The 1,091,411-nt window shown below is 50.8% G+C and overlaps 52 protein-coding genes, 5 long non-coding RNA genes, 3 other non-coding genes and 1 pseudogene across 200 annotated transcripts; 34 read left to right on the top strand and 27 right to left on the bottom strand.

Annotated features, from left to right (window-relative positions):
* Positions 1-5,444: 5,444 nt before the first annotated feature.
* On the top strand, positions 5,445-18,653 carry ST6GALNAC1 (ST6 N-acetylgalactosaminide alpha-2,6-sialyltransferase 1). 2 transcript variants are annotated; one of them, XM_019745471.2, is made up of 9 exons: positions 5,445-5,815; positions 13,753-14,404; positions 15,172-15,340; positions 15,512-15,683; positions 15,924-16,062; positions 16,323-16,426; positions 16,595-16,684; positions 16,764-16,863; positions 17,123-18,653. In XM_019745471.2, exons 1-9 carry the CDS (start codon positions 5,646-5,648, stop codon positions 17,312-17,314), a joined length of 1,788 nt encoding a protein of 595 aa, XP_019601030.2. In that variant the 5' UTR covers positions 5,445-5,645; the 3' UTR covers positions 17,315-18,653. The 2 variants fall into 2 exon arrangements, with proteins under 2 accessions (XP_019601030.2, XP_074176537.1); XM_074320436.1 differs by having other exon boundaries at positions 16,764-17,236.
* A 22,302-nt stretch (positions 18,654-40,955) lies between these two features.
* ST6GALNAC2 (ST6 N-acetylgalactosaminide alpha-2,6-sialyltransferase 2) lies at positions 40,956-56,951 on the top strand. 12 transcript variants are annotated; one of them, XM_074320441.1, is made up of 9 exons: positions 40,956-41,371; positions 47,620-47,794; positions 48,433-48,598; positions 49,007-49,145; positions 52,036-52,139; positions 53,865-53,948; positions 55,103-55,202; positions 55,478-55,539; positions 56,161-56,951. In XM_074320441.1, the coding sequence occupies exons 1-9, from the start codon at positions 41,024-41,026 to the stop codon at positions 56,237-56,239; spliced, it is 1,257 nt and encodes a 418-aa protein (XP_074176542.1). In that variant the 5' UTR covers positions 40,956-41,023; the 3' UTR covers positions 56,240-56,951. The 12 variants fall into 12 exon arrangements, with proteins under 12 accessions (XP_074176542.1, XP_074176548.1, XP_019601023.2 ...); XM_074320446.1 differs by lacking the exon at positions 55,478-55,539 and adding an exon at positions 44,706-44,766 and having other exon boundaries at positions 41,158-41,371; positions 55,766-56,951; XM_019745463.2 differs by lacking the exon at positions 55,478-55,539 and adding an exon at positions 44,706-44,766 and having other exon boundaries at positions 41,160-41,371.
* On the top strand, positions 52,202-53,855 carry LOC141568953 (testis-specific serine/proline-rich protein; the record flags this gene model as incomplete). Its single annotated transcript, XM_074320356.1, has 1 exon — positions 52,202-53,855. A coding segment is annotated over exon 1 (831 nt), but the record flags the coding sequence as incomplete, so codon positions are not given.
* A 982-nt stretch (positions 56,952-57,933) lies between the features above and the next one.
* LOC141566962 (uncharacterized) lies at positions 57,934-62,656 on the bottom strand. Its single transcript, XR_002138490.2, has 6 exons — positions 62,521-62,656; positions 61,891-61,973; positions 61,355-61,453; positions 59,730-59,834; positions 59,541-59,609; positions 57,934-58,334 (listed from the first exon to the last, which is right to left on the bottom strand). It is a non-coding gene; the product is annotated as an uncharacterized LOC141566962 (long non-coding RNA).
* Positions 59,949-60,032, bottom strand: LOC141569040 (small nucleolar RNA R38). Its single transcript, XR_012492434.1, has one exon. It is a non-coding gene; the product is annotated as a small nucleolar RNA R38 (small nucleolar RNA).
* LOC141569039 (small nucleolar RNA R38) lies at positions 61,537-61,614 on the bottom strand. The gene has a single exon (XR_012492433.1). It is a non-coding gene; the product is annotated as a small nucleolar RNA R38 (small nucleolar RNA).
* Positions 62,657-64,934: 2,278 nt separating the features above from the next.
* PRCD (photoreceptor disc component) lies at positions 64,935-77,407 on the bottom strand. 20 transcript variants are annotated; one of them, XR_012491995.1, is made up of 7 exons: positions 76,645-77,407; positions 74,973-75,041; positions 74,423-74,601; positions 73,870-74,144; positions 72,953-73,012; positions 66,222-66,552; positions 64,935-65,406 (listed from the first exon to the last, which is right to left on the bottom strand). XR_012491995.1 is itself a non-coding variant. In XM_074319440.1 (5 exons), the coding sequence occupies exons 2-4, from the start codon at positions 75,360-75,362 to the stop codon at positions 72,995-72,997; spliced, it is 165 nt and encodes a 54-aa protein (XP_074175541.1). In that variant the 5' UTR covers positions 75,363-76,519; positions 76,645-77,407; the 3' UTR covers positions 64,935-65,406; positions 72,953-72,994. The 20 variants fall into 20 exon arrangements, 1 of the variants encoding a protein (XP_074175541.1); XR_012491997.1 differs by having other exon boundaries at positions 73,870-74,044; XR_012492003.1 differs by lacking the exon at positions 73,870-74,144 and having other exon boundaries at positions 66,222-66,366; positions 66,510-66,552; positions 72,953-73,016.
* Positions 77,408-77,789: 382 nt separating this feature from the next.
* Positions 77,790-87,189, top strand: CYGB (cytoglobin). Of its 2 annotated transcripts, none has more exons than XM_019745635.2 (4): positions 77,790-78,123; positions 82,781-83,012; positions 83,329-83,492; positions 85,870-87,189. In XM_019745635.2, the coding sequence occupies exons 1-4, from the start codon at positions 77,981-77,983 to the stop codon at positions 85,901-85,903; spliced, it is 573 nt and encodes a 190-aa protein (XP_019601194.1). In that variant the 5' UTR covers positions 77,790-77,980; the 3' UTR covers positions 85,904-87,189. The 2 variants fall into 2 exon arrangements, with proteins under 2 accessions (XP_019601194.1, XP_019601195.1); XM_019745636.2 differs by having other exon boundaries at positions 77,811-78,123; positions 83,329-83,502.
* A 12,151-nt stretch (positions 87,190-99,340) lies between these two features.
* RHBDF2 (rhomboid 5 homolog 2) lies at positions 99,341-123,684 on the top strand. 6 transcript variants are annotated; one of them, XM_019745638.2, is made up of 19 exons: positions 99,341-99,361; positions 111,061-111,265; positions 114,290-114,453; positions 115,281-115,408; positions 115,978-116,173; positions 116,259-116,462; positions 117,378-117,506; positions 117,884-118,002; positions 118,169-118,363; positions 119,186-119,297; positions 119,510-119,584; positions 119,752-119,913; positions 120,281-120,390; positions 120,537-120,600; positions 120,689-120,783; positions 121,025-121,100; positions 121,240-121,340; positions 121,524-121,677; positions 122,378-123,684. In XM_019745638.2, the coding sequence occupies exons 3-19, from the start codon at positions 114,310-114,312 to the stop codon at positions 122,795-122,797; spliced, it is 2,484 nt and encodes an 827-aa protein (XP_019601197.2). In that variant the 5' UTR covers positions 99,341-99,361; positions 111,061-111,265; positions 114,290-114,309; the 3' UTR covers positions 122,798-123,684. The 6 variants fall into 6 exon arrangements, with proteins under 6 accessions (XP_019601197.2, XP_019601199.2, XP_074175836.1 ...); XM_019745640.2 differs by lacking the exon at positions 99,341-99,361 and adding an exon at positions 99,429-99,704; XM_074319735.1 differs by lacking the exon at positions 99,341-99,361 and adding an exon at positions 99,699-99,808 and having other exon boundaries at positions 121,550-121,677.
* A 745-nt stretch (positions 123,685-124,429) lies between these two features.
* Positions 124,430-127,413, bottom strand: AANAT (aralkylamine N-acetyltransferase). 2 transcript variants are annotated; one of them, XM_074319662.1, is made up of 5 exons: positions 126,832-127,413; positions 126,329-126,408; positions 125,648-125,934; positions 125,216-125,370; positions 124,430-124,874 (listed from the first exon to the last, which is right to left on the bottom strand). In XM_074319662.1, the coding sequence occupies exons 3-5, from the start codon at positions 125,808-125,810 to the stop codon at positions 124,572-124,574; spliced, it is 621 nt and encodes a 206-aa protein (XP_074175763.1). In that variant the 5' UTR covers positions 125,811-125,934; positions 126,329-126,408; positions 126,832-127,413; the 3' UTR covers positions 124,430-124,571. The 2 variants fall into 2 exon arrangements, with proteins under 2 accessions (XP_074175763.1, XP_019601033.1); XM_019745474.2 differs by lacking the exons at positions 126,329-126,408; positions 126,832-127,413 and having other exon boundaries at positions 125,648-126,317.
* Positions 127,414-135,040: 7,627 nt separating this feature from the next.
* Positions 135,041-182,874, top strand: UBE2O (ubiquitin conjugating enzyme E2 O). 3 transcript variants are annotated; one of them, XM_074319571.1, is made up of 18 exons: positions 135,041-135,531; positions 169,366-169,425; positions 169,535-169,645; positions 171,544-171,641; positions 172,166-172,229; positions 172,887-173,030; positions 173,472-173,581; positions 173,711-173,786; positions 174,123-174,595; positions 174,972-175,126; positions 175,390-175,502; positions 175,582-175,710; positions 176,466-176,555; positions 177,447-178,143; positions 178,419-178,555; positions 180,146-180,349; positions 180,441-180,498; positions 180,623-182,874. In XM_074319571.1, exons 1-18 carry the CDS (start codon positions 135,115-135,117, stop codon positions 181,291-181,293), a joined length of 3,807 nt encoding a protein of 1,268 aa, XP_074175672.1. In that variant the 5' UTR covers positions 135,041-135,114; the 3' UTR covers positions 181,294-182,874. The 3 variants fall into 3 exon arrangements, with proteins under 3 accessions (XP_074175672.1, XP_019601048.2, XP_019601045.1); XM_019745489.2 differs by having other exon boundaries at positions 135,042-135,531; positions 173,711-173,861; XM_019745486.2 differs by lacking the exon at positions 135,041-135,531 and adding an exon at positions 157,818-157,963 and having other exon boundaries at positions 173,711-173,861.
* Positions 182,875-183,697: 823 nt separating this feature from the next.
* SPHK1 (sphingosine kinase 1) lies at positions 183,698-189,818 on the bottom strand. Of its 4 annotated transcripts, none has more exons than XM_019745493.2 (6): positions 189,404-189,818; positions 185,935-186,123; positions 185,450-185,602; positions 185,279-185,373; positions 185,086-185,201; positions 183,698-184,798 (listed from the first exon to the last, which is right to left on the bottom strand). In XM_019745493.2, exons 1-6 carry the CDS (start codon positions 189,411-189,413, stop codon positions 183,985-183,987), a joined length of 1,377 nt encoding a protein of 458 aa, XP_019601052.2. In that variant the 5' UTR covers positions 189,414-189,818; the 3' UTR covers positions 183,698-183,984. The 4 variants fall into 4 exon arrangements, with proteins under 4 accessions (XP_019601052.2, XP_019601051.2, XP_074175673.1 ...); XM_019745492.2 differs by lacking the exon at positions 189,404-189,818 and adding an exon at positions 188,250-188,382; XM_074319572.1 differs by lacking the exon at positions 189,404-189,818 and adding an exon at positions 187,382-187,521.
* On the top strand, positions 188,480-200,207 carry LOC109454676 (uncharacterized). The gene is made up of 3 exons (XR_002138499.2): positions 188,480-188,617; positions 188,802-189,034; positions 199,719-200,207. It is a non-coding gene; the product is annotated as an uncharacterized LOC109454676 (long non-coding RNA).
* Positions 200,208-206,146: 5,939 nt separating this feature from the next.
* PRPSAP1 (phosphoribosyl pyrophosphate synthetase associated protein 1) lies at positions 206,147-231,625 on the top strand. Its single transcript, XM_019745634.2, has 10 exons — positions 206,147-206,819; positions 209,652-209,704; positions 211,245-211,311; positions 221,125-221,297; positions 222,681-222,796; positions 223,249-223,304; positions 224,448-224,593; positions 229,399-229,469; positions 230,205-230,351; positions 230,888-231,625. The coding sequence occupies exons 1-10, from the start codon at positions 206,650-206,652 to the stop codon at positions 231,044-231,046; spliced, it is 1,158 nt and encodes a 385-aa protein (XP_019601193.1). The 5' UTR covers positions 206,147-206,649; the 3' UTR covers positions 231,047-231,625.
* A 1,472-nt stretch (positions 231,626-233,097) lies between these two features.
* On the top strand, positions 233,098-261,394 carry QRICH2 (glutamine rich 2). 2 transcript variants are annotated; one of them, XM_074319448.1, is made up of 20 exons: positions 233,098-235,187; positions 235,365-235,469; positions 236,625-236,684; positions 237,115-237,225; positions 245,953-248,392; positions 249,481-249,566; positions 250,085-250,182; positions 250,507-250,621; positions 253,622-253,876; positions 254,662-254,784; positions 254,876-254,950; positions 255,113-255,277; positions 255,377-255,498; positions 256,143-256,208; positions 256,491-256,592; positions 257,289-257,492; positions 257,826-257,973; positions 258,317-258,404; positions 259,134-259,262; positions 260,812-261,394. In XM_074319448.1, exons 1-20 carry the CDS (start codon positions 234,276-234,278, stop codon positions 260,991-260,993), a joined length of 5,586 nt encoding a protein of 1,861 aa, XP_074175549.1. In that variant the 5' UTR covers positions 233,098-234,275; the 3' UTR covers positions 260,994-261,394. The 2 variants fall into 2 exon arrangements, with proteins under 2 accessions (XP_074175549.1, XP_074175548.1); XM_074319447.1 differs by lacking the exons at positions 233,098-235,187; positions 235,365-235,469; positions 236,625-236,684; positions 237,115-237,225; positions 258,317-258,404 and having other exon boundaries at positions 245,696-248,392; positions 254,876-255,277.
* LOC109454708 (cytosolic 5'-nucleotidase 3A) lies at positions 242,353-245,667 on the bottom strand (annotated as a pseudogene).
* Positions 261,395-263,622: 2,228 nt separating the features above from the next.
* Positions 263,623-269,072, bottom strand: UBALD2 (UBA like domain containing 2). 2 transcript variants are annotated; one of them, XM_019745574.2, is made up of 3 exons: positions 268,619-269,072; positions 268,216-268,278; positions 263,623-264,677 (listed from the first exon to the last, which is right to left on the bottom strand). In XM_019745574.2, the coding sequence occupies exons 1-3, from the start codon at positions 269,054-269,056 to the stop codon at positions 264,357-264,359; spliced, it is 822 nt and encodes a 273-aa protein (XP_019601133.2). In that variant the 5' UTR covers positions 269,057-269,072; the 3' UTR covers positions 263,623-264,356. The 2 variants fall into 2 exon arrangements, with proteins under 2 accessions (XP_019601133.2, XP_019601134.2); XM_019745575.2 differs by having other exon boundaries at positions 263,623-264,674; positions 268,619-269,063.
* Positions 269,073-283,287: 14,215 nt separating this feature from the next.
* On the top strand, positions 283,288-349,369 carry RNF157 (ring finger protein 157). 5 transcript variants are annotated; one of them, XM_019745567.2, is made up of 20 exons: positions 283,288-283,504; positions 299,550-299,668; positions 322,660-322,748; positions 327,673-327,819; positions 328,282-328,399; positions 328,859-328,925; positions 329,224-329,267; positions 329,668-329,715; positions 331,432-331,503; positions 332,050-332,209; positions 332,345-332,457; positions 334,329-334,567; positions 335,230-335,338; positions 336,956-337,067; positions 337,533-337,720; positions 337,997-338,059; positions 339,092-339,140; positions 340,810-340,920; positions 344,739-344,779; positions 346,605-347,420. In XM_019745567.2, the coding sequence occupies exons 1-19, from the start codon at positions 283,417-283,419 to the stop codon at positions 344,777-344,779; spliced, it is 1,977 nt and encodes a 658-aa protein (XP_019601126.2). In that variant the 5' UTR covers positions 283,288-283,416; the 3' UTR covers positions 346,605-347,420. The 5 variants fall into 5 exon arrangements, with proteins under 5 accessions (XP_019601126.2, XP_074176878.1, XP_019601125.2 ...); XM_019745566.2 differs by lacking the exon at positions 344,739-344,779 and having other exon boundaries at positions 283,289-283,504; positions 346,605-349,369; XM_019745569.2 differs by lacking the exon at positions 340,810-340,920 and having other exon boundaries at positions 283,289-283,504; positions 346,605-346,740.
* Positions 349,370-350,554: 1,185 nt separating this feature from the next.
* On the top strand, positions 350,555-355,444 carry FOXJ1 (forkhead box J1). The gene is made up of 3 exons (XM_019745570.2): positions 350,555-350,685; positions 351,247-351,912; positions 353,662-355,444. The coding sequence occupies exons 2-3, from the start codon at positions 351,415-351,417 to the stop codon at positions 354,427-354,429; spliced, it is 1,266 nt and encodes a 421-aa protein (XP_019601129.1). The 5' UTR covers positions 350,555-350,685; positions 351,247-351,414; the 3' UTR covers positions 354,430-355,444.
* A 12,538-nt stretch (positions 355,445-367,982) lies between these two features.
* Positions 367,983-386,016, top strand: EXOC7 (exocyst complex component 7). 11 transcript variants are annotated; one of them, XM_074320679.1, is made up of 21 exons: positions 367,983-368,135; positions 368,327-368,392; positions 369,487-369,671; positions 369,869-369,974; positions 372,762-372,984; positions 374,900-375,067; positions 377,782-377,874; positions 378,783-378,851; positions 379,788-379,933; positions 380,237-380,389; positions 380,637-380,735; positions 381,061-381,123; positions 381,401-381,467; positions 382,154-382,192; positions 382,836-382,901; positions 383,195-383,315; positions 383,535-383,630; positions 384,373-384,436; positions 384,648-384,689; positions 384,784-384,917; positions 385,115-386,016. In XM_074320679.1, the coding sequence occupies exons 1-21, from the start codon at positions 368,076-368,078 to the stop codon at positions 385,215-385,217; spliced, it is 2,163 nt and encodes a 720-aa protein (XP_074176780.1). In that variant the 5' UTR covers positions 367,983-368,075; the 3' UTR covers positions 385,218-386,016. The 11 variants fall into 11 exon arrangements, with proteins under 11 accessions (XP_074176780.1, XP_074176784.1, XP_074176783.1 ...); XM_074320684.1 differs by lacking the exon at positions 378,783-378,851 and adding an exon at positions 368,528-368,686 and having other exon boundaries at positions 368,036-368,135; XM_074320680.1 differs by lacking the exon at positions 367,983-368,135 and adding an exon at positions 368,528-368,686 and having other exon boundaries at positions 368,332-368,392.
* A 159-nt stretch (positions 386,017-386,175) lies between these two features.
* On the bottom strand, positions 386,176-389,516 carry ZACN (zinc activated ion channel). The gene is made up of 9 exons (XM_074319367.1): positions 389,423-389,516; positions 389,219-389,343; positions 389,036-389,101; positions 388,781-388,887; positions 388,361-388,530; positions 387,467-387,591; positions 387,137-387,347; positions 386,827-386,991; positions 386,176-386,366 (listed from the first exon to the last, which is right to left on the bottom strand). The coding sequence occupies exons 1-9, from the start codon at positions 389,514-389,516 to the stop codon at positions 386,176-386,178; spliced, it is 1,254 nt and encodes a 417-aa protein (XP_074175468.1).
* A 945-nt stretch (positions 389,517-390,461) lies between these two features.
* GALR2 (galanin receptor 2) lies at positions 390,462-393,195 on the bottom strand. The gene is made up of 2 exons (XM_019745446.2): positions 392,828-393,195; positions 390,462-391,582 (listed from the first exon to the last, which is right to left on the bottom strand). The coding sequence occupies exons 1-2, from the start codon at positions 393,193-393,195 to the stop codon at positions 390,787-390,789; spliced, it is 1,164 nt and encodes a 387-aa protein (XP_019601005.2). The 3' UTR covers positions 390,462-390,786.
* A 3,435-nt stretch (positions 393,196-396,630) lies between these two features.
* SRP68 (signal recognition particle 68) lies at positions 396,631-425,131 on the top strand. 2 transcript variants are annotated; one of them, XM_019745479.2, is made up of 16 exons: positions 396,631-397,140; positions 398,810-398,876; positions 401,232-401,345; positions 403,579-403,774; positions 404,372-404,454; positions 404,739-404,848; positions 405,209-405,291; positions 406,269-406,409; positions 415,311-415,409; positions 417,708-417,772; positions 420,284-420,440; positions 421,073-421,167; positions 422,160-422,289; positions 423,797-423,872; positions 424,291-424,343; positions 424,768-425,131. In XM_019745479.2, exons 1-16 carry the CDS (start codon positions 396,981-396,983, stop codon positions 424,993-424,995), a joined length of 1,857 nt encoding a protein of 618 aa, XP_019601038.2. In that variant the 5' UTR covers positions 396,631-396,980; the 3' UTR covers positions 424,996-425,131. The 2 variants fall into 2 exon arrangements, with proteins under 2 accessions (XP_019601038.2, XP_019601037.1); XM_019745478.2 differs by lacking the exon at positions 398,810-398,876 and having other exon boundaries at positions 396,971-397,103.
* A 611-nt stretch (positions 425,132-425,742) lies between these two features.
* On the top strand, positions 425,743-449,716 carry EVPL (envoplakin). The gene is made up of 22 exons (XM_074320693.1): positions 425,743-432,604; positions 432,711-432,784; positions 433,224-433,469; positions 435,892-435,991; positions 436,362-436,516; positions 436,619-436,676; positions 436,817-436,978; positions 437,063-437,170; positions 437,334-437,429; positions 438,553-438,678; positions 439,123-439,269; positions 439,521-439,675; positions 439,839-439,936; positions 440,238-440,410; positions 441,936-442,114; positions 442,221-442,359; positions 442,489-442,682; positions 443,037-443,187; positions 443,860-443,943; positions 444,068-444,178; positions 444,283-444,375; positions 446,079-449,716. Exons 2-22 carry the CDS (start codon positions 432,744-432,746, stop codon positions 449,514-449,516), a joined length of 6,054 nt encoding a protein of 2,017 aa, XP_074176794.1. The 5' UTR covers positions 425,743-432,604; positions 432,711-432,743; the 3' UTR covers positions 449,517-449,716.
* A 129-nt stretch (positions 449,717-449,845) lies between these two features.
* On the bottom strand, positions 449,846-454,095 carry CDK3 (cyclin dependent kinase 3). Of its 3 annotated transcripts, XM_074320691.1 has the most exons (8): positions 453,972-454,095; positions 453,326-453,455; positions 452,909-452,986; positions 452,709-452,829; positions 452,448-452,618; positions 452,253-452,354; positions 451,770-451,973; positions 449,846-450,648 (listed from the first exon to the last, which is right to left on the bottom strand). In XM_074320691.1, exons 2-8 carry the CDS (start codon positions 453,439-453,441, stop codon positions 450,523-450,525), a joined length of 918 nt encoding a protein of 305 aa, XP_074176792.1. In that variant the 5' UTR covers positions 453,442-453,455; positions 453,972-454,095; the 3' UTR covers positions 449,846-450,522. The 3 variants fall into 3 exon arrangements, with proteins under 3 accessions (XP_074176792.1, XP_019601040.2, XP_074176791.1); XM_019745481.2 differs by having other exon boundaries at positions 453,326-453,987; XM_074320690.1 differs by having other exon boundaries at positions 452,448-452,603; positions 453,326-453,987.
* Positions 454,096-454,126: 31 nt separating this feature from the next.
* TEN1 (TEN1 subunit of CST complex) lies at positions 454,127-467,422 on the bottom strand. 2 transcript variants are annotated; one of them, XM_019745485.2, is made up of 4 exons: positions 467,283-467,422; positions 460,412-460,546; positions 458,556-458,713; positions 454,127-454,566 (listed from the first exon to the last, which is right to left on the bottom strand). In XM_019745485.2, the coding sequence occupies exons 2-4, from the start codon at positions 460,501-460,503 to the stop codon at positions 454,445-454,447; spliced, it is 372 nt and encodes a 123-aa protein (XP_019601044.2). In that variant the 5' UTR covers positions 460,504-460,546; positions 467,283-467,422; the 3' UTR covers positions 454,127-454,444. The 2 variants fall into 2 exon arrangements, with proteins under 2 accessions (XP_019601044.2, XP_074176793.1); XM_074320692.1 differs by lacking the exon at positions 467,283-467,422 and adding an exon at positions 466,094-466,228.
* Positions 467,423-467,476: 54 nt separating this feature from the next.
* On the top strand, positions 467,477-489,562 carry ACOX1 (acyl-CoA oxidase 1). Of its 3 annotated transcripts, XM_019745477.2 has the most exons (15): positions 467,586-467,762; positions 468,029-468,188; positions 471,894-472,054; positions 477,559-477,716; positions 479,643-479,750; positions 480,941-481,060; positions 481,196-481,311; positions 481,720-481,889; positions 482,928-483,090; positions 483,516-483,706; positions 483,976-484,155; positions 484,288-484,393; positions 484,540-484,683; positions 484,817-485,023; positions 485,681-489,562. In XM_019745477.2, exons 3-15 carry the CDS (start codon positions 471,990-471,992, stop codon positions 485,729-485,731), a joined length of 1,779 nt encoding a protein of 592 aa, XP_019601036.1. In that variant the 5' UTR covers positions 467,586-467,762; positions 468,029-468,188; positions 471,894-471,989; the 3' UTR covers positions 485,732-489,562. The 3 variants fall into 3 exon arrangements, with proteins under 3 accessions (XP_019601035.1, XP_019601034.1, XP_019601036.1); XM_019745476.2 differs by lacking the exon at positions 471,894-472,054 and having other exon boundaries at positions 467,477-467,762; XM_019745475.2 differs by lacking the exon at positions 477,559-477,716 and having other exon boundaries at positions 467,477-467,762.
* A 477-nt stretch (positions 489,563-490,039) lies between these two features.
* Positions 490,040-511,139, top strand: FBF1 (Fas binding factor 1). 10 transcript variants are annotated; one of them, XR_012492297.1, is made up of 31 exons: positions 490,040-490,159; positions 490,548-490,705; positions 491,200-491,285; positions 491,867-491,894; positions 493,112-493,153; positions 493,761-493,854; positions 493,983-494,033; positions 494,506-494,566; positions 495,115-495,165; positions 496,702-496,843; positions 497,370-497,447; positions 497,953-498,052; positions 499,116-499,580; positions 500,258-500,329; positions 500,654-500,752; positions 501,032-501,120; positions 501,281-501,339; positions 502,131-502,286; positions 502,423-502,523; positions 502,656-502,862; positions 503,585-503,692; positions 503,775-503,914; positions 503,998-504,116; positions 505,029-505,151; positions 505,237-505,422; positions 505,814-505,990; positions 506,083-506,220; positions 506,320-506,437; positions 507,523-507,641; positions 508,330-508,623; positions 508,712-511,139. XR_012492297.1 is itself a non-coding variant. In XM_074320363.1 (30 exons), the coding sequence occupies exons 3-30, from the start codon at positions 491,283-491,285 to the stop codon at positions 508,399-508,401; spliced, it is 3,195 nt and encodes a 1,064-aa protein (XP_074176464.1). In that variant the 5' UTR covers positions 490,040-490,159; positions 490,548-490,705; positions 491,200-491,282; the 3' UTR covers positions 508,402-511,139. The 10 variants fall into 10 exon arrangements, 9 of the variants coding, with proteins under 9 accessions (XP_074176464.1, XP_074176463.1, XP_019601111.2 ...); XM_074320363.1 differs by having other exon boundaries at positions 499,119-499,580; positions 508,330-511,139; XM_074320362.1 differs by having other exon boundaries at positions 508,330-511,139.
* Positions 511,140-513,391: 2,252 nt separating this feature from the next.
* MRPL38 (mitochondrial ribosomal protein L38) lies at positions 513,392-518,675 on the top strand. The gene is made up of 9 exons (XM_019745558.2): positions 513,392-513,683; positions 513,816-513,995; positions 515,267-515,395; positions 515,472-515,680; positions 516,392-516,464; positions 516,602-516,647; positions 517,579-517,737; positions 517,966-518,102; positions 518,314-518,675. Exons 1-9 carry the CDS (start codon positions 513,617-513,619, stop codon positions 518,448-518,450), a joined length of 1,137 nt encoding a protein of 378 aa, XP_019601117.2. The 5' UTR covers positions 513,392-513,616; the 3' UTR covers positions 518,451-518,675.
* Positions 518,676-519,005: 330 nt separating this feature from the next.
* TRIM65 (tripartite motif containing 65) lies at positions 519,006-525,369 on the top strand. Of its 2 annotated transcripts, XM_019745550.2 has the most exons (6): positions 519,010-520,416; positions 521,674-521,769; positions 522,038-522,271; positions 522,357-522,531; positions 522,667-522,735; positions 524,208-525,369. In XM_019745550.2, exons 1-6 carry the CDS (start codon positions 519,979-519,981, stop codon positions 524,780-524,782), a joined length of 1,587 nt encoding a protein of 528 aa, XP_019601109.2. In that variant the 5' UTR covers positions 519,010-519,978; the 3' UTR covers positions 524,783-525,369. The 2 variants fall into 2 exon arrangements, with proteins under 2 accessions (XP_019601110.2, XP_019601109.2); XM_019745551.2 differs by lacking the exon at positions 522,667-522,735 and having other exon boundaries at positions 519,006-520,416.
* Positions 520,475-521,680, bottom strand: LOC141568960 (uncharacterized). The gene is made up of 2 exons (XR_012492298.1): positions 520,993-521,680; positions 520,475-520,708 (listed from the first exon to the last, which is right to left on the bottom strand). It is a non-coding gene; the product is annotated as an uncharacterized LOC141568960 (long non-coding RNA).
* Positions 525,370-531,066: 5,697 nt separating the features above from the next.
* TRIM47 (tripartite motif containing 47) lies at positions 531,067-535,586 on the top strand. The gene is given in 6 exon segments (XM_074320368.1): positions 531,067-531,829; positions 532,834-533,115; positions 533,117-533,485; positions 533,661-533,859; positions 534,314-534,388; positions 534,634-535,586. Coding segments are annotated over 6 exon segments (2,247 nt in total). The 5' UTR covers positions 531,067-531,148; the 3' UTR covers positions 535,275-535,586.
* Positions 535,587-547,215: 11,629 nt separating this feature from the next.
* WBP2 (WW domain binding protein 2) lies at positions 547,216-554,812 on the top strand. 3 transcript variants are annotated; one of them, XM_019745632.2, is made up of 8 exons: positions 547,216-547,369; positions 549,497-549,605; positions 550,774-550,909; positions 551,832-551,924; positions 552,564-552,698; positions 552,898-553,020; positions 553,481-553,557; positions 553,681-554,812. In XM_019745632.2, exons 1-8 carry the CDS (start codon positions 547,311-547,313, stop codon positions 553,732-553,734), a joined length of 786 nt encoding a protein of 261 aa, XP_019601191.2. In that variant the 5' UTR covers positions 547,216-547,310; the 3' UTR covers positions 553,735-554,812. The 3 variants fall into 3 exon arrangements, with proteins under 3 accessions (XP_019601191.2, XP_019601192.2, XP_074175686.1); XM_074319585.1 differs by having other exon boundaries at positions 547,290-547,401; XM_019745633.2 differs by lacking the exon at positions 552,564-552,698.
* Positions 554,813-555,826: 1,014 nt separating this feature from the next.
* On the top strand, positions 555,827-569,837 carry UNC13D (unc-13 homolog D). 4 transcript variants are annotated; one of them, XM_019745559.2, is made up of 33 exons: positions 555,827-555,940; positions 556,056-556,214; positions 556,913-556,948; positions 557,171-557,278; positions 557,385-557,444; positions 557,536-557,602; positions 557,851-558,031; positions 558,472-558,516; positions 558,634-558,702; positions 558,882-558,951; positions 559,117-559,221; positions 559,316-559,408; positions 559,488-559,591; positions 560,730-560,847; positions 560,971-561,095; positions 561,201-561,291; positions 561,373-561,429; positions 561,514-561,611; positions 561,717-561,768; positions 561,851-561,984; positions 562,087-562,207; positions 562,619-562,762; positions 562,965-563,063; positions 563,174-563,380; positions 563,550-563,618; positions 564,633-564,712; positions 565,953-566,058; positions 566,136-566,207; positions 567,014-567,097; positions 567,195-567,315; positions 567,529-567,652; positions 568,059-568,255; positions 568,947-569,837. In XM_019745559.2, the coding sequence occupies exons 2-33, from the start codon at positions 556,098-556,100 to the stop codon at positions 569,066-569,068; spliced, it is 3,276 nt and encodes a 1,091-aa protein (XP_019601118.2). In that variant the 5' UTR covers positions 555,827-555,940; positions 556,056-556,097; the 3' UTR covers positions 569,069-569,837. The 4 variants fall into 4 exon arrangements, with proteins under 4 accessions (XP_019601118.2, XP_019601119.2, XP_074176359.1 ...); XM_019745560.2 differs by having other exon boundaries at positions 555,844-555,940; positions 556,059-556,214; XM_074320258.1 differs by lacking the exon at positions 555,827-555,940 and having other exon boundaries at positions 555,999-556,214.
* A 1,101-nt stretch (positions 569,838-570,938) lies between these two features.
* UNK (unk zinc finger) lies at positions 570,939-605,266 on the bottom strand. Of its 4 annotated transcripts, none has more exons than XM_019745565.2 (16): positions 602,030-605,266; positions 584,742-584,951; positions 583,595-583,771; positions 583,307-583,437; positions 582,636-582,771; positions 581,994-582,111; positions 580,940-581,024; positions 579,564-579,706; positions 578,927-579,127; positions 578,364-578,429; positions 577,717-577,891; positions 576,702-576,803; positions 576,398-576,586; positions 573,822-574,003; positions 573,050-573,307; positions 570,939-572,380 (listed from the first exon to the last, which is right to left on the bottom strand). In XM_019745565.2, exons 1-16 carry the CDS (start codon positions 602,131-602,133, stop codon positions 572,225-572,227), a joined length of 2,433 nt encoding a protein of 810 aa, XP_019601124.1. In that variant the 5' UTR covers positions 602,134-605,266; the 3' UTR covers positions 570,939-572,224. The 4 variants fall into 4 exon arrangements, with proteins under 4 accessions (XP_019601124.1, XP_074176360.1, XP_019601121.1 ...); XM_074320259.1 differs by having other exon boundaries at positions 579,603-579,706; XM_019745562.2 differs by having other exon boundaries at positions 582,642-582,771.
* A 659-nt stretch (positions 605,267-605,925) lies between these two features.
* H3-3B (H3.3 histone B) lies at positions 605,926-609,468 on the top strand. The gene is made up of 4 exons (XM_019745622.2): positions 605,926-606,064; positions 606,525-606,662; positions 606,788-606,941; positions 607,034-609,468. The coding sequence occupies exons 2-4, from the start codon at positions 606,535-606,537 to the stop codon at positions 607,160-607,162; spliced, it is 411 nt and encodes a 136-aa protein (XP_019601181.1). The 5' UTR covers positions 605,926-606,064; positions 606,525-606,534; the 3' UTR covers positions 607,163-609,468.
* A 3,166-nt stretch (positions 609,469-612,634) lies between these two features.
* Positions 612,635-616,185, bottom strand: LOC141568945 (uncharacterized). Its single transcript, XR_012492287.1, has 3 exons — positions 615,726-616,185; positions 614,998-615,105; positions 612,635-613,502 (listed from the first exon to the last, which is right to left on the bottom strand). It is a non-coding gene; the product is annotated as an uncharacterized LOC141568945 (long non-coding RNA).
* A 62-nt stretch (positions 616,186-616,247) lies between these two features.
* Positions 616,248-621,893, top strand: GALK1 (galactokinase 1). Of its 2 annotated transcripts, none has more exons than XM_019745599.2 (8): positions 616,248-616,526; positions 617,490-617,679; positions 618,131-618,250; positions 618,449-618,584; positions 618,706-618,887; positions 621,206-621,356; positions 621,451-621,613; positions 621,736-621,893. In XM_019745599.2, exons 1-8 carry the CDS (start codon positions 616,362-616,364, stop codon positions 621,766-621,768), a joined length of 1,140 nt encoding a protein of 379 aa, XP_019601158.1. In that variant the 5' UTR covers positions 616,248-616,361; the 3' UTR covers positions 621,769-621,893. The 2 variants fall into 2 exon arrangements, with proteins under 2 accessions (XP_019601158.1, XP_019601157.2); XM_019745598.2 differs by having other exon boundaries at positions 616,249-616,526; positions 621,697-621,893.
* Positions 621,894-621,973: 80 nt separating this feature from the next.
* Positions 621,974-650,541, bottom strand: ITGB4 (integrin subunit beta 4). Of its 5 annotated transcripts, none has more exons than XM_019745594.2 (41): positions 650,325-650,464; positions 647,268-647,356; positions 646,168-646,250; positions 645,871-645,972; positions 645,515-645,719; positions 644,994-645,090; positions 644,640-644,811; positions 643,379-643,642; positions 642,933-643,022; positions 642,518-642,640; positions 641,915-642,079; positions 641,679-641,755; positions 640,916-641,118; positions 639,182-639,285; positions 638,963-639,061; positions 638,657-638,786; positions 637,921-638,043; positions 637,726-637,832; positions 636,988-637,021; positions 636,619-636,810; positions 636,242-636,345; positions 635,879-635,937; positions 635,771-635,794; positions 634,664-634,812; positions 634,406-634,585; positions 633,561-633,709; positions 631,181-631,385; positions 630,252-630,409; positions 629,663-629,843; positions 629,393-629,530; positions 627,420-627,602; positions 627,199-627,330; positions 625,744-625,974; positions 624,862-625,092; positions 624,552-624,710; positions 623,970-624,119; positions 623,202-623,390; positions 622,965-623,120; positions 622,717-622,881; positions 622,519-622,623; positions 622,140-622,425 (listed from the first exon to the last, which is right to left on the bottom strand). In XM_019745594.2, exons 2-41 carry the CDS (start codon positions 647,344-647,346, stop codon positions 622,286-622,288), a joined length of 5,637 nt encoding a protein of 1,878 aa, XP_019601153.2. In that variant the 5' UTR covers positions 647,347-647,356; positions 650,325-650,464; the 3' UTR covers positions 622,140-622,285. The 5 variants fall into 5 exon arrangements, with proteins under 5 accessions (XP_019601155.2, XP_019601156.2, XP_019601153.2 ...); XM_074319411.1 differs by having other exon boundaries at positions 650,229-650,365; XM_019745596.2 differs by lacking the exon at positions 625,744-625,974 and having other exon boundaries at positions 621,974-622,425.
* A 5,390-nt stretch (positions 650,542-655,931) lies between these two features.
* Positions 655,932-688,182, bottom strand: SAP30BP (SAP30 binding protein). The gene is made up of 11 exons (XM_019745529.2): positions 687,993-688,182; positions 686,788-686,897; positions 684,368-684,415; positions 667,483-667,525; positions 662,479-662,567; positions 660,087-660,178; positions 659,249-659,309; positions 658,728-658,779; positions 657,835-657,893; positions 656,689-656,773; positions 655,932-656,368 (listed from the first exon to the last, which is right to left on the bottom strand). Exons 1-11 carry the CDS (start codon positions 688,096-688,098, stop codon positions 656,187-656,189), a joined length of 927 nt encoding a protein of 308 aa, XP_019601088.1. The 5' UTR covers positions 688,099-688,182; the 3' UTR covers positions 655,932-656,186.
* Positions 660,745-660,863, top strand: LOC141569021 (5S ribosomal RNA). The gene has a single exon (XR_012492420.1). It is a non-coding gene; the product is annotated as a 5S ribosomal RNA (ribosomal RNA).
* Positions 688,183-688,293: 111 nt separating the features above from the next.
* RECQL5 (RecQ like helicase 5) lies at positions 688,294-718,614 on the top strand. The gene is made up of 19 exons (XM_074320292.1): positions 688,294-689,109; positions 689,909-690,030; positions 691,005-691,523; positions 691,997-692,102; positions 692,623-692,734; positions 693,957-694,119; positions 696,856-696,935; positions 714,095-714,313; positions 714,536-714,635; positions 714,770-714,806; positions 714,930-714,988; positions 715,064-715,137; positions 715,478-715,571; positions 715,902-716,036; positions 716,332-716,867; positions 717,024-717,114; positions 717,349-717,573; positions 717,790-717,859; positions 717,950-718,614. The coding sequence occupies exons 1-19, from the start codon at positions 688,983-688,985 to the stop codon at positions 718,048-718,050; spliced, it is 2,970 nt and encodes a 989-aa protein (XP_074176393.1). The 5' UTR covers positions 688,294-688,982; the 3' UTR covers positions 718,051-718,614.
* ERLN (endoregulin) lies at positions 697,903-706,100 on the bottom strand. Of its 3 annotated transcripts, XM_074320293.1 has the most exons (4): positions 705,968-706,100; positions 701,543-701,640; positions 699,761-699,840; positions 697,903-699,637 (listed from the first exon to the last, which is right to left on the bottom strand). In XM_074320293.1, the coding sequence occupies exon 4, from the start codon at positions 699,629-699,631 to the stop codon at positions 699,440-699,442; it is 192 nt and encodes a 63-aa protein (XP_074176394.1). In that variant the 5' UTR covers positions 699,632-699,637; positions 699,761-699,840; positions 701,543-701,640; positions 705,968-706,100; the 3' UTR covers positions 697,903-699,439. The 3 variants fall into 3 exon arrangements, with proteins under 3 accessions (XP_074176394.1, XP_074176395.1, XP_019601091.1); XM_074320294.1 differs by lacking the exon at positions 699,761-699,840; XM_019745532.2 differs by lacking the exons at positions 701,543-701,640; positions 705,968-706,100 and having other exon boundaries at positions 699,761-699,931.
* SMIM5 (small integral membrane protein 5) lies at positions 704,904-712,982 on the bottom strand. The gene is made up of 3 exons (XM_019745531.2): positions 711,750-712,982; positions 705,968-706,145; positions 704,904-705,513 (listed from the first exon to the last, which is right to left on the bottom strand). Exons 2-3 carry the CDS (start codon positions 706,110-706,112, stop codon positions 705,419-705,421), a joined length of 240 nt encoding a protein of 79 aa, XP_019601090.2. The 5' UTR covers positions 706,113-706,145; positions 711,750-712,982; the 3' UTR covers positions 704,904-705,418.
* A 20-nt stretch (positions 718,615-718,634) lies between the features above and the next one.
* MYO15B (myosin XVB) lies at positions 718,635-751,415 on the bottom strand. The gene is made up of 64 exons (XM_074319366.1): positions 748,916-751,415; positions 748,485-748,548; positions 748,135-748,244; positions 747,893-747,967; positions 747,436-747,532; positions 747,073-747,176; positions 746,841-746,904; positions 746,540-746,653; positions 746,239-746,400; positions 745,572-745,685; positions 745,399-745,457; positions 745,190-745,322; positions 743,992-744,087; positions 743,605-743,736; positions 741,158-741,283; positions 738,173-738,250; positions 737,871-737,986; positions 737,737-737,782; positions 737,463-737,587; positions 736,940-737,057; positions 736,536-736,699; positions 734,325-734,418; positions 733,632-733,688; positions 733,262-733,319; positions 732,908-733,038; positions 731,781-731,876; positions 731,427-731,662; positions 731,162-731,340; positions 730,871-730,943; positions 730,254-730,415; positions 729,942-730,042; positions 729,757-729,833; positions 729,548-729,632; positions 729,251-729,349; positions 729,005-729,108; positions 728,735-728,902; positions 728,424-728,526; positions 728,148-728,255; positions 727,837-728,071; positions 727,670-727,760; positions 727,342-727,552; positions 726,762-726,874; positions 726,461-726,520; positions 725,847-725,922; positions 725,629-725,747; positions 725,313-725,431; positions 725,097-725,238; positions 724,724-724,835; positions 724,444-724,613; positions 723,888-724,039; positions 723,668-723,731; positions 723,504-723,576; positions 723,026-723,102; positions 721,639-721,715; positions 721,437-721,552; positions 721,250-721,344; positions 721,066-721,143; positions 720,864-720,960; positions 720,571-720,716; positions 720,275-720,390; positions 719,815-719,948; positions 719,504-719,637; positions 719,250-719,390; positions 718,635-719,078 (listed from the first exon to the last, which is right to left on the bottom strand). The coding sequence occupies exons 1-64, from the start codon at positions 750,976-750,978 to the stop codon at positions 719,019-719,021; spliced, it is 9,099 nt and encodes a 3,032-aa protein (XP_074175467.1). The 5' UTR covers positions 750,979-751,415; the 3' UTR covers positions 718,635-719,018.
* A 3,138-nt stretch (positions 751,416-754,553) lies between these two features.
* On the bottom strand, positions 754,554-787,680 carry LLGL2 (LLGL scribble cell polarity complex component 2). Of its 10 annotated transcripts, XM_074320910.1 has the most exons (27): positions 787,155-787,287; positions 779,427-779,545; positions 776,392-776,486; positions 767,926-768,023; positions 766,624-766,705; positions 766,260-766,375; positions 765,647-765,805; positions 763,832-763,994; positions 763,541-763,673; positions 763,157-763,211; positions 762,397-762,551; positions 760,434-760,651; positions 760,293-760,360; positions 760,008-760,161; positions 759,814-759,918; positions 759,110-759,402; positions 758,860-759,010; positions 758,356-758,506; positions 757,553-757,669; positions 757,271-757,437; positions 756,573-756,837; positions 756,176-756,329; positions 755,835-755,863; positions 755,545-755,592; positions 755,313-755,355; positions 755,150-755,188; positions 754,554-754,896 (listed from the first exon to the last, which is right to left on the bottom strand). In XM_074320910.1, the coding sequence occupies exons 3-27, from the start codon at positions 776,464-776,466 to the stop codon at positions 754,860-754,862; spliced, it is 3,075 nt and encodes a 1,024-aa protein (XP_074177011.1). In that variant the 5' UTR covers positions 776,467-776,486; positions 779,427-779,545; positions 787,155-787,287; the 3' UTR covers positions 754,554-754,859. The 10 variants fall into 10 exon arrangements, 9 of the variants coding, with proteins under 9 accessions (XP_074177011.1, XP_074177012.1, XP_019601145.2 ...); XM_074320911.1 differs by lacking the exons at positions 779,427-779,545; positions 787,155-787,287 and adding an exon at positions 787,545-787,680; XM_019745586.2 differs by lacking the exon at positions 779,427-779,545 and having other exon boundaries at positions 787,155-787,361.
* Positions 787,681-788,380: 700 nt separating this feature from the next.
* Positions 788,381-795,988, bottom strand: TSEN54 (tRNA splicing endonuclease subunit 54). Of its 4 annotated transcripts, none has more exons than XM_019745589.2 (11): positions 794,980-795,988; positions 794,702-794,866; positions 794,528-794,591; positions 794,359-794,442; positions 793,968-794,066; positions 792,967-793,019; positions 791,378-791,479; positions 790,537-791,174; positions 789,810-789,870; positions 789,359-789,475; positions 788,381-788,903 (listed from the first exon to the last, which is right to left on the bottom strand). In XM_019745589.2, exons 1-11 carry the CDS (start codon positions 795,321-795,323, stop codon positions 788,753-788,755), a joined length of 1,878 nt encoding a protein of 625 aa, XP_019601148.2. In that variant the 5' UTR covers positions 795,324-795,988; the 3' UTR covers positions 788,381-788,752. The 4 variants fall into 4 exon arrangements, with proteins under 4 accessions (XP_019601148.2, XP_019601151.2, XP_074177017.1 ...); XM_019745592.2 differs by having other exon boundaries at positions 790,676-791,174; positions 794,980-795,967; XM_074320916.1 differs by having other exon boundaries at positions 788,775-788,903; positions 789,155-789,475; positions 790,676-791,174; positions 794,980-795,972.
* Positions 795,989-796,159: 171 nt separating this feature from the next.
* On the top strand, positions 796,160-809,933 carry CASKIN2 (CASK interacting protein 2). Of its 2 annotated transcripts, none has more exons than XM_019745542.2 (20): positions 796,160-796,298; positions 797,645-797,929; positions 801,939-801,990; positions 802,536-802,633; positions 803,047-803,192; positions 803,294-803,389; positions 803,476-803,606; positions 803,787-803,895; positions 804,220-804,328; positions 804,573-804,667; positions 805,138-805,399; positions 805,520-805,641; positions 805,729-805,789; positions 805,881-805,972; positions 806,143-806,253; positions 806,331-806,432; positions 806,546-806,684; positions 806,821-808,284; positions 808,375-808,597; positions 809,039-809,933. In XM_019745542.2, exons 2-20 carry the CDS (start codon positions 797,836-797,838, stop codon positions 809,127-809,129), a joined length of 3,597 nt encoding a protein of 1,198 aa, XP_019601101.2. In that variant the 5' UTR covers positions 796,160-796,298; positions 797,645-797,835; the 3' UTR covers positions 809,130-809,933. The 2 variants fall into 2 exon arrangements, with proteins under 2 accessions (XP_019601101.2, XP_019601099.2); XM_019745540.2 differs by having other exon boundaries at positions 796,166-796,298; positions 797,617-797,929.
* Positions 809,741-842,458, bottom strand: TMEM94 (transmembrane protein 94). 13 transcript variants are annotated; one of them, XR_012492113.1, is made up of 33 exons: positions 842,307-842,458; positions 833,166-833,293; positions 823,565-823,684; positions 823,133-823,260; positions 822,710-822,846; positions 821,014-821,216; positions 820,509-820,660; positions 820,060-820,162; positions 819,775-819,861; positions 819,418-819,534; positions 818,991-819,047; positions 818,622-818,726; positions 818,316-818,480; positions 817,876-818,019; positions 817,008-817,317; positions 816,530-816,703; positions 816,012-816,114; positions 815,675-815,892; positions 814,816-814,997; positions 814,585-814,723; positions 814,278-814,393; positions 814,056-814,155; positions 813,630-813,738; positions 813,233-813,422; positions 812,956-813,033; positions 812,571-812,656; positions 812,230-812,311; positions 811,809-811,957; positions 811,632-811,726; positions 811,429-811,522; positions 811,080-811,250; positions 810,402-810,900; positions 809,741-810,351 (listed from the first exon to the last, which is right to left on the bottom strand). XR_012492113.1 is itself a non-coding variant. In XM_019745535.2 (32 exons), exons 2-32 carry the CDS (start codon positions 833,187-833,189, stop codon positions 810,828-810,830), a joined length of 4,077 nt encoding a protein of 1,358 aa, XP_019601094.2. In that variant the 5' UTR covers positions 833,190-833,293; positions 842,307-842,440; the 3' UTR covers positions 810,062-810,827. The 13 variants fall into 13 exon arrangements, 6 of the variants coding, with proteins under 6 accessions (XP_019601094.2, XP_019601095.2, XP_019601092.2 ...); XR_012492111.1 differs by having other exon boundaries at positions 817,876-818,085; positions 842,307-842,440; XR_012492112.1 differs by having other exon boundaries at positions 817,876-818,085; positions 818,328-818,480; positions 842,307-842,440.
* An 86-nt stretch (positions 842,459-842,544) lies between these two features.
* Positions 842,545-933,224, top strand: GRB2 (growth factor receptor bound protein 2). Of its 4 annotated transcripts, XM_074319840.1 has the most exons (8): positions 842,545-842,668; positions 849,330-849,546; positions 850,406-850,504; positions 880,337-880,551; positions 921,345-921,442; positions 927,074-927,196; positions 930,164-930,332; positions 931,109-933,224. In XM_074319840.1, exons 4-8 carry the CDS (start codon positions 880,474-880,476, stop codon positions 931,292-931,294), a joined length of 654 nt encoding a protein of 217 aa, XP_074175941.1. In that variant the 5' UTR covers positions 842,545-842,668; positions 849,330-849,546; positions 850,406-850,504; positions 880,337-880,473; the 3' UTR covers positions 931,295-933,224. The 4 variants fall into 4 exon arrangements, with proteins under 4 accessions (XP_074175941.1, XP_019601130.1, XP_074175942.1 ...); XM_074319841.1 differs by lacking the exons at positions 842,545-842,668; positions 849,330-849,546; positions 850,406-850,504 and adding exons at positions 872,223-872,369; positions 877,479-877,577; XM_019745571.2 differs by lacking the exons at positions 842,545-842,668; positions 849,330-849,546; positions 850,406-850,504 and adding an exon at positions 872,078-872,369.
* Positions 933,225-951,042: 17,818 nt separating this feature from the next.
* On the top strand, positions 951,043-963,304 carry SLC25A19 (solute carrier family 25 member 19). The gene is made up of 7 exons (XM_019745499.2): positions 951,043-951,184; positions 954,434-954,603; positions 954,789-954,944; positions 956,186-956,356; positions 958,472-958,655; positions 959,319-959,449; positions 961,567-963,304. Exons 2-7 carry the CDS (start codon positions 954,472-954,474, stop codon positions 961,747-961,749), a joined length of 957 nt encoding a protein of 318 aa, XP_019601058.1. The 5' UTR covers positions 951,043-951,184; positions 954,434-954,471; the 3' UTR covers positions 961,750-963,304.
* A 595-nt stretch (positions 963,305-963,899) lies between these two features.
* MIF4GD (MIF4G domain containing) lies at positions 963,900-968,415 on the top strand. 2 transcript variants are annotated; one of them, XM_019745504.2, is made up of 6 exons: positions 963,900-964,050; positions 965,340-965,471; positions 966,307-966,416; positions 966,797-966,952; positions 967,041-967,133; positions 967,653-968,415. In XM_019745504.2, the coding sequence occupies exons 2-6, from the start codon at positions 965,384-965,386 to the stop codon at positions 967,878-967,880; spliced, it is 675 nt and encodes a 224-aa protein (XP_019601063.1). In that variant the 5' UTR covers positions 963,900-964,050; positions 965,340-965,383; the 3' UTR covers positions 967,881-968,415. The 2 variants fall into 2 exon arrangements, with proteins under 2 accessions (XP_019601063.1, XP_019601064.1); XM_019745505.2 differs by lacking the exon at positions 963,900-964,050 and adding an exon at positions 964,251-964,388.
* On the bottom strand, positions 968,273-971,503 carry MRPS7 (mitochondrial ribosomal protein S7). Of its 3 annotated transcripts, none has more exons than XM_074320082.1 (5): positions 971,174-971,503; positions 970,453-970,644; positions 970,275-970,338; positions 969,730-969,936; positions 968,273-968,934 (listed from the first exon to the last, which is right to left on the bottom strand). In XM_074320082.1, the coding sequence occupies exons 1-5, from the start codon at positions 971,254-971,256 to the stop codon at positions 968,713-968,715; spliced, it is 768 nt and encodes a 255-aa protein (XP_074176183.1). In that variant the 5' UTR covers positions 971,257-971,503; the 3' UTR covers positions 968,273-968,712. The 3 variants fall into 3 exon arrangements, with proteins under 3 accessions (XP_074176183.1, XP_074176185.1, XP_074176184.1); XM_074320084.1 differs by having other exon boundaries at positions 969,730-969,897; positions 971,174-971,486; XM_074320083.1 differs by having other exon boundaries at positions 971,301-971,434.
* Positions 971,458-985,217, top strand: GGA3 (golgi associated, gamma adaptin ear containing, ARF binding protein 3). 3 transcript variants are annotated; one of them, XM_019745494.2, is made up of 17 exons: positions 971,458-971,613; positions 976,283-976,367; positions 976,496-976,571; positions 977,898-977,996; positions 978,862-978,985; positions 979,243-979,346; positions 979,479-979,559; positions 979,890-980,027; positions 980,544-980,625; positions 980,728-980,844; positions 981,095-981,337; positions 981,687-981,757; positions 981,972-982,288; positions 982,473-982,696; positions 982,970-983,139; positions 983,301-983,411; positions 983,646-985,217. In XM_019745494.2, the coding sequence occupies exons 1-17, from the start codon at positions 971,574-971,576 to the stop codon at positions 983,754-983,756; spliced, it is 2,193 nt and encodes a 730-aa protein (XP_019601053.2). In that variant the 5' UTR covers positions 971,458-971,573; the 3' UTR covers positions 983,757-985,217. The 3 variants fall into 3 exon arrangements, with proteins under 3 accessions (XP_019601053.2, XP_074176179.1, XP_074176180.1); XM_074320078.1 differs by lacking the exon at positions 977,898-977,996; XM_074320079.1 differs by lacking the exons at positions 971,458-971,613; positions 976,283-976,367; positions 976,496-976,571 and adding an exon at positions 978,666-978,750 and having other exon boundaries at positions 977,892-977,996.
* Positions 985,218-985,777: 560 nt separating this feature from the next.
* NUP85 (nucleoporin 85) lies at positions 985,778-1,013,000 on the bottom strand. 4 transcript variants are annotated; one of them, XM_019745495.2, is made up of 19 exons: positions 1,012,796-1,013,000; positions 1,009,151-1,009,244; positions 1,006,731-1,006,893; positions 1,003,224-1,003,294; positions 1,002,641-1,002,684; positions 1,001,542-1,001,611; positions 1,000,224-1,000,345; positions 997,136-997,270; positions 996,916-997,038; positions 996,579-996,710; positions 996,237-996,343; positions 989,797-989,880; positions 989,580-989,645; positions 989,246-989,397; positions 988,385-988,502; positions 988,190-988,290; positions 986,874-987,025; positions 986,379-986,486; positions 985,778-985,963 (listed from the first exon to the last, which is right to left on the bottom strand). In XM_019745495.2, the coding sequence occupies exons 1-19, from the start codon at positions 1,012,826-1,012,828 to the stop codon at positions 985,862-985,864; spliced, it is 1,977 nt and encodes a 658-aa protein (XP_019601054.1). In that variant the 5' UTR covers positions 1,012,829-1,013,000; the 3' UTR covers positions 985,778-985,861. The 4 variants fall into 4 exon arrangements, with proteins under 4 accessions (XP_019601054.1, XP_074176182.1, XP_019601057.1 ...); XM_074320081.1 differs by lacking the exon at positions 1,003,224-1,003,294 and having other exon boundaries at positions 1,012,796-1,012,917; XM_019745498.2 differs by lacking the exon at positions 1,009,151-1,009,244 and having other exon boundaries at positions 1,012,796-1,012,913.
* An 8,255-nt stretch (positions 1,013,001-1,021,255) lies between these two features.
* Positions 1,021,256-1,031,190, top strand: SUMO2 (small ubiquitin like modifier 2). Its single transcript, XM_074319610.1, has 4 exons — positions 1,021,256-1,021,431; positions 1,023,000-1,023,131; positions 1,028,471-1,028,542; positions 1,030,912-1,031,190. Exons 1-4 carry the CDS (start codon positions 1,021,411-1,021,413, stop codon positions 1,030,972-1,030,974), a joined length of 288 nt encoding a protein of 95 aa, XP_074175711.1. The 5' UTR covers positions 1,021,256-1,021,410; the 3' UTR covers positions 1,030,975-1,031,190.
* On the top strand, positions 1,028,549-1,030,672 carry LOC141568831 (uncharacterized). Its single transcript, XR_012492047.1, has 2 exons — positions 1,028,549-1,029,045; positions 1,030,042-1,030,672. It is a non-coding gene; the product is annotated as an uncharacterized LOC141568831 (long non-coding RNA).
* An 8,108-nt stretch (positions 1,031,191-1,039,298) lies between the features above and the next one.
* JPT1 (Jupiter microtubule associated homolog 1) lies at positions 1,039,299-1,053,007 on the top strand. The gene is made up of 5 exons (XM_019745549.2): positions 1,039,299-1,039,488; positions 1,046,555-1,046,700; positions 1,047,065-1,047,162; positions 1,048,049-1,048,067; positions 1,052,742-1,053,007. Exons 1-5 carry the CDS (start codon positions 1,039,433-1,039,435, stop codon positions 1,052,888-1,052,890), a joined length of 468 nt encoding a protein of 155 aa, XP_019601108.1. The 5' UTR covers positions 1,039,299-1,039,432; the 3' UTR covers positions 1,052,891-1,053,007.
* Positions 1,053,008-1,055,552: 2,545 nt separating this feature from the next.
* On the bottom strand, positions 1,055,553-1,073,041 carry ARMC7 (armadillo repeat containing 7). 7 transcript variants are annotated; one of them, XR_002138501.2, is made up of 5 exons: positions 1,072,602-1,073,041; positions 1,072,368-1,072,511; positions 1,059,194-1,059,688; positions 1,057,407-1,057,580; positions 1,055,553-1,056,681 (listed from the first exon to the last, which is right to left on the bottom strand). XR_002138501.2 is itself a non-coding variant. In XM_019745545.2 (4 exons), exons 1-3 carry the CDS (start codon positions 1,072,690-1,072,692, stop codon positions 1,070,789-1,070,791), a joined length of 324 nt encoding a protein of 107 aa, XP_019601104.1. In that variant the 5' UTR covers positions 1,072,693-1,073,041; the 3' UTR covers positions 1,059,559-1,059,688; positions 1,070,771-1,070,788. The 7 variants fall into 7 exon arrangements, 4 of the variants coding, with proteins under 4 accessions (XP_019601103.2, XP_019601107.1, XP_019601104.1 ...); XR_002138502.2 differs by having other exon boundaries at positions 1,057,407-1,057,577; XR_002138503.2 differs by lacking the exons at positions 1,055,553-1,056,681; positions 1,057,407-1,057,580 and adding an exon at positions 1,058,071-1,058,678.
* Positions 1,056,502-1,058,073, top strand: NT5C (5', 3'-nucleotidase, cytosolic). Its single transcript, XM_019745543.2, has 5 exons — positions 1,056,502-1,056,687; positions 1,056,970-1,057,070; positions 1,057,160-1,057,220; positions 1,057,424-1,057,538; positions 1,057,661-1,058,073. The coding sequence occupies exons 1-5, from the start codon at positions 1,056,502-1,056,504 to the stop codon at positions 1,057,840-1,057,842; spliced, it is 645 nt and encodes a 214-aa protein (XP_019601102.2). The 3' UTR covers positions 1,057,843-1,058,073.
* Positions 1,073,042-1,075,600: 2,559 nt separating the features above from the next.
* Positions 1,075,601-1,088,481, bottom strand: SLC16A5 (solute carrier family 16 member 5). Of its 9 annotated transcripts, none has more exons than XM_074319563.1 (7): positions 1,088,218-1,088,477; positions 1,087,962-1,088,074; positions 1,087,052-1,087,239; positions 1,084,104-1,084,369; positions 1,080,818-1,080,961; positions 1,077,640-1,078,494; positions 1,075,601-1,076,471 (listed from the first exon to the last, which is right to left on the bottom strand). In XM_074319563.1, the coding sequence occupies exons 4-7, from the start codon at positions 1,084,300-1,084,302 to the stop codon at positions 1,076,221-1,076,223; spliced, it is 1,449 nt and encodes a 482-aa protein (XP_074175664.1). In that variant the 5' UTR covers positions 1,084,303-1,084,369; positions 1,087,052-1,087,239; positions 1,087,962-1,088,074; positions 1,088,218-1,088,477; the 3' UTR covers positions 1,075,601-1,076,220. The 9 variants fall into 9 exon arrangements, with proteins under 9 accessions (XP_074175664.1, XP_074175669.1, XP_074175665.1 ...); XM_074319568.1 differs by having other exon boundaries at positions 1,077,685-1,078,494; positions 1,088,218-1,088,474; XM_074319564.1 differs by lacking the exon at positions 1,087,962-1,088,074.
* Between the last annotated feature and the right edge of the window lie 2,930 nt (positions 1,088,482-1,091,411).

Raw genomic sequence — 1,091,411 nt, 5'->3', positions numbered from 1 at the left:
AAAACACCTGATTTTCAACAAAAAATTTACAAGACATGCAAAGAAGCAGGAAAGTATGATTCATACACAGGGCAAAAAAATCAGGCACTAGAACCTGCTTTCGAAGGGGCCCAAAAGTTGAAGATATTTGAGAAAGACTTACAACAGCTATTACTGTGTTTTGCCGAAAATAAGACCCAGCCAGACAATCAGCTCTAAAGCGTCTTTTGAAGCAAAAATTAATATAAGACCCGGTCTTATTTTACTATAATAAAGACCTGGTATAATATAATATAATATAATATAATATAATATAATATAATATAATACCAGGTCTTATATTAATTTTTGCTCCAAAAGACTCAGTAGAGCTGATTGTTCAGCTAGGTCTTATTTTTGGGGAAACACGGTATAAGTTTGTTTTTAAAATCAGAGGAAATATTAAATGAAGATATGATAATAATGGCTCATGAAGTACAGAATGTTACTGTAATGGATAGAACTACTAAGCAGAAAATCAACAAGAATGGAGAAGATTATAAACCAACTCAAACTCAACCTAACACACATCTATAGAACACTCCACCCAACAACAGTAGAATACACATTCTTCTTATGTGCACGTGAATATTTTTTAGAAGAGACCATATGCTAAACCATAAACCTTGATACATTTAAAAGGACTGAAATCATACAAACTATGCTCTCCAACCACAAGGAATTAAATTCAAAATTAATGACAGAAAGAAATTTGGGAAATACACAAATATGTGAAAATCAACACTCCTAAATAACCAATGAGTCAAAGAAGCCACAAGGAAAAATTAGAACATATTTTGAGATAAGTGAAGATGAAACTCAACAACTATGGAATGCAGCAAAAGGAGTGCTTAAAGGAAAATATGAAACCAATGTTTTAAAAAGAACTATCTCTAAAATAAATAAATAAATAAATAAATAAATAAATAAATAAATAAATAACCTAGTCTTCTACTTTAGGAAACCGGGGGGGGGGAGAGAGAGAGAGAGAGAGAGAAATTTAAACCCAAGGCAAGTAGAAGGAAGGAAATAATAAAAGTTAGAGTAGAAATAAATGAAATGCAGAATAGAAAAGCAAGAGAGAATGACCTTGGGGTAGGCAATGATATGACACCAAAAGTACAAGTGAGAAATGAGATTGATAAATTGTACTCCATCAAAATTTTAAATGTTTGTGCTAGAAAGAACACCACTCAAAAAATGAAAAGACAACTCACAAACTGGGATTTGCAAAAATATTTGCAAATCATATATCTGATAAGGGACTTGTGTCCAGAATATATAAAGAACTCTTACAACTCAATAATAAGAAGACAAACCAATTAAAATATGGTCCAAGGATTTGACTAGACGTTTCTCCAAAGATGATATATGAATGGCAAATAAGTATAGTAAGAGCTGTTCAACAACCTTAGCCATCAGGGAAACAAATTGAAACCACAGCATACCAGTTCACATGCACTAGAATGGCCATAAAAAAAAAATTCTGGAGAGAATGCAGAAATATAATCCCTCAGGTATCGCTGGTGGGAAAGTAAAATGGGCAGCCACTCTGGAAAATGCTTTGGCAGTTCCTCAAAATTTTAAGCATAGAGTTGACATTTAATTCAGTAATTATACTCCTAGGTATCATCTACCCAACAGAAATGAAAACATATATCCACACAAAAACTTGTTCATGAATGCTCATAGCAGCAACATTTGTAACAACCAAATGTGGAAACAACCCAAGTATCCACAAACTGATGAATGGAAAAATAAAATGCAGTACCTCCATACAGTGGAAGATGATTATTTGGCAATAAAAAGGAATGAAGCACTGACACCTGCTACAACGTAGATGAACCTTGAAAACATCACACTAAGTGATGTGAGTAGCCAGTCACAAAAGACCACATATTATATCAACCCATTTACACAAAATGTCCAGAATCGGCAAATCTATAGACAGAACACAGATTAGTGGTTGCCTTCAGTTGGCAGGGGAAGGAAGAGAGTTGGGGGATGGGGTGACCGCTCATGGGCATAAGGCTTCTTTGGGGGATGAAGAAAATGTTTTAAAATTAGGTTATGGTGATGGTTGCACTACTCTATAAATTCATTGAATAATGAAAATCCATTGACTGGGGCCGGCCTGGTGGCTCAGGTGGTTGGAGCTCCGTGCTACTAACTCCGAAGGCTGCCGGTTCAATTCCCACATGGGCCAGTGGGCTCTCAACCACAAGGTTGCCAGTTCAATTCCTGGAGTCCCGCAAGGGATGGTGGGCTCTGCCCCCTGCAACTAAGATTGAACCCGGCACCTTGAGCTGAGCTGCCTCCCGGATGGCTCAGTTTGTTGGAGCGCGTCCTCTCAACCACAAGGTTGCCGGTTCGATTCCTCGACTCCCACAAGGGATAGTGGGCTGTGCCCTCTGCAACTAGTAACAGCAACTGGACCTGGAGCTAAGCTGCGCCCTCCACAACTAAGACTGAAAGGACAACAACTTGAAGCTGAACGGCACCCTCCACGACTAAGACTGAAAGGACAACAACTTGACTTGGGGGGAAAAAAATCCATTGACTTGTACACTTAAGTGGGTGAATTATATAGTATATCAATTGTATCTCAATAGGGCTGTTGAAAAAAAAAAGAAGTCAGGGGTGGGCCTGGTATTGAAAATAGAATTAGAGAAGACAGGACATATCATAGGGGCATTGAATGCAGTTTCCTACCATGTCCAACAAGCTGACTTCTAGAAAGCTGGGCCTCTTTCCATTTAACCCAGCATTCCTCTAAGTCATCAAGAGGATCTTATAGCAGAGAGGAGCCGATGGCTGACACTTGTCAAGAATCCCAATGCTGAGTCATTCCAAAACATACTCATTCTAGAAAAACGTTTGTGCTTCAGTGGAAAAAGTGGGTGTCATCTAGAAGACAGCCGTCCAGGTGAGCTGATTTTTGTCTTCCATCCCCTTCGAGCTATTTTAGAGCTCTGTAAATCGTAGGCAGGTGATGGACATGCCAAGTGTGTCCTTCCTGTCTGCCCTCACCCTCCTCCCTGTGGAAAAACCAGTTTTGCCCCCCATTTGCAATTCAATTTAATCGTCTTTCCTCTATATTAATTTTTGTGCTGCTGCACTTCTCTTTTGAATCAGTTGCTACATCTGCCTGGTTCTCTCAGGAGTAAAAGGAAACCTTGAACACACCCTCGTGTTTCATATCTGTATGAGTCCTAATCTTATCTTTTATTGAAAATTATCCAACAGCTCTTATCTTCATGTAAAGTCTCACACATTCTGTTGGCTGGTGTATAAAGAAGACTAAAGTCAGGAGCTTTAGCTTAAAAGGAGCAGACAGTAGATCTTACCAAACACAAAAATTGTGATGCTTGAAAAACTACTGGAAAGTCTTTTTTTACTAAAATCTGTATTTCTCTGGACCTCACGTTCTGCCCAGGCACGCATGACGGCACCCAACACCAGGAAACTAGAACTCTGGATTATCCAGCCTCACCCAGATGGCTTCAAGAAGTGCAAGTTCGACCCACCCTTAAAGTGGTGAGAGGCACAGGCTGTGCCTGGCCTGGAGCTCAGCTTGTGCCCAGCAGCTCAACTAGACCTCCGAGCTCTGTGGAGGTCAGAGACCACACTGATAGCCCGTGTCTTCCTCAAACACGGGGTGAGATGAAAAAGACACCTCGTTTAGTCAAACCACTGCTGTGGGTCAGAAAAATGCCTTCCCACTGTGCACTGCAGCTGCCTGGCATTGCAAACAGGCACCAGGGTGGAGGGTAACTGCTCATGTGACAAGGATGTAGACGAACTTGGGACAAAGGATCATTAAGACAGAGTATGACTTGGCTCATGTCTATTCAGAAAATATTGAGTCAGTGTCTGAGCACTGACAGGTAAGGTGTGCTCAGAGAGCGGCAGACTGACTCAGTCCTAGGAGAGACTTTTCTCCTTGCTGGCAGCCCGTGCCCTGCAGCAGTGCCCTGGGTCCCAGCGTGTGGCATGGGGGAAAGGCACGCCACACACTGGATTACTTTAAGCAGCTCAGATTCGTGTTCCTACCTTTTTCATCCTCCCTGGGAAAGGGTGTTTAAGCACTTTATTGGTGCATATTGGGTGAAGGCCAAGGACCCTGGGTCCAGATTTAGAAGCTGTGCATTGGGAAGCGTGGACACTGCCGTGTGTGAGCAATGGCCCCCACTCCCCAAACCTTCAAAGCCCTGCTCTTGCAAACTGCACCTTCCCCCCTTCACTGCCGGAAAACCCGTTTTTCCAAACTGTAAGCAATGTTTTTACTATTAGTAACCTTGCTGCTTCTCTGATGTCTCTGTTTTCTACAGCTGACACCTCGACATCATTTCTCTAAGTTGTCCGTTTGCTGCAAGTGTTATGCGTTTTGTTTTGTTTTTCATGTCAAGGCAGAGTTAATAATTTCTCAGAGGCATCGCTGTGCTTTGGGTAAGAATGTAATCTCCAGGTCAGTTGGATCTGGTCCCCAAGCCAGTGGCTTTCTCAGTGATCTTGGGCAAGCCGCTCACTCACAGAGGTGATCTCCTTGACTGGAGAAGGGGGTTGATAATCGTGCCCCCTCCTGGAGGGGCTATGAGGTCTGCATTAGTGCAGGCGAAACATTCCACAGTGCCTGGCTCAGAGCATGGCCGCGGATGTGCAGGGGTCATTGTTATCACGGTCAAGGTCATGACTAGACGATAAGTCTGCACAGAATGGCAGGTCCCTGCTCTTCGACGGTGTCTTCATAATAATCTCACGAGGTAGATGCCACCTCGCTTTTCCCATTTGCAGGTGAGGCAGGACGTTTGAGTAACTTGTCCAAGGTCACAGGAGGAAGGTAGCAGATACCAGCACTCTGTGGAAAGTTCACAAAGTATACCTTCTTTGCACCAGGTCTGATAAACACACTGTATGCAGAGCTTTGTTCATGTGAAAACACCACTGTGGCAAGCCCCCGATGCCTATAAATCAGCGGTTCTGAACTTGGCCATGCATCGGAGTTAGCCGGGAGCCGAGAAAATACCTATGCCTGGAAAAACACCTATCCCCGAGATTCCAGTTTAAGTGTGGGGTGCAGCCTGGGCGTTACAATGTTTTAAAGCTTCCTAGGTGGCTCTAATGTGACCGAAGGTTGAGAACTGCTACTCAAAATACTTAGGAAATGCGAGGTGCTCATGGTTGCACAAAGGTCTTGTCGGGGAAGACTGCTAGGGGGGTCTCGAACCTCATGGGTTCCCGGTCGTTTTCTTACCAAACTCGTGCCACTGCGTGGAGGCTGTGCAAGTCTCCACCAGCCCACGCATTTGTCCAGGGTACCCAGGGGTTTGGAACCTGATGAAAGCGAGGTTCCCTATAACGGGTGTCTGCGTCTCATAAAGTTTTCCATTCAGAAATTGGCTTCGGAGACAAAGAAAAGGAAGGAGAACTTGTTTGAACAAACGGACTTTTCCTTCAAGCCACGCCAGCCTTTAAGCCTTCATAAAGCAGTAAAGGTGGCCACTCCTTTCTCTGGCAGATATGGAGAGACTCAGCGAGCCACCGTGAGGACCAAGGGTGTACACTCTCAGGCCAGGATACCCGGGAGCATGGTCACCTCCCTGCTGCCTACACCAAAGCCCTAGGATATGCAGAAGTTTCCCCAAGGTCCTGACCTACCCATCACCATGAAGTCCTACCTGCAGAGAGGCAGTCGTCTGAGACAGGCTTTCTGCTGGCTCTTGCTTTTGGCAGCATTGCTCTCCTTCTTCTTTGCCCTGTCTTCCTTCATTAAGGAACCTAATACAAAGCCTTCCAGGTAAGAGCCTGAGCCTTTCCCAGCTCGTCATCTTTTATTAGAGGAACTTGAAATCTACGACCTAGGAAGGAGCGGGGAACTCTGAGACACTGCTATGTCCACACTGGGGGGTCAGGGACCCAGAGTGTTGTCCAGAACCACTGGCAAGGCAGATCTAAGGGGAGGCTTGGGGGACGTGGAGGTGGTGGGAGTGAGGAAACGAGGTACTCCAGATGCCGTGGGGCTTGTATACAGAGGAAAGGCAGGCAGGAGTCTGAGACCTGCTGGGCAGGGTCTCCAGGAGGCGGAGATGGAAAGCAAGACTATTTTCCCCTCTGGGACTGTAATAAGAGCAGCTTTGGGGTTAGTTCTCACATGCCATTCTCTGTGTCCTAAAGTGACAGATTTATCCTGTGCATTCCATCTATTTCAAAATCACATTCTCCCTAAGAAGTTGGTTAGTAAAGTGGGAGACCTCTCACTAAGGGAGGCAGCTTCAATTCTGGGCCCCCGGTTAATCCTTCCAAAGGACCTTCTAGACCAGTTTTCTTCTCAGATAAACACCTCTCCAGCAGTGTGACCCCTTTCTTTCCAGATTCAATTTTTTGGGGAATGATTTTGTTTCACTGTTCTTAAAATTTGAAAGGAATGTATACTCTCATAGCTTAAAAAAAGTACAGAAGGATGAAGCAAGAAGTGAGGGTCTCTCTCTCTCCATTAAGCCCCAGGTCTACCCACTCTTCGGGGGTGACCACTCTTAACACTTTGGTGTACGTATAGCTAATTATTTTATTACTGTAGCTAACACTGCTAATACTCACGATACGCCAGGCACTATTCTAAATGCTTTATGTGTATGAACGCACTCATTCGTGTGCGTGTGCGAATCCTGAGCCACAGACAGCTTAAGTGCATTACCCAGTTCACCCTGCTCGTGACAGAACCAGGATTCAAACCCAGAGCCCCAGAACTGCTTCATTACCTGCTGGGGCCAAGTCATGGGATACCCACTCCAGAAAAGGGGACATTGAATGCTGCTGCAGCAGCAAGAGACATGGTCCCGGGGAGGAACTTCACGGGGGCAGCCTTCTTGCAAAGGAGAGCCCTGCCCCAGGAACACCACCTTCACTGACCCTGCAGAGACCAGGGTCAGCAGGGCCCTGGCGTCAGACAGAGGCCCACACAACTTCAATGTGCGCAGGGATGCTGCAGCCGCCCACCCCAAACAGGCGGTCACCTAAGTAATAACACCGGAACAGCTGGGCCTTCAGAAGGAACATATTCACACTTTCTGACCAGGGTCCTCGCCTCCCTCTCCTTCCAGCTTCCCACCTTCCTACCCACCCACCAGGGTCTTAGTTCTGGCCTGGCTGGGGTGGGGGGAGCGGGGAATGGATGGAAAAGAGCTTGGAACCAGATAGGACATCTGGAGCTTTAAATGGGATTAGACTGAATTTCGAGGCTCTTTTTTTTTTTAACTTTCCTGTGATTTTTTTTTTTTTTAGACTGAGTTTTAATCATTGAAAGTGACTGTAAAGTTATTGAATCTGCCCAAGACATTCGGGGAGAGGAACAGGGCCGCACACTGAGCTCTCTCAATAAACTGTTCACATAATTCCACTCCAAGACAAATAACAAAGAGAGTGAGTGCCACAAGAGTAGAGGTCCCTGGAGGAAAGGATTTTGTGCCCGTGGAAAACTTCAAAGGGAAGATGGAATCTCGGAGACAGGCAGGGCTCCCTGAGTGTGAGCGAAAGGCGTGTGGTCAGAATCAACTTGGAGGCGACCTCAATAATTGTCCTTGGCTGAGCCGTGAGAGGACCCACCTCACAGAAAAGAAGGGCTCACTCCGGGGAGCAGAGGAGGGCATTTATGAAGGTGGGGCCGAGGGTGGCTGCAAAAGCCTCTTAGGAAGGGAGGCGGCTTCATGAAAGCTGTATTTTAAAATGATTAATCTGTGAAAAGTAAACAGGCTAGATGGGAAGGAGGGGTGAATCACCACTTTGGCCAAGGGGGTTGTCTTGTCTTGTATCTGTGATTCGTGACCTAATGCTCGCCATGGGTTTTAACACATTTTCTTCCTGCTTACCTGATCCCACCCTCCAGCTCTCCTCCTCAGGGTCCTCCCATCTCCTTACCTCTATGACAAGACTCACGTCTGTGGGTCTGGGGAGCGCTGTGTTTGTGTGTACGTGTGTACCCTGGGGAGGGAGAGCATCCAACTGTGGAACCAGCTTCCCACCACTGTTGCCCCCAATGCGTTCAGTTAGGTGAACGGCATGTCAGAGAGAGCTCAGCGTGCCTCTGCTGGCGGACAGCTTTGGACAGTGGATCCAGACACTGAAGCAGTGACTTAGCTGTTTGTCCTCTTTTGTTCCCATTCCATGCTGTCCCCATTAGGACTGAACTGGCTGACAACAAAATAAGCAAAAGAATTGGCCTTGATTTGAATAAAGGACGCTCAAATAACGACAGAATAAGGATTTCTGCACATTTTTCCAGCATCCAAAGAGAACTAGGACAAAGTACAGCTTTTAGTCATTGAAGCAACTTGTAGACACATCTCACATTTCAAAATTCTGAAATGGAAATCACTTATTCTCATGTGAAAACTTTCAGAATTTCCCAGGAAAAATAAACTTCCAACTTTGAAAAGAAAAGCAGAACGGCCAGTTTCCACTTCAGATAAGACCAGACCACAGGGCTCTGTGGACACCAAGGGAATTCTGGAAACTCCAGGCCAGGCTAACGAAGTGGGTGCTGGAGACCAGAAAACCCCAACAGGGAGGGTCCTTAGGCAGGAAGTGAGGAAAGACATGTGGGGGGCCCAGAGTTGGCTCCCCTCTCAAGGAGAAGCAGAATGACAGCTGGGGGGGGGGGACCAGATGTGAAACCCTAAGAAGAAGGCATGCTCCAATGAGCTGACAGTGGCGGGGTCGCTGAGTCCAGGACAGGAGGATGAGAGGAGAGGCACATAGAGTGACCGGCCAGTCACTGGCCTGCCCCTTCCGGTGTCTGTACCATAGCGTGGAGGAACCCAGTGCAGAATGAATTAGGGAACCAAGGAGGTCTTTACTGCTCCTTTCTTATTCTTAATCCTCTACTCCCACTGACTTTATTCGTAACTTTTGATTTGGGATATTTTGCCAAGTTTCAGTCTGGCATGTGAATCAACGTTAACACACCTTATATTGTCTCGAGGACTGTATTCCAGGGAACCGACTGCTCTCTTGCCAACAGTTTCTCCATGGCTTGAGGCACTTTGGCACTTTGAACCTTTGCCATGTCTTTGCTTTCAGGTTCCCCCTAGTGATGTGTACTTCAGAATTTAGAGAGAGGAGGATGCCACGTTATTATTCTTTTATTTGTTTCATTGATTCAATAGAGCTGTGTGATGGCTGCTAATGATGCATTTATTTTGAAAAGGGCAACATTTTATATTTTTACCTCCCAGATAGACCAGAATTATGCAATAAAATTGCCTTTGTTTGGATGTGACTGATTTGCCTGTCCCTCTGAACTTGACGCTCTTAATAGAAAAAATCCTGCGGCCCAGCCCAGCCCATGGCCTACGTGTAAGTTCAGGTTCCCACAGGGTCCTCCAAGACCACTCAGCATGTGAATGGAAGCAATTTGAGTGTTTAGCAAATACCGTACCTGAGAATAAGTAATGCCTATACAAACACCCACATCCCTAGCAATCGCAGGTGTATTTAATTATAGGGAATTGAAATGAAACATAATGACCCAATTTTGTCACTACCTGGGTCACTGCTGCGACTTCCTGTAACACACAAACAAGTCATCACTAACTTGTAGCATTTGCAGGCTGAGCAGTCCTGCAGGGAGTGGCTGGCCTCTTGCCCCTACACCGGACTGTAGAGAGGAGTGCCTTATCCTGTACCTCTTTGGGACGGGAGTGACCTCCAGGCAGATGGCCAGCTACCCATGCTGTGTGTTTGATGAGTGGGAGATGAAAGACCACCCCACTCACAGCCATGCCAGGTGCTTGGAGTTGGGAAGCAAAACTTCTATGGGTCTCTTGAGGATTGGAGTGGGAAGTGGAGGTGGGGATGAATCCAGCCAGAGTCATAGCTGAGTAACAAGAGCTGTTGGCTAAATGGAGTTAACACCTGGGCTTTTGTTTTGCCCTGGGAGCTTCAGCTCAATAATCAACTTACAGAGAAGCCGAGTGAGTCTCATCCCCACGCTCATGGCCCTCAACTCTTTCTACTAAATAGAGGTGGCACAAACCAATCAAGAAGGTGTTTCAGGCTAACTCTGGCTTTTCAGTCTGCATGCAGTGGGATTCTTTCAGAATGAATTCTCCGGGGGTGTCTGCCAGCTCATGAGACTGTCCCCTCTTCTTCCTGAGACTGTCCTCCCATGCACAGGTGGGCCCCAGGATGTCATAGTGTGACCCAGACCCCCGGCCAGGGATGGATGGAGAAGGGACCCAAGTGGGTCAGAATCTCTCCCCTAAAAATTGGGAGCAAAGGGAGTCAATAGTCCCCAGAACAGGTTTTATGGGGTGGCCATCCTCCACCACCACTCGGGCTGAAGAGTAGAGAGAAAGAGAGAAGGACTCAGAGGGAGCAGAGGCCGAAACACAGACACATCTCAGAGAGAGACTGCTGGTTCCAGGCCTCTTGAGACACTCAACCACGTCTTGCTCTTGGGTTCCTCAGGACACTTTCTATTCTTGTAATAAATTTCCTTTTTTTTTTTTTTTTCCGGTCTTAGTTAACAATGAAAACCAAAACAAACAAACAAAAGAATAAAAGCATGAAGGCAATTAGCCTTTCCAGGCTGCCCCACGTCCCAGTCTGTCGCTGCCCCGTGGCCTCTCTCTCTTTTCTGATCTGAAACATCTCTCGTTCAAGTTCTTTGCGCCACATGACAAAGGCAAGAGCGTGTTCTACGTAAGCCCAGTTAAAAACGTGCGTGTTCCAAGGAGGAGGTAAAGAGAGAGAATATCACTGCCAGGCTTTTCCTGACAACCTGAAGAGAATTCGGGTCCACGCTCAGTTTCAAGGTCAAAACAGAGTACCCTTCCTGGAGGAGCTGAACAAACGTGCTTCTGTGTGGCCCAGGAAGGCAGGAACTATAACATCAGTCAAGAGAGGGCCACAGAAGAGGGAGGCCGTAAAGGAGGAAGGATCAACATGGCAATCTGCCTGCCTATTGCATGTAGCGCCTTGGGCCAGCCCTGTATTTCTCTAACAATGAAAGATCTCCTTTGTCTTCTGCCTACATAACAGGAGCTGTGTATTCTGTGGGGTGCAAGGTCCGTGCCTTATTCAAAGTAGGATTCCTGGGACATACACAGCATGTGCCACCGAGTAGATATTTAGCAAACATTTGTTGAATGAGATGTTCTTCCCTACGTGCATATGTCAAATTCTATTCCGCTTTTGTTTAAATCCATTTCTTTGGGGGCTCAGAGAGTCTTTCAAAAGCACTGATAGGACAGGACCCTGGGGTCGGGATGCCTCCTCGCAGTTTGTAATTTCAGAAAGAGATGATATTGTCATTGAGCAAATCGAGCCCCCCCAAACATGACTATGTGGACTTCTAGCACCAACACCGGCACAGGACATAGAGCTGGCATCAGGGTACTGCCCACGCTCACCCACCTCCCAGCACAACCCCTAATCACAACTCGACGTTCACTTATGTGATGCTCCGTCATCTCCTTTAGAGCTTGGGCTCCCTGTGGCGAGGGAGGTGTGTGGCTAAGCTCAGCGCCGAGGCCCTGGTAACTAGCCCAGTGCCCGTCGGAGGTGCTCAGTAAATATCTGCTGCATAGTAATGAATTAGTACCAGTGAAGCTGGGTGGTGGGCAGAGGAGTTGGAGACCGACCAAGCAGATCTCCAGCTTGTCCATGATCAACCAAGAATGACTGGGAACGAAGCACCTCGGTGGGGGAGGGGAGGGAGGGAACTTACATGGTTGAGTTTGTATTTCGTGCCAAATGCTGAACACGTTATCACTTAATGCTCACAGCACACTTCTCTCCGAAGCAAAAGGCAGCAGCCCATTTTCCAGACCCAAAAACCGAGGGTTAGCCAGGTTAAGAAGGTTTCTCCCAGTCACCCCGGCTAATAAATGGAAGTGCTACCGTGTTTCCCCAAAAATAAGACCTACCCCAAAAATAAACCCAGTTAAGATCGTCAGCCAGACGGACGCATTTAGTACGTTATGACGATATTCCAGAAGAAGATGACATGACTGTATTTGAATAAATGTAGATTGTTGTACATGAAAAACTAAGATATCCCCTGAAAATAAGCCCTCCTGGGGCAAACATTAACATAACACCGGTCTTATTTTCAGAGAAACACGGTAGGATGCTCACGCAGGTGTAAGTGGCTACACATTTCATGCTCTTTCTCTTCACATAACCTCAGCAGGTCTGTTACATGTATGCGGCTCTTAGTGGAAGTGTGGAGGAAACAGACAGAGTGACCAAGCTGAGTGAGGGGGGCATAGGACGCCAAGTAAGTGTTAAGGACACCGGAAATCCATTTGGGTCATGGCTAGGTTGCTAGAGAGGAAGATATTTTTTCCAGAGCTCCCAGGTATCCCCCCAAAACCTGTGTTCACAGAGACCCGGCCACAAAGTCCAGTAAAAGAGCCATGCAGAGCAGAAGATTCAGGCTTTTCTCTGCAGAACCTCATACTAATTTGCATAAATTATGTGATGCTTTTGACAGCCTCACATAAAAGCAGAAAATAAAAATTAAAGTCAATCCAGTCCCTGGAACCAAAAAGCTTGAGTGCCAGAAGTGACACCAGCCACCCCGAATCTATCTTCTACCACTGCTAGAAAAAGCATTCTGGGGTAGAAATCAGCTTGTGTGCCCCCGCTCCTTCCCTCAGCACACACCCCCTCCAGCCAATCTACCATGTGAAATTCTTCCATAGCGCCTCCTGGATGAGTAGACAGATGACAAAGTCTAAACTCCTCCCTCCAACACACAACACACAGCACGACCTGGCCCTGCCTACCTGTTTGGGACCAGCTCCTGGCCTCCAGCCCCCAGCCCCTCTGTTTCATCAATACCTGATGGCTCCAACACACCTTGAGTTTTCGTGCTTCTGGAACTGAAACGTCCTCCTCCCCACTCCTAACCTTTACTCTACGGAGGGGAGCTCCCCTAGGAAGCTGTCCTGGATGCCATGGTGTCCGGACAGAGCCCCTTGCTTCTCACCCACCGAGCCCGCAGGTCCCCCAGTGTGTGCAGCATAACTACGTGACTGCCCCTTCATTGGCGTTCTTCTTGCTTGTAACCAGGAAACACACCTTTCACTCATGATCTCCACCACCTGCCATGAGGTATGGCAGATGCGGTGGGCTCTGGGCAAGTACTTACTGAATTTGCATTTGTTTCCTAACAAAGCCCAACAAGCTGCCATTTCTTTCTCAGCAGTGTTTGAAGTAAATCTGTAAGGCAGATCTTTTACCAAGATCTTGATTTCACAGTCAAGGTTGGCAGCTCTAGTCTTAACATGAATGCGTCTTTTCCATCTTCTTGTGAACAAGATTAACTTTGTTCCCTACACTTCAAAAAAATAAATACAGAGGTCAACTGAATCACAGCTATGCAGTGACAGGACTAGGGACATACGAACTCAGTGTTAGAACTCACATCCGGACTGCAGTGCCCACTGGGAGCCACGGAGGCAGCACACAGATCTGGGGCTGCATCTCAGCTCCACCCCCCGCATCCGGTTCCAGCACCCCAAACTCCATGCTACCAGGGAGCTTTCTGTATGGGTCACAGGTCAGTGTCTAAACCCATCCCTTTCTATAGCGGGTGGACATACTTCCTTCTCTTCAGCTCTCGTGGAGACTGGCTTGAAGTCTACATGAGGCATGGGAACAAATGCTAGTCATGCTTCTGACCCGTCTCTACAGTCTTCAGCCTTCACCAAAAGTTATCTTTGTCCCCAGGCATCACAATATAGAGGATATTAAAGAAAGGTCTCCCGAGTTGCTACAAAGGGCCACGTCCCCGGCACCCACAATGGAAAGGACCACCACACACATAGGCTCAGCGCAGGAGAACAGCAGGCTGGACAAGAGTCCCAAGGCCACAGCCCACAACGCGGCCACAGTGCCCAGCACAGAAAGGACACCGTTACTCAAGAGTCAGGACAGAAAGGACATCATGACGGACACACTGCCCCAGAGAAGTCAGGACAGGGGCGTGGCCTCCAACAGGACACAGTCACTATTGCTGAAGAGTCAGGACACGAGGACAACTGAAGGAAGGAGGGACCAGAACGAGAGGCCGACAGCCACAAGGACAGTGCCAGCAAAGCCTTGGGGCAGAGCGGTGGCACCCACAGCGAGGACATCCATTCCAGGAAGTCGGGCTGAGGTGCCAACCACCCCAGGAGCAGGAGCAACCGGAAGGAGGACAAAAGGAGCGACCAAAGCGGTGGTGCCACCCATGGAGAAAGTCCCCGTCACCCCACGCTCTGCCCCATCCCAGAGCCCCACCACGCACAGACGCCCAAGGCTACAGGCCGCCAACTTCAAGTACGAGCCCAAGTGGGATTTTGAGGATAGATACAGCTTGGAGGTGGGGGGCCTACAGACGGTGAGTTTTTGTCACTACGCCTGCTCTATGCCTTCCTGCTCTGAAGCCCCTCCTAGCAGGCCACCCACCCCTCCCCTCTCCCTCACCTCCCAGGTGCCTCTCCCAGGCTTTGCCTCGTCCCACCCCTGTTGTCACCCCACACTGCTGTCACCCCACTCTTCCTTTCTTACTGAAATGAGGGGGGAGAAGGCGGGCCCCAGAATCCCAGCCCGATCATCATGGGAAGGTGTGAGCCCTGTCCTGGAGCCCACAGAAGGCCTGGAAGGTCATCAACCAGCGCGAGAGTGTGACATGTTCTGGGGTTCGGCCCCTGAACCCCCATCCTCTGGCAGGACAGGGAGGGTGGAGGGGGCAGGGACTAACAGACGAAATACCCAACCTCGTGCCTAGCCCTAGTGCTTGGGAATGTCTTGGCCTAGAGAGATTATTCCACCACCTTCCCTCTCTTCCATCCCTAAGAAAAACAGCCTGGGCCCCACACCACAGGTAGGCAGCATTCAAAATACGTATGTTTACATGCATAGCTGCAACCACGCACACAACAGCATACCACAACATCACGGGCTGTCCCATTTCTCTCACGATTACAAAGCGTGTTTGCCTTCAGGGCCAAGAACTGCCCGTTTCCTGGGAACCCTCTGGACACCAGTGGACCTGGGAACATGATGGAAGAGGCCTCGGAGGCCCCTTTCTGCCCCTCCCACACCCCAGCCTCGGGCCACAGCCCTCCTGGCCTCCCCCTGCCTGACCCCCTCTCCTGCATGCAGGCCTGCCCCGACTCCCTGAAAGTGAGAGCCTCCAAGTCACGCTGGCTCCAGAATCTCTTTCTGCCCAACCTTACCCTCTTCCTGGACTCCAGCAACTTCAACCTGAGTGAGTGGAACCGCCTGGAGCACTTCAAGCCGCCATTTGGCTTCATGGACCTCAACTACTCCTGTGAGTGCTGGCCTTGGGGAGGGGAGCCTGGCTGTCCACTCTGCCCTGGCTAAGGCAGCTGGCTTTTTGTCTCAGCTCTGCCTCTTCTTGGGGCCACCAGCCTTGGGAGAAATGATGGGCCAGATCCCTGACCCTCCCTGGGCTTTGAATGAAGGGCCCCCTTTGTTTCAGTGGTGCAGAAGGTGGTGACACGCTTCCCCCCAGTGCCCCAGCAGCAGCTGCTCCTGGCCAGCCTCCCTGCTGGGAGCTCCCAGTGCATCAGCTGCGCCGTGGTGGGCAATGGGGGCATCCTGAACAACTCCCACATGGGCCAAGAGATAGACAGCCATGACTACGTGTTCCGGTGAGCTGCCCCCCACCTCATCCCCCAAGCTACCCCCTCTAGCCTCTTTCCTGCAGAGACAGCCTCTTTTGAGAGAGCTGATAGGGCATTCTGTGCCTGTTTCTGAAGGTGGAATTCCGGGGCTCTCCAGAGAATTTGCGTACGTGACCGCTGCCTCCCCGTTTCTCCTTCCTCTCTCCAGCCACCTCCATGCATCTCCCTCTTGCACTCACGTCTTCTGATTTTTGTCTCTCCACACAGCTTGAGCGGAGCTGTCACTAAGGGCTACGAAAAGGACGTGGGCACTCGGACATCCTTCTACGGCTTCACTGCCTTCTCTGTGACCCAGTCACTTCTCATATTGCACAATCGGGGTTTCCGGCACGTGCCTGTGGGGAAGGTGAGCAAAGCAGACAGGGCCTGGCCACACACTGACTCTGGATAAGGGAGTGCACAGGTGACAAAGAGAGCCGAGCATCCTGGGCCTGGAGTCTGTGGTTGGTGCAGGCTCTGCCCACACTTGGGGAGACAGCAGGGACGACAGCCAGGCCAGGCCTGAAAAGAGCAGGTGGGCAGTCTGGCTTCAGAGCCAGGCCACCGCAGCCTGTGGTCCTGAGGGCAGGAAGTCCTCCTGGACCACTCGCTGTCCTTGATCCTCAGGATATCCGCTACCTGCACTTCCTGGAAGGCCTCCGGGACTTTGAGTGGCTGGAAGCAATGCTTTTGAATCAGACCCTGGCAAAACAGAGCCTTTTCTGGTTCAGGTACGTATTGCCCATTCCTCTTGCCCCACGCTGAGCTGTGTAGTGAGCGGCTGTGAAGGAAGGGCTGGACAGGTGGGGACAGTCTCAGCTACCCCATGCCCATGACCCTGACTTGGCTCACACCAGATGAGGGGACAGAACTGAGCCTAAATGACCTTCCCGCCCCAGGCACAGGCCCCAGGAGGCTTTTCAGGAATCCTTGCAATTGGACAAATACCTGCTCCTGCACCCAGACTTGATGAGATACATAAAGAACAGGTGAGCAGAAAGCATGCAGGGGGCTAGGGCCCTGTCGTCCTTGCAGCCTCCTGACAGGTGGGCGCTGGGTATCTCACAGGTTTTTGAGGTCTAAGACCCTGAACACCGTCCACTGGAGAATATACCGCCCCACCACTGGGGCGCTCCTGCTGCTCACTGCCCTTCAGCTCTGTGACCAGGTAAAGCTCTGCGACCTGGACACACAGCCCTGGGCTATCGCTGGCCCGCTCAGCATGGGGCAATGGCTGGGCTGGGGTGGGGACGTGAGGGTGGGAGTGGGGGTGCGTGTGTGCAAGTGCATCCGGGGACCTGCACCAGACCCCCGAGGGATGGAACCCCATAAAGGGACCCGCCCCCAGCACGCACAGAGTTAACCCGGGAGAGGAAGTCTGGGAGAGAGGGACCACAGGCCCTCTTTCTCCTCCAACCGTTATGCAGGTCAGTGCCTATGGCTTCATCACCGAGGGCCACGAGCGCTTCTCTGATCACTACTATGACAAATCATGGAAAAAAACAATCTTTTACACCAACCATGACTTCAATTTGGAGAGAGAGGTCTGGAAGCGGCTGCACGATGAAGGTATAATCAGGCTGTACCAGCGTCCCATAACTCCCAAACCAAAGATCTGACTGGACCCAGGGCTATAGCAGTCTCTTCAGCTGTCCCAAGGCACGGACGGGGTTCCAAGCCACCCCCACCCCCTCGCGACGTCTGAGAGGAAATGGCTGTACAGAGGAGGAGATGCCCTCAAGACAGCAAATGACTGAGGCTTTGGAGGCCTTGGGAAGTTGCCACAGGTACTATTCCACCGGGGGCGGAAGGGAGGAAGCTCCTTTCTTAAGACCAATGAATTTAAGTGGGGTGACGAGTGGCCAAACCACAAATCTCTGTTGAAAATCACCCTTTACTGTCCAAAAACTACTTGGCACAGAAGAAAGAGCCTGAGTTTACAGAAACATAGATTTGGGTTTGAATTCCAGATCTACTTAGCAACTGTGATATCTTGAAGCTGTCACTTAATTCCACTCTACATTATCTAGAGGACCCTTCCAGGGGGTTATCTGATTCTAGAAGAGTCTACACCTTTCCTTGGTTTTGAGTTTTTTGACAATTCTCTGGGTAGAAGAAAACGGATAGTAATAAAAATGACTCTTGTCCATGGTAATGCAAATAAATTTTGTACAATAAAAATGCAAGTAATTATCCCCCTGTAGATAGTGACCCATTTGTACCTATTACAAACTCACTTTAGTATTCCTGATTGTCTCTACCGTGTGTCTGTACTGTGGGTTCTCCTTGGAACCAGTTTTCACATCTTACTAGTTCCTTCATTAATTAATGAGTTAAATAAAATCTTTGACATATGTTAATTTTATATTTCTGTGAGAGTCACTATTTTACCCTTTAAATAAATAGATAAATAAATAAATAAATAAATTTCCTGGGCCGGCCAGTGGCTCAGGTGGTTGGAGCGCCGTGCTCCTAACGCCTAGATCGCCGGTTTGATTCCCACATGGGCCAGTGAGCTGTGCCCTTACAGCTAAGATGGTGAACAATGGCTCTTCCTGGAGCTGGGCTGCCGTGAGCAGTCAGAGGTTGGCATGAGCTGCCACAGGCTACCGTGGGCTGCCATGAGCAGCCAGTGGCCAGCTGAGTGGTCGGCAGCGCAGCCTGGGAGAACTGCCGTGAGCTGCTATGAGTAGCCGACCAACAACCGGCAACAAACTGCCTCCCCAAAGGGGGCGGGGGAGCGCAAGGCTCATAACACCAGCCTGGGCCAGGGAGCTGTGTCCTGCACAACTAGACTGAGAAACAACGGCTTGAACCGGAGTGGAGGCGGGGAAGGTAGAAGAAGGAGGGAAAAATCCCTTAACATTTCCTTAGGCTACTGTTTTCTAGTCTGTAACATGACTTTTAGGGGCTCCATTTCGCAAGGATTCTAGAAAATTACTACATGTAAAATGCCTGACTAGAAAGTAGTTTGAGTTCTATCACCAGAATTTGGACTCTGAAGCCCAGAAGAACTCTACTGATGCTAAAGAGATTACAGGCACTTGGTGAGGACATGGAGGCAAACAAAAAAGGAGGAGGAGGAGGGGGAGTGAAAGGTGAGGAGGAGAAGAAGGAAGCTTCCTTTTAGACTTAATGCTCAGGGTTCAAAAGCTGATACCAATTGGACCGGACTTGCTTTGCTCAAAAAGGGTGCAGTACCCAGCTCGGGGCGGCAGGTGGCGGCATCTCTGCGCCCGATTCTCCGCAGTGTCCAGTTTTTCTTTTTCAGGTTTGCCTAGCTCCTTTTACATGTTTATTCTATCATATGAATTTTAGTATCTTGGAAAGGATGACTCAGTGTAATAAATTTGTCAGTTATCCCCAAGTAAATGTATAAATGTAATGCAATTCTAATAGAAATACCAAAATATTTTTCTAGATCCTGACGGATCCTAAAATTCATGTGGAAGAATAAACGTGTAAGAATAACTAGGAAAAACTGGGGAAAAGGGCTCTGAGGGAGGTCTAGCTCTACCAAATATTGACACATACTATAAAGTCTCCATTATTAAAAACGGTAAATCTGCTGCATGAATAGAGAGGACCAGAGGAATGACCAGGTACATACGGAAATCACTGGGTCAAAATAAATTTTGTGACTAATGGTGCTCAGAAAACCAGATGGCCATTTGGAACAAGGTCAGACTAGGGCTGTAACTTGCAGCACACACAAGAATGAACTCCCGATGGTTCAGAGATCTAAGTGTAAAAAATGAAATGATAAGAGTACTAAGATTTTATGGGTGAATACCTCTTAGACTAGAGTATAGGAAAAAGTTTTCTAAATATGAGTCAAAATCTGGAGACAATAAAAGATTGATGAATTTGACTACATAAAAAAATGGTAAAATTCTGTCTGGCAAAACAAACAAACAAACAAAATTACCACAAGGCCAAAAACAAATTTAAAAACTGGAAAAAATATTTGCCACGTATATCATGGATTAAGGGTGAATATCTCTAACACATCAAAGACTCACTAATGAAAGGAAAAATGACCGAAAACTCGATAGAAAAATGGGCACCAAATATGAGCAGCAACAACTCCCTTAAAAAAGATATAAAAGTGGCCCTTAACCATAAGAAAAAGATGTTTAACTTGACTCAGACTAAGAGAAATACAAATTGAAATTACTCTGAGATAGTATATTCACCCAGCAGATTGGCAAAAATTAAGAAGCCTGACAACCACTGCGCTGTTGCAAGGCTGTAGGGAGATGGGAACTTCTATGACAGCCAGCGCAAATGCCAATTGGAGCAGCCCTTGTGCCAGGGAATTTGACGAGATTAAACAGAACTACATCCGTGTTTACCTCCTACCCCAAAGAAACATTCTCTGGGAATTTCCTGTAAAGAGCGAGCTCTGACAATACAAAAATAAATGTGCACGTTTATATTCGCTGCAGCATGGATTGAAACTAAGGGAAACTGTTAAAATACTTAAACACCTGAGATGTAAACGTGAAAAATGGTTCAACCACACAGTGGAATACTGTGCCGTTGAAATAGAGAGGAAGACCTAACGAAATGACATGGAGTGGCTTCTTGGATAGATTAACTTTTTTTAAAAGTAAGGACTCAAAAAAAAAGTAAAGACAAAAGAGTGTTTATAGTATTTATACCTTTTCATAGGAAAGCAAAAAAATAAAGTATGCATGTATCTGCTTATTTTTGCAAAAAGAAATATGAGGAAAAGATACCCAAAACTAGTGAGATTGGTTACCTACAAGGAGTGAAGAGAACAGGGCAGAAGAGTGGGAGGGAGGGCATGACACTTCTGAGGATACTTTTTTGCATAGTTTTGCCTTTGTTCCTCATAGAGTAAAATAAAATATAAAAAAATAAAATCAATATGGAAGAGGGGAAAACATCCTAAAATGGGATACAAAGAGAAACAAATGAACCTATCTGTTATTAAAATGTTATTCATAACCACACAGAAAGGGGAAAACTATATTTCAACTGTATAATCTCAGAATAAAGACAAAAAGAATTTGAAACACATAATGAATTCTAATTGGTAGGTTTGTTTTGTTTTACCCAGTGCTGTGACTTAATAATTCTGAAACCATTTTCAATGTATTATAGGATTAAACAAATAAGTAAATAAATACATTAGGGATAATGGGAACTGATTTTCTCTTTATCAAAAAAGAAAGTTATGGGGGCGGACGGGTGGCTCAGTTGGTGAGAGTGCGGGCTCTGGGCAATGGGGCTGCCAGTTTGATTCCCACATGGGCCAGCGAGCTGCGCCCTCCACAACTAGAATGAAGTCAATGAGCTGCCGCTCAGCTCCCAGATGGCTCAGTTGGTTGGAGCGCATCCTCTCAACCACAAGGTTGCTGGTTCGACTCCCACAAGGGATGGTGGGCTGCGCCCCCTGCAACTAACAACTGGCAACTGGACCTGGAGCTGAGCTGCGCCCTCCACAACTAAGATTGAAAGGACAACAACTTGATTGGAAAAAAGTCCTGGAAGTACACACTGTTCCCCAATAAAGTCCTGTTCCCCTTCCCCAATAAAATCTTTAAAAAAAAAAGAAAGTTATGAATATGGAAAGGGCCAAGACTATAATGAATTATGAACCATATGGTAATATGAACTTGTGGTTTTAGGTAGGTAGCTAGATAGATAACAGAATTATATGTAAGGGGATATGTGCGCGAGCATATGTGTGTATATGCACACATACACATATATGTCCTATCTCTGACGATTGAAAGGACCCAGAAGCAATGACATACCAGTAACACTGACCACATGAAGTGCCCAAATCTTGGGTTCAAAGTACCATTTTCCACTATAAGGAATCAAGGCTTTTTGGGAAAATGGCTGATTCCAGGGCTGGAGTAAGGAAGGTACAAGATGAACCTGCCCCCATCACACATCACTACACACACCTAAAAGGTTAGCCTACATTTCAGGTAGGAAGGGCGGGAGGAATAGGCAAAACACATTATCCTTTAGGATTCATCAGCTACAGTCATTTTCACCAACTTGTGCTTCAGAGGTTTACCAAAAACCACTGCCAGAGAAGAGCGAGGGGCGTCACTGGGAGAGAATGTGGGGCCATGAGACCCACCTCCCAGGACACTGTCCCAGGAACACATAAGAACAGGGAAGGAGGAGTAAGGCACATGCTTCCGAGAAAGGTAACCGTCTGGAGCCTGAATACTGAGGAAGGCCATCCAGAAGATGTGACTGCTGGTTTGACCTGCGACTGGATCCAGGCAATGGGAGGCCCCCCCTGCCTCCCCCCACTTGGAATGTGTGCTCTGCTTGCCTTTCCCTCGCTAGAAGCTGCCCAAGGACACAGCCTTAAGATGGCAATGTTCTGATGAGACTATCTGGACCTGGTACATGACTGAGCCCCGTTAAGGTCCTGTGTAGGCGACTGACCTGTTAAGGTCTCTCTGTAAACTTTTAAAATTTGGTGGGTGACTGTGAAGATCTATCATCTTGTGTCTTCCCATAAGACAAGCCTCCTAGGTAAATTCCCTTGCTTCTTACACCTGCCACCGACCAATCTGGGGTGGTCTGTCTCTTTATTCGGTCTCTCCCTGCCCAAAGGGTAGGGCGGTAGGGTTCAGATTACACCTGAGAAGTTTCCAAAGAGGTTGCAAGCCAACACGGAAATAAAAGGTGAAGTCTGTTTATCCAGAGTTGCTGATGTCATAGTTCTGAAATCTCCTGATAGCCCAGATGCAGAAAGAACTCTGGCTTGGCAGGTGTTGAGGATGAAAAAAGTTCTTTCTACCTCTCTCAGTTCTTTAGCTGGTCGAATAATTTGTCATAAGATAGATTAACAAGAGAAAATCAAATTTTTTACTTCGTATGTATGGAAGCCCCATAAAAATGTGAGCCCCAAAGGCAAGTCAGGCAGCTGAGGCTTATCAGCCATCCTGAGCTAAGGGATGGGATGGGAAGCCCCAGGGAGGAGGGTAATTCACCAAATGATAAGAGCAGGTGCTTGGTAGACAGGTGTTTGCCCTGCCATCCAGGTAAGTCATTCAGATAAAAGTCATCCCTGGTAATAGCTCTCTTTCTAAGCCAGGCCCCCTGACGGAATTCTTTTAGGTAGTTAAGGGAGAGGTAAAAGATTTTTCTTGCGTCTGCTGTGTCTTGCTTGCCTTCAGCTCAAACAAAACCCACATGCCAAAGTGGCACATTTTGAGCTGGCATATCCTGATCCTCTTACATAAATAACAGACTATTTATTGTAGGGGACCCACCCAAATCCTGGCATGGGCCAGTGCAAATGTGCCCAGGCTATCGGCTGACACCTGTGCCCTTCTGGAGGACTGACTGTTCTTGGCTGATGGGAGCTCATTGTCCTTACAAGCTTAGGACATGCCGCCCCACGCCCCCGCCCCCCACTCCTGAAGGCGTGCAAAGACCTTCCCCCTTGCACAGGGCAATTCTCTGGTGTGATCTAGCTTGGATCCCTAAGGCTAGACTTTACCTGAGACCTGTCTTGATCGTCCCGGTCTTCTCTCCCTCACAGGTATTTCCTTAAGGGCCTCCCTCAATAAACCGCAGGCCCTTAAGTGCCTCAGGCTCTGCTTCTGGGGAGCTAACCTAAGACAGAGCCCTTTCTGGGAGGTTTTTAACCCATACAGCTGACTCTGATTCCGGGGATAAGCCTGACACCTTTAACTGGACATTTCTTTCATATACCTGGTCTTACAATATCATCAATTCATTCTTTCCTACTATAAAGACTCTCAATCAGAAATACATTTTGAACTGGCTTTCTTGGAAGTCTAGTTCTCTCACAAATTGGAAATAAAACCTTGACAGGAACATACAGGTCAGTGAGAGATATTTTCATATTAAATAGCTCCCATCCTTTTCCTTGACCCAATCCAGCTGGGACCAACATCCCCAAGTGCAAGTTCATGCTTCCAAACCCAAAGGCCTCTTCCCACCAGGAGTGACCCTGTAAGGATTCAAAGCCTGGCCAGGAATAGAGTATTTTACAAATGGGGGGTGGGGAGCCCCAATTTGTCCATTCGAGGATGCAGCATCATTCATTTTTCACTAACCCCAGTCTCTCTCTTCCTCTCTCTCCTTTCAGGGGTCATTGATCAGGTACCCACACTGTTCCTAACCTATCTGCCACGAATTACCACTGTTCCTGCCTTCTCACATTCCTGGGGCCCTGTTTCTAAGTCAGCAGATGTAGAGGATTCTCTAGGTTGAAGTGCAATTCCAACACTGCTCACAATTTTCTGCTCTGTCCATCTTGGTTCCACCTAGTAGCTTCTGGGGCAGCAGGTTTTGTCCATGCTCTTCTTTAGTAGTGAGGAATCATTGGGGGTTTTTGGAAGTTTATGAAAACGAGAGTAGGTAACAGGATACAAAAATTGTGCCTGGGTCAAGAGTACCTTATAGAAATTTGGAATGATTAAGAAGTAGGACGGATGTCGGGTCAGTAACAGAAGGCCTGGAGTTGACTTAGGAGAGGCTGGTGGCGTGTCTGGGCTGCTCTCCTAACAGTCTTCACGTGCCCCATGGATCGGTTTGTAAAGGAAAGGTTAAAGTCAGCCACTTGTGGTCACAGGAGAGAAGTACACCTTACCAAGCCTGAGGATGGATACTCGTCCACAAAATTGTTTGCAAATAGGTTTGTAGCAAATGTGGAATTCTCTGGGTTATCACATTCTGGGCAGGCACACACAGCAGCAGAGAACCAGGCCACACAGGCCTTGTCCTGACCCCCTCCACACACACACACACACACACACACATGCACACACATGTGCGCCAGTTCCCTCAAGATCTGGAAGCAAACAGTAACCCCAGCGTGATGCATGACGCAGAGTTTCCGCCCTTAGCTGAGCTTGATTACAGGAAAAACGTAACCCTACATGCCCTTTCATTTCCTGTAGGCTCCACACTCCTGAATGAAAGACAAACCCTCAGCACAGCCAAACCCATGCCAGGAATGGGGAATTCCTCCCGCACACACTATCATCCTATTGATCGAACACTGTCACCAAACTGCAATGGTTATCAGTAGGTCAGAGTTAGGGGCTGAAGAAATTTAAAACAAAACAAAACAAAAAAACACACAGAAAAGCATGTCCAGATGATATGATGTGACTCTGAAAGAGCGGCTTGGCACGAAAGGCTTTTGGGGGCAGGGAATAGGTAGGTTTCTGACTGAGATGGACACCATTTAGATAACCAGGGACAGGTGTCACCTCTCACTGGGGGAATTTATGAATTTATAAATACACCCACATAGCTTACAGTGCTGGATACTAGAAAGAGTCAGATGTTAGGCTAATTCTCACTCCTTTTTAAGTCACCTATTCTTGCCACTGGAAGCTTCTTTCTCCTTGGAATTACAGAGTTCCGCCAGGAAGGGCTTAAGTGACTACCTTTTCAGAGATACTCCTACCTGGCTGGCTGTGAATCCTTCTCATCTGCAAACCCAACTCTCTTCTTGTCAGATCAGGAAAAATCTTTATCATTTACCTATTATTAATGTATCTCTTCTCCACCTTCTCCTTGAGATCTGTCCTCCAAGTCTCATTCATTGTATAATTCACATCTTTTTAAGCTTTTTTAAATTTTGCCCTGTGCACCAATTATTTGGATTTCAATAAAGACTACCCTCTTTTTTCAGGTTATATCGTAAATTTTTTAATTTTAAAAATCGTGAGTTTTTTTGTTCATTTGTTTTAATGTTCTAATAGAAGCTCCTTGAAAGGACTCTTATTACTGTTTGTTTAAGCTTCCCATCTGGCCCTGGCCTCTTTCTACGTCAGCAGGTGACAGTTTGGGTGTTCAACTTGCTCTTCCTCCCTCTGGTTGTGCAATCTTCCTAAATCAGCCACTCTTTTTGGCTTGCTTAAAGCTTTGTACTTCCTCAGCTACCAGACCAGGCATGTAGGATCTGAGAAGCGATGTAAGAAATAACAGTTTCCACATGTGTGAGCCCACCGTGAGCCCTCTGTTGAAGCCCAGGCAGGAAGTGCCATCGCCACCTGTGAGGCTGCCTTCCAGGTCTTCCAAAATCTGGAGGATTAAAAAATGGCCATGTATTTGCTCATGATTTTATGGATAGGCAACTGGGGCTGGAATCAACTGCCTTCTGCTCTCGGTTGGGGTTACCCTTGCAGCTGCAGACACCCAAGGGCTGGACTGGAGTTGAATGGTCGAGGTGGCCTCACTCTTGCATCTGGGAGTTCAGGCCTGCTCCCAGCTGGGTGTCTCGGTTCTCCTCCATGCGGCCGCACATCCTCCAGGAGGCTGGACAGAGCTCCTGGTGGCACAGGGTTCCAAGAGCATATGAGCAGAAGCTGCAGAGCCACTTGAGGCGAATTGTCAAAAGTACCCAGCGTCATTTAGCCACAGTCTATTGGCCAAAGCAAGTCATGAGGCCAGTCCAAGTCTATGAGGAAATAGACTGGATCTCTTAAAAGGAGTGTGTGTTTCAAGGCATTTAAGGATGGGAGGACTTGTTACAGCCATGTCCACCAGCAACACGTATGGGGACACTGGGTTTACCTGTGTGGCATTGCTCTCACATTGTCTGATGCCTGGCAGGGTGAGCAGATACAGTGTTTCACCAAAAAGCACCCAAGGTTTTTCATGGTCCAGCACCTGTCCCTAAAAAGTCACTCTTTAGTCTGCACAGGGTCACAACAGCCAATGTTTGTATAGTGTTTCCTACGTTTCCAGAACAGTCACAGGCACAGTTAATGAACATAGCAAGCTTTATGAAGTTGGTACTATTATCATTCCCACAGCGCAAATGAGGAAACTGAGACATAGAGAGTTTAAGGAAATTAAACTCAGCCCACATAGCCAATAAACAGTGGAGCTAAGGTGTGGGCTTTACAATCCACCCTCTCCTGCCTTTGTGGGTCTGCCTCAGAGGCATCTGGAAGGGTTCTCTTCCTTGGCATTCCACCCTCCTTCTTTGTCTAATCCCAGGGGGCCACACTCCCGGATTGGGGGGAGGGGAGGGGAGTAGCTGGAGCACACACACATCTCTCTCTCTCTCTCTCTCTCTCTCTGTCTCTCTCTCCCTCTCTCTCTCTGTCTCGCTCTCTGTCTCTCTGTCTCTCTGTCTCTCTCTCTCTCTCTCTCTCTCTCTCTCTCTCTCTCTGTCTCTCTGTCTCTCTCCCTCTCTCTCTCTGTCCCCCCTCCCCGTCACCTCTCTGAAGTAATGCAGGAGCCAGGGAGGCCAGCAGGCCGGCCTTGGCAAGGGCTCCTGAGCTCCAGGGTTCACTGGGGGAAGGAAGCAGGTAAGGACTTGATTCGTTTTGGTGCGAAGGGGGAGAGGGAAGCTGCTCTTGCCAGGGGCCAGCAGCGTGCCTGATCCTGTAGTCTGGGAGGAAATGCAGCCCACGGGGTCCCCCAGAGGCCTCTGCCAGAGTAGACGGAGGGTGGGCAGGTATGCAGTTCCAGGGCACGGAGTGAGGGTCACTGGTTAGCACCTCCCCCACCACACCCCTACACAAAATTCCAATTATGTCTGTGTTTTGAGCCCACCGCTGCAATGGTGGGTGCTCTTACAAGGCAGAGCACTAAATAGGTTGTCATTTGGATTAGGTAACTAAGACTCTGCCCAAGGTCTCGCCACTGGAACTCTTCTTGGGGACAACACCACGGTGTTGCTGCGATCAGGTATTTGCAAAAAGGTCTGTACAAAATGTTTATAACAGATTCATTCCTAATAGGTAGAAACTGGGAAGTCCACCCAAATCTCTACCCCAAATGTCCACCAATAAGAGAATGAATAAAAACTGTGTGCTGTGTTTATACGATGGAATGATACACACAGTAAAAGGGAACACACTGCTGATACAGAGAATCACAGCATACGTACTGTATGGTTACATTTTTGTGAAGTTTGAGAACAATCAAAACTAACTTACGTATTAGAAATCAGAATAGTGGTTGTTGCTAGAGGGAATGGCGCACTGGCTAGAAGGGTAATGAGGGAACATTTTGGGGTAATGGAAATCTCTATATTTTGCTGGGGTGTGGGTTACATGAGATATGCAATTATCAGACTCCATTAAATTATAGATATATTTCACTGTACATAAATTACTCCTCAATTTAAAAATATAAGATGGTAAAAAGCAATCACTGTAATTCACATTATCAGAGAGGAAAAAAACAATTAGTATGATTATCTCGACTGAAGCAGGAAATGCATTTGACAAAATTCAACACCCATTCATGATTTTTAGATTTTTTTTTTTTTTAGCAGACTAGGAAGGGAGGGACTTTCTTTAATCTGATAAAGAACAACTACCAAAACAATTAAATCAGCAACAAATATCATTCTGAATGGCAAAATATTAAAAACTTCCCCCCGAGATTGAAAAAAAGGTAAAGATGTCAGCTATCACTACTGCTATTCAACACTGAACTGATGTTCTAGCCACTGCAATAAGGCAAATAAAAGACATAACATGCATGATTGCAAAGCCATTGTTATCTGGTGACATGATTGTACACATAAAAAAATCCAAAATAATCTATAAACCATTATAACTAAGAAGTGAATTTAGCAAGATCTCTAGATACAAAGTCAATTAAACAGACCATTGTGTTTCTATGTCAGCAACAAACAAATAAGAAATGAAAAATTTCAAACAACATTCTTTACAATGACATCAAAAAGCACCAAACAGGGATAAATCTAAGGGCAAAAGTGCACATCTCTATACTGAAAACTAGAAAACATTATTGAGAAATTAAAGAACCCAAATAAATGGAACTTACACAAAGTTAATGGATTGGAAGAGTCAATATGGTTAAGCTATCACATCTATCCAAATTAATCTACGGATTTAATGTGATCCCAATTAAATCCCAGGAGGTTTTTGGAAATCAATTAGCTGGTTCTCAAATGCATGTGGAAATGCAAAAGACCAAGAGTAACCAAGGCAATACTGAAGAAACATCACAACGCTGGAGGCCTTACCCTTCCAGATAGCCAGATGTTTATACAGTGACACTAATTAAGTCAATGTGGCATTGGCACAAGGACAGAATGACCAAAGCCACAGAGTCCAGACAAGATGAAAGTAGGATTTGTCGCTAGCAGAACAACCCTGAAAGAATGGCTAAAGGAAATTCTTCAAACAGAGAGGAAATGATACAAGAAGGAACCGTGAAATGCTGGGAGTGAAGAAAGAACCATGGGAAGAATCAAGCTATGGGTAAATAGAACAGACTGTCCTCCTCTGGAGTTGTCTAAATTATGTTTGATGGCTAAAACAAAAATTATAATATTGTCTCATGTGGTTCTAAATGTATGCAGAGGAAATATTTAAGACAATGGAGAACATTAGAGATCTTGTTCCCTGGCGTATGTCATCAGTTTGGTTCAAATAAACTCTTGCAAAAATTCAAAAAAAAAAAGAAAGAAATATTTAAGACAATTGTATTATAAATGGGGGAGGATAAAGGGACCTAAATAGAGGTAAGGTTTGTACATTTGTACAAACTGGTAAAGTGTGGGAAGCAATAGACTATGATGAGTTACATGTGTGTTATAGAATGCCTAGAGCAAGCACTTAAAAATCCCCAGATTTGGGCCGGCCCGGTGGCTCAGGCGGTTGGAGCTCCACGCTCCTAACTCCGAAGGCTGCCGGTTTGATTCCCACATGGGCCAGTGGGCTCTCAACCACAAGGTTGCCGGTTCAATTCCTCAACTTCCGCAAGGGATGGTGGGCTGCGCCCCCTGCAACTAAGATTGAACACGGCACCTTGAGCTGAGCTGCCGCTGAGCTCCCAGATGGCTCAGTTGGTTGGAGCGCATCCTCTCAACCACAAGGTTGCCGGTTTCAACTCCTGCAAGAGATGGTGGGCTGTGCCCTCTGCAACTAGCAACGGTACCTGGACCTGGAGCTGAGCTGAGCCCTCCACAGCTAAGACTGAAAGGACAACAACTTGACTTGGAAAAAAGTCCTGGAAGTACACACTGTTCCCAAATAAAGTCCTGCTCCCTTTCCCCAATAAAAAAAAATCTTAAAAAAAACACACAAAAACCAACAGATTTTTTCCGATCAAGATGGCGCAGTAAGTAAACACTGTGCTTACCTTCCCTCACAATCACATCAAAATTACAACTAACCTACAAAACAACTATCATTGAGAACCAACTAAAATCTTGCTGAACTGAAGCCCTACAACTAAGAACACACAGAAAAAAGCCACCTCCAGACTGATAGGACGGTCAGACACATGGAATGGGCTGGTCCCACACCCGCGTGTAACCATTAAAGCTCAGGAAGGATATTTCAGCTGCGGGGGGTCTCCCCTGTGCCCCAGAGGACTGAGAGGTCCCAGCTCCACTCCATCCCAGGGTTCCAGTGCCAGGGAGAGAAGTCCCCATAATTTCTGGTTGTGAAAACCAGAGTAGATTGCGACTGAGTGAGATGGTGGGTGGCTGGAGTCCCAGGCGCTCCTCTTAAAGGGACTTTACGTGGACTTACCCACCAACGAATCACTGGCTCTGAGCTCCAGTGCTGGGGCAGCAGCTGGAGAAGTGGCAGGGACAAATGGTGGGGAACTGAGTTGTCTGGCTTGGGACAGGGGCTGGAGAGGCAGCTTTCTCCTGGACGGGAGAGCTGGTGGAGACCATTGTTTCTTTGTTGAGCCCCTCTCCCCGCCCCCCCCGCCCCCCCGCCGCCGCTTCTCTGTGTGCAGACGCAGGCAGCCACCATATCTGAGTCTCCATCCAGCTGGCTAACGCCAAACATTCACCACACCCTGGGATTCTGAGACCCCGCCTCTGCCCAACTATCAGGCACACCCAGGCCACTTCCAGAGGCTTTTTCGTACAAACCACTTGCCTTAGCTCATACTGCAGACTTTCCTAGGGTCTCTCAAAGGTTCACGGAATCCAGACAAGCAGCATCTGTCTTGAGCATGTCCCATACCTCTAGCTGAGCAGCCCTAAGCCCTGCACTAGCAGCAGCTGGACTTGGTTCACGGCTTGACCTCTCAAGGTGCTTCCAAGTATGGCACAGGTGGTGGTCATCTGTGGATTTCTTTGTGTTAGGCACAGCCGGAAGAATGAGTTGCGTAGACCAAAACTGGTCTATTAGAATTTATTTGGCATGTTTGAGCAACGGGAAGCCAGGTTAGAAAAGACCATAACCTGGGGTCAGCATGGTGGCTCATGTAGTTGGAGTGCCGGGTTCCTAACACCCAGGTCGCCGGTTCTATTCCCACATGGGCCAGTGAGCTGCGCCCTCTACAGCTAAGATTGTGAACAACGGCTCTACCTGGAGTTGGGCTGTAATGAACAGCTAGAGGTTGGCATGAGCTGCCATGGGTGCTGTGTGCTGCCGTGGCTACCGTGTGCTGCCATGAGTGGCCCGCAGCCAGTGAGAGCTGCTGTGAGCTGCTGTGAGCGGCTGACTAATGACTGATGACCGGCAACTGACTGACTGGGGGGGGAGGGAGCGCAAGGCTCATAACACCAGCATGGGCCAGGGAGCTGTGTCCTACACAACTAGACTGAGAAACAAGGGCTTGAACCAGAGTGGGGGGGAGGGGGAAGCGACGGGGGAGGGAAGAGAGGAGAGGGGGAGGGGGGAGGAGTGGGGGGAGAAAAAAGACTATAACCTCCCCAGTAAGAGGGGTATGGAGTTTTATAGGTAAACAAGGCTGGTCCTCTTCAGTGCATCACAAGTAAGCAGGGAGCAGGACAGGATGGCTTCTAAGATAAGATGGTTTCTATTCAGCACATTCCAGGCGGTTTCTCTGGCCTAAGGTGGTTTCTGCTCCTGGCGTAACACTCTCAAGTTTTATACCTTCTAACCAGATGTAAACCTCTTCAGCCTGTAGTGGAATTTTCTATTGAGTTTGGCTTTGTCTGTTGTGGTGGGGGGGAAGGTGCAGTTAAGCTGGTTATCGCAACCTTTGCATATGCTATGTAGATTTAAGTTGGAGCCAGGAGTGGAACCCATACAGATGCATAACCTCATCCAAGTCACAGGGCCAGCACTGGGCTAAAGTAAATAGAAATGTTGAAACTGGTCTTCATAGTAAATGTACAGGAAGCAGAATCATTAAGAGGCAAAAAAAGAAAAGAAAGCTTTCAAAAAGTCCCAAGCTAAATTACACTTGTTAAATCAAATTATACCAGAGATCCAAATCTTAAAGTAGAAGATTTAGTGCCACCATTATAATCCCCTGACTTAACACTATGTGGTTCCTGCAGGTGGCCCCTGGTGGAGAATTGGCTGAAGCTGAACTTGACCTGCAGCAGGTCCCCTCCCAGGTGGCCCTGGGGCTGGTGCCCCCAAGTGGCCAGCTTCAAAATGAGTTGGAGCATCACCCAGCCAAAGATGAAACACCCCAGGGGTAGATTGGGCAGGCACCAGGGCCCTGCTGAGGCAGATCCTGCTCTGTAGGGTCAACCCCTGACCCACAACTCTTCCACTGTAGTCACAGCCAGTCCTCATAATCAATGAGCCTGAGGGTCAGTCCCTTCTACTGAAGTGCAAATAGCAACCAAGGCTCAACTATAAGAGGAGGGCACACACAACCCACACAAGGGAAACACCTGAAGTGCAAGAGACAAAGAAGGACCTAGTAATCCCACTTCTGAGTATCTACCCAAAAAACCCCAAAATGCTACTTCAAGGGGACGTGCTCATCCATATGTTCATTGCAGCATTATTTATATAAGCCCAGATATGAAGGCAACCTGGGTGTCCCTGAATGGATGAATGGATAAAGAAGAGGTAGTGCATATATACAGGAGTATTACTCAGCTGTGAAAAAGAACGAAATCTTGCCATCTGTGACAATAATGATGAATCTAAAGGGTGCTGTGCTGAGCATAGTAAGTCAGACAGGGAAACACAAATATCATGTGATTTCACTTATAAGTGGAATCTAAAGAACAAAATAAACAAACAAAGGAAATAGAAACAAACTCATAGATACAGAGAACATTTTGATGGTTGACAGATGGGAGGGGGGTTGGTGGGAGGTAAAAAGGGGAAGGGATCAAGAAGTACAAATTAGTTGTTACACAGTAGTCATGGGGACATAGGGCATAGCATAAGGAATAGAGTCAATAATATTGTAATAACTGTGGTGCCAGATGGGTACTAGATCTATTGGGGTGATAGATGGGAGGGGGGTTGGTGGCAAGGTGAAAAAGGTGAAGGGATTAAGAAATACAAATCGGTAGTTACAAAGTAGTCATGGGGATGTAAAGTATAGGGAATATAATCAATAATATGGGAATAACTATGTATAGTGCCAGGTGGGTACAAGTCAGGGGGATCATTTCCTAAATTATATATATGTCTAACCACTATGCTGCACACCTGAAAATAATGTAAAATAATATTGAATGTTAACTCTAATTGAAAAAAATGAAAATCAGGGGGAGGGATAAAAAAGTATAAGAGGTTTAAAGTTCCAGATATAAAACAAATAACTCTTAGGGATGTAATATATATACAGCATGAGAAATATAGTCAATAATATTGTGATAGCATGGTACAGTGTCAGATGGTTGCTGGACTTATCATGGTGATCACTTCTTTAGCATAGGGAACATAATCACTAATGTGGTAATAACCCTATATAGCGCCAGGTGGGTACTTTTGAATAACTACAATGTATACCTGAAATAAATATAATATTGTATGTTAGCTATATTTTAATAAAAATCTTTTAAAAAAATAAAGCAAAATAAAAAGCTATACAAAGACATACACTCAAACACACTAGATAAATCAAAAGGGAATGCTAAAAATAAAATAACCCACAGGAAGGCCGAAACAGGTGACAGTGTGGCAGGGGGGAGGTTAGGGGGAGTGGAGAAGAAACAAGAAATCAAAGAGGAGTACAGAAGTAAGGGCACCCTACCCTGGCAGAGACACTTGTTATATTTGGAGGTTTGCTTTATTTTCTATACAGTTATCAGTAATTTTATCTCAAATTTTCTGCCAGTTGCCTAACTAGCCACTCAAGTTGTTGATTCACATCATGGATTCTATCCATGCCATTAGTTTGAGGAAGAAATCTTTCCCTGAGCTTCTGACCTCCTGCAGTTTGGCCTGGTTGTCCTCCTTACCTGAACCAGGTTTTCTATCATCCTGGCAACTGTTTCCTGTGTTGAGTCTCCTTTCTTTGCCCCATATCTTCTTCTTCCTAGTTCACACTCTCATTTTGGTGGAACAAGTCTTCTGGCAGCTTCCTTCTGAAAAGGAGTAGGAGAGAGGAAAAGTTTTAAAGACATTAATGTTGAAAAATACTTATTCTTCCATTGCATCCATAGTTTGGCTAGATATGGAATTCTAGATTGGAAATAGTTTTCCTTCATAGTTTTCAAGACATTGCTCCATTGCTTTCTAGCCTCTACTTTTGCCTTTGAGAAACCCAAAGCCATGCTTGATCTTTGTCATGCGACCTGTTTTTCCCTCTCTGGAATCTTATAGAATCTTCTCTGGGTACTGTGGGCTCTTTCAGTCTGGAAACTCATGTCCTTCAATGCTGGGAAATTTTATGGAATTATTTTCATTGGTGATTTGTACCCTTTTTTCTCTCTCTCTCTTTCCAGAACTTCTATTATTTGGGCATTGGGTTTCCTACATTTACCCTATAATTTTTCTTAATTTTTTTTTCTCCTATTTCCTATCCATTTATCTCATTTGCCCCTCCTTTCTGGAAGCATTCAGTATTCATACATTCCCTTAATATGCCTGACTTCATTAACATACCATATCTTCAATGCTGCCTGGTGTCCTCCAGACCAAGACACTATTTAACTTTCAACAGGGGAAAAAACTCGGGTTTTTTGCCAGAGTTGGAAGGGGCAGTCAAGTGGCTGAAGAGTGTGCGGAAATAAATCACCTTAAACAGATTTCTACCAGTCCTTATTATAGTTCACCACCTCATCCTATTTCCAAAATGCCAAACATTCCTAACCCTTTGGAATTTTTTATACTATAAAGTGGTTTGGTTCTTGGTTCCCCAGTTAAAGTTTAGTATTCAGCTATCTCAAGATGCTAAATCAGTTACTCTTATCCTTTTGCTTTCAATTTTTGGCATAGTGTTGCTGTCGTCTCCAATCCTCTCTTCCTGGACCTTGTGGATTTATGGTTTTAAAAAATCCCTTTATTAACATCTTAGTGGGGTTTCAGGACGAAACATAATTAGATGCATGTGTTCAGTCTGTCATCTTCACCCAGAAGCCTATGAGGAATGTTTAGTCATCTGTACCCTTATAACCACGTATCACCATGTGGTTTCAGTGCCCACATTTGCATTTATCATTACTTAGCAATCTCCCAAACTGTCATACTTTAACTTCTAATACAGTGTTTCTCAAACTGGAGGGCAGGGCTTTCCTGTATATATGTTCTCACACTTGAGAAATTACTGGCAGTGATGGGGACCCACAGAAAATTTTCAAGCAGAAGAGAGAGGTGGTCAGGTCTCCACTTTATATAAATCACACTGACAGCTAGTTGAGTGAAAGGTGACAAGAGGGAAGGCACAGAGGTGGCATTAGAAGACACTTGTAAGGCACATGCATATGGGCCACCTGTATGTAGCGGGGGAGGAGAGATGAACACAGACTTGAAAAATATTTAGGATCAAGATGGCAAATGGGTTCAATTTGAATTCCACACTAATAAAATAAATTTTAAAAAATCGCTGTGAACAGTTTTAAGCATCATAGATAGAAAAATTAAAAATCACTGTGATTTATTTTAGAATAGTTAATGGTTTATAATAAATACAAGAGCATAATTGAGATTAATGATAAAATCATTTCAAATGTCTTATTACGAAGACCAATTATAATTGTGCAAAATTTTATCAATTGCACTGTGTGATACAAGCAGGCAAATAACTTACCTACTGTCAAAACTACTTTCTCATTTCTGACACTAACTTTTTTTTAAGAAATTGACATTTTCAAGAGGTTGGGAAAAAAAAACTTCCCAAGAATAGGTCTATTGAAAAAAATATATAAAAGGAAACCTTTTAAATCTTGAAAAGCATTAGGCTCTAATTGTCTGAATCATAAGCGCTAATCCATATTCTGACTGATCCAGAATGTCCCAGCTGATACTCAAAATTTAGTCACCAACTGTATTTCCTTTTTGCAAGCTCAGTTTCTACTCAGCTTCAATTCAGTGCATAAATTTGTCATTTTATAAATTCTTGAAATACAACTGGAACAACTTTAATCATGGCTTTTTTTTTTACAAAATAATTAATAATCTAAAAATGGTTTTGATTGAAATGACAAAACCAGCCTGTGATACATAATTACAACAGCTAATACATTTTGATTAGGAACTTGCTTGAAATTCATGCTATTTCAGATACTGAGAAATAAACTGATTTAAGTAAAAACATATTTTTACAAAGACGCTTATACACGAAATTGTTTCAGAACATAGAATACTCGAAGTTTTCATCTGTCGGTTTTATAAAACCATAATCCACATCTTAAGTAAAATGTGTGTATATCCTTTTCAAGATTTTAATTCAATTTAAGGATGACCTTAGAGTTCTAAAAAATCTAATGAGGTGTATTTCACATGTATACAAAGACATAAATTTAACTTTATATTATGGAAAATTTCAAATATACAAAAGTTCAAAGAAGTGTAATGAACTGCCATTTGCAGCTCATATAAATAATAATTGATATCATTATGAATGCAATAATGATCCACTCATAGCCAATCTTATTTCATCAATAGCCCCCACGCCTCCCTACTTATTGCCCAGACCTGATTATTTTAATGAATCACATGCAACATATTTTTCCATCTGTCAATATTTCAGTATGTATTACTACCAAGTAGTAAAATAACCACAATACTATTATCACACCTAAAAATGTTAACAATTCCTTAGATTCACCAAATATCCAGTTTGTATTCGAATTATTGTTTGAATCAGCTTCAAACAATAGCATTTTAAAATAATCAACAGTGAAGCCAACATTAGGTTAAAACCATTGCAGAAGATGGACTTCCACCATGAAATCTCGAGGAACTCTGCAGAGAAACTGGGAGAGTGTGAAAGGACAATCCTTTAAAGAATCTGGAAATGGCCCCAAGGGTATACAGCAAATAAAGAAACATCTATTCAAGAAAATCTACTAAAATTTGGTAAGAGTCTGTGGTATTTGAGCCAAAACTGCTCCCTCTCTCTCTATTCCCAGCTCAGTGAGAGAAAAAACTCCCCTGGAGATGGGTGCAGCCTAGAGTACAGGGCGCCCTCCCTGCAGCTCCCTGTCAGAGGCTTTCATCCTAAGAGGAGCAGGACCTCAGCTTTTCTCATCCTGTGATACATAATTACAACATCTAATACATTTTGGCAAACAGCTACCTGGGCAAACATGGCCACGAGTCCTCACTCAAGGAACAGAGGCTTTATCTTGGCATGATGATACCGAAGATACTGTCCCTATCCTGGTTTATACAGATGGTGGTTCCAGGCCAGGAGAGGTAAGCCAAGAAAATCTGAGGCTTCTGTCTACCACATGCCTGACTCCTAAACAGGGGTGCCATTCAGACAGAAGCACACCATCGTCCCGACCCCAGCTTCAGAGACCTGGCTCAGAGATTTTGCCTAGGGTCAAAAGCAGCTAGGTCTGTAAAAACTGATGGGTCCTAATCTCTTCCCAAAGGACCTGACGGTATTTGCAACCAATGGTGGAGAAATTCAAGCTGAAAGGTGTTCTCAAAAACAGTGGAGGCTATGGTGAAAGCCCATTGGGACACGATCGGTAGATTCCATGAAGATACAGGCCAAAGTGTGAGCCAGCTAGTTTGCGAGAGAGAACCAGGGAAAGAGACAGCTAGGAGGAACCCTCCTGAGGTCAGAACAGTAACGTCTGGACTACTCCTTCAAAGGAACCAGAGTCTGTAGAGCAATGTACGCTCCAGGGCATTTTTGTAAAAAAGGGCAATCAGCTGGCACTTAAGAGAGCTTAACAGCTGGGTGTGGTCAAGAACAGAGAAGAGAGCTTAGCCCAAATCACTGTCATCCCGGGTAACTGTGGGCATACCCTGAGCTGCCCTTCCCTGTAGAGCATCAGAGGTCTAACACTTCACAAAAATAAGCCTGCCAGTCACTAAACAAACAAGCAAATAACAATAAGCCTGGAGGGAGGGGTGACCAATACCCAGAGTTGCCACATCTTCAAAATACCCAGTCTCTAAGAAAAATTTATGAGGCAACCCAAAAAGCAGGAAAGTATGACTCTTACACTGGAAGAAGGCAGGCAGCACGAACTGCCCTGTGGGAATGGCCAGATGTCGGATTTAACAAAGACTTAAAAGTAGCCCTGAGGAGAACAGTGTCAAAATCAAATTCAGAGGCAGATGTAGCAGGATTAGAACTGAAAACTGTCTGCTCCACTGGGAATGATGAAGGCCCCTGGTGGCTCAGTGGGGACAATTTCAGTGGTGCGGTCGGTAAAGGAACCAGATACAGAGAGAACTGGAAATAGCATGGACTTCCCCTACCAAGAAGTAGGAGGAAAAGACGAGAGAAGAGGGGTGGCCGGTTAGCTCAGTTGGTTAGAGCATGGTGCTAATAACACCTAGGTTGCCGGTTCAATCCCCGAATGGGCCACTGTGAGCTGTGCCCTCCTTGAAAGAGAGAGAGAGAGAGAGAGAGAGGAGACAAGAAGAGTACCAGCTCAACAGAGGTTTTTGTAGGACTTTGTTTTGCTATGCTTGCCTTGTTAAGATGAAATATCTGGGGGCATGTTCATAGGCTGGGATTAGGATATTGTAGGGGGGGAGGAGATGGCCGCCAAAGCAAGCCTGCAATGGTGGGAGGACAGGGCCGAGAGGCTGGCTTTCCTTGGAGGAGAGCCTGAGCAATGCAGGTGAAGATGCGTGGGCATGAATATGTTGGGAGACCACCCTCGTGGGTCTGTGGCACTTCTGCACAGGTCATGAGCAGAGGTATTAACTGCCCTTTTGTTCCAGACTATGTTTCCAAGCATATTGTGTTGTTATAGCAAACAGCTTTGGAAGATAAAGACAGTGCCTCGTCTGAAGCAGAGGGAGGGTTTTCTTACTGTCTGGTATGATAGGGCAAGGGTAGGGTAGCTTGCAGCCCATTGTAAAAGATTCTGGTTCCCTTTGTTCAGGGCTCCTCAGCTATGCAGGAAACCCACTGTGTGGCCCCTCCTGGGCCCTTCTCCCTCACCCTCATGGGGCTTGAGAGGCATGGAGGAGTGACACAATCATGAAGCCCAGGCCGCCTGCTGTGCTGTGAGTAATAAAGTCCTTTGTCTCTGACCCAGGAGTTGTGTGTCTTCTGCCAGCATCCGTATACCTGTCGCCGACTGACTTGTTAGTGTGCACATAGGGTAAATCTGAGATTTGCCCAGTTCCTGACAGAAGATGACTTTGTAGTTAGGGGCCTGGGAGGTTGGAGCTCCCCCCTTAGAGATACGGCAGGGTGGAGAGGAGGCTGGAGGAAAGAGGTGATGTTCTGGAATCCCCGTTGGGCAGGGTGGTCCCTGGAGCTAAGGACAAGAAAAAGGCTGGTGTGCAGAGTCCAGCTGAAGGTGAATGTGTCATGGTGCCATTCTGCTCTGGAATGAGATACTTGCCAGCTGCACTCAGGCCACATGGAGGAGGGGACACTGCACAGGCAGGTCAGAGTGGGAATCCAGGTTGGAGTTCTGCTGGGCAGAAAGCCAGGAACACAAGACAGTCGGGTTACAATAAGAGAGTAGCTCAGATTATGACCCAAGGGGTCCTGCCTGGATAGGAAAGAAAGCTTCAGGGACAGGGCTAATTTGCTGGGAGACACTGGAGGGGTGGAGAGGCCGGAGAGCCTGTGCGGCTGCAGAGTAGGAATGAGAACTCCAGGTGGGTGGATAGGAAGCTTCCGTCTGAGCTGGGATATTGCCACTTAGGCACTGGAGGTGGACCAATGGTGGGGGAATCAGCCCACACACAGGAGGAGAGCACCCTTTCCGCTTGGGGCTGGAGTCCAGGCAGGGGGAGGCTGGACTGTGGTGGGGACCAAGTTTGTAGGTTTGAAGATAAAAAGTTGAAGAAATTAATAGTTAGTGATTCCCTTTTTCTTCATGAAGCAAGTGAGGCATTTACTGAGAGTGAAGGGCAGGCATAGGCTTTGGGGGCTCACAGAGAGAGTGATGTTTTATTAACCACTGAGGAAATGGGAGAAGGTGCTGATCGAGGGATAAATAACATCTACGAGGATGTTGATAACTGATAACCAAAGATTGAAATAAAAAAAACAAAACTTGAAGCCATCAATCCTAAGCAGGTTGGCCAGGTGAGGGAGTTTTAAAAATTGTGAGAACTGAACCTGAAGAACCCATTCCTACTCACAGGCACAGACTCGGGGACGGTTTTTCGGAAGGCTTGCAATTGGACAGATCCCTGTTGCTGCATCCAGACTTGCTCCCATACCAGTGAGAGCAGAGAGCTGGTGGAAAGGGACGAGGTCATTGTGGTCCTTGCAGTTCCTGACAATCGGGAGGTGGATGTGGGGGCATGCTGGGGTATTTCACAGGTTTTTGAGACGTAAGACCAGGGACACTGCCCACAGGAGAATACACCGTGTCACCCACTGCTCCCAACCTGGGAGGTCTCTGCTTCCAGAGCTTGGCCTGAGCTTCCCCACCCTTCCTGGTGATACCAGGGCCCCTGCTAGACCTCTCAGGTCGTCTGTCTGCTGCTGAGACTCCAGACTGACCTCGTTTGCAAAAGGAATGCAATGCATCGAGGGCCATGAACGCCCTGGACTGTCGCCAAGTGAGGGGACGAACAGCCGCCCCACCACCAATCGCATCTAGCAGGCTCCGTACCTCTGCACCTCAAGGTCATCCCGGTCTGAGCTCCCGGCTTTTGCCCCTACATCCACCCCGCCTGCTCACTGGCCCTGGGGAACCGACCCCTCATTACGCCAGCATTCTGGAAGGACCCAAGGTGCCAGGGCAACACCGACAAGTCTTGAGGGTCCCTCCGAGGGGTGCCGTCCCACCTGCCTCAAGCCTCCGGAAGTCGCTGGCCGAGGCGGTGGCGGCGTCTCCCCGAGCCCTGCAGCCCATGGACGGCGCGCGTTTGCCCTGGACCATACGGGGAAACCGCCCGGTACAGCCCTGGGCTCGTGGCGTCCTGGGGTTGGGCGCAGGCGGGAGCGCAGCGGCGGGGTGCCCGCTGTCCCCGGGCAGAGGGTAATGCCGGAAGGACACGGGCAGCTCTGGGCGCTGGGAGCCACACTCCCGCCTCCCCGGCCCCGCCGCGCAGCCCTCGATGGTGCGGCAGCTTCTTGCGGCCCAGGCGGGGCGGAGGGGAAACTGCAGGGCGGGGAGGCGCCGCGGGGCCAGAGAAGGGCAGGGAGGCGTCTCCGGGGCAGAGAAGGGCAGGGCCGGGCGGGGCGGGGCGGGGCGGCCGCCTGGGGGAAGACAGCCCGGCCCACCAGGCCCTCGCCCCTCCGCCCTGGACGGCGGCGGACAGGGCGGCCGCCGGCCGGGGCTGCATGGGGCTCCCGCGCGGCCCGCTCTTCTGGCGGCTGCTCCTACTCGCGGCTGCCTGCTCGGGGATCCTCTTCGCCTTGTTCTCCGCCGGGAGGCCGTACCCGGGGCCCCGATCCCGAGCCAGGTAAGGGCTGCCGCGCGGGACCTGACCGGGAGCGCGCAGGAGACGGGCAGGGCGCCCAGGGCCCTCAGATCGCCTTCCACACCGGCCTCGTTGGGGTGGCTCCCAGCGGGGACTCCGGTTGCGGCCCTTTGTCCCTAGAACTTCCACCCCAGCGTTACAGTCGCGCTGCCCGGGGCCCCACAGCCTCTGCCCGAGAGGAGCCTCGCCTCTTGCGCACTAGCGATCCGCTAGCGACAGCCTTATGGGTTAATTCCCAGCAGCCCCAGTTAGAAACACTTTCTATACTCCAAATTTGGCTGGGTCACCTGAGTCCGATTTAAAAAAAAAACAAAAAAAAAAACCGTCCCGTTTTTGTCAGGAACTCTCCCTCGTAACGTCACCTCTTCCAGACTCTAGTTTTGGGGCTGAGACCTAAGTCTCTCGGTTCCAACTTTGCCGGGATCCCCAGCTCGGCTCTGGCCTTTACCCGCTCGCTCCTATCTCTAATCTCTGCGCCTGGCACACTCGCCTGCGCTCTGTTTGCTCAGTTTATTTGATAAGCGCCTTCTGCACCGGATCCCGCAAAGCGGGTCCTGGGCTCCATCCAAGTTTCCTTCACTGAGCCTGCTCCAGGGCTCTGCTCCCTCCGCTGGCCCTGGGCACCTTCCTTTCATGTGTGCCCCACAAGGAGACACCTGAGAGCCTGCCTTTGGTAGGTGATGGTTCCAGTTACTGAAGAAACTTCACAAGGATTTAGCTTTACCTCTGGAAAGGGGACGGAGCCGTGCCCAGAGTCTGGATTTGGGAGGGCGCAAGGACACCGGCAGCCCTGCCAAGGGGCCTCTGGGCCCAGGCTTTCCCTTCCTGGCGCTTTCCCATCTGCCCATTCCTCACTACACCTTGCTCCAGGTACAATGGGATGAAAGCAGAATCGGTATGGGCTCTCAAGGAACAAGGTCAAGGGGCACCCAAAATTACAAAACAGTATGAAATAAGCTTGCGACTGATTAGGAGTCCAGATGCTCTAGCAGGTGATAACCTGAAGTTACTGAATCTCCTTGTAATCAGATATTGCATACGGAGAAAGACGGAGAGGGTTGAGGGTATTAAGAAAGGGGATATTTGTCAATTTTATGTAAAGATGTTTCAAAATGCAGTTATATGTCCTCTGATGAATACAGCTTTAAGGATGGGGTGTGGAACACCCATTATACCTCAACAAAGCTTTTTAAAAACATCTTTACCTTTTACAAATCTAGTACAACCGAAGAAGCTGTCTATTTCCTTCGTGTTTCCCTGACATCTGTGCTATAGCTCAATCCCAGGGGGCAGGTTGGGACTTGGCCTGTTGAGTGCCAGGTAAAGCAGGGTGGGAGGTTGGGTGGCATTCTGGGCAGGGAGAACAGGCAGTGGGACTTCAGAACTAGGGACGGGAAATGGGCTTGCCTGGCTACAATGGAGAGGCCAGGGGACAAGGACGCTGGGACCAGGCCCCCCACCCAAGGTGGGGACTCTCACAGATTAGAGTGGAACCCAGCCTGTGAGTTTACTCACAGAAGAATCTGGATCAGTAGTTCCCAGGCATGGAGATGTCTCGACTTGTTTTAAAAAAAGAAGTATTTTTATGGGGTAGGGGTGAGGACAGATATAGGCAGGGCACCAGTTACCTAACCTGCCAGTGACCCATCTACTGTCAACATTATTTTGTAAAAGAAAGGACATTTTAGGGCCAAGAATTCCTAAGAATATGATCTAAGCTGAGTAAATTTCATTTATGAAAAATGCACTGCATTTCTCCTGGGCTGGGGAAACTTCCCAGAGGAGCAAACCGTAGGTGGGCTGGCCCCTTCCCCCACTCCTTCCAGGCCCCCCAGGCATGTGTCTAGAAGGCCTGGGGGTTCTCTAAGAGAAGCGAGAGACTGGGAGGCATCGCTGAGCCCTGAGGGGTGCCCTGGAGATGAGTAGACGTCCCTGATGCTGGGCAGCAAAACTGAATTGGGGGAGTCCCCGTCACCTCCCGTGTACCTCTATCCCTCCTGTCTCCCTCCTGCCCTGTTCAGCCTCTCCTCTGTCAGGCTCTCAAGGCTGGCTGCACAGTAGAATCACCTGGGAAGGCCCAGATCAATCAGATCAGACTTTCAGGGGTGGGACCTTAGCATCTGTGGTTTTCCAATTTCCAAAGCTCCTTGAGGGTTCTCGCTGCTGCCTTGGCTGAATCCCATGGCTCAGTTCCTCCTCAAAGGGGTCCTACTGTGCTCAAGAGGAGGAACTACAGGATTACGTGGGTGGACCGGTGGCCAGTCCGAGGGGGAAAGGGAAGAAACGGGGTAGGATCATCCCTGCTCTTTCTGTCCTGCCCCGCCAGGGTCTTAGGGAAACCTGAAGGGAGGCAGGTCACAGGCTTCCTTGTGACTCAGCTGTCACAGTCCCAAGAAGCAAGTAACAAGAGACTTTTGTTTCCCTCCCAAGCTTCACGTCCCAAACCTCCCCACCTGCTCCCTGTGGCTTCTGGGGAGAGGGCAGAAGTCTGGGAGAAGCCTGACACCCTTTTGAATGGGCAAGGGCCCCTCTTCCTACTTATTTCTCCTCTGTCCTGATGCAGGGGCATTCTGGGAGGTGGGGGTGGGGCAGTAACATTAGCCCCCCCCCCTTACTTCCCTACAAAATGGACTTTGTCATAGAGGCTGTCACAACAAAGTCCTCTTCCTTCTTCCTTTAGGTAACCATAGTTAACACTTAGAGGACACTTTTTATGTGAGATAACACAGATTCTCTGAGCCCTCACAACCATTGGATGGTATGTGATATGACTATCGATCATAACAATCTGATTACCCCTCCTGTGCGGACGCAGAGACCGGGGTGCTGAGAAGTTCAGTCATCTCCCACGATCACAGGCTACAAAGCCAGGGAGTCAGGCCTCAGACCCAGGCCCATCAGGCAGGGCAATCCAAGGTGAAGGGGCCCCAGTCATCGGGACATAATGTCTGCTCTGGGGTCCTGGCAGGGAGACCCCTCACATGGGCACAATTCCAGGGGGCTGGAAAGCTTTCCTACTTCAGATTTTTATCTTTTAAGCACCATCTCACTGTTCCTATAAACTCCACATTTCTGCCACTTGCCAAGGGGTTTCCTGATTTCTGTGTTTATACAGCTTGGGAGAACATGATAACATGACAGGATTCTGTGTCTCTAAAGAGAGAGACAAGGGCCAGAATCAGAGCATAGAAACAGAAGGATCCACAGAACGGATGCCTTTGACCCTGGTGGACTTTGTCAGCCCCTGGCGCTAAGGGAGTCAGACAAAAGGTTCTGAGGGGTAGGTCAGACCCCTACTTGACTTGTTCTCCCACAGGAACAGCACAGCGCCTCAAGCATTCTCTGGACCCAAGGCAGCGAATCCTGGGACAAGAAAGGTACAGTGGTCAGCTACTCTGTACTTCTGAGTATCCTCAAGTTATGGGGAGGAGGGGAAAGAGCAAACAAAGGAGACCGGTCGCAGAGACAGCTGGGGGGGAGCCCTTTGGAACCTCCCCTCCTCACACCTCACCCCCAAGCATGCAGCTTACTTCTGAGGAGCCAGCCATCAGGGCTTCTGGGACCTGGATGCTAGGACTCCCTGTACCCCAACAGAGGAGGATGAATCCATATGTACCCCTGGATAGAGCCAGCTGAACATTTCTTAGAAGTCTTGCGATTTATCTTTGAAAGGCCTGTGAATTTGACATTCTACTCCTCAAAATGTCTTACTATACACGTCACCTTTAAACTCACCGTGGAGTAAACAGCAAACCCTGGGAAGATGTTCCATGTTTGCCCTGAGGGTTTGAGAACGTCCCAGACCCTGCTCCATAACAGTCGTGACCGGGCTGAAGTGCCACCTGGAGCACGTTCCCTGCGTTCTCTCACTCAAGCCTCTGGGCGAACCTGTTAGGTGGTATTTACAGATGAGCAAAACGAGGCACGGAGAGGACAGGTACCTTGCTCAGGGACACTCAAGGAGAAGAGGTGGGACTGGGATCTGAGCCTCTGGTCTCACCGCAGGGCCTGGCTGGGAACGGCTGAGCCATTCCGCCTCATCCCACGTGAGCTGTGCTGAGCAGAGTGAGAGCTGTGTTCTGGGTTAATGGGCGTCTAAGAGTTCTTTTCAGGGCCCAAGAGACCAAACTAGAACTTGAAATATTTCTCCCTGGCCTCAGAAATATTTCACTGATGCCAGACTTAGTGACAGATGAGCTGTTCAGAGACCAAACAAAATAGCCTTGGGCAGGTGATGGGCGCCTGTCTGAGAACAGAGGCCGGTGGACACTTGGCCAGGAGGCTGAAGAGAGGCCTCAAGTGTCTCACGAGTGCTGGGCCAGGTCCTCTTTACATTCCTCAAGTCTTTCCCACCTGGAGCTGCTTGGTACTAAATGACATATATCCCCACCTGCTTTTACAAAAAGATGATTTGAGGTAGCTTTTAGAAACATGTAACAAGGCAAAGACATAAAATAGAATAAAATGAAGAAACGGGTGAAGGAAAATAAGATGACATGAGATAAGTGCATGAAAAATGTACCACAAGGTATAGGAGACGAGCCATCTTTGGCTCTGAGCTTCCTGGTGGCCACAGTGAAGGAGGAAACTGCCACCATGGCCATGAGATAAAAGAAAGGCAGCTGCCCAAGTGAAGCGCAGCCTTTCCTGATACAGAGACCTGGAGATTTTTCTCCTGGTCTCGTAAAGAAGATCCTGGAAAACATTATGATAAATTGAATATTAGTGAAGCTATACACTCAGTTCTGCTACTTTGAAAACATTAATTTATTCCAACAAGACTGATATCTTAGAAAGCAATTTGAGCAAAACACAAATTTTGTGTTTGCTTCTGCTGATTCTGTCAGTGATGACACTGGGTTGAATGCAGAAAACCACACCCAACCAAAGGGAGCCACATAGGAATACACAAAACACACACATGCACAGTCCATCTGCTTCCTCACATGTACAGTAAAGCCCTCTGTCTACCACTTCACAATAACTCACAAGCTGCCACCCTGTGACTCCGCCTTCTGCAAGTGAATGTCAAGTTTTTTCAAAGGTCAAATGCCATGTTTTAGCAGTTCTTACGTATTTAACCACTGAATGTGCATAAAACTGTTTCCTTCTCCCTTAGATTCCTGTTTTATGCATCACCGCCTAGTTTTTGAGTGTGGTACCACTAATCCCGTTTTCCCCAAAGCCCTGCGGTCTTCACTGAAGTTTTGCATAGTGTGGTGATTTTTAGGAATTTCTCTGTCACATTATCACAGAAATGACTATACAGCTCTTTCCTGCATTATCCTTTGATCAAACCAAGTGCCTTAACAAAGGGTCCCCTTCAGTGGTTAGAGTCCCAGCCTGGCCAAAGCTGTGTGGGATTCTGCCGTGGGGGTTGCAGGCAGATGGGCTGGTCAGTATTCACCCTCCTTCAAGCTCCCTGCGTGCACAGGCGCTGTATAGTGTCCTAGGGCTGCTGGAACAAATGACCACAATTAGGCTGCTTAAAACAAGAGAAATTGATTCTTTCCCAGTCTGGAGGCCGGAAGTCTGAAATCAAGGCGTGGGCAGAACTCTCTAGGGGGCCTCGTCCAGCTTCTGGTGGCTCCAGGTGTTCCCTGGCTTACAGCTGCATCACTCAACCTCTGCCTCCGTCATCACATGGCCACCTTATAAGGACACTCACTAGTCATTGAATTTAGGGTCCACCTTAATACAGTATGACCTCATCTTAACTAAGTACATCTGCCAAGATGTATTTCCAAATAAGGTCACATTTCGAGGTTCTGGGCAGACACGAATTTTGGGGGGACATTATTCAACCCAGTATAGGCACCAGCTACAAGAAGGACGACCATAATCTTCCCAGTAGCCTTTTCCACAAAAACCCCACAGGGCTCGGATTAGGACACAGGCTGACGGACCCCAAAGCCCAGGCTGGAGCTCCTCCGCCCAAGGGGAGGCAGGTCTTACCCATTCATGGGAAACACCCCAAAGTCTCCCCAAGTGTGAGGTGAAAGAGTAGGAGGTTAGAGCCATCAGGCCACTGAGATGTGGCGTCCAGGAGAAGGGCTGGGCAGGGTAAACCCAGAAAGCTCTCTGATCCCCGCCAGGCTGCTGCACCACAGGCCACGCAGCTCACAGATCTGGGGGTGGCCCAAGTCTGTAGAGGGAAGAGCAACTTTTCCCTCCCTCCCACCCCAGGCCCCAGCTAGTAGAGCTCAGCCCTCCTATCTTCTCACCCACAGAGCCGGCCCTGCCGACACCCACTTTATCTCGCCATTCAGCGGCACCCCCACTTCCGGAGTCTGTTTGAGTTCTCCACTCCAGTGCTGCTGTCAGCGGACCTCTTCACCCAGGAGCTCTGGGACAGCCTCAGCCAGCACAAAGCCCCCTACGGCTGGCAGGGGCTCTCCCGCCAAGGTAACCCGCAGCCGCTGCCTCTCGCCCAGCCCTCTGGCCTCAGCTGGCCCTCCTGCCTTTTGCTCTGATGAAGAACAGGCCTCCCTGGCCTCATAGCACCGTGATGTGGGACCCGTGTTCCTTTCCAGGGAGGGCCTCAGCGCTCAATCCCCAAGCTGTGCGACTCCTGCTTTACTTTGGGGCTTCCCCTCCACGCAGCAGCTCTCAACATCCTGAGGCTTCCCTGGCATGAAAAGCTAAGGAACCAGTGTCCAAAGGTGGCCAAACACAGGGGCTACGAGGCCCCAAACAGCCTGCTGACCTTTGCTGCTGGGGGAAACCGCCCAGAGCCCCCTCCCCGTTAAATCTGCCAGCACCTCCACATGGCCCAGATTATTTCCTTTTGGAATACAGCCTCAAAGGGCTAGTTATTCGAGTGCTTGAGGCACTGAGGGCACAGCCCAACCCCCTCCCCCACCTTCCCCTTTTCTGGTTCTCATGGCCCCACTGACGTATCATTCTGTCCCACCCTCTGTGCCTCTTGGGAGGGGCTGGGATCAAGCCGCAGGCGAGTTGGGTGCCAGAAACAGTCTTAGGAAGATCCCTGATGAGCCACGACAGCTCTCTACATAGCATCCCACCTTGTCCTGCCTCCACAGCCATCACCTCCACCCTGAGCCTTCTGAATGGATCTGAGAGCACCCAGCTGTTTGTCTCCAGGGAGCAGCTTCCAGACTGTGTCCGGTGTGCCGTGGTGGGTAATGGCGGCATCCTGAATGGTTCCCGCCAGGGTCTGAACATCGATGCCCACGACTATGTGTTCAGGTGTGCGGAGCATGGATCAGGGAGGAGGGGGCAGAGCAGCCGGGTGGAGAGCTGGTCCTGGCCAGCCGCGGGGTGGGCATCCTCCATGAGGCCTGTGGGCAAGGCAGCTGCGGCCCCAGGCGGCTCAGCAGTTGTAACGGGCAGATAGGCATGCACGAAGGCATATGCAAAAGACACGCCAAGGGGACCCAGGAGGAAGGCGCTGCCAGGGCCAGATGTGCCTATTTGACAGGGTATCCCTTGAGGTCTGGAGGAGGGGGGTTGGGGCTGGGGAGCTTGTGGAGGTGGATAGAGGCAGTGGTCTGTACAGAGGCATGGGGACAGGTGTGACGGAACCCTGGGGATGGAAGTGCAGACACCCAGTATGGCCTAACCACAAGGAGGCTGATGGGCCTCTATTGGGACCAGACTCAATGGCGCTGTGACCAAAGGCTTTGAGGACGATGTGGGTACCAAGACCTCCTTCTACGGCTTCACTGTGAATACCATGAAGAACTCCCTCATCTCCTACTGGAAACTGGGCTTCACCTCTGTGCCACAAGGACAGGTGAGACCTCTGATGGGCGCCACTGTTCCCAGAGCCCCTCCCCCACAGGGTGAGCCACAGGGGTCCCAGAGGGTGGAGAGCTTGTGCCAGAATCTTGGGCACGGGATGGGGCTACGGAGGAGAAGGGTCGCGTTGTTTCAGGCAGCACCGCACAACTCTGGACTGGAGTGTGAATGGCTGATATTTAGTGAAAGCTTGTAGGGTGCCAGGCAATTTACATATGCCACGTCAGCACCCATTCTACTGGTGAGGAGGCTAAGACGCGGAGAGGTAGGGCCGGGGTTCCAATCCAGACTCCCGCCCCAGAGCAACACCCCAGGGAAGGTCGTTTACTGAGGGCCTCTTGTTCCCAGCGTTGTCATGGTCATCAGGGCAGACATTCCCAGGCGGCAACCAGCGAGCTGAAATCATTGCAAGTCAGTCCCCTCTGACTGCAGCGCTGGGTCACCAGAACAGTGACGCGTCTCCTGAATTCTCACAGCAGGAAGCTGAGGTTCAGAGACTGAGGGACACAGCCTGGCTCTAAGGAGAGAAAAGCCAGAATTTGAGCATCTGCTGCCTCAGCTTCCTGCAACCACACAGTGATGCTCTAACAGCACACCTCCCCTCAAGGAGGTCTGGGTACCATGTGCAGGGTTAGGGAGATCCCAGGATAAGGGGTTCTGTGATGCTCAGTGGGGCTGCATCGGGTTTCGAGAAGCTTCCTCTTCTGACCAGGGAATTCAGGAGTGTGCTAGCCACAGTGTCTACGCACCGAGGCTTCACAGTAGAACCTCTTAGCTCATGAAAGAACAAGATGGGGCAGCTTTGTTTGTGGTGTGGCCACAGTACCTGTATGAGTTACCTGTTGCTGTATAACAAAATACCCCACAACTGAATAGCTTTCAACCACACACACTTACTACCTTACAGTTTCAAGGGGTCAGGAATTTGGAAGCAGCTCAGGGTCTCTCAGGTGGCTGCCATCAGGACTGACGGGGGGCTGCAGTCATCGGAAGGCCTGACTGAGGCCCGAGTCAAGGTGATGCCTTCACGGGCCCTTGTCACACGGCCACTCTAGAGGCTACTAGTGTCCTTACAATATGGCAGTTAACTTTACCCAGAGTGAGTAATCTCAGAGAGCAAGGAGGCGAAGTGCCTTTTATGACCTGGTCTCCAAAGTCACACACCATCACTTCCATTTTTTTTCCTATTTGTTAGAAAATTTCTATTTGTTAGTCACTAACCCCGACCCACACTCAAGGGGATGGCAAATAAGCTTCACTCCTGGACGGGAAGAGTACCAAAGGATTTGGGTGTACTGAAGCCTCCACCACACTAACTGAGAGTGGCAATCACAGGCATATGAGGTGTAATAAAAAAATACAGTGAATGTTTACACTTAAAAAGATTTATTACAGTAAAAGACACATTGCCATTAATCACCATCCAAATACTCCTCCTCACTTCAAATATACTTATCCCATCGTTCTTGCCACTTTCTGAAGCAGTTCTGGAAGTCTTCTTTTGTGAGTGGCTTTAGTTGTGCTGTCGTGGCTGCCTCAATGTCCCGAATCAATTAAAAATGGTTTGTTTGGGGTTTTTTTAAAGATTTTATTGGGGAAGGGGAACAGGACTTTATTGGGGAACAGTGTGTACTTCCAGGCCTTTTTTCCAAGCCAAGTTGGCCTTTCAATCTTAGTTGTGGAGGGTGCTGTTCAGCTTCAAATTGTTGTCCTTTCAGTCTTAGTTGTGGAGGGCGCAGCTCAGCTCCAGGTCCAGTTGCCGTTTTCTAGTTGCAGGGGACACAGCCCACCATCCCTTACGGGAGTTGAACTGGCAACCTTGTGGTTGAGAGGATGCGCTCCAACCAACTGAGCCATCCGGGAGCTCAGCGGCAGCTCAGCTCAAGGTGCTGTGTTCAATCTTAGTTACAGGGGCGGGGAGCTCACCATCCCTTGCGGGAGTTGAGGAGTTGAACTGGCAACCTTGTGGTTGAGAGCCCACTGGCCCATGTGGGAATCGAATTGGCAGCCTTCAGAGTTAGGAGCATGGAGCTCTAACTGCCTGAGCCACCAGGCCGGCCCCTAAAAATGTTTACCTTTCATGGTCATTTTGACTTTGGGGAAGAGCCAGAAGTCACATGGTATCAGATCTGGTGAATAAGGTGGATGAGGACACACCACAATGTTTTTATTTGACAGAAATTGCCATATACCAGAAGCAGTGTGTGGCTTGGAGCCTTTCCGTTGTGATCACAAAATATGGTGAATGCTGCTGCCGAGTGCCATCCAACGGAAAGGCAGGGATCTCCACTACGGGAAGTGGCATGTCAAACCTTAGTAACAGTGAGTGACAAGTTTCCACTTGTGTGGTGCAATGTCAGGTGTGAGCTACGATTGAGAGAAGGTGTGTTTGAAAGTGTGCCGTAAATCATCCGCCATCATGAAAGGCTCTGTGTCACACATCTCTTCTGGTATATGGCAATTTCTGTCAAATAAAAACATTACGGTGTGTTCTCATCCACCTTATTCACCAGATCTTGCACCGTGTGATTTCTGGCTCCTCCCCGAAGACAAAATGATTCAGACATCAAGGCAGCCATGACAGTACAACTAACGACACTCATGAAAGAGGACTTCCAGAACTGCTTCAGAAAGTGGCAAGAACGATGGGATAAGTGTGTTTGAAGTGAGGGGGAGGATTTTTGAGGGGGATTAATGGCAATGTGTCTTTTATTATAATTGTTTTTTTATTTAAACATTCATCGTATTGTTTGATCACACTTCGTATAAGGGAAATTCTCCCGAAAAGACAGGTGGCAGGACTGGGTGGAGGGCTGTTCCTTCTGAGCAGGAGCTAGAAGTGGTCTTGTGCCCATCAGGGCTCAGTGTCTCTGTTGCCCCAACAGGACCTGCGTTATATCTTCATCCCCTCAGACATCCGCGACTATGTGATGCTGCGATCAGCCATTCTGGGTGTACCTGTCCCCGAAGGGCCTGATAAAGGGGACTGGTGAGCAGCCAACTGGGGGCAGGGCATGGTAATACTGAGGCAGGTGGGGAAGGTGAGTGAGGGCAGCAGTAAAATCCCTGGGGCATTCAAGAGCATTAGGGAATTATGGGTTTTTGCTACCCACCTCCAGGAAAGCCCAGGTAACCCTACTGATCCCCGGGGACCCTCTTGATGAGGTGGGCTGTGGCTCAAGGGGCCGCTTTTCTGAATGGAGCAGGCAGGCCTGGCTCTTCAGCTTCAGGCTGCTGTCCCCAAAACCAACCCAGCCACTCAGCAGACAGCATCTGCAGGGTCTGTCCACAGCTGGGTCTGTTGTCCTATTGAGCGCATTGTGTCTGCAAACTAAGAATAGGGCCAGTATTAGTGCCACTCATCCTGCCGGGCACCCTCCCAAGACTGTGCCCATGAAATGGGAGAGCAGGCCATGTGGGCCCCACATCCTGTGAAGTGGGAACAAAGGGCACTCTGTCTTGTCTCCCACCTTCCTGGGTAGCAGGCCTGTGTCCAGCTCTTTTGAACCATATCCTGGCCCTCAGCCGAACCTTCTCCCTGTGGTGCTGAGACAATTTCTGGTCCCTGAGTCCAGTCCTTAGAAATCTGTGCCACCCCTGTGACTACAACGACCAGCCTCTTAGCTCAGTGCTCCCAGCCAACCCCCAGGAAGAGCAGCTTCTGAGGTCCGTTAGGGGTTAACCCTTCAAAGGCCAGGCCAGCATCCACCGCCCCACCCTGTGCCCCGCCCCCAACCCCACCTGTGATTACCCAACAATTGTTCACAATGCTGCAGCTGGTCATAAGCGTGGTCTTTGTGACAAGAGCAGGGACTGGGCTCTTGGGGCGGGGGCTGGCTCCGAGACCCCGGGCAGACACGCCACCCCAACACCAATGAGCTCCCCTTCCCAAACCCCTAATCCATCCCCTACCCAATCCCCTTCCCAGTCCCGGTCCAACCACACCAACCCTCCCAACCAGCAGCCCAACTCCGGAGGCTCCGCCCCTTCCCCATCCCCGACCCGGGGGCCTTCCTCCCGCCCTACCTCCCACCCTCCTACGCCGAATGCCTCACAGCCCTCCTCCCGGGCTTCCTCCCAGAGCCCCAGCCCTCACGTCCAACATGCATCTCGAGGATCTCCCCCAAACCCCACTCCACCCACCTCCAAATCTCCTTCCCAATCTGGCTTGAAATCTGTCTCTCGAAACTCTTCCCAAAACCCCAGTGCGCCCCTCACCAGGTCCCCTTTCCACAGCCCTGCCCCCTCGGCCTCCTACATCGGGCCCATTCGGCCCATCCCATCCTACATCGCCCCCTATGTGCCCCGCTTCCTGAAGGAGCCCCCCTTCTTCCAGCCCCCTACGGCCCCACTGCCCCTGAGCCCCTGTTTCCCCCGCCACGCCCAGGAGCAAACCTCTCCCCCCGACTCCTACTACTTCCCTCTCCTCCCACCCCCGCCCCACTACCCCCGGGACGCGTGCGCTTCCTACCCGACCCCTCCCGCTCTGTTCGCGCCCCCGTCCTCGCTCACTTACACCCCGCCCACCGAGGTGCTGGTGAGGACCAAGGCGCACGTGGCGCCCTCCGCGCTGCCGCCCACCTTCTACACCCCCTTCTCTCGCTACTACTCCCACCCCCGCCCCCACCGCCCCCTGCCCCGCCGCCGCCCTAGCACCTTCACCTTATCGCAATACGACAGCGGGGGCCGCTCTGTCCACTTCTTCTCAAAATAGGCCTCAGACCTATTTTGGACCAGAAGCCTCTGCCAGTAAATTCAAGCTTCTCCATCCAGACTTCATCAGCTACCTGACAGAGAGGTAGGTGGCGGCGGGGGCAGGGTCCCCACAGCACTGCAGGCCCTTCCGGTCATGCCCCATACACCGCACCCACGTGCCTAGATGGTAGGTGCCAAGCACTTGTTATTCTCGCTTACTGGTTAATGCCTTGATGCAGCTAGTGGTGTCAGTCAGGGTCAACAGGAAATGGCCAGGAAACTTGGAAGAACTCAGGGTTTATTTACCAGCGTGTTCACAAAGGCTGGGGCTGGGGGTGGGGGAACCACACGGTGGGGGCAGTCCTGGGGCTCGCGGAGGCAGAGTTGTCTGTCATCAGCTTGGAGCCCAAACACAGCCAGGCGGAGGGGAGCAGAGAGGCCCCTGGGGACTAGTCTCACTTCTGTCCCTCCTACCAGCGGTTCTCGGTGGGGAGGCAGGGGTCATCTGGTTGTCACCAGGCAAGTGCGAGTGCCACTAATGGGTAGCGGCCAGGGACGCAGCTGAACATTCTACAATGCACAGGACAGTCCTGCAGCAATTATCGGGCCCTTTGAACATGTTAGTATGCCTTGGCTGAAAAACACTGCTGTCACCCGGAGGCTGGCAGCCCCAGAGCAGGTGAAGGGTACACGGGGAGCTGGGCACACCAGCCCAGCAGTCACAGCCCCACACCACAAGGAGACACAGGTGGAGTCAGGTTTGCCAGGCAGAGCTTGGCTGTGAACCCCGGGCTGAGGTCAGGGCCCGTGGTCACCACTGACCCACTTCTGGACCCCACAAGTATGTACGCACACACGTCCACCATCTCACCAGTGCCAAGTCATGGGACCTGTGCTCCATTTGGCCTAATGCAGGCCCCAACTTAGCCCAGAGGTGAGGGCAGGAAGTTGCAGAAAGAAAGTTCTTAGGCTGGATTCAGGCTTCTAGAGAAGGTGGGATCTTATCTGGGGGTCTTTTGGATAGGCCTGTTCCTTTCTCACCCCCACTTTGTTACTAAAGAGTTATTTCAACTGAAAATTGTTGCATTTAGGAGCTCATCTGGTTTTTTCCCAACTAGGGATTTCTCTGGGGCAGAAGGGCCAGAAGTTTTTGTTTCCCAACCTTTCTGAATTGGTCATCGTAAAGTGGAATGGCATAACCATCAAGCCAGTGTGCCAAGACCTAATGTCTGAGTTTTAATGGCTTTTTGCTTCCAGGTTTTTGAAATCAAAGTTGATTAACACAAAGTTTGGAGACCTATATATGCCTAGTACTGGGGCCCTCATGCTGCTGACAGCTTTGCATACCTGTGACCAGGTAAGAGGTCTTCTTTCAGGAATTCACAGCAGCAGAGTACAGGTGTGAATGGAACCTAATTTGATCCATGATATCCCTGAGCTGAGGCCTGTCACCCCCACTGCAGGAGGGACCCGATCTAGGGAAGGGGTGGGAAGAATGCCACATCCACTATCCAACGGCCCTTAAAGAACAGCCAGCCCCAGGCCCTTAAAGAACAGCCCCAGGCCGGCCTCGCCTCTCCTGCCAGCCACCTGCCTGCCCCACACTCCCTTTTTTCACTCCCTCTTCCCCAGGACAGCCACCCTATGGTATTTGAGGCGCACATCACCAAGTGGCAAAATCTCAACAGAACTGGGTAGGAAAATCTTTTTCTGAGGACATTCTAGAAGTGGGGTGGGGCGGCAGGTTTAGCTTTCCACCCACAAATCCCTGAAGTCACTGTGAGACATTTTGAATGGGAGGGTGCCCACATGAGCAAGCCACAGGGGGAGGCTGAGGAGCAGTTTTCAAGGCAAGGCAGGGACCCTCGCTAAAGCCAGCCACTCCACACTGGTCCCACACACCTTTTCCCGATTTCAAAGCAGGAGCCTCCAGTCTGCAGTCGCCATTAGAAGGGAAATGGAAACATAGTCGTGTTGTCTCTATCTTCAGCTTGATCATGGCTTTAATCAGACTTGAGTTCAAAACCCAGCCTCACTTGTGACGAGGGACGCGTTTGGTGACCTCTGAGCCTGTTCCCCCGTTTGTAAAATGGGGAGAACACCCACCTAAGACTTGTGAGGCTGGGGTGAGAGTGTACAGAGCACAGTGCTGGAGGTTTGTGAGCTAGAACTGTCGCTGATCTGCGTCTTCACAGGAGCCAGAAGGAAGGTGTGGGTGGGGAGGGGCCGTGCCTTTCTGATTCCCTGTCACTGTACATGAGCCTGCGCCTAGCAGCAGCTCAGTCGATGCTGACTCAGTGACCATGCTTGTCCAGGTTAGTGCCTATGGATTCATCACTAGCAACTACTGGAAATTCTCAGACCACTATTTCGAACGAATCAAGAAGCCACTGATATTCTACGCAAACCACGATCTGTCCCTGGAAGCTGCTCTGTGGAGGGACCTGCATGGAGCTGGCATCCTCTGGCTATACCAGCGCTGACCCCAAAGCACCTGAGCCTTTGTTCTTGCAGAGCTGTGGCCCACGTCCCCTCAAGTGAGAAAAACCACCTTCTTGTTTTCTCAACCTGTGAGAGGGGCTCCAACTCCCCTAGACCCACCCCCTCCCTACAGATGACATTAAGAGGTATATGTGACTGACATTGAAACCTGTTGTGAGACACCCCGTGTTGTCCGTGGCTCATCCAGGAAAACTCCAGAGGGGTCTGGCTCTGAGACAGACACCCCGACATTGGTCAAGGAAAAATGGGCTGCTCTGCTGGATTTGTTTTAGAACCAAAGATAACACTCCCACGAGGTGACTGTGACCCTCACCAGCAAGGAGCAGCCTACTTCAGATCTAAGCATCGCAAAGGCAGCAGGCGGTCCTGAGTGACTTCAGCCAGTCAGCGGAGCAGCTCAGTTAACCAAGATCAGACGTTACAGTCGCACACTCCCCAGCCAAAACCTTCCCACCAGCACGCACTGCCCAATGCGAACTCCAAGGCAATTCCACTTAAAGACACATCTTAACCTGAGAACACGACCAACTTACTTGATAAAATGAGAGTACAATAGGCAGAACGTAATTTGAAACTAGGTAAATTGAATAAATGATGGAGACCATTTTTGTCTTTTTCTGTGTGTTGGGGGAAGTAGCATACCATGCAGGTGTAGCATGGAGATCAGAGAATTCAGAACCTGGGAAGGTTCTAGTACTTGATGGGGGCCAACTGCACAGAAGGCTGCCTACCTCTCAGGAAAGTCCCATTAGAGATATATGACCCCACCTTGTCCCAAAAGGATGACATTATCAGGTAATGAACCTTCATTGTTGGGTATTGAACATCATGGCTTCAGTAATTTGAACTTAGTTGACAGGCGATTTCATTTAAGACAGTTATATGGGCTTCTACCGGAAGTACAAGGAGGGCTTGACCAACCGAGTTATCACCATACAGCCCTTAAGAGGCCCTGGCATTTATTGGCCTTATGACGATAGCTGTCAGGACAGTTTGATGTCTACACTGTAGGGCAGACGGGGGTCGTGTCTCCACAGGGCTGGCTGGCAAGAGCCTTCCCAAGATGGCATCAGTCACCACTGCTCAATTCACCAAGGCCCAGGACCTGGCCTCTGGTTCTGGAAGGCTGATCCTCTCAGCATGTTTAACAAGAGGGATGAACTCTATCACTAGATCCAAAATACTGCTACTTTAGAAATTCAGAGACGTGATAAACAGACTAGACCTTTGGGCTTTACTCACTAAAGCAGCTACTTGAGGAAACCATAGCTTCCTGCTGCCTGGACCCCCTCTTTATCCATAATACATTATTTACTTTTCCCGATTCCCATCAAGTCTGTAGTTATCAGAGCCTCTGTCAATCCACTGAATTTGAGAAGTCCTAGTTATATTTGTTGGTGGCAACCCATTAGAAGGGGTATAAACTCAATTTAGTGGTAAAGTTGAACATCTGATTGCATCCTATATAAGTTAGCACCAATTAATATCCTTTGAAACTTTCATTTATAGAAGAATGTGTTTACTGAGTCACAGAATGAAATATTGTTCTTACGTGGGCCTCAATCTGATGCCACAATGTCAGTGAGTCATTTTTAAAAAATTTTATTTGTGCTTCAAAATTTAAGCCCAGGACACACATTGACTTCACAGGAAATCCACTCCCAAGAAATGTTTTTCTAGGCCCAGCACCTTTTCCCCTTGTTTCCCACAAAAGAGCATATACACGTTAATTACCTTCAATTTACAATCGCTCGCAGTCCCCCCGATACATGATTACGAAAGTGGTGTTATCAACATTCTTATCTCACTAACTGCCCAAGATTTTCTGGGATAAACTCACTCACTGTCACTCGAATTCTTTGGCTCCTTTTGAAGATAAAGGTCCAAAGAACTCTGAAATGATTCTCCTTTTGGGGAATTACTTTACAGACATGAGCAACGAGCGGCAGAGGCTTGCTGATCCTGTCTGGCACCACTGGGAGGCCACCTGGAAAACCAAAGGAGAATCATTTGATGTAACAGCCAACTAAGTGACTCACACTGAAGGCTAAATGTAAAGCAGCAGCTAATCCAGGCAAAAGGCAACCACAGAGGCACTCATTCTAACCCATTATGAGGTTTATGTGTGTGCTGAGGGCACGACAGCGCAATTAGATAGTTCCAATGTGGGCCGGTGAGGCTCAGATGACTCCACAGCTCGTTTTCAGGAGACGGTCCTTGGAGGGAGCAGTGTTAGGAAAGGGCCAGCAAAGAACAACCATGAGCACTGAGGACATTTACATTCATCCCCCTCTGGATGTAAAACTTGCCCATGTCCCTCCTTGATAACACGCACACCCTTTCGGTTTGTTTCACTCTGTAGCATCCTTGGTGACCGAACAAACACTTCACCTTAAATATAAAGAGCCCACACACACCTCCAGATTTCAATAGAAATGGTGATCTGTGCCCACTTCAAGCCTGGCATTTAAATGGAAACAAAGCCAGATACCCTCCCTACCCAGAGCCACTTCCCTACTTTCTTCCTCATGTGCCAAGCAGCCTAGCCCCGTGCTGCCCAAAGAAAAGCCCCATGCCAGTCATGCCACTCAGACAGGATCTGAGCTAACCCAGGAGAGCTCCCTGGTGTTAAAAAAGCACCTAGAAACTAAAGAGCTCTGTCAGTGCCACAGTAACCCTTCTTTCCTGAGGGTCAGGCTATGGTACAGAGGCAAGAGGTCAGACAGCCCTTAAATCTTCTCACTGCCACAGCTGGCATATATTTTACATTTCCGCCTACTTCAAAGAGCACATTCATTTTCTTGAAATGTGACAAGCACTCTTTCTTTCCACAATAAGAACCCAAACCAAATCTGGGCCACTTGCCCATTTCTGCCACCTCTTATTGCCTGTACCCTCAGAGACATTAATCAAGGGGCCTAATGCGTCACAGGACAGCCATACCATTGGTTTTCAAGTTGTAGAGGGATGATGCACTAGCCTGAGGTCTCAGCAGAGCCCACAAAATTCCCTTTAGAGTCCATTCCACTTGATCCCTTATAAAGCCCGAACTTCTTTTAAGAGCACAGAACCAAACCCTGAAGCCTCAGAACAGATTGTTCTCCCTCAGTCGAGATTTTCAGACAGGGATAACCAACCATCACAGGCTTGTGGGGCTTCTTAGGGACGCGTAAGATGGAAACAGAAAGCTCACCAGCAACAGGAGAGGCATCGTCACTTGCTTCGGGCAAAGAAGTTCAGTTCTGTCTCACACTGCAGACATCTAGAAAAGAAGACAAACCTATGCTAAAGTCTCCCTGCCACTTAGCAGAAGCCGAAATCCAGGGTAGCGGAAGCAAAAAGAACACCCCACCCAAGCCGTTCGGCAAGTCCTGTTACATACACGAGAACAAGCCCACCGCGTCCAGGGCAGCGGACACGTGCTGCTGCTGGTTAAGTGTCTTCTGGAGAATCCGTTTCCGCCTCACAAACCGAGGCTGCGGCTGTCCTTGATAAGGAGAAATTGCAAAAGAAAAACCTATTCAAGAAGCTATGCACAGGTACCTCTCAAGCAGCTCGCTTTTAAATCAGGCCCAAACTTTTCATAAACAAACTTGGGAAACCAAGTCTCAGACGTCCAAATTCCACACAGAAAGGCCTTTCTCGGCCTTCAGACAGGGATAACTTTACATCATCATGGACTCGGCTTCCACCAACCTGCCAGCCCACAGCACAGGCCAACTTATTTTTTTCTTGCCAAATTCTGCTTTACTTTCCTCGTGAGGACTCTCAGTGTTGTCTACTTTATTAGAATGTGCTTTCCTTCAAGGGCAAAAACTGCCTCTATCCAGTGCTAGATGGACCCAGCACCCCACCTGACACACTGACAATTCCTTTCCTTGTAAAGATGGGAATCCCTCAGCACAAGGTGTCTGATAGCTGAGTAGGGGATATATGTTTTAGTGTCTTTCTTCTTTCTAGTATCAGTAAAGTGCCTGAGACAGCGAGGATTACTCGTTTCAGAAGCCTACTGAAGGCCATCCGCACAAAGCCTACCTGATACCAAGAGGCAATGACATCACACAAGGTCATTTCTCTTTCACTCACCTTTGTATACAAAGCGATCCTGCACAGCAAGCATGTTGTTTTGTTTTTTTAAGATAGAGGATTATAGATCTGCCCTGAGAGCTACTTAAAAATAGCCAGTACTATAATCTTGCTGTAATAAAAATCCCTGAGCTATAAGTAGATCTGATCTATTATATTGCCACACGTGACTCTTGGGCCCCACTCCAGAGCCATTCTTAATCATGGCTGGAGGTGGGATCCGGGAATGTATACATTTTCACTTTGCAGGTGGTTCTGATGTGTAGCCAGGTTTGAAAAGGACTAACTCTGTTTTACAAATGAAGAAGTAAGGCTCTGGTGCGGTTATCTTGTAACAGGCTGAGACTAGAGTCCACATCTCTCAAGTTAAGTCTAATACAGGGTGTCCAAACTTTTTTCAACGTTTTTACCAAGGACCATATGTGGTAAAATACACAAACAGCCGGGACACTCACTCAAGGTGAAGTACGTATTGCCTCACCTGGTTTATTTAAGTAAACTAAATATATTTTTGGAATTTGCTGCGGGCCAATTAAAAATGGATTGCGGGCCGCAGTTTGGATACCCCTGGTCTAATACAATACAGAGTTTCCACCTCCACTCTACTGACATATTGAGTGGATAGTTCTTTGTTGTGGGAGCTGTCTTGGGCATTGTAGGACACTTCGTGGCATCCACTACATCCCAGTAACACCCTCTGCCCCCAGCTGAGAACCACCGGTCTAATCTAATTCGACAATTACTGTAACAAACACTGCTTGTGAGACTGCTCGGCAAGGAGCCTAGCAAACACAGTTCTTTACCACTTCCCTATCTAGACAGTAATAATCCTGAAAGACCCACACATGTCCAAAATCTAGCCGACCAATACTTAAAGGGATCAGAGCCTATGCAACTCTGTGAAAGAGCTAAAAATCTTACCATTTATAGAAATTTCATCACAAAGATCCTTACGCTGTACATCTTAAGATGATGGTTTTCCTGTGACTTTTGTCCAAGTCCACAGTCAACACATTTAATCTGAAAGAAAAATGTAGATGACATACTTTTCATTCTGACAGAAACAATCAAGGTATTTATTTTCAAGAACAGCATTTAAAAAGCTGAGCCTCAGCAAGTCAGGACTCTTCACAAAAGACGTCCTTTCAGACAGGGATAACTTTAAATCATCCTCAGCTCAACCTGTAACAAACATTTCTAGACCCCAGGCAACCAGAACTCATTTTCCAAGGCTCTTTTCACCCCTGTATGCAGTGGTATCCATTTTGGTTTTAAACAGGGACACCGAGTGGCACAGACCCTCCTCATTTAGGGATTCTGGACTTGTCAACATTTGTTCACAGAATTGAACTTAACTGCAGAATAAAGTATTAGGCCGCTGCATGTGATAGGCTTTCACACCCTCTTGGGTTCTCATTTTTGGTGCCCACCCAGGTCCTGCTTGCACCCATTCTTACTCATTTTAGGGCTCCATTCATTACTTTTACGCTGCAACCTGCAGGTCTGCTTCTTGCTGTCTCTGCAGACGGCAAAGAAAGGCCTGTGGAGAAAGGAGAAAAAAAAGGAACATGAAGGGTTCGTTGTAAAATTACAGCTTTCCAAAGTCTACAATCCCATTGTTCATTATCTGTAGAATTAAGTAAGAACTACTGATTGGGGCCGTTCTCAGGGCCTCTAGGAGGAAACCAAGCCTTCAGACGTTGACACTCCTGAAGTGAATTAAGAACTGCCTGCCACTGTCAGCCCGCTCGGAGGCGGCCCTGGGAGACCCTCAGGGACACTGTGTAGGACACTTCGTGGCAGGGGGGTTGGGGCTGCAGGTTGGAAGGGCCTGGGCCGCTGGGGCTGCAGGTTGGAAGGGCCGCTCTCCCCCAGGAGGACTTGGGCTTGGGCTCCCTCCCTTCAATCATAAAAACTCGCGCCGTCTGGAAAGCGTGTTCTCATCCAGTACCTCAGCTACTCCAACAACCCTCTAAGGAGGGTAACCAGTTTACCGTCACCATTTTGCCTCTGATAAAAGGGAGGCCAAGTGTACTAGCGCCGCGTCAAGGAAGACCCCGTTTTCCCACCTCCGCAGCCTCACTTACTTCCAAAGGCCCGAGGCTGCTCGCCGCCCTCGAATCGGATAGAAGCCGCCATGACTTCCAGCCATGAGGCCGGCCGCGGAAAGGGAGGGGCGCCGCGCCTGCGCGCACGTCTTCTCGGCAGTCTCGCTGGAGCTCTCGCGATGTTGAAACAAGCTTGATGGGAAATGTAGTCCAAACAGCCGCGGCTGGTGGTAGCTGCAGTCTCAGCCGGGCATATGGTGGTGGCCACCACCAGGGGCGGTAGAGGGCCTGGGGTGGGAGGCCTGATCTGTGAAGAGGGGACCTTAGACAATGAAGGTAGACGGTCGCTTTAGGTACTGAGTGCACAGGTTGTCCCAGGCCGAGACTGAGGCGGGGGCGCAGAAAGTTCGAGGAGGCCTCCCTGGGGAGAACCATGAGGAAACTGAGGCACGACTCGGTTTCTTCTTACCTGCTCTGTGGCTTTTATTTGGGACGGGGAGGGGTCATCTGGGGTGGTTGGTGGCTTTAGTGAAGGGGAGGAAGATTCCCAGGGAATGGTTCGACTTCCCGCTCAGCTGCTTTTCAAGGTGGGGCGAGGTCGGTGAGGCCCGGGCGGCAGAGGGCGCCCGAGAGCGGCGGGCTGGAGCAGTTCTAAGTTACCCCGAACCCGTGGTGCAGCCTGTGTGCTGGCAGGTCCCGCTGCCTGTGTGTGGCTTTAATGCCGGGAAGGAAAACTAATTGCATTATGAAACGAACAAAGAGAAATGTACCACCCACTGCTAATTCTTGTTTTGTTTTTTCCTGCTACTTCTGAATGTTATTTTTCAGGCAACCATCCTGGCTTCATATTTGAAATAACAATAGGGCAAAACAACTAGAGGGGGGCAGAGTTTACACCTACTTACTTGCAGGTTAGTTTAAATTTGCAAGACCACGAAGCCTTTTCTGTATTACTCTCTCCCCATTTTTGTCAACCCTTTACAGTGCACTCAGTGGTGTTTAGGCTAGATTATGGTCTGTGTGTGGTGATAGGTTGCAGGTGCTTATTTTCAACTTACCACATTTGTTTCAGTTTGACTCTCTTAATTTGATTGTAAGCTCTTCGAGGCTGGAGGAGTCTTTTAATTATTACTTTTTTCTTTTTAATTTCCTCACAGTGCCTAGTTGGTATTCCACTGCCTCTGCTCACAGTAAGGACTCAACAAATAATCATTAACCCACTTAGCAGTAAGTTCTGTCTTGTGAAATTGGTCATTAAGTTTCTCCTACCCTTGAAGACATGAGTTTGTATCATACTGAAAGAAAGGGTTCTCTCCCTGCAAAGCTCCTTTCATTTCAGACTTGCAGAATTCCGAGTGTGGAATTTGCCAAAAGCACTTGTGAAAATACAGTAGTAGCCAAGTAACCTGCTGCAGGCAAAACAATGATAGCTGATACTTCATAGCACTTCTAAGCGCCATTCACTACTGAACACTTGGAATATATCGCTTCATCCTCACCGCTGCACTGTGAAGTGCGCTGTCAGGATCCCCACATACAGATCAGGTAACGGAAGCATTAAGAGATCAGTAACTTGCCCAGATTCACACAGCTGCTAACTGGGGGTGTCAGGGTTTGATCTCAGCCTGCAGAGTCTGTGCTTTTACCTCTAAGTTGTACTGCACTGTGTGTGCATATAAATCGATCTTTTATGTAAGGGTTTTGGTTTGGGGGAGCTGGAAATGGGAGGGAAGGTTTTTGTGTGTTTGCGAGAGTGGTTAGGGATGAAACCGGAGATGAGGTTGAAGGTGGGGGGATGATGGGCACCTGTTTCTGTGTTTTGAGCCACTTTGTGGTAGGAAGAATGAGGAGGAGAGGCTGCAGGAGCTGCTTTGTGAAAGATGGTAAGGCTCTGGGCGTGCTTAGTGGAACAGCAGCAGGCTCACGGCAGATGGGAGTGTCACAGGCTGCTGGGCAGTGGCCAAGAGGTGGAAGCAAAATGCAGTGAGAGGACTTGTGCCTAAGGACATGTCAGATACACTGCATAGGTCATCCCCAAATAACTGGGGGAGACTTCAAAGAATGCATCAGAATTCCCGAACGAGCAAGCAAGGGCTCAGAGCTGTTGAGGCTGAGTGTTAATGTTGTGATTTCATTTGCACTCAGTTGCTGGTGAGGTCTAAAACATTGGCGTTTTGCATACGGTGGAATTATTATCTAGCTATTATTCAGCCTAGTATAGACCTGTATTTATTGGCATGGAAAGAGCCGCACAGTCTAGTGGTAAGTGACAGAAGTAGATCACAAGCCGAACAGAGCAGGAGTCCCCAGTGCTGCTCAGGGGTCCCAGCTCTGTGTGCAAAGGGGAAATCTAGTCAGCTGGCCTGCTGTGTTCAAGTGGTGGGCTCACTGAGTTCCATTCACTGACAGGTGTCTGAAACCCACAGTAACAGAAAACAAGAGTCTCCGGAATATTGAGGTTAATTTCTTAACCTGGAAAGGAATCTTTAATTGTATTAATAAAAACACAAAGGAGGGTAGGTGTATCCCAAGCAGTTGCCTGTTTACATTGGGAGCAGTGGCATCAGTGACATCTGTGTGGCAGGCACTGTTAGTTGCCAGTCCTGCAGCTGTTCTTCCTCCAGATTACAGACAGAACAGAACGTAACTGGGCAGCCATGTGCTTCAGGGGAGGCAAGTCCCTCCCCGGCCCTAAGGGGCGAATCTTGATTAGTCTGCACCAGACTCAGGATAAATCGATTCCCTTTGCCTGTAATTGTTTCAGGAAAAGGTCTGCAGGCAGGTCTGCCAAGTTCGGGGAAGTTTTCCTGTTCTTAAAAACAACATCCTCTCTTCTGGCTTTGGGACCGCGTGAAGATGTGATGCTTGAGACTGCAGCAGCCATCTTGCATCCATGAGGCTTGCTTCAAAGCAAGAGCTGAAGGTCTGTGACGGCAGAGTGGAAAGAAAGAACATGAGTCCTTCATGATGCTTTTGAACTGCTCAAATAATCAGTGCTGAAGCCCCCTGCCTCAAACCTTTTGTTTCGATTCAGAGACACATATTTTCACATTTTAGCAGCTAATGCATATTAAGTGTTTGCTCCTGGCCAGGCATTCTCTAAGTACCTTTTTTTTTTTTTTTTTGAAACCACTTTATTGAGATCTGATTAACATACAAAAAGCTGTGCATATTTCATGTATACACTTGATGGCTTTAAACCTATCTGTACTATCTCATTTGACTCTCACAACAACCCTGTTGTTCTCCCCCACGGGAGCCAAAGTGCAGAACAGGGAAGTATTAGGTGCAAACATATTGGTGCAAAAGTAACTGCACCAACTACAAAAATGGCGGTTTTTGCCATTATTTTTAACCTTTTAAACCGCATTTACTTTTGCACCAACCTGATAATTACTAAGTGGAAGAATTGAGATCTCAACTCAGGCAATCCAGCCTCAAAACCTGTGGTCTTAACCACTGTGCTGGGTTCCCTGACAAAAATACGCTGTGACGGTAGAACATGTTTTGCTAATGGAGTTTTTACAAATAAGTGAATTTGAAGACTATGTAATATTCTGTCGACCTCTTCTGCTACTTTCTAGACCCGTCTCGGTTCCCAGAAAGCCCTGCCTTCTCACAGCTGTTGATAGCCTTGGCTCATGCTGTCTCTTCCCTTTGCCTTGAAATTTCCTTCCGCTTGTCCTCTTGTTGCTCAGCAGACCCCCACTCACACTTCGGTTCCTCCTCTGAAGTCTTACCTGGGACGCTGAGGCAGTCTCTGAGTTCATCCTCAAGGAACCGGGCACAACCAGGCGTGTTCTGCAGGCAGGCCCAGCTCTGCTGGTTTTAGCCGAGTAAAGTTGGGCAAATGACTACCCCTCTGTCTAAGCCTCACTTTCTTGTCTGTAACATAAGGAGGATGGCATCCGAACCTCTCAGGACTCTGTCAGGCTTATGTCTGCAAAAGGCCTAGCATGGGCCGCCGGAAGGCGAGCACGCGATAAACAGAGCGCGTGTTATTTGACTGTACTTCTTTGAATAGTCACTGTTTTATAATGACTTGTTTTCATATCTGGCTTTTCCACTAGCCTGTGAGCAAGACAAGGATCAGGTCTTCATTAGTGTTTGTTTGTTTTTAACTCTTTATGTCACTTTTATTGAGGTATAATATATACTAAAGCGCATCCATTGAAAATGTACTGTTCAATAGTCTGATACCTGGATCCACCCCTGTGACCACAACCTGTCATGATTTAGAATTTGTCACCACTCCCAAGAGCACCTTCATACCGTTTTACAGTCAGTCTCCGTATCCAACCCTGGCCCCAGGCAACCACCCATCTGCTTTCTGTCACGATAGATTACTTTGGCCTGTTCTAGAATTTCATATAAATGGATTCATATAGTAGGTACTCTTCTGTGTCTGGCTTCTCTCAATTACCCGTGTTGTGGCTTACATCAGTAGTTCATTTCCTTTTTATTGCTGACTATTATTCCATTGTATGAATATGTCACAATTTGTTTAGCCATTCACATGTTGATGGATACTTGGGTTGTTTCCAGTTTGGAGCTATTACTAATAAAGCTGCTGTGAACATTTTGGTACAAATCTTTTTGTGGACATATGTTTCCATTCCTCATGGATAAATTCATAAGAAACTGCCAAACTGGTTTGCCAAGCAGACATCACTCTGTAAGCAACCCCAGCAACCTATTACACGTTACAGTTGCTCCACACACTCGCCAACACCTATGGTGGTCAGTTTAATTGAACCGTTCCGGGGGTGTGTGTAGTAGTATCTTGTGGTTTTGATTTGCATTTCCCTGATGATTTACCATGTTCAGCATCTTTCTATGTTTTTATTGAGCACACGTATACTTTTTTGGTGAAGTGTGTCTATTAAAACTCTCCCCTTTTTTATGGGTTGTCTTCTTGATATCAAGTTGTTAAAATTCTTTAGATATTTTGGATACAGATCCTTTCTCAGGTCTTTGCTTGGCAGATATTTGCTCCCAGTCCCTTTCCAAGAATTTTGATCAAGTCCAATTAAGCCGTTTTTCTTTTATGGGTAGTGCTTTTTGTATTCTATTGAGAGGCCCCCCCTTTTTCCATGGAATCACCTTCATTGCACCCGTTTCTGGATCCCATTGACCTGTGTGTAAATCCTAGGCGCACCACACTGTCTGAGCTCTGGTCTCGTCTCCTCACCTGGGCGACATCACTGTGGTCTGCTCGGGTTCCCCTCCCCACGCCCCACGCAGGAACTGTCTGAGGTAGATGCTGAGGCAGTCAGGGGTCACTGTCTGTGTGCTGCCTATTGTCAAGGGTCTGTTTCTTGTATGTTGTTTTCTGGTCGTTTGTGGCAGGAAGTCTTCGTTCATTTTGTCTCCACAGTGGCTGGCACACAGGCACCCCCAAATGTTTGTTGAGTGGCGAGTCTTTGCTAGCACCTCCAGACACAGTCCATTTTAGCCTCTTTGCAGTGGGAGAATCTGGGAGGCCCCCAGAGGCCTGTCCCCTTCATTCTACTAGACAGTTCTTTTCCTGAAGATGGTCATTATGTCCTCGGCACTGGCCCACCTGGGTTCAACACATGCTTATTACATGGGCAAATTAAGGTCCAGAGAAGGAAAGGTCACATGCCCAGGCAGCCGCTCACCTGGCAGAACTGCTTCCTAGGCAGGGATCTTTCCATTGTACTAACTGGCACTCTTTCATTGCTGCATCACTCCTAACACACTCCTTACAATGCAAACACACGCTGCTAATACAAGCTTGTTGAATAAATTACATACTTTCTTTTAATGCTTAGATCAGCTGGCTTCTGCATATGGTATACTGTGTTTGTTTGGGGGGGTTCCGTCCACACAGAGACAGGACTGACCGTTCTTCCCCAGACTCACAGGTACTAGTCCCTCAGTGAATCGGTTTTCTTTTTCTCAGCCACCTTCTAGTCTTAATGCCCACTAGGGGGCATATGTATCCCACAGAGGCAGCCTGTAGTCACTAGGTCCAAGGACTGCTTCCAGCTTGTCACTGGGTCCCTCTTGAAGCCACCTCCTTGGTCCCCATGCCCTGGGCCCTCCCCATGCAAAACCAAACAAAAACAAAACCTTCCTCTTTAATCTGCCCCCTCAACCGTCGCTGGGGTTGAAGGAGGCAACAGTGTGGCCGGCTGTGAGTGGTGACCTCACTGTCTGTCACCCTGGCCAACAGCCGTTCCTTCCTCCCTGAGGGGACAGCAGATCTTGGAGAGGCAGCTCTCCTCACTCCCCTCGGCTGGCAGGCAAGGACTCGCCCACCTTTCAGGGCCCAGAGGCTGGTCTGCCCTCCAAAGATAAGTTCCTGAAGAAAGAGCCATGAGAATAACCCTGGGAAACCCCACCCAGCCCACCTGCAAAAGCGTCTGGGGGTGTGGCCACCGCTCTCATTCCTGGGCCCTGGGAGAGGGGTCACATGGGCTCCAGACTCAGGTTGTCGGTGTCCCACTAGCGTCACGTTGCCCAGGTGCAGATCCTGGCTGCACTACTAGCTATGAGTGACCTTGAGCAAGTTCTGTGAACTTCACTTTCCTTATTGGGTAAATGAGGATAAGAACGGTTCCTGCCTTATAAAGAAGACGATGCTTATAAATAAAGCACTTGGCACAGTGCCTAGCACATAATAAGTGTTTGAGACACGTTACCCATTATTAATAATATTAGTAATATCGTTATTATTGTATGAATATAAACCTCAGTAAGCCCTTTGGCCGTTCTCCTTTTGAGGCTCCCACAGAAGCCTTACTTTCCTCTAGCTCCAGATGTTGGGCTTCTTCCTAAGAGTGAGGCTCCTGAAGAGGGGTCCTAGGAGCCTGTGGGACCAGTGGGGTGCCCTGCTCTCACACCATGGTGCCTGCCTCAGCTCAGGCACATGGCCACCTGGTCTTGGACAGAGCCTCTGCCACCTATCCTCACCCAGACCAGCCTGCCCACTTACACACAGCAGACGTTTGGGATGGCAGGTACTCCCCGAGGTCACATCTGCACCCTAGGGTGACAGGACAGCAGCTGCTGCAGCTGCTATGGCTGCTTCCTTTGCTCTCTCACCCACCCAGCCACCTCATCAGCCATCTGGTCATGTCCCCGTCTCCAGGAGAGACTGGCAGCCACCCTGAATCTCAGCCGCAGAAGAAGCAGGCAACAGCACCTCCCTGGTCCCGGCTGCTGCCCTCGGCCACCCTGCAGCTCAGAGCAGCCTTGTCCCTGTCACTCGGTCTCCCACCAGCGGAGAGATTAGCATTCAGACAGAGGATGGAAAAGCATCAGGGCAATCACCTCCTGTCTTCTCTGGGAGCTGAGATTCACTCCGGGAAGGAGAGCCAGGTGCGGGGAGGTGTCCAGGCCAAGACCCCCACTGGAGGTTGGGATAGGGTTCTGGGCACGCAGAGGCCACGGCCGTGCTCTCGTGCAGCCGGACAGGGTGCTGGGTCTTCCTGGATGGCCCCTACCCTGCAATTGCCCCCTCTGCTGTCCTCTAATTTGTTTCAGAATGTCCCATCGCCCCGCTATTGTGTATGTGGAAAGACAGGGTGGGTAGGCCCTGGGAGAGCTGGTGAGTGACTCTAGCTGTTCTGAGCCTACTACCTGTTCGGAAATGACTAATTGTTCCGTAACTGACAGCTCACAAACAACCCTCCTGGTGCCCAGGTTGAACACGGAGCATGCTAAGCACTTTACACACATTATCTAAGTTAACCCTTAGAGCAACTCTGTGAGATGGACCAGGAGTGACCGAGCTCCCACCACAGGTCTGTCTTAATCCCCTCCCTCCCATCATGGCCTGTGTACCAAGGCCCTGAACCTTCCTGTTCCCATTTCCAAGCAGTAGCTCTTTCCCAGGAAATGGAGGGAAGAAGGACTCCTGGGGACATTGGGTTCCCCCCCCACCATGGGCTTCACACCAACCTCTGTGACAGGAGACAGTGGACCGGGGAAGGGGCGCCTCGGTCCCTGGCAGCCTTCTGCAGAGGAGTGCCAGGCTCTGCGCAGATCGTGCAAAGCCCAGGGGTGGGAGAGCCCGGGAATAAGAGGCGAGCACAGGCTGGGTGTGTGGGGAAGGTGTAAACACAATCTGCTCCCTCCACAGCAGTCTGCGCCCCGGCAGGACTGAGCCCCTCCCTCCCAGCCCACACGGACCCCAGCTGCTAGGGCCCCAGCAGCCTCCAAGCCCCTGCAGACACATCCCCCCATTGCCAGCAGCCCGTGCCTCTCTTTCCCTCCCTTCATCCGGAATGGATCCCTGGAGGAGCCACTATCTCCTGAGCAGGTCCTTAGAACAGTGCTGCAAAGGGTGTCACTTTGTGGATGTGTGTCTGGGCTGTGAGCCAGCCCCGGTACAGCTAGGTGACCTTGGCCTGACAATTCCTCGGACCAGTGGAAAGAGACAGACAACTTGGAAATGGCAGAGAGCAGAGGCAAGGATGAGTGACAGGAACATGGCAAGCAGAGAATGAGCAAAGATAGGATCAGGCAACAAAGACCTGTTGGGAACAGTGCCCTCTGGCCCTCAGCCTGACAGTCCTTTCACCAGGAAGGCCAGTGCCTCCCAGGAGAAAGACAGGCTGACAGGAGCTGAGACAGGTGGCACGAACTCACGGCCCCTGTTAAGTGGGCAGTGGAGCTCTGACGTGGTCCCAACACAGAGCTTCCCCTTACACGACCCTCCCCCCGCCTCTACCTGCCCTACTTTCGAGGCTCCCACAGAACTGCCAGTCTCCCTGCAGGACCAGCAGCCCCTCCCCCATGGCTTCAGAGTGGGTCCCCTCAGGCTAGGCATCACACCCTTTCCTTCCTTCAAGTGTGAGGTGCTGCTGTCTAGAAACTCCCCCATCTCCTGCTTCCTGAAAGTAAGGGGCAGGGGCCAGCCAGGCAGAGCCCTTGCCGTTGGGTGGGCAGCGGGGGCTGCGTGGGGAGGAGAGATGCATGCGTGTGGGGGCCACTTGGGAAGATGAATGGCTTCAAGTGCATCGTGAGCAGCTGCCTGCAGGGTCTGCGCCTGGACCTCAGGGAGCAGAAGCGGAAATCTGCTTTTATCTCTGCTCAGGTTTGGGCAGATTGTAAAGAGAGAAATGGCAGAGCAGCTGGGGGCAAAGGAGGCCTTTGCAGTTACTGAGCAGTCAGCAGACTGACAAAAACAAGTGTCATGCTTTTTCCCTTCCCACATGCCACTGCCCATTTGGAGCACAGGCACGCATGCACACACACACGCTGAAAACACATTTAGAGGACGAGCTGTGGATTGCTGCCACCCAGCTCTAGGCAGACCTGTCACAGATCCAACTGGCATGTCTTATTGATCATTTCAGCAGAGCAGCCAGTGACATGGTGAGCTCTGGGGATGAGGGAGAGGCACATGCCACAGGCAGAGAGTGCCAGTGAGTGCCACCATGGCAAACTGACACCACACAGCCCTGGACCACAGCTGAGGTTTAACAGTGTGGCTCCTGGGCTGCCAGAGAGGCGGCCAGGCCGGGAAACCCATCCCTCAGGGAGCAGCCACAAACTTCCAGGTGCGGCCTCTGTATGAGCCTGCGGTCCCCCGTTTGCTAGCTAGGCCATGCTGGGTAGCCTTTCTCTGTGTGTCCTCATTTCTAAAATGTGGATAATACTCTGACCAGTCTCCATGGGTTATTGTGGGGATTCAGTTAGAGAATGAAGGGGAAGCCCCTCCTGAGTAAACGCAAGCTGTCAGCTGCCCGTCCTTCTGGAGTCCCCCACGCCCTGCTTGTTCCTGCCCCTGGCCTGGGCTGTGGGGCTGAGATAACCCAGGGGACCCCACTGAGCCCCTGCCTCTGAGCCAGCTTCAGAGGCGGCTCAGGGACTCAGAGGAAGGGAGCCCGTCCAGACCCCTGAGCATCTCTGCCCCTCCTGCCATCCCCTGGCAGGCCTGGCCTCAGGAGCCCCCCAGCCAGGGCTTGGTCCAGGGGCTGAAAGGGAGGAGTCTCCCTTCTCAGCCGCTGCTTTTCCTCATCCTCCCTGTCGCTGCTGCTGCTGCTGCTTCTACCACAGGATCCCCCTGGGGAAGGGGGCAAACCAGGACTTGAGCTGACGCAGAAAACTAAACCACATGGGCACTTTCTGTCATGCCCAGGCAGGGGCTTGCACTGCAGAGTGGATGGTCCAGAGACTGCCTGTCCCTTAAAATGCCCTAGCACTGTACTCAGGCCCCCAGCATGACCACCACTCATCCCCAAGCCTAGAAAACGCTGTCAAGATCTCACGTGGTGCTCTAACAATGAACTGTTGCCCCCCGCCCCACCTGCCGCGAACCTAACAGGCTCAAGGTAGGAGCTGATGGACGGAGTCCACCCTCCTGGTATCAGCCTCCACTGATGACCGCAGAGCTGAAGGTGGCCTGCTCTATGCCCACGTGGACAGGCCTTGCGTGTTCTTCTTCCCTGGCCCCAGCCCTGCCCTCTGCCCTCCAGGGCTTGCGGCCCTGGCCTACCTGCCTCGGCCAGCTGGTCCCAGTTCCTGAGGAGGTGAGGCCTTACTTCAGGGCCTCTTTCTCCCTAAACAGAGAAAAGTATGGGAGTCAGAGGATTGGAGGGAATGACCTTCCCACTTTTCCGGCCTTTCTTTTCCTCACACCCCATGCCCCACTTCCTCACACCTCACACCCCACTATTGAGCAGCAGAATCACCCGAGAAACCAGTTGGAATTTACAACTGTGGAACTGGAGAGTAGAAAGGTCACCCTTTTCGCCACCCTGGGCCAGCCCTCTGCGGCTGCCACCATCAGCGGGAGGTGTTAGATGTTAGGCCAAGTTTTCCAGTTCACTAGGTCCCAAGGAGTTAATAGGCAACTGCTCCCTTCTGGCTAGGCCACACACCAGGCCAGGCCTGGCCAGATGGTCCCAGAGTTGGCCTTTCCTCTCCTGACAGGAGGTCCAGGCCCATTTCATGTAGAGGAGACGGACTGCCCAAAGTCCGGGACCTGTCAGTGCCACGTCACCCACAAACTGGGGGGATGACCTTGAGCAAGTAATTTAGGTCTCCCTGTCCCTCAGTTTCTTCTACTATCAACGCAGTAGAAACACTTGTCCTGCCAACCCTCTGAGGCTACTGAGATTTCCAAGTGAGTTAATAGATGAGAAAGCTCTAGGGAAGCATAAAGCACTGATCAGTATAAGATAACGACAAGAGAATAGCGAGCATTTATTGAGCAGTTACTCTGTGCCAAGCGCTTCCTAACAGTTAATTAAACCTCACAGAAACCTCACCACTCTGTTATTAATCCCAGCTTACACAAAAATAAAAAGATTACATAATTTGCCCAATGTCTCTCAGTTGGCAAGAGAAGAGCCAGGATTTAAACTGTGCCCAACTCCAGACCCAAACTCAACAGTAAAGACCAGTCAGCACTTGCCAGTCTCCTGTGTGTGAAGCCCAGCGATGGTCACTTTGTATATGTCAGCCCATTTCATCAGTAATAGTGATCAGATCAGCTACCCTAGATGTCAAGGGAGGGTTTCACAGAAATGTCTTTGTTTCCCACCCATGCCTAGGAATTCCGGGTGTGCCTTCTGACATTTGGGACCTAGGAGAATCAGGGACCAAGACATAGAGAAACGCTCAAGTTTTCTCGGCTTGCTGGTCTCCACACATCTCAGGGGCACTTTGCAGGCAGGTTCCACAGCCTGAAAGAGACATGGGGGTGCACAGACATGCATGCTTTTTGTTTCACTAGGAAGGAGAGAAGCCAGGGGCTAGTAGCCACTTCTGCAGGCGAGAATGTCACTCTTCAGAGAGGTCTCCCACACTAGGTGGGTCCATAGGCACAAAGGACATTTCCAACAGTATGTTCTTAATAAATGTTGGTTGATTTTTTAATGTTTTCTTGGGCATAGGAGGCCCTATCATCAAAGGACATTGATCACCCAGGGAAGGAAAAGTCCGGAAGTTCCCCAAACTTTACCCCTTGTACAGGCCACATGACCAGCCTAGGGAAGAGTTAACTTTCTGTCCACCGGAGACAGCGTCCTGCCCGTAGGGGCTGCCCAGCCAATGATACTCAGTGCTGATGATGTCATGCTGCTCCTGCGCCTTCTATTGGGGACTGGACAGCCAATCATTCAGGCAGTGGAGTCTCTGAGGCTGGGAGGAGGCAGTGGGAGAGGGAGGGGGAAGGGAAGGCAAGCAAAGCCATGCAGAGCTGCTTCTGCCTCATCCCTCTCTCCACTCCCCCAGAGCCTTCTGCAGAGAGGACCCTGGGGACCACCCTGCACTCTCGGACAAGCAAAGCAAAGCAAAGCAGCTTTGGTCCACAGGAGAGGCTGGGAGCTCCCATCCCCAACTGGCGAAAACAGACATTGAGCCTGCCCACCAGGCAAAGAGGAAACAGGGGGGCCAGGTGCCAGAATAGAGTGCGTGCGCACACACGTACACCCCCAGGCGTGGACAGGGACCGGACGGGCAGCCTCCATGGCAGAACTCTCCCTCCTCCACCCCAGACTCTTCTGCCTTACCTGCCTGGGGGCTGGGAGTCTGTCTCCAAGGTGCTGCCCAAAACTGCCCCGTCTACTCCACTGGGCTCTCTGTGGGAGGGAAGAACAGGCAGGAAGAGCTGTGGGCCAGACCCCAGACTCCCTCTCCTGCTTCTGGGCAGGACCTAGTCACATTGGCCAGTGTCTTTGAAGAGCTCCAAGGCCCCTACTCTGAGGGGGCACCTCTGGGGATTCCTTGCAAATCCCTTCAGCCTCCTTGGAGGGCCAGGCAGCTCTGTGTAGCCCAGCCAAGCAGTTTCTCCCCCCTCCCCAGCCCATGGCCCCGTCAGTTCCTCACGGTTGGACCCGGTTGGTGAATCGTTGGCGACAGAGCATAGCCAAGGTGCTGAGCAGGAAGAGGGTGGTACACATGGCTCAGCTGCCCCATCCCCTCCCAGGCGGAGTCTGCGGAGGACGGCCAAGATGGCCCTGCCAGCTCCCCAAGCCACTGCTGTGTCCGAAGTTTCCTGCTGGTGCTGGATTAGGAGGCTCAAGCCGATTAGTGGGGTCGGCACACCTGACCTTGCGAAGATGACCGATTAACCTCACTGGGCCCAGCTTGTCCCTCAGTGCCAGGTAAATCGACCTGTATATTGTGGATGTAGATATGACTAAGACGTGGGCCTGGCCTCATGGGGTGTATAGTCCAGACAAACACACTGGCAAGTTCAACAATGACCACAGTAGAGTGACTTAGGCCGTTAAAGGTACCTACAGGACACTTTGGGACTTGCAAGCATCAGGGGAAGCTTCAAAGGGGAGCTGGGGGCATCTGCATTGCCAGGTGCTCAAGGAAGGATGGGCCCTCAGACAGACTCTGCCAGGGCTGCAGACCACAAAAGCCAAAGCGCAGGGCATGTTCCAGCAGCTGGAAGTTGAGTGGCAGCAGGGCAACGATGTCACAGGTGAGGCATCAGGAGGGGAGGAATAGTGAAGCCCGGAAGACAAGGGCGCCAGGGAGTGAGGGGCGGGTTAAGTGGTTCAGTTCTCCCCTCCGGTCAGCCCTCTGCAAACGTTTCTGATCAACTCCCCTCTTCAGTAAGAGGCAGAACTTCAGTGTGCACTCACAAAGTAGATCGATGCATCGGCTTATACACATATACTCTGCTACTGTGCAAATACAATCCTGTACCATAGACGTATGTAGAACTTGTAAAGGATGAGATAGAAATAAAGAGAGAAAAGATTTCTTCTACTTGCACGTCCTGGTGGAACTTCTTGGGCAGCCATGTGGAAGGCCACCTTCCAGGTTTTGGGAAACTATCAGAAGAGTTTAGTGAGGTGGCCCGGTGCAATGCTCAGACTCAGCCCAGGCAGAGCACCGAGGCAATGGCAAGGGGCACCAAAGTGAGGACGTGGGTCTGAGAGCGATGCCAGGAATTGAATCCACCCTCTCTCCTTCATCCCCCTCCAATGCCCCAAAAGAAGGCTAGATTTTCCTTCTCTCGGCCAAGATGGAGGCCAGTAAGGCACCTGAATCCTGAGCCTCAAGGAGGGCCAGAGCTTGGGCTGCGCCTGGCTTCTCGATTCTGAAATACGGATTTTTAAGTAAACACATAAACCAAAGCTAAAGAGAAGAGCCAACCTCTTGCGCTACTTGAGCAGTGGGACACAAAGGCTTGAGCAAGGAAGCCCTAGGGAGAGGTGGACATACCTGCAATGTGCCACTGTTTCAGACGCTGCAGCGGGACCTGGCATCAGGCTTGCCCTGGGAGTCAGACTGAGCACTTGCTTGCAGGGTGGGAACCGGTGGCTCTCAGAGGTGCGGTCCCCACCTCTGATCCAATAGTATACTCACATCTCCCAGAGCAGAGCCACCAAGACAAGACCCCTCCCTAACAGGGGCCTTGGTGGCTGAGGGCCACCAGCCTGGGCCTCCCCAACACTTCCTGGCCCTCCCAGGTCTGTTTTGCCCAGCCCTGCTGCCTCTCCTTCGGACTGCGCTCCCCCCAGGCCAGAATTCGGGGCAGCGCCTGGTTGTTGCCGGTCTGTGTCATTACTTAGACACCCAGGGACTTCTTTCCCACGCCGAGGGTGTGCACCAAAGGGCTAGGGGTGCTGGTCGGCCGGAAAGGGAGCGCAGGCCTCTGGCGCCCAAGTTTGACAGCGGTGCCCCAGCCTCGCAGCGGTGGATTCCACTAAGGTACTGGAGCGGGGAGACTCCAGCTGGGAGACGACCTAGTCCTAACCTTCCAAAGCCGGGGGTCCGGAACTCCGGGAGAGGCGCCGCAGCACCCAGCGGCTGGTTCAGAAGAGGCCAGGAGCCAGCGGGAGCTCAGCTCGGACCGCCGCGCCGCCAGAGGGGCTCGCGTATACCCGCTCCGGCCGGCGGCCACACCGCTAATGCCTGGGAGTGTATGACTTTGAGTCAGTTCCCCGCCGCGTGAAGGGTGCACACACGCACGCGTCCCAATATCGCTCGCAGCGTGAACCGAGACGCGGTGCCCCCAGACTTGCACCCGCCTGGGTGCACTCCTGTGTGACCCGCACCGCCCCGCGTCGCGTGACCGCCCCTCCTCCCGGGACCCCCCAGCACAGCCGCCACACCCACGCCCCAGCCCCGCCCCGCGGTCAAACTCCGTGGGGTCCTTGAGGTCGCGCGGGCTAGTGCCAGCCGCGTTGTCCCCACCCTGCCCTGCCTTCACCTTGCAGGAATTGGCTCACGGACACCGGGTTGGGGGTTTGGAGCGGATTTGTTTTTTTTAACATTTTTCCATCAGACCACATCCCCGCCCCCCGCTCGCGGTCCCCCGCCCCCTGCACATATATTCTGCGCGCAGACAGGCGCGCACACACACACACACACACACACACACACACAAACACACACCCGGCGCACACAGACAGACACGCTCCCTCCCTCCGGCGCGCTCTACCCCTCGCCCTCCCGCCCGCCCGCCCGCCGCACACGCAGCCGCCCCGGCTCCCGGCGCCCAGCGCTCCGCTCTCCGCCGCTGCCGAGCGAAGCCGGGCTGGGCTTGGTGCTGCTCATGGAGAAAGTGCCGGGCGAGATGGAGATTGAGCGCAGGGAGCGGAGCGAGGAGCTGTCCGAGGCGGAGAGGAAGGCGGTGCAGGCGACGTGGGCCCGGCTCTATGCCAACTGCGAGGACGTGGGGGTGGCCATCCTGGTGAGGTAGGTGTCGCCCCAGCCCCACCGGGCCCGGGGGAGGGAGGATGGCAGCGGCTCCGGGCAGGGGCGGGCTCGGCCAGGGTCCGAGCTCCGGCGCCACCTCCCCAGCTGCGAATGGGGCCGCGGCCGGCGGGATGCGTTCAGCCAGGGGCGCCTTGGGTGGGCGAAGCCCTGGCTGAGCCCTGGCTGAGCCCTGCCTGGCTCTGGGTTCCGGACTCACCAGGAACTAGGAACCACATGCAGAAGGAGGGTACCTCTGTCCCCCTCCTCTCCTGGCCTCAGAACTCCAAGCTCCGCCAGTCATGCCTTCCTCATCAATGACCCCAGCCACCCGCCGCCGCCGTTATGGATACACATTTTAACAGCTTTTCAAAGCGGAGCTTCCGGGGTGGCTCCCCAATTTAGAGAAGGGAAAACTGAGGCTCAGCCCAGAAGGGGACAAAGAGGAGCAGAGCCCTCTTTGCAGCTCAATCCCTTGAAAGAATTCAAGCCTCTTGGAAGAACAGTGTGAAGGACAAGAAAATAGAGGACCAGTGTTCCCAGCAGGCCCTTCCTGCCCCTAGGGAGTGGGCCAGCAGGGAGCTTCCAGGTGAGGCACAGGTGAGTGGAGGAGCAAGCAGTCCCCTAGGATACATCCCTACCACCCACAGGAGGGAAGGGGAGAAGCTACAGGAGACAAGGCCCCACCCTGAACCCACAACCTGGGGAGGAAAGGCCACATGTCTTTGGCTCAGGGGTCATGCAGGCACCGCATGGCCTGGAGGAACCCACGTACACAGTGACAGTGTTATTCACACACCCACAGACAGGTGCACACACCATTCCTGCACAGTAGTGTCCCCAAGCCCATAAGCCGGTAACTGATTGTAGCTACAGATCTGTACTTACTTCCCACACGTGCTGGGCCCTGGGGGTGGTGGCAGAGGGGACCCAGACTACACTCACCTCCAACCCCTGTCCGTGGCTGAGAGAAGCGGTCAAATCTAGGACAGGGCAGGACAGTCTTATTTGAAGATGGTGTGAGACCTCATGGAAAGGACAGATGAAGTGCACGCCTGTCTCCCCATCTCTGGCTCCTCTTTCTCCCCCACACTCTCCCTTCTGCTTCCCCCAAGCCTGGGATCTACCCAGCTCCATATTGATATGCCCTGATTCCAACTTAGAAACAGATTTTGGGGGGAAAAGAGCAAGAGTCACTCTTGAGGAGCTGGAGGAAGGTTCCTGAGGAAGGGGCAGCTATTCCGGCCCCTCCTGGGGGTGGTGGAAAAGCTAAGAGGGGATTTCAAGAGCTCGAAGACATCAGCCCTCTGGACACGCAGATCCCATGTGCGAGCACCCACACGAGCACACGGTGGGTGGGTCGTGGAGTCCGCAGTGGGCCAGACAGCCTCCCTGGAGGGCAGCTCTCAGCTGTGTGCAAGCTCGGCTGCCCACCAGCCTCAGGATGCATAGGACACACCCAGGGGTCACCAAAAGGAAATGAGACAGAGTCCCCAGGATGGACCTTGGAGGTCCTCTGTGCCCCCCCCCCTTATCATTTGCCAGTGAGAGCCTGTAGCGGATGTGTCTAAGATCCAGCTCCTGGGGTACCACCCAAACTCCCCAGGAATGGGGGCCTATAGAGAAAGGAACTGAACACTGAGGGCTGCTCTGGCAAGGTTTTCTTTCTCTCACTGTACCCGTCTAGTGTCCCATTCCTGACTCTTAGAGGGGCCGGGACTGGGCTGAGGGAGGTGTTTGCCAAAGTGCTCAGTGCTCAGAGAGAGACCCGCAGTTACTGTGAGGAGGCCTGGCCTGCTGATCACCCCATGCCACATTTCACCTGACCCCACTCTGTGAGGACTGGCACCCAGCCCAGCCCAGCCCAGCCCAGCCCAGCCCCAGCCCGGTGCTGGCTCAGATCCTTCCTACCAGCCCCAGGTCCCACCAGCCTTCCTTCCCTTTTGTTCTTCCTCCTTCCTCTGTCCCAGGACCTGGCCATTTGGGGTGGGGGGTGGGGGTGGGAAGTGGGTGTTAACACGGGGTAAGGGCAAGACTGATGAGCTTCTCAGGTATCCTGGAGCCTCCCCCCCCCAGATCCTATGACCCTCCGTTTTGTCACAACCCCTCCTATCTTTCCGCACCCCTCCACAAGGACAGACCCCAGTGAGAGCCTGAGACACTAGCCCTCTGACCATCACTGTCGCCTCCTCCGTCCCCGCTGGGCTGAGGCCAGGTGTACCCTACACTCTTCACCCCACCCCAGGAGTTATCAGCCACAATGCTGGTGGTGGTGGAGGTGCTCCTGCGCATCTGACCCCACACCTCCATTCCCTGCCCGGGAGGACAGGAAGGGCACTCCCATGCTCTAAGGCTCAACTATTTCAGGCTCTCCTGGAAGCCTAGAGGCCTCTGGGAGCTGAGAAACCCCGCAAGGCTGGCTGCTGAGGCTTCTCCCTGGCAGCACGGGACTGGATGGGGAGGCTCAGGAGTAAACACGCAGGGGCTGGGGTGAGGGAGCAGAGCACATGGGCCCTAGATGCCCCTGGCCCAGAAGAGGGGCTCCCTGGGACTGTCATTCCTCAGGGCGCTGGGTGTTGAGGCAGGAGACTTAGCTCGGTCCCCGGCCACAACACTCCTCCGCACCCCTCGCTGCAGTCTCTCAGAGACAGTATGGGAAAACTGTCAGGGGAAACTGTCAAAGCAGGGATTGCCAGGCTCTTTCCTAGCCCTGCCACCAACTCCACCAACTTCACTGGGCAACCTAGGGCATCACTTCCTAATCCAGAAGGTGGGGATAAAACAGTGCCAACGTCAGGAGGGTATTGCAAGGATTAATGAGATCCCATAGTAAATGCTCAATAAGTATTCCCTGGTATTTCCTCATCAGTAAGAGATGTGATACCTGCTTAGCCGTGGCAATGAAACGAAGGACAGGAGGTGCTCGGCACATTGTAACACACCCGGCAAATAGAAACCATCATTTTTATTACAGTGTAAACCCCCCAGAGTCTGAGGTCCTTACTTAAGTCCAAATTGGGTTTTTCACATTTGTCCTTCATTTTAAGGCTTCTCCAGAAAAATCCAACGTATTTTCAGACTCCTTGCCTCTGACCAGCGCATCTATGAAGCGGCGAGAGGGAGGGACGCCTCTCACACTTTTGCAGACAGGAGGTTGTGAAGTTGTTTGCCCAAGGTCACACTTGGCCTCCAAAAGGTGCCCTCCCGGGCCTCCACATGGACTGTGTCCTGGTCACTCCCCTGCCATCAGCAGCTGCGCTGGCCGGGATGGCCTGGGCCAGGCGTTCTCTCTGCATCTGTTCCAGCTCTCAAGTCTGAGCCTTGACCTCTGGCCAAAGGGCGGTTTTGGCAAATTATCAGCTCTCTAAGCACAAAGGGGGACACTCCAAAATATGGAACAATCTAACAAACAGGTCTAAGACATTCCATAGATTTTCTGAGGCTTCAGTGAAGTTACGTAAGTTCTGGTTGAGTCTGTGGATGTACCTCCCATGGTGACCAGCCCCGGTTGTCAGCGTCATCCTGCAGACGCAGGGACCCAGGCCAGGGTGGCAGGTCACAGGGTGCATGAGACTCTGGTTCTGCCATTGGGCTGTGGGACCCAGTAAATGGTGGCAGGGAACCCACTGATGGCCTTGAGGGGAAAGCAGTAGCCCTGGGCGAATGTGGACATGATGTTGGAGAAATGGGTGTGGACACGTCTGTGGGTGGACAGTTTGTAAGAAGCCTGGAATGCCAGGTCGAGGACTTTTGACTTTGTCCGGTAAACAGCAGAGAGACACTGAATGTTTAAGCATGAGAGTGATGTAATGAAAATGATATTGGGGAGGGCGGGGTAGACAACTTCTGATAAACGGAGAGGTGAGGGGCTAGAGCTAGAAAGACCTGGGGTCTGCTCCAAGAAGTACACAGGCTTGTCGGAGAGGTGAGATGTTCGGACGTGAAGTAATTTCAGAACCACGCCAGGCAGGCAAAATCAATCACTATCTTTAATTAAATCAATCACTAAATCAATATTTGCTGCAGGCTGAGGAGGGAGGGAGGAGAGTGAAAAGGGGAGAGATGGAGCTGGGAGAAGGACTGAGTGTCATTCCCCCACTTGTAGGCGGGGGGACTGGGGCTAAGTCACTCCCGATTTACTTTGTTTACAAAATACTCGAACTTGATCATAATAAAGGCTGGCATTTCCTGAGCCCGATGCTGTTTCTCATTTCCTCACAACCCACAAGATAGGAACGAGGATGCCCATTTCATGGATGAGGAAACTGAGGCTCGGGGAAGTTAAATAACTTTCCCAAGGTCACATTGGCTCTTGATTCCATAACTAAAGCTCTTACCCTCTCAGCTGTGATGGGAGCTGGCCTGTAGGATGCATAGGGCATGGAAAGTAGGGAAGAAGCAAGGAAGGCCAGAGGCCTGGGAGATGAAGCTGCCAGCCTGAGCAAGTCAGGCAGATAGAAATGGCTGGGACCTGGGTAGGGGGCTGCGTGTAAGCCAGTTGGGCCAGAAGAGGGGCTGTGTTTGAGGGGACAGCTCCAGTGGCGGTGAAAATAGTTACTGGGTGAGTCCTGCTTCTCCCAGCCCTGGACCCTGCACCCTCTGTGTCCTGGCCACCTTCAGGCAGCCCCGGCTCCAGCACTCACCCTCTCCCGTCTGCCAGGTTCTTTGTGAACTTCCCATCAGCCAAGCAGTACTTCAGTCAGTTCAAGCACATGGAGGAGCCCCTGGAAATGGAGCGGAGCCCCCAGCTGCGGAAGCATGCCTGCCGGGTCATGGGGGCCCTCAATACTGTTGTGGAGAACTTGCATGACCCCGAGAAGGTGTCCTCCGTGCTCGCCCTGGTGGGCAAAGCCCACGCCCTCAAGCACAAGGTGGAACCCATGTACTTCAAGGTATGTCACCCTACCACCCACCCTGCTTGCTTCAGAGCACCCCAGGGCCCACTCGCCACCTGCAGCCTCTGGGAGGGCTCCCCGGAGCAGCAGAGGTGACCACCCAGCTTCTTCCCTAGACTGGGCTGTGACAGAGGGGCAGCAGGATGGGGGCTGGGTCGTGAGGGTATCTGGTTCCCAAAGCTGCCAGGCTGTTGTGTCATGAATAAGCTCCTCAGCCAAACACCAGGTAGAAAAGGTGCTAGGGGCTGCGGGGGGTGTGTGTGGGGACCAGCGTGTCCAGACATTTACTCCCCCTTCTTCCCTTTGCCCCCAGATCCTCTCTGGGGTCATTCTGGAGGTGATTGCCGAGGAATTTGCCAATGACTTCCCGCCCGAGACACAGAGAGCCTGGACCAAGCTGCGTGGCCTCATCTACAGCCATGTGACTGCTGCCTACAAGGAAGTGGGCTGGGTACAGCAGGTCCCCAACGCCACCACGTGAGGAGGGGTGAGGGTGGGCCGTGTTCTCCCCTGGCCCCTGCTCCCCCGTCTATCCCGGGGCCCAGGGGCTGACCGCTGGTCAGAAACACTTCTGGGAGCCTGGGACTGGGAACAGGCATGACAGGAAAAGGTCCCCTCAAGCCCAGGCCCCTACTCCTGTGAGCCCCAAACAGATTCTCCTCCTGGGGCAGAACAGATTCCCTTCCCCTAGAACAGGGGTGTTCAGAGCACCCCAAGACAGCAGCTACCCCAGGCAGAGAGACACAGAAGTTTCCTGGCAGGAAGGCTGGCTCCTGGGGCCCAGAGGCAGCCAGTGATTCCGGCCATTTCCTCCCTGGGCACCAGTCACATGGGGCTGTTTTCACCTAAGGCTGACAGGCGTTCTCTCCCACCTCTGCCTCAGCAAGGCTGGAGCCAGGAGAGTCACAAGGACATGTACACGCGCCTGCACCGCCCAGGCCCACACAGGCCTGTGTGGGTGTCACTCTCACGCACACCAGCAGGGGTGTTTACTTCTGGGCTGACCCCAGAGGCTGGCTTCCCAGTTCTGGGGTGAGGGCTCAGGAGATGGCTCGAGGAGGGTGGCCGACCTCAGTCACTCCAGCTGACTCGGAACACACGAGAGGAGGGCTGGCCCCCAGACATGGCGGCTGGGAACACTCCGGCCTCCCCGGGCCCTCAGGGGGTGGCTGGCTCTGGGAGCTCAATGAAGGGGCGGAGGCAGGGCTGGAGTAGGAAGGAGGGCAAGGAGCGGAGGCGGGAATGAGAGGCAGGGGTCAGCCAGCAGCTCAGGACACGCGTTGTGGAGAGACATTCCCAGCAGTTTCCCATGGAAAAGGCGGCGTCTCCTCCCTGGGATCAGAGCTGGCCCCAATCGCCAGACCTCCTGCTCACAATCCTCCCTTACGGGGCCAGCTCCGAAGAGAAGGTCCCCTGAGGGCAGCCTTGGGAGGCCAGGCTTCCTGACCTTCCTGCCGCTGACCACACTGGCCCCAGCCTTCGCCTGCACTCTTCCCCATAAGGCACCACCCCAGGAAAGCCGGAGTCCTCAGGAACGGCTGGCTATAGCCAGGCAGCGACTCCAGATGTGCACAGCTGGGCCCTGGCTTGCCTCAGACCTGGGCGGATGGGAAGAAGGCAGGAGATTTTTACCTGCCTGAGGAGGCGCTGGCAGAGCCAGGAGAGCTGCTGGAAGCAGCCAGAGGGGCCAGGGAGGGGTCATTGGGGGAAAGGGGGCTTGCCCTCCCACGCCTCTCCCCAGGCAGGCTCTGCCGCCAAAGATGAGTTTGTTTACAGCCAGGAGACAAGACTTCCTGCTTCTAGAGAAAAGGACTTTTTTACAGGGGCCTAGAGGGACTGGAGAGAGAGAGCTGGCCAGCGTAAGCCCCAGTGAATCAGAAACAGATGGACACGTTTCCCGACACAAAGCCCTGTCCCCTCCCCTTTCTTGCCCCAGCTGGACCCCTGGGACTTAACTCTCACCAATCTCCAAGCATTAGGAAACTGCCCCACTCTCCCCATCTGCCCAGTTCTGCTCCTTGCAGACTGAATAAAGATGGCTTCAGTGGGGAGTGGCCGGGCCCTGCTCCCACCTGGGCCTGGCCACCTGGGGTTTGGGTTACCCTGGAGCTGGGAAGTCGTGGGGATTTTCCCCTCATCCCTTTGCACAGTCTCCCTCTGGTCTTCTGAGCACATGGTTGTGGTCCCCAAGAATGCGTATCTCCCTGGGCTGGGGCCTGCAGATTCAACCTACTGCCAAGGTCCCAGGGGATTCAGAGGGTGGGAGGGAGTGACTGAGCAAGTTCTAGAAGGCCTCCATCCAACTCCTCTTATCAGGGAGTCAGTGGTGGGCCAGACGCCTCTGTTTATTGAGCTGTCTCTGCTTAAGGGTGTGTGTGTGTTTTTTTTGTGGGTGGGGGAGTGGGGAGGTGGGGCGTGGTGATGAGTGCAAAGGGCTGTCTGTGGAGAGAAGGCCTATGGACGGCCCACGGGGAACCAGGACAGGCCAAGCAGAGAGCGCTCACGTGTCAGAATCAATAGCAAAGAACTCACGTTTGTACTGTTCTCTGCATTTTGTGAAACACTTGGCCTCACTCCATTCTCACAGAACTGGGCAAGGCAGGCAGTCACATTTTAGAAAGATCCGGGGTTCAGATGGGCCAACTGACTTGCCTGAGGTCACACGGCAGGCTCCTAGCAGAAGGGAGACTCGAACTTGGGCCTAGTAGGCTGCTGTCAAGTGCACGGCGCCGGGTCTCAGCAGATGTGTCCTGCCTTGCCACCCCCTGGTCCCTCGCCCCTGCCCCCCCAGCTTCCCTGGTCCCACTCTGTGCCCCTTGTAACCTGTTGCCTCCATTTCCTATCTTGTCCACAGCCCGCCGGCCACGCTGCCCTCTTCGGGGCCTTAGAGCCCCCTCTCTCCTCCCCCTTCCCTGGCAGCACCTTGAGCAGAAGGCCCAGTTCTGAAGACCTCCTTGAGCCTCCATTTCTGGGCGCCAAGGAAGCCGGAGGAATCCCTGACTCGTCTTCCTGGAAAGAGGCCTCTGCCCCAGCCACAGTCCCCCTGGAGCCGCCAGGAGGTGGCACTGGCTGCCTGGATGCTGGCTCAGTAGGCGCTGGTGGCCTGTGGGGATGGGGGGCCCTTCCTCCTTGAAGAGCTGGGCCCACTCTTCTTAGCTTTTCTACTCACTGTTAGAGACCTAGCTGAGCAGCTGGCAGGAGTCGGGGACAGGTCTGTGAGTCTCTGCGGGGGGGACACCAGCCCCGTTTCTATCTGCCCAACCAGCATGCAGGTCTCCGCATCACCTACGTAGAGTATTACGCACACATATCTACCATATATACAGATATATTCTCTATATGATCTCTATATAAATATATATACTACATCCATATCTATAACATATATGTGCGGGGCCCAGAGGTCACGTGAAGCCTCCATTCAGCTCACCTGCGCGTGGGGCAGGAAGGGGTCCTGGTCATGCTTCAGGGGAGAGAACAGTGTTCTGGCAGAAATGGGGGTCCCACAGCAGCACAGAGAGGATCTGGCTCCGCAGGCAGAGTTAGGGGGACCCAAGAGCCTGCGTGCACGGGGTTGGGATGACGCAGCTTGCCAGCAAAGCCCAGCCTATTCTCTGACCAGTGCCCCACATTCCTCCTTTCCACTTCTAGACAAGAAGGATTTGGCTCTCCCCACCTTTACCCCCCACAAAAGGATGTGGCTCCCTGTCTTGCTCCAAAATGGGCGAGGGCAGACAGAGCGGCCAGAAGTTATGGATGGGATGGCTGTGCTGGGGAGGGGCCGCGGTAAAGAAACCTGGACTACCACCCCATCTGCCTTTGCCACTAAGACAACCCCGGGAGGGGGGGACCATGATGACAGGATCAGCTGCCTCCAGCTCATCCTGGAGCTCTGAGGGCCAATCGCCTTTCCTCCCCCAGCCCCTCCTGGCCGCTGGCTGGCAGTCGGTCCTCTCGATCATCTGGGTCAGAGTTGCTGGGGACTGCCCCTTATGTGTGCCCCTTGGTCACATGTATCGTCCTTAAGGATGTTTTGCTGCTGTGACTAGTGTGCCTGTGTCCCCTCCTGTCCCATCCGCGTGCAGCCATCCATATAACTGCCTGCCCTCCTTTTGTAGTTTCTGATGTTTGTAACCAGACCCAGCCTTGTCATTAAACAGACTCGTTCTTCCTGTGTCTGTTCACGCTCATTTGGTCTTTTCCTGCCATCTGCCCCTCGCCTCTGTCTCCCCTCCTTAGTTCAGGGCTCGGGCCTTTTCTTGAAAGCTCCCTGCCCTCTTGCTAACCTGTGTCTCAGCCTTGGCTGGTCATGGACTCCTCTGAGTGGGGACTTATGACTGCAGTGGGGCTCTGCCCTGTTTAACCAGGAATACAGGTCTGGAGACTAGAAGCTGGGCCTTGTGTGTGTGTATGGAGGTGGGGAGAGGCGGGGGCAGGAAGGGTGTCTGTGCTTGTTTGAAAAAGTCAGAGGGATTTGCTGCTCAAGTTACATGCAGTGGGTCAGCCCTTGGGTGTTTAAGAAAGGAAGTGTGCTCTTAACCTTAAATCCCAATACCTTCCCTGAGCTCTCAGCTCCTAAACCCCCTTCCCAAGCCATCTATCCTGCACCCCACAGCCCAGCCCCCATGCACGATGGAGGCAACAGTCAGCAGCATCAACTCCCTGAGGGGGGACCCGGAGGTCACCACTGCCGGGTGGGCTGCAGGAGAGGCAGGAAGCAGCCTCTGCCCCTTGGGAGGGCTCCCCGCTGCCTGGGAAGATTCAGCTGACACACAGGGAAAGTCTTGTCTCCCAGACTGTGAACTCCTTGAATGCTGTGCCTTCATCGCCTGGGCCTGGTACAGCAGAGTTACGCGATAGACACCCAGAGAATAAATAAATACCACTCTTAGAGAGCAAGACCAGTATGTGGGCCAAGAGTGAGCTGGCCAGAATGGAGAGGACAGCGTGGGCACGGCCTGTGAGGGAGGCCACGCGGCAAGGCAGAGCGCCAGGCGTGGAGTCAGACCAACTCCCAAGGCTGTGTGACCTTGGGCAAATCACTCAGGCTTTCTGAGCCACGGCCACCTCCAGCTGAAAGTAGGAGTGAACACGCCTGCTTTGCAAAACAGGTACCAGGAGGAGGAACAGGATGCATTCCCCAGAGCTGGGGACGTGGGACTGCTCAGAGAGTGACTGTGGGCCATCTGAAGCAGCCAGTGGAGAGAGGAGAGTGTGAACTGGGCCCAGAGCGATGAGTTTTGACAGAGAAGGGGCAGAGATGGAAAGAGGAAGGGAGATAAATGAACAGGGGCAAAGGAGGCAGAAGGCAAAGGAAATGGAGTGGAAGCAACCCAGGAGATCTGCCAGGTCCTGGGCCGCACAGCCCCTGGGGAGCTGAAGCTGAGTCAGAGGCGGTGGGGACCCTGGGGCCATGGGGCCTGTGAGAGGAGAAGGGCTGGTGGTGGTGTGGTGGTGGTGGTGATGGTGGTGGTGGTGGCGGTACACAGGAATAGTTTCTGGGAAGTAAGATTCCCCTCCCTAGTTTTACTTTAGTGGGCATAAGAGTGGTAAATGGGCCTCTGAGCCAGCTCAAACTGGAATCATTCAGGAATTTGGCCCTTGAGAAAGGTTCTCCCCACTCCCCACCCCTTAGAAAGAGGACGTTGCTAATTAGCGATTCCCCCAGACCTGGGCTGGCATGCTGCTTGCCAGGCACGGGGAGGACTCTAGGTCCAGTGGTGATGCTGGCTGGGGTTTTGTTTTGTGCTCCACACTCAGGGATAGCCTTTTCATCGAAGAGCTGAGCAACTGGGTCAGCTCCCCCTGGCGTGTTCAGGCTGTGAGCGATGGGGTGTCAGGAATGGGGGTGCGCAGGCTGCCGCTCCTTGCAGATCAGGCGGTCCTGGCCGCGCGGCCCCACAGCGACCCCTGCTGGCCGTGGCGGGATCACCCGGGAAGCCTCAGCCTGTAGGGCAGGCGACGTGACCTTTCTACTTTCCTTCCTCTGGGAGCCCTACTTCACCCTCCTTGAAAGGAGATAGCACCACACCGGAGCCTGAGGCAAAAAGAAAAAAATGTGCGCCCCATGCATACTTATGAAAATATCCTCCCGTATTTTGAGCCAAATGGAAAAATTTAATAAATGCTCTATTAAAAAAAAAAAAAAAGCGAATGTATAAAGCCCCAGGTTGCTCAGGCTGCTGGGTGCATTAATAACACTTATAAACTCACTCAGTTGGCGACACAACAGCCACGCAGGGTCATTAAAACAAACAACAGCCTGTCTTTGTTGAAAGTTTTGACTTTTTTGTTCATCGTGGATATTTTTGTTTTAATGCAGACTTTAAAAAATATTCTATTTGAATACTTAATATTGTTGAAATATTTCTCTTGATTACTGTACCCTTTCAATTTTGTGCCCCAGGCCAGGGCCTCACTCACCTCACCCTATTCTTGGCCTTTTCCTGTCCTATGTTAGTGACCTCTGCTGGAAAACACTCGTTTTTGATCTCAGGAAAGTCCCCTTCCACACTTACCAGGGCAATGGTTTTCATAATGGCTCATTTGATACCTTTAGCAAAAGAATCTGTCACACCTGGGTATGAGTTTGAACTTTGGCGGTCCTTTAGGGTTGGTGACACTGGATCAGAAGCTTTGGTGTCAGGGAACAGAGGCCCATTCAGGCTCCCAAACTGAGGGGGCTATAACCAGTAAAAGGACATGCTTGTGGATAAGGGAGTCAGGCCTCTGGGAATCAGGAAACATCACATGGCCCAGCCTCACAGGAACGAGTCCGGGTGCAGAGCTCGGAAACCTGGGAACTGGTGGATTAGGTGAGTGCTACTCCAGGCCCCAACCTCTCCTGACTGTCAGGGGTGGGGGCCGCTGGGCACCCCCACTGCAGCACGCATAGCCAGCCCAGCTTCTCAGCCTTCCACATCTCCCCACCACTGAGTAACCAGCTGTCAAACTCCACAGCAGAGAGGTGCTATTTGATCCTGCTTTTCTCGGTGTCTGTGGGTAGACAAAGCCACTGTATAAGCCACTGGCTGCTCTGGGTGAGGTGCCCACCTGGGGGCCAATCAGCTATGGCCATGCTGCTACGGTACCAGCACCGAGGGCCAATCTCAGTATTTTCTGGCAAAAACAGACACCCAGACAACTTCCTGTCAGCTTCAACTTCTTGGTCTTGGGGCTCTTTTTCTAGCACACATGAACTCCCCCGCCTCCACAGCAAACAGCTGGCAACTCCTATCGACCCCACCCTCACATCTGACCTTTTCTACTATTGCCCTCCTTGCTTCAGGCCTAAGCCCTTAGTCGTCTCCCTGCCTTCTCCAATCCACCCTTCACATGGCCGCCAGCTCAGTCTACTGGGGACAAAGGCGACCCTGTTCCTGTTCAAGAATCACAAAGACAGTCTGAGCAATTCAGCCACTGGGGACCCACAACTTGGCACCAACCCTCTTCCCTCGTCCTATCTGGCAAGTCGGAACTATTTCATTCTCCATCACTTTTTGACTTTCTCCAGCTTTGGGCCTTTGCTCACTCGCCCCCACCCAGAAACAGCCCTCTTCCCCCCAACCCCAGCTTCTCCACCTATTGAAATGGTTCCCCTTCCTCAAGTCTACCCCATGCCTCTCCTTGCCAGAACCTTCCTGGGTGAGCCCCCTCTCACATGAGCACTGTCCACACCTGGCTTTCCTCCCTGGGAGACGTTTGAGAAGTGGCCTAACATCTTTACAAGCATGGTTTGGTGACTGCAGGGGGCAGTGTGGCAGTGGGGAGAGGGTACAGGCTAAGACTGGGGGTAGCAGTGGAGGTGGTGGGAGGCGATAGAGTCAGGACCTATTTTTGAAGTTGGTCCAACACGATATATTGATAGATTGGATGTTGGGGGTGAAAAAGAGGACAGTTGAGAATGACTGAAAGGTTTTTGGTCTGTTCAACTTGGCAAGTGGAGTGGCCAAGAGAAGAACAGGTTTTGGCAGGAAGAATAGCAAGAGATCTGCTTTGTCCACGTGAAATGCATGATGATACTGTCAGAGCTGGGACTTAAATTTTGGATTGGATGAGATCACTGGGTAGAGAGTGTGGGAAGAGAAGAGAGGTGAGGCCGGAGCCCTGGAGTACTTGACCCCGAAGTCAGGGGTTAAGGGAGGGGCCAGGAGAGGGTCAAGAGGTCGGGGGATGGGACAAAAACCTAGAAGCTGCCAGGAGAGCTTTTCCTGGAGGCCTCAGAGGACTTGCCTGGGAAGCTGGGCCCTGGGAGACAGGGAGGGGAAATGTGAGAGCAGCCAGTCTGACTGCTTCTCAGTGAAGTAAGTATGAGTCAAGGTTATTACCTGAGAAGCGTGGGGTATGGGGTACTGAGGGGGTTTGAGGTGAGCGGGGAAGGCTGGGAAAAGTCTCAGAGCCCGGAAAAGTGAGTTTTCTAAGGAAACGGTTAGAAGGGAGAGGGAATAGCATGTGATTACTGAGCTGTGCGCCATGAACTTGAAGTGAGAGCAGTGTCTGCCCAGGGTGACTTTTCTCAAAGAAAAACTAGAGCTGGACAGCAGTTAAAATCCCAAAACCGATTTTAGTCAGGACTATTGCAATAGGGGAAAGACACCTCAGAGTAGAACAGGACTTGCTCTGACCCCAGCATGTGCAGCACTTACAGCCAAGGTAGGTGGGGCAGCGGATAAAAGCTTACTCAGAGGAAACAGCAGGGGTAAGGGGGCTTGTGCCTAAACCAACCTAACAGGATTCATGCTGAAAGCAGGCCCGGATGGGTCAGACATCACCCGGGGTGAGGGTGGGGGATGAGGAACCCAATCAGAGATTCTAGCTAAACCGGATGAGCTGGATTCTTGTTAAATTGGACAATGCAGATGAACACATTAGTCCCAAAGTCAGTCCTAGTGGAAGAGATCAGGGGGCGTGAGGAGAATTAGAGAATTTTGTCTCTTTCTCCCTCAGAGCGCAGGGGAGCAGCGATTTCTAGGGGGTGGGGTGGGGGGATGTCCTGAATAACAGCAGGCCGAGCCCTGGGTCCTACACATGGACAGGTCAGGTGGACGGATGGAAGGGGAGACACGTCCACTGCCCGGAGCCCATCCAGTCACACGGGGGCCTGAGGAACCCATCCATTTGTCCTGCCTCTCCTGACCCTTTTCTGCAGCTGGGGTGGGACATGGGGACAGGGCAAATGGTGGGTAGAAGGGAGGGACCTCCCAGGGCTGGTGGGGAAGTCAGCCCTTGAACTTGTCTTAGTCCAAAGACAGAACATACAATATTGTCAGTTGTTAAAAACAACAATTTTATGATGCAAAACCAAAAATCTTTAACTGCATTTCAGAAAATTCAGTAGTTACCCACAATCATCACCTTCATCCAATCTTCCAGATGTTTTCTGTACACATTAAAAAATGTTATGATGCTTTAAATTTCTCTACATAGCTTTAAAAGTAGTATAGGGGTGTTATATGATTACAAAAGCAATATATGGTCACTGCAGGGAGTTTGGGGTGAAAAAGGAAAATGCAAAGGAGGGATAAGAATCCCCTGTGACCCTTCCAAGCTGAGTTAACCACCAGTCAGCTTTTGGTGTAAATACTAGCGGTCTTTCCCCGTGCATGCACGCATTACACCTGGCATTACGTATTACGGTTTACAGTACGTTGGGATCACATGGTGCAAACTGGTTTCAGCGAGATTCCTTTGCTTGCAGGAAGAAGTCTGGAGCTTGCCCGAGTCCTTGGTTTATGTTGGGGTCACACAGGGACAGCAATAGCAGGTGATTCCATGGAGGCACATGTGTGCCTGACACGTTCCCAGGGATTCCTGGCTGGCCCCCAGTTTGAAACCACCCAGGGACGGAGGCCACCGTCTCTCTCAGGGCAACTGCAAAGCCTCCTCCCCAGTCTGCAGCTGCCACTCTCTCCCCTGCATTCTACTCTCCACTCAGCACCCAGAGGGGGCTTTTACAAATGAATCAAATCATACCAGCATCCTCCCTGCCCCATCAAAACCCTCCCACAGTTTCCCATGGGCACACTCAGACAGCATGCAGAGTCCTGGCCTGGCCCACCAACCGACCAGTAGGGTTTGGCCCAGGGCCTAGCTCTCCAGGCTCATTTCTCTCTGTTCCCCTCTTGCCTCCTCGCTGTTCCTCAAGGCAGCTTCATGTTCCTGCCCCAGGGCCTTGGCATTTGCTGCTCCCTGTGGGGTGGGGGAGGAATGCACTTCTGCGTTGTCTCATGGCCCCCTCCCTTCACTCAGTTCTTGCTCAAACATCACCTCGGCAGAAACGCCTTCCCTGAACCCCCATCCAACACAGCTGCCGCACCCTTCTCTCTTTACCCTGGTTTGTTTCCTATGGCTCTGATCAGGACCTGACATTGCACTTTTGGATTGTCTGCCACCCTCATTAGCACATCCCCTCACCTGTCAGAGCAGTGAATAGGGGGAGGTGAGTGAGGCACTCACCCCAGGGGCAAAAGTTAAGGGAGCACCAAAAACCACAGGAAGAGGAATAAGATTTTAATGCAACATTTTAAAAAATCAAAATTAATGCCCACAAAATCCATGATTAAAAAAAATCAAAATTTTCAATGAAGACAGGCCCCGTTTTCCTTGCCCCTCTGTCCTGAGTGTCTGTAGCCGCCTGGCCACAGCTGACAGGAAGCATTTGCTGAATGAGTTAAGGAAAGTGGGAAGGAGGCTGACAGTTGTGTAGAGACAAAAGAGCAGAGCAAGTGGACAGAGGGAGGAGAGGTCCCCCCAGAGGGGCTGAGCTGGGAGTCCTGAGGAGACTCTGCCCTGGAGGAAGAGGCCAGCTGTGCGCCCCTCCTCCCAGAACAGGGCAGGGACCCAAGGCAGTGCTGGTGGGTGGCGGGGTGGGGCGGGTTCTACTTTCAGGAGAGTGGGGAGCGCTGGTGAGGAAAGCCAAAGTTGGACAAGGTGGTGGTGGCTGTGGGGGAGAAACTTGAATAACTCATTGTTTGAACGTCCCATGGCTGTCATAACAAATTCCCACAAACTGGGGGCGCTTAAGACAATAGACATGTATTCTCTCACAGTTCTAGAGGTTGGAAGTCAGAAATCTAGGTGCGCTGCTTCTGATGGCTCTAGGGGAGAAACCTGCCATTATGAACTGAATGTTTGCATCCCCTCAAAATTCATGTTGACACCTAACTCCCAGTGGGATGGTTTGGAAGTGGGGCCTTTGAAAGGTGCTTCGGTTGTGAGGATGAGGTCCTTATGAATGAGTCCCTTCCAGTGGGTTCCTGTGTCTTTTTGCCATGACCCATTCATCTTTAAAAGCTTCCTTGCTTTCTGCCACAATCGAGATGTTCCAGTGTCCCATGCCCGGTCACTGCCCCAGACCCGAAGCTGTTTTCCCAGGGAGCCTGGCTCCTGAGTGGTGCTTTCCACATAGACGCTGAGCTCAGGACGCCAGGGTTGTCATCGTCTTCATTTGCATTTCCCTAACTGCTAGTGACCTTGGGCATCTTCTCCTATATTCAGTGACCATTTTCACTTATTTTTCTGTGAATTATCTGTTCTTAGCTTTTATCCAAATTTTCTCTTAGATCATTTTGTAATTTTAACATTGATTTGTTTTTTCGTTTCTAGATTTTAATCCTTTATCCGTTGCATTCACTGGAAATTTGCTTGGCTTTGAACTCCCATATCTAGGCTGCAGAGATGTTTGCAGTTTCCATGTTGTCAGATCTGTTTATCCTTCTGTTTATGGCTTCTGGGTGGGGCTTCTAGGGCGGACCGTCTTCTTAGAGAGGCCTTGGCACCTCAAGGTGAGGTAAATTGCCTAATGTCACACATCACACAGCTAATTAGTGGAGAGTTGGGTATACTTGAGTATTTGCTACCAAAGTCAGTCCCCTTCCCCCAGGACACACAGCCCTCCCATGGCGGGGGGAGGCAAGATGCAGCAGTGAACTGGGGTCTGCAGGTTGAGCCCAGCTGGGAAGTGGGGGGTGATATGGGCTCTGGAATAACATTTAAAGCCTATTCCCAACAGCCAGTCGGAATGACCAAGCCTTGGCTGAGACTAGGATGACCCAGAGGAAGGCTGATAAAAGGCTGAGAAAGGCTGAGAAAGGTCTGATGAAGGTGTGTGAGGAGCAGGCTGCTGGGAGGGAGGCAGAGATTTCAAGGCCACCATGGAGGAGGGGATGGCATTGAAGGAAACAGCTGAAAAGTATCCCTGGACCCCAAGGGTCTGACCACATAAGCCCTTGGACACTGGATGCCCCAGCGTTTTCCTTGGGTGGCAAGCAGTTCTCAACCCTGGGAACCCTGGGGTCTTGTAGCACATGAGCACCCAGCTAGAGGGTCACTGGTGCCCCTTCCCGGGCATGAAAGGCAGGCAAGACGGCACGAAGAAGACTTCCATAGGCGTTCGCATCTGGCTAACACTCAGAAGCCCTCCTAAGAATGAGCCCAAGGCATTGTGCCAGTAATTTTTAGGCAGGACTGCCAGGTGAGAAAGGTAGTGGGAGCAAGAGGCACCGTGGCTTGTCCAGGATCCCCTGATCCCAGTTAGGGTACCTGGGTGCAGTTACCCATTAGAGCCTCTAGGTGGTGACTCTGCATTACCAATACCAGCTGCCGGAACCCACGCAATATTGGTTCCCTTCTCTGGAAAACCCCTCAACTTTACCCCACCCAAACAGACTCTTTCCTGACTTTGTCCCCTGGAGCCCGTGGGTGAGGGGAGGTAAACCTGGAGCGTAAATGGAAAGGACATCTGGGAGCCAAATTCTGGAAAGAGAGGCGGCCTTTGTCATCTGTCCTTTCACTCTGCTCCCCTGCCCTCTCTCCCTCCACCTCCTCCTCTCACCGGGACCCTTACAAATAGCATCTTCACTGGCCTCCCCACCCTTCCCCAAACAAGTCTGTCCTAAACACAGCTACAATGACCCTTCTGAAACTGGGTGTGGTCCATGATGGTTGGAAAGAGTGTGGACCTTGGGTCGAGCACCAGCTCTGGGCTCCAGCCGCTGTATGGCCTAGGACACAGCCCTAAAACTCTCTGAACCCTGACAAGATCGTCAGCATCTCTTTATTCAATGGAATTTCATTACATATTCTAAAATTTTTAAAGCAGCTAACACAAACATAGAGATATCCTTCCAAGGCATATTCTCAGAGCTTTCTTGAGTTTGCTAACTTGTGACTTCCAGGTCTTTGCCCTTTGCTTCTGAGGTGATGACGTCTCATCTTCTTAATCCGAGTGTTGTGAGTGTCACGAGGGGGCCTCAGGATTGACGCGTTGGGGAACTGGCTGGGGTTGTTTCCCTCTCCTGCCTTCCTGCAAAGCAGTGCTACAAAGGACAAAGGCTTCCCATTCGAAACCTCTGAGTGTGTGGTCTTCAGTCCAGGATAGCCTGTTTCCTCCTCTGCAAAGCTCACCCTGCCTACCTTGCAGATTGCTATCGAGATTAAAACTTGTAATCGTGTCGGAGGAAGCACTATGCAAAGAGGGCTACACACGTGCAAAATATTCGGTGCAATTCCCCAGCTTGAAAACTCTCTGTTGCTTCCAGGGTAAAATACAAACATCTCCTGATACCTTGAGCCCCCAGCACACCTGCCTTCCCAGGCTTGTCTCCATCATCCTCCCAACACATCTTGTGATACAGCTAAACCAGGGGCCCAGAAGTTTCCCTACCTTAACCAGGGTTTCCTTGCTCCTGTCTTTGCTCTTTTCTTTCCACCTGAAATCCCTTTCCTCAGCCCCCCACCCCGCCATCCTGCCCTATACCTTTAGACCCATTAAAAAAACGTTTAGATTGTGTTTTTCGGTAAGTAATAAACGTAGTACATGCACAGGGTATGAGATGAAAAGCAAGTCTCTGTCTCCCTCCTCTCCACCGCCCAATTCTCCCCACCATGCAGGGTTACTCCACAAATACACTTTCAGATCTATACATGCACATCCTCTTTAAATGCAGGTATATGGAATGATACTAAACACGTACCTTGCTCTTTTTCACTTAATGTCTCTTGGATGTATTCCATAGCAGCACACACAGAGTGGCCTCCCTGCTTTTAACAGCTGTGTGACGTTACCACAAATTATACCCCTGGTGTATTTAACACCCTTCCCCTCCGGCAGGACAGGTGCTTGTTGTTGTAGCCAAGGCTGTGATAAGCACCCCTGCCCCTCCATCGCTGGGCAGTGCGCCATTTCTATGGGACAAATCCCTGACATCGACTGCCAGCGTGAACCCCCCCACCCCCAAGGGCTCCTGCCGTGCTCCGTGCTCCAGGGGTGACCATACAGCTCAAGTGTCCGGAGCGTCTGCTGGAGTCTAAAGTCAGACTGTGACTGGGTTCAAACTCTAGCGGCTCCACTTACGTTTCCCTCTGCCTCAGTTCTCTCATCCCTAGAATGGAGATGATGAGAAGGTACCACTTCTGGAGCAAGGAGTAAATGAGATAGCATGTTACAGCACTTAGATCCGGGAAGCGCCGGGAATGGCTGGCTGCCCTTCTTCCTGTTACAGGGCCTGCTGTACTTCCATTTCCCCTACAGGTGCCTGTACTTTGCATGCAGGCCCTGACCTTGGTCCTGTCTGCACCCACCACAAGTCCAGGAGGTGGTGGGTGCATGATAAATAGTCCCTGCCTTTGGTACTGAGGAGCCAGCCTCCAGCTCTGGCCCACCCCTCGCGTGTGCCGTCCCCAAGGCCTGGGAGATGGGGGTGCAGGAGAGGTACCTTTCTCCAAATAGTCGTCACAGTCAGGAGCCCCTCCCCTCTTTCCATTTCTCAACCTCCCACTGCCATTCAGTCTGATACACAGGTGGAGGTGGGTGTCCTCGTTCAGAAACTCTGTGAAGGGCCGATCTTGACTGGCCCCTGAGACCAACACCATGGCCTGATTCTGGTCCCCACAGGCCCAGACCCTTTCCCCCTCCCCCCAGGCCCCAGTCTCCCTTCAAACTCTGTTGCTCCAGGAGGAACCAGCCCTCCCCGAACTGGGAAGGGCAAGATAATAGGAGCCCCACTGGAGCTGGGAAAGGGGCTTCCTTTTGGACCTTGGAATTCCTCCCAGCTTTCCCTACCCCCATAGTTGTGTTTGTCTAGCTCAAATGGGGAGGCTAGACCAGGTTCCTCAGCCAACTGAGGAGGGAGAAGGTTCCACCTGAGCAGCCAGACCCTGGCCAAGGGGCTTCCAGGGCAGTAGTACAGAGTGGCCCAGGCATCAGCAGGGGTCAGCTCACACTCTGCACCCCCTGCCTCAACCCAACCCGAACCCACCCAGCAGGAGGGAATTGGGTGCGTCTAGTGGCTGCCTCTGGCCGCAGGGCAGATGCAGGAAGTACCGGGCAGGAGTGGGTGCCAGAGGCTGAGGAGAGAGTGAAGCCCACAGTGACAGCAGAGGGGCAGCATGGCTGGGGGAGAAGCTGCGGAAGTGGAGGGAGGTGAGGAATCAAAGCACAGCTTCTCTGGGCAGAGAGCGAGTAGAGATTGGCTCAACAGTGAGGAGACATTGGGGTCCTCACGTGATAACAGTAACAGTAATAGTAATAGTAACAAGAGCAGCTAATAGGAGCACCAGCCACTTGCCCTTCAAGGGGCTCCTTACAAGAGGCAGGGCCTGTTATTACCCCTGTTACAGAGGCGGAAGCCTAGGCCAGAGAGGGTGAAGGATTTGTACGAAGCCACACGGGTGGTAAGTGGCAGGGGTCAGGACCTGAACTCGAGGCTTCTGGCTCCAGAGTTCCCACTGCCTCTGATAAGAACCCCATTAGCTAACACTCGCCCACGTTTCGCAGGTGTCGTTTACTGCACCCCCCACCATCAATTGTGGAAGAAGGCAGGGCAGGCGTTGCTACTTTGCAAATTAAGAACTGGCTCAGAGGGGTCTGGGCCTCAGCCTCCCTGTCCTGGAGGCTGACCCCGCCGGCAGCGAATCGCCGGGTCTGAGTGATTTCCTCTGCGTCCGTCGGCTGCAGGCCCTTGTGAAGACACGTCTGTGTCATCGGCCCAGAGGCAACGTGGGATTTCACTGGGTCCGCTCTGAAGGCGATTCCTATGACTCCTCCAGAGACCCCAGCAGTCCACGCAGGCACCCAGCAGTTCTCCCTGTGGCAAACACTCTGCACACTGTTGTCATCAGTGCCTGCTCTGGGCTTGGAGACGGGGGCGGGTGGAGGCGGGGGAAGTTGAGCAAGACCCAGCCTTAGCCTGGGAAGGGGCCTCCGCCCCAGGAGGATGCGGAGGAGGGCGCATTCGCTGTAATGGAGCAGAGGGGCAGTGGCCGAGGTCAGAGAAGGCTTCCCGGAGGCGGGAGCTGCAGCAGGACTTGGACTAGTTGAGACACTCCAAATGTGTTTCAAGGAAAGGGTGAGGGCTAAAAGCTTCGAGGGAACAGGCCTATTTGGCCGGATAACGAGGGCGCTGTACTGACGGGGAGAGGAGGTGGCTGTTATTGGAGTGGTTTTTCCTGGGGGTGACGTGATGATGGCAGTTCAGACAAGGATTATGTGCTTTGTGAGTTTATGAAGAGAGGACTGCGCCCGGAACGACCTGCTCCGGAGGAAAGCAGGACTCTGCCTAGGCGGGGACCCCACTGCGTGGAGCGCGGTGGGGCAGGCACAAGCCCATTGAGCGGCAGAGGACGCTGTGGCCCGGGCCGACGGGAGCTCCGCCCCCTGGAGCCTGGCCCCTCCCCTTCCACCCCGCGCAGGTAGGGAAGAGGCGGGGCGCCGGAGCCCCGCCCCCAGGAGTCACGGCCCAGCTGCTAGCGGGGCCGCCGGGAGCTGCGTCCTGGGGACTTGGGGCCGCAGGGAGGTGAGCGCGGTCGACTGGTGGGGCGGGGCCGGGCTCTCAGCTGCAGGCCACAGGCGCCCGAAGGGTCTGCGGGGTCGCGCCCGAACCCGCCTTGGGGCGCGGCGCGCCGCTGGTGAGGGCGCCCGCCCTGCGGAGCGCTCGGGCCCCACGTGGACCAAGCCGGAGGCCAAAGGCCAGGGCTGGACTCGGACGGGGCTGCGGGACCAGGTCTGCCGGCCGCTGGGGCTCACCTTGGACAGACGTCTAAGGGATCCCTGGGCAACGAATCACCAGATGAGGGGACAGGACGATTGGGCAGCACTTTAAAGCCCCGGGTTCAAGTGAGAGGACTGCCCCAGGGCAGTATCGTGCAGCCCCTCCTTCTTCCCAGAAGGGCCTTGAATTCAGATCTTCCCCTCCCCTCTAGGGGTGAGCAGCATGGGGGTGGGGGTGGGGGGTCGGGGTCCCGGCCGAGGTGGAAACTAGTGGGGAGGATGGGCTCGCACAACAAGGCTGGACGGGAGCTCAGAAATTGGACCCAGGGGTCTTGACTTCTGGACTGAGGGCCTTGGAAAGGATGACACCCTCTTTTTCTCCACGGCATTGGGTTAGGTTACAGAGAGATATGTCCCCTATGGTACAGACGCCCCTACCTCAGGGCTGAGGGGGAGCCCAGGTCTCAGCACCAGCCTAACTGGGTGAAAAACTAAGGGAGCAGGCTGTAGGGCGGGAGTATCTGAGGAGGGGAAGGCTTGAGGGATTGACCCTACACACAGACTGAATGCAGTTTCCCAAATGGCTAAATTTAAGACCCCTCCCCTCCCCGCGCCTTGTGCCTTACCTTTGCTGGTAAAATGAGCCCAGGATCTGTGTTGTTTATGTGACTGTGTAGGTAGGGCAGAGGGTGGAGTGGAAAGCAAAGTTTATTTTAGAGCGGTGGCTCTCAACTAAGGGCTCGGTTTTACCAGGGGGTATTTGGTAATATCTAAAGACATTTTGGTTGTCACAGCTCGGGGGAGGGGGTTGAGTATTGTTGCTATTTGACTTTTACCGTGTTTCCCCGAAAATAAGACCTAACCGGAAAATAAGCCCTGGCATGATTTTTCAGGATAACATCCCCTGAACATAAGCCCTAAGACCCGGTCTAATTTTTGGGGAAACACGGTAGTGGGCAGAGGCTAGGGATGCTGCTAAACATCACAGGACAGTCCCCCCAACAAAGAATAAGCTTGCTCACAAAGTGTCAGTAGTGCTGTGTTAAGGTTGAGAAATCCTGCAGCTGCACCTGGCTGGTCATGCTACAAGCATACCTCGTTTTATTGTGTCACTTTGCGCCTCACAGATGTTGCGTTTTTTACAAATTGAAGGCAAGACCCACCACCAGCAGAAAGATTACAACTCATTTTATTGCAGTGGTCTGGGTCAAAACCCGCAATATCTCTAAGGTATCCTTGCACTTCTCTCATTCACTTTCCCTCCCGCCCTCAGTTTTCCCAGGGGTTAGGAGAGGAACTTGGAATAAACCCAAATGAGATAAGAGGTAAGAAGGTGTGAGGATAGTTTTTCCCCTAGCAAGAGGCTGCCTTTGGTGCCCTAAGCCTGCCTCTTCCTGCTCAAACCTTGGGCCCTGCAGGAAGCAGGTCTGGATGCCTCAGGGAGGAGCTGAGAAGGGGGGCGGGGGCTGGGAACAGTCCTGGAGTACTTCACCCCTAGAGCAGCCTCCCACACAGGAGCTCAGATGTCCCCCTGGGTATGAGCTCTGTTCTCATAGATTTTCCCAAAGCTGGATTGCTGACGTAGGCATAGATGCCCGATGCCATGTGACCTGCTGGAATTTTCCCTTGTGAACTCACACCTAACTCTTCCAGTATGCACAGCAGGAAAATAACACTCAAGGGATATAACAAGGCTCCTAATTCCTCATGGCTCTCCAGTCTGCTTCCCTCCTGCAATAAAAAGTTCCTCTGTGGTTAGACAAGAGGCCAGGTGGGAGAGCGAGGCACCCCGCACCTGGGATTAGCAATGGTGAGAGATGGAGGACATCAGAGCCGCAGGGCAGGGGTCCCCTGGTGGTGATGCCTCTGAATCCTTTGAGTTGGGCTCAAAGAATGTGCTCCATGTTTACTGGTTTTCGGGGAATGGGGCTGGTGGCCGTCGTAGGAACAGGATGGGGTGAAGCAGCCGCCTACGCCCAGGCATCCAGGCCATTCCACTGCCCTCCTTCCCATTTCCTGGCAGTATCCATTGCCCCCTGTCATGTGCACTTCTGGACCCTGGCCTCCTGGCCTGGGAATCCTGGTAGGCCAAGAGTGCAGGTGACAATTCTGGTTTGATTTCTGCTTTTTGGGGTGTTGGGGTTTGTTGGGTTTTTTTTTAATTTTTTTTTTTAACTTTCAAAGGCTGGAGTGAGACTCCCATCTTTTCAGTAAAACAAACCACAGTGGTAGCCCCCATCTGTGTGTGCCTCTCGAGGTATAAGACAGCTTTCAGTCTTGTAGAAAGCTGTTCAGGAAGTAAGTGGTGAAGCCCAGCACTGAACCTGTGCTGCCCTTTCCCAGGCCCAACCTCAAATCCTGCTGTGTGCCACCAGCCCGTAAACAGACCACCAAGTGACTCCTACCTGGTTCGCTCATTTCTGAGCTGCAGCTCTACCTGGTGTCACACATACTCAATGTCCAGGAGGGGACTTCTGTTTCTGTAAGACGAGGAATAAATCACACCATAAATACATTGCAGAGGCCACGGGGATCTGAGTCTGGCTCTGGTTCCGAAGTGTTTTTACTGTCGCCAGAGCTCTGGACACTGCTGTCGCCTCTTCTCTGGGTTCCTTTCCACCTGCTGTGTAAACTCTGCCCCAGATGGGACACCAACTGAGCAGGAAGAGGTCAGGGGTGTGTGTGTCTGTGCATGCATGGACCTGTTCATAACCAAGTCACTTGGATGTGCCACCTGGTGCTTCCCTGTGGGTTGGGATGAGTAGTGGTGGAGTCAGGGTGGCCCCTGGCCGCCCCATGGTGCATCATGGATGTGCTCCCCCCGGCTCCTCCCACCCCCGCACATCCCTGTGGGTCCCTGTGCCACCCACTTTGGAGCAGGTCTCAGTATTGCCCTGGCCACCCACTGGGGATTTCCAGAATGAGCTCACACTCTGTTCCCAGTTTCCTATCCAGCTGAACCAGGCCGGGGGAGGGGTGCTAGGGAAGCCAGCGCCCTCCCGGTGCTGGCTGACCTGGCTTGGTGGCCAGGGCAGGGAGGCTGCCAGGCGAGGCAGCTCGCCGGACACAGGCCAGGAGGAGGTGCCCTGCCTGTCTTGTCTTTAGGGAAAACAAGGGCTTCTCTCAGACTGCCTGTAAAGGTACTATCGCCTCTCTATAGGAGGCAGACATAAAGGAAAATTCATCTTGTCTTCAGTGAAGTACAGAGAGCTACCATGTCCACATTCCTGCATTTAGTAAACTTATCCAGGGACCCAGATGCAAGTTGTTGCAATTCCAAAGCTGCCTGAAGGATATTCTGGGCTGCACCCCGCCCTCACCCCACCCCTATAAGAAAGTGGTTGGGTCTAAGTGGGCAGTGCCCACAAGGTGGGCTGATCAGGGACTCTGGCCTGGAGGGTGGGGGGAGCGGTGGGAAGGGGTGACTCCCAGCTTGGGAAGCCAAGATACAAGGCCCAGAGGCTGGTAGACACAGTGTGGTCAGTAGGCTGGGGGTCACTTAAATAGTCGGTGCCTCAGTTTCCCCAGCTGTACAGAGAGTAACAGTACTGTACGTGGGGAGTTGGCTGTGAGATTCCAGAGGTGGTTCATGTAAAGCCTTGGGCCAGGCGCCCAGCCAGACTTGGAGCGTGGCGAGGGTGCCGTGATGATAACTATTGTGATTGCTGTTAGGAGCGTGTCTCTGTGCCCTTGGCACAGACGTGTGATGATGGAGCACTTATCTCATGGGCTATTAGGGGGACTGGATGATTGAAAAGATGCTAAGGCATGGCAGTGCTGGTGGTGGTATTCTGTAGACGTGGCCGGGTCTGGATGGGGGGACCTCGGTGCCATAGAGGGCAAAGGAACTGAGGGTGGGTGTCGATCTACGAGTGAAGGATCAGGCTGTGAACTGCCACCCCCACCCAGGGGTTTTCCCACCTGCCAGCATGTGTGTCATGATGGTGTGTGAGTGTGTGGGGGGTGTCATGGAGGTGGTGACCCTCGGCTGTGCTCCCCTGCTCTTGGGCCAGGCGCAGGGCAGTCTGCCCAGAACCTTGGTTTTCTCTGCTTCCCACGGGTGGCACCGGAGCCTATGCCAAGAGCATCGTCAGGTAGTCCTGACCCTGGCACCCAGCAAGAAGTACCTTCTCCCTCTCCAGGTGGCTCTCCCCAGGTCATACCCCAGGGTGGCCCCAGAAGGCCTAGGAGAGAAAGTGTGGCATCTGCTGTGAGGTTGGGCTGGAGCCGCACTTGGAAGGACGTCTGACCTTAGCAGCCAATGAAAACAATGAGATAAGGACAGAGATGAGAGAATGTGAAAACTGAGAAGTGCTGCCCAAGTGTTAGGTGATGTCATTTCTGCATGGGGGGTGGGAGGGACTCAAAGGCCTGCCTCCCAGAACTGGGCTACTCAGAGTCACCACCCCAGGCCTGTTCTTTTGCCACTTTGTCTCACCAGTTCCAGGTGACAGGAAGCTGCAGAATATGGGGGGAAGGGAGAGTCACAGCCCCACCAACTCCTAACTGTGGGACTTTGGACAGGTGACTTAACATCTCTGAGCCTCAGTTTCCCCACCTGTCAAATAGAGATCTGTCACCTCAGATATAGAGACCAAGCGAGCGATGAAGGCAGAGGACAGCCAGGAATAAGAAACGATGCCAGTTACTGGCCATTGATTGTGTACCAGGCTCTGCGCATTCATGATCTCATGTCATCTCTACTGGATCCCTGTGGGGGGCCCTCACCCCATTTCACAGTAGAGGAAACAGACTCAGAAGTGGTGATTTGCCCAAAGCCTCCCAGTGGGTAGGTGTCCATACCAGGGTTTGAGCCCTGTTGCTGGCCCCCCAGCCCTCATTCCTCAACAAGAGAAGCCATGCTGCCCTAAAGCGAGGTGATGGGGCAGTGATGATTCTGATTCGGTCACTTTGCAAGTCCCCCTGGTATGAGTGGCCTGGATGGCCGTGTCCAAGTGCCCTGAAGCCCTAGCAGTTGGGGTTGGGGCCAGCCTCTTCCAGGAACCAGCCAGCCCCAGGGCAGAGTTCTGGGACATCGGTTTATTAGCTCCTTAATGACTGTTTGCAAGCTGAAAAGTGTTTGCCTTGCATGTTCCTTCCCTGCTGAGGGGCTGGCCTGGGCTTCTAGAAGTGAGGGGCACCCAGCCCCATCCTGCGTTTTTTGAGATAAAGGACCCAGGGCAGCTCAGGGCCTGACTTCTGGCTGAACAACACTGGACAAGGTGCTTACCTCTCTGTCAAATATGGCAAGACTTTATCCCTCATCTGTGTGTGCTCCCAGGGTGAGCCCTAGCTAATGGTGACCAGGGCACCTAGCGTTTTAAACATAAACAAACTAAGGCTCAGCGATGTTAAATGGTTTGCCCAAGATGACACAGTAGTTAGGGCTGGGCCGAAGACTATCTCCCCAGTTGGGCAGTGTTTTCATCGTCTGGAGTCAGGCCACAAGGAAGAACTTGGGTGGATTCCACCATCACAAACAAGACAGCCCCACTCTGGGTACCGAGGGTGATTGAGGAAAGAGCCTGGTCACACCTGGGTGTCAGGGAGCCCCCAGCAGAAGTGAAATGGGGCTCTTCTGTTCCCCTCCTCCCCATCCTTCCCCCAACCACTGAACATGTTCTCGGTCTCTGCCAGTTCCAAGGATCAGTGAAAACCTGACTCCTGGAACCCCAAGATCCCGAGAGAGGCAAATCCTCTTGAGTGTTTGGAGCAGTCTGTTTCGGGTGCCCAGTGGTGTGGACTCTCTCTCCAGGACTCCGCTTGTACCCTGGTGTCTGGCCCCCAAAGGACCAGGGCCTTCTGTGCCCCCAGGTGCCACTTCAGACTCACAGCAGTGATCGGGGGAGCAGCAGAACTGGGGTGGAACATGCCACCTTCCCAAAGAAGTCTGGGCCACTGGGCACAGCATCCCGGGCCGGTCTGCATGCTCCCTTCCCTCTGATGCTCCATGCTGCAGTTGCCCCCAGGCTCTGGGAACTGCTGCTGTTTGTTTGTGGTGTGGAAGGGCACTGTCCCAGGCCTCCATCCGGGCACCTGTATCCCTGCTGTCCCCTGTTCTGCTTCCATCAGCAGCTTCTAGAGGCCAGACAGTCCCAGAGAGGCCTCTGGGAGGGCACCATAGTGGGCAGGGCCTAGCACTGTGTCCAGTTAGGGATGCCTGACGGCACTCCCAGTGGTAGCTGCCCCATATGTTGCCAGCAGCTTCAGCATCTTAGGATGTAGGGACTTAGGTCTCAGATACTTCTAGCTCAGCTGGCTTCCTGGACCCCAGGAGCCCACAGAGGATGGGGCATTGACACATCTGCCAACCCCACAGCCGTGTTGTCCTGTGAGACCCTGATGGGTGGTGTAGAGGGGCGTTGGAGTCTGTGATGCTGTAAGAACATGGCAACCCCCCTCCCCACCCCCACATGCTCACACCCTGCTCTTGGCAGCGCCCTGGAACCCAGCTCCCGCTTCCCGTGTCTGTGGTCGGCCATGCTGCCCAAACCACACTTAACTGGGTCACGAGGAGCCCAGAACCTGGGGCCTGATGGAGAAAAGCTAGTGGGTCACCAAGCCCCTGAACCTACCTTTCCAGTTCGTTATCTGAATTTAAGCAAAGCCTTTAAAATGGGTGGGGGAATTTGAACTAGGGGTTTCTGGGCAGGGGCTCTCCATGAGTGGGACCTCTCCCCCTTGGACGGGTGCAAACCCGCAGGTGGTTCCATTTTCCCTCTCTACAGAGAGCAGCTGGGCTGAAGCATCTGTGCCAGTGCAGTGTGTGTGTGTGTACACCGATGTGTGTGATGACTTGCCCCTCTAGGGAAATGGGCGCTTAGCCAAGAGGGAGGCAGACGAGAGCTTCTGTGTGGCTTCTGGAGAGTCTCTTTCCTCCCTTGCCTCTCTCTAACTCTGATGACTGAGTTTCATCCTCCAACTGGGACAGTTTGCTTCCTTCCCTTTTGTGTCTCCGTTTTCTTTCCCAAATCCTGTCCCCAGACCCTCTGCCAGCCTTCTTTGCACTTTCCTGCCTTTTGCTTCTGTCCCCACTCCATCTGATCAGTGTCCCGAAGAGGTGTGCTGGGGTGAGTCACTGGCTGTGCAGGCAGCTTGGGGACCCAGGGAGACCAAGCTAGATGACAGCCTTTACATAAGCTGCTCCTTCCGGGTCTTGGGGGTGGGGGGTAGGCTGGAGCCACTCTCTGAGGTCAGCAGAACCAGGGGTTTTGCTGGGGATTGCACAGTGGGTGAGGACCAGCTTCCTCTTCACAGCTTTCTAAAAAATGACAGGTTCCCACAAGGGCTCTGGGTAGGGAAATCAAGTTTCGGTTTCTGTGTCAGGGAAGCAGGGAGAGAGGCCACTTCCTTGCCCCTTGCTGCAGTCCTCCCCGTCATCCTGTGAGTCAGCGGGGGACAGACAGGTTCCCAGCAGCCCCAGGCCACCTCCCTGTCTTCTGGACTGCCTACTCCGTACAGCTGGGAGCTGGGAGCCCGGGCCAGCTGGAAGTAACTTCTTTACTTCCTCACCTAGGGGACTTGAGCCCTCCCTCTGGGAGGTCCCTTAAACCTCCTGACCCTATCTAGTGGTTAATAATGGCCTGCCTCTTTCCTCGCTGGAGGGACTGCTTGCCCCTGTCCACGGCCCCTCCCTCCCCTCTCTCCCCATTTCTGGCCTCAGGCCGTCTGAGCCTTCCGGTCAGTCTGCTTCCGTCTAGAGCGGCAGCTGCTGCCCTCTCCCTGCTCCCAAAGTCCTCAGAGCCTGGGGTTATGTGTGGAGAACCCATCCACCTTTAGGGAGACCAGGGAGCCTTCAGAAACCTGCTAGTATGTGTTGGTGGCAGGCAGATGGAGACAGAGGGAGGGGACTGGAGCCAGACTCCTTGATACAGGTGGAACTGCGCCTGGGGTCAGACTGGGCAGACGGTGAGCCCCTCCAGCATCCTGCTTGGACAGCACAGTAGTGCTGTTGGGGACCTCCCTGGGGGACACCTTGCGTATCCTGGCTGTGCTTTGGGCCTGGGCTTAGCTGCCAGTGCCCAGCCCCACCCTTTGTGGGGAAACCGGATTCTCCTGTGGCATCAGCAAGTGGATTCTGTCACATGTGCCTGGTCCTGGCTGCTGCTCACGGCTGGCTTAGGCTACGGGGTGTAGGATGGTGGGGGTGTTGACCGGATAGGTGGGGTACCTCTATTTGGATGATGTGAATGCTGCACTTCACTTTTTCTGTGGATCGGCCCCACCCTAGCCTCCATGGGCTGGGCGCTGTGGCAGGCCAGGGGTCTCAGAGCAGCGGATGTGCCTGTGGGTTAGGAGGAAGTCTGGTCCCAGGATGTCACAATTTCCTGCAGTGAGCAAGCACTTTTGGGGCGCAGGAGATAAGTGTTGGGCGGGGCACTCCCCAAGCTCCAGCACTTTTCCTGCCTGGTCTCTGCCGCATGAGTTCCTCCTCGTCTTGAACTTGGGTTACTGCAGGCACCCAGGGTGGGTATGACCATGCCTGCACTGCCAACCGCCCACCCCCCACACAAACCCTCACTCCTGGAGCCCTGAGGAAAGGGCTGGGCTTCTGGTGCCATCATGTCTGCACAGGTTGGGGGTTCGTCTCAGAAGCAGATGGATCTCCCATCTATGGTGGAGAAGGTCTGGGGGAAAGGGCTGTTCTTAGACCAAATGTGTGGGCTTCCTGGGTGTCAAAGCTGGGCCATCACCTTGTCCAACTCCCTCACTTAACAGAAAGGGAAATTGAGGTTGGGGAGGGGGCTGCTTACAGGCCAGGCCTCGGCCACTGCTCTAGGAAGATGGTACAAGTGGCTCTCCCGGGCACCACGCCCCTCCCATCCCCACCCTCTGCTCTCTAGGGCCAGGCCAGTTCTCCTTGGGACCTCCAGGATTGCCCTGGGGCCAGTCCCATCTCCCCAGTCCTTCAGCCTGCAGTTGTGTCTGCCTTCCCTGTCAGATGAGCACAGATGTCAGCAGCACAGTGGGTCCCGGCCAGGGGTCCCAGCCAGGGATGGTATGGCCTTGAGGTAGGAGGGCTGGCTGGGAAGTCTGGGCTGTGCTGGGGAGGGGGGAACAGGAGGTCCACTGAGGACTCATCCTGGGACAGCATCCTTTATCCTCATCAGCCCTGCAGTGGTCACAGAGCCGCAGCGGGGCAGGCAGCACTTAGTGGAACCTTCCAGAATGTGCTGCTTCCTGAGCTGGCAGCAGGACTGGGGCGACAGTTTCTATCGGGGTGGATGTGGACTGGCCATCCGCAGCCATGCATGTGCCCTCCTTCTCACCTGCCTTCCATTCAGTTATGGGTAGATAACCGTTATGGGCAGATGTACCATTGATGAATGGTGTCAACTGTGTGTCACACCCTGTGCTGCCCAGGGTCATGGGGACACTTACACATAGGCAGATCTTTGCAGGATGCTATGAGAGAACAGGTGAGAAAGTGGTCAATTCTGTCTGGTGGTGACAGGGCAGGCTTCCTGGAGGAGGAGACATTTTACCTTCCTTAAAGCACCTAGTAGGCCAGGTAGATGAGGTGGAGCCTGGTGTGCCAGGTGCAGGGAGGTGGGAACTGGGGGATGTGGTGTGTCTGGGGGCATGTGAGGGCAGGTTCTGAAGGACATGGGGTGCTGATTCCAGGGAGGTATGATCAGCTCTGAGTCCAGAAGAATCCTACCTGCTTGGTGACCTTACAAGAGCTCAGGCCTGGCAGCCCCAGCCTTCCTCTGCTGCCTGCCTGCTTCCCTCCTTGGTGCCAGTTTCCCAGGGCAGTGCCCACCCGATGCCCTTTCATTGCACCCTGGTCCCAATGGAGGACAAGCCAGGGAACTTTCCATGCACAGGCCCCAGGTGAGGCTGTTGTCTTGGAGCTGTCCCTAGAGCGGGCTCAGAGTGGCATCACCTGGCCCCTAGGACTCTTGCGAAACCAGCCTGCCCAACACCGAAAGCCGTCGGCCCATGATCATTCACGGCAGGTCTGCCCAGGGGCATGGAGTTGGGACTTCCAGTGCTTGGGGATAGAAGGAAGGATGCCCACGTCTGTTGGTCAAGCCTTAAAGAAGTGGGGAGCGTCCTGAGCCCCCAGCTCTGCCTCGGATCCCTCTCTGGGGCCCCCTCCACACCCAGAGTGCCTCTCACCTGTAGTTGGAGGATTCCAGCAACCAATGGCGCTGGCCCAATACGGAAAAGGGACACTGCACTATGGAACCAGAGCAAGTAGACGTCAGGCTCTGGAGCCAGAGCAACTCGACTCCCCGCTGCTCCCCTTCCTGGCTGTGTGAGCGTGGGCAAGTTACTTAGCTCCTCTGGGCCCCCATTCCTCAGCCACAAAATGGAAGCAATGATAATGTGTGCCTTGAGGTGGGTGTTGAGGACGAAGTGGGATAATGCACGTGAAGGACCAGCAAGGCCTGCCCTTCCCCCGACAGCCCTTGGGGTTCTGCTCAGGGAGGGCCTGCTCTGTGCCCTGCTGTGCCCACAGAGTATAGCCCGGCTTCTCAGAAACAAAGAGGAATGCCACCAAGTTGTTCACTTCCAAATGCTTACTTTTGTGTTGGGTGGATTTCACCTCAATAAATGAACGAACCAAGACAACAACAATAAAACACTTCCAAATCATGGGAACGTTGCCTTAAATAATCTGGCTGATTCTAATCGAAAAGAAATCAATCAGAAGACGGCCAAAAATTCCTGGTGTTTTCTTTTTTAAGTTAAGTGTTTCTAGTAAAGTTATGTTCAAACAAATAAACAAAAGGACCATCTTGATTTGGGGTTCCCAGCCCAGAGCAGGAATTTATAGTTTTTTGTTTGTTTGTGTTTGGTAAACACCCGGAGAGTAGAGCCCGCTGGCTACCTGGGAATGAAGTGGCCAGCTCACCACCACAAGGGAACCTTGCACCAGTGGGGAAGAAGGAGAACATACGCCCTTTAATCCCGTATCCGTAAGGCGGGTGGAGTTATCCGCACTTTGTACGTGAGGAGACTGAGGTCAGGAAGGTGTTCAGACAGTGGTCCTGACGTGTCCCTACAATAGTCCTGACGTGCCCCGTTGACCCTGCTCTTTCTTTCTCATAGGCTGACAGGCTGTGATCACCAACGGAGCCGACCTGCTCGACCTGGAGCTGCCTGTCCAACTTTCCATCTGTCTCTGCATGCATCGACCTCTCCAGAGCTGAAGTGGGACCCCAGAGCATCTGTACAGTGAGGAAAGGACTAGAACATGCTCTAAAGACCTCTGCAACACACCCAGGAAGCTGTGAACTGAGCCCAAACTCTGAAGGTAGGAAGCTGGGTAGCCAGAAGGGCTGGACCCAAGGCACTGGCTTACTTTGCAGTTTAATTGTTTTTCAACAACTGCGTCGTGTTGCCACCTGTAGGCCAGCACTCTTCCGGCTGGCCGTGGAGATGCAGCAGTGGGTACATGGTGGCTGCTTCAGACAGTCAAGGAGGGCCCCTCAGAGGTGGTGCTCAAGCTGGGACCAGAATGATGAGAAGGGGCTGCCCCCTCTGCTGTGTGATAATCTCATCTGGGGATGATGGAACCAGCATGGGCAGAGGCCCAACATTTATGCAGTACCTACTTGAGCTGTTTTTACTTATTTATTTATTTTTTATTGAGGAATATTGGGGAACAGTGTTTTTTTCCAGGATCCATCCACTGCAACTCAAGTGTTGTTTTCAATCCAGCTGTAGAGGGTGTAGCTCAGTTCCAAGTCAAGTCGTCTTTGATCTAGTTGTGGAGGGCGCAGCTCACTGGCCCCTGTGGGAATCGAACCGGCAACCTTGGTGTTAGGAGCACGGCGCTCAAACCAACAGAGCTAACCGGCTGCCCCTTGAAATGTGTTTTAAACAGCTTTATTGAGATATAATTCACATTTAATTCATGTAATTCACATAAAATTCATCCCTTTAAAGTGTACAATTCAATGGTTTTTTAGTCTATTCCCAGGTACATGTAACCATGACCACAGTCAACTTTAGAACATTTTCGTCACCTCAGAATGAAACCCACGCCCTTCAGCTGTTGCCTCCCCCACTCTCCTTCCTCCAGCCCTAAGCAAAGACTCATCTTTCTGTCTTTATAGATTTGCCTATTGCTGACTTTGATATGAATGGACTCCTGTAGCGGGCAGCCTTTGGGTCTGGCTTCTTTCACTGGGCACAGTGTCTTCGAGGTTTATACATGTTTGTAGCACGTGTCACTCCTGTTTGTGACTGAGCGCTATTTCAGCGTGTGGATGTAGCGCGTTTTGTCTGTCCACTTGTCTGTTGATGGGCATTTGGGTTGTTTCCACCTTTTGGCTCTGCTGAACACATTGCTGTGAACATTCCAGAGCAAGTTTCTCTGTGGACATACTGCCTGCGTGTGTGTCACGCATTTACTCCTTCTCTGCTCAGGAAGGAGGAAGTTTCTCCCCCTGTCGTAGTTGAGTGTCTGGGTGATTTGTGGTCAAGGCCTGGGTGCTGCTCAGGCTTAACCCACTTGCCTCTAGTCTGTACTTTTGACCACAACCCCCCCCCTGCAGTACCTCCCAGCAGAGCTTGGCAGGTGCGAGACACTGAGAAGCCCACGGTGGCCGGGGGGTCGGGCGTGGACAAGAAGGAGACAAAGCCACACAGGGCCCAGGGGTCTCAGTGAGAAGTCTGGCCTTTATTTTAAGTGACAACAGAAAATTCTGGGACAGTGTTAAGCAGGGAGTGACATGGTATAATTCATGCTTTTAAAAACTGACTCCTGCTATTGCGTGGAGAAAAGTCATGGGAGTGGGGCCTTGAGGGGCAGCAGGGAGAGGCGCCGGGAGGCTGCTGTGGTCCTACAGGGTCACAGTGAGAGAAGATGCTTGGTGGCTCTGGTGGGGCCAGGTAGAGACAGAGGAGACGGACAGATTTGGAACACATGTGGCTGCTGCATTGCCCTGCTGTCCCACACCCGGGCCCCACGTGCTCTTGGCTGGAAGGCTCCTGTGTGACTGTCCCCCTGATCTGTGCACCCCCAGGGTCGTCACTCTGTCGGAAGATGGGTGTGGAGTCCCTGGCCTTGTATGAGGCGAGGAAAAACCAAACCGGCCCTAGGAACTTTGGGAAGTGGGATGAAGAAGGAGCTCAGGATTGTAGCAAGAAAAAGGTCACAGGGCGGTGTGAGTGAGGAAATGAAGAGAATAAAACAGGCAAAGGGTGTTAACTCTGGTGTGATCAAAGGGGTGTGGAGATTGGAGCACACGGTGTAAATTTACCCAGATGGAAGTAAATTGCCACCTCTTGGCAGGGCCATTTGGCAAGGTCCATTGAAATTCAAGACACCCTTACTCGTCAGCCCTGCAATTCCACTTCTAGAACTTCGTATTGTGATAGTACTTGGACAGACGCACACAGTATAGGCAAGAGTGTTTGTTAACACTGGACACGAGTCTCAAATGCTGGAAACATCCTAAATAGCCACTGATCTGGAATTCAATAAATCTTGGTACGTTCCACTCAATGAAATCTTTGCGGTCGTCAGAAAAGAGAAGGTAGACCTGTCTGTCTGTGTTGATGGGAAAATGTTCATGCTACAGAAGAAAAGGTACGAGTGTGTCCTGTTCCAGGCGCAGAGGGGCATCTGGAAGGATATGCACGCAGCTCCGTTCCGGAGGGTGGGTGACGAGGCAGGCCCTGAGTCCACTGTCTGCTTCATAGTCTTCTGCGTCTTTCGTTATTTTTTTATTTTCCTTCATGAAAAGAAAAACATACCAGACAGGTGGCAGTTTCAGTTACCTTTGAAAAAGGGAACTGGGCAGCCATAGGGGGATAGGGACAGATGGCTTTCTAACCTATCTGAGAATTAGGCTGAGCTGCCACTTCCTCCCTCCCAGCCTAGGGACTGCTCTGAGCACAGCAGTGGGGGACCCTTGTCTGCGACCGGGTGGACCGGATTACTCCCCAGCCTCCTTCTTGTGCTGCCCCAAGCCCTGCCCCAGGGATGGAGGCAGGGCTCCGGCCCCCGACAGCCAGGATTTCTACAGCCCCACACCCTGTGCCCTCCTGCTCCTTCCCGCCTATGGTCCTTGCCTGAACAGAGACCAGAAATGGGACAAGATGGAGAGCTAGGGACCTTTCAGATCCTCCTGGTCTGGAATGCAATTGAAGGGGGACAGAAACAGACATTCTTACAATGCTCCACTCAGACAGAGTCAGTTTAGTGTCTGGTCAGGACCAAGTTTTGGCAGATTGTTCTCATTCTGGGCTGCCTGGCCCTGGTACCTGGGTCCCCATGTCCCCTCCTGTTCTGCCGAATCTCAACACGCCTGTGCCTTCTCCATTCCAGCTACCCTGCCCCCTGCCGCCATGGCCTCCGCTGACAAGAATGGCGGGAGCGTCTCCTCTGTGTCTGGCAGCCGCCTGCAGAGCCGGAAGCCCCCTAACCTGTCCATCACCATCCCGCCACCCGAGACCCCAGCCCCTGATGAGCAGACCAGCATGCTGCCCCAGGTAAGTGGGTGGCCTGGGGGCTCGCTGTCCTGCCACAGGTGACAGATGTGCCCACATAATACCTTTCATGCAGTCCACTTCCTGGAGGAGGCTGCTGCTGCCCGTGTAGCCCCTAAAACTCCTGACTTAGGCCTGTACCCACTCCTTCCTGGCCCCAAACATCACAGAAAGTAGGCCCTGAGCTGAGGAGCTCCATCTCATGGTGGTCCAGGAGAAATAGGAAACTGTCCTGGGGAATGGGCTCATCCGCCCCCCTCCCCCCACCACCCTAGGAACCGGCTGTTTCCATCTCCTCACCCAGGCCCTTCTGAGGGGTGTGGGCTGTGTGGGACTTGGGTGAAGGGGCACATGCGTCTTCACCATCAGCAGCCTGAGCCAACAGCATCTTGGCTCCTCTGAGAGAATGGAAATGAATCAGCAGCTGGACCATTGGTCCATAAAGAGCTCATTGAAAACGGCCTCGAAAGAGCGTGGGCTCCCGCGCAGCCTGGGGCATAAAGGGGAGCTGTGTCCATGCCACCCACTCGCCCTAAGGGCTCTTTGGAACATACAGAAACAGGCTAAGAACACCATGGCGTGATGCAGGAGCACTGAATAGGGAGTTAGGAGAATGCAGCCAGGGTTTGCTGAGAACATTACAAAATGGCAGTTTTACATTCAGAATGCAAGCCGTTCCAGGGGGGTGTAAACTGCGGTTGACATTCATTCTCTCAGGGTTTTCACACTGGGAGCCAAAGAAGACCTATCCCAGGATCTGGGTGCTGTGCCATCGCTGTGCACAAGGGCACGCACACCCACGCTCTGTCCTCTCTCCTGCCTCCCCACAGAGGCCCAGGAATCCAGCCTACTTGAAGAGCGTCAGCCTCCAGGAGCCACGGGGACGATGGCCAGAGGGCAGCTCAGAGAAGCGCCCCGGCTTCCGCCGCCAGGCCTCCCTGTCGCAGAGCATCCGCAAGTGAGCACCCCTCCCGCTCTGCCTGGCCACCACCCAGCAGCCCTGGGGATCCTTGGCACCTGGGCGTTCGCTGGGCCTGATCCCTGTGTCCCCATCCTAGAAGGTGTAGGCAGGCATTAGTGAGCAGCACCTCCCTGCAGGAGTGAACATGAGAATCTAACACCATGTTGCAGGTGGGGAAGCTGAGGCCAGGGGGTCCTGTGCCTTGTAGGAAGTCACAGTGGATTCTGCGGGGGTTCAGGGAGCTGGGAGTGGCTTACTGCCCCTCACAGTGGCTCCCAGAGGCTTTCCCAGCCCAGCTCCTCATGCTCTGCAGTTTATTCCACCTGTGCTCACCTGGCCGTTGGGTACCAAACCAGGGGCAAGCTGATCTACCCTGCCACACATGGCCTGTCACCTCTTGTTACCCCCACATGCAAACATGCACCATCAATTTGCACATCAGGTCCCCTGCGCACACGTTTGCCCTGTCACCTCACATCGCCCCCTGCACGTGCATGTGCCCCGTCATTCTCATCGTAGCTGCCCCACCTGGCATGCGCACACACCCCGCTTCTCTGCTCCCACAGGGGCACCGCCCAGTGGTTCGGGGTCAGCGGCGACTGGGAGATGAAGCGACAGCACTGGCAGCGCAGGAGCCTGCACCACTGCAGCGTACGCTACGGCCGACTCAAGGCCTCATGCCAGAGGGACCTGGAGCTCCCCAGCCAGGAGGTGCCCTCCTTCCAGGGCACCGAGTCTCCGAAACCCTGCAAGATGCCCAAGGTGGGCTCCACTGGGGGTCGAGGGGTGACGGGCAACTTCACCCAGGGGCCCGGTCCGCTGTGCTCACCACTTCCCTCCTTCCCAGATTGTGGATCCGCTGGCCCGAGGCCGGGCATTCCGCCACCCGGACGAGGTGGACCGGCCCCACGCCCCTCACCCACCACTGACTCCGGGGGTCCTGTCCCTCACCTCCTTCACTAGCGTCCGTTCTGGCCACTCCCACCTGCCTCGCCGCAAGAGGATGTCTGTGGCCCATATGAGCTTTCAAGCTGCCGCTGCCCTCCTCAAGGTGAGGTGCCTGCCCGCCTCTGCCCAGCCTCCCTCCCCAAAGAGCTCACCCAGGCGCCTGCTTGTGTGCCCAGGGCAGTGGATGCCTGGGATCCCTGGGCAGAGAGGGGGCCCTGCAGCCAGGCCCACATCCTACCCCCAATTCCCTCCTGAGCCCCTGCCACCTCTCTAGTCTGCAATGACACATAAGCTGGGGAAGCAGGCAATGAAACACGCAGTCAGCACTCATTGCCCATGTTTACTGAGCCCATCGTGTGTGCTGGGCATGGGGCCTGCAGAGTGAAATGAGCCAGTGTCCCTGCCCTGGAAGAGCTCCCAGCGCAGGTAAGGGCGGATGGCACCATTCAGTGTGATGAGTATAGGACCCACCCAGAGGAGGTGCTGCCCCATCTCACCCAGGAGAGGGGCTGAAGTCAGGGAACACACTTGAGTTGAGCTCAGAAACATAAGGAAAAGTTTGCCAGGAAAGGAAGGAAGGGAACAGCATTCTCAGCAGAGGGAACGGCCTATGCAAAGGCCTGGAGGTGGGAAGGGAGCAGCAGGTGGTTCCATGTGGTATTAGTGAGGGATGGTTTGGTTGGAAGAGGAATGGAAGGAGACGGGGTCAAAAAGGTGGGCAGCGGACTGGTGTGCCATGCCAAGAAGCCAGGACTGGGGTGTAGGAGTTGGGGTGTAGGATGAGTGGTGGGGTGTCAGCTGCCCAAGCCAGAGGGCAGGAGGTCGCCAGGGAGACGATAACAGCAAACATGGAGAGAGATGGTGCGTTCAGGGATGTGGAGAAGCTGGTGCCTAGTTCCTAGCCCTCCATGCTCGGGGCAGGGTCCCGCCTCCCAAGGCGCTGTTCCCAGGAGGGTGGGCTTGACGATTTCTTTGGTTTTGGGGACGCCTAATGCCTGTGCCTCTGCCCTGTGCACAGGGGCGCTCGGTGCTGGATGCCACTGGACAGCGGTGCCCGGCGGTCAAACGCAGCTTTGCCTACCCCAGCTTCCTGGAAGAAGACGCGGTCGATGGAGGAGACACGTTTGACTCCTCATTTTTTAGTAAGGCAAGCATGGGGTGTGGGCCTTCAGGGCAGGGGACAGGGCAGCCCGTAGCCTGGGAGCTAGGAGGGGTGACCTGTCCTTGACCATGCTCTGCCAGGAGCCCCTGAGAGATCCAAAGGCCCATCAGTGGGATGGGCTGTGCCACCTTGTGGAGCTCCTGGGGCCCCATCTTTCTATCAGGTAGAGTGAGCACAGGGGGTGGGACAGGGTGCCAGCCAGGAAAATCGCCGTGAGGGCCGACACACATGAGCCTTTCACTTCCCTCCCAAGGAGCCTGCCTGTCCTGCCTTGTCCTGTCCTTGAGTTGCTGGGGGCAGTATTGGGGACAGTGACTCCTCACACTACTCTTTCTGTGTCCCCCACTCCACCCCCACCCCAGGAAGAAATGAGCTCCATGGCCGACGATGTGTTTGAGTCTCCCCCACTCTCCGCCAGCTACTTCCGGGGAATCCCACGCTCGGCCTCGCCGGTCTCCCCTGACGGGGTACAGATCCCTCTGTGAGTTCTGGGTAGCCCCTTCTGCAGGTGGAGGTGGCATAGTGGGTAAAGGGCTCCCCAGAGCCCAGTGACCCTGCCGGGGGCCCCCCAGACCACAAATCCCTCCTGAGCCCCTTACTGGGCTGTGTGGACGGGCATCAGGCTGAGATGCCACCATCCCCGGCAGGAAGGAGCACGGCCGCGCCCCGGCCCCCGTGGCCAAGCGTGGCAAGCGCATTGCCTCCAAGGTGAAGCACTTTGCCTTCGACCGGCAGAAGCGGCACTACGGCCTGGGCGTGGTGGGCAACTGGCTGAACCGCAGCTACCGTCGCAGCATCAGTAGCACCGTGCAGCGGCAGTTGGAGAGCTTTGACAGCCACCGGTGAGCAGGCGGGGTTGGCCACACGCCACTCCGTGGGTAGGAGCATCGCCTGAGAAGGGTCCTCAGGCTCTTGCTGCCTCTTCTCCACCCTCCCTGTTTTCCAAGCTCCCAGGCAGCAGTCCGTCAACAACCATTCATTGAGTGCCAGCACACAAGCCCTGCAACAGAGCCCCAGCAGAATGGAGCAGAGAGGGCGGGGTGGGTCAGTTAGAGCTGGACAGTTAGAAGCTGCAACCATGAGTGAGGGGAGTGTGGGGGGCACACACCCAAGACCTTAGGGGAAGCCAGAGGGTTGGGAAGGGGCAGTTCTTGCAGAGTGGACAGTTGGCAAGGATCTTGTAGATACTGGACCCAAAATGACAAAATCATCAAGTAATAACAGGTATGGCGAGTGTCCTGGAAGAAGACAGAGTGGGAGGGAACAGCGTGCGTGGTAGGAGGGATGCAGTGAGGATGAGCAGCAGTTAGCTGGCTGAAGAGAGATGGGAAGAGCATCCCTGGCAAAGGGAGCATCGTGTGCAAAGGCCCTGGGGTTGCAGGGAGCAGGATGTGTTCCACAGACTGCAAAAGGAGAGGAAGGAGTCTGGGGAGGTGGGCAGGCACAGCAAGGCCTTGCAGCCAGTGGGAGGGGGTCGATATTAGACTTTATCCCAAGGGGAGGGGGAAGCCATCCAAGGGTTTTAAGCTGGGAGAGAGACGCATAGAGGTGCATTTTAAAAGTCACTGTGGTGAAGGATGAGTTGGAGGGAGAAATGGCATGGGGGCGGCAGGGAGCAGGTAAAAGCTAAGTGACTGCGCTGCTGACCGAGGCCTCTGCTGCAGGCCCTACTTCACCTACTGGCTGACCTTTGTCCACATCATCATCACACTGCTGGTGATCTGCACGTATGGCATCGCCCCCGTGGGCTTCGCCCAGCACGTCACCACCCAGCTGGTGAGTTGGGCTGCAGAAGCGGGGCTCCACCTTGGGTGGCTCAGCCCCCCTGAGGGGCTTCAGTGTCATAGGCCACCGAATCCCAGCCATGGAAACAACCTGGCCCAGGCAGGAGGGTGCACGGGGCTCCCCCTGCTTTGCCCTCGGCCCCTTCCTGGGGGCTAAGCCTGGAACACGAAGTGCCTGAGCCGCTCCTTCCACCTCTTCACTAGGTGCTCAGGAACAAAGGTGTATATGAGAGTGTCAAGTACATCCAGCAAGAGAACTTCTGGATCGGCCCCAGCTCGGTGAGGGGCCCGGGGGGGGGGACGGGGCACCCGCATCTCAGCAGGGAATCCCTGAGCCCTGTCACCCCCAGCTGGGCAGGGAGGGGGTCAGCTGCCTAGTAGCGCACCTCGTCAGGGAAGACGCTCAGGTCTGGGCCTGAGCTCACCCCCCTCCCCACCCCTGCCAGATTGACCTGATCCACCTGGGAGCCAAGTTCTCGCCCTGCATCCGGAAGGACAGGCAGATCAAGGAGCTGGTGCTGCGGGAGCGAGACCTGGAACGGGACTCAGGCTGCTGTGTCCAGAATGACCACTCAGGCTGCATCCAGACCCAGCGGAAGGACTGCTCGGTGGGGGCAGGGGCCGCCATCCACCCCGGGCCCACCAACCCTGCCACACTCTGGTCCCCTGCACCTTGTACACTTGCCCTGGCCTAGAGGAGGGGCCCTTCGAGGGCAGTGGCCACATGCCCTCTTCCTTCTTCTGCCCTCCCCAGCCTCACGCACCCCTGTACACCCCCCAGCACAGGGAGGGTGATGACCTCCCCAACCTCAGAGAAGTGAAAGCCAGGTCTTGGGAATGTCACTGGGGGGTGGGGGTCTGGGAGATGAACCTGAGACCTGGGAAACAGGAAGAGCCCCTATCCTAGAGGGTCCCTTGACCTCTTTGATGGGGGTGGCCCTGACCTGGCATGATCAGCTCATCTCCATCCTCCAGGAGACTTTGGCTACTTTTGTCAAGTGGCAGGATGACACTGGGCCCCCCATGGACAAGTCAGACCTGGGCCAGAAGCGGACGTCAGGGGCCGTGTGCCATCAGGATCCCAGGTGCGGTCCCAGGGTAGCCCTTGATGGGGCTGAGACAACGGCATTGAGTAGTATGTTGTCTGTGCTGCCCACAGGGACATGGGCTGGTAGGTGTGGCTGCGGGTGCCACACACTCTCATTTTGCCCTCTGTGACCTCTGCCTCCAGAACCTGCGAGGAGCCGGCCTCCAGCGGCGCCCACATCTGGCCCGATGACATCACCAAGTGGCCAGTGAGTGACGGGGCATGGAGTGGTCTGGGAAGGGTGGAGAGGGGACGCCTTCGGCTGCACGGGCCCAGCCCTGTTGGTGCCCCCACAGATCTGCACGGAGCAGGCCAGGAGTAACCGCTCGGGCTTCCTGCACATGGACTGTCAGATCAAGGGCCGCCCCTGCTGCATCGGCACCAAGGGCAGGTGAGCCGGGCAGGACCCCTGCCACCCACACCTGGGCTGATGTCCTCCCTCGTGCACTCTGGGGCCACCCATGGTGCGAGCAGGATGAAGGAAGCGCTCCCCTTAGCCCGGTCTCTGCAGAGGAGCACGGCCTTCCTGCCAGTGATTCTGGCTATGGCCAGGCGCTGGCTCCAGATGAGGTGGGCAGGGGTTCTCAGTGCCCTGACATACTGACATACCCCGTGCCTCCCTGTCCCTCCAGCTGTGAGATCACCACTCGGGAATACTGCGAGTTCATGCACGGCTATTTCCACGAAGAGGCGACGCTCTGCTCCCAGGTAAGGAGGCCAGGCGGGGCCCTGGGCATAAGGAGCTGGGCAGGGCAGCTGCTGGAGTGGGTGTCGGGCTCTGCCCCCCACATCAGGGCCTCTGACCCAGGTGGGTCCTAGGTACCGACTCCCGTGCACTCACCCCCAGGTGCACTGCTTGGATGAGGTGTGTGGGCTGCTACCCTTCCTCAACCCCGAGGTCCCAGATCAGTTCTACAGGCTCTGGCTGTCGCTGTTCCTCCACGCTGGGTAAGGCTCCTTGCTGCCCACCCCCCAGACTCCTGTGGTGTCGCCCCCCTGGACCCCAGGTGGAGGGGCTCCTGCCCAGGGAACAGCCAGCACAGTCCTCCACACCCCACTGCTGCTGAGGTTGCCTGGCTGGCGGCCGTGAGTAGACGTGGGAAGGCTGATGCCAGTGTGTCCCCCGCCCAGCATGGTACACTGCTTCGTGTCTGTAGTCTTCCAAATGACCATCTTGCGGGACCTGGAGAAGCTGGCTGGCTGGCACCGTATCGCCATCATCTTTATCCTCAGCGGCATCACCGGCAATCTCGCCAGTGCCCTCTTCCTCCCGTACCGGGCAGAGGTAGGGCCTTGGGACTGGGCAGGAGGGCAGGGAGGGCTGGCTCTGCTGCTCCCCACCCCTCCCGCCCGGGGTCTGCCAGAGGGACACATGGCTTCTTCCATGCTGGGCTCAAAAGCGCATGGACAGCTAAGCTGGGGGCTTACTGGCTGAGCCCTTAATCCCAGGCTCCAGGGAGCCATGATATCCCTGAGTCATGTCAGATGGTACCTCCAGAAAGGCCTTCCTGGACCCTGTCCCTCACTCTGTTCCTTTTCCCTGCTTCATTTCTTCATGGCCATGATCACTGCCTGCCACCATGTCCCATGTGTACAGTGTGAGCTCTAGGAAATTGCCAGTGTGTGACCATGCTTGACCTACAGAAATGGCACTTTTCTGATCAGTCCAACCTAATGCTATTGGCTTCTTCAGTGCCTGACCCCGCCCCACTGCACCCTGCCTAGAGCAGGCTCATCTGTCCACTTTATTGCACTTGGCACATAGGAGGTCTGCACCTTTGCTGAAAAAATGGGTGGAACCAGCCCAGCCTTGATCCAGTAGCTCCAGCGGACCCCCATCCCCTCAGCTTCGGGCCCCCACCCCTGGGAGGGGCTTTGAAATAGGATCACCCAGGTCCCGTGCTCCAGCCCAGCCGTGCTCAGGGCCCCCTGCACACCTGGGACCCGGAAGTGACATGTGTCCCCTCCCCCACCCCACCCTCCAGGTGGGCCCGGCCGGCTCCCAGTTCGGCCTCCTCGCCTGCCTCTTCGTGGAGCTCTTCCAGAGCTGGCAGCTGCTGGAGCGGCCCTGGAAGGCCTTCCTGAAACTGTCGGCCGTCGTGCTCTTTCTGTTCGTGTGCGGCCTGCTGCCCTGGATCGACAACATCGCCCACATCTTCGGCTTCCTCAGCGGCCTGCTGCTGGCCTTTGCGTTCCTGCCCTACATCACCTTCGGCACCAGCGACAAGTACCGCAAGCGCGCCCTCATCCTGGTGTCACTGCTGGTCTTCGCCGGCCTCTTCACCTCTCTGGTCATCTGGCTCTACGTCTACCCCATCCACTGGACCTGGATCGAGTACCTCACCTGCTTCCCATTCACCAACCGCTTCTGCGAGAAGTATGAGCTGGACCAGGTGCTGCACTGACCCCCTGCCCAGCGGGGCCTGGTGAGGCTGCTGCACACCACACGGGCTGTGCCTGGGCCCAGCTGCCTGCCGCAGGGCACGCCACCCCACCCGCACTCCAGAGACTCACCGGGTGCCCAGGCACCCAGCCCAGGTGGTGCCCTGCCAGGCGAGGCTGCCTCGGAGACGGTCATACAGACGGCTTCCTTGGGGGACTAAGGTCCCCCTCCTCAGGCCTGCGTGTTCCTGGCCCTGACTGGGGGCCACTCAGAGCACCTGCCTCTCTGTAGCTCAGGGCTCGGGCCGACGTCTGCCCTGCTGTCCTGCCCACCTCCTGGAGGGTGGGTTTCTTTCCTCCCGGAGTCCTCAGGCTGCTGCCATCTCCCACGCCAGCCTCTACGGGTGCGTCCTCGCCCACCATTACTGTGAGTGTGCCCTTTCCGGGCACATGGCCGGGCGTCACACCAGGTTCCCACCCCTGCCTCACCACGGCCCCCTCCATGTTTCCTCCCCTCTCTGCCCTTTCACCAGTAGCCTCCTGAGCCTGCCCATGTGGTGGAAGAGGGTTGGCTGTGGTCTGGGACAAAGAAAGAGCATGAAACTCGTCTGGGAAGCCAGGAGCCTTTGCGTGTTCTTAGCCAGTAGAGGCTGTACTCCCTGTCCCTTTGCCCTCCCTTCAAGTGTTCTGCCTCGCAGGACTGGCTCTGACGACGGCCAGCCCCGCCACCCTGTGCCTCACTCCCATCCTAGTGGGGGCCAGGGGCTGGGCCACCCCAAGGACCCACTCCCAGGGTGGCTCAGTCAAGCCCGTTTTTTTACTGGTTTATATTATGGTCCTACTTTTTAAATGTAACGCTAACTTTGTATGGATGATGTCTCAAACGTATTAAATGATATTCTCTAGGGAAGTAGCTTTTGATCTGAGGCCTCAGGAAGAATGAAAGCTGGAACCTTATTTTGGAGAGGGGGAGAAGGGTCAGCCATGAGGAGCTTGGGGGCAGGGGTTTGGCCCAAAGGGACAGTGGAAACCTTACGGGACTTCTAGGGGATTTGGTTGTCCAGAAACCAGATTGGGTCACATGGAGGGCCTCGGGGGTCCCTTGAGGGGGTGGAGTTAAATCCTTAGACCCTCCGAGCCCCCCAGCCCCACCAACTCATGGTGGCAATGAGGGGGCTCGCTGGGCCAAGGGGCAGGCAGCCCTGGACAACTCCGTTTACTGCACCTATACCTCACCTCAACCCCTTTCCTCACACCGGGAGCCATCCAGGAGGTGATGGGCACAACCATTTCATTCCGATGGGCAGAGGACCCACGGTACCTGGGGCTGGGGCGGCACCTGCACTTTCTTGCCCCCAGCTACCCCCTATTCCAGGGCTGAGGGCAGGAAGGGCCGTCCCTGGAGCTGGGGAGAATAAGGGCCCTGAGCCCGGGGCTGCTTCTGTGAGAACAAGGACACTGCCCTGGTACTGAGCCCTTCGTGCCGACCTGCCCAGAGGGCCCCGCCCCCTCGCTGGTTCCTGAGATGAGGGAGCTGAGGCAGAACTACAGGGCACCTCCCTAGTTGCCAACCTCATGTCAGGCACAGTTTGGAGTACGGGAGGTCCAGAGGGCCCCTTGGGGACAGACTGGAGGACATACTGCTTGTGTTCCAGTTGGGAGAAGAATCCTTCTCTTTATTTCACGCCTGCCCTCATCATCACTGCTTGGAAATCCTCCATTCACATTCAGCGTAGACCAACCGGGGGACCCCAGGGCTGGGTGGGAGCCACACCTGCACCGCTGTGGCCGGCCAGCTCAGCAGCTGTTCCTGCTCATGGAAGCGTGGCCCCGCAGGGAGCACTGCAGCTCCGTGAAGGTCAGTGGGCCCACAGTAACAGAGCATGGGCCCACCCGGTGGAAGCCGAACCTCTCGTAGAAGGGCACCAGGGCGTCCTCACACATGAGCACAGCCCGGTGCACGGCCGGCTGGCCACCCAGGTGGTACAGGTAACGCCACAGCAGGCTGGAACCCCTGCCCTGCTGCCGGAAGGTGCGGTGCACAGCGAGCACGTGCAGGTGGGCCATGTGGCCCCCGGGCCTGTGCAGTGTCAGTGACTCCTGGAGGCAAGTGGGAGACAGGTGTCACCTCTGCTGACACCTGTGCGCCACACCACCCCCACCCTGGGCCAAGTGTCCCCTGAGTGCCTCCAATCAGGGTTCCCCTCCCACCTAAGGAAGGCCCCAGATTGGGAGTTAGACCCCAGCCTCCTGGCATACCCTTCATGAGGGCTTTTGAGATCCCCAAAGGGCTGGGCTCTCTTGCCCTGGAAGAGAACCCACAGACTATGCGCATCTCTCCGGGTCTGCCTGGCTGTGTGAGAGTGGCCAGGGGCCAGTGGGCAGCGGGCTCTGCCAGAGGCCTTCTGGGGGCCGGCCATTGCAGCCTGCCCTGCCCTCACCTGAGTGAGCCTCTCCTCGTCCCAAAGTGAGCCGATGATGAAGGCTACAAGGCGGCCCTCCTGGAACCAGCCCAGGGACAGCTCTGGACACAGGGTCAGGAAGTTCTGGATCTCGTCCAGATGCAGGGGGCACATGCCCGAGACAGAGATGAAGGCTGCGGCAGGAGGCACAGGTGGGTGATTCTGGTAACCATGCCAGACGCCCACTGCCCACCAAGTCTCCCACCCCCAACCCTCCCCTACCAGAAAGCAGGGGGTTCAGGGCCATTGTTCCCCCCACATTCCTAAACACCCACGCGTACACAGAAACACACACGGCCTGATACTCCAGGTTCCCAGCCCACAAGGACCCGAGACGCAAGGGGCTTGTTCTCACAGGGTAAGTGGCAGAGTACTGTGGCGTGCTGACCCAGCTCTGGTGGGGCTGCTCACCTTCACGCTCGATCTCAAACACGCTGGAAGCATCCTCTTGGGTAAGGCAGCGAAACTCGCTGGCGGGGAGTGTGTGGCGCCGCTGGCAGCTTGGGGTCGCTAGGATCCCGGGCGGCAGGCGCAGGGCCACAGGCTTCAGGTAGTGAACGCTTTTTGTGGACATCCCAGCTGCTGGCGCCACGTCCGGGTGCCCCGGCTTGGGAAGGCCCCACTGAGAGAAGGCCCGGGGGAAGGCCTCCGGAAGAGAGCCCACGGCCCGCTGGCCCCGGCTTTGGGTGCCCTGGACTCTGCGACAGTGGAACGCCCCCCAGCACATGTTGGAGAGGTGTGAGGGTCAGGGGTCTGGTCTTCCCAAGAAGGGCAGGCCAGAGTTATGGTGTGTCTTGCCTCTTTTGTAGCTGGACCTGGGATGGGGCCAGCCCCAAAGCGGATGGGCAGGTTTGAGAACTGTCAACATTGGTGCTCCTTCCCCACCTTTCCTGCTCAGCCAGAAGTACCCTCAGAGCCGCCCTCCAAATCTCCTAATTCTACCTCACTGCCCTCCCATGCATCGGAGCCCCAGGAGAGAGTGGGAGGGGTGGATCTGAGGCACCCCAACAGTGCTGCCCAAGGGAGGAGGGAGCATGAGCCTTCACTGATCACTTCTTATGTAACTGCGGGGTGGGGAAGGGGTGGTCTCACCTGCCCAGAGGGGGACTTTCCGGTCCTTTGGGTGCAAGATGGTGTCACTGGGAGCTTTTCAGGCAGCCTCAGCCCTCGCCCTTGAGAAAAAGCCCCTTAATCAAAGTGGGTCCTTAGGGAGCTCCACATTTACCCAGACCAGGCCATGCACACACAGGGTGGGGTGAGGAAGTTGGGGGCATATCGGGGCCTGGGGAAGAGTCTGGGGAGCATGGGGAGGAGCTGGCATGGAGGACATACGAGACACCCTGCTCCACCCCGGCTCGTCGGCCGTGTTCTTTGGCACTTTTCATTTCTCCCATGACATCCTACAGATTTGCAGTTCTCAAAGGAGGCCATCCCCCCTTAAAAAGCCCCATGGCTTCCAGAGGTACCCTTCTTCCTCCACCTTTTCTCCCCCAAGCAGGTACTCCTGTTCCTGAAGGCTGGGAGGGTGGGGAGGGAACCCCACTTACCAGGATTATGGGCAAGGGCCCCCACATTCCCACCACAGAGCCAATTACCCTGGGAGCCGTCCACAGGCGCAGGAACCAGGAAAGTCTGAGGTGCTGGGGTGCACTGCTGTTCTCAGAAATGTCTAATCCACCCCTCCCTGCCCCTCGCTCTGCCTCCACATCACACCAGACAGGATGAAACCAGCAGGGCTTTGCCTGTCACTGTGTGGCACACTGGATGTGAAGGGGATTACAGGAGCTGACGAGGCCCCAGGGCTTGGGGGGAAGCATGGGGCTAATCCCCGCTCTGACCCAACTGGGACAGGCATTCACCCTCTGTCCCCTGGAGCTGGGCAAGCTCCCCTGGGGGTGCTTCCAGCTCCGGCAGCCCAAGAGTGCTACTGTTTATAGCTCTTGCTTGGTGTTGAGCTGCAGGTAAGTCTCCTAATCCACAGGGCAGCCTGGCCCAGTGAGTATTCACCCCATTTTATACAGAAGAAAACTAGGGCTCAGAGAGGTTAAACAACTTGCTCAGAGCCTCACATCGTCAGTGAAGCAGGAGAGGCAAGCCCAGGTCCACCTCCCCATTACACACTGTGCCCGCCCAGTGATTTCCCAAATGGCCAGTTCACATCTTCACAGTTCTCCTGCTGGTCATCACACAGTGTCCCCAAGTCATAGTCTACCAAAGCCAAGGATGGAAATGCCTAAATCTGGCTCCTGGACCTGCAGGTGGAATTGATAAGCTTGGAGGGGCAGGAGAGGCTTGCTGTGTAAACAGTGGCAAGCCACTGAACAAACCTTCCGTGTCCCACCTACCCTTGTAAATTACCTCCTCCATCACATATGTAACCAAAGTCTGGCTCCCCAAACGTACCTCTTTCTGGAGCATTCCCAAATCCAGAGTAGGAGTCAAATCCTCCTGCTCCCCGCTCTCCATGACTTCTATCATCGCTTGTCCATCTGTCACAAAGCCCAACTCAAACCAGCAAGAGGTCCTCAGAGATTCACGCCCTCCGGCCACCCTGGTAGCCCACCTTGGTTCCCGCGCCTTTCATCTCCCTGAGTTACTTAACCCCAAGGTGATGCTGCCACCACTTTGGAAGACTTGAGCCACCACTTTGGAAGACCACAAATGCTGGACACATACACACCGTGGGACCCACAATCCCACTAAAGAAGCAAGAATGTTCCCAAACTGGAAACACCCCAAATGACCATCCACCATAGAGGGGACTATGGAATATACCCAAAATGGGAGATCACCCAACGATGAGAGTGAACAAACTGCTCCAACACACAGCACCAGGGACGTCTCCCACCAACGCCGCAGTGAAAGGAGGCAGGACACGAGCAGTCCTGTGTGGCTCCAAGGCTTCCATTCTAATCTGCGTGTTAGAATCAGGACAGTGGCTGCCCAAGGGGGCTTCGGGTGCCGGAAATGTAACATAAATTGAACGCTGGTTACATGGAGGAGACGAAAATTCATCAGGCTGCCTACTCCGTGCTCTTTTGTGTCTGTATGTTCTACTGGAAGTTTACTTAAATAGTCACTCTCATCTAAAATGCCCCCTCGCCTCCAAAGTCCCTTGACTACGAATAACCCTGGCTCCACTCTATTCCTAGGCTGCCCCCAGGGCCTTGTGGGCACCTTTGTGAGTTTTTCCTCCAGAATCCTGAGCCCCAGCAAACTGCCTCATGCTCTTCCATCTCGCCCCACACCAGGCCCCTCTCTCAGTCCCGAAGACTGCCCTGGCCTCCATTTCTCCCCTTCAGCTCACACCCCTTCTGCAACCCTTAGCTCTTCCCTCACCAGCACCCACCCCTGCCTTCCGCCACATGCACCCCCTGCCCCATCAGGGCCTGGCTTCTACACTTGGACAGCAATGCTGGTCCCTCAATTCACACATCTCAGAAGGAGTGCCTGTTCTTACACGTGATCCAGGAGGGATTGCCAGCCCTGCCCGGGGCTGCTGGGCCCACATGGCCCTGACACTGAGATGCCCCCACACACCCACACTTTTATCCCCTTTTTCCAGGGTCCCTTTATTGTCTAAAGACTAGCAATCCCCAGAGCTCACCATGTCTCTGACCTCAAATACCACTAGGCAGCTCCCATCTTTCCCCTTCTGGGGACGCACAAAAGACCTCTCAGAACAGACCAGAAGACCTCGTCAGGCTTGGCCTTTGGGCCTGGAGGGGGGAACTTGTTCAGGGCCTGGGCAGGGCACCTCCAACCTCAAGGTCCCAGAGAAGGCCTCCTCTGTCCTGTGACCCTGTGGCTCACTGCGCCCCCTGGTGGCTCATCACAACAGCCTGAGAAGGGCAGGCTGTTGAACCTCTCTTTTGATTGACCATTACATGGTTCTATTCTTTCTGGAAAACACCTCTAGACTCATGGAACCCCAGAGAACAAGATGAGACTGTGTATTAAACATGGCTAAACTGCAGAGACAGCAGAGGGGAGCGGAGGGTGATTGTGGGCCTCTCTCTTGGTCAACTGGAAGAAAATAACAATACACCACAACTGAGAGAGGGTGACGGGACAAAGATAAAGGATACCCTCTGCAGTGAAATGAAGAGAAACATCCAAATGTCGACATCAGGAGCAGCAGCATTCGTCCCTGGTCCCAGCTTTGTCTAGTGATAATCCGCTGAGGCATTTCAGACCAGCCAGCCACCTCCTGACACTGGGGCGTCCTCCCACCAGGGCTGTAATCAAATTCATCTGAACAACAGGCCTTGTTGCCCTGCCTTGACTTTGGTTGAGCCAGCTTCCTTCAGCTGAGGGTAATTCCTGCAGAAGAACGCAGCTACGGGCCATCAGCCGTCCTGCCAGCTCGGGGATGAGTGCTCTGGGTCACTTTTTCCAGGCTGCCTGCGGAGAGCCACCCTAGCAGTGTGTTAGCACCAACTTCCGGGGGCCTTGCCAGGGTGATAAATCCTGTACCAAGGAAAAGTGCTCCCATCGCAACACACTCTGCCCATCCCGCTTTGTGTTCTGCCCCTTGCTCCAGCGTCCTCCAATCCCAGTCCCGTACCCACCCAGCTCCTGGAGGCACCATTGGCGAAAACCTGCAGCTCCTTCTTCGAGCAAAGGGAGAGCACTAACCTCTAAGAAGCCAGAGGGGCCAGACCTGTGAGGGTCCAGAAGGCTCAGGGAGAACCTGGCCCTTCGAGACTTTTGAGGGCAGCGACCCAGATAGTCTCAGATGTCTCAGAATCCCACTCTCCCCAGTCAGGATCCTCCTTGGCACAGCTGACTCACTAAGGTCAAGAGGTCAGCCTCTGGGGCCCTGCTACTTTTATTAATTCTGGAACCTGATCGTCTCCTTTTCTCTGTGTTCAGTTTCTTTACATGGCTGCCAAGGAGATCCTTTGGCTTTTATACTAAGCCTTGGATTAGTGACTCATCACCCACAGCCCTTCACTGTCTTTCTCCAATGTGACTGTCCCCAAGAATGGCCATGGGCTTCCACAGTCCTTACGACTGCTCCCCCAGCCTCTCGAGTACCTGAGACTTTTCACCACCACTCCCTGTCCCAGTGGCATCCCGTGCCAGTTCACTGCCTATGCACGTTTTAACAATTGCACCAGTACAGCCTGTCAGGGGCCAGAAGATTCCACCTGCCCACAGTGATCGGGGTCCTCGTTAGCAGGCAGGTGATCCAGCCCCAGAATCGCGTTTGGGGTCTGTTCCCTAAGACCACACCTGGCACCAACTGTTACAGGTCAGATTCCCCAAGAAATAAACGTTAAGACTCTGAGATCTCCTTGGAGACGTTGATTGGGAGTGTTCTCAGGACAACACCTGGGAGGCAGCACGGTCAGCAGTTTAACTGTGAGGAGGAGGTGGTAGCAGAGGCTTCAGCTGATCCCAGGAGGAGCTATAAAGCTGGGGTGACCCTTCCCAGATGTCCTGAATGGAGGCAAGAGGGCCAGGCTTTGTTTCCCCTTGCAAACAGTCAGTGGAGGGGTGAGGCATCTTCTTTCAGCCAAGGGCAATCCTTGCAGAGGGACGCAGCTGTGAGCTTTGGCAGCCAACGCCCATCAGCTGGGAGAAGGAGACCCTCAGACCTGAAGGTGGCCTTGGGCCAGGCACCTCAGCATCCACTGCATGTCCATCTCCCCAAAAGACTTGTAAACCCCTGGAAAACAGAGCCCACTTTGAAAGTGTGGCATTGTGCCACCCACAGAGTAGGAGTCTAGCAACCAAATGACTCTTCTGTTGAGGAGGATGGCTCTTAGCTTCTTGACTTCCTGTGGGGTTTTTTTTGGAGCCTCCTTTGTACAGATAGGCCGGTTTGCTGCAGGGCTGAGTGGGGCCCTTCCTTATTTGGGGTTCAGTATCTGCCATAGTACACAGGCATTTCCTCAGGAACCTTCCAGACCTTTCTGGAACGGAGGTGTCAAAGGCAAGGAGGGATCGCCACCTCCTGGAGAAAGAAGGGACTATGGCTCCCTGAGCAACTGGAGCCCTCTGTCCAGCAGAAAGAAAAATCATGAGAGCCCAAGAGGGATTTTTCAATTTTCTAGTAGCCACATGAAAAAAAGCTGAAAGAAACAGGTGAACTTGACTTTAGTAATATGTTTTATTTAACCTAATAGATACATATATAATATTGCCATTTCAACAAGTAGTCAATATAAAATTGTTAATGAGATATTTCTCTTTTTTTCTTGTTTTTGCACAGTCTTCAAAATTCAGGGTGTATTTTACACGTATAGCACGTGTCAATTCAGACCAGCCACATTTCAGTGCTCAAGAGGCACATATAGTTAGGGGCTGAAGACTAAGGAGAGAGCAACAGTGTGTGTGTGTGTGTGTGTGTGTGTGTGTGTGTGTGTGTGATGAGTGTGAGTGGATGTGTGAGGTGAGTGTGCACGTATAGGGTGTGTTTCCATATCTAAAAAATTGGAGAGCTGGGGACTTGAGGAAAGATGGAGGTGTCCCAGACACTTGATGCTTTGAGGGCCACTGGGAGAGTTGGGCTCGTTTTGCTCAATCATTCAACAAGAATCTCTTGAGCACCTACTGTGAGTCAGACCTGTGCTGGATGCTGAGACACAAAGATGAAGAAGACACAGTCCCTGTCCTCAAAGTTCACAGTCCCATGGGAGAGACAGGAGTACAAAAATGGTTGTATAGAGAGTCAGAGACACGACCATACAGGTATTACCAGGTAAAAGGGGAAGTGGGGCACTTGGAAGACTTCATAGCGAAGAAGGCCCACGCCAGCTCTTGGAAGGTGAACAGGAGATCTTTAGGGGAAAGCAGGTGTAGAAGCAGCAGAGGAATAAAAAGTTCCAGGCAGATGGCAAATAAGTGAAAAGGCACAAAGGCACCAAAGAGTTGGGATCCTTAAGTCAGCAGCTGAGGCCAGAGTATGGGGCATGTGTGTTGCGGTGGAAGGTGGGTAGAGGGAATCAATTCATGAAGGGCCACGTGTGTCACTCTCTGGGGGACCGTGAGAGCCACTGAAGCATATTGAGATACTAAGCCGACCTTAGTGCTTATCACTTATTGCTCAACCTTTTCCTGTTGCCCCCAGCACAAAGTGTTTTCCCTAGTGCATTGCAACCATTCCTCAGAGTCAGGAGTGAGAATGGCCACAGGCCGGCCCGTCTAGGCCCTGATCCTGGCTGTAATGCAAGGTCACCTTGGGCACGTCCTAGGGCATCGAGGCAAGGAAGGGTGAGGCACCAAGAGCAAGAATTGCCCCTTTATCTCCAAAAGCCCACAGCTTGAGCAACCCACAGCTGGAGCTTCAGGCAGAAGCATTTCCCCAGCCAGACACTGAGGGTGTGGGAGGGCTCCCCAGGGTAGCTCCCCTCCCACCCCTCCTTTGCAGTCAAAGCCCCCAAGAGCTGAAGGCACCCTAGAACCCCCAAACACCAGCTCCAGGGTGGGAAGAGTTCTCTGGGCCCATCCGGATTTGTTCACACAGGGAGGCCTGGAGAGGCAAAGGAGGCTGGGGCTCCCCTAGGGGGCAGTGTGCACACTTCGTGCGTCTGGAGAGGTGGCCCAGTGGCTGGTTAAGATAGGGACGAGACAGGGCCTGCTTCTCTGAGATCAGTTCACTTTGCTGCCAGCTCTGCTGCCTCCCGCACCCCACCACTTCCTTAACAAGGGGAGTGGCCAGGCTGACTCAGTTTCTGGCAGGCATGTTTGTAAATAAGCAAATTCTCCCGAGGAGTATCTCTGGTCCCCAAGAATGGCTGGGTTTTGGGGCCATGATAGGAAGGGTTTTCTCCATTGGGGAATGAAGTAATGTGGTGTTTTTTTTCTTTTCATCCAACAATTACGAAAACAAAAACTAAGCAGATGCTGCCATCCGGGCCTTACTCTCCAGCCTGGGTGTGCAGAGACTGTGGCTGGGCGCTTGGGGTCTGGAAGTCAAGCCTCAAACCATGCCCGGAGTATCTCAGGTCTGAAGGAGGCCCCTGAAAGACACCATGAGGTGGGGAGTGAGGTACTGAGCCTCTCTCTCCGAAAGGGCTCAGATGAAGCTCAAACTCGGGGCAACAGAAAGGGCTTAGAGATAAGCATGGGCAGCTCCGTGGGTGTATGGGGGAGGGGGATGAGAAACTGACCAAATGGGGGAACAGAAATCTCAGACCTTTGACACCCACCAATATGAGCACCAACACTGTGGCAGGCACTGAACTAGGTACCAGGGTTACACACATAAATATGACATAACCCACGTACGTGCTCAAAAGGTGTTTAGTAGGGGAGAGATTGGCATTTGAAATCAAGGACTCTTACCTACAGCCTAGCAGGTTCCTGTTGGGGTGGGGGACAGCACAGCGTGGCATGATGCTTCACAGAAGGGACGGCTCATACTTCCTCCCTCACAGGCAGGTAATCTATGTAAAGCACTTAGTGTGGTAGCTGGCATTAAGTTGCAGCTCAATAAACGGAGACTATTATTAGCCATTATTACAAGAAGCTGCAGAATAAACATGGCACATCTTCCTGGAGCGTCAATTTTACCCAACTATTAGGGAGGAAAGGCCATTCTTTTTATAACAAGCACAGGCATAAGCTGAAATAGAATGCAAAACTCACTTGGATTTTTGACATCAAAGATTTAGGACCTGCATTGCCCTGCCCCGTTAGCCTATTTGCACACCTCCATCCCCCGGCGGACACAGCAACTAGAAAAGCCCCTGCATTTGGGGTCAGGAAATCTGGGTTCCAATTTGGATCTGCCAGTTACTACCTTGTGACCTTAGGCACTGAATTAGTACAATTACTTTTTGTATTTTAAAATGGTAATATAAAGCAGACCATAATAGTTCTGCCAATCTAGAATTTTAGTCTAGGCAGGAGTGGGGGGTGGGGTGAAATATTATAATAATGGTTAAGCTTTATTGAGAGAACTGTCTGCCAGGCACTGTTGTATTTCATTTAATTCTCCCAAACACCTGATGAGACCAGTAGTGCTATTATCACCCCTATTTTACAGATGAGAACATTAAGGTGAAAAGAAGTTTATCACTTGTGTACCTTTATAAGATTAGTAAGTGGCAGTGCCAAAAATTGGAATCCGTGGCTCCCACTCTTAACTGTCTGGCTATCTTACCTCTTGCCATGTATATCCAGCCTCATGGAGCTCTGAACTCAGCTAGATGGGTTTAAAGGCAAACTGGAGGGGCCGCTAATACCTGCTGAGCTTTCTGATCATTCTCTGAGCCTCCTTTATCAACCCCTTGACGGATCTCTAAGCGGTCATGATCTTCCAAGCTTTGCATGGAATTTCCTAATACAATATACTTAGATACACTGGACATACCTATTACATCCTTGCTTACAAGCTGAACTGGAGTCGCTTTTTAGCAATTTAATGTGTATATGTTTTGTCTCTCCAACTAGGTTATATACACCTAGAGGGCAAGGACTGTGTGTCTTACTCTTTCTGTATCCCTCCCAGTGCCTAGGACTTAGGCAAGAGACGCCAGGGGAGCTCGTTAAATGTTGTTGACAGTCTCGGGACCATCCTCCGCCCCACGTCGGCCACTCCCATTTTCCTCGGTGACCACTCCACTTCCTCTACCTCCGTCCCCACCCCTTCCTGCCCCCTTTACTTTTATGCCCCCCCAGGCCCCACCCCTCCCTCGTGGAGTCCATCCTTTAACTTCCCCCCCACCGCGGCAGCATCTCCAGCGTCCCCTAGCGACGAGGCGGTAGCTCCTAGCAACCGCATCTCAGTTCCCTGACGACGGCGGCACGTAGGGGCACGTCAGCACGCCGTGGCCCCGCCCCCAGCGCCGGCTGGCCCCGCCTCCCCGAGCCTTGGCCGCCGCTGCCAGTGCCGCCGCCGCCCGAGAGACTCGCGCAGAGCAGTTATGGCGGATCCCGCAGCGCCCTCAACCGCAGCTCCGGCTCCCGCCCAGGCCCCGGCCGCGGTTCCGGAGGCGGCCCCGGTCCCGGACGCAGCCCCCGCCCCGGCCCCGGCGCCCGCCCCAGACTCGGCCTCCGGGCCGTCCTCGGACTCCGGCCCCGAAGCCGGCTCACAGCGCCTGCTGTTCTCTCACGACCTGGTATCGGGCCGTTACCGCGGCTCCGTGCACTTCGGGCTGGTGCGCCTCATCCACGGCGAGGACTCGGACTCGGAGGGCGAGGAGGAGGGCCGCGGGAGCTCGGGCTGCTCTGAGGCGGGGGGCGCGGGCCACGAGGAGGGCCGGGCCAGCCCGCTGCGCCGCGGCTACGTGCGCGTCCAGTGGTACCCGGAGGGCGTCAAGCAGCACGTGAAGGAGACCAAGGTGCGGCGGGCCGGCCGGGCCGGGGGCTGACGGAGGGTCCGGTACCTGCTAGACCCCTAGGCGGGGCGGGGAGGGGAGGCGTGCGGGGCGCTGCCGGGAATGGTGCAACTGCAGTGGGCCGAGGTGGGAGGACAAGCCTCAGCCGAGGGGACGCTCCGGTGCAAAGTCATTGCACCAGCCCTGGGCCACCGGGCCCCAGGCTTCCCCACACGAAGGGACTTCCAAGCTCTGCTGTGGTGTGGAGTGGGCCTCAAGGTTATGTGCGTGGCCCCACTACCGTGGGGAACTCCTCGGGCTCTGAGGCACGCTGGGCATTATTACACCAGTGCGGCGTTTTGCTGACCCCCGAGGAGCTACATACTGCATTGTGCACCCAGAGAGGAGGGCCTTGCCGGGTCGGTGCAGGGAGGGGGTGTGGGCATCCCAAAACGTAGAGGTGAACATCTCCGCCGACACAAAAACCCGAGAAGTTCACTAGATTGCAGAATGCGTTATTATGGGTGAAGAAACCCAGCCCCTTTTTGTTTTATCTTGTTGTCTCCTGTTCATTGCTGCGGGAAACTTTGTGAGTGAAATCACTAACCATCAAAGCCTTGATATTAATAGTACTGGGGCAGGGGGATGTGACAGCTGCGACTGGGATTGGTGACTTCTAAGTGCAGTCGGACTTCTTGAAAAAGATTACAACCACGGATGGAGGAGAGCCACCCATTGGAAACCTGAAGGGTTTTTCTTGACCTGAGGCTGTGAAGCAAACATCAGACTCTCAGATGGTATTGGGGTGAGGCTGGTGAATATTGAAATCAAGGGGTTTATCGTCAGAAACCTGAAACCTTGAACCAAGGTTGGTTTGGTGGCTCTTCATGTCTTGTTTTCCTGAGTGTGAATTCCTATCAGTGATTCACACGCACACACAAGCCTGTATCTTTCACCCTTTCTGCACCTCCTCCCCTTTCTCCACTTCAAGAAAACATTTCTAAACAGGAATCAGGCCTGAGCTGTGTTGCTGCCTGGGATTGAGAGGTCTGATCTCGCGGAGGGCACTTCAGAAATTAATCTGGGTTTCTCACATTCCGAGACAAAAGCAGCACAGGAAAAAGGCTTCATGCCACACTGCAGAGGGGGTCCGTGATGAGGCCTTGGGCATGGAAAAGAGCCCCACTTCCAGGAAGAGCCTGTGACCCGTTTCCTCGTGGTAGAAGTGACGGCTGGTACCAGCAGGGTCTTTTTCCTCGCCAGTGCGCATGCATCCAGACCCAAATCTGCACACAGGACACCTGGTTTCCCCTCAGAGAAATGCAAATCAGGCGATAGGTTCTCTGACTGGAAGAGCAAATGATCAGTTCATGTGCAGAAGTACGTGGAAAATACTACTTTTTGAAGAAAGTACTAGTTAAAAATTACCACCAGTATTATTAAGTCGGGAAGAGAAGATTGTTGCTCTATATACACTGTGTCTGTACAGTTGTCTCACTAGCAAACAGTTGCTAGTGTCTTTCCATGGGTTTTTAAAAATGTTTTTCCCTGACCATCTTCTCTAGAGGTTTGTGACTTCTGGAATGCAACTCATTTGCCTCCGTCATGATGGCCTCCTGCCCTGGCACTCAGGGAAGCAGGCCCAGCTCACCACCGGGAGCTGCCATGTTTATCAGTTGTTCCCGCACATCTTGACTTTGGTGGTTAACTTTGTTTATAGTTATGTTCCCTCTGCCTCCCCCGACCATGTGTAATTATATGCTTAAAATACCTATTTTGGAATTAAATAGAAAATAGCTTTGAGGCACCAGCTTGGATGTATTTTGAAGTTGCCTTCTTGCGACTTGCTTTGAATTTGCTGAAATCCATTGTGACTCCGGTGGTGGTGTTTTCTTTTGCCACTGCAGTTTCTGGAGCTTCTGGGCTTAGCAAAAGCTCGGGAGCTAGGAATTCCAGGAAGTGGTGGCGTGTAGTGCTCATTTATGGATGGCAAGACCCAGTTTTCCTTTTAGGACTTGAGAATAGGTTTGTTTGGGGGTAGGGGAGAGTTTCTACTTGACAGGTAGCTCTCATCACCCTGTGCCATAGGCGCAGATGATCCTGGTCGGCTGAACATCTGCTTCGCTCCTGGCTGCCAACTGGGTCCTGGGACCTTGCAGCACTGGTTTAGGAAGATTTTCCTTCTCCTCCCATTCCTTATAAATCCATCGCGGTAGCAGCACGTTATGGAGGAAAGACTGTAGGACCAAGACAGAGCACTTAGGCTCTGACTTCTCCTCCATCACTAACCTGGTTATGAGACTTGAGAACCCAGTTGTCGGTAGAATAATGTGGTGACAGTCTTGGCCAACTTTTTTTTAAGCTGCTGCCAATTGGAATTTTTTTAATAGTGTCTTTTTAATGTGGAGTGAGCTGTGGAGTATTTTTGTAGTTTTCATGTTAATTTAGTGGACAGTCAGTAAAGGCTTGATATTAGTCTCTTAATTTCTTTTACATTCTTAACGCACAACTTCAAAAAGAGATGAAGAGGCTGGCCAGCAAGTCCCACCCCTTCTGCCCATTTCTGTGAACTTTATCAGCAGAGATAAAATAAGATTTTCCTTGAAACGGTGGAATTTATGGTCCAGTTCCTGAGGCTTCCAGCAGCCAAAGTTAAGCTTCTTTAAGACTTAAAAGAAGCCGCAGCTTATGCTTCTTCCTACCTCGTTCTCCTGACCCCTTCAGCGAAGGAGCTGATTTATCCACTTGGAACTTTTCCCATTGGCCACAGATCTCCTTTGCGGACTTGCCCCTTCCCCGTCAGTGGTCATCCTTGGAGTGAAATTTTGGAATAAAGCCAAATGTCCCCAGCTTCTTCACCTGAGCCCTGGTTAGACATGGTGGGCCTTTCTGGTCTTCATCTGTCACGACTGGGCAGAATGGCTCCCATGGGGAAGAGAGCAGACTACTCTCTGTCAGTCCAAGTTTGGGGCTTCCTGCTCCTGCTTTAGTTTTCCCATCTCTTGTGTGTTGATTTTTGCTTTAAGTTGCCACAACACTCAGAGTCTTGGCTAGTTTGAGATTTAATGTCTCTAAATTAAAGCTGTCTGTGATTACCCTCCTTTTGTGAGGCTGTGTGTGTGTGTATAGCATCCCTGATGATAAGTCCCTCAAGAATTGGCTTTTTGATTTATTTTTGGCTCCTACTTAGGCCGACATTTCCATGGGGAAAGCTATTTAGGTGCAGCATCAAAGCATGTGAAGTTTGCTTCCCTCACCTGTTCAGGTGCTGGGCCCATTAAAAGCAATTGTTCCTAGTGATGTAATAGGAAGACATTAGGGAAGGTCAACCAAGATGCAGGACTAAGTGCATTTAATTGTATTTCATTCAGATAACATCACAGCACTGTAGGCTCACAGCTGTTCTGTGATTTTATTCTTTGTCCTTTGGTTTCCCCTCTTCTAGATGCCCGGATGGTGCCTCTGTCTGGCTTGCCGCCTGACTCAAGGGCACTTTCATCAGAGGAGGGGTGTGTTTGTCCTGTGATTGGAAGTCAAAACCCTTGGGTGAAAAAAAAAGAAAGAACAACAAAAAAAAAAAACCCTTGGGTGCTCTTCCTTGGCCGTCACCTACGCTGGATGACCTTGGCCTAGTCACTGCCTCATTTTCTCTGTGCGATAAAATATGAGATCCTGTCTGTCTAGCCTCTGAGCCTGCACAAGTGGAAAGACCAGAAGTGTAGTTGGGTGGTGCCTGGCGTGGCCGCTTGGCTCATAGCAGACACCGTCCTGACATCCACCAGACAGAACCAGCCCCGTCCCTTCAGGAGATCACTTCCGTGTGTCACAGCATGTGCTGTACCAGAGTGGCACCTCGGGAAGCAAAAGGTGCACGGAGGGCTTTGTTTCCGCGGTTTGCAATTCTTAACTGCTGTTGCTTGTAACCCGGTGGACTACAGATAGGACTTTTTTATTACACCTCATCTATAAATACTCGTGAACTTCACTCCTCTGTTACGTTTTAAGACATTCAGCAATGCACATTTAAAGTAACACCTGCCAAAGCACACCAGCCTCCAGGAGGGGATGGAATGAGTATATGTATGTATGTATATGTTCCAGAATCTGGAAGACAGCTTTTGAAATTCCCAAGACAGATAATGAGATTATGAATTACAAGGATGGTAAAGTATTGCTTTTGTATTTTAAGATAAGAAGAAGAACAAGCATTCTATAGTGTTGCTATATGCCAGGCACTCTGAGTGCTTTATGTGTGTGAAATACAACAATCCTGTGAATGAGGTACTATTATTATGCCCGTGCTTCAGAGGAGGAAACTGAGGAACAGAGAGGTTAAGTAGCTTGTCCGATGTCACACTGAATACAAACTGAAGTAAATATAGTTTGCCCTCACCTGAGAATGTTTAAGTTCAGGATTTATAGGTCATTACTCTACCTGAATACCCTGATCAAACATGAGTCTTGAGTACCCTGTGGCTGGAGTGAATCGTCCAGTCTTTCACCACTTGAAAGGCTTAGTGCAGTAGTTGTAACCACAGGTGAGGAGAGGAAGGAGCAGGGTTTAGGGGTGTGCGGAGGGCATACCAGTGGCCAGGAGGGAGGCAGGGCGGCCGTGAGCAGTGTGGGAGAACATTGTGTTTGCACTTGCTGTGTGCTTCCGTTCTACAGTTCTCGTTCCCTGGCCCCTCAGTCGCTCTCAAAACACCTGTCAAAAATACAGCTTATTGCTGGGAACCTGTGAATGCCCCTAAATGTTGAATGAAAGTAACCTCTGTAAGTCTGATTCGTTCCCGCCCTGGTTTATTCCCACCTCAACCCCCCTCCCCCCAGGAAAACAAGTCCAAGTAACTGGCATTTCTGTGTTAGGAAATCCACCTTGACCTTCTGTCTCCAAAGACCTGCCCCCTCTCTTGTTCCTGATGTCCCCTCCTGTCCCCCCTCTTGCTCCCGATGTCCCCTCCTGCTGGGAATGCTGAGTCATGAGACAGGCTCCCAAGGGCTCCTTGGAGGGAGGCTTCCAGTCCCTCTCCCTTCAGTTGCCCTGAACTTGACTGCGTGTGTGCTCTTCACCCCACCCGCTTGGGCTTGAGGACATCAGAGGTCTCACACCCTCCCCAGCCCCGCTTCACCGTTACCCTGCTGTTCTCCTTTTCGTTTTCCTCTTCTAGCAAGAGGCACGTTTTCTCTCATTTGCTGTTTTACCACAGGCCTCATGGAATCCAGTGGAACCTCTCCGGGCCAGTTCTACAACAGTGCTGGGCCCGTGATGAGGCCGCTGTCCCTGGTGGTCCTGCCAGAGTTGGCTTTAGGGCGATTTCTGTGACAGGTAAAGAGCCATCCCGTGATTGACCCCAGGAGGACATGATCTGTGCTCCTGTTCTGATGGCTAGGAGCTTTCGGACTTTCCCTGCCCGGAGCTTAGCTGGCCTGGGAGGGTGCTCATTTAAGTGGATGTTCCAAAGCGGGGAAACGGCAGTCAGGGCCGTGTGTAAGTGCCTTTTCGTTTATAAGATGCTGCCACCTCTATTTACCAGGATTTGGGTGTTTCAACTGCAGCTCCTCCCTGAGGCTCCCCTTGCCCAGCGACTGGATGCCAAGCCCGAGAAGGTCAAGGTTTCAGTGCTGCTGCAGCCACTCTGGCAGCTGTGACTGAGCGGGAATACATCTGAATTGCTTGTTTCTGACATTTCCGCCAGCCTCAGGGGGCTCTGTTAGGAGCCACCTGACACGTGTGCTTAAGGACGTGGAGGAGCAAAACGCTTACTGGAATGTTTTGTAGTTCAGAATCAAATTGAATCATGTTAATGGGTAACCCTCTGGATTTAGCTACTCCAAGGTTATTTGCCCTGTTTCTCTCTTCAGCTCTGCTGTGCGGTTGAGGATTTCATGTCGTTCGACCCAGGCTGACTGTGGGATGGATCTTTTGGTCAGTTTTGCCCACGGTTATACTGTGTTCTTCTAAAGCGGGATTGTGGAATGCAAGTTCTTAGGATTTAAACGTTGAGGCACATGACATACCGTTCAGATGTATTCACCTAGGTGATAAGTACTGGAATGAATGTCCTTTTGGGGTTAAATCTGGTTGACTATTTGGTTGGGGGGATTTTGGTTTGTTTGTGTATTTTGAGAGACCGAAACATTTAATTTTCTGCAGCTCAGTCAAAGAAATAAGACATTTACCAGGTCACTTTTGGTTTAAATTGACAGCATAGCTATATCTGGTGAAGATTCGTTCTAACTGTGACAATTTAAAATTTTTTAATCTAAGATACTGAGTAGTGCTAAAAGTGGGGGGGGGCAGTCAATCCTACCCAACAATAAATCAAAATTCCCAGCTAGCAGGAGAGATTTCTGCAGTCTTAGGAACAGCCTTCTTCATTCGCATTTTGCAAGTGAGAGCTGGTCTTTCACACTTAGCAGCTCTGATGAGCTTTCTTCCTGCTTGTTTTAATTTTGATCCTTTTTGTGGGAGGTGCTGCTCCCTCGGATGCGGGTTGGTGAAGCCACAGGACTGTGTGTCTGCTGGGCCCCTAAGTGCAGGTGGGTCCGTGTCTCTTGTGTGGCTCCCAGCAGCATCAGGAGCTGACATACTCCATGCTGAAAGCGGCCCCATATTGGTCTGCTCTGACTGTTTAATTACTTAAGGGAGGCTGAGGGCCCTGAGGCTGATGACATCATCTTCCCACCCCGCAGCGTGCTGGGGTGGGGGTGTCCCAGCACCCTGCTGGTGGGAAGGGGTGTCAGCCTCCATTTCCCTGTGACCTCAGCTGCGGGTCTGGCCTCTCACATCACTGGGTGTGAAAGGCTCTCCTGAAGCTCACAAAGGACTAGCGAATTCCTGGGCGCCCGCTGCATTTCCAGACCTTTCTCCGTTCTTGTCCCTTTGGTTAATATGGTTGAGCATCGCCTCGTAAGGGAAACTTCTTCTGTTTCCCAGGCTGTTCTGAATTTTTCTCTCTTTTGCCTTTTGTCTTTTTCCTCTTACCTCTGTCTGTGAGACTTTTCCAAAGACCAGAGCTCTGCTCTCCTCTCCCTTCCTAGCTTTTCTTCAGTGTTCTTGTCCACTCCTGTCGCTGCAGCCGGCGTGGTACCTGCATTGAGATGCCGTCCACACCCAGTCACCTTCCCAGCGCTACATCAGGTCCTCTAGAACCTCGTACTTTGTGCTGGAAGCTGTTAGGAGTGTGCTGACTCTCCCCATCCCCGGGCCGGTGGAATTTTTTTTAAATTTCTTTTTCTAACTTTTTTGTGAAAATTCTTCAAACATTTGGAAAAGTTGAAAGACTAGGCCAGGGGTTACTACTTACTGACCATCATGAGTCAGCAGTTAACATTCTGCCACAGGTGCTTTCTGTAGGTAAGTGTACTTTGTCCTGAGCTGCCGTTGGTCAGTTACTAGAAAACATGGTGGCGCCTCTGCATACTCAAGCTTGCATCTTCTAAAAGTTAACATACGGGATCATTTTAAATTTACCTCCTTGGGCCCCCATCCTAATGTTTTTTTCTTCAAAAAAGTTATTTTTATTGTTGTAAAGTACACATAACATCACCACCGTAACCATTTGCAAGTGTGCAGTTCAGTGGTGGCAAGTACATGCGTAGTGCTGTGTAACCTTCACCACCGTCCCGCTCCAGAACGCCTTCATCTTGTAGAGCTGAAACTCTATACCCATTAGACAATAACCCCCTCCCCGTTTCCCCGCACCCCAGCTTCTGGCAACCACCATTCTACTTTCTGTCTCTGTGATTTTAATTAGGTACCTCGTATGAGTGGAATCATACAGCATTTGCCTTTTGTGACTTATTTTAGGTGGAATAGTGTCCTCAAGCTTCATCCATGTTGTAGCGTGTGTCAGAATTTCCTTCCTTTTTAAGGCTGAGTAATATTCCATTGCGTGTATATATTATTTTTGCTTCTCCTTCATCTGTTGATGGACACTTGAGTTGTTTCCGTGTTTTAGCAATTGTGCGAGTGCTATTGTGAACATGGGTGTGCAAATCTCTTCATGATCCTGCTTTCAGTTCTTTTGGGTAGATACTCAGAAGTGGAATTGCTGGATCATATGATAATCCTATTTTTATTGTTTTGAAGAACTGCCATCCTGTTTTTCACAGCGGCTGTACCATTTTACATTGTCACCAAGTGTACAGGGTTCCATATTTTTCCTTCATCCCGGCCAACATTTATTATTTTCTGGGGTTTTTTTTGTTTTGTTTTGTTTTTATAGTAGCCATTCTACTGGGTGTGGGGTAGTATCTCATTGTAGGTTTGGTTTGCATTTCCTCAATAATTAGTGATACTGGACATCTTTTCATGTGTTTGGTGGTCATTTGTATATGTTTGGAGAAATGTCTATTTAAGTGTTTTACTCATTTTTGAATTAGGTTGGTTTTTTTGTTGTTGCATTTTACGAGTTCTCTATATATTCTGGATATTAATCCCATTTCAGATAGATGATTTGCAGATATTTTCTCCCATTTTGTGGGTTGCCTTTATGTTCTGTTGATAGTGTCTTTTGATGCATATTTTAAAATTTTCATAAAGTTCAGATTTTTTTTTTTTGTTTGTTTTTTAAGATTTTATTGGGGAAGGGGAACAGGACTTTATTGGGGAACAGTGTGTACTCCCAGGACTTTTTTCCAATCAAGTTGTTGTCCTTTCAATCTTAGTTATGGAGGGAGCAGCTCAGCTCCAGGTCCAGTTGCCGTTGCTAGTTGCAGGGGGCACAGCCCACCATCCTTGTGGGAGTCAAACTGGCAGCCTTGTGGTTGAGAGGATATGCTTCAACCAACTGAGCCATCCGGGAGGCAGCTCAGCTCAAAGTGCTCTGTTCAATCTTAGTTGCAGGGGGCGCTGCCCACCATCCCTTGCGGGACTCGAGGAATTGAACTGGCAACCTTGTGGTTAAGAGCCCACTGGCCCATGTGGGAATTGAACCGGCAACCTTCAGAGTTAGGAGCCCGGAGCTCCAACCGCCTGAGCCACTGGGCCGGCCCTTGTTTTTTTTCTTTTAATGCCTGTGCCTTCAATGTCAGACACTCCATTCTAATTTGTCATCAAATCTTTGTTCAAAATGCCTCTTGGGAAAAAAAAGTGCCTCTTGCATCCTCTACATTTCCTTTCACCACACTGGTTTGCTCTCTCACTGCCCCGTTCCCGGGCTGACCTCCCAAATTCCCACTTGGATTGTGTCAGCACCCAGCCTCTTGTCATGCCTTAGCTTGTCATTTAAGGCTCCTTGCCTGTGTTTCACACTTAATCTCCTGCCTCTGCAGTTGACTCCAGCTAATGTGGCTGTTTTCCAAATTCGCTTGTGCCATCCCCTGCCTTTGGCATCCCGTGGCACCTAGACCACACTCTCGGGCTCTCTCTCTGGATTGGAAGCTTCTTGAGAAACAAAGTACTCTGAAAACTTGTGTTTGAATGGCTCACGTGGAGACTCGTGGGAAGCATTTGAGTGAATGACCAGAGCCTTCCCACTTCCTTACAAAGTATTCTTATTCTTAGCCTTCTCCCAGATGTTTGGTGGTGTGTGCTGGAGCTCTGTGGGTCCCTTACCAGCTGACATCTCCCCCCGTGGGTCCCAGGTGGGTTGACCATGTAATTTACTGCTGGAGCTGGGCTCTTTTGAGCACACTGTGAAGAATCCCTCCAGGACTGGGCCATGGGACGTCCCACCGAGGGAGAGCAGATGAAGGACGGTACACCCGATGGTAGTGGACTATTTTAGCATCGTCCCTCATGAAGCCCCCCAGGCAGAGTGGGGGCACGGTGGGCTAGGATAGAGCTTAGCTAGAGCTGGCGTCACCAGGGTCAAGGTGCAGTTGTCTATGGGGTTAAAACCCAGCAGAAATTGGCACGCGCTCCCGGCCACAGGCTCCCAGGACGGGAGCTGAGAGGCCACGTCTGTGAAGCCAGTGACGGCTCCCTGGTTGTTGCCTCCCAGCTTTCTCCAAGTCCTTGGCATTGGCTCTGAGCAAATCTGGGCAAAGCACCAGTTTAACATCCAGAAGCCGCCCGAGTTCTAGCACCTGTAGTAATTTCAAGACCTTGGTGGGAGCACCCCATCTCTGAGCCTCAGTTTATTGAATGGGAATAATGCGCTGTCGTGAGGAGCAGCTGTCGTGAGGAGCAGCTTTTGTAACCTAGCTGGCAGGACGTGGCAAACCCACGTTCCCACGTGTGAGTTTCCTGAAGGGTGAGCAGCATGCAGCCCTCACCTTAGATGTTTTAGTTGAGGTTTTCAGTGTGAGGCCCCGGTGTTGGAAGAAGAATGCCAACCCAACTGCAGATGAACCAGGGACATGGCTCGGGCTTTGTGCTCTGCCTGCATCAGGGCTCTGGAGGAGTCTCAGAGAGTGCAGCCTGCGGTGGTAGTGCTTATGCCAGCCAGGCCTGTTACTATGAAGAAGTCAGGCCCCAGCTATTAAAAATGGACAGAGCCACCCCTGTGTGTCCATGGTGGGGGGATGCGGCGAGCACAGGTGAAGGAAATCCGGGTCAGCGCTCCTTAAAGGCTGACGTGCATGGAATCGCCTGGGGCGCTTGTTCGTAAGGATTCTTCCGAAGCGGACTGGGGTGGGCCCAGTCTGCGTGTCTGCCATGCTGCTTCTCCTGGTTGGGACTACACTTTGAACTGGACTGATACATAGGTCCTTCTAAAGTTCAGCTTTTACCCCCCCTCCCCCAAGTTTTAAGTATACAACTGCCAGAAATTTTCATAAGATGGGCCACAGGAGGGAGGGGGAATTGGTTAAGTGCCCCCAATAAGCAGGCAGTGCTTTCAGATCAGTGTCAGTGTTGGAAAGGCCTGCTCCCTGACCATCGCCCACGGACCAGTGTCAACGCGGTCATTGCTAAGATGTTTCATTGGATTTCATGTCATTTTAGGATGAAACTATGGTAGTTAGGAGTATAATACAACCAGTCCAAGAGGAAGAGGATTGAAATTGCTTCTTTTATCCAGCCAGGATCAGTGGGTTCTTGCTGTGTGCCAGGCAGAGACGCATGCTTTACATGGCATCTTACACTTTCCCGACAGTGGCCAGTGTCCCTGTTTTAGAGAGGAAGAGCCTAAAACCTAGAGAAGGCCTGTAACTCGCCCAAGGCCACACGGCTAGTGAGGGGCAGAGCCCGGATGTTTTTGCTGCCAGAGACGTGGCTCTCTTCACTGGGTACACAGCTGCCCCTTGCAACTGGCTAGTGCTGTGTAGATAAACAGTTTAACCAGTCTCCTCTTTTAACCAGTTGAATTGTTTCCAAGTTTCCGGTTTGAAATACTGTGTCTCCTCTTTTGACTAGTCAAATTGTTTCCAGGTTTTCAGTTTTAAATAATGTGACTAACATCTTAAACTTCATACTTTGTTATGTCATTGTCTAGATTTTTAAGTTTCTTAGCATGAATTCCTGAATGGAGTGACTTAGGTCAAGGGGTAAGAATACAGTTTTAAGACTTTCAATTCATTTTACCAACTGTCATCCCAAAAAAGGGTACCCATTTACACTTCCATCTCAGAATGCCTCTTCGCTCAGCATGATGGTGAGATTTTTGCAGGAAGGTGTGACTTATGCAGGAGTCTCCTGGCAGCTTCTAGAGGACTAGAACTCAGGTCAGCTGAGTGTCAGGGTGTTTTTCTGACTGCTGTTGCCAAGACATAAGCCCTTCTTGTGCCAGGGGGTGCCCCTGAGCTCTGCGGCCCAGGCAGACTGGCCGGTTGTGCCTTCAGCTCAGGGCACATGCCCGAGCAGAGGGCTGAACTCAGGGGTGTTGCGTAAGGCAGGGGAGGCAGATGGTGTCTCAGACGCAGAGCTGGAAGTGGGCATGTAGACCTGTGATGGCTCAGTGTCCGCAATTAGATTCTGGTTGGGACCGAACGGATAACCTTCAGGCAGCACTCGCATAGCGCGCTGGTCAGTAGCTGCCGTTAGCTCTGCTTCAACTTCCCAGCATGTTTGGAAGCTCGCACAGTAAATGTCATTCAGGTTTAGGGGGAAAGACTAACTCGTCTGCCCCAAACCTAAATCTTAATCTCTTTGTGTGTGTCTATATATTAAAACAGGTGATATATGCAGATAACACAACATTCAAACAGTTTATAAGAGTATATAGTGAAATGTTTGTCTCCTTCCCACTATTTCCGTTCCCCAGAGACAGCCGCTATGACCAGATCTATTCTGTTCTACGCATATTCTAGCATGTATGTATGTATCCTTACCCCCCCCCCCCCGCCCTTAACATAAGTTGTAGCTTTCTGTTCTGGATTCAGGCAAATCTGGGTCAGATTCTGCCTTCTTCTTTATTGGCTTTGTGGCATGGAGCGACTGGTTTACTGCGTCTTGTCCCTCACGGTCGTCCCTGGCATGTCACTGAAGGGTTGCCCTTCAGGCCAGACTGTTGAATTGGATTCCGTTTGCTGCCCCTTCAGGAAGAGAGCGGCTCTGCTGTTGGGGATAGCGTGTCAGCATGTATTGCTCCTCGGGGCCTGCTCCAACCCCTCTGTTAGGGCAGGTTTCTCCGTAGCCAGAGGGTGCCACTGATGGGTGTGGGGGCTCATGGAGATATTTGAGTCAGAAGACGCCGGTGGGGGAGACAGTTCTTGTGAAAAGCGTAAGTGAAAAAGCACTCCCAGAAACACCCTCAGTGCCTTTCACCTCCTGTCTTGGCGTTTTGCCCGAGTCAGAATTGCTCGTGAGGTGTTAGGGTTCAGGCCAGGCTCCCCCTGAGACTCCCTGCAGAAGCAAAGGCTAAACGCGAGCAGGACCCTCCACCGCCCAGATGCGGACTGTGGCCGAAGGGCCTGTTTCCTTCCCCAGCGTGAGGCGTGATCCTAATCAATACACGGGGCTCCCCTGCGACATTGCTCAGGTGACGCAGCCTGTGGTGTCCTTATGGTGATTCCCAAAGAGCGTGTTCCCACAGGTTGGAGTTTCCATCCTCCCCTCTCCGTCTCCCCCACAGACCCTCGCACCTCGAGCTTGTCCTGGTGATATCAGCGTGGGGGGACTTTGCAGCTATTGAGGGGTCTTTGGCTGAGCCCCCGAGATGATTGCTGTTGGCCGTCCACTGGGTTTTAGAGCGTGTGGAGGCCCATGCTGGTGGCACTGAAAGGGATGATTGGGTTTGACCCCTTATTTAGAGTCGAGGAGCTAAGGCCCGAGAGGCTCGGTGGTTGAGATGAAGGTTGCTGGAGTCCACGAGTAGACAGAGACTTAAAGAAAAGTCCGCAGAAGGACCCCACCTATTTTCTAAGGGGAGAAGTGGAGGGTGGTAGTGCTGGTTCTAGTTTCCTGGTGAGTTAGTTACAGCTGAGACGGGTGCTGGTATTTGACTTGTAAAGTAAAACCCTACCCATCAGCAGCCACCCCGCATTTCCCCGCTCCCCTCAGCGCCTGGTGACCACTTTCTGTCTCTGCGGGTTTACGTATTCTGAACTTTTCATATAAACAGAAACATAATCTGCGGCCTTTTGTGACGGGCTTCTTTTACTTAGCATGCTTTCCAGTTTCCTTCATGTTGTATCGCGTATCAGTACTTCCTTTTTATGGCCAGGATATGCCATGTTTTATTTATCTATTCATCAGTTGATGGACACGAGGGTTGTGTCCACATTTTGGCTATTTTGAATAATGCTGCTATGAGCAGTCATGTACACGTTTTTGTGTGAACATGTTTTCAGTTCCCTGGGTATCATATTCACGAGTGGAATTGCTGGGTAATGTGGTAACTCTATGTTTAACCTTTTGAGCAACTGCCAAACTGTTTTGCGGAGCGGCTGCACCATCGTACATTCCCACCAGCAATGAACAAGGGTTCCAGTTTCTCCACACCCTCACCGACATTTGTTATTGTCAGTCGTTAGATTCTAGCCATCCTAGTGGGTGTGACGTGGAATCACGTGATGTGATGGGCCTGTCCTAATGATTAATGACGTTGAGCATCTTTTCGTGTGCTCATTAGCTGTTTGTGTATCTTCTTTGGAGAAATGTCCATTCAGATAAATCCTCTGCCTGTTTTGTAATTGGTGATTTGTTGGCTTGCGCGTTAGACCCTGCATTTGGATCTTCTCTCTGTCCTTCGGAGTCTGGCAGGTGGACCACTTCCTGTGGTCGGTGCCCTGTCCACGTCATTGGGTCCGTGCCAGGCGCCTTGTGTTGTGTTTAACCTCCTCTCCTATTTAAATATGCTCTAGGGGATTGGAGACCCTTATAAACTGAAAGGGCTTTAAGTTCTTAATCTTTCCAGGAACAAAGTTCTAATTTTTCTGTATCTGGGGCTCCACAATTACCCTAGAATAAGAAAGGGGATGCTAAATAGGTCTCGGACAGGGGGGCAAGCTTTCTAATATTTGCCGGTTACATGCACCATAGTATGCCAGTTACAATTTACGTTTTTCAAGGCAGAGTCTCTGCTTTTTTCTTGTGCTGTCTCTCATAGTATGGATTGTAATACTTCTTACGCAGCAGGATGATGACAGGCTTGTTAATTGACATGAATGTTTTTGGGTAACTGAGTTGTTTCTGTAGCTGTTTGGCAGGTTTAGGACATAGTGATGCCGACAGGTGTGTGAGGAAGGTGCGTGGTCAGAGGTCCTGAGCTTGAGTGTCCCCGGCCTCTGCTGCGTCCCAGACCTGCCAGCCTCCAGCAGGGTGGCCGTCAGCTGAGAGACACGTGTGCTGCTATTTATGTTTTGTGACTTTCTCAGTGATTGTTTTTAGTTTAACATTTAAGAGTCTAATTTAATTTTGTAAGTGTGTAAAGCATTGACCACCCACGCCTGCCCAATGACACTGACCGTCTCTTCCACCAGAGCCCAGCTTTGTCCTGGATCAGGTCTGACTGTCACGGTTGAGTCGCAGCAATCTATAGCATTTCAAGTTCCTCTGACATTTGAAACCAAAAGCCATTTGCAGGAGCAGCTAGGTGGCCCTTTCAGATGATAGAGGGAGTCGCTAATGGAGCTGTGCTTTCTTTCCCTCCCAGCATTTCAAATCTTAGAACAGCAGTGCTGGAAGAGCCCTTCCAAGATGAACTGGTCTCTAAATTAAGAGGTGAATGTTGAAACTAAGGATTGCTAATTTTTGAATGTGTGATTTCTTGTTGCCTTATTCTCATCTCTCCATCTTCAGCTATGTCCCAGGGTTGTATGTACGTACTTTGCAAAATTAAGGTCAGAGAGATCTGGTTGGCATATATTTTAGGTAAACATGGTAGATTGAACACATTCACTTACCTCCACTTCCTCCAGAAACCCTGCTAAAATGACAGTAAAAATATTTTTTAAATGTATGGAGCCACAAGGACAAAGAATGCGAGAGAAGACAATAATAGACTGAAGAGGGAAGACGAGCGAAGACAGCAGAGCCCAGGAGGCTGCAGGTTGCTGCCTGCAGAGAGAGACGAAGGAGCAGTGCTGTAGAAAGAAAGCCTCAGGAAAGGAGGCCCCTGCTGTCACTCAAAGCGGGAGTGAGGTTCGGGCCTAAAGACTGATTAGTTCAGAGTCTGTAGGGAGAAATCAAACTCGCCAAGTCACAGCTTCACGTCTGCAAACCCGCAAATACTCCTCATCCCCTCTGAGCAGAGGTTTATGCTCTGGAGCAGCCGAACCAGAAAGACTCTGGATCGAGGTACCTCAGGAGTAGCACAGGGCAGCGTACACTGAACCGAGAGAGGGATTTGCGAAAGTCTGTACACTGAAAGGGGGTGTCCCCGCCGGTCCCTGCCAGCTCCCAGAGTGCTGCGACGGGCATGAGGCGTGGATCGCAGGAGTCCTCTGGGACAAAGGGACAGTGTCAGAGACACACCTGCCGCTGCCAGCCTGTGGCAGTCCCTCCAAGCAGAAGCTAGACCTCCCCCAGCCTCTGTGGGCCTTCCCTGTCCATAGCCTTGCTGGTGTCCACAAAGCGCCCATCACCTGTTTACTTTTTAGTTGGAAATGATTATAGATTCACAGGAGGCTGCAGAAATGGTACAGAGAGGTCCCCTGGGCCCTTCATCAGGTCGCCCAATGGTTACATCTTCCATAGCCACAGACAGTGTCACAACCAGGGCACTGACATCGGTATACAACCTGTGCATACAAGTCGCTGCCATTTTATCCCAGATGCTTTCACGTAAGCCCCGCAGCAGTCAAGGTACAGCAGGGTTCTGTCGCCACAAAGATACCTTATTGATTCACTTTTAAATCGGAATGGACAGTCAAGGATCGTTAAACATATTCAGGAAACTCGCGACATAAACGAAGGGTAGAGGCTAGAACAAGCAAAAAGAAAGGCCTGTCAGAGGAAACAAAGTTGATACTGTGAACAGAAGAAACCCTCAACACACAGAGTGAATGTTCTCAGAGAAATGAGCCAATATTTTGTCAATGAAATAAAACAGGATGCTCTAAAATTCTGAACAAGAAAGAGTTAAGAACTCTTAAGAAATTAACCTGAGATTAGGGGGGAAAAGAGTTGACAAATACCCCCAGAAAATAGCATAAAAATACCTGACATCTAGAAGATCTGTAAAGAGAGAAAGGGAACATGAGGGACAAATATATGAAAGAAATCAGAAATGTTTCTGAAATCAGAATAGATGATCACAGGATGGTGAATTGAAAGAGTCCTGACACATCGTATAATTCCAGAACACTGGGGCATAAAGCTTCTAAAGAGAGAACAGGTCACATGCAGAAGATGGGGAATGAAGTACGCATGGGATTTGTCAGCTCGATCAGAAGACCGAAGGCAATGGAGTAGATTTCCAATTGAACGTGGTAGATTGAGCTAAAGTAGAACCACTTCTACAACGATCACATGGCGTTCTATGTAGAATATAACAAAGATTTTAAATATATAGCTGATCTTATAGGAAAGAAAAGAGATAGCGAGAGACCAGAATCACAGAGGGAATTTAAAGCAGAGTAGGCTTACTGATGTCCTAGCAGTTCTAGGGGGTGTTTATTAGACCCCAAAACAGGCCCTAACAGTAGTAGAAGTTTGGATTTTAATGAACACATAAAGTATAGAATTAAAGTACAGATCCCCTCAAAGGGCTCTTCCCTGGTAAAAGGGATGTGAGAAAATCTCCCCTATGGGGCCAGAGAAAGGGTAAGGGAGGTTTTCATTGCCCCAGGCTCTGAGGTGTTGGGGGAGATCTCCTGTGAGCAGTGGAAACATCCAAGTCTGAAGTCTGTGTTTGTAATCCCCACAAGGTTCAGGCCTCCTCAAGCGAGCACCAGCCTGGTGACGCCCCTAGATCTCTTTGCAGAAGAACAAGCAAAGCATTTGTAAAATGACTCTTTCACAGTGCAGGCTACGTGGAATCTTCCCATCTCCACAGGTGATTGGCTCTTGCTAGGAAATTACTGAACATGCAGAAATTATAAGCAAGAGTCAGATGTCACAACAGAAAGGAGGATTTCTAGCATTTAAAAACTTCAGATAACAGAAGAGATTATAATATAAATTAAATGTAATATAAATGTATAACATATAAAAAATTGAAAGACTAAAAGAATAGAAATCAAAGGAAAATAAGACAATACATTTAAAAAAGGCTATTTTTAAAAAGAACCCAACAAAATCTGTAGAATGAAAGCTCTAATCATTGCATTTAAAACCCAGTGGAAATGTTAAATTGCAAAACAGACACACCTCAAGAGAGAATTATGGACCGGAAAATAGATCTGAAGAAGTTAAGTGGAATTCTGCACAGATGAAGGGATGGAAGAGAAGCAAGGAGCACGGGCATAGGATGAGAAGGCCCAACCTGTGTCTGCTGGGAGCTCCCGAAGGGAACAACAGCATCTTAAAAGCAGCTGGACAGAAAGACCAATGACTCCCAAGGTACAGCAGTGAAACCCAGCAGATGTCGGGGTAGGAGCAGTGGAGGCCAGAACACAGTGGAATGACTCCTCCGTGTGCTAAGGAAAGTCAGTTGTGGGCTTAGTGTTCAGTAACCAGCTTAAGTTTTTCAATAGTGAGAACAAAATAAAGACATTTTCACATAAGAGAAAGTGGAGTTTATTCACTAATGGACCTTCACTGTACGTCAGGGAGAAGGGAACTAAACCCAGGACAAAGGAGAGAGACAAGAAAGAATGGTGTACAAAGACATCAGAAATGTGTGGGGATATCTAACTAAGCATTAATTTAGGAAACAGTGGCCATTACTAATTGGAAGAGAAAAACGAAAATACCCAAAGTGGGAGTGAGAGGAGATGGTTTGAATGAACACATTCTAAGATCAGTGAAGGGGTGGGAAAGAGGGGGAGGGGTATTGATTTGCTTTGGACTTTCTGAGTCAAGCAGACGTATTAAAATTTTAAGGGTAACCACTAAAAGAATAGAACTAGGATTGAAAGCTTTCAAACCAATAGAGGGAAAAGAAAAGCTGTGATTTATGAAAACTAGGTCATTACTCTAGAAAAAAGAGAACAAAGACAAAGTATGGGAAGGTAGAAAGCCCTTAAGGCAAGAGAGGTAGATGCACATGGGCCGCACGGAATGTGAGCGGGATAACCGTGCCCGTCACGGCAGGTCCCCAGGATGGGACCACCAGAGCAAAGCCGCCGTCGTTCCAGGGAATTCCATATCCAGCCAAATTATCCAGTAAGTGATTCTTTTCAGGCATGCAGGGACTGTAAAAAATGTGCCTCCCGTGGACCCTTTTTCCAGAAGCTCGTGGGAGGTGTGCTTTAAAACAAGGGAGTTTTCTGGAACTTAGGAAGCCAGAGATTCCACACAGGAAGGCTGCAAAGGCCAGTCCATGTTGGGGAGGCCAGGTGGGATTGTGCAGGAGGAGGGAGGTGTGGGGACAGAGTCCCAGAGAGCAGTTTCCAGGCTCTTGGCCTCATGTGGAAAGGTGCTGGCTCGGGTAGTAGATGGCCATCAGCTGTGGCTAGTTGGCCGTCAGCTGTAACCAGTTAGCCAATTAGCCACTGATACAACTGCTGTGGCTGTGTTGGTTGGGGTGTTGGTCGGTTGGCAGAGAAGCGGACAGCAGGTTGCAGGTCATGTGGCTCCAGCCTCCAGTGAGACTATAGTGGTATGACTCCCCTACCTATGGCTCTGTGGCTGTTCCTTTTTGGCCTCACCATGTCCTGCATTCTTATGTGGGGAGCGGGACAGGAGGCCCCTGCAAGCTGCCTCGCACGACAGGAGGGCTCCAAGAAAGACAAAACCCAGAGATACCTGATGGATTATTTGAGCATGCCTGGAAAAGTTATGGATAGGCATCTGCCAGGATTCTCAGTGTGTGCACAGGTTGTGTGTATTCACAGCGGGCCACTTGGTCAGCTGTGAGCTATATTTACTCCATTACAACACATTTATATTGTTTCGGTTACTGCAATAGAACTGGTGGAAGGATGGGCTCAAGGTAAGAGGTTGTCAGGACACGGGTGAGAAACAGGAAGTCAATAGGTAACGTCTACATGTAATGAACTAGGAGTTAGAGGTGTAAGCATATTGTTTATACATATGGCTAATAATTCAAACTACTAAGAAATTAGAAAGTGGTTGCTTCAAGGGAGCACTATTGAGACAGTAAGACGGGAGCTGCTATTTTGATGCTCTTTGATTTTTGTTTTTAATTTACAAGTTTAAACCAACACTGTTTAATAGAAACGCAATATGAGCCACATAGGTAATTGAGGATTTTTTTTTTAGTGGCCACATTAAAAACATAAAAAGGAACAGGTGAAAATAATTTTAATAAATTTTATTTAAGCCAATATAGATCCAAGATATCATTTCAACATGTGATGAATATAAAAAACAATAACGGGGTAGTTCACATCTTCAGACTAAGTCTGTGAAATCCGGTCTGTGCTATAGCACATCTGTGGTCAGACTCGGTCGCATTTCAGGTGCTCAGTAGCCACGCACGGCTGGTGTCCTCCCTGTTGGACAGTGCAGGTGTGACCCTGAAGGACAGAGGAGTATGTCTCCTTGAGGCTTTTCGGTGGTACGCAGACCTGCCGTCGAGAAGCCCGTTCTGGACGGTAGCTCCTGACCCTGGTTGCTTCCTTTGGCCCAGTCACCCGTACTTTAAGTTCTCACAGAAATTTAGAATCACTCAGCAGTCTCATGAAAGTCACCTGCCTTCCTGGGGTTCCCATTCTGATAGGGTGACAGACGTAACAGATACTGGGAATGGAGAGCACCATGGAGAAAAATAAAATGGGGGAGGGGGCTAGAGAATGAGGGCAAGTAATTCTGGATCCGGGGCAGAGATGGCTTTTCTGAGGCGGTGACATCTGCTCAGACTTGAGTGCGGCCGTGGGGCGGGGGTGGGGGTGGGGGCAGACAGGAAGCTGCGACTGTTCCCTGGGGCAGGGCCTCCTTCCCCAGCCAGCCTGGCGTGTGTCAGTGTGTAGCTGCTTCCTGGACCACCTGTCCTCCCCACCCTTCTCTGGGCTCTGCACGGGCTCCGTCGCTTGTTTGCCGATGTTCCGTCAGCATCAGCACGGCGCCTGGCATCTTAGCTGGCATTTAGTTTGTTGCTTGGTGCATGGGTGAATGGATGGATGGTCTACAGTCAGTCAAGCGTGCAGCTATCGTAAATGTCAAAGGAAGCAAACTGTGGGGAGCCCAGCCTTCTGTACAGGACAGGCTCTGTCCAGACTCTTCCCGATGCAGCAGAGCCAGGGCTGGAGCTCGGCTCTGTCCCACCTTGTCCCTGTGTAATTCATTTAACAGCTTCTGTGCTCATCTGTTTCAGGACAGTCCAAACTACTGACATGACGTAGCTGGGAAAGCATGGAGGAGGCGGTGGGAGCAAGGGAGGGCAAGAGAGCTAACGGGTTTGATTTCTTACCACAAGATCTCAAACTCATTGCCTCAGGCCCGCCTTCACCCTCCTGTGGCTTGGCTGGCCCCTGAAGGCAGGACGGGAGCAGAGCCCTTGCGATGTCTTCGTCTGTCCCCACCTTCCTCTCCTTCGGCCTGGGGGTCCCTGAGCGCGCCTGGACCCCGCCTCCTGGAGACAACAGTCTGGAGCTGCCTTCTGGTCCTTCAGCCTCGGTCCAGCGCCCTGTTGGCCAGCTCCCAGGACCCGGGGATAAGAGCCATAGCCCAGTTAGGCGAGAGGGGAAGCTGAGATGTTTATCCCGTACAAGGGGAAGCGTACCCCAGAAAGTGTCCAGCCCTTCTCAACCAGGGGTCCTGAAACCCCACTGCGTCTCTTGTAACGTATGACTGCAGCTCATTGGTGCTCATTACTGCCATCTTGGGAGAAAACAGTCGCTCCAATCACATTCTATGCCCTCGTGGCTGAGGTGAGGAGGACGCTGGTGTCTCAGTCTCTGGTAAGGGTGGTGACTTGTGTCCTCCATAAACGACGGCAGATTGTGACTTCATTTTGCAGTGTTTTGTTACAGTTCGGTTCAGCTGTGGGGAACTTCTGGGGGCTGTGACAGCTCCCACTTTCCGTTAGAGGACCAGGGGCCCACGGGAGATAAGCCTCCAGTACCAGCAGGTATTTCCTCCTCACCTCTTTCCACGGGTGGTGGTGAGTCCTTTCCATCTTCCCAGCCGTGCCAGTTACCACGAACTCCGCCCAGAAATGGGCTGCTGAATGCAGTATTTCATTTTATCAGAAATCTTTGCTTCGAGGGCCGGCTACCTGATCCTGTCCTGACCTAATTTTAGTGACGTGGGGGTGCTGAGGAGAAGAAGGTGTCACTTTTGAACGCTGGCACTTTGGAGCGTTGAGGCCACGTCTGCTGATGCCCAGCGGGGTCAGCCTGCCCGTGGGCTCCGTGTGTCGGTGACGTTGAGGTTGCAGATCAGGCCGGTGTGGGAAGCTGTCAGGACCACCACCAGATGATGCAAGACCCCCGCTTGCTGTCAGTCCCAGGGGGCTTGTTCCTCCTCCTCCTCCTCCTCCTCCTCCTCCTCCTCCTCCTCGGCTTCTCCTGCCTTCACCAAGCTCCTGCTTCCCTGGGGAAAAGAAATGTTTGCAGCATCCACCCCAGTTTGTCTTGGAAAACGGTAGTTTGGGAATTGAAGGAAGTGGAGAACCAACATTGTTCTGGTGTAGCCATTCCGGGGAGGATGGTGACACCCCCAGGTGGATTCCCCTCGCCTGCCTGTGGGAGGGTGGAGGGGGTCTTCTCCGCTCTGAGCTCACAAGAAAAAACTGCACAGGAAGACCAGCCACCCTGTGCCCCCACTGCACCCCTAATTCAGTGAGAACCTGGCCCCCGAGGAGCGTCAGAGGCAGCCTTGGATCAGGGCTCTGGTGTGTCGTTTTTACTGCCTTTTCCTACCATATTTGCATTTTTAAAAATAGCAGTGCTGAGTGAGTCCCTTTCTGTCTGCGTCTGCTTCGGAAGGTAGGATGCGTTTTGCAGAGAGTGGCTATTGATTAGCAGCTAGCTGGTCCTCAGCGTTTGGGAGCTGGACAGAGGCACCATGGGTGCGCTGGGTGGAGGTGAGGCTGGATATCACACGCCGCTGCCGGAAAGGGTGAGGCCTCAGTTCTTTGCTGACCGAAGATGACGTCATTTTGAAGGTTGTGTCATTTTTCTGGGGTTCTCAGTGGGGAAAGTCAAGAAAGGGAGCGGGAGCATCTATAAGCTGAGATCCTGATGGCCATCTCGGAGGATCTGGACCAGGCAGTGACACGTCCTCCTGCCAGTGGGAGGGTCTGTCTCATTCGCGGGGTTCTTAGATCCCGGGAGAGCCAGATTTTATGCACTTGCTCCTTCCCATCCTGTAGCCCAGCTCTAAAAATCAGGTTCTCGTGGCCACAGTGTGGACCCAGGAGCTGCCTCCCTGCCTGGAAGTCTTTCAGGTGGCAGCACTGTCCCCCAGGTGTCCGAGGATGCATGCTGGCAGAATCTGCTTGGCCGCTTTGGCAGCAGCCGGCCTGGGTCAGGTCCCGTGTCTCTTGGTCATTGGGCTGTTAAAAGCTGCCTCAGAGCCTAGGGCTTTGTTCTTGGTGCCTCTCTGGGAGCTGCCCTAGCCCAGGGCCTTCACCACCCAAGCAGGGGCGGGTCAGAGTCGGGGCCACATGATTTTGGGGACCCGGTGCCTGTGCATGGATTTAGGGGCGGAACCTCAGGAGGGGTGTGCCCGGGAATACTGGCGTGGGATCAGTCAGGTCTCGCTTTGTTAATTATTTCAATCCACCTTGCTTTTTGCATCTTGATCCCAGGTTTATATCTTTAAAATTTTTTTTAATTGAAAACAAATGTCCCTAAGTAGTTGGGGTTCAATTTTGTTCTAGAAGAAAGGGAAACTTACTGGTTGAATTAGAACAGTTTTAACAAGGCTGATTATTGGACTTGCCCAGGGAACGTTAAGAAATAGACATCTGGCTTTGTCTAAAGATTTATTCAGTAAGTTTGGGGTTAAAAAAAAATCAGGAATCTGTATTTTAAAAGAGATCCAAGGCTTCCGATAAATAGCTCTCTTAAGACCTAGTCCTCCCCACAAGGGGCTGTCGAGGCTGCCTCCGTTTATCTTCATAATCTTTGGTTATTTCAGTGCTCCAAGTTAAATATCCAGTCTTCCTCCCCTTTCTATGGGGCCAGTCCCACCAGTTGCCCTTCAAAGACCAGTAGTGTGTGGTCGGCCGAAACCCCACCTTGCAGTTGCTGACACCAAGGCACGGCGTCTAGAAGTGGTGTCCTGTGGTGCGAAGAAATGTTGCTCTCTCTCAGGACATGTGTCCTCCTTCGGGTCTGATCGCCTGAGTTCTGGCTGAGAAGTCCTTCCGTGTGGGCCCAGAGGCGCCCTGAGGAGGGCAGGACATTTCCTGCTTGATTGTACAGAAGACATCATCTGAAGGGCACAGTCCTGGGGCTCGTGGGCTGGTGTCTGTGCTCTGATTCCCGCTTTCCCTGACACCGCATGGGACAGTGTGGTGCGGGGAGCGGGCTGGGGAGCAGCTCACTCCGGTACTTCCCAGCTCTGTGGACGTGGTTGCCCATCTGAATAGGGAGAAGAGCGTCCTCGAGGAGGCTGTGGGTGAGGCCTGTGAGTTACTCACACGCTCCTTTCTCTGCCTCTGCTCTCCCTCCCTCCCTCCTCTCAGCCCTGAGATCACCTGCCTGCTGGACCTGCTGGGGCCCAAGCAGTGCTGTTTCCTCCTCACTCAAGATACCGTGTTTCCCCGAACATAAGACCTGACTGGAAAATAAGCCCAAGCGTGATTTTTCAGGATGACATCCCCTGAACATGAGCCCTAATGCGTCTTTCAGAGCAAAAGTTAATATAAGACCTGGTCTTATTTTCGGGGAAACACGATAGGTTAGTGACAGCCCCTATGGCCCGGCTCAGAGCACCCCCCTCCAGCACACACTTTCTCATTCTCTCCTGGGGTATCCTCACCCTCGTGTGTGGGTGTGTCCGTACTCATTAAAGGACGGGGGATTTTGACCATATAAACAAGAGGGTGGTTATTTGCACACTGTAAGATTTCCTGTGGGTTTTCGTGACATAGCTCCCTTGGTCTAGCTAAAATCTGTTCAATTTATGAAACTTTTAGGAACGGCGTCTAAATCAAGGTGCACCCTGGGAGAAATTGTGGCACCTTGTTTCTGTCTTTGTAAATGTTATTCCATATATTTGTTTTTTCCGGCTGAGCTGTAAGCTCCTCAGGAGAGAAGCTGTTGGGCCCAATGCTCCTGTCACAGGTTTTCTCAGGCTGTGCAGACCAGGGACACCTTTTCCTTTCGGCCGCTGGCTTGGGGGGAACCTGGGGGCACACACTCAAGACTGTCTACATGGCCCTCGGGAGGGCCAGGTGCTGGGCAGGTGTGCTGGGAGGGCGCAGGCTCTGGAGCGCGGGCTGCCCATCCCAGGTGGTGATTGCCGCCCAGGGGGCGATGGCTCTTCCCCAGCGCACGCAGCTGCTAGGCGTGGCCACTGCACCTGTCGGTGTGGAGGGATCCTTCCTCCCCGTCTCAGTGATTCCGCTTTTTTGTTTGTACAGTATTTTAGTCCCGGCTCAGAGCTGTCTCCTCCTGAGCTGAGCTACTGTGCGTGCGCCTAGGGAGAAATAGCGGTGGAGGAGCGGGCAGTTGAGGTTTTCAGGCTTAGTAATCAAACAAAGAGGTGACATCAGCCCCAGGAGTCGCCAGGCCAGTGGGTACCCTAGTGACGCCCAGTAGCCCAGGATGGGTATCCATCTCCTCTGCCTGGAAATAGTAACCGTGGGTGTTTGAGAAACGAGTGGAGGCTGGTAGGAGTTCCGGGAGGTTGTGTTTCTGCCACGTGCTGTCACAATAGGGAGTGGGCCGGGCCTGCCCCGCTGGACTCAGATAAGGCCCTTTTGGCGATTTCTCCTCCTCCCTTGCTGTCTTTAAAGTGCCAGTCAGACTAGGGGGATATGAATCACAGTTGCTTTGGGGACGTTTTCAGAATGCCTGTTTGCAGAGTACCATCGTGGGGACTGCGATGGCCGGTGCGTCTGGGGCCGGGCCTTCGCTCCCTTTTGATGCCGCCACCGTTACATGAGGACAAGGTGATGTGCATTGCACACAGGTCACCTGCGATCTTGTTAGCGTGTGGCGTCCCGGGCAGCAGGATTGGGGCAGGGGCTGAGAGGCTGCATCGCCAGTGCACTCCGGCAAAAGGCCGGGCTGCCAGTTGGAGCCCACACTTTGAGGGTCAGCACGGCTCTAATTGTTCCAGGGGTAGCCAGAGCCATGCCAAAGGGCCACACCCCCAAAGGAGGAAGGACAGGCTAGCTAAACCAGGGCTTGGGGTCCTGGAGCCTGGTGGCCGTGGGCCTCTTCTCCAGGCCTCTTAGAGTGACAGCAACCTCAGTAGGACCTCCCACGTGGGGTCAGGAGGGTTGGGAGAGGCAGAGCAGGCGGAGCTCTTCCCGCACAGGGCGAGCTCAGTAAAGGTCTGCCCATGTGACCACCACCTGGGCCTCATGCTGTGCTCTAAGCTGACATCAGACATGGGGCGGGGTCTGGAAGGCAGTTGTGAGGCCAGGAGCTCTCCCCGCCTGGACGCCTGGACGCCTGGGCGGTGAGCTGCTCCCTGCGTGCTCTCCTGGCTGCCTGGCAGCCCCAGGACTGCTTCCCAGTCCCTAGAACAACCGTGAAGTCCTGTTTACGTTCTACCTTTCAGGAAGGAGGCCTTCTCCTCCTAAAGCTTCCTGTTTGTCCCCTGCCTTCAAACCCAGGAGTCCTGGGCTCTTCTGTCCTTTTTAAGCCATGTTGACAAGCTCGGGATCAAGACTAGGGAGCAGTGCTGGGCTCCTGGCTCCAGGCCGGCTGGCTCTTGCCCTGGGCCGCACCAGGACGCTGCGTCCCCAACACCGCAGAGCTGCAGAGACCCGGGTGCAGCTCCCCAGTCCTTCCCCTCACTTAGCAGGCGGTTGGATTCATCCCCTTTCTCTGTCCCCTTGGGCAGGCTGTGCCTCCAGGCCATTTCAGCAAGCTGGCAAGCTGCCGCTGCAGCTTCCAAGCAGTGGTGCAGTCATGCTGCATCTCCTGGCCCCGATTGCAGGCCTTTTGTTTGTTTTTTGTCCGCATTGTGTGATCAGACAGGGGTTCCCCGGGGTGGGACCTGGGTTGGCCCCTGGGCAGCCTCTGGGGGTTGAGCGCACAGAGGCCTGGCCAATTCGCATCTGAAACAGAGGAGTTGGGGGTGGCCCGAGGCCGCCCCTTGCCTGCACTGCTGGTGGACAGTTCCTCTGCAGCCCAGCCCTTCCTGCCTTCCCCCACCTGCCGTCCAGGAGCAGGAATGTTTGTCCCTCTACCCAGCTCAGCAGTGTGTATACTTGTGTATAAATGTTTTCAGGTATTTTATTATGTGTGCCTCATCTAAATGTGAGTTCTTTAAAGCCTAGGCACATTCCTGCATATTTATATTTTTGTCTCATTCTGAATTTATAGAAAACACTCAAAAACAACTGAATTGATTGGCCTCAGTACTTGGTTTTAGCGGAGCTTCAGTTAAAGGGTTTCTGCAGCACTTGATGGACAGAATTTGTTAGTTAGGGGCACCAGCATTTGTGTTTTGCTGGTAAAAAAGGTGGTCAGCTTGCTGATTGCCGGGTTACTGGGGGCACAGCCACGTGATGGTCAACTGCTTTGAGAAAGTCCTTACACTGGCGTGCTCAAGACCCACTGACCAGTCATCTCCCCAGATCCAGTCAGAACTGGCAACTCGGGCTTAGAAAGACTCTAGAAGAGGAGCCCAGCTCCAACCCACAGTCAGTGCCATTTCCTGCCACTCCCAGTTGTACTGTTTTGAAAGCTGATTTATGGACATTTTAAGTAATATCAGAAAGAGTTAAAACTTCTCCACCCCACATAGATCCTGGTTGGAGTTTGTTTGGTTGTTTGCTTGCATGCGTTTTGGCTCTAGATCAACCTCTGATGAGAAGAGACGTCTCTTCCCTTGAGGTAACTGGCTAAACCCTAGCAGAGAGAACCAGCCCAACAGGCACCTGGTAGATACCGGCGGGGTGGGGCTCAGCGACTTCTCGAAAGTGACCCACTGTAGAATATACATTTTACATTGTGACCCAGGACGCATATACATTATGTATGTCAGTGGAAAAGTTTTCTCAAAACAGTGCCTAGCCTTACTGCCTGCGATGCCCTCCGATGACCCCCCTCCCTCCCCAAATATGTGAAAAACATAGTGTGAAAAACACTGCCCTCGGGAGCATTCCATTCTAGGGTTTCCAGAGCTTTTCCAGAATTCCACACCGCAGGATAACTTCTCTGATCTGGCCTAAGTTGCTTCCTTGGCCCCCAGGTTGCATTTGCCTTGGAGCGAAGAAGGGGTTAATGTCCTGGGCCTGCCCGTTCTCCTCCCCGGCCATTTCTATGCCAGATCCTTGGAAATTCTTTGAAGACAATGTACATTCCTTATTTTACATTTGTATTCTTTTCTAACCTTGAATCTGAAACCCTAAAAAAATTTCATTGACCTCATTTGTAGGTTTGAGCAAAGTTGCTATTGAGTGGTTTCCTCTATTCTAACCCTCCAAAACCTGAGCTGGGCTTCTCAGGCAGTGAAGCGCGCGCGCGCGCGCGCGCGCGCGCGTGTGTGTGTGTGTGTGTGTGTGTGTGTGTCTGTCGCGCGCGCGCTCTCTCTCTCTCTCACTCTCACTCTCACTCTCGCTCTCCAGCTTGTATGGTAGTACCCAGTTTGTATGGTAGTACAGCTGTGTGGCCCCACTGCAGGGACATAGGCTGCTCGCAGCCCAGGGGGCCCACAGGTGGCATTGCTGGGCCCTTCCGGCTCAGGGACAACAGCAGAACTACAAGGGTCTTCTGCAGTGTCTGTAACCTCAGCAGAGGGGGTGAGGGACTGGTTAGGAGACCCTGGGGCACCCAACACGATTGGCAGCCCCACTGACCACTGTCCTGTTTCACCCCTTTTCTGTTCGCCAGGACTCAGGCTCAGCTCAGGCTGTGTGGGGGCAGAAGGGATGGTGTTTCTCAGATTGTTTTTATCCCTTGGGAAGTAGCGAGCCTTTAGAAGTTTCCAGTGCTGGTCCGACCTCATATGCCTTTCAGGAATCTGTTCTTTGAGTCCTGGCCTAGGTGAACAGCCTAACTCCTTCATGTGCCCGTTGGGCCCTGCCACCTTCCCCTCTCCTCTCACCAGGCAAAGCAGCAAGGGTGACTTGTTTTTCTTTTCCAAAGAAAGAGGGTTTCCTCGCTGAGTGCCCCGAGGCTCCTGCAGACCCAAACTGGGGGCCCTGCAAGCTGTCCCGTTTTCTACTCCCTCGCGAGGGGCACGGTGTGGGGCTTGCGGTCTCAGACTGTTTATTAAGACCCAGTGGGTGCGCTGTGCTGGGCCTTTTGTTGGAAGCTACGCCCAGCTGTCGGTGAAGGTCTGATGACCTCAGCACCCCCGGAAAAGTCTGGGTTGGTTTCCTCCTGTGGGCCTGAAGGAGGAGAGCACCCCCGTCTTCTCTCTGTTTTGGCCTCCCCGGAGTTTGACAGGAGCTGACCGTGGTGGGTTCGGGGCTGGCAGCCTTGACACAATGCTGAGACATCCGTAAGGCCCCTCCTTTGGCTTCTGCTGGACTGTCTGCAGCTTCCCCTCTCCCCGGATGCTGGTGACCAGGCATGAAGTTGCCTTTTTCCCCCAGGGCACGTGCTGGCCTCCAGCCTTAGGGCCACCCAGTCCTAATGGATGTGACGTTCAAATCCACTGGGAAGTTAGCTTCTTATAGCAGCTCCCTTCTATTTTCAAGCCATTGATCGGCCTCAGTTGGCCTTTTTGTATCCTTGGAACATTTTTATACAGTGAATTTGAGTTCTCTCAGGTCATTCAAGAGCAATGTTGTAAATGGGGGTGTAGACCCGACAGTTGGCGGCCCAGCTCCGTTCCTGTTAGGGTGTCAGCGTGGGCCTCGGGACTGCTCATGGGAGCAGCGTGGGCCTCTGGGGGTCAGGGCGAGGGGAGGAGACTGGTCCCCCCAGCCAGGGCTCAGCTCCTTGGACCTCCAGTGGGGATGGGAGGGAGGTGCCCGCCTCCCTGCCATGGTGACTGTCCTCCCTTTGTCACTGTATTGCTTTGTGCCTGGAAGCACCTCATGAGCTCTGTCTTCAGAATCTGTGGTGGGGGGGGTGATCCTTTCACCCTTAGCACCACCCTCCTGGAAACAGCCTCGGGGCTTCTCAGCCTGACCCTGTGGGGGGGGGGGGCGGGGGCGTGGGGGGGGATGGAGCTGTGTGTGTCTGTGATGTCAGATGTTTAGCAGTAACCCTGGGCTCTACCTACTACATACCAGAAGCCCCTTGCCCCAGTGGTCACAACCCAAAATGTCTCCGGATGTTCCAGATGTCCTCTGGGGGCAAAGTTGTCCCCTTTTGAGAACCACTGGGCTAACTGTGGTCTCCTTCCCCCCTCATAGCATGTGCTCTGCCCCACAGCCAGATGGTCCTTTTCACGTGACCGCCATGCAGGCCCTCTGCTCAGATCCCTGCAGGGGTGGGGGCATCCGCCTTGCCCAGGACAGACCCTCCAGGGCTCCCTGATTGTCTTGGGGCCTGAAGCCCCGGCCTCACCTCCTCCTGCTCTCCTTGGGAGCTTGCTCAGCGTGGTCCTCCGGGCCTCTGCTGGTCGTGGAACACTCCTCCCAGGGGCTTCATGGCAGCTCTTCTCTGCTTGGAAAGCTCCCTCCCTTGTTGCACTCTGGTCTCAGAGCAGATGTCACTTTGGAGTGGACTTTCCTGACCACCCACTTAAAATAAGTCACATGCGCCCCCCCCCCCCCCCCCCCGTGCTAGAAGGCGTGCTTTGAGAGAGAAGGATCTTGTCTCCTCAGTGGCTGGCCCATGGACGGTACTGTCATCACTGCCCAGATGAGTGAACCCCTCCGGGAGGCAGGTGCCGGAAGCCCTCTCCATGGAGGGCAGGTGTGTTGTCTGACCCTCCTGTTCTGGAGGAGGACGTGGGAGCCAAGGGTTCGGTCTCGGGTCCTACCAGGCACATGCGTCCTGCAGACATGTCACAGCGGCGTCCAAAGGAACGCACGTTCATTTCTAACACCTCCTCATCCAAGACACTTCAACATTTTGGTGCGGTAGCCTTCTTGTCTTTTTCTCCTTTTTTTTTTTAATTGCTGTTCAGAAACTTTTGATAAGCTGTAGTTTTCCCTCAAGAAATGTTAGATGTTAATAGTTCACCACCTGAGAGGTTCTTCAGAATTTTAAGACTTATAATGACAGTTGAATTCTGTCCATCCCCACCTCAGATTGCACCCTGGTAACAGTTTTTTTAAATGACATTCAGGGTTCGCCTAACAACACATGGTAGTTTCATGGCTTAGTTTCCTCTAGAAGCTGGCGTTTCCATAGTGCAGTCACAGCGCCCTCTAGTGTTAGCCTCTGGGGTGTCTGGTGCTTGTGGTCTGTGCCCGGGCGTGATCTTGGATGGGTGAGATGAGGAGAGGAGGGCAAACTGCCTGGCTTCTCCCACCTGAATCCTCGGCAGCAGGCGCCCAGCGCCGTGGTGACATCGCAGCAGCGGCCACAGCCTTCCACAGGCCCTAGAAGTGAACAGGGCATTTGTTGCTTTAAGAACCCGGAGAATAATCAGTCTTTTAGAATGTGTGGACCTGCCAGAAATATTTTTTACTCCATTCTTATCTCCACAGCTCTAGGGCAGGATGGTCTCGAGCTAGACTGCCTGAGCTCAAGTCCCGGCTCCACCACTCAGGAGCTGTCGGACCACGAACAAGTTACTTATTTTCTCTCGGTCTCAGTTTACTTGTCTGTAAACTGGAAATGACCATAATAGTACACTTGCTTCGTGGAGTTGTGAAGGATTTCACAGATCAAAACAGAAGGTGCCTAGAAAACTGCCTTGAATGTAGTAAACCCCAGTTGTGTGTTACGAGGAGGCCCCAGGAGCACAGAGCTCCCTTCCAGAATGGGGACACTGAAAGCCTGCATGATGCAGGTAGCACATGGTGAGAGTGTGAGAGGAAAGGAGGACGATTGGAAGGACTGTGCAGTGAGAGGCGCACAGGTGGGCGAGCACTCGTATTTGGAGAGCGGCACTGCCCGGGACGGGTGGGACAGCGGGCATGGGAGGGAAAGTTGTGAAAGAATGGAGAGCCTGGTGAGTCATGCTGAGCCCGTCCAGACACCCTTTTCTCATCGTCTGGAATTCCCAGGGGAAGGGAATATAGCCAGAAGAGTGGCCACCACACCACTTCGTTCTCCCTGCCACTCCCTCTCTGCTGCCAGCAGTGCCAGGGCTTTACAAATGTCACTCCTTGTCCTGGGAGACTAGAAGAGCCTGGAGACTGAGCATCATCCTGGAGCCACACTCTGGCAGAAGGCCAAGCACAGGTCAGGAGCCCCACATCCAGAGGACAGCGTTTGCTCACCACACTCCCTCTCTCCTGGAAACACTGCAGCCAAGGCGGAGGTTCCACAAAGGAAGGCGGAGGAAACCGCCGGCCTTGCGGTGGCGCCAGCCTTCACTGGCTGTTGTTCCTGCTTCAGCCTCAGAGCAGAGCCTCTGTTTCCCCTCCACCCTCAGGAGTAGTGTCCCATGGCCAGCGTGAGTGAGACTGGACAGTGTCCCACCGAAGACTACTCTGATTTAGGGTCTGTGCCTGTGCCACTCTGTGTCCCTTTCATGGAAGCTCTCAGGGACCAACACACGCCAAGATGGGGACACGATATGCAGACTCAACTTGGGTCTCTTCTCAGGGATCCCTGAGCTGGCAAGACAGCCTGTGCCGGCTGTCACAGCTCACCGATGACATCCCCTCCCACCCCACACAGTGCAGTGTCTCTCCCATTGCGTTTCCTGGGCCTGCTGCTTCTGGTTTCTATGGCAACTTGGAAAGACCTGCAATTGTGGTTTTTTGAAGTCTAAAATGAGAGCAGAGATTTGAAATAGGGTGGGACAGCACTGAACATGCCATGTCCCAGACCAGAGATTTGGGCACAGAAGGTTACAGGATAGGGCGTTCTTTGAGTTGGGAAAGTGGTGCTGCCATCCCAGCACACCCTTAGCAGAACGACACGTGGTCCCTCACAGCCTCCTGGGACCTTTGAGCAGAGAGGTAAGACGAACCTGGACTCAGCGTCTTCAGCCTACGCCCTGAGGGGGGGCCAGTGGACTCGGGTGGCGTGATCACAGCCAGGGTCTGCTGAGCACATGTGCCAGGCGCCCTGCAACCATCTGTGTTTTCATTGCCTAATTAATCCCCTCAACCACTCTGAGATGGCTGCTGTCACCCGTTTTATACATGTGGATGTGAGCAATTTGCCTGTTTTGGAGCTGGCACGTACGGTCTGGCTCAAGGACGCCCAGATTGAACACCTGGGCTTGTTCGCATCTGGGTCGTGGGCTTTTATGTTCCCTGTAGGAAAATCTCCACTGTTTGTTGATGGCAGGGTCCATTGCTTCCCCGTTACTTTTTTGTAAGTCACGTTCTGCTGATAGCAGAGTTGGTTTTAGTCATCCTTGCCAAATTTCAGTGGCCTTGAGCCAGTGTCTTTTTCAGTGTCTCAGTTCTCCTTCCCAGGAGGTCACCTTTCCATGCCCCAGGGCTTGAGAGTGGAGGGAGTGTTGGGTGAGGGAACAGATATTCCACCCCCGCAGTTCGAGGTCCTAGAGATGCCCATCCAAAGGAGGTGGGCAGTGGGGCAGTCACAGAGACCCGCCGTTACCACGAACAGCAGGGAGACGCTCTGGCCTGATGGAGAACCGTCTCCCGCCTGGGCTGTTGGAGGGGGATCCAGTGCCGGGCAGAGGGAGGGGACAGCTCTCCTGAGGCCCTGGCTGTCGTCTGGGGGGGCGGCTGCTCATGGGGGGCTGCAGCAGGTGCTCGCTCTGTAGTTGGCCAGGCCCCCAAAGCCCGAGTTACTCAGCAGCCCGCAGGACACCGCAGCACGGTAGATAAAGAGCAGGCTGCAGCTGGTCAGGAAGGATAGCCCGGATTAGCAGGTGCTATTGGATGATAATGGGCTTCAGGGTGACCCACACACCCCCCGTCACGCTCTTCTTCACCCCACTCCCTCCTCGGCACTCATCAGCGGGCTTGGAGGGCGGCACTTGCAGAAGGTATTAATAGAAAGGATTTCACTCACATCAAAACGTGTCGCCGTAGAGTGGGCTCTTAAGTCTTTCTTTTAAATGAGGCCTTATGCGATCCGTCATTTCGTCACACTCCAGTACGATCAAATGACCTCCAGTAGTGTTGGCCTTTGGTGGGGGGTAGTTTAGTGCCTGGAGTTCTGTCTCTTGATCTGGGTGCAATTGGAGGCGTGTGTGCAGTTTGTGAAAGCCGAGCTCAGCACTCGGGATGTGTGCACTGAGCGGTAGCGTCAGCCTTCCCCAGGAAGCTGGGAGACGCGTGCATCCCCCGCAGTGATGCCGAGGCCGTTCTCTCACACTCGTGTTTTCTGGTGCAGCTGAAACTAGAGGACCGCTCCGTGGTGCCCCGGGATGTGGTCCGGCACATGCGATCCACCGTGAGTCCTGTGTCCCATCCCTGCGGGGGGCTGCTTGGGGGGGTCTGGCCCCGCCCACAGCGGCCGGCGGCGTGTGCCTGGCTGGGCCTGGATGCCTTCTCCTCCCCAGGACAGTCAGTGTGGCACCGTGACCGACGTCAGCATTGACTGCGCCGTCAAACTCATCGGCACCAACTGCATCATCTACCCGGTCAACAGCAAGGACCTGCAGCACATCTGGGTGAGCCCCCCCGCACACACCCCCCGTTTCCCTGGGGCTCTGTGCTTTGCCCCACGGCACACGGCAGCACAGGGCTGCTCACTCCCTCGGAGCCTGCCTGCCTGCCCGCTCCCTGCCGCTGCTTGTCAGGAGGCGACCTTGCGTCTCCAGCTCCGGCATAGGTTGCAGGTGTGCTTCTCTTTACCTAGTTGCCTTTCTCCTCTAACACTTCTCTAAACAAGTTTCTTTTCAATAGTTCGTGTTTTAAATGACTTCAAACTTACCAAAACCCTGTAAGTTCTTGTATCCCTTGCCTGGCCCAGGTTCCTCAGCTGTTCACGTTTCACCATTTGCTCCATCACCTTCTGCCGTCCTCCCCACGTCACCTCCTTCTCCTTAGTCTCTTTTGCTCACACATTTGAAGCTACAGATACGATGCCCGTGAGCCCTAAATTGTGTAGGAACACTCTCCTGATAACCACCACTCAGCCCCCAAATTGGGCAATTGCTACATTACGGTCGGATCCACAGACCCCATTCAGTTGTCCCAGCAATGTCCTGGTTCCCTTCCTGATCCAGAATTCCATTCAGGGACACACTTTGCATTTAGTGGTCAACTCGATCTCCTCCAGTCTGGGCCAGTTCCCCAGCCTTGCTTTGCCTGCTGTGTCCCAACACGTCTGTCACTGACCCGAGCGTGGAGCTCCCTGCTGTTGGCTCAGGACCAGCGTCGGATCCTGCGCCCTTGGCAGGGCTGCCGCAGAAATGCTCCGAGCTTTTCTGTGGCCCATGAGGTCCAGCGGCGGCACCACGGCGGTCTTCATGGCCACCCCTGCTCGTGTTGGTGTCCGCCACGCCTCCCCACCACCGTCACCGCTTACCCCATTGCGAGTAATTCTGTTTTGTGGGCAGACATTCGGGATTCCGTCAGTAACCTGTAACTTGTCAAACCCCAGGCCGCCAGCCTCAGCCTCCACTGACAGTTCCCGCCTGGACCAGCCAGCACGTGATGGTGGCTAAATGGCAATTTTATGCCTCCATCATTCCCTCCTCGCTTTCATTGGTGGCGTTCTACTATATGGAAGCACTTCACCTCCTGCCTCACTTACTTATTTATTCATTTTTTACATCAGTATGGACTCAGAGATTCCTGTTTTATTCATTGGTTGTAATCCATTACTGCCATTATTTGTTTGGTTGCTTAAATGACCCAGGTTTGGCCCCTTTAAGGAGCCCCTTGAAGCTGGCATCTGTGCCCTTTTGACACGTCCCCAGCACTTTCTTGCTTTCCATCTTGCATTTTTTCTGATCCAGCCTGAGAATCAACCATTTCTCCAAGGAGCCCCGGTGTGCTAATTGCTACCAGGCCCTTCCAGGACAGAACTAGTACATACATGTATGAGTATCCATTTAGACACACACATCTAAATTTGTCAATGCCTGTTCTATGTGTACATCAAAATACGAGTCCGTCATGACACCTCCAGTTCCAATGCCTGTCTTTCTCCTCGCTTCTCGTGTATAGTAGTGGGTACCTTCCCCAACTGTCAGAAACTTGGTTCTCCGTATCCTCAGTGTATTTGTGTATTTACTAAAATCACTTTCTTTCCTTGTCCGTGTGACTGACCTTCACAGCCCACTCCCACCCAAGAGTCCTGTATCCGTGGATGCTGTCAGGTCTCTGCACAACTCTCCCATCACCACCAGGCAGCACCCTGCCACCTCCTCCACACTGGGACGGGAAGTGGGGTGCAGCTTAGAACTTGGGGAGGCCAAGTGTAGCAGTTCCGTGGTCCAGTACTGACGAGCCCAGGCAGTAGGCGACAGAGATGCTCCTCCTGTCTCAGTGGGCGAAGCAGGGTGAGTGCCCTGGGCACTAGTGTCACTGGCCAGCTCACACCTGACCCCTTGGTCTGCAGCCCTTCATGTATGGAGACTACATTGCCTATGACTGCTGGCTGGGGAAGGTCTACGACTTGAAGAACCAGATCATTCTGAAGCTGTCCAATGGTGCCAGGTACATAGCTCACCACAAAGGAGCCGTCCGCTCGCTGGGGCAGCTGCTGGAAGGAGGGGAGGGGGGGTTTTCTCATGGGCCGGTGATGATAGATTTCATCAGGGGCCATGACAGGTGCTGTGGGCACACAGGACCTTGCGTCTCAGGGCCCGACCCTGGGCGGGTCTCCTCGCCGCAGCCTGATTCTGTCGCTCAGTGTCTGCTCTGTGCCCTACGTTGGCTCAGGGAGAGAAGCATTATCACTGAGGAGATCTGCTGGGGGCTGATGCTTTATTTTAGACACTTCAGTGGTGCTGAGCACTCAGATAGGGGGTCAGGGTCTTGTCCATTTTAGGAGTTACTTGTTCCCGTTCAGAGGCTACGCTGTGGACGCAGGACGACTGCCATCTTAGGGCATGCGCCATCGCGATGCCTCTGGACACTCCCTTTGATACCGGTCAGCGCCACACCGGGCGCTGGCTGCCACGTCCCCTGCCACGCGGTCCTGTGCCGTGTGCACACCAAGCCCATGTTCACTGTTTCAGGTGCTCCATGAACACAGAAGATGGTGCCAAGCTCTATGACGTCTGCCCGCACGTCAGTGACTCAGTACGTTTGGCGGGGGGCGGGGGGTCTCATGTTCCTTGGCCCTGTGGGCTTGAAAGGACTTGTTAGCCAAGACCCTGTAGCCGGCCCAGGCTAAACGCTGCCTCTAGACAAAGCAGCTTCTACACAAGGGGTGTGTGTGTGCCAGAAGATCTGAAAGTCTGCATGTGGGCAGAAAATACCAGAACTTTCCTTTGCAGTTTGTTAACTTTTATCTCATCCTTTAAAATCTCCATTTTTCTGGTAAGTGGATGCAGTGTTTTAGTACAGTGTGACACTTTAGAACAGTAGCATACGACACAGTTTGTAAATGAGTATACTGGGGGTGTATGTGCAGGGTCAAACGGCTTTGGGGACCACTGCCCTCTAGAGCTTTAATCCTCAAAGTGTCACAGGCAGCATGGGCGTGGCCTGAGAGCTTCTGGGAAACAGATGAGGCAAATCTGCGTTTTAATAAGCTCTCCAGGTGATTGATATCCACCTGAGGTTTGACAGGTACCGCTCTGGAGCTTTAGGGTTTGTTTTAGGGAGTGTAGAGGCCTTTGGAGGAGGGGGGCTGTGGTGTTGGGAGAGGAGGGGGCCTGGCGGGGGGAGCACGGAGAGCACCGTCCACTGAGGAGGCCTGATCACAAGGACTTTCCCTCGTCCCACATCCCGCAGGGTCTCTTCTTTGATGATTCCTACGGCTTCTACCCGGGCCAGGTGCTCATCGGCCCCGCCAAGATCTTCTCCAGTGTCCAGTGGCTGTCAGGGGTCAAGCCGGTGCTCAGCACCAAGAGCAAGTTCCGGGTGGTGGTGGAAGAGGTAGGGCCTGGGGGTTGGGGCGCCCACCTCCGCGCCTGGATCAGCGCTGCCTGCCCTTCTTTGCCTGCTCTCAGGGCTCAGCCCCGCTCCTTGGTCTCTGGACCCTGTTGGTCTGACAGGGCTTTGACAATAAAGGGAACCCAGGCTGTGGTCATGGGGTGACCAGGAGACAGCTGTTCCCTAGCTTGACTGCCCAGGCCGAGCGTGGTGGGAGAGTGGCGAGTGGCAGGTCCACTGGGCCCTGACTGGTGGGGAGGAGGTGACTGGGACCCGTAGGGTGGGGCTCCAGTTACAGGTGGGGCCTCCTCTGGGGGTGTTTGTACTTGGTACAACACTATGAAGACCCACTTCCTGTCCTAGAGGCCAGCTGGGCTCTGGGCAGTCGCTTAAAGAGAGAGCTGTCCAAACCTGCTGACTGCGGCCTGTCCCACTCATCCCCAGGTGCAGGTTGTGGAACTGAAAGTCACATGGATTACCAAGAGCTTCTGTCCAGGGGGCACGGACAGCGTCAGTCCCCCACCTTCTGTCATCACCCAGGAAAACCTAGGCAGGTGAGCGGCTCCAGCATGCCACCCACGCCAGCAACCCCAGGGGCACGCCTGAACAAGTCTCTGGGCCACAGTCACAGATGGGGGGCCGGGAACTGCTGGTCCAGCCCCTGCTTCTCCTCCACCTCCCAGGGTGAAGCGTCTCGGATGCTTTGACCATGCTCAGCGGCAGCTGGGGGAGCGCTGTCTGTTTGTCTTCCCAGCCAAGGTAGAGCTGGCCAAGATTGCCTGTGAATGTCCAGAAAAACACTGCGCCCAGGGGGAGGGCTCTATGGCCAAGAAGGTATGTCCTCGGGCTTGGGGCTGGTGGGCGTTTGAGGAACTGGCCTTGAGCCATTTCCGCAGCCAGGAAGGACGGTCTGTGCTTCAGGCCTGGGGGGCAGTCCTGATGACCCTTGCAGGCCACTTAGGTGTGTATAGCTGTCACCCCCAGCCCCCAGATCCAGCTGCCTGGGCTCAGGCCTGCCTGGGTTTCCCACATGCCCAGGGTGGGCCGTGTCGGCCTGCTCGCCACAGCTCCCTCCTCCCTGCCCTGCCGCCGCAGGTGAAGCGCCTGTTGAAGAAGCAGGTTGTGCGGATCATGTCCTGCTCCCCGGATACTCAGTGCTCCAGGCACCACTCCATGGAGGACCCAGGCAGGAAAGGGGGGGCCAAAGCCAAGAGCGAAACGGGGTCCGCCAGCCCTGAGGAGACGCCCGACGGGTCCGCCAGCCCGGTGGAGATGCAGGACGAGGGCCCAGAGGAGGCGCAGGAGGCCAGCGAGCAGCTGCCCCCCTTCCTGCTGAAGGAGGGTGGAGATGACAGGCTGCACTCGGCTGAGCAGGACGCAGACGACGAGGCTGCGGACGACACAGATGACACCAGCTCAGTCACGTCCTCTGCCAGCTCCACCACTTCCTCCCAGAGCGGCAGCGGCACGAGTCGCAAAAAGAGCATCCCTTTGTCTATCAAGAACTTAAAGCGGAAACACAAGAGGAAGAAGAATAAAATCACTCGGGACTTCAAGCCGGGGGACAGGTACACCCAGGGCGCCCACCCCCCCAGCTGAGGGTGCAGCCGGAGACCATCCCCGTGGCACCCGCACCCACCGTCTGCAAGCCCCGTCACGCTCAGGGTACCCAGCTGAGGCGACATGAGTGCCTGGGGTGGGCCCGGGAGTAAGACGGACGGGGGTGGTGGCGTTGGCCCGAGTGTGGCCTCCGGGAGCACGTTCCCTTGTGCTCTCCCAAACCGGGCGGTGCTCAGAGGTGATCGCAGGGCGTGCGTGGGACCTGTTTTGCTCCCTTCTTGCCTGGGACTAAGAGTTTCAGGTCACCGAGCCCGGAGGGGAGGGGTAGAAGGAGTGCCGGCCCTTTCCTGTTGCGTGGCCTGGCTCACTGGTCCTGCCCTGCAGGGTGGCGGTGGAGGTGGTGACCACGATGACCTCGGCAGACGTGATGTGGCAGGACGGCTCCGTGGAGTGCAACATCCGCTCCAATGACCTCTTCCCCGTCCACCACCTGGACAACAACGAGTTCTGCCCCGGAGACTTCGTGGTGGATAAGCGAGGTAGTGCCTCTCTGGGGCCGTCCCTGCCGAGGGCTGGGTGGGCTCGGGCCAGGGGCGGAGGCCGCAGGGGCAGCGGGAGACTCCCGTTGGGGGGGCAGGGGCTTGCTCTTTTGAGGACCAGGGGGGTATTTTCTGTCCTCCGCGGACCTAGCCAGGGAACAAGTGGGTTCTGTGCCCTGCTGTGGTTGACATGTAGTGGGTGGGTGGCAGGTGGCAGCAGCAGGGCTCCTGAGCTAGTGGTGTGCCCTCCTCTGGTTCCCTAGCCCAGAGCTGTCCAGACCCTGCCGTCTACGGCGTGGTGCAGTCTGGGGACCACGTGGGTCGCACCTGCGTAGTGAAGTGGTTCAAGCTGCGGCCAAGTGGGGATGATGTGGAGGTGAGTGTGTGCAGCCCTGCCTCTTCCTTCAGGGTGGGTTCTGGTGGGCTAGTTCCTAACAACCCGTCTTGTGCCCCAGCTGATTGGAGAAGAGGAAGACGTAAGTGTTTACGACATTGCCGACCACCCCGACTTCCGGTTCCGCACAACCGATATCGTCATCCGCATCGGCAATACCGAGGATGGGGCTCCTCCCAAGGAGGACGAGGTAGGTGCCCCACCAAGTTCAGGTTTTTCTAGCTGCCCCCTGCCTGCAGTGGCTGCAGTGCCTGGTGGTGCCACCAGGTGGCTCCAGGAGACAAGACCTGCAAGTCCTCTAGGCTCCAGGCTGCCCCAGGCACCTTCCCCAGCAGAGCAGCTGCCCACAGCAGAGGTGCCGCTCAGCCTGACCACCTAGAAGAGCTCGCCTGCCTGCCTGCCGGGACCAGACTGCACTCACGCAGCTGCTCCCTGAGCCGCACTGGTTCTGGGGATTAGGGAAGCTGTGCTCCTTGTCCTAAGTGCCGTGAGCGTGAAGTTGAGTGCTGCGGGCGCACAGGAGAGGCTGGGGGAGGTGGCATCTGAGCAGCGCCTTGGAGAAAAGGCAGGCACCTTGGTTGGGGTCAGGCAGATTCGAGCAGAGGACGAGTAGGAACAGAAGTCCAGAGGCTAGAACCCCGTCCTGGGAATGCCTGGAAGCCCAGAGCGACCAGAATGCTTCAAGAGGAAGGGAGTTAGTGGGGGTTGTGTACTCGGCTGCCAGGTGAAGGGGGGGAGCTTAGTGGACTGGGCACGTTGGACGTGTTTGAACAAGAGGGTCCCACACTTCAGTCCGTCACTGTGGCCTCTGGCTGGTGCCCACATCTCTCCTATTTTCATGGCCTCACCCTTGCCACCCACGGCTAGAGCTCCCTTTCAGATGTGCCCTGGCCCCCACCCCTCCTGGAGGACTGCACCCTTGATCCTGTCCTGTTTTCCCTGCAGCCGTCGGTGGGCCAGGTGGCCCGCGTGGACGTCAGCAGCAAGGTGGAGGTGGTGTGGGCTGATAACTCAAAGACCATCATCCTGCCCCAGGTAAGGCCCTGCCAAGCCCCAAACTATTTGGCTCACAACTGTGGTGGCTGGGCCGGTAGCCATGGTCTGTCTCCTGTCCCCGCTCAAGGAACAGGAAGACAGGTTCTCAGATCGTCCTGGCAAAGGGAGTCTCCTTTTGGGTAATAAGGTTTCAGGGAAAGCTTGAGAGGAAGGGCAGTATTACACGCAAAGCCCCACAATCTCCCCAGATTGCCAGGTGTGTGTGCAACTTTTCACACACCTCCCGGATTTGCCTGGATCTCCGCCTCACTATGCTCATAAAGCACAGGTTACTTCACATAGATGACAGAGCCACTGACATTTCTGGGGAAACTTCCACAGATCAGGAAGCGAAAGGAGAAGATCTTGCCCCAGCACCTGCTGGTGGGTTCTGAGCTGCAGGGCTGTTCTCAGTACCATTTCTTTGCCCCCTTGTTTGCGCCATCCTCACATCCCAGCTCCCCTTCCTGGCGCCACCATGGCGTTGGGGAAGGAAGTGGCTCACCTCTCCTCCAGGGATGGGAGCAGCCTGTGACACAGGCCAGCTCTCCCACACCTCCCCATCCTCTGACAAGTTCCCAGCTCCCAGTACAGCCCCACAGAGGCCTCTGGGAGTGGGTCTGGATTTGCCCCCAAGGTCAAGTGCAGACTGAGTGCACACGGGCAAGAGAGGCCTGTTGGCTGGGGCTCCTGGTCTTGTTGTAAGGGTGGAGCAGGTGAAGGCACGTCCCGGAGACAGGTACCGCTGAGAGCAGAGAAACCGCAGAGTCCAGAGCAGGAGGGGAAAGGCTGGGGCCGGGCTGTCAGGCCTCAGCGTGCCCGTCACCGTGAGCTCTGGGGTCGGGTCCCAGGCCGCGCAGAGCCCTTGAGCGGCCGTCTGTCTGCCTGCAGCACTTGTACAACATCGAGTCTGAGATCGAGGAGTCGGATTACGATTCGGTGGACGGCAGCACCAGTGGGGCGTCCTCAGATGAGTGGGAGGATGACAGTGACAGCTGGGAGACGGACACTGGGCTGGTGGAGGATGAGCACCCCAAGGGAGAGGAGCCCCCCATTCCGCCCGCTGAGCAGCCATCGGCCCCCGAGGAGGACAAGGGGCTGGTGATCAGCGAAGAAGCAGCCACAGCCGCTATTCAGGGGGCTGTGGCCATGGCCGCCCCTGTGGCGGGGCTCATGGAGAAGGCCGGCAAGGATGGGCCCCCGAAGAGCTTCCGGGAGTTGAAAGAGGCCATCAAGATCCTGGAGAGCCTCAAGAACATGACCGTGGAGCAGCTGCTGACGGGCTCCCCCACGTCCCCCACGGTGGAGCCTGAGAAACCAACTCGGGAGAAGAAGTTTCTGGATGACATCAAGAAGCTGCAGGAAAACCTCAAGAAGACCCTGGACAACGTGGCCATCGCAGAGGAGGAGAAGATGGAGGCCATGCCAGACACAGAGCGCAAGGAGGAGAAGGCCGAGGCACAGTCACCTGTGAAGGCCGAGTGGCCCAGCGAGACCCCGGTGCTCTGCCAGCAGTGTGGCGGCAAGCCCGGAGTCACCTTCACCAGCGCCAAGGGCGAGGTCTTCTCGGTGCTGGAGTTTGCGCCCTGTGAGTTACCCCTTCCATGTTTACAGCGCTGGGGGGCAGGTGGCTAGCCCCTCCCAGCCCCGCTGCCGCTCCAGGGTTGGCGTGGGGGATAGCACCTTGCCCTGATGTGGTCACCAGTCCTGGCGCCAGGAGAGGTGGGGGGATGTATGCAGGTTTATTCGCCCGTCTGGGGAGCATACCCAGCAGCTGCCCCTCCAGGCCAAGCTGCCCATGGGCAGCAGCTGCCTTTCCAGGGCCTCGCCCCTGGGGAGTAACCATTCTCTCTGCCCCTCTAGCGAATCACTCTTTTAAGAAAATTGAGTTCCAGCCTGCAGAAGCCAAGAAGTTCTTCAGCACGGTACGGAAGGAGATGGCGCTGCTGGCTACCTCGCTGCCCGATGGCATCATGGTCAAGACTTTTGAGGATAGAATGGCAAGTAGCCTGGCATGGGCTTGGTGTGGGCAGGTGCGGGTGTGGGCCCTGACCTTCAGGCCTGAGTAGCACCTAGAGCCACCTAACCCCGTACAGGGCAAGAAACAGGCTCAGTCAGGTGAGGGCAAAGGTCGCACATGTGTCTTTCCTTTCCTCCCTGTTTTAAAGTTAGTTTTAAATGTTTAACTATTACCTGAGTCTAGTCTTCTTTTTGAAAAAGTAGAACATTATAGAAACAGCTGAAGTTGCCTTTGATCAATCCCCACTCCACCTCCAGCAGTCATGACGTCAGGAGTTTGGTGGGTCTCCTCGCAGACGGCCTTTCTTTATATTCTCACATTCTCATGCATCACTATAATGCTCTTTTAAATGATTTGTTTTACATAAATTGCGTCATTGTAAACGTCACCTGTAATTTGCTTTTTTTCACTCAGCAAGGTAAATTTTGAGACCGACCCATGTGGATTCATATTGATCTAGTTCCTTCCTCTTTAGCTGCAGAATAGCACCCTCACATGGCCACGTCACACTCCATTTCCACTCCTGTCTTCGTGGCCTGGGCCTAGGGTTTGAGTCATGCTGAGTTGGCGCTTCCTTGCTTGTACCAGCAATGGGCAAACCCATTCCATCTGCCACCTTATTTATTCAGTGAACCTTTACTGAGCCCCTGCTGTGTGCCAGGTGCCATGCAAGACCCTGGATTTACGTCTGGCCCAGCCCTGGAGGAAGGGGCCACAGGAGGAACTACAGATGGGGGGGGGGGCAGATGGGCCCACAGCGGCCAGGAGCCACAGGGCGGGGCCAGCCACGTGTACAGAGCTGCTGCTGCTTGCGGTCCTTCTTGACACTTTTGGTTTTTCTTGGGTTTTGGTAAAATTCCTTTTGAAAATTCCAACCTGTCTCAGCTCTGCTGTGGGACGAAGGGAATAGTATATTTTGTTCTGTTTTTTTCAAGTGGTGTGGGAACCTGACCCCACATGGTGGCCCCAGGGAAGACGTACATGAGAGAGTTCCATCATTCCATTCGGTGCTTTGCCCTCGCCATCTTCCCAGCTTGTCACTCACCCCCAGGCACACGGCCCTGGAAGTTGATACCACCTCCCCACCCGACACACACCGATTTCGGGTGTCTGTGGAGAGTCTCCCTAATGACTTAACGACCTAGGTTTCTTTGGCGGTGCCCCAACATTTCCCCCTAGAGTTCAAATCTTCTTGTTCCTCTAGTTCCCTAAAAGCCAGTGCAGCTTTGTCACCCTGGAATGTTCTTTAGTTTTCTGATCGGTTGTAATTGTTGCTTGCCTTGCTGGGTGGCATCAGGGCAGGAATACAATTTAAAAGGTGATGATTTATGAGGAAGAAGCCTGGTAGGATAAAAACCAGTTTGGAAAACCCCTTTTATGCCAGGAGTCAAAAGATGCCGCGTGGGTCTTTACAGAGAGATTTGCGTTTAGCTTCTCTGGCACTGGCGTGTCTGTAGCCCCGGCGTGCCGCTCCTCCTCCCACCCAGTCCGCACGGCGCCCTGGAGAAGCACAAACTTGGCCACCGTGAGCGGGAGCCCTGCCAACCCCCGCCTTCCCTCCCACCCCCAGGACCTCTTCTCGGCGCTGATCAAGGGCCCCACTCGCACCCCGTATGAGGACGGCCTCTACCTGTTTGACATCCAGCTCCCTAACATCTACCCGGCCGTGCCCCCCCACTTCTGCTACCTCTCCCAGTGCAGTGGCCGCCTGAACCCCAACCTGTATGACAATGGGAAGGTGTGCGTCAGCCTCCTGGGCACCTGGATTGGCAAGGTGAGTACTGTGACAGCTCCCAGTCAGGATGGGGAGAGCCTGTCTGGGGCGGGTGTTGGGACTGAGTCGAGGTGCCACGTGTTTGTTTCAGGGGACGGAGAGGTGGACAAGCAAATCCAGCCTTCTTCAGGTGCTCATCTCCATCCAAGGTACAGTGGGTGGGGCTGCTAGGGGACACAGGGACTCTGGCCGTTGTGTCCCCTCCCCTGCCCGTCGGTCTGGTGCCGCCCTTGCGGGTCGCGGTTAGGCCAGCCCTGATGGCTGCCCCCACAGGTCTGATCCTGGTGAACGAGCCGTACTACAACGAGGCCGGCTTCGACAGTGACCGGGGCCTGCAGGAGGGTTACGAGAACAGCCGCTGCTACAACGAGATGGCCCTCATCCGCGTGGTGCAGTCCATGGCCCAGCTGGTGCGGCGGCCCCCCGAGGTCTTCGAGCAGGAGATCCGGCAGCACTTCAGCACCGGCGGCTGGCGCCTGGTGAGGCGCATCGAGTCCTGGCTGGAGACCCACGCCCTGCTGCAACGGGCCCCGGCGCTGCCCAACGGGGTCTTCAAGGACAGCAGCCCCACAGGGCTGCCTGCTGCGGCCGAGCTCTCGGACTGCGGCCGAGAAGATGCTGAGGACGGCGGGCCGGGCCCTGGAGAGTTCTCCCAGGGCTCGGACTCAGAGGGCGGCACGCAGTGCCTGGCCTCCGCCAGCAGACACCACACAGACCAGACTTCGGAGGCAGCGCCCGACGCCTCGGTGCCGCCCAGTGTCAAACCAAAGAAGCGGAGGAAGAGCTACCGGAGCTTCCTGCCTGAGAAGAGCGGCTACCCCGACATCGGCTTTCCCCTCTTCCCGCTTTCTAAGGGTTTCATCAAGAGCATCCGGGGCGTCCTGATGCAGTTGCAGGCCGCTCTGACAGAGGCAGGCATGCCAGAGCCCGCAGATGACAAGTAGCCGCCAGCCCTCGAGGAAGGAGGAGCTGGTGGGAGAGGCCAGCTGCTGCCTGCTCACCCCCGCCCCTGGAACCTCTCTCCTCCCGTGTCTCCTCTGTCCCCCATGCAAGCCCCCCTCTGCCCTCTTCTTCCCAAGGTGACTGACACTGATGTGCAGGAAGTTTCTTGAGACGCTGCCGTTTCTGTTCCGAAGCAACCTTTCGACAGGCGGGGCCCTGTGGCAAAGCGAATCTGGGCCCTATTGCTGATTCTCCCCGTGTCGCCCCAGGCTGAATGTCCCGGGACTTCCCCCCTTGCCATCTCTATCTCGTGTCGGAGGTGACAGGGCTCCTGGGGCCCAGGCGCTGTGCAGAACCGCAGCGGGACGAGTGGACGTGCCTTGCATGAAGTGTGGGTTGCTCCAGCCGTTCTCCTGGCCCCTTTCGTCCTCTTCAGTTCCATGGTAGCTCCCCCGTGTCCCAGGCCACCACCACTAGATCCCCTCCTCCCCAGCATCAACACTGTCCCTTGGGAGTTACAGCCGCTGTCACTGGCTCCGGGCTCTATTCTGGCCCATTACAGGATAGCCCTCAGGCCTGTTGAACTGGCTGTCTCTCTAAGAGAGGCTGGGACCAGGCTGGGTTCAGGGTGACACCCAGGAGGGGTGGTGGCCCTCACTCGCTAACATGAAGTGAGGACCAGGGAGGGAGCAGCTGGGAAAGCAGCAGCTGTAGGTGCCTTGCTCTTCCTGTCCCCCGTGACTGCGGGTCCGAAGCTCAGGCTGCACGGGCTTGCCTGCTTGAACTGAAGCCAGTGTCCGCTCCCTGTTCCGTCTCCCACCCCAGGACCCCAGGACCCCGGGAGGTGGGAGCAGCAGCGCAGCCAAGGCCTGGGCAGGTGCTGAGGCCTCTCCCGTCGACTTGCCCCTCCCACTACGAAATGCTAATGCTGGGAGGTGGTCTGTGGCTCACTGAACACGCGGAGCTGGCCCCCTCTCCGTGAGAACGAGGCCTGCTGTCAACCCTTAGCTTACAGACTGCAGGCGCCAGCGGGAGAGGCAGCTGCACGCACGGGTTCTCCTCCCTCGCAGAGACAGGCCCAGAGGTTTACAAGTTTTCTAAGATTTTGATAATGTGAAGCTCGAGGTTCAGAGGATGCTGTTGAGCACATTGCAGCTATGTAATTTTGGGTGTATGTATTGTAATATTTAAGGTTGAAAGCAAAGATAATAGCTCTTATTAGAAAAAACAAACAAATAAAGAAGCCAAAGCATGACGCGTCTTGTCCGCCTTAAGCTGGCTCCACACCTGTGCTGTGCCATATCCACCCAGCGGGCAGCAGCCGCGGGGAAGGACGGAGCCGGACCACAGGCCGCGCGCGGCCCCTGGAGCCCAGAGTCGGTACCTTGTTTGATTAACATCCAGTGACGTGGGGCTGTGCTTCCCAGTGCGTTGTTCATGTGGAGATGTGAATGCCCACTGCTTAAGATACCTGTATAAAGTGCTGTGTGATTAAACTTTTTTTTACTTGCATTTTTTTGTTTGGCTCATTACAATGTACAACAAAGACAAGGTGGCACCATTAAACCTGCCTCTGCCATTCATCTGGGCTCTGTCGCCTTTCTTCCCCACTGGGGCACCTCACACACCCCTCCCCAGGGGAGGAAACACCCGTTGCCAGGGAAGGCTGTGTATGCAGCACCTCGCCCTGCGCCCTGTCCCTCCATACCTTCTGTGTTTCCAGTCACGAGACTCCCAAGGGCCCAGAAGTTTGCTGGCTCAGGGCTCCTCCCTCTGGGCAGAGCTGTGTTTGTACTTCAAGAGCCGGTTTTTAGCAACGTCGGCCACCTTCCAGATGCTGGGGGAGCTGACATCGAAGCACCTGGCCTGGGCTTCGAGCCAAAATGGTTGCCCAGTCTAGGAGATTGGCATCTGCCCTCCCTGCTGCTTCCTTTTAACTCCTGCACAACACTCCCTCACCAGGACGGGGTGGGGGTAGGGCAGAGGCGGCCAGGGAAGGCTGGTGTAGCCCTGGAGTCCTCAGTGGAGAGATGACTCTAAAAATGAAACAGCTGCTTGCCATGTTTGCTCCTTCCCTATTTCCTCAGTGCCCCTTTGCCCTGAGACAAGCTGACTGTGTGACCCTAGGTAAGACACACTCGCTCTGAGCCTGGCTTCCCATGTGTGAGGTGAGGCAGTTGGTTGAGATCCCTGGCTTCTTCCAGGCCAAAGGGGGTATTATCTTTGGGGCAGGGCCCTACCCCTTGCAAAAGAAGCCTAGATCAAAGTGACTGTGCCCAGCACCAAAATGACTGTGCCCAGCACCAAAGTGCTCAATCCAAAAGGCACTCAGGTACCTTTAACAATTGTAGAGTGCTGGCAGGAGTGAGACCACACTACCCAACCACTAGAAGAAGACCAGTAGGCTGGGAATGTCAGTTTATTTGGACTTGATTCATGTATTGCGGCTTCTAGAACAAAGGAGTGGCTTCTACAGACAGTGGGGCCCCACCAGCTGGGGCCCTGGCCCAGGGCTCCATTCTCTGCTTTTGGTGGGCGGAGCCTGTCCTTCCAAAGCACAGCCTCTACCCACCCTTCTCTAGGAGACCTCCCCACATGAGCTGGGAGGGGCCCTCCAGTCCTGGGGGAAGGAGTGAGGGTCCTGGGCTCAGACTGAGTAGATAGACTAAGGCACAGCAAGGCCCACAGCGTGGTCACAAGGGCTCTTCTGGAGGTGGCGTCTGCTGAGGCTTCTGGCTCAGCGGGGGCTGTGGCTCCGGAGATGGTGGTGACTCCACGTGGCCACCGACCATCCAGAAGTAGTTTGGGTGTACCTGACCCTGCACAGTTTCGCTGGCCATCAGCTCCCCGTCCACAGCAAACATACCCTTCCCATCCCTGGGCTCCAGGCGGAAGGCCACCACGGGCACATACACCAAGTAGGGACAGTTGCACTCCATGTGCCTGCCCTTCTCCATAGCCAGGAAGAGGCGCAGCAGCATGGCCCGAGACACGCCTGCGCGCACGTAGAACAGGTGCATAGTGCCGGCCTCTCTGTGGCCCATGGGCGCCGCAAACATCTCGCTGCCCAGGTGTGAGTGTAGCAGTGCCAGCACCAGCACGAAGTCCTGCTCTGGCACCACAGTCCAGTGAGAAGGCACCGGCTCCTCCAGGGGCACGAGGTGGGTGTCCACAGGGCCTTGCAGGTCCTGCCCGTCCAGAGCCCCAGAAGTGGGCATCTTGGAGGCCACCTGTCCAACGGGGAGGTAGGCCAGCCGGCCCTGGTAGGTGCGCAGGGCCGCCAGGCGCAGGATGGTGCCCAGAGTGAAGCGCATCTCCCCCAGGCGCCGGAACTTCTCACTCTCGATATCCACGTCCGCAATGAAGCCCCAGGCCAGGCTGAGCACAGAGAAGACCCGCAGCCCCGAGGCCATCTGCAGTGACAGCAGGTTCATGGGAGCCAGCCGCCGGCAGCACAGCAGCCGCGTGCAGTTGGTCAGGAGGTCTTCATTCGTCACCTGCTCGTAGCTGCAGGGGAAACAGCCCTCATGCATCCTCCCCTTCCCCCTCCTGGGGAGTGGGGCAGCCAAGGCGACACTGAGCTCCTAGGGAGTTGGCAGGAACCCACGATGGAGCAGGTAGAGGCAGCCAACTGGCATCACCAGGAGAGGGCCCCAGAACTAAGGGTGGAAGCTCCAGAAAAGGAATGGAAGTTCCTTCTTTTGGAGGGAACTTCCAAATGGGAATTTATAAAAGAACTTGACAGTGGGGCGTCACTAAGGGAAAACAGGCCTACTCTGGCCCTGAGCTCTCACCCAGCATAATGGTTCAAAGAAGCTGCCAGTGCATTGCCAGAGCCAGCTGGAAGGCTACACAGAGGCTTTCGGATGGCGGTCTCCCAATCAGGCCGCTCCATGAGCCCGTTTACCACCTGTTGGAGCAAGGAGGCTCAGCCTGGGAACAGCCCACTCCGACCACCCACACTCAGCTTCCTGGTGCAGGCCTCACCTCATGCATCACCCCATCTCCAGACATGACCACCAGTGCATCCCAGCGGCCCAGCTCCTCCGCCTGCACCAGCTCCCTGGCGTGGTTCCGCCGCTCTGTGGGGGATACAGAGGATTATAGGGTGGGGGCGGGTTATGGATGCTCACTGCACCCCATTGGGGAGGCACTCACCAGTGAGCATGAGTGTGAAGGAGACATCGGCCTGGGCCAGGAGGGGCTGTACATAGCTTCGGAAGAGTTTCAGGGCCTTGCCTTTGCCCCCGCGCGGGTTGAGCAGCACCAGTACTCGGCAGGGCCGTGGGAGCAGGCTCTGGAAGCCACCGGCTGCAAAAACAAACCCGAAAAGGCCATGTCCCCAACAGGCCACTAGGAGGCTGAGAGTTACAACAGGGGTACTGGGTGGAAACGTGGTTCCTGAAATAACCGGGTAATTGATGCAACAGAGACAGGCCAGAAGCCCCCGCCTCCAGCAGGGAGCTCCAGGGGGAGCAGGGCGTCCCTGACAACCCTGTCCTTGGCTTTGGCCTGGCCAGCTTCTGGCCTGGTCCAAGGCAGTGTTTCTCTGAAGCGTCCCCAGCTTCTCTCTTTTGTCCAGTTGACTGTGGCAAGGGAGAGAAGGGATTCCCCATAGCCCTTCCCGGCAGGGACCCACAAACCTGGATCCATAAGTTCGACCCCAAGGGTCCCCAGCTCTGTCGGGGCGCTGCCCTCGGCGGTGGCTCCTGCCTTCAGCTCCTTATCGGTGCTACCCAGGCAGGCGAAGCGTTGCCGACTGTGGGGCTCGCCCTCCCTGCCCGGATCTTGGGCTTTGGGGGCATCCGCGTCATTCCCTTCAGCTGCCGGATCTAAGGGAGTGGAGACAGCGCTGGCGGAATCCCGGGCAGCCCCCTGAGGTGAGGGACGCCCAGCCATATCCACGGACCACGCGCCAGGAGCAGCGCGCTCCGGCATCGCCGGAAGCCCCGCGGGCTGGGAACCTAGTTTTTCCAGAGGTCCAGAGAGACCGGGTCCGGTGCCGCCAAGGGCGCTCCTGTCCTGGAATTGAATCCCCACCCTCAGAAGCGAAGGGTCTCTTCCTCCGGGCTTTCCTCGCTGGGGCCTCGGGTTCCGGCCCGACGGATGAGTCAGAACCCTGTGGCACCCTCCGTCGGACCAGACCGTCACCCCCCGGGGGCTGCCACGGGGAAGGCAGTCTAGTTGCGTAAAAATCCCAAAACTTGAGCAGACATCGCGGGGCACGAAGTTTGGGACAAGCGATCCCTACACCGAGCCAGCCCGGTCGCCGGTTCCCCTACTACCAACTCCAGAGCAGCCGGGATAGCCACGCGCGCCTCCAATGGCCCGGCTCTGCCGGGACGAGCGCCGCGCTCGTAGGAGCAGCGCCAGGGTCGCGCGGGGGTTGAGCCCGAGTCCGGCCTCCAGCCGCCGCCTCCTTTAGCCGAGTGCCAAGTGGGCGCGGAGGCTACGAGATGCGTGGCCCAGTTCTCCGGACTGCCCAGGAGCCACGAGCCGCAAGGGGGCAGGGCGGGCGGCCAGCCCCACCCAGTCGGTCCGGTTTGCTGTGGAGGCGCCACCTCCGTTTCCTACAGTGGCCTATGGCGGAACGCAGCTCGTCCTGGGCTCAGCACGGTGTCTAAGCGATAACTGGGGCGCAGGACAAACGCCGACTCCACCGCTTCGCTACCTCGGTCCTAAAACTTTTCGCTCAACTTGGCCGCCCTTCGCCGCCGTGAGCTGAGGGCGCTGAGCCTCCGCTCCGGGTCTAGCCACGCCCCGCACTCCGCGCGCCCGCGAGGGTGGAATGGGCGCCAGGCGTGGCCTGGACCCGCCAGGCCCCAGTCTCACCGCGCAACCTCTGGCACGGTCTGCGCCCGCGACTCGGCCACGCGCAGGTCTTTGACTGGGTCCCGGGGCGCGACCACGCGCTCCCGACGCTCGGAGTAGGCGACCGGCGAGAAGGTGGCGCCGTAGCCCAGGCTGGGGAGAAGCGGAGGCAGCTAGCAAGGCGCGGAGCCCCGGGTCCCGCCACGAGCTATGCACCGTGAACGCAGCGTCCCGGGCGCGTGAAGATGAACGCGCAGCGCAGGGCCCGTGCGAACTCACCCCGGCGCCCAAAGTCTGAGCGGTCCGGGACGAGTGTCGGGCGCGCGCGGCTCGGTGTTCACTGCACGTTCTTAGCTGCCCCTGGACGCCGTGACCGCCCGCACCGGGGTCTTCCCGAAGAACTGCTCGCGCTGCCGCTGCGGGCATGCAGCACCCCCTTCACGCGCCGTCCTCCAGCCCATCCGGAATTCGAGGCCCAGACCCCCGCCTCTGCCGGGGCGTCTCTCCTGCCACCCCCGTTCTTCACCAGAAGGTTATTTTTAGCTTCCTGACTCCGCAGCAGTCACCGAGCCCGACGCAGCAGAGCGTGTCTTCCCCAGGAGGGCAGGAGACAGGCCAGGGGCTGCGGTCCAGAAGAGGGGGTATTTTCAAGAACCTCAGAAGTTGGGTCCGTTCCCCAGAGGACACCATCGAGGCTCGTGTGGGGCCCCGAAGCCGCCCCTTCAGCGGGCGATGAGGCCCACGCCCCTTACCCACCCGACAGGAGCCTGGCAGTGTAAACAAGCCTAGGGGTACCCATCGGGATTGGAGAGCCAAGGATGGGGGCGTGTCCCCCGCCGAGCCCACTGGCTCTACCAAAGGATGCAGAAGTGCCCTGAGTTTTCAATTCAACGGGGACGCATGTGTCAGTGTGTGATATATATATATATCACGGGCGAATGTGTCCGCAGCCAACGAGAGCTAAATCCCTGGGGGGTTGTGTGCGGAGACCCGAAGGAGGAAGTTGCCCAGGCCGGCTTGGTGACGTGACACCAGGTAGGGCCAAAGTTAGAAAAAAACAAACCCCTGTAGGGGATTGGGATGGTCCAGGCCCAAAACTGCAGAGAGCTCACGCGCCCACATCTGCCCGCACCCGACCCACACACACCTCTCCTCATCGCCCCTTGAAGTCGAGAAGAGGCCGGTCCGTGCGGCGCCCGTGACTCGGGCACGTCTCTGCGGCCTGGTTTCCCAACACCTGCGGGGCGGGGCCCGAGGGTTCCAGGGCAGGGGGAGGCGCAGGCTGGGATGCGCGGGTCCCAGGGCTGGCAGCTTCGCGCGCGTCGCAGCGGTGCGCGCCTCCGCCCAGCGCGGCCCCGGGACAGCCAGGACTGGGTCCTGAGCGTCCCGTGCGCATTCCGGGAAGGTGACTCAGCGACGCGCTCACGGATGGAGAAACTCCGCGAAACTAAGAACCAGGGGAGGGAGCTGGGGCGTCATCACCCTCCAGGAGCCCCGCGGCGCGCGTCCGCCCAGGTTTGGTTTAGAATTTCCGGGCCCCCCACCCCTAAGAATTAGCTCCGGGAGGGTAGGGCATCGCTGCAGCCTCAATGCCGCGATCAAGGGACGCGGAGTCGGGAGCAGCGGCGGGAGGAGGGGGCTCCGCGCCCCAGCCAGGGGCCAGATCCCTCCATCTTCTCAGAGACCTCCGCTCCAGCAGGGGTCAGAATCTGAGCTTTGGCGCCTAGAGGACGCGGCGGGACGCGGGGTGGTGCTCCCTGAGCTCTCAACCTTGGAGGGAGGAGGCTGCGAAGACCGCTGGGGCATCCTCCCCCTTCTCCCCAGCTCGGGAGGGCACTTCCATCAGCCTGAAAAGACGCCGCCTTAAACCTTGGAGTCTGATGGGAAACTGAGGCACAGGGAAAGGAAGATCTGGCTGTGCCTGAGTCCGCGGTGAGAAAGCCCGCCTGCCACAGGGTCCCTCTTTTCCTCCCTGCACCCCAGGCTGGAGCCCCTGCAGTCGTGGGGTCGGGCGGGGGCGGGGTTGACTAGAAACCCAGTGGGCCGGGGGAGGCATGTCAGCCTTCTGGATTCTTTATCCGGCCTGGAGGGCCCAGTGGGAGGGAGATGAAGGGCAAAGCTCTCTGGCCCTGGTCTAATCCGCACAATGGCACCTCTGTCCTCCCTGCCTCCTCTCCCACTGCCCCCCTCACCTTTGTTCTCAGCTCTGCCCCCCTCATTCTTGTCATTTACCTTCCCCCACCCAGGCTGCCGCTCTCCAGCCCCTCTCTAAAGAGCTCTGTCTCATCTCTGGAAACTTACCCATCAGCATCCCTGGCCCAAGAGGGAGGATTGGGCAAGAGCAAGATGCTTTTCTTCCTTTTTTGTCAGTCAGGGGGAACAGAAACTGAGAGGTGAAGGGTCTTGTCCAAGCTGCCAAACCAGTTCCCAGCAGAGCTGAGAAGCAAACTCAGGAGGCCTGACCCCCTGCCTGGGAGGCTGAGCCTACCCCAGGCTTCTCACTGATGTTTGAGTATCTGTTGGCCCTTGCTTGTCACAGAGCTGCCTCCAGGAACCCAGCTGCTTAGTCTCCCCCAGAAAGAGGAAGCATCTTCAAAGCCCTCTCCAGGCTTCACCCCCTGGTCCTGAGTAAGCAACTAGCCACTGTGCCCAGCAAGGCCCACCATGGGCCTGGCACCAGGTTTGATCTGACCTGATTGCCAACCCAGAGCTTGGCGTGCAGGTAATACCGGTCTCACAGGTGAAAGAGACTGCCTTTCCACCCCTCCAACCACCTCCCATTCCTCCTTGTGGGCAGCCTCCCCAGGGAGGCACACCTGAGAACCCCCTTTTTTTTCTTCTTCAGATAAAGAAAGCAGGCATTCACCAGGCCTGGCCCCAGCTCTCTGGAAACTTGGAGCCAAGGCTGCCAGATGGCAAATGACTGGCTTGTAGTAGGAGAGGATTCCTATCATCTCTCCCTTCCCTGAAGCTACCTTCCCTGGGAATTTTCTGTTCCCCAGTGAAATTGCAGGGCCTCAAGGCCTCCCCTGACCTCAAGTCCTTTGCCTGAGAGGCTGCAAGGGCAGGGGAAGGGAGGTGTCCAGCAGCTCTGTCAACTCTCTTTGAGATGCGTGCTAGCCCAGATGTGGCTTTCCATTCAGAGAGTTCCCTAGAGGCTGGTGACTTTGCCAGGCTGGGGGGGGGGGGGGTATGCCACATGTGGGGATCCAGGAGAGCAGGCTGGTCACACAGGATTCTTGGCTGCTTACAGAGTGTCAGCTCCCCTGGGTGTGTGGTGGGGTGAGTTTAGCTCTACCCTTCGGGTAGGCTCCTTGTCTTTGTGGGTGTCCTTGCTGAGGCTGGGGACCCAAGTCTCTTGTGGGCCCATGGGCTCTACCGCCCACACTCCCTCACCTGTGGACTGGCGGCTCCTGGCTACTGGTCACGATAATTAGCTTCCAGAGCCCCCTCAATGTGAAAGGGCCACCACACTCCACGCATTTCAGCTGCCTGCCCAGCATCTGAAGGCAACTGTTTCCTGGGTGGTTTAACAGGTATTTATGGTCTCACAGGTCAAGGTGTTGGCAGGGTGGGTTCCTTCTCAGGTTGTGAGGAGAATCTGCTCCGTGCCTCTCCCCCAGCTCCTGGCGTTGGCTGGCAAACCTTGGCGTTCCTTGACTTGTAAAAGCAAAGCATCGCCCGATCTCTGCCTTCATCTTCACAGGGCCTTCTCCCAGGGAAAGATTTAGCTAAGATGTGTTCTTTCAGGGTCTGCATTATCTGCATTATTGCCTGTGGGCACGATCTTTTTCAAATGCAAAGTGCTGTGGGAGGGAAAACCAGTAAGTTCTCAGGGCTCTAGTGTGAATTAATGTCACATTTTAGTCAAAAAATAGTACTAGGTGTTTTGAAAGAGGGAAATAGTGCATGTGGGGGGTGTTGGAGGAAAGGGGAGTCTGGAAGCTGGACCCCCCACCCCACCCCCGCCCCTAGTGTGGTCCTGGTGCCATCTTTGGGAGCAGCAGTGTATTCTGTGCTGGCCCAGGTTTGCACATTGCTCTGGCCCCCTCCACTTTGAGATCTTACCACACACCTTGGCTTAGGATGTCTTTGGCTTCCCGAGCAGATAGGTTTGTTCCACGGTCCCTGGAAGAACAAAACTGAGTTTTGTGTTGGTGTACCAGATTCCTACTGTTGCCGAAATTTATGATCTTACAGTTCTGAAAGTCAAGTTTAAAATGGATTGGCAGAGCTGGATTCCCTCGCCTGTTCTAGCCTGTGGAGGCCACCTGCATTCCTTGGCTCAGGACCCTTTCCTTCACCTCCAAAGCTGGTAGCTTAGCATCTTCAAATCTCTGTCTGATTTTTGCTTCTGTTGTCACATGTTGTCTAACGCTGACCTGCTGGCCTCCGTCTACAGGGACCCTGTGATTCCACTGGGGCCCAAACAGATAACCCGGGGTAATCTCCCCATCTCAAGAGCCTCACGTTAATCGCAGCTGCAAAGTCCCTTTTGCCATATAAGGTTCCAGGATTGTGACATGGACATCTTGGGGGGAGGGGGGTTGTTCTCCCAACCACAGATGGGTAGGGAGATAGTATGGGAACTATGTCCTTTCTTGGTTACAGAACCTTCTTTCTAAATTCCCCACCTCCCTAGCACTACCAAGTGAACACAAACCAGGAACTTGCTGTCCCCTGAATAAACATTTGTCGCGTGGGACCTGAAAACACTCTTGCTCAGATCGACATGTGATTCTATAAATTTCGTGGTCTTTGGCTCATCTGGCAGAGGCCCCTACAAAGAAAACTGGTTTTCATTTTTTAAAATTATCCAAGAGGGAGACATTGGCATCTTTGCTAAAGTAATTACAGGATTGCAAAGCCCCACTTGTCACCTGAGGAAAGGGTGGGGAGCAGGCCAGCCCATCCATTTTTGGCCTGGCAGGATTTCCCACTCGCCTTTGCAGGAAGGGCTTACCACAGGGCACCATCCCCTGGGGAGCAAACTGAAGTATGTGGCCCGCTCAGATCCTGTCACGTGACCTGACAGTTAGCTGCTTCTATTCCTCTGTGGTGAGGCTGGACATGGAGCACCGCGGCTAGGAACATTCCACAGGCTCCCGCTGACATCAGCTCCAATTTCGGTGCAAAGCAGGCTCTGGCCTGGTCTCCAAACCCAACCCCACATCCTGGATCCTTGTGAGGGAAGAAAGAGTCTCTTTCTGAGGCTGCAGCCAGCCTCCTCCCCCACTCAACTGTGCTTTGTTCTCACCTGCACATTTATGCTGGTTCAGAACCCGGGCAACTGGTAAAAGTCCTCATTCAAGGGAAGACATGCCCTACCCACAAATGCCCTTGGGCAATTCCTAAAAGGAAAAATGGATTCAGAAAGAGGGACCTGGTAGCTCTGCCGCAGGGGAGTGGGAAAGCAGAGCTGCTTTTGTCCTTTCACACCGAAGGGATGGGTGTGTGCACCGTTTTCCGGGGGCTTTTGTTGTGCAGTGTTTTCCACTTTCACATCTCTGTAAAGCTAAGATGTGTCCTTGGGTTGTTCCCAAAGCAAACAGTGGGTTGGACACAGCCGCCAGCCAGGCAGTGCATTTGCACTAATGGTCTGGGGCTGTTCCCTCCCACCAGGGTGGACGCCCCTCTGGGCCTAGGGGAGGTGAAGTCCTTCCTCACCCCGACCCCCCCAGGTACACACTGTCTCTGGGAACGCCACTCCAGGAGCCCTACTGGCCCCTGGTGGCCGCCCGGGGATGCATCCCTCTTGTCTTTTACCCAAATCGTGCAGCCACGCGGGCTTCTAACATAGAAGCCAATTTGAGATGGAGGCGGATGGGAGGATGGAAGAGGGGCAGGGCACCTTACTTCGCCAAGCACCAAAAAGACCCAGAGCCTGGAGAGGGGCTTGCCTACCCCTCACGCTCATTATCCACATCCCGAAAATAGAGACCGCCTTCCCTGGAGGCTCGCCTCCTCCTGAAGGTCAAACCCTTCCATTCTTTCCACACACAACCCTGGTAATTTAAGTCATGATTGTACAGGATGGGCTGGAGAGCTGGGGCCGAGGGAGTGGGTTGGGTCAAGTGATCCTGCAACCTAATTCCACACGCGTGCCCTGGAGCCTTTGTTGGAGCAAAGGGAGTGACCCTGCTAATCCTACTAGAGAGCCCTTTGCAAAAGCAGAGCTCCTCATTCTCTTAGCTCACTGCCCCAGGGCCCTGATCATGGTGACACGGCTAGCTTCTTGAGAATGAGTGAAGATGTCATTCCAGGCACCAGCATTTGATCCTAGCAGCCTTCTCTGAAACTTGCATTTCAAAATGGAATGGGGAGCCAAGAGATTACCTGTCAAAGCTTCTGGACTGATTTGTTAGTGCAATTATTTTTAAAAAACAAACAAACAAAATGGAATGGGACTGGAGAGTGCCCCTGAGCAGTGAGGAGCTTTTAGGTGTTGGCTGGAGAACATTTTTTATCTCCTTCCTGCAGCTGCAGTCAGCATGCTTCTGCACACAGAAATCCTCGAGAAACGCTTGTGGGCTGGCCTCCGGCATCCCTGGCAGATGCAGCCCAGTGACCAGGGGAGGGAGCCAAATCTGGGTGCCAGGTGGCCACTGCAGCCACACACCGAACTCAGGAAGGACACAGTCCCGCACTCTACCTCCTCCTGGCTCTGCACAGCAGGCTGATGGGTCCCTGGAGGGAAGGACAGATGGCTCCCGGTGCAGTGTTAAAACAGCACATCAGTCTTCTGACACGACATGGCCTGGAAAAATCCATAGCATCAGAACTTGGCATTTGCAAACAAGCGCAAAGATCCTACCATTTCAGGCTGACTTCCACTTGCCAGATGATAAGTATCTGTGACTACTTGTTTCTCAGATTGAGACCTTTGAGCATGTGAGGAAGGGAGACAATAGCTGCAAGATAGAACATGAATAGGATGGAGTCAGATCTGCTGCCTTCATCTCTTGGCAGCCATGTGCATTTCCTAAGGGGAAGAGGCATGTCAACTCCTATTTGCAGCCTTTAGCCAAGCGGGAGCCTCCCTGGCTGGGGAGGGGCTGAGTGGTAGCAGGAGCCATAACAAAGCCCAGGACACCGAGGTGAGGCCCGTGTGAGGTCTCAGGCACTGAAATGCTGAGGTCCCTGGAGCCTGATTCTAATTTTAAACCAAGACCTGCATGTTGTGAGTACTCAACAAAAACTAGCAGGTCAACCATGAAAAATTGGTCCTTCTAGATGTGGAAAACAAAGCTAGGATCACCCACCAGCCCTTGAGAAAAACGTCTCTTAAAAAAAACGAGAGACTCACGGTTCCTCAAAAAGTTAAACACAGAGTTACCATATGGCCCAGCAATTCCACTCCTCGGAATAGACCTGAGAGAACTGAAAACGTACATCCATGCAAAAACTCGTACGTGAATGTTCATAGCTGCTCTATTCACAGTAACCAAACGGTGGAAACAACCCAGATGTCCATCAGATGAATGGATAAACAAAATGTGGTCTATCCATGTCATGGAGTAGTACTTGGCCGTGAAAAGGGATGAAATGCTGATACACGTTATAGAGAGGGTGAACCTTGAGAATCTAATGTGAAAAGAAGCCAGATGCAAGGGCCACATATCACATAATAGCACTGATAGGAACTGCCCGGAATAGGCAAGTCCATAGAAACAGAAAGCAGCTTGGTGGTTGCCAGGGCCTGGGAGTGGGGGACATGTGGAGTGACTTCCTAATGGATAGGGGTTTTATTTTAGGGTGATGACAATGTTTTGCAACTAGACCACACTGAAGGTCCTAAGTGCCACTGAATTGTTCACTTTATATTATGTGCATTGCACCTCGATTTTTTGTTTTGTAAATAAGGGACTTAAAGGAACCAGCATTGTCCATTTCTAAGGTTGCCGTTGAAATTCTTATTTGGATGGTGTTCAAGAAAAAATAAATTATTCAAGACACTTCTTAAAGAAGGGTAAAGCAGACTATTCAGAACCATCGTGATAGGTGCAGTGTTGGGGGCCGGGGCAGGGCAGAGATTAGGCTCAACTCTGAATATATGGAAAAGAGGGAATGTATAGCTAAGGGGTAGGGTGGAGGTTAGTGCATGGAAAGTTACTACAGGGAAACAGGGGTCGGGGGATTCTGGCTAAACTGACCTAGCTGGTCTTGCCGAAGGCAGGCCAGAGTGAGCCTTCATCACTGGGGATGGGGAGGGATGAGGAACCTGAGCAGGTGTTGAAGGAGATCAGACATGGAGGATGGGGGATTCTGGCTGAACTGACTTAGCAGGACTCTAGCTAGAACTGGGCTCCACAAGGAAGGACAGAGAAGCCGGGGTTTGAAACCTAGTGGAAAAGAGAGCTCAGACAAGCCTGATTAGATCAAGGAGATAATCTCTGTCAGTGGGAAAGGGTGGTGGTCCCACCGTCAGTTTCCCCTTGGCACTCAAGGGTTTGCAGTCCTGTATTTTAGCCTCAGGCAACTTCACAGGGGTATCTTGTCTCTCCTTACAAGGCTGAGGGGTTTCAGGCAGTACTTTGGTGGTATTATTTGGAGAGACTCACCTTGTCTGAAAAGTAGTGTCACTTATGTAAGTCCTAGGTACCAATGCTTGGTTGTCAGTGATATTTTCTGTATTTTCCCCCATAGTCATGCAATATGTGTGGGGTTTTAATTGAAGTACAAATACATACAGAAAAGCACACAGATCATAAACTGTGAATTTATGAACCAATACACCTGTACCCAAAAAAAAATAATGACACATCGTAGAAACTCCTGGTACCCCCTTCCAGCCACTGCCCCCTGTACCCCCTTGGGGAAAAATACTTGACATTTATTCAAAGTAAAAATACATTAGAGATGGAATTTTCATTTTTTAATCTGGCCTTTTTTTATTTGCAAAGGCCTGCCGCAATGGCTCAGACATAGTAAGTGCTAAGAGGACTCTAAGTGGGTTTGGCCTCGGGACATCCTAAAGGAAAGCAGTTCCCTCAGAGGAGGCAACAAGAAAATAGCCACAGGCAGCCTGATCACTTACGGGGTCATTTAGCACTGTGACTCCCAAACCAGGAAGCATATTGGAACCCCCTGGGACCTTCAACACTACAATCGCCTGAGCCTCACGCCCAGAGATTGTGATTTAACTGGTCTGGAGTGTGGCCTGGGCTTCAGAATTTTTTAACAATCCCTAGTGATTCTCATGAGCGGACAAATTTGGGAACCGCTGACAGCATAAAAGGAGGATCTGAAGCCTGTTTTCCAAGTGGGTGGGCAAACTCAAAGGACTCGAAGCGATTTTGGTAAATGCCACAGAAAACTTCTTAAAGGGCATCATGAATTGTCATCGTCCCATGACTCTTTCATGTCTGGAAATGAATCAGGCATAGAAAAGAAATGACGCGTCCTATTAACAGTCTCTTCCCACATCCTCCCAGACACCAGTGTGGGAATGTGGGAATGGGGACAAAGCTGGCTGCCACCCAGGCTCCAGGAAAGTGAGGGTCTTTCTCCAGTTATTAGGGTCATCCCCACTAGGTGGTGTCGAAGCAGACACTCTCAGGACATCGCTCAATTAACTCTTATTTCCCTGTTGACTGGTAATACAATTTTGGAAATGTTCTTTCTTAATATCTAATTGGTATTTAATGACCAGGGGATTCTAATTTCCCTTGTGAAAAAGGAAGACAGTTACCTTCCCACTGTGAGGGCTTAGAGACCTGGTGGCTAGCCTCCAATGGTTAGCCTTGAATTTTCCTGCTCCCTCCACACTGTATTTTCCAATATCAGTCAGATTTCTAAGAACCTGACCATGTTTCTATGGTGGTTGTTTCAGACTAGCGGTTTGAAATTTGTGGAGGAATGGAAGAGGCGTGACAGGAAGAGGAGAATAGAAAGGAGGAAGAAATGGGCAGGGAGGGAAGGGAAAGAATAGTCTTCTATCGAGGTGACCTGGCTTATGAGTTGGTGTTGTGTGTAAGCTGGAACTTGGACTTGTAATACCCCACATGTTGGAGCCCTTCCTGGACAATCACTAGAAAGACAATTTTTCATCCAAGAAAGGAGCATATGTTTCTGAAAGCACTTGGCTCCCTAGGGAAGCATTCCAATTATCTGTTCCTGCATAATAAATTACCTTAACACTTAGTGGCTTGAAGCGGTAATTTATTAGGTCCTTTGTGGGTTGGCTGGACACAGCTGGGTGGTTCTTACTGGGGGGCGGTCCTGTGGTTGCAGTGTCAATGGGCTGAACACCTGAGATGGGTCCCTCACGTGGTGACAGTTGAGGCAAGCTGTCAGCTAGTTCAGCTGGGACTGTCAGAGCACCTGTGTATGCCGTCTCCATGTGACATGGCACTATGGGTTCCAAGAGGGAATGTCCTGTGAGCAGTCATTCCAAGACATCCGGGCAGAGCTGCTGGGCCTCGCATGCCCTAGCCTCAGAAGTCCAACAGCATCACTTCTGCCACATTCGACCACTTAAGCAAGTCACTAAGGCCAGCCCAGATTCCAGGGAGCCTCGTAAGCAAACGGGGTAGGGGTGGGGGCGCAGGGGGAGGAAGAGTTGCAGGTGGCCACCTTTGGATGCTCTCAGTGACTTAGGAAGTAAGAACTGGGGCAACTTTAGGGAACTGCTTCACCCTTAAGGAAGCTGCTTTGTAGCTTAAAAATAGACTCCTGCGAATATGTTTTCAGGAACCCCGCTGCCTGGTTGATCAACGCCCCAGCTTCCTCGGTTTTGTGCTTTGACTGAAACCAGCTACCCCTGCATGACAACGTTTATCCTTAAGCCCTCTCTCCCCACTGGAGGCTGCTGATTTTCCACTTCCCTCTTAATACAAGTGGCCAGCACTTATCAAGCTCTTGTTTTGTGCCAGGCAAGATTGTGTTGTGCACCAAGCATGGCACATACCCAGCGGCTTTCATTAAGGAGACTTGTCTGGCTGAAGTGCATTAAGGAAAGGTTTTATTTTTCCAGTAACTATCACCAGCTGTGCTCGGTCAAAATCCCCTTTCCCATTGAGCATAAGTCTCCCCATTAAGGCACTTCAATCAGATTCCACTTTCTCCGTCAGTTTTGGGTATTAAGACAGCCTTTGGTATTTAAAACTTGACTTGTCTCCAGTTACTCCATCCCTGGCCAGCGCAGGCCAGGATATGTCTCACGCGCCTGTGTGCTTGCTTCTGTGAGGTTGAGGCAGAGGGGAGAAATGGAAAACAGATGTGCTTCCTGCGGTGACTGGTTGGGGGTGGTGACGTGGCTGTCCCGTGCTCTCTGGGTTTTCACTGCTGATCTAGCTTCTTCTGTAGACCAGGGTTTCTCATTCTCAGCACTACTGACACTTGGAGTTGGACCATTCTTTGTTGTGGGGGGGCTGTCCTGTGCATTGTTTAGCAGCATCCATGGCCTCTGCCCATTAGATGCCAGTAGCACCCCCCCCCCCAAGTTGTGCTACTAAAACCATCTCCAGACATTGCCAATGTCCCCTGGGGGCAAACTTACCCTGGTTGAGGATGGGTGCTCTAGATACTTGGTGTGGACAAGTGGGGCTCCACAGGCCTGTTGCCGAGAGACTCTCCCAAGGGACTCCCCTGGGTCACATATTCTTGCTGTCCCTTGGAGGTGGCCTCATGCCATATTGCTCTGAAGAGTTCCCCCAGTCCCAAATCCTAGAAGCTGTAATTCCATCCACTCTGTGGATCCAACTCGGGGGCTGTGGGGCTGGTACCCACCTTCTGAGGGAATAGACGGATGGTCGATCACACACAGGCTTAGAGCATCAGTGCTGAGTGGCACCTCCCAGGCAGCCCCCCAGCTGGTAGCTGTCTGAATTTAGAATGAGGGGTGCATTCTCTTCTTGGCAGTGGGTAAAATCCCACAGGGCCCTCCCTCCGCCTTATCATCTACACATCATCTCATTACTTCTCACAACCTCCAAGGCAGGAATTATTGTGATCACCTTTTCACAGATGAAAAAACACAGGTGCAGGCTGAGGGACCCCCCACCACCACCAGGTGAACCACAGAACGAGAACTGAGTCTGAGCTGCCCACTCATGGGCCAGCAGGCCCTGCCTCCTGCCGCCCCCATGTAGTCCCAGCGGCTCCCACGCAGCTTCCACACCACTTCTCTTCCTCCTACGCCCTCCCTGCTCTGACCCTCTGCTACTGGCCTCACCACTCTCAGCCCTCGTCCTGCTTCGTCCACTCCTCGTCTCTGGCCCCCACTTGCAATCTTGTTGGCTCCAAGTACTCCTGAGAACGTGCAGAAACTTGGGATCTGGGAGTTGCACCCCTGCCACGTTCTCTCTCTGACCCAGAATGAGGTTCATCCTCTTCTGACGTTCACTCTCGGGGCCCCAGCGTGACCGCAACACTTCTTCAACGCTGACGTCTATTATGCCAGCTTGTTCTGTTTTCTCCCTCCTGTGGCCGCACTCTCATTTAGGCCTACCTTGAAACCTCCAGCCTCATGCACCCCACCTTCCTCCTCCTCCTCCAGTCTACTGTCCGGAGGCTGTCGGGAGGGAGGGACAGTGTCTAGAGTGGGGACCATATGCCGCTGGTGATGCTGCTGAAACCTGTGCCATATTTCTCCTTCGCTTCTGCTCTCTTCCAGCCTCTACCGACAGGGGGCGCTAGAATCCTGCACCGCTGGAGGAAGAGAAAGGACCAGCTCATTCCAGTCACTCCTTGGTCTTCTGAGCATCGCCCTGGTAATGGTGACATTTAGCTCTGGGTTCCAGTGTCCCTGCACTCCTAGAATCAGCCTCTTTGTGCCTCTCAGAGGCACCGCCCCCTCAGAGATCTGAGTCCCAGCTCCACGGGACCCCTCACGAGGCTGCTAGGATCCCATAACCCACCTCTCATTCCTCTAGCCCTGGGATGGGGTAGTTGCTTCTGGCGGTTACTTTCTCTCTCTGCCCCCCAGTGGCTTCTTTCTGTCATTTCTGTCCTGTAAAACTCACTTGACCAAATCTATGTTAAGTTCTTTGTTAAAATAATGAATATGGTTTGTTTTCCTGAGTGCCCCCGACTAATAAATATGTGTGAACATTTTCCATCTCCCCTCACCTAACAGCTTATTACATACCAGGCCTTGTTCTAACTGCTTGACATGTGTGTATTAACTCACTCGACCCTCACAAAACCCTTCTAGGTAGCAATTATTATTTTACTCTCTGTCCAGGGGGGAAAACTGAGGCAAAGGAAGACACATTGTTTGCTTAAGGTCACACAGCTGATAAGAGCTGACTTCTGAGACAACACCCATGTCATGTACCCAATAGCCTCTGGGAATGTCCCTGAGACGTTAAATGACCACATAATGGTTTAGTTTATGGATGGACCATAACTATTGTTGGACACCTGAATTGTTTGAGGGTTTTAGCTATGGTAGAGCCTGGATCCCTTTGAATCTGACAAATTTGGCACACTTGAGGCAGGAACCTTGTGACTTTCTGAATTATTTGGTCCATGATTTGTTATAAACTTGCCTCCTTAATGTTCCTTCCTTCAGCCCCTATGGCCCCTGGTCTTTTTACTTCCTCTGTGTCTTTTTCTTTGATCACATCTTGCAAATGCTGCTACACTTTTGGTGACAGGGGCAAGGAAACATCTCTTATTTGGCAGAAGCCGTAAAGGGCACTAGAGGGTTTCTACTTGAGCCCAAAGCTTCAGCGATGTATGAGTATTGTGATACCCTTAAATGCCTCTGCTAAGAGTTAATGAACACCCCAAGATAAGTGAGGTTCTGTCCTACTGAGGCCTTTACAATGTGATTCCATTTCGGATTTTCCAGCGGCCACCACAGCAGCTGCTCTCTACCACTGTCCTTGCTGAAGTTGGGAAGGGTCACTCCCAGCATGCTTGGCTCTGTCTGCCCAGTATTTTGCTCTCGCCCCAGCATGGTTTCTGGTGTCCTATAGAGAGAACTGTCTTAGAGATCCAAGTTGGTATTATTTTTAGAAATAAAGACGTTTAGTCTCAGCTTGCCAAGGCCTGTTCAGAGAAGGAAAATGGGGAAAGGCATCATATTTTTCCAAAGTTCAAGTTGGAGTAGTGTAATGTGGAGACAAAACTCCTGACGCGTTGCCTGCAATGTTCTTCTTTGTTGTAAGAACTGACCTTGTCTTCCAAATAACTCAGTCCTTGAAAACAGGTCTGAGCAATCCCGTACACAGCCCTCTTTTCTTGTCCTGTCCTCTCTTGGACAGTTCTTCAAACCAGACCTGATTCTGTACTATCCCTTGTCTTCTAGTTTTCAAAACAGTGAAGATCAGATTTTTTTCCATAATTCATGCTGAACCTGCAGCCTAGTTACCAAAAAGATCTTTTTTTTTTTTTTTGGACATTTGGAAACTAAAATTAGGTTGAATATGGAAAAATGTCACCTTGTGCTAGGCAGAGCTTTTTTGTCCTCATAGGAAATATCTAGCAGGTCTGGAGTCTCAAGGATCAGCCTGATCTTACAGAGAAACAGTAAAAACAACAACAACAACAAACCCCAAACTGGAACTGGTCAAGTGAATTCTCTCTTCAAACTTCAGAAAGGATACAAAACGAGCCAAGGCCTCTTTCTCCTTGCTTCAGACCCTGTATCAGTCAGGGTCCCTCAGAGAACAGAAGCACTGTGATATAGATATATGGCAAATGTTGAAGAACTAAAAGGAAAAATAATTTAAAAAACTCCACAATCCTAGACAAGCAGATTAAAAATAATTACATTACTAGACAATTTGAATGCAACTAACAAATGTGATCAAGCCAACATATACAGAACACGCACCCCAAAACTGCAGAACACATTCTTTTCAGGTGCATGAAGGACACTTACCAGCATAGAACACATGCTGGGCCACCAGGTGTGTCTCAGCACATGTCAGAGGACTGCATTCACCCAGAACATGCTCTCTCACCCAGTGGATTAAATTAGAAACCAATAATAGACCACTAGACATTTCCCGAAGTTTAGAAATCAAGCAACATATTTCTGAAAATTGACACAAGAAAGAAGAAATCACGGTGGAGATTACAAGGATTCTCACTACAAAAAAAAAAAAACCCCAAAACAAAAACCCCCATAATTTTCAGCAAATGATAAAAAGCCACACACCCAGAGTGTGGCATAAGGTGGGAAAGCAAGAGATGGGGATGGAGGCTGAGGCAGGATCAGGCTGAGAATTGGGCTTGGAGGCTGTGGAAAGCTCCAGAGGCTTTTAACCAGGGCACCTGGTGTGTGGATGTGCAGGATCAGCTAGAGATGTAGGAGGGGAGGGAGGAAGGAACAAGGAAGCATTGAGAGCAGTTGGGAGACTACTGCCCCCAATAAGAGATCAATAGCTGTTAGCCGTTATTACTCATGGAGCCCCAAACACATACTGAACACCTATTCTGTGCCAGTCTCCAGGACGGGCACTAGGATACTTTCTCTCACATATATTTTGGGAGCCATGCTGGTTTCACACTGATTATTATATACCACTGGTAAACAGGGGAAAACTTTCAACAGTGAAGTCCAAAAGTTCATTTTTTAGGGAAGCACTCCATTAAAACACAATCTGGTTCTGTTGTTCTTGATCTCAGGCTGAGATTAAACACCTAGCCAGAGGGCCTTCCTGTGACATATGTGCCCAAATGTCTGTTCCATCCCTCCACACCTGAGCCGGTCTGGGACAGTGGCTGTTTCTTGGCACCTTAAGATGGACTCCAAACCATTATCCCAAATTCATCTTTCACGGTCCTTCCTCCCTTACCTTGTCAGTGGAGAAATAGGGGAAGTTTGTAGGAACTTAGGCACTGGGGCTTTTGAAGGTGAGTACTTCCAATCCTAAATATGATGTCTTGTCAGAGACTCCTCAAAATGTGATAGGCTGGCCACACATGACCTGTGTCCTAGTCCAGAGATGCAAGGACAAACAATCACAGTCAGTCGCTGCCTTTTGGAACTAACAGTCTAGTGAGGAGGTAAACAAACATCACCCAACAAATGGGGACCAGTGACAGGCTAAGCTGCTCTAAGAAAGCCCTCAGCATACACTGCTTTAAGCTGATCTCCTACCACGTGTAACAGAGCAGAGGTGGGTGGTCTATGGCTGCCAGGGCAGTTCTGCTTCCTGAGGTCAGCCAGCGATCCAGGTGGTGAATTGACTGTGCCGTACTCAACACATGGCCTCCATCTCTGGGTCCATAGGGTTGTCATTTCCCAATAGTGCTGAAGACCAGGAGAGGAGATGCCTGAGTGTTGCACACATCATTTCCATTCTCATTCTATTGGCCAAATGTGGTCACATGGCTATACTAGCTGCAAGGGAGGCTAGGATATGACTCTAGCTGGGCTGGTTCTAACACTGAAAAAAAGGTAGAATGGGCATAGGGTCATGATTGGCAAGCTTTACAAAATATAAATTTGCAAGTGTGACCAGTGTATAAGAGAGAAGAACATATGGCTGGGAGAGCTAATAACAGGGGCCTTTGATCTAGTCATAGAGGTCAGAGAAGGCTCTCTAGGACTGAGGCTAAATAAGAGCTGACTGGGTGGTGAGAAGGGGAAGAGCTTCCTGGCAGAAGGAGTAGCACATGCAAAAGCCCTGTGGCAGCAGGGGCAAGGCAATAGCAGGACTGGAAGAAAGCCAACCAGGTTGGTGCCAAAGGGAGGAATACAAGGGATGAAACTGGAGACATAGGTAGGAACCAGACAACAAGGCAAGACCTTACAATGGTGTTAAGGAAGTTTGTGTTTATTCTAAAAGTGATCGGGAGCCACCGATAGGTTTTGAGGGGAGTCACGATCAGACCTATTTATGTAAAGCTCACTCCGGCCTATGTGGAGAATGGATTACTAAGTATTTCCTGAAGTTGTTGCACCATAATGAGCAGAAGCATAGACTCAGATCCTCCTGGTGGTTCTCACAGCAGGTAAGTGAAGGAGATCCTAGAGGAGGAGGAGGTCACTGCGGATGGAACCCATTAGGGAGGCCCTGGTGACTAGTAAGAGGCTTGCAGGGGGGTGTAGGAGGTGGGAGGGGTTCCAGAGGTATCTGTAAGGTAGAATAGACAAAACTTGTTTGTTACCCAATCTGGAACCCCCTTCCTCTGCTCTCCTTTCTCTTTTTTCACCTTCCGTGATAGACAGACTAATAGCTCCCCAAAGATGTTGACATCCTAATCCCCAGAACCTGTGACTAGGTCACCGTACATGGTAAAAGGGACTTCACCGATGTGATGATGTGAAGGTCCCTGAGATGGGGAGATTATGCTGGATTATCCAGTTGGGTCCAATGTAATCATGAGGGTCTTTATAAGAGGGAGCCAGGAATGTCAGAATGAAGATGTGACAGTGGAAGCTAAGATCAGAGAAAAGGATTTGAAGATGCTATGCTACTGGTACTGAAGATGGAAGATGGGGACCATGAGCCAAGGAATGCAAGTAGCCTCTAGAAAGTGGAAAAGACAAGGAAATGGATCCTCCCCCAGAGCCCCCTGGAGGAATGCATCCCTGCTGACACTTTGGTTTTAGGATTTCTGAGCTCCAGAACTGTGAGGTCATCAATTTGTGTTGTTTTAAGTTAATAAGTTTGTGGCAATATGTTACAGCTGCAAAAGGAAATGAATACACTTTCTAATATACTGTGTAATTTACTCATTTTGTCTATTTATTATCTCTGCCCCTGCTAGATTGTACCCTCTGGCGTAGGAATTTTTATCTATTATTATTATTGTTAAAGTATACCAAACACCTAGCAAACAGTAGGTGCTCAGTAAATGTTAATGTATGGCTAGAACGATAGATGTGGAAAGCAAGGGGAAGAAGAGTAAATGACCCCTAGGATTGATTGGGAATCTCACGGTTATATTCACTGACGGAATAGAGGAGGAGGTTCAGTTTGGGGAAAATTGAGAAAATGAAGATGGGTTCAGTTTAGGGTCTATTAAATCTTGAGGGGTTCTCTGTGTTAAGAGAAGTGGTTTCCTTTTGCTTCAGAAGGTAGCATGGCTTATGGCTGGGGCCATCAGCTGGACATGTGAGCAGTCATTAAATAATTGGGCCTAGGCCACCTACCCCAGGTGGGGGTTTGTTTGTTTGTTTACCTGCTCTGGGAGAAGTTGGGGGTGGGTGGGGCAGTGATTCTGGAGAACCAGAGAAATGTGGAGCAGGCCCCGGGGCAGTTCAATTTCCAATGTTCCTCAGGTCCAATGTCACAACAGGCAAAGTTCCTACAGGACTTTCTCAGAAGATGGTAAAATGTGAGGAGCAAGGACACCACTTCCCTCCCCAATCCTGGGGCAGCTGGTAACTAACTGGTGACTCAAATGCCTCCCTGTCCTTTACTTTCTTCTTGTACCTTATTCAACAAGTATTGATTGTGTGCCTCTGGAACCCATAACACTGCTCCAGACGCTGGGAAATACGAAGCACGAAGTAATATGCCATCTTGACCTAAGAGGGTTACATCCTAGTTGGGAAGACAGATGTCCACAAAGGTAAATAAAAATACAAGCAACTATACATGGTACAGTCCAGCGGGTGGGGGGTGCGGTGGGTGGCGGCTTACGGTGAGTGAGGTGCTTTAGAAAAACTTCGCGACAAATATATGGTGATGGAAGGAGAACTGACTCTGGGTGGTGAACACACAATGGGATTTATAGATGATGTAAGACAGAATTGTACACCTGAAATCTATGTAACTACTAACAATTGTCACCCCAATAAACTTTAATTTAAAAAAAAACACAACTTTGCGGAGCAGATGCTTTGCGACTGACAGAGCATGTGGAAAGGGAGAAAGTAAGGCTTTTACGATTAAAAGTAAAGCAAAGACTGTCAGGAGTGCTTTTGACCCGTTCAGGAAATGGTGCTTTACATGAAGATGTTGGCGTCTGGAGAATCAACATCAGGCTCCGGTACACCATCTCTGGGGTATTTCAGTACTGCAGGCAGCGAGAGGGGAATAACCCCGCCCTCCACTTTTCAAATCAATCCCAGCTGCACGCATGCGCCTCGCGGGCTCCCGCTGTATTATCATAGAGAAGCGGAGCTAGCTCGTCCACCTCCTCCGAGGCAGACATTTTGGATCCTGGCAGGAAGTTGGGGGCTGGGGTCACCATCAAGTCAGGCTGCGCGGCCCAAGAACGTGATAGCAGAGCAGCTCCTGCGGGAGTGACGCAATCAAGAGGCGGGGAGAATCCCTGATGTTTCCTTTGAGAACAGGCTTTTAGAGTGTTGCCCGCCGCCCTGCCCTCATCGGAGATGGCGGCTCTGCGGGCGCTCTAGCCGGTGCCTCTCGAAGTCCCAGATCCCCGGAGGGGGCGGCGGCCTCGCCACTGGCTCTGAGGCGGCAGCGGTGCCGGTCGCAGGGGACGCGGATTCCGCTAGAGCTCGTTGTGGCCTTTGGTACGAGGAGGGTGAGGGTCTCGGACCTCTCCCCTCCTGTGCCGGGTTTCTCGGCGCCCTCCCCAGCCGGACCCCCGGGCCTCGCAGCCGCCTCAGTCGGAGCCGTTCCCGCTGCAGCCCCTCGCGGGGCGGCTGTAACTGCGCCTCGGGCCGGACGATGCCCAAAAAGCTACTGCTGCTGCCCCCGCTCTCCGTGTCCTCGGCTTTCCGCGCCCCGCGAGCCAGCCCCGCCGCACGCCCGGCCATGAACGCCGCCCGCACCGGCTACCGAGTCTTCTCGGCCAACTCCACGGCCGCCTGCACCGAGCTGGCCAAGCGCATCACCGAGTAAGGGTGGGGGCGGGGGCCCGGGACGCCCCGAGGGATCCCTCCCCGGAGGTCGTCTTGCTCCTCTTCCCCTCCACGGCCTCCACCGGCTGAGGGATAATTTGGTCCTGTCGCCCTGCCCCGGGGGAGGAGGTCTCAGAATCCTGCTGTTTCGGGGCTGGACTAACCCTTGGAGGTGACAGAAGGCGTCCCACTCCCATCCCCACCCCCCGCCCTATTCGGCGGGCTCTTAATGACCTAATACCCCCGACCCCCACCCCTGTTACTTGGACCGCACGCCCTTGTTTCGTCACCACATCCCGCAGCCCAGAGCAGTGGTGAGGAGTCTGTAACCCCCGGAGCGAGCGCCTTGGAGACGGGCTGGCTCTGGGTCTGCTCCCCTTCCCGGAGGTGGAATTGATCTCAGAGTCTGGTCATGGCCATTCCCAAGCCTCCTCAATGAGACAGAGGCCAGGATGTAGTTACAACACGGAGGACCCGACGGGGTGGGTGCCGTGGGAAGGCGGCAGGTGGACAGCCCTGGGGGCGCACGGTGCAGCCACAGAAGCCAGGTGTGGCGAGGTTCGCGAGAACAAGGCAACTCCAGGGGAGCAGACTTGTTGGAGCTGGTGATAGAAATGATAGGTCTGACCGTATTTTGCAAGTCAATTTAAGGTGGATCAGTCATTTGAAGTCAAGGCATTGCCTTTCCTTGTCTTTTTAACCCAAGGATGCCTGTGGTCTCTAGTGGCCTTGAGACAGCTCTGAGATGCCTTCCCAGTCTTGCCACTTACTGGTACTGGGCAAGAGACTTGATTTTCCTGAACTTCACTTGTAAAATAAGAATGATTCTGTCTATCGGGCAGGAATGTTTTGAGCATGAACAAAATCGTGTATAGCAAGCATAGGCTATCTACATGGTCTCTTTTCTAGTTGACTCTTGTGGAGAGTCCCCAGCCCTAACATAGAGGAAGAGCTTTATGAGCCCTCCAAGTAAACTTGTTACAAATGTAAAACATAAAATTAATAGCCTGTCTTTTAACAGTATAGTCACTTTCACATTTTAAACAATTTATGTTAGAGTTCCTCTGTGAGTTTTTCAGAGTTGATGAATAAAGGCATGAATATATTTTTAAGTTCTAGGTGGAAATGTAGAAGAAAGTGGAAACTTTAGTCATATTTACTCAGTAATACCTGTGTTCAGTTGGAGTTGAGATTAGAAGTGTAAAAAAATCCCTTGGCAATTTACTACTTAATTTCTGTTTCTAACCCCTGATTATTTGTCTTTCTTTTTGAGGCCAACTGAAATAACTAATTTTAAATATAAAGCTTGTGTTTGTTTATTTTGGGTCAGAGTTACCATACGTTGACCTTGCTGAGAGAAAACAGAAAGAAGGAGGGCACATTTAAAATGTTTTTGCTGTTTTGTTTTTATGTTAGGTTCTTCCCTGCTTTGTTCCAGAAAGATTTTAAGTTACTGTGAATAATATTTGTAATTACTTCTCTTATCTCTTTCATATGTTGAATTTCTCAGTACGATTTTATTTGAAAAAAAGGTTTTTCCACAAAGCAGAGTTTGAACATCTTTAGATTAGATTGACCCCTGAGGTTATGATATTTTATTTCCATGATTCCTTTCAGATATAAACTTCAAGCAGGGATTCGCAAACTTTTTTGATGATGTACATTAATCAATAAAAAAGTTAGATGTCTTACATTCCCAGGATATGTGTAAATTACTTGTGTGTTACCATGATCCCCCTGTATCCTTCATCCAGCTTCCGCACTTTGCAGCTCTTTGTTAATCTTGTTTCATCTATTCCACCTATCCCTCGCTTTCGTTTTTCTTTTTTTTTTGGCTGGAGTATTTTTTTAATGGTAAAGTCACACATAACAAAATTTACCATTTTAGCCATTTCAAAGTGCACAATTCAGTGGCATTAAGTACGTGTACATTCAGTGTTGTGTAACTATCACCACTGTCCGTTTCCAGAACTTTTTCATGATCTCAAACAGAAACTCTTTCCCCATTAAACACTAATTTCCCATTCCCCCTACCCAGCCCCTGGTAACCTCTGTTCTACCTTTTGTGTCTGTGAATTTGACTACTCTAGATACTGCCTATCAGTGGAATCATGTTGTATTTGTATTTTTGTGTCCAAGACGTCCTTTATTTAGAATACTTTCTTCAAGGTCCATCCATGTTGTAGCACGTACCAGAATTTCATTCCTTTTTAAGGCTGAATGATAATCCATTGCTGGCTGGAGTATTTTTAAACAGATTCCAACTTTACATCATATCACTTCACTCATAAAATGGTAATGCTAACTGATAACAACTGAAAAACAACAAAAATACAACACACTTAATTGCTTAATATCTAGTATCCAGTCCTTCTTCGTATTTCCCCGATTGTCTCAAAAAGGGCTTTTTACACTTGCTTTGTTCTAATTGGGATCCAAACAAGATTCACACTGCATTTGGTTAATGGCACTAAAGTCTATATGCTTTTGACAATTGAGGCTTGTGTTTTTGGAATTATTGCTCATAACCAAGTATTTGTTTAGGGATGCTTTTCCAAGACAATTATGACTCATAAAACAATAAACTAGACATTAAACTTTGGTTGTGGGCTCGTTCCAGTAAAGCATTTCATTACAGAATGGTGAACACTTGAAGCTGCTTACGCAGGGACCGTGGATTTTTAGTTCCTTATGAATTAAACTTTCTAAATAGTTATTTGGGAAAGAATGTCAGTCTAGTTATTTTTAGTCTTTTTGTTAGACATGTACATGAACTGCAGTTTTTTTTAGAAAGAGCACTCTTAATTGTCTTTTTTTTCCTCCCTGCAGGCGTCTTGGTGCTGAATTGGGGAAATCTGTGGTATATCAAGAGACCAATGGAGGTAAATTAAAATTATTGCTTAAACATTTTTTGTTCTCTAAACTGTGTTTAATTAAAAGGCAAATATGACTCGTGTGTAACACAGATTTTTTCTCTTTCACATCAGAGGTGTAAGTCATCATGCTATGCTTCCCTTGAAATCTTGACTTCTTTGTTCTCCTTTAAGTCTCCTTTCCTCTTTTTCTGAGGTGATGTAAACATCCTGTCATTTCGGAATGAGAAAAGGAGAGATGTAGAGAATAAGTTTTTTCTTCTCTATTGGGCTCTATTGTAAATACTTTTCGCTTTTATCTGTCTCTTTAAGTCATCAAATGGCACCAAGTGCAATCTGATACTAGATAGTGATGACTTATTAAAAAACCCTCCTTCCGTTCATTTCATCTCTAAATTTTTCTCCCAGGTCTCTTGTGTACTATCACCTGGGTTGGTGACCTGTTCTTGCTACCCTCTGGATTTCCGTGGGGACTCTGACATTAAATGATGATACTTGAAGGCACTTTGCAGATGGCCAGTGTCCTAGGAACGCTGCGTTATAAATCTTGTAGTGGGGCCAAACAGTTCAGGTGGTAGTGCCCTTGTTCATTGCAAAGACAAGTTAGTACCAAGTAATATGGAATTATTTTTTCAAAGTCGGAAGCGTGGATTCATGATTCTGTGCTGCTTTTTCTCTTCCTGAGGTAGAATTATCTATGGTATAAGAAGCTTGAGGAGATAAATTACTAAGACAATTGATGTTTGGGGAATCTAAAATAAAGCAAAGTATTCAAAAAGGAATGAGAGTTTAATGAAAGCACACATTCCCAGGATGTATGTAAGTTACGTGTGTGTTAGAATTAACCCCCAGATAGTCTTCACCCAACTTTCACACTTAGTAACTTCTTCCTTGGTGACTTTAGAAGCTTGACTGACCACCCCTGTGCTTGGCACACTCTGTCTCCACATCTTTGCTTGTTCCCATACTCCCTTCCTCACTGCACAGTCCAGCTTGCAATGCGGCCATTGTTCCCAGCCCCCTGTTCTTTCTCCTTTATCATGGCTGGTCTTGCTCTGGCACGTTGTGCTGAACAGTTTGCCAGCCGTCGGCACTGCTGCGCTGTCTCCCTGGGTTGGTCCTCATGCCCTCGGTCCAGGTCCTCCACTGCGTGACTCCAGCACAGGGCCTGGCACACAGGGAGCCTGAGCATTTGTTGAAAGAATAATAAGGATGGTAACCTTTGGCCTTTTTATTTGCTGTAGACCCCCCTTCTCCCCCCCCCCCCCCCAAGTATCTTGCCATTATTTTGGTGACAGATTTTCTTTTTTGGACCCTGAGATTTTATGTAGATCTGTTTGTTACTTTTGCCTTCTTGTCTCTTTTTGGCTAATTTCCCCCTTCACTTGACTTTTTAAAATCTGTGTGCATGTCATTCTGAGATCTATTCAGAATTGTCGTGACGCATTAAGTGAAGAGCTGCTTTAGATTCCTCTTTACTCCAAATGCTGCCTGATGATTGCATCATGAAGTGCTTTCCTGGAAACTACAGAGCATGTTTATTTTTCAGAAACAAGAGTTGAAATAAAAGAATCTGTTCGTGGCCAAGATATCTTCATTATACAGACCATACCCAGGTAAGAGCGCTACTTTATGACACAATTCATTAGCTTTTCATATGAACAACAATTTGTTCTTCTTTAAATTATAAATGTTAAACTGTTTTCCTGAGTTCTTGGAGCTGCTCTAGCAAATTAGTAGAACCGGAGGAGGGGGTCACGGGAACGTCTGATTTATGCGGGTCAGTCACAGTCACAGGTGGTTGCCTGGACTTGGCAGTTGTCGAAGTGGGGGAAGGGGTGTTGTCTAGCCTGTAGGATCTGACGCTGCTCTCCAAGGAGACAGTGTCAGAATTGAGTTGAATTGCAGGACATCCAGCTGGTGTCGGAGACTCCTAAGTATTACTTGATGTGAGAAAACTCCTCCACACATTTGGTCAGCAGAAGTATCCGGTGTTCTGAATGTACAGAGAGGAGAAAACTGCCCTTCACAGCCGCCTTTGAGGGGATCGAGAAAACTGTGTCTGAGGGAGGCACAAGGTCACAGATTTGAACCCAAATATAACAATTCCCCTGCAGTGATAACTGGTAGATACTAAGTATTTTCTTTTTAATACTTTTTTTCTGATTATAAAGACAATGTTCATGCCTAAAAATACAGGCATTATGGAAATGTGTATCAAAGAACAAAACTTCCCAGCCCTCATTCTACTCCCCAGTCCTTTCTGAGATAACTACTTTAAATAGCTATTTTTTTCCTCTATCTTTTTTATATGTGTATACAAATTTAGGCTCCACAATTCAAGTGTTCCTCGAAACCAAAATACAAGTAATTTTAATTTTATCTGCCTGGTTTATTTTTAAAGAATATATAAAGACGTGTCCTTCTGCCCCCAACCACCCCGTCCCCCACTTTCCTGCAGCAATTGTTATCCATTTCCTATGTATTTTTTTCAGAGACTATGCATATTCAAGCAATTGCTTATATATTTTTCTTAATTTTTACACAAAAGGAGTCTAATGTACTCTGTGCTGAACTTTTAAAAAATAAAACAACGTACTATATTAGCACATAAAGCAGATAAAGAGCTGCCTTTTAAAAAATCTCACTTTGAAACCATCACAAACTTACTGAAAACTTGCAGGTCTGGTGCTACCATCTGAGAGTAAGTTGTCAACCTGAGGCCTCACTGCCCCGAATACTTCAGTGTGTGATTCCAACAAATAAGGGCTTGGCTTGGACATAACCCCAATGCAGCCCTCAGAGTGGAAATGCTAATGCTTGCTTCTACCTGCCATCTAATCCTCGGACTGTGTCCAAGCTTTGCCTGTTGTCCCAGTAATGCTCTTCATAGCACAAGGAGCCAGTTCCGAATCTCAAGTGGCACGTAGCTGCCATGCCTCTGCAGTCTTCTCCGGTCTAGGACACTTCCTGAGTCTTTCCTGACTTTCACAACTTTGGCACATTAGCCAGTTTATTTCATCGAATATTCCTCAATTTAGGTTTGTTAGATATTTCATTACATTAACCTAAAAATAAAAAGGCCAAAGTGAGAGGCAACAAGCCTTTATCGAGATCCAAAGAGTAGCTATTGGGAAGCACTGATTCAGGCAGAAATCCACATAGTGTTCTGATTAGGGGATGAAGGCCGGGGTATTTATGAGAAAGAGAAGGGGAATAGTTACATGAATAGAAGGAGGGAATTCTTTATTGGTGTTAATAAGTCAAGGAAGAAATTTCTTTCTGCCTCCCCTTTCTTCCACCTCCCCCCCCCCCCCCCCGGGCCACTCCGGTTCAAGCCGTTGTTTCTCAGTCTAGTTGTGTAGGACACAGCTCCCTGGCCCATGCTGGTGTTACGAGCCTTGCGCTCCCCACAGCTGAGGCAGTCGGTCACTGGTCATCTGCTCGCCGCTCACAGAGGCCCACAGCCGCTCACGCTGGCTGCCGCCGCTCACGCTGGCCACCAGCCGCTCCTGGCAGCACACGGTAGCCCACGGCAGCCCACGGCAGCACAGCAGCCCGCACAGCAAACAGCAGCCCAGCTCCAGGGAGAGCCATTGTTCACAATCTTAGCTGTAGAGGGCGCAGCTCACTGGTCCATGTGAGAATCGAACTGGCGACCTCAGTGTTAGGAGCACCGCACTCCAACCACCTGAGCCACCGTGATGGCCCAAGGAAGGATTTCTTATTGTGCAAATAAGCTAAGTTATTCTTTAGCTACACATGATGGTGCAAATTCTAATGAATGACTTTAATTTTCAGTCTGGCAGTCAGAATGTGTGCTTTCCTGTTAGCTTTGCAAACAGTTGTTTGGAATACAGTGTTGCTTTGGCCCAGTCCAAGGTTATTTTACCCAGTTCCAACATTCCACAGGTTTGAGGAATAAGACCTGCAAGGCACTTCCTCTGGGATGGTGGCTCCAACTCCATTTTGAAGTGGCTCTGTTTATATCATTTTTCACAGTGGTGATGGGATTCAGGTTGTGTATTTGGGGAAGGAATACCACAGGAGTGGAGTTGTGTTCTCTTCACCGTGTTTTTTTGCTGCTTCGTAATGTATTATATGTGTGTACCAATATTGCGTCAGCCAGGCACGTATCTGATTGTTTCTCTAGTCTTGTGCTAACGCAGTAGTGCTGCCGTGGAATATCCTGTGTGTACATCATGTTGCCCATGTTTCGGGTGTATCTTAGGCAGACTCCCAGAAATGAAATTGCTGGCTGTACAGATCCATGCATTTGTAGCACTGATAGATGTGGCCGCGTTGGCAGACATTTGTAATACTTGTAATACTTGTAGATACGTCTATACTGCCCTCCATGGAGGACATACCAATTGATGTCTCCTCCAGCACTGTTGGTTTTGTATTGTTTGCCTCTTAATGACGGGTCTTTTGCTGAGGGTTTTGTTTGATATTGCATCTTGAAATGAGGGGAAGACCTGAGGGGCTTGCCGAGGAGTAAATTCATGGGGTAAGGGGGCCCTGACACTGCCTATGGCTGCTCCCTGGCCTTCTGGCCTTGACCTGGTTTTTATTGGTAACAAATAGTAAGGTTGCAGTGTCATCACTTTTTTTTCTCCCAAATTCTTGAGTTCCTTAGGGCATAGGAAAGAGCCTCATGGGACCTCAGATCCATGGCTTAGCCACTAGACTGCCAAGAGCCCTTTACTAGTTTACTGAGGGGTGGAGAAGAGCAGAACCTCGGGCACCATAGCCGTAGATGGACCAGCTTTATCACTGAACCTCCAGGAAATCGGGGGGTGTAAGTCCAAAGGCAGGGTTCATTAGTAAAGTCTCTTTCCTCTCCCCTGATGAATTTATGATAGCAAAAGAATTGTTTATCTAAAGAAATGTTAACATTACTTCACAGGTCTCCAGCTTAACTTAGAATTTGAGCTCTGACTTTGAATTCTCTAGGAAAGGTGCCTTGTTTGTGGTCAGTTGTGTGCCAGCACACAACTGTCTCCTTAATTTCCTTTTTTTTATAACACGTCTCCTTCCATATCCCCATTAGAATATAAGCTTCATGAAGGTAGATATTTTTCTTTGTTTACTGCTGTGTCTCCAGCACCCAAAACACTTTTGCTTAATGAATAAATGGATTTTGACCTATGTCACTAATTCCTCAAATCCTTGTGGAGTGAATTAATGAATACTATACAATTTTTGTACATTTCCATCTTCATAAAATAATTGTGTTCCCCTTTTCTGTTCTTAGATCTCAGTGAGTCCCTAATACTTGATGTTACTTCCTCTCCCACTGGATCTCATCTGAAATTGAAAAGACCTTTGGCTTTGTTTCTGTACTTTGAAATTCCTGGTTTTAGTTCAGAATTCCCTTAACATGTCATAAACAGAAGTTCATAGTCAAAAGGACATGGCCAAAGAACATTCACCGTTAACAACGCTGTCCTCTCGTGATCTCAGAGCAGTTAGTCTCCTTTGCTTCCTACTAAGTAGTTGCGCTTATAGAATTCTTGGTTCGCTCTCTCATAGTAACGAAGAATGCTCAAGGTAAATATTTAACATGCATAGTCTAGAGTGTTACTAGGGTCAGTGATATAGACTGAACTTCACTAATGAAGGGTCATCAATTTGTAGGTGTTTTCCAGGACAAGGACAAAATAAGCATGGTAAGATGAGTTGGTTAATGGCTAGTTGGGAAATATGCATTTTTTTATTTACTTGAACCTAGGGTTTTTAGAAAATTTGACTAAAAGAAGAGGTAGTGAGCCATCTGTGGAGTTGCTGTGCAGAGAGTGAATCTTGTAGAATAACCATGACAATAATTTTACTGAAGAAGGTGCAATTCCCTTACTGTACTTGCTGTGAGATTGTTCAGAAGCCACAGTTGTTTCCCAGTGGTTCAGTTTGGTAGTATGTGTGTTACGTGCCGTTGAGTCGGCTCCAACTCCTGGGGACCGTTGCGTGAGTGACGTCCACAACGTCCCGCCCTCACAGCCCTGCTCAGCTCCTGTGGCCTCCTGCCTGTGGCTTCTTGTGTGGCTCAGTCCAGCTCATATTCAGTCTCCCTCTTTTCCTGCTGCCGTCCATCTTCCCAGCATTATTGTCTTTTCCAGCGAACCCGGCCTTCTTGTGATGTGCCTGAAGCAGGACAATTTCAGTTTTGTCATTTTTGCCTCCAGCGATGTTTCAGGCTTACTTTGCTCTAGGACCCACTTGTTCCTCTGTCTGGTGGTCTCTCCTCCAACACCATATTTCAAGTGAATCATTTTTTTTCCTGCCAGCCTTCTTCACTGTCCATCTTTCACATTCATATGTAGTGACTGGGAATACGAGGGTGTGGGTGAGCTTAGCCTTGGTCTCTAATAACACATCTTTGCTCTTGGAGATTTTTCCTAATTCTTCCATTGCTGTCCTCCCGAGTCTCACCCTTCTCTTGATTTCTTGGCTGCCGTCTCCAGTTGAATTGATGATGGAACCAAGGTCAGCAAAATCTTTAACAATTTCAATGTCAGTTTGGTAGTTCAGTTTGTAGGTATCAAAAAAAAAATATCCTCACTTGGTAGTTCCTGTATCTCTTAGGATGATGGGGATGGACAAGGAAAAATGTGGAAAAAGGAGAAGAGGGTGTGTGTGTGTGTGTGTGTCCCATAGAAAAGGTCACTGGGTTTGCCACAATGAGCTAGTACTTTTATTGCTTGACTGCAGAATACTTTAGTACCAAATAAAGAACACAAAGAATTTGGGTTTTTAGTATTATCTGCTATATATAGTTGTATAGATGAAGGAATAGACTGTACACAATTTTCTATAGTGGAGGGGGGTGCTATCTGTGGTGATAAGGCTGATTTTAGACAGATTGAAGCTTAGACATTCAGCTGAGCTCATCGCCTTCAGAGTGGACATCCTGAGATACAGTATACAGTCACGCGCCACTTCACGATGGGACATGTTCTGAGAAACACGTCGTTAGGTGATTCTGCCATGTGAACATCGTGGAGGGCACGTCTACAAACCCAGATGGTAGAGCCTACTGCTGTAATTGTATGTGCTGTACTTTTACACGACTGGCAGTGCAGTAGGTTTGTTTACACCAGCATCACAAACATGTTAGGATGGATATGAAGTCTCCAGGCGACAGGAATTTTTTGGCTCCATTATAATCTTATGGGAAACGTCGTTATGCGGCCCATGACTGAATACCTTTTTCTGATGCTGCTGTTGCTCAGAATAGCTTTGGAACTCATCTTCTGGAGCCACTTTTAGAACTTGCAGCATATTTCTTTTGACAACTCCAGTCACAGTACATTTTTGGTTGTTGAGGATGGATTTAATTTTGGGGAATAGCAGAAAGCCATTCTGAGTGGAGTAATTATGCTGAGTAATTGAAATGTGCCTGTTTCTGCACCCAGTTCCGATGTGTGTGTGGGCAGTTTCCCACCACACCACAGAGCAGTTCTCCAACACCATTGAACTCAGTTCTGACACCACCTACCTGGAGACAGCCTCAGGTCCCACAGGTGAAGGCTCAGTCCTACAAGACTACCCCTCCTCCACTTGATGCCAGTGACTAGTCCAGGTTGTCACCTTGCTTCTGACCTACCCACTGATCGGAGGTTCCAATGACCCCCTATTTGGGTTCAATTAATCTGTCAGATTGCCTCACTGAACTCAGAAACACCTTACTCACTACATTACCAGTTTATTATAAAAGGCTGTAACTCAGAAACAGCCGGATGGAAGAGATGCAGAGGGCGAGGTAATGGGAAGGGACGTGGAGCTTCCCCACCCTCTGAGGGCACCGCTCACGCCACGTCTCCACATGTTCACCAACCCTGGAGCTCTCCAAACTGCCTCCCTTTGGGTTTTTATGGAGGCTTCATTACGTAGGCATGCTGGATTACATCATTGGCCATTGGTAATTATTGATTCAACCTCCAGCCTTTCTCCTCTCCCCAGAGGTCAGCTGGGTGGGGCTAAAAGTTCCAACCCTCCAATCACATGTTTCATCTCCCTGGCAACCAGCCCCCCTCCTAGGTGCAGTCCAAAAGTCACCTCATTAACATAAAAAACCTTTATCGCTCTCATCATGTAGGAAATTCCAGAGGTTTTAGGTGCTTTGTGCCTGAAATGGGAAAGAAGACCACATATATATTTATTATAAGTCAGAACACAGTGTGGTACTCAAGGAGCTTTTAAATACTGAGCGATGGAACTAAGTAACATAGAAATGAAGCTTACAAACTATTTTTTGAAGGAAAATTTTTGTGTTTATGTTACAAGTTCTAGTATGTTCATGTCACATAAGAAGACTCACCAGAAGCACATTTACAACTTATTTGCTGCAGATGAATGATTGTTGGAGATGGGGGTGGGGTAAGTCGAACCCCATAACCATGTTCTCGTTACCATCTATGGTGTTGGCCAGTGGCAAACCTAGGCAGCTTAATTGACATATATAGGACATGTCTGTTTCCTCACCTCACATTCCTTTTTGCCTGTTGAAAAGGAGAGAGCAGTAAGGACCAAGTTTAATGTAGGCTGTGATTATCTTAGGGAAAAGAAAAATAGTTGGTAAACAATTAAGAGTGTCCTACTTAGATACAAAGACCAAGAATAAGCCAGGGTGTACTTGGAACAGTCTTAGGGAACAGATAAAGCAGAGACTGCCAGCCAGTTTTTCTTCACCCTGCTGGCCCACAGAGGAGCCGCCTGCTGTCCAATTTGTCCAATGTCCCTCAGTGAATGGGGAAAGCCAGGGTGACAAAGGCCCTTTTGTGGCCTTCCGGCCAGTAAGGGGTGGGATGTGGGAGGCTTTCCTTAACCTTGGGCTGGAGGGTGTTGAACCTCTTGGCATAAGTCTTAGGAAGAAGAAAAGGTGGAAAATAATAACCTCAAGGGAGAAATTAGTAATTAATGGAAGAAAAGTTATTCTGAAATCAGGGCTCCTCCAGAATTGTTCTTGTTGCATTGACGTCTTACTTTCTGGGCCACCCTCGTGGTGTGCTATCCAAACCTCATTGTATCAGGGTTGTGTATTATAAATGCTATTCCAATGCCAGCTGAAAACCCACTACCCAGACAGAGTCTCCCAGAATCTTTTCTATTAACTTCAATTCTGAACATATTGTCGGCATTGGGAGGGACCTGCAGTAAGAAGCCTGTCCAGTGGAGCATAGCACACAAGTGGAAGGTTAAGGAAGCTCTAACTTGATTTCTAAGGTTGACACGCAGTCTATATATGGAAGACGACTTTTGCTATAGTATGTATGATGCCTGGTGTCGAGTGTCGATATGGACTCCTGAGTTCTTTACATATTGCCCTCCAGGTACTATTCTGACTTCCAGCTTAACTGTCAGAGCCCACAAGTCATCAATTTAGGTGATCTGATGTGGGAAGGGAATAAAGTGTACAAGTGTTTGGGAAGGGGAATATTCTTACATGAGTTAGTCATGCTCCTTCCTGGGACAAATGCTTAGCAAAGAGTGAGCCGTTGTGGGTCTCCAGCATTCCCCTAAGACGTGGTCAGCTTGTTTACCATTTTATCTCTCCCACCTAATACAGGGCCTCACTCAAGTTGCTCAATCAATATTTGTTCAGTGGATGAATGAACTAAAATGGACCAAGTATTATGAATTCCTAGGTACCATGAATGTGTTTGATAAGTGTTCCGTCCTGGTAATACCAAAAGATTGTATGTTCTCTGACCTTTTGATGCCTAACTTGGGACATTATTGCATTGGGAGTATTGTGGACGAAAAGGGCTGCTGTGATAAGTCAGGCCATGGCGGGGAGTCACACCCCAGGCCTGTGTCTTTTTTGGTGAAAGGTTTTAAGCCAGTCCTGCCCATGTTCTTGTGCATCTAGATTAACACACCTTTGAAATGCCGGGAGTAATACCCCTCGAAGGGGGTATTAACCCCCAAGGGAGCACCTAGTCTTAACTGTCCTGTAAGCTAGTCCCCGCCTCGCTTTCTGCCCCCTCCATATCATCTTCCTTACGTCCCCTCCTTAATTTCAAGTGCACAAAAGAAACTGCAAAACTTATTCTCTGAAGCGTTTGAGATCTTGCTTCCTGGCAATTGTTGTCAGTTTTGGCTCAAATAAACTCTTCTAAAAATTCTCTATAGGTTTAGACGTTTCTTACATCGACAGTATGAGGGAGAAAAACGCTCCAATTTATTTCAGAGGAAGGAAGTGATAACTGGAAAATGATGTAACCTATCAGCACCCCGAAAGGAATGTCTTAGTAGTTGTCTTGAAATTGAGCCCTGAAATCAATTATACCTACCCTCTGGGAGAAGTGTTTTTATGACAGATTCCTGAACTAGTTATGAAAAAAGTCCAGATTCAAAGGCAAGGTTGGAAGTTCCACGAGTTGAAAGTGGAAATGGAAAACATGGTCACAATAAAAGGATGTCTGCAGAGCTCACCTCCAGGCGCTCTAAGGATGGTTAGATTCCCTTAGAGAGAGGGGTAAACAAGCTGGAAGAGCCTGGGAGGGAGTGGCCTGTCCTACAGGCTGAAAAACACGCTTTTATTGAGTCTCTACTATGTGGATGGCAGGCTTTCCACATTTTGCTCTCAATAAGGGGAGCGTCCCTGCTTTGGATCAGATCATGTAACACCTGACACCTGAAGAACCTATTCCTCATACAGGTAGGAGCTGAGACATGGGAAACGACCCGGTCTGTCTGGGGAAGGCCAGGGAGATAATAGTCCTGATGCAAAAGAGGGGCGTCTGTTAAGGGCAGAGCCCACCTGAGGCTCAGTCAGCCTTAGCAAAGGGTTGCAATCCTCATTCATTAAAATTGGAAATAGCCTTTTCTTTGAATACCTTTCATATTCATATTTCCTTTTTTGTCTGTCCGGGTCATCTTTGTTAGGAATCTGTGTATGTCAAGGAAAGAAGGGCTGGGGGAGATTTTTGGAAAATAATTTCCCAGACTTTTACTCCCCCATCCTCCACCCCCAAAAAGAAAAAAGATACCAGATCTGTTCTGATAATGACAGCTCAGTAGAAGGCAGGTGGCTTTCCCTCGGCGTTCACAGGAAAACCAGGTGCTAGCATGCTGGCCCGAGTCTGAATCCCTGGGCTGGTTCCCACAGGTGCTGGTGAGCTCTGGTCACCAGCAGTTGATGTCTGCTTCGCATGCCACTCCAGTGACCGTCACTGACCAGATCTAGGCAGAGGTGAGCGTGAATAACTGAGCTGTGGATTTAGGTAACCACAGAGGAAAACCAGAGTTTGCGCAGCTAAAAAGAAGAGTTAATACGCTTTCGCCTGTATGTGAGGTGCCATCACATGCTAGTATGGAGATAAAATGACTCTAACACCATCACAGCAGCTCATGGTAAGGTTGAGATCTTTTCTAGGGGCCAGTAAATGAGATTAATCCAAAAATACGAACTTTCACTGTTGCAGAGATGTGAATACAGCTGTGATGGAGTTACTGATCATGGCTTACGCACTGAAGACTTCCTGTGCCAGGAATATTATCGGAGTCATCCCTTATTTCCCCTACAGCAAGCAAAGCAAGATGAGGAAGAGGGGCTCCATTGTGTGCAAGCTCCTGGCGTCTATGCTGGCGAAAGCGGGTGAGTGGGGGCGAGGACTCTGGGATCCGCGCTGTTATGTAGGTCTCATCCCCGCTCAGGAGTATCCGCTGATCTAGTTTGGGACCTGTTTCCTCTAAACGCTGTTCACTAACTACTTTTTCTTGTTTCCTGTTGCGTAGTGCTGGTTAGGGATATGTGAGCTCAGGTATAAATTCTTACTTTTACTTTTTTTCTCTGCTTCTTCTTTTAGAGTGGCAGTATCTGCTTCAGTGTTTTCTGCTCTTCTCTAATCTTGGCCTTTTTAGCATTCTCTTTACTTCCTTTACATTTCATCTTATCATCATTAAATTTTAACTGGCGATCTTGGCATTCGTATGTGATTTTTTTGAGCTTCAGGCCTAGGTTTATGTATTCGCCTTAGTTAGCTAAATTCTATTTATGTATATCATATGCAGACTGGATTTTTTTTTATACTATTTCTTTAGCTTATATACTCTTTTTTCCCCCTCCCTGATTGTCTTTCTGTATAGCAGTTCATTTTCATTGCTTTTGTTCTGTGTGTTTTTGTAGCAGTGACATACTTTCTGGCCTGTGAATCAAATGTAATAACACTTTACAGTCTTTGGAATTTTATTTGCCTGATGTTTATTTGAGAACTCTAATATATTTTTGAGTCCTTGGCAACATATTTGAAATCCTTTCTCTCTGAAAATGTATAAAGTTTCTTGAAAGAACAAGTAATACTGGTTCTTTGGTCTGGAACTTTTGCTGTGACCTTTGGCCATTTGCAGTGTATTTATATATGTACCTCTTTTTTTGTTTACTACTATTGATTCTAAGAGTCTGTCTTCATTGTTTTTCTGTAAGAATATATTTCTTGACCTATTCTTTTATGATCCAAAGGGATTGATCTAAACTCGTCAATAGCTTATCTTTGTGTTATATGAGCTCCTTTTCATCTAATATGCGTATGACTTGGCTTTTGCTTTCTTACTCCTTCTGCCTTGGCCACAGTTCTTTAATATTTCTTCTTAGATTCTTTAATCAAGGCCTTATCTTACTATTTTTTCCATCTATTTTAGTTTCAGTATTTATTAATTCCATCTTCACATCTTTCTTCTGCCTGTATTTTCTTTTCTCAATTTTGAGGACGAAGCTAGTGATCATAGTAGAGGAGAGTGCTTTTCTTCTCAGCTTCAGTTCTTTGTCCATGTGGAAAGTGATAGGCTCCTTTAGTCATTAAGTTTTGTTAAGGTTACAAATAAAGTCTGTAGCGTATAGTCTGTAGTGTATGTGCTTGTTAACAATACCCCCTGCCTTCAGCCTTCTGTTAGGAAACAGGAGTTGGGCATCTAGTTTGTGTCCACTGTAGACATTTACTTGTAGGGGTGAACTTTGTAATTTTTTGTTTTAAAATTTCAGGTTTAACTCACATTATCACTATGGATCTTCATCAAAAGGAAATACAAGGCTTTTTCAGCTTTCCCGTGGACAACCTTAGAGCCTCACCTTTCCTGCTTCAGTATATCCAGGAAGAAGTGAGGAGCCACCAGCAAATACCCCATTGTCCTCAAAAGAGATCCCATGTAGTTTTTCTCTGGTATCAGATTTCAACATTGAAAGGCCCATCAAGTGATCTTTCTCTTAAGTCTTAATGCCCGAGGCAGCCAGATAGGGTCAGCATTTAGGCACGGAGGATCATGTATTTCAAAGACATTAAAAATGGTATCTAAGTATCATTAGCAATTCACTTATGTTTTCTAAAATGAAGGTTTTAGGAATGAATTATTTTTTATTTTCTTGGTGTAGCAGTACTTTTGCAATGATGTTCATTGAGAAGTGTTAAAATTCTAAGACATGTGAATGAAATTCTAGGATACTTAGTTGCTAGTATGGATCATTGTTTTAAGAGGAAAAAGTGTAACACCCGTGTCCAGGTGTTATTTTTTGATAACGTTTCAGTATTTTCTTATTTTTCCTCCAAATCTAGATTCCAAATTACAGAAATGCAGTCATTGTAGCTAAGTCTCCTGATGCTGCAAAAAGGTAAATAAGACAGACACTTATAAAAATCCCTATGAGTGCTTTCTGAAGGCAGAATGAGCAGTTTGGGTACCCAGCATCCATCGCAGTGTAGCCCATGAAAGCTCATTTGCTTGAGCTTTCCCCACAGCCTTGTCACATCCGACACCACAGCTTTACTTATCTCAAGTCTCCAAACAACACAGGTGCTTCTCTGAATTACCACATTTTACCATGTATAATGCGCTCCTGTGTATAATGCACACCGACGTTTTTGGCCCAAATTTTCAGGGAAAAAAAAATCATTTTAATTTTTTCATTCAAATTTTTATTTGTTTACATTTAGGTACTTGTTTTTTGTATTATAAAGGAGTTTTAGCATTTATTTTTTAACACATTATGGTGCAAGAAATTTTATGTTAACAAATAATTACAAAACACAGGAACAGATACAAGGTACAAGAAATTTTATGTACCGGTAACAAATTTACGATATTTACACATCATAGAAGGCCAAGAACTCTTCGTCGTTGCAAGTTCATTGTAAGTAACTTCAACAAAACCAATTATCATATTCCAGGGTATTATTTTGCATACAGATATGTTATTGATTTCTAGAGTTACACTTTCAACTCATAAGCCTAAATAAAAGAATTACAAACATTTATATAGAGACAGAATTAGTACTACCCATGTATAATGAATGCCCATCCTTATTTTTCCCTCACAAATTTGGGCAAAAAAGTACACATCATATGCCTACATGACAAAATATGGTACTCCGTTTTCTTCTGGGAGAAAATGAAATTCTTCCTTCAAGTTCTCAGGAAAAGGAAAACAGAAGGGCCATGAGTACTTTTCAGACAATGGTTTTTGGGAGACCTTTTTGAACAAAGTTATTTCTTCTGAAGATGAGTGTTAGAATATTGGACAAAAGGTAACACCAAAATTATCTAGAATCGGGTACTAGCCCACATCTCAACTCGTGCTTCTTGAGGCATTTACATTCCGGCCTGGGTCCCACATTCTGATTTATATAGATAATCCCTTTGTATGTCTCCAAAAGATCGAATGATATTTTTAGTTTATGATTAATAAAGTGACGGAATAGTGACGCTTGGGCTTTCTTCCCATGAATTTCACCATTCCCCTTTGTTTTTCTCTTAGGGCCCAGTCATATGCTGAGAGACTCCGCCTGGGTTTAGCCGTGATCCATGGAGAAGCTCAGTGTGCAGAGCTGGACATGGATGATGGTCGTCATTCTCCCCCAATGGTCAAAAATGCTACTGTCCACCCGGGCCTGGAGTTGCCATGTAAGATTGGCTCTATGTTTTCATTTTATTTGTAAATTGAAGCAAGTTTTGAATAGTATGAATGGCTAGGAGTTAATACTTGTGTGGCTGTATGCTGTCTTGGTATTTTAAAATAATTGAATGGTATTGCATTGATTTCCCCTTTTGGAAAAGCAGATCGTGTTATGCACATCAGCAGAGGACAGCTGCACTTATCTGGGTAGCACTCAGCATTCAGAGAGTGTGAAATAATTTAATAATTTTAGCTTTAGTACAAAAGTTGCATGTGTCACATTGTGAAATCTGAAGCTTTTCTACTTTGTTACAGTGGGTGATAGAAAACTTTGATTTAGGTAACTTTTAGCACTTGTATTAGTAATATAACCCTTGGACCTGACAGACTTCTGCTTATCTCCATGGAATTTTTGAATGGCAATAACCAGCATTCAATCCTGGAAGATACATTATGCTTTTTAGAGGAAGGAGTTTTGTGTTTTTTTTAAATATGTATCTATTTGCCATGTCTCAGAAACATACAGACATTAACAAAGTAGTAAAACATTAGAATGGTTACACCTCAGACAGGGTATTTCAGACAGGCTCCTATCTAAGGTGTAAACATTCTAATTGTTTATAATTGTCAGACTCAGGAAACTAACATTGTTACAATACTATTGTCAGGCCTTATTCAGATTGTGCCAGTTGTCCCATCAATGTCCTTTGGAGCAAAAGAAAATATATTTTTTCTGGACTAGGACCCAATACAAGATCACACATTGCATTCAGTGGTCATTTCTCTTTAGTCTCATTTAATCTGGAATGGTTCCTCTGTTCTTTGTCTCTTATGACCTTGATATTTTTGAAGAGTACAGGCCAGTTATTTTGTAGAATATTCCTTAACTGGGGCTTGTTTGTTTCCTCATGATTAGGTTGAATCCGTTATTACTATGATTATTGTCAAATGTTGATTTTTCTAATTCCCCTTCTTCCCTAAGTATCTATTCATTTATATGAGTATGGAGTCATAGAATCTTATTTTATTCAGTGTGTTACAATGCATTGCTACTATTTATTTTAATGCTCAATTGTCACAGACTTGGCTAAAAAGAGCTCCTTTAAGTTGCCTCCTGTGTTCTTTCGGCATGTCCCTATCATCTTTTGATACTTCCTTACTTTCTGGTACAACTAGATGTTCCATGTTCATCTTGTACTTTCTTAGCCCCAGAATTAGCCCAATTGGTTTAGTGTAAAGATTTGGGCTTCAGAGTGTCCACTCAATTACCACTACTTATGACTAACCTTGACTTACGGTCTTTTATCAGTGACCGAATGTATTTATAGGATAAATTCCAAGAAGTAAAATATTTTAATATGGTGAGTGAGATTCTCTATTCTGGGAATGTTGCTTTGTTACTTATGATTGATTATAACAGTGTTTCCCCCCCCCAGTCATCTTGTGTATCATATATTGCAACTTTTACAGTTGCCACAGAGTCATTTTTTATGATTCTCTTTTATAGATTTAGTCAAAAGAATCCTGGAAAAAATATTTCTTGTACATGTAATTGTACCTTCCAAATTAAATAGGCTTTATATTTCTTTATCAGTTATGTTTCAACAGTTTATTTAATAGCAACAAAGAGGAAGATATTAGAATGTGAGGACAAGGCCAAAGGAAAGCAAATATTCACCCTCAGTGTCTGTGCATCTTTTAGAAAGATGAACTATTTTATCTTCCTGGAAGCCATTCTTTTGGAGCTGTAGTAGTTCTCAACTGAGGGCAATTTTGCCACCTCCCTGGCCCCCCCCCCCCCCCAGAGGATTTTGGCAGTCTGGAGACTTTTCTGGTTGTCTCAACCAGGGGGCAGGTAGGGCGCTGCCGGCATGGAGTGAGTGGAGGCCAGAGATGCTGCTGAACATTCCTTCAGTGTCACAGTGATCCAGGCCAAAATGTCAGTGCTGAGGTGGAGAAACCCTGTTTTAGAGTAATTTGTTAAAAGTGAAGTTGTACATTTCTTTCATAAGGTAGAATCCATGTCTCTCTCATGGAAAGGGTTGCTAATGAATTTGAAAAGATAGACCAGAACCCATCAAAATCGTGGCGTGAGGTGAGCCTCTGTAAAACTCCCCTGGAATTTACAACTAATCGAACAACAATAACTCCACAAAGGAATTTGAAAATATTGTATTTTTTGAAAAGATTGTCAGTGGTTCCCCTCAACTCTGCTCCGTGTTTGCCACAATGGTGAAAATTAAGAGTTTGGATTACAAAAATGAGAGGAAGTCACCTTGTCTGGCTTGATTTTTCCTGGCTTGTTAATTTTATAAGTGAAGAATGTTTTTCACCACTAAAGTGAAAAAGAGAATTAGCTCTCTTTGAGCATCTGTCAAATGTAAATTTTGACTTGTTTGCATGGAGAGTTATGAGCTTGAAAATAATTTCAGTCTAGTTCTGCCGGAGACCTGATTTTATTTCTTATATCTCTTTTTAATGTCAGTTTGTTGATAAAGTTTGATATTCCATTGAACTAGAAATAGACTAAGATCAAAATGAGTAAAGAATGAATATGCTCTGTAGTCTTTCTTAGCTCTTTATTTTAGGAGAGAAAAGTTTGGTTAATTGACTCTGGGGAAAGAGTTTAAAAAAAGTGTGTGTGTGTGTGTGTGTGTGTGTGTGTGTGTGTGTGTGTGTGAAATCTAAGGATAGTTGTTAATGTAGCATTATTTTACTTGGAAAGTGCCAACTTTCTACTTCATAAGAACATTGGAAATCATTTGATAAATTGACATTTTTACTACAGTAAGTTGGTAGAATTTTAACATTGATTTCTGCCCACAGTAACGGTGCCCAATTCATTTGTTTCTTAAATAGTCTGGGTTTTGTTTGACAAAATGGAGAAAGAGAGCAGAACCTTATGCACAGGGTAGTTTAAGCACCTTGATCCTTGACCTGAAGTTACATACATTACTTTTGCTGAAAATTTTAATGTTTTGGTGTTTTATTTTCTGGGCAAGCTATTGGGAAATCTTTGGCTTTTTTTTAAAAAAGCCTATCAGGTACCATTTTTGTTCCCCTTGACCCTATTATATAGTCTGTCTCTGTTTTTTAGTAGCCACCAAATTACGTGTTCAGTTTTATCCAGATCCTAAAGCCAGTTCTAAGTCGGGAATGAGCATAGGAGAAAGACTTGCTTTTTAAAAGCATAGAGCATCTACCTCTCCATCCATCCTAGCTATATGCCTGTGTTTCTCGTTACAGACTGACAAAAGGTTTTTGGGAGAGGTAGGCTTAGAGGAAAGTAGACAGGAGTATTGTGACATGTTTTCTGCATCAAACTATAGCTTAATTTCTATTGATCTTTGCTGAGCGATATTGGCTTGCAATCTTTTTCCTTTTATACAGAAGAAAATGGTCAACAAAAGGGATCGCATCTCTTTTAAGAAGTGGGTAGGTCAACACAACCACTTACCCACATGGTTTAATTTAAAGACAGAATTTGAGGAAGCTTTTCCTAATGTTGGTGATTTATTTTCTCCCCTTTGGTGATATTTGAATGCAGAGCCTTTTTGACTCCAAATTCAAGAACTGGCCCTTGTTTCTGAGATGGGAAAGCAGGAAATGTGTACTGAAATTTGCCAGTAAAATAGTGCTGAATTTTCAGCTCAGCACATTTGCTGGTATACAGAAAGGCCCGCTTGTTCTCTGAGGTTTACAGTGCTTATAGATAGGAATGAGCTAAAATGGATGGTTTGCTGATAATTACTAAACTATGTAATTACCCTGAATTGTAGGCTCTTCTCCCTCCCCCACCACTAATTTAATAAATATTTCATAATAATAAAAAGCTTTCCAGAAAAGTAGAATCCTTAGCCTATTCTTCTGAAATGTTGTGGGTTTTTTCCCCTAACCTCCTTTTGAGGGTGAATTCTCTTTTCCCGTCTCTATCCTGTAGTTTGTTTTGTGCACTGATAGACCTTTTCCAACTATAAATTTTGTAGTGAGATAAGAAGCCTCTTCAGGACTAATTAAATCAGGAAAGGATAATGGACTCTTAGTTATCGTTTTCAAGTTCCTTATTTTCAGGAAACTCTGATTATGTCAATGGTGTAGTTATCTGATAATAAGATTACGTTGTCCAAATAAGATTACTTTGGAAGAAAACAAAATGCCAGCTCTTTATGTGGCAGCCTTTCCCTGTTTGATTTTCTACAGAGTGGCATTCATTTTGCATTTATTTGTCAGCCTTAGAGTTGGATGTTTCTATTCTGAGTGGCATTGCTACTGCCTTTCTGTGTAGGTGGGGTCTCCCTGGCTTTGCTACTCCATCTGAAGACCTGCTCTATCTAACGACTGGTGGCTGATAGTCACACATGGCTTTTGTACTCTTGAAACTTGGCTGGTCTCAGCTGAGAAGTGCAGTATGTGTCAGATGCACACCAAATATCGAAGACTTAGTATGAAAAAATGTAAAACATTTCTAATAAATTTGCATATTGATTACATTGTAACGTCGTATTTTGGATATATTAGGTAATTAGGTAAAATAAAATCTATTCATTTCACCTATGTGTTTTGACTTTTTAGCGTGGCTACTAGAAAATGTAAAATTACGTTTGTCTCTCCTTCTGTTCTTATCGGACAGCGCTGCTTTAGACAGTCTTTCTGACAGAGCCCGGGGTCATTGTAGAGAAATCTGCTGCTGCTGCTGCTTTTTTTGGTCTGCAGTGGTTTTGCCACCACTTCCAGGCAGGGAATGAGGTTGTGATCACATTTACTCAGTGATGCGTGACTGACTGGGGTCTTGTCATTTGTTTTGTTTTGCTAGTGATGATGGCCAAAGAGAAGCCCCCGATCACTGTGGTCGGAGATGTTGGAGGGAGCATCGCAATCATAGTGGTATGGTTACGTGTCTTCCTTCATGTGCACAGATGACGCTGCTGGCTCTGAGTAGGTCATGCAGCTGTGGATTGTTTTTCCAGTAACGATGATAGATTTCAATGGATCCACCTATCCTTTCTCATCCAGACTCCCTTAGGACAAGCAGAAATCTTTATATAGATGAACAGGGATTATTATAACCTACAGGTGTAAAAAGAGCACAGTAACTCCCATAAGAAAATTCAACCCCATAAGTAACCTTTGTCTTAAGGGATGTAAGTTCCATCCAACCAGCCAACTACTCAACCGTGAGCTTTAGAGCCATGAGATGAACTAAAGATGAGCTGTTCTGTTTTTACTAATGAGAACAAATGTCTCATTCTTCGTGCTTTAACATGATGTGTTTGCTCCCAGCTCTAAGTGCCTTTGCTGGGCCACAGGATCGTGCTTCGTAATGGCTCACTTCATTTCTTTGTTCCTCTCATTTAACTCTCTCTTGGAAAAAAGTAAATGGGACACTGGCTCTGCAGGATTAATCTGAAACCTGAAACAGGGAGATGAGTCGTGGCAGTCCTAAACTGGAGCTGCACCGACAGCCATGCATAGTACAGTCCGTGTACTTCTGTCCCCATTGCTGGGTGCTTGACCTTTGACCCAGGCAGATAGCTCTGACATCCTCTGAAACAGGTGTGGAGAAGAGCAGAGAGGTGTCTGGAGGGTAGCTCCTTCACACTCACTCTGGTCTCTTCTCAGGATGACATTATTGATGACGTGGAAAGTTTTGTTGCTGCTGCTGAGATCCTGAAAGAGAGAGGCGCTTACAAGATCTATGTCATGGCCACTCACGGGATCCTGTCTGCAGAGGCTCCCCGCCTGATTGAGGAGTCCTCCATCGATGAGGTCAGTCTGCTTAGAGCACCTGGCTCGAGTCAGGATTGCTGCTGTCTTCTCTGGGAATAATAAAATGACCCAGGCACTATTGCTTACCCACTCTCTAGAGGACCTATGAAAGAGTGCTTTCGATGGCTAGCCATTTGTTGTGGCAGATACGTATTTAGGAATATATGTCTGCTTTCATGAAGATTTGCTTTATGTATTTCACTATTTTGAATTTCAGTATAATTTTATACTAAAGTAGTGTTTCTCTCAAGATTTGAGTTCTTCCCCAACAATAGGAAAGTTTTAATGCAGTGCTGAGGTGTACCCTGTCATTTCTACATACGAAACAAGCCCATGACATTCATAATCTTACATTTTGAACCATGAAACCTTTCCCTTGTGTAAAGTTGGTTTACTTTGTAAAAATTGTACTCAGTACAATAAGGCTTAGCAGGTTGGAACTTGGGCTGTAGGTACTAAATGTTGGGTAAGCTTTTCTGAGTGACCATGTAAGGGACCACGTCAGTAACAGTATTTTCCATTGCTGCCATGACTAGGTGGTGGTGACGAATACTGTCCCTCACGAGGTGCAGAAGCTGCAGTGTCCCAAGATAAAGACTGTGGATATCAGTCTGATCCTTTCTGAAGCAATTCGGAGAATCCACAATGGAGAGTCCATGGCGTACCTTTTCCGGAACATCACTGTGGATGACTAGCTTTCACGGTTGCCTTGACCTTGGAACTCCTAAGGAAAACATGTAAAAAGCAGTGCCATCAATTATGTACACAATGTTTCCTTTCCAGGGAGTCAGATAGTCTCTCTCACCGAGTCTGGTAGGTAGGAGGCATTAAGATAGTCAAGAGGGAGACAAAGCTAATGGATAAATGGCCTTCAATGTCTGCCCTCATCATCTTGTTCCTTCAACAAGTTACACTTTCCTGAAAAGAATCTGAAAATCTTTTGAGGCTAAAAAGTAGTTAAAGGCAGATAAAGTTTTAACTCTATAATGTTCCTTCTCAGCTGCGGGGAAACGTGAGTGTGAATGTTGAACTTGGTTGGGAAAGCTGAGGCCCTGGCACTGTTTCCATTCCAGTCGTCCTCTCTTTAGTCATGTTCATGTAAATCTTTTCTAAAGAACCGTATTTTTCTCTGAGACACTGATGTGCCTACCACCACTGAACGATGAAGCATTTGTAGCGTTGCTCCCTAGCAAGGACGCCATATTAGAGAATAACACCCTCGCTCTAGGTGTCTGCGATGCTCTGAAAGTACAAATAAAAGAATTTGTTGTCTTGCTCGTCTCTTCACTCCATTGCAGGGCTGCCCACTGTCCGGCTTCACGGTGACAAAATTCTGTCTGTACTCTGCAGAAGACAAGGGAATACTTTGAAGGGTGGGTTAGGTCCAGGGCTGGTCCCAAACCTTAGACCTGAGTCTCATTCTGAAGGTTCCACCCCTTTCTAGGCATTGCAGTGAACTCCTTGTTGAATGGTACATTAATAGTTAAGATCTAAATTTGTAAAAAAAAAAGGAGAGAGAGTGAGAGAGAGAGAGAAAGACTAATTGTACTTTTTCCTGTGTTATAGGTGACACTTATGTTTATTGCATTCCTTAGGACTGCACTTGGCCTCTCCACCCAACATTTAAAATTACGTTAATTGCAATTCTAATTTATCCCCCATTTGTCAGGTAAGCCTTGCTGCAAATATCACATAAACTTTTTATACCTTTTAATCGGTCCAGGTCAGGCCTGCATTCAACGGGAAGGAGTGTGTGCTAGGAAATGAACTGGAATTGCTCATTGGTTCTTTTAGTTCCTGAGAGGTAATAAAGGACAGTTTGCTTACTTGTACAATTGTACTTCTCTGCAAGGAAGTTTCCTTGACATTTTTATCCCTTTCCTAATGATTAGAAAATTCCCGAACACACAATCAAGACTGAGCACATCAGCTTTTCAAGCGTACAAATGAGTTGCCTTCTGTTAATAGTCCAAGTAGGGGAATTTTGAGCAAAAAATTTAATTATAAAATGATTAGCCTGGGGGAGAGGAAGTAGACTGTTCTCAGGAGCCCTGGTTCTTGTTCCTAGGGTCAGGCAGATGACTAGTCCCTCCCGGGCCTTCATCATCAGTAGTAAAAAGGGAGGTTTGCAATTGAAAGGTAAGGTTCTTTCAACTCGAAAATTCCATTTATACTTCCGGTTAATGTTTTTTTTCCCCATGTCTCTAGGAGTAGACATTTTTAAATGTATTCAAGTAGCAAAAGCATTTAGTACAATATATTTCCTGGGATTACGATTAGAATATGTTAAAGTATGCTCTTTCCACTGGCATCATATGTGCCTGGCATGATGCCAAGCCTCAGGGACATGAAGGTGACAATAGGAGGACTCCGGGAACTGACATTCCGGCCGTAGCCAGTGTAGCAGCAGTCACACTCGTCTGGTAAGTCACTGAACTTAGAATTGAGGAAGCCCACGCACCCAACAGCACATGCTTGATCCCAAGGCATTGCGATCTGGCTTTAAGTCGTATACGGGAAGAGCACGAGTGCACAAGAGAACACAAAGGATTTGTTCTTTTGAAGACATCAACCACCTGAACGCCTGCTGTGTGCCAGGCACTGGAAATACAACGGTGAGCAAAATCCTGTGTTACGCTCATGGACGTCATAGACTTACGACGTTTAATTTCATTCCCAGGGAACACTGCTTTTTTGGGGGGACACACATAACCAGTTTCAATTATATTTTACCAGCTCAGACTAATCTAAAAATTTGAATTTGAAAGTAGTTAAAATAGGAGTAAGTACAGATATAGTCACAGGTTTTTTGCTGTCCTGAATATAAACACGAGCTTTCCTGAATATTTTACGTTTTCAGGAAGAATCTGGTGTGGGGAAACCAGCACCAATTGCTGAGAGCTCCATGTTGGTCCAGTCCGTCTGATCCTGCCTTGTAATGAGCTGACATGCTGGCACTTCACCAGATGCGTTTCTTTTGAGATAAATTAGGCCAGCCCAGCACAGGAAAGGTCTGTCATCTGGTGACTAATTGATGTCCCCTGAGTGGTGAGTGGTCTGAGTTACCCTCCCTTCTGATTGCATAAATGATAGAGTAACTGTCCCCAAGGGGCCATCCCTTAGATTTGTGCCCCTGCCCTGCATAATGGAACAAAGCATAGTTACCATGATGCCACTAAGTCTCTGCATTGTTGGTGGCCTCCAAAGATGAGTGAGTCCTGCGCCTTTTTAGGTTAAGGGGTAGCTGGAATCCGTGTGGCCCTTAGGAGGCCGCCCCTCTCCCCAAACTAATGTGTTTGTGCTCTGATAAAAATGCCTTGGCACTGTCCCATATCGCCTGTCCTTGGGAACGTTTACTGAAGATAAAAATCAGTGGCGTCTTGGGCTGTGGCCAGGCTTCCCCAGACCCCTTTAGGAAAGGCTTTCCCTAGTGCGTTTGGGTGTGGTTTCGAGTTTGGGCAGGTCCTGCAAGGCCAGCACCTTTCTGCCTCCACTCTGGCACCGTCCTGTCTGCCGGCGTGTTCTTCCACGGAATCCTCAGGGCGTGGGGGGTGGGGGGCACCACAACGGGGTCGCCCACCCCCACCCCTTTCCAAACGTACGCCGGCGCGAGCAGAGAACAGCGCAGGGCTCGAGCAGAGACCGGACAACAGTGGGCAGAGGGAGGGTCGGTGGTCCCCCGACCCCGCCGGAGAGGCGGGTGCGAGTTCTGGGAGTGAAGAGTTGGAAGCCGGGTTGCTGGGAGCTCCTCTCCATCCTTCAGGCAGGCTTCAGACGGAGACTGATCCCCGGCACGGCTAGGCCCAGGGGCAGGGTGCCCCGTGGCCGTGCAGGGGCCCGGAAAGGCCCCGGAGCACTGCAAGCAGTGAGGGGGACGTGGCTACCTGTAGGGACGCGGAAGCCAACAGCTCCTGAGAGCGCAAGATGCCGCCTCTGATGGCTGCCACCAAGGTCTCCCTCCGGCAGCTGGCCGATCTGGCCATCGGCACCCCAGAAGTGGGCGCTGTCAACTTCACGGCCCTGCACACGCTCATTGTGGCCATTCTCAAGAACCTCCACCTGCAGGACACTGTGGTGGACATCCAGTCCCTGTCGCCCGAGCAGAGCTACTTGTTTGAGGCCCCGCGGCCCTCGCTCAGCGCTGTGCAGGAGGCTGTGTCCAAGGAGAAGCCGAAGAGCCCTGTGGTCAGGACACCGTCCGAGACGCTGGAGAGCACCCAGGCGCTGGAGAGCGGCGCGGCCAGGGCGCCGGCCCGGGCGCTGGAGAGCGGCGTGGCCAGGGCGACGGCCCGGGCGCTGGAGAGCGGCGTGGCCAGGGCGCCGGCCCGGGCGCTGGAGAGCGGCGTGGCCAGGGCACCGTCCCTGACGCTGGAGAGCGGCGCGGCCAGGGCACCGGCCCAGGTGCTGGAGAGCGGCGTGGCCAGGGCACCGTCCCTGACGCTGGAGAGCGGCGCGGCCAGGGCGCCGGCCCAGGTGCTGGAGAGCGGCGTGGCCAGGGCACCGGCCCAGGTGCTGGAGAGCGGCGTGGCCAGGGCACCGTCCCTGACGCTGGAGAGCCAGGTGCAGGACCTAGGTGGGCAGGTCCATGACCTGGGCCGGCAGGTCAAGACCATGGAGAGCCAGGTGCAGGGTATTCTGACCCACGTGCAGCATGTCACCGCCCTGGCCAGCAGGCTAGACATTGACGCCCCGGAGTGGCTGGAGGAGCAGGAGATGGCCATGCCAATGCCCGACATGGCCAAGCTGATGCCCGAGACGGCCACATCAAAGCCTGACAAGGCAACGCCGGACAAGGAGCGAATGGGGTTGATGAGAATCAGGAAGGACCGCCCCCGGGTGAGTAGGCGGGGCCCCTCCAGATGGCTCTCCAGCTGCTGCTGGAGCTGAGCCCCAAAGGCACCCACAACTCCCCACCAGTGTGGGGAGGAGGCCGGGGCAGGGAGGTGAAGGGAAGGCCAGGGCCCCAGGCCTCGGTGCTGCCTGGGCCCACATGGCCCATGCTTTCCTTTGCAGGCCGTGGAGCTGCTCCGGAACGTCATGGAAGACGTGAAAACTCTGAAGGAAGCCCATGAAAAGGCCCAGGGAGAGGTGCAGGAGTTCCCAGAGCTGAGCCCCCAGGTGAGGATGATGGAGTCCCCACCCCCTGTAGCCCCTCACCCCTGTTTTCACTGAGGCTCACCCACCACTTATCAGACACCCAAGGAACCTGAACCCACCCAGAAGGTTGCTGACGACCTCTCAGAATAATTCTTTGAATTTCCTTTAAACAAGAATAAAGAAACGTGGTGGGTATTGAGACGTAAAGCTCAGTCCAAGAGGAGGGGGCTTGAGATGGAGAGTTCTGGGGTCACCCCCTCAGCCCCTCAAACCCCAACCACAGGCCCAGCAACACTTTCACTTGGAGCTTTGTTTTCTTGGAGTTTGAATCCTTCTGCACAAGTTTATCAGATGATTCCAGGCAGAGCTTCTACCTCAGACCCATCTGAGGCCCCCAGAGGGGACTAGAGCTGGAAGACAAGGAGGGATGGCTCAGAGGACGCCCAGGGAGAGACTGAGAGAGAGACCTGAGGGAGAAGCAAAGCTCAAAGGAGGCAGGAGGAAGTGGCCTAGACTGACCCCACCCCCTCCAGGGACTCAGCCCCCATGACCCCATTTCACCCACCTCATTCCTCCTAGGGCTTGAGAGTCCAGCCGGACTCACGTTTGCTCTGGGAAGCTTTGCTTTGGAAATTGTGGTGTTTTGGGTTAAAGTTGTTTTTGTTTTTTAGAGGAAAAGCTTGTTTTACCTTTGGATTCTTATATTACGGAGTTTTGCAGACGTTAAAAGGAGCAACTTAAGTTTTAGCAATTTGCTTTGGTTCTTCTGAGGTGCTTTTCTCTTTAAATAATGCAGACGGTCAGATGCCCTGGAAGTCCACAATAATGTTTGTCCCTGGGAGGTGACGTCAGCCTTGGTCTGCAGTGCAGCAGTGTCTCATTAGTGGTTTGTCTGAAATGGACCCCAGGACCAAAGGTTCCCCTCTTGGCATTAGCTTTGCTCCAGGCACACTGTCCACAGTACATACCTGCCACACACATGTCCCTTCCTCTAATTGGCTGGGAAGAGAATGGGGAGCCTGCCTGGCTTACCGGCTTTCTCTCTACCCTCTGATCCTTTAAGATCCACCCACCCGCTTTCCTGTTGTCCCCTGTGCCTGTGTGTGTGTGTGTGTGTGTGTGTAGGGGCCACAGGAGGGCTTGCTTTGATCCTCCCCCTCTGAACTCTTCTTCCAGAAACTCCTACAACGGATTGAGGAAGTAGAGAGTAAACTCAGAGACCGGGAGGAACATCTGGTAATGTCTGCTAGCTTTGTGGGAAAGGGCCCGCAGTGGATGGGAGAAGGATGGATGCCCGCAGCCTGGATGTCTGTGTCCCTCCAGGGGAGAGTGATGTGTGCCCTCTGCCTCTCAGGGCACTGCCCCTGGATTGAAGGGAAATCGTTTCCATCCATGTCCAGTGCTCCATCAGGGCCCACATGGAACAGGAAGCCGGCTACCCAAGACTCACAGTGACTGCTCCTTGGGGCTGGGGCTGTGGAAGCGTCTTGTCAGCTCAGTGTTGTTCCTAAAACTTCCTGGGATTAAACTAGGGGTGTGTGTGTGTGTGTGTGTGTGTGTGTGTGTGTATGTGTATGTGTGTGCATGTGCGTGTGTGTGTACGTGTGTGTATGTGCGTGTGTGTGTGTGTGTGTGTGTGTATACATGTTGTCTGTTAAATTATCAGGAGCTATTGACCCGGAAAGTGAGTTTGATTCCTGCTGCAGAAGATGCCACCATGGTCACCTGGGAAGATCTGGAGCAAGCGATTACTGACGGCTGGAAGGCCACACAGGTGGTGAACAAATGGGGGGCAGGGGCCGGGTAGCAATCTCAGGTGGGGCTCCCCCGAACCTCCCTCTTTTTACTACTGTACACTGTTCCATTATGTGATGTTCATGATTTCACAATCTCCTATTATGGATAGTTTAAATGTTTCTTCCCCCAGTTTCATAACAGTGCTTCATGTGCCATTCACACGAGTGAACATATGCGTAGGATAAATTCCTAGAAATGGAATGTGCATTTGTGATTTGGCTAACTTTTGCCAAATTGCCTCCCATGGCTGTGGTTCCAATTTAGACCCCCCCCCCCAGCAATGTCGGAGATAACTTATTTCTGACTACCCTACCGGCATGACCTGTTGGTACCCAGCTCTTTGAGTTTGGCCGACTGGTTGGATAAAAAATGGTACCCAATTTGCTTTCACAGCTTTTAGAATTTCTTTTACAGCCTGTCCTGAAATGCATGAGTCCCTTCACTGTTAGTGGACAGCAGTGACCAACCCTAGAAAGAAAACCTCTTGAGGGGGCCCTTTGCTGATGGTGACTTTTACACATGGGTTAACGTTCGCAAAGGCATATCTCTCCATCCTGAGATAGTGCACAGAACAACCAAAATTGTTTTCAAGTCCCCAACCTTTCTTCATCTGAATAATATGGGTATTTTCAAGTGGTCCTCGAGGACAAGGGTCAGCTGCTCCTTTGGTCTTTGCACATTCCCCTTCCCCTGGCTTTGTGCATCTGGGTCCCTCAAAAAGAGCCACCCAGCTATACAGACAGAAGCTGAGGGAAGAGAGTGAACTCTTTGGCGCCACCAAGTGGCCATCTGGGGCGTGACAAATACCTGAGTACAAAAGACCCTCTTGGGCGCCCCCCTCCGGTAGCCTCTAAGACTGTTTTCTGAACTCTGGGCTCATCTTTAGAGGTAAGTAGCATCAGAAAGAGTTGGAAGAAAAGCCTGCAAACGGAAGGGCCTAGAAAAAGGCCTCTGCTTTCACTGTGTTTGTTTGTTTGTTTTTCACCCTTTTTCTGTCTCCCCCCACTCCAGTTCAAGCCGTTGTTTCTCAGTCTAGTTGTGTAGGACACAGCTCCCTGGCTCATGCTGGTATTATGAGCCTTGCGCCCACCCCCCCCCAGGCAGTTGCCAGTCATCGGTCGGCTGCTCACGGCAGCTCCCAACAGCTCATAGCAGCTCATAGCAGCTTCACAGAAGCCCAGCTCCAGGGAGAGCCGTTGTTCACAATCTTAGCTGTAGAGGGCACAGTTCACTGGTCCATGTGGGAATCGAACCGGCAATCCTGGCGTTAGGAGCACGGTGCTCAACCACCTGAGCCACCGGGCCGGCCTTGCTTTCATTGTTTTTAATTTTTTTTATTTTTAAATAATAGTTGACATACAATATTATAATAGTTTCAGGTGTACAACATAGTGATCAGACATTTATAGATCACTGTTGTTTTGTTTTTTTCAACACCAAAGCTTTTTTACACATACCACTGCCGTATATTTTGAGGGAGCACACATTTTCTCAGGGCACCTGCAGAAGCCACCTGTGAGACCTACAAATAAGCTTCGACATACGCACCTGTGGACATTTTTACTTCTCCAGGTAAGAGTGTCAGTGTTTTCACAGTTGCTCATAATCAGGAACAACTCCAGAAGCCAATGAGAATAAATATAAATATTCAAAGATTTTTGAGAAGCCAGAGAACAAGTTCTGGGGATGGCAAGTTCAGCCACTGCGCAGAGCAGAATGAGAGCAGAGTTTCACTGTCTCAGGTGGAGACGGTACAACATTCTGGACACCAACTTCTCTTGCATTGTTGGTGGGATCCCTTAACATAAATACGAAGTCAGGATTTCCAAACTAGGCCTTTCTAAGGCCAATTATGGGTTTCAGTAGATGGGTGATAACTACAATTTTTCTTCTTCCTACTCCTTCCTCCCTTTCTTCCCCCTCCTCCTCTCGCCCTCCTCCTCTTCACCCATCCCCCTCCCTCTCAACCCCTTCTTCCCTCCACCTCCAATCCATCCCCTCTTCCTCTTCCCCCTCCCTCCTTCTCCACTAATCCCCCTCTCCCTGTTCCCCCTTCTTACCCCCTTCACCTCCTGTACTTCTTCTAATGGTAAGAAAAAATAAAAGGCTTACCAGAAAGACCAAACCCTGGCACTCAAGTCAAAACTTGTCTAAGGGAGGAAAAAGCTTCCTCACCTTCCTGTGATCTGGGTAATGAATCTGGGGTGCCAGCTAGATCCATTGTGACGGGCATTTAACAATGGAAGAATCTTTCAGGGGCTGTTTTGCTAGGTCCGTGGACCTTGAGCACAGATGTTCTCTTGCAGAAATGGCATGTCTGGGGTAAAGGACATTTCTCTTTGAAGCTGTATGGCCTGACAGGCTGGACAAAGTAGAAAGCAAAAGTTAAAACTCCTACTTGGAGGCCTACTTTGAGAGAGAGACAGGTGAGCACCTGTGAGGCTGTGGTCACCATTTGGATATACTCTGCTTCGGGACCCAAAGAATAGTGGAGCAATTCAGGAAGGGGCTTTACAAGATTAGACGTGACTTCGCTAACTGGGCAAAATGAGTAAGTCTGACGTCCTGGCTCATCCCCCAGGGAAACAAATAAGAATTCCATAATGTCGTGAGGTCCTGGAAGCAGCAGGTGGTGGGCTGGGGAGCTCAGTGAAGGCAGTGAGGTCTGGAAGCCCCCGTTCCAGAGGGAGCTCTGGGTTCATCCTGTCTCTGGCCGTTCATTGGACAGCCTCATGGTGCAGATCACCGCCCAGGACGTTAACAGGGAAGGAGGGGCTTACAAGACATGCATTTTGACTCACAGAAACACATTGACTCCAAGATGTACACCCCCCCCTCCCCCCGGCGCCTCCCACATATCAGCGTCTCTGAAATCAGGACGTGTCTTAGAGTTGATAGTGTTTTCTAATTAATTGGCCGTGTTTCCCCTTTCCTACAGGAACATAAATTAATGGTGCATCTTAAAAAGATACCATTTTAAGCTTACTGAAATACCGAGAGAGATGGCATGAGGCACACTTTGGTTAGAAAATCCTGCCACACTGATGATCTTGGAAGGTGTAGGGAGTTAAATTGTCTTAACATTGAGTGACTGGCACCTCTGACTTCAAAATTCTTGGCTTGGGGGTATAGGGAAGAAGGAACAAGCAACAGAGAGGGGTGTTCTCCAGGTTTTCCCAACAGGAAGGGGGCTGTGTTGTGATAGTCTGTTGTTTAGAGGGCTAGGAGAGGGGTCTACGGCATGGTCATGTGAGGAGGGCAACATGGTATTGTTTCTAATTCCTGTCGTCCTCAGAAAGGACATGGTCTCATCTAATGCCGTTAATGAAAATTCTAAGTCCCCGTCCTGCCCCCCCCCCACCTCTGTAGCTATTTTTCTAGGATTTCAAAGTGTTGTTCTGTAAAACCATAACTTTAGTTTTAATCGCTGTGACAAGCTGAATAATGGCCCCCAAAGACATTCAGGTCTTAATCCCCCAAACCTGGGAGTGTTAATTTATATGACAAAAGGGACTTGTGAGTGTGATTAAATTAAGGACCTTGAGATGGGAGATTATCCTGGATTATCTGGGTGGGGCCAATGAAACAGAGATTGGAGCAAAGAGGCCTGGAGCCAAGGAATGCAAACCACTAGTAGAAGCTGAAAAAGACCAGGAAATGGATTCTCCCCTCAGAGCCTCTGGAAGGAACAAAGGTGCCAGCCCTGCCGACACCTTTGCTTTAGCCCAGTGAAACTGGTGTTGGACCGCTGGACCTTCTGAACTGTAAGATGACGAATGTGTGTTCTTTGAGGCCACTAAATTTGTGGGAATTTATCACAGCAGCCATAGGAAACTTACTAATACAGTCATCTTTTCCCTCTTGAGGCAATTCCTGAATGATTGGCTAGTCTTGTAAATTATGCCAAATTTTTTTCTGCTGTTTTCTGATATTCTTGTATCTGAACAGTGGGCAATGATGTGGACACAAAGCCCACAGCAGTCACTTCTGGAGTGGTTTTCTGATATTGGCAGTGGATTGGGTGTCTTCTAAAGGCTCGCTTTCAAGGTTTTCCCAGGGCGTCAGTTTCCTTTGCTCTCTTGTTTTGTTTGCAGTGGTTGTTTTCAGTCCTGGAGGCCTTTCTAGGGCACAGGTGATTGGCAGCACGCCCGTGGCTGCCGAGATTTCTGCCCCCTGGTGTACACACATTGTGTAATCCTCTCCCCTGGTGTGAGCAGACCTGTGGATGTGATGGGATATATCTCCTATGATTAGGCTGCCAATAAATTGATTTTGAGTTCATCAAAGGGGGACAATTCTGGGTGGCCCTGACCTAATCAGGCAAGTCTTTTAAAAGAAGGAGAAGGATCAGAGAGATGCTGGTCTGCCAGCCTCCATGTGGCCCCTGTGGATTGGGCCAGGTAGATAGGATTTAGAGTGGCCACTAGGAGCTGAGAGTAACCCACGGCCAACAAACCAGCAGGAAAACGGGGCCTTGGTCCTACAACGACAAGGAACTGAATTCTGGCCACAACCTGAAAGCCTGGAAGAGGGCCCGGGGCCTTAGCAGCCGCAGTGTGGCCTGGACAGAGGCGGTGAGGCCCATCTAGAGAGAGAACTCAGCTAAGACGGGTCTGGACTTTTGACCCATGGAAACTGTGAGACAATAACCTCGTGTTGTTTCATGTGGCTATGTTTGTGGTAATTTGTTATGCCACAGTAGAAGACGAATCCAGGACACTTAACTCGTGTTCTTGTTAGGTGGTCTTGGGTATCACCGAGTGTCCCCAGAGCTGGGATTATGGGAGGGCCATTCAGCCTCTCTGATGAGGGCAATATAAAATCATGCACATTATTTCACTAGTTCATAAAACTTCTTTTAAAATTTCTATAAACTTTCCCAGTGTGAAAAACAAAAACAAAAAAAACTCAAAAACTTGATGATAGCTGTTTGATCAATTACATCTTAATTGAAAAAAAAAAAGGCAAAACAACTCACCCCCCACCCCAACTTTGTGATAACATAAACTACCAAATTCTCTTTGGAAAAATTAGGGAGTTTGTCTTCGAATTTTAGCTTTGAGATTTATTTTTTTAAATTTATTTTTAAATTTATTGGGGTGACAATTGTTAGTAGAATTACATAGATTTCAGGTGTACAATTCTGTATTACATCATCTATAAATCCCATTGTGTGTTCACCACCCAGAGTCAGTTCTCTTTCCATCACCATATATTTGATCCCCTTTACCCTCTTCTCCCACCCCCCACCCAAGACTTTTTTTTATCTGTTAAAAAAGTATGGTGAGAGGAGAATGTTGAAAGAAGTAGAGAAAAAGACGCTTCTAGCTGATGACTTAAACATGTCTGAAAATATTTCAGTAATGTCAAGGAAGAATGAGACTATCTTATAAATGAATCTCTCAGCAAAATGAACAGATGAACAGTTTTTGTATGAGTTACACTAACAGGAAAGAGGTCATCTTGAAGAATGCTTGTTTTGGAGTCTCCTGTAAGATAGTTGGCTACCTCCAATGATTCATCTTTTACTAAAACAATACTGTAAGTGTCCACATACTTTTCTAAAAGCTCATCCATTCTTTCATGTAGATATCCGGTTTCCAGAACATGTTAACATTGGCCACTCCATCTGCCATTCTTACGTCTCCTTGGGAGTCTCCCGGCAGAATTACGTAGTGGTTGCCGTTAGATGACTGAAACGTTCTGCGTTCTTCCGGACACTGTCATGTTTGTTAAATTCATGAATGAGTTCCCCTTTAAGTCCTTTGAGCGCACCATTTTCATCACAGTCCATGAAGGTGACCGATACTTTGATGTGTGGATGATAAACACCAGTTTGACGGATAACTTTCTCTAGGACATCACCAAACCCAGCCAAAAATATGAACACAGGGAGACCAAGTGTGTTGTCGGAGCTTATCAAAAGCACTCTCCTATCCTTCCTTGAGCATAACATCAGATTCTGCCAACATGTCTTTAAATTTAGATTTTGGTAAAGCCTGTTCAATAAGCCATGCGATTTAGCATACCGTTTTACCACGGGTATTTCTCTTCTGCGGGAAGAACAGGGTCAATTTTAAAAATAGCATAATAGGAAGGGAGCCAAGGGATGGATATCGTGCCCTTTTTTTTTTTTTTTTTTTTCTTTGAATAAATGTCACTTTTTGAGGCAAAAAAAAAAATAGCATAATATTTTTCCTTTAGTTGCGATCACTTTTTTCAATATTGACCTGTGACCAGCTTACAGTTGTCAATAATATTATGACATGTTTCCCTTCATAGGGAAATCTACCTAGTGTCATGTCAAAGTTTCTTATTATCTGAAGTTTGGCAGCTCCTCCTCTGATGAGACCACAGATAATTTCTTCTACTCTTTTAGGCTTCTTGGTGAGAGCTGAACTTTTCCGGAACTCTGGCCTCATTTTCACGTGTACAGTGGACTGGTGATCAGTCATTTCTTGGTTATCCAGTCTTCCTTAAGATATGCTGAGTTCTTCTGTCCCTGACTTTATCCTAGAACAACAGTATAGGTGGTGAGCAGTATCCAGAGGTGCAAGGCTTGGATGCAGGCATCTCGATGGTTTGGTCTCCCCGTCTTCTTTATGGTGAATATGTACTGGGCCAGCACCGCTCTGCATGCAGACACTCACCCTGTGCCCTGCCTGGCCATGGCCACTCAGTCCATGGATGGGCCTCATGCACCTCCAGGCCTGAAAAGAAAAGGCCACTGGTGGCCCCTGCAGGCCTTCTGGATGATGTTTTTAAAACCCTCCTGCCAATCTCTGCTTTCTGACTGGAGTGTTTAATTCCTGATAAGTAGGGTTTACATCTTCCGTTTTCTATAAGTTTCTATTTGTTTTCTAGAAGTCTTAATTTAAGTCTTTTCTGTTTCCCCATTCCTCTATTATTCCTTCTTTTTGTGTTAAATAAATGTATTCTAGTGTAGCTTTGTAATTCCCTTGCTGTTTCTCTTACTGTATATTTTTTGAGTTGTTGTCTTAGTGGGTCCCTAGCAGTGATCAGTGTAGAGCTGGGTATTCTCCACTTCTGAGGCAACACCTCTCTGAGAACTCTGCCCCCTGAACTGTGAGCTTTTTCCAAACTGGCTGGTAGAAACAGGCACTGTTCCCAACCCCGTGACAGTGTGGGTACTGTTCCATGCGTCCTTGCAGATGGTTCCTCTTCCAACCTCGGGTATTTTCCCCACACGTGCCTGTCTGTCATCTCGATGCTGACACCCAAGGGGACCCACTGCAGTTCTCTAGAGTCACCTCTGTGCCTCCCCCCGCCTCTTTTTTTTTTTTTTTTTTAAAGATTTTATTGGGGAAGGAGAACAGGACTTTATTGGGGAACAGTGTGTACTTCCAGGACTTTTTTCCAAGTCAAGTTGTCCTTTCAATCTTAGTTGTGGAGGGTGCCGTTCAGCTTCAAGTTGTTGTTCTTTCAGTCTTAGTTGTGGAGGGCGCAGCTCAGCTCCAGGCCCAGTAGCCGCTGCTAGTTGCAGGGGGCGCTGCCCACCATCCCTTGCAGGAATCGAACTGGCAACCTTGTGGTTGAGAGGACGCGCTCCAACCAACTGAGCCATCCAGGAGCTCAGTGGCAGCTCAGCTCAAGGTGCTGTGTTTAATCTTAGTTGCAGGGGGCGCTGCCCACCATCCCTTGCAGGACTCAAGGAATTGAACTGGCAACCTTGTGGTTGAGAGCCCACTGGCCCAAGTGGGAATCGAACCGGCAGCCTTCGGAGTCAGGAGCACGGAGCTCTAACCACCTGAGCCACCGGGCCGCCCTGTGCCTCCCCTTCTGATAATCTGTCCTGTGAGCTCACATTGCCTCAGTCTCCTTGAATGCTCAGCTTTGTCTCCTCAACTCGGGGTCTGCTGGGCACCCCTTCAGTCCCCTTCCCCACACTGCAGTCTAGAAACTATCAAAGCTGTGAACTGAGGCAACCGTGGGGCTCACACAGCCTGTCTCCCCATCTTTCAGGAGCTGCTAACCTTCATTAGCTGATATCCAGTGTCTAGAAATCCCCTGTCTCATAGTTGCTGGTTTGGGGTTGTTACAGACAGTTCCTGTTACTCCATTTGGGCTGGAACTGGAAATGGTCCATGATTCTTTTTAAACAGATTTTTAGTATTCTGCCGTAGGAATGTACCATAAATATGTCAGTCCTCTGTCGATAATCTACTTCTATACACACGACTACAGACTGTCTGTGTGCATCAAGCTTGGCACCTTTGTAAGAGTCCGTAGAGAAAACGCCTCTCTGTGGACTTTCTGGGTCTGAGGGTTCGTGCGTTTACATTGGAAACGTGAGTCAGCTGCCCCAGTGTACACGCGACCATCAGCAATGGGCCAGTGATGGGCAGACTTTATATTTTTAACTTAACAAATTATTCAGTTCTTTATTTGTAGACTCTGAGAGTTAGCGTGGATCTCTTGTATTTTGCAGTACCCTGCTGTCTTTTATGAGGGAAATTATATGTTATGATGCCATTTGCAAAGGTACAGATTCTCAAAAATCTGGAGACCTATCCTTCAGGAATGTAAAGTCTATCTCTTTGTGTCCAGCTTAGTTTGGGGGACCAGAGGGTATGCCCCCCAACGGCCCTCAGTCTTCCAAGTCAGCTACTGCAGATTTCCTTCCCTCCAAATCGCACAGAGTCGTTTTCACTTGTGTTCACTGATTTCTTTCTTCCTCTTCAACCAGAGCTCAGAGTCAATGATTGTACTTTCTAAGCGCAAAAAGCAGACTTCCTTAACACCAAGCGATGTGACTCCAAGCGAAGCCACCGGCAAGCGTTCAAGTTTTGACCAGGCTTTGGATTCGGCCAGTGGTTTTGGCCCAGAGGAGACCTCAGGAACCAGAGGATCAGGGCACCCCTCGGAAGGGGTGTTTAGCAGGGAAAAAAGCAGCGCTACCTCTGCTGCTGGGTTTCCAGGTAGAGAAGAGCACCCAGTGGTCCGTGATGAGGCGGGCCTGGCAAAAACCCATCCCCCCTCCATGGCCCAGTTAAGAATGGAGTCTGACCCTCACAGGCCTAGAGAGCAGCACGGCCTCGCGCATCTAGGAAGAGATGAACAAGATGCCCACGCGGGCGCAGGTCCCCAGGACTTGCCCTCAGCCAGGGATGGCCATCATGATGTGTCCCCAGCGGCACATGTGGGGGTGTATGTCAGCCCAGGTCAAACCCACGCCAGGCCAGAGCAGGATGGATTAGGGCCACCTGACTGGGATCAGCTTCCATCTCTACCTCCTAGCGCTTATCCACGTGGCTTAGTCCCCGTCAGCATGACTCAGCTTGGCATGGTGCCACCTGAAGTGAATGAGCAGGGATTTGAACCACCTGGCCTGGGTCAGGATGCTGTCGTGCCACCGTTGGTACCTGGCAGAGATCAGCAGGGATTGGAACTACCTGGTACCGGTCAGCCTGGTGTGGTTCCACTTAGCACACATCAGCGTGGTGTGAGACTTCCTGGCGCTGACCGACATGGTACGGAGCAGCCTGGCATGGACGAGAGTGCTGTAGGACCACTTGGCACAGATCAGCCTGAATTGGTACCTTTTGGCATAGATCAGTACGGAATTGCGAGACTTGGCACGGATCAACAAGGACTGGCTCCACTGCTTACAGATCAGCGTGCTTTGGTATCACCTGGTTTGATGCAACAAGCTTCTGTACAACCCATTTTGCAAACACCTGGCATCATACAACCTGGCATACAGCAGTATGATGTGGTCCAGCCAGGCACAAGTCAGCTTTATCAGCCTGGTATGGTACAACCCGGGGCAGATCAACCTGCTTTTGTCCAGCCTGGCACAGGCCAGCCTGGTTTGGTGCAACCTGGTGCAGGTCAGCCTGGTTTGGTGCAACCTGGTGCAGGTCAGCCTGGTTTGGTCCAACCTGGTGCAGGTCAGCCTGGTTTGGTCCAACCTGGGATGGATCAGCGAGGTTTGGTCCAACCTGGGATGGATCAGCGAGGTTTGGTCCAACCTGGGATGGATCAGCGAGGTTTGGTCCAACCTGGAATGGATCAGCCTGATTTGGTGCAGCCTGGTACAGATCAGCCTGGTTTGGTGCTATCTAGTGCAGATCAGCGTGATTTGGTACAACCTGGTATGTATCCACCTGATCTGGTACAGCCTGGTGCATACCCACCTGGTCTGGTACAGCCTGGTGCATACCCACCTGGTCTGGTACAGCCTGGTGCATACCCACCTGGTCTGGTACAGCCTGGTGCATACGCACCTGGTCTGGGACAGCCTGGTGCATACCCACCTGGTCTGGTACAGCCTGGTGCATACCCACGGGGTTTGGTACAGCCTGGTGCATACCCATCTGGTCTGGTACAGCCTGGTGCATACCCACCTGGTCTGGTACAGCCTGGTGCATACCCACGGGGTTTGGTACAGCCTATAATAGATCAGCGTGGTTTGAGGCAACTTGGTGCAGATGAACAAGGCTTGATACCATCAGGCACAGAGGTTCAAGGCTTTCCACCATTCTACTCAGATTCTAGAAGTTTAACATCACCACGCCCATATCAGCATGCTTTGGTACCCCCTAGCAGAGCTCGACATGGCCAGGTGTCACCACTCCTAGCCAAGCAAGGTTTGACATCACCAGGTGTAGACCACAAGGGTTTGGTACCAACAAAAACTTATCAGCAAAGATTGATGCCTCCTGGCACATACCAGCGAGGCCCAATACCACCAAGCATAGGAGTGGAATCTGCACCCTCATATCGCCAGCATTTGGTATCACCTGGCCCCTATCAGGGTGGCCAGGCATACCCGAGTGAATACCAGCGTGACTACCGTGGCCCCATGTATCCTGGCCCTCGTGGCCCAGGGTATCCAGGCGTAGATCAGTATGTCCGGCTAGGTTCGGATCAAAAGCAACCTGAGACTTCTATTAAGACTACCCCAGGCCAAGAGGGCACCTTTCTGAGGAGTGAAGTCCAGAGTGAGAGACATGATTCACTGGATAAATTGGCTCCTAGCTTCCCCATAGCAGTAGAAACATTCCGTCTGATCGGAGAGCTCATTGGCCTCTACATGGAACTAAAGGAGAACATGAAAAATCTGGACGAGGAGAAAGCTGGCCAAACTGACGTGGAGAAGATCCAGTACCTGCTCGCACAGATGGGTGAGTACCACTCGTGTGGAGAGAGAACTGTCTTTGTTCTAAGTCGATTTCATCCTTTTCACCCCGTCCTCAACTCCTGGCAGCTGGTCTTCTTCCTGCGCCCCTGAAAATAGCATGTCCGTTCTTAGCTATTCTGGGTTCTCGTAGAGCCTTCAGGGTTCAAAAGATGGAATTAAACCAGTAGGAGCAAAGGAGCCACAGGAGAGCAATGAGGCAGGCTCTTATGCCTCTGTCAGACTCTCTGGATCGCCGCTGGGCAAGGGAAAACAATAGCATTGGGGCGGGGCGGGAAGGGAGAATGTTGAAGAATTAAACTTAACCTTTGTCCCTTCATAACTCTAGGTCCAGGGAATAACCAAGATTTTATTTTATTTTATTATTTTTTAAGATTTTATTGGGGAAGGGGAACAGGACTTTATTGGGGAACAGTGTGTTCTTCCAGGCCTTTTTTCCAAGTCAAGTTGTTGTCCTTTCAATCTTAGTTGTGGAGGGTGCCATTCAGCTTCAAGTTGTTGTCCTTTCAGTCTTAGTTGTGGAGGGCGCAGCTCAGCACCAGGTCCAGTTGCTGTTGCTAGTTGCAGGGGGCACAGCCCACCATCCATTGCTGGAGTCGAACCGGCAACCTTGTGGTTGAGAGGACGTGCTCCAACCAACTGAGCCATCCGGGAGCTCAGTAGCAGCTCAGCTCAAGGTGCTATATTCAATCTTAGTTGCAGGGGACGCAGCCCACCATCCCTTGCGGGAGTTGAGGAATTGAACTGGCAACCTTGTGGTGGAGAGCCCACTGGCCCATGTGGGAATCGAACTGGCAGCCTTCGGAGTTAGGAGCATGGAGCTCTAACTGCCTGAGCCACCAGGCCGGCCCCAATAACCAAGATTTTAGAGTTGGATGGAAATTATGGGCCAAGGGTCCCAAAGCCCTTTAGGGTATTAAGCGTTAGGTGGGTTTGTCTATGGGCTAAGGATACTCCTCCCTCCTTTCTGCGCCCCACCCCCCACCGTCCTGTTTTTCTCTGGGTAGCTTCATTGTGGGGGCTGGAAGTGGGGCTCAGAAGTCCTTCTGACTCTATGGCCTCCATTTTCCATAGTCCAAAAGACCATGCCACCAGACCTGCAGGAACAGCTGAAGACCTTAAAGACGCTGGCCAAAGATGTTCGGCAGGAAAAAGTAAAAGTAAGTCAAGGAGGGTCTGCCTGCTTTGCCTTTGGGTGCCAATAATCCCCCTTGCCATTTGTACTTTGATGGATCACACAGTCCTTTCGCTTACATTATTATTTCACTAGATCTTTACATTCTCATCAGGTAGGAAATGTACCTCAGATGCCGTCCTGTTCATATCCTGATTGAAAACCTGACGCTCAAAGCTGTTAAGATTCAGCTGAGCCAACCAGGAGGACTGTGCGCCTTTCATTACATGTGGCCATTTCCAATCCAACCCACTGACACTAGCGCAGCCTTGGAGCCAAGTGTGTGGGACTGGCTGGGGCCAGTGGTCATGGCAAGGGGCTACTGGATCTTCAGTTGTCCTCTTCCTGGGATGGATGGATGGGTGTCAGGAAGGGGCCTTGGTTTCTGTGGGAGGGTTGGATCAGGATTAGGGAATGGGGGAGGGGCTCGCTCGGGCTGCAGAGGCATCTGAGAAAGCAGAGAATTCCAACCTGCCTGACGCTCCTCTTCCATTGTGTTTGCAGCTGGACAGGATGCAGAGGATTCTGGAAGATGAAGGGCATCTAGACGTGGGAAAGGAGATAAAAGCCAGCCAGCTGGGCTTGCAGCTGGGTATCCTCAGGTACAGCCCCCTGCCCTGGCCTCACATATTCTCCGCCTTTGGTTCACCCACACCCTGACCTGACCGCTGTCTTTGACCCAGATCGTGTCTGCTCTTCAGGTTGCCCATATCTAGTTCAAGTTGCTGATGGAAGCAACTTGAAGTGTCCCAGGTTCTTAAAACAGCTCAACACCTGGGCTTGGAAGAGCCAAAAAAAACCTCTTTAGAATCTGTCCCCACTTGGAGGCTGGTCCATCTTCCTGCATCCCTGACAGCGGGAGCTTAGCACTGGGCGGCCCAGGCCCCGGGCTGGTGGTGGTGCCAGGCCATCTCTTGTGCACGCAGAGTCACTGTGGCTGACATTGAGAAGGAGCTGAGTGAGCTAAGGGAGAGCCAGGAGCGGGGCAAAGTCAGCATGGAACATTCAGTCTCCGAAGCCTCCCTTTACCTGCAGGATCAGGTGAGCATCCCATACTTTTCAGTGCGGAGACCAGGGCCCTTCAGAGTTGGCTGTGGACTGTGGTGGGGCAGCCCTGCCACCACTCCTAAGGGCCCTTAGTCCCCCTCTGTGTGTGTGTGTGTGTGTGTGTGAGGTGACTGTACCTAAGATTCAGCCTCTCCCGGTCCAAAAGCAGCTATGAGGCCGCAGGTACCCAAGGGGAAAGGCATGCCTTCAAGGCCTGTCCACCTGTCATTAAGTATTTTAAATTACATGGTTCACATACCATACAACTCACCTTTTAAAGTGAACAAGCTAGTTCTCAGTACATTTACAAAGTTGTGCAGCCGTCACCATGATCGAATTGCAAAGCATTTCATCACCCCAAAAAGAAACCCGGTATCCGTTAGCAGGCACTCCCCGTCCCTCCCACCCCCAGCCCCAGGCAGCCACTCGCTGCTTTCCGTCCATATGGATTCACCTGTTCTGGACATTTCATAGAAATGGAATCGTACGATATGTGGCTTTTCGTATCTGGCTTCTTTCATTTCAGCTCGTTTCCAAGGTTCATTCATATTATAGCGTGGATTTCATTCATTTGTTATGGCTGAGTAATACTGCTTTTTTTTTTTTTTACTTTTTATTGTATGGATAGGCCACAATTTGTTGATCCATTCATCAGTTGAAGGACATTGGGTTGTTTCTACCTTTTGGTTTTTATGAATAATGCTGCTGTGAACATCCATGGTCCAGTTTTTGTGTGGACATGTTTTCTTTCCTCTTGGTTATACGCCTACGAGTGGCATTTCTGGGTAATACGGCAACTCTGTGCTTAACATTTTGAGCAACTGCCAAACCATTTTCTGAAATAGCTGCACCATTTTACGTCCTCACCAGCAATCCATGAGGGTTTCAGTTTCTCCACCTCCTCACCAACACTTATTGTCCTTTTATTTAAAAAAAAATTCTAGCCATCCTAATGGGTGTGAACTGCTATCTCATTACTGTTTGGGTTTGCATTTCCCTAGTAACTGATGACATTGCACATCTTTTCGTGTGATGATTGGCCGTTTTAAACCTCCTTTGGAAAGATGCTTATGCAAATCCATTGCCCATTTAAAAATTGGGTTGTCTTTTTATTGTTGAGTTGTAAGAGTTCCTTATACATTCTGGATACTAGAGTCCTATTCGATATATGATTCGCAGATATTTTCTCCCATTCTGTGGGTTGTCTTTTCACTCTCTTGAAAGTGTCTGCCTTTAAATTTTGGGTGATGCTATGTGTGGTCACCCCAGAATGTTCCCAGAGAGGAGTGTCTGGACTGGAAACAGGCCTCTGTGCGCTTGCACAAGGATCAGGTAGGAAAAGCCACCCAGCCGAGGGGGCTCTTTGGCGCTACAGACCCCATACTGGCTGCTCCCAAGTTTGCTGCGAAAGTGGCGTGTCCATTTCATAACCCCAGAGCTGATAGCTCACTCTGAGCTTAGCGACCTGCAGGGCTCTCCCAGGGCCAGACTTGGGAGACAGTCCCCTCCCTGCTGGGCAGCCTGGCCCCTGAGGCAGCATCGTCAAGGAATTGCCTTCCACAGCCCTGATTCTCTAGCCACCTGGGCTCCTACTGTTCCTGACCACACTGCTGCTTTGCTCCTCTTCCTGGAATGGCCTCCTTGCCCTCATTCGTCCCGAGGGCAGCTAGTTACTCTTCCCGACTCCACTGACATGCCCGTAGTTTGGGGAGCATCTTCCTGTCTTCTAGAGAGAATTAGCCTGCCTTCTTTATCCCAGAGCCCTTTGACAGGCTCTTCTGGACTCTTCAGAAAAGTGTAGGCTCTTCTGGTTGCAAGCAACAGAATCGCACTGAGCTCAGGGGAAAGGAGGTTTAGTTGAAAACATGTCCATGTACAGGGAGCTGGAGAAAGCAGAACTTCAGGCCCAGGGGCAGCCTGGTCCCGGCCACTCCCTGTCTTTCTGAGTCTGTTTTGAGGTGCACCTGTACCTCGGTGTCTCTTGCCTTACCCACCTCTTTCAAATACCTGCACATCTCTCTTCCGTTCTATTCTCAGTCAGCTTTCTTATCTCCCACTCATGGTCCAGAATGGCTGCCCTGGGCCCTGCAAATGTCACACACTTCCAAGACAGGGGGCTTAGATTGGCCCAGCCCCTCTCTCTGAGCCAGGCAACACGTCACCGGTCTTTGGCCAGTCTAGGAACTGGGTGCCCTTGAATCGGGTGCCCATCTGGGACCAAGTCTATCTGGGACCAATCATTTGTGGAACAAACTGGGACCATGGAAGACAAGCGAGCAGGAGGGCCAGTGGAGGGAGTTTGTTCCCGCCCAGACCATGAGACCCCAAGAGTGGAAGTAGCACATACCATTTTTTTTTAACTTTTTATTTATTTTAAGTGTGTTTTTCCAGGACCCATCAGCTCCAAGTCAAGTATTTGTTTCAATCTAGTTGTGGAGGGCGCAGCTCACACTGGCCCATGTGGGGATCGAACCGGCAACCCTGGTGTTATGAGCATCGTACTCTAACCAACTGAGCTAACTGGCCGCCCCCACATACCATATTCGTTTATTGTTAGTTATTTACCTGCTAGATGAGGACAGAGCATGTGTGAGCCCGCCCCTTCATATCCCCAGGGTCTGGAGCAGTGCCTGTGTGTCATCAGGGACCTCTGAGTGTCTGTGGACTGACTAACAGATATCACCACATAGAATTTAGCTGGAGGAGATAGGTCCTCACACTGCACCAATGGGCTGGCTGGAGAAAGGTCCAGAAACCTCCCTCCTACGATTATTCAGAATTAATGCCACATTCCATGAGAACTCTTGTCACTATTCAACGGACAAACATCGAGCGACTTCTCCATGCCACATACCCTGCAAGGCACTGAGGGTGGGGCGACAGCCCAAATCATGGTGGGCAAGGGGAGGAGGCCCACGCCGGCAGTGACAGTACAGACAGAACACGGCCGAGCCTCGCTCACTGCCCTGCCCCTGCCGTCTCGCCTGTACCCAGTTGGACAAGCTCCGGACGATCATCGAGAACATGCTGGCCTCGTCTTCCACACTGCTGTCCATGAGCATGGCCCCTCAGAAGACCCCGACACCCTTGGTACCTGGTGAGATTCGCCCTGAGGCCACCTGCCCAGCCTGCAGCCTGGACCTGGGCCACCAGGTCAGCACGCTGGTGCAGCGCTATGAGCAGCTGCAGGACATGGTCAACAGCCTGGCAGCCTCCCGACCCTCCAAGAAAGCCAAGCTGCAGGGCCAGGTCAGTCCCGCTGGCCTCCCTCCTGGTGCGGCCACACATGGCCCCTTGGGGAGAGCCACAGCCCGGAGGCCCACAGAGGCCTCAACCTCAAGGGTGTGGCACCTGGGCCTGAAGGTCCCATCTCATAGTAGAGAGCATTAGAGACCCCACAAAGTCCCTGGTTGTTCCATAGGGTCACAGTGAGGGCAGCAGTAGAGCTGGCTCTGGGGACCGGGGACCACGGGGTAGAGCTGGCTCCGTGGGCTGGGACAACATTGCTGGCTGAGGGGTGCAGCAGTGCCATTCACACGCTGTGGGGATGCTGGCGTGGCTTTAGGAATGACTGACTCTCCCTCACACCAGTCTTCCGGACCCAAAGGGCGGGCTTGCCGGTGGGGCAGGGACAGCCACACTGCCCGGAGCCTGCCTCTGGGACTCTGGAATTCAGATTCAGCCCAGGGCAGGTGGGGAGACTGTCACCCACACTCTCATACTCCCCACTGGGGGGCCAGAGGGCAGCTCACCACCCCTACTGATCACCCCCACTGGCCGACCAGGTCCCTCGAGGCTGGTCCGTGGGGAGGCGGGAGACTGAAGCTCATGTCCCCTTGGGTGGACACGTGGAAAGGATGCAGAGCTTCCCCACTGCCAGCGGAAAATTGTGGAGGCCACCGAGGAGAGCCAGCGTGGGTCTGACGTTTTAAGGGCCCACTTACCAGGGACAGCGGCCCCCACCTCACCCTCACCCCCACCCCAGGAGGTGCGCAGCAGCCTCAGGGGGCCCGTCTTTGTCTTGCCTGCGACAGGATGAGGAGCTGCTGGGCCACGTCCAGAGCGCCATCCTGCAGGTGCAGGGCGACTGCGAGAAGCTCAACATCACCACCAGCAGCCTCATTGAGGACCATCGGCAGAAGCAGAGGGACATCAACGTGAGGGCCGGCAGGTGGCTGCGGCAGGGAGGGGCCGCGCCTGCCGTTCAGGCCGAGCTCCTTACCCGGCTCCGCTCCCTCGGCCTCCCAGGTGCTGTACCAGGGTCTAGAGAAGCTCGAGAAGGAAAAGGCCAACAGGGCCCACCTGGATATGGAGATTGACGTGGTAAGGGCCGGGGGCGGGGCCACCCTGTGTGCTGGGGGGACTTGCTGGTCATTTTTTGAAAGACTGGGAGTGGAAGGGAGCCCGTGGGGGGTTGGCACCTGGGGAGTGGGGCTCCTCCGTGGCTCTCTCCCATGGGGGGCCTCCCCCTCGCTCTCTGGGCAGAAAGCTGACAAGAGTGCCCTGGCGGCTAAAGTGAGCCGCGTCCAGTTTGATGCCACCACGGAGCAGCTGAACCACATGATGCAGGAGCTGGTGGCCAAGATGAGCGGGCAGGAGCAGGACTGGCAGAAGATGCTGGACAGGCTCCTGACCGAGATGGACAACAAGGTGAGGGCCCCCGGATGGGGCAACGCCCCTCCTCCAGGCACTGTAGTCCCCCCACTTACTTCTTGGAGCTCACCTGGCTCCCTCCACACCCACCCACAGCTGGACCGCCTGGAGCTGGACCCCGTGAAGCAGTTGCTGGAAGATCGGTGGAAATCCTTGCGACAGCAGCTCAAAGAGCGCTCCCCACTCTACCAGGCGGACGAGGCTGCTGCCATGCGGAGGTGAGGCCCAGAAGACAGCAGGGGAGGCCGGCAGGCTGTGCAGGGTAACGGTGGGTGGAGGGCTGGGGGCCCCTAGATAAACATCTCCCGCCAGCCCTTGGCGTGCTCTGGGGGAACGGCTGCTCCTGCCGGGAACTGTCCCACAGTAGGAATGACAGAATTTTAGAGCTTCCAAAGCCCTTCTAGCTCAGGCCACTTCGTATTACAGTGGGAAACAGGAGGGGAAGGAGGCTGAGGCTCTCTGGGTGTGGGTGTACTACTCTGGGCCATAGGCACAGGGCCACAGGGAGGAGGTCCATAGTCCCCAGAACTGAGACCACTCCTGGGGGACTTGGCCCCTGGCAGCTGGAATCCCAGGATTTCCATTATTGGCCACCAGAGGGCCCCCGAGGTTTACACAGGGCACCCATCAGGGATTGGTGGGTTAGGACTGGTGGGTGCTGGATCCATGCCCAATGGAGGGCATGTCCAGGAGCTGGTGAGTTCCTGGGGAGCGGGGCCAGGAGTGGCCTCCGGTGGCCTGGGGACTGCCCCCCACCCACACCCCTGAGCTGAGATTTCAGCCTGGAGATGGGCTCCCCATCTTTGCCACTACATACCCTCTGGGCAGGTCACTCATCCTCCATGTGTCCCATTCCTTACAGGCAGCTCTTGGCACATTTCCACTGCCTGTCATGTGACCGTCCCTTGGAGACACCTGTGACTGGACAGTGAGTCCCCATACCTGGCTGAGCCCAGATGGTGGCTGTAATGGGGGGGGGGGCCATGGGGCACAGTATCTCCTCCATTTCATCCCTGCCTCCAGCTCATGTCCTTTCCTTCTGTCCTCCGTCATGGGTCCACTCCTGTACTCTTGGACTGCCGCCCACCCTTGGTCCTTCACCCCAGCTCCGGGCGGGAAGGCTCCTCAGGCAGGTGGCATGTGGGGATTGGGTGGTGGACAATGGGATTTCTCACAAAGCGACACTCCCCTTCTCTCTGTCCCTGCCCAGAATCCTCCCGGTGACTCCTGTGGGCCCGTACCTGCTGGGGCACCGCTCCACCCGCCCCTACACCATCTTTGAACTGGAGCAGGTCCGGCAGCACAGCCGCAAGTACGGGCAGCAGGCAGAGGCCAGCGAGAGTGGGGGCTCCTCCTTAGGGCTGGGCTGGGCTGCTGGGGCCACTGGAGGCCTCCTGAGCTCCGCCAGCCCCTCCCAGGTGCGAGCATGGGAGGAGGGAGAGTGAGGAGTAGTTGTCACCGGCCTTTGGCTCCCTGGTGGGAGCCCTGCTGAGACCTTGCCCAGGGCGCCTGAGAGTTCCTCCTCACGTCCTCGCACCCCAGATCCTTCAGCTGTCTCAGCAGCCCCAGCATGGGTGTCCAGCGTCATTTAGTGAGAGGGCTCTCAGTGCATTGGGGGGTGAATGGGGGGCTATTTCACGCTCCCTCAGGCTCCTGCCTGCCTCCCTGCAGCCTTTCCACCTCCTGAGGATGGGGGTTCAGTGGAAAGGATGGTTTTCAAACTGTGCTTTGGAGCCCAAGGGGCTCCAGGTATGTGGGGCTAGGCGTGGGGAGACAGGGAGAGGCCAGCGCCACCACCCCCAGGTTAGCTGGAGGGGCTGGGTTTGTGTCCGTGTGGCTCCTGCACTGTCTCACCTCAGGAAACCTTCCCTGGCAAGTGTGGCCATGGGCCCTCAGGGACTGTGGAAAGGGCTACAGCCCACACGGGGCCCTGCAGAAACGGGGGCAGACAAAGGGGTGGAGCAAGCCAGTGAGGCTGCCTCACCCTCTGTGGTACCTGCGCCCACAGCCTCAAGCTGGGTGGCACCGCCCTCCCGCGGGCAGAGCTGGCACAGACAGAGCGGAGCGTGGGGCGCCTGCGTACCATGCACTCCAAGATGCTGATGGACATTGAGAAGGTGCAGATCCACTTCGGGGGCTCGGTCAAGGCTAGCAGCCAGATGATCCGCGAGCTGCTGCAGGCCCAGTGCCTCAGCCACCCCTGCTACAAACGGTAGGATGGCACAGCCTGGGCCCCTGCCCACCCATGGCCAAGGGGACAGCCCTGACAGGGAGGGAGGGTGTGAGTATGTGCGCGCGCGTGTGTGTGTGTGTGTGTGTGTGTGTGTGTGTGTGTGAGAGAGAGAGAGAGAGAGAGAGAGAGAGAGCGAGCGAGAGAGAGCGAGGAGTCTTGAGGATGGCTGCCGGGGAGGTCGGTCTGCTCAGTCACCCACCTGTCCTGTCCCTTCTTCCTGTCCTGGTTCCCAGAGCCCCTGAAGGTAGCAGCCCCCCCTCCCTCTGGCCGGCCCCCATCTCACACGTGTCCCAAGTCACACCTTTGTCACAGGGTGCCAGAGGTGGCCGACTACACCTACTGGACCGTGCCGCGGCACTGCGGGGGCAGCCACACCCTCACCCACCCCCAGCGTCGCAGCCGCCTGCAGCACCTCTCACAGAGCCTGTACCCCAGCGAGGAGGTCCAGATTGCCATGAAGGTCAGGCGCCCCCTGGGGCGATGAGGGCAGTGGGGGCGAGGGCCCTGACATGACCCCAGGTTCTCACCCCATCTGGCCCTCTGCCTTGAGGCCCTTTCTTAATGAGACCCAGTTACAGTCTCAGGTTCTCACCCTTTGCTGTGAAGAATGCCACCCTGGCCACCCGCCCACCTGGCACTACCGCCTCCACCATGGACCCTGAGAACAATAGCTTCTCCACCTCCCTGCACCCTGTCGCTCTGCCCTGGTGCCACCCAGAGCCCCCCCAAGGAGGGGGTGACTGCAGGACGGGAGGGCAAGCTCTGGGTGCCACACGGTAATCAATACCCACCCACCTCCCTAGCATGATGAGGTGGACATCTTGGGCCTGGATGGACATATTTACAAGGGACGGATGGAAACAAGGCTGCCAGGCATCCCAAGCAAAGACAGTGAGTGTCCAGGTGGCCCAGCTGTGCTCAGGCTCCTTGCCCGGGTCCCACAGGCTCCATCCAGCTCCTGGAAGGTCAGGAACTTCTTAGGGCCCCCCGGACCCTGGCTGCTTTCTTCTCTACTTCCCTGACTCCAAGCATTCATGTCTCTAGAAGACCCAGGTCACTGTTTGCAGTGGCTGACAGCTGTCCAGTCACAACTAATTAGTCGGGATGACATGGCCCCATCTTCTCCTGTCAGCCTTCCTCCTCCTGCTGCCACTGTTGGCTTCCCTGCCTCAGCCTCTATCCCCAGCTCACCATGGCCAAGTCCTACCCCTTCTTTGAAACTCTGAATGTCCCCTTCTGAGCCCTCCACCACTTAATGAATCTCTGGGTCCCCTGAATGGCCACTTCCGGTCACCATACCTGAAGTGTGTTCTTTCTCACATTCCATTGGGTCTTCTAGCTATGTGTGCACCTTCCTGAACTGTAAGCCCGAGGTCAGACGTCACCCACACCTCTTCAGAGGACGTCTCAGGGGGGCCTGGGGGTGGACAGACGGACAGATGGACGTATGAATGAATGAAGTGCTTATCAAGGGCACGTCCATGAATTCAGACTGAGAAGGACCCCAGCTCAGCTGGCTGTAACCAGCAGCCCTGCAGCCCTCTTCCCATCCCCATGGGTCCCCACAGAGCTCTCACTTGGTGTCTCAGAGCTGACCCTTCTCTCCACTGTCCCCATCAGGCTCAGCGATCACCAAGCACAAGGCCAAGCCATCCCGGCCCCACGTGCACCGGCAACAGTCCCTCGTCCACAACAGCCAGCTGCCCTCCCGGCCTCAGAGCGCTCACATGCTGGCTGCCAACGCCTCAGGTACCCTCCCTCCAGACGGAATGTCCTTCCCGGTGGCCTCAGCACTGTCCCCAGGCCTCTCCCCTTGGCCCGCCAGCCCCCTTTCCTGCCCATGGCTGGTATGTGCCTTTACTTCCCTGGAGAGAGGAAGGGCCTGGGAGCTGGGAGATGGGATGGGATGGGATGAAGAGAGAAAAGCCATCATTACTGAGAGCTGGATATATTCCAGGGCTGTGGGGTAGATACTCTTCCCGTGACCATTTCACAGAAGAGGAAGTGGGGAGACTTGGCCCAGGTCCTTCCCCTTCACATGCGCCGTCTGTCCTGGAGCTGGTGCTCACAGACTGTGTGTGGTGGGTGCTGGACACAGGGCCGTGACACAGCCCCAGGAACCCCTCAGCCTGACCCTCTTTGGAGAGGAGCACCTCCTTGGCCCCTGGTCTGGAAGGTCCCTAGAGTCTCTGCTCTCCCCTGAAAGTTAGAGAGCTAAGGGTCTCCCAGGATTAGGCCTCACTCGGGGGCCAGAAAGGGACACTGGCCTGGAGGCAGGAGGCCAGATCATTTCCAAGTAACTCAAAGCAAGTCTCCCCGCTCTCTAGGCCTCAGTTTCCCTCATCTGTCAGTACAGAGGTGCTGGATTAGTGCCACTTAGCATTAGGGCCCCCCATGAGAATCTGATGAATCCCATAAGAAGGTTACGTACCACCTACGTAACTTTACTAACCATTGTCACCCCAATAAATTTTAATTAGGAAAAAAAAGTTACATACCCACACTTTGCAGATGCTTGCAGGAAGTTCAAGGACTACCCCTAGCCCTAGATGCTCTTTACCATCCTTCCAGCACCAACATTCAGGGAGTGCCTGGAAGAAGTGGGACAGGAGTGAGAGATGGCCATGGCGTCCCCCCCTTCTGGAAGGTTCCTCACCAGCCCCCACTGTTGAGGCACTTTACGCACAGGAGCCAGTTTTAGTCCTCACGCCAACATTAGGAGGTAGGGACCATTGTTAGCCCCATGTACAGCTGAGGCACAGAATGGTTAAGGCACTTGCCCAAGGTCACACAGCTAGGAAGCAGCCACGCTGGAATTCCAAGCCAAGCTGTCTGGCCCCAGGTAAGAGGCTGGGAGAGAGGGGTCAGTGGTGGGCGGAGAGCACGGGTCTGTGGCCCTGGCCACACAGCTGTTCTCTTGGTAGTACTTAGTGCCTGCTCTACTCCAAGGACACTTAAAATATCCTGGGAGCAGCAGAGGGAGGGAGCATAGCCTCAGGAAAAATTCCTGCACTTCTGTGAATATTGCCTAAATGGTCTCGTAGTAATACAGGAAACATTACCAAAGGGGCAGGCTCGTGACCCCAACGGAGGGCTCAGCGATTATAAAGGAGCTTTGCACTTGCATTGCACACCCCAGCTGTGGGGCGGGCGGCCCCCTCTCCAGCATTATGTCCCAGCTCAGCCTGGCTGGCAGGCTGCTCCCGTCTCCCCTGGGCTGCTTTGGGGCAGGCGGGGGTGAGCTGCTGGCGGGCTTGGGGGAGGAGGCAGAGCCATCTCAGCCCCTCCTGTCTTGCAGCTCCTTCTCGTCAACAGACAGACAGACCAGTATCCTCCCAGGGGCGTCTCTCGCAGCCAAGTGCGGCCCACCCGTCCAGCCCCAGCCAGATGGCAGCAGGGTTGGGGATGCACATGGATGTGCCTCCTGGGGAGGGGCTCGAGGAGCCCACCCGGGGGCCACGGGCCACCACTACTCATTGAGCAGAGCAATGAATAAATGTTTAGGAGGAAGCTCGGGTATCCAGGCCTCTGTGGTCCTGGCTCAGGAAGATGGAGTGTGGGAGGGGCCTCGCGACCACCCCCAGGTTTAGGGGCAGACCTTGTCTTGTAGAGCGGGTCTGGTTTATAGCCTGAGAATTAGACCATGGTCCCCCGAACACATCAAGGCATTCTCTGAGGGTGTTGGGGCTTCGGGAGGGTGAAGCAGTGTGCCCAGGGTGGGGGGCGGGCAGTGCTGGCCAGGCTCTGGGGACTGGAGGGCCTGTTCCCACACCTACCAGCCCTTTCCTGACCTCAGTTAGCCCTCCCACCTGGGAAGCCTAGCCTAAAGGGTGGCCCTGCTCTTTGGGGCCTCTGGAGAGTGTGGGACATAGTGTCCGTGTGCAAGCCATACCTTAAGGTGGTGGCGGCAGCTTCCCGCTCCTCTCCTGCTGCTGGCTCAGGGCAGGTACCCGGGGAGCAGTGCCTCCAGCCACCTGGGAAGGTTTGTTTGCAGTCCTCTGCAGCTGACCTTTGAGTGGCTGCTGCAGAGTCAGGAGGGTTCAGATGCAGGGGCTGCCAGGTCTGCGCCATTTCCCTGTTCCCTTCTCCTTCCGACCCACAAAATAGAGCAGAAGTGTGTGGCCTGGAGGCTGTGCCTCATACTGCTGAACCTCCAGACACCCTTGGCTGCAGCCCTTGGCAGGTGGGAGGGGACAGGCGCTTGAGCCTGGTTGAGCCTGGTTGGGCTCAGGCAGGTGCAGCAACTGTAAGGGACAAGCCCCCACCCCCAGTGGGAGCCCCAGGGACAAGGCAGAGCTGCCCCCTACTCTGAGAAAAGTCATCGAAGCAGAGTTCTGCCTTCAGGCCTGTTCTCATCGGCTCCCTCCTCAAAGGTGGGGCTGCCCCCACACCCACTCCCTACGCCCCCCTGCCCCCCCAATGGGAAAGGGATGTCTGGGGCCAGAGGCAAGAGGCCTCCTTTAGGGTGTGAGGGGTAAAGGTGACAGAATCACACAGGAAAGGAAAATGTGGCAGGAAACAGCCCAGAAAAGGGTTTCTCCCCTGTCCCCATCCCCTGTGGGCAGACGAGGGCGGGGCTGGCTGGGGTAAGGCAGGTGCTCCCTGCAGGAGGGGGCTTCCCCCTGCTTTCCCCATCTGCTGAGATCCCATTCGTCTTTATGTAATGATGGAATGCTCTGGCTAGTTGGGAGGGGAGCAGCCTGAACCCCGGGGGGACCCAGCAGTGGGGGCACCCGCCATACCAGGTGCCTTTCCTCTGGAAGTGGGAGGCGGAACTAGGGCCAGCCCTCCTCTGCTCCTCCTGCTTGGGCTCCCGTTTCTCTCACTCTCACCGAGAAATGTCAGGAGGTCCCTGGCCTAGAATCCAGACTTGCCAGCTTGGCAGGAGCACTGGCGGCTACAGACTAGCCCTGTGCATCCAGCTCTCCCTCACCACCACGAAAGGGCAAGGAGCGACATCCCCCAACCAGCCCAGGGCAACCCCCAACCCCGCACCTGGCCCCTGTGCTCACCACCCTCACCAGGCTGTGCCCACCATGGGGGAGGACCCAGCCCAGGTCGCCTATTTGGCCCAGAGGGGCTTCCCCTTCCAGGCTGGGAAAGCACAGGTGGGCAGGGTAGGGCTGAGGGTGGGAGGAGCCTCAGGGGTTTCCAACCAGGAAACAAAACTGAAAGGACAAACCTGACCTCAAAGTACACAATCACACAGGGACTGGGGGCTGTTCTGCTCCACTCCTGCAGGGTCACCCCACGGGCCAGCCAGATTAGACAGAAGGCCCAGGAGCAGGTGGGCCGGCTGGCTGGCTAGGCAGGGCCCGTCACAAGCGTGCCTTCACTTCGGGCCCGAACCTCCAGACACCCCGTCCCGATGGACAGCAGTGCCCAGGGAGATGAGAACCCATGCGCGTGCACACACACAAGCAGTGAAGGGTATTGTGGGGCAAGGGGCTCATGGAGGAATCCTAACCCTGGGGCCAGGCGACTCGGTGAGGTAAGGCCCCTCACCCACCGGGACACCTGCACTGGAGAAGCTAAGGGTCCCGCTGGGCCAAGAACTGCCTCTTGCCTCAGTCTGATGCCTGGAGGCTGCGAGGAAAGTGGGAACAGAGTCCCTTTGGGGCCCACTGTCTCTGGGGCTCCGACAGACTTGGCTGACCTTGGGTCACGGCCATACAACAAGCACACGCTACCGTGAAGGGGGCTGAGGGCAGGAATAGCAGACGGGGGCCCAGCTGGAAGAGGCCTGGGGCACCTGGCAGAAGGGTGGGGCTGCCAGCAGGCCGCCAGGTGCACAGGACAGCCCTGCCTGCGCCCCCACCTACTGTAGAGGAAGACAGTGGCTCCAGAGCTGAGCGCTGCGGGCTAGCCTGTGGAGGGCCACACGGGAGGCGAGGAGAGGGTCCCAGTAACCAGTCAGTGCTTCCTCTCCGTTCGCACAGCTGACTGGATCCAGCTGTCCTATCGGGCCCCTGGTCGGCCTGCCCCTTGTCAGAACATTCAGCCCAGCTGCCTGGCCACAGGACCTGTCCCCTGTCCCCAGCCCCCCACCGTCCTTCTCCCAAGGAGAGAGCTTTTCTTACTAAGGCAAATAAAGGCACCGCAAGCCAGGGAAGTTAGAAAAGTCTCTTTTTAAATTCTTAAATTAAAATTTCACCCTGGTGAGATGATTGATTTGGGAACTAAATCCAAAGGCAAGCTCTCCACTCTGCCACCGGCTTGGCCAGGTCCCTACGGGGGACAGGGAAGCCATCGAGGCAAACCCCACGCAGAGCCTGGGCCTTTGACCCCAGCCACCAGCTGGGGGTGGGGATGCCTCGTAATGGCAGAGGCCCCCACACCTTTGGGAGTCCATCCAGCAGCTCCTACTTAGAGTGGAGCTGGGGGGCGGGGTCCTTTCCTCCCCATTCCAGAAGGCATGGCCTTGGAAGGAGGTGGCTAGCACATCTGGTGCCTGCAAGATCTTGCCACCTGGCTTTGAAGCACCTGCCCTGGGATGGGGACGGGGCGCAGGAAGTGGTGCTGACCGCAGGTCCTTTCCCTCTGACCCCAATACCCAGGCCAGCCAGCCCCATTCTCACATACATTAGTTATATTTATATATTCATATATATTATAGTTATATATTAAAAAGAGAAAAAACTTGCCTGAAGAGAAACTCCTGAAGGACCCAAGTGGCTCAGGAAGTTTACTGTAGCCCCCCACCCCCAAAAATTCTTTTATAAAATCTTCCAGTGCGATCTTCAGGAAACCCCCGCCCGCTCCAGCCCCCCACCCCGGCCCTCCTGTGTCCCCACGACCCCGGACTGCCCCCAGCTCCAGCCTAGCGCCCGGCCGCATCCAGTCTCATCTCTGGCCATCCACTGCAGCCATGGCTTTCTGCTGGGTGCCCCCCTGCTGTGGTCCGGGGGGCCACGTGGGCTGTGGGTGGTGGAGGTGGTGGAAGCTGTGGGCCGTTGGGGAGGAGGGTGGGATCCAGGCAGCCTGGTGGCTGGGCGGCGACGAGGCCCAGAAGGGGCTGAAGTTTGCAGGAGGGGAGCAGGCTACGGCCGTCATGGGGCTGTTGCTGGTCTGTAGGCCCTCGGAGGCGCGAAGCTTGGAGAACATGGCCAGGGCGTCGGGGAAGTTGGGCGGCGTGGCTGGTGTGTTGCTGGGGGTGCACATCTGCTGAGAGAGAACACAGGTGTCCGGAGGGCTGCCTGCCTGAGCCCCTGATCCCAAGCCATGCTCCGTGGTCCCAGGGAGCCTTCAGGGGGGCTGGCCCAGGCTTTCCCAGTCCAAAGAAGCTTCGAGACAAAAGCACCCTTCTCGCCCTGAGCCAGTGAGAACAAAACTCGACAATTTTATCAAAACCAGAGTGTTTCGTGCTGCTTAGGAGAGACACCCTGAGGAGTGTCAGAGGTAAATGGTTAATTCCAACCAGAAGCTGGGGTGTCAGATTAAAGCGAGGACAGGGAGCAGCCCAGGACACCACTGCCCAACGCCTCGCCCTGGGTAAGAAACCAGCTGGCTCCCTCCGGTGTTCCCAGGTTATTGGTCAAGGAGGGCGGCCAGATCCCGGGTCTGTCTCCTGTGCCAACCTTGAGAAGCCACTTTCTCAGTGTTTGGGCTTAGTCCACAGTCACACACAGCCAGCTTGTCTAGGCGCTGCTGCCTCCATATCTTGTCACAGTGATGCTAAGGCACAAGCTGACGGAATTCCAGGCTCCCCGGTCTGCAGGCCTAAGCTCTTCACCTCTACATAGTCCAGTACAATTTCATGCCAGGGCTCCGTGAGGACAAAAGCCAGGTGTTTCAGTTTCCTATGTCCTCAGCATCTCCCCCCATGCTGTTCTTGGCCAGAGGCTGGCAGAGTGTCTGCCATGCAGCCCTTCTCAGCCCTCTTTCTGGGGCAGCTACAAACATCCCATCCGCTGTCTTCTGCCACTACCCTGGGAAGGGGACTCCCCAAACTCCTCACTATCTCCTGCCATTTCTGAGCGGGGACTCCAGGCAGAAAGGGCAGAGGCTGGACTCTCCCTGGGAACATCAGGGAAGCAGCCCCACCCCAACCGTGCAGGATGGTGGGGAGGTGAGGGGTGCCATCCATGAAAACCTCACCAGGGGCCCGCCCAAGAGGCAGCAGGGAACAGGCCTACACAAAGCCCATCTGACCTCGCTCAGGCTGGCAGGCAGCTTCTCCCTTTCCCAGGAAGCCATGGAGTCCTTCTTTGAATTTCTCCTAATTTTAGCAACACTGGCCCCTCCCCCAGGCATGGGGGGGGGGCAGATTCTAGGGCTCTTCACCTGGCAGAGGGAGCTTTCACAGCCCTGCAGTTAAACCCCCGGCAGAAGTGGGGAAGGGGAACACCCCACCCTGTTAACTGGACCTGCCCGTCTCAGCAGTTGGGAAGCTCTGACCATTGTCTCCTTGGGGACAGCCACAGGACCCGGTAGGCCTGGCCTCACCCAGACCATTTCCCTCCTCCCGTTACTATTCCCCGCCCCCACTCCCAACCCCAGGCCTGACTTCTCGGCAGCAGGAAACAATGAATGGGGGGTGGGGGTAGAAGTCAATTGCATCACAGCATCGTGACCAACTTCCCCAGTTCACCAAGCCAGCATAGACTGTCTCCTGAAACAGCCACTCTGCTCCAGAGAACAGCCTGGATCAGGAACAGGCCTGGGCCCGCCTGCCTGTGTGGCCTTGGACAAGTTCCTTAACCTCTCTGGACCTTCTATTTCTGTAAAATCGGGGGTTTGGACCAGATACTCTTAAGGCCCCTCCAGCTCTGTGCTTCTAACAACTATGGCTGGAGCTTTCCAGCTCTAGCACAGCCAAGCCCAGGGCACCCTGCTAATGTCCTATGGCTTCCAGTCTATGGCACCTTTCTCCCTTTCCTGACCTCTCCCAATCCAATCCAGGAACCCCCTTAACTGAGAAGATGCCTCCATTTGTGTGAATGTCCAGTCATCTACAGGACAACCATGTATCGATTACTCACACCCTGGGTCACTTATGGAATTGCTATTATGCCATGACTGGGCTCTGATGTTTTGAACTTTTTCTTTTGATTTATTGTCTCTAAAAACAAACAAACAAACAAACGACTGACTTCTTGCAGGCAGGGTGTTTTCCACTGTGCCGGATTAGGTACCCATACTTGTTGCACTGATGGATAGCTGATTCTAAGGTCTGTTACAAAACCCACCAGCTGCCTTGATGGAAGGAAGCTTCAAAAGGATTACAGTCCCTTGGGATTTACATAGAAGGAGCAATGCGACCTAAAGGGACAATCAGTCCCAGCTCTTCCTGGCAAGCCTCCCTGTCACAGCACCACAGAATGGCTGTGCTAGTAGCCTTTTCGAATGGCCCAAACCTCAAGGTTTGGTGGAACAAACCTCAAGGCTCTTTAGAGAGATGGAGGCAGGGTGCTTGCTCCCAGGTTCACGTGCAAGGTGGGGGCCAGAGCTTTCGCGTGGTCAGGTGCAGGGGAGAGTCTCCTGGAGACGATCCCACTTGGGTTTATGAAGAGCCCAGCCTCAGCGGCCACAGCCCTGCACCAACACAATTCTCCCATCATATCCTAACGCGTTCTTATTCTGGGATTTATATACAGCATGAGCCATTCCAAAAAAAAGTTGGTTAAAAGGTCAAGAGAGACCCCTCTCTATTTGTCCTTTACAACTAGATGAAAACAGAGTACCAAGGACGAGACACAGTAGAGGAACCATTTGCAGCCTCTCCGGGCAAGGCGGCAGCTCTGAAAAGGGAGCCATGGGCAAGGACATCAAGTATCAAAAATGCCAAAAATGCACTCCAGAAGCCACAACAGATCTCCAGGGGGAACAATGTTTTACAATCCTGACTGTGGAGGCCAGTCTCTCCTCCCCCAGCAGGGCTAATAGGTAACTAGGGGGGTGGGGTGGGCAAGGCCTTTAAGCCTCCCCAGTGAAAGGGATGTCCTGTGCTCTTGGAAAGCAGGCTACCCCATGGCCAGGAGGGCAAAGGCTCAGGCCTGGGGCCCAGCGGAGAAGAAAGCAAATCTAGACCTGAGCCACTCCTGTTTCCTGCACTTACGTCTCTTCACATACTGAGATTAAATGCAAATTCTTGGCATTTTCTTGTCAAAATCAGTATGTCCTCCATGCTCAGGGTAGGTATGTCCTTTTCCCATAAACAGGAAAGAGAAAACATAACTCTCTGGTCAAGCCTACCTCTGAGCCAGGGTGGACTTTCCTGTGCCTTGTAGAGCTTGGTCGTTTGGATGGGGGGCTGCCAGTCCAAACAGCAAGAGGGGGCTCCCCGTAAACACTGACACCCCAGCTCCCATCCCCTTCCTTCACTAGGGCTCCCAGTTCCCCAAGGCGGCTAGTTCTCACCCGAGCCCCCTCCCCATTCCCTGCCACCCGGCGACTCCTCTGGCCACCCTCGCCTCCCTCCTACCCCCTTGCCCCTGGACGGCCCCGGGTACAAGGCTTTAGGGCGAGAGACAGCAGCCCAGGAGACCGGACCACAAAGTTGGGCGAGCCAGCCAGCCCGGGAGCCGCTCTTTCCTGGAAGACATTTTGGCTCTTTGTTTACATCGCGGCGCGGCGCTCCCCGGCAACATGGCTGTCACCGCCCGCGGCTGACAGCGGCCCCCAGCCCCGCGCCCTCGGCGCCCGGGGGCTGCCGCCCCCGACAAGGCCCGCCCTCCCGCCTGCCGGTGCCGGCCGCACTTACCATCTGGTGGTGATGGTGGCTGTTGGGAATGTTGGTTTCTTGGAAAAACGTGCTCAGGGCGGTCTGCGGACAAATACAGCGACAGGGCGGCGGTTAACGGGGCCGAGGGAGGAAGCCCACGGGCCGGCAGGCCCTACCCCGCAGCCAGGGCTCAGGCCGCTGGACCCGACCCCTCCTCCGGTCGGCCGCGCGCGTGGGTACCCGGCGGCAGGGCCCTCTGCGCCGCCCCCAGCCCCCCGGCCCCGCGCCCGCCCGAGACCTCGCGGCCGCGGATCTCCTTACGGGCGATATAAATAGAGCTCCCCCAGCCATCGCGGCGCGCGGTTGGGCTTCCCGGCCCGCGCCCCCGCCCCGATGCCGGGGACCGGGACGGCCAGGCGCGCTCGCTCCCTCCCGCACACACCTCGAACTGCCAGTGGGCCGCCTGCAGCAGCTGCTTCGCCTGGTCGGCCGCGCAGCCAGCGGCCAGAACGAACTGGTTGATCATGACCTGGTGCCGCAGCTCATCCATGTTCACCGACATAGCTCCGATCGGCGCGCTATCGGGCTCGGCGGCCGCGGGAGGCCTGCCGCCCTCGGATCGCACTCGCCGCCGCCCGCGGCCTCCGGACCCTCGCCGCCCCGCCGCCCGCCGGACTAGTGTTGTGGTCCGGCTCCCGCGGCCACCGACACACAAACAACAGCGCGGGGCGGGGCCGTGTCCCAACGTTCGGGGGCCGCGAGTCGCCGCCGCTGATTGGCCCGCGCCACTCGGTAGGCTCCTGGGTCGGTGCGGAGGTTCGGTTCGAATCCTGCGGCCTGCGGGCCGGCACTGTTTCTCTTTTTGCCCGGCCGCGCCCATTGGCGGAGGTCGGCGCCGTGGGGCCCCCCGGCATTGGCCGGCCACTGTGTTTTGGCTCGTTCAGGCTCGTGGTTGGCCACGGCCGGGCGTTTGGGGCGGAGCCGCGCTCTCCGATTGGTCTCCCGTGGGCCTGTTTGAACTCAACTTGAAAACCTTGAGTGCCTCCTGATTGGCCGAGGCCGTTCTGTTTGGTGTTGTAGGCTTGGGGGTGGTGCGGCCAAGTTCATTCATTACTTCATTGAAACTGAACATGCTCAGCTGGAAAAGCAAGACAGAGTGGCTTTGACTCATTTCCTCTGAAAGATGTGGTCATCTCGAGAAACAGAATGATCAAAATAGAAAACAGACAGAGCCTTTGCAGCTGCTCAAGTCTCAAGATTGTTTATTTTTTTAAATCTTTCAAGCAGCTCTACATTTTTTTTAGCCTTTTATTGAAATATAACGTACCCCTTTCACACTTTCTTCTAGTCACTACCTGCCTCAAGGGCCAAGCAGTCTTTATCTACGTTTTTAGACCAAAAACTTTGCTCTCTTGAAGATGTAAACCAATGTTAACATATACTAAAAATAAGGGGGGGAAATGATCATTTTCTGATCATTAATATCCTAAACCCAGATTTTTTCCCTAAAATTGATTGATTTAACTGAATCTTTAATCTCTACCATGTTTAAAAAAATAATAATAATGAGTGTTATACAGGTACCGGCTCTCAAACCAAGCCATTTAAGAACATAATTCATGTGCTCTGAGTTTTGCCTTCTGGGTTAGGATTTGACCTTCAGGGCTGTGTTTGGGAATTGTGGGGGTGGAGAAAGGACTAAGAGTTTAAGCAGACTGAGGAAGGGGCAGAGAGGTTAGGAAGGTAAACTTTGTTAGGGATTCACTGTTAGAATGTCTGTTTCTGAAAAAATTAGTAAATTTTGGATCTGAAATACCAATTAGAGTATATTTTAATATCTGCAGAACAGGAGGCTACGAAGAAAGCAAGCCAAGGTTCTAGTCTGAGTTTGCCTAAAGTGGATTTAACTCTCCATCTAAGAAAACTTGACGGTATAAAAAATAGAATACAAATAGGGAAAAAATTACACCCAGTGTTTATGTACTGATGAAAATCAACCTTGGGCACTATAATGAGTTTATCCCATTTAGTTAGTGTTTGTTTGTTTGCTCGTTTGTGTTGAAGGGGTAGGAGTCAGCTTTTTGCCTGCTGAGACTGTTTTTCTTGCTGTAATTGCACCGGCTACCCCAAAGTGTGCATGGGCTGAGACCGGGAGTGTGGCTAGAGAGTCAAGTACAGCCGCAGCCCTTCCCTTCCAGTAATTGCAAGGTGAAAACAAAAGTGAGCAGCCAGCAGCTTACATTGCCATGGAGCTCGGGCCACAAGCAGCCCCAGAACAAGGAAGTACTGTCATTGTGGGGCTCCAGTTTTCACAAGTACATGCAGGTGTCAAACATGCCAGGACCAGGAGTAGTAAGAGCTACCTGGGCACAGGCATTTCAGGCTGCAGGAGCCCTTAGGTCTTAAGTAAGAAGTTCTCACGGAAGATGAGGGTCCTGAAAATGGCCAAGATGCCAAACCTATTGCCTCCTGGATATCAAGGCAGTCTATCCTGAAGCTTTACTTAATGTTTACCATTTGCAGCGCACAGCTCTGGGCCCCTGGGAGAGGCGTGGAGGACAAGGCCCGCAAGCCAGAGGGACTTGGGTTCTGGTTACCTTCTGTGGCTATAAGATCACTCCAGGCTGAGTGACTAGAAATCAGCAGAGCTCTGTCTGTGATTTGTGGGCATGAGGCAGTAATGCTTAATCAATACTTTGGTTTCTAGAAATCTAGTTGGGCTGAATAAGGGTAGGGCTTCCCCTTCTCAGGCTGGTTAAGGTAGGAGTGCCCCCTCCCTGGGAGTGCAGGGTAGAATGAATGAGGTCATGTTTGTAGAGGGCTTTGAGTTGTTGGGATAAAAGCAACTCCCCAATTGCAAGGTATTATTAAGTAAAGGTATTATTATTTTAATCTGAGAGGACAATGTGCAGCATGTAAAACAGAGCAATAATAACATGCCCATTAATAACAAATAAAACACAGTAGTAGCCTCAGAAGGAACAAAGTCAGTGGTCTAGGCTACAGAACCCGCCATGATGCAGCAACTGAACCAAGAAACAGTCTTAGCCCGTGTTTCCTCAGGGCCAGGACAAGGATGTTGTGAATATAAGTCACTGAGTTGATGCTGAGACAGGCAACATGGACCCTAACAAACAGTTGCCATTTACCAAGCATTTCCTGTGAGCTAGGCAGCTTTCTGAGAGTTTAATGTCGAGCCACTCATTTCAATGCTCACAACAGAGTCCCATCTCACAAGAGAGGCAGTTAAGGCGCAGAGGAGGGGAGGAGCGTACCCGAGTAATAGGTGATGGAGTCACAGTAATAGGTAGGTGATGGAGTCAGGCATTGGCCCAGTCTGGTTCCAGAACCTTGTGGTTAACCACTACACCATACTACCTTCCTTACTGCTGTAGTTGTCACCTCAGTGGGGCTCACAAAGGGGCCCTTTCCAAACAAGAGCTATTGAGGACACTGGGATGAACAGATAATCCCAACCTCCATCTCTGTAGTGCATTCGACTCCCGTTTCCTTTTCCATCCTTTCTACCTCTTACTCCCCTAACCCAAATGGATTCAACAAGGCTGAAGGGGAACTCAAGGGCTCCCAGATATTGAAGACCCACCATGTGTAGGATCCCTGGGAAACTTTGTACACTTCTGCACAGCTTCTCTGACTTGGAACTCCCCATAGGCCTAAGGCTCAGAGAGGGCGAGGAACCTACGCAAGGTCACACAGCCCCTGCCTGATTTATTATGATAGCAATGGGATTAGATGGATTCAATGAGGCTTGGTTGTTCCAAGAGCCCATTTCCTTTCACCCCTCCTTCCCTTCTTTTCCTCCCTTCCTCCTTCTCTCCTTCCTTGAATTCTTATTTCTAGTTTCCCTACTGTAGCTTCAAGATGCCAAGACTAAGGGACAAGGTGGTTAGGAGAAGCAGAAAGATATTGAGAGAATGAGAGGGAGAATAGGAAAGGAGGCAAGCGCCAAGATAAAAAGAAAAAGTGAAGATACACAGCAGCAGGGCCCACTGAGCAGCTGGGTTAGGCTGGACCCACGCACTCCCTGAAGGTGCACCCAGGTGGTGGGAGCTTGTACTGGTTGATAGGTGGGATGGCTCCCTTCTCCTCTTGAGGACTTCTAATGCTATTGCTAGCTTTGTTTGCTTAAGGCAACCTATTTTTGTTACTACTTTTCATTGCAAATTTATGCTACTTCTACTACAGGGTGGGTTAGGTAGACTTGCCACTTTTAAAGCATTCATTTTTCCCCCTAATCTTTTTCCTTAAAGAGGATGGGAATGTAGCTCAGGAGTGCTTCTACTCCCCACAAAGTTCAGTCCTCCTCTGTGATCATTGAGATTTATGTCTATTGAGAATGTAATGAACTCAGCTCTGCTAAATTCTTTACTTGAATCGTCTTACTTCATACAACCACCTGGGGAGGGGGAGGGGGGGGACTGTACACATCCTCAATTAACAAATGAGAAAAGCAGGGTCAGAAAGTGGAGTCACTTGCCCAAAGTCACTCAGCTACCTCAGGCTGGAACTGAGCTCTGAATCCAGGGACATGTGATTGCTCTCAGAGCTGTGTCCTGAAATATCCCATTCTATTAGGTTGGTGCAAAAGCCATTGCAGTTTAAAAGGTTAAAAATAATTGCAAAAACCGCAATGACTCTGGCACCAACCTAATACTTTCTAGCCCTGCCTACCCCCTGAATCTACCCCTTGTATCTTCTCTGTGGGTGGTACTGAAAAGATAGAAAGCTTGTCTCTGTTGTGGGAAGTAACTGGGAGGGGGACGCTGGTCCCTGGGGAATGAGTTCATGCCGGTTTATACCAGATTATGTTTTCCTCAATGTCAGTCTCACAAGGGACAAAGGCCATACCATACATACCACTCCCAGCATTGTTAATGGCATTTTCCAAAAGCAGCACTGGTGGCTTGTACTCTCTGTTCTATACCTGCCAGCCCAGTGATAAGGCGGCCCCACCTCCTGTCGCCAGGTGTGTCTTATGGTAGGCGAGTCTCTGGCAATCCTTTCGAAGGGACACCAGATTTTGGGTCCTTGCTGAGGGGGAGAGAAAGGCAGGGCAGAGAGACAGCTTTCTAAGGAGGGTCCTCCTTCTCAGAGTTCCTTGACCGTTGGCTTGGACTCAGGTTCCCAGCTACTTTCTCTCATGGGACAGTAATTGATCTCATGGAGCGGGGCCTCCGTAGCCCCACCCTTGTGTTCAAAACACAGAAGACTCATTGCTGTGGCAGCTGCTAACTTCAAGGTTTGAGGCAGCCTTCCCACCTGACTCACCTTTTTTTTTTTTTTTAAATATATCATACACCAAGAGCTTGTGTATATCCTATGCACAGTTTGAAGAATAATGAACACTGTAACCAACACAGAATGTAAGAAGTCCAACACTGGTACCTTTGAAAACCTTCACATGACCCAAATACATCAAGCTCAACAAGGAAGTCCGCGAACTCATCCTAGAAAAAGTGCTACACACCTCATTGCTGAATATCACTACCGTACTTCGAAGTCCTCCCCTTGGGGAGCTATGCACTGATGCCAGCGCCTAGTCCACCCTTCAAAGCAATTTTGGAACTCTTTTTCTGGAATGGCCATCAGAGCTGTCGTATTTACACTTGATGCCCTGAATGTCATCAAAATGTCTTCCCTTCAATATTTCCTTTATCTTCGGGCAAAGAAAGAAGTCACTGGGGGCCAGATCAGGTGAGTAGGGAGGGTGTTCCAATACAGTTATTTGTTTACTGGCTAAAAACTCCCTCACACACAGTGCCATGTGAACTGGTGCATTGTCGTGATGCGAGAGCCATGAATTGTTGGTGAAGAGTTCAGGTCGTCTAACTTTTTCATGCAGCGTTTTCAAATAGTAAACTTGGTTAACTGATGGTTCAATTGGTACAAATTCATAATGAATAATCCCTCTGATACTGAAAAACGGTTAGTAACATTGTTGCAACAAATTCACTAACTTAATTGTCAGACTTCCATATTCTTTCCTCCCCAGAGAGACTCATACTCCTCAAACTGGCATTAATCATTTCCTCGATTTTCTTTGTTTTATAATCCTATATGTGGGTATCCAAACAATGCATTGTGGGTGTGATAGATTGATTCCATTTCACAAATGACTCACCTTGCTGCGGGACTCAGTCCCTCTGTCCACTGACTCTGCTGGGTGAGCTCAATAGAGCCCTCCTTACCAATATGAACCATTCACAGCGAGGTCTGGCTCTCTTTTTCCCTTTTCCACGGTCTCAGACAGTTACTCTGATCCCAACTAGTAATCGTTGGTTACAAGGAGATAGTCCCGCAAAGCTCCTTGGTGGAGGGAACGGAAGCTGGGAAGGATGTGGGCAGATAGAAAGAAGGAGGAAGGGAATTTTTCGAAGAAGGAACAGTGTAAACCAAAGCTGAGGTACCTTGAAAGCAATTTTAGAGTCAGGCTCATTCAGGGCATCTTTTGGGAGCCAGTGGGGTGGGGGATGCGCTAAGCGTGGACAGGCAAGGGTGGCAGTGGACCTGCTCTGGGCAGCGGGGAGGAGGGTGGTTAGTATCGTTTCGTTTATCCACAAAAAATGGCCTTTGCTCTCTCAAGTAGGTGCAGAGACTCCTTTAATTAATCAGGTTAGGCTAAGCTACGTTGAGATAACATGCAATCCTGAAATCTTATTTCTCACCCATACAAAGTTTGCTGCAATCTGGTGACTCTCAAGAAAAACTGCCCTCTGGACAGTTACATAATGATCCAGACCATGGGAGCTTCCACGGTCTTATAGCTCTGAGTTGGCAAAATAACAACCCCCGGGCTGCTGCCTGTTTTATTGGGACACAGCTACACTTGTTTATGTGTTATCTATGACTGTTTTCATGCCACAGCAGAGCTGAGTAGTTGCAATATGGACCACAAAGCCTAAAAGGTTTCCTATCTGGCCCTTTGCACCATTTGGAACATGCCAGCAGGCAGTTAAATGCTTTAGCCAGGAAGTCACACACTGGTACTCATGGTTTATTGTCCGGAAGAATCACGTGGTCTATCCTAACTTCCGGGGGGTCAGCAAGACAGGTCCTCCACACACCCAGAAGTAGAGAACTAGGTATCACTGAATATTAGCAGTGTCTAAACGGCTGCCACACTGCTCTTCCGCTGGCCAGTGAGGAAGAACCTATTTTCACTGGCTGATCTCTAAGTCCCAGAATCAGAGAGGGAATTTAAATCGACTAGCGCTCAGCAGAACTGAGAGAAATGTTGGAGGGGTCTGGAGTTTCCGATGAGACATTGCTTGAGGTTTCAGAAATCACCATTCTTGGGACCAACCTCGGGTGCTGTTAGTAAACTGAAGGGTAGTGCTCCCCGTCAAGAGGAAGTATTTACTGAGAATGAGAGCCCTAGCTTGTACACGACAGAGTCGGGAAACCACCAGCACGTGCCTGTCACCAGCAACATCCGTGCCCAGCATGCCCGGCGTCCTTGGAGCAGGCAGAGCAAATCCCGGCTCCTGTCCCTGGGAAGCTTCCAGACCCGAGCAGCCCCCAGACCTGACCGTGGATGGAGCCCGGTCACCAGCAGGGCTTGTGCCAGGAGGCAGGGTGGCTGTCCAGCCCAAAGGCTGTTACGAAGCATAGTGGTCACCCAAGTGTTTATTATTCATCTGCCAGAGCTCTCGGAGGGAAGTCTAAGGCCCCACCGGACTTCCACAGACAAGAGGAGTGGAGCGTCAAAGCGCTGGTTGAGAAATGGTCCTAGTTCAGATAAGGAGATAATAGAGAAGGAAGTGGATAGGATAAGGAAGGCAGAGTAAACACGGAGAGAGGCAAGATGGCTGTGGGGGTGGAGAGAGGCTCCCTGCACTGCCCTTTACCGCTGGTGCCACTGCCCACAGAAACACTCCCTGGCTTGAGGACCAGCAGCCCTGGCACCAGGAGCGTTGTCCCCCATGGAGGCTGGTAGGACAGACAATCTGGGTGAGACCTGGGGCTTAGGACTCAGATGAAGTCCAAGCAAGTTCCCGCTCCCTGTGCTTTGAATGAACTTCAGGGTCCCCATCTGGGAAATGGGAACAATTACAGTACTTCTCGCTAAAGGTTGTTTTGGCGATTAAATGAGATGATGCATTCAAAAGTGTTTGGATGGAGGTATCGCTCAAAAACGATTCTTCTTTATGCTATGTAAGTAGTCGCTTTTTTAGTGAGCACTTATTATAAGGGAAGCACCGGTCTTTCTGAGGGATTCATAGAAATCTAAGACTAGGACTATGCTGATATACTGGCCCCGGGGAGTGAGGAGAGACCTGATTTGCAGCATTTGATGGTTTCTGTGGTGTAAATAGTCCCATCAAGGCCAATTTCCAGCTGACAGTTTAACAACTGGCTGGCAAAATTCCTGAATAATCAGCTCTGATAGCAGGCCCCAAGCCAATGAGCTCGCTCTCTAATTAGCAAATGACATATAAGTGAAAAGTTAATGGTAACTCACAAACACACACTCCCCTTCCAGATGGATCCAGAGTGCAGGGGCCAGAGGGCCATTCAGGGGTGGCATTTGCTTCTAGTGCAGTGAAGTGGGCTGTGCTTCGGGGAAAAGGAAGGGGGGCAGGCTGACCTTTCCTCTGGCCAGTCAGCAGCCACCACACATGTGATAGTGGAGATGTGTTCTGGCATTTTGAGTTCTAGTGGGCCTGGAAAGGTGACGTCTCAAGAGGTCCCAACACCTGGGCTCAGCCTCCGGCCAGCAGGACATCAACCTCAGTGCCCTGCCCGATGAAGGCAGCGTCTCGAATGCATATCTGGTCTCTGAATCCTGGAACTCTGACTTAAAAAATGATCTTTTGGAACCCAACTACTTCATGACAATTTTTTTTATTTTTTTTTAAGATTTTGTTGGGGAAGGGGAACAAACTTTATTGGGGAACAGTGTGTAATTCCAGGACTTTTTGCAAGTCAAGTTGTTGAACTTTTCAATCTTAGTTGTGGAGGGCGCAGCTCAGCTCCAGGTCCAGTTGCCCTTGTTAGTTGCAGGGGGCGCAGCCCACCATCCCTTGCGGGACTCGAGGAATTGAACTGGCAACCTTGTGGTTGAGAGCCCACTGACCCATGTGGGAATCGAACTGGCAGCCTTAGGCGTTAGGAGCATGGAGCTCCAACCGCCTGAGCCACCAGGCCAGCCCGACAATTTTTTTTCTAATTTAAAAAAAGTTAGCATTTACAAAAGTGTGCCAGGAGCTGTGTTAGGGTTTCACATGCATGCCTCATCTGACTGAATGCTCAAACAGCTCTGTGCTATTCTCATGTCCATTTATAGATGAGGAAACTAAAGCTTAGAGAGATTGAGGAACTTTCCCAACATACACAGACAGTAAGAGAAGAGCTGGGATTTTTTTTTAAGGAGGGCGCAGCTCACAGTGGCCCATGCGGGGATCGAACTAGCAACCTTGGTGTTATCAGCACCATAACCAACTGAGCTAACCGGCCATCTCAAGAGCTGGGTTTTGAAACCTGTTCTGTTTGGCCCCAGAGTCTTATATGCCTTTTGCCTCTGAAGGCAGGGGGATAGGTTTCATCTCGGAACAGATAACAGTATACAACTAAGCCATATAATATCCTGTATATAAGTATCAAATGAATTATACAGAAAATTGTTCATGCAGTAAGACTCCTAGGAAGGAGGGCCTTGGTTCTCAGAGGTGGCTCTGTGGGAAAGGTTGGATTCAGTCTGAGTGGGATTCACTCCAGCACATGGGAGTGGAAAGGTTTTTCATGAGCAACCGCATAAGCAGGAATGATGGCTGCAGTCAGGGTACAAATAGGGGCTTAGAAGGAGCAGAGGGAAGAAAAGACTCAGGGATGAAGTGTCTGTCTTGTGTAAGGTAATAGGAAGCCATTGAAAGCATATAGGCAAGAGAGTAACAGGATAACAGCTGCATATCAGGCGAGTTAACCTGAGAGCGATATTGAGAATGGACGAGAGGAGGGAGATACCAGGAGGCAGGAAAGCCAGAGAGGAAGCTAATGCAACTGCCAGACCTCTTTTCATGCACAGATTTCACCTTGGAATATAAAAGATAACAGTATACAACTAAGCAGTATAATAAATATACACCTCACGGTGCATAAAAAAGATCTAAGGCTTCCAACAGTTTACTGTGGGAGCCACAGCAGTAAGGCGTCGTCTGCTGCTGCTCTGTCACACTCAAAGCCTCGTCTTTGAACTGCCCTAATGAGGACAGTAGTTATCACTTAAATAGACAAGCAATTAGCTCAGGAATAAGTGTGTCATTGTAAATGCAGTTATTGCATTGCCTGCCGGTGGTGGACTTTAGCCCGGAACACACTATTAGTGTGTATATGACACTTTTAACCCACTTGCTGAGAACCTCATCTAACCCTTGGTGGTTGCTCCTCTTTTTTCATCTGCCCTTTGGTTCCTGGGCTGGGAGGAGTTAGGTGACCATCTGACCTCAGGTCCTGTTTCAGAGGAGTGGAAGGAGCGGGGAGACTCTAGTGGAGGGAAGCTCTGTGGCCTTCTTGTTCCCGCTTGAACACAGTTATGACAACTTCCAAGTGAGGGCACTTCACTGTGTGTCGTACTGCATTTGTGTGGGTTTCTGTGCTTTGTCCTTGAGTTGATGTGTCTGTCCTCTTACACCAGCTCTAGAAGACAGCCTCCCCTGCAAACACAGAAACCAAACCAGCAGTATGTGTTTCACAAAGCGAGGCCCAGTGCATGGAGCCTGGGATCCCGAGTACTGAATCGTGCTGCTACTCGTGTGGCCTCCGGCGGGCGAGTCCCTTCCCCTACCTGGGCTGCAGCTGCCTCGTCTGTAGGGTGAGGGGGGCTGGACTGGATGACCTGTAGGCTTCTGCCAGATCTGACGCTCCAGCCAGGACACACATCGTCAAGAAATCCTGGGAGAAGGAAGAGAATTTGTTCTCATTTTTTCCATTGTTTGTCTAAGTAATTGCAGCTGAGCATTTGTTAGAGTGGTGTGGGGTCTATCACCACACTGCCTCTTCCACACTGTGGTTTCTCTGGGTAACGAGAGAAAGATGCTGGGCTTTTTGCCTGCCTGGTGCTTACCAGAGAAAGGCAGGGGGGGGGGCGCGGATGCATACCTACTGGGCTGCCCTGTAAGTGGTGCGTTGTTTTCCTATCGACTCTATTATCACGTGGAATGTACAGCCCCTTCCCCAGCCACCCTGTGGGGTTGAGCTCAAAACCAAAAGCAGGGCAGGACAAAGGAAGGCAGAAGTGGCTGTATGTACAGAAAAGAGCTTACAGGGTCTGGTATTTGCTCGAAACGTTCTGGGACTCAAGTAAAGCAAAATGGAACAAACTCATTTTTTAAAACTGGTCCTTGAATGGTATTAATGTCCCAGGTCTCTCATTTCTCCAAATGCAAGATGCCTGGGCAGCAAGTAGGGCTGGATGGAACTGGGGTGAAGCAGGTGAGGCACCTGCCCAATACTGAGAGTGAGCGTCAACTCGAAAGTTTCACCCGAGGCGCTTACTCTCCTCACCCCGGGCCCAGCCACATTGGGCAGCGTAAACACTGTCTTTCGTTTTGGTCTTAACTTGAAAAGTGGATTAAGAAGCTGCAAACCCAGCTGAAGTTTGCAGCTGTTTGAACAGTTCTCTTTTGTTAGCGGCACACAGCTGAGGAGGAAATTAACAGCGAGGAATTCACATTTGGCAAAAAGCAAAATATGAAAGCCCAACGGTTGATTTCCTAATGGACAAGGTCATTTTCCTCTGCAGAGCCTTTGGTTGCCAGAGGAACCATTTGCAGGGTCCCAAAGCATTTAGGATCAGTCGCCTCTGTCGGTGTCAGCCTAGTCCACTGATCTGGAGCAGGATGTGAAAATCTCTGTGGGTAGTTTCAGCTTTAATCCACTGAAGCCACAGGTCAAGGACTGAGAGAGAAATCAGGGCCCGTGGATTGCGGATTGAGCCCTAACTTTTGGAGAAGGCCCTGCACTTACTCAAAGCAGCCAGCGCTCCAGTATTCCTCTACCGCTCGCAGGGGCAGAACAGCCTAGCGAACAGCCAAGAAGGGGTCTGTCTTCTGAGCCATCGCGCCCACCCTGCTGCCTTGGGAATGCAGTGCCACACACAGGGCAGCAACTGTCAGCTTTTCACCTGCAGACTCTCTCTCCTTCGTGTTACAGGAATCTGCAAATCGTTGAAATGAGTGGATGTGTTACAAAGGTGAGCTGAAACCAGGACAGCCAAGATGAACAAAATTAAAAGCCCAAAGGGACTTGCTGACCTAGAAATTCCTCGTCCCTGTGCTTTCCGCACATGCCTCTCCTTTCTCCCATAGACCCAAGGATGAGAAGAAGGGCTCGAACCTGATGAAATAATGTGGCTTTTGCCTCCCTGCCCTCCGCGGATGCTTAGAGAACCCCCCAAGACCCCTCACCCCTCACGCCTGCCCCCCAGGCCCTTAGATGCTGGGTTCTCTGCTGGGTTTCTCCCAAGGGCTGCATCCACTGCCTGGAAATGTACAGGATGCTGTGCGGCGATTTACCCAAAGGACGCATGGTATTTGCATGTAATTTCCCTCTGCACGCTGGGCCACCCTCCCCATATCGTTTATTCAAGTTAAAAGCATTTTTATGGCTCTCTCCATGGCAGTCACTTCTGGATTTTTCCTTTTGTCTGTGATGTCTTCTCCCTCACGTCCTCTCACTGGCCCACATCTCTGGCAAGGAAGCCAAGTGGTGCCAAGGAAGGACCACAGAGGAATGCAGGACTGGCTGCCCAGAGGTGCTGCTCCAAGGGTTTGGCGGCTTAGCTCCCCTTTGCCTGGACACCGGCTGAAGGTCTCATTTCCCAAACTGTAACACTATGTGATTACATAGAAAGTGGGACTCTAACTCAATTAGTTCACAGAAAGTCTCTTTGATCTAGAATTTCTCTGAACTACCCCCATCCCTTTCTCTTCTGCCTCATGACCCTAGGCAGCTGGGAATTGCTTCTTTTTTTAACGGAGCCTTGATTCACTTACTGCTTCTTGGCAATAGCCAGTGGGGGCCGGGCTATTTTACAGGTGAGGAAACAGCTCAGCCCAAAGGTACACAACTGGTTAGGGTCTTGATTTGTCCAACTCAAAGCACAGTGCTTTTTCTCTGCCTTGTTTTTTCAACTGTAAAATAGAGGTGTTATTATAATAGCACATACTTCATAGGGTTGCTGTGAGGGATGAATGCTTTGGTATGTGTACAAGCGTTAAAAATACGGCCCAGCACATACTGTTCAATAAATGTCTGCTAATGTTATTGTTCTGTGCCTTGTTTTTCTTTACTGTTCCAAGCATTGGATTCATGACTCATTCGTGGGAGGTGCGACTTAGTTATAGGCTTGGGGAGTGTTATCCAAGATGGGGAATGAACCTCCTTCCCGGGCTCAGTGGAGGCTGAGGTGGTATCAGGACAGATCTTTGCAAACAACAAGACTGAGTGGCCCGATCCAGCCACGTCCTCGCCTGGCTCTGGCTGGGAAGAAACCCTCAGAGACAAAGAAACCCCTAAAGGGGATGGTACTCCCTTTACAAAACGCTGAGAGCAAGAAGAACAAAAGCTTCTGAACAGAGCCCAGGATTATGAGGCAACATTTTCCTCTGTGATGTGCCGAAGGCCTTCTGTTTTGAAGCGGTCCAAGATTCTCCCTGACTTGTAGCTTACCTTTCTTTTCTCCAGCAATTACAAGGTAGGACCTGTGTGTGGTGAGAGGTGTGTCAAGGAGGACACCAGTTCCCTCCCAAGGGTATGTCTGAAAGTGGTTAGGGCCGGGGGCTCGATGGAGTGAGGGCTCTGAACTCTGCCAGAGAGCTCTTGTGCGTGGGGGAGAATGTCCATCAATTGTCTGAGCCTGGAACTCATCCTGAAGCTCAGGCCTCCTCAGCGTCAGTCAATATAAGTGACAGAGATGTGGTCCTGCCATCCTGGGCCCTTGGAGAAAACCAAGGCAATTGGGCGTGGGTACCTTTAACTCCAGGTCTGTTTGGTACTGCCGAAAAGAGGCTGATGAAAAATGCAAAATGTAATCAAGAAAAAGCTCGACTCTATAAAATGGCTTTACAAACCTAGTCAAGGGGACCAGGCATTCGAGCTATATTTTAAACATTGTTGAAGAGTTGTGAAGTCATGTTCTAGCAGTTGAATTTTTTGCTGATCAGCCCACTCTCTCAGGAAAACAACAACACACCAGACCCACAAATAAAATAAAAGGTTTAAAACACAAGTGTCTGTAATTAAGCTTTGGAATGACGTCTTGTGCCTGTGCAAGCTCCCCACTGTTTGGTGTGTGTTTTCAAGAGGAGTCCCCGGTCTGCTGCATTCACCTGAGTTGACTCTCTTGGAACCAGTCCATCCACAATTTCCAAAAGGTTCAATCAGAGGTTGATGGTCTCCTAACTTCAGGGCTACGTGCGCCGGCCAAAGGACCCATAAACAGACAGCAGCTATAGAGTTCAGCGCTTTGGAAGGAGCTACGTAAGAGGGATGGCGACATCTTCCTAGTCGGTCACCAGCACTGACTCATCTCCCCAACCCCTGGGAGATGGGATTGGCACAGCACTTTGGGGTTGAGGCGCCGGGGGCGTGAGAGTCGCCAATGCCACGTAACTCTCTGCTCCCGAGCCCCCCGAACTGCCACAGCTCAGGGGCTGTGAGCGCCCCTCTGCGGGGTTTGTGACCGTCGGCTTTGCAGATACCGAGCGGTGGGGCTGGACGAGGCCGCTTTCCGATGTTTGGGACAACGGGACGCGAACTCCGGCCGGGCCTCGCGGGCCGCAGAGCCGCGGCGGCGGCGCGGTAATCTGAGCCGGGACGAGCAGGCTCGGCTGGGCCACGCGCCTCGGCCCCGGGCCCCCGCCCCGCCGTCCCACCGCCCCGCCGCTCCGCCGCATCCGGCCGCCCATTGGCTGGCGCCGCGCGGCCGCTCCCGCCCCGCCACGCCATTGGCCGTGGCCGCCGCGGTCCCCGCACGGAGCCGCCGCTGACATCACGCGGCCTGAGGCGGCGGCGCCCCCGGCCCACCCGCAGCCCCCCTCGCAGAGGCGCCGCCGCGGGGCCCGGCGGAGGATGGTGCGCGGCGCGCCGGGGGCTCCCCGCCGCCAGAGCCGCAGCGCCGAGGCCGAGGCCGAGCCGGCCGCGGCGGGCAGCCGACCCCCGCTCCGGGCGCGGGGCGAGCGGCTGCGGTGAGGCGCCGAGGGCGGCGCGGGCGCAGCGGCCATGGGCGCCCTGACAAGCCGGCAGCACGCGGGCGTGGAGGAGGTGGACATCCCGTCCAATTCCGTGTACCGCTACCCGCCCAAGTCCGGTGAGGGCGCGCGCCGCACGGGCTGGGGAGGAGGGCGCGCCGCCCCAGGGCCGGGGCTCCTGGGCACCGAGCGGCACACGTCGCTGCAGAGCGAGCTTGGAGGGAGGGAGGTCAGGGAGGAGGCGAGCAGGGGTGCTTGCGGGGCCCTGGCGGGGTCGCCGCCGTGGCCAGCAGGACGTGAGCGGCCTGCGCGCAGGCTGTCCTGTGACAGACGTGTGCTGGGGGCACTGCGGCTCCCGGGGGGCGGGGTACCCAGGGCGCAGGCGGGTCCCGGCCCCCCGCAGCCCCTCGCCCGTCCCCTTTCTTCCCACCTGGGGCCCCCTTTCCCTTGGGGTGCCGAGGGCTGGATGAGCGGGCTTGGCATCCGAAACAGGCACCTTTGCTAGGTGCTGGCCCTGGTCGGCGCATCCAGGCCTCAGAGACGGACGGCACAGGTTTGAATTAGTTTTCTCAGGGGAAAGCCTTCACCACCTGCTGGAGGAGGGAGGCCGAAATTGTGTTTTCAGTGCTGGTGCTTTTCAAGAGGCTGTCAGAAGAAGAGTGTTGAACAGAAATGTTTGGGGATCCAAGTGTCAGTCACCTGGGCTGACCCTTTGCCAGAGTAGCTGCAAGGCTGGATTTTGGAATGAGGCTAGTTCTGGGGCAGGGCGCAGGTATTTAACATATAGAAAAGTATTATATTTGTTCTCAGAATCATTAAAAAGAAGTGTCATGTCTCCAGCCTCTGGGTTGTGGCATAGGCGTTGGAGATGGAGGATTTTGACAGCAGAGAGAGGTTCAGAAGTGAATCTGAGCACCAGCCAATTCTGAGCTGCTGGTGCATGACCTAACTCTCTGCTCTTTGTTTTTCATTGCTTTTCTCAAGACTTCTGGGGACCCATGACTACCACCTTCTCTTTGGCATAGGATCTGATGAGGATTTGGCTGATCCTGGAGAGGTGTCAGAATTGGACAGTAGAATAAAGACATGCTAATGAGATGAGCTGGTTTCTCAGCAGTGTGTCCAGTTTGTGCCAGGTGAACGCAGAGACCAGACAATGAACCTGCACCCCTGCAGAGTGTCCGCCAGGGCTGTGTTTCTCACTGCTTCTGTGCCAAAGAATGAATCCTTGCAGAGCTGCATATGCTTAAGAGCCGTTTTAGAACAGTCTGAGATAAGCTACAGCTCATTCGTGTTTTAATCAAGCTCTAGTTGATTATGCTGATCTGAAACCAGTGGTAAAGGAAGCATGTGTTTTGCTTTGTAATAGATGAAAATATGCACAAGTGTTTGTGAATTTTTTCCCCCCTGCAATCACTTAGCCTTTATTGATCAAAATATGGAGCATGTTTTGCTGAGCTCGGAGTTCTCAGTAGAGTTTGCTGCCGCAGAAGAATATCCACCCTCCCTCAAGTATGGGGATTAGCGTAGGTGAATCTCTGGAAGGCTATTCCCCAAAGGATGTTAATACAAGTATGAGTCTTGGATGATAATGAAAGGATAATGGATCAAACTAAAACTTTTCTTAACCAGCACACTCAATACCTACAACTTTAAGTAATTGTTTCCACTCTACCAATCTTTTTAAAGTTTTATCTAATTGTAACTCATTCTTAATCAGAAATTTTGTATGAGAGAAATCTTTGCATCAGGTGGACCCATTTATTTATGTTGAAGGTAAAACACAGAAAATAGGAGTCAGAACGTGCATGTCCCAGCCAGCAAACCTTTGTGGACTTGAAAATTGGGTGACCTTGCATATATGCACTAGCCTAGAGGCGTCTCTCACCCTTCAGCTGGTTTTTAAGTTGGCCTAACGCTTTATGGGATTATAGTGTTTTAGACCTGAAAGGAACCTTTGAGAAAGGTTGGCCTCTAAGACCCACTTATTTTGCTGGTAAGAAAATGGAGGCCCAGAGAAATGAGTTGGGCCAGCGTGACCCAGCAAGTAATACTCTTACTAAACCATCAGCCTCTGCCTTTCCCAACGAATTAGATTTTGAACTTGTCCTTGCTGATCTGTGGAATGGAGGGTATTCTGCGTCAGAACTGAAACAAAACTCAGAGGCCTGTCCCTGTTGAGGAATCAAACTGGGTTGATTTTGAGAAGTCTCCTTATCTTGAGACTGGTATAGAACAAAGGAAACAGCAGAGTCAGCTTTCTTAGGTGACGGACACTGGAAAGTCTCTGAAACTCTGCTGCCTGTGGAATAGTTGTTCCAGAAAACAACACTGTCATCTGTCCCTGGAATGATAGTCTCAGTGCCCTGCAGAAACCGCTTTTCATTTTTTTATATTTTTTAAAGGAAGCCCTTCATTTTGTATATACATTGAACTGGAAACATTGAAAAATTATCGAGAATAGCTGATTTCATGTTGGAACTTGGGTTTGTAACCTATTATTGTTTTGTAGCCTTTTCAAATAGAAATATGTGAAAATGAATTAGCCTAAATTATTTAGAATTGTTTATTTTTGGAATAACTAATGTGGTCAACCTGGTTCAAAGTTTAAAAGAATGAAAAGACATCCTGGGAAAGTCTTGCTCTCACTTCAGTCCGGCCTCCCAGTTCTCCTAACTCCCCACACACCTCCCAGGCCTACGGAACAGCTTTTGGTTTCTTGCAGTTTCTTGTGTACACACAAGCATAGCATGCTGGTTAGACTGTTCTGTACCTTGTTTTTTTCACTTCCAGAGATATTGGAGATGTCTTGGGATTATGTCCATATTTGTGAGGGTTTTGATTATTTTTTAACAATTCAATAATATTTCTTTGTATACACATGCCTTTTTTTTTAACATAGTCTCCTGTTGATGAATATTTGGGAGTTTTTTCAATCTTTTACTGTTGCAAACAATGCAGCAATAATTAATGTTATACATATGTTCTTAGGTGATTTTTAGATTTGTCAATAAGTACATGAATGCTAATCATTTAAGTGACAGAAAGTATGGTGGGGGTTCATTTCTCTATACTATTTCCTCATTAGCATAGAAAGCTATTTATAGAACTATTCTGCATTTGATTTGGCCTTGGTCATTCCTGAGTTAGAAGCCATACATGCTATTAAATCCTTCCCTAAGATTTTTGCTTCTTTAAAAGCCCACAGTCATTTGTTTAGCGAAGATACGGTTTTGCTGAGGAGGTGGTTTTTAATGCATGCATGCCCATCTTTGAAAGGGGTATGGACATTGATAAAAGTCATTAGGCCTATTTTCTCTACCCAGGAAGAAATCGGCATGCTATAAAGACCATTTAATTGCATTATAATTCAGTACCTGATAAATCTAGTTCATTTCCTGCTACATATTTGAGCAAATTGAAAAATAGGAGTAATTCATTTTGCTTAAGTGTTAAGAGGTAAACCAATCATAAAAATTCAGAAGGGTCATCAGAGTGCTGAGCAGCTAACATCACCATTCTCCACACTTTTGTTACGTTCAAGAGTACACATATGCTTGTCAAGGGGGTCTGTCCTATGGCAAAAGCAGTTTTTAAAGCATGGGTAATAAGCCGTTGCCTGTCAGATAGTTGTAAACGTTTCTCTTAGCTTTTCAGAGCTTCAATTTAATATTAGTTTTGAAATCGGGGACTTAAAAATATGGAATTTACTACGTAATAGGGTTATTCGGTTCTGCCCCAGTTTGATTGAGACGTTAAGTGGGTTCCTGAAATTCATAGTAAATGCATTTAATACCAGGACAAAAACTAGATGTTGCTCTGTTTAATGATGAAGTCATCCAGGTCAAGAGTTCAAATGCTACTATTATTTTTTAAACACTTGAAATGTGGTGATTCTGTTACTTTCAAAAACTCCAGTATTTTTGCCTTATTTGTACTTTACTTCATTGAGAGCAGACTGATTTCTTTCACCTTTTGATTTTTGTCTTCAGGTTTAGGGCCTTTGATTTTCTTGTATGATGGTGGTTGTTTTCTTTTGTTCTTCAGCATCTCTTTTCTCTTTCTGTTTATTATCACGAATGCGCCTTATGGGGCACCTGCTATATCGTGCTTTGTGCTGTGCACCAGTATATAGATTCTGATTTGTGCCCAGTGATTTTGATGCTTATGGCAGGTGGTGGGCTAGATGCCCTCGGATCAACTTTGCTATTCATGATGTGGGTCACAGAAGGGAGTATTAACAAAACAAGCTATTTGGTGGCTGTGTGAATCCAGGTTCTCCAGAGAAACTGTGTGTGTGTGTGTGTGTGTGTATTTTTAAGGCATTTGTTCATGTGATTGTGGGGGCTGGCAAGTCCGAAATTTGTAGGGCAGGCTGGCACACCAGCTACTCAGACAGGAGTCAGTGTTGTGGTCTTGAATCTAAAATCTGTAGGGCAGGCTGTAGGGCAGGCTGGAAACTCAGGCAGGATGTCTACGTTACAGACTTGAGGCAGAATTCCTTCTTCAGGGAACATCAGTTTTTGCACTTACGGCCTTCGCGTGATTGGATGAAGCCCACCCACATTATCAAGGGGTTATCGCTTACTTAAAGCCAGTTGATTGTAGATGTCAGTCCATCTACAATTAACCTCATAGCAACATCTGGACTAGTGTGTACCCGAGGCTAGTGGCATAGTCTAGCCATGTTGACATGTAACAGTGTAAAGCCATAGTGGCTTCCTAGTTTAACTAATTGTTCTTACTAAGTAAATTCTAAGCTCAAAGTTTTAGTCGCTGAGAGAATGCTTGTGCTGTGAAAATACACTTTTTTTTTTAATCTAAAAATTGCGGTCTTTAAAATCATTATTTTAAAATGATGCTACTTCTAAAATTTCAGAGCGTATCATCTAGTGCCAGAGACAGAATGCATGCATATACGGATAAATAAGAATATAGAATATACCATGAGCAAGTGGGATATATTTCAGGAATGCAAGGTTGGCATAATGTCTGAAAAAATCAATGTTAATACACCATATAAGTGTATAGAATAAAGGAAAAAACAATACATCATCTCAGTAGAGGCAGACAGAGCATTTGACAAAATCCAACACCCATCAATGATAAAAACTCTCACCAGACTAGGAATAGAAAAGAACTTCCTCGACCTGATAAAGGGCATCTATGAAAAGCCCACAGCTAGCATCATACTTAATGGTGAAGTACAAAATGCTTTCCTGCTAAGGTTAGGAACAAGGTGAGGATGTCTGCTTTTGCCATTCAATATTGACTGGGGATTCTAACGAGTATAATTAGGCAAAACAAACCCTTTTTAAGCAACTTTTAAGGCATCCGCATTGTAAGGGAAGAAGTAAAACTGTATTCACAGGTGACATAATCTTGTATGTAGAAAACACCAAGGGCTTTTCTGCCCGCTCCCCCTCCCCCCAGCACCGCTCCAGCTGCCTCACGCTCGCTCCTGGCTCTTGCTAAGCAGCGCTGCCGTTGTCTCCTTCCAGCTGCCATCACGATCATCTACCCCGACGCATCAGCCATGATGAGATGTTCTCCGGGAGATCGAGGACAGGCTGTGCCTGGAGGTGGAGGGGAGGATGGTCAGGAAGACAGAGGGGGGCACTGATGACTCGCTCACTGGTGGAAGTGCCTCCCCAGCAGGCCCTGAGGGGAGTCACTGGTGTTATTGTCATGAACCATCATTTGCAGGACACCCGCTTCACAGAAGAAGCCTACAAGAAGTACATTGAGGATGACATGAAATCAATCAAGGGAAACTTGAAGAACAGAGACCAGGGGCTACAGAGCAAATCTAGCACATCCTTCCTAATTTCAAAAACTACCAGTTCTGGGGCAGCCGGTTAGCTCAGTTGGTTAGAGTGCGGTGCTCTTAACAAGGTTGCTGGTTCGATCCCCACATGGGCCACTGTGAGCTGCACCCTCCACAACTAGATTGAAACAACTACTTGACTTGGAGCTGATGGGTCCTGAAAAGAAAAACACTTAAAATAAATAAAAAGGTAAAAAAAAAAAAAAAAAAAACTACCAGTTTTTAATTGGTGAAAACATGAATCCAGATGGCCTGGCTGCTCTGCTGGACCACCATGAGGGCGGTGTGACCCCCATATGATTCTCCTTATGGATGGTTTAGAAATGGAAAAATGCTAACACAGTTGACCATTGGGATCCATCACCTGTCATCATAACTGGCTGCTGCTTTACATCCACACTCCAGGACTAGGACAGACGGGACTGATGTCACCTTGAGCTCTGCACTTATCTTGACCTTCATTTACTTGAAGCGGAAGCGTTGTTTTTAAGAAAAACGTCGTGTAGATTGTCTGAAAACAAAATACATTTAAACTCATTGGAGAGAATGCCTCTGAGTTTAATACTTATTTATTTATTTAAATTTTTTTTTAAGTGTGTTTTTCCAGGGCCCATCAGCTCCAAGTCAAGTAGTTGTTTCAATCTAGTTGTGGAGGGTGCCGCTCACAGGGGCCCATGTGGGGATCGAACCGACAACCTTGTTGTTAAGAGCACTGCGCTCTAACCAACTGAGCTACCCGGCCAGCCCAGTTTAATACGTGTTTAAATCCATCCTGTGTAGCGTTCCTGGAGACGCTAGGGCCTGGTAGACCACTACTATAAAGTGTAAGACTGTCTGCAGATAATTTCTACAGTGAAAACTACTTCTAGGACTGGAATATAAAAACAAGGACCAAAGAAGTCTTAATTCGGAGTTGAAGTGAAGAGAAAGACCATGCTCACAGCCAACATTTGAAGTGGATTCCTTAGACGTTTCATCACCTGCAAACGGTAGTAGCGAACTCTGGAAGAGATTACCAAAAGAATAAAAAGAGACTAACACAATTGGAAGCAAAGTATTATCTGAGCTTCTTTATCAGCTATCATTAGGACCAAGTTCTAGAGAAATCTAGACGTCTCCTGGAATTGTGTAATAAGTTTTTGTTAAAATCCCTGGAAACGGGGTTGCCAAACTGACTCATCCGCCACCTTGTTTGTATGACTTTAAGGTGATGTTTACATTTTTAAATAGTTGGTGAAAATCAAAATAGCTTACGGGATATGAAACGTGAAATCTAAAAGAAAAGAAAAGAAAACACCAAGAATTCCATGCAAAAAACCTAATAGAACTAATAAACGAGTTAGGAAGGTCGCAGATACAAGAAAACATATAAAAATCAAGTGTCCTTTTGTATAGAAGCAGTAACCTGAAAACAATTCCATTCCCATAACATGAAAAAGAATAAAATTCATAGGAATAAATTTAACATAAGAAGTATAAGACTTGTACAGTGAAAATTCTAAAATATTGCCAAGATTGATGCTTTAAGAAAGTTTAAAAAGATCCAACTAAATAGACATTTTATGTTCATGGATTGGAAGACTCAATATTGTCAAAATGCCGGTGTTCTCCAAACCGACCTAAAGATTGAGTACATTCCTATAAAAATCCCAACAGACTTTTTTGAAGAAATTGAACAGCTCATCTTAAAATTTATATGGACATGCAGACGACCTAGAAAAATGGAAAAAAATTCACACCAAAACGTATACACAAATATGTATTCATAGCAGCGTTCTTCACAATAGCTAAAAGGTGGAAATAACTCAAATGTCCATCACTTGATGAATTAAACAACTAATAAGTGAAATGTAGTAAATCCATACAATGGAATATTCTTTGGCAATAAAAAGGGATGAAGTATTGATATTGGCTACCACATGGATGAACCTTGTATTAATGCTAAGTGAAAGAAACCAGATGCAAAAGGCCCTATATTGTATAATCCCATTTATAAGAAATGTCCGGAAGAGACAAATCCATAGAAATATAAAGTAGATTAGTGATTGCCACTGGCTGGGGGGGGGGGATGGAAATGAGGAGTGACTGCTAATGGGTTTGTTTTTAGGGTAATGAAAATGTTCTAAAATTAGATAGTGGTGAATAGTTGCATAACTCTGTGAATATACTAAAATACCTTTGGATTGTATACTTTCAATAGGTGCTACTATGGTATGTGAATTACATCTCAATAAAGCTCTTTTAAAAATGGACCATAGACCTCCACACAAAAGCTAAAACCATAAAACCACTAAAAGAAGATATGAGATAAAATATTTGATTCAAATTGGGCAGAGTTCTTTGATACAATACCAAAAGCGTAATCCATAAAAGAAAGAACTGATAAATTGGATTTCTTCAAAATTGAAAAAGTTGCTGCTTCCAAAGACAATAATAATATTAAGATGAAAAGACAAGCCACCTCTGAAAGAAAATATTTGCAGATCACGTAGGTAAGGAACTTATATTCAGAATATCAAGAACTTTTACAATATTAAGAAGACAAACAACCCAATTTAAAGATGGACAAAAGAGTTGACTAGACATATCACCAAAGAAGATGTAAGAATGAGTAATAAGCACATGGAAAAAGTTAGGGAGATACAATTACAACCACAATGAATTAATACTTCACAACCACTAGGATGGCTCAAATACAAAGACAACATCAAGTGTTGGTGAGATGCAGAGCAGTTGTGATCCTTACGTGTTGCTGATGGGAATGTAAAATGGTACAGCCACTTTGGAAAAGAGTTTGGCAGTTTCTTGAAAAGATGAACAAATTTATCTTATGATCCAACAGTTCCACTTCTGTGAATCTATCCAAAAGAAAAGAAGACGCGCGTGCCCACAGAGGCCTGTGCCAGTGTCCATAGCAGCGCTGCTCCTAATAGTCAGAAAACTGGAAACAACCCAGATGTCCATCAGCGGGGGAGTGGATGAACAAAATGAGGAGGATTTATGCAATGAAGTGCTAGTCAGTAATTCAGGGGGATGAACTGCATGTCACACAACGTGAATGAGCGTCAGAAACCTCACGCTAAGTGAAAAGCGGAGTGGAAGACTAGTCGGAGTCCATTTATATGAAATGGCCAGAAAAGGCAACTTTACACAGATAGAAAGCAGAGCACCGTTTGCCTAAGGCTGGGATGGGAGTGAGAATTAGCTGTAAACAGACATGAGGGAACATTTTGGGGGGGGGAATGTTTTCAACTGGATGGTGTTGGTAGTAACCCGAATCATTGAAGTGTGCAGTGGATGAATTCTGTGCTATGTATATTATACCTCAATAAATCTGTTTGAAAAAAAAGCAGTGCAGAGGGGTTTGTGCCAATTGAATAAAAGAGAGAGAAGAGCTGGATCACGAAGGGTAGGGTTCTTGGGAGCAAATGCGTCTGAAGGCAGGACTCTCGGATAGTGCAGTGCGGACAGTCCAGCAGTAATGGCCAGTGTTCTCGGTGGACTTAGAGAATGGTGAGTAGGTGAGTTCTAGAGAGGTAGTGAGAAGTAACATTTGGGAGGTGGGAGCAGTCAGACTGAGAGGAACTGAACCGTGTCCTGAGAAAAATTTCTCTCGGAGGTATAGGTTGGGGGGGAGAGGCCTGGACACGCAGAGGTTTGCTAGGGAACTATTATTACCTGATAGCCTCCTGGAATCGAACTGGAAAAGGCTAGGTCTGGATGAGGATACTTTGCACAAAGCACACGTTCAGGGTTTCCATAGCTTTCATGGCTCTGACATTTTCAGCTTGGGTGACCAGAGAAATGAGGCGCCATTGACAGAATTGGGAATCGGGGGCAGAAACTGCTTTTACAGCTAGTCCCAAAGGTCAGCTGGGGCTTTCCTGCTCCTGAGGATGGAGGCAAATTAGAAATCTACCTCGTCTTCAGAATCGCAGAGTATAGACTTCTCATGAGCCCGGCCAGGTTTCGGTGGGTTCCCAGCTGACCCGGGCTGTGACCATGTGGACTCCTGAGCACCAGCTGTCTGTCTTTGCCCTCCTACAGATGTGACATCAGGCCATTCTTCACTTTCCATTCCCATGATGTATTCAAATTGTAGGTTCTACTAGAGACTTGAGGAGGGTGGTGAAGTTGGGGCTTACATCGTAGAAACACAACTAAAGAAATAAGCGTCGTTAGCCTGAGCTGCACTGCAGGTAGGAGTTGCACTGGCTCCTAAGCTCACCAACCCCAGCCTTTCTCTGGCTCAGTGTCTCTTCCCTCCTACCTCTCCTTTCTTTGACTCTTCGAGTCACTCTTCCATCTGGGAAGAAAACCAAGTTACAAAGCAGTTTGAGCTCCATCAGCAGGCAACCACAGCGCCCTTGGTGTGACTTTCCAAATCTGTGTAGCTTATTAAGGTGTATTCCAAAAAAAGAGTATGCCTTCGCATAGAGGAGTTCTGGTGCCGTTGCTTAAGATGACAGGCTCTTTATTCCACCTTCCTCCAGAGGAAAAGGTTATTCATGGCGTTTCAAGCAAAAACAGGCTATCTAGGTGAAAAGATAGGGCAGGCGGTTAAAGATTTGGACTGAAATTCCAAAGAAAGAGCCGAGACAAAGGTTTGGGAGTTGAGACTGAGAAGGAGAAGCCAATGTATATTAATTGCCCACGGGGCCCAGCCAACTGCACACGCCTTGATCCCAACAACAATCCTTTGAAAGGGGTATTATTACCTCCATTTTGCAAATAAAGAAATCAAAGCTCAAAAAAATTAATTTGTTCTAGGTCTCACCGCTGGTAGATGGCAACATCAAGATCAAATCCAGCTCTGTTTTAAGTCAAGGCTTTTGCTTTGATTCTATGGCTGGGGGAGGAGGGGAGAGAGAGAGAGACTAAAGAGAGGATTGAACTTGCAGACACGTCCGTGTTTATGGCCTGGGCGAAAAAGTGCAGCAAGTGAAAGGTGGGAAGAGACTCAAAACTGTGAGAGGTTTCGGAAGCCAAGGAAAAAAGAGCCTCACAAATGAGCACTGAAGTCTGCTGAGCGTTCCTAAGGTGGATGAGGTGTGAGAAAAGACTGACGGCCTGGTTGGTGATCCAGAGAAGCTTCCGTAGAGTGATGGAGACTGTTGTAAAGATCTGAGGATGTGGAATGGGAGCAGACAGAAGATGGATGGATGGATGCACGGATGGATGGACGGATGGATGGCAGGCGAGTGGGTGGATATTAAGTTGTGGGAGATGGAACTGTTTTTCGTATTTGTTTTTTAAGTTGGGGATGGAGAATATGCTTATAGAATGAAGCAGGTAAGATGCCACTGAAGAGAGAGGAACAGAAATTTTGAGGAAAAGGATGGTTGTTGATGAGCTCTCTAGGAGGTAGAGGCAATTGGGAATGGGAACTCAGGTGAAGAATGTAACCTGGGAGTGGGGAAAGGAGGAATACCTTCTTGAGCCTGAAGAATATGTGGATGGGAATACACGGAAGCCATAAGGGGCTGAAACTTTTGTGATGGAGGAGGGTTTTGAGGGAGCGCCACAAAGTAGAAGGAAGGTGGGTAGAGGGGTCCGGGCTGGGGACTTGGGAATGTGGGAAGGTTTGGATCCATTGATGTGTGCCTTGCTCTGAATACTGCAAAGCAACAGTTGTTAAACTCCACTGTACTGCTTCAGAATAGAACAGAGTCCGGATCTAGGCATAAAAATAGCATTTCACATTAGCAGGGCAAATGGAATATTCAGGAAATGGTGCTAGTAAAGTTTCCGATTTGGGGAGGGGAGCTTAAACCCTTACCTACACAGTCTGCAAGGACATGTTCCAGATGTAGAAACAATCAAATGGCAAAAATCAATCAACCAATCAATCAGTGAGTCAGGGCCCTCAGGGGGAATGTAGTGTGATCGTCAATGGCACACACAGGCTCTGGCATAAAAATCACTGGCTTTGGGGCCTGATGCTGCCTCTTCTCAGCTGTGTGACCTTGGACAAATTACTTAAATTCTCTGTGCATTTATTTCCTCTTCTGTAAAATGAAAAGTTTAATAACATCTACCTTACAGGGTTGTTGTGCGGAAGAGCCTGTGGAGTGCAGTTCAGGGCGGGTATGGAGTAAGCCCTGCATACGAGCTTCTCCTGTAGTCAGTGAGGACGATGAGGTCAGACCACAAGTACAGATGTGGAAAGATGCCTTCAGTACATCAGGCAAAACAAACAACTTGCAGATCAGTGTGCGTAACTTCCCAGTTAAGTGGAAAGACAAAGCAAAATAGAAAGCCTGAATATGTATGCTGACATATGTATAGAAAAATCTGGAAGACCACACATCAGTTGTGAATAGTGGAGTTACTTCTCATGGACTAGAGTTGGGTTATCACTTTTTAAATTACATACGTCTATGTATTCAGTTTTTTTTGCAAAAGACATGCATTGGGTAATTTTTTAAATAAATAAAAACGTGAATAACCAAAGCAGTGCTGTAGCATTAGAATCGAGTTGAATGGTCAGAGATGTTAAAAAAATTTTTTGTTTTTACTTTTCTTTTTCTATTTGTGACCTAGAGCTCAAAGTATGTTATACAATCTAATATTATATTAATTGCAGGTATACAACATAATGATTAGACATTTATTTACCTTAAGAAGTGATCCTCCCTGATAAGTCTAATACCCAGCCAACACCATCCATAGTTATTACAATATTATTGACTATATTCCCTGTGCTGTACTTTACATCCCCGTGACTGTTTTTATAACTGGCAATTTGAATTTCTTAATTCCTTTCATCTTTTTTTGCTCATTCCTGAATATCAAACTCGTATTTGTGTTGGTCATTCTGGGCCATACTTTATAGAGATTTTTCCTTGATATTTATTTTCACTGTGGTAAAAAAAAAACACATAACATTAAATCTTAACTTTTTTTTTTTTTTAATTGGGGAAGGGGAACAGGACTTTATTGGGGAACAGTGTGTACTTCCAGGCCTTTTTTCCAAGTCAAATTGTCCTTTCAGTCTTAGTTGTGGAGGGCGCAGCTCAGCTCCAGGTCCAGTTGCCGTTTCTAGTTGCAGGGGGCACAGCCCACCATCCCTTGGGGGAGTCGAGGAATCAAACTGGCAACCTTGTGGTTGAGAGCCCACTGGCCCATGTGGGACTCGAACCGGCAGCCTTCGGAGTTAGGAGCATGGAGCTCTAACCGCCTGAGCCACTGGGCCAGCCCCCAAAATCTTAACTTTTTAAGTGTACAGTTCAGTAGTGTTAAGATCACTAGAATTTTTTTTCTTGCAAAACTGAAAATCTATACCCATTAAACACGAATTTCCCCTTCCTCCCACTCATACCTTATGTGTTAAATATAATTTTGGAGATGTGTGTATGATGTGTCTTCCCTTTTTTCCCACTTTATTGAGATCTAATTGACATATACACTGTGTAAGCTTAAGGTGTACAAGCTGATGATTTGATATCTGTATGTCTTGCAAAATAATCGCCACAAGATGTGTCTTCTTAAAACCCCCAAAGAATCCTGAATATGAGTTTTGGTTAAGAAATTATGGCGAATAATGGAGAACTTGCACTTTATCTACTCATCATGTATGTCTTTTCCTATTAGCAAGTAGGCAAAGAAAGTATTTTAGGGGAGTTCTTTTTGCCCTGCCATTTCTGATGTTAGAGCGCAGTTCACGCTAAGTAGTAAGAATGTGCACAAACTGCCCAAAAGGCATTTTTCTCTGGGGCTGTTAGTGTGTTTGGTGTTAGTGTCTGCTGACGTGGTAGCCGTGCGAGACTCCACTGATTTGTCCCTCCAGACAGCTGTACCTGGGCTGCAGAGGGTGGATTCAATCTTTGTCACTGCCGTGCTTCCCGGAAATAAGACCGAGCCAGACCATCAGCTCTGATGCGTCTTTTGGAGCAAAAATTAATATAAGACCCAGTCTTATTTTACTATAAGACTCAGTCATATAATTAATATAATATAATATAATATAATATAATATAATATAATATAATATAATGCCGGGTCTTACATTAATTTTTGCTCCAAAAGACGCTTTAGAACTGATTGTCCAGCTAGGTCTTATTTTCGGGGAAACACGGTAGTCTAATTGGGGCAAGTTATAGGAGGGCTCCATTTCCAAGAGAGGAAAAGCAGAATTTTGGTTAAGTTTATTTTTCCTTTTAGCCGATGAGGCCTTCGTACTTTAAGTGCACCAAGGGAGATCAGCTTTACAAAGGGACTTGGCATTGACCCTTCTACCGAAATGAAAAATCCTTTTCTCATCTGTGAATATTGACCCGAATTTTAGTCTTTTTATATTTGTGCTCTGGATTTTTAATGCGAGGCAAAACTACAATTAACTCTACACTGCTTTCTTGGTAATTACTTTTAATATTATGGCAAAAAAGGGAGCATTTCCAATAGAATCCTGTCAGCTTCTTAACCCGTTAGCCCCCCAAGCCATTAGTGGTCTTCTCTTGCTAGGATCCTGTGAGCTGACTCTCGGTGGATTTCATTGTCCCCACATCCATCACCTGACTACTCACTGTGTCCCACTGGACTCAACCTGTACAACTCCAGACACCATACCTGCTTCTTCCTATTCTTGATTCATGGCTTGGGCAAGCCATCCAGCAATGTAAAGTCTTTAACTTTTTGAATTTCACCTAATGTATAATAAATCTGTAATTTTTAATGCATAGAAAATTTACTAAGGGCCCACAGTAAATGACTTACATTATTTGAGATGGCTGTTGCTATTCAAGGCATGTAGGCACCTCCCCTCTCTATAAATTATACACTTGGAAAATAAGGCTAGTAAGTGCTGGATGTAAATAATTGATAATTAAGCTTTCCTAAATGACGAATTGCACAGTTGTATCACTGCAGATGGCTGCTCGTTGTGTTTTTAAGTTTTGATGGGTAACTGTCGAATTCTTCTGATAGCATTGATTTTGGCTGCAGTTATTTGCAATTCTTTTCTTGCTTGTTGTTTAATTAAAGAATTGCCTCACTTTGTAGTGAGTGATGTTATCCGCGTTGTTTTGTTTGAGATGTATTTCTAGACTAGAGTTCTATGTGTGGAAAATCCAAAATTGAATATTTGGCTCAGTTTTTTTGTTAGAATTTTCTTCTCTGTCTTCCTTCCTATGGCTTCGTCACAGGCTGGAAGTGCTGAATCTCTCTCTTTTTTTTTTTTTTTTTTGAGTTTGCCATAAACCTTCAACAAAAATTGAAACGATGTAGGGAGTTTAATCTGCATCCTCACTCTGTAAGACATAAAGAAGCCATTCGCCACAAGTTGTTTTTATTAACCCAAGAATGGGACTGTGTGAGAGTAATAAGGTATGTTACAGTGTGAGCCCACTGTGCACAGCTTACCTTCAAGGCAGAGTCAGATTGTAGGAATTTGGGTGGAGTGATTCGTTTAATTGTCAACGTTGGAAAGTATTCCCAGGTGGAATTGGCAGTATTACCTGAGCCTCCTCTGGTGACTTATCAGTGTCATCGCATCCTGGAGCAGTTCCTCGGTCTGTCTGGATGAGGCTGGTGGGAATTCTGACCTTGACTGCTGATTGCATCTAGTTATTGTAGTGTGGGGCTGAGGGCCTGCCATGACTGGTGTCCCCGCAACCTTGGCCGTTAGCACTGTTACTGAATTTGAGACACTGAGGGTGGGCGTGTGTACGCGCGTGTCTTTCTTTCATAACTCTCAATGGTTATCCAATTGAACTCCATAATCTGTGTGGTAATTGGTAGGTAAAGTCAGAGACAGCTGCATTATTTACATTTGTATTTTCCTATTAATCATTTTGAAGCAAATATGAAAAATGAAGAGCCTTCATCGTAGGGGGTTATGGAGGCATACACGTGGTATCAGTGGTGCTGAGACTTCTGTGTGTAGCTACGAGCTGGCTTATGAAAATCTAGGCAGAGAATTGTATGTGTGTGTGTACACATGCTGATACTTGTGGTTAAGATTCCTGAACACACGTAGGACAGAGAATAACCACTTAAAGTTTAAAGAAAGAAAATCAGGAACAAAATACATGCATATATTTATTACTGTGCATTGTGGGGCCTCTCGTGTCTTGACTGGTGGTATTAGGCAGATCACAGTAAAGATTTGATGAAGAATGTGCAGAGGAAAACAGTGATCTATTTCATGTTTGGCATCTTGGGTTCTCACTGTTATGATTTTACTTATTTTGTGCCGTTGTCCCACATCAAGAGAAGAAAGCTCTCCTGGGGTGAGAAATTGTCCTAATTATTTGTTTCAAGGACTAACGTTTTTCCAAATCGGCACTTTCACTAGGCTTAGTTTAACTGGTCTCCGTTCCATCTTTCTCTCTCTCTAGGAAGCTATTTCGCCAGCCACTTCATCATGGGAGGAGAGAAGTTCGACTCCACTCATCCTGAAGGTTACCTGTTTGGAGAGAACAGCGACCTGAACTTCCTGGGGAACAGACCAGTGGCGGTATGGGTGCAATCTGTTTACTTCCACACGGGGCTAAGTGACCACTTCAAACAGTCATACAAATACATTTGTAATTGCTAGTTCAGCAGCGTTGGTGGCTTGGTCTGAGTTGAGAGGGGCCGTGGCAGCCAGACAGCCCCCTTGCTGGTGGAGCTGTGTCTCCTGGCACTAGAGGCTGAGCTGTGGAAAGGCTACCAGGGTCTGCCCGAGGGTGAGGGCATCTCACAAAATCCTGATCTCTCAGTGATTCGGGTCTCCGCCTAAATGCCACCTCTGCAGACAGCCCTTTCCCAGCCCTGCAGTTTGCCCTCTCTTGCTCTTTTTTCTGCTTCATAGCACCTTGCACCATATAAGCGTTTATTTCTCTGTCTCGCCCTCTGTTTGTTAACTGCCTTCCCCTCTGGAATGTAAATTTCATAGGGCAAGGACTATTTTTACTGTTGCTCTCCTGCACCTAGAACAAAGCCTGATCTGTAATGATAGCCCTTAATAAAGATTTGTTGAATGAATGGCTGGAAAGTTTCCCTTGATATGTGAGTTGATATTAGACTATGTCTCTCTCAGTTCATTCAACTCATTCCATAAACTTTTACGGGACATTTTCTCTGCACCCAGCATGAGGCTTTGTAATAAGAGCTGCCATGTGGCTCTTGATTGGCTACTGTGTGCTAAGGAAGGTCCTAGAGACCTTTCAGACTTTATTCCTATTCTTCATAAATACCCACCTGACAGAGGATTTATTATTCTTTTTGTATTTTTGTTTTGTTTTCTTTTTTTCGGTTTCTTTCTTTTCTTGGAGAATTTATTATTAATCCCATTTTGTAAGTGAGAGAACTGAGGTTCTAAGAGATGTAGCGTGGTAATAGTGAGCATTTACAGCGTACATACTGCGTGCCAGGCACTGTTCTAATAAGCCTTTTACATAAAAATTTCCCAAAGTCACGTAGCTAGGTCTGCCAGGCCACAGATCAATGACCTGTCTTTCCACTGCTTCTCGTTGCTTCAAAATATCATACCTTCCTCTAGAAGTTCTCAGTTTAGTGGGGCAGACAAAACATATGCACAGGAAATGTTTAAACAGCAATAAAGTTCTGAAGTCATTGGATTCTGTACAAACTGAGACTGGGATTGGGGAATGGCGAGGGCGGAATACCTCGTTGCTGGAGTTAGAAGAGGTGGGGGGGCATTTATTGAGGCTTTGGAGAATGGCTGGGTTTTCACCAGCCGGGTGGGAAAAGGGCTTTCTAGGAGTGAAGCGCAGGCCTAAAAGCACTCCCGTTTTTGTTGAATCAGCCAGCACTTACTGAGAGCAAACACCATGTACCAGGTACTGTGCTAGGCGCTGGGGATACAAAGCTGAAATGAGCATGGTTTTTTCCTCTCTGGAACAAACAAGGAAACCAGTCTGACGGGAGTGGACATTTCCTGATGGCGAAAAACAATTGGAAAGGTAGGTGGGGGCTCCCTTCCCTCGAGAGGTTTTGACTTTCTTCTATTGGCTATGGGGAATATTGACAGTTTTAGGCAGATAAGTGACCTGGAGAAATTGGTTGGGTTTTTTCGTTTGTTTTTTCCCCAGGAAGATTAATCTGGTGATGTCTTCCATCTTGAGCTTTAATTATTAAAAAACAATTTTGTTGTTGTTAGGTGTCTTGTTTTCTTTTCTCTCTGTAGTGACCCTCTTCTAATTCTTTGCCAACTTTTCAAAATACCAGTTCCTTTCTGCTTCAAATTACGTTATGCCAGATAATACTTGTCAAATGCCTGCTCTTTGGTTTTGCTATGACGACCTTAGCAATTAGAGTAGAAAGATCTTTTTTCTGTGACAGAGCCAGGTAAGATTTTTTCCTCACGCACAGAGGGCAGCTCACACTTGGAAATGGTCCTTTCTTCTTCCATGGACTTCCATTTACATCAGTTTCTTCCTTTCTTTTTTCTTTTCTCTGGTGTTAGAATAGTTTTTTGTTTGTTTGTTTGGTTGGTTTTTCAGTTTTGTTTTTACCTTTGACCTTCTCAGGCCATAAAGATGATTTTTAAACGGGTCAGTGCTTCTTTAGGTTTCATTTTGAGGTTTCTGCTGGCTGACAAACTTTCCCAATTTAATTGCTGTGTTTACATCTCTCTGTGAGCCTGTGAATGAGCTCTTCCTGAAGCTCTGGACAGCAGCCTTGACCTTGAGCTGGAAGCTTTTTCCCAAAGGAGCATCAACATTGGCCTTTTTGTTGTTTTTTTATGTAGTAATCGTTACATAGGCTTCACGTTGTACAGAGCAGATGTTTTCAAAAGACATAATTTCATGTTAAGAAAGCGAATCAAAGTGATTTCAAATAGGTAGATAGAAACAGAGTAGGCAGAACGAATGTAGTACGTTTCCCTATTCTCTCCCCATGTGTTATTTAATAATAATAATAATAGCTGACATGTACCGAACACTCACTGTTTGCCTGGCTAGGTGTTCTAAGCTCTTCAGACGTGTTATCTCATTTTTGTCCTCGACACCCTAAAGAGGACGGTTCTCATGTGACAGGTGAGGAACAGGAGGCACGAAGAACTTAAAGATTGCAGAGCCCTCAGTGATTGAATCAGAATTTGACCTCAAACGTCCAGCTCCAGAGCCATTTCTGCTGTCAGGGCAGGTGGGCTCCGGAACTGGCCCACGTCCTGGCTGTGGCTCTGTCTGAGCAGACCAAGTGCAGTTCGTCAGAGTCGGAGCGATGTCTAAAAGTAGACGGAGTGGCGACGACATGTTCTCTTGGCGTCCCTCTTGAGACAGTGCTCTTGGTGTGTAATTCCATCTGTGGGTCTGACCTCTGCCTTTGCCATCATCGCCCATCCCGCTTGTTAGGGGAAGGCCCAGTGATTGGAGGTGGACTCGCAGCTTGAGTTCTGCCGAAGTGACTTCTACTCTCTAGTAACATGTCTCCGGTATCAGTAAATGAGCGTCAAGTTGCAGGGCAAACAGAACAGCCTTTTTTTTTTCTTTTTTTTTTATTGGGGAATATTGGGGAACAGTGTGTTTCTCCAGGGCCCATCAGCTCCAAGTTGTCGTCCTTCAATCTAGTTGTGGAGGGCGCAGCTCAGCTCCAAGCCCAGTCGTCATTTTCAGTCTTTAGTTGCAGGGGGCACAGCCCACCATCCCATGCAGGAATTGAACCGGCAACCTTGTTGTTGAGAGCTCGTGCTCTAACCAACTGAGCCATCCGGCTGCCTGAGAACAGCCTTTTAAAGCCATCCAGCAGCTCTGCTTCCCAGAGAGAATGAAGATGGGGGTGGAATATGTTGAAATAAATTGTTATGTAAAATAGAAACGCCATAGACTTCCTGGCCTCTGGGACTTGTGGTATTTCCTGGCATTTCTGAATGATCGGAATCATTCGATGGAGCTATTATTCCACCTGTAGTTCTTACTGCAGCACTACTGAGCTAGATAATCAATCCCTGAGAGTCACATTTATTGTCAAGACTTAAGGGTCACATTCAAAAACCTAGAGTATGTGTACACACAGAGATGGTTGAAGAGAGGATGGAGTCAAGATTTCAATTTTTTTTTTTTTTTACGTCTTACCATTAAACTCTTTGCAACCTTGGGGAATCTATTGGTCAGGTTCTCAAATTACCCAGTTGGAACGTGGAGATAGTTCTGACTTCAGAGGAATATAATGCTTGAAAAATGCCATGACACTGCTGGATGGAAAAGCCTGGCGCGGTGTTAGCTATACCCACTAACCCTTGAGGTTGGCTATATCTGCAGCTACTGAGAGTTCTTGGGGGGAGAGAATAGTCACTGGTTTTTCAGTAACTGCTCTAAGTGGTGACCAGGACTTCTGCGGGCCTTCCTGCTCTGGTCCCTGTGTGGGGGAGCCATGACCACTGTGTTTGTACCTCCCAGTTATTAAATGTCGAATGGAGACCACCCGTTCCCTTCCAGAGTGATGGGAGAGCTGGGGCTGAGTTTTCACTCCTTTATTGCGTCAGATCTTGTTTTGTAGGTAAATGAATGCTAAAACTCAAAGCTATTTCGAGGCTCGGTGAACTTGGATTGTCAAAGAATCAAGTGATACTTTGACTCTCCCCAAGTTCAGATTTCTTCTCTCTGGAGGAAAGTAGTGGAGTTTTAGTCACATCCTAACACTGCATCACCTTGTGTGTCCCGTCGCTGGGCCCCACCGACACATTGCTCCCTCCTCGAGCTCTCTGCAGCCAGGGCTGCACAGCTGGCCTTTAGAACCAAGCTGCACACAGGAGGGCTTTTCTCTTTCCTCTAAGAGAAGTAGGCCTAGAAGTTGTACTTAAACCCAGTTTCTGTACATTGAAACCTTTTATTCACATGTGTGCAGGGAGAGCGAGTGATTTTAAGGAAATTGACTGCATATCCACTTGCGAAGTAGAGTTTTGCACAGAGAGAGCTTTGTGTCCGTCGTCGTGCTGTTCATTCGTTCTGTGAATCAAATGTTTATGAGTCGTGCACTGTGCTATTGGGAACGCACTGATGAGAAGCTTTGGCCCTGAGGCGCTTGCAGTGTGGGGGTAGGCAGATTGCCCCCGACTGATGGATTGTGGTGAGTTCTATGGGAGAGGCTGGGCACCCATTCTGAGAGATGAGCCCTTGAGCTTGGAGGGATGGGCAGGATTTCCTAGGCGGAGATAGGGAGGAGGGTCCTCAAGGCGGAATGAACAAGCGACATGAGGAAGTCCAACAATGCACAAATGCATGTTGCGTGTCTCCTCCACGCTAACGTTCTGCTGCGACACTCATTTACTTTCGACACCAGATGTGTGGGTTTTCTGCTCGTTGGGAGGGAATCGTTAAATAAATTACAGTGTGTCTATCCTAGGAACTGGTATTCAGCCAAAACTTAGGTAGATCTGTATCCTGTGGCCAGTACCACATCATTTACTGCAAAAAGCATGATGCTATATACGGGGGGGGGGGGGGGGGGGGGGGCAAAGAAATGTACGCAAGTGGACACTTTGGTCAACATTGCTCAAGCAGCAGTTCGCCATAATTGGAAGTGTCTGGACGCTGATGGGAACCACTTTGAGCACCTCTTGTCTTTGCAGAAGTCAAACGTGACTTGTATTCATCTTTTGGTATCGGTATATATTGAGTATATATATTTTAATCATTTTTTCCTTTCTTAAAATGTGTATACATTTTTTTGGCACTCCGTATCATGTAGAGTCTGATTTCATTCCTGATCAAACTAACTGCATATGTCTGTGCTTGTGTATTTGTATTTAGAGGTGCACAAAAATACATAAGAGGACATCACATTTTAACCTGTCGTAGGAGTAACTCTTGGGGGTACATATTCTTGTTGTTTGAATTTTCCCCAGTGAACACGTTTTTCATTTTCATTTTTTAATTAAACACATTTTTGCATTATTTTAAAATTTTTAAATTAGTTTTGGGGGTACAAAATAACATAATGATTAGACATTTTTTACACCCCTCACAAAATGATAATCCCAACAAGTCTACTACCCATCTGACACTGTGCATAGCTATTCCAATACAATTAAACGCATTTTAATTTTCTTAACAAATAGAGAAGGGACTGCTGCTAAGCAGAGGAAGGAAATAGGTCTAGGAGAAGGTATAGAAGGAGGAAAATTAAGGAAGTTCATAAAATAATGAGTTTAATTTTTTTCCCCCGTGAACTACAGAAAGCATGTGACCCGCCGGGGGGGCTGGGAAGTAGCTGGGGGCTTGTGGAAAATGACCAAAATATTAGAATAAGCACGGTAAGAAATAGAGCCAGGTAGCTCCATCCTCTCGCAACCGTGGCTTCCTACGGATGTGGCCTGCTTTTCAACAACCTGAGAGAAAAAGGAAACCCAGACTATGAAAGAGCTAAACACGGGAATGAATATTCATACTTTTTAAATGCCTTAGGGCATTACAGACAGTTTTACTTACGGATTTAAAAACATAGCATTCTTATAATACACATCTCCCTACTGCTAGGCTCTCCCAGAGGTGGTCGCCCAGCTTGGTTCAGTAACTGGTCTTCTCAACCTTTTCTTTTTTCTTTTACAAAAAAAATTTTTTTTGTATTGGGGAACCGTGTGTTTCTCCAGGGCCCATCAGCTCCAAGTCCAGTTGCTGTTTTCAATCTAGTTGCAGTGGGTGCAGCCCACCGTCCCATGCGGGAATCAAACCGGCAACCTTGTTGTTAAGAGCAAGCGCTCTAACCAACTGAGCCAACCGGCCGCCCCTCAACCTTTTCTTTTACCTTCAGAGTTTTTAGTTAAATGGAGACATCATGCATATAACCTAGAATTTACCATCTTAACCATTTCAAGTGTACAGTTTGGTAGTAGTAAGTACACTTGCTTTGCTGTGCAACCCATTCCCAGAACTCTTTTCATCTTGTCAAACTGAAACTCTGTACCCATCGAACATTAATTCCCCGTTGTCCTTTCCCCAAGGCCCTGGCAAGCACCCTTTTACTTTCTGCCTCTATGAATTTGGCTACTCGAAGTTCCTCATATATGTGGAATCTTACAATATTTGTCTTTTTAAGTCTGGCTATTTCACTGAGCATCAAGTCATCAAGGTGTATCCATGTTGTCGCACACGTGAGAATGTCAGATTTTCCTTCCTTTTGAATCCTGAGTGATACTCCATTGTCTGGATGGACCACGTTTTGTTTCTCATTCGTCCATGGTGGACGCTTGGGTTGTTTCCACCTCTTGCTGTAATGAACAATGCTGCTGTGACATGGGTGTTACTCGGGTTTTAAGGCATACATCGGGCTAAGGAAGCAGTGATCATTCCGTTTTAGAAAAGTATACCAATGCACTTACTTTAGTTCTTCAGTTTGGAAATTTAGCTTGTTTTTTATTCTTTCCCAAAAAACCCCAAAAAAACCTTATTCCATTTATGTTACTTTGTAACCTTAATAAAGATGAAGAAATTATTTCAAATTCCTTCTTCTAGGGAAAGTTGCTTCATGTCACTTAGTGATTACATACTGAGTTTACAAACAAAGGCTATTTTGCAGTGTGCGGGTAACATAATAGTCATATTTCCAAGTAACCAAATTATAGGCTTGATTCAAGAGTTAGTGTTAACTTTTTCTTGATTCCAGAGATACCGTGAAAAAGCTGGTTACTTTTATGTGAACGGTAGGATAGATTTTTGTTGTTGTTGTTAGGTAGATAAAAGCATAAAATATGAGACTTCACAGTAATTGTAAAGTTAACTACACCTTTGGAAAATAAGTTATAGCATAAAAAAGACAACTTTGAAAAGCTAGTCGGGTGTGAGCATTTGCTACTGGCCATATAAGGGGATTTTTATGTGGCTTCTGTTCTAGGAGTTCTCCACCCCGAGACCTCTGCTTTATGGAGCTGGGTTTCGTAGTAGATGGATCAGCAGGTGGATGGGGGGCCAGTGTGTGAGCAGGTGACAGTGGGACAGAGGACTGTGAACCGTGTCACCGAGCGTAGCTACCCTTCCCAGACTGAGGCACCCGTGACGAGAAGGGGTGCTCCAGAAGAACTCAAATCAGTTGTTATGTTCACTCCTCACGCCTCAACTTTCTTTTTGGAAAACAAGAAACAGCTGCTTTTAATTTACTTTCTATTGTTTTGTTTTCGTTTCACTTTTTAATTGTGAATTGTGAAATATTTATATATAAATATATAAACCATATCTCTCCATTTTAAAGAAACTGTAAACAAATACCCTTGTAACCACACCCAGATCAAGAGGGAACACACCAGCACGAGACGTTGTCGTGTGCCCACTCTGGTCACACCTGGGTGACTTTGTTGAATGGCAGCTTTATGGAGATATAATTCACTGTGGGTGTCTCCATGGCTGAGCGACCATCTTTTCCTTTGTAGTTAAGTATCTTGGGGAAGAGAGTTTGAAACTACTGCCTAGATCTTTCTTTATTTATTTTTTTAATGCAAAAAATGGCAACTGAGTTTGCTTCTTTCCTTAGCTAAAGCTGTCTCGTTGGCTGAGGTTAGGGAGGTAGGACGTTCGTTGTGCATGCCAGCTACCACAGTGCTTTGCGGTGTGAGACAGGGATCATGGTCGTATCTGTCTGGCATGCAGGCTTCTGGGTTTGCCCTTTTGGATTAAAGTGATGGAAAGGGATTACAATGTAACCTAACATTATGGGAAAGGAAGAAGAGTCTCTGGGGAAGAAACTTGGTTGGAGATGAATGAACAGTTTTTTAGTAGCTGTTAGCCTCGCAGGTTACCTTCTCTAGATAAGCATTTCAAAACCAATTCGGATTGTAAAACTGCCCTAGGAGAAGGAAATCGTTTCTTCTCCTCTGTTCTTCCCATAACTTGGTTTCCGTATGCATTGAGAAGACAGTTTTCTTCAATGATCGTTAGGCCGTGCCCACTGTTGATCTCTTCCCCTGTTCCCATTACACAAATCATTGATCGATTGACTCACTGTCATTCCTTCCTTCATTTAACCTGTTATTGAACACCTGTGATACTCCAGGATAAAGTGAAACACTAGGGATTCAAAGACAGACAACACGTAATCCCTGCCTGAAGCCCCTTCAGCCGGGAAACACAGCAGGTCGGAGGAGCCGACCGGAGCCAGGCCACAGGCATCTAGCCAAGGTGAGGTCTGTGCACTACAGGTGAGTCAGCATAACCAAAGTGTAGGGTCCAGAGGGGACTGAGGGGGACGTAGGCTGCGGAGCCAGGCCGAGACCACGGGGTCTTGTATGCCTTCCTGCGAGCCTTGGGTTTGTATCCTGTCGGCATGGGGAACCGTTGATGGGGTTGAAACTGGGAGTCATGTAATACACGTCTTGAAAGCTCACTCAAAGGACAGTTGGGAGATGAACTAGAGGACCGAGAACAGATAAAGAGCAACCAGTTGTCCGAATGGGACCTGACGGAAGTCAGATGTCAGGGAGCAGTAGGAATGGCGAGGAGGGCCGTGGTTCCGGAGGCGGAATCCCCGTTGGTGACCAGTAGAAGAGGCAGAGTCTGGGCTTTGGTCGTCAGAGTGTCTTCCGGTCCCTCCCAAAGGACATAGCGAGCTGGTGGGTTCTCCCGTTTTATGAGGCAGACCCATTCGAGCGTGCTTTCTCCTCTAAGCCGTTTGCTCTTCCAAAGACTGCTGTGCCAGTTCTGGAATCATTTAGCCCTGGAATCCAGGCTCCCAAGAGGTCCCCTCCCCTAACACATATTAGACCCAGGGCCCTTGCCAAGGTGTTAATTCTGTGTCATGAGAGCATGTCCCCATAGCAACAGGCTCTTCCTCCTCCCACTTTGTATTCCACGCCCTTTGATCCAGCACCCTCAGGATGGACTTCACACACACTTCCAGTTCCTGCCAGTGCATGTGTTAGCCTGGTCCCATGGCATCTTTGGCATAATAACCCCCTCCCCTCTTAGCAGGCCCAGCAGGCCCCGGTTGAGTGATACAGAGATTTGACCCCAATTTTGATCTGGCAGCCAGGAGGGAAGATGGGGGCAGGTCCTTTGTAGGGCAGGCATTGTCTTGTAAGTACTTGTCTTGTTTAAAACCGCTGTGTAATTTTCAAGTGTGTGTGTGTGGGGTGCCTCTATCTTACAGGTAGAGGGCGTTTGCTACTTTGCAGACCCCGGGAATTGGGGCTCGTGGTTCTTGGGTAAATGTGCACAGATGTCCCCATCTGAAGCCTTAGAGTTGCCTCCTCCCCCAACAGGGCCTGGCTTTGGCTTGGTAGACTTGCTTGGGCTAAGAGTTCAGACTTCTTTTGAGTTCTGCCACTCCTTACAATTAGGTCCTGTGCCTGCAGGAAATGAGTGTCTTTAAAATGTTGCCAAAGGAGGCTGGCTGTCATACTTGGCTTTAAATGGTTGATGGCTGTATCTGAAACTGTCTTTTTCCATTTTCAATAAACTCTTCATAACACCCACCCAATTCCACAGTCCTGATGATAACCATTTCCCCTGTACCTCCTGTACCAGAGACGGTAAGCCATCCAGAGTATGCCTTGCCACATGTCACGTTAACATAGCACTCCAGGGACCACACCCAGTGACGGGTCCTCATTGCCAACTGGCTGGTGGGTGACCTACTTCCAAATTCCACCCGCAGAATCCACTTCCTTAGGCAACTTCTGGTACCACGTGGTTTAGGTCAGGCTCTCTGGAAGCAAAACTGAGTTGGAGATCTTTATGAAAGCTATTTGTTGAAGGAATGCTCTCCGGAGAAGGCGATTACAGAAGCCACACGGGGCAGGGGAGCAAAACTAAGCAATGACATGCTTGTGGCAGAGACTCGCCTCAACCTGGTCCCTCAGGAAAGCTTTGCAGTACACCTGGTACCAGAGTCACTCCGTGTTGAGGTAAGGGGGCGGCCTCTGGTATGCCCCGTCCATGAATCGCTGGCTGTTGGCTGTCCTGTGGGGTGTGATGAAGGAGGAATCAGGGGGCACTGTCACAGACCAAGGGACTCTCGTTCCTCCTTCCTGGAGAAGGAGCAGCAATGGATGGGCTGTGTGTGGCCAACGTTCTCAGCAGCTAGGGGACAGGAACGGGCCTGGTGAGGGGCAGAGGTGGGGTACATCATTCCACATCCCGTATACACGAATGCCCTTTTTAATTGAATAGTATACCTTGGAGGTCATTCTAGACCCATTTATATAGGGCTGGCTTTTCCTTTTTAAAAATTACGTTTATTGAAGTATAACAGCCGTACCAGAAGGCAACAGATCATACACACGCAGGTGATTTTCACAAAGTGAACACACCTCAGTGACCAGCATCCAGATCAGGACAAAGAACGTGGCTAGCCTCCAAGAAGCTCCCCCTGGGCCCCCTTCCAAGCACTACTCGTAACCCAAGGTAACCACGGTCCTGGTTTCTCTTCTGGTTTGAACTGGATGTAAGTGGAACCGTGGCGTATGTGCCCATCTCTGTCTGGCTCTTGTCACTCAGAATGTCTATGAGATGTTCTCCGTGTTGCATCATAGCGACAGTTTGTTCATTCTCATTGCGCAGGTGTTCCGTGCACGAATATAGCCCGGTCTCCCCTGCTGTTGATAGCATTTGGCATTCTAGTGTGCGGGGTACTTTAGCTATGAGGAATAGCGCTGCTCTGAACAGTGTATTATATGTCTTGTGTATCTGTGAGGAGTGTTTTTAGCAGTGGCATTGCTGGGGCATAGTCTCTGCTGTAGTAGATACTGCTAAACAGTTTTCCAGAGCGATTGTGTTGATTTTCCTCCCACAGCGGGCTTTAGAGTCCCCGGCACCTAGTGTTTTCCGTCTTTTTCATTTTAGCCATCCTGGTGAGTGTACAGAATTAATTTTCATTTTCCTGATGACTTGTGTAAATAATTTATTACATAGAGTAGAAAGAGCATTGAATAAACAATATAATTTAGGCTTTGAAGGTGCAGGTACAAGGGTTTTCCTTCTGTAAAATTTTTAAAAGTTTTTCAAAATAATAGCTGTAATATGACCTTGTGCAAGAAAGTAATTTGCTATTTCCCTTCTAGATTTGCCACGGGGCTCTTAATTGTCACTTTTTTGCATTCATGCGTCTGTTGTGCTTTCCTTTATGGTAGCCTGCAGTTGTGCAGAGTTCAATTAAACTTCAGTATTTCACAAGGCAGAAAAGGACTCAATGTGAGGTCAAGCCAAATCTGACAGGAGAGAGAACATTCTACTGAAACTCGAGCTTTTTACCTTTAGAGAATTTATTACTCTGCATTCAGTTCCAGCTGTAGTAATTTGTGTTTTCTTTTAACACCAAAGTCTCACTTGAACTGGAAGGAAATCTAGTTGTGTCTAGGACGATGCAATCATGAAAGAGGGAAGCAGGGTATTCACATCAGGACAATTCAGAATAAGAGGCCTTTGTCTTCGGATTTAAAGAGCTGCTTAAATCTCCCTGCGACGACGTGTCCTGCTTTCAGTGGAGCTGGCAGTTATCTCAGGCTGCAGTGGATTTTGCTGCCCTCGGCACCCATCACACCCTGAGCTGTCTGTTCCCTCCTTCTGATACAGCAGCTGAACACACAGTGATCTGTGCGAGTTGAATGAGGCCTTTGGCTGTTTTATTTAAGCTTTGTAAAGAATGTGTCTTGTCATTCTGGAAAGGGCAAAACTATAGGGATAGGAAACAGATCAGTGGTCTCCAGGGACAGGGTGGAGGAAGGGGTTGACCTCAGAAGGGCAGGAAGGAACGTTTGGGGGGGGGGGGAGACGGAAATGTCCTTGATTATGATGGTGGTTATCTAGCTGTATGTATTAGTCAAAATTCATAGAACTGTACAGTAAAAAGGGTGAATTTTACTGAATGTAAATTATACCTACATAGACCTGACTTTAAAAAATATATACTATATATGTCTTGGAAAGGAGTGGTGGTTCACAGACGTGCCAGTGTTCTCTGAGGCCTGGGCCCCAAAAAGCCCAGGGAGCCCTGTCTGTGGTGTGTGCCACTGAGATGCCCAGGCGCTGTGTGTGCACATGGCAGTGGGCGGGTGGCAGGTCAGGGTTGCTTCTGCGTCCCAGCGCTCAGCCCGCTCCCAGCCGCTGTGCTGGTGTCTCGGCAGGACAGCCCGTCCCTCTCAGGCCTGTGCTTCATTTCCTCCCCTGGTTTGTGACTGTTTACAATTGCCCTGCAGAAGTCACATGTCTGTTAGACAGCCCGGATCACAACAGACAAGAGGCCAGCTTGTGTCACTCTCGTTTTATGTTAAACAGTCTTCCATTTCCTTTTCATCATAGACTGAGAGTCTCAAAGAGCCTTCCAGTCACTGTGTTAAGGATTTGTGTGTCTCTACGGGGGTTGCTGTGCCCAAGACTGTTAAATTCCAGTGGAGTGTGGGGCGGAGTCACCGTAATTCTCCTGGGTCACAACAAAGTGAGACACGTCCCAACTGTATTTCATCCAAGAGCTTTGGGAGTCATAGATAAGACATACTTATCTAATGGCCGCTATTTCACTTGTTCAGTCTTTTTTTCCAAGTATTCAAAATGATATTGCAGGTAAAATTCTTCAAAGAAGGTAAAATTATCACTAATGATAGCCGCTGATAGTCACTCATGATAAACTGTTGGTATGACTTTCAAACATTATTTCCTTGATCAGAATCACCCTACAAGATAGACAAGGGCTGTGAGTCCCATTTTATAAATGAGGAAACCGATGCCCAGGGCTCACCTGTCAGTAGGTGTGAGAACCGAGGCAGGACCTGGTCTTCCAGCCCCTGGCGTTGTACTGCTTTCACGAAACCATTTCCTTCTCCTGTTTTGCACACAGCTCTTGGCGGGACCAGAGTGTCTCAGCTTCTAAACTTAATAAATGTTATTCCACAAACTCTTTATTTAAAAAGAGACAAACCCACAAACATGGCAGTCTTTTTTTCAATTATTTTGTGACCATTAATTGTGCCAGCCTGCCATTTAGTCTGAGGGGCAAATGTTCAAAATCTGGGGAGTCACCACTACATGCTGTAGTCTCCCCGAAGACCTTCTCATCTGTCCATTCTACAGATATCTGTTTCTGTCCTCTACGTATGCTGGTCTAACCACTGCAGGTCAGACAAAGACGGCTCCCCCATGGATTTTTGCCCTCCAATTTATAATCTCCAGGAAAATCAGATACATACCCACATAAGGGAAAGTAATAAATGAAGTGTAGACAGCCTTACAGAAGCTCTGAGAAAGGAACTTTATGACATAACTTTTGCTGACTTGGAAAATGCCACTAAACGCTTGAACTTTTGGTTTGTTGTTTAATGTTATTATGTTCCTTAACAAACCAGAGCACAAAGAACTCTGGTATTCAGCAGTGAAACTAAAGCCCATGTTGTAGGAATTTCCTCGAAATTTCTTTGAAACATACTGAAACTTGGTGTACGTACTCTCACCTCTGTTTCCTGTTGTACACCCCATCTTACGGGAAACTGTACTTATTGGTGTTGCATTTCAAAGAAAACTTTGGTTAACTTTTTCAGCTTTTAAAGAGATATAGGGTGGCCTTAAATTCTAATGAAACTATTCTACAAAAGTCTATAAAAGTCAAAGACTTCTGGATCACATAGCTTAACAGTTGGTCACGTGTAAGTCGCATCCGTAAGCAGCACACTTATTTCACTCTCTAAAATGGTCTTGCCAGGCCAGTCAACTGAAATAGTAGCCCTGATTATTACAGAAATTAATCAGACGAGGTTGATCTTCACAAGACAGCACTGATAAGCAGGCTTTGCCGTAAAGGTCTGTAATTATAGACTAGAATGTAGTACCTAGCCGTATTTTCCATTTATTAAAATCTTAAACGCTGTAAACACCAGAGGTGGATCTACTAATCCATAACTGTGACATATTTTTTAAAGGAAAGAGGGGGAACATGTTCGCCTAGGAGCTTAATAGAAGTTATGATAAAAATAAGTCCTAGCAGGTGACATTTACAGTCTACAGAGTTCTTTCACAGTGAACAATTAAGTTGTTTCGCAGCCCCAAACCACCCTCTAAACTTGGGCTCCGTGTTGCTGCTGGGACTCCCAGCGCCACGTTTCCCGACCACCGCTGTGTTCTGCATCAATATGCCAATAGGGGGCGCTAGCGGGCCTGCAGGGCGGGAAGAGAAGGGGTAGTTCACCCACCTCAGAAGTTTGAGTCCCAGTTTGGGGCGGGGGGTGCTTCAGGATCTGACAACCCCAAGCTCTGCCCCTTGTTCTATCGGCCCTAGGACTAATAGCTGCTTCCTGCCATCTCTTTCTCTCTCTCTCTCTCTTTCTCTCTCTCTCTCCCCCCTCCCCTCTCCCCCTCCCCCCTCCCCCCCCTCTCCCTCTCTCCCTCTCCCTCTCTCCCTCCCTCCCTCCCTCTGTCAGCTCAGTGTCCCCTTGTAGTGTTTTAGTTCTTCAATACCTGTTTAACTAGTTCCTTATTTTAAATTCTCTCCATAAAAATAACTGGTGTGGTTTCTGTTTTCCTGACTGGACCTTGGTTTATACAGCCTTTAATCTCACAAATTGTGAGGTAGTGATTATTAAGCCTATTTTACTGGCAAGGAAGTGGAGAATTACTAGGGTGCAACGATTAGTCTAAAGTCACACAACCAGCCGTACAAGAGCTGAGACCTACACCTTGGACCTTGAGATCCTCTGCTTTCCATTTCATCTAAGCATTCCTCTTGCAGAACTTATTTTTTAAAATAATTTGATATAGAAGAATTGCAAAGATAGTAGGGAATTCCCATATACCCTTCACGCAGCTTTCTCTAATGTTCACATCTTACATAACCACGGTATATTTGTCCAAACTAAAAAAATTGGAAAAACTACAGACTTTATTAGGGCTACACCCATTTTTCCACTAATGTCATTTTTTCAGTTCCAGGATCTAATCCAGGACCCACATTACCTGTGGTTGTCATGTTTCCTTCATCTCCTCCAATCTCTGACAGTTTCTGGGGTTTTCCCTTATTTTTCATGACCTTGACAATTTTGAGATGTACTGGTTAGGTATTTTGTATTTTCTGATGTTGTTTTGTGATTGGAGCAGGGTTATGAATTTAGGGGAAGAATGCTGCAGAGGTGAGTGCCCTTCTTATAGCATCATATCAGAGGCACATAGTAGCTCGTGACTTATTCCTGGGGATAGTGACCTTGAGCTCTTGGTCAAGGTGGAGTCTGTCAGGTTTATCCACTGCAGGTCTTTTCCATGATTGATTTGTTGGAAGCCAGTCACTAAATCCTCTTGCTGAACTTTGACTTCCCACTTAATTGTGGGGTTGTGCCTTCTTGACAGATTGTTAAGTAGAGCTTTAAAAAACCTTTGTATGAATGGCCAGTCGCAGATTATAAACCCAGGAAGCAGCTAGTGATGTTAGGAGACTCAGCCATGTAGTGCTGCTGGGGAATTACTATCTGTTGTGCCATCTTTGCTTTGCCCTATGTTTAAACTTGGAACTTGGCTATTTTTAGCCTCAGGAAGCTTATGGTTAATACTAGGGCACCTATTTATTCTTGATGAACTGGAATCACCTCTGACAAGCCCTGAAAGATGATCAGAAGTCAAGGGTCTTAGCAGCAAGCAGGAAATCGGTCAAAAGAGGAAGAGCCATTCAGAGGCAGCTGCTGAGACGAGGAAAATTGGAAGTATTGAAGGATGTGACTCAGGAAAGGACACTTACAAGGATTAACTGAGATGTGGTAGGTGACAGACGTGGAGGGATGCAGAGACCTCAGGTAGGAGGCCAAGGAAGGGTCGGGCATGGAACACAGGATGCGAGACCTGCCAGTGACGTACATCAACCTTGGAGCTGGACCCTGAACATGGTGTATTGTGGATGTTTGCATTGTGTCTCTGAGGTTCACCATCTAGGACGTAATAGTTATATTAGGCTTCTTTGGGGAAAAAACAGGTGTTGTATATTTTTAAATACCTATTTTGACTGGTGTTTGCCTCTCTAGGCATATAATTTACATACAGTATCAGGTATCTCAAAATATCTTACTTGCAAATGGATTCTTATTTGTGAGCTGGGTTATGAATTTCCTGACCAGATGAAATCCGGAAGTCAGGCATCTAGAATGGGGTGCTTATCTGAAAGGACTAGTTTCTCTGACCATTAGTCATTATTTTATTTATTTTAAGTGTGTTTTTCCAGGGCCCATCAGCTCCAAGTCAAGCAGTTTTTTTCAATCTAGTTGTGGACAGCGCAGCTCACAGTGGCCCATGCGGGGATTGAACCTGCAACCTTGTTGTTAAGAGCACCACGCTCTAACCAACTGAGCTAACTGGCTGCCCCCATTAGTCGTTATTTACTTACCGCCTTGCTGGAGGGAAATGGTGACTGTCTGCTTGACTAAAAGCACACCTTTTTCCCTTTTAACTCTCCCAAATATTAGGTGGTGTTGAGCAAAATCCTTTGTATTTAAAAAGCTCATTTTGAAGAAGGTACTTGAACTTTAGAAGCTCAGTGTGATTGGGTGTTGTATCCTGCTGGCAGGGGCCTGTGTCTTTGGGAGGGCTTCCTATCAGTGAGGAACCGGAAGTTGAGTAGCTTTCAGTTGTCGTCAAAGCAGTCCACATATCCCCAGGGGCACATTTGATATCAGAATGGTCCTGAAGGGGTTGCTTTGTCTCAGTATTCCCAAACAATATGAGCCAAGGCCCAAACCATAGGAAAAGGGAGAAAAAATGGTCTGCGATGGTCATTGACGGAGATCTGTGCTTTACTCTGCAGTGGATTTTTCACGCTTATCACTTGTTAGGGTGAACAGAGAGAACTGGTTAATCGGACATACTCATACTAGGATTTAAATATTTTGGAAAAGGTCAACATTAGATGTGATGTCACATAGCCATGACATTGTGTGTGCTCCCTGCCAGGGGACCAAGCAGGGAAGTTAACAGGCTATAAATAGACTGCCTCCTTGGATCGATTCCTTTGGTAACCAAACCTGGACACAGCATCTTTGTGTTAAGGTCATCTTGTGACACCCTCTGCCTTGCTTCTCATCAGCTTTGTGATCACCTTTCTACACTGGTGATTAACTCCCCACGAGGACAGGATGGAAAATTAGTGAAAGGGGGTTTTACTGCTGTAAATATAGCTCATTGACACTCTGGTCTACGGGCAGGCCCCGTAGAGTCTGTCTTCGGCTGCAGCTGGTTAAGTAGGCAAATTTGTATTCATTTTGTAGCATTCAAGCAGAGACTAAACTGTTCTCCCCTGACACTGATCTAAGAAAATGTTCTAAAGCATCACCAGTCTAAAAATACCCACTGGTAAGTCTTGGACACGCTACATTTCTGAGAAGAGAGGAAGTAGAGAAAGCTGAGAAAATAACCAGGCATCAAATAAAAAGGAACTGAAATTTAAATATAAATGCCCCAAAACCTATTCAAACAAAGGTTTTTGTAGTGCTGTAAATGAGTTATTCATGTGACCCCCAGATGTTGGTTTCCATAGTAACTATTATTTGATTCTTTGGCATAAATATTACATGTCTGCTAATACAGAAAATGAGCACTTTTCTGTTTTATAAATTGTCTAAAAGGATTTTCTTTGGAAGCAGATTTTTGGCATTTGGGCTTTTTCTTTCCTAAGTAAACACTGCATTTGTACATATTAATTTGTTTTCTTTTATGCCCCCCCTTCTTTTCCTATTAAGATTTCTTTCAAGGAATGTTCATTGCATCTTTGTTTGTAATAACCTGGAAATGACCAAGCGTTCATCAGTGAAAAATTAGTAAGCAAGTAATGGTATGAGGTACACTTCTCTGAAAAGGAGCCAGGGCTCCTTGGGGACGTGATCAGGTTCAGAGATAGGACAGGTAAAACAGGTGAACCTGGCATATCGTGTGGTACCAGCAAGTGAGGAGGTGCTCAGCACCTGAGGGGAACATGGGAAGGACACAGGCGCCAGCCCGCTAGGAGGCGCTCGCAGTGGCCAAAGCGGGACGCTGTGTGCCCACGGTCAGGCCTGAATCGGATAGCAAACGTTAGCAAATTATGTACTTTTTCAAAAACGTTTAATCAAAGTTAATTATTTATTTTTATGAGTGAATTATAGTCTTTTGTTTATAGACCACTGGGAATTGCCCAGTAATTTAAACTGAAATAAGCTAAGATAACCTACTGTCTCGTAGGCATTGTGACCATGTATCCTACTACAACAAAAATGTGAGTGCGCCTGTAGGGGTAGTTTAACAAAATAGTTGAAATTAGAATGAATTTTAAAACTCTAAGCTATGTTGTTGATATACACATACATATGTGTGTGTATCTGCGCGCGCACACACACACACGCGCGCGCGCACACATACACACACACACACACACACACACACACACACACACACACACACACGAGTGCCGCTTCCGGTCCATCTAAACTGGCAGTTCCGCCTCTGGCCACCAGGTGGCACTTTGCCGATATAAGGCAAACGGAAACGGAAACTGATGAACTGATGAACACCAGGATAAAGGGCCAAAGAGGAACTTGCTCAGTTTTCTCACAGAGCCTTCATTAGCAACCCCTGGGGCCCATTGAAAGAGCTCATCCGGCTGAGCCGGGACTGCACTCCCATCCTGGCCCTGAGGTGTTTGGGATTTCAGTTGCTCTGAGATTTGGGCTTGTGTCAGTACAGACACTGCAGGCCAGTCCAGGGAGGGTGGTGTGCCCGAGTGCCGTGCACCAGATGCACGCTGTCAGGGTTTGGGGCCCCTTACAGACAGAACTAGGAGAAGGGGTGCCGGGTCCCCCCCTGAACCCCAGGCCTAGCACAGTCCACAGGGTACAGCAAGCATGTTAAATGAATGGGTGACTGTCTTTGTCCTTTGAAAATAATTTAGAGGAGAAACCACCGCGGTTTAGAAATATGTACCAGGAACACGAATTTGAGTATCTTGAGCAGAAGGTGAAGGGTGACTGCTTCCGAGGTGGCTGCCGGCGGTGTTCTGTGACATCGTCATAGCCTGTGTGTCCATTTGTGTCTTACACAAATGTGTAAGGTGCTGTTAGATCTTACACACAAAAAGATTTGGTCATGCTGTGCTTCGAGAAAACTTTTCTCTGCAAGGACCTTAGATACTCCCGTTAAAATGTAAAAGGATGAGGTATGCTTTTGTATGGACTGCTGCCTGAGTCTAAGGGTGCCATCCAGAGTTCCGCCTGTTTCCAGAACCTGAACTGGCTTCTGAAGCTACTGCAATGAATGGTTAGCTGTCAGACTCTGCACTCCCCTCAGGTTTCTAGAACACTCCCAGGATCAGAACAACCCGTAGACTGGCCCTGTGGTAGACGAGGGAGCTGTAATAGAAAGAGCTTGGCTTTTGGCTTTAAATCCTGGTTCTGCTACTCATTAGCCCTGGGACCTTCGTAATCACATTAATCTTTTGAGTCTCTGTTTCTTTATAAGCAAAATCGGGATGTTAATACTGACAGCCTTCATTTGTTCAGTCAACCAGCACATTTTCAAGTTCCTCCTGAGTGTCAGGCTGTCCTCCAGGAGCTTACGATCTGGTGGGCATGGTAGACACATCTGTTAGTGTCGAGAACATTAAATAAGAACGAATCGGAACTGGAGATGGATGGCGGTGATGGTAGCCTGACAGTGACTGTACTTCATGCCACCAAACAGTGTCCTTAGAATGGTTACAGTGATAAACTTCATGTCATGTGTATTTTACTACAATTAAATAAAGGAAAATGAAGAAATACAGCTAAAGAACCCAGTGTGATGCCTGGCACATAGTAGGACTCAGTAGATGTCTCACTAATTTAGGGAGTGAGTGGATACAAAGAAGACCAGCCAGAGACTTTTTTCTCCATGCAACGCCCTGGCACAGCTCGGCCAGGAAACGGGAAGTAACCCAGCACCAGGCCCACTGATGGAGGAAGACCGCCAGGCCTTGTCAGGCATGTCCTGACTTCTTGCCTCGAGCTCCATATGGGCTTGTGGAATGCCTTCCCGTTTCTCAGACGTTGTCCTGGAGTAAATCAATTCTTAACAGCCTTATAAAGGAACCTAAGGGCAGCTTCTAGAATTTCATTTTACTTTTCATAATGAAGACAGCCTTTTGGTCTGCTCAGGGCCTTACAGACCAAATCTTTCGGGTCAGTACCTTTCAAAGAGAATTAAGGCTGAGGTAATATTCTAAATGGAAGACGAAGAGCACAAGGTTTTCTGTTTGTTTGTTTTTCCTCCTTTTGTTTTTCTTTTTTGGAGGGTATGGAGGAGAAAGGGAAAAGAGTGAAGGAAGAACCTATCTTTTTTTTTTTTTTTTAACTCAAATAGGAGTTATGGCTGACTCCCAAGTACCTACACAAATGAATATGATTAACTTTGCTACTCCAGAAAAAAATTTTAATCCCAAAGTCATTTATTTTGGCTTTAGAATAGACTAGCATTTGTGTCGGATTTTCTTGCCTAATTACATTTTGCTTAAGCTTGTTTTAAAATTGTTTTAAATTCCTTTAGTGTGACAGCCTAGGAAAGTCAGGGGTGGAGGAATGGGCCACAGATGGGATCGGAACCAGGATTTCAGCCTTCCTGTGTAAAAGCCTCCTGATATGCTGCTAGTAGGAGAGCAAAATCGAAATCAGCTTTCTGGAGAACAACTTGGCAAAATATTTTAAAAAGTCTTAAAAATATGCTTACTCTTTGATCCAGTAATTCCACTTCTAGGAATTTGTCCTAAGGAAGTAAGCAAACAAGCATGTAGAAATGTAAGAACAAGGCTCTCACCACCACATTTGTATCAGCAAAAACAAAGTAAAACCAACTTAAAACACTGAATAATATGGAATTGATTAAATGAAGTATGCTCCTGTCTCTAATGTGAGTGGTTACGTTGTCAAATTATAGACTTTAAAAACGTTTACCATGCCTTTCTAAGTGAAAAAGAGACTATAAAATAGTATGTATAGTTTGAAACAGCGCATAGATACAGAGACGGGTGGGTGGGTGGGCAGATGGGTGGAAGGGTGCCTTTCTGGAAAGACACTCTGCTGTGTTAACGTTGCCATCACTGAGTGGTGAAAGGATGGCTGGTTTTGTCCTTTCTTGTGTTTTTCAAGTTGTCTGCGTGAACGTGTATTACTTTGTAACTAGAAAAACCAACTATCATATTTTGAAAGAATACATGTTAAATGTGTCAATGAAAACATAAAATGTTTCAATGTAGTGGGTAATCTGAATGCACATCTGATCATTTAGATTGAAAGTATTTTCTTAAGAGTCACATTCACACATGTGAGTCATCAGCAATCATAGTGAATCTGGAAAATGAGACATACTGTAGGTTAAGCTATGTTTTCCAAGTGCGAGAACCACATTCAGCAAAGATCTGTGAAGGCACAATCAAGCTCACCATGGTGTCCCGTTTTCTCACCATGGTGAAACCTGCACCGGGAGGGCGACTCTTCTGGGCTACCACAGTTTTCCAAAGCAACAAAGGCTAGTGGGTTTTCTGTGAGTCAGATGCAAAAAATTTTTATTACCCAAATAACATCAGAACGATACTGGGAACATTTAAAATCATTATTAATCTTCTGAAAGCAATTTCCAGTTCAATTGGTTACTACTGTGTTTCCCCAAAAAATAAGACCTAGCCGGACCATCAGCTCTACTGCGTCTTTTGGAGCAAAAATTAATATAAGACCCAGTATTATATTGTATTATTATATTGTATTATATTGACCCAGTCTTATATTAAAATAAGACGCAGTATTATGTTATATATTATATTATCTTTTATATCATATCATATATTATAAAGACCCGGTTTTATATTAAAATAAGACCTGGTCTTGTATTAATTTTTGCTCCAAAAGATGCATTAGAGCTGATGATCCGGGGAAACACGGTATTATATTTCCCCTTTCATATCTCCTCACTATCATCAACTCAGAACTCAAATCCAGATGTCTGTGTGGGGAAAGGGGAAAAGTGTATGGTAAATGCTGGACAACCATAAACCTTTGATGACCCCAAAGGAGCTCTCTCTCGGCTCACATTTGAAGATCAGCTGCAGGAAAAATGTGTTTTCCAGGGACTGCAGGCCTTAGCTCTGTGCACGAGATGGGGTCCTCTTTATATTTGCAGCTCCTACATTCCTAAGACACCATGTGGCTTCCCTGAGGGGAAAACCTTGCAGGCCTGGCTCCCTGTCATCAAAGGGCAGGTGGAAAAGCCTTTTGTGATTAACTCAGCCACGGTGTGTCCCTTTGGTATGTGCCACTTCAGTAGGAGTTTTTATTAGTTATCCGCATTTCGAGTGCTGACTCAGATAAGCTTCATCTAATGGGAAAAGCAAATAAATCCACATCAGTTCTTTTGACACCAAATCGAATCCCAGTTCTACCACTGGCTGTGACCTTGAGCAGGTTCACTTGACACGTCAGACCTCGGTGTCCTCACATACTTAATACACTGGCGCCTGCCCACCTCACCTCGCAAGGCTGTTCTTTGTCACCCTGTCCCTATGAGGGACAGTTGTTGGTCTCTATAAACACACTGCCTTCTCCCACTTTCTTTCTGACAGTTTCCTTATGCTGCCCCACCTCCCCAAGAACCAGTGAAGACTCTGAGAAGCCTGATCAACATCCGAAAGGACACACTAAGACTCGTCAAGTAAGTCCCCGGGGCTCAGGCCGGGTGCCCTCCTTCGTGTGGGGGCAGCCAGCTCCCCCCAGAGACTCAGGAACAGTTGTGCTGACCCCAGAGCCTGGTCCTCTGGGCCTCAGGCGGGGAACTGCTCGGGCCCTGAGGGCAGCGCCTCGTAGGGGAGGGCTCAGCACCTCTAGTTCAGACTTCGCCTCTGTGTTTGTGAAGAACTTCCATTTGCTGGGAAGCAGTCATTATCCCTCCTTTATGCATTTGTTTTAAAAAGAGGAATGAATAAGGGGGAAACGTGAATTTTGCAGGTATCTCAACAAGCCTGGGTAAAAATGGGATATTGGAACTTGGGATATGAAATCTTTTTTTTTTTTTTAGAAATGTTTATGTGATTCAGAATCACGAGTCTTTTTTTTTTTAAAGATTTTATTGGGGGAAGGGGAACAGGACTTTATTGGGGAACAGTGTGTACGTCCAGGACTTTTTTTCCAAGTCAAATTGTTGTCCTTTCAACCTTAGTTGTGGAGGGCGCAGCTCAGCTCCAGGTCCAGTTGCTAGTTGCAGGGGGCGCAGCCCACCATCCTTTGCGGGAGTCGAACCGGCAACCTTGTGGTTGAGAGGACGCGCTCCAACCAACTGAGCCATCCAGGAGCTCAGCTGCAGCTCAGCTCAAGGTGCCGTGTTCAATCTTAGTTGCAGGGGGCACTACCCACCATCCCTTCCGGGACTCGAGGAATTGAACTGGCAACCTTGTGGTTGAGAGCCCACTGGCCCATGTGGGAATCGAACCAGCAGCCTTCAGAGTTAGGAGCATGGAGCTCTAACCGCCTGAGCCACCGGGCCGGCCCCTGAGATCTTTGTTTGTTTTGTTTTATAGTTAAAGTTTATTGGGGTGACAATTGTTAGTAAAGTTACATAGATTTCAGGTATACAATTCTGTATTACATCATCTATAGATCACATTGTGTGTTTACCACCCAGAGTCAGTTCTCCTTCCATCACCATATATTTGAGGGGTATGAAATCTTTATTTATTACTTATATTTGCTTTTTAATTTATTCTTAATCTCATAAGCCCTTCCTCTGAGGAACTCAAAGTGCCCTGGGTTGGTTGTTTAATAATCATCATCAGTATTAATTATCATTGATATGCTTTCTTTGTACCGTCCCCCAGACAGTATAATTTTGAAACAGATACTGCCCTCTGGATAGCATCTGTCTGCTTAGGTCACTGCGTCCTCGGGAGACAGATTTGGTTAGGGCAAGTCAGAGGTCCCAATTTTCTCTGAATGGACAAGGAAGGTGACTCAGACCATTTTATGCTTGTATAGGTCAGTGTTATCAGCATTTGGAAGTTTATTTTTTTTAATATCACAGCTTTATTGAGATATAATTCACAGACCATACACTTCACCCACTTAACGCATACAATTCAGTGGTTTTTAGTATAGCCACAGACTTGTACAATCATCACACCACCGTCTAATTTTAGAACGTTTCATCACCCCAAAAAACACCCTGTACACATTAGCAGTTATTCCTCAAACCCCTCTTCTAGGCTTAAGCAACCACTAATCTGTTTCTCTCTCTCTCTTTTTATTTTTGTATTTTATTTGTCCCTGAACTTTTGTTTGCCTCCCCGGCTACTCTCCCACCCCTGGGGTCAATTCTGGGGACCAGAGAGCTAGGCAGGGATTCTTGCTACAGAACTGTCTCAGCTGGGCGAACGGTCTCCCTCCGAGGGGGACAGAATAGACTGAGATTCCTGAGGCCTTGGGAACCTTCCAGCAGTCAACTACCATGTCCATTTTGTGTCTGTCATCACATATGGCCTGCTCATGTGTTTGATGGAGACAGGTGCACGTCTCTGAGCTGTTGTGGGGTCCCCGCCTCTGACGGGGCAGCCTGGCCACAGCTCTAGGACAGCTGGGATGTGTTGGAACCTGGCTTGGGAGGCCAAACTCCCTGCTCCATGGCAGTTTGCCCGAATAAGACTCTGAGCTTCAGGCTTTTTGTGGGTGAAAAGTGGTAATACACGTTACCTTTCACAGCTGTTGTCCAAAGTAAACAAGATAATGGAAGGGAAAATACTTGGTGTTCAATAAATGTTATGGCAAAAGGTGTTTTTAGTTTGTTTTTCTGAGAGTATGGGAATGAATTCTGATTCTCAGGTTTCCACGTAAAGATGGAGGATTGAGCATCTACTTTTGCTTCCTCTCAAAACCCCACTAAATAATGATAGTTTAAACAACTATTTTTTAAAAGCACAAATTCACAAGAACTGGGAGAATGGGAAAGGAGCAGCAGCAACAAAATTATAGAAGCTGGAAACAGATGGTGAATGTTAAATGACTCAGCAGATCCAAGAAATCAGAAGTCTGAGCGAGCAGAAGGAAAAGCTGAGAGCCACCCAGTTTGTGCTGTGATGTCCCAAAGGCTCAGGAATTGGGGGCACTGGGTACTCGGGACGTCAGGGTGGAAAGCGAAAAGGAGGACGGCGGAAAGTCTGCTTGAGAAGTCAGCTCCCCTCCCTTGCACCACACAGCCAGGATGGCCATGCCCACACCCTGGCAAAAGGCTAGCAGATGAGTCTCAACAGAATCTGTGGACTTAGGGGACGCGGGCACAGCTAAGGATTGGGCTCAGTACTAAAAATGGATGAAGTGAATTTAGGCGCACTGGGTACTGAGCCCTCCAGCCTGCCCTCCACTCCCAGCCCCAGAATACCAGCAGCCAGGCCTTTGTCAGCAAAGGGAAAAACTGTCCTCTGGGGAATCGGACCCACTCAGATGGGAAGACCAAAGAGACTGGCATTGGAGGTTCCTGGACAGATCCAGATGAGCCCCCGGGAGAAGCCTAGCGTCCCCAAGCCCCACTATGCACTTGCAGTTCTAATCATGGGGTTTACATTTCTTAAATATGATCAGACAATCAAAGATTCTTAGATGTATAAGAAACGTCTATAATGTGAAAGGCAGTGGAAAACAAACCAAAAAGAAGGAGAAAAAAACCCACTAAGTGGAAACCAAAACTCTGCAGAAAGAGGAAAACTGCGTCTCTAGCCTCAGAGACAGAAAGGAGGTCTTGTCTTCTTGTTCCATGGACACAATGACACAAAGCGTTTAGGGAACAAAAAAGTTCTTAGAAATTAAAAAACATGGTAGTAGAAATGAAAAAAAAAATCAATAGACTATAGGAAGGAAAGTTGAAATATTCTAGAAAGTGGAACAAAAAGGAAGAGATACGGAAAATGGAAGAGAAAAGATACAAAGACCAGAATAGCAGTTCAGAAGGTCCAACATCCAACTAATGATGCTAGAAAGAGAGAACAGAGAACACAGAAGGAAGGCACTCTTCAGTGACACGTAATTTGAGTTCTACATTGAAAAGACCACTGCGTGCCCAGCACCGTGGAGATTCTGTGTCAATGGAAAAATGAATCAGCAACTGGAATGAATGGCTTCTTGCTCCTAGAGAGCACCCTGGAAGCTGAAAGATAACGCAGTATCCTCTGAAATGGCTTTTTTTTTTTTTTTAAGATTTTTTTATCGGGGAAGAGGAACAGGACTTTATTGGGGAACAGTGTGTACTTCCAGGACTTTTTCCAAGTCAAGTTGTTGTCCTTTCAACCTTTGTTGTGGAAGGTGCAGCTCAGTTCCAGGTACAGGTCCAGTTGTCGTTGTTAGTTGCAGGGGGTGCAGCCCACCATTCCTTGCGGGAGTCGAGTTGAACTGGCAACCTTGTGGTTGAGAGCCCGCGCTCCAACCAACTGAGCCATCTGGCACTGGCCCATGTGGGAATCGAACCGGCAGCCTTCGGTGTCTGGAGCACAGAGCTCCAACCGCCTGAGCCACCAGCCGGCCCTGAAATGGCTTTTTAAAAGTATTTATAACGTAGGATTCTTTACCCCACCAGACTTTCAAGGAAGTGTGACTGTACAGTGAAATATCTCAAAAAGTTCACCCCCTCCAATACACCCCTTTTCGGGAAGCCAAAATGGAAGTGTAACCCAAGAAGGAGGAAGCCAGGAGAGGCAAGAAACAGGATTCCCCAGGAGAGAGGCAAGAGGGACTCACCAGGATGCCCGGGGAGGGAGATTCTGGATGGTGGCTGTGTGCCCCTGCAGGGGGCCCAAGGTCCAGAAGCAGCAGGTCAGAGGGCTCCAGAAGGGAGCCCCTCAAGAAGATAAAACTCACAGGACATCTGGTGCAGCTGAACGTCCAGAGAGTGAGATGGCCAGCAGAGAGTTTGGGTGTGATTTAGTGATAGGTCCATAGAAAACTAAGCAACTGGGGGGAAATGAGCGCAGACTCTAAGAAAATCTTCTGCAGCAAAAGAGCAATAATCAGAGATTCCTCTGTGGCTGAGCTGTGAAGAATGTGCTGTAGACACGAGTGTATTGCACTAACAAAACCATGAGTAACTACCCTGGGGGAGGGGACTACCTATATGGGGCAGAACGGGGAAAGAGAAAAATCCTCGTTTCTATAATAGGAAGTCGTAGATGATACCTAAAGCTGAAACATCAAGAAGTAGTAACACGAGCATGTTATTTAGAAACATGCAGTTATGTGATTAGGTCGAAGTGGTTTCCTCTGAATTGGAGGAAAGGGGAAGGGGTGAAACCTGCTGCTTTTTGTAACAAGCCTTGTGGAAACGATTTAAACTATGTGATTCGTAAGTTTGATTACAACAAAAACTGAAGAAAAAAAAGGTCTGGCAAAGGCACAGGGGTGTTAATTGTAGAGCTGTGAAATATCCAAAATCACTAGATGCCCAAGAGTAGCGATCATGAAGGCCATCATTCAGAAGGAAACGGACGCCCAAGTTTAGGATCATGGAGACACGTCCACAATACGTTCAGTTAAAACACAAAAAAGGAAAATGAAAACATACTGATGTGCTACCCCCCAAAGGCTGAGTCTTTGTGGTTTTCTAGATGTAGTGAGGAAGTGAAGACCCCTGGGGAAGAGGCCAGCAGAGCTAAGGTCCATTACAACGTGGAGTTCACCTTTGACACTGACGCCCGGGTGGCCATCACCATCTACTATCAGGCCACGGAGGAGTTCCAGAATGGTATTGCCAGGTAAGAACAAGAGACCAGGTGAGCCGCTTCCTGCCTGGGCGGGTTAGGGTCTGTGCCCTGTGCATACACCTATAGAGGAAAACATTCTTTTTCTGCAACCAGACCAGACCTAGTTCCAGAATTTGGATCTTCTACAGCACTCCACCTTTTCACCCTTTCCCTTTAAATTGTGCCATCTTGGTGCAGTGGCAGATGGCAGCACAGCCCGTTAGATCGTTATGATGCTGTTACACATCTGTGAATCTACCTTTCTCTGGGTGTGTGGGTTGCACAGATAAGTGCAATAGCATTACCAAGCGAGAGCAAAGGAAATAGATAATAAAGGAGGTCTGGTGGCGTCTATTCTATTCTGTCCTGTTCCAGAGTCTGTTGATAATTGAAAACAGGCATGAGACGGAGGGAATGGTCACATCCATCTGGCCGACATACTAACTCTGGCTTTCCTCCTATTTTGATCGATAGCTACATCCCCAAAGACAACAGCCTCCAGTCGGAGACGGTGCACTACAAGCGAGGGGTGTGCCAGCAGTTCTGCCTGCCCTCCCACACCGTGGACCCATCAGACTGGGCTGAAGAGGAGGTGAGCTGCCTCTGGTGGAGGCGACGACTGCTGGGAGAACTGCAGGGCGGGCTGTGCACATCGCCCCGGATGGGCCTGGGCCAGGTAGCACCATGGCCAGCGCCAAAGGGGCTGCCCAGGCAGTGAAGGTCCTGATCACGTGCAGCCTTGTAACTTGTTCATACCCTTGAAAGGATACACCTAACCTCATCATTTTTCTATTCCAAAATAGCCTGCCAGCCTAGGATATTTCGAGAAGTCCATGTTCAAAGATAAGAACCTGCAGGTTACAGGGCTGTACATCTCTGAGATTTTAAAAAGAAACTAGTGGCTTTCAACCAAATGGACTTGGGTGGTTACGACGCTGATGAAGGAGGAACAGAGCTGAGATTCTGGGCAACACCTCCCTTTCTGATGGATTCTATGCCATTTAAAAATGTTAAGTCCCTTTTTGGTTCTTTTTCTTTTCTTTCCCTTCAGCTTGGCTTCGATCTGGACCGAGAGGTTTACCCTTTAGTGGTCCATGCTGTGGTGGACGAAGGAGACGGTATGTTACCCTCTGTCTTCTTTTGCTGTACACGCTGCCCTTTGGTGGCACCAGGCCTGGCGGCAGCCGTGGTTCCACAACAACCCCTGGACTGTGGGAGTCAGCCAATAGTCTCTACATTCCCCCACACTTGTTCCCGAGGCCCTCGGGCTGATGAAAACACCTCTGGGTTCTATAACGTGCCCCTCCCGGGACAGCGCAGACATCTCCCCAGTTGCAAGGAATCGGGGAAGGTCAGTAGGCATCAAGGTGTATTGTCTGGTTTTCTTCCCCATCCACGTGCCTTTCTCTCTTTCAGAGTATTTTGGCCACTGCCACGTACTGCTGGGCACTTTTGAAAAGGTAAGTGGGTAGCCTTATAGGGCCTCACTTTAGTATGTTTAATTTTGACTTTTATGCGAGGACACGTGTAGCCCTTATTTGCTGGCTGCCTGAGCTCGTCAGAATGGGGCTGGCTTGGGAGGCTGTGGGGGAGGTGGGGGAACACCACACTGGGGGCAACCATCGGGTCTAGCTCTAGCTCTGCCACCAACTGGCTGCATGGCCTTCAACCCCTGAGGCCTAGTTTCCTCTTCCTCAAAGGGAGAGGTTAGAGCAGATGCTTGTAAGGCGTGCCAGGGTTAGGAGTCTGTGACCCCACACGATGGTATCCAAGAGCACACGGAATTGGAAGAAGTAACAAAAGAACAGTGGTGCTTGACTACCCTCCTTCCTTGTCATAACTGTCACATTTTCATTCTAGCACACAGATGGGACTTTCTGTGTCAAGCCTCTCAAACAGAAACAAGTAGTGAGTATCTGAGGGCCAGAGACTGTTGGTGTCGCCATTCCTTCCTTTTGCTTTCTCTTTTCTTCCTTCCTCTCTCTCTCTCTCTCTCTCTCTCTCTCTCTCTCTCTCTCCCCCCCCTCCCCTAAGCACTCTTCTTTCCCTCCCACCGCCTTTTTCTAATCAAAGAAGAAAAGAGAAAAAGGACATTCTTTTGTGTGTTAGAAACTACTTGGGTGGCCTGAAAGGAATACTGATTTTTAGTGTCTTTATTGTTCCAGAATTGCTGGTGTTGAGGCAGCCGTTCTCTGAGCAAAAGACTTGAGAGATGAAAGGATAAGATTTGTCTCCTGACATTAGGTTTAGGGAGAACTCTTTTTATCTAAAATGCTAGGCCTGAAACATTTCAGGCTAAAGGATGAAGTGTTGGTGTCCATTTCGGGCCAATGAGAGCCCTTGGCTTTACTTATCAAACCATCGCATTGAATTCTAAAATTCAAAGATTGCTGACCCCCTGCCCCCTTCCAGTATGATCAGCAAGTTAGGCATTTGTCTGCCAGAAGTCCTAACCCCACTCTGTGCCCGCACTTTCTACTCTTGCAGAAGTAGGAGAGTCATGGTGGGTGGGGAGGGGAGCGTGGTGCCAGTAGCTTGGCAGCTGCCCCACCCCACGCCTGCCTGCAGATGGGTCATAGATGTCTGAAATCCTACATCATTCTTTTGGGTTAAGTGCTCTCCCCTCTGAATGAGGGCAATAGTAGTCAATGATACCTTAGTCTAAATTTGTTGATAGTGTCCTTTCTAATATAATCACTAAGTTAAAACAGGTTTTAAGAGAGGCAGAGGAGGAAACGGATCCTGGGCCCAACGTACTGCCTGGAAAGGCCAGGCCTCGGTGGGCTGCCTCCTGGGGAGGCCTCGTTCTCCAGGCTGCTTCAGTGGGATGGATGGCTGGGGTAGCTCAAGGAAAATGGCTTATCTATTTTCCTGTGGCGAGATTGACAGACTTTGTCCAACAGGAGAGTGGGATACGAATCCGTGACAGGCCAGTATCCCCTTAGAGGAGGGAGGGGATCAGTAGGACAGAGACCAGGCAGAGGAAAGGACTGGGCTCGCGTAAGAAGCAAGGGGAGGGCCAGCTTTGGCACTGGCTGGCCCGGGCTAGTGGGAGTGGAACTGGACATTGAAGTTGGGGTTTTAAGAAACAGGGTCAGCAGGGGTGATTTTGCTGTGTGTTGGAGATGGGGTGCTCTGTGGCAGGGAGGGGCGGGGGCTCAGCTGGCCTCTCCTTCAAGGTCTTCTCCGTTTTTCCCTCCCCTTTTCCTTCACTCCTTCTCTTTATTCTTCCTCTTTTCCATCCCTTTATTTTTATAATGTCTAAACCTAGCTTTTATTTCATAGCTAATGCTCATATTTTGATGCATAATCCTCCATCTTTTTCTAATCTACACCTTTCTTAACCGTCCATAACAGTAAGAGGCAGGACAAGTATTATTATTGTATTGGTGAACTTTTATGTATTGGGTATAATTGGGTATAATGGCGGGTGAATTAAACATTTGATTTTCTTTCCCCTCAAAGAGAAAACAGAAGGAAATAAGAGCATCCTTTACTTGTCTAGGCCTTTGATTTTTTTCACTGTGAACCAGTAGTCCTTGGTTACCAAGGGAGGGGGAGAGTTCTCACTCTCATCTGTCGGTAAAATCAGCCTGCCCTTGAACTTGTCCATTTGCTCTTCAGGTAGATGGGGTCAGCTACCTCCTTCAGGAGATCTATGGAATTGAAAACAAGTACAACACACAAGATTCCAAGGCAAGTTCTAGCCCAAATTCTGAGTGTACTCTTCCCGGGAGGCAGAGTGAGAAATTCTCTGATGAAGCCAGGATCTAGCAATGCCACGTGCGAAACCCTGGCACCAAACTCGCTCAGTTTGGTCCGAGAAGGGTGTTTTCCTGGTCCTTACTTTAGATGATTATACTTACATCACTTTGGACATGAAAAACAAGCAGGCCACATTGGATTGGTCCTTGTGCAGAGCTCCGTTCCTGGCAGGGTTCTTCATGCCCTCTCCCTTCCCTGTGTGGTCTCCGAGGCCCCTCAGCTCAGACTGTCGGGGTGGGGGTGGGGAGCAAGGGGCAGAGCTGAGCCTCCTAGGATGAACGTGAGACAACACACAGTTCCGAGAATAAGTGAAACCGAGTATGCGAACGCACTTGGTAAACTATAAAGTCCAATGTACATGGGAGATTTTGTTCTTGTTACTTGTCTCAGCGCTTCCGGCAAACTGCCTCGTAAAGAAAGTCTGGGCCATACTTTGTGTCTTGGTGTCCTTGGCTAAACTTCTGTGTCCCCCGCCAGGTGGCTGAGGACGAAGTCAGTGACAACAGTGCTGAGTGTGTGGTGTGTCTGTCGGACGTCCGGGACACCTTGATTCTGCCCTGTCGCCACCTCTGCCTGTGTAACACCTGTGCGGACACCCTGCGCTACCAGGCCAACAACTGCCCCATCTGCCGACTGCGTAAGCCCCCGAGCCGGGGGACGAGTGGCGGGTGGGCTCTGCTGGGTCCAAACACTGGTGGGCACTGGGAGCAATGACAGGGGTTCTGTCTGACTTCTGCACCGGGGGTGCCATCGCCTGTTTTCTTCTTCGCAGCCTTCCGGGCGCTGCTTCAGATCCGAGCCATGAGGAAAAAATTGGGCCCCTTGTCCCCAACCAGCTTTAACCCCATCATCTCATCCCAGACATCTGACTCGGAGGAGCATTCCGTAAGTTGGGCTCAGAGCCACAAGCCTGGGAAGCAAACACGATAGTCTCCCTGCTGACTTGTCCCGCCTCTCCTTCTCTACATGCCTTTGCAGCGTCATTAAACTTTGGCCGTGGAAGTAATTAGGAAGCTGGCCGAGACCATGTTGTGTTAAAACCCACCAATATTACAACGGAAGACTGGACGCTGACCATTAAATCCCCTTTTCCTCCTGGGGAACCCCGCGTCCCGTTGTTGTTCACCATGCCTAGAGCCCTTTGCTTGCAGTTTCCCCTCAGGGGGGTCCAACTCAGAACGCCCCCAAGCAGAAACAAGGGGGCGATTGTTTTGGATTTGAATGTAATTTACGGTCTTGATCTGAATCCTCAAAGAAGGGAACTTTTTCTTTATCCAACCTCATGGCTTCATCGGAGCAGAGTAGATGAGGTAACTTGCCTCCATTTCAGAGTGGCAGTGAGAGTGTGAGAGCCGCCAGGCCTTGTGGTGATAGCCCAGCAAATAGTGACTTTCTGTAGAGAACACGCTAGTGGAAGAGGTTTACTATTCAGTCAGTGGTATTGAGCGGATGAGTCAACTCTGCGGAGGACCAGTTTAGCACTTTACTCCTCACCAGATAACAAATTCCAAATGGCGTAAGTAGTTAACTGTATTTAAAATAAAGCAAACCAAATAAAACATTAAAAACCTAGAATAAAATAAAATAAAAACATTAAAAACCTAAAATAAATTAAAGCTGACCCTTCGGTTGACGCTGGATGGGAGAAGGCTCCCTAGGCTTAAAGCAGTGGAACACTACAAAAAGGAATGTGCGGATTTTACCAGGTAAAAAATTTTAAACTTCAGAAGTGTAAAAGATGACCAAAATTAAAAGGCAAAAAGCAAATCATGTAAAGGAAAAAAAAATGTCTTCACAACATTTACATCAAGAGGCAAGGCTAACATTTTTGCACAGCTCATGAATAAAACAGTAGACAGATGTGCAAGGGATACAAAACAAATTCTCTGAAGAGGAAACATAGCTGGTTAACCATGATTGTTTTACAAGTCAGTCACATTAAAATTTAATGATAACACTATGCAAATTAAGATGCGATACCATTTTTCACCTTCCAAATTTAAAAACTTTTTAAAAGATACCCCTGCTGGCAGAATGAAATCGGCTTTTGGTACTGCTTTTAGGAGTGTAACTAGAAAGCTTGTTGAAGAAACAGAAGAGCTGTGTTTCTCAAGAGCCTTAAAAACACATCTACCTGATAGTCTAAAGCTAAGAATTGAATACCAAGAAAATAATCTGAAGAGAAGAGATTTATGCACAAGGGTATTTCTCAAAAACTTGTTCGCAGTCGGAAATGTCGGACACAACTGTGCCAGTGGGACAGTTAGAAAACGTACAGTATCCATGGAAAGGGGACAGATGTGAAGGAAAATATTGATGGTCAGTGAAATAAGCAGGTAGAATTGTTAGTCACAGATAGATTATAAGTGTGTAAACAGTACAGAGAAAAACATTGGGAGAAAATACACCAGACTGCTAATAAAAGTTACTACTTTGGGTGGTTGATCACTGACTTTCCCCCCTTTTTTCTACTTTTATGTATTTCTCAAATTTCCTAATTTTCTATTACAATCAGAAAAATAAACACTGGGAGGTTCACCTATAAGCAGAATCTAGGAATATGTGGTAATATGTGGTTCTTTGACGTTTTATCTTCCTTTGGCCTCTAATACAGAAGCTGTTTTTGACAGAACCCCTCCCCCCCGCCAGACCACATGTAAAAGGAAACATTTTTCCAGTGCAGAGTAACAAACATGATCAAGCCTTAAAACGAAGAGCTTTTCATTACTTTTTCAACCTGTCTCTGATTCCCCTAGTCCTCCGAGAACATTCCGCCAGGCTATGAAGTGGTGTCTCTTCTGGAGGCCCTCAACGGGCCCCTCACCCCGTCCCCAGCCGTCCCTCCACTCCGCGTGCTTGGAGATGGCCACCTCTCAGGAATGCTGCCTGCATACGGCAGCGACGGCCATCTGCCCCCTGTCAGGACACTCTCCCCGCTGGACCGCCTGTCTGACTGCAGCAGCCAAGGACTCAAGCTCAAAAGGAGTCTGTCCAAGTGAGTAGCCAGCACTTGGCTGTGGTGGGGCGGGATGGGGGGTGCTTTCAATCATCCCTCACCCCCTTGGGGCTGGCTCCCATCCTGAGTCCCCTGGGCAACATAGACCCTCTGGGCCGTCCTCAGAGCTTCTTGTTTCACTGAAGACCTGGGGCTAACACTTGGGGGGCAGGTTATCCCATTCCTTAGGGTACCCAGGAGGATCCAGGCAGGCAAATCTATTATGCAGTCTGTTTGGGGTGAGGGGCCATGGGTATAGGGCAGACAACGGCCCCTGGGGACCACTGCTGAGTCTGAAGCCTGAAGGAACCTCATGATATGTATCTCTTAGGCATTTAAATCCAACCAGGTTCCAGTCATGACAAGTTTTCTGTGACGGAGTAAAGGAGGGTATTTTATAGATGAAACTATCAAGACCCTAAATAGGTCAGTGGTTTTTCCCAAATTCAGACACAAGTTATTGAAGGAGCGAAAGAGAAACATTTTCTGACACCCAGAAAAGGTCTCAGTCCCTTCCCGGTGTTCTTTCCCACCTTCCTACTCCTTAAGATTGGGGGTTCCCTTCACTTCCCCTCATGGTCCTCGTCCTCCTGTGAAGTCTGGTCAGTCACTTCCGTTCTCTAAATGGGTGTCGGCTCAGCTGCCTCTCCCGGACGTTCCAGGTCCCTCTCCCAGAACTCATCTGTGCTGCACGAAGACGATGATGAGCGCTCTTGCAGCGAATCTGAGACGCACCTCTCTCCGAGGCCATCAGCTCAGCAGCTTGCACAGGTAACCTGCACTGCCCCCCCTTTCTTAAACGGTAGACTGCAAGTGCTTGTCTCCTACCTTCCTGCCTCTTCGGTCCATCTGCTGTCATTCATTCATCAAACCGCTTTGGAACACTCTCTGAGACAGCAGCAACACTTGCGTTGGATTCATTCGTTCAGCAGTGTATGGGGCCTGTGCTGTTTACCGGGCACTGTTCATGTGCTGAGGATGGCAACAGTGAGGGCACTGCAAAGGTCCCTGCCCTCAGGGCGCTGATATTCTTGAGAGTGGGGTGGCGGCGGACACAAAAGCCAGTAGGTGAAAATGTGTGTCAGACGGCGCTGTGGATGAGTGTGACAGGAGAGGGAGAAAGGAGTGTCCAGGCCAGAGGTGGGGCCTTGCTGTCTTAAAAAGCGGTCTGTGAACAGAGAACGAAGGCGGGTGGGAGCGAGCTATGCAGACGTCTGAGAAAAGAGGTTCTAGGCATAGGAACAGCGGGTGGAGCAGCCCCGAAGGGGAGCGTGCCAGGAGGCCAGTGAGGTGAAGACGATGGGGTTTCCTCCCGGCGCACCCTGCACAGACTTTATTAACGAGGGTCATTCTCGCAGTCTTGGCAAGGCAGTGAGCCAGGTACCATGAGCATACAAAGATGGCAGAATGGTTCCTGTGCTTACGAGCTCGTGATCTAGCGGGCACAGGACATGTACTGTACCAGGCACACAGTTGTCGCTCAGTTAAGTGTTTGTTGAATGAATGAATGAATGTAAGGAGAACACAAGTGCACCCAAAACAGGGGCAATACGGTGCTGTGGCAGAGGCGTGGAAGATTACGTCGCGTGGAAGAAACCAGAACGGGTGTGATGGAGGGGTAGCATTTGAGCTGAACCTTGCAATTCTTTAGACATGAAGAGAAATGTGAGAGAAGCATTCCAGGTGGCAGCACATGCCAAGTCACAGAGCAGGAAGTGCGGCCTCTGAGTAGGCCAGTGGTTCCGTGAGAGCATTGCTTCCCCAAGGCCCACCTGCCGGAGGTGTGTAGCTGGATTAGGCAGGAGACCGGCCAGCCAGGGCTACTCCAGTACCCAGGCGGGGGGGAAAGCCAGAAGTAAGATGAAAGGACGCCTGGGGAAAAGAGACCCCAAGGACTTCGCCTCTGCCCGTCCAGGTGACTGATAGGTAGGGTGTGAGAAGCGGGTTGGGAGGGAAGGTGGCATTTGTCTCAGAACCAACCCGACACCCCAGTGGAGAGGCCCAGCAGGCAGTGAGACCTCTGCTGCTTTTGTGTACTTCTCCTTCAGAAGGAAGGCTGTTTATAACCCCAGGGAAACCTGGGGTGTTCCCATGTCACAGCTGCTGGGTGACCTGTGTCACCTGAGCTGCAGTCTTTGTATGGCCCCAGCAGATGCTGTGCCTCGGGCAGGGTGTGTTGACTGAAGTCTGCAGCTCCCCTGGGAGACAGCCATTCCAGGCCAGGGCTGGAGAGAGGTGATGACAGACGAGAGATGGCCTGCCTCTGCCTGTCACACATGTCGCCTCAGTCCCTCCCAGGGTCCCCTTTCCTCCTCCTCTTTGCCCACGTCCCCGCCCTGTCACCCTTCCTCCAGTGTGTTTGACCAGTGCGTCCTCCGTGTCCCCCAGGAATGTGGCGGAACTCCAGACAGCGAGAATCTTACCCTGTCCTCATCGGGCCCTATTGACCAGTCATCTTGCACAGGGACGCCTCTCTCCTCCACGATTTCCTCCCCAGAAGGTACATGAGGGAGCAGGGAGCGATCGCTTGCATGTTCTCCCCCTCAGACTAGTCCACAGCGCCCCTAATGTTTCCTCGGGAACAGACCTGGAGCTGCAAATTCATACCTAAGGTGTGTGGCCACGCAGGCCCCAACTTGAGCGGGAAGGGGGCCCTGCTGTCCTATGAGGAGATGGCGCTCTGGCCGCCGAGCTGGGGGAGAAGCAGGTGTCTCCCTGCCAGTCCTGCCCGCGCAAGGTCCCTCTTGAACATTCTGACAGGGAGAAGCAAATCCCTGGTCCCGAGGTTGAGTTCTGAGCTCTAAAATGTGGAACACCTTAACTCTAAAACCTTTTCAGGTGAGGGCAAGGTGAGGCCACAGTGGTCCTCGCTGCGAGGTACAGGGAGCGAGCTCTGCTCCTGGGCAGGCAGCTCCCCGAAACCTGGCCTTTCTTCATCTCCTTCCCTTGTCTCCTGTCTCCGAAGACCCTGCCAGCAGCAGCCTGGCCCCATCGGTCATGTCCATGCTGTCCTCCCAGAGCCAGCACTCCCAGCTCAGCACGGACACGGCTTCCTCCATGTCCGGCTCCTACATCGCCCCCGGCACTGAAGACGAGGGAGAGGCTCTCCCTTCCCCACAGGCGGCCAGCAGGGCCCCCTCAGAGGAAGGAGAGGTAAGGGAGGGGCACGGGACGTGCTGGCCCCTCTGTGCTCCGCATGTGTGTCCCACGTCGCTCCCTGCAGGGGCTGCCAGCAACATCTGCAGAGCCCCCACCGTGCTTGGAAAGAGAGCCAGGGGAATGAGGGCTGGGGTGTGACTGAAGGTTCCTTCAGCCCTGATCCCGTTGGGCACCACGTCCGCCCAGAGGACCTGGTTGGGGTTTGCTGCCAGGCACACTGGGTGGGAGAACCGGAGTGTCTGTGCGGCGAATCGTGGTGCTCTCTTCCAGGTGATGTCAGCGGCGTCTGCAGACAGCAACTTTGTCGGCCTTGCGGACGAGCAGGATGCAGAGGTAACAGCAACAGGGTCGCCGTGTGGCCTCCCAGAGGGACTGTTGGCGCTGGCGGGGGAAGCAGCTAGGATGGCGCTGTTCTGGCAGAAGCCTTCCAAGGAGGCCAGTCAGGGGTGCCGGGTGGAGGGACGAGCAGCCGCTCACCCCAGTCGGTGGCCTGTCATTAGCAGAGGGCTCTGCTCCCTGTGTAACAGGCAAGGTGTGGGTTCTAGAGGGAACACTTTCCCGCCAGACCCTAGACCTTGAGAAAGTGTTTGTGCTTCATTCACTTAGGATGTACAAAGGATGATTGTGCCACAGGCACTGCCTGGCACTGGGGGGCATAAAGACCCAAGTGACCTGGTTTCTGCCTGCCCCCCACCCTCTATACCCATCCAGGAGCCCTGGCCAGGGGGGCGGGGAATGGGGAGGACAGGATTATAATTCAGTGTGAGAAGTGCCCTGACCGAGGCGCGGGGCAGGGACGGCCAGGAAATGCCCAGCTCACAGTGATGGTGCTAGAATTTTGTCTTGGGCCAGATGCTCTCGAAGGAGTTATCCGGATTAGGTTGGAGATCCTAAAGGATTTCTGCAAGTTTTATGAGCTCACTGTTTGCTTTTTCAGTGGACCACTGTTATTTCTACCTTAGAAAACAGTTTGAGCTAGAGTCTGACCACGGCTATTCCTGACGTTCCTGGCATGACCGGCCCCGCCTCACCCCTCCACCTCTGCCTTTGCGGGGCCTCCTAGGCACCTCACACTCAGATGGGAAATGTGTGCCATCCGCGTAGGGCCTGGAGTTAAACGCTGTCAGGATGATGAGTTCTGCCTTCAGCCCATGAAGACACAGTTGACCTTTGACCAGCACAGTTCACACCCACGCTTTTCAAGGGTCAACTGTATCTTCGATCCACGGTTGGGATTTCATGCGTGCAGAGGGCCCACTCAGGTCATATGTGGATTCTCGATCGCGTGGGCGGTCGGTGCCCTAACCTCCGGTCGTGGACTCATTTTACTGCCTGCTCACTCAGAGTGCCTTCCTTCTGTCGTAGGGAAACGGTGTCCTAGAGGAAGAGGATGGATCACCCACACAAGAAGATGGTAAAAGACCTGGGCTTTGCTCCTCTTCTAGTTCTTTCTGGGCCTGGGTTGTTCTTTCTAAGGTACAGAAGGGGTCACGGATGTGAGTGGGGACACGATTCAGGGGTGCGCCACTGGGGAGAGATTGTCTTCCTGATGGCACAGGAACGCAGGCCAGTGCCGAGGAGCGCGGTCGCCTTCCCCGCTCTTTCTTGGCTTAGCCACGGCGATGAGGCGGAGGATGCACAGAGAATTTGTGTAGCTCTGCGCTGACATCGAGTAGGTTCTGAAGCTTCTTGTGCAACTGCCAGCGCCTCCCTTCCTGCTGCAGTCATTCAGCTGAGCCCCCCAGAGCTGCTCCAGCAGCCCCCGAAGTTTAGCAGCAGCAGCAAAACGGTTTCCTCCACTGGGGAGAAAGGACTCTCAGGCAGCTGGTTTGGTTTTGGTTTAGTGAAGACAATGGCTCCCGTTACAGTGACAGGGATCTTAGGAGCCAGCAGCTCAGTATAGACAAGCAAGCGTTCTGTAGCTATTGCAGCGGTTTTGTTACCAGAATTGGGGCCCCAGTCATATGTTCCGTTGGAAGAACGTTGTTTCTAGTTGGGCTCGCAGGACTGATCTGCAGGGCGAGGGAGAAGGAAGAAGGGAGTGGAGCTGGGAAGGTCCCCGCTGTGTTCCAGAAACTGGCATCTCTCCCCTCTGCTGCTCAGAGGTGCCTCCCGCAGAAGGGCACCTTCAAAGTCGACCCGGAACCCAGCCTGGACGCAGATGTCATCCTAGTTGCTTCTGCTTTGGCACTGGCCGTTGCTTGGGGAGTTCGGGGTGTGCATGTGGACTCGACCCCTCTCAGCTGGCCAAGCAGCCCCTGGGGAGGGGTGGCTGCCAAGGCTGTGCCTCCCTCACACTCTTGCCCGCCAGCCCGAGAGGAGGGTGATGTCTTCAGTGCTCAAAGCTCCCTCTGTGACTGTCCCTCCCCCCAGTAGAGTATTTGCTTCTGACAAATGCAGGGCCACAGGTGGTTTCCACCGGATGCTCTGCAGCCCGCACGGTGGATTTATGTTTTATCTTTTCCCTTTCACCGAGGGAAGAAAAAAAAGGAGTTTGAAAAAAATCACTTCTAAAACTCCCCCTTCCCGTCTACCATGTCTGTAGGCTTCTGGGTCAGTCCCTTAAGACATACTCAAAATAACGGGTCTCATAAGAAAAGCGATCAGAGTTTTCAGAATGCCATGATTCTGATTTAACACCCGACACTGTGGACCCTGAAGCCTTCAATTGTCCTGTGTGTTTGTCATTTGCAGAGCCTCACGGCCATAACATGCCCCACAGCCCCAACAGACGCAGGCAGGAACCGGTAGCCTCACCAACGGCGCCCCAGCTTCCCCCTCCCGCAGAGCCCCGCTCTGGGTCCTCCTTCCAGCCGCCCCCCCCAGGGGTCTGGCACGCTGCGGAACAATGGCTGGAAAGGGGCCACTTAGGAAACCGAGCAGGCTAGCTCAACAACACGGACATGCCCACACAATTTGATTCCTTTATTGTCCACTCTTTACCCACCTAATTATTGTCTTTTTTTTAACATATGATTTGATTTTTTTTTTTTGTCTCCATCCTTAAGATTTTTATTTTAAGGACAGCAAAGCAGAGAAAAAATACAGCCAGCCCCTGTCTAACTGCATTAACTCCGTTACAGGCCAGAGGACATGCGCATTTCTAGGTATGGAGTGTGACAATAACAATGACTTTGACATCGCCAGCGTGAAAGCACTGGACAATAAGCTGTGCTCTGAGGTCTGCTTACCCGGTGAGTGGCAGTCTGCTGAACATGAACTTGGTGGGAGACGCTCCCCTGCTCACACCCCTGCTCTCACCCTGGGACACCCATCTCCTGCCCTGCAGCTCCAGCAAGAGGCCCTGGGCTGTGCTACAAAACCTGTTGCTGAAAGGAAGTGAGGAGGCCTCAGGACAGTCCTTGAGTTTGGTGCTCTGAGGGAGAACACGAGGAGAATTCGTCCTCTCCTTCCCGCCTGGTCTGACCAGCCCCCTCCATCGCCATCTTGCAGACCCCATGGCAGGTGGCCAAGAACTTTGAGGCAGACCCCACCTTTCTAGGGTGGTCTTGGAAAGAGCCCGAGCCCTTAAAAAGGGCATCCGCAGCTCCTCAGAACAAATGTGTTTAGCTCCCGTGTTTCCCCGAAAATAAGACCTAGCCAGACCATCAGCTCTAATGCGTCTTTTGGAGCAAAAATTAATGAAAGACCTGGTCTTATATAAGACCCGGTATTACATTACATTATATTATAATATATATTATATATATTATTTGTATTATATATACTATATTATTTTATATTACATTATACTCGGTCTTATATTAAAATAAGATCAGGTCTTATATTAATTTTTGCTCCAAAAGACGCATTAGAGCTGATGGTCAGGCTAGGTCTTATTTTCAGGGAAACACGATAAGATCAGGGAGGAATTTGAGCGCCAACGTTTTACAGACTAGCGAATGGCTCTGTGAGCCCGTGAGCTTTGGGTTCTCAGTTGCATTGTACTTATTAGACCTGGATCCCAAAGGAGAGGTCAGGGGTCGCCAGTGACCAGGCTTCCTGGAGCCCTAACTTGAGATTTAATCAGAACTGTCAACTAGCCGGCCGTGTTCCTTCTCAGGATGCGAAACAATCTAGGCTGGTTTCTCACAGCGGAGCCACATTAGTCACACGCTGTGCTCCGGCCTCCTTCTGCCCCATGTACTCACTCAGGGCTCCACAGGCCACTTCTGTAAAGCCAAGCCTTGCCCACGCCGGCTAGGTCAAAGCCACTGCTCCCGGTTTGACAGCAGAGATTGTCCTTCACACTGTTGTCTGTAATCTAACATCCCCGCAAATGAAGGCTTATTTCAGCTTCAGAACAGCCACATCATATGGGTCCAGTGCTTTACTCGCTCAGCGAAGTGGCCAGAGGTGTTGGGGCGACACAGCGTCCTGTGGTTGCCACTCTCCATCAGCCTGTGAAAGACACGGGTCCTCACACGCTTGGGCCCTGCGCAGGCTGTGGCAGGGGAGCGAGCCGTACATCTTGGGAGATGCTTTCTCCAGCCTTTCAAAGGGCTCTTGGGGCATTTTCTGTCAGCGGTGACCTAGTCAGGGCTGGCCTGGAGCTGCTGGAGCCCAGGGTACTCTTCACCCCCCGCCTCCCCACTCTGTACCTCGCTTCTGTCTGTCCATTTGTTTTCCACGTCTTTTTGCCAAGTGTAAAATCTGTCTGTCTGGTTTGTTTATTTTTAAATTCATTTACGTTCCCTAGACTTCGTATGAAAGTTCATGTTCACTCTGTGCCAACACTGTCCTCCCTGGCTATGCCACGCCCCACACCAAGCTTGCTGGGCCTGCGCCCATCCCAGAGGCTCTTGCGTAGGTTTCCATTCCCAACTGGCAAGGGCCTGTGTTCAATATTCCAACATTTTCCAAGAAAAAATATCTGTGAGGATATAGTCACTCCTGTTCCAGAAAAATGGACATGCTTCTGTGCAAGGGTTACGGGCAAGGTTGGTCTTGGCATCCTTGGTCACTAATTGGGGAAGATGACATCTCTGCCTTCACTCGGCCCTGTGTCTGTGGCAGCCACATCGGCCGTCCGCTCGCTGGGCTTCAGGGGAGAATCTAGGCTCCTGCCTCCCTCGGGCGGCTTCTCCACCCACCCCCATTTTTTTGGCAGAGGGAGCTGCTGGGAATGGTTTTAGCCGACCAGGCTGGTGGAACTTTAAGCTTATTCCTTCTGCTGCGTCCTCTTCCTGATCCCTCTGGCCAGCCTGCTTTTTGGTACTTATTCCACTGATGGGATTGCAGGGAGAGGGAAGCGAGACCTAGAAGGAAGGAAGGAAGGGCCTGTGGGGCTCCTTGTGGTGATCTCAGGAGTTAGCTGATCTGAGATTAATGTGAGTTCACAGTGGAAGCCAGACATGAAACCAGATGCCGGTGACGGCTGTTGGGAGCGGGACTCGGGTGTAAGCACTTGAGTGAACTGTCCCATGGTACCTCACCAGAGGCCTCAAGGGCTCTGACATACGGAACAGGGTAACCACATCTGCTCTCATGGTAAAACGCTTCTCTGCTTCTGCTGTTGGCTTTATACTGGTAGCAAAGTGCTGGGGAACTCCCTGGAAGCATCTGCTGGGTGAGTGACAGGCGTATCCATTTTGGTAGGTCCCATGGAATGAATGGGCCTCTTCTCCCTCAGCCATCAGGTGAAACTTCCCATCCTACAACTGAGATACCTGCCGCTGGCTCGGCCCTCGGGTTCCTATGATATCGGGACAGCTTCCCACTCCCTGCACGGAGGGCCAATGAGAAGTGGGGTTGGGGAGTACCCCCCCTTCTCCCTGTCCGCACACCACCCTCCCCATGCTCACATATGCTCTGTCAGGAGATCCAGCCAGTGGTGAGGACCACTCAGGTCCCCATCTTCACCATACTCATCAGTGACACCGAGAGTTGTCCTAAGAGGCTTCTGGGCCTTCTTGGGCCCCACAACCAAGGGGGTGGGAGGAGGTTCTGAAAAGTTCTCAAAGGGAAGAAATCTAAGGTGACAGGTGTAGGTGGTGAGCAGATTAGAATTTCAGGGCCATGCTAAGTAGAGGTGGTTCCAAGGAATTTAATGGAATATCACACAAGTGGCAGGATAGTGGTCAGGGGACCAGTGATAATTCTGTGAAAAAGCTCTGGGGAGTGTATGTGATGGCAAAAAGCAAAGACGATTTGGGTGTGTTAGTGGAAATGCAAATATATTTTTAAATGACTGCATTGCACAGGAGTGGGCATATCCAATGAAATCTAAAAATACTTAAGGAGACCTGAAATTCAATTCACTCCTCTCAAGAGGAATAACTGACCCAAGACTAAGGTGCTACTAGGAAAGTTTACGCTTCATAGACACTAAGGAAAAAGCCGAATTAACTTTTTCTTTCCCCTGGAGAGAAACTCTACAAGGCAATTGAACCATTATAGCCTTGAATTTACTTAGTGGTTTGGCAGAGGCAGGAAAGAGGTGTGCGCAATTGCCCTAAATGTGCTCCCCAAATCTGCCTCTAGAGGTCTCTTAAGCTCCTATTTCTGATTCCCCAAAGTGGGGATTGATTGAGTGGAAAGTACCTTTGTCCATCTCCCGTAAAGGATTTTAAACCTCCAAGCTCCATTTTCTGGCTGAAGGGCTGGAAAAAATGGTAGCACTCGCTCGGGAAGTCCTCCTGAGTTTTCTGGGTTTTCTTCGTCCAGCCACGCTAGCCCTCTGGTGGAGCAGAGAGCAGGGTTTTTCTGAGGGCCGTCAGGGTCCTCTGTAGGGGAAAGGATACCACCGAGAGCATATCAAGAGGCCAGGCAAAACAGACTTCAGATCTGAGTCTTGAGGCTGTTCCAGAAGGAACTGGTGGTTGGCCCTGGCTGAGTATTCTAGAATGGTGGTGTTGGCATCGTGGACCCACGTGAAACTCAGCAGGCAGCCTGTCAGTTGCGGTCTCCTGGCGAGCTGCTGGTGGCGACAGTGACGGTGTTTTTATTTTGTGCATGCATGTGTGTCTTCTCTCCTGTTTACCATTTGCTTTTGGTCTTTCCTACCAAACAGCCGCAGTTCCGGAGTCCTGCCCCATAAACATTGAGGAATAGGTATGAGATCTACCAAATTATGTAAATGAACAAACAACTCATTTTATTTGGGGGTTCCTAACTTAAAGGGCAACCTTGCCTTCTCTTCACCCTGTCCCACTTAGAGTGCCACCTTCAGAAGCACAGAGCACTGCAGACCCACATCCCAGGCTCCAGTACCCCACCCAGGGACTAAAGGTCCCCCAATTCCCACTAGGTGTGAGTGATACCTGAGAATGTCCTGTCTTACTTCTCTTCCCCTGGTGTCCATCTCCTGCACCATTAGAGCCTTAGGATGGATTCGCACAGCAGGACCTTTCTGGGAAATAAGCAGTTTATACCCGCTTAATCCTAGTGTTTCTGCCATTCGAGGGTTTCGTGTCTTGGGCTGGCCGAACCTGAGGCCGACCCCACACATCTGTGACTGTCCTCCCTCAAATATGAACGCGGGGAGCCTCAGGCCCACCCTCAGAGCTGGCCTGCGGGGAGCTGACAGGCTCGCGGAGTTCAAGGAGCTCAGGGATTCCACCCTTTCCACGCAGTGAGAAGTGGGTGGCAGTGCAGACTGGGGGAGCCTTCGGAGTGGAGTGGAGTGGCGTATGCTGGGCATCCTCTGGGCCTCATCGGGCTGGGGGCTGAGGGCAGGGTGTGGGGGTGCAGCCTGGGCGGTCCGCGGGCCAGAGGAGGGAAGGCCTTCCCTAACCTGGGCAGTTGGGTCTTCATCCCGAGCGTGTGGGCAGCTGCGGCCCTGCCTTTCCTCCCACAGCAGCTTCTGGCTGCACTGGTTGGAGCCAGGCTGTGGGCTGGGGGAACCATTAAGGCGAGGTGGAGGGAAGAGATGAGGGTGGCTAAGCAAAGCCTGGGGGCGCTGGTTGTTGAGCACAGCCTGCCAGCCGGTACCCTGCTCAGCACTGTCCCGCGCTACCTGTTGTCACTGCAGCCCTGTGAAGTAAGGAAAGTGACCTGTCTGGGCTGACAGTCAGTTCTCAGGAACTGGGAGTGGAGCCCAGGTGATCTGATGACATTGAGACGTAACTGGGGCGTGCACAACGGGGCAGGGATGGACTGGGTACAGAGCACGAAGGAGAGAGAAGAAAGGGCTTTGCACCACAGCAGCTGGTGCTCCACATGCAAGAAGCCAGGTTGGGGGGGATGATGTGTTTAGTAGGTGATGCCTGTGGGACCCTAAGGCTCTGGGGCTAATGTCTCCTGGGGTTGATGGCACCAGCTGAGAGCAAACCTCAGTGGCTGCTAGGCTGCTGCTCGGATCAGAAAGAGATGAAGAGCAACAGGTGTGGGGGAAGGGGTGCTGGAGCCCTCATCGCCCTGTCCTCCCCCAGTGCCACTGGGTCCCTGGCACCCTGCTGGGCAGCCAGTCACTTCCGGCCCCCCAACCTCCAGCGAACAAAGAATGCTAACACTCTGGGCCCAAATGAACACACTCGTCTGCGTCCCCTCCACTTCTTCCTGCTCTGAGGAAGATCTCAGCTAGACCCACTTTCTTTTTCCTTGTCCGCCATAACACATGGCCCAAGTTCAAAACAAATGAAATACAAAAGTGGATCCTAGGGCACATTCACAAAACAAGGAACCTCCTGCGTGTCCCTCTGTCAGTGGGCCACATTGGTCATGCCTACCTAGCCCGGTGGGGCAGGAGTGGCCCCCTGCACCTGGTGGCGCCCACTTCTGCCCATGCTCTCACACCATGTGGCCGGCATGTGCACACAAGTTTCAGGTAACACGCATCCTGCTACGTCTGTGCCGAGCTCCTGGGCTGCCCTGCTGGAGACACCATCTGGACCTGGCCAACGGTCTGGCTCCTATAACCTTCCTTTCTCTCCTCCAGGTGCCTGGCAAGCAGATGACAACGTAGTCAGCCGTCACAACACACAGCACCGGCGCTTATCATCCAGCAGCCTGGAGGACGCAGAGAACAGGCCCTGCGTGTGGGGTCCTTTGGCAGTCTGAGAGCCCCGCCCCCACCGCAGGGCTGCCTGCCTGTCCCCGTGGGCCATCCTGGCCTCACTGGATCGCTGGCCTCCTGGGCATGCTCAGCAAGACACATGGAGACTTGGATACGTGGGAAAGCTGGACACTGAGGTCAGCCTGCTCCTCCCAGCCTCATCTCCTGCCATAACCGTGATCCCTCCCCTCAGAAGGGACCGGAAGCCTCCTTTCTGCTTGTGGGCGCAAGCCATCGATGAACTGCGCCTCATGAGACCCTTTGCAGAGATGCTGTGGAATTTTCCCACCATATTGCTTGATCTTCGTTCAGGTGACGCCCAGGTCCACAGGCTGATAGTTCATCTTTCTCCTCCTTAGGGGTTAGAACAAGACGACTTGGAGTTTTCGCGGCTTCATCACAGACGCCCACCTGGCATTTTCTGGTTTCTGGGACATCTTAACCAATTTGAAACCTCCAATTTGGGGTGGGGTTGGGGGATGACTCCTGTGAGAAGGGAAAGCCATATTGCACTGTAAATAGAGATTCCCTCAGAAAGCTCCTTTCTGGAGGACAAGGGACATGGTGGCAAACAAAAGGTTGGTTGAAAAGACAGTTCTTCCTTCTGGCAGCCGAGCTAGTCTCCTGTGCCTTGTGTGTCTGTGTGCTTAGGAAGAAGGCCTTGAACGTGAGAATCCCCCCATTAAACAGTTACCCTCAGGCGGGTTTCTTAGGGTCAGGTGCATTCGTGAAGGACTGGGACCCCATCCTAAGGTGACATTTCAAAAACCACACTTTCTGACCACCTCTATGCGCCAGGCACTGTGTTAGGAGTTGTCATATGTTATCACATTTCATCACGACAGCCCTGTCAAGTGGCATTCGTATCCCTATTTCCCCGTCTCCACCCCTTTTTGTTAATAGTTGAAGAAATGGGCTGAGGGAAGGTTGGGCCAGTGATCCTCCCATTGGGGCCCAGGAGCCCCAACGGAAACGGTGGAAAGTGCTGAGCCGGCCAGCAGGGGGCTGGGAGCCAGGGCCTTCCCCTCTGGGAGCTCCCCGCCCCCACGTTCTCCTCCCCTGCCTTCCAGTTCTCCTGGGCCTGAGAGGGGAGGGGGCGGTACTGCCTTCCACAGGCTCATTAGAGAGTTAGAGCTGTTGTTGACGCCTCGTGCCCACCCCAGCCCCGTGAAGTGGGCTGCAACAGCGAGGCGAGACCGTAAGCGGCAGAGTTACTCTGCTCTCAACAGTTGTGTTATGGTTTCCACACTGCTCTTGCTTTGTGCTTTAGTGGACAGCACAGCATTGGGAAGCAAAGCTAGATACAACAATATGTGAGGCTGAGATGTGGCTCTGTCCTTCCTGATGGCCTGTCTTAGTATTTGGAATTGTCACCCTAGAAGAGCTTCTCAGAGCCATTTCCAGGGCCTCAGAGAGCCCAGTGCCAGGGGATCCACTGCACGTTCTGTGTGGCTTCTGTGCACTGCCATGTATGTGGTGACCCTCCCGGGTTGTGGCTCACATCCTGCCCTGGTATGGGGCGGAGGAGGGGAGGTGACTTGTTCTGACAGATGTAATATGAGCCGCGCTGGACTCTAAGCTTCTGTCTTGAGTTCCCATACCCACCCTGTCTGAAATCCTGCAGTGGACCCTGCTGGTTCAGGCCCCACTTCATGGCCTTTCTTTCTCCCACCTTTCCTATTTAAGATCTGAGCAATAACCCCACTCCCCGATTCCTTGAAGCTGGAGCTCCCCTTAGCCTAGGGTGGTGGCACACAGACCCACCTCCTCTCCCAGCAGGTAGTATCCACAGTGTGGTGTTACCTGAGATGAAGGAGATGCAGGTAAACAGTAGCCACAGTGGCCAGGAACCCTAAGAGGAAGTCATTATCTTCACCTGTTCTGGGGGGTCTTTGTCCTCTCCCAGAAAGAGACTCAGAAAGCTTCGTCCAGGCCTTGCCATATCTGCATTAGAAGGGCCCTTCACTCCTAGTTTCTCAGACACTTCCTGTCTTCCCTCCCACTCATCTTGTTCTCATTTAAATCTTTGGCAAGCAGAAATATCCCACCCAAAGGGGCTGGTCCTCAGTCAGCCTGATCAGGGAACAGGGCAGCTGCCAACCCTACTGGCCCATCCATCATCTGGAGACGGTCGTGTTATAAGTTGACCCAGAGAGAATGGGTTGGGGCCTGGCTTCTCACACGAGGACATAGACTAACTGGAGGCCTGTGACTCCTTCCTGCCACACTCAGGCCACACTCAGGTGTGAGCTCTTCCATGGCGTCCGGGTGGTGTGGTGATCCAGGCCTCCTCAGAGCTTTTCTTCCTTCCCCTACCCAGTTCCATCCCACCAGAGCTCAGGCCCATGCTGGGACGCCTCCTGGGCACAGACCTACACACTTTAAGCCGTCTCACCTGGGGAGAGTTAGTGTCCTGTCCACCTGATCTTGGCACGCTTGTTGGTCACTTTACTTTAGGATCTGCACACCTGGTGTGTGCAAGTGTGTGTGTGTACTGTTGTGCCATCTGTGTACCCCTCTCACTCCCTGGAGTTACACTCGTGGGCACATTACAGTGGGGACATCAAGGATGCAATATTTATGGATTGCTGCATGATTCCTAAAAATGAATAAACCTGTTTACACAGGAAGGAGAGCTGTTAACTGCACAGTTGGCCTATTTGTGAAAAGTTTCTATCCGACTTTCTCCAGCCCTCTAATACTTTTACTCAAGACGATCTGGAAGTGGAGGAGTGGAAGAGGGCAAGGGGTGGGAAGGACATGCCCTTGGGTAGGAGTTGATACCATCCCCTGGGCACAGGCTTCCCACCCGAGCCCTCCAGGGCCTGGGCTGACGCCTGAGTAAGGAGCTCGCACCCCCACCCGCTCCTGTAAACCCGAGAACTTCCAACACTGCAGCTCCTCAATAATTGAAAAGCAGAAAAGCTGGTGACAGGAGGGAGGCCAGGGAAAGGGAGGAGGAAGGGCCACAGTCCCGGGGTGACTCCACCCTTAGTCGCTGTCACTTAAAGGTTGGTGAAATTAATGGGGTAAATGACCCCGCTATGAGATTTTGGCAAGTCCATGGCTTTTCTGAGTTTGACTCACGGGCTCTACTTCCTAAGCTATCTGGAAAGGAGGGAGAACACTTCCGCAGAAGTTTCTGGAATGTCAGGGGTGGGGAGGAAGCCGCTTACCGGGAAAATGGATTACCCTACCCGCCTTGGTGTGTCTGCGATCGGTACGGCCATTTCTGCGGACCTGAGCGGCAGGTGGCATCGGAGAGTCAGACCTGCCCGCGGACAGCAGAGCCGATACTCCGGATCGCGAGGGAGGGACAGGCCGCGGAAACGTGAGGGAGTGTCACTCGCAGCCCAGAGGAGAGGAAATGAAACCCCCAGCACACGGTTCCCAAGTCTGAGCTCGCTCCCAGCCTTGGCTCCCGCTCCCGGGGCTGCGTCCTTGGAGTCGTCGATGCCTCGGAGCAGCTGGGACAGGAAGGGGCGGGGCGGGAGTACGGTTCCCGGAGCAAACGGCTTGCCGGGGTCTCCACCAGAGCGCCGAGCCGCGCGCTTCTCCGAGCCCTGCGCGCTTCTCCATTCCCTTGGGCGGGAATGCGCGGAGCCCAAGCCGCGGTGGCGGGTAGGGGGCTGGGTGGCGCGGGAGAGGGCAGCAGAAGGAGGGAGTTCGAGGAGAGTTACCGCCAGATAGAGAGGCAAGAGCCCGCGGTCTCCTTGGATACTGCTAACCAATGGCAGCAGCGAAAGCTGTTTATAGGGGCGGGGTGTCGCCATGGCAACAGGAGAAGCCTTTGGAGCGGCTACTTAATGCCGGTCCCGGGGCCGCTGGCGCTCAGAGAAGCGCCGTCGGGCTGTGGGGCGACGAGCGGCGCTACCGGGGCCCTGAAGTTGGGGGCAGAAAGCCACAGGGTTGGGAAGAACTTCTTCCAGAACCTTCCTTTGGCCTGGGCAGCGCTCTGAGCCAGGTAAGGGACAGGGAGGGCTGCGGGCGGCAGGGAGGGGCGTCGGTACCAGCCGGCTCTCCTATCGGTCCCCGACGGAAGTGGTGGGCCCGGGGACTGACATCTGAGGAGTTTGGGGGTAACTCACTTCCCGTCCCCATAACTCTGTCCTGTTCCCTTCCTTCTCCGTGATCTTCCATCCTAATATCCCTTTTCAAAGATCAGACGACCTCCCCAGTTCCCCGCCCCGTCGTACTGCCCTCCTTGGTTCCCTTGCCCCGTTAGCATTTGTTGCCGGGTAGGGGTGTCTGATTTCCCGCTCTTGGGGAGAAGGGGATAGCCTTGGATGCCGCTGTCCTCTTCCCTCATTTGGCTCATAAAGTCTCCTCTCCAACCTCAAAAAGGAAAATTGCGAGCGAGGTGGACCCGGGGGGTCGGACCCAGGGCTCTGCTTGTTTCCCAGACCTCCACACTACAAGATCCTCCAGGCTGCGGGGACGATTTTAGAGGAGCCTTCCTCCTCACACACACCCCGCTCTTAGGGGCGAGGGGGAAGAATGCTCACTCCCGCTGTGGTCCCCGCAGGCCCCACATTCCTATTCCGAGGAGGCGACCCCCGGGTCGCGGGACGGAAGCGCGCGTCCAGGAGGCTGTGTAACTGGAGCTGCCGAAGTCAGAGGGCCGGAGAGCGCGGCGGCCACCCTTGGCTCAGCCCTTGGATGTTGACCGCCCCCTCGGAGAGTCCCCGCAGACATGGCGGAGAGCTGGCTACGCCTCTCTGGAGCGGGGACGGCGGAGGATGCCGGGCCGGAGGGCAGCCTGGAGGAGCCCGACACCCTGGATGACAGCCTGACCAGCCTGCAGTGGCTGCAGGAATTCTCCATTCTCAACGCCAAGGCCCCTACCCTGCCCCCGGGGGGTACCGACCCCCACGGCTACCACCAGGTTCCAGGCTCTGCGGCGCCGGGGTCCCCCCTCGCAGCCGATCCCGCCTGCCTGGGGCAGCCACACACACCAGGCAAGCCCACGTCGTCTTGCACGTCTCGGAGCTCGCCCCCGGGACTGCAGGCCCCGCCCCCAGACGACGTGGACTACGCCACCAACCCCCACGTGAAGCCGCCCTACTCATATGCCACGCTCATCTGCATGGCCATGCAGGCCAGCAAGGCCACCAAGATCACCCTGTCCGCCATCTATAAATGGATCACGGACAACTTCTGCTACTTCCGCCATGCAGATCCAACCTGGCAGGTAGGGGAGGTGCGGCTTGTGGCCGCTCCCTTCCCACTCTCTTCCTCTCCACCCCTGCCCAGACTGGACTCACATCCCAGATCCGCAGCCAAGTAGGTGCAGCGCAGCCAGGGCCCCAAAGGAGGAAGGCCGTAGGAGCCCAGTGCTTGGAACTGCCCCTCATTTGACTTTAGAGAAGAAGGAGGGTGGATGTTCAGAGGGCTTTAGGGGTGCAAACGCTGAGGTTCACTCATCCAGGAGGCTCAGCCCAAGGACCAGAGCCAGACTATGGGTGGACACAGTCCCCTAGGGGAGGGTGATAGACTGAGGGACACATTTTTGTCCCAAGTGCTAGGATTCCTAGACACTGCCTTGCCCAAGGACAGTTTGTCATGACCTGACTGAGAAACGGAAGCTGGAGCATCGCCCCCTGCCAAGCTCTGCATGCAGTTGGCTTGCCATGGAGTGCAGGAGGTGTGAAGGCCAGCTGTGTTCCAGTGGAGGGGGAATGGGGCCTTCCTAAAGCAGCAATCCCAGCCCCCCTCTCCAGCCCCTCCCCAGTTTCCTGCCCCCACTCCTCTCCCTCTTCTCAGTCACCCTCCCTGGGGGAACAATTACCTGAGCCAGGTGCTTTCCACTGGGGCTCTGCCTCCTGCACTGGCTTCATATTCCGAGTCTCTGGAACCTGGCGCAGAGCAACCAAGGGGCCAGGCCACCACGTAAACATCCCAGCCTTGGCAGGGTCACTACCCACTGATCCACCCTGCTGCCCAGGCCCCAGACCGCTGTCTCCAGCATGGTTTGGATAAGACTATGCACCTAGGAATGAACAAGGCAGGATGGTGATTTGAGGCGGGGCAGATATTGCCCTGAGAGTCTTCAACCATTGGGATCAGGGGCTAGTTGGGATCAGAGGCCCCAGGGATACCCAGACTCTTCCGGGGCACCCACAGGCAGCAGGCCACAGGATCACAGTCTCAAGTCTTCTACACTCGCTTGGGCCTAGACTCTGAGGTATTCCCATATGTAGCCTCAGTGAGAAATCAGAGACCCCACCCAACCCCAAGCCTTAGAAGCTCAGGCTGCAGAAGTGGGCCCCAGGAATGAGCACTTATGCTCTTTGCTGTGTAACAATCAACTGAGGCCTCACAGCCTGAGGTGGGAGGAAGGGGTCGGGGGGGTGAGGGCCCAGGCCAGCAGCCCGCTTAACAAACAAGGGATGTCATCAGATCCCACCATATTTCATCCTTCCACACATTTGCGTGTGCCTGCACAGGTGTGCACGTACACACACACACACACAACCTCCGTGGCCCAGTGCCCCCTCACCGCAGCTTTGCCTAGAAACCACCTCAAGCATACCCTCATGGTACTCCACAGAGAGGGCCAGCCAGGCCCCGGTGGAGGGAGATGGCTGTCCAGGCCCTGGGGGAGCTGAGGCCCTTGGCCAGAGGCCGCAAGCGGTGGGGTAAGGGAGGGAGGGCAGGATGGGGTGGCACTGAGAGCCACCCTGCAGCTCAGGGCTCGGATGATTGAGCAGGCAGATATCCCAGCAACAGGGAACAAAAGCGCCCGACAGCACTCCTGGCTCCGGGTGCCCTGTGGCTGGTGTCCCAGAGCCTCCTGGTCAGAGCAGCGCCTCTGTCCCCCCTCCCCTGTCAGAGAGTAGATGGTAGGAGGACATGCAGGAGCATTAGCAGCCACCCGTCACCAACCCTTCCTTCCCACTCACCCAACTGTCTTCTGTCTCTTCTCTCTCCCTGTGCCCAGAATTCCATCCGCCACAACCTGTCCCTGAACAAGTGCTTCATCAAAGTACCTCGGGAGAAGGACGAGCCGGGCAAAGGGGGCTTCTGGCGCATCGACCCCCAGTACGCTGAGCGCCTGCTTAGCGGGGCCTTTAAGAAGCGGCGGCTGGCCCCAGTCCACATCCACCCGGCCTTTGCCCGCCAGGCCGTGCAGGAGCCCAGCACAGCCCCGTGGGCCGGGCCGCTGACCGTGAACACCGAGGCCCAGCAGCTGCTGCAGGAGTTTGAGGAGGCCACTGGGGAGGTGGGCTGGGGTGCGGGCGAGGCCAGGCTTGGGCATAAGCGTAAACAGCCACTGCCCAAGAGGGTGGCCAAGGTCCCACGGCCCCCCAGCACCCTGCTGCTGACCCAGGAGGAGCAGGGAGAGCTGGAACCCCTCAAAGGCAACTTTGACTGGGAGGCCGTCTTTGATGCCGGCTCTCTGGGTGGGGAGCTGGGCACACTGGAGGCCCTGGAGCTGAGCCCGCCGCTGAGCCCTGCTTCTCATGGGGACGTGGACCTCACTGTCCACGGCCGCCACATCGACTGCCCCACTACCTGGGGGCCTTCAGTGGAGCAGGCTGCTGACAGCCTGGACTTTGATGAGACCTTCCTGGCCACATCATTCCTGCAGCACCCCTGGGACGAGAGTGGCAGTGGCTGCCTGCCTCCAGAGCCCCTCTTTGAGGCCGGGGATGCCACCCTGGCCGCTGACCTGCAAGACTGGGCCAGTGTTGGCGCCTTCTTGTAAGAGGCTAGGCCCCGCCCCACTTCCGGACAGCACCCAAGTCAGGGCCCAGACTGCCCCCCAACACAGGCCCATGGAACCCTACCACCCAGGCAGGAGCTGGGCCAAGTCTCCTGAGGCTGGCCCCACGAGGCCACAGGGCCCCTGGCCCAGGCCACCCTCAGATTTCAGCCCAGGAGGCTAAGACCTGGGGCCCAGGACCAGAATTGCTGCCTCCCTTCCCCAGCCCCCATACACACAGTGTTTCATTAACCCTCACCTGCCCTGCCCCAGGGACCAGCTAACGAGTCCTGCACTGTGAGAGCTGCAGCCTGGAGGGGCCCTGGCCCGGCTGGGAAGCAACAGGACAGGGCCCGCCCCAGAGCACCTCGGCTTCAATGCTTCTCCCTCTCCCGCTTTCCTCCCCAGGTCTGTACCCAGAGAAAGTTCCCAGGTACAACAAATGCTAATTAGGTGACAGCAAATTAAGCCCCTGGAGGCCTCTCTGGGCAAAGCCTCCCTGGGGCTGGGGCGGGCAGTAGAGGGGGCAGAGCTGGGGGGAGGGGGCAGAGAGCAGAGACAGAAATGAGGTCAGGGTGCCAGGTAAGACAAGGATATTTTCTAAGGCTTCTGGGGTCTTCTCCTGGCCCCATCCCTAAAGGTGGGCAGAAGGTAGAAATCCCTAATTTTTGAGCCCGACTGGAGGCTGAGAGCAGTGGGGAGTTGGGGTTCCCGGGGGGCAGGGGCAGCCAAGCTGCGGAGGGGAGGGGACAGACAGACTAATGTAGTGAGTGTAGCATAGCTGAGGCTTAACAGGGATGCCTACGGAGATTGCTAGAACCACTGGGACCAGGAAGGGGGGTCGCCCGGGTCCTCTGCCTGGACTGTGGGAGGGAGTGTCTTGCTCCACCTGAGCCCCCCAGGGCTGCATCCCACATCCACCCTCCTGCCTCATGGGGCAGTGTAACCTTTTTCATGGGAAGTTATTTACAATAAAAAAATTTTTTGAAAATAAATTTTTTTAAAATCTGAAAATGGACCTGCTTGCAACTTTCTCTGAGAAAAGGTGATGGCCAGTTTTTGGAGGGGAGCCTTCTCTGTGATGATGAGGGGGACACAGCTGGGAGGAAATTGCAGTTGCGGGGTCACTAACGGCCTGAAGAGTGCCCTCTGATGAACGACCTACAACCTCTGTGTCCACAAGGAAAAAGGGACAAAGAGACAGCCTTCAGGGGGTCTCCTGCAGCCTGGGCCTCAGTGCCTCCATCTGCACAGTGGGGAGAACTGTACCCACAAAAGGAGGCAGAGCCCCCTCCCTGGCCATGGGGACTCACAAAGGCCAAGCATGCCCAGGGTTGGCTCACTAGTCCCCCACTGTGCGGGCCTGCCTGGGCTTGTCTGCCTGAGTCTGCGGTGCCTGGCATGGGCCCATCTCCAGCACCTCCCTCCCTCGGGCCTCTCCTGGAGGGACAAGGTGCGAGGTCAGAGGGCCCCAGCCCCAGGCGCCCCACTTTGCACCCTGGCGTATGTTCTCCCAGGCCTGTACCTTCCCTCCCAGGCCCAATACAGGCTTTAGGAGGAAGGCCACCATGGAAGTGCCCAGACCCTAATTCCTACCTACTCACACTAGCGGTTCGTTCTCTGAGGAACCAGCCTACCAGGGTTCTGATGGGGAAACTGAGGCACTGGAAATGTATATTTGGGTGAAACACCGTTGCACCTTTCAACCCCCTCACCCCAGCTTTGCCTGGAAACCACCTTAAGCACACCCTCATGGTACACACTTCCCCCAGCACCCGCACGCGCACACACACACACACACTGGCACAAATGGGCACTGTCCTGCACAATCCTGCCCAGCCTCCACGAACCCCTTTCTCCCCTGAAGCCCTTTTCTTTCCCTTCACTCAAGCTTGGCTCTAGGCCAGCCTGGCATTCCCGGTGCAAACTTGCTGCTTTCACTTGCTAATTATTCCAAATATTTCAGAAGGGCAAACACACTGCAGGGCCAATGGGGTGGGGGCCTTCCTGGGCCCAGAAGCCAGCCAACCCCTCCCCACAGCATGCTGCAGAGGCTGCCTCTGCTCTGGGGCTTTCTTCACGCCCAAGCAAATCCTCCCTCCCTTCCCCCACCCCCACCAGCCTACCTCTCCAGGGCCCCCAGCATTGCGGGAACAAGGGGCACTCAGGCCTTCTCCACTGGCCCCCAGGATCAGCCTCCAGCCCTGACCAAAGAGGGTACACCTTGGACTGACAGGTGGGGCATGCCACGGTCAGCCCCCACCCCATCTTCACCCTCTACCTAAGTCCATGCTGAGAGACGAAAGGCAAGGTCAGGGGCGAGCAGAACCGCCCAACTACACGAGGAAAGGCTGAAGAAGCCAAGCAGAGGTTCTGGCTCACCCCTGGCTGCAGGGGACATTCACGGGGAGCTCTTAAAAATCCCTGTGCCTGGGACCAGAATCTCTGGGGTTGGAGCCCAGGCATCAGCATCTTTAAGGGTCCCCATCCTACCAAAGTGAAGAGGTGGTTCAGAAGGGGCTGGCGCACAAGGCTTTGCATGCCTGTCAGCAGGCAGACTCTGGGAGATGGAAAGTGTGAGTTCAAAGCCCATCCGTCCTTCCCATCCCTGCCCTGGACCTTGGCTGGGTGGCTATTTTTCAAAGATGTTCATTTACCTCATATTTACTTACAGCTTGGATGTGCTCCCAATCAAAATATATTTTGCAGCATTTCACAGTAAGCTGCAGGCATGATGCCCCATTAGCACGAACTACTTCAGCGTGTATTTCCTTAGAATAAGGACACTCCTACATAACCCTAGGGCCACCATCACAATCAGGAAATTAACGTTGACCTGGTAATCCCATCTGACCACAGACCCCACTCAAGTTTTGCAGATCACCCCACTGATGCTCACCGCAGGTCCAGCCTTTGAATGCAGGGTCGCGTGCTGCACTGAGTGGTCCTGTCTTTTTGGAGTGTGTGGCTTTGAGCCCATGACGCACACTCTGATCAGGCTCCTCATGTCCTTTGGGCCCAACCTTTGAGGTGAGATCCCTTTGAACTATTCATTCTTGGGTGTTGGGGACAGCCCTTCACAAAGCAAGGAGCCACCCCTAACCTGCCACCCTTGCCCCATCCTCCCTCCTTCAGGTATCCCTCAGCCAGGAATGTGATGGGAGTAGAGGGCAGGAGCTTGGCCCTTGGGGGCCCTCCCCTCTGGGCCCAGAGCACATCGTGCTCCACAGGACAGGTCACCCCCTGGCTCCAGGGACTCCCCGGGATTCCCGTCTTTCCCACACTCCATACTGTCTGGAGCAAAAGGCCAGGCACCTGCCGAGCTGAGCTGAGGGCAAGAAACGCTCTCCATGGACTTTCCGAAGGAAGAGGGGCAGGGGGAGGGCAGGCAAAGAACAGTGTGAGGGCAGGTGTGGGGAGAGGTGGCCAGGAGTCAGGTGTACTTCCATCTTGGGCTGAGGCCCAAAGGTAAACAGGTGTATTTGGACTCCCGGCAGGGGGGAGTGGGCTGGCCCCATGGGGCAGGCCCGGGCCTGTCAGGGGTGGGGGTGTAGGGAGGGCCTGCACTAACAATGGGGTGGGAGAGTGGCCTCAGGTCCTGCTGACATATTCTTGTGTGATGAAGAGGAAAACACAGGTGACAGGCAGGGCAGGCCACCCATGCTGGGCTGCACTGACCAGTGGGAGCCAAGGAGGCACATGGAAGCCCTGGGGGGCCACCATGCTCCTGGGGTACATGTGTCTGTCCCACTCTGTGTTCCCAGGTGGGACAGATCAGAGCCACCATGATGGACGTGCTGGGGCCTGAACTTTTCCATGTGCGTCAGGATAGGGCAGGGACCAGCTGGAGGGCACAGTCCCCAAGAAGCCAACCAGCCTGGGGGGGGGGGCAGGGTGTATATTAACGGGGGGGGGGCGGTGTGACAAGGCCAAAGGTCCCTCTGTCCTGCCCCCCATCTTCAGCACAGTCCCACAGTCCCTGCCTGACGCAGTAGAGGCCAGGAGCCCCAGACCCGCTTTCCCCTTAGAGAAAGCAGCTCACTGAGCTCCCAGGAAGCAAGTTCCAGGAACTGGGGAGGGCAGGCTTCGTGCATACTGCCTGCTCCGCCCATGGCCCCCAGGGCCCTTTGAAGCCACAGCTATTGCCCACAGCTCTCCCAGTGTGGCTGTTTGCCCAGGGAATTAAACTGAGGCCTGAGAAGCTGCCAAGCACTCTCCTCCCTCACCCAGCCACCCACTGGCTCTGTTAGTGGCCCTGCCCCTGGCCCAGGCCACTCTGCGCCCCCTTCCTGCCTCACTCTGGGCACTAAGTCTTGTCCCCATTCCTATCTGGCATTCCAGTTCCTTCCAACTTGCTTAAAGTGAACTGTGGGGGGTAGGTGGATGGGGTGCAGTGGGAGAGAGGAGTAACATACAGACCCTGCCTGAGAGTTTTCAGTCTCAGAAGCTCCCAAGTCTGCAGACCCCTGCGGGCAGAGAACCTGCCTGTCTTGCTCATTCCTACATTTGAAACATCAAACACAGGGCCCAACTTCTGAATGAGTGAATGAATGAATGAATGAATGAATGAATGAATGAATGAATGAATGAATTGCTGTCTGGACAGATGGATAAAACAGCTGTTTCTCTACTTAGAGAAACAGCTAAGTAGCCTTGGCAAAATGCGGCTGCAGACAGTAAACACCAAGGAGCTCTCCAGCCACTGGGGCGAGAGAGGTTCCTGAAGCCCCAGGTGCAGAGGTTGGGGAGAGAACGTTCAGGTCAGTGGGATCTTTGAAGAAAGCCTCATGTTGCCCTGTTCTGGAAACAGGTAAGTGGCCCCTTTGCTGACCCTTTGGGTGTGGGTAGGGTAGTAAAAGAGACAGTGGGGCCTCGAATGCCAGCCAAAGCTGAGTGGGATGTGTGGCAGGTGTGAACCAGGTGAGGAGGGAGGGAGAGGGGACACGGGACAAGGAAGAAGAGATGGAGGAACATGGAAGCGTTCCGACCTTCCTCATTCTCATCTGTTCCGTCTGGTCCTCAGTTCCCCTGGCCGAGGTCCTGGGAGTGAGGACCACAGAGAACCAAGCGGCATGGCTGGTGTGGAGAAACCGGCATCAAGCCCCCACACACACACACACACACATCTGTTATCACCCAACCCAAACCCACAGGGGTGGCAAACAAGCCTTTTACCTTTTACCCGGCTACAAGGTCACCAGGTCAGCGGTCCCTTCCTGCCCCCTCCTCATACACCTGTTCCTGGAAGTCCCCTCCTTCCCCCAAGGAGCCTGCCGTGAGTCAACAGGCCAGAGTGGGCACAGGAAGGAAGCCCGCACTTGCCCAGGAGGGCTCCAGGCCTCCCATGGGGCATTTCCTCAGCACGGTGGGGGTAGTTTGAGAAGAGGCAGCTAATGCAGAGCTCTGAATGGGGAGAAAGGAAGGAGAGTGTGGGCAGGGGGAAGACAGGACCAAGGGAAGCTTTTCTAAGATGGCGTCACCTGAGTGTCCTTGAAGGAGAGTGTTTTTCAAAGAGTAGGCACAGGTGTTCAGCAGGATGCAGACAGGAAAGGAGTTATAGTCAGAAGAGAGGAGTGGGTGAAGCATGGAGGGGGGACCCACCTGCTCAGTACAGGGGAGGTTGGGGAGCCAGTGTGGCCTTTCTCTAGTGCACTTCTGACCACGTCACTCATCCGTTGAGAACAGTGCAACGCCTTCCCTCACCTACAGAAGAATCTGTAGGCCCCTAAGCACGGTCCCACTCACCACTCATCTTCCCACCCATCTCTCCCCCTGTGAGTAGTCACACAGAATCACTGTCTCCACCTTCCGTCCCCTACCCCTGCCCTCTGTTTTGAATGAACACCTTCCCACTCTCCCCCTTTATGTGGGTAACTCCCTCCGCGACTTAGTTTCAGCGTCCCATGGTCTGAGTCTCCAACTGTGGCTCCCACTGGTAGGACTCCACCATCCTGACAGAATTCATGTCAACCCTTTCTGCACTTCCGCTTGAGAAGGCAGTTGGTTACATATGTTGGAGTTCCCAGGCTGGTACCCAAATCAACAACAGTACCAGCAGGGCCACATCCTCTAGGAGGGGTGGGTCAGGCTGGAGCAGTGTCCCTGGACGTTGGTTCTGCCTCCAGCTGGCAGGCTTCTGGAAAGCCCACCTCACACAGTCCTTAAGGCCAAAAAACCTTAAGCGTTTTTGTCAGCTGGGTCTTGAACTGTTTGGGGGGATAACATCCATCACAACCCCTTTCCCAGCTTCACCCAGCAGTCTGTTGCGTGACTCAACTTCAGAGGACAAATACTGAGGATTCTGTCCTCTTCCTGCCTGGTGCTCATGCCCTCCCCCCTCCCCCCTGCCAGCACCAACTGCCCACTCAGGGCTCTCTGCCCCAGGAGGCCACATCAGCTGGCCAGGCCTCTGGCAGACCTCAGGCTGCCAGTCTGGTCTGTAGGATGTGCATGCCCAAACTCCTGGGCAGGTAGAGCTAGTCTGGTCTGTTTGCGCCTCTGTGGGAGGTGGCGGCGGCGTGGGGGTTGGGGGGCATCCGGAAAGGTCCTCAGTCATCTCAGTCATAGCGGCATGAACCTTTAGTCTGCAGAAGACCTTAGGGGCCTTCAGTGTCACCTACAAACGAGGAAACTGAGGTACAGAGGACACAGCTCCAAGGATATCCACACAGATGAGGTGGTTTCTCTAGGGTGCTGTTAGCTGGGGACCCATGTGGACATTTGTCACCTCTCCACTCACTGCAGTCCTCAAGTGCCCCTTATTTTACCACATTGGCAGCGTGTGTGCCTTTCCTGCTGGACAGGGAGCTCCAGGAGGGCAGAGGCAGTGCCCGGTCCTCCATGGCACCAGCCCGGGTCAAGGGTGGCTCATAGGGTATTCTCAACAGAGCGTGGCAGAATGGATGGAGGTGGGTGGAAGGGCACACCCCAATTCTCACAGAGACTTATCGGCAGAACTAGATCCAGAAGCCAGAGCTCTGTACAGGGCAGACAGTGGGGAGCCGGGCCTCGCTGCCCTCGGGGACCCCAGCCTTCCTCCTTGACCTCATTAAAAAGGCCTTGCTGAAGACCTCATCGTGTGTGGCATCACCCAGTAATGTGCACTGATAACCACACATGCCCTCTCTGTTCCTTCATTCATTCAAAAAATCTCAGACAGACGGGAAGACAGCCCCTCTCTCGCCCCAGGCAGGGTCATCTCATTCAAGTCCCTGCCTTAGGGCAGCTAGGGAAGGAGGAAGCCAGTCAGGGAAGGAGGCCTCCTGCTTGCCCACCACAGAGGCAGGATCCATCAGTCCTCAGCTGACGTGGCTCCCAGTCAGCTCCAGGGAGGACTTCCCTCCATCCCTTCCCTCCCAGCCAGCACCTCTGTGCTCCCTACCTGAGCCAGGCCTTTCACTGCCATCTCCCTGCTCACTGTTATTGCCGGGGTCACTGTGGCGGCCTGCTCACTTGTGTGCAGGCCTCAGGCCACCCTGCTGAGGCTCTTTACCAAATATAGTCCAACCTTGGCCGATTTGTGGTCCCTGAAGCCACCTCCCCCTGCACTCCTAACTACTCCAGCTAAATACCACTCTCCTCCCTGGACACTTGGACTGTTCCCTACTTCCCAGATGTAAGTCCAGCCTTTCTTTCTGGGGTCTCTCTTCCCATCCTTCAAAATCTTGTCCACACACTGGAGTCTCCCAATGCCTCCCTGATCTGCCAGGGTCGTTGGGACACTGCCTCCCCCAGCCCGGGCCTGGAGCCCTTTGTCTGTCCTGTGGCCTGTATCCTACAGGCTCCCAGTACACCCAAACTCCCAAATGTTTCCAAAAGGACTATCTTCTTATCCGCAAATTTAGGCAGCAGGAGGGGTCTGAACGCACCCACACAGGCTGCGGTCCCCTTGAGGCAGGCTCTGCTCTCTCTCCGCTGCCTACAGTAGGTCCTCTGTCAGCGCTCCCGAGTTAATGAACAAACGATTAAACCTGCCCCCAACCCCAGAAAGATCCAACCCGCCTGGAGGGAGGGCGTGTGGGCAGGCCCATTCATCGGATGGGGTCCCCGCTGCCCCAAGATCACCGCCGGCCAGGGTGGGGGCCCAGTGGGGTCCAGCGCCACGAAAGCGCTGAGTCACGATCAGGTCATCGGGCCCCAGGGGAGCCCGGCTTGCAGGAGTGCGGGTTGTAAGAACACGCCGGGGGTGCGGGGCTGCGGGAGCGCGCCCAAGAGGCTGCAGGGTGCGGGGACGCGCGGAGCCGCGGGAGCGCGCCCGGGGTGCGGGAGCGCGCAGGCCACGGGGGCTGGGGGGCAGGGTGCGTGGCTGGGGGTGGGGTGGATCGCCTGGCACCCCCGGCGGAGGGCTACGGGCCTCCGGCGTCCTCCGTTGCCAGGAGCCGCGGTGCCAAAATGCGGCGGGTGCCAGAGACTGACATCACCAAGGCCCGCCCGCCCAGATCGCCCTTCCCTACGCGGTGGAGGAATAGGGGGAACGGGAGGCGGGGAGAAAGACCAGGAGCCCCAGCCACCCGGTTTCTGCTCCCTGCCTACAGTTCCTTCTTCGTGTCCTTTCGAATTTTCCTAGTTATTGGCTGTCTCCCCGTCTCCAAGTTCCTCTCCTCCACAAGGCCCCCTCTTGCTCGCCCTTTTCTGTTTCCACCCATCCACCTGTCCTTCGGCCTCTCTCCTCATTTTCCTTGCCCCCCTGGTCATTCTCGGAGGTTCCAGCTCGCGGGACGCCGCGAAGAGGCACAATTGGTGTCGGGCGCCCCCTCGCGGCCCTCGTGGCCGGGCCGGGGCACCAGAGGGCCCGGGCACTCGCCCTCCCACGCGGTCCCTGCAGGGGGCTGGAGTTCAACTCCTGGGTTAGCGGGGGAGCGCGACCCCCAGCGGCACAGCCACGTACTCAAAACTCGCTCAGGGGCTTCTGGAAAGCCTAAGGAGCGTCCTTAAGAGAAGCCCTGGAAAGAGACCGAAGATGCCCCAGGGAGAGCAGGCTGGGTGGGGAAGGGGTAGATACTACTACAAGCAGAGATAAAAGGAGGAGAAATGTCGCCCAGATTTCTTCATGCCTTTCTCCACAGAGCGTGCACAGGGACGTCTGAAATGAAGTGTGAGGGAACACAATGAGTGTGTAAGTGTGTGTGAGTGTCTGTGTGAGTGTGTGTGTGTGCCGGGGCAGGCCAGAGATGGGGAATTGAGCCAGGAGTAAAGGGACAGGGAGTGGCCCCCTGCTCTTGGAGGGCCCGGAGCCATGAAGAATCATCCCGCTTTTGGGGACTGGGCCTCCCCAGCTGGCTTCCTGCCAGGCCTTACCCCTGGTATCAGAAGCAAACCCCTGCCCTCCTGGAGTTTGCAAAGCTAATAGGAACATTTCCCTCAAGTGCTGGTCATCTTCCAAGTCCAGACAGTGGAGAGCCTCTTGCCAGTGTCAGAGCGGGTGTCCTGGAGGCAAAAGTTGACCAGGCCCAGGGACAGCGGAGGGGCTGGGGCATGTGGACAGCCAACAGCCGGGAATAGATAGAGCCACTCTCCTACTTTAGGATCTAAAATGCCCCTGGCCAGACAGAACCTCCCCAAGAGCCTAGGTTGTTATGGCCTCCAGGCCCACCATCTTGCCAGGTGAGACTGTGCCTGTGGCCCCAGAATGTTCCATCTGGTCCCAGGAGTATAGCGCACCCGACCTCCTTTCCCTCGCCCCACTCTGGGACATGTGCCTACGACCTTGTCTGACCCCTTTGGTCCTCCCTCCATGGCCCTGCTCCCCCCTCACCCTCCTGGATTTAGTCATCACGTAATTATTTGCTTATTTGTTCATCACAGATTTGTTGGGCACCCTCTCTGCGTCCAGCTGGATGCTGGAGAGGCAACCCTATAGAAGACAAGCCCAGGTCTTCCTGTTACCTGCATGATAGCATCTGCCCTGGAGGCCTAGCTTTCCTCTCACTTTGTCACTCATCTGTGAAGACCAGTTGCTTCTTCCCTGCCTTTGATCTGCCCTCAGCTGGGCTCCATCCACCTGGTCACTCCTTGGCTCCAGCTCTGACCTGTGAGGTCCTTCTTTTTGACAGTGGGCTCTGCTCTCTGCTGGCCACTTCACAGGCTCCACCGGGAAGACTCAGGATCCAGTCTTCCAGCCCTCCCATTCCAGGGTCACACTTTTCCTCCATCCCTCAAGTGGGCATTGTTCCCTGGTGACGTCCCAGTCTTTTTGGGGACCTGAATTCAAACCACTTTACTCAGGGGACATTTGATTCGTGGTTGTGAAAATGATTTTAAAGCTCACCTGAAAAAAAATAAACAAAATGAGAATATCTAGGAAGTTTTTTTGAGGGGGGGGGGAAAGGCCAAGAAGGAAATGTTAAACATTAAATATACAATTAAGTTGAAACAGGTTGGCATACCTGAAATAAATCCCACTTAGTCATGGTAGGTAATTCTTTTTACACATTGTTGGATTTTATTTGCTAATATTTTGAGTATTTTCACATCTGTATTTATGAGAGATACTGGTCTGTAGTTTTTTTTTCTTGTAATGTCTTTCTCTGGTTTTAGGATTAGGGTAATGCTGACCTCATAGAATGAGTTTGGAAGTATTCCCTCTGCTTCTATCTTCTGAAAAAGATTGTAGAGAATTGGTGTCATTTCTCCATAAATATTTGGTAGAATTCATTGGTGAAACCATCTGGGCCTGGTGTTTTCTGTTTTGGAAGCTTATTAACTGATTCAATTTCTTTAATAGTTATAGGCCTATTAAGATTATTTGTTTCTCCTTGTGTGAGTTTTGGTAGATTGTAACTTTCAAGAAATTGGTCTGTTTCACCTAGGAATCAAATTTTGGGGCATAGTGTTATTCATAATATTCCTTTATTAGCTTTTTAATGTCCATGGGATCAGTAATGATGTCCCTATTTCATTTCTGGTATTAGTAATTTGTGTTTTCTCTCTTTTTTCTTGATTAGCCTGACTAGAGGGTATCAATTTTGTTGATCTTTTCAAAGAACCAATTTTTTATTTCCTTGATTTTTCTCTATTAATTTCCTGTCTTTGATTTCATTGATTTCTGCTCTAATTTTTATTATTTCTTTTCTTCTGCTTATTTTGGATTTAATTTTCTTTTTCTAGTTTCCTAAGGTGGGGGCTTAGAGTACTCATTTTAGATCTTTCCCCCCCCTAATGTATGCATTCAAGCTAGAAATTTCCGTCTAAGCACTGTTTTCACTGCACCCCACAAATATTCATTAGTTGTGTTTTCTGTTTCATTTAGTTCAAAATTAACCATGAGATGCCATTTTTTCATTTATCAGATTAGAAAAAATGTTCAAGTTTGATAATACATAGTGTGGGTTAAGGTGTGGGAAAATAGGCACATTTATACCTTACTATTGGAAATATAAGTTAGTTCAACCATTTTGGATGGCAATTTGTACATATCTATAAAACTTTTAAAGGTTATATACATTTTAATTTAGTAACGTATAGATGTCTGTACAGAAGTGATCATACACAAGCCATCTGCATATGGGGTAGCATTTCCAATAGCAAAAGACCTGGGAACAACCCAAGTGTCCATTAATAGAGGATTGCTTGAATATATCTATTCAATGAAAGTCTATACAGAGAATGGGGTATACCTAATACTAATATTGAAAGATGATGAAGGTATACTGTTAAATGAACAAGCAGGCTACAGGAAAGTGTGTTTAATGTGATACCATTTGTGTTCTGTTTAAAAAAATAGAAAGAAAGAAGAGCTTATTTCATGCTTGATTCATATGAACACATCTGGAAACACATCATTGCTGTTCCCTCTGGGACAGAGGTGCTTGAGGGTCGAGGAAGAGCAGGGCACCGTTTGTTTTTCACCATGTACCTTCTTTACCGTTTGAGTAGGATTACATTTAATTTGAAAAAATAGTTTCAAAACCAAATTGCAGATTTGAGCCCACAGGAGGCTGAAAGCACGCTCAGCATTTCCTTTGCTCTCTCTTGGTTGTAAGACAGCATGCAATAGGCTGCCCACTCCTGGGCTTTGTACACGCTGGTCCTTTCTCTCATTTTATATATAAGAGGATTTAAAAAAAAAAAACACAGAAAACTCTTGACCACTCTGCCAGATGGCACTGTTGATGGCTGGTGGTTTCGAAATGAGGAAAAGAGACTATTTTTGATCATTACAGAAAAAAGTAAAATTTATTCTCTTAGAAGTCTTTTGATAGAAAGGTAATTTAAACTCTCCATCTTTAAAAACTAGAGAAACTGAACATCCCTTGTACTCTACTACTTACTATTTTAGTGTTTTGTGCTGTTTCCCTGAATGTTTTTTTCTCAATGCGTCTCTCATATTTTAAATGGCTGTAATCCCAGGGAACATACACTGTTGCGGTTGCTTATGTCATAGCATCCACATTTTCAGGGCTACAGGGCCAGGAAACATTAATTTGGAGGAATGTTACACTTGATTCCTCAGAAAGAACACAAAGTCTGGAATTCGGATGTTACCACAGAACACGCTGTTGGGGGAGGGAGCTCTTCCTCCCTCCCTCCTTCTGGGAAGAGAATCTCTGTGAGCGGGCAGTGGGGGACTTGGCTGTGATTGGCACCTCTGTGCTCTGTACAAGTGTGTGAAGGAAAACCAAGGCTTCTGAGGCTGCAGCTGAAATGCCACTTGCTGCTTTTGCTAAAGCAGCTTCTGTTGAGTATAGTTGGGGAACTACAGCTTTTACAGATTCAGTGTCTACTTGTCAACACAAGCTTGACATTGGGTGGAGAATAATTTAAACATCTTTTCATTCTGTCTACCTTTTCCTAGATATGGTTGTCATAAATATACCCTGCTATTCACACTGGATTTTCTTGAAAATCAGATTGGCAGTTTTGCATAGCAACAAACAAAACTCCTGAGCTACCCAGCATGGGGGGATGGGGTGTAGAGGAGAACCCTCTCCCAGCCAGCTGTGTTGATTTAGTGCAGCTGACCTCTCTAAGCTTGAGCTTCCTCATTGGCAGAAGGAAGGCAACAGCTGTGCCCAAAGTTTATTGTGAGGATTAGACAAGATAACAGTAAGGATGGTGTTTGTAGCAGAGATGGGCAAACAGAAGGCTTTCAATATATAGCAGCTGGCTACCAAATTAACTTAGTGAAAGAAATTTAAGAAGATACAAAAAGCACACACATATATAGTTCATTTACAAAAATGCAATGATATTATACAAAATCCAAAGTATTCACAGTCATAGAGGACTCCCTTCCTAAGACCTACACAGCAAGATGTTTTCAATATTTTTCTTGAGCATCTACTATGGACTAGGTGCTGTTCAGAAAGGTTAAGTGTTGAGTGAAGCTCTCCGGGCTGGTCCACAACAGCCACACTTCCCAGCCACACTTCCCAGCCACACTTCCCAGCCACACTTCCCAGCCACACTTCCCAGCCACACTTCCCAGCCACACTTCCCAGCCACACTTCCCAGCCACACCCAAGATGGCTACTTGCTCCAGCCGGTCACTGGGCTCCGCGCAGGAGCACTTCCGCCTGCCTCTCCCAACATGGCACCACCAGCGAGCTCTGGGGCGGGGCCAAAGGCGGAAATGGGTGTGATAGGGACGGGAGCCGAGAGGGCAAGCACTCCGAGACAAAATACTGGAAGTGGGAGTCTCGGTCGAAGGGATGATTCCCCCGCAGGAGGCGTCCGCCCGGCGGCGGGAGATCGAGGACAAGCTGAAGCAGGTGGGACTGGGGCTGCGAAGGTGGTGGAGGAGGTGAGGGAAGGGGCCGAGATCCGGGCCGGGGCATATACTCAGGGAGGAGGCAGGGGTGGGTGGGAGCGCTCCCTTCAAGGAGATGGGGTTGGGGGCGAGACCGCGGTGATCTCATTTAGCTTCTGGCTTCTGCTCCTATCGTCCCCTCCGCTTCCCCAGGAGGAGGAGACGCTGTCCTTCATCCGAGACAGCCTGGAGAAGAGCGACCAGCTCACCAAGAACATGGCAAGTAACCCCTCAGCTGGGAGGGACTGACAGGCCTCCAGACCTCGAAGGAGAGCCCTGCGACCTGCGGTTCGGTCTATAAGGCCTGAGGTTCTGGCCCGGCTAGTGATGGTGGTAATGTGTGGGTTTCTCTAGCAATAGTGTGGCTTGTCTCTTACTTACATCGCTGCCTTCCCCTTGTCCGCCGCTTCACTGAGGATGCTGCAGCCCCGCTGGCCTGGACTTGCTGCTTTCTGTTCAAGTTCTCCGTTCTTCCTTCTGTCTTTCTGCAAACATTTAGTGAGACTGACTTTGGTAGGCTGGGTACTGGTCACGTGTCAGTCCTCAGGTCGAGGGATGGTGGGATGGGAGGTCTAGCACGTCCAAGATTAGGAGGGCAGGGGAACTCAGCCGTCACGCCTGGAGAACAAGATTTGAAGTCAGATAGATCTAGGATCTAGCCCTCACCCTCCGCTTATTTGTGTGTGGCTCCTGACAGGCACTGTCAACCTCCCAGGGTGGCTGTGAAGGTCATAGGAGCTAATCCATGGGAACACATCTTGCACAGTACCTGGTATACAATAGGTGCTCAACAGATAGCAGTTTCCTTCCTTATTTTTAGAGGAGACTGGAAAAGCACAAATTGAGTAAATACGATCTTGGGTATGTATTTAGTAACATAATCGTAAAGTCTTACTCCTTATTGAATGGCACTCCCCCTTAGAGAGAGAGGGTTTTGAAGGTACCAGCAATGCATTTGAGCCCCTCTCTATGAAATTACTTCCTGTTCAGTCTAGGAAAGCTTCAGAGAGAACAGAAATTGAGATTTAGCTTCAAAGGGTGGAAGGGAAGCCATCCTGGGGTGATTATCTTAGAAGTTAATTTGCTGCTTGTCTTGCCTTCAAATCAAACTTCATCCAATTTATTTGAACCACCTCCTATGGGCACATAGTATGTGCTGAGGCTACAGAGATGAATAGGTACACCCTGTCCCTTCCCTCATGGAGCTTATTGTCTGGAAAACCAGAGAAAAAGGCAGCAAATGCCAAGACCTGATGGGTAGAAGCGGTGCTGGGACCACCCTGAGGTCTGAGAGCGCGGGGCTTCCCTCGCAGGTGTCTATCCTGTCATCCTTTGAGAGCCGCCTGATGAAGCTGGAAAACTCCATCATCCCTGTTCACAAGCAGACAGAGAACCTGCAGCGGCTGCAGGAGAATGTTGAGAAGACTCTGTCCTGCCTGGACCACGTCATCAGCTACTACCACGTGGCCAGTGACACTGAGAAGATCATCAGGGAGGGGTGAGCCAGGGCCAGAGGGTCACATTCCTAACGCTTCCTGGACCAGCGGCCATAGGCCTTGGAAGGGAGGGGTGGAATATATTTGAGCCTGGAGTCCCTTGTGTTACTTCTCTTCTTTCCCCTTCCTGTCACCATTCCCTTGGTCCTTCTCTTCATCTTCCATCCACCCAGGCTGATCTGGCTCTTTTCCTTCCCAGCCCCACAGGTAGGCTGGAAGAATACCTGGGAAGCATGGCCAAGATTCAGAAGGCTGTGGAATATTTCCAGGACAATAGCCCAGACAGCCCAGAGCTCAACAAAGTGGTAAGGGACCAGCAGGGTAATATGAGAGCGATGGGGACACCAGTCACTGCCCTGGTCTCATGAGAGACTAAGCCACCTTCAAAAAGGCTATAGTAGAATAAACAGAACTATATAGTACAGTTCACAGACTGTAGTCATGAAGACCTCTGCCTCAGGAATGACAGACATCATACGTTTTTGTTACATTTGTATAATTTAACGAAATTATAAATTACATATAAAATGTAAATTTAACATTTGATTTATATAAACGCATTTGTGGGTCTTTTTACTGTGGTAAAAATACATAATATAAAATTTATAATTTTTAAATTTATTTTTTATTACAGTGGACAAAACAATATATTCATTTCAGGTGTACAACATAGTGATTAGACATTTATATAATGTACAAAGTGATCACCCCAATAAGTCTAGTACCCATCTGACATGTGTACTTATTGCAATATTGACTATATTCCCTATACTGTATTTTACATTTCCGTGACTCATTTAATAAGTGGTGATTTGTATTTCTTAATCCCTTTCACCTTATTCACCCATCCCCCCAACACCCCTCCCATCTGACGACCGCCAATTTGTTCTCTGTGTGTATGAGTTTCTTTCTGTTTTGTTTGTTTGTTTATTTTGTTCTTCAGATTTCATGTATAAGTGAGATCATGTTGTTTGTCTTTCTCTGTCTGACTTATTTCACTCAGCATAATACTCTCTAGGTCCATTCATCTTTTAAACCATTTTTAAGTGAACAGTTCAGTGGCATGAAGTGCTTTCACATTGCTGTGCTGCCATCACCACCATCCTTCTCCAGAAGCCTTTTCATCACCCCAAACTCAAACTCTTATCCATTAGACAGGAACTCCCCTTTCTCCTCTCCCTCCAACCCCTGGCAGCCATTCTACTTTCTGTCTCTATAAATTGGACTGTTCTGGGAACCTGAATTCATGTTTTTACATTTGACTTTTTGCATTGTATCTTTGTGTGTAAGCATTGGGGTTATTAGGTCACTAGAATAAGATGGGGTGAGGCTGAGAAGTGAAGTTCACTCAGTGCATGGAGGAAAGGAGAGACTGCTGCCAGGAAAAATGGTGGGAACAAAGTGTGAGGAATATTAGGGGGAGAACCAACTTGGACTCAGTCACCTGGCACACCTTCCTGGTGGCGCCTCAGTTCTAGCCCCAAAGGTGTGTGTCTCGCCCAGAAGAGGGAGTAGACTAAAGAACAAAGATAGGAACCTGGCTTTTCTTCCCAGAAGGCTTTTGCTTAACACAGCACCTGCCAGCTTTTCTTCCATCATGGTCTCTGTCAGAAAGGAGGATATTTGTATGTCTCTGGCTGCTCACAGCCCCACCTGGCTGCCTGGAGGACTGCCAGGCTCGATACCTTGGCTCTCCAGTATAACCAGTCTACTGCAGTTCATGGTTGGGGGGCCTGCTCTCAGAGATTGGGATGTCAGGGGTGGGGCTGGAGAACTTTATTTTTGAGGGTCACTACCCAGTTTGGATCACAAAGTGAAGAGCTCTGTGCCAGAGCTTGGATGTGGGAGTGGGGTAGAGAAGGAGAATACAAAAGCTATAAAACTGTAGGTTTACCTTAGAGGACTTTTTATTTTAGCAGAAACACCCCAACTCCTCTCTCTCTCTCTCTCTCCCTTTCTCTCTCTCAAATCCGTATTGAGATATAATTCACACACAATGAAATTCACCCAGTTAAAGTATAAAAGTCACTGGTTTTAATATAATCACAAAATGGTACAACATCACCAGAATCAATTTTAGAACATTTTCATCACTTGAAAAAGAAACCCGAACCCACGACAGTCACTCTTCTTCCCTCCCCTCCCTATTCACCCAGCCTCTGTCATCACTAATCCATTTTCTGTCTCTGTAGATGGGCCTGTTCTGGACCTCTCATATAAACAGAATCGTACAATATGTGACCTTTTGTGTCTGGCTTCTTTCACTTAGCATAATGTTTATAAGGTTCATCTACATTGTAGCACATGTCAATGCTTCATTCCTTTGTGTTGCCAAGTAATATTGCATTGTGTGATTATACCACATTTTATTTATTCATTACTTGATGGGTACTCCACTTTTTGGCTGTTATGAAAAATGCTGCTATGAACCCTTGGTGTTCACGCTTTGTGTGGACATATGTTTTCAATTCTCTCATATGTTCTTGATACCTGTCCCTTATCAGATATGTGATTGGCAAATATTTTCTCTCATTCTGTGGGTTGTCTTTTTGATGGTATCATTTGCAATACAAAAGTTTTTAATGTGACATAGTCTAAAGTACCTATTCCTTTTTTTGCAAACCCTCTTCTCACAAGAAGACGTTAATAGTGCAGTGAGAAAATAATCCACCAATATTTATGAAGCACCTACTTCTTATAAAACCCTAGGTTTCACCTGTGAACATACAGTTTGAGAGAACACGAGGTAAAGAAAATAAAGGAGGGCTTCCTGGCATTTCTTCTCTGGATTAAAGGACTTGAAGGCAGAGGAGGGGGGCAGAAGGGAAGGGCTAGCTGAACGCCAAAGCGGACCTTCTTCCTTCCTCCCTCTTTCCTTCTTTCCTCCCTCCCTCCCTCCTTTCCTCCCTCCGTCCTTCCTTTTTTCCTTTCTTCTTTCCTCCCTCCCTTCCTTCTTCCCTTTTTTCCTTCCCTCTCTCCCTTCTTCCTTCTTTCCTACCTCCCTCCTTTCCTTCCTTCCTTCCTTCCTTCCTTCCTTCCTTCCTTCCTTCCTTCCTTCCTTCCTTCCTTCCTTCCTTCGGCTGTTCCTGCAGAAGCTGCTATTTGAGCGGGGAAAGGAGTCCCTGGAGTCCGAGTTCCGCAGCCTGATGACCCGGCACAGTAAGGTCGTGTCCCCTGTGCTCATCCTGGATTTGATCAGTGGCGAGGACGAGCTGGAGGTCCAGGAGGAGCCGCCCCTGGAGCACCTGCCCGAGGCCGTGCTCCTGGATGTCGTCCGCATCTCCCGCTGGCTTGTGGACTATGGCCACAACCAAGGTGAGAGGCCCGGCGGCAGCACCCGGGGCAGGGGCGGGGCCAGGGAGAGCAGCGTTTACCTTTATTTCATTAATCCACCTGGGTATTGTGGGTTTTTTCTAAAGAAAAAGTTTAATAGGAAACAATAGCAATAAATGTACAGCTGATGTATCAAATTGTGAAACAAGCCAAACTCAAACTTTTATTTACATACCTATATTCCTATGGGGTTTTTTGGGGGTTAATTATAAAATTTTCAAAGAGTGCAGAAAGCCTCCGGTGAAAACTGTAAGTGCATCTCCTTACTTCCCGAATGCCTACAATATTATAACCCAAAGATGAGAACTGTTCAGGTTTATTGATACCCTTCCAAAAAATTCTGCAGCTGAGAGTGTGTGCGAGAGAGAGAAGGCATGGATGTGTAACCTGTCCTCTTTCCCACATGGAAAGGAGCGTACTAAACACCTCCTCCAAGTGTTTCGTTTTTAGCTTGTGATAGGCCCTGAGATGGTTCCATATCAGTTCACGTATATTTGCTTCATTCTTTTTAACAGCTGCATACTATTCCATGGCATGGTGGTACCAGCATTGCTTTCGCCAGTCCTAGGATTAAAAATAAAAAAATCTCGAGTTAAGCAAAAATTTTAGAAAACAAAAATTCTAGTGAATATTCAAGTTGAAGCTTTTCGGCCCTCCATGTTCTTCTCTTTGTTAGCGTGGACACGTAGCAAGTTGTCCGTGTGCATTACCATGGTCCCTGCCATCCCGCAAGGACTGGTGACAGGTCTCAGGGCCGCCATGTACTGACCACACGAGCACATCGTGGCTCGTGCTGATGGGGGGGAGAAAGGGGGGGCGGGAGCCTGGAGATTTTCAGGGACTCCATTGGGATAAGAGGGAGGCCAGTGGACAGCGTCCAGACCCCTCAGTGCCCTTCAGCCAGAGCCTCTGGGCGTTGGTCCATTTTCCACATTGAAGTTTCATGCAATTTCCTTGGTGGGAACTGCTGAAATGTACCAGTGTCTGTATCATTTGCATTTTTGGATTTTCCGGCTTTTCAGTACTCATAAATAGTGCCGCACTGAGCATGCTTGTGTGAATTGCTTTTCTTATGTCCGGAGTTCTTTGGGGTATTTTCACAAAGGTGTGATGACCAGGTAGATTTGTCCGAACAGATCTGTACACTTCCCCGCAGTCGCGAGTTCCTGCCCAGGCAGATGGCGCCGATTGACAGCCCCGTCGCCAGCCTCGTGGCTCTTTGTTCTTCATCAGTTTTATTTATCCCAGCTATTTGATAAGGCTGCAGCGGTCCTCTGGTTTTATTGTTTTATTTGCACTTTGTGACTGGCTGAGGATATGGTGTGTTTTTTCATTCACTGACATTTGTATCTCTCTGCCACCTATAAGTTGCCTGCCTCCTTTGACACCTTACCAAGCTGAATCTGGATGTTAGCTTTATATATATATATATATATATATATATATATATATATATATATATATATATATATATATATATATAATATATATATATATATATATATATATGTATATTGTTTTGTTTGTTTGTTTTAAGGAGGGCGCAGCTCACAGTGGCCCATGTGGGGATTGAACCGGCAACCTTGGTGTTATTAGCACCACGCTCTAACCAACTGAGCTAACTGGCCACCCCAGCTATATGTTTTTTATCTTAAAAAAAGAAACCTTGCCTTCAAAACTTACAACTAATTATCAGTTCTGTCGGGATTTTTCCCTTTTAAGACTTTGCCGGATTCTGGAAGAGGCCACGTGGGTGGCTGCAAACCAGAGCAGGTGCTCGGAAGGGTCTAGCAAGAAGTGGGTGGTCTGCAGGGCTGGTCTGGAGGGGAAAGGATGGTTCTCATGGTAAGACAGGCAGGAACCCCTGCTGCCACAGCTGTCACCCGTCTCTCCCCAGATTTCATGAACGTGTACTACCAGATCCGCTCCAGCCAGCTGGACCGCTCCATCAAAGGCCTGAAGGAGCACTTCCGGAAGAGCAGTTCTTCCTCCGGAGTCCCCTACTCCCCTGCTATCCCCAACAAGAGGAAGGACACACCCACCAAGAAGCCCATCAAGCGGCCAGGTGAGTCCCCACCCCTGCCGGCGGCAGAACCTGGATTGCTTTCGGCCACCCTGCAGTTAGCAGCTTCGGCCCTTTAGCTTTCCTCCTCAGTCACCTCCAACTGTAGGAACAAAGCACAGAAATCAAGTGTCTACCCACCTAGCAAGGACCCCATCGAGAGAGGCTCTTCCTTCTGCTCAGCAGAGTCTGGGGGTTACATAAACGTCTTTGGAGTGGGCAGGGGGTCACAGAAGTGGAGAGGCAGAGTTTCGGGGGTGCCAGGGCAAAGCCACTTGCCGGGCTCCCCTTCCCTCCCTCGTGGTTCTGTCAGGAGACCAGGCATGCTGCTGCAGACAAGACCATGGGATGGGACGGGGGGAGGCTGCAGCCTTCACCTTCCAGAAAGCCAGGGTGGCTTGAAGTGGCGCATACTGAGAAGTGGATGGGGAGACTTTCGCAGGCAGGTCCAAAGGACAAAACTCCCAGCCTGTCCTCTGAGGAGCTTAATCTGGCTTTCAGGCTGCACTGCAAAGTCAGTGCCTCATGTGGGAAAGTGGAGGGAGGGCAGTTGAGGGGACAGAGGCCGAGGCTGTGGGTCGTTGGTGTCCTGGGTGAACAGCTCATGTCATGTCCCCTGTAGCCTGTACTCCAGGTAAACAGTGTCTTGTGTGTCAGCTGTCGCTTGGCAAGCCTGACTGTCTCCGGCTGCTGAGAGGTGTTGCTCAAGGAGAGGCTGGGACGCGCTGGCTGAGGGGCTGCCACAGGCATGTGCCCCAGCGTGGCCCGTGGGACGTGCCCCTTGTGACAATGGCTTTGTGTAGAGCTTACACCCTTCATTTGTCCAGTCCCTCCTTACCTACCCGTGCCCGTCGGAGGGCAGAGTGTCTGTTCGCACTGACAAAAGCCTTCGTCAGGGTTTGGAGAAATGGCGGAGCAGAGCGTTAGGGAAGCTGTGTGGCCCTAGAAGGAAGCGCACTGCCTTTTCCCCTGCAGTGTGGACATCCTGGCCGCCCTCCCAGCAAACCTGCCTGCCGCAAACAGTGACTCCACTGAGCCAGCCTGCTGGGCTGTGGCTGTCTGCACGGGCCAGTCACCTCCAGTCACCTCCGTGCCTTTGTGTGTTGGGCAGGGGCTGTCTCCGGGAGGCTGCCTGGGCTTGGCCGTCTGTGCTCGCTTCCCCGCCTCTTCTCTGATGGGTCCCTGGAGGCCCCAGGACCCGATGGGCTCTGCCCCAAGAGTGCTTGGTGGCCATGCAGGGGCAGGGCCTGCCAGGAGGAGGGACCTAATCTGTCTTTGGCTTGTAGACCCAAGAGGAATACTGGCCTGGAGTGTCCCCGTGGTTTCTGTGGGGTTTCAAGAGTTGTCAGGAGCCGGTGGGCTCAGGACCGATGTCAGGAACTAGGGAATCAGGCCAGGGGACATCAGTTCCTGGATCTGGAAAGAAGAGTAGGGGGCCTCAGTTGGTCAGTAATGAAACAAGCTCAGCGTCGTCCATGGTAATTGGGCGCCTGATGGGTTTGGCGGCTGCTGGACCAGCAGCCCTGACCCCCATCCAAGCTAGTGTGCTGGCCAGCCTATCTGCTCCCAGTCGGTTGTGGGTCAGGAGTCTGATACGCCTATTAGCGGGCCCGCTCTCTGAACACAGGGAGACAGAGGCTGAACTTGGTTACTAGTAGCTAACTGTGGTGTGGTGCAAACAGAAAGAAATGAGCCCCTCCAGACCTTGTCTTTTTTCACCCCAGCCTTTAGTGGGGCGTGTCAGGACCCAGGGAAGAGGGACCAGAGTTACGCTCATGGGCGCTTCCCCTTTCCCGGTGCATTTTATTAACAAGGCAGCTGTACTCACCTATTGGAGATGCTATTTTGTTTCCCCTCGTTTTCTGCCCTGAGGTGTCTCATTCCCCCAGAGGTGGCTGACCCTGGAGGCTGGGGGCGCTGCAGTTTTGTTTGCATTGTTTTCACTTGTGACACTAACTGTTGTTTTTTTCTCCCATGCCAAAAGCATGTATCTTTTCCTACTGCCCTCCCTCCACTCTCTGTGGGGTGACTTCTGTTAATCCCTCTCAGCTTATGAGTTTTTCCCAGTTGCTTCAGTGGTTTGGGTACCTTTGGTGCGTGGGGCCAGGCTGCTTCTGGGTCTCCAAGCCTTCCGTCTTGGGCACCGCTGCCCCAGGAAGGGCCTTCCCCTCACCAGCTCCCAGGTGCTGCTTTCTGTTGACTACCGTTTGGCTGTGTCCCAACACTGAGCATGCCTGAAACTCTGCCTGGCATTTGAGGTGGGTTGCAGGCCTCCTGGCTTCGAGGTACCCAGGCTCTGCCACCTGATTGTGCCCTCAGGGTGAGAGTTCCGTCATCAGCTGCCCCAGCCCTCATCTGCTCTGATTGCAGTGCCACTCAGTCGTACTTTTTACTTTGGCTTCCGCTGGTGGGTTATTGCTCACCTCACCTCCTTCCCCCTCCTTGCACTTCCTAAAATGAACTCAGATCCAGAACAATGAGGGTCTGTAGCAGAATCAGGAGGTCCATTTGGGGAGCGAAATGTGTCCGTTCCTTCATCTCCGTCTGCAGGGTCTCCGGCGGTCCTGGGGAAGGGCCTGCTGGAAGAGACGGTACTGGGCATGCTCACTGTTGGGGGGCCGGGTGTGGGGCCGGGGGGCAGGTGGAGGGCCGCTGCTGTTTTCTCTCACTCGTTTCCTAGGTCTTCTTATCTCCTCTCTGTGTGGCTCTGGTGACAGGGACGATCCGGAAGGCTCAGAACCTTCTGAAACAATATTCCCAGCATGGTCTAGATGGGAAAAAGGGGGGCTCTAACCTCATTCCTCTGGAAGGTAATCACCCTGTGTTCCTCTCCTGTTCCCTCCTCCTCCACCGTGTGTTCACTCACGTGGCAGGGCAGAGCCTCCAATCCCCCAGGAGGGCCTCGGGAGAAACCCCGAGAAGGGAGCAGGGTGGGAACTACAGGGCCCTGGGCCACTCGCTCCAGCTGGCACCGACAGGTTTCGTGGCCCTCGGCCTGGTCCTGTCTGGCTGACGGCAGCTCTGCCCTCCCTGAAGCTTCCCACTCCCTCCCCTCCCTGTCTGTCCTTGTCTCCTGTTTGAACTCAGAGAAAGTTCTTTGTCATGGGCAGCCCTTTCACGCTTAGACCAGCAGTGGCAGGGCCAAGCTGGCCTAGGCCACATGGCCACCCCTCCACCCCGAACTTTAGAAAGGGAGGTGTGTGCAGCAAGGGGATGGGCAGCCGGCAGGACATGTCCCTTCCTCCCTCCTATCCGAGGAAGGACAGCCCCAGCCTGATGGACCTGACCCTCCTTCAAAAGTATGATGCTAGGGGACAAAAGAAGGCTGTCCCCATTCACTCTGCAGTGACATTTCTCTAACTGGTCTCTCCCGGTACATGGCAAGATAATGCCCTGGGGCCGAGCATCAGCCCCTCTGTAGCTTCCGGCAGCTCCTCAGAATGCTCCTTGGTCCTTGCCGCTTTCTCTTGGCCTCCAGGCTTGGGGAAACCAGCTCTCAACGGTGGTCCAGGGCACTGCAAGTCAGGCTTGAAACGGCTGTTCCCACGGTGGTCTGAGGCAGAGGAGGGGCTCAGAGCCCTTTCCAATGCCCCTGCCCCAACACCCTACCTCACACCCCCTCCTGGAGATCGAGGGCTTCTTCCCAGTCCCCCAAGGGGCAGCCCACCCGGCCCCTGGATAAACGCTGCTTGTATTTGTGCGGCCGACGTCTTGCTAGGTCACGAGCATGATTTCCGAGTTAAGCACCTGTCCGAGGCCCTGAACGACAAGCACGGGCCGCTGGCCGGTGAGTACCGCAGCCCAGCCCGAGGGCCTTCACAGCTGTCACTGGAGGGCCTGTCCCAGCTTGGCTCAGCTGGCTGCTCTGCTCCGAGGAGCGGCCAGGCCTGCTCGCCTCTCTCTCCAGTCTCTCTCTCGGGCACTAGGTCTCCTTGCCTCTCTCCAGATGGGAGTGCACACCTGGCTCTCAGAGCCTGGGCCAAGGGGAGAAGTTGCTGCTACTTGGAAAGTGGGCAGACAGGGAAGACAGCTCCCTGGAGGACAGGGAGCCCTGACACCTGACTCCAGCTACAGCTGCAAAGTGCTGATTCCTGGGAGCCCATCCCGTGGTGCACAGGACTAGGCTGCCTGCCCCAGCCTCTGGTAGTGGGACCCAGTCTCTTCCTGGGGCAGCCGACAACCAAGGAGCCTTCCCTCTCTGGGGCTCTCATTGCCTCTTCTCAAATTTTGACCTCATGCCAGCTACCCTCCCAGGCCGTAGCCCACTGCCTTCCTACATGTTCCAGAAAGCCTGGCTGGTCTGGTAACTGCCTTCACAGGCCCAGCATGTTCTGAGATGGATGACCGCAGTGCCTGCCTGCCTCGTTGAGGGGGACACTGCCACCTGTCTGTCCCTGGCTGCCCTCTTTGCAGTATAATTGAGAACCCTTAATCCGGGGATCCGACATACCCTATTGAGAAAGTCGATTCTGGGATCTTCCTTCCTGGTCCTTTTATCCATCCCCCCATCACCTCCAGTACCTGTCCATGCCAGAGTTGAAAGAGAAGCCAGCAGAAAGGCTGGACACGGCCTGTTTTCTCCTTGAACCCGTCGGGCCTGCTGGAGTCCCCAGCTTTCTGCCAGAACAGTTTCCCTCCTCCCCGTCTGGGGACCCCCATGCCCCCACAGCAGGGAGAGGGCTGCCCCCAGACCAGCAGCTCAGCGGCACTGCTGTCCCCCCAGGGAGAGACGACATGCTGGACGTGGAGACCAACGCCTACATCCACTGCGTCAGTGCCTTCGTCAAGCTGGCCCAGAGCGAGTACCAGCTGCTGACAGAAATCATCCCTGAGCACCACCAGAAAAAGACCTTTGATTCCCTGATACAGGTCCTGCCCCTCCCACCCCCCGCCCCACCCCCTGCCCACCCCCACCCCACCCCCTGGCCCTGCCCAGATGCCCCAGCAAGAGCTGTCACTGCAGAAGCTTGAGTTTGGGCCAGGCCTGTTGTCTGTGGCCTACAGATACAGCCACCACCTCCACCTGGCATCCTGGGTGGTGTGACCTAGTTGGCACCTCCCACCTCCCCATCGGAAGCATTGTGGCTGCCCCCACACCCCTCCAGGTGCCCCCTTGGGAACCAGCCCCCCCCCCCACTCCCCCCCCCAGCGGTGTCCTGGTCCCTTTCTCAGGATGCACTAGACGGGCTGATGCTCGAGGGGGAGAACATCGTGTCTGCTGCGCGGAAGGCCATCGTCAGGCACGACTTCTCGGCGGTGCTCACCGTCTTCCCCATCCTGCGGCACCTGAAGCAGACCAAGCCTGAGTTTGACCAGGTGCTCCAGGTATGTGGGGGGAAGGCCCTGGGGACACGAGGAGGAGGAGGAGGAGGAGGAGGAGTCCCGCGTGGTCTCCTGAGAGAATCTGCTGCGGGTGAATGGAAGCAGCTCACAAGTTTTGTGAAGGACGAGAGGCAGCCCGCTGGGGTGAGGGGCGGGACGCAGCTGGGAACAAGGCTGAGCTACAGGCACAGCCTGTGGCTGAGGACAGTGGCCAGGGCCGGGCCTGTTGTGCAGCCGTGTGCTTCCTCAGGGAACGGCCGCCAGCACCAAGAACAAGCTGCCCAGTCTCATCACCTCCATGGAGACGGTTGGAGCCAAAGCACTGGAGGACTTTGCCGACAACATCAAGGTGATGTCCCTCCTCCCACTGCGGCGGCCAGCTTGCGGGGCTGTGGGCAGGGCCACCGTGACCTGGCTCGGGCACTCCTTCAGAAGGCAGGCCTCGCTGCTCTCCTGTCGGCACCCATGGCCTCCCTTTCTTTCCCGGGCACCCTGATGGTAAAGCTCCTTCCTGCCCCAGCTTTCCTGGCTTCCTGTCTTGCTCACCTTTGTGCCTGAGAGGTGTCCTGACACCTCTCTGCCAGGAGGTGGCGCCATGAGCAGGCCCACCGGTGTGGGTTGGGGCCAGGGCCTGCTTGGGAGCTGTTTAGGGAATCCGGCTGTTTTTTCCACAGAATGACCCCGACAAGGAATACAACATGCCCAAGGATGGCACTGTGCATGAGCTCACAAGCAACGTAGGTGCTGCCCAAGGTCACCTGGGGAGGGGAGGGGCCCAGCCTGGCCCAGAGCAACCCATGCCTTCACCACTAGTGGCTAATGGCGAGAGGGACATGAAGTGCTTGGCCAACCCAAAGTGCGAAATATGACGTTTGCAGCCGCCCTTTTCACTGGGCAGACCCCTGGCCCTGCACTTGTCCTGGAATGGTCACAAGGGGTGCCTTGTGGGAGGTGATTTGACCTCTGCCTCCTGCCCATGACCTTCTTCCTGGACCCATTCTCTCCCCGATGCAGGCCATCCTCTTCCTGCAGCAGCTCCTGGACTTCCAGGAGACGGCGGGTGCCATGCTGGCCTCCCAAGGTACTTGGCACCTCCCAGCAGGGCCCCCTGCCCTATGTCCCCCTCCTCCCTCTTGCCTGGAGACAGGCCCCCTCTGGTGAGATTTCCCCCAGCCGTGTGGAGTGGGACAGAGGTGTGGCCTGTGGCAGGACCACTGAGCTGGTGGGCCCTCCGTGCTCCCTGACCTGACTCCATCCCCTCCGCTCCCTCTGCAGAGCACTCCCTCGTTTGAAGGTGCCCTTCCTGCCCCTCCCTCCACATTTCTCCACTTCCTCTTGTGTTCGCCTGTCCTTCTAACAAGTCACACACAGCGGATCCTTTTGGGGGCTGGCATCTCAGGCTCAGCCCGGTGTCTTCCCGAGGTTGGCACTTGAGGAGGCACACATTTCCACATCATTCCTGGCACTGAGAGCCAGACCAGCTTGTCGGGGCCCCGGGCCCTCCCTGCTGCCCCCATTTGGGGGTGAGGAGCCAAGGCGCCGCCTGTGGCCTGTTGTTCTCCAGGTCTCCACTTCCCTGTGTGTCCCCTGGTCTTCAGCGGGTCCAGGTGGGGTGTGTCCTGCTGTCTGTGCTCTGGCTGTCGTGGGGAGTGGGCTGCTTGACTCAAACGACACAGCCATTTCTAACCTGTTTTTGCACTTTGCATCTTTCTCCTGTCTTTGTCTCTCCCTCCTTCCCCTCTGTGCGCACTGTCTTTCACTCCGTAGTGCTTGGGGACACATACAATATTCCTTTAGACCCCCGAGGTAAGCAGGGCTCTCAGCCCCATCCTCCCCCTCGGGTGAGGTTCCCTGGGGACTGAGGCACCGGGACAGACTCAGCACCTATTGGGGAGTGGGGGTCAAAGGGGACATGGGACCCTTCAGGGTTCTCCCAGCTCTCTCAGCATCCTGCACGGCCACTTCCTGTCTCTGAGCTTATCCAGGTGGCACCCTGCTGTCTCCCGCACCCCCTCGGGCTAGCCCAGCACCTCCATCCCACTCCCACCCTCCCCCTGTGGCCTTCCACTCTGTGTAGGCCGCGCGTCCCCTTTATCCAGCAGGGCCCAGTAGAGCAGGGGATGGGAGTGGAGGGGGGGAGAGGCCATGGGAGTCCATTCTGACTCTGCTGCCACCAAATGGATAGATGGGCCTTGCAGATACTACCCGGCATGGCTCGGGCGCTGGGGGGCAGGGATGTCCTGCTCCTGTCCCGCCAGCCTTCCTGCTGATCATGGCCCACCAGTCACCATAGAAGGGCTTGCCCCTTCCTGCAGCGAGCCGGCAGCCCTGCTCCCAGCACCTTTTGGGCCCCTCCCATGTTCCCTCAGTTGCCCCTTGGGCTGAGGCAGACTGGAGAGGGCCTTGGCACGTGCTGCTGCAGTGACAGCTCTTCTCCCCTCTCACACAGAGACCAGCTCTTCAGCCACCAGCTACAGCTCCGAGTTCAGCAAACGCCTGCTGAGCACCTACATCTGTGAGCACTCCCGAGCCGGCCACAGCCACCCACGCCCTGTCCCCGCCTCTCCCTTCCTCTTTTGTGCTGTCCTGCTACTCCTGGTCATGCTCCTGGGCCCCCCTGACCTTTGCAGTTACAACCTAACCCCTGGTTCAGGGGCGAGGGGGCCGGGCAAAGGGCCGCTGAGGCGTGTGGCCTCTGGGGTTGGGGAGGGACGAGGAGTGAAGGCTGGGACTTGGTTTGTGGGTCCTGGGGTTGGGTCATTTTGGTCAAACTGCCCTGTGGACATGGCCACATCCTTCCCTGTGCAGGTAAAGTCCTGGGCAACCTGCAGTTGAACTTGCTGAGCAAGTCCAAGGTGTATGAGGACCCTGCTCTGAGCGCGATCTTCCTGCACAACAACTACAACTACATCCTCAAGGCCCTCGAGAAGTGAGTGACCGCAGGTGCCGGTCTGCGGCCCTCGCCCGCCCGGGGCTGGCTGGACCCTCCGTGTGTCCGCTTGGCGAGGGCAGTGTTTTGCTCTTCGAAGGCTCAGGACCCAGGCGGGCGTGTGTGCTGCCTTAGTGCTCCTGAAGGTCGGGGTGGGGTGGGCAGGCCCCACTGGTGCTGCTACCGAGGCCTGCAGCCTCCTCTGCTCCCCCCACCCAGGTCCGAGCTGATCCAGCTGGTGGCCGTGACCCAGAAGACTGCCGAGCGCTCCTACCGGGAGCACATCGAGCAGCAGATCCAGACCTACCAGCGCAGGTGAGAGGCGGGGCCCTGCCCTCACTCCCATCCCTGCACCCACCACGCCTCCTGCTCAGTCTCAGGACACTGGGCCCAGTGGGAGTGGGGTCAGTCACGGGGAATTGTTGCCCTGTGGACCCCAGCCTCCCACTTGTTTTCTAATCACATTCGTGGGGTGGACATGGATGCCCCCTCCCCTACCACCGCTCACTCCCTCGGGGCCACTCTGCCAGCCTCCTCAGAGGTAGGCCACCTGCCCAGGTGAAGCTAGCACTGATTGGAGATGTGGGTAATATTTGGCCCAAGTAAAGAGCAAAGTTGCAGGAGCATTTGAACTCGGCTGAGCCTCTGTGCCTTGCTCCCTCTTCCGGGTCTGTGTGTCTCTCTCCCTTTGTAGTTCTTCCCCTGAACAAGTCTCCCTCTTGCTTCCCATTTAGCTGCCCTCTGCCCCCCTCTCTTTCTCATCTGTTTCTCTACTTTATTTTGCCATATTGATGTGAAGCATATTTGATAGTATTTGTTCAATTTATTGAATGCTGTTTACTGTTCTTGTTTTTAAAAGTGAGTAGCTCGAACATTTTCTATTCTCAAGGAAAAATCTGTTATGTTTTGCTGAGTTGTGACCCAGAAATATTCCTGCCCCCCCACCACCCCCCTTCAGTAGATCTAGAGATTTAAAACACAAAACAAAGCAGCCCCAGGAAGAAGCAGCTGCCTGAGGCTGTCATCCTCTGCTCTCTGCTTCTGTCCCTCCTGGCAGTTGGTTAAAGGTGACTGACTACATAACCGAGAAGAATGTACCCGTCTTCCAACCGGGAGTCAAGGTGGGCTGAGGGCCTGGGCTGGGAGACGCTGTCTAGCGGATGTGGTGCTTTTTGTTGTGTCTCTGGGAAAAATGGACAGGAGTCCCTCCAGGGTGGGAGAGCAGAGGATGCTGTGGCCATCAGCGCACCGGGAGAGAGGGCTGGGCTGGGGTGTTTGGGGGCGGAGCGGGGGCAGGCGATTCTGCTCTGAGGAAGCTTTCTGGCCCCCCAGCTCCGGGACAAGGAGCGGCAGATGATCAAGGAGCGCTTTAAGGTGAGCTGGGATCCCGTCCCCTCCACTGCTCGCTGCTGCTGTGGCAGCAACAGAGACCCAAATGTCTGTCTCTGGCTCTCTTCTTGGTGGCCAGGGCTTCAACGATGGCCTTGAAGAATTGTGCAAGATCCAGAAGGCCTGGGCTATTCCCGACACAGAGCAGAGGGACAAGATCCGCCAAGCCCAGAAACACATTGTCAAGGAGACCTACGGGGCCTTTCTGCACAGGTGAGCCCTGCGCACCCCGCGTCCCCAGCCTGGCCTCTGTGCTCTTCCGGAAGACAGCGGGGTGCTGGAATCAGGGGCCCTGGGCTTTGGTGTGGGACCAGGCAGGGGCGTCACTCAGGGGCACCCCATCAGGAGGGCCCAAGATGATGTGGTGCAGGGGTGGGGCTAGGCCTCCCCCTGACCACTGTGCCTCTCAGGTACGGCAGCGTGCCCTTCACCAAGAACCCTGAGAAGTACATCAAATACCGCGTGGAGCAGGTGGGCCACATGATCGACCGCCTCTTTGACACCTCCGCCTGAGCCTGCTGCTGCCCCCGCCTGGTTGCACAGACCAGCCATGTTATCGGACACATAAACCAGTGTTAACCTGCCTGTGCACCGGCTGAGCGCCACGTCCTTGGGGACAGGGACGTTTCTTCACCGCCCAGGCTAGGAGCCCTGTCCCTGGACCCTTGAGTCCTGGCCTGTGCTTCTTCCTATGTCCCCCGTTCCCCACCAAACCAGCCCTCTCCTAAGCGCTGGGCTTTGTGTCCCTGACCGTAGCCTGCAGGGGCCACGTGATGGCTTCAAAACAGGAAAGGACAGAGAAGGAAGACCAAGGCTCATGCCCACAGCTGCCTCATGTGCACAAGAGCAGCAGGGCACAACGAGCCCTCTGCCAGCCCAGTTCAGAACTGGGGGTGCAGCACCTCCCTTCAGCCCAGACACGTGGGTGGGCTCCGAGGAGCCAGATGGCCTGGAGAAAAAGCAAGCAGGATTGAGCTGCTCTCGGGTTTAGTGCAGGAAACACATTCCCCGTCACCCACATCCTGAGGGTTGGGGGTGTTCTGCCTGCCAGGTGGCTGCAGCAGCAGTGCTCCCTCTCCATGCCCTCTGGGGTCCAGCGCACCTCAAGAGGTCAGATGCGTTCTGACCAGCCTCGGCGGCCTGGCTCTTGGGCCCCGTGCTCCTGGCCCACGGCCAAGCACCAATAGTTGCAAAAGGAGCAGTTAGGCTGCTTGAGGGCGGTGGTCAGGGGCTGTGACGTGGGGCCTCACCTACATAGGACAAAAGTGAACAGCTGAGCTCAATGAATACAGACCCTTATGGTGCACTTGCACTGGGGTGATGGGTTTATTTCACACTCTGTACGCTAACAGAAGGGCGAGCTCAGGGAGGCCTGGGCTCTCCAGGCTTAGGGAAGAGCGTCGACCTTCCTCCCCCGTCTCCAGAGAGCCGTCATGGCCCTCCCCCAGGTCTGCAGCCCAGGTCCTGCCCTTTACAGCCTGGGCTGCCCGCCATGGGGTGCGGCCTCGCCGGGGGCTGGATCAGACTTGCATGTTGCCCACATCCAGAGTCCAGCGAAGATGAACTGGCTACACACCATCCCAGCCACATACACCAGGAAGAAGGTGTGGTCAGCAGCCTCAGCCCAGCTGCTCCAGGACCCCTTTACTCCTCTGGGGGCTTCTGGGAGGCAGAGGCAGGGAAAGCAGCTGCCCTTCCGGGCTCACCCTACACGCTCCACCAGTACAGAAGGGTGAAGCCCAGGGGCTGTCAGCTGTATTTCTCCCTTAGATCCACAACTAGTGAATATCTAAGTCTGGCCCATTCTAGGCCATCTTGAATTGAAGAAATACCCTCCTCAAGAGGTGCCACAGGCACGGGTTATGTCAGGGACAACTCCCCCAGGCCTTTGGGAGGCTAATGTTGCTTCCTGCTCCAGACCTGCTTCTTCTGAGGGCCGACGTGCTGGAGCCCAGGGACAGTGGGGCCCACAGCTTAATGCAAGGAGCCTCAGAATAGTCCAGCAACCCCGACCCCAGCCCCAGGTGTGCAGCCTGCCAGCTCTGCACCTGTCAAACCTGCTCTTACTCTTAGCCTCATTCCTCACCCCCCCCCCCCAGGAAGGGCCCCAGCCCATGCCCACCTTCAGGGTTAGGCCCTGGGTGCCCAGGATCTTGCTGCTCCCCTCTCGGGGCTGGGCTGGAGCTGCTCTTGGCCCTGAGGTGACCCCTGGCCAGCAGCCCGGCCAACAGCACGGTCTCAATGGTACTAATGAAGAGCAGCAACAGCAGGACGGTGAAGTAGTAAACTGGGAATGGGCGGGGGCAATGGTCAGGGCTTCCAGCGCCCAGGTAGCTGAGCAGAGGTGGGGAGCAACACTGCCGCCCAGGCAGCGGTCCTGCCCAGGGCCGGGCCCGCCCGGGAGGGGAGGGGAGGGGCGGGGCGGGGCTTACTGAGCAGCGGGTTGCAGGAGGAGGAGCTGGGCAGGGCCTGCACCAGGGAGGAGTGGAAAACCAGGTAGCCCAGCAGCAGGGTCACCTTGTAGGCAGTGCGCTCGGTGGCCTGGAGGGGCAGCAGCCACCCGCACATGTCAGCCAACAGCAGCGCCTCCCCAGGTACCAACAGAGCCAGGATGGCCTTTAGTGCTGTGTTCTGTAGGCGCAGCTGGAAGAAAGAAAGTTGGGGCTTTCTGGGGGGGTGGGCAGCAGAAGGGTGACGTCATGTCCTCTGACTCTGCATCCTCAACGCTCCATCAGCCCTCTGTCAGCCACCTCCCGACTCACCGTCACCTGGAAGCAGGGTACCAGCTGCTGGGGTGGGACTTGGGTTTTCAAATCCCGAACTACATATTCCCTCTTGACACTCACAATCTCATTCACCACGTGGGGCTGGAACTCGAGCTCCATCGCTGGGAGAGGTGGGGGTGAGAACGGTGAACTAGGAAAAAGATACCTCTGCCCCCAAATCTCCCTTGGGAGTAGGGGCAGGGGTAAGCTGGTTCCCAGGGATGATGAAGACTTGTGATGGCAGCTGGGGGCAGACTTGGAGATGAAACTGATCCTCAATTTGCAACCCCCTCAAGTTTGCTCCAGTTAGAGGAAGGGCCTTATCAGATTCATAGATGAATTTTCATTGTAAAAATAAATGTACTTTGCATCGCTTCATGGAGGGAAAGTGGTAGCAGACTCTTCTACCAGTGTATCATCTCACAGCTGAAAGTCTAGCATTCGTGGGGCAGCAGCTGTGGTATTTCCCACAGGGCAGGGGTGGAAGGGAAGAGTGGGACTTCTCTGCCAAGTTGGACATCAGCTGATGGGTCTGTGGGATATTTATTGGGTGGCTGCACCTTTAGGATGAAGCCTCAGCGACCTGAGCTGACACCAGTGGCCCAGCCACTGCAGTTTGGCCCTGGCAGTTGAGGGCATTTGCTGTGGGGGAGTTGAGGGGAAGGAGAGAGAAGACTGAAGTGGGGCTACAGAGAGCAGGGAGCACTAGGAGATGGGACTGCTGTGTTAGTGGGAGGTACAGCGTGAGAAGCATGGTCTGCTGGATCCATTCAGTTCCCCTAAGTCTGGGGGGTAGACTGGTGTGAACACAGGCCCACTAGCCGTGTCAGACGTTTGCCAGAGGGCAGCGGCTTCCCCTCCCCACACCCCCAGCTCCTGTCCTGTCAGCACCAGAGTTGCTAAAAGCGTAGAAGCTGAGGGTGCAGTCGCTCTGGTCCCTGGGGAAGTGGAGGAGCTCAAAGTCGCAGTTGGTCTCCGTAGTGAGGGCCAGGTAGAGCTCGACGTGGCCATCTGGGTCCACTCGGGCCTGTGGGCTCCGGTCCTGCCAGTCCACCCAGAGCCTGTGGGGGAAAGACACCAGGGCCGCAAGCCCAGCCCCTTCTCTGAAGGAGGACTGCCAGACGGGCGTATGCCCAACTGCCATCCCCTGCCCTCGGTTCCAAAAGGGAGAAGGGAACACAGGGCAGTGGAGGCGCCCCAGTGGTCTGGCAGGGCCAGCAAGAGAGGGTTGTGCACTAAGGGCCTCCAGGCTCTAGATGGGAAGGACAGATGCGTGGTGGTTCCTGGGACTAGAGCTGCCACCTCACTTACGCCTCCTGGAGAGTGAGTCCCGGTGTCCACAGTGAGACCCAGGGCAGTGTAACCATGCGCCGGGGGTACACACTCCCGTTCCAGGCCAGGCGAGTGTCCAGCCAGGACTGGGGACACAGACACCAGTGAGGCTCTGGGTCTCCGTATACACGTCCCTCTCGGTTGGCTTGGCAGGTTGACGAAGGCCGGTACTTCTGCGCTGGACTCAGCCGGGTCTCCTGTACCCTCCCCCCGGTCCCCTCTGTGGGCGCTTACCAGCCGAAGCAGCAACATGGAGGACATCGTGTACCGCAGGATGTCCTGGGAGGGGGAGGGCGGGCGCTACATGACAAAAGAAGGTGGGAGACTCCCCAGCACTGCAGGGGCAGAACCCTGTCCCATCCCCATCCCCAGCTCAGCACTTGGGTCCCGCCGGCGCCGCGGCCTGAGGACACTTACCACGTTAAACACGTTTGACACGAACACCTTCACGTCTACAAGCAGGGGCGCGCTCCCGTTTTTCGGAATTTGCCTGGTTTCCTGAATCTCCAGGGGCGAGTTGAGATGGAAGAAAGAGGGCCAGGCTGAGGGATGGAGGTGGAGGTCAGCCGGGTGCCCTGGGGCCCATATCCCAAAGCTCATGACTTTTTGCCTTCCACCTACCAACCGCTGGTTCGCGGAAGCCGAGACCCTGGACCAAGGGCCGGGTGGTGCCCAGTCTGAGCACGGCGACATGGAGCAGGAGCCGCAGGGCCATCAGAAGCGGCTGCACGGAGGGGCTGGCTGAATCGGAGCCGCCTAAGCTACAACCTCTAAGTCGGTTTTCTGGGGAACTGGGCAGCTGCTCTATGCAATGTCCCTGGAGCTCTGGGCTTAGTACCCTCACCCCCACCCCACCCCACCGTGGGTTCCGCAAACACAGGAAGACAAAGCCCAGGACCCAGCCCTGCCCGCCCTGCACCTGTCTAGGCTTTCCTGTCCCGCTCCATTTCCACCACCTGGAATGTGTTGCCACGTTCAAGGCCCACCAAGTGGCCGGAGCAAGCATAGAATCCGCTCCCCCTTCCCTGGCTGTGTCCTTCCAATCTGGGCAGACGTGGTAGGCCTCCCTTGAGTTTCCATAGTGGGCGCCATCCTGCCTAAGTACCCAAGCCCTTTTCAAAGTACCTTGCACTCGATGTGAAATGGGCACACCCTTGAGAATGTTCTTGCCTCTCCTTAAACACAACCGACTTCCAGTAAAAAGCCTTGACTCAAGGACTCCAGGAGTGAGGCTAACCAGGGGACAGATAGAGGCTAGCTCACGAGTAAAGCCCGAGGGCATTCCTGTTCTGCACTGGGCCCTCAGCCTACCCCACCCCAGCAGTGCCTTAGGACCGCTGCTGTGCGCCCTGGAGCAGTACCGGCAGGGGTGGGAAGCTCTTTTCCGGGCAAGAAGGAGAAACTGAGCCATTGGAGACCTGATTCAATAGCTGCAGCGAGGGAAGAAAACTCCCAGGCTGAAAGTCCGGAGGAACTAACAGGGCTGCCCAGACTCCAAAGGGCCCCGGGGAGCTGGGAGCCAGCGAGGACCCACGACACGCTGGCGCACGAACGCTTCGAGGAACACACGTGTCTGCGTCTGTCATCGACGGACACCCTGCCTGTCTTTGTCGCATGCACTGGCAGCTGTTGGTTTACCGATCTATATACACCTGGCGACTCCGAATGGACACGCGCAAAGAGCCTTCGGAGTCGCGCGCTCCCCCGCCTCATTTAGGAATTTCTATGCGGATTTTAACTGGGCGGTCTTCGGTGCTGGCCTCCCTCTTCCCCTGTAGTTCAGCAAAGCACTCTGCACCCAATCATCCAAAGCTCCCCTGTGAAGTCCCAGAGGCTTATTGCCATGGAGCCTCATGACCATGAGATATGCGGAGACAGCGTGTCACTGCACATAAAATGGTTTGTGCATTTTATTAACAGACAAAACTCCATCCACGATTCCCCGATCTCCAATCCTTTAATATCCAAGTGCACCCCCTAAGAGCTCAGGTCACATTAACTGTCAGGATGCCGTTGGGAGCCTTTTGGTCCAGACGAGATGGGCCCAGGGTACCGCGCGAGGCCGAGACGCTAGGAAACGCTGGCGCAGGGGCAGAAGGCCCGGCCACTTCGCTCAGGTGCGTCAGGTCGGTGGACTCACGTTCCAGCACGCTGCCGCTGCGGGTGCCCTGCGCCACGACGCACACGCGCCCTGAGGCTCTGCTAGGGTCGCGGCGCAGCAGGCCCGCGCAGATCTTGCGGAAGCCCTTGCGGAAGTGCTTGGAAACCAGCGCGTACACGATGGGGTTGACGCATGAATTAGCGTAGGAGACCAGGTGCGAGAGGATGCGCAGCGCGTAGGTGGCGCGCGTAAGTGGGAAGCGGCCAAACCACACGCAGAGGATAAGCGCGTGGTGAGGCATCCAACAGAGGCAGAAAAGTGCCGCTACGATGATGATCATGCGCGTCACCTTGCGCTTGGCGTGCCGGGCGCCTGAGCCGGCGACCACCGGGTCGACGGCGCGCCAGAGGTAGTGCAGAGTGCGCGCGTACGTCAGGCCGAGCACCAGCACCGGCAGCAGGTAGCTGAAGACAAAGGTGCAAAGGTCCATGGCGCGGCGGCGAGCCGCACTCCACGCAGGATGGCACACGGTCAGGTTGGCCAACCGCGACTGGCGGTAGTAACTCAGGTAGGGCCCGGAGAAGAGCAACGACAGCCCCCAGATGAGCCCGATGGCCGCCAGCGCGTTGCGAGGCGTGCGCAGCTCGCGGGAGTGCAGCGGGTAGCGGATAGCCAAATACCTGCGGGTCAGGCCAGGAAGGGAGACGTCGGCTGAGCGGGCAGATTCGCGGGGGCAGGGCCGGACCGCTGCCCTTCGAGCTCCACACCCGCTCTTGAGGAAGGTCCCTAGCGCACGGTCACACCGCACACCCAAGTGCATCCCCGGCACAGCCGCATCTAGATGTGGGGCGGGACGCAACAACAGGAAAGGCGCGCGTATAGGCCCCTCGTCTGCTCGTCCCAGGACTACGACCTACATACTCCATCTGGGAGGACACACCGAGATTTAACTGGCCTTGGGGCTCCGGGAGGCTGTGATTACCCACCAGTGACGGTGCCCGGAGAGGGAGGACCCAGGAGCCTGGAGGCTCTAGCAGACAGCCTTGGAGACACGTCAGGCAAGGTGCCGCCAGGGAATTCCTTAGAGGAGCCGAAGCTCTGTGGGTCCCACCAGGGCCCTGGGAACCCACACATTCCGTGCTCAGTGGAACTGGGAGAGAGATGGGGAATGTGACCTCACCTCCATGCTTGTCTTGGGGAGGTGAGGAGGCCGTGGGGGCAGAGGAGGCCAGGGAGATAACCATAGTCAAACCCGGATTTCCCCCCCAGGAAATCCAGGTGTCCTTCCAAGCTCCAGTTGGGGGGCAGGGCTGGGGCGCGCTCCTCTCCCTGCCCTTGACCCAGGCGTGGAGGTGGGGCGCAGAACGGGTGGGAGGGAGCACGGGCCTCCCGCCGAGGACCCAAATTCTGCAGTCTGGTGAGCCAGAGTCGAGTGCGCCAAGCAAACCTTGGCTTCGAGGCTAGCGAGGTGGAGGCGCCTGAGTTTGACGCCAGAAGACAGACCACTGGCTTCGCGCACAGGATTGAAGAATGGGCGACTCTGAACAAGTCACTTACGAACTCGATCTCGTCTGTAATTTAGGCACGGTAATCCCTCCCCTCCTCATCCCACAGGGACATTGAGCTCAAGCGAGACCAAGCTAGGGAAACGCTTGGTATCCGGAAACACTGCGCTTTGTCAGGCGTCCGTGGCGCTGGAGAGCTGAGGTGTCCAGCCTGCGGGCTCCCAGCACGCACTTGACGGAGGCATCCCGCCGTCCTCCATTCTTATTCTTCTTTTTCCCGTTTGTCGTGGACTCTTACCCGGTCCCTTTGGCGTCTTAGTGCCCTTTCCTACTCTCTGAGAGTCCCCCCTTCACCCTTGAGTTCCGCCCCCCCTTCACCCTTGAGTGCCCGACCCCTGAGCTGCCAGGGTGCTAGCTTACCTGTCCAGGGAGACAGCGGCCAGCGTGAAGCTGCTGGCATGCATGGTGAGGAATATGAGAAAATGCACGGCCTTGCAAAGCAGCGCGCCGAACACCCAGCCGTCCAGGGTGTAGATGGTCGCCTGGAAAGGTACGCAGCACAAGATGAAACACAGGTCGGCCACGCCCAGGTTGAGAATGAACAGGTTGGTGGTGCTGACCGCCTGGCTGCCGCGCAGCAGCACGGCCAGCACCAGTGCGTTGCCCACGGTGCCCACGAGAAAGATGAGCGCGAACAGCATGGGAACAATGACCGCCTCTGGCTGCCAGCTGTCCCCGCCGCCCGCCTCCCTCGCGTCCTCCGGCCCAGGGCCACCGGAGCCATTCATGGTGCCGCTGAAACCTAGGCTACCCGGGATCCTGCAGCCGTCTGGGTCTAGGCGAGCGCGCGGCTCCAGCGGCTCCAGCCACTGCAGCGTCCGGCGCGACTCCGCGGAGCTGCAGGCGGAGTGAGCCTCGCGGCGGCTGGAGCTGGAGACCGGGATGCGCTGGGGTCAGAGGGAGGAGCGAGCAGCTGGAAGAGTGGGATGGTTCCCCGAGGCGGCTGGCCCAGCGGGAGGAAGGGCTGTTGAGTGGCCTTAGAGTGTCCCAGGCGAGGCCCGGGCCATCCATCCCGGGGGCTCAGGGCCCTCTGGAGTCACCGGCCTGTTGTGCCCCTGAATCCGGGCTGTGCCTCTGGGTCCGGGCTGTGTCGGGCTGAGAGGCGAACCGACCTCCTCGGCAGACGCGACCATGCCGACCTGCTTGTGGGCCGCGCTACTGGGAGCATCTGCCTGGGACCCTGCGCGCCTCGGCGCTTTCCTGCAGCCAGGCGGGCGCGCCTGACTTCCCCGGGCCGGTTGGGGGACGTCCTAGGAAGATTTACCCGCGGGTCCTGGGGGGTGAGGGGCCGCGCGGTTCTCCAGAACTGGCGAGTGGGAAGGCCCTACCGTGTACTCCACGCCTCCCTATTTCTACTTCCCAGGAGCATCGCGCCTCAGGAACCCCAGAGAACCCGGTGGCGAGGACGGAAGGAGGTTTCTGAGGGAGCTTGATTAGCTTCACCTCACTCCCTTCTCTCCCCCATTGAACGTTTCTCCCCCCAATTCAATCCATAAATACTGAGCATATCCTGTGTGTGTCAGGCTGTCCTTTGCGCTCTGCCTTCGTTTCTTCAGCTGTAATATGTGCTAATAACACCTTCTCAGAGGGTTCTGGTGAGAAGGAATGAGACACGTCTGACAGGCCTGAAGCCAGTGAGTTGAATCTGAATGATTCAAATTTTTCTTTCCCCTTACGCTAATCAGATATTTAAAAAAGGGAAAACTTTAAGGAAATAGAAAATAGCAGAGTTCCATGAAGCACTGTTTTTGGATGGCCAGGAGTGTGTTTAGGTTGCAATAAAACTTAACTATTTCTTTCTAATTTTGACACATTAGGCATCAAACATTTGTGACATGGAATCATACCTGTTTCTGTAAAATTTAAATCGCTCAGTTCACTTGGTCTGAAAATCACCACCTTCTGCCACTGTAGCTTGACCTCTGCTTCCCGTTCCCCTGCCCTGTTCCTTGGGTCCCAGTCAAGAACATTGTTTGTCTTCCTTTCCCCCAGGATCTCAGCCTCAGGAGCTCCTCTGGGTAGGGAGACCTTATTCACACCCCTGCCCTGCTTGGCTATTCATTGAACAGGAAGATGGTAACAGTTCACGTTTATGGGATGCTTGTCTTTCATTTATTTAGTAAGTATTTAGTAAGCACCTACTCCTTGCTGGGCACTGTTCTGGGTCCTTGGGCTCTACCAGTGAACTCTACAAAGATGTTTCTAGCAGGGAAGACGCCCAAAAACACAACTCAATTAAACTACTAACCTATTACAAGTTGGTAAGTACTTGCAGGCAAAGGAGATTGCGGTAAGAGAATTTGGGAGTACCGGGGTGGTGATGACGGTGCAATTTAAAACGGGGCGGTCGGGCAGACTTCATCAGGAAGGGGACATTTGAGCAAAGCCTTGAAGGAGGTGATGGAGCTAGGTTAGCAGATACCTAGGGGCAGAGAATTCCAGACAGAGAGAACAGCCAGTGCAAAGACCTTAGAGCAGGTGTGTGCTTGGGTCCCTAAGCAAGGAGGCTGGTATGCGTGAGCTGAATGAACAAGAAGGAGATTTGCAGGGAGGAGGTGAGAAGCATAACTTATTTCCATTGTAAAGACTGTGGCTTCTAGTCTGAGTAAAATGAGGAGCCACTGTAGAGTTTTGACTAAAGGGCTAATACAATCTGACTTACCTTTTTATAAAAAGCTGTATCGAAATATAATTCATGGGGGTCAAATATATGGTGACGGAAGGAGAACTGACTCTGGGTGGTGAACACACAATGTGATATATAGATGATGTAATACAGAATTGTACACCTGAAATCTATGTAATTTTATTAACCATTGTTACCCCAATAAATTTTAATTAAAAAAACATAATTCACATACTATACAATTTACCCATTTAAAGACTTCATTTGGTTTTTAGTAGAGTCACAGAGTTGTACAACCATCAGCACAATGACTTTTAGAACATTTTTGTTCTCCCCCAAGGAAACCTCTACTCTTTAGCCACCAGCCTCCAATCTCCACCCCCCACTCCCAGCCCCAGGCAACCACTACTTTCTGTCTATAGACTTGCCTATTCTGGACATTTCATAGAAGTGGAATCATACAATATGTAGCCATTTATGTGGCTTCTTTCACTTAGCATCATATTTTCAAGACTCATCTACATTGTAGCAGGTATCAGTACTTCATTGCTGTTTATAGTCAAATCATATTCCACTGTATGGTTATACCATATTCTATTTATCCATTCACTTGTCAATGGATATTTGGGAGACTTATATTTTTAAGATTTATTTTTAATTGTGGTAAAATACACAAAACATATAATTTACCATCTTAAACGTTTTTAAGAGTACAGTTTAGTAGTGTTAGGTATATTCACATTGTTATGCAACAGATCTCCAGAACTTTTTAATCTTGCCAAACTCATTTCCCCTGCCTCCGAAATCCCCATTTCCCCGCCTCCCGCCACTGGCAACCACCATTCTACTTTCAATGAATTTGACTACACTAGATATTTCATATAAGTGGAATCATACCATATTTGTCTTTTGTGACTGGCTTACTTAGCACAATATTTTCAAGTTTCGTCCATATTGTAGCATGGGGTCGTTCTTTAGCTAGGATAATGAGGCGCTAGCTCCTTGTGGTTTTGATTTGCATTTCCCTAACCATTAGTGGTGTTGAGACGGGACTTAATTTAAAATGCATCCGTTCATTTAATATTCATAACAACCGTCTTAGTTGGTTATTCCCATTTCACAGATGATGATGGTAAGGTTTAGAGGGAGAGTACGTTATTTGCCCAACATCTTCCAACCAATAGTAGTGGAGCCAGGATTGGAGGCGCAGGACTCCAGTCCGCAGGGCCACATTGCACAGCAAACATCCAGTCTCCCTGCCTCAACACTTCTCTCTCCTCCAACTGCTCGCCTCAAAGTCCAGAAAAGGACACCGGTCCCTAGCAAGTCAGAAAGTTCCTACATCAGGACACCGGTTGCTGACTCCGCCAGTGCTCCCTCTGGCCATGGCTTTTTCAGGGTTGGCCCCAGAGGAAAGCGCTGAAGCTGTTACCTCACAGGCGGGGCGCTTCCTTCCTGTAGGTGGGCACCCCACCTCCTGAGTCCCCGGGGAGGTAGACACCCGGAAACCCAAAGTCCTTAGACACCCGCCCCAGGCCTCTGTGCGCAAGACATAAGACGACAATCCGTGCAGGGATGCAAGAGGTGAAGGTCCATTGCCAGATCCTCCGCCCTTGGTGGATGGAAGGTGGGACTGCCCCCGACAAGACCTCAACCGCTACGGTCCCCCAACGCCTGCGAGCCCTCAGCCCCGCCCGCCACGATTAGGAACCCGGAATCCGAGCCCACGCGCAGGCGCGCTCCAACAAGTGGCCTCTGCCTGCGGGCAGGGCCTTGGGCCGCGGAGTCCGCCGCTATCCCGTCAGCCTGTCCTGGCAGGTTCCGCTCTCTCCCGCCGCGGTCGTCACGTCTCCTCTATCCCGTCCTGCTCTGCGGCGCAGGGGCAAGATGGCTGCTGAGAAACAGGTTCCTGGCTGCAGTGGCGGCAGCGGCGGCGGCGGCGGCGGCGGTGGACGCGGTGCCGGAGGAGAAGAAAATAAGGAAAACGAACGGCCATCAGCCGGATCGAAGGCAAACAAAGAATTCGGGGATAGCCTGAGTTTGGAGAGTATCCTAGAGGAATAGGGCCTAACTTGGAATGACTACGTGTCCATCTGGCGGCCGGGGGGCGGGAGAGGCAGCGGGGCCCCGCACGTCCTCGGCAGGAGAGGCCGAGGGTTGCTGTTTCTCTCGCCCTCACTTTCTGACACAGCAGAGTGTGTATTTTGACCGGCCTTTTCTCGCTTCTCCTTCGCCCTCCAGGCTGGGGAACGGCCTTTTCTGTCAGGCGGCACCGGGATATTGGGCAGATTTCGGCATTTTCCCTTCAGTTCCCCATTTGGTGGGCTGGTGATGGGGATGACACTCTGGCCACCCCGGTGAGCTTCTGCCTTGGCACCTTGAACAGGGGAGAGGAAACTGCAGTCTCGACGTTTTGGCTTAATACCTTTGTCTGACAGCTGTCGGAGAATGGGTAGTAAAAATTATATGTTCTCAAAGTGAAGGCAAAGATTGACTGCTCAGAGGAAACGCTTGTTGCCCATTTTGAGTATAAATCATCGTAGATTTTTAACATCACTTGTATAGCTTTCTTAACAGATCCTATAGGCACTTTATCATGTTGAGAGTCGTTCAGATGAGCTGGAAGAATTGGTTTCTAGTTTTCATCAGCGCATAATCACAATTGAGTGCTTATGACACTAGTTTGTGGCTTTTTGAAATGAAATAACAAATGGAGAAAGCGAAGCTGAATTTCTGAAGTAATACTTGTAGCGTGACATCTTAGTGTAGTTGAAGCTTTCAGGGGATTGGAGTTTTACTTTTTGAATTGGGGGTGTAGTTCCAAATAGGTGTTAGAATGCCTTGATTTTACTACGAACCTTATCTCTTTGTCCCTTTTAACTTATTGAAATCCTTTTAGTGTTCAACATTTAAAAATACACCTATAGAGAAGCATGAGGAAACTTTAAAAGAAAACTAAAATTATGGATAAATGTCATTGGACTTCCTAAAGTTTGGTACATAATCTTAAAGTTTGGTACATAATCTTAAAATATTTTAAGATTCTTAAAAAGGAGAGATTGGTCAGGACCTTTCCTGTTAAAAGGAAAACTTCAGTATTTTTATGCAAACTGTACATAATCTTAAAATATTTTAAGATTCTTAAAAAGGAGAGATTGGTCAGGACCTTTCCTGTTAAAAGAAAAACTTCAGTATTTTTATGCAAACTGTGGCCTAGTTTGGGTGGCATGAGCTAAGCATAGGCACATGTAGCAACACAGCTGTTAAGGAAAGTTAGATTTGGCAGGTGTGGGAGGTCATGCAAACAGAGGACTAATACACGGCATTTATAACCTGAATCTGCCTGAATGAGTGAAATACTGGGTCCAGGTATAAATCAGTGGGAACCACCCCAATTATGGTCGGTATTGAGAATCCAGAAGCTTTATTTAAGCTGTTGGGTTTCAGTAATCATTAATGGCTGATAGGGCCCTCCTTTTTAGTTTAAAAGTAGTGACAGTTCAGGCAATTAACTTTTCTACACTCTTAGCCCTGTCCTGTGACAAGACAGCTACTTTTGAAAATGCTTACAAGAGGTTTCACTTCACTAGTTAACGTACTAAGTATTTCAGGAATGTTTAGTGCTATGGTTTAATACAAATATAGACTCAGGGGGACACATTTTTTATTTGCTTGAATTCTTGCCATTGTAAGCCTTTCCTTAATCTTGGCTCTAGTTCTTCAGATTGTTAAAGAATCCCAGCAGCAGCATGGGTTACGGCATGGAGACTTTCAGAGGTACAGGTTAGTATCGTGTGTAGGACGTGCGGGGTTTTCAAAGTTGGTTGGCTTTATTAAATGTCATATTTACTCTGCTGTATCCAAAGGTATACCTAGAACATCTAGCTCAGAACTTCTATTGAATCCCGAAAAGATACTTAGCTTTCAAATTTAAAATTTTCTAATGAGTAAAAGGAGCCAAGTTTGCCTCACAATATTGCAGCGAGTACCTTGGAGGCTTCTGCTGAAGTTAACAGGCAGTTAATGGTCAGCATTTTTTTAAACTCAACCATATTTTAGAGTCTTGGTTAAATGCAAAGCTTTTTAGTGTTTTCAACATTATATAAGGGACATTTCATTGTAATTTATTGGTAATCTTTTATAACAGCCTTCAAGTTGGAAAACAAATTTAATATGACTTACAAAATAGAATAGATACCTAATGTATAATACAATTCAGTACTTTGAAAGCAGAAATGTCCAACTGTTTCTATATTGTAGATACAGGCTTTGGCTACCTGATTTTTAAAAGTACTACTAAAATACTCTACATCTCAGATTCTGAGGAGTCAGCCGTGTGGTGAAGGGTCAGCAGTGCTGGGACAGAGTGAGCAAGGTGGGGAGTGGGAGGAAAGAGGTGGGAGACGTAGGCAGGGCCGGAATGTGCATGACTCTATAGGCCCGGGTAACCCGTTCAGATGCTCACCTAGGTGTGTGGGGGGGAAGCTGTAAACAGGAGATTGGTAGGACTCAAATTTTTTTTTAATTATTGAGGAAATTTCCAAAAACAAATGAAGAGATGATAGTACAATGAACCCATTACACAATTATTACAGCGATCAACTTTCTGTCCCTTTCTTTTTTCTTTTTTTTTTTTTTAATGAGGGCACAGCTCACAGGGGCCCATGTGGGGATTGAACCGGCAACCTTGGTGTTATTAGCACCACACTCTAACCAATTGAGCTAACCGGCCACCCATTTTGCATCTGCTTCCTCTTTAAAAAAAAAAAAAAAAATTATTGAAGAATTTTAAAATCATTTTATTGAGGTGTAACTTACATACAGAGAAGTGTACAGAAATATAAAAATACTATCTTTATTCAGTTTTCCCTGATTTTCTTTGAAATATGTTTAAATTTTTTTTTATCTGAAATCATCTTAGACGTGCAGAAAATTTGCAGGAACAGTCATTTTTATGTCTTTAAGTACATACATACATTTTATATATGTACCTACCAAATAGTATTTTTGGTCTTCTAGTCTTTTTCTATGACTTTTTCATAAGTTTGCTCATATTGTATATACAATTTTATATTCCGATTTTTGGCTAAACATTCTGTTGTATTTCTCCCTGCCTACAAAAATGTTCTATACACATGACTTTTAGTAGTTGCATTATTACCCAATGTATAGGCATACCAATGTTTATTTACCTTTTCCCCCAAGTTGGTTATATATGTAGATTTAAAAATTTTGTTCCCATAAATCTCTGTTTGAACTTCTTTGTCTGATTATTTCTGACAATTTCAAATAATTATTTGAAAAAAATTATTCCAAGTAATTTCTTGAGTATAGAAGTAGGCTGTTGGTTTAGGGAATATGAACATTTTTAAGGATCTTGATAAATGTATCCATATTGCCAGAAAATTCTTACCAATTTGTATTTTTCCTCATAATGTATGAGTCCATTAGATTTTTATGTAAAAGGATAAGTGATAATTAAAGCAGAAATTATAAATGGAGGGAAAAAGCTATTAGTTTTCTTTTTAATAAAAGAAAATTGTATGTATTTTTACACTAAGAGAGTCAAAATATATTTATTGAACATCCATATTGTTAGGCATTGTGCTAAGAAATTTGAAAGTAAAATCATCTTTGCACTGAAGGAGTTCATATTAGTGAGACAGACGTGGAAGGCCATCATTATAAGGCCTATATGATGTTAGAAGTAAGAATAAAGAGCTACATGAGCTCAGAAGGGGGGGCTTGGCTGGAGGTTCCTACTCACTCTTTCAAAGCCCACCCTAGATCCTCTCCAGCGAAAGTGTTAACAAGAAGACAATGATTACTCATGTCCTATACATTCAATTTGACCTTTGCCTTGTTTCCTTGGTTGCCATTTTCTCTGCACGACCCTCCCCACCTAGAGTGTAGGTTCTTTGAGAATGGGCACTGTGTCCTCTATCTCTTCATGTTTTCTGCGATACCAGTCATACTGCCCGCATGTTTTAGCTCAGTCAGTGTTCACAAGGTGATGTGAGGTAGCTGTAGTAACCATAAGTAGAACACCTCAAACCTTTGACCTTACCTTATTATAGAATTTGCTGTTGAAACTACTGTCAGCTTGGCTGAGTGATTTTTGTTTGTGGTTTCTTACAGGGGCTACTGTTCCCGTAGACAAAGACGTCTCCGGAAAACGCTCAACTTCAAGATGGGGAACAGACACAAGTTCACAGGGAAAAAAGTAACTGAAGATCTTCTGACCGATAACAGGTACTGACTGCTCAGTGCTAGGAACTAAATGCTTTTTGCTAATATATTTATTAAATAATTACAACATGTCAGATGTTTTGCCAAACTCTAATTATCTCATGTGATTCTTTTTTATTTTTTTTAAATTTTTTATTGGGGAATATTGGGGACCAGTGTATTTCTCCAGGACCCATCAGCTCCAAGTCGCCCTTCAATCTAGTTGTGGAGGGCGCAGCTGAGCTCCAAGTCCAGTCACCGTTCTCAGTCTTTAGTTGCAGGGGTGCAGCCCACCATCCCAGGTGGGAATTGAACCGGCAACCCTGTTGTTCAGAGCTCGTGCTTTAACCAACTGAGCCATCCAACTGCCCCTCATGTGATTCTTTTAGCAGCTCTGCTGAGTAGGCATTCTTACTATTCCTGTGTTATCAGATGAGGAAACTGAGGCTCAAAGAGTTTCAGTAACTTATTCAAGAACTGTGGTAAAAATCAGTGATTAGAATCTAATCAGTTATTGGGTAAGGTTCTAGAATGGAAATTTCACTGCCTGAGTGCTTGCTTAGACATACCTTAGAGAAATCTGGCTGTGTGTAAATTATTCCAGAAGACTTCCGTATTTCAGTGCTGAATGCACCCATGCATAGTATTTGCTGAGGGTTCATCTGTCCAGCAGCATGTGTTGAAGGTCTCTAGGTCAGTTCCTCAGACTTGGGCCTGTGGGCCAAATTGGTCCTCCTGCCACCTGTTTTTGTAAATTAAGTTTTACTGGAACGCAGCCACACCATTTGTTTAGGTATTGTTTACAGGTGTTTTTGTGCTACAATAACAGTATTTGTGACAGAGACCCTATGTCCTGCAAAGCCTAAAATATTTGCTGTTGGGCCCTTTATAGAAAACGTTCACTACCGCCTGGCCTAGTATGTGGCCAGGATGGAGCTGACCACCACATTGGATGTAGAAGAGTGGGGTGGCATAGTTCTTGAACCTCACTGACTGTCATCTCTTGTTGTGAGATGTTGGTCAAGTACAAAACAGGGAACACTACACGACAGTGAAACTGCCATATTGGGTGTCATTTGCTCTGCAGAATTCTGAAGTCTTGGAAGGGAGAGGTTAGCTTGGGGGTTCTTGATAGGGAAGCCAGGAAACCTGGAGGCTGGACCCTGAAGGATTTGTGAGAGGAAAGAACATTCTGTGTCAGGGGAAACATCATACTATGATATCTAAATGAGCACCAGGAACTGCCATGCTCTAGACCAGGGGTGTCCAAACATTTTTCAACGTTTTTCACCAAGGGCCATATGCAGTAAAATACACAAACAGCTGGGCCACTCACTCGAGGTGAAGTATGTATTGCCTCACCTGGTTTATTTAAGTAAACTAAATATATTTTTGGAATTTGTTGCGGGCTGATTAAAAATGGATTGTGGGCCGCAGTTGGCCCGCGCGCCGCAGTTTGGACACCCCTGCTCTAGACAGTTGTTAGCCTCTGCTCAGGCAGCAAAGAGGCTGGGAGCTTGTGTGTGGAGACAGAGAACTAGAGCAGCCAGATGTATTGATTAAATCTGATGAGATCGAGTCAGGAAGAGTCTCTTATGATAACAAAGTCCCAGAGATAAGATTAAGCTGATGTTTAAGGAAGATTAATCAAGGAAGTGGTTAAAAAAAGATTCACCATAATAATAATAAAATAGCTAACTTATTTAGCACTTAGTAAGTGCTAGGCTCTGGTCTAAGCATGTTACATGCATTCCTGCATGGGAGAGTAAGGCACAGACAGGTTAGTACTTTGCCCAAAGTCACACAGCAACTGAGTGATGGCACTGAGATTCCACACCCAGAGTAGAGCCTTCTCCTTAACCACTTCAATATATTGCTTCTTAAAGCCTTGGTTTCCAACTGGTTTGGGATGAAGGAGGTGTTGATACAAAGATGAGACCAGACTTATTCCAGGACTGCCTCGATTTGCTAAAATTCGCGAGGGGTCAGTCCGGGTTTGCCAAGTTGGAGGTGGGAACAGGCTTTTCAGAGAGATGTTTCTGGTAGGTGGTCAGAAACCTGAGGTGCAGCCTGAGTCGGGAGCCAAGATGCAGATTTGGGAGTCATGGTTGCTACTGTGAGAAGAGTAGTTAGGAGGAGAGCCGGGGAGGGTGTAGAGAGAAGTTGCGAGGCGGAAGATGGCCTCGGAGAGCGTCTGGATCTGCTGCTCCTGGCCTTTATGGATTGCTCAGCTCCTTTGTTCTTGTCTCTGGTTTAGATATTTGCTTCTGGTTCTGATGGATGCTGAAAGAGCCTGGAGCTATGCCATGCAGCTCAAACAAGAGGCCAACACTGAACCCCGAAAACGGTTCCACTTGTTGTCTCGCTTACGCAAAGCCGTGAAGCACGCAGAGGAATTGGAACGCTTGTGTGAGAGCAGTCGCGTGGATGCCAAGACCAAGTTGGAGGCTCAGGTCGGTGTCTTCACGTCAGCTGCGCTCGGTTGGTAGAGAGTAGAGACGAGACTTGAGAACAATACAGTTAAACAGAACGGAGTTCCTCACATTATAAATGGATAGTCAGGAGAGGAAAAAACTTGATCTTGCTTTTTCAAGGTGAAGTTGGCGTCTCTTGTTTTTGAGCTCCTGGTTTTTAATCGGTAGCTCTAATTTTTAAAGAAAGGTCATGTTTCTTTTGATACATAGCTGGAAAGCTTGCATCTTGTGTCTCGGAGAGTTCACAAAATAATTTTTTAATGAAGTTTTTAAATGAGATAGATATTGCAAGTTTATATTCAACTTTTGATACTTATTTTATAGCCCCAAAGCTGGTTGTTAAGTCAAATGAAGAAAACAAATTTCCTTTATTTTGAAGTTCTCTCCTGGAAAGTAAACGAAGCATAACAAATTACCTGTGTGTCCTATTTTATTAGTGAAAAGTTTTTCTCTTTAAAAATCAACCTGAATATCTCTTTATTCTTGATGTCCAAGTTCAAAGCAAGTAGAGGAGACTGAGCTGTAACACTGGTCGTTGGGTGTTGAATCAGTTCCTCTTTTCCTGTCGCCTTCCAGGCTTACACAGCTTACCTCTCAGGAATGCTGCGTTTTGAACATCAAGAGTGGAAAGCTGCCATTGAGGCTTTTAACAAATGCAAGTAAGTCCTCCGATCCACAGGCTGTGGCCAGTTTTGATTCTAGATAGTCCAGTTCAAGCTGCAGATCAACTGATGGTTGTCTCTGTGAAAGGTAGTACAGCTTCTTTTTTTCCTGCCCTTTAGAAATGTTGATTCTTCTCTTTCACCCTTAAAACATGCCAGTTCTGGTAGTTGGTAGAAGGGCTTCAAAGTGCTGGGTTTTGTTTTTAGCTACTGTGTTCCTTGTGAGTTCGTTTTCTTATAAAATAAGGCTGCTGTGAGACGTGATGTCGCTTTCCTCGCAGAACGATCTACGAGAAGCTCGCCAGCGCATTCACGGAAGAGCTGGCCGTGCTGTACAACCAGCGTGTGGAGGAAATCTCACCCAACATCCGCTACTGTGCCTATAACATTGGTGAGCAGGGACTGCGTTGGCATTGGTGGGTGGCCTGGTGGCAGCGCATGTCAGAGATCCTAGAGAATGCGTTTAACTTTCTTCCCTTTCCCTTGCATCCGTCCTTGACATGGGGTTTGATTGATGAAAAAGGTAGAACTGTCGAAGTCAGCCCTGCTCAGCATTGCAGAAGGCAGTGCCTTTGCTTTCGTTCCCATCATGCCATCTTCTTGACCCTCACAAGTTTTGTGCAAAGACTGGGATTCACTGCAATGTGCTTGTGGAGAAAGGAGCTCTTTCAAGTCAGAGTTGAACCTAATGGTTCTCAAGAGTACAGACCAGACCCTTGAGGATTTCCCACTCAATCTCTGTCTTTTTCAGGGGACCAGTCAGCTATCAATGAACTCATGCAGATGCGATTGAGGTCTGGGGGCACCGAGGGTCTCCTGGCTGAAAAATTGGAGGTAATCTAGTCTGTACATTTTTGTGACAAGTCTGGGGTTTGAGAAAGAAGTAATCCATAATCCCATCACCCAATATAATTGCTATTAGTATATGCTTATTTATACCTATATTTTTACCAAAAAACTTTTTTCATTTATTATTTTTAAGTATTTGACTTTTTTTTTTTTTTTAATGTGTTGCACTTATTTTCTAAGCAGTATAGGCTCATAGAGAAAGTAGGGGGATACAAAAGATGGGGGGGTAATAGAATGACATGGGTTACCACCCAGAGGTAACCACTATTACTAATGTATTGACTATCTTGCAGACTTTGGTGTGTGTAGGGAAAAAGGCATGCATGTATTTTTAAAATGGGATCTCCGTATGCACTGTTCAGTAACATCCTTTTTAAATATAATGTCACATGCAGTTTTTCCACTTCAGTAAATACATTTCCACATCATTGTATTTTAATGGCTGCATGGTGTGCCATTGTTATATTGGACCACTTCACTATTATTAAGGGGTAAACCGTATTACCATGAATATCTATGTCCCCAGTGTTTGCACACATTCTTAGTTATTTCTTTTTTTTTTTCTTTTTTTTAAAATTTTTTTAGTTATTTCTTTAGGATAAATTCCTATAAGTGGAATTGAATGTTTTGGAAGCTTTTAGTACATATTGACAAATATCTTAAGTTTCTACTAATTTGCATTTCTGCTTGTGGTATATAAAGATATACTCTTCTCCTGACAGCCTTACCAAAAACCTCGTGTTGGGCTTTTTAACTTTCTGTTATGTCCTTTTAACATTTGAGTTTCTGTAGGGTAAGATACACTATACCCAGGAGGAATTTAAATCTAAATTTGTATATGCTCTACTTTATAAGATAGAACATGTTGGTTATAGAAAGAGACAAATAATCATTTCCTATTATTTCAGCTCGGTCACTCCTATCCATGGTTACAACTTTAACTGTTTAAAACTACTTTCCAGGCGTTGATCACGCAGACGCGAGCCAAACAGGCAGCTACCATGAGCGAGGTGGAGTGGAGAGGGAGAACAGTTCCAGTGAAGATAGACAAAGTGAGGATCTTTTTATTGGGCTTAGCTGACAACGAGGCCGCCATTGCCCAGGTAAGGGGGAAGCTCCTGCTCTCTCTTCTGCACATGTCTGAAGGTTGTTCTTGTTTAAGATGTAGTATGGTGTTCATTTATCACAAAACAAAACTGTATCTTAATACTATTGGGTATTTGGTAACAGTCTCCAGATGCACCCTCTTGGATGAAATTCTTTTAAAAGCTGAATTTGTAGAAGAGTTCTTATGTGTAAAGGGCAAAGATGTTGCCAGTGACAGCCATGAGCATGAAACCGCGCGCAGGAAGCGGCTGGCTGACAGTGAGGGTAGCTTGCGGCCCAGCAGGTGGTGCGGCAGCTCAGCTGTCACGTCCCTCGTGTCCCTCTGACCTGACCTCCTGTCCTGGCCCTAAGGGGGCCACCTCGTGTTTAAGTAGAGCCTGGCTAAGCCGTGCTGTCTCGGTTGGTTTGCGATGTGAATGTGATGTTCATGCAAAGCGGACTCCTTGGTGCTGCGTACTGAGAATTGTTGCCCGTCCGTGGGTGTGAACGACCAGGTGAGGTCCAAAGGTGAGAGATCCTGGTGATCTTGGTTTGTACAACGCAGACGGCGATGACGGCACTTGTTAGAGCTTCTCCTCTGTGTGAGGTGAAGAGCAGCTAAATAAAGGCCAGGTTGCTGAGTGTCTGCAGCCTCGCCAGGGACCAGTGGCGTTCTGTAGGACTTCGCAGCAAGCTGCCACGCCTGAATCATTTGCACACGGCTGCTTTGTTGGTTGTGCTGCTGAGTGGTTTTAAGCACACAGACTTTTTAGTGACTTGTTCCAAAATAGCTCCTTTGGGTTGGGGGCAGCTTTCAACAATTGAATTTCTTTGTGCCTTTGTGGTGCATATTGCCTGCTCGTTTCTCTTTATTTACTTAAAGGATGGAAGACTAGAACAATATCAGAAAGTTGATTTTTTTGCCTTAAACCAAAAGACCGAGAAACTTTTTTTGAGAGCATTTCATTGACACTATAGTATGATGGTATCTTTTCTGGACTGGGACTCTGGTAGCAACCATTTAGATTCTGTGATTGGGTTAATTCTTTTGTTTTAAAGTGATACATGCTGGAAGAAAAGAGCTGCCATCAGTGACAATGAGACAGGAATTCTGGCTAGAATAAAAGTGGAAGGAGGCCCGTAGGGGCAAATTAAAGGGGGAGGCACTGTAGGGATGGGGCCACAGAATATATCAGATGAGGGACAAGAAAAGCTAACATTTATTTTTTATTTATTTTTTTGCCCCCCCTCACCCCCCTGATTTTTTTTTTTTAAGCCATTGTTTCTCAGTCTAGTTGTGTAGCACATAGCTCCCTGGCCCATGCTGATACTATGAGCCTTGCGCTGCCCCGGGTTGAGGCAGTTGGTCACTGGTCGTTGGTCGGCAGCTCACAGCAGCTCTAGTCAGCTGCCAGCCCCTCACAATGGCTGCTGGCTACTCACTCCAACTGCCTGCCACACGCTGGCTGCCAGCTGCTCACGGTAGCGCATGGTGGTGCACAGTAGCGCACACGTCAGCCCACGGGCAGCCCACATGTCAGCCCACGGGTAGCCCACAGCAGCCCGTGGCAGCTTACACCAATCTGTGGCTGCTCACGCCAACCTCCGGCTGCTCACGGCAGCCCAGCTCTAGGGAGAGCCATTGTTCACAGTCTTAGCTGTAGAGGACGCAGCTCACTGGCCCATTTGGGAATCTAACCGGCAGCCTTTGGTGTTAGGAGCGCGGCGCTCCAACTGCCTGAGCCACTGGGCCACCACTCTTCCCCCCCCGGCCCCAATATTTATTAAGTAAGCTTTAAAAGTATTCAGCTTAAAGTTTAGCAAATATAAATGATGTTTTAAGAGCTCAATCTATAGTCTCACTTCCCATATACCTTCATTAATCCTGCTTTGTACTAAAAGGAAAACAGTATCTATTTCCTTTTAGTCTTTTTCATATTCATGAGATGTTATATGTGTTTTCCTTGGAATTATACTGAGATCCGACTATACCCTGTTTTTATTAACATTTGTAAGGCTTTTTCATGTTCTTACAAATCATTTCACAAAACTTTTTAAATACCTATTGGTCACCTGGGCAGCGATACCACAGAGATGAGCAAAGGAGGATCATGACCCTCCTGAATGTCCCGGATACGCCGCTTTATGCTCTTAGGTTTTTATCGATTTGGCCCTGTGGGGTGGCTGATATGCCTGTTCCGAGGCTGCGTACTGCCCACAGCCATGTAGCTGATAGAAGGGGGTGCTTCCATGTAAACCCCTGCGCCTTTGACTCCAAAGCTCAGCTTCCTTGAACTTTCCCCATATCCTGTTCGATTCAACAGGAGGGCTAGTGACAAGATCGTTTCGTTTGGCTTTGGTGAATAGCTAAATGTAATTTCACTTAACAGTACACAAGCAGAGTCCTGGGCCCCTGGTAAGGACGTGGATAAGCAGAACCTTAAGTCAGGGGTGTCCAAACTGCAGCCCGCGGGCCAGCTGTGGCCCACAATCCATTGTTAATTGGCCTGCAGCAAATTCCAAAAATATATTTAGTTTACTTAAATAAACCAGGTGAGGCAATACGTACTTCACCTCGAGTGAGTGGCCCGGCTCTTTGTGTATTTTACCGCATATGGCCCTTGGTGAAAACCGTTGAAAGAAGTTTGGACGTCCCTGTCTTAAGTGAAACAAGTAGTCCTGGCAGAGGAACCCGCTCCAATTCAGTAGGTTAGTGGGGGGAGGCGAGTTTCCCATGTGAGAGGAGAAGGTATAGAGGTGTTTTATCCAAATTTATCTTTTTCTTGTTTTTTACACATAATTAGAGAACACAAACCTATATGGGGGAGGACTTTTTGCCTTATTTGTAAAATAATTCAGTTTGGGCTAAATTAGATCAAGTGAAAGCATTTTGCAGCTGCACGTGAAGCATTTGCTTTAAAAGTTGCAGCTCACTCCAGTCATACGATGATTGGGTGAGGTTTGTGCAATCTTTTTTTTTCAGTTATAGTTGACATTCAATATTGTATTAGTTTCAGGTGTACAGCGTAGTGGTTAGATAAGTGTGTAATTCATGAAGTGATGTCTCGATTAGTCTTGTACCCACCTGGCACTATACATAGTTACTACAATATTATTGACTATGTTCTCTATGCTGTGCTTTACATTCCCATGACTGTTGCATGACTACCAGTTTGTACTTCTCAGTCCCTTCGTTTTTGAAAGGATTATTCTCAAACTTGAGTTTTAGTATAGTTAAAAGGTTGACTACTGGAGATCCAGGCCATAGCCACCCCTTCTAAGGCAGTTCAGGATTGGCCAAAATTTTGGCAAGAAAAAGCAATGACATTATTCCAACCTTGAATAGATAAAAAGATTTGAAATCAGTCATCGCAACACAACTGCTGCCAGTTCTGATGTTCCCACCTCATCTTCAGCATGTGTGTTTATATAACTAAATATATTCTATTTAATATCCATCTCTAATAGACACAGATATTGGCAGGTGTACTTTTTAAAATGCTCTTTAATCAAAGCACATCTATTATTGGATGTTTGCATTCTATACAGTTTTTCAGCACTAAATGATGATGACTGAATCTCTGTATAGATTTTTCCTTATTTTGGATTACTGTTGCAGAATAATTCCTAAGATGAGAACACCATGTAGATTTAAAAATATATATATTTGACCTCTTTCTGATTGAATAGTTATTTCAATTAAGAGTTTTCGATCTTGATTTAATGCAGAAGATGTATATTTTAAAGCTTTTGTTTATTGTTAGGCACCTGCCCCAAAAAGTCAGATGGAGGGAGAGCAAAAGAATCTCAATGTATTTGATAGTTTGGGTTTTTTCTTCACATGCTCTGTTTTGTTAGGGTCTTTAGGACCCTTATTAATAAGAAAACAAACCTTCAATAAACAATTATTTACAATAATATAAAAGCTCAATAATGAAGATGATGCATTTTTGTGTAGTGATCACATTTTCTAAAGCTCTCCACCATCCATTTAAGCCCGTTTTCCTCTGTGTGTTACTTGGCTTGTTACTCAATTTAAAAACATACAAGTGCGTCTGCACACAAGGGTCAGAGCTTTCCCACTGCACATGTCTCACGCAGGCCCATGGATGGTTGGTCCAAGATTTTATGTTGAGCGTAAGTCAGGACCGGGAGCCAAGGTTTCCTGCCCCCACTACTGCAGGCTGTCACTGCTAAGGGTAGCTGCTCCTCGGTCCCATTGGGTCATCAGGAAACCTAGCATAAGGCTTTTCCTGTACCAGTGAAAACTGACGTGCAGGGATCCGAGGAACATTGTATGAGTTTTTAATTGCTGTTCCTCACGATGGAGTGGTGTGTTCGAGTGTGCGAGGAGTATGAATCAGAAGGTTGGAAGGAACCATATGAGGTTTCAGACAGTTTCAGATCTTTCAGTTTGGAAAGATAAAGCCTGAGGAGGGAAGAATATCTGAAGCCTGTTAACATAGTGAATTGCACTGATTAATTTTCAATGTTAAAACCAACCTTGTATATCTGGGATAACCCCACTTGGTTATGATGTATTGTACTTTTGATGTATGGCTGGATTTGATTTGTGAGTACTTTAAGAATTTTGCATCTGTTTTCAATGAAGAATAGTGGCCTATAATCTTTTCTGGTAATGTCTTTTTCAGAGTTTGGTGTCAGGGTTATACACACTTCATAAAAAAGTTTAGAGGTGTTCCTCCTTCTCTGTTTTCTGAAAGAGTTTATGTAATGTTGTTGTTGGTTTCTTTTCTTAAATGTTTATTATAATTCACCAGTGAAATTATTGGGACTGGAGTTGTCTGTGGGAAAGTTTTTGGGGGCGGAGAGGGGTATATAATTGACATACTAGTTTCCGGTGTACAACATAATGCTTTGATATTTGTGGGAAGGTTTTTAAAGCAAATGTAATTCCTTTACAAGACATAGAGCTATTCAGATTTTCTATTTCATCTTGTGTTAGTTTGGATGAGTTTTATTTTTAAAAGGAATTTGTTAATTCCATGTAAATTGTTGAATTTATTGACAATTGACAGATGATTTATAATATTCCTTTGTCATTTTACTGTTTGTGGGATCTGTAGTGTTACCTTCTATTATGAGCCTGGTTAATGACCAGCTGGCAGTGAATACAGTTAGCTCTGATTTTTAACAATTACACAGTGCTTTCGGGTCACTTCTGAGTATCAGAGATCTTTATATAATGTCATAGAATTCAAAGATGTAGATCAAACAAAATGTGTACTAACCCCAGGGAATCCTGGTAGGATTTTAACATTGAAAACAATTGAGTGCCTCATGCCCCCATCACACATATAGCAAATCTAGCTGGCAAATAAAATAAGTACAGTGTGAAAGTTTAGTTAAATCCTTAGCTGCCAGGTCCAGCACTGGAGCTGTTTAAATATCTGTTGAATTGAACCATGTTAATGAACCATGGTTTATTAAATATGGAAAATACCCTGAGGCCATTTGAGATTAATCCCAAGAAGAAGGCCTTGGTGCCACTGGCAGGTGACGTGTCTGGCTGGAACAGGGGCCTTCCCCACCCCGCCAGTTCTCCTTATCGTGCTGAGTCTCCACCCTGGAAACCGAGAGCTGTGCCTTCAAGATGCAGGGCTCTTCAATTCAGTGTCTCCTGACATACCCAGTACTGGTTTTTGCCACCTTCTACGAGCTGGCATGCAAGAATTTGGTAGTCCCAGCTTATTGGGTGCTTGTCGAGGTTTCATGACTTTAAATACTGAAACAGCAGTTTACTGAAAAGCATGGAAGGAAGAAATAATTCAGGGAGATAAAATATTAGACTGAAAACACTGGAGCTAAGAATGAATCAGCTGCCAAAATCCAGTTGCAAAATCCTTAGTCCCTTCAGCCAAGATGGAAGTCTTCACATTCTTAATATTGTCTTTATCATTTATTTCTATTTTCCTTTATTAATACTTTATCTCCCCTGAGTTGTCACTGCGGTTGCATCGTGAGGATGTTGTTTGGCAGCTCTTTTGGGAGGGAAGGGCGGGTTTAAAATCTCTGGAGGTTTGATGATTCTTACCCTCAATTTACGGTTACTATTTTAATGTTTGGGTGGAAAGGAGACCATTTATTCTTCTCTTTTTAAAAAAATCTATCCTTAAGTGAGGCTTGTGTCCCCCTTTCCCACATTTCCGTCTGTTTTTTCCCTAGGCCTCAGTGGCCCGGGCGAGGCTTGGTTCCCATCCCTGTGGTTCTGTGGTGGGTGTGGTGGAGAATGTGGTCAGACTTGCCTCGTTTGTCTCTTAGTCACTCCACCACCTTCCAACAACTCCTGTAGACGTGCAAACAATCTGGAAACTGTGTTTAATACCAGGGGGTCTCTACCTCAGGGACCGCAGCTGGTTTTCCTCTGGACCAGTCAGCCTTGAGATGTGGCCTCAAGCCACATCCTGGGATGGGAAAAGCACCTCCTGGGGTGTTTGAAGTTTTATAAAAATTGCTCTAGAATATATTTGTTAGGACTGCTGAGTAACACATTCCTTCTGGGCTTAAGGTTTCTTTGTGTCCTGGGCGCACCTGGGGAGGAGGTCCAGGCAGACCACAGGGCCGGTGCAGGGGGTTGGCCACGCGTGTTTGGGAGTGCCTTGTGGGTTCAGTGGCACGCCTGGGAGGCCTGCGTGCAGATGCTGGCGAATCCCGCCTCTACGTACAGGGAGGTCATTCTTGTTCCGTTGTCCTTCCAGGATTATCTTAGTCTCCAAGATAGGCTTGTAGAGTAAGAGTGTTAAGTAGCAAAATACGCTTAAGGCTTCCTGTTTGGAGACATTTGCTCGGCGCAGGGAGAATCGTGAGGAGTTCTGCCCCAGAGATTAGTGGTCTCTGAGTCACTGGGCAGTGTGGGCGTCATAAGAAAAACAGCTGACTGAAATCCTCCCTTCAGATAGGCTTTTCCTGCATTGTGGGTTCAGACTTCTGTCATATTTCCAATGAAACTTCGAATTTTGCGGAAGCAGTGGGAAAATTTGCTTCTGCTCAGCACCTTGATGCAGAGGTTTTCTTATTCAAAGGGAGTGAAGGTGATATGTGGCTGGAAAGAGGATTAGCAGTGTTTTAATTTTCTTATTTGAGCCATACCTTCCCTACAGGAAAGGAAACAGATCCTGTGTAGCTGGTAAAACGGAAGTTTACCCTTTTCTTACTTACACACCCATTGCCCCTACCGCCAAACCCCACCCATCTTAGAAAGGGTGTTGGCATATTTGCTGAATTGCATAGGATCAGAACAGCTTGCTGCTGATGGTGGTCTGGGGGGGGGGTTAGTGTGTCTATGTGTGTATGTGAGTATGTGTGTGTGTGTGTGTGTGCGCACGCACACACGTTTCAAGTCTGTGCACATATCTTGTTCTGGTTGTTAAACAATGATACGGCTGCCCCGTTCTACAGGATTTGTGCTTTGCAGAATTGGCTAGCAGATTTGATTAAATGATTACAAAGAGTCTTGCCGACTTGAGGTGCTTAATGGTGTTTTGTGTGAAGTGTGGCTCTGTAGAGCCGCACTGCCCAGTATAGTAGCCACTCGAACACATGTGGCTAAATTGAAATGAAAATTTCAGGTGCTCAGTAGCCTCGTGTCGCTACCGACTGTTGTGTCAGACTGTGCGTCATCGCAGAAAGTTCCACTGGACATGCTGCTCTAGGATTCAGGAGTTAATGGTGGCCGTGTTTGCCCTTATAGATTTATAGAAGGACTGTGCCCCTGATTTGTTCCCAAGTTAGGGAACAACAGGAAAGTCAAGTAACTTATAAATAGAAAAGTATGTTTGATTTATGTTGGGTAATTCACAAGGAAGTTTTTTTTTTCCACACTGAAAACTAGGAGAAACTTAAGGGTTCTTAAGAAAAGAAAGGTTTTTCTTTAAATCCCTACCAACCATCTCTTAAAGGAGTGGGCACTACTGGGTTTTCTTTGGGGGCTTTCTTAGAGGTCACCTGAATGTCAAGAGTTCAGATTGGATGTTAGTTTCTGTGGAAAGTCAAATATAATAATGGAATGTTGATGTTTTCATGTCCCAGTGGGTCTGCCAGTAACACAAGTTCATCTCCTCTCTGCCTTTCGTCTATTCCCACCTGCTCAGTCGGATTCTTTAGAACGATAATGTGGTATGGCAGGTATTCAGTTAATGAATCACCTTTCCCTTATCCCAGCTGGCTAGCAGAGGGGTGACGCCCTGTACTTGTGCAAAGACTGTCATCCACTGCTTGTCAGCCTTGTCTGCCCTAAGAATGTTCTCAGCGGGGCCATATGGAATATCTGAGTGCAGAGTTTCTGTGAAGAGAACCTTGTGTGATATTTAGGAGAAATACGTTTCTGGTTGGCTGTTAATTAGTAATGCTACCCACTTGCTTGGACCTAAGAGAAATCCAGTATCTGCAAGTGTGTGGGTTACATTCGTAAGGGTGATTCTGCAGGCACACAGTAGAGTTTAAGACAGTTTGTTCTGGAGGGAAAAAGGAGAAGAAACTTCTGGTGTGCTGTGCTTCAGTGTGACGTAGCAGTGTCCCAAATCTAGTCTGTAAGGCCTCTTTAGGGGTGCCAGATGCAGGTCCTGAGCAGAGGTAGAAGCATTGGAGGAAAGTAGTAGAAAGTTCTATGATAGAAAAAAATTTGAAGCATCTGTTGCCTGACAGTTTCAGGCAATTCTACAGGTATTTTTTCAGCATGTTCACTTTATTTATATACATGTGAAATTCCCATTTCCATACAAATAATGAATAAGACTCTAAGGAAAATCTTACATGGTAGAGAATAGTAACAATTGAAATGGTCTCTGATTTGGGGCATATTTTTTTGTGTAGAGTGTGAAGCTGTTAGGGCCTTTTCCCATCAGAATGCTATGGCTTACTCAAAAGACAACCTTTTACTGCATTCTGCCTTTGTTTAGGCTGAAAGTGAAGAAACCAAGGATCGTCTGTTTGAATCCATGCTCAGCGAGTGTCGGGACGCCATACAGGCTGTTCGAGAAGAGCTCAAGCCAGACCAGGTAGGACCATCAGCTGAGCCGCCGCCGGCTCTTGCTCAGGGCTGATGTCCCCCTCGGTCTGTGTGTCTCATTCCCAGGTGGGGTCCGGTGGCCTGAGTGCATTGACTCCTAGCCACTGGTTTTTCTTAGGTGTGTTGATTTGGCTAGCAAACAACAACAGCCTCTGGGCTCCCTCAGGTTGAGAAATTCTTTTCTCTCTATCCTGCTTCTCCTAGTGGTTCCCTGCATTACCTGTAAGCCTTCGGTCTCCATATCTCTAGGTAGACTTCTCCAGCGCTCCCTTTTCTGATAAAATCACTGGGATTCACTCAGGCATCTGGGACAGAGACCTCAGAACCATTTTTGCCTCTTCCTTCCCTGTCACCAAAAACCCTACTTACTCTCCCTTTGTAATTTCTCTCATTGCTTGTCCATTCCACTCGTTTCTAACGAGCCTTTTACCTGTGGCCTCCTGGACTAGCTCTCTGAGTGCTTTTCCCGTCTTGGCCTTGGTTCAGTTCTCCAGGCCTGCCTGCCAGCAGCACTAGGTCCCTTCTCACTGTCTGATTCTGAAAACCCAGTGACTCCTGTAGGTCTAGAGCAGTGGTCTCCAAACTTCTCTGTAATGCACCCCCATGAGTAAAACTGAGCATTTAACTCTGATGTGTGTATTTGTAAATTATATACCGTATTAGCCAACTGATTTGTAATACATAAAATGCATTAAAATAAAGTTTTTTGGAAATAAGATAAATATAAATACAAGTTCTGGTTTCCTCCTATCCCCACACTCTTTGGGTTAAGTGCACTCTACTGTAGAGACCACGGTAGCAAATACAGTTCAAATTCCTTGAACTGCTGTACGAACCTCCCCGTCGGTTTCCAGCCTCCGTTTCCAGCCTGTCCTTTGCTCTTTCCCTCTGAGTCCTCTGCCTCGAGCTGTTCGACTCCTCGCCTTCATAGTGCCTTTCCCACTCAGTGCGTTCCTGACGCTGGGCTCCTTGGCTCCTTCCCCTCACACCTGGCCTGTCTGTCCTCTCCCTTTTCTCCAGGCCAAGCCCCTCCTGTTTGGCAAGGTCTGGCAACTCATAGCTCACCACCGCTAAGAAGCCTACCTTACACCAGCCTCACCCACAAATACCTTTCCATTTTCTAAATATCTCATACTTGGCAGCCAACATTTTTGTTTGATGGTTAATCAAGATTGCCTTTTAACGTTCTGTGTATTCTTTTATATTTGCCTTTTTGTATTTTCCTCAAGATTATAAGCATCTTAAAAGCAACGATATAGTTTTTTCAGCACCTGCCATAGTACCTTGGGTATAAAATGATGAATAAATGTTTGTTAGGCTGTGGTCACCTGTTTCCTTCTCCGTTAAGCTGCCTTTGTGTGTTACACTTCCCTTCACCCACCTCACAGGTACATACCGAACCAGCCTCCACCATTCACCTGGGATTCATAGCAGTTGGGGGGCGTCTCACAGAATATAAGGAATATGCTAATACTAGGGCACATTTGTTTCCTGTGGCTGCTGTAACACTACCCACAGACTTAATGGCTTTAAACAACACACATTATTATCTTAGCAGTGCTGGTGGTTGGAAGTCTAAATGGGTTCTCAGGGCTGCATTCCTTTTGGAAGCTCGAGGGGAACATGGGGGAGAATTCATTTCTTATATTCCAGAGAGTGCATTTTCTGGCTTCTAGAAGCCTCCTTCGTTTCTTGGCTCATGGCACCTTGCTCCATCTTCAAAGCTGGCAGCATAGTGTCTCCTCTCTGACTGCTGCTTCAGTCTCGGTATCTTCTCTATGTCACTAAGGCCGCTGTGGTTACAGTGCGCCTACCTGGACAATCTAGGACAATCAAAAGGTCCTTAACTTCATCACATCTGCAAGGTCCCCTTACCATGTAAGAGCAGCTTCACGGGTTCCGGGGTTCGGATGTGAACATCTTTGGGTGGCTGTTGCTCAGCCATCCACAAAAGGCAGGAGCTGAGAGTACACAGGGTCCAACTTGGATCGAAGGCACAGACCCTAAAATAGACGGTAGGGTGTCTGCTGTTAATGCTTTGGGTCTGGCCCTGGGAGCAGTGAGCAGGAAGCCTTACTGGCCAGTACTCTGAAATCTTTTACTCAAGTTCAGATTTTAGATGCCAGTGGCAGCTGAGTGACCTTGTTGTTCTAGAATGTGTCCAGTAGATCTTTGATACTTGGGGACCCCTTCCAGAGCACTTGGGGCTACACCATTGAGTGGGGTGGGTGGTCAGAGCCAAGGGCAGAGTCAGCTGTTTTATCTTTACCTTTCTCACTGTGTGCAGAAACAGAGAGATTACACCCTTGAAGGGGAGTCGGGGAAGGTGTCTAATCTCCAGTACCTGCACAGGTAAGGGTTGTGGATTTTTTACTTTTTAAATACTGTGAAATACATCATTGGAACAAAAGAGTATATATAATGTTTGTGTATGTTTTAACATGTAATTTAATATATGTATATATAGTATATATATGGTAAGAAGTCTTGGTATCTGGTAGAGCAAGTTCCCCCACCAGGTTTCTCCCCAGGCATATTGCGCCTGCTTTTGTCTCTTTGCTCTTTCACAGACATTTCTAAATCACCTTGTCAGGTATAATTTTTTTTTTTTTAAAGTGTATCATTTGTTTCACAGAAGACAGGAGGAAGGAGTGACATTTTTGGAATTTCCTGGGGAGAAATAAAATTAGTTGAGAAAACTCCACTTCTCATCAGATTCTCTTCTCTGTGTGATCTTGAATTTTAATTAATTAATAATTTAAGGAGGGCACAGCTCACAGTGGCCCATGCAGGGATCGAACCGTCAACCTTGGTGTTATCAGCACCAGGCTCTAACCAACTGAGCTGATTGGCCACCCCAGTGACCTTGAAATTTTAATGTCTTAGCCACTTCTCATAACTTTTTAGTGAACCTGGACATATTTTCAGCCATCCTCCTGCTTCCTCCCTTTTTATAAAAACAAAACCACAAAAAAAGAAAAAAATCTTTTCTTTATTATAATCTCTGTTCTTAGGAAATTTGGTCTTATATGAATGTCAAGTTGACTGCCCGATAACTCAGATGGAAGGCCTATTGAGCAAGAATGGCCCTTTAATGTCCTGTATTTCATCATCACTGTGAGAAAGATAAAGCTCCAGGAGATTAGGGGACATGTTTGTAGTTAACAGGACAGAGAGCCGGTCAGGAGTTGATCTGACTTCTAACCTGAACCAGGCCCAGAACTTGCAGATTGTGAAGCCCCCTTGCCCTTGGGTCCACTCTTCCACCTTCAGATCTGACTAGTGGCAGGGTCGTGGATTTTGATTAGGGTCCAGAGACCTCTTTGGTGAACCAGGAATCAGGTAGCGCTTGTATTTTAACAAAACAGTGTAAGGATGTAGCTAAAGTCCTCTACCACTTTGTGAATAATAGCTACTTTGTTTGGAAAGCCGGATTTTTCTTCAGAGCTTTAAGAAAATCTGTCTCGTGACCTCCTTTCCATTTCTCAGAAGCATCCACTTTTAATTCTTTTACCAAATTTTTTTGGTATTTATCTCCATGTCTCTAAATGCTGTGTGTGTTGCTGCTTGTTGATTTGAGTGGTTTAGGCATTTCATACTATTTCCACGGCAGCCGACTCCCCTGCTCCACTCCACTCCACCAGATCCTGCTGACCTGCCCCCCGACTCGTAGGTGGGCTTTCTCATTGCTGATACCATTTCATTTTCTAAGAGCTTGTTTGTATTCTCTGAGTGTTATTTTTAAAATATAGTGTCTTGTTCTAATTCCACGCTCACAAAGTCTCCCCTTATCTTTCTGGGGTTATTAACAGTAGTGTTCTGAAGTTTCCATCTCCCTGCAAAGCCTGGTTCTTCCAAGTCGCTTTTTTCCTCCTCTGAGTTTTGGCTTCTTCTGTGTTGTTAGAGGTTTTCCTTAAATGTCTGTTGATCCTTGTTCATCCCTCCGGTAAAGCATGTGGTTGTCTCGCGGCTCAGCACACATGGCGGGGCTTGTCAGCTGCAGGCTTCACTCTAGGTGTCCTGGCTCTGCCCTTCCACCAAGGACCCCAACTCCAGAATCTTGAAGGGTTTTTCTTGTGCTGGTCAGACCCCTGGAATACCCCAGGCCACTCTAGTTCTGGAAGCTAAGCAGGCGGAGAAGGCTAGGAGGTCAGCACTCAGAACACGACAGTCCTTTAATCCCCCTGGTTCCTTGCAGAGTCCCTGACCTCAGCTGTGCCTGTGTCCCCTGTCCCCAGGCCAGTGTGTCCTTCCCCAGGGTTGCCTCCAGGCTCTGCCAGAGGAGGGTGGGAGTCCAGAGGCCTAAAGACTTCTTCAGTAGCGTTTTAAATAGTTCTCCTGTTTTTATCCCCAAATGGTGGAGACTTGCCTGGTGGTACAGTTCAAACGAGCAGGTGCCATGCCGCCCTGCATGGCCTCCAGCATACACTCATGGCCTCTATTCACAACCACCCAAAGAGACTGCCCCTCACTATTCCCTGAAGAGAGGTCATCAGAGTAGGAGCGGCTGTGGTGTGACCACGTTGTCCTTGTAACTAGTCCTCGTTCCAGGAACCAGCTTTATCCATCTTCAGGACTACCTTGGGGATCAGGAGCTCTGTGGTTCTTATTCAAAGAAAGAGGCTGTTACTCCAGCTAAAATTAAATTTTGTCATGAGGTCTCATACTGGTCCCCTGCAAATTTGTCACTGGCCAGTAGCCAGAATTGAGGGCCCCTCGAGCTTGAGGACCAGGCTGAATGGCTGTGCCATGTGACGCCCTCACCACCTTGCTCCCCCTGGGTCAGTCCCTCCTTGTGGTCCAGTGTCTTCTCAAAACACCACTTCCCCGAGCATCACCCGAGCTGACATGTGTGCATTCCAGCTACCTGACTTACATCAAGCTGTCAACGGCAATCAAGCGGAACAAGAACATGGCGCAGGGTCTGCAGCGGGCACTGCTGCAGCAGCAGCCGGACGATGACAGCAAGCGCTCCCCGCGGCCCCAGGACCTGATCCGGCTCTATGACATCATTCTGCAGGTGACCCTGATGACTGGGGCAGCAAGGGCCTGGCCTTTGCACGTGTTGGACACAGTGACAGCCTAGCATAGCGGAAGGGCTGTGGCAGCCAGGAGTTGTTGGTGTCCTGTTCTTGTACTGCTCAGCCGTCTGTGCCCCTGCTACTCAGATGTGTGGAGGTGCAGGCTTTTGCGCCCACAGGTTTGCACTGAGCACTTGACCTGGTGTGATCACTGTCCTACTGCTGGGAGCATCATGACCCAAGGCCGTGCTTCTCGGCCCACTGGGAGTTTGCCAGTGAGCAGTTGTGAGACACGCACGTAAACACAGCATCTGTGTAATGCTGGATGACTGGGTGTCAAATGAAGGGGTGGGGCTGGACAGACCCCTACTAGCTGCACTGCTCCGAGGAGTCTCTGCAGGAAGTGAGGTGTGAGCTGAGTCGGAAAGGACAAGTAGGCTTGCAGATTCAGAGAGGAGGGTGGAGGTGACACCAGGAGTGGCTGCTGCCCGGTCACTTACCCAGATTTTCCCCCATTATTTCTAGCCCAGGCTCTTTCTTTTCACCCTCGTCTGTTCTTACAAGGTCTTCTGTCAAAAACTCAGGCTGAGGCCGCCTCTTCATGAGTTTTCTTTTTGTGTCTGTTGTGCAGAATCTGGTAGAATTGCTCCAGCTTCCTGGCTTAGAGGAGGACAGAGCCTTCCAGAAAGAGATAGGCCTCAAGACCCTGGTGTACAAGGCTTACAGGTACGTCTCATTGGGGGCAAGGCTCTCCTGCTACCCGGTGGTTCCGGAAGCTTTGGGAGCATGTCCCATCCCCTGGAAGACGGGGTCACTGCCTCTGGTTCCCTTGCCCGTGAGCACTGAACAGCCAGCCCAGCGTGTCCGAGGGGAGGAAACCTCGAGTTGTGCCTGGGAGCTTCGCGTGACCCTTGTTGGCTCTCGGGGAGGTCGGGGGAGCCGGAGAGCACACACATTAAATGTCTTCTCCCTCCACTTCACGCCTTCCTCCCAGTGGAAAACACACAGGTGTTGGAAAAGGTGTTAGTTAGCAGAACCAGAGCGGAACCTGAACTGAATTGGGAGAAAGCTAAACCTCTGTTTTTAAATGACTCACATTTGTAACTTGGAAGTGCGCTGTGTGGCATGATGGCTTCTGGACAGAATGACAAAGTGGAGCCGTGTGTGTAACTGCCTTTCCTTTCCCTGCACGCATACCCCAGCACTCTGATTCCCCAGGGTGCCCCGGCTTCGCCCATGTTGCCTCTCCTCCTGGCTCCCGTGGACCCTTCTCTTCTGTTGGGCCAGCGGCCCCCAGGCTCTGTTGATCCCAGTGGACTGGTTTCCATTAGGACGAGGTTTCTTGGATTTGGTTTTTGAAAAAGAGATGGGCAGGGGTGAACAACTGTGACTCGGCTGTGCGGGCAGTGCTGGGTGGGACTTACAGAGGAGCCAGGCGCCATTCCTCCTTCCTGCCTGTCAGCCTCCTCCGTGCGCCTTTGAGGAACTTCTGTGCAGAGTCAGCCAGTCAGTAAAAGACAGTAGGTCAGCGGTGGACCTCCTGTCACCTCCGATAGCAGAGAAGAGTCCGCAGGTCGGCCTGGCAAGGGCACTGAGAATGTTGGGGTCTCCCATGCAGTGACCTGCAGTTAAGAAACCTGTTTCCAAATTTAAAATTGCGCCTAAACTGCGAGGAACGCCTTGCTTTAGAATTCTGTGGCTTTTCCCTTCCCCATCAGGTGTTTTTTCATTGCTCAGTCCTACGTGTTGGTGAAGAAGTGGAGTGAAGCCCTTGTCCTATATGACAGAGTCCTGAAATATGCCAATGAAGTCACCGCAGATGCCGGGGCCTTCAAGAACAGCCTGAAGGTGAGCTGGGGGGCCTCTCCTTGCTTCCAAGCGGGGAGGGGGCGCTGTAGGGGCTTCCTCTCCTTCTCAGGCTGGTCCTGCCGGGTTGGCCATGGGCTGTGCTGTGTCCCTCAGGGCCCGAGAGCTGCAGGTTGTGTGACTCCTGGCGGCAATCCAGGCCTGAGGAGGACTCAGAATGAAGAAGGAAAGCCATTGCTCTGGTTAAAGTAAACCTGAAGTACTGTTTCCACACTCAGTTGCATGTTGGAATCACCTGGGAGAGTTTTCAAAAGATGGATGTGTGGGATCCCCCCGCCCCCAGAGATTCTGGTTCTTATTCATATGGGGTCTGGGATGGGCAAGGGGGTTTTTTAAAGCCCCTCGTTGATTCTGATGTGCAGCCAAGTTGAGAACCAGTGATGAAGCCTTTCTGCCCAAAGTGTCCCTAGACCGGCAGCAGCGTTTGGGAGTTTGCTAGAAATGCCAGGCCTGCTGAGTCAACATCTGCATTTTAGCAAGCCCCCAGGCAGTCCGGTGTCCCTCAAAGCTCATGTGCTGATCTGACTGGGTCCTTGAGTTTATTTCACTGACTGTTGAGTGACAGCTGGCTTTTTAAGCTTCTGGACTGCTGTGGCGATGCAGAGCTTCGTAAAACACTGGCTGGTCCAAGAATCCATGTCTTTCTTACGAGTGGAGACTGTAGAAAAGCCAACTACAGTTTATGATAATAAAACTATTACTGACGTGGTCAGGCTGGTGTGTGAGAGCAGCTGCTCCTAGGCCTCTGGCCGTGTGTTTGCTTGGAACAGCATGGCCTGGCTCCTGCCTTCAGAGATGTGAGCCCCCCTGTGACTGGGGAGGAGCAGAGGTGTGGGCAGAGGGAGGGGTGACCGGGGCGGCAGCAGCATCGCAGTGGGGTGTCACTGGGATGTGGAGGAGACCCATGCATGGTTTCTCAGGAGAGAAGGAAGGCGTTTTACGAATGCCCATCCTACCTAATGTGCTGATGGGTGTGGGAGGGGTGTCGGGAGTGGCGGCGTGGAGCCGGCAGTCTCTAGACCTTATCAGATCACGCTGAATTCCGCCAAGTAAGACACCAGGCAAGAGAATGGCCTTGCGCTGGAGCCAGACAGCCTGGTTCTGAATCCCAGCTTCGCAGCCCCTGGGGGTGTGACAGGGCACATTGTTTGGCCTCTCTCTGCTTCAGTCTTATCTATAAAATGGGTACAAACCTCAGGGTCATCGTGAGGGCGGAATTAACCATTATGTGAACGGCTGAGAACAATGCCTGGTGTTGTTCTGATAAATTTATTAATATTCTCATTAGTCTCATTATTTTCAGGCATTGTTATTTAAGCCATGGTTTAGCTTTTTGTTTGAAACAGACTAATGCTTTTTTAATAGGGAGAACTGTTTAAAAAGTCTAAAATCCCATGAAAATACCAGTGGGATGGCTTAACCCAGGTTAGTTTTGGTGTGCTTCTCTGCCTGCCCGGCTTGTGAGCGCATGTTTTCCGAATCGTTACAGGACCTGCCTGACGTGCAAGAGCTCATCACACAAGTGAGGTCAGAAAAGTGCTCTCTGCAGGCGGCGGCCATCCTGGGTGAGCCCTGTGTTCCCCTCTCCTCCATTCCTCCTCTTCTCTTTCACCCCCGCCCCGCATACTACTGTTTTAAGATTGCAAGGGGATGTTTTGGATATTCCATAAGATTTTTATTTTTCCCACCATTCCTTCTGCCACATTAAGGCATCCAATTGTGTAGAAGAATTTAGAGAAACTGTTACAGTGTCCCTTGACCCTAATTGTATCCCTGCCAGCTTCACTGGCTGACAACACTGGGTCTGGGGGTTACCGTGTGTGGGTCTGCACGGCTTCTTGGCAGAGTTCGGGCCCCAGAGGCAGCGGGCTCGCTGGCCCACAGGCTGGCCCCCTTGCCCTTGGGAGCCACGTGTGATAGGTATCATTTGTGACTGGAGCATGCTAAGTCCCCGTCCTTACTGAATGCCTGTGACACTTTCAGATGCAAGTGACTCCCACCAAGCAGAGCCTTCCTCCCATGTCAAGGACAATAAGGTAAGTGTGGCTTTGGAGGAATAGAGTCGGATTCAGAATGCGGTAGGACTGTGTTGTGCTCATTGTTAGGACAGAGGACCCTTCGTTGCTAAAGAAACACCCTACGTCCCTCCCTTCTTTTACTCAAAGCCCGAACACTACCTATGTAAGGTTCGCTCTCTGTCATCTAGACGGTCCCAGATGAGCAGGTTATTTAGGAAACTGCTGCTGTGCAGAGTTGCACGCCTGGCAGGCCTGTACCCGGATCCCAGCCCACCCCTTTCTTATCCTCCTTCAGCTATAACAGGGGGCATGATAGCACCCCTCATGGAGATTGTGGGGACTGCATGTGGCGTGTGCAGGCCCTGACCTTGCACACACAGCGAGGGTTCCACCGTCTGTCTGCGGTTAACGCCCCGCTTCCTCCCTTTGGTTTGACTTGCAGCCTCTGGTTGAACGGTTTGAGACATTCTGTCTGGACCCTTCCCTTGTCACCAAGCAAGCCAACCTCGTGCACTTCCCACCTGGATTCCAGCCCATCCCTTGCAAGCCTTTGTTCTTTGACCTGGCCCTCAACCACGTGGCCTTCCCGCCCCTTGAGGACAAGTTGGAGCAGAAGACCAAGAGTGGCCTCACCGGATACATCAAGGGCATCTTTGGGTTCAGGAGCTAACCAGGCTCTTCCTGGGGGGCAGGGGTGACTCTGCCTCAGTCTGTATTGTGAGAAAACCCCAGCAAGTTCCATGCTATTAAACCCAGGTCTGCATTGGCCCAGGGCGCGAGTGTCACCCCTCAGCCCTGCGTCCCTATGTCTGTGTGTCTGTGCACTTACGTTCCTAACCAGTGTGCCACAGGGGCACCCTGTTGTCTTCTGGTTGATGTGTGTGGGGTCCCTCTGTCCATAACTCCTGGGGGAGGGCCACTGCCACCTGGTCCTGGGTGAGCTGTGATTCATTACCTTTGGTCAGTAACGTGTTCGGGGAGGAGGTCCACACCAGGCACGGATGGGGGCTCAGAAAGTGTCGCAGGTCGTCAGGACCACGGATTTGTAACGACCTCTCCTGCTGTGAGCATCCAGAATCCCTGGAAAAGTTTGTTCATGACTAGAAAACATTGGCAGTGTCACCCCAGAATTACAGCCAGCCTTATCCCCCTTCACCTCCAAGTAAAAATTAAGTTTCAAAACAAGCAAAGAGCTCTATTTTTAGAAGAAATATGTTACACTCAGAAATGATGAAAACAGATCTTATATTAAAAGGCAAAGACGCTGGAGACTCTGCCCATTTTTTACATGTCCTCGCTCATGTCTGGTCCCAGTTCTCTCCTCGGGGATGTTGTTGCACGGTGCTGTCCTGCCGGGCGTACCCCGACTTCCTGGCAGTGCGGGTGTGAGATGACAGACGAGAGAGTTAGAGCTCTGTTTCTCAGGAGTTCCCAGCCTGTCATTTTCAGATGCCATCATAGTTGAATCAGTTTCCTTCGTTACCCCTTTATTTTTTCCTTAGTCACCTTTTTTAATTTCTATTATGGCATCAATAAAAAGTCACAAAAGCAACGCAAGAAAGCAAGGAATAAAAGTGATGTAAACAGGAAATGTACATGAAACCCCTGACTCCCTTTGGCAATGGAAACTTGTCCCACAGGAAAGAGAAGGCACCATGGGAAATGCTGGCGTAGTGTGGTTCAGACACGGAGCCAGCTAGAGCGCCTTGAAGAGAAGGTTGAGTGGTTAAAGACCTGAGAACATTCTCTCAAGATGGAACCCACTGTGTGCACGACGGGGCCCCTTGTCTTCCCACTGAGTGGCAGACAGGGATTGCCGGAAGTTAGGAGAGCATGGTGGGAAGACAAATCAGACTTCGTTAGAACTGAAAGGGCTCTCAGACACTCAGAGATGTGCCCTCTCTGCCCCCCAGGATCTGCTTTGGGTCAAAGTCTCAGGAAACTGATTTTAAAAATTTTTTTAAACTGAAAGTTTCATAGTCTCTGCCACACAATTTTGGGGTATCCTCCCTCTGCCTAAAATACACCAGGTGATCTTAGGTTGAGGTCTTAGATTTTGATTCCAAAGGCTCAGCACAGCATCCCTCATGGGCTGAGGGAGTGTTGGGGGCTCCCATCCTTTCCTCACCCTCCCCAGCTCCGCGTGCGCTTGGCAGCACCAGCATGTGGGTCAGGTTCTGCACCTCCCTGGCTGCCTCCTGTGCTGACCTTGGCCACGGCCACCGCCAGGCTGTCCTCCAGCACCATGGCGGCAGTCCTGCAGCCTGCGTGTGCCACGTCTGGCACTGTGGGGGGGGGACCTCTTGTGGGGAGACGTCCCTCAGTCTTGCTCAGGGCCCTTCCAGCCCCTCCTGTTCTCAGTGCCGGCATCAGTCATCCTGACGGCAGCTCTGCTAAGCCTTTTCCTTCTCGTGGCCATGCCAGATACTCCTTTCCTTCTGGTGTCCCTGCTGGCTGCTCTGACTGGTAGTGGCTGTTGTCAGCCAGTGAGGCTGTGACAAGACGTGTTTAGTATTACGCGTATGTATTTACATGAGAAGACAGCTGGCAGAGCCGAGGTCTCCTGTTAGCTCGCACATCCCTTCACCTAGGATCCCTGGACATTAAACAGGTGGTGTTGGGACAGAGCTCTGAAAGCAGGGCCCCATCCTGTCCTCAGCCCCGGGAAGTGGCTCTGGCCTTGGGAACGGGTTCAGAGTCAGTTCCTGGGTTGATGGATTCAACAGTTTTGCTGCCGAGCCCACATGGCCCTTCTTTCCCAGGGAGCAGGAGATGCAATGAGGTCTCCATATGTAAGAAATGGACGTGGAAACTTTTCAGGGCGTCTTCCCTGCTGGTTGGGCTCACGTCCCTCCCCCAACATGGGCTGTGATACGGTCAGCAGGTTTTGACCCTATGTGAGTCTTCTGTCTGCCCAGATCCAGAGTAGGAGGAAAGCTCAATTCAGTCTGTATTTTTAAAACATGCTGTGGGCTGCTGTGTTAATGGTTTTTATTTTCCTGTCTGTCGGGTGGTGATGGTCTTTATCTGCAGAAACATTAGAGGTAAAACGCTAGCTTTAGTTACTGGGATAATGCTCAACATCAGAGTGAAAAGACAATTTAGCCAAGTTTGCCTTTAACTGTTGGTTCTGTTTAGAAAAAAGGAGCGTGAGGCTGCTGGGTCTGGACAGGTCCTTCGCTGCTCAGTCTCCTGGTTTTTTTACGTCTTTTCATAGGCATTGTTTTGATATACTGTCCAGTTTTACATTAAACCAAGTAAGAATTCTTGGATTCCCTGTTTGAAAGGAAACACTGCTGGGCTTGGTTTTATCTCCTTCACCTGGTGGCCATCTAAGCCTTTCACCGTGGGAATGAGGTGACAACCTGGGATGGCAGTGCGCCCCTCCACCTACAGTGGTCCTGAACCGTCGTCTGCCTCTCCTCCCCAAGCTGAGGCGAGGGCCGCTGCCCCCCGCCCCTGCCAGGAGAGGAGCTGGACTGAAGGTGGGGCTGTGCTCTGCCTGTTCACTGTCATACACGCAGCAGCATTAATTACACAAAGCTCACTGATCACAGACTTCTAAACAGCACAGTGCTGTCTGCAGCCTTGAAAAGCCTGGAACCTTCAGAGGTCTAGGAAAATGTCCAAAGATAGCAAAAATATGTGTTGGTTCCTTTTTTTTTTTTTTTTTGAAGAGACTTGTTGCTACAGAGGAGATGGAAACCAGAGTTAGCTGTAAAATTTATTCATGTTCCAAAGCAAAGAGATAAATTGGAAACTGCATCCTGACACCAACTGAAAGAATCTAGCCTGTTGGTCTGTTGGACTTTAGAGACGCTGTTTGCGTGGAGGTGAGGGCAGGAGCACACGCGTGTCTGGCACAGCCCCTCGCTGCAGGGGGTCTGCCCTCCATTGAAGCACCACCCAGCACAGTAAGGGCTCCAAGTATTGTTAGTTGGTACAAGTCAAAAGGAAACATAATCTCAAATGACAAATACTGATGGAATACTTGTGGGAACCTTTTGTCTGACCTTTTCAAACTGTGAAGGGATTGATCTAAGGTGTGTTTTTGTCTTTGCTTTGGGGGCAGGATGGTGACAGCCTTGGCAGCTCCGTTAGAAGCCCGCAGAGAGCCCCCCGGGCACTGCTTTCCTCCCTCGGCCATACCCACTGTGTGGTATTGTGTTGGAAAGGGGGCCTTGCCTCTCGGTGGTCCCCTGTTCAGCTGATGGTTTTGCTCACCCCCATGAACCGCAACGATGTGTCCTCTTGCTCAGTCTGTGGTTGACACCTGTCACCACTTGGAAAAGAACTACATCCTTTTTATTAGGCTGCACTTTTCCTAGAGATCTGGCACGAGGCAGTGCAGCTACGACAGACAGGTAACCGGACCCCTGAAAGATGGTCACATTAGTGAGCTCTGTCATCTGTGGAATGGAGGGCGTCAGATGAGGGAAAGATGTGCAGAGGGCTTAGCACCTCGCAGGAACATGACAGGTATGAATTGCCTTCCGTCCACTCCCCCATGGATGGGAGTCAGCATTGGAACCCCATGCGTCTCCCTCCACGGCTGCCCACACGTCCTATCCCATCGCACCAGAGCCCTAAGCCCTTTCCTGGCTCTGACCTGGGGCCTTGTGGCAGGAACTCCTGCCTCGGAGCCGAATCCGTAGAAAAGTCTTTCCTCGCTGTATCCTCCCAGTGAGGAAGTTCCCCTGGACAGTCTGAGCCCTGGGTCTGGCGAGTGTGGGCCGCGTGGCCTGAGCTGGTGGGGCCAATGCCGCTGAGAGGCGAGGAGACCCTTCTCTTCAGAGCTGGCCTCCTCCCTTCTCTAAGCAGGCCCCACTGCCTTTGTCTTCTGCCCTTCCCAGAGCTGCGGCCTGCTACGTCTAAGCAATGTCATCAGGGCAAAGGTTGAGTCTAAGGAGCTGGCCGTGTGTGCTTTCCAGGTTCCTGGCAATAAAAACTAATTAGGAAGGCCTGTCTCAGCTATGAAGACTTATCAGTTTTTGTGTGTTTTTTTCTGTTTGTTCATTTTACAAACCTTTATTTTCCTCAGACCAGTGAATGGGGCTGAGTATAACTTAACCCCTGCTGCTTTGGTACAGCCAGTATAATTAGCTGCCGTGCCGGCTGTTGACCTTGTGAGCACACGATTAGTTAGCTGCCTTCATCAGACCTGAACTTCTCCACGATAGGGCCACCGGTCCCCACACCTCGCTATTAAGGCTAGTTGTCTTCCAGGTGGCAGAGAGGCCCAGAGCCCTTAGGCAACTTGGGACACCTATAGGTCCAGAAGTTGCTGAGTGAGAGTGGGGGGGCCGTAGACTTCTTGGAAGCAGGGATGTCTTGAGCCACGGGCAGCTGCTATGGCCTGGAGATGTGGGCTGGACCAGTATTGGTCCCACAGGTGAACTGGTACCACCACAGTTGCTCAAGGCTAGGGAAAGTAAAGCATTCCTAGGGAGTGACAGGTATTCAGGCAGCCTGGACCTTGCCCTCCCAGTCAGACGTGGGACTTGACTCCTGAGGTCCCCTCTATGTCCTCTGTCTTGCCATTTAGTATGGGGCACCCTACTCTTGCTATAGGCAGGGTTGGTTTGGTTTGTTTGAGTTGCTTCCTCGTTCTGCTCTGGTTAGGCCAGCCATGGTCCCCTGCTTGTCTCCAGGCCAACCTGTGAATTCCTTGGGCTATAGCCTCTGCCTTCCCCAGCACGGACAGAAGGAGGCACATCCCCTAACTTCCCTGTCCTCCAGCCTTGGTCCTCTCATCCCAGCTGGTGGAGGCACCTTCGCTCCTAAGCAGCCCGAGGAAGTGTAAGGCAAGAGAGGTTACCTGCCAGCTCGGCTCCAAGGGACTGGTAGCAGAGCTTTTGTACACACAGGGCAATTTCCTGAGATGGCAAAGCTTGTCCTGACCAGGGAGCACATGGGGGGTGAGGGGCTGGCAGATTGTGGCTTGCAGGGCAAAGCAGGCAGTTGCCACCATCTGCTTCAGCAGGGAGAAGAGTGGCTTGCCCTGCAGGGGCCCCATGAGCTGGAGGAGAGAGTGTGGAGCTTCAGCCCTGGCACACCGTCCACACTGCCACCCTGTTGCCCAGCTGCCTGCGTGGCCGCCCAGGAGCTGGGAGCCATGCTGCTTTCAGCCCTGATCCGCTTCCTGCTCTGCCCTCAGGCCCCACGAGCTGAGCCGCCCACCGGCAGCCTGCTGGAAGCTCCAGGCGAGGGGATGTGAGTAAGCTGCCACTTCAAGTCATAGCTGTCACAGCGCTGAGGGAGACATGGCGCCAGTTGACCTCAAACCTCTCAATCCATAGAGGAAGCAAGTACCAGGCGAGGGGGCGGCCTTAGGGGGCAGGACAAGAAGCCAGGGCCTGGGCCTCCTGCCTGGTTTGAAAGGAGATGTGGTTGGGGCGAGGCTGAGGAAGGCTGAAAGTTGGGGCCCTCTGTCCAGCTGCTAGGTCAGAGCTGTTGGTCAGAATTACAACGTGAGCCACAAACACGTTTCAATTTCCTAGTAGCCACATTTAAAAAAGTAAAGAGCAACAAATGAAATTAATTTTTAAAAAACATTTCATTCAACCGAATGTAGCCAAAATACCATGTTGATGTGTAATCAATGTAAAATATTGAGAGATTTTTACATCCTTTTTTCAGACTAAGTCTCTGAAATCTGGTGTGAAATGTATACTTACAGCACATCTCAGCTCAGATCCGCCACATTTTAAGCGCTCAAGTCACAGGAGGCTCTGGGCTGCACGTGGGTTGTCAGCCCCACCCCAGCCTTCTAAATGAGCAGCTCTTTTTCTCTCATATTTTAAACCCCACATCTTTCTTTGTCCCTTGAGGGCCGGTCTGCCATCTGAGTAGGATTATCCCATGGTGAGTGAGAAGGTCTCAGAGCTCTGGCTGTGCCTGCCTGCTGCAGGGCAGCCCTTATCTCAGGAGCTGGGATCTGATTTGATTCAGTATCAGACAGTCACTCGAGGAATTCAGCTCTTGTTTTGCTTGCAGTGAACCAGGCAGCCTTAATCTCTGGGGCGTGTGAGGGCCCCCTGTGGCACTCATTTATGTCCAGGAGGGCTTCTGCAGACAGGAGTTCCAGATCTCAGCCTGGCTGTCTTTCTTCACCTGCCTTCCCCCCCTGGGGCTGCAGCCCTCTCCCCTGCTGGGCTCAGTAGGGCCTCTTCTGGCTGCTCCCAACCCTGGAGCTGGAATCTAGACATCTTTTCCCTCCAGTGATCATCACCTCCAGGGAAGGGGCCTGGGGTCCTCAGGGAGAGGCAGAGGGCGTTGCATGCTCTCAAAGATAAGGAAGTGTGCTGACAGGTTTGAAATGAGAGGCGGTGGTGAGGACTGGCTCCTGGGCCCTGCACTCATTTCAACACTTGACTGCGTTTGTGCTAACAGTGGTTAGAAGAATATTGTCACCCAGGGAGAAAGTGGAGAGAAGGGCTGGGGCGGAGGCTGGGTGGTCTCGGGGCCCGGCCTTCTGTTGTCTGGGAGGAAGCAGAATGATGGAATCCATTCCCTGGCTACTGTTCTGTCCAGGCCTCCTGCTGCCCTCCCACCCCACTGCCATTGTTAGCCCCTCCCCCTCCAGGAGGTGACTCCTGCGTCCTCTCTCCAGGGCCAAATGCAGTGGCTTTTGTCTAAGAAATGCAACCGAAAGGGACTCAGACCTTTTCTATCCAGGGCATGTGGCCAGTCTCAGGCCTCTGTCCCTGGTCTCCCCAGTCTGCTGGGACCCTTCTCTCTCCTCTGGATGTTTGTCGCCCTCAGCTAGGCCTGCCAAGATGTCCCAGTGCTGCAAACCCAGCATGACTGCATCCCTCCTGCGCCCAGACTGTCATGATTCCAGGGAATGACTCCAGATCTGTAGAAAGACCTTGAGCTGGGCCAGTGAAGTGAGTACCTGGAAATGGGGGACACACTCTCTTCTTGAAGACCCTGGAAGCTACTGCAGGAGAAGGCAGCTACCAAGATGACCTTCCTGGCACTCAGTGTGAAGAAAAGTCCAATAAATTGGCACTGCTGTCGGCCACTCCATCTGACTTTAGAAAAGCCACAGGGACCACTTCTGGGGAACGGAGTGAGGAGAGGCCGGCAGGAAAACCCAAGCAGAGTGGGTTTCCAGGGGCTCAGCCGGACCCTGGGCTCAGCAGCAGCTGAGGGCTGATGCTGCGGGTCCTCGAGGGAGGCGACCAGGGGTCGTCCCCGCCGCTCTGGAGCTGAGACTCTCCTGAGGATCCCAGCCATGTGCATCCTGCTACATCTGACCCTGGAGCCACAGACAGGTGGGAGGACCCTGCGCCAGCCCGGAAGATGGTGCAGCGGGGCTGCTGGTCCTGCTCTGGGGAGCCAGCTGGGTAGTGCCCACTTTAAAAATGTACCTTGTGCCAGTCCTCTAGGGTGAATGTCCCTGGCTTCCCCACCATGTCGGAGGAGAACACGGAGCAGACCCGGATGCCCCGGTGGTGAGCGGAGAGCCAGGGCCCATCCACCCACCCTGGGCTGGCAGGGAGTGGCCTCCCCTCCCCGGGGGTGGGGGACAAGAGCCATGGATGGGGACACGCCTGAGAGCGCCGCCTCTGTGCTGGTTGGAGGTGTTTATTAACCGGAGCCTGAGCTCTGAGGCTGGGCCTGTCCCTGAGCCTGCGCATGCCTGGGTCTATCTGTCTGTCTGTCTGTTGCCTTGTCTTCCTGGGCCTGGCTGTTTCCCCATCTGGGTGTAATCCCTGCTGGCACTCTCTGGGCCTGTGGGTGTAACAAGTCCAAACCTCCTCTGGCAGTCGGGCAGGCTCGGGCGCCCTGCCTTCTGGGCTGTGCCCTTTCCTCCCAAACTGGTTGTGCAGGAGCGGGTGTGAGTGTGGGCGAGTGTGTGTGCATGCGCAACAGCCAGGGCCTCACCTGCAGGGAGGGGCCTCCCAGAAACTGCTTTCCCTCCTGGTCCGGCAGCCCCACCTCGCCAGAGCCCAGCCAAGCTACCAGCAAGGACGCTCCCCGCTGCCTGCCGCCCGCTGCCCGCCGAGCCCAGCCTGAGCCGGCACCTGCCTTTACGACCATGTTCAAGGGGCTGAACAAAGGCACCCAGGGAAAGGGGTCCCCCAAGGGCTCCCCATCCAAGGGCTCCCCCAAAGGCTCCCCCAGCAAGCACAGCCGGTGAGCAGGGCCGGGGCGGGGGCCGGGGGCGGGGTGGTTGCTGACCAAGAGCCCAGAGCCCAGAACCAGCCCGGTGCTGGTATTTGGTGTCCCAAAGCCAGAGGGCCTGGGGGGTGGACTTGCTCCCCAGCCCAAGCTGACTTCCAGCCCTGGGAGGAGGCCAGAGAGATGGCCCAGGGCTCCCCGCATTCTCCTGGGTTGTGGGGGGCCTGAGGGCCACGAGTGGAGGCTGTTCTGCAGGAAACATGCTGGACAGGGGCCTGAGCAGCTGCCTTCCTCTGCTGGGAGGCTGGGAGACTGGAGTGCCTGGATCGGGTCCTCAGCTCTGTGATAACCCTTGGGACCTGGGCACAGGGTGGGCAGAAGGCCTGAGGCCAGAGGAGCCAGGAGGTGGGGGGATGGGGCTGTGCTGCAGCTTCCCCGAGTGGCTCTCACCTGGGGTCTTGTGAGTTTTGTCACAGAGTCGGGGTGATTCCTTTACCGTGTGGGTGTGTGGAGCGGGTGCTGTGGGACAAGAGGAAGACCCCACGGGCTCCAGACCGCCTCAGAGCTTCCCTCAGTTCCCCCAGCTCTCTGCAGGGCCCAGCCGGGCTCCCCAGAGCCCCATGGTCTTCAGACAGACTTGGCTGGCATTCGTCCAGCTCACTGGCCATCAGCCCCGCTCCGCAGGTGGCGGGTGGCAGCTCACCTGAGGTCCCGGGTGTGGAGGTGAGAATGGAGATGAAAGGCTTATTATCCCGATAGAGATCAGGCTGCAGAGCGACAACGTGGAGCCTGGCTTCTGGGCGGACGGGACGGGAAAGATGGCAGTTAGGACTCCCGCTGGAGTGACCTGTCCTCCCTGGGGCTCCTGAGCCCTGCCCAGGGTGGAGCGTGCTCCTCCAAGTGGGAGCAACCCTCCCAGAAGGCCAGGCCTGAGGACAGGGTGCTCCAGCCTCAGCACCTGCAGCCCCTCAGCCCTGGGCAAGCTCCTGGGCAGCGCTTTCCTGGCCAGGGGCAGCTGGGTATACGTGGCTCTGTCCTCTGGCTGCAGGCCCTCCAAAGAGGGCTCCTCATTCCCCTCGTGTGCAAACCACTTGTTCAGCACATATTTCTTAAGCACTATCGTGTATTAAGATGATTCTAGGCACAAGGGATATCACTGCAAATGGCACTGACAGGTCCCTGCCTTCATGGCACTTACATCCTAGTGGAATGAAAACTAACATTTACTGGGTGCTGACTCTGCACAAGCTCTGTACTGGACATTTCAGATGGATTAGTTCTCTTAATAACATGCGAGGTAGATATTATTAAAGCCCACTTTACAAGTGAGGAACCGCAGGCACAGAGAGGTTATGTAACTTGCCCAAGGCTACACAGCAGTAGTGACGGAGAAGGATCAAACCAACACTATGTGACCAGAGTTCCTTCAGACTGGATCTTTGCTGCATCACCCCTCTGACTGGGGTGGTGGTGGTGGGGGTTGTCCTTTGGCCCCTGGTCCAAGGCCAGCTCAGTGAAACCTTCCCTTCAGCAGTGCTCCTAAGGCTTGGACCACTGTGCCTTTTATTAGGTCTGCTTGATCCACTAGGCCCCAGAGAGTGAGCTCAAGCACACAGCAGGTGCTCTATAGAGGCTGCTGGGTGAGTGCACACAGATGGTGCCCTATAGAGGCTGCTGGGTGAGTGCACACAGATGGTGCCCTATAGAGGCTGCTGGATGAGTGCAAAGAAAAAGACCTTGGGGACCCGGTTCAGGCTCATAGTCTCCTCCTGGCTGTGTGACCTGGAGCAAGTCAGGTTCCAATTTGGGCTCTGAACCCCAAATCTGGAAAATGTTGGGGTGCCCCAGGAATCTCTTGGCCTCCCCCTGCCCCAGTGCTGTGTGGCTCCACTGGATGGTTGTTAGCCTGGGCATAGACAAAGCCTGGGGCAAAGAGGGTTGGGAAGAGACAGGGCTGGGGTGGGAGGAAGCTGGGGTGGGGATATGCTGCTCCTCCCCCGCCCCCAGCCAGCCCACCTGCCCCTCCCAAGCCCAACCAGGCTGTCTCTGGTATGGTCTTAGCGGTCTTAGCGGAGAGCTGGTGATTCACTCCCTGGGCTGTCTGCCCGCCAGGCAGGGAGCTGGGTGGGGTTGGGAACTCTCTGCCAGGACAGTGAGGTCAGCCTGCTCCACAGTGCCACACACCTGGGACCCTCACTTTCTGAACCCTAACTGGCAGCAGCGCTTCCCCCAGGACAGGGTATCTCACAGAGTCTCCTACAGAGAGAGACCAGAGCTCCCATGTCTTGAAGTCTTCCCTCCAGGCAGTGAGCCTGGCTGTAGGGGAGGACGGGGCAGGGGAGGGGGGCTCCACTCGGGTGGGTTGATCTCTGCCCAGAGGGAACAGAGGGAGGGACCTTTTCCAACTGTGCTGCCCTCTGTCCTCACCACCCAATAGAGCTGCCACCCAGGAGCTGGCCCAGCTCATCTCCCGCATGCAGGCCAATGCTGACCAAGTGGAGAGAGACATCCTGGAGACCCAGAAGAGGCTGCAGCAGGTGAGGCCTGACGGGCAGATAGCAAGGTGTGGAGCCATGGGAGGCCCATTGTCAGGCCCAGGTGTGCCCACTGACCATGGTGAAGATGGGACAGACGACTTTTGTCCTTCACTGGCCACTCCCCAAACAGTGGAATGAGGGCTCACCATCCTTCTCTGTTGGGCTCCTAATTTGGGGGATCAAAGGGGCTTGAGGGCGGCCCAGCCCTCCCCTGTGTTCTTGAGCCCACCCCGCAGATGCCCTCAGCCTGTCCCTCTGCCAACGTGAGCACCACGGTTGGCTATGGCAGCCAGGGTCCCTCAGGGTGGGACTCAGGCGGCAGTGAGGGGCAGCGAGGGGCAGCGAGGATGCCGTGCCTCCCCGCCTGCAGGACCGGCTGCACAGCGAGCAGAACGAGGCCCTGCAGTACCGGCAGGAGACAGGCCGCAGCCTGAAGGAGGCAGAGGTGCTGCTGAAAGATCTCTTCCTGGACATCGACAAGGCCCGGCGGCTCAAGCACCCGCAGGCCGAGGAGATCGAGAGGGAGTGAGTGGGGTAGTGGCAGGGGCTGGAGACCAAGGACAGAGGCACTGGGGGTCCCAGGGGAGCCCCTGGCCAGCTCTGACCTGCTGGCCCCCTCCTTGGCAGCATCAAACAACTGCATGAGCGGGTGACCCAGGAATGTGCCGAGTACCGAGACCTGCTGGTGAGCAGGGGAAGGGCAAGGCGGGCTGGCTGGGGGAGCTGAAAGCAGGGCAGGCCTGGCTGCCTGCACCCTTGCTGGGGTCAGTGTTGCTGGGTGCAGCCTGATGGCACCCCTTGCTCCCTACCTCTCGCCGAGCGCAGAAGGCGGCCTCGTGGCGTGGGCAGAGCCTGGGCAGCCTGTACACACACCTGCAGGGCTGCACGCGCCAGCTGAGTGCCCTGGCCCAGCAGCAGCACCGCATCCTGCAGCAGGACTGGAGCGACTTCATGGCAGACCCCATGGGCGTGAGGCGGGAGTATGAGGTCAGGGGGGCAGAATGGGGGCAGGCGGGGTGGGGGGGGCCAGGACGTCCTCATCCTCACTGCCCGCTCCCTCCTCGCCCCCAGCACTTCAAGCAGCATGAGCTGCTGAGCCAGGAGCACTGTGTGAACCAGCTAGAGGACGATGGGGAACGCATGCTGGAGCTCGGGCATCCAGCCGTGACGCCCATCCAGGTGCCAAGGCCCAGACCCGCTCCACTGCCTCAATCGGGGGGCTTCCCAGGGAGGCTGAGAGGGGACAAGTCAGGGCCAGCGGGCAGGGCCAGCTGAGTGGGCCGTGGATGGTGGATGCACCAGGCCGGGGCACGGTCCGAGGACTTCCTGCTGCTGTCCCCAGGTCCACCAGGAGGCCCTGAAGATGGAGTGGCAGAACTTCCTGAACCTATGTATCTGCCAGGAGAACCAGCTGCAGCATGTTGAGGATTACCGCCGGGTGAGCCTGTGGGCAGGGTTTGGAGAGGGAGGGGATACGAAGCTGGGCAGGGGGCACAGGGCTAGGGGTATGGCAGGGCCGGACAGGGGGCACGGGGGTGGAGGCAGCCACCAGGGCCCAGGCTGGAGCAGAGAGAGGCGCCCAGAGGACACCACAGGACATGCTCGCGTTGTGGGAGACAAGGCATCTCATCAAAATGGCAGAGCTGTGTCTCTGTGATTAGGTCCCAGAGGGGAAATAATGTCACGCATACTTTCTCAGCAGGGTGATATCGCTCCCAGGGGGGGAAAAGTTGGTTCTTATGGGTGGAAAATAATCTTATTCTTTTTACATGTAAATCATAGATATACACACATAAAGGATATGCAGCATATCTGTCGTGTTAAAATTTCATGGCAATGGTGGGAAAACTAAGGAAAAAATATCTAAAAAGCCTCTTTAGAAAAGATAATGATTTAAAAAAAAAGCAGTGAGAAACTATACAGGGAATTTTGAGGGGTAATTTCCATCCGTAATGTTTCATATACCTTGAAAGAGACAAAAGCCAAAGAGCTTCCTTCCTTCCTTCCTTCCTTCCTTCCTTCCTTCCTTCCTTCCTTCCTTCCTTCCTTCCTTCCTTCCTTCCTTCCTTCCTTCCTTCCTTCCTTCCTTCCTAAGAGCATTTTCCTATATAACCACTATAACCATATCATACCCATTGTCAAGAATTTCGTAACGCACCCCGACTGTGGAATGTTTCTTTATAGCATATCCCCAGCTCCTCTCTGGGGCTAGGAGAAGTGCAGCCCAGACGCCCTGGGCACCCACCCCAGGCACCACCCCAGATCCCAGCCAGGACGATTCCAGATGCAGGGGTGAGGCAGCAGAGGCACCACCCTTCATCTGTGCAGGAAGAACGAACCCAAAGTGTTCATAACGCTAAAGGAACTGTAGTTCAGTGAACCAAAAATGCCCCATTTCCAGAACACTCCAGTTAAAAAGGCCCCACTGCTTGGGTAGAAAGGCTGACAGTATGGGGGACAAGTGGCAGTTTAGGGTGAGGCGATTTGCGTTTAGCTGGTTTGCAGGCTCAGTGGGCATTGCGGTACCCTGGACTCTGCACTTGACCACACACTGACTTCAGTTCCAGGAAGAGGCCGACTCTGTCAGCCAGACCCTGGCAAAACTCAACTCCAGCCTGGACACCCAGTACGACCCTGCCCCCGGGGGGGCCTCTGGCACCCCCACAGAGCTGCTGCAACAGCTGGAGGTGAGATGGCCCCACCCAGCCCCCTGGACCCCACTCCTGGGAATGGGGCCTGCCCATGTGTCTGGGTCTCACCTCTCCCAGGGACCTAGTCCTGCCCAGAGCCCCGGCTGGGGGGTCAGGAGAAGGGCGCCGCTCCAGCAGGAGGAGGCTAGTCTATTACCAGCAAACTCTTCTCTCTGGACCTGTTTCCCCATCTGTAATGTGACAGGGCCTCCAGGTTTGCTCTGAGGCCCTCCAGCTCCCACTCCAGAGTCCTGGGTGATGCTGGGCAGCCCCCTCCCTCCCCCCACAGACCCTAGGGTCCTGGGTCCCCAGAGCGGGTCTCCTTTTACTTTGCTGATCTAGAGACCCTGTCTTCATGACGGCCAGACTCCTGGCTCTCTTGGGATAGGGGGGTATGTAGGGCAGGCCTGGCCAGATCCCCCACTTCCTGGGTCCCCACAGGCCGAGGAGAAGAAGCTGGCCATGGCCGAGAAAACTGTTGGGGACCTACAACGGCGGAGTCAGGAGGTGGCCCCTCTGCCACAGCGCAGGAACCCACCCCAGCAGCCTCTGCGTGTGGATAGCATCTGTGACTGGGAGTCTGGAGAAGTACAGGCTCCGCCCACCCCGCCCTGCCCCCTCCAGCCCCACCCCTGCCCCCTCCAGCCCCACCCCTGCCCTACTCCTCTCCAAGCCTTGCCCTGCCTCTGGCCTGTCCTTATCTCAACCCCAGTACCATCCACTCCAATTCCTGTCCCTGCCCCAGCTCCTGTCCCCAGCCCCTACCCCATCCTGGCCTTGGTCCCTTCTCTGGCCCCTGCCCCTGAGCCTACATGAGCCCCTCCCCACCTGTCCCCCAGGTGCAGCTATTGCGGGGTGAGCAGTACACGCTGATGGACAACACTGACCCACATACCTGGGTCGTGCAGGGCCCAGGCGGGGAGACCAAGCGTGCCCCGGCCGCCTGCTTCTGCATCCCAGCTCCGGACCCTGAAGCCGTGGCCAGGGCCTCCAAGTGGGTCTCCCTGGGGATACGCAGGCGGGAGGCAGGCTGTGGGCCCAGACCAGCCTGTGGGGTTTGAGGCCATTGCCTGGCCTTCACTTGGACTGGTGTCTGGGGGGGGGTAGGGGGAGAGACGGAGGAGGGTCATCCTTCTCTGATCTTTTCCTTGATCCAGGCTGGCTGCGGAGCTGCAGGCCCTGAAGCAGAAACTGACCACAGTTCAGAGCCGCCTGAAGGCCAGTGTTGCAGAGCCCTTACGGCCTAGCCAGCAGGGTACCAGGGCTGGCCGGGGAGTGGGGTGGGGCATTGCTGGGATACAGGGAGTAGACTCCTACTTTGGCCACTGCTGGGGGGCTGTGATGGGCAGAGGGTGGCCCTAGTTTAGGGATGTCAGCTCTAGGGATTCCATCTGCTTGGTTCACAAGCCCCTGGGGCTGTTGCTCCCTCAGCTAGGCCTGCCCATCCCTTCCCACCCCCACACAGGACCCTCTTCGGCACTCAGGGAGGAGCCCCTTGGGCAGACGTGCAGACGTGAGGGAGGCCCTGGGCCCTCACAGGCACCCTATGCCCCCAGCTTCGAGTGACTTAGCCACAGCCGACCCACGGGCCCAGAAGCTCCTGACACAGATGACCCGGCTGGATGGGGACCTGGGGGAGATAGAGAAGCAAATACTGGCCTTGGCCCGAGCCCCACTGAGCCGTACCACACCCCTGGAGGACCTGGAGGGCCGCATCCGAAGCCACAAGGTGGGTGAGCGAGGGATCAGAAGTGGCTCTACCCTGGGGGTGCATGAACTAAAGACGAGGCAAGTGTGGGAGCAGCCACAGGGACCCGACGTGGGCAAAGGGAATGCCCAGTCCAAGGCTCACGCGAGCTGGTTCCCATCCCCGCTCCTCTGCTAACCAGTTCTGTGACATTGGCCAATTCACTTAACTTCTCTGGGCCTTGGTTTCCTTGAAACCAGGCACAATAATACCCAGTTGATATCCTCTCGTCCTGAGGATAAAGTGTAGGAAGGCCCAGGAAGGTTCTAGAGGGGCAGGGCCCAGAGTAAACGCCCTATGACCTTCCCTTGGGAGGTGTCCTGGGACGGAGCTGAGAGCAGAAGGAAGCCTGGAGTATCGTAGGGGTGATTTCTGCTGAGAGGCTGGCGGGGTCTGGGTGGGGGAGCCCCCTGAAGAGGTTGCAGTGAGTGTAACCATGACACAAAAGAACTCAGTCCTCCGAGGTGCTGGTAGTGAAAGCAGCCCTTCCCCACGCCTGGGGGTGGGAGTGGGGGTAGCAGCTTGGATTGTAGCCTCCCAAACCAGTTTCTACTCAAATGTATTGTTTGGGTTTGGTTCTGAAAAATTACAATCTGTCGTTCATATTGTTGTGTCACTTGTGACTTTCACTGCACAAGATACCACAGGTTTTAGGAGGTGTAGGAGGTGGCATTTCAGTGGGTCAGAGGGCCAGCAGGCGGGAGGGCTCCCCACTGCAGGTTGGGTCCTAGAGGCTGCTTTGAGGTGGACATGAGTGTGCAGGTTGTTTCCTAAGGTGTCCCATGGGGGCTACCTGTGGGGGTGGGGGAGAAAGCTGGCCTGGCTGCGGGAGGAGGCACCGTCCCCAGTGCCATCTCAACAGAGACCTCTGCTGAACCCACGGGACCGCTGGATCTAGTAGGGGGCTGGGCCTTTATACCCCACGTTGTCACTGGTTGGTTGCACTGCCCCGGGACATGGCACCTCCCTTGGGTCTAGGCAGTCCCCAATTAGGTCCTCGAGGTTTGAAATCACAGTCTCCACCACCAGCGGTGTTGGGGGTCCATGAGAAGCCGTTAGACTGGAAGGTGGGTAGTGCGTGGCAGGTCGGCACCTATGACTTATGGATGAATGAGAAACTGATACAAGAATGAACGAAATAACCACCATTAGATGAAGTGGGGCTTTGCTGCCTGACCTACAGCGATGGGGCAGGAGACTGAAGGTCTGTGAACAGGACGGTGACGTTAGATCGTAGTGGTCAACTGCGTGCCTGGCACACAGTCTCATTTCATCCTTCCATCAGTCCCTCTGTGGATGAGGAGACTGAGGCTCACCCAGGCTCACTTGCTCAAGGTCATGCTAGTGGGACTAGCAGGGCCTGGACTGTTCCCAGATCACTAGCCTGGGCTCAAGCACGTCCGCACCACACTCTCAGGCTGGGGGGCAGAGTTAGGATGACCTGGCGGGAGGGCTGGGCTGAAACCCACCTGCCCAGTGTGCACTTCTCTGACCTCCTCCTCCCCAGGGCACAGCCCAGCAACTGCAGAGCCTGGGAGCAGAGAAGGAGGCAGCCCAGCAGGAGTGTGAGGCATTCCTGTCAGAGAGGCCAGTGGGCCCTGCCGCCCTGCACCTGCCCGTGATCCTCCACAACGTCAAGAACAAGTACAGCGATGTGCAGACTCGCTGCAGCCTCTATGGGGAGAAGTGAGTGCTCTGGGGACTGGGGAGGGCATGGCTGGGGGGGCAGCAGGGGTGTGGCCAGGACAGGACGAACCCTCTGCCCCACCCCCACCCCCACCCACACTGGCAGAGCCAAGGCTGCCCTGGGTCTGGAGCGGCAGATCCAGGAGGCGGATAGGGTCATCCGAAGCTTCGAGTCCACGCTGGCGCAGGAAGCCCTCATCCCCGCTGGCCCGGGCGCCCTGCAGGAGAGGGTCAGCGAGCTGCAGGTAAGGGCCTGGTGGACTCCTGGTGGGAGGGGTCACAGCCTGAACAAGCATTCAGAGGCAGGTGGAAGGTAGATGTGTGGAATCCTGGAAGCATGAGGGTGCACCTGGCTGTGTCCCCTCCCCCCCTAGCGCCAGCGGAGGGAGCTGCTACAGCAAGAGGCCTGCGTGCTGGGGCTGCACCGTGAGCTGAAGGCCGTCGAGCACGCATGCTCTGCGCTACAGAACAATTTCCATGAGTTCTGCCAAGACCTGCCGCGTCAGCAGCGCCAGGTGCGGGCTCTCACTGACCGCTACCACGCCGTGGGGGACCAGCTGGACCTGCGGTGAGTGGCTGAGCCATCAGGGCCTGAGGCACGCCCCCACCATGTGTGTAGAGCAGCTGCTGCTGACAAGCTGTGTGACCTTGGGCTGGTGACTTCACCTCTCTGAGGCTGTTTCCTCACCTCTAAAATGAGATAACAGCACCTACCCCCCAGGGTGGTGCCTGGCAGAGGCTGTCCCGTCCATCTCTGAACGCCCAGCTCCAGCACAGGGTCAGAGTAAGGGGATCAGCACGTGGTTACTCCGGCCTCCTGACCTGTACTCGGGAGGAAGGCGCCCTCCAGCCTCCTCTGTGCACCCCTCACTGTCCCCACAGGGCAGCTCTCACCTCTGCCTGGGGCCCCCTCCTCATGCAGGGAGAAGACCATGCAGGACGCCAGCCTCACCTACCAGCAGTTCAAGAACTGCAGGGACAACCTGAGCTCCTGGTTGGAGCACCTGCCCCACAGCCAGGTGCGGCCCAGTGACGGGCCCAGCCAGATCGCCTACAAGCTGCAGGCACAGAAGGTGAGCGGCTGGGGCTGCAGGCGACCCGACGGCAGGTCAGGCCCCTGCCCAAGTCCACCTGCCCATGTGGCATCCTCCCACAGGGAGAGCTGCCTGTGCATGTGTGGCCCCCTAGTGGCCAGTTCTAAGAGACCTCAAAGCTGACCACAGAGGCCTTGGATCACCACCACCACCCGCCCCCGAAAGGCTCCACTGTGCCCACAGAAACAGCCAGCCCGAGGTCAGCAGTGGGCTCTATGCTCCTAGAGGTTCCGACTCCCGCTGCATCCTCTTCCTCGTACTTGCCAAGCCCCTACTCTGCACTGGCAATGAACCAAAGGCTGGGGGTGCAGCCTGGACTCGGGCAGCTCGGGCTGGTGGGAGGCCAGTGCATCGCAGGCCATGCTGCTGCTGAGTGCTTGGTGGAGAAGCCAGAGTGCTGTGGGATCCATGACAAGACATGTGTGGGGGTCATGGCAAGAGACATCCTAGCCGAGGCCTGAGGAACAGATTGGGTAGCCAGGTGGAGGTGAAACGTCCCAAGCCGAGGCCACAGTGGGTCGGGGGAGGGAAAGGGCAGTTTCTCATACAACCTTTCCTGCCCCTGCCTGTGGCCCTGGACATGCCTGGCTGGAGGCGAGTCCAGTGAGTGGTGTTACCTGACCTCCCTGACTCTCACCTCTCCCTGGGCAGAGGCTGCTGCAGGAGATCCAGGGCCGGGAACGGGACCGGGCCACAGCATCCCGCCTCTCCCGGGACCTGCAGGCGGCTCTCCAGGTAAGCAGTTTTACTTCAGTTTGTCCCTTTATCCACTCATGCTTCCTTTCTCTGCCAGTCCTCTGCTGCCCCACCCAGCTTCCCCCACTGACTGCTAACCTGTTGTCCTTTCCTCCCTGCTCAGGACTACGAGCTGCAGGCAGACACCTACCGCTGCTCCCTGGAGCCCACCCAGGCAGGGTCGGCCCCCAAGAGACCCCGGGTGGCTCCCCTGCAGGAGAGCATTCAGGCCCAGGTGAGACGGGACCCAGTGGGGCTTGGCGTCCCTGGGTACCAGCTCTGCAGCCTCTGAGGCGGGAACTGACCCTACTCTCCCTTGCCCCCCTGTGGCCTCTCCAGGAGAAGAAGCTGACCAAAGCCTATACTGAGGTTGCAGCTGCACACCAACAGCAGCTGCGGCAGCTGGAGTTTGCCAGAAAGATGCTAGAGAAGGTATGGAGAAGATGGCCACTCAGTTTCTGGTGTTTGACCTGGCAGTTGTCCTTTCCTCCTCACCCTGCCACCTGTAGCCTTGGGGTTCTGCCTCCCCCAGTTCTCTTCCCAGCAGCTCTTACAGGCTGGTCTCTGTCTCAGAGTTAGGCCCTGGAGATGTCATTCAGGGCAGTCACAGCTTAGCCACTGGGCAGTCCCCCAGTGGGGACAGGAGAAAATCCCCACAAAGTCTTCCGCCTTAGGACCCAGCTGCAGTGGGCAAGAGGCCACCTAGGTCTCCTCCCTGGGCCGGAAGCTCTCCATGATGCTTGGTGGCTGGCCGAGGGACTTGCCAGCTTTCTCCTACCCAGAGAAGTAGTCCAGCATCCCCCAGAGGAGTGCGGGCGCGTTTCTGGGAGTCTGGATGGAAGGGGAGGGGAAAAGGTTTGGAAGGCAGAACCTGTCCTATTTGCTCATTCTAGTGCAAACTTGACCTGGACACTGCCTTGGATCCTAACGTCATGGGATTGACAGGGCCTCTCAAAGTCCTTCATCCAAGCATCTTAATACTTCAGCACCACCTCCTGGGACCTACCAGGGAGTCTCAGGAAGTAGGGAGAGGTCTCTGATCTCCAGGGAGGGAGAAGAACGGGCTCATTTGTTTCTGAAGCGCCCCACCCCCCAGTACTCTCCCCTTCTTCCTCTCGCTCTGCAGAAGGAGCTCAGTGAGGACATCCAGATGACCCATGATGCACAGCAGGGGTCTGAGAGCCCAGCCCAAGCAGGGTCGGCCCCCAAGAGACCCCGAGTGGCTCCCCTGCAGGAGAGCATTCAGGCCCAGGTGAGACGGGACCCAGTGGGGCTTGGCGTCCCTGGGTACCAGCTCTGCAGCCTCTGAGGCGGGAACTGACCCTACTCTCCCTTGCCCCCCTGTGGCCTCTCCAGGAGAAGAAGCTGACCAAAGCCTATACTGAGGTTGCAGCTGCACACCAACAGCAGCTGCGGCAGCTGGAGTTTGCCAGAAAGATGCTGGAGAAGGTATGGAGAAGATGGCCACTCAGTTTCTGGTGTTTGACCTGGCAGTTGTCCTTTCCTCCTCACCCTGCCACCTGTAGCCCTGGGGTTCTGCCTCCCCCAGTTCTCTTCCCAGCAGCTCTTACAGGCTGGTCTCTGTCTCAGAGTTAGGCCCTGGAGATGTCATTCAGGGCAGTCACAGCTTAGCCACTGGGCAGTCCCTCAGTGGGGACAGGAGAAAATCCCCACAAAGTCTTCCGCCTTAGGACCCAGCTGCAGTGGGCAAGAGGCCACCTAGGTCTCCTCCCTGGGCCGGAAGCTCTCCATGATGCTTGGTGGCTGGCCGAGGGACTTGCCAGCTTTCTCCTACCCAGAGTAGTCCAGCATCCCCCAGAGGAGTGCGGGCGCGTTTCTGGGAGTCTGGATGGAAGGGGAGGGGAAAAGGTTTGGAAGGCAGAACCTGTCATATTTGCTCATTCTAGTGCAAACTTGGACACTGCCTTGGATCCTAACATCATGGGATTGACAGGGCCTCTCAAAGTCCTTCATCCAAGCATCTTAATACTTCAGCACCACCTCCTGGGACCTACCAGGGAGTCTCAGGAAGTAGGGAGAGGTCTCTGATCTCCAGGGAGGGAGAAGAACGGGCTCATTTGTTTCTGAAGCGCCCCACCCCCCAGTACTCTCCCCTTCTTCCTCTCGCTCTGCAGAAGGAGCTCAGTGAGGACATCCAGATGACCCATGATGCACAGCAGGGGTCTGAGAGCCCAGCCCAAGCAGGGAGGGTGTCAGAGGCCCTGAAGTCCCAGCTGGAGGAGGAGAGGAAGCGGGTGGCACAGGTGCAGCGCGAGCTGGAGGAACAGAGGAACCAGCTGCTGCAGCTGAGGACCCAGCGGCCTGTGGAGAGGCTGGAGGAGAAGGAAGTGGTGGAGTTTTACCGGGACCCCCAGCTGGAGAGCAATCTGTCCAGGGTGAAGGCCCAGGTGGAGGATGAGGGCAAGAAGCGGGCCGGCCTGCAGGCAGACCTGGAGGTAGCAGCCCAGAAGGTCGTCCAGCTGGAGAGCAAGAGGAAGGCCATGCAGCCTCACCTGCTGACCAAGGAGGTGACCCAGATCGAAAAGGACCCCGGTCTGGACAGCCAGGTGGCTCAGCTCAGCAGTGAGATCCAGCACCTTAGCAGGGAGAACACTGCCGTCTCCGCCCGGCTGGAGGATCTCAAGAAGGAGCTGCTGGCCCTGGAGCAGAAGGAGGTGAACGTGAAGGAGAGGGTTATGGTGAAGGAAGTGGTCAAGGTGGAGAGAGACCTGGAAATGGTCAAGGCAGCTGAGGCTCTGAGGCTACAGGTGGTAGAGGACACTACGCAGAGGAAAGCAGCAGAGGAGGCCGTGGCCAAGTTGCAGGCTCGCATCCGGGACCTGGAGCAGGCGATTGTTGCCGTGCAGCCCAAGGTGATCGTGAAGGAGGTGAAGAAGGTGGAGCAAGACCCAGGCCTCCTCCAGGAGGTGTCCCGGCTGCGGAGCCTCCTCGAGGGGGAAAAGAGTAAGAACGTGACGCTGGCTGGGGAGCTGAAGAAGCTGCGTGAGCAGTACAACGTGGTGGAGAAGCAGAAGCCCAGAGTGGAGCTCCAAGAGCGCGTCCATGAAACCTTCCAAGTGGACCCGGACACAGAGCGGGAGATCGCACGGCTCAGGACCGAGCTGCAGGAGGCCGCCAGTAGGAGGCGTGATGCAGAGAAGGCAGTGGAGAAGCTGCTGCCTGACCTGACAGCCCTGCGGGCCCAGAAGCCCAAGGTGGAGTACAAGGAGGTGACGCAGGAGGTGGTGAAGCATGAGAGGAGCCCGGAGGTGCTGCGGGAAATCGACCGCCTCAAGGCTCAACTCAATGAACTGGTCAACACCAGTGGGCGGGCCCAGGAGCAGTGCATCCGGCTGCAGGGGGAGCGTGACGAGTGGAGGCGGGAGCGCTCCAAGGTGGAGACCAAGACAGTGAACAAGGAGGTGGTGCGCCACGAGAAGGACCCGGTCCTGGAGAAGGAGGCCGAGCGGCTCCGCCAGGAGGTGCGGGAAGCGGCCCAGAAGCGGCGTGCCGCCGAGGATGTGGTCTATGAGCTGCAGAACAAATACCTGCTGCTGGAGAGGAGGCGGCCTGAGGAGAAGGTGCTGGTGCAGGAGGTGGTGGTCACCCAGAAGGACCCGAAGCTGCATGAGGACCACAGCCGGCTGAGCCGGAGCCTGGATGAGGAGGTGGCCCGGCGGCGGCAGCTGGAGCGTGAGGTGCAGCAGCTGTTGGCCGGCGTGGAGGAGAAGGAGGGCCTGCTCAGCTTCCAGGAGGACCGCGACAGGAAGCTGGCCGTGGAGAAGGAGCTGCGGCAGCTGACCCTGCGGATCCAGGAGCTCGAGCAGCGGCCGCCTGCAGTGCAGGAGAAGATCATCATGGAGGAGGTGGTCAAGCTGGAGAAGGACCCGGACCTGGAGAAGTCCACAGAAGCCCTGCGGCAGGAGCTGGACCAGGAGAAGAGCCAGGTGAAGGAGCTCCACCGGGAGTGCAAGAACCTGCAGGTGCAGCTCGACGTCCAGAAAGCCAAATCGCAGGAGAAGACCATCTACAAAGAGGTGATCAGGGTGGAGAAAGACCCGGTGCTGGAGGGCGAGCGGTCCCGCGTGTGGGAGATGCTCACCAGGGAGCGCGCCGCCCGGAAGGGCCGGGAGGAGGTGGTGCAGGGCCTCCGGGAGCGGATCGACAGGGCAGAGGCGCTGAGCAGGACCTGGGCCCGGGAGGAGGCCGAGCTCCAGAAGGTCCAGAAGCAGGCAAGTCAGCAGGGCCGGCAGCTGCAGCAGGAGCTGCGGGAGCTGGAGAGGCAGAAGCAGCAGAAGGCGCTAGAGCTTCAGGAGAATTCGAAGCTGCTCAGCCAGAAGACGGAGAGTGAGCGGCAGAAGGTGGCCCAGCAGAGCCAGGAGCTCTCGCAGCTCAAGGCGGCCATCCTCCATGAGAAGGACCAGATCTACGAGAAGGAGCGGACCCTCCGGGACCTGCACAGCAAGGCTTGCCGGGAGGAGCTTAGCCAGGAGACCCAGACGCGAGAGACCAACCTTTCTACCAAGATCTCCATCTTGGAACCCGACACGGGGAAGGACATGTCCCCCTATGAGGCCTACAAGAGGGGCGTCATCGATCGAGACCAGTACCTCCAGCTGCAGGAGCTTGAGTGTGACTGGGAGGAGGTCACCACCTCGGGCCCCTGTGGGGAGGAGTCGGTGCTCCTGGACCGCAAGAGCGGGAAGCAGTACTCCATCGAGGCCGCCCTGCGCTGCCGGCGCATCTCCAAGGAGGAGTACCATCTCTACAAGGATGGCCACCTGCCCATCTCCGAGTTCGCCCTGCTCGTGGCGGGGGAGACCAAGCCCTTTTCCTCGCTCTCCATTGGCGCCATTATCTCCAAGTCCCCAGTCGCCTCCCCAGGTCCCCAGACCTCCAGTTGCTTCTCTCACGGTTTCTCTCTCGGCCTTGGCGATGACAGCTTCCCCATCGCCGGGGTCTACGACACCACCACAGACAACAAGTGCACCATCAAGACAGCCATGGCCAAGACCATGCTGGACCCCATCACTGGGCAGAAGCTGCTGGAGGCCCAGGCAGCCACCGGGGGCATCGTGGATCTCTTCAGCCGGGAGCGCTACTCCGTGCACAAGGCCATGGAGCGGGGACTGATTGACAACACGTCCACCCAGAGGCTGCTCAACGCGCAGAAGGCTTTTACTGGCATTGAGGACCCCGTCACCAAGAAGAGGCTGTCGGTGGGCGAGGCTGTCCAGAAGGGCTGGATGCCCCGGGAGAGCGTGCTCCCACACCTGCAGGTGCAACACCTGACCGGGGGGCTCATCGACCCCAAGAGGACAGGCCGTATCCCCCTCCCGCAGGCCCTGCTCTCTGGAATGATCAGTGAAGAGCTGGCCCAGCTCCTGCAGGATGAGTCGAGCTATGAGAAGGATCTGACAGACCCCATCTCCAAGGAGCGGCTGAGCTACAAGGAGGCCATGGGGCGCTGCCGGAGAGACCCCCTGAGCGGCCTGCTGCTGCTCCCGGCCACGCTGGAGGGGTACCGCTGCTACCGCTCAGGCTCCCCCACCGTACCGCGCGCCCTGCGCTGATGCCGGCCAAGCATTCACGGGGTATCCTAGGCGGTGGGTCTTCCCTCCATCTGATGGCTGTTCTATTACTCAGTGTTCCATGTTCCCCTAACTTTGGTGCCCAGTCCACCCCCAGACCCGGTGATCAGCAGACCTGTTTTCCTCCCTCCTCCCCCACCCAGGAGTTCCAATAAACAAATTCTCCCAGTGTCTTGTTCACATGTGGGAATACAGAATGGGATTGTCTGGGACATGAGCACAAAAAGCACCAGTGCTGCTTCCTTCCCAGGTGGGCAGTGGCCATGTCCACTGGCCCTCCCAGGAAACAGGTGCTCTGAGGGCTAGGCTCCTCTGACTCTGGGAAGGATAAGCTGGTGGAAAACCACGAATGGCAAGTTCCTGCTGTCCTTCCTGCTGCCCCAGAAAACCACGGGGAAACTCAGAGTGCACCACCTTTATTTCCTGATCTTAAAGCCACAGGCAAACAAATGTAACATCCTCCATAACAACTACTTAGAACGACCCACACCCTCCGACCTCCCCTGGGACAAGGAAAATGTCCCCTCTCTTCCTCATCTTGCTTCTTGTTTAACTTGGGACTCTTAACAGGAACTCAACTCTTCTCCCAAACATTTTAAAGCCAAAAGGACCAGCAGGGGGCACCCTTTCCCTCAGGTTCTGACTGTCGCTGAGGGCTGGGCAGGTGAAACTCCCCGGAGTACCTCGCAGGCAGCTGGGGCAGGCTTCCCACTCTCCTTGGCACCTGTTGTTCCATTGCCAAGGGACCCAGTCTCTAACCGCTTCATACATGGGGCTTCTGTGCCTCCATCTGGAAATGGCACCGTCAAACCCAACAAACAGCACAGGAACTTGCTAACCTGAGGCAGGGCTAACCCAAACTCAGCCCTCTGACAGCTGATGCCAAATTCCTTAGAGCTTTGCTCCCCTCAGATATATTTTCTTTCTTGGGAAATGTGTGGAGAGACAGCTCAGGCAGCAGCTGGAGAGAGGATTTGAGGCCACGTTCTCAGCGGCAAAAATGCTCCAGCACACAGTGGTGGGGAGCCGGGGAGATCTCAGTGGATGAGAAATATGGGTGAGCAAGGGCGGTCTTGGCTGAGATCCGCTGGCTGGGGTCATACTGTAGGAGTTGCTGTGAAGGAAAGAAGGAAGGAGGACAAGAGATTGGGCCTGGGTGTGGCCACGGTTGGGAGAGGAATTTCCCTCCCAGGTAAAACCGGGCTGGAGAGCCCCAAGCCCCAAAGTTCCGCCTTCAGACCCAGAACTACAGGAAGCCACTACCTCCCAGTTTGAAGACACTCCTGGAATGTGGAGGCAGAATTAGTTCTGGTCTAGCCCTGTTGAGTCACCCCGGTCTCCTTCAGGCTACTGAGGCTCAGTCTGTCTCTCCCTACCTTACTGAGGTTTCTAGTCCCAGCCCACTACCAGTTGAGACAGACTTCTCTGTATGTGTCAGGAAGTCGGGGGCCAAACCTGCCAGGGAGTGTACTTGAGGATGGGCAGGGACTCCGAGTCCCTAAGGCCAGCCAACAAGGACCCACTGCCTCAGAGCAGCCAAGACAGAGAGTGGCAGGAGCCTGGGCTGGAAGGCTGTGCAAAGCTGGATACATAGCCTGAAGATGAAAATGCTGCCCCTTCCTCAGATCCAGCTCCAGATTAAAGGGAGAAATGTGGCTCTGAGTCTTTGTGGGCAAAGATGGACCATCTGCCTAAGGCCTTCTGGACAGTCTGGCCTGGGCCAGCCCAAGGCGCAAGATGGTGCAACAGGAGAGCAGAGGGAGGCCTGGCAGTGCCCAGGCAGCGGGAAACAGCCTGTTCTGCACAGCAAATATCCCCTGTGGATGGCACTGTGGGGACTCCTGAGGCAGTCGGAGTGTGGTCCCTGCTGGGGAAAGCTTACAGCTTACTTAGATGGGTGATAATGTCCACAGTGAAAATTCCCCAAAACACAAGGCAACTTAGGAAAAAGGGGCAAGATTCAGCGTAAAAACAAAGCTAACTAGAAGACAGAAGTTTTAAAAGGGAACAGAAACATTGGACTTATCACAGCCGAGGCCTCCAGGTGGAACAAGGAACATGCACAGGAACAGAGGGACAAGCCAGTGTGTACAGAGGTCAGCAAAGCGACCCGCTTGGACTCAGCAGGAGCCAGTTACGTAAGACACTGGCTACCAAAAGGGCTACTTCTGGGTGGAGCAGCAGCTGGAGGTAGGAGGCCTTTCTTGCCCTCCCCTGCCGCCTATCTGTACCTACCATGAGCAGGTCCCTGCCTTGCGGTTCCAGATTGGGTACAATTTCCTCTAGCTCCTTCCTGGTCCACTTGGGGAAGCTGCCCTTATAGTCAGGCAGCTGGGTGACTCCTGGCCACGTGGCTTCACTGGGTGTCCCCAGGGTCCGAAAGATACGAAAGAGCTGGTCAATCTCAGAGTCACCAGGAAACAGGGCTCTGCGGGTCACCTGGAATGGGGGTGAGGAGAATGTGTGGGGTCCACTCCCTTATCATTCGGAATCCCATACCAGATAAGAGGCCGTACCAGGCAGGCACCTTCAAGATCTCTTTCCCAGGGCTGTGTTAAGAATCCTGGTCTTTCTGGAATAAGGCCCTCTTCCTCAGTCCTTTAACCAGTCCCAAATGCCCCTTAACCCCCTTCTAATAGGAGAATGAAGAGTCCCACCCCCATCCCAGTAGGACCCTGCCTGGGGCCTCCCCGTGGCCATGTTAGTGCCTCTCTCTACCATCTCTGCAAAGATGCAACCCGCACTCCAGACATCCACAGCTGTGGAATAGAACTTGCTGCCCAAGAGGATCTCGGGGGCGCGATACCAGAGTGTCACCACCTGTGGGGACAGGAAAACAGCATCATTCACGATGGCTGAGGGCATGGGGGACATCCCTTCAGCTGCCCCTCTCTCCCCTTCATCCTGCGGTACCTCGTGGGTGTAGGTACGTAGGGGCACCCCGAAGGTTCGCGCCAGTCCAAAGTCAGCCAGCTTGATGGCACCCAACTCATTGATGAGCAGATTCTGGGGTTTCAGGTCTCGGTGGATGACCCGATTCGAGTGGCAGAAGTTCACCCCCTGCAGCAGCTGGAAGAGGTAGCTCTGGAATAGTGAACGTGAGAGGGAGCTCGCCGAGCGGATGTGGGGCCGCTGCGCCAGGCCGCCCTGGCCTCCCTGGCCTTCCCTTCGCACCTTGACTAAGTGAAGGGGGAAGTCGGAGGCTGGGGTGGAGTCCATGAACTTCTTCAGGTCCTGGCTGAGGAACTCGAACACCAGGTACAGCTTCTTCTCGTTGTGCATGACGTCCAGCAGCCTGGCCGGCGACACCAATCAGCATGCGCTCCCAGGTGACTGACACAGGCCCGGCTTCCCCGCCTCCTTCCCCACCTCACCTGACGATGTTGGGGTGCTTCAGCTCTTTGAGCAGAGAGATCTCCCTGATGGCAGTGCTTGGGACGCCCTCGGTCTCCCTGCAGGAAAGGAGCATACAGCAGTGGAGGCAGGGAGCCAAGAGGGGCGCTTGTGCCCTGGGGGGAGTACTCGTGTTCCTTATTCTGTAAGGTGGGCCCATCCCTCAGTGATGGGGTGCTGTGCTCCTGGGCACATACTTATTACCACCAGGCGCCCGGGGCAAAGCCCAGTCGGGGTGAGGACGAGTGAGGGCTGCACCTTGTGGCCGCCCCAGTGTAACTGGGCAGCATTCGGGAAAGAAGCTGAATATAAAACCCTGAGATGAGGGAGGGATGAGGGCGCTTCGGCCTGGGGGTCACCTCTGGGTGGGGTGTTTCCGGGGCCGTCCCAGCACTCACAGGTCCAGCCTGATCTTCTTGAGAGCCACGAGCTGCCCTGTCTGCTTGTTCTTGGCCTTGTATACCACCCCATAGGTGCCCTCTCCAATCTTTTCCACCTTCTGGAACATATCCATGTCCGCAGAGCTGCCTGGAAAACAGATGGCACTTGGGGCATTCGTCCCCGCACCCAGTGCCCTTGCTGCACCCTCCAGCCTCCATGGCATACCTGGCTTCCTGGCTCTGAGGCGTGTGGCCCCCAGGGCTGGCCTGGCTCTGCCTGCCAGGACGCCCAGGCTCAGGCACAACTCCTGCCCCCACCCCCATCCCTGGGAAACTGGCTTGGAGAAGGGTGGCCCCTGGCCCAGCCCAAACCAGGTAGCAACCCCCAGGCCACCTGCCTGGTGCCCAGCTAGGAAGGTGACTGGCTACAGAGCGCAGGAGGGCCCAAACTTCGCATGCCACTGCACCCGTCTCTGCGGGCTCTGGGGGCTGAAGGCTGCCTGGGGCGCCCAGGTCAGCTCAGGGCGGGTTTCTGAAACCCAAGTCCTGCTCTACGCCACAGGACCAGGGCCAGGGGCTAGGCCCGGCCTCTTTGGGGACGCTCAGCCTCCTCTGAGGGAAGAATCTTGGTAGAGTCGGTCCCCCTGCGACCTGGACCCCTTACCTGTACCTGAGGCCCCTCAGCCCCTTCCGGTCGGGCCCCCAGCCCAGAATTCACCAGAAACCCTGCGCTCCTACAGCCTCACGCCCGGCAGGCTGCGTACTCCATGGCTCCCCCTCCTGGCCAGGACTGGCACTGCACCACGTGCACACAGCAAGGTCTTTCAACTGGAGCCTTTATTCACCAGGTCCTTCTGGAAATCTCTATAACTCCACACGACGCACAGCCCCCCAGCGCCCAGGGGCTCAGCCACCCGCGGTCTCCTGGGGTGGGGGGAGGTGTCAGGCTTTGGCACCTGCTCTCTAGGTTCTCATTTCTGGGACAACCCCAAATGAACAACCCCTCCCCTCTTCTCTCCAGCTCCAGGAAAGGCTGTCACCCTGAGGAAGCCCCTGGGTCTTCTCTGCAGCAGCTCCGGTGTCCCCAGTGGGCTTCGCTCCAGGAGCAGGTAGGGTGGGGTTCCCCGCTGCCATTTCCTACTGGTGACTGTCCCTCTCCCGCTGGTACATCCTCTGCTCTTTGATGGCTTGTTCTAACAAGGGAAGATTCACTCCTTCCACGCATGTCAGCACCCGGGCCTTCACCACGGAACCTCCATCTGAAAGACACAGACACGAAGGCACTGGCAGTGACGGATGCATTTCAGCTGTTTCCCCACTACCTGGTTCTCAGTCCTGAATTTTGAGGGCACAGGTAAGGCGGATGGCACACAGGCTGCTGGCAATTTGTCTACTTGGGCCTCAGAACTATGGGTCCGCCATGCGCTGTAGGCACATGTCTGGAACTTAGGGGTAGCCTGAAAATTCCACTTCTCCAGGGAGGAAGGGCCAGAGAGATGTACCTTCCACTTCCTTCCCTTGTCATCTTAATTCCTGCCACCTTCTCTGTAGGTCCCAAGTGCCTGGGGTGGAGGAGTCACCATGCTCATCCTCCATTTGTACCAAGGGAAGGGCCCATTGGGCATCCTGGGACCCAGTGGCATTGGAAATTGGGGCAAAGAGAACCCCATATTTAATAAATGGAAGGGGAGTGTCCTTATAGGGGCAAGTCATGCCACCCTGGTCAAGGGACTAGCGGGGCTTCCAGAAGATGCTGTGTGATCTGATAGAAAGGTTCGTAAATGTTCAGGTGACGTCAAACAGGAAAGACATCTGGGGTTTGTCCTAATCGTTTTTTCTTTTCTTTTTGAAAGTCTATGCCTAGGCTTCCTTCTAGTCTAGGCCACTTTATTGACTTAACACAGAGTGGGGGCAGAATTCAGAGTTGGACTGTCTTGATTCCATCCTTCAATACGGGAAGATGACCTTGTTTGAAACATGAGGTCACCTGTGTGTTGTCGGCTTCTGTTGACCCCAGTGCTGGGTTATAGAGACTATACGGCCTAGAGTAGAGTGGGCACATGACAGCATCTGGATCTATTGATCAGTGTAGACTTGATTTGCATCCCTCCGGCTTCTTCTGGAATAGCTGGGCTGTCTATACTGATCAATCAAACAGGGTATTTGCCTGAACTTCTCTTGGCACTGAGAGGCCTAGACCTTTTCTTGTGACACATGTAGCCCTGAGTAGTTTGCACAGAGCAGCTGCATGTGTTCAGGATGACACAGGCGAGCAAGGACAAAAATCAGGAGTCTCCTTCACAGTTAAAAATCTCAACATAGGAGCCGAGGTCAGATGTTTCCTGACCATAAGATGTTAGTTATTCGACTTCATTTCACAGCACTCTCCTTACACTAGTGTCTTTCCTCCCCTCAGCCTGAGGAGACCCTTCCTTCTAGATTTATATAGTGGATGACGTGTTGTTTCTCCCCGGGAATGAAAATTCATAGTTATTAAATATGGAAGTGAGCTTAAGAAAGACAATTATCACAAAGACCAAACTGGGCAAAAGGTCAATGGCATGAAAGGAACAGCGTTTGAAAAACAGGGAAGGGAGAAAGGAGTTTATGAACAAGACAGCTAGAGAACTCGTCCTTTAGGGGAATTTCTTCTCGCCAAGATAAAGACCCTGGAGCAAGAAGGGATTGAGTCACAAGAGCAGTCAGAAAGCAGTGGGTTGAGGAGGGAGCAGGAGATAAGGGAGGGGTGATATGGAAAACAGACCCTCTTTTAGGAAGTTTGACGGTGAAGGGAAGGAGGGTCACAGCAAGGTAGGGCTAGGCAGCCCTACCTTATTTTAATATGGAAGAAGCTCGAGTGCTTTACATGCTGAGAGGGAAGAACCAGTGGTAACAGGTTAAGGGTTCAGTTGGGAGAGCAAAGTCCCCGTGGAGGGCAGGCCATGATCACCTCACAGGGGCCGCGCCTCAGGCAGGAAGGACCCTTCTGGAGGAAAGGAGCTACGGGTGGGTGTGGATGCATATAATTTTATGAGGAACTGCCGCTGGGGCCTCAACTTCATTGGGTATGTAGGAGGGGGAGGTAATTAGCAGAAAGGGACAGGGGCCTTGGGTACCAGGTGAATGTCTGCAATGGTTGTGCTGGATCGCAGAAGAGGGCTTTGCCAGGGACGTGACGGAGGATTTCCAGGCAGCATGGAGGGCCCTGGTGAGCTAAGAGACCTTGACATCATTGTGCTGGGAACACGCTGAGCTTTGTCCATTTCTTCCATCAACAGTTGGGTGGGACCCAAGAGGGTTTAATCGGGCAGGAGTGATGGAAGGCAAGGGGTTGAAACTTCTGCCAGGAAAGCAACCGAAGGGATAGTGAGGTCCAGCTGGAGGGGAGGAAAGGACAGAGAAGACAGGAGGAAACACAGGGGTCCAAAGTCCCAGGGCCCTGATGGGGCTGCAGAGGAAGGAGGCACAAAGATACACACTGAGGTTTCAGGTAGCAGAGGTGGAGCCGTTCTGGGAGTGGCTGGGGGTGGAGGAGGCAGAAGTGGGATACATCACACGGTGGCAGAACTGGTCGGCCACAGAGAAGGGGAAAGGTGTGCAATGACAAACCTGAGGAGCAAGCCGGATTCAGGCCCCACCTCTGTGGCGTGTGTGACTTGGGAAGCTCACCAGGCCTCCAGGTGGGAGCGGAGGGAGGGGAACTGCTGTCCCAGGAAAAAGCCAGGTTTCAGGCAGGACCTTGAGAAGGTGAGGGCATAAAAAGGAGGCTTGGAGATGGAAAAGCACAGGCCCCAGAGATCAGGTGGAAGAAAACCAGAAGAGGTGGGATTTATGGGGTTTATGGTGGGAGCTCCAAGGCAGCCTTGTGCTGTAGGCAAGCAACCTGAAGCTTGGGAATTCTATTAGGGACTCTGGAGCAGAGTGGGGAGAGGCGGCACCCCAACACCTTCATCCCTGAACAGGAAGTTCGTGGGCCCCTGGCTGTTGCCCCAAGAAGTGACATAGCCAGCGAGTTTCGGCACACAGCAGGCATTTCTTCACCTTTTCTATCTCCTCTGCAAGCTCTTTGTGCAAACATTTCAGAAAGGTGACTTCAGGTGGCCTCCGGTCTGTCCTCAGAACTGCCAACCTTGTCGCAGGCTATGACTGGTATCTGGTTGACCTTTGTGTCCCCACATGACTTTGGATTTGACTGGGGGCCAGACACGTAGAGGGAGGTTTGAAAGCGGCTACACCGTGTCCCCTCTGCCCACTTCTGTGCTCAGCCCGGGTTCTGTCCCTCCCTGCTCGTTGTCATCTTTCTTTCCCTGTATCAGTTGCAAATGATGAGCATGTATGACTTTTAGAAACTTGGGGAAAACTCTTTTTTAAGACAGAAAATACAGGTTATGATGTAAGCGGTAAACTAGCCAGAACCTAGGAAGAATGCTGCCTAATCTGGGGGTTGATTCTTCAGGTTCGATTTTTCTTCTTTTTATTTTGGACACAATACTTCAGAGTGTGGCCACCTGTGTGTCACGGCAGAGGCCCACGACTGACCGCTCTGCCTTGGGTCATGGTTGTATCGATCGGGCAATCATTTTTTCTTTCTCAATTTCTCTCTTCCTTGTTTTTCTTTCTCAATTTATACTTTAACTTTTTTTCCCCATTTTTTTCTTCCTACAAATAATTCTAAATGTCCACTCAGGTCCTGCACTTGTCATGACCTGCTGTCCCATCTTAGTTTCAACCCCTCTCTGTATTTGTGTGTGTGTGTGTGGGGGGGGGTCTAGAGTTCCAGACACTGGTTCCCCGCAGCTCCCCAGACTTACTGCAAGGCCAGGAGAGCAGGAGAAAGCCTCAGGTGATTCGGGCCGAGTCAAAGTGAAAATCGTTTGGGCAAAGGCCCTTTATACCCACGCCCAGCCCTCCTGGTACCTGTTTCAAATCAATTATGAGGGCAGAAGCTCTGTGAACACAAAGGCTTTAGCCTGAATAAAGATGAACTTTTATTAAATCAACTGGAATTAAAGTCAGCACCATTTAATTACTTTTTTTTTCCTAGTGCATTTCATCCCGAGTTAAAAATCACTGTGACTTTTAGAAAGTAAGTCGGTAGTGTAAATCAGGAAAGATAAATGGAGGGAATGTTAACCTTGGTGAGGAACTCTTTTGGGTCAGAAGCCAGGCCCAGTGCTAACCGAGTCACCCAAAAGACTGCCCGACCCAGGACCCAGAGTGAAAAAGCGTGTGTGAGGCCCCCGCTTACCCTTCTGGTGCTCCAGCTCCCCCAGGACAACGTACAGGGAGCCCACCTGGGCTTCGAGTGGCTCCACCAACTTGGTACAGATGACAATCTGGTGCTGGTCAGATCCATGCTGAGCCGTCAGGGTTACTCGGGACTGGCACATGTCGTAGAGGCACAGCCTGGAAGTCAGAGAAAGTTTCTATCCATAGACACAACTGCCACAAAGCTTGAAAGGTTTGGGGAGGCCAATAAATCCAAGGGAAGATCGTCAGCCTTACTCTGATCAGACAAAATCAAAATGGCAGCAACCAATCAGAAATACTGTTTTCAGTCTACATTGTTGAGGAATAAATTACATGCATAAAAGGTACCTGTTCAATGAGTGTTGGCAAAAGTATGCACTGGTGTCATCACTACCCCAGTCATGAGTTAGCGTATTTTTATCACCCCAAAAAGTTCCCTTGTGCCCCAATCTCTCCATCTCCCACCTCAGGCAACTGCTGATCTGCCCTTGGTCTCTAGAACTGAGTTTTCCTACACAAGCATCTCATATAAATGGAATTATAACAGCATGTATTCTTTTGTGTCTAGTTTCTTTTACTGAGAATCCTATCTGCAATCCTAGCTCCAAGATTCATTTAAGCTGTTGGGTAAACTGGTAGTTTGTTCCTTTTCATTGCTCGGTAGCACTCTGTTGAATGGATAAACACATGAAACATTTGTTGTTCAGCAATATTTGTTGAAGTGACTATCCTTTCCCCACTCAAGTACATTGACGTCTTTGTCCAAAATCAATAGATTTTGGTTAAATGGATTATGGTTAAATAATACGGTATATCTATGCAACGAAATAAAGTAGATCTATTAGGTTGGTGCAAAAGTAATTGCGATTTTTGCTATTGTTTTTAACCTTTTAAACCGCAGTTAATTTTGCACCAACCGAATATTGAGTGCTAACATAGATCTATATACTTGGCATGGAATTAAGTCTACCATCCAGTTAAGTAAGTAAATAAATAAATTGTACCATATAGTAATATAATAGGATCTCATTTAGGTGAAAATATTTCTACCTATATGTACATAAATGTCTCCAAGAGAGTCCCGAGTGATTTGTGACTCCTGGGATTTGCATCCTTTTATATATCCCCTAGCACCCTGTTGAGCAGTGAACCCTGTAGCCAACAGGATGTTGCAGAAATGACTAAGAGTGACTTCCAGGGTAGGTCCTAAAAGGCATTGTGGCTTCCTCATTGCTCTGTTGGATCACTCGTTCTGGGGAAAGCTGCCATGTTATGAAGACCCACAGGCAGCCCTATGGAGAAATCAACATTGTGAGGAACTGTCTTCTTGACAAGAGCCAGCAATAACTCGCCAAACATGTGAATGAGTCACCCTGGAATCAGGTCTCCAAGTCCAGACCAGCCTTCAGACGTCTGCAGCCCTGGCCAATAGCTTGACTGCTATCTGGTAAGTTAATCAGCCAGAACCACCCAGCTAATCACTCCCAAGTTCCTGACCCACAATAACTATGAAATAATAAGCTTTTGTTGTCATATTAAGCCACTAAATTTTGGGGTAATTTGTTACACAGCAATATATGACTAACATGGTATATATGTGTGTGTGTGTGTGTGTGTGTATACAGATAGTGTATACAAAGGGTTAGCAGTGGTTGTTCAGACAGTGGGATTACAGGTGATTTTTGCTTGCTTTCTTTACACTTTTATGGATTGTCAACATTTTTCACAATGAATGTATATTAATTTTTTAGCATTTAAAAATAATTAGATGAGATTATAATAAAACAATTTTGTTTTTTGGGGGGAGCCACTTAAACATCCCCCCATCTTGAAAAAGAAAACGATCCTTCTCACCTGCCGAAAGTTCTCAGTGCGACCCCGTCAGGAACTTGGCCAGTACTGACCTCCCAGGGGAAGTAATAGATCCCAGGTTTGGGTAACATCATTGGTTACTGTCACCAAAGAGTTCAGATGGATTTTTGAAGAGTCCTAATAAGCAAGCAGACCACGAGAGGGAGGTTAGCAGATGCCTGAGACTCAGTGGGTGGTGGCTTAAAATTAAAAAAAAATTTTTGATAGGTTATGCATTCAGATATTTTGAAAAACAAACAACATGCAAAGCTCTATGTGGAGAAGTACTGTTCCTACTCCAGTTCCTGTGCAACCACTCTCTCCTTAACCCCCTGAAGCAGGGGGTCTGTAAAAGGGCAGATAGTAATACGTGGTCTGTCACAGCTACTCAACTCTGCCACTAGCAGGTGAAAACACAAACAGTACCTAACAAACGAGCATGGCTCGTTCCTCAAACTTTTGATTTCCCTCTACACTAATTATTTCCCTCTCTACTATGTATACGTGCTGTTCTGCATTGCGATTTTTTTCACTACTGTATTTTGACACTCTTTCATTGTTGTACATAGAGTCTTCACGTTTTTTAAAATCAACTTGTTATTTTAGAATAGTTTTAGATTTATTAAAAAACAAACCACCTGTAAAGATGTTACAGAGTTCCTACATTTCATCACACCCAGTTGTTCCTATAATTAACTTCTTACGTGACAGTGACACATTTGTCACAATGAACCCAGTCAGATATGTTGTTATTAACTCAACTCCATTCTTTATTTGGATTTCCTTAGCTTTTCCCTCATGTCCCTTTCCTGTTACTGAGTCCCTTCCAGGATACTACATTACATTTAGTTGTCCTGTCTCCTTAGACTCCTATGGGCTGTGACAGTTTCTCAGACTTCCCTTGTTTTTTGATGACCTTCAGAATTTTGAGGTATACTGGTCAGGTTATTTTGTAGAATGTCCTTCAATTTGGGTTTGTCTGATGTTTTTCTCATGATTAGACTGCGGTTATGGATTTTTGTTATAATTTTTAAAAGAGAAAGAGAAGACCGGTTAAATAAGTTATGTAATAACAATAAAATGGAACACTCAGCAGGCTTTCTAAGAAGATGGGGCATTATATATACTCATATGGCAGGATCTCCAAGATATACTACCAGGAAAAAAAGTAAGGAGCAGACGTGTATGTATAACATGTACATTTGTGCATGTGTGTGTGTGTGTGTGTGTGTGTGTGTGTGTGTGAGAGAGAGAGAGAGAGAAACTCCATAACACAAGAAGCTATGTGTAGAATAGGCTAGTCAAGTGGGGATTAAGCAATAATTTTTCAATGACAAAGGGATCCTGAAGGTGAGCGCCTTCAACTATTTCTTGATAGACAAGGAAATGGAGATCTGCACAAAGAAAATGGTAATTAAATAACCCCAATGACGATCCTTGCAGCAATCAGATGACACAGCTTTAGTCCAGAAGTTCAATGCAACTTAGAATCTTGCACAATTGGTTTCGGTGTCCTCTGCAGGGAGGTCACTGGCACTGCTCTCAGTCCATGTTCCATGGTCATTTCAAGACAGTGTGCCCAGAACGGGTCTGACTGGTGCAGCACAGGAGCAATTGGCCAAGGTCCACCTCTCTCCCCTAAATGCAGATGTTCGGCATTGCTGTGACCAGGGAGCAGAGCCATTTGTGTCACCAGAAATGAGACAGCCCCCTAATCATCTTTGGCATGAAAGAGAAGCAAGAAAACCCAAACAACAATAACAAAATCACCAAGAGATTGTACTCCTTCCTATTGGGGATAATGGAGACAATCCTGTCCAAGCTAGGAAAAAACTGAAACTTCAGAATCTTGTCTAAGGTCATTTTTCTACTCTCAAGCACGTATATGTTACGAGCTAAGCTATAAGTAACTACGTCATTACATTTATTATTTTATTTTTAACATTATCATACAGTAGAATTGACTCTTTGGGGGTCACACACTTTTATAGATTTTAATTTCATTATTTTTTCAAACAAAAGTTGCTATGTGTTTAAGACATTTCTGTTGAATAAGCACAGCTGGCTCAATAAATCATTATCCACATATTATCACACATTCAATAAAGTTTCTGAGAAGATATGTATATCAGGACAGGCTCGTCTTGTGGCTCAACTAGATTTCAAATAAACTCTTTAGAAGTCTTAGTAATACTGCAACCTGTAATTCAGGGCCTTGCCCTTTTCATTCTCCAAGGCACTTCCGGGAGAAAAAAAAATCCATGGTATGAACAAGGGAAATATTCTCCTTTTTAACGACTGGGAAGTTTGAAAATACTGTACAGGAAGGATGGTGAACCAATCTGACTGCTTCTTCCATTTTTTCCTGAAGCAATGGCCAAGATTTCTGTAGTAGGATTGAAGGTCATAGAAGTAACCAAGTTCATTATAGCTTTTATCAGCTTTGGGTTTATTTTTCTGAAGACAAGCATCTTGACTGTATGTGTTCACCACTCCACAATTAGACTAGATTGCCAGTTTATTATAAAAGGATGTAACTCAGAAACAGCCAGATGGAAGAGATGCAGAGGGCGGGCTATGTGGGAAGGGGCGTGGAGCTTCCACGCCCTCTGCAGGCACCACTCTCCCAGCACCTCCACACGTTCACCAACCCAGAAACAACTCGCGAATGTTTTAAAAGTTACAATTCTTTGTTAGTCTATATTGCACAATGAATCTTCAACATGAAAACTCGAGTTACACCATGTGGTTTGAACTATGGCCTCCAAAGGTTCTATCACATGGGCATTATTACAAATTTTAAATGGAATCTCTACTAAATGCATTCCACAGTAACCAATCAAAGGATTATTTTACTATGTCTTTCAAAGTTTTGCAATCACCGGGGGAAAATATATTCAGAGAAGCATCAATGGATGTTAAAAGTACTGGGTACAAGTTTGAGAAACAGGATATTCACGTATCTGTCTCCCCACAGATTACTTACTAATTACAAAGAGAATAATAGTCTACTTCACAGAAACTTAGCAAATACAGCCTTCATGTTCCTCCTGGATACAATGCCCTGAGAGGGACACATTGGTTTTTTGGTATTTCTGCAAAAAATGCACAATCTGATTCTAATCATGAAAAAATAGCAGACAAATTTGAATTGAGGGACATTCTACACAATAACTGGCTTACATACTTCCAAAGTGTCAAAGTCACAGAAGAAGACAAAGAAATTGCTCGTTAGGAGACTAAAATGATACGAAAACTCATGGGTTAAGTTGTGTCCCCCCAAAAAAGATACGTTGGAGTCCTAATCCCCGCCCCCGTACCTCAAAATGTCACCTTATTTGGAGAGAGGGTCTTTAGAGAGTAACCAAGTCAAAATCAGTTCATTAGGGATTGTAAAAAGGGGAAAACTTGAACACAGAGACAAACATGCACACCAGGAGAAGGTCATGTGACTATAAAGGCAGACACTGGAGTGATGTGTATACAAGCTGAGGAACGTCCAGGATTGCCAGCAAACTACCGTGTTTCCCCGAAAGTAAGACCTAGTTGGACCATCAGCTCTAATGCGTCTTTTGGAGCAAAAATTAATATAAGATCCGGTATTATATTAGACCCGATATTATATTATATTATATTAGACCGGGTCTTATTTCGGGGAAACACGGTATCAGAAGCTAAAGAGAGGCCTGGGGCAATTTCTCCATCAGCCTCAGAAGGAACGGACCCCGTCCACATCTTGATGTTGGACTTCGCCTCCAGAACTGTGAGACAATATATTTCTGTTGTTTAAGCCGCCCAGTCTGTGGTACTTTGTTATAGCAGCCTGAGCAAATAACACAGCTAAATGTAATTCTTATTCCTGGATTCAATCTTGGTTGGGAGACAAAACTGTTAAGGACACTATCAGACAACTGTAAATCCATGAGAGGTTTGCAGATAATAGTATTGTATCAATATTAAGGTTCCTTAATTTGATAGTTGCTGTTCTCCTGTTCTCTTTCTCCATTTAGGTGGGTCCTGGAGAGGGAGAGGAAATAGGCACAGATGGACGATGTTTTAACCAGAACCAAGTCCCTTCTTTAAAGCCACCTTTCTCCATTCCTCATAGCACTGCTGTCTTCCATCTGCTCAAGTCTGAGAGTCACTCTTGATGTCTCCCTTTCTCTCATAGCCCCATCCAAACCACCACAAATTTCTGTCAACTCTACCTCAAAATACATATTGAAAGTATGTACTTCACGCCATCTCCATGGTTACAGCCTTGGTCCAAGTCTTCACCGGCTTTATAATGTTTCTCGTTGTTTCCACTCTTGTCCTTCCATAGTCCATTCTCTTCATACCAACCAAGTGATATTTTAAAATAGAAAATATGCCACGGGATATTTTTTGCCAAAACCTCAAGTCTGAATCTAATAAAGCCTCTAGATCTAACTAACAGCTTACAGAAAATACAGGACAGAGGAACATATGAAAGACATCACCGAGATGGCAAAATCCAGATTGTGGGAAATTCTCATGAAAAATGAACTAGGTTTCCCAACAAATTCACAAAAAATATAATGTATAGGGGTAACCGTATACATTAAATGAAGCTTAAGATTCATATTAACCAACTGCAATGTGTGAACCTTGTGGAGACCCTGATTTGAACAAACCAACTGTAGACAATTTTTTTTATGAAATAGGGAAATTTCGATATTGACTGGATCCATGATGACAATAAGGAATTTTTGTTAAGTGTGATAATGGTATCGTGAGTATGTTAAACGTTGAGACATAGTGCAAGTATTTTTGATTGATATGGGATTTGCTTAAAATTAATGTGGTGAGAGAGTAGGCGGGAGTGGGGATTATGTGGGGATCATTGTATTATTCTCTTTGCACAGGTTTGAACATTTCCATAATAAAAGGTCTTAAAGTGTAGCCAGATCACACAGCCTCATTAAAAACCTATTAAAGGATTCCTACCATAACTATTAAATTCAGTCTGCATGTTGGGCCATAATGCCACATGGTGTCTGCACCTGGCCCACCTTTCTGCCACTGTTTGCCACCACCCTTCTCCTAGCTCACCCTCACCTCAGACCTTCACATGGCTGGTTCTCTCTCCTCACTCAGGTCCCGCTTCCCAGTTCACCTAACCCCTCCTCAGCAAGACCTTCCCTGTCCACCCCACCTAAAATAGCATTCTCCACGCCCAGTCCCTCTATCCCCTCATCTTGATTTATTTTCTTCGTTGCAGTTTACTAAATAGAATTTCCAACAGTGATGTGTTTACCAGGTTAATGTCTACACCTTCCACTAGACTGTCCGCTCCACGAGGGCAGGACTCTGCATTATTCCTCAGTGTATCTCTGTGCCTAATACAGCACCTGGAACATTAGTAAACATTTAGTGAGTGGATGAAGGTATTCATGCAGAGGAGAGTGAAACCATAACCATCTACTCCCACACTTGGCCTGGACACAGAGCACCCAAACCACACCTAACTGCCTACATGAATGTGACTTGTGATACCTTTGTTGGCCCTTTTTTACTCTTCCTAGACCATCCAGCCCAGGCAAATGGTGTGAAAATCAACAGTTTGCCCACTGAGATTCTCGCCTGATTGTTTCCACCAATTTTGGACTGTTGTACAGTGGTTCTTACCCAATCTTAAGCAAAACCCTAAACGAAAAGACCCACCTTAAACCAAACTTCGTCTTCTCAAAAAATTCTGGCCACCTTCTGCTCTCTGAGACACTGGAGTGTTTTCCCTTACATGACTAAGCAATAAACTTGGCTGTGCTGTATACATAGGCTGTGTTGGAGCCAGCTTTTGGAATACAGTCCAAAAACAGCAGCCAAACTAATATGTTAATGCGGGAAGGGAGAGGGGGAGCATTAAAAACAGCATCAGTGACAGTGTTTTGCCAGGAGCTTGAGACAAAAGGAACAATCAGTAATAACGATCTTGTCTTTACTTAAAAATTTGGTATTTTGTTTACTGTGGATTTTCTTGCATTAATTTTTGTTTAAGTGGTGCATTAAAACACTATTAATCTTGATTTTTTGGCGCTCCCTTAAATTGTGCCGGAGGCGAATGCGTCCCTCATCTTACCCTATTCCCAGTAGTTACTAAAAACTGATGCAGTGAGGAAGAGTGTTAAAATGTAGAGTCTAAAAAAAACGGGATTAAGTATGTTGTTTAAAGTTACAAAGGAAAATTCGGGAAATATAAAGGGGACGGTGTAGAGCGCTTTATCCTCATTACCGCGGTATGAAGTCAAAAGTAAAACGAACAAATAAGGAAACAGCATTCAAGTATTATACTTAGCAATTTTTTTAGGAATCAGAACTAAAAACACAACTAATGAAAAGTAGCTGCTTCTGAGAATGGGGAACTTTTGCTTTTCATCACAAATCCTTCTGCACTAGATTTTTAGAACGTGTGCATTTACAGCTCTGATGACGACGGTAATGGTGAAAACAGTGCAGTGCGGATTCCAAGATCTCTAAGCGCAGGGCTGGTCGGTCGCATTCTAAGCTGCCGCCCATCCCTGAAACAGGGAGGAGTGCCCTCAATCCCATACCCAGCTCGCCGCCGCCCACGCCTCGGGCAGCAAAGATGCCATTAACTTAACAAAAGATAACTGGAGCCTCTCCACAGTGCTACTTTTTGTCCCCGTCCTTTTTGATCCAATTCGGGAGGGTTTTGGAAAATCCTACAACCGCCCCTAGCAACTCCACAAAGCCGAGAAGCTCTTCAGTCTGTTTCCTTTACCCCGCAGGCCTAGGCGCCGGGGCCGGGAAGCGGCGGGGAGTGACAGTCTCACGGCGCAGGCGCAATCCCCCTCGGTCTCATTGTCCCGCCCTCTCCCAACCCTCCGCCAACCTGTCTGGAAGTCCAGGCGGCCTCGCTTCTCTCTTTCCGCCCCGCGTAATCACGTGACGACGGAGGGGCGGGTCCCCGAGCGCGCTCGCCTTCTCCCCGGGCAATTTCTGGACTTTTTTCCAGGGTCTCCTCCCCTACGGCTCTCGTGGCCGAGCGCTGAGAACTAGCCCGCCCCGTGGCCCTCGCCGGCGCCGCCTCTTCCTTGGCCGCGGTGGGTCACGCGCCGAGGGGCGGTGGGGAAGGGGAAGGGGCGGGCCGGGGGCGGGGACTCGTGCGGTCCTAGGGCGGCTCTTAGGGCCCGGCCCGAGCTGGAACTGCTGACACCGTCGTCGCTGACCTCTCGGCTTCCGCTGCCTCCGATGGCCGTCACCATGAACCAGGACTTGCGCAGGGAGCGGGCCGCCGCCAGCTTCAACCCGGATCAGCTCACGTACATCCTGGACGGCAGCCCGGAGAACACCCGGCGCCGCCGAGAGATCGGTGAGGGCGGCGGTGCAGGCCTCCCTCCTTCCCCGAACAAGGCTTGAGACTCCCTCGATAAGGAGTCTGGGGCTGCTGTGCGACGTAGGCCGTAGGCGCCGGCCCAGCTTTAGGGGAGCCGGGACCCCCACGTCCGGGGGTGGCCTGTGGTGGGGTGGCAGGATCCCGTCCGGAGATGGGACTTGTGCCCGTGACTCCGAAACCAGGCAAGTGTAACGGAGCCCAGAATTTCTGTCTTCCTTTTGATGCCCTTTAATCCCTTCCAGAGAACCTGATTCTGAACGACCCAGACTTCCAGCATGAGGATTTGAACTTCCTCACTCGCAGCCAGCGTTACGAGGTGGCTGTCAGGAAGAGTGCCACCATGGTGAGGAAGATGAGGGAGTTTGGCATCTCAGACCCTGATGAAATCATGTGGTTTAAAAAGTAGGTATGCCTTAGCATAGATCAAGTTTTTATCTATGATAAAAGCCCAAATGAAATCCGCGGTCTGTGGTGTCCTTTTTCATCGTGCTTGGCGTTTAAAGACTCAAACTGGCATATTTGTCATGCCATTTTAAAGTTACAGGTGTGGGAAATAATGTTTTCTTTTGTAGTCAAGCCTGTTAAAGGGATGACATTTGTAGAATGCTGATAATGAAGATGCTGCAATTTTCAGTCTCAAGAATCATACAAATTCCTTTTGTCCAGGCGGCTCACTTTTGAGTGATTTATAGTCAAAAATGCTTTCGCTGTTTGTAAGCAGGACTGCTAACTTTAGAAGCTGAATTCGGAAGGCTTTTTCAGCTGCAAGACCAAACATTAGTTTGGAGCAATAACATTATATTTTTATACGATAGTGTACATCTTGAGTTTTAAATAATGGAAAATATGGGATGGATGAGGAAGACCATTAGTCAAACCTCAGAATGAATATGAAGTATTCTAAGAACCCAGCATTGTTGAATCTGGGGTCAGTGTTTAAATGGCTCTCAGGTGCATATGAGACCTCACAAAAACACTCCTTGGTCCTAGTTCTGAAAAGAGTAGCTTCTTTTTTCAGACCATCCATTTTTTGTTGTGTTTTGTTTTTTAATTATTTAAAAAAAAAAGGCACTTTCTTTTGGCCTTTATCTAAATAAACTCTACAATTTGGCCTGTAGCACCTCTTACACTTATTTATTCTTGGGCATTTCCTCTTTTAGGTTTCTGCATTTTAGAAGAACTAGTATTTTCATCAATAAAAATTAAATGACATGAAGGTGTATATTCAAGAGCCAAGGAAAATGAAATATGTTACAGGTTCCACCTTTATGTAGTCATAATCAGTCCTCCTTTATTCTACTGCCTCTAGTACATTTGGTATCTAATTATTTTCAATTTGACCTGTTTATTATTGTTAAGATGAAATCATTTACTCTGGCCCTTAGGACTACCCTCAAAATTCCTTTCCATTTTAGTTATAAAAATACAATTGATTTATTTTTGGTAGCCCAAACCAGAGAACTTACTAACTTTCAAATGTTCTTTTTTTATTTTTAAAGTTTATGGCTCATGGCTATGGGGATATTAAGGTAAAGCAACTCTTAGAAGATTAAGTTTCTGAATTACCTGAGTTAGGTTTGTAAACCTTAAAATATTAGTAAGATGTTGTTCGTCCCTAAAACAACACAGGAGAGGTTTGTTTTATTTTGCTTTAAATGATCCATGCAGTGTGGTTAAGAGTTGGTTAGAAGATTTCCTAATCTGTGGTTCATAAGGTTTCATAACTAGACTCGAGTGAAGTCACAGTGAAATAGAACAAAGTCCTTTATGTGGGTTAAAGATCAAGTGGATCAGCCAGTTATTTTGTGTAAGGTTTTTCATGATAACAGACCCTGCTGTTTGAGGAATGTAGGTCCAAACTTTAACACACCTTTTGGCATCCTTCCCATATCCATGATATGAGGAGATCAACTTATGTTAGAGAATGGGATTGAAAATTAATCTTGGCAATTAACTTGAATGCTATTGAATCGAAGCCTGCCGTTGGTTGTAACGCACACCTGTTTTATGTAAGAAAGTTAATGATGACATAGCATTAATTGTGAGATGCATTGGATTTCTTAAATACTGGGATGGGAGGGCGTGCGAGAATTGATGAAAAACAGTAATATTTCTCTTTTTGGGGACTTTGGGCAATTACTGGGCTCTTTTACATCCATTTGTCCTATCAAAATAGCTCATTTATGAGACTTGAAGTTGACTGAATATTAGTAAAATACTTCAGGATTTCTCAACCTAAGCAATAAAAGAACTTTTAAGTCCTTGAGCAAATAAAGACCTCGCTGTTTGGGGAATATAAAAGTTGTTTTCCTAATCTCCTTTCTGTAATTTTGTCTTTTAGCTAAGTGTACTGATTGCTGTGGAAAAAAAACTGTAAATGTTCTTAAGGGTAATTTAAAATTTGAATGAGAACCAGTCATGGTTATTGTTATCCTTCTTAGGTTTTTAAAGCTGATTCCTTGAGAAGCATCTTCAGGAGGGATTAAACATAACTCAAAAACAAGCCCTGAGCTTTTGTTCCTGAGTTGATTTTCAGGTGGCCTTAATCAAAAAAACAACCAAAAAAACACACCCCAGTATGTTTACTGAGAACAAATATTTGACAGTCTTTATTTTGTGTCGCATATTTTCCCTCTGTTTCCTAGAATTATTTTGTGTCAGTGTCATCATTTTATACACCCAGACCGTCTTCAGTTCCCCTTCAAGGGAATAAGAGTGTTTTATGTTGCCACCATTTTTTAGCACTTAAATTACTGCTTGTATTCCTCAGCAATTCGTGTAGGTTCGTTTCCTCTTTCGGTGAGACATGATTGTTGGGGAAACCTGTGGTGCTCTTGCCTTCGAGATGATGATTCTACACTATCTACTCATTAGGCTGTGGCTCCCACTTCAGTGAGGCGCCTGCGTCTTGGGAAGTGCGTTCCTTTTCTCCAGTTATGCAGGAGTGAATTGCTGCTAATCCGAGTTACTGGGAAAGCAGCTCACCTCCTGTGTTCCAATTCCTCCTTTCCCCTCTTTCCCTCCATTCAGTTTAATCAACATCCGATACGGGTGTAAAAAAAAAATCATGGAACCTCGGGGTTAAAAAGCATTTTTGGTGTTGGCTAGTCTGGGCATTTCTTGGATGTGTATGTCTGTGACACCTCTGAAAGGTGACCTCCCTCCCTAAAGGTGATGGGGTGATCTCAGGGCCTCCGCAAAAGTGAACTGACAGCCTACCCCCTCTTTCCATTAATTCATGCTCTGCATGTGTGGACCAGGATAAATTGGTGGTATCACTTTCTATTCATCCCTCGAGAGGTCATGAAGATGAGTTAGAGGAAATTAACTTTGTGGTTTTTGGGTGGATGGGTAGTTAGATGACAGATAGATAGATGGATGGATAAAATAAACCCCTGTAAAATCTGTAAGCATGGCGAAGGCTGACTATATATAAAACTTATATTTCGACTATTTCACAGATTCTGTTTTATGAGAAAATAGTTGAAGACTGAATTTCATTATGATTGGAGCGCCCTTAATCTGGAGTAATTCTCAGAGACCGTTGGTGCTGGGTGTTTCATATCCTCACGTTACCTATTTACCCACCTGGAAACTCTGAAGACCTTTAGAGATCTGTGCGTTGGCACTGGAATTTATATTTACCACCCTGGATGTTTGCTTCGGTTATCTAGGGAAAGATAGCTTAAATTCTTCTTTAGGAGCTTTTGTTAACAGCTCTACAAATAAGTGTTCTGTGGAGTTTGTTTGATTCTAATTGAATAAAGCAAAAACAAACCCAAACTCCAAAAAATGCAAGCAATTCAAAACCCAAAACAAAAAGTGTTTTTAGGCTAAAACGATGGATAGAATTGGCTTTCTGGGTTAAATAGAATTAAAGAGGAATTCTGGCCCTGAATTGATGGGGGGGGGGGCAGGAAAGATACCACTAGATTCTGCTCTTGGCTTTTTAGGTAGTAAAATGGTAAAGTTTACATTTGATTTCATAAGAAAGGGGTTTAAATTTTCCTAACCTTCATCCTGAGAAGTACAGCTGCCTGGCGAGAATGGGTGGTAGCATGCAGTTTCTGGAGTAAGCCTGAGACCCTTTTCTTTTCTCTCCTGTAGACTACATATGATCAATTTTGTGGAACCTGTGGGCCTCAATTACTCCATGTTTATTCCTACCTTGCTGAATCAGGGCACCACTGCTCAGCAAGAGAAATGGCTGTTTTCATCCAAAGGACTCGAGATAATTGGCACCTACGCCCAGACGGAGTTGGGCCACGGTTAGTCCACATTTGAGGGTCAGTGGGTAACCCGCCTCAGGACTTCAATTAACAGATGACTCCTGGCATTTGATTTTTTTCTGCTGCTGCACATTTGGGATTTTATTTTTAAATTGTTGAATCTTAAATAAAATTCAGCAGCTCTTCTTCTCTTAGGTCACTTCCCCGTAAACTGGGCCAGGACTCTGGCCTGAAACGTACTTTATTGTTATTTCTTCGAGCCTTTTATCATTGCCACACGTCCCCATTTTAACAGATGTTGAGCAGTTTGTGGGGTCCAAAGATGGGGTAGCAAATGTGGCAAAGCACCCGCTGTGTTGATGTCTGTTAAAGTCTTGGTTGGAAATTCTTGAAGGGGCCGTGCCTCTGCAGCCTCGGGATGATTCCTCTCTGCTTTGAGGAAAAGTGTGGATTTTAATGGGGCAGAGGGTTAGAGCAGTTAAGTGTCATACTCTTACATTGCCCACTAGCAGGGTTATAGGTGGTTTGGAAAAAGTCCACGATTCTCCATTTCTTTTGGTACATCTTTTCTATACATGTTCATGGGCTTTTTGTATTACTAGTTAATTCTTGGTTCACTTGTACATAAAAGCCTGGCTACTTTAAAAAAGTTGTGGGTTTGGTCTCGATGTAAAATACATTTGTTTTCATGGACAAGGCCAATCGGCAGGTTTGAGTATCTTGAATTTGAGCTGCCCAGTCTCATTCCTCATTATGTTGCTTCCATTAGGTAAATAAAGAAAAAGAAAGGGAAAGAGGAAAGGGTGCAGATATCAGGAAAGCTTCATTTCTGTGTTTGATTTGGTGCAGTTTGATTTGTGAATTGGTTTAAGAAAGTGCTTTTTATCAAAATCACCGTGGGGCCTGCAGGTTCTGGTTGCTATGTGGGGTTGTGCACACCTCGTCACATAGCCAAGGCTTTAGCTTCAAGATGGCTACAACTGAAAAGCCGGAAGAAAGGTGTCCTAGGGAAGGAAGAGAACATTCATACAGTGCTTCTGTCTAGGGGTGTGTGTGTGTGTGTGTGTGTGTGTGTGTGTGTCGGGGGTAATCTCAGCTTTGTGGTACAGAACCCTTTTTTTCTTTCAGTATTTATCACTGTAGAATTTATTTGTCTTAATAGTTATGCTATTCATAGTTATGCTATTACTCTGAGTCTAAATGGGTCTGATATGGTTATCTCTTGTTGGTCTAATCCCTCTGCCTCTATTTATAAAGTACATTCCAAATATATACTTGCCCTAAATATTGAAGGAAGAAAGGAAGAAATAAAGACATGAACTTGACTGGTTTGAGGGGTCCAGAAATTGAACTAAGGTCCTGTGTCACTCTGAGCGAGTTTGCATTTGTCAGTTTTCTTTCCCTTACTGCTTCTAGTTTTCGGATATCTTCTTGTGTTGGAACCAACTTGGTCTTAATCTCTGTAGTTTACTTGATATAGGTCTTGTTTCTTGCTGGAATTTTGTTAGTTCATGTTGCTGTTAGTTGTGTTTCATTGACTGCTGTTCTTTTCCAGGGAAGCCAGTCTGTTTATTAGTTAATTTGCATCATGTGACAGTGTAACCTTACAGAGAAGACATAAAATGCCCTTCAACATTGGAGAGGTTGGTGGTAGAACAGCTTGTACAAGATGAATATTTGACTATTTAAATTCTGAGACTTGGCAGTATTGGTCAACAGTGACTGTCTGAAGTGTTCTCACAGAATTGGTTGTATCTTTGAGTTTGGGGTTCTTCCACCTCTGGGGAGCCACTGAGAAGCGAAAAGACTCAGTATTGCTCCGGCTCATTCCAGGATCCTCGAGAATCTTAAAATTCAATCAGAAAGTCTCGGTCACCAGTTTTCCCTCTCCTTCTAGAACGTGCCTTACCTCCTCTAAATACTCACCTGTGTGTATAGGCACACAAATCCTGACACACTTTGGTCCGTGGCTCTGTGCGTCTTAATCAAAGGCAGCGGTCTGGGCTGAGGTGGGCACCCTGTCCCTGGGCTTCTGGTGTGGAAGGGACCGTCTAGAACGGGGTCTACTGTCACTCATCCTGACCAGACATTTCGCCAGCTCACAAGGCAGGTAGTATGTATGATCGTCACAGATACTTGACCATTTCAAGTTCTGGTCCCTTCCTAGGGATTCTTCTTGCACAGCGTTTTCTATTATTGTTAGTGATGTTAAGGAAACGAGAGCTGTAATACATAGTTATCATCCTGGAAGATGGCGCAGTATCTTTACAATTCCCACCATTAGTACCCAAATATGAACTAGAGCACCTTTCTTCCTTTGAAACTTGAAAAATCGATAGTAAACTTGATTTTGTACGTCACGATCTTTCTCTCCCTGTATCTTCACTGCTTCGTCTCCTGTCCTTTGTTCGGAGGAGTCTCTTGTTGGACTTCCCATGAGACTTACTCCCTAGGTATTTGAGCTATTCTGATTTCCCCACTATTATAATAACAATATTAACTTACTTACAAAAACTATGTTCTTTAGGGTTATGCCTCTGGAATATCTTTATCAGAAATGAATTACTATATTGAAGGAAATGATCATTTTCTAGCTTTTATTGCATAGTTCAAGACTTTTTCTGAAGCATAGAGCCAGTTCACAGTATTTTTAGCAACTTATTAATACACATGTATCTCCATAGCCCCATCAACATGGGTACTTTAATTTTGTTTTGCTACGTTAATGTATATCTAAGAGTTCAAGTTTCAATTTTCCAATGCTTGTGAGCCGATGTTACTGCCTGTTTTGGCTTACTCTCTGCATTTCCCATGTATAAACTGGGTCTTTCTCCTTTGAATATTGATTAAATGGAATATGCATATTGATCTTATATGATTTAATGTATCCTTCCAATACTTCTGTTGCCTTCTGTTTCATTAAACGTTTTGGCCTTATGTACTCAGTGAATTCGTCTCTTAGTAGGTATAAGTTTTCTTCTATTTCCTTTCAGGTTTTTTTTAAATTTTTTATTTATATTTAATGCTTTGACTTGTGTATGATACAGAGTGACTAATGACTTCCATACTGTTTTTATGTTTATTAAGTATTAGCCCTTTTGCCATTGTTAAGTTCTCTCTGGTTCATCTTAGAGTTTTATAACAGTTTGTATTTATTTCTGGAACCTTAAATATATTACATTGATTTGCTTGTTTTTCTCCTAACATCATAAACTTTGGCTCATTGTTGCTTTGTAAGGTATTTTAAAATCCCATAGGATAAGCCGACTGTTGTTACATTTCTAGGTATATGTATTGGGTGTTCCTGCATACTTATCCTTCTCGACGAATTCTGATCTCAATTTGTCAAGTTCTAAAATGTGTTCTATAGGAATTTAAAATCTATGTTACATGAAATCCTTGTATTTTAGTAACTTCATTTAGTTCTTTTAGCCCAGAATTAGCATTAGCAGTTTATTTCCTGTTATTCAAATCTTCTTTTATTCATCCCATTAAGTATTTGTATTTTTTCCTAATTAAATTTTCACTATTCTTAGCTAAGTTACTTAACTTTTAAATATTTTGTTGCTTTTATAAATCTCTTTAGTGGGTTCCTACTGGAATGGTCCTAATGGATTAGAAGGCAGTGATTTTTTTTCCTTAATAGCCTACAGCTTTTCTAAAATCATGTATTATTGATGACATTTTGTTGATTACCTAAGATAATATTCATACTGTTCACGGAGATGCTATTTTGATTTCTTCCTTTCTCATGTATTATTAATCTAATCATTTGTCCTCGGTATTGACTGCTAGCCTTTCCAGCCCTGTGTCATCACATAGGAATAGGAGAGACTGGGAAGGCCTTTTGGTGTTACAGTTTTAAAAGAATTAACTCTAGTGTTTCACACAAAATGTTTGCACTTTGTCATTTTAAAATAAATTACTTAAAAATAATACATAATCTTTATCATGTATAACTAACTTTTTGCAACAAGTCCTTGATTTAAGTGAAAAATTATCTAGGTTACTTTCTCCTCATAACATTTCTAAATTCCACCCACTTCTGAATAATCTTAGTCACAAGAGACATTTTTCTCCTGAAAACATTCTTCAGTCTCAAAACAGTTTCTGATCATAGTAGGTTTACGCCTGCCCTACTGAGTATATTTTGTGGTAAACTTTGGTGTTTGGTATTATTCCATAATATTCCATAGTACCACGCACTGATACAGACCCTCTCATGTTTTAACTTTTTATTTAGAAATCATTGTAGAGTCATAGGAAGTTATAAAAATTGCACAGATGGGTCCTGTGGACCTTTCACCCAATGTCCACCAGTGGTGACATCTTACGGGACAGCCCTGGTTTTTTGGCAAGTCTTTCTACTGTCCTCAGCCCCCTTGCCCTAGAGCAGAAGATGTGATTAAGCGATAAGATGCTTGTCCTTGTTTTGCCATTTTTTTTTGCCCTGAAGGCACTTAACACTCTCAGCCTTAATTCCTTTGTAAAATGAGGAAGTCAGTCACCACATTCTTTGATTTTTATGTAATTGGTTAACTGAGAGCACAGCCACCCGATTGGAAGACATATTGATCAACCCTTGCCTGAGCAGGTACCCTGGTTGTTTTCTTCCTCACCTTATATGGAGCCAGTCCGGAGAACTGAAAACTGAAATGTTGTTTAGGCTCATTTCTAAGATAATTAAAGAGAGAACTAAGAACGATAGAGTTAATTTAGAAAATAAGGACTTTAGAAAGTGGATTTAAAATGACTACTAAGACTTCTATTATCATTAGTGACAATTCCCATGATTGTAATGGAGAGCTCATTATGCATGAATCTGTTATTTGTAATTATTATGGCCTTTAGAAATTGTGTGTCTTGTGCTCGCTTCGGCAGCACATAAGTAATTGCATGTCTTTTATTTCTGAAATTTAGGGGTGAAGAGCACTGTCAGTTTTTGTATTAAATTGTTTCAGTAGCACATAGCTGGATATTTATGATCAATCAGAACGAAATGACCAGTTAGATGATGAATGTGGCTCAATGTTGGATGTTTTGTGGACAAACAGAAAAGACTCCAGCATTATTGAAATTGCATCTAGGAAAAGCTTTCCTCTGAGAGAACTACTATATTTTGCCTCAACTTCTCATCAGTGTAAATCATGGTACAACTGAAATTCTCCATTTCATATGACCGCTTCAAATTTTGTTTCCTGTGATTTAATGGCAAGGCTAGAATCCTCTGCCTTGCTCCAGTGGTCTTGTGCTACACGGGCTTTGGAATTGGCAGCCAATCCTGCCAAACTGAATTATTTTAGAGGTGAGTAGTACAAGACAATACTTCTTGCCAACCTAAGAAAAACGCAGCTTGCCAAAAGCTATAACAAAGTAATACAAAAAGAGGCCGTGCTCCCATCCATCCATGATCAAGCCTACCCAACTAAATCATACTTACAGAAGGTTTTTTTTTTCTCCTTCCCTCACTCTGTCCACATTGTTGATTCTCTCACCCCTGATGATTGTTCTCTCAAATGCACACCCTTGGTGTTTCTTCAAAGCTTTGTGCACCGAGGGCCTTCGCCTCTGGACCTTCACTTGGGCATGTTCCTGCCCACCTTGCTTCACCAGGCCACTGCGGAACAGCAGGAGCGCTTCTTCATGCCCGCCTGGAGCTTGGAGATCACTGGCACTTATGCCCAGACAGAGATGGGTCATGGTACGGTGCTTTCAGTCTTTCTTCCGGGTTGGGCGGGGCTCCGCGAGCTTAGTGTGGCTGGCGTGCCCACCATGTGTTAACGGTGGCATCTCCGAGGTTTAAATGCGATCTTTCTGCAGAGGCCAGGTGTTTCACACGGACAAGTCTTGGCAAAGACACTGCTTTGATCAGTGGAAATTAAAGGTTATGTTATCACAGAGATAGGCTGATTTTTTTTTTTCATGATTCCCCTTCAGGAGGTCAAGAATTACAAGTCAGGCCTTATTTACTAAGTGGCTTTTCAAGTTCACTGAAATTGTATAGAATTTGTGTGCATATAGAATCTGAACCCATCTTTCTTTGTTGCTGTCTGATCACCCTTACTATGGATAATTAGTGAAGTTGCACTGATTCCAGAAGAAATACAGATTAACAGTATGTGTGCTGACAGGAAATGAGTGGCTTATATAACCAAAATATGCCGCATTTTATACCTTGGCGTTATTTGTGCATTGATTCAGTAAAGTTCTGAAGGTGGCTCGGCCAAAGTTTAGAAAAAATAGAGTAAGCTGTACTTCCAGGCAGTTGGTTTCACACTATATCTACTGCCTTTCTTTTTTCTTTCCATCCCCCACCTACCTTTTTCCATCTATTCTGAATTCGTCAGTGTTTAACATCCATTGGCTTTTGGCTTCTCTTTTTCTACTCAGGTTTCAGAACAACTGATCTAATGTGTATTTGCCCTTATTTTTGCTCCTTATTTTTGTGTGACTTCATCTTCATTTTATAGCCTCTTTGGCTTTCAGCTTTGCTGAATAGTGTTTTACGGGATTTTCAAAAGACTCAAAGTAGAACACTGTTTGGTTCAATTGTGTGTTTGCAAACATTCTTGTCATTGTTTTTTCTGTTTAATGTTACCTCATTTTCTAAAACAGCTTCTTCTTTGGTGAAGGGAGTCTTAAGTGTATATGTCTGCTTCCTCACTCTGGAAGGTGCATCACACGTCAGCTGGCCATGCCTGTTGTTCAACTTGGAAGTTCCTAAATGTCCCAGAGTTTAAGTGTTTGATGAGATCTAACATTATCAGAGCAGTTTGGGAAAAGGCTCTCAGCATTGGCTTTAGAATAATATTATTAGGGAGCATGTCACTTAGAACATTTCTCTGTAACTCTTTTCAAAGAATTTTGGCACATTTGTACTAGGATTTCAAACATGAATCCCTGTTCCTCTTCAATAAACATGTGAAACTGGGAGCTCTTCCTGGTCACATAGTGAACCAGCCAAGACAAAGTCAAGACCTAGCATTGGAAATCTGCAGGGTGAACTCAGACCTTATTATTGGCCTTTTCTGAATCCAAACAAGTGATTGTTCCAGGTCTTTTTCCCCGTGATGATTATACCTTTTTATGCTCTTGTTTTCTGTCCAAGCAATCATTCTGAAATAAATTCTCAATTGACAAGAACTTGAGCTAGAGTCTCTTCCTGTCACACGTTACCTTATTCTTTGTGGTTGATGTGGTAAACACAATACCTGTGAGTTGAAATGAGCACACTCGCAACTTAGAGATGAGTTTAAAAGGGCAGTGAACATTCCTGTGAAATTCATATCCCATGATCTTCTGACACTGATTCTAAGCTGCCTTTACTTTTGGTTTTGCTTGATCTAAATGTTACGTATCCACTGCCGTAGATGTGGACTAAATCAAGGATAGAAATGGAACGTGCTTGACATTTATATTTTCAACTTAATAGGAACTATCTGATTTAAGTATAGGGAATTGTGTATCTTGCTTATCAAAATTTTTAGCTCATCTACAAATGTTTTGTTGTCGTTAGATTTTGCTGTTCTCTGAGATGCAACAGCTTAAAGGATTAGGCAGGAGAGTCTACCATTTTCCTTTTCTCCCCCATATTCTATCTGAAGTACATGTAATTTATTTTCCTTAGGAACTCATCTTCGAGGCTTGGAAACCACCGCCACTTATGACCCTGAGACCCAGGAGTTCATTCTCAATAGTCCTACCGTGACCTCCATCAAGTGGTGGCCTGGGGGACGTGAGTGAATTAACAGTTATTGGATGTTTTCAAGATCTATTATAAGATCGTGTTTAGAATGTAGAGCTTCCATGAAAATACAATTTTGAAATGTAGAACAAATTCTTAAGGCTTAAACTATTGTAAGCTATTTCACATTCTCGTGGTGCGTGTTACAGATTCTTAACCACTTTACAAAAGCACAGAAAGGACAGCAGTCTTACTCTGCTTTTCTTAGTGTTTCATCTAAACAGTTCCACATATCAGCATAGTAGTTTCCTTAGTTGTCATTTAAAGTAACTTCGTATTCTCAGTTGGGTTCGTCATTTCCGTATTGAAAAACATTTATTTTCAAATTTTTATTGTAAATAGTTTGACATTAAACTAATATCTTCCATTCTGAGTCATTGTCTTAGGATATATATTTCAGATGGCGTTAGTGGTCAAATAATTTTGTTACTCGCATTATGTATTTTAATATGTGACATTACATTTTCATAGGAGAAAACCTAGAATGCAAGAAAAGATAAATATTTCTGGATATACTAACCGAAAATCTCTTACAGCAGCTCTATCCCATAGAACTTTCTACAGTGATGCAAATAACTCTCTATCTTTGTTGTTCAATACAGTAGCCACTTACCACGTATACCTAGTGAGCACTTGAAATGTAGCTGGTTGACTAGGGAACTGAATCTTTTATTTCAGTATAATTAATTTAAATGTAAACAGCCACAGGTAGCTATGGCTACTGTTTTGGAAAGCACTGCCTTAAGGGAGAAAAAGGAAATAATGTAAATCGATGTTCTTCTGGTTATCCTATCATTTTCTTTATGTATAAATGAGTCAAAAATAAGTAGAAAAGTAAAGCTGTCTTTTAAAGGGAAGGGTTGCTATCAGATCAGCGTGCTGTGCACCTTAAACTCACATGGTGTCATGTGTCAATTCTATTTCAGTGAAAGGTTTTTATGTACATATCAAAATAAAATGAAGGTTTGCTTTGCCAGAATTCAATAAATCTTAGTAACTCTCAGCTTACATAGATGTCTGTAAACCAGCTGTGGCCCTGTCCGAAGAAAGGCTCTCTGGGCAGACTTTGTTGATAGAGTGGAGTGTTATATTTAACATAGGCTTTTCTTCCTCTTTGGTTCTGTCTTTCAAAAATGTGAGAATGGTGGTTCATTCCCCTCTTGTTCTCGTTGATGCTGCAGTTGGAAAGACTTCAAATCATGCGATAGTACTTGCCCAACTCTACACGAAGGGGAAATGCTATGGATTACATGCCTTCATTGTACCTCTTCGTGAAATGGGAACCCATAAGCCTTTGCCAGGTTAGACTTGTTCTTCTGATATTGAGATGAAAACTTAAACTGAGCACAATGTATAATATACGACTAAAGAGGAGTGGGAGAAAGCCGGGGATTCAAGGCATAAACATCTGGTGACTTTCCTTTCATCTGTGGTAGGTATTACCGTTGGCGACATCGGCCCCAAATTTGGCTATGACGAGATGGATAATGGCTACCTGAAGATGGACAATTATCGCATTCCCAGAGAAAACATGCTCATGAAGTATGCCCAGGTATACTTAGATAGGAAATAGGAGCAGAGGTGTCAAACACGGGGGTGCAGTGGCTGTTGATAACCTCAGGGTTAGAATTAGAAGGTCAGTTGTTTTAGAAGGTAATAACATAGTTTTACTTCCGAGGCTTCTGATGACGGTGATATGGAAAGCCATTGGCGGGTATGAAGCGCATATTCTGGTTTGCTAAACCAGAATCCCCTGGAGGGCTGGCTACAGCCCAGATTGCTTGGCCCCCAGAGTTCCTGATTTAATAGGTCTGGGTGGGGACTGAGATACTATATTTCAAATAAGTTCCCCAGGCAGTGCCGATGCTGCTGCTCTGGGGACCACACTTTGAGAACCACGGGCCTAAGCTGCCCCTTGGGTTTAACAGAAGGAAGCATCAGTCCCATGTTCTTTTTCCAGGTGAAACCCGATGGCACATATGTGAAACCTGTGAGCAACAAGCTAACCTACGGGACCATGGTGTTTATCAGGTCCTTCCTTGTGGGAGAAGCTGCCCGGAGCCTGGCGAAGGCCTGCACCATTGCCATCCGATACAGTGCTGTGAGGCACCAGTCCGAAATCAAGCCAGAGTAAGGGTGGAGTCTGATGGGCTCGTTCCTGCAGACATGCTTGGAGCCCTTTCAGATACCAACATTCCCAAATGTCTTATGGAAAAGATGCATTGGCTATAAAATTAGCTAAGAGAGGGCAGTGCCCTGGGTCTGTTATTTAAAACCTAGACTTCCTTGTCTTAAGTGGAAAGATGAGAATACTGCCTTATTATTATATTTAACCTTCTAAGAAAAACAATAATGATATTACTTGGGCTCTATCAATGAAATGTTCAAAACACTGAAGGCAGTTTGGGAATTCTAATGGCTACTAACAACTATAAATTGGGTATGGTGAAAGTGACATTAAACTTGATTCCCTGTTGTGTTCATTCCCATAGCTTATTCCCACAACTGCCTTCCACTTGGGCATGACTCCCTGATAACTGTTTTTGCTCTTAAAGAAGGAATAAGGAAATCAGAGCAGACCTCCTAGACTTCAAATGTTTAATTCTATGCATTGGGTCTTCTCCAAAATTATGGTCAAAATATAGTTTGTTCAGCCATCTAGTGGGTTACGTCTCCTTAACATTGCCTTCTTGTGGTGAAGCAGACTAACTTTGATTTTGTGTGTTGCCATGAGATATAGTTTGTTTAGTCATACTGGCAAGACTAAGAAAGATCGGAACTTCACAGCTAGAAAATTCTGTCCACCTAAGTCAGCTTAACAAGGTAGATAAGAGCATGGTCTTCTATACCTATATAGCCCAAGAAGGCCATGCTCTTAAATCGAGGATGTGCCAACAAAAGAAAGAAGAGGGAAAAAAAGAAGAAAAGAGACAAAAAGAAAAATTAAATCAAAATCAGTCAGTCAAGGATCTGCCACTCATTAGCTGTGTGACTGCAGGCAGATTCCTAATCTCTGATTTTCCCCATCTATAAAGTGGGAGTAGTAAGTGTTCCCTTCACAGAGTGTTCATGACGATTAAATAAATTCACATACTACAGTGCGTAGACTGGAACCTGGCACACAGTGAATTCTGGGTGCTTAATTTTTTTTTTTTTGGTATACTTTAGCGAGCCAGAACCGCAGATTTTGGATTTTCAGACCCAGCAGTATAAACTCTTTCCACTCCTGGCCACGGCCTATGCCTTCCACTTTGTAGGTGCGTACATGAAGGAGACCTATCATCGGATTAACGAAGGCATTGGCCAAGGGGACCTGAGTGAACTGCCCGAGGTACGTGTTCTCTCATTCACTGTGGGCACCTTTCTGTTTCACATTTGCCTGTTGGATAATATCCAGAGAAAACTTCTAGGATTTCTTGAAGATCCATATAGTCTCAAAAGATACAGAGATTTTTCCGATTGAAAGTGGATTAGATGTGAAGACATACCAGTTTTTCCTTTAAGTTTCAGAAGTGCTGGACCATGTTGGTCATTTGTTAACCAAAGGAACATAAGCAGAGACTTTATGCCAAGTAGAACAGTTCAGAAGCGAGTGTGGGAATGTCATTAATTCAGGCCAATTCGATGACCATGCCCCTTCAGTTACATGCGTGGCAAGTGATTTTGAAGCGCTGGTAGCTGAGGATAAGCATTTCTCCTTGGAACTCGGACTTCACCATCTCAGATGTTCTGATGGCTGGTGCTTTTCCCCTCCAGCTTCATGCGCTCACCGCCGGCCTGAAGGCTTTCACCTCCTGGACAACTAACACTGCCATTGAAGCATGTCGGATGGCTTGTGGTGGGCACGGCTATTCTCACTGCAGCGGTCTTCCAAATATTTATGTCACTTTTACCCCAACCTGCACCTTTGAGGGAGAAAACACTGTCATGATGCTACAGACGGCTAGGTGAGAATCTTAATTCATGATTACTCTTCCCTGAGAAGAAGAATTCAAGTCCTTTTCATCGGTTGCTATTCCCATGTTTTCTCTTCCTGTTATATTTGTTCCTGAAAGAAGTCACGTTTGCCTTCTGTCCTGACCCACTGTTTTTGTGCTGTGTTCAGACTAGCGAGTATGAATCTCCTGTCCCGTAGCTTCAAGTCCTTTCAAGAGGTGGTTTTGTTTCTGTTTCACAAGAAGCATAGTTACTGAAAGCATGTGTACTGATGGCTTAGGTTCCTGATGAAGAGTTACGACCAGGTGCACTCAGGGAAGTTGGTGTGTGGCATGGTGTCCTACTTGAATGACCTGCCCAGTCAGCGCATCCAGCCACAGCAGGTGGCTGTCTGGCCAACGCTAGTGGATATCAACAGCCCCGACAGCCTAACGGAAGCCTATAGACTCCGTGCAGCCAGGTGAGCTCACGCTCCGGCTGGACTAGGCAGCCGACGGTGGGGGCTTCTGGGAAGGGGCCTGGTGGATGTGGGGCAGCCGCCAGTGCTGTGGATCACGTCCTCTGAGCTTGCTTTTGTTTTATTGCTTAACAGATTGGTAGAAATTGCTGCAAAAAACCTTCAAACTGAAGTGATTCACAGAAAAAGCAAGGAGGTAGCATGGAACCTAACTTCCGTCGACCTCGTTCGAGCAAGTGAGGTCAGTGATAGTTCTCCCCTCGTCCGTCCTTTACGCCACTGCCTTCCCTCGTCGTCTTAGTGCAGAAACCCTTGTCACTGCGTGTCGAATCTTTTTCACCAGTTCTCACATTCTGGCATTCTTTGTTTGTTTGTTTTTTTATGTAGGCACATTGCCACTATGTGACAGTTAAGCTCTTTACAGAAAAACTCCTCAAAATTCAAGATAAATCCATCCAGGTTGTCTTAAGGAATTTATGTCTGTTGTATTCTTTGTATGGAATCAGTCAGAAGTCAGGGGATTTTCTTCAGGTCAGTATTTTCTAAGTGTAAGGCTTTTAATTTTTTTGTAGAAAAAGAATGATCTGCTTTATAGCTATGCATGTACACATACATCTGTTTATATACATATATATCTATCATTTGCTTGTTTTGTTTCTTCCAGGAGGGCATCCTAACAGACTCTCAAATTACCCAAGTACACCAGCGTATCAAGGAGTTACTGACTGTGATTCGTCCAGATGCTGTTGCTTTGGTTGATGCGTTTGATTTTCAGGATGTGTCGCTGGGCTCTGTGCTTGGCCGCTATGATGGGAATGTGTATGAAAACTTGTTTGAGTGGGCCAAGAAATCCCCGCTGAACAAAACAGAGGTGAAAAAAAAAACACAATGTCTTTTCCCCCTTTGAAATTCTTCACTTACATATTAAGGCAGGAAAAACCTCTCAGAGTGGTCCATCTGTGAAAGCTTTGAAAGTTCCTGTCCACTTCGGACAGTCACTGTATTTGACCAACAGGTTCTTAAGGGAACTGGGTCATTCCTACAGTAGGCAGGTTTTTCATTTCCTTGACTATTTAATAACTAATTGAAAAATTTTAAACACACACAAAACTAGAAAACTATAATACACCTCCATATGCCCTTTGTCATGCTTTAGCAACTATCTCTTTTGGGCCAGTTGGTTTCATCTGAAACCCCCACCCCTTCCTTCCGAGGATTATTTTTTGAAACAAATCCAAAATATCAGTTAATTTTGTCCATAGATATTTCAGTATGTATCTCTAAAAGATAAGGACTTTTTTCAGAAACATAACGATACCATTCTCACACCTAAACAAATTAACAATAATTCTTTAATATCATGAATTACCCAATGTCCAGATTTCCTCAGTAGGCTCATTTTTTTTTCCCCCTTCAATTTCTTTGGATCGGGATCCAAATAAGGTCCGGATAATTTCTTGATTAAAAGTATGCTCTTTTACATAGCAACTTCCTGATGAGGCATTTCTTCTCTCTCCCTTCCTCACAGGTCCATGAATCTTACTACAAGCACCTGAAGCCTCTGCAGTCCAAGCTCTGAATGTCATGGCACGTTTTATCTGCTCCAGGAAGCAGCTGGACTCTTCTACTCCCCTTGTACCTGGCACACAAAGCTGCGTGGAATCTTTATCGAATTCAGAGAGCTATAGAGCAGATGACAAATTGACCCCTTTCTTCTTTATTAATGAAGAAAAAAATGAAGAGCTTTCAGAGATTAAATGAAAAAATAGATGTGTTTTAAGTGCAATTAACACTGAAAGAGACCTGTCAAGCATTCAGAAAAAGCTTTAAGAAATGCAGTATGACATCCATTTGTAACGCTGCTGACCCCAGTAGGCCATAACTTTTGATAATTAGTAGAACTTAACTACTAAGTAGTTAATTATTTTCACGTCTTAATTGCTAATCACTGGATATATGTGTTTTTAAGCAAAGATACACCCCTCCCAAGCTTTTGTGCTAAACACCCTACTGCTCCTGCCATGGGCCCTGACTTAAAAGCAGGACTGCAGAAAACGGATCGGGGGAAGGAAACTAATCAGGAAATTTAGTGTGAGTTTGTGCTTAACACGTTTTCTGCCTGCTTGCCCTTGGTTGCTGACATACTGTTTCTGTTTGCTCACGGTAGCATTTTTCTGACACAAGAATTTTTTCAGCACAGGCCTACTGCAGGATCATTGTTCTGTGTAACTGGGAATTAATCTTCCATTAGAAGGATCCCTAACTTGTCACTGTAGTAGCAACTTCTTGGGAAGGGGTGGGTAGCAAAATTATCTCTACATAGGACTATTGGCAACTGATGGAACCTGTCGGTGGCATTTGATCTCCCTCCCTCCGTGTCCCTTAACCTCTCCCGAAAGAGATAATGAAGGAAGAAAGGAGAGTCACAGTTCCTTCCTAGTAGAATAAGTGTAGGGAGAGCTCTCAGTTATAGTTACTGTAACTTTGGTGACCGTATTAACTGGATAATCTGGAACAATTCAGATTTCATGTCATTTTGGCATAAACCATTACAATGCTTGGAGTTTACAGTGCCTGGCATTACAAAAGTAAATCACTCAGGTTACCTCTTACCACCAGGAGTAGCACAGAAAAATCCTTTGACAAACCATGTGTTCTGGGTTTTGGATCAGAAAACATAATCATTGAAACTACGGCTAAAGGATAAATGGAAGTTCCATGGAATTATTTCTTATATGTTTGGCTTTATTTTCAGTATGTTTCTAGGAGCTTTATCTGAATTGCTAAATTGTCCTTTCAGCTGAAATCTAATTTACACAATCATTCTATATTTAAAGGGTAAACGTGTACCTCTTAGTGAATTTTATTCTTAAAAATCAATGCAAAACAACATGTTACTTGATTTTTTTTTAACCTGTTAACTGTATCTGTGACATCTGCCTCATGAAACCAGTTCTAGAATCAGTCTTGAGAATGTAGTATAACTCAGTGGAAATATAATTCCTATCTTGGGACCTGACATAAAATCTTATTCCAGTGGAACCGGTAATATGAGTATTTTAGGTCCAGCAGAAATACTGTCTGTTGACACAAGCCTTAATCTTTACACTAGGAGAATTAATTGATAAGTGTGTTAAGATTGGAGTAAAAAGCACTCTGTTAATCTCATTTGGCACGTTTTGACAGTAGCTTAGATTCTGGGAAGTAACAGAAAGTAAATATAAATTGCTTAATAGTGACCTGTTAAGTGTAGAATTGTTTCAAAATCAGTCGTTAAGTACCTGCTCATAGGTGAATACCTGTAATCAGCATCTGAGGGTATTTGAAATGACACCCACCTAATCTAGCTGCATAGATCTGGGAACTATCTTAGGAGATTTGAACAGGTGGTAGATACAACAGAGCCACCTTTAGTCCAGCACCTAGAGTTTTATTTAAAAACTAAATCTGATATTTGAGACTACTTTTATTAACATTGTAATGTTTTGTCTTGAACTTTATTCACTGTGATCAAAGAATAAAGATGTAGTAAAACCTCACTAATTTGCTCTATTGAGGGAAAGAGTGTACCACATAATTAAACATTAGTTCAAATTATGAAGAATTGTAAGATGGAGGCTTATGAAGTTTAGGTAACACTAGGAACAAAAAAAGGAAGGAGTGAGACCTGCCGCAGCAGATCGCGCTGAAATCCACCTCAACTGCTGTCGTTGTCACAAAGGCCGAGTGCTCTGGTCGATTTCTGAGAAATTTTTGTTGACTGCTACAAAGCACACAGGTCGTTTGCTGTCCCTAAGAAGCCAGACTTGGCCGTAGATAAGTCTAGTTGTGCTGTGTTGTTTTGTGAGCTGTTTTCACAGAGTACAAAGATAAACTTCACCCTGACTTCTCCAAAATGATGATAAATATTGAGTAGAATTAATGAGATTTTTCTACTAGATGATATTGATATAAGCCTCTTTTAAAAAGTACCCATAATTGAAAATTTGAGATTTAATAGGGATGTTTTGCTATTTGTAACAGATGAAGGTTGATTCTTCCTCAAGTGTTCTATTTTACGCTCTATGAGACAGTGACCTCTATACACAGTCCCAAAGCCTTGTGGCCCTTCATGTTCTTGTCTTCAGAACATAACACTGATAAGTCTCAGCTTATCTTCAGAATACTTGCTTAATTGCAATATATTCATGTGTTTTCTGAGAACTCACTTCTTGTAATTTCAGGTTGTATGTATCTGGAAGCAGTTTCTTATTCCTAAAGTTAACATATCAGATCTTAATTCTTGGTTTTCTTCAGTGCAGGGCTTTGGCTGAAGAAATACAACTTCAAATTCATTATCCTAGAGTTGCCTGGGGAATGAAATTTCTTTAGATAACTGCTGCTCAGGCCCTCCTCCCCCTGTCTGAGTTCTTTGCATCCATCTTATTAGGAAGGAAGAGAAGAGATGCAGATGGTCTGTAACACCTGCTAATCTTTTAAAATATGTGGAAGGTATACCTTGCGGTTCCAGGGTGTCTTCAAGCAGTACCTGCTCCCACTGCAGCTCAAGAGGAGTAGTGCCAGGAAATTGATTATTCTACCTGAGATCAAGAGTCTTGTTGATTCTCCTGACTCAGACAAAGGTTTTGATCATTTTAATAGAATAATGTGGAGGTCGTTTCAGCTAATTAAATATTTACTACTGCATTCTTGGAGGATTAGACCAAATCATGTAAATGACTAAAATGCTCCGTTCTTTCATTTTAACATAGTAGTGGTGGAGTTCTGCTTTTAGCTCTCCACACTTCCTAATTTTTCAGTAACTATTCCTGTGGTCCATGATAGTAAACAGAAACATAAGGAAACTTAGGAGTTACCAGATGTTAGCTGTTGCAGACCTGCAAATTACTAGATTCCAAGGGGGTTTTGTTTGATTTTGCCTTACATTTAAGTGGGCCATTCATTATCTCAGGAAGATCATGGAAAATTAGGAGTGATTTTAAGAATTCTGAACCAAAATAAGTTGTTTTGCCACAGTACTGTTGATTTTCATAGATTAGATAAATATGTGATCTTCCACATAATACTCAGACTGCTGACTGCTTTGTAAACACCACTTTATTTACAATTGCATCTTTTAGAAGGTATAATTACTTTGCTACCCTTCCTCCTTTTACTGTTGTGGTTTGAGTTTGGTTCCTGCCTGACGATGCATTTAGTATGTTTTGTTACCCATCCCTGACTGGGCCCTTCAGTGGGGGTGGGAGTACAAGGAGGTTCACTGGTCCTGAGGGTCCTGAGCGTGTGAATCATGGTTAGGTGGCAGTGACCCGCTAGCACTGCTTGGCCTTCCGGTAAGCCAAGCCATTAATCCCTTTTTCCTTTGTAAAATTAAAAGACCCTTAATAAAATCTGTAATTAACACAAAAACTGTTTTCACTGTTTTACATGTTTTCATTGCTTACGTTGTTGGGTTTTATTCTGGCTTTGCATCTGATTTTCTTAATTGAACAGAAAGGTCTCTTCCCTAAGCTTCGGAGTGGGATAAACACGTAATATCGGTTCACACATCGATCTTCCAGTCTTAACACATTTCTCACGCCTTCCACCCTGCCACAAGTCAGCCCTCAGGAGAGTATTGGAGGGACTTTTAAGCGTTCAGTCTTGGAGCCCAGGCCTCCATGGAATGAATGGCAGGAGGAAGAAGTCCGCTGGCCTCGGAGCCGGGAGTCCTCTTCCCAAAGGCGTTGAGGCAGCTCCTAGCAACGGGAGGAGCCACGAACAGATGACCGACCCGGACTAACGGCCGCGGCGTGGCACCCTGGGAAATGTAGGTAATCTTGGCGTCCCCTGTTCGCTTGGCTCCGGCCGGTGAGGGGGCCTCGGACTACAACTCCCAGGATGCCTCGCGCCTCGCCTTGTCGGAGGCCGGGCGACTGAGAGATTGGCGTCCTCGAGAATCCGAAGCGGGAGGTCTGACCGAGTTGGGCTCTGGAGGAACCCGGAACAACGGCTATGGCTCGGACAGGTCCCAGCTACTGCTCTCCGGAAGGGAATAGCTCGTAACCCAGGGAATTTCAGGGGCTAGGAGGATCGTAGGCTGCTCTCGGCGTCTGGATGGGCTGGGCGCGTGCAGGGGATGACGCTTGGAGGGGCGCGGAGTCTCAGGACCGAGGGGTGCCTCCGGGAGGGTCCTTGCTAAGGGGAGGGCTCTTGCTAAGGGGCGGGCTCGGGATTTTAAAATAACTGGCACGGAGTTGGCTGGGTAGATGCGACGACGTGGTGGTTCTTGTGGCCTTGTGGCCTTTGCATACTTCTCAGAAATTCTCGCGGTCTGGGAGGCTGGGACGCGATCGATAGGAGATGACTGGAAGTTCCTGGATGAAATATGAGACAAATCGTGTTTACACTTTTAGGTCGTGCAAGTTGCCGTTGCAGAGAAAGAGAAACAAACATTCCGAGTGGCCCCTGTATGTAACCCCCAGATAAACTCTGCAGTCTAATAACAGGACAGGCCATCACCAGAAAATAGAGATGGCCCCTTCCGACTCCTTCCTTCCAAGGCGTGCCAGAGGTTGGTACCAATAACATTGAGGAGGGGCAGGGAGAGTGATAATTCTGGGGAAAACAGTTCTCTGTAAATGGGGTGAGTCGGATTTAGTTAGTGTGAAGGGGAAAATTTCCATTGTTGGTGAAAACACTGTCAAGGAATAACAGGCACTCACATCAGCTGTTTGTGCCAAATGCTGCCTAGAAAGTAGTCATGGGTGTTGCCTGGGAAGGTGTATTGGCCATAGGGCCAGGCACCACCTCCTTTCTGAGGTGGGGGCCTGTCATCTCTGGCGTCCTGTTTCAGGGTAGGGGATGAGGAGCAATGAACTTTATGCGGGTAATCTCCAGACCTGGGAAAGCTCAAGTTACCCAGAACACTTTGCTTCTCATGTGAATTGCTCCCTCTATGAGGAATTTTTAATTTATGGAATTAAGTTTTGACCTCTTGAATGGGTAAAGTGAGAGAAGCCTTGACAGGCCATGGACTCAAGCATCCACTTTAATTTTCTTCATTAGGGAGCATGGGCGTGATGCGTGCAGAATTCAAATGAGTTGGACAGCACTGTGCAGGAGCTGCAAGCAGCCTCGAGAGCCTGGAGATGGTAGGCAGAATGCATAGTAAGACGTATGGAACTGTGAATCCGTCCCCACCCCCGGTGTCTTGACTGCATGGAGTGCTGAGGGGGCTGGGTGACAAGGACCTAGATGTGGTCCCTGGAGAAGAATAATGGGACGTAGCATTGATATCAAACTTCTTATTAAGCAATGAGCAAGCATTTCTTCTGAGCCTCTGAATGTCCAGCTGGAATCATTTTTAAATCTGTCCCTGGTATTGAGGATTCGAGGACATGAAATAGAGGAAAACATTCAGTCTCATTACATCATGTCTGGGAGGGTTTGCGTGTGGCATCTGGAAATCAGAAAAAAAGAGACTTGTGCCCGTGGCGGGTGCACCCACAGTAGCATCCATTGCTAGTTAGTGAGCACTGTTTTCATGCTCTTGAGTGAGTCTATTCTCAGAAACTCTAGGAAAGTACAAAGGGCCTCTTGTCTCTAAATGCCATTGGTGTTCCTTTTTCCCCTGGTGACTTGGCAAAAGGCAAAGCAATCCATTCTGCGTTCTCGGTTTCAACACATGTTCATTGTTTGATTTTGTTAAAGTGATTTGTTTTTCCCATTTTAGGCACCAAAAGTCAAGAAAGGATTGAAAGGTGAGTGAAGAGATGGAACATCATCCTTAAGCCAAAAATATTTACCACACATTGGGTCTAAAAATAACTCAGACTTATGGGTGTCTGAATGTGTCTTGCTGGAGCCCCCATAATTCCATAGGGAGCTCTGGTCTATCTAGGGGACTCCTTATGCTGCCTGATTGGCCCTCAGAGTAATACAGAGCAAGGGATGGACTTGGGAAAAAATCCTGCTCTTTGGGCTCTGTATACAGAAGTACCTGGATGGAGATCAAGAGTGTGAAGGCTCGTTAGCAGATGTGAGAACTAATTCAGTACTCGCACTTGGGTTTCCCCACATGCTCCATCAGAAAATGGCCGAGGAAGAGTGCCTCCAGACCAGTTCTGGGGGTCTCAGATGGAAGGGTACAAGGAGACTATTAGTATGAAAGAAGCTTGTATGTGCCTAGAAACCTTGGACACTTTTCCCGAAGAAGCACACTGGGCTTTGTTCAGAGTCTGGAACACGGGCTCAATGGCCAGTGTGTCACATAGAACTTAGGTTCTCCTGAAAATCTTCACCATCATCCTTTGAGAAAGTTATTTTCAATTTCTACGCTAAGGTCTTTCAATAAGGTGTTGTGACTTGTTACTAGAAAGTTAGAAAACGGGGCCGGCCCGGTGGCTCAGGCGGTTAGAGCTCCGTGCTCCTAACTCCGAAGGCTGCCGGTTCGATTCCCACATGGGCCAGTGGGCTCTCAACCACAAGGTTGCCAGTTGAATTCCTCGATTCCCCCAAGGGATGGTGGGCAGCGCCCCCTGCACCTAAAATTGAACACGGCACCTTGAGCTGAGCTGCCTCCCAGATGGCTCAGTTGGTTGGAGCACGTCCTCTCAACCACAAGGTTGCCGGTTTGACTCCCGCAAGGGATGGTGGGCTGTGCCCCCTGCAACTAGCAATGGCAACTGGACCTGGAGCTGAGCTGCGCCCTCCACAACTAAGACTGAAAGAACAACAACTTGAAGCTGAACAGAATCCTCCACAACTAAGATTGAAAGGACAACAATTTGACCATTGTTCCCCAATAAAGTCCTGTTAAAAAAAAAAAAGAAAGAAAGTTAGAAAACATCTCGTGGCCAGTGAAGAGAGAGCTAAGCCTACCTCTGAGAGCTCAGGTTCTGGGGTGAGGTCTCAAGAGGTGAGGCTGTAAGGCCCAGTCTTTCTTCCTGAAGTCATGATGCCACCCTTTCTGTTGCAGACGCCTTTGATGATGTCCTTGATGACCTCCTGGGGGATGAGAGTAAGTGGCCCTGCCCCAGAATCACCTGATTTAGGCTTGTTCTTTTTTCTTTAATTGAGATATAATTCAAATATACTCTTTAAATATACTCTATAAAATTTACTCTTTTAAAGTGTACAATTTAGTGACTTTTAGTATAGTCACAAAGTTGTACAATCAGCACAGTTCCAGAACATTTTCATCACCCCATAAAGACACTCCATACCCATTAGCAGTCACCCCTCCATTCTCCCCTCCCTTCAACCCTAGGCAGCCACTTTTCTACTTTTTCTATGGATTTGCCTATTCTGGACATGTTATATAAAATGGAATCATATAGTATGTGGCTTTTGTATCTAGCGTCTTTCATTTACCATAATGTTTTCAAGGTTCTTTTCTTCATTCTTCTCTATGGCTGGACAATATTCCATTGCGTGGATAGACTACATTTTGTTTACCCATTCATTAGTTGATGGATATTTGGATGGTTCACACATTCAGGTTTTTCAAAGGATAACGTCACCCCTTCTTTCCATAGGAAGGTGGGGGATAGCTTGGTGGGGACCTTGCATCTTCACTCCAGTTCTCTGTAGCTGGATGACATCTATTCTGGTTTCTTTTTTTCCAGCAACACTACCTGAGAAGCCTGTTAAACTAGCTTCACGTGCTAGAGATAATACAGGTGTAGCCCAGACGCTCCCTTCTGCAAGAGCTGGAGCAAAGTAAGCATGGGTTTGGGTGGGTATCCATGACCCAGTCCAGTCCAAATGGTCTCTGCCTCTCCACCCCCATTTTCCACTTACTGTGTGCCCCACTTTGGATGTTAGTGGTTTCTTCCTTGTTCCTTCAGCTCCTGGTCAGTGAAGGAGCCTGGGGGCGTGGATAGAGACCAGAACCCAAGGTCAGAAGTCCTGGCTTCTGGTGTCTACATCTGTTACTTACTGTGTGACCGTGGGCAATTCCTGAACCTCTCTGAGCCTCAATTGCCTTATCCTCAGAATAAGAGGATTGGCCCAGATTGGTGATTTTCAGATTATGTGTCTTCTTCTAAGGTTCTCCTGACAGTTGAGCAATAGGGAGGAGCTTTGTCAGTTTTCCACCTCACCTTCATGTTAGCTACAGCAGTTCTGTTTTTCTCTCTTACCTGTTGTTATTAACAGTTTGTTTTTAAAGAGGCTCTACTGCTTTAAGAAAAGTTAAAAATCACTGCATTAGGTGGCTCGTGACATTCCTTTTAGCAACTCTGTTCTCCCAGAAAAGAGCCTCTCCACATTCACTTGGACTCTCTAAGCCAGTCTTCTTTTCTTGGAATCACCTAGTGCCCGGGGGATGCGGGTGTGTGCCAGTTCCTCCTGCCTCCCACCCCTTTGCAGGTCCCTCCTGGAAGATGACGCCTTCAGCACTATGGCAGGCCTGGCAGGAGCTGATGCTGAGGTGAGCCTGGCCCATCCCCTACTCCCCACCCTCTCTACTTATCTCTGGAAACAGGGAGATGGGTGCTGTGACCAACGGGCTACCCACAGAAAGGTTTAGAAGTCCTTGCAAAACCAGTTTGTTCTCACAGCAGAACAGTACCCAGGGGCTGCCAAGCACCCCAAGCACCATCCTTTCCCTTCCTGCCGGTGACATGACCTGAAAGTAGAGCTCCCCGCAGCTGCTGGAGTCCTGGATGTTGCCACCTTCTACCTCCACAGCTGTCCAGTCACGTGGATGGGAAGGGGCCTAGTTTGAGTCCTGTGCTGGAAGTGGTCTTTCCGGTTGGGAGGAAGAGAAAGCGGTAGCACTTTCTGGGTCTCCCCCGCTGGGCAGTTTTGACCTCAGACAACACCCGAGCCCCAAGTAAGAGCAGGACGCTCCCATTTATGCCCCATCGGCCGAGCTCTGCTCCTGCCCTGACAGAAGCCAGGCCACAAGGGCGAGAACCCAGAGCTCTGAAGGGCCGCCACCCACTGACACTTGTCCCTACCCTCCTGTGAACTTAGGTTTCAGACGTCTCAGAAGCGGACCCACAGGCTTTGCTTCAAACCATGAAGGTGATGAAACAGCTTGTACAGTTCTGGGAGCCAGGGGTGGTTCGAGCCAAGCCTTCACTCTCCCTCTGATTTCCTCCTTTACGCTTTGTGTTTTGAGCCCTTCCTAGTGCAGGAATGGAGCTCATGCGTGAGCTATTGCCCTCTGTCCCTGTGGATGTGAGTTACTTTTCCTGGTTTATAGTGATTCACCCACCCACAGACACATCGTGCCATAGGCCTCTGTTGAAGTGGGGTCGGCTCCCACCTGATGAGTCACCTGGCCACATCCCTCCACCCTACCACCACCTGGGGGAAGAAAGGAGAGACTGTCCTCTAAAGCTTATTCTTAACCTTTCTCCATATTTCTCTCCACAACCTTCTGTACAGCTGTCCCCTTCTGTATAGCTGTCCTCTCATCAGATGGAATTTTAAGACATAAATTCTGAAGACTTTATAAGAGAAGAATCTCTCTGTGCTCAGGTGGCCTGGCCGGATTCTAAAACCTCAAGTCTCCCTCCCCTTCTGTCCAGCAACACCCTCCTGCCCGACCTCGGCCCCATGGCCCTCTGAGTAACCCATATTGCCTCAGTCCCGGGCCAAGGCTAAGCCCTGTGAGGCCCTAAGGAATGGGGTCTGTTCCTTTCTTGGCTCCATTTTCAACTTCTTGAACTTCCGCTTGAAACCACTCTTTCCCAAGACAAACCAGCTGGGACCTGGGTGTGACCCTCGAGTCTTCTGAATCAGTTTTGGTGGTGGCTTTGCGTCTCTCATTCCAGAACCATGAGCTAGGCCCCCACCCCACTCTGCTTACCTTTGGATCCGTTTTCTTTCCCGTCTCATCTTCTTTTCTGAATAGATTTCTCATTTTCCTTTATTTCCTCACAATTCTGCCCCTCGGGTGCCACCCTCCCACCTCAGATGAAGTCGTCATCCCTTATCAAATCATCGTTTAATAAGTCCGTACTAAGGGCTTGGGGTGACCCGGAACCCCTGACCACCTTCACCTCCTGGCTTGGCTCATGCTGGTTTTTAACGTCATCGTAGAATGTTCGCTGACTGGGACATCTCATCACACTTCTGCCTCTAGCTGCACTTCCCTCCCCCTGACCCAGGCAGGCTAAGGAATCCAGAATTTTCTTTAACTGGACAGTGTCAAGTCCCTTCTCACTGCCCAGCAGCCGTCCCATAAATGCCAGGGTCGTGCTGTTTCGTTCCCTCTGCAAACAGACCTTCAACATTGGCTGAGCCTTTGTGAGAAGCTGCTGAAGGCAGGTGCCAGCCCCCTTTCATTCTAGTATTGAGGCAGCAGCTGCCAGGCAGTCCCGGTCCGAGACCAGTGGGCTGGTCTGAGATTGGACATGTGGAAACTTTGTGCTTTGGCTCTGCCTCTGTCTCTGTTCTTTAACCCTGTCTGGTCAGTTCCCCAACCCATGTCCCCATTTGTCTGCCACGGCAAGTGGAGGCAACGTCACCACCAGGCTGCTGGGAGCGTGAGGGCACTTAGCAAACACCAGCTGAGCACCTGTGGGAATTCCTCCCTCCTTCCCACTTTTCCAGGATCTGAACGACATGGATGCCGATCTCTTAGGTCTGAGGAAGTCTCATCTAGCTTCTAGCCAAAGTGCTGCAAAGGGTTCTGGGAAAGAAGAGCTGCCTAGCAATCCCAAACCTGCTGGCATGTTCACAGCCAGTGAGAAAGGTGAGTGGGACATTGCTCCTCAGATCTAGGGAGGCTTTGGGGATGTGGGAGATGTTTAGAAGGAAGCTTTCCTGTGCTGTGGGTTTTCTCTGCCTGGGATGGAGAGGCCAGGAGCTGACTGTGTATGTGAGTGTTTATGGTGGGGGTAGGGGGACAAGTTGAGCTTCCTCCCTTCCTAGGACTGTTCCAGTCCCTCTAAGTCCAACATGGCAGCTCCTGGCTAGGTGGTTTGGGTTAAATTGGAGAATTTGATGGTATCCTGTGCTTCTCCCAAACCTGCTCCCTATTTAGAATGACTTGTGACTAGGGGACAGGAGGTAGCTTCCAGACCACATTTCCCTGCCAGAAGCCTGTGTGAGAACTGGGGTGGTGTAGACCCGTCCCTTGGCTGTGTCCATGGTCACACGCGCTCAGCCCCTCCCCCCCGGGAAGAAGTGCACATCCTCCCATGGCCCCAGTCATGGTGGGGCAGAAGAACCGTGGCCAGGAAAGACCTGTGACCTTGCCTTCTGTTTACTTTCTACAGGGGACGCCCTTCCCACCAAGAAGCCATCTGCCTCTCCCGGCAGCCTTGGGCATCAGTACAGGAAGTTTTCCTTTGAAGGTACCACAGGCCCCCCAGGCACACTTCTGGGACCCTACAGTTTTGAGGGTGGTGTACCCTGAGTAGCGCTTACTTCTTTGCCTGTGGCCACGTCACTGTGTCAGACCAGGAACAGACAGCTGATGCCACTGACTTGGTTCCTCATTGACCCGGGCAGAGACTAATGATGTTGCATTCACCCAGCTCTTTGGGAACCTCTTTGCGAGGGCTTGGAAGTCAGGCATCAAACTGAAGATTTTAGAAAGTTGAGGGAGAATTCCCTTCATGAATGCACGGGTGTTTTCCTTCTCTCCTGGTGCTTTGGGCACGTCTGGCGGGGCCCCACTAGTGCATTTTTAGCAACTCCCCAATGCTCTGCTGAGTGGAGCTGACGCCCAGCCCCTCACCTCTGCTTCCTCCAAAGCAGTTACATGTCAAATTGCAAGTTTAGCCTTTTTAAAACAGAGTTCTGCAGCCCCAACAGTTTGACTCCCCTGCCCGAGATCACAGGCTCCTTAATTCACAGACAAAGAAGATAATTGGAGCGACGAGAACTTCATCTTTGGGGCGTATCAGCCCACCGTGGGCTCCTCCGAGAGCCGGCAGTCCCGCCGGCAGTCAGTCAGGTAAGCGGGGCCTGCAGGGAGCCTGGTCTGGGAGACAGGCTGCCCACTGGGAAAATGGCAGCCTCGCCCTGTCCCACTGACAGTCTTGTTTGGGAGGCCATGCTGTGCAAGGCTCTCAGCTCTGCGGGAGCTGAAGGAAAAGGGAGGTTGCCCTGTCCCACCAGTACAGGCCGAGTGGTAGCGACAGCCCCCAGCAGGAGCCTGGGCCCGGGTTCTGCTCCCGGCCTCCCCTGAAGGAAAAGGAGAAGGTGGGCCCGACTCCTCCGGAAGCCCCTTAAAGCCGTGAACGGCTGTCAGGGGCTCTCCCTGAGGTACATCCCGTCCTGGGGGTAGCAAGGCCGCTAGCCTGTGGTGGTTTCTCAGACCCTGCTCCCCAGAAACCCTCTCCTGGGGTCTACCATGCAGATCCTGACAGTGGTCCGGTCCCCGTTTCCAACAAAACATTAAGTTAGTTGATAGAATTTTCTGTATTTGGAATAATCCTCCCAGTATATATTTTAAACTTTACAGTTTGAAATTATTTCAAACTGACAGAGAAGTTGTAAGGACTGTTTGAAGACACTCCCTCCTACCCTTCGCCTAGTCTCAGCAGGTGTTAACATTATGCCACGCTGGCTTTATCAGCCTCTTTCTCTAAATGACCCTATGTACGCATCGACATTTTTTACCAATCCCAGTATATTTAAACCTTGGAATCTGCTGCTACTGGACAATAAAACATACAGGCAACAACCAAATAAATGAACAGATAGCAAAATGCCTCTTGATCCCGCTGGTTTTTCTCTAGACATGTGTGCCCATGGTCATCAGTTGGTCCCGTTCACTGTGGGTGTCCTTGTCCCTGGTTCATGTGATGGAATTCAAGATGTCTGTGTCTCACGGTGTTTCACAAACACGCTCAGCTGCCCCTGCTCTGCCACCTGAACTGGTGCAGGTGCCGTGTTCGCGGGACTTCTTGTGTGGGCCTTGCAATCAGCCCCCAGCAGCGGAGAGAAAGGCTGGTCGGGGCCTCTTGGGATGGGCTGCTTGCCTTGCCTTAGCCTCCCTCCTCTCTGTCTTGAAGTAGGTTCTTAGCAGAAGGTGGCACCGACCTCAAGGGAGAACCGGGCCCCAAGCCGAGCATCCCAGCGGTGTCCAGCCCCACCCAGCCCAGGAAGGGAGGAGCTGACTGGTTGGGCCTCAAGGACGACGACTTGGACCTGCTGCCTCCCTCTCCCACCAGAGAGCCTCGGAGGGGAGGCTCCGCGCTCTCCACACCCTTGGCACCCCGTCCTGCGAGCCGGCACTCTGCCCCGGCTGGGCTCCCCTCCTCCTCCTTGGGGGCAAAGCCAGGACCCCAGGGTGCAGACTACCCTGCCGGAGCCAGCCAGCCTTCCCAGCCGGGAGCCTCTGAGGAGGACAAGCAGGAGGATTGGCTGAGCCATACCTTGTCTCAGAAGAAGTCCCAAGGTCGAAGCAGAGAGGAGCACACTGCAACCTCTAAGGCCCAGAACTTGGTGGGGGCAGTGGGCCGACCCCTTTCCAGCAGGTACGGGCTTGGGTTGCCGTCTCTAGTGGAGGGAGGACCGGGCAGGGTGCAGGGAGCTCTGGCAGAGCATCACCTCTTACCTGTGCTCGCCCCCTGGGCGCTGCGGAGAGAGCATCTGGCTCTCACCTTTGCCCAGGAGCCGGCATGAGGGGGTTGGGGGGAGGGGCTGTTGACACTCACACCCCAACTGCTGTGGGGACAGGTGCTGACTTCTTCAGGCAGGAGACAGAGGATGCCCCCATGTGGCAAACATGCAGCCATCGCTGAGCAGGGGCTCTGCCCACAGTGCCCTTGGGCTGGGGAAAAAGCCAGGGTCCGAATTATCAGTATATCTTCCAGCCTGAGCTGAAGTAAATGATGCATGTGTAGGTGGAGATCTGTCTGCTTTTCGGGGGTATTAAAGAAGACATAGTGGCCAGGAGGTGACTCCTGGGACAAGTGACAGAATGGCGATCCTGTGGAGCAGGACAGTGATTAACCCCTGAGGGCAGGAAGGCAAAAGGGGCTGGGCAAGGCCAGGACCGTCCAGAGGAAGTGGCCAGGTACTACGCAGCCAGAGCGAAGGGGAGGTAAAGTGACAGGCTGGGGACATCACCCAGCCCTGGGGTTGGTGTGAGTGAGGAGGTGGCTTTGAACTGGACCTGAAACCAAGGGAAAGCTTCCTCACTGACCCCCAGAGCCAAGAAGAGAGAGGGGACAACACACGGGACCAGAGAGGAACCCAAAGGGCAGCTGGACCTGGCAGGAAAGTGAGCAGAGCCTCAGACTGAAGGCCTTGAACTTGAACTTAACTCTGGTCCCTATAACATGTCCATTGTCCCTCCTTGGACTGCTGTCAGATGGTCAGTGCCCATTCACTGTGCCATGGTGGGCCCTGGGGTGGGGAGGGGGATCTGGAAGGCCAGGGGCTCAGACTTGGGAGGAGAATTCCCAAGACAGGATCATGGGAACAGGACAGCCCAGGGGAGGCAGGAAGAGGAACTGCCACCTAGCTTTCTGCAGGGGCCTCGTCTTGTCTTTGTCCATCCTAACCTGGACCTCTGTCCCCTTCACTTTAACGATTACTTCCTCAGCCTACCTGTTGCCAGCATTCAAGGGCTCGAACAAGCAGCTGCTGGAGGGACCTCAGGAACAGCAGCACAAAAGCCACCTGCCAGGCCTGCCACCTCAGGGTATGTCCACAGGCGGGGCTGAGTGTGATGAGAAACCGGCTGGGAGCCGGCTTAGGCCTCCTTCCTTAGAGGTGATGGACGGCTGTGCATTGGTATGTGCTGCGCGATACCTTGTATCAGGCCCACTGATTACCGAGCTTCTTGAAGCCGGATCCCTGTCTTCTTTACCCACCCACCCACCCAAGACTTCACTTTAGTGAACTGCCAGCCGCCAGAGGCTTTCTGGTTCATCATTTGAACCTTTACTGCTCATGCCACTCCCCATCCCTGTGTCCTCAGGTTCCCTGTGACTTCGAATCAGGCCACCTTGGCCCTCCATGCAGGTGACGCAAAGAAAGACACAGCCCCTGGAGTCTTCTCTGGCACTGGTTTGTTTTCCGCTTTATCTGGGGTTTAACTCTGGGTAAGAAAGAGGCACTTCGAGCTTCCTTTGGGCTCCCCCCAAAAATGAGTGAAGCTGGAACACACACGAGACTGGGGACTCGGTGGGCTTCCCTCCTACTCAGTTCTCTGCTGTTGCTTTTTCAGAGCCTGTGAAGTGTTTCCTGAGCTCCCAGAAACCCACAGGGCTTCCTGTGCCTGTCCAGGTAGGGAGGGTGGACAACCAGGTATAGGTCTCAGGCCCACGAAACAGTTCTCCCGTGCTCTGAGGCAACAGCAGCAGTTTGACCTGACAGACTGCCGGGAAGAATGTGTTGTGATACCACAGCTCTCTCCACCAGCACTTTCCTCAACTTTTAGCCTTGCCACTCCCGGGCACAACTGGGTGCTAATTTGCTAGTACAATAGGGAATTAGAGGTGGCACCCAGGCAGGGGCGGCCGGGAATGCCCCAGTCACAAAGCAGGGCTGCAGGTATCCTGTTGTTCCGTCTGGAAAGCCGCCTCCATCCTTGCACCTCCACCTGTTTCCCAGGTGTGTTTCCCCTGGGCCTGAGGAGACCCAGCCTCACAGAAGCATATTCCCGGTAACCCAGAAGCACCTTTGGAGATGGCAGGTGGTGTGCAGCCTACAGGAGGCAGAGTAGCTATCAGGGACTTCAGGCCTGACAGAAGGGCCAGTGTCATAAGCGTTCATTGTAGCTGAGACCGCTGGGACTCAGCCCTCTGTCTAGGAGTCTGGAACCCCTGCTGGGGAAGATGGTTGTTGTTGTGAGGGAGGAAGGTTCTCCTAACCACACCTGACAAGGGAGCTGCAGTGACCGCGTGACTCTCCAAGGCCTCCTCCTTGGCCTCTTGGTGTCATGTCCTTGTCTCCGTCTAAGCCCCAGATCAGGTGCAAGGCCGAAGAGGTCCAGCGAGCAGAGGGCCAGAGGTAGCTGAGTTCAGCTGCAGCCCTGTCCCCTACCCAACCTGGACCATCTCCCCCTCCCCTCACAGTCCCTGCTCCCAGAGTCCCTGGCGCAGAGCCTACCACCGGGCACAGAATACCAGAAGCAGCTGCTGGCTGCTCAGATACAGCTTCAAAGTGGCACTGCCGAGCTCCAGGCTGAGCTTCTGCAGAGTCAGGCCCGGCTGGCAGACTTGGAGGCCCAGGTGAGGGGCAGCGGGGCAGCTGACTGGGGGCAGGTTGCAGTGGGAGGGTGTCACTGTGAGGACTGGAAGGCTTCCCCAAGGGGCCCAAAGGACCCGCCTCCCCACCCTCCATGCTGTCCCTCTTGCCTTCTCCCAGGTGCGGAAGCTGGAGCTGGAGCGGACCCAGCACAAGCTGCTGCTGGAAAGTTTGCAGCAGCGACACCAGGCCGACCTGGAGCTCATCGAGAATGCTCACAGGTACCCCCTCCTCTCAGGGAGCCCAGGGGCCACAGACAGACTCGTGGCCTGCCCCAGCCAATGAGTGCAGACAGGCCTTTCAGGTGGCCACCCTTGCCTTCCGAGCCCCACAGCTGGGTGTTCTGTTGGCAGGAGCCGCATCAAGGTGCTAGAAACATCGTACCAGCAACGGGAAGAGCGGCTGCGGAGAGAGAACGAGGAGCTGTCCAGCCAGTACTTGTCGCACTGCCAGGAAGCTGAGCGCGCCCGGGCCGAGCTCACAGCCCAGCACCAGCGGCGCTTGGCGGCCACCGCGCAGGAGAAGGACCAGGAGATGGAGCGGCTCCGGGAGCTGCAGCGGTAAGGGTGCAGCCCAGGGGCAGGCGGGCAGGGGAGCTGGCAGCAGGGGTGGCCAGAGCAGCCTGACTGCCATGAGATCCCAAGCCCTGACTCAGCAGCCTTTGAACCGAGGCTTAACCCCTTCGCTTCCTATGAGGACCCAGGCCCATGCACACTGCCCCACTGCCCCCGTGAGTGTGGGGGAGGGGGAGCTCCTGCTCCTACAGAAGCGGAGGGAGTACCTACAGGGCCTGAGGGGTCACTGGCTGTTTGGGCAGGGCCGGGCAGCCCCAAGCAACTGCAGGCTAACCCAGCACAGGTGAAAGCATTCACCTGCTGGACCTCCAGTCTAGTGCCCAGATCAACCCTGGAAGCGATTCGCACTGTGTGCCTGGGTTGTTGGTCTGGTTGCCTTTCTGTGTTAGAGCAAAACTAAGGAAAGATCCATAAGGAAGTTGGCCCATGAGGGCAGAGTGGGCCTTTTAACACTACTGATTCCAGACTCGGAAGGTCGTCAACCCGCCTATCTTTTCCTCTGGGTAAAGTGCCCTTTGCTGGATAACGGAAGGAATCTCCCCCTTAGAGACTGGGTGGCATTAAGGCACCAAGACAGATAAGGCCGAGGAGCCAGGGAAACTGAGGCTGTGCCAGAGGGAGGGGAGGCCCTGGGGAGCACTGGTCGCCAGAGGCCCGCCCCCTCCTGGAGAAGCTGCCCACAGCCCGCCCTCCCCACCGTCCCTCAGGGCGTCCATCTTGGAGATGCGCAAGGACCACGAGGAGCAGCTGCAACGGCTAAAGCTGCTGAAGGACCGGGAAATTGACGCAGTCACCAGCGCCACCTCCCACACGCGGTACGTTGGAGGTCCCGGCCCTGTCTACCTCGAGGGGATCGTGCTGCCGTCCCCAGGCCGGGGTGACCCAGTCCTCCCGCAGGTCCCTGAATGGCGTCATCGAGCAGATGGAGAAGTTCTCCAGCAGCCTGAATGAGCTGTCGTCGCGCGTGGAGGCCTCGCACCTCACCACCGCCCAGGAGCGGGAGCTGGGGATCCGGCAGCAGGACAAGCAGCTCCGAGGTACCGTGTGGGCTGTGTCCCTTCTCCCTGCCACCTCAGGGGGACGGTGGGCAGGCAGTGAGCGCCCTGTGGACTGCCCCCAGCACTGCAGGAGAGGCTGGGCCGGCAGCAGCGGGACACGGAGGAAGAGCGGAGCCGACTCCAGGAGGTCATCGGGAAGATGGAGGCCCGCCTGAACGAACAGAGCCGGCTGCTGGAGCAGGTGGGGCCTGTCTCCCCCAGAGCACCCCAGGGAAGGTCAGCGATACTATGACCTCGCCTCCTGGGCCTCAGGACTTGCCTCTGAAGAGTTTCCTGCCCCTTTCTGCCTCTGCTTCCACCTTCCCTACGTCCAGAAGTGCCCTCGCCCCCCGCAGCTGAGCTCCTCTCTGCCCATCAGCTGCACTTCCCACTTTCCTCCTTGTAACTTAAATCTAACACGGGGAGGAATGCTCTCGCCTCCTAATCTGTAACAGGTACATTTTGAATTCCTGACATAACTTTCATATATAAGAGGAAGCTTAGTTCTTTAAAAAATGATACCTTTTTTTCCTTTTGTACTAGCTTATAACATGATACATCTCACTGAAAAAAATTTTAAAACAGGGAACAATTAAGAAGAAAATTAAAACTACCCATTAGCCAGAGCTAGCTACTGGTGGCATCATATATACCCTGTGGGCATGTCAATATGTGGGTATAGCTGTTTCCATATTGTGAACCATATTTATTCAGTCTTCATTTGGTAACTTTACTAAGCCCCCCACCTTGGGCTAGGCACAGGTAAGCTGCTAACCTCATGCTGTGTGTGCCCCACATCCCCTTGGCATACTCAGCGTCAGGCCCACCCTGTGGCTTTGCCTGCTGGGTTGATGGGAGACAGGCAGGCTGAGTGCTGTGGTTGGTCATCTGGGAGCAACGATGCTGCTGCCTCCAGAGCGGCTAGCCTTGGGGCAGGTAATCCCAGCTGCAGAGCCCTGGTGGTCCTGGGGGGGGGGGGGGGGGCTCATTTTGCACCTCTCTGGAAAGGAGGTGTTTGTGGCATAGTGCTGGAGACGTGGGTGGCTTTGCACAGCTGGGCAGGAAGCAGTCAGGCCTGACTGGGGACAGGCTCTCAGCCGTGACCTGGCCGCAGGAACGCTGGCGGGTGAGCGCTGAGCAGTCCAAGGTGGAGTCCACACAGCGCGCGCTGGAGGAGCAGAGGAAGGTCATGGCCCAGCAGATGGCCATGGAGCGGGAGGAGCTGGAGAGGGCCAAGGTGAGCCCAGCCACACCGTGTTCCCGTGCTGTCCCTGCCATCATGCCCAGGATGCTCACCCCTTGCCCTCGTGCCCTTGTCCCAGAGTGCCTTGCTGGAGGAGCAGAAGTCCGTCATGCTCAAGTGTGGGGAGGAGCAGCGACGCCTGGCGGCCGAATGGGCGGAGTTCTCGGCGCAGCAGAAGTTGAGTAAGGAGCGGGCAGAGCGAGAAGCCGAGCGGGCACTGCAGGTGGACACCCAGCGCGAGGGCATCCTCATCAGCCTGGCCAAGGTGGGGCTCCGGAGCCCCCAGCCCTGCCCCTTTCCTTCCCGTCCTCACTGTCGTCTCCTCCATCGGGATGGGTCAGCCTAGCCGAGGGCACAGCAACGGTGTGCCAGAATTAAAATAATCATATAGTAATAACTTCTTTTACTGTCTGAGGTGCTTCATGCACATTTGCTCGTTCGATCCTCACCACATCCCCATGATTTAGATACTCTAGAGATGAGGAAACGGGGGTTCAGAAGACGTGAGCCCCGGGGGTGACAGGGCCCTTCTGACGGTCCTGGGAACCCCTTGCCTCACCGCCTCCTGGGGTCAGAGTCAAGTGGAACTCGAACCCAGAACAGAGCCCAGTTTAACTCCCAAGAGGAGATTGCAGCGCAGGCTTTGCTGTCTCCAGGAGCAGGCAGAGCTAAAGATCCGGACAAGCGAGCTTCGGGCCAAGGAGGACCAGCTGGCGGCTGAGAGGGAGGCACTGGAGCGGGAGCGGCAGGAGCTGCGGCTGGAGAAGGAGAGGATCAACGCCGCCGCCCTGCGCGTCAGACTCCGGGCAGAAGAGGTGGACAGGCTAAGCCAGGTGCCAGGGAGTTCTGCGCAGGGGGCGTGGCCGGCACACGCGCAGTGCCCCGACCCCAGCCAGCCCCGCTGACCCAGGTGGCCTCCCCGCAGGTGGCCTCGGAGAAGTACGAGGAGGGTGAGCGGGCATTACGTGAGGCCCGGCAGGTGCAGTCGGAGCAGCAGGCCCGGCTACAGCTGGTGCAGGAGCAGCAGGAGCGACTGAGGCAGCAGGAGCGGCACCTGCACCAAGTAAGGCCCCTCCCGGCTCCGGCTCCCCCCACTGATTGCACCCCACCCCCAGTCTCCCACCCTCACAGCCGTGTCCTTTTCTCTGGGGACGGGGGACAGGAGCATCTGAGTATGGCCCAGCAGAGGCTGCAGCTGGATCGTGTCCGACAGGACCTGACCACCGGCCCCATGGGGCTGCTCACCAGGGCCCCGGGCCTGGCGGCCAGTGGCATGAGTGGTAAGTGGCTCCAGAGGATGGTACTTTGGCCACCGGGTAGGGCAGTCCACGAGCATCCTGCCTACGCCTCCCTCCTCTCTGGTTAGGAGGTCAACTGGGTTTTAAAATCATCTTGTTACTACTTTTTTATACAAGTAATACATGTTAATTAAAGAAAAATAAATTTGAAAATAGATGGAGGAAAACTATGTTTTAAAATGTCACTCTCAACCCCACTGTCTAATACAGAGCCACTCTTAACATTTTGGTGCATAGCATTCTAGACTGTTGTATGTTTTTAAAAACAAAATTGAGGGCCAGCCGGGTGGCGCAGGTGGTTTGGAGCACCACCGATCCTAACTCCGAAGTTGCTGGTCCCATTCCCACATGGGCCAGTGAGCTGCGCCCTCTACAACTAAGATTGTGAGCAACGGCTCTCCCTGGAGCTGGGCTGCTGTGTGCTGCCAGGAGTGGCGGCCCCAGCCAGCCAGAGCTGCTGTGAGCTGCTGACCAACGACTGGCAACCAACTGCCTCAGTTGGAGGGAGCGCAAGGCTCATGATACCAGCATGGGCCAGGGAGCTGTGTCCTACACAACTAGACTGAGAAACAACGGCTTGAACCGGAGTGGGGGGGAGGCAAAAAGGGGGGGAAGGTCATATCGTATGTTGCTTTGTACATTGATTTATTTTTTTTTTGGAAATATACACATGGAACATGTTTTCATATCAGTAATTAAATATTTAACCATAATTTCTAATCAGCATAATTTCCCATTATGAGGCTGTTTCATATTTTTCGTGATTTTCTACTGAGTGATTTTTTTTTTCACCAAGATAAACAGCACCTCAGTAAAAATCTGTGTATATACCTCTAGGCACCATTGCCCAATTATTTCCCTTGAATAAATTCCTAGAATTGGACTTGCCAGATAAGGTTCCATGAGCATTTTCAAAGGCTTTTGAGAGCTGGTGGATGTGCCCATAAGGTTGGTCCTGTTTGCACCCACCCGCAGTGGTGAGAAGGCCCCGGGGAGACAGGCTGTAGCCAGCTGTCTTGTTCTCTCACCAACGCTTTGGTCCCTGACTTCCTCCTTGGCCGTTTCAGCCATTGTGACTCCTGGTTCTGCCAATGCTGCCAATCCTGGATGCAGCCAGCCGCCAGCCAGCCTGGGTCCCTCTTACCTCCACGCCAAGCTGGTGCTGCTGAAACACATGGCTGAGAAGGTAAGCATCCCTGAGCAGAGGCAGCCCGAGCCCAGGCTGCTGCTCCCCCTGGACCTAGGAGTCCTCGTGGTCACTTTGGTGACAAGCAGCTCAGGGCAGAGGCAGAGAGGAGCACATCCTGGCTCTGAGGAGGGCTGAGCCCCTCACCCCTACCCCTGGAGGAGAAAAATAGTGCAGATTGTTTTACTCAGCATCTCTGATACCTGCCCTGGAGGCCAGATTCTGTGCAAAGCAATTTGCATATATATATATCATCTTAGTTGAAACTCACAATAACCCTGTGATAATAATGATAGCAGTTGTCACTTATGGAGCATTTCCAGTGTGTCAGGCTCTATGCAGAAAACTTTATGTGCATTATAAGCCTTTCCCCTCCCCTAGCCTTACAAGGCAGATAATGTTATTATCTCCAGTTTACAACAGGCTTAGAGAGATGAAGTCATATGCTAACAAGTGGCCTTGCCAGGACTGAGACCTTGTCTCTCACTCCAGTGCGTGTGCGCTTTCCGTTCCCCCTGCTGCTTCCCAGAGCCAGGGAGTAAGTGGAGAAGGGCTCCAAGTGAGGGCTGGCTCAGCTACCACCCAGGCGCCCACCTGGTCCTCAGTCCCATGAGCCTGTGTCCCTGTTCACAAAAGCAGGTACAGGAGGGACCCCAAAGATGACTCCTCACCCAGCCCTACCTTTTAGGAACGAGACTTCTTGGAGGATGAACAGTTCTTCCTGGAGACCCTGAAGAAAACCTCCTACAACATGACATAACCTGAAGGGCCCTGCTGCCTCCTCAGCGGAAGCCTCAGACCCTGGCTCAGTCCCACCGCCCCGCTGGCTGCCGGCTCTGGGAAGGGGGTACCCAGGGAAGACGCTGCGATGCCCAGGGCCTGATCACAACTCTTCCTGTGGACAGGGTGCAAGCGCATTCCTTCCAAGCGCACCTGCCCATGGCTGAGGCAGGCAGGTGCCCCCGTGCCTCTGGGACTCAAGGTACAATGGCCTCTGGGGAGGCACAATGCCAAGGGCATCTCAGCCCCAAGACACTGTCAGCCACAGCTTTGGTTCTCCCGCCCCGCAGAAGTCCAGCTCAGACCCGAGCGTCTGCCTGGGCTCTGTGGACCCCTTCCCTCGTCGGCCGGCAGATGGTTTGGGGATCTTTTCGCCTGGGCCTCTTCTGACGCAGGGAGTCTTCTCGAGGGATCCCACAAGTAGCCTCCTGCCCTCCAGCCTGAGAGCCCAGCAGAGATAACATGGTGTCTCCGCCTTAGTGGGGACACGGGATCGGGCCACACCTTTTGAAGGGCCTTCTAGCCTCCTGGCCAAGGGGGTGGGAGATGCAGGGGCAGGGAGGGTGCCGTGCCAGCCCGGCTTTACCTCACAATCTGATGTGGTCTTGGGACCCAGCCAGCCCTTCATGCTCTCAGGTGGGCTTGCACAAAGTCCCCGCCTCGTTCCCAGCTGCCTGAGTGACTAACTTGGCATGGACACTGGCCTCGCTGGCTTCTTCTAATAGGCTCCCCAGGGGCTGTCTGTGCTGTTCACCTGCCACAAAGCCACAGCTGGGTGGGAACGAAGATAACAGAGCACAGGGGAACCATGAGGGACCACAGCCAGGCTGCCCCCACCCCAGGTAGGCACTTTTCCACATGTGGGTGTTGGGCCAAGGCTGGCTAGAGAGGTGCCAGAAGGAGAGCGGTGGGAGGGTTGCAGACCCACGACAGATGGACTCAGCTAATAAAATCACAATTCTAAAGCAGCTTCTCTGCGAGCTGTTCTATCACCTTCCATGGGAGGAAATGTCCGCACAAGCAGGAAGGCAGAGGGCGGTGCTATGGGTGCTGAGCAGGCCTAGTTTGTATCTCTGTCTCAGAACAGCTTTCAGAGGGGTTGTACTTATTTACCAACAGTTTACAGCCTTCTTCTTGGACCCGTTAAATTGCTGTGTTCTTAATGACTGGATTCTTATAATTTGCCATGGCTCATCCGTTTGTACTTATTTCTTAGAAATGTTTGCTCCATAGCACTTTATTTGCTGTAAAACTAGCCAGGGCTGGGACTCTCCAGCCTACAAGCTCCATGCCTGGTGGCTGGACCACAGCAAGGGGAGGGGGACGGTTATCATCCCTACTTCACAAGTGAAGGGACTGAATCTCAGGGAGATTAAGTAATCTGCCCAAAGTGACACAGCAAGTAGCAGAGCCTGGGTTTGAGTTCTGCTTGGGCCGATTCTAAAACGCCAGGCTCTCAGCCACATCACTGCTGCTGCCTTCTAGAAGAGCATGTTCCACACCGAGCTGTTGTGAAGAAGGTCGAGCTTCTGCCTGGGTCGGTGCCTCACTGAGGAAGAAAGCACCGGGTGTCCCATTAGAAGCCTTATTGAAGCTCGGAATTCAGTCCTCTCAACACACTTAAGTTCCCATTTGTGCAAAGAGCTGGAGGACTGCAAGGATGGGCACAGACCAGGAGCAGCTGGCGTTTAAACAGCCACCTGACAGATAACATGGGTGATCACAGGCACACACTGGGGATGGGGGCAGGGGAGGTCATGCAGGGAGACCCACAGGGGACAGCTTGGCCTTCAAGACAGACAGGGATGAGTTTAGAATTAGGTAGCAGGTCCTATGGCTTTGCGTATCTTGTTGAGTCCGAGTTTTTATCTTTAGGACAATGGGTATTCATCGAAGGGTTTTAAACAAGGTGGGACCATATTTGCATTTCAGAAAACCCATCGTGGCTGAGTAGAGAACTGGAGAGGGCAAGAGTGGGGACAGGGAAGCTGTTAGAAGGCTGCTTGGCAGTGCGGGGGACACTAAGGACAGCACTGTACCAGGAATGGCAGTGAGATCACAGAAAAGTGGCCCCCACAGAACCTGGTGCTTGACAGAAAGGATCAGGATGGAAGGAGGGAAAGAAGACATGTCAAGGAGGACCTCCAAGTTTCTGGCTCGGGCAACTGGGTGGTGTCACTCAGCTGACACCAGTGCCCATGAATCAGCCAAGTGGAGATGTTCCACAGACACTTGGTTATAATGACAAATGACCCAGTGCCTATAACTCACTGCTCTGTATCACTCTCCCTGGTGAGAAGAAATAAAATGGAGTCACTATAGTCAAGCTGCTAAATTACTAAAATCAAGTTGGTGAGGCATGAGGAAATGATTCTACTCTTGCTTTAATTAGCCAAGGAACTTAAATTTTTGAACTTAACAGTTATGCATAGAAACACACACACACACACACACACTATAGATAACCCTCTAATTACCCCTGAAGGACTTAGGAAACAATGTTCATGGATCCAGACCGCCTGGCATCCATTATCCAGACCACTGGACACCTGGAAGATCATCATCTTGGATCAATCCAGAAGCTAAGAAGGCAGCACTGATTCTTCTCAAGAATGTACTCTTTACTTTTCTTCTTTGGAACACTCTGGATATTGCCTAATCATTTTTCAGGTTTGCAAACCCTAAGACCCTTGAATAAATCTTTATGATTTATTTCTAGCCAAAGCCTCCTAATTCATGCTCCGTGTACACTGGCATTAAGGTGTGGCAGGTAGCTTATCCGCTCACATCAACTTTCATCAACTTTCCTGGTAGAGGACTGCACAGAGGGATGAGTGCACACAGGGATGAGCGTTGTGTATCTGTTAAATTCCAAGTGAGCCCCACTTTTTTTTTTATAAATTTTATTGGGGAACAGTGTGTTTCTCCAGGGCCCATCAGCTTCAAGTAGTTGTCATTCAATCTAGTTGTGGAGGGTGCAGCTCAGCTCCAAGTCCAGTCGCTGTTTTGAATCCTTAGTTGCATTACTTGCAGAGGGCGCATCCCACCATCCCATGGGGGAATTGAACAAACAACCTTGTTGTTGAGAGCCCATGCTCTAACCAATGAGTCATCCGGCCACCCCTCCAGAAGCTCAGCAACAGCTCTTTGCCTTCAGTCTAGTTGTGGAGGGCACAGCTCACTGGCTCATGTGGGCATCGAACCGGCAACCCTGTTGTTCAGAGCTCGCACTCTAACCAACTGAGCCATCCGGTAGCCCCGCAAACCCCACTCTTAGAGGGTTGTAGAACACAGAGAACAAGAATGATTCTCGGGGCCTGCCCAGTGGCTCAAGTGGTTGGAGCTCCGTGCTCCTAACTCCAAAGGCTGCCGGTTCGATTCCCACATGGGCCAGTGGGCTCTCAACCACAAGGTTGCCGGTTCAACTCCTTGGTTCAACTCCTCGAGTCCTGCAAGGGATGGTGGGCTGTGCCCCCTGCACCTAGCAACGGCAACTGGAGCAACGGCAACTGGACCTGGAGCTGAGCTGCGCCCTCCATGACTAAGTCTGAAAGGACAACAACTTGAAGCTGAACCTGCACCCTCCACAACTAGGATTGAAAGGACAACAACTTGACTTGGAAAAAAGTCCTGGAAGTGCACACTGTTCCCCAATAAAGTCCTGTTCCCCTTCCCCAATAAATCTAAAAAACAAAAACAAACAAACAAAAAAAGAACGATTCTCAAAGGTAAGGACTAATGGAGAAATACGAGCCACCTGGTTGACCAGCAAGCCCTGGGCCTCTGCCCTTGGAGGCCCTGTGCTTCCTCATTTGCAGAGGGGCAGGCTAGGGCTAGCAGCATATAGAAGAGGATTCAGAAACAAAAAAGGTAAAATAGCAAAGGAGGCCAGATGTAAACACACGCAGAACATTAAGAAGATATGACGCGTGCTCCTCCGGGCCTGGTCTGCCCTCAGCCTTTAGTTCTGCTGTACATTTAGCAGGATTTCACAAATTAATAAGCAATGATTCCTTAAGGGCAGGACTGTGCCTTACTGGCCTTAACACAGTAGTGCACACTGATGGGTGAATTGCCAGAGATGGTAAGAGGTTTAGCTGTTTGGCTGCTATTTATGAAAACTAAGTTCAAGGTGTGGCCACTTCCTGTTGGATGGGGAGACCCTCCCGTCCCATTTCAGTGTGAGTGTGAGGGTCAAGCTTCTGCTAGTACCAAAGCAACTGAGTTGCTCGCCAGCCCTGGCTTGGGACATCAGGGAAGTCTTATTGGAGGGACCACTCACTCCACTGGGGCTGGGAGGCCACCAGGGCACAGAGGGGGAAGGTGAGTGGAAAGCAGCAATCTGTAAAGGTCCTGTGCCCCTGGGAGCAAAGTGCTGAGTAAGTGAAGATTTGGTGTCATGGAAACTGTGGAGTTCCAGGGCAGGAGTCAGATCACCTGGGGTACCAAGTTTTACTTTGTTAACACTGGATCCCAAAAGTAACACAGCACTGGAGAAAGCTTTAGGCAGACACTCTCTTAACCAGGTCATTTATGCTGCTCTGTGGACACTAGTAAAGTGGAGGCGATCAAAGGCTAACACGTATACCACCGCAAGTGTTTTACATATTAATTCATTTAATCTTAACAACCCTATGAGATAAGCGCTATTGTTAGTTTTTTGGGTTTTTTTTCCAAATGAGGCAAATGCGAAGGCGCGGAAGGTCACAATTTGCAATGTGAACCCAAGCAGCCTTGACTCCAGAATCTGTGCTCGCACCCCTTCCCCTGCCGTGCAGCTGCACCACTGGGCGGCAGCCTTTGGGATTGGGCCCAGAGCTGCACGCGGAGGCCCGCAAAGCCCTCACCATCGCGAGTCCGAGCGGCTGCCTGGCCCCGCCTACCGCTCCCGGTTTATACCATCTCCTGGTGGCTGGCCGCAGGCAAGAACGCCGACCGCCCGCAGCTCCTTCCCGCCGTCCACCGGGCACTTCCGGAGCCGCGGTGCCCCGGGCCCACAGCCTCTCCGATCCGGGAGGAAGGAGCTCGGGGCTCCCGGGAAGGAGGAGCCTGGGGCCTGGGCGAGGGCTTGGCTCTCAGGTCGCGCGCCCGGGGGCGGGGCCTGGTGGGCGGGGCGGGGCCTCCGCGGCGCGCTCAGGCGTTGATCCGGCCGCCTCTGCCGGGTCCTAGAGGCGGCGTCGCCGACCTGAGGGGAGATGGCGGCGCCCTGGTGGCGAGCTGTGCTGTGCGGAAGTCGGAGATGGCGGGACTTCAGCACCTCGGGTGAGGGTTTTGGGGGTCGGGGGCTCTCGGAGGTCCCCATTTAGCTCGAACCCTGGGATTCGAGCCAATGCCCTCTCCAGTTTCCGTGGCGCCCGGCAGTAGCTGGCCTGACGTCCCGCTCTCTGCCCGCAGCCGCGCTGAGCCGCCGGACCGCCCCTCTGGGGCCGATGCCCAACGAGGACATCGATGTGAGCAACCTGGAGCGGCTGGAGAAGTACCGCAGCTTCGACCGCTATCGGCGCCGGGCGGAGCAGGAGGCGCAGGCCCCGCACTGGTGGAGGACCTACCGGGAGCATTTCGGGGAGAAGTCAGGTGCGGGGCGACGGGAGCTGGGGCTGTGGTCGCCGGCCTCTGGCGTACCCACCGGCGCCCTCCCCGACATTGGGGGAGGGACCAGTCTCCTGCCCAGCCAGCTCTGTTGGCGGTTTAGTCCCACCAGGATTTTTCACACCTGTTGGTCCTCCTACTTGGAAAATGTCCCTCCTCCTGGAGTGTCACCTTAGATATTTCTACTCCTAAAATCCTTTCTTGACGTCCTCGCCCCTGTCATTCCGGGTTAGAAAGGCCCTCTGTGCTCCTCAAATACTTCGTATGTAGCCCTGATCACACTGGATCCTGACTTTCTCCCAGATTGTGAGCTTGTCTAATGACAGGGATCCTGCCTGTCTTGACCATCATTGGATCCTTGCGCCCTAGTGTCTGGCACAAAGGTGTACAGTGCTTTGCTGAATGAAATTGAAAGCCCTGGGCAGGGTGACTCTGGGACCCTGTCCTTGAGCAGCTTACAAGTGCATCTTTTTGGAAAGCATTGACAGCGGCGAGGCAATGTTTATGGTGGTTAAGGGCACAGGCATGGACTCCATAGCCTGATTTAAACGCACGTCAGTACCACCTCTTAGGAATGACTTCCCTGAGCTTCAGTTTCTTCAACTATAAAATCAGATAATTGTGTCCAAGTCCCAAATTGTGAGGATTAAAGGATACAACCCAGTGGAATTCTTAGACTAATGTCCTCCTTGATGAGGGTTCAGTGTGTGTTACTTACGGTTATTGTCTAATGTAAATGGAAAAAGGTGTTGGATTGAAAGTTCTCTGGGGCCTTGCTACTCAAAGTGTGTTCCCGGACCAGTACCAGGGGCATTACCTAGGAGCCTGTTAGAAATGCGGTTTCAGGCCCCACTCTGACCTGCTGAATCAGAATCTGAATTATAACAAATTCCCCAGGGAACTTGTATGGTTTGTTAATTCTACTGAGGACACAGGTGTGTGTCCATGGCCAGTTGTGAACAAACTTGAAGGTGATCGCAACTAGAGTTAGGAGACCATGTGCCTGTCTATGTCCCATGACCTAGACAGACTAACTGGGTTTAGGGATCAGAAATATGCAATCTCAAGCTTATCCTATTTGCTTAGCAACTGGACCCTGTTCAGGTCTGTGAAGCAGACTGCACAGTGTGCTTTAGTTTTGTAAAATAAGAGGAAAGCCTTAGCAGCACAGTGTAAGCAAGTGAGAGGACTAGGTAGGGAAAGGTGGCTTTCCCAAGACTTGATACTGCTTCTGGCAACACATCCTCCCTCCCCAGATCCCAAGATTGACATTGGGCTGCCTCCACCTAAGGTCTGTCGGACCCAACAGCTGCTGGAGCGGAAACGGGTCCTCCGGGAGCTGCGGGCCAATGTGGAAGAGGAACGGGCCGCCCGCCTCTGCACAGGTAAGCCCTCCCAGGGGAGGGGGCCCAGGTGTCCCTGCCCTCACTGTACATCTCAGCTGGCATTATTCCTTCCTAGTGCGCATCCCACTGGACGCTGTGCGGGCTGAGTGGGAGAGGACCTGTGGCCCCTACCACAAGCAGCGACTGGCGGAGTACTGTGGCCTCTACCGAGACCTGTTTCACGGTGCCACCTTCGTGCCCCGCGTTCCCCTGCACGTGGCCTATGCCGTGGGTGAGGATGACCTGATGCCCGTGTACCACGGCAATGAGGTCACTCCAACCGAGGTAACTGCTGGCTGTGCCCCTCCCTGCTGTGCACACAGCAGGGCCGCAGACAACTCCTTTTTTTTTCTTTTTTAAGCTTTTTTTTTAATTTATTTTGTTTTTCCAGGACCCATCGGCTCCAAGTAGTTGTTTCAATCTAGTTGTAGAGGGCGCAGCTCACACTGGCCCATGCGGGGATCGAACCAGTAACCCTGGTGTTACAAGCATCACGCTCTAACCAACTGAGCTAACTGGCTGCCCCAGATAATTCCTTTTTGAAAGCATTTCTAGAGGCGGTTTTTAAGATGGTTAAGGGCAGAAGCATGGCATCTACGTGACCTGATTCGGAGTTTTGTTATTCTCTTCCTCCTCTTTTTGATTCCTGGTCAACACCACCATGATAATTACAAAAAAGGGAAATGGAAGAAAAAGCTCCATCTTGGCATACTCCCGTGACTGGTCTGCTGTCTTCAGAGTGCCCTCCTAGCCCCTGTCCATTGACAGGTGGGCCTTCCTGGGGTTCGGATCTCTGGATAGGCAACTCTGCAGGGTTCCTTCTATAAGGTTCTCTTTGCTGACCTACCTCTCGAGGTGTCAAGGGAGTTTGGATCAGAGGGGGCCCTCCCTTCTCCTAGGCTCCCTCAGGCTCTTGCCCTCCAGGAAAGTCTTTTTATTATAACAGCTTGTCTGTCCCTAGTTGGAGTGACATCTCCCCCGTTCTCCCCCTGTCAGGCTGCCCAGACCCCAGAGGTAACCTATGAGGCAGACAAAGGCTCCATGTGGACACTGTTACTCACCAACTTGGGTAAGTGTCCGGGGCTCACAGGGCCTCCTGCTCCCTTTCCTCCCATGAGCCAGGACCCTGGGGAGCTGGGGGAGGGGCCAAAGAGTGGGTGGGAGGGGGCAGCAGGGCCCTCGGTCAGTGGGTCTGTTTGTGTGCAGATGGACACCTGCTGGAGCCGGATGCCGAGTATGTCCACTGGCTGGTGTGAGTACCTGGGTGGGACGGGGGCAGAGGCATGCGCGGAGGCCTCGCATCCTGGGAAGAGCTGCGCCTGAATTTCAGTCTTGGCTCCACCATGGATTAACAATGGGACTTGGGATTAACCTCCCATCCCAGGAAGTGGCCCCTCACTTCTGCTTCCTGACAGTGTTAGGGGTCCTGTATCCAGTGGCTGAGGACAGGTATAGAAGAAACGCAGGCCATGGGCCTTGGCTGCTCCCACAGGCCTCTTGGTCTTCCTGTACTCATTTGCTCACCTATAAAACTAGCATGATGCCTCCATATTCTTTAACCCCCTGAGGGGCTCTGTGACAGTCAGGTGGGAAAAGGACCATGAGGGCCTCTGCAGCTGTGACGTGCCCAGGCTGGGCTGCCTTTGGTTTTCTCTGTGGCCTTTGGCTCCGAGCACCAGGCCAGGGTGTAGAAGTCAGATTGGTGACCCCAGCTTTGGGACTTCGGGGTAATTGGTGCCAGTGACTAGGAGGCTGGTTTCTGTCATTTTTATTCAAGTGCAATTACCAGCCTGTGCGGCAGGACCCTCTGGGGCTGCCTCTCGAGGCAGGTACAGTGGCCATCCTGGTGCCAGGCTGGGCCGACACTCTGACAAACTACAAAGCTTCAGGAAATGGAGAGAGAAGCTGCTCAAAGGTGGCGTGGTCTCCAGCCTGAATGACCATGGCAGCTCCACCAGCTCCCCAGGGCCTAGCAAACAAGCTGCTCAGTCTCTGGGACCCTCATTCTCAGCCCATGAGCCCCAAAGGTTCACAGATCTCTACCTCCTACTTGATTGATAGAGATTCTTTTAGGGTCTGTTCACCTAGGAGTTGTATCAACCTTTAGGGAGTAGGGGGGTGGGGAGGCTCCTGTTGCCACCTCCCTCGAGTGGCAATTAACGGATTACTTTTCCTCCCACCAGAACCAACATCCCTGGCAACAAAGTGGCTGAAGGACAGGAGACATGTCCCTACCTGCCCCCCTTTCCTGCCCGGGGCTCCGGCTTCCACCGCTTTGCCTTTCTGCTCTTTAAGCAGGACAAGCCAATAGACTTCTCTGGGGACACCCGGCCCTCACCCTGGTAATCTCCCCCAACCCGTACATCACCACCGCCGCCACCAGCCTCACGCCCACTTCCTAGGAATGGTCGGTCTTGCTCGGGTCTCTCTCTAAACTCGGGCCTTGAGATGGGCAGAATGGTCGTTGTGCTAGGCAGACCCTAAAGGACTCGTTAGGATTGCCTTTGGGGCCAGAGGTGGGGTGTGAGGTTCTGGTGCCCCCCCCCCCTCAAATTCTCCCCATCTTACAGCTACCAGCTTGCCCAGCGGACCTTCCACACTTTTGATTTCTATAAGAAACACCAGGAAGCCATGACTCCAGCTGGCCTGGCCTTCTTCCAGTGCCGCTGGGATGACTCAGTTACCCACATCTTCCACCAGCTGCTGGGTAAGGGCAGAGTGGGCTGGAGGAGGGGGCGGCTGGCCGGAGCTCACAGACCTCCTGACCTGACAGGCAGTTCTCCCGGGCCACGGAGGGTTGGCCGTTCTTGGGTGGGTTGACTGGGTAGTCCCAGCCTGAGCAGTCCGAGCCGAGAGAGAAGGGAGAGGGGCTCAGGCCCGCAATATTCCACACCCACAACCCCTCACTCTTCTTGCAGACATGCGGGAGCCCGTGTTTGAATTTGTGCGGCAGCCCCCGTACCACCCCAAGCAAAAGCGCTTCCCCCACCGGCAGCCCCTGCGCTACCTGGACCGGTACAGGGACAGTCACGAACCCACCTATGGCATCTACTGAGTGGCCAGAGTGCCACCCACCTCCGAGAGTGGGCTGGGCCTCTCAGACCACTCTGTCAGGTTCCACCAGCAGGAACAGTAAATACACAGCTCCAGGGGCCCAAGCTGTGGTGTTCTAGGCCCTGCCTAAGGCAGCCCCTCGGCAGCCCTCCCAGCAGGTCCAGGGCCTGGGAGTGAGGAGGCTGCCTCTGGGGTGTGTGTGTGAATAAAGCTGATTTTTGCTGTAGCTGACCTGGGTCTGTTCCAAGAGCCTCCAGACTACTCCCCCACCTATGGAGTTGTTTCTTTCATGCGTGGGAAGAGGGCTGCCTCCCACCCCAGGAGGTGACTCCACACCTCTGCCTCCTGAGGGTGTCGGGAGGGTGATCCAGTGGCTGAAGACAAGTACAGAAGAAAAGCAGGCCGTGGGTCTTGGCTGCCCCCATAGGCCTCTGGAAAGATAGCTGCCAGCCCCACACTTGGCCAGCCCCTTGTTCACAGTGTGCTGCAGGCTCCTGGCCTGGGGGGGGGGGGGGGGCAGATGTTTGAATGAGAAGCCCTGTCAGGCAGGCAACCACTGGTCTCAGAGACTGAGTACATCCCTGCTCGGTTCCAGGAATCCCCGCTGCACCCTCACTGGATGGTTAGGGTATTTCTTTCTTCCCTCAGAAGGAAAAGACTGCCCAGTAGCCAGTCACAAGATTTGTGCCCCTTTTCCAGGAAGAGTGGTGCCGGAACAGCCTAGACCTGCTAACAAGGAACTCCCAGCAGAGGGCCACACCCAGGGGATTGCAAGTGCAGTGAAAGGGCGCTTTGGGTTTCTATTCAAGGGTATGAAAAAACACCGTGGACTGGTCCCCGTCTCTCGGTGACCAGAAATTTCCACCTCTGTTTATGAGAAGCCTAGAGAAGGGAGGCACCCTGGTTTGGCAAATGCCTGAAACAGCTCAAGGGACAAGTGCAGCAGAGCACCTCAGGTCAGCAGAGAGCACTTAGCACTGTGTCCCCTGCTCATTGCCAAGCACTCCCACCTGCACTATCTCATTTAACCGCCCAAAGCCCTGGGAGGTAGATGCTGTTACTAGATTTTCAGATGGGCCCAGAAGAGGTTCCTGATGCCCTCAACCAGAAAGAAGCCCCAGGCCCGGTGGGGTTCTTGTCTAGAGGCTGGGGCAGGATCCCCTGCACCGGAGCTGCTGGCCTGAGGGTCTAGGGAAACGGGATGTAGGTCCCAGGCTAGGACCAGAGAGAGTCAGATCCCAACTCCCAGCCTGGGGTGGCAGGAAGCAGGCAGAGGTGGCTCGGAACCTAGATGGAGGCGGGGAGGCCTTGTGCGTGGCGTGGGCGGAGACGCACGAGTCGGTTGGGTGCGCTGCGGCCGGTAGACGCTAGGAGTGGCTGCAGGTCCGGGTCCTCGGAGAAGGGCTGTCACGCTAGTCTCCCTAGGCGAGTCCTCGCTCCTCCCCGCTGCACTCGCGAGGCTCGCGGGCCCTTTAAGAGACCCGGCCCTCCCCCCGGCGCCTCTGGCCTGCCTCCCAACTGCTACTGCCATGGCCACTCAGATGCTGGAGGACAAGCTGACCTGTTCCATCTGCCTGGGGCTCTACCAGGACCCGGTGACGCTGCCCTGCGGCCACAACTTCTGCGGGGGCTGCATCCGGGATTGGTGGGGCCACCAGGAGAAGGCGTGCCCTGAGTGCCGGGAGCCCTTCCCCGACGGCGCCGAGCTGCGCCGCAATGTGGCGCTCAGCGGCGTGGTCGAGGTGGTGCGCCCTCGGCCCTCCTCCGATCCCGACCCCGGCCGGGACCCGGGACCCGCCTTGGACCCCGGCCCGGGCCTGGGCCCCCGTGCGCGCTGCCCCCGGCACGGACGGCCGCTTGAGCTCTTCTGCCTCACCGAGGGCCGCAGCGTGTGCAGCGCCTGCACGGTGCGCGAGTGTCGCCTCCACGAGCGGGCGCTGCTGGACACTGAGCGCCGGAAGCGCGAGGTGACACACCGGGGTCCCCCGCCCTGCTCTCCCCTTGCGCGGGCAGCTTTGGCAGGAATCGGCTTTGGAATGTTTTATTCCAAGATAAAAGGTGGTGGTGGTCAGAAAACATAGTTGGAATAGAGATTTGGAAACTGCGGACAGGCCCAGGGTGAGCTTACGGGAGTGAATAGCAAAGGGCTCTGCAAGTGAGGAGGCCGAGGAACCCAGAGCCAGAGTGTTGGAGGAGAATCCCTGTGGCTCCGGAAGTCCCAGAATGAGGTGGGGATGCTCCAGCTGGTGGCACGAAGACCTAGTAGCCAAAAGGAGGGGGGGTAGGTGGTACAACCACATGGCATGTGCACCAAAGGCGCTGGGATTTTGCTAGAGGGAGAGGAAATGATGGTGTGAGAGGACAGATGGGTGTCCTCTGAGGAGAGTCAAGGTGAACCAGGAAAGGCTGCCCTCCCACATCCTACGCGAGGTCTGGACAAAGGTGGAGCATTGGACTTAGGAAGATCTGATGACTTTGGCCAAACTATCAACATCTCTCACCCATTTCCTCATCTGTGAAGGGGGGACTACAGCAGTCCTTACCTTAAAGTGTTGCTGGGTGGAGAAGAAGGAAGATAGGCTCTTGATCAGGTGCAGGGAACCAAGTCCTAGCCGGAGGGAGGGCAGGGAACGGGATTTGTCTTGCTCCCAGGAGACTACAGCAGTGTGATCCTCCAGGGGGCCAGCGGGGGGCACAAGCAAAGAGTGGTGCTCTCTTCCCCTGGGGCCCAAAGCTGGGGCTGAGAACCGGCCAGGCATTTGGAAGAGCCCATCTTAGGCACGGAAACCGCTTTGGTGCTTTGGGCCATCACCCCTTCCCCAAAAGGCCACCTAAGCCAGAAGTATTGCTCTCATTTATTGACTAGGGGCAGTGTGGGGGGCGGGGTTTGGTTATAGCCCAGAGGGCGGGGGGGACTGCCCCAGGTTGCTCAGATGGCAAGAGGGATTGGAAGTCAGATCTTTGGCCTAAGGCTTCTGCACTGCCCTGCTCCAGGTGTGGAAGGGGCTTTGTTTATGCCTCCCTGGGACTCTGACCCAATTCTCCAGGGGCTCAGACCAAGGCCAGTGCTCTGTGTGCTGGCCCTCTGGTCAGCCTCGCCTGGGGCGGCACAAGAAGGGTATGCATGGCATCTGCAGCTGTTTGTTGAGTGACTGAGTGGGGACTTCATCGCCAATCCTGGCCCCTTTTGTCACTTGTCCCACGTCCCCTGGTGGGCACCACAGGACCGACTGAGAGCCATGCTGGAGGTCACCCGACAGCAGGCCACCCAGGCTGAGAGCCAGCTACGGGAGCTGCAACAGCGAAGCAGCCAGATCCAGGTATAGGCCTGTCTGTCCCCACCACGTCTTCATGTTGTGTCCTTCAGGCAGCCACCAGCTGGTCCCTGGGACACTGGGCAGTAGGTGTGAGCTACCTTGAAAATGCTTCCTGGAAGCATGAAGTGAGGTGCAGAGCAGGGGGAAGAAGTTCCAGGGGCCCTGGCTCCTCACGTCCCCACCCCTCAGCCCAGTGGGCAGCTGTGGCCCTGACCTGCCTTGGTATGGGGCAGGGCCCTGGTCACCCAAGGCTCCACCTGTGCCCACCCAGAGCTCGGCCTGCACGCTGGCCTCCATGGTCTCTGGCAAGTTCAGCTGCCTGCTGCAGGCCCTGGAGATGCGTCGGAACTTGGCACTGAGGGACATCGAGGCGGCCAAGACACAGGCGCTGGCGCAGGCCCAGGACGAGGAGCAGCGACTACAGGGCCACCTGGAGGCCATGGCTCGATCTGACTGCAGGATCCGGGACCTGCTGGAGCAGCTGGATGACCAAACCTTCCTGCAGGTACCAGGCCTCAGGGCAGCAGGTTGGGGAGCCAGCATGCCTGCCCCTTGCGCCCAGGCTTACTGCAGCTGTCCCCGGGACTCAGGAATCACAGTTCCTCGTGCCCCCGGAGCCTCTCGGGCCACTGACTCCTCCACAGTGGGATGAAGACCAGCAACTGGGTGACCTGAAGGAGTCCCTGAGCCAGCTTTGTGGCCTCCTGCTGGACAAGGGGAGCCCCCCTGGGGCACCAGCTGAGGCTGCTGACTTGGGTCCCATGGGTAAGGTGACCTCAGATCTCTCCCTACCCCTCTTGGACCAGCTGTCCTTCCCATTGGGAGTGGGAGTGGAGTCAGGTCCCAGGCCCCCCCCCCAGTGAGCTACCCACACTCCCCTAACACTGCTTTGTCCCCTAGAGGTCCCAGGTCCCCTGGCACCGGTCCCAAGCCCCCCAGTTTGTCCACTGAGGAGGAACCTCTGGCAAAGTAAGGAGGCTCAGCGTGTGTGTGTGTGTGTGTGTGTGTGTGTGTGTGTGTGTGTTATACACCCATATGGGTGCATATACGTGCATGTTTGTCTACATGTGTGAGTGTGTCACTTGCTGTGACTGTCCTGTCCATGCCCTTGCCTGGGTCTGGCGTTGCCCACCTGCACAACTGCTGCAGAATGCATGCCTCTTACATGTGGAACCAGTATCAGATTTAAGGAGATTCTAGGCACACAAACCTGGGATCAGTCACGATTCTGCCACTTACCATCAAGTTCGGTTACCTTTCTGGACCTCAGTTTTCTCATCTGTGAAATGGGGCTCCTGGAAGTTTCTGTCTCAGGTTGTCTCGAGGACTGAATGCTGTGATGACGTGAATGCAGTGCTCGCTCAGCTTGCAATATGCGTAGTAGACGTTTAGCGTTCTGGCAACAAGGTTTCAGTTGCTCTCTCCCCTCTGGGGACAGGCGGGTGGATGTGTGCAGGCATCCTGCCCTCTCATCTTCGGGTCATCTTGTGTTGCTCGCTCATGGGTTGTGAAAGAATTATTGAGTCATGAACAAATAGAAGTTAGAAAGTTTATTTAAGAAGAGAAACACCAGCAGAAGGGTTGCTGGGGGTAGAGTCTAGAGTAGACAGTTGCAGCGGGTTTCTGTTTAGCTGGGGTTTTATGAGGTATGACAATTAAGTTCGCGAACTCACCCTAGAAAAAGTGCTGTATACCTTATTGCTGAATATCACTATGGTCATCTTTGAAGTACCCCCCTTGGGAAGCTATGCACTGACGCCAGTGCCTAGTCCACCTTTCAAAGCCATTTTGGAACTCTTTTTCTGGAACGGCCATCAGAGCTGTCAGCGTATTTACCTTTGATGCCCTGAATGTCATCAAAATGTCTTCATTTCAATATTTCCTTTCTCTTCGGGTAAAGAAAGAAGTCATTGGGGGCCAGATCAGGCCAGTAGGGAGGGTGTTCCAATACAGTTATTTGTTTACTGGCTAAAAACTCTCTCACAGATAGTGTCGTGTGAGCTGGTGCGTTGTCATGATGCAAGACCCATGAATTGTTGGCGAAAAGTTCAGGTCGTCTAACTTTTTCATGCAGCCTTTCAAGCACTTCCAAATAGTAAACTTGGTTAACGGTTTGTCCAGTTGGTACAAATTCATAATGAATAATCCCTCTGATATCAAAAAAGGTTAGCAACATAGTTGTAACAAGTTTGTGAATTTAATTGTCCGACCTCGTATATTTTCTAACCAGGATATGATTTGAGTTGGCGGGTAGTGGAATCTTCTATTGTGTTCAGCTTTGTCTGTTGGGGTGGGGGAAGGTGCAGTTAAATTTGTTATCGCAACCTTTGCGTGTGTTATGTAAATTGAAGTTGGAGCTCCCCACCCCCAGTCAATGGCTGCCCCCCCCAGGTTCGGTCCTGTTTACCCAAACCTGTCTTATCACCTCTCTCCCCCAACAGATTATCGCAATCTGACCTTTGATCCAGACAGTGCCAACCGACACCTCTACCTGTCTCAACAGGACCAGCAGGTAAAGCACCGTCGAAAGCCCCGGGAGCTGGCCGGGCCAGACAGCTTCGAGCTCTGGCAGGTGCAGTGCGCCCAGAGTTTCCAGTCTGGGCGCCACTACTGGGAGGTGCGCACATCTAACCACTCGGTGACACTGGGCGTCGCCTACCCAGAACTGACGCGGCGCAAGCTGGGGACTTACACAGACAATATTGGCCGTGGGCCCAGCTCCTGGGGCCTCTGCATTCAGGAGGATAGCGCCCAGGCCTGGCACAATGGGGAGGCCCAGCGCCTCCCAAGCGTGTCAGGGAATCTCCTGGGCATGGACTTGGACCTGGTCTCTGGCTGCCTCACCTTCTATAGCCTGGAGCCTGAGACCCAGCCCCTGCATACCTTTCATGCCATCTTCACCCGGCCCCTCTACCCCATCTTCTGGCTCCTGGAAGGTAGGACCCTGAACTTGTGCCATCGGCCCGAGGCCAAGCTCCTTCCAGGGCTCCAGGATGAGGCCTCGGAGCTCAGCTGAGGAACTCCGGGCTAGAAACAGGTGCCCCCAAGAGCTGGCCTGGGGACCTGAGGCCACAGCTACAATGGGACCAGCTCTTGGCCAGAAGACTGACTCAGGACCAGGCTGGGCCACTTGCAGGGGTGGAGGGGTAACCCCCAAACTGGGGTTTACTTTTCCAGCATCTTTGAAGGGGACGGACTAGGAATGGAATAAAATGGGAGGACCCTGCCCTAAGCAGGGCCCCTTTCTAGGTGCTGCCTGGGCCTCAGAGGCTAGTGCAGCGTCCACGAGCTCCTGCTCCTACAGGAGAGCACGTGCAGTGCTGCACACACCACAGTGCAGCAAAATGGGCTACTTACCAGCTCCAGTGTCCGTCCCACCGAGACAGTGTCGACCAAAGGAGCGTCAGAGTGTGGGGCAGCGAACCACAAACCATTCCTAGAGAAAAGTGATTTTTATCTCCTTTTCTTTCTTAACATTTTGGTATATTTTAGTCTTTGATTTTGCACATCTTTCTGACTGAATTCCATAGACAATTGTGTTTTCTGCATTTTTCTTTAATGTAAGCATTTTTCATATTATTAAAAATTTCCCCTGAATGATGACCATTTAATCAGTCATTCTGGTGACGACCAGGATTTATTTACCTGAATTAGTGGACACTTTAATGGTTTTATTTGGGGCTATAAAAATATTGCCGTGATGAATATATATATTTTTTAAAGATTTTATTGGGGAAGGGTAACAGGACTTTATTGGGGAACAGTGTGTACTTCCAGGACTTTTTTCCAAGTCAAGTTGTTGTCCTTTCAATCTTAGTTGTGGAGGGTGCTGTTCAGTTTCAAGTTGTTGTCCTTTCAGTCTTAGTTCTGGAGGGCGCAGCTCAGCTCCAGGTCCAGTTGCCATTGCTAGTTGCAGGGGGCACAGCCCACCATCCTTTGTGGGAGTCGAACCCGCAACCTTGTGGTTGAGAGCCTGCGCTCCAACCAACAACTGAGCCATCCGAGAGCTCAGTGGCAGCTCAGCTCAAGGTTCTGGGTTCAATCTTAGTTGCAGGGTGTGGAGCCCACCATCCCTTGGGGGACTCGAGGAATTGAACCGAGGAATTGCACCGTCAACCTTGTGGTTGAGAGCCCACTGGCCCACATGGGAATCGAACCCGCAGCCTTCAGAGTTAGGAGCATGGAGCTCTAACCGCCTGAGCCACCGGGCTGGCCCCTGCCGTGATGAATATTTTTGAGCAGAAAGCTTTGGCCATGTTTACGGCCATGTCCGTAGGCAAGCTTGAGTCAGGTTGCTCCCTGCACCGGACCCCGCCACCGCCCCCCATCACACCAGCCACATTGTCGCCAAGCCTTGGCCCGGGCATCCCTACATGGGTGTGGGGATTACGTGCAGTGATATATATAGGTGCCAGCCCAGCTCGAGGTCCTTTTATTTTGGCTTTTGACACTCACCACGTGCTTCCGTGAAGATTCCTGCACACGTTTTTGCTTGTGTTTCTGGAAGTGGAGCTGCCGGGTCAGGGCAGCTGCAATTTTGTTACTGAAAACGTCCCAATTCTTGATCTGGGTGGTGATTACAAGGGTGTTTGCTTTATAACTTTTTATACTGTGCATACAGATTTTATACTCTCATACGTACAGGTTTTACATACTCATGTATTTACATGTATTTCACATGGAAAGGTTTTTGAAGGATAACATGCAAAACCACATACTCAAAAAAATACAAAATATTTTTAAATCTGTGAAAACTATGTCTCCCTCCCACATTGCAGCCTGGCCTCGGTCACTGCCACAGTTGCAAACTCCACCTTGTGGCCATGCTCCTCTGCAGTGTGGCTCTCTGTTCAAGGATAGGGCCAGGCCTCTGACTGATGCAGCCTGGGCGAGCAGCTTCCAGTAAGATTCCTCAGGTGAGGAGTTCCCCAAACATGACAAGGGGGTTCTAACACTGGGCAGCCCAGCCGAGTGACAGGAGATGGTCGGGACCTAGCTGAACAGCTGGGTGAAGGGCAGGAGCCAAAAGCCCAGTGGGGTAGGAAGCAGGATTGGGCTAGCCAGGTGGCCGTCATTGCTGGCTGCCCCCGCATGCAGATTCCTACCATCCCTCCTGATCCCAAAGACCCAATGTGTGTCCAGCTGGCTGAGCCCACACTCTGAAAGGGACAGAGAAAGGAAGACTGGCCCCCTTTCTTTGTTCATGGTGAGAAGCATTTTGGGTCATTTATTCTATGAATTTACTTTTTTTCAAGTTGTTGGTCCTTTGCATATTGTTCTGTGGCATGTTCTGTATTGTGACTATTAACCTTTATTTCATATGATAAGATGCTACTGCCATTTTATGGCATGTGCAATGGGACAATGCTTCTCTAGGTGTGGGGACAAGCAGTTACAAATCTCTCAGAAAGGTACTACACATTAAATTCACTCAGCCCACTTGATTCTGACAGAATTCTCCATCTCCTCTCCAGGAAAAATGCATTGATATAGAAGGAAAAGGTATAGACTTCAGAGTGTACCGTTTGAACAGCCTGTGTGTATTCCCAGCATTTCTGGCCCCCCACCCCCCATTTTCTGGGCTTCTGTGAGAATGGGCACACAGAGCAAGGATAGGGAAGACCAGGAGAGATTTTAAAAGACAAGGGCCTTAGGGGCCAATGGAGTTGGTGGGAGCTGGGTTGGAGGCCAGAGTTGAGGGTGGAGAGGAGAGACTACTCTTTCCCAGGCAGGAAAGGAAGGAAGGGAGCAGCCTGGCAACTTCAGGAAACGTGATTTCAAGTAACATGGGAATGGAAGCTAGAGGACAATGGAGCCAGGCCTTTGAGATTCTGTGGAAAAAGGATTTCCATTCTAGAATCCCATACCCAGCCAAAGCTGTCAATCAAGGATGAAGCCTGAACAAAGACTTTTGCAGGCACGTTCTCCAGAAGTTCCCAGAAAAAGGACTTTTCAAAAATTAAGAAGTAAATCAGTGAAGGGAAAGAAGACCCAGGATCCAAGCAATAGAATTCAACACAAAAGAGCGTTGATAAAGAATCTAAATCTCCAGAAATGCAAGCACGACATCCACACAGAGGTTCAAGGCTCCTGAGCACGTGCTTTAGAGATGTGGAGATAACAGCTGATAGAAAGTTAAGAGCTGAGACTGGTTGTCTGTGGGAGCAACAATCTGGAGTAGGTGGGACACAGGACTGCCAGTTTATATTATTGTAAGCCTCATTAAATTGTTTACTTTTTAAATACTCTAAATGTTTTGAAATAAGTACAAATCCAATTTTTAAAAGTACATTAGAAGCATAAAGAAAAAGAAGTGCTGCCGTGGGTCACGGCTCAGGTCCCATTTCAGTTTCTTTCAGAGATGCAAGCAAAGCTATGATGGCTTGTCAATTATTCTCATTGGCTGGAGTGCTTTTGCTTGTTTGTTTTTGTTTCTGTATGACTTCTTTTCTTAATTAAGCAAAACTGCAGTCAGACAGGGTCATACATGAGGTTTAGGATTATTTTCAGGTTGCACTTTCTGGGTTTAAAATTTTCCTCCTCTGCAGGACTAGGTATGTGACCTCCGGCAAGATATGAAACCTGTTGGAATTCCATCTCCTACCCTTCACAACACAGTCCTTGCAAGGGCAGAGTGAGACGCAAGCATGAACATGCTCCAGCAGAACTCAGAAATGCCAGTTACGCTAACCCCTCGAGAGCCAATTCATTTAAATTAATGGGAACAACTTTAAAGCTATGATAATGGACATGAAATATCAAAATGCCACCGTTCTGACAAATTGCAATCTTTCCTGTGGGAGCAGATCTTCCTGAACAGGATGTGAGGTGGGGAGCAGAGGGTTGGCTGGGACTTCCCCCTGAGAACCCCCTAATCCAAAAGGTACCACTCTCCCCTCCAGAATCAGGCTGGTCTGTGGTCTCAGCAAGCCCAGGCAGCCTGGCTTCCAAGCTAAGGAGTGGGGTGGCGCCCTTGTCTGAGCCTCTGAACTGTAACTGGGTCTTGGTACAAAAGGGATGGTCATGAGCAAGTATTCCTTGTGGAAACCAACGTATGGAACTCATTATCCCCCTTCCTGCCAAAGCAGGCACACCCAGGCCATCTCCCTCTGCTACTCCTTCTGCCCGAAGATCTTTCCCACCGTCTATTATGCATGCCTAAGTCCTAGCAGTCTGCGAAAGCCCAGCTCACATGCCACTTCCTCCACGCGGGCCTCCACAATTCCTCCCCTCCTTTCCCATAAATCCCCCAGATATAGACTGCACCTCTTTTAATACTTAATAGATCTTAGTTTTCTTCCCTCCTTCCAGGGAAGATGTCAGGAGGCTCTGCACAGCATCTTTCTAAATTAGACATTCTTAACCTGGAGTTCTGGAGGCAGGGGCGGGGGTTGGATTCTGGCTTCATTTTCATGGTTCTTTAGCTGAAATTTAGCATTTCTTTCTATTATGAATGGAGAAGACACATCACAATGCTATTAGCAATACCTGTGACTTGTCATCAATAGAAATTACAGATATTTTCATAGCATGGGGCAGTGGTGACAGAGAACTTGAAATAACACGTATGTTCATCACTGTTTAAAAAATACAGTAATTGTTAGGCCCCCATCAGATCTTGTTATTTATTGTGTTAAAGAAACACATATATCACTTTATCACAAAGTTGTTTCCTCAATATTTTGTACCTGTGTTTCAATGTAATTGGTTTCCATGGAATTTGATGCATTTAATTTGATGCATTTAAAAGCATTACTTTGAAAAGCTGCACCAGGCTTCAAGAAGCGTCCCGGTGAGAAAGGTGAAGCCCCAACTCTAGATGGACCACCCTTTTATTCTTTCCACTTCGGGGTCTCATCAGCGGGAGGTCCATGGTCCTCAGGATAGGAAGACTTGCCTCCATTATTCTACATTCTTAAAATAAACTTTTAATTTTAGAATAGTTATATATTTACAGAAAGGTTGCAAAGATAATCAGAGTTTCCATATACCTCACTCCCAGTTTCCCCTTTTGTTATCATTGTATATGAATGTGGTATGCCTACTTGTCACAATTAGAGCCAATATTGATACATTCTCAGTAAGTATATTCCGTAATTTATTCAAATTTCCTTACTGTTTTCCTTAATGTCCTTTTTTCAGGAGCCCATCCAGGATACACATCACATTTAGTCGTCATGTCTCCTTAGTCTTCTCTTGGCTGTGAGTTTCTCAGGTTCCCCTTGTTTTTGATGACCTTGACAGTGTCCAGAGGAACTGATCAGGTATTTTATAGACTGTTCCTCAACTGGGGTTTGTCTGATGTTTTAGTCATAATTGGAATGGGTTGGTGGGTTTTTGAAGAGGAAGACCACATCATCTCGAGGGAGCTTACTACCAATACGACTTACCATTTTGATGTTGACCTTGGTCACCTGGCTGAGGTAGTATTTGTCAGATTTCTCCACTGTAGAGTTACTCTTTTGCTCCCTTTGGAAGAAAGTTACTATGCACAGCCCACTCTTAAAGAGTGGGAGGTTATGTGCCACCTCGGAGTATCTACAAAAATTATTTGCAATTCTTCTGAATGGAAAATGTGTCTATTCTCCCCCAGTATTTATTTATCCAGTCATTTATTTAGATCAGCATGGACTAATGGATTAAAATGCAGCTTTTTAAGCGCATAGTAAGATGAGTCTTAACAAATGCCTCCACTGAGGGAACCTCCACCCCGGGCCCCAGGCACACCATAGGTGCCCGTGAGTGTGCATGGCCTGGAACTGAATTCCTCAGACCAAAGACTTGGAGGGTGACATCAACTTCCCATTTCAGGTTTAGAAAAGTCCAAGTTCCCCACTGGGGGTAAACAGAGTGCTAAGGGGCAAACACATGCATACATCAGCAGTTATTTTTCTCTGCAGTCAGCAGCTCAGGAGCTTTTCTAACGGTGCAGAGAAGTCTGCAGGAGGAAGGTACTGGCGTGACACAGTGGCCTTGGGATCCCCAGGCCTGGCCATGGGTGGGGGAGGGTTGGAGGGGTAACAGAGGGATGAACTCCTTCCCACCTTCCTTCCAGTGTGTCCTCCCTCCATTCTCTGCCTTCCTCCCTCTCTCACACCCCTTTCAGCAGAGCCCTCCCCTCACACCCGCTGACCCAGGAGGGACCATCGCCCAGGATCCGCTCGGAATCCGGCGGGGCCCAGAGGAGGCCCGGAACGGACTGAGCTGGGGCCGGGTGTCGGGACCGCCGGGCAGGCCTGTGGCGCTGGGGGGGCGGTCCGAGCCGAGGACAGACGGAGGCCGGACCCTTGGCCTCGGTCCCAGGGGGCGGTGCCCTGGTGGGAACGCTCCGGGTCCCTCCCAGGCGGGAGCAGAACAGGCGGTGCCCGGTGGCCGCGGAGCCATGGACGGCAGCGGACCCTTCAGCTGCCCCATCTGCCTGGAGTCGCTGCGGGAGCCGGTGACGCTGCCCTGCGGCCACAACTTCTGCCTCGCCTGCCTGGGCACGCTCTGGCCGCACCGCGGCGCGGGTGGCGCCGGCGGGCCCGGAGGCGCGGCCCGCTGTCCGCTGTGCCAGGAGCCCTTCCCCGACGGCCTGCAGCTCCGCAAGAACCACACGCTGTCCGAGCTGCTGCAGCTCCGCCAGGGCTCCGGGCCCGGGCCCGGGCCCGGCTTGGCCCGGGCCCCGTCCCCGGCTCCCGAGCCCTCGGCGCCCAGCGCTCCGCCCAGCGCCCCGGAGCCGTCCGCTCCCTGCGCGCCCGAGCCGTGGCCGGCGGGTGAAGAGCCGGTGCGCTGCGACGCGTGCCCCGAGGGTGCCGCGCTGCCCGCTGCGCTCTCCTGCCTCTCCTGCCTCGCCTCCTTCTGCCCCGCGCACCTGGGCCCGCACGAGCGCAGTCCCGCGTTGCGCGGCCACCGCCTGGTGCCGCCGCTGCGTCGGCTGGAGGAGAGCCTGTGCCCACGCCACCTGCGGCCGCTCGAGCGCTACTGCCGTGCCGAGCGCGTGTGCCTGTGCGAGGCCTGCGCTGCCCAGGAGCACCGGGGCCACGAGCTGGTATCGCTGGAGCAGGAGCGCACGCTCCAGGAGGTAGGGCTCAGGGAGTGCGGGCGGGCCGGGGCGGGTGACACGCCGCTCGAGCCTGCCCAGGGTCATGGACCTTCCCGGGCTGGGTCTTAACTTCCTCCTCTAACTTGAGGATCTTTCCTGTCCCTTCCAGCCCTGACAATGTCATTCCGCTTAAGATGGGATAGGGGACTGGGGGGACCCAGTGAGAACACATAAAGGACCCGAAGGGCGGGCAAGGGAGCCGAAGCCCCAGCGGGCGGTGCGGATCTAAGGCAGCATGGAGCCAGGATCTTGGGCGTCTGGTACCTGCAGCGTGGCTGATGCGCCTGCCGGGCTCATGCGGGTCCCAGCTCAGATGTGCCCAGGCCTGAGGCAGGAGGTTTAGATGGGTGTGGCAGGCCACTTGAGCGCGGCTGAGCACACAGACCGCTCTGTCCAGCTGTTCCGGGGGGCCGTGGTTAGAGCATATGCGCGCAGTTGGGCGGGCTGCCTCCTCCCCCAGTTTCCTTTGGCCTCCAGCCCAGTCTTGGCGCCTCAGCCTTGGGATTTTCCGTCTCTCCTGCCTGAAGCGGTGACTCATAAGACCCAGGGGGTTTGCCCGGAATCCCCATTTTTCAAGCCTGGATTGGGGGCACAGAGTCTTTGGGGACAGAGATCCCCAGATCAGCTGATTGCCTCTTGTGCAGCCCCTCTCATTCTGTGCCTCTTCCCTTCTGATGGAAGTTCCCAGATGAATGTGAGCAACACTGAGGACCGTGGATGGCCCTGTACTGGCCCACTGGTCAGAGAAGGGAGGCGGACAACCCACAGCCAACCTGCATTCTCCCTGGGCGTTTGGGAATAACACCAGCCTGGGCTTGAGGAACCGCTGGCATAATGTGGGACATCATGGCCACTCCCAGTCCCACCTGTGCACAGATACCACTCCTGGGTCACCCTCTCCCACCCCTTGGTGAGGTCTGGGACCCCAGTGCAGGGCTGTAGCCTCTGCCAGACCCTGTCCTCATGAAGGGTGTCATCCACAGACTGAGCAGCCCAAAGTTCTGAGTGGCCTCATCAAGGTCAGTACAGTGGCCTCATCAAGGTCAGTAGAGTGGCCTCATCAAGGTCAGTACGGTGGCCTCGTCAAGGTCAGTACAGTGGCCTCATCAAGGTCAGTACAGTGGCCCTCATCGGGGGCAGACCACACCCTAACCCCGTCCCCTCCTGCCGTAGGCTCCTGGCAGTGTCGTGATCCAGTCCAGTCCAAGAAAGCCTGTGCTCAGGGCATTGCCCGGCCCACTGAGCATGAGCCTCTCCCCTAACTTGACATAGACCCAGGGCAGCTCGAGCTGGACCCTCTGTCTCCCCAACAGGGCAGGTTGGGAAAGTGGGGTCTGGGAAGGATGGGGCCCAAACAATGATGTTCTTGGCCCTCACTGCTGCCCCCACTGTCGTCCTGCACAGAGCGCAGCCGGGGCAGAACGGGAGAGGGTGAGCAGGCTGTTTGCGGAAGCTGCAGCCACCCTGCAGGGGTTCCAGAAGGAGGTGCTGGGCTTCATCGAGGAGGGGGAGGCCACCATGCTGAGCCGCTCCCAGGGCGACCTGCGGAAGCAGGAGGAACAGCGCAGCAGGCTAAGCCAGGCCCGCCTCAACCTCAGTCGGGTCCCTGAGGCCGACTCAGTCAGCTTCCTACAGGTAAAAGCAGCTCTTCGGAGCAGAGAGGGCCTGTGGGGTGGGGTGGGGTGGGGGCCAGGCAGGAAACAGAGGGAGGAGAAGACAGTGGAACCAGACAGTTCCTGGCAGAGCTGTCTCCCCCCAGCTGGGAGGACGTATGGCCAGCGGGGCCTCACTGGGCATTTATCTGGCACAGGAGCTCCTGGCACTCAGGCTGGCCCTGGAGGAGGGGTGCGGCCCTGGGCCCACTCCCCCAAGGGAGCTCAGCTTCACTAAGTCATCCCAAGCTGTGAGGGCAGTGAAAGAGGTGCTGACTGTGGCCTGCGCCAGCCAGTGGGAGCAGCTGCGGGGGCTGAGCGGTGACGAGGACGGGCTGCAGAAGCTCGGCATGGAAGGTGGGTGCCTCCTCCAAGTGACTCACTGTTCCCCAGTCTTCCCTCACAGGCCCCCAGGCCGGGTGCCCATTCAGGAGTGGAGGATGGAAACTGTGTGCCTGGTGCAGGGTGGGACCCAAATCTTGCCAGTGACTGGAACCACCACCCTATAATGACCAGTCAGCCCCTTTGGCCACAGGCTACAGGGCAGAGGGGGTTTCTCCTAGCCCACCCTCTAGCTTCAGAGGGGCTGGGGTCCGGGGTCAATTGGAGCAGGGGGAGTACCTGAGGACCAGGCATGCATATGAACACAGGGTGCCATATTTGGGTGTGTGCCTGTCCCAGGAGACTGGGGATGCTGGGAGGAATTGGGGGGCAGAGGCAATTGGGGTCACAGCTGCAGGGGGCACCTTGCATAGCACCCAGCCCCAGGTAGCTGGGGAGACCCCCCTCCCCAGTGTCTCATCTTCTGTAGCAGATGCTGAGTCCCAGGATCCTGATAGCACCGGCCACCTGGAGAGTGAGGCCTCCAGGGATTACTTCCTCAAGTGTAAGTAGACACTGGGCCCTCCGATGGCTGCCGGGCCGGACCCTGGCACAGGAGCTCTTGGATTCCCCTCCCTTGTTCATTGGCTGAACTAGGCCAGCTCATGGGTAGCTCTCCAGCAAGGATGAGTTGTTCTGGTTGCAAAGATGAGGAGAGGTTGTGTTTGGGGAGGTGGGTACATAGGGAAGGGGCCGTCCCATCTGAGCCTGGCCCTGAGCCCTGCGTCTCTTTTCCCTCCCTGGGAGCAGTTGCTTACATCGTGGACCTGGATAGTGACACGGCAGACAAGTTCCTGCAGCTGTTTGGAACCAAAGGTGTGAAAAGGGTGCTATGTCCCATCAACTACCCTGAGTCGCCCACCCGCTTCACCCACTGTGAGCAGGTGCTGGGCGAGGGTGCCATGGACCGGGGCACGTACTACTGGGAGGTGGAGATCATTGAAGGTTGGGTCAGCGTGGGGGTCATGGCTGAAGACTTCTCCCCACAAGAGCCCTATGACCGGGGCCGGCTTGGCCGCAATGCCCACTCCTGCTGCCTACAGTGGAATGGACGCAACTTCTCGGTCTGGTTCCATGGGCTGGAGGCGACTCTGCCTCACCCCTTCTCTCCCACGGTCGGGATTTGCCTGGAATACGCCGACCGAGCCCTGGTCTTCTATGCCGTACGGGATGGCAAGATGAGCCTTCTGCGGAGGCTGAAGGCGACCCGGGCCCGGCGGAGTGGTCCCCCAGCCTCCCCCATTGACCCCTTCCAGAGCCGCCTGGACAGCCACTTTTCGGGGCTCTTTGCGAGCAGGCTCAAGCCTGCCTTCTTCCTGGAGAGTGTGGACGCCCATCTGCAGATCGGGCCCCTCAAGAAGTCCTGCATATCTGTGCTGAAGAGGAGGTGATGCAGGGGGCCTGGGACTCCTGCGGCTGTCGCAGCTCCTGGGTACCCTGTGTCTCTGCACCCTCGGCTTGCCCAGGGAAGGCACCAGCCATCTCACTTCTAGAGGCCTCTGCCTGCCATACACTTGGCCGTCCACCTCCCAGGGAACAGGCTCCCCAGACCCCTTCAAATGACCCTGTTCCCCCACAGGCCTTGTTTCCAGGACAGGGAGCCACAGCTGGGACAGATCCAGGAGGACAGAACCCCTACTTTTCTAGATTCCTAGGACAGTGCCTGGCACATAGTAGGTGCTTAATAAACGTGTTGAATGAAAGACTCCCTTTCCTATCCTTCACCCACCAAGAATTCCTCGTATTTCTTATCTTTTAAGAGCCTCTCTTAAGGAGAAGGGAATGGGGCCCCTGGTGCCAGGATCCCTGTTGGGAGGGAGAGCCTGGGCCCTTTGGGGCAGACCTACTCCCTGGTTCTGGGAAGAGGCAGCTAGAGGTGGCTTCTCCCATGGGGGTCCAGCCCCAGTCACTCTGGCTGCCCAAGTGTTTGCTTTGGCTGTCCTGGTTCCCATCAGCTATTTTCATCCTCCAGGCCACAGCCTAGTTCTGGCCCTGCCTTATAGTGTTTGTGCCCAGGATTAAGTGCAGACATCACTTCCCCCCAGGAGCAGAGCACCACTCCCTCCTGGACGTGGGCAAGAAAGTCTGAGAACTAGAGTTTCTTTCACACACACACCTTCTCAACCTATGAAGGCTGTGACTGAGCTGGCCCACCGTGTGGCTGGAGGCGAGAACACGTACAGTAAAGGGACCTATGTCCTCCTCTGGAATCTGCCTCACGTCTCCACACCCAGCTGTGTGGCTGGAACAGTGCTCAGCCTCCAGGATGGGGAGACCCATGCCCTGTACCCCAGCAGAGCTGCTTCTCTCTCAGGAAGGCCCAGTGCCCCCTGCTGCCCCAGAATCCCCATCCCTGCCTAGGATGCCCCAATTCTGCTTTCTAGGGGAAGGCTTGCTCCCTGAGGCTACAGGGCGAGTGTGTTTCCAGGCCAGCCCGCTCCTCCCTTGGTGCTTTATGGCCCAGGCATGCCAGAGAAGGCCCGAGGGAAGGCAAGGGCAGACAGGGCCTCTCAGCACATGGCCAAGGTCAGACAGGACAATGGGTGAGTTATGCAGCTAGAGAGCAAGGCCGTACAAGTCCTGCCCTGGCTGCCTTTGCAGCTAAAAATAGCCCCTCCCACAGAGCCCCGCTTCTGCCCCTGCAGCCAGGATGTTGTTTTTTCCGGGCAGGGCCTCCTTGCTCCGGTGCTTTGTGTTCAAAGCAAGGTTCCCTTGGCAGCCTAGGGCCCCCAGCTCACCCAGGCACTGGGGCCCATGGCGGGGGGCCTACTCTGTGACTGTCAACGAGGGCTTCCTAGAGTCCCCTCACCTGCTGTGCGCCTCCTACATTTCACAGAGCCCCTCCCACCATAGCACCACCCACTCTGTCTCATTTCTTCCTCCCCCAGCTTGGCACTGCCCACCCCACACACTTCCCTTGCAGAGAACCCTCTGGTCCCTGACCCTGTAGGGCCCTGTCATGTCACAGAATGTGAGCCAGACAGCCAAGGACTGGTGCTTCCTGGTTGGAGTTCAGGCCTGACTGGTCAATCTGCAACCACAGCATCCCTGCCACTTGCAAAGTGATTTCCAGCTTCTAAAGGGTCATGGAACTTTGTGCATCTTCACCCCCAATCCCAGCGTTACAGCTTCACAGTTCCAACCAGCAGATTGGCTCCCCCAGGGCACAGCTAGCCAGGGGCCGGTTGGGTGAGCCAGACCCCAGGTCTCAGTGTTATCCCCATTCTGGAGTGTTACCCACAAGCCTGCACTTCCTCTGTGACTCTAGGCTGCTTCTAGAGCTGGAGGGACGATGTGTGTCTGTGTTTGTGCATCTGCGTAAGTGTCTGGATGCAGTGTGTGTGTATCTGTGTGTGTGTTAGTGTGTACGTCTGTGTGTCTGCCTGGGTGTATGTCTCTCTATTCATGTGTATGAATCCAGTCCAGTGACCTTTCAAATATGCTCTGAGAAGACCTGGAGTTCCAAGGAGGTACAAGGGCAGGGGGCAGGCTGGCAGGGTGGGAAGGGGAAATAGAGGGGGAAGCTAGCCCCTCACCACTCCTGCCAACACTTTCATTGGAGCAGATTTTACCCAAGATTGCTTGAAAAAGCTGATAAAAAGAAAAAAAATGCATATGGGGCAGCCGGATGGCTCAGCTGGTTAGCGCGCGTGCCCTCAACAAGATCACTGGTTCAAGTCCCACATGGACCAGTGAGCTGCGCCCTCCACAACTAGATTGAAAACAACGACTTGACTTGGAGCTGATGGATCCCGGAAAAAGCATAGTTACCCAATAAAATTGAAAAAAAAAAAAAAAGAAAGAAAGAAAAAAATGTTAGAAACCCACCAATCTAGTCCAAACCTATGATAATTATTTCAAGATGAAGACATTGAGGCACAGAGACGTGTAAGAGCTGCCCAAAGCTGCCCAATCCAGGACACTTGCTCGCTCCATGCTCCATGGCTTAGGTGTGTCCTGTGCTTAGAAATGTCTAAACACACACACACACACACACACACACACACACACACACACACAGCCGCTTCCCAGTGCTGTTGCCTGTATAAGATCTGTCCTCTGCAGGGCCCCAGTTTCCATGGCCACCAGAGCACTTGGTGGAGCTGCTCCAGGATATGTGGTCTCCCAAGCTCCAGCCAGAACCCCTGCCAGTCACAGACAATACAATGGCAGAGAACGTGAAGGGTCTTCTGAGGCTGTGTCGCTATTAGCTGAATCTGGCTCCTTTGGGCCAGGCAGGGAGCCAACCTCCACTTGAGCTTTGTTTCTGTGGGAAAACAGGCTCTTGGAGTTCCAAACAACAGACTGAGCAGTGGACTTCAGCATCGCTCCCTCCTGGCAGCTGCAGTGCTGGGTCGTGCACCCCTCACTGCTCCCAGCCACTTTTCACACACCAGGAGGGCAGAGGCAGACCATCCTCTTCCCTCCCTGCTCATCCCCATCCTCCAGCCCCTCCTAAGAAACACTCACAGAAGTGCCTTCCTTCACCTCCCTTCCTCGCAGGCACATGGTGAGGCTGGACACAGCCTGCGGTCAAACAAGAGGACTGGCCAGGAAGATGGGGCTGAGCTGGGTGGGGCTGAGGTCTGCAGAGGCTCTGCTGGGCCGTGCTGGGTTTTCCCCAGGGAGGGAAACAGCATTTAGTTGCAGGGTCTGTGTTGCATTCACCCCCACACCCAACACACACCCTGTGATGCCAACGTTCAAAATCAGGAACACGAGGTCGGTCACACCTTTTTCTGCACAGTCACATCTTCTGGAAGATGCATAGAAACTGCTGGAGGCCCTGGGTGGTTCTCATCAGCTTCACTCAGGGTGGAAGCTTCCATCTCCTTCCCCAGTGCCCTCAGGGAAGGGCCCAGACAGGAGATCACACCCAGACTCAGAAGTACATGAAACCAAGCACGAAGGAGGCAGGAAATATGCTTTGATATCCTGTGTATTTTACCTTTAAATGACATTAAAATTTTGAATTTTACTCCATAATATCTCTGATTTTGCTTTAATACATATATATAATATATTATATATATAATTTATATATATATATATATATATATATATATATATATATATATATATATAAATACAATGCTTTTCTGTCCCAGCACTGAACAATCGTTTTGTGTGTGAGTTCTGGAATCAGAGTGTCTTGGCTAAATAGTTCACTTTAGCCATTTCCTAGCTGTGTACCTTTAGGCAAGGTACTTAGCCCCTCCGTGCCTTGGTTTCCCCACTTATAAAAAAGAGATAAGAATAGAACGCATTGCATGATTTTGAGAACTGAATGAGATAATTTAACCAAAGTGCTTGGCACAGATCCTGGCATAGAGTGAGCTTTCAATAAGAGTTATTGTTATTATTATTATTCTTCCTCTGAATAAGTGAATAAAATTGATACTCTTGGCAGATTTGCCAGTCCTCAGGAGGTCCCTGAGTCTGTTCTTCAGGCACTGAGACGAACCAGACCTAAGTTTGCCAGGACACTACATGTTGCCCCACCCACTACGACTGGAAACTTGCACTCACTCGTTCAAAAATATTTATCCAGTGTGGGGCACTGTGCTTGGCTAGGGATACAGTGGTGAGGGACCCAAACAGAGACGCCCCTGCCCTCAGAGGAACCACACAAACAGCTGTATGAAAACTGTCACCGGAATGAAGAGCTGTAAAAGAAAAGGACAGCCACTCTACCTCTGGGGACACACCCCAAAGAACTGAGAGCTGCAACCTGAAGAAATATGTGTCCACCCATGTTCATAGCAGCATTATTCACAGTAGCCAAAGGGTGGAAATACCTAAGTGGTCATTCACAGATGAACAGATAAGCAAATGTGGTCTTTCCAGAGAATGGAGTGTTATTCAGCCTTAAAAAAGAAGGAATTCTGATACTTGCTACAACACGGATGGACCTTGAAGACATTATGCTCAGTGAAATAAGCCAGATGCAAAAGCACAAATCTTATATGACTCTTCTTATATGAGGTCCCTAAAAGAGGTAAATTGATAGAAACAGAAAGTAGGAGGGTGGTTCCCAGGGGCTGGGAGAGGAGAATGGGAAAGTGAGTGTTTCATGGGGATAGAGTGTCAGTTTGGAGGAATAAAAGGTCTAGAGATGGATGATGGTGATGGTTGCACAACAATATGAATGCACTTAGTGCCACCAAACTGTACACTGAGGGGGTCAGGACATGCCTCCCCCAAATATTCCAGTTTGGTATATAGACTATTTTGAGCTAAAGAGACTTGAAAAACAGCAGATGCAAGAATGGCATTCTGGGGGCGGATGGGTGGCTCAGTTGGTTAGAGCTCAAGCTCTGGGCAATAGGGCTGCGGTTCGATTCCCACATGGGCCAGAGAGCTGCGCCTGCACCCTCTGCAACTAGAATGAAGTAAATGAGCTGCCACTCAGCTCCCGGTTGGCCAGATGGCTCAGTTGGCTGGAGCACCAGCTCTCAACCACAAGGTTGCCGGTTTGACTCCCATAAGGGATGGTGGGCTGTGCCCCCTGCAACTAACATCGGCAACTGGACCTGGAGCTGAGCTGCACCCTCCACAACTAAGACTGAAAGAACAACAACTTGACTTGGAAAAGTCCTGGAAATACACACTGTTCCCCAATAAAGTCCTGTTCCCCTTCTCCAATAAAATCTTTAAAAAAAAAAAAAAAAAAATGGCATTCTGACCTCTTCTTTCTGAAAAGAAGAGAAAGAACTCCCGTGTAGAAGATGTCTGCCCTACAGCAGGAGGAAAAGAACACCTTATCACCAGAGATGGGGTGCTGAGGCCGAGAGACAGCTGTACAGACCAGCCTTGTTACATAACCTTCCTTTAGCCTCCTCATATATTTTAGTTACTTTTCCACAATTACTACTCTTTGTTCAACCTAGTATATAAGTACTTAGGCCTACCTGCCTTTTGGGTCTTCATTTTCCTGTGAAGGCTCCCACGTACCTGGAAAAATAAAATAAAATTTGTATACTTTTCTCCAGTTACTCTGTATTATGTCACTTAATTCTCAGGCCCAGCAGGAGACTCTAAGAGAGAAGATGAAAAGTTTTGCCTCTCCTACACTACAAAACAGAACAACATACAAATTCCAAGAGACCGGGACAAAAAAGATAATGGCCTTGAGAAGGGGCCCTAATAGGGTTTGCAGAGGGACATTTCCAGGGAGGACCTCCCTGAAGGTACAGCTGAGATCTGAAGGACGAGGAGGAGCCAGCAAGACAAAAAGGGTGGGCATGAGCACGGACTGGGCCAGAGCAATGCAGGGGGCCATCCTGTAGGAAGAAGAGAGAGTAGTATGAGGTGGACAGGCCGGTTATGGCAGGGCAGAGCCTTAATAAGGATTCTGGACTTTTCCTAGGAGCAATGGCAGGGTTTCACATGGGGAAACAATGCAATCAGATCTGAAAGTGTAAAATCACTCTGTAATTAGGTGAGAAATGGGTTTAAGGAGAGAAAAAAGAGGATGAGAGGGACTGAGGCTACCCCACTTGGCATCGTTCCAGGGAGATGGAGAGTAGCCCCCCCACTCCCCCAATTCTGGGAAGGAGGACCCAGAAATAGCAGGGAGGGGCTCAGGGAGAGGCCTCTGCGGGTCCCTGGTTCCCTCTAGGCGTGGCTACTCAGGGCTCGGCACCTTCGGAGGTGACTCTGCATCTTTCTGGCTTTATGGGGTTGGGCTGCACAGAAGTGGAAAGAGAGGTTTGTGTAAACACTTTCAGAAAAGGAATTGCTCAGAACAGGCCTTGCAGCTGCGGCTGGGGGAAATTGAACTTGACAGTGCTGGGAGGTTTGGACTGGGAACTTCAGGGTGGGGCTCATCTCCATAGCAACCAGAAACATCCCCAGACGTGTTCTGGCTCTGCCTCCTGATGGAGAGGCAAGGAACTTGTTACTGAAATACCCATGGCCAAAATGACCCACCCCAAAATAGCTCCCTTCCACATCACCAGTGCTTCACATGGCAGCTGTCACTCTCTCCTCACAGCTGAACCAACCAACAGCAAAGGAACAGAAGAAAGTGGAGTGTTACTTCGAGTTTTCTTTCTTTCCCTGGATTATTTGAAAGATGATCACTGGGCCTGCCTGGTGGCTCAGGTGTTTAGAGTTCCGTCTGAGGTCACCGGTTCGATTCCCACATGGGCCAGTGAGCTGTGCCCTCTACAGCTAAAATTGTGAACAGCAGCTTTCCCTGGAGCTGGGCTGCGGTGAGCAGCCAGAGGTCGGGGTGAGCCGCCCTGGGCTGTTGTGTGCTGCTGTGCGCTGCTGTGCTGCTGTAGGCTACCGTGTGCTGCTGTGAGTGGCGAGCTGATGACCGGTGACTGACTGCCTCAGGTGGGGGGGAGCACAAGGCTCATAACACCAGCATGGACCAGGGAGCTGTGTCCTACAGAACTAGACTGAGAAAACAATGGCTTGAACCGGAGTGGGGGGAAAAAAAAGAAAGATGACCACTGCCTGAGTGAAAATAAAAAACAAAAAAACTCTATGTATCAAGCATGAATTTGTTTCATAACATTCAGATACAAGAAATGTCAATTTTGGTATTTTTCCTGAATCAAAATTTATTATGAGCTGCCCTTTGCCAAGAGGCTAAGAAATTCAACCTCAGGCATGTTTGGTGGTGGTGCGGGGCTGGGGCATCGTTCCCCCTCAGTAGAGCGATGATCTGGGGTTTACACGGTCCCATGGAATAGGAGAGCTTCTCCACAGGGTAGAAATCTTCCCTGTACTGGGGTAGCTGCTGAGATGCCCACTGTCCAAGCCCAAGTGGTCTTCGTAAGGTGAGCCTCTTCTCCCCTGGGCCAAGCAAGCTTTGGGGACTATACCGAACTGTTGTCTTTCTGCTCCAACCCCCTGCAAAAGTTGGCTAGGACCGCTGTAGCTAAGTATCACCATCTGTGGCTTAAACAACAGAAATGTGTTGTCTCACAGTTCTGGGGGCCAGAAGCCCAAAATCAAGGTGCAGGCAAGGATGGTTCCTTCTGAGGTTGTGAGGGGGAATCTGTTCCAGGCCTCTCCCCCTTTAGGGGTTTGCTGACAATATTTGGCAATCCTTGGCTTGTAGATCTCTGCCTTCATCACATGGTGTTCTCCCGGCGTGCATATCTGTGTCCAAATTTGCCCTTTTTATAAGGACAGCAGACACACTAGATTATGGCCCACCTTAATTACTTCATCTTAACTACCTCTGCAACTACTTCCAAAGGAGGCCACATTCTGTGGTACTAGGGGTTAGGATTTCAGCATATGAATTTACAGGAGAGGGACACAACTCATTCCATAACACCCACCCTCTACACTCAGCTCCCCAATGCTGAGGCTGGGACCCCGGGCCACATTTCTCCATTGCCCGCTGCCCTGCCAACAGGGGCCCTAGAGGGCCTGCAGGGCTGGAGGAGAACGGGCCCCTATCTTCCTGGCTGCTGGCTGTTCCACCATCATCACAGGAAAGCTTCTTCACCCTGGCAGCTGTGGTTCCTTCGCAGCAGCTAAAAGCAGTTTGTAATTTTTTCAGCCCTTGCAGAACCAGCCACCTGGAGCCCCCTTCTGAGATACACCACCAGCAGGCATGGCGCCTCCTCAGAGGGTTGGGTTTTATTTCCCCGGGGGTCTTCCTTCAAGCTTCTGTGTTTTGATAATTCCAACTTTGCCCTTTGGTCCCCAGCCCTAGGGCTGGTGGCTGCTTCGTGCACCTCTGGGACACCTCAGAATTTTCTGTTTCACTGTTTCAGTTACCTAGCAACCTAACTTTAAAATGACATGCGAACTTTATACCTATGTTAATTCTTTTTTTTTTTTAAAGATTTTATTGGGGAAGGGGAACAGGACTTTATTGGGAAACAGTGTGTACTTCCAGGCCTTTTTTTCCAAGTCAAGTTGTTGTCCTTTCAATCTTAGTTGTGGAGGGTGCCGTTCAGCTCCAGGTCTAGCTGCTGTTGCTAGTTGCAGGGGGCACAGCCAACCATCCCTTGCGGGAGTCGAACTGGCAACCTTGTGGTTGAGAGGATGCCCTCCAACCAACTGAGCCATCCGAGAACTCAGTGGAAGCTCAGCTCAAGGTTCTGGGTTCAATTTTAGTTGCAGGGGGCAGAGCCGACCATCCCTTGCGGGACTCGAGGAATCGAACTGGCAACCTTGTGGTTGAGAACCCACTGGCCCACGTGAGAATCGAACCAGCAGCCTTCGGAGTTAGGAGCATGGAGCTCTAACCACCTGAGCCACCGGGCTGGCTCCATATGTTAATTCTTTATAGTAAATTCTCCGTTCAGATAAGCGGGATGGTTTCTGCCTCCTGAACACAGTTCCTGGTGTTCAGGCCCCAGAGACCATACCCCTACCTCTTGGGATTGCTGTGTGTGGGGGGGGGGGTCCTACCAGTGGAGAATCCCCCACATTCTGCTCCTGACCCTGACCTCTGGAAAGCACTCCTTCCCTCTCTGGGTGCAGCCATTTTTGCAGCCCCAGCCCTCTGGCTCCTACAGCCACAGCCGCACACAACAGACCTTGGCCTCCAGACAAAAGTTTAGGCCTTTGTACCTTCAAAGTATCCGGCAAATTCTGTGTTCAGCCAGTGCTGAGAACAACTGTTGGAGAAACTACGAGCCTGCTCTGGGAACAAGAAGGGTTGCCTCCCCTCTTGGCTGAGAGATGGCAAAACACCAACCCTCTGACTCCCCCCACTTAGATGTCTAAAGTGACCAGTATGCTAGTTTGAGTCTCACTCTGGAGACCTCGTATCTGACTCCAGACCCAGTCCTGAACTTGGCAACAGAAATGGCCTAATTACCTATGACCGACTCTACCGTGTCGCTGGTGGGGTAGAAGGGCAGAGCATTTGCATTCATGCCAGGGACGCTGCTGGTGCCAGCGGGGCTAGGGGGAGTAGCTGCCAGGCTGGAGGTGATACTAGAAGAGATGCTTGAGGTCAGGGGGCTGCCCACAGGGCGGGTGCCCAGCACGTCCTGCAATGAGTGAGGAAAGGCATCTGGTAAATTCCTTCCCAAGCTTTTTGATGTCATGGCACACATAGAAAATGATTATTTGTTCAGCACAAATGATACTCGTTCTGCTCACTGGGGCAAAGAGATGAAACTTCTTGGGGGTCAGGAGGTGACTGATCCAGGGGGCCTATCACCCTGGACCCCATCTGGTTGTCCTGGAGTGAGGGGAGCCAGTATGTCTCCCTCAGAACACCACTCAAGAAGCTTGGGTTTGGAGAACAGGAACAATTACAGCTCATTGAAAAGGAACCATTTGTGGAAACAGGCAGATTCTGTGTGGACTAGAAGGCAGGAGAGATCTGAATTCTGAGACCTGGGTCGAGATGGAGCCTTTTGCTGAAGACTTGGTTCAGCAATGAACCGCCCTTCACCCGCTCAGTGTGAATACTGGAAACCATCCGCCCCCTCTATGGACTGGGAGCCGCCCTAACAGTGTCCACATGGTCATGTGTGTTTTTCTTTCTGTTTCATAGTCGTATGTTTTTTAAAATTTGCGAAAGTTGGACATTTAAGGCAGAGTGAGTTAAGCCTGCTATCTCTCCCCACTCTGACTTCCTCTTTATCACATTTCCCTTCCTGTAAGAAGCCACGTATTTGTGACTGCATATTTTAGTTCTTAAGAAGGCCCTCCATAATTGTAAGCCTCAGGTCTGACAAAACCTGCTTCTGCCTCTGCCACCAACCAAGTGTAGTGAAGGTTGTTGTGACAGGACTGCTGTCACCTTCCCTTTTATGGCCCTTGCCTTGGAGCAGTCATTCTTGCATACCCATTACCGTGTGGATTTTCTTTCTTTTCGAAATTCATTATTAATATCTATAACGTCCACAGTAAAAAAAACTACGCGAGTATACAATGCACACCCAATTCCCAGACCCGTGCCTCAATGGAATAATGCCAAAAACAATGTCTGTTGGATCTTTCCAGAAAGTTTAGATCTAGAGCTTGATCCTATTTTTTCATACACCATTCTGTGATTAACAAACCTTGGCGATCTTTCCATACCAGCACGTAGAATTTGACTTCATTCCTTTCCACAGCTGCATAGGTTGCACGTGTGAAAATTAACCTAACCATTTGGGGCAGGTTTCATCAAGTCCATTATGCACTACTTCACTGCCCTTGTCCTGGAAGGTCCAGCCTGGTTTTGCACAAGACCTCACAGAAGGCTGTTACCTGTTTTATCATCTTTTCTAGTTTTCTATCCTTTTTCCAGGAAATTTCACTCAAAACGTAAGTCGCAGATGGATGCCGACGTTGGCCACCACGTGTCGGAAATCAACTGTTTGCTTAAAATCACTCTGATTCCTATTCCTTCAGGTTAACGATGCACTAGCACCGCCTCGTGGGGTGTGAGACACTCACATTCTCCCACTTAAAGATCCCCCTCGGAGGTGGGGGAGTTTACCTAACTACAGCTGCTCCGTGGGGGCTGCCCAGTGCTAAGTCACAAGCTGAAATGAGTCAGCCCAATTTTGTAAGCTGCCCGTTTCATGTTGTGCCTCACTCCATTCAGTTACTCAGAGTCTTATGTAAATCTCCCAGCCGGGATGCTGCAGGGCGGGCGGATCGCCAAGCCAGAACATTCTAGAGGGAGCAGCGCCACCCCGAGGCCAGCTGTGGTGGAGGCGGCAGTGAGGTGGAGGAGCATCCGACCGGACATTGAATTTCGTGGGATCAGGTCGGGGTACTGGGTCCAGGTTCTCCTCCCCACACGGAGATTGTCACCCCCCATCTCGGAGTGTCTGGGTTAGATGTCATGAAAAGGATAGCAGTTTTTCCTGACTCTTCCCTGCCAGCCAGCCAGCCCACCATGTCCTGGGACAGAGACTGGGTCTTGCACTCATCTATCTATATGGCTCAGTGACTACCCAAGTCGGGTGCAGTCACGTAGTAAGTGCTCCATAAACATTGGTTGAGCGAATGAAGATGCCCCGGTGACTGTTCAGCGCTCCACACACCAGGTTTAGGTTACAGCTCCCATTCTGTTAGTCCGGGGCTTTTACCATTAATTTCCTCTGTGACGCGCCCAACTGTTTATACCAGTTCCGCGGAGGACGGGGTGGGGAGTGTACAGACGGATTAGTTATACAATGTAGAGTCAATCTAGGCCTACGGTCTGGGAGACTACAAGTTCCAGGATGCATCCTTCCACTATCGTAGGGAGAGATCGAGGCTGAAGAAGCATTGTCTTCTGGGAATTGTTGTCTTCAACTTGTTTGTGATGCTGGCGAAACTAGGAGGGAGGGGGAGAGGGAGTAAACTCTTACCACGTGACTCTCGAGATCAGGTGATGCCAGCCTCCACTCAAGAGCTGTGATTGGTTGCCTCTAATACGAACGACGCCACTAGGGGCGGGCCGAAGAGGGGCGCAAGCGTACTGCGTTACGAGTCTCGGGACCCTTTCCGGAGAGACTATGGCGCTCAACAAGAATCACTCAGAGGGCGGCGGAGTGATCGTTAACAACACCGAGAGGTGAAAAGACTGCGGAAGGATCCCGGAGCATCGTAGGGAGGGTGTCGCAGTGTGGGCGGTGGGCTATGGGCTGTGAACTGTGGGGAATAAACCCACAAAGAGGGGAAACTGATGGGGTGCGGTGGGGGTGGGTAACGGCTGGGGGTGGGGCTGGAGGAAGGTGGGTGGGTCGCGGGGGTGGGGCCAGGATGTCGCGATCAGCTGTGGGATGGCGGTGGGGCGTCTGGTCGGGAACGGGTTTGGGGAGACAGGTGGGGCCTAGGGGTAGTACTTGAGCCCCTTTCCCAGAGTGGGTGGCTTTAGGAGATGGGAAGGGCCTTAGACAAAAATAATTGCCATTTATTGGGCGTTTATTACGTTGTTAGTGTCCGGCACTGCCCCTCTGCTACCTTATTTAATAGGTAAATCCTGTGCAACAGACACTGTTATACACATTTTACATGCAGGGAAATTGAGGCACAGAGCAGTTTAGTAACATGCCTAAGATCACAGAGCTGTAAGTAACATATGGAATTTCAGAAAAGGAGTCTTGGCTCCAAATAGGTGAAACTACCAGTATATAGGTTTCCATTATATTCCAGAACTTCTCAGATGAGAAACAGACCAGCGGTGAAATTAAACAGATAACATTTGTCAAACGTCTAACACATTTCCTGGCAGTGTCCGTCCTTGTAAAGCTGTAAAAGTCCGTTTTTGCCTTTCTCTTGAATACCTATTGGCTTGGGTCACTCCCCAGAGCAGCGGTCTCCCGATTTCAGGGATTCTTTCTACCAGTCCTCCAGTTAATTCTGTCTCTCCTTCGACAACTGAGCTTCTTGAATGGCTTCTCTCTCCCCTTGCTCCTTGGGCATTAAGAATCAGACCAGCCAGCCCTGGTTGAGTTATGCTAACCCTGAAGCCCCTCTTGAAGGCAGAAGGAGCTTAGGAAGAACCTGAGTCCCCAGGGGAGACTTGGTGGGATCAGAGCCCTGTAGCCGGCTAAGGCCGCACCCAGCCCAGGGCCTATCACCTGGGAGTGATTGATGAGTCAGAGGAGAAGCCTAGAGTACCCTGACCTGAGAATGCTGACTTTCCCTCCATCTTACCTGCGCAAGGTCAGCCAGCATCCTGTTCCTGGTAATGACCTCGTTTCTCTGAGCTGTACTTCTCTTCCTGGTACCAGCCCTCTTTCCCACTTAGTCCTCCCCAGTGAAGAAAGTTGTGATATTTGGGAGGAGGAAGACAAATGGAACCACGTGAATGTAGACCAACCTTGTTATAATCAGAGAAACCTCACATTGCTCCCAGTGTGGAGCTTCTGTGTGCGAGCCAGTCCCGGGCCTGACAAACACTTTTGATGTCATTTGGTAACATCTCCTGGGACTGGGGATGTTTTTCTTACTCTCAGTGAGACTTTTCTGGGACAAGAATGTATCTGTCCTGTTGGGCCTCCTACCTGGCTTAGGGCTCAGTGCTGCTAAATAATGGTGTGCCTTGTTTCAGAAAATGCCTCAGCCTCATTTCTGGGGGGAAAAATGTGTATACAGGAATTGAAGTTTAAATTAGTGTTTAAATTTGACATGTAAAATAGTAAACCTTACTCTTCCAGTCATGAACTCCTTTGTGAGTGATGAAAGCTATGGGTTTTCCCAGAAAAATGCATGTACACGGTATCTCAAGGGCGTCCTGGATTGACATCTCTGCAGACCCAGTTTAAGAACCCCAGGTTTAAAGGAACCCTGAAGTCAGCCCTTTTGTAACGTGTAGAGTCATGTCTTGGAATATTTACATATGTGAGGATTGAAAAACAAACCAACAGAAACAGAATACCTATCATAAGTGCTCAGAAGAAAACAGTTAACCCAGATAATCTAACCTGACCTGAGGGATTATGGCGTCGCTAGAGCCCTGCTGCTCTTTTACGCTGCTCACCTGGGGGCTGTATAAGTGGGGTGTAGGGGAATTCTGTAGAACCCCAATTTGCTCATGTCTTCCATGGCTATATTAATAGTTTCCTTGCAACAATGTTGAAAACTTATAAGAGACGACATGCCAGGCACCTGCGTGCCAGGAGGGTCCGGTCCATGGGGTAACAAACAGATCATGGCTTCAGACCATCTCAGGGACTTCCGTCTTTTCTCATCACAGCATCCTAATGTCCTATGACCATGTGGAACTTACTTTCAATGACATGAAGAATGTGCCAGAGGCCTTCAAAGGGACCAAGAAAGGCACCATCTACCTTACCCCTTACCGGGTGAGTTGCACAGCGCCATGGTGGCTCCTGTTTGGAGGCTTGTGGCTCCTGGAGGCTGATGTGCATTTTAGGTCAGCCTCCGTCTCCTGAGTCTACTGGCCTCTGAACCTGGTGACTATTAGTTCCTCACTCTGGGTGTTTCTCTGTCATATGTTCTGGGTTCTAGTTCCACCAGCCTCCTTGCAAACCCGAACTGACCAGTGGGCAGTGAATCCATGCAAATTCCAGAGCTGTTGCTGTAAAGTCTCTGTGTAGTTGGATACAGCTGCTGGGCTGACCTGGGCCTGGAGGGGAGAGGCTCTTATTAATTTGCTTTCTGTAAGATAGCCTTGTGAGGCCTTTGTGCACATCCAGAGTGATAAATGTGCTGAACAGGATGCAGTAGCACGGCCACAGCCTCCGGACTGGGCAGAGAGCCCGGCAAAACCCTGCAGAGTGAGACATGCCAAACTGCACAATGGGCCTTGCCTGAGAGTTCCCCGGGCAGACGCTAAGAGACTTCCAGAGAAATACCGATGGGTATTCTTGGAGAAGGATCACAGCCTGTAGCTACCCACGAGTTAGACTTAACATGGTTGGAAGAGAGGACTGCAACTTCAAGTTTTAACCACCAGAACTTAGCGGAGACGGGAAGGCTCAAAACCCCATTTCTGGTGGTTCAAGAGACATCTTCAGTCACCAAGAGAAATGTGGATTTAAACAGAAGGTTCTCTAAGCGCGTTATGCGAGTCCTGTTGCTGTTTGGGCAGTGAGTCTGAGGGAAGGTTGCGACAGCCCCCTCCTCCCCCCAGGCTCTAACGCCTCCTGCCACTCCTTCATTGTCAGTTCTGCGGAGCTGCCCCGTCAGGAATCCCCCTGCCTCAGCTTGGCAGGCCCTTCCACTTACATCCACCACCTCACCACCACTTAAATAACAACAGTCTGTCCGTCTCACGTATGCTACCTGTGAGAGGCACGTTTTTCTTGTGAATACACATGTCTGGCCTCTCTAAGTAAGGCCTTTTACTTTAAAAAGCTCTCTCTGGGAGAGTCTGGTACAGAGAGCTCTGAGACGGCCGGGCCCTGGCTCGGGCTGCCCACCCCGCACTGGTACTGATGACACACAGGAGGTGATGGCCGAGCAGGCCGTGGTTTGGATGGTGATGGTGCTCATCTTCCCTCCCTGCAGGTCATCTTCGTGTCCAAGGGGAAAGATGCCATGCAGTCCCTCATGATGCCGTTTTATCTGATGAAGGACTGTGAGATCAAGCAGCCTGTGTTCGGGGCAAACTACATCAAGGGAACAGTGAAGGCAGAGGCAGGAGGTGGGTGACGCGGGGGCTCAGACACACACAGGGCTTCCAGAGAGGTGCTCTGGGGCGCTTCTGACTGCCACCTTGGAGATGTCCACTTTGGACCCTTGGCACCCTAGCCTGTCCTCTTGCTGGCTCAGGATTAGCTGCCAAGACCGACATCTGGGCTGCCAGCTTTTCAGCAGAGGTGGGTTTTGGTTGACAAGAATGAATGCCATTAAAGATGGCTACTCAGATCACCATTTCAAAGAGTGAAATCAGCAAAATGACTGCAAACTAAGTGAAAATGCTTGCTGTGACCTGGCGAGTGTGTTCAGCTTTTAGGTGTGGGAAGGAACTGCATCAGGTTCTTGGGAGGGCCTTTTCCTAGAGCCAGGAAGAGCCAGCTGCCCCTGTTGGTGCCCGAGAGGTCCTGCTTAGTGCCAGGCTCTTTGGCAGACATCAGGACCTCTGCATCCAACTTGCCTCCCCCTCATAACCCAGCCAGCCCCAGCTTTGCTGTTGAGTTGCTCACGGTTCCCCTTTGGCAGAAGTCAGGCTGGAGGGGCCAGGGGTCCATCCTCGGGACCCCTCAGGATGAGATCTGCTTTGAACTTGAATGTCAGTTATTGCTGACTGTATCTGCTCCGGGGAAGCTGCTTTATTGCGGGTGGGAGGCCCTAGTGCAGATGTACTTACAGGGCTGAGAGTGGGAGGACAAGCTTGTTCCAGAAAGGAAAAGCCCCCAGTTCCAAAGTTGAGGCAGGCAGTCTGCAGCGCTGGTGTGGGGGCAGAAGTTCTGACCTGACTGAGGCGCTGCAAAGCCAGCCCTTTCCTCAGACACCTCCAGGGCGTAGGACGGGGACCTGGAAAAGGACAAGTAGCCATCTCCGCGGAGTAACCGGAGTAACTGATATTGTTTTCCTGAGCTGTTGATGTCCTGTGCCCTCCTCAGGTGGCTGGGAAGGCGCTGCGTCCTACAAGTTGACCTTTACGGCAGGGGGCGCCATTGAGTTTGGACAACGGATGCTACAGATGGCATCTCAAGGTAGCAGGGCTCTAAAAATTAGGGGCCAACGACGTACTGATGCGTTGTGAGGTTTTGTTTGTTTGAGTTTGTTTACTTTCTGTTTTGTTTTTAAGTACACAAGAGCTAAGTCTCTGGGCCTCAGACCGACCTGGGCTGGGAGGTGGGAAGGAAGCCTGTAATTAGCCTCACTGTGTCCTGTACCTGAAAGACTGGGTTTCCCCTGCCGGGAGTGGGTATAGGACATTTTGACAAAGCAGTTTGGACTCAAGAACATTTTACTGTGGACTCATAAAAACAAATACCCAACCATTAAGTTACCCTTTAGACAACCCTTTAAAATCGGGTGCGTTCAGCAGACATCCTCATCTCCTCCCCAGCCTCACCCAGCTCCATTCTTTACTCCATCCCTGAGCCCCTCCTTCTCTCTGTCCATCCATCCATCCACCCATCCCTGTCCGTGACCTTCCCAGCTCTGACCGCTCTCCCCATCCTGACTCCTCACCTTATTCTGACCAAGCGTGGGTGGGTCGCGGAATGGAATGAGATAAGGCATGTCTGCTGTGCACATCCTGGGACCCTGCAGCTGCCCTCGCAGGGGTGGGGCCGCCCCTTCCCCAGCCCCGAGACACTCACTTCTCTCTCCCCTTGTACTTATAGCCTCCCGAGGCGAAGCCCCCACTGGAGCCTATGGGTACTCCTACCTGCCCAGCGGGGCCTATGTCTATCCCCCGCCAGTCGCCAATGGAATGTACCCCTGCCCTCCTGGCTACCCCTATCCACCGCCCCCACCTGGTGAGTGTGTCCTTTGCTGCCCATCCTCACCCCACCTGCCCACTAACCACCCCCACCCAGGCCAGGGTGGTATAGAGGGGAGAGATGTTCTGCAACCTGCTTCAGGACTAACAGGAGCTGGAGACGGCCGGGAGGGTGCCAGCTGAGGGAGTCGGGGCTGGGCTGCTCACTGGGTCCGTGTCACTCTCTTGCCAAGCAGAGTTCTATCCAGGACCTCCCATGATGGACGGGGCCATAGGATATGTGCAGCCCCCACCACCGCCCTACCCTGGGCCCATGGAACCGCCAGTCAGCGGCCCTGATGTCCCCTCCACTCCTGCAGGTGAGGCCCCAGGCTGCTAGTAGTCCTGGGAGGTGAGCCCTCTCCCCATGGTGGCATGGAGAGCATCAGAGCATGGCCGTAGGCCGGCTAGGAGCTCCAAATGGTGAACCCCAGGGGCATTGGCAGTGGGGCGGCCTGGGGGTGAAGAGCTAGATCCCAGCCCTCCACTCTTAGCTAGTCGTGTGCCTTGGGGCTGGGAAGCTGTCCTGCTACTCCTCAGCCTTCTCAGCTACAAACAGATGGTGACAGTACCACCTGGTGGGGTTGTGGTGAGGAGTAGAGTGGGAGAGGTAGAAAGACTGAAAAGGTGCTAAGGAAATGTTAACGTTTGATCGATAAAACTGGGTCCTTAGCACCAGCCGCCCTGAGCAATGGGGGCCAGGGTCACTGGGCTGAGAGCAGCTCAGGGGCAGCTGGAAGAGGAAGGGAGGCCTTACCCTGGGTGTGTTTGCTCTTGCAGCCGAAGCCAAGGCCGCAGAAGCAGCTGCCAGCGCCTATTACAACCCGGGCAACCCACACAACGTGTACATGCCCACGGTGAGTGGGGACATGAGCAGGGATGTGAGCCTGGAGGCCACAGTTGAATAGAATTCATGGGCGGGGGAGACCTTGGCTCATTTTGAACCTTCTAACATGCTGTTTCCTTTCTTCCTTCCTTAGAACCAGCCTCCGCCACCTCCATACTATCCGCCAGAAGATAAGAAGACCCAGTAGACCCCTCACCCCCTGCCTCCTACCTTCATCGCTGTTTCCTTCCCCTCCCCTTGGGGCCAAGTCTGGGATGGGGGGTAATAGGGGAGCCTGTCCTTCCTCCAGGTCTGATTATAAAACACTTAACAGGAACTGGCGTTGACGGAAGGGAGGGGCCCCTTGACTCAAGCTGTGCCTCCAGCTTCCCACACTAGCCCAGAGCCCACACGGACTCAGCACACTTCTCTCGTACCATCTCTGGGGCTCTCAGGAGCGTGGGTGTCCCCCTCATTCCTGTCGTGCTCTCGTAGTTTCTGCCCCCAAGGGACTCTAGCCACCTTCGCCACCACAGTCCAGCTCCCTCGTTTTGGTAGCCCCTTTATCCTCAGCCTCCGGTCTTCCCGAGGGCCCTGCCAAGCCCTACTTACATTCCCTTCACTCTGGTCTGTGCCTAGCCGTGGAAGCCACCTTCCGCCGGACTGTCAGCCCACATTCCGTTCCCAGCCAGCCTCCAGCCCCTGTCACACTTGCCTTCCCTTTCCTGCTCTGTCCTTGGTCATTCTGTTGCCACTGCTGTGCGACTTCTGGAGCTTGAACATGAACTTCCAGCGGTGGGGTGGCATTAGGCCAGGCTCCTGCAGCTCAGGGAGGGAGCCCTCTGCTTCCCTGCTAGTGTTTCTGGAATTTTTTCCCCTTGGCCTCCTCTCTTTTCCCTCTGGAAGGGGCTTCTGGAACTGAAGAACGCATGTCTGTCCCATGCTGCCATCTGGAGGCTGGTGGGTGGGCTGGAGCAAAGGCCCTGAACCCTGGGGGCCTGGCCTGGGTGTATGCTGACCCTCAGCCTGCCCTCTTCCCTTTAAGCTTCATGCCTGGTTGGTGATATGCCCCCTGGATGCACTAAAGTTTGCTCTCATTTGCTCCTGGACTGGCCGTGAAGTGAGATGTTATTTAAAGAGAATTCCCTATTTATTTGACAAAAAAAGCAAAAAAACAACAACAATAAAAAAAAACAACCAGTTAATATATTAATGTGAAATAAACCCTGTTTGCACCTTGGATTTGTTTGCTGAAAATGTGAAGTAGTAAAAATGAAGTAACTGGACCCTGTCTGGCTCTGTGTGGTGACCAAGGAGAGCTGTCTGGCTGCTGAGGGCCCCTGGGGAGGCTCTGGGGAAACTCTATTCCCTCCCCATGTGAGAGTCCCTTGTTCTCGTGGCCCATTTGGGCCCAGGACGCTAAGGCCTCATGTCTCCATTCCATAGTGGTTGCCCAGCAACTGTCCATCCAGAGTCCTCTGGGGCCTGGCACAGCCCAGCAACTGCCCTGGGTGGGAGGCCGTAGAGGTTGGGGCCGGTTTGCTAGATGCAAGTTCGTGTGGCCTGGCTGCTGTGCTCACTGCCTCGGAGCCGCTTCAGGGGTGCGGCCCGGTCCCAGTCTTGGCCAGGGGGAGCATGTCCGAGCTTGTGAAGCCTGGCCCACCCTCCATGCCACTCTGCTTGTGAACCTTGGTGCCCAGGGGCAGGGGATGATAGGAAACAGCCGAAGTCCATGTCCAGGCTTGTGACCCGCCCCCGCCCCCTCTCCCACCTGGGCCTTGGCCTGGAGGAAGGCCCTGGGTGTGGTGTCCGCAGGTCTCAGCTCTGAGAAAGCTCCTGTCCACTCCTGTCCTTATAGGACCAAGGCACCCTCTCAGAGGCTGGGCAGCAACACCTCCCAGCCTTTTCTGGCCATCCCCACCCAGCAGCTTCTGGGGTTGGCAAAAATCCTTACAAGGATATTCGAAGGGAGCACTCTCCAGACTGTCCTTGTGGGGGCAGGGACCTTAGGGCTGTCTCTGCCTGGTGTAGCTTGGCCCTGTCACCTTGGTGGAATGTCACCTGTGGAGTGGAGCAGGCTGAGCAGCTGGCTGCCTGCCAGGGAGACGCCTCTCTCGAGCCTCCACCCTGTGCCCTGTCCACCCCCACCCCAGGTCTGGGGCCCATTCGGGGAAGTCTTGTTGGTGAGAACCCCACCAATTCAGGGCAGCTTCCCCCATTCCCCTGCCCAGCTGAGCACAGCATCTGAGATGGGCAGGACCACTGCCTGGCCTGCCCTGGCATCCCCTACTAGGGAGCACTGGACCCTCCCCAGGGCGTTTGTGGGAGAGTGGGGTGGGGCTGGACCCGCCCACTGAGTCCACCCCAGGATTCCGGCCTGGCCAGCAGGAGGGAGGAAGGTGCCGAGTCCTCAGGTGGTGAAACCCTGACCTGGCCATTTCCACACCCACCCTTCTTCCCCCCTCCCCTGGCGCGGGGTGGCAGCCCTGGCTCTTTGCATAATCCTGTGGCTTCACTATCTTCACCCAGCAGCAGCAGGCACAGCAAAGGGGAAGGGCAGAGCCGGCCGTCATGGCGACACTCCTCTCCCACTCCCAGCAGCGCCCTCCCCTCTTGCGCCAGGCCATCAAGATAAGGCGCCGCAGGGTCAGAGATCTGCAGGATCCCCTGCCCCAAAAGGCTCAGGAGGTAGGAGTGACCTCAGCGGGGAGAAGAGCGGGCCTGCCTGGGGCTCTGTGGTCTTAGGGTGTGGGGCCCCACCTCTCACGGGCTGTGGCTGAGGGTGTGGTCCCCTTCCCTGCCTACCCCTTCCCCTGGGCAGAGCTTTCTGGATCAGCTGAGCAGGGTCTGCCATGTGTTCTCTGAGCCGCCCTGGGCCTTCGGTTTGGGGTCTGAGCCTCCTCGCTCTGGTGGGGCCGACCCCGGCATCCTCTGCTCCTCCAATTCCAAAGGGAGTGTCCCTGCTCGGCTGGGCTGCTTGGGGACCAGCTGAGCAACCCCCGGGCCTGCTTGACATGACCCCCCGTCTCCCACCTTGGCTTCTGGGCCTCACTTCCGCTGCTGGGGTGCCGAGCGTGGCCGCTTGATAAGCAGTGCTGTTTCCTCTGGGGAAGGAAGGGAAGTGGGGGCCACGGGGGCCAAGAGCTCACGCTGCTGGGGCAGCTGAGCACCAATGGACCTCAGCCATGGCAGGCCAGGGGATGAGGAAGGCGGCTCTGGGTCCGGACACCCAGGAGACCTGCTGTGGGAACAGGTGTGCGGCACTGGTGGGGTGGGAGGCTGGGCCCCGCAGCCCTGGGCCTGGGCCTGCTCTGTGAGGCGCCATTCCTGCTGTTCGGGCCCTGGTCCAGGCCCCTTGGACACTGTCTTTTCATCTTGCTCCATAGATTGAGCCTCCATCCCACCACTTCTCCCCTGAGGAGGTAAGAATCAGACTGTTGGGGGGCACAGAGAGGTGTTGGGGAGCAGCCCCCTCGGCTCCTGGCCAAGGCTGATGGCAGCAAACCCCTCCCCTCCATGGCCTGTGTGGGCATCTTGTCAGAGCTTTGGGCATACGGTGCTGGTGCCAGGGGTAGCTGGCTGGTGGGGCTCAGACCTCGTGGTGGATGGATGGGGGTTCCTGAGGTCACCCTGCTATGTCTCAGCGGGCCCTGCTCTACGAGGAAGCCCTCTACACAGTCCTGCACCGCCTGGGAAAACCTGAGCCCAACCATGTGACCGAGGCCTCTGAACTGCTGCGGTACCTGCAGCAGGTGAGCCCAGCCCCCACCTCCCCTGCAGCCTGGGTTCAGGAGTCCTTCCCTGCCTGGCCACCATCCCCAGCCTGTGCCCTGAGCCTCCCAAACTCCTCCCCCCCAGGCCTTCCACATGGAGTCCCAGGAACACCAGCAGCTGCTCCAGCAGGTCCGGGAGCTTGAGGTAACCCTGGTTCAGGGGCATCCTGGGCAAGGATGGGACTGGGAAGCCCAGCTCCCTCTGGGCCTCAGGCTCCCCTCCCCTATCCCTCCAGAAGCCAGTATTTTGTCTGAAGGCGACAGTGAAACAAGCCAAGGGCATTCTGGGCAAGGATGTCAGCGGTGAGTAGGCGGTGGGGAGCCCTGAAGGCCTTCTTCCTGGCTCCTTCCCCCCCCATCACAGTCTGTCCCATATGGGCAGGAGCTCCCATCTCCCAAACGTCCCCTGGGGCTGGCCCCAGTGCTGCTGGCCCCTTGCCCTTGGAGTCTGGGGTAGGGATGGGCTCTGCCCCCAGGCTGGGGGATGATGAGGGACCCTCCCAGGGAACCCAGCCAAAGCCCTGGCTGCCTTATCCTCCCGTCCTCCCCAGGGTTCAGTGACCCCTACTGCCTGCTGGGCATCGAGCAGGGGGTGGGCATGCCAGGGGGCAGCCCTGGGTCTCGGCGGCGGCAGAAGGCTGTGGTGAAGCACACCATCCCAGAGGAGCAGACCCACCGCACACAGGTCATCGCCCAGACACTCAACCCTGTCTGGGACGAGACCTTCATCCTGTACGTGGCCCTACCCCAGCCCTCACCCTGTCTGGGCATCTGGGGCTACTCTCAGTGGTGGAAATCCCTTAGTGAGATCAGCAGGACTTCCCAGACTGGGGGAGGGGGCCTGGCTTGACCAGAGGAGGAGTCTGCTCCTGAGGCAGAGGTGACACAGGGGACGAGACAGTGCAGAGCAGTGGCACAAATGCAACATGTGCTCATGGGTGCCGAGAGTCAGCATAGCTGGGGTGATGGATGGGTAGCTTGAAGCCTTACCTTAAAGAAGGGAGGGATGCAGTTGGGAGGGAAGGAGGAGTTGGCAGGAAGGCGCTAAGACTCCATGGAGAAGATGGCAGCTTTGAGGGACAGGCCCTAGGCTGGGGTCACCTGTGGCCTGGCCGGAGGGAGGGGTCTACCCACCAAGGATCGGCCCTCAGCCATACCCTCTTTTCTCGCAGGGAGTTTGAGGACATAAACTATTCGAGCTTCCATCTGGACATGTGGTGAGGGACATGTCCGGCTGTGGGTTGGAAAGGGGTTGAGGGTGAGGGTGGCTGGGCCTCCTCCTGCAGGGGTGAGGACACCCTCTGTGCCTCCAGCTCAAACCTCTGCCCCACCAGGGACCTGGACACTGTGGAATCTGTCAGGCAGAAGCTCGGGGAGCTCACAGATCTGCATGGGCTGCGAAGGTGAATGCCGCAGGGTCCCCAGAGAAGGCCTGGGGGCTCCTTTTGCCCTCCCCCATCATGTACACGGGTTGCTGGGCTGCAGGCTCTGTCCAGCCTGATGGCCACAGGTGGGGGGCAGATCCCAGCCTGACCCCTTCAGGCTCTTGGCCCATCTCCCTCATGTATCCTGCTTGGGACAGGATCTTTAAGGAAGCCCGGAAGGACAAAGGCCAAGACGACTTTCTGGGGAACGTGGTGCTGAGGCTACAGGTGAGTGTGGGGGAGAAGAGGCCCAGGAGAGAGACAAAAGGGGGTTCATGAAGGATTTGGGGGAGGAGTTCTGGGTCTACACCAAGCAGAGCTTGGGGTCTGCCTCCCATTGACTCCCTGCTCGGGCTCACGGGCGTGGGCCATTCCTGTCTGCTGGCCTCCCAGGACCTCCGCTGCCGGGAGGATCAGTGGTACCCTCTGGAGCCTTGCACTGAGACCTACCCAGACCGCGGTCAGTGCCACCTTCAGTTCCAGTTCATTCACAAGAGGGTAGGTCTGGGACCAGGGCCAGGGGCCCAGCTGGGTTGGATGGGCTGCACCAGGCGTGCGGGCCTCTGCTCACGGCTGCACTGGCCCTTTGCAGAGAGCCACCACGGCCAGCCGCTCCAAGCCCAGCTACTTGGTACATCTCCACTTGCTGCAGCAGCTTGTGTCCCACGAGGTCACCCAGCACCAGGTACTGCCCTCCAAGGGCTGGCTGGGCAGGGCCAGAATTTGCCTGCCAGGTCCTGACACCCCTCTACCTGTTCCCGCAGGCAGGCAGTACCTCCTGGGATGGGTCACTGAGTCCCCAGGCTGACACCATCTTGTTTCTCCATGCCACGCAGAAGGACCTGTCCGACTTCCACCAGTCCATGGCGTGAGTCCACCACCCTCTCCCTCCTTGCCTGCCCTCCTACAGGCTGGCAGCTCAAAGTCTAACCTGGAGAGATCTCCGTTTGGCCCAAACTCTGTGTTTTAATTTTTAGTCAGTCGCCAACTTTAAAAAAATCTGCAGATTCACATCTCCAGCTTCGTGTGAAAGATTCGGTGTTGGCATCACAGGGCTGTCATTTTGCTGGGCTGCAGTGGTCAGAGCAAAGTAGCATGTCCTCCCCAGTCCGTCACAGCTGTCCTCAGGCCACTTTACTCCCTGACATCACCTGAGTCCTTCTGGGCATTTGAGTTTGCCCCTGTCCCAGTCCCCAGCCCCATTTCCCAGTGCCATTGCCTTGAGGCCTGTCATCCCAGTGCCACAGTGGATTGTGGGAAGGCCAGCAAGGGGCACATGTGAGCTCACAGACATTTCAGTGCACGTGAGGAGTCCAAAGTAGGGTACACCGGCCAGGGGGAGCAATGAGAGTGGGTGCTGCCCTGGTCTGGGGCTGGCACTTGGCATTTGAGTTGGAGGCAGAAAGAAACTGGGGGAGAAGGGCAGCTCTAGGACTGTGGGCAGGTGTACCCACACTTGGACAGGTGGGGGGATGCAGCTGAGGCTGGAGACTGGAGCAGGCGCCCGTGCCCAGGGACTAGTGTGCCCACAGGGCCCAAGCCTGTCATGCAGGTTATGTTCTGGTGGGGGCCGTACCGAGGGCTGGCGCTGGATGACTCTTCTCCCCCATCCTCCCACTCGAGCCTTGTCTCAGCTCCATTGTCACCTCTGGAAAGTCTCCTCGGAACTGTTTAAAGGGCAGTTACAGCTGATGTTTGCCACATGTGCAAGAAGGCTCAAATCTCCAAATCTGATTTTTCAAAAGAAGCAAGAAAGCCTGAATTTTTAAATCATAAATATCCTAATTTAAGAGATGGGTGATTATTTATTTATATGCTTGAAAAGCACCTATGGGAACTCCAAAATCCTAGAGTTTACCTTCAGCCACTGGTTTTCAGCCTCAGCGGGTCGATGGGGATCCACAGGGGGCTTCAGGGCAGGGGGAGGCACTGTCCCTTCCTGAGACTTGAGAACAGGGGGGAGGGAGGTGCCCACCAGGCCGGGCTGAGCTTCCTGTCTGCTGCAGGCAGTGGCTGGCTTACAGTCGTGTCTATCAGAGCCTGGAGTTCCCCAGCAGCTGCCTCCTGCACCCCATCATCAGCATGGAGTACCAGTGGATCCAGGGCCGGCTCAAGGCAGAACAGGTGGGCTGGGGTGGGGTGAGGTGAGGGGTGTTGGGCAGGCAGGGGTGAGCCAGGGGGTGCGGGAGTGGCTGTCGGGGCCCCATAATGCAGTTCTGGCCTCATGGCATCTTCCTGGGCCTGCAGCTGGAGGAGCTGGCCACCTCGTTCAGCTCCCTGCTGGCCTACGGCCTCTCCCTCATCCGGAGGTTCCGGTCTGTCTTCCCCCTATCCGTCTCGGACTCCCCAGCCCGGCTGCAGTCTCTCCTCAGGTGAGTGCAATCAGGGACAAGGGAACAGCTGGGGCACCTGCAGAGGCGGGGAGGCCTGCTGGACTGAGTGGGGATGATGGGGCAGCAGGCTCTCTGCCCCCACAGGGTCCTGGTACAGATGTGCAAGATGAAGGCCTTTAGAGAACTGTGCCCTGACAGCGCCCCACTGCCACACCTGGTGACCGAAGCACTGCGGGTATGGCCCCCACCTTGAGGATGGGGAGAGTGTGTGCCTCGGCTTAGCTACCCTCCCTGCTCACTGTCTCTTTGCCCACAGAGTGGCACCGTCGAATGGTTCCACCTGAAGCAGCAGCAGCATCAGCCCATGGTGCAGGTGAGGGGGCTCAGGCAGGGTGGGGGGTGGGGGTGAGGCGCCCGCTTCTCACAGCCCTGCTCAGCTCACCTGTGTCCCTGCCAGGGCATGCTGGAGGGGGGCAAGGCCTTGCTGGGCCTGGTACAGGACATCATTGGCGACCTGCACCAGTGCCAGCGCACGTGGAACAAGATCTTCCATAAGTGAGCAGGTGGCTGGGTTGGGAGGGAGTGGGGCAGAGGCTCAGAACGGGGACCAGAGGGACCCCAGTATGCGCTGCCAGGTCACACCCATTGCCTTTCCTACAGTGCCCTTAAGATCAACCTCTTCTCCATGGCTTTCCTGGAGCTTCAGTGGCTGGTGAGTCTTGCCTGGGCATGTCTCCAGGCCACTCCTTCCACCCTGGCTCTGGAGCCCTGCCCAACTCAGTGTCCCTTCACAGGTGGCCAAGCGGGTGCAGGACCACACGGCGGCGGCAGTGAGCAGCCCTGTGTCCCCAGAGATGGGCGAGAGTCTGTTCCAACTTTACATCAGCCTCAGGGAGCTCTGCCAACTGGGCCCGGCCCCCTCGGAGAGGTGGGCGGCAAGCAGGCTTCGGGTGGGTGCGCAGTGGACAGGAGGGTCTAGGAGGGGCCTGCAGCTCCGGCCTTCCCCAGGCTGAGCTCCGGCTTTCCCCAGGGACGGAGTCCTAGCACTGGACGGCTTCCACCGTTGGTTCCAGCCGGCCATCCCCTCCTGGTTACAGAAGACTTACAGCGTGGCCCTGGCTCGAGTGCAGCGCGCTGTACAGATGGACAAGGTGGGGGCGGGGCCTGCACGGGGCGGGGCCTGGGCTGGGGCGGGGTCCCGGCTTTAAGGTGGGTGTAGAGCTGGAAATCGGTCCAAGCTTTGGGGGTGGGGTTTGGGCTCTGCTTGGACCCCAGGACGTGCAGAAGCAGGAAACCTGCGATGAACGATGATGCTCTTGAAGCCAGTTGTATGCGAAATGCTGCCTCCTAATATCCTTGGCGTTAACGGTGGCCTCCCTTTAGACTGATCCTTGCTTGGGGAGTTTGGGCAGAGCCTTACTTGATCCCCTTGTAGCCCCCTGCCCAGCTCTGTGCTTGCGGGTGATAGAAGCTCTGAACGCTTGCGGAAGGAAAGAGGGAGGGCGCAGCATGGGTACGGCAAGCCCTGAGCCCTCCTTTCTGCGTGCTTCCCCATCTCCCAGCTGGTGCCCTTGGGTGAACTGACCAAGCATAGCACGTCAGCGGTGGATCTGTCCACCTGCTTTGCCCAGATCAGCCACACTGCCCGGCAGCTGGACTGGCCCGATCCAGAGGAGGCTTTCATGATCACCGTCAAGTTCGTGGAGGTACAGGGCAGGGTCTTCCACGTGTCCCTCCCCACCTTTCTAGGACCGCCTTATTCCCACCCCACGTTGTTTCTCCCAAGCTCTTGTCCCAGCAGCCTCCAAAGGCCTGTGTCCTAAACCCCCTAAGTCACTGAGATTCCCATGCCTTCCCCCATCTGCCCCTCCTGGGCACCCTCCGTTGACCATCCCCTCCCCGCCCCAGGACACCTGTCGGCTGGCCCTGGTGTACTGCAGCCTGATAAAGGCCCGGGCCCGTGAGCTCTCTGCAGGCCAGAAGGACCAGGGCCAGGCAGCCAATATGGTAAGGGCCAGTGCTGGGAGCTGGGGGCTGGGGGCTGGGGTGGGGGTAGAGGCTGCCTGACCGGCAGTGTGGGGGAGGCCCTGCATCCCTGTGCCCATGCCTGCCCCCAGCTATGCGTGGTGGTGAATGACATGGAGCAGCTGCGGCTGGTGATTGGCAAGCTGCCTACCCAACTGGCGTGGGAGGCCCTGGAGCAGCGGGTCGGGGCCGTGCTGGAGCAGGGGCAGCTACAGAACACGCTGCATGCCCAGCTGGAGGGTGCGCTGGCTGGGCTGGGCCATGAGATCCGCAGCGGGGTCCGTACCCTGACGGAGCAGGTACCTGGTCTGACCCAAAACCCACAGTGACCCCGCCCCACCCATCCTCAGCCTGAAGCCCACCCTCCGACCCCACCCCCCTGCAGGACTTGGGTTGATGTCCAGCCTCCACCCCTTCCTGCACCTAAACTCAGGCCCTGCTCTTCCTCCTACCGTTTTGTGTTCCCAGCTGGAGGTGGGAATCGCCAAGCACATCCACAATCTTGTACGCGTCAGGGACTCTGTCCTGCCTGAGGATGTGAGTGTTCCTCCCTGCTCGCTGACCTTTGCCAGCTCTATGGGTCTGTAATTGCAAAGGGGCTCAGGGTGGGCAGGAGGCCAAAGGTCATGGGGCATCAGAGGTGAGTGCCCCAGACTTGGGCAAGGAATGTTCGTTCCCTCCTGGGCCTCAGTTTCCTCCTTGGATGCCATGGGGGCAGGGCTGGGATATTCCATGGGCTCTCCCAGCACTGATGGTTAGTGTGGGGGCTGTAGTGGGGCAGGGTTTGGACTTTGCAGCCAAACAGACCTGGATGTGCCTCCTTTTCACCTGCCCACCAGCACAGCTGTCCTGTTCATGCAAGCAAGCTGCCCTCGGTTTCCTCATTGGTCCGTGGGGGTAGTAATGCACACCTTTGACGGTGTGGGAGAATTAATTGATCAACTATTTAAGTACCCAGGCACTGATTTAGGCACTGAGTCAATGAACACCATGACCAAAATGTCTGCCTTCCTAGAGCTTACATTCTAGCAGGGGAGGTGACAGAAGAGCTAAGTAAGTACATGTAGCTAGAGCTACAGCTGTTACTGTAAACATTACATACATATGTGTGTAAGTATATATACATATACACGCACACACACTTGGTGTGTTAGATAATGATAAGGGCTAAGGAGAAAAATAAAACAAAAAAGGCCTAGAACGTGTCAGAGAGTTGTATTTTTAGATGGTGGCCAGGGAAGGCCTATTCAATGGGTGACAACTGAGCCAAAACCTAAAGGAAGCAAGAGGAGCCAAGAGGATTTCTAGGGGAGGGAACAGCAAGGGCGGAGGCCTTGAGACCATGCAGGGCAGGTTCGAGGGCGACAGAGGAAGCCCGTGTGGCTGGAGCCCACTGTGGGCAGGGCCAGCTCCCGCAGACCAGCTCCCGCAGACGTCTGGAAGGCTGCACACAGAAACTCCTGGCCCTGTTTCTCCCCTGGGTCAGGGCCAGGGAATGGGGTGGGACTGGAATGGGCCAGAGCTGGATGTGCTGCCCGCCCCTCTCCTCAGGCCATTCTGCCCCTGATGAAGTTCCTGGAGGTGGAGCTCTGCTACATGAACACCAACTTGGTGCAGGAGAACTTCAGCAGGTCTGCGGTAGCCGGTAGCCGCCTGCCCTGCGGCACTCAGCCCCTCCTCTTCTCCCCCTGCCCCTCCTTCCCGGCCATTCTCCGGGGAGGATGCCACCATCCTCTGCTGAAATGCTCCCTCCCAGGGACTGGGAGCTCACTTCCTCACTTTAGGCTGAGCTGAAACCTATCTATCCTTTCTGCCTTAGCCCTGGACCATCTTTGGGGCCTCACTGACTGCTGCTCTGCCCTCCTAACATTACAGGCAACTGCTGTCCCTCTCCCATGATCCAGGGGAACTTCTGGTTAGGTTCTCTCTCCAGGCAGGGGCCCAGCAAACCAGGCAGCAGGGGTAGTCAAGGGCGTGGGCTCTGGACAGCCTGGATTCAGACTCCAGCTTCCTTGCTGCTCAGTCAGTAGTGGCCTTGAGCAGATTACTCAAGATTTCTGTGCAGATGGTCATAGTTCTGGCCTCTATCAAGGACTAAAGGAGTCACGTGAAATGCTGAGAGCAGTGCCTGTACAAAGGAAGTGGTCTGTGAGCTGCAGTGACAATGGTGACAGTGACTGATGAGAGGTCCTCCACGTGACTCTGGGCCTGAGGAGGCTGCTGGTCCCTCTGCCAGGAGCTCTGCTCTGCTCCAGGTGGTGCAGTGGGTGTTAGAACAGTGTCTGGTGCATAATAAACATTTAAGTATGTCGAAGAAATGAACTACTTTTAATATAGACCTCCCCCATTCTTAATAACGCATTTTTTGTAATTACCTGCCTGAGTCTGTTTTGACATGTGCAATTTCAGTTATCGCAAGTAGGTAGTTATTAGGACTGTGGCTTGCTTGCTGCTTTTTTCTCCCCGGAGGTTGCAGATACTTATCCATGCCACGCGCTGAAATCCTATTCATTTGGCCATTTCCATCTTGACTCCTGATTCTGTCACTGGGAAACCAGCCTCCTCCACACCTTGTTTGTTGGGGTTTGATAATCCCGAGAAGGCTTGTCACTAGGTTGGGAGATGTGTTGGAAAGGACTGGGCCCCGTCTGCCCCTGCTTGTCCTTCCCTCAAGGGACCAGCCCTCACTACACTGCCTGCCTGTGGCCCTGCCCCCAGGCTCACCTGTGAAGCAGGTGGGGTGGAGGGTGGAGATGGGGAGGAGCTGTGGGTGGGCCTGGGTCCCATGAGGCTGCCCCTTTCTCAAGAACAACTGCTTCCTGTCTTCCTTCTCCCGTTCTGTGCGCGGCATCCCTCGGCACCTCACCTCAGCCTTCTGACCCTGCTCTGGACCCACACGCTCACGGTGCTGGTGGACGTGGCTACTTCCCAGCGGAGCTGCCCCCTGGCCTGTAGCAGGCTGAAGATCGCGCTGCAGGTAATAATACCAGCGACAGCAATAATAACCCTGCTGGGAGTGTACATGGGCACCTCTGATGTCTCACTCACCCCCAGAACCTGGAGATCTGCTTCTACGCAGAGGGCTGTGGCCTGCCGCCTGAGGCCCTGCACACGGCCACCTTCCAGGTAGGGGCCTTTTGGTGTGAGTGGGGTGGGGGGGAGCCTTCCTTCCTGTGCTCACCCGTGTCCACGACCAGCTACATAATTACACGGCCCAGCACCAAGTGAAAAAGTGGGCCTCTTTTTCAAAAATTGTTCAGTGTTGGGGCCGGCCCGGTGGCTCAGGCGGTTAGAGCTCCGTGCTCCTAACTCTGAAGGCTGCCGGTTCGATTCCCACATGGGCCAGTGGGCTCTCAACCACAAGGTTGCCAGTTCAACTCCTCGAGTCCCACAAGGGATGGTGGGCAGCGTCCCCTGCAACTAAAATTGAACATGGCACCTTGAGCTGAGCTGCTGCTGAGCTCCCGGATGGCTCAGTTGGTTGGAGTGTGTCTTCTCAACCACAAGGTTGCCGGTTCGACTCCCGCAAGGGATGGTGGGCTGTGCCCCCTGCAACTAGAAAATAGCAACTGGACCTGGAGCTGAGCTGCGCCCCCCACAACTAAGACTGAAAGGACAACAACTTGACTTGGAAAAAAAGGCGTGGAAGTACACACTGTTTCCCAATAAAGTCCTGTTCCCCTTCCCCAATTAAAAAAAATTATTATTCAGTGTTAAGACAGCAACAGCAGGGCATTAAAACAAGCTGAGGTTCTAAGCACGGTGGAGGGGGTGCTGTGCGACTGCAGGGGTGGCATACCTGTGAAGCCCATCCAGTGCGTTCTGTGTCAAATTGATGTCTCCCCTCTCGGCTGGGAGCTCCTGAAGGGCAGCACTGGGCTGTGACTGAGTGGGACAGTTCAGGTGACTTTTCGGCTGGACTCCATTCCTAGGCCCTGCAGAGGGACTTGGAGCTGCAGGCGGCCTCCAGCCGGGAGCTCATCCAGAAGTACTTCTGCAGCCGCATCCAGCAGCAGGTGAGGCTCCCTTCCTCTGCCACTCACTGTGCACCTGGAGCCGCGCCTCACCTGCTCTGCCCCAGCCGCTGACGCTACCCACGTGCCCCACCCCCAGGCAGAAACCACCTCTGAGGAGCTTGGGGCTGTCACGGTCAAGGCCTCCTACAGCGCCTCCGAGCAGAAGCTGCGTGTGGAGCTGCTCAGCGCCTCCAGCCTGCTGCCTCTGGACTCCAATGGTGAGTGGAGGCTGCTCAGTGGCCACTCCGTGTCCCCGCCCTGCCCCTCCGTGTCCCTGGGTTTCTCTGGTCCTCTGAAGGAGCACTAGGTGCATTCCTCCGGACTACCACGAGGGGGCAGTGCGGCTGAGCGGGCACAGCTGCAGGGAGTGGGGGCTGGCCGGAGGGCTAGGATATCCTTGGCCATCATCCTCTTCCTGGGTCACTTGCCAGGCTCCAGTGACCCCTTTGTCCAGCTCACCTTGGAGCCCAGGCACGAGTTCCCTGAGCTGGCCCCCAGGGAGACCCAAAAGCACAAGAAGGACCTTCACCCGCTGTTTGATGAGACTTTTGAATTGTGAGTGGGTCCCCACATTTGCCACACTTTCCCAGCCCTGGACCTGCCTCAGGCCTGCTCCTCTCTGCTGGGGCCAAGGGGCTCCCCTGAAGTGACTTTGTTTGGGTCCCAGGGAGGGGCCTTTTAGGACAAGGGTTTGCTGGCATGGGTACCAAACCTGGTCCCTGGGAGGTAGGATGAGACTGTGGGAGAAAACTCCGTGTTGCTTCCAGGAGGTCCTGAGGTCCTCTGTTCCCTAAGACAGCAAACCCCCTGGTTTAAAGCATCAGCCTGAGCTATGCCAGGCTGAGAACAGACTTGCCAATCCCCCCACCTGTCTGTGGCATCTTTCTCCCAGCCCTCCTGTCGGGGTGAACCGATGTGAGTGGGGGGTGGGCAGCTGAGCCTGACTCTGTCCCCCACCCAGCCTGGTGCCCGCCGAGTCGTGCCAGAAGGACGGGGCGTGCCTCCTGCTCACTGTGCTGGACCATGACACGCTGGGCGCTGATGACCTGGAAGGGGAGGCCTTCCTGCCACTGCGCTCGGTGCCAGGCCTGACTGGGACAGAGGAGCCTGGGATGGTGCCTCAGACCCGCCTGCCCCTCACCTACCCCATGCCCAACGGTAGGCCTGAGCCTCAGGGCAGGGCAGTGGCCATGAGGCTGCGAGTGGAGTGTGGGGCCTGGCCGGGGAGGGACAGCCTGGAAAGGCTCAGGCAGGGGTCCCCAGGAAGGTGAAGTTGGGGTCAGAGGAATCCCTCCTCAGAGGTGGAAGCCAGTGGAGCCAGCATGGTGACTTGTGTGGCTGAGTAGATCTCAGTGTAATTTAAGCTAGGCCAAGTGTAGTGTGACTTTCTCTGGTGGGGGAATGTCACCAAATTTACCTGGGGAGAGGGACTGGATCTTGATAGGAATAGGTCATGTTTGTGCACTTAGGGACCTGTGCTACACTTGACATATATTAACTTTGAATCATTATCCCCACCTGATGAAGCAGGTAATTGCTATTTTACAGAGGAGTAAACTGTGGCACAAAGGTTAACTAGCTACCCTGAAGTTTTCATATAAAACGGTAATAGTCGCAACCTGAGGCACACCTCAGCCTCCTGCACTGCAACTGGGTCCGTGTCTGAGCCAGTGCCCTCTGGCCAGAGGTGGCGAGGGTGTCTCTAGTCTAGTCCTGCCTCATGAGCTTGGCTGGTGTGGGTCCCTCACTAGCTTCCAGGTTGGCTGGAGAATGGGCAGAGCTGTTCCCCGGCGCTACCCAGGCACTGCCCCTCCCGCAGAACCTGACCCCCAAATGCCTCTCTTCGCAGGGGACCCAATCCTGCAGCTGTTGGAGAGCCGGAAGGGTGACCGTGAGGCTCAGGTGTTTGTGAAGCTGCGGCGGCAGCGAGCCAAGCAGGCCTCCCAGCATGCCCCACGGCCAGGGCGATAGCAGTGGAGGTTGGGGATGGGGATGAGTCCCTGGTAGGACAGACTTTCCTGAGACGTCTGGATTCTCCCCACCACAGTGGATCCCTCCAGCCTGGCCTAACTAACACTTGAAGGGCCCTGCAGGTCTGGGGAGCACCAGCATGCAGAAGGCCCAGAGTGCAGACCCTCTCCGGTCTCCTGCCAGAGCAGGGGCCACGGTGATGGGGATACTATTAGCAGTATTTATACTCCCTCCTCCCTCCCTCCAGCCCTGGCCTCAGCCTTCTGCCAATCCCAGCACTGGGGGAGGGGAGGCAGCTGTCTGCTTCTCCTGCTCCTGCTCTGGGAAAAGCTGCTCTGGCAGGGCAGGGTCTCAGCCATCTGTCTCACGGCATGCGGCATGCCTATTCCAGCCGGCATGCCTATTCCAGCCACAGGGTGGGGACCAGGCCTATTCTTCAGCACCCCAGGGCTGTGTGCAGAGCCTCCCTCCCTCCTGAGGGAGAGCAGGCCCTGCCAAAGAGGAGGCTACAGCTGTCCTGGGGGTGGGGGTGGCCACCATAATGAAAGGAGCCTGGGTCCTCTCCTGGAGGTTGCCAACACGCAGGCTAAGCAGCCTAGTGCCAGGGACCTTCTGGCTGATAGGTGAGAACTGGCAGGCAGTGGGCTGGCATGGAGGAGCAGAAGCAGAAAGGGCAGCTTGGCTAACCATATCTACTGAGGACATCTCCCTGGGCCAGTAGCAGGCACTTGTATCTTAGCAAAAATAAAAAATAAAAAAAGTAACAATCCATTGTCCTCTTAGAAAAAGTACTGTTGGCCTGCAGTGGGGCCCAGATCAGTCAGGCCACACAAACGTCCTCCCCAGCCCTCAGGACACCTTGAGCTGCCCCCACCCTGGGGCCTGGCCCACCGCTCACCCCCCCATTTACAGAGCAGGGATGTGGGTATGGGGGTGTGATGCAGAAGCAGGTGCTGGCGCAACTGGCATTCCTGGTGTTTGGGCCAAGGGCTTTGAACAGAACTCTATCACGCACATCCGCTTCTGTGGTTGCTGCCTAGCACAGGGGCCTGCAACTCCAGGCGGGGCACCAGGAGCCAGGGGGTGGGGGGGCTCCCAGGCTGAGGCTCAGTGCATGCCCTGAACCGCAGGGCTTAGAGGATCGGGTGCCAGCCCTGCCTGCAGGGAGGTGGCCTGTGCTGGGAGTCAGAGCCTGAGGCTGGCTGGCATCCTAGCTGTGACCTTGGTTGAGTCACTTAACCTCTCAGACCGCGCAAGTACAATGGGTAGGAGGCCTGAGGTCATCCACACGGCCCCTTGCAGCTCTGAACCGCTGAGACCCACACAGAGAACAGCCCACTGAACAGGCCAGCTGAGGGCAGTGGGGAGGGCGGCAGCTCCAAGGCTGAGACCCTTAGCCCTCAGGGGGCAGGGTGGAGTGAGCTAGGGTGGAAGGCGGGATGCTTTGGGGGCCCACCTTCCTTTTACTGCTTTTATGAGAAGGCAGGGTCTGTTCCTAAGAAACCACTAGGGGCCCTGCTGTCCTTTGGAAAACAACATTAAGTCAACCAGGGGCAGCTGTTGAAAGAGCCTGAAGAGGGGAGTGGCAGGGCTCAGAGGTCTCGGCCCCCATCACATCAAGCACAGCAGGCCTGGGGCAGAGAGCACTGGCGCTCTGTCTAGGCGCCGGATGGGCCCCGGGAGCCTCTAGGCCACTGCAGTGCCTGGCCACAGCTCAGGGGTGAGGGCACAAACTGTTTCCGTGGCTGACGCAGGGCTCCCAGCCTAGGTGGGGCTGGCACCTGGGATGGGACAGCCAAGCTGTCCCACCTCAGAGTTCAGAGGCCCTCTTCTGGGGCCCCATTCTTCACCCCATCTAAACATGCTACCATTGCAAGTTCATATTTTATTTCCAATAGGTTTGGACTTTTGTTGATTTTTGTATTTTTGTAAAAAAAGTTTTCACTTAATTCATTGAAAGCCCTTTCGTGCTGAGCCCAAGGGAGGGGAGGCTGGGGCCAGACCCTTTGCAGCCCTCTTGCTCCCACCCCAGACACCCAGCGCTGGGAGTGGGGTGGCTGCCCTCTGCCCGCGCTGCCCTCCCACCCCCTATGCATCTCTCTGTACAGAACAATTTTTAAAATGGAAGCTAAGACACACTATACATTGGACAGGCACACACACACATGCACACAGGCGTCTGCTCCAAACGGGGCAGAACGTCAGCTGCACTCAGAGAGCACCAAGGAATGCATACGGAGCCCCTCCTGGCAGGGAAGGCAGGGCCTGAACCCCGGTCCTCACCGTCCGCAGCTCCTCCCTATCAATTGCCCTGCTAGCTGCCAGAGGGAGGGGGCGGAGAGCACAGGGGCTGTGCCAGAAGGGGGGGGGCAGGGAATGCAATGCCAACCTGGTAGGTGGCCCTGGGGTGAGGGAGGCTGCTTTGGAAACCCAGGGGAAAGGATTGACCCCCGACCTCAGGAACCTGAGGGGTAGCACTCCCAGGCCTTGCCCCTCGAGGGGCTTCAAGGGCCCAGAGTGGGGAGCAGGGCTGGCCCCGCAGCTTGGGCCTACCAGCCCTGAACTGAATACACATTTGGTAAACCTAGGAGCTAGGCTGGTCTAGACCCACAGCACACCCCTCAGGCCTCACAGCTGGGAACCAGGTCTGTCCGGATCCTCCGTACCCCTGGCTCTCACCCCGGCCTGGGGAGGTAGGGTGCACAGGGCCTGCCCGGAAGGCTTGTGCCCTCCCCGCAGCCCCTTCTAACTCCCCACCCTTCCCTGCTCAGGCCCCAGGAAGAAGTTAAAAATAGTTAGTTCCTACGTAAAAAAAGACAGAAAGAGATCCCCTGCCAAAAGGCGGGTGGGAGAAGAGGGGAACGTGGGAAAGGTAGGGAGTGGGCAGGGGGAGGACTGCAAAATAGTTTCTTCTTTTAAAAAGTGCTTGTTAAGTCTGTTTTAAAGTGTGTGTCTATATCCATATACAGATATACACACAGACACTTCACACACTGGCCGCCCACGCATACCTGCACACATACAGAAATGTATCCATTTCCATAATCATATACATATACATACATACATACATACATACATACATACATACATATATATACTTTAAAAAGTCCTAGGTGAGAAGATCTGAGCCAGGCCGGAGCCAGGCCTGCAGGGTCACGACTGGAGGGAGTGGGCCCGGCCCGGCTGGCAGACGGGGCACTCACTGCCCTCGGCACAGAGCTCGCACAGCACGGCGTGTTGGCACGGCAGCACCGCCCGCTTCTGCTCCTGACACTTAAGGCATTTCACCGACTGCATGTGGAACACAGCCTGCGGGCAAAGTGACAGCGTGGTCACTGGCCTGGTCTCCGTTGCTGCCCTGGGTCGGACATGTTCCCTCAACCCTCATTTCAGCCCCCTTGGGATGAGGAAAGTGCGGCGCAGAGCCCGCAGGACCCAGCTGACAAGTGAGACAGCGGGGTTAGATTCAGGCCGATCACCTCATGGCTCCTATTTCGGCTTTCAGCTTTGGCTGCGGGCTCAGTGTGGGGGAGTCAGAGCCCAGGCGCGGGGGTGGCCTGGCTGCCAAAGGCCTAGCGAAGGAAAGAATGCTCTTTCCACTGTGCCAGGCTCCCCCTGGGGGCCCAGCAGGGCACCTAGGAATGCAGAGAGTAGCCCTGGGGACCTAACCATCCTGGAATGTCTGTTGGTCGGGGTAGAGCTCACAGAAGCTGTCAGGATGTGACTTAGGGCCCAGGTACCCGAGGGTCAGCTCAGTCCAGTGCCTGCCCTCAAAAGTGCTGGGGTGGTACCGACCATCCACCTCCCCGGGAGTGACCTTCTCCAGCTGGCCAGCATTTTGGGTTGGCCCAGGGGCTGGACAGAGATTCTCAGAAGGAGGGGGGTCATCCCTGGAACAGTGTGGACCCACCAGGGTCCAAACACTGGCGGAGGCCACTGTCCACCCCACCCAGGGCTCCCCTAACCTCCCGGGCTCACCTTGTCCACTTGCTCCAGGTGGGCCCGCAGCTGCTTCTGGAGGGAGTAGAGGGTGGAGAGCGAGAGGGCCTCCAGGTCTGAGAAGGCGGGCAGGGCCTGCGGGTCCGGCCCTGAGTGCAGCCGCTCCAGCTCTTCCTGCAGCTTCTTCACCTGCACCTCCAGCTCGTCACGCTGCTCCCGGGCCAGCTCGCACTCAGCGCCTGCCGCGCTGGCCCGCTCACCAGCCTCCTCGGCCTCCTTCTTCCAGGCGTCACAAGCCTGTGGGCCCAATACGCAGCATCTGGTCACGATGGTCCCCTGCCCCCCTGCACCCAAGAGTGTATCTCTGGGAGCCCGTATGAGCCACTGTAGCTGTGGCTGGGCCTGACGGGAGCGGGGTCAGCAGTCTGGGGAGGGGCAGGGAAGACGCTGACGATGCCTGCAGAGAAGAGATTGCAGGACGTGCAACAGACCCTTTGTGGGCGGGGAAGGGGGCTGGGCCCAGCAGAGCCTGGAACCCAGGCTGGAACCCTGGAGAGTCAGGGCTTTTGGGGAGAGGCAAATGGTGCTGTGGGACCAGACCACAGAGGGAGTTCCAGGTCTGGGACACCAGTTACCCCAGCGTCCTGACTGCCAAGGCAAGTCTTGCCATAGGTGGAGAGAGAACAAAGTTGACTTTCAGCTCTGCTCTCTCCGGGACCCCTGGCCTCCCCAACCCATGCCCACTGTGTAAGATGGGCTCGAACTGGACGCCACCAGAGCCTGGGGAAGGGGGGACGTGGGGGCCCAGTACCTGCTTCGCCTGCTTCCAGGATTCCTCCCACTGCTTGATGGTGCCATTGGCTTCGTCTAGCTCTTGCCGAAGCCGGGCCAGCTCGGCAGCCCCCGGCCCTGACAGGAAGGCAGGGGAAGTGCCTGGGGAGAAACTTCCAGAGGCAAAGTGCTCCCAGATGCTGCTGTTCATCCCATTCAGACCTGCCCCGGGGAGGGTAGGAACATTAGTGCTCTGGAGGGCCCTGCCCAGCCCTGCCAGGGGCTCCCTAGGGCTGGGCACAGCTCCAGCAGTGCAGGCCAGGCCGGGGAGCCCTGGCAGAGGGTTCTGCCTGAGTATGTAGGTGTTGCACTTCAGTCAGAGCTACTGTACTGCCACCTGCTACTTATCAGCTGCCACTTAAGTTCTGAGTCTCGGCATCCTCATCTGTAAAATAGGGTTCCCATCACGGACACAGGGTGATACAGGGGCATGGAGGGTGCTGTAGGGAGAGCAGTCTGTGCTGGGGAGCCTTGCGCCCTGACGTGAGGCCGGGGAGGAGGGTCAGTAGAAAAGACATAGGCCAGAACCTCAGATGATGGTATAGCTGGAGCAGGAATAGTTCAGGGAGCCCTGCGTCCATCCCCCTTGTTTTGTGGCAAGAAAACGAAGATAAAACATGTCACCAAGACTCAGACCAATAGTAAGTGATGGAACCAGTACATAGTAAGGGCCCCGGACTCTCAGCGCCTACTCCTTCCTGTAAGCCGCTGCCGCTCACCCTCCCGCCCACCCACCCACTCACCCAACAGATGTTTGCCTTTAAACAACACTACGTGTCCCTGCTCTGTGGCTCCCAGGGCAGTCCCTGTCTTCCAGAGGGGAACCAATAGCCACCTCTGGCCTCATTCTGCCCACACATATTATTTTAATGACTTCTTCCTTGCTTCCTTTCCCACTAATCCAGCCAGGATGTTCCAGAAACAAATGGCTTTAGCACAGTCTGTCCTCCAATAACACAAGTGCCCCCACAATAGGACAGCCGGCTCCTGTGTGGAGATCCTGCGTGGGCTGTCCCTGAGCCTGGCTTCCCTGTCCCAGAGGCGGTAACTCGGGGTCACCACTGACACACTATCCTAGCAGCAGTTCTGCCCATGCTTGTCTCCTCCACACTCAGGTGGCACTGGCTGTCTTGGAGAGGAGCCACTTCCTCAGACAGGGCCCTCTTGGCGACATCTAGGTTAGGTCCCCCCTATTATTCTGAATCCCAGCCCACAGCCCTCGGACTCCACACAATAGTGCCAGTCTCTAAGTGTGACCTAATGTCTGTCACCTCTGCCTCCCCCGCCCAGGGCTCCATGCCCACAGGACTGTGGCGCTCACAGTGTGCCTATAAAACTGTGCTCAGTGACTGCGTGGGGAAAGAATGGTTTGTGGCCAGGAAGTACCGTGTTTCCCCGAAAATAAGACCTGACCAGAAAATCAGCCCTAGCATGATTTTTCAGGATGATATCCCCTGAACATAAGCCCTAATGCGTCTTTTGGAGCAAAACTTAATATAAGACCCAGTCTTATTTTCGGGAAAACACGGTAGGGCTGCAGTCAAGATGCCGCCAGAATGTGGAATGAGTCAGACAAATACAACATGACACATCTGAAGCTGATGGCATCACCACAGACCAGGTTAGGACAAACAGCTTCACAACTGGCAAAGTGCTAAGACATCAGTGCGCTGCCCTGACCTCAGAGTGACACAGGGAAGGTCCCAAACCTGGTCAGAAAGTCAAAGCGCGGCTCGGTGGCTCAGTGTGACCAGGACGCCCAGGACCCTTGGGGAGGGTATGTCTGAGCTTCTTGAATAGCTGCTGGGGGCGGGGAAGTGAGAGTAACATCTGTTGTTGCTGGAGAGGCAGTGGGTTGGGCACTGTGCTGTGTTTTACGTCTGTTACCTCAGCAAATAGTCACACCAGCCCCCCGCCCCCTGCACAAGGGGACGAGGACCCTGTGAGTGGTAGCAGAGCACGCCATGCTTCTCACCACTATGCCTCGATGTGCCTTCCAGAACCTCCAGTCCACACCCTTCTACTGTGTTCAGGGCTGGAGCGGGAAGGCCACCCTGAGCCTGGGCTGAGCCTGTTCAGACCTCTCCCTGGGCCTCCTGTGAACCTGGCTGTTGTGACCTAATGTCTGTCACCTCTGCCTCCCCTGGAGACCAGGGCTCCATCCTCCGGGAGCTCCGGGGGCCTGGGCAGAACCGCCACACGGGCATGAAGAGCAGAACTAGGCCCTGGTGGCCCTGAGGCCACAGCTTGTCAATGTGCACTGGCCCTGTGCCTAGTGTTTCCCTCCAGTGACTTTGTTGAAGCCTCACCACCATCTAACGAGGTGGGTGCTGCCGCTCTACCCATTTTACAGCAGAAGAAACTAAGGCTAAGTGACTTGTCGAGGATCACACAGCCAGGGGAGTCATGGAACAGGGACCCGACTCTCCTCCGAGCCCAGAGCCCCTGCTCTAACCTCCGCTCTGCACTACCTCTAGCCACGTACAAAGCGGCCAAAGGCACTTTCCAAAAGCCCAGGTCCTGCCCCAGGTCTCAGGGAGCCACACCCCTTCTTACCCAAAGATCCATGTGATGCTGAGGTCCCCAAAAACGTGTTTTCTGACTGACTCAGGTGGCCCTGGGGCTGCTGCAGGAAATGTGAGGAGAGGCTAACAGGAGGGGACGGGGATGCTGAGTGGAAGGAGGCGGGGCTGCCCAAGGAGCCGGGGATGTTCACGGGGGCAGAGCTCTGCAGCAAACTGCCGCCTGCAAGAGAGGCCAGGAGGGCGGGCCGAGTGAGGGCAGGCAGCCATGTGGCGCCACACCAAGTGGGGACCCCGAGGAGCCCTCCCCCGTCCCCTGCCCCCCCACAGCCCAGTACCAATTGTGATGCTGCCTGGGTGGGCTACTGTGTTGTTGTCGAAAGTCTTCTCTAGGGCGGCCACCCCAAACTCATTCAAGTCCAGGTCATCCAGGGCAGACTCTAGGGACAGAGCGATCAGGGCGTGAGCCCCCCAGCCTCCCGAGGGATCACAGACCCCGAGGTTCCAGGCCTCACCTCTTGGACCCCCCTGCACTTTACTACCTCCTGTCCCCGTCTTATCTTCATGCTCAAGTCCCACATGGACCTGTCCTCTCTCGACCCTCAGCCCGTGACTGGGCTGATCCTCTGTCACACCGACCCCCCGCACTGTCTGCTTAGCTAAGTCCAGCTCAAATGGCTCCCTTTTCCGAAGCCTTCTTTGATAACCCCAGGGAGAATCGAGTCCCAATCCAGGGTTTCTGCCTCTGACAGAGGTCTTGTCTCCTGATGATACAGTTTGTATGTCTCCCTCCTGAGCTCGCTGAAAGCATGTTCGTCTCGGCCCTCGGTGGCTAATGCGTGGTAGGTGCTCGAAAATGTCCACTGCCCTCTGCTGAAATAGACTGGGAGGGTGGGAACACTGTCCCTCCTTGAAGGCAAGAACAGCATGTCTTCATGTCTGTAACCACAATGACTACGATGGGACCTGGCACAAAGTGGCCCCATAAATGACTGCTGAAAGAGAACAGCCGTGACCTCCAATGACCGGGAACTCTAAGGACAGTTGTGCAGGTTGTTCACTGCACAAGGAAACCTAGTGAGAGGATGAGTGGGGGCTGAATGACATATATCGTGGAATGAGACTGCACTTGTCCAGGGGAAGAGGCATCTCTAATTTGCTATAAGGGCTAGTCTTGGCCCTATACCCTGGGCTCATTTTCCCTTTAACTCAAAGGCCTAGAGTGCCCCCCCTCTGACTCCCCCCACTTAGATGTCTAAAGTGACCAGTATGCTGGTTTGTCTCACTCTGGAGACCTCGTATCTCTGACTCCAGACCCAGTCCTGAACTTGGCAACAGAAATGGCCTAATTACCTATGACCGACTCTACCGTGTCGCTGGTGGGGTAGAAGGGCAGAGCATTTGCATTCATGCCAGGGACGCTGCTGGTGCCAGCGGGGCTAGGGGGAGTAGCTGCCAGGCTGGAGGTGATACTAGAAGAGATGCTTGAGGTCAGGGGGCTGCCCACAGGGCGGATGCCCAGCACGTCCTGCAACGAGAGAGTGAGGAAAGGCAATGGGATGCCCGCCCAGGAGGTCACTGACCAGGGGCTGGGTGGGGCAGATGTGGGGCACCCAGCCTTTGTCTGGTTGCCTTCATGCCTATATGGGGTCCCCCCCACTTGACACTTTGTTGAGAGGCTGGAGTTGCAGGGGCTGCTTTGGAGGCTTCAGGGCCCACTCACCTCTAAAGTGCTGCACAGGAGAGGGAGAAGTAGTCCAGTGCCTGGCACACTGTAGATGCTCAATGATTTTTTTACTCACTGATGAGTGAGTCCAGGAGGTGAGGGGCTCCAGGGCCTGATCCCACCCTTTCTGGGTTTGGGGCTGGGGCCCCTCCTTAGTCCTGCCCTCGGCTTATGGAGAAAGCAGTGCCTCCCATCCCTGCAGCCCCCGGGGGTTCTGGGCCTGGCCTGTGCACAGCAGGTGCCAGGAGCCAAGAGGAGGCTGAGAGCTCGGTACCTGTTTGGGCTGAAGCAGAGGTTGCTCTTGACTCCTGGGCTCTAGCGAGTGGGGTTTTAACTTGGCCTGAGAAAGGTCAGGGAGCACGAGATGAATGCAGTGCAAAGGGGCGCCCCGAGTCCAGGAGCCCTCCTAAGCGTCACCTGCCATGGCTCACTGAGGCTGCAGGCACCAGGGCCCAGGGCGGCGGCACACGCCCGTCATGCAATCGCCCTTCACACACATGCACCTGCTCTCCCTCCACACCCCTACTCCTTTCCCTACCCTAGGAACCAGGGGGTTGCTCCTCTCCTCCCAGGTGACGCCAAGCCTCAGGTAAGCTCATTAGGGACCCCTCTGTCCTGCTCCCCAGGGCCCTGCCACTCCATCAAGGCAGCACTGGGCACAGAAAAGACTGGATGTGGGGTCAGGGATCCCTGCCGTGGCTCAGTGACACTGGTGAGGTGCTCGGCCTCTCCAGCCTTCCTGTCTTCATCTGTATAACGGGACGGCCTTACTCTGCTCAGCCTTCAAGAGGTGAGGACAGGGGGCTAACCTCACTGGGCTGCTCCTCACATCCTTACCTGGCATTTGAAGTTTTTCAGGAACTCGGCCCCCACCTGGTCTTCCCTCTCAAAGCCCGGAGCCTTCTTATAGCTGCCAGGGGCGAGGCCGGACTCCCCAGGGAAGACGATGCCTTCCAGGCTTGGGGGCTTCCTGATGGAGGCTGGAGGGGAGCTACAGAGGTTGGAGGGGCTGCCTAGACTGCTGTTTCTACAGAGGAGCTGCAGAGATGGAAGGGAGTGGGCTGGTGGGCAAAACGCAGGCGGGGGCACTGTCTACCTGCCAAGCCCGCAGAGACAGCTTCTTCAGCACGGGGCTCAGTTCCATTTTCATCTGCCAATGGGCAGCAAAATCCACCCAGGGGACCCAGAACCTCATGAGGGACGTGTGTGTGTGTGTGGTGACAGAAGGCTTTGTCCCTTCTACCAGCTCACCCCAGACTGACCAACACAGGCTATAGGGACACCACCCCCCACCTGCCACCAGCTTTTGACAGAGAGAAGAACCCTGGGGCTGAAAGGGCAGAACCAGGGCCTTTTCCAAGGCCAGATACCAAGGCTTCCTCCCCAAGCACAGGATGGGGGTGGGGGACATGAGAGGCAGGTGTTGGCTCCTGGGTGGGCATGGTGCCCACCCAGCCCCTGGACAGACACGTACGGCGCTGAGGTCAGGGGCATGCGGGCTGGAGGGGCTCACGGGCACCGAGTCTCCGGCAGCAGATGGCATGTATAGGACGGGACCCGGCTGGGTGGGGCTGGACACAGCTGAGGAAGGCTGTAGGTCATCACTGAGGGGTGGCTCTGCAAGAGACAGGGGCAGGGTGTCAGCAGGCTCCTGAGCCACAAATGCATCTGGGTCTCTTTCAAAGGAGACCACGCATCCCTCCTGTACACAAAGGAAAGGCTCCCACCTTCTTTCTATTACTATCGTACACTGAGCATTTCCTAGGTGCCAGGCAATTTGTATTCACTGTGAATCTTCACAGTGACTGGAGGACGTAAGTACCATCATGGTCTCCATTTTATAGATAAGGAAAACTGAGGCTGAGAGAGGCTAGGGAAATCTCCCAAGGGGACACAGCTAGGAAACAGAAGAGCTGGGCTTTGAGACCTGATCTGTGCGACTCCAAGGCCATCAATGGCTTCTCTGTGTTGCCTCCCTCAGTGGTTCCAGTGCCCAGGGCTGGGGACCACCTCTGTGCCAATAACATGCTGTCCCCTCCCAGGACCCTCAGGGTACTTTTCATTTTAATCCCAGAGAGAAGGCCTGAGCCTGCAAAGGGGTTAAGGACAGCCGGAGCAGTGGCTCGGGGTGGACACAGGTTGCAACTTGAGCTCTGTCTGAGATCGGCACTGGTGGCCTGGAGTGCAACGTGGACAGTCAGGCTGCGCTGTCCCACATGGTGGCCACAAGTGACACATGGCTGGTGCACACTCAGAATATGGCTGCTCTGAACTGAACTGTGCAGCAGCTATTCAAATACACACCAGATTTCAACAACAGTTTGAAAAAAAGAAAGTAAAATGTCTTGATGATTGTTTATATGGATTATTTTTGAAATGATACTGTTTTATATTGGATTAAGTAAAAATAGGTTGTTAAAACTAATTTAGCCTGTTTCTTTTGCTTTTTAAAAAATGTAATTACTAGAATATGTAAAATAATATAAGGGGGTTGCATTTTATTTTGATTGGACAGCTCTGTGCTCAGCAGGGCTCAGCAGGACAGAGTGTCAAGTTCAATTAGTGATGTCTGCCGTGGGTGTGGCACGGGGTGGCCGCTGGGATCTGCCTAGTGAGCTCTGGGAGGGTGCCTTCCCTTGCCTGACGGGGCAGTCCTTGCTCTCTGTCTCAGGACCGTGGAAACTCCAGGGCTTTGAGGCCAGCTCCAGGGAGGTGGGGGGGAAATGGGACTTCCAGTGGGGACAGGGCCCACTGTGGGCTGAAACGAGGGTGCACTGCCCGACTGATCCTATACGGGGGGGGGGGGGGGGGTGCAGAGGGCACTGCCTCAGGGCACTGGGCTCAGCATACGTTCTACGTGGGCGAAGGCGCAGAACGGTCCCCGTGGACAGCTGCCCGACTGCTGCATGTCGTTGCACTTGGTGGATTTATAGATCTGGAAGGACAGAGCAGAGCAGAGGCAGGTCAGGCTTGGGCAGAGAGGGACAGGCTGGCATGGGGGCCTTCAGCATGGGGGCGTTAGCTTTCCAATCTCTTCTTTCTCCTCCCCATTCCACGCCACTTCCCTAAGTCTCTCCCTACCAACTTCTTACTCCTAAAGCAGACACTGTTGTCCCCATGCCGAGGACACCCTCCCTGCTGGGGGCAAAGGTCCAACTAGCCCTCAAAGGGATCTTCTCCATGCTGCTCTGCACTCAGGGTCTCGGCCAGGGCGGTGACCTCCGAATGTGTCTCTGGGCACTCAGGGAGCCAAGATCATAGGCAGCACTTGCCCCCCCGGGCACACTCGGAGGGATCCATGCTGGGTCTGACTTCCCACCCCGCTGTCTTGTCTGCAGCTCGCATAAGATAGTCTCTGTCCATGTGTCTATCTTGGTGTGTCCTGGCCTCTATGGAACTGGGGAAGGGACAGTGTGTGCCTCTATAGAGCCTATACAAGATCTCGGCACACTGATACGGCTCAGGGCCACACTGTGGGGTCAGTGGGCTGGGGAACTGTGTCGACTCTGGCCTGGAACAGGACAACTGTTAGGGGCTTTCTTCCTTTTTATATCCGGATGTCACTGGATTGTAAGCACCATGAGTGGTGCAAAGCCCAGGATGGCCAGGTCCCCAGGCCCCATCCATGCCTCCCTGTCAGGAGGCCTGGGGGAAACTGGGAGCAGAGGGCTGCTTGGTGAGTGTGGGCTCGGAACTAGAAAAAATGCCAAATGAAGGCTGGAGGCCCCTTTAGGCACTGCCTGTTGGGGAGCCTGTGGCTACAAACCCCTCTTGCAGGATGGAGTCAGGGTGGGCTCTGCCAGCATCTGCCCAGACCCTCCTTTCCTTTCTCCTTGCTCCCCAAGAGGCTATGTTAAGCCACCCACATCCCTCAAAGGGCGCCAGCCCCTGCTCCACGGCCCACCTCCGGATGGAACTGCTGTTCCGTGCGGGTGTGGCAGTACTGACAGGCGTCTCCATTCTCACACTTGCCGGGATCTCCCCACTCATCCCCGTGTTTTACGTTCGGACATGGAGACGACCTGGTCCAATGAGAAGGTGGGTCAGATGGATGCAGGAGGGGAGATTAGGATCTGGGGATGCCAACTAGATGCCTGTTTAGGGCCCCTCTCTGGTGTCCCTGCCTCACAGGGCCAGAAGCTGGGCTCTGCTGCTCTGGCTCAGCTTGGCTCCATCACCAAGGACATTGTTTCACTCCCTCAGCCAGCTCCTCCCACAAGCACTGTGCAGCCCGACGGGAGCGGAGCTACAGCCACCACCACATTCTCTACACCATGGCTTGGCCCTAGCAGCTGCCCCTCTGGGTCAGAACTGAAGGGGTCTCAGAGACAGTCGGACCCAAGATCCTCCTCTCATGCCAGAGGAGGGTCCTGGCAGGTCCCATGGTGCAGCCATCCTGACTACCTCCCAGCCCCACTCCCTGGTACCTGGGCCGCCCTATAATCCCCAGGGCCGGTCTCCCTGAGAGCACAGTGGAAGCAGCCCAGCTGGGACCTCACCCCTGCCGCCCCTCCCTCCCTCGGCTGGCCTGCCTGGGCCAAAGGACCTGTACTTGTGTTTCCGGGGGCTCCGCCGCCGGTCCTTGCTGTTGTGGTAGTAGGGACAGGCGTAACCCTGGCGGCACAGCCGTGGGGGCTTCTTGCACGGCTCCGTCTTATAGTTGCCCAGCACATATGCCGTCTCTGCACAGGGGCCAGAGGCAGGGGTCAGGTGGGTGGGGTAGGGGGAGGAGGAGAGCCACTGGGAAGGGGTCCAGGAGTTGAGGCTTCTGTGAGAGGTAGGAGCATGGCCATCTCTTCATGGGCCAATGCCCAGGAGAGAGGTAAGGTGGACACCATCCTTCACCGGAGACACTCACAGCTCACAGGGTAAAAAGGGCACTCTTAGGAAATTCGAGAACACACGTATATGTACTTATAGACATGCGCAAGTATGTTTGTATGTATGCAAGTCCCCGAGGGATTTGGGGAGCACCTGGGGTAATGGGAGCAGGGCAAGATGTGTCTGGGGAAACTCCCCTAGAAGTGCCCCTGAACGACGCAGCTGTGGATGGAAGGTGGGACGAGGGGGCAAACCCCTCCCGGCAGAGGGGTGGCTTAGGTTGGAGGAGGCCGTAGATGGTGGTGAGTCAAGTCCTGACAGCAGCTATAGGCTGGAGAGGGGTGGGGACAGACGTGTGGCAGGAGAGGGCCTGGCCATCTATGTGGCCACCCTTACCTTGCCACCGCGGCTCCTCACTGAGGATTTTTTCTATCATGGCGTGGCTTGCAGCCCCAGCCGACTGACCCTCTATGCTGCCTTCTACTGTGGTCTGGCCGTTCTGCAAGGCCTCCATGGCCTGGAGCTCCCTGGGAGGAGAGGAGAAGACAGAGAGAGCGGGGAAGGGGCATGAGGGGGAAGGAGCCAGAGTGCCAGCCCTGCACTCCACCTGCAGTACTCACCGTGTCAGCAGCCAGGCCCCCACCCCGGCCCACAGCCATCAGCCCAGCGTGGCATCCAGCCCACCTGATGTCGTAGACAGGGGAGCGGAGGTCATGGGGCCCGTGGGCAAAAGCGCAGTGCAGGCCGTTTTTGGTGCAGTTGCCTTTTGAGTCTGTCTCGTGGATGCAGATTCCAGTTTTGTAGTAACGCAGGTGGTACCTGCGCTCAGTGTCCCCTGTGGTTCTGTGCAGGAATGGGCACCTGAAACAGGGAAATTGGGGTCACTCACCTTTGCCCCCTCCAGCCTGGGCTACCAGCCCCACTCTTTCCCTATGACCAAAGGCTGCCCTGATGGTGGGTCAAGGGGAGGCAAGCAGTGAAGAGCCTCGCTGAGGTAGAACCACCCTACTATGGCGAATTGGGTGCTGTGGCCTGAGGGGGGCCAACCGGGCCTGGCATTCCCATAGCAGCCTGCTAAGTCCTCTCAAAGGCCACTCAGCCAGGGCCGCAGGCCATCCTGAGGAGCAGCTCCGGAGGGGAGCACTCCTGGGGGACAAATGCTGCCCAGATCAGGGCTTCTAGGAGAGGCAAAAGGTCTCATGCCTTGAGTGCCTCATTAGGCTGGGGGAGGGGTCAGCAAGCCTTGACCTCTGAGAAAGGGGGTGCTGGTGCCAGGTGGTTCAGTGACTCGGGCCCACAGAAGCCCAGCAGCGCCTCCCTGCACCATCTCTGCAAGGCTTAACCAAATGACAAGCAGGGTTAATGAATGTCCCCTCTCAGTGATGTTCCCAGGTTTGCCACCTCCCTGGTTGTGTTGTGCCATCTCTTTACAGAGTGTTGTGATAAAATATTTAGGGTCAGCAAAGTGGGCAACTGGAGTGGCTCTGTGTCTCTAAACAGCCAGCCTTGCCGGGGACTGCATGAGATGGAGTGGGTGGTGGCGGGCTGTAGAAAGGGTTCTTGTGACCTGCAGCGGACTAAGGAGCCACTTTGGTTCAGATGTGGCCCTTAGGCTTAGCAGAAGACAGGCCTGTGTAGGGTTTCCCAAAAGCGGTGAAAGGAGAAGGCGCCTCCCCCAGAGGCAGGTCCAGGCCATAGGAAGGCGGGCCAGGCTGCAGCAGTCCCCCAAAAGCAGCCGGGGGCTGGCTTCTCAGACTCTGCCTGGTCTATTCTGAGGGCACCTGACCCAGAAGACATGGGGCTCCTCTGAGGGCAGGCTGGGGGCACTCACTCGTCGCCCTCCGGGCACAGGCCTGTGGCCTCGTCGTACTTGGTGCAATAGACGTCGGGGCTGTAGTTGAACGTGCCGTCCCGACGACGGATGGACCGGCGGCGTCGCTGGTTCACAAAGTGCCAGTGGAAGCAGGTGTAGGGCCGGTGCTGCGTGCATTTGTGTTGCACGAAGAGCGGGCACTGCTCCGTGCGGAACTCCTTCAGGTACCTGCAGGGAGAGCCCCCATGCACGGTGGGCCGGGAGGGGAGAGTGAAACCCTCGCTTCCCAGCAAGAAGGGAGCCACCACGTCCCCCAAGGGCCCTGCTGTGGGGTGCTAGTTTCACTGGGACACCGGAAGAGGCCCAGAGCTAAGACTGGACCTAAGCCAGCCTGAAGGGCTGGAACCACAGACCACAAGAGCCCTCAGCGGTCGGCTGTCTGCCATGTGACCAGGGGAAGGCATCAGCAGCGGCTTGGTTCTCTGAGCCTTCCCTGAGGTTTCCCAGGCAGGGAGCTGCAAAGGAGAGCATGAGCAGCCTCCAACTTCCTGCAGGGTTCTCTGCTGCCCAGATCTGCCTGCCAATTCCTGCAGGCCTCACCTGTCCCAGGAGCAGGGCTGGGGCTCCAGGCTGAGGGCCAGGGAGGCTGCTGCTTTGGAGCTGAAAGCCCAGGTCACAAGGCGTCCCTCTGTACTGCTGACTCAGGTGACTACTGCCCTGTCTGCCTACCTCCTCCCAGAGACAGTTCCTACCGTGTTTCCCCACAAACAAGACCTAGCCGGACAATCAGTTCTAATGAGTCTTTTGGAGCAAAAATCAATATAAGGTGTGGTATGATATGATATGATATTAAAGACCTGGTCTTATAGTAAAATAAGACCGGGTCTTATATTAATTTTTGCTCCAAAAGACGCATTAGAGCTGATGTTCCGGCTAGGTCTTATTTTCGGAGAAACACGGTAGCACCACCCAGGTCTCTGGGAAGGAGCTCATATTGGAAGCATCGGGAGACTCCCTCTCAGCCTGGCCTGCCCCCAATTGTCTCACAAATGAGGACCTGCAGCAGTTGGGGCTCTTTACATCCTGACTAACCTGGGGGTTTGGGGACTCTGTCCTTTTGGCCGCCTTCCAGGATTCTTCTCTCTCTTTCGCATGTTAATAGCTAAGACACCCTCAAAGCTCCTCTCCCATGCACCACCCATGGAGGGCCCCAGACCCACTTACCCCTTATAAAACTACCATCCGTCTGTTTTTGTTTACTCTGTGTGTCCAAGTGGAGGGTTCCTTAGATTTGACCCCGCCCCCCCCAACAGGCAGACAACACAGTTCTCTTCATTCATTCTCTTATGCCCTAACAACACGGCTTGATAGAGGGCCTTTAATGCCAGAGAGGAGAAGGATGGTCCTGGAAAGCACAGAAGCGAGTGTGGAAAGAGCAACAACCTGACATGAAACAACTGTCCAGGCGTAGAGCAGCTCCTGGAGCTGGAGGGCACGGTGCAAAGGCGAGAGGGTCCAGCCCAAGTCTTTGGCTCACGCCAGGACACTCAGGGCCTTACTAGTCTGGGAATATGGAAGGTGGGGGACAGGTAAGTCCAGGGCTGAGACTTTCCACATAGGTTTTATTTTACGCTAAAATGTGCCGAAAATTGTGAAGTGCCCAGGTGTGTGGACTGGGCGGGGGCTGGAGCTGGGTGCTCCCTGAAGGACACAAATGGGGGTTTTAGGGGCAGTGAAGCTTCCAAATAGAGTCCTGCTGTTCATTTAGCACATATTTATTGAGCACCTACTAGGTGCAGGCATGGTGGTGGGCACTGAGGGCACTGACGAAGCACGTCCTTGTCCTGAGAAAACCCTTATTTCCCTGGAGACACACCAGTAGCAGGTGGTATCAATCAAGTGTGGAAAAAGTGATGAGGGAGGTTTGCTCAGGGCTCTTTGGGAACCCAGAGTCAGGATCCTTGACCCAGGCTGGGGCAGAGGAAGAGGAAAGGGAGAGGGAGGTGCTAGGGGGTGAAGAATGCAGGAAGAGTATTTGAGGTAAAGTGAACAGTAGGACCTTCGAAACAGTACGTCTGGGTGAAGAGCTCCAAGTACCTTCGTGGGATGAGTGGGATAGGAGAGGAACTGGAAAGTGGAAACAAGGATGAAATGACACGTGGGAGGAGCCACATTTCAGGGATATCATGTCCAGGCCCCAGGTGCATTCTGACACACCAGGTGCAAACCTGAAAGCCTCCCTCCAGCCCGATGCTCTCCTGTCCCCTTTGGCATTGGAACATGAGGTCTTTCTTCCTGTCACTCTCTGCCTGCTTAGACAGAAAGCTGCACCTCAGGCCAAGTACCAAACCCTGGCACTGAGTTGGGACAGCCATCCCCCAAACTACGCTGATCCCTCCTAGGCAGCACACGCTCTACCTGACTCTGGACCCACTAGGGGACTCACTCAGGTGGTAACAGGCGGGAAATTGGGAGAGCAGAAAGCTAAACCCAGGAGCAGAATGAGTAGTTAGGATTGTCAGATTAAATATAAGACATCCAGGTAAACTAGAACTTCAGATAAACCAAAGATTCCATGGGACATACAGTAAAATGTTATTCGTGATTTATCTGAAATTCCAATCGAACTGGCATCCTGTGTTTTTATCTGCTAAGTATGGCAACCCTAAGAGCGGTGCCTGTCTGCTTGGCGTCAGTGCCTCAGGGAAAACCCAGGAGGCAGTCAGGAGAACTCTGGGATGTGGTCATCCTGACTTTGCAGTCTGTCCTCTCGGAAAGAGAAAAGCCCTGGCGAGCCAGCTTCCTGGGAGGAGTCATGGCCATAGTGCCGCATGCGATGGCAGGGGTGCCACAGAAGAGGCCAGACACGGAGGCAACAAATTACCCCATTTTGAGTCTCTTCATTTCCATTGCCACTGCCCCGGGTCAGGGACGTGGCTCCTTTTGAGAAACTGATCTGGCTTCCGGCCTCTCCCCGTCCGGTTCATGCTGCACAGTGCTCACTATGCTTCCTAAACCCAATCCTCACTTTCTTAAAAGCCTTGCGCTTCCTCCGGGAGCCACTGGTAAGCACCAACCACTCGGTGTGGCATTCCAGGCCCTACACATCAGGCCCAGTGTACTTCTCCAGCCTCATCCCCCTGGATTCCTTTCCATTCCAGCCGGTAAAACTGGAGTCCTTGGTGTCTCGCAAATAGAGCCTTAACTTCCCTCCCTACCTTTGCTCATGTGCCCTTCCTTACTTGTAGAAATCTTTCAGGGCTGAATTCAATGATAATGAGTCTTTTGATGCCACCACCTCCACGAAGCCTTCCTTGACCTCTTCTTTCCCTTCCTGCCCTTATCCCCAGCTAAAAGTTATCATCTCTACGTGTTCACAGCACTTTCTCTAGACATTTCTTACAGCCTGCATTGCATATCAATAATGTGTACATTTTTCTCTACTACTAGATTTATAAAGTCCTTGATAGCAAGCGGGTAAGAACTCAATTCAGTGACAAAGTTTGCTGAATGACTAGAACAAGAAATGAAAGCGTCACAGAAAGGGCAAAGTCCACAAAACAATAGTTTCATGATGCTGCCAATAGGCAGAGCACTGATAGCTGAAAGCCAAATTCTATTTCCTTGCGAAAAGCACCACAGCGCAGGAAACTTGTAACTCAGCAGATACGGCAGACCGTCCTGCAGAAAAGCCCCTCATGAGAGGAGACAAATGGCCCTATCTAGGCAGGCAGAGCCCACACTCAACTATAAGCAGATGAGAAATTTCTAACTTTTGCTTAAGTCATTAATGGGACTTACCATTCACTACCTAAGAACCAAAATGTTTGGTTAGCATTTCTCTTCCTTTCCCACACCAATCTGTGCAAAACGGCAATGCAGTGCCCAGAGGCAGGGAGACCACCACTTAGAAATCACTTGTTTCTATTTTCATGGGTTGAAATGAAACGTAGGTCTTTGATGGAAACGCACAACTGTCTCCGTTAAGCTCCAATCCATCTTTCCATTGTAAAGGTTTGAAAGAACAAGATCGAAGAAACTAAATAGGTAGAGATTCACTGTTCAATTCCACTCGCTCTCAGGAAACCCAAGAAGTCCTGAGGTCTAACCCAGGAGGGAAGACTCACAACTATCCTCTCCAAGATCTGGGGAGGGCACAGGGCTATAGGACTAAATTCCTCACATTCCCTTCTCCTAGGAATACTTCCACTGAAAAGTGAAAGCCGATGAACCTAGCCCAGCTTTGCATTAAGAGGCCTCAGTGACCTGCTGTGGTCAGGCTGAGTCAAGAAACCACTCAGGCCCTGAGCAAATATGATCTGTCAGAGAAGCCACACCTTGGACCAGTAGAAGCGCTGGGCAAAGCTTGGAGGGACACTGCAATTGGTCAGAGCATCACCTTGACTGAGGGGCAGCTCTTCATTCTTGCCCCACTGGGGCAAGACTTTAAATCAAAACCATGTTTCACTCCTTTTTAGGACATCAAATGAATGATCCTATTAATGGTTTATTTATAAATGTAACACATGATTATGAAAGTAACATGCCCACTTACAAAAAAAATTCAAAAATGGAAAAAAGGACAAAATCACCCTTCATACCACCACTAATAATGTTATTAGCCATTTGGTAAATTTTCTCCCAGTATTTTTACAAAGACAGCATCAAAATGTATCATACTGCAAAACTGCTTTACAAAACGATGAATACTTTTCTCTAAAAACTTTTAAAATTAAATACACGTATCGTTTTTAAAAATCAAATTATACTTTCAACATTTATTGGATTATCTTTATTTTCCAAAATTCTAAAATACAGCAAAAATCAGACTTGAAATCTAAATTCAATCACTTGCCCCACTAAACCAACAGTGATGACACAGAAAGGGTTAACAATGCAGTCAATTACATCACTCACAAGGTGTTAAATCAAGTGCTCAGCTGCTACCAGCTCAATTCCCAGCTAAACTGTAAATCCTATTCCAAATTATCTCACTTAACAGATTTGTCAGTTTGGCTGATTCATTCTCTTCTGGGGAGGAGTGTAAGAATTTGAACAACCTGAATAAACAGAAAAGTATGAGAGACTGCCTGCCAGAAAAGCTATGTAAGTTCAGAGGCAATGGGGATGGAGTAGCTGATACTAATCCGTGTCTAGCTCCCCACTGCTTCTAGAAGCGTTTAGCAGGGTAGTTTAGCAGGGCCTCACTGACTGCTGCCACTGACCTGCTCTCCTCCCCAACAACATACATCCTAGAGCAGGGTCAGCAAACTAAGTATTTTCGATTTTGAGGGCCAAGAGACCAGATTGAGGCTATTTTATGTAGGTACTTACATAACAAGAGAGAAAACAAATTTCCACAAATTTTTTATTGATGAAATTCCAAATATAATAATAATTGGCTACAATTTTTGGTAATACAGTTCTACTACTAAGAATGGATTTGGGGGGGGATAACATTTGCCAGGTTGAGGTTCATCAAAATTACAAATGTCCATCTGTTAATGCTAATTCTATAAAATTTTATGTATTTAATCTTTGAAAATGTCTTTTCACATATGCGTAACTAGGTACTGCCAAATAAATAGTTATCATTCCACAAACATGACTTTGAACATTTGTTTCTTAGAAGACATTTAAGAATCTTGACATTTACCTTTAAGCCAGTTCCCTTTGAAGGGTTGGTGTAAACTCCTTAGTGGCACAGGTAAATGGATTTTGACATATGCAAATTTCCTTTGCATTCCTATCAAGATGCAAAATGTCTGCTAGAGCTGTAGTTTGTGTCTGGAAATTATATCCACGGTAAATGTGTGTTAAGAATGGAGACCTGGAGCGGCCAGATGGCTCAGTTGGTTAGAGCTCGAGACCTTAACAAGGTTGCCGGTTCAATTCCTGCATGGGATGGTGGGCTGCGCCCCCTGCAACTAAGATTGAAAACGGCAAATGGACATGGAGCTGAGCTGCGCCCTCCACAACTAGATTGAAGGATGACTTGGAGCTGATGGGTCTTGGAAACACTGTTCCCCGTCAAAAAAAAAAAAATTTTTTTAATTAAAAAGAAAAAAAGAATGGAGATCTAACCTTTGTTTTAACTTTGGACAGCACAGGAAGTGTTTAAGGTAGTTTGACATGACTTATAATTCAAACAACATTAGTTGTCAAAATGACTTTATGGCAATGTAAGGTTTGCATACAAGCGATGTTTTGCCTTGTAATGTTAGGGTGAATTTACTGAGAAACATTATGAAGTCTGCAGCAAAAGCTAATTTTCAAAGCCATTCACTGTTCGATATGGCCGAGAATGACCCTTCTCATTCAGCAAAGTTTCAACCTCAGCCCTCAACTCAAAAAATTACAAGAAAACTTTACCACTGCTAAGCCACCAAACTGCTGTTGGACAGAATATTCAGCTTCTATTTCTAACAAAAACTCATGAAATCGATGATGATTGGTCCGCAAGAGGGAGTGGAGTTCAGCACTGATCCTCATGGTTCAGTAACATGACAGACTCAAGCATCTTCCACAAAGTACCTGCCGATGAGTAATACCATGATTTTAAACACCTTACGTTTTCCTAAGCTTTGTAAATTTGTCCAATTAAATCCTTTTCTGCTCCACACATATTCTCACTCATCAGCTGGAACAGATAGTAGCAGAGTATACCTCAGGTTGTCCTCAATCAGTGTTTCCTTAACTTTTGGGGAACATATTCTCAGCTGTAGTTTTAAGCAGACTATTCACAGAGGCTAATTCTTCCGTCACTTCACACATGGCAGCAAGTCCATCAATAGACAACTGGACAGCACCAGTAGCATCTGTTGACTCATCAAGAGCTAAGGAAAACCACATGAAGTCATTTGCTTTGTTTTTTAATTGACTACTGATGTTGCTCCCAAAGACTTCAACATTTGGAGTAATTGTTCTTGCCAAAAGGCTAACACTCTTAAACAAGTTTGCTTTCTCTGGACACGTTTCTTCAGCTGCTGCAATCAACAAATTAAATTCAGTGTCGGTAAATGGCTTTCATTGCTCAGTTAATAAAGGAGTCACTCAGAAACTTACTGCAAGTTGTCACCTCATTTTTGTGAAGAAATTCTTTGATGAAACCGTACCTTTAAAATTCTCTAATTCTTCTGACTATTGCCTTCCTATGAGTTGGGAATACTGTGACGACTGCTTAATCTGGTAATGTTGATGGATTCTTTTGGCAGTTTCTTTTTAAAGAGAGTTTTGCCATCTAACTAGGTAACAAAATAATCCACACTCCACTGTGCCCTAAAAACATGACATTCCAAGTCCATTTTTCTCTTCCTCTCGTTTTGACATAAGTTGGTATTGGTAATAAAGAATAAATGAAACATTGTGGTATGCTGATACAGAGAGCAGTGGAAACACTGCCAAGTTATAACTGTGTCACTGCAATTTGTAGTGCACTGAACAGGAATGCATAGTGATGACAGTGCCACGTAGGGTCCCTGTCACAACTACTGAACTCTGCAGTTAGTGTAAAAGCACCCATAGAAATATGTAAATCAATGGGCATGGGTTCCAATAAAGCTTTATTTATGGATGCTGAAATTTGAATTTTCTGTAACTTTCATGTGTCATGACATTCTTTTTCAATAATTAAAAATGTAAAAACCCTTCTTAGGTCATGGGCCATACAAAAGCATGCGGCAGGCTAGATGTGGCAGAGGCTGTAGTGTGCCAACCTCTGCTCTGAAGAGCTGGTATTCCCAAACATGCCACAGCCTCCTCACACCTCCATATTTTTGATGTTGCTCCCTGTGTCTTGATCACCCTTCTGGCTTATTCTCTGCATGGGGGTTCCCTGACCCTGCCCAGTGGTGCTAGTCGCCCCCCTTCCATGTTTCCACTGCACTGTGTGAATACAGCTGGTATGGCCCCTACCACAGTTGACTTTAACTGCTTTGTAAGTAGCCATGTCTATTCATTTTTGTTCCCCTGCAGAGCCGGCTCATAGCAAGAAAAAGAAAAAGCATAAAGCATCCCAAGTGGTGCTAGCCTGGTCCACAGCAGCTATGCACTTGAACCCAGAAAAACAGAGAAGGAACTCTGATCTCTGACTATGATGCTTTTCCTGGCAATTAAGAAAGCAGTAACTTGGGGGTGGCCGGTTAGCTCAGTTGGTTAGAGCGCGGTGCTCTTCACAAGGCTGTTGGTTCAATCCCCACATGGGCCACTGTGAGCTGCACCCTCCACAACTAGATTGAAACAACTACTTGACTTGGAGCTGATGGGTCCTGGAAAAACACACTTAAATAAGTTGGGAAAAAAAAAAAAGCAAGCAGTAACTTCTCCAGCTACCGTCCCCGCAGTCTGCATAGCCTTGTCCCTCACCCGGAACACTCAATTTGAGGTCTTCAGCCTCACATGCTGACAGGTGGGACGGCTTGCTCTGTAACTGCCGCTCAGAATGTGTGCAGATCACTAGGCACGTATTCTTTTGTTTCCTCCAACTAAGAAGTATTACAGTCACTACTCGGCAAAAGCTGGGTACAAACTGAAGATATATTAAGTCAAAGAAAAAAATATAAGGATATGTAGCTGAACTACAAGTTGGTCAACTATATGCAGAAGAAAAAAAATATCCAGTATTACTGACTTTAGGGGTTATTTTGGTTTTTCTTTACTGTAACTGGGATTCATTACCTTTAGAATTAAGAACAAAATTGTTAGGAAAGGAATCCACAATATTCATGACAACTTGACAGGGAACCTATCCTGATTCACAATTATGTGAAAGATGTGTGTTGCTAATCAGGCAGGAGAGTTCCCTTAGTTAAAAGTGAACTGTGGTGAATCTTTTTGTGAAGTGGATGGCTATTAGAATGTCACCCTCTTTATGACTGTAAACTGATTTGGACACGCGTAGCATGGTCAGATGTGAATAGAAAGGCAAACAGGCATGACAACAATGGCCTCCGGAGAAGCGCCAGGAAGAGGGTGCTAGCTCCAGGCCTGCTCAGGACTAGATGAATCCCATACGCACAGTGAGGAGCAATATGTGAGCCCCCGACAGCCTGAGCCTACAGAAGAAACTCACCCTGGATGCCCCAGAGCCAGGGGGTCACGGGCCATGCGGAGAAACCCACTCCTGGGACCCCGCCGCTCACCAGTCTCACTCAAGGGGCACAGAGATCTGGCAACATGACAGATGTGCCCATATCCCTAATAACCACCAATATTCATCTTTATTCATCTTTACAGCTAATCTTATAAAAATTAAATTTCATTTTTTTCAAGCAGTATACACTTTTTATCATGGAAACAGAATCTTAAAATGAAAATAAGTGGTCCTGTTCTTAGTCTTTATTGAAATCTAACTACGATGTGATAGGATTCTGCAACTAGCAAAGGAAAAAAAAACAAAAAAAATCCCAAAAAAACCCAGTCATTGTTGACCTATTATGTTGTAGGATCCAAAGGCTCTAATGACACTTATCTGTAATCTACTGTTTTCCATATTCACCTTAACCCTACTGGCAACTTTCCTTCCCCATACGAAACTCCTAAAAAGAAATTTAATCAGAGGGCTTGTATTTCATGGCTTATCAAAGACTCTTCACTTTTAAGTTTGAGAATAAAATATATTTTTAACTTTAAGGAGCTTATACAAGCAGATAAACAGATTAAGAATACTAAATTACTTATCAAAGTGTGTATGTATATGTGTGTGTGTGTGGGTGTGTCTCTTACAATTGGCTAAAAATCTTTTCTCATTTTTGAAGAGCTTTAGGTAAACTGCTAGCAGTTCTAAATTCAATGTTTATAAGGACATACATATTCTGATTTGACATCAAACATAACCCAGAAACTATATAACATTGTAGTAATAACCACACCAGTGGGAGTTCCCAAACAATGACTTTTAAAAAACAAGGCCAAATTAAAGGTAAAATTGGTGGTTGGCAGATATTTGGACAATTCTGATAAAGTGATATACAGCTATAGAGATTTGGCTTCTAAATCTTCTGAAGTGGTCCTGGCTTAGAAAATTCTGGCAGAAAAGGAAAGCAAATAAGCATCTAGTGAATTTCTGAGTGTGTCTGAATCTTTAAGGCAGGCCTTGATCCCATAACTGGCTTTTAGCCAAAGAGCAGACATAGTAAGGCCAGTATAGCCTCCGAAATAACAATGACTCTATCTTAACACACAGATATATACACAGGAACCCACACTACAAGTGCTACAAGCACTTAAGTAAGCAACTGCTTTAAGGTGGGGGAGCCACTCGCTGGCAAATGATTTCAGCCCACTCTTCACTGAGATGTCTGACACCTGTGAGCTGTCCTGGCCTCGAGAACTAATGAGAGTCATGAACGGTCGAATGTTGGTGCCTAAGTAATCCTATGTGTCCCCGGTTCCTTCTTTCTATAATTGTCCCCTTGCCCTAAGGATCCTGGAACTGATAAAACTGAGGACAGAAAGTTCATGGAGGCATCACTCACGTCACTGATTTTGGAGCATATGTGAGGAGTACTGACACTCTGGTTCGTTCCTCCCTGAATGAGGTAACACCTTGACTTGAGTCAAAGTTCTTCTGTACACAGATGGCCTCCAATTTGATGAAACATTTTAGTATTACATGTAAATCGATGTGTTATTTTGTACACTGTTTTCTGTACAACAAAGTTGTCGGGCCTGGGAGAGTGGATCCGTTTAGAGCCCAACTCCATCATGTAATATCCTGGCAGTCTGATGGAGGCTCTATGAAGAATGGCGACTGGAGGAAAATTCAAATGGCCAAGGAAGAGGGAGCGCGCTCTGCTGTGGTGTAGATGTAGCTAAAGTAGGCATTTGATCACGGCTGGTGAAGGAAGCGGCAATGCAACTGAAGGCAGGAACTTGGGCTTTGTTCAAATACTGGTAAGAACAGTACTCACCCTGTGCTAAGTGCCAGGCACTGTTTTCAGCACTTTATATAGTCTACTAATTCACTTAATCCTCATAACAACCTCGTGGGACAGGTACTATCCATATCCTTGGGAAAGTGACACACAAAGAAGGAAGTCACTTGCTCACGGTCCCACAGCTAGTAAGTGGCGTAGCTGGGCTTCCAACCCAGACAGCCTGGCCCTGGAGTCAGTGCTCTTAAACACCTTGCTGACTGTTAACTATGCTTTTCTTAATTGAGCTAAAGGGAAAACTAGAGTAGCAGCAAGTAAGTGACTCTGGAAGCTGTTCAAAATATGTCAGGGAGTTTTTGACAGGCCATAATTACAATACCACAAAGTAGGTTACTAAAAATAAAAAAAGAAATGTTAACTTTAACATGCTCTACCGGATATTTAATATTCATTTTATGTATTTATTATAAAGCACTCTTGGTTCAATAATACAATTTAAGTTTGTTTTTCGGGTTTTTTAAAAAAATACAAGTATTTCTTTAAAAAGGAAATGCAAGTATGGGTTTCTAATTTGTTACATTTAGATAGGTTTGATTTACACAAATCCTAAAGTGGCAGGCTAAAAATGCCTGGCACCTCTTAGCACTAAAAGTGACATCAAAAAGATATAGTAATGTTCTTACCAAAATTAATGAAAGCTTAGATATAAAAACTACTATCAAAACTTTTACGTCATAAAATATCACACCAAGAGTTTTTACCAACTTCTTCTTTTCTAAGTAAGCATAACTACCTCTCTTCAATGGGGATAGTTTTGTGAATAGGCCAAAATTTCATAGGAAGGTGGAGATATGGGCCTTCCCCCTCCTCAGGAGAAATCATTTTGTTAGGACTTATGGTGGCCATATGGTGTTTCACACATTAATAGGAAACAAATGAGTCAACTTGAGAACACAAAAAGCAAACTGTGATATAAAGAATAGGAAAGGGAGGAAACATTTCAATAAGCTCAGATATGATATGATGAGACTGTCACAGGCCTTAGTATCTTCTTTATTTCCTAAATAAATTGAGCCACCAACAGGAAAAAGGTCACCTCACAGAGAACGCTATGAGATTTTTTTAAGTCGCTAGACTCCTTTCCATCTTCTCCTCCTCATCAGCTCTTGATACTGCTGTCAAATTCTACACACTGGCAAAGAAAAAAGGGGTGAAAGTTGAGGGATTTTATAGAGAAATAATAAAAAGTTTGTTGTGATTATTTGAACTAAAATATTATAGTCACTGACATCATTTTAAATGTCTAAAACACATGGCCTGTCTTTAAATGCCCATGTGAACATTAAAACAATCATCACAATATCTGAAGAATGGAATCGATTACATTTTAGCAGAACAGCAACCTTCTCTCCTACCTCCCACCACCCTAGGAAGTAAACACAATTCATTTTACAAAGGCGTTGGGGAAAATATGCTTGTTCCTTATAATGGCTGTCAATTCAGAGACAATTTAAAGTACAACTCCCAACAACTAGGAGTCTCAAACTTGCTGAGTATTCACTCATCTCAAAAGCATCTCCGGAGACATACAACACGGGGGGATCACTAGAATGGATACGCAGGCACTAAGCCATAGAGAAGGCTGGGGAAAGGGTGCCAAGGGCTTTTCACAAACCGCAGGCTTTCCCAGACTGATCGATGCTGCCAAGCCCTGACAGGCCACACGCTCTAAGGCCTCTCTAGTAGCACAGACTCATATGCACTGATTTTTTTCAACACTTTTCTCTAAAAAATTGAGATGTAATTTACACAACATAAAAATTCACCATTTTAAAGTATACATGTCAATGTTTTTAGTATATTTACCATGTTGTCTAACCATCATCACTAATTCCAGAACATTTCCATCACACCATAAATATCTCCCATACCTATTATCATATGCACTGATTTTACCCAAAGTTTCTCCACAGATTATCTCTGTTGCCCAGGCAGGTATTTTAAGATGGTTGGCTGGGGTGAATCTACAGGGTATCTACATAGTAAGAAAACAAGAAAGCTGCATTGCCCAGAAGGATACTGAACCCAAACTTTTGGCATTTTTAGCAATTAGGCTAATGTAATTTTTATATATTGGCTAAGAATGGCAGAGAAACTTACATTCAACATCCATCTTCACATAACACATTAGTTGCCCCAAATTCATCCAAGATGTTAAAAGAAGGGAAGACAATCTACTAGGATTAGCCATAACTGTCCATAGTTGCAATTTCAAAATACAGAAGATGCACATGTGCGAAAACCTCCTTTAGTATCAAGTATAGCTGGATTAAAAACAAAACAAAACGAAAAACTTAATCATTAAGCAAATATTGCCCCATTTGGGAAAATAATCCTAAACCAGTCCACTCTTTAAAGTAATGTAGCTATAAATGCAACCTTACTTTTAACACTCTTCTGACCTAGAGTCTCTCCTAATGAGAAAAATAACCTTTTAGGCAAAGGTCTGGCAGGAAAGCCTGCATATGTGTGGTGCTCTGGCTGTTGCAGGGCTCTCTTTACCTAAGTGAGCTCATGGCTTCTAAGACACACAGGAAGGACACCTCACCTTCAGGCATCAGGGTGTTGAAAGCGGGAGGAAGTAGGTCCACGAGGGTGTCTTGCTTTTGTGCACTTATCTGGGGTGCTATTTCCAGAGAAGGAGCTCCTTTATAGAGTGTGCCCAAGATGGATTTCTCTAAGTTGATCTCAGAGTTGTCCAGCTGCCCTCACCAATAAGTCAGTCTTTGTAGGTTGATAGAAACCACCAGTCAAAGCAGATGCATATGGATTGTGGGGAAGCCTTCTTTAGTATCTAACATAGCTGGATTAAAACAAAAAAACTTAACCATTAAGCAAATCTTCACTTTAATCATTAATTTAGATTATAGCAAATATCAACTAGGTACTAAGCTTGAGTCTACCCTTAGCATGGGCACTTAACACTTCTTAATGGAGGTTTTGTGGGCTTGATTGAAGGCCACAATGAGCTCTTAATTTTGGTCCTGTAAGAAATTAGTTCTACTTGATAAACAAGTAAACAAGATCCAGAAATGTTTATTGGTAACTTAACTCATTCTTGCTGAAGTTGCTAAGTAACGCTTCCAGTAACTTCTGTTGTATAACAAGTTGTACTCTATTAGTGTATTTACAATTTTACTGCAATAATAATTTAAATACATGTTCATCTCCTGGATTTTCTAAAACACAATCAGATGCAACCAAGTTAAGTTCATGACATTTCTATTATGTATAAACTAACAAATTTGCCTCAAAATTGTTATCTATGGAAGTACTGTTACAATACCCTTGCTTAAAGATGTCCAAAAAGAGTCTTAAATTAAAATGACACTATAAAGTATTTATCCTCTGTCTACTTACAAGAAACCACCCAGTGGCCAGAAAACTCCAAGAAACCTTCTCTAAACTAGGATTTCATTTTCCTTTAATACAAGGACATTAAGAAGTTTGAGAATAAACTGCAGGTGAAGGAATCCAAAAATGATTTAATGTCTTTGAGGTTCTTATAGGGTCAAAATAATAACATAATTGTTATATAACAAAAAGCCCAAAATTAGCTAAATGTGTAGATATCTTTCAGAACGCAATCGCTCCAAAATTTCCCATTCTTAAATCTATTTTTATAAAACTCTTTAGTATATATGATTGACTTGTTCTGAATAAAGCTGGATGAAATTTAGTCTTTGTCAAATAAAAAGACAAATTACCTAGCAAGAGGTCACATGGTTCATGTGTTGGAAGAGTACTAATACATGTATGTATATTGTCATTTTAGCGTGCTAATCATGTACTTGGAGCTGTTCAACAGAGGAAATTCTGATATAATTGTTTTCAGGGTCGGATTCCTCAGGTCTAGCATAAGTGCCTGCTGAAAGGATTATTTCAAAGTTTCCCTTAAATCGAGATCATTCAAGAGATTAGGAAAAAAATACCAACAAAATAATTATCCTTCAAACTATGTTATGGATAATCCTCTTGGTTTAGGAAAAGGAGGGCTCAAACTCTAGGCCTTTAGTTGTGGGACAAGAACAAAGGGAAGAAGGCAAGCATACAACATGAAGGCAATTTTTGCTTCTGGTGGATTCAACTGTGTTTGCCAAGATTGTCTGCTATTATGAGTGGGACAACTTTAATGCAAATTTCTTCCAGATTATTGCATGTCACATACTCTCAAATAATATCAGCCACAAAAAAATACACAAAATTAATGTCATTAATGTATAAGAAAGTTTTAAAAGATAAAAAAATCTTGACAGGTAAAAATATACAAATATTCAAAAAAACGGGATCTGTATCTGTATTCCACAATGGGATCAATACAATAGATGAGGCGATATTCAGATTGGAACAAATTCTGAAAATTCATGCTGCAAGGGAGAATGAAAAAATTCTGGGCAGCTCAAAATTTTATAGCAAATATTGAAATCAACATTAAAATGCTCTTGTCTCCTAACTCCCAAAAGCAATAAATGGGTTCACCTTAAAAAAAAAAATCAGAGCCAACAGGTGTACTGGTGCCATCATATGCCCTCATGCTCCCTGCTCCTCAGACCTGAGATGACAAGGGAATGAAGTTTTCCAAATCATCACAGCTTCTGAATGCCCATAAATCTACCAAGGAAGACAACTGATTTCTATCTCTGATTTTTGGAGATATTAACATCAATACACACATACACACACACACACACACACACACACAAATGAAAAGATAACAGAAAATGAAGACATGGGAACACCTACAACTTCCAACTACCCAATCAAACTTAGATGAGCCATCTCAAGGAGCCAAACTGGTTATTTTACACTCACACCTTAAGGAATGAAAAGACAGATTTTCGACAAATGAGCATCAAGTGGACAAAGACTCAGATACTAACATTTACACAGCTGTTGCCGTTTCATCTCTCATTTCCAAAATGTGCATCAGCAAGTCTTTCCGATATAGATCCATTAGTAACTCAATGACAACACAAGATAAAACAGAGGTTGATGAAACTAAGACTCACATTACTCAAAATGTTACAGGTATTTCACTGAAAAACGGCACCCGAGCAACCAGAGATTATAACAAAGTTCTAATTATGTGAAGTTTGCAGGTTTCCAAATCCAGGCCATACTACTGTTGCTTGACGGCACCATTCAACTGATAAGTATCCGCGGAGGTAAGACCATCTCACCAAAACAATGGGAGGATTGCAGAAAGAACTCCAGTAAGAAAGGACCAGCGAGTTAACATGAGTCTGACTGTAGTCAAGAAAAAGCTTCGAATCATGTCTACCAATAGCAGAGAATCTCACAAAGAAACCAATACAATTCCTAAAACTGATGTTCCCCAGTCCCAGAGCGGTTTCCCAGTGGGTCTTACTTCTGTGAGTGACAGACAAGAGCTCCTCCTTGTCTACTTTCAATTCTTTCTACTCCAGCTTCCTGCTCTTGGTTCACCAGGCAGCAGTACTGCGTGGTTCTTAAACGTTGTTCAATCCCACTCGGTTCCAAATCTCCAGCAAGCCGGAGGTCACCTGGGGATCTTTCTAAACATGCACATCACTCAGGAACCCATGGGGATGAGAGGCACTCAAGGAGCATCAGGGAAAATGGAAACCAACATTTTGCTTAACAGGACGGCCCGCCTCTTTTCGTGTGGCTTTCTCCCAAAGCACCTAGCACTAGGTAATTGCTTAATGTGCCTTGAAAGGAAATAGAAAAAAAGACAGAGGCACTTAGACACAAATAGATTCCCAGGAAGTGGTTTTCCATCTTAATGGATTCTTGTAGTGTCAGCAGTTGGAGCTCGCTGATACCACATTTAAGTTGGGCCTGAGGACAGACTGATTCCATCATGCTCAGGGTCCCCGAGTCGGGATGGGTCAACAGTTTAGGTGACTTAAGCAAGAGTAGCCTCTGTGGACAACACACGGGCCTTAGGGACACAAAAGGCCTCCTCGGCACAGTACAGGGATCGACGTACTAGCCTTCACGCTAAACGTCATTCATAGGTGGTTGCAGGTCTGGCCCCTAACTCATCCTGGCCGTGTCTTGGACTGCTTATCGCCCCGCAAGAGCCTGGTGCTGTGGTTTATGATCTGAGGACCAGTTAGGCCTTGAAGCCCTGGCCTAGGATGTGTGCACTCCGCACTCCTGCCTTCCCCACTCGGCGGCGGGGACCGCGTTTCCCGCCTCACCACCCGACCACAAACGGGTGGCAGTTGAAAGCAGTCGGGACCGGCCCCAGCAGGTTGGAACCGGTCTGGGCCGGGCCGGAGGAAAAAGGGGGGGAGGGAGAAGCCGCCTCGCGCTCTCACTGCGCGCGTGACTCACGCTGGCCGCTGACGTCAGGCGTGCGCGCGCGGCGGGGGGGGCTCTACGTACGTGTAGTGCTGCGGTTTCTCGGGCTGTGCCTGCAGCACCTGAGCGGTAGCGGCCGGGGGCGCCGAGGAAGCTGCGGAGCCGCCGGGCCCGGGGCCCTTCGACATGGTCCTGTCTTCCTGCCTCTTCGCCGCTCCCCTTTTATTATTCAGTCTGCGCGGTCCGCGCCGAGGACCCAGTGCGCCTGCGCCGCGCCACGAGAACGTGAAGACCCCCCGCTCGGCAGCAAGGGTTGCTGGGAGTTGTGGTCCCCGGTTCGGCTGGAATTTTACCGTCGGCACAGGGTTGCTGCCAAAGGAACGGACCACAATGCCCAGGGATCGTTGCAGACGATGTCCCGGATGCTGAGGACCCGCGACGGCTTCTGGGAATTGCAGTCCGGCTGCGTTTCTTTTTTTACCAATGCGTTTCAGTCTCGTAGAGATACCTTTCCTTGAAACTGGAGCCCCTGGAGTAGATGGGGCCCAGAGCTAGGTAGGCCATGACGACTTCTGTGAAACAGTTCCAAGTATAATTTTACTGCCAACAGTGTAATAATTACCTCGCCTCCAGACTTGGTCTAGCTTGGGCTCGGTTCTGATGCCGGCCCCGAGCAGTGCTTAAGGATCTGTGTCGCCCGTTCCTGGCTCTGGGTCTTTGTGCTGCAGGCACCTGGAATGCGCCACCATCCTCCTTATTCCTGCAGTGGGACTAGCCTCAGACATGAAGGAAAGTGCCTGCTGGAAGTCAGCTTGAGAAAGCTTTGCTAAAGAAGAGCTACACGACACAATACTCTGTTCCCGCGTCTTTGCTGGGGCGCTCCCTAAACCTTTAAGAACCCTGAAACCTGGAACTCCACGGTTTGGTTCTCTTCTCAACTCGACACCTGGCCTGACCAACTTGTTTCCAGTACATTAGGGGCCAACGACGAATTTAATCTCCGTCTAGAATAGTCTCAGGTACACTGGCAGGTTGCAGAGATGTTGAGAGGCATCACATAGTGTCCAGAGGAAGGGCCTGGGTTTGAGTAGGGGGCGCGATTTATAATTCACTCCAGTTTCCTGCTCTGAACGGCACCCTTTCTATTTGGAAAAGTATCACCCCTACCAGCTTCCCACCAGTGGGGCTGTTTTTCACTTTGTGGCCTTTGTAAAATAAGCCAGTTCCCCCAGACCTAGGCACTTGACTGTGAGCTTTACAAAGTTCTTCATATTTTAACGTTTGCCATTTAACTTTGTTTTCCATATTTAATCTATTTGAATCCATTGTTTTTAAGACTGATTTGTATTTTATTAGATGGGATTATGTTAAATAGTGATCATCTCATTAAAGAAACACATTCCAAATAACTTCGTGAGGGAGTGTGGGGTGAATGGAAAATTGTTTATGTTTAAGAATGATACTTATTTTATTTAGTTCCCAGTAACCTACATCAGAAGCCAAAATAGCCTACAAAGTTAAGAAATTTGTATTTTTCAAACAGGCCAAATGTTTAACCACTAGGGGCATTGGAAGATGAAAAATTAGAAAAAGACAAAAGTTGCAGTGTATTATTTTGATCGTATTATTAAATCCAAATAATTGGCTTATATGTTCAACCCAAAATACTGGAGTGTGATCTGAATGTATATACATAGTTCATAGTGCTAAATTTTAAATAAGTGTATATCATGAGCTTCACAATTAAGTGTGTACTAGTAGAATTGGGAGATGATGTCATGCAAACTGCTTAATTGACAAAAGAGGAAAACGAAACTCAGAGAGGTTAAGTAACTTGTACAGTTACTCAGCAAGTCTGTGACAGAATAGGAACTAAGACAGTAGCCTACATCACATTCTGCATGGTTTTGATTGTATAGACATTTGCAGTTCTTCATTTCCTGTTGTTGCTTTTCCTCCCCTGCACCAATTTATAGGACAAAGAAAAACTAACCTGTGTGACTGCCTGGTAAGAGGGACAAACTTTTCACGAATTGTCCTTAAATGGGTGAATGTAAATCCTACCTAGTTCCTCTTGGAGCAGTTTTAGTTCCTCTCTAATAATAAGCAAAACAGAAAAAAATAACTCAGCTGTCTCTCTTCTAGGAAGCATGGGACAGACAAAGTTCTGGATCTCCTAGAAAAGCCTTGGAACACAAAGGGGGTGTTTCAAGGAGCCCATTCCTTCTCCAGGCCATTTGAACAGTGGAAAAAAGATAATGGTATTTTTTCCTGGTTACATCCAGAGTACTTGACAGTCTCCTATGCGGGATGTAAGCAGTGCCTTGTTTCTTCACTTTTCACAGGTTTTGAGAACAGGGCAAGAACTTCCATCTTGGTTTCTCTTCTCAGCATGGCATGAGTGAAGTAGAAAGCTTAATCTTTACCGTAACCTAAACTCTAAGGAGGCAGAAATTAAAGTTGATTAAATTATCATGTAAAAGTTTAAATATATGATCATTAATACATATTGTGAGTGTTATGATCGAAAGGGCTGACATACAGTAATTTGGTACTAGAGATTGGGCCAACGCTGTAGCTGCTTTTTCAAATTGTGCATTTTTTACTAACTGCTGATACTGAGAGAAGAGTTGGTGTCACAAGTAAATTTTTTAGGTATTTGTATTTAGGTGTAATCGTTTTCTGAGTTGAAATCTATATGTAATTGGTTTTGCTAAAATAAAAAGATTTTAATAATTTAAAATATTCAGTGAATCCAGAGTAAGAACTATGGAGTAGAATGTCCAAGGCTTTATTTCAATTTCTGAGCTTTGTTTGGCTGGTCTTAACCTTAAGCCTGTTTTGGTATTTTATATACCTGAGTCACTAGAGTACTGAATATTCCAACTCACCCAAGACCTTTATTTAGGCAAGGATAGGGATTACCATTTTTATATATTTGTCCTGTTCCTTCAGTAGTACCTCCAGGATATACCGTTAAACACAAAGGCACATATTAAATGTAATTGTCTTTCCTTTACTCTTTATGGACATGAAAATGCTGTCATCGGGACTATTCCCATTTTGGCTGTAGTCGTTTCATTCAGTTGAATTACATAATTCAAAAACATGTTGCTTGTTATGTTGATATTTGTTTAACTCTAAGCATAGTGAAATCACAAAGCATTTTGTGATGGCCTAAGAACATACAAAACGGTACTTATAAAATCATTTATTGGCATTTGTTACTTTGTACCTATTATTTACCCCTCCCAACTCTACCAGACAAAAGAACTGCTTTTTGGTTAAAATGTATATGCATGATAAATAAAATATCTGGTAATATAACCTGACTTACTGAATTCTAATTCTCATTTACACTGCATACATAACTACCAAAATTTTGAAACGAGTTAAAACTCATCTGACATATTTTGTGTGAGCTCTCTTGAATAAAACTTGGGAAAAACAACAACAACAAAAAACGAATTAAAACTATCCAAATGTTAATGAAAAGTAAATAATCACAGGGAACACATTTTTATTTTACATTGGAAAATATTTACCTAAGTTTCATTAAAGTAACCTCTCCTGCATTGATTGCATTGCTTGAGGCAAAGAATATTGGGCTTTTGCCCATCCGGACTCTAGTCCTGATAGGGACCAATGCAGTTCATTTGCATTGACTTTCTATTGTAGAGCTTTGGAACCAAGGGAAGGATCCAAACATAGTTCCATTTTATCCAATCAGAAGAGCCGTTTAGTGTTAAACTCTGATTCGCCCATTTCTCTTTGCTTTCATCCAATAGTTAGGCCACTTTAAGAGCCAATCAGCGGCCTAGATATTCACCAATCAGGGAACGGGGCCGGAGCACGGCCTTTGTGTCGGGGGATGTCAACGCGCCGGCGAAAGCTCCCGCCAATGGGAAAAGTCGTTGGTGCATGCAAATGAGGGCCCTGTGACGCAGAGACGCAGCGTGAAGCGTGGGTATAAAAACGGAGACATTGGGGGGGCTTGGAGCAGAGCGGTTTGGTCGTTCGTCGGAGTGGTTGCTTTGTTTTCATCTGCGACTGCGGCTCTTCGTTGGGCGGCAGAAGCGGCGCGGCAGCAGGATAAGCGGCCTAAGACTTCGGCGTTGTGTAAGTGTTCATGGGTTTACTCGTGACTTGAGGCTCCGCCAGCCGTTGATGGCCGCGGGCTGCGGCCGTTGAGGGCCGAGTGCGGGTTGGTGCGGGCTGCTCGGGAAGCTGGCAGTGGGTGTGGGGCAGGGAGGTTTTCCCTTGGGGCTTCGTTCTTGAACCTCGTCTACTTTCTTTCCCGCTGGTGATTCAGAGGTCCCGACGCTGGGTTTCCGGGCAGCCGGGACTCCGCCCGTCGCGGAGGAGAAGTGACTCCTCCCCGCGCCCCCCCTCCCAGGGGAGGCTGCTGCTACTCGCAGCCTGAGTCATTAGGGGAGGGGGAGGAGGCGGCGGCGGCGGCCTCGGCCATCTGCCGCGGCGAGGTGGGGTGCGAGGAGGCGGCCAGGCAGGGGCTCCGGGACTGTCCCCCTTCCTTCCCAGGCGAGTGCTGCGGCCTGGGAGTAATGGATGTATTCTTTAGGTGAAAGAAAATGGCTCGAACTAAGCAGACTGCTCGTAAATCCACTGGTGGGAAAGCGCCCCGCAAACAGCTGGCTACCAAAGCTGCCAGGAAAAGCGCCCCCTCTACCGGCGGGGTGAAAAAGCCTCATCGCTACAGGTAGGCGAGGCTGAGGGGAAACAATGAGTCGGCGGCGCTGGGCCGGGCGGGAATTCTAGGGTTCTTGGTAAGGTGCCGGCGCTGTCAGTTAACTGGTGTCCGTTTACACCCTCCTGCTCGCACAGGCCCGGGACCGTTGCGCTTCGAGAAATCCGTCGTTACCAGAAATCGACCGAGCTTCTGATCCGGAAGCTGCCTTTCCAGAGATTGGTGAGGGAGATCGCCCAGGATTTCAAAACGGACTTGAGGTTTCAGAGTGCCGCCATCGGTGCGCTTCAGGTAAGACGACAAAGGCCCCGTTAGGGGCGGGAGGGCTCGTGGCTGGTTTCTCTTCTCGAAGAGTTTAATAGTGTGGCTCTTGACCTCAACAGGAAGCTAGCGAAGCGTACCTGGTGGGTTTATTTGAAGATACTAACCTGTGTGCCATCCACGCTAAGAGAGTCACCATCATGCCCAAAGACATCCAGTTGGCTCGCCGGATACGGGGAGAGAGAGCTTAAGTGAAGGCAGTTTTTACGGTGTTTTGTAGTAAATTCTGTAAAATACTTTGGTTTAATTTGTGACTTTTTTTGTAAGAAATTGTTTATAATATGTTGCATTTGTACTTAAGTCATTCCATCTTTCACTCAGGATGAATGCGAAAAGTGACTGTTCACAGACCTCAGTGATGTGAGCGCTGTTGCTCAGGAGTGACAAGTTGCTAATATGCAGAAGGGATGGGTGATACTTCTTGCTTCTCATGATGCATGTTTCTGTATGTTAATGACTTGTTGGGTAGATATTAAGGTACTAGAATTGATAAATGTGTACAGGGTCCTTTTGCAATAAAACTGGTTATGACTTGATCCAAGTGTTTTAACAATTGGGGCTGTTAAGTCTGACCATGCATCACTGTGATAGAATGTGGGCTTTTTCAAGGGTGAAGATACAAGTCTTAACCACAGTGTAACTTTACAGTTTCCTTAAAAAAAAAAAAAAAAAAAGTAAACCTGGCAGCTATAGAATACACTATGTGCATTTATAATAGCTATTTTATATATTGTAGTGTCAAAACATTTTTAAATTAAATGTTTTACATTCACATGTGGTGGGGAGTCTTGTCATTAAGGTGTGTGTAATTTAGAGTCCAGTTGGTTTTCTCCTAACTAGGCTGCGCTTGTTTTCATAGTAGTAAAATGCTTTGCTCATTATACCTTGCATAAGTCCTCATTCTACCACGTGTTAACTAACCCTCTAGCTGATAATGCAAACACTAATGGGGGAATTTTATTTATAAGGGCTCTAGAATATAATACTACAAGTTATTCACACCAGCATCACCTGTTATTAATATTCTGAACTAGTTAGTGCAGCTTTTCTTTGTGTTGTGGTTGGTCTCATAACTAGGTTGAGTTTCTCTACCAAGAGAAAACAATACCTAAGTTCTTTTCCTTGTGGAGTTTGTATTATAATAACCCTTAGAGTAAACTTGTGGTGGGGGAGGGGCACAGCTCCAGCTTATTGAACCTCTGCCAGTTAAGATGGCATCCAGTTACATCTGGTATATATATGGTTCTGGGAAAATCACTTTATAGAGATGGTCTTCAAGTGGTTTTAAAATTTATCCTTCTATTGAAGTTTCTAGGTCAATTATGTATGTTGACTAAATTTACAAATAAACTTGTTTATCCAACTATAAGTGTCAAAAACCTAAATTTAAACAATGTACAAATCTTTAATCCATTATCTAGGTTCTTTGTATCCTAATTTAGGTTGTTTAGCTTATTTAGGTTTTGCTTGGTAGATGAACCTTTTATTTACAAAAATAGTTACAGAAAGCATGTAAAAAGGCCGTCTTCTAAAAATGCCACGATTGGTATTAATATGCTTCCCTCTCCCCCGTATTGTCAAGGAATAAAAATTTGTTTAAAGAACATACACCAAGGAAAGTAAATTTCTTCAAAATTCTAGGGCTCAAATTTGAGATGTGTTCCATGAACTACTTTTTGAAGTATGTTTATAGGTCTACAGCAAGTTGTTTTAACACAAGCCTAGAGGTAAAGAACTCATTGGTCTAAGCTGCCTTTTCAGTAAGAAAACTAGTTTTCTTAAACCAACAATGGCCAGCAGTAAACCATAATGCATGAATGTCAGCAGGACATGGGCACAAGAGCCACCAGTCAGATAAAAAGCATCTTGTATTCTGAAGCTACAGTGTAGAAAGACATGCCCTAATGTTTTTTTGTGTGTGTGTTTAATAGGATTAGTTTCAAATTTAAAGGGCTTGTGAAGAGAGGCAAGCTAGAGTAGGCTTGGAAGTCTTGGTAACTTAGCCTTGGGGTGTTAATAAAAGGTCCATAACTGGTTATGGAACAATTAACCAATTCTGACAACTTCCTCGTGTGTTTTCTGAAGGAAGTTGAAATCCTAGGCATTGGAGTGTTCTGTGCACAAGTGTGGCACTTGTGAACACAAGTAGAAATTTAAGTTATGGTTATGAGTCAGCTTGAGTTACTGTTGAGTTACTATCTGTGGTAACCCAAGTGGGTGACACTTGAACCTTCCTTTGTCTGTGTCCTGATAGAAGGTTCTTGAATTTTGGGGGCAGCTTGGAATCTGCTGTTTAGTGTAACTTGTCCTTTCAGATTTGACTTGAGCACACTTAACCCGGAAGGCAGACATTTTTTGGTTCTAGGAAGCTGCCTACACAGGATATCCCTTGGTATAGGTGATGGGAGAGTCTGTAAGGAGGAAAGCAAAAGTTGGAGCTGATGAAGGTATCCTGTGTCCTTGATAAATGAGACAAAAATAAAGTTTTTGAAGTTGAGACTTTCTCATCTTGTTAATGGTCTTTATTTGATAACATTTCACAAAATTTCTTGGGAAATGTCCAGAAAAACCTTGCCTTCTGACTCAGCTGGGGGTGGGGGGGAGGGCATTCAGTAATGAGACATACCCCTATCCTTAAAGCAGTATGTGTCACAGTTCGATGGGGACTTTGTCAATTTTTGCCTGTTGAACCTGCATATTAATAGTCCTCTTCACTGTCAACTGTCCCAATTAGGTCAGACCAGTGTTGGCCAGCCAGGTAAGTAGAGGAGAGCTGGAACTGCCTGAGGTTCTGATGGCTGCCTGGCTCCCAGGAGACTGAATCAAGCCATCACTGTTGTGGATGGAGCCACCAGCTGTACCTTTGGGAAGGTGGCTGAAGGGCCATGTGTTTGTGAGGCCAAGTCCATGCCAGATGAGGCAGCCCCACTGCCCTCCACACTTTGTCATCTTCCTCTATTACGCAGTCAGCTGTAATTGTGGACACCCTGGGCCCATGTTTCTGGGTCTCTCAAATCTCCCTGCTTCATCCGAGAACTAGCATGTGGACCAGATGATTTAAAGGACAAGACAAATGCTCTCCAATTAAAATACAAGGTGGTATAAAAGGTATAGAGAGGCAAGCACTTCAAACCCAGCTTATTCTGAGATCTGTCCTTATACAAAAGCTTCAGGCTGGTTAGCTCAGTTGGTTAGAGCGTAGTGCTAATAACACCAAGGTTGCCGGTTCAATCCCCCACATGAGCCACTGAGCTGCGCCCTCCTTAAAAAAGATTGGTTCATTGTTTTTAAAAAATTACTTGTATACATAATGTACCAAAAGTGGAAAACAAAACCCCCCCAAAAAAACATTGCCAGTTCAATTCTCACATGGGCCAGTGAGCTGCGCCCTCCACAACCAAATTGAAAACAATGACACGACCTGGAGCTGAGTTGAGCTCCCCACAACTAGATTGAACATGATTTGGAGATGACGGGTCCTGGAAAAAAACTCACTGTTACCCAATATTCCCCAATTGAAAAAAAAATTCATTGGGTCCCCATCACATCCACAAGAGGGAAGGAGAACAGAACCGGGATTGGCCAGCAAGGAGCACCCTAGTCCCACAGACAGGCCTCACCTACTGCTTCTTCGCTCCCAGCCAGGGACCTCTGCCGCAGCCTAACCAATGTCAGGGTGAGGAAACAGGCTCCGAGCTGACCAGCTAGACTAGAAATTGACACTCTCACACTCATTTCCTCAATCATTCCTCAGCTTTCCCCAACAGCGGACTCCACTGGGGCTGTCCCTACCTGGCTCTTTGTCATGCAGGGTCTCTGGGCTTGCTCCCCGCACCAAAATGCAGGATATGGTGAGGCCAAAAAGGAACACCAACAGAGCTGTAGATGGGGGAGTCATACCACTATCGTCTCACTGGTGGCTGGGTTGGAGACACAGGAAGCAGGAGCCACACAATCCACAATCTGCCGTCCACTTCTCTGCTAACCAATCCCTTGCTAACTGCAATCTGCGCTTGCTAGCTCTCCCACGGCAGTTATATCAGTGGCCAATGGCTAACTGGTTACAGCTGATGGCCTACTAGCCACAGCTGATGGCCATCTACTATACCCGAGCCAGCACCTTCCCACATGAGGCTGAGAGCCTGGAAACTGCTCTCTGGGCCTCTGTCCCCACACTCCTTGCAAGCACGGCCTCTTGCTTGGTGTCAGGCATTAGGGCTGGGGTCTGTGCAGCAGTTGGAAAGCAGGCCCCTGACGTGTCACCTTCAGGCAGGGCAGAGGGTGTTCATGGTCCCGTCAAGTGTGCCATCGGGTCAGCAGGAAACTCGGGCTTGCCCTTCAGTTTCTGCAGGATGGGGCCAGCCAGTGTTTGGGAGCACCAGCCAGGGGCCAGAGATCAGAGCCTTAAGCCTACAACCAACCTCGTCTGCCACAGACAAGGGTGAGGTGCTCGGTTTTCACCACGTCCTTGTGCAGCGGTGGTATTACTGACTGTGGTGTGGTCCACCGGGCATGAAAGCCTTGGTGTCCTGCCCTGGGCATCTGGTCCCCAGCCATACCTCCCTGTCATGCAGGGAGTCACGTGGGGTCTCTGGTCCCACTCCCCACATAAGAATGCAGGACACAATGAGGCCAAAAAGGAACACCCATGGAGCCATAGATAGGGGAGTCATACCACTATAGTCTCACTGGCAGCTGGGTTGCAGACACAGGAAGCAGGAGCCACACGATCTGCAACCTGCTGTCCACTTCTCTGCAATCTGCTCTTGCTAGCTCAGCCACCATCTTCTTGCTAGGCCCCCGATTTGCTGCTAGCGTAGCCATGGCAGTTATATTAGTGGCCAATGGTTCACTGGTTACAGCTGACGGCCAACTAGCCACAGCTGATGGCCATCCAATCACAGTTGATGGCCATTTACTACCTGAGCCAGCACCTTTCCACGTGAGGCCGAGAGCCTGAAAACTGCACTCCTGGCTCTGTTCCCACACTCCCCATTCCTTGGGTTGGGAACACTTCCCAGTCACCTCACCGAGCCAGCCACCTGGCCCACTTCCCTTAGCCCACCCCAGGCACTGATCTGCGACCACAGCAGAGCTGGCTGCACCTTGCCTGGGACCCACAGCTTCTTCCCCCACTCCCATGGTGGTCTCACCTGCCCCGTCTGGGCATTCCTCAGGGATGTCACCAAGCTGGGCCACTCCATACAACTGGACCTGGGTTCTGGCCAGCAAATTTGGCACAAACAGTTAGGCTCCTGGTTGCTTTCTGGAGGGTACGGCTAGAGGAAGGAAGGAGGAAGGAAGGGAGAGGGGAAGGACCAATCCCCAGCCCAGATTGCTAACCCAAATCCAGCGGCACCCCCAGGGAGAAGGCTAAGTGCCATTTGGGGCCAGGTGGCTCTTTTTGGCTCCCTGACCCTTTCGTCAGCAGGTCAGCAGGTCTGGGGGAATGAGCAAGGCTGAGGGCAAAGGTGCAGCTGGGATGGCTTCAATTTATAAACAGAGAGTCTGTGCTGAGAGGAGGGGCCAGAGGCCATGTCTTCCCTCTCGTGGGGCGCCTGCTCCCTGTGGTCCGGCTGACTGCCCAGCGGCCCCTGGCAGTGAGGGATCCCTCCCTGACACCACCATGGCTCCAAGCAGAGTCATAGGACTTCTATGTGATGTGCCCCCAGCCCTCATCTGAGCACCATGCCCGGTGTTGGGCAGGGCGAGGATTGTTGGTCAGGCACATCCCGGAGCCGCACCTCTTAGCCTTCTGCCCTGAGCAAAGGACCTTTCACCCCACCCCCACCTACCCGATTGCTCTTCTCCATGGAGGAGGCTAAGATGTTCTGCAGTGACCCCCTTACCAGGGAAGCAAGAGGAGGGGGCTGCAGTGAGGCTGTGGCTCCTGGAGGGGCTATAATGCCACACATGACCTGGAAAGGGGTGCAGAGGGGCACCGTTGGTCAGATGCCAGGGTCTGGGGCCTTCTCTCTTGTTCAGGAAGCTGCAGTTCTGGGAATATACACAGTGAAATGGTGGTGAGCAGAAAGGGAGAAGTCCATCTCAGACACACAGTACCAGTAACAAGGTTCTGGGAAGAGGCCAGTGGCTTAGGGCAGGTGGCCTTTTGCTGAGGGGTATGTGAGTGACTGCGCACGTCCCCATGGAGGTGGTGCCTGGGCTCTAATAACCCCTACTCCCTTCCCACCCCTTCTGTTGGACACATTGGGCCCCAGGACCTTTCCCATAAGCTCCTAATCTCCTAGCGCAGAGCCAAGAGTGTCAGCAGAGAGGACAGTAGGCGGTCGGGTCCAAGGCCCAGGTATCACGGAGCTGAGGGTCCTCCTGCAGCCCATAGTCCTCTCCCTCCCAGCACCCTGTCTTTGGCCAGTCTCAGTCCTGTTGCTCAATCTCAGTGGCCTGGTGGCCTGGGCCAGCTGCAGTGCCCAGTGGAGGTGCAGGAAGAGATAGCCGCAGCCCTGAGCTGACAGCTGCGTCTTGTAGATCTGGATTTGCTCCCTGGCCATTGAGAGGGTGGTCGTCAGCCTAGAGGGCAGAAACATCAGGGACATGGTGGGGGAACCAAATAAAGACATGCCCTGCAGCTGATCCCTCTTAGCAGGGGCATCTGAGGCCAGGGAGGGACAAAAAAACTCCTGGTGTTCCAAAGGCAAGGCCTGAATCTTGCCCGCCTCTGGAGTTTTGCCTGGCACATGGCAGAGGCTCCAGACATGTTTGCTGACCAACCCGAATGGTCCTGGCAGCCCCACAGCACAGCTGGCTGGATCTGCTGGCACAGGTGGCCAGTCCCGTTCCCAAGAGCTTTGGTTACTGGCCTGGCTTCCAAACTGGGAGTGTTCCACGTAGGAAGTGGGGCTGTCCCTCCTGTTCTTTATTAAGAGGCTGAGCTTTAGATCTTAACGCTTTTAGTAAGCAGAGGCTGCAGTGGGTCAGGGTGCTCGTGGGGAAAGGGTGGTGGCTGAGAGAATGGGCTGAGGGGTCAGACAGACCCAGGTTCAAGGCCCAGCTCTGCCACTCAGATGAGTTTCTTAACCCATATGGGCTTCATTTCCTCATCTGTAAAATGCGGATAAAAACAGTGCCTACCCAATAGGCTGGTAAGGATTCAATGAAGTAATCTGCGTAAAGTCTGGTGATCTTTAAAGTATTTGACAACAGAAGTCAGAGGCCAATCGGAACAGACTCTGGTAGTAAACAATTAGCACTGTCCCACGGGCTGTGTATCAGCCTGGAACCAGGGTTGCCACAAACTCCAGATTAGTATTATCAACACCTCATAAACTGTTACCATTAATATTCCAGAAAGGTAAAGGGGGCCCAAATTAGGATATAGGTTAACCCTCTGGCAACGACAACAAAAAGAACCTCCCAGAATGGGTGAGAGGGTGGGTCATTTGCTGAGAGCAAACACTTTCAGAGACCATGTCTGCAGATATTTGCTTGGGAGATGGAGCCCCAAGTGCCATTAGGGAACCAGATCCTGATTGCAATGGCGAAGCCAGAGCTGCATGGAGCACGCAGACCTCCATCATCTGAAGGAAGACCAAATGTAACAGGGAGGGCCCAAGGGCTAAGGATTGGGTGCAGAGGCAGGCACAGACTCTGGGAGAGAAGAGGTGCTTCTGGAGTGCTTGTCAATGGTGGGCCAGGTCGAACTATGGCCTGGACAAAGGCGCCTTGGTGACCTCTAGGCCTACCGATGCTACCGGGCACCTGGCTGGCATGGGTGATATTCCCAACATTGGATGATTTGGCCCTGTGGGGGATATTACTGGGAATGCTATCATGATGTCTCAGTCCCGTGTGACAGGTGGCTCTGGCAGTGCTGATACAAGTGAGTTTTTCAGCCGGCAGAACAGAGGACAGATCTTAGGGTGTAGTGTCCCCATTAAGGTGCCACCTCCTCCCAATCCTGTGACATCTGGCCAGGAAATGGGAGGAAGAGTCAAAGGTTAAGGTAGGCTTTCTTCTGAACAAACTTCATGTAATATGCTACATGGGATTAAAAAACTGAGCCTACCTCAGTGTAAACACATCTCCCAGATAAAATCAATGTTTCAGAGTCCATCTTGAACAAACGGGAGCACTTCCCTTTTAGATCAAATAAATCCAGGTTCTCCAAGAACAACTGAAATGATACAAAGAATGAATATGGGTCAAATGGATGTGCTTTCAATCAAAATTAAACAATGGAGATAAAAAAAACACTTGTGTGAGCTTTTCAGCAGTCAGGATTCCTCCTCTCTCACCCAGAAAGCTCTTTACTTCTCCGTGCCAACATTTGTCAAGGTTGGAGGGGCCAGAGTGTGTCTGCCTCCCAACCACAGCGTGAGTGCCTGAAGCTTTTATGTGTCTGGCCAATTGCATTCAGGAGAGTCCAGTAATGTCTGTTGAATTTATGGATGACTGATAATGATAGCAAAATTTATTCTGTGCTTACTAAGTGCCAGGTACTGGGCTGGGAGCTCAACGTGGATGATCTCATTTAGTTCCTTTTATAAGTCTAGCCCCATTTCACAGGTGAGAAACCGAGGCTCAGAGAGGTCCAGTCATCTGCCTGAGATCACACATTAGTAAGGGCAGAGATTTGGGCTCAGGAATGTGCAGCCATCACCACAGTCAATCTTAGAGCATTTTCCTCACCACAAAGAGAACTGATATCCTTAGCTATCACCCTCTTATTCCTCTGCCATTTTCCATTCCCTTCAGCCCTAAGCAAACCCTGCTGGGGCCAACAGCCCAACCTACCTTAGCAACTGCGTAGGTCCTATCAGGAGGGGCTGGGCCCACTGCTGTCCATTGCCACCCTCCTTCAGTCCTGCATTGCTACTGCATTACTAGGAGCTGTGACAGCGCGTCCACCCTAGGAGCCGGTAGAAAGCGACTCCCTGGTCACCACCAAATTTGGCTTTATCGCTATTTATACTGAGTGCCAGTCCACTCTCTTAGAGGGGCTGGTGACCTCTCACAGTTGAAGGACTCTAGGACCTAGGAGATTTCTTTGGACACTCAGGTTAACTGGACGCCAGGGTGGTCGCTCTGGCTGTGGGTGGATGGCTGGCTGGTGGGTGTGGGCACAGAGAGGGGCACAGGGCCAGAAAGGGCAGCTCAGACCTCCCAGTCCGGCCAATACCGCTCAGGGCTCTACCCACTCCAGTGGGCGCCCAGCGGCCTTTCCCAAAGTCCGCCACCTGGCTCGCGCCCCGCGCCCGGCAGCAGGACGCGGACCCAGACAGCGGGCGGGGCCAGCCGGGCCGGGGCGGGGGCGCGCACGGACGGCCCGGGCAGGGCGGCGAGTGCAGGAATGCACGCCACCCGCCGCAGCCCCGCCCCGAGCATCCCGCGCCGACCCGGCTGCGCCAGCGGAGCTGCAGGGCGAGAGTCATGGCCGCTTCGAGACAACCCCAGGTCGGGGAGCTGCTGGCCGAGGCCCGGAGGGCCTTCCGGGAGGAGTTCGGGGCCGAGCCGGAGCTGGCGGTGTCAGCGCCGGGCCGCGTCAACCTCATCGGGGAGCACACGGACTACAACCAGGGCCTGGTGCTGCCCATGGTGAGGCGCTGGGAGGGACCCCAAGCCTCTCCTGGGGCCCCGGCCACCCCGCCGGAAGGGCAGGCCTGAGGGGCGCGGGGAAGTGCCTTGTTTTCGCGTGGACTCTTGGGCAGGCCGCACCGAACTTCAACTCCCGCGGAGTTTGGGGGACAAGCACGTGGGAGAGACCCTGGGACGGGGCATTACCCACATAGGAAGGGAGGAAGCAGGAATCCTCGAGGAAGTGGGCTGGGAGGGGGTGTGCCTACACCTCTTGGTTCAAGCCCGCCCTCGCCCTCGGTGGATTGCTGATCCTGGCTAGCAACCTGGAAACCATCTCAAAATGTTCCCCCTCTCCCTCTCCCGCCCGCGTGCAGCATGCGGAAGGAGGCACTTGGGGCCCAGACCTCCGTGAGGCCCCACAGACTCCAGGAGAATGAGCCCTAAGTTTCCTCGCTCAGCCCATTGAATTTACAGAGGGGGAAACTGGGGCCCAGAGGGGGCAAGTGATCTGCTCAAGGTCACACAGCTTGTCAGCTGGTGCTTGGTTGGGCTGCAACTTGAGTCAGGCCTCCCAGCTCTCAACCTGGGGTTCTTTCCATCCCACCGTGCAACTTGGCAAGTGAGTGGATCCGGCTCGCCCCACATTGGGAAGGCATTAGATGGAACCTCTCTGATTCTGTTTTCTTTTTGACTCACTCTCTCCCGTGTCCTACAGCTGGGAGCCCATGCTCAGGGCAGAGTCCAGGTCTGCACTCTCTGCACTGGTCCCGCCCCTGAAAACCCAGGGGGCAGGGCCTTAGCCCCCAAGGCCAGCTCAGCACTCAGGCTCTGTCCTGAGACACTCTCATTCCTTTCCTGTTGAACCTGGAGGTCACCCTCCTGTCTGTCCCAGGCCCCACATTCTTCAGAACTTTAGTATTGGAGGGGACTCCTCCATCTCTTAGCTGGTGGAAGCTTTGCATACTCCTTGTCTCCTGCCAGGCTCTGGAGCTGGTGACTGTGCTAGTGGGCAGCCCCCGGGCAGATGGCCTTGTTTCCCTCCTCACCACCTCTGAGGACGCTGACGAGCCCCGGCGGCTGCAGTTCCCATTGCCCACAGCCCAGCGGTCACTGGAGCCTGGGACCCCCCGCTGGGCCAACTATGTCAAGGGTGTGATTCAACACTACCCAGGTATGGGGCCTGGCCTGGGTCAAGTTCCTGCTGGTGCCAGGAGCACCACCTGTCAGCCAGTAAGCCCCTTAGCTCATCTAATCCACTGTGGGGTAGGGTAGAGCATCTCCGTCGTACAGATGAAGAAACTGATGCCCTGAGAGGCTCTAGAACTTGCCCTGGGTTGCCCATTACATGATTGGAGGAGCCAGAATTGAAACCCTAACCTGTTGGCTTCCAGAGCCCTAAACCAGGAGGAGAATTAGGAAGACTATGTCCCAGGAACCTCAGGATAGAAGGATGGAGGGCGGTGGGCCCCTTTGCCCAGCAGGTTGGTGGCCTTTGATAATTGAGACCTATTCTTGGAGGCAGCCACCAGACAGTTGCTTCCCTTCATACCAAAATATGTGCCCTTCCTGTGCCCATCTTTCCATACAGCCCAACTTACGATCACCCATTGTTTCCCCTGCAGCTGCCCCCCTCCCTGGCTTCAGTGCAGTTGTGGTCAGCTCTGTGCCCTTGGGGGGTGGGCTGTCCAGTTCGGCAGCCCTGGAAGTGGCCACGTACACCTTCCTGCAGCAGCTCTGCCCAGGTACCTCCTAAATCCCAGCGCTCAACCCAACCCTCCTTCCCTGAGGTCTCCTGTGATCAGAGCTTCTTCCTCTGTCGTGGCTTCGGGAGGGGGTGGGGAATCTCCCTGGAGTGTTGTTGGAGCTACTGTTGCTCCCACCCACACAGCCCTTGTGCCCCCTCCTGGGCCCCAACCTCCCCATCTCACCCTGTGCCACAGACTCGGGGGCAATAGCCGCCCGGGCCCAGGTATGTCAGCGGGCCGAACACAGTTTTGCAGGGGTGCCCTGTGGCATCATGGACCAGCTCATCGCACTGCTGGCGCAGAAGGACTGTGCACTACTCATTGATTGCAGGTTAGGGGCTCCCCTTGTACACTCCTGCTGATAATCAGGAGCTTCTGGGGAGCATGCCCACTGCCGGGCATGACAAGCAGACACTTGGCCTTGTCATCAACCCATTCCAACTCCATATCAGGTCCCTAGAGACAAGCTTGGTGCCACTGTCGGACCCCAAGCTGGCTGTGCTTATCACCAACTCCAATGTCCGCCACTCACTGGGCTCCAGCGAGTACCCCGTACGGCGACGCCAGTGCGAAGAAGTGGCCCGGGCGCTGGGCAAGGAGAGCCTTCGGGAGGTGCAGATGGAAGAGCTGGAGGGTGAGAGCTGGCTGGGTGTGCCCTTTCTTGGAGGTAGTTGGGCACCCTGCAGGGGCTGCCAGGGCCTCATCTCCAGAGACCTCTGCCAAGCTCTGCCCACTCGCCCAAACACTATAACCTACGGCTCCAACCTCAGCAGGGCTGCTTGAAATCTTAATATTGCATGTTCTAATAAGAAGTACATTTCCACTGTACTTCTGGAAAATATAGAAAAGTACAAAGAAGAAAATAATAAACTACAAGGCCACTACCCAGAGATAGCTACCGTTAGCATTTTAGCACAGTCCCAGGGTTTACTTACATCTGTATTTTCAACGTTGAGTATATACAATATTGTCACCTGCCTTTTTTTTTTTTAACTTAACATTCTCCTATGCCATGAAAGACCCATCAACATAACTTTTAAAAGTTACATAGTATTTCAGCATATGGGTGCGTGGTAATTTACTTTCTGATAATCACACCTAACACTGATGAACGTTTTATACATAAGTCTTTGTCTGCTTTCTCTTATTCTGTTCTTGGGATTTTTAGTAGGATTTGAGTGAAAAGATACTTGTGTTTTTAAGGTTCCTGCTACACATGGTCAGGAAGGTAGTCTGTTTAGCAGTTTGAAAGTCATATAAATATTAATGAATGTAATTCTCTAACAGCTCTATAGAGCAGAATACTAGTATTTTTTTTTTTATGGGGAGTCTGCAGCTAGTGGTGGTGCTGACACTTGAACCCAGGCCCCAGAAGCCCACAATCTTGACCCCCAGACCATGCTGCTGCTGTTGGGAGTTGTGCCCTCCCTGGCAGTGTGAGTGTGCCCATTTCAGGGACACTGGCCAGCCCCAGGGAACCATCTTGTCCTCCTTGGTGAACTGTCACATTCAGACCAGCCCTGCCTGCAATCTGCAGGTGACCTTGGCCGAGGTTTCAGCATTTGAACACTTGCCATCCCTCCTCTCTACCTCAGTCCTTCCATGGCACTGCTGGGGGTGGGGCTCCCTCTGCCTCAGGAGCGGTGCTCCCACCTGCCTTCTCCGAGCAGCCCCCACACACTTACACCTTCCCTCCTTCCTGGCCTTTGCCTGGCTCTTCCCCTTCTACTTTGAAACATGGTTCTTCCCTCCTTAAATGGATTCTCCTGTCCATTGCAATTGGAAGATTCTCCTCCCAGTCTTGGAAGAGTACTAATCTTATTGCTCTCACCTTCTCATCTCCACTCATTTCTTAGTCCCTTGAATCTGCCTGTCCCTCTCCTATGGGGGCCATAACTCCCAGGGGTTCTATGGATGGCATCCCCTCCTCGTCAGTGGCCAGATCTGCTCATTCACGGTCCTCCTGTTTCTCTGCCTGTGTCTTCCCCAGGTTTTGTCCTCAGTGCACAGCACCTGCCACCAGTGCTCCACTAAGGACTCAGATTTGAGGCTGCAGCCCCTTCCCCCCACCCCCGTTTCCACCTGGGGTCCAGGAGCCTTCTCCTGGCCCACACTAGAACCCATCTCTTGGCTTTCCCTTGTTTGTTATTTCCTCACCCTTATCACCTCGGAGTCTTCACTGTTCCCCCTCCCACTCTTGTCTCTGACCTCTGTCTCCTCCTTTCCTTTCTTTGGTCTCTGTTTAACAGCTGAAGGCTGGGCTCCTCGCGCCCACCTCTCCCAGCCTGGGCCCTCTGCCCAAGGCCCTCACTTGTCTGACAGAGCTCAGCTCTGTCCCTCCCAAACCTCTGTGACACACGGAGTCAAGTAGCAAGGTGCCCTGGTGCTCAGGGCTGCAGTTTGCCTATTCCCCTCAACGTTAGCTGCTGGGGCAGCCTGGTTCTTGGAATGCCCTGAGCCCTGCCTCCTGACCTTGGCCTGGGCTCTTTCCTTCCCCCACTCTGGAGCCCCAGCCCTTGGAGGCTCCATGGTTCCAGCATAAACGATTTCTTCACCCTCCTGTTGTGTGGTGGCCTCCTAAAGGCAGCATTGTGTCCCACTCACCTTGGAAATCAAGAGTCTGGGGCTTCAACTGCTGGTTATTGAGCACCCCCCTGTATGCCAGGCGCCCTGCTAGGAGCTCTACAGGTGTTAGCGCACTTGGTCCTTATGGCACTTTGAATGAGGTGGGTGTCCCACTTGACAAAGAGGGGAGGTGCTGAAAGTTTAGTCACCAGCCCAAGGTTCTACCTACAGCTTTGTCAGAGGCAGGTCTCTGACTGGAGGCTCCCCCATGTCCCTCCCCCCCAGCCTCCCATCCCAAGGGCCACCACCTTGGAGCCATGGTGCGCCATCCCTGCAGGGACACAGAGGCGGGGTGATGGCAGGTCTGCTGACTCCTTTATTCTCCAGCTGGCAGAGAGCTAGTGAGCAAGGAGGGGTTCAGGCGGGCACGGCACGTCGTAGGAGAGATCCGGCGCACGGCCCAGGCGGCGGCTGCCCTGAGCCGGGGAGACTACAGAGCCTTTGGCCGCCTCATGGTGGAGAGTCACCACTCGCTCAGGTGAGGCCCCCTGGACCAGGGCACCTCAGGCACAGGCTGTCCCCAGGGCCAGGCGGGGCTGGTTCCACGCTCACCATTCCTGTCTCCTCTGCAGGGATGACTACGAGGTGAGCTGCCCTGAGCTGGACCAGCTGGTGGAGGCTGCGCTATCTGCACCCGGGGTTTATGGCAGCCGCATGACAGGTGGCGGCTTTGGTGGCTGCACAGTGACCCTGCTGGAGGCCTCCACTGCTTCTCAAGCCATGCAGCACATACAGGTGGGCGACTGCCAGAGCCTGGGGGAGTGGGAGGAACGTTCCCAGGGCCCTGCAGTGCTCAGATGCCACCCGCCTCTCCCCAGGTGCAGTACAGTGGTACTGCCACCTTCTACCTCTCCCAGGCAGCTGACGGTGCCAAGGTGCTACACTTGTGAGGTGCTTCCCTCGGACGCACATGGCAGGCACAGGGGCTGCCAGGCACCAAGTCAGGAAGCTCCACGCCTCGGGCGCCTGCCCTCCATCTCTGGGTGTTCAATAAACTTGTGCCTTGGGTCACTGATCACTGCCTGCCCCTAGTGGGGGTGTCAGAACCACTTCCCTGCTCTGAGCAGGCCCCGGAATGGACAGGGCAGAGCCAAGTGGTAGCGAAATAGTTTATTAAGTGCAGAACTAAGCTGGGTCCTTGCTATGCTGGTCCTAGCTCTTTGGTTACAGATAGGCTTCAGCGGGATGGGGGAACAGCCAGAAGGGCCTTCTGGGACCTCTGCCCACTTCATGACTCACAGAGGACACTCACTCCCTGCCTTGTGGCCAGAGGCGCTGGCCTTGTGACCAGTATGTGGGTGGGCGGGGCCACCAAGGGTCTAAGGACGGTGTAGCTGAGGCAGCACCAGGGAGGGGAGGTGGGGTGGGGATGCAGGTTCCAGGACACAGCCCGGCAGGCATGGGGGCTCAGGTCTGGAAGAACTGTTGGTCCACCTGGGTGTTGAGGGTCCCACTGGTGGTCAGTGTGTGGCTCATAAACTCCTGGGTCACGTGCCGGGTGAGGGAGCCACCTGCTTCCAGACGCTGGGATCCTAGGGTGAGTCCATCTACAGAGGAAGAGGTGTTGAAGGACCCGGCCCCACTTCCCCTGTTAGCTCTGCTCCCCTGGGAGAGCCAGGAGACCCCGCCCAGCAACTCACCTATCAGGAAGGGCTCGGTGGTGTGCGTGGTGGTGACGCTGCTATACTCGCCTGACAGTGGGTGCTGTAAGAGCCCAAGGTGGCTACCCACCTGTGGGAAGTGGCCTGGAGTGGGCAGAGGAGCCAGTCAGGGGATGGTGCCAGGAGAAGGTGTGACCAGAGAAGGGGTGGGGGTGAAGCAGGGGCCAGGCACCTTACCTCTATCCTGGGACTCAATGGTAATGATACCCTCACGCTCCGGCCCGAAGCCTTGGGTGGTCTTGGCCTGCACCTTGAACTTGTAGGGAATGTTCTCGCTGAGGCCTGGCACCATCAGCCGGCTCTCAGGGCTATCACCATCCACCAGGAACGTGGTGGCTGGCTCTGGGCAGAGAAGATGCCTTTAGCCGCTGTGGCTCCCTCTCTGACCCTCCCCTGGCCACCCCTGACCCTGTGGCAGGTGGCACCTCCTCCGTGGACCATCTCACAGGTCACCAGGTAGCCCAGGATATCCCCATCAGGCCTGCGTGGCCGCTCCCAACTCAGCTGCAGCGAATCCGGGCTCAGGGCAGTGAACACCAGTGGGCCTGGGGCACTGGGTGTGCTCAGAGTGAAGGCGGAGCCTACGGGCAGCACAGAGGAGTATCAGTGGGGGAGTGGGGGGGTTTGGGGGACAGCCATAGGGGCTGGGGGAGGCAACTCACCTGGTAGGGGGCAGAGTGGGCTCTGGGGGTGCACCTGTGATTCAATGGTGATGACACCCTCTCGCTCTGGACCCCAGCCTTCCTGGCTCTGCGCCCGCACACGGAACACGTAGGAATGGTTGGGTAGCAGGTCTTCCACCACCATTGAAGTCTGGCTGGGGTTGGGGATGTTGAACCGATGTACCTCTCCTAGAGTGGGGATAGGGACAGCATCATTCCTGCCCCTGCCTGCCCCTGCTCTTTCCCCAGGCTGCCACCAAGACCTGGTCATCACCCACCCAAGATTAGCTGTGGTTTAGGGTCAGCCCAGTATGATATAGTTGGTTGTTTAGGTTGTACACTGCACAAGGGATGAGTGGAGCCTGAAACCCCACCTATGTTCTATGTTCTGGCCATTTATGGGCCCAGGTCATGCCACTGCGAGTGTGTGTACCTAGAGAAGTGCCACTTGCCAATTCCCACAAAGGCATCTCCTAGGACAGCAGAGGCCCTGGGTTCCTAGGCCAGTGAGGCCTTGTTAGGCAAAATCCAGCAGCGGGAATGACCTGGACAGAGGCCCAGGAGATGGATGAGGACTCAGGAGAGAGAAGGCAATGCAGGGCAGGGGGGGCATGGAAGTGAGACCCTCCCAGAGAGGCCGGGTGGGGGGCATTAGTGTTCAAGGGACTTGGGTGGATTCTTCACACAGCTGGGTGCCCCTGCGTGCCACAAGTGGGGCCAGGCCTTGCTGGGTTGCATTCCTACAGCCTGCCTGCAGCTGTGTCTCACCGCCATTCAGCAGCTGGTACTCCACGCTGTAGCCTTGCAGCGCCTGCTCACACTGCGGCTCCTGCCAGCTCACTTTCAGAGATGTGGGCCCCAAGGCTGAGAACACCAGGCGGGTGGGTGTGTTGGGCACACCTGCAGCCAAGCGGGAGCCTGGAGAAAGGAGGGGCACAGTCAGCCCAAGTCAGGGGTCCCTGGGCAGGAGTCCTAGTTCTATGCCTGACCTCCCTCAGACGTCACATCTACACTGACTACCAGTGGAGCAGCTCACTCAACCTGCAACACCCTGGCCAGGCCACCCAGAACCCCCCGCACATCCTCAGAGTAGGTATGGGCCCTGCCTGTGCCAAGAGAGGGCAAGCACCATGAGTCAGCCAGTGCCCCACCCCTTCTCAGCTGGCCTGGCCCCTCCTGCCCCAACCCCAGCCCAACACCCCTGGAAAGGCAGAGGCTGCATTAGGCATCAGCGCTGATGTGGATGGAATGGAAGGGAAGGCGGTGGTCGTGGGCAGTGGCTGCGATGGGTGATAGATGACAGATGGAGCAGGACAGCTGTGGAGACACTTGATGGCCACCCTGTACTACCTGGGCCCCAGGAGGGCGCTGCTGGCTGCCCAGCCAGTATTATAGAGTCTCGTGAGTCTCTGGAGGGGGGAAACCCCTTCATCTGAGCCCGACTCCAGGACCCCAGGGCCCAGGACAGCGGAAGCCTGCTCCTCCCGTCTTCCCAGATGGGAGGGAGGCCTAGGGTGGGACAAAATAGGAATTGAGGGAGCAGGAAATGTGTGTGTTGGGAGGCTGGGCAGGGGGGACGGCAGGCCAGCAGCCCGAGCCTCCAGGAGCTGGAAGAGAGGAAAGGTCAGCGGGAGAGGCAGAGTGGGCAGTGGGTACTCACTGTGGGAGGAGAGGGAGGTGAGAGTGGAGTAGTCCCTGGGCAGCGTGCCCGAGTGTTCTGTGCGGGTCAGCGAGTGGTAGTCCCGTGTGAGGGTGGAGGACGTGCTCAGCACTCGGTGGGCCAGGTGCGGGCTCAGGTGGGTGCCATAGGCTGCGTTGGCTGTGGTCATCCTGTGTAGGGAGTTGGCGCTGCCCGGGAAAGCAAAGTCCATCCGCCCGTTTACCAAGTGCTCTGTAGGGGAGAGCAGGGTTACCTGGACAGGCCAGTACCAGACCTGGAGCCCCTCGGGGCGGGCAAGCTGTGGCCCTGGGAATTCTGGGATTTCCTACCCTCTAGGGGCTGTGGCATAAATGCAACCAGCCTCCCTCAGCCCACCAGAGACAGGCCCAACGCCCCTAGAGGAGTCCAAGGGGCCACACAGGCCTCTGCAGCTCACATCCTCTGGCCTGGCAGCCACTATGTACAGTTCAAATACCTCTCACCCCAGCTGGAGACTCACTGCTCTTGCAGTCAGTCCTGCCTTTGGGAGAGCCCAATTGCCTGCCCTCAGGTCCCCTGAGGCCTTTGAGGGGTCTCCTTGGGTAGCAGGGCCTGCCAGCTAGACACAACAGACTCACGAAGTTGTATGTGCCCAGCCGGGCAGGCATCATAATGGAGGTTACTGCCCCCAGGGGCAGCCCTGCTTTGGGGAGAGATCAATCGCCTGCCCTAGAGGTCCCTTGGCTCCGGTGGTCTGCCTCCGCACCACTGTGCGTCCTCTGGCCAGGCAGGGGGCCTTAATGAGCAGCCTGGTCACAGTGAGCTCAGGCTGGGACCCTGGGGCAGCAAACGAGTGAGCCTAGGTGGGTGCGGGGTCAGGGCGCGCCGGTCTGGGCCGGTCACCTCCGGGGGGCCCGGGCGTAGCACCGCGGGCCAGGTCGCCTCCCTCCCCCACTGCTACCCCCGCGCCCCCGTCAGCGCTGTCCTCCGGGGGCCCGCGGGTCGGCTCGGTGGCATCGGAGGAGCGCCCGCTGCTGGCCGACAGGCGCGGGATGAGCTCCGGGGGCAGCCGCCACGTGATGCGCCGTAGGTCCAGCTCCTCCCCCAAAAGAGGCTCGAACTTCCAGCCGCTGCCTTGGGAACAACGAAGGGCGCATTGGCACCGCCGGTGGCTGCGGGCGGCTGCGGGCGGGGCCCGGCGGGGCGGAGGCCGGCGGCACCACGACGTGAGCCGTCCTTGGGCTGAGATCCAGGTGTGGGGGGCGGAAAGGGGTGCACTGCAGGGACGGGGCACCCGGCGACAGGCGAGACCCTCAGCCTGCGCGCAGAAGAGCCCCCCAGTTGAGCCAGTGCAGCCTGAAGGACAGCTGGTGAGGAAAGACTCCTGGAGCAGCCAGGAGACCAGGTGTAGCCCTGGCTCTATCACCAGCTGTGAGGGCTCCCTGCTCTGAGCCTCAGTTTCCCGTCTGTGTAATGGAGAAAGTGAGCTCTCCCGTGCCTGCCGCCCAGGGACAGTTCCAGAAGCCAGAGTGCATCACAGGTGATGTGCATAGCAGCTGAGCTGGGGCACCTGAGTCATACCAGCCGCTCTTTACCTCAGACCCTCAAACTCCTCAAGACCCTTGGACTTGGGTTCCTTAAGCCCAAGCTCAGCCCTGTGAGGGCAGGTGTGTGTTCACCATGGCCTAAGGCATAGACGAGGATGGAAAAAAAAAAACACAGAACCCGGAAGATTTTTCACTCGTGGCATTGTGTGACTGGCATCCATTTTACAGATCAGAAAACAGGCAGAGCCAGTGAGCAATTCCTCTGAATTCCCACAGTGGAGCTAACACTGAGTAGCTGGGAGTCCCATGCAAGCACTCTTTGCAGGGAGGGGGCCTGGAGCGGCAGAGTCGCCTCATGCCCGGAGTCTCGGAGGCAGGAGGAACGGCCAGTGGCTGCTCGGGGGCTCCTGGGCCATGCCTGCCTCCTCCCTCGTAGCCCTGCCCCTGGGAGGCAGCCTGAGGATCCTGACCCCAGGGCACAGCTGCTGAGCCATCCGGTCAAAGGCTGTCTCCACATGGCTCATGGACATGAGCCTGTGCACGCGTGCACGAACCTGTGAGCCATATGCCCCCAGCACATGTCTGTCTCCCTGTCCTCATGCACAGATATGCCCATGATTGCATGTGTGCCTTGTAGGCTTTGTTCCCTGTGTATCCAGAACCAGCACAGTGTCTGGGGCTGGGAGGGGACTTTTAGTCTTTACCTTCATGCCCAGTGGTCACTGGCCCCTTTGTTCTCTCTGGACACCAGTGACAGCCCCCTCCCTACCCAGGACCCACACCTGCCTCTTGGGGATCCAAACCCACTCACCTGTGTCGTCAGAGACGCTAGGCCTCTGGCTGCCAGCTGGGGAGCGCAGAACGTCATCACTGTACATGAGGAAGCTTTCGTAGTCTCCCCCACTCTGGGCGTCCACAATGGGGATGTCCGGGATGATGGGGACTGCAGGGGTGGGCGGGGGTGAGCCAGGGCCCCAGCCTCATCCTCCTGTCCTCCCTGTCTGCCCCGAGCCTCCCCCGCCCACCACTCACTGGACATGGGCCGCTTGGGCTGGGTGGCCAGGTTGATGATGGCCTCCCTCTCGGGCCCCCAGCCTGCCCCGTTGCGCGCCTTCACTGTGTAGCGGTACGGCTGGGACTCCCGCAGGTTCTCAATGAGCAGCATTCGCCTCTTGGGGCCATCCACCAGCACCTTCTTCATGTGCCCGATGGGTCCTGGGGCAAAGAGAGTGCTTCAGAGCAGTGATCCAGGTTCTGGCCTGGTCCCAGCCCTGCCTCCAACTTAGGACTGCCGCTCAGCCCCTGAATGGCACCTAGGGGGGTCGGGGGAGCAAGGCAGGGAGTGAGCAGCTATTGAAATCCTGCGGCCTGCCAAGCCCTGAGAACCTGGGCGTGACTGGTGAAGAGAAGTGTCACCAACTCTCCAAAGGGCTCATTGCTAAGTTAAGTGGCAGAGCCAGGACTAGACTCAGTGTCACCTCTACTGATTGGTAAATGGTCCTGTGTCTAAGATCCTCTGGGAGAGGCTTGCTCCAGTGGCGAGGGCACTCTCGTGGCCTATGCTTCACTGTCCACAACCAAACTCAGATGTTCTGTTGAGAAAGTGAAGGTGGAGACATGAGAACACCCATCTAGCTGTCCTGTGGTCACATGGCAAAGCACAGGGGAGCTGTATTTCAGGAAAGGCCGAGGCTTGTGAGCGCTAAGGGTGTCAGGGCAGAGTGGAGGTGATGCAGGAGGGCCACTGGGTCACATTAGCAAAGAGTGAAGGCCAAGCAGCTCTTTTCCACTCACACCTAGGAGGGTGGACACACAGCCCTGGGAGGAAGGAGGAAGATACCCCCAGCTGCTCTGAGCGGTTTACAGTCCCTAGGCCCAGATATGATGAGATGGGCTTTGCCATATTGAAAGACTCCTAGGAGACCAGGAAATGTCCCAGTTTCCAAAGAGATCCAAAGGAGGGTTCTGGAAAATGACACCTGATAAGCTTGATGTCCACCCCCCAAAAACGACTGTGCTCAAAAGAATTGGTGATGGAGGTCTGTCAGCCTGGGGGGGGTGGTCTCTTACTGCGAGATGGGGGCTGCCTTTAGCCTGCCCCCTACCATCTCTGTGATCTAGTGGGAGAAGGGAAGAGGACACCACAGTGTTGCTGCCCTCGGGCCAGGAAAGCTGAAGTCACGGTTCAAACCATCAGGGATAAACTTTCATCGGGATATGTGTCACTCCTGGGATTAAAGGTAGGGTCACAGATGTCCCAATAGTGGCCCATGCATAGACCAGATGATGTAAAGTCGGAATGAGCCAAGGACGTGATGTAGCCGCTGAGAATGTTGTGCTTGCTTTGCCTGGCTAGTAAAAAGCCCTCTGCCCTGCTGGACCACCTGGGGGTGCTGAGCCTGACCCGCTTAGGGGCCATAGGTTGTATGAGGGTGGTGAGCTCTCCATCCTGGGACTAAGCAAGCAGAGGTGAGGGTGCGAGGAGGAGGTTCCTGCACCAGGTAAGAAGGGACCAACTTCCTCCCAATACTTTCTCATCTTGACAATTGGCAGGGGCCACCTACCCTGCCCTCCCTTCCAGGACTGGGGAGAAATAACAATTCTGCCAGGTGCTCTGGTCTAAGGCTGCCGGAGAAAACATGGCATGAAATGTACTAAAAAAAAGTGTTTATCTGAAATTCAGAGTGTCCTCTGCTTTGGTTAAATTGGCAACTCTACTCTGGCTCTAAGAGAACAGTGTAACAATGAGCCACTCTGGTTACCTGTATGGGAAGGTGCCCCATTGCATATGTGACCCCAATGCACATGCATAACCTCAGGCCTTCCAGCAGCACGGGCCCTGGAAGCCCGGCCTTGGAACGCAACCTGGCCCTAACCGGCCCACGAGCCTAACGATGCCTCAGGCAACCAGACGTGTGGGGCTCATCCCCTGACCAGGACAATGTGGCCTCCCTCCCCTTCCAGGCCGCTGTCCCGGGGGCAGAGGGAGGGATGCAGGTTCTTACGGTTGTCCTCATTGACCAGGCCGTAGCAGACCTCATAGGCTGTGATCTCGCCATTGGTCTCCGCTGGCTCAGCCCAGCTCACCTGGGTCACGGTGGAGGAGACAACGTTGAAAGCCAGACGCCCCGGCTCACTGGGTACTGGGGTGGGGGTGCAGGAAGAGAGCTGTCAGTGGCAGAGAGAGGGCAGAGTTCTGGGAGGTAGGGGGCAGGGCTAGGCACACTGGCATCAGGGTAGCTGGGAGACAGATGGGTGGTCGTGGGAGGCCTCACCTTCCTGGTGGGTGCGGCAGGTCACCAGGGAGCTGTAGGGGCCCTCGCCCTGTGCCCCGTAGGCGCACACCTTCATCTCATAGTCGCAATATGGGTACAGGTTGGTGAGCTCCACCGAGGGTACCTTGCTGTCAAGCAGGTGGGCTTCGGACTCAGAGTCACCCTGGATCCAGTACTTTACCTGCTCCCAGGGGAGGGACTGGTCAGCAGGGAGTGGGCAAACACCAGAGCTGTTTGTCCCTCCACTGACCTCCTGTCCTTATTGTCCCCTTTGCACAGATGAGACATGGAGGCTGCGAAGGGTTGAGTGACCAGCCAGGTTCACACAGCAGGGGTGGGGCACAGTGAGGGGCACAGGGGAGTTTCCTGGGTGGAGGGAGGGGTCACATTCCAGGAAGGAGGGCAAACGTTTGAAAACTCCCCTCTGAAAATTCCCCCAGGACAGATGGGGGTTCCCCTGTCCACTCCTGCTCAGCCCACTGGGGCCAAGTATGCCTGCTCTCCCTCAGGGCCCTCTGGCCTCGAAAGGCCACCTTCCCAGTGGGTGCCAGGCCTCACCATCCAGTGCCTTTATCACCCCCGACCTTACCCTGTACCCTGTCGGTTTGCCAGGAGGGGGCAGCCAGTTGAATTGGATCTTCCGGGAGCCTGCAGCCTTGGCATTGGGGTTCTGTGGGGCACTCAGGTCACCGTGAGCGTGTGGGATTGGTGACAGGGTTTGGCCTGTGAAGTTCTTGTCCAACTCATCTGTAGTGGGTCAAGTCAGGGTAGGACAGCCAGCTCAGAGAACCCCTCTTTTGAGGGGGGCAGGAACCCATCCTGACCACCAGGGGGTGCCAGAGACCGAGTTAAACACGCAAGACTCCATCCTTCCTCAGCACTCAACAGACACCTCGGAGCTGGTGGCCTCCACTGGTGCTCCATCCTGCCAAGCTTGGTAGAGGGCCCAGGAGGGTCTCTGGAGGAATGAGGAGGTGGTCTGCCCCCTTTCTGTCTTGGCATGTTCCACATGAGGACATTTGCTCCACCCCCCAGCTTCCTCTCTCCTCTCCCATTTCCCCTGCAAGTCTCCTCTGGGGGTGGGCTCACAGACACCGCCACACTGGGGACTAAGGACCCATAAGAACTAACTGTTTCACCCCTTCCGGAAACACCTGCATTTTAGTTGAAACTGAGGCTGAAGTCAAAGGGCGAAGGCCTAATGGTGGGATTCACGGCACCCTCAGCGTGGCCACAGTATGACCCCAGCCTCTCTGGTTGAAAGTACGGGTGTCAGATAAAATGTAGGACACCTAGTTAAACTGGAATTTCAAATAAACAACAAATACGTTGTAAAGGATAAGTATATCCCAAATATTGCACGGGACAGACTTATCGTGCAAATGTGTTTGTTGTTTATCTGAAATTAAAATTGAACTGAGCGTTCTGTATTTTTACTTGCTGAGACTGGCAGCCTTCTTTGAGAAGGCCCCAGCCCTCCCTCCCCACCTGCTTAAACTGACTCCACGCTCTGCCCACCTCGGTCCCCGATGATGACAGTGGCCGAGTGGGGCTGGCCCAGGCGCGCCCCGAACTTGGGGTTGCTGAGTTGGATGTGGAAGCGGCGGGTCTGGCGGCCTCGCAGGAGAGAGTCCATCTCCTGCAGCTCGAGGAGCTTCACCTGTAGCTCCTTCCAGGTCTCCCCAGGCTGGAACAGCAGCTCGCCCTCCGCAGGGATGTAGTCCTGGGAGTGGGCAGGGGTCAGACCAGGCCTGGGAAATGAGTCACGGCCACACGCTCCACCCAACCTCAGGGACCCTGCAGAGCCCATCACACACAGACTGGCCCATGTGGACACAAAATGGTTCAAGTTTATACAGCACCTCCTGTGTGTCACTTTACAAATGTAATCCTCCCAGCAACGTGAGGCAGAGCTATTACTGGCCCCATTTTATAGAGGAGGAACTGAGGCACACAGAGGTGAAGAAACTTGCCCAAGTTCACACAGGTAGTTGTGGTGGAGCCGGGATTTGAACCAAGGCTCAGAGAGAGATGGGTGCACGGCAGATCTGGAGAGTCTCACACAGGCAGGTTCTCATTCTGGGGGAGCTGGGATTTGCAGGCCCCTCTGGGAGCCGGAGGAGCTGTCTGTCCCCCACCCTATGGCTCTGAAGTCTAGGATCCAGCCAGGTCCAGGTCCTGCCTCCTGGGTGAGGCACTTCCATCAGCTCCAGCTTTCTACTTTCAATGCCCCAGAGCTTTCCTGAGTGTCCCGGGATGAGAGTGTCTGTGTGTACCTGTGTGCAGTGGATCAACTGAAACGTGGGGGTGTGTGTAGGAAATCCTTCTCTCACACATAGCCACTAGGTGGCGCTCCAAACTAACATTTCAATTCCGGGCACAGCTAGTTAGGCCTGCAGTTAACACCGCGCAAATTCAAATGCTACAAAACCCAGAAAGTGAGACAACAAGTGTGAGAAAAACAGCCATGGGGGTGGGGCGGGGGGCGGGGGGCGCTTCAAAAATGTCAAAGTCATAAAAGACAAAGCCAAGGAATTTTTCTAGATGAAAGGAGACTAAAGACATGACAGCAAAACGCAACGCCTGATCTTTGGCTCCTGGATTGGGGGTAAAAAAGCTATCAAGGACATATCGGGACATGTGGGCATGGGGAGATCTGAATATGGACTAATTATTAGGTACTAGTACAATGTGAAGGTTCACTTTGGTGATTACGTTGTAGTTTTGTAGCCTGACCTTGTTAGCAGCTGCCTGTTGAAGTGTTTAGGGTGTACAGGAGTCTACAACTCTGAATAGTTCAGCAAACAGAACTAAATAAAACCCTCTCCCTTTCTCTCTACAGCCATAGATTTAGAGCTATAGATCTACAGATATATCTGTATCTAGATCATGCATGTGTACCTACATCCATACATAGAGAAAAGTCAAATATTAACAATCGGTGAAGCTACGTAAAGGGTAAATGGGTGCTAATTTGATTAGTTTCTCCATTTTTTAGTAGGTTTGAAGTTTCTCAAAATAAAAAGTTGGGAAATAATAAAAATATTTTTTAAACTGTTAAATACCACCAAAGCATCTTTATAAAAGCATAATAGGATAGCCAGACTCTCTCGTATAACAGGGCCCATTCAGTGAAATTTCTGGACATAAAATTCTTTGGAATTTTTATTGGGAGTATTGGAGCAGTAACGAGAACTGTTCATACCAGTATAAAGAAGACTCAGGTATGGCCAATTGCTGGGCCCATGCTTTCTTCTGTGTTTGCTGAAGGGGCCTGTGGGCTCGGTGAGACTAGACTTTATAACTTTTCGAGTGAATTTTTTATATGAATAGTTTTAGTCTTTAAATGTTGGTAATAAATTCAGAAAAACAGGCAAACAAACTTGTAAGCTGAACAAAGCACGTCCACCACTTGGATTTGGCTGCTCCCTGAGACAGGGCCAGTGATAAAGGGAACACCGGCCCAGGCAGACATCACCCTCTGCCCTGAAAGGCTGACTTTGAGCCTGGGCCCGGGAGGGCCTGCCAGGCAAACAGTGACAGCTGTTGGGGCATCTCCCTGGGCACATGGGGGCTGCGATCCCACCTCAAGAAGCCCAAAGCCCCCAGACTGGGGCAGATGGGAGAGTACAAGTCTCTATGAAGGGTTTGTTGGAAGGGGGACATGAGTGGTCTGGACATGTCTCTGGCCTCAGTCCCTGGCAGCAATGGGGTACCCAGGGTGTCACTGGCACTTTTGGTGAGCAAGACACCCCTGCCAAAGGGAGGGAGGCACAGGTGGACATGTCCTTGGGAGGCCAGCCAGGGCCGCCACCAGCATCCAGGACTCAGGCAGCAGCCATGTCCTGCTCCCACGGGGCCCCTGGGATGTGCCTCCAGCCCTATGCTGGAGCCTTACCCGGCTGCCCTTTGCGGTGTTGTCTTGCGTACGGTAGGAGACCTGGGACTTGCCGCTGTCCAGGATGCGTCGGACGACGGGAATGCGGGCTACTTGCTCCTCACCACTGACCAAGTATTCGGACTGCTCAAAGGACACTATCCCGCTGGCTGCAGGGGGCCCGGGCAACGGTCAGCGGGGTCCTAGCCTCCGTCCCTGCTCAACTCCCACCCTCCCTCCGGCCCAGTCCAGCCCAGACGCAGGAGTTGGCTTGTCACCCCCACCCCACCACTCCCTGGGCAGGGCAGACGAAAGGGATGGAAAAATTCTTCCAGAAAAAGTTGAGGGGCCTGGAATAGTGTCAGGGCAGAGAAAGGAGGCTAGTCAGGGGTACAACCCGAGAGGGGGCCCTGAGTCCCAGGAGCAGGTAGGGAGGGCAGCTGGGGTGTCCATGGTGCAACGCCTTGCCCACCCTCTAGATAGGTTCAGGCAAAATGAACCCCCAGTTCCTTCCTGCTCTGATTGTCCTGGCACCCTAGGGAGGGCCGTTCAATCCCCTCAGTTCCATGGCCATGAGGGTGAGCTCAGGGAAGGATGTGGGTTGGCTCCAGAAGGACCTGGCACCCTGTGATTATAACAGAAGCTGCCACATGGAGTCCTTGGCACCAGGCAGTGTGCAGAGCTGTACAGCCACATACGCCTCACAAGAGCCTGATACGCATTTTACAGATGGAGAAACCAAGGCTCAGAGAGGTTAAGTGACCTGCCTAGGCCACACAGTCAGGCCCCACTTCCTCTTGGATCCCGGGAGGAACGAGGGGCCCCAGAGCCCCTTTTGTGCCCCCTGCTCCGCCACCCTGACTGACCTTGCTCCTTAATGATGGTGATGTTTACCAGGCGGCGGCCAAGGGTGGCAGTGCCCATGGGCACATCGATGGCCTCTACCAGCAGCTGCTTCTCATCGTCATCCTCAGGCCGGATAAAGAGGGGCACCCGCACGTCCACCAGCTCCACGCCCTCCTGGAACTCCACCATGCCCCGGGCGTCTGGGTGGGTATTGGGAGGCGGTCAGACGTGGGGCATTGGCCACACTGGGGTGCCACGCGGGGAGCCTGCCCACCTACCTTGGTCCGAAATGAGGGTATAGTAGCCGGGGGCCACCTTGAGCTCATGGAAGGTCCCCTGTGCCACGTGCTTCTCTGTCAGCTTCAGCAAGGGCTGCTTGGCCGAGCGTGGTGCCATCAGCACCGTGTCCACGATGGTGTGGTCCTGCCTGGGGTGGGGGTGGGGGGCACGGCAGGTGAGGAGGTGTTAGGCTGGCTAGGAGGCTGGCACTTGTCCCTGCCCACCTCCTGCCTGTCCTCTCCCCATCAAGGGACAAGATGCAGGGCAGTAAAAAGTGCATGGTCTTCAGAACCAGGCAGTCATGGAGGCCCATGCTGGTCCTACCACCTTACCCTGTGGCCTCAGGCAAACCCCTGCACCCCCCTGAGCCTCAGTGTCCTCATCTGTGAAATGGGGCTACCTTCACCCACCTTACCGAGAAGGGCTGGGGATGCAAGGAGTAGATGTAAGACAGCAAAGACTAAGGGTGTGGGTGCTGAACCAGATGGTCTGGGTTCAAATCCTGGCCCTATATCTTAGTCAGGTAACCTTGAACTTCACCTCTCTGAGCCTTGGCTTCCTCATTTATAAAATGGGAATAGCCATGGTACCTCCCTCACCGGGCTGATGAGAGGGGTGATAAGACAGCCACGCACATGAAGCCCTGAGAACAAGGCCTGGCCTATCGTCAGCCCTCTAGATGCCGTTCTCCATGGCTCCCACTGACAGTGGCGAGCTCAGTGAGAGCTGTACTCGTTATGGCATGGTTCTGTCCTCTGTGCACGGAGGCCCCACTCACTCTCCCCCTGACGGGCCAGGACTCAGGGTAGGAACTGAAAGCGGTGTGTGACCTGCTGGACCCTGGAGGAGGGATGGAGCCAGGCACAGGGTCACCCTGATCTTGGGTGGTCTGTTTGGGTCCCTGTGGTCTTCCTGTTTGTACAGGGGCTGGCTCATAGTGAGGGCTTCACATTACTGTTTCTTGAATGAAGGTCCTATACCCATAATAGACACATGTGGCCCTCCCTTCCCATGGTTTGGAGATGGGGCAGGAGGTGGTGGAGCAGGGGGCAGATGGGGCAGGTGGCTGAGGCTGGGGCTGTCCAACCTGTGTGTCTTCAACTCACTTTTTCCCGGCATTGGGCTGCTGCCTGTGGGCGCACAAAGAGGGGCCCATGAGCCAGATGGTCCCCTGGAGCAGCTCCCCCACCCAATCCCGGGCACCCAGGACCTACCGGAACTTAGTCTGCTGGAGCTTGTGTGCGCCTGTGATCTGTCTGTATACCTCGTTCAGCTGCCAGGCAAGGGAGGGCCATAAAACAGGGGCCCTGGGTGAGCCTCTACCCAGAGCCATCCAGGCCCAGAGGACCCCTCAGGGTTGGCTGGGGGCATGCCCATGGCCTCGTCCCCTTCAGGAAACATCACAGGGAACAGGTCCCAGGACGACTCCATGCCAGGCACATGTCCAAGGATGCGCCTCTTTCCTACCCGGAAAACCCAGGTTCCGCAGCTGCTTTCCCATTGCTTTCCCACCCGCCGGTATCACACCCGTGCCCAGAGATGCCAGCTGCCTGGAGAACGGCTTCTTTGGCCCTTACATTCTCCTCCACCTCCTGGCGCAGCTGGTCACATTCTCGAGTGTCAGGCTTCAGCAGGTTCTCGGTGCAAAGGCGGGCGAGGCGCAGGGACAGCCCATAGGGCACTAGAGGCAGGCAGGGATGGGGTGGTCAGCCCCCTGCACAGCGGTCACTATGGAAGTCCCCTCCAGGAGCCATGCTAGGATGGGGGACAAGCGGCTGGCTGGGGACCTGAGGCGTGTAGCCATCAGGTAAGACAGAAGGTGGCCAGACCTGTGCCTGCACCCAACACCCAGAGAAAAAAGGAACGGTGTGATCCCAGACCATGGAACAGCAGTGAGCACGCCCCAGGCCCCAAGGGCACTGCCAAGACCGCAGCGCCCAGCCCTGGCCCTCACCCAGCTCTGTGGGGTTGGTGCTGGCAGCGTGAGCGGCAAAGCCAGGCCGCTGCACGTTGTTGGTGATCTTCCAGCGGACCGTGTCACGCCCCTTGAGGTTCCCACTGCGCAGCATGGGCGTGTCCAGGTGGTCCGAGGCCATCAGGTTCTCCCGCAGCATGTAGTGGTCTTCCTTGAAGCCCACCATGTGACCTGCGGGACAGGGTTCTCAGCACGGGGCCCTCCCGAAGCCCTCCCAGCCACACCCCTTCAGGTGGGACCCCGGGACCTTGTGCCTCAATTCCAGACTCAGCCCTCACTTCCCCTCCACCCTAACTGGGGGAAAGAATGGTCAGAGCCTCACCACCTCTGCCAGTGCTGGGCCCATACCTCGGTTACAGCAAGGGAGCAGTGCCAGGCAGGCCTAGGAGCAAGAGGTGAGGATGAGGGCTGGGCCAGCCTCCCAGCCCAGGTAAGCCCCTCCAGTCACCACCCCCACCCACTCCAATGGTCCAGAGAAGCCACAGTGCCTCCCCCAGACACCAGGATATCCAGGCACTTGTAAGGATCCAGGTGTGGGGCACACAGGGTGGGTAAGAGGGTGATGGGGACGGAGTGTTCCCAAAATTTGTGCCGTGGGATGCATGGTCCTGCCAGATGCTTTGTAAAGGTTCTGTGATCAAACCCAGTTGAGAAGCACTGCATTCCCCATGCTCCTCTTATAGTTTCACTATGCATACAACTAGATCAAAGGCTCTGAGAAGTCCTGCAGAAGTCCGGAGATCAAATGTATTTGATCACAGACCTCTTTCTCTGCAACACATGCTAATATCCCTCAATGCTGGAGGTTACTACAGAGCGATGCTTCTGCCCATGCAATGCCACCCTCCATGCTTTCCTGTGTCTTTCCTTCCCTGTTGGCTCCCATGGCCCTCTGCGTGTGGTTCACGCCAGGCTAGGTGCTCCCAAGTAGCCAGCCGCTCGCTCATGGTTGGCAGAGGTGAGGGGCTGGGGTGGAGAAGGCACTAGAGCTGGGCAGAAGACGTGGGTTTGCCTGGCCTCTGCCACCTACGGGAACCCTGGTGGGGAGGTGGAGGACTGTAGTGGGGACTTTGGGGGAGCTGTCACCTTGCAGCAGGCACAGTACTTCCAGCAGAGCAGGAGCAGCAGCGCCAGGAGCAGCAGCAGGAAGATGAGCAGGGGGATGAGCCACCAGAAGGAGGCAGGAGGGCAGTCTAGGAGGGAAGAGGGAGAGCAGGAGGAAGGCCATGCCCACTCCCCCCCAGGGTCTGAGTGGGCACCCGCCGCTGGCCGCCAGCTCACCCTTCTTCCTGTGCACGAGGACGGTGCTGTTGGGCCCGGGTGCGCCGTCACCCTCCACGGTGTAGCTGTAGTTGCAGTCGTCATCCTCGTCCCGGAAGGAGCAGTACTCCACCACCTCCTCCGCTGAACCCACAGACAGTCAACAGGGCACCCACCCCACCCCGCAGCACCCCAGGGCCCGGTGAGGTGTCCCCTACTCTGGGGCCCACCCCACTCACTGCAGGACAGGGGGCACCTCCCTGGGGAAGAATGCAAGTCCCTTGACATAGGGGTGGGCCCTGCCGTGCCCTGCGCAGAAGTGTCAAAGGCTGCAAATCTGTGCCCCACACCCGCCCATCCTGAGCATCACTCAGGAGCTGGGCTTCTAGAAAATTGATCTGACCTAGAAGAGAGGAGGCTGTGTAGCCTCATGGCCTAAGTATGTGCCCCTTTCCTGTCCCTGCCCAGCTATGTCCCCTGCCCAAGCCTGGTGCCCCCACCCCAGACTCTTTGGTCCATCATCAGCTGTGCCCCCTGCCCAGGTCTGTGTGCCCCAGCCACACCATGTGCCCCCTGCCTGGATTCTGTGACCCCTCCCAGGTCTGGAACCTCTGTCTGGACTGCGTTACCTCAACTTGGATTACGAGCTGCCTGCCCTGCTCTATACCCCCTGCCCATGTGAGTGACACCCCTACCTTCCTGGATTCCCTCCTGCCTAGGCTCTCAGCACCCCTGGGCCTTGGCCCCTGATCCATACCTTTCTTAAGCTCATCAACCACCTTGACCTTGAAGCTGCACTCCTCGCATGTGCGCCCCTTCTTCTCACCAGTGCCCCAGGCCTGGCACTGCACGCAGGAGCGCAGGTCCTCACAGAGGCCCAGACGGACCTGGTGGGAGAGGAGGAGCAGACGGGCACTGTGCTGGGTGGGCCTCTGTCAGGCCCACTCCCCCAACCTCACACCTTTGTCCGTCTCGCTCCTGTGCCACGAGGCTCATTCCCTCCTGTCCACCTCGCCCCGTGCCCAGGGTTCCCCTGCCCACACCCCAGCCATCCTGGTCTCACCGCTGAGTAGTTGATCTCGCAGATAGTGTCCGTGTACAGGGACTGCTGGTCGCATTGGCAGCGGCCACACTTGCAGTGGCCACGCCCATTACAGATGCCCTAAAGCAAGAAGAAGAGCAAGTGAGCTAGCTGCACCCCCACCCCTGCCTGAGAAGGTAGGTGATCCTGACTGGGGCGCCCTCTGCCACCCCATACTGCCTGCCTCATGCCCAGACCTACCCCATTGCTGTCGATGCAGGTAGCATTGCTGAGAGGACAGTCACAGCTCAAGCCTGTCCAGCCAGGCTCACACACACACTGGCCCATGGAGCAGCGTCCCCGGTCTGCAGAGAGGAGGAGGGAAGGGGGCGGAGAGCTCATTCACACCTGCAGTCCAGGCTGCCCACCTGCCAGGGAGAGCCTGTGGGAGATGAGCCTTGGGAGCTAGGATGTCTCCAGCCAGGGACAGAGCCATCTCTTCCTCTATTTCGTGGAATTTCCTTCCCTCCATCTGCCCCCACTCCATCCCACCTTCTACTTTCCTCTCTGCAGCCAGAGTGACCATCTCAAAACACAAATCCAGTCATGTGGCGCCCCTGTTTAAGAACCACTAATGAGTCTTGGCCAATGTAATAAGGTAAGAAAAAGAAATAAAACATAGAAGTACTGGAAAGTAAGAATTGAAACTGTCATTATTTGCAAGTATCAAGAACATGTCACAAAATATCAAGAAAAATCTCCAGGTAAATTATTAGATTTCATAAGTGAGTTTAGCAAGGTGGCTGGATACAAAAGTTAACGTACAAATAGCTAGAAAATAAAATCAAAACCTCCAATGACTCCCTTTTGCACAAAGGATAAAATCCAATATTCATAGACTAGATTAAGTGTTGATTCACTATAGCCTACAGGCCAATCTACCTCGCTACCTGTTTTTGCAAAAGTTTTATTGGAACACAGCCACACTCACACTCATTTGTTTACATATTATCTATGCTGCTTTCTGCTACAATGCAGAGCTGAGTTGTGACAGAGACCACAAACCTGAAGTCATTTATTTCCTGGCCCTTTAAGAAAAAGTTTGAACTAGACTAGAATTGGACGCTTCTTGGACTGGAAGCCAAACCCCTCGTGCTCTGGCCTTGCCTCCTTCCCCAGCAAGCATCTCCCTCCCCTCCTCTCTTGAAGCCCTGCCTGTGCCAAATGTGTGCCTTTCTCCAGATGTACTGGCTTCTCCTTTTATTTCTCCGAGCACGCTTTAGGATGGATAGTTGAAAAGGAGAGACGTCAGACAAAAGCAAGAATGGACAAAAGGGTAGAAAAGCAGGGGCTCGACCCCCAGTGGCAAATAGGCAGTTGAGGCTTAATAAGCATTTGATGAGTGGATTTTCATTCATCCTCCTCCATTCAACCATCAATCCTTCCATGTGGCACCTGTCTGGGTCCTATGACTCCTGCCCAGCTCAGAAGCTTTGGCCGATATCGTGCCCATGGCTTGGGCCACACTGTGTTAGGCCTTGGGGGGCTACAGAGGACATGTAACTTCAGGCCATGCCTGCTAGAAATGTAGCATCTTCTGAGAGAGGAAAGATCGCCATGCCATATGCCACCAACCCCTGAGGGTGGAGCTGGGTGGGACCCACCCTAATGAGATAGGAGAGTGAAGAAGGGAGGTGGACACAGACTGGTGGACCTCAGGGAAGTCAGGGTCCTAAACACAAGCAGAATGTCACGCTGGCCTTGGGCATCAAGTTTATAGAGGGGGAAAGAGGTCCAGGTTGGGGCTGGAGTTGGAGGGGCATTCAGGGAGTCCAGAGGAGGGCTGGGTCTAAACTTGGGGATTCTGACTCACAGCCTGGCGATCCCAACCTGGGTCCTGACGGGAGACCAGTAGGGCAGGACAGGGGCTGGGCACCCAGGCCACCCTCACTATCCCGCACCCCTAGCACTGGCCGCCATGGCTGCTGAGCTCACCATTGCACAGGAACCCAGAGGTACGGGGACACTGGAAGTTGTCGTACTCGCAGAATTGACCCTCGTAGCGGCCTTCACCATAGCACACGCATTGCCCACACTGGCACTCGCCACGCCCCGAGCACGGCTTGTCCTCGCCCTCCCGCAGGCAGGGCTGTGTATCACTCAGCGAGCCGGTGGAGCAGTTGCAGTTTTTGCCACTCCTGAGGGAGAAACCACTTACTTCCCTACAGCCTGGGAGAAGGCTGGGGCTTTTACCATCTCATTTTACAGATGAGGAAACTGAGAGGCCCACGGTGGGTCCAAGTCATGCAGACAGCAGTGGCTGAGCTGACTCAAACCTCAGTCCCCTGGGATACCCTCCCATGTCGCGTCCTCATGACAGGCTTGTTCAGTATCTTGAAGTTCTAAAAGCCTTACTACCCTTCATTTATGAGCTCGTTTCTGATTAGGTTACATGTGCACACGGTTCAGAACAAGTCAAGGTACAAAAAGGATGGAGTGAAGAGTCAGTCTCCCTCCTGTGCCTGTCCCCCAACACCCAGTTCCCACGCCCTGACGGCCACCACTGTCCTGATTCATTATGTCTGTCCTGTGATAGTCTGTGTATCTGCATATTTCAAAGTGCTTTGAACTGGATCCACCTAACAACTGGACGTGCCCCTCTTCTAGCGCTTTCTGTGGCCCACCACCCACCCTCAGCCGGGCATCCAGGATGTGCCCAGGGTCAGCCCTGCTGCCCTCCTGGGCACTGCACACTCACCAGCCCTCATTGCATACACAGTGTCCACACATGAAGTCTCCATGGAAGTGGCAGTGAGGTGACTGCACTTCTTTTTGCTAAAACAAGAACATGGTAGGGTGTATGGGGGGCCGCTGCCCCTGCCTCTCAGGGCATCTTGCGAGGGACAGGTGGCCACAGGAGGCTCTGCTTCCCTTCTCAGGGCTTGGGTTGGGCGGCCCCGCTCTTCCCTCCCGCCCAGGGTGGCTGTGTCGTACCAGCTCACAGGAGCACACGTCACAGAGGATGCCCACATCCACCCTGAGGCCATCGGAGAAGGAAGGCTTCAGATGGATGTTGCCCTTCTTGTCGTCCTCTGGCAGCTGGCACACGTGCATCCCGTCCACGTCCTCGATGGCCCGCAGTTGGACTTGGTAGGTGCCCTGCGGAGACCCCCTGTCAGCCCAGGCTGGCCCGCCAGGCAACCAGGGGGCCGTTGTGCCTGAAGGCCCTTGACCGTCAAGCTTCCGGATGTGCCTGTTCCCTGACATCCGGCTCCCTGCCTGCCCTTCCTCAGGGCTGAAAGCGTCCTTCTTCCCGGCACAGTGACTTAATCACAACAATGACAGTAACAGCCTCCTTTGGCCCATTCACTCATCGGAGCAATGCTCTGAGCCCCATGTACATTAATCCTGCTGTGCAGCTGAGATTATGCACAAGCGAGGAAAGTGCCAGGCTCATCCAAGGGGCTGACCCAGACGCCTTCACATCCAGGCCTGTCTGACTCTGGAGGCCACACTCTTCACCTCTGTTCAGACAGATCCCCTCTCGCAGGGCGCTGTGCCTGCCCTCCCTGTGCCGGGGCCCCCATGGAGGCGTACCACTTCCCCTCTCCGGATGTGAAAGGACCCAGTCTTCGTCTTCTGGAACATCTTGGAGGTGACCTCTGTCCGCAGGCCGCGGGGGCTGTCCAGGGCCCGGATGTCCAGGTTGGAGCGAATGCGCTAAAGGAGGGCAGGTGATCAGTGCTCTGGGGGAGGCTGGGCTCATCCACTCTGGCCTGGCCTGGCTGTGCTCTACCCCCACCTGCAGGGAGGACTGGGGTGTGGGGGTCAATGTGGCGGAGCCCACAGGAGTGTGGGGCCAGGCCCAGGTGGGCTCCCCAGGGTCCCAGGGACCCTTCCTCACTGGGCTATCCTATTAGTCAACCCTGACTTGAGACATCCTTTGCCAGTTCGGTCTCATCTCCAGCCCTGCCCCGGAAGGACTCAGACTTGAGCCTGCACCGCCCCTCACATTGAACGCCTCCTGCAGCAGCTCCACGATGTTGGACGAATCCTCCTGCAGCACCCCCAGGGAGGACACAGGGAAATACGTGTGCAGCTTCTGCAGGAGAGAATGCCAGGCCCCAGGCTAAGCCTTGACGAGTATCATCTCGTTGCATCCAGACCACAGCTCTGAGGTTATCCCCACTTTGCAGATGGGGTCGCTAAGGCCTGGAACCTGTGGTGATGCCAGAGCCTGCCCTCTTAGCGTCACCTGGGTTGGCTGATGGACACATCGCCTCCCCTCCTCACCAGGGCACACCCTGGAGGTTTTGAGAGGAAGGGGGGAATGAAGAAGGGCGTAGGGAAGATGGGGGAAGGAGGGAAGGAAGGGGGGAAGGGTGTCTGAGAAGCTCCAAGGACCCCCCTCACCCGCCTTCCCTTCGCTCAGTGAGGCCCAGGCCACCCGCCACATACCTCGTAGTAGCTGTAGGAGTAGTTGGTGACAGCAAAGATGGGGATAATGTTGTGTTTGCCAAGCAGGCGCACCAGCGTGGGCACCGACGGGTAATCCTGTGCCTTGTACTGAGTGTAGGTGCCTGTGGCGTCCAGGTGGCACCTCTCGTCATTGCGATTCAAGATGCCGGCCAGCACGTTAGCACCGTCAGCCTCGTAGTGGAAAGCCGACTCAGTGGAGAACACCAGTAGGTGGGTGCTGTCAGGGCGCCAGCCGATGTCACCCTGGGGACAGTAAGGAGCGGATGCCTACCGAGCAGGCCGCCTGCTGACGACATTCACTGCAGTGTCATGTGGGCAGCGGAAGTGGGTCCCAACATGGGGCTCTGCTAGGCCACAGGGCAAACAGCATGCCACCATCATGAATGACGCACGTAACCGACAGCACGTGAGTGATGACAGTGAACACCGGAAACCAGTGATGGGCAACGGGAAATGGATGCAGCTCTGTGCACATGGTGGGCACCATGCAAGGTCTGAACCATCTGACTGTCCTCACAAGGTCTGAACCACCCTCGAGACTATTTTAACTGCACAGGAAAATGTATCCCATGTCACTTTAGAGCAAAAGGCCGTTAAATAAAGTAAGTACAGCAGTACATGGCAATTTGTTAGAAAATATATGGGGTGATTTTGAAAACTGTGTATTACAAAAGAGAAAATGCTTATGATAGCGTTAAGTGAAAACAAAAAAGCAAGTTTCAGACTCCAGCTACGTAAAATAAGGAAAAGGGAACAAAATATGCTGGTTGACTATCAGCGGGATATTATGCGCAATTTCTGTTCTTTGTTTTCCAAATTGTCTGTTATATGGGTATATTATTTTCAAAATGAAAAAATTGATATGTACATAAAAAGAAGTACCCTCTTCAGCTACCCAGCACAGTTGGAGACTGTGCAGCTTATGGGTTCTGGGAGACTGGCATTAATGGAGAGATTGGGTGGGAGGCTGGCCTCAGGACACTGAAGATTCCAGATGTGCAGGACTCATGTCGGCCTCGATGGCCGATGCAAAAGCAGGCTGTGACTGCTCGGGCTGAGGGACCGTGGCTCCTGGCACATCTAAACCCGGACTGTAATTGAGAGCCACCCAGAGTGTCGGAGCCTGTCTTAGCGGTGTGGGGGCCTCTGCCTGACCCCAGAGCAGGCCAGCGGGCGGCTCGTGCCCTTGTAGAGAAGCACAGCCCTCATGTAGACTGGGAGGTCCCTCCTTGGCACTCACCGTGCACACGGCCGTCTGTAGGATGGCATCAAAACCACCTTCGGGTGCATCCAGGTTGCCTGAGATCCGCTCTCCTTGCAGTTTCCTCCGGAACTCGTCAACATCGTCTGTCAGGCTGATGACATTCTTGAAGGAGAAGGGGGGTTCGCTGTTGGGCCAGGGCTCCTTTAGTCTGGGCAGAAGCGGGAAGGAAAGAGAGAGAGAGACTCAGGGGGAGAAGACCCCACATTCTCCCGTGCCCACCCTCTCTGGGAAGCCACCCCCTTGGCTCATTTCAGCCAAAAGACTTGGAAGTGCCTGGGTGGAGAGGAGGTGGGCCACATGGCCAGGACCCCTGCCCACTCCGTCACTCACTTCTCAGGCCTCATGTCTGTCTGAGGGACGCTGACTTTGTCCACAAACTTGCCAAATCCAATAGTATAGTCTCTGGTGAGATGGCTCAGGACCTCGGCTGGGTATCAACAGAAAAAAGAGGGAGCAGCTGAGCCCCAACATCCCCACATCAACACAGGGGATCAGGGCTGGCTTGGCAAGGAGGAAGAGGGGGGGAAATCCTATTGTCAACACCTTGCATGCTGGGTATCAATTCATGCTCACAACAGCCCTTGTCTCTATTTACAGATGAGGGAAATGGGACTTGGGGGAAGCCTTAGTCAGGCACGGAGCAAGCTGGAGAAGGTAGCCTTCTCTGAAGTCCCAGACCTTGAGGACCCCGCCCTGAAAATGTGGGGAGGGACTGAGGGGGCGGTTCTGATGTCCTGTGCTTCCTTGTGGGCTGGGTGAAGCTGTCCTGAGCCCTGGCCTCCTGAGCTGGTGCCCAGCCAGCTGGGTGAGGCCACCCTGCCCCTCTGTCCTCCATGCTGGCCCAGCTGTACCCAGGTGCTGTCCCATCTGCTTGAGGTTGTCCAGATCATCAGACATGGAGTTGGAGAAGTCCATGAGGATATACAGGTCCACGGGGCTCTCCAGTGGCTCGAACACCTCCAGCTCAAAGTGCCGTTCCTCGCCCGGCCGCAGGCGGACCTGCAACGCCTGGGGGGACACCTGGCTGCGTCGAAGGGTAGTGTCGATCGGGGTCTCCTGTGACGAGGGGAGAGGGACAGCTGGCTGCAGGGTCACTCCAGAGACCTGACGGGGAGCCTCTCAGCCCAGCTGGGGACACAATGGACCCCCATAGATATCCAGCCTTGAGCATGGACGGCCCACTTCCCATGACCCCAGCTCCGGGCACCTCTGTGATCTCGAAGCTGCTTTCCATGACTACCACGCTCTCCGGCCGGCAGCCCGCGGCCAGCAGCTCTGCCTGGGTGTTGCAGCGCCGTTCCTTGAACATCTGGCCAGAAGGAGACAGGGTCAAGGGGAGCAGCCTGTCCCCTGGCTGTCCCAACCCTGGATTTATTCCCTGAGGCTGGGCAGAGGGTATGGCTCATTGGACTTGTCCAGAGTCGGGGTAGGGTGTGGTGAGGCGGGCACCCAGGTTGGGGAGATGGTGCTGGCTAAAGAAGGCAGGCCAGCCGGCACAGCTCACCTCATCGGTGCAGTAGGCACAATCCTTGTCCACACGGATGCACTCGGTGCAGCTCTTCACCTGGGCCTTCTTGCAGCGGTTTGCTGAGGGACGGGCAGACCACTGAGACAGACCTCACCAACACCGAGCCCTTCCCCACCAGCATCCTCACATAAGAGGTGGGGCGTCTCTCCTCAGTTCACAGAGGAGGAAACAAAGGCCAGCAGTTACGTGGTCTGCCCCAGGTCGGACAGCCAGAAACGGGCAAAGTCAGCGCTCAAACCTGGAACTTCCCATCCGAGTCCAGAGGGAAGGATGGTGGGGGCTGAGACAGAGGCACTGGCCCATCTGCTGGCGGGGACACCCTGGTGGTCCCTCTTGCCCACTCCTCCAGAGTAAAGGGGACTGTGTCTGTCTTGTTTATTGCTGTGTCCCTAGTACCTAACCCAAGGCCTGGCGCACAGTAGGTTGTATGTATATACATGAGGTAAAACTCCAGAGCTTCCCCAAAGGTTACTGGCATTCCCCCTGGTTCTGTTCAGGTAAAACTATAGGAAGGACCTACTGTGTGCACCCAGTGTGCACAGGGGGTGGTCTCCTGGGCTCCAGGCAATGGCTCTTTGTCACCATTTAACAATGGCTCTGGTGAGACAGCAGAAGCCCTGACCTGGAGCATTTGCTAGTCTCCATGGTGTAAATAGTGCCCTCCTGGTCTATTTCACGCTATCAACGTGGCCACAGCTGACAGGCCACATGGGTAGGAACTGGCTCCAGCCATTTGCCAACCACAGGCACCTGGAGAGCAGGTGATGAGTCACCGGTCCCTCTCTCTCTCCTCCGAGTTCCTACAAAACTTTCTGACTGTGTTTTTGAGGCTTCAGCACATCCTACGAGTGCTGCTTTGCTCTGGGTGGGTGTCCTCTCTCTTCTAGACCAAGTCTCCATCCCCCGGTGTTGTCAGCCTTATGGATCCCCAGCCCTCACTGTGTGCAGTGGTCGGTTTGTTGAATAGCTGAGTGAGTATCTGGGCGAGACACCACGTGAAAAGTCCCCATGTGAGGGCAGTGCCTTGAAGGTGTGCCCCCACCAGGAGGGGCGCTGCAGGGGCGTGCCAGACTCACCCATGTCCCCGGGGAAGCTGACACTCAGCAGGATTGCCAGCAGCAGCCTGGTCCATGGGCTGGGATGCGGCCCTGCCATCCTCTTCGTCCTGTATAACAGTAATAATTAACACACACACCTCCACAGCTCTCATCTGTGCCATCAGCTCACTGGGTCCCTGGCAGAGCTCCACAGGAGAGGCTACCATTCCCATTGCACAGGTGTGGAAAGTGAGGCTCTGAGCGCTCCCGTGATATTTCAAGGCCACCCAGCCTGCGAGTGGCAGTGCCCAGGGCCTCTGACTCCTCTTTTCCATTGTCCCCTTCCTTGCCATCCCTGGAGTGGCTACACGCCTGCAGGCCTACAACCTGCCCAGGGAGGGTCCTACCCTCTTGCCTTTGAGGACTCTGGGCTTGGAGCCTATCCCGGTGCCAGGTCTCTGTGCTGGGTTCCTGAGGGCAGGGCTGCTTCTGCCTTTGCCCTTCAGACCCCAGTGGGCCTGGGTAAGGCTTGGCAGGGTACGGCCACCCAATAGGGGGGCCACCTCTAGAGGGCCTGGCTCTACCTTCCTGCCCCCTCCCTCTCCTGGCCCACTTGCCCTCTGGTGAGGGTGGTACAGCCAGGAGGAGAGGGGCCCCTCTCCATATATGGGGCCTGTGGCAGGTGGAGGCAGGTTCCTCAATGGCTGCCTGGCCCATCAGAGGTGCGGTTCCCTGCCCTACCCCCACCTCTGCCTGCCCCAGAGTTGAGTTTTCGAGGCCTCTGGGCAGTTCACCCTTTCAAAAGTTAGCTTGGAGCTAGATTACAATCCCCTCTCCCCCCCAACCACCAAACACACATACACTGTACCAGCCACCCCAGGAGCGCCATTTGCCTTGGGGTCACTACTAAACCATCTCAGTTCATCAGTGGTCTTCAGGGCAGACACTAGCATCCCTGAGGCCTTTTAAAAGATGGGCAGCCTGCTGCCTCGGGAAGAGAAGGGACTGGCCAGAGCCAGCAGGGCTGCAGAGCTGTGGGAAGTTAGCCTGGCCTCTTTCTCTAGGGCTAGTCCTCCAGGGGTCCAAGCCCACACTATACCCCCTGCCTCCCACCTCCATCCCTCGATCCTTTCTCAGTCCTGGGCTCGTGGGGCAGGGACAGTTCCCTGAGGCCCCTACAATGCTGGGGAGACCCATGGTGGGGGGGCAGGAAGGCATTACCTCCCTTCCTCCCATGCATGCAGTCCCCAGGAGGCCACTGGCAGCTCCAACACATCCACAGGCAGAGCCAGCTGGGATAAGGGAGCCCTGAGCCAGTGGAGGGAGCGCTCCTTGGGGGAAATGACTTTCCTGTAGCCTGGGGCGTAGGCACCACACCCACATGCTACACAATACGGCTGCAGACTTGGGCCTCCCTGAGGCACCATTACACACACAGGTACAGGCACTGCAGGGCTGAGCTGGCTCTTACTCATCCTCTGGTGCCCACAGACTGGGCGCACAGCGGCACGAGCCCAGCACTTCATGTACACGACTGTTATCTACTCTGCACAGAGACCCAGTGGGAGAGGTTGCATTATCCCCACTCCTCAGATGAGGAGACAAGGCACAAAGCTGCCAGGCTTCCCCATCCTGTAGCCAGCAGTGGGGGAGCCTGGACGGGACCACAGCAGTCCAACCCCCCCCCCCCCCATTTAAACTCCATGTTATCCTCAGAGGCTATAAAATGACAGCAGGCTAGCTATGCACTCACTTGTGTTAAAAAAGTTGTAAAAGTAGTTGTCGATGTTAAAAACAATGAGATTTCACGTAAGAGGGTGGTGGGCTTATCGGAAGACGTGGTCAGGGAGGGCTGGACGGGGCACTCTCCAGGCCACCCTGAGCCCCAGCAGGCTGCTGGGCCTTTTTATGTACCAGCCCGGTCCCGGGAGTATGTGACTGCCACCCTGAATGTTGTCACTTTCAGCACACAGGGACATGCACACACACTGCGACCCACACGTTCAGAGGCTCTCCCCACACCCACCGCGCCTCCCAACCCACGGGACCCCAGCTTAGCCCTGTACCTGCCCACCACAGCTCTCTCTCCGCTTTTGCATCTCCTGCTCCCTCGGCTGCTCTCTCACCCACGGAAATCAGGGTCAAGGAGACAGGCACTTCTTCCCCGTTGCTACTCAAGCTCTCCTTTCTCCCCTCAACCCCCAGGGTGGACACCCTCAGCCTTCACTTCCAGCTCTGTTAGAGGCAGTAACAACCATGGCACTTGTGCCCAGTCCTCAGGCTCAGGGTATGGCAAGGCCATAGTGGGAGGAGGAGGAGTCCAGCCACTGCCCTGGAAAGCCACCTAGAGCCACCACCAGAGGACCACCCAGGGGCCGAGTGGGTGGGAAAGGGGGCAGGCACTGGAGCAGATTACAGAGGTGGGCACAGTCCCCAGGGCTGTTGGATGAGCTTCCTGGAGGAAGGGTGTCCTGAGCTGGCTTTGTGGGGAAGGCAGACATGTGCTTGGCCAAAAGAGGAGAGTCAGGGACTCCCCAGACCCCAGCTGCACTGTGCACCGTGTAAAAGAGGCCCTGTCCAGTCCAACAGGAAGGGCCTTTGCCTCTATGGGGCTGTTCCACCTTCTTTACAAACCCGAGAGGCCCAGCCCAGTAGGCCTACCAGCTGCAGCTGGTTTCTGCCCACTTCTCCCCAACACCCATCCAACACCCAGGCCTCTCTCCCTGCTGCCCTCCTCTAGCCCAGAGGTCTGACAGCCAAGAGCCTTCTCCAGTTCTCTGCCCCTTTGCCCCCAGCTGCCCCTTGGGCACACCCTGGCAGGCTGGGCACCTGCCCTGGGCAACACAGGCAGAGGGGCTAGAGCCCGCCAGCCTTCAGGAAAGCGAAGAACCGGGAAACAAAAGCCAGCCGGCCCTCCCAACCGGCTCCCCTGCATAGTGGACTAGGCTGGGGTGGGCACTCAACTTCTCCTCTCTCCCAGGTCCCAGAACGGGCACCTACCCCTGGCTGCTCAGGGACCTGGAGGGGCGAGCGTGGTGCGGCCCGACGACCTGCTACTGCCCTCCCGCTCTGCGCCCGTGTGGGGGCTGCACCTACCTCGGCGCGGACTCGCGCCCTCCCCGCGCTGGACTCTGTTCGGCGGCTGGGCTGCAGGGGCGCGGCGAACCGGACTGTCGGGAGGGCGGGCTGCAGTGGGCGGGCGGCGGGGAGGGGAGTGGACCACTTTATGGGGCGGCGGCAGGTAGGAAGGAGGCGCTGATGAGTCAGGCCGGTCGCATTCCTGCAGGCGGCGCGCACCTGTCGGGGCAGGAGCGGGAGCGCCGCCGGGCCCGCCCCCCGGAAAAGGCTGCGGCTCCCGCTGCGCCCAGCCCAGCGCCCCGACGGACCGCGGCGGGGCAGGGGAGGAGCCATTTCTTCTCACTCCAGTCAAGCCCCGGCGCGGCGCCTTCCCACCCCTCCAAGCTCCAGACTCTGGTGCCCTGGGATGGGGTGGCCTCTTACCCCCCTGCCGGGATCGCTGTCCTCCCTTCTCCAGACCCCGGGCAGTGGGTCTACGCAATGGCTGGGCGCACCACCTATCTCCTTCCTGTGCCAGCGCGAGAGATGGGCCCAAGAACTGCCGGAAGCCAGGTCTGCCATTCACTCGGTCCCCGCAGCCTCCCCATCAACACCCACGTGTATCCAGAGAGAGATCCCAGCAAAGACTGGGGCCCTGAGTGTTCTCAGGAGAGCTACTTAAACCGTACGATGTAATACCCATCAAGAGGCGAGCACCACCCTGGCATGGAGTAGGCACTCGAATTGTCACAGTTGTTCTTGAAACGCTGGTTCGCAAATCTGACCCCTCCAGTCCCCTGCGTTCAATCTTTCAAGTGCCGCTGATAAATGTGTGTTCAAACTGGAGCCTCTCAAGTTGCTTCACAACCCAAATCGATCTATTTCTCCAGCACCACCTGCCAACAATGCCACCCAACACCCGATCGCTGGCAGTGCCCCTGCCCAATCCATGCAGCTTCAAGCTACTATATTGGTTTGAAATGACCTGTTTAGGGATTTTTCTTCCCTTTTGCACTGTGAACCCTGAGGATGGATCTTTTCAATCCCAGCACCTACCGTGTTTCCCTGAAAATAAGACCTAGCTGGACAATCAGGTCTAACGCGTCTTTTAGGGCAGAAATTAATATAAGACCCAGTCTTATATAATAAATATAATGTAATATAATATACCGGCTCTTACATAAGACCCGGTTTTATATTAATTTTTGCTCCAAAAGAGGCATTAGAGCTGATTGTCCGGCTAGGTCTTATTTTTGGGAAAACGGTAGTACAGTGACTGGTACATAGCAGGTGCTCAATAAAAATGTGGCTGAACGAAGTGGGATTGCTAGATAGCCTCCCTGAGCCTAAGTATTCTCATCTGTAATCAGACTCATGTGCTGCCAAGTCTCCGAGAGATCATGGGAACAGCTGGGACTGAATGTGGGAAAGCCACACAAGTGCTCACTGCAGCTGTGTGAGCCACAGTCGCCACTCAGCCACCTTACTCGGTCGTCTCTGAGAGCTGCTCTGCATGGTCAGGCACTCACAGAGGCTGGCTCCTGGACTTGGGAGCACTGTGGAAGGAGCCCCAGTTTGGTTGAGACACTCAGGTCTGGGTGTGCCAGGGCAGCACAAATGCCTCGTGGAACTGAGCTCCTCCAGCAGGTGTGCACTCCACCCAGAGAAATGGGAGAGCAGCCTGCCAGTACCATCCGTTAGAGGGCTGCGGTAAGTCATATGCACCCCACTGTGGTTGGGGGTGCTGAGACACCCTCCTAGAGAAGGAGACCCAGGCCCAGAGGCAGCAATGTCATAGACTCTACTGGGCTCAGCAGCTCCGTCCTCTCCTCACTGCCAGATTCTTCTCAAAATGACTACAGGGGCTGGGGCCCTGAAGTAGCTGAGAGGTGAGACTTCTGCCCCAGGAAGGCCCTAAGACAAGCCACGAGTTTCCTCAGGTGTCTTGGAATCTGGGATTTCATTACCTGGAGCCTGTGTGTGGACCTTGAGGGTGGGGAGCAGGGACCATCAGTGATCTAGTGCAAAACTCAATCTGATGTAGAAATGTGGGTTTGCTGGGAAGAGGGTCCTTAGCTTACACTGTATTCCCACATAGGTTCCTCGTCCCCAAAAGGTTAAGAATCATTGTGCCACATATTAATTTTACAAAAAACAAAACCTTGCTGTCTTGTTCTGCACCCTTAGGGCCAGAGTGAGAATGCATGTAGGGGGGCCTCCCTCTCTAGGCTGGGCCAGAGAGTGAGGCCCCTTGCACAGGATGGAGAAGCCCATGACCCTTCAACTGCTGCTCCCAACTCCCCTGCACTTATCATATGGCTTCAGTAGGACTTGTGCAATCACTTATTCATTTTAGAAGCATTTAATGAACTCTAAAGCCAGGTGCTGGGGATACCCAGAGGGATGAAACATACCGCCTGCTTGCTTCAGGGAGCTCCAGGATGAGTTGCGTGTTCTCCAGGGGTGTGCCAGACAATCCACCATTTTTGCGCTTGACAATGTGCATTGTTTACTGGTAGAGTAGTACATGTTTCTATAAATAAATTAAATGATAGACAGGGGATGTGTGATCCAAAGAGTTTGGGGATTAGAGACCCAGTGTCAACCACCCTGTCCAACTGAGGGAGAGGCCTCGAAGGTGGAGAGTCTGTATGCCTGGTTTCTAACCAGGGCTGGGGGTTGCCAATAGACCCCCTTTGAAATTACCATGTTCCCCCGAAAATAAGACCTACCCCGAAAATAAGCCCCAGTTAAGATTGTCAACCAGACAGACGCATTTAGTATGTTATGACGATGTTCCAGAAGAAGATGACATGATTGTATTTGAATAAATGTAGATTGTTGTACATGAAAAAATAAGACACCTCGTGAAAATACGCCCTAACGCATCTTTTGGAACAAAAATTAATATAAGACCCAGTCTTATTTTTGGGGAAACACGGTATGATTCCCCCCCCCGCCAACTTTTTATGTTGACTATTTCCAAACATATAAAAAAGTTGAAAGAAGAGTGTAAAGATCACCTGTATTTTTACCTGGACTCAAGAGTAACATTTTTCCACATTTGCTTTATTGATACCTTTGTCATGTGTTCATATATCTCTTTATTTGAATTTAAGTTGAAGATATCATGATATTTCATCTCTTGCACTCCAGGCATGCATCTCCCAAGAACAGTCCCCCACGTAAGCACAATAACTTTATCACACCTAAGAAAATGAACAAGAATATCCTAATATATGTAATTCAACCCAGTAAAATTCCTTAGTTGTCCCCAAAATGTTACAATTGTTTCCTTTTGAATTCGAGTCCAATCCATGTCACCCATTGCACTTGATTTTTAAATTATTTTTTCAGTTCAGTTGACATTCATATTAGTTTCAGTTGTAATGCATTTGATTGTTTTCGCTTTCTTTTGCTAAAACAGTCTCCCCCATCCCCACACGTTGACCTTTTAGAGACAGGTCAGTTGACCTGCAGAATGTCCCACTGTCTGGATTTGTCTGATTGCTTCCTCATGTGTCATTGGACTTGTTTTTTCAGCCTCCTGTAAACTGGAAGTTAGGTCTAGAAGTCTGATTAGATTCAGGTTAAACCTTTTTTGGCAAGGATGGTCATAGGTTGTGCTGTTTATTTGGGTTGCATTTAATGTCAGTTGCCTCACTGTTAGTGATAATTAACGAAGTGACTGCCATTTATCTTCATTGTAGAAATACATTTTTCACTTTGTGATTAAGAAGTAATCTAGAGGGGGTGATGATGCTTTGTCACCCTGCCCGGTTCCCAACAACCTTTTCACCAAAGGGTTTTAGCATCGCTGTTGATCCTGCCTGAATCATTATTCTTTGGGTTGAAGAATGGTGATTCTCCAGGCCTACATTTAATTGAAGGCATCCTTCTTATTAAAAAAAGAGATTTTCTTCATCAACAGGGGATAAGCTGTGTGTTTCCAAAAATATAGGGTAAATGTTTTTCTTTCAGTTTTACAAAATTTAAAAATTAGCATTATAACAAAGCAACCCAAAATATTTTTTTTTGTCCTTAAAACATAAAAATTAGCATCTTAATCACTTTTAAACGTACAGTTCAGTAGCGTTAAGTACATTCACATTTTTGGGGAACAGATCTCCAGAACTTTATCTTGCAAACGGAAACTTTATGCCCATTAAACAGCTCATTTCCCCTCCTCCCTGGCCCTGGTTAACTGCCTTCCTATTTTTCTTCTTTATGAATTTGAATCCCTTAGATACCTCATGTAAGTGGGACCCTCCAGTCCTTGTACTGTGTCTGGCTTATTTCACTTATAATATCTTCAAGGTTCATCTATGGTGTAGCACGTGTCAGAATTCCTTCCACTGTATGTACATCCCACGTTTTTTAATCCATCACCTGTCATGGACCCTGGGTGCTTTCACTTCTTGAATATTGTGAATAATGCTTCTATGAACATGGGTGTGCAAATATAGCTTTGAGACTCTGCTTTTAATTCTTCCAGACATATACCCAAAAGTAGGATGGATGGCTCACGTAGTAGTCCCATTTTTCATTTTTTGAGGCCCACCATACTCTTTTCCATAGCAGTCATCATCTACGTTTACTGCTGTCCCGTGTCCCAAATAACCTCCACAGTGACCCTGTGCCGAGGTGGGGCCCGTGTTGGAGGCCGCAGGGCAGGACACCCCTTATGAGACACTCTTGGGACTGAGGGGGCAGCAGCTCCTCTCCAGGGTTGTAAACTGCCATCAAAGGAGAGGGTCCTCTAGCGCCCAGTGGTGTGTGTATGGCGAGGGGACAGTGTGACTCGACTTTTACTTTGGGGATGGCAGGGGTAGGTTCATCATATTCCTCTGGCCACGCAACAGTACCAGGTGCAATTTGATGAGCACCTTTCTAACACTCCGAGTGTCCCACGGAAGCAACACGGCCCTTCACAGCCAGGCTTCCTTCCCCGACACTCAGCCCTCCCGCTGGATTGGAGCGTTGCCAGAGTGAGAAGGCGAACGAGTCCCCTTTGGACTGGCGGCGGCTGGGAAATGTTTTGGGCCCAGGAGCCCAGCAGTCACCGGCGCTGCCCGGGGGCCTCTGTGGGGCAGAGATAACAGGCACAGGAAGGGTGGGGTGGCAAGATCCTCCCAGGAGCACGGCTGCAGTGTAAACAATGAGCTGCCCCCAGCCAGGGCAGGAGGTGATTCATCTCCCCCAGCGTGCAGAGCCTGCTGGCCGCGCTGGCTCCGCACCAAGGGACCAGGAGCCTTGGCCAAGCGCGGACACTTCTCCCCTCCCTGTGCAGGTCGGGGATCAACCCCAGCTCTTCTGGTGACCCGCTTGCCTTCAAAGCCTGGGTGTGTCCAAGAAGTGGTCCGGGAGGCTCAATTGCCCTCAAGGGAGCAGAGGCCTCAGCTCCTGTCTGAGAACAGGCTGGCTTGGGGTTCAGGACAGTGGGAACATGGGGTCTCACCCACTCTCTGGACCCCCACCTGCCCATGTCAAGTGGTATACTCGGGGAATGGCTGCGGCAACTTCCTGTGTTACCCCCTCACCAACCTGAGTAATAATCCAACCGAGAAGGTGGAGAGGGCGCCTGAGCATTTGCATTTGCCTGAAGCAGACCACAGCAGAGGCCAGTGCATCCAAGAGGCCACAATGTAAGATCACAGCACTTTTAATAGCGCTACAGACCCCAAGTGTGGGGACGCTATCCACAGTGCCCCGCTCTACGGCAATGTCCTTCTGGCTGGAATGCCACAGAGGTTCCTCTGGGGGTGGCATCTGGAGAGCAGGTCCCAGTCCTGAAATATATGAAGTGGCACCTCCCCTTGGGCATCGGTCACTGGGCCCCACAGTCTTGTCAAGTCCTGGAGCAGCTCTCCCGCCAATGGAAAGGAGAAGTGGTCCCTCAGGTCACTGCTTGGCCTTCTTCACGATAGTGCCCACAGCAGAGATAACGGTGGTCTTGGAGCCACTGGCACTGGTGGTCACGGTGACGACAGCTGGCAGCGTTGCCGTGGTGGTGAGGATGGTGGGCTGCGCTATGGTTGTCACCGGGATGGCCGAGTCCCACTTGCTCTTCCTCTTTTGGGCATCTGGGAATAAGGCGAGAGAAGTCAGGACCAAGACAAACCAAACAGCAACATTCGCTTTCCCAGAAGGCCAGAGGTCAGAGCTTAGAGAACGGAAACTGAAGGGGCCCCAGCCAGATAGCCCTCTGGCAGTCAGTGAACTGGGGAGCCCACCCCACATTCCAAAGTTAGCTCCAAAACTCCAGGCTCAGAAAAAAGCACGGCAAGGCAGAGCCGAGGCCCAGATCTCCAGGGGGGGCCCCCACACTCCTGTGGGGTCTATTCCCCCACATAAGGCAGGGAAACCCTCACTCCATCTGAGGAAGCAGAAAGCTGTCTTCTACCTGCAACAGCTGTGCTGGCCGTGGTGGTGGTGGTGGCTGTGGCATTGGTCGTGGTACCCTTCTTGGTGCCTGTCACGAATTCAATCTGGAGGGGAGAGGAAAGAGGAAGACCTGGGCAAAGCTGCTGCTCCGCATCCTTTGCCAGCTGTCCACTCCTAGGGGACAGGAGTTTGGCACCATACAAAGGACACACTGAGCAGCAGCTCTGCTGTGACTGTCTGAGGCGTGTGAAGGGGACGTTTACTACTCTAAGAAAGCGTTCCCCAACAGACATCGGATCCCTCCCGGCATCACTAGGCTGCTGCACATGCCCGGGGAACCCCTGCCCACCAGCACAGGGGAAGGACAGCTGTGGTCCCCAGGGGCTGCAGACGTGGACCCACAATAAGCCTGGGGTTTAGAAGGAGGAGGGGAAGAGAGAGAAGGGAAATTCAGTCAAGGGTTAAGAATGAGAAAACCTGATCATCCCCCAGCACCAGCTCCCACAGGGCTGCAGGGGTGGGGTGGGGTGGGGGCAGCGTACTGGAGGCCGCAGCTGCTGCAAGAGGGTCAGGCCAAACCAAAGGTGGGAGGAATTTCTGTCTCGAGCTTTTTCTCTGAGACTCTGGTCATTAAGTGTCCCGAGGACATTTAGTCTCATAGCCAAATTTCTGTTCCCTGAAGGACCCATACTGCTTGGGAAGAAGCGGTGCTCAAGGTCCTAAAATGAGGGGTTACGTGGAAGCCCTGAGGCAGGCCACCAAGGTGAGCTCTGGAGGCCCGGAAAGGCACAGACCAGAGTGCACCCAGGAAATCCCTGCCTCCATTCAGGTCAGGGAGGACACAGATGACCCCTAACAGAAAGCCACCAGGGTTCTAGAGCTGTAAGGAGCAGGGCAGGGAGAGTACAAGGCAGCAAACCACAGACCCCAAGAAACCAAACGGAAGCAAGGGGAAAACGATTTCTAGCTGAGTTACAGAGCCTGGAAATCCAGTAAGGCCTGTTCTGTCCACAAGGTATGCCTAAAGCTGCTCAGAGTGCCACCAGGCATGAGCTGGGTGGGGCAGAGGCGGGGAGGGCAGCCCGGGCGCCCTGTGGGCTCAGCCAGAGGACCATGCACTCCAAACACCTGCCCTTTTCACCCAGGACATCTGTCCATCACTTACTTTGGTTCGCTCCTTTTTGGCCTTTTCCAGTTTGTCCATTTCAATCTTCTGGGCTTTCGCTACAAAGACAAGAGAAGCTATTATAAAAGCCGTCCTGGAGCAGCTCCCACTTGAGGCCGTCAGACCCTAGTCCAGTGCTCGCTGCACCCCCTGCGTTCTTGTCCCAGGCTCTGAGGCCGCTGCAGGCTGGCGTGGCCTCAGCTTTGAAGGCTCAGGGGTGGGGGGCTGTGCACCTCCTGTCTGGGGGGTCAGCTGCTCCTGTGCAGCGGACGACTGCTGCCCCATGCAGGTGCTGGGACCCAGGGTGGACTATCTTCCCACTGACCACGAGAAGCTGGCATTATGGATTTTTAGGTAGACTTTTGGCAACTAATTCAAATTAAAGCAAGACAAGACTTGTATGGGCAAAACAAAACACGTCTACAGGTCAGATCTGGTCCAGGGGCTGGTTTGAGACCTGTCACCTGAGGGCTCAGACCCTTTGACATTCCTCCCCGTTCTCCCTATTGGGCTCCTTGAGAAACTGTCCTCTCGCTGACCTCAGAACATTCCGCCCCCTGCCTGGGCCTCTGTCTAATCTGCTGGGCTGGCTTCTCTGCACCTTCAAACCTCTGCGTGGACGTGTTTCCTCAGCGAGGTCACCCCACTGCCCTGGCTCGTTAGGTGGCCCTGCATGCACCCTGCTCATCACCACGCTCACTGCTGGCATTCCGCCTCCAGCCCCTGTCTCCTTTGCTGTATTGTAACCTCCAAAGTCAGGGATGGGGTCTGTCTCATTCAAAACTGCATTCCAGCTCCTCGGACACGGTCTCACATAGAGGAGGCCCTGAAATACACACTGCCTGATGACCGACTGACTGCATAGACAGATGGACAGATGGACGGCTACCTACCTAATGCCTCATAGTAGGAGTCTTCAGACCAACCATGGGGGTCAAACATATCCTGAAAAAGAAAAGGTTACAGCTGCAGCCAGTGAGGGCTATCGGATGACAAAAGACTTAGAAACCCAAGTCTGCGCCCCTCCCACCCCCATCTTTCCATGGATCTTCCTGGCCTGGGGTGCCCCTGCATTCAAAGTCACAGGGGCTCAGCTGTTATTTCTGGTCTCCAGCCGAGAGGGTGGCCAATTTGTCTCTAGGAATATGAGAGCAGTGATGTGTCTGCTCACAGGCTGGCCTACTGCACAGCCCTAACACTCAGGCCCTAACCAACCAGGGGCCCAGGGGCCGGTGTGTCGCTGCAGTCTCTTTGCTGGACTATTTCACAGCAACAGGCTCAGACAAGAGACATGGGACTGCGCTCTTCAGCCAGCACTGCTGCCACATGGACCTTCTGGTGGCTCTGCCTGAAGCCAGCAGAGTGAGCACGGGGCCCTGGGTGTCCGCCCTCAGCCTCCATGTGCAGGACATACCTTTGGGTAGTTGGTGCCGAGCTCATCAATTGCACAGAACTGGATCAGCTTCTCATAGATGCTAAAAGAAGAATACCGGCACTGAGCAGGCCCTCATCCCAGATTATCAGATCAAAACCATCCAGCTCTTGGGCTCAGACGAAACATGAAACCCAGGTGACTGTTCTAAGCTTCCTGACGGGAGGGGAGATGCCCACGGGCCTGACATTCAGTCACCTCTGGACCTTCGCTCTCGCAGAGAGAAGGACGGCTAACCAGGGGCCAGAACGAGTGTGGTGCTGAGGTGAGGGCTGTTTTTTGGGTCTGATCTGGACATCTGATCTTCAGTTTGTGGCTGGGTTGGGGCTACCACACTCAGGCCCACACGAAGGCCAGGGCAGGTCCTTGATGTCACCACACCAGACTCTTTCCCAGGTGTGTCACTTTCTCAGGCCCTGGATAGAGTAAGACCCAGACACAGCTCTGTTCCATTGACCTGCATACAGATCAATTACTTTTTAGAGGTGAAAGGAGAATCCACAATAATGGTCTATTCCACCCCTCTTGTTGTACAGATGAGGGGGTCCTGTGCTTTAGGAGCAGAGCCGGGACGAGGACCCAGCCAGGCCTCCCCCATTCTAGTTCCGGTCTCTTGGTTTCCACCCCACATACTGGTTTATGTGTTCAGCCTGGATCGTAAATGGTAAACCTCCAGCGGGGATAACGCAGTTTGGATGATGCCTCTTTGGGCTCAGGTGAAATCTTAGCTGGGCTTCTCCTTGTCACCTCCATGGGCCATCCCGATGCCCAGTCCAACATCAATGACTCAACTGACCCTGTAGGCTCGTGGGAAACTCACCTGGGGTTCCGAAATTCTTTCTTTCTTTGGATAATGTAGTTCATATCCATTCCTTCCTTTATCTTCCGCTCATAAAGCTTCTGGATCTTGTCCTATGGAAGAGAAAAAGAAGGACGTTTACGACCCTACCCCACCCCTCACAATCCCAGGCTGTGGTCACATGTGCTGTGTGGACGTGTGAACACAGGAGAGCCCCAGAGCCACGCAAAGCCCTGCTCTAGCCACAGACTTTGGCCACCAGCCTTTGACCAGTGCTGAACACAAGTGAGATAAACCGAGACCAGCCTGCTTTTGTTTGCTTTCTCCTGATTGCCCCTGGATGGCTAGTCAAGTGAGTAGTAAAAAGATTAAAGATTAAGGCAAGGAAGCCACGGAGAAGACGATGGACGAATCCGCACCTGGTTCATCAGCTCCTGAATCATCCAAAGGGGGGTTTCGGGCACTGGCGGGGCTAGGCGGGGCTGAAGGCTGGCTTTACATTTTAACTCGGGTTAAGTCCTCAGCAGGGGACCTGGAGGCCATGTCCTTTAGGAGGAAGGAGTCGAGTTGTTTGGACTTGGTCTCACGTATTTCCTAGTGTCCTCTGTAGGGAGGCCACGGATGGCTGGTCCCGCCACTTTACCAAGAGGCACCCTCAGGGGTCAAGAGCTCAGCTCTCGTCTACGGCCATACTACCCTGAACGCGCCCGATCTCGTCTGATCTCAGAAGCTAAGCAGGGTCGGGCCTGGCTAGTACTTGGATGGGAGACCACCTGGGAATACCGGGTGCTGTAGGCTTTAAAAAAAAAAAAAAAGAGCTCAGCTCTCATCAAGCCCCCTCTCCCCGGTCTCTGCTCTGGCTTTTGACAGGACAGAGAAGAAGCACCCGGCGAGGATCCAGGCCCGTGTCACAGGTGTCCCAAGGCCCGCAGAGACGATGCCTGCCAACGGATGGCATCAGTGCTACCCAGATACCCAAGTCTCAGGGCAGAGCCACTTCCGGCCCAGGAAGCTGACACTGGCCCAGAGCAAGGTCCCTCTGCAGCCTCCCCCCATGTTGGCACTTAAACACACAGACTCTCCAGAAGGAAAACACCTGGGGCGCTCTTCACCTGCGAGAGGAGGTGGGCTGGGCTGCAAGTCCTGTGTGACGCCCTCCGGGATCATCAGGAGAGGCCATCGACCCCCTTTGTCAGGCCAATCTTTCTGCCGAGACTGGCCAGAGGAAGCACTGAATGGCAGAGAGAGGTTTGTAATACATTTACTAGGGAAGAGAGAAGCCAAGAGGGACAAACCTCAATGTCACCTCACAGGTGATGGAGGGAGGCCTGATACGGAAGCCTGAGCATACAGAAGCGGACCCGTATCTTACAGATGACTTTTCTGTCTCCTGGGCCATCAGATGGGTTCCCCCCTCTCAGGAGGACTAAAATGTTTGTTGTGTCATGTTTTCTACCATCAGGAGGCTCTGAAAGAGGAGAAATGCCCTTAACTAGAAGGCTAGGCTGGCTGGTTGTCTATGCTTGGCAGCTTGCCAGACTGGCCTTACATGCTGTGACTTGTTGCCTGGTGTGAAGATTACACTATGCTCGGGAGTGGTGGGCAGGGGGGTGACGACTCAGCAAAGGGAGGAGACTCCCAGAAAAGAGCATCTTCCTGCCACCGCAGCCCCACCTGCTGCATTCCACAGCCCCAGGTCCCATTCGTCACCCACCCGTTAGGGTGGTGCCATGGGCCGGCAGCACAGCCAGAGGCTCGAGTAGAACCTACAGGATCAAAGAACAGGTAGACTGGATGCCACTACTGGGCAGGCTTGGGTGTCCACTCACAGGGGACCCGCAGAGGGACCAGAAACAATCACAGAGGCTAAAAAGGAGGTGTAAACCCCAGCTGTCCCGAGGTCCTGCTCCCATGGGAGTAACTGCACTAAATACTCCATTTCCTTGGGACTTCAATACCTCAGGTCAGGTCTGTCTGAAGTTGTATCAGACAAGAAGCTAGTGAACTGGAAGTTTTGGAAGCGGAGGATAGCAACTGATGCATAACAATGCTTGTGTTTTTGCATTTCTATAATTTATGTGACATTCTGATGGTCCTCCAGCTTCTTAGCAAAGTCCCTGCTGAGATGAGCCCACTGGCTCAGCGGGGTGCACAGAAAAGGTATGTCATCTTCTCTGCCTAGGCTTAGGCCCTCACTGAGGGCAAGCTGGGGTGCCCTAGCTAGAGCAGTACCAGGGGACAGTGGGTACAGAGCCAACTCCGGACAGCAGGCTGAGGGAGGCACCCTGCACTGCAGGCTCCTTCCCACCTTGGCTGTTTCTTTTACAGAAGCCTCTTAAAGCCACACCAAACCAGACACCTGACCCAGGCCACCTCATGTATACGGGTCTCAGAAACCAAGCTCTGTGCTTACTTGTAAGTGATTCGAACATCTGCCAGGGGGTTCAGGTGGGATCTTGATTTCATCAGGTGACATGTTCCGGACTCTTTCAGAAAAGGAGGCTGTTGAGAGAACAGAGAGAAAAATTCTGTTGGGGGGTGGGGGTTAGGATGGGGGATACATACGGACAATGGAAAAAAGAAAAGCACATAAAATGTTTTCAGGGAGGGATAAAGGCTATGAAATAGTGTTCAGAGCAGGCTCTCTCAGAGGGTGGTGTCGTCTGAGTTGAAATCACATGACTAGGAGCCAGCATGCACCAACTTGGGGGAGAGAAGCTCAGGCAGAGGGTATAAGTGTAAAGAATGCGTGCTACCATGTGACAGCAGTTAACTCTTAAGGAAAGGGTATGTCCAGGGTGTGCCAGTAAATGTGTAACCGCTGGGGGTGGAAGGTGGGAAGGGAACAGCCACAATTGGTAGCTTCTGCCAGCTTCCATGGTGTGAATTCTCCTGCCACGGCCAATTTCAAGCTCCCAGTGTGAAGTCGCTGAACCCAGGGCAGGAAGAGAGATGCACACTGGCTCACCCTCCACTGGCTATGCCCCTCACACACCCTCCCAGGATTCTGGAACTCAGAGTTGCTTGGCGCCATCCTTCACATCTCGGGTTATCCTACATAGGAGAAGCGGGGTTCAGGGCTCCCTGGGCTTTGGGATTCAATGCCCTGAAAACTGCCTTGGGCATCAATGTCATTTAAAAAAATTACCTGTTGGTGATTAGCTTAGGGTCATTTAAAAATAAACCAATCAACCCTCTTTTGGTCCACCTCATTCTTGGGAACAAAAGGCCTGATTCTGATGTGAAGAACCACAACTCCCAAGGGACAATTCCCTTGGAGACCTACCACTGCCCACCCAAGTTTTTCTCCTTCTCCCCACTCCCTTCCCTGTGGCCTCTGGTCACCCTGGCGACTGCAGAGTCCTGCTCTGGATCACTCAGACAATGGACTGTTTGTTGTAAGAGTCTGTCTGTGCTCTTTAAAACATTTTCTCATGAAAAGGACCATATAATGAGCAAATAGCAGGCAGAGCGGGGTGGGGCAGGAAGAATGAACGAGCCAGCACCAACAACACCCGGCAACTCCTTCCTGGGGACCCACTGTGTGCCAGCCCCGGGCGAGGCTTTTCTTAGTCCCAAGTGCTGGCAGGGCTGCCTGGGGATGACCCAGCACAGCCTCCCCCTTCTCCTTTCCCAAGGCTGGGTTAATGTTTTCTTATCAGATAAGGTGCTTTGATTTCCACTGTTACTGTAAAGAATGGTGCTGAGCAGGGCTGAGGGTACAGCTCCCAGCTTTGCCAGTCTCAGCTGTTGCCGAACAAGGCTGCACACACTGCCAGCACTGAGGCTGGGCCCGAGCCCAGGGCAGAGTCCCAGAACACGGCCACCTGGGCCGATTCTCACTGTGGTCCGTGGAGCCTCACCGGATGCACCCCAAGAACAGAGAGCACTAGACCTGCCATTTGGGTGAGGACCAGAGGACCGAGACTGGGTGACACGGCCTCTGTGGACCTGAGACACCAGTGCAGCCCAGGAGCAGTTGCTACCAGGGGACGACGTGCTTCTCTGTGCCCAGCACCTTCCTCTGTCTCTCGACTCCTGAAGCAAGAGTGACACCCAGATCTGGCTGCAGTTCAACTCTCATTCTGATTTCCTCCTTCCTCCTTCCTTAGAAGCAGGAGTTCTAAGCCTGAGGCTGAAGCAGGCTGCAGAGGCCAGCTGGCAGTGGAATTAGGTGGGCGAGCTGGTCCTCCGATGCCATGAGCATCAGCAACAAAAGCATGCGGGGCCTGGGCAAGCTTTGGTCACAGAGCGGGGAAGGCTGAGCGCTTCCCTAGGGTGGAGAGCATATGTCAGCATGTGACACAGAAACAAAGAACGCCCTTTGGCATTTGCCAGGAAAGAAAGCCTTTTGGAAAAACAGGGTGTGACAGTGTTGCCATAACAACCCACCACACTCAGGGTCACATGGTACACAGTATGGCAGGGTAGGGAGACCCCCTCCTGAGTTCCTAGGTTAGGAACAAGAGAATTCCTAGGGAGTAACTGGCAAATGAAGGGATACATTCAGGAAACCAGATAAGAGTGTATGTATTCCACTGATTTCAGGAGCAACCTTTCCGTGGTTCTTTTTCCCAAGTCCCAGAATGAATCTAAAGTAGAAGACACCAGACCCAACATGTGGCTCTGTGAGCAGAATCTCAAAGCATTCCCAGGAAATACACTGAGAGCTGTGCCCAGGCACAGGGGGCAGCCCATGTCTGTGGCTGCTCCTGGGTCTGCTGGGGTGTTCTAGGAAGGCAGCCATAGTAGGAACTGGGAGGCCTGCCATCGGCGTGCTTCACCCTGTGCATGCCCAAGTCAGACAGCAGGGGCGAAATCCATAGCTGCCAGGGAGCAATCTGAGCAGGACAGTTAGTCAGCTGGGCTCCAGTATAGCGGGCGGGCAATGAAGGAACGCCTGGGGGTGCCGTGGGGCTGTGAGCAGGAGGCATTGGAGTGTCTCTGGCTCCCTAGAGACATGCAACACCCAACTGGATCACCACCTGGTGCCACTGCTCCTGGCACGCCCAGGGGGCACCGGGGGGCACTTGGAGGGGATGGACAGGTCATGTGCGCTCAGCTCTGTCCAGCAGCTACAGTGCTGGAAAGACCAATGGGTCAGCCGCCTGCTTTCATTTGTTCCATTAAACCCGGGGCTGTTCACACATACGACAGTGCTTCCCACACCAGGGGAGCAACCTGAGAGTCAGTCCTACATCCAGAGGACGGACAAAGGAGCTGAGTTCAGGCAGAAGGGCTGACGACGGCGGCACCATGAGTGAAAGCCACTCTGTTCAGCTAAGCTATTAGCTTCTCAGTGAGAAATGGTAACAGTCATGAAAACGGTAAGGCTTAAAGATCTACCTGTGACCTCTGCAGGTGAACGGATTAGACACTGTGGTGCAATCCTACAATAAAATAATATTTAGCAATAAAAAGAAAGAAAACTATAGATATGCTCAACAACATGGGCGGATCTCAAAAACAAAAATGATTCCATTTGTAGGAATGGTCCTCAACTGGGAGCGATTTTGGCCCCCCCCTCCACAGGGAATATTTGGCAATGTCTGGAAACATTTTTCATTGTCACATCTGGTGGGGGAGGGCAGTGCTCTTGGCATCTAGTGGGCACAGACCGACGATACTGCTAAAACACTGTACAATGCACAAGCCAGGCCCCCACAACAAAGAATTATCCAGCCCAAAATGTCAGTAGTGCCGAGGTTGAGAAATCTTGATTTATATGAAATTCTAAAAAGGGCAAAACTACAGTGAAGAAAGAGCACTGCTTGCCTGAGGCTGCGGGAGGAAACTGTTCAAGGGGAGGAGTCCGCGAACATTTTGGGAGTGAAGGAAACGTTCTACATTATGGTTGTTGTGGGAGTTAATCCGACTCTACACATCTGTCAAAACTCATCAAACGGCACACTTTAAACTGGCCAATCTTACTCTGTGTAAGTTATAATCTCAATGAAGCTATTTTCGAGTGGCCTGGAGAGAAAAAGTGAAAGCTGGTTGAAGAAGAGGTTGTGGGGGAGATGGCTGATGGCCACATACACTCATTCCACCGCCTGCCCAGCACAAGCACTGCTGGCAGCAGCAGAGGGCACTGTGGCCCCAGGCTCTATGGCCCACGGCCCACTCCCCCCCCCGCCCCGCCCCGTTTCCTGGTAGTAAACAGCAGGGATGGGTGAGGTGGGGGAGGGGAGAGGGGGCTGAAGCTCCAGTCCACACCCGTCCTTTGGGTCACCCACTTGAGGAGGCCACGAGCTTCCTGGCAAGGGCGTGCCCTGCTTCCTCTGCCCAGAAAGCCAACTGGTACACCCCCATAGTACCATGTTCTAAAGAGCAAACTCTATGGTTTTAGGAAAATTCCAGCTTTTATGGGATTTGAAAGACACACACTCCATCCATTCCTCAGAAAATTCAGGAATAAAGGCAGCATCCTACTGAGGGTCTGTGCTACTCGGAGTGTCCCTGCCCCATCCTTCCTCAGAAGACAAACAGTTTTTTTCAGTTAGGAAAACCAGAATGGGTCCCCATCTCCCACCCCCAGGGAAAGGATTCTGTCCCGAAAAAGGACAGGTGGAGGGCTGCAGGAAGCAGCATGTCTAGCCTGAGTCCTGGGATCCCCAGGGCTGGAACTGGTAAGAAGGCGCAGAAGCAGGCCCTGCAGGCCGCCTGTGGACCTGGGGAGCAAGAACCCCGCTTTATAAAGATTAAGCAGGCAGGGTGAGACTGTCACCGTCACCCCAGAAAGGGAGGTTTGGCCAGGCTTTGAGAGAGCAGTAACAAAGTCCTCTGTGAGGTTTGGCCCGGCTTTGAGAGAGCAATGACCAAGTCCACACCCACAAAGTCCACTGAGGGAGTTGAGGCACTTGGAGAAGGGGTACGAGGCTGGAGTTAACACAGGACTGAGATGACATGTGTGCCATTTTCCAGAAACGTACCCGCCCTGCCCTCCCAAGTCACCAAGGGTCCCAGATTCCACGACTGTTGAGGCGTGTTCTCCTTCGGGGACAGAACAAGTGTCAGCAGAGGCCACACGCTTGCTCCTGGGGCGCATGAATGTGCCACCAGACAGGGAAGGAGGTGGTCCGAGGGCAGAGGACGCGCCCTGGGCATAAGGGGAATGAGCTCCCAGTGGAGAGGCCTGGAATCCCTCCTGACAGCACTGGCAGCGGACCAAAGCCCAACGAAACACACCATGGATATGATTTTCAAAGAAGAATTGTTCCCTGGGTGTCTTACCCAGCCATCTCAGGAAGTGCCAGAGGCCCTGAGAAGAGAGAGCAGGAGAGACAAAGCTCCAGCCAGAACAGCTGCCTTGGCCGAAGCAGAGAGAAGCCCCACGCCCAGCAGGCCCCGCGTGGCCGGAAGCCAGTTCGCTTAGGCCAAGGCTCAGAATGTGCCCTCACGGCGTTCCTGTACTTACCAACTAATTCCTGTGGATCCCGCTTTTCCACTTCTGGGTTATCCTGTAAAACAGAACCAAAAATACAAGGAGGTAAGCATGGCATTTCCGATCCAAAGTCACTTTCCACAGAGACCAGTGAGGATACTCAAGGAAGGGAAAAAAGTGAAGGCACCGCAGGGAACCCTGGGAGTGAGCCAATGCTTCGGGGCCTTCTGGGACCCCTGAACCCCTTCTTCCCTTATCAGAACAGCCAGGACGCTCCAGTCACCCACTTCAGTCTCTCCTCCATGGCCTCCAGCAGGGCCAATACCCACCAAGGCTGAGGCGAGCAAACGCCGGCCATCCGTCACCTGCATACCTGGATCCTGCCCGCGGCTCACCCCTAGCCAGCCACCTCAGAACATGGCCACCCCAGCTGGTACTAAGGAAGCAAGAGGTGGTTATTTTATAACGTGAGATACCATGACTAAAACACAAAGACTACCTACTCCCAAGAGGTTTTTCTTTTAGTTTAAGCAAAAAGGGGAGACTTTATCACAAGGGAACCCAGGAGCAGGCACGTAGCCAGCCTTTGATAAAAGTGACCGAACCAGGCCCCAGAAAGGCTCCGGCATGCAGGCAGCTGCTCTCCCTGGCTCACCCTCCAGCTCTCTTTACGTTGGCTTTATATTCTCCAAAGAAAAGCTTTCTCTGATGCTTAATGCAGACTACTGCCCCACAACACACACTTCCACGCGTCCTTCGCTCTAGCCGTGTGCAGAAACCTAAGAGCAAAGGTTTCTTATCAGACATTTTTCTGGACTTGCTCTGTATTTCACTGCTTAGAGTAAATGCCTCATCTAAACCAAACTAACCTGGAGAAGACCCCCCCCGCCCTGGTTCTAGCTCCGTCACGAGCCCGACCCAGTGAGGGAGGCCGTTCCCCGCTTCCCAATGGTACATCAGCAAGAATATCTGTCTCTCCCCATTTCTGGGGAAACCCAATCCCTCGATCACAGTTAGATCGGGGGGACTTGAGGGCCACAAAACAGTAATGATCTAAGTGGCAGAAGCTGCGCTCCCAGGAAGTTGTTGGATCTCACTTCCTTTTGCTTTGGTGGGTGAGGGAGAAGAAAAGACAGTAACAACTCTGGAACACGACCTGCACACAGAAACGGTTGTAGGGCTCTGTTCTCTATTCACATGAAGAAACATGTCAGAAAGGAAGGCGCAGGAAGGACACCTAACCCCCTCCCACGTGATGGCTCCAAGCTAAGACCAGAGTAGGAGATCTTAGCCCCCCCTTCCCTCAAAAAGTCCCTCTGGATTCTGGGACAGGCCAAAACCCCCTCAATTCTGCTGAACACTGCAGCTATTCATTCAACCTGGACAGGCATGATGTCCAGGCCAGGCTGCTTAGCAACGCGGCTCCTCTACCACCCACCCCTGCCAATCAGGTGGGCAAAGAGGAGGCCGGCCTGAGCCGGGGTAGAGAAGGGTCAGGAGGCGGCCTGGAGGAGTGCCATGCCAAATTCAGGTTGGTCATCAATCAGCTGCTCCACAGACAGTGCCAGTCCCCAGGGGCCCACAACAATTCCTTTGTAGCAGTGACTCTGGAGGAACCAATGTTAAAGAACGTGACAGTAACAAAATGTGGCACCATCAAAGGCCCTGAAATTCCCCCCCAGGGGCCAGCTTTCTGGTTGCTAATTGTGGGAAAACATCAGTTGGGTACATCCTACCTCCTTTCCCAGGCCAGCTGGCTGGTCGCCCTGCACTGTGTCAGCCCCTCTCCTGGCCCTAAATGCAGAGCCGAGGCAAGATATCCAGGCTGGAATTGTTGGAATTCTACGGGTATACTCCAGAGACACAGGAAGTTAGTCACCAAACAAGCAAGGTCTCTTCAAAGGGGACTTGTTTACTCCCGGGCCTCCCTGGGTAAGGTAAAAGGCCCTGAGCCCCCATGGGGCTGCTTGTAGCTTTTCGGTCCCTGGCAATGGGGGCAGGGGCAGGGGGAATCCCTGTCTTTCATAACATCCTTGCCTGGCTTAGCAGAGGTTGTTTAGTCATGTCTCTGGAAGAAAAGAGATGATAGGGCAAAATCACAAGCAGAAAAGTTTTACCTTTCCCCTTGGTTTTAGTCTTTCCTTTTTTGGCTTTACTCCTGATCCCCTCCCCCCCAAATTAATCATTCTACACATTAAAAAAAAAACCCAAAAATAAAAACATAAACTTGGTGGTTGGTTTCAATCTGCCAAGCAGTCTAGTCTTTGCTGTTTCACCCTCACAACACACGCGTGAACACACGCACGTGCTGCGTGTGCCCAGAGTGCGCCCTGAGCCCCGTGGAGCTGCGGACTCCTACTCAACCCCAAGCCCGACATCCCCAACACCCCAACTTCTCAGCAGTGGAACCCAGCTCCCCAGTCCCTCTAAGCAACGTGCCGACCACCAGACATGGACCCAACTCCAAGCGCGAGATTCTACCGCCTTAAGAGAATCCCCTGGGCCAAACGTACAAAGGAGCCTCCACAGATGAGCGGGCACACAATTCTGCACAAAGGTCTCCTAGAGAAGACCTGGGAATCTGTGCTTGTTCAGATTTCCCGTTTGTGTCACAGACAGACACCTGTGGGGCTTCTAAGGCCCCGGGGAATCAGGCTGTGGGCACCTGTGCCTCCTGGTGGCCACACCTTGGTATGTGTTTGAATATACTTCTGCCCTGACATGAACAAGCTGGGGGTGAGCTCCTGGGCATGTGTCACTGGACCAAGGTGGTCCTGAAGAAAAATGCCAACACCCCAAGTTCTCCTGGATCCTAAAGCAGCTGAAGCCCACACCCTGCCCTGAGCATGAGAAGAAAAAGGGCTGAATGAGGCCCCACATCCTGTGTGCTCCAAATGGAATTGGGTCCAGGACTTGAAGCGGTGCCGCAGGAAGCCAGCAAGGAAGGAGAGTCGGGGTGCCTGGCGACGCCCAGAGGGCAGGTGTCAAACACCCCAAAGATGTTTTTCAGAACCACTTATGCTCAACTGTCCACTGAGGCAAGTTTCATCCAATGAAAGCAGCCTCAGGGGGACAGTCCTTTGGGGGTGAGGTGGGGGTGTCCATACTCCAGACGAAGACCTAGAGAGACAGCCTCCTCCCAGCCATGTCCTAGTCACGTACCAGGAATTCAGTACGAAAAAGAGCCAAGCAGCCATGATAGTTATCTTGGAAGCCAGCCACGGGGTCAGAAAAAACATCTGATAAAATGTTTAAAATGATAGCGCTAAGGAGACAGCCGGGAGGTTCACGGTATTAAACTGCCAGGAGCTCAAGAAACCGGTTTTACAAAACCGGCAATAGGGAGAGCGTCTCACTGTGCCCTTAAAGAGGCAGGAAGAGGCGGTTAGGATACCAGCAGAGCAACAAGAAACCACTGTTCCTTTTCTTCCCTTTCCTCCAAAGCAGTGTTTCGGAATGCACTGGGACACCTGTCTTGACTTGTAGGAATCCATCCCTCTGGCCGCCAGGTGGATATGTTCAGTTGGCCAAAGCCATGAACTCAGCCTGGAGATCTATTTTCCAGACAGTTGTCTGCGTCAGCCAGGAGGCATGGAGCCCACACCCTCCGACATGGCAGGCAGAGGGGTTTTCACCCGGTTCTTTAGGAAGGTGAAAACGAAGCATCTCACCTAGCAGCTCCTAGGAGAAAAGACCAGATAAACCGCTTCAGCTCTCTAGTTCAGGAAAAACTGAACAAAATCCACAGCTTTCTAAGAAGCCAAGTGAGGAGATGGGAAAGGGAGGAGAGAGAGCACTGAGCTGGTCAAAGAAACCAAACTCTGAGGCAAGACCTTCCCTTCTGACTGTCTGCACCCCTTCAGCTTCCCCCAGCTTCACCTGAGACTAAAGCCCCACCAACCAGGCCACAAGGCAGCCTGCAGCAGGCAGGGGACGTCCCTGGAGAACAGCGATCTGAACCTGTCAAATTCTGGTTCTTAATCAACTGTGTCTCAGACTTGTAAGGATGCAACAGCCAGGGCAGGGGCCTCGTGTTCAGGAATTACAGAACCTGGAAGGTAGTTCCTCCTGCAGAGAATACAAAAGTCCAACCACCAACAAAATTACGACTGAAGCAGAGGAAGGAAGTGAAAACAACATGGCTCCACAAAGTGGGATAAGCTGCCATCTGAGCTGGATTTACTCAGCAGAGAAGTACCAGGTCCTGGTAGAGAGAACAGAAGTTTATTTACAGTCGACAATGCTTCGCCAGTCCTTCCTGGAACCTGCCCCACAAAGCACGCTCAAAGATCCATGGTGCAACTTGAGACAAAGCAACGCAGCCTCTGGAAGCTGGATTCTGCCAAATCTAAACATCACTTTTTCTCTCCAGCTTTGGGAGCATTACCGTGTTTCCCCGAAAATAAGAACTAGCCGGACAATCAGCTCTAATGCGTCTTTTGGAACAAAAATTAATATAAGACCCGGTCTTATTTTACTATAAGACCCGGTATAATACAATACAATATAATATAATACTGGACACAACATAAGACCGGGTCTTATATAACATAATATAAAGACCTGGTCTTATATTAATTTTTGCTCCAAAAGAGCTGATTGTCCAGTTAGGTCTTATTTTTGGGGAAACATGGTAGGCATAGAGAAAGCACTCTGCACAGAGGGCAAAGGGCAGCCTCACCCCCTCTGCCAGGGGAAGAATGCTAGACTGTATGTTTTCTGTTGAATGATGTAATCCAGCATCTTAAAAGTAGGTGGCAGGTGGAGAGGGAGGTCAGTAAAACAAAACCTTCCAAATCTTACGTTCTCACATGTGGGCCTGTCCGAGTAGAGTCCTACTCATATCTCACTTAATGAGCAGAGTACTGACTTAAAAATGAATCCTTGGGGCTGGCCCGGTGGCTCAGGCGGTTAGAGCTCCATGCTCCTAACTCCGAAGGCTGCCGGTTCGATTCCCACATGGGCCAGTGGGCTCTCAACCACAAGGTTGCCAGTTCAATCCCTCGAGTCCCGCGAGGGAGGGATGGTGGGCTCTGCCCCCTGCAACTAAGATTGAACACGGCACCTTGAGCTGAGCTGCCTCCCGGATGGCTCAGTTGTTGGTTGGAGCGTGGGCTCTCAACCACAAGGTTGCCAGTTCAATTCCTCGACTCCCGCAAGGGATGGTGGGCAGCGCCCCCTGCAACTAAAATTGAACACGGCACCTTGAGCTGAGCTGCCTCCTGGATGGCTCAGTTGGTTGGAGCGCGTCCTCTCAACCACAAGGTTGCCAGTTCAACTCCCGCAAGGGATGGTGGGCTGTGCCCCCTGCAACTAAGATTGAACACGGCACCTTGAGCTGAGCTGCGCCCTCCACAACTAAGACTGAAAGAACAACAACTTGAAGCTGAACAGAACCCTCCACAACTAAGACTGAAAGGACAACAAGTTGACTTGGAGAAAAAGTCCTGGACGTGCACACTGTTCCCCAATAAAAATCCTGTTCCCCTTCCCCAATAAAATCTTAAAAAAAAAAAAAAGAATCCTTGCTGCAGCCCCACACCTTGGGGAAGCCCTGCCATTTCAGCCTTCTCTTCTGCACCCCTGGCAACGCCCGCTCCCTGAACACCCACCTCCCCACTTGTGCCTAGTAAGCCCCATTCAGACTTCAGAACTCAGCTCAAGGACACCTTCCTTTACCCCACCCCACTGGCCGATGAAGACGTCTGCCCCACCCTGTGCTCTCACTAACAGTCTTATTTACCACTATGTCCTCAGCACCTGCAACAAACACTGAAAACACACACACTCTCTCTCTCCCTCCGACCCCCCACTTTCTAACCAGTCAGGTTTTCTTTAGTCCAGCTGAGGGTTTCACAGCCACATTCAGCTGCAGTGCTTTGACCCCAGACTCCAAACCTTCAAGTCCACAGTTAGTTTCAATGTGTGGACTCCATGTCAAAAAGGGAGGCAGCAGAAGAGGAACTAATAAAGGGGTTGGACCTGCAATAAAAGGCTGATGTGGCGCAGGCAGGAGAAAGAAGAGGGGGGCACCACTCCTGAATTAAAAACACCTGAAATCTAGTTTGCTGCTCCTAATCCTAAGACAAAAAGTACTGGATACTTTATTTATTTACTCCACAAATCATTTACTGAGCATTTATTATGGACCAGACAATGGCCAAATGCTGGGGATATACTAGGAACAAAACTCAGTCTAGGAATTACTGTGGGCATGTGGAAGCACTTCAATGAAAGAGCTCACCTAATTCTCACAACACCCCAGTACTGTGAACACACAATACTGCTGCTTCTGAAGTGACTGGTGTGTCTGGGGAGCCCTCTTGAAAGCATCAGAATGAAAGTCAAAAGGTTTTCTGAGCCGCAAATGTGAGTCACTTCATGTTGCCAAGAAAGCAGCAATTCTGGAACTTTTATCAAAATACCTCCCAGCTCCAGAATAAAATTATTGTGGTTTGACAGACATGGTTGGGGGCATGGCCTGAGAGCTGTCAGTCATCCCAAGGCTCAGAGGGAGTCACTGAACCCAGTGCTGTGTGGGGCCAGCTCCCTATGGCACAGATGCCCACATGGGCTGTTTTCCCACATACACAGGAGAGCTGCAGAGAAAGCCCGTCGCCAGCACACTTCCTTCAGTTGTATCCTGTTGGTCGGGATGGGCCACTGCCATGGCACGCTGCCTGCCTGGGGATGGAAACACTCAATTTATCGAAAAATGGGCGGAAGTTGGTGGGGCCACCTTGGATGTGGCAGACTCGCCTGCACTCCAGCGTCCTGACGGGAAGGCTCAGCTCCCAAGCAGAGAAGGTTTCTACAGGAAGGAGTTAAACAGGCGTTTGCCAAGACAAATTAAGCCGGCTCTAGGACTGGCTTTGTAGACCTGAGAAAAGGCAGGGAGACAGGGAAGAAACAGTGCTCTTTCTCTATCTGAAAAAACCCAGCCACGACAAAGCCGAAATTGCTCAGCATGGCGCTGATGCTGTCACAGGGAACCAACCAGACTTTAGTGGAAACGCAAAGCTCTGGCCAGGAGCTTCTCCGTAGGGGACACTTTGTTATCTGACCTTCCAAGTGGAATCTCAGATTCCATTCTAGATACTTAAAGATTTTGAGCTTCCTGAAAGTGGTAAAAGATGTTCAGAGAGGGCCATTCCATTCCTCTCCCCACCCGTGGGGGAGGGTGTCAGGGTGGGCGGCGTCTGGGTACAAAGGTCACCTCACATCAAGGATCTGAGTTCAGCTCTCCGTGGTGGAGCAAGGTTCTTAAAGGTTTTCCACAAAAACAGTGTCTCTATGCTTCAAGTTATTATCTGGGGAGGCAGCCAAGGACAAGGGAGGCAGCTTTGTGAGGCTGAGGACAGCAGAGTGAAGCCTTTGAGACACATACTCAACACGGCCACCGAATTACAAAAGTATATCCTGCCTGAGAGGTCAGGTGCCAAGCTGAGGTGCCAGATAAACATTGGGACAGACAGAACCAAGATAACAGAAAGCTAGGATTATGGAAAAGCAAACTGGTCATCACCTACACTCTGACAGGAAGAGGAATTAATTATGTACGGGGCAGAAGGAATGCCAGTATCTTTAAGACACCGCTTACGAAAAACTTCCCGAACTCCAATGTTGGGACTACAAGTGAGCAAAATCCCATTGATGCCAGAGATTGCACAACTGCATTTCAAGAAACGTGGATTAAAACACGGAACAGGACTTCCAGTCAAGATGGCAGAGTAGGCAAGTCCAGGGCTACTGGCCCCAGCGGCAGATTCACACTGGGCCTCAACCTTTGGAGATGGACATGATCTCTACAGATACACTGTTACAACAGAAAGAACTTCATCATGTAACTTTAAATTCGTGTCCCATTACCAGATCACACAGCCTATAGAATACTATGAATACTCCCTAAATAAATTCTCCAATTAGTTTGCGATTGAGGTAATTAATTATACTGCATTCCATATTTTGTATTAGAAAGCACTGATATTAAATACAAGCATTTAAAAACACTCCAAAACAAAACAAACAAAAGAACCCCTGAAAAACACAGAAGGAAGATGGGAAATGCTGGATCCCTAAGGACAGGCAGTTGGCTCTCTGCATCACACAATTTCAAAAAGATAAATCCCAACTGGGGAAGGAGGGGCCCAGCCACACCTCAATCAGTAATCTGCGGCATCTGGGCCTGCAGGGAAGTATGTTGGGGCTTGCCGGGCTGCCGGGTGGGCGGAATGGGCACACAGCGGCTCCTTGGCCACAGAACCGTGCAGCAGGGTGGGGCTTCTGGGAGTCTGAGCTTCAACTGACTGGGAGCAAGTGCAGTCAAGAAGGGTCTGCTGGCATTGCGGTGCAGCCAAGAGGGGGTTCAGGAGAATAATGGTTCTTGTTCTCCTTTGCATGAGATCACAACTTCCAGCAATTACAACGTTCCTAGCACAGTGCTCAGCCTCAGATGTAGCCAGGCCTTCTATGGAAGGCGGTAAGACAAAGGACCTAGCTTGGATTTCTCTCAGTCTGGACAACAAAAGAACTGCTTGCACAGCTGGCCCCTTCTCTGTACTTCTGTCTGCTGCTCAGATCAGATCACCAGGCCTGTAGACCCTAGCCTGGGCTGGGTGGGTTCTCCCCAGCACGGAAATTCCATGTCTCCCACTTCTGCAAAGGGCAATCCTAGCCTTGTTAAAGATGAGGCCTAAAGAAGGCCACTTGGCCATTCATTATGGTGAGAGAAAGGAAATGCCAAATGTTAAGCATGCTTGGGCATTCTCAACAATTCAAAGTCTGTACGACAACTTCCAGTGAGAAGTTAAGAGCTGGTGGCTCCCAAACCAGCAATGGTCAAAGGGTCATTTCTTTCTCTGGTCCTAGGTGAGTCACGCTGCAATTTTTTTTCTAATCAGCATTTAAAGGACCATGAGGTATGGGAGGCCGAACATGGGGCAGGTAGGATAAAACCAAGATAGAGGGACCAAGCATACATTCTCTCTCCCGTGCCCTAAAAACACAGAACTCACTAGAAGGTAACATATATTAGTCAAGTCTCACAATAACCCCATGAGGCAGACATTATTATTTCCATTTTATAGTTGAAAAAACTGAGGCAAAGTACAATGAAGCAGCTTCATGCCCAGAAATCACGTGCTGGAATTCAAACCTGAGTCTGTCTGACTCAAACACCCAATGATAACACTTTCCAACTTTTCACCTCCTCCCTCTAGATTAGGAGGCTGGAAACTAATGGTTTCTGTGAAGCCCTTGGTTCAACCACCAGGGAAGTCAACATTAAAGACCAAGGAGGAAAAATGTCTCTTCAGGAATGACTCCTTAGCAGGTCACATAGAGCAAAGCAGGCGTTAAACCCTCGACTCAAGGGGAAGATGGCCAAATTTATTACTTTTTAACTATGACGATCAGGGGAAACAACTCAAGAGCCCATGGCCCCAGTGAGTAATGTCTGAGTTGACTTGAACGGAAGGGCTGGTCCTGAAGACTTAATCATATAAACAGTGGGTGCCGCCACCCTGTCCTTAGCTTAGAGACTTCCTGGGGGCTTACAGAAGAAATGCTACCAAATCCTGACCCCCTACTAAGCCCTCCTCCCTCACTGGGTGAGCAATCATGTGGACTTCCCAGGGGAACTCAAGCTTTAAACAGTGAGTTATTTCTTCTGACCCATGTAAAGGGTCATGTTTCCTGTCTAGAAGAGAATCTCACTGGAAAGAAACTGCCTACACAGCACTTTATTCAATAACAACTACAAAAATATATCCTTAGTTCGCTACTATAATGTACTAAATCTGAATTTTATTCTAGCTAGCTGAAAATATGCAGAATGAGGGAATTGATGTGAAAAAGTGTGTTGGTAATGTCTGTTATCACTACTAGAACAAAAGTTGGTGGAGCTCAACCTTTTCTTTACCATTCCCCATTTGGAGGTATTTAGAAACTAAAAAATATTTTTTTCTTATAGCAGTTTTTTATTAAAACTCACATACTGTATAATTCTTAAGTGTTTAGTTTTTAATCTTTCATTTGTGTCATGCTGTTATAATCACCCACACTGTAGTAGCAGTGAAGATGTTCGTAATACAGATGGAAACTAATCTGGACACAAAATATACACACCGTTATAACAGGCAAACATAAAGAGAAGAATGAAAATGGCTGCTGCACTGTTAGAATAGTGGCATCAGGTGATTTTTTTTTTCTTTTGCAAAATATTCAGTCTTGGTATTACGATAATTTGACAATAAAATATGCACGATACAAAACCAAACCAAACCCTGATAGGGTAACTACCAGAAAAACAGTGCCATATAACGCTTTCCACGTTCCAGACCTCTAAGGAAAAGTCCAAGTTTAAGCTCTAACAGGTAACCTCTGCTGTCCCATCCTGAAAAATAATTCTCAGTAGAATAGTCCGCCAAGTGAGGGTTCTCCAGAAGCTCACCAAGCAAAGTCACACAACAACCCGTTTTCATTGGCTGGAAAGGGACTCATGGCTCCTATGCACAACCACACAACCTGTGCTGCAGGATGAACAGAACCCTAAGCCGCTTGTGTATGAAAAGCCTCAGCACCTCCCTTCTGATTTCAGAGTCCTGGAGGTAGAGCAAGCACACCTGATGCCCCAACAGGCAAACATTGTGCTTTGCACGATCCTGCAGAAGCTGGCACACGTCTGGAGCCCCTTTCAGGACATGGTCAATAAAGAGATTTAAAAATTTCAACCTGAAGTGTTGCCCACGTGCGATTGCTGATGGGCTCCTAAAAGTTCTTCTTCAAAGCAGTAATCAACAGCAAATTCCTGGGAAATAAGCTCCTTGGGCAGTTTTCAGTCTCCAGATCTTTGATACTTTAAAAGACCAATAATGATCTTGGGTTAGGGGGAAGGGGCTGCAGAGGACAGGAAGTGAGGGAATTACCGAGTCATTTCTGCCCAATACAAATCCTTGATTGAGATTCCGAGTCAATTATTAACAACACATGGCAACCGAGACACTTGACCTTCTTCAGGGAAGTTCGTGTGTGCATGTATGGTCCGTTCACTCCGCTGGCCAGGCCTCTGGGAACCCCGTCCTCTGGGACTCCCAAAATGCCCATCAAGGCACCCAGGATGCTGCCGCAACTCACAAAGGTGCCTGTGATATATAAAAATTTCAAGGGAAACAGCACTACATCATCTGTCAGATACCGCACAGATGTACGTATTATTTTTTCAAGTGGCCACTAAATTGTGAGGACAGTAATGCTGATTGTTGGAGCCAATTATTTAAGAAACAGAATTGTTAGGTGTTTCTTTTGGCCTAGGAGATCTGTGAAAAATCCCCGAGGTGCCCTGGACCGAGAGATGTGGCAACTTCTGACACACAGGATGAGGGCATATAATCAGATTCACCTTGGCTGAAAAGGCTTGGCAATGCTAACTGCAGTTTAGAAGTTTCCTAAATCTGATAAAAATGACATGGGGCCCCACACAGTCTCAAACTCACAGAAGACACTTGAGGTCGGATTGTGAAAAGCACATCCACCGTACATCGCATCCCGCCGTCATGGTCACCTGGTAAATGGTGGACCACAGCCCCGACTTCACAGACAAGTGAGTGAAGTGTAAGTTGTGTGCCTGAGGTCCAGGCCCCCTGACTCCAGGTCCACCAGGCTGGCTCCAAGTCACGTCTCCATGTCTCTGCACTCCTTCTGGGCCCGAAGAATTTTTAAAATGTTTTCTTTTAACTGGGGTTATACACGCCTTTAAAAAAAATGCCAGGATAATTTCTTCCCCACCCAACACCACCTCCTTGACCCAGAGACACTGTTTTGTTTTGCCAGATGTTTGCTCCTTGGGCCAGGAGGATTCGTTCCCTGGGTCAAAGCTGGGACCACAGCACCACAGGGAGGCCGGCGTCCCACCCCAGCGAAGCCAGTCCCATTCGCTGGCGACAGGCTGCTCCAGCTTTCTCTTGCCGCCAGCTCATCAATGTCATGTTTGGTTTCAAAGGAAGGGTGTGTCAGGGACAGTTAGTGGAAATACCTTCATCCACAGGAATTGTGGGAGTGGGAAAAAAAATAAACAAGGGAAAATGGTCCAGGGCAATCGAGGTAAAACATGGACAAAGGAAAGCGGTGAAAAGGGAAGCTCATGTGCCAAGCGTAAACACATGTAGGAAACACTTAAGCCACCAGGCGCCCTGTCCCTGCAGTGAGGAGCTGGACTGAGGACTGCCACTTCTCGACCTGACTTTTTCCAGGGTAGCAGTGCCACCTTCTGTTAAGCAATCAGAACGTCTGAGTCGGGCTGCTTACCGAATGGGTAAGACCGGAAAATTGAAGTTAGAGAAACAGATACGACGGAACAGAGGAGCCGAAGCAGTGTTTCCTGTGGAATGCTCGGCCACCTCCTCCAGCCTCCTTTTCTCTAGTTCAGGGCAGTCGCCGCACCCCCAGAGGCACCCCAGCGGATGGGTCAGGACCAAAGGCTCCCCAGAGGTGGGTCTGGAGTCATCATTTCTTACGCAAACTCCCAAATATGGGACTCTGGACTCACTGGTAACCCGAAACTTCAGAGAGAGAAAAATTAGGACAATTCTTAGTCTTTGTATTCTACACACCTAAAGTCAACAGATAGTGAAGTTAGAGAATACTCAACTTTGCTCATCCATAAGGCCTAAGTCTCTTCCCAGGAAACCCCTGGGGGTTTAGTCCAAGTCCAACCCACAAACGTCTTTTAGGACATTCTTGACAAATGGTTTCCTAAAATTCATGTGAAAGGTCCAAGAACAGGGAGCTTCCTGCGGACCGAAGCAGCTCGACCCACTTTGGGCCGGAGATGACAGAAAGTTCGTCAGATGAAGGCACACTTCTTCTGTGTAACGCTGTGTCGCTTCATCTAGCTGCCACCTCCCTTGCCTTACTAGACCTTCGAACAGCAGACATAGCTCCCAGCTCTTCCTCAGTCTTCTCTCCCCTAGCTCCTTAACTGTTTCTCACGTGACGTGGTGGGAAGTCCCCTCACCTTTAAGATTTCTCTCCTCTGAGCACACTCCAGTTTAAATGAGGAATTCAATATTCCAAAACAGGCCCAACGACATGTGTGACAAGCCTGGGAAGTGAGCAGAGGAGGTACTGGTCCTTGCACCTAACTACTGAAAACACACATGCCAGACACTATTAAGCTAGGTATTTACATTTTGCTTAGTTAATCCTCATAAAACAAATGAGGTATGTTTTATTAGGCCTATTTTCCAGATGAGAAACACTGAGGTTCAGGGACTTTCCCCAAGGACAGCTGGAACTCAAACCCAGGTCTTTTAACTGCTCCTACTGCCTGGGCTGCTTTGTCTTACTCTGGATGCTCTCCGGCCCCCAACAAAGCTCATGGCCCCCTAAGGTTAACAGCTTAACAGGTACTTACACAGCAATGAAAGCAGTTACCAGTTTTTTAATATCACCCACCCAAGATTTTAGTTTTTGAAGAACAGTGGTTCTCAAAGTGAATTTGTGGACCCCTGGGAGTCTGCAAGGTCACCATTATTTTCCTAACACTAAAACATTATTTGCCTTTTTCACTGTGTTGACATTTACAGGAGCAATGGTGGGTCAACTTCTTGGCCCTTTAGAATAAATCAAGGCAGCGGCACTGAATTTTAGCAGCAGTCGTCCTCTCAAAAAAAAAAAAAAGCCAATTTCACTTGATCCTTGAGTACAATTTTTTTTTGGCATTTTGTATGATGACATGAGAGAGATGCATACACTTGGTTATCTCAAGGAAAAGCATTTGTGTGGTTATTTGAGCTCCACTCTGCACTAGCTGCTTTCTTCACAGGACCCCATTTTTACTTGAAGGAATGACTGACGTACAAACTATAGTTATTTGGACTTGGGTGTTTGGCAGAAATTTTCCAAAAACGAACGCTGTCACTGTAAGGAACACTCTGATAGTACTGATCGACAATGATAAAATCCAAGCTCTCCAGCAATAACGAGAATCTGGGAAAGTGTGTACCCCCAATGTGCGCATGGCAGCTTCCCAATCCTTAATGGCTTGTCTGAGGAGATCAGTCATGACACCAAGAAATATGATTATTTCTGGATATTACAGAACAAAATGTGTCAGCATTGAGGAGATCTGCATACACAGGGAACCAATGCTTTCCAACCCACTAGCATCCGATGACGTAAGATCACATAATGGGTAAAAACCACTCGAAGTGCAAGAGAGGCCCGGGATTTTAATGAAGCAGAGTACAAAAGTTCATTAATAAGTCCACGTTGCAACTAACCTTTGGAAAACGAGCACTTGCTGAGTTTTGATGAAGTTATCAGAGATTATCCACAATTACCTGAAGGGCTATTAAAATACTTCTCTTTCTGGCAACCTATCTTTGTGAAGACAGCGTTTCTTCAAATACTTCAACCAAAACAACATATTGCAACAGATTGAATACAGCAGTTATGAGATGCTGGCTGTCTATTAAGCTAGACATTAGGCATTAAGGAAACTTGTAAATTGACAAACGATGCCTTCTTTGTATAACTCTTTTGGTTTCGGAAATAGTGATTTTTCATAAAAATGTTATTTATGTTGATATAGAATTGGTTTGTAAGTTTAAAATATTTAAATTTTTTCCTGGTTTTAACTTCTAAAAAAATAAATATCAACACATAAAACCAAAATGAAGAAAAGCTCTTTGGGATCCTAATTTTTAATTGTGTAAAGGAAGCAAAATGTTCTGAGAACTGCTGTAGTAAAAAATTAAAAGCAGATCTTAAAGAGCCAAAGTAGGAAGGAGTACCATCTAGTGGAAAAGATGGTTATGACATCGATCTATTTGCTTACAAAACAAATGTCACCTCTGGTGACATAACTTATTGCTAGAAACTTCACATACTTGAGGCAGAAATATTCAATATTAGGGTTTAGAATACAAAAATACTGTAAAACATCAATTGAAATGAAACTTAAATGTGCCAAAAAGGTTCCAGAATAGAGGGAGAGTCAAGAGGGGTTTGAGGTGAAGGCCGTTACCTGGAAGGCAGTCTGCTGCCAGCTCCTGCAGGAAAAGAAGTCAGGGCCAGGACTAAGGAAAGGGGCTGGGGGCTGTTTCTAGTCCTTGGAGATGCCAGGAGGCCTCACGGTCTTTCTATCCCCCAGTGGGCCTCTGCTAGCCACCGAGGACTGGGGGACCCCCTCCAAAAGAACTACACTGAGTTACTCTGAGGGCTGGATTTTGTGTTCTGATTTCTGAGGGCTCCCCAACAGGAACAGAAATTGTTCTATGAAAACTTTTGAAATTCAGACTTGAAATTCAAGTAACTGAATGAAATACAGTAAAGCACATCAGTCAAGGAGCAAGTATAAATGACACAGCTTCTTGTGGGACTGAGAAAGGAGAAGCTGAGCATAAAAGACATGAATAAACTTGCCAATTCTGCCCCCTGCCCTCCTTGCTGGTCTTCCTCTCATAAAGGCATGTCATTCCCAGGGGATTTACTGTGGGAATCACTGTATTCCAGAAAGGGCGACATTCCCCAGGAGGCTCCAGCTTCCGGCAACTTTACATATAAAGGTTCCAGGTTGCAAAAATCCTCCTTTCCTTCTAGCATTGAAGCCCCAAAACTTTTAATCACAACGCTGGCGGCTCCTCAGGCTTATTTTACGCATAGGCTCCAAGGCCCTCACACCCCCAATACTAAGAAAACCAATCCTGCTACTGCTGACCATTTTCTTTCTACAAGCCCAAGCAGAGCTGCAACTTCGCTGGTCCAGGCGCAGGTCTCCCCACCCGGTATAATGCCCGGACGAGTTCTTGGGCCTGCGCTCCTTACCAGGCACAGAAAGGAGCTTGCATTTGCAGTTCCTAGGATACTTTTTTTTTCCCTCCTGCATGCTCGTGCCAAAACTTTCTTGGTAAAATGATTTTTCTTCTCTGTATCGCCCACAGCCTTTCATGGGTTTATTCAGTGGTTGCACACAGTTCTATGCAATCACAGAATCAGTTCAAATTTGGAACAGCTCATGCTGCATTTTCAAATATACTAATGTTTTACATGTAGATTCTAATTGGGTATAATTTGCCTAAATTCCACTAGGTCACCCTGAAGGGCCTCAGCTGGTTTTAAAGCAGTTTTTAATCACAAAATTTGATCCCTGTTCTCCAGGCCTATAAAGATGGAATCAGTCTTTCTATTTGGGGGGAAAAAAAGTTTATTCCTAAAGAATGTTTCCCCAGCAGGCACACTTGGACTAATAATGCCCAGTGCACAGTCCAGAAAGCCTACCCAACACAAGGGAGTGGGGTGAGTCTTAACCCTCATCACAATAGGGTCAAGCAGTGTGACAGGAAATGCGAATTATTCTTGGCTGCTACTGGGATGGAAGTATAAGGGTTGGCTCTGCTGTTTCCAAAAGGACCGTTCTGTACGTTTATCCAAGAGTAGAAGGGCACAAGCCTGGGAAAATGGGTTAGGCTGAGAGCAGCTCAGCAGCGGGGTGAGGCCTCACTCGTCTCACCCTCGCTGGCCCTTCTTCACGTCCAGACAACTAATGAGAACCCAGAGTACACAAGGCAGTCCTGATGGCTTCCTGATTCTAGAAACATTCCCGTATGTAACCCACCTGCAGGGACAGTGACCCCACGAAGCCCACCCAGATGCAGAGCACCTGTGGGCTGCTATACTCAGCCAGGCCGTTTGCCTTTCTAGTCTGGAGATCTGGCACCGTATCTGCAAGGCTGGAAATCCAAGCTACTTCCTTCCAGAGTGGTCTCCAGGTTCCTTTATAAACTGATTTCATCCCAGAAAATTTACACATGGCTGCACAGGGTTAGTGGGACAGATCATGATCAGACATATGAACTGAGCCATGATGTTAAAATGCCTTGTTCACATCCAGCCACCCACCAGAGCCAACACCAAATACCTTTGGGTCATCAGCCTCAGGTTTTTCAGTCTCTGAATCGTCATCTTCCTACAAGACAAAGAATTTAGAGGATTAAGCTTGAAGGAGTGGGCCTGAGGGTTCTCACATGCATAACCAGGGGTTAGAGCAAATTTACCCAGCCAGGGTCCCCCCACAAGAACCCCTCCCCTACCATATGACCCAGAACTGGAGAAAGAGAAGGGAAAGGAAGATGTTCTGGGCGGGAAAAAAGAACCCCAGCAGCTCAAAGTCGTTTCTCCAGCATAGTCTACATCAATGAAAATGCCTGAGACTAAAAATCACATACATAAAAATGGAGAAAGCCCACAATATGCTTCAGAAATAACACCAGGCCCCACAGGATAAAACAGACATACTGTTTCCAGTGAAGTATCAATGATTTAAAACCAGGAACATGAACTTTTTTGCATTCTTTGCCTTTCATACACACAAATACATCCGACTCAGACCTATCATGACATCATGCACCATCAGTGTCATGACCCACACACGACTATACTCCCGCACTTCAACCCGGTAGCATTTGCACCAACGTGAACAGCAGGAAGGTAGGCAACAAATGACCAGGGCAAGTGACCCTGGAAAGGCACGACTAAAAGGCAATGCCCAGCCTTTCCTGGGTCCCAGCTGAGTGGGCCCTGCCTCCATCCAAGTTTTCACAAAACTGCCACTGACCCGTCCTATCCAGCCTTGTTCCTTATCCAAATGTTCTGCCTGACACAAAGCATCACATGGGCCAAGCGTTCTCCAAAGTGTGCACTGGCCTCACACAAGCTAGTCCACTATTCCACTGAATGCTAACGAAGGTCAAAAATCAGCTCCCCTATCAAGTAACTATATCCATGTGTTTCACTACCCAGAACACCCCACTGCAAGGGGGTCTTTAACACCCATGAAAAAATGAAGTTTGATTTGAAACTGCTTTTTTCAATCAAGCTACACTTTAACCCCAAAACAAAACAGCACTCCAGATGTTAATATAAACATCACCTGAGAGACTTGAACAAACTATACTAACAGTTTTGAGATTTAGCTGTCCTGTAAGGTGTCAGTGGGCCAAAGGTTTTTAATAGAAACTCCATAATCTTAAAATGAACTCAATCGGAGGTGTAGCTCAGCCAAACACAATCACATTTTAGAATATCTACATTGGGATTGGAGAGGATTTTACTAAAATATGAAATAAAGCTTAAAGATGAACATTCGAAGCAAAGTAAAGGTGGAATAACGATTCAAAAACACGCACCATGCAAATTTATTGAAGAAAATAGGAATGGATGTTAAGGCAGTATGTATGCACTTCAGGCAATTCAGGAAAAGAAAACAACTTGCAAAGCTTTTCTAACCAATTTCAGTCAATTTTGAATTATAAGCATTAATGGTGGGGCTAAGAGCATGAAAATACCTTCCAAAAGAGCATAAAATACAAAGCGGTTTTGTTTACTTTGGAAAGCACTTTAATGGTAACATTTAAATGTCAATATAGAACCAAGTTTTCAAACAAAGAGTAAAGTACATTGAGTGTTCCAATTAAAGCTGTTGCTAAATATCCAGATTCAATTTTGTATGTCTGTGTTAAGCACGAGCCTGAGTCCTTGTTTTTCTCCAAACTGTCAAATTCTGGCTCGTGATACTCACAATAGTGTAGCTAAAGTCTTTCTGGTTAAGACACAAGTTCTCTTTTCTTTGTTACCCAACACATACTAAAACTTCAGGCAAGATTTGTAATCAAGAACCAAGGGCACTGTGATAAAAAAGTGCCAAGTAAAATGTTAAGAAGGATTAAATCACATACACAATAATAAAAATTTTCCTGCCTAATCTTTTACCAACCAAGATAAAAATAATAAAGTTGATTATATATGTACTATGTTTCCCCAAACATAAGACCTAGCCAGACAATCAGCTTTAATGAGTCTTTTGGAGCAGAAATTAATACAAGACCCAGTCTTATATAATATAACATAATACCAGATCTTAGATTAATTTTTGCTCCAAAAGATACATTAGAGCTGATTCTAGGTCTTATTTTTGGGGAAACGGTAAATGATACACCAATTAGGATTAATACACTGTTACAAATGGGATAATTATATAAATAGGGAAAACCAACATGAAACACCCATTGACATCTGGGTTAAGTAAAATAGTCCACTTTTCCCCCAAACTTCAATTTAAAGGTTAATACAAAATGGTCCAGGTGAAAACAAATTTGATTTTCAAGCAGAACTGCTGATAGCCAACCCAGTTTCCTTAATTGACACCAAAGTGTCGGGGTGGGGGTGAGGGAAGGAATGAAATTAGGCAAGAAATGGAATGCTGGTGGAAGAGTTCAGAAAGTTTCTGCCAAATGAAATGGTGCTTTGAGCAGCTCTGGATCTGGGAACAGATTTACTTACCGACTGTTTGCTGTTCTCATCCTCTTCTTCTTCATAACCATCTTCATCACCTCCGAGGCGAGAAAAATCGTCCTCTCCATAGGCGTCAGATACTAATCCGCCTTTCTCCTCTTAAACAAAAGAAAAACATAAAATGAATGAATGGGGGGAAAATGCAAGAAAACCTTTTAGTGATTTGAGTGACCAGAACTATATCTGAAGATTAAAAAGGGAACCTACATCTCCTGTAAATGCAAACCTTAGGCCCCAGATTCTGTTGTTTGAGTACCTCTATCGATGACTACTCTGCATTATAGGCACCAGTGAACGCATCTTCTCCCACAAGTATTGTCATCCTCATTTCTGTGTGTCCTCCCCTAGCAACCGGACCTTGAACAGGGGGCACTCCAAGGAGTTCTCAACCACATCTACTTGAGAAACAATTTTCTCTACGTTTAAAACAAAACAAATAACAACAACCCTCCCAAACAATACATATGACTGAAAACCACCAGAGAACCTCTTGACTTGCAGAGACCACAAAGAACTGAGTGTAGCTAACCTAGTCCAATCCCCCTCACTTTCCAGATGAGGAAACCAAGGCCCAGATATGTTAGGTAACTTACTGCCTCTCTGTGCTCCCAAGTGAATCTGTTCCCACTTCCTAACACCCCGATTCTCAACCTGAGTAGGAACAAAATCACTGAGGGGTTTTAACAACTCACAAAGTAACGGAATCACTGAGGAAACTTGGGAAGCTCACGCATGCCCGGACCCTACCCCACATCTACAAAATTACTCTCTCGCAGTGGAAACCAGACATATTTTCTAAGCTCCAAGATGTGTCTAGGGCACTAGTTAAAAGTTATAAAGGTAATACGATACGACCTTTATCACCCTCCACGTACGTTTTACTCATTGCTCTCTCCCATCAAACAGGCCCGGAGAGTATAGGTACTGGTCGGCCCTACGCCCATCCCTCTGCTCTGCAAGATGCCGGGCACGGAGGCTTTCGGTAACTTTCCGCAGAATAATCGAATCAACGGTCCACTCTTACCACAGAGCGTCTAACGCTCGGTCTCGCCCAGGACCCCAATCGCTCTTAGGGGCTTCAGGGCCCAATACTTAAGGCACAATGACCATCTCCTTCCCTCCCGCCCTGCAAGGGGAGCAGCATTCCGAGGAGACACTGCTTCTCCCCTTCCAGCTCCCTACTCGGGTCTCACCAGCCGCGCTGCCTGCCGTTTCGACTCCAGCCTCGCCGTCAGACTCGGGCTCTGAATCTTCTGCGTAAACTGCCAGAGAAGACAGAACATTCCTCTTCCCCGCCATCTTATTCCCACAGCCCCGGCGCGGCTTACCCCTAGGACTGCAAAAAGCCCACTTCCGTGACAAGGCGACTTCGGATCCCAGGAGACCCCGCGCCGGTTCCAGACAGGGAACCAATCAAAACGGCCGTTTCTGCGCCTGTCTCCGCCTCTCGCGCTAGCGCTAGCGCGACGTCATCACTGCGCGACGGATACAAGGGTGTATGGGTTTTACCTGACAGTGATTGCCCAGTGTTTTGGCTTCTCCGAGTTGGCGGAGGCTCATGGGGGTCATCAAGTAGTTCCCGAGCCAGCGGGCATCAACGGCCCAACAAGTGCCCTTCGCTCTCGGTCGACCCACGGCTGGCTCTGATATCTTGCGGTGAAGAGAGGGAGACTTTGGCTGAAGGAGACTTTGGCTGAAGAAGGGAGAAAAGAGCTGGTTTGGGGCTCAGAGGAGGAAAAGGGAAGAGCTCTCCTCTGGGAGTTGGGAAGAAGGGGTCGAGGTCCTGGGAGGAAGAATGGTCATTATGACTATGCTTATAGAAGGAGCAGACGGTGGATCTTAGAAAAACAATTCCACCTTCTCCTAACTTTTCCGAGGACACTTGTATTTCTTCTCGTGATCTGATTTTTAGCTCTGTGCTATGTACCCTGGCCTGGGATAGTTAAGTGTTTTTCTTATCACGGACATAAAAGTGGAGATATTAATTACCCAGAGATGTGTTGCTTGAGGCTGTTCACCTGGAGCTGTGTTACTTGAAAATAATATATCGCTTGAGTGTAATAAAGCAAATTTATACTCAGAGAGAAAAAATAAGCAGTATTTTAAAAGCAGAACAGAGGGTTCTTGTCGCAACCATATGCCATCACCTTTGCCTTAACCTTTGGCCACTATCTGTCGCTAAGATGAGCACCTACCATTCCTCTCCCTTTGACCCTGAGCGTCGAGTCCGGAGCACGTTGAAGAAGGTCTTCAGGTTTGACTCTTTTAAGACGCCTTTACAGGAGAGAGCGACCATGGCTGTAGTGAAAGGTAACATTGCCAAACTACCTGTGTTTACACTTTTGCAAGCTATACCGTAGCACTGCCACAGAACACCCTTCTTTTGACCCTTCCGACTTCCCTACCCTTGGTCCTTAATTGGTTTTGGAAATCTTGTAGACTTGTCACCCCAAACTTGCAGTTTTATTGACAGAACCACCCAGCTGTTCTGTTTCTTACTTCCTAGCCAGAGCTACAGATTCTTTGAAAACAGTTCATAGATTCCCATTCTCATTCATTTGTGTGGGGGTGGCAGGAATAGCCTAACCCAGTCACTGAACTAGGTAATCCCTTTGTTAAAGATTGAGTGGTCTGGGTCCCAAATAGGGAAGGAAGAAATAAGAATATAAACCTGAGATATGTTGTGAATGGAGGTTGTCAAGAGGGGAGCAGCAGTATAATATTAACTACATCGTAATATTTACAAACAAAAGACCTCCAAGTGATATTGCTTCCATGTCTACACAGATAATGCCCCCTCATCTAGAAGTATTTGGCTTTCATGACTATTTAGTTCAATCATGTGTATCCCAGCAGACTCAGATTTCTTAACCTTACGGTTGTTGTTGCCATTGCCAGAAATGGTTTGTGCACATTTCAAAATCTCCCTCGATCCCTTTTCATAGAAAGGATGGGAAAGCAATTAGGATTATTTTGAGACACCTCCCCTCCCCCACTATGTGCCAGACACTCTACTAGAGTCTCATTTAATTTTCAGCAGCCTTGATGAAGTAAAAAGAAGAGTAAAAGACAGGAAACACTGAGGTGTTGTCTTCTTGTATCTTTGCAGGTGACAAGGATGTCTTTGTGTGCATGCCCACGGGGGCAGGAAAATCCCTCTGCTATCAGCTCCCTGCTCTGCTGGCCAGTGGCATCACCATCGTAGTCTCTCCTCTCATTGCTTTGATTCAGGTGAGGCTTAGGGGAATGAGATGGTAGCCCAAAAAGGTTAGGGAAAGGTTGTTTATCGCTGGCAATTTCACTTCTACTTTCTTTGGTCTTCTGCTTCTTATTTTCGTTGATTTGATTACCTCTCTCTCTACGGTATATTGCGTTTCTGAATTGCCCAGATGTGGACTTCCCCACTAGCATATAGCACTCTGTTGGGTTATGAATGAGTTCTCTGTTTTGAAAGCCTGAGGTCTCTTACCCTTCTTTGTTACTTTTTGTCCAGGGGAGTATGGAACTGTATCTGTATACACATGCCACTTCCTCTCATAGATACACATGTACACTCTTGACGGAATAGAAGATGCAGATGGATAGAGATAAATTAATAATGGGGAATCTCTGGTGTCCTGTTTTATTCTGGCAAGGGCGCAACTATGACACAGAAAAGCAGATGAGACACTGACTGGGATGTTGTTAACATCTGCTCTGCACTTCTGACTATATTTAAGGCCTGCAGCTGGGCCAATAGAATCAGAAATAAGGAAGTGCTATCGACCGTGAAAAAAAAGAGAGACTGGAAAGAACCATAACAGGTGCTTAGTGAGTTTTCACTAGGTCTCAGGCTTTGTGCTAAGTGTTTTATGTGCATTAATATCACCTTTGAGATGTAAAATTTTATTCTTACAACAACCCTAGTAGGTAGTCACTATTTTTATAGTAGAGAGAGAGAAAGAGAGTGAGAAAATTGAAAGGTTAAGGTTAAGCACCAATTGGCAGTTAAGTGAGCTAGGATTAAATCCAGGTCTGTCTGGCTCCAGAGCCTGTCCTCTCAACCACTTTACCTTCTGTACTTCTTATAAGCAAAGAGAAGACAAACTGGAGGGTGGGAGGAAGGTGTTTTCTGACTGGGAAATACCCAGGAGTCAGAATGACTTTCTGAGACCCTGAGGGCCAGTTATACTCCCCTCTGTGTCTTGTCCCCCTTCTCCCCTCAGGACCAAGTGGACCACTTGCTGGCCCTGAAGGTACGAGTGAGTTCCTTGAACTCGAAGCTCTCGGCCCAGGAGAAGAAGGAGCTGCTCTCTGACCTGGAGCAAGAAAAGCCCCGGACCAAACTTCTGTACATCACGCCAGAGATGGCGGCTTCCGCCTCCTTCCAGCCCACCCTGAACTCTCTGGTGTCCCGCCACTTGCTCTCCTACCTGGTGGTGGATGAAGCTCATTGTGTTTCCCAGTGGGGGCACGACTTCCGTCCTGACTACTTGCGTCTGGGTGCCCTGCGCTCCCGCCTGGCACATACCCCATGTGTGGCTCTGACCGCCACAGCCACCCCGCAGGTCCAAGAGGATGTGTTTGCTGCTCTCCACTTGAAGCAACCGGTTGCCACCTTCAAGACTCCCTGTTTCCGGGCCAACCTCTTTTACGACGTGCAGTTCAAGGAACTGCTTCCTGATCCCTATGGGAACCTGAGGGACTTCTGCCTTAAGGCTCTTGGACGGAAGGCTGATAAAGGGGTGAGGGCACTGAGATTGGGGGACCAAGATGTACCTGGAGCAGTGGGGTGCTCTCTGCAGCACAAATGGATACTGGAGTTCTAAGACCTTTGCTTTTTCTAGCTTCTTTAGCCGGGACTAGCCCCAGCGTCATAAAGCACAGAGAGTTGTCCCTTTGGTTTCCTGGCATTGTTCCCCTTAATGGGGTTCCCTTGTCGTAGAATCCTTCGGTGAGAACCGGTGGCCTTTGCAGACTTATCCCAGGTTTCAGGGGAGGAGGCAAAGGAGCTACGTAGATAGGTGGGGTTTTGAGTTGCTTTGATCCTGCCTTGTTAGAAGGCGGCAGAGCCCTGCTGGGTGGCCTGCCCCAGGAGAGACTGTGGCTGATGAGAGAGTGGGGAGCTTCCCTTAAAGCAGGCCAGAGTAGGACGGGCTGATAGTTTTGTTTTCCCCAATGCTGATTTCCCTCCTGTTGTTCCTGTCTTCCCGTTCAGTTGTTGTGTGGCTGCGGCATTGTCTACTGCAGGACCAGAGAGGCTTGTGAACAGCTGGCAATAGAGCTCAGTCACAGGGGAGTGAATGCCAAGGCTTACCACGCAGGTAAGAGCCGTCCAGGCCATGTGGTCCTCTTCACTCTCAGAGGCTTCTTAGCGAGTCTCTTGTTCTTGTGAGTCCCGGATCAGCAGATGGTCTGTCATCTTTTCTAGATACCCAGGCAGAACTGAAGGGATTCACTTAAATCCACCAAAGGGAGTCTAGACATGATGAGGTCTAAAATGAGAATTGTGATTCCTGAATTCTTTTTATAACCCTGTGCCCACACCAACGACAGGTGATGAGTTTTTATAAGCCCAGGTATTGGTGGTGTGGGAAGAGCACAGGCTTTGGAGGCCAATGGATTTGGGGTTGAATCTTGGCTCTAACATTCATTGAGTGCTCTGTGCCACATACAGGCTAGGTAGGGTCTTTCTGTTTGTTAGCTTGGGCTCAGTGAGGTTTAGTGCCTGGCCTAAGGTCACATAGCTGGTAAGTGATGGAGTCAGGGTGTGTTTACAATCAAACCCAAGGTAGACTCCAAGGGAAATGCGAGTTCCCTTTCCCAAATCCCCCTCCTCTATAGGTCTGAAGGCTTCTGAAAGAACACTGGTACAGAACGAGTGGATGGAGGAGAAGGTCCCCGTAATTGTCGCAACCATTAGTTTTGGGATGGGAGTGGACAAAGCCAACGTCAGGTGAGCCCTGTTTTTTGTTTTACCTTCCCTATTGGGGCCTGGCTCAGGTGGGCTGCCTAGTGCTCTTCCCAGAGGATCAGGTCCGTGTGCTCCTTCTAGGGCCAGCGGGAAAGGAGGCCCCAGGAGAGGGTCCCTAGTACATAGCTCGCATACTGACAGTTTCTGTGCAGCCTGCTCCCCCAGTAGATGGGGTGGCAGGAAGACCGTCAGACTCATCCATTAACGCAGCTCTGTTCACTCACGTCTTAGCAGGTGGACCCAGTGAGGGGGTGGGATGAACCATGTTAAACTGCTCCCTGTGGGAAGTCAAGGCCAAGAGCTTGTCCCCATCTTTCCTTGTTACTGCTTACTGACAGGCTGGAGGAGACGGGTGCATCCCAGCCTCCCCGGCCCACACTGGCCGCTGGTGGGAAGTCTTTTACCTCTAGCCACATCTGACCTGGAGATATTCTGGGCTACAGCCTGAACCCCTTTGCTCTGTTTCACACCAACAGTAATGCCTTGTGTGATTGACAGAGCACTTTTGTATCCATGATCTTGTTAAGACTCACAATGACCCTGAATTGGTCAGGGACGGAATTACTACATTTGAGAGAACGTGGACTTTGGAATCAGAGTTTGGACCCTGGGTTGGCGGTATCTCGTTAGGGGCCACCTTTCACGTCAACACCCAAAGGCTCCAATCCTAGCTCTACTGTTCCCTTGCTATGTCACCTGGTACAAATTTACCTCTCTGCGTCTCAAGTTCAGTGTCTCTAAAATGGGGCTACCTCGCATGATTTTGACTGTAACAATTAAATGAGACAATACATATACTGGCTCATAGTAAGTATTTCATAAATATTATCCCTTTCCCTCTTCAAAGGTTACAAAGGACTTTTCAAGGCTGTGCAGCTCAGAAGTGGCCTAATCTTGTTTGTTTAAGTCCACTGGGCCTCTGGCTATGAGTTTTTTGTTTTTGTGGTTTTTTTTGGTTTTGTCTATGTGCTGGAATTGCTTCCTTAAGTGCTATGGCCTCTAAACCGGGCTGCTCCAAGGCAAGGAGGCCTGCTGATGGACTGCAGGTGTCCTAACCATGCTGAATTCTGGGATCCTCTCTCCCTCTACCTGCTCACCGCGCCGCTCCCGCTCACACTGGAGAACCTGCTCCACTGACTCGGAATCACTCCTCCCGTCAGGTCTTCTGCCACAGCTCATGCGCTTGTCCCTTTGGATCCTACAGGTTTGTTGCCCACTGGAATATTGCCAAGTCTATGGCTGGGTACTACCAAGAGTCTGGCCGGGCAGGCAGGGACGGGAAGCCTTCCTGGTGTCGTCTCTATTACTCCAGGCATGACCGGGACCAAGTCAGCTTCCTGATTAGGAAGGAAGTAGCAAAACTCCAGGTAAGTCCTGGCCAGTAAAAGTCCTTCCTGCCTGAACCCACCACTCTCCGATTTCACGTCGCTTATTTCTGAGCTTCTGTAAGCTACAGCAGTACTTCAGGGGCTAGATGGTACAATAAGGGGGGAATTGTGTTTTAGTGGAGGGAAAGCTTGCAACAAGTTAGGTTAGACTTTTTTCTTTAATTTATCTTAGTAAGTCTTGTGTGTGCATGTTATTTTACATAATCAAGGTCAGTCCCGCCTTGTTTTAATGAGTGTTGTTATGCAAGCATTTTCCCATATTGTTATAAGCTCTTTGTTCTTGTTTTTAGCATTTAAAAAACAAACAAACTGGTTATATATTCTTTGTAGAGAGCCTAGAAACAGACCCAAGTATATGCGGGCACTGGGTGTATGATAGATAGCATTGTTAATCAACAGAAAAAGGGTGAAATATTGAATAATTGGTGCTAGAAAAAGATGAAATTAGACCCCTACCTCCCATTACCATGCACATATGAATTACAGATGATTAAAGACCACAAAAAGTGTAAAATTGAGGAAAAAACATTTTATGGCCTTGAGGAAAGGAAAAGTATGTCAAGATTGTAAAAGTAGAAACCATCAAGGAAGATACTTTCTATTTGACTAAATTCAAACTGAAAACGTCTATATAATGAGAGATACCATAAAGAAAGTGGAAAATGAGCCATTGTTGGGGAAGATATTTGTAATATACATAGTTGACTGAAATTGTAGAGAACTCCACAGGTAAAGAACTAGAAGGCGAACAGCTGCATGGCAAAAAGTATGGATTTCACAGAAGAAACCAGAATGTCTAATAAGTGTATGAAGAGATGCTTAATGTCACTTAGGAATCAGAGAAATGCGAATTAGATGACGAACTGTCATTTTATACTCATTAGATTGGGAAACATCTTTATACTCACTGTTGGTGAGGATGTGGGGAAAGGGTAACTCACAATGTTCTCAGGAATGCAAACTGGTAAGAGAGACGAGGTGACACGTGTCGGTGGAGGATACTGGTCTCTGATTCTGTAATTCCACTTCTAGGTGGACAAGTTGTCTTGTGTACAAGGTTGTACATGTACAAGGGTGTACAGGGATGTTTGGTGCAACAGCATGACAGTGAAGAACTCTTCCTCTGCCGGGCGTTGCATAAGTAAACAGTGTGTCAGTCATGCAGCGGCTGTCTAGAACAGTTCAGAATGACCCAGTGTATGTACATGAATCAACACGGATAAATCCCTCAAAGCATAATGTGTGAAGTTGCAAAAGGATACGTGTAGACTTTTCCTTGTAAGAAAGATTAAACACCAGTGCTTATTTCTGATCCCTGCCAAAATGACAACATAAGGACAAATCAATATAGAAACTCACAGGGACAAGGAGAACAGGAGGTAGAAATGAAAAACAAATGTCTGCCCAGAAAATCTCAAAGACTGCTAGAAATCTACTAGAATTCATAATAAAACCTGGCAGGATGCTGAAGGTAAAAGACATATTTTTTAAAGCAATAGCTTTTCTCTGCATTACCATAAATACTTAGGAATGGAAATGAAAAGATATTTAATTTGCAAGAACAAAACTTGTGAAATACCTGAAAGTAAGCGTTACAGGCTGTTAAAAAGAGACTTTTCTTTTAAAGCCCTCCAGTTGATTTTAATATGCAGGCAGGGATGAGAACCACTGATGTAGATGAAGAAAACTAGACTCTCATTGAAAAGGAAACAGGTTCTGAACAGGTACAAAGGGAAGATGTGAAACTGTCAATTCTCCTCAAAGTTAATATAAGTAGTTAATGAAGTTCCAATTGAAATCCCAAAAGACGTTTATTGGGAAGTGGAATCTTAGAATTTGTATACTAGATATTTTGCAAGAAAAGTTAGTCCAGTGTATAATCTAGGTCTGGAGACACTTTTGTAATGAAAATTAGATATCCAGAAAGCTATCTTTAAAAAAAAAAATATATATATATTTGAATACACAAAAAAAATTTAAATTTCTATAAATCCTGAACTTATGAAAAAAACTTATGTGGCAAAGATACCATAAACAAAGTCAATAGATAAATAGATCTGGAAAAATACAGAGGGTTCCCAAAAACTGTATACACATTGTAAGAAACAAAAAAACTATTAAAACTGTAGTAATATGTACCGATAAAAAATGAATATAAGACATTCGTGTACATTTTTTGGTGCCCCTGATATTTAACATGGAAGGGAAATAAAAGGTTAAAGGTGAGAATACAGAGCTTTCACCCATTGACAAGAAAAAACAAAGGATATAAAAAGCAAAAGACATGAAAAGAATGTTCCCAGAAAAGCTTATCCAAAGATACTAACATTCAGTAGTAATCAGATAAATGCAAATTGAAGTAAAATGATTTGACACACATGTAAAAGAGTTCTAACACCTGTTGCTAGTGGGCATGTGCAGGAAAGAGTGCCCACACTTTGCCAAGAGAAAAATGAAGTGTTACTGTCTGTTTTGGGGGGGAGTAATCTAGCAATATCTGGTAAACTGTAAAATACCCTTTGACCCAGATATCCTATTACCGGGACCCAGTCCCATGAAATTAAAGTGCCAGTGCATGAGCTCATGTGCTCGAGGGCCTGTATGGTAGTTGCTTTGTTACTATCATTTGATATTTCTCTCCCTCATCATTTTTTTGGGCTGCAAGGTGGTCCAACTATGTAAGACGTTTGCTGAATAGTTGTTTCTTGTCTCCAGGAAAAGAGAGGGAACAAAGCATCTGATAAAGCTGCTATCTTGGCCTTTGATGCGTTGGTGACCTTCTGTGAAGACTCAGGGTGAGTGACTTATTTTGTGTGTTTCTAGAACAAAGTGTTAGATGTTTTCCTCCTCCAGCACCCATTAGTTAACCAGCTAATGTGGAGGAACTCTTGGGTCACCAAGGGACCCCTGCCTGCCAAAGGCCATTGCATAGGACATTTCCTGTCAGGCAGCCTGGAAGTCAGTACCCTTGTACTCTTCTGGGGAAAGTCCCAGAAACTGAGTGTGAGGACTCGTTGAATATTTCGGCAGCTGTCCATCCACCCTACTTCAGCCCCTCCTGGAATGGCTGACCCTATGAGTGACTCAGTCCTGAGTCATGTGACCAATTCTGAGCCATTGGCATTGTGGTCGTCACATGCCACTGTGCTGGACCACTAGTTACACTTGAGTAATAGTGACTCTTATCCGGGACCCAAAGAGAGGCATGTGACCCAGCTTATCTCTCTGCAGGGCTGGGTAATATGCTTGGAGAGAAATCAGCTTTTCTAACATAACACCAGCCTGCCCACTTGGAACCCATTTATCTATTTTCTCTGCATCTGCTGGTGGTGGAGGCCATGAAAGAGCCTAATAGCTGCGGTGACAAGCAGGTGTGGCAGGGTGGGTTCCCGGCACGAGCAGCTGTGTGTGTGCTGTGTGAGGGACGTCCAGGAGGATACGGGACAAGCTGGGAGCACTTGGTACTTGTGTGGCCCTTTGGTCTAAAAAGCTCTTTGATTCCTCTGCTCTCATTGGTCAGATCTTGTTGGACAGCCCTGTGAGGTAGGTGAGGCCAAAGGGATCGCTGCAGACTTACAGAGGAACAGACCGAGGTCCAGAGAGGTCATGGTCACAAAGCTCGTAGCAGACAGATGCCACTAATCCCAGATCTCCCGATATTCAATGACATGTACATTTTCATACGCATGTGCCATCTTGGTTTTTGCACAACTAGATTCTTAAAGCGTGAAGCTTGCTACTACATGGGACTGGTGTCTGGCAGATGTTTGGGACTCTCCTCTGGAGACCAGAGAGGCTTATTTGGGCGGTGTTGGGATTCCCACCCCCTCCTACTCACCAGTGAGTCGGTGGCTCCTGGACTGAGGCTCTGTCCTTCTCCAAGCAGCCATCTCTCACTTGGCCTCTGTGGCAAAACCACACCGAGCAGAGGTGGTTGGCTGCAGTGCCAGGACCACCCTTCCCCTGCGACCACCCAGCCATTGCCACCAGAGCCCTTTTTAGGCACTGGTACAGGGAGGTGCTAAATTAGGCCTTAGGCTCCTTGAATAAACCACTCATAATGAAAGGGCCAAGTGTCCTTGCTAATCGTAAGAGTCCCCTCTGCTGGACATGATCCTGGCCGAGGTCTTGTCTGGGAGGAGTCTGAGGCCTGCAGGCCTGTCCAGGAGTCAGCTCTGCCATAGCCTGGAGGCGAGGTCTTCTTGGGGCCTCAGCCCTTATTTCTCCTGCCTCATACCAGGCAGCCTCTTAGTGTTGGGGGCTCCGGGCATCAGTAGGTCTTCTGCTGCCCCTTGTGCAACCTCATTTCTCCTGTCTCATTTGCTACTTGTGAGGGTCCCAGTTTCCAAGACTTCCAGGGCCTGGGATGGAATAAACACCGCTGGTGTGGCTGGATTTGAAACTGCTCTTTGAGTAGTTGGCAATGTTTCTTTACTGCATAAATGGTGTGTAACGTGAAGAAAAGGCCCCTTCCCCTCCAGATAGTTGCCCATTTTCTAAGAATAGTCCTGAGTTGAAGTTGAAGCAGCTGTTTGCTAAGGGAGGGGACCTGGCAGCAAGGGACAGGCCAGTGTGGTGGCTTTGGCAGAGGTGGGTACATTTCTACAAAGGCGGCATTGTAGGGTCTGGGGGCATGGGGGCGGTGGGACCTGTGAGGGCTACCTGGGCATCTCTAGACCAACAGAAGAGACACTTGCGTCAGGTGAATGCGACCAGAGCGGGACACCAGCGCGTTTCCTCTCTTCTCTGCATGCAGTGACTTCTCTGAGCTCTGGCCATGCAGCACATCTGACTATTCATGACAGGGCTCTTTACCTTGTCAAAAGGACTGTTCATGACAGGGCTCTTTACCTTGTCAAAAGGAACAGGAATTAGGCTGGAGGCAACCTCTGGCACCTTGTCTGAGAGGGAAGGACAGCTCTGTGTTCTGTGTTTAGGTCTAGGCTGAGCTGGGCTCTGTCATCTCCTGGATTCTCTGCGCTGTGGGAGCCAACAGCCCAGCAGACTTCGGTTTATCTGGTTGCTCGCTCAGTTGCTCATGTATCCATTTGTTCAACCAGCAAATACTGGAGGGTACTGACTCTGTGCAGGCACCTTGGTCGTGGGGGTACAGCAGTGAGCACAAAGGGACCCGTCCCCTGCTCTTGGTGCTTGGTCCAGGGGAGAAGACAGCCACTTATCACACAATCATATAAAAACAAGTGTAACTCCAGACTGTTCAGAGGGCTTTGAGGACAAGGTACGTGGGGTTTTGACCGTGTATAACAGGTGGCCCCATTCTTGGCCCCCAGAAAGCAGGTCACGACTCTTCATACTGGTTGCGCCTCTCAAGCGGAGAGCACACACCAAATATAGTAGCAAACAAGATGAGAAACAGGGTCATGGTGATGAATAAGCCGATCACTGCCAGGCTCCCCTGGTCCCAGGGGTTCTCCCAGAACTCATCATTCCAGAGGTGCTTCTGTTTAGTTATCAGTGTGTCCATGTCCATGTGAACCTGGAAAAGGGGACAGAGGCCCTGAGTGCAGGGCCCTCTGCAGGGCCGTGGCCCAGGTGCTACTCACCACCCCCTCCACCCCCAACTTCACCCTCTGGAGCAACCTCCAAACAGCTGGCCCACCTCTGCAGCTCGTAGACACCGAAGGGGAGGTGGGTCTTTGGGCTCGATGCCTCTGGCAAGCAACAAATGGACGTTCCTCCCTGTAGAAACAGGAGACGGACTGGCACCCACAGAGGGGACCCTTGGGTTTTTCTGGGAGGCTACCTCCGGGTTCTTCACCCCTTTCCTGAGCAGCCCTGGTGCGAGCAAGGACTTCCTCTCCCATCCTCAGACCTACTCAGCTAGAATGTAAAAAGCACTGCTCTAGGTCCTTCCTCTTTGTCCTGCCTCAATCACCAACGTTTGGGAAACATTCTGAGAGATGACCAGAGTCACCAAGAGTCGACTGACCGAAGCTGAGACCTTAGTAAACTTCTCTGGAGGCAGCTAAAAACAGTAGGACTAACTAGTCTTCTAGAAACATAGCTAAGATCGGCAGACTGCAAGCTTGTAGCCGGTTGAAGGCAGTACAGGTGGAGAAGAAGGCAGTCATTACCTGATTCTGCTGTTAACACTCCTGTTTCCTAAGAGAGGGGAGTCCGTCAGGCCCCACACTGGCCAGCAGGTGACCAGAGCTGCACTCTGCCTTCAAGAAGCAACTTGAGGAAAAGGTGTTCTCCTTGCCAAGTGGCCCCGACCAGACCTCACTGCTGTCACCAGAGCGAACAAAGGTGGGCCAGGGCGCATTGCCTAGCAACCCCTGGTCCCTGTCTGCCTTTCACCCTTACCCCCAGCTGTGTCTGCCCTTCTGTGATGTCATTTGTGAGGGGGCTGCTCAGGGTATGTGGGTTGAGGTGACCTAACTAAGTGAAGTCAGACTTGCGGTGGGTAGAGGAAGAGGCTGGATCCAGAGCCTTTGCTCCAAGCCACCCATCCGCCTCACCTGTGGCTGGGTCCTACCTCCGCTCACTGTTTAGATGACCTGTCGAATGAAAGGACCTGTCCAGGGCTCGGGAAGCCCTGGGGCTGGAACTGCCACACAGACTGCTCCCTTCCTGTGGTGCATCGTGTATAATAATTAACTGCAGCTGCTGCTGGCACCTCCTGGAATGAGTTTGTGGGTGGAAGTGTTTATCACATGGAGGCCCTGGGTTCCTGTGGAGCCCTAATGTCTCCCTCGGGACCTGCCTCTCAGGCACGGCCTCAGCAGCTTCATGTAGTACCCACTGGTGCAATAGGGCAGCTAGGAAGTGGCACTGGGGCCAGTGCCCTGGCGTGTGAAACCTGGTAGCCACCATTCTTTATAGGGCAGGATTCAAGTGCCTGCTGTGGCCAGGAGCTGTGCCAGGCCCTGCTGTCCAGCCGTCTAGAGCAGCCGTCCTCAACCCCGCTTGTAGAATCATCTAGGAGCTTTTCTAAAGGCCTATGCCCAGGCCCCACTTCGTACCACTTAGCAGTCCCTGGGCATGTCGGAGCCCTGTGCTGTGTAAACCTTGCCAGGCAGCCCGGGCGGGAGGAGGCAGATGACGGGCAAGTCAGCGAGGTCCTTCCCAATCCTGGGCTGCACTGACCCCTGGCCTACCTGACGCTTCGCGTTTTCTTCTGTAAAACACCCTGACTAATGCCCTTGGCCTGCCCAATGCTCCCGGCCAGTGGGCTAGTCTCCATCTCATCCTTGCACTTTGGCTCCAGCAGTTAAGTTGGATGCTTGTCAGGAGTCAGCTGTTTGTTCCCAAACCTGTTTGTGGCAGTTACTGTAATTACAGAACTGCACTTAACATCACAGAAAAAAATGAAGCGACAAGAATAGCCCAAACCCCAATTTTACAGCTGGGGAACAGGCACAGAGGTTAAGTAACTTACCCAGGCCTACAGCTAAGAAAGAACTGCACAGGGGTTGGAACCCAGCCGCTCAGCTCAGCTCAGCTCCACAGGCTCTGAGCTCGGAGGCTGTGTTGTACCTGAGTGAGTGGAGAGAGAGTTGTTTCTGTGAGTACCGACCGGACCACTTTCGAATGACTTTGGCATCTTCAAGTCATGTTCCTGCCAAAACATTATTTTGATGTGGGCAACTGTAAACATTTTGTGAAATTCCAGAAGGATTTCACACTCGGATTTCTTTGCAGGTATCTTTGAGTTCTTCCTCTGCTTTAAGGAAATCCAAACTGGCAAATAGACAATAGAGGCAACCCACACTCAGAGAAAAGGCCCTGGCCTTACATTGAAAAAATTAGCCAAGGAATGTGCCTGTGTATGTTTCAGTTTAAAATGAGGTGTGTATAGCGTGCATGTGTCACATACACAGTAGTTGCTTAAGCTACTTTTTCAATCAATTGCTGGCCCCGATCAGAAAATTCTACTCAAGTGTTTGCCATGCAGGGAAGAATGACAGGAGAAGGCGGGCCTGGCTGGGGCCCCGGGCACTCCGCTGGAAGGGGTGACGCGTGTGCTAGGACTCTGTGAGAATTAGGATTAGGAGTCAGGGTTCCAGGGCAGGCCGCAGGTCCCAGGGAGAGTGAGACAACTGTTTTTAAGGACACAATTAATTTGTCCTCAGTTTTTCTATGGTCTGGAATCGGTATTACCCTCAAGCAAATATGTCGGTCGTTGTGAAGACTTTTATTATAGATTGCTTTCAGATGTTAAAAACAGATTTAGGAGAAAACCTCTTTGTATGCTCTCTGCCAAGTTCTAATGCAATTCTTGCACCGGTCGACTTACTGCAGTGTCTGATAAGGCGTAACGTACAGACAGTAAAATGCACAGATCTTTAGTGCATTGTGAAACCCTTTTGAGGAACCGAGAGACCACTGTGTGGTGGCAGAAGCCACCGTTGGGGGTGGGGGACACGAAGAGACTGGTGAGGTGAGTGCGGAAACTGGCTAGGCTGCTGCTGCAGTGACCGCAGGCAAACACTGATGGTGGCTCAGTCGAGGCAATGGAGAGACATGGCATCCAGGGTCAGCCAGACGTTCTCCGGGCCCAAGACAGCCTGATGGCCGCCCCATTATGGCCACCACCCGTCTTGCTGTGCCTCTCTGCTTGTTCTTTCCCACCATGGGGGAACTGCTGCTCCTCTCCATGCCACATCTTCCCCTGAGAAGACCCGTGCTGGGAGTGTGCAGGCTGCTGTGTCTGCAGCACATCGGGTTGGCTGAGCTGAGTGGGAATGAAGTCTGCCCGGGACTTGGCCCAACAGCTTGCAGAGCCACTGGGGGCAGTGCTCAGTGTGTGCCAGTGTGCCAAGGAATGGGGAGTAGTCAGCCCTCTGAGGGCAGGGACAGATAGCATCTTATTTGGACTTCGCACTTAGGTCCTGCCTGACATAGAAGAGGAAAATGCACATAAACCGGCTGGTCAGCCTGCTGGTGCCCAAGGCTGTCTGGTTTCTACCTCTTGGCAGCTGGACCAGGAAGCCAGGATCTTTTGTAGCAAAGAGGTTCAGCCATCCTCAGGAAGGGACATTCTCGATGCTAATGAAAACTTGCTTAGGGCAAAGTCACACGGGGCTTGGACTGCCGTGCTGTTGGAGCAGCTGCTGAACCCAGAGCTTCCTGGGGACCTTCCAGCTTTCGGTGCAGGGACTGAAAAAGGCGGGCTTCCCGTGCCGTCCATCCAGTGTTTTTCTTCTGGGAGGGAGACCTAGTGGGCCCCACCCGCTCGCTCACAGGTTATTTTGAGACAGTTCTGGGTGTGGGTGTTTGGGATGTAGGGTTGGTTTATGGAGAGTAATAGAATCAGAGCCTAATGGACACTACAAGTGGGAGGCCTCGGAGCCCCTGGGTGTGGCGAGCAGGGACTCTGCAGCCAGCCGGGCTGGGCCCAGATGCTGGCTCTGCCACTTTCCAGCTGGTTGGACTTAAGACAAGTTACCCAGTATCACTAAGGCTTGATTTCCTCATCTTTAAAATGGGGGTGATAATGGCATCTATAGCATTGGCGTTGTTGTGACAATGACATTTATTTATCTGTATCAGAACCCTTAAGACAAAGCCTGAGCATGTTTAAGCCCTTAGTGAATTTTGGTCATCATCATCATCACCACTATTATTATTATGCTGAATCCTATTCTTTGGTGAGGGGATGGAGGGTACAGGCAGATTCTAGAATTTCTTTCATTTTGTGTGGAGGCACTTCCTCTCTGAGTCCTCAGTCCACACCAAACCCATCAGATAAGTCTATGAACACTAGGAAGTGAAACCAGCCAGGGAGAGAGCGACTCCCACTCGCCTGCCAGCTGGAGGGGCCAGCATCCCTTCCCCAGTCCCTGTTTTCTGGATGGATGGGGTGCTGCTCCCAGGCAGCAGAGCAGGGGCTGCCCAGGCCAAGATGACAGAAGCATGTCAAAAATGCAGACTCTGCATTTTGGCTCTGGGGGACCCGTGGGGAAGGAAGGGGAGGTGCCGTGGGGGCCTCTGCTTCCCCTACCATCATTCCTAGGTTTGTAGTTCTACCTGGAGACTTCTCTGGAAGACAAAGTAAATGGAAGGGAGGGAGGCAAAGTCAGTGTTGCATTTCAGTAGGACCAGCCCTTCAAATGGGTCCCCGTTGCTCTGGGCCGGCCCCTTGCGTAGAGCGGCTGACCATCGCAGCAGAGTTCTTAGGGTACACCCCGCACTGCCAAGTGCTCCGTATGGTTCATCTGAGTTTCTCCTCACGCGCTTAGCCCAGGAGGCAGTTACCAGGACTAGCCCTGTTCTACAGGGAGGAACCATGGCTCAGGGAGGTTGGGTCACTGACCTCTACTCATGGCTGGTGAGTGGTGGGGGCGAAGCTCTGAACCCACAGTGTGGCACACGAGTGGGGAAAGGGCGAAGGGGTCGGGACGTAGGTCACAGGTGGTACTAGGGGCCTGACCTCTTCTTTTACTCTAGAAGTTTGAGAAGACCCAGTGGCCTGAGCCTGCTAGTGTGGGGTGTGCAGGCTAAAGTGAATGGCAATGCAAACTGAAGTGGCATTTCTGAGCCAGCACCTGCCTGGGGCACACACAGCCTCCATCTTTACAGAGAAGGCATTTGGGAGACAGAGCTAGTGCAACTAGTGCTCGACAGGAATTCCACTGCACCCTTCACTGGTTCCGTGGCATGCCCTCCTGTGTGGCATTCCTGCCTGTGTGTTTTTCCAGCATGGGCACAGGGAGAGCAGAGGCCTGAAAGGACAGTCACTGGCCACACCCCTGGAATTCTGGCCCAGAGCCCTGCCCAGGGAGCCTGGTGCCACAGAAGCGCATAACCAAAAAGCTTTTACTGGGAAAGAAACAGGCAAATACTGGACTAGAATACTGACATGCCCCCTCTCTGGCAGGGAGCTTGGGATCCCGTAGCTGTTGCACGAAGTCCCTCTGGGTGACCGTTCCTCTTTGGTGTGGGTCAGCAGAACCCCAAGGGCCAGCTCCCCACAGGTGCAGGCTGTTCTCCATCGAGGTTTGGGGACCCCGCTTCCGTGTTTTGTTAAAAAGTGCAGGTAGGCCAAGGACCGTGGTGGCTTGCTCGGTCCTTGGAACAGTCAGCTCCTCCTTGGCACCGTGTTCACTGGCAGGTGGAGGTCTTGTGGCCGTAACAGCCCTTATTTCCCCGATAAGCCTCCAGGTATCAGTGTCCAGTTCCCGGGCAGTTACTGGCCAGAGCTGACACAGTGGACCTTGGTCTTGAGGGGGGAGAGCTACAGGGCCGGGCTGACACGTGGACCGTGGCTCCGGCAGCCTCCTCTCCAGCTGCTGCTCAGTCGTGTCTCCATCCCTCACGGCGGGGTCACGGGCCGCACGTGAGCCTTTCTGCCTCTGGGCTGAGCGCAGCAGCAGCTACAGGCTACGAGCAGCAGCAGCATGACTGTGGCTGGAGGATTGGGGGGAGAGGCAGAGGGCACGGGTGGGAAGAGAAAGAACGCCCCCTCCTGCCGAAGAAGCCCCTCCGGAGGCCTGGCTCAAAGGTCCAGCTCTCTGGTCGGAAAACACCCCAGCGTCTGACGAGAGGTGTTGACTATGTCGGCCACCAGGGCCCTGACCTCCGCCCTGTCGTACCTCCTCCACCGCCCAGAACTTGGCTCCCTTCATCCTTGCCTTGGGATTCTGGGGTGCCTCTGGTTCCCAGTACCACCCCCCTCACTCGAGCAGCATGTCAGAGGACTAGGAGAAGTCCCTGGGTTTCCCCCATGGGACATCTGCTTCTCCCCCTCTGCCTGGAGGCACACAGCCACCTCTCTCAGCCCTCTGGCTAGCACCGTGGTCTCATCTCCCGGATGCCAGGAAGAGCCACGGGTGCGGAAGAGAATGTGAGAGCCCTGACTGACCTGTGAAAAGGAGGATGACCGAGAAGGCCACGATCTCCACGGGCTCGGCCTGGGGCAGCCTCTGCAGTTTGAGCAGCAGCCTCTCGCCCACCGAGCGCATCTCCTGCAGGAAGTTGCTGGCTGCCATGCTGAGCTGGGTTCCCATGCTGAGCTGGGTTCCTGCCGGGGTTCCGCCAGGCTATGCCGAACAGAGAGAAGACCTGAGTCCCCATGGAGCTGGCTCCAGAGAATCCTCCCTCACTCACCTGCAGCCCGCAGAACGAGTTTGTCAGGTCTCACCCTTCACACCCCTGCTGGCTCACCAGGGACAAGGAGAGCCGGTGGGGCCCCTCTGCTCAGTGGTGGCCCCCAGCCCCCATGTGGCTGGCATTGCCCAGGGTGAGAGAAGCTGGTGATGACAGTGAGCCTGGGACCCTGCTGTGGGGGCTGCTAGCAGAGCTGGCCACAGGATGGGTCTGCCAGCCGGCCAGATTTGGCTAACATTTGACTGCGAGGCGGGGTGACTTCACCTTTACATTCCTTTGTGTCAGACACCAATCCTAGGTTTTGCCAGGGTGCTTTGGACTGGTACGGCTCCCCTGGTGGCCTCTGGGTCATTCAGGACATGGGGTACCTCCCCGGGGTTCCCTGACGGGGAGACTAGGCTTCAGGATTCCAGCCTGGTGCTCTTACCTTTTGTCAGACGTGTGGCAAGAAGGATCAGTGTCTCCCAAGAGCTGGGAGTAGGGGGGCTTCTGGCCAGGGTGAGCCGTACGGGAGAACTGACTGGGTGGGGTGGTGTGAGGCCCCCACCTCTCCCACCAGCCCAATTTCTTTGCTCATACGGTGTTCTTGTGTGAGGAGGAAGAGATGACACTGTCCCTTCAGTTTTTCCCAAGGGGTCCTCTCACAGAATGAGCTCAGGGGTCCCAGGGCCAATCTAGCCAGCTCCTCCCTCCCTTGCTGGCTCGGACCTGCTCCTCTGGGCTGTCTAAGAGAGTCCCCTCTGCTCCCACACCTGCCCCAGGTCGGTGGCAACTCAGCCCTCCACACCCCTGACCGAGAGCCTCTTCCTGTCTGGGGAGCCTGGGAGGCCAATGTCAAGATCCAGGCCAAGTGTGTCCATCGGCATGTTGGGCAGCAGAGCTGCTTTCTTTCCCTTTCTGCCTCACCTTCCAGCACAGGGAGCCAATGCCTCTTAGAGAGGGGCCAGGGACAGTCTTGTGCCAACCCAGCCTGACCCTGTTCATCAAAGCAGCTCTAATCCAAGGCAGGCTAACAGGTGGCTAGGGGCATGTGCCAGACTAGGCTCTAGTTACTGCCACCTCGTCTCCAGTCTGAACTGGCCGGTTCTCCCGAGATGGCTGTGGTCTGAGAAGCCGGTCACACCGGTGCTGCCACAGCAGCTGCCTTAGAACCGCCCAAAGGCCGGCTGCTCGAGCCCTCTCCCCTGTGCGTGGCTCCTGCCCTCCCTGGTGTGCAGCCTTTGCTGGAGCCCCACCTCTAACGCGGCCTACCCCGTTCCTTCCTGTGCAGCTCGTGGGACCTCCTGACCACGTCAGTCCCATCTGTGGTCACTTAGGACCCTTCTGCCCCTCTTCTGCCTCCCAGTCGTTCAGGACTAGGAAGGCAGCTCGCGTGTGCCTCCTGCATCGTCTCCTAGTTCTGTCAGCTATCCCCCATGGACCACTGTTGGAATCAGCCTGGATTTGGATGCTGCCGCCCCACTCCCGGCTTTGGTGACTGGATGAGTCGCTTATCTCTGAGTCTCTCTCCTCATTTGACATGCAGATGAGGTGCCTGTCTTTCGAGGCTGTTGGGAGGATTGACCACCTGGCAGCACAGAGCCTGGCACAGGGAGGTGCCTGGCACATATGACCGGGGTCGGGTCAGTGCAGGAGAGTCGAGGTGGCCTTTGGGGGCAGTTGTACCTCCCTGTACACGGTCGGTGATCCTCCCCAAACACCTCTGGGGAGTTTCATCTGTGTCTAGGGAGAGGGGGCAAGCTGGAGGTGGGAAGCTATGTTTTTAAGTGATGTTGGGGGTAGTAGCTCCATGGAAAGGTGGATGGTTTCCTGTCAAAAGTGGAAGGCTTCTGGAGTTAGGTCCTCCTAGCCTCTCTCACGCCCTACCCTCAGGCCAGCACGTTTCTGCAAAAAAAGAGCAGGATCCCAGTTTTCAAAGGTGCTAGGCTCTTGAACCCTAGAATGCCACAAGTCATCCACTCCTGCCTCCTTTCTTTTATAAATGGGGAAACTGAGACCTGAGAGAGGAGTGACTTCTCTGATGACAGAGGCCTTGGCCAGCATTCCCCTTCTGCCCCGCGTTGTCTCTTGATGGTGGCCTGCCTTGGGCAGCCTAGTCTCTGACCAGCAAGATAAGCCAGCCCAGGGCTCTGGGCCGCACAGCCCTTTGGAAGCAGGTGGGCTCTGCGTAAACAGCCCCAGCCCACCCTCGTGGGCTTAGGTACTGCTTTTATCAGGTACATCACTCACCAGGCCAGGGCCACGCCTGCTCCTGGACAACCACCAAAGGGACTGCTCTTGTCACCAAAGGGATGATTCTTGTGTGTCTTCCTACCTCAGGTACCAGGTACACCAAACTCCCTCCCGAGCATAGGACCCCTCTCCTGTGCTCACGCCAAACAGACTTCCCCCCATTGACCAGTGGAGCAGCCCGGCACAAAGAGGGTGGGCCCTTCCCTGTTCTGGAGCCTGTGGGCCTCCCCGGGCCCCGGTTCCCAGGGGGACGGGAGCCCACCCACTGGTCTCATTCCCGGGAAGGGTCTGCACAGGGCTGAGAGCAGCGCTGCTTCTCTGCCCTCCCTCTTCATCTACACTTGGTCTGGCTTTTTCAGCCTGTTTGGCCCCGTGCCTGCATGGCCTAATGTAGCCATCAGAGGCACTCCTTAAAAGAGGCAGGCGGCGGGCAGGGAAAGCTTTTCCACGTGGGCTCCCACGCCCAAAGACCCAGGAGGGATTGCAGCGGGCGCGGTGTGGATACCCAGGCCAGTCTCAGGGGCGTGATCTCCTGAGCAGGGAGGAGGAAGGCTGCCCAGGTTGGGCCGAGGCGGGGAACGGCTGTGCAGGAAAGGCAGGGTTTGAGCAGAAGCTTCGGCTCTAAAGTCAGCCGTCCTCCAGGGGTTATGATGTCAGAAGGCTGTAGACTCCTGCCCAGAGCACTCGGCGCCCACTCTGGGCAGGCTGTCCACACCAGCGGCCCGCCATGGCCGTGGATGGCGTCATGGCTTTGTACCCAGGGCCTCTGGAGACCTGAGTTGGCCAGCTGCACCCAGTCCTGGGGTTTGACCCAGGGCTGCTCACTGGCTCCCGTCTGTACCAGGACATGAGTGGGGCCACTGGACACTGCCGTTTTGTCCCCAAGACCGAAGAGGAGCCTCCTTGGCTTTTCAGTTGATGTTTTGTCATTTCTAGCAGAAGGAGCCTTAGTGGGGGCCATAGGGGAGCAGGAGGGGCCTTTTTTCCTAAGAGGGAGGAGGCACATTCCAGCAGGTCTCAGGCGGGCTTCCCAGTGGGCTATTTAAAGCAAGGCCAAGGGGGTGCCTGATGCCTGGTGCCCAATATAGCCAGCAGCCGTCAGGTGACCATGTGGCTTTGCCCCAGGGAGCCCTAAGTGTTCCCAGCTGTGGCCTGGGGAAAGTGGGTGCTCTGGGGCTGGCTGCCTCTCTCGCCCTGTACCGCCCCAGGTTTGCAGAGGGGAAGGCAGGAAGTCTGGTGGGGCTACTGATAATTCTGTACTTTTCCAGTCTTTCTAACTCAGGTCCAACAAACTCCTTCCAAAACTACCTCCTGCCTGCGAACTAGGGAAACCAGGGTCCCTCCCAACCCCATGCTCGGTAGTGTTTCACTTGGAAGCAGCCAGAGCAAGTGGTGGATTCCCTTGGCCCCAGGGAGGGAGAGCAGCCCGGTGCTGCTGCCTGCATGGTCCTTCTCTGGTGCTCCCGGCTGGAGTGGCAGCCCGTGGCGGGGAAGAGGGAGCAGGGCAGAGAGAGCAGGGCAGAGAAGAAGGCTGGCAGAGCTGGAGGGACTAGGAAACATTCCATTGCGTGGCATCTCCTGGCACAGAGAACCTTGCGACAGAGCAGGCAGACATCCCGGAGGCCAGACAGCTGCCACTTGGTACTGAAGCTTCACTGTTTCCTCCTTGCAAAACTGATACTCCAACTCCCAGGCAGAGCGGGTGGGTGTGCTTGTGACTGATAAGCACCAGTGTGGCTGGCTCAGGGCCCCCGGGGCTTCTCGCTGTCCTGTTTTCTGCCACCCTTGCCCCCAGGGCATTGTCTTGTTTGGGAAACAGTGAGAATGAATAATAACCAATGGTGGCTGGAGATTAGTGGGGTCCAGGGGCCTGCCAGCGAGGCAGAGGTGCCCACTGTGCGCTGCGTAGAGCCTTCCCACGTACCGCTTTCTGTCTTGGTTCCGACTGGCAATGGGACATAGACACTTGAACCCGCAGCGGTGCCCACTTCCCCAGCGCTGTTCCAGACGGGGAGGCACTTCCTGCTGCTGGCGATTGTTCCCGAAGCCCCAGAAGCTGGGCATCACCTTTCTGTCCCGGCTCAGGGACTGTGTTTGGGGGGGGCCCCCCGTCCACCTGTGTCCTGTGGGTGCAGGGACTCACATCCCCGCCTGCCTGCCTGGGCCGTCGTGGGGATAAGAACCAACAGAGGTAGCCGTGGGCCCCTCCCTCACCCACCTTACCTGCTGACTCCAACACAATGTGGTGTCTGTCCCTTCTCTTCACTGTGCCCTGCCCTTCGCTGCAGGACATGTAGTGTCCCCAGCCACCCACCCAGGCCAAATCCCACAGTCTCTGCTGAGCCAAGAACACTTGGACTGATGCTTGGTTCCCAGTTTCCCCTGGATTGTTGTTTTTCTTCCTAAGTAGATACTAGCTTGTTTGCTTTGGGGAAAACATCTGGGGGGCAGAGAGGGAGACTTTAGCCCTGGCATGAGGACAGGCAGGCAGGAGGAGTCGGCAGCCAGGGGCCCTGCACAGGAGGGTCACTATGTGTGCTGCCCTAAGAACCCCCTTGGGCTCAGCCTTACAGTGGCGCAGCAGAAGGCCAGGTGACCAGGGCGGACCCTCTTGCTGGCCTCAGTCCCACCATCCTTGCCTTCTCCACTGGATTTAGTCAGGCCCTCACGCTTCTGGTGCAGAATTCAGGGAGATTTGGGGGCTTCCGGGGATCTAAATGCGCCCAGGGAGGAGAACCTGGGCAGGCAGAACCCCAAGCTGAGAACACCAGGCAGTGAGCCGGCCAAGACCCCCACAAGATGTGGCAGCTGCTGCTTGTGTCTAGGACCCAGATAGGCAGAGCTGCCATGGGCCTGCCGCATTCCACGGGGTGAGAAATGGCTGGGCAGACCCTGCCCTGAGCCTCCTGGACTGGGGGAAAGCAGGGACGGAGGGGCCTTGGTCCTGGAAAAGGGAAGCTCAGTGGGCAGGCGCTTTTCTCTCCCAAGCCTGGGCAGCCAAATCTCGCGTTCAAGCCCCCTGAATAGAAAAGCTAAAACTAACTTGCAGAGTAAGCAGGTACCCCGGGCCCCTCTGCCTGCTCAGCAAGCAGGGCGGAAAACACCCTTGCAGAGGGCTACAACCTTCGTCTGTCCCCCAGGGCTGACTCCCAGCAAAAGAAAGGAGGGCCAGGTTTGAACAGGAGGCCGTCCAGAGACTGTGACCAAGTGGGTCCCCCCGCCCATAAATTGTGGCCCTCCACCCGTAGGGCAGTGGACCCTGGTTGCTCTGTTCACTTCGTCCCCCGTCATCCATGGCCACTCACCTGGGAGCTCAGGTGTTGGAGCTGGGGGGTGACCGCAGGTGCTGGGGAGCCAGGCAGCGTCCGAGGGCCTCTTCTCCTCAAGCCACTTCTCCCTCGCGTCTCAAACACCTCTTTGGTGACTGCTGTTCCCTGGGCGCCTCAGTGCAAGCAGAGCCGAGAGCTGCTTGCTGCTGACAGCCAGCTGCTGTCTCGGCTTCAGCTTTTTGTTGTTGGTTGTCCAGGAGATCCAAGTGTCAAATTACACGGGGCGGCCACTGGAGGGGGGCAGCCAGTGCCACTGCTGCCTGGGCTCGGGAAGGGTGTCCCTGCTGGGAACTTGTCCTGGGGAGGTCCTCACGCACGGGCCTAGCTCCCTCCCTTCTGGTTCCTCCTTCTCTTCCTCTCCCTCCTGGTGGGTGTGTACTAAGCCACGTGGGCTGGGCCTGGGCTGTGAGCTGATGAAAGAGGAGGTCGGCTCTCTTGTTCCCTGGCAAAGATGACCCCAGGGAGGTTCCAGCTGACGTGTGGGGTGGGGAGGGCGAGAGGCCCCCAAAGCACCAGCTCTTGGGCTCCTGCCCCCCCCTTAGGAGGGCCTTTTGGCCCCCATCCTTGACTTCCCCAACCTGTCCCTCAGGGGACTCCCTGGCTGGTCCCTCCCTCTGGCCTCTCCAGGGAAAGGAAATAGTGGGGGGGAGGTGCCAGACCACCCAAGCAGCCCGCCCCCTGGGAGGCGTCCTGGGGAAGAACTTGGGAGTCCAGAATTACATGGGAGTGGCCTCCGCTTGGCCTGCTTGGTGGGGAGGTGCCTCATGTTGCCTGCTGGTCTCCTTGCCAAAGGGTGTCTGCTGCGCTGTCTCCTCGCTTCTGGCCTGGCTGTCAGGGACAGGCACCAGAGCCCAGTGGCTGGCAGGGCCCTTTGACATTTGGCTGGTCGTGCCACCCTAGCCGACCAGTCTATGCCTGGAGCAGGACAGGAGCAGACGCCAGTCCGCATCTGCGAGCTGTCAATGGAGTCCTTTGAGTGTGAGCACAAAACCCCAGTGAGTCAGGGCTTAGGGGAGGGCGGGGGGAAGGAAGCCAACCTTGCCACTCGGATGCCAGAGCCTCCCGAGGCCGGACAGGCAGCCACTATGCAGACACACAAGACTCGGTTGACAGAACGCTTTGCACATTGAGTTTAGGAGCGGTGGGAACAGCGCCCTCTGGCGGCTACCTTGGCGTCCTCGCCGTCTCGTGCTGTTCAGAGCCGCATTCTCCAGACTCAGCTAAACAAGGCAACCAGCCCTGACTTCCTAGGGGCCGTGTAACAATCAGCTTCTGTCTCTCAGCTGCTTAAAGGGTTCCTTGCAGCCTCAGGCAGTGCGCACATTGAGAGGAGTTCTGTTTAGAGCGATTCTTGTCCCTGGGATGTGGCACCTGGACAGCTCGGCCCCTCTCCCCACTTGCCTGCCCCCTGGCCACGTTCTGGAGTCTGGTCTGGCCATTTGTAAGGGCCTTGATAGAGCTGTGGCCCTGGGGCCTCTGCACTTGCCCCAAGGACCAACTGTGCCCCAACCTGGGGAGTCGTAGGAGAGACAGCTAGAGGCTGGCAGCCAAAGGGGCTGCGACCGGGTCGAGGCAGTGGAAGCTCGATGAGGCGGACTCACCAGTGCCCAGCCTACAGTGCCAGCTCTCAGCGCTGTCTGGTTCCTGCTCTGGGACAGGCCCCCTTCCTCAGGCTGTGGACACTGGGCTGAGCAGAGGTTTGTTGGGGGACAACAAAGAAGAGGTCACTAAGGCCGAAGCCCAGCTGAGTGCTGAGTCTGGGGTGGGGCCACCTCCTCCTGTTCCCTCCCTCCCCCACCCCTAGAAAAGAGTGGCGAGTAATAATAGCAAGAGCCTGTGCTGTGCTCCAGACACGTGCAGAGGGCTCCAGAGCATCCTCTTACCAGCCCTCACACAGCCCCAGGGCCCGCGCTCTTCTGGCTCTTTCACAGGCGAGCAATGCCAGTGAGCGTGCGCGGTCCCCAAGGGTGCAGCCTTAGCAGCAGAGTCAGCGTCTGGACCCAGAGCCCAAGCTCCTCCCAGGACACCCCACTACCAGAGGACAGGGGCGGGGCCCAGAGGAGTAACCCCTAGAGAGGGAAGCAAGACAGAACTGGGGTCACACCCTGGCTCCTCTGGTTCCCCCAGGTACTATGTGACTGGGAAAGGGCCGTCACCTCACTGTCCTCATCTGTAAAATGGCACCCAAGGTCCCTGGGAGGCCCCTGTGAGATGAGGAGTGTGCGGTGCTTAGCACACGATGCCCGAGCTCAGGGACTGGGTGAATGAGAGCTGGCCTGTCTGGGTCCCTCACCCCTTGCCTCTGCCCTGCTGCCTGCCAGGTGCCGCCATGCTGCCATTGCCAAGTACTTCGGGGATGCGCCCCCCGCCTGCACCAAAGGCTGTGACCACTGCCAGAACCCTGCGGCTGTGCGGAAGCAGCTGGACGCCTTGGAACACAGAGGCAGCTGGAGCAAGACCTGCATCAGGCCCTCCCAGGGAAATGGCTTCGACCCTGAGCTGTATGAGGGCGGCCGCAGGGGCTATGGGGGCTTCAGCAGGTGAGGGGCCTTGAGACCAGGGGCCCCAACCCACTGGAAATGGTCTAGCATTCTCTCCCTGGTGCCATGGCCTGACCAGAGGCCACACCCATGTGCCGTGCTGGGCCAAGACCTCAGTGCTGCCCAAGCTGCCAGGGCATCAGGGACATCACTGCCCCTCTAGAGGTGGGGAGGGAGGGCAAAGCCCAGGCCGGGGCTGCTCATGCACCTCCTGTCCCCTAGGTATGACGAAGATTCTGGAGGCAGTGGGGACGAGGGCAGAGATGAGGCCCACAAGCGGGAATGGAACCTCTTCTACCAGAAACAGATGAGTCTGCGCAAGGTGAAGGGGGCAGGTTCTCGGTGGGGCCCCAGGTGGCCTCCTGCTCACACTCCCTCAGCCCGTCCCTCGTGCTGAATTGGGTGCTGCCCTGCAGCAGGCAGGATGCCTCATGGGTCCTTCATGTCATCTTCCAGGGCAAAGACCCCAAGACAGAAGAATTTGTACCCCCAGGTCAGTACAGAAATGTCTCCAGGGACCTGTGGGCCATTTCTGGAGGATTCCTCTGGGGTGGGGGGGTTGGGGACTCCAGAGAGCAGAAGGTATAATGGAAGAACCCACCCCCTCTGCCCCCAGATGAAGACTGTCCTTTGAAAGAGGCTTCTAGCAGGAAGATCCCCAGGCTCACGGTGAAGGTAAGAGGAGGGTGGCGCCTCACACCTGCCCCCCAGCCTTGATGCTTGTGTGACCACCTTCTCTCGCCTCTGCAGGCCCGTGAGCACTGCCTGGGGCTTCTGGGAGAGGCTCTGAGCAGTAACCGCCAGGCCACAGGTACCAGTGATGGGTGAGTGTCCCAGGTCATGGGGCCAGGGAGGGCTCGACAAGCTCCTGTTCCTTTGGAAACTGCAAGAACTCCAGGCCCCCTGGCTTGTTTGGGCACCCCCTCTCCAGGTTGAGGTCCATCTTCCTCCCATTGGAAGGGGGGTGCCACAGCCCCACGAGGGGCAGGCTCGGCCACAGTTGAGGGGCCGCAGGTTGCAGAGTCCAGGTCCAAATCGCTGTGCCCAAGGCCATTCCCATCAGGCCCTGAACCATCACCAGGGTCCCCAGGTTGAATTCAACAGGAGCTGAACAAGATGAGGACTCAGGCCTGCCTGACACCTCACGCACGTTCCTACCCTTAGGCTTGACCTCCAGGCCCAGGCTGTGGAGCTGGAACATGAGACTTTCCAAAACGCCAAGGCAGCCAACCTGTACAAGGCCAGCGTGCTGAAGAAGGTGGGCCCGGGCAGGGGGGAGTGGGACGCGGGTGGGAGAGGCAGCCCCTCCACATGCCCAGGCTGTCTGCCCGCCCTCTGGCCTCAGGAAGCCCAGAATCTACCCCCCACCCAAGAAGCCACTTATGTGGGCATGAGGGTGTGTGTGTGGAGCCCAATTTCCCTCCTTTGCCAGCTGGAGGTATTTCTAGGCAATCCCATGAGGACTAGAACTTGTCCAGTGTCTGGTTGCCTGCAGCCATGGGCCACAGAAGCCCACTTGTGGAAAGCCTGGTTGGCAGTTGTCAGGAGCTAGTGGGTGCCATGGCACGCCTGCCTCTTCCTGCCCCAGGTGGCTGACATCCACAGAGCCTCCAAGGACGGGCAGCTCTACGACATCGGAGGTGGCGACAAGAGCTGCACAGCCCAGGCTGAGCCCCCAGAGCCCACCGAGTACGACATCCGGCCAGCCTCCCAGGTGTACTCGGTGAGCACTGTCCTGGCGTCCACCCCAAACCTGGGTTCGGGAAAGGCACCACTGCCCTTCGCCCTCAGCCAGGCACAGCATCTTACCTTTGCCTGGCATTACCGTCCTGGCCCTAGGGTTCCCCGGGGCAGGCCCTGAGCTTCCCTGCCTTGCGAGTTGTACTTCTCCAGCTCCACAGCCTGGCTTTTCCCTCCCCCACTCCTAAGAACCCCACCAGCGTGGCCAAACCTGGACCAGCCAGTGAGTGCGCTCGAGGGGGCCTGGTAATCAAAACTCTCTCTCCTCCTCCTCACAGTTCAAACCCAAGCGAGTGGGAGCTGGTTTCCCCAAAGGCTCCTGCTCATTCCAGAGGGCCACAGAGCTGATGGAGAAGATGCTGGCCGAGGGCCAAGCCCCCCAGCTTGTGCGGGAAGATGAGCGGGAGCCCGCCAGCCGGCCCTGTGGCCCACAGCATGAGGACAGCAGTGAGCCCGACCCTGGGCTCAGAGGAGAGGCCCCCCGGAGCAGTGCTCATTGTGGGGGGCCTGCCCCTGAGAAGAAGACAAAAAGCCCCTCTAGAGACAGTCCCACGGCTAAGGCTCGGGCCAAAAAGAAGCAGCAGGTCCTCGCGGCTGCAGCCCTCAAGGATTCTCAGAACATCACCCGCTTCTTCTGCCAAAGGGCTGAGAGCCCACCTCCACCTGCTTCAGCTCCACGGGCAGAAGGCCCCTCCTGTGAGGGGGTGCGGGGACCCCTGGCAGCCACCCCAGAGAAGTGCACAGGGGAGGATGATGGAGCCCTGGGACATCTGGCTGCCCACCCCCAGCCTGAGTGCCCCAGAGAGTGGACAAGGTAAGGGCACAGGTAGTCCTGGAATCCTCTGCAATCTCCTATCCTAATTGGGCCTCTGAAGCTCGGGGCCCTTCCTACAGTGGGCTCTGCAGGGCTGCCTGGGCCAAGGGCACAGCTGGTACCTGGAGTTCTGATGCCTGCTCTCCCCTCGGCCAGTGCCTGCCCACTCAGAGATTGGGGGCCGCCTGAAGGCCAGCCCACACCCACAAAAGAGACCCAGAGGAGCAAGCGACCCAGCTCACAGCAGGTACTGACAGGGAGGGGGCTCTGGCTGGCGGAGGGAGGCGGCCTGCGGACAGGGCTGTGGTCTGATCCGCTCTGGGTTAGGGGTTTGGGGAAAATCATCTCTCTGTTTCACATCCCAGGGGCAGAAGGGAAGGGCTGGAGGGAGCCCGCTGGTGCTGGGCCCAGTCTCCCGGAAGGAAGGGAGGGGCCAGTGACCGGAAGCCCAAGATTGACTCTTCACTCTGGCCCTGCCCAGGAGAACCCAGACAGCCGGGCGCAGAAGAGACCTTGCCCCTCAGCCAGTGCCCCCGTCTTAGCTGAGGCCAAAGACAATATCTCTGCCAGTGGTCAAGGAACTATGAACCCCACGGCCCCAGGCTCCCGCCAGCTCTCAGCTCCCAGCATCTCCCTAAAGGTGGCTGCGAACATCGTGGTCAAGTGCCTGACCCCATTCTACAAGGAGGGCAAGTTTGCCTCCAAGGTAGGGCAGGTGGTGGGCGCTGCCCTCCCCTGGGGCTGGGACACCTGGGTGCAATGGGCGTGCAGGTCGCATGAGCTACAGGGGAGAAGCAGGCTGGCCCCGAGGCCTGCTGTCCCCCTCCCTCGGGCTGCCGTGCCCTTGGGTTATGGTTCCTGGTTGCTCAAGGGGCAAGGTAGAGGTCTGTGCTCTCTGCTCCCCTTCACCATGTGCCTCCAGGAATTGTTTAAAGCCTTCGCCCGCCACCTCTCACACTCGCTAACTCAGACGCCCTCTCCTGGAAGGAGCGGTGAGTGCCTGCACTGCCAGGCGAGGAGGCACCTGGGGGGTTCTGCAGGGTGGAGCTTGGCCCTCACGTTCTCCCACTCCGAATCTGTAGTGAAGGAAGAGGCCCAGAACCTCATCAAGCAGTTTTTCCACGGCCGGGCCCGGTGCGAGAGTGAAGCTGACTGGCACGGCCTGTGTGGCCCACAGAGCTGACCGGCTGCAGCCCAGCACAGCCAGTGTCCTCCCCGGACTCTCCCATGGGCCAGCCTGGGCCTGACTCAGGGTGGGGAAGCTGGCCAGGCCTGCTGCTGCTGCCAGGGGCATGGTCTTTTCTCAGGGTCCTTCCCCCTTCCAACCACACCTTGCTGTGGTGATGACCCCGGACACCTCCCATATCAAGGTCAGAGGTCAGCCCACCTTTCTTTCTACCTACAAGGCCTGTGGTCCTCTTTCTCCTAGCTTCTCTGCCTCTCCTGGCCTTCATGGCTGGGTTTTCTGAGCCAGATCCCCAGATTAGAACGAGCTGGGTGGTGTGGTTGCTGCCAGGGGAACGGGAAGAAGAAATAGTCCCTCCACCTCTTGTACTTAAGTTATAAGCCAGGGATGAGGCCCCCCTGTGCGAGCATTGGGGTCTCAGGCAGAGCCCTGCCGGCCCCAGGTGCAGAGCGCTGTGGGAGGAGGGGCAGCAGCCAGGCCCCACGCCCTCACAGCTCCTGGTCAGGGAGTCCCGGCTGGACCGAGATGTTTACCAGAGAAATAAAGTCCCATTTGTTCTGACACACGCACTCACGTAGCCCTTTTCTCTCAGGTGTTTTATTTCCTCCACAGCTGCTTCTCCCAGGCCTGGGGTCATGCTGATGTTGACCCGGGGCGGGGCCAGGTGGGCGTCTCCCCCAGACTGGGCAACATCAGAGGCCCAAGCTGAGTTCCTGTGCACCCCCGTCTCCCACCCCCCAAAACAGGCTCACTATTCTCCAAGGTGATGTCACTATAGTAGCCCCTGCCTCGTGGCTTCCACGTGGACCAACCCGGCTGTGGCAGGTTCCAGAACAGCCAAGCCATGAAATCCAAACCAAAGTGGGCTGACAACACCCAAGGAAGACCATCTGGATGAAACTTGGGCCAGGGAGGGGCCCCCTCCTCTCTGCCCCTCCAGCTCTCCTCTTGGGTGAGGCCGGCCACTAAACGGGAGCGAGACCACTGTCCAGCAGGAAGGCGATGGTATGCTTCAGCTCCTGGGCCTGCCCGGGCACAGGCATGTGAGGACGGGGCGCCCCCGCCAGCCTCCCCTCTGCCCCCGCCCACACCACACCTGGCAGTGTGCATCAGCCTGGGCCCAGCCTCTGGCTATGCCAGGTCCAGGGGAGGCACTTGCCAACTTCCCAGGGTGCTCAGAGGCCTTGGCCACTCACCTGCGGCAGCTCAAACCAGATGGTCCGGGGGCTGTCAGCTGAGCCATAGTTGAGTTCCAGGCCAGGGGGGCCCCCTTCATCCAGGGGGCTTAGCATGTGGAGCCGTTGCACGTCCCTCAGGGCGATGGAGCAATACTGCGTCTGGGGGCAGCAGAGACAGAGCTTGGCCCCTCTCGGGAGGGGTCAGTGTGGGTGGTGGGACAGGAGTGACCCAAGGGTGCCCAGGCCCACACTGGGACAGGTGCCTGGCTCACCTGGGAGCTGGGCTCCATGAGGACGAGGTGCTGACGGTTTAGCCCCAGGAGGCTGGGTCCGGGCAGGGCCAGCTGGCTCACTCGAAGTACCATGTAGACAGTGTAGCCAAAGAGGGGCAGCTGCCTCACGGCCTCTGGGGGTGGAGGGGGAAGATAGGAGTTCTGGCCCCTGGGCCCGGGGCCCTGGCCCCCAGGTCAGGTGAGAGGAACAGGCCAGGTGGAGAAGCTTCCTCAGCCCCTCCACTCTCAGCCCTTCCCTCCTGGGCCTCCCACCTCCTGCGTCCCCCCAGCCACCCGTGCCCCAGACCCACCGATAAAGCTGATCTGCGCTTCCTGGGAGCTGTGTCCTTGCAGCTGCCTCAGCTCCTGCTCCATCAGCCCCTTGATGATGGCCACGCTCACCTGCTGTTGCAGTGGCTTCGGCAGGTAAACCAGCACGTCTTGCCTAGGACACAGCTGGGTCAGTCAAGGCCGGGCATACAGCAGGTGCTAAGTAAATGAACCAGTGACTACTGTGGGCAAGACGGGGGCTCCAGGCACATGGATGAGGCGTGGTCCCTGCCCTTGACGAGCTTGGGGTGAGGAGGACAGGTGTGCAGAGCCTCCATTGCTCCAGGCCCATCAGGTTAGGGCCAACAGTCCAAGTCGAGTGGCCTTGACCTTGGAGGCTGGTAGGCTGAAGGAGAGGCCCTTAGGGTGGGTGCTGAGGTGGACGTCTTCAGCAGGAGGGACAAGAGAAGTGACAGGTGTGGGGGCCATGCTCACACTCACTCTGAGGGGGGGCCCTTGTGGGCCCTGCTGAGGTGCTGTAGGGCGGCCAGCCTGGCGACTTGGGCGTCTTCCTGGGCGCTGACCACCAGCTTCCCCTGCAGGTAGTCCCGCTGTACCTGAGAGGGCCGGGCAGTGAGGGGGCAGTTGTGCCCTAAAGCCCCCATCAGTTCCTGCCACCATCCTTTCTCCTTGGGAGGAGCAAGGCTTGGAGGTCCCCCGCCCAGGTTGGGCCTCGCGGGCGGGGGGGTGGGGGCAAATGCCAGCGGCACAGCCACCCAGGGCCAGGTGCGGCTGACCTGGCTGTAGTGGGTACTGATGTAGGTGGGATTATCGAAGTGCAGCTGGCTCTCCCAGCTGACGCGCCGGCTGTGCACGCTCACGTCCTGGTCCATCAGCACGCTGTTGAGGTACTCGTGGGGCCACAGGGGCCGCACCAGCTCACCTGCACAGGGAGCAGGGGTTCGCAGCCTGCCCTGCCGCCCCAGGCCGGCCCCGCCCGCAGCCCTGCTGGCCCAGCGTGGGAACCGCCTCCCTCCTGGGCTCAGAGGTGGACCCGGCGCCCTGAATCCAGCCTGGCCATGTGGCTCACCTGCCCTTTTGATGAGGAAGAGGGCAAATTCCTGCACTTCTCCGGGGTCCAGGATGCCCATCTGCCCACACAGCTCCTCCAGCACTTCTGCTGCCACCTGGGCATGTGGACAAGGCCATGACGGCGGGGCTGCAGGGTCCCCAGAAGGGATGCCCACAGCTTCCCTGCCTCTCCCCAGGCCCTCTGGTGGCCCTGCGCTTACCGTGAAGGTCCGGATATTGGTCTTGTACTCCACACCCCCGGGCAGGTGAATTACAAGCAGGTGGACCATTTGCCCTTTCTGCCAAGGCACGTGGTAGGGTCAGTCCATCGGTAGAGAGCGGCCTCAGCTTCACCTCCCCCCCCCAGGGAATACCAGAATGCCCAGCCACCTGCACCCCCAGTACCAGGAAAGCCTGCATTTCACCCGGCGAGGGCAGCCGCTGGCGCCCCCCATATTTGACTGTGCGCTGGAGGTGGTCCTGGCTAGTCCGGGCCAGCTCTGCAGGGAGGAGCCAGGCTGGGGTCACAAGCATCTTCAAACCCCTCCCCAAGCAGTTGAGTCCCCAGCCTGGAAGCCCCTCCCATAGGCACCTTGACTTTGGCCTGAATCCTGCAGAAACTTGGTCAAGTAGGGCATCAGCGTGGTTGATGGGGGGAAAAAGCCGGTGAGGAGGCTGAGGAAACTCCAGCCTCGAGCACAGGGTTCCCTGCAGGACAGAGAGCCTGTGCTCAGCCTGCTGGCCCACAGCTGTGCGCTGCCTGCTGCCCCTCCCCTCCCGCCCCCCACACTCACAGCTGGGGGTGTCCCGTGACCTGCTTGATGACCTGGCAGTAAATCTCATCCCTGAGGTTCTCCTTTTCGCGACACAGCTGTGGGGACGGGAAGGGCAAGAGCAGTGGGGGTGGGCAGAGCTGTTGTGTGATGGAGTGAGGGATGGCATGGGATCTGAAGTCGGGGAGAAATCCTGCTCAGGGCTGGGGGCTAGGGGCCAAGTCAAGGTGACAGCCCAGTGGTCATCTCTCAAGCTTTGTCTCACTCAGCTTAGCAGCATCTGCGTAACTGGTCACTGGAAACCACTGTCTTCATCTTCTAGGCCGAGCTGGCCTGTCCTCTGCCTTCTCTGGTCCTCTGTCTTTGTCACCTCTGCTGGCTCCCCTTATCTCCTTGACCTCTGAGGGCTGTAGCCACTTGGGCCTCTGTCTCTACTCGCTCCCTGATGCTCTCAGCTGCTTCCATCTGCTGATGGTGCCTGCCTCCAGCCCAAACTTCTCCCTTGAACGCCAGGCCCTCCACTTGGGAGTCTGGGACTTCAGGCTTCACCTGTCTGAAACGGCTCCACCAGCCCGGACCTGCTCCTCCCTCAGGCTTTCTAATCAAACACAGCCATTGCTCTGGCCAAGGCCTCAGAGGCACCTGTGACCCCTCTCTTACCCCCCACATGCAATTCCTTACAAGCCCACTGCTCTGAGTCTTTTCCCTCTGCTGCCTCTCCTGGGCCCACGCCAGCACGGCCTTTCACCTGGGATCTTTTCACGCATCTCCTTTGGCCCTTAGGCCCCCGTAATAGCGAGCAACAGCCAGAGTGACCCCGGGAAACATACGCCACATTTCTCTTGGAAACATCAAAGTCCTGTCAATGGTCTGCAAGGCCGTGACCCACTCTCCCTCCCAGGCTGCATCCCCCACTCTCCCCTTACTTGCTGGGCTCCAGCCGTGCTGGCCGTGCTGGCGCTAAGGCTTACCCTCCTATCAGGACTGTCACCCCTGCCCCTCTCTCTGTCCACATGAGCTGCCCCCAGTGCATACATGCCTCACTCCCTTGCTTCCTTCAGATCTCTGCTCCAGTGTCACCTTGTCACCAAGCCTTCAGCACTGTAGCAGCCTCTTTCCCTGCTTTATTTCCCATGGCACCTTTCTCTCCCAGACACACTGCATCATAGATTACTGTCTCCTCCCACAAGGTTGCAAGTTCTGTGGGGACTTAGCCTGGTTGGCTCACTGCCATGCCCCCAACATATAGTAGGTGCTCAATAAATACTTTCGGATGATTCAAATGAATAGTGACCAAAAGAAGGAGGGTCCCCCTCGGGCCCAGGCAGAACAGGAAGGCACCCTTAGGACTGACTCACGGTGTGTCTCCCCCCACCCCCAGCTTCCAGCACACACAGCTCTTGCTCACCTTCAGCAGCTCATAGAGGAGATCCAACTCATCCTTGTCCCGGGGCTTAGACTGGTCCCCCATAAATTGCATCAGAGCTGCAGGCAGGATGAGAAGTGTGGGCAGCTGGGCTGGGGGCCCGGCCCTGGCTTGTGCCCTCACCACACAGGGCCTTCCCTTGCCATCTCATGCCTTGCTCTCAAAATGTGTGAGAGCCAGGCAGAGCAGCCATCTCAGCTTCACCAATGAGGTGACAGGCTCAGATTCTGTGGGTGCCTGCAGTCCCCCACGGAACACAGTGAACTGGAACCACCGCTGCCTTTCAGTCCAGACTCCACATGACCTACAACCTCTTAGGCGGGAGTAGAAGTGGATGAGGGCTGTGGGGGCATAGGAACCACCACAGAGGTACCCCGAGTTTGCAAACTCAAGGAGAGATGGTGACCAGGCGCCTAGGTCCAACGCACGGCAGACATGGGGACCCAGGATGGCCACTCACCCTGGAAGCTTCCCACAGCTTTCCTGTTCATGTCCTCATCACTAAGGCTGATGAGCGATTCCTGGATGGGAACCTGTAGCCAAAGAGGCGGTGCTGGGGGTCTGGGCCCATGGGGGCCAGAGGGCAGGTGCACTGGCCCGACTCCTCCCCACCTGTGGCCCTACCTTGGTGTACTGCACCAGGCTGGCCATGGCCTTCCCTTTAGCACCTCCACCTGCCTGGTCCAGCCTGAGGGGGCAGAGAGGAAGACAGCCTGCCTGCTTGGTCCTCTGGCCACATCCCAGGCTATGTCGGGAGGGTGCTAAGAGCACTGGCCAGCTGGCTCTGAGCAGGGAGGCCCACTGAGGGAGACGGCAGACAGAGGGCAGGGCCCGGCGTACTCACAAGGTCTTGGGCTTCCGGAAGTATTGCAGGGCAAACTCCTGCATGGTGTAGTTGTGGGAGCCCGCAGACAGGGAGGCAGAGGCCACAGAGAAGGGCAGGCTGCTGGCCTCCGAGTTGTCACTGTGAGCCCGGCTCTGAGGGCGGGTGGGACCCTGGGAGCACAGGAGACATGGTGCTACCCGACTGTCCACCGGCCTGTCCAGAGGCCCTGTCCCAGCCCCCACCCTAGCCCAACCCTAGACGAGCATGCAGGGCAGCTGTAGTGAGCACACCAGCAGAAATCAGGAATGTCAAGAACTTTTTATTGAGCACTTCTAAGGTAGCACCGAACTAAGTACGACAAGGGACACACAAGGGGCAGACAACGCAGGCCCCGCCCGCAGGAAACTCACAGTCTTGCTGGGGAGACAAGGCAAGAAACTGGGAGAGAGCCAAGGGGTGGCATCAGCTCTGTCCACCAAGCAGCAGGGTGGTCCTTGCTGCTCTGGGGCATTCTAGCCCTTTCTTTCCTTTACACCTAGGTAGGCCTTGCCCCCGCCTCTCCCACCTCCCTCACCTCTGACGCCCTCTCCCATGGAGCCAGCCCTGGCTCTCTGCGCTGCAGCTGACTCTTGTGTCGGCCATTCCTCTGCTCCAGCGAGAAGGACAAGTCTGGGGCAGCAGCTGGCTGCACGATGTCGGCAGGAAAGAGTCCGGAACGGCCCCCGATGGAGCCAAACTGCCAGCCTGAAAGGCACCCAGGGACGGCGCCTCACCAGCCTGGCCTTTCCGCTCCTCAGAGGCTCCGCCATGTGCTGCCCTCCCTGTGTCATCGCCCTGCTTGCCCCTGGGGATACCTGGCTCCAGAGTGGCCACTGGCAACAGCTTGATGAGGTCCCCGCGGTGGAAACTGAGGAGGCTGTGGTCGTCAGTGATGTAGCTGCGCAGGGCAATGACGTAGCCGGAGTCCTGCAGGCAGGAGGGGGAGAGGGTGAGGGAGCAACCAGCCCACCTGTGACCCTCGTCCTGCCCGTCCCACCTGCGCCCCCTCCACTGGCCTCATTCTCACCTGAGCACCCCAGAGTTCCAGGGACACCGCTGGAATTCCCAACCCCACCCTAGGCAGCATGAGGGAGCTTGGCTGACAGTCCCAAGACGAGCCAACCCAGACAGGGCGCCATGAAGCACTGGTGCAAGCCCTGACCTGGGCAACCCCCCACCCCCGCTTGCCTTCTTGAGCTCACTCAGGAACAGCTCAACCATGGCCTTGATGGCACTCGCCCGGGCTGTGTGCAGTACCAGCTGCTCTCTCTTCAGTGACAGCTCCAGGATGGAGCCGCCTCGGCACTCCACACCCAGCACCTCAGCAAAACTGTGCACACGGTGGGAGCGTGAGCTGGGGGCCACCTCGCCAGCCCACCACCCACCCCGACAGCCTAGGCTCACCTGTACGAGCAGAGAGTCTTCAGCTGGTCGGGGTAGACGCTGCGGCCTTGGGTCACCTTGAGCAGTCTCAGCCCACGGTGGGACACACTGAGCAGCTGCACATCGCTGCCACTCTCGCCCTGCCCGGAAGGGGGCGCCACAGACCAGCTGCTGGGTCCCCTCCACCACCCAAGACGCCCTGGGGCTGCTCAGGGACAGTGCTGTTCTTTGTCCCTCCCCTGGCCCCCTCTCCCCACCCCCACCCCTCATCCCAGGCTGCAGTGCTGGGATCCAGACTGGGGTGCTGCCATCCCAGCCCTACCCCCACCTCACTGACCGAGACAGGGAAGATGCGGGAGAAGTAATTGGCCCAGTTGTCCCTAGCGGCCACCACAATGCGCTTCTTGACACTGTCCTCGGCGGTGACAAGTGAGTCCAGACCCACCTCCAGGTCTCCTGTGGGCAGCGATGGCCCCAGACTGTCCTCAGCCTCCCTCCCTCTGGGCAGGCCCAGCCCCCCCACACCAGCTCCCTGACTGGGTCCCTGGACCATACTCAGCAGGTCTTTCATTTTGCGCCGCTCGTCCTGGGAGATCCGGAGGCAGGACTCAGCAAAGGTGTCCCTCAGGATCTGGGGACAGAGCCAGGTGGTCACCACCAGGTCCTGACGCCACTGCCCAGCTCAGAAGCAGCCACACCCAGGGAAAAAGCCAGAGAGCCCGTGGGGGGAGCTGGAGCAGCAAGTCATGTGGGGCTTCCAAGCCCAGGGTGCCACCTGCATCCCCTAACTGCCTGCTGTTACTCGGTCAGTGGAGATAAGTTTCCCTGAAGAAGCAGAACTTGGGGTGGGGTGGGGTGGGGGCTACTGTAGATGTGGGAGACAGGCAGTCCTGGGAGCATCGAGAGATGGCAAAGGAACAGGCACTACTGAGCACCCGCCATGTGCTGGAGCCTCTGTTGATACACCTTAGTTTTCATCCTCATTATAGGCCAGCAATGGTCCTTACTTGTCGGGATGTCGTGAGGATTACATAAAGGAAGCCGGGGCTCAAAGCACAGCGCATGCCCTATCAGCGCTGGCTGTTACTGGGCCCCTCGCACTGGTGGTTGCCTGGCCCAGGTGTAGGTACAGTCTGTCGGTACATGTTGCAGGTAGGCTGGGCTCTCACCTGCTCACAGAGGAGCCTGAGACTGTAGGGATGGCTGAAGGTCTCCCGGGGGTAGAAGACCTGGAGGAGGGCATGGGAGAGTGAGAGAGGGCATGGTGCCCCTGCCCAGCCCCCTCCTGCCCCACCTCTGTCTCCCAGGTCAGACAGAAAACCAGGCCTGAGGAGGTGGGTAGTGGGGCGGCAGCCCCAGTGTTTGTGTGTGGGGAGCAGAGGCTGGGGTCTGAGGCTGTGTCTCCCACAGCCTGCTGCCCTCTCCCCAGCCCAAAGAGAGGTCAGGCTATGGCCTGGCCCTAGTGCCCACCTCCTTGCGTAGGAATAGCTTCCAGGGCACATTGGCGTAGGAGAAGCTCACGCTGCCAGAGGGCACGAGCAGCTGGGTGCAGGTCCCCTCGTCCCCCATGGGCTCCATACGGCCTGGCAGACAGAGGGGCGGGAGCGTCAGGGGAAGAGCAGCCAACGTTGGAATAATGGGGGCTCGGAGAGAGAAGACCCTCACCTCCCAGCTGGCTTGGCCTCTGCTGCCTTGCTCCCGCCCACAGTCCCATCTCCTGCCTCCCTCTCCTGCCTTGGACTTTCCCCGCTGTCCCTGATGTTCGTGGGCCCTCCCTGACCACGTCAGCCGGGCCACTAAGTTCCTGATGGAGCTTCCAGGTCCACATCGAGGACAACACCCTGTATGTGACAGTCCCTCAGTGTTAGACAGGCTCCAGGGGTGGCCAGGCTCTGCCCTGGGCGGGAATGCGGAAGCCGGGGCTCCTTACCTGCGGCTCCAAAGTCCAGAAGCCCGATCAGCTGACCCCAGCCATGAGCGCTGAGAGGCTGCTCGGAATCTTACCCCCGTCCCAAGGAAGCTCACTGTGTGGGGATGTGGGGTTCCTTACCACGAGGCTCAGCTGAAGGGGTCCCCGGGTCCCCATGTGGAGGCAGTGGTGGAGGCGGGGGTGCCTGGGCAGTGGGTGAGGTCTGGCCAAACAGCTCCCGAAGGGGCTCCTGCTTCTTCCTGATGGAGTTGGAGGTCCCGAGCCGTGGTGGGGCCTTGGGTCGAGGGGCCACAGGTGGTGGGGCACCCTTCCCTGGGCTGGGGGACACCGTCTGTGGAGGCATAGGGAATGCACACTGGCTGTGTCTGGGGGAAGGCCAAGTTGACCCCTGAGTCTTGGACTCCTGAGTGGAGTAGCCATGCCCTGGACGAGATGGGTCGGGCCTCACCGAGGTGGGCGAGCGGGCACCACTGATCCCCAGCTTTGCCAGAGCCTCGTCCTTAGGGTTGTTTTTCTTCAGGAGAGTTGTGGGGGGCCTCCTGAGAGAAGGAAGAGGTCAGGAGTCTACAGAGTGACTCCTTGGGGAGCAGGCAGCGCTGACCACCCCAGGCCCACCTGGACGGCTGCACAGGCACAGGCACGGGGGCTGGGCGGCTCTGGTACATGCGGATGATGTTTCGTATCTCTCTGCTGGGCACTACCTTCCTGGATGGCGGGTCGGAGCTGCGTACCACCTCAGGCCCGCCCTGCACCGCCTCCTGGGCTGGCTTAGCCTCAGCCTCCTGGGCAGCTTTGGCCCTACCTCGTGTCACTGGCTTCTTCACTACCGAGGGCGGAGGAGGGGACGGCACTGACCAGGAGGATAGGAAACACATGAGACCCTGTGCAGAACCATAAAGCCCGGCCCTCCCCCATCTCCCCACCACCTGTGCTGGGTTCCTCCTCTTCCGGTTCCTCCTCTTCCTGCTCCTGCCCTTGGGGGATCTGCACCTTGGCCGGAGGCTTCACCATCCTCACCTTGATCCGCTGCTGCCCTGTAAGTGACCAGATGGCCCTGTCTGTCACCCTCCACCTGGCCTGACCATCTGTGATCCTGGACAGGCCACACTGACCCAGGGGCGTAGAGTGCACATCACCGTCCCCTGGCTAGGCTGGGGCGGTGGCTGAGTTCTGGACGGGCCTGCCACCTTAGGCTCCCTCACCCATTTGCTGGAAATAGTCCCGTTTCTGCTGGAAGCTCTTGGGCCGTGAGGGCCTGTGTTCCTCCTGTGAGGTCTCCTGTGAGGTCTCCTGTGAGGCCTCCTGCTGTCAGAAAGGGAAAGTGAGGGAGCAGCCCTGCCAGCCAATTCACCTCTCTCACAGCAAACCCCTTGACTCCCGGGGACTGAGGCCCAACGGCATCTTTTCTGCATCTCCCCACTCCTCCCACCCCCACAGCCCTGCAGCCTGCTGCTCTCTCCTAGGCCACACCCTCGGCCCGGGCTCTGCTCCTCCCCCTCAGGCAGGCACCCACCGGCTCCAGCTCACACTCTGGCACCTCCTGGGGGGCTGGGGACTTCTTGGGTTTGGGGGAGACGGCTGGAGTGGTGGTTGAGGAGGCAGCTCCTGGGGACTGGGCTTGGCGCTGGCGTGTCTGCTGCTCCAGGGACAGGCTCATGGCCTGGGCAGTCATCTGCTGGGCCTGCAGGCGGAGGGCCAGTGGGTGGGCCAGGTAAGAGCTGGCCTGGCCCTGCTCCATAGACCTGTCCCTGCTAGGCAATCCAGGGGCCCTGCCCACCCTCACCAGGATCAGCGCCTGCTGGTTGATGAAATTCTGCTGCTGGGTCGCCAGCTGCCTTGCGTCCACGCTGGAAAGCAGGGGCTGTGGCTGTGGTGGCACCACCATAGCTGCAAGTGTGGCAGATGGGCGGGGCAGGTGAACGCCAAGGGCACAGCCCGCTGCCCATGGGTGCCCTCTGGGCCCCTAGCAGGATCCTCTCTCCTCCCGTCCCTCCCTGAGAAGGGACCCAGTGCCCCAGCCAAGGCTTACGTGGCATGGCAGGGACTGCGCCCATCGCTGGCATCATGGGCATAGGTGCTGGCATCATGGCTGGCTGGTATCCAGGCATCTGCATCATTCCTGGGTACACTGAGGGAACAGGGCCCTCCCAGGTCATGCCTACCTGGGCCCACAGACCGCCTCCCTCCAGCCCCAGGCAAAGAAAAGAGTATGGGCCACCGGGGTGCAGGCTGGAGCTCTGACCCCAGACCTGCGGCTTCCCAGGCCATGCCTGCCTACGCTGCTGGGCCAGGGAGAGCCGGGATGGGTGTTTGGACCTGCACTCACCCATGGGGTAGCTGCCTTGCTGCATGGGCCCGATGGCACCCCCACCCTTCATTCGGCTGTTCAGAGCCCAGCCTTGCTCCAGATCCTGAAGGGACAAAAGTCACAGGTCATAGGGTCAGAGCTAGAGGCCTGGGAGAGATGGGAGGGGCAGCAGAACCCCAGTGGGGTAGGGGCAGGGGCGGGGTGGGGTGTATGTGTAGGACACTTACCCTGAGGCCTGGGGAGAGGACAGGCTCGAAGAGGTGGTCCAGGAAGCCATCCAGGCTCCCTGAGGTCCGGGACTCACCTGTGGGGCCAGAGGAGGGTCAGCGTCACCCACCCTGGGCATGGGGATTCCTGTAACCCCTCACTCCCAGCATTCTGCCAACCTCAGTGTGCCCACTCCCAGCCTTACCTGTGTGGCTCCTGCTGGGCAATGGTGGGGCTGGACCTGGAGGGGGACCTGGGGGCAGTGAGGGGGCCTGGACACCAGGGGCGGGGGGGATATCCTCAGCTCTGTAGGAGACAGTGGGTCCAGCTGAGGGGAGGTGCCTTGGCTGGGGGCAGTGCCCAGGCTGAGGCAAAGTGTAGAAGCTTCTGTGGGGTTATCCCTTGGGGGTAGGGGGCTGGGCCTGTGGCAGGGTATGATGGGGTGGCTGTGGGGGTCACCTACAACAGGATAGGGACAGGAGCAGGCTGGGGACAGGGGTTCTGGGGCAGCACCTACAAGCTTCGGGGGGCAATGGGGTAGCTTCGGGGACCAGCAAGGTCCCCAAGGTCCTCGGTCTGGCCGATGAGGTCCAGCACGAAGTCACAGCCAGCCAAGTCCTTCCAGGAATCCCTGGAGTGCAGTGACACAGACCAGCCACGGGGGGGCCCCTCCAGGCCTCTGGGTGGGACAGAGGAGTGCAGTAGGGGAGTTGTCAGCCAGACATGACCATCCCAAAAGGGCAAGGGGGAGGGGGCTGTGGAAGGGGACAGGAACCTGAGTGAGGAACCCAGTTTTGCTCAGACAGCTTTCCTTATCTGCAACTCACAACCCTCCTCCTTACACATCAGCTCTGATACTCGCATTTATTTGTTCACTTATTTAATTAGAATCTGAACCATAGGTATAATCTCCACTCTTGCTCCCCATCTTGAATTTACTTCCTGGACGCTGCCCACTAACCCCCATACCCCCCTCCCAGGGGAGCAGGCTTTGGCCCTAGGCCTTCAGGAGCAGCTGCAGGAGGTGCTTGGTGGGAGAGTGGGCTTGGGGGGGGGGGGTTGGTGAGGACTCAGGGGGAGGACGGGACAATGAGCAGTGCTGGCCACCCCCCCCCCAGCTCCAGGCCCCCACACCGGCTCTGTAGAATCCACCCGGCAAACTGCTCCCCCGTTGTCCAGGACTCCACCTCGGCTGAATAGCATTCTTCTGTGGGGATGCAGGTGGGGCCAAGAGTGAGAGACAGCAGGGTCCACCCGGAAGGGAAGGCGCTGCTATCCCCACGGGGGTTCCAAAGGCAGGACAGAAGGGGGATCAGGGTCACAGGGGGTGAAGCAGGAAGGGGGTCCAGGGAGGACGAGGGGGCAAGGCTGGCTCCCACTGTGGTGGGCCTGGGGAGTCCTGAGGAAGAGGCAGGAATCAATCACCATTGAAAGTGAAGACGTCCAGTGCCATTCTGCCCCGCCGCCATCCTGCCGTCCACTCGAGCTGGGTGGGCGGGTGGGCCCGTGTGATCTCAGGGGCCAGCCGTGCCTGCTCTAGAGCCCCTAGCAGCTTGTGCTGGCACAGTGCCGCTGTGCCTCTGGGGGCCTGGTCAGACACAAATCTGCAGAGGAGAAGCACAGGGCTGCTGTGAGGACGAGGCGGCCCGCTGACCCCACCCACTGGGCCTCCACCCACCATGCCCCTTACTTGAGCAGTGGCTTCTGCAGGGTGGGCATTGGAGGGAAGGCGCTGAGCAGGACGGCCATGAGGGCCCAGCCGCGCTGGCTCTGCTGCTCGTCCGTGTTGTGCCAGAGCTGGGCCACGAGCTGGCTGAAAAGTTCGTCCCGCAGCGCTGGCCGCTGCTGCCCCTGCCTCACCAGGTATGTGCCCATGGTCTGCTCCTGCCAGGACTGCAAGGACCCATCCCCCAGGAGCCGTAGCATCTGTAGACACAAAGCAGGGCAAGGGCAGGACATTTGGGGGTCCCATGGTACCAGCCAACACCCAGGAGCCAGGCTCCTGCATGGGCCCACCCTGTCCCCTCCCTGATGTGTCACTCACCACCTTGTTGATATCCAGGGCATGCTGAGGGTTCTCACCGTCCAGACGGGTCAGGGGCTTGGCCAGCAGCTGCCCAGGGCTGGGTAGGGATGGCTCCTGCAAGGAAGGAGGGTGACACAGCGTCTGATCAGGGGCTGGTCTGTGATGACCTGCTAGATACAGTCCCAGGGGAGCCCACGGAAACATCACCCTGGGAGAGAGAGGGACCGGCCTAGAAAACCATCGTAAAAATGCAGCTTAATTGCTTGCTCTGATTAGAAAATTGATGCCCACGCATGCAGAAAACATGGAAAAGGATAAAGACTAAAAACCACCATTAACACTCCACCGCCAGATACAACACAGTTAGATTTTAGCCTTTCTCTTTCTAGTTCTATTTTCTCTGTACAGATACATGCGTCCCCCCCCATTGTTTTTAACAAAATTGGGATCATACTTTGTGCAGTTTTCCCCCTTCTTCCACCTGCCACCCTGAAACTCCAGTTCAAGCCGTTGTTTCTCAGTCTAGTTGTGTAGGACACAGCTCCCTGGCCCACGCTGGTGTTATGAGCCTTGCGCTCCCCCTCGGCTGAGGCAGTTGGTCACCAGTCATCGGTTGGCCACTCACAGCAGCTCATGGCCGCTCTCGCCCACTCACGGCAGCCGAACTCGGGCTGCTCGTGGCAACCCAGCTCCAGGGAGAGCCATTGTTCACAATCTTAGCTGTGGAGGGTGCAGCTCACTGGCTCATGTGGGAATCGAACCGGCAACCTCAGCATTAGGAGCACGGCGCTCCAACCACCTGAGCCACTGAGTCGGCCTTCTTTGCGCAGTTTTGAATCCTGTTTTATATCCAACACTGAGCCTGGACAGTGTCCCTGGTCATTGCACAGGCTTTAACGACATTACTTCAATGGCAGGACAATACACCTGGTGTGTAGCATTGCGGATCTAAGTAACACCTGAGAGTGAGTCGTTTATGTTTAATGGACATTTTCTGAGCAACGCAGCTGTATCCGCAGCCCCCGTGACAGGAGAGGGAGGAAGGAGTGGGAAGATAGAGGAATAGACAGCTTCTGCCTGGTGGAGATTAACATCTGGGAAATGGTGAGGGTCAGCTAGGAAGAGCGGAAGCTTGGTAAGCCCACCTGAAAGCTGCTGGAGACGAAGCTGGAGAAGGGGAACTGGTCGATATCCGGGGGGAGAGTCAGGCTGGGCCGAGCAGGAACTTCCGGGGGCATGGCCTCGGTGATGCTCTGGGCCAGGGTCTGCTGACGGCCTGGGGACAGCCAGAGGCAGCCCAGAAATGCCCAGGTGAGGCACCTGGCTCTGGTACCGCCTCTAGCCATCACCACCAGCTCCCAGCCCCATGCAGAGGGGGCCGGGCAGTGAGCTCAGGGGAGCCCAGAGCATCAGAGGGAGGGACCACAGGGACAGACCCTCTGCACAGTAGAGGGACTGGGGGAGGGGTCATGGCAAGACTGATACCAGTCAAGACTCACCTTCTGCTGTCCTCAGCATGACAGCCAGCTCAGCCGGGATCTCCAGGCGGCCCAGCTCCTGGCAGGGTGGAACAAGTGACCAGGTGCTGAGGGAGGGGCACAGGCACCCAATATCCCTCCTTACCCCAGGTCTATAAACATCCCCTCCGAAGGCCAAGGATTCTGATCCTGGACAGTTATACAAACAGGGCCCCAGGAGCCCTCAGAGGGAAACCAAGGTCACCCAGGCCTCTTCTCAGTGGGCACAACAGATGTCCCTGAGGGACAGGACCCATGCCAGCACCCCTGGGGCCCCATGGTCCCCCTCAAGCTGTGCCTGGTTCAGCAGGTTCATAACCCAGCGACACCCTCTAGCTTCTAGGCCACCTACCATGCTTGATGTGTTCTCGGAGGCCCTGCCGCCGTGCCAGCCACACCAATGCCCAAGCTGTCAGGGGAGACGCAAGAAGAACTGAGCCACCATGAGCCTCCTGGTGGCCCCTGCCCAGCTTGGCAGTTCAGCTGTCCCTTCTTGCCCCCTAGAGGCCCCGGCACCAGCAGAGGAACAAGCACAGACCCAGAAGGGCCAACTGCCTGTCGCCAGCCCTCAGAACCCTCACCAGCCTTAGCACTGTGGGTCTCACTGCCTGTTTGCCAGGGCACTGGGAAGAGAACAGGATGACGGGAAGGAATGGTCCCAGGGGACAAAGTCCAGCCAGGGAGGTGACAGAGCCGGGGGCAGTATGTGGGCACTGACCTTTGAGCTGCTTTATGGCTCTCAAATTAGAGTCATCCCGTAAGAGAAGGAAGCAGGTGTGCCCCACGGAAGGGCTGGAGGGGATGGGAAGACACCTTAGGCTGGAGGGAACAATGGGTCCGGGGACCGGCAGGGATGAAGGAAGGCAATGATCTCCTGGACGCCCCAGCCTACTCTGGCCAGGCAGACAAAAGTGGGAAGAGCTCAACCAGCAATGGTCTCTGAGGCCTTGACTTTGTGTGGTTGGGCCAGGAGGGTGGATGCTGCCAGGGTCGGCCAGCTTGGCCAGCAAGGTGCCTGAGCAGGAGCCCCACCCAAACACCTCACCTGCAGTCTCTGCCGTCTCCAGAGCAGGGGCCGGGCCACCAGTAGGATGGTGTTCAGCTGTCCCAGAGCCGCCCGCCGCCGGAGGTACCGCTTCCTGAAAGCCCGGAAGCAGAGTGGGGAGGCGTCCAAACTTACCCTCAGTACCCGAATCCTCCAAGCCAAGAATGTAAAAACTGATCCCAGGCCAGTGAACTCCCTGGGTGCTTCATGGAAGCAAAAAGAACAGGGCAGGACACTTTGAAAGAACAGGTCAACTGAGAAGCTGTTCGGTCGAGCAGATTGAGATCTCAGACTCTGGAGCTGACTATCTGGGGCCATTCCTCTCCTGTTCAGTCACAGTGGTCTTGGATAAGTTACTTTACCTCTCTGGGTTTTAGTTTTGTCATCTGTGAAAATGAGGATTTTTCTAATACCTGCCCCACGATAAGATTAGATGAATCAATAGACGATAAGTGTTCAGAATAGTCTGGCATGTTATTATTTAAGGAGCAGAACTTCTAAAAATGAAAAACATGACATCACTGAAAATCTAATAGGAAATCCTGGAAGGAACAACATTCAGATAAAACGTCTTTGAGAATTTTCCAGATGTAGGAAAGCCCAGACTCCTCACTGAAGGAACCCGAGTGGGAGAAACATTTAAAAATAAGTCCACAGCTCTCGTGCATCAAAGGACATTATCCTTTGTGAAAAGACAACCCATAGAACGGAGGCCATTTGCAAATCACATATTGAATAAGGTTTAATATGCATGATATATAAAGAACTCCTACAACTCAACAACAAAAAGACAAATAACCCAATTAAAAAGCAGAAAGCAGGCAGAGGACTTGAATAGATACTTCTCCAAAAATACACAAATAGCCCATAAGCACATGAAAAGATGCTCCACCATCATTAGTCATTAGGGAAATACAAATCAAAACCTCAGTGAGACGCTACTTCACACCCACTGGGATGGCTGGAATTAAAAAAGTGGAAAATAAGTGTTGGCAAGGATGTAGAGAAAGTGGAACCCTCATGCACTGCTGGTGCAGCAGCTGTGGAAAACGGTTTGGTAGTTCCTCAAAAAGCGACGTAAACATAGAATTACCATATGACCCAGCAATTCCACTCCTCATACAGACCTCAAAGAATTGAAAGCAGAGACTCAAACACCTACTTGCACACTCGTGTTCATAGCAGCGTTATTCACAATAGCCGAAAGGTGGAAACCACCCAACTGTGCCTGATGGATGCATGGATAAACAAAATGTGGTCTGTCCATACAATGGAACATTATTCAGCCTTTTAAAGGAAAGGAATTTCTGATCCATGCTGCAACATGGATGAACCCTGAAAACATTCTGCTCAGTGCAATAAGCCAGACATAAGAGAAAATATTGTATGAGTTGACTTACACAAGTATCTAGAACAGGCAGATTCATAGTCACAGAAAGAAGATTGGAGGTTATCACGGGCTGGCTGTAGGGAAGGCAGAGTGGGAATTATTGCTTAATGGGGACAGAGGTTCTGTTGGAGACAAATACATTTGGAAATAGGGAGTGGTGATGGGTACCCCCTCTCCGGAGCCTTCCCTGGTGTCTAGAGCACTGCCCTCGCTTGTTCTCAGAGCTTTGGGGTAGCCAAGGGCCCCCAGACAGGCAGCTGGTTTACTGTCTGCCTCTGACTCCCCAGCTAGCATTGGAAACCCCACCTCTGCCTTCATCCCTAGGTCCTCAGTCTGGCCCAGCGTAAATAGAGGTCAATCAGTAGCTGTTGGATGAATAAACTAAGGCAGGCAGGCTGTGAAGGGTGACAAGGGGAGTGACAAAGGAAGGGAGTTAACAAGGTGAGAACAGGGAGGGAAGTGTCATAGGACCTGGAAGTCCAAAGAGCCTGGAGTGTAACAGTCTGGCCAAAATCCAAGGCAGGGACTCATGCTGTTAAAAGATCATTCCTGCTGCAGAATGACAAGTAGACTAGACCAGACCAGAACAAAGAACACTCAAGGAGTCGAGACTGCAGGTTTGGGTGTCCTCAACAGATCATGAGCTTCCCGTGACAGGGGTATTCAAGCAGACTGCGTGGATATGGGCAGGATGCTGTCAAGGACAGTCCAGTGATGATGGGAGGGCACTGGGGCAGGCAGACTTGCCTTGAGGCCTTATGTCTCCCTGACCCTGCCCCACCACCTGAGGAGGCCCGTGGCCTCCCCCGACCCCTGCAGACCTGGCCTGGAGCCCCCGCACACGAGCCTGCATCCGAGGCAGGAGGCGGAGGCGCTGGCGGGAGATGCAGGCGAGGAGGCCGCGATGCAGGGTAAGCAGCGCCTGGGAACGACGCTGGGCCCAGTGCTGCTCAAGCTGCCGCCAGCCCGGCTCTTGCAGCAGGATCTAGGGGCAGAGGCACGGGCTGGATGCAGGCCAGGTGTGGGTGCCAGGGGGCCAGGGCCCACCCTGCTCTTTTCCTGAAGCCTCAGCCCCCTCCCTTCCAGCCAAATCATCTATTCTCCTGAGGTGCCTGGGACACCTGCCACACTCCATCTCCCCCCCACCCAGAATGAACACCAAATCCTGAGTTTGTCCCAGAATGCTGCTCTCCCATCATGTCTGCCCCTCTGCACACACACCCACCTGGGTGGATCCAAGGTGACAGAGGGGCGACTCAGCTCCCAGGACCTGGCTCAGGATGGTGCCACACTTCTCCCGGTCAGAGAGCTCTCCCTGCCCCTCTGTCCCCAGGGTCCGGAACCTGCCCCAAGGACAGAGTCAAGGTTGAAACAAGCACAGTGTAAACCTCCCTCCACGCTTGACACCCCAGGACCGTAGATGTCTATTCAGTCTCTAAGTCATTCAACAATCATTTGGAAAGCACCTACTATGTGCTAGGCACCCAGGAGAGTTTTGCTGATGGAGGAGGGGCAGTGAACAGAGAGAGAGAGAGATGGAGGGAGAGAAGGAGAGAGAGAGAGAGAGAGAGAGAGAGAGAGAGAGAGAGAGAGGAAGGGTTGGATGCTAGGCCCCGGGCCTCTGGGAAAGTGGGTCCGCCTCCACCCTGAAGGAAGCCCAGGTCTGCCAGTCACTGCAGGTGGCCTTCCTCATGAGTGCTGTCCCTGAGGTGTGTGGGCGCTTGGCTGCCCCCATCCTGGAGCCTTACCTGGCCAGGAAGGCCTGGAAGGTTACCCGTACTGGGAAGTTGGTGCTGCGGGTACAGACAGTCTCCAGGACACCTGCCTGGCGCAGCTGCTCTGCCACGTGTCCCACATCAAAAAGGCCTGGAAACTGTGGCCATGGGACAGAGCAATGACAGCTGGAGTCAAGGGCTTAAAGTTGTGGGGAAAGCAGGACAGGGCACAAGCAGGGAGGAGGCGGGCTGAGAAGGGCAGGGCAGGGGTGGGAGGGCTCTGGGGCCAGGAGCTAGGGCAGCTCACCTTGCCAGGGTTGGGGTTGAGGCACTGGATGAAGTAGACATGGCTCCTGACGGGTGGAAGGAGGGCGTCACTTGGGTACAGATCAGCCACCCATCCAATTCCCTGCCATTGGGTGTGGGGGGCATTGTTCTCACCTGCCCAGCCTGGCTAGGAGGTCCTCTAGGGACTGCTGGAAGCGAGAGGCCAGTGTGGGTTTGCCTTGCCCGCCCCCAGCCTGGGGCTCTGCCTCCTGGAACAGGCTGCTCACTAGCTGTGGGGAGAGAGGGGGCTGAGCCAGCTCACCTACCCGGCCTGTCCATAGCCCTGCCTGCTGCCCACCCCGGGGAGCCAGGGAGCTGGAGGGCGAGCCCTTTGAGCATCAGTGTCCAGGCAAGAAAGGCAGGATGGGGAGAGAGAGTGTGGAGGGCTGGGGACCCAAGAAGGGCTGCAGGGGGACCTGGAGCTGGCTTTGGGCAAGCATTTCCACCACAGCAGGGTCAAGGTCATCCCGGTTTCTGTTTAAAAACTTGTGAACCTGCAAGAGACAATGTGGGGAGGGGAGGAAAAGCCAAGGAGGGGAAGGCTGGGTGTGGAGGCTGGTCCCCTTGTCAAATGATCCAGCCTCTCCCCTCCGAGTTATAAGGCCACCTTTGTCTCTCCAGCTAATGGTGCTGGGAAAACTGGAAATCCACATGCAAGAGTGAAGTTGGACCCTTATCTCACACCATATCTAAACATTAACTCAAAATGAATGGATTAAAGTCCTAAATGTAAGACCTGAAACTATAAAACACTTAGAAGAAAACATAAGAAGGAAGCTTTACGACATCAGACTTGGCAATGATTTCCTGAATATGACACCAAAAGCACACGCAACAAAAGAAAAAAAATAGATACACTGGATTTAAACCCAAATTAAACACTTTCGTGCATCAAAAGACACTAGTCAGAGAATGAAAAGGTGGCCTCCTGAGGCCGGCAGAAACATGGACACTGAGACCCCGCCACCGCCACCAGGCCCCAGGAAGAGAAGTTAAGCTTCTAGAGAAACCTATTGGACAATCTCCACAGCAGATGGCCTACAAAAGATGGGTGACACTGAGCTTCCCATGTAACTTGAACCAGTCAAGTAGACTAGCCCAACAAGCTGAGTCGAGATGAGGTTTGTCAGATGATACTGTCACCACAGCTGCTAAGAGTATGATGGAAGAACGCCCACTGAATCCCACTGAAAAGGACATAGAATGTACGTGTTAAGTAAAAGCACATCATCTGCATTTCAGATTTTAAAAATCTTCTCAAGTAAGCTATGTTTATATTACCAAAGAGAGAGGGAGGGAGGGAAGGCGCGCGCGCGAGAGAGAGAGAGAGAGAGAGAGAGAGAGAGAGAGAGAGAGAGAGAGAGAGAACCCACAGAATAGGAAAGTATCACATATCAGATAAGGAATTCCTATGACTCAACAAGGAAAAAACAAACAACTCAATTCAAAAATGGGCAAAAGACTTGAATAGTCATTTCTCCAAAGCTATACAAATGGCCAAGAAGCACATGAAAAGATTCTCAGCATCACTAATCATTAGGGAGATGTAAATCAAAACCACAATGAGACACCACTTGACACCCACCAAGTGGCTGGAATTAAAAACAAAAACCAAAAAACGGTAAAATAACAAGTATTGGCAAGGATGTAGAGAAACTGGAACCCTCTCACACTGCTGGTAGGGGTGTAAAATGGTGCAGCCACTGACAAAAACAGTTTGACATTCTTCAAAAAGCTAAACGTAGAGTTACCATCTGACCCAGCAATTCTACTTCTAGATACGAGTAGATACCCGAAAGAGTTGAAAGCACAAACTCAGATACTTGTACACCCGTATTCATAGCAGCATTATTCACAAGAGCCAAAAGGTGGAAGCGACCCAAGTGTCCATCGATGGAAGAATGGTAAACAAAATGTGCTCCATCCATACAATGGAGTATTATTCAGGCATAAAGGAAGGATTTATGCTACAACATGGGTGAACCCTTGAAACACGGTTAGTGTAATAAGTCAGACACAAAAGAAATGTGTGTGTGTGTGTGTGTGTGTGTGTGTTATGATTCCACTTAGAATAGGCAAACTTACAGAGACAGAAAGTGGATTAGACATTACCAGGGGCGGGGGGAAAGGAGAATGGGGAATTAGTGTTTAATGGGGACAGAGTTTCTGTTTGGGATAATGAAAAAGTTCTAGAAATAGTGGTGATGGTTACCAACAATGTAAATGTACATAAAGCCACTGAATTGTACACTTAAAAATGGTTAAAATGGTAAATTTTATGTTATGTATATTTGGCCACATTTTTAAGGCCACCTTTGCCTAGTTTCTTTACATACTCTTGGGTCTGTTGGGGGCTTTCAATTTTGTTCCATTGATGGGTCTGTACCTTACCAATACCTTATCAATACCCTTTTAATTACCAGAGCTTTAAAACATGGTTTCATATCCAGTAGAGCAAATTCTTCCACAATCTTTTGCTTTTCAATATCTTATTGTCTATTCTCATGTATTTCTTTTCCAGATAATACTTCAGAATAATTTCATCAAAACCCATTCCTCCTCCTCCTCCCATAAAAACCCCATCGGGGTATTGTTTGGAATTGTATCACTTTTCTAGATCACCTGGGAAAAGAGTGAACAACATTAGGGCTCCCAACATGAACGTGGTTTGTCCCTCTATTTTTAAGTCTTCTTTTGTGACCTTCAATACAGTTTCATAGTTTTTTTTATTCAATCTCCTTGTTCTGTTTTTCTTTTTTTTCTTCTTTTAATGTGATTTCTTTTCTTTTTTTTTTAAAGATCTAATTGCCATATACCCGTTTTGTTTCTTGTTTGGGTAACTCCTGGATAGTTTTTTTGTTTGTTTGTTTTTTCCCTTCTACAATTAGAGCACATTGCCTCCTCCAGGAAGCCTTACATGACTTTCCCCACTTGAAACCAGTCACAGGGTCCTACTCTGTACCAGGCCCCCTCCCCTCAGAGCCTCTCCTTTTAGGTAGGTGTGCAGTGGCTGGGAAAGTCCCTTCAGTGAGCACTTAGTATGTGCCAGGTCCCTGCCCAGCCACTTTCAGGTTATTACTGCATTTAAGCCATGCAATCTGTAGGACAGATTCCCATTCCCATTTTACAGATGAGGAAATGGAGGCTCAGAAGGAGAGTGGAACTTCTTCTGAGGCTGAGCCAGGTCCCATATGCATGCTCTGCCCTTTTCTGGTTTGGAGGGTCCCACAGCTTCTACTACCCCACCCCCTAATGCTGGCTCAGAACTGGATGGGGCCCCAGTAGGTACACACAGATGGCCAAGCCTTGGAAGGTGCCTCCCCTCACCCACTCCTGTCACCTGTCAGGTGACTCAGCTCTGAGAGGAACACCAGGGTCACACTGTCTCTGATTAACCCTACCTGGTAGGTGACAGTTCCTGCATAATGTCGAATGGTGAAGATAGGAAGGGGCAGCTGGGGCTTGGCGTAGCACGGGTGGTCTCCATGGTGATAGTGGCACTTCTGGAGGAAGGTGTGGTCTGTGGCCTGATGAGACAGACAGGCTTCCCTCAGGCCTATGCTGCTGCTCCCCCTGCCTGGACTGCGCTCCCCTCCCCTCTCCCCCACTCCGTGGCATCGAATCTGAGGTGAGCTTTGCTTTTGTTTCCCAAACGTCTTCCTCAGACAGGAAGAGTCACTCCATATTTGAGTCCTTATAAAGGGCGAGCTCTCTCCCTCCTGGTGACTACTTGAACAGCAAAGAACTATTTGAGAAAAACACAGTCGCCTCGGTCAATAAAAGACACACTGAAACTCAGTCAATAAAATAATTTTACAGAAACGGGCCAGGGGCGGGGAGGGAGACAGGGACTTTAAGAGAGATCCAGTAATCACTCCTGGGAGTGTGGCCTCATACCTATAGGTGTTTCTAAACAAGTCTTTCAAGGAAACTTCAAAAAAGCAACCCGGCAGAAGTTATTTTATGGGTCTAAGGAACATATAACCACAAATGCATGGGGTACACCCGCCTTAATGTTACATAGATGGGACATGTGGCTTGGGGTAGTAATTCAGGGCTCAACACCCAACACAGACTCGAAAAGAGCTGTTTCAAAGAATGGAGACCTAATGCTGAGCCCTGGAAAAACCATGCTGGGTGATTCCAAAAGGGGCCCTGAGACGTCAAAGACACCTGTGATAAGTTTTCTTAAAACTTTATGAAGGGGCAGGCCCGGTGGCTCAGGCGGTTAGAGCGCCATGCTCCTAACTCCGAAGGCTGCCGGTTCGATTCCCACATGGGCCAGTGGGCTCTCAACCACAAGGTTGTCAGTTCAATTCCTCGAGTCCCGCAAAGGGATGGTGGGCTCTGCCCCCTGCAACTAAGATTGAACATGGCACCTTGAGCTGAGCTGCCTCCCGGATGGCTCAGTTGGTTGGAGCGCAGGCTCTCAACCACAAGGTTGTCAGTTCAATTCCTCGAGTCCCACAAGGGATGGTGGGCAGTGCCCCCTGCAACTAAGATTGAACACGGCACCTTGAGCTGAGCTGCCGCTGAGCTCCCGGATGGCTCAGTTGGTTGGAGCGCATCCTCTCAACCACAAGTTCGACTCCCTTGAGAGGTGGTGGGCTGCGACCCCTGCAACTAGTAATGGCAACTGGACCTGGAGCTGAGCTGTGCCCTCCACAACTAAGACTGAAAGGACAACAACTTAAGGACAACAACTTGACTTGGAAAAAAGTCCTGGAAGTACATACTGTTCCCCAATAAAGTCCTGTTCCCCTTCCCCAATAATTAAAAAAAAAGAATACAACTTTATGAAATGTGAACCGGGAAAAGCAATCATTTATGAATCAAATGCTGGGTTTACCTGGTAAGGGATTTCAAATGTGTATGAATATTACATATAAAATAATGTCATTATAATAGATAATATATTCATATTATCATATACTATTACGTTTATATTAATACTGATTGATGAAATATGACCTTTGAATAATTTTATCATTAGTTTTCATCTTTTATTTTCAACCTCTAAATGGGAAAATGGGGGGGGTCATCTCATAGCTGGGGTCATGGTATATACCTGAAATGGCTTCAGATCCCAGAGGGGGCCCAAGCCACACACATGCTCTCGTGACCCTGAACACCCATCCATGGAGCCATCCTGGTGTGGCTTTGTGTGTGTGTGTGTGTGTGTGTGTGTGTGATTAACACCTTTCTCCTGTTACACTGCAGGCTCTAAGGGAGGGACTGGGTCTATTTTTGCTCACCTTTTTATCTCTAGCATAGTTCCTGGCACACATATTCATTCATTCACGCATTCATTCAATATTTAGTGAACCCTTAACGGTGTACCAGGCACCATGCATAGCGCTAGAACAGAATCCTGCAGACAAGGGCCCAGCCCTATGGCGCTCAGTCTAGCTCTGGAGAAAGAATCAATGAACACGCTGTAATTGCTCGTGGACACTAGTATTATAAAAATACAAGTAGGGCAGAGGCTGGAGAGTAACGGAAGCTATTAGGCAGGGGTGGGTGGAAGGCAGTATGTGTGGAATGGATTCACCCTGGCCAAGGCTTGCCGCTCCTGACTGGAGGCCTGAGGGACCCTTGCAAGCTCTGCAGAGCTCTGCGCAGTCCCCACCACCCTACCCCTCCAACACTACTGTCCCCCATCTGCAACGAGGACTTGAAGAACCTCAGAGAAGACAGGCATCTTGCTCAAGGTCACCCAGAGCCATGGTCTGAATCCAGTGCAGCCACTGCCTCCCCAAGCTGTGCTGAGGGGCTGGCTGTCGACAGGGTCCCTGGACCCCATCAGCTTGTCACTTCCCCACTCCCTGTCTCACCGCTGGGGGCTCACCTGGGACAGCCACGTCTGGGCATCCAGGATACTCAGGAGGCTGTGGGGCTGGCCGACCAGGAGGTCCAGGCACGACTCCCTCGGGGGCTGGGCGATGGGCACCCAGGGCAGCAACTCTCGCTGACACTCCTCCTGGGAACAGACCGCATTTGGCTACTTACGGAGCCTACCCACGTTCCTGGGGGGCCTCATCTGAGCCAGAGCTGGGGTGGTCCTCCCATTTCATAGATGAGTAAACTGAGGCTCAGAAGGACTGAGACTGCCCATAGCACGTGAGCTTTGGGGCAGAGCTCTCAGTGCAGTGCCTTCTTTTTTTTACTAGGGATGGCTTGTGTTCTGGGAAATAGCTGGGTGCCCCCTTCTGCATCCATGCCCAGGTCCCTTTACCTCCTCCTGGGCCATCAGCATCTGGACGGAGAGGAGCTGCAGGCGTTCACTGGCAAGGTTGTTGCACAGTTGCTCCAGGCCATTGACCCGCAGGGCCTGGGGGCATGTGGGCAGTGAGGTGGGTGCCCACACAGGTGGGGAAACAGGGCAGGTGTGGAGGGCCGGCACACATTCCTGGTACCCTGCATCCCTCTCTCATAGGGCTGCCTACATTCCCCCCAGCACTCAGGGAAGAGTGGTGCCCCAGGGCTGATGCTGCAGCCTACAGGGTGAAGTGCAAAGGCCCTGGCACAGCGTGCAGGCCGCCTTAGCCCAGCCCAGCCGTAGTCAGGCCTCCCTCTAGGATCCCACACCCCTGCCCTCTGCCGCAGCATGGCTGTGAGCCTTCAGGCCTCTGGTCGCAGCCACCCTGTGGTCTGGAAGCCTCCTTAGCCTGCAGCCTAGCTCACTGGCTATCAGTATCCCACATCCTCATAAGTAGGGCTCCAGGCTGCCGCCTCCAAGAAGCAGTCGCCATTCCTCCGGCAGGGATTACAGGCTCCTTCCTCTGTGCCCCCCAGCACTTTACTAGTAATCCCAGCAAGCCCCCACTTCCTGTAGCTTGCAGAGTTTTCACATGCTCTAAATCATATGCACGAGCGCACATGAACACACACACACACTTGTCATGTCATCCCCCCCTTCAGAGAGGGGATGGTAACCAAGGACACACTGGGAGCAGAAGGGAGCGGGCGCGGGGGCGCAGTGAGCAGTGCCCATCCAGGAATGGAGGGTGGCGCCACCTCTTGCTCTAGCCCCCTCCTTCCTGCCCTGAGAAGGTGGGATCTTCGGGGGTGAAGAGCTTATGAAAAGTCAGGGTGATGTGGGGGACTCCCTCTCTCCACTCCTCTCGGTGTACAGCAGGTGAGGCTACGGGCCGACCCGTCATAGGGTCTCTGTCTTCCACTGCCTTCGAGGCTCCTGCGAGACTCCGCAAGGCCAAGCAGGACAGAACTCTCCGGAGGCGATGTCAAGACTGGACAGAGGGGAGCAGAGAGGCTGCACCTGTGGAGTGTGCAGCTGTCTCCTGAACCATCTCAGGGCCAGGCAGGCAAACAGCTCACGAGTGCCCCCCACAGGAGAACTGGAGCTGCTGGGGTCCCCAGAAATAAGCAGGATGAGATGGGCACCCCGTGCTGGGCCCCACCCAATGGGTGACCTCAAAGCCATAGATGTCCACAACAGTGACAGTGTCCACGCCGTCTCCCTCCTGGGGTGGTGCCAGCCGCAAGTTGGTCGTCCTCAGAAGCCAGGTGAAGAGCCGCGAGTACAGGGCCTTGGCCAGGGCGTCCCTGTGGGCGTGGTGTGTGAGCCAAGTGCAGCACAGAGTCAGGTGGGGTGACAGCGTTCTCCTGCCCCCAGGACCACCTGGCATCAATGGCGCTTTCCATGGGGAGGAATCTTGAGGCCCGGCCATAAGGCGTTTCCTGGAGGGCAGAGGATGTGTACGTGGTACGTCAGGCCCAAGGCCCACCTGGATGCTCAGCAAGCCTTCAGGTGGCCTGGTTGGGCCCGTGCCTCCCCAGGACCCTCGAGCTCACCATGACCCTCCTGGTGACAGCCCCCTCAAGGCGCTCGGGTGGTACTCGCAGCAGCCTTGCTGCCGTGTGGATCTCGGCCCAGCTGGACACAGCAGCCACCTCCTGAGACTCGCTCTGGACAGAGGAGGGAGGGAGCAAGGGGAGCTCTGCTTGTGCCTCCCACAGGGCAGGGGCCAGGCCTGGCTTTGCCTAACAAGCTGCCCTGCTACCCAAAGGTAGACCTGGGCAGGTAGGAGCCGGCTCTGGAGTCTAAGAACGTGAGTCCTGACTTGACTTCTTAACTAGCTGGCTGGTCCTACTAAGTGTCTTCTCTCAGCCTCCACTGTCTTACTATTAAAGGGGACACAATGCCCCGGAGGTCCAGGTGCTGTGATGAGAACCGAATTAGAAAACATATGGACATGATTTATACAGTGCCAGGTACATAACAGCTGCTCAATGAGCACCAGGTATGTTTCCCAGTGGTGGCAGCTTTGGGGACAGGCATTGGCGTAGATGCAGAAAATCCAGGTCTCAGTTTTCTTGTCTATACAATGGGAATCTGCCTGCTTTCCTGGGCAATTGAAGGTGGCCCAGGGCTTTGCCTCACACAAGTGGTGGGCATCATTATTGTTGCCCTGATTATGCAAACAGGCCACACGGGTCCGGTGCCTCAGGGAAAGCCCACCTCTGATGAGGAGAAGCAGATGTTGCCCAGCTGCAGGATGGTGGCCAGCACAGCCCAGACTGCGGTCAACTCCTCGGGGCACAAGCCCAGCGCCTGCAGGGCCTTCACCAGTCCTGTGAGGTCCTGGGCATCCTCCTTGCCCTGGAGCCTGCAGGCCCGGCCCTACAGGGCAGAGCAGGGGTGGGGAGCAGGGCCTGGCCACCCATAGCCTCTCTCCACTTCAGCTCCCCCTCAGATCCCTCTGCTGAGACCTTTCCTTGGGCAGGCCCTGTCGCCTGCACCCAATGCGCCTCGTCCCTACCTGGTTGAGGTAGTGGTAGGTCTCTGGCTCCTGCAGGGAGAGCCGCTCCCGTTCCACAGGGTCCAGCCCTGCTAGCAGCTCGTAAAAAACATGGAAGCTCCGCTCTGCCTGGGCCTTGGAGGAGGACTGACTTAGGGGGAGCAGTGGCCTGATTCTGTGCCCCAGAGCCAGCAAGGACAAATCCTGGGGAAGGCAGGCCTGGGGGCTTAGGGACCACAGCCCCCCGACTCCACACACAGCGGCCCCTCCCTCTTTCCCACTCTGAGAGCTGGCAAGTGTTGAGCAGCAGGGTGGGTCTTACCTGAAACACCACCCTTGAGGTCTCAAGCAGATAATGTGACACAGAAGCTCCCACGATGACCCCACTGTGGGCACAGGACACTGGCTGGGGGTATCCAGGGTGCATGCAACCCAGGGGCCCCACTCAGAATGGGACCCACCATGGGCTGGACCCAAGGGCAACAGCCTCAGGTTCCCAGTAAAGGGAGGTAATCATGCGTGCCCCCTGTGCCCACCTGGACCCCATCACTCACTGCTGCAGGCAGAGGCATAAGACCTGGCCGAAGCGGCTGGCGTTAGCATTGAGGACTGTCTTGGCATGGCCGAAGCTGCCAAGCAAGGGCAGCACGTCATCCAGCTGGGTGGGGGAAGGGCATTCAAGGATCCCCAGGAGCGGCAGTGGTGCCCACTGCTCAGGCATCGCAGCTGAAGGCGCTCTGTGCCTGGGGACTGTGCTGGTCCGTGGAGGGTCAGTCCACCCCACCCCAACCTGCCCCCACCGTAGGCAATGCCTGGGGCTGTCCCTGAGGAGAAGCCAGAGGCCTGAAGACCACCCTCCCGGCCCAAAGGAGGAGGGTTCCTCTTGGACCCCTGGGAAATGGCCAGCTGCCCCTTACCTGACACCCTCTGCCCCTTGTCTGCTCCTGCTCCAGACTGCTTAGGAACTGCACAATCTTTTTGGCAGCTTCTGTCTTCCCTGAACCACTGTGCCCACTGCAGGAGGGAAGGGCTGTTAGGGTCTCCAGGAAGGGGCACATGGACTGACCCCATTGAGCCCATGAAGTGGGGACATGCCCACCTGAAGGTGATATGCACCCTAAAGGAGACCCCCCAAAATGTGGAAAGATCGACCCCGGGCATGGAGACCAAACAGAAAAATGTACCCGAGATGTCTAATTCAAGAGACACATGTGGCGACTTCAGCCAGGAACACAGTCCTTAGAAAGTCCAGAGCTGCCACCCAGCAGTGGAGCAAACTGACTGTTTCAAATGCAGACCTCATGTGCCCCCACCCCCACCCCCAGCCCTCAGTGTGGCCTGTGGGTTCAGCCTAATAGGGCAGCCACGACCCACCTGACAAGAATGCAGGTGCCCTGCCCAGTGCTCTGAGACCGGCTATAGGTTGATGCCACGACGGCAAAGATATGTCTGGGGAAAGAGGGTAGGGGCAGATGAGAAGGCTGCCAGGGGCATCCAGCGCCCTTCTAGGTGAAGGCAGGACGTGCCCAAAGTCCCTAGGACTTTGGTCAATGGGACAGGCTGGGCCTTAGCAGCCTGGGGGATGAGCAAAGGATTGTTGAGGCAACGTCACTTACGGGGTGGTGTTGGGGGCCTTCCTGGGACAGTAGCTGGCCAGGACCTCAGATGAGAAGAGAGGCAGGGGCTGGCGGGGGTTCAGAGCGAGCAGGAGGGGCCCCCCAAAGGTCTGGGGAAGAAAGCTGAAGCTCTCACCAGAACATGGAGGGAGCAGGAGATGCAAATGGAAAGGGACTCTGACGGTCCCCGGCCCAGCCCCCGGCTCCTTTCTGGGCTGGGTGCTGAACCCCTCTCTGAAGGGTTCAGCACCCAGCCCAGGAAGGACAAGCTCCAGAGGTGATGGAGGGCCCTCTGATCTCGGGGGAGAGGGAGTGCCAGCCCACCATCCCCTCCCTGGGTCCCCTCATACGTAGATTCTGCCCAGGTGGAACCTCTTCTTGAGGCACAGAAGCACGGAGCTGTCACACACCAGTCTGTGGGGACAGCAGGGTAGAGGAGCAGGGAGTTGTGTGGAGGGAAGTCCTAGGTTAGTGCTGCCACTGGCTGCAGAGACACTTTGGGCAAGTCATGCACTTCTCTGAGCCCTGTTCACACATAACACGGACCCAGCTGCTAAGTAAATTACCCCCCTCAAGGGCCTACAAGCAGGACCAGGCTGCTGACCCAGAGGGAAGCTTTGTGCCAATTAGAGAAGGAAGTCCTAGGCAGAGGTACCTGCCCCTTCCAGCCAGACGGCCTTTAGTGAGGCAACATCTCTACAATTTATAAAAACGGGAGTAGGGTGCGACAGGAGGAACTGTGTGACCCAGGTATGGCAGATTTGGAACCGTGCTCACTCACCGCAGCCGGGCCAGGTCCTCGGTGTCTTCCAGGACTTCCGTGAGGCTCCTGCCCTCAGCACCGGGAAAGGACGGCGCCTCCAGGCCGGGCCCGAGGCTCAGCTCCAGTTCCCTCTCTAGCGCTTCCTCGGTCTCATCCTCCGGCTCCCACCGTTCCCTCTGGGACCCACAGGGGCCCAGGCTCCTCTCTAAGGTGAGTCGGGGCAGCAGAGCGTGGGTGCCAAGCCCAGGGTCCTCGCTGGTGTCCGTGCCCTGCGCCCAGTGAACCGAAGCCTCGGCTTCCAAGGCCTCGGGCTCTGCTTGGCTGCTGGAGCCGCTCTCGTCTAGTGGGAGCTCGATGAGGGGAGTCGGGCAGAGGAGAGAGCCGCGGCGGGGCCCGGCCACCCCTTCTCCACTTGTCCTGCGCCCTTCACTGTCCCTTGAGGCCTCTGCACAAGGCCAAATGAGCCCCTCCCCGGCGGGGGCGTCTGCAGACGCTTCCTCTGAACTCCGGCGGCTCGACGACCTCCCCGCCCTGTGTATCCTGGGAAACACCACCGCGAACTTGGGATCCGGGGTCGGGTCTTCGTCCTCAGAAGGTTCTTCGCGGGCTGGGCTGGTCGCCGCCTGTGGGGAGCTCGGGCTGCCGCCAGGGGGAGCCCTCGGCCGTCCTCCCAATCCCGCGACGCCCGCCAAGCGCAGCGCTAGACGGCTCCGCAGCCGGGGCCCGCGACCCCGCCCATCGACCCCTCGCGGCCCCGCCCCCTGCTCCTCGCCTGCCCGCGGCCCCGCCCCCTGCCCCCTGTCCGCTCTGAGCCAGAGCCGACGCCACAGCCACCGGAGGAGGCCCAAGGCCCGAGCCACGCGCAGGAGCCGCTCCTTGAGGCCCGCGCGGCGGGGACCCGCGGCCTGGGAAGCGGGGCCTGGTTGGGGCCTCGCGCGGAGCCTGTGGAGCGCCACGAGGGCGGCCAGCGGTGCTGGGTCACCGGGTCCGTCTCCCCCTTCAGCTCCCGCTTCGCTCTCCTCCGCTGCTTCTTGCACCTTCCCCACCACCTTTCCGACCTGGCGTCGCTGATTCCAGGCAGTCGAGACCTCGGCCCCACCGGGCTCGGCGTCCCGCGGCTCCGCCTCCCGCTGCGTCCCTTTGTTACTCGTGTCCTGGGCCGGCTTGGGGTCCCGAGAAACCCGCGACTTCTGAGGGACGCACGCGCGGCTGCTCTCGAGGGGACTGGAGGCCATGGCTTTTCTGCCCAATTCAGTCTCTTCGGCCTCCGTGTCCTGGCTCGCGGATCCTGGGGCTGCCAGTGGGCCCCGTCCAGGCCCGGCCCCCTCCGGACTCGAGTCCTTGTCTGTCCCGGAATCCTCGTGCGTTCCCTGGGGCCCCGTCCCCGACGATCCTTCCTGGCTCCGGGGTTTCGCGGGGGGCTCATCGCTGCTCGGGCCGTCGCTGCTCGGGAGCTCTCCCGGCTCCAGCGCTGACTCTGACCCTGTTTGGGTACTTCCGGAGCCCGTGTCCGTTTGCTCCGATTTGGGCCGCAGCTCTGGAGCCCCGCTGTTCTGGCTGCCGTTTTCCTCGGCCTCGGGGGCTTCACTGTCCTGGCAGGAGCTGCCTCCGTCTCCCTGCGATGTATCCTCATTGAGTCCCCGCCGAACCGAGGGTCCGCGCCCTTTTTCTTCTCTCTTGTGGCGGCCGCGCTTGCCTGTCGTCCTTTCTCCTCGAGGGAGACTCTCCTCCTCCAGGCGTCCCGCATGTCTGTCCCCGGGCTCCCGGCTCTTCTTAGTCCCGCGTCCCCGACGCCGCGTGCTTTCTTGTCTCCCCTGGGCCTCCGATGAAGGACCAGCCCCGGGCCGTCTGTAGCCGCCGTTCCTATCCGCAATGGGCTTCTTGTGGACCCCAGAGGTCCCCTGGCCTCCCGCGGTGGCCGGCTCCAAGATTGGTCTTACCCCTCGGGCCTTACCACGACCCTGTCGGCGTTCCCGGCTGGGCACGCCATCTACGCTGGCGGACTGGGACTCCTGCTCCCGCGAGGCCGGACCCTCGGGTCCCTCCCGGCGTTGGGGTGCTTTGCCCTTCCTCCCACCCATGGCTGGCCCAGTGAAGAGGGGCTTCCCGGGTGTCTTCGTCCTCTCTTGTTCCCAAAGACCTGGCTACCCGCAGGCCCCCTCAGCCCTCCGCAGCGCACTCCCCCGGTTCTGCTCTAGCGGAGTCTACAGGCTCAATCTACCCCTCGTGTCTCCTGCCTTACGCAGGAGCATCAATAATGCAGGTGGCTGCGGGTTCTGACCCCTTCGGCCAACAATGGAGCGGAGGCCACCCAGGAAAGAGGAGACGCTGCAGCTGCGGGCAAAGGCCAGGGAAAGGACAACCCTGCTGCCCAGGAGTAGCTGCCAGCCTGGCACTGCGCCAAATAGGGGGCCCACTTTCAGCTTCTGCCTCACTACTTGCCCAACATGGGGAGAAAGGTGCGGAAGGAACCTGTTGGGCCATACCCCTAGTCCTGGGGCTCCAGAGGGCACCCACCCTCCTCCCTTAACCCCCTGGATTGTTCCAGGATGCTGGGGGCCAGGCTGACCTTGGCACACAGCTACCATAAGGTGTTTTGTTAGTTTTTTGTTGTTGTTCTATTACATTGTGAAATATAATTTAAAGAAAACATCATACAACAAAAATGTACACCTTGAACTGGTCAACTTGATACCCAGGAGAACAGGACCCCAACCTCTAGCCCAGTTCTCTATCCTCTCTTCCTCCTAATTTTCCCACTCATTCCTTACCCACCATCCACAATAACTTTCACCTCCTTTGGGTGTTTACTAGGAGCCAGGTGCCGTGCAATTTTACACTCATTTAATCCTTACAACCCTCGGAGGTAGTCCCTATTACTATGTCCTATTTTACATATAAGTAAACTAAGGCACAGGTGTGAGGTCATATACCCATGGTCACACAGCCAGTCACAGGCAAAGCCAATGTTCAAAGGTTGGAGCTGCCTGACTTCCAAGTTTAAGTGGACACTAAGGCTCTCCCACCTCTGCATATTGAAGATTGAAGTCTCGACCGCATGTACATCTCCAAGGCTCTGGAATCAGCAGGGACCCCTCCCACTCACCTTCTCCAAGGCAGTGATCTTTGTCAACTCAACCTCCATTTTGCCACTACCATCACCTCTCCCTGGACTGCTGCTGCAAGGACCCCCAGCTCCTCCCTCGATGCCAGCCCAGCTTCCATTAATCCACTTTCCAGAGAATGCCAGGCCCTTCCATTTGTGCACACCTATCAATAAAATTGTTGATCTCACACTCCCAATATGAAAATGTTTTCTGAGAACTAAAATGTGCGAACCACCGACGTTAGCTAATACAGTGGTACCTCGGTTTTCAAACGTAACCAGTTCCAGAAGCCTGTTCGAGTTCTGAAAAGTTCGAAAACCGAGGTGTGGTTTCCCCATAGAAATTAATGCAAAATGGGTTAATCTGTTTGAGACCTTTAAAATCAACCCCTAAAAACTGCAAATTTAGCATGAATTTTACTATCTAATGATACCATAGATCCATAAAATTTACGGCGTTCGTAAACTGAAATGTTCATCAACGGAGATGTTCAAAAACTGAGGTGCCATTGTATTTTAAAGCATAGTGTGCTTAAAGCCAAGCTCGTCCATAGTGAGCGTGGATATAAATCCATCTTCAAAGAGTCTTCGTGATCATTTCAGAAGTCTCTGTGTGCGTGTGTCGACTTCTTGTTCTGTCTGATTAGCTGTATCACTACTGCAGCCACAAAGCTCCCCTAAGCCATGGAGTGCTGGCTCTCCCATCTTTGGATTTACTGGTGCTCGCATTAGTACCGTTACCTTCAATTCTTAGATTCTTGGAAGGAAACTTCATGCACTGTTCATGTGTTTTTGTGAGTTTAGCTAACCTGATGAAACAAGCTGTAAGTTCCCCAAAACTGTCGGTCAAAAACCGTACAAATCTCCATAGGCTGGGAGGAGGCGGAGGGGGCAGGGGCGGTACCAGCCATCTGTGAGTGAGGGTCCCACTCCCTCCTTGGTACCCATTTTTGGTGCATCATCCTCTGACCTACCGACTGAGGACCCCAGTGTCAACTCAAGGTATAAATAGTCAAGCTTAATTTCTTTTGATTAAAAAAATAAAGCTATCCTGTGCATAAAAGTCTAACAGGTTTTCCCTGTGCCTGTTCCCCATCATTAACCCATTATCTTCATTGACTCATGAGCCTCACGACAGATCACAAGGGAATAATGCTATCAACCCATTTCCCGGAAGAAACTGAGGCAGAGCAGCTAAGTAATTTGCCTGAGGTCACACGAGTCGGACTTGCTGGGGTTTAAACAGTGGTCTTTAGAAGAGTAAATCTCATTGTGAAACTTCCCTGCATTAAAGCCAGTCAGTCTTCCATTGCGTCAGGATAAGGTCCGACTCTAACTGCAAGGTGTGTGGCACCCCCTCCTGCCTGTGGCTTTGTCTTCATCTGCTCAGCAGCCCTCCTCTACTGCTCCCAGGGACAGCATTCTCTCCTCTTTGGGGAACTGTCCCCATACCTCATGGTTCTTGGAGCTCCCGTCTCAGGAAGCCCCCACCCCCTTCTAAGGAGAAACAGGGACGCTTGTGTGACCCAAGTTCCCAAATCCAGACTCCTGAGCTGGCCATGCCTGGCTGGAGGGCAGTTGGGTAGGGATGTCCCCACGGTGCATCCATCCTCTGCGGTGTGAGCTCCTGTGTCCTTCCAGCAGGTCATTTCCCTGCTCTGGTCGAGATGGGCTCCTTTGGCACATGGCACCCTTACCCTCATGAGGCTCCAGGGCTCCCAGGTGGCCCTGGCCACTGGGTGGTCTCATCATCAGCACACTTCCCGCCAGCCACCCTCAGCTCTTCACTCGTCTCCACAGCAGGCAGACCAGTCCCTGCAGGCTGCTGTCCTCACGTCCTCTGCAGAATCGTCCGCCCAGCCCACCACGCCTGCTGCCCAGCCAACTCTGTCATTGCTCCCATCACAGCTTAAGGTCCCCCGCCCCCGGCACATTTCTCACAGGTTCTGGAATTTCCTTCATCCTAACACTTCCTGTGCTTCTAAGGACTATGTGCCCCACACAGGCAGGGCCCTCATCGTCTTGGCCACCTCGGAACCCAAGCACCTGGCATATAGGAGGTGCTCAACAAAGACAAGTGAGTAAAACTATAGCCCAGAAGAATCAAACCCCTGGCTTCTAAGGATCTTAACAGCTGTATAATCCAGCCCCTCACCTGGGGGTAAAACCTTTCACCTCAGGGCATTACCCCCCACCTCAGCAGTACCCCCCAGTCCTTCCCGGAAGTATGGAAGAAGCCACCAGACCTGAGAACTATGGGTATCTTCCCCTTCTGACAGCAAGGGGACTCCCTCTGCCCCGACCCAGTGATGCGGTCAGACTCAAGACGGTTAACTCCTGCCATTTATTCTCAAAGACAGAAGGTGTCGTAGTGTGCAGACACAACCAGGTACAGTTTGCTCTGATTCAAATGGCTTAAGGGCGGATTCTCCTGAGCATCAGTCTGGTCCAGGGGACGAACCCCGGGGCAAAGACAAGGAACCAGCTAACGATCATTTCCACTGACGTGGACATTTCTGCACAGTTAAAAAACTAAAGTCGCTGGACCAGTGAAGAGGTAATAAGGTACCTTATTATTTATTAAAAACTCTTTTTCACCCAGAGGCAGTTAAAATTTATAATTTAAAACTCAGCCCACTACAAAAAGGGGGGGATAATAAAAAGTGTGCAACATTGACAAAAGGAAGGAGACAGACAAGGCCTGGGGAGGGGCAGCCCCATGGCCCGGGTCCCTCCTCTCCCAAGGCCAGGAGCAGCAGTGGGGTGGAAGCTGGGGTGCCCCCAGCCCCTAGCCTAGCCCAGGGCATGGGCCCTTCCAGGTGGGCCGGTGCCGAGGAAGAGCCCTCAGTAGTGTATTCATCGTGCAGCCTGGACGTGTGGCCCGCTCACTCTGCTGCGGAATGAGGTAGAGTGACAGCAACTCAGGGGCATCCTGGGCAGGATGGTGACCTGTCACCTACCCTGATCCCAGACGCGGAGTTTTACAGGATAACCTGGGCATATGCCAGGGCTGGGAAGGAAGGGACTTAGGGAGGGGTAAAGGGTCCCCCCAACTATCCCTCCCCAGGAGCGTGTCCTCCCAGCTGCCCCCACTCAGCCCGTAGCAGTGCCCAGAGCCCCTACCTCCCCCATTGCTGAGGCTGTACCTCATGACCACTTGCTGAGATCGCCAATTGCCATAGCTCCTGCGTGGGCAAAGACAGGGCAGTCACCTTCTGTGGGGACTCGAGCGGCCAGACAAGGACCTTCATTCTCAGAGCTCTCCTGGCAATGCGGGTCCCACCCCTGCAAGCCTGGGCAGTAACTCACCCTCGGTCTCCCTCCAGCGTGCTCTGGATTTCCTTCAGGACCCCTGGGGAACAGAGGCCTGGTGAGGCCAGCAGGGGCTGGGCCAGACACAAGCCTTTCTCCCCCTTTACTGATAAGGTGCTGGGTGACTCTGCCCCCATCAGGGAAATGGCCCTCTGCTCCCCCCTGGCCTTCCAAACCTCCTCTGCCCCAACATCCCTCCTGCCAAGCCCCCAACTCCTGCCTGACTCACTCTCGTCATTGAGCAGAGCGTGCTCCATCACGGGGCCAGGCCTCCTGTCTGGAAGACAGATGCCAGGTCAGATGAGCCCTGGGCCCTCCACCCCAGCTCCTCCTTAGTGGGTTGGGGTGCTGGAGCCCAGAGCCCAGGACTGGAAGGAATGCTGTTTCTACTCCCAGCTAACCTGCTCACCTGGGGCCCCCTTCCCTCCTTCCATCCCCAAGTCTGGGCCCGGTTGGCCCAGGTGTGCTCACAACACCTCTGCCCCCATACTCCCCTGGCCTCACAGAGGCCTGTCTTACCCTCTCCATCACTCTGGCTCCCTGAGTTCCTGTGGGAGGAGAGATAGTAAGGATCGGGGGCCACTAGGCTCCCTATTCTTGCTTGGAAAGCCTTGGTCCCATGAAGAACAAAGTCAGCTGACCTGGCCTGCCCTGAGCAGGAGGCTCCTGAGAGGTAAGCCAAACTTGTCTTGGATGGCATCTCATATAGGAAGGAGGGGCATACAAAGGGGGGCAAAGAGCCAGAGCCTAGAGTGTAGGCTGAGCTCACATGGGAGGGGGGCTCTGGCCAGCTCCCAGTGGGTGACTTAGGGTGGGGTGGGGGGAGGGGCTGGGCAAAGGCTACCTGCCCTTTTACCTACCTGGCTCGGCCCAAGGCCTTCTCAGGGCCTGATCCATTGCGGGGGCGGCTGTGGTTCTTGGTTTCTGTTGAATCCACCAGACACCGGGGCTCCACCAGCCATTTGGTGGAGAGAGAGAAACGTTCAAACTCCGAGGGTGAGATCAGGTAGAACCCTGGGGGGTGCAGGAGAGGCCTAATAGGTGAGGCCAGCCCAGTCCCCTAGGCCCTGTGCTGCTGACAATGGGGCTTCCACCCAGGGGAACCGGGGCCAGAATCTCCCTCGAAGCTCTCCGCCCAAAGAGCCCGGCCTTGGCCGCAGCGCCCCTGGCTGCCCTTCCCAGCAGCCCAGCAGCGCAGCGGGAGCCCCACACCCAGCCCTGTTTAAGGAGGGCTTGGACGTGCCACCACCTGCACACCTTGGCCGTATTTGGTGAAGACGCAGGAGGCGATGCCGCTGACGTCCTCACGGCGGATACAGCTGTAACGCACCTGGGGCTTGAGTAGGGGCAGCGAGACAACCTGGATGTCGCCCAGGTTGGTGAGGACGGCCAGGTGGTGCTCCCCGTACTCCTCAGCTCGACAGCTGCCGAAGTGGGCCACGCTGACCCGCCGGACCCGTGAGCCCTCCAGGGCGGTCAACTTCAGCTTCAGCTTGGCACTCACCTTGGGCAGCGTGAACACCTGGGGGCACAGGGCTGCGGTCACACCCATGGCCAGACCCGTTTGCAGTGCAGCCACACAGGACTTCTCATTTCCCTGTGTCCACTGGACGCCACCCAGCTTCCCAGCGAAGCCTGCTCAGTCTCAGCGCTCCCTCAGTGCTTGGACGTATAGTTTCCCCACTTGGACCACAAGGACGCTGGGGCCACTTATTTCCATGTCTGCATTTTCTGTCCCACACACAGGTCCTGCTTCAGTGTTCCCACCGCTGAGCCTGGGGCCCAGGGACTCCACACTAAGGCCCCGCTCCTTTTCTGGGCCTCTGCAGCCTCTCACATGCCTCAACAAATACAGCTTTAAGGGAGTCCCAGCCATTCTCATTTGCGCCTGGGGTCTGAGCCCCCCTTCCCCGCCGCAGGGATCCTTGGGGACCCCACCTCCACCCGTATGGCACCTTGAACTGCTCCTCTGACACAACGAGCAGCTGGTGGCTGCCCTGCATGTCTGGGCTCTTTGACAGGTCATGTGCGACTTCCAGCGGCTCGGGAAGGGGCACGCTGTGTCCATCCAGCACCAGGATGCCCACCACGGGCGCTCGGTGCATCAGCTGGATCTCCTTGGCTACAGGGAGGAGGCAGGAGGCGGCTGGTGGGTGGGTGAGGGCGAGGCTGGAGGAACCAGCCGCCCCCAGCAAGGCAGACAAGCACCCTCTGTTCTTCCCCTGCCCAGCACTCACTCTGCTCTGCCCGCACCGGTTCATCCATTCTCCGTTCGGCAGGGGGCACACGCAGGGCAAAGGCATAGACGGTACCTCCATTGGTGCCAGCCCACAGCGAGGGGCAGTGGCGGGAGCCTGCCAGGAGGCAAAGGTTTATAGCTAACTCTGGCTCTGGAGGTCAAGTAGAGCCAGGCGACCTGGGCTTCCAGGATGGTCTTGCCACTCACTACCTGTGTAACTCCAAGGTCCTGTCAGCAAACCTTGGAAGCCTCAGCTCACTCCTGTGCAAAACGGAGCTGCTGTGGGTCCTGCCTGCTTCTGGGGTGCAGATGGGGAGGCTGGGAAGGCTCTCTGACCACCAATGGCCCTGAACACAGTTCGTCCTGAACACAGGACAGCTAGGCCCTCATGATACAGCAGACAGGCCCCTCATCCCACCCTCGCCCTGGCAGGAGGGCAGTAGGGGACAGCCAGGGGAGCTTCTATAGGGCACATGGCATATCCCAACCCTCACAGTCATTCTAGGAGGAAGATATCCCTCCATTCTACACGGGGAGAAGCTGAGACCCAAAAAGGTGAAGTGACATGTCCAAGGTCACTCTTCTAGAGATTGGTGGAGCCTGGATAAGACGCCAGGACAAAATGACTTGGCGGCCCAGGCAGGGGAGGGAAAGACACAGATGGAGGCTCTGATGTCCCCCCGGCTCACAAGGGGAAACCCCTTTGAGGGTCCCAAGAGCCCGGCAGGCAGCAGCCTCCAACATACTCTCATGTCAGGGGGTGCTCGCCTGGGCCCCTCCCACCTCAGGCTGGCCACTCACTGTCCCTCAGGTAGGTGTCAGCGAAGTAGAGAGTCCGGACGAAGCCCGTGAAGGAGTCCTCCGCTGAGCGGGCCTCGATCTTCCGCTGCACGGGCGCCAGCTCCATGTTCTGCAGGCCTGTCCGCTCTGCCCGGGCGCGCCCCTCCTGCATCTGCGGTGAGTAGGGCCGGCCTGAGGGTGGGCTCTGGTCTCCCCGCCCTATGGCATCTATTGCTCCACACAGATCCTTCTAGGGGGAGACTGGCCACCGCCCATGCCGCCCCCTGTCTGGTAACATTTACTGAGGACTTGACCCCAAGGTGTTATAATGATTGCCTTTTACAGTTGGGGAAGCTGAGGCACAGAGCAGCAGTGTGACCTATCCAAGGCCACAGAGTTGGTGGGCAGTGGGGCAGGAGGTGAACCTATGTGGTTGCAGCCAAAGCAAGCAGTGCGGGAGGAGTACTTTGGCCCACTGTGGCTGCTCCCAGCCCGGCCTGGGCTCATGGCTGGCCTCGGCCTCACCTCTGCCGGGTGGCCAGCTGGCCGCTGCTTCCGGCTAGACACCCGGCTACGACGCATCCGGCGGAAGGACTGGCGCAGGGACTTCTTTAGAGACTTCACTCGGGACAGTGGGCCCTCCAAGGCTAGCTGGTCGCTGGGGTGCAGCGTGCACCTGGGGGGAACATCACGCTGTCAGCACTGCCAGGGCCCAAAGGTCCTCGCCAGGCCCAGTCCCAGACCCAGGCCCAGCCACCTCGGGCGGGCTGCTTACTTGACAAAGACCTGCCGTCGCTGCTGGTGGTCAAAGAGGCCAAAGCCGTGGCTGGTGCCAAAGGCGACGAGCCGCCACTCAGAGTGCAGAGCCAAGGACGTGACCACAGCCGGGGGCTGGCACTGCACCAACACAAAGGGCTGGAAGCCGGGCTCGAAGCACACAGGTCCGGGGCGGGCGCACAGGCGCTCGTGCCCTTTCCAGCGGTAGCCCTCCTGGTCCTGCAGCAGGTCGGCCTCCACCTGCTCCACGCCATGCTCCGCCTCCTCGTCATTCAGCTCCAGCACCAGCACCTGGGTGGGGTGGCAGATGGGCTGAGCCAACCCCAGCACCAAGGGACAGCAGGACCTCAGGAACCCTGATGGAGTGGACAGCAAAGGACCCGGGACCTATGCCAGGGCCAAGGGACCAAGCAGGGCTAGAAGGCCTCTGCCCAACCTCTGGCCCTCAATTCTGCTTTCCGGAGGAGAAACAACCAACCCAAAGGCCTTGCTCTAATGGAATCGGGCAGCCTCCATCCACTGGGAAAAGTCAGAGCCACAAGGGCAGCTGATGCTCTTGATAACACCATCAGTGGGCGCTAAGGGGGTTGGCTCCTGTATCTGCTGCTGCCCAATCCTGAGAAGGAAGTTCACGGGCCTGCACACTACTCAGTCACCTGATCACGCCTGCCCCTGCTCCCCACCCCCAGCCCAGCCTGCTACCTGCCCTGCCGTGCCTGCCACAGCCAGGTAGCCACTGTATTTGCAGAGGAAAATCTTCTGGATGCCCAGCCGAGGGTCGTCACTGTAAGGGTCGAAGGAGCCCACCTGACAAGGGAGAGGAGGCACATGAGTAGCCGTAAGCACTAGACCCAACCTGTCCCTGCCCTCCCAGGTTCCCAGGCTCCTGGCCTCACCTTGCGGAGCGGGGGCCACTCGTCCTCACCCTGGGCATTGAGATTCTCGCTGGGGTCTGTGTCGGTGATGAACACCTGGACCGTGCTGAGTTTGTAGAGCAGCCGCAAGCAGACGCCTGAGGCGTCCCAGAACCGCACGGTGCCGTCCTCATGCCTGTGGGCAAAGCCCGCCTGTGGCCGTGAGAAGGATGCCAGGCCAGCAGTGCCCGGGACTGGCGCACACCCCTCCGGGCTCTGCTCCCACCCCACACAGCCTACTATGCAAGAAGAGTATGCAACACCTACCCCGTGAGCAGCAGGTCCCTCTGGGGTGGGGCGGGGGCCAGGCTGGTGCCACCATTAATGGGCCACTCCTAGAAAATGAGACCAACAAGTCTATGGGAGACCTTGGCCCCAAGGTGGGAATGGGCTTAGTCCTGGACCTACCATGGTGGAGGAGTGCGTGTTCTGCCGGCTGCCAGCAGCAATGATCCTCTCCCACAGCTTCAGAGGGATGTTGGAGACGTGGTGGGAGCAGGTGATGGCGGAGCAGTGCAGGGACGCCAGGTAGGGAGGCTGCACTGGCGGCCAACCTGCTGTTTGTAGGTCAATCACCACCAGCTCCTCTTCAGCCAGCACCACCAGGGCATAGGGGTCATCAAAGGCTGGGGAGACAGGCCAAAGGTCAGGGGCTGCAGGAACCAGGAAGAAGCAGTTTGCCCCAGCCTGGCCCTGTGGAATCTGCCGCTCTAGGGTTGGATCCAGGGAATTTGCATTTTATAAACAAGCTCCAAATCCCACAATGTATAAAAAAGAATTATATGCCATGACCAAGTGGGATTTATCTCAGGTATGCAAGGCTGCCTCAACATTTGAGAACCAACTAATGTAATCCATTACATCAACAGGCTAAAAAAGAAAATGCGCATGACCATATCGATGCGGAAAAAGTATTTGACAAAACCCAACACCCTCTTATAATAAATACTCTCAGTAAACTAGGCATAGCAGGGAATGTCCCTAACTTGATAAAGAATATCTACGAAAAGCTACACTTTACATCATACTTAATGGTGAGAAACTCGAAGCTTTCCCACTAAGATCAGAAACAAGGCAAGGATACCCTTTTCCACCACTCCTTTTCTAGTACTAGCTAATGCAATAAGACAAGAAAATACAAGGTATGCACATCAGGATGGAAGAAATAAAACTGTCTTTGTTCACAGATGACATGCTCATCTATGTAGAAAATCCAAAAGAATTGATTAAAGAAAAACTGGACCCTGCTCCTAGCATCCTGTGTTACGTGTGAGAGGGAAAGTGGGGTCGGCCCGGTGGCTCAGGTGGTTGGAGTGCCATGCTCCCAACGTTGAGGTTGCTGGTTTGATTCCCACATGGGCCAGCTAAAATTGTGAACAATGGCTCTCCCTGGAGCTGGGCTGCCATGAGCAGCCGAGGGCTGCCGCGCAGACTGCTGTGCTGCCAGGAGCGGCCGGTGGCCAGCGTGAGTGGCTGGCAGCTGGTGAGAGCTGCCGTGAGCTGCTATGAGCAGCTGACCAATGACTGGCAACTGACTGCCTCAGCCGGGGGGAGTGCAAGGCTCATAATATCAGTATGGGCCAGGGGGCTGTGTCCTACACAACTAGACTGAGAAACAACGGCTTGAACCGGAGTGTGGCGGGGGAGGTAAAAGAAAGGGGGTAGGAAAAAGGGAAAGTGGCTGATAAATAAGCAAAAGCAGGTTTGGAGTCTCCTTCTAAATGGCCTCATGGTGGTGAGGGCGGGAGAATACAGCCCAGGATATCCTGGGCAGGCCCGTTCCCCTCACCTGGAGGCTTTGGGCCTTGTCAGATCAGAGTCGTGTGGAGAGGAGGCCCGCCCTCCTGGAGTTCTCCTGCCAGGCCTCCTTTCCAGGTTTCGACACCATCCCTTTCTGGTCTTGCCTGTTACCCAATTTATGAGGCTGATTCAGGGCTTTGCTCTTCTGGCCAAGGTCCAGGAGGCTGGCTCAGAGCCGGCCTCACACTACATTCCCTGCCCCACCCGAGGACTTCACCATGTCTAAGCCAGGACCCTCTTTCCTCAGCTGGGTGGGTGTTAAACCCAACAGTACATATCTGCACCCCCACCCCCTGGGCCAAGTCCCAACTGAGCCAGGGAAGGGCAAAGAGCGCGTGCGGTGGACCGGAAGTGTGATCAGCAAAGATGGAGCCACAGGTGGGCAAGGAGGGGGAGAATGGGGCTGATGCAGCTGCTGGTCTCAGTGGCACTGAGAAGGGGTGCAGTGGGGACTCAGGGAGTGGCAGGTTGGGGCATGGCTGTGGAGGCTCCTCCTCTGTATTTACGACGGGCCAGCATCCGTATACGTCCCTGTGGCGAGCCCTCCACACCACTGCCGAAGCGCGCCTACCTGCTGCAGGGTCCACCTCGGTGAGGACAGTAAAGTCGATGACGCGGGAAGTGAAGTCAAAGGCTGTCTGCTGGCCATTGTGAACCACCGAGATGCAATGGCGGTCCCCATAGCTGGCCCGAGGCATGCCGCCCTGGAAGATGGTGAAGGGCAACCTGGCAGGCACAGAAGACCGGGGGGTGGGGGTGGGCTGGGGCTCCTCACACCACCCCAGACAGCCACAGGCTGGGCTGGCAGCTTGGACTTCCCTGTGACTGGCCTCTGGGTTGGGGCTGGGAGGGAGTCTCAGGATGAGTGCCCACTCAAGGTCCCCAGGAATGCGTGGGGCAGACCCCCATCTACTCCTGACTGCAACAGCCCAGGAGAACTTGGGGGTGAAATGGGGGCATGCAGGCTGTGGGTTCTGAGTCTGCAGCCATTCCTTCTTCAACCAGAGTGGCCCCCCTTCTGCTTATACAGCAGGTCTCCCTGTAGGATTGTTTGAAGGAACGGGTCTGCCGCTAAAAACAGTCTGAAAGTTGATAATCTGAATCAACTCTCTGCGAGGGTGAACGGGAAAGAGCAGGAATGTTTTCTTCAGGAATTAGCCATGAGAAGTACCAATGGACCTCTCTCCCCTTCCTGGAGTCCGAGACCCCGCCGTGGGACCCCAAAGTGCTCACTAGGACCTTCCCAGCCCTCCCCTGCAGAGGCCTGAGAAGCCTTTCCAGTTCTCCAGGAAGGCTGTGGAAAGAGCAAAGGACAGACCACCAGTACCTACCCCTGCTTGGTGGTCAGCCAGAAGATTTTGGTAATAGCTTTGCAAGGAAAGGGACCTATAAAAAAAGAGATTAGCTGGAATGGGTCCTCCTAGCCTCAGAGGCACGTGGGTCTGCACGGGCCAGGTGCCCCACCCCATATCCACTCAGTAGACCTATGCTTGGGAGTCTTTCTCTGAGCAGTTCCCTGAGAAAGTCACAATGGGCCTCAGAAAACCCGCTCTGTGGCTTTGGACAAAGCTTTCACCTCTCTGGGCCCCAGGTTTTGCTTCCGAGTTGGGAACCTACTCCCAAATGCAGGAAAGGCTGACTGGGAACAGAGAGGATTGCTTTGTGCCCTGAAAGGCAGTCCCAGGTGAGAGGGCAGGGCCAGGAGCAGCACTGACCGTAAGGCTCGCAGCTGCGCAAGGGCTCCTGTCGCTGGGTGTCAGTGGATACAGGCCACTGGCAATAGCTGCCGTCCGAATGGCAGCTGACAATCAGACGGCCATCCCGCTGCCAGCAGACGTTCTCCAATTGCTTCAGGAGCGGAGAGGGAGAGAGCACAGGCTGGGATCAGGGTGCTGGTCCCGTGGCCCACACCCCAACAGCCCCACACCTTGGCCCGGGCACTGTATGTGACACGTGGGGTCTGGGAGTGCCCCATGGTGCCCTCCGCCGTCTCAGGCATCACTGACCTGGCTGCTGAGGAAATAGCAGAGCACGCGGCTGCCCTGCAGGTCCCAGACGACGATGAGGCCCCGGCTGTAGCCAATGAGGACCTGGCTGGGGTCCCGAGGATGTTCCTGCAGAGCCTCCACCATCTCAAACACGCGCCGCTGGCGGGCCTCCTCTGGCAACCTGAGTGAGGGGGCCACTGTGAGCCCACACCCATGTCCATCCCCGGGCCTTGGCCAACAGCATGGCACAGCTATCCACTGCATTCCGCGTGGCAGTGGGCTCTGAATGTGCCAGCGTGGCAAGACTGTTAGGACACAGCACCCAGGGCAGGAGGAGCAGCGCATAGAGCAGGACAGTGACACTTATAAACCCCACAGGGATGCACATGCAGCCGGGACAACTTAGGAAAGGCAAAGAGGCGATGGCCAGAAAAGTCGGTCTGGTGGTTACCTGGTGGGCAGGGAGGGAGTGGTGACGAGGAAGGCTCCTGGGGGCTGGCAAGCTCTACTTCTTTGCCGGGGGTGGGGTTGCTACAGGGATGCTCACTTTACAAGACTCCATTAAACTACACATTCACATTTAGTGCGTTTTTGTAAGCAGGTGGGATTTCATAAAAACAAGCTTTTGAGACCCACAAAACAAAGCTGTCTATCAGTTGCCCTGGTTTTGAGCCTGGACCCTCTCCTCCTACTCTGGGCCTGGAATTCTGATGGGAAGTCTGGAGGTGCGGCAGCCACCAGAAGGCCACGAGGTGGCAGGCATGGGACCAACAGCCAACACTGAGGACGCTGAGGATGAAGTGGAAACAGCCTGGACCCCGAGGGCATTTCTAGGCCCCAGACCTAACGGAACCCCTCTACACTTATGTCCATCCCCAAACCAATACCGCACACCATACGCGGCTAGCACCCGCCTCTCTGGAGTCAGAATTAGAAGTGGGAGAGGGAGGTCAAAGGATCCTCTAATCTTATCTGTAAAGTTTCAGTATTTGAATGATTCTATAACGATCTATCACTAATATTAAAAATAAGTTTCTCCTAAATTACAAGTAAACTGCGAGAATTACACCATTTCAGAAAATACAGAGAAGCATCAGGAAAAACATCAAAAGGAAACTATGTGGCAGGACTGATGGTGCTCACCCCAGGACCGTCCCCTGGGGTGACAGACTGTTCCTTCACAAGCGCCCCCTCACCCTAGCCTTCTCCCTGCCCCTCGGAACTGCAGAACATTCTACCGCTACCAACCCCTTTATCTCCTCCCTTTTGACCCAGACTCGATCTGACCGATCTGACTCCCTCTCTATGGTAGACACCACTGCCAAGGAGCAAAGCTTCCAAAATGATCTGCAGAAACCTACAACGTTGTGGCTATAAGGGCTGTCGGCCACGGAGCCTGCGTGCCTAGGGAAACCGAGCACAGACTGCAAAGCACAAACATCAGCAGAAGTTCAGCTGAAGCAAGGCGGTTCGGGTCCCCTCTGCCACACTGTAGAGCCCCTGGGGTTTTGAAATACATGGTATCAGTGCAAAGAATGCTGGACTAAGAGTTAGCGATGCTACAGAATCATTTTGAGCCTCATCTTCCTTAGCTTTAAATGACGTGACAAGTTACCCGCAAGACCCCTTTTAGCACTATGATGGTAATACTCTATGGGGTGAGATTCTTAATTTGGGGGACAGGTGGGGAGCTGCGTCTCTCCTCCCATCCCCATAGACTTCCCAGAAGAGAAATGATTAGCTCCTGAGACATTACTGGGACCAAAGGGAGAAGGCCATGCCCCACACAAGGGGACAGGCTCCTAACACCAAGAGGGTCTGCTGAGGGCTCACCGTTGCAATACGGCGTCCGAGCTGATGGTCTTGTCCTCCAGAGTGCGGAAGGCTGGCACTTGTACCACAAACACGGTGCCACTCTCGGTGCCCAGGTAAAGCAGCTCACGGGAGGAATGTGGTAGGACCACGGTGATCTGTGTAGCACTGGGGGCAGCCCTGCGGATGGGAATAGCCGCCCATGAGCTGGCTGCGGCCCACACAGGGGGGTCCCCCTGAGTAGGCTCCCCAACTCCAGGCTGCCCTCGCCGGCCCTAGGGAAGGCCATGCCTCAGGAAAGCAGGCCTTTGAGATCCTTTAATAGGGTCCATGGAGTCTCAGGCCAGGACAAACATGTTGGTTATGTTCTGCCAAGCCAGGAAGCAGATGGCAGTGAGCTTGGGCTAAGAGGCAGAAGAAACCCCTCGGAGCCTCCTGCACAGACACTGAGGGGTGGAGGGAGGCAGGCCGAAGTCCCACCCATTCCACCCAGAGCACCTGCAGGTGGAGACGTGTTGGCTCAAACACCTGCCTGACCGCCAAGGGCTCTACAGGACCTTTAAAAGGTGATCGCACCCTGGGGTTGGGTATACGGGTCAGGCTGGCTGGGAGAGTGAGGGGACTGCACCCTTACCCTGGGGGACCACGCAGCGTGAAACTCTCTTCTTCCTGCAGCTCTGACACCCCGCCTTTGATCTTTAGGCTCCATAGGTGCAGGCTGTTGTCATCCAGCAGGGTGATCAGCTGGCACTAGGGAGGAAACGGGGGCAGGAATGTACTGTCTCATTGACCAGGGAGGGCCAGCATTCACCAGGGTGCTCTCAGAGAGCCCCAGAACCAAAGGCCCCCAGCTGCTCTTAGGGTAGCCCAGGAACCACAGCTGGGAAAGGGAGGCGGTCCCAGGTCCTCCCATCAGCACCAAACCCAGGGTCACCAAAGCCTGCCTCTCCACACACCGCTTCTGGAAGACATAGGAAAGGCATGGAGGGACTCCTCACCTGGCCAGGCAGGAAGTAGATCTGTACTACGGCGTTGTTCTCCCGGTGCAGCCCCATGAACTCCACCCCTGGGGCACCATAGCTAGGAGTAACAGGCTCAGGAAAAGCTCCGAAAAGCAGGATGCCACCCCGCCTGCCCAAGTTCCAGTGGCCCCGTGGTCAGGAGTGTAAACACCCAGTGGCAGAGGGCTCGCCCTCTCTCCAGACAGAGGGACTGGGGCTTGGGGTGCGGTGAAGACAAAAATGGCCCTGGCTCGAGGGCCTCAGCCAGTGACCTGAGCCCTAAGGGTGGAAACAGCTAACCAGATAGAGCTTTCGTAGCCAGGCCGGTGGGGACAGCTTGGCAACTGTTAGGCTGCTCACTGCCACCCTCAGCCCCACCCCCAAAAATGAGTTACAAGAGACTGATCAGCTACCCCTTGGTGGCACCTGTGAGAGAACACAGGGCACACCCCTGTGGGCCCCGTCCTAGCAGCCCTGGCCATGAATCTTGGTAACCAGGATATGGCCCTGGCCTGGCAATGATTAACCAGCCAGGGGAGGGCTGAGCCAGCCATGAGACCCGGCCCCTGCCCTTCGTGTTCACCCTCCAGCCCAACTCGGCCTCCCTCCCCACCTATGCAGCAGAGGGAGTTACAGCTTTACTGGAGGGGTCAGCTGGGCTCCAAATTCCCCTGGGTCCCACGCTGGCTCACCCTTAGGGCTCAGGTCAGATGGGGTAGGAGTACCCCAAGACTTGGAGCATAGCCCAGGCCAGCCTGGCCAAGCAACGATCCTCCATCTTGGAACCTGTGGGCTTGCCTGTGAAAAGGCCTGGAGCCCGTCAGCCCAGAACCAATGCTCTGGAAAAAAGGTGACCCAACTGGACAATGTCCAGCCTCAGCCGGGGAGGACTGTCCCCACCAAGCAGGAGTCCATTCTACCCTCTGGTGTCTGCACGCACACGTGTGTGTACAGGGTATATGCACGGTAGGGGCTGAATCTGGAAGAGCAGCTCCCTTGCACAGCGCCTAACCCAAGGCCACCCTGTCTTGGTTTGGACAGACCCTGGGGACAGTCTACTGACTCTTACTGGGAAAAAGGTTATAAAAAAAAAAGCTTCTTGACCCACCACCTGCCTCCACTTACTGCCTTCAGGGCTGACTCCTGAGAGGACATTTAGGACATCCTGGGAACCAGAAGGGTCACTATTATTATTTATTGTTTTGGAGGGTGGGGGTCCTTCCGGAATCGCACCAATACCAAGGTCCCCACCCCTCCCAGGGCCTCCCTGGGCGGAAGCTGGGAGGATGGAAAGGATACAGCTTGACAGCTCCGGAGCGGGTGCCGATGGCCAGGATGCGCAGAGAGGGGCTGTAGCCGAGGGCGCTGGGCTGGTGCGGGAAGCCATGCTCCACTGTCTGCAACGAGAAGCACGCTGGCCTGTGGACATGTCCCTTCGCGCTCGGCTGGGGGAGGCCAGTGCCAGACGGCGAATCCACAGCACACAGCCTCCCCCAGAAGGAGGGAGGAGTTTAGTCCCCTGCAGGCTCCTACCCAGATACCTGAGTGTGCAGCCAATCCTGGACCCACCTGGGCCCCACCCTCAGTCCACTGCTGACCCGGTCCTTGGCCACCTGGCCATCCACCCCCGGGAGCTCATTCTCCCCGACCCCACGCTGGCCACTCACTCGCCAGGAACTGACTGGGTTCCTCCGTCATGCAGACTGTGAGTAACCGACCCAGACCTCCTGCAGGGGTACAGGCAGCTTTGGGGGGCTGGCACAGGAGGCCTGGTTGCATCACAGCCCTGGACTGGCCCCTGGGTCCTGTGGAACCCACAGTGGCCCTTCCCGGCTCTCCAGCCCTGACCATCTGCTCTCTTCACGGCCTTCCTGTCACTGTGAGTTCTCCTCCATCTTCCCAGAGAGGAAGTTTCTGGAGTGTTGTTGCAGACACATGCTTTTGCTCATTTCTCACAGAAGTGATACACATCACGGAACAGTTGGAACACATAAAGGAGTTTGAAAAAGAAATCACCCATATTCCCACAACCAGGAGTAACCCTTGCTAACATCTCGGAGTGTGTCTCTTTGCTGTGCTTGTGAGTGTGTGCATGTGTGTGCCTATACTTAAAAGAGACCTAACTGGGATCATGTCACATGGCACATGTATACATGGGCAGCTCTGTGGCTTCTTCTCCCACTTACAGCCAGCCCAGGTTGCTAAAAGCACTGACACGACTCTTCAACGGCTGAAGAACATTCCATGTGGAGGTGTCCTAACTCATCAGGCCCCTGTTGTTGAACATTTTGTTTGTTTCAGGAGCTTTTGCAATTGCTGCTTGCTTTGCAGAACGCTCTCGGCCTCCCACCTTTCCTGCTACTTTGAGTACTTCCTCAGGCAGATGTCCCAGGGATGGTATTATAGGTTTAAAAGATGCGGATATAAACAATACAGATTTACATCTACAAACCATCTTCAGGAAGGTTTTTGGTAGTTTCTGAATCAGCTAACTCTATCCTCACCTCCCACCCCAGGGGATACTGACCCTGTAGAACTAGATTAGAGCAGGCCAAAGGAGGCTAGCCAGCTGCGTTAAAGACTTTTCAAAAACATTTAATTCTCCTTTTTTAAACTGGAGGCTATCCTGGTAGAAAAAGGAGAGGTAGCTCTCCTTAGGCCCAGGGCTCTCCTCTGAATGTCCTGTCAGGCCTCAAGGGAGCAGAAAGAGCTAAGTCCTGGTAACGGCTGGGACGATAACTTAGCAAACTCACCTCCTGCCTGCCTGCTTGTCCAGTCCAGTCCAGTGGTATCTGGACGGAAGCCCATGTCGGGGTCAGGCCGGGGAGGAGAGCTCCCAAAGTGCCTATTCTGGGGATGCCTAGGTGAGGGGGCCCCCTCAGGCCTGACTCTTTGCTAGGTACACAGTCAGCCTTGCAAATGGCTGTACCTGGAAGGGACAGCTGGGAGGGCAGAAGTGACCCAACAGGAGCCCCCCTGCCAGCCCAGGTCCCCATTCAGCTATGTGAAAAATGCAGAGCCTGGAAAAGCCTTGAGGAGATAGCAGAGTGTCTGGAATGTAAACATTTCCCAGGAAAAGGAGGGCAGGGCACGTGATGAGGTGTGTGGGACAAGCTTCCCCAGGGGCCACCACGAGACTTCAAGCCAACCCCAAGTTGCTGGGGCCTTAGGAAGTCGGCAGCCAGAGCTTGGGAGAAATTCCTGGGACAGTAGCATTTTCCTAGAACCACCACCAGCAGCAGCTAAGGCCCAAAGCCTCTGGAATTTGGAGGACTGGGTAGGAGGCCCTATTACTGGTACAATAGCCACCAGCCGCGCGTAGATACAGAGTACTTGAAATGTGGCACATGCCACCAAGGGACTAAATTGTTCATTCTATTCCATTCCATATGCTCACTTCAGTTATTGGAAAACTTTTTAGGTATGTTCTTGGGTTCCAAAGAATCAGGGGCTGGAGTCATGCAAACCAAGCTTCGAACCTTTTTCCAATAGAAAAATCTTTTGAACTCTAAATACAGATCACGTATTTCCAAAGAAAATTTAACGTCTGAACTGAGATATGCTGTACGGGTAATATACACCTGGTATTTCAAAGACTATATAAAATATAAAAAGATATAAAAAACTAAAAAAGCCTCATTACTTTACATTACCTACACATTGAAACAGTATTTTGGATATATTGGGTTAAACAAAATTTATGATCAAAATTCATTTTACTTGTTTAAAAAAGGTTGTAACGCGACTTCTAGAACATTTTAAATTACATATGTGGCTCTTATTATACTCCTGTTGGGCCAAGGCATCACCTGAAACAATTCTGCCTCAGGAAAGCAGAGCCAAAGAGAAAACAGTCTGCAGCTTTTGGTGAGGCTCTTAGGCCACACATGATTCTACCAAGTCCCCAGGGGGAAATTCTCCTAACATCCCACCTGAGTCACTCCTGCTGCAGGTTGACCGATTTTCCCTAACCCAGAGGGACACCAAGGTCAGGCCCATCATTCAATCCCTCCTACTCGTGGCTCATTTCCTTCAGGATCCTGGGGACGCTGTGCCGCCCCTCCCGATCTTCTTTTCCATAAACTGGCTTAGAAAGAGCAGGGGCTGCGTCAGGCCCACTACGCTTAGAACCCTCCTCTACCACTTAGAAGGCATCTGCTGGGCGAGCTACTTGGCCTCTGGGAGCTTCGTTTCACATCTGATGAATGAATGGGAGGATACCACTAGCTGGATTAAGCAAGGCTGTCCTTGGCTCCAACATGATGAACCTGAAGAAGACCACCTGATAGTGGCTGGAAGGCTCAGCTCACCCCACAGAGTACACAGGCCTTGCCCCCTAAGGCCCGGCTTCCTTCTAAGGTTCTCCATTATTCCCCACCGGGACGTCGTCTCCCAAATTGACAACTCTGGAGGGACCAAAGCTCCCTCAAGAACAAAATAAGGAAGGGTTTCACAATGACTCTACCTGGCCAGGGGCCAAGAGAGTGGGTTCAAATGTATATAGTGTGGTGATGGGCTTTCCCCAGGTCCGGGAAGGAAAGCGGGGTGACTCCCGATTCAACATGCAAATAAGGCCCATGAATCCCCAAACGAGGCAATGAGAATAGAAACCAGTCCTGAAAGCAGAGACCTGGAGACCTGTGGGTCCCAGGCCAGTTATGAGAGGCCCAGGGGGTCTTGTTGGGATGGGGAAGGAAGGGACTTGGCTCTGGGAAGGGGACCAAGGTCAGTTAACTCAGGGGACAAGGAAGGTGAGGGACCCGTGGTGGGAACAGCCTGGGGAAGCAGGAAGGTTTCTCAGGGCACCTCTGGCCTGAGCCCCAGCTGTCCCCTCAACTTGAGGTGCCCTTCCCACTCTTTGGCTGTCCCTCCCCCCAATACCTAAGAGCCTTTTAAGACTCAGCTAGTTCCCCCACTAGAGCACAAGGCCCACGTGGAGAGCGACCTCCCCTCCAGGCTTCTATTGGTCCCTAGAGCAGGGTGGGGATATGGCCTCCCTTAAAGAAGGCACGGCGAGGGCACAGGAGGGCGGACTCAGCCTCAGGGGTGCCCTGCTCTTCAACTGCCAAGACCCATAGCAACCCAGGACAGGGTGGGGCAGGGCTCAGCCTGGGCCAGCAGGCACGGATCCCAAGGATTGCCCTCTCAGCTTGAGACCCCAGCCTCACCAGCTCAAGTTCAAGTTGGCAAGTTGACCTGACAGCCATCCTCCCTTACCTCCTGAGCTCAGCATCCAGCCTACCTGGCCCTGCCCCCACCTTGCTACTGGCTCAGGTGACCTCTGCCAAGGGAGGAGAAAACAATGAATCCTTTTGACAGGGAGTTGGGAAAGGAGAGATTTGCAGGAGCCGCCAAAGTGCAACATTAGCGTGGGGTGGGAGAGAAAGCCCTGTCTGTCTCGCTGGCTCCGGAACCCCATTTCAGTTCCCAGAAGGGAGAGAGTAAAGCTTGTTTGTCAGACAGCGTGGAGGCCCTTGGTCCTGCCCTTAGCAAGGGGGGGGACCTGGCCAAGACTGAGGATTGAGGAGTCCCCAGCACTTGTCGGGGGTCGGGAAAGAGGGCGGCCCAGGGCTATAGGGGGCAAGCCCGGCTGGCTGGGTGGCACTGCTCCATACTGGGTGTGGTCAGCTTAGATTCCTGGCGGTGGCAGAAACCTGGCCCTCCCTGTGTGGCTGTCACCTGATACCAGGGGCCCAGGCACAAAAAAGCCAAGACAAAACAACCCGGCCCTGGACGGGGGCAGCCGGTCAGGAACACTCTGTTTGTTCAGGGCCTGGGGGTAGAGGAGGGTGGGCCTGGGTAGGAAGGGCCCAGGCACCCTTATCAACTGGCTGGTCGGTTTCACCAGGGGAGGGAGAGACCTCAAGGGATTTTCAAGGAAGGGGTTTACTCTAACATGAGCTAAAGTCTGCTCGGAGCCACTTCCTCTCTATTGAGGTGTCCAGTGGGTCCCACAGTCCCCTTATTTGGTCCTTAGTGGCCCTGTTGGCACTGCCAGCTAACTCGTCTGTCTTCCCAACATCCTGAGGACCCACAACACCACAGACGAATGCTTCACAGGCAAAGAAACTGAGGCTCAGGAGGTGACGTCACCGCCCTCAGACCACACAGCTGGTTGGCAGACTGCACCAGGGGTCCTCATTCCTAGCCAGTGCCCCCCCCAACATGCTCAGGATGTACGAGCCCTGGAGGCCTCAGTCTCCTCACCTGCAGAATGGGAATACCACCCATCTGTGAGCTGTCATGAGGATGAGGCAAAGCGTGGTACGGCACCAACCGTGCGCCAGGCACCATTCTAGCCGTCTTACTCACTTAGCACACCAACCTGGATGTAGACTATTGTGGTGCCCACTTTACAGATGAGGAAGTGAAGGAGTAGAGAGGTTAAGTAACATGTCTATAGTCAGTGAGGAAGTGGCACCGTTGGCAGCTACACCCAGGGCATCTGGCTCCAGAGTCCCTGCCCCTAACCACCGCACTGCCTGGCCCCTCTGCTGCTTAGCAAAGAGCCCCTGGTGAACTGGATTGCCCATTTGGCAGCCAGTCTCTGGCAGAGGGTTCAGAGGATCTGTCCACAGACACACAGCTCCTTCCCAGGTAGCGAAGCCAAAGACAGGACAGGCTACTCTCCAGCCCCCTGGGCCGATGGGTATCCCTGCTCTCTCTGAGGCCCCTTGCTTGGCATGGATGTTTGGGATTGAAGCCAATGTCTGGAAGCTGCTTGGGACAGGCATATGATGGCGCCACTGTCCCAACCACCTGCCCCTGCAGTGCCCTGCAGACTGGCACTTCCAAGATGGAGCCCTTGGAAGAGGTGACCAGTCGCCGGTCTGGTCTGCACACTGCTCGCTCCACCAGATGTGGGAACTCTCCAAATGGCTCACCCTCTCCTTGTGTGCGAGTAACTGCAGGCCCCCTGAAGGTTAGAGCTGCAGCTCTGTATTTCCCACTGACCGCTAGGACCCCCTCACCTGAGGGTCCCAAGGATCCCCAAACTCAACCTCAAGCAGATAATGTCTACAAAGCCGAGCTGGCTGACACTGTAGCCACTGGCCATGCATGGATGGCCTTTCAACTTGTACACGAACTCGTTTAATCCTCACACCAACCCTATGGGGTAGCTTCTAACATCTCCAGTTTAGAGATATGTGACTTACTCAAGGTCACCCAGCTGCTGAACTCAGGCAGACAGGTTCTGGGGTTGGCACCACTAACCCTGGGGGAAACTGCCTCTTGGTAAATGGAGATCACTGTTGCTATTCTGCCCAAATCAGATGGATCACTTTCCCTGAAACCTGCTCCTTGCCCCTCCTGGGCTCCCTATGCCAGTGCTTGGCACCATTGCCTACCAGGGTGGAGACATCCCAGTCGTCTGGACACCCACCTCCCTGCCCTGTCCCCTTCACTCTTACACTCCCACTGTCACCTGTCCCTCAGTCTCAGGCCCTAAACCGTTCTCTAATCCAGTGGTCTTCAACCAGGAACCAATTTACCTGCCAGAGGGCACTGGGCAATGTCTGGAGATAGTTTTGGTTGTGCCCCTTGGGGAGGGGAGGCCAGGGATGCTGCTCAGCGTCCTCCCCACACAGCCAGCCCCAAATGCCAACCGAGCTGAGGCTGAGACACCCTGCTTTATTCATGTCCCATGTCCCGTGCCCCACCCCCAGTGCCTGGCCTCCATCCAGTCAATGCAATGGGTCTCCTTTCAGGAAACAAGGGCCCCAGAGTTCTTTTCTAAATTGCAAATCAGATCATTCACTCCCCTGCTCAAAACCCACCGTGGCTCTGGTGTGTCAGGCCCAGACTCTGAAGTTCTAGCCTCCAGGCCTCCGGGAAGCCTGGGGAGGGAGGGGCTAATGTGGGTGGGACTGCCCAGGTTCCCAAAGCTTCTAGGATCTGGCTTCACTCTCCAATCCCAACCCTTCAGGCTTCACCATTCACCCAGAGCCTAGATGAGACTGATGGACTCAAAAGACTCTCTACTCCCAAGAAGTAGAATTTCAGACCCTCAGCTCCCTCCCTCCTACCAGACTATAAAAGTCACAGGAGGGCAGAAGTCTTATCATCTGCGATTCCCACACCCCAGCCCTGGGCAGTACACACAGTAGATGATCAATGCAAGTTCCTTGCAAGTGAATGGAAAGAGGAAGGAATTCCAGGAGCCTCTCCACCCCCTCCCCTACAGGTCTGGGGGTGGGGTGGCCAAATGTGGGGACCACCAGTTGTGAGGCATGGTGGGAAATATTCCTCCACCCAAGTCGCACCCCAGCCTCACCCCACTGAACACTGGAACTTGGGACGGGGGTTCATCCCTTCTTGCTAAGCCTGTTTATCCGGTTTCCACTGAAATTGGCCACCTTTTCAGGGTGTGAGATCTGACATCACCAGGGGCAATGGAGGCACATGGGGATCACCCAGGACCCCCAGTAGGTGCTGAGGTTCTGAGACCGGCACCCATGGGCTGCTCCCTTGGGAGCCCCAGGGGCCCTAAGGTTTTCCCATTCCCAACACCTGCACCCCATTTCCCGAGGCCCAAAAGCCCTTCCCACAGCTTCTTTCTGCCAGTGGGAGGAAGCACTCATTTAGGGAAGCCTGATCTCAGAGGCCAGCGGCCTCATAGCAGAGCTCCATGGGCAGCAACACGTCCCACAGGTCAAGAAAGTCAGAGAAAGATGGCAGGGCATGTTGGGACCCCAGGGCATGTTGGGACCCACCCACCTCGAACAAGCCCCTGGGAGCTCTCTTGCCCTGGAGGATGCCTCTGGAACAGCAGCTAACGTTCCTGGATCACCGTGCCTTGCACTTAGATGATCGAACGCCATGTAATTCTTGTAATAAGCCTACGCTGTGGGGGACGAGCACAGGCTTTCCCAGCTTTAAGTGGTGAAGCTGGATTTGGACTCACATCCTGGAGGGGACCCCGGGTGCTCCCCTTCCTGCAGTCCACATTCTGGGGCAGAGGGAAGCTTGGGTACGGAGGCCAAGGGCCTAGATCAAAGCTGAAGTGAGAGAAGCTAATTACCCCGAAACGGCTGCAGATTGCTAGGTGGCCGCAATCCACGCCGTTCTCCTACCGTTTACAGGCCAGCTCTGCCCTTCTCAGGCGCCAGCCCCATTGGGAGTTTCTGGGACCCTCCCTGTGATCTCAGGTGACAGGTCACTGGCTTTGGGAGCCTTAGGAGCAGGTGTGGGGCTGGGGCAGTCAAATACCAACCCTGGCCCGTTCTCCCAGGTGCCTCTCCACGCTCACTCAGGCCTGGAGCCTGCCAGAAGGAATCATGTGTTCTGCCTACAGTGAAAGCTGTGTTTTCCTTTGGGGGCAATTTGAGGAGGCAGGGAAGAGCCATGTGGCCACTACCCCAAGGGACCTGGCATCTCAGGAACATTGTTACATCTTACAGGATTCAATGTCCTTTCACCGTTCCTCTCCCTCTTCAACAAATCTGTGAGATAGGCAGGATTATTTTATCCCCATTTCATAGGTGGGGAAACTGAGACTGGAAGAGGCGGAGTGACTTGCAGTGATCATACAGCCAGTGAGACTTGGGACAAGGAGTCCCAGCTCCTGAGCCTCCCACTGGCCTTTCCCAGGAAAGCCCCCACCAGACCCCATTTCCAGTCAGATTCCCATAAGGCATTGCAGGCAGTGCCAAGTAAGTATCTTAATTCAGGTAAAGGCAACCTGAGAGCCCCGAGTCCCAGTCTGTGGGGAGGTTGATAACATCGTACTCACCATAAGTACGATGTGTCCCAAGTCCCCCTTACCTTGTTAAACTGGAAGAGGTCTCGCTTAAGTCTCTCCCGCGCAGGGTCGTGTCCGGGCCTCAGAAACCGCCTCATCTTGCTTTATGTCCAGCCCTCTGGAGAAAGACGGGGAGCTGTTGAGAACCAGGGTGAGGCAAACTTGCAGCCCCAGAGCCCTGCCTGGCACCCAGTCACAGCTTGGCTGAGCCCAGGCCACTATGGGCCTCTCCCCCAAACCCAGCAGGTGGCTGCCCCTGGGCCAAGCCAGCTCTGCCATCTTCGGCTTCCCCAAGCTCCCTCTGCTCCATCCATGGAGTCTGGTTCCTGGAGGGATCTCGTACCTGGGGGCCCAAGGCTGGTTAGTGCTGTAAAGCTTGCTCCTGGCCACCTGTGGCCTTATAAAGCAGGCGGGACAAGCTGGGGAGGGAGCCATTTAGCTTTAGAGGAGCAGGAGGCCCAGAAGCCCTGAGGTTAATTAGCTTAATTGTTAACCTGTTTTCTGAAAAACCATCAAACTCCAACTAAACAGAAAGGGAAACTTCACAAGCCTCTCCCCAGAGCTGGCTGGGAGGTGGGAATGCAAAGGCTGTCCAGCTGGGCTCCAAGACCAGAACCCAAATGGGGGCAGGGGAGAAGCCGGCAATCCCAGGCCAGGGCACAGCAGCAAGCTCTCAGGGAGCCGGCATCCCCAGGCCGACTCTGCCTTCTAACTTCAGGGAAGGCTGTCAGCAACTCTCGGCTTAGGCTGTTCCCACCAGCCACAGCTGCCAGGAACCTGAGTGGGGGAGCATGAAGAGCACACAGTCAGGGGGTGCTAGCCCATCCCACCCCACACTTGGGACCCATGGTAGACCTGGGTCCACCCCATGAGGCTGCTGGGGTCTCTGTAGCCACAGCCCTGGCCCCAGGCTTCCCGACCTGATGGGCTGTGCTCAGAAAGGCTCCCTTTCCCAGGGGCCCAAGTGGAGGCTAATCAGGAGAAGAAATCTACTCCCAATACAGAAACCAGCTCAAGGCCCCCAAATTGTCCGCCCACTGCAGAATGCTTTCCCAATCCGAGGAAACTATTTCTGGATCATCCTCAGGGGAAGGGGTAGGATCATCTGTACTCCAGCTTCCGGCTTCCAGTAGCTCGGCCTCCCACTGACCAAAGGACACCAAGGCCTGACCTTGGAAACAGGAACTCAGGCCCACCCAGGAAACACTATAAAGGGAAGAAAGCAGAGCCAGTCCCCACCCTGGAGGAGCTCAGTCTGGGGTGGGGGCAGGTAAAGACAGGACCATGCAGGGTGCTGAGTGCTCTGGGTGGGGGTGTCCTATAGAGAAGAAACTGTGAAGCTGAGACCAAGGATGCTCTGAAGTTTCTGGCTTCTTGGGAGGTGACAAAAATTAACCATGAGGCCAGGATTTTGCATATGAAAGGACCCTGTGTGATCAAAGGCTGGGAGCTCCCTTTGAGGCGTGTGCATGGCAGAACTGGGGGATTCTTTTGGCAGAGCAACTGAGGCTGGCCATGCTGGGATGGGTCACCCCACTTGGCACAGATACACATCCCATGGTATTCCAAATGCCACCCCAACTAGAAACAGGCAGACACCAAACCTCAGAGCACCATTACCATCTGGGGACAACAAAAAGGCCACCACTTGCAGAGGGGGCGGGGGTGGATGAGAGGTTTCTGCTTTCACATTTTGGGGGAGCCAGGGCAGAACAGGGAGCCCCACTTCCCCTCAGAACAGCAGGTAGTTGGAAAACTCCCAGGTGTCCACCTGAGCCGAGGCCCTGAAGGGGATCCAGGGAACAGACATGGGACAGACCTAGAGGCTCCCAGGACTGAGAGTGAAAACAGACTCCAGACCGGTGGCAACACGGGCCTCCTGGACAAACAGCTGAGCTGTAGCCGAGCATTCCAGCCGTGGGGGAGGGCGCTCCGGGTCCTGGGGGTGCTTACCCTCCCTTCTCAGGCCTAGGTCAGAGGGTCAGAAGTCAGAGGAAGCTGGGAGCGGCGCCGTGGGGGGGGGGTTCTGCAGACTCCAGGAAGAGGCTGATCTGGGCTCTGCCCTGCAGGACCCATGCAGGCCAGGGGGTGGAGAGAAGAGGGCACAGGGCCATCTGTGCCAAGGCCCCACACAGGCAGTCCCAGGGGAGGAGGTGCAGCTAGGAGGGAGGGAGACAGGATGTGGCGATGGGTGGGAGACACCCCCACTCAAGAGGGCAGGGGGGGCATGCCATCCACCCAAACGCCCCTTGGAACACCTGCTGCCTACTGGGCACTGGACCAGACCCTTGCGTGTTATTTTTATTACTTTTTAAACATTTTGCTCAAGTAATCCATGCTCACTGTTGAAAAAGCAAACAATCTTGAGGAGAAAATCCTCCCTAAACCGCACCACCCGGGGTAGAGCAGTGGCGTGTCAGTACATGTCCTGATCTCTCCTTTCCTTGGTCCCCTGTGAGCTGTGAACGAGGCATACCTAAACCCTACCCGTATTCCTCCACCTGCCGCCGGCCTCCCCGGGAGGGGAGCGGAATATCCCCACTTGGCAGACAAGGAAAAGGACCACAGAGGCCGGGCCACATGTCCAAGGTCACTGGAAGAACCAGCAGAACTCAGATTTGGCCCCAGGTCTGGCGAACTCCCAAATCTAAGGACTCTGGGAGGCAGCAAAGGATGGCTATGACAGGACAGGATGCCTAATTACACCCCTGCAGTTAAAAGGCACGGACACGTGCGTGCACTCACGCCCACATGCCTGCAGCTCAGAGCCAACCAAGCATTTGGGGGGCTGGGCCAGGCCGCTGCTTGTGGAGTGCTGGCGAGGTCTGGATGGGGGAAACTGGGGGCCTTGCATGGGCCTGCAGCCTGTTGCACAGGGGGCTGGAACCCCTCTGAGGTGGAGTGATGGAACCGGGACCAAAGTGGGGCAGCCACAGCATCTGCTCCTCACTCCAGTCAAGCCCTCAGTATAGCTCCTAATCCAGAACTGCTCAGGGCAAGGCATAAAAAGTGCCACCCCTTCTTGAAGGGTGACAGGCCTGGGACGGGCTGGACTCACCTCCAGGCAGACCCCCAGCTCCACTCACCCCCGACGAGCAGGTTCTCTGCAGACAAGCTTCAGGAACCCAGGCCTGGAGCTTCCTAGTGTGGAATGGATCCTACCGACTCAGTCCACTCCTGGGGAAGTGGGATGGGGAAGGGACATAAGGGAAAGGGCCCAGGGATCGGTACCAACAGACAGGGCTCAACCACCACAGCTCAGCTTCTCCGCGTTGGGTGGCCTCCCAAGGCAGCTCCTTGGGGCCCAGCGAGCTTGTCTGTAAGACGGGACACACTTCCTCCTGCACAGGTCTGCTGGGAGGGGTGGTAACAAAGCCAAATGCCAAGTGCCCAGCGCAGCTCTTGGCATGGAGCTGGCAATGTCCTAGGACTGGGGATACAAGAGTGACAGACAAGCTCCCTATGTCACCAAGCTCACATCCTTGCAGGGGAGAGTGTGATGACTCACAAGTACACAAATTAGTCGGCGGGATGGTTTCAGATAGAGATCAGGGCCAGCAAGAGAACACAGATGCTAAGATAGAGTGAACAGGGTTTGGTGGTTGGAAGGACTCGGTGACCATTCCCGGTTCTGGGCGCGTGCATTCCCTGTGCCTTCTGCCCGGGATGCTTTTCCTACAGATACTCACATGCCTCCCTCCCTGGTCTCTACTCAAATGTCCCTCCCCTGACACTCTCTCTCCTACTTCCCAGCTTTGTTTTTTCTCCTTAACACAGGTTGCAGTGGCCTAGTTCACTGACAGATCCTGTTTATGACCCGTGCAACCCTCCCCAAGGACATGCTTTCCAAGTCTTACTCAGGAACTCCGACCTTTTTCAGTGCAGCACCGTGAATGAATGGACGGAGGTGGTATAATATCTCCACCCAGACCTGAATGATAGGAAGTGGTGGCCGTGGTGAGACTCGGGCAGGGTGTGTCAGGCAGCTGGGACAAGCTGCGCTGGCGTGTTACAGGAGGAGGAAGACAGCAGAGGGGCTGGGGACAGGCGACAGGAGAGATGAGGGGGGTTGGGAAGGGGGGGCCCCGGTGGCTCACAGCAAAGAGCTTCCGTTTGACTCCACTGGGAACCCACTGACAGTCCAGGGCAGGGGCCTGATGTGGTCAGCCCTCCCCTCCCCCACAACACGTCCCTTTTGCTAGGCCCTGCCTCGGCCGGTCCATCTGCTCAGCCGCCACCCCAGGCCCCATTCACCGCGGTCCCCATGCTTCTGTCTGAAATACCTTCTTGCCCTTCAAGCAGAACATCCAAAATCACCTTCCAAAACGCCCTCGCCGTCTGAACCCATCCTGACCACCCTAACCTCAGCACCTGACCTCACCTTATACTAAAACGGTCCCTAATACCACCGTGGACACAGGCCCCCATCCATCTCTGAGAATGTTCTCCCCCGTCTTGGGCTGGTCATTAAACTATTGGGAAAAATCAGAAGGAAGCTAAGTGACCAACAACAGGGGGGCAGGGCAAGTATGCTCAGTGCCATGGGGGAGCTTCCAGTCACGACCAGGGCAGAAGACTAGCGACCTGGGGGCGTGGATGCTATGTACCCGGCAGTCAGGTCGAATCTGTTAAAAATATTCACATGTGTAGACAACACCCTGGGAGCCTTAAGGAATTAGTGCTGATTTATTTTCTTCTTTTGTTACCTGCCTCCCAGGAGGGTAGATAAGAGGATCAAATTGGAGACGGGGTGAGGCCCAGGCGGTGGTCAGGTGTGAGGGCGGCTCTCAGCCCGCAGCGGGCACTCAGTCCCGTGGGGGCATCGTTCCCGCTCTCATGGCAGCTGGGCTCCTCTCCAGCCAGTTAACCTGGATAGGGGAGAGGACACCCCTCTGGACACCAAAGGGGCGCAGAGGCAGGGAGTAGACTGGCAGGTGGAGCCAGCTGTGTGACCCGGGGCTCCAGGGTCCTGGGGTAAAAGGACCTGACTGACTACTTTGTAGGCACTGACGGGGGCGCTGGCATGAGCTTCAACAGGAGGGCCTGTGAGGGGCTGGCAAACTCTCGGGTGCTATATGCACCTTAGTGCCGCTTCTACGACGGGCTGTGGGAGAAGAGAGAGCTCAGGAGTCCCCCAAGTCTGATGCCAAAAGGGTCTGAGGCAAAGTTATGGGGCTATAAGGAGCTCTGAGGGGCCTGGCTTCCTGCACTGGGTAAAACGCGATCCCAGAGGGGGACTTCCCAGGAAGAAACGCCTTCTCCACCCTCCAAACTCAAGACTGTCCAACCTTGGTCTCTGTTCCTGCCCATCGTGCCCTCTGCCCCTGACCAGACCCTGAGCCGCCCTCCCTGCTGGGCCTTGCCATTTCCTTTGGGTGTGGGCACTCCAGGCCACATGCAGCTTGCTGAACTATGGCTGATTCTTACTCATTTTCCACCCAGGTCTGTGCCTTGCGCGTGGCACTAGGCTGAGAGTTCTCTGTGGGCAGCTGATCTCGAGATTTCCTTCCCTTCTCACTGCTCCCCGTCATCCACCATTGCTGCCAGCCAGTGAGAATTAGTCTCCCTACACCCTGATACCCAGCGTGGAAACACATAGGAGAGCTGTCAACTTGGCAACAGGTGAGCAAATTCACACCCTTCCCCTGTCATCCCCTGTCCAGACCCTGGAGCCAGGAGACACATGGACCCTGCCTCACCCGTGGGTCTCAGGAGGTAAGTGAAGAGACAGTAGAGTGAGGGAAGGAATAACTACATGGGGGTAGGCCTGTGTTGGGCCCCCTACTATATAAGTAGCAAACCTCACTGTGCCCCAGGAAGAAGGGGATTCCCAGGCCAGACTGCTCGTCCCACACTGGCACTGTTTGGGATGCCTGGGCTACATGGTCCCCATGAGACCAAGGCCTGGCCAAGCCGAGCCAGCCTATCTGTCCTGGAGGTATATGATGGGCCAGCGGCCCAGAAGGCCCCTTAGTAACCTGGGCAGTTCCGCTGCTCTGCTGGGAGAGGTGACACGCCATAGCAGGACTTTGGACATCTCAGGCCCAAGGGAGAGAAGGCCCCTGGAGCCACACTGGGTCCTCCAGAGGCACACACAGCGTGAGGCTGAGTCCCAAGCTCTGCGCTCCCCTCTGCTCGTGCTCCCCACTGCCTGCTGCCGCCAGGCAGCTGCCCTTCCTTCCCCGACATCCTGTGTGAGGCCTGTGTGTGGCTTTGGCCTCCAGTCTGCGTCTACTGGGTGTGAGTACACCCCTGCACTGCCTACCGAGGAAGAGATGGGTGGGGTACAGCTCTATGTGACTGGGGCCGCTACTGACCCCTCTGGCCTCTGTCCATGCCAACTCAGATGCCCACAGCTGCTTTGCAAGCACCCACGTTGCCCCGGGAAACCCAATCTCCCAGAGGCACTAGGCAGGCCCCTGGCCAGCAGCTTAGCAACCAAACCTTGGCTGCAAGGGTTCCTCGTGGAGATGGGAGCTCCCAGACAGAGAGGGGGTGGGAAGACAGGATTGTCGTCACTGCTGTTGTTAGGTAATATAAGCACATTATACACCTCATCTCGTGTAGTTCTTACAGTTATTTATGAAATAGCCAATCCCAAGAGCTAGCAAGCCCAAGCAGTTAGTAAGAGTCCAAGTCCCTGAACTTCAACCTGACTGCAGAACCCTCGGCTCCATTCACGCCTCTCTCCCAGGACAACGACACTAGCCAGGGGTGGGAGCCCCTGGGTGGGATCACTGGGGTCAGCAGCCAGAGCATGGCCTCGCCCTCCCTGGCTGGATCCAGGTGAGCTGCCACCCCCCTCCCCACCACCCATTCTAAGGAGCTGTAGGCCACGGGAGGGCGTTGCCAGGAGGGCCCTCCCACCGCACCTCAGGCTCCTCCTATAGGGTTTCCCTGCTCAGCCTGGCTGTGAGGATGGGTGCGAAGTCAGAACACATGCACCACCACCCCCGTCACCTTTCTACGGGCCTCAGTCCCCTTCTTAACCCAACATCACACTCTCTCCAAGGAAGGGAGGGCTTGAATGTGGCCAAGCACAAGGAAAAGCAAAGCCATTCTGGGGACAAAGTGGACACCGTCCCTGGGCTGGGGCTGGGGGCGCTGCCTGCTCATCCTACCAGGCCCATGCCACAGCCTCCTACTTGCTTCAAAACTTGCACTGTTGTCCTAAGAGTTTCTAGAAGATGTCAGTTCCAGGAGAAAGGGGCTGAGCCGGTCCTGCCCATGGTTGTATCCCCAGTGCTTAGTGCCCTGACACCTGGGAGACACTCAAAATTTTATTTAGAGAACTTCCTCACCTCTGCGAGTCTGGGCTCGGCTGTGACCTTGTCAAGCCCACCCTGACCCCCTTTTAAAGCTGCAAGCTGCCTCCACCACAGGGGTCCTACGCCCTGCTTTAGTTGGTACTCTATAGCTCATATCGCCTTTTAAGATGTTATTACTTACACGTATTTTCTGTACTCACGCTCCCCACCCTTTAGCATGAGAATCCTGTGATGACAGAGATCTTTGCTTTGTGTGAGGATTATGCCTGGTGTCTAAGCCACGCCACACACACAGAGGCACCAGTAAATACTTGTTGAGTGAATGAATGAACAAGTAGGGTTAAATGGGGATCAACTAGACTAAGGTCTTCTCCAGTTGAGAGCCACCAATCCCAGAGAACACTGGGTTGGGTCACCAGAGGGTCCCTCAGGGAACTTCTCCATCCTGCTCTTAAGTCTCTGGCCAAGGCCATGGCCATGAGGACATCATGCCTGGCTTCCTGCTGGGGATACCTTTGTGGGCCCTGCCTCCGTCCAAGGCTCCAGGACACCCAGGTCCTCGGCAAAAAGAACCCAACAACATCATTAGCTACAAGAGTCAAATAGTTCTATGCCCAGAGGTCCCTTTCATCAAACCCTGGGAACACTGAGTCAGGTATTTCGAGAGAAGGCTCCGGTCACTGCTGAATTCCTGAAGGGTAGAGTCAGGTCCCTAGCAGCTTCCCTGTCCCCACGCCCAGAGGAGCCTCTCCTAGCTCAAGAATTCACTGTGGTTCCTGGGAAGAGGAAGGAGCGGGGTGACTCTTCAAAGGACCAGCTTCCTCTGGGAGGCATGGTGGGGAGGGAAGGTCACCTCAAAGGAAGCTGGGCAAAGCCTCTTGGTGACAGGGCACAGGACGGAGGGTCTCCTGGGGAACCCTGGGGAGGCGGGGCTGGAGAAGGGCTAGCAGAACCAGAGGCCCCAGTGGGGAATGCCCATCTCCTGTCCCTTACCCCGCTTGTCCCTGCAAACTGCTCCTGGGCAAGGGAAGACAAATCTGCCACCCAGACCTGGCATGCCTTGACCCAGGAGGAACCCTGAGAGTGGTGTTGCCTGAGTGAGATAAGAAGGCCTCTCCAAGCTGATTACTCTGGATGAGGGAGTCCCAGAGGCCAGTGCTGCTCAAAGCAGCCAGCCCAGGAACAGGACCACCAGCCTCTCCACCCCCACTCAGGTGTCTCAGGAGCTACCTCTGACACATCTGGAAGGACCAATAAGGCTGAGTAAGCCTTCAGGAAACCCCACATTACTCCTGGAGACTCCTGCCCAGGATGTTCAATGTCTCCAGTGGGGTAGACAGGGGGTCACAGACTGACTGTAAAGGCTCCGATCTTTCCAGCTCCATGCATCATTTTCTCCTAGGGAGAGGGTCCTGGGGCCGAAAAGTCCTTCCCTAAATAAGGTTGAAAGCACTATGGAATTCTCAGAAAATCTCCTTAATGACAAGGAGCAGCGCAGGAATGTGCTCCCCTCCCCCCACCCCCCAACAGGGTGCAGAATGTGTACAGCCAAGCCCACCCCTGAGCAGAAAGCAGAACGGATTACATCCCCCCTCCCACCCCCCAAAGATCTTCAGCGGGGGTCTGGCCATCAGGCTTCACTCGTGGCTCTCCCAAGGAGCAGGAGAATGACCAAGGGCCACTGGAACACAAGATGAGGTTAAGAGAAGCCACAGCCCTTTACCTCTGTCCCTCTATTCCCATCCTCATTTTAAAAGTTCTGACCTCCACAGGCTCTCAGAAATCATGACCCTCTCGGTTGGTTTCTGGACAGAGAAGCCAGATTCCCTCACAATCCATCAGGCATGTTCAAAAGGCCCAGACGTCTGCCCAAAGGCCCATAAGTGACCACGCTTGCTTTTTATGCTTTGCAGGGATGCTGAGAAGCTCACCCTCACCTGGTTCCAGCATGTACCAAGCCACATGTGTTTGTAACATTTTTCATCTTCTTGTCTACATTAGTAAAACATAAAGCTGGCTGAAGCTTGGTATGGTTAAGTGAGCGAGCCAAGGTCATGCAAGAAGAAAAATTGATCAGACACAATTCAAAAGTATACCTGAGAATGGAAGGACACAAACATTTAATGAACACTATGTCTGAGGAAAGACTGTCAGGCAAGAGGGAGAAGTTTTTCCCTCTTATTTTATACTTTCTAAAAGGTCTCATCTCCCCAAACACTGTCCAGTGGTCCCCACTGAGACTGGCCCAGTCTAACTCCGGAAAAGAGGAGCCAGTCCTGGTCACAGCCCCCAGAGCCAGATTTGAGTCCTGACTGCCATAGTGGACACTGTGCGCAGATCAATTAAGGAAACCAAATCTGGATTCTCTGTCCGTAAAATAAGAAAGTTGGACCATCTCGGAGGACCCTTTCTGGACTTCAGTTCACACAGATCCAGCCTGTCTTCCTTAAAAGCATCTTCTAACCTTGCTTCCCCTGTGCTGAGCCACAGCTCTTCTGTACTGCACCTCTGTTCTTCCCACCTGGGGGTTTCCTGTCTCCCACATACACTCATTCCCTCCCAGCTCTCTTCCTTGTTCAGAATCCCCTCTGCACCCTTGAGTTGTAAACTCTGCAGAGGATCCCTAGAGCCCAAGTTAAGACGCACTGCGTCTGGCTCATGGATGCCCATGGAAGGGGCCTGCGTCTAAGCCCCACCCACCTCACCTGTCTCAGGTGAAAGCTTCAGGGGGCCACACAGGGCTCTCCTGGTTAGTCAGTTCTCCCCCAAGCCAAAGCTCAATGTGTCTACGAACAATCCAGCCGGAGCAAACCTTGAGCAAACTTTGCACACTTCCTTTGGCAAGGCAGAATTTTCCACTCCTAGCCAAGTCCCAACGTTCCACAGTGCAACCCCACCTCTGTCGTTGTGGAAAACAGACTAGGTCTCCGTACTGTCCCCTAGAGGTGCCCAAAGCCGCCCGAGGCAGAGAAAGGCCCTAAGTCCCTCCCGCGGGCTTCCTGCGTCCGGGGATTACGAGACACAAAGGGCCGGTAGGAAGAGGGCCCAGATGGCAGGGACGCAGGCGAAGCCGTCGACGTAACACTCTCCGGCCGCCGCTCCCGGAGATAGGACCATAGGAGACGCGCGTCGCCGGCCTCCCCCGCCAGGCACCTTGCACGTGGTGGGTCCCGGGTCCCGGGTCCCGGGGACTCCGTCTCCGCTCGCGGTGACCCTCGCACCCAGCCGGGCGGGGCACCTGTTTCCCCACTCCCCAAAGCCAACACTACTGTGCAAACCCGAAACCTAAATTCTGTAATCGCGGGCGGATGAGGCAGAGAAAAGTTCCCAGTGGCACTTCCTACAGGTGTCTTTCTCCTAAACCGGCGGAGCGACTGGATCCAGGATAAGGCGGGCGGACCTGGGCGCAGCCCTCCGCGCCCCGCCCGGGGTCCCGGCCCTCCCCTGCCTCCCCACCCCAAGTGGCTGGTGCCCCGAGGGGGCGGGCCCGGATAGGTGGGCCCCGGCCCGCGCCTCACCTGGAACCCCAGGCCGGCCCCCGCCGAGGCCTCCGAGTCCCTCGGCGCTTGCCGCTGCCTCCGCTCACTCCGCCGCCGGCCCACGGGTTGCTGGGCGGCAGTCTCCTTCCTGCTCACCTCCAGCGCGGCGAGCAGGGGGCGGAGCCGCTACTATTTACATAAAGGGCGAGCCGGCAAGGCCCGCACAACCCCGAGCGCGGGGCCCCAGCGGCCCGGCCCCGCCTCAGTTCCGCCCCCCGCAGCGCTGCGCCGACGGGGCGTGAGCGCCTCGCGGGGCGGGGACCGCCGTTCGGACCAATCCACGGCCCCAGGCGGCTTGGGGCGGGGCCTAGGCCTGCGAGAATATGCACGAGGCGCTGCCGCCCCGCCCCCGGCCTCACCTGCGCGTACCTGGTCGGAGAACGGCTCGCCGCGCCCAGTGTCCCGCCGCCTCCCGGAGGAAGAAATAGTTCCCGGAACGCGCGACGGCCCCGGGCCACCTCCCAGGTCCGACTGCCCAGAGAAGCGGTCCCTCCACAACCCGGCCCGGAGCTGTTGAGGGCGGGGCATACCCCGGCCGGCTCTTCCTGAGAGCGCCCAATCCAATCAGAGGGTGACCAGCGGACACAGGACCAGGTTTCAAGACCCAAGAGCGAGGTGGCGTGGGGACGGGGGCGTCGCCGCGAGGCGCCTCCCCTCGAGGCGGGCCCCAATCCTGGAAACCCCTTCTCCTAGTCCCTGCTGAGGTAGGCAGACGCCCGAGGCCCCGAGGGACACCAACAGCAACCAGAGTTTTTAGCACGAGGGAGGGGCTTCGAGCGACCAGAGGCGGGAGCGGAAGGGGCGCGGAGTCCAGGCCAGGGGCGAGAATGGCGCGCTCCCCCGCACAGCTTGCAGCGACTATGGTGCCTCTCAGCTGCCATACCCAGATCCGCTGCCTTCAGGGAAGGGCTGCTGGGGACCGCTGGCCTCCCTCCGAGGACCCCTTTCAGAAAGCCAAGCTGACCAGAGGTCTGTGACTTCCCTTCACATCCGACGCAGGCCCCAGAAAGGTGCGGGGTCGTGTCCTGCCCTACTGCGGGCTTCTTTTAGCTTCTGCACGGGAGAAAGCAGTGTTCTCTGAGGGTGGGCAAAGCAGGGGTGAGGTCCTGGGGGCCAGTTCCACCGACAACGGGTTGCGGGGGGGGGGGGTCTGCGCACCCATACTGGGGCTCGGGGGACTTCTCCAGTATATCCAGCCACAGCACAAAAGGGATCTATTTTTTAATGGCTTTGGCTTTATCGCATGAAGCAGGCACCCTCTCCTTTAAAGGCACAGAGTCCTCTCTTCTGGCCCACCGCGCTGGGTCTCTAAAATCTAGTGCTGAATTCCAAGGGGATCACTGCAAGGCAAGTCTTAGGCCGGGGGCTCTGAAGCGCTGCAACAGCCAAGTGGGTGGGTGGGTGGGTGCTCAACTTGGCTCTTCTGCAAGCATCAGACACCCAGGACCAAGGCCCAGACTAGCCCCTGAAGCTACAGGGTGTAGGAGGCAGCTGAGATGGTCCCTGAAAGTAGACAGTTCGGGTCCCCATCCTCCCACCCCTTCCAACAGGCCCCAGGTCCTGCCAGAGCTGCACAGTCAGTGTTCCAAATCCCTGGGCAGTGTGAAGTCCCTGAAGCTGTAGAAGGAAATGTCTCCGTGATCCACCAGGGCAAAGATCAGAGGAACATCCCCACTCTGGTAGGACAACTGCTTGAGAGTGTGGAGGTCTGGGACTGGCTCATCAAATCTGCAGGGATAAAGGTTAGACTGAGACCTGGACATAGCCTACCCCCAGGCTTTGAGACCCCAGCCCTCTGTGGCTCCCAGGGAAGGGAGACTAAGACAGGAGTTGGGAGTATAAGAAGTCTGGCCCCTGGACTCTCCTGTCTGCAAACTGCATGGCTCTGATAAGTTCAAGAGAGACCCAGAGCCCTGGCTGAGTAAGTGGGCTAGGAAGAGTCAGGTTCTCAAATGAGCCCAGAACAGGAGAGAGGCTACCTGCCAATGCCAGGAATCAGAGCTGAGGACTGGGAAGCTGGGGTTCCATAGCACTAACTGGCTGTGTGGCCTCTTGTGGGTCACATAATCTCTCTGGACCTCTGGATCCTCTCAGGGATCGACATCTGTCAGGGGTGTGGTGAGGCAGTCCACTTGGTTTACGTAACTGGCAGCAGCCTGGGGCAGTGCTCGCTGGTCTCGTACCCACTGATGCACATCCGGGCATAGGGCTTGCCAGGGTTCTTCTTTTGGAACGTGGCCACAGCGTCGGCCTGGTAAACATCAAAGCTGATTTCCAAGCCCCCCGAGTTCTCCAGCAGCCTGAGGACAGAGTGAGAAACCTTAGGGAACTCTCCTGCTCCACCTTTTCTTTCCACGCCACCCTTTCCCTCTCCCCATTCCAGGAAGCAGCCTGTTCAGGGAAACTGAGGTGCTGCTGTGAGGTGCCACTTGATGCGCAGGGGAGGCTCAGCTGCCCATCTCAGAACCCTGGGGTAAATCCACTCCCTCCTCCCTCTCCCCTAGACACATGAGTATTAGCCACGGTAGGGGTCCGTGGAACAATCCCTCAGCTTATACCCAACTTCAAATCCCAGCTGCCAACTCCTACAGGCAGCCAAAATACTGTGGCGATGGGCACTACCTAGAAACTCACCGGGCACCTCCATCAGCAAGGTGTGTTGTCTGCAGCACAGAGATATGCTGAAGGACTGTGGCTACAAGGACAGTGAAAATAAAGCGTTGGGGAGGGGAGTCAGTCATCTGTAGACTCCCTTGACATTCTCAGTCTGCCATCTACGTTAGGGGTCCCAGATTTAACAGATTTTTGTCAGTATAGAGATTTACCATGTTGTTTATCCGTAACATGACTGATCTGGCAGCCCTCATCCAGTTACTTACAATCTCCCATTTTCCCATAAGGGCTGTAAGTACTTCTGAATCTGTTAGTGTCATTCTTGCTCTATTAGTCCCCTGTCCTTAACATGCAGGGCATACAGCAAGCTTTCCTTTTATTTGGTCTACGGATCACCTCCTTGTTCCCCTAACAGACTGGGGAGAACAGGGAGCACAGCAAGTTGGTGGCAGAGCTGTCCCCACCCATCTGGTGTATGACATTAAGTAAGGACTTGTTCGGAGTTTTCATTGCTTTCCTGTCCTTTCCTTGGGTACTGACTCGCCATCTGTAAACCTTCCCACATGGGTCCTTTTGTCGCTTCCCAGGAAAACAGATTGCCCTTGTGGGTTACACTCCGTGGGACAGCTCTCTCCTCCCCCATCTTTCTTAAGCTTTAATCGGTCTTGGGCAATCCGTGCCCCTTTCAAAGTCTTGTGATTCCTTAGCTGTCAGTGGCCTGTGGGGCTATGGCAGAGTGAGAGGGTACCTGGGGAGTCTGCCTGGCTGGGACTCAATAAGGGGGTGACAGTCTGGTCCCACAGGTGTGGGGGGCGGCTCTGGGTCTTCTGCAGGTGCCGCTTCTGCAGCAGCTGCTTGTACTCCCACCAGCTGGAGCAGCGCTGCACCTGGGCATCTGCATTTATGTCCTCCCGGAAGTGCTGGGCCTCTGCCTGTTGCTCCCGTTCCCGTCTGGAGAGCTTCTCCTTCCGCTGGTTCAGCTTCTGGCACCAGGACTCAGCATCTGTCTCCCGCCCTGCCACATTGGCCGGGAGAAGCTCTGGGGCTGGGGCAAGCAGGAGGGTGTGGCGGCCATCTGAAGCCAGGTTGGGGAAGGAGATCTGCTCAAAGTCCCAGCGTGGCTTACACACCCCCTTGACCCCATTCTCTACTTTGCCGCTCTCCTGGCTGCACCCCACCCCCTCCCTGGCCATGCTGGGCTCTAGGGACCCCAGAAGCTGAAAGGAGCCCGTTGGACCCTTTATGGGGCTTGACTCCTGGGGTTTCTCCTCAGGGCATCGGATGTTCTGGTTGCTGGAAGGTGGGATGGAGGTTGCCAGGCTCTCAGGTGTCCCATCCACCCCCTGCAGGGGGTTCTCCAGGGCCTTGGGCTTCTTATTAGTGGACCTGAGGGACATGGGGAGGAAATGCGGCACATCTGCTCCTGACTAGTGAGGTGCATTATGTCCTGTGGGTGCACTTCTGCCTCCTTGAGCCCTCAAGGGAGCTCCCCAAACCCAGCTCTTAAGCCTATGCTTTCTCCAAGGTCCCAAACACCAGCTCTGCCCCCCCCCCAACTCCCTGGGGCGTGGCCAAGTGGGGAGCATTACCGAGAGCTGGAGCTCCTCCTCTTCCTCTTGCCATTCCGATCCTCCAAGCACTGGGCCCTGCTGTCCAAGTTCAGCTGCCTCTCATAAGGGGACAGGACGGAGCTGTGGGGTGAGAATGGGGCAAACAACAGATCCAGCTGCTCAGCCTGGTGCTCCTGGTGGGGTTTGTGAGGGGCTGGCCCAGTGGGCAAGTCAGTGGGCCAGGGTCAGCCACACCCAAGGGCTAAGGCACCAGGCAGACCTGCCCGCTGGGTACATAGGGACGGCCACAGGGGCCTGCCCATGCATCTCTGCCCAGGCCTCCGTGTGGCACCTGTGAACTGAGGCTCCCTGGAAGCAGGGCTCCTGCAGAGCCAGAAGCAAATGATTAGTCATTGGTGAGAAATATCAAGGGCCAGAAAACTTAGAAAACAAAAATGAAAATAAAAACCCATGGATACCACTGTAACATTTTTGTTTCTTATAAACACCACACTGACTGTTTCTCTCCATATTTGGTTTTTCTAACAAAAATGACACTGCTTTGTAGTCTTTTTGTTTTAGTTAATAATATATTATGGACATGGCCCCTTATCACTATAGCAGTCCTCCCCTCCCATGACTTTTTTTATGGCCCTAAGGCTGCACTGTCTGATACAGTAGCCATTAGACATAAGGAATTACTGAAGTTAAAGCTATTAAAATGAAAATGAAAAACTCAGTTGCACAAGCCACATACGAGTATACTGGACAGCTTAGACGTAGGATATTGTCATCACCACAGAAAGTTCTATTGGACAGTGCTGCTCGAAGGGATAAGCTAATTTGTGGGACTATGCCCTCCCAGTTGGACTCATAGGATGTTTCCAAGTTCACTGTTTTGTGTAAGCTCCCCACTAAACGCAAGTTACGTGGGGCAGTGATTTTGTTCTCTGCTGTTCCTCAGCAACAAGCATAGGGCCTGGCACCCAATAAGTAATCAACAAATACTGTTGAGTGAATGAACATTGTCACAAGTAAACTTATGCACACATCTGTGACTATTCCCTTAGGATATATTCCACTTTCAGAAATTAAAGCTCTGTCCTAGACCTTTGGTGACATCCTGGAAACTGCAAAGGCTGTACCTGTTTCCACTCCAAGTTGGAAGGTCTCTGTGGCTCCTGGCAATGTTGGATTACTAAGGTGATGACCTTCAGAGGCCCCAGAAGGAAAGAACATCTAGCCAAAGGGATGTGAAACCCTACCAACTGTTAATTCCTTCACTCCTGCCTGCATTCGACAAATCTGCTGGCACACTTACTAAGTGCCTGGCCCAGTTCCGGTGCATTTCCATGCTCACAGTTGGCTGTGGGTGCTCAGTCGTTATCTATGGAGTGAACAGACTGAAGATGGGGCTCACTCTGATACCCCAGGAGAAGTTGAAATGACCAGATTGTCCCAACATGCCCCTCAATAGATCATTTCCAGCAAAGGCCCACGGCCCATGTCCTGAAAGCTGCAGCTCCAGCCAAGGACTCCAGGTTAGCAGAGGCCGCTTTCTACTTTGGGGCTAGTCATCCAGATGCCAGGATGAGAACAAATGGGAGAGAAATGGGATAGGGATTTACCTTGGCTGGAATCGTCGCACCACATAGCCCAGTCTTTTCAGGTGGCTGAAGACCTCCAAAGAAAAAAAAGTAAAGGTCATACGTCCACTTGTGAAAACACCAAATAGTTTCTCGGGAAGAGAAGCCATGCCCCACACTCTCATTAATAAATACCTTCCCCAGATTAAGTTCTCAGTACGAATTCCTGTTTCTTGCTTACCTTATTTTGGGCAGAAATGACATATAACAGTTTCTTTATTTAAATGCAAATCCCAAAAAGCTGATAGGTGACGGGCCAGGAAAAGAACTATGTCCTAAAATATTTGGATACCAAAGCTGATGAGAGTGAAGCTCCTGATTACAATGTGGACAAGACAATGGCAGAAGGTGGTGGGCATCCCCCGCCCCTCCATTGACAGGGGTGGGGTGGGAGTGGTCTTTGGTAAAGAGCCATGTGTTCGTCCTCCTGTCTCCATATCAGTATCAGAGATGTATGCCAGAATGTCCCCTATCTTGCTTGATCTCTCAGCAGCCTTCAACATAGCTGACCACTTGTTCCTTGAAAAAAATCTCTTGGCTTCTGTGATGTCACCTCTCCAGGTTTTTCTCTTGCATTGCTGGACACTCCTCCATCTGTTTCTGGTCTCATCTTCCCCCAGACCTCCACATGTTGGAGTCCACAAGGTCTCAGATGCAGCCCTCCACTCTGGCCACACACCTATACAGCCCCCCTAGTTTTAAATACTATTCACGTAGTCACGATGACACTTAATGTCTCTAGCCTTGTGCTCCTCCTCCACTGTCTTCTTCCTAACACTCAGCTCTGTGAAGTCAATTGTTCTTTCTCTTGCTGATTAATCATCCATTGCCACCTCTAGGGTGTAAGCACCACGACAGCAGAATCCTTGCCTGTCTTGTAGCCCCAGCATATGGTTCTGTGCCCTTGCACATCTTAGGTACATGTAAATACCCATTGACTCAGTGGATGGGAGGCTCTTTTCCTGGGAGAGGGTGGCAGATACCTGGTACTGCTGGAAAGTCACAGTGTCCTCAGTCAGCAGCAGCTGGTAGGCTTCCTGGATAGACAGCGGCAAGTCTTGGTGGAAGAGCTGGATGGAGCCCTAGAAGTGGGGCCAACAGCTCAACGTGTAAGCCCTCCCTGCAGTGGCAGAATCAATGGGGTAACTTCTTGGCTCTAACATCTGCGGGAACCCAACACACACACACCCCACGCCCAAGCATCACAGCAAGAATACGATCAGCCAGGAATGGGGGAGCATTCTCTCATGTCCTAGAAGTCAGATTACAAACTTCCTGAATACTCAGTTGCGTATACTTCCCCCCCAAAAAAAGCACCCCCACATGTTCTTTGATCCCAACCCCTTCCCCCCACCCTCCTGGGGCCCCACTCACACACTCCAGCAGATACAAGGCCTCCTCAGGGTGAAGCCGCTGCCTGCCCTGCTCCGAGAAGCCCATGGTTTGCCAGAATTTACCCTGTGTGGGACCCAGAGCAAATGTCACAAAGGAGCCAGAAAGGGCAGAGAAAGATGGTCCCCTGTCCCTAAGCGCCGCCGCTCACCGCAGGAGACTTCAATTCCACGAACCCCTCTTCTGATCTCCATTCCGCGGCCACCAAACTGCCCCTGGGTTGGAGTAGGGAGGAACCCGTCTCAGTCTAACCGAGTCTTCTCGGTCGGTCTGCCCCGCCAGTCCTAGTCCCGGCCCCGCCCCCGTCCCGTCCCGTCCCTCTCACAGACGCTCCACGCGCTCCTCTGCCAACAGCTGCCAGAGCTCCTCCCGGCACAGGCGCAGTCGCTCGGCCTGGGCAGCCGAGCCGTCGGGAAGGAAGTCCTTGGGACCATGCGAGCGCTGGGGTAGCTTCTGGGGCCGCGAGCGAGCGGCGAGGAGCTCCCGGGCACTGGAGGAGACGCGGGGTCAGAGTCAGGCAATCGGAGCCGCCCGAACCCCCGTACTCTTCCCCGCGACCACCCCATGGTCCCCGTGACTCTCCCGGGCAGAGCCGCACCGCACCTGAGCACGCGCCCAGCAGGAACCTCCACGGTTGCTAGTTCTGGTTCGAGATCCATGAGTCCGCCGTCTACGCCTGCGCGTGCGCTGCCCATGCCCCGCCCACCGCCGGAACTTCTCGCGGCCCTAGAGCCCGCGGATCTGACCTCGGCTCCTTTGGTCTCCGGATCAACCCACCTGCTCTCTGCCTTCCTGGCTGTCCTGGGTCCTAGCGCCTGACAACAAATTTGTGCCTCGATTCCGGGGGCAGAGAGCTTGCAGATTTCTGGATTTGTAGGAGCTTCCCCCTCTAGTGTCCCTAGCCCTCGTCTGAGCTCCTCTCTAGTAAAACTTGAGGAACCCGGCATCTGAAAGTGTAGTATGAATAATAAAATGCGTGACGCTCCCCTCCACAGTCCTGGGCTGCTTTAGTCCCCACCATCAGTCCCTACTAGAGGAGGGAAGAGGGAGTTTAGAAAAGGAGACCATTGGGTTCCCGAATTCCAGCTTCGCAAACTGAAAGCCACTGGAGGCTGTGAGGTGGGGTCTGGGGAAGCTCATAGTTCCTTCAGTGTCTTCCGTTGGGTCCCTTCGGAAGGGCTCGTAAGCTGGATTTGGAGGGCGGGGGCGGGGGGGGGGGCGGGAGGCGCTGTCCGGGCCACGATGGTGCTGAAGCGCCACCCCCTCCCGTCATTAGCACCTCCTCGAGGCTGGGGTCCCCGCCGCCGCCACCATGGGCTGCTCCGATACCGTCCGCTAGGTGGCACCATTGCTCCGACCAGCCGCTAGGTCGGCGACTCCGGACGCTGGCGGAGGTCGCTCGCTGCAGGAGTCCCGGGAGGGGCGACGGGCAAAGTGGAAGGGGGACTTCCCAAGTGGGGTCCACGGGTGTCGGTTCCCAGACCCCTTCAAATCACGTGTTCTCTCTCACCCAGTCAGAAACCCTTCGGTCTAAACTCTGGAGCCCCAGGTCGCCCCGGCTCCACAACAGGAACCTAAGGGTACGCGTTCTCGCCTACACAACCTCCGCTTCACCTGGGCGCATGCGCTGCTCGGCCAACTTCTTGGGTCTGCAGGGGAGCGATGGGGGTGGGGCCTGGCACGGATGGGGGCGGGGCCGCGGGCGCTGACAGACAGCTTGACTGCGCGGCCGGGACGGTCCCTCCGCTCCCGATCCGGCGGGAGGGAGGGGGGAGGGGCGGGATTTCCTGCGGGAGGCGCCGAGCCGGCCTTGGAAAAGGAGGAGGAGGAGAAAGGGGGTAAGGGGGGCAGTAGGAGCCACGGTCCGGAGTGCGAGGGACCACGTAGGGCCAGCTGGACCCCCGGCGGGGCGGCTGGCAGAGGTGAGACTGCGGGGCCTAAGCTGTGGGTCAGCACCCTTGAGGGCGGGCACAAGACTAACTTTTTCTGCGGGATCGGCGGGCGCCTCAGTCTCTTTGCTCCTTCCGTCCTCTTTCGCGCCCCCTTATTCCGTTCTCCCGCATCATTCCCTCCCGGCGCTTGGCCCTCCCAGTCCTTCCCGCCGCTTTGTTCCCCAGGTCGGCCTGGGTTGGCCTGGGTTGGGGGGTTGCGCGGCGCTGGGCGGGCATTCCGGGGGGCGGGGGAGCCAGCTCGACCCCAGGCACTGCCAGGGGCGCCCTCCCCCACTGTCGGCCGCGGGCCCTGAGAGGGAGTGCCATCTGGGTTGGGCTTGGGACGTTTTGGGAGTGAGGGGTCCCCAGCCAGAGCCCCAGGCCTGCGCGGGTCTCATGCCACAGGACTCAGGCAACAAATTCGTGGTCACTGAGGGTTCTGGGCCTCAGGTTCAGGCTTGGGGGGCCAGGCAGCCCCATTTCCCAGCAGTGCCCCAGCACTTGTCCCCGTTCTCTGCCCAGCTGCTTCCCCATCACGCACAAGGGGTGAAGATGGGTCAGCAACAGGTGCTGTAAAGTCTCCCTGTCCAGCAGGCAGACCCTCACCACAAATGGGGGGCCATAAGCTCCCAACACCACTCTGGATTCCTAAAGAGCCCTGGCGCTAGGCCATCCAGCTATTATAGTAAAGCTTAGGTAGAGAGGAGTCTGGGGGACAGGCACCTTCTACAGGGAGTGACCCCTGCCTGTCTGCCTGTGCCTGACCCTCCCAGGCCCCACCTCCTGGCCCTACAGTTGTCCGTGGGTGTCAGCGCCTTGAGCTGTAGAGAATGGGCCGCTGGCCCGGCCTGCCCCAGGTTGAGGTGCTGCCAGGTGCCCTGGGGCCTTAGTGACTCAGCCACCCCTCCCAGAATGCCACCTCCCCCCCTCCAAATATTCCTCTTGCATGGCAGCTCCCTCTCCGCTTTGAATGTCTCAGCTCCTCCCTTGACTCAGAAGGGCAGCCAGGGAGCTTTGGGGGGCTCTCTGGAGGCCCTGTATGGCTCTTTTTCTGAGCCCTGCTTCTGGGACCCTTGCAGGCTCTGGCCCAGCCCTCAGCAAAGAGGCACTGCACCTTTTCCAGACCCCTGAGACCTGTCCACTGCTGCTGCTCGAGGCCTGAGGGAATGCTGGCTGCTCTCTGGGTGGGCATTGGTGCTCCTGAGCCACGCTGGGGATATTGGCGTGCCCAGTCCCAGCTCATCCTGGGGCTGTCGGAAGCTGCAAGCTGATATCTGTCCAGATTTCTGAGCAGCCTCCACTCCCTCAGAGATCGGCTTTCCTGCTTGTGGTGGCAGCTCGTGAAGCACCTTGAGGGAGGATCTGTCAGCCCCTGACAAGAAGCTCACTGCCTGGGACACCAACACGCTCCCCCAGGACGCCTAGCCCTCCAAAGGACCAAGGCATGGCACCCTGACGTCTTGGCTTAGGCCAGTTTTCCTGCCTCTACCCTGGACTTCTGAGCCCAGAGCCCAGCCCAGGAACCAGGATGGGTCGTGAACAGGACCTGATCCTCGCCGTCAAGAACGGAGATGTGACTGGTGTGCAGAAACTGGTTGCTAAAGTCAAGGCTGCAAAGACAAGTGAGTACTTGGTGGGGGTGACTGTCTAGCTGAGACCCTCCCCTGAGTGCTCAAGTCACAGAGAGAGGCCTGGGGGATCCCTGTGATCTAGGGGTTTGGGGTGGGAGAACTGTCTTGTGTACAGGGAGTGTGTCTGTGTGGGAGAGCCAGAGAGGAAATTTGGTCCTGCTTGCTGTGTGTCTTAGGCAAAATCACTTAAACTCTCAGCCTGTTTCCTCACCTGTAAAATAAAAGGGTTGAAGTGTAGTCACTCAAAATTTTTTGAGTGCCTATTGTGTGCCAGGCTGTGTTCTAAGCAGTGGGCCATGGCAGTGAATGAAACAAACTGAAATTCCTGCCCTCACGGGGTTGTCTTCTAGCAGGTGGTTTTCCGATGTATTCTCTGGAGCCATGGGGTTTCTGGCAATGGGTTGGGAAAGACTGAACAGATAGAGCTCCACCCCACACCCACACCACTTCAACCACATCATCTCTACGTTTGTGTTTTAGCTTAATGGGGGTGTCTGTAAGATGCCTTTAAAAAGACAGTCCTACTGCTTGAAACAAAGTTCAGCGCTATCTAATCAATTGCTAAAGCCCCTTTCCCCCCTGACTTATCTCCGTGTGTTTCCTAGTGGGATGTGGCCAAAGCTAATTTTCTGGAGGTTTTCCCACAGTCTGGGGTCTCTAGTCTTGACAGGGTTGTGGGGGCTCCACGTATGGGTGGCCACACCTGAGCCCCATCTCTTGGGAACATCTGCAGTGAGACCCCAAGAAAAGTAGACCTCTGGGCTTCAGGGCAAGCTCTCTGGGCCATCCATGGAGGACACTGGACTTACCCCTTGAGTTCCTATACCAACAGGGGCAGGAGGTAGCTGCCACCACACTGGGGCTGGGGGAGGGAGGATTCCCCCAGAACTCCAGGGCTCTAGCCCCAAGATACACCTTAGCCCTGTGCACAGGAAGGAGTCCCCCAGGCTACTTGACAACACCCAATTATCCCCACCCACACCTGCGAGTGTGGGTGCCAGAAGGAAGGATTTTAAGGGCCCAGAAGCCAGCGACTCCCACTTACATACCAGGGCAGAAGACCCAGCGTATAGGGAGATGGAGCTGTGTGTGGGGGGTGTCTCTGTGCCCTTGGGAAGTGGATACAGGGTGAGTATGATGGGGTGAAGGTGCTAAGGAGGTCCCTAGCCCTGGAGGCGCAAGAGTGGGAGCCACTCCCCCACCTCCCTTCACCTCTATATTGTTTTTGGCGACATGCCCAGTGGGGCCTTGGTTGAGCTGCTGCTGGCCTCACATGCTGGGGCCTCAAAATGAGGTCCTCAGGAGGGCAAGCGGGTGCGGTCTGGAGGCTGGTGGTGGGAGCCTTGCAGCTGGGCTCCTAGGCTCCAGGAAGCTTCCCTGTGCTCAGGGGGAAATGTCTATGGGGAAGCAGTCACTTCCCACAGCCCCCAAGGGGACTTTACAGAGAGAGTACAGGCATAGACAGAGCCACAGGGTCTTGGGACTTTTGATGCCCCGGCACTGAGCTTCCCCTCCCAGGCCTCTGAGAAGCTGGAAAAGCTGGTGACAAAAAGGAAATCACAAGGTGATATTTGCCGACCCTATAGTTCATGAAATGTTATGATCCTCTCAATTCTCTAATTTTCTATAGCCGCTTTACAGATGAGAAAACTGACATTCAGAGAGGATTAGTGATTTGCCCAAGGTCACACAGCCATTGTGTGACAGATCAGAGACAAGCCCGTGCCCTCTCGCCTGTGCTCCCACACTTGGCTCCTCATCAGAATTACCTAGGATTGTTCTGCAAATGCAGACCTCCTGGTACCCCCCAGAATTAGAATCATCACAGAGAGCCTGCGACTCTGCAAATTAGACAGTTCTCTAGGTGATTCGAAAGCAGATCTCAAAAGGGAGGCTGGGAACTCCTGCTCCACACCACAGAGGCAAAGGCAACTGCCGGAAGGGAGGTATCAGGGCTCCCATTCTCCATCTGGGGGGTGGCTAGAGCTTTCTAGCTGGCCAGAGAGGTGCTCCCTCAGCTCCTCCAATCGATGTCAAGTAGCTGGGAGGACAGAGGGTGTAGTTGCCCTGGCCTTGTCCCCGGCCCTCCTCCCTCTTTCCTCCACTCTTTTCTGAGCTGTCTCCTTCTCTGGCCAGAGGAAACGGAGTGGGCTGGGGGTGGCCTGCTGAGCTCACATCCTCTGCCCAAGCCTAAATCAGGAGCGACCCTTCCACCCCCAGAGCCAGGCCGGGAAAGAAGGTGGTGCTGCAGGGGAAGTGCCTGGAGCCACTGCCAGAACCAGGACCCTCCGCCCTCCCACCACGGCCCCCAGCCCAGTCACTGTGAGCCTCTCCCCCACCACCTTTCCGCCCATTGTTCTGGAAAGAACAGAGCCACCCAGCCTTGCCCTGCCCCTGTTCCTGTCCCTCCTGTCACGTTGTCCTGACACTTCCTAGAAAGGCTGCACCTCACCACCAAGCTGCCCCATCCCAGACTGTCCAGGCTGGCAGCAGGTAGAGGGACTTTCTGTGTCTCTTCCCTGCTGACCTCGTCCTCTTCACTGAGGCTCAGAGAGGTACCGTGGCTCATCAGTGACACACAGCCAAAAAGAATTTGAACCAGGCACTTCCTGCTTCCAGAGCCTCTGTTCTTCCCATGGCCTTGAATGGTTCTGTGTGACAAGAACTTCCCAAGGGGGCTAGAGGAAGACTGGGAGTCCTGTGTTTCTTCCCGGTGGCCCCCACCTCCTCACCCCTAGTCACTCCTTGGCTGTGTATTTACCTTTTCAGCAGGAGAGTAATTTGACGCAGTCCTAAACGTAGCTATCCCCTTCCCTCCCCACCCTGCACTCGTCACTTCAGGGTTCGTCCCTCCCTTTTGGAATGAGGCCCTGCCTTGCTGGGTTATTCAGGGGCCCACTAGGGTCTGGGGGCAGGCCTGGACCAGCATGCTTGGCACCCTGCCTGCCTGGGTTGAACCAGGCCTCCTCCTTCCTGGCAGGGGTAGGTTCTAGCAGGAGGCAGGGGCCGCCTGTGACAGGCATTCCCCTTCTCCTCCCCACCATTTATCAGGGACACCCCCTCCTATACCCTGGCTCGCCAATGGGACACACCTACGTGAATCCTGTTCCTGTCCCTGAAGGGGATAAACCACCATCCTGCCCATGTCCCTAGCTCCTCTTGCCACCACGCAGCAGAGAGCCCCCTGCCTGGGGCATTATCTCTGCTAGGAGCCTGTGGGTACAGAGACGGGCCAATGGGGCACTGTACCAGCTTTTGCTGGAGGGCAGCATCTTGATGATAGTGGCTAATGTGTAAGGAGTGCGAAGTGGTGAGGGTTTCCATCTCCTGCATGCTGACTCGGGTACTCAACCCTTGTGAGCAGGTTCTCTGATCAACCCATTTTATAGATGAGGACACTGAAGCTGAGAGATTGAGTGACTTGTCCGAGATCACACAGTTAGTACATGGTAGGGCCCGGGCATGGTGTAAGTCTGTCTGACGCCACCTTCTCTACCAGGCTTCACTCAGGGAGGTCATAGGGCTGGGTATGGTGGCCCTAGAGTCCAGCACTGGCATCTGCCCTTCCACTCTTGAGCATCTAGTGCCCCTCTCCTTTCTCTCCCAGCGCCCTTGGCCCAGTGTGACAATGAGACTCGTTCCTTAGCCAGTTCAGACAGGAATGCTAACCATGCACTCGTGGGCCCGTCCGTTGAGGGCACAGCATGCCAGCCTCTCTTCCCGCCCCCTTGGATGTATAAATGAGCTGGGCTGGGGGCCCCGGAAAGCCAGGCCACTGCTGCAGCAGCTCTCTGCACTCAGTGCCCTCGAGCTTATGGGCCAGTGGGCCAGGGTGAGGGGCCGCAGGGACAGGACGCGAAAGGGCCATGGGGCAGGTGCTTTCCTGCGCACCAAGAGGTCAGCTGGATTTGGGAGGTGGGCTGGAAGGGAGCACTGGGCTAGGGTGCGGGTAAGAGCAGGTCATTTGAGGGTACCCTGATGCCTTCTGCTCTGACCCCAGAGCTCCTCGGCTCCACGAAGAGACTGAATGTCAACTACCAAGATGCTGATGGGTGAGTGTGAGCCCCTCCCCTCTCAAGAACTGTAGGGCGGAGGAGGGGCGAGGGGGAAAGACCTGGGTCTTAGAGCCCCTTCCCCTCTCAAACTTGGCCCTTGAAGTGTGTTTGCTGAGAGCTCGGGGCCCTGACCGTGTCGGATGGGAGGGAGGGGGTCCTGCCCACGCTCCTGCCTGTGGAGCTGTCCCTGAGTGAGAGGAGGGGCCCTGGTGCCTCTCTGAGGGGCCTCCTTGGGTCAGATTCCTGCTGGGCCCCCTTTTCTCCCTAGAGGGTAGGAGCCCTCGGGCTCTTGCTCCCACGGCCCCCTCCCCTGGGCCGGCTGAGGGGAGGCCAGACAAACAGGCCTCTCAGCCCAGACACTGAGCCCTTTCATGCTGCAGCCTGGCTGCTTTGCGCTCCCACGGCAGGGCTGGCGGGGGTGGGGCACAGTGGGCAAGTAACCCGGCCTTGTCAGTCCCCAGGATGGGTTTGGTGTGGAAGACCAGGATTTGGGGGGTGGAGGGCTGCTCACTGACACCCTACCATGTATCTTGCCACGCCAGATTCTCCGCTCTCCACCATGCTGCCTTGGGGGGCAGCCTGGAGCTCATAGCCTTGCTGCTGGAGGCTCAGGCCACTGTGGACATCAAGGACAGCAATGGTGAGACCCCAGTGTGCCCCCAACCCAGACCCTATGGTCAGAGCTGGCCTCTGCTACGTCATAGCAATGCTAATAGATGTTGACATGGCTTTTCTGGGCTTGCAAATGCTTTACCTCTTCCATCTTCATAGCCTTATGGTGTAGTGGGTGGTACTGGCGTCCCAGTATCCAGGTGAGGAAGTTGAGATGATGTTGTCATGAGGTCACCAGCTCATTTATGGTGGGCGAGGTGGGATTCTGGCTTCAGCCCCATACAGCCGGAACTCCCCCTAAGCAAACCCCGGGTGAAGGCACCATTGCTTCCACTGGGTCTGTCTCCCTTCCAGCTGAGGTGGCTCCAGACCCTGCTCACTGCCCTCCCCTGACCCCACGTCATTCCAGGACCTCCCTCAGAAGCCCCTTTGCTCCGGCAGGTATGCGCCCGCTGCACTACGCAGCCTGGCAGGGCCGGCTGGAGCCTGTGCGACTGCTGCTGCGGGCCTCTGCGGCCGTCAACGCCGCCTCGCTGGACGGGCAGATCCCGCTGCACCTGGCTGCCCAGTACGGACACTATGACGTGGTATGTGAGTCCGCCGCCCACAGGGGCGCTGGGCAGGGCTAGGGCTGGCGCAGGGGCTGGTCGGGCCACACCCCTCACTTGGCTCCCCCAACCCCACCCAGTCAGAAATGCTCCTCCAGCATCAGTCCAACCCATGCCTGGTCAACAAGGCCAAGAAGACGCCCTTGGACCTGGCCTGCGAATTTGGGCGGCTCAAGGTGAGGCCTGCAGCTCCTGGGGTACTGGGTCCTGCCCATCTGTGGGGTCTTAAGAGGAGACTCTACCTGGGTGCTGGTTGTTGCAGGTGGCCCAGCTGCTACTGAACAGCCATTTATGTGTGGCACTGCTGGAGGGTGAGGCCAAAGACCCGTGTGACCCCAACTACACCACACCCTTGCACTTGGCTGCCAAGAATGGCCACAGAGAGGTCATCAGGTACCCGCCACTCACCCCACCTTCATTTCCTCATCCCCTTCCTGTAGGACCGACAATGTCCCCTTGGTGCCCTGCCCTGCTGCCCTTTTCACCCTTGCTCTGGATCACTCTCCCAAGCCCCCAGCAATCAGCTTCCTCTCGCGCCCCCACCACCCTGGTGACTCGCCCTCCTCTCCACAGGCAGCTTTTGAGAGCCGGGATAGAGATCAACCGGCAGACCAAGACGGGCACGGCGCTCCACGAGGCCGCGCTGTACGGCAAGACCGAGGTGGTGCGGCTGCTCCTGGAGGTGGGTGTGGGCCCCTGCTCACCCCGCAGCTGTACACAGAGCCCCACCACATGCTAGAGGCTCAGGAGGGGCTCACCCCCAGCCAATGTGGTGTTTTGCATGGGCGGTGGCCAAGTGACTACAGAGCAGCTGGACCTGATTCGAGCCCCAGTTCTGCCTCTTACTAGCTGAATGACCTTGAGCTCGTCCTTGATCCTATCTCTGAGCTTCCATTTCCTTGTCTGTAAACTTTGAAAATAGTACTTATCTCTTGGGTAGTGGTGAGGCTTGGGGGAAATGACAAGCAAAGTGCTTGGTGCATCCTCACACCATACTGTATCCCAGGGCGGGGTAGACGTGAACATCCGGAACACCTATAACCAGACGGCTCTGGACATCGTGAATCAGTTCACCACCTCCCAGGCCAGCCGGGAAATCAAGCAGCTATTGCGGGGTGAGTGTGTGTGGGAGAAGACCCAGCCCAGGGGTCCCCTACTCCAGTGGGTACCAGGAAGTGGAGCAGGAGCAGATGTCCCAGGAGCAGGATGTCGTACATCTGAGCCTGGGACTGGTCGGGGGCAGGGGATGCTGCGGAGATGATGAGGCAGGGACCTGGGGGCGGGTCCTGAAGGGGGTAGAAGGGATGGGAAGGCACCCTAAGGACCCTCAGATGACACCAGTCCTCCCCCTTCTCTTAGAGGCCTCAGGGATCCTGAAGGTTCGAGCACTCAAGGATTTCTGGAACCTCCATGATCCCACTGCCCTCAATGTCCGGGCAGGGGACGTCATCACGGTGAGGACCCCGTGCGGCAGGTATTTCTTTTCGAACACAAATGATTACTGTCACTTACTGGAGCGCCTACTGTGGATCAGGTTCTGTGCTAAGACCTTTATGTGCACTACCTCACTGACTCCTTCCCAAGCCAGGTGAGGTAGGTGCTATCACCATGTCCTTTTTTAGAGATGACAAAATTGAGGCTTAGAGAAATTAGACTTGCCCAAGTCCGCAAAGCCAGCAAGCAGTGAGGCTGGGATTTGAACCCGGGCTGATTCCAGGACTCATGTTCGTATGTTCTGGAGGCACCCGGGAGATTGGGCTAGATGCTGACAGCAGGAACAGAACTGTGGGCTGACTTGGGCATCAGAGACCAGCTTCTTGGGGGTCGGGGAAGAGCTGGACCGCAGCTGCAGGCCTGGCCACCTGCCCTTGCTTTGGACAGGAAGTAACCATGGTTGCCCCCACCCCCACCCCATCTGCCACAGGTGCTTGAGCAGCATCCCGATGGCCGCTGGAAGGGCCACATCCACGAGAGCCAGAGGGGCACAGACCGCGTGGGCTATTTCCCCCCGGGCATCGTCGAAGTGGTCAGCAAGCGGGTGGGCATCCTGGCACCCCGACTCCCCTCTGCGCCCATGCCCCTGCGCCCAGGCTTCTCCCGCACCCCGCAGAATCCTGCTGATGACTCCCTGCACCCTCTCAGCTATGGCCAACTCCCTCGCGTGGGCCTCAGCCCAGACAGCCCAGGTACATCCTCCCAGACGGCGGCACAAGGCACTGGGGTGGGTGTCTGGCTTTGGCAAGCTGCCAGTCAGCTGTTGGCAGGGCCAACTGGGGCTCTAACCCCTTTGCTTCTGCCCCCTGCAGCAGGTGACAGGAATAGCGTGGGCAGTGAGGGCAGCGTGGGCAGCATCCGCAGTGCTGGCAGCGGGCAGAGTTCCGAGGGCACCAACGGCCACAGCACTGGCCTCCTCATTGAGAACGCCCAGGTAGGAGGCTGTGAGTATTGGGACAGGGCGGGGCCTGTCCTGCTGCCACTACCCCAAACGCTGAGTCGGCTCCTTCCCTGTCTCCAGCCGCTCACCTCTGCTGGAGAGGACCAGGTGCTACCAGGACTGCACCCCCCGTCCCTGGCAGGTAGGAAGAGTAAATGGGATGGGCTGGGCTAGAACTGCTTCGGCCCCTTCCATCCTGCCTCCCCTGATTCCATTCCTCTCCCTCCTTGAAGACAACCTGAGCCACCGCCCTCTGGCCAACTACCGCTCTGGGGAACAGCTCTTCACCCAGGATGTGAGGCCGGAGCAGCTGCTGGAGGGGAAGGTGTGACTTCCACTGGGGAGTGGGCTGCGGGCCCGGGGGGGCCCAGGGGGGGCATGGGATAGGCCTTAGTGTGGACTTCAGTCCCTGCTCAGGCCAGGCTCCTAGGGGAGGCTGGGGCAGATGGCTGGGCTCTGGCACGCTCAGCTCCATTAACTTCACCACCCCGCCAGGATGCTCAGGCCATTCATAACTGGCTGAGTGAGTTCCAGCTGGAGGGCTACACTGCCCACTTCCTGCAGGCCGGCTACGACGTGCCAACCATCAGCCGTATGACACCTGAGGTAGGTGCCCCTGTGGAAGGGCAGTGGAGGGTCCAGCAGGCAGAGGAGGGGCCTGATGGCACAACTCTGTGTGGCAGGACCTGACAGCCATTGGTGTGACCAAGCCTGGGCACAGGAAGAAGATCGCCTCAGAGATTGCCCAGCTCAGCATTGCTGAGTGGCTGCCCAACTACATCCCGGTGAGTGGGTGGATGGCATGGGCTCGCACCGTCAGCTGTGGCTTTGTGGCGCCTTCCTGGCTTGGGGGCCGAGGCTGGCCGGGGAGCCAGTCGTGACAGTGGCACTCTTCCAGGCGGACTTGCTGGAGTGGCTGTGCGCACTGGGACTGCCACAGTACCACAAGCAGCTGGTGAGCAGTGGCTACGACTCCATGGGGCTGGTGGCCGACCTCACCTGGGAGGAGCTGCAGGAGATTGGCGTCAATAAGCTAGGTGAGCACCGACTGCACCGAGGGTCTCCAGAACGTTTTCAGGGTCCAGGGCCAGAAGAGAGAATGGGGTCTGGGAGGGACTGGGGTGACCCCTTCCAGCTCTAGCTAACCCTTCCGCCCATATCCATCCCTCTCAGGTCATCAGAAGAAGCTTATGCTGGGGGTAAAGCGGCTGGCCGAGCTTCGGCGGGGCCTACTGCAGGGGGAGACCTCAGGCGAGGGTGGCCACCGGCTGGCCAGGGGCCCAGAGCTGATGGCCATCGAGGGGCTGGAGAATGGAGATGGTCCTGCTGCAGCTGGCCCACGCCTCCTCACCTTTCAGGGCAGCGAGCTGAGCCCAGAGCTGCAAGCAGCCATGGCCGGGGATGGCCCTGAGCCACTCCCTCTGCCCCCTGCCCGCTCCCCCAGCCAGGAGAGCATTGGAGCACGCTCACGAGGGTCTGGTCACTCACAGGAACAGCCTGCCCCCCAACCCAGTGGTGGGGACCCCAGCACCCCACAGGAGAGGAACCTTCCAGAGGGCACAGAGCGGCCCCCTAAGCTTGGTGCCCCCCAAGGGCCTCCCCCTTATGTTTTTATGTACCCCCAGGGCTCTCCCTCCAGCCCAGCGCCAGGACCACCTCCAGGTACACCCCGGGCCTTCTCCTACTTGGCTGGCCCCCCTGTCACTCCCCCAGACCCACCTCGGCCCAAGCGCCGGTCCCACAGCCTGAGCCGCCCTGGCCCAGCTGAGGGGGAAACAGAAGGGGAGGCCGACGGGCCAGTGGGCAGTGCCTTGGGCAGTTATGCCACTCTCACTCGGCGACCAGGACGCAGCGCTCTAGCACGGACCAGCCCTAGCCAGACCCCAGCTCGAGGGGCTCCCCGCAGCCAGTCCTTTGCCCTCCGGGCCCGACGCAAAGGCCCCCCACCCCCTCCCCCCAAGCGCCTCAGCTCTGTCTCTGGTCCCACCCCAGAGCCACCGCCACTAGATGGAAGCCCAGGGCCCAAGGAGGGGGCCCCAGGGCCCCGAAGGCGAACACTGAGTGAACCAGCTGGCCCATCGGAGCCCCCTGGCCCGCCTGCCCCAGCCGGCCCCTCATCAGACACGGAGGAGGAGGAGCCTGGGCCGGAGGGGACACCCCCATCTCGGGGCAGCTCAGGGGAAGGGCTCCCATTTGCAGAGGAGGGGAACCTAACTATCAAACAGCGGCCGAAGCCAGCCGGCCCCCCACCCCGGGAGATACCAGTGCCCGCTGGCCTGGACTTCAACCTAACAGAGTCAGACACTGTTAAGCGGAGGCCCAAATGCCGGGAGAGAGAGCCGCTGCAGACTGCACTTCTGGCCTTTGGAGTGGCCAGTGCTGTGTCCAGCCCCTCTGTCGCCCTGCCTTCCCAGACCCCCAGCGAATCCTTGTCAGCTTCTCCTAGCCCTCCTCGGCCTGACCCCAGCAGCCTTCCAACTCAAGGAGCTTCAGCCCGTCTTTCTCCCAGCCCCCCAACCCAGCCCTCTGTGTCCCTCTGCCCTGGGCCAGCTCTGGAAAACCTGGCGGGCAGTCGGCAGCCTGGGGAGCCGGAGCCCCCAGCTCCCCCTGCTGCCCTCATCAAGGTGCCTGGAGCAGGTATGAGGCAGGGCCTGGGGGAGAGGGCACTGTTTGCAGGGGTTGTGTCCAGCACAGCCAAGTCACAGGCCAACCTTTTTGTCTCTGCAGGAACAGTTCCCAAGCCTGTATCTGTGGCCTGCACCCAGCTGGCATTTTCTGGCCCTAAGCTGGCTCCCCGGCTCGGCCCTCGCCCAGTACCCCCTCCAAGGCCAGAGAGCACTGGGGCCACGGGCTCAGGCCGAGCCCAGCAGAGACTGGAGCAGACCAGCTCATCCCTGGCAGCTGCACTGCGGGCAGCAGAGAAGAGCATTGGCACTGAGGAGCGAGAGGGGTGAGGGCTGCTGGGTGCTGGGTGCTGGGCGGGGGGGGGGGAGGTGGCGGCATAGGAACAGCTCCTCGCAAGTCTTCTTCCCGGGGGTCCTGGGATTGTTGAGGGGAGGGTGGGGGCATCTCAGGCAGATAGATCCTCAGGCTGGGGAGCCCTGATTGGAATGGGAGGAGTACAGGTTCTCTAATCATCCAGATCTGACCTGCAGAGGGAATCTGGTGGCTGCCACTTAGAGGCACGTGCGGTTAGGCGAGTCACTTCCCGCTCTGAGCCCCAGTGCACTTGTGAAGGGAAGCAACTCCTGCTGACTGGGGAGGTTGTGAGAATGAAGATTCACGGAATGTGCTTGGCACCAACCGGGCACTCAGTAACAGCCCCCTTGCTCAGGGCCAGCGTGGTGATCTGACTTCTGGCTGATCTGACCCAGTCCTTTCCCCACTGCAGCCCCCCCAGCACCTCCACCAAGCACATTCTGGATGACATTAGCACCATGTTCGATGCCTTGGCTGACCAGCTGGACGCCATGCTGGATTGAGCTAGACCCGTCTGCAGCCTCGGCAACGCCCTCTGTGAGCTGCAGCGTCCACTGCTCTTGCCCCAACGCAGAAGCAGCTCCTGCTGCTCCACGCCAGTGGTAGTCAGCACTGCAGTTCTAGGGGGGCCACCCCACGGGGGCCAAGGGGACTTGTCAGAAGCTGACATCTCAGCGAAACCCCCCCCCCCCCCCCCCAGTGTGTAACCTGAGTGAAGAGCCCTACCCTTTGGACAGGGACCCTGGTAAGAGTTTCCTCTGCAGGGAGAGAGGTGGTGGCAGAGCTTCTAGGGTGCTGTCTCTGCCCCCCCCCCCAAATGTTTCAAGTTCCTGTGCCAAGGTCCTCTTGCCACCTGCTGTGTTGTCCTGGTGCTGAGAGGCTGGAGGAGGTGGTGTGTCTGGCTGGGTCCTCACAGTTGTACATAGGATATGTATATAAGCCACCAGGGGCCTGCTTAGCAGTGATGGCAGTGCCCAGGCCGGCCAGACCTTGGTCCCTCCCCTGCCTGCCCTCAGTGAGGCAAAGCTGGCGGGGGTGGGGGCAGTGGGATTAACAGATCCCCAAAGTCCAAACTTTTTCAACTGTAAATAGTTTTTAAGCAGAGAGAAATGCATATATTTTAAAAGGAATTTATTCTATCTATAACTGCCTGAGAAGACGCAGTTGGGGAGGGTCTTCGAATCACAGCAAGAATGCCCACTGCCCATCTGGGGGCTGGAAGCCTGACCTGGTTGGCCCAGGCCCCAGCTCTGTAACCATTAACCTCTTACCCCAACTAACACCAATGAAAGTGTCATTCCACGTTATCGGCCTGTGTGTTTGGATCTGTGCCACAATCTCAACTGGACCCGCAAGGTTCCCGCCAGTGTGGAGGGAGGGAGGCTTGGGCCCTCCTCTCCTCCCTTTGGTGGCTGCCTCATGGAGCAGCCACATGTTTTTCTTAAGCAATTTACAAGTTTTAATACAAACCAGTCTACATTCATTCCTAAAAGGCTCATTTCCAGTAAAAAATATACACCAGTAAAAACATTTTCACAGGAGAAATAGGCGGGGGGCTAAAAGGCGCCCTGGGCCGTATCCCCAAGACAGACTCTCGCAGCCAACTTGAGGGCAGGCACAGAGGTTCCAGGGTGAGGTGGGGGACCTTCTCCATCTTCAGGACCCGTGAGGCTCCCCTGCAGAGGGAGGGAGGGCAAGTACGCGGCCATATCCAGGCACCTGCCCCTGGAAGACGGGATGAGGGAGGATGCACCGTCACCCCTGCCTTCAGCTGCGGACTTGACAGTGATCTGGACCCCCGAAGGCTGCTGCCAGTGGCCCTTTCAAAACAAGTTAAGGCCCTGGCCCGAGACCCCAGAGTGGAGGGCACTGGGTGAGGGGACCATGAAGGGGGGCAGCCCACAGGTGGGAGGGGTCTGAGCCCCTCTGCTAAGCGCATGAGGTCATACATTCAAGAATGCCCCTGGGGAGACCCAGGGAAGAGCCAGACTGTCCTGATAAGACCTTGGCTCGTCAGCTCCTCCACAGTAGCCCCATGGGTCAAGATGACAGCTGGGTCTGACACCGGGATCTGGACCTCCAGTGCCATGGGGCACAAGAGCAAACCCTGCAAAATTCATGATACCAACTCCCCAGACTCAGGAATGGGTCTGGTATTTGCCCCAGAGACCAGGGCCACTATAGCCACCATGGCCAATGGCTCAGAAGGGAGAGTTCATGCCCAGCTTAGTTTCAAACTGCAGCTTCTGTCGCTTCTGGTAGCGGACCCGGACCCTGGGGGGGGCAGGAGATTAAAATCCAGGTTAGCACAGACATCGACACCAGGGGACGGGGCAGGACACCAGAGGAGGACGGTGGGATGGGTAGCGAGAAGGTGAAGGAATGGAGCCCGGGTAGTGACAGGCTGAGGGGACATGCCTGGGCCCACAGGGAGTGCCCTGCTTGTGGCTCACCGAATCTCGTGCAGCTTCACGACCTCATTGGTGACCACCACAAGGACCAGGGACAGGCAGCCAAGGAGCCACGTCAGCAGAGGCACGTCCTCCAGGCCAAAGAGGACGTGGCTGGCCCTGTGCGTCCATAGCTGCAGGTCCACTGCTGTCTGCACCACCTGCCCCAGCAGCCTGCGGGAGGAGTTGGCCCGCTGCATCAGCCGGGCTGCCTTGCTTCCTTCCCTGCTTTTCTCAGTGTTACAGCAGCTCAAGGAGGGCACCCTTCCACCTCTGGCCCACACCCCGCTCTCAACTCACAGCCTGCCGTAGCCCCCTCCTCCCACGCTGCCCCCATCTGAGCCGCACTCACACCACAGGCACCGTCACGGACCACCAGACGTTCGTCAAGGGGCTCTTTCTCCACAGGGGCTTGGTGCGGTGCACGTGGGTGATAGAAATGAAGACTGGAGAAAATGGGGTGGTGGGGGGAGTGTCAGACACGCCATGGCCCAAGGCCTGGTCCCCGGGGTGCCCCCACCAGCCGCCACTGGCCCCTTTTCGGGAGCCCCTCACCAGTGTGCAGAACGATCAGGGCGGCAGCGAGCTTCTGAGCTGTCAGCAGCCCGTTGGCAAAGTCACCAAACCAGGCTGGAGCCGTGTCGGCGTGGCTGCCAAAGCAAGGCGTGGTGGGTTCAGCCCCCTCTGGGCCCCATGGAGTGGACTTGGGGGAGGGGCTGGGGCAGGACCCACCTTGGCAGCATGATGGAGGAGCAGTTGGTGAGGTTTCGGGCCCGGGAACTGTCGCAGAAACTCTGCAGTGTAAAGCCAAAGCAGATGAGGCACGAGCTGATGGTGAGGCTGAACTTGAGCAAGAAGCAGAGCAGGAAGTAGTGCTGGGTCTGCGGGAGGAGGGAAGGCCTGTCACAGCAGCCTCTAGACTTGGATCCAAGGGCTCTTCAGTAAATGGGCAGGCCCAGGGGGCGGGGAAGGGGACAGGAGCAGGGACTGCCCGCCCTGGCGAGGATCTTCCCAGCTCTGTACCATCACCTCCCCTTTGGATGCGGGACATTCTGATGGAGGCGCCCATCCAGATCACTTTTCCCAAGGCTTAGCTACCTCCACACTCAATTCCTCGGGAAAGGCCCAGGCTCACAGGCTCCGCTTCACTTACCTTCTTAGGAATGGACAGAAGGTTTTTCCCTGTGGCCATAGACATAATGGAGCTATGGGGGGGCTTCCCCAGCAGAGAGATGCTGAAAAGCAGAGACCAGGTGAAGGGTGGCGACTGTGACCCTCTGTCCCCCAGTGCCCATGGGGGAAGCCTTTTGGGAGTCTCAGGACCAAGGGCAGGGCGGGTGGGCAGGATGAAAAAGCCAAGGGGAGTCCCCCTGGTGACCCCTGTGCCAGAGGAGGCGAGCACTGAGCAGGGCTCCCCGGACCTGGGACCCTGGGGGTGCTTGGTGACACCCCCATCCTGCCTGCCTGGGCACAGAGGGGTGGCCAGCTTCTCACCTGAGCAGAGGATAGCAAAAGCAGGAGAGCCATAGGATGTCAGTGGTACTGAGCAGTGGTGGCAGCTGGACTAGGCAAGAGAGGAACTAGACCGGGAGAGCCCAGGAAGCACCATTAGATTCTGGCAAGGAGCAGGACGCGGGGAGCCCCAGGGTTGCCTCGCCCTGTGCCCAGAAGACATTCACGTCCTGGCTGAGAGGAGCTGGGACTGGAGAGGACGCTCTTCTGCTCCCAGGGTCAACTCCAAAAGCCCAGGGCTTGCACAGAGGCGCTGGGGGCCCCTAGGCGGCACTGCATCCTCCCAGCCCCCTGCCTCAGACTCCCAACTGGCCCTTGAGCAAAGAAGCGGCCGGGGAGGGGCAATGCCTTGTTGGCCCCACCTCACCTGGATGACCACAAGAGTCAACTGACACTGCAGCAGGAAGAGGAAGCACTTGCGAATGCCATAGGTGGCATGCCGAGCCTAGGGACCGGGAGGGACAGATTGTGACCTCTCAGGCCCTACAGCTGACAAGCCTCAAGATGCCCCGGATGCTCCTGACAGCAAACCAAACTGCCTGGGAGAGCTTCGCCTGGAGGGGGACCGGCCCTTGGGAGCCCAGACAGATCCTGTGTCTCTACTCCCCCCACCGCAAGCAGGCCCCGCCCACCTGAGCCCCCACCTGCTCAATGAGCCGGATGATGCTGATGGTCTCCTCCTGGCGAAAGGTCAGGGAGCAGGGCAGGCTGTTGAGCTGCCCCGAGAGCTGCAGGGGAGAAAGGCCGTCCGCGGCCTGGGCCATGCTGGTGCTGGTGGCGTAGCCAAAGGTCTCCCAGGAGCAGCGGGAAGGGTACAGGGGGTCCAGGGCAATGCTGCATGGCGTAGGGGGACGAGTACCTGTCAGCTGCACTCCGCAAAGACCCATCTCCACAGGGCAGGACAAGTGCCTGCTCCCTCCTCCCCGCTGTGCCCAGATCCCTCGCTTCCCCCAGCCAGGGCAACATCAGCCATAGAGTGTGCCCAGCCCCACGCAAGCCCGAGTCTGGGACCACGCGGAGGTAGTGGCGTGTCCCCCTGACCTGATGTCACTCTGGAGGAAAAGGCAGCTGTTCCGTAGGTTGGCGGAGCTGCCCAGGCAGCAGGTCACCTCTCCATACTCCTGCATGATCTTGATCATCTCACACATGGCTGTGGGCACAGGGTCCGGGGCATAAGAATCAGGCAGGCAGAGGCCGACACGGGACGCTGGACAGACAGCCACAGGACAGGAGACACGGGGAAGTGGGCTCCCCCTTTGGGACCATCCTACCCAGTCACTTCTGACTCCCCACAATGGACACGCTCATGGCTCCAGCCCTCCAGGCTCCCAGCTCCTCCCAGCCCAGGTTCCTTTGCTCCCTGCATGGGAAACCAACGTCGCCTCCAGAGCCCAGGGGATGCCAGGCCCTGGCAGTGCTCGGTGGAAGGGGCCAGGCTGCCCGAGTCACCGTGACCATAGTACTCACTCTCGGGGGTACAGTCAGTGAAGAGGGGCACTAGCAGGGGCACGTTGTCGATATGCTGCAGGTGGGGCCGTACCTGGTGGATACCCCGGGGCAGCTTGGCCTGGAGACACAGATACCAAGGGCCTCAGGGCCAGGGAGCAGGGTCCCTCCACCCTCCCTTCTCTTTCCAGGACCAGCCATGTGCCACCTGCAGGGGTGGGGGCGCAGGCCTTGCCGTCATACCCGGTTGCAGTCCTCCAGGAAGCTGGGGAGGTCACTGTCTGTGGGCTGGAAGCTAATGAGATCCGAGTGACCCTCCTCCTCCATCAGCAGGAGCCCTTCTGCATCATCTCGAGACACTGTGGGGACGAAAGCCTGTCCCTCACCTTGGGCCAGCTTTCTCCTGCCAGCAGGTCTCTTCTCCTCGTCAACAGCCATTTTGCATGAGAATGGAGGTATCAGGAGGGCTCCACGGGGGCTCTTCTGAGTGTAGCTCCAAGGCGGGGAGCCGCCCACACCCACCTGTCCCACCACAAGCCTTTGTCCTCACCTTGATTCAGCTCATCGTGCAGGGAGCCAGTGTGGCTGGGGCTGGAGGGGGGGATCTCAGAGCCAGGCATGTCGCCATTGGGCGTGAGGGAGATGTGGCAGTTCCAGCCTGTCTCCAGGCCCATCTTTTCTGCAAACACCTGCAAAAGACAGATGGCAATGAACAGAGAGGCCAGCCCCAAATCCCGTGGGAACAGGGCTCGGTGGCAGCAAGGGGCGTGGCTCTCCCCACCTTGCTTTTGAGCTCATCCTCCAGAGAGAAGTAGACAAAGCGGATGCAGGCGTTGACCAGCCCGTCGATGAGGCGCACGATGTCGAGCCGGGCCTGGTACTGGGAGGACACCATGCCCATGAAGATCTGGCCGCTCAGGGCCTGCATGCTGTCTTCCTTCTCCAGCACCTCCCCGATCCCTTCTTCAGGTAGGCACGTGGCAGACACCGGCCAGGACACCCAGGAACCGGCAAATTCCAGGATGCAGCCCAGGACCACACACAGATGCCACACCAAATCAAAGAGCATGCGGCCCCAGCGGATCACACGCAGCCAGGACACAAGCAAGAGGCAACAGACACAGGAGGAAAGACAATGAAAGGTACCCATCAGTCGGTGATGATCCTACAGAGAAACAGCACAGCCCCACCTGGTCCAGGCTAGGGGGCTGGCCCCACCCTCGGCAAAGGCTTCAATCCAGTCTCTCGGGTCATAAGACCCCGTGTTTGACGGAGTGGGGAGCGGTGGGGGTCAGTGGAGCTCTGAGTCCCTCTGTTCCAGCAGGATTTGTGACCTGGCCTTTTGTCCGATTCGAATAAAGCTAATGCTCTATAAACACTGCTACTTTATAACTTTTCAAGACGGCACTTTATATTATATCCCAATGGAGCAGACAAGAAACCCGTGAGGACAGCAGAGGCAGCACCTAGTTATGCATTGAGGGAATGAAGGGACTTACCCACGTCACCAGATAGTGAGTGCCACCATGGCATTCGGGCTCCAATGCTGTGCCCAGTGTCCCCTCTGCTACGACTGATTCCATGGCCCTCAGGAAGCCCTCCCCATGCCTGGCCCCAATGGGGACGGCTGTGCCCAGTACCATCAGAGCTCCAGCTGTTCCGGCGGCTGCTCAACTTGATGGGGATGGTGCTGGGCAGCTCGCACACAGTGAAGATGCTGCTCTGGCCAGGCGCCTGCACCAGCTCGATGCACTTGCCATTGAGCTGAGAGGACAGGGAGCAGCTCATGGGCTTGTAGGCAAAGGCGGAGCAGTAACCAGACAGGCAAGCTCGCTGGTAGAAATCCAGCACTTTCTTTCTGCCAGGGAAACAGGGCGGAAGTGAGGCGAGAGGTCCTGGGAGCACTCGCCTGTGAGCTGGGAGGGCAGGCCGCCTGAGCTGACTGCTCTTGCCACTAGCGTGAGCTTCCTCACCTACCTGTCGGAACCCGAGAGAGGGTAGATGTCAGCTCCATCCCAGAAGTCTGTGCAGGCCTCCAGGACCACGTCAGCTGTGCCATGGGACAGCATCTGTTCTGTGCCTGGGGCGGGGGAGGAACAGGCCAAACCATGAATGCCCCAAGCCACCCCAGCCCTCACTCTGACCCCACAGGTAAGGCACTGCCATCCTTGAGAAGGGTGCTAAAGAGCACTGGGGTGGGGGAAACTATCCAGGCCTCATAGTAGCCGGCCTGTAGGAGTGTGTGTGGGGGGGTGGGCTCTGGGCTTGCAACGCAGGCACAAGCTGCCCGTCCTACAGACAGTCCCATCCTCTGTGGCTACCACCACCCCAGCCCTGGTCCCCCAGTCCAATCCCTGCCATATCTGAGGTCTTAGGAAGCTGTCTAGTGCTCGTCTGCCCAGGACTCCCTAAAAAGGGATGAGGAGGGCAGAGCCTTGCCCCAGGCTCCTGGAAGGTTTGGCCTGATGCGGGCGGGCCAAGCACGGGAGGCTCACTGGTAGTGGTGTCCTTGATGAAGAGGCTGATCATGTGGCTGAGTGGGGGGCGCCGCTTGGTGACACAGGAGAGCCTCCCCAGGGAGCTCTCCTTCATGGTCTCGGCGCTGGGCAGACGGTAGAGCGCCAGGTGGTTCTCCTGCTTGTACAGCTCCTTGGCCCCCGGAGTGAAGCCTGTGGGAGGAGGGCAGCACTCAGAGCCTCTGCGGCGAGGCCCACACCACTGCACCGCCCTGCCTGGCGTGGAGAGAAATCTAGGCCGGCTAGGCTGGTTCCTTCTACCTTTCCATCCCACGATCGGTTATTTTCCCAGATTAGGAAGCACTGTCAAACGGCAGGCAGTGCCTGGTTAAGAGGGACAATCAGAGGCTGTCATGGGACACAAGCGTGGGTGAATGAACAAAGGCCACACCAGGGACCCACCGGTGGCCCCGCCTCTTCTCAGGGCCCAGCCACCAGCCCTGCCAGCAGCTCATACCGATGAGGCGGGCGAGCTCGCAGAGGCCCCAGGGCACGTGGACGGGCAGCACGGCGCTGTGGCTCTCCTGCAGCGCGATGTTGCACAGGTGGTCCGAGAACCGGCACAGCCGCTCGGTGACGCTGGCATTACACAGGTTCAGCAGCACGTTGAGGCCCAGGGGCTTGAGGGACGTGAGGTGGAGCTGCCAGTTGGAGTCATCAAACTGGATGCAGGAGGGGTTCTGCTGGTCCTGCGACAGGCTCAGCATCTCCAAGTGGTAGTCACACACAAAGTCCTCGGGTTCGCAGGGCTCCCCATCCAGCCCAGACTGCATATGGAGGCAACGCAGAGGGGGAGGGGGGCCTCAGACTGGGAGGGGTGTGGGCGTGGCCCTGAGAGAAGCCACCCCCTTCCCAGCAGAGCGTGCTCACGTGCTCATGCTCATGCCCACCCCCATCCCCCTAGAAATCCTCTCCCTGTCCTTCCTGAATTCCTGGCTGCCGCTAGTATCCGTGCCCAGACACTGGCAACTCCCAAGAAGAGGATGAGCAGACCAAGGAGGAAACAGTGAAGGATCTTTTTCTGCAGGGAAACTATTTTAGAGGAAGCCACTGGCTGTCTTGTCTTTAGAAGGCTGTGACTAGGAGGAAGGGGCCTGACCCCCTCAACGACCTTCAGCGAGATCCAGAAAGGGGGCCGGGACCCAACTCACGGAGGAGCCCTGGGTGAGGCCTCAGGAGCTGCCCTGCCTGGCCAAGCCTGGAGGCCTGAGGACCTGTGCTTTCGACTCCATCCATCCAGGCTGGGCTGCACCCCTCGGGCCCCTTCAGCAGAGGACGCCAGGATGCCCCGGGCCTGGTGGTGGCTCTCCGCCCCCTCCTCTCACCTTGCTGGGCTCTTGTTCACCGCCCTCTGTGTCCCTGCTGAAGCTCACGTTGGAGCCGGACGGGTGTTTGCTGCGGCCATGCGCTCTGTGGTGACAGTAGGGCTCAGGGGGCTTGGGACCATTGCCAGACCAGTCGGCACGCTCCTGCTCATTGGAAAGGTGCAGGGTGGTGTTCAGGGAGCCGGCCAGGAGGGCGTCTCGTTCATGGGGCTGAGGAGAGCAGGGAGTACAGGCCTCGGACCAGGGTCCCCGACGGCTGCCGTGGACGAGGGAGGCAGGGCCATGATGTCCCCTCACTGCCTTGTCTGGGGGTTCCGCCTGAACTGCTCAGAATCAGTCCTAATGCCGCCTGAGCCCTCATTCTCCCTCCTAGCCTCGCCCTCCCTGAGGCTACCGGCCGGGGCCGGGCCCAGACCTGGGCCCCAGGGAGCCGGCCGTACCTCCTCCTCTACCTCAGGGTGGCAGAAGGAGCGGGTGGACAGGTCATCCGTTAGGTCCTCGTGGCTGCTGTGCGGGGGCTCCACCTTCCCGCTGAAGAACAGCACGGTCTCTGGGCTGGGGTTTGGCCATGACAGGATCCCCTGTTTGTCCACACAGCACAGGACCTGCAGGGAGAGATGGGGATTGGGAAAGGGGGTTGGCATTCCCCAACCTGCCGGGGTCCACTAAAGTAGCAGACAGGCACCCAGGCACAGCCAAGCAGGAGGCCTGCTGAGGAAGGGTCCTCCCGGAGGGCCCGCCCTCACCGTGACAGAGCCCAAGCTGTGCAGCAGGCTGGAGCTGTGGCTCAGAGTTGGCGACGTCCCCTGGATCACCCGCACAAAGTGGCCCCAAATGCAGCGTAGCATTTCCTGGTGGGAGAAAGTCCATGAGGTCATTTGGGACTCAGCCATATTTCCCTGGAGACAGCCTCTGGGGCCAGCAGAGGAGACAGTCCAGGGAGCACTAAGAAGGTGGGGCGGGGAAGCATTTGTTCAGCAGGGCAGTGACACACTGTCCACGGGAGATGGGGCTGGCAGCTCCAAGAGCCCGCTGGAGGCTGGAAGGTCACACAATAGGGGAGTCCCCGGGTTCCAGAAGGGGCCTGGGGCAGAACCCTTCCTGGGCGAGTGTACCTGGGTAGAGACGGCTTCTGTATAGCTGCTGAGAGTATCCTCCGAGAACTTGGCCAGCTGCATGGGGAAGAAGGGGTGAGCCTCAGGGAGGAAGCTGCCCCCCCCCCCAGCCCTGGCACAGGCCTCCAAGCTGGCAGGTGCAGGCCCCACACCAGCTCCCAGTGCCTTTGGTAAAGGACACCAGCAGTCCCCAAATCCCCTGTCTGCTGAGAGCCAGGATGGACGCTCACGCACCCCCAGGGCGTGGCCTGGAGGCTCCCCTGGAAGGACAGGACAAAGCGCTGGAGAACTGCCCAGGGCTGCCCAGGCGCTGGGTCTACGGTGGGACTGGGCTCCCGCTCCTGTCCCCTGGGGCACAGCAGACTACCTCTTTGTTCCTGGTTTTTGTTCTTTTCGCACTGTCCCCAGATGCCTTGCAAAAACCTACCAGGGAGCTAGGGGAGGCCTTGCTCATCTGCGCCAGGACTCGGGCTTCTCCACAGGCGGTCGCCAGAACCCAGAGGACTGGAAAGAGCAGGGGGAGGATGGGCAGGACGCCATTGACCTGGGAAAGAGGGAACCACACTGACAGGGAGGGAAGGAGGCAGGGAGGGCGGGGCGGGCTTTCCCCACCCTGGGGCCATTCCCTGAGTGGAAAGGGACAGCTGTCTGGAGGCAGGAAGGGAGGAAGGGCAGCAGGCGTTCCTAAACTGAAGCCTAAAGGACCCTTGGGCTGCTGAGAGGGACGGAGAGTCAGGGAACATGAGGGAAGAGAGCAGCATGGGGAGGAAAGGACAGTCATTACCTGTAGCTGGAGGAGGGTGTACTGCCAAGACGTGACCCCGGGGGCATTCAGCATGAAGCGCAGGGCGTTGGTGATGAGAAAGCTGGCCTGTTGGGAGCAGGAGCGGTGCCGCCTGATGCCCTCCCACGGAGAAGGACCCAGGCTCTAAGACTCCCCTTTCTCTGCCCACTCACACTCCCCACCCTGCTGGCTCACTGCGGCCCGTCTGCGCTCACACGCTCACCTGCGTCTGGCCCTGAGGCTCCCCCATTTCTGGCCCCTCTCCCTGCCCCTTGCCTCACGCACCAGGACCACGGGCATGGCGTAGTGCAGCATCACAGACTGCACCGTGAACCTCTCGTTGTCCAGAGCAGTGACGGGCCGGGACAGGGCCATGTCCAGGCACCATCTGCAGGAAGAGGTGACCCTATATTCAGCGAGCCCTGCTCAGGGGGGAGGCTGGAAACCCGCACCTTCACTGGACAGCTCTGAGTCCAGAGTTCCCTCCAATTCCTCAGTGCCGGCCAAGTGGCCCCCGGGAGAGTGGCCTGAGGCCTCCACAGCTGTCCCCTCAGAGTTCAGGCTGGGAGGGGAGCAACCACCCAGTCTCAGAATGCTCACAGGACGCTAACGAGGAGAACCTACAGTGGTGCTCGCCCTAAGGGGCCCCAGGAAGAAGAGGCTCCTTCCGTGTCACCCACGCCCCTGCTCACAGGAGGCACTGGGGCAGGAGGAAGCCCGGGCAGCTCCCCTACCGGACGTTGTCAATCACAGGAGTCTCAAGGACACGGAAGAGCCGGTGCTGCTGGGGGTTCTGTGGCCCTTTCTTCACTTCTCCCCGGGGGGACGGGGGTGGAGAGAAAGGGGGAAACAGGTCTCCTGGCTCCAAAACGATGTGCTCATCATCCTGCCAGAGACAAAGGGGAGAAGGGGGAGGACAATGACAGGCTGCTACGGGAAGCCACTCTTCCTTGACAACTCCAGCTGCGTGGGGACATCTCATGGGGTTAGGGGCCATCAGTTAGCAGTCAGTTGGGGCGGAGCCCGTGGGACTGGACGCCTAGCAGCTTCACGATCAGAGAAGAAAGAGCAGGACAAGGAGAAGAAAGATGTCGCAGCCCTTCTCCGTTCCCCTACAGCCCCTGTCAGGAAGCCTAGGAGGCGCCCAGGAAGCTTTAGGATGAAGCCCTGGGACGCTCCCACCGTTGCTTATGGACGCAACCACAGCATTTCCCGGGAGGGAGAAAAGCCTCGAGCTACCTTGATCCCCCTCAAGGAGGCGAACGATTCCTGGCCGGGCCTCAGAGCTATGATGTCTCCTTCTACCAACAGGCTCACTGGCAGGTTGACCAGATGTCCATCTCTGTAGGCCCAGTGCAGAGACCAGGACGGCGCAAAGGGCATGTGGAGGTCGGGATAGATGGCATTGGGCCACTTGATCTCCTTGCCATCCCTGAGGGCATCTGACGAGAATGGACAGGGGGAGACCACTCACGCAGGGCTCTGCACAACAGCCGGACCCAGCACACAGCGTGGAGCTTTGCCTGCCCGTCTTCCTTCTCCAGAAGGCCTATGTCAACCCACAGCGTTCATCTCAACACTTCCCCTCTTTCAAGGTCACCTCCCCCGTGAAGCCTTTCCTAAGCACTCGGCCCAGGCACTTCCACCTCCTCTGAAGCTCTTATTCTTCGTACCCCTGTTCCTTTCAAATATATTTCACAAACACTGCTGAGGGCTTGGAGGGGAATGCTGAGCCCACGAGTGATACAAAGGTAAAAGGTGAGGACGACACAGTCCCTGCCCGTGGAGCCACAACCTACAAGGGGAGATAAGACTCGTGGGCAGGTAACTCCAAACAAGGCAAACACATGTGCTAAGAGTGTAGGAAAGCAGACCCTAGAGCTGCAGGAGCACTGAAGAGCTGGGGCGATCAGAGATGGCTTCATGGAAGAGGGGGCATTGAAGACAGGCCTTAAAGAGTGGGCGAGACTTTGTCAGCTGGAGACGAGCCAGGGAGAAGTATGCCAGGCAGAGGGACAGCCGGACAGAGACACGGAGGCAGGGAAGTCTGCAGTGGGTTTAGGAGTGGGGAGTCGTTACGTGAGGATGGAGAGCAAGAGAAGAGGCTGGAGCGGAAGGTCAGAGCCTGCACCAGAGGAAGCCCCATGGCATGGCTCTGATGACGAAGAGGGAGCCACCGATGGTTCCTGAGCGAGAGACTAAGCTCCCAGAGAGCAGCGCCCGCCTTTCCGGGTTACTGTTGTACTCCCAGTGCCTGGCACGTGGCTGCAATTCATTAATCACATCAGATTCTCACTTAGCACTTAAACCTCCACCACCAGCAGTGTTAGAGAACGGTCTCTTGAGAGAGGTGCTGCCATGTGCCCCCTGAAAGCAGGAGCCGCTGTCTCCCAAAAGAGCCTAACGTAGTCCTCAATGCATAGCCAGGGCTTCAGAAGCACGAGCTGAGTGGCTGGACGAGCAGAAACCTGCCTGCACAATTCCCTTCTCCTTTAGGAACTGGGCGGCTCTACCTTGGGCTCCCGGCTCCCTGCCCCAACCCCAATTCTTGTGGGTATCTCTGGTCTGCCTTCCCACCTCCCCTGGCCCAGTACCACAGGACAAGGCAGACTTGGAAGAGGAAATCGCAACTGTCCTCCTGCCAACACAGAAGGTCTTCTCTGCTAGTCTCCCTACTAACGGAGCAAGGCTGCAAGCCTCCTGGGCCACTCTTAGCCTTTCTGCCTGCCCAGGCCGCTGCCTGGTACCCACAGTTACTCAAAAGAGGGCAGGGCATCTTGCTAACTCTCTTGATGCCAAGAGCCCCTAGAAGGCTGAGCAGAGGCAACGCCTACGTCCTGGGGCCCCCACTGCAACTCAGGAGGAGCTCTGCAGGCTCCGACCCCCCACGGGGCACCTTTTCCCACCGACGTGGGAATGAGACCCTTGGCCTCACCTTGGATTTGGTCAATGATCCCTCGGAGCCTCCTCTCTACCTCCCGACGTTTCAGCCGATCTTGCCGCCCGATGAGGATGAGGTTGAGAAGCAGCAGGAGGAAGAGCGCCGAGGCGTTCACCAGTTCCACCCCGTGGCTGGCGGGAAGCGGTGAGGGCTGCTAGCACCAGCCCAACCCAGCCAGGGCCCTGGACTCCACCCCGCCCCCATGCCACCCAGTGCCTTCTGAAAAGAGCGTCTCGTTCTGGTTCTGCCCCCAGCCAGCCAAGGGACAGAGGATCCCTAAACAAGCCAGGCAGTGGGGGCAGCTCAGGGGCAGCAGCCCATCGCCCCTGGGGTGCCCTAGGTGGGACGGCAGACGCGCTGAGGCAGGAGAGGGCAGGCCCCAAGGTGCAGTGGGAGAAGCTGGGCAGGAGCGGATACCTGCCGGCCGGCTGGCCCCCGTAGCCGCCCAGCAGCAGCAGCACGGCCAGCAGCATGAGCGAGGCGCCCGGCCAGTGGAAACAGGAGTAGCGGTTACCGTGGTGCAGGAAGCTGCTCCTCCACAGCTCCTGCGGGGACAGGAGGGACCAGGAGGTAGGAGGGAGCCAAGATTCTCTGACCCAGCGGATAGAATCTGGCCGCCTTCCCCCCAACCACCCCACCCAGCCCCTGAGGCTGCCTTTGTCTTCTCGCTTTGGTCTCGGCTGGGGTCCAGCCCACTCGGCTCCTACACCAAGAGGGGCCAGGACATCACTCTAAAAGGAACCCCGAGCTCTTTCTAATTATCAGTGATGTCTCGGTGGGATTCTGGCACCCAGGGCCCTGACAGTGGGCCCCACGCTTCTCTGCCATCCCGACGAGGCTCTGGCCTACCTTCCACGTGAGACGCTTCTTCTGCTCTTTTAGGTGTTCTTCCAGCACCGCCTCCAGCTGCTGCTTCAGGGTGCTGAGGGCCTTCTGGGTGGACAGGCCCAGGGCCAAGGGGGGCTCGCCCTGTAGGGAAGCAAGAAGCGTTCAGCATCTCCCCGGGTTTCCCAGGTCCTGCCGAGACGGGGCTCCCTCCTCTCCCCTCCCCAGGCCCTTCCCCCTACTCCGAATCCTCACCTCCTCTCTCTCCACTAGCCCCTGCCCCTCCGGGTATAAGCATGTTCAAAACTCCACCAAACTAAAAGATGTTTGAGTACATAGTCCCCCACTCTTCAAAGCCAAATTTAAAACAAAAACAGAAGCTAAACTCCATACTCAGTGTTTCCTAACTCACCGTTCACTCAGCTCTACCCACTGCCATCACCACTGCCATCTTTTAGATTCCATTATATAGGAATGGGAAGTGAACTAACATAGGGATGCTAGCATTGCATGTTTCTAGAAGAAAAGTTAAGGAAAAAACCTCACCATCTTCCGTTACCACCATTTCCTAAAAAGGAGGGGATTGCAAAACTACAACACAACATCAGGAAGGAAACAATCTCAGAAAAAAGACAGCTGTTCCCAGAAAGGACCGTGCACCAACTACATCATATCTCATCTCACTGAGGATGATGGCGGGGTGATTTCTGGGCGACACTGGGGGCCATCCACATTGTTGAGACTACCAGTCTCGCCTTTCCTCATTGAAACCCCCTGTTCCTGTTTTCTCCTGCTCTGACTCTGTTCTTTTCCCTCCATCTACCCCACAGTCCAATCTATCACATCTTCATAACATTACAAACGTTTCCAGGGCAACCTCGGCCACAGTCACAGAAGCATCCACCACCAACAAGCTTACACCTTCTAGATTTCACCTCTAGCCTAACCACTGCCCCAAATTCTGACTTGTTGACTGAACTGCCTCACAGCTGTTTCACAGGCACCTGAGTCCATATGTCCAAAACCCTGAAATTGCCACCTGGCCCTCCCTGCCAGAGTCTGCACGCCTCCTGCAGTGACCATCTCCCCTGGGTGCCCAGGGCCAGAGCTGGAATCCCCAGACTCTGGCCTTCCCCTCACCCCAACCCTGCCCTCCCCTCTCTGCCCCCCAATCTCTACCTCCATTTTCTACCTGTCCAAACCAATTGCAACACCCAGGCCTGAGCAAGCATTTGTCTGATCACCTGACCCCCTTTACCTTTAAAATCGAACCTGGAGTCCTGAGTGTGTTCTGTGAGCTGCCGGCTTCTCCAGCCTCCTTTCCTGCCATATTCCTCTGGCTCATGTGCAAATACCCTTATGTATTTTCCCAGTCAAGAACAATACTCCCCGCCCCAGACCACTCTTACTTCTCTTTCGAGACTCAGCTCAAACATCACCAGCTCTAGGAAATTCTTCCAAAATCCAGGGCCGCACTTACAGGGGGAGGTTTGTATTCCAATAGCTCCCTGGCTCACCGTCTGCTCATACAGAGCTGTCATTATAGGTTTACTTGTCTGCCTCTTCCACTAGGCTGCCAATTCCCTGAAAACAGGTACTGAGTTCTTCCATCTCCATACCCCTCCCACCAACTGCTGAGTGCCCGGCGCACAGCAGCAGCTCAGTGAATACCAGCTGGATGGAGGAAGGAAGGAAGGAAGGAAGGAAGGAAGGAAGGAAGGAAGGAAGGAAAGAAGGAAGGAAAGAAGGAAGGCAGGCAGAAAGGAAGGAAGGAAGGAAGGCAGGAAGGAACAGACGTACTGACACGTAGCTTCACTGATCCCAATGATACCTGAATCAGGGGTTGTCATCCCAGGATCTGTAGCGGAAACACCTGGAGCTTTTAAATACGTGGATGTCCAGGTCCCAGCCCAGACCTACTGAATCAAACCGCTGGGGGTGAGGCCTGTCCCAGGTGGAACCTGAAGCACAGATCCTAGCTCGGGGGTCCCAGGTAAAAGAAAGCCCCCAGGAGAGGCAGTGCCTGGAGGAGGAGCGAGCCTTTCCCAGGCCTCCCGAAGAACACCAAAGTTCCTGAGACTGAGGAGCAGACCCCGAGACCTGAGGTACCAGGAAAGGGACTTGGGGTCATCTACTGAGTCCTGACCAATGTCACTGGGCCGGTGACACCCTGGCTGCTCCACTTATGGCCCGCCCCCTTGAACTCCTCTCACCCCATCTGCCTTCCCCAGGGTCTGCCCTGGCTTTTCCCAGGAACGTTCTGGCTTCCTCCTTGCTGCCCTCTCACAAGACACACATCTCCAAGACTAGAAGAGGACGCTGGACTGGGGGAGAGAAGCCCGCAGCTGCTGTCTGACCTGTTCAGGTAGGATGCACGTGAGTGGAGCCCGCGCCCTAGCGCCAGCTTCCTCGGCCTGAGGGATGAGGGCAGGCTCCAGAGTGCGCCCGCCCGCCTGGCCCAAAGACTTCCCAGCTCCCTCGCCTCAACTCACCTAATCCCCACTCTCCACGGTGGCTTTGGGGGATTATGAAGATAAGAGCTGCTTCTTCCCACAGGGGATAACTGCTTATTTCAGCTCAGGAAGAAAGGGTCCCCTGGGCAAGGGGCCCGCACCTCGGCATGGGTAAATGCTGTACTCCTAAGTACCCTCCTCCCTTTGGCAGGGATCCTGGGGCCGCCCTGAAAGGCTGTGGTCCAGGACAAAGGCGTGTCCGGGAAGGCTAAGGTCTGTGCCCTGCCTCCTTGACTCCTGACATGCAGGGGAAGGAAATCTCCAGGATGGCCGGAAGGGCAAGAGAGAAGGCAAAGCGGACGGACTGTAGGCGGCTAGCCCAGAGTGGGGATGCCCATTCCTCCCAGCCCGGGGAGGAAGGAAATTTGGAAGGCACAGCCACTGCCTCTGGGGCCAGGGTGAGAGAGCAGGGCCTCCTGTGCCTGCCCTCCCCCGCTTTCTCCCTCAGGCTCAGCTTTCCAAGCTCCCTCCTCAGCTGGATGTGAGAGTTCCTAGCATGTTGTAGCCTAGGCCAAGCCTCCCGAAATGATCAAGTAGGAAAAGCTCCTGGAGGCAGGGAAGGTCTGGCCTGTTGAGGTGAAAAGGCTGCATACTCGAAAGACTGGGACTGGCGGGAGAAAGGAAGGGCGGACAAACCGCAGGGGGCTGCAGGTGCCCTGGGAAGCTGCCCTATCTGGAAGGAGGCCCAGGCTTTGGACGGCAGGGACAGATGAAGAGGAGCCACAAGCAAGTCCGGGCAGTGTCCCTCCTCTTGCCAGGCCTTTGGAACTTGGGCACTCAGCAATTCCCCTCTGCTTGCCCTGGGGCTATCCTGACATCTGCTGCCTTATTCCAGGCGCCCCCAAACCCAGGCCCTCCTCCTCCCCTGCCCAGCCATCCCTTCGCGCTTTCTCTCTGCCCCCAGGTTCCTAGGACCTGCAGGCTACTGCTCAGGTGCAGGAGGTGTGGGCCAGTGGAGGCAGGCGGGTGCCTGCAGAGCGGACGGCGTGCGTCTGCCCCCGCGTGTTGTGTCTGGCCAGGGGCACCAACTCCAGACTGGCGATTAAAGACAGCAAGCAGAGGAAAACTAAGTCATTCTGTAATTACATGCCTTCTCAAGAAAATGCCTGCCCGCACAGGCTGGCTCTGGGGTGAGGACACAGCCTGCTGGGCCAGCCTACTTGCCATGCCCCAACCACCCTTATCCAATTGCCATGGCCGCTCACCGACCCGAATGACAATACCTCAGCCAACCTCCGGCAGGAGGGTCCCAGTTCCAGGTCAAGTCACTGATTCCCTCTTTGTGCCGTGGCTTTCCCCCCTTATGTGTGACAGTCAAGGCTGAGGAACTTGGTGCAAGACCTTCACCCTTTCCGAGGGAAATTCAGATAGGGCTGGTGGGCAAGTGGACTCTGCCAGCCTTTCTCCAAGCATAAGTTGGGCTGGGCACCCCGGTGTGCCTGGGTACCAACGGGGAGACTGTGCAAGGATGGGTATGGTTTGTTTGAGAAATAAAGCCCCGAGTCGTACACATGCAATCTGAGGTCGGCTTTTCTTGCCTACCAGGGCCAAGAAGGGTGAAAAAAACCTGCCCGGCCTTAAGTACGCAAAGGCACGTCCTGCTTCCCAGCTGCTCAGAAACCCCCAATCCTAACCCCGCACCCCCCAATCAGGCACCTCCAGAGAGGGTGAGGAGCAATGGGTAAGCGAAGCCTCTGCACCAGAAGGGAGGCGAGGCCTTGCTTCTCCACTGACAAAGATGCTTTGCAGGTAGAACCAACCCCATCGCACTGGTTTCACTGCTCAGGCTCAACTGGACCCAAGAGGAGTAACTTGAGGCTCTGGGAAGCCCAGGCTCAGAGAAGCTGGCAGCAAACCCCATCATGCTCTGGACTTCTTCTCCCTGTTCCATCATCCAAAGGGGACACTGCAGGGCAGGAGGGTTCTGTGGAGAGCAGCATGGTGGGAAGAGAACTCTGACAAATTAGGACCTGCTACTACACAGGACCAGCTCTGCAGAGCCCGCAGCTAAGCATCTGGGTCAGTCCAACGAGCCTTTCAAGAGCCAACAGACCTGCGCTCTCCTGTGCCACACTCGTCAGGTCTCAGGTGGCTGAGAGCCAGAAGCCCCCACCCCCCCACCCCCTGTCCCGTGGGACTCCTCAAGGTTCTGTTAGCACAGCAGCTGTTTTCCTTACTACTCCACCTGTTTTGGGAGCAAACAGAATCAAGGGCCCCTGGGCTCAGGGAGACAAATTAGTGAATTTCAACCTTGATCCTTGACAACAGGAGAAACCACTAAGAGAACTGGCTGGCCCGCTTGCCAGGTCCCTGCCATCACAGCCCTCTTGGTGGGGAGGGCACCAAAGCTGGGCTCCACATAATGCCCAGATCACCAAAGCAGAGACTCGGCCACTGTCCGCCGGGGTCTTTTGTAGCAGTCATGACAAATCTCTTCTGAGTTTGGCCACACACAAATCGACTCTGTCTGCAGCCAGGCCCGTCAAAGCCTCAAGCTGCCTCCCCTTGCTCACTCTCCAGGCTCCAGCTGACCACCAACCTCTCACCCATCTTCTTCCCCCTGCAGCCACCAAGACCTAGGAAGAAATCAACCCAGGCCCGGTCGCTCCTATCTCAACGACCCACGTGGTCCAGGGAAAAAAGCCCCTTTATTGGCCCCAAGGAGGGCTGGCATCCAAGCCCAGAGCTCCCATCGCTTATGCGTGGAGACCTGGGTCCCAGCATCTGGAGACAGATGCCCCCCTGGGAAACTCAGCTCCAGTCCTGCCCTGGGTGACTGGGGAGCCTGGCTGGCAGCTCCCTAAACACACTGGCTTCCTGGCTCCCATTCCCAGCCTCCTTCCACTGTCCTAGCTCCGTCGCACTCCGAGCAGCCTCCGGTTCAGCATCCATCAAGCCTTGTGGCAACCGTGACCCCCGAGCCCCCTGCACAAAGCAGGGAACGAGCCATTGGCACAGAACTGTGCACCCACGTAGGCATACTCACTTTGTTGTGCTTGCCCTGAGGGGGCATCCATAGCTCTGCCTGCTTAAAGAGCATGAGCCACAAGGCGTCGGCTACAGAACCTCCAACACGGCCCTCAGAGAAGGGCAGAGAGAAAAAACTGGGGAGAAAGAGTGCGAGAAGAGAAGGGAGAAAGGAGAGAGCTAGAGAGCCTGTGAGCAGGGAGCCACACGCAGCCCAGTGGAGCTTCAATCTGCTGATTAATTCAGCCTATTTCCAGTCACGCTGCAGACTGAGGGAGGGAAGAGGAGGAGGCAGCCTGCAACAGCAGCAGGAGGGAGGAGGGAGCGCGAGGGAGGAGAGGGGGTTGAGAGGAGAAAGTTTGGGGATGCGCTGCCAGATGTCCAGGAGCTTGGCCCATTCATCAGAGGAGCCACTGCAGGGTGAGCAGAGGAGGACGTGCAGCCAAGAGGGTGGACGGCGGGAGGAGAAGCTGTGCAGACACGGCTGCTGTCAGTCAGGGAGCACCTGGTCTCCCTCCCCAGGCTGCCTTTCCTTGGCCCAAGCCCCTGGGCAAGTTAGGGGCCCCAGTGTGGTGAGCCTGCCATCATGAGAGCGCCCCCAAATCACCAAGGCTCCCTGCGTGGAGCCCAGCCAACAGCAAACAGCTCTTTCCACAGTCAGAGCTGCAGGAAGGAGGGGAGAGGGGACTTGCAAGTTATTAATAGCAGCACATCCTGCATGGAGCGGGAAGAAGGGACTCTGAAAAGACTGGAGCACCGACTTCTAGGGGGGCAGCACAGGGGGCCAGGAAGAGAGCGGAAGCATCCAGGGAAGCACCCAGCAGAAGAGGGAAGAGCAGCTGAAAGGAAGCGCCTCCGCTGAGGATTCCAATACCTAGAACCCAACACCTTCCCACCACAGGTGGTGCGGGGACCCCAGCAGCCGCTATTCAATGTCCAACAAGAGATCCCCCAGCAGCTGGTGACCCCTCTGCATTGTGTTGCACCTGTTGAATGGCTGCTGGGAGCAGGAGCCTGCAGACGCTGCATCTCCCAGGCAGAAACAGGAGGCCAGCGACCTGGGGCTCCCACCTGGCCACCTGCTGAGCCTCAGCACAGCCTGAGCATCTCTCTAGGACCCCGAATTTGACATACAGGAAGCTCTCAGCACTTCCCCTGGGTGAAGGAGGGCAAAAGGCCCTGGGACTGAATGGGAAACTTCTCTGCCTATGTCCAGGCCACCCTTAGGATGGGGCCGCAAAACCCCAAGGGAGAGGAAACAGCATAATGACCCAATAACCAGAGAGCTGCGGCTGGAGCCCCAGCACGTTTCTCCAGGGCCCACGTTTCCTAGACAACATCATCTCTAGCTGCAGGGAAGGGAAGAGAGCCTCTCCCCTCCCCCTTCTCTCGCACAGCTCCCTGTGGGGCGCCACCAAAACCCTGGGCTGAGTGCGAAAGAAAAGGAGGGGCCCAGGCAGTCCAGAGGTTAAGGGCAGGAAGGCTCCCTGAGGCGAAGGCCAGGGGGAGGTGGGGTCAGCTTTGGAGCAGGCACCGTAAGGATGGCTGCTGCCTGTGCAGTAGGGCTGCAGCCTTAGCAAAATGCAGGGAGAAAGACTCCTGTCACCCTGTCCCCTGCGCCCAGGTCACGCTTTCCCTGTAGCTTTCTACTAAGGCACTGGTCGGTGGGAACCACGACCAAGCAAACACGCTCCCTCCTGTGCAAGAGGCCCTAGAAAGAATAGCTCACAAGATCTGACCCAGGGGTTCCGCAGGGCCCCCAACGCAGCCTGCCCCCTTCCTACACTGTCCATTTCAGCCAAGTGAAAGGGCAACTCTGCATCTAAGAAGCAGAAATCCAAATGGTCACTGCTCCAGCAGGTCCACCACGGGCTGGAGGACAAGATGGGGAGAGCAGGCTCTGCAGGGGACACAGAGGACGAGCAGGTCACAAAAAGAAGGGGGACAGGGTGCAGAAAATCAACCAGCAACAGCCAAACCGATCCTGGGCTACAGCCCGGGGACGACAGACCCCCTTCCAACCACCCGCATCCCACTCTCTCTCTCTCCCACTCCTCCAAGAAGGCTTTGACTGTCAGAGGCCACAGGGATTATTATCCTTACAATCCCATTTATACAACTCACAAGGGAGAAACCCCACGAGGTTCTATCACTCAGCTGCTTGTACTATCAATTCCTCAACTAGGCTGCAAGCCTCTCCAAGCCAGGGGCCACCTCCCCAGTGCCTGGAGTTCTACCAACCCAAAGGAAGCGTCCCATAAATATGGCTGCTGCTGACGGTGACAACGCTTTCTAGTTCAGGAGTAAACTATCCAGAAAGGATAAAGGGGATAAAGGAAAATCCTCCAGGAAAAATGGCCCCTGAGAGCTAACCAGCCTGGGCTCTCAAGTGTTCTTCCTTAGGCTTGAGGGAGAAGCCAGCTCCCTGGATCACAGAACTTTGCTTCCGCAGTTCACTAGGAACTAATGTTTCAGCAACAGGCTGGAACCAGAAGACAATGCTGTCCTCTGTTTTGGGGACATTCAGCCTCACCCAGGCAGGCCACCACATCGCACACCATCATAGCCTCAGAGCCCCAGCGAAGAGCAAACAAACGAAATTACACACCCCTGGGCTATAAGCCCATAGCCTCTGGGTTTATACAAGCCCTTGTGAGTTGTATAAATGGGCTTGTAAGGACAGTAATCCCTGTGGCCCCCTGGAATTGAGCAGTGCACAGCCCTTGCAACTGTATGCAGCAGCCTTGCACCCCACCAGGGGAGAGGTAAGTGTGGCTTTCCCTGTGTGCCAATCATTGCTAGCATGGCTAGAGCATCCAGAGGCATCTGTGAATAGGAGGCTGAACACACCTGCTTCAAGTTCAGGTCCACCAGCCTGTGCCACAGCTGGTCCAGAGGCACCTGGAGCTGAAGAAGTCAGCAGTCAGCCAGGTACCACCAGCAGCAGGGTGTGTGGACACACAACTCCCTCCCCCTCTCCAGACTTCCCACACTCTCTTGGGCAGGAAGATCACTACCCATAAGTTCAAGTTAATAAATATTGAATAAGCCCTCGCTACATGGCAGGGTGTGTGCTAAGAGCCAGGGAACGGCCTGGTTATTTCAATCGTGTAGCAAGTGCCATGGTGGAAGTACCACGCTGCAGAAAGGAGGGACCTCTGGAGAGGGGAGGGAGGATTTATCTGGAGAAGGTGATGCCTAAACTGGGTCTTGAAGAAAGAACAGTAGGAGTTTGCCAGGAAAAGACATGGGGGGTATTTTAGGGTAACAGCCTACATGTGGAGCGTGCACCCAGACTCTGAAACACTCAGAATTACGAGCAGTAAAGGTCAAGGCAGAGGAGACTGGGGACTCTGGGCAAATGGGCAGGAGCAGGAGCATGGCGGGATCTCTCCACCACACCGAAAGTTTCCAGCAGGTGGCACGAAGCCACTGATGACGTTTAAGCAGGGGTAACAAAAGGTCAGCTCTGCATTTTGGCCAGTTTTCTTTGACAGAGAGTGGAGGAAGAAGATGAGACACAGGGACCTGTTAGAAGGTGTGGCAGCAGTCCAGGGAAGAGATGAAAGGACCTCCTCTAGGGCAGCCTTGTCACAAGAGAGGGATTCCCTGACGACAAATCTACCTCCATGCAAAGACGGCTACCTGGGACCAGTGCACCTGAGGTCAGGCTGGGAGGAGGAGGCCTGCACCTCCTGGCCGCCGCTGAGCTGATTACGCAGCTGTGTTTGGAGTCTGACTGGGGAGATCTTCCCTAACCACAGAGGGGGTGCCCAGCAGTACTCAACATGGCTCAGCAGGTTGGGGCAGAGCCCAGCAAAGAGCAAACAAACGAAATTACACACCCCTGGGCAAGAAGCAGAAGGCTGGCTCGGAGCCAACCAGAGCCAGAAACCCGCGCCCTTGCAGCTGTGTTAACGGGTCCACCTGCGTCCTGTATTTGGGGGCTCCCTTGGTCTCTGCTGTCCAGCTGAGCACAGCACCCTCTCAGAGGTGATCACGTTTATCAACCCCAAACTTCAGAGCCACAACCCCTCTCACTTTTGGTTTAAAGCCCCCAAAGAGGGACCTCCCAGACAAGCATAAGGACAGAGATTCCAGCAGACACACAGACAATACCCCCAAGGAAGCCGAATATGGCCTACCGCACGCTTCTCCTTCAGGTCCATGGGCCCAGAGTACTGCAGGCATGCCCAGATGAGTGTGGTCACCCCCGAAAAGAAGGTTCCTCCCCAACATGTACAAACCCCAGTGACTGTCGCAGTCACAGCATCTGAGGAAAAAAAGAAAAAAGAAATTGCATGAGTCGAGGTTGCTGGAATGGGTGGCTATTGTGAAACACAACAGTATCATGTAAATCACAGAGTGGTCCATGGAGAGAACTGGTGTCACCGACCACAAGTGCCCTGGCTGGCCGGTCCCAGCAGCAGAGCTTCCCTGAGCGTCAGCTGTGGATGAATTCCTCTCTCTGAGCCCAGGAGGGAGAGGGCATCGGGGAGGATGCCGGGGTACAGCTTTCCCTCTTTGAAGCCTAATATTCGGAGGCACATATGTTTTGTCCCATGTGTACTCTTTCCCTTGCTGACTCCCAGCAGGCAGGAAAAGCCTCGGTTTTTCAGCTTTTCAGAAAGTAAAGGTTAGCTTTACCCTCCACTGGAATCTACAGATACAACTCGAACAATCAGGGGAGTGGCGGGAGAGCAGTGGAGATGGTAGAAAGTAGAGACGTGATCACTCCACTGCTGCCACCAGGAGCCTGGCATCCATCTGTTTCCATTTTCTGGGAAACACACACCACGCATGCCAACACATGCATGCCCACGGTCAAGCAGACGTCTCGTGCGGTTTGCCGACAGGGCAGTGCTCACCAGGCACCTGGCAGATGCCCGCGAGGATGCACGATCCATTCTGACAATGATCTGGAAGATGAAGAGGAGTCCTCCCTCCCCACCCTGCCCCCCCCCACACACAACCCCTACCCTCACCCATCCATCCTGGCAGCCAACACTTTCATGATTTCAGACCAGGGTGTGTTTGGGTAAAGAGTGCCACTGAGTAATCTGGTTTGGTGCCAGGTGAATCCTCACGGAGAAAGCGTTAACCTGCTGACTAAGGCAGTTCTTTTGGGGTCTGCAGTTAAGAGGAGCTGTTCGGAAGCCCAGAGACCTGATCCATAAAAGCTCTGTCTAGAAAGAACAAAGCTGTGTGCAGAGGACCCTTGCCAGGAGGCCCAGGCTCTGAACCACCAATAACTCTGTGAAATCCCAATCGATTCCTCACAAGGCACCCCAGGCCTGTCTGCCAAGTCTCTCCCTACCCTTGTCTTTCCAGCCAGGGATTTCAGAGCTGAGCAAGCCCCAAAGGGTCAGTGACAGACAGTGAGGCTGGAAGCAGCCTCGCCAAGCAGTGACATTCGGTCTCAGCAGCCAACTGAAATGGGATCCTGAGAGGCCGAATCCACTTCTCCCCAAGGCCGCGCTGACTCAGGCTGCCCAGGCCATTTATGAGTACAGCTCAAGGTCCCCATGACACCCCATCCCAGCAAGGGCTGGATGAGGTAGCTGCCACACAAGGAAAGGCACCAGGAGCCAGATGGGAATTATGCTTAACTCCTGCCAACACTACAAGAGTGAAATAACTCTGTGGCCAGCTGGAACCACAGCAGTTCAGAGAGGGCAGCCAGGAGCAGGACATTTTTCTAAGAGTCTCTCTTTTCCCATCACTCCATACATGGGATTCTGGGAGAGAGCTGTCCTCAACTGTCTGATCTGAAACCAGCAGCTATATCCTTAAAGGGCCAATTCAACTCCTGGCCCATTGTGAAAAAAAGCACAGGCTTCAAAGCCAAATACCCCTGGGTTCAAATCAGGACTGCAACATGTATCAAATGCTAACTGACCTTGGCAAATGACTTTTCTCACTAAACCTCAGTGACCTTGTTCACAGAATAGAAATGATAATACCTATTTCACAGAGGTGCAACAATAATTATGTAAAATATTATATGCAGAGGGTCTAGTACAGTATTTGGCACATAGTAGGTCTAAATACATAGTTGCCATTACTGTTATCAGCAAACAAGAAATATGATCAAAGCGAGGACTCAAAAGTAAGGAGAAAAAAAAAGAAATGAAAGGTATAAAGATTGTAAAGAAATAAGTAAAACTGTCTTTATTTGCAGAAGATTAGATCATACTGTGTTTCCCTGAAAATAAGACCTACCTGGACCATCAGCTCTAATGCGTCTTTTGGAGCAAAAATTAATATAAGACCCAGTATTATATTATATTATATTACATTACATTATATTATATAAGACTTGATCTTATATTATAGTAAAATAAGACCGGGTCTTATATTCATTTTTGTTCCAAAAGACACATTAGAGCTGATGGTCCAGCTAGGTCTTATTTTCTGGGAAACACGGTATATATAAAAAATCTTAAGGAATCTACAAATAAGATATTAGAACAAATAAGTGTGCAAGGTTGCAGGGTACAAGGTAAAAATACAGAATACAAATATAAATTAAATACCTATATACTATCATGAAATATAGGAAAATAAAAATTTTAAATATCACTTGTAATAGCCAAAAAAAAACAATGAAATACTTAAAGATTACTTTAATAAAAATATACCTAAGACCTGTACAGTGCTGAAATCAAAGAAGACCTAAATAAATGGAAAGACATACCATGTTCATGGACTGGAAGACTCAATATTAAGATGTCAATTATCCCCAAATTTATCTATAGATTCAATATAATCTCAATCAAAGACCCAGCTGACATTTTTGTAGAAATTGATAAGTTGATCTAAAATTTATATGGAAAGGTAAAGAATCTAGAATAGGCAAAACAATTTTGAAAAAGGAAAACAGTTAGAGGCCTTACATTGCCTGATTTCAAGACTTAATATAAAACTACAGAAATGTACACATGCAGTGCTGGTATAAGGAGAGACATACAGTTCAATGGGACAGAAGAGAAAGTCCAGAAATAGATCCATGCATATGGAAAACAAAACTTGACCCTCACCTCATACCATACACAAAAATTAACTCAAAATGGATCACACATCTAAATGTAAAAATCAAACCTATAAAATTTCTGGAAGAAAATATGGGGGTTGGGGAATCTTTGTGCTTCGAGATAAGCAAAGATTTCTTAGACCACGAAGAACACGAGCCATAAAACAACTTCATATATTTAATAAGTGTAAGGAATGGTCCTGTTTTCAAAAATATATAAGATATGGTCCCTTCCCTCAAGGTATTTATAATATAGCCCAGTCTTTGGCTACTGTGCAAAAAGATAGCAAAAATTCAAGTTGGAATTAAAATACTCAATGAGAATTGCAAATAGGTGCTACAGGACTTCTGGGAGAAAGAGATCACAGGGGGCTTGGAGAGGCAGTGATGGCTTCAGGAAGAAGAAGGCCTGAGCTGTGCACTTAAGAAAGCTTAGGAATAAGAAGAGGGAGAGCAACCCAAGCAAGAACGGTAAGTCCCAACAAAAGTACCAAGGAAGAAATGCAGGAGCCTTTTTGAAAGATGGTGACCTGACCTGTTTGGTTAGGTCTGAGTAGGTAAGAAGGTAGCAGAGTAGGTAGCAGACGGCCTGAGTAGGTAAGAATGAAGAAATGAAGGACAGTGTAGGACAGGAAATCAGGGGCCGAAATGCAGAGGCCCTTGAAGGCCAAAACAAAGAGGCCCTGAGGAGTCACTGAAGGTTTCTGAGTGGTCCCAGAAGTTTAAGAGGCTAGAGCCTGAATCAGATGAGGAAGGGAAAGAAATTACGGGCAGAAGAGTTAGAAGGAAACGATGATATTCTTGGTTTGTCATGACAAGTATCTACACAAAGGCAGCAGAGAAGCCATGAAAACATGGCTGGATGTTTCCTGCTACCACGCTCAGAAAACAGCATCCAAAAGAGCTAAATGGGTGCCTGAGGTTCAGGTTAAGGGCAAGGTGAGGAGTTGGCTGTCCTCTTCCCTTCGAATATAACCTTCTTTAACCGAGATGGCACGCTAGCCATGCTCAACACCCCAAAAACACAATTTGGGGTACTTGTATTCGGCTGAATAGCTGTGCCCAAAGGTTCTGCCTGATGGACTAATGTCCTGCTGGAGGAAGCTTTTTACTAGCAAGCCTAAGGGTTCCATCCTTGGTTGCATCCTAGTCAATACTTTCATCAAAGACTTGAGTAAGTAAACAGATGGTATGCTCATCAAATTCTTGGGTGGCATAAACCTGGAAAGTAGATCAAAGTCAAGATCCAAGAAGATCTCAACAGGCTGAAAGGATGGGCCAAATCGAATACATTCGATATTAAGTCCTGCGCTTAGGTTCAAAAAGTCCTGTATCAATCTACCATAAATGGCTTAGTTCAATGCAATATCAGTAAAATTGACATGGCCGCCTAAAGTTCATTCACACTTAGGCTGCCATAACAGACGTGCCACATCCCCACAAAGAGAGGAGTAAGTCTGATTTCTGCACATATCAGAGCACATCTGGAATACTTTCTTCATCACACTAAGGACACTGACAAAGCTGGAATGCTTCCAGATAGCAGCAACCAGGTTGGAGAAACCACGACATGAGAATAGGAACAACAGAAGACACTTAGCTAGTGCGTCAAAAACACCTCGAGTGAGAGCAGGGCTAGACGGGCGTGATGGCTGCCAGGAGAGAGAAGAGCCAGGCTTACTCTGGGAGGCTCCAAAAACAGGGGTTAGATCAGCAGAGGGAACATATAGGGAGGTACAGCAATATTTTTAGAACTGTATTTTAAAAATGGAAATAGGCTGCCCTGAGAGGCAATGAGTTCCCCATTACCACAGAGATCCAAGCAGAGGCTGGGAAATTATGGAGACAATATATACATCAGGTAGCAAATAAGAAAGAGATGACTTTTTACGGTCTCTTCTAACACTGAGAATAGGAAACCAAGAAATCCAGGAGCTTCTACATATGAAAAGATGCTCAGCTCCACTTATAGTAAGAGACCTTCAAATTAGACTATCTCAAGAGGAGGGAGTTGGAAAACTTTCACCAGCTGACTTCAAAGTTTATAAAGCTATAGTAACTACTCAAGGCAGTGTGGTATTGGCCTGGTAATAGAGAGACTAGAAATAGATCCAGACATATGGTCAGTTGATATTTGAGTAAGGTACAAAGGCAATTTAGTGGAGAAAAGATAGTCTTTTCAACAAATTGTGCTGGAGCAATTGAATACCGAGGTGCAGAAAAAGAATCTGGAAATATAACTTGCACCATATACAATAACTCACTGAAAACGGATCACAGACTTAAATGTAAAACTATAAAATTTCTAGAAGAAAAGATAGAAGAAAATCTTTGTGACTTAAGGTTAGATTTCTTAGATTCAATACCAAAAGCATAACCCACAAAAGAAGAAATTAATTGATTGGAACTGAGTGGCTGGGAACAGGAGTGGGAGGGAGAATTTTCACTGTATATACTTTGTGCCTTTTGATTCTCAAACCATGTGCATGTATCAAATGAACTTTTAAAAATCAGCAACCTCTCACTTCTAGGGATATCCCCAAAAGAAGTGAAAACAGAGACTCATATTTGTACACGCATGTTCATACCATTATTCACAATGGCCAAAGATAGAAGCAACCGAAGTGTCCAATGACAGATGAATGGATAAACAAAATGTGACATATATATACGAGTGCAATGGAATATTCATCAGCCTTAAATTGGAAGAATATTCTGACATATGCTACAACACGGATGAACTTTCAAGACCTTATACAAAGTGGAATAAGCCAGTCATAGGACAAATATTGTATGATTCCACTTATATGAGGTCAAATTCACAGACACAGAAAGTAGAATGGTGGTAGCCAGGGACAGGGCGGAGGAGGGGAGGGGGGGAACACACAGAGGGGAAATGGGGAGTTAGTGTTTAATGGGGACAGTTTCAGTTTGGGAAGATGAAAAACTTTTGGAGATGGATGGTGGGGATGGTTACACAACGTCAGTGTACTTAATGCCACAGGTTAAAATGGTAAAGTTCATGTATATTTTATCACAATAAAAAAAATCAGCAACTTCTGATTCTAATTTTGCAACTGCCTCTGGCTTATGTTACTAAGCAATCTTCCCCCCTTGCATTCCATGTCAACTTTAGAGATGCTTCTGCTCTTTCAAATAGCTTTGAGTCTCTCTCCAGTATATATCTATTCCAAGTGTTTCCCAGTATTTTTCTGTTCACCTCCTTACTAAGGAAGGCCTTTACCACGAATCTCTTTTTCAAGAGGATCCTGAAATTAAGAAAACTGGGTGCATAGAATTATACTAAGATTTCTGGTTTCTCAAAGGCCCCTGAAAGGGTCTCCTTCCTTTGGGCACCCCCCTCTCCTCCATCACTTTTGGCCTTTGGAGCTAGCAAAACCCAAAGGAATCAGTATGAGATGTGCCCAGCTTGATGCAGGCCTCCTGCCGGGTCTAAATCTGGCCCTTACCCTACTCACCATGCCACGTGACTGATACTGTTTACTACTGTCTCGGCAGCCACAGGCAAAGCTTATTATTACACAAACCCCTGATCACCAACCGAACCATGCGTTCAGGCTGGCAGGTCCGTTGGGAAGAAAAACATTCCTTCTGCAGCCATGGCCTACCCTTTAGCCCACCTGTGCTATTGTCAACAAATCCAGGCCTGCTTGGGAAGCAGGGTTCAAACAATATTGTTAAAGAAGCCTATCTTTTAGGTAAAGAAAGATACTCTTATGGAAATAACACTGACAGATCATATGATAAAAAACATTGACACACATCTACCAGTGGAGAAGTGCCAACTATGACCTGGAACCTTCTCATCTGAACACCAGGAGTGGATTTAGAGGCTTTGTGTCTTCCCAAACCTGACTGCGATTATGAGAGTTCATACTTCACTCACCAAATGAAGTTCAATAAAGCCTTGGGTGTAGGCAATATTTACATTAGCGCTCCTTCTTTTCCTATAGAAATTCTTTCCCAAGCCTCAGCATTAGGGAAAGAGCAGTGGGGGTGAACCATAGGATTGCGACCTTCGTTTCTCATTAGTAGTGCAGGAGTTAAGCTTTCTAAAAGGCCGATTCTCAACACTTGGAGCTGGCACTCCCTAGCAACTTCTCAAAATAGAAACGTGAAGGGCTTTCTGTTTTCTTCCATCTCAAGGCCTTGCCCTGGCTCTCTGGGTCTAATCTTCTGATGTCAGATCACCACAAACAAGGGGCCAGTGGGGGTGGGGGTTCAAGGGCAGTTAACTCTCAATTATTTGACAACTGATTATCAAAGGGATGGTTTGTACTCCACCCCCCTGGTCAATGTACTACACCATGGTATCTACCAGTTTTCTTGTTTGTAGTTCTGACAACAAGAACCAGTGAGCAAGGAAGTTAAAGTAAACATGACAGCTAAAATAAGACCTGCAGAGTGTGTGGATTTTATCTGACCATGCTATCCCCAGTTCCAGGCTTAATGATAGTCTACGTTCTGATGTGTTCTGATCTTTACAGTGATTTTCAAAAGTTTTAAAACCATGGATAACTTTATTTGATAATCTTTAGATAATGAAACTTACTTGTGCTATGGCTTTTTGTTTTTAAATTTTTAAATTACCCAGTTGTAATACTAAGATGGGCTCTTCTTTGCCAATATTACTATAAAGACATATCACAGTGGTATTTCTTCTTTCTTCAGTGGTTCTTAACCGTTTTCTGCCTCCACACGGTTCTTACACAGAACACATTCTCCTTAATAACATCTCCAATCACACTACAATGGTTCCCAAAAATGGAGACTGCGGCTACTTTGCCCTGACTCCACCCCTCCCTGACTTCCCTGAGAATCATGGTAATTATTTATGCCCCCAAATATTGAGAGAGACCACAATAAATATTGATGCAGGAAATCGGCCAATGAACTACTTGCTGGTTACTTAAAATTAATGAATGCAAAACTGTATCAAGAACCTAGTAAGTGCTAAACCGCATGTAGCGATCCCTTACATACCATCTCATTTAATGCTCCCAACCACCGCGCAAGAGTCCCAGAGAAGTTAGGGAACTTATTAAGTTCCTCAGATCATACACAGGAAAAACTGACGCTACTGGATAAAGAACTCCAGAATCTGGACTTACAAAGTTCTAGCCCTGGCTCTTGGTAACTGACCCTGGCCCTGCCCCTTTGCCTCTCCCCACAGGCAAGTCTCTTATCTGTACATCAAAAACGTTACAACTCCCCCCTCCTTACTTCCATCGTCTAAGAGTACCCAGGCATTAGGGAACCGCGCCACTAAAGCTGAATGTCTTGAATAAAGCAGGAGTAAATTATTATCTCCTCTAATGCACAAAATCACACACTAGAAGGAAAACAGATTCAATACAGAGCTCCCTCCTTTTTTCCTCAAGAGCCCTACAAAAACTCGGAAGAGAGGGTAGGATGTAGCAGCACATGACCAAATGGATGAACGCCCCAAAGTGTAGCCTGTTGTTATACACCAATGAAAGGAGAGCAGGGTTTCCCCTCGCATCTGGCACAGGGCACCGTGGCACACGAGGGGCTGTAAAAACTGGACGTTAGGGGTGTGTGGCAGAGGGATGAGAATATAGCGGCACACAAATCAGCTAATAGGATGGCAACTATTGTGTTCCTCTGGTTGCTTGTAATGAGTCTTTAAACAACTCTGGAAAGACGGAAATTTAATTTTTTTTTTTTTTAATTTTTTTTTTTTAAAGCACGGCACTCTCCGAACTGCAAAGTAGCTGCTTAGGGTTGAGAAGCCCCTGGGCTGGCTCCATCCATCGACACACAGGGGACACGGTCAGCACGAGGGCCCGAGCAGCAGCTGTAGGCGCGCGCAGGGGAGACAACGGTCTATGTTGGGCCCGGGATGGGGACTCCCAGAGGCCTGTAAATATACTGTAGGTCAGCCCTCTGGTGAAAGCCCTCTGGGCCAGGGCCCAGCCACAACAAACCAGGGGAAGGGGCTCTTTGTTGGCGGGAGGCTTAGATTTCTGACACGGGCCCTCCAATGGGTCTAGCCAGGGCCGAGGGCAAGTGTGAGCACCTGGGGGAAAGAAACGGCCAACAGCTGGAGTCCAGAGTCAGTCCATTGACACCCCCTCCGAAGGGATTCCCGGAGGCCCTTCCCTAGGTGCAGACCCCCCGCGCCTCGGCCAAGAATCCAGAGGACTCGGAAGGCCAAGCACCACGCCCCCTTGCTCCCCTTGCTTCGGGCCACGGGCCTTCTTGTACTTACCCGGGCCCGGGGGCCTGTCTTCCTCGCCCGCGTGCTCTCCCCTCCCTGCCCCCTCCTCACTTCAGGTCCCCTCCTCCAGGGGCCGCAGCCATGTCCTTTACTGGCAACTCTAAGGGGGCTTGGCTCCCTTCTCGGACAATAGAGACGCCGCTGGCAAACTAATGTTCTGGGCTTCGATTGGTCGAAATCCGAGACGGGCGGGGATTCCTAGCTTCTTATTGGCTTCACGACGCGCTAGGCTGTAGCTGCAAGCACCCCTTTGGGAGCCTGGCGGAATTAAGTGCCAAGTGATGCCAGCCGGAGAACACGGAATCACTGTGCATTCTGGGCGTAATGCTCGGGCGCTGTCAGGTCCAGAGGAGGTAAGGACATGGCTTACCATTAGTTCTCTTACGGAATTACACTAAAAAGATGGACAGAGTCACCCCCCCACACACACACACCTCCCTGGCTCTCTTTCTTTTTCAAATAAGCCATTTGCCGAGCGCCCGTGTCACCTAAGCTCCCTCCTAGTTGCTAGGAACATGCCTAGAGATATCTTGCTCAGAGACCTTGGAGGGAGTCCCTCAGGGAGTAATACTGCGTCCAAACCAAAGCTGGCGAATCTAAGGCAACATTGCCGTTTTCCACTCAGTTCAATTGAACTCTCCAGGGAAAAACAAGCTTAAAAATTTTTTTTCTAGATAATTAGAGAAATCGCCTGGGAGACGTCTCTTGGGGAAAAAAAGCAAGCCTGTGTCAGTATTTACTTCTGTTTTCCCAGAAATCTAAGTCTGGAGACTTGGGGTTTTTTATTGTTGTTGTTTTTAATCTGTTTATAAAATTAGAAGAGGGTCATGGCTGGCCCTGGGAAGTAAGAGTCCCTTCCCCCTGTTAAATGAATTTAATTATGTAGTTAAAAATCTCTCTTTCTTCTCAGCTGGACAAGAAGGTGCTATTTCAGTAACTCATCTTGTATGTTTGAACTGTTTTAGCTGTTGCCTAGTCATTGGTAGAATCATGTCATTTTCCTGCACACAAAAATCTTCTGTAGTTTGCTTTTGCAAATAGACAAAGTCCCTATCTCTCAGCCTGACATTCAAAGCCCCTCATAAATGGACTCAGACATTTCCAGGCTTACCTCCCCACAAGCCAAACTACGCCTGCAGACACATAGATTCACCACCATCCCCTAAATGCATCTGGGACCCTCCCAGCTCTGCCCCTTTGCCCAAGAGATTCCCTGTGCTTCGAAGGTTCCCTCCTACCAATAAAGCCAAGATTCAATACACCCCCATCCTGAAGGGCCACCTCCAATGCTACCTGTGCTAAAGACTTCCCTGACTTTTAGTCTTTGAAACTCTCTAGCACTGTGCCCCCTTGCTTGTTGTCTCTTTTGTCACCTTTACAAAAGTATGCTTTGTACAGCATTATTTTTGTAAGACCTCAAGCAGCTGACTTACCTGGCAGCCCCCACAGTACCTTACTTGGAGCTTTGTACCCAGTAAAATGTTTGATGAATTGAACTAGTCAATTGCCTGTGCCTTAATGTATTTCCGCTTCATCCTAGAAGGTTTCCAGGGCTGCATTTGGAAGGTTAACAAATGCAACAGAGTCATCCTGCCCTGCTCCACCTGTTCTCTAGTTCCCTCTGGCCACACTTGTTTCTCTGTTCCATTGGGTTTTCAACAAACTTGAACTGAGTGCCTGCCAGTTTGGGGGGCTGTGCGATAGTCCTTCACCTCCTGACCATCCCCTCTGTCAGTCCCCCCAGCCATAAAACTTTGCTGAAGAAGTCCATCAAATCACTTAAGCCGAAACATGCCACTGCACCCACTCTAAACTCACCCTGGCTAGACTTTTTGTGACTCTGAGGTCCCGAGGGCCATGTCTTGTTGGTTGTCTAGCAACCACAGGCAGCTGTAGCAATCCTTTATTTTTCTGGAGCGTCCCTTGTCTCTCCCTACCAAAATGACCTTGATGAGAAGACTAAGGCCTTCCATGGAGATTTCTCATCCACTTCACCTACTTCTATTTCTCTCTCAACACTTCTCCAAGGAAGAGATACTCCTCCCCTTCCCCATCTGTACCCTCCGTCCTTTCCCTGACCCTAGCCTGTTTCCCATTGCTAGGCTTAGCTTATGCTGTTTGCTGTGCCTGAAATGCCCTTCTCATCTCCTTTCTCACTGGCTAACTCCCTATTGTTCTTTAAGATCAAGTTGGTTTGTCCCGCTCTGTTTTCTTATAATTCCCTCTAGACAACTGTATCACTCACTTACCACATTGTTTTATATCTTTGGCAGAAAAATAATATTAATAATGTATTAGTATTCGCAGTCTCTTTCTCCCCTCCGGCCTGCTAAAGAAGATTCTGTCTGTGCCTATTAGGTTCCCAGATCACTGTGCAGTATCTGAATAGTAGGTGAAAGGTGGGATGGCGAGGGGCTTAGCCCTGAGTGATTTGGTTTATTGGATAGGGGGAGGGGTTACCGGCACATGAAAACATGGGTTTTAAAAGAGGGCAGGAAAAAGTGAATACAGAAGAGCCAGATGGTGTGGATTAGGGAGGAGTTGGAGGAAGTTTGGAGGGAGGGAGAAGAGAAGCTTAGGGTAGAACGAGAAATGCCTTAAGTGAATAGGTGAAATACCTTCCCTTTATTATTCTGATACTGTACAGTGACCTGGGAACCTAACAGGTAAAGATAGAATCCTCCTTAGCAGACAGCAGGAGGGAAAGAAAAATGAAAAATAGGTTTGGTTCTTTTTTTGTTGTTTTTCTTTTATTGGGGACGGGAAACAGTTGTTTATTGGGGAACAGAGTGTACTTCCAGGACTTTTTTCCAAGTCATGTTGTTGTCCTTTCACTCATAGTTGTGAAGGGTGCCGTTCAGCTTCAAGGTGTTGTCTTTTCAGTTTTAGTTGTGGAGGGTGCAGCTCAGCTCCAGGTCAGGTTGCCGTTGCTAGTTGCAGGGGGCACAGCCCACTATCCCTTGCGGGACTCGAGGAGTTGAACCTGCAACCTTGTGGTTGAGAGCCCACTGGCCCATGTGGGAATCGAACCGGTAGCCCTCGGAGTCAGGAGCACGGAGCTCTAACCGCCTGAGCCACCGGGCCGGCCCGAAAAATAGGTTTTTAAAAAGGTTTATTATAAATCATTCATGTAATTCTCCCTTTGGCATTTCCCCCAAGAGACTACAATAAGATTTGAAGTTTCTTTGCAATTATTTTTGGATGCCAACTACTGTTTCTTTGTATATGATTCTGTAGAAAGATGGGACATATCATGGCTAGCCTTTATATAGTTAATAACATTATTTATTTATGTGCCCTTTCTCTTCCTATGAGCCCCTTGAGTCCAAGAACTGTGTCCTATTCATTTTTGTGTCACTACTGATTAACTAAGTATCTGTCATATAGTAGGTGCCTGATAAACATTTGTTGAATAAATGACCTGGTACCCAATTATCCTCTCCTCCTAGCATCTTCAGTTAGTTCCATTTCCTTGTGTCTTTTCCCCTAGCTTCATAAACATTCATCGTTCTCATCTCTCCTTAAAACAAAAGAAGGAGAGAAATAGAAGTAGATGAAGGGGGCAGGCTAGAGGGAAAAGAAAAAGAGACGGGGAGAAGGTAGAAAGAGGAAGAAGGAGGAGGCAGCGGAGAAGACCTTCAGCATTAAATGGTCTGGTCTATGTGACACTCTCTGCCAGGTAGCTAATGAATCAACCAGCAATGGCTCCCTCCCCTTCTGTGATGTTATGTCTCTGTTACACCAGCCAGTGTAGTAGTACCGAGTGACTTCACCTATTACAGTCACCAGAGAATCACTTCATTCGTTTTATGACCCTGTAGAATATTTAAGAGTTATAACTGAAAAATTCAATGTTACATGACTTTAAGAAAGATAGCTCAAAGTTGTTAAACCAGTCTGCAAAGAACCCCTTAAAAACTAGTCATAGTGTGTTGGCCTACCTGTCAATCAGTCAGCACAGATTTACTGAGTCCCCTGTATGTGCCAGGCAAGGAGCTGGATGCTGGGCATACGGTGGTGAACAAAACTGAGAGGATCCCTGCCCTCAAGTCAATATTCTAGTGGAGGAGACAGAACCTTAAACAAATAATCATGGCATCACAAGTGTGTGAAATACTGCAAACGAGCATCTCTCACGGGCTTCTGGCGACCACATCTTGGGTGGCCGGAAAGGCTTTCTGAAGAAGTGATGTTGAAGCTGAAATCTGAAGGGTCACTACAAGTTAGCCAGGCAAAGGGAATGAGGACAAACATTGCAGATGGAGGGGGTGGCATGTGCAAAGGCCCTGAGGAAGGAGCGTATGAGACAGAGGAACTAAAGGGGATTCCTACATAATGAGCAGAAAAGGGGGAAGAGCAGAGTGGTGAGAGACAAAGCTGGAGAATTCAGGGGGCAGCTCACATGGGGTCTTCTGCACCCCATTAAAGAGTTTTGAGCTTTATTCTGAGGGTACCGAAGAGCTATTGGAGGGTTTTAAGCCTAAGAGTGGCATGATCTGATTGGCATTTATAAAAATCCTCAGTTTGGCTGCCGAGTAGAGAAGCAAGAGCAGCTTTGAGAAGCCCAAAGAGGAGGCTTCATAGAAATCTGAGCAACACAGCCTCCGTGCTAAGGGGGTAGCATCCTGGATGGCAAGAGGTCATGTTCAAGAGATACTTAGCAGGTAGACTAGGCAACGTTTAGTGACTGATTGGACTTAAGTTTGGGAAGAAAGAGGGAGAAATGACTCCTAAGTTTCTACAGCCTGGATCTCATATGGTGTCAGTTATAATGACAAAATACGTGTATTTAGCTCTAGGTGCCTTGAAAAGGCTAATTTAGAGCAAAGCACTCAACAAAGCGTCATCCAAAAAACATTCTTGTTTGTTTATGAGACTTTGTTTCATCAAATGGAGATATGAGAGGTGAGTCAGAAAACGTGAATAACTCAGCAGGACTGATTCACATTTTTGAACAAGGAGTGACATGCCGAATCACATCCAAGCAGAAACAAGATTCTCTCCCCACGTACTCCAGCGTCCTCATTGCGCCATCCTTTCAGCCTAATCATTTGTTTAAAGGTGGTAGGATGAAATGGTGATTGTTTAAGGTCCCTGGGCTGAAATCCTTTGAACTTGACCGAGATAAACACCAAATCAGAATTGGAGTCCTTTGCCAGAAATCACAGTGTCAGGATCGACGTCCTGCAAATGGCTGATAAATATTGATTGTTGTTACAGCCAAAGTTTCAGACCGACCTATGGCCACTTCCAGGCTCTTTTGAAAGGATGGACCAAATGATCAAAGGACGTGAGCTGACAGTTTATTCAAGAAGAAACCAAACATTAGGAATTGTTTTTCTGGGAAAAGTTTTGATCTCACTAATAAGCAAAGAACATGAGATTATAATGAACACAGAGGTGCCATTTCTCAACCTATTCAGTTAGATAAAATAATAAAATTTAATAATGCTCAGGCTGTGGTTTGTATAAACTTGTAGGTTTATACATTACTTTTTTATTACAATGTGCATTGTTACAATATCTTTGCTGGGAAGGAGGACAGCAGGTAAGAAAGACCAGGAAATGATCAACTCTGCCTTGATTATCTCTTCTTATGGTAATACAACTTTAGGAAATAACTCCAAAGCTGTGTGTAGGTGGGTACGCCTTAAACTGACACAGTGGGGTTTTTTTGTTTTGTTTTTAAAGATTTTTATTGTGGAAGGGGAATAGGACTTTACTGGGGAACAGTGTATTTCCAGGACTTTTTTTTATTATTGTGGAACAGTAGTGTGTTTTTCCCAGGACTCATCAGCTCCATCCAAGTCGTTGTCCTTTCAATCTTAGTAGTGGAAGGCATAGCTCAGCTCCATGTCCAGTTGTCGTTGTTAGTTGCAGGGAGTGCAGCCCACCATCCCTTGCAGGAGTGGAACCAACAACCTTGTGGTTGAGAGCACGTGCTCTAACCAACTGAGCCACCCGTCCGCGACACACACTGTTACATGCTAATTATATCTCCTTTTTTTTTTTAAAGGAGGAGGGGAGATTGGATGTGTTATCGAAAGAGTCGTGGTAGAGCTTGGAGCAGAGTATAAGATGCAGGCTCACAGATTATTGCCAGGTGGCAGGCACCTCAAAAGAGGGAGTCTTCATGAGGAAGGCAGCGGGCTGGTCTGGATGTAGACACAAAAGCAAGGAAAACCCGCGCTGCTGCGATCCAACCCGAGGAGTGTGGGTTTGGGAGAGGTGCTCCCTCTGCTCAAGAGTTGCAGGGGTGGGGCCGGCCCTGTGGCTCAGGCGGTTAGAGCTCCATGCTCCTAACTCCGAAGGCTGCCAGTTCGATTCCCACATGGGCCAGGAGGCTCTCAACCACAAGGTTGCCAGTTCAATTCCTCAAGTCCCGCAAGGGATGGTGGGCAGCGCCCCCTGCAACTAAGATTGAACACGGCACCTTGAGCTGAGCTGCCGCTGAGCTCCCGGATGGCTCAGTTGGCTGGAGCGTGTCCCCTCAATCACAAGGTTGCTGGTTCCAAGGGATGGTGGGCTGCGCCCCTTGTAACTAGCAACGGCAACTGGACCTGGAGCTGAGCTGCGCCCTCCACAACTAAGACTGAAAGGACAACTTGAAGCTAAACAGCACCCTCCACAACTAAGATTGAAAGGACAACAACTTGACTTGGAAAAAAGTCCTGGAAGTACACACTGTTCCCCAATAAAGTCCTGTTCCCCTTCCCCAATAAAACTTAAAAAAAAGAGTTGCAGGGGCAATGGCCTCTTCGTGGGAAACCCACTCCTCCGGAGAGGGTGGCAAGAGTTCCCTTTGAAGAAGCTGAGGCTATTGGAGATTTCCCTCATGAAGAAACAGACTTCAGATAGCACAGGAGGAAGGCCTGGGGGGACACACCAGTGGAGGAAATGGTCCAGGGGCTGTGAAAAAGGAGTTGATGATGGGACCTGGCATTTGGGGTGGTGACTGAGGATCAGGGAATGCAAGGCCTGGTGAAATTCACTGAGCTGTCCATTCTTCCCCAGCTGGCAAGAGCCTTTCGCCTCTCAGCGGTGATGTTTGTCAGAGAAGCTTCTCCGATATCTGCAGCAAGTTGTGGTGACATCTCACTGTGAGGGCCTTGTCTGGAGCCCTCAGATTCACTCAAGAGGGGAGAACTTCCTTGTAAACACGGAGAACAAGGCAATTCTGACTCTCCTGAAGAACAGTGCTGAAGCCGAGCGCACAGCCTTACAACACACTGTGAGTCTCTGGCAGCGTGCCCTTTGCGAAATGTAAGGTTCTGGGTGACAATGTATGTCCACACAAAGACTTTCTTCATGATAGCCCCAAATGGGAAACAGCTCAAATGTCCACCACGGGAGATGGGATAAACAAATGGTAGTGTATCCGGACAAGGGAACACCACGTGACAATAAAACTAAATGAACCACTGATATTCATTACAGTATGAATGAATCTGCAGACATGATGCTGAAGGGAAGAAATCAGACATGAAAGATGACACACCATGCGATTCCATTTGTGTGAACTTCTAGGCAGGGATGGGGGGGTGAGGACTGACTTCAAAGAGGCATGAGGGAAATTTGGGGGGGATGAAGGAAATGGTCTATGTCTTGATTAGGGGGAGAATTACATGGGTTTATATATTTGTCAAAAGTCATCAAACTATACATTTAAAATCTGTTGAGGTGTAATTTAGTGTATTTAAATTACACTTCAGTAAGATGTTCATGTGTATATCTATAGATAGATATACATATATAGAGAGATGTATATGCATATATAATAATCTCCTCTCTCATCTGGGGGTGATTTTGCCCTACGGTCATTTAGCAATGTCTGGAGACAATTTTTGGTTGTCACGACTGGGACAGGGGGTAGGCGCCTTTGACATCTAGTGGGTAGAGACTAGGAGTGTTGCTAATATCCAAAAATGCACAGGACAGACCCCCACAACAAAGAATTATCTGGTCCCAAATGTTGGTGATACCAAGGTGGAGAAACCCTGTGTAGCTGCAGGTGAAGCATCCTCTGTGTATCATCTCACTGCTCTTTGGGAATCCGTGTAAGAGAAACCTCTGCTTTGTTTGCTTTCCAGAAATAACTAAGCAGCAGTGCACTGACATCCGGGTCTTCTGCACGCCACACAACAGCTGTTTTCATCCTCCAGGTGGAAGCCCTGTTCCACTGCTTATGGGTAGGAACTGAGGCTGATTGACTTTGCCTGCTGTCGACAGGGAGCCTGGCGTACTTCAGGGAGGGGGGGCAGCAGGAGCTCCTGCTAGAGGAGGTTGGGGCCGTTTTCTGAGGAACGATAAGCGTGATTAATTACCTGAAGATGCGTGAGCACAGACCTTGCCCCCAACATGTTTAAAAAGAGAAACAAGACAGTTCAATTTGGGAGGAAGAAAGGTATGAATTTGAGGAAGATGAGCTTAGGAAGAAGAGCTAATGGAGACAGGAGGCCCGTGGAGGGGGTCCAGCTGCCAGCTGATGGCCGGCCAGCCAGCCTTACTCCCCATCCCAACCCCAGGAACCTTTTCCAGCACTTTCCCAAACACCAACACCAGACTTCTCTGGCATTCCGGACTCATTTTTGCCGTGCTTCTTAGCACTCTAGGCGTAAATATCACTTCATTACCTAAATGTTAAGGTCTCTGAGAGCATGGACAGTGCCCTAGTGCTTTTTAATTCCTCACAGATTCTCAGAGTGGTTGTTTACAAGTACATATGTGCCCTCACAATGGCACCAAAAGCGACAGAGAGGAAACTCTTTGTTTGGGAAAATATTTGATAAGTGTCTTAAGGAAAGATGAGGCCCCGGAATGCCTACGTCTGCAAACACCAAAACGATAAGAAAATAAGCCCAAATGCTTTACATTAAAAAAATGAACCAAAAAAACCCAATTGGAATTGGACAAGAAAGAGAGGAGCCAGCCGAGAGGAGGGCTGAGCAATGTGGAGGGAGGCTGGAGCCTGAACTGTGGAAATGTCAAAGGATTTTTAGGAAAAAAATCCCGATATGGATTTAAAGTTGCTTGTGTTTCTACAACGTAGTAAATTCCTGCACTTCCCCAGCCCTCAACAGAGAGACCTACCTATAAGGTGCCCGTGTAAGTGATTGGTTTAGTGAAAATTAAGGGGCAGAGGTAAGGCTCACATCTTGGTCAGTGCTGTGGGGTAAGGAACTGTACCAGAGGGTCTGTGGGAGAATCCCTGGGAACCAGAAGCACCCATGAGAACATAAGATCCTGCAGAGAATTCTTTCCAGTGGGGCTTAAGTTAGTATTGTCTAGATCTACAAGGACAAAGGAAGGCCCTGCTGTATCTAAACTACATCTACATGCTGCCCCAGGTGTCCTCCAAAACTGGATGGGTCTAATCTGTTAGATATGCTAACAGGAGGAGGCTGCCAGCTTCCTCCCAGTGCAGTGGAACATTCGCTCATCTATAGAGGGGGACTTACTAGTCAAACAGGATGGAGAGCATTAAAGAAACAGTAAAACATCCTGCACAGGAATGCTCTTTGTCAGTGAACAGTCAGGACCGTAGAGTAACAGATATGCTTCCTGGAACATAAACAGCTTCTCTTGGCTCACTTCCCTCCCCCTTAGAAATACTTTCTTCCGCTGACTTCTAGGTCACCACTCTGTTCTGGTTCACCTGCCACCTCACTGGTTACTCCTTCTCAATCCGCTTTGCTACCTCCTCCCCCGATCAGCCCCCAGATATGGGAATGGGGAGGGTCTCTCTCCTCTCTGCTACAGTCTGTCTAGGTGGCTAGATCCAGTCCCATGGCCCTAACTACCATGTACATGCTGACAACTCCCACATTTACATCAGTCTTAACCTCTCCCCTAACTCTCAGGTTCACAGGCCCCATTGCTTACTTGACACCTGCACTTGGATATCTATCGAATGAGCATCTCAAATTTAAAACATCCCAGACCAAGCTCATGGCCTCTTCCCTGTGACAACTTCCTTCTTCTGATCTTCCCCCTTTGCAGTACATGCAGCCCAGGCCTGTCATGTGTGATTCCTTCCCTTCCTCACTTTCCATACTCAATTACCAGCAAGTTCTGTGCGCTGTAACTCTGAATTACATCCCTAATCTGTCCATTTCTCTCATTTCCAACTCGTGGTCCGTCAAGGTCACTGTCAATACCTGCTGTAGCACTGTCATAGCTCCTAGTGAGGCTTCTGCTGCTTCTCCAGCTCCCCCATGTCCAGTCTCTGCACAGCAGCCAGAGGGATCTCTTCACAACGTAAGTCAGATCAAGCCACTCCCCTGCTTTTATACTCCTTGAATGGCGTCCCATCACACTTACGCTAAAATCTCAAGTCCTTACTGTGGTGTATTAGATAGCTATTGCTGTATAACAAATTGCCCCCAAATTTGGTGTTTTTAAACAACGCACACCCATCATCTTGAACGGTTCCTGTGGGTCAGGTATCTGGGAGAAGCTTGGCTGGATGACTCTGATTCTGGGAACTCTCATGAGGTTGCAGTCAAGGTGTTGGCCAGTCAGCTGAAGGCTTGACTGAAGCTACAAGACCCAAGGAGCCCGACTCACATTCCCGGTGAAGTAATGCTGATTGTTGGCAGGAAGCCTCACTTCTTCATCACATGGACTCTCCATAGGGCTGTTTGGGGAACCTCAAGCTATGGCAGCTGGGTCCCCACAAAGCAAATGATCCAAGGGAGAACAAGGCGGAAGCCCCAATGTCTTTTGTGACCTATCCTTAGAAGTCACACTCCATCATTTCTACAATATCCTGCTGGTTACGCAGGACAACCCTATTCAGTGTGGGAGGGGACCACACAGGAAGTTCATCCAGAGAGGCAGGGATCATTGGGAACCACCTTGGAGGCTGGCTGTCACACGTGGCCTTCAAGACCCTACATAACCTGATCCCTCCCTATATTTCCAACCTTATTTCCAACCCCTGCACCCTTTGCGGCTCATCATGTCCCAGCCACACTGGCCTTCTTTCTTTTTCTCCAGTACACCTAATGTCTTCCTGCTTCAGGACCTTTCCACTAGCTATCCCCACAGCCAGAATGCCCTTCCACGAGGTTTTCATAGTCAGCATGTCCTCTTCTCTGAGAGGACTCCCCTGAGCCCCACCCTGACATGCCCCAGTCACCATCAGACCAGCTTTCTTTTTTTTCCGAGTACTGAGTTCTATCTGCTATATTTTCTTGTTTGTTTGTTCATTGTCAGTGTCCACAAGGATATAAGCTGCATATGAATAGGAAATCATATCGATTTTGGTTATTGCTGTCTTCAGAGCACTTAGGACAATACCTGGAACATAGTCCGATGACTTGGACAAATGAGTGAATGGAGGCCTTTCCAAAGTCCGATGAAGAATATCCACCCCTTCTGACTTCATGCTAAGCGTCCTTCTGACTCGACTCCTTGACGTCCGCAAAACCAGCTAGGGAAAGTCCTGAGAGACACATGTGAATAATAATAATAATAATAATAATAATAATAATAGGTTGGTGCAAAAGTAGTTGCAGTTTAAGAGGTTAAAAATAATGGCAAAAACCGCAATTACTTTTTTTTTTTTTTAAGGAAGGCACAGCTCACAGTGGCCCATGCGGGGATCGAACTGGCAACCTTGGTGCTACCAGCACTGTGCTTTAACCAACTGAGCTAACCAGCCACCCCAAAACTGCAATTCCTTTTGCACCAACCTAATAGTTCATCCTTATGTACGGTTTACTGTGTACTATGCACTGTCCTAAGTGCTTTACATAATAACTCATAATAAGCCTATGAGGATGGAAATGGTACCATTCCCATTTCAGAGATGAGAAAAATGAGGCCCAGAGGGTCCAAGGAACTTAATACCAGATCACACAGCTGAAAAGTGGTAGGGCAGGATTCAAGCCAGGAAGTCTGGCTCCAGAGGCCAACTTCTTTTTTTTTTTTTTAATGGTTATGTTGAGCTATAATTCACATGCCATGCAATTTATCCATTTAAAGTGTATCATTCAATGGCTTTTAGTATATTCACAGAGTTGTGTAACCAGCACCACAACCAATTATAGAACCTTTTCAGCACTCCAAAAAGAAACCCTGCATTCCCTAGCAGTCACTTCCATTTGTCCCCAACCTCCTCCCCCAGCCTCAGACAATCACTGGTCTACTTTCTATCTTTATGGATTTATCTATTCTGGACATTTCACATATACAGAATCATACAATATGTGATCTTTTGTGACTGGTTCATTTCACTTAGCACAGTATTTTCAAGGTTCATCCACGTTGTAACACATCAGTACTTCATTCCTATAAATTCGTGATACTCTATACATGGATAGAGCACGTTTTGTTTATGCAGTCATCAGTTGATGGACATTTGAGTGTTTCCACTCTTTGGCTGTTAAGAATAATGCTGCTATGAACATTTGTGTATGAGTTTTTGTGTGAACGTATGTCTTCATTTCTCTGGGGTCTCTAGATACGTAGGAGTGAAACTTCGGTGATGTGGATACAGAGACCAGCCTCCTGAAGTGCGTGAATACGATGAACCAAAGGATCAGTCTGGTTTATGTATCGGTCTTGAGTTCCTTAGCACAGTTAGCACAAGCCTGACCTGAGGGCCTGATCACGTAGGCCTGGGTGACCTAAAACCCAAGAGGTGAGGGATTGCTCCTGAGACAGAACGCTGGAAAAATGTCCCCTGAGGAAAAACTGTTGTCAATTGCAGATTCCTTGTGTAAGGTCATTCCCCCACAAGATTGAAGCCACTTCCTTTTCTAAGGGGACTAATGAGTTTGTATCAGTTCACCTGCACCTTTTCATCCACGGCCCTTTCTGAGCAGAAATTTGTGAGGTGACTGTTTAGTGTCTGGAGGTGCTGTCAATACCCAGGAATGGAATATTCCTGTTCAAAAATTTGGTCACTGCGCTGGTCACTGGGTGGCTCAGGCGGTTAGAGCTCCATTCTCCTAACTCCGAAGGCTGCCAGTTCGATTACCACATGGGCCAGTGGGCTCTCAACCACAAGGTTCCCAGTTCAATTCCTCGAGTCCCGCAAGGGATGGTGGGCAGCGCCCCCTGCCACTAAGATTGAACACAGCACCTTGAGCTGAGCTGCGTCTCGGATGGCTCAGTTGGTTGGAGTGCGTCCTCTCAACCACAAGGTTGCCGGTTCGATTCCTCGACTCCCCCAAGGGATGGTGGGCTTTGCCCCCTGCAACTAAGATTGAACACGGCACCTTGAGCTGAGCTGTCGTTGAGCTCCCGGATGGCTCAGTTTGGTTGGAGTGTGTCCTCTCAACCACAAGGTTGCTGGTTCCAAGGGATGGTGGGCTGTGCCCTTTGTAACTAGCAGCGGCAACTGGACCTGGAGCTGAGCTGCGCCCTCCACAACTAAGATTGAAAGGGCAACAACTTGACTTGGGAAAAAAAAAAGTCCTGGAAGTACACACTGTTCCCCAGTAAAGTCCTGTTCCCCTTCAAAAAAAAAAAAAAAAAATAGTCACTTTAGGGATCAAATGCAACTGAGGTCTCATGAGTACCTTCCCCAGATCTTTAGTTCATGCTTACAGCACCTGAGGACAAAGGCTGCATCCACTCCCAGTGATGGGTCTTTCTCCCGAGGGAGCTGGTCTCATGGTCTCAACTTCCAGGAAGTCAGCTCTGGGATCCACAAGACCAGCAAGCCCCAAAGAACGGGCAGGAGGGTTCGAAGGGAGGTTGCTTTGGGACTTGTCAGAGAGTAAGTAACACTTGGGGCTTGCGCTTAGCTCCTGACACCCCTTGCCAGGTAGGTTGCTGGTGTCGGATGCCTCAGCCGTCACTACTCCTTCCTTCATTGCCACCCTCCACCTGAGAGGGTCAGCCTCAGGGGCCTGTTGGCGCAGTAATGACTGTGTGATCAATGATGAACACAGTATCCTCCTTGGCAAAGGTCTGTGGGTGCCCTGGAGAAGGCAGCCCTGCGGCTGAGTCCTGGGTGTAAAGGCCAACGCACACAGGTTGTTGCCTTGGTTTTGTTTTGATTTTATCATGGGTGTGGTCAGCGTGTTGTCCAGAACAAAATGAACTTTAAGTATGCCGTGAATGTCGTTATTGGACTGAAGTTCAGATCTATTTGCCATTCTTGTAATAAACCCTGGAATTCCCTCGCCACCTTTCCTTCAGGTCCTCAGCGTCCTTCTTACCCATGACCTCCCTTCTGCCTGGGAAATGCTGCAGTCAGTAACATCGTCTCCATAGTGTAGAAGGCAGAAAGGTGGGACAACTAGGCTAAGTGGTTTTGCTCAGGAGCACGCAATAAATGGGCTGTGGGCTGCAGCTGAAAATAAGCCCTGAGCTTGTCATTCATCACACCCTTCCCGCAGCGGCAGAGCCTAAGCTGCGTCTCCCTTGCGGGCTGAGTTTGCAAGGGGAGGGGGCACATCATGTAGGGAGCAGATGCCTGCTGCACACACCCCCGGGATCCCAGCCGAGTCGAACGTGCTCTTCCAGCTTCTAGACTAGAAGGGAAAAGCCAAGCTTAACTTGAAGGTACAGTATGTAGCTTTGTTTTCTTTATGCTTAATAAACAGGCAGGCTATTCCAGGCTATTCCAGAGTTGCAGAGGAGCAATTTGGCCAAAGCTGTTGATCTGTGGGCTGCAGATTTAAAACCTGAAAAACTGGTTAAGACCAAATTTACCTTATGAGAGAAAAAAAAGAAAATACTTTAGACAAGAGAAAAATACACAACAGACTTCATTTTTCTGTTCGGCCTTGTGGAACCAGCTACTTGATATAGCTCATAATTTTCAAGTTAAGGATGATGCCTAAATGGCCATCTAGGAAGGAAATTGTGTTCCTGAAAGAAAAACGTTTGAAATTCCTCTATGAAATGCATTCTCAATGGGGGCAAAATTGCCCCCAAAAGGGGAAAAAAGAAAATCGGTTCTTGAAAGATGAAAAAAATCTTAGATATTATAGTTTGTGGTCCTCCAAAGCTCAACGCTATCCAACAAAATCTTAGTTCTCAGTATCTAATTTCCCTCATGAAGGAGAATTTAAATTCAATGTACTTTGAGTCTTTGGGGGAAAATCATGAAAATTTTAAAAAGGCTTAAAACATTGCTCTGTGAGAAGTTCCGCTTTTTCATAGAAAGTCTCTGTCCCGTCCAGCGCAACACGGGCAGTGAGGGTGCGAGAAGGGGCGATTTGGGTTAAGTTTTAAGAAAGAAACAAACAGAGACTTAATGCAGTTAAATCTCTCCGAAAGCCAGGGGGTCTCTCAGTCTCAGAGGACTAGAGCCTAGAATAAGGCCGACTGGGGGTTTTTATTGAATAGGTATGCAAAAACAAGAGAAAGCAACATTGTTTCTTACACCGTCTCTGAAACTCACACAGTCTCTGAAACTCACACATCATAACAAAAATATTTATCTCAATCACCCTTTGTCAATCAACAGCTGAAGCACAAGGTCCCACAATGTCTTAAGGTATGTACCTTCTCAGGGTCAAGTCTGTCATTTTGTAACAGTTCTGTTGAGCTAAGTGGAGAGAACGGATCTTTATTGTTTTTGTAACTTCTCTCACAAACAGGTGCCAGGGAAAAGGCAGAGCCAACAACAGCTTTTCCCAGGCAGGGGGAAGGGGAGGCAAGGCCCCTTCCCATATTTTTCTAAGGCAGCTCATTGGGGGTCCCCACTCAGTTCCACTTGGCTTAAGTTGTATCTCCCGTGAAATATCTTACCCGTCTTTGGCTGCAAACCATCTTTTGGGGACCAGACAGAGAGACATAAGGTGTAAACATAAGGATGGAACAAAGTCCCAGAAAGGCACAGCCTCACAGACTCTTCTTTCCTTAAGGAAAGACATGGGGGGGACAGTTAGCTAGGCTATTGTGTGACTACAAGTCTCCATCAGCCAGAGTGCATCTTTAGCCCGGTCTTTTCTTGAAGTCTTCCCTATGAATTTGGAGTCAGACTTCCAGGGTCATGTGTTGGAATTCTGGCAGTCAGTCCTAAATAATCTGGGGGTTTGGCATCCTGTGGGGATTTGTCAGGGCAGAGATGGGTGAGCACTGGGAAAGAACAATCTGAGTCTCCTAGCTCAGGCTGTCTCTGTCCCCTGTGCTTCTTGGCCACGTGGTTCACTTATGGTTGTTTCTGCTTGGAAGTGGTTAATTTCAAGAGCGTCATGAATACAAACTTGGAAAAGGAAGATGGGAGAAATTGCTCTTAAATTTTGTTCTGGTGCCAGCATTGAATCACCATGACCCTCATTGTCTAAAATCAAGTGTATGGCCCAAAACATTCAACCCTGGACAGAACCTGCAGACCTAGAACCTTGCTGCTGCTTCCCAGGGCCTGCTAGTCAAAGGCGGTCCCCCTGACTTGGTGGCTTGTTGGGATGGTGGGGGAGAGGCACTATGTGAAAGAGAGAGGTGGTTGGCCCCCGGGACTGGAGGAGGATGAAAACCCTTGATTGGTCAATGAGATCATGTATGTGAAGGTGAGGTAATGCATGTGAAGATGCTTTTAAATTGCAAAGTATAAAAAGGGTATTAGAAATCCTCCCCTAACTGTGTGACTAAGCTACCTGAAGGAAGGCAGTTTTACTTAAGGATGATTACCAGATCCCTGCCTTGATTTTGACCCCCAAAAAGCTGGAATAATTGATGGCTGTTTATAAAGCCCCTTTTCTATCTTTAGGTGACAGGGGCTTCGTGAGAGCGTGTCACGTATTGTCAGCTGTCATTCCACCTGGCCTTCTGCAGCCTTGTCTCAAATTGCTGGCTGCTTAGTTATTTTTCATTGCAATCTTTCCTTTCTTCTTGTGTCCATAGAAACTACCAGTAATGCAGGGGCTTGTCCTTTCATGGGGCCTCTAAGAGTCTCACAGCTTTGCTCTGAGCCCTAGAGCTTTTCCCCTTAAGCCAGAAATAGGGCTGGTGTATCTATTGCTGGTATCTTCTAACTCAAACCCAAAGTATCCCCTTTTCCATTTGAATGCTGCTTAAAGTGTGTCCCAGTGAGACAGTCCTTGCTCAGGATTTGGTTGTGGGGATCAGAGTCCTTATACTTTGATGAGCCAGCCAATCAGTCATTCTGCAGAATAATCTGTACCCCCAACTCAAAAAAGCACATATACTGAAAGCCCAGCTTTGCTACTAGGTAAAGAATGTGCATTAATTGTGTTTTGTCACTTTTGTGCTTTTAAGGGTTTAGTTACTAAAGGAATTTGAGGGAAAGTTCCTAATATGTTTGATACAGGTAACACTTCAGTGTTCTTACAGCTACTGAGGCAGCCGCAGCTGCGGGGGTTACAAGAGGGGTGTCGGCAGATCAACCCAAGTTTGAATTCCAGATCTGATGCTTCCTTGCTATGGGACTGCTCTCTAAGCCTCAGTTTCCTCATCTGTAGAATCTGGATAACAGTAGAACCTTCTCGTTGGCTTGTTAAATGAGATAATGAACAGGAGATGCTGAGCACAGGACATAGTAAATGATCCCTAAAAAGTAGATGAGATCGTTTGCAATTATTAGTAAAATGGGGAGCTGAATAATAAAGGGGAAAAAAGCCTGATTTGGAAGAGAAGGAGCTAAGTTAAATTCCACCCAGAATTCTATAACTTTATGCTTAAAAAAACTATTGTATTCACTTTGGAATAAGTAACACATGCACGTAAATAATTAAAAAAAACAAAGAGGTATATAATGAAAATCAGGTCTCCCTCCCATCTACCTTCTAGCTTCCCCCGGCCCCAGAAGCAACTAATACCGTGTTTCCCCAAAAATAAGACCGGGTCTTAAATTGTTTTGCTCCAAAAGACGCATTAGGGCTTATATTCAGGGGATGTCCTCCTGAAAAATGCTAGGGCTTATTTTTCGGTTAGGTCTTATTTTCGGGGAAACACGGTACATGAGTTTCCTGAGTATCCTTCCAGAAATTGTCATTATTGAAACAACTGCTTCTGAGGGAAATTAGTTTTGAAGACTTGGGATGACTTACTTGCTAAGCATTAGGCAGAACAGTTTGATAATAAAGACAGCTGCTTGTGTGGTCTTGCTGGACCCCAGGTTTAGGGAGTGTTTTAATAGCATATTTAGTTCTCTGCAGCCTGAGCCAGACTGGATGAAGTTTTTCTCGCTATAATAAGACACACGGGCTCAGAAAAGCAATATGATTCAGAAGCAGGATTCACAGTTCCCAAAGCAGAGAGCCCCTCATCTTTGAAGGAGGGTGTCAGGGTAGACGAAGCCAAACTGGGAGATCTGAACTCTGGACTGTGAACTCATTCCCAACATTCCCCATTTGCCAAGCCCACATTGCAGACATTCCCCTAGGACTTAGGTCACATAGCTTCTCCTTCAGCTGCTGGAGGGTCCGAAGGACAGGTTAGAGAGACAATGCTCAGGGGCCATGTGAGAGGAGGCAAGGACCCCTTTCTGTACTCTCTCCCCCTGGCCTGCTGGAGTCCAGTTTCTAGTCCGTGAAATGCACAGATCTTATATTTATCCAGGATCGACGGTAAATTTAAACCTGCTCAAGTCCTAAGACGCACCTGTTGATTGGATAGACAGAGTATGTGTTGCCCTACTGTTAATAGGGTAACTGTGTGTATATGGAGCCACTGGCCTCCAACCTTCTGTCAGACAGATGAGTATTTAATCACCCCAACTGAAAGAGATTCCGTGACCTTGGTAACACAGTCCAGTGCTTAACTCCATGTTGAGAAGTTTCCACTTGGATCTAAGCTGAATTCACTTCGCTGCAATTTGTCTGGTCTCCCACAATTAAGGAAAACAGTGGTGATCCTTCGTCTTCCATGTGATTGAAGACACTTGTTGGCCTTTGTCCCTTTAGTACTAACGAAAGCCCAGCCAAGTTCTTTCATCTTCCGTTTGCATTTAATTTCTAACCCCTCAGTTACTCCTGTAATGCAGGTCTGCGTGCTCTCCTGTCATGGCCTCCAAACCTGGCCAGGCTGCTGAGGAACTTGCCTGGTCTAGAATATCGGAAGGATCCCTGACGTCGCAGTTTTTCATTCTGTTTCTTACGTCCGTTGCATCCTACAAGCCTCTGGGGCTGCTAGCCTGATTCATCTTCAGCCTGCGTGTGTACAGGCATGGCTGGATGAAGCAAAAGCCTGTCCCGTTTGACATTCCTAAATGCTGTATCAGTGCGAGTGGGGAATGATGCTCCCTCAGGTATCTAAACAGTTCTGGTATTTATATCAATCTTAGCTCCTGCTGATGCTTGTAGAGATTTACTTTTCCTAAAGCCCAAACGCTCGTGTTAACTTCAGTTGGGAGAGGATGGAGATTTGATTTCTTGACCAGAGCCAAAGACTCAGGAACAGAGTTGATTCCTAGCCCCAGAGAGGCTGCTGGCAAGACTGAAGCAACTTGCTTTATTTCTTTGGCGCTCACAGCAGAAGAACGGATGTGGTGTTAATAAACTTCCCCAGGTTTTGTGACTGGGTGATGTGTCATAAAACACTCAGCTAAGCCAAAAAAAAAAAAAAAAAAAAAGGAATTGGAAAAGCAAAAAACATTAGACTTGATTTATAAGCAATCTTATCCTATTCCTAAATTAAATGAGCCTAAAGAAAGCTTGAAAATGTACAATGTGGACTATTTCTCACAACCCCCTACCATTATTAGGGCTGAGGACTCTGAAGCTTAGATGAGATGAATTGAGCCAACTGTCTAGCACAAGACGCAAAGATATAGTTGGTTCCTAAGAAAACCAACTGACAATAAGAAGGGTTAAAGGAGTAATGGAGTTGACATTCTAGTTGCCAATTAAAATCCTTAGCTATATTGTCATATAAAACACAGCCAGTAAATGGCGTCTGTTAACACCAAAATTATTGGTTTTCGCTATGCCACGCTACCTCACCTTCTCCTGTGGTCATATTGCTCAGGGAGGGGTTATTCCCGGTTACAGTCTGGTTTAGGTTGTCCGGCCACCTTGGGAGGGGCCTTGGGGTAGCATCACATCCCTGCAACCAGTCATGTTCCTCTCGGTCCTGACTGACAATTATCTTAGTGTCACGGTCCAGACGCCATAATAATAGTAATAATAATAGCGAACATTTTTAAGAGCTGAGGGCCAGGCTCTGACTTAAACACACTACGTGCATTATTTCATTTCGGCTCCTAAGACAAAATGTTCAGACACTGAGGATCTTTGCCAAAAGGGAGGTTACCAGAAACTTTGCTGCCGAACTATCTAAATGTGAAAAAGTTGAAGTGAAGAGAGAATAAACTCCACAATGCTCTGCCTTTGGGCCATAAAACCAGAACAATAGTCTAGCAGAGACTGAAGACGTGTTTCCTGCAAGAAGGCAAATAAAATGCAGCTTTTGGGTTTATTAAATAAATGGGAAAATATTACTTCTGCTCTTTTATAACCGCAAAGAATTGAAACTTGTGGTTAAAGATTTAGGGGTTAGGGAGAGTGAGTTGTGCATTCCTGATTTCTGTTTTGGAAACCCAAGGAAATAGGGTTTCCATTGCATGGGGTGCAACTGGATATTTCCTCCACGCTCCATCGCTGGGAACTCGCAACCAACGTTTCCTGGCACTCGGTAGCAGCGAGTCCCAGCAGCAAGGTCGAATCCATTTTTGGAGCCAAAAGCCAGCGTTCCTTTAGTTAGTTCTACAACCTCCGCGGAAGCTCTTGTCTGTCTAGAGCGACCTCTACTGGCAACCAAAGGAAGGTGCACAATTTTCCAGTCTGCGTAGGAATCACCCTAGAAATGGACTTCTTGTCACAACAGAAGCCTCTTGATTCCTTTCCTCACTAATTGCCCTGTGGTTGATGATGACAAGTAGGGTTGACAACATGAGCAACTTGAAGTTATTCCACTTGCTAATTAATACCGTGAAGTACGCTTTCATGTAAAATAGGAAACCCGTGAATATGTTTGGATGTGCCTGACCTGCTGGCCTTGGCAATGATTGTCCTGAATTACAATGAGACACTTGTCTACCATGGGTGCATCCTGCCTGGCTACAGGGTGGCAGTGAGATGTCCCTTTTCTAGAGGGGGCCTTAAGACATCGTAAGAGAAATAATGGTGATAAATTACATATTGTCTTCAGATCGTTGGGTGATTGGGAATAAAGGGGTGCTCAAGAGACAACAGCTAAAAGATATGGCCTGAGTAGTTTTAATAACAATGGGAATGGATCCACATGGGCTTGTTAAGATGAAGAAAGAAAACTGAGCTGGGAATGTCTACAAGGTTATGATTAAGAAACATTTTGCAGTACTTTCAATTTCCATTAGCTAAAGCTCTGTTTTGAGATGTGTCATTAGCCCCACGTTTCCAGATGAGGAAATTAAGCCACAAACAGGTGATACCACATGTCAGAGATTACACAGTCACTTCGCAGAAAGCCTAGCACTGGAACGACCTCTTCTGCCTGAACTCCTTTTATTTCGCTGTGTCCCTTGGGGTGGTCCTCCTGTCCTCAAGCTGGAAGCCTGGGACGCGTCCTCTGTTTCTCGCTCTCACTCACCTCTCATTTCCAATCCATCAGCTACATGCAACCACACGTCTCCACACCATCACTGCAGCCCGTGGTTTCTCCCTGCAGGAAAGATCTCAAGTCTGTCCAGCCCTACAGCCCCCGTCCATCTCCAATACACCATCCTACTCCAAGCTCACTGAGACCGTTGAAACAGGCTTCTGAAATTGTAGTTAAATATGTATTTGTTTACTGGTTTGTTGTTCATCTTTCCCCACAGGACTGTAAGCTGCATGAGAGCAGGAACCCTGTCTTTTTAAATTAACCAGCACACCCCTCGTGCCTAGTTCCTAATGCACTTTCAATGTGTTTGTTGAATGAATGAATGAAAGAAAGAAAACATGCTAATTCAGCAATTACAGTCTTTTAAAATACTAATGTCTAGGGATTCTAATTTATCTCATATGGGGCCACATATCAATATTTTTTTAATAGTGAATATTTTTTACACATTTTATCATGCTAACATATTTACCATTTTAGCCACTTAAAGTGCACAATTCAGTGGCATTAAGTACATTCACGTTGTTGTGTAACCATCACCACCATCCATCCCCAGGACTTTTTCATCATCCCAAACAGAAACTCTGTCCCCATCGAACACTCCTCCTCCCTCCTTTCTTTGTTGCCTGGCTTAGGTTCCGTGGCCTATCGCTGCATCTAGTGCCTTTCATGTACCCTCAACACCCTGCCTCCTCCCTCCTTTGGTGGCATCCTCCTGCCAAAACCCCAATCTGCTAAACCAAGCTCTATGTCTGCAACTGGGCAGCTGAATTCGACTAGCGAAAAACATGTAACCAGGCTGCGTGGCCTCTTTCCAATCCACAATCACAAATCTGGGTGGGACCTTAGCGCCGTCTGCAGTGTGTCATGAATCGATGTGATCCCCCACAAGTCCCAAAGTTCAGTTTCATACCTCGAATCCAAACAAACCTCCTGCATTCTTTCCCCCTTCCCTCACCTCAGGTGCTGGCCCCATTTAACTGAGAGAATCGAAGCCATTAATATCAAAAGACTGCATCTTCCTGCCACCCCCGCCTCCCACCTACCCGTATCTGTTCTTGCACCTGCTTGCCTGGCAAGGACTTTGCTCCTCAGTTCCCTCCTCTCGCCTGCACCCTAGTTTTCTCCCTTCAGCAAACACAACATGCCCTAATAGGGCCCATATTTAAAATCCATTCCTGATCCTCCAGATCCCATTCTTTGCTCCACTTTACAGCAAAAGTCTTGCAAAGAGTTAGTGGCTGTACTTGCTGCCTTACTTCCATTGTCTCTCTTTTCTCCCAATCTGTCTTTTACTCCTGCGATCAGACTCTCACCCCATCGCACTATTGAATCTGTTCTTGTTAATATCACCAACAATCTCCATCTCTCTAAATTCAGTGGCTGGTTCTGTCTTCATCTTGTCCATTCTCTTTAGTGACATTGGACATAGCTGACTACCTTCTCCTTCTGGAAACACTTCATTTCCCCATCCATAAAACGGGCTTAGTCATAACATCTACCACTTATGGTTATTGTGGGGACTGAATGAGATAACGTGACCTTAGATTTTTCTTGGCTCCACATACCTGCCAGCTAGTCTTAAATATAATATTTTCATCTTTCATGGAAGAATGGGTTTATGTAATTCTTGTCTAAGTAAAACAATTTGAAAAGCAAGAAGGACATCGAAGCCTCCAATGAATTTTTCAAAATGGGAACTGTTAAAGGAGAAGAAATGGGAGAGTCTCATATTTTGAGAGTCTCAAAAAAAAAAAAAGAAATTTTATTTTTTTAAAATACAATAAAACCAATATTGGGGAAAATTCCTAGTATCAAAATTGCTTTCTCATGGGCGTAGGAACAGTGGGGAAATTTCCACCTTTTGGATATGTCACTTGCATTTTTGCTCATGGGCAAAATGGAACTGACTGCATCTCCTTAATGAACAGAATGTGTTCTAATGAAAGAGGGATGTGGAAACCGAAACAGAAGGAATAGAGAAGGGCCAGCCTCCTCTGAACTTGACTCTGGCATTGCTAGAGAGAGCTGTCGGGACCAGAGTCCATTTGCTTATCTGGGCTTTTATTTTTATTTTTTATTTACACTGTGATGCTGAGAAGTCACCCATCCAGACTCTGACCACACCAACGGGCTTTACTGGCATTTCTCAGCTGCAGGAAGCTTAAGATCTCAGGGGAGTGAGTGGGGGTGAGTCCCCAACTTCTCTCCTGCCCATAGCAATTCACATTCTGATTCCTGTAATTTAGAATACACGGGGAAGATTCCGCGACTCAATTATTCAATAAGCATTGTTGTTCAAAGTCTGGTCCAGAGATGACCAGCCCAAGAATTACCTGCAGCTGCTTATTTAAAATGCATATTTCTTGGCCCTTCCCAGACCAAATGAGTTGAAGATCTCTGCAATACTGGAGGTTGTATTTTAAACAAGTCCCCAGGTGACTCTCTTGTGTATTTAAATGTGAGAACCACTATATTAGAGAAGAATCATGGGTCCTTTTCTCCATTTAAAAACTTGCTGTTTGGTCTAGAGGGATCCCCACTTGGGTCTACCTATTAGAATGCTAATTTTTCTTCAAGACAACTCAGGTACCACCTCCTCCATGAAGCCTTCTTGGGCTTACTATCCCCAAGTTATCTCTTTCTCCTGGATTCCCTTAAACCTGAGTGCCAGTGCTCCTAGAGTAATTGTCATGCTTTATTTGGAGTGAGGCTTTATCACCACTGTTAGTTTATAAAGTTCTTAGGGACACCAACTTGTTAAAAATTCATTTTCTACCTATCCACCATTATCCCTAGTTCCAAACCCTGCACATAGTGTTCAATAAAAATTAGTTGAGGGGCGGCCGGATGGCTGTTGGTTAGAGCGCGAGCTCTCAACAACAAGGTTGCCGGCTCAATTCCCACATAGGATGATGGGCTGCGCCCCCTGCAACTAAAGATTGAAAACAGCAACTGGACTTGGAGCTGAGCTGCTTCCTCCACAACTAGATTGAAGGACAATGACTTGGAGCTGATGGACCCTGGAGAAACACACTGTTCCCTAATTTAAAAAAAAAATTTTTTTTTCTTAACAGAACTTTATTGGGGAACAGTGTGTACTTCCAGGACTTTTTCCCAAGTTAAGTTGTTGTCCTTTCAGTCTTAGCTGTGGAAGGTGCTGTTCAGTTTCAAGTTGTTGTCCTTTCAGTCTTAGTTGTGGAGGGCGCAGCTCAGCTCCAGGTCCAGTTGCCGTTGCTGGTTGCAGGGGGCGCAGCCCACCATCCCTTGCGGGGAGTCGAACCAGCAACCTTGTGGTTGAGAGGATGCGCTCCAACCAACTGAGCCATCCGGGAGGCAGCTCAGCTCAAGGTGCTGTGTTCAATCTTAGTGGCAGGGGGCGCTGCCCACCATCCCTTGCGGGACTTGAGGAATTGAACTGGCAACCTTGTGGTTGAGAGCCCACTGGCCCATGTGGGAATCGAACCGGCAGCCTTTGGAGTCAGCAGCCTTTGGAGTTAGGAGCATGGAGCTCTAATCGCCTGGGCCACCAGGCCGGCCTCCCCCAATTTTTTTTAATTAGTTGAATAAATGAATAATGTTTGATAAAACTGATTTTGGGAATGACTAAAAAGAAAGAAGAGTGAGGGACTAGAGTGTGGCAAGGAGATAGAGAAAAAAGAAATTACAAAATTATAGCTGGGTACTTTGCTATAACTGTCAGTGCGTAAGAAAAATGGAGACTGATCAATACTTTAGGAAAATATAGGACACCTTGGCATTAATATCTCTTAGTGATAACTGAGGAAGGTAAGCAAGCTCTAGTTTTCTCCATCAGACATACTCATACCTCTTCATTGCTTTTGGCTCTTTCCTTCTTTCCCTTCCCGTTTCTCTCTAGCTTTTTTCATCTACCCTTTCTCTCCCTCATTTTTCCATTTATTTTTCTTTCATGCTCCTCCAGCCTCCTACCATGCCTTAAGCCAGCCTGTCATTTGGTTGCCGAACATTTATTGGGGTTTACTCTTGCCGGGCGTTAGGCTAGGTGTAGAGAGCCAAGAAAAACAAGACATGGTCCCTGTCCTTGAGGAACTCATAGTCTCAAGAGGAAAAGGACCAGTAAGTAGATGGTCAACATATGGTCTTATAAAAATGGTGGTGACGGAGGTTCTGAGGGTGCTACGAGAACACATTGGAGGAATCAGAGCATCAGGGGGGGCTTCCTGGTGGAGGTGGCACTGGAGTTGAGAGTTGGAGGACAGACAGGAGCCAGGTGACCATGGGGAAGTCAGGGAGAGGAGGTGTTCCAGCCTGAAGGAGCAGTATGTACAAAATCTTGGAGGTAAGAGAATTGTAGAGTTATTCAGGAAACCAAATCATTCAGAAAAATGGAAACGAGAGTTCAAAGTGACGTGGGTGAACACTGAGACTGAGTTGTCAGTAGGGGCCAGCCACGGAGGGCCATATGGGGCATACTAAGGACTTTGGACTTTCTGTGACCTTCTGATTCAATTTGTATTTTAGAAAGCCCACTCTGGGCGCAGTGTAATGACTTGGAAGCGGGCAGAATGCTCAGTGGGCAAGTGAGAGCAGCACTCCAGGAAGGATGGTGGTGTGCACCTGGTCAGGTGATAAAAACGGAGTCAGGAGGAAGAGGAAGGGAAGTCACAGGAATTGGTATCCCATTAATAGGCGCTGCATCAGAGGCCACCCTCGAAGCCTGAGAGGTGTATGCAGTCTTGGCTCACAGCTTGAGCAAGGAAGATTCTAAGAGGAAAACTTCCAGGATCAATGGAGCAGGTGGGAGTAGGATTTCAAATGACCAAGTTTAGGTTATCACTGGCTGGATGGTTTTTTCTCACTAACTAGAAGTTCAGAAATGTGGGCTAAAAGGATGTGCCCGAGATGGTCTTGAGGCAGCTCCCAAGGGGGTCAACTGTTAGGCCAGTTTCCTATGAGCTTTCAAGGTTCAGTAAGTTCCAGGGCAATGTCCAGTTCTTACCGGCAGGCGGCAGCACCACAACTCACAGAAATCAAAGGGACAAACCCTTTGCAACGCAAACCCCTATCGAAAAGAGAGACTTTTTGATGATTAATTTGTGCATTCCGAAGTGATTGATGTGGCCAGTTTGTCACTAGCAAGTTTTGCTACAGTTACAACAGGTTTTCATACTAAGGTGACTTTTACTTCACAACTTGCCTCTTAACTCTAATTTCTTTTCGTTATTATATATTAACCATACACACATTCAAAATATTACTGTCTCTAGTGTGTTTATTTTCTCTGCATGGAAATGGTCTTGGGCAGGGTTCTCTCAGATTTCTGAGTCTGTGCCTGCAGAAAATAATTTTTTTAATTGAAAAGACAACATAACAAATGTTGAAGTGTTTTTTTAAGTCACCCATAATTGCTTCAACACAATTACCGTGTTTCCTGGGAAATAAGACCGGGTCTTATATTAAGTTTTGCTCCAAAAGACGCATTAGGGCTTATGTTCAGGGGATGTCCTCCTGAAAAATCACGCTAGGGCTAATTTTCCGGTTAGGTCTTATTTTCAGGGAAACATGGTAGTATTTTTACTTTTAAATGTTCCCTTCCAAATCTGGTCCATATGCATATATTTTTACACAGACATGCTCAGAGTCTGTTTTTATCAATGTTGCATTTAAAAGGAAGTGCATAATTTTTTTTTGTTCTCTTAGGCATTTAGTCTCTTCTGAGATCTCACCCACTTCCTTAGCTTCAAATATCACATTGCACAGAAAGGCAGCACGTTTTTATCTCTCCACAACCCGTTATTTATTTGCTCATCCACCCATCCATTTATTCACTCCATGCAGTGCACTGTGCTGGGGGCTGGAAATGCAAATGTGAAAAGGTGTGGTCTGTTTTGTCTGGGAGCTTGTAGAGCTGGGGTGGGATGGGAGTGGGGAGTGAAGGTACAGTGGGAATTTGGGGCAAGAAACCCTAAAACTGAGTTGGGGGCCTAAAGAAAGGGAAGAAGGCCAACTAAGCAGAGGAAACTGCATGTGCTAAGATATGGACACTCAAAAGACCATGGCCCCTCCCGGAAACCACAGTAGTTTAGTACTGGTGGAGTATGTGTTGGCTGGAGCCTGAGAGGATGGGGCTGACAGGCAGGGGCCAGATCCAAAAGGGTCATGCAAAGGACATGAAACATTATCTTGTCGATGATAAATATCTCTCCTGAAACACTGTTTTTTAACCCTTAGGCTAACCAGGGTCTCAGCCTAAACCTCCCTCCTCAGCCTTCTCTGATCCTCGTCTAGGTCAGGTCCCCTGCTGTATGTTTCCAAAGCTGCCAGTACTACAGGTGCCATATTCTTAGAAATATATCTTACTCTTTAGGCTGCGAGCTCTGTGGTGGGTGCTCCCGCTCTCTACAGAGTAGACGTTCACTTAATGCTGTGGAAGGAACAAATGGAAGCATTGAACTTTTTGACAGCATGCTGGATATTTCTACCTTCTTGTTCTGGAACGATTAACTCTGCATTTCCAAAACAGGAGCATCATCATCTCCTCACCTGCCCCTTCCCTGCAGACCTCCTCTTAAACCCTCTCACACCCCTAGCCCTGTCAGCTACCCATTTGACTGGCAAATTTCTCTGTTGTTTTCCCCACTCAAAAGAAAGAACTGCAACTCTTCCCTCACTTCCTTCTCCTCTTAGCTCAGCAGCTAAGTCCTTCCCTTTCATTTCTATTTTTTTCTGGCCATCATTCTAAAACAAAGTACGATAGTAGGAAAAATGTGATTTTTAGAACAAGAAAGGCCTAGGTTCAAATCTTGGGTCTATTATATTTGGGTTTCCCTGAGTAAGTTACTAACCTCTCTAAACCTCAGTTTCTGACTCTGTAAAATGGGGATATTATCCACCCTGTAGAAACACAGTTACTTTAGTACACATCAGGTGGTGAATAAACGGTCCTCTTGTTATTTTCACATCATATCAGACATCTTCTGCTTAAAGACCTTCAGAAGTCGCATATCACTTGCCAACAAAACCTAAGCAATACGTTTTGGCCTTGTCTCTCATTACTCCTCCCCCTAAATCCTAAACTCTAGTCAATCTGAAATGTTGGCTGATTCAGCCACTCTTTCCTCCTTGCTTCCATGTTGCAGATCAAACACCGAGTCCTCCCTGGTTACCTGAGCACCAAGTAACTGGCTGCCTCCTCTTCAGCCCTTGTGCAGTTCAGTGGCACTCAGGGCCAGCTGCTTTGCCTTGCAGTCTCGCAACTCTCCTCTAGATTCCAAACTGCTGGAAGCAGTGGCTTTGCCAGGTTACCCTGCATAGCTCCTTGCGTGTAGCTGATGCTCAATAAATACTTGGTGAAAGAAAATTCATTTTCCTTATTTCTATGGGCTTGTTTTTTTCTATAGAATCAAATGTTTGTTTATTCTCACTTCAATGCTATTTTGTTGGCTTTCAGAGAGCATATTACCATTAGATGTGTTCTGTCCACTCCCTTAATTGGAAAGAGCTTTTGGAACTGAAAAATAAGAGTTACTTCTTCAAGCCTTATCTGCCACTCCCCCGTACTCACCCCGCCTGGTTCAGGAATCAAACTACTTAGCATTGCTCAGAACACGACTCTCTCACGCCTCCGTTCCTTTGTACGTGTGTGCCGTTCCCTTCCCCTGGAACGCCCTCACCCCTTCTTCTCTGTCTGGCGAACTCCTACTCATCCTCCAAGGCTCAGCCCAGACATCACAGCATCTTCTCTGGGAACGCTTTTCTGAGATGGCCCGAGTGGCGACCCCTCCCCCTATTCTTTTAGCTTCCCTAGCATTCCCCAAATAATTCTAACAATCCTTGTGGCATTGTTTGTTTACTTTTCTTCCACCCCTCTAGACCGTGAATTCCTTGAGGGTCAGGATTTCTGTTCTTCCTTGTACCTTGTATACCTAACACAGTGCTTAGCACATATTAGGTCCTTAATTCAATCAATGAACAAACGAATCTATTAATTCATTTAACGTTGCAGAGTTTGTTTGGACCAGATGCTCAAGTATTTCAAGACCTATTTGGGGTGCTTCATGCAAGGGGGAGATTCTTCCCCGCTCCCTCAGTTGCTTTGATTTGGTGAAAAGGGAAGGGAAGTGATTAGGGTGTGCATACGAGTTAGTCCTTCAGGGTTGAGCTGTAATTTACCGGCTCTGGCATCGAGCGGGTTACAGCGACTCGGGGGTGGAGCCGTGCGGGTGCCACCTGCTGCGGGGCGGCCTGGCGCATGCGCCCTGGCGTCTAGGTCTACCTGCGAGGGCCTAGCAGAGGAGGAGCGCTTGCGCTCTGGGCCTTTTCCGCTGGGGGAAGTCTCGCGGGGGCGGGGCGGGGCCGCGCGGGGAAGTTCTCGCGGGACCCCGAAGAGGAACGGAAGCGAGGAGGCTGTGCTGCTTCAGAGACCGGGCGGCGGCGGCGACGAAGACTGTGGTGGTGACAGCAGCGGGAACAGGCGCTGCCCTCGGGGAGCAGCAGCAGAATTGGCGGCCGCTCGCACCGCTGCGGAGGGGCCGGCCGGGCGCGGAGCGGAGCAGCTACGCCACGGTGAGTACGGCCGGCGGCGGCGGCGGTGCTGCTCCGGTGCTTTTTCTTCCCCGCTCCGCAGCGGGAGTCGGTCCGCAGGGACCCGGCCCAGCCTACCGAGAGCTGCCGGGCCTGGGGGTCGGGGCGGCGAGGCCTGGGGCGGGAGCGGAATTCCCGGGGCTCCGAGCTCCACGTTTCCTCTTTTGGGGCGCTTCCTTCCTGGGGACCATCCTCCCCCAGCCCTTGGCTCGGGACCGACCCACGGACCCCGGAGCAAGAGGCCAGGGGCTCCTCATGAGATTTCATGCCTTTTTCTTGAGGGTTTGCGCAGAAGGGATCTGGGAGAAGCCCGACAGCACCGAGTGCTCATTCTGTGAGTCAGTCTGACTTGGCCCGGAGGCGGGGGATTCGCTGCGGGCTGCAAATGTCGTGATTGATGCTCCTTCGACCTGCACGGTCACCACGTCACCATCTCCTGGTGTCTTTGGGCCGAATTTTGGGAGGGAGGCCACCAACCCTATTAATACCATGAGTTAGAACGTTTGCTGCCGGAGCCAGTCAGGATGCCGTTACTTCGGCTCCCCTCCCCCTTTTTGAACGATTCTCTGAAAAATATTTGTCAAGAAAAATCAGCAGTTGGTTGGAATGCTTCGAGGAAAGATTTCAGTGAGAGGCGAGAGAAGCACTGTTTTTCATTTGTAACGCTTACCGTATACGATTGGGGTCCCTGTGAGGTAGAGCTTGTTTAGGGAGCTATTCTAGGCTGGCTTCAGATGCTGTAAAAGTACAAATTGCAGAGGACCTGAAATGCACTCGAGGTCTGTTGGTAGTGGTGAGTCTCAGAAAAGGGTCGAAAAGACACACGAGAGAAATTACGCAGCATTCGTCTCAGGCTTTCTCGTCCCTCTTTCACTTTGTACTTCTCCAGTTGCCTTCCTTTTCTATGTACTTCTCTTCATTCCACTGCGGACACTAAGTGCTTGCTTGTGTAATGCAAGTCACTTGCCCCCTCCCCCCACCTCTTTTCTGATCTACTTTCCCTTCCTCATTATTTTCCCCTCTCTGGCATAATTTTTCGAAGTTTCTGCTCTTTGGAGCAGTTCGTTTTCTCCCTCATTTTAAGATTCCGTTTTCTCTCCCTGGAAGATACCTTCTTTCGTGCGTTAACCTTTACTTTCACGCGTCCACTGTGTTCTTTCAGTCTGCCAGAAGGATTGCTAGAGAGCCATGCGAGACTTAAATTCTCCCCCTGGGAACTGGGAGGCTCAAAGGATTGAATTCATCCGTGAGTAATCAATACTGCCACTAGGTCACAAGTGGAGCTTGCCTGTCTCATTTGTGTTTTAGTTGTTTTCTTCGTTTTAAGATCCTGCTTTTGTGCCTGCTTACACTTTTCTTTCTGTGTCTCTTTTATATTAGGAAGAGGGGGTCAATTTGGGGTTTGTATGACTTGGCTTTTAGTGGGGGTGGTTAAGGTAAAAAAAAAAAACGAAAGCCAACCATAGACTTATTTGTTCTGCTGCCCCTCCCCGTGTTCAAAATTTTCTGAATCCCCAAATAAAAAACAAAGTTAATTCTTGTAATCGGCTTTCTTTGATATAAAAAGCGATCATTTAAATGCTCGAGGCAGTTCATTTCCTCAGGCAGGTGTATTCAGCTTTGAGGGCTTATTGGGTTTTTAAGTCCTGCGAGTGATGGTACTTAGAGCTTTTTCTTAGTAATGCCTGTTATGTTGCCTGTGTGCCGCGGTTCTAATTGTTATCTAGAGCAGAAGAGTAACAGACTTTGGAGAAATGAAGTAATACAGAAGAGAGACCGACCATGCTCTCTTGAGAGAAATTAATAGTTCCTTGCTTAATTCAGAACTTTCTGGCACTCCTGAATGACCATTGAGAGTCTTTGGCTTTCTTTGTGAAAGTTGGCTTTTTCCCAGTTGTGCCAAGTGAGTATGTGGATATGCATTATTTTTGTTTTATGCGAAGACGTTGTGCATTATCGGGAATGCAAAGCTTAAAATCTGGTGAAGGCACCTTATAGTACACCAGTGATTCTTTTTTTTTTTTTTTTTTTTTTTTTTTTTTTTTATTGGGGAAGGGGAACAGGACTTTATTGGGGAACAGTGTGCACTTTCAGGACTTTTCTCCAAGTCAAGTTGTTGTCCTTTCTTAGTTGTGGAGGGTTCTGTTCAGCTTCAAGTTGTTGTTCTTTCAGTCTTAGTTGTGGAGGGTGCAGCTCAGCTCCAGGTCCAGTTGCCGTTGCTAGTTGCAGGGGGCACAGCCCACCATCCCTTGCGGGAGTCGAACCGGCAACCTTGTGGTTGAGAGGGCATACTCCAACCAACTGAGCCATCTGGGAGCTCAGCGGCAGCTCAGCTCAAGGTGCCATGTTCAATTTTTTTAGTTGCAGGGGGCGCTGCCCACCATCCCTTGCGGGACTCGAGGAATTGAACTGGCAACCTTGTGGTTGAGAGCCCGCGCTCCAACCAACAACTGAGCCATCCGGGAGGCAGCTCAGCTCAAGGTGCTGTGTTCAATCTTAGTTGCAGGGGGCAGAGCCCACCATCCCTTGCGGGACTCAAGGAATTGAACTGGCAACCTTGTGGTTGGGAGCCCACTGGCCCATGTGGGAATCGAACCGGCAGCCTTCGGAGTTAGGAGCACGGAGCTCTAACCGCCTGAGCCACCGGGCCGGCCCCACCAGTGATTCTTAAAGTGTAGCATGCACAAGAGTTACCCGTGAATCTTATTTAAAATTAGCTTCTGGGACTAAGACCACTACACTGCAGAATTCCAGAAGGCACCCCACAGTGAATCAGTCTCTAAAAGGGGGGATTTTGATGCAGTTGGTCCAAGGACCAAAAGTATTGTTACAGAACACAGCCATAAAATCATGAGACGGGAGTGTGGCTTTAAATTCCTCAACTTAAAATTATACTTTCTGTATATACAAAGGAAATATTTAAAAACCTAATAGAAGTAAGTGACTATAGATGTGATTAGTTTTTATATGTGTAAATATTTGAGCATTGTTAGAACTGTGAGGTGGACCAATTTAAAGTTTATGCTTAATAGGACTGGTAACCTGTCTTGTCAAGTCCAGCACAACACAGGCAGTGAGGGTGCAAGAAGGGGCGGCTTTGGGTTAAGTTTTAAGAAAGAAACATACAGAGACTTAACGCAGTTAAATCTCAGAAGGCCAGGGGTCTCACAGTTCTGAAAGGTTGGAGCCCAGAATAAAGCCTCCTGGAGGTTTTTACTGATAAGTATACAAGGGAGTAGTAGTGTTTTTCTGGCACGGTCTGTGGGACTCATTTATCACGTTATAGAAACAACCCAAACCAATTATGTTGATCTTCAAGCAGCCGAAGCAGAAAGTCCTTGAGGTGAGGTATGCAACTCCTTTAAGGGACATACATCACATGTCGAAATTATTTCACAGAGCTGAGCAGAGCGAGCTTAATCTTATCACTCTCAAGACTTTTCTCCCAATTAGGTGAGAGGGAAAAGTCAGAGCCAGCAGCTGCTTTTCCCAGTCAGGGGGAAGGGGAGACAAGGCCCTTTCCCAAATCTTTCTAAGGCAGCTCATCGGGGCGTCTCCACGGGGTTCTGCCTGGCTTGAGTTGTCGTTCCCCCCCCCCCCATGGGGAATCTTACTCGTCATTGGCTGCAAACCCTCTTTTGGAGACTAAAGAGAGAGAAATATACAGTCGCAGAGATGCACAGTTTCACAGACTCTTCTTTCCTTAAGGAAAGACTGGGGGGGGGCAGTCTGCTAGGCTGCTGTGTGACAACACTGTCCACCAGAGGACATTTGTAGGTGGAAGTTCTAAGTATCCTGTGAGAAGATGTAGACTGATACTTGGAAGGGTCTGGTGATGCTAGTTACCACCACCTACCACTTCTGCCAGACAGCCTGCTTAGGCCTCTCCGGCTGCTCTCTTAATAATCAAAAGGACCTTAGAAGGGAGATGCTGGTATTTTCCCCATTTTCCAGCGGAGGGATACTAAGGCTTGGAAAATATAACTTTTTCTCCAGTGTCACTCACACAGTAAGTGAGAAAGTGACAGTTGAATCCAGAGCTAACTCCAGAGCATTAATAAGATTTTTTTTCCCTAACTACGTGCCTATAGTAAAAACATTGAAAATACAATTGAGGTGTGTAGTGCAGAAAGTGAAAATATTCTGTGACCTCGCTTCCCGAGATAACCGTTGTTAACCTTTTGGATTTTTTCTCTAGTTACACGTTGGTATATATTATTTCGCTCTGCAGAAATGGATAAACTGTAATTTTTCTGAAGTTTTTTTTAACTTGATAATATATCTTGGTACTTATATAGAAAGCTATTCCATACATATGTTCATGGATATTGGTCAGGTATGTATATATTTTGCATATGGTATTTGTGTCACTATTTTAGTGAGTTAAATCTGTAAAGTAGAATTGTTTATTCAAGGGTGTGTATTTTAAAATTGTCAATAGATACTACAAAATTTCTCTCCAAAAAGATTGAATTAATTCCCTGCTAGAGTGTGGGTTCTGATGGTTTTATTATTATAATCCAGTACCAAGTACATTGTCGTAGTAGCTGCTCAAAATGTTAAATGAATGAACATTGGATAAAGAGTCTGAGTGAGAGTCTGTTTACCCAGAATATTGCAGAGACTGGATTTTGTAAATCTTTAAAAAAAATTGCCAATTAGTGGGTGAAAGAAATCTCATTGTTTTACTTTGCAGCTTTAATTGTGAAGTTGAGTATCTTAGGTGTTTTAAGTACAGTCACATTTTAACTTACTTTAAGTGACTTACTGTTGGGCTCTGTCCAAAGCACTTCATGCATATTATCTGTCTTACCTAATTGAATGCTCAGTGAATCTTATAAAGTAGGTCATATTGTTCCCATTTTACAGATGAGAAAATTGGGGCTTGTTTAAAAGGCTTGCCCAAAATTATAACTGGTCAGCATCCAGGGTCATTACTTGAACCCAGATCAGCCTGCCTTTAGAGACCATACAGACGTTAGCACTAAGCCATACTGGCCCAGTAAGTGTTGTGGATTTTATTTTCTGTGACTTTGGGGAAGAAGAGAGTTAAATAGAAGAACGAAACTAAAGTTCTACAAATACTTTTAGGAGACTGCCTTTTAGGATACAATGCGTGTTGCTTGAAACGAACAATTCAGGCTGTACTTGCTGCTCGGGACGGGCTGCAGAGGTGCGTGCCGGGAACAGGTGAGACACACTCTGATTAGGCTTGGGTGTTGAGTGTACTCCCAACCCATTTTCTTGGGAAATGAACAGCAACATCTCCTCTATTAAAATCATTATGCATTACATCCACGCTCACATTTCTTCCTTTTAGCAATTAGTGTTGCATCTGTGATAGAGTTTTTTTCTGTCTTGAATGAAACACACCCTTTTGAATTTTTTTGGTCTGTATGCTCTTTTCTGTGGACAGCCTAATAAGCTGACCTCTTCCAGTTTTCTCCATGAGGTATTGATTGTGCTTTGTTTTTATTTCTATCAAGCTGTATCTCACAAAGCAGTAGTCACTTGGAACATAATTTTCAAGAGTGGTAGTCTGAGTAAAAGCTTTCTTGAAGAAACCTGTGGTAGATAAGTAACAGCAGGCCAACAAGTGTTGAAAACTGCCTTGGTTTTTGTGCTCTCGCTGTTCAGTTACACTGCAGTTGTCTGTAATCTTGAATGACATAGATGTTTATGTCCTGTTACTACATGGTACCTTGACAGTGCTCTGGGTTTCTGTCTGATTGCCATTTTTCAAAAGGGAAACTCCTGTTCTTTTTTTAGATCTGCTCAGTTCTTTAGCTTCCCATTATTGATATAGTCCCAACAATCAGACTTGGATACCAGTGAAAATAAATGGTCAGGTCTGTGGAAAATATTGATAGGCATGTAGCAGAGATTTTGGAACACTTGTAAAAAATTAAAAATAGGTACCCACATTGGAAAATAAGCAGAAGAGGAAAAGCAGTTATTAATGCTGGGAAAAATTGAGAGTGTCCTAGAAAGGAGATTGGCTGTAATACATTATTTAAATCACCAGTGAACAATATTTTGTGTTGTAATACTACTGCTTAAACCGGAATATGTGATTTTACTGGGATGGGGCAAGGGGAAATTGGCAGGGCTGGGACAGCGAGGTCCTCATCTTCCAGTTAATAGATGACGGCTGGAGTAAATGAAGAAACAGCAGTAGAACACATTGTTTAGAAATATTGTAGGTGAATACAAAGAGAAAGCTAAAAACAAAATTAAGGGTGATTGCTTACGGGTGTTGGGGAAGGGAACTGCTTTTTCATAAACTTTTAATACTCTGACTTTTAAAGATATATATGTATGGATTAGTTGATTAAAAAAACTGTAGAGACTGTAAGTAAAAGGTGTTCAAGGACACACAAAAATAAATACTCTGGGACTAATCTTTGTATTTTTTTTATATTTGCTAGAACGCTTTCTGTACTTCCCTCTCTTAGGGCCGGAGCCTAAGTTTGGGACCCTACGTTTGCCTTATAGAATAAACACTGGCTTGGTTTATTAGTTTACCTGCAGTAGCGTGTTTATCTTTCAGAATTTGACTGAGGGACGTTTTTTTTTACCAGGTGATTTCTTTCCTTCTGGGTAACTCATTTCCCTCTAATCTTAATATTCCCAGCTGGTTTACCACTTAGTCTACTTGCAGCTATGCTTGATTTAATGCCCCAATTATTAACTTGAGAACAAGAATAATCACTCGCGCCCCTCAAATGAGTTCTCTGCTAGGTGGTAATTATCCAGGAAGGGTGTCACTATAAATAACCTGTCCCCATTCTGCCAGTGTCTGTGTTGTTTTCTGCTTTTATTTAGCCTGTATGAAAACAGTGAATGATGAAACAAGAATGGGACTTTATTTTCCTTTAGTTATGCAAAGGTCTGGGTTGTGTGGAGACTCTACTACAGCAGTGATTGTCTGCATTGCCCATCACCATCCCCTGGTCCACCAGCAGAGGGTTATTAGACTCTACCTGTAGCATGCAGTTTGGATCAGTGTAGTACTCTTACGGCTCTGAGCAAAGCAGCTGTTCTCAGGGTAACTGTCAGAGACAGCTCTTTGACTCTCTGGCACCATCTCCCTGAACTTTCTATATTTGTCAGTTCGGATTCTGAAAAAGGGATTCCTTTCAAGTGTAGGTTAGAACTTCAGCTTTGCTCCTTTGGCTAGAGATAATGTGGAGGCTGCTTCTGGAATGCTGAGCCTTGGGCATCTATTTCAAGGGCTATCAATGACTCCAGACTCTTGGGGGTCTTCAGGGGAAGAGGGAGCCTAATGCAAGAGCAGGTCTCCACCCGCAAAAGGCTGAGCTGGACTTCCTTTCTCTGGTTGCCTGTGCTCAGAGTAGTTGAGTTCAATGAAAAAGGAGCTCTGTGTTCATTTTCTCCCGCTTTCCTAGGATCATACCAAGGTTTAGTTTCTGAGAAGAGTTAGAAGCAGTTCAGGACCAAAGCGTGCATTGCTTGCTTTTGACTGTGTGGGTAGGGGACCCAACATTTTCGGAAAAGTAGAAAGGGGGGGGAAGAGGGAGATTGGCCTATTTAACTGAGAAAAGTAGGGTGCCATCCCCAGGGGGAGGTCCTTCTTCAGTGGACTGTCTTTTGTGCCCAGAGAAGAGAGTGTAAGGGGTGAGGGAGGAAAGGCGGAGACCCATCGGGACTCCAGCCGGTTCCTGCACACCCTGCACACCCAGCGGGAAGGAAGAGGAAGTGTGTTCTGGAATAGCTCGAGCAGCTGCCGCCATTGGCCGGCGGGCCTGTCAGTCGCCTGGGCCTGGGGCTGAAAGAGGAAGAAGATCGGGGCTCTTGCCTGGAAGGGAGGGAGGAGGGTTGAGCCAGCCGAGCCAGGGGGCGTGGGGGCTGGGACAGCAGGCCGATTGGCAGGGCGGGGCTGCCTTCGATCCTGGCCGCTTCACTCAATCATCCGTCTTCTGATTCAGGGTGGCATTGTGTGTCCCGGAGTGCAGGAGCAAGTCCCAGAAGAGAGGTGAGGCTGAGCCCAGAGCGCTGGGTTGCTTCAGCAGGGAAGACTCCCTTCCCCCTGCTTCAGGCTGCTGAGCACTGAGCAGCGCTCAGAATGGAAGCCATCGCCAAATATGACTTCAAAGCCACTGCAGACGACGAGCTGAGCTTCAAAAGGGGGGACATCCTCAAGGTAAGTGTTGATGCCAAGCAAATGCTGAGATGGCCTCGCCTTGTACTCACCTGCCTTCTGTGCCTTGATAACACACAAAGAAGCCCGGGCTGCTGCTTTTTTCATTGCCCACTTTTAACATTTACCGCCGTGTGTGATCTGGACAGCTGAGGTAGACACTGAGCAGAATATTCAGTATGACTTAAGACGGTTGGTGCGATGTATGGTCTTTAACTGCCTTTGTGTGAATGCCTTGAGTATTTCTACTTGCTTGTTGGTATCGGTACTATTTTGAGTATAGTCAAAGCAATATGATTGTAGTAAGGAAATATATGAGTAGCTTGATTTACCTTGTAGAGTTTTATAAAAAAATTGGAGGATTTTTCGAAAGATCTAAACTTGAAGTATTTATGTGAATGCACTCAATTAGTCTTATTTTACATAGTCAAAAGATTTTTGCATTCTGGAATGTGATCCTAGTTGGTTAGAAATTTATTTCCCCTAGTTGAACAAGAGGTGGTTAGAGGTATACGCCAAAACTCATTAAAGAACTCAATGCATTTTTATTCTTTGTGAAAAAACAAATGGAGTTCTAAATAATGAGGTTCAGCTTGCTGTTGTACAAGTCAGATTTCGATTTTAGAGAAACTTGATGAGCAGTTACCCCCTATTAAAGTCTAACTGCACGAAAGAAACCTGCTGACAGTTTAAAAATAAGCTTCTTTACAGTTTGCAGCTCATTTTGAGCCCCACTATTTATATGAGGATTCACTTTCCCCCTGGCACGTGTTAATTATGTTGTTTACCCAATTGCCTGAGCAGCTTGCCCTTTTGTATATGTAATTATTTTTACAAGGGTGGGTGTTATCTAATAGCATGTCAGTTCTAAAGGATGAAAACCTGAAGTTTAGTATTTTTGTATTCACTCTCCAAGTTTTGGCTTTTTTTTTCCCTTTGAGCTTTAGTCTGATTGCTGGAATTTGCCAGTGTTTGCTTACTACCCCTGAGTGAAATTATTAGAATTATACAAAGAGGAAGAAAGTGGAAATGTAGAGTGGTCCTTTATAAATAGTCCTTGATAAAAGGACTAGTTTTTTAGAAAGTTATGCAGACCTATGGAGAGTTACTATTTTGCACTCATTGCCAGAGGCATAGAGTTCTGCTCTGAAGTTACTGCACAGTAGTTTAATCTTAGACATGCAGACTGTACTTCATAGAAGGTGATATTGGAGAGCCCTTTAAGGAGGAAGAAGCTGTGTGTTCTCTTCAGAGCTGTTTTTGTGATGCCAAGCTTTTTGAGGGTATTCTCAAAGTCAGCACTAAATTGCCAGAAAGCAGGCAGAACCAGCTATAGGTTTTAGAGTGAGGTATGTCGTCTGTTTCTGTTTTCTTAGACAGCTAGAAATCAGAGCAAACTTCACTTAGACTACTAAATTACTCTGTATCATTGGTTTACAGAGGAGATAATTTGATATATTTATAGGTGATTGCTGTTTTCTGCAGATAACCTGCTAGTGATATCGTAAGATTGGCTACTAAAGTACCCACATTTGTACCCAATACAAAAACCCTTTGGAGCCAAGGGTTTTTTGTTTGTTTTGTTTTGTTTTTCCTTTCTTTTTAAATACAAACTTTGATTTTTCCGTTAAACTTAGCCCAGAAACTTGAACCTGGAAGCCTGGTGGTTCATAGTTTTCTGTGTTAATCCTATTGTATATTTAGTACTGAAGCAATGAAACGAGGGATTTGAGGTCTCTTTTTAAGAATTTTTAGACAAGCACTTTTCCCTGTTTACTATCACTGAAATTTTTCCTAGATCTAGACCATGAACATTTTATAAGTTCTCCAACTTAAATTGGTAACCTCTTGAACAAGTATAAAACCCTTCTCTCCCATCCTATAATTAGAGAAGATGATACTGTTTAAAATGCCCCCAGAAATTCTTATAATGGGAGAGAAAGTGAATCAGTGCTTCTATTTACTTTCAGATTTTCTTTGGGGGAGAGAAAAAATACATTTATTTGGTTCTTTCTAATTTGGTAGATAACTGGCATATGAAGTCATAATGCCATTATTGCTTTTGAATGGGGGCCATTAGCTGTTTGTTAGTAATCTTGTGGCTTTACTCCAAAAAAAAAAAAAAAAAAAAAGAAAGAAAAGATACAGTAGTTGCCCTTTGTCTCATAATTCTGTGAAAAGGCTGAGTGAAGAGGAGAGACATAAGGGACATTGCTTTGTCTTAAGAGCTGTTAGTAAGAAAAGGGGGGGGGGCAGTGTTTTCTTCCTCTGATTATTTAAGGAGTAACAGGCTTCATTTGAGTGGCTTTGATTTGATTTGATAACTCTTTAGCTTAATTATGAGCCAAAACATGTTTAGAAGTGACTGGAATCGCATGGGCAAGTTTAACTTGATTGAAATGGGGATGTGATTGCCCTCCCTTGATAAAGGGAGCAGTGCATGTTGGTGTTGAATACATTTTATTTGAAGATAATGTAATAGGAAAGGGCTTTGCCCTCTACCTCTGACTAGAGTTCAGAAGAATTACATCCTCTCACTGTCTTGGAGTTTCTGGTTAACTTTTGGTTAATGGTGACTTCTGTCCTCCAGCAGACTGCTTCCTTAACTTTCTTTTTTTTTTTTTTTTGTTTATTGGAGTGACAATTATTAGTAAAATTACATAGGTTTCAGGTGTACAATTCTGTAATACGTCATCTATATATCACACTGTATGTTCACCACCCAGAATCAGATCTCCTTCCATCACCATATATTTGATCCTTTTTACACTCATCTACCATCCCCCTCCCCCTGTACCCTCTGGTAACCACCAAACTATTGCCTGTGTTTCTTCATTTGTTTGTCTTGTTCCTTTGTTGTTTTCAGTTTTATATACCACATATCAGTGAAATCATATGGTTCTTGACTTTTTCTATCTGACTTATTTCGCTTAGCATTATAATCTCAAGATCCATTCATGTTGTCGCCAATGGCACTATTTCATCTTTTCTTATCGCGGAATAAGAAAGTATATATACTGGCAGTATATATACCACAACTTCTTCATCCATTCATCTATCGAAGGACATTTTGGTTGTTTCCATGTCTTGGCCACCGTAAACAGAGCTGCAATGAACATTGGAGCACACATATCTTTACAGATAAATGTTTTCAGATTTTTTGGGTAGATACCTAGGAGCGGGATTGCTGGGTCATATGGTAATTCTATTCTTGATTTTTTGAGGAACCTCCACACTGCCTTCCATAGCAGCTGCACCAATCTGCATTCCCACCAGCAGTGTATGAGGGTTCCTTTTTCTCCACAGCCTCTCCAACACTTGTTATTATTTGTCTTGTTCATGACAGTCATTCTAACTGGTGTGAGGTGCTATCTCATTGTGGGACTTCCTTAACTTTCTATCTACATAATTGACTTGTACTGCCCTGAGAAAAGAAAAATGAAAACATTTTACTGGAAGCCTAAAATAGAACTGAATGCTTCAATATATCTGCCTTTGTTACTTTTCCTCTTGTAAAAGCTCATGTTTTTCTTGGGGAGCGGAGGGAGGGCACTGGGGCATAGAAATGGAAGGAATTGCTCTTCTATTGCAGGTTTCAGGCCTTGTGTGGCTAAACTGAAGCTGCATTTCGCCACCATTATAGGGCAGGCTTGAGATAGTCCCAGGGATTCTCCACTGAACATGGCCCCTGAGTACCCCGGAGCACATAAAACATCTGAGTCCACCTAAAAGTTGCATCTGCCATTTAGGGGCTCATGTACATGTACTTCAGACAGTGCTGCCCAGGAATTAAGAACCGTTTGGAGCTCTCAAACCTGTGCTCATTCCAGTCTAGAGCCGGCTTCTTGTTTTCTATCAAGGCGGACCTTCGGCTCTGGAAGAAAGCCAGCAGTCTGGATCGTCTGGGTGTCTTCTGCTCTGTCCGGTGCTAACTACCTTTACCGGTTTCACAAGCTGCTTTAGAACTGGGTCTTGAGGTCACACTCAGATCTTTGAAGTCGTCTTCTGTCTCACTGCTGATGACCCTGTTTCACTGTCACGTTCCTGAGTATCTGCTTGAGCCACATCCTGGGAGAAGTTGCTCTGAGAGTTTGGGAAGCAATAGAAGATGTACTTCCTGCCTTCAGGAACTCCAAAATCCAATAAGAAAAAAGATTAATATCTGAAACAGTACATGGCAGTGTGTAAAATTAGAGGATTTTGAGAACAGGGAACGACCTTTTAAAATCTCTTAAATTAGACTTTTATTATTTTACAGATGAGGAAATGGTGGCCCATAGAAGTTCAGTGATCTAGTCAAGGCCACAAACTGTTAGTACTTAGTAGTGGGCTGGTGTTTAATGGGATGCCGACGTTGTGTTACACTTTGTAACTGCCAGAGTCATTTTGGAAGGGAAGAGATTGGTAAGAGCTGAAGTCAGAGAAAGCTGTGAGGAAGAAGTGTGATTTGAGCTGGACCTTGTGAGGTGGCTAGGACAGAGCTGGGTGAAGAGAAGGAAGGCGGGGGACTTGTGCTTGGGTTTGCGATAGGAATGCGAGAAGAAGGTCATACCCTTATTGACATAGTGGAAAATGAAGTAGAATTGGAGCCAGGTAAGAAAAACTCAAGAGTTTGGAGGTGGATCTTGTCCTTAAGGCGTCTCTGAAGGTTTTTTAGCTGATGACATAAATGCTCTGTGCGTATAATGGATTGCAAGGAAGTTAGCCTGGGGTCCCGGCCGGAAGGTGGCAGTAAGCAGGTGGTGAGGTAAGTGGCAGCATAGGTGTTGGCGACTAGGAGTGAAGGCCGGGGATGGTTGGAGAGTCTATGGAAAGAAAAGTCATGGGATTTCTGCCTGTCACCTGGGAGCATTTGAACAAGTTTCCTGTGTGACTGAGAAAAGACCGCTCACCGGAGATGCTTCTGAGAGCAGGAATCTGAACTAGGGTTTGATGGGTTACAATGTTCACGACAGCTGGGTTTTGGCGCCCAAGTCTTCGTTTCAGGTGTTTGAATTATCAAACCTAAAACGTAAGAGGTTGGGATGGTTTCTTTTTTCTTCACTATTTTAAAGTCCTAGTATCAGTATACATTATAGAGGCATTTCTCTGCCTATCGGTAAGAATTCGTATCAATCTTGTGGACTAAACCAGGAATATTGCATTTAATTTTTTAAGAATGAGGACTATTTGAGTTCTCTTATAGCAGGTAATTTGTTTGCCTTTCATAATATTCTTTCCCCGCCCCCCACCTTATCTGAATGGACGTTTCCAGATAGGTGCTAAGGATGAACTTTCAGTTTCTGTGCAAGACTCCTTTTGGGAGGCTGGCTGAAGACCAGTCATCCTCGGTTGGCGAAAGAAATGAGTAAGGAAATGAAGTGTTCCTTGGGGTCTTCCAAGTGTCATCTCTGTAAGCCATTATAGATTTGAGGCACTGAAAAGTTGGTGCTATTAGCCCCGTCTTATGGCTGCGCAAACAGGCTCAGAAGTTCAGTAACTTGCTCAGGTTCACGCATCTAGTAAGTGGCAGGTGTGGCTGCCATGCTCCCTCTGCAGTACGGTCACACCCCTCTTAACTGTCAGGATGAGTAAACCGGAAGTGTAAGGTACCTGCGTCCTGCTTTGCTCCCCTGCCAGCATGGGCAGCCGTCTGTGGCACTACTTCTGCTGACTGACTTACTGGACAGCCTGTCTAAAGTACGTTGACTTCAGTAATGAAGGAAATGAAACAAACAAATGAGGTCATTTTGTCTCATTTGTGACAAAGATTGACCCCTACCCTCCATGGCCAGGGTGTGGACAAATGGGTAATGTCATCTCCTCCCAGGGGAGGTTTGTACCAATAGTCTTTCTGAATGGTGGCTTGTTGATATGTATCAACATAAAATGACCAGCAGTTCCACTTTTAAGAATTTATTCTAAGAAAATTCTCAAACAAGTGTTAAAAAATGTAGACGTAAGGATATTTATTTCAATGAATCTGTGTGCCACTTGGGAAAGGAATTTCTTCCATTAAAATATAAAATACGATCATTTGTAAGATGCATTTCAGAGATGGTAAAATGTGTAAAAAGGGCACCTTCAAATCTATGGAATTATCATATTAGGGATAAAAAGCCTAAGCAGCAATCAGTAGGAGACTGTATAAGCAGGTACGGGACCTGTACAATGGAACACTGTGCAGGTGTTAATGTCGATGTAAAACTATCCACACAGAATAATGTCTACACTTGCAGAGAGAAGTGTTTAAATGGATCCTCTTTAAAAAGTAACAATATAATTAATATATTGGGTGCTTAGTAGGTCCTTGCACTAAGCTAAGTATTTAACTTACATTCCCTTTTAATCCTCACAATAAGCCTTTGAAGACAGATGCTATTATCCCCATTTTATTGATCAGGAACCTAAGGCTTAGGTTAAGTAACTTGATTAGGTTCATGAGTTACGATTCAGAGTCTAGATTCCACATTCTTAATGACTACCCTGTAGGGTCTTTTCATGCCCAGACGAGGTCACCTAGAGCGAGAGAGCCCATTTAAGGAAAATTGCTATTATTTCTGTTTGCTTTTTAAATACACAGACTTCTTTCTGAATGGTCCCCTAAAAGGTAACAGTTATCACCAAGGGGCTGGATTTCAGGTGATTTTTTACTCCTTTTTTGTACTCTTGTATTACTTTAATTTATCAGTTTTATTAAAACAATAAAGTTATATTCAAATAGAAAGTTGTTAACATTCTGCATCTACTTTACCTTGATAGATATTCTAGGAAGTTAAAGTGCTCTGGTCAGGGGTTGTTTGTTTGGTTTTATAATGGCTGAGGTTTAACCTGCTTTTAAATCTTCAGGCTAAAGTTCACGTGGCTTTGCTCAGGGTCATAAAACTTACAGACCTTTTTAAAAGTGACTCAGAATGACTGTCTGAGGGAAACCTTGGTCCTTTTGGCAGATAGACCTCCTTGTGGGCATGGGACTGGGACATCTATACTATAGTGGAGAAGAACCCGGGCCCCTGGAGCTCCAGGCTGCACCCACCTTCCCTGAATCCCAGCTCTGCCACCCTCCAGTTTGGCATTGGGATCTTGGGCAGTTTGCTTTGTGCTTTGCTTCTCCCATCTGTAAAATGGAGCAATAACACCTGCCTTCCTAGAGTCACAGTGGATCAAAAGAACAATCGATATTCCTGTGCTCAAAACAGTGACAGCAGAAAGCAGACAGTAATGCCAGGTGCCAGTAGTTTTAGTAACGTCATTCAAGGGCACAACTTTGGTAAGAGGACATCAGTCCAGCCCCTGGCTCGGGTGACTTAAGTCACACAACTCGGCCCATCAGTCTGGCTCGGTGCTTGTCCTGATACTACCTCAAACTCAGAACTGTTCGCCCTTGTTCCAGAGCTCTGCCGAAAGCACGGTATTGGTGGAGAACGGTGTGAAAGACAAGTCCTTTCTCCATTATGAAAAGTCTCTGGTCGCTGTCAGGATTAAACCCAATGTTCTGTTGGGGGCCTCTCAGACTTCCGGGGCTGAATGGAATTTTGGGATTATGCTGTTGACTAATATTAAGAGATGTTAGAAGAAACTGTCTTGGGAAAAACTCATTACTGTATTTACTGTAAAGATATTAAGGAGCCTTTTATTATTGGTAAGTGTCCCCAGGAGGATCTGTGGGAGAACATTCTCTCTGGTCTCAATGCCAAGAATGGGTATTTTCCCCAAAACAGCTTTTTAGAATCTTAAGGATGCTATAAGTAAAGCTTTCATATATTCCCTTCTTTACCTTGTGGGAAAGCTCAGAGCCCACTTTTGTCTCATTTCTAGCGGTAGTTCTTGTATTTTCTGTCCTATTTTGTTGTTGTTTTATCAAAACAGATACTAATATTAGCAGTAAAATACTGGAAGTTTTTCCTCACCTTAACAATGGCTTTAATTTTTAGCTAATTTATTTATTCGTTGGTTTAATGGTGGAATTTTAAAATCTAGGTTTAGCAAAATGACAAAAACCTTTTGCAATATTTTGCTTTTGAGAAATACAAAAAGCACCAATTTTGTGTAAAGTGAGAGGAAATGCATTTTGGACCTTGAAACTAGGCTTCACAGAGAACAAGAAAGGAGTATATCTGTTCGGTGAGAATATTGATTATTGCACTTCTTTGTGTCATTTCATAGATCTTTATTTTCATAGATAAGTATATATGGTTTGAAATGGATTGCTAGGGGGAAAAGAACATATTTATAGCATTTTATTAGCAATATTTCCATTTTATTTTAACATACATTAATAGGAAGAAAAAGATAGGAAACTCAAAATCCTGCGTAAACCTCCCTCTCCCGTATTTCTACTGTTGCAGCTCTTGTCTAGGCTTTATCATTACATACACATTTTTATAATGCTGTAATTTAGTGGACTGAAAATACAACATATGTTCCCATTTTCCCATATTAGTTTTACTAATTATTTTTAAATGGTTTAATATTTAAAAATATTTTTAAAGTTAATGATGTATAATTGACAACTATTTTCCTACTGCTGGACATCAGCTTGTTTCTAGTAATAATTTAGTTCATAATCTCAAAAGAGGCTTTTGATAACATATGTTGCTCAACTGTCCAAAGGACTGAACAGATTACCCACTTGAGATTAACTTAATGAGAATGGCCCCAAATCGTAGCCAGAATACATAATAATTAGCACAGCTAATGTTTGCTTCATTCTCTAATCTCCTTAACATCGAACATTATTTCAGTTTGACAGTGTTTTATAGGAACCAGAATTGTGAAGCCATTAAACCTCTTTACTCAGCTTCTAAGATAATCTGACAACAGCACATAGTTTTTCTGACACACATTTTATTTTGTGTTATTCCTTCAGGTGATTAATTTGCTTATATAGCTGTGTCAGGTTAAGTTAATAAATTATTTCTATAGCTGAGAAATGTGTGTGTTCATAGATGTAATTTTAATTGTTTTACTTCTTTGGCTAAATGAATCCCTTCTAGAGGGAGGTCATGCTTGCTAACTCATGTTTGGAAGAAGACAGAAAAACCAGGCTTTGTTTAGTTGATGCTGCATATGTTTTAGCTTTAGAGCCAGGAGGCTTTGCTGAGAGCTTCTGAGGAAAAGGTAGAGTGACCTACTGAAACATCGTCACTTTACATGTACTGCAAAAGAAAAGAAAGCTCATGTTGGTAACAGCTGGTTTTTTTCTGGATGTGAGGATTATGGTGAACTTTCAGTTTCTTAAGCATGCATTCCAATAGTGGATATTTTTACAAGCATATATTAATTTCATAATCAGAAAAGCAATAAAAAAACAAAAACACTACAGTCGTTTTCCAGATGTCAGTTTACAAGTTAATGAACATTTTAAGGGCTAGTTTGCTTTCTTACAAGGAAAAAAAAGTCACTGTGTACAGCTTCATGGAACAACTTTGTTTCATGTTACGACTCTTCTCCGTGCAGGAAGCACTAACCTAGGCTTTATGGAGCATATATGGCGGTAAACGAAACATGCTCCACCCTCTCCACTGATGAACAGACTCATTGGCCCTAAAACTAGTCTTGCTGCCCAGGTATCTAGTTATGTCTGGCTTCTCTTTTGGTTGCATCTGATATGAAAATAATGTTACAGGCTTTCTTACATATTTAATTTTGACAGGTCAGTCTCCAAACTGAATTGAAATTATTAATGCAGCCAAATTGCAATTTTTCAGAGGTTTAATTATCCACTTCTTCATTTGTCGGTATTTAGCTCTAGTCAGGCTTACGTTTTATTATTTATCAACTTCTATAAAATGTTTGGCTTTGAAAAGTGAGGTTAAGAGAAAAAATAAAGATTTGAAGTTCTTTGTGGGTTTTAGTTGTCTATTGTGCATTTGAAAAATCAGGTGTCTTCAGTTTACTCTTTTTAAACGTTTATTAGAATTATTTAATAGAAAAGTGTTAAAGTTGGGCCATACTCCCTCCTATCACCCAGATAACTTTTTTGAAATTAAGTGAATAAATAAATGTCTCACTGTTAGAAAATGTAAAAGGTAAATTCTCTCCCCAGAGAAAAATCACTTAATTTTTCTGTAACCTTTCAGAAAAAAACATTTAGTGAATATAGCCATAGTTACTTTTACTGTACTTTCATAGTATAGTGAGCAACACAGTGAAACCATATTCAAAATTTTAATAATGAAAGTAAGCAGGTACTTCAGCTTTGGAAGGAAGGATGGAGTTCCTGTTTAAGTGTATACTGTACCCCTTTAGAAAATAATTCAATGAATTTCTATGCTAGGCCATCAGAGAAGGTCATAATGATCAAGACTTCCTCAGTCACGTGTTAAAGCTGAGTCAGAGTAGTAGATCTTGAACCTGAAATTGGTGTTTTAAAATTATGCTAATCCTGTCCACATCAGATATCCAGATGAATTTGTGACTAATGGCCCCACGTAGTGCTAGAAGTGGAAACCAGTAGTAGCCCTACAGGTCTTTCCTTAAGATTAACATTATTAGCCTCCTCAATTTAGGTTACTGGTGTAGAAAGAACCAGTTCTTTCTTCATTAACTTGGAAAGTCATACTCTTTATCTGCCTTCTTTGAGCACCTACTGTAACTACACCCCCCTGAACAGCTGTTGGCCTTAAGTGTAGAAGTAATTTTCAAATTTAGCTATTAGTGTGTTGGTGTTGTGTATTAAAATGTAATATTTCTCTGCATGTTCTTTCCCTCACCCTACCTCTTCCTGATTAGATATTAATGACCTCTAAAAAAGGGCTGGCTTCTCATCTGCATAATCTCAATCTGGTGAAAAATTATTCTCGCATTACCTGCCTTTGGTCTGGGCTTTATACTATATAAAAGAAGAGCAACCTCAATTTGAAATGAACTGTAGTACATCTTTCCCTTTCATACAGGTATTTAGAGCTATAAATTTCCTTCTAAATTCTGCTTTAGCTGCATCCCATAAATTTGGGTATGCAGTTGTTTTTGTTTTCATTCATCTCAGAGTGTTTTCTAACATCCCTTGTTATAATAGTTTTTCTTTGGTTATTTAGAAGTGTGTTATTTAATTTCCACGTATTTGTGAATTTCCCAGAATTTCTTCTGTTTTTTATTTTACTTTAGTTTCATTATGCTTGTAGAACATACTTTGATTGATTTAAATCCTTTTAAATTTATTGAGGCTTGTTTTATTGCCTAACATATGGTCTATCCTGGAGAAAGTTCCACTGTGTGCTTGAGATGAAAGTTTATTCTGCTGTTGTTGGGTGGAGTGTTCTGTAGATGTCTGTTAGGTTCTCATGGAGGGTAGAATAAGATAACAAAGCTACATGTGCTGTCAGTCAGGGTCCCCTCAACAGGACCCTCTCCTTAAGATAAAAGTAAAACTGTTACAGCAAAACTTACAGTAAAACTGTTACAGTAAAAGTGTTACTTTACTGAATGTGGTGTTAAACAAATTTTTAAAAAGTAACTTTATTTTAGAACATTTTTAGATTTACCAAAAAATTGCAAAGGCTAGCACAGAGTTCCCATAGATCTCACACCCAATTTTCCCGATTAACATCTTTTATTAGTATAGTATATATGTTATAGTTAATGAACCATATTGATACATTATTATTATCTAAAGTCCACACTTGCTTCAGATTTCCTTAGTTTTTCCTAATTCCTTTCTTTCTGTTCCAAGGGCCCATCCAGGATGCCACATTGTTTAATCATGTCTTTGTTCTTTTGATAGTCCCTACTTAATGACACATTGTTTTCTAAAAGCTAATAAGTTGGTGTTTTTGTGGAAGGCATTATTTCTTATGTAATGTGAATTAATGACGTTTTAAGTTCAAACCACAAAGTAGTTCTCCCCCATATGCCTGATATTTATCACACTTTTGGTACAATGTGCACTAGCCATATATGGCTATTTAAATTTGTATTAATTTAAATGAAATAAACAAGTCAGTTCTTCACTGGCATTGGCCGTATCTCAAGGTCTCGTTAGCTACATGTGCTAGTGGCTTCTGTACTGGACAGTGGAGATCTAGGACATTGACACCATTGCAGAAAGGCTAGAAAGTGTTTTGGACAGCCCTGCCGTGGAACGTCACCACCCAAATAACACTGTTTCTGTGTTCCAAGGATTTGGGGTTTGAAATGTCAGGAATCATGTCTTCCCCTTTCATCACAAGCCATTGGTGGTTTCTCTGGCATTTGGAGGTGAGGCCCTTGGGGGGAACCGGGATGGAAGTGGACTAGGAGACGCTGCTGCGGCCTAGAACTAGAACTGGGGGCGGGGGAGAGTCTCTCTCATGGTTCTTCCCTGTCCGCACTACTTACTCCCTTTTCTTGTGAATCTTTGATTTTCCACACCTCTTTCTCCACGGCGCTGCAGCCTTTCCACCTCCAGCCTGTGCAGAGACGGAACCTGTTGCCCCCTAGTAATGTGTCTTTACTAGTGGGAATTGAAAGACCAGAGGAGTGCTCATAGCGTGGCTCCTCTGGGGTGACCTACAAGATGTTGAGTCTAGCGCTGACTCTTCTAATTTGGGTTCCTTGTGTCATTGCATGTGTAATGTGGTTGTGAGCTAAATGTGCAGACAGCAGCATCTGAGGCACATCCAGAGAGCAGAGGCAGCATTTCTTTGAATTCAGCAAAACCATAATTATTGTGTTTTCAGAGTTCTGTTTTACGTAAATAATCTTAGGCAAAGTCTCGCTCTTATTATGAAGTCATTTTGATTCTTTGTGTTAACTTGCACAAAAATTTTGCACAGTTCACTCCCCTTACCCGAAAAACTCTACAGTAGTTCGTTGATGAACATTTTTGCCAAAGTAATGTGAAATGATGGGTGAGTTAATCCTCGTGGTTTTATTTAAACAGAACACGGTCAATTTTCAGTTAGTTGTAGAGTTTCCCGAACACTGAGCTGTGTCACATCCTTTGGGCCTCAGTCAGTCGCGTTGCTGCTTTTGTGTGGTATAACCTTTGCCTCGTTACTTCTCTCATTACTTAGAGCAAGCCCGGGCTCCGGAAGCCTCTCTCTGTCCTTCAGGAGCTCCCTAACTCCATGTGTACCTCTGTGTCTGCAGCTCTCAGTAGGTTCCTGCATCTCAGCGTCTGCACAGGGCCGACCTACAGGGTAGTTGAGTGTGTTAGAGCGGAGCAAGCACTGAAACCCACATCAAGCTCATCCTGCTCAGCATAAATCAAGTTCATAGTTTTATATCGTCTTTGTGACCCAGCACCATCCTGTCAGAGGTCAGGCTTGGTTTTTATGTTGCCTCAGCTGTTTTTGCATTAATTTAGGTGACAGAGACCAGAAATTAGAAAGCTTGGCTTTCCTTTGTAGTTTTCTTTATTCTCTTATTTTGTGCCACCATCTTGGTTAGGTTTCTTAGCTACATTTCCTTCGAGTCTTTGTAAAGTATAATTACACTTTACTATACATGTGATCTAAAGAATACTTCATCAGTTTTATTTTTAAGTTACTGTGCAAAAAACATTCAGTTTTTGTTTTTGGACATTTATTCCATTCATAGTCATGGTGGCATTTTATTTCAGCAAATAGCCCACACATATGTATATAAGAAATAGTGCCATGGAAGGGGGTTCTAAACACTTTGGCTTTTTCTCCTGAATTTGTTCTTTATCCTTTAAGTGTATAAGAAAAACGAGGAAAAAATATCACAGGAATGGTTTTCAGTAACTTACATAGTTTACACAACTCATAGCCTCAGAGAACAGCTCCACAGAGGCCTGGATTGCGGGAAGAGGACTCTTATCAGATGTTTTCTTGAGTTTATGTTGCTGCTAAAAGTGAGGTTGGTGGGCGGGGGGAGAATTTCTTCTTGTTTTTCAAGCTTTGCCAGAACACTTTGCTTAAAAACAACTGTTTGAACTCTTACTTGTGTCCCTGTATTTTCAGGGATGCTTTCTGACCTCTTATTAGCAACACAGCTAGGACTGGCGGCATGCTTTGTGCCAAACATAGCTGCAGCCAACCTGGAACTGGTCCAAACCGAACAAGATACTGAAGTCAGAACGAGCAAGTGGTGCAAATATTCTTAGTCAGAGTCTGGAAAGTCTTCATAGGAAAGTAACGCAGGCAGATCAGACAAGCTTCTGAAAATCTGTTCATAAACCCACATTTCAGTCCTGGGTCCTGAGTAGTGGGTTTCAGTCCAGAAGGCACGAAGGCCCGTGGAAGCCACCTCTTGGGATGTATATGCTGGTGATGAACTTGGAGCTTGAACATCATTGCGTCAGTGACCTGTGTTAACCTTCTATCCCTGCGATAATCAAATACAACGAATTTGCATCTCAAGTGGGACCTGGCTTTAGCCATTGACTCCATGAGTTGACCTAAGCCTCAGCTTTAAGCGTTCTTTAATTTTGGGTGTCCGTGCCTCTTCAGTAGTGGTACAGTGGTTCATGTTTTGAGTAAGTAATGCTCTCTTAAAGCCAAAGCGTACGTACATGTTTTCTGAGTTGTTGTTCTAGTAGTGATGAGTACCCTAGAGCCAGCCAGTTCTGAAACACCATCTCTGTCGTGACTGGTGCCATTCTCAACTAGGCTGGTTGGCTAGCGTCAGAAAGTCAGTCTTTGACCAGCCTAGCTCATACCAGCCCACAGACCTTGTCTCAAGAGTCTGATATCGTGACTAACCAGTTGAGCTTGGAAGAAGCAAAGGAATAAATTGGAGTTTTTCTCAACATAAGGTTGATCAGAATCTTTCGACAGAGTAAAGCCAACCTGTGGTGTCTGTACCTTCTTAAAATTTACAACTTTGGCTTGTGCCTTGTGTAAATAAGCCTTCAATTTTGCTAGGACTTTAAGCCGCTACTTCTTGTTGCTGCTTAAAATCGTTTAAGTTGAACAGTTTCGCTATCTTCCGATTTGAACTCTTAGGTTATAAATATTTAGTGGTAAGTGGATATAAAATGAAGGAAATCGTAACAATACAGTTGATCCTTGAACAACGCAGGTGTTAGGAGAGCTGATCGCCACCCCCCACTCCACCCCCACCCCCGTGTAGTCAGAAACCTTTGTATCACTTGACTCCCCCAAGGCTTAAGCTGTCCCTTGGTATCCGTGGGAGATTGGTTTGTGGCCACGAAAATCTGCGATGCCCGAGTCCCCTCTACAAAATGGCGTGGATCAGTGCATGTGAGCCCTCTGCATCTGTGGCCTCCCAGCTGTGGATCAAAAACAGTACAGGTATTTATTGAAACAAATCCGCGTGTAAGTGGACCCGCGCAGTTCAAAGCCGCAGTTGAGGGTCTGCTGTCCATTTCTAAGATTCTCTTTTCATGTGCTGTCTATAGGTCAGTCTGAGTGTGTGCCACACTCGGAGTGTGTGCCAAGGAGACCGCTTCCGTCTGCTGGGAACCTAGAGCCGAGCTGGTAAAGCTCGATGTACCTGTGAAACAGTTTGTAAAGCAGACAGTTATATGCAGTATATCTCCTGATTAAACGCTGATGTAGGGGATTTCTACAAGAAAGAATCAGATGTAGTGATTGTACCATAACTAAATAATTTTGGACTCCAGGTACAGGGAAATACTACATGAAATGGTGGCCACCACCTGAGTAATCAGAGCCTTTTGGGTGGGAGGAAACTTGAGTACAGAGATGGACTTGAGTGTGGGGATAGCTTACTGAAGTAAAGCTTTCATGTGGGGCAAGCAAAATTGAAGGTTATTTACACGACAAGGCTCGTACGGAGCTCACTCACAGTCTTGGGAGCCAGGCGGGCTCTGTACCAGGTACTTTGTCTGCTCTTTAATCCTCTCAACAACTCAATGAGAGAGCATTTTCAAATGCGTTAACACACACTTAGAGAGTTTGAGTAACTCGGATAAAATTGCACACCTAATCAACAGGAGAGCCAGCGTTTGAGCATGTTTTGATCTGGTTCAGATTCTGAACTGTGATCAGAAGGCAGTTGATGAATATTAATAGGTCTTGGAATGGTGAGTTTGCCAAAACTGTGTTTACTTTGAGCAGAAAGATGGTGGAGTATGGGTTGAAGTAAGGAAAGGCTAGAGGCCAGATGCGGCATACGGGTGAGAGCCCAGGCTGGAGCCAGACCGTCTGGGGTCAGACGGCAACCGTGTCTTTTGCCATGGGTGTGATGTTGGGCAAGCTTTTAAACTTCTTTGTGCCAAAATTTCCTCATTGGAAAAATGGGGATAATAATAGTACTTACCTCATCAGGTGGTTTTGAAGATTAAATTAATTGAAATATGTAAGCACTTAAAACTGCAAATATGTAGTTATTACCAAATAGGAAGCCGTTCTGTTGCAGGCAAGTTGATGAAATAAGTTAGTGGGAATGGAGAAGTCAAAATCTGGAAGGTGTCACAAGGGAAGCAGTGACAGCATCAGGCAAGAAACGCAGCTGAGCCACAGGCCTTGAGGCTGGGGAGATACTGGTATCTTAGCAGAGATGGGAGAATTAGGAATTAGTAAATCGGGAAGATAAGAGGTTGGGTGCTAGACCACAGGAAGACATTTGTCTAAAAATACTGTGGACAGTTTAGAATCTGCACAATGCTGAATAAAGGAAACAATAGCAGGGCTCAACTCCCCCTCACAGGGTAACTTCTTTCTGTCTCTTCCACAGAAAGAAGCAGCCTAATACTGAGGAACATGAGTCACCCTGAGATTTACTGCTCCAGGCAATACCTAATTCATTATCTCCCTCAAAGCAGAGCAATGGATGGGATTGTGACCCTTTGTGGCAAATGCTAGATTCCATTGCTGTAGATTTACTAAATTGGTTACAATACATTTTAATTTTTAATTTTACTTGGGAGAATAGTAAGAATAGTGTGGCCCTATAAATGAAAGGTTCAAGTGAGAATCTTCACATCTCAATTAGAAGACCCTCAAGTACTGAAATCTTGTGTTAATTTTATATTCAGGATTAGCTCTGTTATGCTGCTGTGCTTATTACGGTACGCCTAGAAAAAGCTTTTTGACCCGGTTAAAATGATTTCAGGTTACACAGCTAATTCATACAAACAGAAGCGTAAAAACAGGTGCTCTCCCCCAGTCCAGTGGAGAGAAGTGCCTTATAAAGGGGAAGTCCGTGTTTGCCTCCATGTCATCAGAATGCTTTCTCGGTGAGACTCCTAAAACCTGGTAATACACTAAAAAGTGTGACTAAACTCCTCCCCTTGTGCTGACTGGCAGATGTCACCAGCTATTTTAACTGGGAATCCTTGGCTTATTGGTGGTCTGTTTAGTTATTGATTTATTAACTAGTTGTTGAATCTCTATTTGCAGTAGTTCTTAACCCATTTCGTGTGTCACACCCTTTGAGAATCCATTAAAAGTTATTTCCCCTTTCCAAATGTATGTAAAGAATCCATATTAAGAGCCTGTGCTTTATAATAGAATATGCTAGGTACGTATTGAGGAAATTCAACGTAAATGTAAAACAATTCCCGCTCTCCAAAAATGTAGTATTTAGCAGAGTAGAAGTGACTAATATAGAAAGTTATGTTCAAATACAGTGACAAAGTGCCCAGGATTGTAGCTGGCATTACAGTAGGTGTCCAGTAAAAAGTATTATTGCAGTGGTTGCTGCTGTTAATTGTTGAAGGCATCAGACGTTCAGAGAAGGAAGCTATTGAGGATTATACTGGGTAGGAGGTCAGTAAGAGCAGTACTGATCCTAAATGGCTAAGACTTGAGGAGGTGGGGAGAGACACCAGCATTTCAGGTGGCAGTATTCACAGAGGGTGGGAGTGTAGATGGAATGAGTTTCAAAAACAGTGATCAATCTGGCAGTCTCTTTTTTATAATTAAAAATATGTATATTATGGTTCCTGATCACTACCCAGACCTAGCCCAGTCCACTGCCCAGAAATAATCACTGTTTAGATCTTACTGTCTTTCCTAATAACCATTTTATCTGAACATTTTTAAAGTCGAGATCATACTGTATATGAAATTGCCTTTTAAAAAAATAAATGTTGTTTGCAAGGTACAGAACATGCTACTCACACTGATCTAAATAGTGAAAGGTATGTATTGTCTTATGATCAAGAAGTTCAAAGATAGGATAGAAATGTGTCTCCATGATTTTTTTTTTTTGCAACTGTGCCCTGTCCCACATGTTAGCTTTGTTCTGAGGCAAGTGTTTCCTTCCCACCTTCAGCAAAAGTCCTGAGATTTGGGCTGATTGGCTCAGATAACCAAGGGCTAAGCCAGTCACGTGGGCTAGCAGGGAGGGACTGGCCCTGGGTGGTTGGGGGGCAGTCCCACCCACGCCTCATGGCTCATGGCTCTACATAGGCGGAATAGAGGTGGAGGAGAGCAACCATTGTCTACTCCACCCAGGCTATTATAAACTCTTAGTAAATCACATTTGTAACAGCTGCAGAGTATCTCATTATATGAATGTACTGTAATTTATTTAACCATTCCACTACTGTTGGGCAGTTTAAAATGGTTTTTTCCCCCCACTATTTGAAATAACGCGCAGGTGAACATCCTTAGTATACTTAGAGATGTTTTAAAGGAAGAACAAGACTTGATACCTGATTAAATGTGAGTATGAAAGAAAGAGAAAAGGAGAAATAACTGAAAGTGGTTTTTTCATAGACGCGGCAGGTTGTGCAGTAGGAAGACTTGGGGGGGATCAGTGGTTTTGGCTGCAGCATGCTGAGTGAGATCCATCCCTCTAGTGGTTTTATTCATCTTTTTCATGTTTCTGAACAACCCCAGGGCACCCACTAGTTATTAATTATTTCCAGTTAATTTCTTCTATTTTATCTTTTAAAGACTAATTGTACTGAAGGTGCTTTTTTACTCATCATTTTATTTCTATCCCCCACAGCCCCATTGTACTTTGATTCGAACCTTTCCCGTCGATAGAGATGGTACCAGGTGCTCCTTTTCAAATCAAACTAGCCAGTCATTACTGCCACAGTTGTAAAGGCAACATCTGACCAGAATAACCTGTCCTGTTGTCCCCTTCTAGTTTTACTACGTTTGGTGTCCATTAAAAATGCGTAACTGATTTATTCTGCGTAAAAGGACAGCTTCATCTTTTGTGCCATCCCTTACAACACAACAAAATTCATTAAAGTGGGATTTAAAATTTCTTTGCTTAAGGTTCTGTCCAGGAAGATTCACATGATTGTAATTTAGAGATTTGTTTTGTTTTGAGACAGCTGAAAGTAGGAGAGCTGCTGTAAGCTGAGCCATTAGCTGCTGTCACCTTCGTGGACTTTTTCCCAGTTTGAATATTAGCATCTGGGTGGGCAGCAGATGGAGCTGCAGTAGGGACACCTGCCAGCTTGTGAAGCTCACGTGTCCTCGGCACAGCAATCATTTGATACTAGAACTGCCAGAGAATGTCCTAAAAATAACGAGGGCCAGGAGCAGAGGAGAGGCTTACAAGATTAGTTTGATCTTTCTTTTTCTTCATGGTCTGCCATCAGAAGTTTAGATATTAGGCAGAAAACCGCCAAATGAAAAGAATTTTTATATTTTCAGACTGCCCTGCCTTTCAGAAAATGAGAGGAGTTACTCCCTTTGAAGATTGACCTGAGTAAAGAAGTAGTTGGTAGATTTTTTTTTTTTTTTCCCTGACATGGACCTCAAAAAAAACTACCTTTTCTGGTTGGCTGGATTTTTCTGTCTGGGTAGAATGGGAAGATTAGGTTGGGTACCAGGTACTTGTGTGGGGGGCAGTTTAGAGTAAGCCTGTTCTTCTGAGTTCGTTGTCCATAGTCTTCTTAATCTGATAGAATGATTCCCTCAGCTTCAGAAAGTGCAAAACCCGAATAGAAGCCGAGCGAGAGAATTGATTCTGTGAAGTATTGGTCAAGAACAGCTGGCAACACTCTTTGGGAGTTCTGTTCAAGTCGGTGTGAAGTAACATGTGGCGGGCAGTATGCACAGGGATTATAAGCATGGTCTCGCGATTGGTCAGAGCTGACTTCCAATCCCACCCCCTCCATTGACAAGCTGTTTCTCCTTGGACAAGTTATCTGGCCTCTTTGAATGGACCTTAGATTCCTCGTCTGTAAAATGGACTATCTTATGGAGTTGTGAGGATGAATGGCCTGATAGGCCTTGGATTCTGGCACAGGATAAATGCTTAATCAATGTAAGTTGTGTTATTTCAGTTTTTTATTAAAAGAGATTAGCTCATTCCTCATACAGGTGTTGAATGTCTATATAGGTATGTGATAAAAATCAAAGACACTATGTGGAGGGCACAGGCGTGTACATCCTACATAATCCAGTTAGATTCAGTTCACTAGTAGAGGTGTGTGTTCACACAAGGTACAAGCCTAAAAAGGAGAGGGTGGTGATAGATTTCACACGTGATGGGTCATTGAGCTAAGTTTTGAAGAGAGGTAAGACTGGGGGAACAAATATGGAGGGAAGGGTATTCTAGGCAGGGAGTAGACACATGAAAAAAACATGGAAGGTGAGGGGGAACTACGGGTAGTTTTGCTATAGATGGAATGAGGGTCTTTGTGGGGAGATGGCAGAGATGGTTGGAGAGGTAGGCAGACGCGACATCTTTTGCTGGGCTAAGTATTGGGCTTGATTCTTCAAGGGGAGGAAGTCATTGGGGGATGTTAACCATGGAGATAACTTTGGCGTTGCATTTTAAGAAAGAAATTTTTGCAGCAAGTGGTAAAGAAAGGGAAATCAGGACATTGCACTGTACAGAGACATTCTAATTAAAGAAGTTGTGTATCTAGGTGATGGAGGGAACTAGACTTGGGACGAAGGCAACATGGTGGCTGTGGGCACAATTAACTGCGCAAGGAAATAAGGGACGTCATGAGCTCCATTTGGTTACGGTTAAGTTTGAGGTGCTTGTGAGACATACAGGAAAAGAGATGTATCGGGCAGTTGACAAGGTTGATTTGGCCTAGAGAGTTTGTTTATCCGAGTAGAATACAGGCAGTAATGGAAGTTTGTAGTGGCGAGCTTTTTCTGAAGTGAAACTAGGGTTAGAACGATACCTAAAAGAGAACCTCGAGGAATGTCCAACATTTGAAGAGGAGCCAGCAGTGAGCCAGTGCCGCGGAAGTGTTCCTTCTGCCCCTGAAACCGGAACAGGCCATTGTAAAGCTTTACCAGGAACGTCTCAGGTGGACTTCTTGGTACGCGATCATTGTGTTGGCTTTCTGCTATACACACCAGGTCAGCTGTGCCTTCTTTGTGTTGTTCAGCTGATTTGCTCGTAGAACAACCGTAACAAAAATTCAAGAATGAGACTTAGTAAAGCATTTTGCAGTTATAACATACTTTGCAGTCATTGAACTTTTTGGATTCCTGAAATAATGATCAAACAGTGTATCTGTCATCATCCTCTACACAATCCACATAATTTTCCAAAGTGGAAAAGGTATTCCAGAGAGAAACTTTAGAAGCAGAAGGTGCCACTGTGAATGGAAATGATAGTAACCTACCCTCTGCAGCTGATTGCAGAGGTCAAGAAATGAAGAAGAGCTGGCAGTTACTTACTAGTAGGTGAGTATTGGGGCATACATTGACCAAATGTTCAAAACCTTTGAGTGTTCAAAACCTTTGAGAAAAGGTCTTTTGATTCTTAACGTTAGAAACCAGGAGGTCAATGTAATGGAAAATAATCTCCCCATTCCCTCAAATGTACTTTGTGACAGGAATAGATTATAAAGTATGGTGTCCAGAACAAACTCTGCTGAGCACCTTTATTTTCATTTCTGTTTTCTTCAGTTACCAGCTCAAATAGCTCTAAAATGTTCCTCTCTCTCCACTAGACTTCCTTTTCTTCCCTCCTCTACTCCCCAAGTGAGAATGCCTTTAGCTTTTACTTTATTTTATTTGTATTTATTTTTCAGCCTTCAGTTTTTAACTGTAGTACTTACTTGACTGTCAGTGTTTGTCACCTTAGTAATTGGGTGATCTTGGCTGGATGTGGGGGACCGTTCTGCCTTTTTAAAGATTGGCCCACATATCACAGTGTGTAGGTGCCACACAGGAGCAGGGCCAAACTGCCTGGATTTTGAACACGAAAGCATGATACTGTGGGTGGGAGGGAGCATGTACAGTTCTAGGATTTTTAAAGGCAAGACAAAGCCCATGAACCTAATGGGGCCCGAGGGATCAACTTTATAACATATAGAACTTTTGTTTCTGTTTCTCTTGTTCCATGTACAGCAATTTAAAATACTAAGAACAGGGCTGGCCCGGTGGCTCAGGCGGTTTAGAGCTCAATGCTCCTAATGCCAAAGGCTGCTGGTTGGATTCCCACATGGGCCAGTGGGCTCTCAACCACAAGGTTGCTGGTTCGATTCCTGGACTCCCGCAAGGGATGGTGGGCTCCGCCCCCTGCAACTAAGATTGAACATGGCACCTTGAGCTGAGCTGCCGCTGAGCTCCCGGGTGGCTCAGTTGGTTGGAGCGCATCCTGTCAACCACAAGGTTGCTGGTTCCAAGGGATGCTGGGCTGCACCCTCTGCAACTATCAACGGCAACTGGACCTGGAGCTGAGCTGCACCCTCCACAACTAAGATTGAAAGGACAACAATTTGACTTGGAAAAAGTCCTAGAAGTACACACTGTTCCCTGATAAAGTCCTGTTCCCCTTCCCCAATAAAATCTTAAAAAAATAAAATGCTAAGAACAGGGATAAAGTGAAAATTATTCAATACCTCTGTCTATTGCTTATTGGTAATAATCAACAGTAATAATCAACACATTTAAAAATATCTGCTGGTTCCCCAAGTCTTGCTCTTTTTATGCATAGAATACGTAAATAGATATACTGTATATCTATGGTATCAACATTTTCTGGGGGGAGTGATGATTGTTTTAAAAGGCTGAGAAATGCTGGGTTACCTCATTCGAGTACTTTTGTGCCCTGAGTCCGTATACCTGTCTGAGAATGTTAGTGAACCTTCTTTATTTTTCTCGCTTCTGAAACTGGTCTACGGGTGATAAACTGTCACTAATCTGAAGTGCTTCAGGAATGCTTATGGGTACTTACGGGATTATGGCAAAACGTGATCATTCTAACACCAAGAATATATGTAATACTTCAAAAATACATATTTATACACTTCCCCTACATCAGGGAATTTTGAGGTTGGTTTAAATGTGAAGATAAGCTGAGAAAAACCAGGGGTGGGAAGACATGAATTCTAAAATGTTTACATTATAATTTACGATATTAGTTTAATAATCTGTGTGCGTGGAGTTGCTCAGTTAATAATAGACATTTAATGAGCATAATAGATTTTGTTTTTGAATTCATAATGTTTTCAGTGATGTTAAAACCTAAATTGGGAAGGGTTTTTTTTCTTCTTTGTTTCCTGATTGGGGGGGAGTTTATTAGCCTGCATGTCTGCCCAGCACCGCCCCACCGTGACTTTAGGATGCATCAAACTATTTGGAGTAGTTCCCTCGTACTTCCGTTTGAGATTTTTGCTATTTCGCCATACAGTCTTAGGCTGTGTAATGACACTTTGGTCAAGGACGGACCACACATCCGACGTGATGTACCATGTAGCCTAGGTGTGCTGTGCCATCTAGCTTTGTGTACGTGCGCTCTGGGAAGTTCTCACGACGGCAGAATCGCCTAACAATGCGTCTCAGAACGTGTGCCTGTCGTTAAGTGGCTCTTGACTGTACGTATATGAGAGGAGTAGTATGATGGTGTTTCCTGAGAAATTAAACAGTAGGTAAAGAAGTGATAGAATTTATGATGACATTTTGAAACAGTCAAGTGTTTGGGCCCGTTTTTCTTAGGATTTCTCTATCCTTTCCCATGCATAGAATATCTTGACTTCTCTTTCTGTCCTTATGTTGCCTAAAGGAAAAATATATATTTGTATCTTTGCCAGTCTGTAGTTTTCTTTGTCTCTCCTCCCCACCCCCTTTTCCAGGAGGCTGATTAGCAAAATGTTTTTAGAACAAGACAGACCTGAATATGAATTAAATTGCAGTTTCACTTTTTATTAACTGTTTGTGGTCAAGGCGCTTAACTAACTCTTTGAGCCCTAGTTTGTTCAACTGTAAAATAAAAATACCCTTTCTGGGAAGGGTTGTCTTTAATACACATATAAAATAAAGGTCACATAACAGGTACACAATACACTGTGCCTTTTTAAAGTTCTAACTTTAAAGTTAAAAAGAAGCTAGCATTATAGGGCTCCGGTACTCTTACTTTATGAGGGATTTGCATGAGGCCCAGATGGGCTAGAGGGAGAGGCAGTGTGGATGCCACTGGATCTCCGTGTTCTTTTCGCTCCACGGCACCTTCCTTTGGTGTCACACCACCCCGTACTGTGCAGGCTCACATGGCAATGGTGGTGGTGTGCTTTCCCATGTGAACTAATGCTGAGTTTGACCTCCATCGCATGGGTAGCGATTACATTTGTGTAGATTCTTAAGGGTAGTTCTGTGGAAGCCTTCTAAAATAGGATAATTACCTTGCTCATATTTGTGACTTTATTTGCTAGGCTTTATAATAGGGTATGGATAGGAAAGTCTCCTAAAATCCCGTCTGGTCCTTTGATGGGTAAAGGATTTACAATTACCAGGAATTGTCCCAAACGCATAAAACTGGTCCCTACAGCCTAGAATTGTCTTTCTAAGGTGTGTGTTTGGGGGAGGAAACAGACACACACTTAAGTGGTTGCAATCTGTTGAAACCATATTTCTGAGATTTAAGCTATTGAAGCATTTGCTTATTATGAGTAAAAAGAAAACCAGGAATAAAAATTCATTATGTAATAATCACATTTCCTTATTTACATTTGGGAGATAGTTTGTCGTTTCTTTTAAGCGTGAAAGAACTAGAATATTTTTATAGCATGCCGTTTCTCCAACACAGGTTTCTCTTTGCAAGGCCAATGAAACGGTCACTGAATGCCCTTGGGGATACCGAGATTAATAGACAAGGCTCCTGCCCTCAGGTAGCTTATTCTAGTAGAGAAGACCAAGGATTACAATATATTGAGACAAGTCTGATGATAGAACTGTGATAAAAGTACAGAGGTCAGTGGTAGCAGAGAGAAAGTGGTACTTAAATAGGTCTTGAGTCTGTCATCTTAGACAGAGGAAACAGCATATCCCAAATCTGAAAATCATAAAACCTCTTAGCCAGGGAAGCTACTTGCAGTAGCTTTAGTGTTGTTGGAACTTAAGTTGTTCAAGGCAGGAAGCAAAAGGAAGGTAAGACTGGAGAGTTAGGTGAGGGCCAGGTAAGGGAGAGCTTTGGGTTCAGTGCTGTGCACTTGACACCAGTCTGAAAATCTGTGCACTTGTACCAAGTGATAGGTGGTGTTTGCCGTGGTGGTCACAGGTGAGCTCTCCGAAACTGATCTTCTCCATCCTGTAAGGTAGTTCCTAGATTCACTATTCACAGGTAAGTGTAGAGGAGGAAAAATAGCTTTTGTAAGTAAGTAAATATTTAAACCAGAAATGGGGCTAATAGGCCTGTTAAGATGAATTGATTCCAAATTGTGTTTTACCTAAATTGTTGGGGAAAAGATCCTTACACTTAATATTTTGATTAGCGTTTTAAGATCTAATGCATTTTACCAATTATCTCCTACATTATGGGTGGTTTTCGTTGTTTCTTAATCTCAATTTAAGTTGCAGTATGGCCTCTCTCCATTGTATATCTATGGATTGTTGAGTGTTTAGTATGAAATACAAAGAACGGTGAACAGGGTCTGTAACTTTAAGGGAGGTAACAATATGATGAGAGGATTTGTTGTAAGCAAAGGTAGACCTGTCATTGAGGCTAATAGACAATACCCTTGCTGCTAAATTGTCTCAGAAAGTTTGGGGCATTGGAAATAGTGTTCAGAACCCTTTCCTAAGGACACCTGCCGCGAGAGCCCTGTTCACTGACGCGAAAGAAAAGCCTGTTGTCACGCCTCACCCACTACCAATAGCGTTCCTAGTCTGCTTTTGTATTGCCTCAGTTTTAAATAGGAACGCACACCAAGGAATGCTAGACACTAGAGTGGGAAACCATTCAAGCTTTTACGCAGAATGATAGTCTAGGTAATATATGTATGCAGAAGTATTTCAGAGAAAGTGGACTGATGTCTGCAATTTCGAAATGCATAAAAAAATATGGATGAATGGAAGATAGATAGTGGAAGGATGTATAGACAAATATGTGATAAAGCACGTATTGTTAAGGGTATAATTTAGGTGGTTGATAAATGTGTATTCATTGTAAAAATTTTTTAACCTTGCTCTACATTTGAAAGCTTTCATAATGAAATAATGGGGGCGGGGGGAGAACAGGAGGAAAGAAATTGGAGAAAGGGAATATAGACAGCTATTCTGAGGAGTTTTGATGTATACGGAAGGAAAGGTGTTAGGTGGTAGAATAAAAAGAAGTCTCTTTTCATCCTAGTCCCAAAGGTGGGAGAAATACCATATTTTGCCGTGTGTAATGTGCTCCTGGGTATAAGGTGCACCCACGTTTTTGGCCCAAACTTTTAGGGAAAATATTTTTCGTTTTAATTTTTTAATTCAAATTTTTATTTGTTTACATTTAGGTACTCGTTTTTTGTATTATAAAGGAATTTTAGCATTTATTTTTTAACATATTGTGCAAGAAATTTTATGTACCGGTAACAAATTTATGATGTTTACACATCATAGAAGGTGAAGAACTCTTCGTTGTTGCAAGTTTGCTGTAAACTCAACAAAACCTATTATTGTATTCCAGGGTATTATTGGGTGTTATTTTGCATACAGATATTGTTGTTGATTTCTAGAGTCACACTTTTAACTCACAGGCATAAATAAAAGAATTAAAAACATTTATGTAGATACTGAATTAGTACTACCCGTGTATAACGCACATCCTTATTTTCCCCTCACAAATTTGGGCAAAAAAGTGCACATTATACACGGCAAAATACGGTAACAGCATTTTTATTTACTGATAGGAAAGACCCAAGTAGAGACAGAAACAAATGGAAGACTGGAAACTTCCTGGATGAATGTCCTTGAGCAGGCTCTAGAGATGGGCTCTAGCATGGAAGTAGAGTTTTATTGTGTTAGGAGCGTGGACAAAGGAAATAGGAGGCCAAGGATGAAGATGGAGGCACAAATAGTTGTGTGGATGTGGTAGGAGCTTTTTAAGACCTGGGTGCTTCTGTGTTTTCAGGGAAATAGGTAGTCAGGTCATCTGCTTGGGAGGATGGCAGAGGAGCTGTTGAGGCTGAAGGAGATAGGAAGAGGTGTGAGGTAGTCATGAGGGGCGAGAGCCAATGGATGAGGGAAATACAGGGAGAGCCCACTTGAGGTCTTTCACGAGGTCTAATAACTGACGAATACTTAAAAGTTTCAGAAGGAGAGTGGTGCGAACGGAAGGAAAGACCCTATCAAATTTTTTTAAAAAGATAACTTCTCATAGCTGATGGTGTGAATTTTCAGAGAGAAAGGCCCACCAAGTACACAGCATAATGAACAAAAACAGATCCACACTCAGTACATTATTGTTTAATTTCAAAATGACAAAAAGAAAAGGTTCTAAAAGCATCTAGGAAAAAACAAGTCCCTGTAAAGAAATGAATGACAATGAGACTGCCAATAAACTTTGCATGAACAACTCCAAATACCAGAAAACAATGTCTTTAAATTCTGTAGAAAAATGCTGTGCGGTCCAGAATTCTGTTGAATTTTGTATCCAGTTAGACTCACATTGGGTAGAAGCATACAATCAAGGCATTTTCACACATGCCAGGACTGAAAATGTTTGTTTCCGAAGCACCCTTTCTTGGGAAAGTACTGAATAGTGCATTACAGTAAAAACCAAGGATGAGGAAGGAAGTAGACCTATGGAAGAGGGAAATGGGTATTCCAGACATTTAATACCATCCTTGAAAAGTTATAAAAACTTAAAATGTAATCAAGCCAGAAAGAAATTGTTTTAAGGTCATTAGAACTCTAGGAAAAGCAGAAAGAAGGCCAACCAATGAAGGAACTATTATGATTTTTCTTTTAACCAGCTTAACTTTTTCTCCCAGGGCTGCAAACTGTGACTTTGACAATGAATAGTCAACTGTAGAAACGGGGTTTTGGTTCTAGTCCATTCAGATTTGACCGCTTACTCATTATAGGTCTATTGTGCATAGCTTTTCCTGACCTGAGAGCCCTTTTACCACACGGAAGGAGAATTATAAAGTTCTAATGATACCATTCTTTGGCTGCAAACAGTAGTCATTCCTTAGTTGATCATTTTTGAGATTTAAGCAACTACTTGTTACTGTGGGCAAGAGAGTGAACCTGTGTGCCTGGTCCCCGCTCGCATTGCCAGGCAGCACAGATGTTGCTCCGTTGGTTCTGGGGCTGACCCAGAATCGTGAAGTACTACCCAAGCCTTAAATGCTGCGTGAAATCAGGAAGTTGTTCTTGTAGCCGGGAATTGAGGGCCTGACAAACCCATTGTTTGCATTCACACATCCTATTATTTAGTCCTCTTAGACCCTCTGTTCTCTGCAGGTTGTGACGTTTCTGTGGGATGAAAGTGCTGATTTTCCAGAGAACAGTGTGTAGGTAGGTGCTTGGAAAGATAAAACTAATAGGCGGAGCAAGGCTGGGCTTGTCTTCTTTTGATGGTACATGCGGAGAGCAGCAGGGTTGTTCTCTGCTGCTCCCGCCCCCAGCTCCTAGCGAACCTGCTCTCTCTGAGCTGTGCAGCTGCCTGAAGGGGCTCCGAAAGCTGGCTAATTGCTGGAGGCCTCCATTCCAGCAGTAAAAGGAGGGTAGTTAATTTAGCCTGTCTGTTAACAACAGCTATTTTTGTTTGCAATTCCATTAGAGAGTACTTAGAAAAAGTTGTCCTGTCCAAGTTGTCTTGAACGCTGATGTCCATTTTTCTTGAATGTGTCCGTATTTGGGGTCTTGTAAGACTCCTAATGTCACTTTTGAAAGTAAAGTGTAAGTAAAAAAGTAAGCATGTGTCAGGGTTTATTAAAATGGAATAGTTTCACAGATTTTCTGCACATTATATCTATTTGAATTGGTTGTATGAAAAAGTAATGTCAGTTTTATGTAGCTAATTTTAATTGTACAGCAATTAAAACATTTATATAGCAATATAAAACATGTATAGCAATTAAAATAGTCTCAAAGAATGGGATCATTCTTCATAACTGAGGGACTATCCCTTTTCTACATTTTCTTTCTCCCTTATTTATGGTGGAGAATACTTAAACTTTATCCAACTTTTTAATTGTCACCTTGAGACGTCTATGAGATGGCATGAAATTTCGTGGCTCACCCTGTCCTGTACTATATTCCCTATTCCTGCAAATGGGGGTGAGGGGAACGGGGGAAGGGTAAAATAATGTATATGGGTTTTTTAATGTTTGTTTTAGAGTATTTTCAAAACAGTCAAAATCCCCTTACCTTAGTAAGTTTCCTCTCTTCTTACCTGGTTTACTGCAGTAGCCCTGCTGCCTCTTTTGTCCCCCTCAGATACCCCTGCCACACAAAAGCCAGAATCTTAAAGAGCAAACTCAGTCCATAATTTCCCAGAATCCTTTTCTACCATTCAAAGCTCTGCACAGTCTGGCCCAGCTCTCTGTCTCTCTAGCCTCTAGTGGCTCCACTTTCCACAAAACTTCCTGGGATTCAGCATTTCAGTTCTAGACTGTGCTAAACCCCCTTCCCACCTAACGAGGCTCTACCCAAGTTCTCCCCTCTGCTTGGAATTTCTCCTCACTCGTTAGAGCCCTCCGTCCCCACCCCCAAGACTGGCTAAGACCTAGTCACACCGAGGGTTTCAGCTGACATGTTACTGCCCAGATGAGCTTTCCTTGACACCCATCTCTGTGCATGATTAGATTAGGTCTCCCCGGTGGGTGCTCTCGTACAAAGCACCCTGAACTTTTCCTCATAGAACTTACGCCTGAAGTTGTAATTACCTTGCCTCCCTTGCTGTCAGCTCCCTGCAAGTAGGATCATTCCTTTACTGTGTCCCCAGGGCCTAGCACAGTCCCTGATTCAAAATAGGCACTCGCTGTGTACTTGTCTGCTCCCTGAGTCTCAGTATCCATCCTCGATTATTGTATTGGGATAGAGTCCTAAGAACGTTATTACTGGGCCAAGAGGTATGAAGGCTCAGATCTTGAATACAGACGATCAAATTGTTTTTCGTAAAACTATATATCTTTCTATACTCCCACCAGTACCATCCCCCCACTATCGCTGAGTCTTTTTACTGGTTTTCATCTTCGCCAGTAGAATCATCCAAAAAGCAGAGAAAGGGAGAGATCTATCAAGTGTCTGAGTGACAGACACAAGACTGGAATGGGCCCCTTGATCTAGTTACTCCAGGCATGCCTACATGAAATCCTGTCCTTGAAGATTTCTAGGCTGTAACATCTTCAGCTTTCCTGGTGGCCCTGGAGCAGAGCAGAGGAGGCCACAGGGAAAGTAGCTGATTTCATCTGTTAGGCAGTTGTTTTCCTGGAGTGGAATAAAATTGCCAGAGTGGTTACCTACAGGAGGTGACTCTGTCCAGTGTCTGTAATTACCATTCGTCATTTAAACATAAGACAGCTCCATTACAGGGGAGCAATGTGTAGCCTGGCAGAGGATAGCACGCAAAGTTTGATTAAACAACAACGGTTCCCTCTTTTATTGAACCCGGATTAAAATATAAAAGGGAAAATCACTGTACTTACCTTGCCCTCAAACATACCCTGTCTGCCTTTAGGGTCTTGCTGTATTCCTGCACTGTTTGAAGTTGCCCTTTTTCTGGTTCCTCCACACATGATTCAAATTTTCTACATCACCATACAGCTAATTTGGATACACGTAGCTGTGAATTCTGTATTCAGCTCGCCATCAGCGGTTTCCCTTATCCCACTTTTTACATATTCTTTTACTATTTACGTACACAGCTCCTTTAGCTCATAAACACTTCTGAGGGCAGAGACCGTCTCCTTTTTTTTTTTTTAATTCCCATTGCAGCTCCCAAGCACAATACTTGCAGTGTAGTAAACACCTAAACATTAGCTAAAGTGTGCAATTCAAAAAGGAGCGCTCCAGTAAATCACTGACGGCCTACTAATGATTAGATTCCAGATCCCAGATTTTCATACCTACGCCGCCTTTTCTCAACTCCACATAACTACCTTAATAATAAACAGAATTATTTGGCTGCTTAAGCATGGCAGAGCGCATAAAGCAAGGCTCTTTTATAGTTTTCTTCTCCCAAGTAGTTGGTAGAATTTGGATACGCCTGCAGTGCCTTTGCCCTGTGACAAATGTCACTTTATGTAGTGAAATATCTCCTTAATGAGTTCTAAAAGATAGAACTGATTTGAGGGTAATTTCAGTCAGGGTCCTGGTAGGAAACACATGACACACTTAAATTGGCTAATTTGAGGAGACTTTAATAATGAGACTATTTACAAGGTGTGGGCAAGGTTTTTGTAGAAATCACAGGGGACGCTGCAGTGCCTGGAGCCAGTAACTGGGTTACCATCTTGAGACCTGAAGAAGACAGTGGGGCAGGAAGGGGGTGGAGCTACCAGAAGGTGGAAGAGGAGACGACTGGGTCAGGACTTCAGTTGAGGGTCCAAGACTAGCCACAGAAATCCCCAGAGAGGGAACCTTCTGCAGGCCTCCCCATTGGTGGGGACCACTGGGAGCAAGAGAGCCTGTCTTTGTGGTCCATACAGACCAGGGCAGAGAAAGATAGAGAAGGGTGTCAGCTGATCTAGAGAGGCAAATGGAACAGACCAGATGGTACCAGCGGTACCATCTACCTTTTAAAATTATGCTTTCTACTCATAGTGGCTTTAAGAGAGAGCAGCTCTATATAGCCATTTTTCTAAACTTTTCAGGAAAAAATGGTGGTCAAGAGAGGAGACCACTGAGCCACATCTGATCATCAATCCCTTTTGATTCCACCTCCCCGAAGCATCTTGACTCGATCTCCTTCTCTGGACCATAGTGCCCCGCCCCAGCCCAAGCACTGCCGTCTCTCACCTGGGCAGGCTGCAGTCGTCCCCACCTGGTCTTCCTGCACTTCTCACAGCACAGACAGTGGAATGTTTGAAACCTGCAGGCCACCCTTCAGTGACTTCTGATTGTCACCCTTAGCATACCAGCTTGAACTCAATAATTTGCCTTCTGCCTAGACCACCCACAGGAGATCCTTTGAGTCTCCCCTCAAATTCACTCTCTGACTGTATCCCCCTGCCTCCCAGCCCAGTTAGGGCTCTCTTTTCTGCTCCCTAACCCTGTACTTACCCTAACACTAATCCATATTTTGACTTTAGTGTTGTAATTACCTGTTTAATTGCCTGCATTCACCCCCACCCTTGTAATAGGGTGGGGACTTACCATTCTATCCCTAGTTCCTCTTCGTCTATCACGTGATTACAAAACGGTCTGATTTGAAGCTAGACTGAGTACTTCAGAAGTGGAAAGTGCTCTGGAACTAGCTTTTTTAGTTCGAAGTGGTGGCGTCCTAGGTGTAAGGCTCCCTGGCCTGGAGTCTTTCAGGCATCGATCCTTACGGAGCTGCCAGTGGTTAGCTCAGGGGCTGGTGTTGCTTTATTTTTTCTTCAGTTACTTGTCTGAGATAGCTCTTGGGTCATAGAATGACTGTAAATCAATAGACCCTTTAGTTTACATCTTGAATCAATGAAACCTTAAGTGAAATTTAATAAACTCTGTTGTCATTAATCCGGGGGGCGGTATTTATTGGGAACTCTTGGGTTTGTTGTTTTCTTTTTGTTTTTTTATTATGCTTAACCAACCGGAAGTGAGTAGATCCTAAAGGGTGGAACTGATGAATGTGGGCAGGTTTACCCATTGTCAGAAAACAGGTAACTGTGGCTCTCCCGGCCCGGGAGGCTTTGGTTTTTTATTTTGTTTGGTTTTTTGAGGAGAGGGTTGTAGAATTTGACCTAAGATTGAAAGCCTTCCGTTAATAAACAAGATAACAAGGTCAGTAGCTAAATATATATTATTAAAGAATTAGCTAAGTTTGAGATTATTTTGGTTATTTCCAGTTAGGAAGTTATACTATTAGTAAAGGTTTTACTTTTCAACTTAAGGAAGCTTAACCAGTTTTTCAGTTAGTGGCCACCAGTGTGGCCAAGAGAACAACCCATCCCTCCATTTGCTTGATAGCAAGTTGGAAAGTCTGCCACTCAACAGTCCTACACAGGCCAAGCAGAACTAAAGATGCAAATAGAGAATATAACCTAGTTCACACTTCATCCAGGAAGTTTTCCTAACCCCCAAAATGGGAGTTAGGTCTTTCTCTTCGGTGTTTGGAACTCCTCAGGTATTTTCTGTTCAGTAGGTGCTTGCCATAGTACCCATAATTCCCCCTCCTGGCATTCATCACACTGTCGCAACTAGCACTTGACTAGATCCTGAGCTCCTTGGGAGATGCATCCATTGTATCTGTCCTCAGCTCACCGTGCTCAGGGCTTGGCACTGCCCTCTGGTTGCATAGTACTTGCCTAGTACCGGCTATCATAGGATTGCAGAATTTTTCAAATGTATAGAATTTTCTCTCTTGAAACTCCCTGATGTCTATCTCTCTGTCCCTCCCTCTTCCCCTCCCTTAAACCCCTGCCGTTGAAATCCTGGTATTCTGAAAGCATTTCACTCTTCTGTTGAGCAATCAACTACACCAAAACATCAGGTCTTCCACTAGTCACAGAACACAAAGGACAGTTATTTTGAATGGAAACTCTTGGTAGCCTTTGGTAGAAAGAGTTTATTTTGGGGTATTGCCTGTGCATTTAGGTTTCACTGCCTCCAGGTTTTATCTGGGTGGAGTAACAGCACATAAGTGTGAACTACCTTCCTGTTTTGTTAAAACGGCTTGAGCAGCTTTCTTAATGACAGCTGAACCAGGAGAGGTTGCTAAGAGTATCCAGTTTTGGTTTTTGAGAACTAAAATAGTTATCAGAAAAGAGAAATATCTTGTAATTTGGTTAGTTTTTTTAATTGTTCATCTTTCTACATTAATGAACATTATAAAGGAAGTCTACCATTTTAAGAAAATGCATGAGTGGTCCTGAACTCTTAATATAGTCTTTTTTGCACGTCTGTGTAGGTGGGTGTAACTGTGTCTCTGTCTAGTCAATGGAAGCTGCTAGTCAATGGAAGAATTAAAACATTGAAGGTCTTCCATACTATCTTTTGTAAAAATTTTGATGGAGGAGTTGTAGCTATAAAATCAACACCCTGCAAAAATCCGTCACAAGTCAAACAAACAGACTGAACCAGGCATCTGAGCATTCCGGGAAGTGCCCCCATGCTGAGAGGTATTAGTATGGACACGTGTATAGAAACAGCTACACCTCCTCTCCCTAATCCATTTCATACTGAAATTTTCCTTCCCTATCCACCCACCCCATGTCCTCACTCTAATACCTTTTTTTTTCTTAGAGAAAGTAGAAGCAGATAGTTTTGTGGAAAAGATTTGGTGTACCCCCTTTTGAAAGGGAGATACACCCTCACATGGAAGTCTGGCACTGGTGCTTGTTAGAGAAAGACTGACTGCCTAATTCTGTTACCTCATTTATTTTGCCTTCTTCTTTGGGGGGAACAAACTCATGGTAATCAGTCTTCTTTCTAGGGTCTATTTAGAAGGTTATTGTTTTTCACCAAGGAATTTGATGGTGATGCATAATGTGTGGTGCTCATTCCGTTGTCTCTCTGCCCAACTAGCTCTGTGATACTGCGCACGGTACTTAGACCAAAGCCCTCGCTCGTATACAAGTCAGTTCCTCAAAATATGCTAGTCACCATTCTGAGAGCTATGGAGAGTACACACGGGAATTGGGCATGGAGCCAGCTGTAGGGTGCTTGCCCTTTAGGTTAGGAGGGGACCAGTACACAGTGCAAGGTGGTGGTAGACGAGATGGCATGTCTTTATTAACCATGATCCCCGTCAAACTATAGAAGTGAAACAGAAAAATGACCATACTGGTTGTAAGCTGTGAACTGAATCTTGAAACATCCGAATAGATAAGGAAGAGGACAGTGCAAACAGAAGGAAAACCTGAGGGAAGCCCAGTGTGCCGAGAGGCTGGTGGTTGACTGGCTTGACCGGACTGAAGGGTTCATCTGGAGAAGGAGTGGGTGAGAAAGGCACATAAGCAGGTGATGGGCAAATTATGAAACGAGAATGTCAGACTGAGGCTAATTTGATCTATAATTTGATGTTTACACACAATTTTATAAATCTGCCAAAATTAGAAAACTTAACACTTCATAAATGCATTTCATTTCTTCTCAACTTTCTGGTCTTTAAGGGCCAGCTACCTGTCAAGTGTCTTGACTGAGCCAAACAGTGCTTGGTGTGTCTGTCCTTGGATTGTATTCATTCAGCGTGGAGACTGGCCTGGCAACGGGAACTTGAGAACTATTGGTCTCTGTGCTTGGGTAAACAATTCAAGGTTTCTGGTAGGACCAGGAGCCTTAATTATTAAACGACCTCTAAGTTGGTCATCTCATCATTAAAATTCAGAATAACTTATCGACAGTGTGGGTGTTTTTCATGATTTGGCACACAGTAGAGCAGGCAGCGTAACCAAGATGTTTTTCACGTTGAGCAAAAACTGTAACAGATGGAGGTGGTGATTATAAAGCACTTATTTAAAGTGTTAATAATGAATCAGTGTAGTTTGAGGCCAAGTCAGTAATCCATGCTAACAGAGTCTAAGAAATTGAAGAGCATTCTAGCAGTTTCTAGTAAAATATATAACGGGCAACTGAAGAGAAGTGATTTTAAAAGACCCAGTACTATTATTCTAGCCAGGGCCCTGTAGAATTTCTGCTAGGGGTTAAAGTCTTTAAAAAGCGTGTGCATGTATATTTTCTCCTTTTTCTAAGAACTTGAAATTATGTGGTAGGGTCACCAGAATTCTTGAAATTTATCTTTAAGTCATGGCAGTATTTCAGTATTGCTGCTATAGGATTGATTGATCTTTGAAGAGCTGGGGAAAACTCATGGGCTTATGTTGAATTTCTATAGTGCCGGGACCAGCTGTAAGTGGTATTTTGGTTTTTTTGTGTGTGTAAGAACTTAAAGATGCATTTGTTCCTATTTTTCGTGCACAAATGCTTTTATACAAATTACTTCACAAATTGATAAAACTCTGAATTATTTTTCCATGAAGAAATGTTGAGGCCCCTCCCCTGCAAGCTGTTAGAATTAGAGTGCATATTGAAAGTTTTGCTGGACGTACCGTTCCATAATTGTATAGCATATTTCTTTTTTAAAAAAATCATGATTCTTTTTCTTATTTGTTTATTTACAGATGACTGAATATGTCCAAGCCAGCAAATGTCCTAATATTTCAAAATATAGCAATCTACAAATAAAATACTTGCCACTTTCCTAAAAGACACCTTTTTCTAAAATACGTGTAGAAAATTAAGTGCAGTTCTTGCCCCCCAGTGTTGGTATAGGAAGGACAAAGGGAGTTACCCATTGTAATCCTTGAACTCTGCATTGGAAATCTTTTTTGAAGTCAGCACAGAAGTCTGGTACTCGTGTGTTTTCAGAATAAAACGGAGGCCTAGTCCTGGGTCACTGTGCACTCTGGGTGCTTCTGGACAGACAGCATTACATCAAAGATATTTACTCAAGGTAAAACTCAGACCCCAGGATTACCAGGTTTGTTACCTCTAATAGTGCTAGTGTGTATGGCTGAGTAAGTGGGGAAGTCAGGGTGTCCACTGCGGCAGCTGCAATGCGGCTCTCTACTGATTTCTCTGCTGCTTATGACATCTTCTCATGTAATGCCCACGGTGACCCTGGGAGGCACATTTTATCACTGCTCTAGGGGGAAACCAAAATTTAGAGAAAGGTCGTTTGCCCCAAGGTCACATAGTTCATTGTTGGTAAAAATGGAGTTTGAACCATGTGTTCAGCCTCTTGCCACCAGATCAAGTGCATGCTAAGGGGTCTGAGACCTAAAGCTTTGACCTCTGGCTTCCTTCCTTCCTCCCTCTTCCTTTCCTTCCTTCTATTTGGAAAGCTTCAAATTGGTATTGATATAAATGGGAATATACACTGCCTTTAGACCCGTCTCAGATTGAGGGTGAGGGATGGGGCAGCAGTGAATAATGTTATCGAAATCACACAATGTAGACCAGTAGAACACGTGGAATGCTCAGAGTTGTTCACCGGAAAGGCAGTTGTTTCTGGGAATGTCGTTTTTTCTCATGGAGTAGTGATGGTAAGCTGTCATCGAGGGGGTTTCTGAAATCTCCCTGTTATTTTCCGCTTTCCTATGTATTTTTGGGGCTGTGAAAAGTTTGTATGGTGTATGAGGCCCTGGTGTATTTTTCTTATCTGTGTTCTCTTGATTGAAATATTTCTAACTTTTAGTTGACGTATGATATACATATAGAAAAGTTCATATATCATAAGTACACAGTTTGGTGAATTTTCACAGACTGAACACGACCAGGTAACCAGCACGCAGGTCAAGAAATATAACAGCGGCACCTCAAAAACCCCCATCGTGTCCCCTTCCATTGACTGAAATAGTTTTAATTCTCTTGTATAACCTTCACATCATTCCTCATCTTTTAGGTTTCTTCCTGATTTGGGCTCTTAACATTATTTTCAGTCTTTTTTTGCACACATACAAAAAAAAAAAAAACTTCACCGAAACTTGTCTCTTCCTCCTTTCATAATCTCATCTCTTGATCAATCTGCTTCCGTTAAACCAAAGTGTGTTGTGTTGCTACCAAGTCATAACTTGAAGGAATATGGGGGTTGGAAGAGAACATATAGCTGTGGGGTGATAGCTCAGAACATTCCTTGGAATTTTCAAAACTGAGAAAGTTTGGTTGTGGAACTCAAGCACCTATTAAGAGGTAATGAACGAGGGAGTGATAAGCTGCTTTCTGCTGTGGGGAGATGGTGATGGGGACAGCTTCCTCATTCTCAGAACTCTGACGGGGCTTTTAAAAATTACTGTGAAGAATGTGATCTTTCATCTAAAACCATAGCAAATTAAATACAGTCTTCGTAGGTGCAAACTCATCCACATATGGTTCTGGTCCCTTTCTCTGCTCCACATTTGACTCATTTATGTTAATTTGTGTCCTTTGCTGTTTTAAACATTTCAACATTTGAATAAAGCTTAATTTTAAAACATGTTTCCTATTATGCCAGCCTAGTTCCAAGGCTTGCATGGGAACACCGATAACCCAGTGGAGAGGTGGGTGGTAAGACCTGGTCTCCGATCCCAGGGTAGCCTGGGGTTAGCAGGGGCTTTGGCTCCAGCAGAACCAGTCTTAAGTTCCACAGTAAAGAGGTTTAGAGGCAAGCATAGCAACACTTTGACTTTCTGGTAAAGTGACATTCTGGATGCTAGAATGTTCCAGAGAACCAAAATTTTCACCATTCACCTACACATTAAAAATAAACTAAGTATGTTAATTCGATAGTTCCCTGCCTTCTTGGGGGGGAATGCATGCTAAACACCAAGTAATAATTTTGTTCTCCAGAAAACCATAGTTCTAAATTGGTGTCAGATCTGGAAGTTGCCCTGGAGTTTCTTTTTATTGGAGGCGCATGTTTTAAGGGAAGGTTTGTCTTTATCTTAGTAAAAGTGACAAGAAGAATGTGTTAGTTATGAACTCATTCATATGTCTCCTGGCAGGAAACAGTTATCCTTTTCTGCAAGGTTACTGATCACAAATTAAAAATGGCCTTTTTCAAGTGATTACTTTATTGTTTTGATGCCCAAATGGGCCATAATCACCTGACTCTCCTCTGTCTTCCAAAAAATCACTTATTTTTCTCCCCGTCTTCCACCTCCCCCAAACACTCCAGTTCAAGCCGTTGTTTCTCAGTGTAGTTGTGCAGGACACAGCTCCCTGGCCCATGCTGGTGTTATGAGCCTTGCGCTCCCCCCAGCTGTCAGTCGCTGGTTGTCGTCGGTCGGCCGCGCACAGCAGCTCTTGGCAGCTCTCACCGTCTGCCGGCCACTCACAATGGCTTCCGGCCACTCACGCAGGCCACCGGCCACTCATGGCAGCACACAACAGCTCACACTGACCTCCGGCTGCTCATGGTCTCTCAGCTCCAGGGAGAGCCATGGTTCACAGTCTTAGCTGTAGAGGGTGCAGCTCACTGGCCCATGTGGGAGTCGAACTCGTGACCTTGGCGTTAGGAGCACAGTGCTCCAACCACCTGAACCACCGGGCCGGCCCCCCAAAAATCTTTAGAGTGGGTATACAACTCACCATTTCAGGAATTTTAAAGAGATTTTGAAAAACTCGTCCATAAGTCTAAAATGTTGATTATTTTAAGATAATGTTTTATAAAATAATTACTAGGCCACATTTTTCTTAAAGCCCTTCTTTTTGGTAAATAACAGAATCCTGGCCTTAAGCATCTTTTAAAATAGCTCCTTTGCTCCCATGCTGTTGAAATAGCTCCTTTGCTCCCATGCAGGGTGCCAGGCTTCCTCCTGAGGTCACATCTTCGGTGATGCTCCGGGATGCCAGGGTGGTCATGGCAGGGAAGCCTGTCCCCAACCTTTGTCCTGTGTGTACTTTATACTTGTCTGGCAACGGAACTGTGCGGGCTGCGGCACTGTTTACTGTTTTTGAAATGAAGATTTTAAAAGGATGAATGTATTTTACGTACATTAGTTTGTATCATTGCAGTATTTGATAAAATATAATGATGTTTTAGAGGGAAAAACAATGATGGAAAGAAAAATTTTTATCACTGAAGCTGATGGGATTTACCAGTAGCTGATGTTTTCGGAGCTCTCTGTTCACATTTATTAGCTCTTGCAGGATTTGACACTGTGCCTTGCACACTTAACCTCAGTGACCTTTGGGTAGGGTGAGAGGTTGGCCAGTGTCACACACAGGCAGCAGCACTGTAAAAGCCCTCAGGGCACCGCCTCTGTGCAGAAGTGAGAGGCGTCATTTAATGCAGTTAATGCAGCTTGTCGGTTTGTCAGTTAGCTGTCAGTCTCATCTACCCTTGCTGAAATCCTCTCACTTTGAAATGTCAGTACATATGCATCATGCACTCTGAGGCAGTCTAGATTCTAATTTGGCAGTGCGCATTATTCAGCATCTTGAATAAACCGTTGTGTAAAGAATTTTACCAACTTACTTTTAACTTCGTTGTGTCGTGTGGACTGACTACCGTAGTCCCCTCGCATTTTCTTGTGTGCACCATTTTGGAGTGGGGCTCACATTGCTATTTTCTCTTTTCAGTTACCGCCTTTTTTAAAATGCCGTCTGCCCTTTGCCTTTCATTAGAAATCTAGACTCACAGGGTGACTTCTGTACTATACCCAGTCTGTTCTGCAGCTTATAATACTCTGCAGGTTACAGAGTCATGTCCTGGCCTATGCGGGTAACTCTCAGGGAGCAGCGTTGGAGCGAACACTCATTTGGGATCTGAAAACCCCCGTGTGCTTCACTAGCTCGTAACCTTGGGTAGTTAGGTCACATTTCCAGGGCTGTTTTCACGTGTTTGCCGTTTTCCAAAATGTCCTCTCCCAAACTAATGTTCAGTAACTGTCATTGTCCCTTCTGCTTTCCTACCAAGGGTTAATGCTAGATGTTTGGGAGCCCGAACTCTCATTTCCAAAGACAATTGCTTTTTCTTTTTAATTGTAACTCTCAAGGTTGACATAACACTGGTTGTTTGAAGTTTAAAGAAGTCTTGCTTCCATGTACCTGATAATACTTAAAATAACACCTTTTACAAATAAACCTACACAGCAACATAATTGTCTTAGTAGCTACCCTTTTAAGAGTGAAAAGGAAATGATTGATTTTTTTTTTCTTATTTCTTTCCAGGTTTTGAATGAAGAATGTGATCAGAACTGGTACAAGGCAGAACTCAATGGGAAAGACGGCTTCATTCCCAAGAATTACATAGAAATGAAACCACATCCGTAAGTTGCGCTCTCTTGGTCTCCCAAGGGTCAGACCCGCCTGTTTCAAATAATGTTTTAAAAATTGAGATCACTGGGGTGGATGCCATACTTTTTATTCTGTCTTTTCAGGGAATTAACAAAGCACGTTGATTTTGCATGTTAATAATAGCATATAATGACTAGTATTATAGTCAGTAATGGTGTATGTTTTAGATTGATAGCAGTTGCTAGTGATCTTTGAATAATGAAACAATTGTTTCATTGAAAACAGTAGTTTATATAGTATTACATAATAATAGTTTTAGATTAATAATAACTGTCAGTGATCTTCAAATAATAAAACAAGAGTTTTGCAGGTCCATAATTCTTTTTCTATGCAACCCTTGGGGTCAGATGTTTCGGAGTTCTGCATTTTTTGAGTTTTAGAAAGGGTACTTACCACCTGGTTTTATATTGGTATGTTTGATTGTCCTGTGGGACCACATCTTAATCTTGTATTCCTAGAGCACAATGCTTGGCATGTGATAAGGTTTCAGTAAATGTTTATTGTAATCATTGCCCATGCTCTCCACTTCGTATCCCACTTCAGAGAAGACAAAATGCTCTTCTACTCCAAGCTGCTGAGAGCAGTGAACTTCTTTCTTTTTTCTTCTAGAACCCCTTCTATTTATATTGATACATGACATGGTGAGACCCTGGGAGCCCTTACAGACCACTGTCCCCTCACCGTCACCCACCACCTCTTTCATTGGCCCTGCTCCTACCTCTAAAGCAGTTTATTTTCATATCTTGTGTGTCGGGGTAACGGAGAGGCTTACAGCGCTCAGCCTAGAATGCCATTGAGACACGAAGAAATGGTAGATTCTATCTACTATTGACACAATGTGGTATCTACAACTTTCAGATGACTTGACCCACCTTGAGTACCAGCCCATTTGTCCCTCTCCCCCGCAGTCACTGCTGTAAAGTGTACCTGTCATTTCTCTTCCCCCAAGTACTAGACCAAAGATCTTAACCACACCTTATCTTACATAGAGCTTGCGTCATTTTACACAGAGCTTAACGTCATGTAGCTTGAAGGGGCCTTCAAGATCGTCTAGTTTATTCCTCTTCATTCTACAAGTTTGGAACACTTCTACTATCTTTATTTCAATGCCAGGAGTTTATTAATATAGTTCTCATTATAAAAGACTCACAGTGTAGAAGACTATAGACCAATATGTGAGTTTCTCTCCACACACATACCCTTTCAGAGGTGACCACCACTAGCAATTAAACGTGGGTTAAATGTTACCTTATTAACTGAATGTTCTAAAAAGATTTGCTTTCTATAAAATGGAACAGATGATTCAGGAGCTTCACCATAAAACTATCTGTTGGTTCATGCCTTGGTCAGTAAACTCTTACACAGTTATTATGTGGCAGAGACTGCTAGGTACTGGGAAGTTAAGTTCTCTAGTTAAATTATGGTATAATAAAACTTTCGTGTAGTTAACATGAAGTTCTTTCAGAGATCGCATCCAGGAAGCTTTAGCCTGGAGAGAAAAGGTTGGTTTACCCTGCAGTTTGGTTGGTAATGGAAAGATATCTATACTGACATTTCTATAATGAAGAAACTGCGAGGGCCTCAAATAAACTTTTTACTTCAGGAAGAACCAGGCACCTTATAATGGCTCAATAAAAGTTTCATTGAATGATTTGCAAGGTGAAAACCAGTCTAATTTCTAAAGTATTTTTTTCTAGTTTTTGTTTGGAACTTGTACTATCTTGCATCTTTGTAACTATGAGTTTGGTCCCCCACCCCTCCCAATTTTCTTTTTTTAGATTCCTTGGAGAATTTATATCTTCTGCTTTTATAGTCCACTATAATTGTGCCTTGCTTGTGCACATATTTCAATAAATATTTTTGAATTGATAGGCCCAAATTCTTATATAAAGGCCTGGATTAAGTTGTTCATGATGATAAAAGCCAAAAGCATTACATCTTCAAAGATGTGGAAGAGATCCCTGGACCCCGTCAATGGATTGATAATACCTCTCCTTTGAGGTTCCTGTAACATTAAATTGGGGGTTCCCACACAGCCGTGCCCCGGTTACTAACATGTAGGCATAGTGGTGATAACCAAGAACCTCCAAAAGGTGCACAGGAGATGATTGCAGATTTCCCAGGGTGTGTAATAAGCATAGCACTGCACTATGCTTAACTAGCGTCAGTGTTGGCTTTGGGGGCTGTGTGGGCTTTCCTGGACAGCATCACGGGGTGCAGATGGGCTCCACGGGGAGAAGCAGTGGGGCAGTGGTTACTGGGAGTGGGAGGGGCACGCTGGACCACAGTGCCTCTTCCCTCGGTCTGTGTAAGCCAGATAATGTGTGCACATTTATTCCTTCAATCCAGCCTCAAAAAAGATCAAGAGTTGGCTGAATGTTTTCTGCAAAGGGCCAGATAATAAATATTTTAGGCATTGTGGGCCATGTGCAATCTCTGTCGTGACACATACTCTTCTTCTTTTGAATTTTTTAAAACAACCCTTTCAGTTTTAAAACAAACAAACAACAAAAAAAACAGCCTTAGATTGTGGACCGTACAAAAACTGGGCAGATTGAAACCGAGAGCCATGCGTAGTTTGCTGACTCCAGCACTAGGTCCAATGATAGCACAATCAACTTAAGTTCCTATTCATTTTCATATTTCTAGGCTGAAAGGGAAGTCAGCAGAACATCATACTATAATTTTTATATTAAATAAAATGCCTGTGGCTCCACATACTTGCTTTCCATCGGATTGTTTCAGGTGACATAGCATTTCAAATCCAACTGTTACGAAGTACCGGAAAGGCCACTTTCCTTGGAAAGTTGTAGTTACTGACCTGACTGACTGCTTAGCCTTTTAGGAAGAATCACACTCATGCCTGGTTCTCTTTCCTCACTATGAAGAACTTGGAATAATTGATTGGGAAGCATCCAGTACAGGCTTTGTGGTGGTGTCTTCGCAGACTAGCTGAAAGGCAGGCGGTGCTCATCTACTCCAAGCTCTGAACAGCGGAACTATATTGCGAAAAACGACCATGACCATGTACTTGTGGGATGGTTGGTCTTACAGGCATGTCTCATGTAATGGGACTGCTCTGTGGCTAGATGTCCACAGGCATAGAATCAGTGTCATTTCGTGGCTGTGGGAGAGAGAGCACAGAGCACCAGGCTTCTCCTCCACTCGCCCCTCCTTCCCCCCAAACCTTTAGCTTTTGTTAGGAAGAAGGAAGTTTAAAATGGAGTATGACCTAATGTAGCATTTGAGTTAACAAATTAAACACAGACTACGAAATTGTTGGCATTAGTGTTGCAAGATGAGTTGTAGATATTGGAGGTGGATCCAAATACGTGCTTTCACATTAAGTGCATATGGGTGGGAGCCTATGGGATGTGGTAAAGAATTAAACTGCAAAATAAGCCGCTCCCTCCCATTAGCTTTCTCCCTTGCTATTTGTATTGTAGTATAAACCATCTTTTTAAAGATTTAAAAATTTTTGACCATAACCATGTAGTTACACAAATATCGCCATTAAAAGAAGCTAATCAAATGTGTAAACAGTATTAAATGCTGTGGAAATGTAGGATGATGGTATTTAAATGTTATAACTGAGAGTGATTACTATTCCTCCTATAGTGTGATAGCCCTTATGTTGTAGGTCATCCTGAGAGAGAGTGTTTAGTAAAAATGTCAGCAGACACAGAAGAAATCTTTACTTAATAAAGTGGTATCCAATTAATTTTCTATTTTTCAACCTGGGTGCTTGTAACAGGGATGTTTACTTTGTAAAAATTCCAGTTAGCGTGCTTTACTTTACTAGTTTTTGTTTTTTAGTTGAAAACAAAATTGAGTTAATTTTAATTAAGCTGGGGGCAAGAAAACCCTGCAGCCATAGCTGTCTCTTTGTGCACTGTATGGGAAGGTCTAAAACACATGCATGTAACTGCCAGCAGTGGCTGCCTCTGGGGAGTTGGAGGGAAGAGTCTTGATTTTTATTTTTACTTCATGCACATCTATGGTATTTTAATTTACATTCATTACTTATAAGGGAGGGAAGGAACGGAAAATGCCTGCCTGCTGGGAAGATCTTGGGGGTTTAGGAGGAAAGAGTGTGGCTGTTGAGTAACTTCACCCCACCCCAGCTAAATGCCTGTGTGTGAGGGTGCATTATAAACCCGAAAGCACCAGGGATTAAAATAGCAAGTAGTTAAAGGGTCTCAATACTGTTAGCTGTCCTGTCATAACTGGAGATCGTTGTATTGTATTAAGATGTGATTTTTCTTTTCTTTTTTCCCTTGTGTGGCCTGGCTTCCAGGCATGGGAGGCCTTATCCTTGAGTCATTTGTAGAAGCAGGAAGGCAGATTGTACCAGCTACTTGGTAGCTTGGCATCATAGAAGCAAAATGAGAAAGACACAAGTGGTAGATTTAAGAGTGTTGAAAGGTTGCCGATGGCGGCTTCTGAATGTCTCCTTCCCAGCAGCTCACATCTCTGTTTGAAGTTTAGTGTTGTGTCTTCTTTTAGAGGCCTCTTGCCAGTGAAGTTGCTGATCAATAAGATAGATCGATACGTAAGTTGATAATGGGCTATTTGGTACCTTTGTTTTTATAGTTTGCATATTTAATGAATGTCAGTTACCATGTCAGTTGTCTAATGAAGCAGATAGGTCTTTATTATTAGGTCTATGTAACGTCATTGCTTTAAAAAAAAAATAATAACACACGAAAGACAACTTCGAAAAGAGAACATTGTTTTCACCATTCGTCCATCCTAATTAGTAATGGTTTTCATGTGACATCATTAGGCAGCTGTGACTTTAAGCTTTTTTAGAGTGTTCTCCTCTTCCTCCTAGTAAGCCACAGACCATAGTTTTCTATGAATTCACCCTCTTTTTCTTGGGCCCAAGGTGAATTAGCATTGGGAATAGACGAATCTGTAACTTGCTCCAAATGAAAAATCGAATTTTGCGACTCGCTGCCTATGTCCAGGGTAAAGGATGATGTTCCTGATGGTTCCTGAAAGCTCTCCTCTGAGCGGTGATGGGAGAGACTGTTCTAGAGGGGGATGCCAACCTTATTTACTGGCGGAGGCTGCCCCCTCGCAGCCTGAACCTTTTCCCTTTGGGCTGTTACAAGAAGTAGGCCTGACTCAAGCTTCTGGGCCTTCCAGCATTCCTGCCCCATTCCCTAATCCCACTGTAGCAAAGCTGTGACCTTATCAGATGCCTGCAAGAAGGAGCCTGCCTCCTCTTCTGTGCTTCACATCAACAGGCCTGGACTTTTCCTGGTACCGTGCTGCGTGTCCGTAGGGAGCCCAGTGGGCTTTGGCCCAGGAGGCCCCTTTTCAAGTGTCTTCCTCTGTAGCAAACGCGGCTACGGTGGTGCCTCCTATATGTGTCACTTTCTGGAGAATGGGGGTGGGGTGAAGGGGTTGGAAGGGACATGGTCCATCTCTCAAGGGAGGACCTGACTGAACGGTGCGATTGGGCATGTTGGGACTGGAGGGTAAAGAGGGGGGCCCTAACCCTGGCAAGGAGTGTTCTGTTACTCACATTTCGGAGGCTGCATATCCCGTTTCTTTGTGGGGAAGCAGATGTTGACTGGCTTGCCTTCCTTCCTTAGGTGGTTTTTTGGCAAAATCCCCAGAGCCAAGGCAGAAGAAATGCTTAGCAAACAGCGGCATGATGGGGCTTTTCTTATCCGAGAGAGTGAGAGTGCTCCTGGGGATTTCTCCCTCTCTGTCAAGTAAGTATTTCCTGCTCTGGTTGCCTGGAATCCTGTCTCCAGCTGATCTGAATGGTGAAGCCATAGGCCAGGTATCTGGCCACACACACCAAAGGTTGCAAGCTGGTGGAGGTTTAGCCTAAACGGCATTTTACAGATCAGTTAAGTTTACATTGGAATCCTCGTTTCTGGCTGCTCTTAAAGGTCTTAAAGCACAGGGTTTAGATTCCCACGGGGAGGCAGGCCCTCTGGTTGCTGAGCCCGTTTCCCGAATCCCCACCACTCCACAGTGTGCCCCAGGGCGCATGCCCTCTGCGGGATTCCTCCAGCTCTCTGACCGCTGACTGGTGGCGGCCTTTGTGTGTCTTCACCACATAGGCAGCTCAAATCTGCCAACACCCTCCTGGGCCTCTCTAATTAACTTGAAAAGGTTACCACAGGGGTTTGGGGGTTTTTGCTCCCCACCCTCTTTACCCCCCTCCCCCGCAGTAAGTTTAAATGTAGAGGGGAGCCCTTGAGCAGAAACTGGGGGTAGGGGGGCGGGGAGTTTTACCACCCGGAGAGTCACAGAGAATATAAACTGGAACTTGGAGGATTCTAAGCAAATCTCTCCCCATCTGTGACATAAGGATGTTGAATCAAATTGTCATATGTGTTTTGACTCAATCCTTTTCTAGTTAATACTTTATCACAGAAACCCCTCCCCTAGGAATCTTACAACTCAGTTCATCATTTCTATGACAAAGAAGTGATTAGGTTAAAATTACTTTTTAAATGAAGGCTATAGTGTGGTCAGTTAGCTCAGTTGGTTATCTCGTGGTGCTGACACCACCAAGGTTTCCGGTTCGATCCCGCATGGGCCACTGTGCCCTCCTTAAAAAAAATGGGGAGGGGGAGATAAATAAACAAAGGCTATAAGACAGTTTATTTGCCATTTACAAGTGATGTAAAGATTTTTTTAGTTTCAAAAATCAACTGAATATCTTGTTTAATTTTAGGATCAAATTTGTAGTTAAAATGTAGGTTTTTGAAATGTAGATTTCAATTTAGAATTTTTGTGTGTTTTTTTCTCAGCAAAGACATGGGAGGTGGTTTCAGCTATTTGCAATACCTTACAGATACGTTTCCAGCATAGTTAGTTTTTAGTCCCAACATGAAAAAGTCAAACTGGATCTAAATATTAGTTTTTCTCTTCTAACAGTGGCTTCTTTTGACTGGACTGTAATTTTGAGAGCAATTTTAGTTTCACAGTAAAATCAAGTGGAAGGTACAGAGATTCCCCGTACACCCCCATACTCCCACATTGAAAGAGATAGATGGTGGCTTCTTGACGCGCTTGATTAAACACATGCAAATGAGGAACTAGTGGAGAGCCCCGAGGTGTGGAAGTAGCAGTGTGCTTCTTACTAACTTGTAGTTCGTCATCCGTTTTCCTTATGTTTTATACTGACCCCAGTGGAAGTCAGACTGTACAGGACGAGAAATGCAAGCAGTGAGTCATTGGGTGACGGCCTCTGAGAGTTCACCTTGGCCACTTAGCGTTCTGTTGGGGACCTTGTCTGAGCACCACTGGTCATGGCACATGCTCACGTGGTGGCTGCTGGGATGCTCCCACACCACTCCCTTTTATCCGGTAAAAAGTGTAGAGTTCTTGTATTTATTGTTCTAGAAATAAAATTCCAAAGAGATGTCATTAACTATATCAACACAGACACCTTCACCAAGGAGGTTCAAGAATCCAGTCTGTAAGATGTGTCTCTAGTTTCAAGATGTTGTGAGTCTGTGATGGAAAACACTACGGTCCTTTCAGAAACCCTCTCACTGCGCTGGGAGTGGACTTCTGTGGGGCCAGTGTCATTTCAATATGTCCTCTTTCCTCATAAAGCTTTCTCCCCATCCACCTTTTTTTCTGTAATGAAATAACAGTACAGCAGGTTCTGGAATGACATCTTCTCATTATATAACATTGATGAGATGCCAGAGGAGTTTAACTCTTGCTTGTATCAGTTAGCCTATAGGAAACTGGTTCCTTTGTTAAGCCCTGTCACTTTGATTCGCAGAACCTATGGGCGACTTACCGGCTTCCTAGAAGCTGAGTGCTGCCACCTGCTGGGTTGTTTTTCAAGCAGTGTTTTCGTTTCTTTAGTTTTAAGACTGACTGGAGGAGAGACGTTCTTTCATTTAACAAATCCTAGTGTCTGCAGCGGCTGGGCACTGAGGACGCAGCACTGAGCAGGACAGGCAGAGCCTTCCCTGAGAGGAGGTCCTGGCCAGACAGCGCTGTGAGCGTGGGCTGCCCCACCAGTCTGGCTTGTGCTGTTTGTGAGGGCCAATGTCACCTGGAGCATGTACCTTTGACCAGGTGATGAGAAGCTTTTTCTGTGGGGGTGGGTGCCTGGGCCTCTTTTATTTATTATCTCAGCATGTTCTTTTGTTCTGAGACCTTTTCCCACGAGTAGAACTAAAATCCCTGAATGGAAAACATGATTTTAAACTGTTCCCAGGTACAGGAGAATTTTGAAAGTATGTCCAATCCCTCCCCTCATCACCTTATTTCTTATCCCACTTTTTGCAGTCTAAATGTCACATAAGATTTTAATTCTCTTTTTTTTCTTTTGCTTGAAAAGTTAATTCAGGCCCTGTTTCATTGGTACCATGTGGGGCACGCCATGGGTTTGGACTTTTCTCTTTTTATTTTACAAATGTCTTCAGAATTCGACTGATGGACAGGGTTTTCTGTCTGGCGAGGATTCCTCCGTTGTCACTGGTGGTCAGCAGTGCTAGTGGAGGGGCGTCGGGTGCTCGGTGACCGTCCTCCGTCTGCAGCCAGGGGCTTGTGCTGTGCTGGTCCCGGGCCCCTCTGGCTGGGAGACATGTTGCCAGAACACACGTTCTCTCCAGACGCCTCCTCGATGGGCAGGTGGCCCGGCCGCCAGGATGGCACCCTCTGACCTATGCACGCCTTCTGTGCCCCCCACCGCACCCCAGGTTTGGAAACGATGTGCAGCACTTCAAGGTGCTCCGAGACGGCGCCGGGAAGTACTTCCTGTGGGTGGTGAAGTTCAATTCCCTGAATGAGCTCGTGGATTATCACAGGTCTACGTCCGTCTCCAGAAACCAGCAGATCTTCCTCCGGGACATAGAGCAGGTGCCACAGGTAAGCCTCCTACGAGAGACGGGCCGTTCTTCGCAATAAACAATAGCTCCTCGGGCAAGCAGGTGCCTCGTCAAAGGGCTTCTCCTGGGGCTTGTACGCTCATGATTCAGTGTCACCCTTCATTCATGGTGCAGATTTGAAGTCTGAAATGGAATAGTTTTGCCTTTTCCACAGGCTGCTTCTCCAAGGAGGTTGTTTACCACCTGTATCTCTACGAAGGAAGGTCTCTAACACTCAAATATTCTTTCCCGGGAAGCAAATTGTGAGGAAAATCGTACTTGTGAGGGAGTGAGGTCTCCACTCGCTCCTGTATTCCTGCCCCTGAAATCCTGAGCCGCTCCTGGTGAGCACCCGCTTATGTTGTCCATGCTCTTAGCCTTTGACTCTAGAAAACCTTAAGGATTTTTGAAGTGATAAAGTGGTAGGAACAGAAGCATTGTCAAGTCCTGGGAGTCTAAACAAAACCTGGTGTCTGTTTCCAAAGTCCTTTCTCCTTAAAGCAGCATTTGCTGCTCTCTGCATAATAACCCGGCCCAGCGGGCCCCCTCCGTGAGATCCACCCTGATAACTTTTGCGCACTGTGAAAGATTGCACCACCCCCACGTAGAGTAAGCCTAGAACGTGTAAGAATATAGGGGTGGGGAGAACTGGCGGGGATTACTTCTGGAAGTGTGGCAAAGTTGGCACACATCTGTTACCCGCTGTGACCGGTCGCACTCCCAAGCGCCGGCCACAGTCAGAATGCAATGTGTGTTTTTCCTGCCCCTTCTCTGCAGCAACCGACGTACGTCCAAGCCCTCTTTGACTTTGATCCCCAGGAAGACGGAGAGCTGGGGTTCCGTCGGGGAGACTTTATCCACGTCATGGATAACTCAGACCCCAACTGGTGGAAAGGGGCTTGCCACGGGCAGACTGGCATGTTCCCCCGCAATTACGTCACCCCCGTGAACCGGAACGTCTAGGAACCAAGAGGAGATTATTTAAAGAAAATGAAAATTTTAAAACACGTACAAAAGAATTCAACCCACGAGCTACGTCTCACAGCAGCCTGTGAGGGAGCTCAGAACACCTGGCTGGGTCACCTCGTGATCCTTTCACTTTGGAACTTCGGGGGGTGGGAAGGGGAGTTGGATATAACAATGCCAAAACACCTATAAATTAAGAAAAAGAGTTTTTATTACAAATTTTCACCACTGCTCCTATTTCTCTTCCTTTGTCCTTTTTTTCCATCTCTCTCCTGTCCATCAGTGCATGACGTTTAATGCCAGATATAGTCCTAGCTGATGCCAATAATAAAAGAAAAGAAACCAAGTGGGCTGGTATTTTCTCTATGCAAAACGTCTGTTTTAGTCAGAATGACTGAACAGCTATTGCTGGGTTCTTCATATACACACACAACCCGGGGACAGGAAGCCCTTGTCTAGCTTCTGCCAGAGGAGGGGCGGGCGAGTCAGAATATGCCTTCCAGCCCCCAAGCCCCGGGATACTTGGTCAAAGTTGGAAACAGAGTGGGGGTGAAAGGATGGAGCGTTGCCCCTCATGACTTCCTGAGAAAGACTGAAAACCTGTGTCTCTCTTTTCCACATTGTTTTCCCTCCCGAATGGTATTACTGAGCATGTTGTTTTTTCATAGTGCCTTTTTCCTTATTTCAAGGGTTGCTTATGAGTGGTGTTTTCTATTTGTTTTGTTTTAAAATAAGTTAAAGACAGTCCAGAGCTTTTCAGCCGGTTTGTCTCCTACTCTGTGTAAATATTTTCCTTCGGGGGGAGGGGAGAACAGGGTAGAGAAGAGGAGACAAGTAGAAGTAGGGGGGTGTGGGGATTCTGCCTGTTCTAAGCCAGAAGTTGTTAAGGTTCAGCTTTAATATTCGTGAGCCCTCAGAATTTAAGAGCAGAAGCTGCGGTATCTGGAGTCGTGGCCTCGGATACAGTATGGCCAGCTGCCGGGGAAGGAGAGGTGACAGCTCTTCCCACCTCGCACTGGATCTGAACAGGGGGGTCAGCAGCCTTGACTTTGTCGTCTCAAGTGTTGTCTGCCCCCCTCCTTAACTCTAGAGACTGCCCCAGATGCAAACCCCTGGGACCAGCAAATTTCAAACACAGGAAAGGAATTTAAACTGTCACTCTCTTAACTGTATCAGGATATACTGTATTCCTGCACTGGGGTAGAAAGTGAGTCTTCATTTTTCTTGCTCTGAAAACCAGGGGTATCTGTTCATGCCTTTCACCTTTTGTGTTCCCACCTGACCTGCCCAGGTGAGCCTTGGGGCAGCATTCAAGAAGCAGCTGGGTGGTTTTCTTGTCTCCATTCACAGCAGGCTGTGTTTATAGTTGCTCCACTCCACCCCCAAAAAGGAAATGTCTCTGTGAAGCAGGGCAAGCTGGGAAGGAAGATTGGAATTATAGGAAGGCCAAGTCCACTGAGAGCTCTCTGTCCGTCTGCTGTCAGCTTCTTGTCCCTCGGAATGATGTGCCTGTGAACTCGCCACAACACACACGGGGCCGCAGAATGGGTGACGGCCTTGGGCTCTGGAGTGGTCGTCGGAGTCGGCCCTGGACACTGGTTCTGGAGCCGGGCTTGGCCCGGAGCACGCGGAGGCCCAGGAGTGGCTGCTCTTCTGGGTGGAGCATCAGCCTCTCCTGCTCCCTCTCTGGTAGCTTCTCCTTTTCTTGCTGATACAAGGAACCTGGCATCCTACACCCGGACCCTCTGGTTGTTTTATTTTGGAATTGGTGTATATCATGAAGCCTTGCTGAACTAAGTTTTGTGTGTATATATTTAAAAAAAAAAATCAGTGTTTAAAAAGACCTATGTACTTAATCCTTTAACTGCGAATAGCATTTGGTAGGTAGTGATTAACTGTGAATAATAAACATACAGTGACTTCTTCACTCTGTATCTTTTCTCTTTTTCCCCACCCTCGTCTTACTTAAAAACCTAGGGCAGCCAGTTAGCTCAGTTGGTTAGAGCACAATGCTTGTAACACCAGGGTTGCCAGATCGATCCCCCGCATGGGCCACTGTGAGCTGCGCCCTCCACAAGTAGATTGAAATAACTGCTTGACTTGGAGCTAATTGGTCCTGGAAAAACACAAATAAATAAAAAGTTAAAACAACTAAAAACTAGGTCAGGTGTTAGGTCAGGGAGTCAGGACGCTTGTCTCCTTATTTCCGACTCACCCAGCTGCTTGGGGGGTACATGGGTCTCACTGGGCCCTTGGAGAAGTGATGCCCTCACTTGGTTGTTAATCTGAATCCAGGGGGCCTGTCCACAGTGCAGATTCCCAGGCCCCACCCTCCAAGATTGTGGTTGGGGGTGCAACAGGCGTGCTTGGTATTTCCAGTGGAAACCATAGACCACACTTTGGAAACTCGGGTCTAGACCCAGAGCTCTGAGGACAACGCATGGCTGGCTGGCTTGGTTCTTGTCCCCTCATCCCCTTTCTCTGACGTGCCAAGTAGCTAAAACATACTTGTCTGCTCAGGAGGCTGCTTTCAGCGTGAGACTAAGCCTGTTTAACCACACACAGCACCAGCTACACAAAACCAAATAAGATTAGACAGTGAACAGAAAAGAAACGGAACCCAAGGAATTTCCACTTGATCTAATTCCTAAATAGAGCCCAGCATATGACCTCAGTTGTGGCTACTTAGCTTGGGCAGAGGAGTTTTCAGTTCTCCTTTGTCTGACCATGTATGAGAAGGAACTCCCAGCACTGTCCTGCGTGGGGGTGGGTTGCTGGTCGCACAGTCCATCTTGGCTAGCTACTCTAAAGATGAGCAGAAGTTTCCAAAATGGGGTCATTTAAGTGAAAACTGAAGGCAGTGACTGTCAGCCTCATTGAGGCTTTTTGTGCTGTTTAACTCAAGGCGTCAGAATGATGCATGGGACAATTGCTGCTTTTATGCAGTCTTGTTACAGGTTTGGTGATTGTATCCCCTCCGACCATGGATGTGTAATTCCTGGGAAGGCCTCTGGTTGGCAACACCTTTGGGAAGACAGCCGTGGAAAAGCTCGGCTGCATTTGGTGACTGAAAGCTATGGTGGGTGACTGGCCACGAGGCCTCGGCTTACCTCTCTGCAGAGGCCTTGTGGCCCCTGGAGCTTGGGTGCACCCTCCTGGCTCACACTTTGCGTCCTGGGAGTTTGTACCAGGCTCATTTTCAAACATGATTGTAAAGGGGACGGTGGGGACGGCTCCTATGAAGTGTTCCAGGGTTACCTCTGCAGGGCACGATTGCTGAGGGGATGCCGGGAAGAGGCGACGGGCACGAGGGATCCATTTTTCTTGGACTTGTCCCGTTGATCTACTTAAGGTAAGTGACCTTCAAGTCAGAGCATCTTGCTTCACCGGCGTGCCTGGATGCGTAGGAAAAATGAAAGGGGACTTGTGTTTGGGCACCTTGGAAATACTTCTAACTCCTAAGACACGATGTACATGCAGTGCAAATTCCACAGATGTGGGCCCTATTTACACTGACGAACAAGAAGAGGTGGTACACACATGTGGGTGTGTGTTCATTTGGGGGCTTCTTAAACGTGGGCCTGGGGGTTACAGGCCCCTCACTCCAGCCAGAGTCCTGAGGCAAACGAGCGAGGTTCTCACTAGCGGGCTGGCTGGCCTCAGCATCCTAAATTAGCACTAGGTATATCTTAGGTCAGTGTCACTGTTAGGAAAGGAAGTGCCATTGTGTGTGCCAACAGCACTGACACTTATAGCAGGTTGTAGTGTTGGTGAACCCGCTGGTACTCACTCACGCGGTCCAAACTCGGCTTTTAAAACTCATGGACTTAGTTTGAAAGGTGTACTGTGTCCCGTTGAAGAGGATAATACTGAGAGTCTTCTCAGGACTGGGTCCTGGTCCGTCCAGTAAGCAACACTGCTCTCGGGTCTCCAAGGGCAGTCTTATTTTTTAATACAGGCACACCTCGGAGATATTGTGGGTTCGGCTCCTGGCCACACAGGAAAGCGAGTGGTAATCTTTTTGCTGGGGGAGGGTCTTGCCTTCCAATTTATAAAAATGCAGCATCTGTGAAGCACAAAAACCAAATGCAATAAAACGAGGTCTGCCTGTATTCTGTCCCCTTGTCAGAATCAGGGTTTAGAAAGCAGTCATTGCCGCTGTCCTGAGTCTGAATAGTCACTTTAACAGGGCACCTGCCTGCCTCCAGAATCACTGGTGCGTCCGTCATGAGTGCTATGAGCTTATGGAAGTGCCCTCACGTCTGAAGCGTGAAGTACCGGCCCTGCTCTCGCTCCTCCCCTCATCCTGTCCTGTGCTAGGGAATCAGAGGGCAGGGAGCACCCCCCTTTCTATTTACCCCCTTTTAAGCGGGTTGATCACAGCTGGGAGTGGCATCTATGGTGAACTGTGTTCCTGGGGTACGAGGTGTACTGACTGGAGGCCCCTCTCCCTCTTCTACTAGAGACTTGGGGCGGGGGCAGCAATTACATCCTCCCCTAGACTTCAGCTGCCCCTTTCTGCTCTCTCATGCCGGCATCATTGCTTAGTCACCCTGAAACTGGCAAGTACCCCACTCCAGGCTTCTGCACATGGTACTGGCACGTTCTCCAGCTGTGGTCAGTGTGTCAATGTGCAAGCGGATGGACGAGATGATGCCACACAGTGATGGGGAAGCGGGCAGATGGGACTCAAACCAGGTCTTGGGGAGACTTTTGAATAGGATATGTAGAACCCAGCCCACGCGGCAGATAGTACCATGTTGGTGGAGGGAGGGGTGTGGTGGGAATGAACATGGCATCCGGAAACTGGCTAAAAGGGAGCCACGGCAGCCCCCTGCAATGATGAGAGTCCGGTGGGGTTTGTGGGCCTTTGCGCCCAGGCTGAACAATGTCCACTCCCTGCTGACGCAGAGGGTTCCATAGGCCTGGTAGATGAGTGGCGCCATGAAAGGGGGGTTTTAGGAAGACCTGACGTGCACTGTTGCGCAGAACAAATCTGGAGCCTGGGAAGCCTGCAGAGGTGGTGCTACTTAGGGGATAAGGAGCAGCGGGAGAACCCAGCCCATTCTCTCTGCTCTGGCCAGCCACCTGGACTCTGCCAGCCTCCCGGGCTCCAGGGTGGCCCAGTCTTGGAATGGGGCTTGGCTGACCCGCGTGCCTCTCCACTTTCTTCCCCTGCTGCTGGCTGGATGCAGGGGAGCCACAGAGGTCTCTGTCAGCTTACCTGCTACACTTGACGTAGTGAGTCCTTTCTCTCACTGCTCCGCTGACTTGGGGCTCTTGGTTACAGCTCTCCCCCACCCTGACTATCTGGAGGCCACACTGGGGAACAGTGAGGAAGGAAGGAGCCTGAGAGGCCCAGCTGAAAATGTTAAGTTTCAGGGGAGGAAGTGGAATTGCTCATCATGATCTAAAATATAAGGAAACAGACACGAGACGAACAGTCCTCTAGCAGACTGGGCAAGCTCTTGGGGTCAAGCTCGCTCCACGGTCCTCGCTGCCCGGAAGCGTCGGTTCTGCCCATTCTCTCTTATTATTCTGACCTTTGTGTCCTTGTTCAGTCACTGGGCAGGTGTTTGTTGAGATCGTTATGTTGTTCATTCTGGCCTCTGCTCAAATACGAGCCCTCACTCGGAGAAGCCCTCCCGAAACGTGATTCGCAATCACCTGCCTCAGCACTTTCTGTTCCTGCGCTGTTTTTCTGAATAGCCCTCAGCGCTACCCCACGGGTTCTTACTGAGTACGTGGGTCCTGCCCATCTCCCCTACCAGACTGTACGCTCCTGGGGCAGGAACTGCTTCCTGTTGGCATCCCACGCCACTAGAAGAGCGCCTGAAACGTCCTGGGTGCTTATTCATTACCTGACGTAAGAACAGTAATGTTCCAGACGCTCCCCGAAGAAGGCCCATGGTGCCAGCATCCCCAACCTTGCCGTCTGCAGGGGAAGGCAGCCAAAGAATGACTCACTGGGAGGATGGGCATGATTAAGGGGAGTAGGGAAGTGTAGGAGTTTGGGGGACATTCAGCAGCGGCTCCCACCTATCTTGAGGTCAGGGAAGACCAGACAGTTTCACAGAACAGGATGGTCGCTCTAGAGAGCGGAAGGAATGGATTCCATGGAGGGAGGCCTTGGGCAGGAGCACTGCCAGTTCCAGAAAGAGCTGAGTGTGGACAGGAAAGGAGACCAGGACCCAAGGAAGAACTGGCACAGGGCGGTGCAGAGGCCAGATGAAACTGGACCATAGGAAGGAGCTGGAAGTGGGGAGCCCTAGAGATTTGGAGTTTGGGGTTTTTTTAAAGGATAGCTTTACTGAGATACAATTCACTTGTCATACAAATCACCCATTTCAAGCATAGCATTCAGTGGTGGTTGGTGTTATTCGCAGAATTATGCAATCCGTTTTGGAACATTTTCATCACCCCAGAAAGAAACCAGTCACTTCCCATTTTCTTCCAACTCCTCCCAGCCCCTGGAAACCACTAATCTACTTTCTGTCTCGATGGATTTGTCTATTCTGGACACTTGATATAAATGGACTCATAGAGTACGTGGCCTTGTGCATCTGGCTTCCTTTGCTCAGCGTCATGTTTTCAGGGTCCAGGCATGTATGTGATGGCACGTGTCAGGACTTCACTCCTCGTTGTGGCTGAATACTAGTCCGGGATAATGACACACCGCATTTTGTTTATCCGTTCAAACAGTGATGGACATTTGGGTTGTGTCCACTCTGGCTCTTGTGAAGCCCACTGCTGTGAACATTCATGGGTAGTTTTGTGAGGACAGACGCTGGAGGATTTTAAGCAGAGGAACAGACATGTTCCCGTTTTGCTAGAACAGCGGGGAAAGGGAGCAATGTAAGAGACAGTTGCAGATATCCACGAGAAGCCGGTTGATTTGAGCCGTATTTAGGAGGACAGATGGAAAGACAGAGGTAAAGGAGGGATAGCGATGACCCTTAGGACCCCTGTTTGGGCAGTGGGGGACTTGGGGTTGCTGTTGATTGAAACAGGGAACCCTGGAGATGGGAGAGCACAGGGTGAGGAGAAAGATTGGACAGGTTGAATTTGGGGTGTCTGTGGACAGGCAACTAGGAGCAGCAGAATGTGTCACCTGTAGCTCAGGAGACAAATCTGAGCAGGGGACACAGGATCAAGGGTTGTGGGCGTGGAGGTGGCTCTGAAGCCATAGCCCTGGGTGAGACGTCACGCTCTTCACTCTCCATGAGGGAAGAGGGCAGAATGCAGGGCTGAGCCCTGAGGAAGGCCAGCCCCTGAGGAGGGGACAAAGGAAGGAGAGGGAGCAGCAAAGGAGATGCAGAAGAGGCCAGAGGCAAACCAGGGCCGCCTGGTGCTGGGGCAGCTGTGTGTCCAGGGACGCTGCTACAAGGACACACTCCCTGTGGCCCTCCTCATCCAGGACCCTGTCCTCCACACTGTCTCTTGCCCCAGCCGGTCCAGATTGACCCCACACTGCCCTATCTCGCCTTCTCTCATCTGCTGAGAAACGCTGCCCAGCTTCCAGGTTGTTGAGAGGACAAAGTGCAGACAGACAGCTGACCCTCTGGAGTGGCGTGATGTAGGAGGAAGAGTTTGGGATTGGAGTCACGAGACCCGGGGCTTTATTTCAGGCTGTGTAACCTTGGGCAGGGCCCTGAACCTCTGCTCTCTTTTTCATTTGTTTAAAAAAAAAAAAAAAAAAGCCTATGTCACCAGGTTGGTGGAGGAGCCAACGAGATTCTATATGTAGGTGCTTTGTAAATTATTAAGTGTATTGGGACCGGGATCGATTGTGATCTTGGCATTCAAGGCCTTTTACAGTTTGAGCTTGCTCCAATTCTCCAACCCTCTGGCCCCCCAGTACCTGCTGGTGTTCCTAGCTTTAGCCTTTGTGATCTGAGGGCAAGGTTTTTCTTCCTCGCTGCTTGTGTGTTTATCCCCAACCTGATATGAGAACTGACTCTACACATCCACGTTCTCTGAGAAACCTTTCCTGACCAGTTCCCAGACTCAGAACCCCAAATGCCTGCCCCCTCCTCCATTTTACATGTCACTGGTCTGTGTGCAACTGAGAGCTACTTGCTGTCCGGTGCCCCCTCACACCCCATCCCATCCCACCTCCCCCAAGCCCGGTGCCCTGCTTCAGTAGCTGTGGTTTATCCTATCTGTAGCCAGAAGCCGTAGCTCAGTGGTTAGGACCCCAGATGGGGGTGGCCTTGGATAGGTCGCCTCCTGTGCTTTGAGAGTCACCAGGTAGGTAACCTTAAACCTAAGTCTCAGGTCAAGAAACGAAGACTGATTAAAAAAAGAAAAAAGCCACCTGATACGGAGGGTAAAATTACACTGGATATTGTGGGTTAATCAATGCTATCTCCCACACCTGGGTGTTCGTTCCGAGTCCAGCCCACACCTGGGCAGCCTTATGCACACCACTCCTTGGGGACAAAGGAATTCATGTCTATTTTCATTCTTTGATATTTGAATCTTTGATCCATGTGAAGGCTATCCTGGTGATCAGTGTGGTGGGGTCCATCTCTTTTTTCCAGACACCTTCCCAGTTGTCCAGACAGTACTTGTTAAAAGGTCCGTTGGCAGCTCTCAGATTTGAGGGGATGTATTCTATCCACGGAGTTGCCATGTGGGGAGGTCCTATCTCTGGGCTTTCTGTTCTGTTGCTCTGTGTGCCCTGGGCCCGTGCTCAGGACACTGGACTGTTCCCGAGTCTTCACAGCAGGTTGAGCTACCAGAGCGGGCCACTCCCCTACTGCTCTCCCTTCTCCGGTTCTCTTGGCTCTTCTTGCTTGTTTATGTTTTTAGTGTAAACTGTAGAATCAGCTTGTCTAGTTCCAGGGGGGAAAAAGCCCCGGGTGTTTTTATTTGGATCACGTTAAATTTATAAACTACGTTTGGAAGAACTGACATCTTTATGAGGCTGCGTCCTCCTACCCAAGGACACGCCTATCTTTCCAGTTTCAGGTCCTTTGGAAATGTTTCAGTTTTCCTCACAGAGGTGCACATTTCCTGTAATGTTTATTCCCAGATATTTTACCTGTTTTGTTGATATTTTTTAAAAGACTGTCTCTTCCATCAGATCATCGAACTGGTGATTGTTTGCATAGGGGAAGTTACTGATTTCTCACTACAAATTTTGATCTCACTTCCCTACTGAGCTATCCGACTGCTTGAAGTGGTTTGGCACTTGATCTTGTACGGACAAAACTGTATCTAAATCTCATGTTTAAACCCCACAACTAGGCAAGCTCCGAGAAGATTCTTCCACTGCTTCTAGATCTCTGTGCACTGGAGCCAGGCAGACAAAATTACTTTAATGAGCAAATGACTGTGGGCGAGGGAGGGAGGTGCTGTTTTCAATGAGATGCCTGATGATTCCTATAATGAAATCTGCTTAAATCTGTTCAAACAACTTATTTGGACAAAATTCAAAACATTTTGTTCTGAATAAAGTGTTTTGCAAACACTTTCTGACCATAAAGTTGCTCTTTCAAACGCTTTTACAGCCTGAGGAAAGTAACCCATGGTGAGTGGTTACTTTTCTCAGAACAAATGTCACTTCTGTCAGGATGGCTAGTATAAAGAAAGAAAGAAAAAGGCAACAGCAGCAAGTGCTGGTGAGGAAGTGGAGAAATTGGAACCCTGGCACATAAATTGGAATATAAATTGATGCAGCCACTGTGGAAAACAGTATGGAGGCGTCCCTCAAAAAATTAAAAATAGAGCTACCAATGACCCAGCAATCCCACTTCTCGGTATTTATCCGAAATAATTGAAATCGGATAATATGAAGAGATATTAACATTCCTGTGTTTATTGCAGCACTATTCACAATAGCCAAGATATGGAAACAACCTAAATGTCCATCAACAGATGATTGGATAAAGAAGATGTGACACACACACATGCTTACACACACCATGGAACACTATTCAGCCTTAAGCATGAAGGAAATTCTGCAACATGGGACAACATGGATGAACCGTGAAGAAATAAGCCAGTCATAGAAGGACAAATATGGTATGGTTCCACTTACATGAGATATCTAGAGTAGTCAAACTCCTAGAACCAAAGAGTGGAAGGATGGTTGCCAGGGGCTGGGGGCAAGGGGGAGTGAGGAATTATGAATCAATGGGCATAGGTTTCAGTTGAGCAAGATGAATGAGTTCTAGAGATCTACTGTATCTCACTATACTTACAGTGAGCAGAATGTATATTGTACACATGAAAATTTAAGAGTCTAGATCTCATGCTAAGTATTCTTACCATAATAAAAAAAAATTTTTCTATTTTTTTTTTAACCTATTGGGGTGACAATTGTTAGTAAAATTACATAGATTTCAGGTGTACAATTCTGTATTACATCATCTATAAATCCCATTGTGTGTTCACCACCCAGAGTCAGTTCTCCAAAATTTTTTAAAGATAGAAAGAAACGTTGGCTAGAATGGTTGGTTCTGGAATCTCATGGAAGAGAGGAAAGTAGGAAATGCGCAAGTAAGGAGAAAAAATACTCTTTGCAAAGCTCCCCAAGGATTCTAATGCAGGAAGAGCCCTGCTCTAGCCCATCCTCCTCCTCTTATAGGACGGATGAGGGGACAGATACCCAGAGGCATTAACGTGGGTCTTCCCCACGCCCCGAGAGCTTCACTTCTCCTGTGCACAGTCACCTTGTTTTCAGTGCTGGTGAACCCCAGACCAGTGAGAATGTTGTCTTCCTGCTCTCCATCTGGACCCCCCCCCAAGAGTTGAAAACAAGGGAGAAAATGCATATTAAAAAACATTAATAACTGTTTTTCCTTCAAACCCTTGCTTCCTTTCTTGGCCTGGAGAGCTGGTCTGAACACAAGAAAAAAATGGCTGAATTTCTCCCCTTCCACCCTCTACTCTTAGACTCTGAAAGGCAGCCAGATACGGCAGGAAAAGCTTTGAAACGTGTCTCAGTCAGCTCAGGCTGCTATGACAGAATACCATAGGTGGGGGAGTTTAATATCAAGCTGCCAGCAGATTTGGTTCTTGGTGAAGGCTCCCTTCCTGGCTTGAGATGACTGCCCCCTTGCTGTGTCCTCACAAGACAGATAGAAAGCGCTCTGGTTAGAAAGTCACTAATCCATCATGAGGACCCCACCCTCATGACCTCATCTAAACCTAGTTACCTCCCAAAGGACCCCCTTCTAATACCATCACATTGGGGGTCAGGCTTCAGTATATGAATTTGAGGGGGGCACAACTGGATGACAAAGTTCGTAGTCCTCACACCAGACCCTACTAGTTGTGTCACCTTGGACAAGTTACCCAACACTCTGAGCTTGTTTCCTCATCAGTATGACGGGGTGGGTACAATGTCTGTCTTCCAGGGTTTTGGGGGAAAGCGACTAATATATAAAAATATCAAGCACAATGCGGGAAGTATGGTACTTGATCAATGCGTATCTCTTTTCATCCATCTGTTGGTGGCAAAGAGGCTGGTTGTCCACCATTTTCTCCTCTCCTCTTTCTCTTCCTCTGTAATAATACTACCCAGAATAAAGACCATTAGTCTCAGCCACTCTCGCATTTAGGTGTGGCCACGTGACTAAGTTCTGGCCACTAGGATCCAAGCAAAAGTCTCATGGGGCTTGTAACTGCCCCAGAACGCTTTTCTCCTCCATCCTGTTGCTGGAATTCCAGCTGCTGGTTTGGGTCTGACAGTGAGGACCGCTCACTGGTAGCCTAGGTGAACTGGAAGGAGTCTGTACCCCTGGGAAGTTTGTGGAGACAGCTGCCAAACCAGCCCGGGACAGCCTACCCTGGACTTTGATGAATTGAAGCCACTATTATTGTGGGGCTGTCACTTTCCCGGCAGCTGAATCTAATCCCGATACCCCACCATTCATGCCAGTGTACCAAGTGGCCAATGCCCACACTCCCTGGCATCTCTTTCTCCAGAATTCAAGGAGCCTCAGAAGCAGATATATCCCCCACGCAAAGGTGAGCAAAGAGAGACATCCAAAGATGCCCCCACAGTCTTTGTTCAGCTCTCCTCCATGTGTAATTCTCCTCCATGCCCACGTTTCCCCGTCTATAAATACCTTCAGAGGAGTGGAGGCAGATGAGGGAAATCATTTCACTCTGAGCCAGAGAGGGGTACTGATTCTCCCACCCCTGCACTGTACAGGACCTACAAAGCATTTAACATGGGCCTGTGCCAGGTGCTGGGGACAGAGATAAATAAGAAACTTACCAAACCTGCAGGGAGCTGAAGACGTGTGGGTGTGGAGGATGCCCAGCAATGATCCATCCCAGGATGGGGCAGGACAAGGTGCAGAAAGGGGACCACAGACTTGAATGGGGTCAGGAAAGGCTTCAGAGAGACGCTGGGCGAAGAAGGGAACATTACATGTGCAAAAGCCCATGGTATCGAAAAAAACAAGTATGACAAGGACATTGGAACCCTCATCCATTGCTGGTGCGAATGTCAAATTGCTGTGGAAACTAGTATGATGATGCCTCAAAAAGCTAAACATAGAATTACCATATAATCCAACAATTCCACTCCTACGCACATATCTAAAAAGAAAGAAAGAAAGAAAATAAGAATTCAAACAGATACTTGCATGCCACTGTTCGTTGCAGCATTATTCACAATAGCCAGAAGGGGGAAACAACCCGTGCTCATCAAGGGATGAATGCATAAACGAAAGGTGATGTATACGTGCAAAGGGAATATTATTCAGCCATATAAAAGAATGAAGTTCTGACACGTGCTACAACGTGGATGAACCTTGAGGACATTAGGCTAAGTGAAATAAACCGGACAGAAAAGGACAGATATTATATGGTTCCGCTTATGTGAAGGAAGTATTTAAAGTAGGTAAATCGATAGAAACAGAAAGTAGATTAGAGGTTACTAGGGGCTAGGAGGAAGAGAGAATAGGGAATCATTGCTTACTGGGAACAGAGTTTCTGTTTGGAGTAATGAAAAAGATTTAGACATAGTGGTGATGGTTGCACAACACTGTAAATGGAATTTATGCCACTGAATTGTACATTTAAAAAGTGTTAAAACGGCAGATTATGGATGTGTGTGTGTGTGTGTGTGTGTGTGTGTGTGTGTGTGTGTTTATTATGATTACACAGAGCACAGGGGCTCCTGCATGTTGAATTCTAGAAGGAGCAGACAAGACCAAGCCAGGATATTCTAGAGGGGTGGCTGCCACTGAGGCTGGAGGGCCAGAGTGCCGGGGTGCATAGGTTTTTCTGTCGTACTTTTCTCCTAAGCTCAGTACTATTTGGGATTCCATCACGGTTTCTATTTTACCACTTTATCGTCTTCCACTCCAAGCACCAGATGGCCTAATTGTGCTCTTAGAAGGGCTCGATGCATAGAGCAGGATGTAACACAGCAAAAGATGTGGGTGTTTTTTGAGACATCCATGTTGTGGCATGTCCCGGGAGTTCTTTCCTTCTTATCACTGAGGGCAGCCCGCTGTGTAGATGCACTGTCCTGCATCGTGCTCTGGGGGTGGACATCTAAGCTCTGTCCAGTTTGGGCTGCAATGAATATTCTTTTTAAAAAAAAACAAAAAACCTTTTATTTATTTATTTAAGTGTGTTTTTCCAGCACCCATCAGCTCCAAGTCAAGTTGTTGTTTCAATCTAGTCATGGAGGGCGCAGCTCACAGTGGCCCATGTGGGGATTGAACCGGCAACCTTGTAGTTAAGAGCACCGCGCTCTAACCAGCTGAGCTACCCGGCCACCCCTGAACATTCTTATTCAAATCTTTTTGTAAGTCCGTTGTCATTTCTCTTGGATAAACACTTAGAAGTGGAATTGTTGGGTCATAGGTGTAGAGATGTTTAACTTCAGAAGGAACTGCCTGACCTCTTCCCACGTTTGAACCATTTTACACCCCCACCGGCACTATAGAGAGTTTCAGTTGCTCCAAGGCACTGCTGACATTGGGTGTTATCAGTCTTGGTCATTTTAGCCGTTCTGGTGAATGTGTGGTGGTAGCTTGTTGTGGTTTTAATTTGCCCTTCCTTCTGATGAATGATGTTCACTTGCTTACTGCCCACCTGTGTCTTCCTCTGTGGAATGTCTGTGTAATGGCAGAACTCTTGCCTGTACTGTTTATTAGGTTAACATCCAGATTTGAGGTTCCCAGAAGCAGGCATCCTTGAGGCTGGTGGGACCAGAAGTCTCGGGGGAAGAAGACGTCTGTGGTTGACATGGGGCACACCAATCCTTCCTTCATGACATTTTGTGGCAGGTGGAGGCTGCCTTCCCCCAGACACAGCAGAAAACACCTTCTCAGGTAAGCTCAGAAATGGGTGATGGGTGAGGTGTTGTCACCCACAAAGGTGGCTGGTCCAGTCAGAGAAAACCAAATGCTGAAAACCAGAAAGCTGGAAGCCTGGAGACCCCTCCAGCAAACATGGAAGCCTTTCTCTTCAGGCTGACATTGCCACCGCCTATAACCCCTTGACATTTGACTCCGCTAAGAGCAGCAGAAGAAAGTTGAAATGCGTAAGAATTCAGCTCTTGAAAGTTACTGGACAGTAAATCCTCTTTCCTTTTTTTTTTCTTGTTTAATTTACTGGTGTTTCAGTCACTTGCTGAGTGAATCTGAAAGAAGGGAAAAAGGAACTGGATAAGAAGTACCTCTATGTTTGGCACCTGCAGTCTGACAGTACTTCCTCCAGCATCCTCCAACAGTTGTTGGTTTTTCATGATTTTCTCAAACTTTAGTCCCCAAAGTTTAAAAAATAAGGAAATAAGAATGATGGAAACTTAACATCCACACAAAAGCCTACACACAGATATCTATAGCAGCTTTAGTCATCATTGCGAAAATGTGGAAGCAACCAACGTGTCCTTCAGTAGGTGAATGGATAAACAAGCCGTGTGACCGACACGTCCGGACAGTGGACTATTACTCAGCACTAAAAAGAAATGTCAAGCCACGAAAATATATGGAGGAGCTTTAGATACATATTACACAGTAAAAGAAAGCTCCAACAGGGAAGCAGTTCTGATTTGTTCATTGCCACAGCCCCAGCATTTAAAACAGTGTCTGGCCGTGCCGACGACCCTGAATAAATATTCAGTGGGGGGAAAATGATGGGAAACAGAGGTCCTTCATCTCATCCTGAGTCATAAGAAAGGAGAACGAGACAAGGGCAGCCTAGGATGATCAGCTGAGCTGTACATCCCCAATTCAGTGTCTCTCCAAATGGGGGCCACACACCAAATGCTTAGTCCCAGGCCACAGGCCAGACCTGCTTGATTGGGATGAGCGTCCCCCTGGGGGGGGATCTGCATTTTTAAATAAGCATCCCAGGTGATGCTTTTTTATCAGCTGAAATCGAGAACCCTTGCGATGCTTACTAACAATGCAGGTATTTTTTAGACCTGTGGAGGTACACACGCAGCAAGGCTTGGATACCGTGTGGTTACACCCCTTCATCTTTATAGATGGTGAGACTGCAGCCCAGAGAAACAGTGCTTTGCCAGAGGGCCACAGCAAGTCACCCCCTGGCTCTCAGACCTCTTCCCGATGGGAGGCTGACCGACCCACTCAAACAGTAAGAGAGTCTTTTGCCTCTGCTGGAAAAGATGATATGCTTAGGCAGCTGAGCAATACCGACTTGATTTGGTAAGGCCAAGGAGGTATTTACTCCCGCTGAGGAGGCGGGGGAAGTCCAAGGGAGCTTTTAATAGGTCTGTTTAGGGTAAATGTTGATGAGGTCAGAGAAGGATTCACTTCCCCAACCTGACGGGAACCGTTATTTTCTTGTTTCTCTTTTCACATGATATGATTTACTTAGAATATTTAACTTCAAATGAAATGACCAGATTTCAAATATGCAAAAACTAGAACCAGAGTGTAAGCCCAGGAAGATTGGCACCTGCCACTAACCTCCTCTCAACTTGGTCACCAATTTGCCATCTGACCTTGGGCGACCTTGGGCACATCACCTAATCCCTCTGGGCCCTGGCCCCTGGCTATGAGTCTTTCCAGTTCTCATGGTCTCTGGTTCTCTGAGTCTAACTCACTCTACAATTAGCCTGTAGCCAAAAGTCCTGCTGGCTTATTTGTTGAATGACCATTCGGAGGCCTATTCTAAAATGTGGATTCTTTCAGGTCCAGGAGAACAAAGTAGACCCAAAGATTTCTATAGCTGAAGAGATTGTCTGAAGAGAGGTTAGCAGTCAGTCCACAAAACTGATGGAAAATAGAGAGATAACACAAAGGCTGAGGCTTCATGGGAAAATAAGGCAATCTTTAAGCAAGGAGACAGAGGAAGGTGTGAGAACAAAGGTAGGCCCCGAAGGGCATGGCGGAGGACACTTTCAAGGACAGGAAGTCAAATTTCTGTATCAGGCGCCTCCCACGGTGGGCCACCTTCATAACATTTTTCACTTTTCCCATGTGGACAATGCTTATCAGTATTTCTGTTAAGTGAAAAAAGCAGAAGTTAAATTTTTATGTGCGTAGGAACAACTGATTTTCAACAAAGGTGCAAAAGGCAATTCAGTGGGAAAAGAATAGACTTTTCAATGAAAACAGTGTTCCAGGTGCTGGGGCAATTAAATGTCCAAATGCAAAAAAGAAAATAAAAAGAGAAGAACTTCAATCCATATCTCATGCCATACACAAAAATTAACCCAAAATGGATTAGAGACCTAGATGTAAAATCTAAAACTAAAATTTCTATTAGAAAACATGAGAGGAAAATCTTTATGGCCTTTGGCTAGGCATAGAATTGTTAGTTATGATACCAAATGCATGATCCATAAAAGAAAAAAAATCAATAAATTGCACTTAATTAAAATTAAGAACTTCTGCTCTTTGAAAGACACAAGAGTGAAAGGACAAGCCACATATATAAAAAGGGGCTTATGTCCAGAAAATATAAAGAAGTCTCAAAACTCAACAATAAGAAACAAAACAATCCAATTAAAAATGGGCAAAAGATTTGCAGAGGTACTTCACTGAGAAGATATACAGATAACAAGTAAGCACATGAAAAAATGATCAACATTACTAATCATTAGGGAAATGCAAATTAAAAGCACAGTGAGATACCACTACCTACCTATTTAAACGGCTAAATTTATAATGAATGACCTTACCAAGGATGTGGAACTAGAGCTGTCATACTGCTGGTGGGAAAGTTAAATAGTACAATCACTTTGGAAAACAGTTTGGCAGTATCTTAAAAAATTAAATATACACCAACCAAATGATCCAGACATTGCACTCCTAGGTCTATACCAAGAGAAACTAACACAGATATCCATACAAAAACTTATATATGAATGTGTATAGCAGTTTCCTTTGTAATAGCCCCAAACTGGAAGCAACAGGTAAATGGATAAACAAATGGTTGTATTGGAATGGAATACTACAATGGAATACTATTCAACAATAGAAAGGAATCAACTAATGAGACACACAATGTGGACAAATCTTAAGATAGTTACGCTGAGGGAAAGAAGCCAGACAAAAATGATGCTGTTTACATTTTCTGTTCTATAAAATGCAAACTAACCCATAATAAAAGCAGATCAGAAATTGCTTGAGGAAGGGTGAGCGAGAAGAGAGGACCAGAGGAAGGGATTGGAAAAGGGCCTGAGGGAACTTTTGGGGTCATCGAGGTACGCGTGTGTTCACTATTTTGTGATGTACACTACACGTCAAAACATAAAACCGTTCACGTGGAATGCCTGTAGTCAACGGTATGCCAGTCATGCCTCAATCAAGCTATTTTAAAAATTGTGATAAGCCTACATTTTGTTGTACCAGAAAGCAAGGAAACGTCATTTGGTCAAAAGGACACAGGTGGCGACTTGAATAGGACACACTGGCCAAAGATGGGAAAGTGTGAGATTCAATTAGGATAATGACTACAGTGGATTGAGAGAACAAATATGTTTAAATCTATGTGTTCATAACGATAGATAAAATATGTGTTTATAATGCTAATAATAATAAACCTCATTGATCAATAACCTTTGGCGATACTAGGGAACCAATAAATTGTTTGGAAAACTGTGACAGGCAAAGAATCACACATCTATCATGCATTTCTTCTATGAATCTCATGTAATCAATTAGCCAATGAAGGGATGTCTTCATAGGTATTCCGGCTAATAAATGCTGAAATGGTATCACCATTTTACAACCTCTCATCAATGCAATGATCATCAATAGCTGCAAACATCACAAAACGAGAGACATGCAGGCATTATGATTCTCCTCATGGAAGTACACGATATCACATAGTCTTGTAAAAAAAAAAAGGAAAAAAATCACAGCTGACCTGATTAGCCCTTTTAGATCTAACTACCAATATGCAGAGAACACAGAAGGGTAGAGGAAGAGGTTAAAACAACGGCATGGGGATGCATCAGCATTATCCAGACCACAGAAAACTCTGCAGGACAAACCACCTAATTTCTTAAACAACAAATAAAGAGAAAGGGGAAAAAATGAAAAGGAAATGAAATTGCAAGCAAAAAAGAGAGGAAGATGTTGAAACCAAAGATTTAAAAAGACGTAAGAAATATATTAACCATTTGCAGTGTATGGTCTGAATCACGATTCAGACAAAACTTTTTTTAAAATGCTAAAAAAAAAAAAATAAATAAAATAAAATAATTAAAAATTTAAAAATTAAAAAAATTTTTTAATTTAAAAATTTAAAACTGCTATTTATAGCCCAATAAGGAAAATATAACGCTAATTCTATATTTGATATTAGGAAATTGTTGGGATTTTTTTTGGGGGCCGGTGATAGTATGGGGGATATGTTTTAAAAGGGGAATGCTTGCCTTTTAAAGATACATTCTGAAATGTTTACTGATGAAATAATAGGATGTCTCGTATTCAAAATTATGTTGGAGGGGAGGAGAGGCGTAGGTGCAGGTATAGAGGAAACAAGATTGACCATGAATTGGTTAACTGTTGAAGTTGAGTCATGACTATACGGTGTTTCATTAGGCGACTTTCTCTACTTTTGTGTAGGATGAAATGTTTTTAAATTGTGCGTCAAAATGATTGCACTAGTGTGAAAAATGCAATTTAAAAATCGGGAAGAAAGTCTTGCAAAACGGTGACACTATTTGCGTGAGATCAGTACGATGAGTCATTTCCCCCTTCATTTCTACATCTTCTGTAATGTGTCTCTATATATCTTATAATGAGAAGTTATGCATAATAAACCCTAGGGGGAAACAAGACCTCTATATTTTTGCCGTCATCTTCCTGGTCTTAAAAATCCATCTATTCTTTCCCCTATGTCCTCCAGGTTTTTGCTAAGCTACCCTCCTTTTCTTCCAATTTATGTAATCCAGTTCTGGGACTACGTGTATTTTGAAGAAAGCCGGTCAAGTTCAGCGCTCCCTAACCTTCCACTCGTCCGCAGGCTGATCCGTGCCACAAGCCACTGGGCTCGGAGACCTCGAACCGAACCGCGCAGCCGGGCTTGGAGACCGGTTGCCTTCAGACGCACGGGTAATATCCGTGTGCATCCGGACTACATCTCCCAGGAGGCTCTGCACATCACAAGGGAACACCCTTGCTTGCGAAGGACTACATTACCCATATACACCTTGCGGGAGGAGTTCGCTGGCTGATAACTGGACCACCATTGGTCCAGTTTTGTCGGAAACTGCATGGTGACTGGCTCAGGGGCCCGTCAGTTACTGCCGAGAGCCGTTGGGTTTTGCTGTGTCAAGATTAGGAGAAGAGGAAGAGCGTGAAGAGCGTGAAGAGCAAGGGGAGCTGGGCGGCTCCCTCCGAGCTGGTTGAGTGACCTCTACCTCCGCCCTTCTAGCAGTCGGCTCTGGGATCTGCACTCTCTGTCCCCGGAGGGAGCACACACCCACAGGTATTCACCCGGGGGCCCGGACTGTACGCACGTGTGTCATGCTCGACCTGAGAAGCATCTTCAGGGACACAGGAGGCAAAAACCCGTACACAGCCGGGGCCCCTATACACGCGGGTGCCCACCTCGCGGGCATCTTCTCGAACTCGGGGAGGAAAAAAATACGCCTTGAGGCACACCTGGGCACCTTTGTCCACATGCGGGGATATCTGCAGAGACCCTTAGCGGAACACGTGTGCACACGAGCACTCAAGCCCACGGCGGCTGGGCTCCTGCAAACCCGAACGCCAGGGACTTCCGCAATAAGAGAAGAGGCAAACTCCCACACCCCACTCGCCCTGCCACTCACACCAGCGGCCCCCATTTTCTCGGCGCTGTATTGTATATATCATGCATATAATTATATTTCATTTTTCTTTTCTCTTTAGGTAAATATCAAGACTTAGTGGTACAAGAAGGAAATTTTGAGCAGCAGAGAAAGTAAGGCCTCCATTGGACTATGTTTAAACGGCCCTTTCACCTGTATAAGACTTACATTTTTCACAAAGCTTATCACGTGTGGTATCTTGCCTCATCCTGGCAGCAGTCTGGGCTAGGCAGGGCAGACATCATTCCCATTTACCGGAAGAAAAAACTGAGCCCAGGTTAAATAAACCTGCCCAAAGTACATGAGAGAGGCAGAACTTGAACTCAGGCTTGATCTGAGGTCTAGAATTATGTCCAGTTATGTAGAGCAGCTTATTTGTAGAAATGCCTCCCTCCATCCGTGGGCAGTGAACTGACCCTGCTTGGTGTGACCTGAGCAGCCCCCTGGAGAACCTGCAGAGAGGCTTTGCCTCTCAATCGCCTGCCCCATGTTTAAACTGCTCCTCACAGGTGCCCAGGGAGAAGTAGCTTTTTCTTATTAGTTAATTAATGTCACAAAGTGGATGGGAAAGACCAGGTCCCCTCCTTTGAAGGAATCGGAGAAGATACCAAGAAACGGGCACATTCCTGGCAGGGATCTGGGTGGGGGTGGTTCATATCATTAGATTTTTGATAAACTATTACTTTAGAATACTTTGCTGCTAGAGGCCCATGGAAATGTGTTGGTTTTGAGGATGGATTGGAGCACTACTTTGGTGCTGAGGAAGAAGTGTGGACAGAGTTCCAGGGTGGGTGAGAAGAGAAAAAGAATCAGTGGTGGGGTGAAGACTGTCACTCTGGGGGCACTGCTATCCCTGTTCCTAAAGGTATTCAAGAGCTAGGTTAATTCTAAAAGCACTTTATATTTAGTTTCAGTTGGGGTTTTTTTGGGATGCCATAGCCAATCCAAATAATATAGGGAGAGATCTCCCTTCCGTCTTGCCAACCCTCCCCCCAAAGGTAATCTCCCAACCTGTTGGTGTGTGTCGTCACAGATTTCCCCCCAGGCGTGATACAACTATACAGAGCATATATAGGTCTTGCTGTTTTTCTTTTGGGGTTATACTAGACATAGTATTCCGAAAATGGCTTTTTTTCATGTTTCACTCTATCTGGACATCTTTTCAAGTGTTATATAGCTCTCATTCTTTTTAATGGCTGCACAGTATTCCATGAGATGGATGTGACTTAGTGTCCTTAGCTGTCCCAACCTGGATAAGTGTTTGCATCATAACCAGTTTTACAAACAGTGGTGCAATACATGCCATTTTACACACCCGTGCTACTATTTCTCTAGAACAGTGGTTCTCAACCAGGGGCAGTTTTGCACCCCAGGGGGCATTTGTGAATATCTGGAGACATTTTTGATTGTGGGGAGTGTGGTATTCCTGGCATCTAATGGGCAGAGACCAGGGGTGCTGCTAAACATCCTACAATGCACAGGACAGCTGCCCACTACAAAGAATTCTCCATTCTAGAATGTCATTAGTGCTGAGGTTGAGAAACCCTGCTCTAGATAAAAATGAAATTAGACATTTAAAAAATAAATTCATATATTTTAAAAATCACAGTCCTTAACAAATTATGACATAGCTAACCAATGGAATATTATTTAGCCATTTAAAATGATGTTTATGAAGATTGTGTAGTCACATGGAATCATGCTGATGATATTTTGTTTTAAAAACCATGTACAGAAAAAAAGCCAGACAGGAATACGTAAAGTGAAAAGTGTGAAGATGGTGGGTTTTCCCCCCTCTCTTTTTGCAAGGTCGTGTCACTTTTATAATCGAAAAGTTACTTGGTTTTAATCATTTATTCATTAATTGTTTTTAGAGTCTTTGGGATGTGCCAAGCAAGCACTGTGCTGATAAGCTTTGGAGATTCGGCTGTAAGGAGGCCGAGGGAGCCTCCCTCCTGTGGGTGGAGGGGACAGAACACACAGCAGCAAGTGCTGTGAATGCTAGAATGGATGTAAGCGCATCTCCTAGAGGGGATGCTCTGTGGCTGAGCCCTAGAGGATGAGAGGAGCCAGCCTTGGGAAGAGCACGAGGCGCTGTATTTCAGACACGGGAACAGTAAGTGCAAAGGCAAGGAGAGTAGACAGGAACTCCAGCAGCATTTCTAGGAACTGGTGAGAAGCACTGAGCCCCCCCGGTTGAGAGTGGTCCAGGGTCGGGGTGAGGAGGTCAGCAGGGATCAGCTGTGCCTGCGAGCATCATCTCAGCTGACCACGGCTCCACTGTTGTGGGTGGGCCGGAAGTGTGTTCAGAGGGTGGGGAAGGGAGACTCAAAAGGGCTCAGGGCTCGCTGGGCTCTTCCTTCGGATCCTGTGGGCCTGTTAGGGAACCCCAGGCTCCGTTCCTGGAACCTGCATGTCTGACAGCCCCCCTCAGCACTCAGCAGGAGTAGCTCTGCGCTCACACTGACGCACCCTGGGACTTCACCCAGGCAGGAGTTTGTCATAAAGCTGGTGTCTTGGAAAGCCAATTGATCTCTGGAAGTGAACGATTTCCTTACTAAGTCCACTCATTCAATCAACAAATATTATGAGCACTTACTATGGTGGGGCTTTGTTCCAGGCCCTGGAAACACAGGGATGGACAAATGAGACCAAGGCCGTGTTTTCATGGGCTTGCATTCTAGTGGGGGAGAGAGAGAAGAAACAGATGTATGGAATAAATGTCCAGTATACAACTGCTACAGGGAAGAGTAAAGCGGGGGAGGGGATAAAGGGACGTGGGCGCTGTTTCAGATGGTTGGTCAGGAGGTGCTCTCAGGAGGTGATATGTGAGCAGAGACCCTAAAAACGTTCTCTGGTGTTTACTCCATGTCTCTTGCATTTAGCTTGAAGCTGATGGACATTGTATGGGCCAGAGGCAGGGATGGTTGGCTATGACCCCAAAGCAGATGGCAGGAATATCTCCAATTTCGAGGTGGCAGTGGCTGGGTCTGTGTCTGGACTTATCACCCGGGCGCTGATCAGCCCCTTGGATGTCATCAAGATTCGTTTCCAGGTACCTTTCCCCCATTTTTCATGTAATGGGCTGGAGGACAAGTTCCCTCTTGCTAGAGCAGTTCCTGAGAACTTGGAATTTTGTCACGGAGAAGCAGTTTGTTACCTCCATTACCTTTTCTGAAATTTCCCCTTCTCACCCACGCCCGCCCCTATTGTGGTGACCTTTTCGATTTTGATTCCTAGCTTCAGGTTGAGCGCCTATCTCCCAGTGACCCCAGTGCAAAGTACCATGGGATCCTACAGGCTGCAAGACAGATGCTGCAGGAGGAGGGCCCAACAGCATTCTGGAAGGGACACATCCCGGCCCAGCTTCTCTCCATAGGCTATGGAGCTGTCCAAGTAGGTGGCAGGGGAACCGCCAGGCCCCTGGGGTCAAGTTGCTCAGTGGAGGTGCCCTGGGACACTGCCTGGGGTAGGGTAGCAGGAGGCGGTCTTCACACTTCTCATTTGTCTTAACTGGGAACCAGCCTGACAAATTGAAGACAGAGACTGAGCTGTACCAAAGACATTTCTTTACCCATGTGCCCCCACCCCAGCATTTTCATATCAGTGCTTCCTTTGAACTTCCCAGCAGCATTATGAGGAAGGTAGAGTATTATGTGGATCAGAGAGGTTAAGTGAGCTGCCAGAGGCCACACAGCCTGTAAGTGTGGGGCTAGGATTAGAATCCAGCTTCCTGACTCTTGTTCGCTCATTCTTCAGCTGAGTGCCAGTTTCTTTCATGGTGTATGTGTGACCCCTGGCTGTTCAGCAGTGGCAGTGGTAGTGGTAACAGCTGGCCCTTGTACAGTGCTAATTGTGGGCCAGGCCCTATTTTAAGCACTTTACATCTATTACCTCACAGCAGTCCTTTGAGGTAGGTTCTGTTGTCATGCCTGTTTTACAGACAACAAGACTGAGGCAGAGAGCTTAAGTAACTAACCCAACTGAAGTCGCTAGCTCGAAAGTGGCAGAGCCAGGATTCCCACCTGGGCAGCTAGCACCAGCGTAGTCCCTATGTACTCTTCCTATGACATCCCAGCAAGTGCTCAGGCCAGGCGTGCAGCGGGTTGATGTGCCCCTGCCATCCCATCTCCACGCCTGGCACACAGATGCTGCAGCGTGATGAATAAGTACGCCGACGTGTGCTCTCAAAACCCGAGCCGTCTTACGTTGCCTGGAAGGAGATCTGAGCCTACGGGGGGTAACACCACAGAATATGGAATCTGTAGAATTTTCCCGACAGACTTTTTGCTCCAGGCCAGAGTGTTTCTCAGACTATGCCACTGCCCACTGCACTGAAGGGGTCCCCTGCTGAGAATCAGATAGTGGCCATCTTTTCCCAAGGCCCAGGAAACTTAAGTTAATGAGTCGAATTTTCCGATACAGAATTTTTCTCATCTATTTTCTTAACCCTTTGGGTATTTAGCTCAACTCCAATAGAGTATCAAATGGCATCGGAGCTGCACAAAATCGCGTTTCTTGTATTCTGTCCCTGCTCAAGCAGATGATTTTCTCATCCCTAGGACTGGGCCCCACCTGGGTCATGGGTAGTATATTTGGGGGGTGTCTGTCAATAAATTTGTCCCATGCTCTTGCAGTTTCTGTCGTTTGAAATGCTGACCAAGCTGGTGCACAAAGCCAGTGTGCGTGACCCCCGCGACTTCTCCGTGCACTTCGTGTGCGGCGGCCTGTCTGCCTGCGTGGCCACCCTCGCCGTGCATCCTGTGGACGTCCTGCGCACCCGCTTTGCAGCGCAGGGTGAGCCCAGGGTGAGTGGCTGAGCCAGAGAAGGGGCCCGGGGAACGGAAGGTGGCCCAGGAGTTGGGGCCCTTTTGCCGAGAGGGAACAAAGCTGGGAAAGGCGGGGGTGTGCAGTCCATCACCCGTCCGTTAGTGAAACCTGTAACTGTGCTCAGCACCGAGCACATGCTCACAGCCTCACCGGGGAGACAGAACCTCCAGGGGGCACTCAGAACAGAAACTGTACAGTGGCTGGACAGGGAGGGCTTCTGGGAACGGGAGACTTGAAGTCCTATAGTTGTATTATTCTGAGAGTGTTTTTGGTTTCCACAAAGAATGCACTAGAGGAAATGGGATAATTGGGCCAGACTCAAGGGAAAACTTGCTGAGCGAAAGTGAGGGATTAAACCCTGAAGTAGACCTCTCCACCATAATCTTTGTTTCCTGGACATAAGAATAGTATTGTGTGTTTGTGTGTGTGCGTGTGTGCTCAACCAAGAAAGAATAATTTTTCTACTGTCTCCCTTCTGCTTTAAGATATTGTTGGTGGGAAATGATGCTTAGCTTAAGAATTTGGTCCGGGGACCAGTTAAGAATAATTGCAGTGGATCATTTGTGTTGCCTGGGGTGGAGAACCTGGGTCAGGAGAGGCTTTTTGGTAGGAGATAATCCTGATGACGTTTTTGGTTGAGAAGGACAAAGTTCCCTGGGAACAGTCTGAAAGAAAACAATCGGGGAATAAGAGCTAGATCGCTCTGTATGTAAGAGCTAGATCCACTTCAGTGGAAAATAGAGGTTTGGAGTAGACAGCCCTGCAGGAGAGATGAAATGAGGGGCCCCGGTAACTGAGCAGAGGGATTGAGGGGAAGGGTGTTTATAGATGGAGAGGACTGACAAACCTCAGCAACATGGTGGCTGCTGGGATGAAGAAAGCTGACTGGTGACAGTCTGGTCCACTGTACCCTCTGGCTTCAGCCTGTTTACTCTAGGACTATTGCCAGCTGTTCTCTTAAGATTCTTTTGTTGGATCCCATGTCTTCTCTTTTTGATTAATCCCTCATTTTGATGGAGCACATTCTAAGGTGTAGTTTCCCAAGAGAAGCCTTGATAGAAAATGCCTTTATTTTACTCTTACTCTTGACTGCTGATTCGGGAATAGAATTCTAGGTAGCCCTCAGTGTTGCCAAAGTCCAGAATCATTCTGATTACTGATCCTTTATGTAAAACCATCTCCTGGCCCCATGTGGAAGTTTTCAGGATCTTTCTCTTTTTTTTTTTTTTAGGATCTTTCTTGATCCCTGGCATTCTAGAAATGTACCAGTGATGTGCACTGGTGTGGGTCTCTTTCATTCACTGTGATGGGTACATCCAGGACCCTTTAGTCTGGACACTCCTGTTCTTCATTCCTGGAAAATGGTCATGAATTATTTATTCACAATGGCCTGCCCTCTGTTTTTCTCTTTTCTTTCTTTCTGGAATTCATGTCAGTTGGACATCCTGGATTAATCCTCTGATTGAGCTTTTCGCTACCATTTTCAGCTCTTTTTATCTTTCTGTGCTGCTTTCCTGGAGGTGTCCTTACTTTTATCATTTAAGCCCCAGGATACCCAGGAAACAAGGAACAGTGATCATAAGTTACCTGGAGGGAAATGGGGCGGGGCCAGGGCGAGAGGGAGCTAGCTTTGCGATATACCTGTACCCTGGGGGCGGGTAATCTCTGCGGATGTTTGTTTCCAGGAGCCTGCTTTTTTGCATTTTGCTGGGTTCCTGTACCACCTCTTTGGGGAATTAATCCCTGTCAGTCGTACAGATTGCTTCCTCCTGTTGTAGTAGTTACACCACGCTCCTGTATTCTTTTAAACAGGTGCACTGTAATTTATATACCCAGTCACCTGAGGGTGGACGTCTGGTCTCCCTCTGTGCCACAGGACACGTGCTTCCGTGCAGTCCTGTGGATGTGTCAGTCATGTAAATAGCTCGAAGGAGAGTCGCTGGGAAACCCCACCCTTGGAATTTTTGTCTAGCATTTTCTTTGTCCTCTTGGTGGCTGCTGGTGTGAGGCAAGGGGAAGTACATGTGGTGGGCTGTCTTCTTGAGCTGAAACTAGCCTGCCACACTCACTCGAGTTGCATGTGTGCTGTCCAGGTGTATAAAACCCTGCGGGACGCCGTGACCACTATGTACAGGACGGAAGGCCCCTTGGTCTTCTACAAAGGCTTGAACCCTACCTTGATCGCCATCTTCCCCTACGCCGGCTTCCAGTTCTCCTTCTACAACTCCTTGAAGCACATGTATGAGTGGGTCATACCAAGCGAAGGAAAGAAAAACGGTGAGACAGCCCTCACGCCCAGGGGAACCTGGGTCTCCATTCACCCCCCTCCCAAGCTATAATGTCTCTTTCTGAATAGCATAGGAAATAAAGTTTTCCTGTCAGAAGCTTAGACACCACAGTTCTCTGAACCCGGCTCTGTAATGCAGCCAACAAAACAAAAGAATCCAGCTGCTTACAGATGCCTTATTTCTTCCAGCTCTTGCCACACCCATCAGTGGCGTCATCAACGTTTATTTCCACCTACTGGCCATGGTTTTGATTTTTGTCAGAGGTCCAGCTTGCAGACTGCCTGCTTTGGGCTGTGCGTTTTGTTTGGTTTTCGTTTGGGGAGGATGTGGAGGGGGCGGGGCATCCTGTTCCCTCTCAGGCCTGAACTGAGTCACTCTGCAGAGCCAGAGGCCCATTCCCTCCACTGGGGACAGCACAGGCAAAGGCTCACACCCCTCCCCCTCTGCCACCAGCCTATCCAGTCTGCAGTCCTTGGTCATTCTTGCCAAAAGTGGCCGAGTCTGGTTCTCTCTCCTGGGTTAAATTCCTCTGAGAGCAAGGATGCTTGTGGGTTTTTGTTTTATGGTGGAGCATTAGACCTCATGACCTTGAAGTCATCTACCCTAGATTGCATTTCTCATTTTTCCCCTCAATCCTACTTCTCTGGTTCAGGGAACTTCAAAAACCTGCTTTGTGGCAGTGGAGCTGGAGTGATCAGCAAGACCCTTACGTACCCCCTGGACCTCTTCAAGAAGCGGCTGCAGGTCAGAGGGTTTGAGCAGGCCCGAGTCACCTTTGGCCAGGTGAGCTGTCCCCCTGCAAACAGCTCTGATCCTTGCCCCACACTGGACACATGAAGGAACAGGAGTCAGCTCCTGCCCATTAGCCCCCCATCGTGCTTTCACCTCCAGCCTGTCCCTGGGGATCCCCGAGCACATGGGAAAGCCCCACGCAAAGCCCTGTGTATGTGAGGCACTGTGGAAAGATCCAGGCGAAGGAGAATTCCCTGTGTCTGCTCTTAAAAAGTGTCGAGTTCAGTTTGGGACGAATACTCATCCCATTCGAAGAGAAGACTCACATAAGAAAGGTCTCTAACATATCAGAGAACACGGAGAAGGAGACTCACACTGGTGCATGAGGTCTTTGCTTTGTGCTGTAGGTGTTCCTGGAAAGGGGTGCATTAAGTTTGACCAACAAAATTATATTTTAAATGCAGTAGAAGGGTTTATCATTCAGAGAAGCCCCGTTGTAGGTAGTTTTCTAATGTTGGTAGTCATTCCTTAGTCTGTTTAGATTTTCACACCTTGGATTTTCACCCACTCCTGGAGCCCTCATTTTGCGAAAGGCCACAGTGGTAGTCAGTAGTGGGTGGGGTTGAGGCAAGGGTGGGTAATTCCAGGGCTTTCCCCTCCAGAACCTGTGAGCCTGGGGATGACAAAACATGAAGAAAGGTGCCTGACAGGTGTCAAAAGAGAGGGATGGCAAAGGAAGGGAGGAAGAGAAAGAATTGGGTTTATAGTTGTAGTACAGTTTCTCTGTAGAAGACTTTAGAGAAATCAGACAAAAGAAAGACAAAAAGACAGACAAGAAGCTAGAAAGAAAGATAAAAAGCACATGTAACTCCAACACCACCCACCCAGAGATAATCACAGAACTTTTGGCTGTAGTTTCATAAACTCATATATATGTAATTTCATTTCCTTGCATAAATGTAGTTGATGCAAATGTACATGTAGTTTCATTTCTTTGCACAGACTCGTGTATGAGTTTATGCAAAGAAATGAAACTACATATGTATATGTGTGTATATATATATATATATATATATTTTTTTTTTTTTTTTTTAAGGGGGTCACAGCTCACAGTGGCCCATGTGGGGATCAAACCAGCCACCTTGGTGTTATCAGCACCACGCTCTAACCAACTGAGCCAACTGGCCACCCCTCACGTGTATATTTTAACAAAAATGGGGTTGTGGACAAGATTTCATAACGTTTTTCCATTAACCAACTGGTTCTGAAAGGACGGTTTGAATTTGGAGAGGGAGAGTTGGTGAGAGCCCAGGACAGAGGGGGGAGGCCCTGCTCCTGTTGGAGACCAGTGTGGGCCGGTGTGGCTGGAGGTGGGGGCCGGTGGGGGACAAGTGCAGGTCGGGGAGGGAAGTTGAGGCCACATAAACACCAGGCTGCAGAGCTTGGACTTGGTTCTATATAATGTCACCATCATCATCGTCGTCATCAGGAGTTACTGGAGCTTTTGGAAGGGAACCAGGCTTGACCAGAGCTGTTCCTTGCAACAGACTGGGAAGGCCAGGCATGGCACTGGTCAGGCTAAGAGCTAACGAGGGCCAGATTCAGATCTACTGCCCAGGAGGGATGGGTGAAGGGTCAGAGGCATCTCTGGGAAGTGTGTCCAGAGCTCTCACTGAGTTCTCAAGAGCCAGTCAGTGGGAGTCCACTGGGCAGGAAGGAGCTCTGTCCAGTGCTGATTTCCAGGCAGTTCAACTCTTAAGTCTGAATTAGCCCACTGAGAAGAGAAAGAATGGTTCATTTGTTCCCTCTTTTTTGCACTCTTTCCTTCATCCAGCAAGTATTTATCGGGAGCTAGGATGTTCCAGGCATTGTGTAGACCAGGGGTGTCCAAACTTCTTTCAACGGTTTTCACCAAGGGCCATATTCGGTAAAATACACAAACAGCCGGGCCACTCACTCGAGGTGAAGTACGTATTGCCTCACCTGGTTTATTTAAGTAAACTAAATATATTTTTGGAATTTGCTGCGGGCCAATTAACAATGGCTCATGGGCCGCAGTTGGCCCGCAGGCCGCAGTTTGGACACCCCCGGTGTAGACAAAAGAATAGAGCCAACATCCATGTTGTCATCACCTCTCTCTTCAACCAGGGTAACCTTCCTCTCCCCAGGTTCGAAGCTACGAGGGCCTCATAGATTGTGCCAAGCAGGTGCTGCGGGAGGAAGGGGCACGGGGCTTCTTCAAGGGCCTGTCCCCCAGCCTGCTGAAGGCTGCCCTGTCCACTGGCTTCGTGTTCTTCTGGTATGAGTTCCTCTGTAACCTCTTCCACCACATGAAGAAGGCAGACAGCTAGCCTTGATGGCGTCAAGGTGGCCTGAGGTTTCCCTGGAGGCGACCTCCTGGAAGAAGTAAGACTTGATCTACAATCTTGTGTCGCACAGAGAGGTGCCCAGTCCATCTGTCCAAGCCAGCTGTCCTGCGCATGTGAGCGGGGCCGCAGCCTTGATCCCACCAGCTTGGATGCCACTGGAAGGGCGGGGGGACTGCAGGATGTGGTCTGTGGGATCCCAGCCATTCCAGTCACAAGGAGGTCAGAGTTTCTCCTCTGCCAGGCCCTTACTCCTCTGCCAGCAGCTGCTGTCCCGCACTTTTTAGCCCTCTGCGCCAAGAGCTTTCCTGGCTCTGGGGGAGCCGCAGTTTGAGTGGGAAGGCGGGGACTCAGCCCTTGGCAGGGGTCTGGTTCCCACACCTGGGCTCTGATTCCCACCAACTTATTTAACAGACATTAAAGCTAAAAGCACATTCCTTTTACCTTAATCCTCCATCTTCGCTTCCAGGTCACATCCCTCCTCACGAAGCATGAGGGAAGGAATCTCAGCCTTTCTTAAATTCCACTTTTCTGAGTAGTTGCATCCCTCAGGCAGCTTTGTTCTAGTTCTGGGGGAGGAATCTAAGCTTCATGGGTCACTTTCTAACCCTCCATGTTCAGCCCTCGTGTCTGTAGCTGCACTGCTCAGGCTCTTCTGTGCCGAGGCAGGACTGGACCCAGCCCGGGCCCTAGGGGAGGTAGATACCAGCAGCCTCGCAGGAAGCAGGCGTCTTTGTGGAGGACAGGAGGTGGGGAAAGGCAGCAGCCCTTTTCTCCAGTCTACCTGGGATGGCTCCTTGATCCCACGGTGAGTGAGAACTTACAGCTGGGCCAGTTGGCATCAGCTGCCCACTCAGCATTCTCAGCTCAGCATGGCACTGTGTCTGTTTTATAACCCCAGAAGAGCCAGAGCTCTGAAGCAGCCCTGTGAAGGGGGTGGTGGAAGGAAGGGGTTGGGCAGGCAGCCTGCTGAGGGCGCAGTTGGTACCCAGGGGAGTTGTCAGAGCACAGGAACCCACAACAGATCTCCATATAGGCACAAGGAGAAGCTTCAGTTAGGGGTATGAGAGAAGAAAAACTACAGAACAGCCCCCACACTCTCCATCCACTTCTCCCCAGCCCCGAGGGGCGCTTGGCCTGTGGGGTTGGCTCCCCAGGGGAGCTAGGATGGAAGAGCACGCGAGTTCTATGCAGGACTTCGATCTCTGGGCTGTGGCTCTAGCCTGTGCTCTGACTTAGGAAGAAGACACCAGCTGGTAGCTGGCCTGGTGGGTCATGGCTCTCTTTCCCCAGAGATCCTGGGCCCTTTTCTCATCATTACTATTTTGGCTCTGGCCTGGAGCTTTGTGATATGTCTGGGAACCCGAATCCTGGAGCTTCCCTGCCCTTGGCTGCTGACTATGAAGGTCCAGACTGGCTGGAGGGCACTCCAACGCCCACAGGCTTTTTGGAGCTCAAGGCCTAGGCTTGGGCCGCAGGGAGGCAGCTGCTTGAATGTATTTTTTATGAAATTCCTATGAAGTAAACTTTATTTTCTTCATCTCTCCGCTCATTGGTTTCTTTTGCTAAAGGTGAGAGTTCTCCTCATCCATTTTCTGGTGACCACTTTGGTGGCTCTTTTAACAGAACTTTGGCACCAGGAAACCACCCTCAACACTTCTTGTCTAAGCGAAGGGAGAAGGCAGTTCTTTTGCAGCCCCTAATGTATGTCCTCCTGCCACTCAGGGATGGCCCTGTCTGGGCTGTTGGGCCCGCGCCTCTCCTCCAGCCCTAGCCCAGAAAGATGGATCCAGGAGCTAGCTCAACTTCAGGGTTACTCCAACACCTCATGGTCGCAAGTTGGCAACTGGGACCCTTTCTCTTGGGTTGGCCCATTGATTTTCAACTTACTTTACCATTATTATGTGTACTTGGAGTATGAGAGGGAGTCAGTGGGATTTGATCCAGCCCTTACAACACCCCCTGCCTTCTCTACCTTGGGCGGTGGGAGTGGGGGACACGCTGCCATCACTAGTGAAGTCCTGCCCCTCTAGCCATCTTCTCTACCCTCCCCCCCTTGCTCCCTTAGGCCGCCCCGGTACGAACCACGCCCCCCGCAGGCTCCTCCCACGCCGCGCGGTTCGGCCGAGTCTCCTGACGGGGTTTTAACCTGAGCCCCTGGCGTGGGGCGGGACGGGTGCCACCGCATAAGACCAAGGGCTTCTTGCGAGCGGAGGAGCAGGTCCAGGAGTTGTCGGCACAGGACGACGAGCCACTGTGGTCCCGGACAGGCCCGGGGCGAATCGGGTGAGGAGAGGACAGGGGCAGTGGGAACAGTGTCGCGCACTTCGCGCTCGGCCCCGCTTCGGCCCCACGCCAGGAACCTCGGGGCGGACCCGGCGACGAGAGCAGCGCCGCCGGGGCTCCAGCAGGTGGCGCTGGAGAGGCGGCCCCGCCCCCGCCCCGGGCCCCGCCCCCGCCCCGTCCCAGGCCCGCCCCAGGCCGCGCGCTGGCGCCGCGCTAGGAAATGACCTAAGCTGAGGCGAGGCGCGACTGGTCTCACCAGCTACGCTGTGGACGCGGGGCGCGCGCACCATGCCCGCCGAACGGCCTCCGGGCACGCGGGCGCAGTGCCGACCCGGCAGGTGGGTGTCGGCGCTCACGCCGCCTCTGCCTTCTGCGGGACACCGGACGGCGGCCTCCGCTGCCGGCCCTGCGCCGCGGGGAAGGGCGTTCCGGGGTTAGGGAAGCTGCCCAGGTCTGGAGACCTCTCAGGTCGTTGTCTCCTTTGACCGGGGGGAGGCACCGAGTTCGGAGAGGTGCCTCCAACGGGGAATACCCCTGGGGGACACGTCATCCCGCTCCCCTCTTTAAGAGGAAGGATCTAGAATGGAGCCCAGGAATGGGGAGTCCTGAGTGGGCAGGGCCGGGTTTCTGCCACTCGGGAGGCCAGTTTAACCAGTCCGTCCCTGAGAGAAGCTAGCCAGGACAGGGGAGTTCGGGCTCCCAATCGTTAAGGCCGCAGAGAAGACTCCTGCTCCCACTCACGCAGACCGGCCCCAACCCCAAGGGTGGGTCTTGTGGACTGAGGACTCTGACCAGAGCTGAGCGAGGGGGTTAAGGAGAGGGGCTTGGAAGCCTGCTGGGACGGCTGTGCCTAGCGTGGAGCCCCCAGCCCTCTCACTGGCTGGGAATTGTGCTGGGCCAGCAGCTTCCAGGCCGGTTTCTATAGGCAGGGCAAGCGTCTAATATCCACCTAGCTACACGCCCAGCCCAGCGCACCCCACCCCACCCTTGGTATTAGCTGGGAATAACCCTGCCTACTGCTGGGACTGGCAGATTTCACCCTTCATCTCTTTACTCTTGTGTAATCCCAGAAGTTACAGGGGAGCCTAAACTGTGCAGCAGGTGCCCGGCTGGTCCCCAGTCTCCAGCAGAAGCCAAGCTTGGGTGTTCAGCCAACCACCAAATGCCAAGGACAGCCCAGGAGCCCATCCCAAACTCTGGCCAGCCCCACCCAGGGCCTGCAGACTGGAACCCCAGCCCCACGTGGCTCCACATCTGAGACATGCCCCTTTACCTCTCCTCCTCCCCAGGTGCTGTCACTAGTCCCACCCCAGTAAAAAGCTGCTGGGGCTGGATGGTCATGGGGGAGCCTGGTAGAGAGGAGTATAAAATCCAATCTTTTGATGCAGAGACCCAGCAGCTGCTGAAGACAGCACTCAAAGGTGAGCATGGGGAGCCCTCCTGAGCCTGGGTCTGGGCCCACTGGAACAGGACTGGAGGACGGAGCCTTAGCCTGGGAATACCCAGCCCTCCCTCTCACCTTCCGTTTCTGAGTCAGTTACGTACGTAACTGTCAAACTGGAAAACAAGCTACATTCAGACCAGGATTTAGGAGTGAATCATAGTCACCTCTCAGAATGTAAAGTCATAAAGTCTTTTTTTTAAGTTGAAGTACCAGTGAAGGGGGGGGCACAGAGGATACAGTTCCTGTCCCCTAAGTCCTTACAGGGGACCCGGTTCTGCATTACTGCAACCAGTTCTCTTTGGACAGAGGGTGGAGTGTTCTGCTTGGAAGAGGAGACAGAGTAACTGTCCTGGACCAAGGCCTTCCTGCAGCACTCAGGACAAAGTTTGACTAAGCCAACAATTACCAGTGCCCATCACACGCCGAGCGATGCCTGTGGGGGAGGCCCTGGCTGGCCCGCTCATGTCAGGGGTTCATGTGTGTGTATTGAGAACTTTCTTCTGTGATACCGCTATCAGAAACACTGTTATTCAGTGCTCCTTCCTCAACCTAGTGCTAGGAGATGTGTGTCCTAAAAAACGAGCATTCTTTGACAGCCACATAACCATCCCCGTTTCCTCTGGTTGGGCCACCGGGAGGCTCATGGTTGGAGCAGCTCCTATGTGTGGTTACTTCCCCGTATGCGTTCTGGACGCTTTGAACGTAAGCATATAACGGGTGCACTCTTTTGTAAACATCTCCAATTCTTCGGAGCAGGCAGAGGCAAATGTGATAATTAAGCAGATCGAGACTGCCTGCCTATCTTTACACAGATCCAGGTGCCGTGAACTTGGAGAAAGTGGCCGATGTGATTGTGGACCATTCTCTGCAGGACTGTGTGTTCAGCAAGGAAGCAGGACGCATGTGCTACGCCATCATCCAGGTTGGGTGGGGTTGGGAGAGAAGAGGGGAGACTCTGAGCCATCATCCAGGTTGGGTGGAGTTGGTAGAAAAGAGGGGAGACGCTGAGCTATCATCAGGGTTGGGTGGAGTTGGGAGAGAAGAGGGGAGACGCTGAGCCATCATCAGGGTTGGGTGGGGTTGGGAGAGAAGAAGGGAGACGCTGAGCCATCATCCAGGTCGGGTGGGGTTGGTAGAGAAAGGGGAGATGCTTTGAGGAAGGCCAGCAGGGCGGAGATGCAAAGGGTTTCCCTCAAAGGCATAGAGAGAAGTAAGCCAAGAGGGTCCTCAGCCATGGAAGCTCAGGTTGGGGTTGCGACAGCACTGCTTCCCACCCCTCACCATCCTTTCCATGGTTCATAGGCAGAGAGCAAGCAAGCAGGCCAGAGTGTCTTCCGGCGTGGACTCCTCAACCGGCTGCAGCAGGAGTATCAAGCTCGGGAACAGCTGCGAGCCCGCTCCCTGCAGGGCTGGGTCTGCTACGTCACCTTTATCTGCAACATCTTTGACTACTTGAGGGTGAGGCGCCAGCAGCCACCCTGTGTGGCAGAGACAGCCTGTCTCCCGAGGCTACTAAGCCGGTGCTCTGGCCCCTTCTCCCCCACAGGTGAACAACATGCCCATGATGGCCCTGGTGAACCCCGTCTATGACTGCCTCTTCCGACTGGCCCAGCCGGACAGTCTGAGCAAGGAGGAGGAGGTGGGTGGCCCTGGCATGAAGGCTTTCGAGGTCGTCACTTCCTGGGGCAGGAGCCTGGTGGGGGCAGTTAAAGCCTGTCAGTTAACAAGACAAGCTGCTAGGTCTGGAATTTATGCACAGCAGAGCAGCCGAAACCTACTGGCTCAGAGGCTTCCTTCCCAGTGGGAAAGCCAACCTGTGACAGGAATGGTGAGAGCCCTGACCAGCTGTGGATAGGTGGCCAGAAAATAACCCAGGGTCAGGCAGTGTGGGGGAGGTAGAAGAGGGGGGTGAAGCAGCAGTTTGGAGAGAGGGCCTGAGTCCAGCCTGGCCCAGATGTAAAGACTTTAGGCAAGTCCCAGAACTTGCTTCACCTGGGATGTGGCTAAGACGCACTGGGCATTGTGAAGATGAAGTGGAAAGCGTGTGTCCAGAGCCAAGCATTGTGCCTGGCACACAGCAAGAGCTTAGCTAATGGCTGCTCTGTGAGAGGTTGGCCCTGCCCGGGTGAGGGGTGTCACCTCCCACTATCCCCTGCAGGTGGACTGCCTGGTGCTACAGCTGCACCGCGTTGGGGAGCAGCTGGAGAGGATGAACAGGCAGCGCATGGATGAGCTCTTTGTCCTGATCCGGGATGGCTTCCTGCTCCCAGTGGGTCTCAGCTCCCTGGCCCAGCTGCTGCTGCTGGAGATCATTGAGTTCCGGGCAGCCGGCTGGCAGACGACCCCAGCTGCCCACAAGTATTACTACAGCGAGGTCTCTGACTAGGCCTCCAGATTGGACCTCCTCCCCACCTCCCAACCGAGGGGTGCAGTCTGCGCCTCTCCCAGAGACTTTCCCTTCCAGACTTCCAACAGCTCCCGAGACATTTCCCACTCACGTGGCAGTCCAGCCATGAGCACCTTCCCTCCTCCTTTAGGAATTGGGGAAGACACCACAAAGACCACAACCCCCCACCCCCCAGTCCGGCCACACTATCACCTTCCACCTGGGCCTGACAGAAGGGCATCTTCTAACAAGCACTGCACTGTGAAATCACTGGTGCAACAGCTAGCTTGGTGCCTCAGTTTCCCCATCTGTAAAACGGGTACCCATAACCACTGGTGGGTTGCTTGGGAATGTCAAGGGGCAGAGGCGCAGAACACACGTCACACCAGAAATTGCTTTTTATACATTTTGTATAAGGACCACTTTGGAAACAAACCTATTTCCTCTAGTCAGTTTTAACGAATGGCAGTACCGCATCACATGCTAATACCAGTTCAGGGTGAGGGTTTTCTAATAAACCTTTCTGATACTAAAACTGCTTCCGTTCATACCACCCAAATGTCCATCCGAAGCGGAGGGAAGAGAAGGCTGGATGGGCCCTAAGTTTCTTGGGGGAAATTCAAGTCAATGTGTTCTGTCTTTACAAGACTGGGCAGGGAGAGTGAGTTCTAGCCCAGAGAGAGGACTAACAAGCAGAACACCCTGCCCCAACCTTTCTGTGACACCTGCCTGCCGTTAAAGGAGAACTACTGCCTTATTTTTCAAGGGAGCAGTGGCTCACATTGTTTCTTCCAACAGAGAGCCCTGGGCTCCTGCAACCTCTTCCCTCCCTCTACCACCAGCGGTAGTGGGCCAGAGCTCTGTTGGCCTCAGCCATCTTGTGCATGTCATGCTTCCTCTTGATCACAGGGCCCTGGTTCTGAAAAGCCTGCAGCAGCTCGTGTGACAGCTTCTCTGGCATCAGCACCCGCCGATGCTTCTTCTCCCTGCACTCAGTAATCATCCACTTCATGGCCAGGAAGCGACGCCGCCGGTCGGCTAGTGGCACAGGGACCTGCCAAGATAGGATAGGAGCAAGCTGGTCCACAAACTGGCCAGGGCTGCAGCCTCCTTCCTGCATGAGCTTTAAGGAGCAGTCACAGGTTCCCTCTCAGCCAGCCCTAACAAGGCTCCTGAGAGGGGCCTGTCTTTTCTTCTTTGAGCTTCCCTGGGTGACCTCCGTGTAGCAGACATAAGAGGCATTCATTGAGCAAATGTTCACTAAGCACTGACCTCTTTCACCTGTAAATGGAAGCTCAGCTAAGTGGATACAAGCACCAATTGGGACAAGCCCCATCAGATGGTGACTTAGCCAACTCAGATGATGGATGCCAAAAAACAAAACCCTTCTGTCCAAGAATCATTTGCCAGGCCCCCACTATGTGCCAGGTATCATGCCACACCCTAGGGACATGGACATCAATGAGAAAGTCTCTAGCTTTATGAAGTTTACATTGAAAAAGGAGGAGATACCCACTTTTGACAATGAAATATATTAAATGCTATAATGGAGGCACCTAGTTCAGTTCAACAAATGGTAATGAAGCAGGTCAAGCACTACGCTAGACATTGGTGTGCAAAGATGACGTGGAAACATAGTCCCTCACCATGAGAAGCTTACAGATTAGAACACAGATGCTGGACAGAAGTGGGTGGGTTCCAGAAGAGATCACTTGGATACTATTTTGCTCTCTCCCATTTTCTGCATGTGATTTTTATACTATGGGACTCAGCTGATCAGATCCTGACAGTTCCTGGTCCCTGGAAAGCTATGAATCTTGGCCCAGCTCTCCCTGCCCTGACCACTCACCTGGTAGAAATGGCCACCCTTCAGGATGGGTACCAGCCCAATAACAGGCTCACAGTTTTTCAGTGCTTGGTGGAAGATGGTGTAGGGATTTCGTTCAATGGTTGCCTGTTCCTCTGCAGGAGCAGCATGGTACTTCTCAAACTGCTTCCTTTTCAAAGCTTCCAGAGTCTGCAAAGGAATACCATGGGATAGGCTGCCCCAGACTTCCTAAAGGGTTTAGAAAACTGAGCTAGGACCTTGCCCTTTAATCCCATGACTCCGTTCTTCTGTAGCAGGGCAGCTCCTCCCTCAACACTTCTAAGACTAAGTTCTTATGCACCTCCCTCTTTCCTGGACTAGGACAGAAAGAATGGGCTAAGATTTCTGATTGGGTGGTGTTGGAATGGCAGTTGTTGACTCCTGCAGCATTTCATTAAAGCCCCCACCCCAACACAGACACACAGGGAAGTTAATTTTAATGACAAGTATATGAATCCATGCTTTTCTAACTGAAAGCCAAGTACAAAGCTATAGGGCAAAGATGACAGGAGAGAGGTACTCTTTACCTGTGTCATGAGGGATCTGGCCAGTACTTTGTTTCCTCCTTTCATCATCATGTTGGTGAATTTACTTCAAGGAGAAAAGCAACAGGTTTAGCTTTCCAAGGCTGTGTCACAGAAGCCTTACTGTCGATCCTCCCTGGTATTGTCCCCGTAGAACAAAAGTGTTTTGTTTTCATCTAACCTGATCAATGGGTCTTCAAAGACAGAGCTTGTTTTCATGGCTGGGGCAGCTTTGATATGCTGAGTCTTCCTGAGCTCCCGATCATACTTCTCCTCCTCAGTCAGCTCGGCCAAGGGCTTGCGGTAATACTCCTTGTCAATCTGGGGGTCCCTGTATTCAGGACCATAGCGGCTCCACCTCACCTGAGTTACCCTGGGGGGGGGGGGGAGAAAGAGAAAAGGCGGGTAAAGCTGACTCCACAAGTGACAGTCTTGACTTAACAATAGGCACGTGTGCCAACCTGCCACGAGCGGCGCGCACGCCGCAAGCCAAATCTGAACTGCATAATTCTGGCTGTTGTCCTAAGAGGTAGGAGGGCCTCCCCCAAACAGGCCAGAAGTCTCCTCCTCAAGTGCCAACGATAAGTAAGGGCAGGCTCTTGAACTTCGGGGTAGGCACCCCGCCTATGCATCTCTCTCCCCACCTCCCAACGCAGAAAATCTCAGCTCTGAGCTTTTTAAGCAAGACCGCACTTTCAGTTCCGAGTTAGAACACCCTCGGGCAGGGGACAATCACTAAGCCTTCAGATTGGCCCAAAGTCACGCAGCTAGTTAAGAGGCTTGGAATCAGATACCCCAGGCACTTTCCAGCGCCCCGCGCAGTCTGCCTGCGGCTCCTTTGCTTCCCCGCAGGTCTCCCCGTGAAGACCCAAGCGGCCCCCAGCTGCCCGCCACCTTCTCACCCTGGAAGCCTCAGGACAACACTCCGCACGCCCGGCGTTAGGCCAGACCACCCTCGCACAGCCGTCACTGCGGGGGCAGCCATCTTGGCTTGCCACGAGGACCCCACAAAAACTGCCCTCGGCGTGCCTGAGCGAGTGACGAAAGACGGAGGAAAGGCTCGACAGGGTCCTAACTCTGCGCATCACCCCATTAATTTGGGCGTTAACGGTCTCTCACTCCGAGGTCCAAAGGGAAGAGTCAAAAGGAAACACTCGCCCTCCTATTATCCGTCGCAGTCTGGCGCGACCCTCAGTGGCCGCGCTCGCTCCTCTCAGGCCCCCATGCAGGCCCCGCCCCGGCTCGTCTCTCGCAGATTATCGCGAAGTTTGAGGCCGCGGGGCCGGCCCGGGCGGCTGCAATATGGCGGAGACGGAAGGGGAGAGCCTGGAGTCCTGGCTGAGTGAGTATTCGCGGCCGCTTCTGCCTGTCCTTGAACTACCGAACTGCCCCTTTTCGCATCCCTTCTCCCTCCCCGGGTCCCACGGCGGCGACGCCGCCCCCTGACAGCCTGCGCCTTGGCTCGCTGTCACCGCGAGCATTGCGTGATCACGCCCCTTCTCCAGCCGGGTGCCCGGCCCCCGCCCGGCACCTGCTGCGGGTACTGCGGCGCCTCCTCCCTCTCCCACGCGCGTCGGTGTGAGCTCGGGTCCTGTCCCGGCCTCGCGGGCTCCGGGAAAATGACACCCAAGTGCTTCCGGCTGACATGTTTTCGGTGCTTTGGGGAAACTGTGGTTGGACCGCGGGCGGCTCAGTCCCTGAGAAAGGGAGAAGCTCTGGATTTGGGCTGAAACTCCGGGAGCGGTGGGTGCCGCTGACCATACACGCACAGCCTCAGAATTGTGACCATATATATTCGAGGAGAAAAGACCGCTTCGCGTAGGCAGAATGCTTGAAGTGAGAATAATCCAAAGAAAGGTAACAGAGCTTTACCTTTTTTCTGCAGTGACCGAAGCAGGGTGAGATATATGCTGCCACACACACACACACACACACACACGAACATATTAGTGAGTCATTTGTTGGTAACCTACTCTGAAACAAAGCTGAGGAGCCCAGCCTGATCCCATGGTTATAGCGGCCTGTTGCTGTCATGGCTAATTCATGTAGCTGTGAAGGAAATACGGGTTAACCTTGTTAGCTGGTAGAACTTTGCTGAAGGGTTAATACTAAGTTAACTTTCCTATGGGCTAGAGGAGGCCTCTAAGTGAGGATAGAAATTAGACAAGCTGATGAGGCAGATAGGATACCTAGGTACTACCTTTTGCAGAAATCTCTTATTTACTAGAGCCTCCAGGTTCTTGGAGGTGATGGCTGTTTCCTCCAATTGCCTGACCTTCCTTAATATGAAACTCCCTTCAGGCAGCTGATCTTAGGTTACATTTGCAGCATCTTCCGTTGCAGGCACATCACGAAGCCTCATATTTGTATATGGAACTGTTCTCCAAGGAGCTCAAAGTGCTGCAAAGACATTCATTTATCAAGTATCCCAGTGAAGCAGATTTCACAAAAAGAAGACATCCTGACTGATTAAACCACTTGCCCAGAGCCCCCCAACCAGATATAACCACACTGGAATTGCTTTGATTCACAGATATGAGTGGGGACATTGGAGTCATTTAAGTGACCTAAGCTGAGTTTAATAGGCTAGGTTTAGAGTTATATTAATCTTTTGAAATAGGAGAGGGACCTGTGTTTGAGGCAGAGTGGAGCTGGTGAAGGGGACTGGAATGCTATCTGTAGCGACTGCATAGACAGTCCCCGACTTACCGTGTTCAACACAATTTTTTGACTTCACGGCGGTGCTTTCAGTAAAACTGTACTTCAGATTTTGAATTTTGATCTTTTCCCAGGCTAGCTGTGTGCAGTAGGGTACTCGCATGTGCTGGGCAGCGCCAGCAAGCAGCGCTCCCAGTCAGCCACGTGATCATAAGGGTAAACAGCTGCTACTCTACAGTGTAGTGTGTTGCCAGTATTTTTGTGGATATTGTGTTCTGAGCATGTTTAAGGTAGGCTAAGTTATGATGGCAGTAGGTTAGGGGTATTAAATGTATTTTCGACTTAACAATATTTTCAACTTCTGGGTTTATCGGTACGTAACTCCATCGTAAGTCAAGGAGCATCTGTAGAGCTGAGATTGGCCTTTGACTCTTTCCGATTAGAGTGACATTTGGGGCTGTGTTAAGATTCCTTCTATTCTTGTTCTCTGTTCACCTTCATAGTTCTTATAACTTAATGGTATGAACTGTACCAAGTGAACGAACCAGTGCTTGGGCAAGGAGCTTTTGAATGGTGGCACCATTTATAGAAATAGGGAAGTCAGGAAAGAGAAGTGATGGGTTTGTTTTTAGATTCATTTCTGTACCAAAGTAGCACTTACAATTACACACTGTCTTGTTTTTGCGCTGGTTATGTGTCTGTGTTACACCAGAACAGCATAACCTCCTTGAGTGTAAGATCCGAGTCTTGTCCTTTTTCGGGAGCCTCTCCAGTACTTAGCATGCACATACTTCATTTTCTGTGGGTGCTGAACACAGGCTTGGTGATTGACCCAGTCTCTCTTGATTTAAGACCCTAGCTATAAAGGTTGACTCCTGACTCCCTTTCCACCCCTTGTTCTTGCCTCTGCTTATTTCTGAGTCATTTGCTATGTAGAACTTGTCATCTCTGGAATGTGTGAGCCATGTTGGGGTGGGGTGGCCAGTGCTGTTATTTCCATTCCTATGTGACCTTTTGAGGTCCCATGACAGTCAAGGCTAGTGATGGAATTAAGCTGAAAATGGGAGCAGAAAATCTGGAGACAGACACAGAAGAGAATAAGGCTTTCAACAGAGACCCAAAAATAGAAACCTGGAGTCAGAATAGAGCCCAAAGAGGCGGTTCTAGAAGGCAGGGTCTGCAGGGGAGGCTCTGATGTCACCTCTGGACCAGGTGACGGAGAATGTTAAGTGGGTGGGAGGTTGTGTGCATCTGCTGGGGGAGGCAGTGGGCAGATGAAGAGCTTCAGTCACCCAGAATGATCCCCAGAGGTTTCTTCCAGTTCCTGTGGGTGATTGAGGTGTGCTATCGGAGCTGGCTAGAGAGCTGGGGGAGACGCTCAGAAGTGGGACTAACTGACCTTTGTTGAAAGCAGGGCTGTTTGTGCCCCTGTGTAGGGACAGCGCTCCCTGCAGGTTTGCAGTAGAAAGTTCTACCCAGATGAAAGGAAGTGGGATTCTAAAGAAGTTGAACACAGTGAAAAGTCAGCAGGTGTGTTGTTGGAAGCAGAAATGCTGTCAGAATTCCAGCAGGCCAGGGAGGAATACAGCGTCCGGTGAATGCTCATTGCTTGTGTTCGTGTGTGGGGGTGTCCACATCAGACTCCATATTTTGGAAGATGCTTTTCCAGTTGCAAACTGGGAGTGAGTGGGCTGTTTTCTTACACCGGGAGGTATGCGACTATTCTCAACATGATAACAACGATGGCGGTGGACGTGGTTCCCGACACCCACTGATTTTTGTGTCTTACAGCCTCTTGATGTCATGTGAGAATTTCAAGCATCTCAGATGCTAGGGATTGGTAACAAAGCTATGCTAACACCTGAGAAGATTTTAGACGACTGGTGGGAGAGACTCAGGGTTTCTCTGGAAGCTGACAGCTAGTAGGTCAGGTCACTGTGGCAATTAATAGCTACTCTTGATAGACTTAATGTCTCTTTTCTTCAAGCTGACGTTTTGAAGGGGCTGCTAATTCTCTTTTCAAGGTTGAGGACAGGCAGCTCCCTTTTCCTCTAAAGATGAACGAACCTAAACCATCAGAATCTTTTTGCAGCCAGAGCAGAAACACTGCCAGGCAGGTGCAGCGTCCGTCCTCTGGGGCTGCAGCCTTCTCTGTGCCTCAGCGTTTGCTGACCTCTTGTGGCTGGGGACGGGTGGCACTGGTGGCAGGGAGTCCCTGTTAGGATTTGGTCATGGAGCTAGTGGTTTTTAATGTTAGAAAAAAAGGAAGTGAAGAAAAGTCACGAGACATCAGAATTCAGGAACTTCTAACAACTCCCCTTGTTGGGAGGTTTCTTTTCAAGCCTCTGTTGCGCTGCTTTTGGCCCTTGTGGAAATCTGCGGAGGAGCGTGCGTGTTTAAAAGATATACGCCGTCAGCCTTCCATTTGTCTTCTGAACTTGAAGCCCTAAATTTAGCTTGAGAGTGCTTTCTGAGAGAGGCAGACTCCAAGATCTGAATCAGAGATGGGAACACATTTAACCACCCTGAGCTAGGGCGGGGATAAGAGGGAAAAGAGGACCCACACCAAGTATTAGGAGACCTGGCATTTAGCACGTGGATTTTAAACCCTCAGTGGCCCTCTCAGAACTCTCTGACACTTGTCTCTGTCCTTGATCACGGAAGACCATTTGATCTTCAGGGCGCTTAACAGTCGAGTTCAGATTCTGTTTCTGTGACCCCAGGGACAGATAGCACAATGATTGGTGCTTAGTAGGTGTTTAGTAAATGTTAGCCTAACTTAAAGTGATGGGTATTGTGTGCAATTTAAAAAACATTTAAAGCATGAGGGACGTTTAGGTCTTGAAAAAGGTTTTGAAAGGTATGTAGGAAACATATTTTCTGAGTGTGCATATTTTTTATCAAGTACCCTCTTCACTTTCTCCAGGAAACATTTCTTGATCATTCCTTCTTGCTTAACGCTTAGCTGTTTTTGTATCGCTGGGACTGGAGTTATCTGTATTTATTATATTAAACATTTTACATAGGTATCTACTTGAAAATTTTAGTTCCTTATGTTTACAGTTATTTGTGTTCTGATCTATCCGAGGCTCCATGAGGCTGAGGATTTGTTTTCTCTTTCATTTGTGACTTTCAAAATACTGGACAGAAAGCAGTATTTGTATGTGACTCGCTGCCTGAGGGAACTGTTGAGCCTTCTCTATTGGAGAAGATATTTGGAAACAAACTTACCTTCACATCAATGATTGGTGCTTAGTAGGGGTTTAGTAAATGTGGCTAAAAATTGTGAGAAAACCTTCCATTGTGTCCTTCTTGTTCTTTATAACAATCGTCCCCTCCTTTTTCTGTCCAAGATAAAGCCACCAATCCCTCCAACCGCCAGGAGGACTGGGAATACATAATCGGCTTCTGTGACCAGATCAACAAAGAGCTGGAAGGGTGAGTCTCAAAGCTATTAGGGGGCAAGTGAGACAGTTGACTAGGAAAGTCAAAACCTGAGGCCAAGGAGGGCCAGCCCGATGGCCCCAGGGTCAGTGTCATGAAAGTGTGGTCTGCTTGTCTCCCAGGCCACAGATCGCTGTCCGACTGCTGGCCCATAAGATCCAGTCTCCGCAGGAATGGGAGGCGGTCCAGGCCCTGACGGTAGGTGTTTCATCCTCACGGTTGATCTTCGTGAGCCCAGGCCCTCCCTATCTAGAAAATGTTCAGTCAGCTATTCCACAGATGTGTGTGCCCTTGTGCCAGCCACTGAGGCTTCAAAACTGCCAGCACGGCCACATGGTCTAGTGGGAGAAGCAGGGTGGCTAAGGGCGGGAGCCAGAGGCAGGGGCCCTGAGCCCAGGGTGGGGCTCAGAGAAGGCTCCTCAGAGAGATGCCGACAGAGCTGTCTTGCAGTTAAGAGTTGGCCACCTGAAGAAAAGTGAGGTGAGTATAATTCGTTCTGTAGCTAAAAATCGTGCCACTTACCAGTGAAGGCATCACACCAACGGGCAGATCTTGGTGTTAATTCAGACTAAGGATTCAAGGTGTGGAGCTGTGTGCGGCACTTGGGCGCCTCCAGGCTCTGCCCTAAGCAGAGTGCAGCCCGTTGGGACAGGCAGGAAAGAGGGCATGGTCTTGGAAAAGGCGTTTGGACGGCCCGCGTGCACACCTCGGGCGTCTTCTCCAGAGAGCAAAGGCCTTAAAATAGTGCTTTTTAACTGGGGGCGTTTTGCCCCCCAGGGGACATTTGGGCACATCTGGAGGCACTTTTGCTTGTCACGTGTCAGGGTGTGCTAGTGGCATCTGGGGGACAGAAGCCAGGGATGTGCTAAACACCCTATAAGGTACAGGACGAGCTTCCACCACAAGGAATGACCGGCCCAAAATGGCAGTAACGGCCATTGAAAAACCCTGCTTTACAAACAGAAACCACTGCGGGGAGCACGGGGGTGGTGCACTCCTCGGCATAAGCTGCAGGCACAGGAAAGCTTACGGGAGATTTGTGTGCCCCAGCAGGAAACTAGATGGGAGCAGGGGGAGGGAAAACATCGTGCCACCTGAAATGAAGAAAAAAATTTAAATACGGTCTCCCACCTCCCCAAAATTATCAATCAGCTTGTGGAAAAACTCCTGGACCTTGAGTCAGAGAAACTTTGTCTGGGCCTCACTTTCCTCATCTGTAAAATACAAGGGCAGAATTTTGCAGGAAGGCAGTTTTCAGAACTGACATTCCATCTGTCTTGGTATCCGGGTTTCTTTAGTTCATGGTAAGCTTCCCCAGAAGAGGTTTGCAATTGGAGAGACACGGGGTGTCAGTAACCCTGTTGGCCTGATGTTCCCTGCGGCCCGGCCCCGCTTATAGCTCTTCCTGTTTAGTTCCTTCCTTGGGTGAAGATTTGTTCCGCGCTGTCTGTGTGCTGGGGCCTGGCTGAGTGCAGGTCCCACCCAGACCCCACCCCCATTGAGCACCTCTCTGTGTGGCTGCAGGTGCTGGAGGCGTGTATGAAGAACTGTGGGAGGAGATTTCATAACGAAGTGGGGAAGTTCCGGTTTTTGAATGAGTTAATCAAAGTCGTCTCTCCAAAGGTTTGTCAGTGGCAGTGTCCTATTTTCCTGGAAGTTCTCTTGTTTCTCCCATCTTACTGGCTTTCACTGCACAACCAGCATCTTCATGGCTCTGAGATTGTCCGTGTCCTGTCCTTAGAAAGCTAGGCCCTGAGGGGAACAGAAGGATGACCACGCAGGCCACGGGACAGGCCGCCCTCTCTGGCGGGCACCCAGCCCAAATGCGACAGTGACATGGTAGCAGCTGTGTGTGTATTGGGGCAGGCCTTGGGGCTCCTACCATGTATCCCCGAAAATAAGACCGGGTCTTATATTAAGTTTTGCCCCAAAAGACGCATTAGGACTTATGTTCAGGGGATGTCATCCTGAAAAATCATGCTAGGGCTTATTTTCCGGTTAGGTCTTACTTTTGGGGAAACACAGTAGTACCAGCAGCCACTGTTCCATTGCCGATCTCACGTGGGTGCAAGGACCTGGCCTCCCTTGGTTCTGTGTCAGCTGCTCAGGTTCTGTTTCTCGCTGGTATTGCTTAAGCTCTGGGCACCGCTTAAAGCAATGGGAACAATTTTTCATACTAAAGACATTCTCATTAACTCCTTCGGGATAAAATGTAGTTGTTTCTGGCAGATTGTGCATGGAGATGCAGTGACGAGCTCCCAGCCCCCTGCCTAACCATAGACTGTATCCCAGGTGGAAATCGCTCTGCCGCAGGAAGTTTCCTCTTCCCCCCTCCCTGCTGTCTCACACACCTGATCCCTGCTGGCTTCCTGTAGGGGTGAGGACTGTAACTTGTTAGTGACCATTTCGTTGCTATGGAGAGCGCCTTCCCACCGTCTCTGCCTCCAGACTGCACTTACTAGGTTTTCCGTTTTCTTTTGCTTCTTAGTACTTGGGGGACAGGGTGTCTGAGAGAGTGAAGACCAAGGTTATCGAGCTGCTTTACAGCTGGACATTGGCTCTGCCCGAAGAATCAAAGATCAAGGATGCCTACCACATGTTGAAGAGACAGGGTGTGTGCGGCCCTTCCCTCAGCCTGCATGCAGCCCGAGGCGGGCCAGGCCAGGGAGGATGGGGGGCGGGGGGGGGGGGGGGGGGCGGCGTCTACTGGCCCCCTGCTGCGTCCCTCAGGAAGACAGCGGGGAGGGCTTGGCTGGGGTTTGAGGGGACAGCCCGCTTTGCAGGTCATGATCCCAGGGATGGGCCCCCTTGCTGAGTGAGGAAGGCCACCCCAGCCTGATATACACTCTGTCCCTTGTGTCACCTTCAGGCATAGTGCAGTCTGACCCACTGGTCCCTGTGGACAGGACACTGATTCCCTCTCCACCACCGCGTCCCAAAAACCCTGTTTTTGATGATGAGGAGAAATCCAAGGTAAAGGGCATCCTGCCTGCGGCATCCTCACGCAAGGTGTGGTCTGTTCAGTGCTGCGGCAACTCCCGCTCCTCTGGGGTCCCCCTGGTGGGGTGCACCTTTCCCTTCACCTCTGACACCCTCCTCTTCCAGCTTTTAGCCAAGTTGTTGAAAAGCAAAAACCCAGATGACCTGCAAGAGGCCAACAAGCTCATCAAGTCCATGGTGAAGGAAGTGAGTGGGCCCTGGGCGTTGGGGCGTGGGGGGCAGTGCGGAAGTCCCTTCCCAGGGGTAGGCCTGCTGTTCGCCCCTGCCACCAGCCCTCACCTGCAGAGGCCAGAGAATGGACTGGAGGAGCAAGAGTGGATGGGGCCAGTTTGGGGGTGAGAGAGGGCTGTTCAAAGAAAAACTGTAAACTGGGTCCGAGGCCTGGGGTTCCCAAGAGCCGGGCATTGGGAGGAGTCCGGGGCAGCCTCCGCTCGGGTCCCTGGTAAGGCGTGAGCCTTGCTGCGGGACGGGCGTCAGTGCGCCAGGCCGCTGAGCGCTCGTGCTGCTCGGATGCAGGACGAGGCGCGGATCCAGAAGGTGAGCAGGCGTCTGCACACCTTAGAGGAGGTTAACAACAATGTGAAGCTGCTCAGTGAGATGCTGCTGCATTACAGCAAGGAGGATTCTGCAGAGGCAGATAAAGAGCTCATGAAGGTACGGCCCCCGCGAGGACCGGAGCTGGGCCCCGGGTACCTTTGCCGAGTGCCTGCTCTGTTGATGCTGCTACATACCTGGTGGCCCCCAATTTATTAATCGGCACAGCAGCCCCTTAGAGGGTGGTTGGCGCCCCCATTTTACACAGGAGCCATGACTAACTTGCCCCGGGCAGGAGAGCTCTAGGTACAAGTGACTCTGCAGACCTGTTGGCCTTGCCTCCCGCAGAGGTCCCCTGTGTCCCAAATGTGGCACCTCAGTCCTTGGTCATGGATGTGGCAGCCAGGGAGGCGGGAAGGGATGTACTTCCCTTGTCGGAACTGGTGCCCTCCCCACCGAAGCAGGTGTCGGGTGACAGCTGTGGAGGCTGGCAGCAGAGGACTTGTGCTCTGAGCCCAGCTCTGCCAGTCACTGACTGGTACCAGGGGAGCCTGTGGTTTTCTGGGTGTGAATGCTGAACTAGGCATTCTCCAAGGGCCTGTGTAGCTCTGAGTTTTATGTCTGGGTCTCTTTCAGGAGCTATTTGATCGGTGTGAGAACAAGAGGCGGACATTATTCAAACTAGCCAGCGAGACAGAGGACAATGACAGTAGTTTAGGTGAGCAAAAGGCTAGCTGACAAGGATGAGCCAGGAGTTTGCATTTGTGTGTGGTGGGGCAGTTGTCATGGCCTGGGATGAGAAGTCTCTCTTCTGCTCTAGGGGACATCCTACAGGCCAGTGACAACCTCTCCCGGGTCATCAACTCATATAAAATGGTCGTTGAAGGGCAGGTCGTCAATGGTGAGGTGGCCACCTCAGCCATGCCTGATTCTGAAGGTAAATGTTCTGCTGCCACAGTCCCCACCACCAGGCTGCAGGTGCAGGCTGACCAGCTGTCAGCCCACAGGGCCTGAGGGGATTCTAAGCCATTCTAAACGGTTCTCCAGCTTCCTCCAGCTTCGCAGAGGCCAGGGGACACAGACACCCTTGGATGAGGCCAGAGGCTGTGCTCAGGGTTTTGTCCCCTGCTGTGCATCCACTAGAGTGGCCCCTGGTTACTATTGTCCCCTTCTGTTCACTCATGCAGGAAACCACCACTCCAGTAACCAAGGGGCTCTCATCGACCTTGCGGAGTTGGATGCGCCAAGCAGCTCGTCCCCCGTGTTGGCCCCAGTCCCCGACCCACCCTCGGGCATCCCTATCCTCCCGCCACCCCCCCAGCCCTCAGGACCTGGGCGCAGCCGCTCGTCCAGCCAGGCTGAGGCGCCCCCAGGGCCCAACACCACCAGCAACGCCCTTTGCTTGCTGGACCAGGAGCTGCTCTGCCTGGGTGCGTCTGGGAGGGAGGCTGCAAAGGGCTCTTCCGCAGAGCCGGTAGAGGACAGTGCGGGATTGGGTGGTCTCAGGGGTGCCCTGTGTGCTTAGCAGGGATGGGGAAGGAGACTTCAGTTGTAGGGCAAGTCAAGTTCCGTGTCGCAGGCCAACAGGGCCGTCTGTACGTGGACTTTGGGGTGGAAACGGTAGATCCAGTGTCTTGCTCTGCTCCCCTCCCCACTGGCGGTTGCCTGTACCTTCTCCCCACAGGTTGACATCATTTTTGTTGTGACCCTTCCTTGGGCAAGATAGGGCTGGGGCTGCCCTAGCCCACAGCGTCTTCTCATCAGCGTCTTTGTTCTCAGGCCTTACTGACCCGGCCCCCAGGGTTCCTCCCAAAGAGTCAGCTGGGAACAGCCAGTGGCCCCTGTTCCAGGTAGGCGCACAGGCAGCAACACTGAAGCACTCGACAAGCTTGACTTACTAGCCTCCTTTCCCGACGTCCTCAGCTGCAGTTAGCTGCAGCCCCTAGCACCTGTCCTCGGAGGGTTAATCCAGTGGGGCTGCAACAGGGCCCCCAGCACAGGGGCCCGGGGTGGCGAGCTGAAACCCTCCGCTCCCTTTGCTCACTCACACTTTCCATCCCGTAGAACGGACAGTCGGACCTGGACTTCTTCAGCCCCAAACCCGGGACTGCCGCCTGTAGCCCCCCAGACAGGCCTGACCTCCAGTCCTCAGCTACCCCCGCAGGCAACTCCCAGGCTCTGCTGCCACCCCCCTTTCCAGCTCCTGTGGTCCCAGGCAGTGTTTCTGCCCCCAACGCAGGCTTTCTGTTCCCCGCTGGACTGGCCTCAGCTCCGGCCCCAAAGGCTGAGCCCACAGCCCCCGGGTACCATGGCTCAGCTTTGGGCGATAGCACCCCACACCAGCTGGATGCCCTCGATCAGCTTCTGGAAGAAGCCAAAGCGTAAGAGTGGGAGCGGTGGGGTTGGGGAGGCGTGGGCCTACTCAGAGGGTTGGGGAGGCTCCCTTTGGTCGGACGGACCGTCAGGCTGGAATTGAAGCTCTGGCGCCACAGGGCTGTGCTTCGTGAGGGATTGACCCAGCAGCTGTGCCCCGTCTCTGACTTGCCTGTCCTTCCTGCCCCCCAGGACCTCAGGCCTGGTGAAACCCGTCTCCTCCAGCTTCTTTCCCGGGGCCGCCACCTCCCCTCTGATCCCCAGCAGCACCTCGGCTAGGCCTCTCCTGCCCTTCTCCACAGGGCCTGGCAGCCCTCTCTTCCAGCCGCCCATCTTCCCGTCCCAGGGCAGCCCCGGGAAGGGCTCTGAGCTTTCTTTGGCCAGTGTCCATGTCCCCCTGGAATCTATCAAGCCTAGTACGTGTTGGAAGCTTGGGGTGGGAGGGGACGCGGGCCCACAGCTTGCAGCGTTGTGTGCAGTGAGAGGGGCGGGTTGGTACAGGTTCTCCTGGCTGGGGTCCCTTCGTCCAGCGTTGCCTCTGCTTGTTGCTGCTGTGCACCCGTGACGTCCTGACAGGTTTTCCCCAGACTCCTTCGGGAGCCCCATCACCTCAGGGCTGCAGCGGGCACCCCGGGGCGGCTGGGAAGTGCTGACTTCCCCTCCCGCACCCACACGCCGCGTTCTTACAGGCAGCGCCCTTCCTGTGACAGCCTATGATAAGAATGGCTTCCGCATCCTCTTCCACTTCGCCAAGGAGTGTCCCCCCGGACGGCCCGACGTGCTGGTGGTGGTGGTGTCCATGCTGAACACGGCCCCCTTGCCGATCAAGGGCATCGTGCTGCAGGCCGCAGTGCCCAAGGTGCCCGCTTCCCGGGGCCCCTAGAGGCAGAAATGCCCATCATCGTGGACCCTTTGTGGAAGGCTTCTATGGCCAGCAGGCGGCAGTGTGTCCACGGTGACCAAAGTGGGTCTCACCGCAGGGCACCTGCCGTCTCTTCAAAGGACCTTCTTCCTTTTCAGTCGATGAAAGTGAAGTTGCAGCCCCCGTCTGGGACAGAACTCTCTGCATTTAGCCCCATCCAGCCACCGGCAGCCATCACCCAGGTCATGCTGTTAGCCAATCCACTGAAGGTGAGCTAGAACCGGGGGTCCCAGCCTGACACCCCAGATGAGGACCTCGGGACCATCACCTCCCAGGCTTGAGGCTGCCTCCCAACCAAGGGGCGTGATACTGTAGCATTAACCCTTGTCTCTTCCCTACCTGGATTCAGAGGCTGAGCTAGGATGGGATGGCGGGAACAGGCCTGTTAGCTCAGAAAGGGCCCTGGAGGTGATGGAGTCTCACGCGCGTCCCCTCTGTCACAGGAGAAGGCGAGGCTTCGGTATAGGCTGACTTTCGCCCTGGGGGAGCAGCTGAGCACGGAGGTGGGTGAGGTGGACCAGTTCCCTCCGGTGGAGCAATGGGGGAACCTATGACACAGCAGAATGCTGTCATCTCCATTTTGAGGACCAAGCAGGCTGCCCGAGACGGGAAGACTCTCTGGGTCATGTCCTTCTCCACGTCCAGACTGCAGTGCTTAGAGCTTTGGTGTGGAACGGGGGCCCTGGGTACTGTTGCCAGGAGCCGAGCTGCTGCTGTGATGGTCTCTCCTCCTTTGGCCCCTTAACAGGACCTGTTTTCATCTCCCTGTGTGACTTGAAGTGGCCCTGTACTGTCAGGTGGAATGTGGCCCCGGACTCGGTACTACTGCCCTGGGAACATGGACCCAAGGCTGGAGTAGGCTTTTCCCCTCATGCTGGCATCCCGATACCACAAGGGAGGAGGTCTCTAAAGAGACTTGGGGCCCTCCCTCAAGAACCATGTCATCACCCCCCCCCCATTGCTACTCTGCTTCCCCTGCTGGCAGGCTCCTACTCCTACCTCCACGGAAGTGGGCAGAGCCATGGTCCCCAAAGGGCCTGGGCACAGAAAAAGGAATTGGTGTGCTTTCTTCCCTGGGCGGCAGCATCCTGGAGTGTGTGCTTGTCCCTGGCAGTGGCAGGCTGTGTCCTATGGACATCTCGGCAGGATGTGGCTCTCAGCCTATTAGAAACAGAACTTGGCCTCAGGGCAGCCTAAACTAAGGAAAGAAAATGGAAGAGAACCAGTGTGTCCTCTTCGGAGCAGGTACTCAGAGCTTTCTGGGAAAAGTGCCTCCCACCGTGGGAACAGGCCATTCTACTCACTACCTCTTGCTTGGCATGAAATAAACTGCCGTCTTGCCCTTCAGATCTCTGGAGGGGGAGACAACTCCTGCCACCCTCTGTGTCCTGCTTTGGCCCCCCCTCTCCTCCCACTGATGGCCTGTGGTGTGGCATACAGTCAGGAAAGTAGGTCTCGGGCAGGCACGTTGCACTAGACTTAAGTCCTTACCTGCTCCCCAAAACTAATTGCCCTCAGCTGCTGAGGGGTACTGTCAGCAAGCTGTTGGGTCTGGAGGTGGTGAGATTAGGAACATGCTTGAATCGAGTCACCAGACCCTACTGCTTCAACAGTGCTCAGCCCCTGGCAGTGTGTGCCGGGACTCCAGGTCTCCCGAGGCAGCGGGAAAGTGAGAACCACCAGCTGGGGAAAGAGCACACAGCTCAGCTGAGCTCCGCTGGATGGGTTCAGAGCCATCTCCAGGGGAAGGTGGCACAAACCACGTTCCCTGGTCCCTCCCTATTTCTTTCCCGGCTTCCTTACTCTGTCAAGAGGTCGTCTTCCCCTTCCCTACCATCTTTAGTAAGCAGGTTTCACTGCTTCATTAGGATAGGTCAAAAGTGAACTGTCCTTAAGGAATAAATTCAAGAGCTTTCCAGAGACCGGCTGCTGCAGCCCTGGAAAGGTCTGAGATTACCACATGGAAATGTACCTTTATAATAAGCTTCAGACATTAAAATTATTTATGAGTGTTACTCGTTACTGGTGAGGTCACTATTTCATGACAAACATCTATACTGGAGATAGATGTATCTATAGATATATCTATATTTCTACACACACATATATATCCCAATTCTGCTGCCCTTGTTTTGCTGCATGTGAAATAAAACCATTTTCACCCTATTTGGAATCCTTCTACTACAGACACCATTCACCCCAATGGGGTGGGGAAGTGCCACTTAGGAATTCCAAATGTAGACACCACCCAGGTCGTTAAAACGTACAGCTTCCTGAACCTTTTTTAAAGGAGAAAATCAGAAAGTCAACAGCGAGTGTTTCAGATGATGCTGAGGTGAGGCCAGATTTCAAAACACAAGTAAAGCACTGAAGGCTTCTGTCCGAGAGTTTGTCGTTACAGGCAGGAGGGCACTGCACTCACCGTTCATAACTCATGAGGGTGGCTTTTTCTCTAAGGAGACAGGGAAATCAGTTCCATGTCAAAGAAAACAAGCATTTCGTTAAGTTTTACCATCAGGCTCACAGTGGGGGTAGCTAACAACTCCCTAGCTGAACTCAAGAAACTTGCCTTGTATTTGCAAAAGAAAACATTTATTCTTTTAAAAATGTATATACATTGCCATACAAAAATACCATGCTGGAGCAGCTCTCACCAGCCTCAGGAACCTTCCAGTGAGCCTTCTTTTACAATCGCCCGAGCCAGATTTCGTGCGAGAGCAAGTCTCAGCATTTCCACCTTGGTGGTCTCTATGTCATCATCCTGAAAGGAAAGAGCCAGCGTGAGGCACAGCAGGAAGTGATATTTGGCTCCCGAAGGCTCTATCTAATCCAAAGGCAGATAGAGGGCCTTTAACATTCAGTGGTAACTTCCAGCAAGTTCTCAATATAAGAGAGCTGCGTGCAAAGGACAGTGGTAACTTCCAGCAAGTTCTCAATATAAGAGAGCTGCTTGCAAAGGACCCTGAGCGACAGGAAAGAATACAGAGACCCGAACACTAGAATCACCCCATTTTCTCCTAAAAGGAGGTAGTGTGTCACAGTTCCAGGTTAAGAGGTAACTTAAGAGGCACATGAGTTTGTAAGAGGCCAGTGTTTGCAGGGGGAGGTGGTGGGGAGCCCGAGATAGAGGGAGCTTTTCCTCGTCTCCACTGGAGCCAACCCAGAAGCCAAATGACCTGGAGCTGCCGAGCGTCAGGCTCTCCATGCGCTGGCCGTCCTGACCCTGAGGCCACGTCCTCCAGGCATCTCATCAGCTCATACGTTTGCTCTGCTGAAAAAATCACCTAGAAGAGAGAGGCTACTTGGCTTAGCTGCTCCCCAGCTGAGGCCTGCACTGGTTTGGGCATGAGCCCAAGTTCAGAGACAGCCTTCCTTGCATGCTCATGGAGGGGTGTACTTTGCATACGTAGTCCTGGGCGGGCAGCGCGTCCCTATTCTCAATCCAAGCCCTGGGCTGGGTATGGTCAGTAGACAACTCTTATTTCAAATTAAGTAGTTTTTCTCGTGTGGATATTTGATTTCCACAGTAGATGCGATGGGGGCTACGTGCCCACAGACAGAGCCCTACTTGGGACATGACGTACGTGTACACATCTGCAACAGCACAGAATGAAGCACAGGCAAGGACTACAAAACTCAGAGAAGAAAATGCCTGTGGCCTCAACCTGTACCTGTTTCTGTTCCAAAAGGGGGAGGGCATCTGTTAGGAGCGTCATCCAGAAAGACCGCGGCGCAATCTGAGAAGTCATCAGTGACAGGAGAAGAGAGGCAGCATCAACGAAACGCTTCTCCCCATACAATCGGTGGAACTCACGGTACTTTCCTATTGAGAAAAGAACACCAGGTCACCTCTGGCCCTAAACAAAAAGAGACCCCAGACCAGCCATTCCAGAGCAGAGAGAGTCTTCCAGAGCTGTCTCCAAGCCCAAGGACCAATGAGACCAAAAGGATTCAAAACACGCTGTGAAAGGGCCAAACCTGGGAGAACATAAGCATCAGAATAAACAAGAGTCATGGGTTATAAGAGGTTGACTAAAATAACCCGAGTCCATTACTAATGTAAATGAAAGAACAAACAGGGATAAAGGAAAAGCCTTCCATGTGGTGGAAATGTCAACTAAAACAAGGGATGTAAGTCAGTAGTTACCAAAACTAGTCGGTGAAAGTTTGATGAGGAAAAAGATTTAAATCCCAGTCTCTCCCCACAAACCATTACCTCAAATGGAAAGTCAGTGCCACACCAAAGAGACACCTGGTGGATGCCATTTTAACCAAGTGATCAAAGTGAATTCCACCAACAAGGGGACACAGCAATAAAGACATGTCACCTCAGGGGAATCCTGCGCCAAACAATCTGAATCTGATCATGAGGAAAACCAAATAAACCCAAATTGACATCCTACAAGAGAGCTGAACCGACTCTTCAAAGTGTCATGGTTAAGAAGCACCAAGCAAGGCAGAGGCCCTTAGAGACACAGTAATTCGCGAACCTGCACACAATGAAGGGCATTGTGGGACAAATGGTGTAATCAGAATACGGACTCTGGATTCGAGGAGAGTATTCTATCACAATGAATCTCCAGATTTTGATAAATGTGGTTACATGAGAGAATGCTCTTAGGAAATACATGCTCAAGGATTTATAGAGGGAAACAATGTCTCCAACTTACTTTCAAATTGTTCCCCCAAAAATCTGACTAAATGAGAATGATAAAACAAAACGAGGCAAAATATAAGCAAGTGGTGAATCTGGGTAAAATGTATATGGGAGTTCCTTATTCCTACTTTTGCAACTTTTCTTTAAATATGAATTTACTGGAAAATAAAATGTTACCGAAAAATATGCTTTGCAGAATCTGGCACACAGGGTTCTATGTGTTTTGGAGTTTGGGCTTAACAGAAAGGAAACACTGGAGAAGCCAGGTACAATCTCTACAACTGTCTATTGCTGCTGCAAGTCCGCGGGGGGGAGCCCAGAGAGACTCACCCAGGAATGTCAGTCGATCACTGAGCATCATGGCCGGCCCCAGGTTGTCAATGAGATCCAAATCGGAAAAGCAGCCTCGCTCGCAATAATCCCTGAGGAACCTGCAAGGCCCGCGGAGATCAGAGCAGCAGTCCCAGGCCCACCTCAGCATCCCAGCCTCCCAGTCCCTGGGCAGTCAGCACTGGCCAAACCCACCTGTCTGACACCAGCGTGGCAAAGGCAGCATCTTTCGCTCGAATGCTCCACGAGAGGGCAGAGCCCAGGCGATTGTTGCGGACGGCTTTCATGGCTAAAATCTTACAAATGCTGCGAACTTTGCAGGCAGAGAGAAAAGGTACACCTTTCACCTTGCAAATCACTCCGTTCCTGAACCCTGCTGGGGTGGGAGCAGCCTTCCACATCCTCCCCCACGGGCCCCAAATACAGCTTGGTCAGCAGAACTGGGAACTTGGGTTTATAAATTGTCTGCTGGCTCTGTTAACAGTATGACCCACCCTGACAGGACTGGCTTTGTGAGCGGGTTTGATTTCGGGGGTGACAATAAGACTTTGATTGTTCCCCACACATCAGCTCCTCCATTATCTGTCCAAGTGTCAAAATCCTATCATCTTTTGGGTCTTGAATGCCATTTGCTTTCATAGACAGTCACAAACATGCCAGTGCCTCTGGGAAGAATAGCTTAGGTTTTTATTGCCCACCAGTGAGAGAAGGGGCAAACTTCTCACCGCTTCCTCCCTGGGCCCTTCCTGAGCCAGGTACCTCCGGTCCTGCTTTCCCAGTGCCAGCCTTGGCTAGCAACAGCAACCCACTTGGGACAGGTCAACTCAAAGCTGACCCCAGCCTGAACTCTTGGAGTAAGTGTGAGAAATGGGTCGGGATCCTTTTAAAAGGCAACGTGTTCAATTGCCTCTAGGACCCAGCAGGTCCCCAGCTCTTTGTCCCTTCCCAGGAATCATCCCGTGTTTTTGTTTACTTCTTGGCATCCACTGCCAGGCCTCTTTCCAGTCTGGCTAGCATGGTGTGAGCACAGCGGGTGTGCCAGAAGGGACACCTCACCTTGCTCAGTCATCTGCCGCTGCTCACAAATGCGCAGAACCTTGAGTGCTTTCTGCTCAGTGCTCAGAGGAATCCGCTCAATGTGCAGCTCCAAGGAAACTCGGCCCAGCTCAGGGCAGTAGTCAAAGTAATCCACCCCCAGCTGCCACAGGCTGCAAAGGTCCGAGGAGCAGATGTGAGGGCGCTGCTCTGGGGCTTGGCACCCCAAGATGGCTCCTCCCCGGGCCCCCTGGAGCCGTAAGAGACCCAGCAGGAGAGCAGAGTCCAAGTCCAAGCTCCAATGGCACCCGCATGCTGACGAGCACCCCACTGTCGCCCCTTGTAGCCTTCCTACCTGTGATGAGCAAACAGCCCCGAGGCATATTCCAGCAGGAGGAACTCTCTCATGTTGGATCCAAAGCTGGAATAAAACCTAACATGAGACCAAGCCTCCTGGCCTGCTCCCTTCAGGGCCCCTTCCGCTGCCCAACCTCCCGTCTAGGCATTCAGTTCACGCCCCCTCAAGGGCCTGGGTGGTGGGGAGAAGAGGGTTGGCGTGGCCACACACTTACTAGAGGTTGTGCGACTGGAGAAGTTTGCAGTGATCCAGCAGGTCTGTCAGATGGGCCACAAACCACCAGTTACTTAGGGTGAGGCTGCAGGTTCAGACACCAAGGCAAGAAGGAAAGTCAGGGTGAGAAGCCATGGCCCACAGGAGTGCGGCATGAGCAGGAACCCCACATCCTTTGCTTAAAAAGAATGGGAGGGATAGCGACGAACCACAATCTGGAAGCACAGAGAAGTTTCTCTGTGCTATGTGGGGACTAACAAGGGACACCCCAGAAGGGTGTTCAACCCCGCAAAGCTGCAGCCAATGATATATTATCTATGCAGAAGATCATACGTGAGATAAAATCCAGGGATCCAATCAGATGCAGAGAATGTGGACACAGAATAATGCACAAGAAAAGGACTAAGAGATGGGTGGTTTCTGATGCTTGAGGAAACATGGAATTCAAAGGAACAGCTTCATTTGCATTTGGATTTGTTGTTTCTCATTGCATAGCTTTTGATTAGTGTACTTTATGAACACAACTATATACATGTGATTAATTTTAAAAACCAATCGTGTTTAGGTAACTATTAATACTTTGTATAAAGAAATTATTTTTTGTTCAATTACGTGACTTATAATTTTATTATATATGTAATGTGTCACACAATGAAGGTTAAAAGTTGAATTCCAAACCACACTTTTAATCAAAACCAAGAATCACCTGGGGCCACGGTTAAAAACTAAGGGTTCTAGGGCCCTCTAAGGTCTGATTAAGTAAGTTCTTTAGAGATCAATGTTTTAGGCCAACTGTAAACTCTCACGTCATTGTAGGGAGTATTCCGACGCACTTCCTGTCAGTGTGCGTGCACCATTTTGAATTATGTTTTTTTTTATCTGTTATTTGGTGTAGGCCTTTCTGTGTTTGTATATAATGCTTGACTATTTTGTAAATCTTGGGAGAGGGAAAAGAAACTTTAATGGTTGCTTTCTATAAGGCAAAAATCAACCCCAAGTAAAGTGGATGGAGCAGGTAGTTTCCCAGGTGTAATCATTCATTAATGTAAAAAATTATGCTTTCAGGATATAAAAAGAATAGTCATGGTTTATACTAAACTACTGGATGTTTAAAACTCTGCCTCGATCTCGGGTATACAGATACTCAGATAATCCTGTTCCAGGATTCCATCATTATGGAACGAACATCATTTTGAAGATTAGATATATTCCAACTTTATTAATAGCTATGCCTAACATTCAAAATATTATCTATGCCTTTTTTTTTAAATGCCTCTATTTCTATTACCATCCTCGAATACTAAGTTCTATAAATTCATTACGTGCTATACAAAGTACTACCGTGCTCAAATTTTTAAAGTGTGCTTCTTTGGTCCAAGTTTTCCTTTAGCCATGGCTTTCGTTATTTTGTAATTCTGCTGTGTCATCCTTGACCTTGTGCTTTTTACACAAGAGAGTCCCCATAAATATGATGTCTTTATGACAGCCGCCTAAGCAAACCCCAGCTCGCTGCATAATGTCGTTGTCTTCACTGCTCTAACCTCCTCACAGGTCCTGTGTGTGTCAGTAGTTTAGAAAGTATTACCACTGGGACCCAAGACTGCCGTTTCGGTCACTGACGGCTCTGTGTCCCCTTCATCTATAAAATGGAAGTAATTTTACCTCTTGCCTGCCTGGAATGTTTTAAGAAAAAAATGGGAAAATAGATATAAATTGCTTTTAAGAATCTTTTGAATAGTGCTCTATAAATATAAAAATCAGTAAATCTGAGCTCGAAGTTAACAAAATTTGTCCCCTACTAACTGCTTACCCAATGACTATGGATGGACATGCTTGTCCATGGGAGAAGCACTGGAAACTGGTCAAACCCAGTCCTGCTACTCAGTGACTGGCCAGTTCACTTTAACTTCTGCTTCACTGTCAAGGTGAAGGGATTACGACTGTCAGCACGGAGCTGTGAGGCTCTGAAGCTTTCTTCAGAGGTTGAAGTTATAAAAAATTCAAAAATAATAGATGAAATCAGAAATAACCAGTTCAAAGGCAGAATAAAATAGCATATAAAGTGAGAAAGTATAAACTGAGATGTAAAAACAAGTTGCCTCCTCACACATACAGATATACATCCCACCCCTCCTAGAATCAGTTCCATATCGGAAGTTAGTCAAAAGGGTAGGTTATTTGAGCAGACGGCTGAAGACTGAGCAGGAACCTGCCTAGGCAGACAAGAAGGAACATTCCTAAGCCAGAGGGAACAGCCAGTGTGAAGGCTCTGGGACACACGTAAGCGTGTCCTGTTCGCACTGCAGAATGAAGCCAGTGTGACTTAAACGGGAGCTAGGCAGACGCCCGCTCACTCAGGGCCTTGCGATGGGACGCCACTGGGACAGTGAGCAGGAGTGACATGGGCTGTTCTCTGAGGATGGACAATATAGAGACAGGTGACAGTGGGGCCACGTGTAATGGTTCAGGCTCACAGTAACGGTGGCCGGGCCAGGGAGTGGCTGTGGAGGGAGTGAAAAGTAGCTAGCTGGTGGCGCAGTGTGTTTTGAAGTTGAGCGAACGAGGCTTGACTGATAGACAAGTAATGCCTACGAGCCCAGTAAATAGCACGGACTTTGGCGAAAGGCTTTGGGTCCAAGTCCCCACAGTGCCCCTTGTTAGCTGGCAGTGACTCTACCAGGGCTCACTTCCTTATTTGTCAGACAGGAATGAAATAATAGCGTCTACCTCAAAATCTTGTTGCAAAATAGACTAAAGTGATCCGTAAGAGCGCTCAGCCTGCTCCGCGTTAACTACCATCATCGCCATGTCGCACCGACAATGGCCTTGGCCATAGGGCTGGTCTCCCAGCTACCGCTGTCCTCCATCCTCTTCAGATTGCTTTCTCAAATACAAATGTCATGGCACTGTCCTGCTTTTGAAAAGCTTTAGTGGCTCCCCATTTTGCAAACATCAAAACTATTTGGAATAGTATATTTATTTGGTCATCGATAATCTCCTTTCCTACCTTTCTCACTTCAACCCACCTCTCACTTTAGCCTTTTGGTTCTACGGAGATATCTGCAGTTCTTTAAGCAGGTAATAGGCCAATTTCTTTTCTGCCTGTGCCTTTTCCCATGCTTTTCTCTCTGCCTGAAATAACCTCTGCTGCTGTGCTTCACTGACATTTTCATGTCTCAACTTGCTTGTAGCCTCCTTCAAGCTTTTCCTGACTTTTCTATCTAACATAGGGTCCTCTCGTAAGGGGTCCCATAACATCTGGTTTAGATTGTAAATTCCCCAAAAGAAAAACTGCTATAATCTCCAAGTTTGCTACAGTGTGTGGCATATAATAAATGCCTAATAAATGTTGAGAGCTACACTTAAAAATAAGATGGGAGGGAGGATGCTGGGTGAGGGGAAATGACACCTCAGCCTCCCAGAACAGCTGCTGTCACCCAGATACCCAGCTTCGGTTATGGTGAAGCAGTGGCGAGGTGGCTGTGTCAACTCCAGAGCAGAGGGAGCCACAGCCTGCTCCAGTGTCCTCAGCCCTTGAGTGTCCCCCAAAGGGATACGCCAGCTTCCAAGGCTGCAGGGCAGTGACCACTGAAGGCGGAGAGGTGACCGAGACTGGACAGAGTGCTGAACATGGCCACCAGGTCTCCTCGCCAGGTTGGGCAGGTTTGAGCTGCAGATCTGGGATCTTCACGCCCATATAATGGAGAATGCTGAGAGCTCTAAGATGTTCGATGAAGACTTAATTAACAGCTCTGGAGTAGCGTCTGCTGGAGAAGGGAGAACTCCGGAGCCGGAAGACCAGCCATGGTGAAGTCCCGACCCAGAGGAAACACCTGTAATCCTCCAATGGGCTGCCTGTCCTGCACCGGGGCTGCTGGCACCCTTACCCCAACCCCTGTATCTTGCTTTCTGGTGGCTCGGCAGCAACCACTGCTTGTTTTCCCCTCTGCCTGGCTGAGCTCTGGCAGCTGTGGACCTTCCGTAAATGGGGCTGCATCCGGCAGCCAAGGTTGTAAGGTAGGCCCAAGTTCTGGTAAGAAGATTCCAGATTAGGCACACATTAAACTGCACCTCTTCTTAGTTTTTGAGGAAGCCCTATTTCCTCCTACTTCAATACCTCTGGAGGACTTTAAGGGACCAGGAAGCTGCCCTCTTGCCTAGCTCCCAGTGAAGCACGTGCTGTTTCCTTTTGCCAGAGAGAAAGGAACTGGATTTCAGAGGAAGCTGCAAGACAGAGGGAAGGAAATGAGGCCTGAGGATTCCGACTTCTCCTTTCAGTTGTGGGGGTAACAGGCAACTGCGTGGCCCTTCAGCAGGGGCTGATGGAACAGGCCTTTATGCTCCGCTGCAGGATCCCTCCCTGCCCTCTCTGCCTCTTCCGGTCTGACAGTTGACGGGCGCTCATCAGGTGCCCATTTAGAAACCTCCCTTCTAGAGCCATTAGAAAGGATTCCCCTCATTTTCCGTTCACAGTGTAGTCATGAGCCCAGCTGACGTCACACCCCAGTGGCAAGGCTTCCCCGTACTATCAGCCTTCCGGCCCATGACCAGACAGATGCTCTCCGCTCCACTGGAAACCAAACTTGGGTCTAAATAGTACAACCCATGAGAAACCCGGTGCTCCCAAGACCCCGGGTCCAACCCTTCCTCATGCAGGAGGGCACATTCCTAAGACCCTGCCAGTCTCTCTGAAGACGCTTCAGCCCTTCTTCCCATTCCTAGGATGAGGTCCTGGGACTTGCTTTTCAGCCTCTTTCAGAACGGAGTAGGCAGTAGCTTCCTGATCCGAAAAACCCCAGCTCCAAGACTTACAGCTGATAGAAAGACCTCAGGTCCTCCCCTGCTTGTCAGGGCAGAGAGATGCCCAGGTGGAGGGCTGTGAGCTGACCCTTCCTTCCACGAGACTGGCACGAGGGTGACACTGATTTCTGTGCGATTCATAAAACCACCCCTCTTCACTGGCACATCTCTTTTTCTTCTCCTGTCCCTGAAAAGAACAGGATGCTTTCCCTTTTTATTGTCTTTCCTCCTTGTTCTGCCCAAGTCTGTTTTGTTCCTAATCCAGATGTGGCTTCTAAAGGAAGCCCTGGTGGAAATAGCCACTGCTGTAACAGTGTTTAGGAAGGCCTATTATTTCCAGTTATAGGCGGAGACACTGACAAAGCCACAGAATGATGTGTGCGTGCCTTAAGTTGTTCTCAACTAACCCCTCCATGCAGATGCCCCTAAACCCACCAGCAGCTGAATTCTGGAAGTCATCTTCCAGTTCCAACTCAAGTCACTATATTTTACAGGTCTGTGAAAAAGACACACAAAACTCATTTTTTATCCCCCAAATCTAGCATCGTTTTCTTGAAGCCCTGGCTTTCTTTTGACCAAGACAGGAAGAGCGGGTAGCAGGTGGGAAAGCCTTCCCATTGCCTAGATCTAAGATTGACCCAGTCGACGGCAGAGAACCTGATACTTGATTGAGCAAGGCCATCTGCTGCCGTTCCCACCTTCCGCAATTGGGACTTGCCCAGGCAGAAGGAGGGTAAATTCTGACGTACTATATATGGAAATTTCTGGAAAGCTTCCCCTTTGATTCATTATGTTTGACACTCCCTTTCCCACCTTGCTGAAGGTTCGACATGATGTTGACATCCCCTCCGAGGAGAGGGCTGCTGTAGAATCCCTGCTCTGAACAGACCCAGCCAAGAGTCCCGCAGTGTGGGAGCCCTCGGCTCACCGGAGGGGGAGAATGTTGAGAAGTCCTGTTCCTTAACACGTTGCGTACGGATCACGAGAATCTTCGTTTTTTTCTGAGCCATGCGTTAAGGACGGACAACGAGAATTCTCGTTTTTACTGTTGACTCTTTTTACTTTGCATATTTTATTGAATTATTTGTAGAATAATTATTTATAGAATAATTTATAGAATAATTTATTTGTAGAACCTATTATTTATAGAAAAATAATAAATGACATAGAAGCATTTACGCTTTAAAGAGAAGAGTGCATTTTAAAGTAGTTTCTTTTAAAAACCTGCCGGAACAGAGGGGTATGAGGGATTTAAACCCCGCCGTATGCAACGTGTTAAGGTGGCTGCACGCCCATAGGGTTTCAAGAAACAGGCGAGTTGGCTTTTTCTGGATTTTAAATATCAAGGTAATTTTCTGCCATGTTATTTTAAGTAAACATGCCTGAAATGGAAATTGTTATAAACATGGCAGTCCTCAAGCTTCAGGGAAGTCTCCAAACTCGTCCAGAGAGAAGCCATTATCTATGTACACGTGGCTAGGAGGGAAACAGGTCTGCGGGAAGAAGGTTAAAGCAGCAGCAAGAAGGAACAGGACTTTTCTAGAAAAGATGGTGTTGTTGGTAGCACAACCTGTGAATGTACTTAATGCCACTGAATCGCACCCCCACAGATGGTCAGAAGGTGGTAGTAGCGGGTCTTACCTGCACTCCTTGATCACCTGGTGGATGTCAAACTCGAAAGCTGCCATCAGGATGTTGTCCAGGGGTTCTGGGCTGCTCTCACCTCCCAGAAACAGGTCGAGGCTGGACTGTGGAAAGGTGGTGACCCACTCAATGCCCGGGTGGAAGCAGAGACTCAAGGGGGCTGGCAGGGCTGCTGTGTAGGAGAATGGCGATGGGGTCCTTCAAAAAGAGCCAAAGGAAAGCCCCTTCCTGATCTCTAGGGGGCATTCAACTCAGAGGCCACACGATGGAAATGACCCAGCAGAAGGCAGAGCCCAGGACGTCTACTCCACAGCCAGAACCTCCAGAGCTGAGACTCACCTGGGCGTAGAAGTGCAAGTCAATGGGCTTCACTGTGGGATGAGAGTACAGGAGCCGGGTCACCAGGAAGTGATACCAGTTACTCAGATGCTCCTTCTGCTCCAACAAGGCCGCTTCGTCTCCCAGCATGATCTGAGAAGAGACATTCTCCCTTAGCTCCAGGGGAACGCCTATCACTCTCCTGATCTCACTGGACACCTGTTCTGGCAGCTCGCTCCTCCCCTCTCTCCTGTCCCCCTGGACAAGTAGGACCAAGGCTCTGCCGTCACTAGGCTGGATGCCATAGCTCCTAAGGGAAGCCGGCTTAGACCCCAACCTGGACTTGTTTCCCACAGACCTTGCAGAGAGACTCCAGGTGAGGACTGGAGGCGAACGTGCCATCCTGGAGGTGCCGCTCACATTCCTCGTGCCAGTGCTGCCACTTCAGCTCCAGCTCTGTTAGTGTCTGCGTGTTACCAGGCTAAGTGGAGAGAAGCAGTGACATGCCATCACCACACAAACCCCGTTTCATGAACCCACCTCCCATGACCCAGCAGAGCAGGGCTGCTCCCACATACACTGAGAATGGGCATTGTCCTCATCAGGTCCCCCAGAATTCGGCACATGCCTACAGAAGTGGGGTTGGCATCGGCTTCCTTGGAGAGCATCTGTCGGGCCTCGTCCAGCCGGCCCTGCAGCACCAAGATGGTCACCTGGGAGGACACCCGAGAGCATGAGCATTCACAGGAGGTCCAGAAGCCATTCCCTCAATCCACGCATTGGCTTCCTAGCCTTGGGGAAGTGTGATGGTTCCTTCCTTCCAGAGTAATCTAGCTCAGCCAGGCACATGGTTTTACAAACATGCTTTAAAGGGACCATGCTTTTCAAACTGATGTTGTAACTCATTACAGGCTGTGACCAGCTTTAAAAAAATAAATGACATAGAAAATATCAGATACCTCAAATAAAGTATTGGTTCATAAAAGTTTCAGTTCAAATACATACATATGTATATACACATACACTTGGAATAAATACAGTCAATGCTCTTTATTCAGATTCCATATTTGTAAATTTGCCTACTTGCTAAAAATGCATCTGTAACCCCGAAATCAGTATTTGAGGTGCCGTCAACATCATTTGTGGACATGAGCAGAGCAGCAAAAAATTAGTCACTTAATGCGCACATTCCCAGCTGAGGTTGAACAAGGCAGCGCTCTGTCTTTTTTATCCCCTTCATTTGTAATTTTAGTTTCATTAGTTTCAGGTGTACAAAACAACATATTATAATAGATATTTAAACCCCTCATGAAGTGGTAACCCACCCCGCAAGCTACTACCCTCTGACATCTTATATAGCGGTTACAAAACCATCACTATCTTCCCTGTGTTGTACTCCCCACCCTGTGACTATGTACACCTATATACTTAGTTATAGTTGACATTCAGGATTATTCTACTTCAGCTCTTCAGGTGTATAGTGCATTGGTCAGGCATCTACACTGTCTATGACGTGATCCCCCTGGTAAGTCCAGTGCCCATCTGGCACCTTACATGATCTTTACAACATTGTTGATTCTATTCCCCATACTGTATTAACTACCAATTTGTATTTCTTAATGCCCTCACCTTTTTCACCCTGACCCCTACCCCACTCCCATCTAGCACCCTGATAGATCTAGTACCTGTCTGGCACCTTACCTAGTTACTACAATAGTATTGACTATATTCCTTATACTATACCCTACATTGCCATGACTCTGTATAACAACCAATTCTACTTCTTAATCCCTTCCCTTTCCACCCATCCTTTACCCCCCTCCCATCTTAAAGAAGTCCCTCTAAGATTCCTTGTAATACTGGTTTGGTGGTGATGAGACTCCTTCAGCTTTTTCTTGTCTGGGAAGCTCCTTATCTGCCCTTCAATTTTAAATGACAGCCTTGCTGGGTAGAGTGATCTTGGTTGTATGTCATTGCTTTTCATCACTTGGAATATTTCCTGCCACTCCCTTCTTGCCTGCAAAGTTTCTGTTGAGAAATCAGCTGCGAGTCTTATAGGGGATCCCTTGTAGGTAAATAACTGCTTTTCTCTTGCTGCTTTTAGGATTCTCTTAGTCTTTAACCTTTGCCACTTTAATTATGATGTGTCTTGGTGTTGGCCTCTTTGGGTTTATGTTGTTTGGGACTCTGTTCTTCCTGGGCTCGTCTGTCTAGTTCCTTCACCAGGTTAGGGAAGTTTTCTGTCATTATTTCTTCAAATAGGTTTGCAATTCCTTGCTCTCTCTCTTCTCCTTCTGGTACCCCTATAATGTGAATGCTGGTATGCTTGATATTGTCCTGGAGGCCCCTTAAACTCTCCTCAATTTTTTGGATTCTTTTTTCTTTTTGCTGTTCTGGTTGGGTGTTTTCTGCTACCTTATCTTCTACATCGCTGGTTGGAGCCTCTGCTTCATCTAATCTATTGTTGATTCCTTGTAATGTATTCTTCATTTCTGTTATTGTAGTCTTTCTTTCTTTCTTTTTTCTTTTTTAATATTTTATTGGGTAACTGTGTATTTTTTCCAGGACCCATCAGCTCCAAGTCATTGTCCTTCAATCTAGTTGCTGGGGGTGCAGCCCACCATCCCATGGGGGAACTGAACTGGCAACCTTGTTGTTAAGAACTCACATTCTAACCAACTGAGCTAACTAGCCACCCCGTATCCTTTATTTCTGACTGTTTCTTTTTTCATGGTTTCATCTCCATTTTTATGCTTCCTACCGTTTTTCCCTAAAAATAAGACCTAGCCGGACCATCAGCTCTAATGCGTCTTTTGGAGCAATCTAAGTCAATCATGATTCTCGTTTGCTCAACTCTCCAACGTTCCCCTCACCCCAGCTGACTCAGGAATGAAATAGGAACTCCTTACTGTGTCTATCAACTAATCTGTACACATTCATGTCCCTTAACTAACTTAATCACAACAGCCCTCTGGGTAGGTGCTATTATCGCCATCGTACAGGCGAGGACAGTGAAGGCTGCGCAGTAACCCGCTCACGATCTCACAGCCAGTAGGAAGTAGAGCTGCGATGCTAAGCCAAGCAGTCTGGCACCACAGACCGTGTTCTAACCATCTGCTGCTCTGCTGCTCTGAAAGCTAGTCTGTACGACCGCCCCGGAGGTCTGCAATGCTGCTTCTCCCTTCCTCTGCACGTGCCCTCCTCACCGCCTTCAGGTCTCTACTTGTGGGTCACCTCGTGAGTGAGGCCTTCCCCGACTCCTGCCACCTCTAACACTCCCAGTTCCCTCCCTTTGTTTCTCTCCATAGCACTTCACTATTAGATATGCTACATATTTCACTTGTTTCTGTATTCATTTCCTATCTCCTTATGCAGGATGTAAGCTCCGTATGTAAGGACAGGCATCTTAGCCCACTTTGGTCATGGGTGTTTCCTCAGTGTCTTGCAAACAGTAGCACTCAATAAATACTCAGTAAATGAACCAGAGACTCAAAATCTGGGCCCAATACTTCCTAAGCAAAGGCTCTCCCTCCAATAATCAGACTCAAAGAGCCAGGCCAAGTGCACACAGGCTCAGTATGCAACCCTCAGTCCTGCTTGCGAGCACTGGGGAAAACAGAATATGAAGTGGAAGGCAGGGCGGTCCAGCCTGCACGGGGTCCTTACCAATTTCCAGAAGCTCTCGTGTTTGCTTGGATTCTCACTGCCCAGAACATCTGCCGACAAACTATCCACCTCGCACACATGCAGTCGGACCCAGTCAAGGAGGTGAAGGAGGAGAGGGCCGGCTGGGAGGAGAGAGACTCGTCACACACAAAAACCCAGCTTCCTGGGCAACAAATCCCACTTTCCCACAGTACAGACAGAATGTAGGGCAGACAAGCTATGTAGGAAGTGGTTTGTCCCTTTTAAGTGAGCACACATGTGGTCCTGAATGAAGGGCTAGACTAGCAACGGACTTTTATGGAACACTTCCTCTGTGCCAAGCAGCAACACCCTTCACTGACGCCTACAAAGGGCTGAACATGAGGCCCAGACCTCACCACTCCTCCCACCTCCAGAGTCTTCCTGACTGTGCAATATTCAGTAGCTACGTAAGTAATGGTCGTTTAGGGACTGGTACTGACTAGGTGCTAGGTATGCAACAATGATCAAAGCAGTGACAGCCCTCAAAATCTACTGGCAGCAGGCATACAAACAACGAATTGTAATTTCAAGTTGCTCAGTAGTTTAGCAGGAGAACGAATAAAAAGCTATGAATACATAGAGATTAACACTCATGTACAGATAACAGCAAACATGAACCATGAAAAGAATCCAAATATGCCTGTAGCACCTCCATCGAGAGCCCACCCAAGCCAGGATACTGTGGTGACCACAGTTTAACTTAAGTGCAACAGAATAACTCGCAGTGGACAGTCAGCGCACAGGGTTGCCCCGTCCTCAGCACTGGCAACAGAACTCTCAAAGGGACTTTGCCTCCCACAGCCTAATCCCTCCTCACATCCCTAAGATATTCTTTTTCCTTTTTGGAAACAGAAATGTCTTGCCTCACACTTCTGGGGGCTGGAAGTCTGACATCAAGGTGTTGGCAGGGTTGGTTCCTTCCGCAGGCTGTGAGGGGGAACCTGCTCCATGCCTCTCCCCTCGCTTCTCCTACAACTTTCTGAAGCTTGACCAGCCGATGATACAAATATTGACGACCACCCCTGACACACACTAGTTTAATATCTGTTTCCCTGGTATTTTTCAACAGTCATCTGCCTAATATTTTGGGTTCCTAGAAGGCATGCTGTCAATTCTTTTGCAGTACCTGACAAAATGGCAGGCTTCTTTGCCTGTCATGCAATGCTTTCTGATGGCTGTGTTGATAAAAAGTGATGAAAAAAACATTCTAGGCAATAAAACACTCATCACAACACACAGGAAGGACAAAGAGGAAAGGGCAGGGGACACCGGTGACACAGAAAGAGTCCATGCTCACCTGGGGCTACTTCAATAAAAAGAATCTCACAAAGGTTCCAAATGAGCTCCACGGCTGACAGAATGGAGATCTAGGGAAGGAATAAACGGAGACAAAGTTTTGACTGAAAACGTTCCTGAGATTTGCTGCGAGCAAAGGAACAACGCAGGGCTGAGATCACAGCATAGTCATTCATTAACTCAACATTTACTGAATATTCCTATGGCAGGGTTTCCCCACAGGCCAGCCAGTGAGAGATTTTTAGGGGGTGGGACACAGACTAATGTTCTTTCATTTCAAAGGTTGTAGTTTTAGTTTAATGTGCATTAGAAAAATATAACTAGCTCATCGTACCCGTGATCTTGGTGAATATTATGGTTTAAGAAGAGGCTTTATTTGAGTAATAAAAGAGAGACAATTTTAGGAAAATATTCAGTAAATAATATTGTAAGAAATATATACATAACAGCAAAAATTTTGAGGCTGGTATTCAAGGGAATGAAGTTTAGGAAACAGTCTATGAAAAGGCTGACCTAATATAAGATCCAAAAATAAATCGGGACTAGACCTTGCCCTTAAGAATACAGTCTCCTCTCCCCCAGCATCCTTCTGTGCATACAGAATAGCTTATTCATACGGGAAAATAAACGCTTTGCTGGCTTCAGAGACAGTGCATCAGTCCCTACTAACTACCGAGTTTGAACAATATCAAGAGTCTTCCAGAGAAAGAGAATTCTTTAAGTCGTTTTCCAGCTCCAACTAAAGTATAAAAACTTGAGGCTCAGTAGAACCGCTGGGTTCATGAGCTGAGTGCAGTTCCTGAGACTAAGCAGTGGTTCCAAAAGCTCAGCTCGGTATCTCGGGTGACACATATGGTCAGGATTTATACTTCCCATAAGAAGTGAAAACTCATACAAGTACTCATCAGGCATAGCCTTCGTTTCAATGTGCTCAGCCAGGAAGTTCACGATGAGCCTTACTTACCACCCCAAGGAGTTGCATGTCTACCTGGAAAGAAGAGTTCTGCAGAAAACCATTTTTGCAAAGCCATCCCAGGTGGGTGCCATGGACACAGAAAGATATCCTAGTGCCAGAACCACAAAGACAGCGCCTTCCTTACCTGGGTGCTGAACTGGCGGCCACTTGTTGGATCTTTAGTAGCAACTAACAAAACACAAGACATTGTAAGTGAGCAATGGAACTTTCAGTCTGATTGATATAACTTCATATACCAAGTTCTGTGGCTTGTGCCTTTGTTTCTTTTAATGACCAACTATTTTCACTATAGATATTTTTTAAAAATGCTTCGTATCTCTTTGTTGTAGATTAATGATTCTCAAACAAAGACCCTCAAGTTACAAGTGGCATTTTCAACTGCAACACAGCAAACGTAGAGGCCACCGTGTTATACAAGACTCCACCTGGCATCGGGGAGTTACGTGGCTCTTGTGGTTATGGTGACTTTAAATAACCAAGACCAAAGAACTGGGAATGCAATTTTCAAAGATCCTTAATTTGGCCCTTTAGCCTCATCTCTGTCAACTCTATATGCTCTCACTTGAAGAACATACGATTATTGAGAAAAAATTAAGATAGGAAAGTAAGAGTTTTAAACTGGAATGTCAATCAGATTTTACCTTGCAGTATTTATAGCCAGATGAATACTTTAATTACTATCACATATACAGACACAAAATCCTTACCTACAACCTTGTGCATTTCTTCCATGCATGCTCTTATGACTGATCGGTAGTTTTTACTCACTAGAACCAATCTACAAAAAATGAAATGGCATACAAGATGAGCCTGGAACATCTTGTGGTAACAGAAAGATAGAATAGGTGACAGAAGCTTGCTGAAAGTCAGGAGCCAAGTCGAAGGAGCTCCTAATAGCCAAAGCTGGAACAACTTGAGCAACAAAATAAATAAAATACCATATAACTCTTGGAATAAAATAAATACCCATGAGTCCACATACTGATATTAAATTGTTGCAGATGAGACCCCCTGATGGACACTAAAAGGTTGAGAATTTGAGATGTGCATAGTCATAAAATTTCTCCCCCAAATACTTATTAGTTACAAAGGGAAAGACTGTAACTTTATAGTGAAGGAACCCAGTAGAAATCACATTAACCAAGTGATCAAAGTCAACCTCACCAGTAATAAAAAATCAACATCACGAACCCCATGATGTAATACACTGAGAAGGATACATCATACCACTTGTGGTATTCTTGCTAAAAACCCATAACCTTTGTCCAATCATGAGAAAACATCACACAAACCCAAACTGAGGGTCCAAAATAATTGGACGATATTTTTCAAAGTATCAAGATCATGAAAGAGACTAAGGAGAAAAAACTAAATTCCACCTCATTTAGTCGCAGAAGAGAAAAAAGGACATTTGCGGGAAAATTGGTGACATTCAAATAAGGTCTTTAGTTGATATATTTCATCAATGTTTAAGTTTCCTGGTTTAATTAAGAGTAATACAGTTATGCAAGACAGTAACATTCAGGAAGCCAGGTGAGGGATGTACAGAAATCTGTTATTTTGCACCTTTTCTGGAATCTAAAATTAGTGAGAAACAAAGTTTTCTAAAAAAGAAATGACAGGGGCCAGCCTGGTGGCTCTGGCAGTTGGAGCTCCATGCTCCTAACTCCGAAGGCTGCTGGTTCGATTCCCACATGGACCAGTGGGCTCTCAACCACAAGGTTGCCGGTTCAACTCCTCAAGTCCTGCAAGGGATGGTGGGCTCTGCCTCCTACAACTAAGATTGAACACGGCACCTTGAGCTGATTGCCGCTGAGCTCCCAGATGGCTCAGTTGGTTGGAGCGCGTCCTCTCAACCACAAGGTTGCCGGTTCGACTCCCGCAAGGGATGGTGGGCTGCGCCCCCTGCAATTAGCAACGGCAACTGGACCTGGAGCTGAGCTGCGCCCTCCACAACTAAGATTGAAAGGACAACAACTTGACTTGGGGAAAAAAAAAAAAGTCCTGGAAGTACACACTGTTCCTCAATAAAGTCCTGTACCCCTTCCTTCCTTCCACAATAAAAATCTTAAAAAAAAAAAAAAAAAAAAAAGGAAAAAAAAGAAATGACAAAACAAATTTCTACAAGAAAGCCAATTGGTTGTTAGTTATCAAGTTGCAGATCTTTAGCAAGACAAATATTGATTCTGGATGAAGAGACTTACAGGCCACCTATTGGCTCCATTTAAAAATGAATAGTAGCTACAGTCTCCTATGTCCAACAGGGCCAGCAGGAGGTAAATCAACTTGCACACATTATCTTACTTAACCTGTGTACCAGGTTCACAGTCAAGACTCAGGCCAAGATAAAGAATGCACCCAGCCAAAAACAAGGTGACATGCTGGCCCCTGGCACAAAACAGGAGTTCTCATCCCACCATCAAGACATTCACACATTTATTTAGTCATTCAGCAAATGTTTCAGATCATCTACTGTCCAGATGCACAAGGAGACGCGGGAACAGAGATCCCACATAAATAAGCCAGGGTCTCTATCTTCAGGGTCTCTATCACAGGACTTTTGACATATTTGTTTCTTAGAAGTGGTAGTAGATTCCTCTGAATCACCAATACTCTGTACCAGTCTCTTGAAACCAGTGATCTGTCTTACACACACACACACACACACACACACACACACACACACACACAATGAGTAGGGCATTCTCCAGGATTCATTTGTAAAATGCTTATCAAGAAAGTAAAATACTGTGATCTTGTGATTGATAAGAAACAGATACATGGTCTTCATCCCTAGTGCCTGACACAGGGCTCCTAAAAATCTTTGTAAATTCCTAAGTAACAAAAACAGTAGAAGCACCTTTTGTTCTAATGAGGTGACTCTGGGTGGCTCCTGGATGGGGCTGATCACCAGAAAGACCAACCATAGTTAGAAGCTTAGAATTTTCAGCCCTGTGCCCCTCTTCCCTATAGGGGATAGAGGGCTGGAAATGATCGATCATGCCATGTGAGGAAGCCTTCACACAATCCCAATAGTATGGGGTTCAGAGAGCTTCCATGGGGACAGACACATCCACAGACCAAGATGTTGACACACCCCAACTCTACGGGAACTCCTGTACTCGGGACCCTCCCAGACCTCACCCTATGTGCCTTTTCATCTGGCTGTTCATCTGTATCCTTTATCATATCGTTTAACAAACTACTAGTAAACCTAAGTGTTTCCCTGAGTCCCATGAGCCACTCTAGCAAATTAATCTGACCCGAGGGGATCCTGGGAACCTCTGATTTGCAGCTAAGTCGTACAGAAGTGGTAGGTTACCTGGGGACCCACTACTTGTGGTTGGCATCTGAAGCGCAGGGCAGTCTCATGGAACTGAGCCCTTGACCTGTGGAATGTGACGCTATCTCCACATAGTGTCAGAATTGAGTTAAATTGAAAGACACCCAGCTAGTGTCACAGAACTGCTTGGTAAGGGGAAACCCATACACATCTGGCATCAGAAGTGTTGTGAGTGTGGGAGTAAAGGAGAAGCACAAGAGAAGGGAAAAAGTGGTGTTTTCTCAATACAAATACCAACATTGCCCATGCCTAACCATACGAATGGACGCTGATAAAACCTAACACAGAGGTTCTCAAACTCCACTGCGCTTAACACTCACCTGGAGATTTTAGGAGCCACCCCCAGAAATTCTTATTTTGCTGATCTGAGGTGGGGCCCAGAAGTCTGCAGTTAATGAGTACCTGACATTGATGCAGTTAACTCGGGACCCACACTTCAGACAATCCTAGTCTATAAATAGTACAATAGTTTTCTGGTCTCTTGCCAAAAAATGCCTTGAGAATAATTCTTTAAAACCAAAACAAAACTCATTTTTACATGAATTTCAAAATCTCCCAATAGTAGGGCCTCATTAAATGAATCTCAGGTGCTTTTTTGGCCTAAATTTTCTTCTTTGGGGAGTAAATGAGTAGGAATACAAACAAGGAAAGCTTATCAAGCCTACAAGTCAATCAACACCATTTGCACATTGCCTGGAAGACACTTCCATCTCTGACCACTCACACTGCCCAGTCCAGAGGCCACAAAGTAGAACCAGGAGGCCCTGATTTCTCCAGGTGATCCACCCGTCATGTGAAAGGACAAGGATCATTTCATCTGGCTTCTCACAATTTACTTGTGGACTTCAGCACCTATGAACAGCCTACTTACTGAGTTTTTCTGGATTTTCCAGATAATTCTTCTTCAATTCTCTGGAGGCCCACAAAGATTCCATGGGATTCATTGAAGAGTTTTCTCAAGATTTGAGAATAAACATCTATATCCTTCCGGATGATATGGATAAAAGGGCAGCCGGGCACCGTCTCTGATTTTCCTGAAACAAAACAGGAAAATAATTAAACATCTATCACTATCACCTTCATAAAAGAACCCACTCAAAAATTTTTAAATTGAGGGCCGGCCCGGTGGCTCAGGCAGTTAGAGCTCCATGCTCCAAAGTCTGAAGGCTGCCGGTTCGATTCCCACGTGGGCCAGTGGGCTCTCAACCACATGGTTGCCAGTTCAATCCCTCGAGTCCCGCAAGGGATGGTGGGCTCCACCCCTGCAACTAAGATTGAACACGGCACCTTGAGCTGAGCTGCCTCCCAAATGGCTCAGTTGGTTGGAGCGCGTGCTCTCAACCACAAGGTTGCCAGTTTGATTCCTCGACTCCTGCAAGGGATGGTGGGCTGTGCCCTCTGCAACTAGCAACGGCAACTGGACCTGGTGCTGAGCTGCGCCCTCCACAACTAAGACTGAAAGGACAACAACTTGAAGCTGAACAGCACCCTCCACAACTAAGATGGAAAGGACAACTTGATTGGAAAAAAGTCCTGGAAGTACACACTGTTCCCCAATAAAGTCCTGTGGGGGGAAAAAAAAAAAAAGGACTAGGAATAGTCTTTAAAAAAAAATTTTTTTTTAAATTGAGTACCTAATTACAAAAGCTTCAGCTTCTTTGCTATTCACTTCAGTTGTTAAAAAAATATACAAATTTTCATTTATCAATTATCCACACATGAATTTTTAAACACAAATGTTTACTCTCAGACTTTACTCAACTCATCAGCATATTTTGGAACTATCTTTCACCTCCATCAATTGAAACACAGTGAAAAAAGTAAACTCACTTAATATTAGCCTATGTAAAACTCAATAAATAAGATAAACCTATAGTTAAAGTTTTATATAAACACAAAGTAAATATTTTTTTTGGTATTAATTTGTACTGCTATTACCTCTAAAACAAAGAATCTAGAATTGACTGTTTTACGACAGCAATGAAAAGGCTCTGTAATAAATTATAAACCACCAACTTGTGGAAATTTCAATTTGTGATGATGTTCAATGGCTTGTCTTGAATGTGATTTCAATAGATATAAATACACCAACAAAAGAAAACCTGTGTTTTCAACAACAGAGGACAAACTAGAAATGTTGATAAGCTTTCCCATTAAGCATGAAAACAGACCATCCGGACACACTCACAGAAGTTTCTCTTCTATGAATCTGCCCCGTTGGCAGATTCGATAGCTCTTCCAAGCTTGAGACGTTCAATACCAACATATCTGATAAATATTTAGCAACATTAGGGAAAACTGTTAACAATAAAATCAAGAAAAACAACATAGCTTAAAATTTACATGAACTGCACATCATATGATAATTTATCAAAATTCTGAGACTTTCATTAGCTAAATCTGCTCCTTATAAAAGAGAAAAACCTACACCTTTGGGTAAAGAAGCTGTCAAAAATGTGCAAGAAAATCTCTTCAACATTTCCTGATACTTCTCTCTTGAAAAGGAGAAAGCACAATCAAATGTCAAGATTTCAGTCTTATCTTGTTACTAGTGGGAGTCTGTACCAGGAGAAAAATTCATGTCTAATATTTGATGGAGCTTAGAGAACAAAGCCAAGGCCAAGTGATTTCGCTTTCCAGCTCACTTGTGCTGTGCATCAACAGCCTACAGAATTCAACTGAGTTCACACTGATAATATAAAGGTAAGGGCTATGAGATCTGCAAAGTTTCACAATAAGGGGGCTGCTATGAAGGGAACTGAGTCACTCTGGACAAGAAGTGGGAAAAGCTTGAAGCTTTCAGATATAAGAAAACCTTTCTGGGGCGGCTGGTTAGCTCAGTTGGTTAGAGCGCGGTGCTTTTATTTTTTATTTTTATTATTTTTTATTTTTTTAGAGCGTGGTGCTTTTAACAACAAGGTTGCCAGTTCGATCCCCACGTGGGCCACTGTGAGCTGTGCCCTCCACAACTAGATTGAAATAACTACTTGACTTGGAGCTGATGGGTCCTGGAAAAACACATTTAAATAAATAGTTTAAATATATATATATATTTTTTAAGAAAACCTTTAATACCAGGAAGACTATTGTTAATTTTTTTGCCTGGACTCAACATCTGGCAGATCTCATAAATCAATGAAAATCTTAAAACAGCTAAAGATCCAAAAATAAAAATGGTACAAAATAAGTTCAACTTATCATGCCTCAGCTAGTCAAATCTGGGAGAATAAAGAAAAAAAACAACTAAATGTGCCAAGACAGATAATCTGGAAGAAAAATAATAACAACTACCTTTCTGGGTGAAGGAGGTTTCACACACCAGCATCTCTCCTGGACCCCAGTCAAAACACATTTGCCTCTTCTTGGAATTCACTCCTGGAATAAACTAGTAAAAAATAAGGTACAGAAGCTGTTATTCCTACTAAAGGCTTTGCTTTCAACTGACTTGCAAGTATAATCCTAGAAACCAGTGGTCATGCAAGTTAAGTGCTAATGTATGTACATAGCTGAATGTGGGTGATCTCAGCCCGGTCTATGAGACCCTAAGTAAACAAGTGAGCTTTGCGGGGCACCGCAACCCAGCCTACCACTTCTCGGGTGTTGATAAAAAGGAAAGCTACAACCTAATCAATATTACATTGTAATTTAGTGATGTGTAGTTTAGAAAAAGTGAAGTTAAAAAAATTAAAAAGGAACTGTTTCTTACTCACTGAAAAGACAGAGACCTCGATCCCATAACTTCTGTGCCATCTCTGTGATGATGACACTCAATTTTTGCCTCCAACTCAGACCAATCCCTTTGAGTCTCAGCTTCAGACCTCCAATGCCTAATCCACACCTTTATAGATGATCTAACCTCTAGAGCTATAACCACAACATCAAGAGCCAAAGAAAAGAACTCTTGATGCTCATCCCCAAAACTCATGTCACTCCTTCACTGGGACAAAACCTTCTCCAACTGTTAGGAGGAATCCTTGATTCTTCTCTTTCCCTCACCACCTATGTCCAGTCTATCAGTAAATCACATTCTCTTAAATAAGCCTGAATCCAGCCATTTGCCACTTCTACCAGTCTAACCCAAGCCATCACCAACTGTCACCTGGACCACTGCAACAGCATTTCTGGTATGCTGAAATGATTCTCCTACATGGTTATTACGTGCCCCATGAAAAGATGAACGCTCACAATGGCAGGAGCCTCTAGGATTCTCACTCACTGCCTGGAAGAGACGCTGGCACAAAGTTGGCACTCAAAGTTGGCAGACAATGAATTTGGCTGGCAACAGTCTTGTCAAAAGTCTTGTCTCAAGACAAGTAAGTGCATTCAGTTCTTAGGAAAGGCTAACGTGGTGATTCAACAACTAAGCCATGTGTATTAAGCCTTCTTCTGTGCTGGGCTCTAGGAATACAACAATGTGTACTACAGTCTGTGTCCTCCAAAAGCTAGTGGTGTCCTGAGGGAGACCAATAAACAAACAGGCAGTCAGAAAAGGGGAGGTATGCTAAGTCTGAGGTACACACAGAACAGAATCTGTTTTAGCAGACTCTATGAGATGAGTAGGTCAGGCAAGGAGGAAGCATTATTTGTACATAATGGTGCTGGAACAAATGGGTATCCATATGCAAAAATGAACCTCACACCATAGACAAAAATTCACTAAAAATTAGTCACAGACTCAAATGTAGAGCAAAATCTATAAGACTTGAAAAGCATAGTAGAAACTCTTTCTGACCTGAAAGTAAGCAAAGATGTATATAGGACACGAAAAGCATAAACTATAGCATAAGAAAAATTTATAAATTGCACTTCAACAAAATTAAAATTTTTGCTCTTCAGAAGATACTGTTAAGAAAATGAAAAGGCAAGCCATAGACTGGGAGAAAATATCTGCAAAACACATATTTGATATCCAGAATATATAAAGAATTCTTCCAATTCATTAGTGAAACAACCCAGTAACAAAATGGGCAAAAGATTTTTAACACGCACCAAAGAAGATATACAAATGACATATAAGCACATAAAAAGATGCTCATTAGGGAAATACAAATGAAAATAATGAGCTACCACTAAATACCCACTGGAATGGAAATGAAAATTTAAAAGACTGATCATACAAAGAATTGAGGAGGAACTCTCACACATTGCTGCTGCAAAAAATACTGTGTAACCACTTTGGAAAACTGAGTTTATTTTGGCTAAAGATGCATCTGTCCTATAACCCAGCAATTCTACTTTTAGGTATTTACCTGGAATCGAACAAAACAAGAAAGACAATGAAAACTCTAACTTACACTTTTTAAGAGCCCTTGAACCAAAAGGATACGAAGACCAGTGGTCTAGAAAAACTACTCAAGATTATTCTACCTACTTTGAATCTACATTTAAATATCCTCGAATCTGCCAGTTACTAACTGGACTTCAGGCGCCTTGACAATAGGGAGCAGTTGTGTGAAAAGCAGACACAACTGCCATAAAGGGTGATTTAATAGTATTCACAATTATTCATCAGTCTCTTGAGAATGTGTTTAGAGCAAGCCCCCAAGGCAGATGAACACTCAAAAACAGACATGACAGAGTTTAAACTTGCAGAGGTGAGCTTCAGACTCTGGACTACAAGGCCCCTCCTGTGTGTGTCCATGAGGCCAACCAGTTTTCCACCTGGTCTCCCCAGCACGAATATAGAGCTGGGTTATCACAAGCCCATCATCACTACTGGGTATAAAAATAAGTCAGCTGAGATCATCTTCATTCCATTTGTAAATGCAAGGCTCTTTATCATGGCACAGTACCAAAGCAGTGGCTCTCCAGGGCACCACAGGGTACTAGGAAGGGTCCCCCCACCCAAGGAGTCCAACACAAGTGAGAGAGGGAAAGTTTGAAAAAGTTCCAGTGACTCTGATGTTCTAATTTTTCTTCCCACAAACACTGACATAGTCCTTGATGGATATTTAATATTTAAAGTACTCTGTATAGGTATTAAATTGGAACACTCTACAGCAGTAAGCTTTATAGAGCATAACAATCCATGTTAATTGCTATTTAAGATCTCATGCGCCCTTTTGTCCAGTCAGCTTTGAAATGACCCCTATTCTCAATTTTTTATTTTGTCGGATACTGCTTTGCAATCTGATGTCTTTGGCTGAAAACTGTAGGCATCCCAACTTCCTAGAAAGCAAAAACACAAGGTATAGCAACTTTCAGTTTAGTGGGGCTTACAGCGCTAAGAGGTACAGAGGAAGCCCACAATGGGTAGAGACATCGGACCTAGTTAGGGAGGTTAGGGAAGGCTTTCCTAAGACACAAGCTGCTGGAGCTTGCATTTAAAAAACGAGCAGGAGATGAGAGAAGAAACGAGCATTCCAGGCTGGGGGAACGGTAGGTAGTTTGTATCTAAAGGCTATGAATTTCTTTAAAATCATAGATCTGCAGCAGTTGAAATACTGTCTTCAGAGTTCAGATCAAATTGAAAGCAAAATATAAAAAGAGATAGTCCCCCGAGAGACTAAATACGTTTAGTAAACCTTAGGCAAGCGCAGCACAAGCAGAAGCCAAGCTCACGGCGCTGCGATGTGAAGCTAAGTTCGGCTGGAAGAAGCGAAGCCCCAATTCTACTGCCTAGTCCAAGCGCCCTCTTTCGAGCATTAGCCCAACGAGAAAAGCGAGCGGAATAGGAAGGCGCAGAGACAAGGGAGGGAGAGGGACGGAGTGAGGCCTCAGGGGCCAGGTATTCTGAGCATACAAAGCACAAACCCAGCGACCACTGCGATCCCAAACACGGGCGGCTAATTAACGTGACCTCCGGATGGTGGCGACTGAGCTGAGAAAAGGGGACGGGCGCCTCCGGGAGGCACGGAGGTAGACAAGCCTGCAGTGATGAAGCAGACTCAATCCTTGGGCCGCGAGGGCAAACAGGACTCTTTGGGGCGCCCTTACAGTGACTGTCGGCTCGCCATCGAGCTCCTCCATAGCGCCGCACGTCAGCTGCCGGGAAGTCGCGAGGCCAGCGCAGCTCCCGGCTCGGGCCTCCCGCTCAGAGCCGCTGCAAGAGAGGACCCGATCCGAGCCCCTGCTGCACTGCCTGCAGGCCCAAATCCCCAGCGCAGCAGGGGCGTCGCTCTCGGCCACCGCCACCCCTCTGCGGCACTCCACACGTGTTCTTCCTTCGTGGCCTCGACCACACGGCAGGGAAACCGGCGCCAGGGGCAGCCTATCCTCAGAGGAACCTTCTTGCCAGATCAGGCGCCGCCGGGGACAGCCACACGCGGGGCAGGGAGAAAGCCCCTGGAGACGGCGGGAGCGGTGGCGGGGCAGCTGCGCGTGCGCGGGCTGGGGTGGCCACTCGGCTGAGAGCCGGTCAGGGGCCGGGCTCGAGCGGGCGCACGACCTCTCCCCACTCTGGCTTTCCGTGCCGCTTCTGAGTCTGCAGGTTAGTGTTGGCTGAGCTGCTTCTGTGAGCGGTGTCCAGGGCCAGGGATCCCCGGTCTGTCGGGCTTGTGGACGAAGGCAGTCGCTGCCAACTCCCACCCCAAAGCGCTCAAGAAGCCCGCGGACAAAAGTGATGCAGCTGGACAACTGTGAAATCGGGACAGCTGGGCTGGCTTCATTCAACACAAATACTGGTTTGTTATCTCACCAAAAAAAAAAAAAGCAGGAAAAGGAAAAAACAAACAAACCACAATCAGAGAATCCCGGTCTTGTTAATGGAAAACTCAGAAGTGCTCTAGTAACTTAAAGGAGTTATTTACTTTGTAAATGCCATATTTACAAATACGTACACACACACACACGCACACACGGAAGAGAATAGTACTGGTTTTACATTCCCAAATAAGCACTTTTTTTTTTTTTTTAACTAACTGAAGATAATTCGAAATTTAAAAGTAAGTCTTAGGAAACAGTGCCTGAAAATGTAGCAGCTTCTTTTATTTGGGAAAGATACTTGATCTGAAAACCAAGTTTCAGTTTTTTACGTGGGGAAACGGTTCTTTCCCTGAGATTACTCTGAATGACCTATTTGAATTGGTTGAAATGAGATGACTTGGTGTGGTTAGGAAAATCCTCTCACACCAATAGTTTGTTCTTTTGAGGTACAAATTCAGGAAGGAAAATCTTGTGGCTATCACAATTTCATCCAAATCCTTATCTTTTAAGACAGCCATCAATAGGATGAAATTTAATGTAGTTTTGCACAAAACTCCACACTTCTACCATCTATAGCTTGGTGCATTTTCCAAATGTTTCACATTTTCACTGATCCGAGTGTTTCTGGCACCAATAGCGTGGCTATGAAGTATGAGAAGTTATGCATTTATGTCCCTATTCTTAAGAGGTAAAAAGAGGCCTAATATTTTACAAAAGTAAAATAAACAGTAGCAAATGGATCAGTTTAAAAAAACTAGTTAGTATATCTGCTCTGGCGATTCAAAATTATGTGAGCAGCAGAAGTTAATGCCAAGCTTAAGACATTGATAGAAAATATGCCTAATTTCCTTCAGAGAAAATTATTCATTATTCTGGGAAACAGGATGAGTAGAAGGAAAGGAAAAAAATAATAGGATGAAAGACCAAAAAGAAAAACCATCTCCTCAAAAGGAGACCTGAGAAAAAAATGATTTGAACAACAAAGGAGCTTAGAAAATTTTAGTAGTATAGTTTTTTGATATTTTAAGACTGACATAATGTCATTGGAAGATAATTGAAGTATTGAAACTGACCTAGCGATAGATAATATTGGAAAAAAGTATTGAAACTATTCTTTGCTCTAATACCACTATATACAAGCGACCTTACACAATCACTCAAATACATTAATTGGGGGAAAAAAGAAAACTACAGCTAATAGAGCTATTATTCTATACATAGATCTTTTTCTTCCTTCTGGTCCTTCTCAATAGTCTTCCAAGAATAGGGTTTCAATGAAGTAGTTTATCCTTTTTCTTTTTTTTTTTTTTTTTTAACAGATGAGACTAAAGGAATACATTTGGGAAAAAAAAAAAAAACCAGTACACAAATCTTTTTCTCTTAACCTCTTCACAAGCTCCTTTGCTCCCCCTTTATCCCCCTCCTTTCACTCTCCCTCCTCCTCTCCCTAGAGTGGTGTTTAACTCTGGAATTCCTGTATCTACTCTGGAGAGTCTTCAATCATGCAGGAGACACTTCAACATGAGGTATATCAGAACCCTAGGAAGACAGAAAGAGTAAAATATTTCTGGAATCAAAAACCTCCTAAAACAAAACATACCTATCGCACAAGAGTCAAACTAGAACTTACTTTAAATCACTCCAAAGTCAAACTTAGAATCATTCTCAGATGAAGCCAGAGGAACTGTGCTAGAGATATGCCATATGTAAAGTGCTAATTGGATGCATTTAATTCATTCTAGTAGAACCAATGCTCCGTAGCCTGCAGACAAATAAATACAGAATCATTTCAAGAGACATAATAATTTTGGAAAACAAGGTAGAAATCTATTATCAGGAGCCATAGAAATATTTATGTACTTTGATCCAGTAAGTCCTCACTTGAACTTTTATTTCTAATTTCAAAACACAAAAGGTATGTGAATTTTGGTAATTGCTATATATATAACAACAAAATTTCTCAAACCCCACCCTATTGACATTTTGGGCCTGATAATTCTATATTGTGAGCTGTCCTGTGCATTACAGGATGTTTTGCAGAATCCCTGGCCTCTATCCACTAGATATCATTCATACCTTTTAATGATTGTTGACAACCAAAAATGTCTCTAGATATTCCCAATATCCGCTAGGGATAAAATCACCTGTGCTAAGAACTGTCATAGATGTTCATCTACTGAGGAATAGAGGATCACAATGTATCAGTGAGATATTCACCTATTGAGAAGAACTATGAAGACTGATAAGAACATGGGAAAGTCTTTCAAGAAATTTTAAAATGTTCACCTTTTTGTCTCCATAATTGTATTTTTAGGAAATAAGAGGGACATTGGAATAACCAAAAAACAAACAAAAAAAGTCTCACAGCAATCATTAAAATGAATGTGCAATCATTAAAAGATAACTGTAGCAAAATTTTATAAAGGTAAAATTCAGTAAAATTTTGTTAAAAGTTTTATCAACTTTGTAAAAAATAATATGTAGAAAAAAAGATTGGCAGAAATGAGTATTATTACTCTTAAAATCAGAAAAAGTTAGCATGTTTACCACATAATTTTCAGTTTTTAAGAGCAAACCAGATATTGTGTATTTCGACAATTAATGTAAAGAAATTTACATGTGGATAAAGGTTAGAAAATAAAATTGAGACAGGTGTTATGGGAATATGAATTAAAAAATTTTATTTTAAAAATGTTTCACTGAAGTTTTTAATACATATATAGATATTACATATGACCATGTTTGTGAAAACCTGCTTTATAGTCCTACTAATGTATATCTGGCCACATGAGACTTCAAGTTGAGAAATATAATTATAAATGTGACATATTTCTTATTGAAGGTGTAAAAGCTGCTCTAGCCTTGTGGTTCTCAAACTTTAGGGAACTTCAGAATTATCTAGAGGGCTTGTTAAACCATTAATTGAGTGATTCCTGGGCTCTGTCCCCAGAGCTTCTAATTCAGTAGCTTGGGGTGGGGCTCAGGTATTTGTCCTCCTGACTTTTCCAAGTGGAAGTGATATTGCCCAAGGGACCACCCTTCAAGAACCATCCTTCCAACTCTATCTTTTCTACCTCAGTGGGGAGTAATCAATCACAAGAACTTGAAGAGTGCAAATATTATCTATATTTGGCACAGCAGCAGAATATAAGCTTTGTTCAGTTTGTTCTCATTCATTCTATGAAACAAACATCCTCGAGTCACTGAGACCTACTTGAATCTAGTAATGGACAGAGAAGTAAGATTGGAGCATTAATGGGGTTAGAAGAACTTGAAATTATCATACCAATGTAAAGGCTACATAACTAACAGGAATTCAGGAACCCTAATTTACACATTTTGGGTATTCTCATGACAAGTACTATGTTACTATGTTACTATTGCATCAATAAGTCAGTGAACTCTTACTGATCACCAGCTCTCGGGACTTAGTTATTTGCTGAGATTATGAAGATGAAAAACAATAATCCCTGCTCTCAAAAAGCTTAAAGGACCCTTCTGTAAGTATGTGCAATGTGTACATTCAATGAATGTATGGTGTTATGAAATGGGACAATACTTCCCTACATTCTGTATACCAGGCGACGCATTTCAAATGTGTTCATATGTTTCACACCAGGTTCTTGGCTTTGACTGCTGGCAGAAACTTGGGTGCCATCTTCTTTGCCATGACCCAGCAATAGGAAGCTGGAAGGTTTCTACAACATCACCATTTCTGCCTCCAGATTTCTTGCTGTACTCAGGAACTCAGTATTCCCTATTCCTGCAGTATTCACAGAGACAGCTCAAGTCCTCAGCTCACTTTAGCTAGAACCTGAAGGAAATTTAATAAACTACATACAGTTTAGACATCTGTGTTATAAATTCAGTTCATGTGTTTCTTGGGGATTTTTGACAAGGATTTCAAGTTCGAAACAGGTTCTGTGATTCTTGTTTTCCTGTACCTTTTAAGAATGATGTTTTTTCTTTGGCACCTGACCCTGAGGAGTACATTCTGGATGATTCACACTATTTTTACTCTCTACTTGTAACACCAGTTACTGATATTTAATTAGATTTCTAGAGGAATTAGACCTTTCTTGCCGAAATTTCTAGTTAACCCCTAGTTATGAAAACTCACTGCACAACTCCCTCATTCATTTCACTTGTACCCATTAGGATCCAGAAACGGATAGAAAGTGCTGGGAATACAACTAAAAAGACAGGTCTCTGCTTTCATGGAATTTGCATTCTGCTGAGAGAGACAACCAAACAAAAGTTTAAGTCAAAACAACTTGACTGGTGTACGTGGCATTATTTAGGATTTTCTTCTGCATGCTTTCTTCCTGAGGCCTTCTGTAGGGCCTCTGCAGCCCTACAGTGACTAAGTGCTGGGCTCTGAGTCAGAAATCCTGAGTTCAATATGATACTGGCTCTGCCACTTTAAGCTGGGTGACCAAATTGCCCAACCTTTGTTTTGCTTTCTTCATGTGTAAAATGGGGATGGTAATAATAATACAGACTTGTGAGAATTCAGGGCTTGGCACAGAATCCCCACGTAATAGTCACTCAACGTCTGCCACTGTTCTTTTTCTGTATACTACTCCTTGCACTTTCTTTTTCTAAAGCACCCTTTTCCATTGCAGAGCCACCCCTATAAAAATGATGGAGAAATGTAATGTTGGAAAATTTGTGTCTTTTCACAACTGCTTTCCTGGAAATTGGAAAGAGACTCAGTATACGAGTTTAGTAAGCTCAGCTCACAGAATTCCACTTTGCCATTGGACTATTGCTCACACATTTAAATATGCTTAACTGCTTTTTTTTATAGGAACTCCTCCATTGCCTGCAGGTGATTTTGTAATTTAGCATAACTTTGGAGAGGGGGATATTGTAGGACACACCCGTTCCCCAGAAGCTAATGACTAAATAAGCATTTTATTACTGGAGGTCCCCACATATTGATGAGGGTAAGTTTAACATGACATATTCCTCTTCATGGTTCTGCAGTCCTACGAGGCTGGGAAGGTGTGTGATGGCAACTGAAGACCTGGGTACAGGACAGCAAGCATAGCATCTCTATTTTTTTGTCTCTGCAGTACTTGGCACAGCACCCAGTATGTTCATTTCCTGCCATACAGTAGGAGGTCAATCAACACTACCGGCCAGCTGTGTGATTTTGGGTTAGTTACTTAAATCCTTTGAGCCTCAGTAGCAAATAAATACTACACTTGCTTGGAAGGGTTTATGTAAGGAGAAAATGAGCAAATATTAGGAAAGCCCCATTCAGTGCCTGCCTGACCTGTGGCAGTTGGTTATCTTCCCCTTTCACTTCGGTATTTACTACCTAACCTCACCTCCCACCCTCATTAAATTATGTTATTTGAGTCAAGAACTTTGTCTGCCCTTCTTTGCCTGCCCAATGCCTCGCACAGGACCTCACACCTAGGGATAGTTTCAATTTATTCATGCATTAGTGAAATCTTTGCACACCTATAGTGGACAAAAGCTTAGAGTTGAGAGAGAACAGGCACATACAGGAACCCCAAGTAATTGGATATGACCAAAGAAGCAGAGGCTTTCCAGAAGGAAATTATGGGAAAGAGCTAGAATGGTTAGCCTGGATTAGCTCTCAAAGGGCTTTGTAAGTCTTATAAAAATTTTGGACTTTATCCTATAAGGCAGAGGATTGCCACTGAACCAAGGAGTGGCAGAAACTTATTTTGTTTTTATTTGAGAATGATTTGTAGTTCTCAGACTTAAGTGTGCTTAAGAATCACCAGGGAAGCAACATTTCCCAAGAATATGCATCTAAACCAGTGGCTCAGGTGGTTGGAGCTCTATGCTCCTAACTCCGAAAGCTGCCGGTTCGATTCCCATATGGGCCAGTGGGCTCTCAACCACAAGGTTGCCGGTTCAACTCCTCGAGTCCCCTAAGGGATGGTGGGCTCGGCCTACTGCAACTAAGATTGAACACGGCACCTTGAGCTGAGCTGCCTCCCTGATGGCTCAGTTGGTTGGAGTGCGTCCTCTCAACCACAAGGTTGCCAGTTCAACCTCCGCAAGGGATGGTGGGCTGCGCCCCCTACAACTAGAAACGGCAACTGGACCTGGAGCTGAGCTGCGCCCTCCACAACTAAGACTGAAAGGACAACAACGTGACTTGGAAAAAAGTCCTGGAAGTACGAACTGCTCCCCAGTAAGGTCCTGTTCCCCTTCCCCAATAAAATCTTTTTTTAAAAAAAGTAGATCTGGTAGGTATTTAGGAGGTGGAATAGACAAGACTTGGAGGTTGACTTATAGGGACTGTGTGAAAGGAAGGAGTCAAGGCTTTCTGGCTTGGAGCAATGTTGTAACGGTATGCCATTCAATGAATCAGGCGATGGAGAGAGGTTGAGCAGTCAGGAAGGTAAAGTGAGGAATTTTGGTGGAGATTTGCTGAGTTTGAGGTGCCTCTGGGACATCCAAGTGGAGCTGTTCAGAAGTCAGTTGGATTCATAGGTTGGAAGCTCAGAGGAAGACCTGGACTAGAACTATAGCTATGAGAATCATTAACAAATAGATGGTAATGGAAGTGGGACATCATCCCAGAAGAGAGAATAGAATGATAAGAGAAAGGGTCTAGAACAAAACCCAAGGAACATTTAAGGGAAGAGCTGAGGAAGGGAAAAAAATGGAAAGGACCCAAGGACAGATCAGAATCACAGTCCAAAGTCAAAGTCACAGGGAGGGAGTTCAAGGAGTGACAAACTGGCAAGCATACTGGATTCAGCAGTCTGCAGTGACCTTGTAGACAGCAGTTTTAGTGGCGCTGCAGGGACAGCACCAGATTGCAGTGGATTGAAGAGTGAGTGGGAGGTGAGGGAGTGGAGACAGCCGGCATGGACATTTTTTCAAGATGTTTGGTCAAGAATGGAGAGAGGTGTGGAGGTAACTTATGAAGGAAATAGAATTGAAGGAGTCTTTTTCTATGCCAACAGACGAGTGGAAGAAAAGACAGGGACAAAAGACATAATCAATAGAACCTCCCCAGAGGAGCAAGGGCAAGCCACTGCACAGATGTCAGGATTGTTCTTAAAACTGGAGGGACCTCCTTAAATATTTTAACCAGATGGAAGGAGGAGATGATTGGATTGGAAGCTTGATATTGGGAAGTTCTTCTGGATTCTGTTTCCTCTTGGAGGTTGGGAGCCGAGCCATGATTAAGGAGTTTGTAGGATGACCATTTTTCCTCAGCTAGTCGAAGTATAGGATTACCAACAGGACGTTAGTAGTCACTGTACTGAGGCCAGAGCCCGGTGGGAAGCTGGTTGAGGCTAAAGCTTTAGAATTCAAAGGATGAGTTTGAAAGGAAGTGTGATGTTCTTCTAACCGTGGGGAAAGCTGCATTTGGGCCACCAAACAACAGTTTTTTTCCCAGAACCTCATGCTGGGGCTATGATTTAGGCTCCTCCTTCCTCGTCCAGTCAGTCTGCCTTTCCCTGGCGTGTATCTCACGTCTAGGCCTCAAGCCTCCTCGTCCCCACCGAGGACCAGCTGGAAGCCATTTTGATTAAGCTCCACCACAGAAGGAGGACAATACAGCCCCGCCCAGAGTAGGCGCGTCCCCGCGGAGGGCCGGGTGCGCGCCTCTTCCCGCCGGCCTGGCGGGCGCCTGGCCCAGACCGGGGCAGCGCGGGGCGGGGGATGGGGGTGGTTATGTAAGCGTTGCGCGCTCCCGCGAGGCGGCAACCAATAGGAAGCCCTGGTGGCTCGTGCTCGCGCACGTAGGGTGGGGGGAGGGAGCGCACGGCGTGCGCGCACCCTCTCCCTCCTCCACCGCTGCCGCCTCCTTCTTCTGCCGCTCCTGGTGCTGCTTGTGTGCTCCTTCGGTGCGGACCTGGTACCTCTTTTGTGAAGAGGCAGCTGAGGAGACTCCGGCGCTCGCCATGGCCGACGAAAAGCCCAAGGTGAGCTCGGGGCCAGCCTCCTCGCCTCGCCCTGCGGCCGGGGTCACGGCGTGGGCCGGGGTCTGGCCCGAGCCCGCCGCGGGTTACCCGCGCCTTCCCGGGCCCCCCACGGGGCCGGCCGCAGCTCAGGCCCGGGCGCTCCGCGCCATTTTCCTCCCTCCCCTCTTCCTCCCTCCCGCGCGGGAGGAGGCCCCGCCGCCCTCCCCCGCCCCCGGCCGCCTCGGAGTGCGCGCCGGGCGCGAGTTGGGCGGGCGGATCGCGGACGCCCGCAGGCCAGCCGGCCGCGAGCAGGGCTTCTTGGGCCCGGCCGGGCACTGGTGAGGAGGGGCGTTAGGGCGCGCGGTGTCCCCACCCTCCGCGGACCCCGCGCGAAGCTGCGGCGGGTGTTGCCGCCTCCGCGGTGGCGGGGAGTTCCCTCTGTCTTGGGCTTCCCCCTCAGGGCTGAGCGGCGCGGGCATCTGGGGACCCCTTCCCCGGCCGCACTGGCCGGGTGATGGGCGAATCAATGGACTGCCGAAGGCTTGGAAGCCGGATGCCGGTCTGGCGGTCGTGAGGGGCTGCGGCTTGGGGATTCCCGGGAGTATTTCCCACTTTAATGGCCTAGGGTCCCAGGGGCAGATGGGTAGGGGCTTTTTCTTGGGTGCCAAATAACCCGTAATCTGTGGAGACCATGTGGTTTCGAGAAGTTGGAAGCAAATATACGAGCAGAAAGACTTTGAAGGGCTTAACTTTTTAACGCGGCTTTGAGGCACCAGGAGGCTTTCCCGTGAGGACTAGAGCATACATTTCTGCCTGGCACACGGGACTTTCTTTTCGTTTCGTGACACCGTCCCCTTTCTGAGGTGATTTAGGAGCTACAGAATTCCTTCTACACTTGATTTTGGTGAATTCCAGGTTGGGTTGAAAACTACAAGGAGTACTGGGAATAAACTGCATTTGACCCATGACAACAAAGGGGGGGAGGAGGAATGAGAGCGTTTCAACAGAAATGAAGCTACTAGAGGTGAACGTGAATAGTGGTTCTGAGTTATTACCGCTGCTTCAGAGAGAAATCTAAGGATATTCCTCAATTAGGTTTTGTTAATGTTGCTTGAGATTTAAGTTATCAAACTGAGTTTGATAGCTTTTTAACAAGAAAATTGTAATGAGTTTTGAATTGCAAGCTCTAGATGTTTTCTTGCATTCTGTACTTAAAACACTTTGAAAAGAGAAAGGACGCTTGTTTTTAGGTGAAAGATATTTTGAAAGTGATATAAAATAATGCTATTTTAGAAAAATTTAGATTCAAGAGAGCATTGTAGTAAATTGAGGGGGACGCATCTTTAAATGTCGATTGTTGCCACTGATAGTATTGCATGTAGGCTTTTCTGTTTCTGTGACAGCTATTTATTGTTGCTCCAGGATTTCTCATCTTTCAGTTTGATTTCAGTGGCTGAAAAAGCTGTATGTTCTTTTATCGTACAGAGTGAGAAACCTGTTGATTTCTGAAGCAACTTGGGCTGCAGCTGCTTTAAAAGGTGTTTGTTTTTCACATTTTCCAAATTATACTTTTATTTTTCTTTCAACAGGAAGGAGTCAAGACTGAAAACAACGATCATATTAATTTGAAGGTGGCGGGGCAGGATGGTTCTGTGGTGCAATTTAAGATTAAGAGGCATACACCACTTAGTAAACTAATGAAAGCGTATTGTGAACGACAGGTGAGGAACTGACGTGCACTTTCACTGAATAAAACTTATTTAAATAAAACATCTTATTTTCTTCAGAATAGGAACGACTAGCACAATATTACAATAGACTGACTTTGGTAGAATGAGTATGCACTTGTATACTTGACATATCAGTTTTATTATACACTTGGTATGTTGATTCTTCATGAAAACCCTTAGGATGATTTGGTTAATATATATGGTTCTAGTCCTATGCCACAAATGCACAACATGTGGTTTGTTCTCAAGGGGATGTAGTTTTATAAGAAAGTAAGAATGAACTTGGAAAAATTTCTTGTCAGGCTTTTTTTCCAATCCATTTAAAATTTGTCTTGTGTCAAAACTATTTTGAGTATTTTAACCAATTTAAAAGTAAATGTGAGTTTAAGGACATTGCAATTTTCCTGAAGCGTGTGAAATTGTACTATTTTCTTTTTTACACTAATAGTAGAGGTCAAGAAATTTAACCTCCTGAGCCAAGCATAAACATTTCTATATTATAGGGACATTTACATTTTACTCAGACCATAGTAAATAGGCATCAAGAAGAGGAAGTAGAAATGAACAGGTGCTGGGAGGTAAACGCAAGCTTTAAGACAAAGAAGCTTCTTTTTGTGACTAGTCTGTAACAACACAAGACAACTTTAAAAAATACTGACAACTATAACAAAAACTCTGGTACCTAGATCAGTTAATCCAACAATAACCTGGCAAAAGTGTTTTTCTTATTCAATCCTGAATATATAATATGTAGAAGTTGAGAAAATCATTCTTTTAGACTAATCTACGTTGCAAATTGTCCTAAAAATAGGCTCAAAATAGAATTAAGGGTTAAACCTGTAGAGGTTGGGAAATTTGAGTTTGAGTTGAAACTTGGGCTTCTTCCATGAGATATAAGGGCATTTGAAAGAAACTGAAGATCTAAATTCCTTTTTAAGTTTGATGTTTTATTTTGTCCCTAATTTTTTATGATGTAATAAGAGAACACTGTGCTTACAATTCTTTATCTTCATTTTGTCATATTTCCTTAAAAAATAGGACCTTCAGTACACTCTTACTTGAAGAATTTTTGTGAAATCCCCCTAACAATTAGTAAATAGGCACTTACTAATTGTGCTAAAGATTATTTGCACTGGCATCTTTCATATTTGACTATTAGTTCCCCTTCCGGTTGCAGGGGAATTTTAAAAGCTAATCATTTTATAAAACTTTTATGTAGCAAAACCTGATACAAAATAGAAACTCATGCTTACATTTGGTAGTTTTCAACAAAATCTCCTGCATATCTTGCTTAATTTCTCTAATTGCTACTAAATTTTAGCTTTTAAATGGTCATTTTTCAACACTTATGAAAACTTTCAGATGTAGAGACAAGTTGAAAGAAGTTTACATTGAAGACCCATGTGCCCACCACCTAGATTTAACCATTAGCATTTTTACGATATATCTATTGATACCCTTTATCCATCCCGAATGGTCATATTTAAGACTTCCATATATCTTGTGGTGTCCCCAAAGGAACTTTTTATTTGATATTTACCAGCTGTCCTGTGCTGGACATTATACTAGGTGCCAGAAAAACAAACACATAGCACATCCTCTGTATTTCAGATTGTGTCTATGGGAGATTGTCCTATAATATCAAGTTAGTGGGTCAGTCAAGAATTTTTTAGTTTTCTTGCTATATTTAAGTAAATTTAGTGTATTACCCAATGTAAACAAAGTTTTTAGTTTTTCAGTTATTAGGCTTATATTTGACTAAACTTGTTGGGGCCACTCTTAATTTGCAGTAGAGGAAAAAGAAGCATTAGTAATCTGTAAAAAAAATTAATTCCACTGCATTATCTGCATTAGAACACAAATACGATTTGAAAATAAGATTCAGGAAGAATTTGGATAGATATTCCTATTTTCCTCTTATATTGGGAATAACCTGGATTTTTGAGTGAAATAAGATCCCTGTTTTAAGTTTCAAATGATTTCTCATTCTAAGGAAGAGGGAGTTGAAGTATCACCTAATCATGCCGATTCCCTGCTTTTTAAGTGTAGGTGCAGGATATCAAAAGTCTAAAATATGCAATCTCCTTAGCATAGCTCAAGTTTTTTGGGTAGTTGCGAATTCTTGACCAGGGATTTCCTATCAAGATAAGTGAATGCTCATACATATTTGCTTTCTAATGCGTTCATTTGGCATCATATTTCTAGAGGAATGACAGTGGATGTCTACTAAGCATCTCAAACTGAATATGCAAAGGAGGACTCTTGATTTTACTCCCCGAGATCTTTTTTCTCTAGTGTCCCCACTCAGTAAAATATAAGGCCTAGTCTTATATTAATTTTTGCTCCAAAAGATGCATTAGAGTTGATGGTCTGGCTAGGTCTTATTTTTGGGGAAACACGAAAGCACCATTCTACATGTAGTTGTGAGGTCAAAACCTTGGGTTCATGCTTGATGGTGCCTCCTAACTCGTATGTAAAGCCATCAGTAAATTCTGTTCTCTACCTAAACCTGTGTTGTCCAATACAGTAACCACAGACACATGTGACTATTTTCCACTTGAAATGTGGCAAGTCCGAACTGAGATGTGCTATAAAGCGTAAGATATATGGCAGATTTTGAAAAAGTATTAAAAGAAGTAAATTCTCAATTTTTAAAATGTCAATTACATTTTGAAATAATAGCATTTTGAATATGCTCAATTAAAACAATTTTAACGTATTTTTAACTTTTTAATGTGACAACTAGAAAATTTAAAATACATGTGTGGCTCACATATTTCTGTTGGATATTGCTGAGCCCTCAAATTTTTTTCCACTCGTAGTTATTACCTTGGAGACTTCTCTGATTAGTTCAGAGAGCTCTTGCTCCCATCACTCAATCCTCTCATTCTCACTCAGTTTGGATTTTTCATTGATCGGTGTGTATTTGTCTCATGACTATAGGGCCTTTTTGTTCACTCTAGAGCCTAGACCAGTATCTGGCATGTGGAATGTGTTCAGTAAATGCTTGTAAAATGATAGAGGACATTCAAACATCTCCAGAAGTTTGTTACTAAATAAGTTTTTCATTCACATGTGGAATTAGAGTTTACCTACTTGATGTAAGCCACATAGCCTTCAGCTAATTGATTGAGAGCACACTTTTCCATTCTAGTGTGGATTTGTTTTATCACATTATTTCATGGAGTGTCAGGTGGTTTCAGAGAGCAAAGATTCATTGTTTTAGTCCAATTCATTTTTGTGAAATGAGAAAACGGACCAAAGAGATAACCTCACACCACACTCTTCCAGTAACAACTCTAAAGCTTAGGGATGAGATGTATTCTGAAGAGGAGCCCAAATACTGGTTTAATATAACTTGTTTGAATTTACATGGTTTATGGAATCTTAAAGACAAGTTTTCTAAATTTTGGACTTTTTAATCTCTAGCAAAATAAAAGAGCTTTTAATTGATGAGGAAAAGCGTGAAAACAGGTGGCAATAAAGGAATACAGTTTGCTTATGTTATGGCCCTGCTTCCCCCACCCCATTTTGAATGGCCACACCATTGACCTTATGACCTTATCACTGGATGTAGTGAAGGAAGAACCTAGAATATAGAAGGAGCTTAGCGTTTTGCTGAAGCAAGTAGTCTTCAGTGGGGTGTTTGCAAATATATGGTACTTAGTAATTAATGCTTGGCGTTGAATTCTTGGTTGCTTTGTGTAATCACAGATTAAAATTGAAAGTCATGAGGAATGATTAAGGTTGTCGATGTCACCTACCTTGTGGATTGCTTGTATTCCTCAAGACAGGGCTGTTCGGAAAGTGGTATGTGTCAAAGGCTATAGAGTTTTAAAGGAAAGCAATGTGATTTTCATGTTATAGGTATTTTAAAAATAGATTCAGTGAATCCTTGTTAAAGGTTTACAGGTGTCATACAAGTGTTTATTGAGCACTTTGAATATTTTTAAGCTTAATTTTCTCTTAAATATCAATTGAAGCATGGAGTTTGTGTAATAGTAATTATAGTTTGTAATTTGAGCATGATACAGGATTGAGTTTTTGTAAGATGCTTCCTAGAAAGCTATTTGTCAAGTTAATATATTTACAACATACCTCCAAAAATACTTTATCTTCCTATCTTGTCTTCATTTGGCTGCAATTACCAACAGCTGTGCTCCTGTGCTCCTTTCCCCTTTTCCCCACTCCTGTGTCAGGAAGGTAATGCTTGATAAGTAAAACATTGGAATCCGCTTTGCAGAAGGGGCATGTTTAGTCTCATTTATCTCTTTTTGTTTTGTTTTGTTTTTTGTTAATTGGGGAATATTGAGGGAACTGTGTTTCTCCAGGGCCCATCAGCTCCAAGTCGTCGTTCTTTAATCTAGTTGTGGAGGACGCAGCTCACTGGCCCATGTGGGAATCAAACCAGCAACCCTGTTGTTCAGAGTTCGTGCTCTAACCAACTGAGCCATCCAGCCGCCCCTCATTTGTCTCCTTGAATGCACATAAAAATTTCTTGAAGCTATACTCTAGTAATATAATTTTAAAATTCTCTTTTTTGTAATAATCTCCCCAACTTAGTAGCTTTAGATTTATTTTTAAATTTAAAAAAAAATGAAGCATGTTAGATAGGTATTGCTTTTCATTCATTTTATTCCATCAGTACTTAGCGAGCACCTACTTTGTGAAAGGAATGTAACTAAGACAGTCTAGGTTCTTTTCCTTCCCGGAGCTGATTTTCTAGTGAGAGGTTGACAAATGCAGGTTTGGGTAAATAAGAAGGAAATTAAAAAGCAGGTGCTTCTTTTGAGCTATTCGAGGAATTTCATGGGTGTGGATTGTGGTCTTGTGGGTGCTTTTAGGACAGTTATTGCCTTCTGGTGGAAATAAAAGCTTGTTGAATGCCTGTTTGTGTGCCTAGCATTGTGCTGAATGGGGTGAAGGTTACTTGTGCATAGTGGTAGGAACTAGTTGGCAAGAAATGAAGGTAAGGTTGCTTAACATGCAATGAGGAATGTTGCTATGTGCATCTGTTAGTTTAAATTTTCTTTCAGTGTCTTACTCATTTAAATGCACTGATCTGGTCAGGCTTGGAGTATCTATGGTCTCAAAAGGAACACGGCTTTTTAAAAAAGACCTTATTAAAGGGGGAAAATTTTTTCCAAAGAAAAATAATAGTTTGAAGAAAGTAAAAGTCAACCCAAATCTTTATACCCACATAGAAATGTTAACATTTGATTATCATTTATTTAGGTCTCTCTTTTAATATATTCATGGCTAAATATGCATATAGTTTTATTTCTTTTTGTTTCTTTGTATTCTTACTGCTTTTAAACTGTCTTGTCCAGGGTTTGTCAATGAGGCAGATCAGATTCCGATTTGACGGGCAGCCAATCAATGAAACAGACACACCTGCACAGGTAAAAAATTTTTGTGCTAACTAGAAAACTGTTTTTTTGTAGTTTTCTCAACAGCTTTGTTTATTAATTTGTGAACTTTTAGACGGACTATAGTTTTTTATCGGAGTTCAAAGCTGTGTAAAATACGACCAAAGGAGAACAGAAAGAAAAAAATAGGAATAGATTGAGGAAATGCCAATGGTTTTAAAATATGTGGTTTATCACTTAGTAAAGCTAATAGGTCACTTAGTTACTTTAATCCATGCTAGCATTATTTGGAGAAAATAATTAAAACTTCTGTTTCTTCAGAATGTTTTCTTTTTGTTTTTGTTGCTGCAGCTCTTGATGTACCTGTTGGCTGTTGATCCTGACCATTTTAGCTCTCATGCTGAATTATTTTCCCTATCCTTGTGAACTACAGGGAACTAAAGGCTCTAACTGCAAGTCTCTTGATAGCTTAGTTTGAGAGGGAGGACTCTTGATAATACTTGGCTTTCCAGATCCTTACTGTAAAAATACAAAAGGTGATGCTGTCTGATCCTTAATTTCTTTACAGATCACTTCAGTTCTGTCACTTTGTAAGAGATCTGCTGGGCTGTCTTCTATGGCAGAAGCTCTGTCTGTTTCTTTTTTACCTTTTCAAGTTACATTTAAGACTTCCAGTTTTGGAAAAAAGTATTTTGATAGCAGAAATTTAAATTGGAGCCTGTATATTTTTAAATTTGTTTTATCACCTCATAAAAACTAGAAAGTGATAAATGTGGTCTAGAGTGCAGCAGCACATCAAGATTGTGGTTTTGTTGATAATCTTCAAAAATTTGAAATATCTATGATTTATACTTGAGGGAAGACTATTTTGAAGTATCCCTTGGTAAGACTCTTAAGAAGCAATTGTAGTCCATAGCCACAAGGAGGAGCTGAATTTTCTTTATGAAAGAAAAAGTTCTTTTATCCTTTGGAGACATTTAGAGTTCACTATAAAATTTACCGTTCCAGTAGTTTTATTTAAATAGGTTGAAAACCAGTTTTGGTAGTTTAAAAAGATTCCATTATGCTAAACTCTGATTAGAATGTATTTTCTGTCTTTTGAAGCCCTCATCCACAACCAGAAAATAGTTCTGAGGCTTGTCTACCACACCAGCTACAAATATTAAACTGTGAGGTGGATGTGTTCAGAACTGTATCAAATCTTCAAATAAGTTTGGAATTGAACTTGTTTTAGATTTAGAATTGAATTCATTTTAGAATGAAATAGATTCGTTTTAGAATTGTCCTTCCAATATTTATTAAATAGTAGAATTTTTATAAATTAGAACATCTTAGCAGCCAATTTTAATAGCAGTATAATTATTATGTGCCCATTATTCTGTTTAATACTTTCTTCAACTCATTTAAGTCTCCTAACTGACTACTATTCCGTTTTACAAACTGGAATTGAGACTTATTAATATTTTAATACCTTAGCCCTGTTTTGAGTATATTTGAACTTCATTAGAAACATTTCCCTTTCTTGTCTTTAGGTGCCCACGATTTTATCTTCAAAATTACCAGTTTTTAGAAAGAAATTTTCAAGGGTGATTATCAATGTAAAAAACTGTTAACAAAGCTTATTTACTTTACAGTGTTGCTATATGTACCAAAACCTTCCTACTATCAACATAGATATTTTATGTATAATGTGTGGGTATTGAACCTTGCAAACTTAATTTGTGAATAGTATTTTAAAATTTAAATTAGCTTTTTAACAAGTTTCTTCTTGCTCCATTCCCTTTGCTTATTGCATAGAGGTAACCACTGTGTTTTGTGCTTAGGCAAGAATGTATTCATGTTATAGACACACAAAAACACAAATGCTGCCTAGTTTTTAAATTTTGTTTTTTAGCCTAATACTAGTATCCTAGGGATATTTCCACTTCTGTACATGTAAATCTGCTTATTCTTTAATCACCGCTACATGGTATTTCATGTATGAGTATACCATATTTCTTTGGGTTTCTATTGATATTTAGGTTATTTCCAGTCTTTTGCTTGTCTAAATAATACTGCAATGAGATCCTTTGTATATATTACTCTTATTTTCAGTAATTAAAGGAGATGATTTGTATATATTACTCTTATTTTCAATAATTAAAGGAGATGATTTAACTGAGACATATTCGCTTTTTAACTTAAAAGCTAAGTTTTCTATAATCTTCATAAAAAAAAAGACCAAGTGAAAATTATTTAAACCTAAGTCTGATGCTACATAAAGCTATAGGATGTCTAAAATAATGAATACAAAAACTGGGTGAAACTTATGCAGCTTTCCAGGGTATTTCAGTCTGATAGTTATCAATTTGAAGAGCTGAATAATCAGTGGCTTTCAATTTGTTTTTTCTCTTTTTTGCTAGTTGGAAATGGAGGATGAAGATACAATTGATGTGTTTCAGCAGCAGACAGGAGGTGTCTACTAAAAAGGGAACTTGCTACTTTACTCCAGAACTCTGTTCCTCCTGACCAAGACAGTCTCAATTAGAAAACCACAGTTTGGTTCCACCACATCCTGACTACTACAGTATAGTTTTCTCTATTCTTTCATTTTCCCCTTCCCCATTCCTTTATTGTACATAAAGTAACGGATGTATGTGCACAGCATTTGCTTTTTTTTTTTTCTTTTTTTTTTTTTTTAACTAAATGGCCAATGGTATGTTTTTATCGACATCAAATGGAGATGGGATGGGGAAAAATACTGGCTCTGTGAAAATACCCCCTTTCTCCATTAGTGGCATGCTCATTCAGCTCTTATCTTTATATTCCAGTAAGTTATTTTGCTCTCATTGTTTAACAAAAAGAGAACAACATAAAAATCCTTGCATACCTTGTTCGATTGGAGAATTTTAATGTTTTTCATTTATCATTGTAAAACCAAGGACAATTTTATAACTTTTTTGTACGTAGCTGTTACATGTAGGGCAATCTGTCTTTAAGTAGGGATAAATTACTCTAAAAGAAATGAATCCTAGATAGTTTTCCCTTTAAGTCAAGCGTCTTGTTGTTTAAATAAACTTCTTGTTTAAAATGAGCTGTTTTCTTTATTCTGAGGAATGTTAAACAGAAAGTTGAAGTTTAGGAAAAAACATGACACCAATAAGAGTAACAAAGTTATATAAATGACTAGCTACAGATGTTTCAGCCTCCTCTTTGTTGAAAAACCTTAGGCAGTTCCAAATATGCAGCTTTACTAGAAAAAAAACTGAGTCATAATGTATGGATTTACTCCCAAGCATTCTTTTCTATAACCACTACCTGAGGCAAAGTGGGTAGTACATGCAACTAGGAAAAAGTTCTGATTTTGCTAACTCTGCTGATAAATAGCTTAATTCTAGCTTTCACTTTGATGAGTAAATACTCCCTAATATAAAATAAGAGCTTTTGCTCCTAATGTGAGGATATTGAGGGACAGGACAGAAAATGTTTATCTACATATATCCTTTCTTATAGCCTTAAATATGCAGGGCACTACAGGTTTTTGTTTTGTTTATTGGGGAACAGTGTGTTTCTCCAGGGCCCATTAGCTCCAAGTTGTTGTCCTTCAATGTAGTTGTAGAGGGTGCAGCTCAGCTCTAAGTCCAGTCACTGTTTTCAATCTTAGTCACAGTGGGCGCAGCCCACCATCCCATGCAGCTATGAACCGGCAACCTTTTTGCTAAGAGCTTGCTGCTCTAACCGACTGAACTATCTCTAATTAACTGAGCCATCCAGCCTGCCACACAGGGCACTACAGTTTTTAAATTCAGATATATTGGGGAAAACCACATCTAGCTATAGAACCAATAAACAATATTAGAGCTGGAAAGATACATAAAGATTATCTAATTCTAACTCCTGTATTAGAGATGAGGAAATAGATTCAGAGGGTTGTCACACAGCTAGATATAAAACGGGTTAGAGATCAGGTGTCCTGATGCCTGTTAATTCCAATTAAATTCCAGTGGCGTTCTTCAATATTGGTTCTCAAGAAACTGAATTCCCACCCCTACTACACACCAGTGTGGCCTTTTTGGATTAAGTCCCCATGTGCTAACATGCTTATCCACTTAAAGAACTACCTCTGTTGCAATATGATCTTTTTTACATTCCCCACTTCAATAGTGAATGAACTTCCCAAAAGACAGTTGGTGTACTGTAGATTTTTGTCTGTTACATATGAGTTAATCTTGAATCAACTGAACATTTATTTTGCTACCAACCTATTTTTACAATTTATACTGTGAAACTGGGAAGACTGCCCCCCTCCCCCTCTCCCCAAGAATTCTTAGAAGAGATCAGGTAAGTACATTTCTCTTGACTTGTTCCTGTAGGTATACTATTAAATAGTGGAATTTTGTGGAGTCCTAAAACCTAAAGTTAGGATTGAAATTCAAGCCAGATAATTTTATTATGGAAGGGATCTTGAATTGAGTTCTTCAAAGGAATGTACTGTTATATTTGAACTTTTGCCATGTTAGTTTTGCCATAAACTTTAAATTTTTTCATAGTAGAAAAACTTTTGGTACCAATATTTAAAAAGCCAGAGGGAAATGCGTGGAAAGGACACTGTTTAATGTAAAACATAGCTTGTTGATACTTGGTTCAGTGTATAACTACTTAAGACTAACCTTATTTTTATTCTTAAATGAACTTTTATTGATTGTTACTCTTGCCCTATTTCACGTAAGTTGCTACCAAGACAAATATTTTCTGGAAAAATCGAATGGAGCACTTCTTAAAAATCACTTTGAAAATATGTGAATTGTTAAAAATACAGAAAGTAATTTTTGCATTTTAATTTTTTTAACTTGGGAGGGACATTCAAATGATGGGAGTTATACTGCCATTTTGTGTAACTGTTCCAACAATTTAAACTCTGACAGCATTCACATTTAATACCCATGTGTTTATATCGTAAAAGTAGCAAATAGTATCCAAGTGAACACAGTTTTGTTTTTTTAAAACTTTTTTTTATTTTAAGTGTGTTTTTCCAGGACCCATCAGCTCCAAGTCAAGTAGTTGTTTCAATCTAGTTGTGGAGGGTGCACCTCACACTGGCCCATGTGGGGATCGATCAGGCAGCCCTGCTGTTACAGGCATCCCTGCTGTTACAAGCATCGCTCTGTAACCAATTGAGTTAACCAGCTGCCCCAACAAGGAGCTGTACAGGGAGATGAGAGAATTTCTTATTCCCAAGCATCCCTCATACTCATACAAGCTGCTTGAGGCCAAAACAAAAGGTATCACCAACTTGTCAGAAATAAGAGTGTCAAATTATTTGGCTCGTTTTTTTTGTTGTTCACGTTTTCATGGGAATTTGATGATCAGATTACATTCTACCTAATGGGAGGTTGAATAAAAGATGGGAAGGAGTAAACAGTTTGAGGAGAAATGGGAGACTTGAGTCAAAGTGTGTAAATTATGTCGGGGATTGTGATACCAGTAGGTCAGTGGACAGTGAAAGCCCAGGGTTTGAGAGAGATCGATTGGAAAGTTTTTCCAAGGTCTTTGTGGGGGCAGGGGGCCAATGAAGTGTATTGGAGAGAGTGAGCTGTGCTGCTGAGGGTTACTTATGAGTTAGGATGCTGCTGCTTTTAAATATGAGTAAGTGATATTTGGATCGTGGTTTTTGTATTAAATCCCCTGGTGAGCTTTTAAGAAATACCAGTATCTCCATCCTATCCCCATAAATGTATTTTCAAGGCAATATGGAATTGAGAAACAATTCTGGGAGGCATCCTTACGACCCTTAAGAGTTAAGCACCTTATGGGAAGATTAAATGAGATACTATGTCTTAGCTGCCTAACACAATGTCTCCCACATACTGAACTCTTGAAATATTTTAGTGTATGTGCTGCTGAAGCGAGCACGAACTCTTGTAATAAAAGTTACTATATTCAGTGTAAAGTGTAAGGGCTCTGCCACAGGATGCTGAGGCTTCATCTGAATACCTTAATCTCTAACAATTGTTCTGCACTTAATGTAAATGAGAAACCAGAGACCAGGCCAAGAACTTTCTATTCATTTTAAAAACTGAATACAATCTTTGTCTCATTAGGCTTTTTTAATAAATGCTTAATACTAAATTGTGTCCTAATGAGTCTTTAACGGAAAACATTCCTCAGGATTTTAATGATTCTCCAATACTTTAAGAACCAAAGGACCCATCCACAAATGCTTCAGCATTCTAATTATCTAGGTGATGATTTGAGGGTTACTTCTGGATGTATAGTAAGAAATATGTTTCATAATGAGACTTTGGTCTGTATAGTGGTGAGCTAATTAAAAGAGTTCCTCAGAGTGGAACAAAATTAGAATAGAGTATTATAAACAGGTTAGGAATCTTATTTGCAATCTGGAGTGTTATTCCCCTGCAAGCAATGACATGGTACTCAGTTTAGAATTTCCTACAATCTTAGGGTCTTTGTGAAACAGTTTAAAAGTTTAAGAATTGACATTTAATATGTTTGCAATTCACATTTTTAAGACATGTGATTAATAACTTTACCACAAGTTACAGAATTAGGAATATTAAGGGAAGAGTTTCCCTACACATTTTCCTGGGCATACCCTTTTAAATTATTTGATGTTTACTGAACATCAGATGTTTAACAATTATTTTTGCAAAGGAGGCAAAATTTATCTCTGGGAGAGCCGGACAGATGGGTTAGGGGAGTTCTTGCTTGTTTATTAAATAGAGGAATGGAATGGAATTGGGGAAAGATGACAAACTTAAACTGCATAATCTTATTTTATTCAGCTCTTACTCTGAGGAGGAGGAAATAATAGGGAGATATGAATTATACTTCCCCTCTCTATGCTTCAGAGTGATTAAAAATTCGGACGTGAGAAGGGCAAGTCACACCTTAGTAGAATGTATGTACCATTTTGTTTAACTTTGAATGAAGGAAGGTAAGAACATGACAAAGCCATTTTCAATCCTTGAGACCTCTGGGTTCATTTGTTCAATGGCAAATGAGTTCTAAGAGGAAATAAACTCTTCGGGCTGTGTCAGTGGCATTGATGGGCTTTTTTTTTTTTTTCGGTGAGGCTACTGCTAAAAAAAGAATGGACAGACGGATACTAAATTTGTCTTTAGGATTGATGAATGCAGAATTTATCTGTAAATTACGTGTGGTTAAGTAATACATACGTGATACAGTAATGGGGTACCCTGCAATATTGAGGTTGAGAAGTAAAGCTTGTTAGAAATACTGGTCAGTGGGCCATTCATTAATTCAGTCATTAAACCAAGTTCAAAAACACTTGACTAGCATTTTTTTTTAAATAATGAAATGGAATAGAAAATATTAAGAGTATGTATTAAATTATGGTTGAACATAAACAATTGCTAGTCTTATAGGTCAAAAATAGCCAAATACCTGCAGTTTCATGTAGTTCAATTTAATATGTGTGTATTTGATCACAGTGAAAGACATTGATCTAAGAGATTGGTTCAAACCCAGTTGCAGAATCTAGAAAGAGTAAATTCCCATTGTGAGGCCATGTCGATTGCCCATTTCCTCCGGCATTCTGGAAGAAACTTTTGGGAGATTCAGAACACTTTACCCAGTCTTGAGAAAGCTGGTAATATCGAAGGCAAAAACATACTTGAGACCTAAGAGACGCCGTGTTAGTGAATATTTTTGTTTCGTTAAAGTGGTGAGGCACAACTTCCAGATTCTATTTCAAGTAGGTTGTACATAGCATTCTTGAATAAAACTTTCCACATATCTAGCAACAAACTTTAAAACCAATGGGATTTCTGTCCATATTAAAGGAAATTTATTAGGGCTTTAAACACTTTTTGACATCTTTTAAATAGATTTCTTGCCACCTTCTTCAGAATAATAGATTGTGTTCTCAGGAAATTCTGAGAATATCAGGTGTACAAAAACCTATTGGGTAAGCTGATTACTAGGCTTTCTGCATTGGATGACTAGTACTTTGAATACAGTAAGGAAGTGGCAGCTCGGGACTAAGGAAATTGAAGAGCACTTAACTGCTTAAAGACATGAAAACTTATGGAGGGTGTGAGCAATTGCTCATTCTCATCCCCTTCACTATATTTAAAAAACAAATGAAAATGGACATGCATATAGGGCAGTGGTTTTAAAATTGCATCTTATGAAACCTTGGGGGTCGTACAAAAAGGTGGACAGAATGGAAAGAAAGGTCGATAAAGAATGGGGAGGCAGAGAGGGCCAGGATTTGAGACCTGCCCAGTTTCAATCACAGCTGCTTTGTTAATCTATTTTATTCTATATTTGGATTCTGCTTTATAAAGATTTGAAAAACATGACATTCTTCGTCATAAGATTCCATGTCTTGTATTTTAGATTTACCTGAGAATTTAAAACAAATTTTGTATTTAGATATAGAACCCTAGATAAGTATTTTAAAACTCATGATGGGCCTCAGTGATTTTAAAAACAGATGTTCACATGGCCCCATCCTTTTGTATCTTTTGATCCTGATCTGTGTTGATCTTCTGGACAAAATGCAATTTTATTAATGTCCCATTTTCAACTGAGTTGGTCATCTGGAGCAAAGGTTATTGTAGCACAGCTACATATATCTACTTTACCCCAAATCTCCATCTTACAGTAGCAAGTGGAGTACTGATTTAATCAAAACCACTGTACACGAGCAAGTAAATAGGAAGGCTATTTATTCTGGAATTTTCTGGCAATTTTACTTGAAAATACAATGTACCAAATAGGCCTGCCTAAAATGGCCTTATTCTGATGTCTGTTTTACATAAATTTACTCTTTGTAAATTAGATTTGATTAAAAGTGTTCTCCTGGGACTGATTCCTTACCTTTGAAGGAAAGGTTCTCATCCAAGCTATATGTGAGAATTACCTGTTTAACTTCTCAAAAATATCCATGACTGAACCCTACCCCCAGAAATTGCAAATTCAGTAGTTATCACATGGGGCCTGCCATTCGTTGGTATGCCTTAAAAGCTCATAGTTTATTCTAATGCGCAGCCAACGTGGGGTGCCTCTAATAGAAAGCTTTTATTTGCCAAATACAGCATTCTTACAATTATCTCCTAACCCTCACAAAACTCAGAATAGGTGCTGTTAACCCCATTTTACAGATGAGGAAACTGGGCTCAAGGACATAAGTAACCTAGAAGTGTCTTACAGAACCAGAACCTAGGCTTTGATTTCCAGTCCAGTGCTGTATTGCCACAGAACCTGTCTTCTATTAGACTACAGGGGATGGAGGAAGTAAGGCAAGTCAAGTACAAATTCCTAAATTCAGGCCAAAAGGGACCAAAGAGTCAAGCCCAAACCCTTCATTTCACATACAAAAAACAATTTCAGATTGTTAAAAAGTTATTCTTTTACAAGTTTGAAAATAAAAATGGGTCACTTTGATGACTTCTTACACGGGGCTACGCGGTTTACATCCATTACCTCATTCAGTTCTCACAACTCGGGAGTATTTTACCAGTGAGGACACGTGATCAGAAAAGATAAGAGTAGAGATTCAAACCCAGATTTCTCCCATTAGAGGCAGAGCTAGCAACCACCATATTCCACTACCTCCTAGTCTAGATAAGATTTTTGAGGAAGTCTTGTATGCTCACTGGCTAGATTGGTCTGAAGTGGTTTTTTGTGTGTGTGTGTTTTTTAACATTTTTGGAAATTTAGGCCCAGCCTTAAAGAATGGAAAGATTTTAATCCAAACAAGTGGTGTGCTTTGTGCTTTTGTGGTAAGCACATAAAGACACCATCCATGCCTCATAGAAGAGAAGAATTTATCTCTGGCTTTTTATGAAAGCCCAAGAAGAGTGATTAACCAAGAATACAAACTAACTGCCTGGAAGGTAGGTGAGAAGGTCATGCAAAAAGGAATGTAGTTCAATTTTTATGGAAATACTGAAAAAGAGATCTGCTTTGAGGAAACAGGCATGACAGGGAAAGGCTTCCACTCTTGGTTGCCCAAGGTTTTCCTATTATGATCTTATAAACAGTTATTCCTCCAAGTGTGTCTGCATTTGTTGCAAGGATAGATTTACTCAGACAGGTGGAAGAGTCATGACAAGGGTTATAAACAGCTGCAGAGCTCTGGGATAGTCTTGGTAGCAAGGGAGGTGTCCATTCCCAGCCGCCAGGCATTAACCAGCCTTAGAACAGGCCCTCAAATCGGAACGACTAATTTTGGTCCAGTCCGTGCACCGCCCATGACAGCTAAATAGTAACATTAAAATGTAAAGAATTTCCAGTCGTTTTAAAAGGGATCATCTTGGCGTGCTTTCTGTTGTTGACTCAATTCTCATTTGGGACTGGGTTTCCAAACGAGACACACAGTAGTTATTCAAGAAATGTCAATTTGGAGAAGTAATTTTCATCTCTTAAGGAGCATGCTCTTACTATCCCACCATAAATAAGGCAAATACGTGTATGGTAACAAATCTGCCTTCGGCTGTGGGTTCCAACTTCTCTAGAGCGAGCGTTTCCCTCTGTCAGGTAACTTTTTTAAGTGACAGCGAGCATAACTTGTACCGAGCGCGGGGCAGGTTTGTCCTTTGTCCAATCATCTCCGAGATTTTGGGAGGGGGGAGGGGGAACTTCCCTAGACCTTCCCTGACCAGGAAGCGGGCGGGTTTAGGTTGAACAAGGGCCGCAGCAGCCAGTCGTGATGCAGCACGATGCTTGGCACTCCAGAGAACCAATAGAAACGAAGAGAGCTATTTGAATCGGCCAATGCCGGTAGGATGGGGGCGGGATTTGAGAGCCCTATAAAAGCGGCGGCCAGCCAGGCAAGCGGTGGCGGAGGCTTCTGCAGCGGTCGCCGGTGGTAGGGTGGGGACCTCCTCTGCGCCCCTCGGACCCGACTTTTTCAGCGCTCTTCTGCCACGCCAGCCTACCTCGCTCCTCGGCGCCATGACCACCACCACCACCTTCAAGGGTGTCGACCCCAACAGCAGGAATAGCTCCCGGTGAGGCGTCAGGGCCGTACCCGCGGGTCTTGGGGTCGGGAGGGCCGCTGCTCAGCGGGGCCACGCGGGCTGGGCACCCGGTCGTTGGCGGTAACGTGCCCTGGGCGCCACGCTTGCGTCCGGCCGGGCGGAGGTACTTGGCCGCCGGCGCCGCCTTTGTGCGGCTCTGCGAGCCTGGCACGCCGGCCCCGCCCGATTCCTGCTCCTCTCCCATTCATTCCTACCCTGAAGCGAGGAGCCGGGAGGGCCGGGGCCGCTAGCACTGACTGCGCAGTGGGTTGTTAGTTGGTACATGCGGAGAGGGTGCGTGCTGTCCCCGTTTCGGAGCGGCCTGCCGGGCCCCAATGTGGTGGCCTTGGCTCCCGCGTGCCAGGACAGCCCACGGGGCGCCTTGGTCCGATCCCATTGTCCCACCCCCGGGCCACGCACTCCTGTCACTGACCGGGAGCAGGTGGCGGCGGTGCAACCAGCGTGGCGGTCAGATTCCGCGGCCGCGACTGTCGGGTCTGGCGATCACCTACTCACTGGGGCCCGTTTGGCAGGTGTCATTTGTGGTCGGGCGGGGCTGGTCTTAGCGACCCCTCACCCCTTTCCAGGACCCAACAGTCAGCCCTCTGCGAAGTGCCTCCCCTCTGCTAACAAAGGAAAGACCCCAGCTCCTTCCCCTCCCGCACCCACCTCCGAACCGGGAGGTCGAATGCGCCAGTCCAAGTGGGTTTTCTGCGCACAAACCTTCGGACCTCGGTCTTTGCATCCCACCTCATTCGCTTCCTCCTTTGATATTTGTTAAATGAGTTCATCCCTGGCCCCGGTTCCCTTGCCGGAGGAGGTTTTCTGTTCTTGGGCGGGGCTGGAGGCATCCATTGTCTCTTCCGTACTATCTCCACCTGGAAAGCCGGGGCCTTTCTGGCCACTCCTGACACTGCTTTTGGGGAGGGGGACACTGGACACAGTGTTTGGACTGGGACCCTTTTCCAAGCCCCGGCCTAACTTGTGGAAGGGTTGAGATCCGGTGGAACATGTCCACATTGTCTTGGCTAATTGCACACTGTTCTTTAAGGTGGGATTCAGGCATCTCTGGGATCCTTGCTCCAGGTTTGGAGGAAGCTTAGATTCCACTTTTTCTGGGCATTCATTGATCATGACCTGCAGTCATGTGTGGCCAGCCTTGGGGTCCTGAGCAAGTGGCACAAAGGGAGCCATTTTGTGGGGCTAAGAAGACAGCAGTGAAACAGCAGTGTCTCACAGGGGTTGGAGAACTTGGGGACAAAAGCAGGCCTCAGCAGTGAGTCTTAGAAGGGAGCTTTGGAAATGACATTCCTTTTTTAACTCATTCTTTTCCTTTTCACAATGTAGAAAAGAACGGGAAAGATTTTTAAAACTAGCTGTTACTGGGAGGATGGGGGAACTTGGGTAGTATAGACAAACAAAAATACTGAAGAGGGTCACTCCCTCTTCTGTTGTCATCCTACCAATGAGATCATTTTTTTTTCAGAGGACACTGGACCAAAGTGAATCTGGGTTTTTTGTTTTGTGCCCTGGGGTCAGCTTTCTGCAGGTCAAAATGTAGTGGTTGGAATGTTCATGTATTAAAAATCGGAGGTTTTATCCTTGGGGATTGAGTGCGGTTTAGTGCTTCATAATGAATTTCAGTAACCTGGTCAAATGAATCCTGACACTAGTTCTTTGATATGTATGTTTGAAATGTGAGACAGAAATGATTTTCGGTTCTGCAAAAATAAGTGTTTTAGTTCACCTTTTGTCATCAGTTTCTCTCCAATATTGTGATCTCAAGACTGTAGCATTGTCCTTTTTATTTACTTCCTGCCTTTCTTTCTTTCTGTAATCTCACCTAATTCTCCTAAACTTCTTTTCTCCAGTAACATTCTCCTAGCTCCATGAACACTGTATAAATTTAGTCTGTCAGGAAATGATCTGCAAAAGTCATATGGGAGCTCTGGGATTTAAAGAGAGAAGAAAGAAAAAGTAATTTTTTTAAAATTGCTATCTGCAGGACATGGAGACATTTTTGTTGAGTCTCCAATATGTAATCCTGATTTAGTTATCATGTGTGTAGTTCAGAAAGAATAGTAGGACCTTTAAAAAGTGGAATTGATAGAATTTCTGTCTTATGATCCAAATCCTTTGTTTGGGGATGTCTGGCTGTTACAAATGGGCTCTACAACACTGACGTCATTGGAGTAGGTATTACCTGCTATTGCAAGGAGAACACAGACCTTGAAAAAGTTGGGCTGGTTAGAGCTCTGACTTTTTTTTTAAGCTGGTGTTTGGGTGCTAGTGTCTTTTTTCTTTGTTTAAAGCCAAAAAGTATTTCCCAGCCTATTAGGGTTCTGAAGGTTTTTATCTGACTAAAATAATTCACGAGGGTTTTCTTATGACAGTAAGGAAAATCAGTCTGATCTCCAGGAATGAAGGGGCTGACAGTGAAGCAAGTTAACTTTGATATTAACATTTTAAGTGTCTGTTGATTTGGGGTATAAGTGATAAAAACCAAGTTGCTTCAAACTTTAACATGAGAGAAAGCCTATTAATAATTTATAAATTATGATTTTTTTTACAATAATTACATATTAATTAGAAAGAAGCATTGTTTTATTTTATTATTTATTTATTTAAAGGCGGGCACAGCTCACAGTGGCCCATGTGGGGATCGAACCGGCAACCTTGGTGTTATTAACACCACGCTCTAACCAACTGAGCTAACCGGCCACCCTGTAAATTATGATTTAAACAATTTAAGCTAATCTAAGATTATCATCTTTATAAAGTGTATGCTTGAACAGTCATCTTCATATAATGAATTTATGTAGATATTTAATATCTGAGACTTAAAAAAAAAGTGGGGTTTTAAATGTTTAACATGTCATAAGAGAACACAATGGGTCTTCCCTTGGGGAAATAATGACATTTTTATTTAGTGTAAATTTAGTATTGAATTTTACTATGGGCAGACACAAATATTAGATTCAGGGGAGAACACTAGAGGACATATTAACACATAAGAAATATAACTGGCGGCCGGTTAGCTCAGTTGGTTAGAGTGCGGTGCTCTTAACAACAAGGTTGCAGGTTCAATCCCCACATGGGCCTCTGTGAGCTACTCCCTCCACAACCAGATTGAAACAACTACTTGACTTGGAGCTTATGGGTCTTGGAAAAACACACTTAAAAAAAAACCACAAACAAACAAGAAAAAAGAATTAAAATACATATCAGACAGTCTAAGATTAGAAAATAAGAAAACTAAGCAAAGCACCAACTATGTCGGTTTGTAGTTTAAAGAGTAAAATTGCCTTGTGTATTTTCCCTATTTAAATGCACTTTGAGCACTTGTTATGTGCCTGCCAGGAAATGGCGATTTGGGTTTTGGTCGTGTCTCTGTCAGTTAACTAATGTTGGGCAAGTTATTTGGAACTTCTCAGGGCCTGACTTTGCGCTCTTAAAAATGAGGCTGTTGAATTAGAATAGAGCAGAGCCCAGCAAACTACCACCTGAAGGCCAAACCCAGCTGGCACCACATTTTTACATTTATAAATGGTGGGGAGGGGGTGGACAAGAACATTTCATGACTTGTAAAATGACGAAAATCAAATTTCAGTGTCCATAAATAAAGTTTTATGGACCACAGCCTCACTGATTCATTTTCATGTTTGTGGCTGCCTTTGTGCCATGTGATGGAGTTAAATAGTTGCGCAAGACTGTGTGACTCATGAGCCCAAAGGATTTACTATATGGCCCTTTACACAGAGTTGGCATGAGGAGAGGATCTCTACCATCCTTTCCTCGGGTTCCACCGGTGCCATCTTTGAGAACATGGAGGGCTCTACTAGTCGCTTCACGGAGGTGGGCTGGATGTTGAACTCACTGAGGGCAGGGTGGAGAGGGCTCTAGGCAGGAGGAAGTATGGGAGTAAATATGCCCGAGGTGGAGACGAGCCAGAACTGTGTGTGGAACACTGAAGAAAGTGGCCTGACTGGATTCGTGAAGATGATAAGAACCAGATACAGTTAAGAGGAGGCTATGCGGGTATTAGATTGGTGCAAATGTAATTGTGATTTAAAAAGTTAATAAAAATAATTGCCAAAACCGCAATAACTTTTGCACCAACTTTATAGTTGGCAAAGTTTGTTTGATTTCCTTCTGTTCTGCCTAGGTAGGCTTAACCAAGCCTTGCCTATGCTGGCTTGCGGTAGCAGGAATAAGCAAGAACGAACGCAGGACAGGGCAGGAGGTCACCCCTCGGGCAGGAAGGGGCAGTGTGCCAGTCCTGTGAGGGGCTCTAGACAGTTGAGGGCAGGGTGCCAGTCTGCACCCAAGGGAGCAGAGGAGCTGGGATTTCTGTCGAGAGATCCAAGTGGACACAGGTATCCACAAGTGATCGCATATAATGGCCTATGGGAAAAGGAGCATTGACAGAGGAAAGTTGTCAGAAGAATTTTAGACTAATAGCAGTACAGAAAAATATGAAGTATAAGAAAGACATTGAAATTCACCAGAAATCCCCTGGATAACATGGTGGTACCTGTACTTTCAGACATTTATGTCTGGTTATTGTAGCTAGGACACATGATTGCCATGTTCCAGTTACTGTTCTAACACAATATATATATGATATCCTTATAATAGTCTTATGAGGCAGCTACTATTCTAAAACCAAAGCTCAGAGAGGTTAAGCAACTTACCGAGAATCACACAGATTAGTGTGTATCTCTGTGCACATCCTTTTATATAACGCGTAATTGGGCTTATATTTGTTCTCCAACGTTTTTTATTTTTATTTTTTTAATTTATTTTTTATTAGTTTCAGGTGTACAAAGCAACATAATAGACATTTAAACCTCTCATTAAGTGATAACCCACCCCTAAGCTACTACCCCTCTGACAAATAGCGGTTACAATACCATCGACTATCTTCCCTATGTTGTGCTCCCCATCCCGTGACTACGTACACCTATATATTTATAGTTGACATTCAATATTATTGTACTTCAGCTTCGGGTATAGTGCATTGGACACAATCTATGACATGATCCCCCTGATAAGTCCAGTGCCCATCTGGCACCTTACATGATCTTTACAACATTGTTGATTATATTCCCCATACTGTATTAACTACCAATTTGTATTTCTTAATGCCCTCACCTTTTTCACCCTGACCCCCACCCCATTGCCATCTATCACCCTGATAGATCTACTACCTATCTGGCACCATACCTAGTATTACAATATTATTGACTATATTCCTTATGCTATAACCTACATCCCATGACTACTGTGTGTGTAACAACCAAGTTGTACTTTTTTTTTTTTTTTAAGATTTTTATTGGGGAAGGGGAACAGGACTTTTATTGGGGAATAGTGTGTACTTCTAGGACTTTTTTCCAAGTCAAGTTGTTGTCCTTTCAATCTTAGTTGTGGAGGGCGCAGCTCAGCTCCAGGTCCAGTTGCCGTTGCTAGTTGCAGGGGGCGCAGCCCACCATCCCTTGTGGGAGTCGAACTGGCAACCTTGTGGTTGAGAGGACAGGCTCCAACCAACTGAGCCATCCGGGAGCTCAGCGGCAGCTCAGCTCAAGGTGCCGTGTTCAATCTTAGTTGCAGGGGGCAGAGCCCACCATCCCTTACGGGACTCGAGGGATTGAACTGGCAACCTTGTGGTTGAGAACCCACTGGGACATGTGAGAATCAAACTGGCAGCCTTCGGAGTTAGGAGCATGGAGCTCTAACCACCTGAGCCACCGGGCCAGCCCCCAATTTGTACTTCTTAATCCCGTCCGCTTTTACCCATCCTTAACCCCCTCCTGTCTTAAAGAAGTCCCTCTAAGATTCCTTGTAATACTGGTTTGGTGGTGATGAGACTCCTTCAGCTTTTTCTTGTCTGGGAAGCTCCTTACCTGTCCTTCAATTCTAAATGTGAGCTTTGCTGGGTAGAGTAATCTTGGTTGTATGTTCCAACCTTTTTAATTCACTGTGTTTTTGGGTAACTTCGCATCTACTAATAAGGGTAAATCCCACCCTAATGTGTGTAGGTTTTTGTTGTATGGACAGACTGATAATTAATCCCTATTAATGGATAACTAGGGTATTTCCAACTTTTTACAGATTAACCTATTTATAGGAGTATCCTTGTACATATGTCTGGTTATCTACTTAAGATAATTTCTGGAAGGAGAAATGCTGATTCATATAAAATGCAAGCTTACACATTATCAAAATATTCTTTAGGAAGTTTGTACTAATTTATTCTCACACTTCAGTTAATGCTGGGAATTGGCATTTTTTCATTCCGACCAGTCTAATAAGAAAAACTATCATTTTGTTTTATATTTTATGTATTTGCTAGTGAGGTTGAATTTTTAATGTTTAGAAGCTATCCATATTTTTTAATTGCCTGTAGTATCTTTTGTCCATTTTTCTCTTGTGATTCCTTTTATTATTTTAAAGAGTATAATAGTAATACTATAATAGTAATATTATAGTAATCCTTTGTCAAATATTATGTGTATTTTTGCCAAGTTTGGCCATCTTTTCATTGGGTTTTGGCTTTCATTTTGTGCTTAGAAAGCCCTTTTCTTCAACACTAGAACACATTTGTCCTAATTTTCTTCCAATATTTTTGTTTTAGTCTTTAAATTAAAATATTTGACTTAGCTGGAATGTATTTTGGTAAATGAAGTGAGTTAGGGACATACATTTTTTTGTTTGTTTAATCAAAATGACTAGCTAGCAGGCAAGGTCTGTTAAGTCTTGCCATTTCCTAAAAGGAGACGCCAGCCAGGCTATCGTTTGTGGAGATTGTCCGGTTTCCGCTGCCTGGTGTGACGGACAATCTCACTACAAATAGAAAGCAGCATTTCGTGTCTTACATCCAGCGTTGAATTTATACCCTGATGGAATCAGTTCCCTTTTCCCATTAGCAGCTCTCTTTTTATGGGAGGTCAGGGGAATGAATGGGCGAGGGAAATAGGGAAATGAAACGAAAGGTGTTTATTTATGCCAAGAAATGTTCTGGTATCATCTGAAATTGATGTTTTGCCATTATTCCTAGGGTTTTGCGGCCTCCAGGTGGTGGATCCAATTTTTCGTTGGGCTTTGATGAACCAACGGAACAACAACCCATGAGGAAGAACAAAATGGCCTCTAGCATCTTTGGGACATCTGAGGAAAATCCCCCGTCGTGGGCCAAGTCTGCAGGTACTGCTTATATGTCTGTGATCTCTGGTCAAAGGGACAGGCCCATCAAGAATAACCACAGCTGGTTTTGTACTGGTGAGCAAAATTGGAATGAGGTAAACAACAGTTAAAGCTTGTCATTGGAGGAAAGACGGGGCTAAGAAACGGGAAATACTGAGAATTTATGTGATGGATCAGAATAAGGAGTGACGTCAGATGGGGTTATTCCATCCCTTAGCAGGACTTTGAAGTCATACCTTAACCTAACCTCCCTGACACTGTTTGCTCGTTTTGTAATGTGAGACTAGCACATAATACCACTCACTAAGAGTGTTTGCTTTAGGTCTTCCTACGGTATCCCTCAAGAAGGTCTATTTTGATTCAGGTGCCAAGTCTAGTGGTGGCCGTGAAGATTCTGAGTTATCTGGACCCCAGAGAAGGAACTCTTCTGAAGCAAACTCTGGAGACTTCTTAGACCTGAAGGTCAGTGTGACAAAATGAGGGAAATGACAGGCTTTGAGGTTAATTCCATTTAGAAATAAGATTCCCCCCTATTGTACTAAGGGCTTTAGTTCTGTCCCTGGAGTTTTACATAGAAGTAATTAGGAAAGGGGCTGGGCCATATTGGTGATGGAAGATGGATAACTAAAGGGAGGAAAGTCAGGAAGTGAGTTAACATGCTCTTGGTCTGTTCCGGTGTCCCTTCTACCATTAGGATCGGTCTGTCCTTCAGTGTTGATTTTTGGAACTTCTGGGTCACACTCACTTCCTGTGTACCTCATATATAGTAGTATTACTGAGTTCAAGGACTGTGACAGTTGTTGGCCATTGGTGCCCGGTTGTTTTAAGCTGAACTCCAGGAGACTGCAGCCCTGCCCCAAAGCCCCCAGCTGCGTGTCTGGAAAGCCTGGTAGGGTGTCCTGGGTAGGGACCTCAGAGCACACGGAGGCATCAGCCATCTAAGTGTGGGGAGACCTGTAGAAGGGGCTTTGGAATTGATAGACACCTTTCAACCCCTAGATAAGGAGAAAGAGGGAGAATGGAAGGATAGATTTACCAGTTTCCCATTTGATAAAAGATCTTCTGAAATGCTAATTGATATAGGTCATCAGTGTAGATGTTAAGGGTTTTGGGGGGTTTTAGATGTGTTACTAACAATACTGGGGCAGTTTGTCCAGCAGTATTTTTGTGTAGCATTATCCCGGTCGAATAAAGGTTGCTTATTGTAATGCAGCCTGACCCTGAACTTGACTGCATCAAAATGAAAACGTTTGGTTTCAGATAAATAGTAGCCTCTCTGAACTGTGACTGCATTGTTTTGTGTGTTGCAAAATTAAAATCTGAAGTAAAATTTTCATTTCTTTTCTAGGGAGAAGGCGACATTCATGGTGAGTACTTCTGAAGCCGATTTTCTGGTTCTGTAAATGGTTTTCAGAAGATCAGTATTTTGATTCAAATCATGTCTCAGGGAAAGAGACTGGGGAATGAAACCTAGTTTTGCCCGAGTGTCAGCATAATCTTGAATGGAAAGGAAAGAAAAATGAAACTGGAAAGTTAGCAGACATGGCCACATTTGGTACCAGCCAGCAGTGAGAGCAATGCTAGACATGTATGAGAAAGGAAAAACAAAAACCCACGGAAAATCCTTTACAAATGTATGCACATCAATCCGGCTGGTATTTGTTATACTTAATGAGAGCTTTTTAATAAAGGGCTGTGGCAGTTCAGCCTTGGCCCACAGTGTTGACTTTACAAAGTTTGATTTTTATATGAGGTGGTTATTCCTCCAGACAGTGGTAACTCTGTGATCTTGTGAATGATAATTTAGGGGCAGATGTAAATTTTCAGTTAGCATTCATGTGACCAATTACATGTGGAAATGAGCTGTCACCATTTGTTTAATTATCTTAAATCTTCGAAGTATTCATTGGCATTTCTTTTACAAGTGCCAGAGAACTGACGATGAGTGGAAAGAAAGCAGTCGGGTCACAGCGGTCATAAACTCTCTGGCCCAGAGTCACTTCCTCGTGGCCTTTTCCTGTATTTTGTGGTGCAGTCTTCCAGGGAAACGAATGTTTAAGAACCACAATCCTCTTCTGTCCTCTCAAACAGTCTTTCTTGGTGGGCGTGGTAGGAGGAGAATCTCTGAATCTTTGAGCCTAACCTGGGTTCTTCTCACTGGACAAATTACTTTTTCACTGGACTGAAGACAGACTTGTTATTCATGTCCAATTTGTTCCATTTGAAAAGACTGTTCTGGAGATAAAAACAATCTTCTAGGCTTTTCGATGCTGCTGCTTTTCATTCTGAAATACTACCATTGGCAGACCTTATTCAGCCAGAATCAGCTAATCTTTATTTACTAGTTTTGGCCAATGGCTATAATTAGGAGTTGGGGAGCCGGAAGACACCTGTGTGAGCCCTGCGGAAGTTATGAAAAATGTGTCATTTGTCCTGGGTCATTAGCTCAATTTGTTATAGATGCTTCAGGTAAACAGCACATTGAATTGGGTAGTATGACAAGTCCTTCCTTTTTCTTTTTCTTTTTTGATGGTCATCAGTTTCGCCACCTGGTTATTTTATGTTCCTGACTGCTGCTCCTTTTAGTTCATTTGTCATAAAATGACAAGGGGCCTAGTAATTCAAGGTACGTCTGTTGAAGTAGAGATCACCCCCACCTCTGTTGCCAACTTTACTTCAAAGCCAACCTACTCTGCTCAGTTTAAGTAAAACAGATTTTGTTTGGATATAAGGAAAATTGCCTTCGTCTTTTAGGTAATTAAACATAGGAATGGTTACAGGGAGGGCTTTGGAAATCTTTAAGAAAGAGGGAGAAGAGCCAGGAAACTTAGGCAGAAGTCTTTCGCTGCCTCAGGCAAGTTAGATGTTCTGCTGAATTTTTGGCGGTCCTAATTCTTTGATCCTTATAATGAATCATTTTTTCAATTCTGACAGAGGTGTCTGTTCAGGTACCTTATTGATGCACCAAAGAAGAAAGACAGTTCAGGGGTATATTAGATGGATATTATGGTAAAAGTATTTTTGTTTAAAGCCCTATTTTTAAATTATTATTTTATTATTATTATTATTATTATATTCAACAGACAAAGATTTCTCTGTCAAGTTGCTACAGAAGTTTCTAAACCCTCAATTCCTGTACTTATCTCATTGCAGACGAATGCCATGGAATAACAAACCTCCATCTTTTCTGGCTAGAGTATTTCTGACAAACAAGCATTTAAATTAAGGCCTGCTCTTGTTTAGTCTCAATGTGCTCTTTCGTCGTTTTTTGTGTTTTGGTATATTGTCACCTAGTTGTAAAAGACAAAACAGTTCCATTAATAATAATAAGCTAGGTGGAAATGAGCTTGATTTCTTTAAAAATCGCTTTCTGGAAATAAACTACCATGGTAGAGCTGCATGATAATTTTGTGTCCTTTGGAAGTGCTCATTAACTCGTTGGGCCAGACAGACGGTGCTGATTTGAGTTAGATCCTGTACAGCCGTGAGGCCACGTCCTAGCCGCAGACATGAAACAGCTCTCATTGATAACGCTGGCCCAGGCCGAGCTCATGGTCTGATTTCATCTATCTTGGACTGTTTTAAATGTGTCTTTTGGTTTTTGTTTGTATTTGCAGTAAATTAGACGTATTTTCCTGGGTTGTTTAACGGACACTCATTGTAGGACTTGGGTACTTAATGTTGATGTGGTTGCTCCTATTTCTTGTATAACGAGTGTAGCAACAGGACACCAAGGGGTAACCCTTTCTCGCCAAACTTCAGTTCATAACTGTGAGGGCTGTCGTTTTGGAAAGTGTCATATTAGATTTTTACTGGTAGTTGAATAATATAGAAGATTGTGTGTAACAAGCTATTTCTATAGAATGTTCCCAAAATTCAAAAAATGCAGTGTTGAAAGCAGCAGTAGCATTTTTATTTCTGAGATTTTGTTGTGTTTCCAATCTAAGATCTTTCTCCCCTCGGCCTTCTCAGTTTTAGTTGGCTAAATCAAAACTTGGTACAAGTGGTTTTAGGAACATGAACTTTTAATGTTTAGTCTTTGAGGAACTTAAAAGAAACTAGTTTTTTTGTTGATGTTTTGAAATTAGAAGTGTTTACTTAGTATATATCATAATTAATATTTAGGCTTCACTGCTTCCAGGGTTTTGGAACTCCCAAATTAGGGGAGGGAATAAATGTCTTTAAATGTTACATTAGTTTTTCTTCCAAGTCTTATACTAAAGGTGTGCTCTGTGCATGTGTGTGATTATTCTGAGGCAGGTGTTAGAATAGGCAACAATTTAATTTGATGGCTTAACAACGGGATGAGACCTAGCTTTTTTTTTTTTTAATTGAAAATAAGTGTAAGATGCCTTAAAACTATTAAACTCTTCATAGAAATTTCCTTTCACAGAAAACATTGAGGTTTTCTTTTGCAGTTACTCTCGACTTCGAGTCAGGCTAAGTTTGGAAACTAGCGGGCTAAGAATATGTGCTTGTTGGGAATTTCACAAATCAGTCAGTGAGTGAATCAGTCAAGCAATATCTAGGATATTGGATAATAATACACTAATTCTTAAGACTTGAATGTGGAAAGTGCCCAGTTAATAGAGATAGGAGTGACCTGATTAATGGAGATGTTATTACAAATCAGTAGGGAAAGGTAGGCTCTTTAATAAATGGTGATGGTAAAACTGGTTTTCTGTGTAGTTAAAATCAACCTCACCTAGTAACCATGGAAATGTAACATAAAACAATGCAATAACATTTTTCACCCATCAGTTTGGCAAATATTAAAGTGAGGTGGTTATCAAGTGGTGGATATGCAAAGATGTAAGGAGAGCAAATTCTGATATGGGTTGTGGGGTAGAAAGTGGCACAGCCAGTTGGGAGGGTGGTGTATAGTCTCTGTTTAAAATGAAGATGTGGCACACGTTCCAGTGTATATGTGTTACTGTGGGCACGCATTCCAGTGTATATGTGTTACCCTGGGCACATGTTCCAGTCAGTGTACATGTGTTACTGTGGGGATACGTTCCAGTGTACATGCGTTACTGTGGGCACATGTTCCAGTGTACATGCGTTACCCTGGGCACATGTTCCAGTGTACATGTGTTACTGTGGGGATACGTTCCAGTGTACATGCGTTACTGTGGGCACGCGTTCCAGTGTACATGTGTTACTGTGGGGATACGTTCCAGTGTACATGCGTTACTATGGGCACGCGTTCCAGTGTACATGCGTTACTATGGGCACGCGTTCCAGTGTACATGTGTTACTGTGGGGATACGTTCCAGTGTACATGCGTTACTATGGGCATACGTTCCAGTGTACATGCGTTACCCTGGGCACATATTCCAGTGTACATGTGTTACTGTGGGGATACGTTCCAGAGTATATGCATTACTGTGGGCAAACGTTCCAGTGTATGTGTTATAGCTTTGTTTGGAATGGTTGGGCTGGTTGTAATTTATTGCTATCAGTAGAAGATTGGAGAAATATGTACAAATTACACACACACACACACACACACACTATAGAACAATTTAATTAAGAAAGGTGAATTGTGACCATGTGTATAAATATGGGTAATTTTGCAAAAGAGTGAAAAAAAGGAAGCTGATACCATTGATGTTAAATACAACAAAACAGTATTATATGTTATCTGTTGGAAATAAAATACACATAAAATATGCATAAAACAAATGGTCTAGAAGAATACACACAACTAGCAGTTGGGGCCTCTGGGAATAGAAAGGAGAGACCCACATAGAGGTGGATTGGAGGGTCACGGATCTAGAGCTTATCTGTAATGTTCTAATTTAAAATATTCATGTCTTCATATATTTGTGTAATCGAGAAAACATACACAGGTAAAGGCCTGGGGACAAATAATGGCAAACCATGAACAGTGGGTAAGTCTGGGTAGTGAGAACATGGTTGGTGACTGTTTTCTTCTTTATATTTCTATTGTGTTTTGAACCATTCTCAAAAGAAAAATATCAATTCCATCTTCACACAAGGCAATAGTTACTAGCCTGAATTTCATTCTGTTTTCCTAGAAAATGTGGACACAGACTTGCAGGCTGGCCTGGGGCAGAGTGAGGACAAGCCGGTGCCCGCTGCCCCGGTGCCCAGCCCAGTGGCGCCGGCCCCAGTGCCGTCCCGAAGAAACCCCCCTGGTGGCAAGTCCAGCCTTGTCCTGGGTTAGCTGCGACTGTCCTGAACTGTCGTTTTGTCTGTTTGTTTTCTCCATGCTTGTGAACTGCACAACTTGAGCCTGACTGTACATCTTTTGGATTTGTTTCATTAAAAAAGAAGCACTTTATGTACTGCTGTCTTTTTTCTTTTCTTTTTGAGGAACAGGTTCTCTTTATCTGTCCTGATTCCTCTGGGTCTGTAGGCCACGGCATGAGTGTTTCTAGTACTAGTAGATTGGAGGGAAGGCTTTGTGACGCTTACTACCGTGTTTTGAAGAACAAATAATTTGGTTCCAAATGTGTTAGCGGATCTTTTGTATTGAGGTTTTTAAAACCCTTTTCTTGTCAGCTTTACTTGGGTTTACCAAGCTTTGATTGGACAGGCCAGTAAACAGGCCACAGGCACCATTCCTGCAGGCCCCCAACACAGGGTTGTCTTTATACTGAACCTTCTTGCCATTGCCCTAACTTGTCAGTGCCCTTTGCTAAAAGCATCTTCCTGTGCCAAATGGAATAATAGAGAGGCCTGGGCCTCATGCCTTGCTGCCTGTAAAGCAAAGAAACTGCCTTTTATTTTTGAATCTTAAGAAATAAGCCAGATACTAACGTGACTGGCTGAGGTGCAAAGCCTGCTCTCGCGCAGAGGAAGCTCATGTACACTCCACCTGACCAGTTCCACATGGTGAAGCAAGCAAGGGCAGTGACCACACAGAAGCGGGTCTTGGTCTGCAACGGACCCTGCAGGGGCAGTGCTCTTAGATAACCTGATGCTGTGTGCATGATGCTTGACCATGAAACAAACAGTCTCATCCTTAAAATGTGTGTTGTACTTCACAATCCTGGACCTTTGCTTAAAGTAAACAATGTACAAATTTTGAAACAGTGTGTCCTGTGTCATCTTTTTGAGATTGTTTCAGTGTTCTAGCTGTTTAGTTGCTGTTTTCCTTTGTAACTATAAATCCTGCTGCCCAGTGATTGCAAGTCATTAAAGTTAAAATTGACTAATGAAGGCCCAGAGACAAGTGGGCTTCTCTTAAAAGAATACAAGTTTAGAGTCATAGCGTGAGTTAAAATGCAAAATGATAACTGACTCTGACAAAATAAAATTCGGAAATAATATGCATAATTGATATCCCAAATAGTTATTAGCCAATGTATTTTAAACTCCTACCACCTACGCTTTGTGCTAGGTAGTAACATTTAAAATTCTAAATCCTTTCATACCTGTAAGGTGTTCTCATTGATGGGTGGTCAAAGAGTGCTCCAAAGGAAAAAAGGGCCTACCTAATTAGATGGGGGGGGGGGGGGGGGCGGGAACCTCAGTCTGAGTCCCCTGAACTGATATGGACACAGGACAGGAGAAAGCTCTCTGGGTTCTAGGCAGAAAGTTCCAGATCAATATGCTATATATTAGATGTCTTAATTGGGCATTATTAAGACCTGGTTCTGACGTCGAGCTGTGCTACTGACTAGTTGCGTTCTGTTGCCTTGTCATTTGGTGCTCAGTTTCCTAAATTAAAAACTAGGTCACCTCTAAAGCCCCTCCTTTGAGATGATTCAAGCTGAGTGTGTAACCACTGACTCATTTGAACTATAGGGCATCTTTGGGAAGAATAAGGGATTTATAGATGGTGGAGGTGTAAGTTTTTCCTACAGTGTAAAGCACTTTCAAAATGGAGACAACAGCTGTGGTACAGGATCCTTCTAATTTTACTGAAACAGGTTAGCCCTACAAATAAATACTAGCCTGAGTTAGGGTTTCTATTAGGACTCGGAGTTAGGGAACCTGCGCCTTTCCCTCAGTGAAGGTGGGGCTCCTGGGAAACAGATGTCCTTAATTTGTGTCACGACTTGTAATTTGGGTTTTTTTTATTTTATGAAGATAAGTGCCTTATCAAAATTAAGGTTTTCTGAGGGCAGGGACAGTTCTGCCTGTCATTTTGATACTATCAACAGATTTTTAGGAAATTCTATGTAAACATGTTTGCTCAGGGTGTTAAATTTTCCAGTTAGAAAGCTGGGGGTCTAGAAAGTGAAGTTGAATGATCTTAAAATATTGACGACGACAGAGTTGACAGTTTGAACTTTTTACCCAGTTTGTGTGACTTGGCTTAGTGAAGGAGGAAAAAAAAAAACCAGGGAGGACAGCTGATTCTACCTCTTTTCTTACCTGTTGTTTTTATTTAAATGTTTTATTGGGGACTGTTGGGGGACAGTGTGTTTCTCCAGGGCCCATCAGCTCCAAGTCGTTGTCCTTCAATGTAGTTGTGGAGGGCGCAGCGCAGCTCCAAGTCCAGTCGCCATTTTCAATCTAGCTGCAGGGGCGCAGCCCACCATCACATGTGGGAATTGAACCAGTCAGTGGCAGCTCCTTCAATCTAGTTGTGGAGCGTGCAGCTCACTGGCCCATGTGGTAATCGAACCAGCAACTCTGTTGTTCAGAACTTACGTTCTAACCAACTGAGCCATCCAAACGCCCCTCGTAAGTGGTTTTTCTCTCACCTTAGAATGAGATGCCAGGCTCTCCTTTGTAATGCTTCTTTTAACACTGAGTTGGAAGTATGGGGCTCAGATGGTGGCCTATATTTGGATGTAGTCAGGAAATTGCGTGAAATCTACAACGGGGCATCAACAAGCAATGTTAAGCATTTTCTAGAGGGATATAACTGCTGCTTTTTTTTTTTAAGGGGAACAGGGTTTTTATTCGGGAACTGTGTTCTTCCAGGACTTTTTTTTCCAAGTCAAGTTGTTGTCCTTTCAATCTTAGTTGTGGAAGGCGCAGCTCAGCTCCAGGTCCAGTTGCCGTTGCTAGTTGAAGGGGGCGCTGCCCACCATCCCTTGCAGGACTCCAGTTGAACTGGCAACCTTGTGGTTGAGAGCCCACTGGCCCATGTGGGAATCGAACCAGCAGCCTTCGGAGTTAGGAGCATGGAGCTCTAACCGCCTGAGCCACCGGGCCGGCCCCATAACTGCTGATTGTAGAGAGGTGTCAGTTGCACAGGAAGAACAGTCCAGCTTACCTAAGCTTGATGGAAGTCTCTTCCAGGTGGAATTGGATGCCCCCTCGTTTCAAGCCAACTGGTTTGTGAGTTCATCCTTTAGGAGCGGGATTCACATGAACCAGTTGTCTTCAACAGATTCATTCACTTCAGTTACTGGGAGCCTTCATGATCAGGGTCTTGGGTTGGTGCTGCCTTCACAGGAGCTCTGGCCCCTACGCCCCCTGCCCCCACAAGCAAGGCAGGCAGAACCAGCCAGGCCTCCAGGTGTGGATTCTAGGAAAGGTGGAGCCAGCCGCCCAGGTTTAAGGAGCCTGGACTCTAGACTGCACTCAGTATTTTGGAGCGTCCCTCTGTCGGTCCCCTGGGAGGTCTGTCCCTACTAACGTCTGCGGGAGCTGAAGACGAGAAACGAGCTGCTAAGGCATCCCCACGCCTGGTCCTAGGTTAGGCCTCCTGGTCCCGCGCGTTCCAGTGGGTCGGGCTCCCCGGCGCCCATGCAAATAAGCCCCGGCGTGGTCCCGCCTCCCCGCGGCTCCGGAAGCGGCGCCCCGCGCACCCCGCTCCACTCACTCCCAGCGCCAGCCTGCGCTTCCGCCGGTCCCAGCGCCTGATCGACGGCAATGGCGGCGCGGCGCGCGCGGCCCGTGAGGGTGCTGGTGGATATGGACGGCGTGCTGGCCGACTTCGAGGCCGGCCTCCTGCGGGGTTTCCAACGCCGTTTCCCCGGGGAGCCGCACGTGCCGCTGGAGGAGCGCCGCGGCTTCTTTGCTCGGGAGCAGTACAGAGCCCTGCGGCCGGACCTGGCGGTAGGGAGTGGGGGTGATGGGCGCAGCGCGGGGTTGCCCCGGGAGCGGGGAGCCCAACCCCATAGGAAGGACACCACCGAGTAAGGAGCCCTCCCCTTGGACAGCATGAGCTCTGTTCCATCTCCCGAGACACCCCCTTACTGTTTCAAATTAACAAAACTCACTTCAGAATCCACAGTTCACCCCAGGACCAGAAATCTCCCCAGGAACCTTACTTTGAGCCTTCGCTGGGGCTAAACCTGCTGGCGGCAGAAGCCAGGAACGGAGCACTGTATCTTTCAGGACAAAGTGACCAGTGTGTATGAAGCCCCAGGCTTTTTCCTAGACTTGGAGCCCATCCCTGGAGCCTTGGAAGCCATGCGGGAGATGAACGCCATGCAGGAGTGAGGAAGGGTGGGCGGGAGGGGCCGGGGGGTGGGTGCAAGGGCTGGCACCACCCGAGCTGTCTAACCCGCCCCTTCCTTCCCTGCAGCACCGAGGTCTTCATCTGCACCAGCCCTCTGAGGAAGTACGACCACTGTGTGGGCGAGAAGGTGTGGCTGCCCCAGCACCTCCCAGGCAAACCTAGCTTCCTAAATCCTGGGTTTTAAAATAAACCAGCAGAAACACAGGAAGTGCCCGCTGGGGTAGAGGGGAGGCCTACCTCAAGGGCTGCAGAACCCACTACACCTACTTCCTCATTGGCCTTGAATGCGGCCGCTTAGGCCCTACTGACAGACCTGTGCCCCCTCCACAGTTTCGCTGGGTGGAGAAGCACCTGGGGCCCGAGTTTGTGGAGCGCATTATCCTGACGAGAGACAAGACGGTGGTCTCGGGGGACCTGCTCATCGATGACAAGGACACCATTCGAGGTTGGATCTGTTTTCCTTGGCAACCTCCAGGCATCTGGCCTGCTGGGATTTTGGAGAGGGAGCAAAAATAACCAGATTATAGATTGCATGTTCGCTGCCTTTTCCCCCGTGTCCTGTCCCAGGCCAAGAGGAGACCCCAAGCTGGGAGCACATCTTATTCACCTGCTGCCACAACCAGCACCTGGCCCTGCCCCCGACAAGGAGACGGCTGCTCTCCTGGAGCGACAACTGGAGGGAAATCATAGGCAGCAAGAGGGCAGCCGTGCAGCGGGACCGATCGGGCCTAGGGCCTCTCCAGGACTAAGCTGAGGGCCCAGGGCCCTGGACAATAGCTGAGGAAGGGAAGGCAGGCCAGCAGGGAACCCCAGCACAGCTGAGTGACAGGGCATCGTGGCGATGAGCCCTGGCACCAGGGCGATACAGTAATCTCTGCTCTCACAGGCCAGCCCCCTGGCAGCGCCCAAGATGGCTGGCATGGAAACATGGTGGGACATTAGTCAGGAACCTTTTAATAAAACACTCTGGCTTGCTGCTCTTTTCAGGCCCTTTATTTGGGAAAGTCAAGGAACAGGAGTCCGAGGGCAGCAGTTGGAAAGGTGGCTGATGAGGCCTTCCCTTCTCTATCTCCAGTGGCTCCAGAACCTGCCCCACCTCCAGGCCCACCTGGAAACCATTCCTCTCACATCTGCCTTTCCTTGGCCATGTAAGAGGTCAACCATAAAGGAGTACAGATGGCCAGGACTCCCCATTGCTCCTGAACCCCAGCTTTCCATGGGGGTCCCACATCCCTACCCGTGCTGACCAGCATATACTTGGACTCTGAGCCACACATTGTCAGTATCTGGTCCTCCGTCTCCCTTGAACACCACTCGTGTTGTGTCCCTGACGCCCTCCTGAGCCGGATATATTTCCAGAGGCAGGAACTCTTCCCCACTTAACGCTGATGGCAGAGGAGGAGGGCCAGGCTCTTGCATGGGCGCCGTGGGGTGGGGAGGGGAGAAGATGCGTCTCCAAGGGTTTGTGTCTGTATTCTGATGTCATCACCCTCATGGCGTTGGCATTAATGCCTAATGGCGTCACTCAGGAGCAGGGACCACATCTTCATCTTTGAAGCCCTAACATGGTGCCTGGCAGAATGGCCTGTGGGGATAAACAGTTAATCCTGGGCCATAGAGTTCTCTAGGCCAGCATTCACCGTGCCCAGTGCCCAGCCTGGAGAGCTTGTGGGGCAGGTACCCAGCCTCCACAGCCCTGGAGTGGGCGAGACAGCTTCCCAGCTTCCCACAGCCCCGAGATACTTTTAATGCGGCTTCTCACTTCTATTCCTCAAAATGACTCCCGACACTTGTGTTAAGGGAGAATGCTCGTTTCCTCAAGCTCAGCCAGTACTCCTAAGCCCCAGGCCCAGCTGCTCCTCAGAACCACCTGCCAAGCCTCTGGATCTAGGGAACCGGTTGCTTCTTACAGGGGGTGACAGCCTGCCAGTGGGGTGGGTCAGGAGGCAGGACCTTGACCTCCAGTTGGTCAAGAGTGCCAGCCTATGAAAATGGCACTGCCTCTGATTTCCTTCTCCGTGTATCTCAAAGTCTGGCTTCCTCAACTCATCTGATGCCTTTCATCATAGTGTAAATACCTGTCCTGCTGAGAAAACTCACCTGTAAAATGGCTAAAAAGTCACCATGGGGGAGAGTGCTCTGTGGGAACTATGCTGCTCCTGCTTCCTAAGTCCCCACCAGGATTTTGGTCTTGGCTCTGGCAAGAAGGGTGCCATGGCCTTGAGGTCTTGGCTCAGGGCTGCTGTGGGACCTCGGTCTTTGGCAGTGGGATACCCAGGGCAGAGTGAGCCGGCCGGCGGCGGGCTTCAGCCACTTGGCTCGGGGAACAGAAGTCTTCCAGGAAGATCTGGGCCAGGTTCCGGAGCCTCGTGTTGGCTGAGAGAGAGAAGCGCAGCATGCACTGGACCACGGGCGTGGCAGTCAGCTCGGGGTGGGAGCCAGGGCCCGGCGAGCTCAGGTACATGATGGTGGTGACAGCGGACAGCACGGTCTCCTCGTTGGGACTGGACAGGCAGTTGATGATGAGCGGGATGCCCCCTGTCTGCAGGATGTGTTCCTGGTTGGCCCGGTCTGAGCACAGGTTACAGATGCCTCCTGGAGGAGAGCAAGGGAAGTGATGCTTCAGCCCCGGCCTCCTCCCGTCTCCCCTCCCAGCTTCTCTCTGCCCACTGAGTCCCAGGTAAGGCCCAGGCCTGTGAGAAGGTGGCCCATAGATGGGATCCAAAGTACATTCTTGTCTCCAGCCCTTCCGTTCAGGGTTCCAGAAAGGCCTGCCTGCCGCTGCCAGCCACCGCCTAACCTTCTGGAAGTAGGAATTAATCCCTTCTCTTGGCTCAGCCAGTTCAATGGTTGGTAACACTTCCCCCCTTTTTTAAAGTCAGAAACAAAACCTACAATATAGCTTCACTTTAGAAGAATTTAAAAATATAGGTATGATGATGGTTTCGTGGGTATATACATATGTCAAGACTTATTGTACCCTTGAAATGGACAATTTATTATACCTCAATAAAGGTGTTAAAAAGTAGAAAGAAGCCAAAATATAAACCATCTTAATCCATCTCGACATTTAACTTTTTTTTTTTTTAAAGGAGCGCAGCTCATAGTGGCCCATGTGGGAATCAAACTGGCAACCTTGGTGTTATGCGCACTGCACTCTAACCACTGAGCAAACCGGCCACCCACCCACCCCCGTTGGTTTTTTTGTTGTTGTTTTTTACTTTTGGTACATTATAGAAATAATTCTCTCTTTTTTTTAAATCTTTATTTTTATTTATTTGTTTTAAGGAGGGCGCAGCTCACAGTGGCCCATGTGGGGATCGAACTGGCAAACTTGGTGTTATTAGCACCATGCTCTAACCAACTGAGCTAACCGGTGACCCCTCAACATTTGCTTTTCATCCATAATTTAAATATGTGAATACATATATTAAAAAAAAAGATCAGGTACTCTCCTTACTGTTCTATAAGCCAGCTTTTCTCATTTTTCATTTAACAATGTATTGTGAACATCCATACGTGCCAAGAAACCTACAATCGTAGCATCATTTAATGGCTATGCAGTGTACCATTAGGTGTGACTCCCCTACCTATGGCTCCGTGGGTGTTCCTTTTTGGCCTCACCATGTCCTGCGTTCTTATGTGGGGAGCGGGAGCAGAGACCCCGCAGGCCGCCCCGCACAACAAATGGCGCAGCGAGCAGGGTCTCCCGCAGGACTCCCTGCACGACATGGACCCCACAGCGTCACCATTTTAGTGAAAGATGCCAAGGCTATTGAGTAACTTGCCCAAAGTCCCAGAAGATGGGGAGCCTTTGCTACTCCCACAGGAAAGGGTGTTCCTCTAGAAGCTCCAAGGACAACTAATCCTGCTGTGGGCAGATGCCAGGCTCAGCCAGGAACAGGGACAAGGGGACACACTCTGCGAGGCCCCTGGCTTCGCAGACACACCTACACCATCTCTTTGGAGCTGAGAGTGGTGGACCAGCCTCCTACCCACACTGCAGACTCAGGTTCAGTGGGGGATGGGAGATGGGACTTAGCTCTGCTGTGAAGTACAATAAAACCAAGATGAAATCATTCTCTAGTGAATTAGTCATCATCACAGGCAGGTGTGCCGGGGCGGGACCCTGCCAGCACGGCCAGGGGATAATCAGATGGCAAGAGCTAGAGGGTGGGGGCAGGACGAGGCCTCAGGGCAGAAGGCCCCACCTGTTCCCCTTGAGCAGGCCTGGGAAGCCTCCAAGGACAGATCAGGTACCTGCCAGGGCTCACCAGCTGCCTGCGCCCCAACCGCAGGGAATTCTTGAAGCCCCTCTGCCTTGCTGGCAGTGACCCTCAAAGACAGAAAGGGGAGTGAGGGCCTGGAAAGAGAAGGGCTCTGGCGGTAAAAACGCTGAGCTGCAGCTCTCAAGATCCAGCCAGAGACCCATGAGAAGCTGATGCTGCAGCTGCTTTGAGCTCTCGTACCTGAGTCCACCCTGTAAATGTACCCCGAAGAACTAGAGAGGGCTGAGGAAACAGAGCAACACAAAACCTAGACGCTTTCTTAACGATGCCCAATAGCAAACTGGTTAAATAAATTATGGTAAATTTATACGCTGGGAAATTATACAGTTCTAAACATCATGTTTTCAAAGAATATTATTTAATGTGGGAAAATGCTTGCAACACAAGGTTAAGAAAAAGTGGATATCAAATTGTATCTACAACTACAATTTAAAAAAGGGGGGGGGGGAAGGTCCAAGAAGATGTCACCTCTTCTGAGAGCTTTCCATGACCCCTGTAATAAGTTCCTCTCTCCAGCATGCCCTCCCCTTGTCGCCTGGTTTTCTTTCATTTATTCATATTTAAGTTATTTGTCAACATGTTCATTGGCTATTGCCCAACTAAACTACAAAGTCCATGAGGATGGGGACTTTGTCTTCTCCCATTCTGTGTGCTGGCGTATAGCAGGGTCTGGATAATAACTGTTAAGTGAATAGATACATTAAAAGACAGGCTATAAACACACCAAAATGTTAATAATGGTAACTATTTCTGTGTTAATTTTAATGTTCTTGGCTAATTTTAATGTTCTTTATTCTTTTCTTTATTTTCCAAGTTTTTCTCAATGAAAATGTTATTTTCACAACCAGGAAAAAGAACGTATTACCTTTCAAAGTGGAATTTCACTCAGAAAGGAGTATAATTCATCAATTGATACCATTTAAGAAAAGGAAAAAGGAGAAAATATTCATAGAATATATGACAGAGGACTCATATCTAGAATATATGAAGAACCTCTGCATATCAATAAAAGATAAATAACCCCCAAAAAATGAACAAAAGCACTTGAACAAGTCACCAAAGTACAGATATATACGAAAATGTGCTCATCATTATGTATCAGAGAAGTGAAAATTAACACCACAGTAAGAAACACTCCCATCATAATGGCTAAAACAAAAAAGACTGACATTACCAAGTGTTGACGGAGAGGCAGAGCTACTGGAACTTCCATACGCTGGGGATGGGGAGTGTAACACGGTATAATTATGTTGGAAAACTATTTGGCAGCTTCTGACAAAGTTAAACATATATCTACTCTATAACTCAACAACTGCACTCCCACCTGAGAAAAACGAGTACATATGTACATAAGGAATCTACCCAAGAGAATGGAGTACGTCTGTCTGTATACAAGACTTGTACACAAATGATCTTAACACCTTTATTCATAAAGGCTCCAAACTAGAAACAACTCAAACCTCCAACAACAGGTGAATGGATGAAAACATTGTGGCATATTCACACAAAAAACATGAACTAGTGACACTGTAACAATTTGGATTAATCTCAAAAACATCACTGAGTGAAAGAAACTAGACATGAGAGAACATCTGTGTGATTTACATGAAGTCCAAGAACAGGCAAAACTCATCCACAGGGGCGAGGGGAGGAGTGGTGACCTCACGGAGGAAGATACTGACTGGGAAAGGGTCTGAGCGGCCTTTCTGGGGAAATGGGAACATTCTATATCTTGATTTAGTTGCTGGTTGTACAGATGTACACACACCTTAACGAACTTAAAAATACATCAAACTGACATTTAAGACATGTGCGTTTCACTATATTAATCATGCTGTAATTTAAAAAACGGTTACCAAACAAAAAAAGAGAACAAGTTCTGACTGGCTGAGGAACACGTTTTGGACAAACCAGACAGGACAGAGAAAAAGAGAATACGAAGCAAAAGCAGGGCCCTTCTAGACACAGGGAACCACAGAAACCCCCGGGAGAGGCAAGGGAGACCCCCAAGTGCAGCCTGGCATGAGAGCTGGCGGCTCGGAGAGGTCAGGTCCGTGACCTGGGGTCACACCGCAAGTAGGGCATAGTTGCTGGGAGTGACAGGAGGGTCTAGGCATTGTCTCAGGGATTAAATGAGGTCATGCAGACAAGTGCTTAGCCAGCACCTGGCGCCTGGGGGCTGGGTGAGCCCAGGGTGAGAGTCGCCCAAGACATTATGGAATCTGAGGACCCGCCCACCCCAGCACTCGGCTGGCCAGACCATCCCATGTCCAAATCTTTTTTGGGGGCTGTGTTCTTGGGTTTTACTTTAGCCTCCTGAAAATGGTTCTTTCTGAAGTTTCAAATTTGAGGGCAAGAACAGTGTATTGAGCAAGCTACCATTATGTGTAAGAGGAGGGGTGGGGGACGTATATGTATATGTATCCGCTCACATCTGCTGGCTCTACGTGAGGTGGGAGCAGTGTGGAAAGGGCAGGAATAGAAGTTGAGACTTCTCTAAAAATACCATACAATGTAGTTTTGACTTAAACTGATGGATGTTTCATATAATGAAAAACATCAAAAGAAAAAACCATCATGGCTTTTTCATACTTGTGACCTAGATATTTCACTTCTAGAATTTATCCTATAGATACACTCTCAAAAGTGAAAAGAAAAAAAAAAGACACACAAGTAAGGTTATTCACTGCAGCTCCGCTTGTGAGAGCAAAATGAAACCAGCTAAATGTCCATCCCCAGGGGACTGGCTAAATGTCCTCCCTCCATGCCATGGAGTACCACACAGCACCTACAAAGAATGAGGTGGTGCTTGCCTGTGTGTCCAGATATGTTACTAAGTTTTAAAAAAAAACAATATAGATATACCACCACATATGTATAACATGCAAAAAAGTACTCATACAAATATATACATTTGTTTGTAAATCCCGAAACTATCTCTGGGAGGATACACAAGAAACTAGTAATGGTGTTTACCCCCAGAGATGGCTACAGAGGGAGTTACCTTTCACTTCATACCCTTTTGAATTTTGTACCATGTGAATCAATTCTGCATTCACATAAATTAATAAAAGAAACACAAGTACCCTGCTTGTGCCTAGAACTAAGAGGAAGGAGAATTGGTCTTTGCAAGTCAGGGAGGGATGGCTGTGGCCACCCTAGTCCGGGTGAGAATAGCCTGGAGCCAGCCTTCTTTCTGAGACAGTGAAGAAGGAAGTGACATCACCTCCTTCTTGTAAAGCGAATCCTGCCACAGGTGGGCTGCTGAAGAATTTCTTTTTAAGCAGAAAGATGTATGACCCCAGGAACCTAACTGACCAGGGGGAAGAGGTACAGGGGAGCCCCAGAGTATGGAGGATGGAGTGAAGGCTGTGTGGGGGGCAGATCCAATTAGTATGCCACTGAGGGCTTAGGGGACTCGAGTAAGCAACTCAATTTCTCTACATCTCAGTTTCTTCATCAGTAAAGTGGGCAGAGAATTAAGTAATGTGATTTAGGTTCCTTCCTGGCACACAGTAGATGTGGACCAAGCATGCACCTGTTTACAGCCCCCGAGGCTGGTGCAGGGCCATACCAGCAACACATACACACACAGAAAAGGGCTGATACATACAGTAGAGTTTAACAACAATAAAGTCAGTATCTGTGTAACCAGCACCGACCTCAAGAAACAAAACACTGAACGCGATGCAGATGCCTCCTCCCTGTGTCCCTTCCTGATCCAATTCCCTCCCTCCCTCAGAGGTGAATACCTTCCTGATTTGTAATAATTTAACAAAAATTTTAATAAGCAGAAACATTTAGATTTGAATTAAAAAATCACTTTTATGCACACATCCCTAAATACTATAGTTCCTTTCTGCCTGTTTTTGGACTTTATAGAAATGGAATCACACCGTACCGTACATATTGTTATATGACTAGCATTATTTGCTTACCATTATGTCTGTAACATTACTGCATGCAGCTGAGCTGTAGATTGTTCATTTACCTTGCTAAATAGTATCAATGTCCTACACTGTGGGTATTCATTCTACTGTTAACTGTTTCCAGTTTGAAATTGTTACAATGTTGCTACCGTGTTTCCCTGAAAATAAGACCTAGCTGGACAATCAGCTCTACTGGGTCTTTTGGAGCAAAAATTAATATAAGACCCGGTCTTATATAACAATATAATAATATAGTACTGGGTCTTACATTAATTTTTGCTCCAAAAGACGCATTAGAGCTGATTGTTCAGCTAGGTCTCTTTTTCAGGGGAACAGGGTAGTGACATTTTTGCACACGTGTCCGGATGTGCATGTGCCCTAACCTTATGAATGTACGCACAACTGCTGAGTTATGGGAAGCTTCTTCAATTTTACTCAATGTTTTCCAAAGACAGGCTCTGAGGCTTTGTCTACCAGCCTTTTTCTGAGCACCACCACCATCTGGTGGCAGCTATATGTGTTACAGGAAATAGAACACAGGGAAAAGGATTTAACCTGAATTCTGGGAGGCAACCTACTTGAACCGTGTTGTTTTGTTTTGTGTTTTACTTTTATTAGCATTTATTTGATGCTGAACTTACTCCTCGGCCATAAGTTTTTGTTCCTTCAGTTCCCTCTGCGAGATCTTTTTCTTCCACGCAACCTCCTCTTCTGGTTTCGGAACAATCTGCTCTTCTTCAGTGAGGAGCATCTCAATGTGGCAGGAGAAGCTCATATACGGGTTACTCCGCCCGTGAGCTAAGTTCTGCACCACATCTTGGGAGCTTTGTTCACCTGGATGTGCTCAATGACCACAGAGTCTACATAGAAACCCTTAAGGTCAGCATTACTCTCTGCATTTGTAAGCACGTGCAGTAAAAATTCTGCACTCTTTTTGAGCCACCGACCCTGAGTCCAACCCCACTGTTTGGCCTGGGCACAACCTCCCAAACTCCACCATTGTAACGACGGAATGGCACACATTGCTTCTGTGACGTGACATCCTTTAGCTACTTGGTGGCTTTTCAGATATGCATACCCTTGGTGGCCTAGGCAATTTCATGAGTGTTCTCAAAATGAACCTGTAGATCTGAACCTCTCAATTTACATGATTTTGTGGGGTTCTCTGGGTCAAGTGAACCATTTTCAGGTTGCCTCTGGCCGCTTTCGGGAAGAGCTTGAACCCTGTTTTAGTACCAAGACCACCAAGTATTCTGTGATATCCTAGGATTCAACCAGCTTTCACAGAAGTCAGGAATTCTCTTCTGGTTCCTGTATGTCTCCACACAGCATGCGATGGGGCAGGTGTACAGCACACCTGAGAGCCAACCAACAGTGCTTTGGACAAACATTTCCAAAGCAATGCCAAAGGCTGCCAGAGTTTTTATTTGGGGCATGAGCTCCAAATACTCATTCAAGTATTTGCTGAGATTCTGGCTTTATATCTAGTTCCCCCAATTCACCCACTTCCCACCCGTCTCAAACAAGGGCAGCCAGCACCATCTCCCAGTGGGTTTCTCTTAGACACCAATGAAACGTGGCCCTGGGCCAACAAGGACTTCTCACCAGAACCACCTCACGGATATTTTGGAGGTGGCAAGGTAACAGTGGAAACAAAGAACCAGGGAGGAAGACACACTGGACTCTGAGCCTTGGATCTGCCAGCTTGGTCCCCTGGGCACTGAACCTGGATCCAGGCAGACCGAGGCCATCTCCTGGCTCCAATTGTCACTAACAGTGTGAGCTTCAGGCAATGGACCGAACCTCACTGAGGTGTTGTTTCCTTACATGTAGAGGGCTTAGGACTGACTACCTGCCTCGCAATGGACAGCAGATCCAGAGACCTCGCAGGCAGTTCTGGAACAAGGTAGGCATGAGCTTGGTGAGGAGTGGGAACATGGTGGGCATGGGGTAGGCATCCAGAAGAGCTTTTGATCATAAGTAGCTTTTTATCATAACAGCTCCCAAACCACAGCCCTGGACCCTGAGGGGAGAAAAAGCAGCTAGGACTGCAACCAAAGGGTAAATAAAATAGTTCTAAAATTGTTATAATGGGCAAATCTACAAAAGGCCAAAAAAGGAGAAGGTACAGAGGAGACTTGAAAACCCCTGTTTATTATCTGTAATTAGGGTTTCCAGGCGGGAATTCCCACCCATCCTCAGGAATTTTTTTCACTTTCCCGTTCCCAAATCCCAAGAAAAGTTGGTCGGGAAATTGGGAAAATCAGCTCCTTGAACCCAGATGGTTGGTAGTATCGGCCGTCATTTTGTGGAAATGATTCATCGTGGAGAACAGAAAACAGTTTGTATCTCGGGATTCAGGAAAGGGAAAGCGAAAAAAATTCCTGAGAATGGGCGGGAATTCCTGCCTGAAAATCCTATCTGTAATTGCTATAACTAGATTCTTCTTCAGGGCTGCAGCTATATGACCAGGGTGTTTCCTAGGTCACAGCAAGATGACCTCCACAGAGAGACAATGGTCGGGGATACCAGCTCACCACTGGCGAGTGACTGCCGTGGCTTTCAGGCCAGCTGCCACAACGGACAGACATAATTGCAGCCAAACCAAAGCGCTTCAGCCTTCAGAGAGCAGGCAGAGCCGCTTGACAAGAGAAGTCCTACCTCAGAGCTGAACCATCAGCCACCATGGAAGGAAGGAAGCCTGTGACAGTGGTGGGCTTCAGGGACAGATGGAAGGAAGCCTGCATTCTGACCCTGGCCTGCCATTAACCAGCCGAGGGGCAGCTGTCTGTGCCTCAGTTTCCTCATCAGTAAAATGAGGGGTTTACAATTTTTTTATAGCTTTCACAGTCCACAACCCTAGGAATTAGGAACTCCTCTAAGGGCAGGAAAGTGGCCAAGAGAACAGCTTCTAGAATCTGACAGCCTTGGGTTTAAGTCTCAGGTCCCACCCACACTCTTTAAATGTTTGACCAACCCATTGACCCTTTCTAAGCCTCAGATTCCTGACTGGAAAATGCATGTTATGAGGACACCGCTTCTAGTGCTACCTCAGGGTCAAAGGCGATAAGGCACAGGAAGTCGGGGCTGGCATACAGAGGGTGCCCCGTAAGTGCAGCTATTGCGACAGGTCCTAGCAAGCGCGACAGCACCAGTGCACACCGGACAGTCAGGCTCACATCACCTAATAGCACCTGGACACCTGCAGAAGGCTAAGGATCAACCTTATCTTTTCCTTATTTGATGATGTTTTTCCAGGAGGAAGAAGCCCTGGCGCAGACAGGTGGCTCGTGAAAAGACATGATCTCATCCCACCTCGCCTCCGGGAGAGGAGGGAACTGTTATCCTCAAAGGGGCTCCGGGTACCTGGGGATCTTGCAGCAGCAGACATTTTATCTCATTTAATTCTCTCAACAATTCTGTGAGGCAGGTACTGTTATTGCCCACCTGACAGATGATGGAAGAAGGGAAACCACGCACCCAGGGTTAAGTGGGGGAGCGAGGACTCGAACCCAGGCCTGCCTGACCCCAACGCCCAGCTCTTACCACACTCACTATGTTCCTTGCCAATAAACGGACATTAGTTTTGGTTCTGCGAGCCACGGCCACAGGCAATCTAACCCAGCTCTCTCTGCCAGTTATTCTGGAACCACCCCCACTCAGGGCTGCAGTGCCAAGTCACGGCCAGTACTCTGCACCTTTGGGGCCCTTCTCTCACCTTCCCCAGACCAAAAGGCCAGAGTATTCAAGACATAAGAGATAAGCAAGGCTGGGCCGTGCCCTCACAGAGATCACAATCTCAGGCCTGCCACCAGAGATAAAAGACTAGGAGCTACAAAGCGCAGCACAGAGCCTTGTAACCGCAGGACAAGTGCCTGACAGTGTTTTCCATTTCGTGCCAGAGACATTAAGAGGAAAGGAAATGACAGCGGTAACAAAATATGCCTCTAAGTACCACTGGGGCTCTCCTTTTAAGTTATGCACAATAAATGAAAGAGAAATTTAATCTGTAGACGATCCCATGGAGGGATTCAATGCTGAGAAAACTACTGCTCCTGGGATTAGGGACCTTGCTCTAGTGGGAAGAAAAACGAAGAGAAAAGGAGAAAAAAAGTGGCTGGGAAAAGTGAAACTGGGAAGCTGCCCAGGAGAGCAAGAACCCAGGCCAGGCCCAAGTCTCACCCATAGCTCCCAGCTCAGTGGGCCGGGATCTCAGTGCTCTGCCTTAGGAAAGTTGCTTCCTGGTTCCGTAAAAACTTTTCTTGGGTGACTGCTCTTTTTAGGCAACTTTTCTCCGGAGTCAAAGCTTGAGTAGGAGGAGCTCTATCACCCCCCGGTGACGTTCGTGCTTCTGCAGGGGCCACCATCACCATTCAGATGGCAGAAGCTTTGGAGCTGAGGTACAAAAAGTGAGGGGATAGAGGACTTCCATTGGAGAAAATCTTAAAGGGACCCATTTTTGAGAATACTCATTTAGCATAATAATCTTCTGGAGGGGCACAGACATGAGCTGGCACCACTTTACTAGACCTGGGCAACTGGGGCTCCCATCTCTGGCACAGCTTTAGAGGGCCTCACTCTGGCCCTCTCCACAGGTTGAAAAATCCAAGGAGCCTTCTCAAAGCACATCCTCCCTTCCCCACACCTGGAGCTCCAGGCCCTGAACCTGCTCCCACAGCTGCATGGGCCCCTTTCCTAGATCCTGACTCCCAGGGGTGAACCCCATTATTGGTGTCTACACTCCTAAGTCCAAGGAATTGTCCCAGGGCAGGTGTGCATGGGGGTGTGTGAACAGAGCTGGGATGTCCACACAATGTGTGAGACCTGTCATGGTTAGAAGAGAAGGAGGGGCGACCCCCATTGGTACTCTAGCACCAGGTAACACACATGTTAGGGGCAGACCTGGATGGCTTTTTAAAAATTGAAATCACACTTATCTATGACGTACTCAGGAAAAAAAGAAGTGTTACTTGGTTCTATCAAGGCTTTTGATCTAATTTCTAAATTACAGGAAATAAAGGGGACAGAAGACAATAGAACAAACTAAATGACACCATCAAGAGGCAACTGTCTAGACAATGTGGAAGGCGGGAGCTTCTGCAGAACTGGTCTGGATCCTTCAACAATTAATCTTATGAAAAAAGGGTCTACTAACGAATAAAAGATAATTTATGCAGTGACTTACTTCAGAAGAGTACCATATGGAAAGATAGGGAGTGGGGTAGAGTAACTTTACAGTAGAGAGACCTAATGAACACTACCTCAGTGAGTGATCAAGGTCACCATCAACAGTAATAAGTCATGTTGGTAGTAGATACCTTCGATATGATGTGAAGAGAATGGCACTTTACCTCCATGGTCATGCTCCCCAAAACCCATAAACCAGTCTAATCATGAGAAAGAAAAAAAAAAAAAAATCAGGCAAATCCCAACAAGGGACAAGCTACAAAATACCTGACCTGTATTCCTCCAAACTGTCAAAAAAAGGGAAGCCTAAGAAACTGGCACAGCCCAGAGGAGCCTGAGATGTGACAACTGAATGTAATGTGGCATCCTGGATGGGATCCTAGAACAGAAAAAAGACAGGGGAAAACTAAGGAAATCTGGATAAAGTACAGGCTTTAGTTAATAATAATGCATCAATATTTTGGTTTATTGATTGTAACAAATGTACCATACTAATGTAAGATGGTAATACCAGGGAAACTGGGTGTGGCATTTATGGAAACTCTCTGTATTATCTTTGCAATTTTTCTAAAACTGTTAAAATACAAAGTTTATTTAAAAGAGAAAGAGAGAGAGATTGAGATCTAAGGGTGCAACAGATTAAATGCATGGGTCCTGAATTGGATCCTGACTCATACAAACAACAACAAAAAACGTCTCTTTGGGAACTATTAGAGAAATTTGCATAAGTGGGTACTAGGTGACAATGGAATTATTATCGGAGGTTTCTTTCCCTACATAAATAAGGTTCCTTTCACTATATAAAGAAATGTTATTTTTGAAAGATGCATGCTGAAAAAATAATTTTTGTTTGCCCTTAGAATAAATTCCAAGCTCTTTCCCATGGCCTAGATCTAAGACCCTGTAAGTTCTGGTGCCGCTGCCTCTCTAACCTCACTTTGTGCCACTCGCTGCTTCACTCACCACAATCCTGCCCTAGCAGCCTTCCTTCTGGGTCCTTCTGCCTTAAGGTCCTCGCCCAACATGCACCTCTGCCTAGAATGCCTTCCCATGACCGACAAAACGGAAGTTGCATCTACCTCCTATTGCTCTGTCTCGTCATCCTGTTTCTTTCCTTAAGAGCCTCAGCTTTTTGGTTTGTTTGCTCACCACCTGTCTCCCCCTGCTAGAATGTAAATTCTTGAGGGTAAAGACCTTTCTCAGCTTGTTCGCCATCTCTCCAGCATTTAGAACAGCACCGTGCTCACACAGTTCAGGCCCAATAAATAGATGTCCAGTTAATGATTCAATAGATCTTAGACCATAACAAACACAGGAACCATAAGCCATTCCAAGTCACGTCTACGCCTCCTGACATTAAAACATTAAAATAAAGATGTTTAGGGCGGCCGGTTGGTTCAGTTTGTTAAAGCGCAGCGCTCATAACAACACCAAGGTCACTGGGCCAGTGAACTGAGCCCTCCACAACTAGATTAAAAACAACGACTTGACTTGGACCCGATGGGTCCTGGAAAAACACACTGTTCCCCAATAAAAAATTTTTTTTTAAATAAATAAAGATGTTTAAAAGAGCACTCAACTTTTTTCCCTCCAAGTGGCTTCAATCCATCCCCCCACTTATAATCTCATCACTCAGCCAGGAGGCGGGAAGGCAGACATGAAGAGGGAGTCCTGGGCTTAAGTTCCAGACCTGACTCAAGGTAGCTGTGACTTGGACAATCTGTGAACCACGAAGGTGGCACAGATGTCGCCAAGGTCTGCCATCGCAGCAGCTGAGGGACTACGAGATTCCTTTCCCAACTACTCATGTCTAACTCACTTATCTCACCACAGCCCATCAGGAATCTGGGAGACCGGTCCCATCCTTACCAATAGCAAACTCCACCAGGGTCTCATTCTCCTCAGACAGCGAATCGAGGAATAAATCTAGGACCTGCAGCTGTCGCAGATACTGGTAGTTGCTGGGGTCATAGGCGAAGTTGGCGAGGTTGGCCAGGACTTGCTCCTTGGCGTCTGCAACGGAAAAGCGACACTGGAGCCAGGTCCGGAGTGCGGTCACGCCGAACCCCTGGCCCGTCCCCTGGCCCCCACCCTGTCGCTCACTTGGGCTCTCCGTCTCCTGGAATTCCGTGACCAGCGCCTGCAGGTATCCCAGCCGTCCGACGTGGGGCTCGACCTTCGGCTTCTGGGACATGGTCGGGGCGGCGGGGTGTCCACGAGGGACAGGCAGGGGACTGTGGCAGATGAAGCCGGAAAGCCCAGCGAGAACCTCACTGGGCCTCCACGGGTCCGGACAAGGGCGCACCGGGAAGGGAAATAGGTTCCCTTCCTGGCTTCAGGTTCTGCGGGAATTTGCAGCTGGAATTGAGATGTGGGGAATGGGGCGGGATATCAGGATCTCGTCAGAGTTGGGCGTGAAAACCTAAATCGGGGCGCGGGAGACTAGGCTACGACTGCGCGCTAGATGAGGGAGAAGACCACCCAGACCCCGAGTAGTGGGCTTGATTTTCGGTTCGATTCTGGGTTTCCGGCGGAAGCGGCGCGTACCTTCCCCGGAAGGCGGAAAGGGGCGGGACCGTCGCTGAGCTCGCGCGTGCGCACTGCGCTTCTGCCGTGCTGCTCCGGCTCGTGGGGCGCTGCGTGTGTATTAAGCAGCCCCTCTAGGACCCTTAGCCGCTCACAGCGCCCATGTGGGGGCTAACTATATAGAAGCATCTCCAGAACCCCTTGCATCTGACGAGGGGGCGCAGGCCAACCTCCTCCACGAAGGGACGCCCCTCCGGAGTGGGCGTCGGCTCCTGTGCCCCCCATATGGGTCCTTTGACGATACCTTCTGGTCGGCTTTTCCAAAAAGCCGGGCGAACCTGGCACCCCCTGTTCCCCAACCCTGAGCTGAGTCTGCTATCTCTATCTCTGGCCAGAAATACGGGGAACTGAGTAAAGCTCTTTGTCAGCCCGGCGAATGGAGAGCGCTGGGCAGCACCGGCAGGCAGTAGGAGCTTCCGTTCACCTGAATATACCATTTGGGCGGCTTTCTGGGTCGTAGAGCCCTGGATGCTGAAGCTCTTTGGCCCAGTTCTTTCCTGGGGCTCCTCAGGAAGGTGGTGTGTGACCCAGACCGCGTAGGCACAGGGGATAAAGGACCAGGGAGGGAAGTGGCCCTGCCGTACTCCCATCGTGCTTGAAATGAAGGGGTAAAGGGGGCTTGGGCTGTGAGCTTCCTGAAGGCAAGGACCATGTTCCTTTGGTCCTGGGCCTAGCATGAGGACAGAGCGGCCACCATATTCCAGCTTGCCGTAGCCCCATTGGGAGCAGGCCCCACCTTCGTGGGCTCCGATCCCTGTGGTCAGCCCCTGCCCTATACACACCCCCTGGTGCAGGAGTTATGACCACAGTCTGGTGCTTGGGTACCATGACTGTTTCGTGAGGGCGGTGGCCACTGATGGCCTCACCTGGCCCTTCTGCTTCTTTGGGGAGCTGATGCAATCGGGGGAAGTACATCTCAGCCAGGGAGCTTCTCTGCCTCTGGATGGACAAAGGCTTGAGGACAGGATGGAAATGCTTTCCACCCTATGCTGCAGCAGGAACTGCTCCAGATCCTCTCTAGAGGATTCCCAGAAAATCAGCTGTGTGTCCTGGAATCAGATGGGCCACCCATCTCCCTCATTTGTTCCTAGGGGCCCTTCTCCTTGAGGGAGAATTCTCAGTCCGTGATTTTGTGCTCAGGGCAGTGACCAGTTGTTATTCCTCTCTGCCCACTCCCTGGCACACAGTAGATGCTTCATAAATATCTGTTGAAGGAAGTTTGCCTAGAGAATATTGCTATTCTTGCCCAGGGGCAGATGAGGTCAAAATTCCCAATGCTGAATGTTCACTGATATATTTTTTCCTTAAAAGAAATCTGTTTTAAGGAAGTGGGCCTCTAGGGGACGCACATTTCAAGGCCTGGTAGCTACTAGCACCAAAAGCATTTACCTACTCACTAGCCCCAACTACCTCCGTGTCCACTCCACTAAGATGGAGGAGGTAGGACTTGGTAAAATGAAGCTTTCCCCCTTCAGTGCACAAGCTGTGGATGGTGGCCAAGCACAGGACTAGAAGAAACTAGCTTATCCATGTCAACCCCCTCCTTTTTCAAAGCCCAGAGATGATGAACAATTTGCCCCAAATCACACAGCAAATTGTGGCGGAATCAAATGTGAACACAGACCGGTCTCTCTGTCCCAGCCTAGAGCCCTTTGCTTCGCCTCTGCACTACCGTCTGTGGCCATAAGAGGGCACTGATGGCAGGGTCCTGGAGAAGACAGGACGTCCCCAAGGATGCTTACTCACGCCAGCTGGACCCGTGGAGGAAGGCTAGAGCTGGGTCATGAAAATAAAACCAATCCTCCTGATAAGGTTTTCTTGTTGGAGCCTGGTTGAGCCTGAATCAACAAGGCTCTGGGCGTGAGCAGCCTCTGCCAAGCTGGGAGAACTGAAGTGGGGGAGGGGGACTTACTCCAGGCCTGTTTTCCTGCTTCATTAGTTCTCAGGGTTTGTAACCTGCTGCAGGAAACATTTTTGTGTATAATTCAAACTGTTTTTCCATTCCCTGGGTTGGTACCCTGCTAGAACAAACTGGGCTGATGACAGCTAGCCCCCAGGGGGTGACCTCGGGGAAGGGCACCAGCAGAGTGTGTGTGTGTGGAGCTCTGGCCTCCCGGCCACAGGCACAGGCCAACAGGGAGCAGGGGTGGACTGGCAGCTGGCCCAGACAGCTACTTACTCCACCCTAGGGTTGATACCTCTAACACAGCAGGGAAACAGGGTGGCAGGAGAGGGGAATAGAAGGGCTTCTGTTGCAAAAGCAGCTCCATTTTCAGAGGTCCTTGGGCCCTGCCTAGCAATCCTTCTCAGCTGGTCAGTCAAATGTCTGGCTTACCCCATGCCCAGCATTAATCTTCCCAGCCAAGATCCCGGGGGGTGGGGGGGGCGGGGGACAAAGGAGGGAGGGAGACCCTGGAGCAGGATCTGCTGGTGTGCAGGGGGCCCCTCGACTTCACTGATTCTAGGACCCAAGTCAGGGGCTCCCCTCCAGTTCTCTGCACAAATGACAGGACAAGTACTCCACCAGACATTTAATCTGTCTCAACCCTGGATCCAGGCCAACTCCTCAGCCTGGCCTTCCACCACTACAGGCCACAAGGCCCTTCTTTCCAAGGTTCCAGTCAACGTGAGACCCAGCAACCTGTCCTGGGGACACCCTAAGGGCAAGGGCTGGGTCACGGGGAAGAAGGGCGGCAGGAGGGCTTTGGAGGACAGGCAAGCTCTTTGGAACTGTCTGGAGATCGGAGAAGGGCAAGGAGATCACATCAGAGGCATATAGACTGGACTTGAGGGTCCAGTGTTTTAACTGTAGCAGCAGCAGTGGGCAGCCAGCTGAGCAGAGCCGGCCATGATGGACCCCAGCAGGGCTCAGAGCCACTTTCGTGGGCCCCAAGTACTCTGGTGCCCAAGGATAAGTCAGGAGGACCTGCTCCTGGATTCTGCTCACTGGAAGGGACCCAGAGTCTTCAGAGGCCAGCCTCCAAGGTCCCAGCTCCTGGCTGAGTCCCAAAGTGCAGAGTCGGGATGGTCTTTGGTTCAAGCTTTCTGAGCAGGACTTCATCACCCCAGCTGCTGGTGAAGCAGCAGGAGATCCCATTCCTGGGCTGAGGCAGTGGTTACTCATTGACCTCGGAGCTCAGACACTGGTCACATACATGATTTCGGTGCACGGCCGCTTCTCAGATCCATCTGTGCCCTCCACGGTGAGGGTCCGCTGTGGGGCAGCCTCCCTGGTGGCTGCTTCCGCCTCAGCCTGCCTGCCCTGCTTCTCCTTTTTTTGCAGGGCACAGAAGCTGCCACCCATGAAGAGAGCGGCTGAGATGAGGAAGAAACTTGACATGTAGAAAACGTAGCTGAAGTTGTTGTTAGTTGTGTCCAGGAGGAAACCTGGAGGATAGAGAGCGAGTTAGGCCACTGTCTGGGGCCACCAGGCCACCCCCTGCCACTAAACTGTGCTCTGAGAGATCGGGGACTTTATTTTTGTCCCTGCTGTATCCCCAGTTCTAGGAATTGTAGTAAGCACTCAATAAATAACGTTGCATGAAAGGAGGAGAGGAAACCCTAAACCTATTCTGGTCCAGGCAGGAAGAGTCCTTAGGCCAAAGGGAACTTAAGGCCATGTCTCTCTTCCCCTTGGTGGCAGGAAATCAAGGAGACAAGGGCCAGTGGAGTCTGGGATATCTGCTCGGCCACGCCCTGGGCCCACCTGTACCTCCTCCTGGAAAGCTCTCTCTGCTTGCTGGCTTAGAGAATGCCCTTGGAAACTGGCACTTCCAACTCCACACTCAGGGCAAGAGTCCCCATGGCCTTACGGTAATAACTGCTGCCACGTATCTGTTCACTGCCTCCCTCACACAAAAGGGAAGTGCTTCATAAACCTTCTCTTTTGCTCTGAATGTCACGCTCCCAGATGCCCAGCACGCCCTCTCATGTGGGGCTCTGCTTCCATATCTGTGAATTTCCCACCAGGCACCAGTCACCAGTGTGACCACAAATGTGTCTCTGCTTTAATTCCCGACTCTTCCTCCAGAAGATAAGTCTTTGCGTCCAGCTATGTGCACCCAGTAACTGACACAGGTGAATCAATGGCAGGTGTTATTTTCTGCATTTTGCAGATGTCACTGGCTCAGAGAAGGAAAATCACTTGCCTGGGTCCCACAGGCAGGAAGTGGGAGAACCAGGCTGTTAATAACAGCCGAGCCATGCATCACACCTACTCGGTGCCAGCTTCTCTTCTAAGCTCTTTACTGTACAACTTAAGATCCTCACCACAAGCCTACCAGACAGGTTCTATTAACATGCCCACTTTGCTGATAAGAAAACAGTGACAGAGAGGAAGACAACAAACTCAGGTCAGTTTACTACGCAAACCCCTACTTTCAACTGTTCATACCCTGAGCGCCAGCTGGGGAACACGCTGTAGCCAGTCCCCCGGGGTGCTTGGGAAAGTCACAGATTTCAAGTTCTAACCCCTGCGATGCTGGCCGGGGCCCACACCTGTCCAGACTGTTCCCTTTGCCTCACCCCTGACCCTGCCTGCCCAGGCCATACTCACGTCCACCTGGCCGCCCTCCCTCCTGCCCTCCCTCCCAGGTCTCACCAGCCAGTGGAGGGGAGATGAGGATGGAGATACTCTCCAGGACGGTGCAGAGGCCCAGGGCCCTGGAGAACCGGTCCATGGGCACAACGTCCATGAGGACCTGGAAGAAGAGGGCACCAACTCCACTCATGGACACGCTGTACACCAGGCAGTAGCCTACCAGCACCCGGAAGTCGGCCGACGCCACGCACACCAGGTTGGTGAGTCCGTTGAGCAGGACTGCCAGGCTGAACAGGTACTTGCGGTGGCTGGCAAAGTCCTGCCGTCCTGCCACCAGCCCGGCCATGGGCCGCAGGAAGATGTTGCTAAAGCCGATAATGGAGATGAGCAGGGCCGCCCTGTGCTCATCCACGCCGTGCCGCATGGCGTATGGCACCAGGAAGACGTGTGGCAGCGGGAAACCCAGGATCATCCACGCGACACCCAGTGTGAACACACGGTAGCCTGCGTTGTGCCACAGGATGTCAAAGGCCAGGTGGCGCTGGACGGCCCGGCCACACGCTGCCAGGCAGCTGGGCACAGGTGTCTTGGAAGGTGGAGGGGGGCCTTCTCTGGTTTCAGGAGGCACGCTGGTGGCCACAGGCCTCAGGATGGCCCCGCAGACACAGCAGTGAAGAAAAACCCCACCGAAGACAAGAAAGGTACCCCTCCAGCCCAGGTCCTCCAGGAGGTAGCGGGCGAGCAGCGGCCAGAGCGTGATGCCCAGGGAGACGCCCACCGAGGCCAGTGCGTTGGCTATTGCTTGCCGGCGGGTGAAGTAAAAGCCCAGCACAGTGATGGTCGACTGGAAGCTGAAGCACATGCCCAGGCCTGTGGTTGGAGAGGGGAGACCAGCTCGAGGGTGTTCTGGGGTCTCCCACTGCACCCACAGTGGCGGTCATGGGACCATGTCCCATGTCTGTCCTCCCTTTCTAACCAGACCCACCTCCAGGTCCCCAGGGATTAAGATGGAATCAGCCTGCCTTGCCCTCTCTGGAGAAGCATCCCGCTCCTCAGATCTGCCCTCTCAAAGCTGCCAGGGGCACAGCCGTCCTCTTGGCACAGCACCTGGGTGAGCTTCAAAAACCTAAATCAAATAGTCTCTCCCCTGCTTAATACCTCGCAGGGACTTCCATCACACCTAGAAAAAAACCATAGTATTTACTATGCCCCGGAAGACTGTACAGTCTGGCTCCTGGCCACCTCTCGGGTGCATGCCTCTCGGGTGCCATCTCAGGCCACTCTCCCTGTCACTCACCAGGATCCAGCCACATCAGCTTTTTCCCCTTGGTCTGGACACCTACCTAGGGACACTTGCAGTTGCCATTCCCTCTGCCTAGAATAGGCTTCCCCAGGATTTTCCTCTCCTGACTCAGCTCAGATGCCACCGCCCCACCCACTCTTTGCCTGTCCCCACACAGCTGAACGTGCTGGAGAGAAAGCTCACAACCCCCTGACCACTGACCACCTGCGTTGTCCATGACGCCACTTCGGGTCCCTCGTCCGTTTTCTCTCCCACCTCTTAGATGACCCCTGGGCTTTTTTCCTCTTTATACTCTAACACCTGACCTCTCCTCACTCCCAGCTGACCATCTGCCTTCCCGCCTATGACAATGGACTGTCCGTACTCCCAGTCAAGGCCAGCCCTGTATCTTGTCCAAAGACATATCCCCCCAGCAATTTTCCTTTCTCCTGCATCATCCATTTTCTCCTCTTTTCTAGATCATTCTCCTTCATTGTTTTTTTCTCTCCCTTGAAAACAAAACAAAACCCTCTCTTGACCGCACAGCCTCTTCTGGGTCCCAGCCCATTTCTCTGCTCCCCTTACATCAAAATTTCTTGGAAGTGTTGTTTATCTCAGCTGTCTCCAATTTCCCTCTTCCGTTCTCTGTTGAACCTATTCCAGTCAGACTTTCACTCCACCTCTGCTCCAGAATTATTCTTACCAAGGTCACCAACCTCCGCATTGCCAAGTCCAAAGAGTGTGGTCCCCCCTCAATCTGACCTTTCAGCAGCTTGATAATCGATCATTCTCTCCTCTCAAACTTTCTTCAGTCACTTTCTCGAGAAACCCCACCCTCTTGGTTCTCCTTCCTCTCTGTCACTGCTTCCACTCTACACTACTAAACACTGGAGTGTCCTGGGGCTCAGCCTCCCTCCTTCCCTTAGTGACACCAGGGTGACACCTCATCTCAAGACTTGAATACCAGCCACCTCATGATGCTCCAAGTGCTCCTTCCAGCCCAGGGCCTGTTCCCTGAACTCCAGACTGGCTGCATCCACACCTGACCTTCCCATCTTCCTGCAAACCTTCTCTCATCCACTCATTTCCCCATTTTACTTAGGGGCTATTTTATTGTTCCAGTGGCTCAGGGCAAAAAGCCCTGGCGTCACCCTTCTTGGCTCTTGGGTCCTCCTTAATTCTTTTCTGTCCCTCACGTACATTCCTGAACCCAACCACTTCTCATCGCCACCCTGATTTCAGGTACAGCCTCTTCATGTCTGCGTGATGACCACGCCTCTACCTGTCCTCCTATTCCTCGCTTAGCCGCCTACTGTGTATTCTTAACACCATGGTGGAGTGGTGCTTTCAAAATAGTGGTCAGATGATGTCACTCATCCGCCGCCTGAACCCCTCAAATGGCTTCCCTTCTCAGAACCCCCACCCAGCCTCCACCCCACCCACTGACCCCTGTCCATGCCCCTCTGCCCTACTGGCCACTCACTGCTCCTGGACACCTCAGGGCCTTTACACTTGCTGTGCCTCTGCCTGGAATGGTCTTCCCCAGATCCCTGACCTCCATGAGCTCCCTGCCCAAACATCACCGTTTCTGCGAGGCCTTCCCTGACTGCCCTCCCGCAAACAGCAACCTCCCCCAACCCTGTCTATCTGTTGCCTTGGCTGTTCTAGATAGTCTCCCTTATCCCTGTTTCATCTCTGCCCACCACCACCCCGAGCCAGCACACGATCACATCAGCTCTCCTGTCTTCTCACGCACTTGTCACGATCAGAAATGACCCTGATTTATCTGTTCATGGTCCCTCTCGCTCACATAAATAGCCCCAGCAGACTAGGAGCTGTGCCTGTCCTGTTCACTGTGCCTAGCACTTTATAGTAGGTGCCCAGTAATTCTCAGGATGGAATGACAGTCACCTGTGATGAATCCTGCTGCGACGTAGAGCTGGCTGAGGGTGCGGCAGAAGGAGCTCGCCACCATGCCCAGGCAGGCCAGAATGCCCCCAAGCATCACTGTCACTCGGCAGCCAAAGCGTCCCACCAGGATGCTGCACAGGGGGCCTGTGGGGTGGAGGCAGGAGAGGCAGGGAGGAGGTGCCAGTCAGTAGGTGGCAGCTGACGGAGGAGGTCTGGAGGGAGGGGGACACTGAGGCTGAGAGGGGTCCAACAGAAACTAGCCAGGAAGATAGAGGGCATAAGCCCGGGAGCTCACAGGCCTGGATCTGATGCCCACCCTGCCACGGACTGGCCATGTGGCCCGAGCAAGGCTCATCCCACTATGTGCCTCAGTTTCCTCCCCTACAGAGGGATCAGACTAGGTGATGTGTGACCAGGTGTCAGGTGAGGTGCTACAAATGTTCAGTTTGACCCAGACAAGGCTCCCCAGAGGTGTTCCACAAGGCCCTTTGCTGCACTGACCTGAGGCTGCTTCCATCCAGGTGAAACAGGATTGGCTTATGACCTAGGTGGGCACTCCTCACTGGGGGGTCTGTCTCAGAGGGCGGGGGCCCAAGCATCTAAATCATGGTGAGCCCCTGCTCCTACCCCATCCTCAAGACTGACCACAGCCCTCTCTCCACCCTCCCACTTCTCTAGGGTGGGCAGCTGGGGCCCTGGGCCACTCTGCACCCCCTTGCACTGGCCTCTGGAGAAAACTGGGTGGGGTGCCTTCTCCCCTCCATCACCTCCAGCCACCACCAGAGTCTTGCACCCAGATGTTTGGCTCCTGGTGGAGAGGGGCCTGTTCTCCATTCCACCCCCCTGAACAGCTTCCTCAGCAGCCCAGACCCAGACAAGTAGAAACAAGCCAGTCCTGGCCGGCTGCTCCTCACCTTGCAAGGCCCCTTTCACTGAACGCCCTGCCCCCAAATACACACATGGAGTTGCTCCACAGTTACTCTCCCCACCTGCAGCCACAGGGACAGGGAAAGTGTGCGTGTGCAGGCAGTTTGTGTGTGTTTGGGGTGGAAAGGGGATGTGTGGGTGTCAGCCAGTATGAGCATGCAAGTGACAGAGGAAGTGAGCAGCCCATCCTCAGAGATAATCAAGCAGAGACAGCTGCAGAGGGAGGCAAGGCTTTAAAGTGGACATGACCTCTGACCCACACATTTTCTCTACCCTCATACTTTGACCTGGGGAAAGCCCCAAGTCATCGAGTTGGAGGGGCTGGCTGGGACGTGTGCCAGCTTAGCTAAAGTACTGGGGTGGAGCGCTGGAAGGCAGAGCTTTTCTTTGGCAGGGATACTGGTTCTGCCCTGAAATTACAGTGCAACCTTGGGCAAGCCATGTACTTTGTATTTGTCTGCTTTCCTCATCGAGAGAGAGAGAGAGAGAAGGGAACACGTAGGATCAATGATACGAGGTCTGATAATTAAGTTCGCGAACTTGTTACAATGCTGTTGCTAACCTTTTTTGATATCAGAGGGATTATTCATTATGAATTTGGACCAACTGGACAAATAGTTAACCAAGTTTACTATTTGAAGTGCTGAAAAGGCTGAGTGAAAAAATCAGACGATCTGAACTTTTCGCCAACAATTCATGGCTCTTGCATCATGACAACGCACCAGCTCACACAGCACTGTCTGTGAGCGAGTTTTTAACCAGTAAAAAAAATAACTGTACTGGAACACCCTCTCTACTCACCTGATCTGGCCCTCAATGACTTCTTTCCTTACCTGAAGATAAAGGAAATATTGAAAAGAAGACATTTTGATGACATTCAGGACATCAAGGGTAATACGACGACAGCTCTGATGGCCATTCCAGAAAAAGAGTTCCAAAATTGCTTTGAAGGGTGGACTAGGCATTGGTGTCAATGCATAGCTTCCCAAGGGGAGTACTTCGAAGGTGACAGTAGTGATATTCAGCAATGAGGTATGTAGCACTTTTTCTAGGATGAGTTTGCGAACTTAATTGTCATACCTTGTACTTTCAAGTTTAAAATTTCTACCATACTCTGAATGAGCGTAGGCTAAAGGTGTGTGTTTATGTGAGACAGACAGACAAGACAGACAGGAGTCCCAAGCTGAGATACTACGGCCTAGAGCCTGAGTCTAAAGCGGGCTGGGGAGTGGAGGTCCCCACTGGATGCCTGGCTCCCTGACCCTGGCCCAGACCCCTTTCTGGCTGCATGGAAGGAACCAGCTGAGAGTGCCACTTCTGCCCCAACCTTGCAGGCCAAAGGTCATGAGGTCTGGACTGGGCCAGGCCTTTCCCCTTGCCCTGAACCCACACCCCAGGTGGCAGGTTCAGGGGTCATCCCAGCGAGGATGGCACCTACCCCAATCTGACCACCCTCCTAATTCAAGGGAAGGACCTGAAATAACAAGTAGGCTGCTGGTGCCACGTGGAGGGAATGGTAGGAGATAAGCAGGGAGATGGGGTCAGCTAAGGCAAGCCAACCCCCTGTGGAGAGCCCTGCAGCCCTGTCAGATCCTGTTCCAGTTGACTCGGCCCTCCTGAAGGCCTGTCTGTGGCGTCTCCCTGGAGAGCTCCCAGAAGCTGAGAAGAGGCCCCTGAGGCCGAGGCTGCTGTGAACTCTCCTGGGCAGCTTCTGACCTTCACCTATTGCTGGGGTCACATTTCTGGAGGCACCAACCAAAAAATGAGGGGGGCTGCCTTCCCTCCATCTCCACAGCCTTTGAAACCCCCTCTCTGCTTCTTGGTGAGAGACAGGGCTCTTGCCTTGCCCCCATCTTGCTCCGGGTGTCTTCCTCAAGCCCCCTTTGAAGTCCCAAGCCCCGGATGGTCTCCAGAATATGAATTCTTCACAGCTGCTTCCATTTCCCTAGCTTAGCACTTGCCGAGTGTGCTGTGATCTTCCCTATGATCCCATGTGAAAGGTGGGCAGGATGTTGGGTGTTACCCCCATATTGCAGGGGAAGAAACTGAGGTTCAGAGTGATAGCCCAGCTGGACCCCACGCCGCTCCTCCGCCAGTCTCGGCTGAACGTGATACTCCTACAATCTGGATGTGTCCCTCAGTAGCCACTGACAACTGGCTTTGCATCTTAGGCACCTCCCCGCCTCCCAGCTTTCACTCCTCTGCAGCACAGCACAGCCCAACCCAGCCAAGTGGGATTCCAGCCTACGGGGGCGGGTCCTGCTGAAATCAGGTGAAATCCTAGGCTTTCACCCTCTGAGAGAGGGACGAGCAGGCCAGGCTCTTTCTCATCCCTCCTTGGGCCCTTCAGGCTGCTTACCCCCAGCATGGAGCATGGCCGTCAGAATGGAGGGGAACCAGGAGGTCTCACTGTTGCTGGCCTGGAACTCATGCTGTAGCTCAGTGAAGAAGATGCCGATGCACGTGGGGAAGCCCAGGGTGAGGCCCTGGGTCATCATGGAGGCCAGCAGGACCACCCAGGCCCAGCCGCCCTCTGCACGCTCCAGGGCCTGGGGCATCCTCTGCTAGGAATGCTGCTGCCACGGCGTCAGGCCGCACCGCCACTGCTACCACTGACTGGGCTGCCTGGGGAGGACAGAATGGAGCTGCCAGCCCTCTACCAGCCCAGGTGCCACCTTTCCTGGGCGGCTGACACCATCCCTTCCTCTTGCCCCAGCACCAGATATCAGAGGAGCACCACCCCCTGGGAGGTGGCCAGAGGCCCACGCACTGGCCTTCTTGGCCGTCATGTCTCCTTTCATGCACTTCTCAGAGCCAGCCTAACAGGAGGGGCAGGCAGGTGCGCGATCAGTGGGATAAGGCAGGTGAGTGGAATTCTTTCTAGCCTAGCATCACTTGGTGGTCAGCAGATGGCACTTCCTGGCCCAGCCTTGGCCCCCCACACAGCAAGCACTCAGTGATTGCTTGTAGAATGAAGCAGGTCTCTAGAGCCAGTGAAGTCCCACTGTCCCCATAGGCACACACAGATACATTTTCAAACATTCACAACCAGGCTTCCTGCACACAAACAGACTTTTGAAATACTACATTAAGAGCAAAGGTCACTGTCAGTATTGTTGGGAAAGCCAAGGTGAGCAAGCCGGTGCTAGGTACGGCCAAGGAGTACACAGAACAGCTTACCAAGGGCATCAAACACAGCTTTCAAGGAGAAGGCATGGGTCGCATCCAGAAGCCTTCTGAAAGCACCTGACAACACTCCTTTTACAAGGCGTCACAGCCAAGAATCAAGTTGTACAATCACGATGAATAACGACCTGTCACCTACAAGGGCTTTTCTGAGTACCCCCACCACACACAAACACACACAGACACACACACACACAGGCACACACAAATACATACACTCACAGATACGTACACAGTCACACATGGACACATACTAAGACAAACACTTACAGACACACACTTATATAGACACATGCCAGCAAGCCCAGAGACATACAAACAAACGCAGACAGACAGACACATGCTACACAGACATACAGGCACACACACACCCTTACATTTTTGGCTCAGTCCTTGCCAGCACCAGGCCACTTCCCCTCATCACAGAAGCTGCCGTAACCAGGCCTTGAAGCCCCAAGGCCTCCTCCCCAAACGCAGACAGCCCTTTTCCAGACCCCTCCATCCTGGCTCTCCCCGTCCTGCGCCCTCAGACCTCACCCTCACTCAGGGCTCCAAGCTGGGCAGGCAATGGGATCAGCTTTCGTTTTTGTGAAGCCAAGTGTCCCATGAGCTGCTGTTCCCACAGCCTTCCTCCTTTTAGCCCCAGGTCCAGGGAAGATCCATGGAAACTCAGGAAACTCTCAGAAATATGAAACCCCTTCTTCCTGCCAAGCCCAGCACCCACACCTTTCCCCCAGGCCCAGGAGCTTTAAAACAGCACCTGAGCTGGATCCACCCTAAAATGTTCCTTCACACGTTCCAACCCCTTTGGGGCACAGTCCTGCCAAAGTGAGCATCCCATCCATCCCAGCCTCAAGTGTGAGTGTGTGTGTGTGTCCCTGAGCCCCTTGTGTGGACCAGGAGCGCCTCCTGCCCCCCGTCCCCGGCTCCTCCCCGTCAGGTCAGTGGCCCTAGAGATCCCGTCGGCCGATCCTCCTGGCCGAGCTCCAGGCTCCGGCAAACCTCAGATACGGTGCCTCCAGCAAACTGGCTCTTGCCCCTTCCAGGATTTCTGTTCCCTCAGCAAATGGAAAGGCCACCAACGCCACCTGATCCTCTACAGTGCCCTGAATGTCAAGTCTCCCCACCCTTCTCCATAACTCGCCCCTCCTCCCCAATACATCCCAGCCCCTCAAACTTCCAGGACCTGCCACGTTCCCCTCTTCCTCTAAAAAGGGCCACCAGCCTTCCTTTGCTGCCCTCACATCCTCCTGCTCTCCCTCCACTGCAGCCCCACCCCTGGCACTCCCAAGTCACGGGAACCTGCAGGTTTCCCTTTAGAGCAGCAGGCTGTCACTGACTGAGAGGTGGCAGGGAGGAGGGGAGATGGAGAAGAGACCTGTAGGAGGGCCTGGCAGCTGGACCCCAACCCCCCCTCCCCGCCCCTAGCTCTGGTCCCTTCTGGTTCATCCTTGCCTGCCCCTCTGTGGAGAGGTCTCTTTAGTGGCCTTGTCAGCTGCCACTTCTCTGGGCAGGAGCTTTGGGGACTTTCTCCAGGATTCTGACCTTCACTCTGCACCCACTTTCCCTCCAGAAACTCCCAGTGGGGCTAGAGCTTCACAGCTTCTCTTCTCTTAGGCCTCCTGGGACAATCAGAGCCCAGGAAACCCTAAGCACCTTTGCGCTCTCTGCTTCCCAGGTCTGGGAGCCCCGCTCCCCTGCAGACTCAGCCTTCCATGAGAGGGCCATCCCCTCCCACACCCCAGCAACTCCCACATCACACACACAGCTTTTATGTCCAGTTGGTCCTCCAGCCCCTTCCCCCACTAAGCTACCCCACACACACACCCCGGAACTTGGCTGCAGCCATGATTCTGAAATCTTTAGCCAGAGAGATGTCTGAATGGCCCTTCAAGATTCAGCCCTGGCAGAACTCCTAGGAAGCTACCCTAACCTCCAACCCAGGCTGGGCCCCCATCCTGTTTTTCTCTTCTTAATAATGGTTTTCACACCACACTGCAGTGATTTATTCCTTTATCTTATTGCCCCGCCCCTCCCCCCCTTCCACACTATAAGCTGGGACCTGCTCACACACCCCCACCAGCCTCTGGCAGAGCTCAAGAGAATATTAATGTGACCCACCTGTGTTCCCCAGTAGGCAGGCAAGCCCAGGAAGACCAAGGGTGACCCAGCTTCCTGGCAGGCCAGTCCATTCCAGAAGAGTCAAGCAGAGCAGGGAAGAGATGGGGTTGGGGGCTCCTGCCTTGCCTCTGCCCCAGGAGAGAAGTGGTCTTTCCTTCGTACTGGGAACCGTGAGTCATGATCACTGCCTGGTGTGTGGTTGGGGCGAGGAGGGAGATATGGCTGGAGACACTTCACTCACTTCCTCGGACTGGAGGTGAGCCGCTTTCCACAGGAGCCACTGACCTCCGCCCTCAGGGACTCCTCCCCTCACCCCCAGAGTGAGACTATCTTCATGCCCAACTGACAAAACCAAGGTGACATTTCGTGTCCTCCCATCATCACATAGCCCCTGGTCTGTTTTTAGGGCTTCCCATCGGATGACAGAGGCCTTGCTGGGCTCACAGAATCCTTTCCCTGCCCCCTCTAGCTTGCAGATAGGGTCAAAAGGGTGAACAGATGCCCTCATGCACAGGTTTGGGATTACCGCGCTGGTGTGCAGGTGAGAGGAAAAGGAGGAACCACAAGCCCCAGAGTGGTGAAAGCATGGACAGACCCTGGAGACCCCTTCCCTCACCAGACCCCGTATCAGGTAGGACCTGGCCTGGAGCGCAGGGCACAGGACAGGCAGCAGTAGGGCTCCCGCTGGGCAGGAGAGCTGCAAGAACCAGCTTGAGCTTGTGGCCTGACAAGCCCTCAAACCCCTGCACCTGGCAGGGGCCCGGGAAGGAAGGAGGCAGTTCCAGTGATCCGCGAGCTGGGGCAAATCACCGTCTCCCTTCTCTGCCCCGAAACGTGCCCCACATTCCCCGCAGGGGCCGGCTGACAGCAGCCTGGACGGGGGATGGAACAGGCAACAGAACTTCATGACCTCTTGTCACCCTGGCCACGTCCCTGCCATCCAGGATTTAGTATCCACTCAGCTTCCCACTTCAGCAGGAAGGATCTCCTCTGGGTAAGGCTTCGGGGACGTCCAGGCGGCGCCTGCGTACAGATTTCAGGCCAGGCCATGGGTGGTGCCCGTCCCCTCACCCCCCAGGCCGTGGAGGGCAAGGAGTTGCTCTGGGGAGACCCCTCAGGCTGGGGGAGCTCAGAACAAGGACAGAAAGGCTTTTCCGGATCCTCACCCCCGACAGGAGGAAAGGGGCCTGGAGGCCCAGGGCGAGGCGGGTCTGCGACGGCGCTGACGAGGACCCCGGCGGCAGGACGCTTTGGGCGCCCGACGAGCCGGCGCACCGGCTCGCACAGGCCCAGCGGACCCGCGGCTCCACTCCCGCCGAGCGCGGCTTCCTGCGGCCCGGCCCGCCCGCGGTGGAGGCGCCAAGACGGCGGGGCAGGCGGCAACGACTAGCCAGGACCCACAGCCAGGGGGAGGCGGGCCACAGGCGCCGGTGGGCGGAACCACCTCGGAGCCGCCTGGGAATGGGGAAGGAGGCCTCGCTTCGAGGTGGGAGGGCGTGGCGGGGCGTGGCCAGAGCCCGCACCCCTTATCTCAGCCTGGTCCCTTCCTCTGAGTGACCTGGCGGGTCCAGCAGCGGGGCCGGGCTGCGAACGCCGGCTGGGCGGGTGCATTTGCATGTCGTTAGCATGTAATTTGCATAGCCCACAGGCACACTCGCCGGCTTCTCGATATTCGCGCCCCGGCTTCTAGGGCCCCAGGAATGGGAGGGAGAAAGTTGATTAAGAGACTACACCTCCCTGCGGGAGTGGGTGGGAGGCCAGGGTGGAGGATTCCTTCTTTGGGATCTTTAGCTGCCCAGAGGTCCTTCCAAAGAGAGCCTAGTGTATTGAGGGCCACACCAAGGGGAACCCAGGCAAGCAGCTGTAGGGAGCAGAGAAGAGGGGCGACCCATCAACCGTGGGAGCCCGTCAGAGGACGCCCACCACATCCGCATGCCCCCCTCAGAACCTGAGGCCAGCCCTTGATATGCATTGTTTAAAATGTGTTCAATTACTACAAAGTTACAGTAATTAAGATAGGGTGGTCCTGGCTTAAGGACAGACACATATAGCCGTGGAATAGAATTGAGAATAAACCGTTACACTTATGGTCAGTTGTTTTCCACAAGACAGTGCAGTGTGGGAAGAATAGTCTTTTCAGCAAATGATGCTGGAACAACTGAAAATCCACGTGCTAAAGACAAAAGGTGTTGGACTTCTACATCGCACCATTTAAATGAAAAAAAAATCATAGATGGAAATGTAAGAACTAAAACTATAAAACTCTTAGACATCAAAGTAAAAAATGTGCACCAAAGACACCATTAGGAAAGTGAAAAGATAACCCTCAAAATGGGAGAAAATATTCGCAAGTCGTATATCTGCTAAGGGACTTGTATTGAGAACTCCTACGACTCAACAATAAAAAGACAACTCCATTAAAAACAGGCAAAGAATCTGAATAGACATTTCTCCAAAGAAGATACATAACTGGCCAACAAGCGCATGAAGAGATGCTCAACATCATTATTCATCAGGGAAATGCAAATCAAACCACAATGAGATACCACTTCTCACCTACTAGGATGGCTTAACTTCTAGGTGAATCATGTAGGAGATACTTGTGTCAAGTTGTAAGGCGTGTCTTAGCCAAAAGTCATCGCTGTGCCTATAGTTCGTCTTTTTGCAACTGCCCCAGTGCTGGCGTTGACTCTGACATGGGGATATTCAGCTTAGCCTGAGGTTCCCTGGATATAAACATTGGGAGGAAGGGATGGGATCTATTAAGCTTTATCCCATAGTCCTATAGAGATGGCGCCAGGCCTTGGGAAGTCCTGTGTGGGAGATAGAGGGGATTGTACTTGGGGTCTGCATTGCACCATCTTGGCACTTCTTAGCATGGCCCAGTGTGAGTGGCAGTACCTGCCCTGGGCACTCAGAACAGGCTGGATGCAGCCTTCCATCCCATCCCTAGGTACCCTGGCAGGAGCTCAATACTCAGGGACTTCCTGGAGGCTCCTACCCTCTGAAAAAATCAAACAGGGTTTCCCAAGACCCCACTGTCCTCTGGGGAGCCCCCTCCCCCTAATCTTCAACCTCTACTTCATCAAGATGAAATTGATAGAGCTGTGGGAACACCCCCTTCACCATCCTGGACTCTGGGTGCCTCTCCAGAATGAGGTTCCTATCAGCCTGGGGCATGGTCACCGTGGCTGTCATGGTCAGAGCCAGGGTCTCTGGCTCCCACGGGCCGTCCCCAGCCTTTCTCTGTGACTCTGTCATCCCCTAAGAGCAGCTCCGAGCAACAGCCTAGTCACCAGGTCCAGTTTTGTTAGGGCCTATGACGGTTGACAGTGAGGGGTGGGTGCCCAGGAACCCAGAGTTGGAAGAAGTCGTCATCCTACAGATAAGGGAACTGAGGCATCTCCTCAAAGAGAGAGGGAGGCGCCTGCTGGAAATCATAAGTCTTTAGGAATTAATAGTACGGAATTTGTAGTTAGTAGCACAGTTGCCATACATCATTAATAATAACCACCACCACGTTCTATTGCTGGTCTGCCGGGCCCCCTGAGATCTGCACGTGCGTGGTTCTCTCTCCCTGGGACACTCTGTCCTGATCACTCTGTTTACCTGGTTGGCCACTGGTTGTCCTTTACATGTCAGCTGAGAAGCCCCTTCCTCCAGAAAGGCCTCCCATACCTCCCAAGTTGAGGCGCTAATCCTGCTGAGTGTTGTGTGTCTCCCCCACTAAGCTCCCTAAGGCTTAGGAGCTTTCTTGCCCCGTTAACCAATGTCTCCTCATTACTCAGCACAGTGTGTAGCACAGGATGATAATAACTATAATAATGAGTGTCAGCAGGTCCAGAGCGTGGTTCTAAGTGTTGTCCAGGTACTGACTCATTGGCTCAATGAAGGAATGGAGTATTGCCCACCCAAGTCGCTCCCCCATTTCTGGGTCTTAACACCCCAAGCCTAGGGCCCGGGACCCTTTACAAATATTTAATGAATTAAATTAATATTAAATATTTACTATTCCAAATTACTTGAAAGTTCCAGGATAGGCTCCTGGTCCCTCTGTCCCTCTTCTCAGATCTTGGCCTCTGCTGTGATTCCCTGGTGTTGCTGGCACGGCCAGAGTGCCCTCTGCTGGGACCATGGGGACAAGGTCTATACTGGCTCTCCTGGATGCTGCTGGCAGCTGGGCCCTCAGCTTCCTTTTCGCAGCGCCCTTCCTTCTCTGCCAGCTGGATAGCTTCTCTGTCCTTTCTCTATGTCACCCCCCTCTGCCTCTTTGCCCTGCTCTGCCCAAGACAGGTGGCAGCTTGTCGGCTGGCCCCAGAGATCTAGGCTGTGCCACCCCGCTGGCTATTTCCCCCAAGAC

Source organism: Rhinolophus sinicus, linkage group LG15 (genome assembly GCF_036562045.2).
Source record: "Rhinolophus sinicus isolate RSC01 linkage group LG15, ASM3656204v1, whole genome shotgun sequence".
Classification (NCBI taxonomy): Eukaryota; Metazoa; Chordata; class Mammalia; order Chiroptera; family Rhinolophidae; genus Rhinolophus; species Rhinolophus sinicus.
Note: the sequence above shows the minus strand (reverse complement) of the source record. Positions and strands in the feature narration are given on the sequence as shown.

Bases quoted from the DNA above. Each gene is read 5' to 3' on its own strand.
- ST6GALNAC1 (XM_074320436.1), top strand. From the start codon at position 5,646: ATGCAGAAGTTTCCCCAAGGTCCTGACCTACCCATCACCATGAAGTCC. The intron at 15,341-15,511 runs GTGAGTGCTGGC...CCTTTGTTTCAG, and splicing joins CATGGACCTCAACTACTCCT to TGGTGCAGAAGGTGGTGACA. The intron at 16,063-16,322 runs GTGAGCAAAGCA...CTTGATCCTCAG, and splicing joins GGCACGTGCCTGTGGGGAAG to GATATCCGCTACCTGCACTT.
- ST6GALNAC2 (XM_074320440.1), top strand. From the start codon at position 41,024: ATGGTGCGGCAGCTTCTTGCGGCCCAGGCGGGGCGGAGGGGAAACTGC. The intron at 48,599-49,006 runs GTGTGCGGAGCA...TATTGGGACCAG, and splicing joins GCCCACGACTATGTGTTCAG to ACTCAATGGCGCTGTGACCA. The intron at 49,146-52,035 runs GTGAGACCTCTG...TTGCCCCAACAG, and splicing joins CCTCTGTGCCACAAGGACAG to GACCTGCGTTATATCTTCAT.
- PRCD (XM_074319440.1), bottom strand. From the start codon at position 75,362: ATGTGTACCACCCTCTTCCTGCTCAGCACCTTGGCTATGCTCTGTCGC. The intron at 75,042-75,288 runs GTGAGGAACTGA...TCCCTCCCACAG, and splicing joins TTCACCAACCGGGTCCAACC to AGAGCCCAGTGGAGTAGACG. The intron at 73,017-74,972 runs GTAAGGCAGAAG...TTCTCTGTTTAG, and splicing joins GACTCCCAGCCCCCAGGCAG to GGAGAAAGAGGCCCTGAAGT.
- CYGB (XM_019745635.2), top strand. From the start codon at position 77,981: ATGGAGAAAGTGCCGGGCGAGATGGAGATTGAGCGCAGGGAGCGGAGC. The intron at 83,013-83,328 runs GTATGTCACCCT...CTTTGCCCCCAG, and splicing joins TGGAACCCATGTACTTCAAG to ATCCTCTCTGGGGTCATTCT. The intron at 83,493-85,869 runs GTGAGGAGGGGT...TCTTGTCCACAG, and splicing joins CAGGTCCCCAACGCCACCAC to CCCGCCGGCCACGCTGCCCT.
- RHBDF2 (XM_019745638.2), top strand. From the start codon at position 114,310: ATGGCCTCCGCTGACAAGAATGGCGGGAGCGTCTCCTCTGTGTCTGGC. The intron at 119,585-119,751 runs GTGAGGGGCCCG...CACCCCTGCCAG, and splicing joins TCTGGATCGGCCCCAGCTCG to ATTGACCTGATCCACCTGGG. The intron at 121,678-122,377 runs GTAGGGCCTTGG...CCCACCCTCCAG, and splicing joins TCCTCCCGTACCGGGCAGAG to GTGGGCCCGGCCGGCTCCCA.
- AANAT (XM_019745474.2), bottom strand. From the start codon at position 125,963: ATGTGCTGGGGGGCGTTCCACTGTCGCAGAGTCCAGGGCACCCAAAGC. The intron at 125,371-125,647 runs GTGAGCAGCCCC...CTCCTGCCGCAG, and splicing joins GTTTGAGATCGAGCGTGAAG to CCTTCATCTCTGTCTCGGGC. The intron at 124,875-125,215 runs GTGAGGGCAGGG...ACTTGCCTCCAG, and splicing joins ACGAGGAGAGGCTCACTCAG to GAGTCACTGACACTGCACAG.
- UBE2O (XM_019745489.2), top strand. From the start codon at position 135,115: ATGGCGGATCCCGCAGCGCCCTCAACCGCAGCTCCGGCTCCCGCCCAG. The intron at 173,031-173,471 runs GTAGGGCCTGGG...ACTCATCCCCAG, and splicing joins TCCGGGTGGTGGTGGAAGAG to GTGCAGGTTGTGGAACTGAA. The intron at 175,127-175,389 runs GTAGTGCCTCTC...CTGGTTCCCTAG, and splicing joins CTTCGTGGTGGATAAGCGAG to CCCAGAGCTGTCCAGACCCT.
- SPHK1 (XM_019745490.2), bottom strand. From the start codon at position 186,229: ATGCCGGAGCGCGCTGCTCCTGGCGCGTGGTCCGTGGATATGGCTGGG. The intron at 185,603-185,934 runs GTTTGTGGGTCC...TTGTTTTTGCAG, and splicing joins GGTCGAACTTATGGATCCAG to CCGGTGGCTTCCAGAGCCTG. The intron at 185,374-185,449 runs GTGAGTGCCTCC...TATCCCCCACAG, and splicing joins CTTCACACTCATGCTCACTG to AGCGGCGGAACCACGCCAGG.
- PRPSAP1 (XM_019745634.2), top strand. From the start codon at position 206,650: ATGCCCAAAAAGCTACTGCTGCTGCCCCCGCTCTCCGTGTCCTCGGCT. The intron at 209,705-211,244 runs GTAAATTAAAAT...TTTATTTTTCAG, and splicing joins ATATCAAGAGACCAATGGAG to AAACAAGAGTTGAAATAAAA. The intron at 224,594-229,398 runs GTAAGATTGGCT...TTGTTTTGCTAG, and splicing joins CCCGGGCCTGGAGTTGCCAT to TGATGATGGCCAAAGAGAAG.
- QRICH2 (XM_074319448.1), top strand. From the start codon at position 234,276: ATGCCGCCTCTGATGGCTGCCACCAAGGTCTCCCTCCGGCAGCTGGCC. The intron at 248,393-249,480 runs GTGAGTACCACT...CATTTTCCATAG, and splicing joins GTACCTGCTCGCACAGATGG to TCCAAAAGACCATGCCACCA. The intron at 253,877-254,661 runs GTCAGTCCCGCT...TGCCTGCGACAG, and splicing joins AAGCCAAGCTGCAGGGCCAG to GATGAGGAGCTGCTGGGCCA.
- UBALD2 (XM_019745574.2), bottom strand. From the start codon at position 269,056: ATGGGCGCGGCCGGGCAAAAAGAGAAACAGTGCCGGCCCGCAGGCCGC. The intron at 268,279-268,618 runs GTGTGTGCGGGA...ATTTGTCCGCAG, and splicing joins CGGCCCACTGGCAGTTCGAG to ACCGCCCTGAGCACGTTTTT. The intron at 264,678-268,215 runs GTAAGTGCGGCC...GTTCTCTCTCAG, and splicing joins GCCACCATCACCACCAGATG to CAGATGTGCACCCCCAGCAA.
- RNF157 (XM_019745566.2), top strand. From the start codon at position 283,417: ATGGGCGCCCTGACAAGCCGGCAGCACGCGGGCGTGGAGGAGGTGGAC. The intron at 327,820-328,281 runs GTAAGAACAAGA...TTTGATCGATAG, and splicing joins TTCCAGAATGGTATTGCCAG to CTACATCCCCAAAGACAACA. The intron at 335,339-336,955 runs GTAACCTGCACT...CGTGTCCCCCAG, and splicing joins CAGCTCAGCAGCTTGCACAG to GAATGTGGCGGAACTCCAGA.
- FOXJ1 (XM_019745570.2), top strand. From the start codon at position 351,415: ATGGCGGAGAGCTGGCTACGCCTCTCTGGAGCGGGGACGGCGGAGGAT. The intron at 351,913-353,661 runs GTAGGGGAGGTG...CCCTGTGCCCAG, and splicing joins ATGCAGATCCAACCTGGCAG to AATTCCATCCGCCACAACCT.
- EXOC7 (XM_074320679.1), top strand. From the start codon at position 368,076: ATGATTCCCCCGCAGGAGGCGTCCGCCCGGCGGCGGGAGATCGAGGAC. The intron at 377,875-378,782 runs GTAATCACCCTG...ACGTCTTGCTAG, and splicing joins TAACCTCATTCCTCTGGAAG to GTCACGAGCATGATTTCCGA. The intron at 384,437-384,647 runs GTGGGCTGAGGG...CTGGCCCCCCAG, and splicing joins TCTTCCAACCGGGAGTCAAG to CTCCGGGACAAGGAGCGGCA.
- ZACN (XM_074319367.1), bottom strand. From the start codon at position 389,516: ATGGCCCTGCGGCTCCTGCTCCATGTCGCCGTGCTCAGACTGGGCACC. The intron at 389,344-389,422 runs GTAGGTGGAAGG...TCCATCCCTCAG, and splicing joins CTTCCGCGAACCAGCGGTTG to CCTGGCCCTCTTTCTTCCAT. The intron at 386,367-386,826 runs GTGGGCATGGGC...TCTGCCTCCCAG, and splicing joins CCCAGGGCCTAACCCTGAAG to AAGCCCCCAGAGGAGTAAAG.
- GALR2 (XM_019745446.2), bottom strand. From the start codon at position 393,195: ATGAATGGCTCCGGTGGCCCTGGGCCGGAGGACGCGAGGGAGGCGGGC. The intron at 391,583-392,827 runs GTAAGCTAGCAC...CCTGACCCGCAG, and splicing joins GCCGCTGTCTCCCTGGACAG to GTATTTGGCTATCCGCTACC.
- SRP68 (XM_019745479.2), top strand. From the start codon at position 396,981: ATGGCTGCTGAGAAACAGGTTCCTGGCTGCAGTGGCGGCAGCGGCGGC. The intron at 404,455-404,738 runs GTAAGTCCTCCG...CTTTCCTCGCAG, and splicing joins GAGGCTTTTAACAAATGCAA to AACGATCTACGAGAAGCTCG. The intron at 415,410-417,707 runs GTAGGACCATCA...CACTGTGTGCAG, and splicing joins AAGAGCTCAAGCCAGACCAG to AAACAGAGAGATTACACCCT.
- EVPL (XM_074320693.1), top strand. From the start codon at position 432,744: ATGTCGGAGGAGAACACGGAGCAGACCCGGATGCCCCGGTG. The intron at 442,360-442,488 runs GTAAGGGCCTGG...CTCCCCCCCTAG, and splicing joins AGAGGGTCAGCGAGCTGCAG to CGCCAGCGGAGGGAGCTGCT. The intron at 444,376-446,078 runs GTATGGAGAAGA...CTCGCTCTGCAG, and splicing joins CCAGAAAGATGCTAGAGAAG to AAGGAGCTCAGTGAGGACAT.
- CDK3 (XM_019745481.2), bottom strand. From the start codon at position 453,531: ATGCCATGGAGGCTGGAGGGTGCAGCAAGGGCACTGGGTGCGGGGACG. The intron at 451,974-452,252 runs GTAGAGAGAGGC...CCCCCATTCCAG, and splicing joins GTTGCATCTTTGCAGAGATG to GTGACCCGCAGAGCCCTGTT. The intron at 450,649-451,769 runs GTAGGTACAGAT...TTTCCTTCACAG, and splicing joins AAGGCAGGGACCTGCTCATG to CAACTCCTACAGTATGACCC.
- TEN1 (XM_019745485.2), bottom strand. From the start codon at position 460,503: ATGATGTTACCCAAACCTGGGATCTATTACTTCCCCTGGGAGGTCAGT. The intron at 458,714-460,411 runs GTGAGAAGGATC...TCTGACTTCCAG, and splicing joins GCACTGAGAACTTTCGGCAG to GCTGTGCCTCTACGACATGT. The intron at 454,567-458,555 runs GTAAGCGGGGGC...TGTGTCTTTCAG, and splicing joins GGAGCTGGAGCACCAGAAGG to ATGGAGGTTCCGTGGTGAAG.
- ACOX1 (XM_019745475.2), top strand. From the start codon at position 467,642: ATGGCCGTCACCATGAACCAGGACTTGCGCAGGGAGCGGGCCGCCGCC. The intron at 481,312-481,719 runs GTATACTTAGAT...TTCTTTTTCCAG, and splicing joins TGCTCATGAAGTATGCCCAG to GTGAAACCCGATGGCACATA. The intron at 484,684-484,816 runs GTCAGTATTTTC...TGTTTCTTCCAG, and splicing joins AGTCAGGGGATTTTCTTCAG to GAGGGCATCCTAACAGACTC.
- FBF1 (XM_074320362.1), top strand. The intron at 494,034-494,505 runs GTCAGAAGTCCT...ACCCCTTTGCAG, and splicing joins GATAGAGACCAGAACCCAAG to GTCCCTCCTGGAAGATGACG. The intron at 501,121-501,280 runs GTTTGTTTTCCG...TTGCTTTTTCAG, and splicing joins TGGAGTCTTCTCTGGCACTG to AGCCTGTGAAGTGTTTCCTG.
- MRPL38 (XM_019745558.2), top strand. From the start codon at position 513,617: ATGGCGGCGCCCTGGTGGCGAGCTGTGCTGTGCGGAAGTCGGAGATGG. The intron at 515,396-515,471 runs GTAAGCCCTCCC...ATTCCTTCCTAG, and splicing joins GGCCGCCCGCCTCTGCACAG to TGCGCATCCCACTGGACGCT. The intron at 516,465-516,601 runs GTAAGTGTCCGG...GTTTGTGTGCAG, and splicing joins ACTGTTACTCACCAACTTGG to ATGGACACCTGCTGGAGCCG.
- TRIM65 (XM_019745550.2), top strand. From the start codon at position 519,979: ATGGCCACTCAGATGCTGGAGGACAAGCTGACCTGTTCCATCTGCCTG. The intron at 520,417-521,673 runs GTGACACACCGG...TGGGCACCACAG, and splicing joins CTGAGCGCCGGAAGCGCGAG to GACCGACTGAGAGCCATGCT. The intron at 522,736-524,207 runs GTAAGGAGGCTC...CTCCCCCAACAG, and splicing joins GAGGAGGAACCTCTGGCAAA to ATTATCGCAATCTGACCTTT.
- WBP2 (XM_019745632.2), top strand. From the start codon at position 547,311: ATGGCGCTCAACAAGAATCACTCAGAGGGCGGCGGAGTGATCGTTAAC. The intron at 550,910-551,831 runs GTGGGTGACGCG...TGCCCTCCTCAG, and splicing joins AGTGAAGGCAGAGGCAGGAG to GTGGCTGGGAAGGCGCTGCG. The intron at 552,699-552,897 runs GTGAGTGTGTCC...CTTGCCAAGCAG, and splicing joins CTATCCACCGCCCCCACCTG to AGTTCTATCCAGGACCTCCC.
- UNC13D (XM_019745559.2), top strand. From the start codon at position 556,098: ATGGCGACACTCCTCTCCCACTCCCAGCAGCGCCCTCCCCTCTTGCGC. The intron at 558,703-558,881 runs GTGAATGCCGCA...TGCTTGGGACAG, and splicing joins GATCTGCATGGGCTGCGAAG to GATCTTTAAGGAAGCCCGGA. The intron at 558,952-559,116 runs GTGAGTGTGGGG...CTGGCCTCCCAG, and splicing joins ACGTGGTGCTGAGGCTACAG to GACCTCCGCTGCCGGGAGGA.
- UNK (XM_019745565.2), bottom strand. From the start codon at position 602,133: ATGTCGAAGGGCCCCGGGCCCGGCGGCTCCGCAGCTTCCTCGGCGCCC. The intron at 579,128-579,563 runs GTACGTGTCTGT...CCATCTCTGCAG, and splicing joins ATGCCCCTGACCTCAGCGCC to CTCCTCTGTAGAAACAGCAG. The intron at 576,804-577,716 runs GTAATTAGGCCA...CTCTGTCCCTAG, and splicing joins CACGGTAGAGTCGGTCATAG to AGTCTGCCCTGGATGACCTG.
- H3-3B (XM_019745622.2), top strand. From the start codon at position 606,535: ATGGCTCGAACTAAGCAGACTGCTCGTAAATCCACTGGTGGGAAAGCG. The intron at 606,663-606,787 runs GTAGGCGAGGCT...CTGCTCGCACAG, and splicing joins AAAAAGCCTCATCGCTACAG to GCCCGGGACCGTTGCGCTTC. The intron at 606,942-607,033 runs GTAAGACGACAA...TGACCTCAACAG, and splicing joins CCGCCATCGGTGCGCTTCAG to GAAGCTAGCGAAGCGTACCT.
- GALK1 (XM_019745598.2), top strand. From the start codon at position 616,362: ATGGCCGCTTCGAGACAACCCCAGGTCGGGGAGCTGCTGGCCGAGGCC. The intron at 616,527-617,489 runs GTGAGGCGCTGG...GTCTCCTGCCAG, and splicing joins AGGGCCTGGTGCTGCCCATG to GCTCTGGAGCTGGTGACTGT. The intron at 618,251-618,448 runs GTACCTCCTAAA...CCTGTGCCACAG, and splicing joins CCTGCAGCAGCTCTGCCCAG to ACTCGGGGGCAATAGCCGCC.
- ITGB4 (XM_019745594.2), bottom strand. From the start codon at position 647,346: ATGGCAGGGCCGCATCCCAGCCCATGGACCAGGCTGCTGCTGGCAATC. The intron at 644,812-644,993 runs GTGAGTGACGGA...GCTTCTGCCCAG, and splicing joins ACAGACATGAGGCCTGAGAA to ACTAAAGGAGCCCTGGCCCA. The intron at 642,080-642,517 runs GTACGCCTCCAT...GGGTCTCCGCAG, and splicing joins ACATCCGGAGAGGGGAAGTG to GGCACCTACCAAGTCCAACT.
- SAP30BP (XM_019745529.2), bottom strand. From the start codon at position 688,098: ATGGCGGGGAAGAGGAATGTTCTGTCTTCTCTGGCAGTTTACGCAGAA. The intron at 656,774-657,834 runs GTAAGTGATGGA...TCTCCCCTCCAG, and splicing joins CCAAAAAGGAGCGAACCAAA to ATTGAATTCGTGACAGGCAC. The intron at 656,369-656,688 runs GTAGAAGACAGC...CCTTATTCCCAG, and splicing joins GGCCAGCACAGCTGTTGCAG to ATGCCCAAAAGAGGAAGAGC.
- RECQL5 (XM_074320292.1), top strand. From the start codon at position 688,983: ATGAGCACCTACCATTCCTCTCCCTTTGACCCTGAGCGTCGAGTCCGG. The intron at 694,120-696,855 runs GTAAGTCCTGGC...TCTTGTCTCCAG, and splicing joins AGGAAGTAGCAAAACTCCAG to GAAAAGAGAGGGAACAAAGC. The intron at 714,314-714,535 runs GTGAGGGGCCTT...CCTGTCCCCTAG, and splicing joins GGCTATGGGGGCTTCAGCAG to GTATGACGAAGATTCTGGAG.
- ERLN (XM_074320293.1), bottom strand. From the start codon at position 699,631: ATGGACATGGACACACTGATAACTAAACAGAAGCACCTCTGGAATGAT.
- SMIM5 (XM_019745531.2), bottom strand. From the start codon at position 706,112: ATGGGAACCCAGCTCAGCATGGCAGCCAGCAACTTCCTGCAGGAGATG. The intron at 705,514-705,967 runs GTCAGTCAGGGC...CCAATCCTCCAG, and splicing joins GGTCATCCTCCTTTTCACAG to CCACAGTCATGCTGCTGCTG.
- MYO15B (XM_074319366.1), bottom strand. From the start codon at position 750,978: ATGGGTGGGAGGAAGGGCAAAGCACCCCAACGCCGGGAGGGACCCGAG. The intron at 730,416-730,870 runs GTGTGGGGGCCT...TGTCCCACCCAG, and splicing joins GGGTGGATTCTACAGAGCCG to AGGCCTGGAGGGGCCCCCCC. The intron at 721,345-721,436 runs GTGCCTATGGGA...TCCTCCCTGCAG, and splicing joins GGATTCAGGCCAAAGTCAAG to AGCTGGCCCGGACTAGCCAG.
- LLGL2 (XM_074320911.1), bottom strand. From the start codon at position 776,466: ATGAGGCGGTTTCTGAGGCCCGGACACGACCCTGCGCGGGAGAGACTT. The intron at 765,806-766,259 runs GTAAGGGTGCAG...TCCCATCCGCAG, and splicing joins ACGCTGCGTGGTCCCCCAGG to GGCTGCCCCCAGTGCTACAC. The intron at 757,438-757,552 runs GTGAGTGCTGGG...TCCTCCCTGTAG, and splicing joins ACCGGTGCGGGCAGAGCAGA to CCAAGGAGATCCAGCTGATG.
- TSEN54 (XM_019745589.2), bottom strand. From the start codon at position 795,323: ATGCCGGGTTCCTCAAGTTTTACTAGAGAGGAGCTCAGACGAGGGCTA. The intron at 793,020-793,967 runs GTATCTGCCACC...TTTTCTTTGGAG, and splicing joins TGACTTTCCAGCAGTACCAG to GTCTTCAGCCACCTGAAAAG. The intron at 791,480-792,966 runs GTAAATCCCTAT...CTCACCCCACAG, and splicing joins GTGCGACGATTCCAGCCAAG to CTCCGTCCTGTCCCCTTATG.
- CASKIN2 (XM_019745542.2), top strand. From the start codon at position 797,836: ATGGGTCGTGAACAGGACCTGATCCTCGCCGTCAAGAACGGAGATGTG. The intron at 797,930-801,938 runs GTGAGTACTTGG...CTCTGACCCCAG, and splicing joins AGTCAAGGCTGCAAAGACAA to AGCTCCTCGGCTCCACGAAG. The intron at 805,790-805,880 runs GTAGGAAGAGTA...CCCTCCTTGAAG, and splicing joins GCACCCCCCGTCCCTGGCAG to ACAACCTGAGCCACCGCCCT.
- TMEM94 (XM_019745533.2), bottom strand. From the start codon at position 829,093: ATGCTCTTTAAGCAGGCAGAGCTATGGATGCCCCCTCAGGGCAAGCAC. The intron at 819,535-819,774 runs GTAATGACTGTC...CCTCTTTCCCAG, and splicing joins ACACCCTCCTCCAGCTACAG to GTCAATGGCGTCCTGCCCAT. The intron at 816,704-817,007 runs GTATGAGCTGCT...CTCCTCCCACAG, and splicing joins CGAGCTCGCCCGCCTCATCG to GCTTCACTCCGGGGGCCAAG.
- GRB2 (XM_074319840.1), top strand. From the start codon at position 880,474: ATGGAAGCCATCGCCAAATATGACTTCAAAGCCACTGCAGACGACGAG. The intron at 880,552-921,344 runs GTAAGTGTTGAT...ATTTCTTTCCAG, and splicing joins AAAGGGGGGACATCCTCAAG to GTTTTGAATGAAGAATGTGA. The intron at 927,197-930,163 runs GTAAGTATTTCC...ACCGCACCCCAG, and splicing joins GATTTCTCCCTCTCTGTCAA to GTTTGGAAACGATGTGCAGC.
- SLC25A19 (XM_019745499.2), top strand. From the start codon at position 954,472: ATGGTTGGCTATGACCCCAAAGCAGATGGCAGGAATATCTCCAATTTC. The intron at 954,945-956,185 runs GTAGGTGGCAGG...ATGCTCTTGCAG, and splicing joins TAGGCTATGGAGCTGTCCAA to TTTCTGTCGTTTGAAATGCT. The intron at 958,656-959,318 runs GTGAGACAGCCC...TCTCTGGTTCAG, and splicing joins AAGCGAAGGAAAGAAAAACG to GGAACTTCAAAAACCTGCTT.
- MIF4GD (XM_019745504.2), top strand. From the start codon at position 965,384: ATGGTCATGGGGGAGCCTGGTAGAGAGGAGTATAAAATCCAATCTTTT. The intron at 966,953-967,040 runs GTGAGGCGCCAG...TCTCCCCCACAG, and splicing joins ACATCTTTGACTACTTGAGG to GTGAACAACATGCCCATGAT. The intron at 967,134-967,652 runs GTGGGTGGCCCT...TATCCCCTGCAG, and splicing joins GTCTGAGCAAGGAGGAGGAG to GTGGACTGCCTGGTGCTACA.
- MRPS7 (XM_074320082.1), bottom strand. From the start codon at position 971,256: ATGGCTGCCCCCGCAGTGACGGCTGTGCGAGGGTGGTCTGGCCTAACG. The intron at 970,339-970,452 runs GTTAGATGAAAA...TTCTCCTTGAAG, and splicing joins TTTGAAGACCCATTGATCAG to TAAATTCACCAACATGATGA. The intron at 969,937-970,274 runs GTAAAGAGTACC...TAAACCCTTTAG, and splicing joins CCAGATCCCTCATGACACAG to GAAGTCTGGGGCAGCCTATC.
- GGA3 (XM_019745494.2), top strand. From the start codon at position 971,574: ATGGCGGAGACGGAAGGGGAGAGCCTGGAGTCCTGGCTGA. The intron at 980,626-980,727 runs GTGAGCAAAAGG...CTTCTGCTCTAG, and splicing joins GGACAATGACAGTAGTTTAG to GGGACATCCTACAGGCCAGT. The intron at 981,338-981,686 runs GTGCGTCTGGGA...CTTTGTTCTCAG, and splicing joins CCAGGAGCTGCTCTGCCTGG to GCCTTACTGACCCGGCCCCC.
- NUP85 (XM_019745495.2), bottom strand. From the start codon at position 1,012,828: ATGGAGGAGCTCGATGGCGAGCCGACAGTCACT. The intron at 1,002,685-1,003,223 runs GTAAGGATTTTG...GTGTTTTGTTAG, and splicing joins AGAAATGCACAAGGTTGTAG to TTGCTACTAAAGATCCAACA. The intron at 997,271-1,000,223 runs GTAAGGACCCCG...GTGTCCTCCCAG, and splicing joins ACGAGAGCTTCTGGAAATTG to GTGACCATCTTGGTGCTGCA.
- SUMO2 (XM_074319610.1), top strand. From the start codon at position 1,021,411: ATGGCCGACGAAAAGCCCAAG. The intron at 1,023,132-1,028,470 runs GTGAGGAACTGA...TGTCTTGTCCAG, and splicing joins AAGCGTATTGTGAACGACAG to GGTTTGTCAATGAGGCAGAT. The intron at 1,028,543-1,030,911 runs GTAAAAAATTTT...CTTTTTTGCTAG, and splicing joins AAACAGACACACCTGCACAG to TTGGAAATGGAGGATGAAGA.
- JPT1 (XM_019745549.2), top strand. From the start codon at position 1,039,433: ATGACCACCACCACCACCTTCAAGGGTGTCGACCCCAACAGCAGGAAT. The intron at 1,039,489-1,046,554 runs GTGAGGCGTCAG...CATTATTCCTAG, and splicing joins AACAGCAGGAATAGCTCCCG to GGTTTTGCGGCCTCCAGGTG. The intron at 1,046,701-1,047,064 runs GTACTGCTTATA...ATTTTGATTCAG, and splicing joins GTCGTGGGCCAAGTCTGCAG to GTGCCAAGTCTAGTGGTGGC.
- NT5C (XM_019745543.2), top strand. From the start codon at position 1,056,502: ATGGCGGCGCGGCGCGCGCGGCCCGTGAGGGTGCTGGTGGATATGGAC. The intron at 1,057,071-1,057,159 runs GTGAGGAAGGGT...CCTTCCCTGCAG, and splicing joins GAGATGAACGCCATGCAGGA to CACCGAGGTCTTCATCTGCA. The intron at 1,057,539-1,057,660 runs GTTGGATCTGTT...GTCCTGTCCCAG, and splicing joins TGACAAGGACACCATTCGAG to GCCAAGAGGAGACCCCAAGC.
- ARMC7 (XM_019745544.2), bottom strand. From the start codon at position 1,072,692: ATGTCCCAGAAGCCGAAGGTCGAGCCCCACGTCGGACGGCTGGGATAC. The intron at 1,072,512-1,072,601 runs GTGAGCGACAGG...TTTCCGTTGCAG, and splicing joins CCAGGAGACGGAGAGCCCAA to ACGCCAAGGAGCAAGTCCTG. The intron at 1,059,689-1,072,367 runs GTAAGGATGGGA...GCTCTCCTCCAG, and splicing joins CCTGGTGGAGTTTGCTATTG to GAGGCATCTGTAACCTGTGC.
- SLC16A5 (XM_074319563.1), bottom strand. From the start codon at position 1,084,302: ATGCCCCAGGCCCTGGAGCGTGCAGAGGGCGGCTGGGCCTGGGTGGTC. The intron at 1,078,495-1,080,817 runs GTGACTGTCATT...CTCCAACCACAG, and splicing joins CGCAGCAGGATTCATCACAG to GCCTGGGCATGTGCTTCAGC. The intron at 1,076,472-1,077,639 runs GTGAGTATGGCC...TCTATCCTCCAG, and splicing joins GGGAGGGCGGCCAGGTGGAC to GTTTCCTCCTGGACACAACT.